At 42.9% G+C, this 1,153,433-nt stretch overlaps 6 protein-coding genes and 1 pseudogene across 23 annotated transcripts in view; 3 read left to right on the top strand and 4 right to left on the bottom strand.

The window, feature by feature from the left end:
* Positions 1 to 96,947: 96,947 nt before the first annotated feature.
* Positions 96,948 to 97,055, bottom strand: LOC129693431 (U2 spliceosomal RNA; annotated as a pseudogene).
* A 100,311-nt stretch (positions 97,056 to 197,366) lies between these two features.
* zmynd11 (zinc finger, MYND-type containing 11) lies at positions 197,367 to 327,220 on the top strand. Of its 8 annotated transcripts, XM_055664642.1 has the most exons (16): positions 197,367 to 197,623; positions 211,735 to 211,826; positions 232,266 to 232,401; positions 245,699 to 245,858; positions 250,230 to 250,391; positions 272,664 to 272,741; positions 285,567 to 285,659; positions 288,821 to 288,908; positions 293,650 to 293,705; positions 297,175 to 297,252; positions 299,057 to 299,175; positions 309,899 to 310,106; positions 312,228 to 312,296; positions 314,320 to 314,592; positions 319,560 to 319,745; positions 325,788 to 327,220. In XM_055664642.1, exons 3-16 carry the CDS (start codon positions 232,286 to 232,288, stop codon positions 325,908 to 325,910), a joined length of 1,809 nt encoding a protein of 602 aa, XP_055520617.1. In that variant the 5' UTR covers positions 197,367 to 197,623; positions 211,735 to 211,826; positions 232,266 to 232,285; the 3' UTR covers positions 325,911 to 327,220. The 8 variants fall into 8 exon arrangements, with proteins under 8 accessions (XP_055520617.1, XP_055520603.1, XP_055520623.1 ...); XM_055664628.1 differs by lacking the exon at positions 211,735 to 211,826; XM_055664648.1 differs by lacking the exon at positions 211,735 to 211,826 and having other exon boundaries at positions 312,231 to 312,296.
* Positions 327,221 to 348,201: 20,981 nt separating this feature from the next.
* Positions 348,202 to 888,793, bottom strand: LOC129714836 (disco-interacting protein 2 homolog C). Of its 5 annotated transcripts, XM_055664677.1 has the most exons (40): positions 888,584 to 888,793; positions 747,238 to 747,381; positions 598,378 to 598,449; positions 571,675 to 571,785; positions 566,268 to 566,393; positions 561,334 to 561,399; positions 560,451 to 560,663; positions 549,100 to 549,231; positions 533,100 to 533,219; positions 531,276 to 531,473; positions 524,625 to 524,716; positions 523,504 to 523,614; positions 494,886 to 495,009; positions 493,702 to 493,811; positions 481,093 to 481,195; positions 477,070 to 477,134; positions 472,459 to 472,552; positions 471,629 to 471,748; positions 469,170 to 469,284; positions 466,422 to 466,561; positions 455,453 to 455,589; positions 450,200 to 450,408; positions 448,036 to 448,150; positions 445,196 to 445,397; positions 444,732 to 444,841; positions 441,495 to 441,575; positions 438,465 to 438,588; positions 438,075 to 438,196; positions 430,555 to 430,666; positions 420,902 to 421,011; positions 413,897 to 413,995; positions 411,574 to 411,704; positions 401,867 to 402,035; positions 399,353 to 399,523; positions 378,293 to 378,354; positions 365,569 to 365,626; positions 361,575 to 361,649; positions 358,631 to 358,805; positions 356,548 to 356,671; positions 348,202 to 354,322 (listed from the first exon to the last, which is right to left on the bottom strand). In XM_055664677.1, exons 1-40 carry the CDS (start codon positions 888,666 to 888,668, stop codon positions 354,070 to 354,072), a joined length of 4,980 nt encoding a protein of 1,659 aa, XP_055520652.1. In that variant the 5' UTR covers positions 888,669 to 888,793; the 3' UTR covers positions 348,202 to 354,069. The 5 variants fall into 5 exon arrangements, with proteins under 5 accessions (XP_055520652.1, XP_055520664.1, XP_055520653.1 ...); XM_055664689.1 differs by lacking the exon at positions 747,238 to 747,381; XM_055664678.1 differs by lacking the exon at positions 561,334 to 561,399.
* Positions 888,794 to 940,119: 51,326 nt separating this feature from the next.
* Positions 940,120 to 1,027,306, bottom strand: larp4b (La ribonucleoprotein 4B). 4 transcript variants are annotated; one of them, XM_055664730.1, is made up of 18 exons: positions 1,026,734 to 1,027,305; positions 996,371 to 996,501; positions 986,997 to 987,132; positions 985,613 to 985,777; positions 983,004 to 983,097; positions 982,018 to 982,154; positions 979,236 to 979,339; positions 976,779 to 976,889; positions 975,528 to 975,581; positions 975,242 to 975,448; positions 971,328 to 971,437; positions 964,080 to 964,334; positions 963,601 to 963,646; positions 960,193 to 960,369; positions 958,745 to 958,878; positions 953,567 to 953,678; positions 948,698 to 948,993; positions 940,120 to 941,828 (listed from the first exon to the last, which is right to left on the bottom strand). In XM_055664730.1, the coding sequence occupies exons 2-17, from the start codon at positions 996,449 to 996,451 to the stop codon at positions 948,700 to 948,702; spliced, it is 2,217 nt and encodes a 738-aa protein (XP_055520705.1). In that variant the 5' UTR covers positions 996,452 to 996,501; positions 1,026,734 to 1,027,305; the 3' UTR covers positions 940,120 to 941,828; positions 948,698 to 948,699. The 4 variants fall into 4 exon arrangements, with proteins under 4 accessions (XP_055520705.1, XP_055520686.1, XP_055520694.1 ...); XM_055664711.1 differs by lacking the exon at positions 940,120 to 941,828 and having other exon boundaries at positions 944,876 to 948,993; XM_055664719.1 differs by lacking the exon at positions 940,120 to 941,828 and having other exon boundaries at positions 944,876 to 948,993; positions 1,026,730 to 1,027,305.
* A 46,936-nt stretch (positions 1,027,307 to 1,074,242) lies between these two features.
* Positions 1,074,243 to 1,100,802, top strand: gtpbp4 (GTP binding protein 4). Its single transcript, XM_055664745.1, has 17 exons — positions 1,074,243 to 1,074,392; positions 1,078,551 to 1,078,721; positions 1,081,460 to 1,081,563; positions 1,082,754 to 1,082,890; positions 1,083,814 to 1,083,914; positions 1,086,125 to 1,086,217; positions 1,087,738 to 1,087,929; positions 1,089,601 to 1,089,666; positions 1,089,918 to 1,090,007; positions 1,090,848 to 1,090,958; positions 1,092,033 to 1,092,107; positions 1,092,187 to 1,092,238; positions 1,092,971 to 1,093,071; positions 1,094,280 to 1,094,480; positions 1,098,321 to 1,098,386; positions 1,098,783 to 1,098,926; positions 1,100,131 to 1,100,802. The coding sequence occupies exons 1-17, from the start codon at positions 1,074,345 to 1,074,347 to the stop codon at positions 1,100,281 to 1,100,283; spliced, it is 1,905 nt and encodes a 634-aa protein (XP_055520720.1). The 5' UTR covers positions 1,074,243 to 1,074,344; the 3' UTR covers positions 1,100,284 to 1,100,802.
* Positions 1,100,803 to 1,113,335: 12,533 nt separating this feature from the next.
* idi1 (isopentenyl-diphosphate delta isomerase 1) lies at positions 1,113,336 to 1,127,886 on the bottom strand. 4 transcript variants are annotated; one of them, XM_055664756.1, is made up of 5 exons: positions 1,127,575 to 1,127,886; positions 1,118,670 to 1,118,839; positions 1,116,974 to 1,117,066; positions 1,114,544 to 1,114,674; positions 1,113,336 to 1,113,705 (listed from the first exon to the last, which is right to left on the bottom strand). In XM_055664756.1, the coding sequence occupies exons 1-5, from the start codon at positions 1,127,670 to 1,127,672 to the stop codon at positions 1,113,388 to 1,113,390; spliced, it is 810 nt and encodes a 269-aa protein (XP_055520731.1). In that variant the 5' UTR covers positions 1,127,673 to 1,127,886; the 3' UTR covers positions 1,113,336 to 1,113,387. The 4 variants fall into 4 exon arrangements, with proteins under 4 accessions (XP_055520731.1, XP_055520741.1, XP_055520749.1 ...); XM_055664766.1 differs by lacking the exon at positions 1,127,575 to 1,127,886 and adding an exon at positions 1,120,656 to 1,120,680; XM_055664774.1 differs by lacking the exon at positions 1,127,575 to 1,127,886 and adding an exon at positions 1,120,055 to 1,120,276.
* A 444-nt stretch (positions 1,127,887 to 1,128,330) lies between these two features.
* Positions 1,128,331 to 1,153,433, top strand: part of LOC129714939 (leucine-rich repeat-containing protein 70-like) — a 110,453-nt gene continuing 85,350 nt past the window's right edge. Inside the window, exons 1-3 of the mRNA XM_055664746.1 lie at positions 1,128,331 to 1,129,018; positions 1,139,060 to 1,139,131; positions 1,148,341 to 1,148,412. Of these exons, the coding sequence (XP_055520721.1) occupies positions 1,128,645 to 1,129,018; positions 1,139,060 to 1,139,131; positions 1,148,341 to 1,148,412 (518 nt within the window). The 5' untranslated portion in view covers positions 1,128,331 to 1,128,644. The remainder of the gene's footprint in view (positions 1,129,019 to 1,139,059; positions 1,139,132 to 1,148,340; positions 1,148,413 to 1,153,433) is intronic.

Raw genomic sequence — 1,153,433 nt, forward strand, 5'->3', positions numbered from 1 at the left:
TTTTCCTCATAAGATAGTCTTTTCATCCCGGCAATTAATCAATTGAATCTGCTTTGAACTTTTCATAATTTCAAAAATAAATTTAATTTGTAATTTTAAAAGTATATACAAAACAATAGCAACACAAAACCTTTAATACATTCTTTAGACGGTACTTTAGACTTTAGAGATACAGCGTGGAAACAGGCCCTTCGGCCCACCGAGTCTGCGCTGATCAGCGATCACCCCACTCACTAGCACTATCCTACACACCAGGGAAATTTACAATTGACAAAAGCCAAGTAACCTACAAACCCGACACCAGTGGAATGTGGCGGGAAACCATAGTTTGTATGTTCAGTCACACTGAAAATACAACCTCTGTACTGACAGCTTCCACTGTTAGGATCGAACCTGGGTCTTTGGCACTGTCAGGCATTGTGTGCTCCACCCCTCATTGACCACCGTTGCTTTTTGCATATCTTTTATTCATTTGTTCCTTCTATACCTTCTATGTACCTTCTATATCTCTCGTTTCCCTCTCCCATGTCTCTCAATCTGAATGAGATATCAGAGAAAATGTGTAGGAAAGAATTGCAGATGCCAGTTTAAATTGATGATAGACACAAAATGCTGGAGTAACTCAGCGGGACAGGCAGCATCTCTGGAGGGAAGGAATGGGTGACTTTTTGGGTCGAGACCCGTCTTCAGACTGATGTCAGGGGAGTGGGTGGTACAGAGATAAAATGTAGTCGGAGAAAGTAAGACTGGTGGGAGAACTGGGAGATGCTGCCTGTCCTGTCCCGCTGAGTAACTCCAGCATTTTGTGTCCATCTTTGAGTTGTCAGAGATGCTGCCTGACCCGCTGAGTTACTTTGTCTGAGTTACTTTTTGTCTAACCCATCCAATAGTTGGTTCCACATCGTACTGTTCTAAGAGTGCCGTGAATACATTCTGTGAGCTTATTCTCCAGGTTACATTTGCCGATTTAATTTATCCAACATATGAAGATTAAAGTCCCTCATGATCATGGCAGAATCTCTTGCAATGCTGTTACTATCTCTTGATTAATGCTCAGTTCCACCCTTTTATTTAGAAGTATAATAAATTTCTCCCTTGCTCTTTGCCAACTCCACCCAAACCAATTCCATATCTTGACCTTCTGAGCCAAGATTATTCCTCAGGACTGATCTCATCTTTGACTAACAGAGCCCCACAGCTTATCCTTCTGAAATGTCAACTACCCCGGAATATTTAGCTACACATCGCAAGCACATCTCTCCAATGAGAATGATTTTAATCGCTACCATTAATATATCTTTATTACTGGTAATTATTGTATGCATTCAGCCTATAGCTTTTCCTTATTGTGGCTCTATTTCCGCCTTCTATTGATAAACACTGTCACTTCCTGTCACACATAAACCCCTTTCATTACCTTACGTGATAAAGGCCAAAGATGGTGAGTTGGTTGGTTACCCTTTCAACGTGTTTGGCACCCATTCTCCTGGTCATTCTCAGGACAACTTGATACTCCTCCAGGCTAAATCTGCCCTTCGTACATGGAATTCACGATTCAACTGTAAAGATTTATGATCCAGTAATAAAATAATTTAGTTTAGTTCAGTTTAGTTTAGAGATACAGCGGGGAACAGCTGAGTCTGCGCCGACCAGTGATCGCCGCACATTAACGCTATCCTACACACGCGAGGGGCAATTTACATTTATACCAAGCCTACAAACCTGCACGTCTTTGGAGTGTGGGAGGAAACCGAAGATCTCGGAGAAAACCCACGTGGTCATGGGGAGAACGTATAGTCGGGATCGTAAGTACTGTAAGCCGTATAAGGCAGTAACTCTACCGCTGCACCACTGTGCCGCCCAGTTCATCAGTACTGCCTCAAATGGGTAATGTCTATTCTAAATGGTGCATTTTGGAAGGTCAAATGGAAGGGGAAAGTATGCAGCAAACAGCAGGACCCTAATGCCCCTGTCCCACTTAGGAAACCTGAACGCAAACCTGCGGAGACTTTGCGCCCCACCCAAGGTTTCCTTGCGGTTCCCGGAGGTTGCAGGTGGTTGCCGGAGGTTGCAGGTAGTGGAAGCAGGTAGGGAGACTGACAAAAACCTCCGGGAACCGCATGGAAACCTTGGGTGGGGCACAACGTCTCCAGAGATTTCCGTTCAGGTTTCCTAAGTGGGACAGGGGCATTAGGAGCATTGATGTAAAGGGGAATCTTGGAGTGTAAATCCGTTACTCCATGAAAGTTGTAATACAGCTTCATATGCTGCAAAGAGCGGCACAAAGCGTGTTTGCCTTCATGGGTTGGAACACTGAGTGATAGCAAGTCATCAAGTCACGTTGCAGCTAATAGAACTTTGTTTGAGCCGTATCGGGAAAATTGCGCGTAGCACTAGTCGCCACATGTCATCAAAGAGGTTGAGGATGGAGAGGGTGCTTTGGGGGTGTTGCTTGGATTGCAGCGTACTGATTGTAGGGAGAGGTGGGACAGGCTTGGACTGTTTTCACTCGAGTGTCAGAGGCTGAGGGGCCAACCCGATGAAAATACAGGAAAGACAAGGGTAGAGTGGATGGTCGCAATCTTTACCCCCCACAATGGAACTGGCAAATATCAGAGGGCACAGTTGAAGGTGAGAGGGGGGACGTTTATTGGGAATGTATGAGGCATGTTTTTCCCACAGGGTGGTTAGTGCCTGGGAGGCACTGCCAGGGGAGGTGGAGGAAGCAGATACGATAGCAATGTTTAAGAAGCATTCAGACAAATGAATGGGGGTAAATGGATGGAAGTGGACCTCCGGGAGGCAGATGGGATTAGTTTGGATTTGCATCATGGCCAGTGCAGACATGGTGGGCAGAAGATCCTGTTCCTACACTTTGTTTACACGCCGCCTTGCTCTAGAATCACGCACAAAGATCATAAAATCATAAGTGATAGGAGAAGAATTAGGCCTTTCGGCCCATCGAATCTATTTCACTATTCAATCATGGCTGATCTATCTCTCCTTCCCAACCCCATTCTCCAGCCTTCTCCGCATAACCTCTGACACCCGTACTAATCAAGAATCTATCTATCTCTGCCTTAAAAATATCCACTGACTTTGCCTCCACAGCCTTCTGTGGTAAGAATTCCACAGATTCACCACCCTCTGACTAAAGACAATTCTCCTCATCTCCTTCCTAAAAGAACGTCCTTTAATTCTGAGGCTATGACCTCTGGTCCTGGACTCTCCCACTAGTGGAAACATCCTCTCCACATCCACTCTATCCAAGCCTTTCACTATTCTGTACGTTTCAATGAGGTCCCCCTCAGAGGAGACCCCTTTGTTCTCCAAAGGGAAACATTCGCTCAATATTTACGCAGTATCTTAGTTCTAACGTCTTCAATTAGGTTCCAACTCCAGACATATTTTCCCCTCGGCTATCGTCAGATTTACTAGAATGTTGCCTGGGTTTCAGCAACTAAGTTACAGAGAAAGGTTGAACAAGTTAGGGCTTTATTCTTTGGAGCGCAGAAGGTTAAGGGGGGACTTGATAGAGGTCTTTAAAATGATGAGAGGGATAAACAGAGTTGACGTGGAAAAGCTTTTCCCACTGAGAGTAGGGAAGATTCAAACAAGGGGACATGACATGAGAATTAAGGGACTGAAGTTTAGGGGTAACATGAGGGGGAACTTCTTTACTCAGAGAGTGGTAGCTGTGTGGAATGAGCTTCCAGTGAAGGTGGTGGAGGCAGGTTCGTTTTTATCATTTAAAAATAAATTGGATAGTTATATGGATGGGAAGGGACTGGGGGGGTTATGGTCTGAGCGCAGGTATATGGGACTAGGGGAGATTATGTGTTCGGCACGGACTAGAAGGGTCGAGATGGCCTGTTTCCGTGCTGTAATTATTATATGGTTATATGGTTATATGGTTATATGGTTATACTTTGCAGCATTCCCAAAGGACTGTTCCCTCTGCACCGCCCTCGTTCACCCTTTGCCCTCCTCAGGACTCCTACCCATTCAACTGCAAGAGATGCAACATCTGTCCTTTTACTGCTACCCTTCCTAACATCTAGGTTCCAATCAATTGTTCTAGGTGAAGCTGTGATACCAGTATATATGAGTCATGAGTCCAATGCACTGAAATGGAGCACTGAAATTCTCACTTGCACAATAGTTAATGTAATAAACAGACATAAAAAGAAGCTCAATAAATAAAAAACAACAATCTCCAAAAAAACTAAACAAAGCCTGAAGTCCCTAGTGCAACCAAAGTGGTTCATCATTCAGAATTTAGTCTGAGTTTGTAGTGTTCAATATTCTGATACTCTTTGGGAAGAAGCTGTTCCAGAACCTGGTTCTGGAGTCTGCATATTTTTCACTTCTTTGTAAGTGCTTTCTATCTTTTTATTTCCCTCTCTCTCTCTCCACCTCTCTCACTTTCTCTCTCATGCACTCTCTCACTCTCTCTTACTCCTTCTCTCCCTCTCACCCTCTCCCTCTCACACATTCCCTCTCTTATTCTAACCCTCTCCCTTTCTCTCTCACACATTCCCTCTCTTATTCCGTCTCCCTCCCTCACCCTCTCCCCACTCTCTCTCCCACTTGTTCTATGTACCTCTCCCCCTCTCTCTCTCCTCTCTATCCCTCTCTCTCTCTCTCTCTCTCTCTCTCTCTCTAGCTCTCTCTCTCTCTCTCTCTCTCTCTCTCTCCCTCTCTCTCTCTCCCTCTCTCTCTAGCTCTCTCTCTCTCTCTCTCCCCTCTCTCTCTCTCTCTCTAGCTCTCTCTCTCTCTCTCTCTCTCTCTACCACCCTCTCTCTCCCTACCACCCTCTCTCTCCCTCCCTCTCTCCTCTCTTCCTACCTCTCTAACTGCTCAGCTTAAGTTTTTCTTTGTTCCTGTCTCTCTCCCTCTCTCCCCCCCACCCCCGATGACTCTACTTTCATGACCAGCATGTTAATCCTGGCCTCACCCTTTCAATTATATCTTGATTCCACGCATTCTTCTGTATCTTTCTCCACATCGTAAAACTGATTTGTTTTCCCTGATTTATCGTTCTGTCGGAGGGTCTTCAATCTGAAACGTTAACTCTGTTCCGTTTTCCGTAGGTACTGCCTGACCTGCCAATTGTTTCCAGCCCTGCCTGCGTTCATTCCAGCCGTTCCCCATAATGATGTCAAATTCAATCCAGCCGGGAGAAATGAGACACAAGTTAGCACAGAGCATAATGTAAATGTGTGGGGACACTAACCAGACCAAGGAAAAATGAACGCAATTATTGTTTAAATAGATACTTTAAAAGTCACAATACCCTAAACAAAAGTTAATTTTACTTCATAGACATCAATTCAGATGTCAAAAAAGGCATTGCAGATGTTCCCTCTTGAAACCATTAGTGAGACATGCCAGTTCTTTGCGTGTGTGAAGGGTAGATTTGAAAACATCTCCTCAAGCACTTTACAGTGTTAATGTTGGAAGCCAGGATGGATTTAGTTTGGTTTAGTTCAGTTTAGAGATACAGTGTGGAAACAGGCCCTTCGTCCCACCGAGTCCACGCCGACCAGCGATCACCCGAAAACTTGCACTATCCTACACACTAGGGACAATTTGCCATTTTTAGCAAAGCCAAATCAGCCTACAAACCTGTACGCCTTTGGAATGTGGGAGGAAACCGGAGCACCCGGAGAAAACCCACATGGTCATGTGGAGAACCTACAAACTCCGTACAGACAGCACCTGTAGTCAGGATCGAACCCGGGTCTCTGGGGCTGTGAAGTTGCAACTCGACCGCTGCGCCACCGTGCCACAGATCTTCACTGTAATCTTGATCTCTGAGTGAGTTGAACAAAACACACTGCCGTCAACAGCAGGCGTAAGTAAGCTGCTTTTTAAAAAAAAAATGTTGGTTCAATCTTGGCCGTAGCTAGCAAGGCAATCATTTATTGATTTACTGATATGTCATGAAAGGCTTAACAAAGCGGATATGAAGTGAGGTCAGACATCCAGCTCCTCACTTGTTATGCTAGCAACATCCAGTGTTGATTGTGCCTCAGTTCTGCTTGGCTTTCAGACTTTAGGAACAATGAGCACCACTCGACTTCTCAGAGGAGAGATGCAGCCTTCACAGCTGTCCGCTTATCATGGCGTTGCATCAGTTCTAAAGCTGATTTCCAGACACATAAACCCGAGAGACATCCAGCCTTTGGTGGAAAAGGTCACCCTGTGTAACACATTCCATCCTCCACGTGACGATGAATTCTCCGTGCGCGACGGCCAACTAGTCAACATCTAAAGTGCATGTCCCACTTTCACCACCTAATTATTATCTGAATGGTTATTATCTGAATGGTGGCCGATTAGGAAAAGGGGAGATGCAACGAGACCTGGGTGTCATGGTACACCAGTCATTGAAAGTAGGCATGCAGGTGCAGCAGGCAGTGAAGAAAGCGAATGGTATGTTAGCATTCATAGCAAAAGAATTTGAGTATAGGAGCAGGGAGGTTCTACTGCAGTTGTACAGGGTCTTTGTGAGACCACACCTGGAGTATTGCGCACAGTTTTGGTCTCCTAATCTGAGGAAAGACATTCTTGCCATAGAGGGAGTACAGAGAGGTTCACCAGACTGATTCCTGGGATGCCAGGACTTTCATATGAAGAAAGACTGGATAGACTCGGCTTGTACTCGCTAGAATTTAGAAGACTGAGGGGGGATCTTATAAAAACTTACAAAATTCTTAAGAGGTTGGACAGGCTAGATGCAGGAAGATTGTTCCCGATGTTGGGGAAGTCCAGAACAAGGGGTCACAGTTTAAGGATAAGGGGGAAATCTTTTAGGACCAAGATGAGGAAAACATTTTTCACACATAGAGTGGTGAATCTCTGGAATTCTCTGCCACAGAAGGTAGTTGAGGCCAGTTCATTGGCTATATTTAAGAGGGAGTTAGATGTGGCCCTTGTGGCTAAAGGGATCAGGGGGTACGGATAGAAGGCAGGTACAGGATACTGAGTTGGATGATCAGCCATGATCATATTGAATGGCGGTGCAGGCTCGAAGGGCCGAATGGCCTACTCCTGCACCTATTTTCTATGTTTCTATGTTTCTAATTCACGACCTCTGCCGAGTTTGCCCTTGACTCAAACTCGCAGCATGGTCGTCATGAGGTCGTAGGAGATCGTAGGTAGGCCGTAGGAGGTCGTTGGTAGGTCGTAGCAAGTCGTGATGCTAGTCGTAGGTACTCATGGCATCAAGGAGGTAGGGGCTTTTTTTCAACATGATGTAAAATGTCCACGAGTAAAAAAGGTTGTGAATTAGGTCATGAAAGTGGGACTATCCCTTAAAGGCAGTTACAGAACGCAAATGGACACCCGTAAACGATCTAATCCGAGATGTCTGTCCGATCGGCAGGGTTAACTGCACCACCTGGCTGCATGTTTCAATATGAATCCTTCTGGAATTTTACTGATGGATCCAAATATCCCCCACAAAATGCAGCCCCCTGCTGCTACTATCTAATTTATTCAGCACCCGTCCAACTAGGGGTGATTGTCAAAGTACCAGTCGGGACTGAGGAGAGCTTCATCAATCTGGGAGTCAGCGGAAAGAGAGGACTTTAATCCTACAAAACACATCTTTGATGCTCGCCCTAATCGCACATGAGCATATTAGCTACAGGTTAAGGACCGGGAAAGTGAGAGAACAATATCTATTTTTAATGGGAATGGGAAGGGGGGGTTAAAGTGTTTAGCAACCGGGAAATCACGTAACTCCCCCTCCCATTCCCACACTGACCTTTCTGTCCTGGACCTCCTCCACTGCCAATATGAGGCCCAATGCAAATTGGAGGAACAGCACCTCATATTTTGCTTGGGCAGCATATAACCCAGCGGTATGACACTGATTTCTCTAACTTCAAGTAACCCTTGCTTTCCCTCTCTCTCCGTCCATTACCACCCAACTAGATTTTCCGACTAGTTTTACTAACATATAACATATAACATATAACAATTACAGCATGGAAACAGGCCATCTCGGCCCTACAAGTCCGTGCCGACACAACTTTTTTACCCTTAGTCCCACCTGCCTGCACTCATACCATAACCCTCCATTCCCTTCTCATCCATATGCCTATCCAATTTATTTTTAAATGATACCAACAAACCTGCCTCCACCACTTCCACTGGAAGCTCATTCCACACTGCTACCACTCTCTGAGTAAAGAAGTTCCCCCTCATGTTACCCCTAAACTTCTGTCCCTTAATTCTGAAGTCATGTCCTCTTGTTTGAATCTTCCCTATTCTCAAAGGGAGAATGTTACTGTCCTTCTGATTAATTTTACTGTTTGTATGCCTCCTTGTCACCATCCCCTCCGCCAACAATGAATAATTCTACATTTCCTTATTGTCGTCTGCTTTGATCTGCCATTTTCACACCTTACCCTTCCATATCTCTAGACTCCCTCCCCCTGGACAGTCTGAAGAAGGGTCTCGACCCGAAACGTCACCCATTCCTTCTCTCCAGAAGTGCTGCCTGTCCCGCTGAGTTACTGCAGCATTTTGTGTCTATCTTCGGTGTAAACCAGCATCTGCAGTTCCTTCCTACACAAGATATAATTTATGTTGTTGCGAGGGTGGATGGGACAAATGGGATATCATCAGGGATGCCGTGTAGTTAAAGCCACCTTCAACAGCATTACACCACCAGATACATTTTCCACACCTTTCCCCTTTTGACATTCTGAAGAAGTTGCTCCCTTTGCAAGTCCCATCTCCTCTCTTCTGCTTCTGACAATCATGACTCTTAATAGAACATATTCCTATGCAACTGCAAAGGATGCAACACTTGCTCTTTTACCTCTTTCCTCCCACCATCCTTTATCTGTGCACTGTCGACTGTTTGATTGTAATCATGTATGGTCTTTTCTATGAGTGCATAGTACACAAACAAAAGCTTTTCACAGTACAATAAACCCTCGCAATAATAGACCACGGGGGGGAAAGATGGTGTCCGTTATTGCCGATGTTTACTATAACCGAGTGAAGGGGTTAAAGTTCAACCCCAGGCTGGGAGGGAAGAAACTCGGTGAATTAAAGGACATTCTTCAGAATTAAAAGATGTTCTTTTAGGATGGAGATGAGGAGAAATGTCTTTAGTCAGAGGGTGGTGAATCTGTGGAATTATTTGCCACTGTAGAGGCCGTCAGAGGATATTTTTAAGGCAAAGATAGATAGATTCTTGATTAGTACAGGTGTCAGAGGTTATGGGGAGAAGGCAGTAGAATGGGGTTTGGGGGGAGAGATAGATCAGCCATGATTGAATGGCGGAATAGACTTGATGGGCCGAATGGCCTAATTCTATTCCTTATGACATGACAGTGATGGAGGGTGGGGGTTTTGATTGATAAACATGTGGGAATTCACACACCGGGGAACTGCAAATCCCCTGGCCCCAATCATAAGGCCATAAGGTCATAAGAGATAGGAGCAGAATTAGGGCATTTGGCCCATCAAGTTGACTCCACCCTTCAATCATGGCTGATCTATCTCTCCCTCTTAACCCCATTCTCCTGACCTTATCCCGTAACCCCTGACACCCGTACTAATCAAGAATCTGTGGCGTTTAATAGCCTTGTTTATCAAAGACCAGTGTAATGAATTGGCTTCTAGTGGGGGTCACAGTGAAATATTGACATTCATTTTGCAGTGCCTCTCTTCCATGGTAATGGCTCCATCAAAAACCTGGGACAGTCGCTGTAGCGGACCAATTCCAAAAGACACCGATTCCAGATTTCCATCGCCACAGTACTCACGGCACTTCACGCTGCTCGCTCTCTCCGTTCCCACCACTGGAGGGGTTGGGGGGGAGAAGGGGTGCAGCGTGTGCCTCCGTCCGTTCTAACCCTAATCTGCTATATAGAGGTCCATTGTTACGAGGGTTTACTGTGCACGTGACAATAATAAACTAAACTACACCAAACAAAACTCCAGGGTCACTTGTACTTCTTTCAATCCAGGGGCTGGATTTGGTGTTCACAGTATGTGTCCTTTGCATTGCAGAAGCAAAAGACAGCTTGGGTCATATTTTGTAGGGAACCTGCATTTAGTCCACAGCGCAGGTGAGCGCAGCGCAGGTCTGTACTTTAACTTTGCATCCTGCCACATACATAACTTCATAGGCTTCTTAGGATCCGGGAGTGATTACTTTGTCAAAATTATCACTGTTATACTTGGAAATATTCCAATTTAATTAAAAAATAATCATCCCAGTAACTCTCATGAATCTTTTCTGCACCGCTTCCAACTTGGAAACAGGCCCTTCAGCCCACCGAGTCCGCGCTGGCCAGCGATCACCCCATACACTAACACTATTCCTACACACTAGGGACAATTTATAATTTTGTCAAAGCCAATTAACCTACAAACCTGTACATCTTTGGAATGTAGGATAATAATAATAATAATAATAATAATAATAATAATAATAATAATAATAATAATAATAATAATAATAATAACTTTATTTATAAAGCGCTTTTAGACAACATCAGTTACCACAAAGTGCTGTACATGGGAATCAACAAAAAGTTATTACAAACTACTAAAACCATTAAGACGACAGGACTATAAAAACAGTAAAAATTAAAAGACATTAAAAGCACTAAAACAGGAACAATGTCTCAGCCAGTGTCGAAAGCCAGTGAATAAAAGTGAGTTTTTAGGGAGGATTTAAAGATGGACAGTGAAGGGGCCTGTCTGATCTGCAGCGGCAAGGTGTTCCAGAGTGCCGGGGCAACAACAGAAAAGGCTCTATCCCCTCTGAGCTTCCGCTTAGACCTTGGTACCTCAAGGAGCAGCTGATCCGCTGACCTGAGGCACCGGGCAGGAACATATAGGTGGAGCAGCTCAGAGAGGTAAGGCGGGGCGAGGCCATTCAATGATTTAAAAACAAATAAAAGAATTTTAAAATGAACTCGAAAGTGCACTGGGAGCCAGTGAAGGGAGGCCAAAATTGGCGTAATGTGCTCCCTCTTTCGAGTTCCGGTTAAAAGGCGAGCGGCAGCATTTTGGACCAACAGGAGACGAGCCAACGAAGCTCGTGAGACTCCAGAGTAGAGTGCGTTACAGTAATCCAGCCAAGATGTAATAAAGGCATGGATTACTGTTTCAAAATGCTGCCGCTTCACCTTTGCCAGCTTCCTTAGGTGAAAGAAGCTGGACTTAACCACTGCGCCTATTTGTTTATCTAATTTAAAATCACCGTCCATCATAAAACCCAGGTTTAAAACTGTTGGCTTTACGAACACTGCCAGTGGACCCAAGTCAACAGAGGGAGGTTCACGGCAGCCATTAGGGCCGAACAAAATCACCTCTGTCTTTTTTTCGTTAAGTCCCAGAAAGTTTAAGGCCATCCAGGACTTAATGTCCTCAAGACAAGACAGAAGTGATTTTAGGGAATAATTATCTTCTTTCCTGAGTGGCATGTACAACTGGCTATCATCCGCGTAAAAGATGTAACAGGAGCATCCAGAGAAAGTCACAGGGAGAACATACAAACTCCGTACAGACAGCGTCCATATTCAGGATCGAACCTTGGTCTCTGGCGTTGTAAGGCAGTAACTCGACCGCTGCCGTACTGTAGCACCCTATAGGAAGTATGCCATTCAGCTGGAAACGGTGCAGAAAAGATTCATGAGAAGTTACTGGGTCTGGAGAGCTTGGGTTGCAGTATAGGAGAAGATTGGACAGGCTGGGACTATTTTTCCATGCCGTGTCGGAGGTTGAGGGCTGGCCTTATAGAGGTGTGTAAAATCAGGAGGAGCATAAATATGATGAATGGTCATGGTCTTGTTCCCAGGGTAGAAGAGGCCAGATCTAGAGGGAAGTGTTTTAAGGTGGGAAGACAATGATTTAAAAGAGACTTGAGGGGCAGGTTTTTCATGCAGAGGTTGGTATATGACCATGCTGCCTGAGGAAATAGTAGATGTGAATACATTTACAATGTTTAAAGACATTTAGACAAGTCAATGGATATTAACTGGATATTTCCCTAAATTATCCCTGTGGCCCTACTACGTTACAGGAAATTTTGGGAGTAATTTGTTGTTCTTTGCTACCTTGTTGGTACCATCATTGGCATTTTTTTGATATGAATCTTTATTTGAAATTTTAGAGATTCAGTGCAGAAACAGGCCCTTCAGCCCAATGAGTTTGTGCTGACCAGTGATCAATAGGACTATCCTACACCCTTGGGATCATTTACAATTTTACCAAAGCCAATTAACCTACAAACCTGCACATCTTAGGAGTGTGGGAGGAAACCTGAGCACTTGGAGAAAACTCACACGATCACAGGGAGAAGGTACAAACTCCGCAGTCAGGGTTTAAACTGGGTCTCTGGTGCTATCAGGCAGCAACTCTACCACTGCACCACTAGGCTTAGAACTGACTGCTGGCTGCTTAGGCACCTTCCATGGTCTACAGAGCATATTTAAACTAACAGGAAGTATTTTTTTCTCAGCAGTCACTCATTCCATCCCTGCCGCAGCGGTTACACTGCCAGCAGTAGTTCATGACTGTTACAGCTACTCAGATAAGGTTTGATTTCTCGCGGCAGGAGGTGAAGAGTTTTCAGAGATACCACAACCTAATTAGACCACCCCAATGACAAATGGGATTTACAGGCTCAAATGGATTTTACAAGACTTCATTGCTATATATTTGCACTAAATGTACCACTTCAACGTTATATATCTTTGTTGTATCCTTTATCCTTCATCTCTGCACAGTGGACGGCTTGACTCTGTTCATGCATAGTCTTTTCTTTGATTGCATAGTAGGTAAACAAAAGCTCTTCACTGTATCTTGGTACATGTGATAATAGACTAAACTGAACTAAATTAAACTAAAAGTAGACAGACAATTGTGTGAGATGATCTTGGCCAGTTCTTATGTCCGGACATCTGAAAATGTGGCGATTGACACCTTGCCAGAGGTGACTCCAAGCAGATCTCTGCTATGCTTCCCAAAGAGCTGCTCGCTGCTGCCTTGGAGAGGTCACTCAGGCAGAATGCAGCATTCGTGATGGTGTTATTGCGTCTGATTTGATTCCAGTGAGGAGAAAGTGCTATCTGACCCATTGGGAATTACCCGCATTGCTGGCCTCCCATAGAAACAGGCAGCCAATGGTTGCACTCATCGCACAATGGGCTCCCTTTCACAACTTGGACCTTTTACTAAACAGGAAATATTTCCACTTCCTCAAGGTATAGGTTGTTGTGTGTCAGTACAGGAACTTCCTGATAGTGAATGCCAGGAAGCACAAGATATCTCCTTCAATCCGAAGAACAATGCACTGAAGAACTCTTGCAGCAGCCAGCAAGGGTCGAGGAATGAATCTCATAAGTTCATAAGTTCATAAGCCCTAAAGCAGAATTATGCCATTCGGCCCATCGAGTCTGCTCCGTCATTCACTCATGGCTGATCTATTTCCCGCTCAACCCCATTCTACTGCCTTCTCCCAGTAACCATTGACACCCTTACGAATCAAGAATCTCAGTTTAGATGGGCATCTTGGTCAGCATGGTCGAGTTGGGTTGAAGAGCCTGTTTCCGTGCTGTGTGAGTCTATGGCTTTATGCCACTCTTTGCCTGGCACCATCAATCCTTTACACCCCTTCATCAATACACCCTTTACACACCGTCCCCCCCACACCCACTCAAACACCGTCCCCCACAAATTATGATTAAATAGTTATTGAATTACACTTTTAACAAGACCTCCCCCGCTATATCTTACCTTGGTCTAGTTTAATTTAGAGATACAGCTGTAACTTGGCCCTTCGGCCCACCAAGTCCAGCAAACTCTCATGCACTAGTTCTGTCCTACACACCAGGGACAACTTACAGAAGTCAATTAACCTTCAATCCTACATGTCCTTGGAGTGTGGGAGGAAACCAGAGCACCCGGAGAAAACCCACGCGGTCACAGGGAGAACGTACGAACTCCGTACAGACAGCACCCATAGTCAGTAGCACAGCAGAAAATCATCAGATATAGTCTGAAGAAGGGTTTTGACTCGAAACACTGCCGATTTCCTTCGCTCCATAGATGCTGCCTCACCCGCTGAGTTTCTCCAGCATTTTTGTCTACCTTCGATTTTTCAGCATCTGCAGTTCCTTCTTAAACATCAGATATAGTGGTTCTCAGCTTACCTGTATCAAAGAAACAGCAGAAACCAGCGCTGTAACTGACAAGCTGCTAACGCATTTAACCACATTAGCGCTATTGCGATCTACAGGAGGCAACGTACTGCTGACTGTGTGGGAATTCCCGATCGCAGGAGAATCCCCGAGATGAATGAATGAATCTCTTTATTGTCATTGCACATGGTACAACGAAATTTAAAAGTCAATCCCACGGTGCGATTCACAAGAGCAATTTTAAATATATAAGATAAGGTAAAAATACATACATATAATAAAAAAATTAAAAAATTACAGATAAATAACAATAGCAGCTGAGGTAGAACCATTCAGTTGAATGTGAGTGTTATTTCTTATTTTGCATTGTTAAGTTCACGTATGGCTATGGGGTAGAAGCTGTCTCTGAGTCTGTTTGTGCGAGTTTTGAAAGACCTGTACCGTCTGCCAGAGGGCAGCAGGTGGAACAGGTTGTGTCCAGGGTGGGAAGGGTCCTTCAGGATGTTGGCTGCCCTGCCAAGGCAGCGAGAGCTGAAGATGTCCTTCAGGGAGGGCAGTGGGCAGCCAGTGATTTTTTGTGCGGTGTTGATGACCCTTTGAAGGGCTCTCCTGTCCGCTGCAGAGCAGCTGGCATACCATGTGGTTATACAGTACGCCAGCACATGGTGGAGGATCGCAGGAATAGTAAGTACTGTACCTGGAAACACCGGGGGAGCCTCCATGGTGTTCAGAAACGTGGCAGGCGGGCAGGACTACAAGTCAGACTGAAGCGCAGGGGACTACCCCCTCTCCATACCATCCTACTAGCCAATGTACAATCGCTGGAAAATAATTTGGAGGACTTAAGGGCAAGACTGCTTTATGAAAGGGAGCTGAGGGAATGCTCTGTGCTCTGTTTCACAGAGACATGGCTCACCCCCAGCTCCCCAGACTCAACCGTCCAGCCTGAAGGTTTCTCCGTCCATTGTATGTGTTGATTCACGTTTCTCTCTCACATCGGTTGTTTCGACAATAATCGACCAGGCACCAGGGTTGCTTTAAACGTACGTTTTATTGAGCAGGAGTCTCCACACAGGTTACAACCTGGCAAAGAGTCAAGCTGACTGCCCTTAATTGCAAGGCTCTTTATATGTTAATGCCACCGCTTAGCACCTCCCACATTCCCCCGACCAAAGAACCAACACGTTTGGAAGAATACAGGAAACCAAGTATGTACATATAAGGGGATGTTAGAGGAACCACACATAATCTCAGACCAGTACATTCCTTAGTCTTTCTGGCTAGGGGGGGAGGTTGTGTATTCCTCAATCTTGTCAGACTGGGCCTGTGATCCTTTATTCATGACTACACAGTAATTGCAAGACAGTGTGTATTCCTTAATTGCAGCCGGTTCCAGCAAGTCTGGTCAGCAGCCATCTTATGTCCTTTGTTTCAGTCTACCTGGCCAACCATTTTGTCTTTCAGAACAATCTTATAACATTGATTCAGAATTTCTATTCATCATATGGGCCGAACACTGGTATCTGGGAAAGGGAGAGGTGGAGAAGTCTGCCTCATGGCCAACTCTTTGTGGTGCTCAGATGTGGCAGTCCTGTCCAACTCCTGCTCTCCACACCTCGAACATCTGGTGGTGAAGTGCCACTCCTTCTATCTCCCGAGGGAATTCACCTCCATCATCCTGACCGCGGTCTACAGCCCACCCCAGGCTGCACGCCATGGTCAACAACCACCAGACAGCGTACCACAAAGCTTTTATCCCCATAGCCAGGGACTTCAACAAAGCCAACCAGAAAAAAAATCACTCCCTAACTTCCACCAACATGTCTCCTGCAGCACCAGAGGACCAAACACCCTTGACCACTGCTACACGACCATCAAGGGTGCCTATCACTCTATCCCTCGCCCTCACTTTGGGAAATCCAACCATTCAGCGTTGCTGCTCCTTCCCGCATACAGGGAGCAACTGAAGAGCGCACCCCCAGAGGTGAGGACTGCACAGAGCTGGTCTGGGGAGGCAGAGGAAGGCTATGGGATTGCTTGTAGTCAGTAGACTGGGCAATGTTCAGGGACTCGGCAAACGGACCTGTCGTTACAGACTTCATAAGGAAATGTGTGGAGGACTGTGCTCTTACAAAAACTATCAGACTGTTTCCTAGCCAGAAGCCTGGGATGAACCAGGAGATTCGTAAACTTCTGAGGACCAGATCCCAGGCATTCAGGCCTGGTGATGCAGAGGTCCATAAGAAGTCCAGATACAACCTTGTCAAGGTTATTTAAAAGGCCAAAAGGGACTTCCACTCAAAGCTGGTGGATGAGATGGATGTTCTGCAACTGTGGCAGAGCTTGAATGTCATCACCTCTTACAAGACGAAATCAGGAGGCAGCTTAAGCGACAGCGAAGCATCACTCCCTGTCGAGCTCAATGCGTTCTACGCATGCTTTGATAGGGAGAACACTGATATGCCTTCCCGAGCCCCATACGCCCTAATAGTATTACAGTCACAGTCACAGAGGCCGATGTCAGAAGATCCTTCAGGGGGATGAACCTTCGGAAAGCGCCTGGACCCGATGGAATACCCAGTCGAGTTCTTAAAAACTGTGCAAACCAACTGGCTGGAGTTTGCGCGGACATTTTCAACCTCCCACTACTGAGGTCTGCGGTTCCCACCTGCTTTAAGAGGGCATCAATAATACCGGTGCCTAAGAGGAGTAAGGTACCATTCCTCAACGACTATCGACCAGTGGCACTAACGTCAGTGGTGATGAAGTGCTTTGAGAGGTTGGTTATGTTGCACATCAACTCCTACCTCATATAAAACCTCAACCCACTACAGTTCGCCTTCTGTCACAACAGGTCAATGGAGGATGCGATCTCACTGGCTCTCCACACCGCACTGGATAACTTGGACAATAAAAACACTTACGTCAGGCTGTTGTTTATAGAAGACTACAGCTCGGCGTCCAATACCATCATCCCCTGCAAGCTGCTTTCCCCCACCGTTACGTCTGTGCCCAGGTGGTTTTGGAGAGAGACTGCTCACTCTCCATGGGCGCCCTGGGGGAATTAAAAGTCTAATCTTGAGCACTTCCTGTTTACACTTTATATTGATTTTAGAAAAAAACGCTACCACCTATGGCTGTGATTTTTGCCCATCTTACTTCATTTCATTTTTCTATCTGGGGTACATGACAATAAAACACTCTTGACTCTTAACCCTTGAACCCGGGTCTCTGGCGCTGTAAGGCAGCAACTCTACTGCTGCGCCACTGCAATAGGTCGACTGAGAAAGATTCTCTCAGTTCTATGGCAGCGCTGAATATCGCACGATCCCTGGCCAGCTTCAACTTCACAAGTAGAATGGAACTTTATTATAATCGATGGACTCAGAAAACCTGGCACTTCACATCATTTATTATGGGATTATCACAAGGTAAAAGAGCTTTGGATAAGGGTAACGTGACCCCAATCCTGTGGCAATAAAGAAAGCTTTTAAAACTCTTGGCAAGCCAGGAATGGTATTGAAGAAATTGATATTCAGTTCAATGGTTTATAGGGTTAGAGCATCCTCAGAGGTATTAGTTTGAAATCTCAGGGAAGAGAGACTGAAATTACTAACTAAATACTGTTGCAATATGAATGAGCATGATTCTAACACCCTTGGGAATTTAAGATATGAATGTATAAACTCAAAACTTTGCAGTTCTATTCGCCACTCCATGACTTTTTTCTGGGTTGTTGCTCACACAGCAGGTGGGATGTCATCCATTCAATAATTTTTAATTGATTAATAACTTGCATAAGAATATTCAATATTGGAAAACACTTCTCATTTCAATGCTCGGTAGAATTAATGCTATGAAAATGATTTTCCTTCCACAATTGCTATACCTTTTTCAATCAATTCCTATATATCTCCCAAAAATGTTCTTTGAAAAAGTTGACTATAGTGACAAGTTTTATTTGGAATTATAAGAACCATAGAATAAGCAAAAAGACACGTATGCAAATCCAAGACCAAAGGAGGATTAGTTTTACCAATTTTTTTATTTTACTTTTGGGCAGTCAATGTCAAAAATATGAATTTTTGGTTGGAAGATATGGATCACCAACCAGACTGGTTAAAGATGGAAAAGGAAGATTGTTTGCCTTTTGAAATTGGTCCGATTCTGTTAGCTCCCACAAAATTGAATTAAAAAATCTACAGTGAAAACCCTATAATATATAGTGGTATTCGAATTTGGAAACGACTAAAAAAGACATTAAAATTGGATAATTTATTACTTTCTCTCCCCATTGCAAATAATCCTTCATTTAAACCCTCAGTGTTGGATGAAGGTTTTGCACAATGGAAAAATCATGGAATTAAAAAGATGGGACATCTTTATAGAAAAGGTATTTTTCTCTCGTTTCAGGAGTTACAACAGAATTACGGATTACATTCAAATAATTTTTTTAGATATTTACAATTTAAAGATTATGTTAAATCCCATACACAAGAATACAGAACTAGAGAGCCAGAGACTATAGATGAATGTTTGAATAAACACCCTAACACAGTCAAATTAATATCTTACATTTATAATTCTTTTTTAGACAGTGAGATTCAGTCGACGGAATTATATAAACTAGCATGGGAAAAGGAATTAGCTCAACCCATAACGAAAGATATTTGGGACGAAAGCCTACAACATATACATCAATGTTCGTTAAATGCCAGACATTCTTTAACACAATTTAAAGTACTACATAGACTGCATTATTCTATAAACAAAAATAATAGAATTATTCCTAATATGTCTCCTATCTGTGATAAATGTCAATACATCGCGGCTAATTTAACACATACTTTTGTAAATTGTATAAAAATTAAAAATTACTGGATGGATATTTTTAAAATAATCTCTGTAGTTGTTAATATCCAAATGGATCCCGATCCTAAATTAATAATATTGGGCATATCTGAACAATACCTAAAACTTACAACAAACCAAAGACATTTCCTTGATTACAGTATAATAACTGGGGAAAAAATTATATTGAAATTTTGGAAAAACCCAGCAACCCCCACAATCAAGATGTGGATTATGGAGATGTCGGAGACCTTACATTTGGTAAAAAAAATAGAATTGTCTTAATTGACAAACCAGAATTATTTACTAGAATATGGTCTCCATTTATAGATTATTTGAAGGGGTAGATTGGGCCGGCGCGGAAGCCGGACTGAAACCTGAACCCAGGACTAGATGATAGTTGTGTTCTTTGACCGATGGACCTATCTCCCAAGTTGTATTATTAATAGTTTATCCAACTTTTCTAATTTCTTTAATTCTTTATTTTTCCTATCTATAAATATAAATAAATAATTAGAGGCAATGTTAATATGTAACCGTTAAAGGAGGATCCCAGCTACTTTGGTAACTGGGTCCCTGGAATCCTGGATATTTAATATGTAACCTTTAAACAAAGTTTGTACTGGTTTGGACTATGATGCCTCTAATTTTTTTTTTTTTATTTTATTTTAAAATAAATAAATAAATAAATAAATAGAATTTTAAAATTGATCCAGTGCACTTTCATCATTTGTTGCTTAATGGTGTTCAGAAAATGGATCTTTAGGAATTAGCCCATCATGTCTCTTGCTGGACAGCAGCCACTGCAAAATAATATCAGGTAGTAAAATGCAGGCAATCGCATCCTGGTTTAGACATTAAGACTTTAGACTTCAGAGATACAGCACGGAAATAGGTGTGTTGGCCCACCGAGTCTGCACAGACCAGTGATCCCTGTACACTAACACTACCCTACACACTAGGGACAATTTAACAATTTTACTGAAGCCAATGAACCTGCAAACCTGTACGTCTTTGGAATGTAGGAGGAAACCGGAGTACCCGGAGGAAACTCATGCAAGTCATGGGGAGAACGTACAAACAAGCACCCATAGTCAGGAACGAACCCGGGTCTCTAGCGCTGTAAGGCAACAACTCCACCACTGTGCCACTGTGCCAACCATGGTGCCGTACAGCTCGAATTAAATACTTTATCAGCCCGTATATCTTAGGTATGTGGATAGGAAAGGTTTAGAGAGATTTGGGTCAAACACAGGCCCAGCTTAGATGGCATGGACCTCCCAGCTTAGATGGCATGGATGCGTTAGGTCAAAGGGCTGGTTTCAATGCTGTATAACTTTGACACTAGGATCTTGTGCGCAATCCTTTATTTGACAGCTTCCAGTGTTACTTTCTCACCTCTTCCATTTCCATTGTAACTTTAAAGTAACATGAGCCCCGTTTTTGTCTTTTCACATATTATGTTAGCTCAGGAAGACTTCACTTAAGTAGGACAGGCCCAGAGGCAGTCCGAGACTAATGCATTAGTCCATAGGGGACGATATGGACCACAGGGTCAATGGCCTCTCTTTGCATTGTTATAAGTACGAGATCAGATCTCGCATCAGATCCAGAAAAAGTTATAGATGAAGTATTTTGACTTGCAAAGAAAGGTAGGATGAGACATAAGAACAGAGGGTGGAGAACAGGGGGTGAAGACCAAAAGTGACAAAGAAGTGATGAAATGGGTTGAAAGAAAATAGTAAAGGCGAGTCTATAGGTAAAGCCATGCCCTGCGAAGCTGTAATTACATAAGAAATATTTTACCTGTTGCAATTAATAATTTAGAAAAAAAAATCATACATTGGAGGCAGTGCAGAACAGTTCAAGTAATAAAAAAAAAAATCAATGTGGGTACCATCTGGTGCTGTGGATAGTGCAGAAAATTAGAAGGCCGAGATTGCATTTCAAATCCTTTGGTTAATTCGTAATTTTCAATCACTTCATTAATTGGCTATTTAATAACTTTATTGATTAGCTGTAGCCCTTCCCTCCAAAAATAGCAGCACAGATAATAAAGCAGCATTGAGAATGAATTTATTTACCGGAGCTCAGATGGCCGTGAGTTGTAGAGCCCAGCTTTCTGCAGGCTCTTGTCACTCTTGTTCTGCTTGCTGGTCCACAGCTCCACTGCTTCAGAACTCAATTGATCTCCAGATTCTTCTCCTGAATAAATCAACCAGCGTTTCTTTAAGTGTTGTGGGTTACTTCTCACCAAAGTCTGTCCCTTTCTATGAAGTGTCAACAGGCAAGCAGCTACAACCAAGAAAGGATCATTTATTTTAGTTTTAGTTTAGGGATACAACATAGAAACAGGCTAATCGACCCACCGAATCTGTGCCGACCAGCTAGTTCTATGTTATCCCACTTTTACATCCTACACACATGGGGCCAATTAACCCATAACCCTGTAGGAAGGAACTGCAGATGCTGGTTTACACAGAAGATAGACACAAATGGAATAACTCAGCGGGTCAGGCAGCATCTCTGGAGAGAAGGATCAGGTCTGAAGAAGGGTCTCGACCTGAAACGTCACCCATTCCTTCTCTCCAGAGATGCTGCCTGTCCCGCTGAGTTACTCCAGCATTTTGTGTCAAGGTGTAAACCTGCACATCTTCGGAATGTGGAAGGAAACCGGATCACCCGAAGTAAAACTCACGCGGTCCAGGGAGAACGTACAAACTCTGCACAAAGAGCACCTAAAGTCAGGATCAAATCCGGGTCTCTGGTGCTGTAAGGCAGCAGCAGCTCTATCAGCTGCGCCACTGTGACACCCAAGTGAACAGCAGGAGAGGTCAGGTGTGTCTCTTCCCCTCGCAGGTTTAGTCTTGCAAAGTGAAATAAATAGTATAACGTGAAAAAACCCAACTATTTTATTTCTGTCAGTCTCCTTGCTTTTCCACAAGCAGTTTCCTGAAATATCCGAAACATATAAAAGAGAGGTACTGTGGTTTAGTGGTTACTATTCAGCCACAAGAGTGTGAATATCAACAGGAATAGCTATCAGTAGATTGGCTTTGGGCTTGGTTTTCTTGGTTGAAAAATTATCGTAGTGTTATAGCACGAGTACTTTGTGTTTTAACAGTAATTCAGCCACGAGAGTGTGAATATTAATCTGGTATCTGTGAGGGTTTGAATTCATTTTGTTAAATAAATCTGGAGTTTAAACTAATCAAAACTAGGTTTCAGTAGCAGTAAGCACAACAAAGAAGATTGATGTAACAACCCAGCTGATGCACTAACATACTTCAGGAGAGGATAACTGCCAACCTTATCTAGGCTGGAGATAGACACAAATTGTTGGAGTAACTGAACAGGACAGGCAGCATCTCTGGAGAGAAGGGTTGGATGATGTTTTGGGTCTTCAAACCTCGGCTGGTCTATATCAGAGTTCAGTCGCACCAATGTGGTTTATTCATAATATCTTAGAGTCACAGTCATTGAGTACTTTGGTCTAACTCATTCATATGACTAAGTTGCCCAACTTACCTTGTCCCACTTGCTTATGCTTGCCCCATTCCCTCTAAACCTTTCCTATCTATGTACCTGTTTAAGTGTCTTTTGAATGCTGGTATACAGGTCCGCCGCTGATTTTCTGGCGCCCTTTCTGGATTAACCGTTTAGCTAGACTAACAATCATGGCCTCTGAGTGGAGTCCAATGGTTCTGGAACGGTCCACCTAGGCTGCTGAGGGGCCGGGGAACTCGGCTTTGGGAACAGATCTGCCGGCTCCAGCCGGGCCGGCGTTCCAGAGACCTGGACCAGGGTGCAAATTCGACCCGCCAATCGGAGCGGAAGTCCCAATGAGGTCGAGATCAGCACACATTCACGGGGGAACTTCCAGGGGGGATTTCAAGCGCGCTGTCATAATTTTGTCCAGATTAAAGGAGGCGCCAGAGTTGCCGGAAAATCATTGGTGAACCCTTTAATGCCTGCCTCTACCACTTCCTGTGGAAGCTCCATTTATACACTTCCCTCTGTGTGGAAAGGTTGCCCCTCAGTCATGACTAACACATTTCTATTTAGGCTCAGTGTTTCCTTCCTTACATTGGTATTGTCCTGCACTGATATCCCCTGTGTTGTATTCTAAACCTTGAATGTCTTTTGTTCTTCCTCTACATTGTGTAATTTATTTCAGAACATTAGTCAACTATGGCACTTGATATTCCTAGGCGGAATCCCATCCAACTACTAACCAGGCCTGAGCCTGCTTAGCTTCCCAGATCAGACAAAAGCAGGCATTTTCAGGCTAGTGTGGCCTGTTAATGAGTTATACAGACAGTGAAACATGTTTTCCTCACTCTCAGTCTGAAGCAGGGTCTAGACCCAAAACGTCACCTATTCCTTTTCTCCAGAGATGCTGCCTGACCTGTTGAGTTATTCCAGCTTTTTTGTGCCTCTCTAGTATTTGAGACTTCCAACATAGGCCAAAATGGCTTTATAAAATTGTCCACTACATTTTGGAAAGATGTTTCTTTTTGCAAACACTGTAAATATTTGGGTGAACTTTCAACACTGGATTAAGACCATTAAAGCTTTATTAAATGTTAACATTAGCAAGAAAAAGTCTTATGGTTTTATTTGTTTCCAAATAAAACATGCTGTCCCTATCCTTCCTCTGTTTTGTTGTTGATACCATCTGTCCAGAAACAATGCGGTGTCCAGTAATTCCTTTAAGTTACCATTCACTAAAACTCGGCTTCCATTGGCCTTTAAAGCAGTTCCAAAACCTCAATACCTTCTGAGAAAGAAAAAAAAATTCGGTCTGAAATGACTGACTCCTCATTTTTAAACAACACTCCCTAGTTTGGTATTGGTATTGGTTTAGACAATAGACACTAAGTGCAGGAGTAGGCCATTTGGCCCTTCGAACCAGTGTTTATCATTGTCACGGGGACCAAGAGACAGTGAAGTGCATTGTTTGTGTACACCGCAGTCAAATCATATTATACGTGAATACTATCAAGCCACACACAAGTAGGTAGAGCAAAGAGAATGAGAACGCAGAATATGGTGCTAAGCCTTGTAGCATTACAGTTACAGAGAAAGTGCAGATTAAAAAAGTGCAAGGTCCCCAATGAGGTAGGTTGGAGATCAGAACTACACCATTCAATAGTCTGATGAAAAGTGGAGAAGAAGCTGCTCCAAAATTTAGTGGATCATGCTTTTGAACTTTTACATCTTCTGCCCAACAGAATAAGGGAGACCATGAAATAACCAGCTTGATAAAGGTCCGTGATTCTGTTGGCTGATTTCCAGAGGCAGCATGAAGAGTAGGTGGAGGCAAGCGACAGTGAAAAACTTTGTTCGTGTCACGGGGAGAATGTACAAACTCCATCAAAATCCTGTGGTAGTTTTGTCACACTTGGGAAGACATCCTCCTCTCCACACAAACTGATATTCACATCTAGAGAACTCCATATACACAAGCTGATGTTGACTCATGGTGGACAGAAAGTTTGGCCTCCCCGTTAGATGCTGAGTGGTTGGAGGAAATTAAGGGACGGGATGGAATATGACAGAAGAAAGGAAAATGGAGCTGTGGAAACAATGGTCTGCAGTTCAGGTCGGCCTGTACGTGTGCTTTCATTACCTGGAGAGCTGGCTGTCCATGTTGCCCATTTTAAAGCCCACAGAAACTAATATTAGTTTAGTTTTAGTTTAGAGATACAGCACGGAAACAGGCCCTTCGGCCCATCAAGTCCGACCAGCTATCCCCACATACTTTGCACTATCCTACACCCTAGGGACAATTTACAATTTTTACCAAAGCCAATAAACCTGCAAACTTGTGCGTATTTGGAGTGTGCGATGAAATCGGAGCACCCGGTGAAAACCCACGCAGTCATAGGGAGAACATACAAACTCCGTACAGACAGCACCTGTAGTCAGGATCGAACCCATGTCTCTGGTAACTCTACTGCTCCTCCACTGTGCTGCACCAAATATGTTTCATTATTGCCACATATTCTGTGACCTTCCAAGTGCCTTGTCCAACACCTTCAAATGCTATGAAGGTATCATCTTGCTTGCAAAGATGCCTGGGATCCCTTACAGGATTTTTCTCCTCCACAAATTGAAAGACCACAGAGGTTAAATCCAAGCTGACCCTCCATGACCTGGTGATATAAGTACCCTCACACTACCCCCTTACCTAATATCACCTTTCCCGAACATCATTGGATTCACTACCCTAGCGATTGTGAGGGCAAAGTCACAGAATGTATTCAATATTGAGAATGACTGATCTGTAGTTAAAGGATATTGGGAGAGAAATTAAAATGGTGCTTTGGCTAAAATGCTTTTAAGGTTCAAGATGTCCACTGATCTTGTTTCTTCTGCTCTATTCTTAGATGCAACTTGTAAAGCAATATAATCTCATAGAATCAGATAACATGGAGCATGGAAGCAGGTTCTTTCTTGGCCATGCCAACGATGATGCCAATCAATGCTAATCCCATTGGCTGCATTAGGTCCCTGTCCCTCTACTTTTTTCCTATCAGTCATGGAGTCATACAGCGTGAAAACAGGCCCTTCGGATTAACCATGTAACCATATAACCATATAACCATATAACAATTACAGCACGGAAACAGGCCATCTTGGCCCTTCTAGTCCGTGCCGAACACTTATTCTCCCCTAGTCCCATCTACCTGTACTCAGACCATAACCCTCCATTCCTTTCCCGTCCATATAACTATCCAATTGATTTTTAAATGATAAAAACGAACCTGCCTCCACCACCTTCACTGGAAGCTCATTCCACACAGCTACCACTCTCTGAGTAAAGAACTTCCCCCTCATGTTACCTCTAAACTTCTGTCCCTTAATTCTCAAGTCATGTCCTCTTGTTTGAATCTTCCCTACTCTCAGTGGAAAAGCTTATTCACGTCAACTCTGTCTATCCCTCTCATCATTTTAAAGACCTCTATCAAGTCCCCCCTTAACTAGCTCACGCCGACCAATATGCCCATCTACACTAGTCCCACCTGCCTGAGCTTGGCCCAAACCTATCCTATTCATATACCTGTCTAAATGTTTCTTAAATATTGTGATAGCACCTGCATCTTCAGTGTTGGAAATGTAGGTGGCTCCACCACCTCCTCTTGCAGCTCATTACAGACATTCACCACCTTCTGTGTGAAAAAATTACCTCTCAGATCTCCAAATAATATTTAATTTAGGCTTCACACTTTAGACTTTAGAGATACAGGGCCCTTTGGCCCACCAGTTCTTCGCCGACCAGCGATCACCCTATGCACTAGCACTATCCTGCAAACTCAGGACAATTTACAATTTTTACTGAACCAATTAACCGACCAATCTGTACGTCTTAGGAGTGTGGGAGGAAACTGGAGCACCGGGGGAAAACCCACGTGGTCACAGGGAGATCGTACAAACTTCATACAGACAAACCCATAGACAGGATCAAACCCGGGTCTCTGGTGCTGTAAAGCAACAACTCTACCGCTGCGCCTCGGTACCGCCCTGGTGAAATGTGGGGAGGAAGAGTTTCCAGGCAGTGGGCCAAATGCAGGAAAATGGGACTAGCCCAGTATAACAACTTGGATGGCATGGACAGCATGGGCTGAAGGGCCTGTTTCTTTGCCGTACAGCTCTATGACTAAGATATTTTAATTATTTCCCTAATGTTTAATGTTGTTATTTTACTGCCTTTTAAATTCAGATAGTTGATACAATCTTCTAAACTAAAGGTAAACATCATGTTTATGAAGGAAAATATTATTTGCATCCAGATTTTCTGCTGAACTTAAAACATTTGGAATGATGGGTTACACTGCCAGGAAACAGCTAGAATATAACAGACATCAATGTTCATTACATTCTGTCCAAAAACACGATGATTGTTCGAACCAGGTGCATGGAAATATCAGGAATGTTTGGCCGATATTTGAGGATGTAGCGCACAGCCCATCACATAAAGCAGCTCCTCCCCCCCCCCCCACACACCCACCCACCTCCTATAGACTCCATCTACACTTCATCTACGCTAGGGAAACCAGCCAACATAATTAAGGACCATTTTCACCCTGGTCATCTCTCACCCTTGGGCAGTAGACACAAAGGCTTGGAAGCACGTACCACCAAATTAAGAAATTACTTTTTCCCCATTGTTATCAGACCACTGCATGGTCCTCTCATAAGCTAGGGTGTCGTCCCAATCTTCCAACCTAGCTCATTGTGGACCTTGCACTTTTTTCAGCTGCACTTCCACTGTAACTATAACGCTATAATTTTGTGACATTATATTTGACACTCTGGTATTTTATCTCTGTGCCCAATCTGTCGTACAATTGTATGGCTTGATTGTACTTATGCATGGTGTGATTTGACGGGGATAACAAACAAACAAAAGTTATTCACCATTGTACACGTGAGAAAAATACCAATTTGGAGTTGTCCTGTCAGAGGCAAGAAACAAGATAGAGCTGAAAGTTTTCAATGCTTGCGGCAGCTACATGGGTTAGGTTTGTCTTCAAAGAAGCATATTAAACATCTGCCTGTATGGTCTTTCTTGGAGCATGAAGCTCGTCACTCTAGAGAGTGGACAGGGAAGGGGGTCCACCCGGATATTAGAGGAACAATTGTTTGAAAAGGCCAGATGTTAGTAGGTTATTGGAGCAGAATTAGGCCATTCGGCCCATCAAGTCTACTCCACCATTCAATCATGGCTCAACTATCTTTCCCTCTCAACCCCATACTCAAGCGCAAGGAGAGATCTTCCAGGCCGGGGGATGGTAAGTAAGACGATAGTAATATGGTTTATGGAGGTACAGTAGCGCAGCGGAAGAGTTGCTGCCTTATAGCGCCAGAGACTCGGGTTCAATCCTGACTACAGGTGTAGTCTGTATCTTCTCATGTGACAGCATGGGTTTTCTATAAGCTGTTCGGCGCGGAATAGGTGGGCCGAAGGGCCTGCTTCCAAGCTGTATCACTAAACTAAACTAAAAGCTTAATGACTAAACGGTATTAAAGTAAATGTCATGAAATGCCTGCTCTGTGTTATGATGATGATCTTTCCCTTTGTGGCTTCAGCCCTCACCAGAGAGTGGAATGCAGCAGATCCTGAGAAGTCTTGACAGGTTGAGCGAAGACGTGCCGAGAATGTCTCTGCCTGAGTGAGAATGAACTGCAGCTGACAGTTGTAATGTAGGCATCAATCAACTCCATTCGATCTGAGATTTTTAATAAGGTGAATCCAGATAAATGTTTTTAGGTTCAAACATGTATCTGGATTCACCTTGCTAAAAATCTCACGTGGAATGGAGTTGATCGACGCATTCATTACAACTGTCAGCTGTAGTTTGTGGAGCTGTCGTCTCACATCTCGGTCAGAAAGCTTTGCTTAAGTCGCATTCCAGAGACATGAGCACTTAATCCAGACATGCACTTTAGTGCAGTGCTGGGCACGTCAGCATATGAACACTGGAGCATATTTACAAACATACGAATTAGGAGCAGGAGGAAATCTCTTGGCACTTGAACTTGCTTCACCATTTAAGAAGATTGTGGCCCATCTGTCTGATCGTAACCTCAACTGCACATTAGATCTTCATGCAGAACCTGTCACCCATTTGAATATCAACAATCCACCCACCTTCAACCGTGAGGCTGGATCTTTCTCTAAATGTTGTGTTGTCACCTTTTATTTGAAGAATATACGTAGATTTATCTAACTTTTGCTGGTGAAGAGTAAAACATTGTTTGCACAGAATCTCCTAGCGGCACGGTGGCACAGCGGTAGAGTTGCTGCCTCACAGCGCCAGAGACCTGGCTTCGATCCTGACTACAGATGCTGTCTGCACGGTGTTTGTATGTTCTCCCTGTGGCTGCGTGGGTTTTCTCCGGGTGCTCTGGTTTCCTCGCATGCCCCCAAAGCCGTACAGGTTTGTAGGTTTATTGACTTCAGTAAAATTGTAAGTAGTTGTTAGTGGGTTGGATAGTGCAGGTATGTGGAGTGATCACAGGTCGGCACGGACTCAGTGGGCCGAAGGGCCTGTTTCCAAGCTGTGTCTCTAAAGTCTACAGTTTAAAATGTTTAACGCCACTTCCACTATTCCTTGAGGACAAGGGTTCCAAAGACTCCCAACCCTCTGAGGGGAAAAAAAATCCACCTTATCTGTGCCTTATGCAGGCGCCTCTTTATTTTTAAACAGCAACTTGTAGTCCCAGGTTCCTGCTCAAGGAGAAACATTCTCCCCACATCAATAGTTTATTGGTTCAATGATACTCTACTGTCACGTGTACTGAGGTACGGTGAAATTCCTTTTCTCGCACACAGTTGTGTAAAACTCTTACTATACATAGGTACAATTATACTTCAGTACAACAGTGTAAGAGTATTATGCCCCTATCCCACTTAGGAAACCTGAACGGAAACCTCTGGAGACTTTGCGCCCCACGCAAGGTATCCGTGCGGTTCCCGGAGGCTCCCAGAGGTTCCCGGAGTTTTTTGTCAGTCTCCCTAATGGTCGAAAGTGGTTTCCGCTTCTTCTATGTTCCGGCGATTATTTCAAAACATTCAAAACCGGCCGCGACTAAAAATAGGTTGCCGTTTTAAAAATCGGTAATTTTTTAGTCGAAGCCGGTTGCGATGCTAGTTGAAGGTGGTTGCCAGAGGTTGCAGATAGTGGAAGGTAAGTCCTGCAACCTCCGGCAACCACCTTCAACTAGCATCGCAACTGCACGGAAACCTTGGGTGGGGTGCAAAGTCTCCAGAGGTTTCCGTTCAGGTTTCCTAAGTGGGACAGGGGCATTAGATTACACTGACTCAGTACGCAAGAGTAATCTTCACACTCTCTCTCAAAACATCTCACGATCTTATACATTTCAATTCATTCATCTCCCACTCTTCTAACTTCCTGCAGAGCCAAGCCTAGCCTGTCCAACTTTCCTCATGGACACACGAGAGACTGCAGATGTTGGGATCTTGAGCAAAAAAAACATAGACTCGTCAATGGATCATCATCAATGTTAGCCACTGTGTCCCGAAAGCTTGTGTAGATCCATTCTGGATCAGATGCAGTCAGCTTAACAATGGCAAACACTTTATTTATAATGTGTAGGAAGGAACTGCAGATGCTGGATTAAACTGAGGATAGACACAAAAAGCTGGAGTAACTCAGCGGGACAGACAGCATCTCTGGACAAAAGGTGACGTTTCAGGTCGAGACCCTTCTTCAGACTGAGAGTGAGGGGAAAGGGAAACAAGAGATATAGATGGCAATGTAGAGAGATATAGAACAAATTAATAAAAGATATGCAACAAAGTAAGGATGATAACAGAGACAGGCCATTGTTAGCTGTGGCTAGGCGAAAACAAGTTACATACGATGAGATTCAACAAGACAAGATTGAAGCTAGTACAATGACTTGGGTGAGGGATGGACAGAGATAGAGGGTTACTTGAAGATAGAGAAATTAATATTCATGCCACTGGGCTGTAAGCTGCTCCAATTGGCATTTGGCCTCACTATGACAGTGGAGGAGGTCCAGGATAGAAAGGTCAGTGTGGGAATGGGAAGAGGAATTAAAGTGTTTGGTTATAATCTTCTACTTAGTTGTTAGCTGCATCCCAGCCTTTATTTTTTGCATCACCAACACTGGAACTTACTCAGGCTATTGGAGACGTGAATTTAGTTTTATTATCTGTAACATTTGCTTGGACTTCCCTCATTCATTTATTTTTCTAAAATGCGCCCCATTGTCTGTTAAGTTGTAATATCCCTTCCAACTCTCCACAGTTCTCTGCCTGTCTCAAACAGAAAGACGGCCGATAAACTCTTTTGTCAAAAGGAAAAAAGATGCGTCATCAGGGAGGAAGAGAAAAAAAACAATGGAATCCAATAAAAACACATTTAGATGAAAAAGAATTGGGAAAGCGCGTAGGGTCTGCCAGTAATGCTCGATGTCAAGGCCAAATTAAGAAATGTTTTAATAGGATTTGAGGCCCAGTCCTCTCTGAGCTTGGCATAAATAAACGGTCCTTGTGTAAACAGAGCTTCACTTGGACACAGTGCACCAGCAAAAAAAAAAAATCTGAAAGTCGTAAGAAAAATTTAAGTTACTTCAAAAAATTACTATAAAATTCATTGTTGATCATGAGTGATTTGCCTTGCAGCTGGCAAGCCGTTGGTCAGATGCAGGTTGTGCAAGATACATTTGGTCCTTTTCAATCTGTCGGAACTGGCGTGAAACCAAAGGACTCGCTGGGCAAGCTGTCAGCGTTGCTGTCTAGAGAGCCTTCATGTTGCAAACACTAACAATGAAAGGCAAATCGTAGTCAGCTGCGTGGTGTCAGACACATACGGAAAGTGACAGCCTGAAACAGCCCATCTTCCATGGGCCAGTTAGTCCTTGTGAAGAAATTCCTACCTACATCAAACTCAGCATCGCCTTCACGTAATCTGAGACAGTGACGCCTCCTCCACCTCCCTGTGAAATCCCACACCTTACGGACACATTCTTTTTCTATCATCACCTTGTAAATGTTAAATCTATGCTGCTCCAAGCAGTAAAGGCTTGCATCTTTGGTGATGATCTTTGTAGCTCAGATAATTTTAAATTGGGAATGCCTATTCCGTCTTTCCTCTGTGTCCATTTCAAGAAAGCATAGTCATTCATCACATGAGAAGACCAGAACTTACCACAGTGTTACTAATAAGACCAAACTAAGGAGAACCAAGGAAGGTAGAAGAATAGAAAAGCTGGTAGATTTCTGGGGAACATAAAAATAACAAGGCATTAACTGGATTTCAACTTACATTAATTAGACAGTTCCTGATGTAATGCATTCCTCTGTGTTTATTTTTTATTTGCCTATTCACAGATAGCTCCTAACTCCATAACATTTCTAGCATATTTTGTTGCAGAATTCCAGAATCCTCAGTGTTTCACATTCGACAAAAAATACTTAAGGGCCTGTCCCACTTAGGCGACTTTTTAGGCAAGTGCAGGAGACTCTGCGCTCACCACATGATCGCCACACGGTCGTCACATGTTCGCTGATGGTCTCTGGTCAGTCACCTTCATGGTCGCGAGGAGTTCTCGCATTCTGGGAACTATTTGCGGCCTCAGTATGGTCGCCGCATATTTTTCAACTTTTGACAAATTTTCTGCGTTTTGGTCGCCATGGAGAAAATCGCTAATCCTGTAGTCGTAGGTGCAGTTGTAGTGGGGTCGCCATGTAGTTATGGGTAGTCGAGGTAGTCATAGGTAGTTTTAGTTAATCGCCTTTGCTGACCAGCTCATTGGCTCATTGGGGAAAAAAAACATAAGCACGAGTTTTCAGAACCAAGGATAACCGACCGGTAATGTTAAATGTCCGCCAAACTTCACAGCTGTGTATCTCTGGCTTATTAAAAGTTGTCTGGCTTCTTAAAAGTGTCTCCACTCCACTTCTCCCCCCTTCTATCTTCCTTCTCCCCTCTTCTCCCCCTTTCTCCCCCCTTCTCCCATCCCCCCTTAACGCCAATTAACCCTTCATGAGCCCTGCGTTTACTGCACAATGTCTCTCATTTGTCAAATGAGTTTTTGTTTACCTCATAATTCTCTTTGCAGACACATGTTCTTGCTCTGACCACATTGGTTTCCTCCTGATGCTCTGGTTTCCTACCACATCCCAAAGACGTGCAGGTTGATTGGCTAATTGGGCGCTGTGTGTGGGCAAACAGTAGAATGCTTGTGTGGGTAGGAGGTTGGGGTGCTTGCAGAGTTGATGGAAGTGTATGTAGGGAGGGTGGGTTATGGACTCTCACCTGATAACGCTTTAGCCCAAAGATTTTCACTTGCCACATTCCCTACTTTTGACATTGACAACATATTTGTTTTCTTTATTTAGATTTGATAAAAGATCTTTGACCACAACATTTAACTTTGTTTCTCCCTCCTCAGATGCTGCTGAACTCATCGACCATTTCCTGCTCCTTTACTTCAGATTTCACACATATACAGTGTTTTGTTTTTGTTTCCCATTGTATTATATGTAAAGGCGTTCCATTTTGTAATACATCAGTTTTATTACATGCAAGATTAACTACTTAAACCATTCAATATTTTCTGGCATATGAGCAAAGTTGATATTTCTGTAATCTGGAGACAATTATAGATTCCCTCGACCTTGCTATGATTTTCACCTGCACTGAGATCCAATATCTGCTAAGCTCACTACCAAATGATTCATCTAGTTCACAACATGCATGTCGACAAAGATTGTGCGGCATTATGGCAGAGCTGGCAAAGGTTCTGCTTCACAACTCCAAAAATTCTAGTTCAAGTCTGACCTCTGGTGCTGTCAACGTGGAGTTTGCATGTTCTTCCTATGACCATATAGTTAACCTCCAGATGCCCCGGTTTCCTCCCCATCCCAAAGTCCCAAAGTCATGCAATTGATGTAATTGGTGTAATTTGCCCCTTGTGTGTAGGGGAGTGGTAGAATCTGTTGATAGTGTGGAGGGAGCAGGAGAGTCGGAGTAGGTGAGGAGTATAATGAAATATGGGCAGAATATGTTACAATGTTAACTTTAATTGGGTAATAGGTTGGCTCAAGAAGCTGCCTAGACTTAATGGGCCAAAGTAGCTCCTTCATTCTCATAAGTAAATACATATCGTCCCTGATTTTCTGTTTGATATTCTGAGCCAGAAACCAGTAGCAAATTGTAACATGAAAGAACATGAAAGGTTGCAATTTCAACAAATTCAGCACATATTGAGCATGAGGAATTTTCCAACACATTATTAATTTTCTCCATCAACCAGAGCACCTGATGGAAGAGGAACGTGCTAATCCAGGTAAAGATGGCCAACTCTTGATGATCAACCAGAGTAAGATGCAGATGTGACACACAATGAATTAGAGGGCCCTCCCAGTCTGCTTTGACGATTCGGGTCGAGACCCTTCTTCAGACTGAGAGTCAGGGGAGAGGGAGACACAGAGATATGGAAGGGGATTCCATTCTCAGGGCTTCCTTTAGGGTGGCCTGTTTACTTTCTGAATGCTTGTAAAACATGTTCTTCCTTATTCACATCGAACAATTCAATGTGACCAGATGAGATCCAGTCGTTGCTCTGAGTGGTGACCTCTCTCACGATTCTGCTTTACATCTATTCTGTCACTGCCAGAGAGGTCTGTAGGTCATGGTAACTGGATACACATATTGTACTGGAGTTCAAAGTGAAATTATCAAAGGGGAAATTATTTCCCCTTAATTGGTCGTTTTTTTAAAATCTGGCTTTCTGGAGGTCAATGGCTTTTAGTGGGTAGGATGTCTTTTGCCAGCGATTAAATTGGCCAAGCTGGAAGGCTTTCTCATGCCCTTTAATTTATTGTCTTGGAGCTGGCAATTATGTACTAAAAGCATGTGGCAAATGGTATAAGGAAACAGGAACAGCTATCTTTTTACCTGCAAACTGCTCCTTCCACCTGCAGAGGATCATTATTTTGTTTTAAGGAGGCATGGTGGCGCAGCAGTAAAATTGCTGTCTTCCAGCGTCAGAGATCCAGGTTCGATTCTGTCTACGGGTGCTGTCTGTACGGAGTTTGTACGTTCTCCCCGTGACCGCGTGGGGTTTTTTTTTCCGGATGCTCATGTTTCCTCCCACATCCCAAATGACAGCTTGAAATTTCAGATCGTTTTTTGTGCGATCTTCTTGAATTGACTTCTCCCTCAATTACATTCAATGGGAAGGATCAGCTGTCCTTTTAACCTTGATTCGGAATTGAAGATTACCGCTGTGTGGGATAAAAGCTTGCCAAATATTTGCAAACATTCTCCGGCTTTCTATCGGATCAAATGCTTCACTTCAGTTGCTGCTTTCCCTACCGCTCGAAAAGCAGACCCGTGAGTCCACTTCACATTTGGTTTCCTCCTCAGCGTCAGGTCTGTGTACTCTGATTTACAACCGGCCATTAAGAATATCTACCCAAATAGCCACTACGTACATTCATACTGGCGATCAGTCTGGTTTACATGCCAACCATTAAACTCTTGAGCTATTTTAAGAAACACTTGGATGGTCTAAGGGGGAGCCTGTAGTGATTATTTTCCCTTCTCGATTGCTAAGATAAGATGAAATGGATGACCTATCTTATCTGCATCTGCCTGTAATCCTGTGATTAAAGTACACCCTATTAAACACGAGGCCACACTTACGATAAGGATTTTGTGTTGAAGCTTTTAAGACGGACAACATGGTGCAAGCAAACACCAACTGTTCATGGCTTGTCAGAGCAAAGAATTCCAGGGGCACAAAATGCGACATCAGCACCTTAGGCAGCGTTGGCAAATCCATTCTTCACCATGCTGTCCACCTGACTCGTCACTTTTAGCGATCTGGGCACATGTGCTCCCAGATCTCTCTGTTCTTCAACACTCTCCAGGTCTCTATTTATTTACTGTGTAATGCCCCTGTCCCACTTAGGAAACCTGAATGGAAACCTCTGGAGACTTTGAGCCCCACCCAAGGTTTCCGTGCGGTTCTCGGAGGTTGCAGGTGGTTGCCGGAGGTTGCAGGTAGTGGAATCAGGTAGGGAGACTGACAAAAACCTCCGGGAACTGCACGGAAACCTTGGGTGGGGCGCAAAGTCTCCAGAGGTTTCCGTTCAGGTCTCCTAAGTGGGACAGGGGCATAAGTCCCGCAGTGGCTTGACATACCAAATTGCAACATCACCTCCAGCCTTTGACTCTCACAATTCTGAAGTTGATTATTCAAGCTGCAATTCATCCAAAGACTGGACAACAAGACACATCTAAGATAGACACAACATGCTGGAGTGGATCACCAGGTCTGGAGAAAATGAATAGGTTCAGGTCATCTGCTGTCAGCACTGATTTGCTCTGGCCTTTTCCCATCTACCCCCTAGTTCCCAGTTCTCCCCCTCCCCCCCACCACCCCACCTCTATCTTTAAGTCTGAAGAAGAGTCCCGACCCAAAACAACATCAATTCCTTTTCTCCAGAAATGCTGCCTGACCCGCTGAGTTACTCCAGCATTTTGTATCCATCTTGGGTATAAACCAGCATCTGCTGTTCCTTCCTACACAAAGAATGTCAGGGGTTGGCAATATTTTAAACCACCCTGTGAAATGTTTTTTGCCATATTCTTTTAAGGGTTAATCTCAGGGGGGTATATTTTAAATGGGAACAAGTTGTTCATTAAAAACAAAAGCAATGCCGTCAGTCATCTCTGTAGGTAAATTAGATGAGATCTTTAATTGGATTATTCAGAAGTGCACTAAATTATGCATTTGTAGGCTGCACGCTCAATTAGAAAGACAATTACATTTATTAGATATCTGAATCGTAATACACTTGGCAGGTGTACGTACAAAATATATGGACATTAGAAGCAGTAGTAAGGGATTCAACACTTCGCATAGGCTCCACCATTGAATAAACTCAATAAAAAGCTAATCTTTTATGACTATACCGTTTTGTACACTGACCCCATATTCCTTGTTTCCCTTAATATTAGATAATATATTAATCTTGATTTTTAATGTGGTCCAGCAAACATACCTCCCTGATTCTTGTGGGTAGAGAACTCCAAAGATTTACGACCCTTGGAACGAAGATTTTTCTCCTCAGCTCAGTCCTGAACAGTTGAGACCTTACTTAGTCGGGCAATGGCTTGTAAACATTCGAACCATGGGGAATATCAGAACTCAGAAATGTCTCCACTAGGGGGCGGCACTGTGGTGCAGCGGTAGATTTGCTGCCTTACAGCGCCAGAGACCCGGGTGCGATCCTGACTACAGGTGCTGTCTGTATGGAGTTTGGATGTTCTCCCCTGTAACTGTGCGGCATTTCCCCGGGTGCTTCCGTTTCCTCCCACACTCCAAAGACGTACAGGTCTGTAAGTTAATTCACTCTGGTAAAATTCTAAATTGTCCCTAGTGTGTAGGATAGTATTAGTATACGGGGTGATCGTGGTCGGCGAGGACGTTGGGCCGAAGGGCCTGTTTCCATGCTGTAACTCTAAAGGCTATGTCTAACGTTTTACTGCCAAACTTCCAACTGCTCTCAATCCTACATGGTCCATCCATGAGATTTACCTTTTCATTCTGAATCATTCGGTCTCCATCTCAGGAGATAGACTAGCCACTAACATATTTTAGAAGGCTACAGACTCACAAAGCTACCTTGTGAAGTCCAGGACAAGGGGTCACAGCTTAAGGATAAGGGGGAAATCCTTTAAAACCGAGATGAGAAAGAACTTTTTTCACACAGAGAGTGGTGAATCTCTGGAACTCTCTGCCACAGAGGGTAGTTGAGGCCAGTTCATTGGCTATATTTAAGAGGGAGTTAGATGTGGCCCTTGTGGCTAAGGGGATCAGGGGGTATGGAGAGAAGGCAGGTACGGGATACTGAATGATCAGCCATGATCTACCTCGAAGGGCCGAATGTCCTACTCCTGCACCTAATTTCTATGTTTCTATGTTTCTATGTCTCTACATCCTCTCCCCTTGCCTTAACTCCTACTCTTTGCTTCCTGTCATTCATTTTCTCCAGATTCTTCATCTCTGTTACATGGAGTGGAGGTTCATGTCAAAGGGGCAGAATGAGGCCATTCAGCCCACCGAGTCTACTCTGCCATTCAATCATGGCTGATCCATCTTTCCTTTCTCCTGCCAATCTCATTCTCCTGCCTTCTCCAAGTAATCCTTCGGGTGGCAGGGTGGCACAGCGGTAGAGTTGCTGCTTTACAGCGCCAGAGACCCGGGTTCGATCCTGACGACGGCTGCCGTCTCTACAGAGTTTGCACGTCTTCCCTGTGACCACATGCGGTTTCCCCAGGTGCTCCAGTTTCCTCCCACATTCCAAATACACGCAGGTTTTAGGTTAAACGGTTTCAGTAAAGATTGTTAATTGTCCCTAGTGTGTATATAGGTTCTTTATTGTCATTATAACATGCAAACATGTACAACAAAATTAAAAATGCCAACCAGTCAGTGCCCCATTCACACATTATCTAAAAGCTAACAGTACGTAAAAGAGAAATATCTAAAATAAACAACTAAAATAAATAACATGAAAAAAACAAGCATAAACACACAACCATACATTCTTCTGTCGATTGCCTTTGACAATCCCTTTGGTATGTAGCACACCTGCACTCATTTGGTGGCTACATTAAGTGTAGTTATTGCTGTGGGATAAAAACTGTTTTTAAGTCTGATTGTCCTTGTCCTCATTGATCTGTACCGTCTGCCTGACGGCAACAGTTCAAACAGGGAGTGTCCGGGGTGGGAAATGTCCTTTATAATGTTCTGGGATTTCTTGAGACAGTGGGAACTGTGTAGGTCCTCCAAGGTAAGGAGAGGGCAGCCGAAAATCTTCTGGGCGATGTCAATAGCCCTCTGGAGCACTTTCCTCTGAGCCACTGTGCAGCTGGTGTACCACACGCATACACAGTATGTTAGGATGCTCTCTATGGAGCACCGATAAAAGGACAGCAGCAGGCTCTGGGTGATGTTGTTCTTCCTGAGCACCCTCAGGAAGTGCAGTCTCTGCTGGACCTTTTTCAGCAGCGCAGAGGTGTTCACGCCCCACATCAGGTCCTCCTCAATGTGGATTCCCAGGAAGCGGAAATCCACCACCCTCTCTACACAGTCCCCTCTGATGATTAATGGTGTAATGTCCATTTTCTTCTTCCTGAAGTCTATTATGAGTTCCTTGGTCTTTGAGGTGTTGAGGAGCAGGTTATTTTCTTCACACCACACTGTCAGCTGCTCCGCCTCATCCCGGTAGGTGTACTTGTCCCCCCCCCGGAGATGAGCCCCACCACCGTGGTGTCATCCGCAAATTTGACAATGGTGTTGCTGTGGTGGGCGGGGGTGCAGTCATGTGTGTAGATGGTGTAGAGCAGGGGGCTCAGTACGCAGCCCTGTGGAGAGCCGGTACTGAGGCTGAGGGCCGTGGATGTGTGATGGCCCACTCTGACTCTCTGGCTGCGACCCGACAGGAAGCTATTTATCCACGTACAGGTGGAGTGTGGAAGTCCCAGGTCCCCCAGTTTGTCCACCAGTTTGTGGGGAAGGATGGTATTAAAAGCAGAGCTGTAGTCCACAAAGAGTATCCGCACGTAGCTCCCCCGCTGCTCCAGGTGAGACAGTGCAACATGGAGGGCTGTGGCTACAGCGTCCTCTGTGGATCTATTCGCTCTGTACGCAAACTGGTGGGGGTCAAAGCTTCGGGGCAGGAGTGATGTGATATGACCCCGGACCAGTTTTTCAAAACACTTCATCACCACTGGTGTGAGTGCGACTGGCCGGTAGTCGTTGAGGCTGGAAATGTGGGGTTTTTTGGGCAAGGGGACTATGGTGGAGGACTTCAGACAGGGTGGGACAGTGGACTGGGCCAGAGACTGGTTGAAAATCCTCGTACAGACTCCAGCCAGCTGGTCTGCGCAGTCCTTCAACACGCGTCCAGAGATGCCATCGGGTCCAGTAGCCTTCCTTGGATTGATGGCCCGCAGCGTGCGCCTCACCTCATGCTCCTCTATCTTGAGGGTTAGGCTGCTGTGGACCATGTGCTGTGATGTGGCTGTCTCGGGTGGCTCCACTTCAAAGCGAGCAAAGAAGAGGTTCAGCTCCTCTGCCAGCGAGGCGTCACCTTCAGCAGCTCCAAGGTTGGTCTTGTAATTAATGAGATACTGGATCCCCTGCCACACCTGCCTGCTGTTATTACTGTCTAGGTGGTCCTCTATCCTCCTCCTGTAGTTCGATTTGGCCTCTCTGATGCCTCTCTTCAGGTTAGCTCGGGCCATGCTGTATAAAGCCCTTTCGCCAGTCCTAAAAGCGGTGTTCCTCTCTTTCAACAGCCGCTGGACCTCCCGGGTCATCCAGGGCTTCTGGTTGGGGTAGACCCAGATGTGTTTGTCCACTGTGACCGTGTCCATGCAGTTTTTAATGTAACACAGTACACTGTCTGTGAACACCTCCAGGTCCTGGTGTTCAAACACCTCCCAGTTAGTCCTGTCGAAGCAGTCCTGCAGCTGCTGAGAGGCACCATCAGGCCAAGTTGTGATGGTCTTTGTGATAGTAGGAGCAGTTTTCCTGAGGGGGGCATATGCAGGAATTAAAAGCAGGGACATATGGTCAGACTGGCCCAGGTGTGGTAGTGGTCTAGCCCTGTAGCCCAGCTTGATGTTGGTGTAGACCTTGTCCAGTGTGTTAGCTCCTCTTGTAGCACATTTAACATGCTGGTAGAATTTGGGGAGCATTGCCTTCAAGTCCGCATGATTAAAGTCCCCTGCTATGATGTGAACAGTGTCAGGATATATGCTCTGCTGGCTGCTAGTGCTCCCATACAAATGTCCGATAGCCAAGTTAGCATTAGCATCCGGTGGTATGTACACAGCAGTTATCATGACCACAGTAAACTCTCAAGGGAGATAAATGGGCCTGCATTTAACAGTTGCATACTCCAGGTCCGGGGAGCAGTGACTGTCTACAATCACTGTGTTAGTACACCAGTTGTTGTTCACATACACACAGAGCCCTCCTCCTCTGCTCTTACCGGAGTCTGTGCGGTGTAGCCTGCTAGCTCGATAGCAGAGTCCGGAATGAATGAATGAAGCCAGGTCTCCGCGATCAACAGAATGCAGCTGTCCTTCACGGCATTGTTAGCTGCAGTCTGTAGCCTCAGTTCATCCATCTTGTTAGCGAGGGATCTGGCGTTCGTGAGAAACAGGCTGGGAAGCGGTGGTTTGAGTGGTTGCCTCCGTAGCCTCCTAGCGCGCCGGCCCTGCCGCCTCGCTTTTGCCTTCTCTCTCTGCGCCGCCTTCGCCTCCTCCCCGCGGGGATGGTAATCCACGGAGAGCCGGGGCTCCTCGCTATGTCCACCGGGATCTTGTGTGAACGGACAAACTCGGCTGTAACACTCTGCCCGTGACCAGCTCCAATCCTGAGGAGATCAAGCTGGCCGTGGACGTTGTTCGCCCGACAGAAAGTACACGGGACAAAAAACAACACTTACACAAAAAGCACGAAGCACCGACCGAAAGAACATTGAGCTGCCGCAACTGTGTGCACCGCCATTTTAGTGTGTAGGATAATGTTAGTGTATGGGGATTGCTGGTCAGAGCGGACTCAGTGGGACCAAGGGCCTGTTTCCGCGCTGTATCTCTAAACTAATTTAAATTATACTAAACTAAACCCTTACTACTCAAGAAGAACGAAATAGTTAACTAACCACATCATTCTATTGATGTAAATAGATGAAGGTTTGTACATGTTTATTACTGTTTTTCAAAGTACAAGCACTGTCGTGTACATCCAAGCATACTTTGGGGAACTATGTCAAAAGATATGACTTTTGATATCTTCATGAACCACACGCACTGCCTTAAACTGTGTGTTAGTGCCTTCAATGACGGATGTTCTGGTGATAGCTCTGCCTGTGATATTTGCTTGTAGAAGCAGCAACTGCATTGAGTCTACAGACACAGCTGATAGAAACAGGATATATTTTAATGTATTACATAAATATAACCGAGAGATATCTTGCGCTGTTTACCTTCAGCAAATCTTACATTCCTTCTGTTATGATTCAAGTAGTTAGATACATTTGCCTGTGACAGCTTGTACAACATTATCCCAGCAAGCAGTGATAATGTGTCGTGCAGGGCTGTGGGAACGTTGCTTTGATATCAACCTTTCCCCATTAAGTAAATTGTTTAGAATATTTTCCTTCATCTTTGACTCCAATACCTCATAGGTATAAACTGCTTATTCTATAACAGGCACATTGCATTTATCACTTGAGTTATAAACGTGATTAGTTTAGTTTAAAGAGACAGTAAAATAACACCCGTACACTAGTCTTATTCTACACTCGAGGCACAATATACAAAGACGTGGGTGGAATCCGGAGCACTCTTGGAAAACCCACACGGTCTAAGTGAGAATGTACAAACTGTGTACAGACAGCACCCGCAGTTGGGATCGAACCCGGATCTCTGGCGCTGTAAAGCAGCAAATCTAATGCTGTGTTGCTGTGCCGCCCTTAAAGCCATATAAAGCCATGTGTGGATTGACTCCAGAACAAGGGGTCACAGTTTAAGGATAAGGGGGAAATCTTTTAGGACCAAGATGAGGAAAACATTGGTGAATCTGTGGAACTCTCTACCACAGAAGGTAGTTGAGGCCAGTTCATTGGCTATATTTAAGAGGGAGTTAGATGTGGCCCTTGTGGCTAAAGGGATCAGGGGGTATGGAGAGAAGGCAGGTACGGGATACTGAGTTGGATGATCAGCCATGATCATATTGAATGGTGGTGCAGGCTCGAAGGGCCGAATGGCCTACTCCTGCACCTATTTTCTATGTTTCTATGTTTTCTATGTAAAGAACATGTGAATCAGTTGCAGCTTACAACGTCTCAACATCTAAAAAGTAGGGTCGATATGGCGGCACAGTGGCACGGCGGTAGAGTAGGAACATTACTATGAAGGGCTAGGGTATGGAAGTTAAATATTGCAAATGCATTCAGTAACTCGCCACCAAATATCCGATTAAAGTCGTACTTAAAGTAGGAAAAATATTTGTTAAATGTCAGGAACGAATCAGATCTGCGCTATTATACATCTGTTGATCTTCTCCACAATGTGATCTACTGCAGGTGAATCACACACGCAGCTTATGTTTACAGGATGTTTCCCTTATGGTATTGGAAGAATAAGAAACCAGAGACTGGCTCAAGGCCAATGGACATCCAAATTGAGTAGCTTCGGAATGGAGACAAAAGAGGTTGTCGACGCTGGAATCTGGAACAGTCCTAATGCAAGGTCTCAGCCTGAAATGTTGACTTAAACCTTTTGCTTTCACAGGTGCTGCTTGACCCACTGAGTCTTCCAGCATTCAATTTGGGAATGGAAATTGTGGTGCACATTGTAACCTGGTCTGGGCACCATTGTGTCCAGGAACCGTGGCAATTACAAAATACTGATGCCAGGTTTAGGGCGGCATGGTGGCACAGTGGTAGAGTTGTTGCCTTACAGCGCCAGAGACCCAGGTTCAATCCTGACTATGGGTGCTGTCTGTACAGAGTTTGTACATTCGCCCTGTGACCGCGTGGGTTTTCTCCAGGTGCTCCAGTTTCCTCCCACACTCCAAAGGTGAACAGGCTTGTAGGTTAATTAGCTTCGATAAAATTGTAGTGTGTAAGATAGTGTTAGTGTACGGAGATCACTGGTTGGCATAGATTCGGTGGGCTGAAGGGCCTGTTTCCAAGATGTATCTCTAAAGTCTAAAGTTTGTGGAGGGAACAACAAAGTTACATTTCCTGATGATAAGTGGAAGAGAACTATGGCAGAAGATGCAAACAGCAGAGACTAATTTATAATCATGCATTATAGGTTTTGGCAGCCACATCATGCAGAACAGGAGTAGAGACACTGCCTCACTGCTCCAGCAACCCAAGTTCAATCCTGAAGATTCCTGAGGAATCCTTGAGTCAACATTGACTGTGTAGAGGTTCACGGTTTTTCCTGTGAGCATGTGAGTTTCCTCTGGGTGCTCCAGTTTCCGTCAACATCCCAAAGACATATGGGATAGTAGGTTAACTGGGCACTGTAAATTGTCCCTCGCATTTTGGGGAGTGGTAAATTCATGGGAGTGAGGGAAAGTTGGTGGGAATGCCGAGAAAATAAAAACGGGATTAGTGAAGGAGGAGTGTAAACGGGATCTTAATAGTCACCAATGCACTCTGTGGACAAAGGGGTCTGCTTCCATGCAATATGTTTAACCTGAGGAAGGATATGCTGGGTTTGGAGAGGGTCCAGAGGAGGTTTACAAGAATGATTGGGTTAACGTGTGTCTGATGGCTCTGGGCCTGTACTCTGGAGTTTAGAAGGATGAGGGTGGATCTGATTGAAACCTATTGAATAATGAAAGGCCTAGATAGAGTGATCATGGAAAGAATGTTTCCAATGATGGGAGAGTCTAGAACCAGAGGGCACAATCTCAGAATAAAAGGACATGTTTAGAATGGAGAAGGGAAATAATATTTTTAGCTGGAGGGTGGGGAATGGTTGGAATACATTGTCATAAATGGCGGTGGAGGCCAAAACATTGGGTATTTTTAAAGTGGAGATTGATAGGTTCTTGATCAGGAAGGGCTTCAAAGGATACAGGGTGAAGGTAGGAGAATGGGGTTGAGAGAGAAAAAATAGATTATCCATGATTTAACGGCGGAGTAGACTTGGCGAGTTGAATGGCCGAATTCTGCTCCTATATCTAATGTTATTATGGATCTATGAATTTGCGGGAGGGTATTTGATCAACTATTGTTGATCACGTCACAGTTAAAATTAAGAGCAGGCAAGCTAAGGGTCAAAATGAAGAAGTCATCAGTGAGGTGTTTCAACTGACCTGAGGTGACTAGCCTCCCCGTAATTAATACCACTGATGTGCATTCAATAGCCTGATTAAGGCTTTGTTGGATTTGCTTCCTGAGGCTCCAATGTTCAACGGTCTCCATGGCAATGCGCAGTGGTGATCGATGAGGCTTTAACAATCCCCTGCCATGATCGTCCATCTGATGCTTTCCTGTTGTCCGCAGGAGGGGGAAGGTTCGTGCCGCTAATCGGACAAGTGGCACGATCGTCAGTCATTTGCCCGTGAGACCACCAGCTCTCCCACCGTGATGATTGTGGGGAGGTTTTGTGCCGGGGAGACTGCACGGGGAGATCACAATTCAGTACTGGATAAAGTTTTGATCTCTATAGTTAAGGAAGGATATTGCATTGGAATCAGATCAGAGAAGGCCCCGTAGCAGAAGCGTCCACATCGTGGGGCTGGAAACTGGAAGGATCCTGAGCTGATTCTGCTACCACCATCATCTATTGTGACAAGTGTTGGCTTCCACTGATTGCCGCCAGAAGCTTGTGTCCTTTTCAGGATGGACGATGACAGCGAGGCCAACATTTGTAACAAGATGGACACAAAAAGAAGAGTTCAGAGAAACTTCAGTAGGTTTTTTCCCCAAGATAAGGAGGTATCCCTAATGAGGGAAGGTTGATCAAATGGATCTTACTGACTGTCCCTTGTAAGACCTGAATTAAATGATCTGTTAAGAGCACACATGAGAGGCCTGAAGTGAAATATAACTCAGATCAGATTTCCTTCCATGAAACACATAACTGTGCCAATTCTTAATCGAATCAATTCCTAAATTCACAACGCAATGTCAATTTAGAAACCACTGAACGACTAGTTTTGAATACATTGCAAAGGACCAATTCCGAAGAAACAACTATTTTATTTTTTTATGCCTAACGAGAAATTTTGCAAACCGCCCCCTCATCCCCCCACTGAAAATAATCCACTGTTTGATCAAGTAACCTGCGTAATCATTGTGCCTTCAGCAAAAATGACATAATATTTCACTTCTGGTCATAAGTACTAGTAGGATGAGGAACAGCTTCTACAACAATACAATCACATTGCTGAACTCGGAGTCCCGCCAATAGATTTCTCCGGTCCCTCCGTCCCCATTGTTTAATTATTCTGTATTTTTTGATTATTCTGTATCTTCTCTCTTTCTATTTTTTTAATTTCTTTATGCACAACTACTACGGACTGACGCAAAACTGCATTTCGTTGTACTCATACTTGTATTTGTGCGATGACATTAAAGTTGAATTGAATAAGCTCACGCTGAGCATCCAATTATTTAATTTAGATATTTGTGTGGCAGGAACATGTGGGTGACACAGTGGTTCAGCGGTAGAGCTGCTGCCTTACAGCACCAGAGATCTGGCTTGATCCTAGTGTGCAGGTGAACGCTGGTCGGTGTGAACTCGATGGGCCAAAGCTGTTTCCATGCTGCATCTCTAGACTAAACTAAACTAGAAACTGGCCCACCGTGTCCATGCCGACCATAACTCACCCATTCACAGGAGTTCTATGCTATCTGAGGTTTACATCCACTCCCTACACACTAGGGGGTATTTACAGTGGCTAATTAACCTACAAACACCCATGAGTTTGGGATGTGGGAGAAAAACAGAGCACCCAAAGGAAACCTGCTCAGTATCAGGGATACCATGCAAACTCCACACAGACAGCACCCGAGGTCTTGGGCCTCTGGTACGGTGAGGCATCAGCTCTTCGAGCTGTGCCACTGTGCCCTTGCCTTTAGCACCACTTCCTCATCTTCCTATCTCTGCTACCTTGAAAGTCGAGGGCAGAAGACACAAGGACATCACCATGGCCAAGATGGGGATACAAGGAACTGCAAATGCTAGTTTATTAAAATAAGACACACAGTGGTGGAGTAATTCAACGGGTCAGGCTGCATCTGTGCAGAATATGGATAGGGGACATTTCTAGTCGAGACCCTTCTTCAGGCTGATTGTAGGGGAGGGGGGGGGGGGTGTGGTTGGGGGAAAGCTGGAAGAGAGGAGGGGCAGGACAAAGCCGGGAAGGTGATAGATGGACACAGACGAGTCAGATGGTGGACATAGACCCGAGATGAAAAGGCAGAAGGATTGAAGAGTTTTGAATTGTGAAGCTAAAGGAAGGGATGTAGGTGGGAGGGGAGGGGGAGGGGAGAGATAGGTGTGTGCCAAGGTGGGACATGGGAGGTGGACAGGAGGTGGGATTGGGGGAGGAAGGGAGAAGATTCCTTCCAACTCACACCCCATGTTGATGAAGCATTTATTTATAGTGAGAAGACTGGAAAAACATGGCTGACCAGCACCATAAGTGTAGCTTCACCCAACTGATCCCACAGATTAAGATGATAGTTTATCACTGACACCTCAAGGAAACCAGCAAGGAACGACAGACACCTTTACCCTCACCATTATTTTATTTAACTCAGAGAGCAAGAATAGAGCCATTTTCTCTCACTTCAGACTGTGACCAAAGTGTAATTCGGAACCAAAAGCTCCTAATGGCGCATTATTCAATAGCCCGGCCCTATTAATTTACAGTGACGGCTGTAAAACGAAGTGAGTAATTAAAGCTCGGTTCTGTTACTTTAATTAATAGTTTACTAATACCAAGGAAACAATTCCAAATTACTCTTTAATTTACGCCTCAATGCAAGGCTTTTGCTGAAGATAAATGGCGAGTGTGTCTCTAAATTATGTTGGCTCGTTTCTCAGAATGAAAATCTTAGTTCTGGATCTGCTTATTTATTCAGATTTATACGGTACAGTTGATGATTAATTTGCAGCTCACTCCTAATCGGTCCTACTTTATAGGTTGAAATAAAAACACCTTTCATCTTTTCAGGAAGCATGCGGTTGAGCTTAATCAGGTTTGTTGCAGGAACGCTATTTAGGAAGAGATTACAATCACTCTGAAGGCAAAGGTTAATGTTTTTTGCCGCAGTCCAATGTGTCATCTCCATCTGGTGACCTTGATTCAATGTGAAAACAAATCACTTTCTGCTTACACAACCAAGGAAGTTTGTAGTGGATGGTGCGCTTATTTAAGTCTCAAGGGAAATAAAGTTAATTTGATTAATGAAGAGATAGTGTGAGATGGCAAGCCAACAGGCAATTAAAGGGCCTTGGATAAGCAAATGGAAAATACACATTAATTTGCAGTTATATTGTTATTTTATTTTAGTTTAGTTTAGAGATACAACATGGAAATCCCACAAACCTGCTCATCTTTGGAGTATGGGAAGAAACCGCAGCACCCGGAGAAAACCCACGCAGTCACTGGGAGAACGAACAAACTCCACACAGATGCAACTTTAGTCAGGATCGAACCCGGGCCTCTGGCGCTGTGAGGCAACAACTCTACCGCCGTGCCACTGTGCCGCCATATCGACCCGAAGTTTTAAATGCTGAGACGTTGTAACTCGCAACTGATTCACATGTTCTCTACATACATGATCAAACGTGTGATGGTCTCTGGTCGGCTGAAAGATTTATTGTGAACGCAAATGCCACAAGTGCTGCAGTCGGGTATCTTGCAATTAAGGGGTCAGCACACCCGACGTGCAACGCGATGAGGAAACCGGAGAAAAGCCACTCGTTCACAGAGAAAACGTACAATCTCCATACCCGCGACATCCTTAGTCAGGATCGAACCTGGGTCTCTGGTGCTGAGAGCAGCAACTCTACTGCTATGCCACTGTGCCTCCCTCCACATGACGTGAATATTATTAAGAGATTGCAATTAAGTTTAGTTTAGAGATACAGTGCGGAAACAGCTCCTTCGGCCCACCGAGTCCGCACCGACCAACGATCCCCGCACCCTACACACATTAGGGACAATTTACACATACACCAAGCCAATTTTACTTCGGAGTCACGTGAGTGACTACGTGAAGAAACCCCGTCCAGGCGCACACGCGTCATATCGTCAGACGCATAGCGACTGCAACCGCGTTGGGAGGAGCAGAGCCCTCCAAGCGCTGAGTGAAAGAAAACCTGAAGGTATGTACTTTTAGTTTCACTTTCAGGCCATTTCTCTTCCGTGGAGACTGTGTGCTGAGAATCAGGCAAGTCTAATTATGGAGAAAAGTGGGAAAAGTAAAGGGAAGCACACCGCAGTGGGAACTCAAGAGGACAGAATGTCTGAGAGTAGCGGGCGCCCTGTTAAAAAGTCGGCTTTAAAATATTTAAATTTAAAATATAAATGGTACCAGGATCTGGTAACGGGGGGTATAAAATATATAAAATATTTTTTAAAACACGGTTGGTATATCCTTTTTTGCGAGTTTTGTGTTACAATAGAGCAATTGTTTTTCCTTTTTTTTCTTTTCTTTCTAGGGTCTTATTTCCTTTCTTTACTTCCTTCTCTAACTTCTTCCCTAAGGGGCTTTCATTCCCCAACACTTTCCTGCACTTTCACGACTCTTGCTCACTTTCCTTACTTCTTTTATTTCTATCCTTTTTAAAGCTCGAAAAACGAAGTGGTACAACAAATGTAATAAGATATATCTGATGTGTATTATTGTAATTTACTGTACTTCTAATAGAAATAAAATAAAAAAAATAAAATAAAAAAGTCAGTTGTAGAAAAACCAGCGACTGCTAAAACGGGGGAGCAAAGTTCCGTTGAAACACCCACTGGGTGTAAGGCCAAAAAGAAAACAAACAGGCCAGTAGACTCGGATGAGTCGGGACAGGAGGTCATGTCAGACCGGTTTCACAGTTGGAATTCCTCATGGGGAAAATGATATACAAAGGCAAACTCCACAAGGAGTACAGTTACTGTGGGCTCTACAGGAGAGCCAGCGTATGGAACACCCAGGAGAGGTACTGGGAAACCTTGGCCTACAAGTGAGCCAGCGCCAGAAATGCCTTATGAAGAAGAAATGCATTATGAATTTCCATGCTGTAATTGTTATATAAGAATATATGTGTTGGACTAGCAAAGAGTCAGCACCAGAAATGTCTGAAAGACAATACAGACGTTGGTCTACAGGAGAGCCAGCGTATGGAGCAGCATCCAAAACAGGGCTGCCAGAATATGGTTCTATGGAAGAGCCTGGAATACCCCAAAAAGGGTTGATTAAGTGTAGGCCTATCAGAGAGCCAGCGCATGAAATACCTGAAGAAAAAATACCAGGTAAACCCCATTATGAGGAGGAATATCCAGAAGATTCTGACAATGAATCATATGAGGACCAGAACCCAATAACACAGCTCAGAGTACCAGGTCTGGCCCCAAAATTCGCAAGTCCTAGACACAAGGGACAACCTTTGCCAGAGGAAATAGCGGAAAGTATAAATTACCTGCTTTCCCATCACTTGGAAGAACTAACGATGGATGAGACTATTAATAAATATGAAATCCCGCAGAATTGCGCACTGCTAGCAGTCCCAGCACTAAACAGTGAAATATGGGGCTATTTGGGCATCGCAGTACATGCACAAGAAATGAGGTTACAGCGGGTACTGAGATTAATGGGGTCAAGCATTATGGCGTTTGCCAGAGACCTGGAAGAAGGATATGTGACACCGTCACAACAGGATGTTTTAGGACTAATGTGTAATGCACACTTTGAAATAAACTGTATTTGTAAAAGTGCGATGTCATAACATACATCCTAAGTTTGCACCATCTAATATACAATTGCCGAACTTGCTCTTTGGAGAAGATCTAGCCAAAAAACTGAAAGTCCTGAATGAAGAGGCAAAAACCATGGGCATGATAAAACCACCGATGTTTGGCTGCTCAGTTCGAAGGGAATATCCATACCGAAGGGTGGCTGGAGCTGGTGAAGGGACAAGTCGCTCGTACCCGTATACGCATTATTGGCGCGCTGCTGCAAGACGTGGAGGACATGGCATTCCCACAAGGGGCAAGGTACAAAAGGTGACACCAGCAAACCTTGAGGTAGGTGGCTCTGGTCCTGAAAGAAACATATCAGATGTTTCACACTCACAAATTGGGGGAAGGTTACAATTCTTCCTAAAGGAATGGCGGAAAATAATAATAATAATAATACATTTTATTTTCGGGCACCTTTCAAAATCTCAAGGACACCTTACAGAAATTAACAGAAGAGAAAAAACATATAGTCGGAGTAAAATAAATAATAAGGACATCACCAAAACACAAATTAAAGACAGAAATCGCTCCAAAGACAAAAAAATCAAAAAACACAATTGAAAGAGAGAGCAGCGGCAGCTAAAGCGCGCCAGCGTCCACTCTCCCTTCCGACAGCCATCTTGGACACAGACTAACATATTAACTTACACACAGGAAAAAATCATCCCCCACAGTACAAATAACACCTGATGCATATTTACTGTGCAGTATTATTGGGTTCAGAATTGAATTCTACCCATATTTAAATCCTCCAACTCAACATGTTCCTAAAAGAATACATGTTTTCTCTCAAGAAGAGAATAGAAACATTCAAGCAGAACTTGACATTTTGAGTAAAAAAGGGGTTATTGAGAAAACAATCTATCAAAACCACCAATTTATATCTAGTATTTTTTCTAGACCAAAAAAGGATGGTGGCTGTAGAATAATTCTGGATCTAACAAGTCTAAACCCTTTTGTACAGTATAAACATTTCAAAATTGAGACATTTACTAATGCTTTGCAGCTAATTTCAACAGAATGCTATATGGCAAGCGTAGATCTGCAAGATGCATATTACTCTGTGGCTGTGCATTGTAATGATCGCAGATATTTGAAATTTAACTGGATTAATCGATAGTGGCAATTCAAAGCATTGCCTAATGAAAATTAACCTCAGCCCCTAGACTGTTTACAAAATTGCTAAGACCAATCTTAGCATTGTTAAGAGCCCAGGGCCATTTGATAATGGCTTATTTGGATGACATTTTAATTGTGGGGGACACTGAAGCTACAACAAAAGCATCAGTATCAGAAGTCAAACTCACATTTCAAAATTTGGGCTTTCTCATACATCCAAATAAATCTAGACTGTCTCCAAATAAAACAATTGATTACTTGGGGTTCACTATTAATTCAGAACACATGATAGTGACTTTACCCAAGGACAAAAAGCTGCAGCTAATTGAGGGTTGTATCAAACTAATTACAGAACATCAACCATCAATTAGGCAAGTGGCAAGCTTACGTGGCAAGCTTACTTGGCAAACTGATTTCCAGCTGTACAGTTTGGTCCACTGCATTATCAGCAACTGCAGCGAGCAAAGGCCCAAGCATTAAAAAGACATTCGGGGCATTTTGATAGGCCCATGCAACTATCGAAAACAGCAATTGATGATATACAATGGTATACAAAGGAGTGTTCCTTATGCTTCCAGAAAAATTCTGGTTGAATCATTCTACAGACTGATGCAAGTGCGCTAGGTTGGGGCGCTGCTGATACCATTTCCAGCTGTGGAGGTAGATGGAATGTGGAAGAGGAACCTTTGCTCGAAGCACATGAAATTAACTATCTAGAATTGTTAAGCGCATTTCATGGGCTTACAGCTTTTTGCTCTTATGTGCAAAATCTGCATGTGCAGGTTAAGATTGACAACACTACGGCAGTAGCATATGTCAATCATATGGGTGGAATCAAGTCAGAAGCTTGTGACAGATTGGCAAACATGATCTGGCACTGGTGCATTATTAGAAACATTTGGCTTTCGGCAATTTACCTCCCAGGTAAATTCAATATAATTGCAGACAGTAGGTCACGAAAATTTAATGACAATACCGAATGGATGTTAAATCGTGACATTTTCAATAACATTGTTCAAAAATTTGGAAAGCCAGAAATTGACTTGTTTGCATCCAGACTGAACCATCAATTACCTCAATATGTTTCATGGGATCCAGATCCAGGTGCAACAGCGGTGGATGCATTCTCGCTAAATTGGGGTGGAATGTTTTTATATGCATTTCCTCCCTTTTGTCTCATTTGTAGATGTCTACAAAAGATCAAGCAGGATGATGCTTCAGGATTGTTGGTGGTCCCAGATTGGCCTACACAACCATGGTATCCACTAGTGTTAAAAATGGTGACAGAACCACTAATGCATATTCCAAGACAAGAAAACCTACTAGTGCACCCTGTAACTGGTGATTTTCATCCTTTACATGATCGTATTGATTTGTTGATTTGCAGATTCTAAAAAGGCCATATGTCGGAAGAGGATTATCAAATCCCACTGTGGATGTAATTGCAGTAGCCTGGAGGGATAGTACCCAGAAGCAGTACATTTCTTACATTAAGAAATGGGAGGAGTTTTGCTCAAGACAAAACATTTCATACCACACTGCAGACATTTCAGATGTTTTCGAATATCTGTCAACATTACATTTTGATGTAAATTTAAGTTATAGTGCGATCAACACTGCAAGGAGTGACCTATCGACATATTTATGGATAGCATCTGAACAACAGATTCTAGGATCACACCCCTTGGTCTGTAGATACATGAAGGGAATCTTCAATGCTAAACCTCCCAGACCTAGATATACAGAAATCTGGAATGTGAGGGATGTACTCATGTTACTTCGGGAATGGAGTCCCATTTCAAATTTGTCTTTGGACAAAATTACCATGAAAGTAGTCATGTTAATGGCATTAGTTTCAGCACAAAGAGTACAGACATTACACAAATTATGTATAGACAGAATGAGAATGACAACAGACGAAATCACATTCTATGTCTATGATTTACTAAAACAGAGCAGAGCAGGAGTCACGGGGTGTAGATTGGTTTTTACAGCATATCCTACGGATCCAAGACTATGTGTAGTGACACATTTAAAATGTTACATTGAGGCCACCAAGGAGCTAAGAGGTGCAGAATCCACATTATTTATCAGCCATAAAAAACACATAAGAAAGTGTCAGTACAAACTATTTCCAGATGGCTGAAGCAGGTGCTAGCGGATGCAGGAATTGATACTGACAAATTTAAATCTCATTCCACCAGGGCAGCGGCAACATCGGCGGCCAAGGATTTGGACGTTCCAATAGACCATAGGATGGGCAAATGAACGGATGTTTTACAAGTATTACCATAAATAAATTGCAGACCCTGGTGTATTTGGTGGTACTGTGTTGGATTCAGTATTAGATGTTCCCCTGTGATAAAAGAGGGGACAAAAAATGTTTTATGAAAAATAAATACCATTAACTGATTACATCAATGTTATGGTTGCATGTTATTGACTGTCTTTCACTCATATAGAGTCAATCAAATGCAGTGAGATGCCTGGATTGAATCTATGGCCTGAAATCACAGAAGCTTTAAAACCTTCACGTAGTGACTCTGAAGTAAAATAGTAAGATTAAATGAGAACTTACCAGTTTGAAGTTTGATCTTTATTTGATGAGGAGTTAAGTTGAGGGACTACATGCCCTCCGCTCCCATTCTAATAAAGATCAAAGGTAAGTTTTGGTTGTCTCACGTAGCTTACTATTATGCTTCGGTAACTATCATCCGTGATTTCACACCGTTGCTTTGAAGATTGACACGTGTGCGCCTGGACGGGGTCTCTTCACGTAGTCCCTCAATGTAACTCCTCATAAAATAAAGATCAAACTTCAAACTGGTAAGTTCTCGTTTAATCTTACTATTAACCTACAAACCTGTATGTCTTTGGAGTGTGGGAGGAAACCGAAGATCTCAGAGAAAACCCACGCAGAGAACGTACAAACGCCGTACAGCCAGCAACCGTAGTCAGGATCAAACCCAGGTCTCTGACGCTGCATACGCTGTAAGGGAGCAACTCTACCGCTGCGCCACCGTGCCACCCATGACCTAGTGCTAGAGCACCCAATAATTAAGTTTCTGATACCCGAGCACTGGGAACTGAGGTTGGCAGATACTGTGTGTAAAATACCAATATCGCACTGTAATATATTTAATTGACTTTTTATTGCCAGTTTCACGGTTGTATTTTCCCAGTGAGTGTCAACAATAAAAGAAGGTCATAAGAGGTAATAAATTTTGCTCGGAACAATCAGGGCAGACAGTGCGTAGTTAACAGTGTAATTCTAAAATGTAATTCTAATGTAAGAACACAAACTTAGACCTTTGCACTAATCAGTGATGTTGGAGGGATTGGTTAACAAAGCAGAAGCTATTGGAATTGGTTTATTGGCACAACTGTTGAGCTGCTACCTCATGGCACCAGAGACCCGGGTTTGATCCTGGCCTCGGGTGCTGTCTATGTGGAGTTTACATGTTCTCCCTGTGACTGGTGAATTTCCTCTGGATACTCCGATTTCCTCCCACATCCCAATGTCGTGCAGGTTTGCAGGTTAATCGGCCTGTGTAAATTGCCCGTAGTGTGTAGGGAGTAGATACAAAAGTTTAATAACATCGAACTACAGTGAGTCAGCGTGGGCTGAAGGGCCTGTTTCCATGCGGTATCTTTCAATCGGTCAATTCATTCAGTTCCAACAGATGTTCATCAACCTTCTTCTTCTTGCGTTTGAGGCAGCAGATGTTATGTAACGGCCTCCAGGTGCAGTAGCCAGTTCAGTGTGCTGTTGTCGAGGGTCGTGAGGTCTACCCCACCACCAGGGGGGCGGAGGAGAGCGCAGTCACAAATGATGTGCTGCGCTGTTTGCTGGTCTGCTACACACAACCTAAAATGTTAACATACTTTTCTTCGACAAATGCCGTCTGGTCAGCAATTTTTTCTTTTATTTCAGGAAAACTACAGTGACTGTCTAATCTGAGTAAACGACAGCTCTTTAATTATATCCAGTTAGTTTAGTTTAATTTGGAGATACAGCATGGAAACAGGCTCTTCGGTCGACCGAGACTGTGCCGACCAATGATCACCCCATTCACTAGCTCAATCCTACACACTAGAGACCATTTACAGAAACCAATTAACCTAGAAACAGTGCCTGTCTTGGGAATGTGGGAGGAAACCGGAGCACCTGGAGAGAATCCACATGGCCACAGGGTGAACATACAAACTCCGTACAAACAGCAGTATTGAACCCGGGTCTCTGGCGCTGTAAGGCAGCAGCTCCACCACTGCGCCACCGTGCCACCACGTCCTCCCATTCCCCTCATACGCTTCCATTGAGATGCACATTGAAGAATGTTAGAGGACAAACAGAATGATGGAGATAGGCAAACAGAATCCACTTGTAGGCTACATTTCAGGACCTGCTCAATGAGATCTAAAATAATTTGCAAGGTGGAATGGGTTCTCTATCAGTCGAAAGTGTCCATTCACTGATTGCTATCTAATTGGTTATAAATGAGAATATTTACTCATAATCAATAAAATTAGAGAACAAAACTCTCGCCCAGTTTAAGGAGCATGCACGCTTTGGTTAATATCAATTAAGTAGACTAAATGAGGCCTTGATTCATATTGGTAGTCGATGGTCAGAGTGTGGGAAGTGTTCCGTTTGTGTTTTACAGGCATGGAAAATGCATGGCCGTGACCAATGTAGGAGCGTGAAGGTTGATTAGTGCAATCATCTGGGCCATTGCTCGATTTGTTTCACTTGTGGAGGCTCAAATAAACAAGATGAGACAACATGACCATTACCATAGTGATATAATGTGGGGCAGCAGGGCAAAGGCGGTGGACGCCAATAGGATCAACAAACTCATCAGGAAGGCTGGCTCCGTCATGGGGGCAGAGTTGGATACATGAGAGGTGGTCTTGGAGGGGAGGATGCTCCTCAAACTGCGGAGCATCTTGGACAATACAGCTCATCCCCTCCATGACACACTGGTCAACCTGAGGAGCACCTTCAGCAACAGACTGGTTCCACCAAGATGCAAGACAGAATCCCACAGGAGATCCTTCTTCCCTGCGGCTATCAAACTGTACAATTCCTCTCCTTTCTGTCATGGAGTAGACTGAGACTGACATTTTTTATCAGGCTGGAAAAAACGCCGCGACCTACTTGAGGCCACGAGTACATGGATACCACTCACGAGCATGAGGAAGAGTTACGAAGACTTCCTACGACCTCCTACAACCTCGTGGTGACCATGCTGCGAGTACGAGTCAAGGGCAAACTCGGCAGAGGTCGCCAATTAGGTCATGAAAGTGGGACCGGGGCTGAACAGTTCCGATGCATGGGTCTTGACCCAAAACGTTGACAATTCCTTTTCCCTCCACAGATGCTTCTCCACCCATGGAGTTGCTACTTTTTTTGCTGAGTTTGAGTGCCACTTACTGAATTTGGTGTTGATTTTTTAAGGACCTTAAACAAGATATGCAGGGGTACTGTTGTGGTGGATGGTTGAGATACAGATCAGATGTGATTTAACGGAATGATAGTAGAGCAATAACAGATGACTGACCTACTCCTGATCCTTTGTTTCAAAGGATACGAGTTAATGAAAAATTACACCAATTGCCAGAAATCTGAAGCAAGAATAGAAAATGCTGGAAAGACTCTATGGGTCAGATTCAAGATTCAAGAGAGTTTATTGTCATGTGTCCCAGATAGGACAATGAAATTCTTGCTTTGCTTCAGCACAGCAGAATATAGTAGGCATGAATACAGAACAGATCAGTGTGTCCATATACCAATGTATTAATATATACATGCATCAATAAATAAAACAGTTAAAGTGCAAATAAACAGATAATGGGCTATTAATGTTCAGAGTTTTGTTTGAGTTGAGTTCAATAGCCTGATGGCTGTGGGGAAGAAGCTGTTTCTGAACCTGGACGTTGCAGTCTTCAGGCTCCTGTACTTTCTACCTGAAGGTAGCGGGGAGATGAGTGTGTGGCCAGGATGATCAGGCAGGCAGGTAGCGTCTGTGGGGAGAGGGACATTCAATGTTTAGGTCCTGCTACAGTTTGACAGTTCTGATGAACAGCTTAGTTTAGTTTAGAGAGGTACAGCATGGAAACAGGCCCTTCAGCCCACCAATTCCATGTCGACCATTGAGAGCTAGATAGGGCTCTTAAAGATAGCGGAGTCAAGGGATATGGGGAGAAGGCAGGAACGGGCTACTGATTGGGGATGATCAGCCATGATCACATTGAATGGCGGTGCTGTCTCGAAGGGCTGAATGGCCTAATCCTGCACCTATTGTCTTTTGTCCCCAGTTCACACTAGTTCTATGTTATCCCACTTTCGCTTAGCACTAGGGGCAATTTACAGCGGTCTGTTAACCTACAGATCCGCACGTCTTTGGGATGTGGGAGGAAACCGGAGCACATGGAAGGAACCGACGTGTTCACAGGAAGGATGTGCAAACTCCACGCAGACAGCACCCAAGGTCAGGATCGAACCTGGGTCTCTACACTGTGAGGCAGTGGGTATACCAGCTGTGCCACTGTGCTACAGATTGGCTGCAGACCCAAACCGTTGAATGTTTCTCTTTCTATAGATGCTGAGAAGTATGGATAAGGGTGGGTAAGAGGCAGATATGATAGTGGCATTTAAGAGGTTTTTAGATAGCCACATGGATATGCTGGATATGGAGGGATATGGATCATGTGCAGGCAAATGAGATCAGTTTATTTTGGCATCATGCTCGCACGGGTATTACGGGCTGAAGGGCCTGCTCCTGTGCTGTACTGTTCGATGTTTTATGTTCTGTGTTCAAGCCCTGAACTCTTTCGAAATCAACACTTACGCACAGATAAAGCTTATCTTCTGACAACATCATTAACTGAAACATCCTGAAAGCTACAATAAAACTATATCGACCTTCAACAGATTTAATTTAGGGCAGAGTCCTCAATAATATCCAACAATGTTATTTGATTAGAGACAGAAGAAACTGCAGATGCTGGAATCTCAAGCAACAAATAAAGTGTTGGAGTAATTCAGCAGTTCAGGCAGCATCTCTGGAGGTAATGGATTGGCGTTGTGTTGGGTCAAAACCCTTCTTTAGGCTGAAGAAGGCTCCCAACCCAAAACGTTGCCTATCCATTCCCTCAACATTCCCTTACATTGACTCCACTTAACTTCATGTTGCCTTGGCAAGGCCACCAGCATGATCAAGGACAAGCTTCACTGAGGTTACTTCCACTTCCCCCCTCTCCCATCAGACAAGAGGTACAGAAATGTGAAAACGCACACCTCCAGATTCAGGGACAGTTTCTGTTATCAGGCAACTGAACCGTCCTCTCACCAACAAGAATGCAGTCCTGACCTCCCATTTACCTCTTTGTGAACCTTCAAACTATCTTTAATTGGACTTTACTGGACTTTACCGTACCAAATTGTTGTACCCTATATTCTGTATCTGTACACTGTGGACAGCTTAATTGTAATCATGTATGGCCTTTTCACTGGCTGGATAGCACGCAACAAAAAGCTTTTCACTGTACCTCAGTGCACGTGACAACAATAAATTGAACTAATCTAAACCATTTTCCAATATTCCTCACTCCCCTGTTTTTAAGATCTTCTTTAATGAGTACATCAAAGCGGTCACGGTGGCGCAGCGGTAGAGTTGCTGCCTTACAGCGAATGCAGCGCCGGAGACCTGTGATCGACCCCGACTACGGGTGCTGTCTGTATGGAGTTTGTACGTTGTCCCCGTGGCCTGCGTGGGTTTTCTCCGAGATCTTCGATTTCCTCCCACACTCCAAAGACGTACAGGTTTGTGGGTTAATTGGCTTAGTAAATGTAGGGTGTAGGAAAGTGTTAATGTGCAGGGATCGCTGGTCAGCGTGTACCCGGTGGGCCGAAGGGCCTGTTTCCGCACTGTATCTCTAAACTAAATGATACTAAACAATAGAACATATACAAAATGACTGCCCACTTAATCAAATCCATTCATCACACATCACATTGCGTCTGCTAACTGATCGAAACACCACTTCAAAATTCTCAAAAACGTTATGTGACAGATAAATCATGCCTAAATCATGCATAAATTTGGCAGTGAATACAGAAATATAAAACATAGCCTTTAGAGAAAAAGAACACACATGCTCAGATAAATACCGTCCCATTACAAATAAAAATAGTGGAACCAATAAGTGCATTTCTAATGGTTTGATGGATGTGTTTATATTTTTCTGAAACATTAATATATTCATGCAGGAATATCATGCTTCAAAAAAATAAATGAAATAGCAATTCAATTCTTCAGTCTTCTTCTGGCAACAAGAAAATAGTCTGTCCATGGGGTTTCTACACGGTTATTGGCTTAATCTGGACAGAATCAGTATCAAAACTGTGCAGGATATGCCCCAATTCATTTGAGGTATGTCTACAATTAGCTCACACTTGAATAGCCACGAGTTTTGAAGCTTTTGCATGTTATTCAGTCAATGCTGATAATATCATACATAAATTCAACCAAGCCAAACTCAAGTACTATAAGTAGATCAAAGTGAAAGATACAGAATGCAGAATATAGTTCTCAAAATTGTAGTGCACCAGTTCCAGAGACAAAGTCCAATGTCCGCAATGGGGTAGAGGAAGTTTGGAGAGCCCCCTGGTTGATGCAAGGATCATTCAGACCCCTGATACCAGAGGGGAAGAAGCTGTTCCAGAGTCTGGTGGTACGAGCTTTCAAGCTTGGGTATCTTCTGCCTGATGGGGGTGGGGACGGTGGGGTGGTGGGACAAGTCTTTGATTATGTTGGGTGCTTTTCCAAGGCAGTGTGAAGTGTAGATTATTGGAGTGTAGATTATTTTGTCTGTTGGAGTGTAGATTATTTCGCCTGTTTGTAATATTTATAAATGTACTTATTAGTCAGATTTGTCTGTGAAGTGGCCCAGTGAATTAGTCCCGGCTGATTTTCCAAGGCAGTGTGACGTGCAGATGGAGTCAATGGTGGAGCATCTGGTCTGTGTGATGCTCACAAGTGATAGAATCGTACAACATGGAAGCAGGCTTTTTTTATCCCATTCAATTCCCCACAGACTATCAAGTGCGTATTTACACTCATCCAATTTTATCCTCCCCACATTCCCATCTTTCACCCAGATTCTACCACTCACTATGCATTAGGGACAATTTACAGTGGCCAATTAACATACTAAACCGCATGCCGTTGGGATGTGGATGGAGGTTGGCATATCAGGGGAAACTGACATGAAACTGACAGGGAGAACATGCAAACTCCACCAATTGTTGACATTCATCCAGTGCAAGTGGCATCATGCACCAAACCTGACTTTGGGTGTTGTCCATGTGGAGTTATTTATCCATCTATTTATTTATTTATCTACTTATTTAGAACAGAATAAACAAATAAAAAGCATGTGTGGAACAGCATACAAAACAAACAAAAAAAAACCAAAACAAGAATATTTATAAAGTGTCATAAACAATATCTATAAATAAATGAAATTTTTTTGTCCGAAACGGAGCAGGAAGAAGCCAAAGCTTATTAATTCCCACCCCTTATTCAACTGCTTATAATTGTCTTATACAAATTTAGCAGCTATATGTACACCATATGTACACCAGCAGCTATATGTACACCATATTATTTACATTACTAAGCCATACAAAAAAAGAGAGAAAAAAAGAAAAAAAGAAAGGAAAAAACCCTCATATACTATACTATCTCTTAGTCATATATACAACCCATCACCCTATAATCACCCTTCCCAGTACAATCAGTATAACAAATATCCCACTCACAATCACCTATCCTCATCCCAATATCCTTTAAAAAAAGTGTTTTTGTACATATTTTTAAACTGAATTATGTTTGTGCTAGGTTTTATCTCCTGTTCCAGACCATTCCACAAATTCACCCCACAGATTGCCATGCACATACTTTTAAGAGTTGTTCTGACATTGAGTTTTTTTAAATTATGTTCCCCTCTCAAATTATACCCACCCTGTCTTTCCATAAACAGTTTTTGTATATTTCCTGGAAGTAAATTATTTCTTGCTTTGTACATGATTTGCGCAGTCTTAAATTTAACCAGATCGGTGAACTTCAGTGTATGTGACTTTAAAAATAATAAATTGGTATGTTCATGATATCCAACGTTATTGCTAATTCTTATTGCTCTTTTTTGTAATGTGCATAATGGCTGTAGGTTGGTTTTGTAGGCGTTACTCCATATCTCCACAGTAACTCAGATAAGGCAATATGAGTGTATTATACAGAGTATGTAATGATTTGTGGTCCAGAGTCTGCACGGTCTTCCTGTGACTGCGTGGGTCTCCTCCCACATCCCAAAGACGTGGGGTTTTGTAGGTTAATTGGCCTCTGTAAATTCCTCCTGGGGAGTGGGTGAGAAAGTGGGAGAAGATAGAACTTGTGTGAAATTGGCCTCTGTGAATCATCCCCCCTGCTGTAGGGAATGAATGTGAAAGTGGGGACAATATAGAACAAGTGTGAATGGGTGACCATTGGTTAGCATGGACTTGGTGGGCTGAAGGGCCTGTTTCCCTATCATCTCTTTCAATCAATTCAAACAATCAATTACTAATCAATTTTTTAGGGTCATGGAGTTAAACAGCATTGAAACAGGTTATCTGGCCTATCTCATCCATGCCATCCTAGTCACCAATCTAAGCTAGTCCCATTTACTTGCGTTTGGTCCAAATCCTTTTAAATCTTTCTTATTCATGTACCTTTTAAACATTGTAATTGTACCCACCAGTACCACTTCCTCCGGTAGCATATTCCACATATCCACCAGCCACTGTGGGAAAAAGTTGCCCCTCATTACCCCTTTAAATCTTTCCCTTCTCACCTTATATCTATGCCTTCTAGTTTTTGACTCCCCTATCCTGGGATAAAGACCGTGACCATTCACCTTATCTAAGCCTTCATGATTTTATCAACCTCCGCGCGGATTCTCCTCAGTTTTTGACATTCCAAGGAAAAATGTCCCAACCGTTCTTTATAACTCAAGCTCCCCAGTCCCGGTAACATCCTTGTGATTCTTTTCTGCACAATTTCCAGCTTAATGAAACCCTTTCTATTGCTCGGTGACCAGAACGACAGACAATGCTCAAGTTTCTAAAGATTTTCATATTTTGGGGAGTAATGAATTGGTATTGGGGATTGCAAATAATTATAACATTTAAACTATTTTATTTAGTTTAGTTTAGTTTATTGTCACATATATCAAGGTGCAGTGAAAAGCTTTTTGTTTTGTGCTATGCAGACAGAGGAAAGGCTGCTCACGAATACAATCAAACCGTCCACAGTGTACAGATACAGGATAAAGGGAATAAGGTTTAGTGCAAGATAAAGTCCAGTGAAGACTGATTAAAGTCCAATTTAATAATTTTTCCCCTTTCTTTTTTTTCTTTCCTTTCATCCAATCTTCTTTTCCCTCTACTTTAAATTATTATTATTTATTTTATTTATTTTTTTATTAGCAGTACAGTAAATTACATTAATACATCGCATATATCTTATTACATTATGTTGTACCACTTCATTTTTTGAGCTTTAAAAAAGATAGAAATAAAAGAAGTAAGGAAAATAAGCAAGAGTCGAGAAAGTGCAGGAAAGTGTTGGGAGAAGAGAACCCCTTAGGGAAGGAATTAGAGAAGGAAGTAAAGAAAAGAAATAAGACCCTAGAAAGAAAAGAAAAAAAAGAAGCAGGCAAAGCAGATCACTTCCAAAAGACGTGGTCTGCATTTATGGAACTATTACAAGCATAAGGTGCAATAATAAGTTAAAACATAAAGGCTACCAGGATCTGGTAACGGGGGGTATAAAATAAACTTTTAATAAAAACACGGTTGGTATATCCTTTTTTGCGGAGTTTTGTGTTACAATAGAGCGATTGATTTTCCTTTCTTCTAATTAATTTTTCTTCAGTTTGAAATTGAGTTCTCCTCACCCTACTTGGTTAATTTCGTAAAAGCTCTGGTTAAGAGGATGCACTGTTGGTCCCATTGCTCATTATTAACCCAGGTAGCTACACTAGCACTATCCTTCACATGAGGGACAATTTACAATTTACAGAAGCCAATTAACCTACAAACCTGCATGTCTTTGGAGGGTGGGGTGAAACCGGAGCACCCAGAGAAAACCCACGTGGTCACAGCACTGCAACAAGATATAAACACCATTTAGGTATGAGCTGTTAAATGTCAAGCAAGATTTATGCTACAGAAGTGCCAGACAACAAATATCTGATCACTTGACATTCAATGGTATTTAGACATTACTTTACACTTTAGAGATACAGCGTGAAAACAGGTCCTTCAGCCCATCGAGTCTGCGCCGACCAATGATCACTAGAATTTACTAGCTCTATCCTACACAATTAACAATTTGCAGAAGCCAATTAACCTACAAACCTGCACACCTTTGGAGTGCGGCAGGAAACAGGAGCACCCGGAGAAAACCCACGAGGTCACATGGAGAATGTACAAACTACATACAGACACCACCCATAGTCAGGAGCGAACCCGGGTCCCTGGCTCAGTAAGGCAGCATCTCTACTGCTGCGCTGCTATGTATGCCACCCTAAACCAACAATTAAATTGACATAATTTAAACAAATGACAAAATTATGTCAATTTAGAATTCTAAGAATTTCCTGGCCAGTATACTTTCCAATAATTATTTCCAGGAATCTCACCTGGAACAGAACTCATGACAACATTCAGTGCTCAGAATTAAGGACATGAATGTAAATCATTTACAAAATGTTTTCTACATTATTTATAATTTGTCAGATCATATTCTGCACGTCTTTATGTTAAGATCAACTAATCAGAATAGCTGGAATTCTGTTTCAAGGATCTTTGAATGTGTTCTCTAATATATCATCCATCTTTCGACTAAGAAAGTCTAAAGTCAGAAGTAAAGTAAAGATGCAGACCAGCAAGCAGGCTATTATAATACCATTGTCAATTTGCACATCAAGCAGATACTATATAACGTTTACAAACCATTTGGATAGGTACGTGGTTAGGATAGGTCTGCGGGAATACGGACCAAATGCAAGCAGGTGGAACTAGTGTAGATAGAGCATGTTGGTCAATGTGGTCAAAATGGGACAAGGGCCTGTTTCCACATTGTATGACTCTTTGACTTTCTGACTAAGTCTCTAAGTCATCTTATCAACATGATCTGAAAATTGGATTTGTGTTACACCACAGTTTATTATGACTGCAGAAGACTAACTCTACAGGGCAAAGAATGAAATAGATCATTCTTGGCTAAAACTTTCTGACAAAAAATCGCATAGATTTAGGAAACATTTGCCATTTTTGCAGGCATTGTGCTGATCCCATTTTACCCATTTGATTGGTAAAGGAACTGGAAGAGGATCCTCTCGAGCTACCATTGTAACATTGAAGCAACTGTTCAATCAGTTGGATCAAAACGAAACATTCTGGAAACTTGATCAGACCTAGTCTCCTTCACCCGATGTGTTAACTCTACTTCTTCCACAGATGCTGCCTGACCTGCCGAGAGCTTCCAACATTTTCTGCTTTTATTTCAGATTTCCAGCATCTGCGGTATTTTAGAGTTCCGCTTACTATCGTGTGGATCATTCAGGTCATTGCCCGGTGCCATTTAGTGGGATAAGGAAGGAAGGAAGGAAGGAGCCATTCATAGAGGGAGGAGAGAAAGAAGAATTCATAACAGGAAGAAAATGTAGATCTCTGTGATTGAGACTCATGCTAAAAACATGAATATTTCCAATTTCCAAAGGGGTCTGTCCCACTATAGGGCCTGTCCCACTTGGCAAATATTTCAGTGACTGCTGGCATCGTATCAGGGACGCCAAAAGATTTAGAACATTTCAAAATCCAGCGGGGCCAAAAGAAATGTTGCAACACTTGAGGAAACACTGTGCGTCAATACTTAATCACGCCACATCACCGCCGCGTAACGTCGCATCATGCCGCAACTTTTTTGGTGACCTGATGCGTCAGTCAATTATGCCGGCAGTCGGCGAAAAAAATCGGCATGTGGGACAGGCCCCTTAGGCGATTTTTTAGGCGACTACAGGAGACTATGCAGTCGCCTCATGGTCACCACTAGTTCGCTGGTGGTTGCCGTAGTGTCACCTGCGTGGTCGTGAGTAGTTTCCTCAGTGTTGCGACAAGTCGTAACTTCATTTTGGACGCCGCTGATATTTCAACCCAGAGACTCTTATAACAATTATAAATCATGCACCTCCAAAAGACACAGATCAATAAACACATCTCAATCCCAACCCATGGTAGATAAACAGATGTCCTGTTACCCTTTCAAAGGTAGACAAAAATACTGGATAAACTCAGCGGGTGAGGCAGCATCAATAGAGCGAAGGAAGACCTATTTCCTTCGCTCCATAGATGCTGCCTCACCCGCTGAGTTTCTCCAGCATTTTTGTCTACCTTCGATATTTCCAGCATCTGCAGTTCTTTCTTAAACATGTTATCCTTTCAACATAATTTTATTGTTTTACAATTTCATTTATCCTTTACAAAATGAATGGATGACATTTTGAGTTGGGACTCTTCTTCAGAAGAAGGGTCTGAAGAATGGTCCTGATCTGAAACGTAGTCTGTCCATTTCCCTCCACTGATGCTGCCTGACTTCCTCCAGCAGTTTATTTTTTGCTCAAGATTTGAGCATGTGCTGTTTCTTGTGTCGCCATAAAGGCAAATTTCTCCATCTTTATCTTCAAAATAAGTTCTTAATTCCAGATCATGGTACATTACAAATCAGATGCTACCAACAGCCCACAGCATCCAATGGATTTACTCTGCTCAATCTGTTCTGCATTGCCTAGCAAAGTGGAGCAGTGCAAAGGATATACTTGCAGAGGGGATAAGACTTGTTTCCAAGAGGCTTCAGCTGCCCTTTGGCCCATTGTGCGTCTGTTCTGCGAATGACTGATGTTGGCACTGAATGTAAAATGCTCCAGTCTCCCAAAAATAACGTTAGTGCCTTTGAAGTATGACCAAAAAGAACATAATAAAACCTATTAAGTGGAAAAGAAGGAACCAGACAAAAATTTAGTACCGCAAATCATTTTTTGGTGACAGAGGCAATAAATATAAATTGTTGGTCAGAGAAATAAGTTGTATCTCAAAACCTATGGTTTATTGGCAATTTTGGAAAATATTATAGGCAAGATATTACTGCAGAAATGTCTAATATGTGTTTGATAATGTAAGGCTTCCCTCTATGGGAAACTCTGAGTATGTCACTAGAAGAGGAAAAAAATAAAAGACGAATTCTAGTCCAGAAGCAAGATTGGAAATATTCAGCAATTCGGACAACATCTTGGAGGGAGAAAGAGATTTGAAGGCTTAGCTTAACAAAGTTCATTAGAATTCTGCAATTAAACTTTACACCTTTTATTAAATATCCAGTCGTATCACATTCATTGAATTATTCACTGTGTAGTTTTGCTCAGTTTAGAGATACAGTATGGCAACAGGCCTTTTGGTCCACTGAGTCTACACTGACCATCGATCACTCATTCAAGTCAAGTCAATTCAAGTCAAGTCAAGTCAAGTATTCGTCACATACGCATACGAGATGTGCAGTGAAATGAAAAGTGGCAATGCTTGCAGATTGTGCAAAAAAACAAAACAAAACAGAATGGAACAGAATTCACACAAGTTCTTTGTCAACTCTTTTTTGCATCCAGTCCCGACACATTAGTGGCAATGTTTGCAGAGGCCAATTGACCTACAAACCTGCACATCTTTTAGACCTGAATGGAAACCGTACCACAAAGATGAAACCCACATGGTCACAGGGAGGATGTGCAAACTCCACACAGACAGTACCTGTGGTAGGAATTGGACCCGTGTCTCTTGTGCTAAGAGGCGGATAATGGTACCAGCTGCGCTGCTGTGCTTCTCCAACAGTACTTGAAATACAGAGACCACAGTCTAAGCTGTGCCTGTCCCATAGATGTTGCATCCACAAGAACTGGTCAAAGAGTGAATATCACAAACAATTAGCTTGCCTGTGTTGGACATTCAGAGTTTCTCCTCCAGACATTAGGCCATGTCAGGAAAGTTGTGGAACACTCTGCACTTACAGTCCTTACAAACTGAGCAGCTCAGAATAATCTAGGATAAAGCAGTCTGCTTAATAGTTAGCCCGTTCACCACCCTGAACATTTGGTCTCTCCACCATCAGTGCAATGTCTATAGAGGATGTTGTGTGCTTAGTTCAGTATAGTTTAGTTTAGAGATACAGTGCATACTATATACTATAAACTGCAAGTATTGTGTTTACAAGCCTGTCAGTACTTATGGCAATTGAACACTCTCTTGAATGCTCTCAGTCTTTTGATACACTCACTACTGTATTTAATATACTTCAGTGTGAGGAAAAATACTGTAGAGCAGGATCCTAAAAGAAGAAATATAATAATTCTCAGTAAATTTTCATGGGTTATATTTTTCCAGAAGATAATAGGCTATATGATGGCACAGTGGCGCAGCGTTAGAGTTGCTGTCTTACAGCGCCAGAGACCCGGCTTCGATCCTGACCACGGGTGCTGTCTGTACGGAGTTTGTACGTTCTTCCCGTGACCTGCTTGAGTTTTCTCCGAGATATTCGGTTTCCGCCCACACTCCAAAGACGTACAGGTCTGTAGGTTAATTGGCTTGGTATAAAATGTACAATTGTCCTTAGTGTGTGTAGAGTAGTGTTAATGTGTGGAGATCGCTGGTGGGTGTGGACTCGGTGGGCCAAAAGACTTGTTTCCACGCTGTATCTCTAAACCAAAAAACTAAACAAATTACATGTGACAAAACTCTTTTAGTTCAGTGGCACTGATCAAGATATCACGATAATTCCTCTTTGGTTAAATGTTCCCATGCAATCATGAGATTACATGATTGTAATCATGTATTGTCTTTCTGCTGACTGGTTAGCACGCAACAAAAGCTTCGGTAAAAGTGACAATAAACTAAGCAAAAACTGAACTTCTGGGTCCACTGAAGAGCAAAAGGAGTCCTCATTTTATGACACCTCTTGGTCTGCACTAAGCTTGTTTTGCAAACCTTGTGCATAATTCCTGATGTGAGACGAACTCAGAATCTTCTGAATGTCAAGATGAGCTTGTGTTGAGTCAGAGCTGAAATCAACAAGTTCAGCATGTGAGATGAGGGAGTCTCCTGGATTAGTGATACCATGCCGTTCTTCAGAGTGTATTCTTTACTGTTCCCTTTGGATATCATAGCTCAATAAAAAAGCGATGCTTGGGCCAATTGGCTGCCCAATCAACTGAATTTATTTATGACACCCAATGGGAAAAATTTAGCCAGCACATTTGATAAATATAACATTTTTTCCCAACTTATCATTAAAACAATCCAGGCCATTATGTGCCATTTATTTCACATTAAATGGAACGAATGGGGTCAGCTTTTACAATTTTGTAAAAATCTGGTGTTTTGATTGATTGAATTGATTGAAAGATACAGCATGGAAACAGGTCCTTCGGCCCATCGAGTCCATGCTGATCACACATCCTTCCGCCATCTGGTCACACCAGCTCTATGTTCTTCCACTTTCTCACCTACTCTCCACACACTCAGGGCAATTTACACAGACCAATTGACCTACAAACTTGCACCTCTTAGGGATGTAGGAGGGAACCGGAGCACCCAAAGGAAACCCATGTGATTAAGGGGAGCATATTCAAACTCCACACAGACATGGGGGGCACAGCCACGCTGAGGTTGAGTTGCTGCCTTACATAGAAACATAGAAACATAGAAATTAGGTGCAGGAGTAGGCCATTCGGCCCTTCGAGCCTGCACCGCCATTCAATATGATCATGGCTGATCATCCATCTCAGTTTCCCGTTACTACCTTCTCTCCATACCCCCTGATCCCTTTAGCCACAAGGGCCACATCTAACTCCCTCTTAAATATAGCCAATAAACTGGCCTCAACTACCTTCTGTGGCAGAGAATTCCAGAGATTCACCACTCTCTGTGTGAAAGATGTTCTTCTCATCTCGGTCCTAAAGGATTTCCCCTTATCCTTAAACTGTGACCCCTTGTCCTGGACTTCCCCAACATCGGGAACAATCTTCCTGCATCTAGCCCATCCAACCCCTTAAGAATTTTGTAAGTTTCTATAAGATCCCCCCTCAATCTTCTAAATTCTAGCGAGTACAAGCCGAGTCTATCCAGTATGAAAGTCCTGACATCCCAGGAATCAGTCTGGTGAACCTTCTCTGTACTCCCTCTATGGCAAGAATGTCTTTCCTCAGATTAGGAGACCAAAACGGTACACAATACTCCAGGTGTGGTCTCACCAATACACTGTACAACTGCAGTAGAACCTACCTGCTCCTATACTCAAATCCTTTTGCTATGAATGCTAACATACCATTCGCTTTCTTAATTGCCTGCTGCACCTGCATGCCTACTTTCAATGACTGGTGTACCATGACACCCAGGTCTCGCTGCATCTCCCCTTTTCCTAATCGGCCACCATTTAGATAATAGTCTACTTTACTGTTTTTGCCACCAAAGTGGATAACCTCACATTTATCCACATTATACTGCATCTGCCATGCATTTGCCCACTCACCCAGCCATACCAAGTCACCTTGCAGCCTCCTAGTATCCTCCTCACAGCTATCACTGCCTCCCAGCTTCGTGTCATCCGCAAACTTGGAGATGTTGCATTCAATTCCCTCTTCCAAATCATTAATATATATTGTAAATAGCTGTCCCAGAACTGAGCCTTGGTAGGCGGCGCGGCTCTGGCCAGCAGCGGCCTCTGCAGCCTGTCCGCGTTTTTATTATTTTTGTCTGTGTTTTTATGTAGTGTTTGTTATTTTATGTTGGGTATTTTTGAATCTCTCCCTGCACTGGAGACCCGACCTTTTCTCATCGGGTCTCAGTCGTCGTTGAGGCCGAGTCCGGAGCGGTGGACTCACCGTTGCCGTCGCGGAGCTGGCCGAGTCCGGATGCTGGAGGAGCGCTGCTGCTGCTGATGCTGTTGCTGCTGCTGCTGCTGCTGCTGCTGCTGCTGCTGCCGGAGAGTCGGAAGCTCTCTACGGGTCTGTGGACGACGGCGCCGGGAGCCCGCGGCTCCCTGGGGGGAGACCGCTTTTCGGGGCTTCTGCGGCGGCGACTTCTCCCGCCCGAGTTGCGGGGTCGAAGAGCTCCTGGAGCGGGGCCTGACACCACTGCCCCGCGCGGCTGGAATGGCCGCGGACTCTGCGAGCGCACACCGGGGGCTCCAACATCAAGACCCGGTGTGCGACCTCGCACCACCCGGCGTGGCTTTAATGGCCGCGGGACAATCGCCATCGCCAGCCGGGGGCTATGACTTTGACTCTGACATCGGGGGGGGGGGGAGAGTGCAGTGGAGAGATAAGTTTTTTTGGCCTTCCATCACAGCTATGTGATGGATGTTTATGTTAAATGTAATTATGTTGTGTCTGGGGTCTATTTGTGTGTAATGTATGGCTGCAGAAACGGCATTTCGTTTGGACCTCCAGGGGTCCAAATGACAATTAAATTGACTCTTGACTCTTGACTCTTGACTTGACTCTTGCCTGCCATTCTGAAAAGGACCCATTTACTCCTACTCATTGCTTCCTGATTGCCAGCCAGTTCTCTATCCACTTCAATACTGAACCCCCAATACCTTGTGCTTTAAGTTTGTATACTAATCTCTTATGTGGGACCTTGTCGAAAGCCTTCTGGAAGTCCTGATATAACACATCCACTGGTTCTCCCTTATCCACTCTACTAGTTACACCCTCGAAAAATTCCATAAGATTTGTCAGACATGATTTACCTTTCATAAATCCATGCTGACTTTGTCCAATGATTTCACCACTGGATGGGCAAATCTGGGAGGATTTGATGGGAATGTGGGGAGAACAGGCTACATGGAACATTAGATGGTTTTCTCATGACTTTGCAAGTATGAAAGGCACTACAGCTGGAAAGAGTGTAAGGAAGATTTACAAGTGTTGCCGGGACTCAAGGCGCTGAGCTTTCAGCTGAGATTGGGCAAGCTGGGACTTAATTCCTTGGAGCGCAGGTGGATGAGGGGTGATTAATGAGGGGTGATCTATGAGGGGAATAGATAGGGTGGATGCACAGTCTTTTACCCCAACTAGGGGAATCAAGAACCAGAGGACAAAGGTTTAGGGTGAGAGGGGCAAGATGTAATAGGAACCTCAGGGGCAACATTTTCACTCAGAGGGTGGTGGGTATATGAAATGAGCTACCAGAGGAGGTAATTGAGACAGGTGTAATAGCAACATTTAAAAGACACTTGGGTAGGAAAGGATAAGAGGACTATGGGCCAAATGCAGGCAAATGGGACCAGCTGGGATTGGGCATCTTGGTCAGCATGGACGAGTTGGGCCAAAGGGTCTGTTTCATTACTGCATGACTCTATAACTATGAAGGCAAATTGTGTTTGGGGTTGTAATAAATAGCTTGTAACCGAGTGCACATTTACTGAAATATTGGAGCACTGCTGTTTATCCTGATTGCGGGGAGAAGGGTGAAAAAGGTTGCTGGAAATCCTCGCAGCAGATGTTTCCCCTCCATTTTGTGATTAACTAGGACTCCAGAAATCCAAGGGGAGAAAATGGAGAATGCCTCATCTCTGACATGTTGCACTGCATGGCTCCACACTCTCTAATCAGACATAGCAACTGACTTGCACAAGCTGGCAGCTGACAGAGTGAAGTGTTGCTGAGTTCAAAGTTTTTTGGAAAATAGTGTTGCATGCTGTTAAATTTTCGAGCTACGCTTGGCTTTCCCTTCCTCGGCCAAATGTTACGCCTCCCTCGTTAGTGATGTTATTCTGGCCAAATATAAGGAGCATTCATGCAATTAAACTTTCACTGTGAACTGAGGCAGATTAGAAAAGGGAAGTGTAATTGTATAAAAATGGACAGGGAGATGATATTTAGGACAAGGTGTTATTTTTCAAAGTATATATGCAGTTAACAATGTAAATTGCAGTTTCTTGTTTTTTGTACTAAATGATATGTATGCACTGAGTACGAGCTGCTTTTAATCTCATTGTACATGTATAGTGACAATAAATGGAGATGGTTCATTCAAAACAGATCCATCAACAAAGCATCTGAAAGGAGATATTTGGGGAGCAGAGGGTTAAAGTAGGTGTGGAGACAACTTGAGTTATGGTGTTTAGTTGTGCGATATCTTTGCTCTGCCAGCAGATTGTGGTTGAGATATTATTTTTAATGAGATGTTATCATTCTGAGACTTCAGCATTCTGTGTGTGCTGTAAATTAATGAATAATTTTACAGATCTGGTTTCAATAACACAAATAAAAACAGGGCCTAGACAAAAGTGGAGGTGGATAAAGAACATTTATCCATTAATGTGATATAACAATGTTAAATTAGTACAATCCAGCCATGAGAATGAACATCAATCAAGAGTCAAGTATTTCATTGTCATCTGTTCCAAACAGAACAATGAAATTCTTACTTACACATAAAAACAAACAAATAGACAATAATTTTGTACATAGCCAAAACCATTGTCCGCAAGTCTATGTAGTTGAGAGCTTATTTGGAGTTGGCTGTGTTGAATAGCCTGATGGCTGTAGAGAAGGAGCTCTTCCTGAACCTGGACGTTACCGCTTTCAAGTTCCTGAACTTTCTTCCTGATGGCAGGAGTGACATGAGTGCATGGCAGGGTGGTGTGGACCTCTGATGATGCTGGCTGCCATCTTGACTCCTGTAAATCCCTTTGATGGTGCGGAGGTCAGTAACCATGATGGACTGCACAGTGTTCACCACTTTATGCAGTTTTCTTCGCTCCAGGGCGTTCGTGTGGACGAACCAGGCCGTGATGCAGCATAATTTGCCAAGAGATGCACAGAGTTTGCCTTGTAGCGTCAGAAAATTGTTAAAGAGGGTGAGGAAAATAGTTTACAGTTTGCCATGAGAAGATTGGGGATCTTTCAGTACCTTCCTACCCAGACATCTTATGTGGAATCTATCATTTTTACTTCATGATTTAAAAAAAAGCCACACAGTGCTGGAGTAACTCAGCGGATCAGCCAGCATCTTCGGAGAACATGGATAGATGATGTTTCGGGACTGGACCTTTCACCAGAAACAGTCTGAAGAAGTGTCACATCCCATAACATCACTTATCCATGTTATTCCAGCACTTTGTGTCTTTTTTTTGTAAACCAGCATCTGCAGTTCCTTGTTTATACATTTTGACCATGATAGTTTGTTTCCTCTGTAAACTGACTCAGATGTAAAAAGATGAGTTTACAATTACAGCGGCAAGGTCAGTATCTGACGTATGCATCTTCTTCAGGGGAAGCACAGGGGTAAAGCTGCTGCCCACAATACCAGACACCTGGGTTCAATCCTGACTTCAGGTGCTGTCTGTGTGGAGTTTGCACAATTACCTGCTTAGTTTTCCTACAGATGCTCCAGTTTCAACTCACTTCCCAAAGCCAGGCAGGTTTGTAGGTTAATTGGCCTCTATGAATTGCCGCCCAGTGTGTAGGGAATAGACCGTAATGTGGGGATAATATAGAACTAGTGTGAATGGTTCACCAATAGTCAGCGTGGGCTTGGTGGGCCGAAGGGCCTGTTTCCATGCCGAGCCTTTCAATCAATTCACGCATCAGATTTCATATTTCCATAATATCATTCAATTCCACCTCGATCTAGAAACATAGAAACATAGAAATTAGGTGCAGGAGTAGGCCATTCGGCCCTTCGAGCCTACACCGCCATTCAATATGATCATGGCTGATCATCCAACTCAGTATCCCGTACCTGCCTTCTCTCCATACCCTTTGATCCCCTTGGCCACAAGGGCCACATCTAACTCCCTCTTAAATATAGCCAATGAACTGGCCTCAACTACCCTCTGTGGCAGAGAGTTCCAGAGATTCACCACTCTCTGTGTGAAAAAAGTTCTTCTCATCTCGGTTTTAAAGGATTTCCCCCTTATCCTTAAGCTGTGACCCCCTTGTCCTGGACTTCCCCAACATCGGGAACAATCTTCCTGCATCTAGCCTGTCCAACCCCTTAAGAATTTTGTAAGTTTCTATAAGATCCCCTCTCAATCTCCTAAATTCTAGAGAGTATAAACCAAGTCTATCCAGTCTTTCTTCATAAGACAGTCCTGACATCCCATGAATCAGTCTGGTGAACCTTCTCTGCACTCCCTCTATGACAATAATGTCCTTCCTCAGATTAGGAGACCAAAACTGTACGCAATACTCCAGGTGTGGTCTCACCAAGACCCTGTACAACTGCAGTAGAACCTCCCTGCTCCTATACTCAAATCCTCTTGCTATGAATGCTAACATACCTCCCAACTACCAATTCAAAATGTTCACACATTTGTTTTATTACTTCTCAGTTGACTTCTTCATAGTCCCACCGGGTTGGGCGGCATCTGTGGAGGGAGGAACAAGGTTAGGCTTCAGGTTGGTGACCTTAGGTAGAAATGCTGGAGATACAACACACTTTAAGACGCAGAGTGAGTGGGGTGGGCGAGGGGGGGGGGGGGGGGGGGGGGCGGAGCTTGAACAGGGTGGTAGAATAGACGGCAGGGGGAATACATGGGGATGATAATGCAGGAGGAATAGAGCAGTAGAGGGACTAAGGAACAACAAGAGGTAAACAGGAGAAGCTGAATCAGAATCTGAAAATACCAGGAAAAAAGTGTTATAAATGCAGGAAATATGAAATATAAAAACATGAAATTGCTGTTTGAGAATTAGAAGAATAAGTGGCATGGTAGGGTTCGGGTCGAGACCCTTCTTCAGACTAGTCAGACTGATCTGCTAGTCTGAAGAAGGGTCTTAACCTGAAACGTCACCCATTCCTTCGCTCCAGAGATGCTGCATGTCCCACTGAGTTACTCCAGCGTTGTTGGGTCTACTTTCTTTGGACAATAATATTGCTGCATTGCAGGCCTCTGCAGCGCAGGATGCTTTTCACGATTTCTTATGGATGCATCAGGCAACTGAACCGTCCTCTCATCAGCTAGAGAGTGGTCCTGACCTCCCATCCACCACCTCGGAAATGTTTGTACTAGGTTTAATCGGACTTTATCTGACTTTATCCTTCACTGAGCGTTCGACCCTTTATCCTGTAACTGTGCTGCTTGGCCGATTGTAATCTTGAATGGAAAGGAACTGCAGATGCTGGTTTATAGTGAAGATAGACACAAAATGCTGCATCTCCGGAGAAAAGGAATATGGGATGTTTTGGGTCGGAACCCTTCTTCAGACTCAAGGTTCATAATTCAGGATTCATGAATTCACTCATGATGACATTGCAATCATGTATCGTCTTTTCTTTGACTGGATTGCACGCAACAAAGGCTATTCACAGTACCTCGGTACATGTGACAGTATAAACAAAACTAAACTAAAAATATCAAAACAATCACTGAGTCAGTGTTTAATAGAAGGTTTCATCAACCTGTGTTCTTTTTTTCTTACAAAGTTTCAGCTGAATTGTGAGGTTGATTTCAGTATTCCCCTTTCTCAGTTTGTGTTTCGCAGGAGGTGAATGTGTATATTCACCCAAGGACTGTAGGAACCAGGGTTGCTAAACCACTCCATAAATCTCTGCGCTGCTATGCAAACATTACCTCACACGTGAGCGTTCCAACTTGGAGGAATTTCTGAAATTTCAAGACGTTTTGTAACTTTCCGACAGCTCTTCTAAGCTAAGGAAAATGCCTTGATTTATTCGCCTGCTGTTACATGGAGTGTAGCTGCTGGCAGTTTTATACACCCGAGTGAAAGTGATTCAAAGGCTACAGGGTGAGATTTACAGATTGTTGCCTATTCATCTGCCAAAGAGATAAAAGTATACAAGAACTTTAGAGATTCACATTTAAGAACACAAAAAAACACAAAAGAACTGGCAAAGAGCATCCATCTTGGTACAAAACTCTGCGGCACGGTGGCCCAGCGGTAGAGTTGCTGCCTTACAGCATCAGAGACCTGGCTTCCATCCTGACTACGGGTGCTGTCTGTACGGAGTTTGTACGTTCTCCCCGTGACAGCGTAGATCCGGTTTCCTCCCACATTCCAAAGACATACAGGTTTGTAGGTTAATTGGCTTGGGTAAAATTGTCACTAGTGTGTAGGGTCGTGCTAGTGTAAGGGTGATCGTTGGTCTGCACAGACTTTGTGGGATGAAGGGCCTATTTGCCCGCTCTATCTCTAAACAAATTAAACTCAACTCTCAAGATCCAGCAGAGAATGAACTTTCCACTTGTTTCTTTCCCCCCTCCCCCTGCTCCCTTCCACCAAATCTTTTGAACTAGCCCCACAACTGGTACGCAACGATATATCCCTCTTTGGCTCACTCCTGCTTCTATCCTTAGTCTTTGTCCAACAATCTGCCTAAGGTCATCTGTTGCCGGCCATGATTTGCCCGGCCCCACCTCCCCACTTTTCCCCAGAGATGCTGCCTGACCCATTGAGTCACTCCAGTGTTATGTGTATATCCTTCGGGAAAAACAGTGTGTGTGCTTTAAGTTTGGTCCAGCGAGGAGATCAGCAGTGCAAGAAGTGCTCGCTCTGGGCAGAGTTCATCTCCATTCCCCCGTTGTGTCTATCTCCCTCCTGTCATTCTTAGATGCCCCCTGTTGCAGCCCACTGCACTCTCGTTGGTTTCTTCATAATTTCGTCACCGTTCCCATTTGGCCCGTCTCTGTATTGGCAATTACCTCGATGCTTGCTCCAGTGCGGAAGGGATTAGGATGGATGAATCCCAGGGGAGGCGTAGCAAGCCCCTGAGGGAGAATAGAACAGATGGAGGAGGCGAACGAGAAGTAGTAACAGGAGAGGAGTAATAATGTGACAAATTCGTGGCACCATCTGGCTTGGGGTTTTTTTTTCGCTCTAGCATTCAATATAATTCTCACCCAACCACAGATCCATCTTGTTACAAAACTTGGCTTCATAGAAGGTTTCTGCAGATTAGGCTGGACAAAAACAATTCCTCTGTAATTAAACATGAATAGAACTTGAAGGTTCCAACCTATATTAATCTTTTGCATCATTGGCCTTGTCATTTTCAACCTTAAAATCACAGCTTGGATGGCAGATCACTCATTACTTGGAAATGAAGTACACGCCTCCATCTGCTAAATAGTTGCATCCATGTTCAAGATGATGAATTATAATGAGTTAATGGGCTCTCGATCATATGAGATCTTGCCAAGTACATTGTATTCAAACTTAGCTAATGCATTTCTGTCATTATCAGGCTTAACAGGCGTGCAGCCAGCACCTCTGTCATTCTTAAGATAGTCACAAAGTGCTAGAGTAACTCAGCGGGTCAAGCAGCATCACTGGAGACAATGGATGGGTGACGTTTCGGGTTGGGACTCATCTCTGTGAAACATTTGCCCCCTATCGTTCCTGTTAAATCTGTTCCCTTAAACTTATGTCCTTTGGTTCATGATTCCCCTATCCTGGGTTAAAGACTCTGTGCATTCAAATTCAATTATATTTGTAATTTTGACTGGAGTGCTGTATTCAGTAGTGTGGCCCAAGGTCCCATACCATGATCGCTTTTTGATTTTAGACTTTAGAGGATACAGTATAGAAAACAGGCCCCTCAGCCCAGCAAGTCCATGCTGACAACACTCCCTACACACCAGGGACAATTTAGGGAGCCCATTAAACTTACAAACCCGCATGTTAATTGGCTTCTGTAAATTGTAAATTGTCCCTAGTATGTTGGATAGTGCTAGTATAAGGGACAGGGCTGGATTAAGACCCATAGAGGCCCTAAGCACTTAAAAGATTTTGGTGCCCCCATATATATGTAATTCAAAATATAACCAATAATAAACCATAAAATAAAATTTTATTTTTCAAAAATGAAACAAAACTAACAGTAAGATGGAAAATAATGTTTCTTTTTGTATACTTCCACTTTATTTATATTTGAAAAGTATTATATTTTCGATCATATAAACCACTTTGAATATTATTTTAGCAAGTTTAAAGTGATTTCTTTTGTGCCATAAACCATTTACCATTTCTGTGGTGCCCCTCTTCCCTTGATGCCCTAAGCACGTGCTTATTTTGCTTAATGGTTAATCCAGCCCTGATAATGGATGATTGCTGGTCTGTTTCCGCGCTGTATCTCTTAAGTAAAGTCAAAAGATGACCTTCAGGACAAAGTGTGAACCAACATATGAGAAAAATGAAGCACTTTTACTTATCTATATTGATGTAATTTACAGCAAGATCTATCTTATTTCCAGGGAGCCCGACAAACAGCCCTTATTGCATCATGAATCCTATTCAACTGAATGCAAGTTAATCATCATTGCAAATGCAACTTATTATATATCATTATTAATAATTTATCATTACTGGCGCAGGAGGAACAAGAAAGTAAAACTAGTTAGGGAACTCATTAATTGCATCAGAAAAGAAATGCACACACATGCGTTAGAAAAGAAAAAAAATCTTGATTGCTTTCTGTATTTACTCCATGAGTTTGCTTATTTTATTCAATTGAGTGCTAGTGATGGAATCAGGCATGACAGATTATTGATATATCATTGGGGTGGGAGATTGCAACCTTCACATGGTCCGCCCTGTTTCGACGAATGCAATCAACCTGGTGTGCACAATTAAATAAGATCAAATAGTACAAGTTGTCCTACAACCTTAGGCTGTGCACGCCATACGCAAGAAGAAGAAGATATATCATTAGGAAAGTAGAACTTCCATCATGTGATATTATAAGGTCACAGTGCCAGAGACCAGAGAAACAGTGTGTACCAAGACTGAACTCTCCAGGTGGTAGGTAGATAAAAGTGCTGGAGAAACTCAACGGGTGAGGCAGTATCTATGGAGTGAAGGAATAGGTGACATTTTGGGTCAAGGCCCTTCTTCAGACTGATGTTGGGGGCGGGGGGGGGGGAGGGGGAAAGAAAGGAAGAGGCAGAGACAGTTGGCTTGTGGGAGAGCTGGGAAGGGGAGGGGAAGGAAGGAGAAAGCAAGGACTACCTGAAAATGAAGAAGTCAATGTTCATACCACTGGGGCGTAAACTGCCCAAGCGAAACATGAGGTGCTTCATTAATGCATGAATTCTCCAGGCGGAAACGGGCTCTGTCCGAGCCACCTGCCTACCCCCTTTCCGGGATTAACTCCCTGCCTGGGTGGTACTAAAGAAGGAATACGCGCTGTCCACGGGCAGCCTGGGGGATTTCCAGGACCGCTGGGCACCGTGGGGGTGGAATGTACCCTTGACAAGGATTGTAACATACAGTAGTTGTTTCACATACAGTATACTTGTAATTTAAGAATGTTTGTTTTAATTTGTAATCACGGTGGTGGGCTTGTTGGTATTGGTTTTGTATTGTACATATTATTCTTGTAATATCAATTTTTGGTCAAAACAAAGACTGAACTCATCAGCGAGCACCCATTTACACTAATCCTACACTAATCCCATTTCATCCACATTCCCACCGACAGGATGTAATTTACAGTGGCCAACAAACCTAACAAGCTGCACATCTTTGACATATAGAAGAAAACTCGAGCACCCAGAGGAAGCCCACATGGTTACAAGGTGTAGAGACATAGAAACATAGAAATTAGGTGCAGGAGTAGGCCATTCGGCCCTTCGAGCCTGCACCTCCATTCAATATGATCATGGCTGATCATCCAACTCAGTATCCCTTACCTGCCTTCTCTCCATACCCCCTGATCCCCTTAGCCACAAGGGCCACATCTAACTCCCTCTTAAATATAGCAATGAACTGGCCTCAACTACCCTCTGTGGCAGAGAGTTCCAGAGATTCACCACATGTGTAGAGAGAACATTGAACAATATGGCACCAAACTGGTGACTGTCTCAGTGTACTACTGCCACACACTTGTATTGTATTTGAGATGCGTATCTAAGATGTATCTCAGTGCTTATGTACAGTGATACTTGTACTGAACGGTATACAAAAAATTTCACTGTACCTCGGTGGGGTGAATAAACTACCATTGAATGAAGCACCCTTAAACAACAGGAATGGGCCCTTCAACCCGTAACGTCTGTACTAAACATGATGCCAAGTTAAACTGATCTCATCTGCCTGTACATTTAGTTTCGTTTATTGTCACGTGTACCGAGGTACAGGGAAAAGCTTTTGTTGCATGCTAATCAGTGGAAAGACAATAACATGATTACAATCGAGCCATTTACAGTGCATAGATACATAATAAGAGAATAAAGTTTAGTGCAAGGTCAAGCTAGTAAAGTTCCATCAAAGATAGTCCGAGGGTCACCAATGAGGTAGACAATAGTTGATGATCCATGTCCCCCTATTCCCTGCACTTCCATGTGCCTATCTAAAAGCCTCTTAAACTCAATTATCATATCCTGCTCCACCACCATCCCTGGCAGTGTGTTCCAGGCCCCCCACTACTCTCTGTGTACAAACCTTGCCCATTAAACTTTCCTCCTCTCACCATATATCTATGGGTGACCTCCACACAGACAGCACTCGAGGTCAGAATTGAAGCCAGTTGATCAGAACAGTGGTGCCAGCAGCTCCATCAGCTCCAGCCGCTGTGCCAACCCTCATCGTCCAGAGGCCAGCACTCCAGACATGTGGGAATACCTGTGCTTGATTCACCATCCCGCTGGGTCTCCCACACTCTCCACACGCCGATACTGACCTGATACAGCCGCAGCGATCTCATTACCTTGAGCATCCTGATCCCAGAATCTGGGGAAGAGCAATACAGAGTGAGGCATCACAGCAACTTGGTGTAATCTTGTACGCACAGCTGGGCCAAATCCAGAATTACCCTTTCAGCTAATTGGGGTTTACGTCGGGGTGTAGCGTCAGAGCAGATGAGCCCGCACGCCTGCAAGTCACCGAACGCCAATGCCATCTCAATCCGGCCCATTCTCTGGTCCCCAGCAGGAGGTGACCTGTAATTGAACCAGGTATCCACAAGGTGGCATTGCAGATCAAAGAGCCACACAATGAGCGGCCCTGCGGTGCAGCTTACAGCACCAGGAACCCGGGCTCCATCCTGTCCACGGGTGCTGTCTGAATGGAGTTTGTATGTTCTCCCTGTGACCGCAAGGGCTTTCTCCGGGTGTTCAGGTTTCCTACCACATTCCAAAGACGTACAGGTTTGTAGTTTAATTGGCTTTGGTAAAATTGTGGGTGACCTGACCTATTAACAAAAGTACACTCAATCACTTGTCCAACGTTTATTGAAGTTTGTTAAAGGGAACAGATTGTATTTGAGGTAAGCAATTGAGGGAGGATGAAGGAAGGCCAGGAAGGGGTGAGAGGTATCAATGATCACAGTTTTAGGTTGGATAAAGAAGGGTCCCGACCCAAAATATCACTCACTCCTTCTCTCCAGAGATGCTGCCTGTCCCGCTGAGCTACTCCAGTATTTTGTGTCTAACTTCTGTATAGGACCAGGTATAGTTTACAGCATGAACTCACATGATGAAGCACCTCGTCATCAAATTAAGTGCATCCCATAAATTATAAATAAGCCCTATAAATTATTACAACATATATTGCTACGTTTGATTATTTACTATTGGGGGAGAGGGGTTTGTTTGTTAACACACTGGAAGATGGGGCAGAGTGTAAGGTATCCAAGTTGACCTCATGCCACAAAAGTAGGTGGGAGGACACACTGTACCGAGCACATTGTGACTGTAACTGAATACAGGCTCGACGAGGGAGTCGGTGAAAACTGGAATTCAATATGGGAGAATGTGAGATCATGACTTTGGCAAGAAGATCTAAGTTATTATCTATGTCGAGAAATATTGTAGTGGGATCTAGGTAACCTTGTGCACATAGTACAAAACACTAGCAGGAGGTTGCTGCAAGATCTTACGAAGGCGTATGGTGTACAGGGGTCTTTACTGTGGAAGGGCTGGAATTGAGAAAAAGAGATATAAATAGAGAACTTTTCAAACTTGAAGGATACAAGATGGCGCTGTAAACGTGGCAGGTCTTGTGCACTTCCTCAGTGTGATCTAACATGTTTATACTAGTTTAGTTTAGTTTAGTTTAGTTTAGAGATACAGCACTGAAACAGGCCCTTCGGCCCACCAGATCTGCCCCGACCAGGGAGGACAATTTACAATGATACCAAGCCAACTAACCTGCAAACCTGTACGTCTTTGGAACGTGGAGATCACATGCAGGTCACGGGGAGAACGTACAAACAAGCACCTGTAGTCAGGATTGTATCCGGGTCTCTGGCGCTGTAAAGCAGCAACTCTACCGCTGCGCCACCGTGCCACGCTTCGTTGCAGTCTTGTATTTCTGCATGATCGTACTTTGTGTGTAAACACTTAACTACAGACTGCTTTGGTTGCACTAACAACTTCAGGCTTTGATTTGCTATGCACTATATCTTTTTTCTTTTAATTTATTGAACATTTTTTTTGTTTCTTTCAAAGGACAAAGGACAAAGGCCATATACTGTCACATACACCGATTGGTGCAGTGAAATTTGAGTTACCATGCAGCACACAAATAAAAAATAAACACAACACTATAGAATTTAAGATAAAACATGAAAACATCTCCCCACAGCGAAATCAACATTTCCCACTGTGAGGGAAGGCAACAAAGTTCAGTCCTCTTCCTCTTCTTCACCCATGGTCGGGGCCTATTGAGGCCTCCACAGTCGCCGCAACAGCGGCCCGATGTTTCACGCCCTCTCGGCGGGATGATGGAACTCCAGCGTCAGAACGGAGAACACTCTCAGTGGCCTGGAGTTCTGAATCTGCCTGAGACTGCGGCTTCCGAAGTCCACAGGCCCAGTGGGCGAAAGATCCCAGGCCTCCGCAATGTTAAGCTCCACAGATCACAGCATCAAGGTGTTAGAGTCGGCATGCCCAACACTCCGGAGCACCAACACGGCGATCGAGGTAGGGCATCGCCCGCTCCTTGATGGTCATTTAGTGCTGCGCCGCTGCTGAAGCTCTGGCCAGTCTCAGGCGATTCAGATGGTAGTTCGGAGAATAGACGCAACCTCGACCAGGTAGCAACTGAGAAGACGGTTTCCCCCTTCCCCTCTCCCACCTCCCACCCCCCCCCCCCCCCCACGGTGGGTCCCATCCCCTCAATGCGCTGTTGCTGTGGGTGGGGGGGGTGGCCCTGCGGTGTCTCACACACACTAAACACCCCCCACACTAACCACCCCACCACACCAACACACACTAACCACTCCCGTTGATATTATATTAATATTATTCATTCACTCCTTTTACCCCATCTCCACCCTATCCACTCCCGCATAGCCCCTAACTCTCCTGAATGCAATACTTCCTCGCTCCCAGCTAGCGTGGGGGGGTGACGTCACTCGCAGCGTGTGGAACACAGAGCAGGCCTTGACCAGCAGACCCATTGTGACATCATCAGCGAGGCCATCTTGTTTATTATCAAAGTTTTATCGGATTTGTGAACATTTTCATAAATAATGAGAAATAAAGTTGGGATTTTTCAGTTAAGGCGCTTTCAGACTCCAGGGGGTAAATCTCTACCCGAATATGTAAAAATGTTGCCGTTAGCTCGTCGTTTTTTCGAGAAGATGCGACAGCACTCAAACAAATAAATACACACACACACACACACATACACACACACACACACACACACATACGCGCACACACACACACACACACACACACGCCGCACACACACACACACACACACACATACGCACACACACACACACACACACACACACACACACACACACACACACACACACTCACACACACACACACACACACACACACACACACACACACACACCCACACACACGCACACACACACACACACACACACATGCACACACATACACACACACACACACACACACACACACACACACACACACACACACACACACACACACACACACACACACACACACACACACACACACACACACACACACACACACATGCGCACACACATACACACATCCACACACACACACACACACACACACACACACACACACACACACACACACACACACACACACACACACACACACACACACACACACACACACACACACACACACACATCCACATGCACACACACACACACACACACACACACACACACACACACACATAAACACACACACACACACACACACCCACACACACACACACACACGCACACACACACACGCACACACACACACACACCACACACACACACACACACACACACACACACACACACATACACACATCCACACACACACACACACACACCACACACACACACACACACCACACACACACACACGCACACACACATCCACACACACACACACACACACACACACACACACACACACACACACACACACACACACACACACACACACACACACACACACACACACACACACACACACACACACACACACACACACACACACACACACACACACATACACACGCACACACACACACACATCACACACACAAACACACACACCCACACACACACACACACACACACACACACACACACACACACACACACACACACACACACACACACACCCCCCATAAAAGATCAGAGTTTTATACTTATGAGGATGGCAAAAAAACACTCCTGGCTATAGAAAGGTTTGACTGAATTATGAGCAAAATAAAGGATTTCACTGCATCTGGGCGCAAGTTGCAATAAAGTACCATTGAACCGTTGAATTATTGTTACAAGTGTACAGGTCAATAATGTGCACAGCTTTGGTTCCCTTATCTAAGAAAGGACCTACTGCAATTAGAGACAGCGCCGGAGAGGTTCCTGGAACAAGATGGATTAGTTTAATTTAGTTTAGGGATACAGCGCGGAAACAGGACCTTCAGCCCACAGAGTCCGCACCGACCAACGATCCCGACGCATTTACAATATCCTACACACACTAGGGACAATACATACTTATACCAAGCCAATTAACTTACAAACCTATATGTTTTTGGAACATGGGAGGAAACCGGAGAAAACCCACGCAAGTCACGGGGAGAACGTACAAACAAGCACCCGTAGTCAGTATTGAACCCGGGTCACGGGGAGAACGTGTAAACTCTGTTGTTATATTGTGACTGGCTAAAGTAATTTAATTTATACTAGACCAAGTGGGACCTGTTGGGCCCCAGTCCCCCAATGCAATATTCCACCACTCACCAGTTCCTCCAAAGTAACCCGTTTGCGCAACACAATCACTACTCACCCATAGCCCCTAAATGTGCAGGCGCAGCTCATTTTCCCTCATCCCCCAACACTCCTTCCCCCTCCTCTTCACTCTCCCTCTTCTCTCCCCTCACCTCCTCCTCTCCCCTCCTCCACTCCCTCCTTCACCTCTCCCTTCCTCTCCATTCCACTACCCTCAGTCACTCCCTACCCTCAGACACTCCCCCCCTCCCCCCACACTCTATAACCTCTCTCCCCTTCCTACCCTCCTGACCCATTGGGCCCCGTTTATCCAACGCAATATTCCACCACTCACCCGTTCCCCCAAAGCAATCAATCCTTCCCACGTGGGGGTGGGGGGGGGGGGGGGGGGGTGGGGGGGGGGGGGGCAGTCTTCCCAGAGCCAATTAATGGACTCGACACAGATTCAAGCTAAAAATCGCAAAGTTTTTTTTAAAAATAAAACTGAATGAAATGACTCGTATAAAACCAACGTTAATGCTTTTTTTTCAAAATGAACCAACTCTATCTTTAAAGAATTAGCAGAAGAAAGCTAAAAATCGCGAAGTCTTTTTTAAAAAAATGCAACTGAAACAAAACGACTTGAATAAAACCAACGTTAATGCTTTTTTTTTATCAAATGAAATAACTCTTATCTAAGAATTAGCTGAAGAAAGCTAAAAATCGCGAAGCCTTTTTTAAAAAATCCTAATGACATAAATCTTATCTTTAAAGAATTAGCAGAATCAAATAGTGCAGAACTCAAGCAGCAGCAACAGTGACAGCTCAATGTAAAGAATGAATGCGTTGAACTTTTCTTTTCACTCGACGATTGGGGGGGAAGTGTGTGAGGAATGTTCTGGAAAACAATCCCTCCCCCCCATTAGACACTCCCCCCCCACCCCCGCACACACTCCCCCCGTCACACACTCCCTCCGTCACACACTCCCACCCCCCATCACGCATTCTCCCACCCCCCCCCCCCCCCCCGTCACACACACACACCCCCCCCCCCCCCCCCCTCCCTTAGTGCGGCCCAGTTGGACTGAAAATGGAAGCGCGCAGCATTCTCCTTCAAGCTGCGGCAATTGGCAATGCGGTGATGTAGTTGTGGGCTTGAAGACTCTTCATGGGGAGGTCCCATTGTGACGTCATTGTCGGACTCGCAGCTTATGTAAATGATATCCCATTGTGATTAGTGGACTGTGAGATGGCATTGTGACATCATCACTGGAAGCTGCTGGAAGAGTCTCCCTCTCAAAGGCAGTTATTATTTTCAGTTTGCTTTTTTAAAACTTTAAATATCAATAACTTATGAAATATAACATAAAATCTGAAGGAAACCTGACAAGATCAACAATGGGAAAAAGCTGAGTAAGGTTCTGCAAATATTTTAGCGCTACCGTGTACCGTTTTGGCGTAGATCCAATCTCAATCATCCACACGCACACGCACACGCACACGCACACGCACACATGCATACACGCACACATGCATATATATATATAGAAACGAGACGGAACTTTTAAGAGTATATAGATTCTTTAGAATTTAGAAGAAAGGGTGATTTTATTGTAGCATATCAGATCCTGAGGGGACATGGTAAGATGGATGTTGAGGTATGGGTGGGAAAATCCTGAATTAGGGCGGCATAGTGGCGCAACGGTCGAGTTGTGCCTTACAGTGCTAAAGACCCAGATTCAATCCTGACTAAGGGTGCTTGTTTGTATTCCAGAGACGTGCTGGTTTGTAGGTTAATTGGCTTGGTAAAATTGTAAATTGTCTCTAGAATGTGTAGGATAGTGTCAGTGTGCAGGTATTGCTGGTCAGAGCGGACGGTGGGCCGAAGGGCCTGTTTCCATGCTGTATCTCTAAATTAAATGAAACTAAAAGAGGGGACATAGTTACAAGATTAGGGAGCAGTCATTTAAAGCAGAGATGCAAATGAATTTCTTCTCACATAGCGTGGTATAGTGGAGACAAGACTACTGTGGGTATTTAGACTTTACTTTAGACCTTAGAGATACAGCATGGAAACAGGCCCTTCAGCCCACACCGACTATCAATCACCCTGTACACTAGCACTATCCTACACACTAGACACAATTTACAATTTTTACTGAAACCAATTAACCTACAAACCTGCACGTCTTGGGTGTGTGGGGTGAAAGTGGATCTCCCAGAGAAAACCCACGCAGCTACAGGGAGAACGTACCAACTCTGTACAGACAGCACCCGTAGTCAGATTCGAACTCGTGTCTCTGGGGTTGTAAGGCAGCAGGTATACCGCAACACCACCATGCCACTCTTTTCAAGGGATCGGGAAAGTGAGAGCTATGGGGATAGGGCACAAACGAAGAGATGAAGCCTGGGACAGATCAGCCAAGATATTGTTGAACCTTGGGCCAGGCTTGAGGGATGGCATGGCCTACTCCTGCTCCTATTTTCTCACGCTTTTATGCTTGCTATTCCTTTAACAGTCACATCTGAGACAGAACAAATATTTTGCAATGACCTCTTTTGACTTGGAGACACAGGAGACTGTAGATACTGGAATCTTGAGCAAAACACAAAGTGTTGGAGGAACTCAGTGGGTCAGGCAGCATCTGCGATTGAGATGGAGAGATGATATTTTGGATCGATGACCCTTCCTCAGAAAAAGGGTCCCGAACCAAAACCGATATCTGTCCATTCTTCAAAAGAAGGGTCCTTACCCAAAACATCAGTCCCCCATCAATCTAAAGAAGGGTTTCGGCCCGAAACGTTGCCTATTTCCTTCGCTCCATGGATGCTGCTGCACCCGCTGAGTTTCTCCAGCATTTTTGTATACCTACCCAAAACATCATCTGTCCATTCCCTCCACAGATACAGTCTGACCCACTGAGTTCTTCCAGCGCTTTGTGTTTTCCTTTTTGATATGAATTTTTTTTAGAGACAATCGTGTTTCACAATTCCTCAGAGAAATTACACCCACCTTATTTTCTTTTTGTCAGCATTGAAAGGATTGCATTAATCTTTAAAAAGTTTAAAATTGCAATTCAGTCCTATTTCATGCGTTGAATCCAAATCCATTGTACTACAGTAATTAAACTTGTCAACTCTATTCATTGCAATCTTCATCAATGGATCCCAAAGGACTAAATACTTTGGCTATTAAAACTCTTTTCCAGGATGTATTTGTCATTACATCAGTTTAAAAGACAATGTATCAACAGCATGTGGTGACAGATAATTAATATAATGCAAAACTCTATTTGTCTCTGCACTTAACTACAATTAAAAATTAACAAAATAGCTCCACTCAACAACCATCATCACTCTAGTGTTGTCACCAAGCTGAGATACATCTCTCTCCAGTATACGCTGCCAGCTCTGTACAAGTCTTCTTTTGTTAAACAGGCAAGGCTGTTTTCAGCTTAATGCTTAGATAAATAAAAGTTCCCATATCATATCCTCCTGGATAAGGATGGTTTAGCTGGAGATAGATGCAAAATGCTGGAGTAACTCAGCGGGAGAGTTACTCCAGAGTTACCCGAGAGAGAGAGAGAAGGAATGGGTAATGTTTCGGGTCGAGACCCTTCTTTAGAAGAAGGGCATGTTGTGTCTATCTTTGGTTTAAACTCAGAAACAAGGAACGACTATGCTGGTTTACACAAAAGCAGACAAAGCGCTGGAGTAACTCAGCGGGTCAGGCAGCATCTGTGGAGAACAGGGACCATTCTTCAAAAGGGTCCCGACACAAAACGTCACCTATCCATGTTCTCCAGATATGCTGCCTGACCCGCCTGTGTTACTCTACCACTTGATGTGGTCTAGTTTATAGTTTTGTTTAGTTTTGTCACGTTGCGTACTATCCAGCCGGCAAAAAGACTAGACATGATTACAATCAAACTGTACACAGTGTACAGATACAGGATAAATAGAATAATATTTAGTGTAAGATAAAGTCCAGTAAAGTCCAATTAAAGATTGTTCAAAGGTTTTCAATGAGGTGGATGGTAGGTCAGGACCGCTCTCTAGTTATTAATAATAATAATAATAATAATATGCATTATTGTAAATACATACAACAAAATTCAGGCGCACTGCCCGAGCGGAGCTCCAACGCATCAGATAAATAATAACGATATCGAATAACAAAAACGGCAAGAAAACGTCGTCATAATGTGCACTATTTCACAGTGTAGTGTTATAGCAGTACAAAAGATTGGCTCTGGGGTGTGTATTCAGTGCAGAGTTCAGAGTGGTGATGGCCTTGGGGGAGAAACTGTTTGTTAATGTTGTGGTGTGTGATTTGATGGACCTGTAATGCTTTCCTGAGGGCAGAAGGGGCAAACAAGTGATGCGCGGGATGAGATGAGTCCTTTAGTATGTGTGATGCCTTCCGCAGGCAACGAGAACTATAGATCTCTTCCAGGGCAGGCAGGTGTGTGGTGGTGATCTTCTGGGCTGTATTGATGACTCTCTGCGGAGCCTTCTTGTCAACTGTTGCCATACCACACCAGGGCACCACTCTCTATGGAGCAACGGTAGAGTGACACTAGCAGCTGTTGGGGCAAGTTAACTTTCCTGAGTGATCTTCGGAAGTAAAGCCTTTGTTGGGCCTTCTTTACCAGGGAGCGCGTGTTAGTTGACCACCTGAGATCGGCTGAGACGTGGGTGCCCAGGAACCCGAAACTGGAGACTTTGTCCACTCTTTCTCCGTTCATGTGCAGTGGGGGATGGTCACCCTGCTTCTTCCTGAAGTCAATGATGAGCACTTTTTTTGTATTGAGTGCAAAGTTGTTCTCAGAGCACCAGCCTATTAACCTCTGTACCTCCTCCCTGTATGCTGACTCATCGCCCCTGAAAGTGACCAGCCCCGCCACTGTTGTGCCGTCTGCAAATGTTATGATGGTTTGTGCTGTGGGTCGGTATGCAGTCATAGGTATAGAGGGAGTAGAGGAGGGGGCTCAGCACACAGCCTTGTGGAGCTCCTGTGCTGAGTGTCAGAGTGGGGGAGTGGTGGGGTCCCATCCTCACTGACTGCGACTGGTCTGTAAGGAAGTCCTTAATCCATAGGCAGGTCGGACAGCTTGGAGACCAGTCTGAGATCAATGCATTTCGTTGTCTCTGTACTGTACACTGACAATGACAATTAAATTGAATCTGAATCTGAATCTGAATCTGAGTCTACTGGGTGCGATTGTGTTGAATGCAATCCACAAATAACAGTCGTGTGTAAGCTCCCCGTTGTTCTAGGTGGAGCAGTACTCTATGGGGGGCAGTGGCAATGGCGTCGTCTGTTGATCTGTTTGCTCTTTACACATATTGGTGCGGATCCAGGGTTGATGTGCTTAAGGACCAATCTCTCCTGGCACTTCATGATTACTGGCGTTAGTGCAACCGGCCTGTAGTCGTTGGGGCAGGTTATGGCTGTCTGCTTCGGAACGGGCCCTACTTCTGATGTTTTTAGGCAAGTGGGGACCATGCATTGTGCCAGGGACTGAGTGAAGATTTTTGTAAATACCTCAGCACAGTATCTGAGAACCCGTCCTGGGATTCCGTCTGGTCCGGCTACCTTCCGTATGTTAACATTCTGGAGTGTGTGTGTGTGACATCAGCAGTCTGTATGATGAGTGTCTGGCTGTTGGGTGTTGGAGCTGGAGTAGTGGCCATGGCCTCATGGCAGCCAAAGAAGTGGTTGAGCTGTTCTGCCAGAGAGGCACTGTTGCTGGTGGATGAGTTGGTATCGCTTTTGTAGTTGGTGATGTGCCGTATACCTTGCCATACGTGACGGGAGTCTGAGTTGTTGAAGTGACTCTTGATCCTTCACTTATAGGATGCTTTGGCGTTCCTGATGCCCCCCTTCATGGGGCATCAGGATGGGCCTGGCCGCACTACACAGCTCAGTGTTGCCAGACCGAAAATCCATATTGCGGGCTTCTAAAAGGAGTCGGATGCCTTTGGTCATCCATGGTTTGTTGTTGGGAGGGATACGGATGCCCCTTGTTAGTGACATCAGGATGATGCCCCAGGGCTTGTCTAAAAGGAGTCGGCCGCACTTTTTGCCAGACCGAAAATCCATATTGCGGGCTTCTAAAAGGAGTCGGATGCCTTTGGTCATCCATGGTTTGTTGTTGGGAGGGATACGGATGCATTTAGTGTTAGTGACATTGTCTACACAGCTTTTTATGTAACAAAGTACAGTGGAGGTGTAAGTGTCAATGTCCTCAAACAAGTCCCAGTCGGTTCGGTTAAAGCAGCCCTGTAATTGCCCAGAAGCTCCCTCAGGCCACACTTGAATGTCCCGAGCAGCTGGTTTTGACCGTATTGATGAGTGGTCTATATGCTGGAGTTAAAAATAGGAAGATGTGGTCAGATTGGCCCAGATGGGGGAGAGGCGATGCTTTGTATCCATGTTTGATGTTGCTATAAACATGGTCTGGTATACCATCTGTATAGTTAGTGTTAGGATGGTTCAGTTGCCTGATTACAGCTGGGAAGAAACTGTCCCATTAAACCTCTCCTGTTATCTGAAGCGCAGCATAATGAGTGGATAAGGAAAATACTTTGCCATTGAGGACCCTTGAGAGAAAATAAAACATAACAGTCAAATTACACGATTAATCGCCCTTGTACTGCATTGTTTTGCTCCTCCTCTCGAGCTAATACTCCAGCAATTAACCTAATTGCTTTTGAAATTTTAGCACTCCGGCAATTAACCTAATTGCTTTTGCAACTTAAGTGTTGGTTTAGTTTAGGGAAATGGATGTGGTAATGATTTATTCAAGCAAAACGATGATGGAAATCTGAAACAAAAACAGATATTGGCCAAAACAATCAGCAGATCAGGCAGCATCTGTGGAGAGAGAAACACAGTCAGCATGTTAAATCATCAACCGATCATCAGAACACATTATGATTGATAGAGTTATTTGTAAAGGACTGAAATTGGCCCTTCAACCAAACTTGTCCATGCTATCCAATATGTCAATCCAAGCTGGTTCTATTTACCTGCATTTGGCCCACATCCCTTTAAAGCTTTCATCTTCATAAATTAATTAACCATATAACCATATAACAATTACAGCATGGAAACAGGCCATCTCAGACCTTCTAGTCCGTGCCGAACACTTACTCTCACCTAGTCCCATCTACCTGCACTCAGACTATAACCCTCCATTTCTTTCCCGTCCATATACCTATCCAATTTATTTTTAAATGATAAAATCAAACCTGCCTCCACCACTTCCACTGGAAGCTCATTCCACACAGCTACCACTCTCTGAGTAAAGAAGTTCCCCCTCATGTTACCCCTAAACTTTTGTCCCTTAATTCTCAAGTCATGTCCTCTTGTTTGAATCTTCCCTACTCTCAATGGAAAAAGCTTATCCACGTCAAATCTGTCTATCCCTCTCATCATTTTAAAGACCTCTATCAAGTCTCCCCTTAACCTTCTGCGCTCCAAAGAATAAAGACCTGACTTGTTTAACCTTTCTCTGTAACTTAGTTGCTGAAACCCAGGCAACATTCTAGTTGATTGAAAGATATAGCATGGAAACAGGCCCTTTGGCCAACTATCCACACAGACCATTGATCACTTATAGAGAGTCATAGAGTTATACAGCTTGGAAACAGGCCCTTCAACACTAGTCCCACCTGCCTGCATTTGGCCCATATCCCTCTACACCTGTCCTATCCATGTACCTGTCCAAATGTTTCTTAAACTTTCTTGTTCAAACTAATAGTAAGATTAAACGAGAACTTACCAGTTTGAAGTTTGATCTGTATTTTATGAGGAGTTACGATGAGGGATTTCGTGAAGAACCCCGCTTCCACGCATGCGTGTCATACTTCAAAGCAGCGGTGTGAGGTCACAGGAACCTATAATGATCTAACATAGTAAGATTATCAAAGAGATACCAGTTTTTGATATGATCATACGAGGGTGGGAGCGGAGGGCACGAAATCCCTCATCGTAACTCCTCATAAAATACAGATCAAACTTCAAACTGGTAAGTTCTCGTTTAATCTTACTATTTTACTTCGGAGTCACGTGAGTGACTTCGTGAAGATTTCAAAGCTCTGTGACCTCATGCCGTGGAACGAGTCCATGCTTCACAACTGCCTTGGGTATTGGGAGAGAGCATCATTAGTAGTTTTAAAACACAATTATACAAAGAGTTGTGTGGTATAACGAAAAAATATAACACTTTTTTAAAAATTTGAGAATCATAACCCTGTAACCTATCGGGCAAATTATTTTGTTGAACCTAAAATGTTTTGTTAATACAATGATGGCTCCAAATAAACTGGTTTATTATACAACCTGTGGAAAAACCCTTTTTTTAAAATGACCCTCCTGCCATTCTGAGGATTTGGTCTGTGGGTACCTGTACAATATTGCTGCGGATGTTGCTGCAGTCCTGGTGGAATGAGAGTTGGAACATCAGTGTCTATTCCTGCCATTTTGAGCCACCTTGATATAGTTTGAGTCGTGACCCTATCATGCAGTTTCTTGTAAGAGATAAACAACTCCATACTCTGACCTCGAATGTTCCGAGTATATGCTATGTATTGTTAGATGTGTCTTGTTATACACAGTCGTTTGCCATATGGGTGTACCATAAAATCAAACCCTAGACCCGAGGAACCCGATCTGTTTTCTTTTATTAAATCCTGTATGACAACACCAGTTTCTCGGTGAGATGATCAGGGAGTCCAGGCTCTGTTTGCTTAATGGCTGGACTTGTTGTGCGGTAAATAACACCATGAGCATAACCATCTTCCTGGTCTGTTACTGAGGTGACAACGCTGTTATGAGCTACAAGCTCCTCAGCATGTTGAGAAAACGACACCCACGTCCCAGATTTCGGAGTACCTGGTTTGCTTACCAGGGGTGCGCTCCCACCGCGTGCCGTTCCGATCCTTGTGATAGGTAATTGGAGAGTGCACTTCTGGCACTATTAATGGCACTGTAGCTCCATCGATTATCCTAATGGAGGCTTGTTAAAAATCCCAATACGGCCAGAATGTTTTTGGCCTTTTGGTCGAGATTGTTGTCCAAGCAGTATATGCCCCCCCATTTCTTGATGTGTCCCAAGGTACTGCTTCCGTGTTGACAGTCTTAGTGCAGATGAGATGAGATTCATCGTCCTGTCTGACAGTGTAGTGGGTCTGTTAGACTCTACAAATCAATAAATCCATAGTGTTATGGCATGGAGTCTCCAGTCACTGGATAAATCAACAATTTTTTTTTTTTTTTTTTTTTTTTTTTTTTTTTTTTGCAATGTTCATAGGGAACATGGTTCTAACACCATCCCCTGTAAGACTGAAAACCATGATTGAGAAGGTCAGTCGGGTATTCTGAAAATTCCAGATGCCGAGTGTGGTTGAATTTACCCTAGTACCCCATTGATGGGTCCGAACGGGGGAAAACCTCACCCTATGGCTTATTTACATAACAATGCCAAGCTGGTTTACGAATTTTAGTACATAATATTGGGGCTAATGATTGCCCCTTTTGTAAGCTCTATATTGCCAAAGTTCCTCTATTGAGTCAATGCCTGCCATATAGAAACCCATAACTGACACCAAGTCTTTATCAATAATAAGAGCATCCATCTTAAAATGAATATCTAGAACAAATGTGTTTAGGGTTAATCCTGCAACCCTACTCTATTTTATTTTAATAAATATGTTCAATCCAATCTTTCGTGTACAAATCTTGTAGCACCATGTGGGTTTTAGATTGTTTGGTTTATGTAAGGACAAAATGCCCTTCTGGTGTATGATGTACTGTGGTTATTGGGATGAGAAAAAACCCTATCAGATAACCCTGAATACTGCTGAGATTATATGAATCTGTAGTGATTATATACCATACATAACTGTAGTGTTGCAACCTCCCCTACCCTCGTAGGTCCCTATTTTAACAGAAGAAAATAAGGTTCTGGTTTAATATTTCTTGTTCGGGGTTGTGTGGGAGGTTTAGGCTTCCGCATCTTCCAGGGTGGCCGCCCTGGCCATACCCTAAAACGGATCCTGCAGGTTATATTGATTTCTGACACTGCTACTGGTATGAGCCACATTTTTTATGGCCTTGCCTGTGGCTGGTATCATGCTCCAAAATAGGCCCTTGCGCTGGCCTTAATGAGCCCCAGTGTCTTGGCTTAGTCCACACACGGTTCTTTGTTTGCAAATGGTAGCATTTTTGGGGTCCTAGTGCTGGCTGAATGGCCGCCTTCCACTTGTAGTTCAGGTCATATTGCATATTATTAAACAGATCTAGTGCGTCTTGATGGTCTTTGGTTACCTACGTTTAGTCCAGGGTGCGGGTGTATGCTATGATGCCTTCCGTCAATCCCTTGAAGGTTCTCTGGATCTTGAGGTCCTGGTTCCTGATGTTCGTCCATATGCTGCCAAATGCATTGGTTTACACTGGGCACCTGTAATGCCTCACCGTTGCCAGGTGGCAGATGTCTGGCCAGTGTTTGTAAATTTTTTCCCTGTTGACGTTTGTGACCAGACATATAGTAATACTATTGCCATCCTGGATCCAAGTCTACCCATGTTTGACTTGGCTAAAGTAATCAGCCACCATGTCCAGCAGAGTCCCTGCTGTGTTAGGAACATGGGACGCTGTATTACCAGGCTCTGGCCCATCAGGGTCCTGCCTACTCTTTTTTATAGAGTTAGAGATCTCTAGGGTCCCGCACGGGGTACCCATGTGGGCTTAACTGCTGCCCACTTGTCTTTTGTTCTGCGGACCCCTCTTGCAAGTCAACCCAGAACTGACCCACAGTGCTCCCCTCTGATGGGGTAGAAGCATTGTGCAGCCCTCAAAGAGGTACTGCTGTGGTTTTATCACGTTGGAGCAAGGCTCCATACACCGCTTCTTCCCGCTCCAGCCCTCTCGGGCGCTGGTTGCCGGCGGTTTTATGCAAAGTCGGACCCTTCTGAGTCCACTACCTTGTTTAATTTGTGTCTAGCCTACCGCTCGGTCACATGGATCTGGCCGGTGCGGGGCCGACATCGGGCACAGCTGATCCCACTACGGTTGATCCAAGTGCCGCTGGCTGCTGCTGGCTGCCCGCTGTTCCATGGTCCTCCTTCTCCAGTTTTGTCCTTCCTTCCGCGAAGTGGATATGGCCGGTGAGGGGGATAACTGGCACAGCTGCTTCCATCTATTCCTTTAACCTGGCTTCAACGCTCTCAGCACTCCTGGCTGCTCCTTTATCTTAGACCCGTGGGACCCACCCCCGTACTGACGGTACTGGTCCCTTATGGTCGTTGCAGCCGGTCAACCCCACTCTAATGCCCTCAATTCTGGGCACTCCTACTTATATGGTCCTTAGATAAGGGACATATAAGACATTAAAACTGATGATAACAGCTACTATAGTTTTTATTTAATATATATGGTCCGTAGATAAGGGGTGTATCAGATATTAAACTGATAAGAACAGATACTACACTTGATCTTAGCCAAAAAGCCAAGAAGCGATTATTGTAACTAAAACCCCGATGGGACTGACCCTGGTACTCACATACTGGTCCCTTGTAGTAGCTTGCAGCCAGTCAACTGCGAAGTCCTTTGCTGTCGAGAAATGAACTTTCTCACCATGCTGGAGCGAAGTTGGGCACAGGTGTTTTTCCCTCTCCGGGAATCGATGTGCCCATGCTGCTCCTGCCGTTGCCAGCTCCTCACGAAGTGCCAGCTGCCACTGCTGCTGCCTGTGCTGCTGCCGCTGTCTGTGCTCCTGCAGCTGTCAGTGCTGCTGCAGCTGTTAGTGCTGCTGCAGCTGCCGGTGCTCCTGCAGCTGCCGGCTCCCACTGCTGCTGCCGCTGCCGCTGCCGCTGCCGCTGCCGCTCCTCCGTGGTTCTCCCGCCGGCCTTACATGGACCTGGTCCATGTCTGCACCTAGAAGGTAAGTTGAAGGAAACGCAGGGTCTCTTACCTGCTGTTCCCGACTTTCCTTCTCCCGCCGGTGACCGTCGTTCCCTGTGTCGGGTTCGAGCCGCTTGGACCGACCCCGGTGTTCACGGGCCTGGTCCTTCGCGGCAGTTCCGCAGCCGGTAAAACCCGGCTGTACCTATGGATCCCCTGGACCCTGGGCCTTACCTTTTGAAGAAGGTTTTCAGCCCGAACGTCCCGTTCCGACTCCATCAGTGCCGCTGCACTCGCTGAGTGTTCCGAGCCCCTCGCTGGTCCGAGCTGTCTGTCCCGCAGCCCCTGCGCTGGCTGCTACCGACTGCTCCCAAGCCAGTCTCGTTTGAGACTGGCATAGGGACCTTTTTTACTTTGCTTCCCGCCCGGCCGAGAGGTGAATTTTGCCGGTGCGGGAGCAAAGTCGGGCTCAGGTTGTTCCCCTCCAGGGAAACTCGTGCTGTTGCTGCTGCTGGCTGCTCGCCCTCCACGGGTCTCCCCGCCGGCTTTCCGCAGCCACCTAAAAGTAAGTAGTAAAAAAGGAACGCAGAGTCTCTTACCTGCTGTTCCCGACTTTCAAATTCTCCCGCTTGGGGAACGCCGTTCCCCCCTGTGTGACTCGTTGCAATGCGTGTAGCGATATGACACGCATGCGTGGAAGCGGGGTTCTTCACGAAGTCACTCACGTGACTCCGAAGTAAAATTCTATGTTTATCCCATATTCACATCCATTCCATACACATAGGTTACACAAAAAAGCTGGAGAAACTCAGCGGGTGCAGCAGCATCTATGGAGCGAAGGAAATAGGCAACGTTTCGGGCCGAAACCCTTCTTCAGACTGATCGGGGGCGGGGGTGGGTGGGGACAAGAAAGGGAAAAGGAGGAGTAGCCAGAAGGCTGGGGGATGGGGGGAGACAGCAGGGGGGCTGAGGAAGGGGAGGAGACAGCAAGGACTAACAAAATTGGGAGAATTCGATGTTCATGCCCCCGGGGTGCAGACTCCCCAAACGGAATATGAGGTGCTGTTCCTCCAATTTCCGGTGCTGCTCGCTGTGGCCATGGAGGAGACCCAGGACAGAGAGGTCGGAGGCGGAGTGGGAGGGGGAGCATAGGGGCAGTTTACAGAGACCAATTAGCCTACAAGCCTACACATCTTTGGGACATGGGAGGAAACCGGAGCACCCGGAGTAAAAGCATGTGGTCACAGAGAGACCATGCACAATTCCCACAGGCAGCACCCTAGGTCAGGATTGAACTCAGGTCTCTGGTGCTGTGAGCCGGCAGCTCACTAGCTGTGTTCCGGTTACACCCTGGTAGATGGTAGATGGATTAAAGCGAGCCAGAGCATGAGAGAGAGTAACCTCTTATTTTTGGCTATAAGCCAAGGGACAGGGGGCATCCCCCTTCTAAGCTGCCCCCCCCCCCCCCCACCCCCTTGTATGTGTTAGAATCTGGGGGGAAATTGATGGCAATATTGAGATAATAAAGTTGGATTAGTTTAGGACAAGGTCGAGTCTCACCCCAGTCACTCCCTCCTCTCCTCTATGTTGCTTTAAACCAAAAACTGACACAACAAGCTGAAGTAACTCAGTGGCTCAGGCGGCATCTCCAGAGAAAAGGAATAGGTGAGGTTTCGGTTCGAGACTCTTCTTCAGACATTACCTATTCCCTTCTCTCCAGAGATGCTGACTGACCCGCTGAGTTCCTCCAACTTTTGTGTCTGTCTTTGGATTGGCAGGTTAATTGGCCTCTCTGTAGGGTTGAGTGGCATAATCTTGGGGTCAGCTGATGAGAATGTGGGGAAAATAAAAAGAAAAGCAATTAATGAAGGATTAGTATAAATGGGGTTTGCGGACCAGGGGCCAGTTTCTGCTCTGTCCCTGTGCCTCTATCATTCTGAAATTTGGAAATAATGGAGGTTGTCCTCATCCAGGCAAGTACAACATCAACCTTAGTTGCTGGCTTAGACGGTCTGACTCCAAGATCAGAGAGCATCGGTGGTGCCACATGTCCAGGAACATTAAGTAGCACCATGTTAATTTATGTCAATATTAAGTAGCACCATGTTAATTTATTACCATATTAAGTAGCACTATGTTAATGTATTACCATATTAAGTAGCACCATGTTAATTTATGTCAATATTAAGTAGCAACGTGTTAATTTAGAAACTATTTCTTAAAGTTACAAATCATTCAAACTTATTGAGGTGAAAGTCTGGGTGATCTTGTTCTCAGCCAATTAGAACATTGCTCAATGTTTAAAATATATTTTCCTGTAAATCTAACGCTATGAAACTGTTCTGGCTAAATGAGGTGGGTCAGCCAACTGTGGCTCAGTGTTAGACATACATCCTGTATAATCCATATTCATTTCCCCACGGTAATTAGCTGGATGTTTCTGAATTACTATGACTAAAGTGCCTCAGTAGAATCAGCAGCAACATATGTCAGGTCGTTTCAATCCTGCTCTAAGGTAACAGAAAGATATAAAAGGCTTTCACATAATTCCCAGGTAGAGAGTTGGTGGCCCCGCTGAAGTGCTCTACTCCCTCTTCTCCCCTCTTCCATCAGGCAAGAGGTATCTAGAAGTTTGAAGACGCACCCCTTCAGGTTCAGGGATAGTTTGTTCCCAGCTGTAATCAGACATCTGAATTGTCCTCTCATCAGCTAGAGTGTAGTCCTGACTTCCCCTACCTCACTGGACAGCTTTGAACTATCTTTAGTCAGATTTTGTCAGATCAATGTTATACTGCACTAAATATTGTACCCTTTATCCTTTGTCTATACACTGTGGATGGCTTGTATTCATCTTAAGTCTTTTCTCTTACTGGAAAGCATACAACAAAAACGTTTTATTGTACCACAGTACATGTGACAATAATAAACTAAACTAAACTAAACTAGAGTTTGGGTGGTTTTGAGAAACTCTCTGAAGGGACTTTGAGCAGATGCTTTAGTAACGTAGGTTAGTAGTGTTCCCTTTGAGGCACAGGGTCTCTGCTGACTGTGAGATGAGGCAAGGACTTCTGCTCTTTGCAACAGAAAACTGCAAATACTCTGCAGATCAGGCCACTTCGGTGGAAAGAGAAACCGAGTCACTGCTTCAGGTCGAAACCCCTTTGTCAGATCTCCCAGACCTACCTTTGCTTCTGTTCACTGAATTTAAAAGAGAATCATTGTAGTTATTAGCCTTCACTATTCTTTCGATGTTAGACTTGCAGATAATCACATCACCGGTGCCCCGCTCCCTGCCATGGATGCCCTCCACCGAAAACGGTGTCTGAGACGGGCTGGGAAGATCATCAAAGACCCCTCACACCCCAACCATGGACTGTTTGCCCTCCTCCCATCAGGGAGGCAGTACAGGAGCCTCAGGTCACGTACTAGTAGGATGAGGAACAGCTTCTACAATAATACAATCACATTGCTGAACTCGGAGTCCCGCCGATAGATTTCTCCGGTCCCTCCGTCCCCATTGTTTAATTATTCTGTATTTTTTTATTATTCTGTATCTTCTCTCTTTCTATTTTTTTTTTAATTTCTTTATGCACAACTACTACGGACTGACGCAAAACTGCATTTCGTTGTACTCATGCTTGTATTTGTGCGATGACATTAAAGTTGAATTGAATTGAATTGAATTGAATTGAATAATCATTTTGATCTTAATAATGTGTTACCTAATTGAGTCATTCTATAACCTCCATTCCATAAACAACACCTAGTTTTACTGTTAATGAAGTTTCTTTGCAATCCTGCCAGCTGAGAGGGTAAAAGCTGTACCAAAGTCACGCTCAGCAGTTCAGCTTGGATTGGTCTCCTGGTGCGCAGCAGTTTTAATAAATCGCCCGTAACTTTGAACACCAACTCCATTTGCTCCTACAAGTCACATCTTCCCATCTCCACCCCTTTCTGCTACCTTTTGAGACCCCACACTACGTGCATCGCTGATTCACTCATCCCTCCCCATCCAACATACCCCCCCATCCCCAATTGCCCGGCCACTTTCCCTTGCGGCCACGGGAGATATAGCGCCTGTCACTACACCTCCTCCCTCACTTCCATCCAAGAAACCCGCAGTCCTTCCAGATGAGACAATTGTTCATGTACACCTCCTCTAATCTCAAGGAGGTGTGCAATTGAATTAAGTCCTCGCGATGTGGCCTCCTCTACATCGGCAAGACCAAGTGTAGACTAGGCGCACGTTCGTGCTCTGTCCACCAGAGTCAGTTGGAATTCCCGGTTACAAGCCACTTCACTTCCCTTTCCCAGGTCCATACTGACCTGTAAGTTCGCAGCCTCCTCCATCGCCTGAGAGAGGCCACACTGCATCTGGAAGAACAGCGCCTCATGGTCCACTTGCTTAGCCTACAACCCATTGGCATAAACTTTGAAATCTCCAATTCCAGGTAAACATCCCCTCTACTTCCCTCTCCCTCTGATTAAACCTTTCACTGTACCTCAGCACATGTGACAATAAACTAAACTGAAACTCAAACTCATACCTCAAGCACACCATTCTTTCAACTCCGCTGTGTCCCCCATCTGGCCCCAGTTTCCTTTTGCTCCTCCACTTTTGCTGATCACTTGACCTTATGCTCTTCTAGTCCTCTATTACATCCTCCCCTTTTTCCAATTACTAACGATCCCTCTCTCCGGTTTCCTTTCTGGTCAGATTTCCAACAGGTCTCCTCGCCCCTCAGCCTCCAAAACTCCAGAGTTAGCAATCCAATACCCTTGAATACAGGAAGCACCCTGATAAACCTCTTCTGAACCCTCTCCAAAGCCTCTACATCATTCCTGTAATGGGCTGGCCACAACTGCACCCAATTCTCCAAATGTGGCCTAACCAGTTTAGCACAGCTGCAACATAACTTCCTGACTCCAATACTCAATGCCCCATCCAATGAAGAAAAGCAAGCCATTCACCTTCTTTACCACATTATCCAGTGGTGTTACAACTTTCAGGCATCTCACGACTTGAACTCGAAAGTCCCTCTGTACAACAGTGCTCCTAAGGGCTCTACCATTTACTGTATACTTTCCACTTACATTTGGTTCCTTATTGAATCAGTGTTCTATTGGAGGGATGTCCCTTGTTGTATCAGTGTTCAGTTGGAGTGATTTCCCTTGTTGTATCAGTGTTATTTGAAAGGATTTCCCTTGTATCAGTTTTCTGTTGAATGGATTCTCCTGTTGTGTCAGTGTTCTGTTGAAGGGATTCCCTTGTTGTGTCAGTGTTCTGTTGAAGGGATTCTCCTGTTGTGTCAGTGTTCTGTTGAAGGGATTCCCTTGTTGTATCAGTATTCTGTTGAAGGAATTCCCTTGTTGTAGCAGTGGTCTGTTGAAGGGATTCTCTTGTTGTATCAGTATTCTGTTGAAGGGATTCCCTTGTTGTGTCAGTATTCTGTTGAAGGGATTCCCTTGTTGTATCAGTGGTCTGTTGAAGGGATTCCCTTGTTGTATCAGTATTCTGTTGAAGGGATTCCCTTGTTGTGTCGGTGTTTTGTTGGAGAGATTTTCCTTGTTGTATCAGTGGTCTGTTGAAGGGATTTTCCTTGTATCAGTGTTCTGTTGAAGGGATTCCCTTGATGTATTAGTGTTCTGTTGGATGGATTTCCCTTATTGTCCCTCTATAAGGATGCATTTGGAGTAATTTGAGCAATTTAGGGCACCAATTCTGAGGAAGGGTGTGCTGGCTCTGGAGAGGGTCCAGAGGAGGGTTACAAGAATGATTCAAGGAATGAATGGGATAACTGATGATGAGAGTTTGACGGCACTGGGCCTGTACTCACTGGAGTTTAGAAGAATGAGGATGGACCTCATTGAAAAAAGCCAAATAGTGAAAGGCTTGGATAGAGTGGATGTGGAGAGGATGTTTCCATTGGCAGGAGAGCCTAGGACTAGAGGGCGTAGCCTCAGAATTAAAGGATGTTCCTTTAGGAAGGTAATGAGAATGAATTTATTTAGTCAGAGGGTGGTGAATTTGTGGAATTTTTGCCACAGAAGGCTGTGGAGGCCAAGTCAGTGGATATTTTTAAGGCAGAGATAGATAGATTCTTGATTAGTACGGGTGTCAGAGATTATGGGGAGAAGGCAGAAGAATGGGGTTAGGAGGGAAAGATAGATCAGCCATGATTGAATGGCAGAGTAGACTTGATGGGCTGAATGGTTAATTCTGCTCCTGTTACTTCTGACCTTATGACCTTATTGTATCCGTGTTCTGTTGGAGGGATTTCCCTCGTTGGATCAGCGTATTGTTTGCATGTTGTGCCTCATTATGTCCATGTTCTGCTGGTGGATGTGCTTTGTTATCTCAAACCAAGTTTGCACTTTGACTTAATTTACTGAACTGATATCTGGGGCCTTTCATCTTAGTTTAGTTTAATTTTAGAGAAACAGGCCCTTTGGCCCACTGAGTCTCCACCGACCAGCGATCCTTGCACACTAACATTATCCTATGCACACTAGGCACAATTTACAATCTTTACCAAAGCCAATTAGCCTACAAACCTTGGACTAGAGGCATGCTAGCAATCACAATATAGCAACAGAGAAATTTAAGCTTGCAAGGTTAATTAAAGCAGTTAATTCAAATACGTCCAGTATCATTAATGGAGACCATGAAATTACAAATTTGTTGTGAACAGCTATCAATTTTAATAATATCCTTCATATAGGGAAATGTACCTTCCTTTTGACCTACATGTGATTTCAGACCCTCATCAATGTGACTGAATCTTAAATCAAGGACCATTTCTTGCAGTACCATGGGCTTATTTTCTAATTGTGTTTTGCACAAATGTCTTGCTTTGCACAGTCTTTGATTCCATTTTCACTGTCTTGTTTCGTGTGTTGTCTGTGTGTGTGTGTGCGTGTGATGCTGCTGTGAGCAGGATTTTCATTTCGCCACACTTGCACATGACAATGAACCTGACTGTGGCTGATTGCCCTGCTAGGTAGCTCCGTGAATTTACAGAGCATTTGGGGATGGGCAATACACGTTCAATGGCTACATTCCTTGTGCAAATAAGCAAAGAGAACCTGGAGATGTTGACATTTGCAGTTCACTTGGAAATGCATCGTGCTGCTTTATATTCCTGCTGGTGCTATTTTTACATGGCCCCGACCTGTTTATTTTAAACAGATTAACACCTGCATATAAATCATTGGGAAGGGAATGTAATGCATGTTTAATGAGTGTTTGTGTGTGAACATAACTAATCGTTACTTCTGTCCTTATAAATCACTGCTGGACGAAGTTCCCCTGTCACTGCCAGGTGCAACGGAAGTTTAAAGCTGTTAAATTGAAGGTTTGCAGCAATTAAATGGTTCTCTGCTGCAGACACACTGGGTTGGTAAAAAAAATGCAAAGATCACTATAATACTGGACTAATATCCAAAGGACTGAACTTTAGATTTGTTGATGCAAGTTCAAATTGCACCATGTTTAAGAAAGAACTGCAGATGCTGGTAAAATGCTGGTAGACACAAAATGCTGGAGAAACTCAACCAGTGAGGCAGCATCTATGGAGAGGAGGAATTGGCGACGTTTTCAGGTCGAGAACCCTCTTCAGACTGATGGCAGGGGAGGGGGTAGGACAAGGAAAGAATGTAGGCGGAGACAGTGGGACTAGTGGGTGAACTGGGAAGCTGGAGGGGTGGGGGACAGGCACGGAAATCGCTATCAAAATATGGTGGGGACCGAGGGACGCAATATCTTGGCGGCCGCACACTCACACACACACCTGAGGTTTCGGAGGCTTCAGCCGTGGGCCCTGTGAACAGTAATTTCAGCTCAATCCAACGTTAAATGCAGCTCAACTCTGCCTGTCTCGCTGGGTTAGCCTACAGCCCTGCCTGGACTGACGGGACACCATTCCGGAGCCGTGGAGCCAGCGCTGCTTCTCCACACTGGCTGTAAGCCTGGGCCATATTTCCCGTATGTCCAGGCAGGGCTGTAGGTTAACCTTGCGGGACAGGCAGAGTTGAGCTGGGTTTAGCGCTGCTTCTCTGCGCTGGCTGTGGGCCTGGGGGCACTGGTCCCGTCAGACTCCCGATGTCTCTGACCACCCCCGGGCGTGGGGAAGGGGGTACTTGGGTGGGGACGGGGATGGTCCAGTGGCGGTTCGGCGGCGATTGCAGTGCCGGAGAGCCGGGATCGATCCTGGCTGCGGATGAGGCGCAGGTCTGTGTCCAGCGCTCCCGAGAGTGTTTTTCGCTTGTGACCTTTCACCTGGGCACGTCTCCCTCCTCCAATCACCACGCTCAATCCTCAGTCCCACCCCCCTACTTCCGCATCTGACCGACACCTCCCTTCTCCACTCATCGCGCTGAATCATCATGTCCCGCCCCCATTGCCTGCTGACCAACGTCTCTCTTGTCCAAGACCGACCGACGTCTTGCCCTCGATTAGCAGTCCCACCCCCCACTGTCTCGCGGAAAGCGGAGATTTCACCGGGTTTTAAAATTCGGATTACAAAAAATGTGGGGGGGTCGCCCCCCATCTCTCAAAACGGTGGGGGGGGGGGGGGGGGGGGTGGCGTGTGGGCCCCTGGCCCCCCCGGAATTTCTGGGGTGGGGGGGGGGGGATGAAGAGAGAGAGAGAGAGCAAGGGCTACCTGAAGTTAGTGAAGTCAATATTCATACCGCTGGGGTGTAAACTACCCAAGCAAAATATGAGATGCTGCTCCTCCAATTTGCGCTGGGCCTCACTCTGACAATGGAGGAGGCCTGGACAGAAAGGTCAGATTGGGAATGGGAGGGAGAGTTGAAGTGCTGGGCCTTGGATAAGACGGACTGAGCGGATATGTTCAGCGAAACGATCGCTGAGCCTGCGCCTGATCTCGCCGATGTAGAGAAGTTATTTTATCTCCCCCTCCCCTGACATCAGTCTGAAGAAGGGTCTCGACCCGAAACGTTGCCAATTCCTTCTCTCCATAAGATGCTGTCTCACCCGCTGATTTACTCCAGCTTTTTGTGTCTACCTTCAAATTCATTTCACTTGCACTTTATGTGCAAAGTGACGAATAAAACTGATTGTTGATTGTTGCTGAATGCACCATGGCAGCTGGGGAATTTAAAATGAAATAATGAAGGAAACATTAGCTGACAGTCATTAACAACAATGTAAAAAATCCCGTGGTGCGTATTTAAGATAAGACATCCATCATGTTTTTTTTTTACCTTTACGTCCCTGCAGACTCACAGCAATGTGTTGGACTCTGACATGATCTGACATTAAGTGAGGCACAAAATTGTCTCATGGAAGTTTAGACTTTAAACTTTACAGATACAGCATGGAAACAGCGGGTACTTTGACCCACCAAGTCCACGCCCTACCGTACACTAGCACTGTCCTACACACTAAGGGCAACCCAGGTTCGATCCTGACTATGGGTGCTGTCTGTACGGAGTTTGTACCTTCCCCCTGTGACTGCGTGGGTTTTCTCCGGGTGCCACTGTTTCCTCCCGCATTCTAAAGACGTACAGGTTTGTAGGTTAATTGTCTTCAGAGTGTGGAAGGAACCCGGAGCACCCAGAGAAAATCCACGCTGTCACAGGACGAACGTACAAGCTCCGTACAGACAAGCACCTGTGGACAGGATCGACCCTGGGTCTCTGGCGCTGTAAGGCAGTAACACTACCGCTGCACCACTGTGCTGTCCAGAGTTGCCATGGAAGCAGAGTTTTACTCTTCACCAGCAAAAAAATGTAAATACATTATAATCTTCAAATAAAATGTGATGACAACATTTAGAGAAAGATCTGGAGAATAACAGATTTCAAAACAAAGATTGCTGGAAAATATTCAAGGGGAAGGAGAGCTGTGGACAGAGGAATAGAGGCAAGTATTCGGCAGGAAAGATTGAAACACAAAGAAGGAAGGGACTCGTACTATCACATTAACATGGAAATATGTCATCATTTCTGAATGCGAGTCTTGGAACTCCCTACCCAATTGCCATGTGGGACAGTCCTTACCAGAAAGACTGTGACTGAATGATTGTGTTAAAGAAGGCAGTTTAATACTACCTTGCACAAAGGATGGTGGGTATATGGAACCAGCTGCCAGAGGAGGTCGTTGTGGCAGGTACTATCATAATGTTTAAGAGACATTTGGACAGGGACGTGGAGAGGATAGGCTGTGAGGGTTATGGACCAAGCGCAGGCAGTTGGGACTAGTACAGACGGCATCTTGGTCGGCGTGAGCAAGTTGGGTCGAAGGGCCTATTTCCCCGCTGTATGACTCGAACACATTATCAAGGCCAGCAGATGGTTGCCTTGCAAGTGATAGCCATATCGATGTTCAGATCAATGACCGATTGATGGTCATCAGGGCCAAAGGGCTGTTTCCCTGCTGTATCTTTCAATCTTTCAGAACTGGGAAAATAGGTCAACAAAAAGATCCTGAGTTGAGAGATGGCCTGATGAAAAGGACTTAAATTTAGCCAGTCATAGTTGAGTGACTAAATTGAAATAAAAGAGGAATTTTAAAAGTGCTTCATGTTCCACAGGGAGCACCTTCTCAATCATTGAATGTTGGAACTGTAGAATTCCTGCCTCAAAAGGCTATGGAGAAATTTGTTTTGGTCATTAACAATTAATAAATGCGAGTTTATTAGCTGCTATCTACTCATCAAATCAGAGGGACATAAAAAGCTGGAGTAACTGGTCAGGCAGCATCGCTGGAGAAAAGGAGTAGGTGATGTTGCGGGTTGGAGCCCTTCTTCACCTATTCCTTTTCTCCAGAAATGCTACCTGACCCACTGAGTTACTCCAACATTTTGTATCAATCTTCGGTGTAAACCAGCATCTGCAGTTCTTTCCAGCTCACCAAATCAGATTAATTAAAAAACAATGGAAGGAAAGATGCCCAGTGGACTACTAATGTTGGCTGATCTTCTTGTTTAACAACTCTGACCAAAGATTCATTTCTCTTTCTCTGATGTCATACAATTAAAAGTTCAAAACTGCTTATTGGTAAGGGACGTGATAGGGTTGGTTTATGAATGGGCCGATAGAGTCGAGGCTTGCAGCTGTCATAATCCATCATAATATTGCAAGACAGGTTCAATGGTCAATGTTCCCATGTTCCACGTTGCCCTCTCAAGGTCAACACATCTAATGTTTGCGTAGGAAGGAACTGCAGATGCTGGTTCACACCGAAGATAGACACAACATGCTGGAGTAACTCAGCAGGAGTAACAGCAGATCAGGCAGCATATCTGGATAGAAGCAATGGGTGACGTTTTGGTTCAAGACCCTTCTTCAGACTGACGCCTGCTTCTACCCTGAGATTCTGCCTGCCCCGCTGAGTTACTCCAGCATTTGTCTAACTGCTGCATGTATAAACCACTTGGCAGTGGGTGGAGATTCCAGCAGTAAAAATATGGCACCGTCCTTTACACAGCTAGTCTCACTGACTTAAAGGGAAATAAAATACTATATGATGTACTCTATTGATATACTGCCACGTGTTCAATGGGCAGCAGAGACACAGCTGATTGATTCCTGGGATGGAGACACCAGACACTAGACAGTGTCGGTGGTGATGGTGGTGCCTTACAGTACCAGAGACCCTGGTTCCATCCTGACTACGGGCGTTGTCTGCACCATCTCCCTATGACTGCGTGGGTTTTCTCCAGGTGCTCTGGTTTCCTGCCACATTCCAAAGACGTGCAAGTTTTGCAGATTTATTGGCTTCTGTAAATTGTCCCTAGTGTGTAGAATAGAACTAATGTACGTGATCGCTGGTCGGCACTGACTCAGAGGGCAGAAGGGCCTGTTCCACACTGCATCTCCAAAAGTAAAAATTGAAAAAACTAAAAACTGCAGTTGTGTAATTTTGAGCATATCTCTGGAGAAACTCAGCAGGCCAGGCAGTATCTGGGGAGAGTGTAGATAGGTGAAATTTTTCATAGGTGTCCTTCTTCAGATTCCCTAAACGTTGCCTGTTCATTCCCTCCCTAGATGCTGCCTGACCCTCTGAGTTCCTTCAGCACTTTGTGTCTTCATTCGTGGGATGGTTTCCTTCAAGGTCGGCTGTAGGAGGTGCCTCCGGGACAGAAAGATGGCCGAGCGAGCAGAGGGACGTCGGTTCGCAGGCCGATGTGGTCGAGGGCGACGGAGGAAGGCCCTGCAGGAGCCTGGGGCTCGCCTGGATCGGGAATCGCTCCAGTAGACTGAGTGTGAGGGCTTTGGAAATGGCGCCAAAATATGGCGGCGCCCGCATGTGTAAATATGCAAAAAGAATTTCACTGAGCAGTCGCACATGTGACAAACACAGCACCATTGACCCATTGGTTGGCTTGTTGTCTGAGGATCATACTCTCTGGCGTTTAGAGGAAAGAACGGTGATTTCATTGAAAGGAACAAAATCCTGAAGGGGTTTGACAGCATAGATGAAAGGATGATGTTTCCCCTGGTTAGGATGTCTTAAATTAGGGGTCACAGTCTCAAGTGGAGGACTCAGACATTCAGGACAGAGTTATGAAGAAACCTCCACCCAGAGGTTAGTGAATCTGGGATTTTTCACACAAAGTGCCAGCCTGCACGCTTCATAAATGTACATGTCCAGTGGCTTCAAAACAAAGCAATGATATTTAACTTTTGAGAGGGCACTGGCATGCTGTGTTGGTGCGTACTATCACAAGATAAGCGCTGCTGAGTATATTTGAGGTGGACATCAATAGATGTTTAGATATTAAAGGGATCAAGGATATGTGGTTAGTGCAGGAATGTGAACATATCAATCATGAACCAACTGTTAATTGTCTACTGTAAATTGCCACTGGTATGTAGGTGAGTGATGGAAATGTGTAGGAAGGAACTGCAGATTCTGGTTTACACTCAAGAGAGACACAAAATGCTGGAGTAACTCAGCTGGTCGGGCAGCATCTCTGGAGAAAAGGAATAGGTGACGTTTCGGGTCGAGACAATTCTTCTGAGCCTGAGTTTGAAGAAGGGTTTGAACCCGAAACATCACCTGTTCCTTTTCACCAGCGATGCTGCCTGACCCACTGAGTTAAGGGCCTGACCCACTTTCCCGAGCTGCTCACTAATTCTCCCGAGTTTTCCCCTTGATTCAAACTCGGAGAATGTTTGTAACGGGTCTGTAGGAAGCCGCAGGAGTCTGTAGATATGTCGTAGCGGCTCATTATGCCAGCCGTAGGTACTCGGGGCATCAGGTAAGTCGGGACGTTTTTTCCAGCATGACAAAAAATGTCCACGAGTAAAAAGATAGTCGGGAGGAGAAAAATTGCAACATTTATTGCCCCGAGTACCTACGGCTGACATAATGAGCCGCTATAATATATCTACGTACTCGTTATGAACATTCGTCGAGTTTGAATTGAGGGGAAAACTCAGGAAAATTTGTGAGCAGTTCGGGAAAGTGGGAAAGACCCTTTACTCCTGCATTTTGTGTCTCTCTTGAGAGACAGGAATTACAGAAATGTGGGGAGAATAGGTTGCGGAGAAAATGAGTGGGGAATGGGATTATTCTGTGAGCTGGCATAACATCAAATGTCTCCCTTCTGTGTTGTAAAATAATCTGCAAATATTGAATGGCAGAATAAGCAGATGGAGCCAAGTAGCTGGCTCCTGCTTCTATTTCTTACTATTTTTGCTCATTAGTGTTTTTTTAAGTTTTGAAGTGCCACCTACTCTTTCTGAAGTATTGGCTGAAGCACAGGAGGTTGTACTTTTGTTTCTGGTTCAATTCCCACTCCAGTCACTTCACCGCAGGCTGCTGTTGCAGTTGGAGTGTCACATCGCTCACACCACCCGTGTAGGGATCACACCTGGACTCACGGTCCCGTCTGCTCCCTGCTCTCGTGGCTGGCTGTAAAATAACCCATGTCTGTTTGTTGAGAAGAGATAGGAGTTATACCTAGGCTAAAGAACTGCTATTACACTCGCTGTGGTTTCCATATAAAAATGTAAGTACAATTTATTTCTTGGAGGGAATCAAGCAGCCAGCAATTCACACTGGTACATAGCTATAAAAATCCTCGATTGGCTTGGAGCCAGCACAGGATATCCTACAGCCATCTGTGCATGATCCAACTAATATTTACTGAAATATATACAATCAACTTTGTTGAAAGGAAGTCATTCATGGCAAACCACAGCTAAATTGTGTGTGTGCGTGGGTGTGCATATGTGTGTATGTGCATGTGTATGTCTGCCTGTGGTGTGTACATATGTGTGTGTGTTAGCGTATGTGCATATGTGCATGAGTCTGTAGTGTGTGTGTGTTAGCGTATGTGCACGTGTGCATGAGTCTGTAGTGTGTGTGTTTAGCGTATGTACATGTGCGCATGAGTCAGTAGTATGTACATATGTGTGTGTAGGCGTGTGTGTGTGCATGTGCGCATCAATCTGTAGTGTGGGTGTGTGTATGTGTGTGTGTTTGTGTGTGTGCATGTGTGCACAAATCTGTAATGTGTGTGCATCTGTGTATCTGTGTGCGTGTGTACATGTGCGCATGAGCCTGCAGTGTGTACGTGTGTGTTTGCATGTGTGCATGTGTGCACGAGTCTGTAGTGTGTGTACATGTGTGCATCTGTGTGTGTGTGTGTGTGTGTGGCCACAGCCATGGCTGCGAACACCTGCAATAAGGGGAATGTCCAAATCAGCCTGCTCTTTAAATTCTGGACCATGGCTACCATCTGTTGGTAAATCACGGGAACTACAATGAATTACATTTCGGACATGAAATAATATTTATCTGTTAATTATACAAAACCAAAGAACAAATTAATCAAAGGAACTCTACCTAGTAAGGACAGGAGCAAACTGAGAGGAAGATCTAGTGGCAAATGTGCCTAATGTCAGCAACACATAAATTAATACCTTGATCTGTGAAATGGTCGATGCTGGCAAGTGGCCGGTGGGTGGGAGTGAAATGTCAGGCAAAGGAAGTCATCAGATAATGGCAATGGAGTCAAGCTAGAAGGGTAGGAGGGCTAGAAATACCTTGCACAATAAGTTATTGGGAGAAGAGAGCAAACTTGTTACTATTCCTTATATAATGCAGAGACCTGTTCCCTTGACTACACTAAAATAAGTAGAGCAACTTTTTACCTTCATGAAGTTTGGACAAATGCCAGCTCGTGCGTCTGAATGAAACCAATGGGAGAAATTGACATTGAAGCGGGGCAAGCTGGGTTACACTCATCCCTTGGAACTTCTGGGGACAAACACTCAATGGGGAATTCCAACTCTTCCAAGGAAAGCTGCAAAACAAAATAACATCTCAACCCGACCATACAGTGTGCCTCGATTTCACCGAGCTGGGTCCATGGCAAGAACCTCATCTGGCTTCAGATTGTAGATTGTTCACTAGAATCCTGCTCATGGGCTCCAAGATTCACGGGAGCCCATGCAGAGAACAAACGTGAGTGGGGTTGGTGTGTAGACTTGGTGCTTCCATTTCGGGTTCAGAGGCAGCAGATGTTTCCCATCAAGCTCACTTTAATCCTACCTTCCATACCTGATTAGCCCAGCTCCCAACTAAACCATCCTATCACCAACTAGCGAATGGTCCTGATCTCCCATCTACCTCAAAGGAGACCATCGGACTATCTTTAATCAGACTTTACTGGACTATATTGCACTAAACATTACCTCCTTATCCTGTGTATCTGCACAGTAGACAACTTGATTGTAATCATGTATAATCTTTTCGCTGACTCAAGAACACACCACAAAAAAAGCTTTTCATTGTACCTCGGTACACATGACAATAATAAACTAAACTAAGTCAGCTACAGTTGAATATCTGCAAATCCAAGTTTCACACCCACTCTCCCGGCTCTCCATCACCACTCCCTACCAAGCCCAGAATAATAATGAGGGCACTTAGAGTTTTATTGCCATGTGTCACTGAATCTTGTACCAAACATTAGGAATTCCCTTGTCGGTACATATGACAATTAAACACTCTTGGGTCTTGAGCATGAATGAGCATGAATTTAGACAATTAGTTCATTTTAGGGCAGCACAAGTGATTGAACATTAATAATTTCCTACATTATAAAACCATTAAGTTCCTGCTTTCCAATTGAACATTGGAGCTAGAATACTCACGCATTCTAGTCTTCTTTTCTCCCCACCTCTGTCTGAACAAGGGCTCACTCTCTAACTCCCCTTTTATCTCAGTCCACCAGACATTTCAGCTGCCGAACCGAACCTTCACCGCCACCACTCTGTTTCTCTCCGTATTACAGACAGATTGTTCCTTCCACTCCTCTTGTTTGATTTCTAACTTTTCATAATCCTGATGGAGTGTTAATTAATTCTGTGTTTCTCCACAGATGCTGCCTGACCATCTGAGTATTTTCACCATTCTCTGCTTCCGCTTCATGTCTAGTTTATTGCCACATGCAAACGTGCGCTGAGGTTGAATAGGCATCTTGCTTGTTGCAGCATTACAGGCACATAGACTCACGTAGCACATAGAAACATAAATTATACTTAAATTATGGTTCAATTCTGCAAAGAGAAAAGAATGTACAATAAAAAACAGTCGAGTTTGAATGCAAAACACAATTTAAGGTAGTGCAAATGGTAGGTAATTAGTGTTCCATTGCCGAGGTAGGGTTAGGGTTAGGGTTGTACAAGTTGTTCGGGAACCTGATAGGAAACTACCTGTTACTGAACATGGTGGTGTGTGACTTCTGACTTCAGACTTTCCCATGTGTGGGTAGCAGCTGGAAGAGGGCTTGGCCTGGATGATGGGTATCATTGATAGATGCCACCTTCTTGAGGCAGCAACTTGTGCAGCTGCTTTCAATGCTGGAGAAGGCTGTGCCCATGGTGGTCTGGCCTGAGTCCAACTTCTGGTATCTGCTGAATCTCTTTAAACTTCTAAGAAAGTAGAGGTGCTGGTGTGCCCTTTACATGATTTCCTCATCTTGCATTGGGAAATAAGTTTAGTTTAGTTTAGAGATACAGCATGGAATCAGGCCCTTCGGCCCATCAAGTCCACACCAACCAGCAATTCCAGTATACTAACCCTATCCTACACACTAGCGACAATTTACAATTTTTTTTAACCAAAGCCATTTAACCTATAAACCTGTACATCTTTGGAGTATGGAAGGAAACCAGAGCACCCGGAGAAAATCCACGTGGTCATGGGAGAACATACAAACGCTGTACAGACAGCACCAGAGTCAGGATTGAACCTGAGTCTCTGGCAGTGTAAGGCAGCAACTCTACCACTGCACCACTGTTCCACCCTAGGAATTTAGCTGCTTCCCTCTTCAACTATTTCTGTCTCTGCCCAGAGTCACCTCTGCAGAGGTTCCTTTGGGAATGTTTATCACAGCATGGAATCAGGCCCTTCGGCCCATCAAGTCCACACCAACCAGCAATTCCAGTATACTAACCCTATCCTACACACTAGCGACAATTTACAATTTTTTTTAACCAAAGCCATTTAACCTATAAACCTGTACATCTTTGGAGTATGGAAGGAAACCAGAGCACCCGGAGAAAATCCACGTGGTCATGGGAGAACATACAAACGCTGTACAGACAGCACCAGAGTCAGGATTGAACCTGAGTCTCTGGCAGTGTAAGGCAGCAACTCTACCACTGCACCACTGTTCCACCCTAGGAATTTAGCTGCTTCCCTCTTCAACTATTTCTGTCTCTGCACCAGGCTGCTCCTCTTCTGCTGTTCACAAACTGTAGTCATAGCCAAAGAGCTCGGAACCAATCTCAGTCAGGATGCCAGGAGATACGGCAATGGAAAGAGGTTTATTTGCAATGTGTCAGCACAACAGAAGCAACACTGACATACATGTGGAGATTGATATACCATCCAAATCTCCCTGGGAGTGTCACAGGCACAAGAGAGGTAGAACAAAAATAAGTAAGCATGGAGAAAAAAAACATTCATGCCATCTGTGACATATTATAGGATTTTAAAAAATGTAATTCAAGTTGTCAATTGGAAATGTTGGCTTGCATGCACACAACTAACAGAGATTGGAGCACCACAAGGCTTAACAGGAACATACACTTGCAATAAATGTTTAACAAATCTTTATCAATCTGTTCAGACATGAGAAATGTATTTTTAATAAGCAATGTAAGAAGCAACATTTACTTCAAAGATACAGCGTGCAAACAGGCCCTTTGGCCCACCGAGTCCATGGCGATCAAGGATCAGCCCTACACGAGCACTATCCTGGAACACACTAAGCACAATTTACAACTTTTACCAAAGCCACAGAGCTGCACGTCTTTGGCGTGTGGGAGGAAACTGGAGCATCCGGAAAAAACCCACGCGGTCACAGAGAGAACGTACCAACTCCGTACAGACAGCGCCCGTAGTCAGGATTGAACTTGGGTCTCTGGCGCTGTAAGGCAGCAACACTAGCACTGTGCCAACGTGCCACCCTAACTTTCTAGACTGCTAACAATTACATCTCCATCTGTGAGGGGAAAGGAAGAATTGAATGCCTTGGGTGGATATGGTGGCCCATTATAAATGTGAATGGTCTCAAGGACATTAATGAGTGCTTTATAGCCAGTTACATCCTTTTTTAAAGTTCACTGACCAGGAGATGCAGCAAACAAATTAAAAACAGCAGAGACTTACACAGTGTAATTTGTTAAAAAGGAGATATTTGGCTTTATTGATTTTGATCACTCCTGACCAGGGACAGAGGGAGAACTCCTCTTCTCTCCCACCTAGTTGGCATAAGTGATCCCAACGTACAGATCAACTAAAAAACTGCACCCTAGTGGATATAAACGTTGGCAAGTCATGTCGCAGCCATATAAAACTGTGATGAGCCCACATTTGGAGTAGTGTATGCAGTTTTGGTCCCCTCATTACAGGTAGCATGTGAAGTTGTGTAGAAGTGATTCACTGAAAGTTTGCATGGATCAGAGGATATTAGTTATAAGGAGACACAGGAGAGAACAGGAACTCTCCTCAATACTAATAGCCTCTAATCAAAGCGTTGGAGGACCTCAGTGGGTCAGGCAGCATCCGTAGAGGGGATAGGCAGATGCTGTTTTGGGTCGGTCCTTTCTTCAGACTGATGGAGCAGGGGGAAGAAAGCTGGAAAAGTGAGATGGGGGACCTAATGCCTTGTATCCACCTAGTAGTTGCCAGGCTTTACCTCACCCCAACGCTCTTTTCCAGCTTTCTCAACCCTACTACAATCAGTCTGAACAAGGCCATAAGCCAAATGTCATCTGTCCATCCCTACCACAAATGCTGCCCCCCCGTGTGGTGAATTTCTCCAGCACCATATTGTTACCTAGAACTAGAGTTTGGATAAACTTGAGGTAGAATACATGATATATGTAATTTTATTTCTATTTATTTTTAATGCACACTGAATGGACACTGGTTGAGCAACGTTTTTTTGTTTCCTCTGGGTATGTGAATACTCAAGAAATGACAATAAAGATATACAATACAATACAATACAATACAATAGAAACAAGGAACTGCAGCAGCTGGTTTACAAAAATAAGGCACAAAGTTCTGGAGCAACTCAGCTGGTCTGGCAGCCTCCCTGGAGAACATTATTATTATTATTATTATTATTATTATTATTATCTACGAGTCCACATCACAAGACTAGATATTGTTCAGCCAGAGCTGAACACATTTCTCAGCATCTTCATTGTCGGCAACGAGATCGGCAGCTGTGCATCTGTTCTCCAGGTGAGGGCATTTCAACAGGTGGTCCATCGTTTGTGGTTCAATACCACATGCACAGGTGACATCGTTGGAGTTATATCCCCACTTGTTCAGAGACACCTTGGCTCTGCCAACACCTGTTCCCAATCAATTGAGGCAATTCCATCTGCGACCGCACCTGGAGGGAGTTGCTCACTTGTCGTTAGTCCCATGGTGGTTGATGGAGGTAGAGTGGATATTCTATCATCCCATATGATGACTCGTGCTTCACTTGGAGGTAATGCCAACCTCAAGAGGGGTCACACAGTTAAGAAAACGTTTCCTCGACTTTATGCGGCTTGGAAATGGTGTCTGGCTGAACATTGGATGTGGTTCATCTGTTATCTGCCGCTGGTGCTCCTTCATGATGGCTCCTGCTCTTTTCATGTCTGGCGGGCCTATGCCTGCCAGGACGTAGAGGCTGTCAGTACTTGTTGGCTTGAAACCTGTGACAAGTCCGCAGGAAGCATTGAGGGCTGGGTCCAGCTTCTTGGCATGGGTGGATCTTTCCCATACTGGACATGCATACTCTAGGTGTGTTACAATACTTACCTTCAGTGGCGCTGCAATTCTGCCACTGGCCGTGTGCGCGATTTTGGCTCGTTTGAGGGGGGGTGGGCGGATTTAAAACGCAGTTTTCTCCGACCTGGTCCTGAATTATATTTTGTTGGAGTGCAAGTTTTTGCCGAAGAATCGTTCCGACGGCCGTTCTGTGTGTTTTTAAAAAAAATTCGCCCGACAAGTTAATCACTGGAGTGATTTTAAAATCAGCTTCTGAAGCCGTCAACGCCGACAACTGGGACGGATTTTACGTAGGGGACAGGTAAATGAAAGTAGTTTATATTTATGTATAAAAGTGTTTCTTAAGATGCATTTAATTCACATTTTAAGTTGCAAAACGGTGATTATTTTCCCCCGAACGAACCGGTAGTGTTTTTGCTGCCGATACGAGTTTAAATCCATTGCAACTGCAACATTCCAGTTGATCGCGTTCCAGAAAAACCCACTCGCAAGCTGATTTAAATGGCCATTAAGTTACAGGTATTAAACATTAAAATTCCTTCCATTTGGCCTATAAACCCATGACAATAAGATTTAAACATTATGTTATATTGTGAATTCTTGTGTGAATGTTATTTGGACACTTAGGCTATTTAAAAATGTTAATCTATTCTTAAGAAATGGATAGATGTTTAGATCTAGTAATTGAATTTTGTAATTAGCTACAATTAGGTAACTAACTAATTATATGCTTTAATTTCAAGTCATCCAAGTAAGATTGTTTCATATTTGTTTCAGAATGCTTCAATCTATAATAATTGAAAATTTCTTTGTTCTCTTAATTTTTAAGAAAGATGGGCTTTTGACTGCTTTTGATCACAGCTTTTGTGTTGTCAATGAAAAAGCAATGGGGAACAAGATGCTAATTTCCGAGTATGAAAATGGCCATAACTTTTTTAATACTGAAGATATGAAAGTGAATTAGGTGTCAAATTAAACTTATTTTTATGCTTTATCTGATGGGACTTGATTTTTTAAATCTCAAAATGTTATAACATTGCTACATACTCAGCAGTAGAATAGCAGAGGGCTAAGGCAGTGGAACGTAAGGTCTGTGGGCTAGCACCCCATCTTGGGTGGTGAACTTACTAACAACATTGTTGCGTGTGCTCACTTTTGCCCTTGTCATCTCAATATAGGTCTTGAAGGTAAGACTTCGATCAAGGGTTACACCAAGGTATCGTGCTCCAATGTTGTGCCAGACCAGTTCACCTGAAGTTGCCTCTTGGCTTCTCGGCTTCTCAAGTGGAAGGCACACACCCGTGTCTGACAAGGGTTTGTACAGAGATGTCTCTCCTCATAATATGGTGTTAGATGATTGAGAGCATCGGTCAGCCTCTCTTCTACTACTGAAAAATCAGTATCAGGAGAACATTGATATGTGATGTTATGGCTCAGGACTCAAAGTCTCAAAGAGTCTGAAGAAAGGTCCCGACCCGAAATGTCACCTATCGCTTTATTTGACAAGTGATAAATTGATGAATCTTGATGACTCTTAAATTGATGAAACTTCATTAAGAACACTTTCACCCAAACTAGACAAGATAATCAGTTCTGATGCCTCCCACTGCAAAGTATTCCTAATTACAAATGAATTTATGAAACATTTTATTTTCTCTGATAAATCTAGGTGTTCCCCTTATCTCTGACAGCTATAATTAATGTCTTTGAATGTACATTAATCATCAAAGGTATCACCCTGGTGAAGTTATGCTGCAACATAATTCATGGCATTAAAATAATTTTGATAATGAACGAACTTTCATATGAACTTTCATCTTCATGTAAATTATTATAATTCATAAATTTGTTCCATCTTAAAATTGTTGACGGCCATGCTCTTTTAAAATTATTTTAATATTCTTTGATTTATTAGGATGTGTCTTTATACAACTGAGTTTCCTCCAGCTGCTCTGATTGGGCGGCACAGTGGCGCAGCGGTAGAGTTGCTGCCTTACAGCACCAGAGACCCAGGTTCGATCCTGACCAAGGGTGTTGTCTGGGCAGAGTTTGTACTTTCTCCCCGTGACCACGTCGGTTTTCTCCGGGTGTTCCGGTTTCTTCCCACACTCCAAAGACATACACGATGGTAGCTTTATTGACTTTGGTAATAATTGCAAATTGTCCCAGGTGTGTAGGAAAGTGCTAGTGTATGGGGATCGCTGGTTGGCGTGGACTCGGTGAGCTGAAGGACCTGTTTCCACTGTATCGCTAAACTAAACTAAAGCTCCCAAAAACGAATGTGTAGTAGATTAATTGATCGCTGTAAATATCCCTGGCCGTGTGGGTGAGGGTTAGAATCTGATGGGAGACACAAGAAACTGTACATGCTGGAATCTTGAGCAAAACACAAAGTGCTGGAGGAACTCAACGGATCAGGCAACATCGGGGGAGGGAATTGACAGATGGAGTTTCAGAGATGGGGTGCCGACCCAAAACGTCATCTGTCTATTTATCCCCAGATGCTGCCTGACTCACTGAGTTCCTCCACCATCTGATGGGAGTTGTGAGGAGCATTTGAAAGAAGGAATTAATGTAGGATTGGTCTTCGTCTTGTTGAGTCCACAACACAAGATTAGAAGCCAGAGCTGAACACATTTCTCGGCATCTGCATGCAATGGTGTCTGTCTTGCGCTTCTTGTGCGTGGTGGTGGAAAGATTAGTGGAAACAGCGCCGCGACGTGAACGCTCTTTGCTTGACCCCATGTAGGATTGGTGAAAGTGAGTTAATGATGGATTGTTCAGACCCAGTGGACCAAAGACCCCGTTTCAAAGCTGTATTTCCCTATCATGATGCGGGCAATAACAGGAAGTTTATGCATTCAAATCTGACTAGCTGTGTGTATCATATTTCTGATAATTAATTTGCATTGCAAACAAGATACAAAACAAAACGACAAATCTGAGTGAACACAACTGCCCTTCCATCTTTTTATTCAAAACTCATTACAATATGGGAATATAGATGCAAAATGCTGGAGTAAGTCAGTGGAACAAGCAGCATCTCTGGAGAGAGGAATGGGTGACATTTCGAGTCGAGACCTAAAACATCACCTATTCCTTCCCTCCGGAGAAGCTGCCTGATCCACTGACATGCCCAGCATTTTGCGTCCATCTTCGGTGTAAACCAGCATCTGCAGTTCCTTCCTACTCACTATAATATGGGTTTCTGCTGATTGATAAACTGTTGCAAAAGCCAGTTGCAGTTATTCTGACCGGTCAAAGCAAATAATATACTTACATCATTATTGTACAAAAAAAGGGGCTATTTTAATATATCATTAATCAGATCTCCGTTCCAAGGCAGGAATGAACACTGTCTGGCAAGGGTTAATAAACTTGAGATGGATGGTGGGACAAAAGTTTGCATGCGACAAGTTCCCACCCAGGGCATTGACCAAGAAATTACCAAGCAAATCAAGACAACAAAGATGCTGAGAATCTGAAATAAGAAAAAAGAAAATACATGGAAAGGCATGGAAGGAATTTACTTTCCCACTCCTACAAATTATAAATGCGGCTGCTTCAGCTAGGCCACCAGCATAATCAATAACAAATCTCACCCCGGTCACTCCCTCTTCTCCCCTCACTCATCCAGCAAGATGTACAGAAGTGTGAAAATGCCCACCTCCAGATTCGGTTAAGAAAGAACTGCAGATGCTGGAAAAATCGAAGGTAGACAAAAATGCTGGAGAAACTCAGCGGGTGAGGCAGCATCTATGGAGCGAAGGGATAGGTGACGTTTCGGGTCGAGATCCGTCTTCAGGCAGATGTGGAGGTGGGGTGGGGGGAGAAGAGAGGAAGAGGCGGAGAGAGGCTGTGGGAGAGCTGGGGAGGGGAGGGGAAGGAGAGAAAGCAAGGACTACCTGAAATTGGAGGTCAATGTTCTTACCACCGGGGTGTAAACTACCCAAGCAAAATATGAGGTGCTGCTCCTCCAATTTGCAGTGGGACTCACTCTGACCTTGGAGGAGGCCCAGGACAGAAAGGGCGGATTCAGAATGGGAGGGGAGTTGAAGTGCCTCGTCGGAGACTATTGGGTGACGTTTCGGGTCTGAAGAAGGGTCTCGACCCGAAACGTCACCCATTCCTTCTCTCCAGAGATGTTGCCTGTCCCTCTTTTTGTGTCTGTTTCTGATGATTAGTTTCACCTCCACGATTCTTGAAATGAAGGTGCAATATTGCAGCAAGACAAAGGGAAAGATTTGGTTTTAAAGATACAAATGTCGATGACACCGTTAAATGGAATATAGAACATAAAACAATACAGCGCAGAAAAAAGTCCTTCGGGCAGTAATGCTCGTGCTGAAGATGATGTCAAGTAAAATGAATCTCCTCTGCCTGCAATGTGCCACATCCCTCCATTCCCTGCATATACATGTGTCCATCTAAAAGCTTCTTAAAAGGATAAAAGGGAGATTGGGATATGTACTGTAGGTGTGGGTTGATTGGGAGATTTATGCAGGGTGGAAGTTCAGAGAACAGGGCAGGAAGAACATGAGCCATGGAACCAGCGACATGGGTTGGTAGTCAGGCTGAATATCTATTGCAGATAACTCTTACCCAATTTCCAGACTGATATCTTGAACCGCTTAATTAATCTCCAAAAAGCTAATAACATTTTAAAAGCTGAAGCACTGCCTTAGAACAAGTACAAACAGGCAATCGAATTGTCTGACTCACAGAATTAGGGTGTATGTAGATGGTGAATTATTAAATATAATTGTGATGTGCCTATAGGTTGTAATATCCCAAATATTGTCTGCAAGATGTATTGCATTGGATAGTTTTTATCTTGTAGTACTCCGTAAAAATGTTCCTGCACAAAACCTATAGCGAAGTACAATTGTGATATTGACAGCACAGAAACGTGAACATTCAACAAATACTGAAATGCAAATTAGAAATGGCAGATGCTTGAAATTGGAAATAAAAACAGAAAATGCTGGAAGTATCTGGTGTCATCTAAGGATAAGGAAACAGTCAGTGTCTCTAGGCTGACCCCTTTATCACAATGGTTTCTCCTGCCACAGGTACTACTGATCAGCTAATAATGCCCCTGTCCCACTTAGGAAACCTGAACGGAAACCTCTGGAGACTTTGCGCCCCACCCAAGGTTTCCATGCGATTCCCAGAGGTTGCAGATGGTTGCCGGAGGTTGCAGGTGGTGGAAGCAGGTAGGGAGATTGACAAAAACCTCCGGGAACCGCACGGAAACCTTGGGTGGGGCGCAAAGTCTCCAGAGGTTTCCGTTCAGGTTTCCTAAGTGGGACAGGGGCTTTAAGTGTTTAAAGCATTGTCTGTTTTTATTACATTTCAAAATACATCCAGATTATATTTATATGTAGTTTACCAGTAAGACTCTTGGATTAGAGGGTATCACATACAAGGAAAGGTTGGGCAGACTTGGATTGTTTTCACTGGATCGTCAGAGGTTGAAGGGAGACCTAATAAAAGTTTATAAAATGATGAGAGGCGTAGATAGGGTCAGCAATCAGAAACTTTTCCCCAAGGTGGAAATATCAAAGACTCAAGTGCATACCTTTAAGGGCAAAAGGGGGAAAGTTTAAAGGAGAAGTGCAGACCAGTTTTCTTACACAGGAGGTGGTGAGTCCCAGGAACACACTGCCAGGGTAAGTGATGGAAGCAGATATGATAGTGGCGTTTAGGAGGCTTTTGGACAGGCACTTGGATTTGCAGGGAATGGAGGGATGTGGATCACGTGTAGGCAGACGAGGTTAACTTTCCGTTACGTTCAGCACAGAAATGATGAGCTAATGGGCCAAAGTGCCCACATTTCCAGTGTCTGTTCTGTTCTGTGTTCAAAATAGGAAGATCGAGTAAGGGCCTGTCCCACTTACGCGATTTTTTCGGCAACTTGCCGGCACCCGTCATAGTCGCAGCAGGTCGCCGACATTTTACGACATGTTGAAAATGCAGAAAAAGGTACGACTCTTTGGGCGAATATTCACGATCATCCAGGACTCACGCCACGGGCGCTTCGGTACAGGGATCGCTGGTCAGCGTGGGCTCATTGGGCTTAATGGTCTGTTTCCTTGCTATATAAAACAAAATAAAAGTCATCGCCTGGAATCTGTGTATTGGCTGATTACTGACAACGTTTTGGAGGAAGTCATGTAAGGATATGCAGTTTGCCAGCGAAACAGAGCAATCTCATCTAAGATACCAGGATACTGTGGTAATGGCCAACTGAAACATTCCAGAGAGCCCATTTTGTCATAAAGGTATTTTCCTTATTCTTCTTGGCGTGAATTGAAATTGGAATGAAGCGTGTTTAACAGCAGAATGAGTCATTGAAGAGGTGGGATGGATCCTTACCATGCAAGGAATATTGGGTGAAATAATGCTCAACTGCGAACTACAGTTCATTTTCCATTTATTTGAGCTCTGCGCAACAGTAACATCAAAGGAGATAGATACAAGGAACTGCAGATGCCGGTTTACAAAACAAGACAGAAAGTGCTGGAGTAATTCTGGCCAGGCAGCATCTCTGGAGATGTTCAAGAGACAAGAGACATTTATTGTCACATGCACTAATTGGTACAGTGAAATTTGGGGTCACCAAACAGCCATACGAATAAAAAGAGAAGTTCTCAACGATGTATCCCTCTTGTGATCATACCGTCCCTAGCCAACAAATGGCCTATCAGGGAACCACCCTGCCTGAGGTCCTCTTTTGCCGGTCCTGATTTGTCCAGGTCTTTTCTTGCTTCGAAATCCCCCCTCCCCCCCCCACACACACACACACACACACACAATCAGTCTGAAGAAGGTTCCCCACCTGAAATGTCACCTACCTACAGTTACACCAGTCTATGTGAACACGGATAGACAGCGTTTCATGTCAGGGCCATTCTTCAGTCCGAAGAATGGACCCGACCCAAAATGTCACCTATCCACGTTCTCCAGAGATCCTGCCTGACCCGCTGAGTTCCTCCAGCACTTGTGCAATGGCATCAAACCTTTATTTACTCCTTGTGTCGCCACTTGCAATGCAGCAGCAGAGACTTTGAATATGTGCTCGAAGAGGCCTGAAAGAAACAAGTGTTGCAAGGTTACTCTCGTTTGATGATGACTAATTGGCAGGCGAGTGGTTTGTTGAAATGTTCTGGTGACTCACATTCCACTTGACTCTGGCAGATCTTGTACCTCTTTGTTTTCCGCACACGACAGTGGGTCAGGGTGGAGACGGGAGCAGAAGGAGTTGCAGCAATGACCTGCGGGAGGGAAAACCAGTTCAACTCAATGAAAGCAATAGAGTCACCAAACATGTGAGGGAAACCAGACTATGGTCGAAGTGTCATAGAGTTATACAGCATCAAAAAGGGCCCTTTGTCCAACTCGGTGTGAGAAACCTGCACTGCAGATCCTTTCTCAATCTTCCCCTTCTCACCGTAGACCTTAAGGGCCTGTCCCACGAGCATGCGACCTGCATGCGGGAAGCGCGACCAAACCGGAAGTGGGGGCCGCGCGGAGGTCGAGTGATCCCCGTACAGGGCCTGTCCCACGAGCATGCGACCTGCATGCAGAGAGTGCGACCAAACTGGAAGCGGGGGCCGCGCGGAGGTCGAGTGAGTGACGTGAAGTTCGAGCGAAGTCCGCAGGAAGTTCACATGTGATGTACGGCGTCAAGACGCCTGCGTTCTGCGTCAAGACGCTGCGCACGCCCGTCGAGACGGTGCGTACGGCATTGAGGCGGCTGCGGGCCGGCAGGCTATTGCCGCGCGGAATTTTTGAACACGGTCAGTTTGTCGGAGCCCCGCGCGATGTCGGGGCCAGCTTCACACAACTCCATACGGCTCCGGCGATCGAACTGGGTCCGGTCTCACCACCATTTTACCAAAGGGAGAACATTTTGGAGACCATAACTGTCAGGACCAACAGGTTAGAATCCAGGGGAGCCAGTGGACGGTTGAGGAGAGGGACGATCCAGACATGCAAGCAAGGTGACGGCTGGAGCCCCTGCAGCAACCTGGGGCTCGCCTGGATCCAGCGGCGCTCATAAGACCTGGAGCACAGAGTGGGCTTTGAAAATGGCGCCAAAATCTGCCACCTCTTGGATGCAGTCTCAGTGGACTATTTCTGTACACTTTGCTGATTGGGGATTATAGACAATAGACAATAGGTGCAGGAGGAGGCCATTCGGCCCTTCAAGCCAGCACCGCCATTCATTGTGATCATGGCTGATCGTCCACAATCAGTACCCCTTTCCTGCCTTCTCCTCATATCCATTGACTCTGCTATCTTTAAGAGCTCTATCTAACTCTCTCTTGAAAGCATCCAGAGAATTGGCCTCCACTGCCTTTGGAGGCAGATAATTCCACAGATTCACAACCCTCTGGGTTAAAAACTTTTTCCTCATCTCCATTCTAAATGGCCTACCCCTTATTCTTAAACTGTGGCCCCTGGTTCTGGACTCCCCCAACATTGGGAACATGTTTCCTGCCTCTAGCGTGTCCAAACCAAATAATCTTATATGTTTCAATATGATGCCCTCTCATCCTTCTAAACTCCAGAGTGTACATCCCAGTCGCTCCATTTAACATATGACAGTCCCGCCATCCTGGGAATTAACCTCGTGTTTGGATATTGCAACATTTTGCTGAACCGTGTGTAAGAAAATAATTTCACTGTGAATTTGCACATTGGTTGATATTCCAATAGGAAGCAAAGGGTCATTATGGAGTTCTGGTTTTGTGATTGGCTGTAACCTGTTTGGTGCTGGGACCCTTTCTTTGTGTTATGTACATTAAAGATATTGAAATTAATATTGGAGGTGCGATTTGCAATTGTCACATTAGTTGTTGTTGATAGTGTGGAGGATCGTTGTAGATTGCAGGGAGATTTTGATCGGTCGGCAAGATGGGATGAGCAATGGCAGATGGTATTTAATGCCGATAAATGTGGAGCTGATCAACTTTGTTAGTAATAATCAGGGTAAGCCACACACAATGAATGGAATGCCCGCACAGAGTACTGAGGAACAGTCCAAGGATCCCTGCAGTTAGCAGGGGTAGAGATGGTGGTGAAGACAGCATACTTGACCTCTTCCTTTTAACCAGGGAGATGGTGTATAAGAGGAAAGAGGTTATGGTTTAATTTAATAAATTGATGGTTAGGCTACAGTTCTGGTAACCTGATTTTACTGGATAGCGCAGAAGAGATTTACCAAGGTGATGCCTAAGATGAAGTGTTTCAGTTATGAGGGGAGACAGGATGGACTGGGTTAGTTTCCCCTGGAGCGGAGAAGGCTGAGGTGACATCTGATAGCGCTACAGTAACACTCTGATAATCTGCTATCCCATTGTTCAAAATCGTCAAGCCTGTGTCCCCTGACTCTGAGAATAATTTCCCTCCTTTATGCTTGAGTGGTCCCACCCTCTCCCTTGTTACTCTCTTGTATTTAATGTTTGTATAAAAATTCTCAGATTCTCTTTAATCCTGCTTGCCAATGACATTTCAAGGCCCCTTTGGCTCTCCTAATTCCCTGCCTGAATTCTTTCCTTCATTCTTTATATTTCTCAAAGGCCCTGCCCAATTTCATCTTTCGAAATCTTGCATATGTTTCCTTTTCCTTTTTGACCAAAAATGTGCGACTACAATCAAACTTGCCCAATCACTGAGAGACTTTAATCAAAATGTATTTCTTTTAAATTTATTAATTTGTTTTCAAAACGTTCAAAATGTATTAATTTCTTTTTGATTTCTTGAACTCTGCTTTTCTTTGTCATTCAAGAAATAAGATCAAGGAACAGCTTAATTGTTAATTTTAATCCATGCAGGTGCCTCATTCCTGTAAAGGCATCTTTGGAGCAACATTATCTCTGGACGTGACTTTGATTTATCAGTGGGAAATTACAATTGGTTTTCAGTTCCACCACCAGTCCTTGCCCAACAGAGTTGTACATATAATGTAAAAAATCATACACAAAGTGCTAGAGTAACTTAGCGGGTCTGCCGGCATCTCTGGAGAACATGAATAGGTGACATTTGTGTTGGAATCCATCTTTAGAATGATTTGTTGGCGGTGGGGGAGGGGAGAGAAAGCTGGATGAGAGGAGGGGCCGGACAAAGCCTGGCAAGTCATAGGTAGATAGATACAGGTGAATGAGGGGGGAGTGGTGATAGGTTGGACAAAGACCACAGGTGGAAAGACTAAAGGTGTGAGATAAGGATCGAACAGTTACGAATTGTGAAGCCAGTGGAAAGATTGTAAGAGGAAAGGGAGGGGGGAAGGGTGGAAGTTCAGGTGGGCCAGAGGGAAGGAAAGGGGTGGGAAAGAAAAGGAGAGAGGATGGGGGTTAACAAAGTGTATATATGTCCTAAAGGCTGCAGAATCTAGGACGGCACAGTGACGCCCGCGGTAGAGTTGCTGGCTTACAGCGCGAGACCTAGATTTGATCTTGACCATGGGTGCTGTTTGCGCATTCTCTCTGTGATTGCGTGGGTTTTCTCCAGGTGCACCTGTTTTCTCCCACACTTCAAAGATGTACAGGTTTGTAGGTTAATTGACTTCTGGAGATTGTCACTGCTGTGTAGGATAATGCTAGAGTACGGGGTGATCATTTGTCGGCAAGGACTCGGTGGGCCGACAGACCTGTTTCCACGCTGTATCTCTAAAGTAAAGTAATCTTCTCCCGAATAGGTATAGAGATTAAGATAGACACTAAATGCTGGAGTAACTCAGCGAGACAGGCAGCATCTCTGGAGAGAAGGAATGGCTGATGTTTCGGGTCGAGACCACTTTTCAGTCTGAAGAAAATGAGGGCTATTACCTTTAACCTAAAAGAACCCTAAAAGTGTTGCATTGTTTATCTCTAGTTTGTGTGTGTGTGTCTGTGTGTGCCTTTCAAACATGTATCTGTGGCTGTGTGTATGTACGTGTGGTGGATGTATGTGTGCATGTATGTTTGGATGTGTACGTGTATATGTGTGTGCGGATTTATGTGTGTGCGGATTTATGTGTGTGCGGATTTATGTGTGCATGTATGTGTGTGTTTGCATGCATGGAAGTGTGCGTACGTATGTATGTATGTGTGGATTGTCGCAGTCATTCACCGGCACGCCATTATCATAAGTAATTCACTCATTGTTTAAATAATTTGACCAAATAAACGTGAAAAGTGAAACGATCCACATTAAAATAAAACTTTATATAATCATTTTTTTCCACAATTTATTTCTTTTGTGTACTTTGAACATTTACAAATGATGCAATGCACTGGTAGGACATGCCTATGGTCAGTGTGCTCGACAGTTGCTGTTTGTTGACTATGATTTGTCATGGATCGAAGCAGTCTCTTTGGGGCCGGCTCATCTGCTTCACCATCAGGAACTGCCTCTTGAGGTGATTCACCTGCTTCAGGCTTTTCAGCGTCTTGAACTCAATTGAAAGAGGAAAAAGAAAACAGAAAGGGAATGTAAAGTAAAATAAATCAACATCCTCAAATATATCTTGTCATTTTTCAAAGTAACATCATATGACGATAAGTAAAAAGATTTGTTGTTTGAGTCCTATCATTACCTTTCTTCCTTCTAGACTTTGCTATCGCTCGATTTATTGTTGTTATGTTGCAGAAGCACTCTGCATGATAACCCGGGATACACTGCTGCCTCCTAATAATAGAAGATAATATGTGTCAGGGTATATTTTACATCTTTTCATGTTTTATATTATGTAAGACAATATCGACATATCAATGAGGAAATTAAACATGTATGCATGTCCAGGTAGATGGGATGGCAAGTCTGCAAATTATCAAATTAGTGTTCATTAAAGCACAGTGAATGTCCACACAAAACACTTTTGTGTGGACAGGCTCTGAAGAGTGGAGGGGCAGAAGCTGCAGGAAAAATAAATCTCATATTACTTAGGTCTGCATGGACTTCGATTCATAAAATGTCAATCTCTTCTTAATGTCAATGAGACTGACAGTGTAATTTACAGCCATAGATACGACTTCAAGTTCTAGTGCAGGAGCAGAGGGTGCAGAATCGCTAGAGAAAGAAACATCTCATAGTACCTAGGTCTGCATGGACTTCAATTCATAAAGTGTCAACCTCTATTTAATGTCAATGAGACTTACACTGTAATTTACTACAATTGATGTTATTTCAAGTTTCAGTAGCGGCTACAGAAAAAAATAATCTCATAGTCATTAAGTCTGCATGGACTTCAATTCATAACATTTAAACCTCTTCTTAATGTTACTGAGAATAACACTGTTACCATAGTAAAAACGAGTTCAAGTTCACATATCACCAATTCATTTCTACAGAAAAAAATTAACCATTTCTGACCATTTCTCACTGCAATGGAAGCCTATAAATAGCGATCGATATCCCTCCGTTTTTCTCCCGTTGTCGAGGTCTGAAAACGACCGCCTCCCCCCCCCCCCCGCCAGCGGAGATGATCCGCGGCTCCGCGTGCGCGAATTGGCCGCTTATTAATTAAGACCGTGGCGTCACTTTACCGCGAGTACCTAGGCCCCGCGATCGGAGCACTTTTTCCCGGTAAGTTATTGCAGGCAGCTCCGAGATTAGCTGTTAAACACTTATTACTCCACAACAAGCCGGCATTAGTGACAATGTTTAATTGACTGTTATGGAAACATATAGTTTGGGCCCTCAATTTCATGATTGAATGATGAATGAATGAATGATGAATGAATGAATGAATGAATGAATGAATGAATGAATGAATGAATGGATGGATGAATGATTGAATGATTGAATGGATGAATGAATGAATGTTGAATGTATGAATGAATGAATGATTGAATGATGAATGAATGACTGAATGGGTTGAATGAATGAAGTGAATGAATGAATTTATTCACATTATAAAAGGGTGCAATTAAATTAATTAAACTCCATACAGATAGATTTTCATAAATTCAGACTTTAGATATTACCTTTCAGTTAGAGTTGATTCCTGGCTGTCTTAATCTTTGTGTTCCAGTACCTCATCAGCGACTTTGCTTTCAATGCTTTCTTCTACTTCAATCCACTTTCTTCAGCCTTTTTAATGCTTTTCTCACTAAATACAATTACCTTGCTGCAAGTTTCCACGACATTTATTCCACAGAACAACAAATCGTAATCTCCAGTAAAACAGGCATTTGTGAAGTCCCCTTAGCCATTTTGTGTGCTAGCCTGAAGCAAAGCGCGTGATTGGCCAACTGGCAGACAACTCAATGTTAAACGTGCTTTGATTGGACTAAAAATGTGCAAGTCTTGTTCATAACGAGTTTCAGGGGTGATTTATATAATTTATTTTACACAATATGTGAAAGTTTCATGTAGTTTGGTGACTTGGGTCACAAAACTGCGGAATAAAGCTCCTCGGCCCATAGCCTACTTCCCCTAATGGACCAATCTGCAGCTGTTTAGATTTGCATCATAATAACTTGTTATCAATCAGGACTCTGATCTTCACGTGTTGTTATCTCACACTACGGTAGCTTGTAATATGAATGCTCAACCACATATTTTGTGTTATCTGCAACAGCTGTAATACTACTCTGACTACCTCCGTATGGTTCTATGTGAGAAAACTATCCTCCCTGCACTGGTGATATATTAGAAACCGTGAGCTTGTTACCTTGTATTTGGATTGACAACTTAGTACTTCTAAAAGAACACTTTGACGTGGATAAGCTTTTCCCATTGAGAATAGGGAAGATTCAAACAAGAGGACATGACTTCAGAATTAAGGGACAGAAGTTTAGGGGTAACATGAGGGGGATCTTCTTTACTTAGAGAGTGGTAGCGGTGTGGAATGAGCTTCCAGTGGAAGTGGTGGAGGCAGGTTCGATTTTATAATTTAAAAATAAATTGGATAGGTATATGAATGGGAAAGGAATGGAGGCTTATGGTCTGAGTGCAGGTAGATGGGACTAGGGGAAAATAAGTGTTCGGCATGGACTTGTAGGGCCGAGATGGCCTGTTTCCATGCTGTAATTGTTATATGGTTATATGGTTAACTATCATGTGACCGACAGTGTCCATAACACTCACTCACACTACTGAGGTTACATGATTTGGACCCCATTTATGACCATAGAATTAGTATTGTCCTTCAATGTTAGACTTCAGACTTTAGAGATGCAGTGCGGAAACATACCCTTCGGCCCATTGAATCCACGCTGGACAATGATCCCCGTAGAGTAGTACTATCCTAAACACTAGGGACAATTTATAATTTTTACCAAAGCCAAATTAACCTGCAACCACCATCATTGGAGTGTGGGAGGAAACCGGAGTACCTGGGGAAAATCCACGCAGTCACGGGGAGAACGTACAAACTCCGTACAGACAGCGCCCATACTCAAGATCGAACTCGGGTCTCTGGTGCTGTAGGGTAGGCCATTTAGGACTTTTTCACCTAGAGAGTTATGAATCTGTGGAATTCTCTGCCACAGAGAGTGGTGGAGGCCAATTCAAGATGATGTATGGAGGATGTATTCAAGAGAGTTAGATTTAGCTGTTAGGGCTAACAAAAGCAATGGGATATGGGGAGACTGATTGTGGGGTACTGATTATGGATGATCAGCCATGATCATATTGAATGGTAGTGCTGGATCGAAGGGCTGAATGGCCTACTCCTGCACCTATTTTCTATGTTTCTATATTTCTACATCAATGTATACATCAATGATTTAGATGAGGGGATTCAAAGTAACATTAGCAAATTTGCAGATGACACAAAGCTGGGTGCAGTGTGAACTGTGAGGAGGATGCTATGAGAATGCAGGATGACTTGGACAGGTTGGGTGAGTGGACAGATGCATGGTAGATGTAGCTAAATGTGGATAAATGTGAGGTTATCCACTTTGGTAGCAAAAACAGGAAGGCAGACTTTTATCTAAATGGTGTCAAGTTGGGAAAATGGGAAGTACAACGGGATCTGGGGGGGTCCTTGTTCATCAGACAATGAAAGTAAGCATGCAGGTACAGCAGGCAGTGAAGAAAGTGAATGGCATGTTGGCCTTCATAACAAGAGAGTTGAGTATCGGAGCAAAGAGGTCCTCCTGCAGTTGTACATGGCCCTAGTGAGACCACACCTGGAGTATTGTGTGCAGTTTTGGTCTCCAAATTTGAAGAAGGACATTCGTGCCATTGAGGGAGAGCAGAGTAGGTTCACAAGGTTAATTCCTGGGATGGCGGGACTGTTATATGCTGACAGAATGGAGCGGCTGGGCTTGTACACTCTGGAATTTAGAAGGGTGAGAGGGGATCTTATTCAAACATATAAGATTATTAAGGGTTTGGACATGCTGGAGGCAGGAAACATGTTCCCGATGTTGGGGGAGTCCAGAACCAGGGGCCACAGTTTAAGAATAAGGGGTAAGCCATTTAGAACGGAGATGAGGAAACACCTTTTCACACAGAGAGTTGTGAGTGTATGGAATTCTCTTCCTCGGAGGGTGGTGGTGGCCGGTTCTCTGGATACTTTTAAGACAGAGCTAGATAGGGCTCTTAAAGATAGTGGAGTCAGGGAATATAGGGAGAAGGCAGGAACTGGGTACTGATTGTGGATGATCAGTGCTGGTGCTGGCTCGAAGGTCCGAATGGCCTACTCCTGTACCTATTGTCTATTGTCTATGCTGTAAGGCAGCAACTCTACTTTGCCACCCCTGGCCCAAGTGGCTTCTTTCTGATCTAGAACAGTTGTATTATTCTATGATCTGACTGAAGTGTTTTGATGGGATGGCAGGAGAGATATGAAGAGTGTAGGGAATGCATTAAGTGCAAAGAGAGAGGGGAAATGAGGAGAGGAGTATGGTAACGAATGGAGCACAATTTGTAATTCTTGTTAACTCAAAATGGGGGAAATGGAATAGACTAGTTAAATTTTTGGAAACCAATTGCTCACCAGAATGAAATAAATCCCAAAAACTGGAGACATTCAGCAAGTTAAGCAGGATCTGCGGAAAGAGATAGAAACATAGAAACATAGACAATAGGTGCAGGAGTAGGCCATTCAGCCCTTCGAGCCATCACCGCCATTCTATATGATTATGGCTGATCATCCAGAATCAGTACCCGTGGCTGCTGTCTCCCCATATCCCTTGATTCCATTAGCCCTCAGAGCTAAATCAAACTCTCCCTCGAAAACATCCAGTGAATTGGCCTCCACTGCCTTCTGTGGCAGAGAATTCCATGTGGCAGAGATACAGTTAATGTTTCAGATTAATTTTATGTGATGAAAGTTTAACTGTTTCTCTCTCCACAGATGCCACCTATCTTGTCAGGATTATTATTAACCTATATTTTGGTTTCACATTTCCACCATTGCGGCTTTTGCTTTCTGATCATCTAACGGAAGGTGTGGCTGTTTGCATGTTTTGCATCATACATTTGCGTTAGCTGTAGCTACAATCAACAACAATTTTCTTTTACATCAAAGATAGATACAAAATGCTGGTGTGACTCAGCTGACCACGCAGCATCTCTGGAAAAACCTTGTTGCCAGCCTTGATTGAGTTTAGTTTAGTTGAGATCTACACCGCAAATACAGGCCAAACAAGTCCGCGCAGACCAGCGATTCCTGCACACTAACACTGTCCTACACACAAGGAACAATTTACATTCATATCAAGCCAATTAACTTTCAAACCTGTACATCTTTGGAGTGTGGGAGGGAACCGATGAGGTCGGAGAAAACCCACGTAGGTCACGGGAGAACATACAAACTCCGTATGGCCAAGGACCCATAGTCAGGCTGGGTCGCTGTAAGGTAGTAGCTCTACCTGTACATCACCGTGCTGCCCAGGCCTATTCTCAACAGTTTATTCCACCCTCCACCCCAACCACCCCTCCCACTCCCATCCCCACCTCTACTATCAGTCTGAAGAAGGGTTCTGACCCGGAATGTAACCTATTCTTTTTCTCCAAAGATGCTGCCTGACCCGCTGAGTTACACCAGCATTTTGTGTCTATCTTCGGTGTAAACCAGTATCTACAGTCCCTTTCTACACATTACTTTTATATCATGCCTTTAACGTTATACAAACACCATTAAAGATTCGTTAAAGTGTTGTTCGATCACATTCACTGCAAGCCAAAACATTTACAGGGACGGGTGACCAAAATCTAAATAAGGAAGAGCTCAGAACCAGGGAAGTGTCATGAAGATCGCACCATCGGAGGAGTGATGAAAATTGGGTATCCACAGGAAACCAGAGAAAGAGAAATGTGGGGATTAGTCATTGAGTCATACCGCACAAAAATAGACGCATCAGCTCTCAAAGTCCTTGCCAACTTTTCAGTATCTGTTTAACACTTAGTGTCATAGAGTCATATAAATTGGAGACATGCCTGTCGGCCCACCTAATCCATGCCAACCAAGATGCCTCATCTAAACTAATCCCATCTGCCTGTGTTTGGCCCATATCCCTCAAAACCTTTCCTATCCATGTACCACCTGTTCAACTATCTATTATAGTACCTACCTCTGGTGAAAAGGTTACTTTTTTAACACTGGTAGCTCGTTCCATATAAGCCCAATCCTCTGAGTGAAAAAGTTGCCCCTCAGGTTCTTGCTGCTCTCATCTTAAACCTATGTCCTCTGGTTCTTGAATTTCCTACCATGGATCTCCCAGTGCATTCACTCACTCTATTCCCCTCATGATTTTATACAACTCTTAAAGATCACCCCTCAGCCTCCTGAACTCAAAGGAATAAATCCCTTTGCCTGCCCAACCTCTCCCTATAACTCATCTAGATACCTCCTAAATGTTTTGCCTCCACCATCTCCTCGGGCATTGCTGACCAGTTCCAAGTACTTTATGGGTGTAAAGTTTCTTTCTACAGACCCCTTGTAGAGCTTACCGTAAACCTTTGACATCTGGTTGTTTGACAGCGTGATGGCCCTGTCCCACGGTACGAGTTCATTCCAAGAGCTCTCCCGAGTTTGCCCTGATTCGAACTCGGAGATTTACGGTAATGGCCACTCGTTGGTACTCGGGGCTCTCATGGACATTTTTCAACATGTTGAAAAATTTTCACGAATCTTCCCAAGTACCTGCGGTTAGCGTTACGAGCCGCTAAGAGACGTCCCCGAGCTCTGACGTACCCGCTACTTTCATTCTCCGTGCTTACCATGAGTTTGATTTTTTTTAAACTCGGGAGAGCTCTTGGAATGAACTCGTACCTTGGGACAGGGCCATTAGATTGGGCTATAGCAATGGATTATGGTTGTGGTACCAAGAGTCAAGAGTGTTTTATTGTCAAATGTACCAAAATGGAATAATGAAATTCTTAATTACAGCAGCACAACAAGTATGTAAACGCAGTCTGAATAGATAATGTAAGGAACAAACTGTATCACGAGTAGCACTCCTGATATACGATGTATGGGAAGATATTTACATCAAAGACAGACACAAAAAGCTGGAGTAACTCAACAGGTCAGGCAGCTTCTCTTGAGAAAAGGAAAAGGTGACATTTCGGGTTGACACCCTGCCTCGGACACTGAGTCTGAATAAGGGTTTCAACTGGAAACATCACCTATTCGTTTTCTCCAGAGATGCTGCCTGACCCGCTGAGTTACTCCTACATTTTATATCTGTCTCCTGATATAGGAGTGTTACCAAAGCAAGATTGTAGAGAAACTTGAAAATCTGAATGCGAGTTTTAAAATCAAGTCATTTGCAGGATCAGGAGTCAATATAGATGACTGGGCACAGGCTGAACACAATCCAGCCTGAAGCAGGATCCAAGCAGCAATGCTTGGATGAGTCGGAATTTATGGAGGCGAGAGTTGAACAGGAGAGTACTGGAATTATCCCATTAAGTGGGTCAGGGTTTGAACTAAGACGAGGGATAGATTATTGGTGAGCATAATGTACTTTAGTTAAAACTTGTGGGGCGTGAACTTGGTCATCCGGCAACAGATTCATCAGGCAGCAAGTAAATTATGCTGTTATACCTCAGTGTGAAGCGGCCTGTGGGGACCGGTGTTCAGCAACTTCAATTGTGCATCTTTGAGAATATATGGTTTCCTGTTTCTGACTTTAGATGAATCAATGTTCTGCCACTTTTGACGCAGCACGCAGCCGTCATTTGATCAGTGGATTTTAGGCATTGTCTTTCAAGTATTCATGTAACGAGGAACGTGCGATTGCTTCAAGGACTTTCGACGGCCTCTCCCACCACCTTCCCCCCCCCCTCCCTCCCCCCTCCCCATTCCCCTGCTGTCGATCCACCCACCCCCTCTTCCTGTGACTTGCAACCTCAGCCCATTGGAAACCACCTCAGCGTGACTGTACTGTGTTGCATCTCAGCACATTCTGGGTCGACTCAATAAAACAATCCTCAAAGATGAACAGCACGTCAGTTAACAGAAGCACCTGTCCTTGGAGAGCAGGAGGATGAGGGATGATCTTATAGAGGTGTACAACATCATGAGAGGAATAAATCGGGCAGATGCACAGAGTCTCTTGCCCAGAGCAGGGGAATCGAGGACCAGGGGACAAAGGTTCAAGATGAAGGGGAAAAGATTTAATAGGAATCTGAGGGGTAACTTTTTCACACAAAGGGTGGTGGGTGTATGGAACACGCTGCCAAAGGAGGTAGTTGAGGCTGGGACTATCCCAAAATTTAAGAACCAGTTAGACAACTACATGGATAGGACAGGTTTGGAGGGATATGGACCAAGTACGGGCAGGTATGATTAGTGTAGCTGGAACATGTGGGCCAGTGTGGGCAAATTGGGCCGATGGGCTTGTTTCCACACTGAATCACTCAATGACTCTAAGTAATTTTTCTTCAGGTCAAAAGTTTGTCAACTGAAGTGAGAAGAGATTTTACAAAGATTAAGTTAAAGTGAATTTCTTTTACTGTCAGTTCCATTGTGCCCGGAATTGGAATGCCCGTGGTATTCACATGATTACTGATGCAAGTGTTCCATTTGGAAGGGACGTGCGTGATTTTATTTCAAAGTCTCTTGACGAAACTACGTGAAGAACCCGCCAGTACGCATGCGCATCAATACGTCGATGTGTGGCATGAAAATACAGATTGATTCGGAAGGGGAATACTCCATCAGAGCTTTAACGGTCGAAGGTAAGGTTTTTAACAGGAATTGCGCTGGCCTGTTTCAACGCTGGTTTGATTTCCAAAATGGACAAACCAAGAAACGAGAGGAAACATGCAGCTGAAAATTCAGCGGGGAATGACGGCAACGAGCGAGGTCGGTCGATGTCGGTGTCAAGCTCGGAGACGCTGGCAGGTGCGGCCTGCACAGCACCCACCACAAAAGCTACAAAAGGGAACAGCTTGTCGACCCCGGGCTCGTGGAAGACCAAGTCGAAACTGGCTGTCCAAACGGACAATACTGGCCAGGGAGGCACTGCCTCAACTTCCAATGGTGATATTATCAGTCGACTCACAAGACTGGAAAAACTGATAGAAAGGCTGATTGAAGGAGATGTGCACCGCACACATGTGACCGATACAGGCAGTCCAATTCAGATGTCTGAGGCGGCAATACCCAGTCAACGGCTGGATTATGATATCTCCCGCTCAGAGGCAGGGAGATTTGAGGATTATTACACGACAGACACTGACTGCGTGACAAAATTTGACATCCCCTCGGGGATAGGTGTATACTTGACTTTGCACCAGTTGAACGAGAAGAACATGCAGGACACTGCTGAAAGGTATGCTAGTCCTGATAACTGCCAGACTCTTGATGTACCGAAGGTTAATGCCACCATCTGGGACAATCTGAATGGCTAAACAGTCAAAATACCTAAAACTCCAGCGAGTTCTGAGAGCTCTCACAAGAAGGATTTGGGCGTAAATGGTCAGTGGATGAAACACAACTGTGTGAATTGTGTAATGCATAGTTTGAGCTCAACTGCGTTGGCAAGGATTGTATAACGCCTGCGATAAACCCAAAATATGCACATTTGTGCAAAGTAAGCAATGTTCAGTCTGCGAAGTATCTTTTCGGAGAAGATTTGAGCAAGCAAGTAAAAAGACTTGCAAGAGGAATACAAGGCTGCTGTGGGTGTGGTAAAGACACCCTCTGTGGGTAAAGGGCCTGTCCGACGAGCATGCGACTCCATGCGGCAAGCGCGACCTAATGTGGTCGCTTGAGCCGTATGGCCTCGCGGGGCCAGTCCCACTTCGATCGCCGGAGCCATATGGAGTTGTGCAGAGCTGGTCCCGACATCACGCGGGGCTCCGAAAAACTGACCGTGTTCAAAAATTTAGCGCGGCAAAGGCCTGCTGCCTCAACGGCGTACGCACCGCCTCGACGGGCGTGCGCAGCGTCTCGACGCCGTACGTTATACGCGAACTTCCCGCGGACTTCACTCGAACTTCATGTCCCTCACTCGACCTCCACATGGCCCCCGCTTCCAGTTTGATCACGTTTGCCACATGCAGGCGCATGCTGGTGGGACTGGCCCTGTACGTAGATCATTCGACCTCCGCGCGGCCCCTGCTTCCGGTTTGGTCGCGCTTGCCGCATGCAGGTCGCATGCTCGTGGGACAGGCCGTTAAGACTCGCGACTACCAGCATGCATATCATATCATCCAAGTTAGTGGCAGAAACCGCTAGACTGAGGCTGGTTGGAGCACCAGGCCTACACAACTAAGAGAGCCAGGGGCCTTTTTTAGGCGCAGGTTCACAGCGCTCACCATGGAGGCAGCGTGTTCCACACACTCAGTCTCGACCCCCAGCAGACCACGATGCCAGAGCCAGAGGGAGGGGACAGAACAAAAACTAGTCAGCAGATGCTGTCGATCGGCCACCTAAGTCCGTTGAGGTAGGTGAGTGTAATTCCTACAGCAGCATGAAATGTGCTGAGAATATTCAAGTCGGAGGTAGATTGAGGCTGTTCAAAAGCAAGTGGGAAAAGATAACCACTGACCCTTTTATTTTACAAGCCATAAATGGCTATAAGGTTGCGTTTCTGTCTGACCAGTTTCCTGTACGGTTAGAAAAGCCCAATTACCTGTACAAAGTCTAAAGAGGAAACTATAGCTATCCAAGTAGAGGTCGTGAAATAACACAAAAAGGGTGTGATTGAGCAGACTGTCCATGAACAAGATGAATATATTTCCAATATCTTCACAAGGCCTAAGGAAAATGGAGTATACAGAATCATTCTTGATTTGGCTAGTCTGAACATGTGCTTGGAATATAACCATTTCAGAATGCTTTCAGGATGCTTTCAGGATTCCTTTATGGCCTCAATCGATCTTAAGGATGCATACTATTTGGTGCCAATACATGAGAGTCACATGAAATATCTGGTGTTTATCTGGCAAGGTATGTTGTGGCATTGTAAGGTTCTACCTAATGGGTTGAGTTCAGCCCCTAGGCTATTTACAAAGATCTTAAAGCCAGTGTTTGCCCTACTCAGAACTGGAGGGCATATTGTCGTGGGGTTTATAGATGACACGCTCAATGTAGGAAAAAGGAAATGTGATACAGAGTTAGCTATTTCAGCAACCAAGACACTCCTAGAAGATCTAGGATTTGTTATTCATCCAGGAAAGTTCAAGCTCGAGCTGACAAAAACTATTGCATATCTGGGCTTTGTCATAAACTCTTCACATATGCCTGTGACCCTACCTGCAGATAAGAAACAGACTATTGAAGATGTACGCACAGGCTTAATTAGGAATGAGAAGTCTACTATACAGCAGGTTGCGAGGGTGATAGACAAGCTGGTAGCTGCCTTCCCAGCTACGCAATATGGGGCCATGCATTATAGAATCGTGAGAGCGTTTTTGCCCCTAAAATTGAATAAGGAACATTTTGATAGATGTATGAGGTTGACAACAGAGTCTATATCAGGGTTACAGTGGGAGATTGAGCACACACACGAGTACCAAGTAAGCCCACAATAACACTACAAAGTGATGCTAGTGGACAGGGTTGGGGTGCAACTGACACAAACTCTAGTTGTGGCAGTAAGCGGAATGAGCATCAGTTGAAACATGGCCAAAAGTATGGCATCAACTATTTGGAAATGCTAGCAGCATTCCATGCATTGAGAATGTATTGTGGGAATGACCATGATATGCATATCAGGCTATAATTGAACAACACATCAGCAGTAACGTATGTAAACCATATGGGAGGTTGTAAGTCTCAATCATGTGATGCACTAGCAAAGTCCATTTGGGCGTAGTGTATAGAGAGGAGAATATGGGCATCAGCTGCTCATCTGCCAGGTAGATACAACATTGAAGCAGACACCAGGTCAAGAAAATTCAATGAACGAACAGAATGGATGTTAAATCAGTCAGTGGTCAAGAAGATAAAATCTCGATATGGAACACCTGAGGAGGATCTGTTTGCTTCAAGACTTAATAACCAAGTACCAAGGTGTGTAGCCTGGCAGCCAGACCCAGGGTCAGAAGCAGTAGATGCATTTTCTTTGAACTGGGGTGGATTATCATTTTATGCTTTCCCCCCATTCTGCCTTATCGGAAGATGCCTCCAAAAGATAATTCAAGACAAGGCAACAGGAATTATAATAGTACCAAATCAGCCTACGCAACCAGGGTTTCCATTGTTAAAAGGACTGCTGAAAGAAGCTCCTATGTTTGCTCACAGTCTCGAACAGTTGTTAGTTCAACCTGTTACTCGTGCACCTCACCCACTGCATGATCGTATTGATTTTTTCATTTGCAGGATTTAAGGAGGCCCTTCAAGCAAATAGGACTATCCAGATCAGTTGACGTGATCACTACAGCTTGGCGAGATGGCACAAAAAAGCAATATGCAACCTACATAAACAATGGAAAAAGCTTTGTGAGGGTACACATGTGAGCTACTTAAAAGCGGAAGTAGCAGAGGTTTTGGATTTTCTTTCAGTTTGGTTTTATGAGAAGAGACTAAGTTATAGTGCAATTAACACTGCTCACAGTGCCTTATCATCGTAACTAATGCTTGGAGTGGGACAACAAATGATTGGCTCTCACCCACTGGTGACAAAGTTTATGAAAGGTGTCTTTAATATGAACCCCTCAAAGCCTAGACACAAAGAAGTGTGGAATGTGAATTCAGTATTATATTTTTTACGCAAATTGCCACCAGCTGCATCTCCAGCGTTGGAGCAGCTCACTCATAAGTTAGTAATGCTTATGGCACTTACTTCAGCACAAAGAGCTCAGTCTTTATACAAACTCTGTCTGGATAACTCGGTCATATCTGACAAAAAGGTAGTATTTTATGTGGATGAACTCATAAAGCAGAGCAGGCCAGGCACGGCTGGGTACAAGTTGGAACAGGCAGCTAACCACCAGATCGGAGATTGTGTGTTGTTAATTATATGAAAAAGTACATTGAGATTACTAAGAGCCTATGGTATGAAGAAAAAACTTTCTTCATGTTATAAAAAGCCACACAAGAGAGTGTCAGTGCAGACTATTTCAAGATGGATGAAGTGTACGCTGTTGGAAGCGGGAGTGAATACGGATATTTTCAAATCTCACTCTACCAGGGCTGCAGTCATGTCGGCAGCCAATAGAATGGATGTTCCTCCTGATCATATTCTTGCAATAGCAGGACGGCCAGATGTACGCACCTTTCAGATGTTTTATAATAAACCGCTTGACAGGTCTGAACAATTTGCAGATAGAATTTTGGACAGTGCTACATGGGCTGTTTGTCTGTAACTCCAAGGTAATGGGACTGCAGTCCTGTTAAAGGCTATGTATGTAAATTTATGAACATGTCATGATGGCCTTCTACCATCTATGGTTTATCTGTATAGTGTGTACACATACAGATTGGTTTACTGCATGAAACCACAGAGCTTCAAAGGCTTCGTGTAGTCTCGTCACGAGACTTTGAAATAAAATGGAAAGATAAAAAACAAGAACTTACCATTCGTAGTTTGATCTTTATTTTCTGAGAAGACTACGTGCCCTCCAATCCCAACCCTGAATCTCAAAAATTACATTTGGTAAGTTAAAGGTAATTAATCTTTCTTTAGCTTGAATCTGGTTCAAGTGGAATGTGGTTTCACACAGTGGCTCTGAAGATTGATGCGCATGCGTACTGGCGGGTTCTTCACGTAGTCTCTCACTCCAACTTCTCATAAAATAAAGATCAAACTACAAACAGTAAGTTCTTGTTTAATCTTTCTATTTTATATTTCTGCCCAAGTTCTCAAACCAGAGAACAACTGGCACTAGGCCACAACATTTACATGAGGTCACTCCCGATTTCCCACTGGTAAACCTGGAAGTGTCTTTTACAGCACAGAAGGAGGACAGTTGCCCCTTTGGAGGCTCTAGCAGAGATATCCCATTAGTTTCATTCCCTCTTCCCTCCTGTAACACTCTTCTGCAAGTGCTAATCAACTCCTGTCTGATTCCTTTTGCCATTCACCTGCACGGATGAGTAATTTCCAGAGGCAGCTTTACAGCACATCTTTGGATTGTGTGATGAAACCAGAGCACCCAGAGGCTATGAATATAATTACCAATGGCACGTGCAAAATCTGCACAGATCCCTGGAACTCCAAAACATCAGCATTAACTAAACCACTGTGCCACTCGTGGAGTTAAATATCTCCCAGAAATAGTTATGTAGCATAGAAACAGACCCGTCGGCCCAACTCATCCTTGCCAGCCAAGGTGTTTACCCATTTTCCTGCATTTAGCCCATAACCTTCCAAACCTTTCCCACTTAAATATCTGTCCAAATGCCTTTTAAATGGTGCAATTATACCAATTTATACTTCCTCTTGTAGCTCATTCCAAGTACCCACCATCCTCTGTGAAGGACTTGCTCCTAAGTTCCCCTTTAAGTCTTTTCCTTCTCACCTTAAACTTATCCCCTCCACTTTTAGCCTCTTCTACCCAAGGAAAATAAATGTGACCATTCACCCCAACTAAGAAGCGGTGGGGCTTTGCGATCAGCGGTCGATGAGCGTGAGGGGGGGATGGGAAGGCAATGGGGACCCGGCAGTGGGGGGGCCACCATGAGGGATGGTGGGAGAACAAAGAGGGGCCCTGTGTGGGGTGGCACTTTCGTTTAGAATCCTCTGCCCAGGGGATAAGTCTGCATTCATGTGTTTGTTTGTGTGTTTGTTTGTTCCGGTGAATGCACTGTGCACATGGCAGCCAGACTACAATCGCCTGATTTTTTTTTCACGTTTAATTTAATTTTAATTTCAAGTTTTCGTGTACCTTGTTGAGTGTTGTGACTGTATGCAGACCAATTTCCCTCCGGGGATGAATAAAGGTCTGTCTTACAGTATGGTATCGTATCATAAGTCATCCAGGAAAGAAAGCCCCAGCCTCTTCTGTCTCTCATTATAATTCAAGCCCTCCAATCCCAGTAATATTACAATGCTGAGAACTGTGCTACAATGCAATGATTCAATGATTCGATGATACTTTATTGTCACATGTATGTAGGCTACATGCGCCCCCCCCCCGATCTTAGCAGCCCCCGTCAGGAGATGATGAGAACTGTAATCTGCTCGCCATATCTTCCCCTTTGCTCTATCGATGTGCATTAGTTTGAACTGATTCTATCTCTCTGTGGCATATCTGATCTGTTTGGATAGCATGCAAAACAAAGCTTTTCACTGTACCTCGGCACACGTGACAATAAACTCAACTAAACAACACTAAATCTTGTGAATGTGTAGGAAGGAACTGCAGATGCTGGTTTAAACCAAAGAGAAACACAACATTTTTGAGTAACTCAGCGGGACAGGCAGCATCTCTAGAATGAAGGAATGGGTCGAGGCCCTTCTTCAGACTTCTTTCTTGTGTATCTTGTGAATCTTTTCCACGCGCTTTCCATCTTAGTGACATTCTTCTTATATAGCACGTTGACTGGAACTGGACCCAATACTCCAAGTGCAGTCTCACCAACATTTAGTAAAGCTACTAGATTTTCTCTCCTAATGCAACTGCACTCAAACTCATATTGGCGGCGCAAACCTGTGGGGAACAACAAAAAAGCAATTGTTAAGCAAACCCTTTCATTCTGTTAATTAGTGAACAGAAGCTTTCCAATTCTACAACACATACAGTGCTATTGTGCATAACGTAAATATCTCTATTTCACGGATGACAAAATACAATTGAGTGTTTCCTTTAACGCTATGACTTTATACAACTGAGGAAAAAAAGGCTGGTAAAAGATTAACTTGTTAGGCCATATTATTGGCATTCAGTCAACAGAAGAATTTTGTACTGTTTAAAGTATTTCCTTTGTGTTTTGTAAAGGGATATAAAATAAAAGGAATAAAGATGCAGTATATCGGGTTCCTGCCCCAAAGGAGACTTGCTTTTTCAGATCTCTTTCCCTTTAGAACAAAGTCCAGTGACTGGGGGGAAGTTTACCTGTCCATCTAATTGGTTCAACTCATTTTACCAGCAAAAATGCCTCAGGTTCTGGATCACTGGCCTTTAATGTCCATAGTTGTGGCTGCCATTAACTGCATGCATTTATTCCATGCCTTAAATTAAAATATCACAATACTTTCCACAGAGGGCCAAGAAAATAAAATATGACGTAAGGATAGACACAAAAAGCTGGAGTAACTCAGCGGGACAGGCAGCATCTCTGGAGAGAAGGAATGGGTGACGTTTCAGGTCGAGACCCTTCTTCAGACTAATGTCAGGGGAGTGATCTCTCTGCCACAGAAAGTAGTTGAGGCCAGTTCATTGGCTATATTTAAGAGGGAGTTAGATGTGGCCCTTGTGGCTAAAGGGGAGAAGGCAGGTACAGGATACTGAGTTGGATGATCAGCCATGATCATATTGAATGGCGGTGCAGGCTCGAAGGGCCGAAGGGCCCACTCCTGCACCTGTTTTCTATGTTACAGAGATAAAATGTTTGAGGAACATTCTGTACAGAGTTTATACATTCTCCCTGTGACTGCATGGGTTTTCTCCGGGTGCTCCGGTTTCCTCCCACCTTACAAAGATGTGCAGGTTTGCAGATTAATTGCTTTCAGTAAGAATTGTAAATTGTCCCTAATGTGTAGGATAGTTGGTCAACGTGGACTCGGTGAGCCAAAGGGCCTGTTTCCGTGCTGTATCTCTAAACTAAACTAAACTAAACTAAACTAAACACAGAGACACCAAGTGAATCAGAATGGTTAACATTGGGTGATAGTCTTAGCTTATGGCAAAGAGAGCTTGTGAGAGATTCACACCAAGTTGAGTCGACTGTCATATGCATAAGTATGGTGTGGTACAGTTACAATAAAAATCTTGCTTGCAGCAGCATCACAGGCACAGAGACTTAGACAACACACAAAAGCATAATAGTTAAATAAATACTCTAAGACGTAAGCCCAAGCTACATGCAAAAGAAAACTACAAGTAAATACTATAAGACAACGAAAAAAGATAAGGACTGCAGAAAAAAGCCATTAATATCATAATACACAATTAGAAAATAAGTCCATGGTAGTGCAAGGAGTGGTCATGGCTGAGGTATGATTAGGGTTGTGCAAGTTGGATCATCAAGCTTGTAGGACAATAGCTGTTGCTGAACCTGGTGGAGTGGGACTTCAGGCTTCTGTACGTCCTTTCCAACAGTAGCAGCAAGAAGAGGGCGGATGGCAGATCCATCCGTAATTATTGCAATATGTATCTTTTGACCGTCACTTCGACTACTTTGTTCAATTTTCTATGTTTCATGTTACTCTAGGCCAACGTCCTTGCATCTTCCAATATTTTCCAATCGATTTGTTTTATTTATGACTGCATGATCTCACCAGTCATGGACAACATCTAATATTCTCCCCATTAGGGAATTTGCGGTCCCTTTCTCCTTATCTCACACGTTTCTGTGCGTATTTACTTTCTTTCTCCTGCTTTCGTCTAGTTATATCAACTTAGCCTCAGCCGCTTGTTCTGAGTTCTGATAAGAATCTACCTAGAGTTCAGCTGAAGTTTAGAAAAAGTTTATTCAAACTTTAGACTTTACTTTAGACTTTAGAGATACAGTGCGGAAACAGGCCCGTTAGCCCACTGAGTTTGCGCCGATCAGCAATCACCCCGTACACTAACACTATCCTACAGACTAGAAACAATTCACAATTTTTTACCGAAGCCAATTAACCTCCAAACGTGTATGTCTTTGGAGTGTGGGAGGAAACCGGAGCACCTGGAGAAAATCCACACACAGAGAATGTACAAACTCCAGTACACCCCAAAGACGTGCAGGTTTGTAGGTTAATTAGCTTCTGTAAATATTGCCCCTAATGTGTAGTATGTGAGAGTGAAATAGAACTGGTGTACAAATGATCGTTGGTTGGCGTGGACTCGGTGGACCAAGGGGCCTGTTTCCATGCTGTACTTCTAACCTAAACTAAACTACATTGTTAATAATAGACGATTGTAATGAGTTGGTAACATAAATAAATCATTGATTTGATTGCATTGATCCTGATTACCTGTGGCAATAAACTAATGGGCCTCTAGCACTAATGCCAAATGGATTCTCTGCAAAAACAATCTCAAAAGTGGCTAAGAAGTGATTTGAAATTCCATCAGGATATTATACACCGAGAAAGATATGATAAAACAAATTCTGATTGTTTCTGACACAAGCTCCTCCCGCAGCTGCATACAAGTTATTGCACTATCATTGTGTCCTTAAAGGCACTGTCACGACTGTGGCAGCACTAAATGCAATGGGGGAAGCACGGTTTGCAGGGTTGAACTGCCAGAATTTCTGAGAGGGACATTGAAGTGCCAATAAAATACGGACACAAAGTGCTGGAGAACAAACCTCAACGGGTTAGGCAGCTTCTCTGAAGTATATGGATAAGTGACGTTTCAGATTGGGACACTTCTTCAGGCTGATTGAGGTGCTAGTGTAGAATTCAACACCTGACCATCATCCTGTGATTTTGCAGGAATCATAACCCCCAGGTGAGATCCTACCCGGTGCCTCAGGTCAGCGGATCAGCTGCTCCTTGAGGTACCAAGGTCTAAGCGGAAGCTCAGAAGGGATAGAGCCTTTTCTGTTGCTGCCCCGGCACTCTGGAACACCTTGCCACTGCAGATCAGACAGGCCCCTTCACTGTCCATCTTTAAATCCTCCCTAAAAACTCACTTTTATTCACTGGCTTTCGACACTGGCTGAGACATTGTTCCTGTTTTAGTGTTTTTAATGTCTTTTAATTTTTACTGTTTTTATAGTCCTGCCGTCTTAATGGTTTTAGTAGTTTGTAATAACTTTTTGTTGACTTCCCATGTACAGCACTTTGTGGTAACTGATGTTGTCTAAAAGCGCTTTATAAATAAAGTTATTATTATTATTATTATCTGTTTAAATTGACTAAGAGGTGTGGCTGTGCATGCTGAACCTGAGATAGTCTGCTTTTTCTTCATGTTCCTCTTACTCTCTTTTTTCCACATTATGGCCCTCGGGTTCTGGGCCTCCTTGAACACACCTCACTCCTTAATCCCCCTGACACCAGCAGCCTTTCAGTTGACAAGGGTGTGCATCCTGCACCACTTGCCGATAAAATCTCCCCATCTGCCTGTCGCATGTTGCAGGACGGTCTTGGACTGACACAAGCATCACCCGAAGTCTCCAAAGCAATCCATATGACTCTCCACACACTCCAGACATCACCAATTACTCCAAATACCAGGGGAGAACACAGATGACTCACAACAACCCTTCGCCTGTTCTTTGCGCATCCTTAGCGGATCCTCTAAGAGAATGGTTCAATGGTGCATTATTGTCACATGTGCAAAACACAGTGAAATTATATTTGAGTCGCCAGACTTTGTGCCATTTCCAAAGTTCCAAAGTCTGTTCCACACGCTAGGTCTTATGGAGCAGCGTCCGATATCAGCCAGCCCCAGGCTTCTGTAGGGCATCCAGCCATCACCTTTGTCTGGATCGTACAACTAACCGATGTTCCTTTCCCCGCCCGGCCACCTTTGTGCCTTGGGGTCACATCCCGCAGCCAACATTGAGGGTGCAGAGGGTATGACCCCGGTTCACTTTCCAACCCGCTTTGCTCCTCTTGCTCTCTCCTCTTTGGTTCTCTGGTCTTCGGGGGACAAACAGGGGCCGAGCTCAGTGGCTTCCCCCCTCCAGGCCGCAGCCTGCCGGCCGGCGTTTTCTGCGTCCAGCCGCGCGGCCCACTGGGTTGGTACCGGCCGGTTTCCCGCTCCGCGGCGGGCGAGCCAGGCGCCGTTGGGTGTGGCCGCGGCTCAGCGGGATTCTTGTGCCATGCGGCTCACCGCGACTCTTTCACTCTGAAACTCCACTCTGCAGATGTAAACATTTGGAGCAAGATCTGCCATTGATTGTAGCTACTACCAGAGCTTGGATGTCTTTTAGGAGTGGACCATACAGCTAATGGCTGCTGCCCCAGGAAACAAATAATGCTGAAGGTTCCAACACCCAGAATGCTGCCCACTCCTCCTTAAAACTAGGTAGAGAAACAATTTGTTCACATGTGCAGTTTGTCATTGATCTCCACTTTAGTGCTGTTTGGCTAATTGGCCGCTGTAAATTGTCAATTGTCCCTAGTGTGTGTAGGATAGTGTTAGCGTGCGGAGATCGTTGGTCAGCACGGACTCAGTGGGCTGAAGGGACTGTTTCTCTAAATGAAAACCAAAACTATGCGATTTACTATCCCCCATCTCCATGTCTCTTGTCCGGAGCTGGCACCCATCAATACCTCACTGCAGCCAGGACTAAGATTACCCTTCTTCATTATCAACCCAATACCCCCACAGTGTCTGATTGGACGACATAATTACAAGGTCACAAGTGGTGACCGTTTGTCGGAGCTCCCGCAACTACAGTTGCGTCCGCTGGACTGGGGCGGCAACATGGCCCCGGGCCGCAGAGTTTGAACCGTGTTCCATGCTACGTTCCAGCGCGGAGTTCCTTACCACCATCGGCTCACAACATCGAGGCCTGGATTGCCTCAGCGCAGAGGGAGAGCAAGGAGGGAAGAGACAATGACTTTGGGACTTTAAACTGTGTTGAGTGTTTGTTATTTATTCTATGTTATGACTGCAGGCTAAACCATTTTGTTGCACTGAAAAGTGCAATGACAATAAATTGAATCCAATCCAATCACTGCAGCCTAAGATTACCCTCTTCATTATCAACTATACCACCACAGTGTCTGATTAAATAATTACAAGCACAAGTTTAACATGAAGTTGTCCTGGATGGTTGTTGGTTGTAGCTTTGAGTTCCATGCCAGTTCCATGTTTGAGTTCCTTCGGCTCACTGAGTCCACACTAACCAGCGGTCACACCGTATATTAACACTGTCCTACACACACTAGGGACAATTACAACTTTACAAAGCCAATTAACCTGTACATCTTTGGAGTGTGAGAGGAAACCGGAGCTCCTGGAGAAAACCGATGTAGGTCACGGGGAGAACGTACAAACTCCGTATGGACAGCACCCGTAGTCAGGATCGAACCCGGGTCTCTAGCGCTGTAAGGCAGCAACTCTACCGCTGCGCCACTGTGCAGCCTCAGCACTGAATACAGCCAAATATATGGGGACAGATTCTAACCGGAGTGTCTGCCCAGTGTTGTGAGTGTATAATGTCACTCAGAGAAGACCACTAATGTAATTTACTCCAGGTAAAATTGAAATTTGATTGTCTAGGCCGATTCTTTAAAGATTTTTGCAATCCAATTTCTAGGTAAATTAATTCCAAGCGCCGAATTTAAAATAAAACAGATGACATTGAAGGTACATGTGAAGAATATGAATACAGCTGAAAATTACTATTGGTGGTAGATACAGTATCAGGAATTGGTATTTAACATGTGTGACTTTCTTTTTGTCGTCAACTTTCATTTTATTTAAATAGATTAACATTCCAGCAAAATGTCAGACACAGGAATGCCAGATGAATATTCTAAGTATCTGCCTGTTAAGATTGTCAACAGCAATTTCTAGACATTAATGTGACATGCAGTTTTCCAAGAAATCAATTCTGAATATATTGGATCACAGCATAGTAAAAACCTGCCAACACAAGGAATCAGAAGTTGTCGCCACCTATCATCTATCTAATGTTGACTTTCAATTGCTTGATTAAGTTAGCGAAATTCTATTCATGTTACCAAAGCAGAAAATGGTGGAAACACTCAATGGGTCAGGAAGAGTATCAACAGAAGGGCCTTTGCTGGTTTTTCTTTACATTTTCCACTCAGCATCAACCAGGCCTGAAAAGATAAAGAGTCAAGAGTGTTTTATTGTCATATGTCCCAGATAGAACAATGACATTCTGAGTTGCAGCAGCACAACAGAATATGTAAACATTGTATACTGTAAACTTTATAACAAACGAGAGAGGGAAAAAAAAGTTCAGTATGTGGATATATATATACATACTCACAAATGTGTTTAATAGCCAATTGGCTCTAGGGCAGAAACTGGACGTTACAGTTTCCAAGGCGCTACCTTCTTCCCGATGGTAGGGGTGAAATGAGTGTGTGGCCAAGGTCGTGTGGGTCTCTGATGATGCTGAGACCTAATCACAGCTAAATAAAAAAGTAGCCTCTGAGGAGTGCTTGGAAGTAGTTAAATGTGAATTGAAATTGTGCAAAATTTATCTGAAATCTGATGACATTTACCTGAAGGAAATGAGGCTGCTGAGTGGTGACATTTTGCATGTTGCTCCTCTTAAAACAGCCTTGCATGTAGGTTTCTCCTTGTTAGCTACCTGTTCCAGCGCTGAGCAAGTCGTCAGATCCAGTGCTGAACGTCTCCTGTCGATCATTGTCAAATCAAAGCAGCTTTCGGGGCTAGCAGTTTTTATGAGACTCAACGCTGGAGGAACAGCTGTGAGTACAAACAGACCACAGGCACAAGGGTTGGCCCAGTTGGGAGGCTGTAACAATGGGATCCTGCCCCACCAACACTTCCAAGCATACTTCCAGCTAACTTCAATCACTCATGCACAAAGCTGAAGAGCTCAGAGCAAGGCTGCTGTTTCAAAGAGCGATTGAGTTTAATTTGTTAGTTTTGAATACAGGGGAAACATGCCATTCAGCCCACTGAGTCCGTGCCGACCAGAGATCCCTGTAACACTACCCTACACACACTAGGAACAATTTAGAACTTTACCAAAGCCAATTAACCTACAAACCTGTACGTCTTTGGAGTGTGGAAGGAAACCGGAGCTCCTGGGGAAAACTCACACGGACACGGGGAGAACGTGCAGGCTCCTTACAGACAGCACCCGTAATCAGGATCGAACCCGGGCCTCTGGCGCTGTAAGGCAGCAGCTCTACATCTGCCGACAATAGTTCTTTATTGTCACGCGCAAAACATAATGAAATTCTTTTTGAGACTCCAGATTTGGCACCATTTCCAAAGTCAGGTCCAGGGGAAACCCTGGATCGCTCAGCGTATCGACATTCCTCTTCTCGCCCGTACACCATTGTGTTCCTGGGATGCCTCCCACAGCCGACCTTGAGGGCACGGCAGGTAACGAGCCTGTACCACTTAGGCGACTTTTTAGGTGACTGCAGGAGACTATGCAGTCGCCACATCGTCGCCACATGTTCGCGGGTGGTTGCCGGGGAACCGCCTTCATGGTCGTGAGGAGTCCCCGCATTCTTGCATCTAGTCGCGGCCTCATTATAGTCGCCGTGAATTTTTCAACATGTTGAAAAATTATCGGGACTAGAATGAAGCGCCAATATGATACAGACACACACCGCGATGAACAGGTAGGTTGGCACTGTAAAAAGACGACTGATGCACATTACAAAAAAGAGCAATAAGAATTATCAATAACGTTGGATATCTTGAACATACCAATTTATTATTCTTAAAGTCACATACACTGAAGTTCACCGATCTGGTTAAATTTAAGACTGCGCAAATCATGTACAAAGCAAGAAATAATTTACTTCCAAGAAATATACAAAAACTGTTTATGGAAAGACAGGGTGGGTATAATTTTGAGAGGGGAACATAATTTAAAAAAACTCAATGTCAGAACAACTCTTAAAAGTATGTGCATAGCAATCTGTGGGGTGAATTTGTGGAATGGTCTGGAACAGGAGATAAAACTTAGCACAAGCATAATTCAGTTTAAAAAGATGTACAAAAACACTTGTTTAATAGGATATTGGGATGAGGATAGGTGATTGTGATATTTGTTATACTGATTGTATTGGGAAGGGTGATTATAGAGTGATGGGTTGTATATATGACTAAGAGATACTGTATAGTATCTGCAGGTTTTTTCTTTTCTTTTTCTTTTTTTCTATTTGTATGTCTTTGTAAATATTTGATTAGTGTTCAAATGTAAATAATTTGGTGTACATAATTTGGTGTACATGGTGTACATATAGTGGCTGGTGTACATATGGTATACATATAGCTGCTAAATTTGTATGAGATTTATTACAAGCAGTTGAATAAGGGGTGGAAATTAATAAGCTTTGGCTTCTTCCTGCTCCTTTTCGGACACATATGATTTCATTTATTTATAGATATTGTTTATGCCACTTTATAAATATTTGTGTTTTGTTTTTTGTATGCTGTTTCACATTTGCTTTTTATTCTTTTATTCTGTCCGAAATAAATAACTAATAAATAAAAAAATTAAAAAAGCCCAGTGTACGGTAAGTCCTTTAAAAGAGGGGGGGGATAGGTTGGGGAGGAGAAGGAGTGGAGACAACTTTTAAGAAGCCAGAGATACACGGCTGTGAAGCTCGGTGGACATTTAACATTCCCGGTCAATGAAATTCACCGGTCAGCACCAGCTACAACCTACGAGAACCTCCGAGAACCTTGGCTTTGCACTGTGTGATTTTTTTTTAGACAGCTTGCTTGCCCTCTCCCCCGCCTGCATAACGGGCTGGCGATGGAAGCGATGTGTTTGTGTGTGTGTTCCACTCTGACAGTCGCCATTCCAGTTGCCGGTTTTTCAGGCAGTCATTGACAGTCGCCGGCAGTCCGCTGAAAAATCGCCTAAGTGGGACTGGCCCTTTAGTGTACGGGGATCGCTGGTCGGTGTTGATTCACTGGGCCAAAGGGCCTGTTTCCGTGCTTTATCTCTAAACTAAACCAAACCCGATTTTCAATGGCACAGCAGTAAGGCGCTCACATCTGTTTCTCAAGCTGGGGGTCAGAACACAGGGATGCATTAATGTTACGGCCACATTTATTCATAAATTAATTTGTTGACTTGAACACTTGAAAGGAGTCCAAGTCCCACTAAAATTATGGCACCAACAAGACAAGATGAAAAAACAGTCCCCGAATTATGCAACCTCTTTTATTACCTTAATAAATTAACGTCATAGGAGTGGTTGCAACAATTGGAAAATCACTAAACCTGTTAAATTACTGCTTTAAAATGATAAATGATGTAATTATGGATGATTCATCTGTAACTGGTGTACCGGATACATTGCTCTGAAAAGCAATTAATAAACTTATTCCAATCAAAGAGAATGATGCCATTTTTTGGTACAGAAATTTAATTATTGCACGATAACTTAGCTTTTGACACCAATGTCGATCATTTAGAATACACTTCTGAAGCACACAAATAGCTGCTTGGTAAGATCTGGAATCCAGCAATGCCAAAATCAAGAAAGTAGTAAGTCTTGATATCACAAGGCACTTCCAAAACGGTCAGCATCAAAATTGACATTCACAAATGGAATTCCAGAATAAATATAACACATTGCATTATTTGAGCTTACATGAAATGAGTATACACATTTAGAACTTGCTGGCTCTTTTGGGAGAACCATGTGACTTGGGGTAAAGAAATCAGTCAGACAAGTTTAAAAGTTCGCAAGTCACAGGAGCAGAATTAGGCCATTCGGCTCATCAAGTCTTCTCCGGCATTCAATTATGTCTGATCTATCTCTCCCTCTGAATCCTTTGCTCCTGCCTTCTCCGTATAACCCTTGACACTCTTACTAATCAAAAATCTGTCAATCTCCACCTTAAAAAGACGACTTGGCCTTCACAGTCGTCTGTGCCAAAGTATTCCACATATTCACCTCTCTCTGACTAAAGGAATTTCTCCTCACCTACTTTCTCAAGGTAGATTCTTTTATTCTGAGACTGTGCCCTCTGATCCTAGACTTTCACATTATTGGAAGCACCCTCTCCACATCCACTCTATCCAGGCCTTTCACTAATCAGCAAGTTTCAATGGCGTCCCCCCCTCACCCTTCTAAACTCCAGCGAGTGCAGTCGCAGTGCCATCAAACGCTCATTATATGTTAACCAGGCAACCTTGCATACGTGTACATTTTGTACTCTGCATGATATACTGTGCTTATCAATCAACAAAATCTTCAAACGTGTGTTGGAATGCACCTGGAAAATAACATCAAGCCCTCCCAAGATAGGAATCTATGCCTTGCTCCAGCAATGCTCTATGCTCTGCACCCTTGCTGCCCCTCCTCCACCCTACATCAAAGTACCTGCGTAGTATTGTGTTAGAACAGAACATGATCTGACAGTGGAGCTCCTGCCTGCAAGGAACTGAAGAGAGGCCACCCTGGCCTATTTCACACATACGAATGAATGATTGATTGAATGGATGATTGAATGCATGAATGAATGAATAAATGAATGAATGAATGAATGAATGAATGATTGATGAATATTGGCCAAGTATTCACATACAAGGAATTTGCCTGGTGCTCCGCCCGCAAGTGACAAAATGACATACAGTGACAGTTAAGAATGATACATAAAACATTAAACGTTAATAATAAAACATTATTGATTAAACATATGAATTAAATTAAATACCAGAGCAAAAGGAGGCTACAGGTTTTTGGTTATTGTGTAGAGCTATTACTCATGGAAAATAGCTGTTATTAGGTCTGGTTGTGGCAGCTTTGACAGTCTTCCAGAGGGAATTGATTCAAAGAGTTTGTGGCCAGGGTGAGAGGGGTCAGAGATGATCTTGCCCGCTCACTTCCTGGCCCTTGCAGTGTACAGTTCATCAATGGAGGGAAGGTTGCAGCCAATAACCTTCTCTGCTGATCGGACGATTCACTGCAGCCTCCGGATGTCGTGCTTGGTGGCTGAGCCAAACCAGGCCATGATGGAGATGGTGAGGACAGACTCTACGATGGCCGTATAGAATTGGACCATCATTGCCTGTGACAGATTGAGCTTCCTCAGTTGCTGCAGGAAGTACATCCTCTGTTGTGCCTTTTTGACTGTGGAGTCGATGGTAGCCCCCCATTTAAGGTCCTTGGAGATGATGGTTCCCAGGAACTTAAAAGATTCCACAGATGTGACTGTGGTGTTGTTGATGGTGAGTGGGGTGAGGGGAGGGGGAACTCTCCTAAAGTCTACCATCAATTCCACTCTTAAGAACATTGAGCTCTAGGTTGTTGCGATGGCACCAGGAAGTGAGGCTGAGGAATGGCACCAGGATGCCAGCTGTGTCACTTCCTGTCTGTAGGCAGATTCCTCCCCATCCTGAATCAGTCCAATCAGGGTTGTGTCATCCGCAAACTTGAGAAGCTTGTCAGAGTAGTCTGTGGAGGTGCAGTCATTGGTGTAGAGAGAGTAGAGGAGAGGGGAGAGTACGCAGCCTTGCGGTGCTCCTATGCTGAGGGTCTGCGGGTCCGAGATGTGCTTTCCCAGCCTCACATGCTGCTTCCTGTCTGACAGGAAGCTGGTGATCCACCGACAGAGGGGTTCAGGCACAGTCAACATGGAAAGTTTGGAGTGTAATTGCTGTGGCACAATGGTGTTGAATGCAGAGCTAAAATACACAAACAAAATCCTCGCATAGGTCCCCTGATGGTCTAGGTGCTGGAGGATGAAGTGCAGGCCCAGGTTGACTGCATCATCCACAGATCTGTTGGCCCGATATGCAAACTGCAAACTGGAGTCCGGCTGTGTTGGTTGGGGTGGGGGGAAGGGGGTACCAGGGTTATGTTTCTGCTTGTCAAACCTGCAGTAGAACTCATTGAGGTTGTTGGTCAGCTGACGATTGTCCAAGGAGCGGGGCTTTCCACTTGTAGCTGGTGATTTCTTGCAAGCCCTTCCAAACTGAAGAAGAGTCACTAGCTGAGAACTTGCTCCTCAACTTCTCAGAGTACCTTTCCTTGGCAGTTCTGATTCCTCTTCTCAGCTTGTACTTTGCCTGCCTGTAGATGTCTACATCCCTGCTCCTGTAGGCCTCCTCTTTAGACTGTCGGAGCTGTCTGAGTTCTGCAGTAAACCAGGGCTTGGCGTTGTTGATCCGGGTCCTAGTGGGAATGCAACTGTCCTCACAAAAGCTGACGACCTATGATGATACAGTGTCTGTATATTCATCGAGGCTTGTGGTTGCTTCCCTGAACACATTCCAATCCGTGCAGTCAAAGTAGGTTCTCATTGACCTTGCTTGTCCACCTTTTCGTAGTTCTGACCACAGTCTTAAGGGTCTGTCCCACTATGGCGACCTTATTTGCGAGTTTAGGAGAGTTTGCGCTCGCCACAAGCTCGCAGCATGGTCAACGTGTGGTCGTAGGTGATCACTGGTAAATCTCCTTCATGGTCGAGAGGAGTTCCCGCGTAGTGGTTACTACTCGCGGCCTCAGTTTGCTCGCAGATCACATCCTGCCCAGCATCTTGCCTGATTTGAATCAGAAGGGCTGAAAGGACATATCAACATTTTGCAGCTCTGAATCCGGAAATAGACGCCTTTCTCGGCACCTGTGCCTCTGCTTAACATTCCTATCAGATCTAACCAAATGCAAAAAAATATGCTGCAGGTGCTGGAAATCTAAAATAAAAATAGAAAATGCCAGAAGGGCTCACCAGTCGTGGGGAGAAGTCACTGCTTCATAGAGAACCTAGAACGTAGAACAGTACAGCACAGTTCTGCTCCAAACATGATGCCGAGTTAAACCACTGTAATCACCTCTGCCCACACCTGATCCATATCCCTCCATTCCCTACATATCCATATGCCTATTCAAAAGTCTCTCTTAGAAACCACTATCATATTGGCCTCCACAATCACATCCCCCCCCCCCCCCCCCCCCCCCCCCCCACCTAACCTCCTCTGCGTAAACATCTTGCCTCTAAATCTACTCTAAACTTCGCTCTTCTCATTTTAAAGCTATGCCTTCGTCTTTGACATTTCTCGCCCTGCGAACAAGGGTTTGTCTGTCTACCCTAACTGTGCCTCTCACAATTTTATAAACTTCTATCAGGTCTCCCCTCATCCTCCAATGCTCCAGAGAACACTGAAGACTCATTTGTCAGAGCTGGAAAGGAAACAAAAACACTTGTTAGGCTGCAAGGAGGATGGAGATTGTGGGACGACTCTGATAGGGTATAGTCCTAAACTTAGCCAATGACTCTTGCTCTTTTGCTTCTGGTCCATCTCATTTTAACATAAAAGAGTTTCCCAAAGAGTTTTTTCATGAAGAAAATACCCTTTAAGTGAGCAAACCCCTTTGTGAGCAAATACCCCTTTAAGAAGCGCAAACTCTCCTAAACTCGCAAATAAGGTCGCCATAGTGGGACAGGCCCTTAAGACTGTGGTCAGAACAACAAAAAGGTGGACAAGCAAGGTCAATGAAAACCTACAATCCTGCTTAAAGTGTACTTTTATATGTTGCCATCTAGTAATCAGTTTAAGGATGATATTTACTATTTTCCAATCCTTTAATTATTATGTTCCAAAACTCTTACCTGTGCAATTGTTGACCAACATAATTTTGCCTAACTTCTTAATCTATGATCCGCGATCAATGACGGGCTCTCTACATCAGTTAATGCACAGTTGGGGAGAAGGTGGGCGTTTTGGGAAAATAGTTTTTTGCAAAGGATTTTTAAATTCACACGCTCAGAGCTAAAGAAGAAAGAGATTTGCTAGTTACACATCAGCCAAGAGAGAACAAAGTCAGAGATCTTATCTGTAGGCAAAAGGATCATTGAACAAAGCGGTTATATAGAAAATTACCTCTGGAATTATTAACAACCCTTCTGTTGCCAGACATTGGGCAAGGCAGTTGTTTAACAAGAATACTTTTACATGATGCCGGTGATATTTGTTTTGACCAAGCCTAAGTCTCATTTAGCTGAATACAAACCAAATGTAATGCCGTGGAGTCTTGGCAAGGTCAGTGCTCACTCAGACTCACTATGAACAGGAAAAGCTGAAGGAAAAACTGAAGTGGGCAGGAACGAACTGCAGATGCTGGTTTAATCCGAAGATAGACACAAAACGCTGAAGTAACTCAGCAGGTCAGGCAGCATCTCTGGAGAGAAGGAATAGGTGACGTTTCCAGTCAAAACACTTCTTTAGACTGAAGGGTCTGGATCAGACTGCAGACTGCATGGAGTACCAGAAAGAAAGAGGAGAATGCTATCAATACAAATGGATTAATGGATTAGTACGGGTGTCAGGGGTTATTGGGAGAAGGCAGGAGAATGGAGTTAAGTGGGAGAGATAGATCAGCCACGATTGAATGATGGAGAAGACTCGATGGGCTGAATGGTCTAATTCTTCTCCAATCACTTATGACCTGATGACCTTATGAAAGCATTAATTTTGGCAATGCAAAAACAACACAAAACCTAATTTCTCCCCTGCAAAAAGGTCAATTCTAACATATGTTATTGTCACATAGCTAGGTAGAGTGAAATTCTTTGTATTGCATTCAATCCAGTAAAATCATACTATAGATAAGCACACTCATAGATTAGTACAAAAGTACATCGATTGCAGTGTAAGAATTGTAAACCTCACCGAGACAGTACACAAAGAGTTGCACATTTCAGACGCCAACTTCAAGTTTTACAGTTGTTAATAGTCCAGAGTCTTTTCTTGGCTGTAATGGCCCACTGTCCTGATGGTGGCACTGTGTCCGTGATACAGGGGTTGACCTGGCCTGGCAATGCTGTCGGTGTCCTCCACCGCTGCTCTGCCTCTCTGTGCTGCTGCAAGCCGTGTTTGATCCGTCCGCATGCCCTCAACGGAGCCTCCAGCAGCACCCGATCCACACAATCCCTTGGCTGCCGCAGGGCCTTTAGCGGCCTACCTTGACCTGCGGGCGTACCGTCCCCTCCCCTCCCCTCCTGTGGCCACTGCTCAACCTCTATGCCCCAGGCACCTCCCGCAGCCGACATTGGAACCCCCACAGTGTCTCCAATGGCGTAGAGGTGAGCCCACAGCCCGCTCACCAATCTTCTTCTCCTTCCACCGCCATCTTGAAATCAGCCCTTTGTTCAGCCTTCCCATCAACTACAAGGAATATGACCCTATAAATTTCCAAAATGCTGGAGTAACTCAGTGGGTCAGGCAGCATTCCTGGAGAGCATGGATAGGTGACATTTTGGGTCAGGACTCTTATTCATCTGGACTTGAAAAGTCACCTATCTATGTTCTCCAGAAATGCTGCCTGACCCGCTGAGTTTCTCCGGCATTTTGTGTCTTTCCTTGCTAAACGAGCATCTGTGGTTCCTTGTTTCTTCCCTATAAATTCCCACTTAGCTTTCGACTGGTTGATTAAAAGTTGCACTTGGACAGCATTGCAGCACAAATACATGGTGTGCAACATATTGAAAGATAACTAAATATGCATTTGTATGTGATGTCTGTCACGTTCCCAGCTGAGCTAAACCTCCCCATGCAGCCATTAAAAAGGTTTTTACATTTGTTTTGTTACTTAGGTGTTGGATTCAGCTCAGACTGTTGGAATGAAAACATTGCCTTTTTGCCAACATTGAAATTCTTGGCCTCCATTCTTACTAATGTTATAAATGGAATCCTCTCTTCAGCCACTGTTCCCGTTTCAAAACCCTGTCATCGCTCTCCTCCCACCTTCATTAAACTTCACAGCACCCCTTCGTCATCACTGATTGCTGTTCCATTCTCATCTCCCCTTAATTATTCAAAGATAGAATCTATTTGATTTGAAATAGCAAACAGGAGCGCCTGACCCGCTGAGTTATTCCAGCATTTTGTGTCTATTGTCGGTATAAGCCAGCATCTGCAGTTCCTCCCTCCTCACTCTTAATTCTCTTCTCTGTTTATATTTGTGAGGTAGTTTCAACCCTGAGGTCTAGTCCATTCAACCACTCCAAAAAATCACCCTTGGCAGAAAAAACAGTCCACAGACCATGACACTGGAGAAGGTGAGGACAGGCCACATCGATCCACCAACAGAAGATCTGCAGGGGATGCTGTAAGAAGGTGGAATTGGACCCCATCATGCCCTGCTTCTGTTGTCGAGCAGGAGCTCCAGAAGACTGAGGTCCCACACCGTCACATTCAGGAACAGTTACTTTCCTACAACCTTCAGCTTCCTGAACCAACCTGCACACCCCAAAACTACAAACCACCTCTCTCACTTCCATGGACTTATTTTCGAACTGTTTTTAATCTTTATTAATGACTAGGCATGGGGTTGCAAGCCTCAATTTCCAAGGTCCAGATGGAGATGACAGTGGTTCAGGAATGGCACGGTTAACATTAAAAAAACATAATTAAACTTAAATAAAATACCCAAAAGGAGGCCACAGATTTTGAGTAGAGCAGCTACTGTGGTGTTTTTATGTCTGGCTGTGGCAGTTTCGGTCCAGAGTCGCCTTCCAGGATGAGGGTTTGTGGACAGGGTGAGAGGGGTCAGAGATGATCTTGCCCACTCTTCCTAACAGTTCATCACCAATCAATTCCTTGGCGGCTGTCTTAAGAGCATTGAGCTCCAAGTTGTTACGATTACACCAGGACGCCAACTGTGTGTGTCACTTCCTGTCTCTAGGCAGATTCCTCCCCATCCTGAATCAGTCCAATCAGGGTTGTGTCTTCCCTAAACTTGAGAAGCTTGTCAGAGGAGTCAGTGGAGGTGCAGTCATTGGTGTAGAGAGAGTAGAGGAGAGGGGAGAGTACGCAGCCTTGCGGTGCTCCTATGCTGAGGGTCTGCGGATCCGAAATGTGCTTTCCCAGCCTCACATGCTGCTTCCTGTCTGTCAGGAAACTGGTGATCCACTGACAGAGGGGTTCAGGCACAGTCAACTCGGAAAGTTTGGAGTGTAGTAGCTCTGGCACAATGGTGTTGAATGCAGAGCTAAAATACACAAATAAAATCCTCGCATAGGTCCCCTGGCGGTCTTGGTGCTGGAGGGTGATGTGCAGGCACAATGATAGATTGTGGAAGGATGTAAACAGGCAAGTGGAATTTATGGACATGAGACAGATCAAGTTTATAGCGTCATGGAGTCATAGAGTGATACAGTGCAGAAACAGGCCCTTCGGCCCAACTTGCCCACACCGGCCAACATATCCCAGCTACACTAGTCCCACATACCCACATTTGGCCGATATCCCTCCAATCCTGTCCAATCCATGTACCTGTCTAACTGTTTCATAAACGTTGGGATAGTGAAGAATGTGAAGAAATGTGAGGTGATAAGTTTTAGTAGGATGAATGAAGAAAAACAGTGTAGACTAAAGGATACTTAAGTTTACTTTAGAGATGCAGTGCAGAAACAGGCCCCTTCAGCTCACCGAGTCTGCACCAACCAGTGATCACCTTACACTAGCACCATCCTACACCCTAGGGACAAGCTACAATTTTACCAATTAACCTACAAACCTGTACATCTTTGGAGTGTGGGAGGAATCTGGAGCACCCGGAGAAAACCCACGTGGTCGCAGGGAAAGCATGCACAGTCCACATGGACATCACCCATAGTCAGGATCGAACCCAGGCCTCTGGCGCAGTAAGGCAGCAACTCCACTGCTGCGCCACTGTGCCTCCCCAATACTGATGTAGCAAAGAGTGTGGGACCAGAGGATCACATGTGCACAAATATTTGAAGATGGAAGACATGTTGTGACAGGATTTAATAAAGCATACACAATCCTGGGCTTCATTAATATGATACTAAATGCTGAACCTTTGTGAAACACCAGTCCGGCCTCCGCTAGAATGGTGTGTTATATTCTGGTCAGCGCATTATAGGAATGGTGTGAAGGCTTTAGAGAGGATCCAGAAAAGATTTATGAGGATGTTTCCTGTGATGAAGGACTGCAGTTACAAGGATAGATTAAAGAAACCAGGACGGTTTTCTATCCAGAATAGAAAACTGAGCGGAGATTCTATAGAGGTTTGTAAATAACGAATGGTCAGAAGAGAGTGGATAATGGCCGGCCGTTCCTTTGATTGAAGGCCAGACGTCACGGATACAAATTAAAGAGGAAAATAATTAACTGTGAGTCAGAAGGAAATGCAGGTGCTGATTTATGTCGAAAATAGATATAAAAAGCTGGGGTAATTCAGCGGGTCAGGCAGCATCTCTGGAGAAAAGGAATAGGTGACATTTTGGGACTCAGACTGAAAAATAGAGAAGCTTTTCTCCAGAGATGCTGCCTGACTTCCTGAGTTACTCCAACATGTTGTGTCCATTTGTCTATCTAGAATTAAGGGGCACTTTAGTAAATATTTGTGGATAACGCAAAATGTGGCAATACTGTGAAATGTGAAGAGAATGGTGATAGATTGCAGCAGGATATAGGAAGGCTGGAGGAATGAACTGATTAGCTTTTTGCTCTGCACCTTACCAAAAGCCCTTCTGGCAATCTACATACACCACATCATTTGCATTATCCTCCTTCATTTTATTACATAACATGTGGTTGGAATCTGAAACGAACTGCCTACCAGACCCCGAGTCAAAAGTCAGGAAAGTCAAGAATTTAATTGTCATATACACTGGGAACAAAACAATGAAATTCTTACGGAGGCTTGGCGATCGTTTCGCCGAACACCTCTGCTCGGTCCGCAATAACCAACATGACCTCCCGGAGGCTCAGCACTTCCCCTCCCGGAGGTCACAGGGAAAACACGCACAGTCCATATGGACATCCCCCTCCCATTCCATATCCGACCTCTCTGTCCTGGGTCTCCTCCATGGCCAGAGCGGGCAACAACGGAAATTGGAGGAACAGCACCTCATGTTCCGCTTGGGAAGTCTGCATCCTGGGGGCATGAACATTGAATTCTCCCAATTTTGTTAGCCCTTGCTGTCTCCTCCCATTCCCCAGCCCTCGGGCTGTCTCCTCCCATCCCTCAGGCTCCTCCTCCTCCTTTTTCCTATCTTCTCCCCCCCCCCCCCCACCCCCCATCAGTCTGGGTTTCGGCCCGAAACGTTGCCTATTTCCTTTGCTCCATAGATGCTGCTGCACCCACTGAGCTTCTCCAGCATTTTTGTGTACCAATGAAATTCGTTCTTGCTGCAGTTTTATAGGCACATTAACGCAATGACTCGACAAATATAAATTCACAAGTTCATAAGTTCTAGGAGCAAAATTAGGCCATTTGGCCCATCAAATCTACTCCGCCGTTCAATCATAGCTGATCTAACTTTCCCTCTCAACCCCATTCTCCTGCCTTCACCCCATAACCACTGACACCTTTACTAATCAAGAATCTGACAACCTCCGCCATAAGAATATCCATGGCCTTCTCAGCTGTCGGTCGCGATGAATTCCACAGCTTCACCACCCTTTGATGAAGAAATTTGTTCCCACCTCCTTTCTATAGGTGCATCCTTTTATTCTTAGACTATGGTCTCTAGTCCTAGGCTCTCCCACTAGGAAACACCCTCTCCACATTAACTCAATCGTGGCCTTTCACTATTCAGTCAAGTTGTCCTACAACTTTAGGCTGTGCATGCCATATGCAGGAAGAAGAAGAAGAAAACTATTCAGTAAGTTTCAATGAGGTTTCCCCTCATCTTAAACTCGAGTGGGTACAGGCCTTCAAACGCTCATCATATTTTAACCCACACATTCCTGGGATCAGTCCCGCAAACCTCCTCTGGACCCTCTCCAATGCCAGCACATCCTTCCTCAAATATGAGGCCTAAAACTGCTCACAATATTCCAAATGCAGCCTGACCAGGGCCTTCGGCATTACATCCCAGTTTTAGTACTGTAGCCCTCTCGATATAAATGCTAGAACTGCATTTGCCTTACTTACCACCAATTTGACTTGCAAATGAACTTTTTGGGAATCCTGCACCAGCACTCCCAAGTTCCTTTGCACCTCTGATTTCTGAATTCTCTCTCCATTTAGAAAATAGTCTACGCCTTTATTCCTACTACCAAAATGCATGACTCCACACTTTTCTGCACAATATTCCATCTGCCACTTCTCAGCCCCGCTCTCCCAAACTGTCCAAGTCCTTTGGCCGAGTCCTTGCATTCTCTACACTACCTGCCCCTCCATCTATCATTGTATCTACCGCAAGCTTGGCAACAAAGCCTTCAATTTGCTGATCCAAATCATTTATATACACTGTGAAGGGTAGCACCTCAGCACCGAGCCCTGCGGAACTCCGCTAGTCACTGGCCAACCATTAACCCCCCCCCCCCCCCCTATTGCCAATCTTTGCCTTCTGCCAACCAGCCAACCTGCTATCCATGCTAGTATCTTCACTCTGATAACATGGGCTCTCATCTTCTTTAGCAGCCTCACATGCAGCACCTTATCAAAGGCCTTCTGAAAATGTAGGTAAACCACACCCTCTGAAGAAGGGTCTCGACCCGAAACATCGCCTATTTCCTTCGCTCCATAGATGCTGCCTCACCCGCTGAGTTTCTCCAGCATTTTTGTCTACCCACTGACTCTCCTTTGTCTATCCTGCTATTTACTTCCTCAAAGAATCCCAACAGATTCGTCAGGCAAGATCTCCCTTTCACAAAACCATGTTGACTTTGGCCGATTTTATCGTGCGCTTCTAAGTACTCAGAAATCTCATCCTTTACAATCGACTCTAAAATCTTACCAACCACTGAAGTCAATCTAATCCATCTATAGTTCTTCTTCACACCCTTCTTGAACAGCGGAGTAACATTTGCAATTTTCCAATTATCTGGAACCACCCCTGAGTCTAGTGATTCTTAAAGATCACAACTAATGCCTCCACAATCTATAAACATCCAATATATAATATATATATAAAATATTCAATAAACAATATGAGTGTGAAAAACATACATCTTCTAGATGCGCTGGGACACACATCCCCAGTGATGTGATCTGGGGTCATCGGGAGTTTCGGGTCTCACAACACCAGACAACCTCGCCGGGGTTGATCAGGCCCCGACTTGCGTCCCAGCAGCAACCGCCCATGGATCAGCCCTCTTAATAACTACTCTGGGAGATTCTAGTGCGTGGAGGGACTGGGCTCTGTGGGGTGAGTCCTGGCCGGGCTCCTCCTGCGTCTCACCAGGTTCAAGTAAATTATTCGTTAAACTAGGTAACCGGACTACAATGGAGCAAGCCAAAGTATATAACATGTTGAAGACTGAAGGAAGGTTCTATGGTATCCTTCAAAAAACTATTGGATAAACGAGCACTGTAGAAACAAAATTATATGTCCATGGAGAGAGAGCTGTTGAGTGGAAGTAGATAATTGCTCTAGTAGAGAGCTAGCATGGACAAGATGGGCCAAAATGTCTCCTTCTGTCATAGAGTCATAGTCATAGGTATATGGAATAGCCTCTTTGACCCAACCTGCTTATAATAATAATAATAATAACTTTATTTGTTAAGCACCTTAAAAAACAACCAAAGCTGACCAAAGTGCTGTACAGAAAAAGAAAATAAGCAAGACATCATAAAACAGGCAGAACAACAGAACATACAGCTAACACGAGGCGCATAAATTACATACGAAAATCCAAACAATAAATTAAAAGACATAAAACACGAGTACGAACCACGCAGCAAAACCAAGCAAATAAAGTAAATAAATAATTAGACACTTTACTGGTCTACAAAGGCCACGGAGAATAGATGTGTCTTCAGGAGTGACTTAAAAACAGCTAGAGAAGGGGCCTGTTTAACGTGCAGAGGCAATTCATTCCACAATCTCGGAGCTGACACAGCAAAGGCACGGTCCCCTCTGAGCTTCCGCTTAGTTTTTGGCTCAATCAGGAGCAGCTGATCATCTGACCTGAGAGAGCGGGAGGGAGTATAAGGGTGAAGAAGCTCAGATAGGTAGGGCGGGGCAAGACCATTTAGGGATTTAAAAGTAAATAAAATAATTTTAAAACAAATCCTATACTGAACAGGCAGCCAGTGGAGAGAGGCCAAAAGGTGTGAAACATGATCATATGTCCACCAACATGCCTCATCTACACCAGCCCCACATGCCTGCGTTTGGCTCATATCCCGCTAAACCTTTTCTATCCATGTGCCTGGCCAAATGTCTTTTAAATGGTGTTATTTAATGTACCATGTACCTGTCTCAGCTACCTCCTCTGTTCCATAAGTTTCCCCTCAGGTTCCTATTGGATCTTTCCCCTCTCATCTTAAACCTATCGTTTTTGATTCCCCTACTCTAGGTAAAAGACTCTCTGCATTCGTCCTATCTATCCTATCTCATGCCCCACTATAAGATCACTCCTCAGCCTCCTGCATTCCAAGGAATAAAGTCCTAGCCTTGCCGGCCTCTCCCTATATTCCACGCCCTCAAATCCTGGCAACATTCTCATAAATCTTCTCTGCACTCTTTTCCAGCTTCATGGTGTACATGCAGGGTGACCACACAACACTCCAAATGCGGCCTCACCGATATCTTGTACAACTGTAACATAACATACTCGAAACCCTGACTGATGAAGGCTAATGTTCCGAAAGCCTTCTTGAACACCCTATCTATCTGTGAAGCCACTTTCAAGGAAGTGTATACCTGCACTCCGAGATCCCTCTGCTCCACAACACTCCGCAGGGCCCTGTCTCCTCCTGTGTTGTAAGCTGTTCATGATTCTTTGATTCAACTGCTGTTAAATGGAACAAAAAGTGTGTTGAATGGATGGAGTGCTATTAGAAACATAGCCAGCACCGCCATTCGATATGATCATGGCTGATCATCCAGAATCAGTACCCCGTTCCTGCTTTCTATGGGGAAATGAATAGGAACAAAATGAAAGAATGTAACATTATTTATGAGACTCAGAGAATACGAAGGCAATTTGGGGTGCCAATGTGGATCCTGAAATGGAAACTGAAGGAAGTGGTGAAGTGGAACAGGATCAGAGAGAAAACCAGAGTACAAAGTCTCATGAGAATAGTGTTTGATGGTGCATCTCAACAGCACGCACCGACTCATCCTTCCCCAGATTCAACATCTCAGACACACCATCCTCTCCACAGTCTGATCTATTCACACTATCACTATCACTCTCAACGGGCTCTTTTTTCCCCATTTTGATACTTCTGGCATTTAGTCATTTCTTGTTTCTCACGGAAACATTTTTCATATCATTTCATACCCGTGCGCACATGTGTGTGTCTGTGTGTGTGTGCATATGTGTTTGTGTATATGTGCATGTGTGAGTGAGTGTGTGTGTGTCTGTGTGTGTGTCTGTGTGTGTGAGAGCATGTGTGTGTGTGTGTGTGTGTGTGTGTGTCTGTGTATATGTGTGTGTGTGTGTGTGTGTGTGTGTGTGTGTGTGTGTGTGTGTGTGTGTGTGTGTGTGTGTGTGTGTGTGTGTGTGTGTGTGTGTGTGTGTGTGTGTGTACATGTGTGTGTGTGAGTGTGTGTGTGTGTGTGTGTGTGTGTGTGTGTGTGTGTGTGTGTGTGTGTGTGTGTGGGTGTGTGTGTGTGTGTGTGTGAGTGTGTGTGTGTGTGTGAGTGTGTGAGTGTGTGTGTGTGTGTGTGTGTGTGTGTGTGTGTGTGTGTGTGTGTGTGTGTGTGTGTGTGTGTGTGTACATGAGTGTGTGTGAGTGTGTGAGTGTGTGTGTGTGTGTGTGTGTGTGTGTGTGTGTGTGTGTGTGTGTGTGTGTGTGTGTGTGTGTGTGTGTGTGTGTGTGTGTGTGTGTGTGTGTGTGTGTGTGTGTGTGTGTGTGTGTGTGTGTGTGTGTGTGTGTGCGTGTGTGTGTGTGTGTGTGTGTGTGTGTGTGTGTGTGCATGAGGTTGTGTGCATGTTGCTGTCATTTTAATCCTACTCATATCTAGGAATGAGGTGTTGATCGATGGATGTCCAGGGAGATAGCTTATATAAGATATCAATGCCGATGCACGTAATTATCAAGCTAGCTAGTTCTTTCCTCAACAAAATAAATTATTTTCAACTAAAGCTATTTTCAACTCAATGTGAATGTTCTGGGAATTATTATGTGAAAGGCTGGTAGATGATACAAAAGTGGGTGGTTTTGCAGATAGTGAAGATGGTTGTGAAAGATTGTAGCAGAATCTGGATCGATTGGCCAGGTGGGCTGAGGAATGGTTGATGGAATTTAATACAGAGAAATGTGACGTGTTGCATTTTGGGATGTCTAACATGGGCAGGACCTACACAGTGAATGGTAGGGCTCTGGGGAGTGTTGTAGAGCAGAGGGATCTAGGAGTGCAGGTGCATCATTCCCTGAAGGTGGAGTCGCAGGTAGATCAGGTGGTCAAAAAGCATTTGGCACATTGGCCTTCATCAGCCAGAGTATTGAGTATAGAAGTTGGGAGGTCATGTTGCAGTTGTATAAGACGTTGGTGAGGCCGCATTTAGAGTATTGTGTTCAGTTCGGTGCACCGTGTTATAGGAAAGATGTTGTCAAGCTGAAAAGGGTACAGAGAAAGTTTATGGGAATGTTGCCAGGACTAGAGGATCTGAGCTATAGGGAGAGGTTGAGTAAGCTATTCCCTGGAGTGCAGGAGGATGAGGGGTGATCAACATCCATTGATTATCTTAATATCTAAAAATCCAACTATCTCTACTTTGAATACACTGTGTGAATGAGCCTTCTTAGCTCTCTTGGTTTAAAAAAAAATCACAAATGTTTCCACCCTCAGATGAAGACTATTTCTTCTTATCTCTGTAGAAACAAGGAACTGCAGATGCTGGTTAAAAAAAAAGACACAAAGTGCTGGAGTAACTCAGCAGATCAGGTAGCATCTCCGGAGAACATGGATAGGTGACATTTCCAGTTGGGACCCTTCTTCAGGCTGGAGAAGGTTCCTGACCCAAAACGTCCCCTATCCATGTTCTCCAGAGATGCTGCCTGACCCACTCACTGAGTTAGACAAAAATGCTGGAGAAACTCAGCGGGTGCAGCAGCATCTATGGAGCGAAGGAAATAGGTAACGTTTCGGGCCAAAACCCTTCTTCAGACTGATGGAGGGTGTGGGGGGGGGGGAGCGGGGAGAAGAAAGGAAAAAGGAAGAGGAGGAGCCCAAGGGCTGAGGGAGAGCTGAGAAGGGGAGGAGGCAGCAAGGGCTACCGGAAATTGGAGAAGTCAATGTTTATGCCGCTAGGGTGCAAACTGCCCAAGCGGAAAATGAGGTGCTGCTCCTCCAATTTCAGGTGGTGCTCACTCTGGCAATGGAGGAGGCCCAGGACAGAAAGGTCGGATTCGGATTGGGAGAGGGAGTTGAAGTGCTGAGCCACCGGGACATCAGGTTGGTTAATGCGGACCGAGCGGAGGTGTTCGGCGAAACGATCGCCAAGCCTGCGCTTAGTCTCACCGACGTAGATCAGCTGACATCTAGAGCAGCGGATGCACACTCACTGAGTTTCTTAGTTCACAGTCTTTTCTCATGGTAAAAAAATGTTAGGTTGGCATCCCTCACCTTGTTACTAGTTGTACTGAACTGCAACACAAAGGAACCCACCCACCCACACTGGCCTGCATACACACGTGCCACACCTATGATACCAGAGCTTTCTTGGTTTAAGACTTGTTTTTCCACAGTGTTATTTTCATTATACGGGGCTCTCAGTCCCGTTCCTGGCCAACCACAGTACCTGCAGGTTTTGATTTCAAATAGAGTTTTCACAGACTAAGTTTAATTCTAAATGGAAATGCTTAAAAAAACTCAAATGTGAAGGTGTAATTAATGGTAATGATGTCGCTGACATTTTTAATGGCACACGGTTAGTTGCATGTACAGGGCCTTATAATCATGTCATAATCAAATATAAAATGTTATTGTCTTTGCCTTCTGTTTCAAGCTTTCAAGGTTACAAGGTCAGTTTATTGTCACATGTACCAGTTAGGGTACAGTGAAAGGGTCTGTTTCCGCACTGTATGACTCTATTCCCTTCTCCCTCCATTCCTGTATCCAAGACCAACTCTACAAATCAACTTCATTATCTTGAATGATTATCTTGTGATGAATTTGCATATGACTACATGAATGATTCTCATATTAGTTCATGTGCCAATAATAAACCAATGGCAGCTCCAAAGCCAATACAATATCAACATTTATGGCTAACAGCCGCTTGGTTAATGTAATTAGGCATAAAATAACAAGTTCCATTCACATGGCATCTTTAATATAGTAAAAATATGCCCAGGGACATCACAGGGACATAATCCAACTAAATATTTACTCAACATCATGAAGGTGAAATTAGAGCAGATTGTTGAAGGAACATTTGAAGGAGGAAAGGAAGACAAAGAGCAGCAAGAGGAGAAGGAAGGAGATAGAGAAAAGTCAACGATCTGTAATTAAATTCTAAAGTTTGGACCTCAGCAGCTAAAAGGCAACAGTGCTTGCACAGTTGAATATAGTGATCCCAGAAGCTGTAGAATTGTGTAGTTGGTGGTGACTGCAGAAACAAAGAACAGCAAGACCATGGAACCATGTGAAAGCAAAGACACAGATTTTAAAATCAAGTCATTGCTTAGCATAATAAACTCACTGAATGGCACAATGGGGCAGATGGTGGTTATTGCCTCATATCTCGAGCGGCCTGGCTTCAATGCTAGCTTCTGGGGCAGTCGGAGCGGAGTTTGCATGTTCTCCCTGTGACCACATAGGTTTCCTCAAGCCAAGGTGCTTTAGTTACCGTCTGCTTCCTAAGGACATGCTAGTCAATGGTCACTATAATTGGTCACTGTAAATTAAAGGTACTATGCTGTTGAGTGGCAGGTTTTTGTGGACGTTGGGAGGGAACGTGGAGAGATTGAACTGGGATTAGTGCAGGATTGACGCAAATGAAATTTGATGATCAGCGCAAACCTGGTGGCTGTAGACCTCTTTCCATGATGAATGAATGAATGACTCAAGTATCAGGAACAATGCAGGTCCTTAAGCTCAGAGTGGATGGGTGAATTGGACCTGATATGGCATGAACATAGGCAGCAGGATTTAGAATGGCTTCATGTTTACAAAACGTAGAATATAGAACAGAGAACATTGGAACATATAAAATAGAATATGAAACAGTGCAGCCCAGGAAGAGGCCTTTCCGTCCACCATGATGCCATGTAAAGCTCCTCTGCCTGCATGTGATCCATCTCCTTCCATTGCTTGCATATCTATGCCTCTACCACCACCCCAGGCAGTGTGTTCCAGGCAGCAGCCACTCCGAATTATAAACTTCCCCTGCACATCTATCTATCTATATTACTAAATCTCCGATCTTGACCACTTTTGGCCCACTGTGCTGCGATTTCCGATACACGCCGCCACCTACGGCCGTCATTTTTGGCCACCTCGCTCAGAGCCCCTCTCCGCCTTACGGGTGCGGAGGATATTTCCCATCGATGAAAAATCAGAGAGAGATTAATGATTTTTTTAAATTCACCATTCCCTCTGCTGCCCCTGCTGGAGGGAGGGGGAGGGACTATAAAACCAGGAAGTGGTGTGCCTCACTTAGTCTCTGCAAGATGGATGAAGCCAAGGGTCACGTCTCTCTGAGCTCTGAATAAAACTGAACAAATGTCTACACAATTGTGAGTACCCTTAATGTGGTTTGAAAATAAAAATATGGTTTGTTTGAAGTAAAAAGGCACTGCATGCAAATAGTTGTTTGGGTGCATTGGCTTGAAGTTGAAAGGCACTAGTTACTGCAAATGTTGGCTTGGGAGCTTTGGCTTGAAGTTGAAAGGCACTACTTACTGCAAATGGTGGCATGAAGTTGAAAGGCACTACTTACTGCAAATGGTGGCTTGGGTGCTTTGGCTTGAGGTTGAAAGGCATTACTTACTGCAAATGGTGGCTTGGGAGCTTTGGCTTGAAGTTTAAAATAAATCACCATTCTCTCTGCTGCACCTGCTAGAGGGAGGGGGAGGGACTATAAAACCAGGAAGTGGTATGCTACCCTCAGTCTCTGCAAGATGGATGAAGCCAAGGGTCACGTCTCTCTGTGCTCTGAATAACACTGAACAAATGTCTACACAACTGTGAGTACCCTTAATGTGGTTTGAAAATGGTTTGTTTGAAGTAAAAAGGCACTGCCTGCAAATGGTTGTTTGGGTGCTTTGGCTTGAAGTTGAAAGGCACTACTTACTGCAAATGGTGGCAGGTGATTTGGCTTGAAGTTGAAAGGCACTAATTACTGCAAATGGTGGCTTGGGTGCTTTGGCTTGAAGTTGAAAGCCACTACTTACTGCAAATGGTGGCATGAAGTTGAAAGGCACTACTTACTGTAAATGATGGCTTGGGTGCTTTGGCTTGAAGTTGAAATGCACTATTTACTGAAAAAGGTGGCGGGGCTTGAAGTTGAAATGCACTATTTACTGTTGAAAAGTTGAAAGGAACTACTTACTGCAAATGGTGGCGTGGGTGCTTTGGCTTGAAGTTGAAAGGCACTTCTTACTGCAAATGGTGGCTTGGGTGCTGTGGCTTGAAGTTGAAAGGCACTATTTACTGCAAATGTTGGCAGGTGATTTGGCTTGAAGTTGAAAGGCACTTCTTACTGCAAATGGTGGCATGAAGTTGAAAGGCACTACTTACTGCAAATGGCTGGCTTGGGTGCTTTGGCTTGAAGTTGAAAGGGACTACTTACTGCAAATGGTGGCATGAAGTTGAAAGGCACTACTTACTGTAAATGGTGGCTTGGGTGCTTTGGCTTGAACTTGAAAGGCACTACTTACTGCAAATGGTGGCTTGGGTGCTTTGGCTTGAAGTTAAAAGGCATTACTGCAAATGCATTTACTTCCTGTTTGCACTGTATATTGATCTAAGATAAAATGCTACCACTTACGGCTGTGACTTTTGGCCATCTTACTCAGTCCCCCCTCCCCCCCCCTCCACTGAGCAGGTGCAGTGAATTCTTCCCATCAATGAAAAATAAAAGTGTTATTAGTGTTTAAAAAATGTTTAGAATCTCTCTTCTGTCAATCACGCCCTGAAAGCCACACCTTTTCCGGTGGGAGGGAGAACGGTTATAAAACCCAGAAGTGTGGGTGTGGCTCAGTCTCTGCATGATGGCGGAGGGAGAGGTCATGACTCTGTCTGAGCTGTGAATCAACTGAACACACTGAATGTCTACTGAACTGTGAGTTTGGTGTTTTGTGTGATTTTATGGTGGTTTCACCCTGCATGAAATGGTATGAAGCTGCATTTGAATTTGGTGGCCTTCGTCCCTGCATGAAGTGGAATGAATGCACTTGAATTTGGCGGCCTTGCATCCTGCTTGAAGTGGTATGAAAGTGCACTGAATTCGGTGGCCATGCACCCTGCTTAAAGTGGTTGGAAACTGCACTTGAATTCGGTGGCCTTCCACTCTGCTCATAGTGGTAAGAAACTGCACTTGAATTTGGTGGCCTTGCACCCGGCTTGAAATGGTAGGAACATGGATTTGAATTTGGTGGCCTTGCACCCTGCTTGAAATGGAATTTCAAGGAATAGTCATGAGTCAACTGCCAGCCCACCAGCCGTGAGTTAGCTGCCAACAGATCTGGCTTGAGAGACTGAGCTGCCACCCCAAGAACCCATACCAGCGCTCCAGAAAGCTCCCCCACTGGCTACCAATATTGGAATTGGTGGAGAGGTGGAATATTGCGTCGGGGGACCAGCCCTCCCGTGTGAACATGGGACCCAACGGGTCCCACTTAGTCTAGTATATTACTAAAACTCTTGCGTCCGTTAAAACTTGCCATTCTCACATTAAACCTGCGCCCTCTAGTTTTTGACATCTCTACCCTGAGAAAAAAGGTTCTGACTGTCTACCCTATCTAGGCCGCTCATGATTTTGTAAACTTCCGCCAGCTCTCCCCTCAACCTCCAATGCGCCAGAGAACTGGAAAGGCCAGCCAGGCATTAAATAAGCAAGACGAGGGTTGCTGTTGCAAAGGAGCTGAGGCAAGAGTGAAGGCAGACAATCATACAGAGGTGGAAATAATGTAATGGCACAGATGTAAGTTTCAAATGAGACTCAGGGTCGAACATGATAACAAGATTGCAAGGAAACGTGGTTTGGGTTCATACAGTCGCCAAGAAGGAAGGTGAAGTTGGTAGCTAAGAAATGAACACAGAACAACAGAACACAGCAGAAAAACATAACCCTTCCCTCCACAGATGCTGCCTGTCCTGCATTCCAGCATTCTCTAGCAACTAAATGTTCTGGTGTACAGATTGCTACAAGTGGGATAGAAAAGGAATAAAAAGGAGAACATTTAATTTTTAATCAGGGAGAATTACACATTGATACTTAGAGGATATTTCTGGGTGATTGTCCAGTGAGGTTATATGGGTGGATGTGAGGAATAAATGATGATCGCTGCATTACTCCAGCATTTTGTGTCCAACAGCAGAGGAACAGACTGTTCAGCCCTCAATGTCTGGGCAGACCATGATGCCAATTTAAACTGCAAACCTGCCTGCACATGGCCTGTATCTTTCAATTCCCTGCCTGTTCATGTGTCTGCCAAAGTGCCTCTCAAATGTTATTATTGCACCTGCTTCCACCACCTCCTTTGGAAGTGCGTTCCAGGCACCTATGCCTCTCCTTCAAAAACTTGCATCATAAATCTCCTTTAAACTTTCCCCCTCTCACTCGAAAGCTATGGAGTTTGTGAGGTAGAGTGAAAACATTGCTTGCTGTCTTCCCAATGTTTAAATAAATGAGACTTCACCTCGCTGAGTCCTGGATGACAGCCTACCATTCTGACCACTTGAGACAATGGAGGTATCAAAGAGAATGGTTGTCATAAACCTATTGATTTATGATTATTTACAAGAGCAAACTGCTGTGGATGCTGGAGATTGCATGTTGAAACAGAAAATATTAGAGCAACTCAACATGCCTGGGGGGATCTATAGAGAAGGAAAGAGAGTTAACACTTCAACAGAATTGAACTCATCAATCTCAACCTCAACGGAATGCTTACGAAGAAGAAAAGGGAATAGTTAGAGATAAACAGATTTTAGGATGATGAAGAAAGGCTAAGGAAAATGAAAATATAACGGGTTCAATCTTAAAGGGCAGGTGGGATTAAACAACAGAATTGAAATGACAGAGAGGGTGATAATGGGACGTAAAGGAGCAACATGTGATCAGGGGAGGTGTAAGTGGACAAAGCAGAATGCGAAAAACAAAGTGAATATGTTTAGTAATGTTAAGGGCCTGTCCCACTTGGGTGTCATTTCGGTGACATTTATGCGACAGCCAAGAAAAAGGTTGTCTCGTCGTGACGCGGGTGTGACGCGGGCGTGACGCGTGGTGAGCCGTGGTGACGCTTGAAGTTACGCGCGGTAACGTGCGGTGCTTCCCTGTCGCCCCGGGATTTTGGGATGTTCAAAATCCTGGGGCGACATTTGGGTTTCTCATCATGTCGTGTGCCCTGTCACACGCTGACGTATGCGGTCCTGTGCGTTAGGGTTAGGGTTGGGGTTAGGGACCACAGATGGGGTGTAAAATAGTCTTCCTTCAATGCATGGATTTTAAACATAAATATATTAAAATTAATACAATAAAATCAATTGTGCGAATGAAAAGATGTCTGAGTCGTTCAGTTGTATTTATAGCTGTATTGGTCCGCTTCCAGATCCGATCACCATGTCTTTTCACAGGGACGGATTCAGTGAGTGTAGACTGAACTCCCCTCTCCCCTCTTAACCCCATCCCTCCTTCTCCACTCCCCCTACACTTCTCCCCTCCCCTCTCCCCCTTCTTCCCTTCCCCCCTCTTCCTACCTTCTCCCCGCTCCACTCTTCTCCCCATTATCCACTAACCCCCCCTCCCCTCACATCCCCTCTCACTTCCTTCTCCCATTCTCCACCTCCCTCCCCCCACTTCCGACACAACCCCATTTGTAGACCAAGCCTGCAACCAGCGATCCCCGCACAGTATCCCACACACGCTACGGACAATTTATACAAACCTGTGTGCCTTTGGAGTGTGGGAGGAAACCCAAGCCCTAACCCTAGCCCTAACCCTAACCCTAACCCTAACCCTAGCCCTAACCCTAACCCTAACCCTAACCCTAACCCTAACCCTAACCCTAACCCTAACCCTAACCCTAACCCTAACCCTAACCCTAACCCTAACTTCTGCCTGCTCCTCATGGGAACTAAACTGTTGGCCACAAGTTGTTAGTGGGATCTAGCTGTCACAGGCTGGGTCCACAATTGGGGGACATCCCTCTCTCCTCCCTTCTCCTTGCTCCACTCTTCTCCCCCTTATCCACTACCCCCTCCCCTCACATCCCCTTCTCCCCTTCTCCCCCCCCCCCCTCCCCCCCACTTTCCCTGCTGCCCCCCTTTGTGGGACCCAGACTGTGACAGCTAGATCCCGTGATAGTACTGCACAAAGGCCACATCATTTGATTCAGTAACATTGACTATGGGATAAATGCAGATTTATCCCTAGGGATAGAGTTACGGTTAGGGTTAGCGTTTGGGTTTCCTCCCGCACTCCAAAGGCGCACAGGTTTGCATAAATTGTCCCTAGCTTGTGTGGGATAGTGTGCGGGGATCACTGGACACAGGTTTAGTCCACAAATGGGGGGGGGGGTCGGGGGAGAAGGGAGAATGGGAGAAGAGGGGGTAGGGAGGGGGAGGTGGAGCGGAGAATGGAAGATGTGAGGAGAGGGGAGGGGGGTGAAGGGTAGGGGATAAGGGGGGCGGCGCGCGAGAAGAGTGGAGCGGGGAGAAGGGAGGAAGAGGAGAGGAAACAGGAAGAAGAAGGGGGGGAGAGGGGGGCTGGCCGAGGGGTGAAGGGTTGGGGCTGGCTGCTAGTGGAGAAGGTCTGTGGATAGAGGCAGAAGGGGGGTTGAGAGGGGCGGGGCCTTAAGAATACATTCACTCAACTCTCCATCCCTGGCGATCGGATGGCTGGAAGCGGATCACATACATCTATAAATGAAACGGAACGACTCAGACATCTTTTCATTTGCACAATTGATTTAATTGTATTAAATTTAATATATTAATGTTTAAAATCCATGCATTGAAGGAAGAGCCTCAACCCGAACCGGGAGTCACCCCCATGACAGCATACGCCAGCGTGTATGTCGTGCAACTTGACTGTTTTACGGGCGTCAGTCACTGACGCTCCGCAGTCGCCCAAATGTCGCCCAAGTGGGACAGGCCCTTTACTGTACAGTAAGCCCTCGCAATATCGGACCTCAATGCAGTGGATTTCAGTTATAGTGGACTGAGGCTCCCGTTGCACCCCACCCCCCACTTTCTACCAGTTACTCAATGAGTTGGCGCCACGTGACGTGCTTCCGGTTGTGGGAGCGAAGAGAGCGAGCAGCGTGACTCTGGTGCACTGTGTGTGGGGCTGGGGGCTCTGTGGCTCCTTGGCTTGTGAACGCCCGTTTGTTTAATCCCGCACTCCTAACGCCGCGTTTCCTCCCTCCCAGCCTTGGGTTAAACTTTACCCACCTCACTCGGTTACAGTGGACAATCGGCAATAACGTGCACCATCATCTCCATCCCCCACCCTCCTCCCGCCCACGGTCCGTTTTTGCAAGGGGTTTACTGTACATGCATTTATGGCGGTGGTGGCGGCGGCAGCAGCCAGAGGAACGGAATGATGCTGCTGAGGGGGCTGGGGGCTTACTTCCTGCATCCTTGGAGATGCTCAGAGGCACTCTGCAGCTGCTGGGGGCGCCCCTGGCCCTGGTCACAGAGGCTGAGCGATGGATGTCTAAGGCAAGGGATGGAGGAAACGGAGTCAGTAGAGTGGGCTGATGGAAGCCCTGAAGCAGCCTGGGGCTCCATTAGATCTGGCACCACTCCAAGAGGCTGAGCACGCAGATAGGACGTGGCTCGCAGCAGTAGAGGATACCGACACATCACCTGGCCAGACCAACCTTGCAACTCTGACCCACTGCCATCGCCAGGGCAATGGGCCTTTATGGCCAAGTTAAGACTCCACCATTTATAACAACTCTGAACTTGAAGGGTGCAGGATTACACCTGAAACATGGCGACTCTTGTGTACTGACTCAGTGCGATGTACTGTCTTACACTCTAATACTAAGTATGATTGTGCCTAATGTATAGTAGAATCGTCACTGTATGCAAAAAAAAGAATGTCACTGTATTTAGGTACACATAATAATAAGGTACCAGTGAACCATTGACATTCATCTTTAGATTATCCACAAATTTATTGTCAACATTGCGGCAGGCAGTTTGTGGGTGGTATGATTGATATCAACTTGTCTACGTACAACAAACAAAGCCAAATTTCTAAAAGAACGGGGTCAATTTAAAGATAAGAGGAAATTGAAACTACAACAATCCTGCCAATAAAATCTGATTTTTTTTTTTTCTGGGGGATTAATTGAGTGATGCACAATTACATTAAAATTAAGTGCAAAATCTCAAAGTGCTGGAGTAACTCAGCAGGTCAAGCAGCATCTCTGGAGGACATGGGTAGGTGACATTTTGGGTAGAGCCCTTTCTTCAGACTAATTGTGGTAGTGGGGGAGAAAGCTGCCACCTACCACAATCTGTCTGGAGAAGGTTCCTGACCCGGAACATCACCTATCCATGTCCTCCAGAAATGCTGCCTGATTCTCTGAGTTACTCCAGCACTTTGTGTTTTACTCAAGATTCCAGCATCTGCAGTTCCTTGTGTCCCCATGTGCACATTTCCTTTTGTCATTTACGGCAGTGTGGGCATCATAACTGATTGACCCATTAAATCCCACTTTACCTCACTACGCCATTGTCACTGTTTGTATCCTTAGTTTATCCTGCTAATTATTCCATCTCTGAACTTCACTTCGTAACATAAATATTACATGACATTTAATTTAACACAGGTTTTCCAGACTGCATCTCCAAGGCCTAATTGTAAAACCTAACCTTACCGTATAAAATTAGGTGGAAGACATTGTAAAGGCCCTAAATGGAATGTACTAAGTCATTTTGATGAAAAAAGGTTTGATATATAGCTACCAGAAGAGGAAGGCAGCTCGAAATATCCATGGCAAAGGCAGAGAAAAAATATATTAATTTGATTTATAATGTATTACTATGTATGGGAACTGTACTCCTTGTCAACTCTCATATTGATGCTTATAAAGCACAGCTAAGCTAACACCTTACTGTCCTTTTAACACTCCAGTGCTTCAGATGACACTCGTACTCTAGCAAGAAATACTGCTTCTGCACCTATTAACATACAAAATATGGAGCAGATTGCAGATCCTGCTGCTGAAAATCAAACTTTTATTTTGAATGCTCTATGCATGTAAAGCCCCATATTAAGTCACCAGGGATTCAGCTGCAAAAACTAAGTTCTTTGTGGAAGCTATCGTTAATTTCTGTGTGATGAATTGTAGCGGGGTTTACTTTATAAATCCAATCCTTGATGTCACTGGTACTGTGCTGAAATTTAATTTGCACTGCCTGGATCATAAGCAGATCCTGCCTGGCTTTCAGCTCAGTGCAATCTTAGCATTTCAAGTACAAAGCTAGCCTTCTCTTTTAATATGCGTGCCATGCATTCTATCAAGGAAATAACTTGAAAACATTGCTGATAAATGGAATGCTTTGAATATATATTCTCATGCTATTTGCATCTTAGTAATAATTTATTGATGCATTTTTCAAAGATGATCAATAATTAAAGGCCACGTGCTAACAAGCTTCAAGAAAGAAACATTCCTTCCTTTGTATTTACTTTTGGTGCTGAAGTTGTGTGTGGTTTCCCAAGGGAGCTCTGTCCTTCAAAGACATAAATTCGCCCAAAAAATTCAAAAGTGAATATGTTTGGCTCATGGGGAATGGAAAACCAATTAGAAATGTTGTTGGGAAGCCTATCAGTAAATTTACGGTGAATCTTAACTTGCAGCGACAAAAAAGACACAAAGTGCTGGAGTAACTCAGTGTGTCAGGTGGTCATAGAGTCAGAGTGTCATACTGCATGGAAACAGGCCCATGGGCACAACTAGCCCACACTGACCAAAATATCCTACCTACACTAGTCCGACCTGTCTTTTAGCCCATATCCCTCAAACCCTGTCCTAGCTATGTACTTGTCTAAATGTTTCTTAAACGTTGCAATAGTACGTGCAATAGGTGGTATCTCTGGAGAACTTGGATAGGCAACCTTTTAGATTGAGACCCCTCCTCCTCGATTCTGATTGGGCCGCAGACTCAGATTCCTGCTGCTCTCTTGCTCTTCGACCAGTTCCTTGTGTGTGCTTAACTTGCGGTGGATAGTTACACTGGAGGAAAGGCAGGTCAGAATGCCATCATAGTGATACCATGGGCGGAAATCCTGGGGGGAGGGACACGTCCCCCCATGCTTTGAGAGGTGGGGGACAATCCTCCCCATGTTTTGTAATCCAGATTTTGAAATTCAGTGAAATATAATCTATTAAAATCTCCGCTATCCACAAGACAATGTTGAGCGCTTGTTAAATGTCTCTATTAACATCGTATTAACATGATGTGTCACCAATTGTGTTTTGAGCTTCAAGTATTGCTGTAGGTATTCACGAAGAATATCTTAAAGCTGTCTGATGCGGGTACAATTACCATTTGAACTAATTGGATGTATTGGTGGATGGGAAAGATTTAAATGGGTATCGGATTTAAATGGGTAAGATCATTAAGGGCTCCGGTCGAATGGGTTTCCTGGCTGGCTTGCAGGTAAGTCCCTCATTCAAGTCACTCACGTTATTTAATATTGTTTTCCCCATCTCTCTCTCTCCACTCCCCTCCAAGGTTCTTCTGTTTGCCTTTATTTGCTTCAGTTTTATTTGTTTGTGATATTTATCACATTGTAGCTTTTGAAAGATTCAAGCTGGTATCAGCAGGCAGTGAAGAAAGCAAATGGCATATTGGCCTTTATAACAAGAGGAGTTGAGTATAGGAGCAAAGAGGTCCTTCTGCAGTTGTACAGTGCCCTAATGAGACCACATCTGGAGTATTGTGTGCAGTTTTGGTCCCCTAATTTGAGGAAGGACATTCTTGCTATTGAGGGAGTGCAGCGTAGGTTTACAAGGTTAATTCCCAGGATGGCGAGACTGTCATATGCTGAGGGAATGGAGCGGCTGGGCTTGTATACTCTGGATATTAGAAGGATGAGAAGGGATCTTATTGAAACATATAAGATTATTAAGGGTTTGGACACACTAGAGGCAGGACACATGTTCCCGATGTTGGGGGAGTCCAGAACCAGGGGCCACAGTTTAAGAATAAGGGGTAATCCATTTAGAATGGAGACGAGGAAACATTTTTTCGCACAGAGAGTTGTGAGTCTGTGGAATTCTCTGCCTCAGAGGGTGGAGGAGGCCAGTTCTCTGGATACTTTCAAGAGAGAGCTAGATAGGGCTCTTAAAGATAGTGGAGTCAGGGGATATGGGGAGAAGGCAGGAATGGGGTACTGATTGGGGATGATCAGCCATGGTCACATTGAATGGCGGTGCTGGCTCGAAGGGCCGAATGGCCTACTCCTGCACCTATTGTCTATTGTCTATTGTCATCAGACTCTTTCTAAGGGCTGAATCTGTCCATTCGCAGGGCCTTTCATCGCCCGGCGCAGCTTAAAATCAAACTGCTGCAACGAGGCGATCGAGGCTCCTGATGTTAAAGCCGATTTTAAACCGCGCCGGGCGATGAAAGGCCCCGCGAACGTGCCTGTTTCAAGCCCCACGATTCGGGGCGGACGAAGCTGCTGTTGCTGGAGTTCGGAGTCGGTCACCAACCAGGTCAGCCCCCGATGTTACCGTCGACAGGGCCCACGGTTGAAACCTCTGAAGGTAGGTAGGTAGGTGTGTGTGTGTGTGTGTGTGTGTGTGTGTGTGTGTGTGTGTGTGTGTGTGTGTGTGTGTGTGTGTGTGTGTGTGTGTGTGTGTGTGTGTGTGTGTGTGTGTGTGTGTGTGTGTGTGTGTGTGTGTGTGTGTGTGTGTGTGTGTGTGTGTGTGTGTGTGTGTGTGTGTGTGTGTGTGTGTCCAAGAAATCGTGTCCCCCCCCATGTTTTGATAGCGATTTCTGCCCCTGAGTGATACAACTCTACAACCGGAGTCCAAGATGTGTTAATTTAAACTATGCCAAACTTAAGTCCCACCTTAGATCAGAATTCACAGAATTGTTTAGTTTGCTTTAAGTTTAAAGATACAGGCCCTTCAAATCCATCCCGACCAGCTATCGCTAGGGCCAATTTACAAATGTTACCAAGTTAATTAGCCTACAAACCTGTATGTCCTTGGAGTGCGGGAGGAAATTGGAACTCCCAGAGAAAGCCCACGTAGGTCATGGGGAGAAGGTACAGACAACACCCGTAGTGAGGATCGAACCAGGATTTCTTGCGCTGTAAGGCAGCAACTCTACCCCTGTGCCACTGCAGTGCCCACCGTTGCTCAGCAAAATAAGCAGGTCCTCGCCAAGTTACGAACACCCAGGTTATGTACAGCCCATACATCTGAATATGTGTTGGGAGACTGGCAGGATGGATATCATAGTTGCAGTGAGGCTGCAGGCATCTTTTGCCAAGTGGGAACTCAGTTCATGGTAATATCATTGCTTCATATGGAGAAATCTGAAAGGTTGATCCTCTGGCTTAACTATACATTGTGTTTGGTTGGACCATGTTTTTATTCATGTACATTGATAGATAGTTGCATTTCTGATGTGCGACCTTTCAGATTAAAAACAGTCCTCAGGAATGGAATCAAGTCTTACCTTGGGGCGGAACTGCAGATAATTAGCAATGTTGTTGACTGTTTCATGACCTCAGAGTATTAAAGGCACTTCAGGCCCAGAAGCAAAATATGTTTGGATAAAAAAAGACACAAAGTGCTGGAGTAACTCAATGGGTAAGGCAGCATCTCTGGAGAATATGGATAGGTGACATTTCAGGTCGGGACCCTTCTTCAGACTTTATTGTGAAGAAGGGTCCTCACCCAAAACATCACCTATCCTTTATCTCCAGATATGCTGCCTAATTAAGGAATAGGGATAGTTCTGTCTTGTTTTGTAAATCAGCATTTGCAGTTCCTTGATTCCTCATGTTCAGATGAAACTCGATTGATTGGAAATGTTTATTCTGTTTCTCGTTCCTCCGATGTTTCCTGGCCCACTGAGCAATTTCCTAACCTATTTTTTCTATTTAATATTCTTAGTTTTGAAGTGTGATTACCACTGTGATGCTGGCTTTTGTAACTGAAGTCCCATGGGCCTTAGAATGGTAAGTAGCCACATAATCTGGTTTTAGTTATGTTAGTTGGAGATAAGTTGGCTAGCATCTGTTCTCCTTCAAATATTGCTTTTGAAATCATTTAAGTCTAACAAACTGTTGGGGTAGCAATGTCTCTAATTCAGTATAGGCCTAGATTCATTGTGTGCCTACATTTTCAGAGAGAAATTTAAAACTAGGGGCGTCTGAACTGGAGACAAGATTTCAAGCCCAGAGTTCAAACTTGTGCTTGAAAACCTCTAGCAGAATATCTTATTGATCATTTTCAAATAGGTTAGGATACTTTGGAATGAAGCTTCATATGATCAAGCGTTTATGTCTGGGGCCCACTACATTTCATAGGAAGATACAGCAAAGAAATAGACCCTTCCATGCCGACTATGCAGCTTATCTATGCTAATCCCATTTGCCAACATTAGGCCTGTATCATGGATATGTCTTTCCTATTCAAGTATGTGGCCTAATGCCTTTTGACCATGTAATTGTATCTACCCCACAGGGGCCGTGGAGCGTTTTTGAAAGTGGGGGTCCTGAGCGATCACTGATCACCGGCCTCGGGGGTACCGGGCGAGCGTGCGAAGCAACCGAGCGATGGGAGGGGGCCGCACCCCCACGCCCACGGTAGGGGCAATTTGAAATTTGATCCATTAGAATCAGGTTTTAATGCATTGTAGAAGTATGATTGCAATGTTTTTTGTTTGAAGTATTTTTAAGATGATGTAGGGCCTACATGAGAGATAGGAGCAGGGGATTATTATTTTTGATAGATCCGAAATGATAGGTCACCCATTCATTTTCTCCAGAGATGCTGCCTTACTGGGTTACTCCAGCATTTTGTGTCTATCTCCCCTTTTGTCTTGCCCTTCCTCCCAGAGTTTTACAAGGTTTCCCCTTCGTTGCTAGGCCCAGCCCTCTTTGTGAAGGGTCTCCTGAAGCGCTGTCTCTCCACTCTCTGCTGAGTTTGTCGTCTGCCGTTGCCTCTGGTGTGATCACCCGCAGTCCATGTTGTACCTCTCTTGGAACAACTTCTCCTTGTTTGTTCCACCACAGGTTTGTGAACATGCTCTCAGTCCCCTACTCCCCTCCCCTGCAACTTAAATAGCCCGAGAGTCTACACATGACTGAGACCTTTCATTGCTCACCCATTCTGGCTTCCATACGAACTCTTGACATCCTTCCAGGTGTGAGACCAGAGCTGACCCTGGAATCTATCCGGGGTTAGCCAGTGTTTGGCTTGGCAGCTCTCTGTGTTTTTTGTCCCTGAATCCTCTACAAATAGGAGCAGGAAGGTTGGGTTGTTCAGCAGCGTCCTCCATTAGTCCGACCCCTTGACCTCATGCCCTCAGACCCTGGGCCCCTCCTCCCGTCACTCACTTCCACACGGCCCCGTGTGTGAGTGTGGGAATCCTTCACTCTCCCTCCCTCCAACCTCCTCCTCTTCACGTTCACCAGCCCGCCCATACCATGGTGAGTTGCTGAACCCCCCGGTGTATTACGGGTAAGGTTGGTGCTTCCTGCAGACACTGAACCGTCCATGTCGGTCACTAAAGTACATCCGCTGGGCTGACCGCTATCTCCCGGGGGAAACATTGCTAAAAAAAAAGTGGGAGTCTGCAGCTCCCCCCGGTTCCACGGCCCATGCCCCATCATCTCCTAAAGGCAGTTTGTTCCAGATATTTACCAGCTTCTGGGTGAATCAGATCTCCTTTAAATTTCTCTCTTTGCACCTTAAACCTACTGTATGCCCTCTAGTTCTGCTCTGGAAAAATGATTCTGGCTATCTGTCTTATCTGCGCCCCTCATAATTTTATAAACCTCTATGGGGACAGCACAGTGGAGCAACAGTAGAGTTGCTGCCTTACAGTGCCAGAGACCTGGGTCCACTCCTGACTACATGTGCTGTCTGTACTGAGTTTGGACGCTCTCTCTGTGAGACCGTTTTGGGTTTTCTCTGGGTGCTCCAGTTTCCTCCCACACTCCAAAGACGTACAGGTTTGTGGGTTAATTGGCTTCAGTAAGTTGGAAAATTGTCCCCATGTGCACAGGTTAGTGTACAGGGTGGTCGCTGGTCGGCATGGACTGGCTGGGCCGAAGGGCCTGTATCCATGCTGTATCTCTACAATCTAATGTAAAGTCTAAAGGTAACTCCTCATCTTCCTACATTCCATCGAGAATAAACAGCCTATCTAGTCTCTCTGCATAATTACAGTCTTCCACTCCAGGCAACATCCTAATGACTCTCTTATGCAATCTGTCTATTGCTACCACATCCTTCCTGTATTGTGGCGACCAGAACTGTTCAGAGGGCTCGCAGTGTGCTATAAACAATGTTTTGTATAACTGCAACATCACAATTCTTATATTTAGTGCCTCAGACTATGAAGGCAAGCGTACAATTGCATTCTTCAGTATGCACTACAACTGTGTTGCCATTTTATGGATTTTTATGGAGCTATGGATTTGCACCCCAGGGTCTCTCTGTACCTCGAAGTTCCCGAGATCCCTGTCATTTACTCAGGATTTCCTCACAGAAATTTACTTAAATTCGGGACCATGATTTAGTCTAGCTGCCGAGAGATCAAAGAGGGACCGGCCCGCCGGGAACAATGAGGGACCCGGTGTGGAGGGCAGGGGTTGAGAACAAAGAGGGGCCATTGGGGGCTACATTGAACACTTACTAACTTTGCTGGCGCCATATATGTGGTGACTCTTTGCATACTTTTTATATGTTATGTAAAACAAAGTTTCACTGTGACATGTCACATGTGATAAGGAAGTATCTATCTATCCCTAACCAGTCTGAAGAAGGGTCTCAACCTGAAATGTATTCCACCTCTTCTCTCCAGAGATGCTACCTGTCATGCTGAGTTACTCCAATCTTTTGTATCTATCTATCTATCTATCTATCTATCTATCTATCTATCTATCTATCTATCTATCTATGAGTTTTACTGTAATGATTCTTCACTGTAATATTCCACTCAAAGGTAGTTCTGTTGCACAGTGATGTGCTGTGATCCCATTGCACCCATTTATTCGAGTTTGGAAGAATGATCTCTAAAGGTTATTTTTCTCTATTTTCTCTCTCAACTTTCTTCATTTACTCGTTTTCTTTCTTCACACGCTATATATTTCACATCTTTCTATTCTTTACTATCTAACTTATTTTTCTTATTCTAATCTTTTTAAAAAAAAATAAAAAATAAAAAACAAAAGGTTATTTGACCACTAAGAATGATCTCCAAAGGTTATTTGACCACTAATCACAACCAACTAAATCAACCTTTTGAACTGTTAATTGTATCTAGTTATTTATTAGCAGAGTTGATGATAACCATGATAAGTGCACACTTATTCATTTGGCTAAAAAGGTAGAAACAAGGAAAGTAAGGATTACTGCTGACAAATTACCTCAGTGTAAAGTACAAAACACAGTTGATTAGAACTAAAATCTAATTATTCACAATACCAATCTACTCCCGGGACCCTGTAGGCAGATTAACCATCTGGTTATCAAGTTACGGTAGCATCTTATGCCACCAGGAGACAATGAATATGGAGGGAAGAAATACAAATATTAAATATGTATTATTTTGTTGCATATTCCAATATAGGAAGCCCGTCCTACATGCAGTTTAAGTTTAGTAGGTTGGGAGTCCAGTTCAGAAGTTAATTTTGTGTTAACAGTCATTAGTGTGACTATGTTGTTAGATTGTTTCAAATTCACCAGGTTTTGAGGCAGTTTAAGATCAGACCAGACAGTTCAAAATGTAATCCGAGCTGCACTTGCTCAGAACCGTAGCAATAAATCAGCAATAAGAAGGGACAGGGGAGCCAGAAATAGAGCGGAGATTGATGTCAAGATGGAGTGTATTAAATTGTAATGTCATAGAGCTCTATACTGTGGCCAATAGTTTCGAAAAATGAACAGCTGCAGACAGCTGTTCATAATGTGCCAATGATTTTCATAATTAGCGCCAACCAACGTACACTGATTTGATAGCATGTGGCCTTCCAAAAACAAAAGAACCGTGACAAAGAATTAAAATGCATGTAAAGAACTTTGTGAGAGAGTTCTGCACACTCCTAGCATTGTTGTGTTTTCCATATTTCTACCCCTGTCTTTACAAACTGGGTGATAGGCTTTGCCCCTAGCAAGATGTGGAGAGAAAAAAATTGCAATAATCTGTAATCTGACTCTCCTTCCATTGAAGATGGTGAATTTAATGCTTCTCAAATGGTTCACAATTCACCAGTAAAAGTAAAAGAAAGAGCAGGCATTCTGAATGTGCTGAATGCTCAGCTTGCAATGCTTTGCATTTCAATTTCTTCTGAGACATGTCCAACAAACAGATGATGTGAGGAACTCTCTTGACTCTTTCCTTGTTTCACTTGAAAAGATCAGAACATTCAACAGTCTCTTGTTCAAGCGAGACAAAATAAAGTGGCTACTATGGTTACTCTGAATTTCAAGAATCTGACATGCATTCAGAGATTGCCTCAGAGAGATGACTTATGACATTGCCCTTTGACCAGGGCAGACAACTCAGTGACAATGATGCCAACAAAGTTGGTGAGTTGATGGCATCATCCTGCGCCAATTGGCTTTTCAAGGAAAATATACCATTATGTAGTAGGAAGGAACTCCAGATGCTGGTTTAAATCAAAGATAGACACAAAGTGCAAGAGTAACTCAGTGGGACAGGCAGCATCTCTGGCTAGAAAGAATGGGTGATGATTTGAGTCGAGACCCTTCTTCATTATGTACCCCCATCAGCAATCCTTCAGCAATCAATGCAAAGGTCATTTTCACACCAAATGCCCAACATGGGAGGAATTATCACTTCTATTTAAAAAAAGACACACTTTAGAATTTGTAGGACGGAACTGCAGATGCTGGTTCACACCGAAGATAGACACAAAATACGGGAGTAACTCAGCGGGTCAGACAGCGTCTCTGAAGAAAAGGAATAGGTGATGTTTCGAGTCGAGACCCTTCCTCAGACACAGAGTCAAGGGAGATGGAAACTAGAGGTATGAAAGGTACCGAACAAATCAGAGCCAGCACGGATGGCCAAGTAGCCCACATTGGTCCATTGTTGACTGTGGAGGAGGTGATAACAAAGGGTTATGAACAGTGAAACTAAGTAGGACGACTAGGTTGTGTGAGGGATAGAGAAAGAAGGAATGCAAGGGTTACTTGAAATGAGATAAATCAATATTCATACCACTGGGTTGGAACTTCCTTATTACCACCAAGACTTAAAACATTGCCTGCAGAATGTGCAGGAGGAAAATATGATGGAGAATACAGCACATTTAGTTTCAAATTAGTTTATTGTCATATAAACCAGGGTGAAATGAAATTCCTTGCTCACGTGACGCTCATCGAGTAAACAGTATACCTGGTAATGATAGATACAACAATAAATACAACAGCATGTGTGAAACAACAGAATTGTGCAAACATTGCAGCACAATCTGACATCGTGCAAAGAAATACAAACCCTTCATTGCACCCGTTCAAATTTTCTACCGTCAAATTCAATGGAAGGATAAATCAAATGCATTTAGATGACATTGTAGCCAGAGAAATGACAATAAATACACTCTCCTTTTGCTGCTGACAATTTATTGAAATTGTGCTTCCAAAGTGGGGAACTTAGACTCATTTTGCATTCTCACTTTCTAAACCTCTTAAAATTCTTTTAAAACTTCAATCATGCTCTCAGTTCCGTTCCAGATTATTTTCTTCTCAATCATCTGTTCCCTTTGTTCTGTAAATCACCTCAAGATGTCTTTCTGCGCAGGAGAATTAGGCAAGAATATTTGCTATTAATCCAACTAATAAAATTAAAACTAAAATAATATTGTTAACGCTGATTCCTGTTAAAGATGCATATCATTCTCAGGAGTGAAAACAGGGAATTACCTTCAAGTAGAGGCTGCATCCCTGGAAAACGTGGATTGGTGATGTCTCGGGTTGAGATCCTTCTTCAGACTTAGTTTGAGTATTGAGTCTGAAGAAGGGTCCTTACCAGAAACAAATACCTATCCATGTTCTTCAGGGATGCTCCCTGACTTTATGAGTTATTCCTGCTCTTTGTGTCCTTCTTTGCAAACCAAAGTTCCGTGCTTCTAGCTCTTCAGGTACAACTCTTTACACTAGAAATTTACTATGTCCTCTCTCAAAATTTGACCAGTTGGCATAAAGATACAGAAAGAGAATGGCTGTTGGAAAATGAAAACATTTATTCTTGGAAATTATTGTACTCTAGAATGGATTTTAGAATGGAGTTGAGGAGCAATTTCTTTAGCCAGCAGGTAGTGTATCTGGGGAATTTGTTGCCACAGGTAGCCAAGACATTGGGTATTTTTAAAGCAGAGTTAATAGGTTCTTGATTAGGAAGGGCATCAAAGTTTATGGGGAGAAAGGCAAGAGAATGTGGTAGAGAGAGAAAAATGGATTAGCCATGATTGAATGGTGGAGTAGACTCAATGGGCTGAATGGTCTAATTCTATTCTTATGTCTTATGGTCTCCTGCATTCCCTCCTGTATTATTTTCTCCAGTTTGAATATGGAGTTGTGCAGAGGCTTTATGCAATGATATATATCTAACCCTCCCGCTCAGCAGCGCTCCACACACCACCAACCTCACATGCGCTTGACGCTCGTTAGCCGAAACAGCCCGTTGCAACAGCCACTGTGTGCAACTGTACAATTATCTCTTTGCACATTCCTAATGGCGAACCTGTTTACAGAGTGTCAGCAGTGAAGCTGCCAGCGTGCTGGCCCTACTTGTTGCACAGCTTGGCCAGGTTTCCACACGCTCGCATCAGGTCTGGCTGGAAGTAAACGTTTGACTTTTTGCATTTCGTCTCCCGGAGGAACCCTGCACCTGTTCCTCTCCACCTGGTGACAGCAGCAATTAACAGGAGCAGTTAGCAATCCCAATGCAACAACAGGAACCCTCTAGTTAAGCATTTTATTCTTCACAGCACTAATTATTTGCTTTTAGTGCCTTACCCATGGGGAGAATGCTAAAAGCAGCTAGAATTACAATGGTGAGTTAATATTAAACTGACAACCTGTAAGGCTCACTTTTCGAAATATTTTATTCGATGCAGAAAGTGAATAGCTCCTCTGAAGTGCCATTAAAATATTCACTTTGTATACTTAAGATGAGAAATCCTTATTGCAAATTTTGTTCCTGTTCTCCCAACCATTGTAAGCGAGAGTTACAAGCAATTTCACCATGTAAAGCATCATAAAGGACGCAGTACAAAAAGGGGATTGACAACCTTGTAACTTGGTGTCAGGACAACAGCCTCTCCCTCAATGTCAGCAAAACAAAGGAGAGTGCAATTGATTTCAGGAAGGGAAGCAGTGTACAAACCCCAGTCTACACTGATAGCGCCAAAGTAAAGATCGTTGAAAGCTTCAAGTTCCTAGAAATAAATATCACCTGCAATTTGTCCTGGACCAGCACATCAGAGCTATGGACATGAAAGCACACCGATGCCTCTAGTTCCTTAGAAGGTTTAGTAAGTTTGGCATGTCCCCAACAACCCGCACCAAATTCTACAGGTGTGCCTTGGAAAGCATTTTGTTAGGACGTATCACAGCCTGGTTTGGGAACAGCTCCATCCAAGCCTGTAAAAAATTGCAGAGAATTGTGGACGTTGCCCAGACCATCACATAAATCAACCTCCCTTCCATTGACTCCATCTACACTACAAGCTGCTTCAGCAAGGCCAGCAGCATAATCAAGGACCAGTCTTATTTATGTTTATGTGTGTATATATTTATATTGTGGTATATGGACACACTGATCTGTTTTGTAGTAAATGCCTACTGTGTTCTGTGCTAAGCGAAGCAAGAATTTCATTGTCCTATGAGGGACATATGACAATAAACTCACTTGAACTTGAACTTGAACTTGTCTCATCCCGCTGACTCCCTCTTCTCCCTTTTCCCATCAGGCAAGAATTACAGAAGTTTGAAAATGCATACTTCCAGATTCTCACAGTTCCTTCCCAGATATCCTCCAAATTCAGAAGGAAATTAACAAAGTCCAAAGTTTAAAATGCGCAATGTCAGTAGAGAGGTTTGCAAACAATGCAGGCATCCTCCAAATTCAGAAGGAAAGAGAATTCAAGGCTATTAGCAACATAGCAGAAAGGAATAGGATGTCCCACAAATATTAAACCCCAGCCCACAGATATCTTCCCTTCCTGGAAAAGGACCACTTTACCATTTCAGGAAACATTCTTAGGATACCACAGCCATAGAACAACGTTTCTTTTCTCTTTTTTCAACATTGTAATCTTAAACCTTATCTTAAACAGGTTATCTTAAACCTCAATAATCCATGGAATGTTGAGTCTACCTTTGAGACCTCAAGGAAGGATGTGAAATCCTTAAAGAGGGGACAGAAAAGTATAGCTGGTAGAGTTGCTGCCTCACAGCACCAGAGACCCGCGTTTGATCCTGATCACGGGGGTTGCTGTTCACCCCTGTGATTGCATGGATTTCCTCCGGATGCTCCAGTTTCCTCCCACATTCCAAATACGTGCTTTTTGACCTCTGTAAATTGACCATTATATGTAGGGAGTGGATGTAAAAGTGGGACAGCATCGAATACTGTGAACAGGTAATCAAAGGTTGGTGTGGGGTCGATGGGCTGAAGGACCTGTTTCCATGTTGTTTCTCTAAATTAAAACTAAACAAACGTTTTACTCGAATGATCCTGTGGACATCTTGGATGAAGATACAAATCTGGGGTTAATTTCCTTACAACAAATGACAGAAATAATTTTTAAAATGGAAGTGTTAAAATTCATAACGGCCAGCATAAAGCGAATAAAGAGACGTTCAACTGGCATAAGAGTTGACAACCAAAGATATCCAATTAAAAAAATATAAAGATGGCATAAAGAAAACCTTTTTCACGCAATAAATAGTTATGATCTGGAATTCATTGCCTGAAGGGGATTTGGAATAGAATTTGCAGAGCTACTGGGAGAGAGTTGGGGAATGGATTGTTAAATGAGTTGCTTTAATAAAAAGCAGCCCAGATTCAAAGGCCCAAATAGCCGTCTTTTGCGCCATAAAAGTATTATGATTGTACAGTATGTGATACAATTTTCTAAAGTTAAAAACGAAATCTGGAATGAGCTGCCAGAGGAAGCTAAAGAAGTGGACACAATGACAACTTTAAAACACCTTTGCAGAGAGCTCTGAATAGGTAGGGTTTAGAGGGCTGTGGGCCAAATGCAGGCAAATGGGACTAGGCCAGTGTGCCAACTTGGTCGCCATGGAGAATGTGGGCTGAGGGGCCTGTTTCGAACTTGTGTAGCTCTTGGATTCGAGGAAATAAATCTTTGTTCCATGGTTGTGATAGAATGTCTGACAGGAAATGCTACTTTGCCAATACTTCTCTACTTTCAGGGAGTCGAGTGAAAAAATGTAAATGTAAAATATCTTCAAAAGCAAAATAGAACCAAAGAAGTCTGAATTAAATGAATCAACGGTGAGATGAGGAATGTGTAGGAAGAAACTACAGATGCTGGTTTAAACTGAAGATAAACACAATATGTTGAAGTAACTCAGTAGGACAGGCAGCATCCCTTTGGGTGATGTTTTGGGTCGAGGCCCTTCTTCAGACTGAGAGTCAGGGGAGAGGGAAACGAGATATGGAAGGGTACAAAGAACATGTAAGCTGTGAAAAGAAAAGATCAAAGCAGGAGATGAATGTACAATGTTTCATTGTTGGATGAGTGGAAAGTGACAACGAGGCATACAAACAGTAAAATTAATCAGGACAGTGAAACTAGTCGGAGAACTAGGGTGGGAAGGGACAGAGAGAGAGGGAAAGCAAGGGTTACTTGAAGTTAGAGAAATCAATGTTCATACTGCTGGGTTGTAAGCTGCCCAAGAGAAATATGAGGTGCTGTTCCTCCAATTTGCATTTGACCTCACTGAGAGTAGAGGAGGCCTTGGACACAAAGGTCAGTTTGCGAATGGGAGGGGGAGTTAAAGTGTTTAGCAACCAGGAGATCGAATAGGCTCAAACGGACTGAGCAATGGTGTCCCGAGAAACAATGAGGAAACTCTTTTTCAAGCAATGAATAGTTATGGTTTGGAAACCACTGCCTTAAGGAATAGTGGAAGCAGATTCAAACTATGAATAACAAGCTTATTCAAAGCAACATAATTACAATAGGTAAGCAACTGCACATTTCAAATGTTGGTAAGTCAGTGGCAAAGTAACAAAGTCCAAAGTTTAAAATGTGCAATGTCAGTAGAGAGGTTTGCAAACAATGCAGGCAGCCTCCAATTTCAGAAGGGAAGAGAATTCAAGACTATTAGCAACATAGCAGAAAGGAATAGGATGTCACGCAAATATTAAACCCCAGCCCACAGATATCTTCCCTTCCTAGAAAAGGACCACTTTACCAATTCAGGAAACATTCTTAGGATACCACAGCCATAGAACAACGCTTCGTTTCTCTTTTTTCAACATTGTAAATCATTCAAATTATTACGGAATCATAAAATTATTCATTTATTCTCTCTAAACCCCATCACCTCCTTGAATCTGTTACTGAAGCCTTCAATCCTCAACCTTCCTCCAATCTGTTACCATCTCCTCCTGCACATCTCCTGCCCTCTCCTGCCTCCAAGTAACCACCTACCTTATCCCTCCATCTCTTATCTTTCATCCAATTCTGTCCCCATTTCCTTTTCCCTATACATGGAATCTCTCAAACTCCTCCTGCACCATATTTAGAAATTTACTATTCAAACATTATTGCATCCTAAAAATACCAATAATTCTACTCATTAGCCATTCCCTCCTATCTGGAAAACCACTACACTTTGGATATCAACTTGCTCTTAAGCTAATTTAGTATTCACCCTACCAATGGAAAAAATAATCTGATGGGAGTTGATGGACATTTGCACCAAATTAAATTTCAGGGCTATAGAGAAATAAGAAAAGAGGTGATGGGGCTTTTGTGATTGCAGCACATAGGTAGCACAATGGTGCAGCGGTAGAGTTGCTGCCTTACAGCGCCAGAGACCCGGGTTTTAGCCTGACTATGGGTGTTGACAGGAGCAAGTTTATAGCTTCTCCCTGTCAACGCGTGGGTTTTTTCGGGGTGCTCTGGTTTCTTCTCACACTCCAAAGTACAGGTTTATAGGTTAATTAGCTTCATTAAAATGGTAAATTGTTCCTAGTGTCTAGTGTACGGGGTAATCACTGGACTGCGCGGACTTAGTGGACCAAAGGGCCTGTTTCTGCACTGTATCGCTGAAATTTAAAGATTGCTGCCCTGGGACAATGAGATAAATAACCTTATTCGGTGTCCTTAAAATTATAAGAAAGCAAGAATTAGTGTCAAGCTAGTATTATAGTGATGGGATTTGGGAAGTGGATTGTATAGAAGGGAAGGAATTGGAGAATGGGATTGGAGGGAAGCAAAAAAACAGTCTGCTGGAGGAAGTTGGCAAGTCGGGCAGTATCTGCTAAGGGACACGACAGACAATATTTCGGGTCAGGACCCATCCTCAGACTGATTGAGTAGAAGGGAGATAGTGGGTGGGAACACAGGGTGAGGTAGGGGTGTGAGCAAATGAGTGGTTGATGCAGGAGGTGAAAGATAAAGAAGATGAAAGGTGCAAATGGGGGATTCTGATAAGAAAGGAACTGGAGAAATTATCTGATTGTAGTAACATTTCAATTGGAGGGGGAATAGTTTAGTGTGATTTAGGTTGTTATAATTCTTGGACAAGAAGAGGAATTGAGTTGGAGTGATCGGATTGGAGAAACTTTAAATAGGAGGAGGAATTAGATTGGTGTATTGTGATTGGAGGAATACTTGGATTGGTTGAATAAACAAACAACTGGAAGAGCTCAGCAGATCAGGCAGTATCTGTGGAAGGAATAGTACAGAGAACCTTTCAAACTCAGTCCAGAGGGAAGTTCCAGGCAGGAAACATTGTCTGTTTGTTTCCCTCCAATAGTGATGCCTGACCTTTTGAGTTCCTCCAGAAATAAAATGGAGAAACTAGACACTGCAGAATTTGAAGCATAAAGTGCTGGAGTAATTCATTGAATCTGTGGAGGACATGGTTAGGTGACGTTAGGGGTCGGACTCCAGACTGAATAGTGATGTTTTGGGTAAATCATCTATCCTTCAGAAGGACACAAAATGCTAGTGGATAGATGACATATTGGGTCAAGACCCTTCTTTAGTTTGTGCCCTTTTGTGTATTAACCAGCATCTGCAGTTCTTTGTTTCTACATTTCCTCTGGAAGTTTGCATTTTGCTCAAGATTCCAGCATCTGTGGCACTTTGTATCTAGTTTGGAGAAATATTTGGAATAGAGAGAGAGAGGTTGGATCGGATCGGATCGGAGGAGGGAAGTCATTGGAGTTGGGATGGGATTGATGCGATGGGATTGGTGGAGAAGGTGGGATTGGCGGAGGGGTCAGATTAGCGCGATGAGATTGGCAGAGGAGTCAGATTAACGCGATGAGATTGGCGGAGAGGTTGGATTAGCGCGATGAGATTGGCGGAGAGGTTGGATTGCAGCGATGAGATTGGTGGAGAGGTTGGATTAGCGTGATGAGATTGGTGGAGAGGTTGGATTGGCGTGATGAGATTTGCGGAGAGGTTGGATTAGCGTGATGGGATTGGCGGAGAGGTTGGATTAGCGTGATGGGATTGGTGGAGAGGTTGGATTGCAGCGATGGGATTGGCGGAGAGGTTGGATTGCAGCGATGAGATTGGTGGAGAGGTTGGATTGCAGCGATGATTGGTGGAGAGGTTGGATTAGCGCGATGAGATTGGTGGAGAGGTTGGATTGCAGCGATGATGGGATTGGTGGCAGAGGTTGGATTGCATTAGCGATGGGATTGGTGGAGAGGTTGGATTGCAGCGATGGGATTGGTGGAGAGGTTGGATTAGCAGCGATGGGATTGGCGGAGAGGTTGGATTAGCAGCGATGGGATTGGTGGGATTGAGGTTGGATTGCAGCGATGGGATTGGTGGAGAGGTTGGATTGCAGCGATGGGATTGGACATGGGGAATATTTTCGAGCTGGACCAGTTGAAGGAAGAGAGTGGATTGGCCGAGGGGGTGTGATTGACGTGACGGGGGCGGGGCGAGTGCGCGCACGCTTGCCACGCGGGGACGTGGATGGGCGGGAGCGCGCACGCTTGCTACGCGGGGACGTGGCCTGCGGAGGGAGGGAGGGAGGGCGGGCGCCGGCTGCCGCCGCCGAAGCCGAAGCCGAAGCTGTGGCGTTCGGTGTTCATGTGGATCGCAGGCCGAGCTCGAGCCCGAGGGAGAGAGCGAGCGACAGCCGAGGCGGGCCGGAGCCGGAGCCGGAGCCACAACTACCACCGTCTCCCCCTCCTCCTCCCTCCTTCACTCCAATAGCAGCTGGCAAAGCTCGGCGGATCCCGGAGCCGGGGGCTCGCCGGTGGATGGGTGGCGCATCGCGGCCGGAGCACGAGTGGCGAAGGTGAGGAGAACGGCGACACGGCGACGGCGACGGGCCGGCGGGGCGAACATGGCGGCTGAACCCAGCCGCTGCAGCCTCGCCACTCGGGTCACTGTCGAGCGGGGCAGGGCAGGGCAGGGGGGTGGAATAGAGGAGTGGGGGGGTGTGGGAGGGAGAGGCCCTCGTCGCTAAACTAGGCCTCCCCCCCCCTCTCTCGCCCCTTTTGTTTTATTTATTTCACTTTAGTAGCTGTGCGGCGGATTATTTTTTTTTCTCTCTCTCCTTCTTGCATCATTTCAACTCCCAGACTCCCCCCTCCTCCTCGTCTCTGCCGGCGAAGAGCCGAAGTTGACGGGCAACGAGTGGTGGGGAGAGGGAGGGCGGTTGTCGCCGTCCGCACTCCGCAGTGAGTGAGTCCTTTTCTGGGGGGGAATGTGGGGCCGGGGCTGGGAGCAGAGAGGGGACATCGGACAAGTGGCCACTGAACCTTGATGATAAGAGTTTAAGGGCTGAGATCGATAGCTCCAACCCGGAATTTGTTTCAGTGGGAGTTTTGGGGGAGCTGGGCACCGAGATTGCGTTTGCAATCTTCTCCACACGAGTTTCTGTTACTTTTCATTTACCGGGGGGGTGTCAATAATTTCGGTTTGCAATCTCGAGCACAAAAAATAAAAGTTAAAAGGTATATTCTGAGTGGTGTGAACATCTGCCTTTTTTTCTGGCGAGTGGGGGTAAATCCTTTTATGTGCGTTTGGAAAAAAAACTTTCACATGTGTTGCATTTACAACTGTATTTAATGCTGTCAGGCATGTATTCAAGGACTAAAATACAACCTGCTGTGTGTAGTGGTCCCATAAATTAAATGGAATATGTCATGCCTGCAGCTTTGAAGCATTGGCTACTGTTTTACTTGTTGCTAATAGTTATTCCAAAGTGCTTATTTTGGTTTCCTTGTTCCTTGGCTTTTTAGCTTGCTCAGGTCATATCTATGCTTGCATCTATCATTGTCCTTCTCTTTCTAATCTCCACAATGCCCTTTGGCAATAGCTTCTGAAAACATGTATGCATGTACAAGACGCCCAACTCTTGACCCCTTCCTGGCTGTGTGTAATCAGACTGAGTCAGCTATGTCTTGACACATTTCTTCCTCCTCTCTACTCAGCTCTGCGATGTCAAGTTGCTAGTCAACCTGGATAAAATCATAATTTTCTTAAAATTGGATAGTTCAGCTGCCACAAACTCTTCCTGTACTGTTGATTCCATCTGCTTTGACCACTTTCTTGTTGAACCAAACTCTGTAACTATGGACCCTGAGTTATGCTCTCCAATCTGCAGCGAGTTTCTATTGTGCTGTTTTCTGTGCCAGTCTTGGCTCTTCTTGTCTGTGTTTGTTGTTTCGCAGCAGTGACTATCTCAGGTGAGATCTCACTTCAGCCATCTGAAAATTGGCTCCTGCTCTAATGTGCTTTAATCCACACCATTCTACTATTATGTGTTGCTTCCCAATCCACAAGTTTCTCCTCCTTTAATCGACTCCTTCAATGACTTTGTTGTTACATTATTTATTACAGCTTTCAACTCTACGTCCTTCAAAAACATAATTCTGCATTTCTATCATATTGTATTTCTCCTGCCCCTTTTACCCTACTATTGACTAGCATCCAGATCTCTTGGGTCTTAATTCTGAAATGTCTGTGTTAACCCTTTCAATCCCTTAGGTTTGTGGCACAATTGATCCTCTAGCCAACTTTTGGGTAGTTAACATGTGTCCTTTATTTGGCCTGGCATTAGTATTCATGTAATTACACTGTTGTTTAACAGGTTGTTGGTGTTTAGTTTTTGAATTGGCGACAGCTTGTTCTGGGTACAATGTAATTTAGTCCCTCAGGTGGTTGCCATTTTCTGGTAGAATTTCCACTCTTGTACTTTGGCAATTTATCAAAACTGTTTTACCCATTGAATTACTCACCCTGGATTGTAAACTGCCATCTGGCATTATTTTTCACAAGAAATTGCCAAGCATCAATGTTGACATGTTTGGATAATCTTTTGCTGTGAGGCAGGTCTGCCGAGAGCCTTAGTACAATAGTTCCCAACCTGGGTTGTGTGACATTTTCAGGTTCATGGAGAATGGTAAAAATTGCTATGTATCTGTGCCTGAATGATGTTGATTCTTGGTATTTCTTTAAAAAAAGAAGCACAAAATTTATGGATGGGGGTAGGATTGCGGAGTCTGTTTCAGACTGAACTGAGTTTGATTCAAATGGCTGGGCACTTTTGGTATAGTACAATAGGTGGTGTGCAAATCCAGCATGTTTGTCCTACCACTTGTGTAACACATCATCCGAGCTTGGAATATTTAAGGATAATATTTAGAATTATTAGGTGCAGGTGGGCCTATTTAGAAAATCACACCAATGCCTGATCTTACCATCTATTTATTCAAGGGTTATCGATTCAATCCCCAGTATTTTGCTACAACTTCGAAGCATTCTCTGCTTCAAGTATGTAATCCAATTACCTCCTGATTGTTGCTATTGTACTTTCTTTTGCCATAAATGTTGAGAACTGCTTGTTTGAGGCCCAGCTAGTTTGCATTTATCACCCTGGTACCAACAATAATTATTGAATAAGCACAGCAATTAATCTATCAATTGGTCCATAACAGGCCCAGGCATGATACAAGTCAACCCTTGAAGAGAATATATGGGAACCATTTCAAAATTGCCTATTTACCCCCCAAATATGCTATACTTGTGTCAATACTTGTCAAACAATTTGTTTAATTTGTGGAGTAATATCTAAATTATTTTACTATAATTAAAAAAATGTCGTAGTTAGGTAGAGCTCTAGGGGCTAGCGGAATCTAGGTATATGGGGAGAAGACAGGCACGGGTTACTGATTGTGGATGATCAGCCATGATCACAATGAATGGTGGTGCAGGCTCGAAGGGCCAAATGGCCTCCTCCTGCACCTATTTTCTATGTTTCATGAATGGTCTTATTTGCCTAGCAATTGCCTTGCTTGAGAATCATGCTTACCAAGAGCACAAAACACAAATCTTAAGCAAAAGAGTAATCAAATGCTGAATTTCTTTAAGGAAAGCAGTGTCTTTCATTTAACTTCACAAGAAAAGTGTATATCGAAGTAAAATGCGATGGCACAGGATAATGGAAACTTCTGTATGCTTAAACTGTAAGGCAGATATTTGCTCAAGTTTAAAATAATGGCTATGGTTGGGAGATGGTTGAGTTGGAACTGTACACAGCAGGGACATTGAGTTTATTTTTTCAAATGTACCCAGTTGTAAGTAAATGCGGCTGTTTTAGTTATGGAGAACTATGTTGTTTATTATGTCCAAATGGGTATTTTGCTGGAAGATGGGCGGCCATGCATTTTGCAATTTCCACCCATAAATCCGATTGCATTAGGCACTGGTGTTTAAACATACTTTTTGTTTGTCTTGTTAACTTCTAAGCCTAAACGTTTCAAAACAGTTGTTACAAGCAGATGCGCATTATGGAGAAAATAGACATAAGAAATTAAAGAATTGTATATGCGAACTGAGAGCTGATATCTTTCAAAATAACATGAGTCTTTTGAAGGCTATCTAAACTGATCTACCTTGACCTTTCCAATTAAAACCTCATCCCACCCTCTCCCTTGTTGTCACCTTCCTGTCGTGATTCAAAACTCAGTTGGTCATGATCACAGCATTTGTGTGATGTAATTAAACATCCAAAATAAAAGGTCCAAATGCAGATCCTAGAAATTACTTTCTGTATGAATTGAAATGGATGGGAATAATACTTTGTTACTTCATTTTTTTCCTATCTTGTTTGAGTTTATTGTTTTTATGAACCATCCAACAGATACTTCACGAGGCACTGCTTTGTACCTTTCCATCTTTGTGCTAGCTGGACTCCACAGTTGTTCACTTGTACGTGTTTTAGGGTGCTTGGAACTGAACTACTGGTGGGAGGGTGGGGCGAGAAGTATTGTATTCCTAAATGGATTAAGAGCATTGAGGAATCTGGCAACTACTGAGGGAGTTTAGTTTATAAAGACTTGTTTAATGTAATAAGAATAAATCATTGGAATGAAAATGGGCTCTGGTGCAACTTGCCCATGCTAACCAAGATGCCCCATCAAGCTGGTACCATTTGCCTCCATTTGTCTGTATCCCTCTAAACCTTTCCAATCCATGTACCTGCCCAAGTTCTTATAAATGTTGTTTTTTGACCTGTCTCAACTTCGTCCCCAAGCAGTTCATTCCATGCACCCACCACCCACTGAGAAAAAGCTGCCTGCGGGTTCCTATTAAATCTTGCCCCACTCACCTTCAGCCTATGTCCTCTGATACTCGATTCCCCTACCCTGGGTGAAAGACTTTGTGCATTCACCTGATCACTTCCCCTCATGATTTTATACACATTATATTAGCTGCTTAATGTGTATAATGTTCATCAGCTGGCCAAATTAACTATCCTTGCTTTAATTTTTATTTTGATTATCCTTCATGTCAGCGATTTATAATTTTGAAGTGGGTCATTCCTATCTGTTTATAATTACATATCACTCTTGTGTAAACTACATGTGTTGATCTACCATTTTATTTTGTTTTTCTATAAAAAGCATTGCTGCCTTGGTTGTGGTTTAGCAACCTTTGGAGTAGCAGACTATCGTGCTTCCCTAATTTGGGGTACCTGATGCAGACTTCAAGACACTACCTTTGCCCTGAGCTGTCTGGCCTTTTCTGTATTAATTCAGTGGCCTTGGGGGGTGGCTAAGACTAACCTGCTTGGCCCCGATCAAAATGCTAGATTTGTGTTACGATTCTTTTCTGGACTGCACAACCTGCTGACCCAATTCTGTTTACTTGAACCCAGTACTTTGTGAGCTTGCAGTCAGTAAACTCTCTGTTGTTCTGGATGCTGGATATCGTTTGTAACTTGAGATTGAACTTTCAACTAAACTTTATTTTCCTACCTTCATTTTCTGCACATCGCCAACCTCAACCACCATCCTCCCAGACCCATCCAACTTTTGACATTTTTTTCTATATTTGTCCGTGTAGAATGGAAAATTGCACTGTTATGGTTGAGGTGATATTCTGATTTTAAACTGTCGTCTTGCTGAAATGGGCTTTCATTTTTTCCCCCTGAATTCGCTTACCAAGTATTTGTCATCATTTACTGGTTTGCACTTTCACGGGTCATCTGTTTTGTTCTCTCTGTCCTTGCACTCATTTAAGCCTGACAGATCTAAGGCAAAACATGCCCTTCCATGTCTGATGTCTGATAAGCTGCAGCTTTTGCTACTGTGTATAGGAGACTCTTGAAATGTCAGCTGGAAAAAAAAGGCCCCCTAATTATGTTAAAATCATTGTTAGCATGTGAAGGTGGGGGAATGCAAATGATATAATGATTCTAATGGGTATAGCTAAGATGAACTTGTGAGAGGCCATGGAACTAAAGTAAGATTTATTTTATACAGCAATGAAACTTGGATCACAAGCACATAATTAATGGGAGGCCCTTAATAGGTACTGATTTACAGCACAGCAGGGAGTGGAAAAAAACGCTGGCTCCTAAGGACAACAGTGGTTTACACTAGAGGTTTTATTACCCTGTCTATGTTCTCTCTGGAATAAAGTTTCCACTGTAAACAATTGGCAAAGTGCTAAAGTTGTGACGGTATTCAAAACAAAGTGAATTAAGGTAAAATTGAGCATCATAGAAACATAGAAAAATAGGTGCAGGCGTAGGCCATTTGGCCCTTCGAGCCAGCTGATCATGGCTGATCAACTAAAATCAGTACCCCGTTCCTGCTTTTTCCCCATATCCCTTTAGCCCTAAGAGCATCAGCCCTAATGTTTCAATTAAAAAAAAAAAATGAGGATCTTAATCCAATTTTTATTTGGAATTTAAAGTTTTCAAGACAAGCCATTTAACTTTTCCTGAGAAGATGAATGGGAGGGGACTGGGGAGAATTGTGAAAAGGTTAAAAAGACTCGGAATGCTGACCATCATCATTTGGGACAAATGAAGACAAAAGTTAGGATGTTACTGTAGTTGTAGTAGACTGAGATTGCATTTAATAGTATTATGATCGGTATTAGGCACCCTGCTATAGGAGAGATGCTGGGCAGAGTGCAGAAAAGATTTGAAGATGTTGTTTGGACTCAAGAGACTGAGGTATTAGGGAGAGGTTTAGCTGGCTAGGATTTTATCCCTTGGAACATGAGAGATTGAGGGGTGACCTTAGAGGTATGTAAAATCATGAAGGGCATAGATGGTGTGAATCCCAGGGTTGGGAAATTGAGGAGTTTAGGGGAAAGATTTAATAGCAATCCGAGCGCAAAAGTTGCCGTGTCTACGCTAAGCGTAGACTCGTTGACTGTGTAGCCAAACACTTGTGCTCGGTCTGCCCAGGCCTACTGGGTCTCGTGGTTGCTAACAATTTTAACTCCTCTTCCCTTTCCCATACTGACCTTTCTGTCATGAGCCACCTCCATTGTCAGAGTGAGGCAACTTGCAAACATGAGGAACAGCATCTCGTATGTCGCTTGGGTAACTTAACACAATGGTATGACCATTGAATTCTACAATTTTAGGTAACTTAAACCCCTTCTGTCCCCCTCTCTCCCCCATGCCCCACTTCGACTTGCACCTATTTCTCCTCTTTCCTTTCCCATCACAATTTGCACCTCTTCAATCCTTTTGTCTCACACCTATCTTTTCATCTTTGTCCTTTGTCCAACCATCTAACTACCAACCCCCTCCAACCCTCGCCTGTATCCATCTATTATTTGCCAGGTCTTTTATTGCCCCGCTTTGGCAGCTTTCTTCCCCATCCCCTCCCCCACAATCAGTCTGAAGAAGGGTACTGACCCAAAACATTGCCCATGTTATCCAGAGATACTGAGTTACTCCAGCACTTTAAAAAAATAAAGATTAAGATAAGAATGTTGCCAATACAATCTAAGTTCCCCTTCAGCAAAACTAAAGTGCCCAGTTAGAATCAATCGTACCTTTGTTGCTTTGAGAAATGTTGAAAGCAAAGTGATGTCTGATTAGAAAATTACAAATTATATCTGATTAGAAAATTACAAATATAACACAAACCTTTTTTTAAATCGGGGTCCTATGGTTGGGCCATGAAACTATATGCCAGTGAGTTGAATGTCTACTTTGAGGTACTACAATGTGCTGTGGAGAGAGATTTACCCAGTAAATGTTTTGAGGCAATAATGCTTTCCCCACACAACCTCCATTTTCCAAATCTGGCCTCTTGTAACCTGATAGCTCTTCACGAGTCCCAACCCAAAACATTATCTGTCTGTCCATTTCCCAAGACAGATGCTGCCCGACCTGCTGAGCTCCTCCAGCACTTTGCTGTCTGACAAGATTACAACATCTGCATTCTCTCATCTCTAAAGAAACTTCCCAAAGTTTATAAATGTCTACTTCACTTTAAATGTAATTTGACATTGACCCTTGTCCTTTGGGACCAAATTGTATTTTTGATTTTGTTCGATGTACACATACCACAATTTATTTATTTGCAAGCTTGTCTTTGCTAAGTGTAGCTATGTTTCTGAAAGACATGCATTTAGTAACAACTAACATGGTGAAACATTCTTCAGTACAGTTAAGTTAATTGGATGTGTCTCATGAAGAAATGAATACTTGGTGTCCAGCTGAAGATAGACACAATCTGCTGGAGTAACTCAGCGGGGCAGGCCAGGCTTTAGACTTGTTAATGCAGGTGTACCCCTATGTGGCCTCTTCTATCTCCCTTAAATTTGGTTTGATAGACTATTTTTCTAGCCTCCATTCAAAGGCTTTCACTTTCCCTTATTGGTAGAAAGAAGACTTGCATTCTGCTGTATGTTTCGTGATCTCTGCATGTTTTATAGCCTTTTCTTCGTCAATAAAATACTTTCAAAATGTAGACATAAAGGTGCTGATGCTGGAATCTTGAACAAAAAACAGTCAGTTGGAGGAATTCGGAGGATCGGGCAGCAAGTCCTTCAGTCCAAAGAAGGGTCCCAACCAGAAACATCTTCTGTCGGTTTACCTCCACAGATGTTCTCTGGCCTGCTGAGTTCTTCCAGCTGTCTGATTTATTTTATAATTTTGGTTGTTGTGACATTATTTATACTAACAGCAATGGGATAATGACCAGATTAACACTTTAGATATCCGTTGATAAATGGTGATTGAGGCAATGTGCAGATCAGCCATATTCTTTGAAATACAATAGGTGGATTTCATGTCAGTTCGAAAGGAACATTAACAACTCATCCAAATGATGACATGATTCATAGTACTCAGGAATAATTAGTGAGTTTTAGCTTGGCTTCATCATCCTAGTGTTACTATCTTGCACATATATCACATAATTTGTGTGTCTGGTCATTGTTGAACTTGAATGACAACCTGAAATAGAAATGTGGGAATGTCTGGATTGGGCAGCATCTGTGGAGTCAAAGACACATTATGTTTTTATTTCCAGTTATCAGCATCTGCAATATTTTACTTTTGAACTAGAACCTCCTAGACACAAATGATACTGCAGAGTTACGACGAGTCTTGTCCAGTATGTGATTATTGGCAGCAGAACTGGAGTGGATACGTTTATTCTGTTTAAATTGAGTGTGCAGAGTAAGGAATTTCCTCTATTGGCCAAGACTGGGGATAAATCTGAATCTGAAATTGTGCCCATACAGCTGAAGCAGTGCTGGAATTTTCCTGCCAATCTCACTGAAGTCCAAAAAAACAGACATAAGTCGTTCTGTAGAGTTGGGAATCGAGGATGGTGTTGAATTGCACCACGTATAAAGATTACAATGTCAACCTTTCTGTGTATATTAGACATGCATGCTGAAGAACCTTATCAAGAAAGTTTTTGGATGTTAATGTAGCAATGTTACAAAATGTTGAGATTTTAAAAATCAAGTCAGCAATTTACCCATCGGATAAAGCATAAAAAGAAGTTGAATTTCACACAATTCACTTTCATATCTTCAGTATTAAAAAAGTTATGGCCATTTTCATACTCGGAAATTGGCATCTTGTTCCCGTTTGCTTTTCCATTGACTTAACACAAAAGCTGTGATCGAGGACAGTCAAAAGCCCATAACTTTCTTAAAAATTAAGAGAACTGAATGAGATTTTCAGTTATTATAGATTGAAGCATTCTGAAATAAATATAAAGCATCTTACTTTGACCTGAAATTAAAGCATATAATTAGTTAATTACCTAATTGTAGCTAATTTCAAAATTGACTGTTGTGACAGAAATAGTAATAAACATCCAGACTGCCTTGAAAATTCAAAAATGTGATATTCTCAAGATCAGAACTTTAATATTATTGTATAATATGCTGTAAGTCCGTAACAGACCTTTCTAAATAAATTACAATTTCTAGCAATAGACCAAGTCTTTATGGAGAAGATCAGTTTTTTTTTAAATATACCGCGAACGGATGTCCGATCGATCTTTCATCAGCTAGCAGCCTGAGGGAGTATGCCTCGAACAGGCGGTACAAAACGGCATTTTAATCCCGCCCCCCCCTCAAAGGCGCCAAAGTTGCGCAAGCGGCCAGTGGCAGAACTGCAGCGCCGCTGAAGATAAGTATTGTAACATCGCTAGTTAATATGCTTTGTACTCTTGCCACAAAGTCATTCTTGAAGAAATAATACTGATTTCACCAACCATAGCTTTTTTTTTTAAAGCAATAAAACATTAGAAAAATGACTGCTTCCTGCTGTGCCTGGAAATCTGGTTGTAATTTGAAGAGCTCTGATCAACTAGAATTGCAATGAATTATGTCAGAAGGTGGCTTTATTGATTGTATATTTTGTAGTTGCTAGCATAATCCTTTTTATGACCAAAATATTTAAATAATTGGCTTGTGCCTGATTTTCTTTGCCTCTGGGTGCAAACATGAAGGAAATTTTGGGGCCTTGTACTCATTGTAGAGTTAGGATTAAGTTTGATTAAAAATGTAAATATCTGTTTTCATTTATCCGACATATAAAATACAAATGATTAAAGATGATAGTATATCAAGCTGTTATATTGTGAGATTTTTCATAAATTCTGCTCTATTTTAATATAGCCATTTTCATGCCATATGGTAAATGCTTCAAAGATTTTACACTAGTTTGAATTTAAATAAATAATAGTATAGCCAGAGCAGAACAATGGCATTTTTAGTCAAAGCAAAAAAAAAGCTAGAAATATTCGATGAAGGTCAGCAGCTCTTTAAAGGAATCATTGTTTTGAGTTGATGATCTTTTATCATAATTGAGTTGGAAATCAAACGCCATTTGAGTTGCAGCGAAGGAAAAAAGGATGGATAGAACATCCCCTTGCTCTCCAACTAAAGAAGGCAGCATTCCCCATTAAGGAACCCCACCATCTCAGCCATGTCCTCTTCTCAGTACCATCATCGGGCTGGAGGTGCAGAAGCATGACGTACTACACAACTACTTTTAGCAACAACTACTTGCCTTAACTCTCAGGGCCTTGAACCAACCCACACAATTTTTAATTCGACCTTGACAGTGGTACAGCACAGCCCATGTCTTGCACTACTGCGGGTCTGTTTTTTAATGTTTTTGCACTAATGTCTTTTTGTACTTTTTTTTAGAAATTCAATGTAATTTATCTTTTTGTCTTAAGTCAACGTCTGTGCTTCTGCACTGTACCTGACCATACTTGTGCTTATTCAAAGTTCAAGATAGATTTAATTGTCACATGTGCCAGATGGCACAGTGAAATGAAATTCCCATACAGCCATACAATAAAAATAAAGGACACAACACACTATAGAATTTAACATAAAACATCCCCACACAGCAGAATCAAAGTTCCCCATTGTGTGGGAAGGCACCAAAGTCGGTCTCTTCCTCCACTGTTCCCCGTGGTCAGGGCCTCCCCAAGCCCTCCGCAGTTGCAGCTACGGGCGGCCCGATGTCCAGGACCGTTCGCCGAGGTGATACGTCCGTCGTCGGGGCTGCAGGACGTCCTCAGCGGCGTGGACGCCAGAGTCAGCCCCCTCCTACCGGAGTCGGCGGCTTCCAAAGTCCATAGGTCGCGCCGGGTGGAGACTGCTGCTGTAGACCCTCTGCAAGGCGCCCCAGGACTCCTCGATATTGTTCAGCGACGCCCAGGTTTGGAAGCTCTCCGCACCAGAGCTCCATGATGTTGGAGCAACGGCCCAACGCTCTGGAGCTCCAAACGGCGACCCAGGTAGGCATCGCCCGCTCCACGGTGACTCCAGCGCTGCGCCGCCGCTGTAGCAGCCCCGGTCCAGGTGGTAGGCAGCGAGGTGGGGAACGAGGACGCAACTCGGAGAAATAGTCGCATCCCCGCCAGGAAGAGACTGGGAAACGGTTTCCCCCTTACCCTGCTCCCCTCCCCACATAGAAAAGTTAAAGTTTCCCCCTAAAACAAACTTTGGACTAACTGAAAATTTAAAAGAAGATAGAAATGACAGACATGCTGTAGGTAGAGGCTGCTGCCAGTGCAGCACCCCTAGAGCATTTTCACATTATGGCAATGGACTTGAATCTACCGACCATGCATGTCTGCAACTTAAGTTAGAAATCGAATGTTTTCTTAGTTCTGATGAATCAGTAACCTGGTATATTAACTGAATCCATAGTTGCGGCCTGGCCTGCTGAGCTTTTAAAGCATCGTGTTCTTATTTCAAGTTTCTGTCATCTGCAGTTTCTTGCTTTTCATTAATTTTAGATACCAACCTCCATGTGTTTTTCTAAACTATTGTTTAGTTTTGCTGGATAGCTGTTTGCCTGCTTGGGGGGCAAATAATGCTGTTTGTTTTGTTGAAAACTTAACCAGTTAATAAATGTATTTAAAATTAATTAGACTTGGAAGTGAAAACCATGGGTATGCAGCAAAAGACACGTGTGAAGTTTATTATTCAGAAGAGCCATTGAGTAGAAATCATTTTAAATTAATATTTTGTGGTAATTAAGTTAAAGTTTGAACATGGTGTTAAAGTTTGGGCTTTAATACTTCTGGATGGTGGAAGAAGGCAAGACATTGTCTTTCAGTATCTATCACTTTCAAACAAAACATTGGTTCCTCGTGTTAAGTGTAGTCCATTAAAATCTAACAAGTGCTCTTGGGTGATAAATAATATCCTTTATGTAAAATGTCTGCTAGCATCCACAGCTGGTTATTCCAACTGACAAGAAAAATATAGAATCTGGAAAAACAATTTTCTCCAGAGTTCACAATGTCAGTAAACCAGCAGGAGGCTACAGGACAAGAGCTATAATTGCAAATGACCTTGTGATTGACAGCTTTATTGTTTTTATTTTCCACTGTCTGTAAAAGTTGTACAGTCATTGAGTAGTGGAAATTAACCAAGGCAACAGATGTGAACAAATCTATAGTTAATAATTAAACCTAATGATACGATCACTATGTTGGCAGCATGGTGATTTGCCAGTGAAGTAACACAAGACTCCACATGGTTTTAAACCTATTTTAAGTCAATAATTTAAATACAATTTAAACTTTCTTGCTATTTTATTTTTGGCTCGAAATGATGTTTTAATACAGGCAGAATATCTGTTTCAACATAAACTCCAAATGGGAATTTTCATATTTGAGACTTGAGTAACTAAACAGTAGATGGAGACTAAAGAATAATTTAAAAACGTGCTTAAAATGCTAATGGAGCCGATGCCACAGAAAAAAATCGGAAATGGCAGGCACTGCACACTGAGTTGAAGACAGCTGTAAAGCTGCTTGTGGCAATAAGTCCTGTGAGATGCAGCTCTTTAAGTAGTGTGTCACTGCTGTAACTCGCTGTTGCTGACAAGGTGAACATTATGCCCAAATGTTACCAAGTTTACATCACTTTGGTTTTGACTCTGCTATTGAAACTGCCTTAAGTGAGTTTGGCACTAATAAATTTTAACTCTCTGACCTTAATGGCAGGTCGCACAACTGGACACTGGGTGAGATTGCAAAGCATGGTCAACCGTTGATCAAAATAAGCTAAACAGAACTGAATTTGAGGCTAACACAACAAGAAGGGGGATTGTTGTATTTTAGCGCATATTATCTGGTAGTTGCTTTGTTGTTGGTGGGAACATGCAATTCCCAATTTAGCTGCTTTCCATGTAATAACAGTGTCTATGCTTTAACTTTAAATTAATTGATTGTAAATTGATTTGACACGTGAAGCAACCAAAGACTATTTATAGATCCTGTTCTTGCTTCTTTATAGATAGCATCAATTCAGTATTACCATTGTTGATAGAAGTATTAAGCCCTTATGGTTTCTATGGAAATGTATTTGGAAAAGACATTAAATAATTTTCAATTAAAGGGATTTTCCATTGTGACCTGACATTTCACAGCAATTAAAAGAGCATTGTTGGTTTTATATGGATATCCTAATTCATTGCATTTACAAGTCCACACTGAATAGTGTACAGTATAACCACTCCTGTGTCTGGGAATGATGTGAAACTCTTGGTAATTGCTGGGAGTGATTGAAATGGGGAAGAAAAGATGGGAGCTGTCTATTTTCTTGCAAAATCCTTTTCCATACTGCAACTTTAAGGTTCTTGAGTTTGCATAATTTCTGGGAATGAAGGTGCTGTATGAAAAATGGGTGAGTGATTGTAAGTGGTTTGCTGAGAATATCAATCTCTGGACTCGCTGGATCCAAATTGGCATCTCTGTTGTGCATATCTGAGCTTTTATGCACTCTTACGTTCTTTGGTTTTATTTTATATTCAAATTTGCAGTTTGGGGGGCTATATTTGAAATGTATTACTTTGATTCTAAAGCAATTTGAAGTAACCTGAAAGATCTGTATCAATGCAGTTATTAATTTTTTTTTAGATTATTAAAGAATGCCCTTTGTTAACTCTTGGTGATCTAAAACAGTGCAATCCAAGCTGGTGGCCTGGTCACAATATTATTGTATTTGTTGCCTACTGTTGGGGCTGAGTTAAGTCATGCCTCAATTTTAAATGTATCTTCCTCTGTTCCAGATCCTTCCATGGGTTTGCTATTCCCAGTCTATTAACATTTGTGCACTGTTTTAATTCTTGCCTCTCCACCATCCCAGATTTTGATCATTATTTTATGGCTGGTCATGAAACAATCAACTGTCAAGATCCTGGAATTTCTTCCCTGATTGAGGATGGTAGATTGTTGAAGGTACGGAGATGATATAGCTTTAAACATTGTGGAATTAAAGATAATGGTAGGCTGGCAGAGGATTGTGGGCCTGAGACAGATCATAGTGAACTGTGTGGCAAGCTTGGGAAGTAGAGACCCATAAGCCTACCTGGTGACAGTATTGTTTTTATTTGGTTCTTGTGTCCAACCTGAAATGTGAACTCTACCTTTCTTTTGAGCATCTGCTATTGGTTAATTTTCTTGTCTTTGTGTGACTCTATTTCACATTTTGTAGTGTTATTATTTTAGTTGTGTCATGTTAAAATGTATTTATAATACAATTTATAATATAAATTTGAGGCATGAAACAAATGATAGTTTGTTTGACCTCTGTTCCTTCATTATGCACCCAGTTATGTGGTGTCCCAAAATATTGAATAACCAATTTTACATGTACGTTGCTGATTTTTAAAAAATTGTATGGCGAACAGATGTTGCAGGAAGAAAATTGCCACATGAAAGCGCAGAGTTGTGAATGTAGCCCAGTCATGACACCGACTAGAAACCCCACCTACACTTCATGCTCCCTCGGGAATGCATCCAATGTAATCAAATAACTTTCCTACCCAGTCATTTCGTCTCCCCACTTCCTTCAGATGCAAAAGCTTGAAAGCGTGCACCACCAAACGCAGAAATAGCATTTACCTTCTGATTTGATCTAATCTTCCATAAGCTAGGGCTCAGTCCTGATTTGCATCTCTTTGTGGAGATTCACTTTTATCTCTGGAAATGTTGCACAATAATGCTGAGAACTATATTCTGCTTGCTCTTTCCCTTTGCTACCTGTTGTACTTGAGTTTGGCTTGGTTGTATCCAGGTATAGTATCTGATTTGATTGGCTAGTATGCAAAATATAGTTTTACACTGTGCCTCTGTGCGTGTGATAATACCCCTAAACCTCAAGAGAAAAGGAAAGAGAAAGTGAAAAGACACGTTTGGAGAAGGGTTGTGAAGACAGTACAACTGCAAGGAATGTGAATGGGTCAATATTTGACTTGGACTAGTTGTACCTATGAAGGGAATTCCTGTGTCCAGCTGGCAAAGATCTTCAGTCAACTTCAATCCTGTCAACACAGTAAAAACACTGACACCCTGCTTTCTAGTTGCATAAATTCTAGGTGAAGCCAGCAATGAGGCAGATATTTATCTGGCTGTTTCATTGCCCTTATTTGAGAATGAAAGCAGTTGCCAATTTTAGCCTTTTATTCATTGTAAATTTAAGGATATTTAATGTATTTTTGTTTTGTTGACCCTGAAATGCAGCATTCCATTTTTTGAGACTGCTGTCTCTTTTCAATACTGCAGATAACAGCACAGAACTGATCCCGCAGCAAAAATTGTAATATGCTTTCATTTTTCCACTTTTTGAGATTAAAAAAAAATATTTTGTGGATTTTGCTTACATTCAGCATTGAAACGGATCTTGCTCCTACCCTAGTATGAATATTCTGCAATGTTCAATGCATCCTTCCCACTTAACCTGTTCCTTTGCTGTTCATGCTTAATTTTGCTGCAGCTTTAAATGTGCTGCTGACAGTCTTTGTTAACAAGTTCCACATTCTTAAAAGCTCATCGGTTACAAAATATGTGACATAGTTTGTGTTCATAATTGAGGCACCAATTCAGAGCGACTTTAGGCTTTTTGGAAACATCGCAGAGGCACACTGCAGATGTTGTAAAGTTGGGCAAAAAATCCAAAGGCAGGAGAGACTATGGGTTAGACAGCAATTGTGGAGAGAATGGGCAGATGATATTTTGGGTCACAACCCTTCTGAGACTTTTTTAAATGATGTGACTTTGCGAGTGGAGCAATAGCAGGGGGTGGTAGGTAGGTGTGTGATGTGCTGGAAAATGATGGAAGGAAAGTGGAGTTGAATCTAAAAGCACAATGTTGCTGTGGTGATTGATACAAGTAAGTTTCAGATTAGGTTTTTGCACTGCAAATAAAATGGTATAAAGGAAAATAAATGCCAATATTCATAGTTTAAAAGTGTGGATATAAAATCTATTCTACTGAATTGCTCAGTTAAATGACTAACCATTGAATTTTGTGATGCAGTACAAATGGTGTTTTCTTGTACTGAACATTTGACCATTCACTGGTACCCTATGGTATCATTCAATGGGAATGAAGTGGTGGTAGCCATCATGTTCTTCAACATCAATATAATGGAGGTTTTCCAGGCGGTGCAGATGACTTCTTAATTTCTGCCACATACCCAGTTGAGATGAAATGAATTTTATTCATTAATTACCATAATCTTAGAAATAAAGCCTTTGACTATACGGACCTAGCATAGATGTGGTTCTAATGCTGAATTCATTAATGTCCTGTATTCTAGCAATATTTGTGTTTAATGCCAAGTATGAATGTCACAATTTTCAGAGTTTGATTATAAATTATAGACCATACTGCTTATACATTTCCATGACGTGTAGTCTTGCAGTGTAGTGTGAATTTTGAGGGGGAGGAGCTAATCGTCATGGTACATGCACTAATAGGAATATGGTTCTACATTGTCATAATGAGACAATGTACTATTATAAGAAGCAAATCTCCAAAGTACTGACTTTAAAAAAAAAGTTGAATAAGATTAATGTGTGTTTCAGACTTGTGAATGGCAACCCAAAAGCCGTACCATTTTGCTCAACTTGGCACCCGGGACACTTGCCACTCAACTCTGACTCAAACTCGCAATCGAGTAACTGCCGGGATCGAGGCGCAAATTCACGACCTTGCGGATATGAGCTGAGCACTCTACCACTGAGCCAGCCGTTAAAATGTACGCTAAAAATCTTCCAATCCGAAAGCCGAAAAATTCCGAATTACGAAAAGTCTCTGGTCCCAAGGCTTTCGGATAAAAGGTTGTGCACCTGTATATATCATGTCTTGATTGGTGAATATGTTTAGTTTGACTTTATTTGAAGCAGAAATAATGTGTGAATGCTTCATTGAGCATAATTCCAACTGGTAACTACGCACTTCATCCGAGCACATTATCGGACGCATCATGCAAGCCGTCTTAAATAACCACCTAAACTATCATTTGGCAACCTAAAAAGCTGCCTAGGTTGCCAAATGACAGAAAAGTTAAGTGAGAGCCCTCTATACTTAAATCATACTGGGGTTTGTGTTCTAGCAAAATGCATGATTAGGGCTTGCTAATTGAAGACAGATGAGATCTGCTGGAAGTGTGTTATTCAGGCTGGACGTCTGATCGGTGACATTCTTCAGGGAGACAAAATGCTGGAGTAACTCAGCGGGTGAGGCAGCATCTCTGGAGAGAAGGAATGGGCGCTGTTTCAGGTCAAGACCCTTCTTTGACCTTCTTACGCATTCTTCAGGGATCTGTGCTGGGACCACTGACCTATAAATGACAGTGTTTAGATATGCTAAAGAAATGACAGATGGAGTTGTGAACAAGTGAGTTACTGCATTTCGAGAGGTTAAATGTAAGGGAAAGGTAATGCTATAAAGTGTCTTTCCATTAATTGTATAGTGTAGAGTGATCTTGGGGTCCAAATCCATATCTCGCTGAAAGTGGCAACACAAAGGAAAGAGTGGTAAATTAAGTGTATGGTATACTTGCCTTCATAGGTCAGGGCATTGAGTATGAGTTGGAGGTCATGATGCAACTTTATTGGACTTTGGTTAGGTCACGTTTTTGAGTATTGTGTACTGTCCTGGTTGTCCCATTAAAGGAAGGATGTTGAGGCTTTGGGGAGGGTGCAGAAGAGATTTACCAGAATGAGGCCTGGATTAGAGGGTATTGTTATAAAGAGAGATTGGACAAATTTGAATTATTTTCTCTGGAGCATCGGAGGCTGAGGGGAGACCTAGGAATGTAGGTAGATACATAGATGGGGTATAGGTCAGAACCATAATATCAAAGAGTAGAGGTTATAGCTTTAAGGTAAAAAGGGGCCAAGGTTAAAGGAGATGTGTGGGGCAAGTTGATTTGAGGTTAATGGGTGCTTGGGCAGTACAGCTGGGGGGTGTGTTGCAGGCAGATATGATAGTGGCATTTAAGAAGCTTTTAGATGGGCACGTGGATGTGCAGGGAATGGAAAGGTATGGATCATGTGCCAGCAGGTGAGATTAGTTGAGCTTGACATTATGTTCAGGACAAATATTGTGGGCTGAAGGGCCTGTTCCTGTTCTGTATTTTTATTTTATGTTCAAGGGAAGCAGATAATTTTAAACTAAGTACGGGCAATGGATTGAAACAGGAAAGATGCAGTAACCTGTGGAGAAAGACTGAATACATGAGTATGGGAAATAAACTTGACAGGAACTGATGGGGGACCCAAGTCCAAGAGAAAGGCAGTAGAAAGGTGGGCGTGATGATGATTAACGGGGCGGGAAAAAGACCTGACCTTTTCTGAATGCATGTAGCATGATATCTATTAGATTTATTGCAGGATGATCCACATTGGCAGCTGAATATTGAAGGGTACATTTGGAAAGATGAGAAGCGAGGGATTACTTTGAGGAGTGGCTCTGTTCATTAGTGAGGGAGGTTAGCTAAATTCAGGAAATGGTGATATAGATGTGGTTTGTGTGGAGTTGAGAAGCCATAAAAGCTGTGATTTGTTTATGGGACTGCTGAGCCCACTGACAATTTCTATACATTGAACTGATTAACAAAAACAGTGAGGAGTGGTGCTCCATTTTAATTTAAACTTTTAGTTGGTGAAAGCAGATGTATGCTCCACGCAATCTCTCGGCTTTGTCCCAAACAAGTTCAGCCGCTGGTTGGATGGAAGTGCATTTCTGGGTTCAAATGACATTCTTGGCTCTAGAGTACAGAAACAAGGCTGTCATTCAGTACTACATTAAAAATGCATCTTTCTGATGAAATGTTTGTAGAGGCTGCCTCCCATGATGGTAAGGAACATGGTAGTAATTTGAAAGAGCGTACTTGTGATGGATTCTCTTATGCCTTGAGCACTATCCAAAATGCACGTCACTTGATGGTTATCACTTTGCAATTTGTGGAGCTTGCTGTGCATGAAATTGGCTCCCATGTTCTCATTGCTTTGACTCCACTTAAAGAAAACACTTTGTTGACAATAAAGCATTGTTGGACCATTGAGCTTACGAAAGAGTTCTAAAACCTTATTTAAAGCGGTTGTGGTTGTTCCAAATATACAACACCATCAGTTCAGGCAACACAGGAACTAGCTAGCAAGATGTTCTCCATTCAAGCTCATTTTAGTTATCAAATGACGAGCAGATTAAGTATTTAATTGAGAAGTTTCAGTTAACTTAAAGAGTGAATCAGTTAAATATTTGTACAGGAAGAATATGAAAAGGCACAGAGGGCTAGAAAATGGATTTATGATTGAAGATAAATTGATTACCTGCTGTACTGCAATTCCAGTAACTAAATATTGTTTTATGTCCATGTTGATCTCAAAGGTCTTTTGATTGTACCGTACGCCTTGTAATTGTTGGAGACACGTCACTCTTGGACTCTTATACCTAACTCGTCCACACTGACGAAGTTGTCTGAGCTAGTCCCAATTGCCTGCACCTTGTGCATATCCCTCAACCTTTCCTATCCACGTACCTATACAAGTGTTTTTGAGTATTGCAAGTGAAACCACTTTTATCATTTACATAGAAACTAGGTGCAGGAGGAGGCCATTCGGCCCTTCGAGCCAGCACCACCATTCATTGTGATCATGGCTGATCGTCCCCTATCAATAACCCGTGCTTGCCTTCTCCCCATATCCGTCGACTCCACTAGCCCCTAGAGCTCTATCTAACTCTCTCTTAAATCCATCCAGTGACTTGGCCTCCTTTGCCCTCTGTGGCAGGTAATTCCATAAATTCACAACTTTCTGGGTGAAAACGTTTTTTTCTCACCTCGGTCTTAAATGACCTCCCCTTTATTCTTTAAGCAGCTCATTCCATATATCCACCAACCACTGTGTGTGGAAAATTACCCCCCCTCCCCGAGTCCCTTTTAAATGTCTCTCGCCTTTAATCTGTTGTCTCTAATACTAGACTCCCTTAGGGGCCTGTCCCACTTGGCCATCATTCGCACGCCATTTACGTGACCTGCTAGCATGCGGGTAGCGCGGGATGGGCGCATGGAGTGGCGTGGAGGAGTGTGACCTTCGTCCTGCACGAAATCTTTGTGTGTCACCGGCCTGTCGCGTAACTGACTGCCAAAGTGGGACAGGCCCAAGACCCTGGCATCATCCATTCCTTCTCTCCAGAGATGCTGCCGGTCCCGCTGAGTTACTCCTGCATTTTGTGTCTTATCTTCAAATGATGTCACGCGCTCCAGATGGCTGTGCAGACGCATGATGACGCCTGCGACCATCGCGTATCAGTCACTACCGGTCTGTCGCGTTAATGACGGCCAAGTGGGACAGGCCCTTTACCCACTGGAAGAGGCTGGCTCGAGCCATGTGATTTTGTTATCTCCATGGTCACCGAAAGAATGGATGATGTTTTGGGTCGAGACCCTTCTTCTGAAAGAAGTCTGAAAAAGGGTCTCGATCTGAAAAGTCACCCATTCCTTCTCTCCAGAGATGCTGCCTGTCCTGCTGAGCTAATACAGTATTTTGTCCTTCCTACACATTGAGTTGCCAGTCCTGTTACACTCAATTGTTTCTGTTGTAGCTTTAATATCCCAGTTCCATGTACAAGCCCATTGTCTGAGTTCATCTGCCTTGCCTGTCTTGCATTTTGCAGTTGGTGGGGTGGTGTGGTAGCTGAAGAAAGGAATTGTTAATGTCTCGGGTCAGGACTCTGCCAACCCTGATGTAGAATGTCGACAATTCTCTCTCCTCCTCCTGATGCTGTTCGATCTACTGATTCCCCCCCAGCTACTGTGTTATGCCTGCCTTAATCAACAGCAACAAGGCAAAACAAGGTGCTTTGATTTTTAGCTGTTGATCAATGTCTCTTAGGTTGAGGAACTTTGAAAGCTTAAATTGGAAGGGAAAATCAAAAGTCCAGGGAAGTATAAATGGAAATATAGGAGAATTGTTAACTGCCCTTGTCTTGCTCAGTCTATAGTGGGACCTTTTTGTGGAACAATTCATATAAAATATATATGAAACTCTGAACCCATTAACCTATATATATGAAACTCTGAACCCATTAACCTATTGTGCAATCAAAACCACGCCTATGTACCACTCAACAATCGCGCAACATTCCACAGATGTTAATGCTTAATGCCGATTCATTGTCTAACCAAAGAGAACTGATCAATTGCTGTAGATATTCAACCAAATTGTCCTTTGACCGTAACTGGTTTTTACAAACCAAGAACAGCTGAAGAAAACATCTGTAATATCCGTTACACTTTTAAAAGTAGTTTAATGATCCATACTAAAACTTTGCTCTATTAAAACACAGCTCTGTCTGATGTTATCTTGCTTCTGAGTACACATTGACCATATCTTCATAACTGATAGCCATCTCCAGTGGAGGTATGCTGGCAGAGAGCTCAGTTAATCTGAAGATGTGGATCCTTCAGATGGTTGTTTGATCTAGCTGCAGAGTTATGGGCCTGTCCCACTTAGGCGATTCTTTTCGGCGACTGTCATAGGCAGAGCAGGTCGCCGAAAAAACGGCGACTAGACCTCCCTACGACAATATGTACAACAACCTACCACCCAGTCGACGGCAAGCTACCGACAACCACCGACCCATTAGGACATCCACCTACCACAACCTACGTCCACCCGCGACAAGCTACGACAAGGTAAGACAATTCAGTCGCCAGTTGACGTAGGTAGTCGCCAATGGAATTCACTGAAGTCAGCACTGGCGACAACCTACGTCATGCTGGCAACGACCTACGACAGCACCTACGTCAGGAGAAGTCAAGCTACGCCCATTGGCGTCAAACCCACTGTAGCCAAAAAGATTTGAACATTTCAAAATCCAGCGGCGACTTGAAAAACGCTACGATTCTTTGGGTGAATGAGGAGACTACTCATGACCATACAGGCCACACCCCGGCGACCATGTGGCGACAGCCTAGTCGCCTGTAGTTGCCTAAGTGGTACAGGGGCCATAACTATTTGTAGAAAAAGATAAATAGACATTGCTGTTGCTGTTTCATGCCAATTCAGTTATTTAATATGGGAGTGGTGGGGCTCTCATTTCGAGCAGATCTATCCTGTTTATAATATAAATTCCGCCCAGTGAGTGTTTGGTTATTTTAGATTAACTAGGTATTGTTAATTGCTCCATGATATTTATTTCATGCTCTGATTCACATTTGTCTGGCATGATTTCTCAAATGGTGAGTAAACGGCCTGTCCCACGAGCATGCGACCTGCATGCGGCACGCGCGACCAAACCGGAAGTGGGGGCCGCGTGGAGGTCGAGTGATCCCCGTACAGGGCCGGTCACAGCAGCATGCGCCTGCATGTGGCGAGCGCGACCAAACCGGAAACGGGGGCTGCGCGGAGGTCGAGTGAGTGACGTGAAGTTCTAGCGAAGTTCGCGAGTGATGTACGGCGTCAAGACGCTGCACATGCCCGTTGAGGCGGCTGCGGGCCGGCAGGCCGTTGCCGCGCGGAATTTTTGAACGGTCAGTTTTTCGGAGCCCCGCGTGATGTCGGGACCAGCTCCGCACAACTCCATACGGCTCCGACGATCGAAGTGGGACCGGCCCCGCGAGGTCGTACGGCTCAAGCGACCGCGTTGGGTAGCGTTTGCCGCATGGAGTCGCATGCTCGTGGGACAGGCCCTTTAAGCCTTAAAAACTTGTCATTTGTACTTCTTCCTTTGGCTGTTTTGCGGTTAGTTACACACCAAAGAAGAAAGTTTAGAAGTTTATGTTGGATTGGCAACTTTAAAAGAGTAAAGTAGGAATCAGCGTCTTTGAAATATCCTCTATTGTTTAAAGTGGAATGTCTGAATTTATAAACTTAACAATTCAAAAAACAATGAATTAGGAAAGAAATAAAGACTTGTACATATCTTGGGAGTGATTGTTCACTTAATCTTTACTCTCTTCTCCAGTGTTGCTTTTTTTGAATATGCCTTTATGGGCATGAACAAACCTGCAACATTCATCAGGTGTACTTAACAAAAAAAAGGGGAAACTAAACTGCTTTAGGAAGCTAATAGGTTTAATCTGATAGTTGGGCTTAACCCCTTGCTTTTGTTTAACAATCTTTGCTGAGTTCTGAGTTCAGCAGTCCAGTTTACTTAGATTCAGTGCTCCGCTGGCCTTGTGCACCGGAGATCACATGATTGACTCCAGACCCCTTTTCTTCCCCCCCCCCCCCCCCCACCAGGAGATAGAGTTGAGGGATGATGCCAGTGTACACCTAGATCAAGGGCATAACCAAAAAAATTGGGCATCGCTGGGGTCCATGCGAGTGCCCATGGGTACACCTTTACCATGCGAGTGCCCATGGGTACACCTTTACCATGCGAGTGCCCATGGGTACACCTTTACCATGCGAGTGCCCATGTACATCTTTAACTTGAAGTATTTTTTAAATCTTGAGCCATCGGGGTTGCGTGTATAATCACAGCATTTGCTGACACCAAAAATAATGTGCTTCGGATCCCATAGCCTGGAGAAAAAAAGCTTGACGAGGAGGAGTATATTGCAGAAAACATGCCACCTCTCATCTCATCACAAAAGCATTGCCAGGCCAGGCTGACACCTACATCACTGATCTAGTGCTGCCACCAGCACAACAGGGCTTTAAGGCCAGATAAGACTCTTTTTGAAATGTAATACTTGTAAGCTACAGGATGGTGCCAGACATGTGGCAACTCCTTGTGTACTGCCTCAGAAGAAATGTACTTGATCATTGCACTTGTTTACCAATCTGTGATTGTGCTTGTGTTTAGTACGATTTTACTGAATTGTTAGCAAAACGCAGCATTTCACTGTATTTAGGTACATGTGAAAAAGTTAATAGTCAAATCTAAAATGGAGTTCCCTCTAATAAAGCATGATCTAGTAAAACAAAAGAATGGCTCGGTGCCAAGTCTGAATGACTTTGTAAATTATATGGAACACAATATGAGGGACATGTTGGCTTTGCAAAAAAAAAAATTAAGATGGAATCCTGCAGTAATAACATGTGCTTCATTCAAGACCATAAAGAAGCCAAGATTGGAAAAAATAGCTGACGCTCCAGAGATAAGTAATAACTTGTTATTGGATGAGCTTGATTTGGACCCAACTTGTATTCTGAAAGGCTACAGAATCTTTCAGTCATGCCATATTCAGACTTGGTAGGAGTGTTTTACTGATAAGGAAAATGTATATTTGTGCTAACTCTTCTTTATTCTGTCAGTGGGAGCCCGAGAAGCACTGAACAAAGTTTGTGCTCATTGTAATCTCGCCACTCCCATCTGACAAATCAATTAAAGATTACCACAGTTTATCTTTAACAGTTTTTGTTGCTATCTGCTTTTTAAGAAACAAACTTTGTCACATGTAACAATAAAGTAACTTCTATGTGTCCGACCTCTTTCCCTAAGTGGACGTCCAGTGTTCTACCTTCCTTAGAAAGGCCATCAATATATTGATCATGGAAGCTTTCTTGGACACAACAAGTTCCAGCTGGTCTGAGCTCTTTACGCCAGTCCATATTGGGGGAAGTTGAAATCTCCCACTAAAACAAACGTATTTTTACAGCTTGCCGCCATCTCCTTTCACATTTGCTCCTCTAACTCATGCTGACTATTAGCAGGCCTGTAATGCAGTCCCATCAAAGTAATCATTCTCTTTATGTTTCTAAATTTAATGCATATAACCTCATTGGACAATTATCTCCTCTCTTTGCTGTGCACCTGCCTGTCCTGTCTGCTAATCTTGCTCTTTGTCTACTGTAAATGCCCCAACTTTTCATCTACCTCCTTTCTATGCACCTGGCCTGTCCTACTCCAACCCCCACCAGCATTTGGTATCATGATTACCCACTGAAGACCCTGCTTACTTTCTTCTTTCCTAAATCCTTACATTCACTTTGCATCACCTTGCTCCTTTTTCCTCCTATGTCATTGGTACCAATGTATGAAGATGATACTTTATTGTACTTGGCACAGTTAAATCTTTGTTTTGCATATAATACAGTAAAATCATACTAAAGATGAGCACAATAGTAGGTAAGTACAAATGTGCAGTGATTGTAGTGCAATAGTATACTTCACCAAGACCACAGATTGGCACGTTTCTGGCGCCAACACAGTTTTAAAGTTCTTTAAAGTGTAGTCTTATCATTGCCTTAAAGGCCAGAGTCCTGGCAGCACTGATCTTCTCTTCTGTTTGCTGCCACCTTGAAAGCGGCCCTTCGTCCAGGAACTACAGCTGTCGCAGTCCTCTCCGCTGGTTCCCAGTCTTCTGGGTTGTGCAAGAGACTAGCCTTGGGCGACCTGACTGGTGCTACAGACCTGACTGTTGCTGTTTTCTCGTAGTAATTTGCTCCTCCCCAGCAGTATCCAAAAAGGTATTTTCATTGGGAATGTCCACAGGAGATTCCTGCATGAGGAGATTCCTGCATGAGGAGATTCCTGCATGTGGGAGATTCCGCATTTAGATGAAGCGATTAAAAGTAACATTAGCAAATTTGCAGATGACACAAAGCTGGGTGGCAGTGTGAATTGTGAGGAGGATGCTATGAGGATGCAGGGTGACTTGGACAGGTTGGGTGAGTGGGCAGATGCATGGCAGATGAAGTTTAATGTGATAAATGTGAGGTTACTTGGTGGCAAGAACAGGAAGGCATGTTATTTGAATGGTGTCAAGTTAGGAAAAGGGGAAGTACAACGAGATTTGGGTGTACTTGTTCATCAGTCACTGAAAGTAAGCATGCAGGTACAGCAGGCAGTGAAGAAAGCTAATGGCATGTTGGCCTTCATAACAAGGAGTTGAATATAGGAGCAAAGAGGTCTTTCTGTAGTTGTACAAGGCCCTAGTGAAACCACACCTGGAGTATTGTGTGAAGTTTTGATCTCCAAATTTGAGGAAGGACATTCTTGCTATTGAGGGAGTGCAGCGCAGGTTCACAAGGTTAATTCCCAGGATAGCGGGACTGTCATATGTTGAAAGAATGGAATGACTGGGCTTGTATACACTGGAATTTAGAAGGATGAGAAGGGATCGTATTGAAACATATAAGATTATTACGGAATTGGACATGCTAGAGGCAGGAAACATGTTTCCCTATGTTGGGGGAGTCCAGAACCAGGGGCCACAGTTTAAGAATAAGGGGTAGGCCATTTAGAACGGAGATGAGGAGAAACTTTTTCACCCAGAGAGTTGTGAATCTGTGGAATTCTCTGCCTTGGAAGGCAGTGGAGGCCAATTCTCTGGATGCTTTCAAGAGAGAGTTAGATAGAGCTCTTAAAGATAGCAGATTCACGGAATATGGGGAGAAGGCAGGAACGAGGTACTGGTTGTGGATGATCAGCCATGATCACAATGAATGGCTGTGCTGGCTCGAAGGACCGAATGGCCTACTCCTGCACCTATTGTCTATCTGCATACTCCCCTTACAATTGCTGGTGGTCACCCATCTGACTTCTGCCTACACGCCTGCACCTTGCGTGTGACCACTTCACTATTTCTCCTATCTCTGCCCCCTCGCTCTCCTGGGGTCTTCTAGCTGCAGCACCATTCCCCCCCTGCAGTCAGTTGGGAGCTGCAGCTGGATGAATTTCCTACAGGTATTGTCCTTGGATAATGGAATTTTCTCTACCATCCCACATCCTGCAGGGGGAGCATACCAGTGCCTCAAGTCCAGGACTCATCGGAACTGCCCGACACTCGAGTGGAGCTCAGTGATATTGCCACGGACAAATTTGCAGGGGATCTAGCAGCTTTGCGATCAGGGCACCTGATATCGTGGGCCAGCAGTAATTGTTGGTTAGCCAGTAATACATTTTTGCCAATTTGAGTAAGTATGGCATTACAGCCAAGTTCTGCTAATCATATCTGCACCTGATTGACTTGAATACTCTGTAGTGCTCCAGCTGCTGTATTACTTGAGATCAATTGACTCTCAATGGATCAGCACTGGAACATGCAACATGTGAGATTCTTTACCAAATTAGCCAATCTGACCAGCTTTCTACATTTAACATGCTCCTTGTTTCAGAAGTGGATGCCATGTCTAATGGCTGCTAAGCTGCATCTGTTGAAAATTTCTGAATGTTAAAGCAGTGACAACTTGCCTTTCTACTTATTGGCATTTTCAAAATGTACAAGTTCCATATCACTGCACTCTATTTTCATGCTGTAGATGAGTTTTTGCTTGGATATAACTCAGTTGTTCATTAATAGAATTCGGAATGCAAGGACATTGTATGACCATTTTAACCAAGAAATTACCATTCCAGCACCAGTGCACTCCATTCTGACGTTTATATATGTAAGTTTCAAACCATGATTACATTGAATGGCGGCGCTGGCTCGAAGGGTCTATTGTCAAGTCATTTTATAAAATAGCAGCTAATCATAGCAATAGCAGTAAAAACAGCTTGTTCATCTCTTCCTGTTGTTGCAGTTAATCCTGACAAATGTAGTGTTTTTCCATCCAGTGGTGGGAACTAACCACAGTGTTCGATAGTCTCCTCCAAACCTCTGACTTCCTATTACACTTCATGGTGTCTTTTGCATTTCTGAAAGCTGTCCAAGTGGACAAATGTTTTCATTCCTCCTTGTATTGCTGTTTAGTCAAAGCTGAGCCTCACTTATGCATACTGATCTGCTTACCAAGCTGCTTCCGATATTTCTTTAATGGTTGAATTATGAAGATATTGTAGCACGCTATAGATTGCTTTTAAAATCACGTGTTAGATGCAGTACTACACTTTTGAAAGGATATGAATATTTGGCCATTCTTGAATTGTCTCCATGTCTGAATTGAGTATTTGCCATGTATTAAATGTATGCCCTTGGATGTGGTAACTGGTGTGGCCAGGCGGATTGTGAATGCATGATTATAATGCCGCTAAATAATTTGGGTTGAACTGCAGGGCAAGAATCTCCAAAGGACTGAGTTAGTAATTAGTTGGCTTCCAATTATTGTAATTTGATTGATGTGCAGATTAATGAAAGTAAAGCCTGCTGGAAATCCGGAACAAACAAATTGTTGGAAAATCTTAGGGTATTGTGCAGCATGTGTGGAAAAATAATTGGTTAACACCTCTGATCCTTTGCCTGATAAAAATAAATTAACTTTAAGGCTTTAATAAAGCTTTTGCTTTCACAATGAATGTAAAACATGTTGAACCACATGGACTATGCAAAATTGTATTTGGATCATCTTGTCTTTGACAGTGAGCATTTACTGCCTGCTGCTGGACTTTTGTAGATTTTGCTAAAAGGCCTGCTCAAACTGCTGCAATGCTTACAGTGGTAGAATTCCCACAATGGCCTTTTTCTGTAGAGAATTCCAGGGTAATGTATTAACAATTCTGAAAGAATGATGCTTCACTAAACGGCCTGTCCCACTTGGCCTTTTTTTTTTCAGCGACTGCCGGTATCACAACAGGGTCGCCCAAAGATTTTGAACATTTCAAAATCCAGCGGCGACAAAAATAATGTTGCGACACTTGAAAAAACACCGCGCGTCATACGTCATCACGCCGCGTCACCGCCGCATCATATGTCATCACGCCGCATATTTTTTGGTGACCTGATATATCGGTCAATGATGCCGGAAAAATGGCCAAGTGGGACTGGGTCCTTAAGGATGGTGTGTAACTTGGACAAGCATTGACTCAAACATGTAAGGTAATGTCCATGACATTGTTACTTTTATCCTTTGCTTGGTAAATAATGCATTGGAAGTCACTGCTAAAGAATCCTTGGCAAGTTGCGGAAATGTTTGTTGAAGTTTGTACATACGACGGATTGGTAGTGGAGCAGGTTGATACTGATGTCAGTAATAGGACATACATTTCACTCTACAACACTTGGAATTAGGAACTCTGCTTACTCTATATTACCCTGAAAAGTAGTTTGACAGCAGATTTTCTAATTTTGTGTTTTGACTGGAACAACTTGCACCAGAATTAAAGCCAAATTTGAACAAATTCCCATGTATCATTGACTTATTTCATCGTTAAATCTTAATGCAGGGTTTTCAGTATCAAAGCCCATTAATGTGCTGTATCACTGTTGGTTCAATTAGTCCGCATTGACCAAATGTCCATTTTAAACCATACTTCTCCCCATATTCTCGTCTTCCCCGTTCTAGATTTTACCACTCCCACCCCCCCGACGCGCACGCACATGGATGCAAAATTGACACATTGTTGCATACGCAGAGAGGCTTTGGCGACACATGATGTCTGCACACCTAAAAAGAGTTCTAGACGAAGCAGTGAAAATTATAAATTATATTAAAGGACGTCCGTTAAATACCCGACTTTTCTCACAACTGTGCGATGAAATGGGTAGTAATCATACCCAACTTTTCCTTACCGAGGTTCGTTGGCTTTCTCGTGGAAAAGTGATGACTTGTTTATTTGAACTCCGGAATGAGCTACTGATTTTTCATAATGAAAGCTTTGAAATTACAAGACTGGAGATGGCTCTGTCAATTAACATATCTGTCAGAAGACATTTATTGTTTTAAATCTTAATTTGTAGTTAAGGCAAGGACATTTCTATATTTCATGTTCAAGATAAGGTGAGCACCACAGTGGCTAAGTTGAAGTTTTGGCAAAAGCGAGTTGTTAATGGAGAAGTGGACATTTTTTCCATCTCTTCATGAATTACAGACAAGTTCGAGCAAACAAATTGAAGACGGTGTGATGATTATTATAATACAGCATTTATGGAGTTTACAGATGAATCCAGAGAAGTATTTCCCTGAATTGGACATAGATATTGAGTGGATAAGATACCCATTCAACATCAATCATTCAGTGCCAAAAGGTCCATCACAAACAGAAGAAGAGCAACTTTTGGAACTAGCTTCTGATGGATTCTGAAAAAAACAAATATAAAGAGAACACATTATCTACATTTTGGTTACAAACACAAAATGAATTTCCAGAATTGTCAGATAAAGCCCTAAAGTTCATTTTTCCATTTCCAAGCTCATACCTGTGTGAGGTTGGATTTTTGGCCCTTGTGGACATTAAGACGAAGAAGAGGAACCGCATATTAGATGTCGAACCGCAATGGAGGTTGAAATTAACAACTACAGAGCCAAATTTTGCAATTTTACAATAAATGCGTTTGTTTTTAACGAGGGGTACAAGATGCGTACGAAAATCTACGAAGGGGTACACGGGTATCAGAACTTTGGGAATCACTGGGCTAAAGGAATCGAGGGATATGGGGAAAAAACAGGAACGGGATACTGATTTTGGATGATCAGCCATGATCATATTGAATGGCGGTGCTGGCTCAAAGGGCCGAATGGCCGACTCCTGCACCTATTTTCTATGTTTCCTCTAACATGGACTTTTAATTTATGCAACAGCTTCCCATGTGGCACCCTGCCAGTGCCCTTTAGAAATCTAAATACACAAAATCCACAGGTTCCTGTCCAGCAATTCTCCCTGGTAGTTTGAGCGGGTTTCCTAATAAACATATTCGATAGATTTACTTTTATTCGGCTTTCTGAAATGATTAACCATTTCTTCCTTGATTACGTTTTTTATAGTGGAACAATAACTAAGAGGGAGTTGATCAGAGCTGTCATTAGATATGTTGGACATATATCTGAATTCATTCATATTTTTTACAATGAATATCAAAACTGCTAATGAGCAAAGAGCCCACAGATGTGGAATTAAAGTGATCCAGGGAGGCAATGAAGAAACACCTTATTGGTGACACGAGATTGCAGGTGCTGAAATTTAGCTTTTTTTATGTTTAGCAATTTGCTTTCATCCAGAATGCATCATCCAAGAGTGCTACCAATTTAGTTACAACCTTAAGTGGATAAAGGTTTGAAGGTAAAAACGTGACTGTCTTGAGATGTAGAATAGGACCAATGGGATGGTTGTACAATAAATGACAGACTCAATGGGTTGAATGGTTGCCGGCCTTTGAAAATCTCAAACCAGTTTTAGAATTGCATTGAGGCTGCAAACATCTTGTGCGAAAAGTGATAGCATTACTCATTTCCACCTTCAATGATCGTATTGTACTTATCCTGTTTGTTTTAGTTCAAAGGGATTTTGCGTACACATCAACTTGCTTCATTTCAAAATATAGCCATGCACACAACTTTAATGAGATCCTTAAAAAAGCAATTTCATTCTAGCATCGGTTCTGAAAATGTGCAGCATAACTCTAGCATTTTGTTGTTGAACTCTGCAGTACTCTAAATGCACTGCTATTATAATGAAGCTCGGCATATTCCATCCAGATAATGCACTATTGGTTCACAATGATTGCACCACCAGCACTTTTATGCTCCGGAAACATCACCAAAAAGTGGCAAAATTAGCAATATCCTGATTACCATAAGCAATTTAGCACTGTTTTCGTATTGGTTTGATATAGTTTCATTCCTCTCACGTATTGTTATTATAAGTACAGCCACCTCTGGTTTATGCGTGTTTGATTTATGCGTTTTTGGAATAATGCGCTTGGGTAATTAATACCAAAGCCTAATTTACATGCTCGTATTTTTGAAATAACGCACTCAAATTTGTGGCTAGCAGTGTAGTCGCATGCAATGCCTGGCAAGGGCAATTCTATTCCCTCGCCAGACTGGTATTGAAAATGTTATGAATTTGTTGATTTGATTATTGGAGTGGTGGAAATGGGGCACTTAAAAAAAAATTACATTAGCCAGAAGCAACACTATCTTAAGAAGAAAATCATTGGCAAACCGATTAAGGTTTTTGAAGGAGAAATTAGCAGGGTAAATGACGAGGAAGATTAATTGTATTGGATTTTTCAGGAGGCATTTGATAAAGCACTGCAAAAGTATATGTTGACCAAGATTAGGACCATTGCAGTTGAGTAATATATTAGTGAGTGTTGACTAATGGATAGAAAACAATGGGTATACATTTTATTTTTTTCAGATTGGCAGGTAATAACTAATAGATTGCTGTTCAGATCAATACTAAGGCTTCAACTGGTTACACCCAATTGTAATAAAAAGGCAACCACGCAGAAGATAACCCAAAAGTAAACTGCTGCAGGTGTGAAAAAAACAAAGTAAAAAATAATGTTGGAGATGCAAATCAGGACAGTGAAGAGAGATAGTTAATGTTTCAGGTCTTTGACCTTGTATCAAATAGTTTATATACATGTTTGATATGATAAAGCAAGAAGGGAAGCGTGCTATGAAGAGAGAGTGAAATTATTTAGGCCATTTATTAATAGTATCTTTGTTGTGAATGAACACAGTGCTGGTGTATTCAGCAGATCAGGAAGCATCTTTGGAGGACATGGATAGGCAACATTTTTCCAGCTTTCTCCCCCCATAGTACAATACATTTGAAGAAAGGTCCCAATCTGAAACGTCTCTTATCCATGTGCTCCAACTCAGCTGCCTGACCTGTTGAGTTACTCCAGCACTGTGTTCTCAGCAAAATTCCAACATCTGCCATTTCTTTTGTTTCGATCTGTGGTGAATGATGTGGACATGTATAATAATCCATATTGGAGGAGGAATGACAAAACAATTTTTTAATTTGATATTAAGTGAATTGTATTTAAGAATATAGACAAATCCATGTTAGAGTAAAATCAGTGTTCCATCGCACTGAAACGGCCTTTCGGCCCACCAGGTCCATGCCAACCTAATCCCATTTACCCACGTTAAGATCACATCCATCTCTGCCTTGACTTTTTATGTGTCTTGTGTAATGTCTATTAATTGTAGTACTTGCATCTGATTCCACTACCACCTCTAGCATCACATGCCTGATATCAACTTCTGTTTGAAAAGAGAATTTGCCCCTCAAATCCCTTTTAAAACTCCTACCCCTCACCTTAAACCTAATATTGGGAAGGCAAGTGTCGAGTGTCAAGTGGGAGGGGAGAGAACACAGTTCACAACTATGTATCCTCGGGCTCATCTCTAGCCTATGGCCAACAATCTGCCTATCTGGGAACCCCCTCGCCTGAGTTCATCTGTTGCCGGCTGTGATTTGTCTGGCCCCATCTTTCTGAATCTGCTTTTTTTCCCCGCTCCCCTCAGCAATCGGTCTGAAGAAGCGGCCTGACTCTAAACATCACCTATCCATGTCCTCCAGAGATGTACCTGCCCTGCTCCATTGTCTTTTATTAGGAAGGCAAGGTTTTTTGCAATGTAAGGGTTGAATACTGGGATGTCTTGTAATTATGCGGGCTTTATACCTGGAATTCTGAGTACAGTTTTGTTCAAACTGTATCTGACCCTTCATTTCATCCAATTTTCCAGTACTGATTTTGTTCTCTTGGTAACCCCAGTTTTAATTCCTCCATCACTGGATTGGGTGGCAGCGTGGCGCAGCGGTAGACTTGCTGCCTTATAGCACCAGAGACCCAGGTTTGATCCTGACTACGGGTGTTGTTGGTATGGTTTGTACGTTCTCCCTGTGACCTTGGGAGTTTCCTCCGGATGCCCTGGTTTCCTCCCGCACTTCAAAGACATCAAAGTTTGTAAGCCAATTGGCTTCTGTAAATTGTCCTGTGTGTATGATGGTGCTAGTGTATGGAGTGATCGCAGGTTGGCATGGACTTGGTGGGCGAAAGGCCTGTTTCCGTCCACGCTGTATCTCTAAAGGCTGGCAGTATCTTGGCTTCCATGGTTAAAGCTGTAGAATTTCCTTTGTTAATTCCCTTTCTACTGCTTTTATTCTCCTTTCTGGTACACCTCAAAACTTGGATCAGGTAGGTTTCCGGGCATCTATTCTAACCTTTGTTTATGTGATGTTGAATATTGCAACATTTAAAAGCTGTGGTATATATTTGTTACATTTCAGACACTTGTTCAGATGGGCTTTCCTGTTGGCCAGAGGCTAAATAGTATGAGGAAAAAAACTTGATTGATAGGGGAAAAATTCCAATTGCAACCAATTATTCAGACACCTTTATGAGCCATGTTGTGACAATATATTATTTTGCTTCAAGAAAGCTACAATTATAAATCATTAGCTTACAGCAGAGGCCTGTGCAGGAATTTAGATTTACCAGCTTTTTGCAAAGGCTGCATACAAGCCCTTAAATGCTAAGGGGCAACATCTGCATGCACGTCTAAAACTCATTATGATTTTCTTTTCAAAGCTTACCTACCCTTGGTTTCCTAATTGTTACTTTTTTAAAACAAAAATTGTTGCCAAAATTTGCATCCAAATTTATTATTTATTATTAAAAAATACAAGGAAATCCACTGACCACGATCATAATCTGAATTTTAGCTTTCTGCAACTGAATAAATGAGCAGGGTTTTAGCTCAATGCCACTACTCTTGACTAACCCTGTTGTTTTTATTCTTTTGATGCAGCTCACTGACTAGATAAGACCATGGCTCGTCTAACAAAACGGAGGCTGTCAGACTCGCAAGTTGTCCAGCGACTCTGGAACGCTATTGAAGTCGTCAGAAATCAGAAACAAATTGCAAATTTGGACAGGATAACAAAGTATGTCTTTAATTAAAACCTTTTTATTTAAATAGTTACTGGAAAGTGTGAGCTGCAAAATGCAGGGACTAAGACTGACTTTTAAATGCTATTTCTACTACCTCCCAATTACTACATTTCCAGCTACTAAATTTGGCGAACTAATGGCACATGCCCATGCCTGCCTATTTTTAGATATTGAATTGAAAATGCTTCAACTCATTTAAAAACCCTTCCACGAATGTTTCCAATTTCTTGCTGCACTCGCCACATTGATCTCCATTACCAACATGTTACAAGTCTTGCCTTTTAACTCTCCACCCTTCAGACCACATGTCACTGTTCTCTGGGACTCATTTCCTAAACCCATCAATCCTAATCATGCTCCTTACCTTTATTAACGTGAGATCTTTTACGAGGCGAATGTACATGTGAGAGTAGCTGAGCTTACAGACTAAGTACGGGGATTAGGGATGTGTGGTGCAATTGGTGGAGTTTTGAGAGGACAGAGTGTAACTGAGCTTTGTAGCTGGGTAGTTCTCGTCAAGTGAAAGGTCAGAAAAATAACAAAGTAGCGCACAAAGAATAGAGTAATATTCATGTCTGAAGCTAAGGATCATACGACGCAAATGCAGGAGATATTAGAATATTCTGGCCTGCAATTTAATGCATACCGAAGCGTGAAATATATTAACTTGAAAACACCAGTCTGAATGCAAATAAAAAGAATGCTTAATCCAACAGAGTTAAAACATCTTGGGAATTAATGTTGCCAGGACAAATAACATTGCAAGTATCGGTTAGTTCCCTGTGTTTAAATAGTTAGACCCTATGGGTCAGTTTCCAGAAATATATTATGCACTTAAAAAACTCCATTGTTAATACTTCATTCTTTTACCCAAAGCAAAAGAGCTAAAGAACTTGAAATTTCATGAAAAAATGGAAATAGGGTTATTTCAACTTGCTGCTATTAACATTAAGAACGAGGAAGCACATCAATATTCCATTATTACAATATGTGGTACTCTTCCTGGCCTCGCTTAAATTCTTCCTGTTATGACCAGGAGTTCAAATTTGTATTAAATAACATGATAACATGATACCTGGATGACGTACCTCAAATAACATTAACTTTTAACTTCATAATTTTAATGTGTTTTAATTAAAAGCACAAACATTTCCAAGACAGACTGTAAGCCAAAACACTCTCATTTGCATAATTGCTTTAGCTCCTCATCACTTTATAACATTCAAAACGTATCTTTCGCAATCCCAAAAGTATGTCAAGGAATCCATTTTGCTAGATTTATATTGACTAATCGCAACAAAGTATTGTCATGCTGTAATGAAGAAGGTGGATATTCAGGGGAGGGGAATAAACTCAAGTTGGCTTTGACACAAAATGCTGGAATAACTCAGCGGGACAGGCAGCATCTCTGGAGAGAAGGAATGGGTGATGTTTCAGGGTCGAGATCCTTCTTCACACTGGAGTTTTGCCACACTGACCTTTCTGTCCTAGGCCTCCTCCATTGTCAGAGTGAGGGTAAACGCAAATTGGAGGAACAGCATCTCATATTTCGCTTGAGCAGCTTACAACCCGCTGGTATGAATATTGATTTCTTTAACTTCAAGAAACACCTTCATTCCCTCTCTCCCCAACCCTCCCCACCCAAGTCTCACCAGCTTCTCTTACTTATCTAGCAAACGGCTAACAATGGCCTGTTTCCTTTATCATCGTTACTTTTTTGCATATCTTTCATTCATTTGTTCTAGATCTCTCTACATCACCGTCTATATCTCTCGTTTCCATTTCCCCTGACTAGTCTGAAGAACCGAAATGTCACCCATTCCTTCTCTCAAGAGATGCTGCCTGTCCCGCTGAGTTACTCCAGCATTTTGTCTATCTTCGGTTTAAATCGGCATCTGCGGTTCCCTCCTATACCAAGTTGGCTTTGTGTTGCTTTCATGATCCGTGCATAAACCACAATTCAGCCAATTTTAAATGGAGCTCATTATGTAGGAAATAATGAATATTTACATATTGTAAGTCCTCAGAAACGGTAATGTGATCAATACAAAATACTATTTTTAAGCCTTTTGAAGGGATAAATATCAGCCAGGGCATTGGGAACTTTTTTTCAACATAATACCATGGTATTTCTACATCCATGTAATGATCTCAGCTAAAGGTTTCTTTTAAAGAGAATACTTGCTGTGTAGCAGTTTGTCAATGTACCACTGGTTTGTTAAGTACAAGATTCTGTATTGGAATTGGAATCTATAGTCTTCTGACTCCCGAGGTGGAGGCACTACTAAACTAAGAACTGAAAACATCAAATGGATCATTGTACATGTGACAGACACCATTTTCTGCTAATAGGACGTCAGTATATTATTTAGTTCCACTTTAAATGTTACAACTGAATTATTTTCTCTCTATCCTTCGGCCAATTCATTCTAGATCAGTTTAAAAAAGCACTCCCTTTCCTTCAACTAATTATCTGAAATTCGTATTCTGTATGCTGCCCTACTTAAACACTTTCACATTATTGACTGTCAAGACCTTTCATGATTTACTGTTAAAACTGAATTTGCCCTTTAAAATTCTCTGCTCAGAGGATAGCACTAAATTCCCTAGTTTTCTCATGAAACGTAAGCTGCTACGTTCCTCGTATAACGAGCAAATCTTCTATACTCTCTTGACTATCTTGATATTTTTCTTAAAATGCAATGCTCAGTAATAATACTGTAGCTGGGGCCCAATACTTTGATTTATAACGGTTCTTGTATGCTTTAAACAGCAGTGACAATCTACATTTCCACCTTAAATTCTGTGTAGGTATAGCTCAGAATTCCCCTCAAATATTGTCACTTTTCATTTGCTATTTGATTCTAGACAAGATCACCATTGAAAACAACTTGGTACATGTTGCAATTTCCGTTTCCTTATCTCACTTTGCTGAAAAAAAATCAATAAGCTGAATCTATATGCTAGCAAAACAGAGTGGTAACAAGAGAAAGAAACATGGAGGCTTTTCTCTACAGTAGTTTGTGGGGTCTTCCAGGGGTAGGGTTGAGGGTAAAAGTATGGATTTCTCACCTTTTTCGATTGGAGTAATCGGAGATGAGGATCATCCATAAAATTAAATGTCATCTACAATTAATGGTGACCAACATTTACAACATTCAATGTAACCAGATAGTTTTTAAAATCTTTAACCATTAAGTATTCTTGTTAAAATGAAGTTTGAAAAAGGTAAGCCCACATGTGAGAGTTAGAAATAGAAGTGGGCAAAAATGCAAAAGTTGCACTAATTCCTCCAGGTTTTTTTTCTTACTCATTTCAACCCAATTTATTTACTGAACAGGTTAATTTGCCTTTTTGCAAATTCAAAGTGTGAAATGAAAATTCTGCACTCAAGGTTCATCAAGACAGACAAGGTAGAAAGGATTTAGAGAGCTGGATTGCACATTACATTGAAATGCTGTTGCGCAGTTTAAGAAAAGTAGCTTTACTCAGAGGTGTGTTTCATAGCAGAGGTAGATCTAATGTAAAATTCAAATCTCATTTTGGGATTAACCTGCAGACCGAAATTCTACAGTGAGTTCACTCTGAGCAATAAGTGAAGATGAGGATTGAAGAAAGAATATGGTCCAATTGTGAAAGAAGAGCTGTATTCGATGGCTTCCGACTTACTAGATGGTGACTTGCAGTCGTGAATTCGGGCTAATGATGGTAAACCTAGATGTCTTGTGAACGCGAGGAGCCAGCGATGGAAAAGACACTATATTAAAACAAGATTTTTGTTATCAAACTGTTAAATTGCAGAATCGTATCAGATCAGGATCACTCAATAAATGGTCGGTACCAGTGGTTCATAGCATTCTTTTGTATTTCCAGATACTAGAAACCCAAATGAATATAAAGTGGGTCCATCAATTAATATGCTAATTAAAATATCTGATGCCATTTTGCTTGAATCTTCAATTTGAAAAATCGTGTCATCAAGGAACCAGAATCTCAATATTCCAGTCCTGTTTCTGATGTATGCTATCTTTTGACATGGCTAACCAACTGAATGTGCTCCGTTTTGGAAATAACCTTTTATTTCCACAACTGCCAGAAATTATTTTAATGTTAGCCTTCATTTTCCATTTGTATTTGATACATAGAACCCGTATTTGATGAATTAATTTTGTCTGTTGGAACTATCAGTTATATTTTAGGATGTGTCTCTGTGACTTCCAGTAAATAAGCTGACTCAAAATAGTTACAATTATTAAATCATGTAGCATTGTCTTCGCTTAAGCACAATTATGTCCTCTTGTGGTTTAGGTTTATTGTTACGTTTACCACAGTACAGCGAAAAGCTTTGTTTTACTTGCTATCCAAACAGATCAGATATACTATATATGAATACATTCAAGTCAAACTCAAGTACAATAGATAGAGCAAAGGGGAAGATAGAGTACAGATATAGTTGTTGGCATTGAAGTGTACCAATACCATAGACAAAGCCCAATGCCCACAATGGGGTAGAGGTGACAGTACCACCAGAGGACCATTCAGAAGTTTGATAACGGAGGGATAGGAGCTGTCCTTGAGTCTGGTGGTGTGCCTATTCGGCCTTCAATACTATCTGCTGGATGGGAACAGGGAGAACTGGGAATGATCGGGGTGGGACAAATCTTTGATTGCGTTGGCTGCTTTTCAGGCGCAGTGTGGTGTAGTTGAAGGCGATGGTGGGGTCTAGTCTGTGCGATGGACTGGGCTACATCTATAACTCTGCTCAACACCTCTACTTCCTCAGGAGGAAACTTGGCATGTCCCCAGTGACTCTTACAAACCTGTACAGATGCACCATAGAAAGCATACTGGTGGGTTGTATCACAGCTTGGTTTGGAAACAGCTGTATGAGTCATGGATAGAGCTGTTTCCAAACCAAGCTGTGATACAACCCACTAGTATACTTTCTATGGTGCATCTGTACAGGTTTGTAAGAGTCACCGGGGACATGCTAAATTTCCTCCTGAGGAAGTAGAGGTGTTGAGGTGCCTTGGCTGTTAAATCAACGTGCTTGGTCCTCAGCAGATCATTGATAATATTAATGTCAAGGATCTTGAAACTCTCCATCGTTTCCACTTTGGCACTATTGGCGCTGGTTGGGGCATTTACTCCACTCTGCTTCTTGAAGTTGATAACTAGCTCCAGAGAAAATCAAATTTACTTGGCACAGAACAAAGAAATGAGATTCAGTGAGATTCAGATTTCTGTGACTTTCCTAGAAAAGCACTATTTTGCTATTTACCCGTAGTCCTGCAAATTATTCATGGTGCTGCTGACTATTTATTTCCATCGGCCTCGGTTTTACAAAGCAGCCTTTTTGAGTGGGGCGTATCAAACACTACCTAAATATCTTGGTGATATAACATGGAAACATTGCCATTCTGCTCATCAAGCCCAGGCTGGCCATCATGAATCCATTATCCTATTCACATTTTAGTTTCCTTGCATTCCCAGCAATTCATTAAGATTCTGCCACTCGTCTTGCACAAAGGTGCAATTTATGGTGGGAAAATTCAATGGTTTAATGGCACTTTATTGTCACCTGTACCTTAGTGCAGTGAAATTATTTTCCTGCATACAGTTCAGTAAATATCTTAATATATATGGCACAATCATACTTAAGTGCAATATGTAAGAATAGTAGATTTCACTGAGGCAGTACGCAATAATTGCCATGTTTCTGGTGCCATCTTGCATCCTTCGTTCAATATTGTTAAAAAATGTAGAATCTTAACTTGGTTATAAAGGTCATTCATCCTGGTGGCAGTACTTGGTCAAAGTTTCAGTGGTTGGCCTTTTCCGGTGATGATATCAGAGTCCTCCTGTCACTGGTCTGCCGTTCTTTGCCGCTGAAGGACGTCGCCGATCCGCATGCTTGGCCTCTTGGAGTGGCACCTAATCCATTCGAGCCCCAGGCTGCTGGAGGTCCTCCAGCAACCCACTCCTCAGTCATGGCGACCTGGACTCGTCGACCTGCTATCGCACCGTCCCTTGCCGCACATGGCCACCGCTTAGCCTCTGTCCCCTGGGGCACCTCTTGCAGCCAATCAAACCACATGGGATGTGGGAGGAAAATGAAGCACCCGAACGGAACCTACACAAGTATATCATTACTGTTTCCCAAAAGGAAAGTGATGCAAGCAACTCCATTCAGTGTTTCTGGGTTGTGTCAATGCTAAACGATTAGACATGAAAACAGCGTTTAACTAAAAGAGCAAGTCAACTTTGAATTGCTATCATATTGCATGACAGCAATGTATCTTAAGCAACAGCACACCCGTGTTTATATAGCATTATTTCAAGATTTCTAATGGGCATTTCTTATGCTTGCAATAGCCACACGCTTGCAGAAATTCTTATTTTCATTAAAATATTGTGCATTCTAAAATCCAGGGATTTAAATGGCAAAGGATTGGGGGGACTGGGTTAAGAGTGGCAACATTGGTATTGAGATACAGCGTGGAAACAGGCCCTTCGGCCCACCGGGTCCGGGCCGACCAACGATCCCCGCACATTAACACTATCCTACACGCACTAGGGACAAATTCTACATTTACCAAGCCAATTAACCTACAAGCCTGTACGTATTTGGAGTGTGGGAGAAAACCGAAGATATCGGAGAAAACCCACGCAGGTCATGGGGAGAACCCGTAGCAGGGTCTCCAGCACTGCATTCGCTGTAAGGCAGCAACTCTATCGCTAAAAATAAAGGCAGCAACTCTATCGCTGCGCCACCGTGCCGCAATTTATTGAAATTAAGTATAAAGTGAAAAATTTGTATGGTTCTTTTCTTTTGTCAGATGACATCCCAAAGCACTTCACCCTCTGAATTTTAACTGAAATGTGTTTGGAGTTATGTATTTAAATATAGCGATGTTTTTGATATAACATTTTAAATATCAAGTGAATGAATGACAGAATTTTTCATAATGATAACACAAAGAGCAATGTTAACCAGAGACCAAATCTCCATTTTTCAATTAAACATCTTTGTATTCTTTGTATTTGCCTCAATGGGAACTGTTTTTTACATTATTTAACTTCAGTATTTCTTGCAATTGTTCAGAGTACTTGCATATGATCAAAACATAAAGAGAATTAAGGGTTATGGCGATAGTGCCGGATAAATGTGGCTGAAATCGATCAGCCAGGAATAACAGAATAAGCTCGAAGGGCCAGATGGCCTATCTTCATTCCCAAATTCTTGTTCTTAGCAGCTAATGAAGTAACTCTCGAACAAGTTTATTCTGATGCAGCAAAAGAAAGTTTAAATGTGTTGTACTTTAACTTTGCAACCAATGTATCTTTTGTCTGTTTTTGATTGAGGACTATTCCTTAATGAAGACCATAAGCAAAAAGAGCAGGAAAGGTCATTCAACCATTTGACTTTGCTCAGCCTTTTACTAAGGGCATGGCTGGACTTCTACTGCAACTTCATCTTCCATTATTCTCGTAAAATTTTATGTGGAGAGAGAAGTATGAGGTGATGAATCTCGGTGCGCAAAATAAAGGCAATAAACTAAATTGGACCATTTCAAAGAGGGTATGCAACTATGAGGCACACAATTCTTTGAAGTGGCTGTAATTGTCTTTAATAAGCTAGTGGCTTTAATGAAACCAAATGTACTGAGGTGAGTTCAATGCCAGCCTAAATGCTAAAAAAATTGGCACCGACTTAAAATGAATGTCTATGATGTTTCCGTTGGTGGCAGAGTCAGTAATCTGAGGAAATGCATAATTGACAAAGAGTTTGAAGTACACAGGGAATACCTTGTAAACCTAGTGACGACTGCAATCTGGAATGTAATGGCTGAGAAGGTGTGGATGTAAATTAACACAGTGACACTCAAAGTGGTAAAATATGAAAGGGAAAATATTTTTGAGATGATGAGGTGGTGGGGTGAAGGATGGTAAGCAGTGATTGTAATTCATCGGATTGCTCCTTTTGAGACCAAAGGACTGATGCTGTTTTATTCAGCGAATCCTATAGGGTGATTTCACCAAATGTCAAATGAGCGTAGATCCCCCTCACGTGACCGAAAAATTTAACTGGAGGACATATGTCACTTCGGTACATGTCAGTGAATGGAGAAACACGCACTTTCACACCCGTTAAAAACATGGAAAACGGCCGATTTTTGAGCTGAAATTTTCTGTGCTAGTCGGGGCGACCGTGAAGCACAGCGACCTAAGTTTTCAGGCAAAAAAAAAGATAGAAAGTAAGGTAATTACAAGAGGGAACTGAAGGTGGGGAAAACAGCGGAAGTGAACAGCAGACATTTGCTGTGGAGATATAAAGGTCCAAAATATCAGGAATTATCGCGTTTGCTCGCTGAATTTGTATACTGTGTCCCCTGGTTCTGAACTCCCCCAACATCGGGAACATTTTTCCTGTAGTTACAGTAAGTGAAAATCTAGGAGGCAAAAAGGATGCTTTCTCCAACCACCCCCATTTGAAGGCCAGTATCTTCCACCGTTACTACCAATTGCTTGGTGCTTACTTCCAGCAGCCACTGGTTGTCCTCCAGGATGCACCGAGCCGCAGCCTGATCCATGCTGGTCACCTGGGCGAATTCGGCACAGAGACCCTCACGGCAGCGCACAACGCCTCCGACGCCCCGGGACTCTTGCACTGAGGTTGCTCCATGGCCGGAACTGCAGCGAGCGACTAGCCAGCCCCGCAAACATTCGCCAGCCCGGCAGTCACTCGCCAGCCCCGGCTCCCCATCCGCATCTGTCCCCGCCGCTGTTTCTGCTTCCATCCCTCCCTCAGCCCCGGCTCTGCAACACCCGCGGCCCATGCATTTGATATGAGTTTTCAAATTTTTGTTAATCACAGAATTTCTCCCGACATAGAGCGTGAGAAATTTGTGATCAGTGTGAGAGAGTGAGAATTTGGCGAAATGCATGATTCTCATGCTCAATGCGTGAGAGTTGGCAGCCCTGTTAAGGAGCCCTGCCTAATTGGGGTCGGTGGTAATCGGGGATAAACACTGGTTGGAATTGTACCTAGTACAAAGGAAGATGGTTGGTCAAAGTTCTATAGGAGTTCTTCATGGTATTATCTGAGGCCCAGTCATCTTCAGCTGCTCCATCAATGACTATTCTTCATCTGTTAAGTCAGAAGAATGTCTTTTTGGGCTTGCACAATGTCCAGCAGCATTTATGATTCTTCCATTAATGAAGCAGACCACGTCCTAATGGAGCAAGACATGAACCCTGGGCTGATCGGTGCCAAGTGACGTTTGCAGCACATAGGTGCCAGGCAATGATAATATCTAACGAGAGAAGATCCAGCTGTTGCACTCTGGCATTCAATGGCTATAATCATCCCTGAATCCCCCACTATCAGTATGTTGGGCATTACAGTTCATTAGAAACTAAAGTGGAGCAGGCTTGTGCACAATGTGGCTATAAGAGTAGGTCAGAAGATTGTTCCCGATGTTAGGGAAGTCCAGGACAAGGGGTCACAAAAAAAAAACAAAACTTAAGGATAAAGGGGAAATCCTTTAAAACTGAGATGAGAAGAACTTTTTTCACACAGAGAGTGGTGAATCTCTGGAACTCTCTGCCACAGAGGGTAGTTGAGGCCACACACAGTTCATTGGCTATATTTAAGAGGAAGTTAGATGTGGCCCTTGTGGCTAAGGGGATCAGGGGGTATGGAGAGAAGGCAGGTACGGGATACTGAGTTGGATGATCAGCCATGATCATATTGAATGGCGGTGCAGGCTCGAAGGGCCGAATGGCCTACTCCTGCACCTAATTTCTATGTTTCTATGTCAGGGGCTAGGAATCCTGCGGGGAGTAACTTGTCTCCTAATTTCCCCAAACCATCTCCAAAGCTGAAGTCAGGAGTGCGATGGAATGTACTTGACTAGATGAGTGCAGATTCAACAACAGTGAGAAAGCTCAACACTACGGGAAATAGCAAGCTGCTTGATAGGCACTCGATTGGCAACCATTCTCTCACTCCACCAATGCACAATAGCAGCAGTTTGCACCATCTGCAGGTTGCACTGCAGGAACTTATTCAGATTTCTTAGAGAGCACCTTCCAAATCGATGATCTCTACCAGCTAGAAAGACAAGGGTAGCAAAAACATGGGAAGATAGAATATAGAAGTTGTCCTCTAAGCTATACATCGCCTGACTTGGAAATGTTCACTGTTTCTTCACCATCTTTGGGCTGAAATCTCGGCACACCTTCCCTAAAAGCATTGCAGGAATGCCCACACTTCAAGAACTACAGCGATTCATAAAGGCAGCACGCCATCACCTTTTCCAGTCATGGTCAAACAGCACGAAAACAGGCTCCTTGGTCCGACTCATCCATGCTGTGACGAAGATACCCATCTAACCTATTCCTGTTTGGCCCTTGTTCCCTTAAACCTTTCCTATCCATGTATCTGTTTAAATGTCTTAAATATTGTTATTGTACCTGCAAATATTATTATACCTTCTTGAGGCCAATTAGGAATAGGCAATTAAATGTTGGCTCAACCTGTGAAATCCATTTCCCCTGATCGAATACAAAATACAGTGGGAAAAATTGCATTCTCTCGCCATTTTTGAAAATACTGAGCTCGGTGATTCTGTGGATTCTTTGTTCTAACGCATGATTTGCGATAGGGTACTACGCAGGTATTAAAAGTAATTCGGAAAGCTAATAGAAATTATTATTGCTAATCGTGAGAAGAATTGACTACCAAACTTTGAAAGATTTATGTGGCATTACTGAGCCCACATCATTGCCGTGTTGGTCAACTTATTAACAGTTCAAAGTGTTTATGGAACGGTCTGCTGATATGAGCTCATTGTCTTACGAAGAAAGTTTCTTTCACTGAGGTTTTTAAAAAATGAGATGATATTGGGTTGAAACAAGATTGTCGAGATCATCACAGGGTGAAAATGGAGGAGATGATTCCTCTTGGTTTAAAATGTAGAAGTTGGAGTAACTGTTTGAAAATGAGGGGTTGCCCATTTAAGGTAGATGACATATTGTTTTTGTTCAAAGATTTGAATCTTTATAGTGGTGGGACCAACGCCTATGTCCGAGGTAGATTCTTGATAAGTTAGACATAAAATGTTGCTGCAGATAGGCAGGAATGTGTATTGAGAGATTGTATTCTTATTAAATAGCTGAAAAGATCTATTCATTTATTTGTTCACTATAAACAAATGCTAGTCTAACATGTTTTTATATTTGGAGACACAAGAAGTTGCAGATGCTGGAATCTTGAGCAAAAAACAAAGTGCTAAAGGAACTCAGTGGGTCAGGCGACATTTGACAACTTACAATCTCCTAATACCTTGATGCACCTTAAAGCAGGTTTCAGACAATTATGTACTTCATGTGGTCATTCCTATAAAGAAAGAAACACAGCAGTTAATTTCCTACAATGCAGTAAGATAAAATTTAATGTCATTGACATTGGTGAAGGCTGGTATTGATCGGGATATATAAGATCTAACTTAACATCTTAGTGGGGAGTGTTTCCAATCTTGCAGCACTCCTCAACACTCCAGAGTCAATCTAGATATTCTGCTTAAGTCCCCGTAGAAAACCTTCAGATTCAGGATGGACAGAAAAAGTAAAATTTTAGCAAAATCTCATTATGGTATGTGGAATGAGACATCATAAATATTTAAGTTGTTGTAATCTGCCTGAACTAACAAGTTTGAAATGGGTTTACTTTATTTTACTAGTGTTCAATTATTTTTATACTATGTGCTGCACATTTAAATGGAACATTCCAGTTTGTATTGCTTATACAGAAAACACCAAGAATCGAGTATCTGATTCACTCGTTTTGGAATGCAAGCAGGGTGCAGCATGCAAGCAGGATGTGTGGGGTGGGTGTTCTTTCACCACTGGATTTGGAGTTTTCTGACTGAGAGTCAGGGACAAGAGTACGTTTGCAGCTGGGGCCTGGGTCCTTTCATACTCGGTGTTTCACTGGAATATTTAATATTACAGTCCAACATCTTTTTTTTTTAAAGAAGTGAGTTTGAAACCTAATAGGAATAACTTCCAAACGTGTGGAAAAGCATCTAATTTGGTGCAACTAATATCCCAACATAGCTGAATTATTGAGCTTTACTGTTTTAACTTTTCAACTTTGTATCGTGCCCTGTAACTCAATATTGACAGACAAAACATATTCTAAATACAAGCAACTGATTCTCTGGGGAAATGCAAACCATTTACTTTATTCTGTTTAAAGCATAAAACATAGAATGTTCACATTTGAAAATCAACTGAGGAGTACTAATTAATCGTAAATGGCAGCACCCTTGTGAATGTTATAGGTCCGAGATCAAGGAGTGCAGGTATTTGGTTCCGTGAAAGTGGCTCTGTCTGTCTGTCTCCCTCTCACCCCTCCCTCTATCTCCCCCCTTTTTCTTTTCCTCCCTCCCTCCCTCCCTCTCTGCCTCTCCTCTTGCTCCCCATCTCCCTCCTTCCTCTCTCCCTCCCTCTCGGCCCCTTGAGCCCACCCACCTTTCTGTAAAATCAAGGCAATCCCAATGTAACTGCAATGCCACCGCCCACTGGTAACTTTTCACCACTAGGCTTATCCAGAATTCTACCACGGCCTGAACAATAATCAAAGGCTCAACTTCCACTGAGAAAGAGAATCCCAAAGTCTCATTGTTAGAGAATTTTCCCGAACACCCTGTGACCCATAGTGCTGTGGCCATAGCGCTATGTTTAAAGCCCACAGCACTGCAGCCAATAGAGCTATAATTAGAACCCAATAGCGCTGCAGCCGTCAGCTCATTGTTTAAATTCCCACACGTTAAACTAGTACGAGCTGCCAGAGTAAACTATAGAAGTGGATACAATTAGGACTTTAAAAGGCATAATCATATATGTTTAGGAAATAGTCAGAGGGATATGGGCCAAACACAGACTTCTGGTTCTGAATTAAAACTTTGTCGGCATAGTCAAGTTGGGCCACAGGGCCTGTTGCCATGCGATATAACTGCATGCTTCAATGACCTAAATTTCAATTAGTGCTCTGGAAATTAATTTTATTTTGCAATATAATATGCTGGTGTATATATTTGCGAAGTGGACTCTACAATAATAATGCAAAAGACTGAAAAATTGCATCCAAATAATATAAGCAACTGAAAGTTGAATTAATTCTGACTTTATCATCTTAAATTGGCTTTGCTTTAAGGCAATACTCTATTTTAGTTTAGCAGTGATGATTGATTATAGTGGTGTTTGTGGTTTCTCCCATAGGTTCATGTCTCGCCTTCACAGTATGCATCCAAAGGACGCCAATCGGCAGTTGGGACTTGCGGTAAAAGACGGACTGATTGTTGAAACGTTGACTGTGGGCTGTAAGGGTTCAAAGGCAGGCATCGAACAGGAAGGATATTGGCTACCTGGGGATGAGATTGTAAGCATTTTTTTATCCAGCATTGGCCACTTGTAGTGGCTTATAGAACCTGAAAAGAATTTGCTCCCAAGAAAAAGGACGCAGTTACTTGCAAGGATGTAAAATCATAGTTTTAGAACAGTAAAGCTGCATTATATTACGGCATAATTGTGTGAATTTAAAAATCCTCTTTTGAAGGAGCATGATTTATGAAACCGTGATCTGGTGTAAAAATGGGCAAGTACAATGACACAGAGAAAATGGTTCTGAATGTTTACTTAGATTGTGCCTACTCTCTTTAGGTCATCTGAAGTGCATCATCCTGTGCAGTCGTATGTGATTTTACAACCCAAGTAAGCCTGCAAGATTGGTCACTAGTGCTGTAGGCACATCCTTGAAAATTCACGGTTTTCAGTGTTCAAGACAACTTCTATAATACTGATCACGCAATAAATGATCATTTAGGAAACATGACTGAAATTTATCATTCTATGAAACTTGATAGAATGTTTATATCTTTAATAAATGCATTTTTGGTGTATTTAAAAAGAAACACCTTTTTGCAGAAATATTTCTTGTAGTATACTGCAGCTTTCAATATTGTGTAACTATAGTTACAGTTGTCTCCAAATCAGAAGTTGTTTGACACTGATAGGGCCTACAAATTGCATGTTGCATATCAATGACTTTACAAGTCCATTTTGTTGGCTTTCAGCTTTAAAATAAAATAATCTAGAAAAGGCCAATGAATCTATGATATAATGTTTGTTTCAGTAAGTTTTAGGAAGCTGTTTATTTGCTGATGATAACCCAATTTTCCTTAATGAGTAACTGCTGCTGGGCAAGTTGAGAACAGGACTTTAAAGAGGTTGCAGGCCAAGTTGATGCAATTCAGACAAATTGGTAATCATAATTGTTTAATTATTGGAGGCAAGACTGGGTCAAATTCATTGTTTTGCATAAGTTGTTTAAAAATGCTTTGGATTTTTTATATATATATATATATATATATATATATATATATATATATATATATATATATATATATATATATATATATATATATTATCTATTTATTTATTTATGAGAGAGAGAGAGCGCATGAGAGAGAGAGAGAGAGCGCGAGAGAGAGTGTAATGGCTTCATAACTCATTCAAAATTTATACATGCTACTGTTAACTCAATATAATTTTCACCATTGGCCACAGTTATTTGCTTAGCAAATAGTTTTATATTTTTCCCCTCTTCCAGCAGTATGGCTTTAAAAATGGATCGAAACCAGTATGTTTCACAAACATCAAAAGTCAGTCAAGTCACTTAAGTGCAAATTGTATCAAGGCAAAGCATGATTGTGGTGTGGGGGGTGGATTTGACGTTAAAATGTTTGCCACTTGCAGCCTGTAAATCTAAATGTGTTTCCCATCATATAAAAATAAAAATGAATGAATGGATACTCAATTATTCACCATTTTCAATGAAAAAAATATTTTCTTGTCTCTTAAAATCAGTTAAAGTTTGAACAGTTGCACCGCTCAGAAACGGGCACTTTAGCCCAACTTGTCCATGCGAACCAAGGTGCCTATATGAGCTAGTACCATTTGTTTGCATTTGGCCCACATCTCAATAACTTTTTCCATCCATGTACCTGTCCAAATTGTCTTTTAGACATTATAATTGTACCCATCTTTACTGCTTCATTTTGGCAGCTCAGGAATGCCACCCTCTGTGTGGAAAACCTGCTCTTATGGTTCCCTTCATATATTTCTCCTCCAACTTAAACCTACGCCCTACTCTTCTGGACTTCTCTAACCTAGGAAAAAGACCGTGACCAATCACTTCATGCTCCTCATGCTTTTGTATACCAGCACATGGGTCACCCTTTGGCTCCTTTTGCTCCAGGAAAAACAGCCCCAGTCTCTCATAATTTAAACCCTCCAGTCCTGACATCATCCTTGTGAATCTTTTCTGCTCCCTCTAGCCTCAGATCTTTTCTATAGCATGGCAACCTGTACTTCACCCTTTACTCCCAAGTGTGGTCTCAACAAGTCCTAACTCTTCTCAGTGCCCTGATGGACGATGGAACCATGCCATATACCATTTTCACCACCCTTTGTCAACTCTACAACATTTCCCAGGGCCCTACCATTCACTGTGTACATCCTGCCTTGGTTTAACTTCCCAAAATGCATCACTTGACATTTGTCCAAGTTAAATTCCATCTGCCATTCATCTGCCCACTTTCCCAATTAATCTTGATCCTGGTGTAAACATAAACAACCATCTTCACTGTCCACCACACTACCAGTTGAGGTGTCATCCGCATACTTATTAACCATGTTAACAACATTGTCATCTACAATAATAATTTGGATGACAAACAAAGGTGAACTCGGCACCAATCCTTGCGCAACAGCACTTGTTGTGGTCCTCCAATCTAAATTACAACCCTGCACTATCACCCTCTGACTCCTTCCACCAATCCAATTCGGCCTTTCGGTCTGAAGAAGGGTTTCGGCCCGAAAAGTTGCCTATTTCCTTCGCTCCATAGATGCTGCTGCACCCGCTGAGTTTCTCCAGCATTTTTGTGTACCTTCAGCCTTTCCATTCCAGCTCATTATGGATCCCATGTGCCCTTGCAGACCAATCTGCCATGTGGGTCTTTGCCCGCCAATTTTCCTTTTGAAGGGTACTCTCGCATCTTATAGTCGAAAGATCCCAGCTGCCTATATCTGACATATGCCTCTGTTTGCTTGACCAGAGACTCAATTTTCTTCCTCAGCCAGGATTCCTTATTGATGCCAGCTTTGTATTTCATTCTAAAAGAACATATTAGCCTTATCTCACTTTACCTATCTCACTTTTTCAAAGCTTTCCACTTATCCCGGTTGATTAACAGCCTCTCCTAATCAACTTTTGCATGATCTTTTTATGTTTTTGCCAAGTGTCTCCAAAGTTGATCTGAAAGCAAGGAATATGATCCATCTTCAGGAAGTTGTTATATGCTGCTTGGATTTTGCGCTTGGATTCATTGGAACATTTGTGGTATTGATGTTAAAGAGAAGAGTTGTTCAGCTGACATTGTTTGAGGGCAAAGGAAATTTAGCTAGTGTGATCAGAAGTGTCGGCTTCGGGTGAGGCCAGCAGTCCTGCGAAACACAGACAGTTTGTGCTTGTTAAAATTGAACTATTTAGCTCCCTGCTGCATACGTTGAGGATTTTTACCACCATTCGGGCATCGAGCTCAAGGCCCCATACCACTTTGTCCTGATCCCTCATAATTTGTACATCTACGTTAAATCCCCCTTTAGCAACCTTTTTGTTTCAAAATAAACAACCACATCATCGCTGTCTCACCTCATAACTATAATTCTCCCTGAAACATTCTTGCCTCTCCCTTGCCCATTCTCTGGTGCAGTACATTCCTGAGTGTGGTGACTAGCTCTAGCATTACTCTAGCTGGGCTGTATGCCATTTCAGAGTAACTTCCTGGTTCTGTGTTCAATGTCTCTGCCAGCATCACCAAGCATCTGATATGCTTCTTCCATCAGCAATCTATCATGTCCTACTATCTTCAATGATTTGCACCAGTTTCCCTCATTTCCTTTATCCCTTAAGTTTTTTTTCATTTGGAATTTTGTCAAACACTTCCTAAAAACCACACACAGGTTAAAATTACGCCCTCGTCAAAACCAGGCTTCTTAAAGCTCCCTTTCTCTGCATTGAACCTTTTGGGAACATTATAAACTTGAAGCTGATGATCGCACACTAGCAGAACCATTCATTTGTAGAAAATGATTAACGGAGGAAAATGGCTGATGTATACTGGTAATATGCGGCTTGTTCAAAAAGCTGCCAATTCTGGAAATCTGAAATAAAAACAGAATTTTCGAAATCCTCACCAGGTTAGACAGTATATTATTTGATATTAGTGGCACAGATGTTTAATAAGGTTTTAAAATGTGTGTCCACAATGGTTTTAGGAAAACCTATTTTTTTGCTGCATGTGATGAAAGAAGTCAGAACTGCTCTTGTTGAATTTTCATGTTAGATTGCCCAGCTTATTTGCAATAAAAGCCCTAGCAAAACTGAAGTATGTTTGATCAAGCGGTAAACTAAGGAATAGAATTTTAATTTTAGAGCTAATATAATTTTAGTGACAGTTAGTGACATTTATACTTGCATAGTGCCGTGAATTATATTTGGTGTCCAGGGGCTGTTGCTTAATACAAAATTTAAAGTGACATCAATGCTGTTTTGCAACCAATGTTATAATATTTTAATGCTACATCTGATTTCCATCCTTCTCCCCATATCTGTGTCTGTTCACTTAGAACTACTTTGAATTGGATTAATTTTAGCTTGGTCTAAAGTAAAATGCACTTTCCATTGCAGGACTGGAATGCAGAAAACCATGACTGGTATTGCATGGAGTGTCACATGGCAGGAGAGGTCTTAACTTGTGATTCCTGCTTCCGAGTGTATCATCCAAAATGTCTACCTGATGAATTCCGGCCACAGGATAGCAGTTCACATTGGCAGTGCCAAGTGTGCAGGGTGAGTGTCATCTGTTTACAATATAATTTTTTTTAAATAAAGCAAGCGCAGCATTTTTCGTAAGTCTGCATATTTTTCCCCCGATTCTCATGACATTTGTAAAAATACAAGTTGTATGATTTTGTTTCAATTACATTTAATAGCCTGAAAAGATTATAAATTCTGCATTAGACACAAAAAGACAGGCAGCATCTCCGGAGAGAAGGAATGGGCGACGTTTCAGGTCGAGACCCTTCAGGCTAGTCCGGGGAAAGGGAAACGAGAGATATAGACGATGATGTAGAGAGATCTAGAACAATGAATGAAAGATATACAAATAAGTAACGATGACAAAGGAAACGGCCATTGTTAACCGTTTGCAGCTTATAAAATAAGAACTATGACTCGCCCAGAAATTAGGTTTAGGACAAGTAGCTGAGGTTAATAGGATGGGATGCAAACCCATTTTTAAGTTTCCCATTTTAAGACTACTTCGTACAATGATATAACCAGAGATGCTCATTATCTAGAGAGCCAGAGTGATAATTGTTTGAATTGAGTGTCTATCGTAATTTTGAAAATGGTGTAATTTATCTTGACAGGAAATTTTATTTCTGTACTTCATACATTTGAAATAGTTGGCATTCTGTTCTCCAATGGTACAAAATTAGATTGTTATCATATATGGGATGATTATTTAATATGGAAGGAGTGTCCCCAAGGAAAGCTTGGTTGAGTATTTTAGGGGAAGTTCATATTAAATTGGCTGAGCGAGGCACAGTAAGGTAATATTGAATAGGGTTCAATAAGATAGAGAAACGGCTGGCAGATATTTCTCATGTCAGAGCAAGTAATAGGGAGGTTTTAGATAGAACAAAGCAAAGAGCACAAGACAGTCAAAGGACGTTTATAATGTGGATGCATGACTTCACAAAGCAGATTAAATAAAGTTGGTGAACTGTAGGGAGAATTAACCATATGACATTTCAAGGTTGTAGCAATGTCAGAGATCTGGCTTAAAACAAAGGGAGGGAATAGCGTTTAAATATTTTGGGTACCAAGTGCTCCGGAAATAACAATACTGGGAGGAAGTAGATGCAGTAACAGTATAAACTGAAAGGAATATTACAGAGCAGAAGAGGGAATGCATTGAAGTGATCAAGGACAAAATCTCATGGTTTAGTGTTTTGGAACAATAGATTTGTGGTTAAACCTCTGGAAAAAGTATAAATCACCAATTTTTCAATGAAATTGCAGAATTGTTTAAGAATCAAGATTAATGATGACATTAGGCCTTGACAGTCTAAATATAGAATGGGATTACGTGTATTAGAGGAGCAAATATGTTGGGGAATTGCATTACCATGTAGGTATATTTCAACTCGGGTTGTAGTTAGTGATTTTTAACTTCCCTAAGAATTTGTTAAGTGCCTCCAGGAACATGCGACAGTAAGGGAGCACTTTGGACAAGTGATCATGATTCTATTAGTTTTTAAATAGTTGTGGAATTAGATAGGATTGGTCCGCAAGATTACATCCTCAATAGGACATTGGCTAATTTTGATGGCATCAGGCAGGGACTTGCAAAGGTTGAGTGGGAGAAGACATTGGCAAGCAAAGGGACATCTGGGAAGTAGGCGGCTTTTAAAAGTGAGATTGGATGAGTTCGGAGCCACCATGTTTGTGTTAGAGTGAAGAGTAAGGCTGGCAAGATTAGGGAATCCGAGTTGACATAGAACCCCTGGTCAGTAAAACACAGAAGGCGCATGTAAGGCTGAGACAGCTGGGATCAAGTGAACTCTTTTAGTATAAGGAAGATAAGAGAAGACTTAAGAAGGATATTATAAAGGCAAATAGGAGACGTGGCAGATAAACGGAGGTGAAACCTAAAACATTCTACGTTTATTGAGACTGAAAGTTAACTAGGGAGATAATAGGGAGGATTAATATGGACATTTATTGTGGGGCTCGGAGAAATGAGCGAGGCCCAAAATGAATGCTTTTCAGATGTATTTACTATAGAGGACATGAAAGCTGGTGAGTTCATGGCCGTAAACATGATCCATATCCCTCCATTCCTTGAAGATGCATGTGCCTACCTAAAAGCCTCTTAAACGCCATTATAGTTTTTGCTTCCGGCACCATCCGTGACATCACCTTGCAGGCTCCCTCCATCCTTTGCATTAAAGCAAAAGTTGCCCTACAAGTCTCCTTTAAATATTTCCCCTCTTATATTAAAGCTATGTCCTCTAATATTTAATATTTCCACCCTGGGGAAAAGGTACTGACTGTACCCTCCGTATGCCTCTCATAATTAAAAAAAAAATCAATTCTGTCCCCCCTCAGCATAGAATATCGAGGGAAACAAGGGATAAAATTGCTGGGGCCCTGACAGACATTTTTGTACCTTCAATAGAGACGGGTAAAGTACCAGAAGTTTGGAGGATAGCTCATTTTGTGGCTTTATTTAATAAGGGCTACAATGACAAGCCTGTGAGTCTCATATCAGTTGTGTGAAAGTTATTGGAAGGGATTCTGAGAGACAATACATATTTGCATTACAAAGGCAAGGGTTGATTAGGCGTTATCAGCATGGTTTTGTACGTGGGAAATTGTCTCATTAGTTTCATTCAGTTTTTAGTAGACGAGTAGGAAGATTGACAAAGGTGGGACTATAAATGTTTTAAGATGTATACATTTTCAGGTAGTTATGAAAAAGGATAAGATCTTGGGAGGGGGGTAAAGTAATAAATGCTGATTAAAGTTCAGGTCTGGCACGTTCCAGTAAGGATGACAAAATAAGGGATATTTGGATGACTAGGGAGGTTGTAAATTAGGTGGAAAAGGAAAAAGAAGCCTATGTAAGGTTTAGGAAGATGAAATAAGACGGGGCCTTTTGAGGAATATAAAGCAAACAGGAAGGAACTCAAGCAGACAATCAGAAGGGCCATAAAGGGCCAGGGATGTTGTCTATATGGACTTCAAGGCATTTGATGATATCATGGTAGGCTGATCCACAAGATTAAGATGCATTGGGGTCACTATGATTCACAAATGGCTTACTCATAGACGATAGTGGTAGTGTTGGAAGGGTGTTGCTATGGCTGGAGGCTGTGACTAGTGGAGTTCCGCTGAGATCTATGGTGAAATTTTCTGTTTGGGATGTATATAGACGACTTGGATGTAAATGTAGATGGGTTGGTTGGTAGGTTTGTGGATGGCACTAAAATTGGTGGAGTTACAGACATTGAGGAAGACTATGTCAAAGGATACAGCAGGATAGCAGGTCATTTACAGATACGATTCAGATTCAGATTCAACTTTAATTGTCATTGTCAGTGTACAGTACAGAGACAACGGAATGCATTTAGCATCTCCCTGGAAGAGCGACATAGCATATGATTTGAATAAATATTTACATTAGCATATATACAGACATAGTGTTTTTCCTGTGGGAGGAGTGGCCAGGGGAGGGGGGGGAGGTGGTGGTGATTGGCAGTCACCGAGGTACGTTGTTGAGTAGAGTGACAGCTGCCGGGAAGAAGCTGTTCCTCGACCTGCTGGTCCGGCAACGGAGAGACCTGTAGCGCCTCCCGGATGGTAGGAGGGTAAACAGTCCATGGTTGGGGTGAGAGCAGTCCTTGGCGATGCTGAGCGCCCTCCGCAGACAACGCTTGCTTTGGACAGACTCAATGGAGGGGAGTGAGGAACCGGTGATGCGTTGGGCAATTTTCACCACCCTCTGCAAGGCCTTCCGGTCGGAGACAGAGCAGTTGCCATACCATACTGTGATACAGTTGGTAAAGATGCTCTCAATGGTGCAGCAGTAGAAGTTCACCAGGATCTGAGGAGACAGATGGACCTTCTTCAGTCTCCTCAGGAAGAAGAGATGCTGGTGAGCCTTCTTGATCAGAGTAGAGGTATTGTGGGTCCAAGAGAGGTCATCGGAGATGTTAACACCCAGGAACCTGAAGCTCGAAACACGTTCCACCTCTGTCCCGTTAATGTGGATGGGGGTGTGCGTGCTGCCCCTGGACTTCCTGAAGTCTACAATGAGCTCCTTGGTCTTTTTGGAGTTAAGGGCCAGGTTGTTGTCAGCGCACCATGCTGCTAGGAGCTGGACCTCCTCCCTGTAGGCCGACTCATCGTTGTTGCTGATGAGGCCAATCACCGTTGTATCATCTGCATACTTGATGATGGTGTTAGTACCATGTACAGGTGTGCAGTCATAGGTGAAGAGGGAGTAGAGGAGGGGGCTCAGCACACAGCCCTGTGGAACGCCGGTGTTCAGGGTGAGGGTTGAAGAGGTGTGCTTGTCTAACCTAACAGACTGGGGTCTGTTGGTTAGAAAGTCCAGTATCCAGTTGCAGAGGGAGGGGTCGATGCCCAGGTTACCGAGTTTGGTGATCAGTTTAGATGGTATAATGGTGTTGAATGCTGAGCTGTAATCGATGAACAGCATTCTTACGTAAGTGTCTCTGTTGTCGAGGTGGGAGAGGGCGGAGTGAAGTGCCGTTGAGATGGCATCCTCCGTACTCCTGTTCTTGCGGTAGGCAAACTGATAGGGATCCAGTGTGGGGGGGTAGGCAGCTTTTGAGGTGTGCCAGGACCAGCCTCTCGAAGCACTTGGTGATTATGGGAGTAAGTGCAACTGGGCGGAAGTCGTTGAGACTTGCCGCAGTGGAGTGTTTTGGCACCGGCACGATGGAGGTGGTTTTAAGGCGCGTTGGGACAACTGCTTGGGCAAGTGACAGGTTGAAGATGTCAGTCCAGACGTCTGTCAGCTGCGCAGCACAGGCCCTGAGGATGCGCCCGGGGATGCCGTCGGGGCCAGCAGCCTTACGTGCATTAGTCCTACTCAGTGCCACGTACACGTCGTAGGGGGTGAGTGTGAGGGGTTGGTGATCAGCAGGTAGCACAGCCTTGATGGCTGTCTCTAGATTGTCCCCGTCGAATAGAATAGAATATAGAATAGTTTCTTTATTGTCATTGTAACATGAACCATGTACAACGAAATTTAAAAATGTCAGCCAGTCAGTGCACCATTCAAACATTTCTAAAAGCTAACGATACATACAAGATAAAATTATTAAGCTCCTCAAGGAAGGAGGCGTCGCTGGATGTGGGGGTGGTGTTGGAGGGTCTATAGTCCGTGATGGCCTGGATACCTTGCCACATGCGTCGGGGGTCGGAGTTGTTATTGAAGTGCTCCTCAATCCTGAGCTTATGGCAGTGCTTGGCCTTCTTGATGCGGAAAAATGGCAGATGGAGATTAATCCGAGCATGTGTGAGATGTTGAATTTTGGGAGGTCAAAACGTATGGGATGATGAGACAGAACGCAGGAAGGAAGTGGAGAGCTTAGTAATATGCTTAGTAATGAGAACAATTTCTCCCCCAATTTCAGCAAGAGAAAAGAGCTAGTTAGTGACTTCAGGAAGCGAGGTGGCGTACAAGCCCCAGTCAGCATCAATGATGCCGAAGTGGAAATGGTGTAGATATCATTAACAATTTATCCTGGACCAACCACATTGAAGCTATGGCCAAGAAAGCATTACAACGCCTCTACTTCCTCAGAAGACCAAAGATGTTTAGCATGTCTCCAACTACTCTTACGTCTACAGATGCGTCGTAAAAAGCACCTGATCGGGATGCATCACAACTATCACAATTTGACATCATGACATTGCAGATTGTTGTGGATACCAGCCAGTCGATCACACAAAATAGCCTCTTTCCATCCCCACCCCCATTTCACCTCCATCTACTATTCACGCTACCTTGGGGAAAGCAGCCAACATAATCAAGGGGCTTTTTCACCCCAGTCATTCCCTCTTCCCCCCCCCCCCCCCCCCCCTCCCCTATTGGGCAGAAGATACAAAACCTTGAAAACGCATACCTCTAAATTAGGAACAGCTTCTTCCCTTACGTTATCAGACCACTGAACGGACCTGCCACAAATTGGGGTGTAGTTCCGATCTTCCAACTTGTCTCATTGCAGACTTGCACTCTTTTTTAATCTGCACTTTCTTTGTAACTGTAATGCTACAATGCTGTAACACTATATTCTGACCAACCTAAATTCAACACTTTACACTTGCTTGGATTAAAATGATGGTATGCTTGCCTTCATCATTTGCGGCATTGAGTAAACGAGAGTCATGGAGTCATGTTTGCAGTTATATATAACTTTAGTGAGCTGCATTTGGAGTATGCAGCCTCGTTTGGAGGAAATTGGAGATTGTTAGAAGGGAACTTCCTCAGTGTTCAAACAAAATGGTTGTTCACTTTCCTGCAAAAATGTTGAATGAGGGGAAAGAATATTGTGTGCAATTCCGGTTGCCCCTCTAATGGAAGGATGTGGATGGTTTGGAGAGGGTGCAGAAGAGCTTTATCAGAATGCTGCCTAGATTAGAGGGTATGAGCACAAGAGAGGTTGAAAAAACGTGGATTGCTTTCTCTGTAAAATCATTGGTGGTGGAGAGACCTGATAAGTATATCAAATTATGAGTCAAAATTTATGCTCAAAGTGGAAATGCCAAAGACTAGATGGCATAGCTTTGAGTTTAAAGGAGATGTGTGGGGCAAGTTTTTACACAGAGTGGTTGCCTTAAAGGTGCTACCAGTGGTGATGGTGAATGCAGATACGATAGTGCAGTTTAACAAATTTTAAACAGATAAAGGTTAAATGGATTGGTGGGAATGGAGGGATATAGATCACAAATGGCCAGAGGAGATTAGTTAATCTGGGCATCTTATTTGGCACATTCTTTGGCTGGAGGGATGATTCCTATACTATACTGTTCGATGTTTTATGTTGTCAACGAAGCCTTCGATACAGTTCCTCATAATAGGATGGGATTCAGGGTGCGCTAGCCAATCGGGTACAAAATGAGTATGGCAGTAGCCAAAGATAGTAGAGGGGAGTTTTTTCCAATTGGAGGCTTGCGACCAATGGTGAGCTGCAGGAATCTGAGGTGCATCTACAGTTTGTCATTTACATTAATTTTTTGGATGAGCATATAGGTGGCATGATGAATAAGTTTGCAGATGACATCAAAATTAACAGTGCAGAGGTCAGTGAAAAAAGGTGTCGTATCATTACGACAGGATATTAATCACCAGGAAAGTGGACAAAGGAATGGCAGATGGGGCGTAACTCATAACAAGTGCAAAGTGATGCATTTTGGGGAGTTACATTAGGAGTGGACAAAGTGAATGGCAGGGCCCCGGGGAGCATACAGACCTTGGGGTACAAGTATTCAGTTCCCAGAAAGTGGTATGACAGGTAGATAGGATGATGAAGAAGAAACCATTATAGCATGCATACCATCATCTTCCATTCCATTGAATAGAATAGTTGGGATGTCGTATTACAGTTAAACAAAACGTTGCTTAGACTGCACCTGGAGAGCTGTGTGTAGTTCTGATCACAACACTTTTGGAATGATGTGGTAGAGAGGGTACAGAAGTGATTTACAAAGATGTTGTCTGAACCAGAGTGCTTGATTTACAGGCAGATTGGATAAGCTGGGACTGTTTTCCCTGGAGCGAAAGAGGCTGACAGGTGATCTCTTCGAGGTTTATAACATTGTGGGGGATCACAGCCTTTTTCCCTGGTTAAGGTATTCTAAAAGTAGAGAGCGTAGGATTAATTGAATTGAATTGAATTGAATCCTTTATTTGTCATTCAGACCTTTCGGTCTGAACGAAATGTCGTTGCCTGCAGCCATACATGTAATAATAAACAACACACAATAAACACAAATTAACATCCACCACAGTGAGTTCACCAAGGACCACCTCACTGTGATGGAGGCAAAAATCTTAGGGTTGCTGTCTCTTCCCTCCTCTTCTCCCTCAGCGCTGAGGCGATACCCCACCGGGCGGATGGTAAGTCAGTCCTGCGGTTCAAGCTCCACGGCCCAGGGGTGGTCGAAGCTGCCGCCCTCCAGTCCAGCGGATGCAGTTGTTGCCACGGGAGCTCCGGAAAACAGGCATCAACCTGTGACCCGCGAGCTCCCGACGATGTTATCCACTGGCCCCGGATTCAGGTCGCCGCGACCAGAACGCCGCCTCAGCCACCGGAGCACCGTCTCCGCCCCGCACCGGGCCGCCCACACGGGAGCGCCTTCCAGCCCCGCACCGGGCCGCCCCACGGGAGCGCCTTCCAGCCGGGAGCCAGGCCGCCCTCACAGGAGTGTTTCGGCCCCGCGCCGTCCACCCTCACCGGAGCGCCGCCGCAGCTCGAAGACGGCCAGCCTCGCGTTGGTGAGTCCTGGCTGGCTCTACCTCCTGGCTCTACCTCCATTAGGCCTCAGCTCAGACGGGGAAGAGAAGGGGGATATGACAAGAAAGTCGCATTCCCCCGAAGGGAGAGACAGAAAGCCCTGTTTCACACATAACACAACCTAATAACCAAAAGTTTAACTGAACAAGACAAAAAAAACAACACAAAAAACAATAGACAGACAGACTGCAGGCGAGCCGCAGTCGTTTCACAGTGCCGCCACTTCCGGATTAAGTTGAGAGGAAGAAATATTTAAATGGGAACTGAGGGACTAGTTTTGGCTGATGTGTATGTGGAACATGAGGACGCGATGGAGGCAGATGATATCATGCTTCAATAAACATTTGGACATCTACTTTAACAGAAAAGAATGAAAGTGATATGGGACAATTGCTGGCAAGTGTTAGATAGATATCTTGGTCATATGGACGAGTTAAACCAAGGGGCCCATTTGTTTAACTCTGACTCTGCTAACTACCAGGAACAGGCTATTTTAGATTTGGTCATGAGTTAGAAGAAAAGATTAATAACAGATTTTGTGGTTAAAGAACACTTAGTGACCAATTCCAAATGCAGTTTGAGGGTGAACAATGCAGACCAAAGTTATTGTCATAGGTCGTAAATTCATACAATACGGGGATTGGGTTCTTTGGCCTAACTCAATCTTACAAACTCAATCTTGTTTGGTCCAAATCCCTCAACTTTTCCTGTCCATGTAACTGTCTAAAATTATTTTAACCGTCTTCATTTTGCCTACCTCTACAGCTTCCTCTGGTAGCTTATTCCATATAAAAGCCACTTTTTGCGTGAAGAAATTGCCCCTTGGGTCTCTTGAATCTTTCCCCTCTCACCAATGCCCTCTAGTTCTGAACTCCATTACTCTTGGAAAGACTGTGACCATTCACCTTATCTGTGCCTCTCACGGTTGTGTGTAAGATCACCCCTCTGCCTCTTCTGCTCAAGGAAAGATGTCCCAACCTATCTAACCTCCTAACTCAAGCTCGCGAGACCTGGTATAATGCTGGTGAAACATTGTTTTATCATTTCCAGCTTAATGACACCCTTCCTATAGCAGGGTGATACTCCATACACAACACTCCAAATCTGGCCTCACTGTAGTCTTGAACATCTGTAATTTGATGTCCCAACTCCTGTACTTAATGCCCTGAACACTCTGTCAACCTGTGTCACTACTTTCAGGGAACTGCGTATCTGTAGGTCATGGTCTCTCAGCTCAGCAAGATTCTCCAGGGCCCTACCATTTGCTATGAAAACCCTACCTCGGTTTGACTTACTAATATGCACCACCTCACATTTGACAGTTAAATTCAATTTTCCTTGGCTTAATTCCCTCTTTTAACCATATCCTTTAATAAATTTAGATAAGCTTCCTCACTGTCGACTATACCACCTATTTTGGTGTCGTTGCAATGGTTAATATAGATGACAAACAATAATGGACCCAGCATAGATCCCTGTGGCACACTGGTGGTTAGAGGCCTTCAATTGAAAAATAATTATCAGCTACCACTCTCTGACCTTTTTCGCCAAGCTAATTTTGAAATTGGTGGGGTAGCTCATCCGGGGTACCATGTGATCTAGCCACCCGTCTCCATTGCCATGCAAGAATTTGTCAAAGGCCTTGCTAAAGTCCATATAAATGACGTCCATTGTTTTGCAGATCAGTGCTCTTAGTGAACTCTTCAAAAAGAACCGTATCAAATTTGTGAGGCGTCATTTCCTATGCATTTTAGCTTAAGTAAGGGAGATCATAACACTATGATAGTTAAGTTGTCAAAGTTGAATGGCAGAGATAAGTAACGACCGATTATAGGATAAACAGTGGCAGGTATTCAAACAGATGGTCCAAAACGCTCAAATAATTTATCTAAATTGGAAAGAGGGATTCCATGAGAAAGCCACAATCTATGGCTCACAAAGGAGGTTGAGGATAATATTAAATTGAAAAAGCAGGGTATACAGAGTGGCAAAAGCAAGTGGTAGGCCAGAAGATTGGGAAGCTTTTAGAATTAAAAAGACAAAAAAGCACAAGAAGGGCGAAAATTGATTTTGAGAGAAATTTTGTGTACAATTTCAAATCCCGCATAAAGGGCCTGTCCCACTTGCCGATTTTTTTTCAGCGACTGTCAGCATCATTGACTGACGTATCAGGTCACCGAAAAAGTTGTGGCGTGATAGAGTATTGACTCGTGGTGTTTCCTCAAGTGTCGCAACATTTTTCTTGTCGCCACTGGATTTTGAAATGTATAGTTTGTGACTTTATTCGAAGCAGAATAATATGCGAGTGCTTCATTGAGCATAATTCCAACTGGTAACTACACACTTCGTCCGAGCACATTATTGCACACATCATGCAAGCCATCTTAAATGACCACCTAAACTGTCATTTGGCAACCTATAAAGCTGCCTAGGTAGAGAAAAAAAGTGAAGTGAGAGCTTGTGAGTTACTCCAGCATTTTACATAGAAACATAGGTGCAGTAGGAGGCCATTCGGCCCTTCGAGCCTGCACCGCCATTCATTGTAATCATTGCTGATCATCCCCAATCAATAACCCATACCTGCCTTCTCCCCATATCCCATGATTCCACTAGCCCCTAGAGTATCTAACTCTCTCTTAAATCCATCCAATGATTTGGCCTCCACTGCCCTCTGTGGCAGGGAATTCCACAAATTCACAACTCTCTGGGTGAAAATGTTTTTTTCTCACCTCAGTCTTAAATGGCCTCCCCTTTATTCTAAGACTGTGACCCCTGGTTCTGGACTCGCCCAACATTGGGAACATTTTTCCTGCATTTAGCTTGTCCAGTCCTTTTATAATTTTATATGTTTCTATAAGAACCCCCTCATCCTTCTAAACTCCAGTGAAAACAAGCCTAGTCTTTTCAATCTTTCCTCATATGACAGTCCCGCCATCCCAGGGATCAATCTTGTGAACCTACGCTGCACTGCCTCAATCACAAGGATGTCCTTCCTCAAATTAGGAGACCAAAACTGTTCACAATACTCCAGATGTAGTCTTACCATAGCCCTATACAACTGCAGAAGAACCTCTCCTATACTGAAAGCCTCTTGTTATGAAGGCCAACATTCCATTAGTTTTCTTCACTGCCTGCTGTACCTGTAAGCCAACTTTCAGTGACCGGTGTACAAGGACACCCAAGTCTCGCTATCCCTCCCCCTTACCTAACCTAACCCCATTGAGATAATAATCTGCCCCCTTGTTTTTGCCACCAAAGTGGATAACCTCACATTTATATTATACTGCATCTGCCACGCATCTGCCCACTCACTCAACCTGTCCAGGTCTCCCTGCAACCTCATAACATCCTCGTCACAGTTCACACTGCCACCAGCTTGCTAGTATTTCTCCTAATTTCCTCTTCCAATTCATTAATATATATGGTAAACAGTTGCGGCCCCAACACCAAGCCTTGCGGCACTCCACTCGCCACTGCCTGCCATTCTGAAAAGGACCCGTTCACTCCTACTCTTTGCTTCCTGTCTGTGAACCAATTTTCATGTCAACACCCTACCTCCATACCATGTAATCTAATTTTAGTCACCAGTCTACTTTCAATTTTAACCAGCATCTGCAGTTCTTCCTTACACATGTTGCCTGACCTGTTGAGTTACTTCAACATTTTGTCTTTTTTATGCATGAATTTAAAAGTGGCTGTCATGCAGTTAACAAAGAGTTGGTATAATCGGGTTGTTTTCAGCCTAGAGGGATGTAACTAGTGGAGTCTTATAGGCATTTTTCTTGGCACTCAATTCATGTTAATGACCCAGAGGAAGGAATTAAATGTAACGTTTCCAAGTTGCTGATGATAGGAGAATTGGTAGCAGGGCATGTTGTGGTGAGGACAGTGTGGTTCTGGAACAGGATACAGATACATTTTGTGATTGGGTGGCAATCTGGCCAATAGATACATACTAAGGGGAAGTATGGGGTCGTGCACATGGGTAAAATAAATCAAAATACCGATCATTATCTAAATGGGCCAATTGCAAAGTTAGCAGACGTCCAAAAAGTAGTTCAGAAAGCAAATTATATACTAGCAAAGAGGTTTAAGAGGAGGGAGATTTTTGAGACAGTTGTACTGGGTGTTGATGTGGCACATCTGGGATACTGTAAAGTATAATGTAATCCCATTTTACCATTGTCTCTATTCCAGTTTTCATGATACGTATGAATGCCCCTGAAACATCGCTGTCATATCTGCTTCTGCAATTTTCTCTGGCAGAGCCTTCAAGTGACCTACCGCACTGTGTTTAAACCAAAACGCCTCGCACACCTCCTCTTAACATTCCTCTTCTCACGTTCAACCTATGCTCTCTAGAATTTTACATATCCACTTTGGGCAATAAGACTGACTTTATCCCTTATCTATGCAATCTTATATTTCATAAACTTCTACCCGGTCGCCCCTCAGCCTCTGATGCACCGATGAAAACAATCCAAGTTTGTCCAACGTCTGCTTATAGCTAATGCACTCCAATCCAGGCAGCATCTTGGTAAGCCTTTTCTGCACCATCTCCAAAGCCTCCATGTCCTTATAATGTGGTGACTCGAACTGCACACGATATTTCAGATGTGGCCTAATCAAAGTTTTATATCGCTGCAACATGATATGCCAATTTTTATACAATGTAGAGGGAGACAGGATAGTGAAGAAGGCACTTGATACGCTAGCTTTTATTGGTCAGAGTATTGATACAAGAGTTGGGACATCATGTAACATCTATATAGAATGCTGATTAAAGCCACATTTGGAGTACTGTGTACAGTTCTAGTTGTCCTGCTATCCATGTTCACCAGAGATGCTGTCTGACCTGCTGAGCTACTGCCCCACTTTGCCTTTCTTCTGTCCACTGATCCTTATGCTTTGACTATATTTGCTTCGACACACTCATCGGTTACACTAAGTGAGCCTACTTCAGTGTGGACGCAGCAATGGGAGATATCGAAAGGCAGCCGTTTGATTGGTTTAGTGAGGGGCCAATGTATTTCCTAATTGAGCAGCCAATAAAAGGAGGGAAATGTGTCGGGAAGCGGCCTATTGGCAGCGGCCGTGTTCGGAGAGAAGCTGTGTAGAGGTGAAGTGTTGTGTGGAGGGTAATTGAGAGGCCTTGGCTCAAGAGGCTTTGGCGAGGTGGCTGAGAAAAAGGCTGAACAGAGAGTCACAGTGTATTGTGCTTTTTTTCCCCCTCATGGTTTTAGTGCAATAGGGATGGCAGGTAAAATAGCATGATGTTCTTCCTGCAGGATGTAGGAAGTCGGGGAAATTACTGGTGTCCCCGATATTTATACCTGTGTGAATTGTGTCCAGGTCCAGCTCCTTAAAGACTATGCTGGAGAATTAGAGCTGTCGCTGGATGACCTCTGTATCCATGAGAATGCGAGCTTCATAGATAAGAGTTACAGCAAGATGGTCATGCCAGAGGTACAGGAAGAGAGTAGATGAGTGACCATGAGGAAAGGCAGTAGGCTGGGAGTGCACTTGAACCCAGTGGCCATTGCCCGACAAAACAGTTATATCCTTTTGGATACTGTTGAGTGGGACAACCTGTTTGAGGTGAGCAGCAGTCACAGAAAGGTCTATGGTACTGAGCCTGGCTTTAAGGCACAGTGGGGAAGGGTAATGTTAGGCAGAGCCATAGTGGTAGGAGACTTGTGTAAGAAAGAAGTGCAGATGTTGGTTTAAATCGAAGATAGATACAAAATGCTGGAGTAACTCAACGGGTGAGGCAGCATTTCTGGAGCAAAGGAATGGACAACGTTTCGGGTCGAGACCGTTCGTCAGACTGTGGCAGGAGACTTGTTAGTTAGGGGGACAGACGGGAGGTTCTGTGGCAACAATTGAGTCTCCAGGGTGGTGTGTTGCCTTCCTGGTGCCAGGTCCAAGTTGTCTTGGAGCGGATGTATGACATTCTCGTGGAGGCGGGTGAGCTTCCTGATTATTGTGCACATTGGCACAAATCGGTAGGAAAAAGGCCGAGGTCCTGCAAAATAAATATAGGGAGGTAGGCAAAAGGTTGAAAAGCAGGCTCTCCAGATTACTCCCAAGTCCACGCGCTAATGGGGGTAGGAATAAGAATATGAGACCGATAAATGCGATGGTTGAGGAGTTGGTGCGGAGGGCAGGGATTCAAATTTTTGGATAATTTGAGATCTCTTTTGGGGCAGAGGTGAATATACAAGAGAGATGGCTACACCTGAAGTGGAAGGGAATCCTGGCAAGAAGGTTTGCTAGTGCTACTCTGATGGGTTTAAACTAGATTGGCAGGGGGAAGTGGCACAATGCAGGAGTGGGGCAAGTGAGAAGTCTGTATGGAAGATGATGAAAGAAAGTTCAATGGATAAGATAGGCAGGAGCACAGCAGAGAGCGAGGAAGGACTTTTTGGATTGAATTGCATTTATTTTATTGCAAGAGTAAAGCAGGTAAAGTCGGGGCACAGATAGGTTTGTGCAAGTGGGACATTGTAGCCTCACTCTGGAAGGGACAGGACTGGGAGCTTAATGTTGCAGGGTACAGATGCTACAGGTGAGATGGAGGTGGGGGTAAAAGAGGCAGCGGTCTGCTTTATTGATAAAGGAGAAGGTCACAACAGAGGTCTGAGATTACATTACTGATGGTTTGTCCAGTGAGCCTATATGAGTGGAGCTGTGGAATAAAAATGAGATGATCAACTTATTCGGAGTGTATATAGGGCCCCCAGATATTAGATGGGAATTAGGTCAAATATGCTAGGAGACCACAAGATTAATATGGTTGTCATAGTTGGGGATTTTAACTTTCCAAATATAGCCCGGACTGCCATCGTGTCAAAAGGTTGAAACGAGATGGAATTTATCAAATGTGTTCAGGAAAGCTTCCTCAGGCAATACGTAGAGCCCACTACCAGGGAGAGGGCAAACCTTGATCTACTCTTAGGAAATCAGGAAGGGTGAAAGTGTCAATGGACAAGCCTTTTGGGACCAGTGACCACTGTTCTATTAGCTTTAAAATAGTTATAGATAAAGACAGGGTGGGCCCACCAATTAAAATTCTGAATAGGGACAGGGCCAACTTTGGTGGTGTTAGGTGGAAAACTACTGAAGTTAATTGGAGTAGGTGTTGGCGGGCAAAAGAACACCCAGAAAGTGGGATGCTTTTAAAAGTGTGATGATAAGAGTTCAGGGCATGCTGTCCCTGTAGAGCGAAGGTCAAGGCAAGTAAGAGTAAAGGAGCAGGTAGAAGGTGAAACTTGGATAATGAGAGAAATTGAGGCTCTGGTCAAGAAAAAGGTAGCATAGGACAGGGTTGGGCAAGTGTATCCCTGGAGGAATTTTCGGAAACGGAGGAGCATACTTAAGAAACAAATCAATAGGACAAAAGGCAGGATATGGCTCTAGCATGAACATCTAGAGAATTTATGGGCATTGAGGGGAAAAATGATAAATAGGGAGAAAATAGGGCCCCTCAAACCAAAGTCTCTGAGGAGCTGCATGTGATTGGCACGGTCGTCAATGAATATTTCTCTGATTTTTATTTTCATTTTTATTTATTTATTTATTTATTTATTAGAAGTACAATAAGTTACAGTAATACACACCACATATATCTTATTACATTTGTTGTACCCCTTCATCTTTTGAGCTTTAAGTAAGATGGAAATAAAGGAAGTAAGGAAAGTGAGAAAGAGTCGTGATAGTGCGAGAAATTGTTGGGGGGAAAAAAGCCCATTAGAGAGAGAGTTAGAGAAGAAAGTTAAGAAATAGACCCTAGAAAAGGGAGAAAGAAAGAGAAACAATTGCTCTATTATAAAAAAAACTACGTAAAAAGGGATATACCAACCATATTTTTCATCCCCCCTTACCAGATCCTGGCACCATTTATTTTTTAAATTACCATTGCACCTTATACTTGTAGTAAGTCCATAAATGCAGACCACATCTTTTGGAAGTGGTCTGCTTTGCCTGCAAGGAGGAGTCTCATATCTTCCAGGTGTAATGTTTGGAACATATTTGAAATCCACATTTTTATTGTTGTTATAGGAGCGTTTTTCAAGAATTTGAGTATAAGCTTTTTTCCCGTTATTAGCCCGTAATTAAATAAATTCTTTTGGAAAACGTTTAGTTCTGGGCTACCTTCCATTATTCCAAAGATAATCCATTCTGCTTTTGGTATCAGTTTTATTTTAAATAATTTTGTTAAGATTTCAAAGATTTCGGTCTGATTTTACCGTTGAGAAAACTTGAAGAGTGGGGAATTTGAGACAGTTAATGGAGATGTTTTGAGAACAGTCCATATTACGGTCAAGATGGTGCTGGACATCCAACATAATGAAATTAATCTGAATTTGATCAGTCTGAAGAAGGGTCCCAACCCAAAATGTCATCTATTCATGTTCTCCAAGGATGCTGCCTGAGCCGCTCAGTTACTCCAACATTTGTGTATTTCTCTGGTAAACCAGCATCTGTAGTTCCTTGTTTCTACAGGGAAAAGTGTTGTCTGAGTCCAGAATGTCAAAGGCTTGATAGCATCCCTGAGACCAAGTTGAAAGTTGGGATTATAAATCTATTTGTCTCTTTTAGTTCTTTGGTGTGTTCCTGTATCTCCTCCAAACCATTAACCTCCTATTAACTGTGGGCAATTTAGTTCCTGGACTTCTACCTCTTCCCTTCCTGCCATCCAGGACCTGAAATAATTCTTTCTGGTGAAGCAGCAAATTTACTTCCACTTTTTTCTATTCTAGTGTATTTCTTTCATCGTTCAATGCTCATAATGTGATCCCTACATTGGAGAAACCAAACTGATCACGTGTCAACCTTCTCACTCGTACCTCTCTCCCCACTAATGTGGCTATTCCATTCTTCCTGTTAAATAAGGATTCCTTCACAACTTTGATCTGTAGATCATCATGGATGTTCCCTCATTTTCTTGAGTTTACAGTTCTGATAAAGGTCCTTGACATTACATTTAAACTCTGTTTGTCTCCCCAACCACGCTGTTTAACCTGTTCAAAGCTCTGCTTCCTGTTTCACAAGTGATGGGTTAACATCGGGATGAATATAAATCTAGCATTGGATTTTCTGTGAAAAAGCTGTGAACAAAATTCTTGCTTTTTAGATACATAGATAGATACATAGACAATAGGCGCAGGAGTAGGCCATTCGGCCCTTAGAGCCAGCATCACCATTCAATGTGATCATGGCTGATCATCCACAATCAGTACCCTATTCCTGCCTTCTTCCCATATCCTTTGCTTCTGCTAGCCCTGAGCTCTATCTAACTCTCTTTTGAATGCATCTAGTGAATCGGCCTCCACTGAGGCAGAAAATTCCACAAATTTTCAACTCTCTGTGTGAAAAAGTTTTTCCTCATCGTAGTTCTAAATGGCCTACCCCTTATTCTTAAATTGTGGCCCCTGGTTCTGGACTCCTCCAACATCAGTAACATCTCCTACATCTAGTGTGTTCAATCCCATAATATTTTTACATGTTTCTGTGAGATCTCCTCTCATCCTTCTAAATTCCAGTGAATACAAGCCCAGTCGCTTCATTCTTTCATCATATGACAGTCCCACCATCCCAGGAATTAAACTCGTGAACCTACGCTGCACTCCCTCAATAGCAAGAATGTCCTTCCTCAAATTAGGAGACCAAAACTTTACACAATACTCCAGGTGTGGTCTCACCAGGGCCTGTACAACTGCAGAAGGACATCTTTGATCCTATACTCAACTACCCTCGTTATGAAGGCCAATATGCCATTAATTTTCTTCACTGCCTGCTGTACCTGTATGCTTACTTTCAGCAACTGATGTACAAGAACACCCAGGTCTCATTGTACTTCCCCTTTTGCTAACCTGACACCATTCAGATAATAATCTGCCTTCCCGTTGTTGCCACCAAAGTGGATACCATCGCCATGCATTTGCCCACTCACCCAACCTGTCCAAGTCACCCTTCATCCTTATTTTTGATCAGTGTAAATGTTGATCTCAATCTGTGAATGGATTTGATTAGTTCTGACTATGGATATCTTTAAATTTTCAAATTATATTTCACGCACGCACACACACACACACACACACGCACACAGGCACACACACACACACACACACACAGGAATGGGCGATTAAGCTCACCATGCCTACACGGACCATAATTTTCCACACATGGTTCATATCCCTTTATTTCTCAACTGTTCTTAGCCCTTTTTAAAAAAAAATTTAATCGTTAAACAAAGCAATGTGAGAAAGCAAAGTAGTGTAAATATTTTAATGAATCATTGCAAAAATATAAATTCCAAGGTTGAGAAAATCGTCCTGTTATTCTGCAATCTGACTTGCTATCAATGTGAATTCCATGTGCTATTCTTTTGGCTGCATTGTTTATTTGTGGCCGTGCTCCTCCAATCCTCCTCAAGGTCTCATTAGCTCAACCAACCTACAAGGCAAAGCGTATGCCTCAGGTGCTAGGAGCCTGAGGCTGCACTCTGGACTGTTTGGCTGCACTCTGGACTGTTGCTGTTGAAAGGTTTTGAACTATCTAATTAGAGATATTTCCGAAAATGTTCCAATGATTTTATGGCATAAAAATAGAACATTTGCTTAGTAGAAATTTCTGTACGGTTTTAATATACAAAATTAATTAAAAGGTAAAATGGAGCCAAACAGCCAATTGATTTTCCTGAACTTTTCATTCAATGTTCAAGTCAAGTCAAGTTTATTCGTCACATACACATACGAGATGTGCAGTGAAATGAAAAGTGGCAATGCTCGCGGATTGTGCAAAAAAAAACCTTACAAAACAGAATGGAACAGAAACACATATTCACATATTACATATTTGTGGGAGGAAAAAACGAAAAAAACAGCAATTTTAAAAAGACACCACACAACAGTAAAATGGTACAGTAAAGATAGTCCCTGGTGAGATAGGAGTTTACAGTCCTAATGACCTCTGGGAAGAAACTCCTTCTCATCCTCTCCGTTTTCACAGTATGGCAACGGAGGCGTTTGCCTGACCATAGCAGCTGGAACAGTCCGTTGCTGGGGTGGAAGGGGTCTCCCACGATCTTGTTGGCTCTGGAGTTGCACCTTCTGATGTATAGGTCTCTGCAGGGGGGGCGAGTGTAGTTCCTATAGTGCGTTCGGCCGAACGCGCTACTCTCTGCAGAGCCTTCTTGTCCTGGGCAGAGCAATTCCCAAACCAAATTGTGATGTTTCTGGACACGATGTTTTCCACAGCCGCTGAGTAGAAGCACTGGAGGATCCTCAGAGACACTCTGAATTTCCTCAATTGCCTGAGGTGGTAAAGGCGCTGCCTTGCCTTACTCACCAGTGCTGCAGCGTGTGATGTCCATGTCAGATCCTCTGAGATGTGGACTCCCAGGTATTTAAAGCAGCTCACCCTATCCACAGTATCCCCATCTATCTTCAATGGAGTGTATGTCCTCGGATGATGTGCCCTCCTAAAGTCCACGATCAGCTCCTTGGTTTTTTTTGATATTCAAGAGGAGGTTCCAGAGTGCCAGATCAGCCACCTCCTCCCGGTAGGCCTTCTCATCGTTGTCTGAGATCAGGCCCACTACCACAGTGTCATCAGCAAACTTGATTATTGAGTTGGAGCTGAACCTAGCCACACAGTCATGTGTGTACAGGGAGTACAATAGGGGGCTGAGGACGCAACCCTGGGGTGATCCTGTGCTCAGGGTGAGGGACTTCGATGTATTTCCTGAGGCCTGGCGGTGAGAAAGACGAGGACCCAGGCACACAGGGAGGTGTTGAGCCCCAATTCCTGCAGCTTCTCGGCAAGTCTGGTGCGGACTATCGTGTTGAAGGCTGAACTGAAGTCTATGAACAGCATCCTCACATAGCCCCCCTTCTGGCTATCAAGATGAGAGAGAGCGGTGTGCAGACCTGGGAGAACGCATCGTCCGTGGATCTGTTTCGGACGGTATGCGAATTGTAGCGGGTCCATGTTGCGAGGGAGGAAGGTGCAGATGTGTTTCTTGACCAGCCTCTCAAAGCATTTCATGACTACCGAGGTGAGGGCCACAGGATGGTAGTCATTCAGACAGGCTGGGGAGGCATTTTTAGGTACAGGTACAATGACAGATCTTTTGAAGGAGGCAGGGACCCCGGACTTGGTCAGGGAGAGGTTGAATATTGTAGTGAGCACCGGAGCTAGTGGCTTAGCACAGGACTTAAGTACTCGCCCCGAGATGCCATCTTGGCCTACAGCTTTTTTCATGTTCACCCGTTGGTGACCATTGGTTGACATGTTGGTGACAATGTTGGTGACCATGGTCAGCATACACTGAAAGACGAGATGCATTTGGAGTCGCAGCTCATGGTGCTTATGCTAAGCTCTTGGACTCATTGCCGAGTCCAACATCAGAGCTGGCAAGATCTCCTGCTTGTGTCCTCCTTGGCCTTCGGCCTACACTGTTTGTGCTGAACATTCACCATTGGAATGTCAGAACTATTAGCAAAATAAGAAAACCGAGATCTGCACCCCTGCTATTATTACCACTTTTATTTATTTCAATCTTAAAGTACAGTTCTATACCGATACATTGTATTTGTATATTGAATGTGCAAGATACAAAATCAAAATCCACTTTGTGATATAAATATATCAAAACTGAGCTGAAGGACGATATCAGAGACATATGATTAACTTTAGGCAGAGTGTTTTCCAGGATTGTGTTAAACATGAGTGGAACTGATGCAGCAGTACTGGTGCATCGGAGATCCACTGACCTGGGCGGGATCAGTGCTGACCTTGATTTTTGCTTATATGTATTTTGCACCTCCTTTCTGTCACCATGTTTGTCCCTCGTGTTTTAGTTTCTGCCCACATTCTAATGGGGTTGCTGTAAATGACTCCTAATGTAGTTTGGTAGTAAGAGGAGCTGATGGTCATGTGAAAGAAAAAGGTTTGCAAGGAAATATATGGGACATTGGAGTTGATGGGATTGCTTTGAGATGCAGCACAAACTCCACAGATCCAGTGGTTTTCTATTACAAGATAATATATGAGAATAAAATATTAGAATTTGGGAAATGAGAGATGGCGCATCAGAGACTTTGGGAAGGATGATCCAGAGGTTCAGTTCAGAGATAAAGCATGGAACCTGGTCTTTTGGCCCACCGAGTCTGCCCATTCATGCTAGTTTTAGCACCGATTCCACACTGACCATTGATCACCCATTCATACTAGTTCCTTGTTATCCCACTTTCTCATCTACACTAGTTCTATATTATCCCACTTTCTCATCCAATCCCTAAACATTAGGGGCAATTTTAAAGTGGCCAATTAACCTTCAACCCTGCATTTCTTTGGGATGTGGGCAGAAACCGGTGCACCTTGAGGAAATCCACGTGGTTACATGGAGAATGTGCAAACTCCACACAGAGAGCACCTGCGGTCAGGATCGAAGCTGGGTTTCTGGCGCTGTGAGGCAGCAACCCTACGTGATGTGCCACCTTGTAGAGTGCAGATGGTTGATGACAAAAGAATGTTCAAGGAGGGTTGAATTGAGGATTGAATTGTTGGACATAGATTATGGAATCCATTCTAGAACAGTGGAAAATTTGGTACAGAGAGCATTGGAATCTTGGATAATTTTGTGTCGCCAGCCAAGCTCATTGATTCAAGATATTTGTGGTTCATGTCAAAGCCAGAGGGGGGGCCTTCAAAATAATAAAATCATTGCTTTTGTTAGTAATGCCTTTCTCCATTGAATAAACCAGAAGGATTTTATTTTAATTTCAATCATACAGCTTTGGCACAATTTGGTTTCAGATTCATTAGAATAGATTTTTTGCACTAATTTGTTTCCTGAGCCTTGAATAAAATGTTTTGTGATGTTTGCTGCAAGCAACGTTTGAGAGACAAAAACAATGAGTTTCCAGAAATGGGAAGTTATTCCACTGACTGCTATTAATAGGTTAGTGAGTAATTCTTCAATTTTTTTTTCATATAGAGCATGAAAAAGAAGAACACGACCAAGCAGGCTATGGGCCGATATTTGGGTTACATCGTTTCTCGCATGAAGGAGAGGGTGAGTATCCGTTTCAAGTGAACAAGGTCCTGTGATGTATAAACCATGTTTAATAAGTTCAATATGATTTTGTTCTGAATTTGTGTCTTCCATTGATCTTGGCTACATTATAAATTGCATCAAAAATCACACAAGATTAATTAGTAATTTATAGAAACATAGAAACATAGAAATTAGGTGCAGGAGTAGGCCATTCGGCCCTTCAAGCCTGCACCGCCATTCAATATGATCATGGCTGATCATCCAACTCAGTATCCCGTACCTGCCTTCTCTCCATACCCTCTGATCCCCTTGGCCACAAGGGCCACATCAACCTCCCTCTTAAATATAGCCAATGAACTGGCCTCAACTACCCTCTGTGGCAGAGAGTTCCAGAGATTCACCACTCTCTGTGTGAAAAAAGTTTTTCTCATCTCGGTTTTAAAGGATTTCCCCCTTATCCTTAAGCTGTGACCCCTTGTCCTAGACTTCCCCAACATCGGGAACAATCTTCCTGCATCTAGCCTGTCCAACCCCTTAAGAATTTTGTAAGTTTCTATAAGATCCCCTCTCAATGTCCTAAATTCTAGGGAGTATAAACCAAGTCTATCCAGTCTTTCTTCATAAGACAGTCCTGACATCCCAGGCATCAGTCTGGTGAACCTTCTCTGCACTCCCTCTATGGCAATAATGTCCTTCCTCAGATTTGGAGACCAAAACTGCACGCAATACTCCAGGTGTGGTCTCACCAAGACCCTGTACAACTGCAGTAGAACCTCCCTGCTCCTATACTCAAATCCTTTTGCTATGAAAGCTAACATACCTTTCGCTTTCTTCACTGCCTGCTGCACCTGCATGCCTACTTTCAATGACTGGTGTACCATGACACCCAGGTCTCGCATCTCCCCTTTTCCTAATCGACCACTATTTAGATAATAGTCTGCTTTCCTGTTTTTGCCACCAAAATGGATAACCTCACATTTATCCACATTATACTGCATCTGCCAAACATTTGCCCACTCACCCAGCCTATCCAAATCACCTTGCAGTCTCCTAGCATCCTCCCTCACAGCTAACACTGCCCCCCAGCTTAGTGTCATCCGCAAACTTGGAGATATTGCCTTCAATTCCCTCATCCAGATCATTAATATATATTGTAAATAGCTGGGGTCCCAGCACTGAGCCTTGCGGTACCCCACTAGTCACTGCCCGCCATTGTGAAAAGGACCCGTTTACTCCTACTCTTTGCTTCCTGTTTGACAGCCATTTCTCTATCCACATCAATACTGAACCCCCAATGCCGTGTGCTTTAAATTTGTATACTAATCTCTTAGGTGGGACCTTGTCGAAAGCCTTCTGGAAGTCCAGATACACCACATCCACTAGTTCTCCCCTATCCACGCTACTAGTTACATCCTCGAAAAATTCTATAAGATTCGTCCAGCATGATTTACCTTTTGTAAATCCATGCTGACTTTGTCCAATGATTTCACCACTTTCCAAATGTGCTGCTATCCCATCTTTAATAACTGGCTCTAGCAGTTTCCCCACTACCAATGTTAGACTAACTGGTAGCAAAGCCAGTAAGAACAAAAGGCTTTTGTTATCTCAAGGACCTGCTGATCTATATCCCAGTGGTTTGAATGAGGCTGTTGTAGAGTTATCAGATGCACTGGTTATCATTGGCCAAAGTTTGATAGATTAAACAAATGTTCCTGTGAACTGGAAGGTATAAAATGTGATTCCATTATTTAAGAGAGCTGTGGGAAAAAAATGGTGATCCACTGGGTGGTAAGCCCCTCATGAATAACAGGGAAAATTAGATCTCAGTTAAACTTGAATATCTGAAAATGAATAACACAACTGGAAGAATCAGAATGGATATATGAAAAGGAAATGATGTTTGACTAAAGACTTTTTTGAAGGAAATGAATAGTAGAATGGATGAGGAAAAATAAGTGTATAGGGGGGTTGCACGTAAGGTCACTGGGTCATAGGGCTTGATGCATGGAGCCGCTCAATCCATCTGGAGGACATCCGTAACTTCCGGTATATGTTATTAATGCAAGAAACACGTACTTTCCTACCTGTTAAAAACCGCCAAAATGTTGAATTTTTGCGCTGTAAAAAATTGTGGAAGTCGGGGTAAGTTTGTGAGACATGTACCCAACTTTAGAATTCCAAAAGTGAAGCGAAATGAAGGTAAAGAGAAGTGAGAGCTGAAGGGACACCAACAGCTAAAGTGTTTGGCGAACATTGGCCGTGCAGATATCGGAATTGAAAATATTGGGAATTATCACGTTTGCTCACTGCATTTCACCAACAGTAAGGCATTATTTGTGTTTTTTCTTGATTCCTTTGGTATCTAAAAAGTCTCAGAAGTGATAAATCTGGCTGTAATTTTTTCTTCAGATGCGTTTTCAGTTTGTATGTAAAAACCCACATGAGAACCATGGGCGATTTAAAAAATTTTACAGCCAGATTTATCACTTCTGAAACTTTTTAGATGCCAATGGAATCAAGAAAAAACACAAATAATGCCTTAGTTGATGAAATGCAGTGAGCAAATGGCTAATGTTCGCCAAGCACTCTGGCTGTTGTTGTCCCATCAGCTCTCGCTTCTATCTACCGTCATTTCTCCTCACTTTTGGAATTCTGAAGTAGGCTAAATGTCTCTCACGCTTACCCCGATTTCCATAATTATTTACAGCGCAAAAATTGACAATTTTGGCGGGTTTTAACGGGCCCGCTATGCTGGAAACAATGGTAAGTGCCTACCTGCAGTTCATCGCGTGTACTCCACTTGGCGTAACGTAGCAACAGTACGGGTCATGGGTTGCGACCCGACTGCCGTGAAACCTCCCTATACACACTTAGATTTTCAGAAGGCTTTCAGTAAGGTTCCATTCAGGAGCACCGTCACAAAGGTTGAATCACTTGGATTATGGGATATTATGTGTGCATGGAGTGAGAACTAACAAACAATAGGGTAATAATAAACACATCTTTCTCAAGCCATGCCTAAGGATTGGTGCTTGAGATCCAGCTGCTTGCAATCTATATCATTAATTTGACTGAAGGGACAAAATGTCATATTTTCAAGTTTGCTGATGATATGAAATTATGAGAAGCTTTGGGGATATTGACAAGCTAAGTGGGCGAGGACATAGCAGATAAAATATCAGTTTCAAATGTCTTTCATTGTAACGTGTAACAATTAAGGTACAGTGATATGCGAATTACCATGCAGCCATACTTAAAAAAAAGCAACAAGACACACAACTACATAAGAATCAACATAAACGTCCACCACAGCAGATTCCCCACATTCCTCCCTGTGATGGAAGTCTAATTTTCTTCCCTCATTTTTCTCCCATGATCTCCCGTCGGGGCGGTCGAAGCTTCCGCGTCGGGGCAATCAAAGCCCTCGCGTCGGGGCTGTCGAAGCTCCTGCAGCTTGGAGTTCCCGAAGTTGATCTCTGACCAGAGATCACAAGCTCCACGATGTTAAAGTCCGCAGGCACCCACGGTTGGAGCTCCGAGGTGGATCCCTGGCAAAGGGATTGCAGGCTCCGCGATGTTAAAGTTCCATAGGCTCTCCGTGGTGGAGCTCTCGTAGTCGGTCTCCAGCAAAGGCCACCAACTCCTCGGTGTTAGGCCGTAGTGTGGATGAAGATACAATACAGAAAAAAATCACATCTCTGTCGAGGTAAGAGATTGGAAAAGGTTTCCCCCACCCCCCACATAAAACAAGCTAAAGAACACTAAAAACATACATTTAACACATACTAAAAAAAAACAACTGAGAAGAAAGGGACAGACAGATTGTTGGCGAGGCAAACCGTAAAGGGCCTGTCCCACTTGCATGCGATTGCATGCGTTTGGCGCGACCAAACAGAAGCAGAGTTCACACGAAGTTCGCGCTAAGTACGCGCGTGACGTCATTTGCGTCATACTTACCAATCAGCTGGTCAGGAAACGGGCTGACTGAATTTGGGCGTCGCACGGCGTCAGGCGGTGACGTCATCACGCAACTCCACGGCGGGCGGTGACGTCATCGCGCGACTAGGCGTACGCCGTCAAGACGATGCGTACGACCGCAATGCGCCTGCGTGCCGACAGTCCTTTGGCGCGCAAAGATTTCGGACACTGTCAGATTTTCAGAGCCCCGCGCGATGCTGGGACCAGCCCCGCACAATTCCGCGCTTCTAAGTGGGACCGGCCCCGCGCGGCCATAGGGTGCCCATACGCCTCAAGCGACCACGTTTGGTCGCGCCAAATACATGCAAGTGGGACAGTCCCTTAAGGCTGTCCGCATTGGTGTACAAATGCAGATTATTTCTACATGGTGACAAATTGGGAAATGTTGTATAAAAGTTCCAGGTTGTCCTAGAATACATGGCAAATGGCATGTTGACTTTGTTACAAACTATATAGGTCTTTAATGAAAACAAACCCATGAGTGTTGTTTACAGGTTTAGGCCCCTAATTTAAAAAAGAATATACCCATGACTTGGACGGAGTACAGTGGGGATTCATTAGTGTGGTCCCTGGGTTAATGTATTTTCTAGGTGAGGAGAGAGTTAGTAGAATTGGCCAGAATTTAGAAGAATAAATGATGATTATTTTCAAGCAGATAAAATTCTTCCTGGGGCCTACAATGGATGCAGGGAGGATATTTCCCCTGGCTCAGTCTATATCCAGGGGTCAAAGTCTCAGAAATATGGGATAGGCCACTTAGAACTGAATATATTTACTGGGAAGAAGGTGAATTCCTGGGGTTCTGTACTCTGATTATGGTGACTATTATTGAATTCAATCAAAGTCTAAATTGACAGATGTCCGGATATCAAGGGAATCTAGAGATATGGGGATAGTACAGAAAAGTGGAACTGAAGTTCAGCCATGACTGCATAATTAGCAGAGCAGGATTGGATATTGTGTAGGAAGGAACTGCAGATGCTGGTTTAAACTGAAGATTGTGAAGATGGTTGTGAAAGGTTGCAACAGGATCTGGATCGATTGGCCAGGTGGGCTGAGGAATGGTTGATGGAATTAATGCAGAGAAGTGTGAGGTGTTGCATTTTGGGACGTCTAACAAGGGCAGGACCTACACAGTGAATGGTTGGCCTCTGGGGAGTGTTCTAGAGCAGAGGGATCTAGGAGTGCAGGTGCATGGTTTCTTGAAGTTCGAGTCGCAAGTAGATATGGTGGTCAAAACGGCTTTAGGCACATTGGCCTTCATCAGTCAGAGTATTGAGGATACAAGTTGGGAGGTCATGTTGCAGTTGCAAAAGTCGTTCGTGAGACCGCATTTAGAGTATTGTGTTCAGTTCTGGGCACCATGTTATAGGAAAGGTATTGTCAAGCTAGAAAGGGTTCAGAGAGGATTTACGAGGATGTTGCCAGGACTAGAGGGTCTGAGTTGGAATACTTTATTGTCTAGACACAGGGAAATTCTTTGATGCATACCTGATGTATACAAATAGCAGCCACCTACGGTGCTGACAAAGTTGCAAAGCATGCCGGCTCCTCCTTTTGTTTTCTTTCCCACCCCCCCTCGCACACAGCGGTTCCCCCATGTCGGGTCCCCATTGTCCTTTGTTCTTCCCCCCCCATCCCCAATTGTCCATTGTCCTCCCACGCCGGGTCCTCCATTGTTCTTCCCCTCCCCCCTCACGGATGTTCTCACGCTCTCATCGACCTCCACCATAGGTTGACTCGCAAGGCATCGCCACCGCCGCGAGGCTTCACCACGCCGAGGCCCCATGTCGCAAGGCTTCACTGCTGCTGCCGCTGAGGTCTCACTGCTATCTTAAGCCTCACTTCACGCCTCCGTGGTGCTGACCCGGGCCCCAGCCGCAGGCTCTGCCGACCCGGACTCCGACCCGCGAGGCCCTGCTCTTCCGTCCGACCCGCGAGGCCCCAGCCAGGCCCCAGGCCGGGCTTCTACGCGGCGATCCAGAAGGCATGGAGACCTCGATAAAGACCTCTGGCCGTGTCCACAGCCGCAGCCCTTCGGGAAGCCTTCTGGCTGCGCGGCCGGCCGGGAAGAGTTATTGGGAGAGGTTGAGTCGGCTGGGTCATTATCCCTTGGAGCACAGGAGGATGAAGGGTGATCTTATAGAGGTGTATAAAATCATGAGAGGAATAGATCAGGTGAATGCACAGAATCTCTTGCCCAGAGTAGGGGAATCAAGGCCATAGGTTCAATGCGAAGGGGAAAAGATTTAATAGGTATCTGAGGGATAACTTTATCACACAAAATGTGTTGGGTGTAAGGAACAAGCTGCCAGAGGAGGTGGTTGAGGCTGGGACTATCCCAACACTTAAGAAACGGTTAGACTGGTACATGGATAGGACATGTTTGGAGAGATATGGACTAAGCGCAGGCAGGTGGAACTGGTGTAGCTGGGACATGTTGGCCGGTGTGGGCAAGTTGGGCCGAAGGGCCTTTTCCCACACTGTATCACTATGACTCTATAGACACAAAATGCTGGAGTAAGTAGGGACTCGACCCGAAACGTCACCTGTTCCTTCTCTCCAGCGATGCTACCTTTCCCGCTGTTACTCCAGCATTTTGTGTCTATCTTCGGCATAGATATTAGGTGGTTTACTTCTGTTAATAATTATGTTGTGTTAAGAGCACAAAAACTGACCAGATTAAAGGCCATCTAACTAAAAGAAACATGTTTGCCTTATTGCCAAGCAAGCAACAGTACTTTGAAAGCTGCTAATTCCCTTAATTTTTATTAATTCCTCTTAATAAAAATGTTAAAATGATCTGTTTTTTCCCCCAATTGTTTTCATTTTACCTTTCTTATTAATCTTGATTTAAAAAAAAAATGTGACTATCAATTTGATGTGGACATTTTTTCGGGCCTTATACTTTAAGTTGTTAATTGGCAAATACCCCGTTTCTTTGGGATTCATGTTGCAAAGATTGCAGAATAGGAATTGTATCAATGTTTTTCATCAAGACCCGGCATCTTATTTATTGTGAAAGATGAGTATTGATTATGTTTCATCAATATTTGATACCAGCCAGTGTTTTCTAGTTCATGACAAGGAAACTATGTTACTTGGTGATTATCAGAAAGCTGACCGCATGTTTCGAGATTTAGTATCAAATAGGATGAAAGACATTCAGATTGTGGATTCCTATCGAACATTAAATTAGAAAAGGATATTAATTATATTAAACTATAATATTTGATAAATACAATTTTTTAAATAATTATTTAAAAATTATCTTAGTAAAGGAGTTGCATAGGCATTTTTTTGTTACACAGAGAGTGACGCGTTCCTAGAACCTGTTGCTGGAGTTGGTGATGGAAGCAAATACGATAGTGGCATTTAGAGTCTTTATGATAGGCAGGGAATGGAGTGATATGGAAGACATGCGGTCATAGGAGATTAGTGTTGCTTGTCATCGTGTTGGGAATGGACATTGTAAACCGCAGGGCCTGTTCCTGTTCCGCATTGTTCTATGTAGAGCACTAGATTGAAGTAGCGATATGAAATCGTGCTCTGGAGATTAGTATTTTTAATGTGTGGGAAAGAACGGCAGATGCTGGTTGAAATCGAAGATAGACACAAAATACTTGAGTAACTCAGCAGGACAGGCAGCATCTCTGGAGGGAAGGAATGCCATCCGCTCCTTCTCTCATGAGATGCTGCCTGTCCTGCTGAGTTACTCCAACATTTTGTGTCTATTTTAGTATTTTTAATCTTTGATTATTTGAATGTTGTATTGAAGGGAAATCTCAACGATATGCTTTATTGTGTCTAAGTGGCAATGATCGAATTGCTTGGCGCTCATCGTTAAGAGAGATGCTGGATGTAATATGGTGAGAGCTTTGTTTATCAGGGAAAAAATTAGGTTGCCCTTTCGGTGACATGCTATTGTGATGAATATTATGTCAATGATATTAAGATTAATATGTGGCTCAACAAAACTTTGTAAAACGGTTTTTCTCAATTGTAGAGATTGTTGAATCGTTCTTTGAATCCACTGTCCTTGATTTGTTTTTGGGAATTATAATGAATCTGTTTGAACAGCTAACAGTTTAAAAATCAGGGAAAAATCAAGATAATCTTCCTGCAGGTGCTATTTAATCTAGACAAGTCTGAGGTAATGCACTTTGGGAGGTTAAATATTTAGTGTGAATAATGAGTGAATGGCAGCGACTCCTGATGTGCACAATGAACTAGGGGTGCAAGTGTATAGCTCCCTGAAGGTGGATAAGGTAGTAAAAATGGTCATTTGTGGTTTTGAATATAATCAGGAAGTCATGCTGCAGTTTAATAAAGCTTTGGTCTGGCAACATTTGCAGTATTGTGTTCAGTTCAGGTTAGCCAATACGGAAAGGATGCAGAGGCTTCAAAGGTGGTGCAGAAGAGCTTTATCAAGGTCCTGCCTGGTGTAAGGATATTAGGAATATGTTAGATGTTGGACCAGCTGGGATTGTTTTGTCTGGAGTGGTGACAGCTGGTGGGAGACCTAATACAAGTTTACAAAATTGAGTGACAGATAAAGTAGACTGTCAGAGACCATTTCCCCAGGGTGTTAATGTCATATACGAGACGGTATAGCATTCAGGTCAGAGGGAGAAAGTTTAAAGGAGGTATGTGGAGCAAGTTTTTTTGGGGGTTTTTTACATAGTAGTAGATGCCTAGAATATTGCCAGGGGTAGTTGTGGAAGCAGGTACAATGATGGCATCACAAGAGGCTTTTAGGCATTTGAATATTGATATTGGTTTATTATTGTCATGTAGAGAAACATGCATTGAGAAACTTAATTTTGCATGTTATCCAGGCAAATCATATACATGAGTACATCAGGTAGTGCGAAAAAGAGCAACATAGAAAATGCAGATGGAAAGTGCAAGGGTCACCACAAGGTAGATTGGAAGATCCAGAAATTTGTCTCTGGCACATGTGGTCTGTTCAAAAGTCTTATGTGCAGAAGAAGTTGTTTTTGAATCTAGTGGTATGTGCGTTCAAGCTTTTGTATCCGACATTTTTGAATTTTTGAAATTTTCTCAAAATTATTAAAAACAAAATTGGACCCCCATACAGAATTGATTATTTTCAAAATAGCAGGAGCTTGCACTGAGCTATCAATATTTCAATTACGGCCTGATAATGGCAAAAAAACGTATGCTTAAATTTTGGAAAAATGCTTCTACCCCAACTCTTAAAATGTGGATTACAAGCATGTCTGAGACGCTACATCTTGAAGATATGAGACTCGTCTTAGCAGGAAAATCAGAGCAATTTTCAAAGATATGGTCTCCTTTCATTGATTTATTACAAGGATAGTATGGCGCAACACAATTTTGGAATTAAACCGATTTACGGACAGGGTGATGGGTGTGGTGAGAAATGAAGCAGGTATATCAACACGTTTTGGTCCTTTTTTTTTAAAAAATCATTTTTCGTTTTTGTCTTCTTATTCTTCTTTAGGTTTTTACTTATTCACTCTTTGACTACACTATTTGGTAGTTTAGGCGTTTACACATTCACTATTTCTTTCACTTTCTTTCTTGCTCTTTCTCTCTTTTTCTATTTCTTCTTTGTCAAAATTAAAATGGAAGATGTACAATAAATGTATTTTGTCATATGCCGCGGTTTATACTACTGTACACTGCTTCTAATAAAAATATCAATTAAATAAATAAATAAGTAGAAAGAACGAGGCGGACACCAAGTTTGTCTGAAATACTGGTTCTTTATTACAACACTACCCCTCCTCGCTCACCAACCTTGTGCGCGCGCGATTAACCCTTAAATACTCCCCAGGGGCACCCGTGACCAAACGGAGACCCCTACCTCTCGTCAACGGGACACATGACTCCCCAAACAACCGAAGGTTATGTACAGTGCATGGATCATCACCCATTGCCGCCACATTATCCCCCCCCTCCTGAACCGGAGGCACAAAAAATGATGGGCCGGACCTCGTACGTACGTTCCCACGCAAAGGTTTATTTTCTGGTAAGGACGAACTAGGTGGGACCCGAGATGGCGGACGTTGGCGACCTTGGGCACCATGTGCAAAGGGGAGGCCCATGGGCTGTTTGATCGCCGGTCAATTCTCATTGCTTCCATCTTTTGGAACTCTGCCTTCGCAAGCGGAGTTTGTCGAGGGCCAGTCTGCGGGCACGGGTGTGAAGCGGTGGGCCCGAAGTCAGAATGTGATGTTGGACCCCATACTTCGAGTTGATCAAGTCGAAATGAGTGGGTCAGGATAGCCGGGTACTCTGCCAAAATTCCGCCGTTGCCACCGGGTTGCGAATTGGCACAGCAGACGCAGCAGGCCGCAAGGAGATTGCCTCGAGCGTAGAAACGTGACAAGGCACTGTCCCCTCACGTCCACCAGCAGAGATTGCGCCCCTGGAGAAAATCTGCACCCAACAATGGCTGGGTCACGTCTGCCAAGAAAAATGGCAGGTGCCAAATATTACAGGTATGGTGCGGACCCCATACGTCCTTATGGGGCTGCCATTCGCAGCAGTCAACAAGGGCTCCCGCTTACCAGCACACGTGTCCATCACGGACGGGGGCACCACGCTTACCTCGGCCCCCGTATCAACCAAAAATCTTCACCCGAATGCAAAGGCGGTGAACTTTGCCGACTGCTGCGGTGATTACCGGTGGCCGGCCTCGCAGTTTCCCAGAAACGCACAGGGTGGGCGGCATTTGCGGGCTGCCGTGCCCCAACGCTGGTGGTAAAAGTACCACTCCCCTTTAAGGACTTCCCCTTTAAGGACTTCCCCTTTAAGTGCAGGCTGCAGATGCTCGTGGAGCCCCTGGTGGGCGTGGCTCTAGGTTGCTGCATCTTCCAGGGCACTGTGGACACTCCATCTAGCTGGCCCACTTCCTATCGTCTGGACAGCCACAGCTCGTCAGCACACTCCGCTAGAGCCCGGGGGTTTTCAAAACTTACCCCTGTGAGGAGCGAGCGGGTGTTGCCTGGAAGCTGCTGCAGGTAGACATATTCAAAAAGCATGCAGTGGTGTTGGCCGTCCATGAGCGAGAGCATCTCACTCATTAGGACCGATGTTTTATGGTTGTCGAGCCCGGCCATGTTGTAAATGCGGGCACCTCGCTCCATCCGACTGAGGCCGAAGGTATGGAGCAGCAGCGCCTTCAGACCACCATATTTATCGGCCGCTGGTGGATCCTGTAGGGAGGAGATGATTCGCCCGGCCGTTTTTTGGTCAACCACATAATGGTAGCGGGTCTCATCGTTTGTTATCCCGCGGATGAAGAATTGAGATTCGGCCTGTTGGAACCATACCTGCGGCTGGGTGGTCCAGAAGGTCGGCAGCTTCAGGGCGATGGCGCTGAGTTGGGCCTGGTCGTCGTCGGTGGAGGAGGGTTAGGTTTTTGCGGGGCGCATTTTTCTTCCAGAATATATATTCTGGACGTCGACCAAATGTAGCGGATGCGGAGTTGTCCGTTAAAGAATGAGGCAGACACGAAGTTTGTCCGAAATACTGGTTCTTTATTACTACACTAATTCTCCTCACTCACCAACACCGTGCGTGTGCGAACAACCCTTAAATACTCCCATGGGGCACCCGTGACCAAACCATGACCCTTACCTCTCGTCACCGGGACACGTGACATTCCCCCACAAGAGCCCAAGGTTATGTACAGTGCATGGCCCATCACACAGTGCCACCACACCATGTTTGTTCAGCCTCTTCTCATAGCTAACAGCCTCTCATCCAGGCAGCATTTTCTGAATTCTCTTCTGCACACTCTCTGAAGTCTTCACATTCTTCCTGTATTGAGGCCACCAGAACTGCACACAATTTTCCAAATGCAGCTCAACCAAAGTCCTTTAAAGGTGCAGCATGACTTCCTGACTCTTATACTCAATACCCTGAACGATGAAAGCAAGCATACCATTTGCTGCCATTATCACGCAGTCTACAAGTGTCGCTACTATTAGGGAGCTAAGGATTTAGACATTAATATAATTAAAGATCCTGTCATAAACTGTGTTCAGTGCCAACAAAAGACCTATATTCATCAGTACTATAACTTTGTTATGCCTTTGCCCTCTGAGATGCAATCTGTTCCAGGGTTCTCATTCCCAAGCATCCAGTGTCGACTAAGTGGGTTGACAAGTTCGGGAGAAGATACTATAGAGGAGAATCACTGTAAAGTTTTGCAGTCAATATTACATATTACATTGTAATAAGGGTTTTAATAAAAAACACAAGTAAAGAGAAATACTGGAATCTCTCACCAGATCAGGTAGCATCTGTCGGAAAAGGAACAGTTAACATCGCAAGTCAAAGATGTTGTACAACCTGCTTAGTGTTTTCTGCATTTTCTGTTTTTATTTCACAATTCCAGCATCATCAAGATTTTTTTCTTTTGGGGGGGTGGGGAAATCTAATCGTCGGTCTTTAATTTTAGCCAGCCTCTTCCTTATCACTCCTATGGTCCCTGTGGTGTGGGGCTTTTGAATTCATAGTGAACTATGTGATGTTAGTGCCTGGTTTTAGGGAGTTACAGAATCCTTAGCTCTCGTGTTGTCTTTAAGTGAAAGTTTGCACCCAGTATTAACGTCATTTGGGGCAGCCAATGTATTTATTTATTTTTTGTGGTGGGATGTTGCATACTGTAATAAACTGTTGGCATCCTAACTTTATTATTTCAACATGCTTCTCATTGTGAAGACTAAAACTGGTTTTGACAATGTGTTCACTGTTACTTGGCTTTTATATTCTATACCTCCAGTAGTTGGATAGTGAGTTTTCTGCACTATCAAACTGGCAGGATTGTGTTTTGAGTTTTTATTTTGTTACTGATTATTTTTGCAGGCCTCAGAACTTGGTAAAAAGGGAAAAGAAAGTAAGCATCCAATGTACAGAAGATTGGTGCATACACCTATAGATGTTGCCACCATACAGGAGGTGAGTAAAGAAAGACTATAGTTGGAAGCATTGTATCTTTGGAAATATCTGTCCAATAGAAATGTGGTTCAAAGGCATTATTAGCTTGGAGAGATTGGAGAAACTATGTTCATGTTCCTTTAAGTGAAGAAGATTGAAGGGAAGGTAGACGCAAAATGCTGGCAAAATAACTCAGTGGGTCAGGCAGCATTTCTGGAGAGAAGGAATGGGTGACGTTTCGGGTCGAGACCCTTCTTCAGATTGAAGGGCAGTTTGGTATGCGATAACATTTGTGACGGTGTGATAAATAAGGAAGTGCTGATTCCAGTGGCAGAGGTCATCAAAGTGGGAAAAGATCTATATTAATGGAGGACATTTAAAGGGGAAATTTTAAGAGTACAGAATCTTTATGTTCCTGTTCGGTTGAAAGGAAACAGTAAAAATTGGAAAGAGCCCTGGTTTTCAAGGGAAATTGGACATCTTGTTCGGAAAAAGAGGGAGATCTACAATAATTATAGGCAGCATGAAATAAATGAGGTGCTTGAGGAGTATAAGGAATGTAAAAAAGAATCTTAAGAAAGAAATTAGAAAAGCTAAAAGAAGATATGAGGTTGCTTTGGCAAGTAAGGTGAAAGTCAATCCAAAGGGTTTCTACAGCTATATTAATAGCAAAAGGATAAGGAGGGATAAAATTGGTCCATTGGAGAGACAGAGTGGACAGCTACCTGCAGAGCCAAAAGAGATGGGGGTGATATTGAACAATTTTTTTTCTTCGGTATTCACCAAGGAGAAGGATATTGAATTATGTGAGGTAAGGGAAACTAGTAGAGTAGCTATGGATACTATGAGGTTCAAAGTAAAAGAAGTACTGACACTTTTGAAAAATATAAAAGTGGATAAGTCTCCAGGTCCTGACAGGATATTCCCTAGGACATTGAGGGAAGTTAGTGTAGAAATAGCCGGGGCTATGACAGAAATATTTCAAATGTCATTAGAAACGGGAATAGTCCCCGAGGATTGGCGTACTGCGCATGTTGTTCCATTGTTTAAAAAGGGTTGTAAGAGTAAACCTAGCAATTATAGACCTGTTAGTTTGACTTCAGTGGTGGGCAAATTAATGGAAAAGATACTTAGAGACAATATATATAAGCATCTAGATAAACAGGGTCTGATTAGGAACAGTCAACATGGATTTGTGCCTGGAAGGTCATGTTTGACTAATCTTCTTGAATTATTTGAAGAGGTTACTAGGGAAATTGACGAGGGTAAAGCAGTGGATGTTGTCTATATGGACTTTAGTAAGGCCTTTGACAAGGTTCCTCATGGAAGGTTGGTTAAGAAGGTTCAACTGTTGGGTATAAATGCAGGAATAGCAAGATGGATTCAACAGTGGCTGAATGGGAGAAGCCAGAGGGTAATGGTGGATGGCTGTTTATCGGGTTGGAGGCAGGTGACTAGTGGGGTGCCTCAGGGATCTGTGTTGGGTCCTTTGTTGTTTGTCATGTACATCAATGATCTGGATGAAGGTGTGGTAAATTGGATTAGTAAGTATGCAGATGATACCAAGATAGGGGGTGTTGTGGATAATGAAGAGGATTTCCAAAGTCTACAGAGTGATTTAGACCATTTGGAAAAATGGGCTGAAAGATGGCAGATGGAGTTTAATGCTGATAAATGTGAGGTGCTACACCTTGGCAGGACAAATCAAAATAGGACGTACATGGTAAATGGTAGGGAATTGAAGAATACAGTTGAACAGAGGGATCTGGGTATAACCGTGCATAGTTCCTTGAAGGTGGAATCTCATATAGATAGGGTGGTAAAGAAAGCTTTTGGTATGCTAGCCTTTATAAATCAGAGCATTGAGTATAGAAGCTGGGATGTAATGTTAAAAATTGTACAAGGCATTGGTGAGACCAAATCTGGAGTATGGTGTACAATTTTGGTCGCCCAATTATAGGAAGGATGTCAACAAAATAGAGAGAGTACAGAGGAGATTTACTAGAATGTTGCCTGGGTTTCAACAACTAAGTTACAGAGATAGGTTGAATAAGTTAGGTCTTTATTCTCTGGAGCGCAGAAGGTTAAGGGGGGACCTGATAGAGGTCTTTAAAATGATGAGAGGGATAGACAGAGTTGATGTGGACAAGCTTTTCCCTTTGAGAATAGGGAAGATTCAAACAAGAGGACATGACTTCAGAATTAAGGGACAGAAGTTTAGGGGTAATATGAGGGGGAACTTCTTTACGCAGAGAGTGGTGGCGGCGTGGAATGAGCTCCCAGTGGAAGTGGTGGAGGCAGGTTCATTGGTATCATTTAAAAATAAATTGGATAGGCATATGGATGAGAAGGGAATGGAGGGTTATGGTACGAGTGCAGGCAGGTGGGACTAAGGGGAAAAAAATTTGTTCGGCATGGACTTGTAGGGCCGAGATGGCCTGTTTCCGTGCTGTAATTGTTATATGGTTATATGGTTATTAATTGTCACAAAAAAAGTTGCCCGTAATATGAGATTTTAAAAAACAATAGGTTATCGCAGTGTATTGTTTAATAGATGAAGGAGACATATGCACTGAAAACTTTAAAAATAACTCAAACCAAATTTGCAGATGCTGGAAATCTAAAATTAAAAACAAACTGGATGACTCAGCAGGGTACGTCACATCTGTGGGAAGAAAACAGTAAAACAAGTTCTTCAATTTGATATATTGGCCATTTCTCTTCTCACTGATGTGACCTGACATATTGAATATTTCCAGCGTTTTCTGTTTTCACTTTCTGATGGGGAAAATATTTAAGGTTATACAGAAGTGAAAGTAAATGAATAATTCTCGAAGGGCCACCATAGGAATAATGTGCCAGATTACACACACTTGTATTAAGTCATTTGATCGTGAGCAGCTGTCACCAGAATTCCTCATCTGTATAGTCTACCAATACAGGAAACTAAACTGAATTTTTCAAACTGTAATAGCAGGCAAAGCTCAATGCCTATTACTATAAAGTTTACAATTTAGACTGGAATGTGTTCCCAAAACATCAATTAAAATACAAAAATATTGTAATCAATTTTCTTTGTAATAATACAGGATATGAATGACTTAGTAATGCGAAATTAGCAGCTTACTAGCTAGCAGTGTTCAATGATGTCTTTAAAATTGTTCGTTTTTTTTCTTTTCCAGAAATTAAATGAAAACAAATACAAAAGTTTTGATGAGTTTAAAGCTGATGCCCAGTTGCTTCTTCACAATACCATACTTTTCTATGGAGGTAAGATTTTTTTAAATGTCTATAGTTGTTCATTGACTGTGCTGATGTGCCATACCACTGGACAGTTAATACCACTAGAATTGATCAATACTGAAAACCAAGTTAAGTTAGATCAACTGAGAATTTCAGTTCTTCTGAGCTATGACATAAGTGGAGAGAGTTTTCCATGTTTGCTATCTTATCAGGAAAGGATAGATGCTAGTGAGTGTAGATGACATATGCATGTGACCCTTAATATAGTTACCTCATCACTACTAACCACTCCCCATATCACAAGTATAATTCCAACCTCCCCACCCACATATCGCTCTCTAGTTTCCGTGACAGACCACGTACAGCCAGTGCTCTCTGTAATGCCACAGTATGAATGTAATAAAGAAGTAAAGTCACAGTGTGTCGATAACACATCTTTACATGGTGTCAAAACTCTTACCCCTTGCGCCTCATGTTTATCGGGTTTTTTTTTTTTTTTTTTATTTAATTTTGCCCCAGTTTTCTGTTACCCCCTCCTTGTTTCCTCGTTATGGCCAATTCTTGCCGCAAACCCGATGTGCTCGTTTTCGATGCAGACATTGCCCATCGATGGGATGTCTTTAGACGTGACTTCGACCACTATGTCACAATCGCTCATCCTGCCGCTACTCCTGCCGTCCAAGCTTCTCTGCTCCTTAACCTGGCTGGTCCCGATGCCCTGGCTCGGTCAGACTTATTTGATGATGTGGGTGAATCTGTTCGGGACCCGGTATGTTTATTGGCTAAGTTTACCGCGATTTGCGACATTCCAACTAATTGCATTTTAGAACGTTTCAAACTGTTCGGGCGGCGTCAGCACCCTGGTGAATCTGCTGAGAACTATGTTGCTGCGCTGCGACACCTGGCCAGACGGTGCCGCCTTGAGACGCTGACCCCCGAGGAGCTGACCAGGGACCTTCTGGTTTACAGTCTCTGCGATGAAAAGCTAAGGACTGAACTTTTGCGCAAGCCCGACCTGTCTTTCAACGAGGCTATGCATGCCTGCCGTTTAGCCGAAGCCGTCACTACGGCAGTGCCACCGGCTGATCAGGACATTAACTTTGCCGGCGTTACCCGCCCTCGACAGAACCCTACCCCGCCACGACCCCCGAGGTCCGGCACTGCTCCCGGGGCACGTTCCCAGCAAAGGTGCCCCAATTGTAACTTTGCCACTCATCAGTACAATGTATGCCCTGCTTTGGGCAAAACGTGCAATTACTGCAAGAAACTCAACCATTTTTCTGCTGCCTGCCGTTCCCGTGGGAAGCCACCTGCTGCTCCAAGGCGTATGTTAAACAACTTGGAGCAAACTGATAGCGAGCTCGGTTCCCAGTACCATCTCGACGATTTCCCTGTATCTGAATCTGGGTCCTCTCAGGGGGAGACCAGCATTTTTTCTGTGTTGGATGCACCTGCAGTGATAACAGACCCTTCAGTTCATGTAACTGTGAATAACTCGACCTTCACCGCTAAGTTAGATACCGGAGCTGTTGCGAATGTTATGTCAACAATCCTCTTCAAAAAGATTAGGACTAATGAGCAAGTTACTTCTGATCGCTCCACTTTGCATGCATACGGGGGAGGGGTGCTTGTTCCTGTGGGAAAGGCAACTCTGCGCTGCAAGATACTGGACACCTCTCGGCCCCTCACTTTCTATCTTCTCGATTCCAACTGCATTACCCTGTTGGGCAACCAAGCATGCCAGGACCTGGGCCTGGTCTCTTTCCACCGTGACATCCACAAGGTGCAAGCCCTAATGGACCCGTTGGCTGAATATCCTGACCGCTTTGATGACGAGCTGGGCAAGCTGCCCTACAACTACAAGATTGTCGTCGACCGCAAGGTCGTGCCAGTGGTCCGTGCGCCACACCGTGTCTCCTTCGCCATGAGGGACAAAGTAGAAATGGTTAAGCAAAATCGCCATAGCGGACAGGCGGCTTGACAACACGTCCCGACCGGGTTTGCATCTCGCCATCTCCCCTCCCTGCAGGAATAAGTGGAGGCAGTACGGCAGTAGGTGCAGACGGCTGCACTGGAACAGGTGAGCCGGGCGGGGACGGAGAAGGCAAGGGCAGAAGGGCATGAGGGGACGCTCCTCGCATGCCACGGTCTCTACCCTCACAGCTCTATCCGTCCGCTCCCCCTCCGGTTCACCCTCCCTCACCTGCCTGCGGCATCCCCTCATGCCCTTCTGCCCTTGTCTTCTCCGTCCCCGCCCAGCTCACCTGTTCCATTGCAGCCGTCTCACCTGCCGCCGTACAACCTCCCCACCCACATATCGCTCTCTAGTTTCCATGACAGGCCACGTACAGCCAGTGCTCTCTGCAATGCCACAGTATGAATGTAATAAAGAAGTAAAGTCACAGTGTGTCGATAACACTTCTTTACAGTGAGGGAAGGGGGAAATCAACTTGAGCTAATTATGCTCCCTCCAGCTGCTGTTTCGATTGTTAGAAAATAACATTTGGGCTATCATTTGGCTGCTACCCCATGTGGAGGAATCTGAATTAGATGAACATTTTATTTTGATTTTAGCTATGCTATGCTGGAAAATGTTGTATTTTTGTCCAGTTTTGGGATCATTCTTTTCCTTTGTTATGATTGTTACATTTTAGTAAAGAATAAATGAGTCGATACAATATAGAGCTTTTGGTATTGAAAGCAGAATTGAAACAAATAGCTCCAGGAAACTACTGTTGAGCAAAGAAACAACCTCCGAGAGAAACATTGCAGGGCGAGCAGCATTTGTTGAGTCAAAGGCATGGTCGGTGTTTTGGGTTGAGAACTCACATCGGCACATGGCCCAGATGTCGACAATCCCTTTGCCTCCACAGATGTTATTTGATGCACTGAGTACCTCCAGCAGTTTGTTTCTTGCTCCAGATTCCAGCATCTGAAGTCTCTTGTGTCTCCTTTGTGTTGTGATATTTTGTTTATATAGTTAAAATGCGGGATTGTTGGGGATTAAAAATATATCTCTTGATCTGTATCCCTGAAATGTTTCTCTGTCTTGAATTAGATTAATTAATTTTCTTAAACCCTGAAATCCTGTATTTAATAAAATCAAGTAATTTCATCATCCAGTAAGTTTTTTCCATAATTGCAGGGAGAACCAAATCTGAATTAATTTATATTTAGCAATCCAGTAAGAGGAAGGTTAGACAGAAATGTAACTCGGTAAGCTTCCAGGACAAGACAGTATTCAGACCTTGGAGGGAAGAATCAAAGTTTCAATCTTTGTTAGCAGGAGCATATAATTTAATTGTTACATTAACTCTTCCAGTCATTTTTAAATGTTGGAAGTTTCTATTTTCAGTTTTCTGTGGTCTATCTGGAAATTTATTCCATATTGATCATTCTTTGTGTTAACAAGCATTTTGCAATATTCTTCATTAATTGTTTTACTGTTTTGAATCGTAACCTCCTTTAGTATATTTTAAATTTATTTCCTGGTGTACACCATTTTCACCATGCCTCCATAAGTTCTATCTCAAAATTGTTTTATAGTTTTAAAAAAGAATCCTGTATTTTCCATTATCAATTTAATCCTTAAATAAGGTGGTTATTGTTATTTTCTACTTTTATTATTTGGCAATTCAAAAGGACCAGAGCTTAAATGTCTTCTGATTAGAGGAATATATTGCATTATTATCACCTCTATTCATTTGGCTTTATTTAATGTTTTATCAATTTTCGCTTGTCCTTGTCTGGTAAAATTAATATTGTGTACGAAAAGTTCTCGGTCTTTCGGCTTCAGTTGTAAATGTTCACAACTCTGTCAATCAATCTGCTTCCTTTTCATTTTTCTTAGTGCTCAAATTGTACTCAAATTAATGCAAGTGATCACTTGCTATTTCTGTACTACATCAAACAAAATTCTATTTGGGCTATGACTTTCCTTCTGTAAAAATCTTTAATTAATACCCCATTTTCTCCATAATCTGTTTAATATCGCTGTGTTCTAATGCTAAACAGTCTATATACAATCATTTCTGTGTTGCTTTGATGTCCATTCATTTTCTAGTTTGGAAAGTATTTTCAGTTCCTTGAAATTTTTGTTCCAAATTTCTGTCCTTCTATTTCCTTTAGTATCCTTGCATCTTAATTTAGATTCTCTGTTTTTCCAAATGCCCATTAAAGAAAGGAAAAATATTCTATAATGTGCTTCACAGGTGATTAGCACTTTAATGTTTAGTCACTGCAATAATGTGAGGAATCATGATAGTTAATTCATGATGTTTTCAAGGGAAAATTGGATTTAGCTCTTAGGGCTAACGCAGTCAAGGGATATGGGGAGACAGTAGGAACGGGGTACTGATTGTGGATGATCAGCCATGATCATATTGAGTGGTGCTGGCTCGAAGGGCCGATTGGCCTACTCCTGCACCTATTTTCTATGTTTCTAATAATTTGCTTATAATTCTTGGTATTGCTCCATAAGGAGAAACGATAGTCAGGCCACCACGATGTGTCCATTCTAACAAATGGAATATTTTGCCTACTCTGAGAGCAGACATGGGTGACAACTGCATACCACTTCAGGGCAACAATTAATGTCAGTTTACACTTTGTGCTCGAATCTCTGTCTCTTGAGGCAAGAATGCTGTTCTCTTTTTTTCTGACTGATTTCTTTCAATCATTTGACTTACATCTCCGTTGCAATAAGTGTTGTAGCATGTTACTGTAAGCAGTATAATTTTTCAATTACATCCTTTTTTTTGCTTGGCAGCTGATAGTGACCAGGCAGAAGTAGCCAGGGCTCTGTTCAAAGACACTTGCCATGAGGTAAGCTGTAAAATATGAAACCAATACATTAAAATTCTTGGCCAAATTCAGTAGCTCAATTGGTCCAATTTCTGCAATGTTTATGATACACAGCCACAAAACCTAGGATTCATTGGTGCAATGTAAAAACAGTTTGGAACTGATTTTTGCCAAAGCTCCCATTCTGCACTTCATTTCCATCTGCATGCTGTGGGGGCAGGGTTTTGATTCTACAACAAACATTTTAACTTGTATGCAGCACACATTGAATTTGGATGAGTGTCTATTTGCAGCTTCTCTAATGCCCATCTCTGTACATTAAATTTGTATGATTTTAAAACCATTGCAAGATCACTTGGAGTCACTTGGATTCCAACTGAGCCCTACACAGCCAGTCTGAAGAAGGGTCTCGACCCAAAACGTCGCCCATTACTTCTCTCCAGAGATGCTGCATGTCCCGCCGAGATACTCCCTACAGAGCTGAAGCTGGAAATTGGAATGGTGCGACTTAATGTTATCATCAAGTGGTATCATTGTAGACTGGGATCACATGTACCTGTAGTCCAAGATGTTGTTTCATATTCTAAGTTTTATCCCATTGAATAATTGGGAGCTTGTGAAGTGAGCATAATAGTAAAGGTTGGATGATATATGCCATCTTATTCTGGAGTTCAAGGCTGAGTAATTAGGATAAACGTTACAAAGATAGTTTGGGGGTAGACACAAAATGCTGTAGTAACTCAGTGGGACCGGCAGCATCTCTAGAAATAAGGAATGGGTGACGTTTTGGATCAAGACCCTTCTTCAGACTGATATCAGGGGAGTGGGCGGTACAGATATAAAATGTAGTCGGAGACAGTAAGGCTGGTGGGAGAAGTGGGAAGGGGGAGGGTTGGAGAGATAGGGAACGCAGGGGCTACTTGAAGTTAGAGTAGTCAATGTTCATACAGCCGAGGTGTAAGATACCCAAGCGAAATATGAGGTGCTGTTCCTCCAATTTGTGCTGGGCCTCACTTGACAATGGAGGAGGCCCAAGACAGAAAGGTCAGATTAGGAATGGCAGGAGGGGGAGTTAAAGTGCTGAGTAACCAGGAGATCAGGTAGGTTTAGGCGGACTGAGCGGAGGTGTTCAGCGAAACGATCGCCGAGCCTGCGCTTGGTCTCGCCGCTCTACAGGAGTCAACACCTGGAACAGCGGTTACAATAGATGAAGTATCTTTCAGGTTACTTCAAATTGCTTTATATTCAAAGTAGTACATTTCAAATATGGACTCCGAACTCCAAATTTGAATATGGACCATTCCCAAAAATAAAACCAAACAACGTGAGTGCATAAAAGCTCAGATATTCACAGCAAAGATGACAATTTGGATCCAGCGAGTTCCAATAATTATATTCTTAGCAAACCACTTACAATCACTCACCCATTTTTCATATTGTACCTTTATTCCCAGAAATCATGTTAAGTAATCAGTTTATACAAACTCAAGATCCTTAAAGGTGCAGTGTGGGAAAGGATTTTGCAAGAATATAGACCTCCCATTCCCCCCCCCCCCCCCCCCCCCATTTCAATCAGGTTCCCAGTAATTACCAAGAGTTTCACATCATTCCCAGGCAGCCTTTCTTAAATGAAGGCAACATTAACAATACCTCGGTAGACAAAAACACTGTACACAAAAAACACCAATGCTCTTTTAACTGTTGTGAAGTCAATCAGCGAAATATGAGGTGTTGTTCCTCCAATTTGAGATGGGCCTCACTCTAACAATGGAGGAAGCCCAGGACAGAAAGGCCAGATTGGGAATGGGAGGGGTGTTAATGTGCTGAGGAACCGGGAGATCAGTTAGGTTTAGGCGGTCTGAGCGGAGGCGTTCAGCGAAACGTTTGCCGAACCAGCGCTTGGTCTCACCAAGATACAGGAGTTGACCCTGAAACAGCGGATACAGTAGATGAGGTTGGAGGAGGTGCAAGTGAACCTCTGCCTCACTTGAAAAGACTGTCGGGGTCCTTGGACGGAGTTGAGGGGAGTGGGGGAGGTAAAGGGACATGTGTTGCATCTCCTGAGGTTGCAGGGGAAAGTACCTGGGGAGGGGGTGGTTTTGGGTGGGAAGGGACGAGTTTCCCCTTTCCCCTACGACCGCAGGAGATGCAAAACCTTTACCTCTCCCCTCGACTCCGTCCAAGGACCCCGACAGTCTTTGGGCATTAGTTTATAGCACAATATTCTGATGCACTGACTGGTTCATAATGTATTTATACCTGACATGGTTTGTACATTGATCAGACCGAAGCTTATGGAAAATAAAATTTGAAACAATTTCTATTTATGTAGAAAAAAATGTCACTTAAGAATTATCATAACTGGGTAGTTTACCTTGTTGATGTAACATATTGATGTGTTTTGCTCTTTGTTTAATAATATTGAATTATCTTGCATGAATACTTTTCCGAATGACTATTAAATTGTATTCAACGTCGATTTTCTGTTTATTTACCTTGTAATTGCAATTGCAGATATTGTGGTTTGCGCAGTCTGCTGTTAGACTTTATAACCAGCCTTTCCATGATTTTCCCAGAGCTTAATTTTGAATTTGATTATATTTTTCAATCATCTTACAGTTCCTCTCTTGCTTCCCAAGGTGGGCATAATTACACTTTGGTTAATCTGAGTAGTAGATGGAATAATGAAATGCACAACTTTAATAAAAGTTATCAAGTTTTCATATGTTTTGACAGAATTTTCAAAGTTCATGTGAAAAGTAATAAATTCTTACCTCAGTACTATACATCTTCAGTCTCCCTACCTTAAAACCATTTTGTATTCCTCTGACTAGCTTGTCCTCGATCCCATTTAATCCAACGTTCCAGACCTTCTGTCTGAAGAAGGCTCTCGACCCGAAACATCATCTATTCCTTCGCTCCATTGATGCCGCATCACTCACTGAGTTTCTCCAGTATTTTTGTCTACCTTCGATTTTTCCAGCATCTGCAGTTCTTTCTTAAACATTAGCAAACCCTCGATTCTTCCAGTAACTATCAATGACACAAATATCTCTGCCAAGGGCCTACAATTTCTTCTCAAGCTTCCCACAATGTCTTGGCCTCACTTGATCAGAATTTCCCTGCCATTTATTTTGTTTTAGGCCTCCAACCCCATGCTTCTGTTATATGGTCTTTCCTGGGGAGGTCACTAGTAATTTCCTCTGGTTCCCCTTCATCCATGTCTTTACTTATTAGGCCTATGCCTTCATCAGCCCTCTTTTTCACTTGCCAGAGATGCTAAATAACCTGCTGAGTATTTGAAGCTTTTGTTTTATTTTAAATGTTCAAAATATGATATTTCTGCATTCCAATAATGTTTTTCATTATAACTGATAACATTTAAATAAATAGTCCGTTCAATTTATTAATTTACAAGTATGATGAGGAAATGTTATATGAATTGCAAGTCCAAGTTACCTGGTGCTAAAATATTAATTTATTTTTCCAGTTAGCAGAACTGCAACTCTGCAAGAACTGTTTCTACTTATCAAATGCACGACCAGAGAACTGGTTCTGTTATCCTTGTGTGAGTTGATTAATACATTTTTGATTTTATATTATGTTCCTTACACCATGAGCTATGAATATTGGAGAATGAGTAATATTTCTAATTTTGTAATTTTTAACCATGTAGGTACATTGATCACAATTTAGTGTGGTTTATCCTGCCCTGCTGTAAAATCTGATTCCAATCCAAAGATACTAAAAGCTGCTTCAGTAATATGGGATCTTCAATTCGTACAATTGTCAGAGAGTAATCAACCTTGTATTAATTGAATTGTGACAGAATAAATTACAGGAAAATGCCTAATACTCTTGCCGATATCTTGAAGTAAATTTTTACCCAATGAGTTATGTCATACTATCACAGAGAATTTACAGCATGGAAAGACATCAATTGAACCCATGTCTGTCCTGGCCAATAAAATCTGTGCCCCTAATCACAGTGAGTCACAAGTTTGCGTACAAGCACCTTTTAACTTAGCTCAGGTTTTCTGGCTCGATCTCCTTCTCAGTTAGTTCCAGAATGCTACCACTTTATGTGTGAAAAGGTCTTTCCTCATTTCTTTCTCTCCACATTAAACCCTCAGTTCTTTGCCAATTAGTTTATCCAATGTTTTATATCTCAATTCTCACCCCTCAGCCACCTCTTCCGAAGAAATTAACCCAGGCTCATACAATCTTCCTTCATGGCTATAATTTCCAATCATGGCAGCATCTTTGAAAAGGGCCTGTCCCACTGACGCAATTTTTTTGGCGACTTGCCAGCACCCGTCACAGTCGCAGCAGGTCGCCAAAGATTTTCAAAATATTGAAAATCCAGCGGCGACCAAAAAAAGGTGTGACTCTTTGGGCGACTACTCACAACCATTCACCCCACAACCAACCGTCACCCCACAACATATCTTGCTACCTTAAAGATCACATTCCAATTCTCCTCTATGCTTTCACCTTACTTGACATCCTGCCATTTATTGTATATTCCTTTGTTGTACTTCTGAACGTGTGGTAGAATCAAGGGAATGTTGATGAGAAAATGGGAGAATAAAAATGAGGATTAATGTATGATGAGTGCAAATGGGTGTTTGATGATTGGCATGGATTCGGTAGTCCGTGTGGTCTGTTTCATGGTCAAAATGACTCTCCATGACTAAACGCATATCTTGCAGTTCCCTGATTTAAATTCCAGTTGCCATTATTCTACCCAGACAACCTCCAGTCATTTGGCACTACGGTAGTGAAACAGATTTTTTTTAATGTAGGCTGTGTCCCAATAATTCATTAATTTCCTCCCAACTACCCTCCTTTAACAGCCTCGGATATATTTCATCTAGGTCTGGTAATTTTTCTGATTTTAGAAATGATAAATGTAAATTCTTATAATTGTGTAACAGATTCTCAGATCTCTGCTTTTATTTTTTTCATTCTGATCATTCACTACCTGAACAATATGTGACATTCACATTCTGCTAAATTTAATGAAATGTGAAACGGTGTTGGGCTGTTGTACACAACACAGGAATTACTTGTTCTCTACAGTTTTATTTTGTTAAACAGTTTCACATTTCCTTATAACGCAGGAGGCCATTCGGCACATTGAGTCGAAACAGGCTCAAAGCAATCCCATTTTCCCACTTATTTCCTTGTAACGTATTTCCCCTCAAATGCCCATTCTTTAATTCTCTCATTGGGGTAATATTACACTTTTTTTAGTTGTTGAAAGCTAATTAAAAGCTGATTCCCTACTCATGTGAAAATGGGTATTGCAAAGACTTGGCTGGTCTGATCTTTGTATAAGGCAGAAATCTTTTTTTCTTGTTTTAATATAGGTTCCCAATCATGAGTTGGTGTGGGCACGGATGAAGGGGTTTGGTTTTTGGCCTGCCAAAGTTATGCAACGTCAAGACAATCAGGTAGACGTGCGCTTCTTTGGACATCATCATCAAAGGTACCATTTTATTTCCTTTATTATAGTTTGCGTTTGTTCTGGAAAAATATAATCAAAGCTAAGTAAATTAATTTTGTTCTAGTTGTTTCACCCAAGGACACGGTAATTTATTTCTAAAGAATTTTTTAAAAATATTTATTTTGGAATGATCTTTGTATTGCACATTTTCAGGTTTCCACACCTGAGTCTATTCTTTCAGCTGTTGCAAGTCCCTACGTTAGAACTCAACCAGTAGCTCGTAGTGAGACTAAATGTTAACCAATACGTCTATATCAACGTGAAAATCGGAAAAGAAAACTGCAGATGCTGGATTAACATGAACATTTAAATAAACTGCAGTTGCTGGAACTGATATAAAACCAGAAAATAGCACAATTACTCAGCAGGCCAGAAGGATCCTTAACCTGAAATGTAGTTCTCATTCTCTTCCCACAGCTGCTGCCTGCCTGGCTGAGTATTCCAGATTTTCACTACCGTTTTCAGCATGTAGTAATCTTGTGTAGTCCCCTGGATTCAAGGATGACTTGCTTCTGCTCCAGTCCTGAGGTGGCTGATGGATCCTTTGTAGACTCAGTGGAGCAGGTTGGTGGGTGGGTGGTTAAGCATGTTATATACTCCTTTCTTATTACATATGGTCCCTGGATATTCTCAGAGAGCTCCAGTTTTCTAGATGCTGATTTGTCGTTTTGAGTGATCACATTTTGCATGTTCATGTATGTATAAATTTGTCCCCTGATAAGTTTTCTTGGCTCTAAAACATATTAAGAACACTGTCAGATCCTACTCAATTTTATTGAGTTACAGCAAGAATAAGCAATATACTTAAGGGTTGTTGCTTAGTTACCAGATACAGAAAATTACAGTTCATATATTTAAATTTATAATACAACATTGACCACATTTCAATCCTCCGGGATCTTTCTTGGAGCTGAGGGTACAAAGGCCCAAGCAATTCCTCTCTTGCCTCTCACAATAACCTGGGATAGTTTCCATAATGCCCTGGGGACATCCATCTTAATGCACTTCAAGAGACTTAAAACCACCACCCTTATGGTATGATGGTAGGGTACTTCATTTGTCACATGTATCGAGGTACAGTGAAATTCAATTTTGTATACAGTTCAGTACCACTAGACATAAGCACTTAGATAAATATTAGATAAGCATCCCAGAAACAGTTCAAATATATAGCAGTAATACAGTATACAGCGTCACCAATTTGGCACCGTTTTCAAGTCCCATTTGTTGTAAGTGCGGGGATCTTGGCCTGACGGCATCCCCGGGCGCATCCTCAGGGCCTGTGCTGCGCAGCTGACAGACGTCTGGACTGACATCTTCAACCTGTCACTTGCCCAAGCAGTTGTCCCCACGTGCCTTAAAACCACCTCCATCGTGCCAGTGCCAAAACACTCCACTGCGGCAATCCTCAACGACTTCCGCCCAGTTGCACTTACCCCCATCGTCACCAAGTGCTTCGAGAGGCTGGTCCTGGCACACCTCAAAGGCTGCCTACCCCCCACATTGGATCCCTATCAGTTTGCCTACCGTAAGAATAGGAGTACGGAGGATGCCATCTCAACGGCACTTCACTCCGCCCTCTCCCACCTCGACAACAGAGACACTTACGTAAGAATGCTGTTCATCGATTACAGCTCAGCATTCAACACCATTATACCCTCTCAACTGATCACCAAACTCGGTAACCTGGGCATTGACCCCTCCCTCTGCAACTGGATACTGGACTTTCTAACCAACAGACCCCAGTCTGTTATGTTAGACAAGCACACCTCTTCAACCCTCACCCTGAACACCGGCGTTCCACAGGGCTGTGTGCTGAGCCCCCTCCTCTACTCCCTCTTCACCTATGACTGCACACCTGTACATGGTGCTAACACCATCATCAAGTATGCAGATAATACAACGGTGATTGGCCTCATCAGCAACAACGATGAGTCGGCCTATAGGGAGGAGGTCCAGCTCCTAGCAGCATGGTGCGCTGACAACAACCTGGCCCTTAACTCCAAGAAGACCAAGGAGCTCATTGTGGACTTCAGGAAGTCCAGGGGCAGCACGCACACCCCCATCCACATTAACGGGACGGAGGTGGAACGTGTTTCTAGCTTCAGGTTCCTGGGGGGTCAACATCTCCGATGACCTCTCTTGGACCCACAATACCTCAACTCTGGTCAAGAAGGCTCACCAGCGTCTCTTCTTCCTGAGGAGACTGAAGAAGGTCCATCTGTCTCCTCAGATCCTGGTGAACTTCTACCTCTGCACCATCAAGAGCATCCTTACCAACTGCATCACAGTATGGTATGGCAACTGCTCTGTCTCCGACCAGAAAGCACTGCAGAGGGTGGTGAAAATTGCCCAACGCATCACCGGTTCCTCACTCCCCTCCATTGAGTCTGTCCAAAGCAAGCGTTGTCTGCGTAGGGCGCTCAGCATCGCCAAGGACTGCTCTCACCCCAACCATGGGCTGTTTACCCTCCTACCATCCGGGAGGTGCTACAGGTCTCTCCGTTGCCGGACCAGCAGGTCCAGGAACAGCTTCTTCCCTGCGGCTGTCACACTACTCAACAACGTACCTCGGTGACTGCCAATCACCCCCCCCCCCGGACACTCCTCCCACAGGAAAAACACTATGTCTGTATACATGTAAATAGATTTATTTATTGAAATCATATTCTATGTCGTTCTTCCAGGGCGATGCTAACTGCATTTCGTTGTCTCTGTACTGTACACTGACAATGACAATTAAAGTTGAATCTGAATCTGACCATGAAGGCCTGTTGTCTTGGCCGTGTTGCAGGGTCGGCCTGGCCAATCATAGCCGTTGGTGTCCTCCGTCGCTGCTCCACCGCTGTAGACTGCGTCTGGTCCACGTGCTTGGACTCTGGGAGCGGCGACCGGTCCAGCCGTGCCTCAGGATGCTGTAGAGCCCCCAGCCATCGAGGCCACGCACTGCCTCCCGCAGCCGGACTGCTTACTGGCCTTCCAGGCGGGTTGCCATGGGCCCTTGATCCTTGGTGGGTGAGTCGGGGCAACCGGGCGGGTCCTAAAAGGCCCGTACCTGGAAGAGTAAGATACCGTGCCTTAATAGCTACTGACAGGTGGCACTAACATCTGTGATGATGATGTGGTTTGAGAGATTGGTTATGGCGAATATCAACTCCTTCCTTAGAAAGAACTTGAACCCACTACAATTTGCGTACCATCACAATGGATCAATGGGGATGCCATCTCGCTGGCTCTGCACTGGACCACTTGGGCAATAAGAACTCATACGCCAGGCTGTTGTTGATCGACTACAGCTCGCCGCTCAACACCATCATCCCCTCCAAACTGGGTTACCAAGCCTTGGAAATTGGATCTCTATGCATCACTCTGCAACCGGAGCCTTGATTTCCTAGTCAACAGAACACAGTTGGTATGAATTGGCAACAACGCTTCCTCTGTGATAACCATCAGCAAAGGGACAGCTCAAGGCTGTGTGTTCAGTCCCCTGCTGCTCTACCCAGTCTATACACATTACTGTGTAGCGCCACACAGTTGCAACTCCATCTTTAAACTCACCAATGATATCACCATTGTGGGACATATTACAAGTGGAGATGAGTCGGAGTGTAGGAGGGAGATCAATTGTCTGATTGAATGATGCCAGAACAACAACCTTGCTCTCAACACCACAGACTGCGAGCCCTTGATGTTCATTCCACGGTGTGAGCGATCCCAGGCAAGGGATCAGCTCCAATGTTAAGTCCACACCCTGCTGTGGGGCTCACGACAGTCCGAGGAGGCTTTCAGCTCCATCGATGGAAGGCCGCAGAGCCCGAAGAATGTGATCCGAACATTGATCACATCTCCGGGAAGGTAAGAGCTTGAAAAACAGTATCCCCCGATCCCCTCCCCCCTCCCCCCACATAAAACAAACCGAAGAACATTAAAACAAACTTGTAACGGAAGAGAGGAAGGGAAAGGGGGAGGGAGAGGAAGGAGGGAGAGAGAGCGAGGGAGGGAGAGGGAGGCTTCCAAAATGGCTTCTTCATCATCATTGGTGCTAAAAGCAGGAAGCATTTGTGCAAACAAAAGTATACAAAGAGATGGCAATGAATGCACTGTCAAGTAAGGTGCGTAGAAGACATGTCAATTGGTAGCAAAGTTATCCATTGTTATAGCCCTGTCCAATTGTACGAGTTCATTCAAGAGTTCTCCCGAGTTTGCCCCGATTTGAACTCAGAGATTTACGGTAATGGCTGCTCGTCAGTACTCGGGGCTCTCGTGGACATTTTTCAACATGTTGAAAAATCTTCACTAGTCTTCCCGAGCTTACTGCGTTTCCCGAGTACCAGCCGTTAGCGTTACGAGCCGCTAAGAGACGTCCCCGAGCTCCGACGTACCCACTATGTTCTTTCTACGTGCTTCCACGAGTTTGGATTTTTTTAAACTCGGGAGAGCTCTTGAATGAACTTGTACAGTGGAACAGGGCTCTCCCATGGGTATGACTGCACATGCAAAACAACATTTTTTTCAGCAAAATGGCATCGCGTAAAAATACTGATTTCCTCAGCAAAATACTGATTTTCAGGTACTAGAATACTGAAGTGCTCTGACAAAACTTGGCAGCTCTGATTTTATCTAATAACGTTGGTTCACCTCTATCGTTGTTTTTAGAATTAAATACTTGCCATCAGTCATTGTGTTTAGAATTAGGTACTGTGCCCTATCTTCAGGTTTGGGAGCAATGCACATACACACCTATGATGCAGGCTAAATATATATTTATTTTCCCAAATATGCCTGTTTCCACTTTGCAGCACTGACTGATAGAAATGTTATGAATATTGACTCAAATCAGCTACTTAAATAATTTAATAAAACCTGCTTTCACAAATGATCTGAAGCTCCAAATTCATAGATTACACTGCTGGCTAGCTAACTAGCTGGCTAACTTCCCCAATTGGCACTGTCTCCTGCTCTGACTCATTCCCTCCCTTCTTTTGCAAAAAAACTTTTACTGTGTAGTTTGGCCTGCATCTGGAATCTTATAAAGCAAAATTCACATTTACACAGCCGCGTGTGTGTGAATATTTTGTGGCATTGTCCCGATGGCATTTCTAATGACTAAGAATGACATCAAGGCAAAGTATTTCCCAGCTCCCCTTATTATTAATCTCGAGAGATCGGTTTGAGCGCCCATCAAAGGCCAGGAGGTGGTATCTGTGGCAAGTGACCTGTGTTCATGGATCTCGACCCGAAACGTCACCCATTCCTTCTCTCCATAGATGCTGCCTGTCCCGCTGAGTTACTCCAGCATTTTGTGTCTATCTTTGTGTTTGTGACAATGTGATGCAATTCTATTGATTCCGAGTTAAGACTTTGCTATGGAGCTGGTAGATTTTCCGGACTGTTAGCTTGTTTTAATACTTTTGACACTTTGAATTATCTTTTTTAGGTGTGGCACACATTGCAGTACTGTAATAAATATTCTAGGGAACCTGGCATATGAATCTGGCCATGGGGGGGGATTAAGTGCTCTGACGTGTTAACGGAAACAGGGGCCTCGTGTGCCCGTGCCAAACTACTGACATTTCCCTACAATGGAAAATAAATTATCTTAATATTCCTGTAAGCGCCAGTGTGCATCTTACAGTTTCCCATAGTCAGCGTATTGATGAACACCACCCCAAATCTATATGACTAGGACCTCGGCAACCCCAGGATCTTGTTTTATGTCAAGCACGAAATGCAAAAACATACAGAAACAACTAATCAATTAATCAATTTATTTTCTCACTTGACATTTTGAAGATTGAATGGCATTTAAAACTGTTCAAAAATATGAAAATGATCAAAATTTAGATTGTGTAATGCTTACCTCGGTCTCTTCTGGCATCTGTTCTCCATTTGAGATAGTTTGTCTAACAGTTTCTGTGCCAAGTCTAACTTGCTGCAGATTCAGCAGGCAGATTGCCCAGTGTTTGTGCTCGAGAATTGTGGTAAATTCACACACTGCCAACAGACTCCATGATGAATCCAACATCTGAATAAAATTGGAGAATCACCAGTGAAGATTAGCCAGTAACATCAAAACTTTTGTTTTATAGGAATCCTGAATTCCTTGGCACTCAGTTGGCTATCATTTATCTGTAGTTGTGCAGATTCAGCTCATTGTTCCAGTGTTTTACTTCGAGGTCAAAAGTGTTTATTTGTCAAATGCACTGAATATGAACCAAAACAATGAAATAAATATACCATAAATTATCAGTTATTCCAAATAAACCAGATCACGAGAGTGCAGAAAGCAAGGTAGATTACGATAATGCAAAGTCCAAATGGTTTGGTGCTGAGGTACAATTGTGACTAGGATAGTGAGGTGGTCAGTATCCCTGATAGACCAGGCAATATTCACCAGAACTCTTATGCCACTCTTTGACTATATACTGAATTTAACTAATGTTTAATGATTTGACTAGGTTCTCCAGTTCAATTTCAGCATTCAAAGCATTAGATACTCATGTAGACATTACATTACCTGCACAAAACAGAGCATTTCCCAAATGTAATTTGTAGCACAAGGTCATTTCAAAGTGGTGAAAGCCTGATAGAATTTGATTACTTTGAAAATATGAATTCAAGTGCATGAACTGATATATTTAATATTATGAAGACTGTAGAACAATGTTGACTGTGGTGATTCCATTACTTGCATTCTGGGTGTACTAAGTTCCTTCCACTTAGTATGTTAATTATGGATTGTTAATTATATTTAAAGTACACAAACAGGCAGGTGGCAACGATAAATGGAAAAATAGAGAGTCAATTCTGTTTTTAAAAATGCTCAGTCTTGCATGTTGCAACTATTATCATTATTGTTTTATAAATTCCACATTGGCTTTGTGCTGGTTGTTCATGATCCTGATTTAATAGATTTGTGTTAAATCCTGTGTTCGACAGTGTTGGACTTTCATCATGAAATTATCATTGAGTTATTCATCTTGCACAAAAGTCCGCGAGCATTGCCACTTTTCATTTCACTGCACATCTCGTATGTGTATGTGACGAATAAACTTGACTTGACTTGACTATCTTAATGTACAAAGTTTTAATGTTTCTTATCAGTGAGGTCTGTTAATGCTTGGAGACGTTTTTGCTGCTCTGACTGATGAAGTTGTGCTAGCCCACCTCTTAACTTTATTCTGCTGTCTTTTATTATCCTTTCTCAATCACATTTGTTGGGAAATTAATTGAGGTAACTTGAACATTTTGACCCGGCCTCATGATAAAAGAAATATTTTCATTTGCATTTTACCTTTTACCTTTTGCATCTGCTGCATATCTAAAACACTTTACCGTCAAATGGATACTTGTACAATGTAGACACTTATTTTGTGAACATAATCATGGGAAGCTCCCACAAATAAAGATATATAGTATCAATAACCCTAGTGTTGGTTATGGAGAGATAAATGCTGCCTAGGACAATGGACATCATTCAGAATAATAACTCTTCAGAATTATAACTTGCAATCTTTTGGGTCCTTTCAGGAGAGCATAGTTCAATGCACCCTGACAGTGGAACGATTGCCTAGATTTTTGCATTTGGAGTGTGGCTTGAACCTACAAATTCCCGTGTCATGCAAACTAGTGCTGAATTTTTAGTTTTAGATTCTTGGTATAGATCTGGTACAGATTATTTCTCCTCCATTCTCATTTACTGCCATCTGCTTCCATCTCCAGACATTTGCAATCAGCAAACCGTCATCGTCCTCTTTCAGATGGCATTACCACAGGGCAACCATGTGTGAAATTTTGATCTCTCTTGCTCTCTTTACTCTCACAGACATTAGCAGTAAAACAGAAATTGTTCGAAACATTTAGCAGCATTTGTAGAGAGTTAACATTTCAAGTCAATTACCCTTCATGAGCTCTGAAATGTTAACTATTTTTCTCTCCATAGATGCTGTCTGACCTGAGAATTACAGTGAGACTCAGATAATCTGGCACACTTGAAGATTTTTTTACCGCACTTGCATATTTTCCAAGCTATTGGGCGTTATTTGAAATTAATGCCATACAAACTTTAAATTCATTTTGTTACAAGTTAAACGGTGTTATAATAAAATTTCCACTGAACCTGGTCATTTTAAACAAAGCATAGGAAACCTTCATCGTCCTGCACAGTTTAAACAAAACAGGGACCTTGGTGACTGAAAGGGAGCACAGGAATTGGGCCTCGTGTGAATTGGTGAGCCAAATACCTCACAATGGGGATTTCTGAATAGTTGGATTGCAGATTTTATTCTTTCACTTGAAGTTTTACTCTTGGAGTCAGAGTTGTATAACACAGCAACAGACCTTTCTGCCTAAACTGCCCATGCCAAGCAAGATGCCTTCCTAAGCTAGCCCAATCGGCCTGCATTTGGCACATATCTTTGATAACCTTTTGCATCCATGTACTTGTTCAAATGTCTATTAAATGTTATAATTGTACCTGCGTCTACAATTTCCACTGCCAACCTGCAACCCTATTTATGGAAAAGTTTGCTCCTCAGACGCCTATTAAATCTTTCCCTTCTCGCCATAAACTTATAATCTCAAGTTTAAACTTCACAGATCTGGGGAAAAAGAACTTATTCACCATATCTATGCCCCTCGTGAATTTACAAATCATTAAGGACTGGATCAGAATTTTGTTTCTTTTTTGATTTGCAGCTTTTGCAGTTTTTAATTTTCACAATTTTGTTTTCTCTATCCCTCCTCCACTGCAAATATGAAAATATGTTTGATTTCTAACATTGCCTCATTCTGATGAAAGATTATTTAACACTGTTTCCATTCTCTGCAGATGCTGACCTGAGTGTTCCAACATTTAAATTTGTTTTGGCTTTTGATTGAAATGAAATTCTGATAGTTTTGAAGTCTAATATGTCAACTCTTTATTTAAGCAGTCATTTTGAAACAAAATTCTACCAATTTTTAGTTTCTTCAATTAATAAATGGGCAATTTACAATTAGGGGCAGCACAATGGTGCAGCGGTAGAGTTGTTGCTTTACAGCTGCCAAATATCTGGAGTTGATCTAGGTCAGGGGTACTGTCTGTATGGAGTTTGTACGTTCACCCTGTGACTGGGTGAATGTACAGGGGAAGTACAACGGGATCCGGGGGTCCTTGTTCATCAGTCTATGAAAGTAAGCATGCAGGTACTGCAGGCAGTGAAGAAAGCGATTGGCATGTTGGTCTTTATAACACGAGGAGTCGAGTATAGGAGCAAAGAGGTCCTTCTGCAGTTGTACAGAGCCCTAGTGAGACCACACCTGGAGTATTGTGTGCAGTTTTGGTCCCCTAATTTCAGGAAGGACATTCTTGCTATTGAGGGAGTGCAGCGTAGGTTTACAAGGTTAATTCCCGGGGTGGCGGGACTGTCATATGCTGAGAGAATGGAGCGGCTGGGATTGTATACTCTGGAGTTTAGAAGGACGAGAGGGGATCTTATTGAAGCATATAAGATTATTAAGGGCTTGGACACACTAGAGGCAGAAAACATGTTCCCGATGTTGGGGGAGTCCAGAACCAGGGGCCACAGTTTAAGAATAAGGGGTAAGCCATTTAGAACTGAGACGAGGAAACACTTTTTCTCCCAGAGAGTTGTGAGTCTGTGGAATTCTCTGCCTCAGAGGGCAGCGGAGGCCAGTTCTCTGGATACTTTCAAGAGAGAGCTAGATAGGGCTCTTAAAGATAGCGGGATCAGGGGATATGGGGAGAAGGCAAGAACGGGGTACTGATTGGGGATGATCAGCCATGATAAACATTGAATGGCGGTGCTGGCTTGAAGGGCCGAATGGCCTACTCCTGTACCTATTGTCTATTGACTGCGTGGGTTTTCTGTGGGTGCCCTGGTTTCCTTCCACATTACAAAGACATGCTGGTTTGTAGGTTATTTGGTTTCTGTAAATTGTGCGTAGTGTGCAGGGCATTGATAAGATGGATAGAACCAGCATACGGGTGATCATTGGTTAGTGCGGACTTCGGTGGGCCGATGGGCCTGTTTCCATGTCTAGGTAAAGCTGAATTCATTCATCTTCATCTTTCCAAATTTAAACATTCCTACAGAAAAAAAAAATATCTAGTCTATAATCTAAATTTCTGTTGTCTTCAAGCATTTCTAGGGTTGTTGCCCTCTGCTAAGTGCAAAAGCTGTAGAGTTAGAATCACAACTTGAGTTTGGATATTTGGGGTTGTAAATTTGTCACAATACTTCCAAGTAACATGAGAAGAGTAAATAAAGAAAATATTATTTATTTTAAAATTCAAATCAACATTTGGGCTATTTACAATTTTCCCAAGTTCATTCAACTGTTCATTCTAAAATTCCACTGGCAATTGTAATTTAATGGTGCCTTAGCCTACATATTATTTATTATCCATCTACTGAATGAATGTGTCTATCACCTTTTTAATTGTCTCCTCAAAGGCCCATGATGAAGCTGGGTGAATTTTGATTCATTTCCCTGTGAAGTAATTAACTATGACCTAAAATAACTACTTGAGATCAGATGCTGGCCTCTGGAATAAATATTGCTTTGGCATATGAGCAGTAGCAGAAAGGTTCCTTCACTTAAATAAATGTACACTTTGTGGCAGCTAAAAACTTAGTTTAATGCTGTACTTGTTAAATGCTAGCCTTGTAGATTAATTGAGAGATGGACTTTTTGGCTACAGGGCATGGATTCCATCAGAGAATATCCAGGATATTTGTGTTAATGTTCATCAGCTGGCAGTAAAACGAAGTCTTGGTTGGAAGAAAGCCTGCGATGAGCTTGAATTGCACCAGCGCTTTGTCCGCGAAGGGAGGTTCTGGAAGAGTAAAGCGGAAGACAAAATGGATGAAGAAGCAGAGTCTAGCATCTCTTCCACGAGTAATGAACAGGTACGTTTAGCGTGTAAGGGCACATTTGACCTTTTAATATGGTTGGTTTTATTTACGAGCAATCCGAAGGGTATAAGTTTGTCTTTAAATATACATTGTTTCTTGTTGCCTGAGCAAATAGAAGTTTGGAGACAAACTGAAAAACTAGGTTTGATTCATGAGGATGTTTTCATCTAATAGTTTAGAGCATCATTACTGGCCTATTTTTTTCTGGATAAAGAAAGGGAAATTTAGAGTAGGTTTTTTTTGTACCCAGGTAAGTAGGCATCAGTGTCAGGTGATACTGGGAATGGTTATAATGAATAACTTGCTAGAATTGGTTACACACACTGAATAGTGTACCCTCTATCTGCACACTTTGGATGGCTTTCTGTAATCATATGTAGTCTTTTCATTGACTGGATGGCAAGTAACAGAAGCTTTTCGCTGTACCTCAGTACACGTGGCAAAACTAACAAAACGTTGTACTGTTAGTGGCTGGTGTACTGCACTTCAATTTTGTCAGAAGAGGACAAATAAAGGTTTACAGCCATGGTGGGATTATAGCATTTTACAGGATCTTGAGATTATAGATTCAAATGTTGCCAGTGCAAGTTTTAAATTAATGTTAAATTGGAAGTAGACAAACAGCCAAAAGACTTGCCAGACGTATCAAAATAACTGTCTCACTAATGCCCTACAGGCATTTGCTAGCTACTTAATCCTATACCAGTTCATCTTAAAATAAGAGCATAGTCACTTCCTTTGTACTGTTTCATTCATAGGTGGAGTTTTAACAATAAGTTTAAATAATTTTAAATATTACTCTGCATTGTTCTATAGTCTTCTTAGGCCCCCTTCAGTCATGGCTGACCATAGGGTGCTATTCCCTATATGGAGGACACCTGTGCGTGACGTTGTTCAATGTGGGGAGACTGGTGCACAATTGCACCAAACATCTTACTGATCTTTACATTCTCAAAGAAATAAGAAAGTCTAGCACTAGAATGTTTTTTCCTGTTGGAGATTAGTATTGCCATATCTATTTTCTCCTGCATTGCTTAGTACTGTGGGTTTGCATTAGGGTTCATTATTGCCATCATGACCAGAGTACAGACATCAGGTACTTCCCTTCCTGCTCCCACTTCTCTCACGTTCTCGCTCAGCTTGGAAAAGACCAATGTTACCTCAAATCCATAATGCTGTAAATGTATAATAAAATCTTTAATAACAATGCTGTCAATCTTATGTATGCTAATACCACTCATGTCATGTGTTGTTGGTTCTACTTTTAATTTTGTTCAAAGATACAGCATGGAAATAGGTCCTTTGGCCCACTGATTCCACACTAACTGTTTACCATTCACAGTAGTTCTATATTATCCCCATTTTCCATCCACTCCCTAGAAACTAGAAGCAATTTACAGAGGCCAGTTAATCTACAACCCCACACACACATCTTTGGGATGTTTGGGGAAACCGGAGCACTCAGAGGAAACCCACGCGGTCACAAAGAGAATGTGCAAACTCCATACAGACAGCACCTGTGGTCAGGATCAAACCTGGGTCTCTGGCGCTGTGATGCAGCAGCTCTACCAGCTGCACCACTGTACCACTTGCATGGAAATGGGAAAATCTGTGGTGCAGGCATAAAATGTAAGCTTCCAGCACAAACATACAAATAAATGATAAAGATGGAAAACATGTGTGTATAACCAGCACCAGAGAAATACAGTATATTTGTATTGAAATGACTGACCCCAATGACAGGATGCTGAACCCAAAATCATAACTTGCAATCACTGACTTGTCAGAGTAATTTTGAAATGGTAATATGCCATTATTAATAATGCTATGTTTGTAGTCTTTTTAATATGCGTTTATTTGTATGATCATAAGCATGTAGAATTTTACTTCAAAGAATGTGTGATATGCTTTTGCAACAAGAAATTGACTGACTAATTATAAGACTAAATGTTTATTTTAAATGTTGCTTCACTGTGATCAGGGTAGGTTATTAAAAAGGTATTGCAGAATGTTTTCATTACCTTGACAGCTTTTTCACATCTAGTCCAAGGGGACATTGCAGCTGATCTGAGGTCAACATCTATAAGCATCAAATAATATTTGTTGTACTTACAGCAGAAGAGCACACAAGAACCCAAGAGTAAGAAGTCCAGACGGAGTCAGCATTCAGACGCCAAAGATGAAGTAAGCTTAACCAAAACTATGTTGGTCTGGGATGCTGTAATTGCATCTTTTCTTCGCCAGAAATATCTTGGAGCTGTTTGTTGGTAAATGCGTTTGTTTGCATTTATGTTCGCAGTTGCAGACATAATACCAAAACTTACAATAAATTGAGAAAATCAATTGCTTAGAATTGCATGAAAATTACAGCCAGACTATTTAGTTAAACTCTCCTGTGTTGGTGGTTGTCTTTAAGGCAAACAATGATTTTAGCTTTATCTACCCATTTCCCACCCCACACCTTCATACAGTGCACTCTGCCAGCCCCTGCAGTCTTTTACTTCCCAACAGCTCCTTCCATCTTTCTAATTTAATAGCAATGTGATCTTTGCTTCATTCAGTAACTTTAGATAGCATTCCACAAGCTTCTGAATAGTAATTTCCTTTGCTTCCTGTCCTAAATCTCTCACATTTAATTATGTAGTTGTTGTAGCCTTGTTTAGACTCTTTCACTGGAAATGGTCTGTTTCTATCTTCACTCATTCCTAATCTGTTTAGCAAAATGCTCTTAATCTTTTCGTAACAGTCACAATTTAAAATCATTTTTTGATGGCAAATTGCACTGTATTTGTTTATTTGCTTCAATATTTGACCCTGAGTACATGACTGGATGGAGTATTCCAGTTGTGGGCTTATAAATGAAGATCTTGTGCACTCTATATATTATGACCATATTTTGTATACTTCCGATTAAAACTCTTATTGTTCCATGTGCAAGCTTCTTAAAGTGCAACTCTGAGCTTGTGTTAACTAAAATGTATGGATATCCCCACATCTCTGGATGTTCATACTGGTAAGCTACTTAGCACTAACCCACAAAGTACTGGTAAATTTGTAGTATTCTTGGCCCAAAGGAGCTAAGTGAATGGGCGAGAACTTTGCTGATGAAATAGAGGAAAAAAATGTTAGGTTATCCATGATGCTAGAAAATGGAGAAGCAGTGTGTTTATAAATGGTGATTGATTACATGGTTGAATGAGTCCGTGGTATCCATGTACAAGAATCAAAATTGATATGTAGTTTCAGCAACTGTTTAAGGAATCAAATGGCATGTTAATATTTATTGCAAGAGGGTTTGAATACAAGGGTGAAGGCATCAACTGTAATTATGCAGGTGAAACTGCACCTGGAAGATTGTGCCAGGTCTCTCCTATTTAAGGAAGGATTTACTTGTGATAGAATAAGCACACAAAAAAGCACCATCAAGCTTATTCCTGGGATGCAGATCTCTCCAATAAGAGATGAGCAGACTGGCCCATTCTCTGTCTTGAGAGGAATGAATAAAGAAGCAAACAGTGGCGCAGTGGTAGAGTCGCTGCCTTACTGCGCCAGAGACCTGGGTTCAATCCTGATTATGGGTAATGTCTGTATGGAGTTTGTACATTCTTCCTGAGACCGCGTGGGTTTTCTACAGGTGCTCTGGTTTCTTCCCACACTCCGAAGACATGCAGGTTTGTAGATGAATTGGCTTTGGTAAAATTGTAATTGTCCCAAGTGTGTAGGAGAGTGCTAGTGTACTGGGATCGCTTGTCGGCGCGGACTTGGTGGCCAAAGTCCTGTTTCCGCACTGTATGTCAAGTCTAAAGCGTTTAAATAGGTAGGAGGCCACTTGTCCCTCAAGCTCGCAACACCATTTGATAAGATGATATAAATCTAAACCTATCTAAGAGGGTGCGGAGGCTTAATTGCTGAATTATTTCAAGATGGATGAATAGAATTAATTATTCATGAGGTTCGTGCAGGAAATTGGCATTGAGGTTGGGATTTGAACTTAACTCTGTTGATTATCGATCCAGATCTCTGGATTACAGATCCAGTCATTTAACCATTAAACTACAAACATCCCGAACAAAACCTGTTTTGTTTTTTTTGTTTTCTCTCTCCTCTCATGGTATGTGTGCGCACTAAGAATTTAATCTGCAAAAATAGAACTGGATATGGGAAAGCATAATTGAAATATTTTTAATATGATTTCTTCCTGTTTTAGGAGCCAGAACCTGAAATTGAGGCTGTTAGTTCCAGCCAGGAAATACCTACAGTGCCACCCCAACCAGAGAAAGTTTCAATCGCAACGCAAACAAAGAAGACAAGTGCCTCCTCACCAAGAATGTTGCATCGGAGCACCCAGACTAATAATGACATCCCCTGTCAAAACATGTGCCACGAAAAGTACACCAAAATATTTAATGATTTTAAAGATCGTATGAAAGCGGAGCACAAAAGGGAGACCGAGCGAGTTGTGAGAGAAGCACTAGAAAAGGTACTGGCAATTTTTGTCTCAAATCTATTTAATTTGAAAATTGAAGAAACATTTAGAAATATTCCTAATGTTTTGTATAGGATGAACTAACCCTCAGACATTTGAGACATTCAGCATTAAATGTGCCATTAGTTTGATTAATTATATCCGTAGTGTTTGACCTTTGAACATCATAGAAGAATTACTCGGGAGAGGGAGGGGGGTGGGAGATAAATGTTTTTACACACAGCGCACACACATTTTTCTATTTAGTGAGGCATCAAAAGCTTGAATATTTTTTGTCTTTATTTGGAGAGGGGGAGAAGATATCTTTTACCTTTGTACAATTTAAATTATTATAAAATGCAACCATTTCGCTTGTCAGGAACGCAATAAGCTCTTTGGTCCAAATATAGGCGTCCCATTCCAAAATACTGAGCTTCAGTATTTAAGAAATGTTCCTACGTGGAATAGCAAGTCACATTGGAGTCTTACAGCTGGATATTTCAAGTGAATGTACCATTTACAGAAATACGCTCAAGAAATAGTGGGTCTTTGAAGCCTCATTTTCTGTTCTTGTAATGGTCTTAATTTGAAGCAATAGAAAAGCTTGTGGTTAAAAACAGGGAATGCTGGAAATAGACAGTAGCCCTCTGTTTCCGAGAATTAAAAATGATGCATAATCTGTTAACCACACAGAAGTCACTCACTTCAGACAGCTTCAAAGACAATCTGTCAACTCTCAGCCAACAGAGCATGTGTTCACAACTGATTGGCTGCCTTGAATTTTGCCATGTGGTTTCTGTAAAACGTGGCATCTTCACAAAGAGTCGGGTTTCCCTACCGAGGACCAGCACTGATTTGATGAGAGTGATCAGCAAACTGAGCAGCCATTTAACGCAAACCTCTGCTGTTACTGAATGGAAACTCCAATCTTCCACAAGGGAAAATAAACTGCTGTACGGGCACCTGAATGTAGAAGTCCACCGGAAGACCTGTGGCCTACAGAATAGATGGTGGATGAAAAGAGCACATGGGAGTGATGTCAGTCACATGCGCAGATTGTTCAGTGCTGTACATGCTGTCCAGGGCGCTACCCACTGAGAACCAAGAATGGGGGCAAACATCTGGGTCTGTTACCCAAGGTAAGGGAATTAAAAACCAGTGGGTGTAGGTTTCAGATTAGAGGGGTAAGATTTAATAGGAATCTGAGGGGCAACTTTATCCACAAAGAGGACAGTGGGTATATGGAATGAGCTGCCAGAGGAAGTAGTTGAGGCAGGTACAATAATAACATTTAAAAGACATTTGCACAGGAACATGGCCAGTAAAGGTTTAACGGGAAAGTAGACACAATATGCTGGAGTAACTCAGCGGGTCAGGCAGCATCTCTGGAGAGAAGGAATGGGTGACGAATGAATGAGTACCTCCAGCATTTTGTGTCGATCTTCGATTTAAACCAGCATCTGCAGTTCTTTCCCACACCTAAGGTTTAAAGGGATATGGACCAAATACATATGCGGGTGTGACAGGTGTAGATGGGGCAGTTTGGTGGATATGGGCAAGTTGGGCAGAGGGGCCTCTTACCCTGCCGTATGACTATGATTACGTTTGCTGGAAGGAACATTTTGCTGACCTCCTCAACCTCAACTATACCTGCCAAGATGGCGCCAAAAATCCGTCGACCATTTGTATGCTAGCCACAGAAGCAGATCTGCAATCACATATCACATATTACAATTGCTCCACACTTTTAAATTTCTATCTGTGAGTGGCTCGATAGTAATCATGTATTGTCTTTCCGCTGACTGGTTCGTATGCAACAACAGCTTTTCACTGTACCTCGCTAACTTGACAATAAACTAAAACTGAAACTATGTAGTAACTATAGAGTGGTCTACCTACTGTTGTTGTAGGGAATGTCATTGACTGGGTCCTTCTCAACAACTGTCTCTCAGTGGCTGCTAAGGTGCTCCCCAACTCAGTATGCATACAGAGACATGGTAGACATGATCTTCAGCAGGCAAATGAGTGTCAGAAAGGGAGTGGTATTAGCCATGATTTTGACGTCACTAAAGTCCATAAATCCATTTATGAAGGACTGTGGAACACGCTCATATTTAGCTGCCCTCTTCTCCCTTCTCCCATCAGCCAAGAAGTGTGAAAATGCATACCTCCAGATTCAGAAACAGTTTCTTCCCAGCTGTTACCAGCCAACTGAGCCATTCTATCACCAACAAGACAGCGCTCCTGATCTACTATCTACCTCATTGGAGACCCTTGGACTATCTTTAATTGGTCGTTATTGGACTTCACCCTGCCGTATGCAGGCGGCATTTGTGCTCAGAGGTCGTTGCAATTTTGGCTTGTCTACTGTGCCACATTGTCCTCTGACAATAAAGAGGAACCTGAGAAATATGTCACCTCCCATCATTTTTGGAGCCATCTATGGCCAAAGACAGAATTTGATATATTTTTGTCCCCCACCACCTTCAATATACCATTATGGTCTTTGGTCAGTTGAGGAGTCAGAATTAACAGAAACTCCTGGTCTACTGGGCAACAGTGATTCCTGTCCTCTTGTACATTTGTCTGACACCTCGATTACATATGTCGGTACTTTAGAAGCACTTGTGTGTGCCACGGTGGTGGTATAGTTGCTGCCTTAGTGCCAGAAACCGGTTCGATCCTGACCACGGGTGCTGTCTGTATAGAGTTTGTATTTTCTCCCCGTGATCTGTGTGGGTTTTCTCCAGTTTCCTCCCACACTCCAAAGATATACAGGCTTGTAGGCTAATTGGCTTGGTAAAACTAAATTGTGCCTAGTGTGTAGGATAGTGCCTGTGTATGGGGATTGCTAGTCGGCGTGGACTTGGTGAGCCAAAGCTTCTGTGCTGTATCTCTAATCTAAACTAAATGAGAAACTGGCAAGATATTACTGTCCAGCAAACTCCTGCAAATGAACTGGAAGCATAAGTGAACTAACATCAATTCCTGATACACTGATTCCAGCTCCAGCACAGGAAGAAATTTCTAAGCAGACAGAAACAAATTTGACTATTTGTTCAAACTCTGTGTAAAGAAATGCATCGTCTCGCCTGTGTCCTGGGAATATGTGACCTACAATTGATTGAAGTGAAGGAGGAATGGAGAGGGTGATATTGAGAATCTGTAGTTCAAGCATTGAAAGCACAGTCACCCTGTGTAAATGGTGGAACCACAACATCACAAACCACCTACTGCCCTCTGCATCGTGTTCCAGCTGTGGAAGTCTGTGGTTCCCACAATGGCCACTTTAAGCACCTCTGAGCTCGCAGAAGTGGAGTGGAAGCAAATCTTCGTTGGCCCCACGATTCTGTCCTCAGCATTCAGGTTAATTGGAAGAGTCCTTTTATCAAATGAATGAACAAAAAGGGCAGCATAGATAAAACTTAATGTTAGGTTAGCTGAATCCTTGACCATCTGCTTCTGGGTTTTTTTGGCCTTACTTGCCCTCCCCCCCAAAAGAAAATTCTGCTTTCTCCTTGAATGGATATCACGAGATCGACTCTTTTTTTCAGTTGCTTTTATTTGATTTACAACTTTGACAGGTTTATTTATTCTTTCAATGGGTTTGTTTGAATACAAACGAGCAAGGAGCTTGTTACTTTAGGTACACAAAATGCTGGAGAAACTCAGCGGGTGCAGCAGCATCTATGGAGCGAAGGAAATAGGCAATGTTTTGGGTCGAAACCCTTCTTCAGACTGAATGTTACTTTTAACTGTAAATAAAAATAAATAAGAATTAGTGAATGTTCAGATTGTTGGATTTTTTAGAAACTTGGATTGTTTTCTCTGGTGTGTTGAAGGCTGAACCTTTCTCCCAGGGTGGAAATGTCTAATACTAGAGGGCATAACTAAGATCAGAGGCGCAAAGTTTAAAGGAGATGTGTGAGGCAAGTTTTTCACAGTGAGAATGGTGGGTGCTTGGAATGCACTGCCAGGGGTAGTGGTGGAGGCAGATATGATAGGGATATTTAAGAGGTTTTATGAAAGGCACATGTATATGCAGGGAATGGGGGGGATATGGAGCATGCGGGGGCAGAAGGAGTTAGTTTAAGTAGGCATCGCATTCGGCACAGACATCGTGGGTCAAATGATCTGTTCCTTTGTACCGTTCTATGTTCGGATCTTGTTTATTCAGTTTAGACGATTGACAATAGAACTGTTTGGAGAATTGAACAAAAGTGGTCCTAGTTGAAAATAATTATTGGATGAGTTTAAAATCGAATGTGATGTTTAGATAAATAACTGAATGGGTCCAATTTGTATGTGTGTTTTCCCTTCTTTGCGTTTTCTTATGGAGATAATTGGAAATGTATGCAAAATATTGCATTAAGTTGTGGGAACTGTTTTTATATCAGAGATGTCATTGAAACAGTGGAGCTTCAAATTAACCATGATTGTTCAACACTGACTTTCAGCAACAATAATTCAGTAATTTTAAGTTTTTATATTAATTTAACTTTCTAAACTACTGTTACTACCTCCAAAGAATTCTGAAGTAGCTATACTTGGTTTATTTTACACATCTTCCTACTAAAAAATGTTGAAGATAATATTTCAAACATGATTAGCTCACTACGAAATAAATATTTAAATCCTGATGTACACCAAAGAGCCTTTAGCATTAAAAAAAATCTCATTCTTATCATTCCTATTCTGATTTTTGTTTAAGTTGTTATTTTGTCTTTTTGACTTGGTTGTTTTTCAATGTTCCTAGAAGTCTGTACTTTTGGTGAAACTGTTCTTGTTTTTTAACTGATCTTTAGTTTGCTGAAAGCCAATTCCAAAGGCTGGCCTCCCAGTCAATTTAGGAATTGAAGATCAAAGTTTGAGATTAAGGTGTGAACTGGTCAGTCTCTGGTGTCTAGTAAGGTGCTTCATGGTGGAACAGTACTTTTAAAAGATTAACACGTGTAAAATAATGCTTCTTAAAATGTCTGCAGCTGCGTGGTGAAATGGAGGAGGAGAAGCGTCAGGCAGTGAACAAAGCTGTTGTCAACATGCAGGCCGAAATGGACAGAAAATGTAAGCAAGTGAAGGAAAAGTGTAAAGAGGAATTCATGGAAGAGATCAAAAAATTGGCTACGCAGCATAAGCAGTTCATCTCCCAGACCAAAAAGAAGCAGTGGGTAAGTAATAATAATAATAATAACTTTATTTGTTAAGCACCTTAAAAAACAACCAAAGCTGATCAAAGTGCTGTACAGAAAAAAAATAAGCAAGACATCATAAAACAGGCAGAACAACAGAACAAACAGCTAACACGATGCGCATAAATTACATACGAAAATTCAACAATAAATGAAAAGACATAAAACATGAGTATGAACCACGCAGCAAAATCAAGCAAATAAAGTAAATAAATAAGTCGACACCTTACTGGTCTACAAAGGCCACGGAGAACAGATATGTCTTCAGGAGTGATTTAAAAACAGCTAGAGAAGGGGCCTGTTTAACGTGTAGAGGCAATTCATTCCATAATCTCGGAGCTGACACAGCAAAGGCACGGTCCCCTCTGAGCTTCCGCTTAGTTTTTGGCCCAATCAGGAGCAGCTGATCATCTGACCTGAGAGAGCGGGAGGGTGCATAAGGGTGAAGAAGCTGATATCTTTGCATCTTTTATGACCTGGGTGCTTTACAGGCAAAGGACTGTAACTGTGACTACTCTTGAATGAAATGATCAGAAATGCAGCAGCCAAATTTGAATATAGCAAGTTCTTACAAGGAGCATTGTTATATGGTTAATTGTTATATGGTTATTCTGATAATGGTTAACTCGTTTTTTTATTATTTGTTGGATAGTAAATAGTGACCCTGTCAATGGGATAATGGTTCTGCTCCTTTTTGAAATAATGCCATAGAGTATTGTATGTCCACCTGAGAGAGAAATGCAAACTTGTCTTAAACTGCACAGAGGTTAAATCTCTGATAGTGCAGCGGTACATAAGTGGTAATTTTGATTCTTTTTTTCCCCCTCCTAAAATCTGGAGTGATACATGAATACACAAATTTTTGATCCAGATGAATATAGAACAGTACCGCACAGAAAAAAGTTTATACGGCCCTCAATGTCTGAACATGATGCCAAGTTAAACTAATCTCCTCTGCCTGCATGTTATTCATGACCCTGTTTCTTCCACTACCTGTCTCCAAGTAAAATAAAAAGCAAACTTATCGTACAACTTTCCCCCTCTGACCTTAAAGGTATGCATTGTAGTCTTTAACATTTCTATTCTGAGGGGGAGAGGGAAGATTCAGGATAAAGATGCTACCAAAATTCTAAAGATGTGATTAAAGAATGGATAATTCAGGCGCCTATCTTGATGTGCAGATTTGTTTTCATTGGCAGAACGATCTTTGATGTTACTTGGTCTATGTTTTGCACAAGGTATAGTTATAGATGGTATTTATAAACTAGGTCCCATAATTGAGACATTGCAGAAGCTGGATGCTGAAATATAACCTGCTGAAGGTTACTGGGTGGTTCAGACAGCATCAGTGGAGGGAAGTGGACAGATGATGTTTCAGATCGAGACAACTTCAAGACTTGAGTAGAGGGGTTGAAAGATGTGAGGGAAAAGGGTGGAGAAGGAGATGGCATTTGATGGGTGGATCCAGGTAAGGAGGGTTTATTGGCAGCTATGAAAAGTGTGGGAGAGAAGGAAGGAGATGGTCACAGAGTCTGGAGGTGATAAGTGGAAAAGACAAAAGGCTGGAGATGGTATCTGCACTTCTCAACCCAATTGCCTCTTGCAAGTTCCCAACCATGTCATGTAGACCATTTAGACTTGGACATACACCACCCCATTATGGTCATTAGAGGAGGTATTCTAAGCTTATTTTAAACAAAATCATCACCGCATTTACCACTTCTCAAAGGGCACATAATGGAATACTTTACTTTTAGGCACAATTAAATTCTTTGCTTGTTTCCCCCTGTATACAAATAGCAGCCACCTACGGCACTGACAAAGTTACAAAGCATGCTGGCTCCCCCTTTTGTTCTCAGCCCCCCACAGCGGTTCCCCTATGCTAGGCCCCCATTGTCTTTTGTCCCCAACCCCCCGCCCCCATTGTCCATTGTTCTCCCCCCCCACCTCCCTCACGGTGATCCCCCCACGACGGGTCCTCCATTGTTCTTCCCCCCCCCCCCTCACGGCGGTCCTCCATGCTCTCATCAACCATGGGTCGAACCGCAAGGCTTCACCACCGGCAAGGCCCCATCATCACGAGGCTTCACTGCTGTCGACGACCCACTTCACACCTCCGTGGTACCGACCCGGGCCCCAGCCGTGGGCTCCGTCGGCTGCTCCGCCGACCCGGACTCCGACCCACGAGGCGGGCTCCTTCTTCCGACCCACGAGGCCCTCGGCCGGGCCCCGACCCGGGCTTCTAGGCATCGATAAAGGCCTCTGGCCGCGTTCCCAGTTCACAACAAAATGCCTGCGATGCAGAGATCTGCAAATTTCAATACTTAAATATGAAGGGTAGATGCATGTCCTTGGTTATCCTGTTAATCATTTCATGGAATGTCAAGTTTTTGTCGATTATGGTCACAGTAAAATGTAATATATTCTGTCCCTCATTTTGTATTTACTGAAAACTGCTAAAGTTAGATTAAAAACTGTCCTGAAAGAAAATGCATCTTTAGCAAACTTATGATTATACAAATAATACATTAAATGCATTGTCTTAACTGCCTGTCAGCAGATCACTTTTTGGGGGGAAACAGAGGGGGTAGACAGGAAGTGTGAGATCCAAAATTATTCCTGTCTGACAGCATAATTATAGCTATATATCTGTAGAACTATGGCTGCTCAGTATTTGGCATAAAACATGTGGCAAATTTAATCACAGAACTACATCCATATATTTTGTTAATGTAAGATGCCTATTAAAGCATGCCAAAAATATATGGTGTGAAATCAAGGAAGTTAAGCAGTTACATTTTATAATTCATTGTTTTGGTCTCAGTTAGAGTATTGTAGCCAACTCTGAATGCTTCATAGATCTTCAATTACAGGGAGAAAATAGAGAAGTGTTATTTCTTAGTAGATGGATAGCTAAGGATAAATATAATAGGAATTATTCAATATTATAAAGGATTTGATGAAAGATTTGACTCCTGGCATCCTCTGCTCTAGGTGTCAGCTGATTTACATCGGGGAGACTAAGCGTAGGTTGGGCGATCGTTTCGCCGAACATCTCCGCTCAGTCCGCAATAACCAACCTGACCTCCCGGTGGCTCAGCACTTCAACTCCCCCTCCCATTCCCAATCCGACCTCTCTGTCCTGGGTCTCCTCTATTGCCAGCGTGAGCAACAGCGGAAATTGGAGGAACAGCACCTCATATTCCGCCTGGGGACCTTGCGTCCAGATGGCATTAACATTGAATTCTCCCAATTTTGCTAACCCTATCAGTCTGAAAGAAGGGTTTAGGCCCGAAACGTCGCCTATTTCCTTCGCTCCATAGATGCTGCTGCACCCGCTGAGTTTCTCCAGCAATTTTGTGTACCTTTGATGAAACAGATTCCAGTTTCCAAAGTGACAATAAACAGCGGATATGAAGTTGAGATTATAGGTAAGAAGACTTAAGATAACATAGCAAGATTCAATCAAGATGCATTATCTGAAAGGATGGTCGCTACAAATTAAATAATAACATTGAAAATTGATTAAATGCTTGAATGGGAGACATTTAGAGAATTGAGATAAAGGGCAAAATGGTTAGTTTAAAAGGACCAGCACAGGGCAAGTGTGAAATTTTTTTGTGCTGTTATTCTATGATTCATGGGTATGCAGGCAAACTTGTCTTGAAGTATCCTATGCTCAAATATTTATTTGAGGAAGAATTAAGATAGTATTACATTTCTCAGAAAACAGACTCCCCTTTGCACCATAAGTGCAAGGAATACATTAATGTAGTATGCACCAGGCTCTGTGAGAGCTCCCCAACCACATAAACTAGCCTACTTTAGGTTCAGGGCCCATTTTGGCAATCAAACTGTAATCTAGGTTAAATGTTTTTGTTTTGATTTTAGTGAGTGCAACATTTGTGGGATGCCTCCCTTCATATGCTGGGTTAGAATGGATCATGTTGAAGAAGCAGCAAACATAATCAGGCCACCTTGGTTATTCCCTCTTCTCCCCTCCTCCTGTTGGGCAGAAATGGTAGGGCGGTGGATGTCCACATGGTTTTGCGTAAGGCAGTTTATAAAATCTCCCTTGGTAGGCTGATCCAAAAGCCTGATCCAATTATTTAAAATGTATGGATTAACAGCTGCTTGAAGAATAGCTATATTGGAATTTGAATATTAATAATACTGTATTAGTGAATGAGCTGAAGATGGAGTGTTTTGCTCGTTCAACTAAGTAAATTTTGTGGACAACTCTATGCTGAGTCAGGTGACCAGATGGATTATTGAGCAATGTACAAAAGTCAGTTTACTCACATGTATTTAAAGAGTGTGGTAAAATACCACAATCATCTGTAAGAAACCAGATGACTACAGAAAAAAGCAGTAAATGGAGGACGGTTACTTTAAAAGAAAGTGCATGATGTTAACTTCGCTCACCTGCAACACTGGTGACCTGCAACACTGGATTTATAACTTGGCCATCAGTGTACTTTCGTAGACAAAACGTGCTGGAGTAACTCAGCAGGTCAGGCACCATCTCTGGAGAAAAAGGATAGGTGCTATTTCGGGTTGGGGCCCTACTTCAGACTGAACGTGGAGGATGGGGGGTGGGGGTGCTGAGATGAGAAAAGACCAGGACAAATCAGGACTGGCTGCAAATGACCTTGGGCAGGGTGGTGCCCTGGGTGGCCCATTGTTGGCTGGGGAATGTGTGATCTCAAGAGTGAACTGGTAAAATGACGCGGGTGGAGGAAGAGGGCAAGGAGGATATGGGGGAGGGAAAGGGGTGGTGGAGTGTAGGTAGAAGTTTCTTCAATTTAGAGCATTCAACGTTCGTGCCATTGGGTTGTAAACTGCACTGCACTTTCCTTCTGTGGATTTATAACTTGGCCACCAGCGCCCTCTAGAGGCAATATTGTGGCTTGCATCCTGGCATTTTTTGACAGCTCCATTGAAGTATTTATATTTAATCACATAAGGGCAGGCAACCCCAGTCTTATAGCCATTCGAGTTACTGAAATATGCCCTTGCAGAATTCATTAATTACTCGCCAAAAATACGAGATACTAAATAAAATGTTCTCATAGAATTTACTTGGGGCAAAAATACTAACGGTGAATAAGAAATACAATGCAAAAGAAACAATAAATTTAGTTTCCTTTTTAAACTTAAGCAAAATTTCTTGACACCTGTGCAGAATTTTTTTTTTAGCATGGTAGCTTCATTTTGCTGTCTAGCAGGGTTTACTACATGTGTTGTCCATATTATTTATCTTCAAGATATCTGAAAGAGGCCAACAAGTGTGAGTGAAATTTGTAAACCTAAACGACCACAAAAAGAAATTTCACCGGATGCAAGTAGTGGTATTTTGCAAAGGTTTGATGCTGGAGAAAGAATTTGGACAAGAGCAGCAGCTGTGGGGTTTGTGCTTCAATCACAACTGCTGGCCACCTAAGAGTCTGAAGAAGGGTCTCGACCCAAAGCATCGCTTATCCATGTTATCCAGAGATGCTGCTTGATCTGCTGAGCTACTCCAGCGCCTTATAAGAGATTGTCTTGTCAGTTTCCAAAGCAAATTTTGTAACTTTCCCCCAGAAGTTATAGGACTGTTGAGGGGAAAACAAACATCCCTTTGGAGTGCATTTTCACATATGACATGGGATTCAGTGGGAAAAGGGTTTTGTGCGAAAAACGTGATGCCTGTGGTTTGCTGGGCATGCAACCCATCCATACCGGGGGGCAGGGGTCTCCTGTACGATACCATCACATTGTTTGCATTGGTTTCATTTTTAAATATCAATTCTCATCACTACACCATCATAATGCATGGCCTGTCAGAATGGGATATAAATTCCTGTTCTTTAAAATTGATCAAACTACTTGACATCACAGCGTAAAATTATACTTTGCACTTTGTAAAGCAAGATGAAATATGTTAGAAGAGATTTGGGCCATTTTTTGGAACTATTTTTCACCTGAAAATCTGGTGTTGGGAATACATTGTAAGTGATATTTTCTTTTGCTTCCCTCTAGTGCTACAACTGTGAGGAAGAAGCCATGTACCACTGCTGCTGGAACACCTCTTACTGCTCAATCAAATGTCAGCAGGAGCATTGGCATGCCGAGCACAAACGAACCTGTCGTCGGAAAAGATGAAAGTTTTCCTTCCTCAAGAGCCATACTAAGAAACAGTTCCCTTTTCACAGACAGTGCTGGTTTTATTTCAGAACCATGTTTCTGTGAATCTTGCTTTCCATTTGCACCAGCATTTTAATCTACAAGCTTAGTTTCCCCCACCCCACCCACTATAATCAGAGAGCCGAACCAAGATGGCCTGTTTCAATTGTAACCAGATACCTTTTTGTGTGTGTTTTTAAATTCTTTTACATCAGTGGTCATGTGATCAGTACTTCGGGACAGGGTTGACATAGCAGGTAATAAACCTGCTTTAAAAAAAATAACTGTTAATATTCCCCAACTCTGCTTTTTTATATTTTTCTTACGTATGCTACTTTTATTAATAAAAAAATGAATGTTGATCATGTATTAAAGCAGGGAAATGGGATTTCTAATGAGCTGGACCTTAGAGATGGAATGAACATTTAGTTCTGGTTTTGTAATTTGCACATTTCTTTTATTTCCTAACCCAAAAGAGTCCACACGCATGTAAAATTGCCAAATACTACCTTTATGTACCAGTAGGTATGAACAGAAAGATTACAGTAAATTTTGCTTTCTGCACCAGTGTTCACTGAATATCTGTGCGGCCGTCTGTCTTGCAGTTAAATTGTATAAAATAAAATGAAGCACTTAGTTTTCTCAGCAGCTATTAGATTTTTGGATCGTATTTAGCTATTGCTGCCTGTTTGCTTACAGTCCTTGTCACCTTAGACAGAATTACGTAACTGCATGTCAGTCCATTTATAAAAGGCATTGTGATTGTGGTGGGTCTGTACCTTGCTGAGTGTCTGGTACAAAACATATACAAGTAAATGTTTTGTGGTATTGCAGAAAATGGAAAATAATTTAAATATAGAATCATTCCAAAGGCTGTTTAAACCTTTTACTAGTAGCTGCATGAAAGTACGACACGTGTAACTTTGACTGTTCTGTTTTCATGTCTTGGTGACACCATTGCACCTTCAAGTTATGTAGTATAAACACTCTGTTAAACATGACTGTGGCCTGATTTTGTTTTAAATTATCACTAAATTTACTTGCTCTGGATTGTTTTAGATGCGTTAAAATCAATTCATGGCTAAATATAGTTGTCATTTGTAACTCCATCATGTACGGTTTAGCCACTCTGCACATTTATTCATTTTAGTGTGGCATCACATGGCAGTTCAATTAGGACATGGCAAATTTTGGGCTTTTTTGTAAGTTTTTCTTACTGGCAATATATTAAATCATCTGTGTTTACATTGGGCAATAAATGTATTTCAGAGATGTACTTTGAATGTTTAACTTTTGGTGTTTATTTATATATAAATATATAAAATAAAAATAATTGGCAAGGACTGATGCAATGTCGTCTTCCCATCTGGAGAGGTGGGTCTACTTCAGTTAATAATTATTTAGGTGCATTGTAAATATATGATTTAAATCCATACAAGTAGAAATATTGTCCTGTAAATCTTTCAATGCCGGGTGCGAAGATCTAACCATCTAAATTTTTAATTTGTTTCATGAATTTCTACAAAGCAGATTTTAGTTGCTGTGGCATTTCAAAGCAGCACATTAACACGGTTAATTTGTTTTATTTGTGCCAACCCAATGCAAAAAAAATCTTCTTTACATTTTTTTTGTAATGTTCCCCCGTCCTCACTCGTCCATTTATACTACACCGTGAATTCTATTTGTAATACTTTTAGGCAAGTTGCATTTTCTTCTGGACCACATCTGTAATTTCATAGAGACATAGATATTTATGGCTCTGGACACTCGTGACCCTTCTAATGCTTTTCAAACTATTGAATATAGTTGAAGCACTTTAAATAAAGTGTTTAAGAAGGAACTGCAGATGCTGGAAAATCGAAGGTAAACAAGAAAGCTGGAGAAACTCAGCAGGTGCAGCAGCATCTATGGAGCGAAGGAAATAGTCAACGTTTCGGCCCGAAACATTGACTATTTCCTTCGCTCCATAGATGCTGCTGCACCCGCTGAGTTTCTCCAGCTTTTTTGTGTACCTTCCACTTTAAGTAAAGATTTGGTTAGAGTGAATCAGAATTATTCAGAACTGAACCAGGTTTTTTGATTTGAAATATTAACTTTTACTGTCACTACATATCCCAATTTCCTCAGTATTTCCAGCGTTTTTTATGTTTTCATTGCTTTGAATATTTGGCAAGTCAGAGCCACCAAAATAAATAAATGTGAGGTGTTGCATTTTGGAAAGTCTAACATGGGCAAGACCTACACAGTGATTGGTAGGGCTCTGGGGAGTGTTGTCGAGCAGAGGGATCTAGGAGTGCAGGAACACAGTTCCTTGAAGATGGAGTCGCCAACAGTCAGGAAGCCAGTAGGCTTTTGGCACATTGACCATCATTCAGAGTATTGCGTATAGAAGTTGAAAGGTCATGTTGCAGTTATATGAGACGTTGGTGAGGCCGCACTTAGAGTATTGTGTTCAGTTCTTGGCAACATGTTATAGGAAAGATCTTGTGAAACTGGAAAGGGTACAGAGAAGATTTATGAGGATGTTGTCAGGACCTGAAGGTCTGAGCTATAGGGATTGCTTGTGGAGGCCAGGACTATTCCTTGGAACGCAGGAGGATGAGGGGTGATCTTATGGAGGTATATAAAATCATGAGGGGAATAGATCAGGTAGATGCACAGAGTTGCCCAGAGCTGGGGAATCAAGGACCAGGGGACATAGGTTTAAGGTGAAGGGGAAAAAAAATAATAGGAATCCAAGTGGTAACTTTTTCACACAAAGGATGGTGGGTGTATGGAACGAGCTGCCAGAGGAGGTTGTTGAGGCAGGGTCTATCGCAACGTTTAAGAAACAGACAAGTACATGGATAGGCCAGGGTTAGAGGGATATGGGCCAAATGCAGGCAGGTGGACTAATGTAGCTTGGGCAGGTTGTGCCGAAGGGTCTCTTTCCACACTATCACTCAATGGCTCTATAAACCTATGACAGTCTTGCAGTAAAGGTTTCCATTGACGTTTATTTTTTAAAGTTCTTAAGCATCGAGAATGGTTGTCAATCAAAGATTCTACCTAAATTTGTTGAATTTAAATTTGTAAATTTTTAGGATATTTTAACACACCTATTTGAAGTTTTGCAGTTTTTCAATTTTTGCAACACGTTCTTTTATAGATATAGAATTATAGAATTGTACATGAATGTTAATTGTAAGACCTGTTGCTGGTAACTTATTCTTCAGTGATCCATCCTGAATTCATCATTCCAAAGTCAGATGCAATGTAGTATTTTTGTCTTCACATTCAACCATAGCTGCTTTATCTTTTTCTTTTGTGACTCCCCAATTTTATTTTCTGTATCCGTCCCCATAGCATTCGGGCAGCACAGTAGTGCAGCGGTAGAGCTGCTGCCTTACAGACCTGGGTTTGATCTTGACTACAGGTGCTGTCTGTACAGTGTTTGTATGTTCTCCCTCTTACCGTGTGGGTTTTCTGCGGGTGCTCCAGTTTCCTCCCACACTCCAAAGACATCCAGGTTTGTAGGTTAATTGTTTTGGTAAAATTGTAAATTGTCCGTAGTGTGTAGGATAGTGTTAGTTTACGGGGTTATCATTGGTTGGCACGGACTTGATGGCCCGAACGGCCTGTTTCCACACTGTACCTCTAAAGTCCAAAGTTCTGTTTTACAGTCTCATTAGATTTGTTAACTGCAACACTTATAGACTGAAGATACTTTCTGCCAGACATATACCTCTTTTATTTTAAACTTTGCTTGTTATTTTATTTCCCTGGGAGGTAGACAAGCAGTTCTTTCTTAAACATTTTATTTCCCTGGGATGTCGTCACTGAACATTCACATGTAAATTAGCGAGCAGCCCCACAGCAGTTGCAGTATTTTAGTTACCAATAATGAAACCCGAGTAAAATACCCATTGTTCTATTTTTATTTACGATTGAAAAGCCTAAAGAGAATGGCAATAAACTCTGGGTTTGGGAGTTCCACACTCCCTAGTATAGAGCAGTGGCTGGACAGCACTTAAACGGCATTTACCAATGTAAAGTGGTGCCTAAATTATTGATAACATTTTCACACTTACTTTGGCACCCTGCTGAGATGGAATGTTCTATCCCTGACGTCTGGTAGTTGTCATTAACCTAAAATGTTTTTAAGAAATCCGTACCCTAGCTATAGGTCACTTTTATCTATTGTTCATCCCTTCTCCCCCTAGAAAAAACTAGGAGCTTCTTTAAGGCAGTTGTTTGGCATTTAAGTGACAATAAGAGTCAACTTAGCAGTAATCCTGGTTTGACATAATCCTGGCCATCAGCTTGTCAAGAGCAGCAAGTTTACAAATTTATTGTAGATAGAATTTCTTATTGTTTATAAACTCACGAGGGGGCATTAATTGGGCAAATAGCCGCAGTCTTATATTTTGGGTAGGGGAGTCTAAAATGAGAGGCATTGAAGACAAGGCAGGGATGGGATACTGAGTTGGATGATCAGCCATGATCATATTGAATGGCGGTGCAGGCTCAAATGGCCTACTCCTGCACCTATTTTCTATGTTTCTATAATGTTTTTCTCTGGAACTGTAAAGCTACAATGCTGTAAAACTATTCTGCACAATGAAACTATTCTGCACTCTGTTTTTCCATTTTCACTGCCTGTTACACTTGTGTATGGCATGATTGCACTCATATAAGTATAGTCTGATTTAATTGGATACCACGCAAACAAAAGCTTTTTACTGTACCTTAGTGCACACAACAATAATATAGCAAGACCAATTTAAGGTGAGAGGAGGAAGATTTAAGAGACCCGAGGGGGAACTTTTTAATCACAGACCATGGTGGCCGTGTTAAACATGCTGCCAGAGAAGTTGGTAGAGATGTGTACAATTACAACTTTCAATTTACTAGACCGGATGTGGATGAGAAGGTTTTGAAGGGATATGGGCCAGGCAAGGGAAGTGGGACATGCTCAGTTAAGCAACTTGGTCGGCATGGACGAGTTGGCCCAGAGGGTTTTTTCCCTGCTGTGTAGGTCTATGATTCTATATGTAGATTTATTGAATAAATAAAAGCACACGACTTTATGATACTTGCATTTGAAACTATTCTGTACCACCTGTGCAGTCCGTGTATCCCTTAATTACTGTAATCAGGAATTATTGTAATATTCAGGAATATATAAATCTCTGAATGAACTCTGATCACTGGGTTGGAGGATTCTGAAGTCTCACGATCTCTCAGTGCCGAGCTTTTTTCTTCCTTCCGTCTATTTAATTGCAGTAGATCACCTCAAAGCCACCTTGTATTAAAGACCAACATACGATATGCTTTCCTAACTCCTTGCCCCATTACATGGATTACAAGGACACGTGAACATTTGAATATTTCCCAGTTTGTCGCCATTTAAAAAATACAGTACTCCAGTTTTATGTTATTTTAATTGTTTACGGTTGGCTGAATAATATGTATCCTTTTACAGGTTTCTGGTCAACGAACTGAAGGAAGCTATTGCCGTGACAAAACAAAAACCAGAGAGGTGAAAGAAACCAAGTGAACTGAAAGCTGAGAAAAATCAGGTAGTGTGCAGTGATAATAGAATAAGGTGAAACTTATCATTGCAATCAATATTAGACACAACTGAAACCAAGACGAGGCAAAATGTTTTGTAATTCAAAATTGAATCTTTCATTGCTGCCTGGGAAAGACCCACGACTTGACAGTTGAGGGCAGTAGTGATCTAGACAACAACTGTCAGAGTCACATCAGTGCTACAGTTTACTGGAGGTAAATCTCTGTCTCCAGCAGACCCCAGACAGTGGAATAGAATCACCCTTGAAGAAACTCGATGTAACTATTCCAAGCATTATTTCCAAGGGACAAAACAATTTTGAAATATGAGATGAAAAGTAATAAAAATACAGGGAAAATGTCGCCTTATAACGTTTATATTTTTGCAATTTGAGAATCTTATTGCCCAAGGAATTTCACTTCCATTACAAAACTGAACCAGGAAAGCAAAATAAATTTGGATCGGATCCTAAATGGTAGGCATGGTGATCAAATCTAAGGTCTTCTGACTCTGGAAGTGAGGTGTTCAAGCAGACTAACACATATTTAGAATTTTGGATAAGCATATGGATATCAGGGAATGGATGGGATATGGATTATATGCAGGCAGATAACAGTTGGTAATAAAAAGTAACTGCTGATGTTAGTTTATACCGAAGATCCGCTTCAATGCCTGAGTAACTCAGCGGGTCCAGCAGCATCTCTGGGGAAAATGGATGTTTCGGGTTGGGACTCTTCAGACTCGGTTAGAAGTTGGTCTTGGCATCCTGTTCAGCACGGACATTGTGGGCTGAAGGGTCTGTTGTGCTGTACTGTTTTAGGTTCCATATATAATGCAACAGAATAAACAATTGTATGATCCAAATAGATATATATATATACAGTGCCCTCCATAATGTTTGGGACAAAGACCCGTCATTTATTTATTTGCCTCTGTATTCCACAATTTGTGATTTGTGATTTTAAAAAAATCACATGTGGTTAAAGTGCACATTGTCAGATTTTATTAAAGGGTATTTTTATATATTTTGGTTTCACCATGCAGAAATTACAGATGTGTTTATGCATATCCCCCCCCCCCCAATTTCAGGGCACCATAATGTTTGGGACACATGGCTTCCTTAATGCAGGTAAAGGAAATATCTCAGCACCTAGTCTTTCCTCCAGTTTTTCCATCACCTTTGGAAACTTTTATTGCTGTTTATCAACATGAGGACCAAAGTTGTACTGATGAAAGTTAAAGAAGCCATTATGAGAACCAAGAATAAAACTGTTAGATACATCAGCCAAACCTTAGGCTTACCAGAATCAACTGTTTGGAAAATCATTAAGAAGAAAGAGAGCACTGGTGAGCTTACTAATCGTAAAGCGACTGGCAATACCTGGAGTATGGAGGAGAGAAGGAACGGCCCAAGATGAGCATACCACCTCATCTGTGAAATATGTTGGTGGGGGTATTATGGCCTGGGCATGTATAGAAACATAGAAAACATAGAAAATAGGTGCAGGAGTAGGCCATTCGGCCCTTCGAGCCTGCACCGCCATTCAATATGATCATGGCTGATCATCCAACTCGGTATCCTGTACCTGCTTTCTATTACCCCCTGATCCCTTTAGCCACAAGGGCCACATCTAACTCCCTCTTAAATATAGCCAATGAACTGGCCTCAACTACCTTCTGCGACAGAGAATTCCAGAGATTCACCACTCTCTGTGTGAAAAAAGTTTCCCTCATCTCGGTCCTAAAAGATTTCCCCCTTATCTTTAAACTGTGACCCCTTGTTCTGGACTTCCCCAACACCGGGAACAATCTTCCTGCATCTAGCCTGTCCAACCCCTTAAGAATTTTGTAAGTTTCTATAAGATCCCCTCTCAATCTCCTAAATTCTAGAGAGTATAAACCAAGTCTATCCAGTCTTTCTTCATAAGACAGCCCTGACATCCCAGGAATCAGTCTGGTGAACCTTCTCTGCACTCCCTCTATGGCAATAATGTCCTTCCTCAGATTTACAGTATGGCTCCCTTACTTAAGAAACTAAATAATTTGATTAAATTCTGGAAAACACTTCCGATGTCCTTAATAGGCAGAATAAACACTATAAAAATGATCTTCTTACCACAAATCCTATACCTATTTCAATCAATACCTATATATCTCCCAAAAAAGTTTTTCAAAAAATTGGACTCAGACATTACAAATTTTATATGGGATTATAATCCCATAGAATACAAAGAGCACACCTTAATAAACGAAAAGAGTTGGGGGGGTCTAGCGCTCCCTAATTTTATGTATTATAATTGGGCAGTAAATATTAAAAATATGATTCACCTGCTGGACAACTCTGCCCAGCAGGTGGACTGGATTGTAATGGAAAGAGAGGACTGCTCTCCGTGTAATATAGGAGCGACTCCCTCTCACCAATATATTTGAATAACAAAAATTATAATAAAAATCCAATTATACATAGCACAATTAGAACATGGAAACAAATAAAACAGAATCTAAAATTAAGAAACCTATCTCTTTTAATACCAATAGTTAATAATCCATCGTTTAAACCATCAATTATAGACAAATCATTTATACAATGGGAAAGAATGGGAATCAAAACGCTCGAAGATCTGTATGAATTGGGAAAATTACTATCATTTCAACAACTACAACTGAAATATAATTTGAAAAATAATCAATATTTTAAATATCTTCAAATTCGTGATTATCTGAAAAAATATACAAAAGACTATCATAATATGCCTACCGACTTACTGGATGAAGCAATGAAGACAAAGGCGGAATCAGCTAATCTAATATCGTACCTATATAACATCATCTTAAACATAGAAATACCCACAACTGATGGAATTAGAAGAGACTGGGAACAAGAATTAGCTATAAAAATTTCAAAAGAGAGCTGGGATAATCACTTACTACAGGTGCATAAATGTTCGATCAACGTACGACATACTCTCATCCAATTCAAAACATTACATAGACTATTATTCAAAAACTAAAATAAATAAACTCTTCCCTAATGTCTCACCCATCTGTGATAAATGTCTGTGTCAAGAAGCTACCATAGCGCATTCTTTTGTTTTTTGTACAAAAATTTCTGGTATGAAATATTTGATATCTTTACAAAATTAATCAAAATAAAACTGGTACCAAAACCAGAATGGATCATTTTTGGAATATTGGAAGGTAACCCTGAACTAAACGTGTTTCAGAAGAATTTATTCAATTACGGGCTAATAATGGGAAAAAAGCTCATACTTAAATTCTGGAAAAATGCGCCCACACCAACAATAAAAATGTGGATATCAAATATGTTTGAAACATTACATCTGGAAGAGATGAGATTCCTCTTAGCAGGTAAAGCAGACCAATTCCAAAAGACGTGGTCTACGTTTTTGGAACTATTACAAGCATGAGGTGCAATAGTAATTTTAAAAATAAATAAATGTTATCAGGATCTGGCAAAACAACAAAAACAGACTTGGTCGGTAGTCCCCTTTCTGCGTAGTTTAATGTTATAATAGAGCGATTGTTTCTACTGTCTTTTTCCTTCTTTTCTAGGGTCTATTTTCTTTCTTTACTTCCTTCTCTAACTTCTTTTCTAAGGGGCTTTCTTTTCTCAACACTCTTACACTTCACGACTCTTGCGCACTTTCCTTACTTCCTTTACTTCTATCTTTTTCTTAAAGCTCAAAAAATGAAGCGGTACAAAAAATGTATTAAGACATGTGTTGTGTATTATTGTAGCTTACCGTACTTCTAATAAAAATAAATTAAAAAAAATAAAAAAAATAGATTTACAATATGGCTTCTGAAGGTACTGGCTCACTTATCTTCATTGATGACACAACTGCTGATGGTAGTAGCTTAATGAATTCTGAAGTGTATAGACACATCCTATCTGCTCAAGTTCAAACAAATGTCTCAAAACTCATTGGCCGGCGGCTCATTCTACAGCAAGACAATGATCCCAAACATACTGCTAAAGCAACAAAAGAGTTTTTCAAAGATAAAAAATGGTCAATTCTTGAATGTCCAATCGCCTAATCTGAACCAAATTGAGCATGCCTTTTATAATGTTAAAGAGAAAATTGAAGGGGACTAGCCCCCAAAACAAGCATAAGCTAAAGATGGCTGCAATACAGGCCTGGCAGAACGTCACCAGAGAAGACATCCCAGCAACTGGTAATGTCTATGAATCTCAGACTTCAAGCATGCACAGAATATGCAACAAAATACTAAGCATGACTTCTTTCATTTACATTACATTGCTGTGTCCAAACATTATGGTGCCCTGAAATCTGGGGACTATGTATAAACGCTGCTGTAATTTCTACATGGTGAAACCAAAATGTACAAAAATGGCCTTTGTTAAAATCTGACAATGTGCACTTTAAACATATGTGATTTTTTTCTTTTACAAATGTCAAATTGTGGAGAACAGAGGCAAATAAATAAATGATGGGTCTTTGTCCCAAACATTATGGAGGGTACTGTAGCTGCGATATTGTTGTCACGTAGACATAGTATGGACTGTAATGGGCCATTATTCAACACAAGTAGACATTCAGACTCTTGGTAAAACCTCTTGCGAGAATCTTTCAATAGAATCTGTCAAATTGAGTTTTTATCATCCAAACAAAGAAAACAGCAGGTGGTTGAATACAATTTCTATAGTTAAAATTGCAAAATTTACTTCAGTATTTTAAGTGCAGTCAAATAGTTCCACAGGGCTGCTTATTTACAGTGGGAGCATGCCTTAACGAACAAGACCATGAAACATCTTTGTTGGGATAAAGTCCTTATTGATGAGGAAACTGTATTTGAACACATTTTTATCTAATACTGCGTTAAAGACACTGGAATTAGAGTATCATGTAATGGGTTGTAATTGGGCTAATAGAAAGCAATCTAACATACAGCAAAAATCAATTTCCTGTCTGTTTAAGGAACAAAAACGGCAAATTTAACACAACAAAGCGAGGGTAACTCCTCTAGAACAAAGTGGTAAGTGCATACAATTTAAAGTCTTATTTTGTTTGCGGACAAATCCAACATTAATTACCCAACCTTAAATGCCCTTGAAGAGCCATAGTGATCCCTGTGGTGCCATTGCCTCAGTGTTGCTGAGTTGCACCTTTACAGTGGGAGCACACTTTAGCAAGATCATGAAACACCTATGTGAGGATAAAGTCCTTAATTTGGATGGTCTATAAGAACCGCAGACACTCAAAATTAGCATTGTGAAGGCTGACCCTCCATCTAGTTTTTGCTATAAGTTGATGTCAGTCTTATTGCCTTGATCTCAGTCCGAATGTTGCAAAATATCTTTGTTGAAGCTGTTTGATACCTGGTTTGCTGTAAGTCATATGCTTCGCTCTATTGCCCTCGTGTTTGGTAGATGTATGCGAGAAAGTGTTATGGTCATGTCGGTTTCCAAACCATATCTCTTTAGTGGCCCCTCACTGTGAGCCACAAGTGGCCTGCTCTCTTCAGTGTTGTTTGTTTATGCAGCTATCCTGGTGATTTCAAAACCAACCATTGTGAAGGTTAGTTTGGAGGTTGGATTCTTGGTTCCTGGTTACTTGGTCCTCCAAAATATTCCAACTGGAATTTAAACTGGAGGTGGTGAAGGGAGGGATTAAGCCAGAAAGGGTTATTGGGAAGAAAGTGCTACTTTAAATTTAGTTGCATCTGGTTGGGTAACTATAGTTTGGTGGAGATTATTCCATGCTTTAATTGTGCGTGGGAAGAACGAATTGCTGTACACATCTGTCTTTGTAGCTGGGATCACAAATTGGATCGAATGCCCTCGTCTGCTCCTAATTGGTTTGGGGTTGGTGTAGGTCTTGTGATCTATGTCTAGCTGACCATTTCTGGGTTGTATCAGCGGTTGCTGCCTTCAAATGTCGATTAGAATTGTTTTCTCCCTAGCAGCAGCCAAAGACAGGAACTGGCCATTTAGGATGTTCAATCTTATGGAAGGACGGGTAAAAAAGAGGAAGGAAGTGGGCTTGGATTGTCAGTACAGAAGCGATCAATGCGATGAGGAAGTCTTGGAAAATTCATGATGTGGAACCGAAAGGGACTGGAATTAGTCAGGAAGTTAGAGGTGCATGCAAGGAAGGTGCACCTGTAACGGGTGTTGTTATTCTCCATCTAGGTTGGCCAGACCAATTTAACAATAATGCCACAAAAGTCAGTATTAGTAAAGTAATTGTGCTAGGGATATAAAAATGGAAATACTGGAAGAACTCAGCCAGTCAAGCAGCATTTGTGGGGGGAATAAAGCCAGTCAACATTTTGATTCATGGATCCTTCCTCCCTCAGAACTGGGGGAAGAGAGGAGGGCTTGCAGCTTAAATTAAAGCCTCTGGAATGGTGTTGATGAACTGGCATGGATTAAGAATTGGTTGACCGTCACTAAACACAGAGTAAGAGTAAATGTTTTGTTTTCTGATTGTCAGTGGTATGCAGCAAGGATCAGCACTTAAAACCTAGCTATTCTCAATATATATTACTGATTTGTATGAGATACTGATAAAACATACCTACATTGTAGATGAGGCAAAGTGGGTGGTATGGGGTGGGAGGGGAAGCGGTGAATCCTTGTATAAGTTGAGTATTGGTTATTTTTTCCTGTCCTGGGGAAAGTGAGAGGTGGAAAAGAGATACTTAGTGTTTTGGAATGTCCTCAACTAGTACTAAATAGACTTGTATTTTTTAACAATGTACAATCTATCAGTCAAATATCATAGGCAGATCATTTTACTAGTCCTCATGGTGTCCTTGTGATGGTCAATCTGAAGAAGGGTCTCGACCCGAAACAATAGACAATAGGTGCAGGAGTAGGCCATCCGGCCCTTCGAGCCAGCACCGCCATTCAATGTGATCATGGCTGATCATCCCCAATCAGTACCCCGTTCCTGCCTTCTCCCCATATCCACTGACTCCGCTATCTTTAAGAGCCCTATCTAGCTCTCTCTTGAAAGCATCCAGAGAACCGGCCTCCACCGCCCTCTGAGGCAGACAATTCCACAGAATCACAACTCTCTGTGAGAAAAAGTGTTTCCTCGTCTCCGTTCTAAATGGCTTACCACTTATTCTTAAACTGTGGCCCCAGGTTCTGGACTCCCCCAACATCGAGAACATGTTTCATTGCCTCTAGTCTGTCCAAACCCTTAATAATCTTATTTTTCAATAGGATCCCCTCTCATCTCCTGAGTATACAAGCCCAGCCACTCCATTCTCTTACCACATGAGAGTCCCGCCATCCCGGGAACTAACCTTATAAACCTACGCTGCACTCCCTCAACTGCACACAATACTCCAGGTGTGGTCTCACTAGGGCCCTATACAACTGCAGAAGGACCTCTTTGCTCCTATACTCAACTCCTCTTGTTATAAAGGCCAACATGCCATTTGCTTTCTTCACTGCCTGCTGTATCTGCATGCTTACTTTCATTCACTGATGAACAAGGACCCCCAGATCCCGTTGTACTTCCCCTTTTGCCAACTTGACACCATTTAGATAATAATCTGCCTTCCTGTTTTTGCTACCAAAGTGGATAACCTCACATTTATCCACATCAAACTGCATCTGCCATGCATCTGCCCACTCATCCAACCTGTCCAAGTCACCCTGCATTCTCATAGCATCCTCCTCACAGTTCACACTGCCACCCAGCTTTGTGTTATCTGCAAATTTGCTAATCCCTGTATCTAAATCATTGATGTATATTGTAAATAGCTGCGGTCCCAGCACCGAACCTTGCGGTACCCCACTAATCACTGCCTGCCATTCTGAAAGGGACCCGTTAATCCCTACTCTTCATTTCCTGTCTGCCAACCACTTCTCTATCCATGTCAGCACTCTACCCCCAATAACATGTGCACTAATTTTGCCCACTAATCGCCTATGTGGGACCTTATCAAATGCTTTCTGAAAGACCAGGTACACTACATCCACTGGCTCTCCCTTGCTATTTTCCTAGTTACATCTATAGATAGTTACATCTTCAAAAAATTCCAGAAGATTAGTCAAGCATGATTTCCCCTTCGTAAATCCATGCTGACTCGGACCGTTCCTGTTACAGCTATCCAAATGTTCGGCTATCTCATCTTTTATAATTGACTCCAGCATTTTGCCAACCACCGATGTCAGGCTAACTGGTCTACGATTCCCTGTTTTCTCTCTCCCGCCTTTCTTAAAAAGTGGGATAACATGAGCTACCCTCCGATCCACAGGAACTGATCCTGAGTCTATAGAACATTGGAAAATTATCACCAATGCGTTCACAATTTCTAGAGCCACTTCCTTAAGTACCCTGGGATGCAGACCATCAGGCTCTGGGGATTTATCAGTCTTCAGTCCCATCAGTCTATCCAACACCATTTCCTGCCAAATGTGGATTTCCTTCAGTTCCTCTGTCACCCCAGATCCTCTGGCCACTACTATGTCAGGAAGATTGTTTGTGTCGTCCTTAGTGAAGATAGATCCAAAGTACCTGTCTCCAAACTCCCTCCACCACCTTCAGTTTAAATTCCAATTGGAATATTTTGGAGAACCAAGAAACCAAGAACCAAGAACCTGTTCAACTCATCTGCCATTTCCTTGTTCCCCATAATAAATTCACCTTTTTCAGTCATCAAGGGTCCAACTTTGGTCTTAACTAATTGTTTTCCTCTTCACATACCTAAAGAAGCTTTTACTATCCTGCTTTATATTCTTGGCTAGCTTACCTTCGTACTTCATCTTTTCTTCCCATATTGTCTTCGTGCCTCATCTTTTCTCCCCGTATTGCCTTTCTGTTGTTCTTTAAACGTTACCCAATTCTCTTGCTTCCCACTCATCTTTGCTACGTTGTACTTCTCTTTTATTTTTATACTGTCCCTGACGTCCCTTGTCAGCCACGGTCACCACTTACTCCCCTTAGAATCTTTCTTCCTCTTTGGAATGAACTGATCCTGCACCTTCTGTACAGGGGGGGGGGGCTGGCTGTGTATGTGAACAGATCATGGTGCCGGGATGCTGTGGTGATTTCCACCTACTGCTCACCCCACGTGGAGCTAATGACTGTGAAATGCCGACCCTTCTACTTACCCAGAGAACTAACAGCTGTCTTCATAACCGCTGTCTATGTACCACCGAGCGCGGACGTGAAGGAGGCTATGACAGTGCTCTATAACAACATCAGTGAGCAGCAGAGGGAACATCCAGATGCTTTCTTCATGGCAGCGGGGGACTTCAACCAGGCAAGTCTCAAATCTGTTCTGCCTAAATTCTACCAGCACGTGAACATTGCAACCAGGGGGAAGAACAAACTAGACCTGGTGTACACCAACATTAAAGATGCATATAAAGCAGCCCCCCTCCCCCATATCGGCAACTCTGACCACTTAGCGGTCATGCTCACACCTGCATATAGACCCAGGGTGAAACAGGACAGGCCAACGGTCAAAGATGTCAGAACATGGCCACAGGGAGCAACGGCAGCACTACAGGACTGTTTTGAAACCACACAGTGGGCCCATCGTCAGAGAGGCAGCAAGAGACGACAGTGGCATCAACCTCCAAGAATATACAGAATCCGTCATCGCATACATCAACAAATGTATTGAGGATGTAACGGTGGTAAAAACCATCAGGAGGCGTGCCAATCAGAAACCTTGGCTAACTGGGGAAGTGTGTTCCCTACTGAGAATCCGGAATGCAGCATTCAAATCTGGGGACAACGAAGCATACAAACTGGCAAGGGGTAACCTATCCCGGGGGATCAGGGAAGCGAAGAGGCTGTACGGACAAAAACTGAATAGCCACTTCGAAAATGAAAAAGACACACGCCGCTTGTGGCAGGGATTTCATACCATCACTGACTACAAGCCCCCCCCGATGCGAATATGCCAAAGCAACCCCTCCCTACCAGATGAACTGAACGAGTTCTACGCACGGTTTGAGGTTAAAAACAGCACCCAGACACGTGCACCACTGCCATCTCCCAGTGACCAGTCGCTCAGGCTGTCCGCAGCCAGAGTTAAAAAGGCCTTCGCCAGCGTCAATCCACGCAAAGCTGCAGGGCCAGACAACATTCCTGGATGCGTTCTAAGAGACTGTGCCGAGCAACTGAAGGATGTCTTCACAGACATTTTTAACATCTCACTCTGCCAGGCAGTAGTGCCGAATTGTCTTAAGAGTGCCACCATCGTCCCTGTACCGAAGAAACCAAACCCAGCCTGCCATAACGACTTTCGACCAGTGGCCCTAACACCCATTGTAATGAAGTGTTTTGAGCGACTAGTTATGCAGCACATCAAAAACAGTCTACCTGCCAACCTAGACCCACTGCAGTTCGCCTACAGAGCCAACCGATCCACAGAGGACGCAGTCTCAACAACACTGAACCTCGTGTTGTCACATCTCGATCGGAAAAACACCTATGCCAGGATCCTCTTCATAGACTTCAGCTCCGCTTTCAACACAATCATCCCGCAGCAGCTGGTGGAGAAGTTGGAGCTGTTGGGGGTTGATGCTGGCACATGTAGCTGGGTCCTGAACTTCCTGTCGCAGCGGCAGCAGACAGTCAGGGTGGGCAGTAGGACATCAAAAACGATAGCCGTGAGCACTGGCTCACCCCAAGGCTGTGTCCTAAGCCCCCTTCTGTTTAGTCTGCTGACACACGACTGTACTGCCAGACTCAATAACAACTTCATCAGCAAGTTCGCTGATGACACAACAGTAGTGGGTCTCATCAGTGACAACGATGAATCGGCGTACAGGATGGAGGTGGAGCTGCTCACAGGTTGGTGCAAATCCCACAACCTCATTCTTAACGTGGGAAAAACTAAGGAGATGGTGGTTGACTTCAGGAGGGCGGGGAAACAACACCATACACCTCTGCACATCGACGGAGCTGATGTGGAAAGGGTCAGCAGCATGAAGTTCCTAGGACTACACCTGTCTGATGACCTGACGTCCACGGCCAACACCACAGCTCTGGTCAAGAGAGCCCAGCAGCGACTTCACCCCCTCCGAAGACTACGGAAAGCAGGCCTCCCCACCACACACCTACGGACTTTTTACAGGGGGACTGTTGAGAGCACACTGACATACGGCATCACTTCCTGGTTCGGGAGCTGCAAGGCGTACGAACGTCACCAACTGGACAGGATAGTGAAGACCGCAAGCAGGATTATTGGTGCTCCACTCCCCTTCCTGCTGGACATATACAAGAAGAGATGCATCAACAGAGCCATCTCCATCATCAAAGACCCTTACCACCCATCGCATGACTTTTTCACCATCCTCCCATCTGGGAAGAGGTACAGGAGCATCAGCTGCAAAACCAGCAGGATGCTCCTCAGCTTCTTCCCACAGGCTATAAGACTGTTAAATGAACTTTCCCCCCTGCCAAGTATCGCGCACAAACACCCCGCTGCCAGTCGGAACGGCTGTTGAATGTTATTGAATGTTATTAGAGGGTTAAATTGTTCATGACATGTATTTTAACTTTAATTGCTATTTATTTTGTAACGAAAACTGAATGGACACTGGTCGAGAAACGTTTTTTTTGTTTCCTCTGAGTATGCGAATACTCAGGAAATGACAATAAAGATTTACAATTTACAATTTACAATTTACAATTTCCAGAAATACCTGCCATTGTTGTTTCACTGTCATCCCTGCTAGGGTATCTTTCCAGTCAACTTTAGCCAGTTCCTCCATCATGGCTCCATAGTCCCCTGTATTCAACTGTAACACTGACATCTCTGATTTACACTTCCCCCTTTCCAATTGTAGATTAAACATGATCATATTATGGTCACTACCTCCTAATGGCTCCTTAACCTCAAGTTCCTTTATCAAATCCAGTTCATTACATAACACTAAATCCAGAATTGCCTTCTCCCTGGTAGGCTCCAATACAAGCTGCTCTAAGATTCCATCACATAGGCACTCCACAAATTCCCTTTCTTGGGGTCCAGTACCAACCTGATTTTCCCAGTCTACCTGCATGTTGAAATCTCCCATAACCACCGTAGCATTACCTTTACTGCATGCCAATTTTAACTCTTGATTCAACTTGCACCCTATATCCAAGCTCCTGTCTGGGGGCTTGAAGATAAGTCCCATTAGGGTTTTTTTTACCATTACAATTCCTTAGTTCTATCCATACTAACTTCACATCTCCTGTTCCTGTAATATGGTTGAGTTCTTCATTAGGATGGAGAGTGACATTGTTAATTCAGAACAATGGTTCTGAACTTAAAGAAAGGTAACTTTGAGGGTATGAGACGTGAATTGGCCAAGATTGACTGGCAATTAATTCTAAAAGGCTTGACGGTGGATATGCAATGGAAGACATTTAAAGACTGCATGGATGAACTACAAAAAATGTTCATCCCAGTTTGGCAAAAGAATAAATCAGGGAAGGTAGTGCATCCGTGGATAACAAGGGAAATCAGGGATAGTATCAAAGCGAAGGATGATGCGTACAAATTAGCCAGAAAAAGCAGCATACCGGAGGACTGTATTTCTGGAGTAGTTCCAGAGGATTGGCGGGTAGCAAACGTAACGTAACCCCACTTTTTAAGAAGGGAGGGAGAGAGAAAATGGGGAATTACAGACCAGTTAGTCTAACATCGGTAGTGGGGAAACTGCTAGAGTCAGCTATTAAAGATGGGATAGCAGCACATTTGGAAAGTGGTGAAATCATTGGACAAAGTCAGCATGGATTTACGAAAGGTAAATCATGTCTGACGAATCTTATAGAATTTTGCGAGGATGTAACTAGTAGCGTGGATAGGGGAGAACCAGTGGATGTGGTGTATCTGGACTTCCAGAAGGCTTTCGACAAGGTCCCACATAAGAGATTAGTATGCAAACTTAAAGCACACGGCATTGGGGGTTCAGTATTGATGTGGACAGAGAACTGGCTGGCAAACAGGAAGCAAAGAGTGGAGTAAACGGGTCCTTTTCACAATGGCAGGCAGTGACTAGTGGGGTACCGCAAGGCTCAGTGCTGGGACCCCAGCTATTTATAATATATATTAATGATCTGGATGAGGGAATTGAAGGCAATATCTCCAAGTTTGCAGATGACACTAAACTGGGGGGCAGTGTTAGCTGTGAGGAGGATGCTAGGAGACTGCAAGGTGACTTGGATAGGCTGGGTGAGTGGGCAAATGTTTGGCAGATGCAGTATAATGTGGATAAATGTGAGGTTATCCATTTTGGTGGCAAAAATAGGAAAGCAGACTAATATCTAAATGGTGGCCGATTGGGAAAAGGGGAGATGCAGCAAGACCTGGGTGTCATGGTACACCAGTCATTGAAAGTAGGCACGCAGGTGCAGCAGGCAGTGAAGAAAGCGAATGGTATGTTAGCTTTCATAGCAAGAGGATTTGAGTATAGGAGCAGGGAGGTTCTACTGCAGTTGTACCGGGTCTTGGTGAGACCACACCTGGAGTATTGCGTACAGTTTTGGTCTCCAAATCTGAGGAAGGACATTATTGCCATAGAGGGAGTGCAGAGAAGGTTCACCAGACTGATTCCTGGGATGTCAGGACTGTCTTATGAAGAAAGACTGGATAGACTTGGTTTATACTCTCTAGAATTTAGGAGATTGAGAGGGGATCTTATAGAAACTTACAAAATTCTTAAGGGGTTGGACAGGCTAGATGCAGGAAGATTGTTCCCGATGTTGGGGAAGTCCAGGAAAAGGGGTCACAGCTTAAGGATAAGGGGGAAATCCTTTAAAACCGAGATGAGAAGAACTTTTTTCACACAGAGAGTGGTGAATCACTGGAACTCTCTGCCACAGAGGGTAATCGAGGCCAGTTCATTGGCTATATTTAAGAGGGAGTTAGATGTAGCCCTTGTGGCTAAGGGGATCAGAGGGTATGGAGAGAAGGCAGGTACGGGATACTGAGTTGGATGATCAGCCATGATCATATTGAATGGCGGTGCAGGCTTGAAAGGCCGAATGGCCTACTCCTGCACCTAATTTCTATGTTTCTATGTTTCAATGTCACCCCTTGCAAGGAACTGAATTTCATTCCTCACCAACAGAGCTACCCCACCTCCTCTGCCCACCTGTCTGTATTTTCGATAGGAGGTATACCCTTGAATATTCAGTTCCCAGCCCTGGCCCTCTTGCAGCCATGTCTCTAATTCCCACAACATCATACTTGCCAATTTCTAACTGAGCCTCAAGCTCATCCACTTTATTTCTTATACTTCACGCATTCATATACAACACTTTGACCTTGATATTCACCTCCCCTCTCGCACCACTCACAATTGGCCCTGACCTTACTCTCTTATCCCTTCTCGAACTTTCCTTCCCACTAATTCGAGAATCTTTTGTAACTTTCCCTGTACTCACTTCCCCTTCAACTCCCATCTTTTTACTCCGAATTTGTCAATCCCTCCCCCCACTATTTAGTTTAAACCCACATTGTTGCCCTAGCAAACCTGCCTGCCAGAACGTCGGTCCCCCTCCAGTTAAGGTGTAACCCGCCCCTTTTGTACAGGTCACCCCTACATCACCCATTCCTTCTCTCCAGAGATGCTGCCTGTCCTAATGACTTACTTCAGCATTTAGTGTCCAACTTCATTTGACTAGTCATTCTTTAACCTAATAATATGATGCAATGGGATTATGTTTTCATTATTAGAACATAGGAGAGTACAGCACAGAAACAGGCCATTGGCCCACAATAACTGTGCCTAACATGATGCCAATATAAACTATTCTCATCCGTCTGTACTGAATCCATATCCCTCCACTCCTAGCATATCCATATGCCTCTATCATATCTGCCTCCACCACCACCTATGGCAGCATGTTCCAGGAACCCACTGCCCTCTGTACAAAAAAAAATACTTGCCCTGTATATCTCCTTTATTCTGAACATGTTGAGAATGCTGACACAAAAAGACATGCACAAGTGAAGGACATTCTGTTTAACTGGTTCGAAATTCCAAAGCCACAGGTTAATTGCAACCATTGTCAATCACTTGAAAAAAATCAATCATGCTAATTCATTTTAAAAATACAAAATTAAGTTAAAGGTTTCACAGTTGATGATAATAAACCTCGATTCCATCAGCATTTACCGGCATTGACAGCAGAAAGCCGAGAACAGTTCCTGCAATCTCGAGTTCCTGCCAAATATTCAGCTTGATTGAACAACATCCATTCCGAAAAGAGACACAAGAGACTGCAGCCACTAATCTGGAGCAAAAAAAGCAAACTGCTGGGGGAATGAAGTTCCTCCAGCTGTTTGTTTCATGCATTCTTAATATATCAGGTGCAGCAACAACCAACAGCAGCTATGTGTACAATTGCCTTTGTACTGTGGCACAGCTACAAGCCAAAACATCGCACTTCACATTTGCATCCGTAAAAAAAAAAAGAGAATACAGATGCAGGCGATTTGCAAAATAGGGATTATAACTAAAAAAAAAAAACAGGAGCAACTCAGCAGGTCAGGCGACATCTCTAGAGTATATGGATACGTGAGGTTTTAAGTCATGGCCTTCCTTCAGACTGCCCGAAACGCCACCTATCCATGTTCTCCAGAGGTACTGCCTGACCCGGTGAGCTACTCCAGCACTTTGTGTCCTTTTGTGTAAACCAGCATTTGCAGTTCCTTGTTTCTACAGTGACTGTAATACATTTTCTTCTAACAGATAATAGTTAATGTTTCATTTGATGATCGACGTAGAAACTGTAATTGTTCACAGTTTTGTCTAGTGCTGAGACATACATTGAAATGAGAGCACCAGGCAACAAGTTGAAATTGGGCTAACAGTAAGCAATCTAATGTACAGCAACAATACCAACTTGTTGTTTAAGAAATGGAGATGGAAAATTTAACGCAAAAGGCGGATAATTGCTAAAGAATTAGGCAGCGAGTGCATAAAAATCAATGTTTTGTTCATTCTAATGCCATTGCCTCAGTGCTGTTTAGTAAGATAACAGGATTTAGAGACACCAACAAGGGGCAAGGGACAATGGTGTGTCCAAGTTAGGACTGCATCACGATGGTTGGGGGGAGGACCAAGGAGAGGGGGAACTGGCATGGGAGGAACTTGCAGGTGATCATATTCCTTTGCATCTGCCTCCTTTGTTCCAGGTGGTGAAGGTTGCAGAGTTAGGAACTGCCGTTTGAGTGTTCATTGCGATGCTGATGGGGATGGTGCATCCATTGTGTGCTGGAGTTGGAACATCATATTGTAGCTGTGCATGTGTTAGTAGGACCACAGCTGAAGTGTTGGGTGCTGTTCTAGTTGCCATGCAGTGGATAGGTTGCAATGGGCTAGAGGTGGCACAGGTGAGATTTATGGGGTGTTGGTGGTATTGGAAAGCATGGGTTGTGGGGAGAGGCTGCATGGGCTCAGGCGGTTTTCCCTGGATTGAAGAGGCTTAGGGGTAACCTTGTGGGTCTGTGTGGAATCATGAGGATTATCGTGGTCTTTTTCCCAGGGTGAGGAGAGTCTAGAGCTAGAGGGTATGGGTTTGGTGTGGGAGCAGAGTGATTTAGTTTAGTTTAGAGATACAGTGCGGAAACAGGCCCTTTGGCTAACTGTGTCCGTGCCCACCAGCGATGCTCTCACACTGATACTATCCTACACACTAGGGACAATTTACAATTTTACTGAAGCCAATTAACCTACACACCTATGTGGCTTTGGAGTGTGGCGGGAAACCGGAGCACCCGGAGAAAACCCACGCAGGTGTCATGGGGAGAACATACAAACTCCGTACAGACAGCACCCATAGTCAGGATCGAGCTCGGGTCACTGGCGCTGTAAGGCAGCAACTCTACCGCTGCACCACCGTGCTGAGTGGGGCCGCAGGGATGGGTTTTATCATACAGAGGGTAGTGTGTGTGTATGGAGGAACATACTGGAGAAAGGGGTGTAGGCAGGTGCAATTGCAATGCTTGAAGGACATTTGGGCTGAGGGGTTTGCAGGGATGTGAGCTGGCAAATTTAACACGACAAAAGGAGGATAATACCACCACAACAAAATAGGGAGTGCATAAAGATGAAGGTCTTATTCTTTGTGTGGGCAAATCGAACATGTGTGATTACCTTCGGATATGCCTTGGTCAGCATGGATTGTACTGGGCCAATGGGCTGCTTCTCTGCTGTGCTCAGTAGGATGGGGCAAGATAGTTGGGATTGTGTGGGATAAAAGACCAGTAAATTCAATCAAGTTTATAAAAATGTGCATGAAGATTTGAGGAGGCACAAGAGAAGAGCTTTATTGGAGGCAGGAGCCTGTGACTTATATCACAAAGGAGCAGGACAAAGATAGACAACCAGACCATGGGTACTTCTGGAGTTGGTGGTGATTGATGAGAGGCAATGATGCTGGAGCAGATGATGTTTGCAAATGAGCAGGAAGTGTGGAAATGGCACATTAAGTACATCAAGTGCAGCTTGAGAGAAATAAATGGGGTGAATGCACAGAGTCTTTTACCCAGGTTTGGAGAATCAAGAGATAATCGGAAGCTGCAGGGCAACTTTTTCACGCAGAGGGTGGTGGGTATGTGGAACAAGTTGCCAGAGGAAATATTTGAACCATGTACAATGACAACATTTATAACACATTTACACAGGTACATGATTGGAAAGGTTTAAAGGGATATGGGCCAAACGCAGATAAATGGGACTAGCTTAGATGGGGCATCTTAGTTGGCATGGACAAGTTGTGTCGAAGGGCCTGTTTCAGTGCTATATGACTCTAGGTATGAGTGACAATGAAAGCCAGCACACTAAGCTTCCAATTATACAGTATGTATTCTTAATGTGTCTTGTAGTTTTGCAACACCTGAGCATGGAAGGTACTGACATGTTTAAGGTAAAGAATGGATTTGTGATCCAGAAGTGAAGTCAGTGAGTGAATGAATGATCAAGTGGATGGGCTAAGAATGGGTTTTGATGAGCAGAGCAATGCTAGTTCTGAATTGGTGCTTGAGGAAACCAATCCATGCTAATGAAGAGTTAATACCAGTGCTAGGAAAGTTGGGCAACATTTTATAAGATAAAGACGCACAAAACCCAAATATGTTGCAACAACGCTTTTATTTATTGAAAAAAACATTGTTTTTCAAAAATTGTACAATTTCAGTTTTTAAAATCTACATTACAAATGCAGAATAAACTGACTTCACTTAAACAACACTATGGAGTTTACGTTAGTGGACCAGCATCCAGAGCTTGGCTGATTAAATGAATGACAGGTTGTGAAATAGAATTCAACTATTCGTGTGTTTGCTCAAATAATATGAATTGCAAGCTGCTCTTTATAGTCAAAGTCAAACTGGATCATTCCTCTTGAGTGAAGGGGCCCTTCTGCCATTACCCAGTGTAACCTACTCAGGCAAAAAGTCACATTTTGGTGTACGTGTAGATCATAAAAGGTAAATTATTGAAAGAATAACAAATATGCTGAAGTACAACTGTGTTCAGGGGATCATCTCTCTCTGTATTGTGTTGAAGGGATGAAGTATTGAAATATGAATTAGATTTGATGGCCAATGATAGGAAATGAAGCAGCAAATACAACACTTTACCAGATTAAATTCAGAAAGGAACGTAAGAGGTTTAGTAGCAAGATCCTTTAATGATTAGTAAAGAACCGTTACAAAATGGTGTCAGGGATCGCCAGCCTAATAACAAACTTTAAAATTTAATGGCTGCAGGGGCAATGCGGGAAACCATAGGACTCTGATTTAGATTAAAAATGAACTGAATTGAAGGATAGTTTGTCTGAATGAATCTGTCTGTACGGGTGCTGCCATTTGCAGTGGAAACAAGTTTGCCTACACCCTGGACAAGTCGTATTTATAGAAGGACATCTTATTAATATTTAACCTGGCTCAAACTAATTAATGGGATTCCAGAGAGATGGGACAATGGGTGACATGTGCACCGAACAGAAATGATACAAGATCAGAGGAAAGGAATAAAACCAAATGAGCAACATAGAACGGATCTGAGAACTCCTTCCTCAGACCCTTCCCCTGGTTCATTCATTGGCATCCACAATGGAAGGGCTAGGATGCTAACACCAGATGTCTGTGCAAGTCTGGAAGAGGATGTAGGTTTGATTGTACTTTGGAATAATGAGCAATCTTTCTCACTGTCCTCCAGCAAGAATATTTAGCCATTAGCATATGTTCTGTAAATGGCAAGGAGATTCATAAGTGTCTTAAAATGTGCAAGCCAGGAAAAAATATATTAACTTATGCTCTCTTAAGGTGATAACTCTGAGGAGATATTAGGAGCAAGATTTAAGCTTCTTAAAGGAATAGATAGATGGAGCAACAACCATTTCCACTAATATGACCTTTTGATAGTGTCCCCATAAAACAAAATCTGATGATAATATACACATTACTTTGATAAATGGTCAAATGCCATAAAGTCCTGAATCAGAACAGAAATAGGCTTGCAAGAGGAAATTTTAACTGCATTATATATAAATCAACTGCCAAAAGACAAAATCTGAAGAAAAATAATAGTGACTTGGATAAATGTTTGGAAGATTGGATAATTTAGTTTTTAGAACCAATTTGAGATTTTCCCTTGTACCAGACTATTAGTACATTGTGCCAATTCTTATTTTGTGGTACATATTTTCTAAATATAATAATTCTCCTCTTACATTCAGCCAAAAATAAGTAAGAACTGCTGGCAAAGGATGGTTTCTAATCTTGAGAAAGCAAATTGAAGGGTACAAGAGTATGCGCTAATGAAGCCCATTATGAGGAAATGTTGTCTGTTGAATGAAGACAGATGAATTGTTTTCAGAGCAACAAAAATAAAAGCTTTTATTTATTCATTTGAATATAAAACAGGCGTTATCACAGATGTACAAAGCGTACTGGTGGTTTAACATACAAGAAAGATTGCTGTCCTTTGCACAGTAAAATCCATTGTGATTGGTTGAGTACACAACATTCTCTACCAGTCACTGGACTATATGACTGAACGCTGCTAACATTCAACTGATAAAAGGGACAGTCTTCCCTTGGGTAAAGTGTCAAGCAGGATAATAATAACAAGCACCGTGAGGAATCTGATCCTGTTTTTGATATTATATGCTCTTCATGTACCTTCCATTTTGTGCATGTGCATCATTTGATTACATGGTTTTCTTTTACTTCAAAGCACTAGATCACAAGACAAACAGTTTTTATACATTCTAATGCATGGTTTAACTATAGTAAGTTTTCCTATTACGGGACAAGCCTTCTTTATTGCTGAGTCTGTGAGGACTCTGGATGGTTGCTTCTTCCATTCTCACAACAAAACAAGAAATCTACTTTACTACAAATAGTAAATGTTAGACTCTCTTTACAAATGGCAGGTAGCACAGGACGCAACAGACCTGGCATAAAAAATATGATAAACCTTGCTAAGGCAATATTACCCAATGTGTTGGATTTGGTTCTCAGGACCTGGGAGCAGTATTACCATCCCTACTATTTATTCTTCTTTATTTCCTCAAAAATGGCAAACACCATTTTGATGCACCAGAGGATATTCAATATCCTTGGGCTTGGTCACTAATTAAGGCAGTATTCTGTGTTTCATATCCAATCAGGCAACTCAGGGGTGCCAGCTACTAAACAGGTGTATCTTCTGTCAAGTTTCTGCAGTACTGCTGTCAAAACACAATTGGAATTATTTGTTTAACTGTTGTCAATCTCTCGCTCTCTCTCTCTGTTTATCTAGCATCTCTTACCAATTAATCATAAACCAGCAATATTTGAAGAGCTCTTAAGAAATTTACTGTAGACCAGACCCGGTCTGTCTCGAAGCACATGGGAGAATGTTTAGCTTGGCAAACGGCAAATGACTAACAATGGAACATGGGCTTGTCACAAAATGGAGTAAGGGAAAAGTTACCAGCCACCATTTTGTGTGCCTATTGCATCTTTTAGAGCAAAAATTAAAACTCACATTGCAAAATATTGTTGTAAAAGATTATAAAAAATTAACACTGTTTCTTGTACATTAGTTTCTTAACCTATAATTAAAAAGGTTTACTGGAAAAATGGCTCTTTTGCAGTTAGTTATTTTTGTAATTTTCTTAGAACCCAAAACAGGTTAAGAAAAAGTCTTACCATAAATACAATTAGCAGCAGTAAGTAAAAAGTATAGCTGTCAGTTTGGAGATTAAAGCACATGGGGATGTTAAAGTATGTGCACATCCTGAAAACCACACAACCTGCTCTGTTTAACCTGCCACATGTGGAGAGTCTAACAACAGTCAGTGTATGTGTGCACATGCAAACACAAAGTTATTAATGAACACCAGCCAATCTGGCACAATACAATTTTTTTATTGATTTTTTAAAATATTTTTAGTGCACTTTAAACTTCAGTTAATTCACAAGCATAAAGATGTCCACAGATCTTTTCACAAACTTTTATCTTCTGATGGAAGGTGCTTGCGTACATCACATCATGTGCTAGGATACTGCACCTCTGAGGTGGACCGAGTGAATAACACAACCTTACGTTCATCTTAAAAAACTGGGACACCATGCAAGTAAGAATTACTGCATTTTCAATATTTCTTCCATTGGTAAAACCAAAGATCTGATGAATTACCTCGAATATAGTGTGCAGATGTGAAGCTATCCACATAAAATGTAACACTTTGCCTTTTAATAGCAAACATTTAAAAGAGTAAAACATTCTCAAATGTCTCTCTCTTAATATACTTCTAAAGAACAAAATAAATTAAAACTGTTTTGTACATAATTACACAATATGAAGTTACTCAGTGTTTTTTCTCCTTTTTTTGTAGTACAATGGTAATCATCACACATGAAAACTTATCTGAACCCTATTACTGGATGGACCTGCAATCTACCCCCCCATTGTTAGGTGGCAGACAGCTCCTAATTGTCCTTGCGCGTTTTTCCCCAAGCCCTGCTTTGAGAGGGAACCCATAACTTAGTTGCAACTCTAAAGGTGCAGACATGGTAGATGTTACTCTTGTACCTCTTAATATCAAATACCAGACCTACAAGAAAATAAAAGGAGGAACAAAATATCTTCGGTCAGTCATTTCTAGGTAGAAGGTAAGGTTTCTTGTTTACAACTTTTGAACGAATTTTGACCAAATCTCAAGAATCGACAACCTAAAATACTTGCTTTTTTTTGCCACAGTATGTGAATACATAAACAGCACCCCCTTAGAGGGCAGATTAAAAAACGTTTAGCAACTTCAGCTGACATAACTTAAAAATACAGAGCGCAGATAGTACACTTACTTTAAAAGCAGTTAATCAACCAACAAGCAAGAAATCGATTCCATGATGGGATTTTGACCTTCAAAGGGCTGTGTACTAATCATTGTCTTTGTGGTACAAAGGAATAGTTTCACATCTTTGTGACGAGTCACTAGTGCTTGCAAGTGCAGAAAGTCCCCCTCTGGAGCAACCATTTGTCTTTCGGTTTCTGCACATTTGTGGTGAACACCAAAGAGTCATTTTTACATATGTACATACACATAGTCAATGGAAGCCTTGAACAAGAGGCTACATGTTGTAGGCCACATAGATCGGATCGAGTTGGTCTGCCAAAAATCCATCCCTTAGATGCATGCGTTGCTTTTCTCCACGAGAGTTTATTGGGATCACTCCGACATCTACCACAACTACAACTCCTACAATCAGGTAATGTTCCTCCAGAACCACATTAGTAACCAGGGGAACAAGGTCCAAAGCCTCCTGTTCTGATCCATCCAGTTCCACAACCACCACCAAAAGATTAGTCCAGGTAAACACCGCACTGAAGAAAAAGATAAAGAGAGAAATAAGTAAATGGTAATGCTAGGCTTTATTTAAAAGTTAACTCTTTGATTCAGTGAATATTTTCAGTAGTTATTTGATTTGTATTAATTATCGAACTACACCAGGAACTGCCGAAGACACAAAGTGTTGGAGTAACTCAGCGGGTCAGGCACAATGTCCTGAGAACACGGATAGGTGATGTATGTGCAGCTGCTAGTTTATACCGAAGACAGGTACAAAATGCTGGAGTAACTCAGCGGGTCAGGCTGCATCTCTGGAGAAAAGGAATAAATGAAGTTTTGGGTCGGAACTCTTCTTGAGGCTGATTGAGGTGGGGGAGGGGGGAGAGAGAAAACTGAAAGAAATGAAACCTGGCCAGTGATAAGTGGATACAGGTGAGATTTTTTTGGCTAGGTGGATGGTTGGATAGAGGCCAGAGATGAAAAGACAAAAGATGTGAGATAAGGATTAGAGATTTGCAAATAATGAAGCTCGTAGAGGGAATGTCGGTGGAAGGAGGAGGGGAGAAATGGGTGCAGGTCCAGGTTGGGCACAGGGAGGAAAGGGCACTCACATGGGCCCCAGCTATTCCTGCTGTTCTGTTGGTTACGTTGAACAGTCCTTGTTTCAAACGTACACTGCAACCATCCCCCAACTTTTGCTGCTACATTGATGGCTGCATCAGGGCTGCCTCCTGCACCCGTGCTGAACTCATTGATTTAATTAACTTTACCGCAAACTTCCATCCTGCCCTGACATCTGTCTTCTCTTTTTGACTCTCTGTCGCCGTCATAGGGGACAGACTATCAACTGGTGTCTACTACAAGGCCACCAACTCCCAGGGTTATCTGGACTACACCTCCTCCCAACCTGCCTGTTGCATAGATGCTTCAATGTGTCTATCTCTGCTGCATCTGCTCCCAAGATGAGGCTTTCTGTTCTAGGACATCCAAGAAGCCTTCGTGAATAAATCTGGTTCCTTCTGCTGTCTTGGAGAGCGCTGTACCTCTTCTGAGTATTTTATTGTTCTCGCTTCCCCACCCCCAAGATAGAATAGAGATCCCCTGGTCCTTTCACCTCACCAGTCTCCACATCCAACACATCATTCTCCGACATTTCCACCACCTCCAACGTGATCCCACCACCAGTCACATCTTCACCAACCCCACCCTTTTCAGCTATCTGAAGGGACCGCGCTCTCCATGACTCCCGGATTCTACTGCATCTATTCCTCCCCTTCCATCTACATTCTTTCCTGGATTTCACAACTTGCAACTCTTTAATCTTTATCTCACACCTTTTGTCATCGTCTCTGGCCTTTGTCCAGCCATCTGCCTATCAATAACCCCCTTCACCTGTATCCACCCATCACTTGCCAGGCTTTATCCTGACCCCCCCCCCCCCCCCCCCCCCCCCCCCCCCCCCACAACACACAACACATATCCATGATCTCCAGTGATGCTTCCTGACCCGCTGCGTTACTCAAGCACTTTGTCTCTTTTTGTAAAGCAGCATCTGCAGTTCTCTTCAGGGATTAACATTACCTGAACCTGCATTTCTTCTTTAATTGCACTGTGACCTGCACCATAATAATTCCCTACATTTCACCCACTTCTGATTCTGATCATAACCTGGTTTGCTGAAGTCATCCCACCCAATCACATTTCTATACATTTGCCAATTTATAGCCCTGTCCCACGGTGCAAGTTCATTCCAAGAGCTCTCCCGAGTTTGCCCTGATTCGAATTCGGAGATTTACAGTAATGGCCACTAGTCGGTACTCGGGGCTCTCGTGGACATTTTTCAACATGTTGAAAAATCTTCCCGAGTACCTGCCGTTAGCGTTTCGAGTTGCTAAGTGACGTCCCCGAGCTCCGATGTACCCGCTACGTTCATTCTCCGTGCTTACCATGAGTCCGATTTGTTTTAAACTCGGGAGAGCTCTTGAATGAACTCGCACCGTGGGACAGGGCTTTTAGTTTCTGTTGCAAAATTTCATTTAATCTGCTCTTTCCCCACTTGACCAAATTCTTTATTAAGTAACTCAACCAAGTCTCTAGTGGCTAATTGCGTTGCCTAATAACCCTCTGGATATCAGGAAGGATTTATGTGCATGTGCAAATTCAGGAAATGCGCGCTATATAAGTTACAGTGTGGGGAAAAAAAGGAAAAATTAACATTTTCATGGCACGGAAACTAATTGCCAGACTGAGAAAGACCTACCATTCAGTGATACTCTTGTGAGAACGAATCACAGATGTTTCAATGTCAATGGGATGATATCTCATTCCTCGCAATTCCATTGCTTCATCCAAAGCACCCACAACATACAACGCATCGTGGCGTTCTAACAAAACACAAAACATGGACTACATTAAACCCATGTTGAAACTTAATTATGGCAGCTTTGTTTTGTACACAGAGAATTAAATCTCTACAGTTGCTCAAAATAAAGCTAGAGCAAGAATAAAGAACAGTGAAATACATTTTAAATGCATTTCCTTCACACAGAAGGTGTTACAGTTCCACCACCTATTTTCCGGCAACTGGTGGCCACGCCGTACTTTAATCCGGACAGTATTTGGGGAGCACACTTGAATTACCCCCTGGAAGTCCCCCCGAAAACGTGGCAGCTAAGCTGGGTGAGGCGGCCAATCTCCACCTCATCGGGACTTCCACGCCGATCGGCGGGTCAAATTTGCCCCCGGCGGCGGGCGCTGTGGAACTCTGGCCCGGCCAAAGCTGGCAGATCTGTTCTAGCCGTGGCCAACATTGCAGGCTGGTATCTCTGCCCCTCGGTGGCCTGGGCGGACTGTCCCAGGACCGTTGGACCGCTGTGACCTCTGTTGGTCTGGAAAAATGGATAATCTGGCAACCAATAAACTGCCAGAGGAATCGGTTGAGGCAGGTACTATAACAATGTTTAAATGTCATCTGAACAGATACTGTTCAGATACAGATACAGAAAAAGGTCCAGCAGAGACTGCACTTCCTGAGGGTGCTCAGGAAGAACAACATCACTCAGAGACTGCTGCTGTCCTTTTATCGGTGCTCCATTGAGAGCATACTAACATACTGTGTATGCGTGTGGTACACCAGCTGCACAGCGGCTCAGAGGAAAGCGCTCCAGAGGGCCATTGACAACGCCCAGAGGATTGTCGGCTGCCCTCTCCTTACCTTGGAGGACTTACACAGTTCCCGCTGCACCAAAAAAACCCAGAATATCATAAAGGACATTTCCCACCCCGGACACTCCCTGTTTGAACTGTTGCCGTCAGGCAGACGGTACAGATCTACAAGGACAAGGACGAACAGACTAAAAAACAGTTTTTACCCCACTGCTATAAAAGCACTAAATGTAGCCGCCAAGGAACGCAGGGGCGATACAGACTAAGGGACTGTGGTAACTGTGAAATCGACAGAAGGATGGAGGGTTGGGTGTGTATGCGTGCTTTGTTCGTGATATTTATTTAGTTGTTTATCTTTATTATTTTACCGTGTATGTATCGTTAGCTTTTAGAAATGTTTGAATGCTGCACTGACTGGCTGACATTTTAAATTTCGTTGTACATGGTCCATGTTACAATGACAATAAAGAAACTATTCTATTCTATACATGGATAGGAAAAATTTGGAAGGATGAGGGTCAAATGGGACTCGCATGGATAGACACTTGGTCGGCATGGGTTGAGTCGGACTGAAGAGCCTGTTTCCAGAATCTCCCCTTGAATCACTAGTCATAAATGCAACTGAACCAGCCACAGACAAATGTGGCTACATGATTGAATGCAGTCCTGATTGTTACACAAGAGGATGGGTGTGGTTAGGCTAGAGAGAGTGCAGAGGAGATTCACCAGGATGTTGCCTGGGTTGAAGGACTCTAGTTAGGGGGGGGGGGAGATTGGAAGGTGTTACTGATGAGAGATTGGATAGGCTGGGCTATTCCCCAGAGTGAATGAATCTGATGATTGGACCTGGCAGAGGCGCAGAAAATTAAATGAGGCACAGATAGGATATATAAGGAAAAAGTATGGAGTTTTAAAGCAAATTTGAGGGGGATGGTTTATTTATACACACAGAGTGGTCATTATCTGGATCTCTGGTGAAGTCAGCTGCAATGACTATTTAAGATACATTTATGACAATTGCTTGAATACTTAAGACAGCTGTAGTGCAGGTAGATGGGCACAATGGTTAGCATAGACAAGATGGGCCAAAGGGCCCTTGCTGTGCTATATGACTATAAGATAACAAACAAAAAATGCAGAATTTCTCTTAAAATCAGGTTGTTCTTCCTCGCCCTTACCTCCACTGGCGTCAGTAAGATCCGTCCGTCTAAGAAATCCTAAGTAACCAGTTCGAGCCCATACTGTTTGTGTATCTCCAAAGCTTAGGCGGGAGTTAAAATGATCTGATTGAAGTGATTCATCTCCATAAACGGTGAAATATCCACTCGCATTATGAGCACTGTGAACCCAAATCTGTTCATTGGGGAGAAACAGATGTGAATCATTGTCTTTGTCTCAGTCCAGCAACATGTTGCGTTAGCAATCTGTGGCAAAATCTCCCCATAATGCATTCAATATCATAAATAACACGCATACTAATACTTTAAAAAAAATACAGAATGTGGAAAGAACCATCGTGGAGAAATTAAAATAAATAAAAGGATGAAAAATAAGAAAGCACATTGGAGAAAAATAGAGATTGTTAAAAAGGAAACTAGCTCGGTCTTCAAATAAAATTGTGCAACAAACTCCACCACAAGGAAAATAATATTTTGTGCTGTTCTGGTCTCCCCATCACAGGGAGGATGTGGGGACTTTGGAGAAGGACCAGGAGAGGTTAACTAGGATGCTGCTTGGATTAGAGGGTATTAGCTGTAAAAGGTTGAACAGACTTGGATTGTTTTCTCTGGAGTATCGAAGGCTGAGGGGGGCAACCTGACAAGTATACACAATTATGAAAGGTTTAGATAGGGTAAACAGTCGGAATCTTTTTCCAAGGGTCAAATACGAGAGAGCATAGTCTAAAGGCCAGAGAGGGAGAGTTTAAAGGAGATGTCCGGGGCATGTATTTTACATGATAAATGGTGGGTGCCTGCTCCATGTTACCAGGTGGTGGGTGAAGCAGATACAATTGTGACATTTAAGAATCTTTTAGATAGGCACCAGAATATGGAGGGATATTGATCAGAGGAGATTAGTTTAACTTGGCATCATGTGCGCCACAGGCATTGTGGGCTGAAGGGCCTGTATGAAGTACTATACACTGTTCTATGTACTTTGTTATTATATGTTTGAGGTCTATGCCTTGACACAATCACACCATGTCCATTTGTCCACTGACATTAACCCCCAAACTGAAACAGAAATCCCTATTTACAGAAATGGCCCCACTACTTTCAGCAGAGAGGGAGCTCTACTCTTTGCTAAGAACCAACAAAGATCCAAGAAATAGCAGTTAATCCGACTGAAGGAAGACCAGAAATTAGTGCAAGTATAAAGGGAGTACTTCATTTAGAGACTGAATTAATTTTATTAACACTGCCTTGGGTTCAGGTGTGGGGGCTTCTAGTTCAAATCCTTCTCCAGATACTTCATCTGAAGCTGACACTACAACGGGACAAGGTGGGAAAATGCACTCATTTGAATGAGATGGTAGGCAGGCCCTCACTGCACACACTTTTGGGTTAAAAAACATCCACAGCCCTCTCCACAAGCACAGCATGATCGCAGGACAATCTCCTGGACAATACAGAAACTTGAAAGCGTGCACCACCGGACTCAGGACACAGTTTCTTCCCCTCTGTTATCATGCATCTGAAGAGTCCTGCCATAATCTAGGGTACTGTCCGATTCATTTCCGTACGCCATTGTGGACATTGGACTTTGTCTACATGCACTACAATGCTGAGAGCTATATTCTGCATTCCGTATCTTCCTCTTTGCTCTATCTATTGGACTTGAGTTTGACTGGATTGTATTTATGTGATTATCCAATCTGTTTGGATAGCATGCAAAACAAAGCTTTTCACTGTACCTCAGTACATGTTACAATAATAAACCTAAGCCAAAACAGCAAAAACAGAACATTTTGCTTACATTATAATGAGTGCTCACTTGCTGGGCACAAATCTATTGCCACTTTACAACAGGGATCTATCGGTGTAAACTCCATGGTGATTCACGAAATGGGGAGAAGGCAGGAGCGGGGTACTGATTGGGGATGATCAGCCATGATCACATTGAATGGCGGTGCTGGTTCGAAGGGCCGAATGGCCTACTCCTGCACCTGTTGTCTATTGTAAGGTGCTTTGGAAGTGAAGCTTTCCTTTCATTATTCCAAAGTAATTAAAATAAGCGGAATACTTTTGAGGACCGCAAGCAGAAGTGAAATTAGAAAATCGAACTCAATCTTGAGAATTCAAAAGGCCAGTAAGTGAGGGAACCGATGGAACCGAAAAGTGAAATTAATTGAGCTCGATACAAAAAAAGACTACAGCTAGCATTACAACGTTAAATAAAATGTGCTGCTGAGATGAACAAACTCTAATGAACAAGTGAGCTATTCTTGCTGCTGATATTAGCCTGACCTGAAACCCTGATTGCCAAGAGCAGAGAAAAACATGATGTCACACACATGAAATCCACCAAAACACAGCTAATCCCTCACAGCTGCTGACCCTGCTTTCTCAGAAGTTTGCTGAATGTTAACTCATTCAGAGCGGGTGCATGAGGTGATGGCAAACAGCCCAATAATTAAATCATAATATACATTTATCGTATCACAAAGAAAAAACTGTAGGAAGGACAGTGCCAAAGACCCAGGGTTTGATCCTGACTACGTGGGTCAGGGTGCTGTCTGTTCGGAGTTTGTACATTCTCCCCGGGTGTTTCGTTCCTCCCACAATCCAAAGCCATACAGGTTTGTAGGTTAATTAGCTTTTGTCAAATTGTAAATTATCCCTAGTGTGTGTAGGGTAGTGTTAGTGTGCGGGGATCCTTGGGCAGCGCACACTCGGTGGGCCGAAGGGCCCATTTCCGCACTATATCTCTAAACTAAACTAAAGGAACTGCAGATGCTGGTTTACACTGAATATAGACACAAAATGCTGGAGAGACTTAGCAGGTCAGACAGCATCTCTGGGGAACAGGAATTGGTGACGTTTCAGGTTCGAAACCTTTCTTCAGACTTAGAATTCACAATGAAAAAACTGTTCAATTGAAATAAAATGATGGACAGTTCACCTCGCCAAGGTGAGAATCCCCCAGCGGTCCTTTTGTTTCAGGGTTGGCAATGATTATTCTCACTCCAGGTAGTATCTGTAAGACAGTTTACAAACACAAGACCAGTCAGCACAACACACGATCTTTCTGTCTGAAAGCACATATTCACAGTGGGCAACATTGTACATGTCACATGCTTGATAATGAGCACAGCTTCCTGAGCCAAACCTGCACAACTAACCATTACCACCACGCTAAAACACACTTTTCAAAACCTGACAGCCGGTGATAATTAATGATTGCAACCATAAAGGTCCAGTGCAGGTCTCTCAACCTCGTGATCTCAAATGAAAATAATACAAATATCAATTCTCGAGAATCTATTCATTACTGCAATCACAACCCATGCCTTGCCTCCCTCAATTCCTGACAATCTACTGTGGACTTTTTTCATTACTTTATATCCTTCTCCTGGTGACAGATGATACTCTATAAACAGAGGAATTGGCTGATCGTTTAGTTCAGGGGAAAAATGCACAACTTGATTGTACAGAAAATCTCCTCACCGCCACAAATAATTTATTTTACAATGGGGAAGAATTGTAATTGGTATTGAAGATTAAGTACTGATATAGCCTGGAGACAAGATGTCATTGGTTGTACTCACACCAATGTTTTAGCTTCAAGGGAAATAGCATATTCTGACCTTTTTATTTATACTCGGGTATATTGAGTTCTCCTTGAGAACTCCAACATCTCTCAGTTCCTCTACATCTCACCTTTTGTGTTTTGTTCATTGTCCTTTGTTTGTAGAAACATAGAAAATAGGTGCAGGAGTAGGTCATTCAGCCCTTTGAGCCAGCACCACCATTCAACATGATCATGGCTGATCACACAAAATCAGTACCCACTTCCTGCTTTTTCCCCATATCCTTTGATTCCGTTAGTCCTAAGAGCTAAATCTCTCTTGAAAACATCCAGTGAATTGGCATCCACTGCCTTCTGTGGCAGGGAATGCCACAGATTCATAACTCTGGGTGAAAAGGTTTTATCTCATCTCAGTCCTAAATGGCCTACCATTTCTCGACTGGGAACCCTGGTACTGGACTCCCCCAACATCGGGAACATTTTTCTTGCATCTAGCCTGTCCAATCTTTTTGAATTTTATATGTTTCCATAAGATTCCCTCTCATCCTTCTAAATTCCAGTGAATACAAGCCCAGTCGAACCATTCTTTCATCATATGTCAGTCCTGCCATCCCGAGAATTAACCTGGTGAATTCCCTCAATGGTAACCCGCTGCACTCCCTCAATGGTAATAATGTCCTTCCTCAAATTAGGAGACCAAAACTGCACACAATGCTCCAGGTGCAGTCTCACCAGGGCCCTGTAGGAGCTCCTTGCTCCTAAACTCAAATCCTCTCGCAATAGAAATGATTTTCCACTGCACTTCATCCAAGGGCCTTTCTTCCTCAGGCACACACATTGCCACCAGGGCTGAACCTTCCCTGACCTGCTTTTGCCTTCCACTTCATGGCATCGGCCTTTTTCTTTTGTTTTGGCCATTTTTATTTGGTTATAAGCATCACTATGGTCTGCAGTGGGATAATTTGAAAATAATCAAATAGATGACCAGTTTCCCTTCACCAATAGTGTGGTATATAATCATACACAACACTGTACACAATTTTGTCCACAAGATGTATATTTTGCTGTTCAATGATTTTGTTTATTGAAGATCTTTTTTGAGCAACATCAGGCAGTTCTGAAACATGAACTTGGAAGGTTGAGATATTGTAGTTCAATGTCTAGCAGCTCAAGTTTCAAAATGAGTTAGCATTTGTTAGAATCTTGGCCCCGAGTGTCCATCCTTACCATATACCGTATTCAAATTGGATCCAAAATGTAGCAGGGCCTTTTCTCCTTTACTCAGAGCCAGGAGTGCTTTGGCCCACCCTTGGATAACTTCTCTAACTCCTACTTTAAAGTCAAAGGCTTTGTTGCCTTTTTCTTCTTTGAACCAGAAGCAACATTTGAGTCAAACACAGTCAATTCTGAATCAGAAAAAAATATAGGGAAGATTTACGAGGATGTTGTCAGGACTTGAGGGCCTGAATATAGGGAGAGGCTGTGTAGGGTAGGACTTCAGTCCTTGGAGTGCAGGAAGCTGAGGAGTGATGTTATAGTGACCCTGGGATATGGAGGTAGTCGGGTTTGGAGAGGGATGCCAGTTCAAGGGCAACGGAGCAAGATCCTGCAGCAGCCTGGAGCTCACCTGGATTGGGAGCCACTACAGTACATCGAAAGCATGAACCGGACTTTGGACTTTTTGGAAATGGTGCCAGAATATGGTGACTCGTGCATGTGTGATCTATGCAAAAAGAATGTCTCTGTGCAGTGCACACATGACAATAAAGCACCATAGAACCATCGCAACTACAAGGCCCAAGTCAGGAGATCGATAGTATGCTCTCCGTCTCTCTGGACAAGTGTAACTCCAACAACCCTTAAGAAGCTCCAGGTCAAAATGTAGTGCTTTATTAAGCAGAGTAAAGATAACATTAGTCAGTGCCAACTATCAGACAGGTAATCACCTCCAGCCTGTTCATCATTCTCATCTGTTCAACAATCGAGAGCAGTTGGGGACATTTGTATAATTACTAAAAGGCTGTACATAAAGCACAGATTTTATAGGCAAGGGAAGAGAGTGTAATTCCTGTCCTGTCTCCCAGTGGGCATCAACCAATATGTTGTCTCTGCCACTGCGTACAATGGCTGCACTGCTGCATCCTCCACAAGACTTACCAAGGTAACTCCAATGGCCACACCTCTGCCACCAAGAAGGACAAAAGTTTGAGACGCAGAGGAAAGCCACCACTTGCCGGTTCCCCTCCGAGTCGCACCCCTAGCTGACTTGGAAATATATCATCAGTCCTTCGCTGACCTTGAAAGTCCTTACTTAAATGCATCAAGACTTGGGATGCAGTGATTTAAGAAAGTTGCCCACCAGTTGTGAGTGGCACAGTGACACAGCAGAGGAGTAGCTATCTTGCAACACCCGTGGCCCAGGATCGATCCTGACTACGGGTGCTGTTTGCACGATCTCCCTGTGACCACGTGGGTTTTCTCCGGGTGCTCCGGTTTCCTCCCGCACTCCAAAGACGTGCTGGCTTGTAGGTTAATTGCCTTCAGTAATTGTAAAATATCCTCGTGTGTAGGATAGTGCTAGTGTACGGGGTGATCGCTGGTTACTGCACACTTGGTGGGCTGAAGGACCAGTTTCTGCACTGTATCTCAAAAACTAAACTAAAACCACTACCACCTGCTATGGATGGTGATAAATGTGACCTCAGCAAAGGATGGCCTGTTCCCAGTAAAATAGTACATTTTAAAAAGCTGTCCAGATCATTTGCCTGAGTCACCAGCCGGGAGTCATGATATCGGGCTCCAGAAATGGCTATCATTGCCTTCTCTGCCCCTTTGTGATGAACACCACCTATGTCAATTTGATTGTGGATGGTGAGCACTTCAATAGAGGACAGCACTGCTCTCAGTGGAGAAATTCCAATGAAGGAAGCTCATCATTGACGTGAATAAATAACCAGCATGTTTTCATGAAACATCGAGGGAAGAAGCTGCCAAAATACACTACTTTCCTCTTTAGCTGACCCAGAACAGGCAATGCCAACTTCACGAGTCTCCCATGACGTCAATTTTTGCTGCTTTTCATTGAGGTCCTCATGGACAAGAACGAACTTCACGAACTAAACTCAGTTATTAAATCTCTAGAACAGAATTGGCCGCTGCTGCAAATGAGATAGTAATGTTTATCTGAAGTTAATGCAGAATTAGTCGCCATCGTTTTAGGTTTTCTTTCTTTTCAATTTAACCCTTTCAGCGTACACACACTCCAACTTGCCTTCCTCAACATTTAGAATCTGGAAATTACAGCATACACACAATTTAATATTTTCTTCTTTTTAAATCCTTTGCAAAAGTAGAATCAGTTACTCACTTTTCCGGACTCCATGAGAGGCAGACTGTGAGGAGATCCTCTTTCCACTAAACGGACCCTGTAAACAACAAAGGGCATGTCTTGTGGGCATTGCTAATAGCTTGTCTAGGTTGTACAAGAGACTAAATTCCCACAAATTATCCAAAAGTAGTTTTGAAATGTTTTTCTCAATATATGCTTATATAAATCTGCTGTTTAATATTAAGAGCAACGAAAGCAACTAACAGAAGGAAAATGCAGTAATGGCAGCTTAGAAACATATCATCAGTCACCAGTCACTTTGTGCAGCAGGGTGGCGCAGCTGGTAGAACTGCTGCCTTACAGTGCCAGAGACCTGGTTCGATCCTGACATCTGGTGCTGTCTGTGTGGAGTTTGCATGTGGAGTTCTCCCTGTGACCACGTGTGTTTCCTCCGGGTACACAACATTCATCCCACATCCCAAAGCCGTGCGGGTTTTTAGGCTAATTGTAAATTGCCCTTTATGTGTCAACGTCGGATAACATAGAACTAATGTGAATGGGTGATCGATGGTTGGCGTGGATTGGGTGGGCTGAATGTCCTGGTTCCATGCTATATCTTTAAACCAAACATAAACCAAGCTGTGCTCAACCCTGGAGTCTCCCTTTAAGACCTTCGGTTTATTCTTATAATATTTTTTATTATAAGATTAACTGACAATTTCCAACAATTTTAGAATCAATAACTCTTTACACAACCTGCCAATAATAATCTATAACCTGACAATTTCCAGATCCCATATTCTGATAATAATGGAAGCTTCATTTATCAACTATGAGGAGTAATTTGTAAGTCCTCACCAGTTACCATTTGATTTCCCATTATTTTTAATGCCACTGCAGATGTTTGCACTCAATTACAATTCACATTTGTGCTATACATGCCTAAAATTTAAATACGGTTCCCTTTGGATCTGAAATTATAATTTTCGAAGCATGTTTTTTTTGTTGCTTGTTAAATGTACTATACAATTGTAGGTCCTCAAATAAGCATTAGGCTAATCAATAGACATACCATTTCCACAGATACTCTGTGCAGGAATATACATCAATGACAGTGCTTTGTCTTTCAGTGATCTATGCAATGTAACAGCAGAAATCATTTAAAACCTTGCCTCCCAGACTATAGTTAATTGATTTGTTCCTCGAGGACTGACTTTGCAACAACTTGTCTGTCTGGGCTTTTTTGATGATATTGATCTCTAAAGTAACAAACTATAGTTTGGTTAAAGTTTATCAAAAACAGTACTATAATTAATTCCCTTTTGCCTTTCGAAAAGTGAGTCCTACGACACCCACCCCACCTACAGAACAATATTAAAACAGGCTGCTTCTCTCCAAATCTGTCCACCTTTAGGTGCCGGTTCACTGCATAACATGCACATAACCATTCTCGAACATTTTCTAATAGTCCAAGTAAAATCCACTTATCAAGTTCTGACAAGGGGCTTGAAAACTGAAACACAAACTCTGCCTGACCCAATGAGAGTTCCTACTATTTTGTGTATTTATTTCACATTTCTCGCACGTAGAGTTTTTATTGAATTTCCCCTTATCTACTCTTCTGGTTACTTTAAAAAAAAAACAGAGATTTGTGAAACATTACGCCTCTTTCATAGATATGAGCTGACCTTGCACAATCCTCTTATTATTTTCCACATGCCCTGTTACTGTTCCTTAATAATAATTTTGAACCTATTCCCTGCTATTTCGTTCAGACCGAAAGGTCTGAATGACAATAAAGGATCTATCTATCTATCTATCTATCTATCTATCTATCTATCTATCTATCTATCTATCTATCTATCTATCTATCTATCTATCTATCTATCTATCTATCTATCTATCTATCTATCTATCTATCTATCTATCTATCTATCTATCTATCTATCTATCTATCTATCTATCTATCTATCTATCTATCTATCTATCTATCTATCTATCTATCTATCTATCTATCTATCTATCTATCTATCTATCTATCTATCCTATCTATCTATCTATCTATCTATCTATCTATCTACAGGAAGGTCACATTAAAAAAGGCATATCCAATGTGCTTTATCTAGAGAATACAAAACCAACTAGTGGTTCCTATCAAATCCCCCCCCCCCCCCCCCCCCCTCAAATAGTCTGAAGAAGAGTCCTGAAACATCACCCACCAAGTTCTCCAGAGATGCTGCCGGACTGGCTGAGTTACTCCAACACTTTGTGTCTTCATTGTGTAAATCAGCATCTGCAGTTAAAATGTAGATACGAGGAACTGCAGATGCTGGTTCCATGAAAGGACACAAAGTGCTGGAGTAACTCAACGGATCAGGCAGCCTCTCTGGAGAACATGGATAGGGATCCTGGAGAAGGAAGCCTCCAGCACTTTGTGTTCTTTTTGTGTAAACCAGCAGCTGCAGTTCCTCGTTTATACAGTCAACTCGTGGCACCATTTTGAAAAGCAGCACCGGAGCTGTCCGTGTTTAAAGGGCTAATGTTCTTCCTCAAATGCATCATTGAAAGATATTATCCGATCATTATTCTCACAGTTATGGGAGTTTGCCTATTCCAATTGGTAGCTGCCTTTCCAACATTATAACAAGCTAATGTTTCAAAGACACATCACTGCTTTGAAAAATTCCAACCATATGAATGCCTCGCATTTTCACTATGGTCCATGAGTGGGTTGATTCACTATACACATTGCTCGAGTCCCTTGTTAAGTCACTTCACCCTCTGCCCGGTTCCATTCTTCATTCACTGCACCCACTACCAAGTCCCTCTGATTCACAGACCAGGTCGTTCATAGCTCACTGCACCCATGCACAGAGACTGCAGAAATGCTTTTATAAATTAAGCAGTAAAAGATGCGAGTAAACCAAAAAATAAATAAATTGTTGGGAAAGTTAACTGGAAAGCCAGTTGAATATGCCATGCAAAATGGCACACCAGGGTGGCACAGTGGTGCAGCAGTAGAGTTGCTGCCTCACAGCCACTGGCGGACTGGCCAGGGTGTCAGCTTGCCCGATGGCAAGTGGGCCCCTGATGAAGTGGGCCCCCTTTGTCTCCTGGCAACCAATATTTTTAGACGCAGTCCGCCACTGCTGACAGTGCCAGAGACCCAGATCATTCCTGAATCCGGGTGCTGTCGGTAAGGAGTTTGTACGTTCTCCCTGTGACCGCGGACATTTTTCCCAGTTGCTCTGGTGTCCTCCCACATTCCAAAGACTTGCAGGTTTGCAGGATGCAAAAGTGGGAGTGTACAGGGTGATCGATGTTCGGCACGGACTCGGTGCGATGAAGAGCGTGTTACTATGCAGTTTCTCTAAACTAAACTGAAACTGATTGACCAATAATGTGGAAAGAAAGTTGTTTATGAAAGATGGGCTAGTGTGAAAGGACAAGGAGAAATTATATAAATAAAAACCTGGGAATGAACAACTTTTTTTCCCGACCTTTACCCTAATCACTCCTTGCAGACTGCTGTTTCAATGGCTGGTCTAAGGTTGAACAGCAGGCTTGTTCTGTACTAACTCTGAATACCTTTACTTTGTGTTTTCTCCTTCCCTCTACTGTGACATGCTTTATTATAAATGAGTGCAGCCATTGTTGATGGCAAATTAATGAATTAGCAGGGCGTTAGGTAGATGTGACGTTGGTGGCAATATACATCAACCAGTAGGTGTACTAAATGTCTAAATGCCTCTCTGGGAATGGAGTTATGCTTAATCTGAACACTCCCCCCTTTGGACCAATGATGTTTATTGAGATTAAAAAATGTCATGTCTAATGCTGATTCTAGTGATATCAAGCACATTATAAAAAGTGCCGACTTGGAAAGGTAATATAAAACGTTTGGCTGCTTGGTTACTGCAGGCTATTAAATGTCAGTCGGTCATAAGGTTTGCAGATAAAAATTGATACACATGAAGGATAATTTCTGTCAACCACTGGCAAGTTGACAGGAACTGCGGTTCACAAAGAGATTTGTTTTATTTTTGGCTCGAACAGTTTCAAATACTTTACATTTCCATTTCCTGGAATCCTCATTTGTGTTATAGCAAATGTGGACTACCGACCGCTGAGAGAACTAGCAATTAAAAAACACAAAGTGCTGGAGGAATTCAGTGGGTCAGGCAGCATCCGTGGAGAGAATGGACAGGTGACGTATCGGGTTGGGGCCCTTTAGACTGATGCTAGTTGGCGGGGGGAGAAAGCTAAAAAAGTGAGGTAGGTGAGGGACAAAGCCTGGCAAGTGATGTGAATACAGATAAGCTGGGCGATTGGAAGATGGGTGGAGCAAGAAACAAAGGAGACAAAAGGGTAGCAGTGGAGAGAAGAGGAGTGAAAGGTAAAGTACGAGGGAGGGATAGAGGTGGAAGGGGACAGGGGGTAGGGGAGGGAGAGGGGGGATAAAAGGGAAATGGTGGAAAACAATTCGCTGCAGTGCCAAGAGAAATAGCACAAGGTATTGAAACCGCCATCACAACAGCATTTTAAGTGCCTGTAGCTGAAGACTGAATATGAAAAATTAATACCTCAAATCTTACCAAGTCATTGCTACCAACTAGTAATGAGAATATACATGCAAGAAGAGAGGATGATGTTGGTATTTGCACAATGGTCACCAGGTAAATATATGGTACATGCTCTCCAAAGTGAGTGTAATCTTTCCCAAGATATGGAGCCCAAACCTGCTTGGAATCGTCTGGATGAGGTCTTTGATTTGCCTGCTCAACCCCTTTGTAATCCTCGATATATAAGGACCAGCATTCATTTGACATTACCTATTTCATGTCTAGAATATGTCAATGATTTATATAAGCTTACAACCCAATGGTATAAACATTGATTTATCCAATTGTAGGTAACTTCTAAACGCGGGTCTCTGGCGCAGTTAAGGGCCCTGTCCCACTTTCACGACCTAATTCACAACCTTTTTTACTCGTGGACATTTTTCATCAGGCTAGAAAAACGGCCCAACCTACTTGATGCCACGAGTACCTACGACTAGCATCATGGCCTGCTACGACCTCCTACGACCTTGTGACGACCATACTGCGAGTATGAGTCAAGGGCAAGGTCGTGAATTAGGTTGTGAAAGTGGGTCAGGCCCTTAAGGCAGTAGCTCTACCATTCTGTCACCGTGCCACTCTAATAGTGTCTCATTACTGCAGGGAAATTACTCATAAACAGGTTTTTTCTCAAGACTTTCTTATCCCAAGACAGCTTTTTCTCAGCTTGTCAATTTCCAAAGTAATTTTTCAGTGGTTCTCCAGTTCCTGATCAAAATCACATTATAACTAACTCAGTCCACATGATATAAATAGTGTTCTCAAAATGCAACCCCTCACATTTATCGGAATGAAACTCCATTCACCATTCCACTAACTCACTTGCCCAGCTTATCAATATCCCCATGTAATTCTTGATAACCATCTTCGCTATCTATGATACCACCTACTTTTAGTGTCAAAATACCTCACCTCCGGAAACTATTTATTAATAAGCCAAAATGCAAGAAAAACTTCAAATGCTGGGAATTTGAAATTAAAACGGAAAGTTCAGTTCCGACTAAGGGTCATGGAGCTGAATATTAACATTGTGTGGCGGCTCCTAAGGGTCGTGCCATTATACTGCCGAACCCCTCGGCACAGGAGTGGCGCAGTCCGGAGGCGGTCCTTATCTTTCTGCCAATGCCCCACCCCATCTAATTCAGGGCAGCACAGTGGTCAGCTGTAGAGTTGCTGCCTCACAGCGCCAGAGACCCGGGTTCGATGCTGTCTGTGTGGAGTTTGCACATTTTCCCTGTGACCACCTGCACTTCCCCCGGCGCTCCAGTTTCCTCCCGTGTCCCAAAGACGGGCGGGTTTGTAGGTCTCTGTAAATTACCCCTAATGTGGAGGGAGGGGATAACACAGAACTAGTGTGAACGGGTGATCAATGGTCAGCATGGACTCGGTGGGCCAAAGGGCCTGTTTCCATGCTGTAACTGCAAACTAAACTAATGAGTATTTCCAGCATTTTCATCCTTTATCCAGACTAAGGGAGTAAATAAATTGTTTTCGAAGTTAATACATTATTGAATTTCACACTGATTCCTCTGCTGTACATATTGAAGACCTCAATTTTAACCAAATTTCAAATGATTGCTTTAGCTCATTTCACCTGTCCTCTCCTAATAGTTTACTTGTCATTGAATCAATATAATAAATGACAGTATCAATGCTAATCTAATCGGTGGACCATATTCTGTACTGTAAGCTATTTCAAACAAACAGTGCTGTTTTTATTAATCTCCCAAATCAATAATGAAATACAAGAACAAAGATGTTGAATTCCAAGCATTGGTTGTGGTTTCTAATGACAGGAGCAGCCAACCGTCCCATAATGAATAATATTTTCTGGCAGACCTTTCCTGTCAAAAATGCTTATTACAAATAGGCATCACTAGTGACAGCTTCTTAAGGTGACCCTTTGCAAATAAACAGTGTTGTCAATTCTGGCACAATTGGCTATCCGGCCAAAAATAGTGTTCTAAAGGATATTTTTCTGATTTGTGGTTTGTGGGTTCAAATGATTACTCATACTGTTTGTGTAATGAACTGCAAAACCATCCATGAACCAGTGGCAGCCAAGCAGTTATACACTCATGTGATAGGAGCAGAATGAGGCCATTCGGCCCATCAAGTCTATTCCACCATTCAATCATGGCTAATCTATCTATTTTTCCCTGCTAACCCCATTCTCCTGCCTTCTCCCCTGAATCCTTGACCCCCGTACTAATCAATAATCCATCTATCTCTGCCTTCAATATATCCTCTGACTAGGCCTCCACAGTCTTCTGTGGCCACAAATTCCACAGATTCACCACCCTCTGACTAAAGAAATTCCTCCTCCTCTCCTTCCTAAAGGAACATTCTTTGATTCTGAGGCTATGTGTGTGATGAAACCCTCCTTAATGTATCGAAGAGTGGTAACCTGATAAAGTTTTATAAGTAACACTCTAAAAGCATTTTATGAACAGTATGTAATCCATAACTTGTGACTAATCAGATCTGTAATACAGGTAGTTCTGCTGTTAATCCTGGCTAAATTGGACCAGTCAGGACTTCAAAATGGGGTTAAGTTTCAGAGTTTGCTGGGAGATTTGGTCAAATTAGGATTGCTCTCTACAGAGCTGGGACAGGCTGAGAGAGGTGCCAGGGAGTCTGGAACTTAGATACAATTCACAAGCAAAGAATGGGAAGCCTTGCAATCAGGTACTAAATGCATGAAATGGATTGGGTGGCTGCAAACCAGACCAGGGCTTTGTAAATAGCTTGTAAATCATTTTGCAGAGTCTGCCTCTGCCTAATGTTTATGGATGGGGTGCTAAGCCTTGTCTGAGAGTTCTGTTAATCAGGGTAAATGTTTCCAAGTTGACTTCATCTCGAAGTCCGTCGTGAATACAATGTATTGAATTGTTGTATTATTGGGTTTGGGGAATGCCTGTTATGTATGGGGTTAATCGATATTTGTAATTGGGTGATTAAGAGACCACCCCTGTGTGGTTCAGCTCTCCAGTACGCAGGGAATATAAAAGTCCGTGGTCACGAGGCTCAGGGTCGATCTTCTAGAGGAACGCTCGAGACTGTGAACCCTTCTGGAGTGCCTCTGTCCGTGCGAGGCCTAGAGGGCTTGAACAGATAGACACAGGATCGAACCCGCGGTGGGGATAGGTACAGTGTGTGATCTGTGACTCGCTTTTGGTAAAATAAAGTTTAATTGATTTGTGCTTGATTCAGTGTTTTTCTGAAACTAAACTGGGGTGGGAAGCTTAGAAACGAGCAATTATCACTGCTATGTGTCCTCCTATAATTTAAATTGGATATGTGATCGATGAATTATGGAACACAATTTACATTACACGGGTCTAAGTGGTTGCAACCAAAATCCTGATTTTCATCGGGAATGAGAAAACTACTTAAGATTACTTTAGAAATGGACTAGCAGAAAAAAAGCTGGATTATAAAAAGACAAAAACAACAGTTTTATAGTGGAAAAATAAACTGTTTCCATGTAACCTTTCAGACAACTTTGTCTCTTTAACTTCACCTCAGTTGCCCTTGGATTTGACAGGCGATTGCTTCTATTGACACTTTCAGTCTTAGAGTTGTATAGTGCGGAAACAGGCCTTTCGGCCCAATATGCCCAAGCCGACCAACCTGCCCTATCTAAACTAGTTCCACCTGTGTGTATTTGGCCCATATCCTTCTAAACCTATCCCGTCCATGCACCTGTCCAAAAATATTTTAAACATTGTGATAGTACAGGTGCACAACCTTTTATCCGGTGTTCCGGTTACCGAAAACCTCCGAAAACCGGCCATTTTTTCCAGAATGTCATCGGCACACCAAAGCTCGCGTTTGGCGCCAAACTTGACCCGAAACGACCCACGGTCAACCCAGGTCTGTACTACTGTAGTGGCTGCCTCCTCCCCGGAGACCGGGGAGACACTTAAACATCTGTAAATCATTGCTTAAATGTTAGTCAGTTAGTTTGGAGGGCTTTTATGTGGGGGGGTAAACTTTAATTTTAGTCCCCTATCTGGTCGGAGAGACGGGGAGCGGTCAATGCCTTACCGGGTCGCCGTGCAGTAAGCTCCGCAGCGCTGTGGCCGCTCAACATACAGCTGGGGCTGCGGGCGGCGCCGATTGTAGCTCCGACCCCGGCAACTCTACCCCTGGCTGCGAGGCGCTCCAAATCCACCGCCGCCCGCGGCCGGACGCCCCCCCACCCCAGCTCCGCAAATGTTGGGAGTCGGCGGCGTCGCAGCGCTGGGATACCAGCGGGGAGCGGGCAATGCCTTACCGGGTCGCTGTGCGGTAAGCTCCAGGGCGCGGAGGCCGCCTTCTCCCAACATTCGCGGAGCTGGGGCCGCGGGCGGAGCTGGATTTGGAGCGCCTCGCAGCCAGGGGTCGAGTTGCCGGGGTCGGAGCTACAACCGGCGCCGCCCGCGGCCGGACGGAGCCCCCAGCTCCGCGATGTTGGGAGTCGCCGACCAGGTAGGGGACTAAGAATTAAAGTTTCCCCCTAAAGTTTCTCCCACCCCACCACCACATAAAATCCCTCCAAACTAACTGACTAACATTTATGCAATGATTTACAATGATTCCCCGGTCTCCGGGGAGGAGGCAGTCGCTCCAGACTTTTCAAGCCGCCCGCGCTACCTACCTAATCTACGCTAAAAATCTTCCATTCGGAAATCCGAAAATGTCCGAAATCCGACAAGTGTCTGGTCCCAAGGCTTTCGGATAAAAGGTTGTGCACCTGTACCTGCCTCAGTACCTCCTCTGGCAGCTTGTTCCAAAAAGAAATGCCCCTCGGGTTTCTATTTTCTATTTAATCTTTCCCCACTCACCTTAAATGAATATGTTCTGGTTCTAGATTCCCCTTATTTGGGTAAAATACTGCATATATCCTCTCTGTATTGAATAAACTGACTGGGTGCCCACAGTTCTTCTGTTTGCAGAACTCCACCGACTGAAGCATTTTATTTCTCATTTCAGTCCTGAGGAACCAACACTTTTTTTTGAGATTGTAACCCAATTATTTAGAACCCGGGCTTGTGGAAACATCGACTCCACATTTACCCTGGCAAATCTCATTAGGTTTCAATGAGTTCCCCTCTCATACTGAGAAAGTTTAAAGATTTAAAAGTTACAAAATGGATTCAGCTGTAGATTTAGGAGCAATAAAATGGATGCTTAACCTTTCTCCTACTACAGTAGTGAGAGTTCTGCACAATAACATAAATGTTTTGCCTTTCTTCTATAACCCAAGCGAGATTTCAGCACAATGACACAATATTCTTGTTCTATGATATAAACAATCAGAAAAATGTTCAAACAACTTTTCTTTCCCTCTACTCTACAGATTGCAATGTACAAACAATAGATCAACAAGGTCAAAAAACAAGAGTGCTTGAATCTGTAAAACGTAGCTCCTTCAGCAATAACCATATGTGGGCTAACCTTTCCTCTATCAGAAGAACCTGTCAATCCTAACAGGCAAGAGGCTGTACAATGCTCTGTAATATAAAGAATTGTTGAATTGCTGATTATTGGGGTATACATATATCTGATTGAACATTACCTCTGTGTGTGGGGATACTCTATAGTCTGTATTTTACATACTGTGAGAGTTGACTGCCACGCCCACCTGGGTGAAATAAAGATTTTACTGCTGTGTTACTAACTTTTGTGTTGTTATCTGTTTGAAGTAAAAACAAATCTTTATAATACATTCAGACTCAAGAGTACAGTTCTATCGTTTAATAGGACATCAACCTTTCCCAAGGATCAATTTTGTGAACTTTTGCAGCACTCCTTCTATCACAAACATATCTTTCCTTAGGTAGGGAGCCGAGACCCAGATACAATATTACAGGTATCTCTCGTAATTGGGGTAAGATGACCACTCAGTTTCCCACGTCACGACAATGAAGGGCAAGCTTCTGTTTAGTTTCCCAACTGCTTGCTGAACCTGCAAGTTAACTTTTAACCAGCATCTGCAGTTCCTTCTTGAAAACTTTTAATGATCGTTTATCAAGGGCACTCAGATCCTTTGAATATTAAAATTAAGTTTTCTGCAGTTTCTACCAATGTGAATGCTCATAATATTCCATCTGCCACGTTTTTGCCTGTCCACAGAGATCTCACTAGATCCCTGTGAAGCTTCGCTGCATCCTCTTCACAGCCGTCATGTGCACCCAGCTTTGTATCGTCAGCAAACTTGAAGATATTACGCATGGTTCCCTTATTCAAATCATTGATAAAGATCATGAACATGATCAAAGATCAATCATGACCAATTGTTACAGTACATGAACACAAAAACAAATCATATTTATTTCTATAGGGAGGTTTCACGCCAGTCGGGTCACGACCCATGACCCGTACTGTTGCTACGTTACGCCAAGTGGAGTACACGCGATGAACTGCAGGTAGGCACTTACCATTGTTTCCAGCGTAGCGGGCCCGTTAAAACCCGCCAAAATTGTCAATTTATGCGCTGTAAATAATTATGGAAATCGGGATAAGCGTGAGAGACATTTAGCCTACTTCAGAATTCCAAAAGTGAGGAGAAATGATGGTAGATAGAAACGAGAGCAGAAGGGACAACAACAGCCAGAGTGCTTGGCGAACATTGGCCGTTTGCTCATTGCATTTCATCAACTAAGGCATTTTTGTGTTTTTTCTTGATTCCTATGGCATCTAAAAAGTTTCAGAAGTGATAAAACTGGCTGTAACTTTTTTTAATCGCCCATGGTTCTCAAGTGGGTTTTTACATACAAAATGAAAACGCATCTGAAGAAAAATTTACAGCCAGATTTATCACTTCTGAGACTTTTTAGAAACCAAAGGAATCAAGAAAAACCACAAATAATGCCTTACTGTTGGTGAAATGCAGTGACCAAACGCGATAATTCCCAATATTTTCAATTCCGATATGTTCGCTAAGCACTTTAGCTGCTGTTACCCCTTCAGCTCTCGTTTCTCTTTACCTTAATTTCGCTTCACTTTTGGAATTCTAAAGTTGGGTACATGTCTCTCACACCAACCCCGACTTCCACTATTTTTTTCAGCGCAAAAATTCAACATTTTGGAGGTTTTTAACAGGTAGGAAAGAACGCGTTTCTTGCATTAATAACATATACGGATGTCCTCCAGATGGATTGAGTGGCTCCGTGCGTTAAGTCCTATGACCCAGTGACCTTACATGCAACCCCCCTATTCCATTTTCTGTTCTTTAAGCAATCCATACTCCAAATTATTCCCCATTTTTACATGGTTATTTTTCCCCCTCATTATCTCAGACATGGCCTGACTCTTAGTCTGAAGAAGGGTTTCGACCCGAAATGTCATCTATTCCTTCAATCCAGAGATGCTGCCTGTCCCGCTGAGTTACTCCAGCATTTTGTGTCTATCTTCCATGTAAACCAGCATCTGTATTTCCTTCCTGCACTCCTTAACAAAGGCATTCTTAGTCTAAATACAGTACATCTACTGGTTTACTCTATCTAAATCTGAAAAAAGCTAACATTGCAATCTCCCTTTCATAAATTCATATTGATTCTTGCCAAATCCTATTGCAATTTTCAAGTGCCATGCTACCTTATAATAATGGTTGCATTTTTCCTGCCTGCATTGTTCAACTAAATGATCGAGTGCGCCCTCGTAATTTTGATGGAGGTGCCAGACCACCAGCTTCAGGAAAATCGGCTTTGGAAACTCTACCCCACTAAAGTTCCCTTCAGCACAATTCCATTTCACCTCTTGCACACTTCAATAAAGAAAAGCACAAATACACAGAGCATTGTGACAGAGCCGGCAATATCATAGCATCCGTTACCCAGCCGGAGACGCAAGCGACTACCCATTCGCCAATGTTTTACAGAAAAAAATGTCATATCTTTAAATTCCCATGCAAGTATGTAGGCGGACATAGATGATAAAATGTCCACCTTAAATTAATTTACTTTGCAGTGTTACACTGTGCTGGTTATGTCATTTTGGAATTGACGTAACACTCAGCTGCCTTAACATGTCTGTACAACTTTCTCCTGGCAGCTGGATATGAGCATACATACTGTAGGCCTGTCCAATGCTATTGCGTACCTGTGGGAAAAAGTTAATGCCCCATGAAAATATGTGGTTACGATTGCTTCAATTACCTGTCGTGCCTCAGTGCTCTCATATCCACATAAACAGTTGTAGGATCAGGTCCCGATGTACCCTGTAATCAACAGCATGAAACAGTTAGGAAAAGAGGACTGTAAAAGAGCAGAGTATTTCTTCACAATGAAGCCAGCTTAGATTAAACCTTCAATGCAACAGTTTTATCAATAAATATTGTTTTTACTTATTCATTAATGCAAGTGTAGAAAAGGCACAATTTCCATAATTTTGTTTTACAGGTTGAAATATAGATTTGATGTTTTTAAACTATCCTCAATTAACATACTAATTGCCAATTCATGCATAGTTAATGTGAATGCAACGGTTTTAATTTCTCAATTGCCCACAAAACCTGCAAACACAAACTATGCAAACAATGCCAAGATTACACTCTGACAAAAGCAATTAACTAAATTCATGCAGGAAAATGACGTAATAAATATCAAGACAAATGTATGGCACTACTTGGCGCAAGCAGTAACCTGCACGATGGCCAATTCAGAGAACATGCTCAATGTGCAACGGCAGCAATGAAAAGCACTCTGTGCAAGCTCAATTATTAACTGCATCAAAACAGTGTAAGGATGTGGTAAAGGATAAACTTCCCATACTGCTTAAGCCAACTTAATGTCTTTATTAGAGCAAGAATAAGTTACATCACAACAGGATCTTTGGAAATCCATTTGCTAAAAGTAAATGCATTTTGTGTGCCATTTCAAAACTGTTCTAAAGCCACTCGTAATCAAATGCAAGATAATAAACTGTTTATTGTACAATGTAACAACGCACGACATCTTATAAAACATTTGGTCCAAGCCAGATGTCATGGACATCTGGTTCATTCATGAAATGAAAAAACAAAGTTGCCAATATGGTCAAATATTAACTGAGCAGAATAGTCATATTGATACGGGGGTTACACAAAAAAGCTGGAGAAACTCAGCGGGTGCAGCAGCATCTATGGAGCGAAGGAAATAGGCAACGTTTCGGGCCGAAACCCTTCTTCAGACTGATCGGGGACGGGGGTGGGCGGGGACAAGAAAGGGAAAAGGAGGAGGAGGTTACAATGTGGAAACAGGCCCTTTCAGCCAACATGCCCCAGCTACACTTGTCCCACCTGCCCAGAATTGGTCCATATCCCTCCAAACCCATCCTATCCATGTACCTGTCTAACTGTTTGTTAAATGTTGGGATAGTCCCAGTCTCAACTACCTCCTCTGGCAGCTTGTTCCATATGCCCACCACTCCTTTTTGTGTGGAAAAGGTTACCCCTCAGATCCCTATTAAATCTTTTCCCCTTTCACCTTAAACCTATGTCCTCTGATCCTCGATTCAGCTACTCTGGGCAAGAGACTCTGTGCATCTACCCGATCTATTCCTCTCATGATTTTATACACCTTAATAAGATCATCCCTCATCCTCCAACGAATAACGTCCATGCCTGCTCAACCTCTCCCTATAGCTCAGACCCTCTCGACGTGGCAACATCTTCTCTGTACCCTCTCCAGCTTGACAACATTGGCAGATACATGATTGATTACATGATGGATACAGATACAAAACTTGACTAATGTCACTTTACCTGTGAGAATGAGGGAACATATGAGAACATACAACTGTCCACATGTGAGAGCTTGAACAAAATTCAAAAACACTTGTCTGGGGGAACTCCATCCACAAGTAATTTTATGACTGTTAATAACATTCTCTGCTTTTGTTTAGGAAACAAAAAATCCAATAAATGGAAGCAAATTTTAATATAGTAGCATTTGCTCATTACTTTATTGGGAACAACTTCATGTTCATAGGTCTAGGAGCAGATATAGGCCATTCAGCAATTGAGACTACTCCACCATTGAAACATGGCTGATCTATCTTTCCCTCTCAACCCAATTCTCCTGCCTTCTCCCCATAACCCTTACCAATTATGTATCTGTTATTCTCCACCTTAAAAATACTCAAAGATAGCCTCCACAGCCATCGGCGGCAATGAATTGCACAGATTCACCGCCCTCTAACTAAAGAAACTTCTCATCATCTCCTTTCTAATGGTACATCCTTTTATTCTGAGGTTATGCCCTCTGGTACTGCACTCTCCCACCAGTAGAAATATTCTCTCCACATCCACTCTATCCAGGCCTTTCACTATTCGGTAAGTTTTAATAAGGCACCCCTTCATCCTTCTAAACTCCAGGGAGTACAGGCTGAGCACCGTTAAACTTAATAAAGGCCACAATGAAATCTGAAACTAACATTCACAGATGGATTGGATGGAGTTTAATGCCCAGTTGTGTTGCGGTAGCAGGTTTAATTGCCAAGAGCTTTGCTTGATTTCTTATTCACTTCCCCATGGTATCCGTGGGGCTATGATTCAGCTCCTCAGCCTTTCCTATCTCCAATGACCCTTCTGACACGAGGTGACAGCACCTTGGCGAGTAAAGGGCCTGTCCCACTTTCACGACCTAATTCACGACCTCTGCCGAGTTTGCCCTTGACGCATACTCGCAGTATGGTCGTCATGAGGTCGTAGGTGGGTCGTGATGTTAGTCGTAGGTACTCGTGGCATCAAGTAGGTCACAGTATTTTTCTAGCCTGATGAAAAATGTCCACGAGTAGAAAGGCCGTGAATTAGGTTGTGAAGGCCCTTAACTTGGACATCCAAATCATTTTGTTTCATCTTCACAGCATCAGCTTGATCGGATAGAGTAAGGATGTTCCTATTTTACCTAAGATAGACACAAAATGAGTCTGAAACATCACCTATTCCTTCTCTCCAGAGATGCTGCCTGTCCCACTGAGTTACTCCAACATTTTGCGTCCAATCTGCGATGTAAACCAGCATCTGCAGTTCCTTCCTACACATTTCCTATTATACCCGGCTGTGCAGTGAGACTCAAAATGATGAGAACATGTAATAAGGGACAGGGTTGTGGTTAAACCGCTCGTGAAAGAGTCTGGAGAGCAAGATATTAAATCTGCAGTTATTAGAAAACTAGCTTCAATAATGGGAACCACAAACCTACCAGATCGTCTTGAAACCCCATCTAGTTACTGATATTCTCATGAAAGGAAATCAGCCAGTTTTGGGAAGTCTGCCCTGCATAGAAACATAGAAAATAGGTGCAGGAGTAGGCCATTTGGCCCTTCGAGCCTGCACCGCCATTCGATATGATCATGGCTGATCAACCAACTCAGTATCCCATACCTGCCTTCTCTCCATACCCCCTGATCCCTTTAGCCACATCTAACTCCCTCTTAAATATAGCCAATGAACTGGCCTCAACTACCTTCTGTGGCAGAGAATTCCACAGATTCACCACTCTGTGTGTAAAAAATTATTTTCTCTTCTCGGTCCTAAAAGATTTCCCTCTTATCCTTAAACTGTGACCCCTAGTTCTGAACTTCCCCAACATCGGGAATAATCTTCCTGCATCTAGCCTGTCCAACCCCTTAAGAATTTTGTAAGTTTCTATAAGATCCCCCATCAATCTTCTAAATTCTAGCGTGTACAAGCCGAGTCTATCCAGTCTTTCTTCATATGAAAGTCCTGACATCCCAGGAATCAGTCTGGTGAACCTCCCTGTACTCCCTCTATGGCAAGAATGTCTTTCCTCGGATTAGGAGACCAAAACTGTATGCAATACTCCATGTGTGGTCTCACCAAGACCCTGTACAACTGCAGTAGAACCACCCTGCTCTTATACTCAAGTCCTTTTGCTATGAATGCTAACATACCATTTGCTTTCTTCACTGCCTGCTGCACCTGCATGCCTACTTCATGGGACTCTAGAACCACTCATAGTTTCAGAGACATGATAGGCTTGCTATAATCCTCAGGTCCAGACAACAAAACTTACAAGAGAGTTCAATATTTAAATAGCATTAAAGTCGCAAACATGCTGTTATCACCTTCCCAGCATCTTATTTGCTCTTAAATTAAAAACTAAAAGTCACATTCATATCCCAGGTTTAAAATATATACTGATCAGCTTTTAGAAGATGCGACCAAAAAGGTTGATGACGGCAGAGCTATGAACGTATGTATACATGTGGATTTCAGCAAGGCTTTTGACAAGGCTCTGCATGGTAGGCTGCTCTGGAAGGTTAGATGGCATGGGATCCAAGGAGAGCTACATAGAGATAGGGCAGCACAGTGATTCAGCGGTAGAGTTGCTGCCTTACAGTGCCAGAGACCTAGGTTTGATTCTGACGATGGTTGCTTATCTGTATGGAGCTTGTGCATTCTCCCCATGACCTGCATTGGTTTTCTCTAGGATATCCGGTTTCCTCCCTCACATAAAAAGGTTCAGGTTTTATAGGCTAAATAGCTTGGTATAATTGTAAATGACCCCCAGTGTGTGTAGGATAATGTTAGCATGTGGGGGTCGCTGGTCAGCGCAGGTTCGGTGGGTCTAAGGGCTTATTTCTGCACTGATTCTCTAAACAAAATTGAAAAAAAGATAGCTGAATGGATAGAAAATTGGCTTCATGGAAGGAAGCAGAGGGTGATGGTGGAAGGTTGTTTTTTTTGGTCTGGAGGCCTGTAACTACTGGTGTGCCTCAGGATTCACTGCTGGGCCCATTGCTGTTTGTCATCTATATCAATGATTTGGATGAGAACGTGCAAGGCATGGTTAGCAAGTTTGCAGATGGCACAAAAGTGGCTGGCATTGTAGATAGTGAAGATGGATGTCAACATTTCCACCTGGATCTTGATCGGTTGGGCAGGTGGGCTGAGGAATGGTTGATGGAATTTAATACAGAGAAATGTGAGGTATTGCATTTTGGGAAGTCTAACAAGGGAGGGACATACACGGCCTCTGGGGGGAGTGTTGTAGACCAGAGGAATCTAGCAGTGTAGGGACATCGTTCCATGAAAGTGGCATCATAGGGTGGTTAAATAGGCTTCTGGCACATTTGCCTTCATCAGTCAGAGTATTTTGTATAGAAGTTGGAGGTCATGTTAGAAACAGAAAATAGGTGCAGGAGTAGGCCATTCGGCCCTTCGAGTCAGCACCGCCATTCAATATGATCATGGCTGATCATCCAAAATCAGTACCTGTTCTGGCTTTTTCCCCATATCCCTTGATTCCCTTAGCCCCAAGAGCTAAATCCAACTCTTTTGAAAACCATCCAGTGAATTGGACTCCACTGCCTTCTGTGGCAGAGAATTCCACAGATTCACAACTGTTACGGTTGTACAAGACATTGGTGAGGGCACATTGTATTGTGTTCAGTTCTGGGCACCGTGTTATAGAAAACTGGAAAGGGTGCAGAGAAGATTTACGAGGATGTTGCCAGGACTGCCTGAGCTATGGGGATTGGTTCAGCAGGGTAGGACTTTATTCCTTGGAGCGCAGTTGGGTAAGGGGTAATCTTATGGTGTTGTACAAAATCATGAGAGGAATAAATCAGGTGGACACACACAGTCTCTTGTCCAGAGTAAGGTTATCGAGAACAAGGAGAACACTTTTTACAAGAGGTCACTTTTTTTACACAAAGGATGGTGGGTATATGGAACAAACTGCCGGAGGAGGTAATTAAGGCAGTATCATAACATTTAAGAGACATTTGGACAGGTTCATGGATAGCATAGGTTTAGCGGATTATGGGCTGGTGGGAGTAGAGTAGATGGGACATGTTGGTTGGCGTGGGTAAGTTGGGCTGAAGGGCCTGTTTCCATGCTGTATAGAAACATAGAAACATAGAAATTAGATGCAGGAGTAGGCCATTCGGCCCTTCGAGCCTGCACCGCCATTCAATATGATCATGGCTGATCATCCAACTCAGTATCCCGTACCTGCCTTCTCTCCATACCTTCTGATCCCCTTAACCACAAGGGCCACATCTAACTCCCTCTTAAATATAGCCAATGAACTGGCCTCGACTACCCTCTGCGGCAGAGAGTTACAGAGATTCACCACTCTCTGTGTGAAAAAAGTTCTTCTCATCTCGGTTTTAAAGGATTTCCCCCTTATCCTTAAGCTGTGACCCCTTGTCCTGGACTTCCCCAACATCGGGAGCAATCTTCCTGCATGACTCTATGACCTGCATATATAATAGTTTTAATTTGCTTCTACATCACATAACTACAAGATGAAGAATTCAATCACTCCATGATTTATATGTGTTTTTTTTTAAATGGACTTGGTCAAGGAAGCAACTTGTCATAGGACATATCAAGGTTGCCAGTATAATTCTTTTGAGGAAATATGCCATTCAGCTTGAAAAAGTGCAGAGAAGATTTACGAGGACGATGCCAGGACTGAAAGGCCTGAGCTAGAGGGAGAGGTTGGGCAAGCAGGAGGCTGAGGGGTGATCTCATTGAAGTGTATGCACAGAGTCTAGTCCGCTGGGAACCAAGAACGAGAGGGCTTGTTTCAAGTGAGAAGACAAAGATTTAATAGGAACCTGAGAGGCAACTTATTTTAATACACTGTGGTGTGTATTTGGAACGAGTTGGCAGAGAAAGTAGACCCCAGGAAGTACCGATGTTACTTTTCAAATAATGACACAGAATGCTGGAGTGAATCAGACAGCATATACAGAGAACATCTATAGGTAATATTTCGGGTCGAGACTCTTCTTCAGACAGATCTGCAGCACATTGTGTCTTTTTTTCCCCCAGAGGAAGTAATTGAGGCAGGTCCAATAATGACATTTAAAAGATATTTAGACAGGTACATGGATACTAAAGGTCGAGGGAGATATGGTCCAGGCATGGACAAATGGGACTAGTATTGCTGGGGCACCTTGGTGGGCATGAATGAGTTGGGCCGAATGGCCTGTTTATGTGCTGTATCACTCCACTACTGTGTCTGGTTAGTAAACCTGGACCTCACAAAACATTTCTAAAGGGTCCCGATCCGAAACATCGTCTCTACGTGCTGCCTGACCTGACCCACTGACGTATTTTGTCTGGCTCATGTATCCAACATGCGCAGTTCTTTATTTATACGTCTCATTTCTGACCCAGGTTGGCAAAATTACAAACTCGCTGCTTTCTGCAAATTTGAAAGTGAATAATTTTCAAATGGTTTGTTTTCTTGCAATAGGCAGTAAAATGTGCTCCGATTTCAGCACCAATTGACAATTCTATTCAAAATTATGATGGCGAAAAACTGTTGAAAATGGGAACATTCACAAGTAGAAAGAGGAGCCTTCAGAGTTTAGGGCTGAGGTGGTTTGTTCAGGAGGTTTTAGTTCAGAGATAGTTTCAACAAACTGTGCAGCGACTCTTCAACTCAAACTTTGCCGGTGAATGCCAACGTAAGCGTTTAAATGCCAACATGCCAACTGTGATTAAATATGCGTCCTGAATTCACTCACATAGATGGCACTGTACCTAGGTATGTTACAATACTTACCTTCAGCAGCTCTGCAATTCTGCCACTGGCCGTGTGCGCGATTTTAGCGCGTTTGAGGGGGGGCGGGGTTAAAACGGGGTTTTTCTCCGATCTGGTCCTGGATTATATTTGTTGGAGTGCAAAATGTTGCTAAAGAATCGTTCCGACGGCCGTTCTGTGTGTTTTTAAAAAATTCTCCATACAAGTTAATCGCTGGAGTGATTTTAAAATCAGCTTCTGAAGCCGTCAATGCCGACAACGGGGCCGGATTTTGTGTAGGGGACAGATAAAAGAAAGTAGTTTATTTTTATGTATAAAAGTGTTTCTTAAGATGCATTTAATTCCCATTTTAAGTTGCGAAACAGTGATCTTTTTCCCCGAAGAACTGGCAGTGTATTTGCTGCCGATATGAGGGACTAAATTCACTGCAACCTCAACGTACCAAATGGTCCCGTTCCAGAAAATCCCACTCGCAAGCCGATTTAAATTGCCATTAATTTACAGGTATTAAACATTAAATTCCTTCCATTTGGCCTATAAATCCATGACAATGAGATTTAAAAATTATGTTATATTCTGAATTCTTGTGTGACTGTTATTTGGACACTTAGGCTATTTAAAAATGTTAATCTATTCTTAAGAAATGGATAGATGTTTAGATCTAGTAATTGAATTTTGGAATTAGCTACAATTAGGTAACTAACTAACTAACTATATGCTTTAATTTCAAGTCATCTAAGTAAGATTGTTTCATATTTGTTTCAGAATGCTTCAATCTATAATAACTGAAAATTTCTTTCAGTTCTCTTAAATTTTAAGAAAGTTATGGGCTTCTGACTGTCCTCGATCACAGCTTTTGTGTTAAGTCAATGGAAAAGCAATAGGGAACAATATGCAAATTTCCGAGTATGAAAGTGGCCATAACTTTTTTTAATACTGAAGATATGAAAGTGAATTAGGTGTCAAATTAAACTTATTTTTATGCTTTATCTGATGGGATAAATTAAAGACTTGATTTTTTTAATCTCAAAATTTTGTAACATTGCTACTGTACTTTTCATTCTGCTCAATTGCTGCACTCCCACTGAGTTCAGCGGCACAATTTAATCATGTCCAGGATTTACTCTGAAGAAGGGTCTCGATCCAAAACTTCACCTATTCCTTTTCTCCAGAGATGCTGTCTGACCCGTTGAGTTACTCCAGTTTTTTGTGTCTATCGGTGGTTTAAATTAGCACCTGCATTTTCTTCCTACACTTTATTCAGGGCATGATGCTCTTACATTCCTGCCTCGGTAAAGAAGAGGTGCAAGGACTTTGAGCAATTCACTTCATGGGGGGTTTGTTAGGCTGAGGGAAGAACAAGTAAATTGTTCACTTACAGAAAAATAAATTGTGGTTAGTTCAATTGCTTTAATATTTCAAAAGTATGTGTTTAATTTGTTATTGAAAGGGTATGTTTTAAAGATTTACAGTGGGGAAACAGCCCACTAAATCCACGCCAACCACCGATGATCTCCCATTCACTTGCACAACGTCAGTCCAGTTTCACATCACACACAATTTACAGAAGCCAATTAAACTACAAATTTGCCTGTCTTTGAAATGTGGGAGGAAAGCGAGGCACCTGGAGAAAGAAACGCACGGTCCCAGGGAGAATGTACAAACAGCACCTATAGTCAGTGTAGAACCCAGGTCTCTGGCGCTGTGTGGCAGCAATTCTACCGCTGCACCACCCCTTACTGCAAATGTTCAAGCTACCAGAAGTATTTGGAGAGCCAATAGTGAAAGCTGCCCCCAAATGTTCAAGAATTGGTAACAAGGAGGGAAATTAAAAGTTCCTTGGTCACAAAGGGTTTTACGAGCATTCACTTCAACTCTGTCTTCAAGTGGACTTTGAGACAGAGATGATGTATCATTTAGTGGGGGTCTGTAATAAAAGTTATTAAAGCCTCTGGGGTCATGGGGCAAAGGTCCAAGCAGGTTGTGAGGACACGGTTGGGGACCCCATCTGGACTCGCCTCTTTCTGTGGGTTCACTCCGTGGAAAGCCGATATGATGTCCGTGACAGTGGCTGTGGGTACAGGTGCACCCAAGGCTGTTGGGGCAGGTACGTCATTACACTGGCCATCTATTCAAAGCAAGCATAGAATGCATTGAGCTCATCAGGGAGGGATGCATTGTAGCCAGCAATTCTGCCCGACCTCCCATGGTAACCCATTATCGCATGCAAGCCTTGCCACACCAGGTGCCTGCCTCGTACAAAGTGAATTTACAGAAAACTCTGCTGAAAGTGTCGAATAGGTCAGGAGGCCACATTATTGGCAACAATGCTGAATACAAGATTCAACTGTCAGCTCCTTGTGCCAGTTTACACACTAAACAAAAATCGGATTCATTTCTGGTTTCTGGAGGGAGAGACAGATTGCATTTTGCAATGACCTTTGGCAAAGATTCGCCTGGAGCATCACCCCTACATTGGGAGAATCAAAGGCTTTGCAAAGGTCACACCTAGATTTCCTGTACAGGGTGACCACACGACTTGAACACCACAGAATTGGTCTTCACCTGGGAGTGTATCTCATGGTTCATTCATGTTTTCCAGTTGGGGAACAGTCTTTGACACACAGTCCTCTACACATCTACTAACAAAGTTGCTGCCTTACAGATCCAGAGACCTAGGTTTGATCCTAACTGCGGTTGCTGCCCGTGCTGCGTTTGCACGCTCTCCCTATGACCGCGTGGGTTTCCACCAGGTGCTCCGGTTTCTTCCCACGCTCCAAAGATCTACAGGCTTGTACGTTAATTGGCTTCGGTAAAATTGTAAATTTGCCTAGTATGTAGGATGGTACTAGAGTAGGGGGTGATTGCTGGCGCACGGACTCAGTGGGTCGAAGGGCCTGTTGTATCTCCAAAGTCAAAGTAAAGTGTTGTACTGCTGACATTGAATATAGACCAGTCCACCGCCTCAACGCAGCTATGTTTCATTGATAACGTAGCAGTTTATCTGTTTCCTCAGAACAACACTGTATGACTTCCTGCACCTCATACCTCTCGCCTACGAGTTGGCACAATGCCAGGCGAGTCTTCCCCTGATGCTGAAGCTCTTCATGGAGTTTCAGAGGTTGGATTTCTCCACTGCAATGTTCACCGCCCTCGTCTGTCCTGTTTGGGGCCAGCAAGATAGATTCACCTATTTGGGTCAAGCAAGTTCAGGTAATGTGCGATCATGGCCAGTGAATAGTGGCACAGGAGCCGAACCAGCTACGTACAGGGCTGAGAGTTCCAATCCCTACAGTAATGCCGTGCCTGTAAAAAGTACCAGACCAGAAGTACAAACCATGTACTGCACTGGATCTGAAATGTTGGTTCAAATCCTGTCCTTGACTGAAATTCACTGCGGGAGGTTTCTAATCGAGTACTCCCCAATTCCATTTTCCTCATAGGATACTGAATGTACTCCAACTACACAAGGGACCACCTTAGTCCAGCAACGTGGAAAAAGGAGAGACAATATTGCCGGGAAAACATTTAAACCCATTTAAAAAAGCGTCACGTTAAGATTCGCTTAACATTTCTGCCTGATAGATTCTTCATAACATTTGTTGCCGTTGTTTGATTTTTTTTTGGCAGAACGAAGGAGATAACATGCAGCCCACTAATAATGGTGATCAAATTGCAACCAAGGTTGAACTTCCCTATTGACACGTGGCAAACATCTTTTGTTACAAATAGTCCAATATTTGATCGCTCCAACACATAAGACAGCAACATGACCAGGACACGTGGGTTAGTCCCAGTCTCACAAAGGTTCAGGTAGAGAGTTCACCACACTATTCTGGATGGAGTTAGTCGGATATTTTTCCCATTTAACATTTGGTGAAATATTCAGCAGCAAACAGACTAGTGCTGAGCAGGGAGAGAGATTATCCATCTCGTTTTCCTTCATTGTCATCGACAGAATATGAAAATTAACACATTTGCAAAAGAAAAGTTGGACATGCCCAAAAATAAGTTACAAGGAAACTTACCACGGTTTAACCTGTCGTTTTAAAATTTCAATATTTCTATGCCAAATGGACATTCATCATCAAGTGGTATCCTTAAAACTCACTGACAAACCCCGGCAGTTGTTGGTAGGTAATGAATTGGAGGGGTAGGAAGACTTTAAACAGCAATCCCCGCATCCGAGATCTCAACACTCAGCCCTAGTCTGACCTACTGCTGGAAGGTGATTGCTGGGTGAATAGGGAACATGGTGACCCCCCTACCTGCTCGCTCAGCTTCCCCAGCCTGTGAGGCTTCAGCAGCAGGGAGTGTAGGATGACGAGAGGTCGGAGACAAACAAAACCAGACCAAACAATATATATAAAGTGACATGGGTGGGGATGATGGAAACAAATTTATTAAGCAAGGGATTGAAAGGAGGGAAAGAAACACAAGCGTCAACATACACCAACCTCTGCAAAAGTTAACTACAATCTTAACATTACACACTCAACACAAAAAATTGTAAACAGCACGCATTAACATATAAGCAAGATAAACCAAAGAACAATTTAAGGAGACAGCTCATGTTAAAACACAGAGATAAAGACAAAGTTAGTTCAAATTCTGGAAACAAAATGTGACTTTTAGATTTAAATGCCTATAAACAATGTAGCATCACTTGGCATCTATAAAGTGAATGGAAACAGTGAATGCTTTTTGTCTTCACTTTAGGGATTTGCCTGCATTTGCAGGTTTTGTGCATCTGCTCCTGGGCTTTGTTTTGACTGTGAGGAAGACCATAAGTCCACAGCCAATTCCAATCAGAGTATGGTTTGTTCTCAAGTAATTTCACCACTTGTTCAACTTTCATATAACAGTTAAAGAGTGCCTTATATTAAATTATAGGGAATTCAAATCCAGGCCAGTTCCTCAGAAGTCCAAATTTAGAAGTGAACGAACACATGACAGAGAGAAAGTTGATGGGTTTCAATCAATGAACAATGAATTGATTTTCTTCCTGCTGGATATTATGATTTGGTGGAAACTTTATGACAATGTTATAGTGATTCCCTGAAGATTTTAATAATAAGAGTGTCGCCCTGAGGAAAGACTACTCCAAACAAAAGCAACACCCTTTTACCATCAAGAAGGCCAAGGGCAAGAGGGATCTGCCCTCCAAGTCACAGAAATATATCATTTTTTCCTATATCTATGTCAAATCAAAATCTTGGAAATTCGTGCCCAGGTACACTGTCAAACATAGAAGCATAGAAATTAGGTGCAGGAGTAGGCCATTCGGCCCTTCGAGCCTGCACCGCCATTCAATATGATCATGGCTGATCATCCAACTCAGTATCCCGTACCTGCCTTCTCTCCATACCCCCTGATCCCTTAGCCACAAGGGCCACATCTAACTCCCTCTTAAATATAGCCAATTAACTGGCCTCGACTACCCTCTGTGGCACAGAGTTCCAGAGATTCACCACTCTCTGTGTGAAAGAACCCTCATCAAAAGACACCAATGGTCAAGGAGGTGTTTTAACAACCACCTTCTCAAGAGCAGTTAGGGATAGACCATTAATGCTGACCTTGCGAAAAATGTCTACATCTCCCCAAAAGTGAAGAACCTACGCACAACTTTCCTTTCCTGACTGTATACATTTGCCCTATCAATTTGTGTGGTCTACTACATCAAAGCACCTTTGTTATAAGCAGATAAGCTGACATCCCTGATCCATCAGACGGTTGGACATAAGCACAACACAGCACAAAGGCACAGCGGTGGAGTTGCTGCCTTACAGCACCAGAGGCCCAGGTTCGATCCTGACCACGGATGCTGTCGGTACAGAGTTTGTACGTTCTCCCTGTGACCACGTGGGTTTTCTCCTGTTTCCCCCACATTGCAAAGAAGTGCAAGTTTGCAGGTTAATTGGCATCTGTAAATTGTCCCTAGTGTACAGAATAGAACCAGTGTACGGGTGATCGCTGGTCGGCACAAACTCAGTGGACCAGAAGGGCCTGTCTCCACGCTGTATCTCTAAACTAAACTAAATCCAAAAGCAAAGTGAAAGCAGATTTATAGAGATGCAAATTTGTAAATGGTAAAATGTGATAATGCTTCTTTGAGATAATTCTCTTTCAGGAGCATTTCTTTAATCAATAGTCCTCCACAAGATGTAAATATGAAGGATTGCTGGAAATTATTTTGCAGTATTGCATCTGGCAGCTTCAGTGCTTTACAAAGGCACTCTCTGATGAAGATTTGTGATCAGGGCTCATAGTCCCATCTAGGTGCGGGGACATGAGGAGGAGCAACTGTTGCAGGAAGAGGCAGATTCTGCATCTTGTTTGTTCTTAGTGAGCACGGAAACATATTGCTAAACAACATATCAATTTTTACATACAGAAAAATATGCTAAGCAGTCCTCTTATTAAGTGCTTTTTACAGTGACAGAGCTGTACCATGAGAGTCACTGCAAAGAATATGCAGCCTAAGGGAGAACTTATATCATGGTATATTAATCCCATCTGCAGTTGCTTTTCCAGAAATATACGGTGATAGGGGGAGATGCAATGGATTGTAATAACTATGCACAAACAAGGTAACTATGAAGCTGGTAAGCCACAGGGCTGTCCAAATACACCGAGCTGCTGCACATTTCAGAAATGACCCGCTGCCTTTCATTTACTTGAACTCACACAGTTGCTCCTCGGCGTTGAAAAGCTAAACCTGTAGAGCTGAGTAAAGCACATGATGCATACGAGGCAACTTCAGAGGCAACCGCCACAGGACATTGCAAGCGACTCAAAGGTCTCCCATGCTGATGTCCAAATGAAATACTCTTGAAAAGAAAAGTTTCAGAAACTTTTAAAATTAGAATCTATGTCTGGAATAAACCTCTCTCTCGTATTTTGGCTGTTGTTTTTGAAGGCACAATCGGTGCCTTTCAGTTGCTTCTGCATGGAACGAAATACCGAGATTGCCCTTGAAGGTTCTACCTTTTTTTTTAAAAAAGGTGTTGTATCAATGCAAATTGATGTTTGATTGTCTGTTAGGATGTCCTCCCAGGAGAGAGGCAGTCTAGACTCAGATCATTATGTCCTCTTTAGTTACAAGTGAGTTCCCAGACAATTGGAGAGACTGAATGGGTGACTTTTTGGGTCGAGACCATTCGTCAGACTTGAAAATTGAATTACTCCAGCAATTTGCGCCAAAAACAGTTACTCCAACATTTCGTGTCAAAAAAAAGTTACTCCAGCATTTTGTGTCTTATCTTCGGCGTCTGCAGTTCCTTCCTACACACTACAGGCAATGCTGTTCCTTTGTTTCAGAGGGACGCCAGGGATAAACCAGGAAAGTATAGGCCAGTGAGTCCTACACCAGTGATAGGGAAATTACCAGAGAAGAATCTTCGGGATATACTCACTTGTAGAAAATCTCAGAGACGTATTCGGGAGTCAGCTTGACTTTGTGTGGGGGCGTCATATCCGACAAACTCAACTCAATTTTTTTGAGGAGGAGACAAAGCTAATTGATGAGGGCTGGGTAGTGAATGCTGCCGACATGGACTTTAGTAATGCAAGGTCCATAGAAACTAGATGCAGGAGGAGGCAGTTCGGCCTTTCGAGCCAGCACCGCCATTCATTGTGATCATGGCTGATCGTCCCCTATCAATAACCCGTGCCTGCCTTCTCCCCATATCCCTTGACTCTACTAGCCCTTAGAGCTCTATCTAACTCTCTTAAATCCATCCAGTGACCTCCACTGCCCTCTGTGGCAGGAAATTCCATAAATTCACAACTCTCTGGGTGAAAACGTTTTTTCTCACCTCAGTCTTAAATGATCTCCCCTGTATTCTAAGACTGTGGCCCCTGGTTCTGGACTCACCCAACATTGGGAACATTTTTCCTGCATCTAGCTTGTCCAGTCCTTTTATATTGTTATATGTTTCTATAAGATCCCACCTCATCCTTCTAAACTCCAGTGAATACAAGCCTAGTCTTTTCAATATTTCTTCATATGATAGACCCGCCATCCCAGGGATCAATCTCGTGAACCTACGCTGCACTGCCTCAATCACAAGGATGTCCTTCCTCAAATTAGGTCCCTCATGGTAAGTTGATGTAGAAGATTATGGCACGTGGTCCAAAATTGGCTGGACCATAAAAGACTGATGGTGCTGGTGGCATGTGTTGTTCTGACCGGAAGTCAGTGAACAGTGGTGTTCTGCAGTGATTGGTGCTGTGACCTTCATTGTTTGTAACTAGACTTTACTTTAGACAGGCTCTTTGTTCCACGGGTCCACGCCGACCAGCAATCACCGCATACACGAGCATTATCCTACACACTGGCTGATCACTGGCACAATCCCATTCTCCTACCTTCTCCCTATAACATTTTATGAATAGAAAGGAGTAGGATGGAGCCTAGTGTGGGAAAATGAAGGACCACATCAGAATACATTTTTTTAGAGATACAGAGTGGAAACAGACCCTTCGGCACAGCGACTCCGCTCCAACCAACGATCATTAGTACACTAGTTCAATCCTGCACACATTACAGACAAGTTACAAGAGCCAATTTACTGACAAAACCTGCATGTCTTCAGAGTGTGGGAGTACACGGAAAAAACACACAGAGTCACAGGGAGAAGGTATAAACTCCATAGAGCAGCACCCATAGATCAGGATCGAACCCAGGTCTCCGGCGCTGCAAGGCAACAACTTTACCACAGTGCTGCCCATTTATATACATATAAATGATTTGGATGAAAATGTAGATGGGATCGTTAGTAAGATTGCAGATTATATTAAAATTGGTGGAGTTGGGGATAGGGAGGAGGATTGATGCACAGCAATGGACAGAGTAATAGCAGATGGGGTTTAATCTGCACGTGAGAGGTTCTGTACTTTGGCAGGTCAAAGGTCTATTGTTAATGGCTGGACCTTTCGAAGCATTGATGTACAGAGGAATCTTGGGCTGCATGGCCCATACAAGTAGAGGGAATGGTGAAGAAGGCTTCTGTGATGCTGCCTTCATGGCTCCTGCATTCAGTATAAAAGTCAGGAAATCATGTTGCAACTTTATAAAACTTCACTGAGGTGACATTTGCAATATTGTGCGAACTTCTGGGTGTCCTGTTATTGGAAGTATATGGATTATTTTTAAACGTAAGTAATATTTATGAGGCAATTTAGGCAAGGAGTGTTAAGGGTCTGTTCCACTTGGCGATTTTTTCAGCGACTGCCGGCGTCATTGACTGACGTGTCATGTCACCGAAACATACGTGGCATGATGCAGCGTGATGACATATGACGTGGCGGTGACGCGTATGACGCGGCGTGATGTCGTATGATGCGGCTCGATGACGTATGACGTGCGATGTTTTTTCAAATGCCGCAACATTTTAATTTGGTCACCGCTGGATTTTGAAATGTTCAAAATCTTTTGGTGACTCTGATATGACGCCGGCAAAATGACCAAGTAGGACAGGCCCTTTAGATGCCTGGTACACACTGCCGTGATTGGGGAGAGATGGGAAGCGATGGTTGAAACTGAGACGATAGCAACATTTAAGAGGCAATTTGCAAATGCATAGGCAGGGAACGGAGGAATACAAACCATGTGCAGGCAGGAGGGTTTGAGTTTAAATTGCCATTATGGTCAGCGCCAATATCTTAGTGCATGGCGGCACAGCGGTAGAGTTGCTGCTTTACAGCGCCAGAGACCCGGGTTCGATCCTGACTACGGGTGCTGTCTGTACGGAGTTTGTATGTTCTCCCCGTGACCGCGTGGACTTTCTCCAGGATCTCTAAACTAAACTAAACTTGTTGGACCTTTTCCTGTGCGGTGCTGCTCTATGTTTAGGACTGGTTCCACAGGAGTCAGCATTTTCAAACAAAAAGAAATCCATCCCTTAATACCTCATGTGGAATGGTACAAAGCTGGTATTTACAACACAGGAACAAATCACCTGCTCAGCTGTGTTAATACTCCGTGGACCTTACTTCAGCCTTGCAACCGATTATTTCACTCATTTCGCCCCAGTAGCAAGCAATAACACATGATAGAAAGGAAACGGATTATTCAAATAGTGGCTTCCATTCCTTTTGTACTCGTGTTGCATTTTGATTTAATCTAACCTTGAGCTCCAAAGCTTCATCGCACTGCCACTCACGTTCCCAAATGTGCACCAACATTAAAGTGGACTATCCGCATTATTGATCACTTTACTTAAAATTAGTAGTAAGCTAAACCGTAAACACACCCATTCCAGAAGAATTGATTCCACGAGATGTTAAAATTATAGATTTGCTGCACTTATTTTGTGCTGTAGTCATTTCCAGATAGACTGTATAACAGCGCAAAGGCACAGAAGTAAACACACTCTTTCCCACTATGAATTCAATGCACTGAAGTGCCTTTGTTCTCTGCTTTGGTTACAACGAGGGGGCAAAGGTTTACCTGGTAAAATATCAAGTACAAATATTATTCCCAGAGCCTTAATAATTTCTTACAGCCGCTCAGGGCGATGTGACAAATATATTGTTAAATTAAGATAAATTGTTTTTCAATAAAATGAATATATTTTTAATTATTTTTCTAAGCAGGAAGAAATTTACTCAATGTTTTCAGTTTGCTGATGCAGAGAAATATTTGAAGGAGTCGGGTTATTACAGAGAATCATACTTCCCCCATGTTTTGCTTTCTTGCTTCTGGGCAAGGGGATAATCTCACTCTCTGTCAGGAAATCATCTTGTTCATTCTTGTCCATTGCTGCAGAATATCGTACATCACTCACCCAGGTACTCCCAAAATATCACTTCACTCCCAAAATAAATCTCTTCTCCAGAGCCCTCCTATTAACTCAGACAAAACCATTCTTTATTTGCTAACAGCGATTTCCTTTGCTTGCTTCATTCGGCAGGAGGAGATTTTGTGGCTGAGCTTAATTTGGGTTGAGTGCACTTTTGGTAATATCTGCGACAGTGCAGTGACACTTTAGAGCCACAGGTCACGGAGAATCAAAAGGCGGGGACGTGTATTGCAAAACTATACAAAACTATGCAAAACTAAACAAAAAAGGGCACAATCACTTCATACATTCTTCGTGCCTCAATAGTGTTATACTCAACAGTGTTAACACCAGTCTTTACAATAAACACACTTGCCACTCATGTGGCCCCCTGGGGAGATATCCCTCTCCTTGTTTGAAGGGTGCACCACATTGCACTCCCCCGCAATTGGCTGCTGAGCTGGCGTTACGATATCACTGCCCCATGCCAAACACTTTAACTCCCCGTTTCATTTTCACACGGACCTTTCTGTCCTGGGCCTCCTCCACCGTCAGAGTGAGGCAACACGCAAATTGAAGGAACAGCACCTCATATTTCGCTGGGCAGCTTGCAACCCAGCAGCATGAACATGGATTTCTCTAATTTCAAGTTACCCCTGCGATCCCTCTCTCCGCCCCTCCCCCACCCTAGTCATCCTACTAGTTCACTGTTTACAGCCCTGTATCCCTTGGTTATCATCTCTTCCCCAGCCAACAATGGGCCATCATGGACTCCACCCTTCCTTGGTCATCTGTTTCAGCCCCTAATCTGTTCTGGCCTTTTCATACCTTCGGTTGCCCACCACCCCACTAATTGCAGTCTGAAGAAGGGTTTCGACCCGAAATGTCACCCATCCTTTTTCTCTTGAGATGCTGTCTGGCCCGTCGAGTTACGCCAGCACTTTGTGTCTATCTTTGGCATAAACCAGCATCTGCTGCTCCTTCCTACACATGGCATTACTGCAGCTGGACTCCAAATCTATCATGCTTTGACATCAGGATAGAAGCTCACGCCACAGTGCTGGTTGAGACACCCTAGTCATTCTCTCTTCTCCACTCTCACATTGGGCCAAAGGTATAGAAGTGTGAAAACACACACACCTCCAGATACAGGGACAGTTTCTTCCCAGCTGTTATCAGGCAACGGAATCATCCTACCACAACCAGAGAGCATCTGTCACGTGTACCGAGGTACAGTGAAAAGCTTTTGTTGCGTGCCTGAGAGCAGCGATGACCTACTATCCACTCTTGGATGACCCTCGGACTATCCTTGATTGGACTTTGCACTAAACATTATTCTCTTATCATGGATCTATACACTGTAAATAGTTTGCTTGTAATTGTGTATTGTTTTTCTGCTGACTGGATAGCACGCAACAAAAGCTTTTCACGGTACCTCGGTACACGTGACAGATGTAAACAATTAACTCTATCGGGATGGAGGGAAACGCCTGGGACGAGCGTGCGCCACACACAGCGCCATCTGTGGCCACCCAGGGAATTTCAAGTGCGCTCTCGTAATTTTGTCCAGATTAAAGGAGGCGCCGGCCCATCAGTTGCCGGAAAATCAGAGGAAGATCTGTCATACTACTCCTTTAAATATTTCTCTGAATCAGCATATTGAAAATACTGAGTCAATTATTTTCTGCTTAGTAAAATATATGTCGGAAGAAGGGTCCTGACCCAAAATGTCACCCATCCATGTTCTCACAAGATGCTGCCTGACCAGCTGAGTTACTTCAGCAATTTGTGTCCTTTTATTGTAAACCTCCAACTGCACTTCATTCCTCGTTTCCACATACTGAAAATCCACACTGGTGTGAGCAATGTTGCTACCAGACCCAGGGACAAATTGTGTAGGAAGGAACTGATGCTGGTGTACACCAAAGATCGACACTCTCTCTCTTTCTCTCCATCCCTCCCCCACCCTAGTCATCCTGCTTTGTTTCACTGTTTGTATCTACTCGCTATCACCTTTTCCACAGCCAACAATGGATCATTGTGGGCTCCACCTTTCCTTGACCATCATTGCTGGCTTCGATTTGTTCTTTTTATACCTTTCATTCATGTGTTCTTTGTACCTTTTCATATCTCTAGTTTCCCTCTCCCCTGACACTCAGTCGGAAGAAGGGTCTTGATCCAAAACATCACCCTTTCCTTTTCTCCAGAGATGCTGCCTGACCTGCTGAGTTACTCCAGCATTTTGTGTCCATCTCCAGGGACAAATTAATTGCTGAAAAGCAGAAAATTCCCACCTAAAACTCTGTTATTTCAATGATTTCATTCAGTTATTACCACGTCACAGCCGATTGTCAACTTCAACCATTTTGCTGGCTCAGCTGCCACAGTTAGATCTAAAATACATTGGACTTGCGACTAGAAACATCGCTATATATTTCTCTGAAATTCAATGGAAACATTTTTGTGGAACATCCTCAGAATCTAGGCCTGTTACCTGTGATGTGTGGGTGTGTGGTGCTAATTTATCTGCCTCCAATGCATTGGCAACATTGCCAACCTCTTACAAACTGCATAGAAATTGCTACACCTGTACTGAGTGAAAAACCCCACAGACAGACTCAGCAGTGCCATGAAATTATAAACGCCAAATTCTGCAAACGTCATTCATTTTAAAAGCTGCACTTTTACAGAGAAGCACAAAGCATGCAATTGCTGGATGTGGCAGAGAGAGAGAGAGAGAGAGAGGAAGAGAGAGATGGAGAGAGAGAGAGAGGGGGGGAAGAGAGGAAACACACAGAGCAGGAGCAGAGAAACTTAAAGATCTGAAAAGCCAACTAAAATATTAAAATGTCCATCGTTTTTTTCACATGTAACAGTTTTTTATAGTGGGTAATGGATTCACAACTATAGGTGCATAAATCCCTACCTGAAGGCAGATAGCAAGATTCACTCTGCAGCCAAAGGATGTGCTCACAGCTCTTGGGTTAAGGTTCAGGTCTTTAAATAACTTAGAAAAAGACTGGGTGAGTGCTATTCTGGGACGCTCTTCTGCGACGACAACACAGGTCCGGACACGAGATAGATCCAATCCCCTGGTCTAAACACACAAAAATATTATAAGCAATCAAAGGATCATAAAATACAAAAGTAATTAACCATATTTGAATGAAAGACACAAAGTGCTGGAGTGACTCAGTGGGTCAGGCAGCATCTCTCTCTAGACAACATGTCTAGGTGACACATCTTCAGACTGGTTGAGTCACCTATCCATGTTCTCCAGAGATGCCGACTGACCCACTGAGTCACTCCAGCACTGTGAATCAGCCTCTGCAATTCTTTGATTCAATATCTAACCATATCATGATTTTCAAAATCACAGTGCAAATCCTTGCCAATGATATTCTGGTTGGTTTGGTGCCTCCCAAAATAAGAAGTATTAGCTTTACAGTGGAGGCTGAGGAAAGATATAAATATATTGAGACATATAAAAGTATGAGTGGGCGAGGCAGCATAAATTGGATAGACCTATTTCCCCTTGGGTGAAGGCTCAAACGCCAGTGAGTACTGATATTAAGTAGAAGGATCAGAAGATGATGGGAGATGATGGCACTGCCCGAAATGGAGGTAGGGACTTTTAAATGCTACTTGGATCTACACGTTAATAAGTGTACACCCTGTGCTGGATGTTAGGCTCTCGATGAGCAGGTCCTTTTTGACTAGCGGAGATTCTAACGGCCTCCTTCCGTGTCATAAATTTGCTTGGATCAATCGTTTGGTCCTTGAATCCAGACTGGCTCCAACACATTGAATAGGCTGGTGCAAAGGAGGCTGAGGGGTGACCTCTTAGAGGTATATAGAATTTTAAGATTTTGATGGCGTGGTTAGTCGGATTCTTTTCCCAAGATTTAGATGGCTCTGGACCAAACACCGGCAAATGGGATTAGCATTGACGGGACATCTTGGTCAGCATGGACGAGTTGGGCCAAAGAGACTGCTTCCATCCTATATGACTCTGTGACTCTTGGCATGTCTCAGTCTAACCCTAATCTCTGATAATTTTGCTCCACAGAGCAAGGAATTATTCCTTAATCCCAGTTGGAATAACTTTCAGAATATACATTTTACTACAACTGCCCCTTAAAATGTATATTTTTAAAATTATTATTTCTGTCGACGTGGCATGTTTTTTTGCCTCGCCATTCTTTCCAGAAATAATTTCAAAAGGCAGATGGAGAAAATGAAAAGCCCAACGTCATATGAAATTTACAAAATTACTACGAGTTCTCCTGCCCCTTTTATAGTTTCTGGTGATGTTTAACACAACAATTTCTAAAAAAACCCAACCTGAAATTGTCATTCCTCACATTATTTGAACATATTATTTCCCTTATAATATAAGATTTAATTCTATTTAAAAGAAACTTGATAGCACGCCATCATCTCAGTAAACAGCTGATGACACCAAAGATTCCCAAGTGCATTCAGGCAATGAGATTGAATCATCTGCAGGCGGACTGGGAATTAAACAGAGGGGCAATGAAACAGGGAGGGGTGGCATAGATAGGGGGTCATTCAGTCTTTTTCTGAGGAAGGAAATGTCAAAGACAAAGAGGAATAGCTTTAACGTCCGAGGGAGAAAACTGAAATCTGTGGGAAATGTTTTTGTCTGTGTGAGTTGTGGATTCCTGGAATACATTGCCAGGGCTGGTGGTGGAAGCAGGTGTGATAGCTGTGTTTAAAATAGGAATAACAATAGGAATGGAGGGTTGAGGATCACATGCATATAGAGGACATTTGCTTAACTAAACGTGATGTCCGGCACAGCCATTGTCGGCTGAAGGCCATGTTCCTGTGCTGTACTGAGCAATGTTCCATGAAAGTGGTGGATTGAGCCAGAATGGATCCACTAGATAGAATGCCACTACCCTAGTCTGACGTAATGAATAAGTAAGTGGATGACCTCCAGAGGAAACAAGGAATTCTGATTTGGGGAATTTGCACAATGATCCAAAAGGCAGAAGATGGGGTTGGTCATCAGTGGAAGTGTGTACCAGTGCATTTGCTTCCTGTTGTGTCCATTCAGAAGCTTCCATTCACATATTATTGCTCAAGGCAATGGCTTTCGTTCCTCAAAGTCTTCAACCTGAATTTAGCTCAGTTTCTCTTGCAGTGCTGCTCCACTAGAGTCACAATGGTTTCATGAAACCTTGTTATTTCAGGATGTGGCATTACTGGAAATACCAGCATTTATTGCTTATGGAAAAAATAGCTTTGGTAACTTTCTCAGCTATTTGAAAGCCCTCCCAAACTCAGATGACTTTTGAGTTCATTTTTACACCGTTTGCAGATATAAAGGAATATACCTCCAAAGCAAGCTCAAACATTGAAGGTTAGCAGACACAGAAATATAACAAATATATATATATATATATATATTGACCTTGAGTGAGTCGGTTTGCGAGCCTAGCCCCTTGGTGCAGAGTTCCATAACACAATAGGAGCAGAAAGTGTCTCGCACTTTATACTGACTAACAGCAAGAAGCCAGAGCGAGGGGTTTATCTCCAATTCTGAAGGCGGGATGAGAATGGACTGGTGCCCTGAGTAGACACTGTAAAAAGAAAAGAAACCTGGACATTAACATGGTCAAAATTAAGTACCACAGCTTACATTATGCTTAAAGATGCTGGTGCTCAAAGCTGTTGTTCTTACATTTCAATGGTTACTGCTTCAAATAACAAGTTTATAGGTGGAAGGCACTTTGGGACACTTGTGGGATAAATGTCTTTGGGACCACTGACAGGATAAATATCAGCCCTTCTTTTCTGTTCAATCACGTTTTATGAAATTAAATTAATTTAGCATTTGAGAAAAATCAGAGTGCATGTATGTAGGGAAATGTGTAAAGGGCGAGTTCTCAATCCTCATCATCTGCACGAAACGGAGCCAATGATAATAATAAATAAATGCGGCACAGCAGCGCAGTTGGCAGAATTCGAGAGCTCGTGACTTTTGCACACAGCGAATCAGTGGATGGCAAGGACTTTGTAAATTTTAGTTTAGTTTAGAGATACGAAACCGGCCCTTCGTCCCACCGAGAACAGTGCTGACCAGCGATCCCTGGACATGAACACTATCCTACACACTAGGGACAATTTACAGAAGCCAATTAACCTACAAACTTGTATGTCTTTGGAATGTGGGAGGAAACCGGAGCTCCTGAGAAGACCCACGCAGGTCATGGGGAAAACATCCGTAATCAGGATTGAACCCGGTTCTCTGGCGCTGTAAGGCAGCAACTCTATAGCTGCGTCACCATGTTGCCCAACAAACCACCTTGCTGCCCACTGCATCACCGTGCCACCCTATGCACCATTGTGCTGCCCTCTGCGCCACATATATCTCTAACCTAAAACTTTTTCTCATGAATTAAAAAAAATATTTCAGATTTTGGCCCATCAAGTCTACTCCGCCATTCAATCATGGGCTGATCTCTGCCTCCTAATCCCATTTTCCTGCCTTCTCCCCATAACCCTTGACAACTGTTCTAATCAAGAATTTGTCTATCTCTGCTTTAAAAACAATTTACAGAAGCCAATTAACCTACAAACATGCACGTCTTTGTAGTGTGGGAGGAAACCAGAGCATCTGGAGAAAACCCATGTGGTCCCGGGGAGAATGTACAAACTCCGTACAGACAACACTGATAGTCAGGATCAAACCCGGATCTCTGGTGCTGTAAGGCAGCAACTCTACCGCTGCACTACCATTCCGCCCCTTTCCGAAAACATTCAAGCTTCGAGAAGTTTTGGGAGAGCCAATAGTGAAGGCTGTCCCTAAATGCTGAAGAAGTGGTAACAAGGAGGGAAATTAAAACCGCTCCATGCTCACAAAGGATTTTAAGAATATTTACTTTTTTTTCTGCAAGTTTACGTTGTGACAGAGATGATGTATCATTTAGTAGGGAATTGTACAAAATATTTTTAAAGTCTACGGAGTCATGGGACAAAGGTAAGTTACTACTTTAATTATCAGAGCTTCAGAAATATCAGCAATTCAATATCCTACACCAGAAGTAATATTTCCCTGGCCACTCAGATTTTAATTATCACCGGAGTTTAACCTGAAGTCAAGTTGAATGTTGCAAGTATAGAGGCAGCAACAATAGTTCTGGGCTCCTTTTTCTAATTCCGTGCAATGTCGTCTTAACAATAGAAACAATACGTTTTAGAAACTTAACAATCATACTGGTTATATAATGCTTAATTAGGTCATTACAATATTTTTGTACTTGAGCAAGTGTTGGAGTCAGGTACTATCACAATGTTTAATACGTATCTGAATGAGGATTTAAAACCACCAAGGCACAGTAGACTGCAGATGAAGTGTTCGTAAATTAAATTAGAATCGATGGGTACTGATGAGAAAAAGCAAAGTGGAATATGAGAACTGGCCAGAGGGAAACATAAACAGACTGCATGAGCTTCAAACGATAGATAAAACAGAAGAGCTTAGCAAAAGTCAATGCGAGTCCTTAACAGCTTGAGTCAGGAGGAATTGTATTGGGGACTGAGGAAATTCATGTCAATTAAACAAATATCTGGGACAGTCATAGTAAATCTCTCATAAATAGTGAAGAGCCACAGAATAAGAGTAAACAAGAAGCTCAAAGAAGTCAAATTGTGTTGTGCCTTGGGTCTTTTTCTTGTTTGTATGACTGCAGAAACAACATTTCATTTGAACCTCAATGAGGTTCAGATGACAAATAAAATTGTATTGTTTTGTAATGTATTAGCGAAAAATTAGTGTTGTGGGGAAATGAATGGCATGATTAGCAATGCACCCCCAGGACATGATCTTAGAGTTTTGAAACAAATGGAGACAATGGATGATAGACATAAAAAGCTGGAGTTAACTCAGCGAGACAGGCAGCATCTCTGGGGAGAAGGAACGGGTGATATTTCAGGTGGAGACCCTTCTTCAGACTGGTCAAGACATGACAATGGATGGACTGGTTGTCAATTTCCAAATTTCCACACAGCATAGAATAGTTCCTACATTTATGAAATGAGGGCGAGAGAAGATAAGTAACCAAGGAGCAATTATACTGACATTATACAGTGCCAAGAAAAATATCAGAATCTCTATATAAGGAAGAGGTAATATGGCCACTGTGATAATAGGATTGGGTAGCGTCAACATGAACATATGAAACGGATTTGCCGTTTAACTAATCTGATGTTTCACCATGTAAGAACAGGTAAGTGTGATGTATCTGGTCTTTGAGAGGTGCACAAAGAGAATATTGAATCAAATAAGTTGCACAATAATTGGGTTCGTCTAGCATGGACTAAGAATTCATTAACGGACAGAAAGCAGCAATGTGTAGTGCTATAGTCTAGTAAAGTCTGATCAAATATAGTTTGAGGGTCTCCAAGGAGGCGGATAGTAGCTCAGGACTGCTCTCTACTTGTGGGTAGGATGCTCACAGGGAAATCACGCAAATTCCATGCAGACAGCATCCGGGGTCAGGGTCCAATCTACCTGTTGCCCCACACTATCACCCACTTAGCCCATGAAACCCAGGAAGTACCAGATCTTAAAGGAATCCAAGCATATGGTACGAGTGCAGCAAAGTTGTGGTGAGGTAAAGGAGCTCCAAATACCTAACTGAATGGCAGTGCAGGCACAAGGGATCAAATGGCCGGCTGCTGTTTCTAATTCTAATCTTCTATTATACATTCCATGAACACTCATTTTGCTTCGTAGACAAGAAGCATTTTCATCCTAACTCTAAATCACCATACACAATACAGCAAGCCCTCTTTATAATGGACCATGGGGAGGTGTTAATGGAGTTCACTATTGCAGATTGTCCGATATAACAGAATAAGAGATTACCTAGCAACAGGGTATCATTGCACGAAGTGGTAGAAACAAAGAACTGCAGATGGTAGTTAATGCACAGAAGGACACAGAGTGTTGGAGTAACTCAGCTGGTCAGGCAGCATCTCCGGAGAACATGAATAGGTAACGTTTTGGGTTGAGACCCTTCTTCAGACTCTTGGTTTGGATTCCAGGTGAGTTGACGCCCCAGTAGTCAGGGGAGAGGCGAGGCATTACCTGCGTGCGGAGTGCAGGTAAAGGCCAGTGGTGATGGTGGCAGGCGCTGCCTGTAGGTGGCTGAGGAAGCTGTGTGGGCCCACGGTTGCCGCAGTAGGTCCAGCCTGGAAGCAGCCGGGGTGGTGGTGCGGGCCTGCAGCAGCTTTGGTGGTCCCGGCTTCAGAGAGAACGGGGAGGCGGTGAACGTTGGCGCTACGTCTCCTGGCACCACTGTGCGTCTCGGCCTCGTGGCAGTCAGATGTGCGGGGAGATCCAGCAGTGGGTCTCAACCGAACCGCCACCTGTCCATGGTCTCCAGAGATGTTGCCTGACCTGTTGAGTTACTCCAACACTTTGACTGAGGCTATGACCTCTAGCTCTGGACTCTCCCACTAATGGAAACATCCTCTCTACATCCACTATATCCATGCCTTTCAGTATCCTGCATGTTTCAATGAGGTCCCCCCTCATTCTTCTAAACTCCAGGCCCATTGCCAACAAAGGCTCATCATAGGTTAACCTTCATAGTTCAGTTTGGCATCACGGTCAGCATGAACAATGTGGGCTGAAGGGCCTGTTCCTGTGCTGTACCGTACTATGTTCTAGATGGAGATCACTTATAAGCAGCTACAGTCGGTGTTCTTTGTTGTCTCAATCAACATATCGTTTTAATATGCTGACAAGTTTTCTGTTTACTATGACTATTACCTCTGTTTTTGATTTTAGAAACCCAGTGGGAACAATTTATTTATTACAAACATATACTTGGCAACCTTAACAATGCCAGCGTATACTACGTGTTTGCTTATACATTTAAGGAAATTCAAAAACATCGTCCCCAGATTAACTGGAACTTGATTCCGGAAAACATTAGTCATTAGTTTATTGGCTTTGCATATGTACCAGAATGAGCCAACTCCATATCTGCAAATAAAACTGATGCCATGGGCCAAGTGAAGCAGCATTGCTTTAAAAAATAAATCCAATAAGAAAATCGATAAATATTCCATTAATATTGCAAGATGCTGGAGTATCCCAGCAGGTCAGACAGCATCTCTGGAGAACATGGATAGGTGGACCTGAAACCTCACTTATCCATGTTCTCCAGAGATGCTGCCTGACCCGCTGAGTTACTCCAGCACTTCGTGTCTTTATTTGTAAACCGCCATTTGTTCCTTGTATTTGCATAAATATATATTATACTAGTCAGAATTAAAATATGAAAGCTAGACTCTGCATATATTGTTGTTGTGCAATGCGGATAGTCGGTGGCGAGATCAATAACACGTAAGAACTCTCCCAACAGTTTACAGATGACACGTAAGAATTCACTCAACAGATGGTTCGGATGTGAATGGTTTTGCATACAAGTAACTTGTAACAGATTTATTTAATGTAACTTGGCCATTTGTTACTTTCTAAGCATTTCCACTCTGTCTGGGAAAGTCACGAAATGTCAGTTTTTGGAGATTAATTAAATATTGGATTCCTTTGGGTCTGTCCTTTTGATCTGCTGGATTTAAAAGTCATCGAAAAGATGATTACAATGGGCAGTTTTTTCCCCAGCTATTTCAATGCTTTCAATTTAATACCTAATTAGGCCAAACAACACGATGCAGAATATTACTCATTACAGTTTGTGCAAGTTAAAAGGAGCATAACATTTTGCTTGCTGCACTGGAAAACAACGAGCATGGAAAGGAAACATTTTAAAGTTACAAAAGTTGGATCCTTGCTTTTGGGGGAAGGTCTGGAAACGACAAATTACAGTTTAAAAAGTCAGGTAATCAATAACGTACATTTTAAATGGTGCTGATTAAATACTTAATAGCACCAGGGATAAATTGATCAGACCTATTACAGGCAGGAAAACAAGGGACCTGCAAACTGTATGTATCAATGCCGATATGTTCCCACAGGTCATGGAACAAAATATTCAGGGCGGCACAGTGGGAGAGTTACTACTTCACAGCGCCAGGGACCCCGATTCGATTCTGACTATGGGTGTTTTCTGCGTGGAGTTTGTACGTTCTCCCTGTGACTGCGTGGGTTTTCTCCGGGTGCTCTGGTTTCCTCACACATGCAGGTCTGTAGGTCGACTGGCTTCTGTAAACATTTGCCCTAGTGTGTAGGACATAGAGTAATCCCCTTGTCCTGCTTAGGAAACCTGAACGGAAACATATGGAGACTTTGCGCCCCACCCAAGGTTTCCGTGCAGTTCCCGGAGGTTGCAGGTAGTGGAAGCAGGTAGGGAGAGACTGACAAAAACCTCCGGGAACCTCCGCGAACCGCACGGAAACATTGGGTGGGGCGCAAAGTCTCCAGTAGTTTCCGTTCACGTTTCCTAAGTGGGACAGGGGCATTAATGTACGGGTGATCGATGGGCGGCATGGATTCGGTGAGCCGAAGGGCCTGTTTCTGCACTGTATCTCTGAACTAAACTGAACTTGCTTTTACATGGCATCGTTGGTTGCTGGAGTTGCCGGTGGAGGGAATACTACTTTAGAAAGCATTATGCTCCCTTGATAAGACCATGTTTTATGTCGGAACAAGTAAATGGGGCTTTGGTGTCCTCCCTCATGCAGCGCTTTTGTTTCCTGGGTGCTGTTCTGCAGTAGCAACTTACATTATTTGATCAAGGTTCAGGATGATTATTGAAGCTACTAACTTCTGGTTCAAAGCAAGAACGCTCGCAATTGCCTCAAATTGTCATTAGCCCAGAGATTACACGAGGCCGCACAACTTCAAGACGATTTTGATACAGAGTAGAAACAAAGAATTACAGATGCTGGTTTATACCAAAGATAGACACAAAGTGCTGGAGTAACTCAGCGGGTCAGGCAGCATCCTTGGAGAAAAAGAATGGGTGCGTTTTGGGTTGGTACACTACTTCAGATTCAATTTGAATTAACTAAATGGAGATAATTGAATTAATTTGAATTCAATTAAGAATTTATAGTTTGCTTTCAATGATTTTGGGTAGGTCAAGTTAATAGAGCATCGGGCATAGAATATTGAACAGTGCAGCATTGGAATAGCCCCTTCAGCCCACATTCTCCAGGCTGCAAATGATGCAATGGAGTAAGTGTGGAAGACACAAAAGCAATTGAATTAAATTGAACCCTTGGAAACCATTTGTTACACCAGAAATGGAGTCCTACACCCAATCCTATGTTGCTGCATTTGGGAATGACGCAAAGACCATTGAGCATTTGCAGAAAGGATTTATTGGAACAATTGGGCAGCACAGTGGCACAGCAGTAGAGTTGCTGCTTTACAGCACTTGCAGCGCCAGCGGTTCGTTCCCGACTACGGGCGTTTGTCTGTACGGACTTTGTACATTCTCCCCGTAACCTGTGTGGGTTTTCTCCGAGATCTTCGGTTTCCTCCCACACTCCAAAGACATACGGGTTTGTAGATTAATTGATTTGGTATAAATGTAATATTGGCCCTAGCGTGTGTAGGATAGTGTTAATGTGCGGGGATCGCTGGTCGGTGCAGACTCGGTGGGCCGAAGGGCCTGTTTCCGCACTGTATCTCTAAACTAAACTAAACTAAAATTGAATGAATGAATGACTTCATTTCTGGAGGAGGATTGGAGAAACTGGTTCTCTTCTCCTTAGAGCAAAGAAAATAAAGAGAGTATTGGATAAATGTGTACAAAACGTTGACAGCGTTAGAAAGGATAAATAGAAGCAAAGGAAATTAATTATGAATGATCGGTAAAATAAAACCACAGTTACACGGCCCAACACTTTGATATTTACACAACGAGTGGTTATAACTTGCAATTCAATGCCCTTCAAACAGCAACTGGATAAATGATTGAAAGAAAGATAAACTGCGGACTCTAAGGGAGTAAATTTGATTGCTCTGTGACGGACTGATATTGTTATTGGTTTATTATTGTCATGTGTACTGAGATACAATCATACGCTTTTTTTTGCATGCTCTCCAGGCAAATCATACCATACATGAGGAGATCAGGTTGTACAAAAGGAAAAATAAACAGAGTGCAGAATATAGTGTTACAGCTTGAGCGAAAAACGTGCAATGGGGCGGCACTGTGGCGCAGCGGTAAAATTGCAGCTTTACAGCACCATATACCCAGGTTCAATCCTGACTATGGGGGCTGCCTGTATGGAGTTTGCTTGCACCTTCTCTCTGTGACCACGTGGATTTACTCCGGGTACTCCGGTTTCCTCCCACTATCCAAAGACGTACAGGTTTGCAGGTGAATTGGCTTCGATAAAATTGTATATTATCACTAAAGTGTAGGATAGTGCTAGTGCTTGCTGGTCGGCACGGACTCGTTGGGCCAAAGTGCCCGTTTCTGGGCTGTATCTGTAGAATCTAAAGTCTAAAAGTTAATGGCTGCTTCAAAGTAGATTGGAAATTCATCCCAAACCCATGAGAGGTCAGTATATGTGTCGGATAACAGCGGGGAAGAAGTTATTCTTGAATCTGCTGGTATGTGCTTGATGGACTAAATGGCTCCTCCTGTTCGCTGCTAATTCTGCAATTCAGTGGCTTGCCAATGGAACTACGAGTTAATTGCTCTCAACCAAAACACAGAACAGAAATCAGGAGGATCAACAGTGGCTGACGTCGTGCCATCATGAACTGTATATCCTGGGGATTTCTCTGGGATCATTAATTCACTTCCCAAGAGTGTTGTAGAACTTGTCTGAACGTGCCAGCCAGTAAAGACCAAGGTTTATAAATGATCCCGTCTGGTTGCCAGTTGCATATCAGATCAAGTGTGGCTTGCGCTGAGAAATGTGACCGAGATTGGTCGATTACACATCCATGTGGAGACTCGTGGATGTCAAAAAAGGTAGAAAAGTAACAGAGCTTTGATAGCTACACTTGTATCCAGCGTGGTCCTGGTGAAGTGTTTGCTGGGAAGCCTGGCTTTCAACAATTTATGGTGCCAAGGAATAACTGGAGGGTTGTATTGGATGAAAACATTTAACTGTCTCACAAGATGGCTTTGACAGCCAGTGAGGCTCTACCCTCGATTCACATTTTCATTCTACCTGGACTTCATCTTACATGACACTTGATTGGTAAGTGTGTCAGGGTTTATGGGAGAAGGCAGGAGAATGGGGTTGAGACGGAAAGATAGATCGACCATGATAGAATGGCGGAATAGACTCAATGGGTCAAATGGCCTACTTCTGCTCCTATAATTGATGAACATAAGCTTGTGCAGATGACAATAAAGTTGACTTGACTTTCTTTAGAAGAAAAGCTTGTGCAAAAGGGAGGAGTTCTCATTTTTTTACCAATCACTTAAATCTATAATAGACATAAAATGCTGGTAACAGTGGGACAGGCAGCAATTTAAATCTATAGATAGACCCAAAATTCTGGAGTAACTCAGCGGGTCAGGCAGTCTGTCCCACTGAGTTACTCCAGCATTTTGTGTTTATCTTTGGTGCAAACTACCATCTGCAGTTCCTCCGTACACAACTTAAATCTACAGATCAGTTGCGATCCTTTCCACTGAGGGAAATACATTTCTCCTCTTCACTCTATATGTAGCCCTCTCGAAATTCTGTACACAAATGGTGACTAACCAGTGAGGTTCACTGTGTCCTTGGATCAGGGCTGGATTTACCTATGAGCTAAACAAGCTTAAGCTTAGGGCCTCGAGGTCTAGGGGGGCCTCGCAGGGCCGGATTTACCACCAGGCTTCATAGGCTGAGGCCTAGGGCCTCGAAATCTAGGGAGCCTCCGGCCAAGGCAGGACACCTACCGTTCAACTCTGGGCGGGGCCCCCCTCTCTATCTCTCTCTCTCTCCATCTCCCCCCGCTATCCGTGTCCGGGCCGCCGGGCTCCGCTCGCTCCATCCGCCGGCACAGCAGGCCGCCTTGCACAAGTCCGGTCGCTGCCTCGCCGCCAGCGCTGAAAACCAACACGGAGGGGGCCTCACAAGTGGAACAGCTTAGGGCCTCTCTTCATCTAAATCCGGCCCTGCCTTGGATCTGAATTTTACCACTGGGGGTAACTGGGAACATTGACTGAATGGTCGGCTTCTCACCTGCAGAGGCACCAAAGAACAAATCCAAGTCCACAATAAGGGTCCAAGCAGATTGCTACTTCTCGAGACGGATAGAGCTCACACTGCAGCTTAATTGATCGACACAAGGCACTGGTTGCTGCATGGGACATCTGCCAGGCAAAAGAAAGGTCTCATTAGAAGTCCCAACATCTACATAATAAAACATTTCCTCTACAACTGGCAACTTCCCTCAACAATGCATTAGTGTAAGATAAATACTATGCTTCCATACAGCATATTTTACTAATTTAAAAAAATAACGCACTAAGACATATTTACAATGATTAATATTTTAGTGCTCTTACAAAACAGTTTTTCTCCCTCTGGACTGACTGATTTACAAATTACATATTTACTGTTACATAAACGGGTTGGGGCCAACAGAAACCTGGCGTAATCTATCATTTTTAGAAAAAATTATTATCCTCCAACATAGAGTCATAGAGTGACACTACGTGGAAATAGACCCTTCGGCCCAACTTGCCCACACCGGCCAACATGTCCCAGCTATACTAGTCCCACATGCCTGTGTTTGGTCCATATCCCTCTATCCATGTACCTGTCTAACTGTTTCTTAAATGTTGGGTTAGTCCCAGCCTCAACTACCTCTTCTGGCAGCTTATTCCATACACCCGCCACCCTCTGTGTGAAAAAGTTACCCCTTAGATTCCTATTAAATATTTTCCCCTTCATCTTGAACCTATGTCCTCTGGTCCTCGATTCTCCTACTCTGGGCAAGCGACTCTGTGCATCTATTCCTCTCATAATTTGATACACCTCTACAAGATCACCCCTCATCCTCCTGCACTCTAAGGAATAGAGACCCAGCCTACTCAACCTCTACCGATAGCTCACACCCTCTAGTCCTGGCAGCATCTTGCCAAATTTTCGTTGTACCCTTTCAAGCTTGACAATATCTTTCCTATAACACGGTGCCCAGAACTGAACATAATATTATAAATGCGGTCTCACCAACGTCTTATACAATGTTGTGACATTTTACTTTTAAGGTTGACCATCATGTGTGTTATGATTAAACATGTACACTAAGTGGCCCAAGGTCTCAGTCCATCCCACCTGCAGAATGCTATCATCCACCAGCTAACCTTGCTGTGTCCACATCCCAATTGGGACAGTGACTCTGTTTGGGCTCACTCCCACATCTTGCACAAGTACTCATGGAACAAAAGTTTACCAGTAATGGGCCTGTCCCACTTATGCAACTTTTTCTGCGACTGCCGGCGCCCGTCATAGGTTGTTGCAGGTCGCCGAAAATGTTCAACGTGTTGAAAATCCAGCGGCGACCAGAAAGACGCTACGACTCTTTGGGCGACTGAGGAGACCACTCACGACCATACAGGCGACACCCTGGCAACATGTCGCGGGATGAAGCCTGTATGGTCATGAGTCATCGCCCAAAGAGTCGTACCTTGTTCTGGTCGCCGCTGGATTTTCAACATGTTGAAATTTTTCGGCAACCCGCAACGACATATGACGGGTGCCAGCAGTCGCCGAAAAAGTCGCATAGGTGCGACTGGCCCATAAGGGCTTCTAAAAGCTCTTCTTGTAAATTAAAGCATTCTAGTAAATGTTTAAGTTGACTTCTGATCTCTCTTAAGCATGCAAAGTTGTGCTGTATTTAAATTACAATTTATAGATAGTGCTACAAAGTACTGTAAGTATTTGCAATTTTCATGATAGAAATGTATCATGTGTACAAATACAGGTATGCATTCTGAAAAAAAATAAACCAGCATTAAAAAAAAATGCACATAGAAAGAAAATTTAGCTATAAATGCTACGTAACAATAATACTGAGTAGAATCAAATAACAAAATTATAGGATATATTCAAAAATATTCATATTTAGAAACCTCTGATGTAATGAAATTTTAATTTCAAAATGATTCAACCTGTTAATTGGACAATGTATTTCAAATATAGATCAGAGACCAAGTCTGGTAATTATTTTCTGAGTTTTCATTTATCTGGAATCTTTTAATATTTTAAGATCTACCATTAGCTGTGTTACAACCAGAGAAAATGATTAACTACACATATTTAATAAAAAACAGCTAAACCAGTTTATCAACTAGCTTGAAGAATAACACAATTTTCTATTAGTTTAATGTTAACAATAGAAAATACATTAAATTCACAAAATCCAAATAATATAAAATCATAATCATCCAAAAACAGTTTTTAGGGATTCAAACATTTCTTTGAAGGTTGACTAACAATCATATAGCAGGAGAGATGGTTTTCATGAATAAAAATAGCAATAGTCTATCAAAGGACTCACATTATGAGTGAACTGATTGATGGAAATAGAGGGCAAGGCTTGTGCATATATGCCAGGTGCTCCTGTGTAAGAGTCTTCAACCTCCCAGCAGTAGTTTTTCTACATTTAATTCAAACTAAGAATTCTTAGTAGTCTGCACATAAGAAAGCCATTACATTTTACACAATGGAACTGTTTCAGCTGCAACGCAAAAGGTTAAGAATCTCAAATGGGAAAATTCAATTCTAATACCAGATTTCTTTATCAACATTCATACTTTGGTTTTCCCCTAGGAGAGAAAGAACTGTTAAGTACAGTGAAGTCATTTTTACTTTGATTGAGAGGGGTATATTTCCCACACTGCTGAAGTGCGTCTTCATATCAATGCACGACACTGCAATTGTCTGTGGAGATCTACACAGGCCAAATTATTCCATCCTCTCATTTGAGAACAGGCTGTTTCATTTTGAGATCAAAGGAATGGAATCATTTCCATTCTCCTCCTCAGTGCAAACACACTGTACAATCTTTCTCCAATTGCTTTGTGATGCAAATTAATTTTTCAGGGACCTTGGACAAATGGTAGAAAAAAAGACTGTTGTCTCAATGCTAACAAATATCGTGGAGATTTTTATGGTCAATTAAGATAAACACGCTTTTAATTATTAATCATGCAGAGATCCGTGCACAAAATGTAAAATAACAGTGCAAAACGACCTCTCCACTCTGCAAGCCTCAGCATGAATCCAGACCAATGATGAGTAATGAAAGTCACACGAGCACGGTGATGACAAAGTCATCAGAGAATTCAGTCGTAGTCTAATCTAGGGAGTGCAAAATGGAAGTGTATTTGACTGCAGTGGACTTGCTGCTGCAACTGGGCAACTGGCATTGAACAGTGTCCTCAATGTCTGCCACTGACTACTCTCATGCACCAAGATGAATTTCAAGGGCCGCAATAAAGATTAAAAACCAGAACAGCTCCGGCTGTCGTTCTGCACACAGTTTCTTGGACCATTGGCATACTTAATGCAAAATAACAATCGTTTCAAGAATTTTGTGCATTACCAAATTGAAACAAGTGACACCTACACTTTGGACTGTTAATATGGGCTCTGAACTCACTGAGAGTTTAAATAAAATTTGCCTAAGATTTAAGCTTGAGCTGGAACGATTCTGCAAGATGAAGATAACAGACTTGTAGAAGCAAATCCAGTTACTTTACTCATTCAAATCTTTATAATGCCTTACCTAATAGAATGACATTATTTTGCATTGTAACGCTATAACTCAAGTAAATGCCATTGTTCAGCCAGTGAGGAAAAACATCCAAACCTGGGCTCTTTATACGTTACATGAATGTTCAGGATTCCACATACAGAAAAGTATGTTTTGCAAATGTTATCAAAAAAGCTCACAACTAAATTACACAGCCTTAAATTTGCAATTTTGTTTTTTGCAAGTCAATATAATAATCTAATTTGCCATTATTTGAATCTCAGCTTTTGTCTAGGGAAATATTGTTGATATGAACAGCCAAGTCAATGGATATTTTTAAGACAGAGATAAGGATTTTTGATTAGTACAGGTGACAGGGGTTATGGGGAGAAGGCAAGAGAATGGAGATAGCAGGGAGAATTTATTTTCTTCGGTATTCACCAAGGAGAAGGATATTGAATTATGTGAGGTAAGGGAAACAAGTAGAGTAGCTATGGAAACTATGAGATTCAAAGAAGAGGAAGTACTGACACTTTTGAAAAATATAAAAGTGGATAAGTCTCCAGGTCCGGACAGGATATTCCTAGGACATTGAGGGAAGTTAGTGTAGAAATAGCAGGGGCTATGACAGAAATATTTCAAATGTCATTAGAAACGGGAATAGTGCCGGAGGATTGAAGTACTGCGCATGTTGTTCCATTGTATAAAATGGGTTCTAAGAGTAAACCTAGCAATTATAGACCTGTTAGTTTGACGTCAGTGGTGGGCAAATTAATGGAAAGGATACTTAGAGATAATATATCCAGGCATCTGGATAAACAGGGTCTGATTAGGAACAGTCAACATGGATTTGTGCCTGGTAGGTCATGTTTGACTAATCTTCTTGAATTTTTTGAAGAGGTTACTCGGGAAATTGATGAGGGTAAAGCAGTGGATGTTGTATATATGGACTTCAGTAAGGCCTTTGACAAGGTTCCTCATGGAAGGTTGGTTAAGAAGGTTCAATTGTTGGGTATTAATGGTGGAGTAGCAAGATGGATTCAACAGTGGCTGAATGGGAGATGCCAGAGAGTAATGGTGGATGGCTGTTTGTTAGGTTGGAGGCCAGTGACTAGTGGGGTGCCACAGGGTTCTGTGTTGGGTCCACTGTTGTTTGTCATGTACATCAATGATCTGGATGACGGTGTGGTGAATTGGATTAGTAAGTATGCAGATGATACTAAGATAGGTGGTGTTGTGGATAATGAAGTAGATTTTCAAAGTCTACAGAGAGATTTATGCCAGTTGGAAGAGTAGGCAGAAAGATGGCAGATGGAGTTTAATGCTGATAAGTGTGAGGTGCTACATCTTGGCAGGACAAATCAAAATAGGACGTACATGGTAAATGGTAGTGAATTGAGGAATGCAGTTGAACAGAGGGATCTGGGAATAACTGTGCACAGTTCCCTGAAGGTGGAATCTCATGTAGACAGGGTGGAAAAGAAAGCTTTTGGTGTGCTGGCCTTTATAAATCAGAGCATTGAGTATAGAAGTTGGGATGTAATGTTAAAATTGTACAAGGCATTGGTGAGGCCAATTCTGGAGTATGGTGTACAAATTTGGTTGCCTAATTATAGGAAGGATGTCAACAAAATAGAGAGAGTACAGAGGAGATTTACTAGAATGTTGCCTGGGTTTCAGCAACTAAGTTACAGAGAAAGGTTGAACAAGTTAGGTCTTTATTCTTTGGAGCGCAGAAGGTTAAGGGGGGACTTGATAGAGGTCTTTAAAATGATGAGAGGGATAGACAGAGTTGACGTGGATAAGCTTTTCCTATTGAGAGTAGGGAAGATTCAAACAAGGGGACATGACTTGAGAATTAAGGGACAGAAGTTTAGGGGTAACACGAGGGGGAACTTCTTTACTCAGATAGTGGTAGCTGTGTGGAATGAGCTTCCAGTGGAGGTGGTGGAGGCAGGTTCGATTTTATAATTTAAATATAAATTGGACAGTTATATGGACGGGAAAGGAATGGAGGGTTATGGTCTGAGTGCAGGTAGATGGGACTAGGGGAGAATAAGTGTTCGACACGGACTAGAAGGGTCGAGATGGCTTGTTTCTGTGCTGTAGTTGTTATATGATTAAATATGAGATATAGATCAGCCATGATTGAATGGCGGAGTAGACTTGATGGGACGAATGGCCTAGTTCTGCTCCTATCACTTATGAATTTATTAACAAACAACTATCTGGGGATTATACACGACAAATTGCGCATTAAGGTAATAAAAATGTTGTTTTTCTCATGGGTGCGAATCTTCTGTGCATATCTAAATGGATGACCTTTCTTCACGAGCATCCAGTGACAGCAGGACATATTTGTATTTGGTTAATATACTCTGTAATCTGCTGAAATGGTATCCCCTGGCCCAAACACTGGGACGTTTAAGCAGCCTTTAATCGGATTGGTCCAGTACCCATTCTAAGACAGAATGCCAATTTAATACCAAATTGTGATGTTGGCTCATGTATGTCAGGCCAGATCTTGCTGTCAGAAGTGGCTTTCAGTTCATCAGTCTGCTCTGGATTGGAGGCAAAACCATAAACATGAAGAAATATTCGCTAATCCACTGAGACATTAGCATACATCAAGCAATTTACATATACACGGTAAAACTAATAAAAGGGAACTTCTATATATGAATAACATGTTGCAGATTTCATAATTTTTACTATTTTACTTGTTATTCAAGAAAGCTTGCAAGGTACTGTGTTACACAGACAAAACCCTACCAACATAAGGTTTAAGCATACAGATGAGTAATATTATTTTGCAATAAAACACTTCAATTTATCCAAACATAAAAATAGCAATAAACATTGATTTATAGCCAGTTAAAGAATACAGTATCTTGTTGCAAGAACAATGTCACGGTCAAACTATTTAGCTGATCTAGACAAACTATAGTGTGTCCGATTCCACATCCTGTGGACATCAAAATTACTCCAATGTGATTTTTGTTTTCTTTTAAGCTAGTTTGATTAATGGATGCTGTGACATTGTTCCATCTTCATACGATCCTTGCCAAGAAGCTGTTGCAACAGTTTGCTCAAAATTACATCCCCCCGCAAACCCCATCCACCCCACTGTTCCTTCTCTCTTACCAAAGGAGACAGCTGATGCTGGGCACTGTTTCACATGCACAAATACATCATAGATATTCTTTAAAATGAACACATATTGTAAATATTAACAGAATATTGAACTGAGGGGTGCATTCCAACTGATCCGAACCAGGCTTTGACCTGCATCAACCACAAACTTTACAGCAGAAGTCACTGGGCAAGCTATCGGGGCCAGAAACCACAATTACAATTTCATTTTCATCATCTTGAAAACTCGCAGAGTTACAGCGGGCAACTTTTTACGGATGGAAGCAACTCAGTACAGAACAAGGAGAACATTGAGACATTCCTGAGCTGCGTGGTTTCAATCCACACCAGGCAATACATTGACCGACCGAACAATTAAAGGAACATTGCGTTTCATGATATTTTTAAATGTGAATTTATTCCACTTCAAAAATAAATTGTGAAAACATTTAACAGTTGCAGATATGCTTATGAGTACCTTAGCACAAACATTGAAAAATGACAACGAAACGTCAAGGCAATACAGTGTTTACAGTGTTACGTAGACTTTTCAGCGTGACAAATAAATTCTACATTTGCCTATATTGCCTATAGTTTGGGACAAAAGAATAATTGATTGTGGGTTTTTAAGCTTAATATTATCACTGGTAAAATTTTAAGATTACACACTTCATTTAAAATTCTTTTGGCAAGTTTACCAAGTTAAATCTTGACTATGATGTTTAATTTGAATGATTGTAAAAATAATTGATATTTCCGATATGTCTCAGGCAGTATCAACATCTTAAGCAATGTTTAGAGAAATGCACATTGTATGTTTTTTTTAAAAAGCTCTCGTTTCACAATGTAATTGCATAGGAAAATAGGAGATGGCTATTAGGTTCTTTACGCATGTGATGATATTATCATAAGATCATAAGACATAGGTGGATTCTGTGCCATCATTCGATCTATTTTTCCCTCTCAACCCTATTTGATTAGTACAGGTGTCAGGGGTTATAGGGAGAAGGCAGGAGAATGGGATTGAGAGGGAAAGATAGATCAGGCACGATTGAATGGCAGAGTAGACTTGATGAGCCGAATGGGCTAATTCTGCTCCCATAACTTATGAACCAATGAACTTATTCTCCTGCCTTCTCCACATAACCTTTGACGCCTTTACTAATCAAGAACCTATCAATCTTTAAAAATACCCAATGACTTGGGCTCCACCCATCTGTGGTAATGAACCCCATAGATTCATCACCCTCTGGCTAAAGAAATTCCGCTTCATATCCATTCTAAAGGTACGTTCTTTAATTCTGAAGCTGTGCCCTCTGGTCCTTGACCCTCCCACTAGTGGAAGCATCCTCTCCACATCCACACTATCTCGGCCTTTCATTATTTGGTAGGTTTCAATGTGATGGTAACTGATTTTCTATCTCTTTGTTTTATTCCTTCTCTCCTTCCACATCCCCTGAGACCCTGCATTGCAGTTGATGTAAAATCCTTTTCACAATATAATATTTTATTCTGCATATTATCAAGGTCACTATGCCAATGCTTGACTTGGTAATTGTCTTATTAGCACTTAATGGCTCTTAAATTGTAAAGTGATTATGAGTTATCAGCAAAATGTTAGGAGATCCTTCTGCTCTAGTTGGGAATGAATGATAATTTGGAGAGCAAAATTAAAAAAATTAGAACTGATTTTTTAAAATAGGGATTAATCTTACCATCTATCTTTAACTTTAATTTCACCAAGTTTAAAATTGTCTACGTAGACAGAGTAATCATCAGAACTGCTGATATAATTAATTTCCTCCCTGATTTCTACACTCTGACTTGTCTGATTTTGGTTTCATAGCTCAACCCCAAAAGCACATTTTACAGAGTCATGGTGAATAAGGATAAGGAAATAATTCCGATAGAACCCCTTTTTCAATAAATGCTACTTAAAGAAAGCAAACAACCAACAATAACAGGCAGAAAAAATAACATCATCCAATGATAAATGATGACGTCTCAAAATGGCTCATCAAATGAGTAAAAAAGAATCACAATGTGAAGAAAGCAAATCTTGTTCACTTCAAAGAGGTTGATGAATGACACAATATGGTTTGTGCATTTTAATTTAATTCATGTAAACACTAAAACATGCTCAATATATTTCTACTTAGCTACTCAAATCCAAGTCAGGACAGATATCTGGCAATACAGCAAGGGAGATATTAAACGTAAATATTTTCTGACCTTCCACTTCATTCAGTGTCATTAGTTCCCAAATGATCCATGGGATAAAGGTCAATTGAATGTCAAGCATGCAGAAGCTTCACTCTATAAAATAATGCTGAGAGTTTGCTTCCATCTCAGTGGGGAATGGCCTGGGTTTGGCAATGTCTCTGTCTGAGACTGCCGAGTCAGGTTGGCAATTTATCAACTAACAGGGTCGAGCCCTGTGGGTTACCGCTCCATAGTGCAGAAGGTCACGGCCAAATAAGCCCAGCCACCCAATTCCTGCTGATAAATGCCCTTAAATGGACAGAAGTGTCAAAGTTACCCTATTTCTACATCTACTGTTGCAAACGTAATTCCTAATTTGGGATGGAAACAAGATGTGCAATATAAAAGCAGGGCGAGTTTTCATATAGACAAAGACTCATGAGACAAGAGACAAAAACGTTGCTGTTATCTTACCTTCACCCCTGCCAGCATTCCTGTCGTAGATACACTAAAATCAAGGTAGGCCAAAGTGTCGGGGTTTGAGGGTTTGTAAATTTGGGAAGGCCGTCTCTTTGGCAAATCATCTGAAAGGAAATTAATGCACTTAAGGATCTGAATGAACCTTTGTATATATATGTAGATCATGGGTAAGCTTACCAACGAGCATTTGAACATTTGACGATCCCACAATTTCGTTTCTCACTGTCACTTCAAAATCACCCTCTCTAAATTACAACGCACCTCCTTGTTAATTCTCTCCACAACAACATGTAGATCCTGAGCCACCAAAGCCATCAAGTCAACATCTATCTCTATGGCATTAAGGCTGGGAGTGTTGATAGGAACATAGACATAAAAAGGGATTGATTGATTGATGGAGAGATACAGCATGAAAACAGGCCCTTCAACCCACCGAATCCATGGCAACCATCGGACACCCGTTCACAATAAATCCATGTTATCCTATACCACTCCCGACACAAAGGGGCCAATTAACCTTCAAACCTGCACATCGTGGCAATGTGGGAGGAAATCGGAGAACCCGAAGGAAATGCACCTGGTCACATGGAGTGCATGAAAACTTCTCATAGACAGCAGAAGTCAGGGTCAAACCTGGGTCTCTGGCGCTGTGAGACTGCAGCTCTTCCAGCTGCGCCACTCTGCTGCCCAAGGGTTAAGCGCTGCAGTGCAAACATTACTGATTCTCTCTCTCATCATGTTATCCCTACTATCTCCACTCACCCACTGATGCCTTTTCTGCCTATAAACCTATCTATCACCATCAAGAGCGGAATAGATCGGGTAGATGCATAGAGTCTCTTGCCCAGAGTAGGTGAATCGAGAACCAGAGGACATAGGTTGAGATGAAGAGGAAAACGATTTAATAGGAATCTGGGTGGTAACTTTTTCACACAAAGGTGGTGGGTGTACGGAACAAGCTGCCAGAGGAGGTAGTTGAGGCTGGAGCTATCCCAACGTTTAAGAAACAGTTAGACAGGTACATGGATAGGACGGGTTTGGAGGGATATGGACCAAATGCGGGCAGGTGGGACTAGTGTAGCTGGGACATGTTGGCCGGTGTGGGCAAGTTGGGCTGAAGTGCCTGTTTCCACATTCTGCTACTATGACTATGACTCTATAAGTGACATGGCTTCCAACATCTTATGGGATAAAGAATTCCACAATTCTCCACCTCCTGAATGAAGACATTTTTCCTCCACATTCCTCCAAACTGAACCATCCTGGAGGTTATGACCCCTCCAGCTGGATATAAATTATTGTAAGTTCACCGTTCAGCTTCCTTCACTCCAGGGAAAACAGTCCCAGAATATTCAGACTCTCCTTATACTCAAGTCCCCTAGTCTAGTTAAGTTAAGTTTAGTTGAGTTTAGACAATAGACAATAGGTGCATGAGTAGGCCATTGGCCCTTCGAACCAGCACCGCCATTCAATGTGATCATGGCTGATCATCCCCAATCAGTACCCCGTTCCTGCCTTCTCCCCATATCCCCTGACTCCACTATTTTTAAGAGCCCTATCTAGCTCTCTCTTGAAAGCATCCAGAGAACCTGCCTCCACCGCCCTCTGAGGCAGAGAATTCCACAGACTCACCACTCTCTGTGAGAAAAAGTTTCCTCATCTCCGTTCTAAATGGCTTACTCCTTATTCTTAAACTGTGGCTCCTGGTTCTGGACTCCCCCAACATCGGGAACATGTTTCCTGCCTCTAGTGTGTCCAATCTTATATGTTTCAATGAAATACCCTCCCATCCTTCTAAACTCCAGAGTGTACAAGCCCAGCTGCTCCATTCTCTCAGCATATGACAGTCTTGCCATTCCGGGAATTAACCTTGTAAACCTACGCTGCACTCCCTCAATAGCAAGAATATCCTTCCTCAAATTAGGGGACCAAAACTGCACACAATACTCCAGGTGTGGACTCACTAGGGCTCTGTACAACTGTACAAGGACCTCTTTGCTCCTATATTCGATTCCTCTTGTTATAAAGGCCAACAAACCATTCACTTTCTTCACTGCCTGCTGTACCTGCATGCTTACTTTTATAGACTGATGAACAAGGACCCCCCAGATCCCGTTGTACTTCCCCTTTTCCCAACTTGACGCCATTTAGATAGTAATCTGCCTTCCTGTTTTTGCTACTAAAGTGGATAACCTCACATTTATCCGCATTAAACTTCATCTGCCATGCATCTGCCCACTCCCCCAACCTGTCCAAGTCATCTTGCATTCTCATAGCATCCTCCTCACAGTTCACACTGCCACCCAGCTTTGTGTCATCTGCAAATTTGCTAATGTTACTTTGAATTCCTTCATCCAAATCATTGATGTATATTGTAAATAGCTGCGGTCCCATCACTGAGCCTTGCGGTACCCCACTAGTCACTGCCTGCCATTCTGAAAGGGACCCGTTAATCCCTACTCTTTGTTTCCTGTCTGCCAACCACTTCTCTATCCATGTCAGCACTCTACCCCCAATACCATGTGCCCTAATTTTGCCCACTAATCTCTTATGTGGGACCTGATCAAATGTTTTCTGATAAGATTAGATTATAATATTAGATTATAATACTAATTCATAAGATTAGTCAAGCATGATTTCCCCTTCATAAATCCTGACTCGGACCGATCCTGTTACTGCTATCTCATCTTTTATAATTGACTCCAGCATCTTCCCCACCACCGATGTCAGGCTAACTGGTCTATAATTCCCTGTTTTCCCTCTCCCACCTTTCTTAAAAAGTGGGACAACATTAGCTACCCTCCAATCCACAGTCGATAGAACATTGGAAAATTATCACCAATGCATCCACGATTTCTAGAACCACTTCCTTAAGTACCCTGGGATGCAGACCATCAGGCCCTGGGGATTTATCAGCCTTCAGTCCCATCAGTCTATCCAACACCATTTCCTGCCTAATGTGGATTTCCTGCAGTTCCTCCGTTACCTCAGATCCTCTGGCCACTACTATATCAGGAAGATTGTTTGTGTCCTCCTTAGTGAAGACAGATCCAAAGTAGCTGTTCAACTCATCTGCCATTTCCTTGTTCCCCATAATAAATTCACCTTTTTCGGTCTTCAATGGTCCAACTGGTTTTAACTATTTTGTTCCTCTTCACATACCTAAAGAAGCTTTTACTATCCTGCTTTATATTCTTGACTAGCTTACCTTCGTACCTCATCTTTTCTCCCCGTATTGTCTTTTTGGTTATCTTCTGTTGTTCTTTAAACATTACCCAATCCTCTTGCTTCCCGCTCATCATTGCTACGTTGTACTTCTTCGCTTTAATTTTTATACTGTCCCTGACGTCCCTTGTCAGCCATGGTCGTCCCTTTCTCCCCTTGGAATCTTTCTTCCTCCTAGGAATGAACTGATCCCTGCACCTTCTGTATTATTCCTAGAAACACCAGCCATTTTTGTTCCACTGTCATCCCTGCTAGAGTATCTTTCCAGTCAACTTTAGCCAGCTCCTCCCTCATGGCCCCATAGTCCCCTTTACTCAACTGCAACACTGACACCTCCGATCTATTCGTCTCCTTCTCCAATTGTAGATTAAACCTGACCATGTTATGGTCACTGCCTCCTAATGGCTCATTAACCTCAAGGTCCTTTATCAAATCTGGTTCATTACATAGAGATATAGTGTTTAGAGATATAGTCTATGTGGAGACAGGCTCTTCAGGCCATCGACTCCGCACCGACCAACAATCACCCATACACTAGTTCTATACTACATGGATGGTGACGAATAAAATTGACCTTGAGTTTGACTTTGGTAGGGGCAATTAACAGAAGTAAATTAACCTACAGACTTGCACGTCTTTGGAATGGGAGAGGAAACCGGAGCACCTGGAGAAAACCCACACGGCCACAGGGACAATGTGCAAACTCCATACAGACAACGCCCAGTCAGGATCACACCCAGGTCTCTGGCTCTGTAAGGCAGCAACTCTACTGCTACACCACTGTGTCATGAATAGTCCTGATAACAAACCTAGTACATCTTTTCTGAACCACTTTACTGTCAATTTTGCATCCAATTTGCTACGTCACCCATTTGATCCAACCATCCAGACTTCCCCACCATATAAAACCTTGCCAAAGTCCTTACTGAATACCATGTAGAGAATACCTACCACCTTGCCCTCGTCAATCCTCATGGTTATCTCTTTAAAACATGCAATCAAGTTTGTGTGACTTGATTTCTCATGCCCAGAGCCAGTCTGTTCATCTCTAATAAGCCTGAGAGAAGGCTATAACACCTTCTTTCAGTCTGCCTGGGCTTACATGATCTCCCGGTTGGCAAACACTTTAACTCCCCCTCCCATTCCCACACTGACCTTTCTGTCCTGGGTGCCCTCCATTGTCAGAGTGAGGTCAAACACAAAGTGGAGGAACAGCACCTCATATTTCGCTTGGGCAACTTACAACCCAGCGGTATGTATATTGATTTCTCTAGCTTCAAGTAACCCTTGCTTTTCCTCTCACTCGGTCCCTCCACCGTCCGAGTCGTCCTACCAGTTTCACTGTGCTCCTGTTGAGTTTCAGTCTGCATAACTCATTATCACCTACCCCACAGCCAACAATGGACCATTGTGGGCTCCAGATTTCCTTTGATCACCTTTGATCACCTTTGCTTTTTGCATATCTTTCATTTATTTGTTCTATTTACCTTCAATTGTTCTCCTTTCCTTTCCCCCAGACTCTCAGTGTGAAGTAGGGTTTGGACCCAAAACGTCGCCTATTCCTCTATCTCAAGCTTTTTGTGTCTACCTTTAGTGTAAACCAACATCTGGACTTCCTTCTTACACATCTAATCAGTCACCTGTCCAATTGCAATTAAATCCTTTCTCTTATAACTCCCTCCTGTAACTTCTCCCCCCCCTAATGAAATGGAATTTCAATCGTGCACTGAGGGCATTAAGTCTAGAAAGGACATAAAGTGCTGGAGTAACTCAACAGGTTAGGCAGCATCTGTGGAGAACACGGATAGGTGACTTTTCAAGTTGAGACCCTTCTTCAGTAGGGTCTGAAGAAATGTCTATGACCTGACGTCAACTATCCATGTTCTCCAGAGATGCCGCCTAACCTGCTGAATTACTCCAGCACTTTGTGTCCTTTTGTGTAATAACCAGCATCTGCAGTTCTTTGTTTCTACAGTAGTTGGTGAGCCTGCGCTTGGAGTATTGTGTTCAGTTTGATCACATTGCTATGGGAAAGATATAATTAAGCTGGACAGAGTGCAGAAGAGATTTACGAGGATGGTGCCAAGATTCGAGGGACTGACTTATTGGGAGAGGTTGGGCAGGCTAGGACTTTATTCCTTGGAGAGTAGGAGACTAAGGGGTGGTCTCATAGAGGTATAATGATCATGAATGCGCACAATCTTTTTTTTTTCTCTGGGGAATCAAAAACTAGATGGTATACTGTAGGTTAATTGTGAGAGGGGAAAAAATTAATGGAAACCTGATGGATAACCTATTCACCCAGAGAGAGTAAGTACATGGAACGCATGGCCAGACAAAGTAGTAGAGGCAGATAAAATAGCAACATTTAAAAGGTACATGAATAGGAAGGGTTCAGAGGTAAATGGGTTAAATGTGGGCAATTGGGACCAGCCTAGATTGGCATCTTGGTCAGCATGGATGAGTGAAGCTGAAGAGCCTGTTTCCATGCTGTATGACTCCGAGCCTCGATTAAAGAAATAACTAATTAAAATAAAATGACTTTGCGTCTCCTAAGGCCTAGGAATGCAACTCCTCCTGACATTCGTCTGAAAGCCTGAAGGGCTTTAGAATTTCTCTTGCATGTAAATAAACCCTCGCCTCTTGCCATTTCACTAGCTTAGTGGAAACAAATTAGAAAAATATCAAAATTAAAACTTTCCTGCTGAGTTATGAAAACAGCAAACTGCATAAATCCCAATGATTGCACTAATTTAATCTTGACTTGCCGTTTCAATCCCCTGTTGATATATTAAGAGATAAAATAGATTTACTTGTCCTTATTATTGGAGATGCCAAGATAGAAAGGTTATAAATATAAACACGTTACAATCCTCTCTGGCTATCCGTCCAATCTCACTATCGAGCCTTTAAACTCTTTACATAATGAACCTTGAAATAACATCTTCAGACAGTTGAAAATTCCCATTATCCTTTTAGAGTCAACAGATAATGGTAGCATTCACTATCAATGAGGATGATGCATTATTAGGCTGCAAGGTAAACTGTATATGCAATTTCATTTAAAGCCAGTCATAACAAAGTAGATAAATAAATTGTCAGGGTACATTGTTCTCTTAAAATGAAATACACACGGCAATGATTTACAAATTTGAAATCTGTGATAATAAGCTGCTGATTTTTCAATTTGTGCAAATAATGGGAAGGTTTCCTTTGTCGATTTGCATTTTGCCAAATGGATCAGGGAAAATGATCTTGGCCTCTACTCTCCGATTGGCACCGTATAAGCTCTGGCGACTCTCCACATCTTTAGTTCCAACTCACTCTATTTACTCTGCACAGGGAAATCACTTACTAGATCAACCAACCTGGCTGGTCTTGTACAAACCACCATACATTTGAGTCATAGTCACACAATGTGGAAACAGACCAATCAGCCCAACTTGCCCACACCGACCAATATGCCCCATCAACATTAGTCCCACCTGCCTGCGTTTGCCCCATATCCCTCTAAACCTATCCTATCCATGTACCTGTCTAAATGTTTTTTAAACCTTGCAATACCTCCTCTGGCAGCTAGTTTCATATACCATTTTACACCATTCTTTGTGTAAAACAAGTTACCCTTCATGTTCCTATTAAATCTTTCCCCCCTTCACCTTAAACCTATGTCCTCTGGTTCTCAATTCTGCTACTGTGGGCAAAAGACTCTGCTTTTATCCAATCTATTCCTTGCATGATTTTGTACACTTCTATAAGATCACCCCTCATCCTCCTGCACTCCAAGGAGTAAAACCCTAGCCTGCGCAACCTCTCCCTATAGCTCAATCCCTTGAGTCCTGGCAACATCCTGGTAAATCTTCTCCGAATCCTTTCAAGCTTGACAACATCTTTCCTATTACATGGAGACCAAAACTGAACACAAAACACGTGGCCTCACCACTGATCGGAGTATTGAGTTTAGAAATTGGGAAGTAACATGGCCTCCCAACTTCTAAACTAAATACTCTGACCAATAAAGACCAATGTGCCAAAAGATGCTTTGACCTGTGATGCCACTTTCAAGAAACCATGCCCCATACACTCCTAGATCCATCTGCTCTACAACACTCCCCAGAGCCCTACGATCTATTGTGTAGGTCCTACCCATGTTAGACTTCCAAAAATGCAACGCCCCACTTTGTTCTGTATTCAATTCCATCAACCATTCCTCAGCCCACATGCCCTAATTATCAAGATCCTGCTGTAATTTCTGACAACTCTCTACACAATCTGCAATATCACCCACAGTTCGTACCTGCAAGGTGCTTTGCACTGGGGTACCTCTACCTTGTGGAGGCACAAGGGCACGTGTATAATAAACATGATGAGCAAACTATGGAATAATTAAAACGTGTCTCAATCCATACTATCCAGGAACCAGCCTGCTCCTTTGAGTTTCCTTCCCAGATTCCCAAATACAATGGACAGAACACTTCTCATCCAAGAGGCAGTCCATGGTTGACTGGGCTCTGAGCCATAGCTCGGGCAGTGCCTGTTCGGGCCTTGCTCCTGGTAATTCTATTGGCTTTTGGCATGACTCATATGGACATTTACAAAAACACATTGTACTGATTATAAACATCTTAAAACACTAACAATTATGAAAACATGAAGGTTAAGTAACCCAAACCACCTACCATTTCCACAGAACAGGAAACCTATTTAGTTTAGTTTGGTTTAGAGATAAAGAGTGGAAACTGTCCCTTCGGCCACCGAGTCCACGCCGAACAGCGATCACCCCTCAGCCTAGCACTATCCTACATTCAAGGGACAATTTACAATCTTTACCGGACGGAGCCAAATAACCTACAAACCTGCACGTCTTTGGAGTGTGGGAGGAAATGGGGGGACCTGGAGAAAAGCCATGTGGTCACAGAGAGAATGTACACTCACTGTGTAGACAGGCCGCCAAGGTCAGGATCGAACCCAGGTCTCTGGCTCTGTAAGTCAGCATCACTATCGCTGTGCCACCGTTATTAGAATAAATGGAGCCATGGGACCCCCATCCTTGGTGAAATCTCCCTCCTCAACACAGTGGTGTTCAGTTGTGTGTCCAGCAGCAGAGTGAACGGAGGGAGTGAGAGGGGGCATCTCACTATCCGCCTGTGTCAGCCTTGCTCTGCTGCCCATGCCTGCCACTGGTCTTCGATGCGCTGAAGCCCACGCCGCCAATCGCCGGCCGGTCGTTCCCTTCGCAACATCCTGATGTCAGTCAGCACGATTCATGCCAACATTTAGAACTCTGGCTCCACCACTCAGCGCCGTCTCTGGAAAACTCACACACAAAGCGCTGGAGTAACTCAATGGGTCAGGCAGCATCTCAAGTCCATGGGTGTCACTTATCCCACGTCTTTCAGAGATGCTGCCTGACCCACTGAGCTACTCCAGCACTTTGTGCATTTTTTTTGTGTAAAACAGCATCTGCAGTTCCTCGCATCTCTATTACTGGTTCTGCGTTCAGCTTAATGTTGGTTTCTTACTTTTCAACCTTGGGGATGGGCTGAAATTCTATTTCCTTACCATTTAGATGAAGGCCATTTGGCCCATTGAATCTATGGCAATCCTAGGAGAATTCCCATCAATCGCATTCCCCAATCTTTGTTATTGTTCCCACAATCCCATCACCGTCACCTGATCTCCTGCCGCCTCTCTGTACTGCGGTTGATTCCAAGTGACCAATTGATCGACTAACACATCTTTGGGATATGGGAGAAAACTGGAGTACTTCAGAGAAGCACAGAGAGACCGTGCAAACTCCACACAGATGGCACTGGACTGAATTTGGGCCACTAAAACTGGGAGGCAGCAGTTCTAGTAGCAGCACCACTGAATAAACCTTCTTTACACTGTTCTAAATTGCCATCAGAGATCCGAAGACGTCATAAATACCTTGAACATTGAACACAATTGATGATAAATCTTCATACACTGAATTCATAGCCATATATATTTAATGAAAATTAAATTATATATATTTTAACTCAGCCTGTCCCGCTGAGTTACTCCAGCTTTTTGTGTCTATCTCCTACATATTTAATGAAAAGGTACGTTCGAAGTAAGATGAGGATTCATTAACCAAGTCCCTTGTTTAATTACAATTTAAACTCTGCTCCAAAAAACAAACTATACAAACTTTTTTTTTTCCATTTTTGCATGTCAAACCATTAAAATGAAAACTCGAAATGATCGCCAGGTAAAACAGCTTTTTCTGATACTCTGCATTTACCTAGAAGTGTTGGCATGCATCACTGAATGCCTATGCAACATTAATTAGAGTTTCCAAGATCAAAGCTGATAAAAACCAGTTGAAAGTGACCTACTAAACATGGAACAGTGCATTTCTCCCCTTTGCACTTAGTTTCTGAAGTCCCATTTCCTACCTGTGTCTAAAACAGGAGGCCACGTTCTTACATCAACAGCAGCCCCAGCTTCTCTCGACCTTAGGAGTTTTACAATGAATTGGGATGTCATAATGCATGCTGACCGACTGACCTGTAAAACAATGACTCTGTTTAGTAAGCAACGTAGAGAGAATATCAAGCACAAGCAATGCGGTTCATTGAGGGTGCTTTGACATGCAAAGAAGATTTGTATCCAAAAATAATACCTTTCATTGTTACAACAAATTAATTTTGCTTGCTTTAGATTAGGGTTACAGCATAGAAACAGGCCCATCGAATCGACACTGACCGTGCCTCATCCATTCTAAACATTTCCATGTTACCCCACTTTCTCACCCATTCTCCCTACACAATTTTGCAGAGGCCAATTAGCCGACAAGCCCTAAGAGGCCGGCAAAGGTACAGAAGAACAAGAGAACATTCCTATCGAATGTACAGGGTTTTGAGGGGAGAAAAGATACAGGGAAGATGTTTTTTCTCTCCACAAGAGAATCTGGAACCTGGGGTCAAAGACACAGAGGAACAAACTCCACATAGATATATCCACACACACTCCACATAGATAGCAGTCGAGGTCTGGATGGAACCCGGGTCTGACACTGTGAGACAGCCGCTCGGTCAGTTGCGCTGCCGACCCGCCCTAAATTAACATGATTTAATTTAACTGCACAGGAAAGATTTAGTGTTAAAGGAAGCAAATGCAGCCAACTGGGTCGAGCCAAGAGGGGCAACTTGGTTGGCATGGATGAACTGGGCTGAGGGGAGTGTTTCCATGTGGCATGACGCTATATTAAATAGCCTACTAGTTATTCTGAGACTGGAGTCCCCATAGCTTTGAATAAGATGTTCTTGCACTTAAAACAGGGATGAGGAGAAATTTGTTTAAGAAGGAACTGCAGATGCTGGAAAATTGAAGGTAGACAAAAGTGCTGGAGAAACTCAGCGGGTGCAGCAGCATCTACGGAGCGAAGGAAATAGGCAACGTTTTGGGCCAAATCCCTTCTTCAGACTGATGTAGGGTGGGGGGGCAGGGAGAAGAAAGGAGAAAGGAAGAGGAGGAGCCCGAGGGCTGAGGGAGAGCTGAGAAGGGGAGGAGACAGCAAGGGCTACCGGAAATTGGAGAATTCAATGTTTATGCCGCTAGGGTGCAGACTGCCCAAGCGGAATATGAGGTGCTGCTCCTCCAATTTCCGGTGGTGCTCACTCAGGCCATGGAGGAGGCCCAGGACAGAGAGGTCTGACTCGGAATGGGGAGGGGGAGTTGAAGTGCTGAGCCACCGGGAGGTCAGGTTGGTTAATGCGGACTTCTCTCAAAGAGTTGCAGCCATTGGAATTTTGACCCCAGACAGCTGTGGACGCAGCAACATGAGCACACTCAAAGTTGAGATAATAATAGATTTTTGGACTATAGAAGAAGTAAGGCTTATAAGAAATAGGAAGGAAAGCAGAGTTTAGGCCAGTATCAGATCAGTCAAAATCATACTGTAAAAGATGGGGCTTCAGGGGCAGGGTGCCTCTATTTTTAAAGAGTTCAAAGGATTTTAAGAACTCACACCACGCAAATATTTTTCATTTCAATGATTAATCTAAGAATGAGTCATTTCTTCTTTAGCCTGTGTGTAAACAAAAGTGATGAAACGGCTGAAACATAATCCCAAGCAATCTGTCTCCGGTAAATTCATTAAACAAGCTTCCACCCTGGACTAATGCATTGTGATGGCAAAACTGCCCACCCAAAGCTGAGGGAGTATTTTGATGTTTATTTAAGTTTTCTCATCAATATACATGAGAGTGGAGGGAAATTTAATTGATGCTTTATATAATCCATTCTGAATCATTACACAGTCAATACCAAACCCCAATTAATTCAAAGGTTCGGCAGTAACTGTGTTGCATCGTGCGGCATGGTGCAGCAGGTAGTGCTGCTGCAACACAGTTCCGGCCATTCGGATTTGTCCCTGACCATCACGCCTCACCGTGCAGTTTGTGACAATTGGGTAGCTCGGATTCCTTGCACATCCAAAAGACATGCTGGTGTGTTCAGTGGCCATTGTGAATTAAACCTGAAATTGATGCATGGTGGAAGAATCAGGGTGGAGCTAACAGGCATAAGAAAGAGAGTAGGTTACAGGGCATAGGCGTAGAGTAATAGAGTCATACAGCATGGAAATAGGCCCGACTGCCCAACTTGCCCACACTGGCCAACATGTCCCAGCTACACTTGTCCCACCTGCCTGCATTTGGCCCATATCTAAACCTGACCATTCCATTTACCTGTCTAAATGTTTCTTAAACTTTACAATAGTGCCGTCTCAACTACCTCCTCCAGCAGCTCGCTCCATACACTCACCACTCTTTGTGTGAAAAGGATACCCCTCATGTTCCTATTAATTTTTTTCCCCCCTCACCTTAAAACTATGTCCTCTGGTTCTCGATTGCCCTACTTTAGTTTTAGAGATACTGCAATGAAACAGCCCCTTCGCCCCACTGAGTCCGTGCCGACCAGCGATCCCCGCACTTTAACCCTATCCTGCACACACTAGGGACAATTTACACATGCACCAAGCCAATTAACCTACAAACCTGAACGTCTTTGGATTGTGGGAGGAAATCGAAGTTCTCGGAGAAAACCCACGCGGTCACGGGGAGAACGTACAAACTACGTACAGACAGCACCCGTAGTCAGGATCGAACCAGGGTCTCCGGTGCTGTGGATAAGAGACTCTGTATCCACCCGATCTATTCCTCTCATGATTTTATCTATTGCTCACATGAGAGACAGAAATTGATAACATTGGGGCCTGACCCAAAACGTCACCTGTCCACTCCATTGGAAGACTAGTTAATGGGAGAGATTAGACAAGCTGGGATTGTTATCCATTGAATGGTGGTTGAGGTGTTACTTGATGGAAGTTCTGAGATCAGGAGAAGCATAGATAGGGTAGATAGTCCTTGTTTTTTCCATGTTAGGGGTATCAAAAACAAGAGGGCATAGGTTTATGGTGAGAGGAAGAACTGAGGGGTATGTTTTTTTTAAAAACTCAGAAAGAGGTGGATATTTGGAACGCACTGCCAGAGGAGGAGGTGGAATCAAATACAATCACTACATTTGAAAAGGCATATAGATAGACACTTGAACAGGCAAAGCATAGAAGGATACTATTCTAATGTGGGCAAATCAGATTAGTGTAGATGGGCCATGATATTGGCATGGATATGTTGGGCTGAGGATCCTGTTTCTGTGCTGACAATCCCTATGACTATTTAGAATCCATTCCTGAACTGATCTTCCAGGTATCCTGGAGTTTTTTTGTTGCGTGCTGTGAAGAACAAGCTTTATATAAAAACGCATACTGCATGACCTAATTATTTAAAGTAGTATAATGCCACACCCAGATTTTGATGCACAATTAATTATCAAATAGATTTTTGAAATAACAAAACATGTAACTAATAATTTAAAATTTCTTTACACATTATTCCTTGCAAATACGACTTCAAGGTCGTGCTACTTTATGTAAAAAAAGTTAAAATATTGCTGTCTCATAATCGACAAAGCATATTGTCATCTTAATTCCACAGTACAAACTTTAACAAAGGATTCAGCTTTGCCAGTGTTAAAGCAATGGAAACACTCTGTATTCTGGATCTGCCAGTTAGAAGCTGTATTTTGAGGGGGAAAAAACACACACATCCCACCCCTTCTCGGCTGATTCAGCTCACCTGCTGTGTGAATGAACACCCATGCTGTGAAATCCATTTCATTAACATCACAACAGACAAAGCAAGGAAATGGAACCTTGTGCGAACACGATTGTTTCAAAGCCCCCTGATGTGGGGAGGGGGGGGGTCCAGATCCACAATCCAGAAGCTGGGGAATCAGCAACAGAAAACCACCTGCTGCTTTATATTTATGGGCCTGGAACTCAAACTGACTGCAAAACAGCTTTCCCCAAGCAAACTGATGAAGTTGACGTCTCAAGATTATGATATTGCCGAATGTGGTGCGTTGCATTAAGTGAAAGATTGCTCTGTTAGTAATAGATCATTAAAAAGCACCCCCGAAGGTTCGGGATTTGAATTCTACTCAACAGACTTGATAATAAAAGCTGGGCTGACACTGTGAGGCAGCCGCTCTATCAGTTGCACCACCGACTGTTATTTTGAAAAATAGCCGGGCAGAATTGGCAGATATTGCATAGGAAGGGCTGCAGATGCTGGTTTATACTGAAGATAAACACAAACATGCGAGAGTAACTCAGCGGGTCAGGCAGCGTCTCTGCAGAAAAGGAAAAGGTGACCCTTCTTCAGACTGAGAGGTAGAGGTGTGGGGGGGGGGGTGAGTGAAGGCCAGAACAAATCAGGGCTGGTAACAGATGACCTCAGGAACGGTGGAGTCCATAATGACCTATTGTTATCTGGGGGGGATGTGTTAACAAAAGGGTTACATGGGGGAAAACAGTGGAACTAGTAGGATGACAGGTGGGGAGGGGGGAGAGGTGGGGAGGAGGGAGGGAATGCATGAATTACTTGAAATGAGAGAAATCAATGTAAATAATGCTGGATTGTAAGCTGCCCAAGTGAAATATGAGGTGCTGTTTCTCCAATTTGTGTGTGGCCTCACTCTGACATTGGAGGACTATAGTTACCCAACCAGATGCAACTAAATTTAAAGTAGCTCTTTCTTCCCAATAACCCTTTCTGGCTTAAGCCCTCCCTTCACCACCTCCAGTTTAAATTCCATTTGGAATATTTTGGAGGACCAAGAAACCAAGAACCAAGAGGAGGCCCAGGCCAGAAAGGTCAGTGTGGAAATGGGAAGGCGAGTTAAAATGTTTGGTGGCTATGGCGGGTATTTATTTATCACCCAACATCTCTTTAGTTCAGTTTACACAGTATGGAAAAATGTCTCAAGGGCCTCGACCCGAAACGTCGCCCATTCCTTCTCTCCAGAGATGCTGCCTGGCCCACTGAGTCACTCCTGCATTTTGTGTCTACCTTGCAAATTGTCTCGGCAGGTCTCTCTGGGAGATGATTGAACTAAGTTTGACAAGTGGCCACATGGAGGAGATGTTAGTGCAACACCATTGGGTATGAAGGGGTGCGAGAAGAAGATGTATAACATGGAGTCAGGTCCAACCTCATTAAAATGGTGGAGAGGACTCATGAGGTTAACTGCACACTCTTGGTCCCACCTGCTGTTCACAAATTGGCCTGCATGCTTCCTGTAGTATGACAGTGACTCCACAGTGTGGGTGCTCTAATGGCTGCAGCGTCCTTGGGGATATCTCAATGTAATGGGAGGTGCAATATAATTGGAATTATTTGCTTAAATAATGGCAGCAGACAGCACACACGCTGTGGAGCCAGTGCTTAGCTCGAAAACCTTTCGAGGACAGCTTCCCAGGTTAATTCTCCACTTCACCAGAAGCAGCAGCATGCCCTCCTTTACATTAGAAAGGAGCATGAAAGACACGGCTTTCATTAATGGCATTGCTGTAGAATTAATGAACCATAGAGCGGAGCCTTGAAGCAAAGGAAGGATATTGCACTGTCTGAGGCTCCGTTCAAAAATAAAGCAGAGGGTTTGACGGACAAGAATGAATATAACCTCATAATCTGAAGGTCAGAGATAAATAATGAGATTTTTTTTGCAAATTATATATATCGCCATGGTCGATTAAGCAGATTTCCAGTAACAACACTTCCAAACACTGAACAAACCGTGATCATCATTATTCATTCAAATCACTGGATCCATTTATCAGTAATTAAAATTGTCTTCCGTTGGGTCACCAGTATGTGTATTTTGAACAGGCAAACAGATCCACGAGCTTCCAGCTACCGACAGAACATTTGCCTCAAGCCTGGAGCTTGTTAATGGTGACTGTAGTTTTGTTTTGTAAATATTTCACCATCAGTATTCACAAACTTAAAGACAGTTGGTAGGTAAATGTATGTGAGCATTTGTGGTCACTTAAAGGTTATGGTGCTACATTGGCAAGCCAAAGGCACAAGATCAAATTGTCTTGTTGGAAAAATGAAACAGATTTCAATAAATCTCATCATTTGTGAACAAAGCCCAGAAAATAAAAAATAATCACGACAGGTACATTAATAACACTTCAGGGTAGAGATTCCGTGTTCTGGGCAACTCTATATTCACATTACAAGGTTCATTCCTAACTGACAGTAAATAATGTGTTGCTTCTATTCTGGGGTCAAATAATAAGCTGCAGCATCTTGCAACGCATCCCAAAAGAGTGCGGCACAAACAAAAAGGCAAATAAAGTGCAGGGAATTATTCGAGAATGTAAGCATAGTGAAAGGCACGCAGGCAAAACAACCAATAAAATTACTAAAAGCAAAAAAATAAAATTGCCGATGATGGAAATAAAAACAAAAAATGCTGGAAATGTTAGGCTGGTTGGAAGCATCTGTGGAGAAAGCAGCAAAGTTAATAGAAGTTGACCAAGGCATTGCATCTTTACCCTGGTGGACATTAATAAACCTAATGCTGAAACATGGATCCAGTGATTTGGATGAATAATGATGAATAAGTTAGTGATTTGGAAGGTGCTAGTTTCTATCTATCTCCAAGCATGCCTCTCAAGCACTTCTCGCAGTGGCAATTTATACGAGTATCCCAGTTAGTTCTCACAAACAATTCTGCCATCTCTAACTGCACGTACGTTAATAATAGTCGCAGTGTATATCAGAACCATTCAAAACAAGAACATTTACCGCTGAAGCTAATTCGCCAGTCAAGCTTGATTAGCATTAATAAGGACTCCAGAAAAAAATCTTGCATTCAATTTTACTGAATAAGAAATTATCATAATATTTCATCTTAAATGCAGTTTGATAAAACATTGAACAGTGAATTCTCCAAGTTTAGGTTACACGTCACACATTTACCCCCCCCCCCCCCCCCCCCCCCCCCCCCCCCCCTCTCTCTTTCCTGATCCCATTGCACATTAATTCTCCCACTATCCTATCCTCCCACTCCCAGCCCCTTCTCCTTCCCTCTGGATTTACATTTCACTCCTTCTCTGCTTATCAGCATCCTATTGTCTCTTTTTCTCCTTCAGTTCTCTTTTATCATCCTTTTGGCTCCTTTTCATCTTTGTCCACCCCACCCATCTACCAATCAGGGAAAAAAAATCCCTTACCTGCATCTACCTATCATTTGGCAGTCCTTGTCTTGCTCACCCTCTCCCCATTTTTAAAATCTTACTCTTCCCCCACCACAATCAGTCTGAAGAAGGGCCCCGACTCGAGATGTTGCCTATCCATGTCCTCCAGAGATGCTGCCTGGCCTGCTGAATTACTCTAGCACTTTGTGTTCTAGGTAAGATTCCCACAGCTGATACATTCCTTGTGATTGCATGATAACGCATGGAGTATCTGTCACCTGAGTCAGCACTAAATTGGCAGGAATAATTATAGGAGGAAGAATTGAGTGAAAATACGTCCCAGAAAGTAAAACCTGCACCTACCTCTACTATCATCTTCACTGTGGGTAACGTGGTAGCAATATTCTGTGGATGTGGAGGTCGAACAGTTATTGGCACACAACCTGCATACAGGCATCCATAAAATGCCGCAATTAAGTCTATTCCTGCATGAGGGACAAAATATTTTTCACCTCAGTATCTGCATTTTAAATTATAAAACGCCATGTTAGCGCAGCATAGACTAGTTGTAAGGTTGTCTCTAAAAGCCACCTAAACCATTTTAAAAAATGTTTAAATTAATGACGCTCAGCTGGTCAAAATATACACTTCCATTAAATCAGACAGTAGATTTTTACCACATTTACCACATTCACAAGGCAGGCTGAAGAGCGGAAGGATGCATTAAAGGCAAAATATATAGTCTCTCTCTACCTGGTGGATAAACCAAAGCCACGTGATCTCCATCCTGTAGGTGTCCTCTCTCCATCAGCATTACTGCTATTTTCTCTGCTCGTTTATGCAGCTGAAGGCATGTTAAAGAATTGGCTATTGTTCCCTGATCAACAAAATATAAGAGGTGAATTGTGATTACTTCATTCACGATTCAATGATCCTTAATGGAAATTTTGGAAGGTTCGAGAATTAGGAACGGCATTCGCACCCAGTATCGGGATCCACATTGGATATTAACTTTTGAAAATGTGTTCATCAATCAGTTTCTACTTCCCTTTTGTATACTCAAGTAAAGATCATGGCTACATTATAGTGTTGTTACAATCCCTGCCATCAGTGGCGCTATAGACCTGCAAACTGCTGCGCATGCGACTCGAGAGGCTGTGGGGGCGAGGAAAATGCAGGTTTTTTATTGGTTGTTAGGGAGGGATTTCCTCGTACGACAAGCTTATGACGTAGAGGAAATCTCGTTCTGTCATCCCGTTCGTGTTTTTTTTTTCAACACGACATTGCTGGTCCATTGAATTGCTGGATTTGAAAGTCGGGCTCAACTTCAACGCATTCAAAATCACGGATCGCAAATGCAGGACAAAACAAAAGGTATGTAGGATGTTTATTGAACATCTTATCTAGTTTTTGGTGTAATTTCATTTTAATATGATGATGCGAAATAAGCCAATTAGGCCCCGATATCAGCAACATGATCATTGTCCGTATTTTGTGTAATTGTCTATCAATGATCAATATTTTCATACTAAATATCTGACTAAAAACTTTCACTGTACATACAGAGCCGATTGTGGCCGCCGCATGTTGAACTGTATGCATCTGTATGTATGTCTGTGTAAAACGGCCCTTGCCTCAAACACAGCTTTTGTGTTAAGTTAATGAAAAAACAATAGGGAACAAGATGCTAATTTCCGAGTATGAAAATTACCATAACTTTTTTAATACTGAAGATATGAAAGTGAATTAGGTGTCAAATTAAAGTTTGTTTTATGCTGGGATAAATTACAGGCTTGATTTTTAACAAATGTGTGACATCCCTATACATTATATGTATAGAAATAGCCAAAGATGTTGGAATTAATATTTTCTGTCAGAAACCTTTTCACCTATTGCTTTCTCCCTCATGTCCACCTCCATCATCCCCATATATACCTGCACTTTTCACTTCAATGCCTTACTAGAGTGAGTTCCGCAAGCTCTTGGTCAAGAATTCTCTTCCTGGATTGTTCTTCCATCTTATATTATTATATATTATATATTATATATAAACCTCCTTCTTCCATCTCCGCAACATCGCCAAAATCAGACCCTCTCTCACACCTCCCGCTGCTGAAAGACTCGTCCAGGCCTTCATCTCCTCCTGACTGGACTACTGCAACTCACTTCTCCTTGGCATCAGCTCCACCTACATCAACCGACTCCAACTGGTCCAGAACGCAGCCGCCCGACTCATCACCCACACCAAATCCTGGCATCACATCACTCCAGTCCTCAAACAACTTCACTGGCTTCCCATCTCCCACCGGATCCTGGTCCTCACCTACAAAGCCCTCCACCATCTGGCCCCCCCATATCTCACTGACCTCCTCTCCCTCTACCAACCCTCACGGTCCCTCAGATCCACATCAGCCGGTCTCCTCTCCATCCACAAGTCCAACCTCCGCAGTTTTGGGGACAGAGCCTTCTCCAGGGCAGTTCCCAGGCTCTGGAACTCCCTCCCCCAACTGATCCGCAATTCCGTGTCCCTCACCATCTTCCAGTCCCATCTCAAGACCCACCTCTTCACCTCTGCCTATCCATAGCCCCAGGTCCCCCTCCCTTTTCATCTGTGCATGAATTGCCTCATATTGTGTTTTGAATTGAATTTTGTCTTTAATTTGTGTACTAGTCATGTCTCTACTATTTATTTCATTCCCCTTACATGTTTTTCCTCTACTTGCTAAATTTTTGTAAGGTGTCCTTGAGACTCTTGAAAGGCGCCCATAAATAAAATTTATTATTATAATAATTATTATTATTGGCCTCTAGTTCTGGTTTTATCCCATTTTTAAATTTCTTCTCTAAATCACAACCATTCATGTCCTGAAAAGCTTGGTCAACCATTAGACTTCAGACTTTTACTTTAGACAAACAGTATGGGAAGAGGCCCTTCGGCCCTTCGGCCCACCGAGTCCGTGCTGAACAGCGATCACTTGCACTATCCTACACACTGGGGACAATCTACAATTTACGGAAGCCAATTAACTTGCAAACCTGCATGTCTTTGGGAAGTGTGGGAAGAAACTGGAGCACCCGGGGAAAACCCATGCACACAGGGAGAACGTACAAACTCCGTACAGACAGCACCCGGTTCGAACCGGAGAGGTTGAGAAGGAGTTTCTTCCCAGAGGCCATTAGGGCTGTAAACTCCTATTTCACCAGGGACTAACTTTTACTGGACCACTCTACTGCTGTTTTTTTAAATTGCTGTTTTTTTCCTTTTTTCCTTCTGCCCACAATATTTAATATGTAAAAGAATAAGTGATTCTGTTCCATTCTGTTTGTAGTTTGTTTGGTTGTTTGTTTGTTTGTCTTTTTGCACAAAGTCCGCGAGCATTGCCACTTTTCATTTCACTGCACATCTCGTTTGTGTATGTGACGAATAAACTTGACTTGACTTGACTTGAACCCAAGTCTCCTGCGCTGCAAGGCAGCAACTCTACCACCCACTAGTTTGTCCAAACTTTGCAGGCAAAAATTACCTCTCCGCTCCATTTATATTTGTTTTGTAATTTCTCAAGTGAGTTCATGGCCATTTAATAGCACGTGGACCAAGACTGTCCACAATACACCCGGCAGCTTAGCCATGTTTAACGTTTTATCTCCGCTTTTCAATTGTCCACAAAAGAAATAAAGTATTTTTGTTTATTTTCTTTGCCATCAGTGGTCTCTTCAAGCTGTGACCAGAGTTCATTGGGAGAGAGATAAGTTGCTTTATTCCACTGACAATGCAAAACTTACCCTAGAATTCAGTAGTGTGAAAAGCACATGGTCAGGAGTAGTTTGTGCACGCCATTGAAGAACTTCAGCCAGAAACATAAACTAAAACAAGAACATAGCAATAACAGGTTTTTAAAAAAAGCAGACTTTTAGTTTAGTTTAGTTTACAGATACAGCACGGAAACTGGCCCTTCGGTCCACTGCGTCCACACCAAGGACCGATCGCCAGTTCACACTAGTTCCATGTTATCCGACTTTTGCAAGAAATCCCCAATTTACTATGGCCAATTAATCTGCAAACCCGCAGTCTTTTGGGATGAGGGTGGAGACCAGAGCACCTGGAGGAAACCCACGCGGTTGCAGGGAGAAGGCACAAACCCCCTACAGACAGCACCCGAGGCCAGGATTGAACCTGGGTCTCTTGCGCTCTGAGGCAGCGGGTCTATGAGAACACTGTGAGGTTATGGATATGGATAGGTCTTTATTCTCTGGAGCGCAGAAGGTTAAGGGGGGGCTTGATAGAGGTCTTTAAAATGATGAGAGGGATAGACAGAGTTGATGTGGACAAGCTTTTCCCTTTGAGAATAGGGAAGATTCAAACAAGAGGACATGACTTCAGAATTAAGGGACAGAAGTTTAGGGGTAACATGAGGGGGAACTTCTTTACTCAGAGAGTGGTAGCGGTGTGGAATGAGCTTCCAGTGGAAGTGGTGTCGGCAGGTTCATTGTTATCATTTAAAAATAAATTGGATAGGCATATGGATGAGAAGGGAATGGAGGGTTATGGTATGAGTGCAGGCAGGTGGGACTAAGGGAAAAAAGTTGTTCGGCACGGACTTGTAGGGCCGAGATGGCCTGTTTCCGTGCTGTAATTGTTATATGGTTATATGGTAACAAGATGCTAAGCTTGGTGTTGAAATCCAACTTGATTCATTGATCTAATTTATAAATACCCATGGGGGAAAAAAAAGGAAAAAAAAGGAAGTTGTACAGATAATGTAATATGTTAACATCATTTTTGTACCACTGTATTGTACTTACTTCTAATTTAATTAAAAAAAAGAAAAAGAAAAACTTTGTACAGATAGAGGTCACAAGCTCTGATGGTCCATCTCCTCTTTAAATCTAATCTAGCAAATGGGAATGTGCTTTACAATCATCTTGTAGACAAAAAAGTCAACATCGTAATAGTTGCAACCTCATGAGAAATACTGGTGTGAGACTATTTTAAACAGATGTACCTGAAGATTCAGCACGCCAATAGCAAATGCCAGAGAAGGTAAAGTAAGAAGCACAATGTATCAGAGCTCCACACAACATTAGTTAGTCTCTGGATTCTGGTCTTGAGTCGACTTTAGACGTGAAATGGCTGGTACAGATCAGCTCTATTACTGCAATCTATAAAGGGACTCAAGCTTAAAAAATAAATACATGACCAGCTAGCAGTCGCATAGACAGCTGTGGGAAATTCATCCATTACAATGGTCAGTTAGCTTTGTTTTGGCCATTCTAATGTACCTCCTTGAAACCCACCAGCAACGGACCACAAATGGAGATTATAATCTAGTAGAAATGAACCTCTGAGTGGCAGAATTGAGAGAAGGCACAAGGAACAGTGTTTAGCAATATCGTTTTGGCCGACTTGAGTGAGCAGAATCAAGAAAAAGAAAAGAAAACTTAAAGAGCAGAGAGTACAGCTTCGTAATGAAAATCAAAGACAAGAATTGGACAGGAAACATCTTTTCACCCTGCAATCTAATTAAGCAAGTCATTCCCTTCAACCCATTTGTCATACAGATTCAGATTCAGATTCAATTCCTTTACATCCTCTGTACTGTACAGAGTCATACATGTCTCTTCCTTTGCATCCTGTACAATTGTCCACATGCATCATGTTGCTCCCTACCCTCTGGACAAGTAATTCATTATAATTTCAGTATTAACACATTTCAAATTTGAATATGTGTTTATTTTGTCGGTATAATCATAATATTGCAATTCATATTTATTTAAATGTTTTTTAACGAGGAAAAAATATATATACGGTAAAAAATTAGTTTGATTTTAAAAACATTCTTGGACATTAAGGCCAAACATGTTAATTATTAGAAATGTCAAATGCAATTTAAAGTATTTTTCTAAATTGACTGGAATTGCTAAACGTTGGCTGATGAACTTTATTCAGTGAAGTCTAGTGCAACATCCCGAGTGCCAGTACTGGTGATTTCTAAGGTGCACAAAAATGCTGGAGAAACTCAGCGGGTGCAGTAGCATCTATGGAGCGAAGGAAATAGGCAATGTTTCGGCCCGAAACGTTGCCTATTTCCTTCGCTCCATAGATGCTGCTGCACCCGCTGAGTTTCTCCAGCATTTTTTGTGTACCTTCGATTTTCCAGTACCTGCACCTGCAGTTCCTTCTTAAACACTGGCTATTTCTAAGACTGAATAGCTGTGATCAGCCATGATCATATTGAATGGTGGTGCAGGCTCGAAGGACCGAATGGCCTACTCCTGCACCTAATTTCTATGTTTCTATGTCTCTATCATTATCTCATTTTGCACTATATTGTGTTTTTTTTTTAAGTTTATTGCACTTCTTGTTGTTTATGATGGTATCTACTGTGTATTGTGTTTACATACCCGTTGTGCTGCTGCAAATAAGAATATCATTGTTCCATTTTGGGACATAAGACAGCAAAACACTCTTGACTCTAATACTGGAAGAGAGTGATGCAGCTTGTCCTATTCCGACCGACATCACTTCTCTAGCCAGCACAGCACAGCACCTACTGCCAACACCCACCAAGCCCTTAACCCTACCATCTACTCATCACCATCCAACCCCACATAAAACCATCATCCCCAATCACCTCACCCCACCGCACATTCCCACAACACTGACCTACGGCAGGCCTGAAAGTTTCATCAATGTTAAAATATGTAATGTTGTCAATTTGCCTGGACTGCATGCAATCTTTCACTGCATCTCAGTACACATGACAATAATAATCCAATATCACTTTCATTTTTGTGTAAATTGAAGTCAAAGGCTGGAGGATATCAGCGGGTCAGTCAGCATCTGTGGAGGGTATGGGCGTACGACGAAGGGTCCCGACCAGAAACGTTGCCAACCCATTCCTCCCCAAATGCTGCCTGCCCCTCCAGAACTTTGTGTTTTGCTCTAAGATTTCCGCATCTGCAGTTCCTTGTGTGACCTTTCCACAGGACATAGATCTGTCAAAATTCAGTCTGACTCACCTTTCTACCTTGGTCGTTATCTTCAATCTGCCCTAGATCCCTTCCACTGGCCTGGGCGATTCTCTTTCCTGATACCAGATTTCCCACCATTACGGAAGCAGGGCCGATCTCTGCAGTGAACGTAAATATTGCAGGCAAATCATTTCAGCAAAAAGTAACCATCAAAGGATTAGCTGTATCTGCATCCTTAACACCAATACTTTATAGGTGGCATACTTTGTCAAAATATCTAGCGCACAATCATGGTAAGAATTGCACCTCCTAACAATATTTTATTTATTTTAATTGAAGCATTCCCATTACAATGTATTTTGCACACTCAAATACAAAACTGTATTAAAAGGAAAGAAAGGATATTCTACCCTATGTTACAGAGGAATCCCTTCAAGTATATTAATTATCCCTTCAAATATTTGTCATAGCATATAATTTTACACTGAGCTTATGAAAGCAAAGAAGATTACCTGGTTGTTTCTGCCTTGGTTTGGGCAGATTTATTACGCAAGTGTGTGGACACATTAACACATTGCAAGGATGGAGAGAACCTTCTAAAAAGCACTGTTTGGTTTCAGAGAGGTGTATGCCACCCAGAGGAGTTTTTGGAAGAGTATTAGCTGGTACCAGGGCCAAGCAGTAAACCCCTACTTGATGGATACCATCGATTGCCTTTAAAAAAATAATTGTTAAAATAAGTCCCAATACACATGCACTCTCGTCAATCATTGTCCTTATTGCTGAGTCACGCATGTTCAAATATTAAAGTATATTATCAGCATTACCAACATAATTTAATGAAAATAAGACACACAATGCTGGAGTAACTTGGAAGGACAGGCAGCATCTCTGGAGAGAAGCGTCAGAGACCCGCGTTCGATCCCGCCTACGGGTGCTTGTCTGTACGGAGTTTGTACGTTCTCCCCGCGACCTGCATGGGTTTTCTCCGAGATCTTTGGTTTCCTCCCACACTCCAAAGACGTACAGGTTTGTAGGTTAATCGGCTTGGTATAAATGTAAAATTGTCCCTAGTGTATGTAAGGTAGTGTCAATGTGCGGAGATCGCTGGCCGGTGTGGTTCGTTAGGTCGAAGGGCCTGTTTCCACGCTGTATCTCTATCAGAAGAAGGATCTCGCCCCAAAACATCACCTATTCCTTCTCTCCACATATGCTGCCTGTCCCGTTGAGTTACTCCAGCATTCTGTGTCTTTCTTCGGTGTAAATATACTTCGAATGGTATGTTAGCTTTCATTGCAAAAGGATTTGAGTATAGGAGCAGGGAGGTTCTACTGCAGTTGTACAGGGTCTTGGTGAGACCACACCTGGAGTATTGCGTGCAGTTTTTGGTCTCCAAATCTGAGGAAGGACATTATTGCCATAGAGGGAGTGCAGAGACGGTTCACCAGACTGATTCCTGGGATGTCAGGACTGTCTTATGAAGAAAGACTGGATAGACTTGGTTTATACTCTCTAGAATTTAGGAGATTGAGAGGGGATCTTATAGAAACTTACAAAATTCTTAAGGGGTTGGACAGGCTAGATGCAGGAAGATTGTTCCCGATGTTGGGGAAGTCCAGGACAAGGGGTCACAGCTTAAGGATAAGGGGGAAATCCTTTAAAACCGAGATGAGAAGAACTTTTTTCACACAGAGAGTGGTGAATCTCTGGAACTCTCTGCCACAGAGGGTAGTTGAGGCCAGTTCATTGGCTATATTTAAGAGGGAGTTAGATGTGGCCCTTGTGGCTAAGGGGATCAGGGGGTATGGAGAGAAGGCAGGTACGGGATACTGACTTGGATGATCAGCCATGATCATATTGAATGGCGGTGCCGGCTCGAAGGGCCAAATGGCCTACTCCTGCACCTAATTTCTATGTTTCTATGTTTCTATGCTTCTATGTAAACCAGCATCTGCAGTTCCTTCCTCCTACTTGAATGAAATCTATGCTGATGAAGGGTGACGAGGAGAGCATGTTTGATTTACTTTCATATAAATTGATTGCTATCATTGTTGCTATCATGGTTTATTTACACATGAGCATTTCTTTCATTAAAGTTTGCAATCTTAAAGTTAGGATTGAAGTATCCCATTGCAAAGATTGTGCAAACCACACCTCGGTTTCTCAACCAGCCACAAAGAACACTATGGCATTTGGATGACACTATAGTTGTAAATCTCAGGAATGGTGGTCAATATTGGAAATGTGATCAATATATTTGAAGAAGTCCTGGTTTCCAAGATAACCACTGGCCAATCCAGGTTAATGAAATAAAAAATGACATCCATAACAAAAAAAAAAGATGAACTTGTTGTAAATTAAACACTTGACAGAACAAGTGCAAGGGGAAAATATCCTTTCGAAGTCAAAGCAAGTGAAGTAAATGCCCGATGAGCAACAATGTCTAAGTCTCGCCAGCATAATTTGAAAGGATACCACTCAACAAGATCCAACAGATGAGCAACATTGGCAAAAAATATAACTGCAACAAAGGAAACATTTATGTGAAAACATTACTTGCATTTTTCCCCCCTTTATCTCTCCTGATCCGAAAGCCGTGAATCATGCTGGTGTGTAATTCCATGTGCATTTCCTTTGCAGGTGCAGCTTTACTAAAAGCCCAATTGCAAGTCATGCATCTGATTACTGGGTCTCATTGGACAATGTATTGATGGGGCCATCAAAAGCAAGTCCAATCCTGCTCTGATCCAATTTCCCACCATCTCATTCACAGAAATGACCACTGGACACATTGACAAACATAGAAACATAGAAAATAGGTGTAGGAGTAGGCCATTTGGCGCTTCGAGTCAGCACCGCCATTCAATATGATCATGGCTGATCTTCCAAAATCAGTAACCCGTTCCTGCTTTCTCCCCATATCCCTTGATTCCGTTAGCCCTAAGAACTAAGTTTAACTCTCTCTCTCTTGAAAACATCCAGTGAATTGGCCTCCACTCTCTTCTGTGGCAGAGAATTCCATCTGTGAATCTCCAACTTCTCCATCACAGAATCTGTGGATGAAGAAGTTTTTTTCTCATCTCAGTCCTAAATGGCCTACCCCTTATTCTTAAACTGTGAGTTCAACGAGTATTAAAGGAGTATTTTTGAACAGATGCATGATCTCCAACTCAATGAATGGATTCTCATTTGGCCTTTCACGAGGCTTAATGTCCCACCATATACCCATGATACACCATGAATCATTTCACATTTATTTACAATTATCGTTCTCCCTTTACCAGAGGCTATTAAATGTCAGCAATGTGTTTGCTGAACTTCAATCAAAAACAATTTTGGCGATGATCTTTACCTGAAGGACTCTACTCATCCATTGAAAGCTATCCTCCTCAGTAGAATCTGGTCTCTGTTCAGCAATGATTATGATCCTCTCGTCATGCAAAACAGTTATAGAAAACACAGCTATTCTGTTAACAGACAAAGATCAGAATCAAATTAAATGACCAGTACTGAAAGATTACAATGTGTAATCCAACAACAGTTATTTAATTTAAAAAAATCACTTCTAATTCATTTTGTATTATTAGTCCAACCTTAAACTGTGATAATTCCTTCATTTCTGGTCATAATTCATCTCTTCATTTAATTGACCATAATTTAACTCGTATGAATCAACGAGCAATTATGGCTTTTCACAAGGCTTAATGTACCACCATAAAGCCTGTTCCAAGCAGTACTGACATCTATAGTAATAAATTACTTCCAAGCTATTTATAATGATCGTTTTTATCATAGGCTAATATGACTGCAATTTCCTTTCCATATAACCAAATAACTATTACAGCACGGAAACAGGCCATCTCGACCCTTCTAGTCCGTGCTGAACACATATTCTCCCCTAGTCCCATATACCTGTGCTCAGACCATAACCTTCCATTCCCTTCCCGTCCATATAACTATCCAATTTATTTTTAAATGATAAAAACGAACCTGCCTCCACCACCTTCACTGGAAGCTCATTCCACACAGCTACCACTCTCTGAGTAAAGAAGTTCCCCCTCATGTTACCCCTAAACTTCAGTCCCTTCATTCTCAAGTCATGTCCTCTTGTTTGAATCTTCCCTACTCTCAGTGGGAAAAGCTTTTCCACGTCAACTCTGTCTATCCCTCTCATCATTTTAAAGACCTCTATCAAGTCCCCCCTTAACCTTCTGCGCTCCAAAGAATAAAGACCTAACTTGTTCAGCCTTTCTCTGTAACTTAGTTTCTTAGGGAATTTTTATATACGTAACTAAAATGTGACTCGTGTAGATGGGACAAGTTGTGGGTGTGGGCAAGCTGGGCCAAAGGACCTGTTTCCATGCTGTAACATATATATTTTTGAACCTTTTCAGTTAATAATAAAAGTTTAATAAATGCCTAAAAGATTTGATATCCATTTCCTGAATAACATGGATATAATGATTAAAAGATCAAATAAACATTAATTTAGAATTATAATATATTCAATTTTATCACACAGTGTTTTTTGTTCTATCACGATAAAGCCAAAGCTTTGAAGCAAAGTTTTGATCAAATTGATTGAGGTGTTTTGAAGAGGAGACAGAGGATTGATCAGGTGGATGTTGTCTACATAGGCTATTGCAAGGTGCCGCATGGTAGGACAATCCTGAAAGTTGGAATACATGGGATCCATGGCAAATCAGAGACACCATTGAGTTAGTGACAGAGTAGTGGTGGATTTGTGCTTTTCAGATTGGATGAATTACTGGTCCTTTGTGCTAATTAGTGGCGTAGTGGTGTACCACAGGGATCAGTACTGGGTCCTTTACTATTCTTCACACATTTACAGGTGGGCAGACATGAAGAAGGTATAAGGCTGCGGCTTTGTCTATAGGAGTTGGGACATCATGTGACAGATGTACAAATCATTGGTTAGGCCGCATTTGCAGTATGGTATGCAGTTCTGGGCACCACAATCTTGGAAGGACGAGATGCTCCATATCCCCTAATTTCCAATGGATTGGAAAGGTTCATAGGTGTATGGGACAAATATGAGCAGGTGGGACTAATGTATATGGGGCATCTTGGTTAGCATGGACAAGTTGGGCCAAAGGGCCTGTTTCAGCACAGTATGACTGTAAGAACCAAACCAGCAAACACTCGGTGGAATGCAAGATGACCCTGAGATGGTTGTTATCCCATCTCATTTCAGGAAAGAAAACTGCAGTTATATTCTGTTAAAACAAGTTGACAGACACCTTATTGAATTTATAGACATTTGATTTTTCTCAGCCAATTTTTTTTCCCCAAATCGATAATTAAACTTATGGCATGCAACAGTTAAATCTAACACCAGTTTTTCATACTTAGTTCACCACCAAATACCCACAAAATCAAAATGTTTCCAATACGAAATGCACAATTTGTGCCATCACTCATTATTTGGTCTCAACGGGGAACAGCTTGAAGGATCAACTCCTGATACGTTGTGCAAGCCAGGCACAGACACAGACCTTCCTCTATAGACGAACTTCATTGGTTCCACTGCCAGTGCCGTTGCCACGATGTCATCTGCATTGTGCCGCCGCCCACTGACCACCATTAGACCGTCCATCTTCCCCACCACAAAGACCATTCCTCCAGGGCCAACAAAGCCCAAGAGTCCAGTTCGGACAAACGGATATTCACTGACTGGAGCCCCGGAGCTCAGAATGGGGAACATCTGGAGCAGGAGATAAATGGAGAGGAATCAATGAAACAGGTAGCAGACATTGAGAAATTGCAAATGACAAGAAAATCACACAAAATAATTCCCCAAACTAGAATAATTCAGGCACAACTTCAGGTCCAAAAGTGGAATCTGCCCTTTATGAAATTCATTACTTCATGCATCATGTGCACAGCGACCTAAAATACTGTTACAGTATTTTCAAATTGGTTTCAAAAATTGAAACAAGATTAATATTTGGTTTAATCTCATAATGTTGAAGTTTTATATTATTTTTAATCACAGAATAACTGGCGGAATAGTGAGTTAAAGCTAAAGGCACAAGGAATTGCTGATGCTAGTTTACAAAAGAAAACACAAAGAGCTGTGGTCATGCAGCACCTCTGGAGAACCCGGATAGGCAACGTTACGGTGTGGGACCTTTCTTCAGTCTGAACAGTGAGTTAAAGCTGCTGCATTCATGGTATTTAATGTACCCCTACAGAATTTTACTGACAGACTTGTTTGTTTGTTACAGACCATCACCATTGTGCGATCAGTTGTGGAGGACATAATGGGCAGGAAATCCATCTCCAGCCAGTGGCATTAAATACGCCATATAGCCATATGGCTTATGAAAGTGATTTCACTGAAGACAAGGCAATTAAGTTTGCAGGCAGAAGTTCAAGTTCAAGTGAGTTTATTGTCATGTGTCCCTGTATAGGACAATGAAATTCTTGCTTTGCTTAAGCACACAGAAAATAGTAGGCATTTACTCCAAAACAGATAAATGTGTCCATATACCATAATATAAATATATTCACACATGAATAAATAAACTGGTAAAGTGCAAATAACAGAAAGTGGTTATTAATAATCAGAGTTTTGTCCGAGCCAGGTTTAAGAGCCTGATGGCTGTGGGGAAGTAGCTATTCCTGAACCTGGTTGTTGCAGTCTTCAGGCTCCTGTACCTTCTACCTGAAGGTAGCAGGGAGATGAGTGTGTGGCCAGGATGATGTGGGTCTTTGATGATACTGCCAGCCTTTTTGAGGCAGCGACTGCGATAAATCCCCTCGATGGAAGGAAGGTCAGAGCCGATGATGGACTGGCCAGTGTTTACTACTTTTTGTAGTCTTTTCCTCTCCAGGGCGCTCAAATTGCCGAACCAAGCCACGATGCAACCGGTCAGCATGCTCTCGACTGTGCACCTGTGGAAGTTAGAGAGAGTCTTCCTTGACAATCCGACTCTCCGTAATCTTCTCAGGAAGTAGAGGCGCTGATGAGCTTTTTTGATAATTGCGTTAGTGTTCTCGGACCAGGAAAGATCTTCAGAGATGTGCACACCCAGGAATTTGAAGTTCTTTCAACCATCGACCCGTTGATATAAATGGGGCTGTGGGTCCCCCTCCTACTCCTTCCAAAGTCCACAATCAGTTCCTTGGTTTTGCTGGTGTTGAGGGCCAGGTTATTGCGCTGGCACCATATGGACAGTTGCTCGATCTCCCTTCTATACTCTGACTCATCCCCATCAGTGATACGCCCCACAATAGTGGTGTCGTCAGCGAACTTGATGATGGAGTTCGCACTGTGGTTCGCTACGCAGTCATGGGTATAGAGTGAGTACAGCAGGGGGCTGAGCACGCAGCCTTGAGGTGCTCCCGTGCTGATTGTTATCGAGGCTGACATATTCCCACCAATACGAACAGACTGTGGTCTGTGAATGAGGAAGTCGAGGATCCAGTTGCAGAGGGATGCGCAGAGACCCAGTTCTGCGAGTTTGGTAACCAGTTTGGAGGGGATGATTGTGTTGAATGCCGAGCTGTAATCGATGAATAACAGCCTGACATATGATTTTTTGTTGTCCAAGTGGTCCAGTGCGGAGTGGAGAGCCAGCGAGATCGCATCCACCGTTGATCTGTTGTGGCGGTACGCGAACTGCAGTGGGTCCAGGTTTTTGTCGAGGTAGGAGTTGATTTGCTCCATGATCAGCCTCTCAAAGCACTTCATCACCACCGACGTTAGTGCCACTGGTCGATAGTCATTGAGGCACGTCACCTTACTCTTCTTGGGCACCGGTATAATTGATGCCCTTTTAAAGCAGGTGGGGACCTCAGACCTCAGAAGTGAGAGGTTGAAAATGTCCGTAAAAACTCCAGCCAGTTGGTCCGCACAGGTTTTTAGAACACGACCGGGTATACCATCAGGACCAGGTGCTTTTCGGGGGTTCACCCTCTGAAGGATTTCCTGACATCGGCCTCTGTGACTGAGACTGAAATGCCATCACAGCGAATGGGGGATCGGGAAGGCACATCAGTATTCTCCCTGTCAAAGCGTGCGTAAAACGCATTGAGCTCGTCAGGGAGTGATGTTACACCGACATTCGAGCTGCCTCCTGGTTTCGCCTTGTAGGAGGTGATTGCATTCAGGCCCCGCCACAGCTGCCGAACATCTGTCTCATCCTCCAGTTTGGAGCAGAAGTCCCTTTTGGCCTTTTTGATGGCCTTACCAAGGTCGTATCTGGACTTCATGTAGGCCACTGTATCATCGGAAGTGAATGCCCTGTGTCTGGACTTCAGGAGAGTGCGGATCTCAAAGTTCATCCAAGGTTTCTGATTGGGAAACACTCGGAAGGTTTTTGTAGGGATGCAGTCCTCCACACATTTCTTTACGAAGTCTGTAACGACTGTGGCGTATTCGTTCAAGTCCGTTGCCGAGTCCTTGAACATTGCCCAGTCTACAGACTCCAAACAGTCCTGGAGTTGTTCCTCTTCCCCCCCCCCCCCCCCGACCAGCTCTGTACTGTCCTCACTTCTGGGGGTGCGCTCTTCAATTGCTGCCTGTAGGCAGGAAGAAGCAGCACCGCGGTATGGTCGGACTTACCGAAGTGAGGGCGAGGGATAGAACGATAGGCATTCTTGATGGTGGTGTAGCAGTGGTCGAGGGTGTTAGGTCCTCTGGTGCAGCAGGAGACATGTTGGTGGAAGTTGGGGAGTGATTTCTTGAGGTTCGCCTTATTGAAGTCCCCAGCAATGGTGGTAAATGCCTCGGGGTAAGACGTCTGGTGTTTGTTGACCACGGCGTGCAGCTCCTCCAGTGCCAGACGGACGTCTGCCTGGGGTGGGATGTAGACCGCGGTCAGGATAACGGAGGTGAATTCTCTCGGGAGGTAGAAGGGACGGCACTTCACCGCCAGATGTTCGAGGTGTGGAGAGCAGGAGTTGGACAGGACTGCCACGTCTGAGCACCACGCAGAGTTGACCATGAGGCAGACGCAGAATACAATATGACTACAAACCGCAATTAATACCACCAACTGAGATGAAATTCTGGTGGAATGCATTGAGGACAGAATGACTTGACATCTATCTTCCACTTCACTTCACAATTTATAGAGAAGATTTTAGTTTAGTTTAGTTTTATTTTAGTGGGGTACAGTGAAAAGCGTTTTGGTGCATGTGAACCAGTAGCAAAAAGACTATACATGATTACAATCAAGCCGTCCACAGTGTACAGATACATGATAAAGGGAATAACACTCCAAAGTCCGATTAAAGATAGTCCAAGGTTCTTCAATGAGGTAGATGATAGCTCAGGGCTGCTCTCTAGTTGTTGGTTCAGTTGCCTGATAACAGCTGGGAAGAAACTGCCTCAGAGTCTGGAGGGATTCGTGTTCACGCTTCTGTACCTCTTGCCTGAGAGGAGAGAAGAGGGAGTGACCGGGGTGAGACTAGTTCTTGATCATGCTGTTAACCTTGCTGAGGCAGTGTGAAGTGTAAATGGAGTCAATGGAAGGGACATTGGTTTGTGTGATGGTCTGGACTATGCCCATAATTCTCTGCAATTTCTTGCAGTCTTGGATGGAGCTGTTCAAAAAACATGCTGGGATGCATCCCGATAAAATGCTTTCCACGGCGCATGTGTAGAAGTTGGTGAGAGTTGTCGGGGACGTGCCAAACTTCCTAAGTCTTCTAAGGAAGTAGAGGCATTGGTTTGCTTTCTTGTCAATTGATAAGAAGAACTTCAATCGTTATGTCACCATCTAGAAGGTGTGGTTGTTATGGTTTATTTCTCTGCTTGATGACGACACAGAGGAGCAGAAGACATCAAAGACCAAGTTGACCTCAGTCAATGTTTTAAGCAGCAAACTATTTATGGTGTTATGTTTGAATTATTTTTCAAGAAGCAAGACGTGCAGGCAAGGTTTCTTTTATGTAGAGAGTGGGGACAGCCTGAAACACATTGCCGGGGGGTGGTAGTGGAAGCAGATGTAGTTTTGGCATTTAAGAGGCTTATAGAAAGGCACATGGATATGCAGGGAATGGAGGGATATGGATCATAGAAACATAGAAAATAGGTGCAGGATTAGGCCAATTGGCCCTTCGAGCCAGCACCGCCATTCAATATGATCATGGCCGATCATCCAAAATCAGTACCCCGTTCCTGTTTTTCCCCAGACATTGAGGATGAAGGGCCTGGTCATGAGCTGTACTGTTTGGGGACGGTGGCATTGGGCGAGTATCATGACCTATCTTGTGCAGGCTGAGGGGATCAGTTTAACACGGTATCATGATTTGTTCAGACATTGTGAATCAAATGGCCTGTTCACGTGCTGTACTGTCCATTGTTCTCCAAAGCAAGAGCAAGATAGGGAGAAAACTGCAAAGCAGCCGCATTTTCAGACTTATTTTCTTCTGAAGGTTAATCTTCTGCAACACTAAAATTATTATTCACTCCAAATCTACTTTCCAATCTACTTAGCCGGTGGTCCCTCTCGTCCTCCCAGGCCCATGCCACCATCCCCAAACAGGACAGCTCGTGAAGAGGCCCAAGTTAAACTGATCTCCTCCGCCTTCACGTGACGCACCCCTCAACTGAATGGAACTGGCCCAATCAATGGGCCTCTGACCTGCTGGGCCAGCAACCTTCATGCAAACATAGACCAGCAACCAGGAGAAGGTGGGGTGACCCACGATCGCCGGACCAATGACAAATCTCTTTCCACTGTCCGCAACAGTATAATCCTCCAAAGAAGGAAAAAAAAGGAGACACATTTTTGTACCTCAAAAGTGTTCTTCGTCATCCCTGATAGACCATAGTAGGAAGTACCCGCAGCGATGGAGCAGACACAGAGTTCACCGATTTCATCAGTTCTGCAGAGCAAAGGGATTCCTTCCGGTCTTACCACACACATCACAGCTGTAGAAAAACAGACGTGACATTAATTCAACACAACTTGCAATAAAGGGCCTGTCCCACTTGCCGATTTTTTCGGCGACTGCTGGCGTCATTGACTGACGTATCAGGGTCACCGAACGATTTTGAATATTTCAAAATCCAGTGGCGACAAAAAAAAAGTTGCGACACTTGAGGAGACACCGCCCGTCAATACGTCGTCACGATGCATCACGTCGCGTCACCACACCATCATGCTGCATCACGCCGTGTCACCGCACCGTCATAGAAACATAGAAACATAGAAATTAGGTGCAGGAGTAGGCCATTCGAGCCTGCACCGCCATTCAATATGATCATGGCTGATCATCCAACTCAGTATCCCGTACCTGCCTTCTCTCCATACCCCCTGATCCCCTTAGCCACAAGGGCCACATCTAACTCCATGTCACGCCATGCCACATCACGCCATGTCACCGCACCGTCATGCCACATCACGCCATGTCACCGCACCGTCATGCTGCATCACGCCACGTCACCGCACCGTCATGCCACATCACGCCATGTCACCGCACCGTCATGCCACATCACGCCATGTCACCGCACCGTCATGCTGCATCACGCCATGTCACCGCACCGTCATGCCACATCACCCCATGTCACCGCACCGTCATGCTGCATCACGCCATGTCACCGCACCGTCATGCTGCATCACGCCATGTCACCGCACCGTCATGCCACATCACGCCATGTCACCGCACCGTCATGCTGCATCACGCCACGTCACCGCACCGTCATGCCACATCACGCCATGTCACCGCACCGTCATGCTGCATCACGCCATGTCACCGCACCGTCATGCCACATCACGCCATGTCACCCGCACCGTCATGCCACATCACGCCACGTCACCGCACCGTCATGCCACATCACGCCATGTCACCGCACCGTCATGCTGCATCACGCCATGTCACCGCACCGTCATGCCACATCACGCCATGTCACCGCACCATCATGCTGCATCACGCCATGTCACCGCACCGTCATGCTGCATCACGCCATGTCACCGCACCGTCATGCTGCATCACGCCATGTCACCGCACCGTCATGCCACATCACGCCATGTCACCGCACCGTCATGCTGCATCACGCCACGTCACCGCACCGTCATGCCACATCACGCCATGTCACCCCACACCGTCATGCTGCATCACGCCATGTCACCGCACCGTCATGCTGCATCACGCCATGTCACCGCACCGTCATGCTGCATCACGCCATGTCACCGCATCACGCAAACACCGCACCGTCATGCCGCATCACGCCGCGACACCGCACCGTCATGCCACATCACGCCATGTCACCGCACCGTCATGCCACATCACGCCATGTCACCGCACCGTCATGCTGCATCACGCCATGTCACCGCCCGTCATGCTGCATCACGCCACGTCACCGCACCGTCATGCCACATCACGCCATGTCAACCGCACCGTCATGCTGCATCACGCCATGTCACCGCACCGTCATGCTGCATCACGCCATGTCACCGCACCGTCATGCTGCATCACGCCATGTCACCGCATCACGCCGCGACACCGCACCGTCATGCCGCATCACGCCGCGACACCGCACCGTCATGCCACATCACGCCATGTCACCGCACCGTCATGCCACATCACGCCCATGTCACCGCACCGTCATGCTGCATCACGCCATGTCACCGCACCGTCATGCCACATCACGCCATGTCACCGCACCGTCATGCCACATCACGCCATGTCACCGCACCATCATGCTGCATCACGCCATGTCACCACACCGTCATGCTGCATCACGCCATGTCACCGCATCACGCCGCGACACCGCACCGTCATGCCACATCACGCCGCGACACCGCACCGTCATGCCGCATCACGCCGCAACTTTTTCGGTGGCCTGAATCGTCAGTCAATTATGCCGACAGTTAATGTATGATATGATGTTACTGTATATTCAAACCATATTTACATACAACTACAATAGAATCCATACGGTTTCCTTGACTTTATTTTCTTTTAGTAAGTACACAACTGACAGAACATGAGACAACTGCAGAATGAGGTAACACTGCTACGTATACAAATCAATTTGAGAAAATGTCACCACTACAACAAAGAGTTTTGTAATCATAAACAGAAAAGCTGCAGGTTGGGCAACATCCATTAATAGAGGGAAACTTCTCTTACTGAATCAGTCAAAGATCAGAGCCACAGTTTGAAGGCTTTTCATCAGATTTTGACATTTGAAGGCTTTTTAGTTTGGTTTATTTTAGAGATACAGTGCCGAAACAGGCCCTTCGGACAACGACCAGTGATCATCCCATACACTAACACTGTCCTATACACTGGGGACAATTTACAATCTTTACCGAAGCCAAGTGCCCAACAAACCTGTACGTCTTTGGAATGTGGGAGGAAACCGGAGAAATCAGGGAAAGCCCACGGGGAGAAGGTACAAACACTGTACGGACAGCATCCATAGTCAGGATGTAACCCAGGTCTCTGGCACTGTAAAGGGCCTGTCCCACTTGGCGATTTTTTCGGCAACTGATGAGGGTCGCCAAAAGATTTTGAACATTTCAAAATCCAGCGGCGACAAAACAAATGTTGCAACACTTGAAAAAACACCGCGTGTCATAAGTCATCACGCCGCGTCACGCTGTAAATCTTTCGGTGACCTGATACGTCAGTCAATGATGCCGGCAGTTGCCGGAAAAAATCTGCAAGTGGGACAGGCCCTTTAGGCAGCAACTCTACCACTACTACACCACGCTGCCCTTCTCTTTTTATTCATTCTGGAATTCAAGCATCGCTGTCAATGGCTGCATTTACCGGTAACCCATGCATTACAGCTGTCGTGTAACGAGAATTCGCCCTTACAGTCTACACAAGTCACTGTTGAAAAGTTAAGATGTGGGGGGGAAAAAATTGGCTCTTGTAGAATTTCTATGGGAAAATAAACGTAAATAAATTATTTTCTCGAGGCCTGCGCGGATGATGCGGTTTTGTTTTATGGAGAATTCCAATTTGCACAAATACAACACCCTCTAATGCAGGGGACATCTCTTTCATCCTTTGCAATTGTTTTTGGGAAGGCAATAATGATTTATCTTTTTCAACTGCTCCAATCCTCCTGTACAGCCTCCTGAGGCTTTATAAGGCACTGGTCAGACTACATTTGCAGTATTGTGAGCAGTTTTAGGCCACATATCTGAGGAAGGATGTGTGGCATTGGAGAGGCACCCGAGGAGGTTTACGATAATGATCCCAGGAATAATTGGGTTAACATATGATGAGCATTTGACGACACTGGGCCTGTACTCATTGGAGTTTAGAAGGATAAGGAGGGACCCCATTGAAATTTACTGAACAGTGAAAGGTCTGGATAGAGTGGATGTGGAGAGGATGCTTCCACTAGTGGGAGAATCTAGGACCAGGGCCCATAGCCTCAGAATAAAAGGATGTACCTTTAGAAAGGAGATGAGGAGGAATTTATTTCATCAGCGGGTGGTGAATCTGTGGATTTATTGCCACAGACAGCTGCGGAGGCCAAGTCAATGGATATTTTTAAGGCAGACATTGAGAGATTCTTGATTAGTAAGATTGTCAGGGATTATGGGGAGAAGGCAGGAAAATGGGCTGAAACGGAAAGATAGATCAGTCATGATTGAATGGCGGAGTAGACTTGATGGGTCGATTGGCCTAATCCTGCTCCTATAACATGAACATATTAACTTATTTAGCAGCTAATTGTGACCTTTCTGTGTGTCTATTTCTGATAATATTGGCCAAATAAATATGTCACAAAATGGAGGATCTCTGCATATGCAAAGCCTGCTTGTCCTCTTTCTGTGAAAAGCTGCAAAGCCATGAGTTTCATGGCTCCAGGTTGTCTGGACCCTGGGATGAAATCAAGCACAGGGTGATGTCCAGATGTCCCCTCTATTGTTAATTTGTATGAGGGTTTTGCAGAAAGAGCTGAGCTGGGTTGCAAATGCATGATTAGGATTGGTTATAGAATGGGGTGTTGTAAAACTATTGTTAATTATGTTGCAGAGTGTTTGCACTGTTATCTTGTGATTGGCCAAAGTATGGGGCCTTGTTCAAATTGTTTATACTACCTGGGGAAATGTTTCTTTACTTTGGTGAACTGTCTTCCAACTAGAACCTTCTGTGGAAACAATGTAATGGGGTACTTTGTGATTGGGTTAGGGAACTGTCAGTAAATGTATTAGATTATCTTTATTTGTGATTGGCTTGTAGGGGTTCCCCCCCCCCCCCCCCCCCCCCCCCCCCCCCCCATGTGTATTTTCACGCCATGGGTCCGATACAGTATAAAAGAGGGGACACCACATGGATCGAGGTCGATCATCTGGAGGTGCACTTGGGACTGTGTTGACTGTCTGGAGGTGCCTATTCGCACGAGGCTGAAGGGCTTGGATGAGTAGAGATGAGGATCGGACCCACGGTGTTGGTTAAGTATCGTATAGGAAGTTTGTTTGTGAGTTAGTTGACCAAGCCAGTGTTTTACTGAACTAGACTAACGGGGTGAGCTTTAGGAGCATAATTACATTTCCACAAAAGCACATTTAAACCAAGTTTAAAATCCAGGGTTGTGTTTAAACCAATATCCCTTTCATTCCCTAGCCCTATTATGTTAGTGGGGCTTAGTACCCCCTGACGGTTATCAATAGTGTCTATATATGGCAAAAGAAATGTACTCTTTACATTGTACGTATACAAATGTATTACACAGGGAATTTCATCCCTTCGGAATAGTTACACAGTTAATCAGTTGTAACTCTCAGCAATTTGGTTGATGTAATAGCAAGAAGTGCATAAGGAATATTATATAGGATTGTATCAGGGTGTGAGAAATAGACAATAGACAATAGGTGCAGGAGAAGGCCATTCGGCCCTTCGAGCCAGCACCGCCATTCAATGTGATCATGGCTGATCATCCACAATCAGTACCTCGTTCCTGCCTTCTCCCCATATCCCCTGACTCCGCTATCTTTAAGAGCCCTATCTAGCTCTCTCTTTAAATTATCCAGAGAACCTGCCTCCACCGCCCTCTGAGGCAGAGAATTCCACAGACTCACAACTCTCTGTGTGAAAAAGTGTTTCCTCATCTCCGTTCTAAATGGCTTACCCCTTATTCTTAAACTGTGGCCCCTGGTTCTGTACTCCCCCAACATCGGGAACACGTTTCCTGCCTCTAGCGTGTCCAAACCCTTAATAATCTTATATGTTTCAATAAGATCACCTCTCATCCTTCTAAATTCCAGAATGTACAAGCCCAGCTGCTCCATTCTCTCAGCATATGACAGTCCCGCCATCCCGGGAATTAATCTTGTGAACCTACATTACACTCCCTCAATAGCAAGAATGGCCTTCCTCAAATTTGGAGATCAAAACTGCACACAATACTCCAGGTGTGGTCTCACTGGGGCCCTGTACAACTGCAGGGCCGATACTCAACTCCTCTTGTTATGAAGGCCACCAACATGCCTTTTTCTTTCTTCACTGCCTGCTGTACCTGCATGCTTACTTTCATTGACTGATGAACAATGATCCCATTGTACTTCCCCTTTTCCCAGCTTGACACCATTTAGATAATAATCTGCCTTTCTATTTTTGTTACTAAAGTGGATAACCTCACATTTATCCACATTAAACTGCATCTGCCATGCATCTGCCCACTCACCCAACCTACCCAAGTCACCCTGCATCCTCATAGCATCCTCCTCACAGTCACACTGCCACCCAGCTTTGTGTCATCTGCAAATTTGCTAATGTTCCTTGTAATCCCTTCATCTAAATCATTAATATATATTGTAAATAGCTGCTGCTCCAGCACCGAGCCTTGCGGTACCCCACTAGCGTTGGTTTGCTAAAATGCAAACCTAATCTTCTGAAATCCTTTCAGAAAGTGATTCAAGTAGCAGATCAAAGCCATCTGATTTTCAGAACGCATTGAGATGGAATGCCCCCTTGTCATTGCGAAATAGGATTATTACAAAATTAACATCAAAGTAAATATTGATAAATAATTAATAAATACACAAATAAGGAAGAGATGTATCTAAGGAAGGCAGTGACTAATAATCCATCTCATGCCTGAAGTACTAACTAAAGCAGCAAACTGTAACTGGGCCAGCTAGACTTGAACAGGAGCACACAAATTTAAACAAACGAGCAACTGAGTTGATTTGAGATCCGGACAAGTGTGATCTAGTAAACACTGAAACAGTGGCAACCGAGGAATAGGAAAAAGGAGCTGTAAGTGATTATCACTCTGCCGACATGAAGCTGTTATTAGTGTAAATGGGTTAATTAAAAGCTCCTCGACAAATTGAAACCTTTTCAAACTATCTCAAAACGGTTATTTTAACACTGCAAATTATGGCTGGATAAAGTAATTGAAGCAGTGTATCTTTGAACAGATACTAATAAACGGGAAGACACCCATAGAATTGGATCCACTAAGACTCTGTCACAAATAGGGCCATGTCTGAGCCCTTTCGAGAATCTGAGCATTAAATGGAGCAATGTTATGGGAGAGAAGCCATATGGCTCTCTCCCATAACACGTATCACTCTATGACTCTCAGGAAAAATAGATCAGCCATGATCAAATGGCCGAGCAGAATTGATGTGCCGATAGGCCAAATTCTGCCTTTTTGGGCCTTGTGCACAATCATTTCTATAGCTGGAGTGGAGTTGGAATGTGGGTGATGCATTCAATAAATATAAGAAGGGCATTGAAGTTTGTGAAGTTAAGGAGGTAGAGAGAGTGTGCCTTTTGGGGTGACAGGTCTTCCAAGTAAAAGGAATAGCTCGTTGTTGAATATCATGATCTTCTCAGCTGGATGAGCATCCTAAATTGTTCAATTACAGATATAATTGAAATACAATAGCACATTTGACAGTGCACTGCAGCAGGGTTGCACAAGCTAAACATCTCCTGGACGTGAACTGCTGATTGAGGCAAGGGAATAGAGAGGCCATGAGAGATGGCAAGTTTGCTTCTCATAAAAAAATGTACCCATTGTGCAGAAGGTAACATTATGAGCAGGTTAAATGGGGAGGGAAAAGGTCACTTCAGTTGACGTGTTTCTCACCAGTAGGCAGTGGTTTGAGGTGAGGGATAGGAGGTTTAGAGAAGATTTGGGGAAGAATTGTTTTCCACCAGAGAGTGATTGATACCTGAAGTGCATTGCCTGTGAGATGCTGAAGAAGATCGTCTCACATCATTGAGACGTATTTAGGTGAATACTTGAAACGCCATGGGATAGCTTTACTTTTAGACATTAGACTTTAGAGATAGTGCAAGGAAACAGGCCCTTCAGCCTGTTAATCCTGGCTAAATTGGAGCAGCCATGGTATTAAAATTGAGTAAGGGCTTGTGTGCTGCTGGCCATTTTGGTCAAGTTAAATGTGCCTTTGCAGAACTGAGACAAGCTGCTGAATGGCGCCAGCTTGTCTGTGGCCCAGATAAGAGCTGCAGAGAAAGAATAGGACATCTGCAGAGGTCTGACAATGAGGTGTAAAATGCATGGAACTGATTGGGTCAATGCAAACCAGGTATACATACTGTAAATAATGTTGCAAAGCTTCACTATGAAAGTTGTTGATTGGTTGAAATGTTAAGCTTTGTCTGGGTTGTCTGAATCCCAAGGCACATGTTGCATTATTCATCTACATTAGCTTCTTTCTAGAAGCTCCTTTCGAATACAATGTATTAGTTATTATGTTATTAGGTTGGGGAACTGTCTATCATGTACTGTTGTAATTGATATGTTATTGGGCTGTACAGAGACCACTTCCATGTGGTTTGGCCCCTCAAGGTTCTGGGACCTATAAAAGGTAGCCCTCATGAGGTCCGATGTCGATCTTCTGGAAAAACGCTTGGGACTGCATGACCTTTTGGAGTGTCTCTGCTTGCATAAGGCTACAAGAGCTTGGCCAAGCAGATACAAGGATCGAACCCGCGGTGGTTAGGTATTGTATAGGGAGGTTTCACGGCAGTCGGGTAACGACCCATGACCCGTACTGTTGCTATGCTACTCCAAGTGGAGTACACGCGATGAACTGCAGGTAGGCACTTACCATTGTTTCCAGCGTAGCGGGCCCGTTAAAACCCACTGAAATTGTCAATTTTTGCGCTGTAAATAATTATGGAAATCGGGATAAGCGTGAGAGACATTTAGCCTACTTCAGAATTCCAAAAGTGAGGAGAAATGACGGTAGATAGAAGCGAGAGCTGAAGGGACAATAACAGCCAGAGTGCTTGACGAATATTGGCCGTTTGCTCACTGCATTTCATCAACTAAGGCATTATTTGTGTTTTTTCTTGATTCCTTTGGCATCTAAAAAGTTTCAGAAGTGATAAATCTGGCTGTAAATTTTTTAAATCGCCCATGGTTCTCAACTGGGTTTTTACATACAAAATGAAAACGCATCTGAAGAAAAAATTACAGCCAGATTTATCACTTTTGAGACTTTATAGATACCAAAGGAATCAAGAAAAAACACAAATAATGCCTTACTTGCAGTGGAATGCAGTGCGCAAACGCGATAATTCCCAATATTTTCAATTCCGATATCTGCACGGCCAATGTTTACCAAGCACTTTAGCTGTTGTTGTCCCTTTAGCTCTCGTTTCTCTTTACCTTCATTTTGCTTCACTTTTGGAATTCTAAAGTTGGGTACAAGTCTCTCACACTTACCCCGACTTCCACAATTTTTTTCAGCGCAAAGTTTCAACATTTTGGTGGTTTGTAACAGGTAGGAAAGTACGCGTTTCTTGCATTAATAACATATACCGGAAGATACGGATGTCCTCCAGATGGATTGAGCGGCTCCGTGCGTCAAGCCCTATGACCCAGTGACCTTACGTGCAACCCCCCTATAGGGGATTTGTGTTGTGTTATCCAAAATAAAGTTTAGTTGCTCAAGTGCTTGATTCAGTATTTTATTGACTGAAACAAGGCTGTTTTTATTGACTGAAACAAGGCCACCCGGGGAGGCGACTGCGGGTGCTCGGAAGGCCCCGACCACGGATGAACACGGAGGGGAGGCGTTATGTTGTGTCGTGGACTTTCTGTGTTTGTTCATTTTTTATTTATTTATTTATTTATGATACTGCCTGTAAGGGAAATTCATTTCGTTGTCTCAAATTGAGACAATGATAATAAATTTGAATACAATACAATACAAAAGGCTGGAGGGAGCTATTTACAAGTGCACTGTGTCCGCACCAGCCAGCGATCACCCCGTAAACTAGCACGATCCGACACACACTGGGGACTATTTTAACCAAAGCCAATTAAACTACAAACATGAGTGGTTTTGGAATGTGGGAGGAAACCCATATAGTCACAGGGAGAACATATAAACTCCATACAGACAGCACCTGTTGTCAGGATTGATTCCGGGTCTCCGATGCTGTTACCACTGCGTCATTGTGCCACCCCTGCACACAGCTACTGATTTAGCAACCGACTAAGTGCTGGAAAATGAGATTATGCGCTTGATGACTGCTGCTGGGGTTTGTTTCCGTGCTTTGTGAGTCTAATGGGTTTTGTGACTCTAATGTCCCGATTTTTCAGCGGAATGCCGACGACTGTCAAGTTGCCTACAGTGGCCTGAAAAACCAGGAACTGGAACAGTGACTGTCAGAGTGGAACACACACACACACGCACGCACGCACAGGACAAGCGGGGGGAGCGCTGTCTAAAAAATTCACGCGGTGAAACACCGCCATGAACAGGAAGGTTGGCGTGGTAAAAAACGGCTAAAGCACAGTGTATGGTAAGTCCTTTAAAAGAGGGGGAGAGGGGGTGGAGAAGGGGGAGAATGAGTGGAGCCAACTTTTAAGAAGCCAGAGAAACACGGCTGTGAAGTTCGGCGGACATTTAACATTTTACCGGTTGGTTCTTTTGGTTCTGAAAACTACTGCTTACCTTGTTTTTCCCCTATGAGCCAATGAAATTCACCGTCCAGCATGGGATACAACCTACGAGAACCTCCGAGAACCTTCGACCTCCTGGCAACTCACTAGGACCTCCTGGCGACCCACCTCCGGCTCGAGAATTCTCGCTACTCTCCATGGCGGCTTCATTCCAGTCGCCGCTAATTTTTCAACACGTTGAAAAATTCAGGACGACCATAATGAGGCCGCGACTAGTTCCCAGAATGCGGGAACTCCTCACGACCATGAAGGCGACTCTCCGGCAACCACCCGCGAACATGTGGCGACCATAATGCGACTGCATAGTCTCCTGCACTGTCTAAAAAGCCGCCTAAGTGGGACAGGCCCATTAGACCAGTAACAGGGACCGGCTAGATAAAGTGGCCACTCTCAGTGTTGCCATTTTCACCGACTGCTTTCTGATATCAGGTTTTCACTTAGAAATTTGTAAGATAATTATGCATTAAAAGAAATTAAGTCTGTAAGTAGCAGTCAAGGACTTGCGCACAACGAGAAAATTAACCTCACACCAAACATAATGTAATAATTAATTAAACTATTCATTTAAACATCTCTATTCACCAGCTAACTGTTAAAACACAATTAACATGGAAATGTATTCTACAGACACCATCTTCCTAAACATTGCTGTTGTATTTGTTGTGTGCACACCAGTTATTTTAAAAGATGCCTTTAATAATTCACTGTGATATTTTAATAATTTAGTGAAATATTTTTGAAAAACATAGCGCAAGCCACAATCCATTTAAAGCTGATTAGCTTAATCTCCGTGTTGAGTTGATAAAGCAATAAAATAAATGTATTCCATCAAGCCATACCTCCGGGCATCACCATTCCAACGTCTTGCACAGTCAGAACAGACAGCTTCTCTTCAGAGTCCACTCTTATCACCCCATAACTCAGGCCATGCATAGAGAGGACGCCTCGACCAGGAGGCTGGTTGGTATCATCTGTCGGCCTAAAATACATTCACACGCTTAATACTGAATGGAAAATATATTTTCTACAAAGTGATTTACAAAATTGGAGCAGAGCACGCGGATCTGAGGCAGCCTGCAGCGGCACGGAGCGGCGGCGGAGGACGTCGACAGCATTGTTGTGGCCAGGCTGACCATTGCAACGGTTCTGTATACATTTCAAGACCCTCCTCTATGTCTACAAAGCCCTCAATGGGCTTGCCCCCTCCTACATTAAAAGTCTTCTCATCTAAAATACCCTCCAGGTCCCTCAGATCGGCCGACTTGGGGCTGCTGAATATCCCGCGGTCTAGGCATAAGCTCAGGGGCGACCGCGCCTTTGCGGTTGCAGCTCCTAGACTGTGGAACAGCATCCCCCTTCCCATCAGAACTGCCCCCTCCATCGACTCTTTTAAGTCAAGACTAAAAACTTATCTATACTACCAAGCCTTTCCTGACATCCACTGAGTGAGGGCTATATGTATATATGTACGTAGTTTGTTTGTTTATATTATTCTTATAACAAATGTAAAGCACTTTGACCAACGAGAGTTGTTTTTTAAATGTGCTATATAAATAAATGTGACTTGACTTGACTTCACATCTACAACCCAGTGGTGTGACCACGACAACGGACCTTTATGGCCAAGTTAAGACTACATCTCTAACAACTTTGAACTTCAAGGTCACAAGCTGGCGCCGGGAGCGAGGCAACTCTTGTGCACTTGCTTCAGTGTAATCTACTATTCTTGCAGATAGACACAAAAAGCTGGAGTAACTCAGCGGGTCAGGCAGCATCTCAGGAGAACAGGAATAGGTGATGTTTCGGGTCGAGACCCTTCTTCAGTGAGATTCAGGGGTAAAGGGAAACGAGAAATTTAGATGGTGATATGGAGAGATATAGTTCTAATCAATGAAAGATATGTAAAAGGAAACGATGATCAATGAACGGTGGAGCCCAAAATGGTCCATTGTTGGCGGTGGGCTAGATCACCATCTATATCTCTCGTTTCCCTCTCTCCTGACTCTCAGTCTGAAGAAGGGTATCGGCCCAAAACTTCACCTTTTCTCCAGAGATGCTGGCTGACCCGCTGAGTTACTCCAGCCTTTTGCGTCTATCTTTGGTTTAAATCAGCATCTGCAGTTCATTCCTGTTATTCTTCAACTCTTGTACATAAGTGTGGTTGTGTCTATGGACAGTAAGATCTTGACTGAACTGCTGCAAAAAAGAAATGTCAATGTACCTAGGCACTTGTGACAATAAAGGACCATTGAAACATAGAGCATGTTGTGAAGAATGATGTGGGTCAACAATGTAACAATTGTTCAAGTGTGTTTAATTCCTCAATCGTGAGACAGATCTTTTTAGTTCAGCTTAGGCTAGTTTAGTGATACAATGCAGAAACAGACCCTTCGACCCACTGAATCCGCACCAACCAGCGATCCCCGCACATTAACACTACCCGATACACACTAGGGACAATTTTACATTTATACCAAGCAAATTAGCCTACAAAAACCTGTACATCCTTGAAATGTGTGAGGAAACCAAAGATCTCGGAGAAAACCCATGCAGGCCATGGGGAGAATGTACAAACCGTACACACAAGCACCTGTGGCCAGGATCGAACCTGGGTCTCTGGCATTGTAAGACAGAAATGCTGGAGAAACTCAGTGGGTGAGGCAGCATCTATGGAGCGAAGGAAAATATGACGGTTCGGGTCAAGGCTCTTCTTCAGACCTGAAGAAGCGTCTGAAGAAAGGTCTCAACCCGAAACATCACCTTTAACTTTGCTCCATAGATGCTGCCTCACCCACTGAGTTTCTCCAACATTTTTATCTACCTTCAATTTTTCCAGCATCTGCAGTTCCTTCTTAAACACTTGGCATTGTAAGACAGTAGCTTTACCGCTACGCCGCCATGCCGCCCGACCTGTTAATTTGGTGGATATACAGAAGTCTGGAATTCAAGACCGAATCCAAACGGATATTTCTATTTTCCCACTGCAAACATCAGCAAGTTAAAACACTTCTGATTTCTAAGGAAAAGAAGGCAGAGATTTTCACTTTATCCTGCACCACACTGATTTTTCCTCAGTTAATGATGGGAAGCATTTTGTTTGCTTAAGGGTCTGTCCCACTTGGCCGTCATTTGCACGACACACAGATGGCACGCAAAGATTTTGTACATCTCAAATTCCTGTGATGCCTCACACGGCCCCGTGTCACTGCCTATGTCATCGCGCACCATGCATGCGTAATGCGCACCATGGGCGCATCACGTGCGTGTCACGATATGCGTCATGACGCGTAAATGATGTTGCGTAAACTAAGTGCAAATGACAGCCAAGTGGAACAGGCCCTGTAGTCTTAATAGTGGTTAATAGCGTGAAGCCATTTACTGTGTATACCTGTAGTCAGAAAGACTGTAGAGCAAGGCAGGATGAGTATTAGTGAATGATGAATAATGTACCACAATTGTTAATATCTGAATTAGTTTGTCAATTGAAAGCTGCACATTTAATAAACAATGGCCAGTCGTCAAAACATTTTGTGAGATGCTAAAACTTACTCCATCTACTTAAAACATTCCATAAATCAATGACATACCTGCGGATAGCTGCAGTAAGAGCTTCAGGTGAACTGGCACAAGGGCAGATTACTTCAGGACGCAATCCTTTGCTTTGGAAAACATTCAGGAATGCATCACAAGAAGAAATGGACCCTAAGGAGCCAAAACAATGACAACATTTTAGAATAACTTTTAACAATTTACATACCAATCTAGATCACACATTGCAAGGCACATTGTTTTTTTCCTTATTGCTCCGTGACAATTAAATGCAGGCTTACAACTAACTTACATGTACGATGAGGCCATTTGAATTTGGGAACAAAACTGACTGTTCACTTTCAAAAAAGGAAATAACTCTGACAATGAGTCCTTTTTGGGTTTTTTGACCCAAGTGTCCTTAAACTATTCAACATACAATCACCATGGAAAAAGGCATGACAATAATGGTGATAAAACAAGCTATGAAAATGGTCAAGGAATGCTGGCCTTTATTTCACAAAATCGTGTAATACAAAAGAGATGAGTTATGCTTTATTGAGCAGGGTCTTGTTCAGATCATCTCTGAAACAGCGTATTTGCTTTTAGGAACAGAAGTTAAAGAAAATTACCTGACCTTGAAACAAATGCAACAACGATCCACCAGAATGTTGAAACAAGGAACTGCAGATGCTGGTTAATATACTAAAAGATACAAAATGCTAGGCAGCAACTCAGCAGGCCAGGCAGTCTTCAGACTAAAGAAGAGTCTCGACCTGAAATGTCACCTATCCAGTGCTGCCTGACCTGTTGAGTTACTCAGCACACACTGTCCTTTTGTCCACCAGAATGTCACCAGAATGGTAAAATCACAAGCAATGGTAAAATTGGGAACAGTTCCATCCTAAGAAAATGCAGAGAGTTGCCCAGACCATCACACAAACCTGCCTTCCTTCCATTGAACCTATCTACACTTCATGGTGCCTCAGTAAGGCCGCCAGCATATTCAAGGACTAGTCACATGCAGTCACTCCCTCTTCTCTCCATTCCCATCAGGCAAGATGTACAGAAGTTTGAAAACATTTACATCCAGATTAAGGAACAATTTATTCCCAGCTGTTATCGGGCAACTGAACGGTCCTCTCATCAGCTAGAGTGTAGTCTTGACCTCCCATCTAACTCATTCATGACCTTTCAACTATCTTTAATCGGACATTATCGGACTTCAATATTACATCTTTGCACTAAAAGTTGTAGCCTTTTATCCTTTTCTCTGTGCAATATGAACGGCTTGCTTGTATTCCTGTATAGTCGTTTCTTTGACTGGATCGCACGTAAACAAAAGCTTTTCACTGTACTTTGGTACGTGACAATAATAAATTAAACCAAAGTAACTTAAATAACCTTAGTTAATACCCAAAACCATAGTTTCACTGAACAATTGCAGACTAATACTGTAAGGGAGCAAGTTCTGGCCTTTACCCCCAATTGTGATCAAGGAATAATGAAAAGTTTCCAAGTCTGCACAAAAGTTTTCAAGAGAGAGTTAGATTTAGCTCTTAGGGCTAAAGGAATCAAGGGATATGAGGAAAAAGCAGGAACGGGGGTACTGATTTTCGATGATCAGCCATGATCATATTGAATGGCGGTGCTGGCTCGATGAGCTGAATGGCCGACTCCTGCACCTATTTTACTATGTTTCTAACAGGCAATTTGAAGGAAAAATTGGAGGCTGTGGCACTCCTAAATATCCACTGATTTTTTTCCTTCCCAGTAGAAGCAGTCAAGGGTGCAGAGAAAATTTACCAGGATGTTGTCAGGACTCGAGGGCCACAGGTGTAGGGAGAAGTAGAGCAGGCTGGGACTTTATTCCCTGGAGCATAGGAAGATGAGGGGTGATCTTATAGAGGTGTACAAAATCATGAGAGAAATACATCAGGTACACGCACAGTGCCTTTTACCCAGAGTAGAGGAATCAAGAACCAGCAGACATAGGTTTACGGTGAGGGGGGAAAGATTTAATAAGAACCCGAGGTGCAACATAATTTTTACACAAGGGGTAGTAGGCATATGGAACGAGCTGCTGATGGAGGTAATTGAGGCAGACACTATCGCAACGTTTAATAAACATTTGAACAGGCACATGGATAGGATAGGTTTAGATGCATGTTGTTCTCCAAATCAACTTAGTGGTAATCATTGTTATTTATTATCAACATTATAAAATAACACTGAGCATGGTAATCCCACATCAAAAATAATGTTCCTTGCATTATTCTGCAAAGCCACTGATGTCTGCTGTCAATTACAGTACTCTGATACCACTTTCTATTTTCTCAGAGGGTGAGAGCATTGAAAACCATGGGGGTTGATTGTTCCAAAATTGCATTTGAAAGCATTTTTCACAGTCTATAAATACTACATAGGGTTTGAACCATTGAAAGCTGCATTTTCAAGCCATGTGAAATGCGATTTGCTTTACACTAGAGGGCTTTTTTTGAGAAAGGTGGCTACTTACAAGGATTGGCTCCATCTGCAACTATGAGCATCCGCAGTGAGGTGAGGTTGATGTCTCGCTGATCCCTGTGTGCCACCAAGGCCCAATGCATATCCCTGGACTTCACGCAAGCCACTTTGGCTGGAAAGACAGGGAATGAAATGCATCATTCTCTCCAAAATCAGTCTTCTTAACAAAGTGGAACTCAAAGCTTACCATTAATCTGCACAGATTTTTACGTTCACAATCAAATCTTACCATAGAGGAAGCACAGAGTAGGTTGACCAGACTGATTCCTGGGATGTCAGGACTTTCATATGAAGAAAGACTGCATAGACTCGGCTTGTACTCGCTAGAATTTAGAAGATTGAGGGGAGGATCTTATAGAAACTTACAAAATTCTTAAAGGGTTGGACAGGCTAGATGCAGGAAGATTGTTCCCGATGTTGGGGAAGTCCAGAACAAGGGGTCACAGTTTAAGGATAAGGGGGAAATCTTTTAGGACTGAGATGAGAAAAAAAAATTCACACAGAGAGTGGTGAATCTCTGGAATTCTCTGCCACAGAATGTAGTTGAGGCCAGTTCATTGGCTATATTTAAGAGGGAGTTAGATGTGGCCCTTGTGGCTAATGGGATCAGGGGGTATGGAGAGAAGGCAGGTACAGGATACTGAGTTGGATGATCAGCCATGATCATATTGAATGGCGGTGCAGGCTCGAAGGGCCGAATGGCCTACTCCTGCACCTATTTTCTATGTTTCGATGTTTCCATAGAAGGCTATTTCAATGTGAAATCAAGAATCTGGTATTATCTTTAAATAATTCCTTGAGCACGATTGTGGTTAAACTTACCCTTATATGCATAGACTTTCTGTATCCATGACAGGGGGTTCACCTTCATTAATGAATATGGGATACTGATTACATGCATCATGTTCATAACACTCTGAGGGGCACAGTAAAACATGGTAAGAAAATATTACACTCAGAAATAGTACTTCATGGGTAAGCATCGCAGAATCATTAAACATTCTTTCAGAAAATGAAGTACTTGAAGCTTCATCAGTGCCGGAATGTTTTAAGCAGACCAAAGCAGTGTAGGTTGTAGTGGAAGTGCGTCTATTTTTTATTGGATGCCATTTGACACATTTGCCAATTAAATAACCTGCATAAACATTTCATGACAGGCTCCCAAATCACAACCTCAATCCAACTCAAATCCCATATTCTTCCTATTTTCTTACATCGATTAGATTCAAATACCTCAATCTACTTCTATTGAAAATTAAAGGAAACACCCACTAATGCTCATTGAGTGAAGATCTCACACCAACTTGCTTTGAGCAGGGTGAAGCCACGTAATAACTAAGCTCGTCATTTTCCACGATAAAACCAGGCATTTCTGGAAACACTTTGCAAGGTCAGGCACTATCTCTGGAAAAGAGGCAATCAGTAAAATGCTTCAGCTCATTGATCTATCACCAGAACTGGAAAAAGTTAGAAAACCAACCAGTTTCAAGTTTCAGTGGAGAAAGGGGAGGGGGTGGAAGGAACGACTGTGATTGGTGGAGATCAAGAAAGGTAACATGACTAAAAAGGAACTGCAGATGCTGGTTTACACCGAAGACAGACGCAAAATGCTGGAGTGACTCAGCGGGTCAGGAAACATCTCCGGAGTTAAGGAATGGGTGACGTTTTGGGTCAAGAAACTTCATCAGACTAAAAAACCCAACTACAGACCAGATAACATCAGGCCATTATCTCCCACTCACTGGCCTTACTTCCTCGAGACATCTTCTCCCCATAGTCTTTCAATCCTGCCCTGTCCACTTCTACCTCCTTGCCAAGGCAGTCCTGATATAGTTTACAACTGCTCTTGCCCCACAGAATTTGCAGTCCAACTCTGTTAATCTGGCATGCACGGGACATTGGTGGTGCTGGGTTAGCAATCTTTGCAGACTATTATATTTTGATTTATTAATGGTGCATCACACTTCCAATTCACTTATTTGTGAGATGTTACACGGGTACAATTCCATGGATCCAATAGATTTAAAGGGAACAAGAGAATCAGAAGAAGGTGAATTTAAAGGCAACAAGGAAACTCAGGGCCGCGGAGATTTTTTCAGAGATTATGGGTACTGAGGACTCAGTCAGTGGACAGCGAGTGTGTGAGAACCAAGGATGGGAAGAGCGTGAATCAGTGCCCCGAGGAGTGGAGCAGTGTGCAGGAGATGGAGCACTGGAGAGTGGACACTGGGGAAGGAGGGAACTGGAGCCCCAGTGACTAGTGGGTGGGGAGCGTGGGGACTTGGACTCCAGTTAGTGACATGGAACGGGAGCCCAGTGATGGGGAGTGTGGGGAACGGGATCCCAGTGTGGGGAGTGTGGGGACCCGGATTACAGTGAGTGATGGGGAGTGTGGGGAACTGGAGCCCAGTGTGGGGACTGTGGAGAACTGGAGCCCAGTGAGTGGATAGGGGAGTGTAGAGTTTGGGACATCAATCAGTGGATGGGAGCATGGGAACCTGGACTCCAATGTGTGGGCAGTGGGATTTGGGACTCCAGTGAGTGGATGGAGAGTGTGGGGTCCCGGACCCCAGTGTGTGTGCGGACAGGATGGAAACTGAGGGTCTGATGAGCGGACGGATGAGTGCGGGAAGCAAGGCCCCAGCGAGCAGACGGGCAGTGCAGTAAAGATCACCTGTTGAGCCAAATGCTGATCCATTGGGATTTCTGAATGGTCCGACAGTGGATTATTGGAGGTAATGCCTCAGAGGGCAGTGGAGGCCGGTCCTCTGGATACTTTCACGAGAGAGCTAGATAGGGCTCTTAACGATAGCGGAGTCAGGGGATATGGGGAGAAGGCAGGAACGGGGTACTGATTGTGGATGATCAACCATGATCACATTGAATGGCAGTGCTGGCTCGAAGGGCCGAATGGCCTACTCCGGCACCTATTGTCTATTTACTGCATTTATCCAACTTGTTGCTCTTTGTTCTTCCCTTGTCCAGTTTTCACTGACTTATACACATGGCACACTGTGCCCTTTGCCATGCTGACTGCTTCCTGGTTCCAAACACGTTATTTTTACTCTGGATATCGATTCTTCTTGTGCCTCCATCCCACACAGGGACAGTGTGAGGTCTTCTCACTTCTTCCTCCAGGCCCCACCAGTACCCATCAACTCCACCCCTCCTGTGCCTGGCTAAACTCATTCCCTCAAATTGCCTTCGAACACTACACTCCCTGCAAATCAGCGATCTGCCCATGGAGCAGGCATTCAGGCTCCATGACATCGAGGTCAGTTCACCAAAGAATGACAGCGCTGCCTTTGTCAGGTGCTTTGATGAAAATATTTGTCATCAGTGGGTCATGTTAACTCTTCTCCCTTCACTGATGTTGCCACTTGCACCATTTTGTGTTCTCTCTTGATGGTGCAGCAGTGATAGACAGGCTTTCACTATCTCTCTCAGCTGGTATCCTCCCTGAGAAGAGACTTGACCCAAAACATCACCCATCCCTTCTCTCCAGAGCTGCTGCCTGTCCGCTGAGTTATTCCAGCATTTTGTGTCAATCCTCACCTCCCCTTTATCTTACTCTGTCTACCTTGGTCTCCATCTGTCATAGATCTGCTGTTTGCTCTCTCTATTCTATGAAACAAACATTTAACTTCCAACTATACAAATTCCAATGAATTATGAATCTAAAATGTTTTTCTCTCCACAGCTGCTGCCTGACTTGCTGAGTAGCTCCAGCAATTTGACTTTTTGTTTGCGATGTCGGGCATCTCCGTTTTTAATTTGTTTTTCCATTATTTTTCCAACCACAGCTCATTCTTACAGAAGTCAATCTACAATTTTCTTCACAAAGTCTGCATTAAATTCTATGCACAATTTGAGAATAAAAAAAGTCTAGTGTGGGGTGGAACTGTAGGCAGTAAAGGACCCGCCAGTGCCTGACAAGCCTTCACTCTGTGCATTACTCTGCAATGGATCAAATATGGATATAATTATCAAACACATCACAAGTGGGTTCACTGAAGATTTGTCGACTTCTCCATTAGCATTTCTGCTCCTAGTTTAAAAAAACCCAAAACAAATCTGCATAATATTTATATTTATAGAGAATTCCTTATCACATCAAAGTGGTATGAAACCCACACATTGCACGGTGCTTCATCATTATGCGTCATGCCATGAATCTTCTAAATCTTACCCCTGGTTTTCAGACTAATCATGTCCTGAGGCCTCATTGTGGAAACCACCCACTCAGAGCTCTCCTTAGTTCTCTTTTCATTCATGTCATTTTTAAATTGCTGCTGCCTACAACTCAACACAAATTCACTACCAGACTGAAGCATAGATTCTTCCCTACTGGAATCAGACACTTGAATGGATCACTGATAAGCTCAGGATGTATTCCCGATCTTCCAATCTACCTCATTGCAGCTATTGGACTTTTTTTTTAAATATCCACACAGCGGCAGTAACAGTGCTGCGATTGGTTTATTTTCTCTTTTGCATTACCTCATGTAATCATGTATCTGTATATTGTGGATGGTTCGATTGTAATCGTGTATAATCATTCTGTTTGCTGGATAGCACACAACAAAAAACAAAAAGCTTTTCACTGTACCTCGGTCGGTACATGTCACAATAAACTAAACTGAACTTTGGTATGATTGGTCTGGATAGTACTAAAAAACAATTTTTAATGCATCTCAGTACGCCTTACAATAATAAACAAATACCAATACCACTAGTTTCTTGATTAAAAGATAAAATCCAATGCATTAATCTTATACTGATGATTTTGATCGTCAGAGCATAGCAGGTGCTGGTTTACAACTGAGCTTATTTACAAAGGATTAAAAATAACTGATAGTGTTTTATACTGTCAAAAATAAAATCCATGATTATTCAAGGCTGTTGGAATATAATCTGCACAGGAAAAAAAGGAACTTTGGTCCACTGCGCCCACCTCACTATTTTTATTGGTGAAAATTATTTTTTTCATATTTCTAAAAGTAAAATCAAAATTTCTGTTCATCTTGTACCCAGGGCAAAATCATATGGAAAAATGTTTTTTTGAGGACCATTGTCAGGCGGACATAAGATGGCAGAAATTAAAATGTATAAAGACGGTTCCAGTGTGAGGAATGACAGCAGCATCACTCACAAACCCAAGGAAATCAACACTCATTCCAAAACCACACTGAGGTGATTCTGAAGAGGTGAGATGGAAATGGATGGCAACAAAGTCAGCAAAGTTGCATTGGTCCCCTGGTTGGGAGAAACAAAAATCAGGCTGGTTGGACTGAAGACCTCCTCCTGCTCTGAAAGACCTATATTGCCACCATGCAAAATGATTCCTATCAGATGGAACCCATAACGTCAACCCAAGGATTACACTGACACATTATGCTGTATACACTTACATGAATGTAATAAAAAGCTTACCGTAAGAATACCATGCCACAAGCCAACATCTTTCTTAAAATCCAATACATTTACAATGGTTTCCGCTGTTTAAGAAAGATAAGACTATCTCAGCTAAGGTAAAGCTTCTGAAGAGAACAAAATACAGAATATATTGCATTTCAAATTCAAATGTCACTTATTTATTACTTTCTCAAATTTTCAGCTCGTACCCATTGTTTTCTGAAGGGAGATATGCATCCGGACACTATTTAGTTTTTGTTGCGAATGTAATGGATGCTCGGAGTGGCATTACTCAATGCTGGTTTCTTTACAACCAGACGTACCTCAGTTCTTGTTCCATTGCTCCATGTGCATCCATTGGCAAATACAAACAAATGAATACTGAACAAAATATTAGCACAATTGCAATATGTTTTTACCTTGTTTCACTGGAATGAAGGCAGAGGCCATGTCTCAACCTCAGTACAAGGATGAACTGGGTCTGTGCAGCATACACATCAGTGGTGGCACAGTGATGCAGCACCAGAGACCCGGGTTCGATCCTGACTAATGGTGCTAACTGTATGGAGTTTGTACGTTCTCCCTGTGACCACGTGGGTTTTCCCCATGTGCTCCGGTTTCCTCCCACACTCCAGAGACGTGCAGGTTTGTAGGTTAATTGGCTTATAACCAAATAACCATATAACAATTACAGCACGGAAACAGGCCATCTCGGCCCTACAAGTCCGTGCCGAACAAATTTTTTTCCCCTTAGTCCCACCTGCCTGCACTCATACCATAACCCTCCATTCCCTTCTCATCCATATGCCTATCCAATTTATTTTTAAATGATACCAATGAACCTGCCTCCACCACTTCCACTGGGAGCTCATTCCACACCGCTACCACTCTCTGCGTAAAGAAGTTCCCCCTCATATTACCCTTAAACTTCTGTCCCTTAATTCTGAAGTCATGTCCTCTTGTTTGAATCTTCCCTATTCTCAAAGGGAAAAGCTTGTCCACATCAACTCTGTCTATCCCTCTCATCATTTTAAAGACCTCTATCAGGCCCCCCCTTAACCTTCTGCGCTCCAGAGAATAAAGACCTAACTTATTCAACCTATCTCTGTAACTTAGTTGTTGAAACCCAGGCAACATTCTAGTAAATTGGCTTCTGTAAATTGTCATGAGGATAGGTGTAGGATAGAACTAGTGTGCGGGGATCGCTGGTCGGGGTGGACTTGGTGGACCGAAGGACCTGTTTCCACGCTACATCTTGAAACTAAACTAAATTAGACATGAAGGAGAACAGTTTCTCTGTGTTTCGTTTCGTGATAATCTTGCAATTATATTTTGGAACAGCTTTTATGCAAATGTTTCTCTGAGATTCTATTGTGTTTCACTTCCTAGATGAAGTTTAGTAATGTATTAAAAAGCTTCTGAATACATCCATTGAGCATTCTAAATAGTCTAGTTTTTCCTGTTGTAGCATTCTGTATTACTGCTTGATTTCTATCATTCATTTTGAATAATTAACAATCATTTTGAAGGGTAATGATTTTAAAGAAAAAAATCAAAACATGTTCAAGGTTAGTGACTATATAACTTCCTTTCTCTATTAGCACACTATTATTTGTACAAAATCTAGACAGGAATTTGTATTCATTATCAATTATTGAGAAATAGCAATTTGGGTTTTGATTGATAAGGTGACTTGAAGGTGATAAAAATGGCTCTTTGGCCATCAATAGAATTCCAGTGGGCATTTACAGAAGCATCGACTACAAAAACACATTTCAAATGTGACAGTGTTATTGTCAATCAATTATTCAACATTCAATTGGCAAATTGTCATTGAAAATACTGTGGCACCAGACTGCTGTAAATATTGAATCAAGTTTAACTATAGAGGTAGTTGAGGCTGGGACTATCGCAATGTTTAAGAGACAGTTAGACACGGGAAGGACAGGTTTGGAGGGATATGGATCAAATGCTGGCAGGTGGGACTAGTGTAGTTGGGACATGTTGGCCAGGATTGGGCACGTTGGGCTGAAGAGTCTACAGTTTCCACGCTGCAACACTCTATGACTCCATCTATGACTAATAGAGACTTTAAAAGAAGCTGGGCACGATGTTGCAGCAAGTAGTGCTGCTGTTCTGTACCATGCCAACAACCTCCGTTCAAACCTAACTCCAGTGCTGCGTAGAATTTGCACATTATCCCTCTGGTAATGTAGATTTCTCCAGTCTACTCTGGTTTCTTCCCATATTTCAAGGACATGCTGGTAGATTTGTTGGCTAGTGTAAATTGGTAAATCTATGTAGATGGTAGAAGAAGATGTGGTTAAGCTGGAAAGGGTGCAGAGAAGATTTATGAGGGTGTTGCCAGGACTTGAGGGCCAGAGGTATAGGGAGAGGTTGAGCAGGCTGGGGCTTTATTCCTTAGAGCGCAGGAGTTATAGACGTGCATAAGATCATGAGAGAAATAGATAAGGTTAATGCACAGAGTCTTTTACTCAGAGTAGGGGCATCAAGAACCTGAGGACATCGGTTTGAGGTGGGTGGGGAAAGATTGAATAAGAAACATTTTTTTACACATTGGGTGGCTGGTATATGGAACGAGTTCTGGAGAAGGTAGTTGAGGCAGCCACTTTCACAACGTTTAAAAAACGCTTGGACAGGTACATGGATAGGATAGGTTTAGAGGTATATGGTCCCAACGCAGTCAGATGGGACTAGTTCAGATGAGGCTTGTTGGTCTGCGTGGGCAAGTTGGGCCAAAGGGCCTGTTTCCATGCTGTTCGAGTCCAGATTATATTAGATTAGATTCCTTTATTTGTCATTCAGACCTTTCGGTCTGACCGAAATGTTGTTGCTTGCAGTCATACATATAATAATAATAAACAACAAAACACACAATAAACACAAATTAATATCCACCACTAAGGACTAAGAATAAGGGTGTACTGTGGGAGGATAAGTTGGAATGGGACTGGTAATTATTCCGAGAGACAGTATAGGCTAGATGGGCTGAATATCCTACTTGTGTGTCATTGAAAATGAGAAAGGCACTCGAGAAACCACACAATTCAGCAACAGTGAATACTTCAACAAAGAACAATATTTTGTCTCAACCAGCAGCAACATTTTCAAAAGGAGTCATACAGCAAATCCTAATACTCTCATGTAAGTAGGGTGGTGATAGGGTGGGGAATAAGCTCTGATGAGAAAATATCTGGCTCAGATTTCCTATTAATTATTGACTAAAAATCAACTAGACCAGGTGCCAGTCAACAGCATATTCCCAACTTTCTAAATTGGACGAACTTATATAATTTCCTCCAGTCCTCACCCATTTTGGGCGGCACGGTGGTGCAGCGGTAGAGTTGCTGCTTTACAGCACCAGTTCAATCCTGACCACAAATGCTGTCGGTGTGGAGTTAGTACGTTCTCCCCGGTGGTGACTGTTTGGGTTTTCTCCGGGTGCTCCGGTTTCCTTCCACATTCCAAAGATGTGCAGGTCTGTGGGTTAATTGGCTTCTGTAAATCACCCTCAGTGTGCGGGAGGCAAAACTGGGATAGCATAGAACTAGGGTACGGGTGAGCAATGGTTGACATGGCATTGGTGGGCCGAAGGGCCTGTTTCAACGCTGGATCTCTAGACTTAACTAAACTAATATCCCAAAATTATCAACATACATTAAGGAATGGAAATTTTTCAATGAAAATTCACATTAGAAAAAGATAATGTGTGTATTTTAGCAATTTCAAGAGATTAAATAGATAAGAGAATGATTATGAATATCAATGCATTTGTTAATAGTTTGCAATTTATTCAGCTCATGACATTCTATACATTCTGGAATCAAGTGTAGGTTTCACTTGGCGTTTTATTCCCACCCTTATCATGCATTCTGGCCATCCCTTTCTATATAGGCATCAATTTACACTGCGGTACATTTTAGTGCAAGGTGTGGTGTCTCACCATCTTCAGAACAAAGTGGCACTGCAGTGAATGTCTTACTTGCTTTGAATAATCGGAAGAGGGAAATAAACGCTTACCTTCTGTGTAAGCACAAGCTTGAGTCAGGGCCTGACAATGGGTCAGCAGTGCAATCCTGGTCACGGTCACACCAAGTACACTGCCATCTTTACACGTCTTGTACTAAGAATAAAAAACAGAACAAAGATGGTGAGGGATTTGGGGATTGAGTGAGTGAGTGAGTGAGTGAGTGAGTGAGTGGGTGAGTGAGTGAGTGAGTGAGTGAGTGAGTGAGTGAGTGAGTGAGTGAGTGAGTGAGTGAGTGGGTGAGTGAGTGAGTGAGTGAGTGAGTGAGTGGGTCTGAGTGAGTGAGTGGGTGAGTGAGTGAGTGAGTGAGTGAGTGAGTGAGTGAGTGAGTGAGTGAGTGAGTGGTGAGTGGGTGAGTGAGTGAGTGAGTGAGTGAGTGAGTGGGTCTGAGTGAGGTGAGTGAGTGAGTGAGTGGGTGAGTGAGGTGAGTGAGTGAGTGAGTGAGTGAGTGGTGTGAGTGAGTGAGTGTGAGTGAGTGAGTGAGTGAGTGAGTGAGTGAGTGAGTGAGTGAGTGTGAGTGAGTGAGTGAGTGAGTGAGTGAGTGAGTGAGTGAGTGAGTGAGTGAGTGAGTGAGTGAGTGAGTGAGTGAGTGAGTGAGTGAGTGAGTGAGTGAGTGAGTGAGTGAGAGTGAGTGAGTGAGTGAGTGGGTGAGTGAGTGAGTGAGTGGGTGAGTGAGTGAGTGAGTGGGTGGGTAGGTGAGTGAGTGAGTGAGTGAGTGAGTGAGTGTGAGTGAGTGAGTGAGTGAGTGGTGAGTGAGTGAGTGAGTGAGTGAGTGAGTGAGTGGGTGAGTGACGTGAGTGAGTGGAGTGAGTGAGTGAGTGAGTGAGTGAGTGAGTGAGTGAGAGTGAGTGAGTGGGTGAGTGAGTGAGTGAGTGGGTGAGTGAGTGAGTGAGTGGGTGCGTGAGTGAGTGAGTGAGGGAGGGTGAGTGAGTGGATGGGGATGGGTGGGTGGGTTGGCCGCTCTGAGTGAGTGTGTCCAAGTGCGCAGCTGATTATTAAATAAAATGTAACAATATAGGCACAATTGGTTTTGGCACAGACATTCCTGGATGGTTTTGGCACAGACACTCCTGTGCTGTGCTGTGTAGGAAGGAACTGCAGATGCTGGTTTAAAATGAAAATAGATGCAAAATGCTAGAGTAACTCAGCATGTCAGACAGCATCTCTGGAGAAAAGGAATAGGTGACTTGTCAGAGTCGGTAGAAGGGTCTCGACCCGAAACATCACCTATTCCTTTTCTCCAGAGATGCTGTCTGACCCGACGAGCTACATCAGCTTTTTGTGTCTACCTGTGCCGTACTGTTCTATATTAAACCAACTTCGCCAATAAGTCCACTGAAGCATTTCAATCCACTGCTATACTTAAGCACTCTCTTGCTCCATTACTCGAAATATTTATTGTTAATATCTCGCTTAAAGAGAGAGAGATTTTGACTAAATTTACTTTTGCTATATAAATCAAACTGATTTTTTTTACCAAATGAATCCAAGAGCACTTAATAAAATTGCCCGCTACATTACAAGATGAATTAACCAAAATGACAATTTCTGTGCTCTTATATATTTATAATGCATTATCAGTCATTTCCATTCAGACAGATAACCAGCACAACAATCTCCTAATCCATGTCTCAATTTCCTCTGCACCTCTGTGAAGCTCTGCAGAATGTTTGTACATTTTAAAAATGCTTTCTAAGTCAATGTTAGTGTCACAGAAATATCAAGTGCGAATAGAGCAAAATACAGTACATTTAAAAGACTCAACACTAGTGATCACCCATATCTTGACTCCAAACCATGTTATGGTTCCAAAGGTGCAACAATTCTAAAAATAAAGAAGTCTGGCATATATTTGCTACTTCCCTATACATGAGAATAAAAGTGTACACCACTGCCTGAAGATGGAGTTACAGATGGAGCATCAGGACACCAGAAGCCTGTGGCAGGGGTTACGGATTGTAACCAACTACCGGAGCACCCCTTTCCTCATCCGCAAGTGCCAGCACCTCCCTAGCTGATGACCTGAACTCCTTTTACGCTCGTTTCGAGAGGGGCAACGCCACTCCAGGTCTGCCGACTATCGACAATACCGCCAGCGGGCTGGCTACCGAAGCTGAAGGGAGGAATGTGCACACATTCTCGCTGTCCGAGCACGACGTGAGGAGGGCTCTGACACGGGTGAACACGAGAAAAGCTGCAGGCCCCGATGGCATCTCGGGGCGAGTACTCAAGTCCTGTGCTACGCAGCTAGCTCCGATGCTCACTACATTATTCAACCTCTCTGGACAAGTCCGTGGACCCTGCCTGCTTCAAAAAATCCATCAAAAGTCATCACACGCCTCAGCACTCGTGAGTAAGGCAAGGCAGCGCCTTTACCACCTCAGGCAATTGAGGAAATTCAGAGTGTCTCCGAGGATCCTCCAGTGCTTCTACGCAGCGGCGGTGGAAAGCATCTTGTCCGGAAATATTACAATCTGGTTTGGGAATTGCTCTGCCCAGGACAAGAAGGCTCTGCAGAGAGTAGTGCGTTCAGCCAAACTCACTATGGGAACTTCACTCGTCCCCCTACAGGAACTATACAACAGGAGGTGCAACTCCAGAGCAAATAAAATCATGGGAGACCCCTTCCACCCCTGCAACGGACTGTTCCAGCTGCTACGGTCAGGCAAACGCCTCCGTTGCCAAGCGGTGAGATCGGAGAGGTTGAGAAGGAGTTTCTTCCCAGAGGCCATTTGGACTGTAAACGCCTATCTCACCAGGGACTAACTCTACTGAACGTTTTTCCTTCCATTATTTATTATGTAAAAGAATATGTGTGTTATGATTGTGTTTATAATTTGTTTGGTTGTTTGTCTTTTGCACAAAAGTCCGCGAGCATTGCCACTTTCATTTCACTGCACATCTCGTATGTGTATGTGACAAATAAACTTGACTTGACTTGAAATGAGCCCCTGCTGATCACCACATCTATTTTTTTCTCCTAATAACATCTCATGATCTTTCCACTGTGATACAATTTAGAACTGGACGCTTATCTGCCTGATGCAATTTCAATCTCATGATTACAAAGCTATTTCAGACCTGGAAATCAACCTAACTAATTATTCTACATAAAACTTGCAAGAGCGCAAGAATATAGGTAGCAGGATTAAACTATCAAGCACTTCAATCCTGCCCCACCATTTATCCCTCCATTCAGTCTATGTAATATTCTATCTATTATATTAGTCTATCTAATAACCATTTGCATGTACTCCAGCCTCATCTACAGTATTCACTGGTCCAGGCAAGGACTCCCATATATCAGTGAGATCAGAGACTCGGCGACCATTTTGCTGAACACCTCCGCTAAGTCCGCGTAAACCTACATAATCTCCCGGTTGCTAAACACTTTAACTCCTCCTCCCATGCTGACCTTTCTGTCCTGGGCCTCCTCTCTGTCAGAATGAGGCCCAGTGCAAATTGGAGGAACAGCACCTCATATATTCACTTGGGCAGCTTACAACCCTGCAGTATGAATATTGACTTCTCTAACTTCAAGTAACCCATGCTTTCTCTCTCTCTCCTTCCCTCCCTATCCTAATTCTATGACCAGTCTGACTGTCCTCCTGATAACATTTCATCTGCGTATGCTTTGTTGCAGCTACCAATGATCTATTCCCCATTTACCCCAGCTACCAATGATCTATTCCCCATTTACTCCAGCTACCAATGATCTATTCCCCATTTACCCCAGCTACCAATGATCTATTCCCCATTTACCCCAGCTAACAATGATCTATTCCCCATTTACCCCAGCTACCAATGATCTATTCTTCATTTTCCATGAGCTTCGTCCCCTTTGATATTTCGTTTTCACACCTTACCCTTCCACATCTCTGTGTCTCCCTCTCCCTTGACTGTGTGAATGTTACCCATTCCTTCTATCCAGAGATGCTGTCCGTCCCGCTGAGTTACTCCAGCATTTTGTGTCCATCTTCTATCTAATATTCACCCACCTCCACTTTAAATAATATCTATGATCCAGTTTCCCTCACCCACCAGGGCTGCCTTCGGATCGTACGTGCTTGAATAAGGTCACACCTCATTCTTCAGAACTCCACAGTACACAGGCCCAAACTGTTTAGCCTCTCCTGGTAGGACAACACTCTCATCCCAGGAATGACCCCGGTGAATCACCTTAGTAGTGGCTCCAATGTTGCCATATCAATTTTTAGGTAATGGGAATAAAAATGTATTCAATAGACAACAGACAATAGACAATAGGTGCAGGAGTAAGCCAGCACCGCCATTCAATGTGATCATGGCTGATCATCCCCAATCAGTACCCCGTTCCTGCCTTCTCCCTATATTCCCTGACTTCACTATCTTTAAGAGCCCTATCTAGCTCTCTCTTGAAAGTATCCAGAGAACCGGTCACCACCGCCCTCTGAGGCAGAGAATTCCACAGACTCACAACTCACAGACTCAATACTTGAGGTTCGACCTCACCACTAGGCCCCACCTATTTTTAAACTTCAACCTCTTTGTAAAGAAGGCCAAAATGTTGTTTGCCTTCTTGTTGGACCTTCCTGTTACAGTACTTCTTGCGATTCATGCTAAAACTCCTCGATCCTTCTTTACTTCATTACTTGCAATTTCTCTCTCCTTTTAGATAATAATCTGCCTTTTGTTTTCTCTTATCAAAGTGCAAGACCTCACACTCCCCATGTTAAACTCCGTTTGGCAGTCTTTTGCCAAACCCTATTGTGTCTTGGCTGTTAAATGTTAGTAGAAATTCTAGTTGCACATTTGGATACTCAATGCACTGCAGAATCACAGTATCCTTATCACAACATGCACTTCCACCTATTTTCAAATCATTGGCAAATTTAGAAACCTAGCATTCTGTTCCTCCACCAGACCCTTCATGTAAATAGTGAACAATAGCAGGCCCAGTTCCTGCATTATTCCACAAGTTATCTTCTTCCAGTTTGAAAAGGACCCCTTCATTGCTACTCTCTGTTTCATAGAAACATAGATATAGAAACATAGGAAATAGTTACAAGAGTAGGCCATTCGGCTCTTCAAGCCAGCACCGCCATTCAATATGATCATGGCTGATCATCCAGAATCAGTACCCCGTTCCTGTTCTCTCTCCCCAGATCCCTTGATTCATCAGATTCACAACTCTCTAGCTGAAAAAGTTTCCTCTGAGACAGCCAGATTACAATACATTCTAGTACCTCTGATACCATAGGCTTTTTATTATGTACCAACCTACTAAGTGGCACTTTGTCAAATACCTCTTTGGAAATCAAAAAGCACTACCTCGACTAGTTCCCCTCTGTCAACTCTCCCTGCTACGTCCTCAAAGAATTTGAGCAAATTTGTCAAATAAGTTTTATCGTTTATAAAATCATGTCGACCAGGTTTAATTATATTTATCTTTCCTGAATAATTAGCTATTTCCTCTTTAATTATTAACTCTAGCAATTCTTTGATTATTGACGCTAGCATCTTGCCAATAAAAGTTGTTAAACTGCCCGACCTGTTGTTCCCCGACTTCCACCTTTTTCTTAAACAAAGGATCCACATTGATTGTGTAGGAAAGAACTGCAGATGCTGGTTTAAATCAACGAGAGACACAAAATGCTAGAGTAACTCAGCGGGACAGGCAGCATCTCTGGAGAGAAGGTATGGGCGACGTCTCAGAAGAAGAGTCTCAATTTGAAACGTCACCCATTCCTTCTCTCCAGAGTTGCAGCCTCTGCCTTTGTGTCTATCTTCAATTCATATTGATTGTTGGCCAATCCTCTGGTTCTGAGTTTAGCAAATCTTGATAAATTTAAACCAATGAGTCCATTATCTCTGCAGCCACTTCCTTTAAGACCCTGGTGTGTAGTACATTGGGTCATGGTGGCTTGTCTGCCTGTAGTCCTCTGAGTGCCTCCAATACATTTTACAACCCAGCTTACAACCCAATGGTATGTATATCGACCTCTCTAACTTCAAGTAACCCTTGTTTTCCTCTCTCTCCATCCTTCCCCATATCCTAGTTTTCTGACCAGTCTGACTGTCTTCCCATTACATTTCCTTTGTTGTCATCTTCACCCTAGCTAACAATGATTTATTCTGCATGTTCCTGGAGCTACTTCCCCTTTGATGTCTCATTTTCACACCTTAACATTCCATACCTCTGTGTCTCCCTCTCCTTTCACTCTCAGTCTGAAGAAGGTTCTCGACCCAAAACGTCACCCATTCTTTCCATCCAGAGATGCTGCCTGTCCTGTTGAATTACTTCAGCATTTTGTTTCTCAGTGGAAACCAACATCTGTAGTTCCTTCCTACACATACTTTATCCCTTATAATAGATTATTTTTGTAAATTCTACCATGTTACTTAAAATCAGCCCCATATGATATCTTAGAGATATTAGCTATGCCTTCCAGAGTGAGGAAAGATACAAAAGTTGTATTCAACATATCTGCTGTTTCATTGCTTGCTGTTCAGAACTGCTGTGGATTTGGGAGGAACAGCAGCAGCAGATTAGCAAGAGATACGACTGATTGGCTCTAGCCAAAGTGGGAGGAGAGAAGTGAGTCAGTGTGGGAAAACAGTTGAAAACTGAGGAATTTGCTTTGTAAATTGGTAAATCAGGCAATTTATCAGTCAATTTAAGCAAGACGGCTCTTAGCGAGCGGCAGTGAGGGAAGTGCCCTGTGAGTAAAGTGTGAGTCTTTGGCTCGAGAGTCTTCGGCGAGGAGACCACGCAATACGCTTGAGAGGTAGAGACGAAAGAAGGAGATGTCAGGCAAGCTGATTCAGTGTGATGCTTGCAGTATGTGGGAGGTCAAGGACACCGCTGGTGCCTCTGGCTGCTACAAATGCGAAAAGTGCATCCAGGTAGAGCTCCTGAAGGGCCGTGTTGGGGAACTGGAGAAGCAAGTGGATGACCTCCGGTTCGTACCAGAAACGGAGTCGTTCCTCGACAAGTCCTACAGTACGATTGTTACACCTAAGGTACTGGAAGAGAGAAGGTGGGAGACAGTGAGAAAGGGAGGGAAGCATGGAATGCCAACGTCCCCGGGTGGTGTACCTCTTGTAAACGGGTTCATCCGCTTAGAAGCTGTTGGGACAGAAGACGTGAGTGGCGGACTGGCTTGCGATGCGAATAGGGCTGTTGAGCCAAAACCAAAAAGGCCTAAGGCAGGCAAGGCCATTGTAGTGGGAGACTCCATTGTGAGAGGTACGGACAGGGGTTTCTGCGGCAACAGATGGGATGCGAGGATGGTGTGCTGCCTTCCCGGTGCCAGGATCCAGGATGTCACGGACAGAGTGCAGAAAATCCTCAAGGGCGAAGGTGAACATCCGGAAGTGGTAGTGCATGTCGGCACAAACGATGTCGGAAAGAAGGGGATGAATATTCTGCAGCGTGACTTTAGAGAGCTCGGAAAAATGTTGAAAAGCAGGACCTCCAGGGTTGTTATCTCCGGTTTGCTTCCAGTTCCCCGTGCTGGCGAGAGCAGGAACAGGGAGATACGGGACCTGAACGTGTGGCTGAGGAACTGGTGCACGGGGCAGGGATTTAGATTCTTAGATCACTGGGATCTGTTTTGGGGTAAGGGGGAACCGTACAAAAGGGACGGATTGCATCTTAACAGGTGGGGGACCAGCATTCTGGCAGGCAGGTTTGCCACTGCTACACGGGTGGCTTTAAACTGAATAAGGGGGGTGGGGTGTCGAATGGGATAGTGGAGGATGGAGTTAAAGGGAAAGGGTTTCTTAAATGTGTGAGTGTAGAGACCGAGGGGTGTAAAATGAGGGTGGAAGCAATAGGTAGCAAGGTGAAAAGTAAAAGTGGCAGGCAGACAAAACTCGGGCAAAAATCAAAAAGGGCCACTTTTCAACATAATTGTATAAGGGGTAAGAGTGTTGTAAAAACAAGCCTGAAGGCTTTGTGTCTCAATGCAAGGAGCATTCGTAATAAGGTGGATGAGTTGAATGTGCAGATAGCTATTAATGACTATGATATAGTTGAGATCACGGAGACATGGCTCCAGGGTGACCAAGGCTGGGAGCTGAACATCCAGGGATATTCAATATTCAGGAGATATAGAGAGAAAGGAAAAGGAGGTGGGGTAGCTTTACTGATTAGAGAGGAGATTAGTGCAATGGAAAGGAAGGACATTAGTTTGGAGGATGTGGAATCGGTATGGGTAGAGCTGCGAAACACTAAGGGGCAGAAAACGCTGGTGGGTGTTGTGTATGGCGGACCAATATGAATAACTACTTTGGATCGGTCTTCACTAAGGAAGACATAAATAATCTGCCGGTAATAGCAGGGGACCGCGGGTCAAAGGAGTTGGAGGAATTGAGTGAAATCCAGGTTAGCCGGGAAGTGGTGTTGGGTAAATTGAATGGATTAAAGGCTGATAAATCCCCAGGGCCAGATAGGCTGCATCCCAGAGTACTTAAGGAAGTAGCTCCAGAAATAGTGGATGCATTAGTAATAATCTTTCAAAACTCTTTAGATTCTGGAGTAGTTCCTGAGGATTGGCGGGTAGCAAACGTAACCCCACTTTTTAAGAAGGGAGGGAGAGAGAGAAAACGGGGAATTACAGACCAGTTAGTCTAACATCGGTAGTGGGAAACTGCTAGAGTCAGTTATTAAAGATCGGATAGCAGCACATTTGGAAAGTGGTGAAATCATTGGACAAAGTCAGCATGGATTTACGAAAGGTAAATCATGTCTGACGAATCTTATAGAATTTTTCGAGGATGTAACTAGTAGCGTGGATAGGGGAGAACCAGTGGATGTGGTGTATCTGGACTTCCAGAAGGCTTTCGACAAGGTCCCACATAAGAGATTAGTATACAAACTTAAAGCACAAGGCATTGGGGGTTCAGTATTGATGTGGATAGAGAACTGGCTGGCAAACAGGAAGCAAAGAGTAGGAGTAAACGGGTACTTTTCACAATGGCAGGCAGTGACTAGTGGGGTACCGCAAGGCTCAGTGCTGGGACCCCAGCTATTTACAATATATATTAATGATCTGGATGAGGGAATTGAAGGCAATATCTCCAAGTTTGCGGATGACACCAAGCTGGGGGGCAGTGTTAGCTGTGAGGAGGATGCTAGGAGACTGCAAGGTGACTTGGATAGGCTGGGTGAGTGCGCAAATGTTTGGCAGATGCAGTATAATGTGGATAAGTGTGAGGTTATCCATTTTGGTGGCAAAAACGGGAAAGCAGACTATTATTTGGTGGCCGATTGGGAAAGGGGGAGATGCAGCGAGACCTGGGTGTCATGGTGCACCAGTCATTGAAGGTAGGCATGCAGGTGCAGCAGGCAGTGAGGAAAGCGAATGGTATGTTGGCTTTCATTGCAAAAGGATTTGAGTATAGGAGCAGGGAGGTTCTACTGCAGTTGTACAGGGTCTTGGTGAGACCACACCTGGAGTATTGCGTACAGTTTTGGTCTCCAAATCTGAGGAAGGACATTATTGCCATAGAGGGAGTGCAGAGAAGGTTCACCAGACTGATTCCTGGGATGTCAGGACTGTCTTATGAAGAAAGACTGGATAGACTTGGTTTATACTCTCTAGAATTTAGGAGATTGAGAGGGGATCTTATAGAAACTTACAAAATTCTTAAGGGGTTGGACAGGCTAGATGCAGGAAGATTGTTCCCGATGTTGGGGAAGTCCAGGACAAGGGGTCACAGCTTAAGGATAAGGGGGGGAATCCTTTAAAAACCGAGATGAGAAGAACTTTTTTCACACAGAGAGTGGTGAATCTCTGGAACTGTCTGCCACAGAGGGTAGTTGAGGCCATTTCATTGGCTATATTTAAGAGGGAGTTAGATGTGGCCCTTGTGGCTAAGGGGATCAGGGGGTATGGAGAGAAGGCAGGTGCGGGATACTGAGTTGGATGATCAGCCATGATCATATTGAATGGCGGTGCAGGCTCGATGGGCCGAATGGCCTACTCCTGTACCTAATTTCTATGTTCTATGTTATATAAAAACCGTCCTGCTAAATCTGTTTGAAGGAAACACGGCAGGAATCTACCCTTCCCAAACCAAGTCTCGTCTGAATGGACAAAAGACCTGTAAAAATGCAATGCTTATCAATATTCCTGCCTGGCTGCCATAGTTCTATGCAAATTCTCCCACAAAATATTTTCAGAAGTTTTCAAGGTAGGGAGTTGGCCACGGAAATGTAAACATCTTCAGAGGTATGAAATAGCAGGTACTTAATTCAGAAGAAACCAGTCTTCAAACAATTCAGAAATCAAACAAGCACCATTGTCTTTAAGAATACAGGCTGGCAGGTCAGAGCAGGAGGCTACTTCAGAGAATTGCTTTGGAAACTGTCTTGCTGATCTTTTTTATTGACAAGCACTTTAAAGCACTTTATCAAACAATTTTAACATCCATTGATACTTTAAGGTCATGGAAACGAGCCTTTGGATGTGGGACATATTGATTCTGTACCGCTGTAACTAAACAGGAAAAGATTAGACAGCAACATTCATGTTAATTGATCCTTATTGAAATTGCTCGTTTCAGAGTTGGACGTCATTTGCGCATCACGCAGATGGCGAGCGAAGATTTTGTACATCCCAAAATCCTGGGGCGCCGGGCGCAACTGCGCATCACTGCCCACGTCAACACGCACCATGCACGCATAATGCGTACCACACGCACGTCGTGCATCGTGACGCGTAAATAATGCCGCGTAAATGATGCGCAAATGACTCCCAAGTGGGACAGGCCCTTTAGGGATTGGAATCCTTACGTAACCTGGAGACTACCAAATATCATGCAAAATACAGTGCTGGAGGAAATTAGCAGCCCAGGCGGCATCGCTGGAGCGAATAGATAAACGGTGATTCGGGTCGGCACCTTTCCTCAGACCGATTCAGTCCAACTGATGAAGGCTCCCAACACGGAACAATCCACCTGAACAAGGGTCCCGACCCAAATCGTTGTCTGCACATTTCCTCCACAGATGCTACCCGACCCACTGAGTTCCTGTAGTGCTTCATGTTTTGCACAAGATGCCAACATTACAGTTTTCCTTGTGTCAACAATGTCATGCAAGGGGAATTTTCTCTGCTTTCTCATACTGGCAGGAGTGTCTTACTGGGCTCTGGTAAAGTTATAGAAGCAAAGTAGAAGAAGCCTGTGAAATGTTGCCATGTACCATTCATGCAAAGACTCCCAATTATAATATCATATGATGTAGGAGCAGAATTAGGCCATTCGGCCCATCGAGTCTTCTCCGCCATTCGATCATAGCTGATTAATTTTTCCCTCTCAACCCTATTCTCCTGCCTTCTCCCCGTAACTTTTGATGTCCTCATTAATCAAGAACCAATCAAGAACCTGTCAATCTCCAGTTTGAAAATACCCAATAACTTGGCCTGTGGTGATGAATTCCACAGATTCACCACCTTCTGGCTAAAGAAATTCCTCCTCATCTCCATTCTAAAGGTATGTCCTTTTATTCTGAGGCTGTGCCCTCTGGTCCTAGACTCTCAGTTTTCTATCTGGGACATATGACAACACGTCATATTCCAGACAATGACTCTTGGCTGGAAACATCCTCTCCACATCCACTCCATCGAACCCCATCTGATTATCAGTATCCCATCCCTGGTAGGTCTCATATAGCGAGATTTCCCCACAGATCACTACTCTACTTTTCCTCACTCCAGATTTCAAAACTGTGCTGGCCCCCAGAGCCTTCAAACGCTCCCCCCTCAATCTTCTAAATTCTACGATACAAGCAGTCTAAATGAATGTCCTGACATCCCAGGAATGGTGGTGAACCTGCAGCTGCCCTCATTAGGACCAAAACTGTATAGGTTGACCAACACCTGTACAACTTCAGTAGAACCTATCTATCAAATGAGATTAAAACTGTTATGGTCACGGCCTGCTAAGAAACATAGAAACATCAAGGAAGGCCATTCGGCCCTTCGAGCCTGCACCGCTTCAATATTCATGGCATCCACTCCATCGAACCCTCTGAAATGTGGTAGGTCCAACAGATTCCCCCTCATAACTCCAGCTAGTGCTAAGCCTTCAAACGAGAACAAACATCCAATTGGAGTTTTCATGGAATTATATTGAAGTTATCAGTATTCAATAAAAAGAAGAGCTTTATTTTTCAAGTCTCAAAATCCAGTCTAAAAATCTAAGGAAAACACAATTAAAAAAAAAAAAGTCAGCAATAATATAAATTTGACTGGTCCTTTTTTCACCATAGATATATTTTTGTCGAAAGGTAATTGAAATAATTGAATTACAATTCTGAGCGACAACGTTAATTTATATCAGTGGGTAATTTAGACTGTGTGGCTACCACATTCATTCAACCAATCAACTTTGAAGCCTGAGCCTTATAAGTGCATCCTCATCATTAAGCATGGGTTGCAAAATCAAACATAAATTAGACCACCAGCAAATGGAGAAAAAATGCAATTAATCTTTTCATTAATGTGCATTTTTGAACATCTTAAAAGATAACAGTACTTGCAAATGGAAATTTATGAATGGGATTCATTAATTAATTGGTCACACACCATTTTGCTCTGAATTTCAGTCGGCCTCACCTCAATGTATGCAGTGTCATTGTTTGCATCCTTGATGTGAGGGAACCAGTCCCGTGGAGGCTTTGACAGGTGCTTCGATTCTGTGACAAACCACAGCAAACGTGGCCAACCTGAAAACAAATGACAAAATGCAGAATCAGTCAATCCTTTTTTGAAATGATCTTTACCAGGTGAAGTGCTTTAGCAATTCTCTGATCAACTCAAATCATTGCTGAGATTTAGATTATGATCCTTGTTGGTGTCAGGGCATTATGGAAACATACAAAATAGGTGCAGGAGTAGACCATTCGGCCCCTTCGGGCCAGCACCGCCATTCATTATGATCATGGCTGGTCATCCAAAATCAGTACCCTGTTCCTGCTTTCTCCCCATATCCCTTGATTCCGTTAGCCCAACGGTTCTGATTCAGCTAGAATTCGCTTATCGAGACATGAGACTGCAGGTGCTGCGATGCGAAGCAAAATCAAACTGCTGGAAGAGCTCAGTGGGTCCTGCTGCATCTGCAGAGAAAAGAGGATAGTTGATGTTTCCAGTCGAGAACATGGATAGGTGACGTTTCGGATCAGGACACTGGAACTCAGTCTGAAGAAAAGACTTGACCTCAAACGTCACCTATTCCTTTTCTCCAGAGATGCTGCCTGTCCGGCTGTGTTACTCCAGTAGTTTGTGTAAGAAAGGCAATGCAAGGTTATATTGTGAGGAATGTGCTGTGAGACATCAAAGAAAATAGGGCAGCACAGCTAGTAGAGCTGCTGCCTCACAGCGCTAGAGACCCGGGCACAATCCTGACTGGGTGTTCTCTGTGTAGAGTTTGCACGCTCTCCCTTTAACCACGTGGGTTTCTTCCGGGTGCTTCAGTTTCCACCGACATCCCAAAAATGTGCGTGTTTGTAGGTTAATTGGCCGCTGTAAAAATAAAGACCCTAATGCTTGGAGAGTAGATGAGAAGGTGGGATAACAGAATCTTTGTGAATGGATGATCGATAGTCAGTGTAGGCTCAGTGGGCCGATGAGCCTGTTTCCATGTTGTAACTCTAAAACTAAAATACACTTCACTAGTCATGAAATTACAGGTGTTAGCTGGGAATAGTTGAAATCAGATTTGCCCAGTAAGTTAATCACAACATATTGCAACCGACTTAGAAGGAGTAAAGAGGGAGTTAAAAGACATAAACATCAATTACCTTTAAACTGTAGGATCTCGCCTGTTGGAGTTTTCGGCAAGCCTTTATGACAAGCATCGCTCGTTAGTGCAACGGTGGCACCACAACTTCCCAAAAGAAAACCGATTTGTTGGCTTCCGGCATCCTGGTTGGAAACAAGGAAAAATCAAGTTTACCCTGTGCAGAGTTTCAAATTTCAGAGCTAAAAATGTTAAAAGGCCTCAGGCTAACGTGGGAGAGGAAGGACATGATTTAAGAGGAAGATGAACACTTTACACCAGAAGCACTATCATTTAACTTGTTACTCCCAATTGTAAGAGGTACAAAACCAATGTTATGGACACTTCAGACCATCTTTAACTAAACACGTACATTGACAGGGGTTGATTAATGATATCCTTGAGCTGAAGAATATTAGTGTGGGAATTCACCACTGTAATTTTCACAATACTCCCTTGTTTTCATTACAAGGCCAATCTCGAGCAACAATGTTGCTTTTGATAGATTTATTACCAATTTTCAAAATCAAAGTTTGTTAGCTGGAAGTGCTCTAGCTTGAACTATTGGTTAGACAAGACAGTCTGCTGAATGCAAAGAATGGCCAGTATAAATCCACAGCACTGAGGATTGCAATGATATGATTGATAATGCACTATAAATATGTAAGGGCGCAGAAATGAGCATCCACAGCACTAAGGATTGCAAAGTGTCAATAGACAATAAGCAATAGGTGCAGGAGTAGGCCATTCGGCCCTTCGAGCCAGCATAGCCATTCAATGTGATCATGGCTGATCATCCACAATCAGTACCCCGTTCCTGCCTTCTCCCCATATCCCCTAACTCCGCTATCTTTAAGAGCCCTATCTAGCTCTCTCTTGAAAGTATCCAGAGAACTGGCCTCCACTGCCCTCTCAGGCAGATAATTCCACAGACTCACAACTCACTGTGTGAAAAAAGTGTTTCCTCAACTCCGTTCTAAATGCCTTGCCCCTTATTCTTAAACTGTGGCCCCTGGTTCTGGACTCCCCCAACATCAGGAACATGTTTCCTGCCTCTAGCGTGTCCAAACCCTTAATTATCTTATATGTTTCAATAAGATTCCCTCTCATCCTTCTAAATTCCAGAGTGTACAAGCCCAGCCGCTCCATTCTCTCAGCAGATGACAGTTCCGCCATCCCGGGAATTAACCTTGTAAACCGAAGGTTGCACTCCCTCAGTAGCAAGAATGTCCTTCCTCAAATTAGGGGACCAAAACGGCACACAATACTCCAGGTGTGGTCTCACTAGGGCCCTGTACAACTGCTGAAGGACCTCTTTGCTCCTATACTCAACTCCTCTTGTTATGAAGGCTAACATGCCATCTGCTTTTTTCACTGCTTGCTGTACCTACATGCTTACTTTCATTGACTAATGAACAAGGACCCCTAGATCCCTTTGTACTTCTCCTTTTCCCAACTTGACACCATTTAGATAATAATCTTCCTTCCTGTTTTTGCTTACCTTAAACCTATGTTCTCCTACTCTAGGTAAAAGTCCTCTGAGTCAATCAACCAACCCCTACAAAGATATATTTGACCCATCAGCAATATAACATTTTCATAAAGGGCTGGAGTAACTCAGAGGGCCAAGCAGCATCGCTGGAGAACAGGTGACATTTTGGGTCCGGATGTCACCATCTATGTCCTTCAGAAAGAGAAAGCTTCTGGTCACTCAAGTAGATTCAATTTTCTTTGCCAATGCCAAAATCCCCAAACATTCAAAGCCTTGTCTGCAGATCTCATTGTCTTCACAGCATCAGTGATCAGACATACTCAGCTCTGCACTGGAAGTCCTTGGCAAAATCTCAAGTTCTGTATTTGTGAACCCACTGCAATGATTCATTGTGTCTGTTACTGCTGGTCTTCAAGGACACTTGTTTCTCGAGGGCCAAGCAGTGTCCCATCTAATCATATCTTTATATTGCTTTCTCTTGTTCCAGGCAAAAAGGATACCCTGAATAAACTCACCTAGGATGCTCCTCATGCAGAACGCCCAGCTGATAAGGGCCAACCATAATAATGATCAAACAGCATTCCCACTCCCAATACAGGTCCACCATCAATTTTCCGGCATCCAGTAGTCCGGCGATTCCATTAATCCGGTTAAAATCACGAGAGAGATTTGAATTCCCTCTGGAAGGCCCACTGAAAATGCTGCGCCTAAGACGGGTGAGGGAGTTGATCTCAACCTCATCGGAACCTCTGTGCAGATCGGCAGGGGCGAATTTGCACCCTGCGTCCAGGGCTCTGGAACTCAGGCCCAGCCGGAGCCAACAGATCCGTTCCTGTAGCCGACTTCCAAGGTCGACATTGCCGGCACCTTATCCCAGCCCCTCGGTGGCCGACACTGTCCATCCTGGTACCGTTTGGCTCCTCTCGGAGGCCGTGACCTCTGTTGATTTGGCAAAATCCAGAAAGGCTCGGGAACCAAGGGTGTCGGTTAACAGTGGAACTGTACCTCAACTTCATCTGCTGGCCTAAAGAGATGCAGAACCAAACCATGCAAAGGAATGCAACAGATAATTGGAATTTCTGGATTTCTTGGAAGGCTGGGAATCTCCGGTAAACCTTAGGGCCAGGGTAGAAACATAGAAATTGATGCAGAGGAAACTGGTCCTTTGTACTTGCTCAGGAGTTAGACCTTAGGGCCAGGATAGATATCACATCAACACTACTTTTAACACTTGGCCACTACGATCTTCTGGACTGTTTCTGAATTCATAAAGAGGGAGAGAGCATGTTTAGTGGATTTTTTATTTCATCAGTCTAATGTAACTGCATGGTACACTTCACTACTTTGGATAGCAGTGAACTATGCTGTGGTGGTATAGGGATTAAAGTGACATCCAGTGAAGTCATACAAGGGCAAAGAAATCTGATTGCAAGTGTCTACAGATGCAGGAAATTAAAAATAATATCAGTCAATATAACCCAACCAGCTCCTCCACCACTTTGTGCTTTGCTCAAGATTCCAGCATCTGCAGTTCCTTGTGTCTCTCTGCCAGTCAAGCAACAATAGCGGAGGAAAATACAGTTCGTTTTTCAGGTCTTTGGGATCAATTCTGCTGCTGACCAACCTGCTGAGTAGTTCCAGCATTTTCTGTTTTCATTAATTGAAGCAGAATACCTCCCCGAAAAGGCAACTAAGTGAACTTGTTAAGCCTTTTTATAACCAAGCAACGAGGAGGAAGACATGACACAGATTGAAGATAGACACAAAATGCTGGAGTAACTCAGCGGGACAGGCAGCATCCATGGAGAGAAGGAATGGGTGACGTTTCGGGTCGAAACCCTTCTTCCGACTGAGTTGGGAGGAAACACAGAGATATGGAAGGATAAGGTGTGAAAACGAGGAATCAAAGGGGAAAGAGATCAAGGAAAATGTAGAATTGTCAGCTAGGGGAAGCTAAAAACGAGGCATATAAAGATAAAATTTGATCAGGAAGACAATCAGACTGGTCGGTGAAATAGGATGGGGGGGGATGGAGAGAGAGGGAAAGCAAGGGTTACTTGGTCCCCTTTCATCTTGCATTTTCACACCCGACTCTTCCTTATCTCTGAGTCTCCTTCTCCCCCGACTCTCAGTCTGAAGAAGGGTCTCGACTGGAAACGTCACCCATTCCCTCTATCCAGAGATGCTGCCTGTCCCGCTGAGTTACACCAGCATTTTGGGTCTAACATCTTGCCATTATAAGAGGAAAGATGAAGATAGCAGCTTTGCTGAGATGAGCACTTTCCCTAGGTTGAAAGTCATATCCACACTCCAGGGACCGTCCTTGTAATCCATCACAAACACTTCTCACTATGGGAGGACCTTGTGGGTGTGCAAGATCAAATCGTGATCTAATATGTTGCCTGACACAAGGAACTTTATGCAGTTCTCAATGAGATTAATGGAAAGTTCAGAACTTTCTGTCCGGTAATCAAAATGTGGATTGAGAGCAGAGTTTCCAGGTGATTTATGTTTTGGAGTACCTTGACAGTGCCTTCTGATAATGAGGGGAGAAGAACAACCGATCACTTTATCTGAATGTGTGATCTGATTCAGGGGCGGAAAACCCAGGGGGGCCAGAGGGGACACGTCCCCCCCATGTTTGAGAGGTGGGGGACATACCACCCAAGTTTTTGTAATCTGGATTTTAAAATCTCCGCTTTCCGCGAGACAGTGGGGGTGGGACTGATGATCGAGGGCGCCGATTGGACAAGAGAGACGTCGGTCAGCCGGCAATGGGGGTAGGACATGATGTTTCAGCGCGATGATTGGAGGAGGGAGGAGTGGGGGGGGGGTGGGGCTGAGGATAGAGTGCGGTGATTGGAGGAGGAAGACATGACACAGATCTACGCCTCATCCGCAGCCAGGATCGATCCCGGCCTGCTCTCCATAACTGTCCCGTCCCCACCCGAGTGCCCCCCCCCCCCACGGGTGGACAGAGAGGTCGGGTCAGACGGGAGCTGTAACCCCAGGCCCACAGCCAGCGCAGAGAAGCAGCGCTAAACCCAGCTCAACTCTGCCTGTCCCGCCAGGTGAACCTACAGCCCTCCCTGGACTTGCGGGAAATATGGCCAGCACGGAGAAGCAGCGCTGGTGTCCCGTCAGTCCAGGCAGGGTTGTAGTTAACCCGGCGAGACAGGCAGAGTTGATCTGCATTTAGCGCTGGATTGAGCCTCCGAAGCCTCGCGCTTGTGTGTGTGCACATGCGCGCGTGGCCGCCAAAAAATTGTGTGGCCCGTCCCCTCCATGTTTTGATAGCGAGTTCTGCTCTTGATCTGATTAATCGTTCACAGACGTACTGCAGCATTAGTTGACTGGCAGCCATATAAGAGCCCATGGCTCTTCAGCCTAAGATGTCTGTACCGTACAAGATGCCACAATATTTTAAAACTGAACATCTACCTGCTGTGGTTGATATCCCACTTCTCCCAGCCTGTTCACGTGCCTGTCTAAATGGCTTTTAAACTTTGCTATCTTACTTGCTTCCACTATGTCCCCTGGCAGCACGCTCCACACACCGACCACTCTGTGTCGCAAGCTTGTCCATAAATCTCCTTCAAACTCTTCACACTTTCTCACCTTCTCACGTTAAAATCATGCCCTCTGGTGTTTGATAAAGAACTAGGCACTGTGGCACAGCGGTAGAGTTGCTGCCTTACAGTGCTTGCAGCGCCAGAGACCCGGATTTGATCCGACTACGGGTGCTGTCTGTATATTCTCCCCGTGACAACGTCATTTTTCTCTGAGATCTTTGGTTTCCTCACACAATCCAAAGAGGTACAGGATTGTGGGTTCATTGGTCTGTTATAAGTGTAAATTGTCCCAAGTATGTGCGGGGATCGCTGGTCAGTACGGACTCGGTGGGCTGAAGGGCCTGTTTCCGCGCTGTGTCTCTAAACTAAACTACCCTATCTACGCTTCTCATCATTTTTTTTTAATCAGGTCTCCCTTCAGCCTCCAAAGTTCCAGAGGAAAAAAAAATCAGGTTTATCCAACCTCACATAGCTACTACTCTTAAATCCAGGCAACATCCTCGTGAACTTGTTCTGCACCCGTCTCCAAAGCCTCCACATCCTTCCTGTAATATCGTAACCAGAACTTTATACAATTCTCCAAATGTAACCAAATCTAAAGTTGGACACAGCTGCAGCAAGACTTTTATACTTCTATACTCAATTGTCTTTTATACTCAATGCCGCTAGCAATGAAAACAAGCATATGATATGTCTTTTTTTAACCATTTAATCTACTTTCAGTGAGCTATGGACTAGCACTCCAAGATCCTTCTGCACATCAATGCTCCTGCCATTCATTATATACTTTCCTCTTACATTTGATCTCCCAAAGTGCATGTCCAAAGGGATGTAATGCCGAGGTACTATAAGGCCGCATTTGGAGTATTGTGAACAATTTTAGGCTCCATGTCCGAGGAAGGATGTGCTGGGTCTGGAGATGGTCTAGAGGAGGTTTACAAGAATGATCCCAGGAATTAGTGGGTTAACGTATGATGAGCATTTGACGGCACTGGGCCTGTACTCACTGGAGTTTAGACGGATGAGGGGGGGGACCTCATTGAAACTTACCGAATAATGAAAGGCTTGGATAGAGTGGATGTGGAGAGGATGTTTCTGTTAATGGAAGAATATAGGGTCAGAGGTCATAGCCTCAGAAATAAAAGACGTTCCTTTAGGAAGGAGATGAGGAGGAATTTATTTGGTCAGCGTGTGGTGAATCTGTGGAATTCTTTGCCACAGAAGGCTGTGGAGGCAAAGTCAATTAATATTTTAAAGGCAGAGATAAATAGAGTCTTGATTTGTATGGTTGTCAGGGGTTATGGGAAGAAGGCAGGAGAATGGAATTGGGAGGGAGAGATAGATCAGCCATGATTCAATGGTGAAGTAGACTTGATGGGCCGAATGGCCTAATTCTGCTTCTATTACTCATGACCTTAAGTATTCACAATTGTCCATCATTAAATTTCATCCGTGTTTTCACCACGCATATTTCCAACTAGTCTATACCCTGCTGAACCCTTTGATAACATTTTTTAGTACCAAATGTCAAGGGCAAGCTTATCATGAGCCCATCTACATTTTCATCCATTCATTTATACATAATCACAAACAATAAATGTCCCAGCACTGATCCCTGCAGAACTCCACTGGCTACAAATCTCCATTCAGAATAACATGCGATGACCATTATCCTATCCCATCTATGGCCAAGCCAACTTTCAATCCAATCTACCAAGTCTCTATAGACCTTTTGGATCAGTCTACCACGAGGTACCTTGTTGAAGGCTTTCCTATTGTGCATGTAGACAACATCTGCTGCCCCACCTTCATCAATTATCTCCACCACCTCCTTAAAAACGTAATTATTTGCAAGATAGATTGCGACCCACATAAAACCATGTTGACTATGTTTTCCTAGATGTGAGTAGATCCTATACTTAAGAATCACCTTCAGAGTCATAAGACATAGAGCATATAAGAAACAGGTCCTTTAGCGCAACTTGTCCATGTCGAACAAGATGCCCCATCTCCACTAGTCCCACCTGCCCCACTGTTACTCCAGCACTTTATGTCTATCTTTGGTATGAACCAGCAATGACTTCTTTATTTTCTACAGAAAGAATATGTTTTTTATTTCATTCCTTACTAGACTTTGGCCTCCAGGATTAGACTGTAAGCATTGTGGCTCTTCATTCAGTTGTAATTCCGCAGATGCCAGTCTATTCCACAAACAAGGAGCTAATTCTTACATTGAGCGTTAAAGCGCTTTCTCACGGGGCGACTTGACACAAGATGTAGCCAGAGTGAAGTGGTCGTGGTCTAACACGATATCACATGATATAACAGGGGGTAGATAAAGAGTTCCCATGGTACTCGGCATTTCTGTTATTTGTGCGAGTGACTTGTCCGTCTCCCGAGCTTTCCCGTTAAATCTTGAATGAACATTGTGAACTGTGAAGTGTCACGTGGCACAAATTATGTCACTTTTTTTTTCACACACCTGGAGACATGCCTGTACTAATACCGTGACTTTACTGCAGGAAGATGCCACATTACTTAGACGATGTTAGTTGCGCCCAAGTTTAAATTTCCAACGTGTGTTTCCAACAAGTACCACAGATCCCCACCTTTATAAATTTCTATCTGGCAGTGTTTTGAGGGGGTGGGCGGGGGAGAGAGAGAGAGAGAGAGAGAGTGTAAGTTACCTAAAATTAAATAATTCAATGTTCATAATGAACACAGACACAAAATGTTGGAGTAACTCAATGGGTCAGGCAACATATCTGGAGAAAATGAACAGGTGGCGTTTGTGTCTATCTTCGGTAAAAACCAGCATCCGCAGTTCTTTCCTGCACAATGGATCTCAGTGTCAAGTCTCTGACTCCTGTTGTCAGGCCATTCGGCCCACAGCCCACCCAGCGATGACTAACCCATGTCACAGGGGATGGTGTGAAGGCGGAGTTAGACAGAGCTTGATTAATGTTACGGTTGGGGAATGGGCCATAATATGGCCAGGGAAACGCTGTTATTCGTGACGCCCCCTCCGTCCTTTCCCAGCTGTTCTCAATCGCACCCCTGGCCACACAAAAAATTATACTTTAAGAAGGAATACACGGAACATTTAAACTCACAACGCTTCTAACAGAGTGAGCCATGTGAGCACTTTGATCATTCTCCCTGTATTTGCATTTGACAAAATAGTCGGGAAAAAATGTTTAAAAGTGTTCATACCATTTGCTATGCCTAATTGGCCCTTACCTCTGCGAAAATAATCTGATATTCGTAGGTGAAATGTCACCAACAATAATTGATTCTATTATTAATTGACTAATAATTGACTGTATTAGCGGAAAGATGCAATTCTGATCTAATATTATCAATGCCTCTGTCTTTGGAAGCGACACCAGCAATTTATTAAATCTGACTACATGCGGCACAGTGGTAGAGTTGCTGCCTCACAGCCCCAGAGACCGGGGTTCGATCCTGACCATGGGGGAGAGAGAGAGAGTGTAAGTTACCTAAGTTACCTAAGTCAGATCTGGGAAGAAAAACATAAAAAGCTGGAGTAAGTCAGCGTGTCAGGCAGCATCTCTGGAGAAAAAGAATAGGTGGCGATTCGAATCGGAACCCTTCTTCAGACATCCTAATCGGAATCGAGTCTGAAGATGTGTCTCGTCCCAAAACATCACCTATTTTTCTCCAGAGATGCTGCTTGACTCACTGAGTTACTCCAGCTTTTTGTGTCTGTCTTCGGTTTAAACCAGCATGTGCAGTTCATTCCTTTACACGGGTCTCTGGAGAACATTGATTGGTAGCGTTCCGGACCCTGCTTCGGAAAGGCATCGATCGCTGGTCGGCGAGGACTACGAGCTGTATCTCTCAAAGAAGTACATGTGAAAAATTTCTCACGGACCATAAAAATGCGGGACCGTTCAGTAAAGTCCCTTTTAAAGATTATAGTTATTTTCTTAACATAACTCATGAATAAGTTGATGTCCATATGCGTATGCAAATCTTTATTTTTTAAATTCAATCCCACAGAAGACAATTTTTACTCACCTTCTGTCTCCTCTGTCCAGCTTCCGGGTTTACCGTTCGCAGGAGTTCCCACGGTAACCGCAAGAGTTATTACGGATATCGCACTGGACACTAGGTTCATATAATGTTGCAACGTTCAACCACAAGTGTACAAGTCACTCTTGGAGAAATTCAAGCTTGCTTGCTTGAATTTTCTCCCGAGTCACCAAGTTACACGATTACCTGCCGTTAGCGCCACGGTGGTCCACGAATGCCGTACTGTTATCGCACGAGGTTCCCACGATGTTAAACTCTGGTTAACTCTTGCGTCAAGTCGCCCCGTGAGAAAGGCCTATCACTATCACCAACTCACTTCAATGCTGAAAAATCTACGTCTGCCCAATGTTCAACGTGGTCATTTTTTTTGCTTGCAAACGCATGGAAACATTGTGAAATCCTCATCCTCATCCAAATCAGTAGACAGCATTTACATTGGGGCAAAACCATATAAACGATGAGAATTAGACAATGAGTGGAGGGGTTCACCACAGCCTAAAGGGCCTGTCCCACCAGCATGCGATTGCATGCGCCCAAACGTGGTCGGTGGAGGTGTATGGAGTTGTGCGGGGCTGGTCCCGATATCGTGCAGGGCTACAAAAATCTTGCACTGTTCGAAAATTCCGCACGCTAACGGTCTGTCAGCCCGCAGGCGCATTGAGGGCGTACGCAGCATCTAGACGGCGTACGCAGCGTCTTGACGTCGTATGCAGCGCCTTGAAGGCGTACGCCTAGCGTGTGGCTTTGCGCGGTGACGTCACTGCCCGGCGCCGTGCGACGTCCAAATTCAGTCGGCCTGCCTCCTGCCCAGCTGATATGTGAGTTTGACGTAAAGTACGTCACGCACGATCTTTGCGCGTACTTAGCGCGAACTCTGCTTCCGTTTGGTCGCGCTAGACACATGCAATCGCATGCTGGTGGGACAGGCCCTTTAGTGTCCAATTACAAAAGGCACAATTCATCGAGGTATCGTTTATTAGGAGGTAGACAGAACCCGAGAACCTATTTCATTCCCTAACATAATCAGTAAATTGGGTTAACTTCAACCCAAAACAAATAAGAAATGATAAAACAAAATCAGATAACTTCATGGCTACTTTGGTTGTGCAGTCTCATGACTCAACATTAAGATGATGCTCCTAATAGAATTACAAATAGTAGAAAACTCCCTCAACTATAATCATTTTCTAGCATGGAAATGAATCCAACAATGTAGGGATGTTTGATTGAATCAGATGGATAAAGTACAGAATTATCCCAATGCAATCAATGTCTTCATTAGACATTTTTAGATTTGGGAGCAGATTTCACAAACCATTGCTCACGATGAGTCAAATTGTATAATTCTCTGTCGGACAAGAAATATTACACCATGCAGCCCATTAACGTTGCTTTCTGCTACTAATTTGGACATGATTAAAATGGTTTGTCCCTTTAAAACCACAAGGCGAATGAATACACCCCAAGGTCAATTTTCATGAATATTATTCCAACTTTTTAAAAAGGAAACAATTGTTCACTTTCCATGCCCAGGCTGTTAAGCTGGAAATTGTTGTTGTTCTGTCTAGAAAAGTAAGCCAAGCAGTTCAAGTAAAATGCACCGTGCATATGTGGTCATTTACAACTTGATTCTTTTATTTGGCAGAAGAAGTCACTTATATATTAAACCACCCAGGCCAGGTTTGAGAATATATTACTTAATTTTGTCATGAAGAATTTACCAGGAAACATGGAGATGGAAGAGACACAAAACAGAAAAGATGCATCTTTACCCCATCGCAAAGACGTGCAAATTTGTAGATTAATTGGCCTCTGTAAATTGCTCCTGGTGTGTCGGGAGTGGGTGAGAAAGCGGGCTAACACAGAACTCGTGCAAACTGTGTTGAATTATGTGTATTGTGTCCTTTTTTAATTGTAACGCTGCACGGTAAATTACATTTCACTGCAGCTTATGGTGCATGTGACAAATACATTTGAACTTGGACTTGAACAAATTGATGGTGGGTGGGAAGTCAGTGGGCCGAAGGGCCTGTTTTCATGCTTTATCTCTAAATCTTTATCTCTGGAACTTTTTTCACACAGAGAGTGGTGAGTCTCTGGAACTCTCTGCCGCAGAGGGTAGTCGAGGCCAGTTCATTGGCTATATTTAAGAGGGAGTTAGATGTGGCCCTTGTGGCTAAGGGGATCAGAGGGTATGGAGAGAAGGCAGGTACGGGATACTGAGTTGGATGATTAGCCATGATCATATTGAATGGCGGTGCAGGGTCGAAGGGCCGAATGGCCTACTCCTGCACCTAATTTCTATGTTTCTATATTTATAAACTAAATTAAACAATGATTTTGTGAGCCTATTTTGCTGTAATGTGTCCTGGCAACTCATTCTTTCACTGCATATATTGATAATTTGGAAAATAAGTTGTATATCCCAAATTACAAGTGTTTAAAATGTTAAAAAATATTCTATAGGTTAAATATTATTTCCTCTCCTAGAGTGGTTCAATATTGCCTTTAAGGAATATATAGCAAACATAACCTACTAAAGCAAAGAAAGCAATAACGTAGGAGAGATGGCATTATTCACAGAGCCATACAGCACATAAGCCCTGTGACCCAGGACGTTCATGCCAACCAAGGTTCCTCATCTTAGTTTAGTTTTAGTTTAGAGATAAAGCCTTCAGCCTTCCGAGTCCACACCGACCAGCGATCCCCACATATCCTACACACACAAGGGACAATTTATACACTTACACCAGCCAATTAACCTACCAACCTGTACGTCTTTGGAGTGTGGGAGGAAACTGAAGATCTCGGAGAAAACCCACGCAGTCACGGGGAGAACGTACAAGATTCGGACAGACAAGCACCCGTTGTCGGGATCTAACCCGGGACTCCGGAGCTGCAAGCGCTGCAAGGCAGCAACTATACCGCTACACCACCTGATGTATCTACACTAGTCTAATTTGCCTGCATTTGGACAATATCCCTATGTCCTCTAGTTCCTCATTCCCCTATCTCAGGAAAAAAACATAGAAAAAGACCCTATCTATACCCCTCATGTTTTAATAGACCACTATGAAGTCACCACTCAGCCTCCTGCGTTCCATGGAATAATGTTCTAGTCCACCCAACCTTTCCCAATCGCGGGCTCTCATGTCCTAAAAAGTGAAAAAGGTTCCTAAACTGTCCACAATACTTCAAGTGCAGTCTCACCAACGTCTTGCACAAAAGCAGCATAACTCCCAACCTGCCACAGGCAATGATGGTCCAATTCTACACAGCCATCGTAGAGTCTCTTCTCACCTTCTCCATCATGGTCTGGTTTGGCTCAGCCACCAAGCACGACACCTGGAGGCTGCAGGGAATCGTCCGATCAACAGGGAATATTATTGGCTGCAACTTTCCCTCCATTGATGAACTGTACACTGCAAGGGCCAGGAAGCGAGCGGGCAAGATCATCGTTGACCCCTCTCACCCTGGCCACAAGCTCTTTGAATCACTTCTCTCTGGAAGGCAACTCCGGATTGTCAAAGCTGCCACAGCCAGACATAAAAACAGTTTTTATCCACGAGTAGTTGCTCTACTCAACAGCCAAAAATCTGTAATCTCCCTTTGATCTGGTATTTTGTTGGTTCACATGCTTGATCAATGGTGTTTTATCATTAATGTTTTATTATTATTAATGTTTAGTGTTTTCTGAGTCATTCGTAACTGTCACTGTATGTCAGGTTGTTACTTGTGGGCGGAGCACCAAGGCAAATTCCTTGTATGTGAATACTTGGCCAATAAACTTACTTACTTACTATATACTCAATCACTGATTGTTGAAAGCCAGCATACCAAAAGCCTTCTTCACTACCCCACATCTCTGTGGTGCCTCTTTTAGTGAACTATGTACGTATACTCCTGAAAAACAATCTAGCTTCCACCACCTCCCATTCTACCAATTCTGTATCCATTTAGCCAGCTGTTCCTGGGTACCATGCAATCTAATCTTCCAGAACAGCCAAGCATGTAGAATCTTAATCAAAGGTCTGCTGTCTGCTCCCTTCTGGACAAATCAAAAACTGATTCTACCATCTTTTTATCCAAATTAATCTGAAAATGTTGCCGCTCCAAATATTGATCCAGGTTTCCTTTGAGGAATGCATCGATCTTCTTGAACTACTTCCTGGCTCAAAGAAGCGCATCTTCCAACACACGGGCATTGCACATTTGTAACCTAAGTTAAATCTCACCATAGAGCAGTTCAGCACACGAACAGCTCCTTCAGTCAGCAATGTCTGTGCCGAACATGATATCATATGGATTAGGTGCCACGTTTATTATTCAATAATTCATAATTCAATTCAAATCATTCTATTCCCTATGCATATCTATATGTTCCAAAAGTCTCCTAAATGCCACGATTGCATCTGCCCCCACCACCACACCTGGCAGCACACTCTAAGCAACCGCCTGCATTCCAGATAAAACTATTCAAGTTGGTCCAACCTCTTCCTGTAGCTACGACCCACTAATCCTGGTAAACTCCTCTGCACACAATCCAAAGCCTCCACATCCTACCTGTAATGGAGTGACTAGAACTGCATGCAATCCTCCAAATGCAGCCTAACTAAAGTCCTATAATGCTGGTTCATGGCTTCTTGACTCTTATACTTAATGCTTTGACCAGTGAATGCAAGTATACCATGTGCCTTCATTACCACTCTATCTATTCCAGTTGCCACAGAAAGTTATGGACATGGCCCCCAAGTTCCCTCTGTACATCAATGCTGTTTTTTGGGTCTTGCAATCAACCATATACCTTCCCCATTTATTCTACATCCCAAAGTGCAACACCTCACACTTGTCAGCTTAAACTTTAGCTGCCATTTCTCTGCCCATTGCTGTAGCTGATCTATATCCAGCTCTAAAAAACCTTCCTCGCCATCTATGACCCCAGCAATTATCTGCAAATCTACTAACCGACCCATCTACAAATATATCTACATATATATCACAAACATCAGATGTCCCATCACAGGTCCCTGTGGAACACTGCTGGTCATAGATTTCCAGCTAAAATATTGTCCTTCCAACATAACCCTCTGTCTAAGATAGACACAAAATGCTGGAGTAACTCAGCGGGACAGGCAGCATCTCTGTAGAGAAGTAATGTGTAACATTTCAGCTCGAGACCCTTGTTCAGACTGATGTCAGGGGAGTGGACGGTACAGAGATAAAATGTAGTCAGAGACAGTAAGACTGTTAGGAGAACTGGGAAGGGGGAGGGGATGGAGAGAGAGAGAAAGCAAGGGCTACTCGAAGTTAGAGAAGTCAATGTTCATACTGCTGGGGTTTAAGCCACCCAAGCGAAATACGAGGTGCTGTTCCTCCAATTTGTGCTGGGCCTCACTCTGACAATGGAGAAGGCCCAGGAGAGAAAGGTCAGTGTGGGAATGGGAGGGGGAGTTAAAGTATTGAGCAACCAGGAGATCAGGTAGGTGTAGGCGGACTGAGCAGAGGTGTTCAGCAAAACGATCACCAAGCCTGCGCTTGGTCTCGCCAATAAACAGGAGTCCACACCTGGATCAGGGGATACAGTTTCCAATGAGATTGGAGAAGTCTAAGTGAACCTCTGCCTCACCTGAAAAGAGCGTTGGGGTCCTTGGACGGAGTCGAGGGGGGAGGTATAGGGACAGGTGTTGCATCTCCTGCGGTTGCAGGGGACAGTACCTGGGGAGTTCATCAGGGTGTTTCAGAGGGAACGGTCTCTGGGGAAAGCAGAAAGGGGTGGAGATGAGAAGATCTCCTACCAGTCTTACTGTCTCCGACTACATTTTATCTCTGTACCGCATACTCCCCTGATATCAGTCTGAAGACGGGTCTCGACCCAAAACGTCACCCATTCCTTCTCTCCAGAGATGCTGCCTGGCCCGCTGAGTTCCTCCAGCACTTTGCGTCTATCTTTGCTTTAAACCAGTTCTTTCCAACATATTTCTTCTGTCATTAAGCCAATTCTGATCTGAAAATAAATGACCAAGTCACTGTAAATCCCACTAAACTTTATCTTCTGGATCAGCCTACCATGAGTGACTTTGCTACTAAAAACTATGTAGACGACATCCAACATCCAACATCCAGCCCTCATCAAATATTTTTGTCACCTTTCTCAAAGTTCGTAGGACAAAATCTGCCGCGTGCAAAGGTATCCCTAATCGATCCTCTTCCTAATGGAATAATACATGGGAGATGTTATTACTAGAATGTTGCCTGGGTTTCAGCAACTAAGTTACAGAGAAAGGTTGAACAAGTTGGGGCTTTATTCTTTGGAGCATAGAAGGTTAAGGGGGGACTTGATAGAGGTCTTTAAAATGATGAGAGGGATAGACAGAGTTGACGTGGATAAGCTTTTCCCACTGAGAGTAGGGAAGATTCAAACAAGGGGACATGACTTGAGAATTAAGGGACAGAAGTTTCGGGGTAACATGAGGGGGAACTTCTTTACTCAGAGAGTGGTAGCTGTGTGGAATGAGCTTCCAGTGAAGGTGGTGGAGGCAGGTTCGTTTTTATCATTTAAAGATAAATTGGATAGTTATATGGACGGGAAAGGAATGGAGGGTTATGGTCTGAGCGCAGGTATATGGGACTAGGGGAGAATACGTGTTCGGCACGGACTAGAACGGTCGAGATGGCCTATTTCTGTGCAGTAATTGTTATATGGTTATATCTTTTGTCATGCCTCTTGTTTGGAACGGCTGTCATCTTGTGGAACCTGTATTCTGGGTTCTCCACAGCTTCATTGTCCTCTTGTTAAAGGTTTCCAGAACATCAAAGTGTATTTTAATTCTGGCTTCCTTGAATACTTTAATCAAAAGTGTGAACAAATTTATTTCTAATGGTCTGAAGTCAGATGTTCATGAAAAACACAAAGATTTGGAAATGGTTCAAACTCACAAGATATTTAAATCAGCACAGCGAATCAATTGAAACTATTGTGCCATCAGGGGGGAACGAGGCAAGTATAAAATTGTAATTTATTAATCCACATATCGACTAAGATTGGAGCATTCTGTGCAGTTCTAATCTCAGGAAAGGGGATATGAATGCAAGTGAACCGCCTAAGATGACTTGATGTACTCAGTTCTGCTGCTTAATGTGAGAATGGCTGCCTTCAATAAATAGTGTTTTGTGAGGACAGATACAAAATGCTGGAGAAACTCAGTGGAGACATCACCTATTCCTTTTCTCCCCAGAGATGCTGCCTGTCCCGCTGAGTTACTCCAGAATGTTGTGCCTATCCTCGGTGTGAACCAGCATCTGCAGTTCCTTCCTATACAATGGTGTTTTGTGGTTAGTTCTGCCTCATCTGAGTAATAGTCCTTACAGCAATACCAACGAAATTGATACATTGGAGGTAGGGATAGGACATTGCTGCTTGTTTGAGTAACAGGACCGGCAGCCAGCCGACTTGCAGTCTCACAGGCAAAGCAATGTTACAAATGGAACAAGCTGACAGAGGAGATAGTTGAGGCTGGGACTATCCCAACGTTTAAGAAACAGTTAGGCAGGTACATGGATAGGACAGGTTTGGAGGGGTATGGACCAAGCGCAGGCAGGTGGGACTAGTGTAGCTGGGACATGTTGGCCGGTGTGGGCAAGTTGGGCCGAAGGGCCTGTTTCCACACTGGCTAAAGGGATCAGGGGGTATGGAGAGAAGGTAGGTACAGGATACTGAGTTGGATGATCAGCCATGATCATATTGAATGGCGGTGCAGGCTCGAAGGGCCGAATGGCCTACTCCTGCACCTATTTTCTATGTTTCTATCACTCTAAATGCATTGTTAACTAATTTAATCTCAGTAGCAAGGGATGGTGAGGAGGTTTATCCCTCCACTCCCATCTTTACCCCTCCACATACATCCTTCCAATTGAATGGAAGTCCTAAGAACCCCTTGCTTTGTTCCATTTATCCTGGAGCAGTTCAGAATCTGCGCCTTGATAAATCGAGGGGTTATTGAGGGCACCGCAAGGAGAGCACTGAAGGCCAGACAGGGAAAAGCATAAAGAGTCCATTGAAGTCAGTGTCATGCTCAGCAAACAGCACCAATAAAAAAACACAAAGATGAGAGGCCTTGATCGCAATTAGTAAACACACACTCCCAGCAACTAAAAACAGTTTCAGTTCAGGGAGTAACACTTAGGACAGACGTGTGACAGTTAAATGGGTTCCATGCTACATTAAAAAATAAACTCTTCAAATCGTCTTATATTAAATGAGTCAATAATGCATTTGTAACATAGCAATGCCTGTGGGACATTAGCAATATGTGGATAGCAGATGGTGTGTAGTTGTGGTCCAATCTTTTATAGATCAGTTGGTTTGACAAGTGGGAGATTTGTTTTTTTTTCTCACAAATAACAAGGAGTGCAGCAATAATATTGCTAAGCAAAAGACTCACACGACAGCAGGCACCTTCCTTCCACATTTTCACAACAAGTGCACGCCAGTACTATCTGTTATTATTGTCCTCAAATAACTTGGCTAAAATCAAGAAAGACAAGCACCTGCTTCAAATGAAAAACAATATTCAGAGAATGAGTGTGCTGACTTTGATTGTATCAACTTGGAATAAAAAATGTTACAAAAGTAAGAAGACCTGCAGTAAAAACGGGGAGCCCGGGATTCTTGTACTTTGTTCAAATTCATTGCCGGAGTCAATATTGAGATTCAAAACACTACTCGTACGATGTTATTTAGTTTTCCAGCATTAATCAGCCACGGTAGAATACCAAGTCCCAAGATGCGTGTTCTTGATCTCCCTTAATACTCCCCCGATTTTTTGTCAATCGTTGCATAATTCACAGGCTAATGTCCTTGGCCACCCGGAAACGCCCACTTGTTGCAGTTAATTACAGAGTCAAAGCGTCAAGATCGTGATGAGCACTGAGAGAAGTTTCTCTCTGCCTAAAACGATGCGCAAAATGAGAAAAGTCCTCCCCCACACCAGCATTCCCCCCTCCACTGCCTGCCTCAAAGAAGGGCAAATATTGATGTCATTATATACTCGGTTTGGTGGTTCTTGAATGTATTGGCCTCTGCCAACCTTCCTCAGTCTCACACAATAAACGTACAAAATTCTTAAGGGGTTGGACAGGCTAGATGCAGGAAGATTGTTCCCGATGTTGGGGAAGTCCAGAACAAGGGGTCACAGTTTAAGTATAAAGGGGAAATCTTTTAGGACTGAGATGAGAAAAACATCTTTTACACAGAGAGTGGTGAATCTCTAGAATTCTCTGCCACAGAATGTAGTTGAGGCCAGTTCATTGGCTATATTTAAGAGGGAGTTAGATGTGGCCCTTGTGGCTAAAGGGATTAGGGGGTATGGAGAGAAGGCAGGTAGGGGATACTGAGTTCGATGATCAGCCATGATCATATTGAATGGCGGTGCATGCTCGAAGGGCCGAATGGCCTACTCCTGCATCTATTTTCTATGCTTCTATGTTAATAAGGATGACTAATTTTGGGTACCATATCTGAGGTAGGATGTGCTGGTTCTGGAGAGGATCCAGAGGATGTTGATAAGAATAATCCCAGGAATAAGTAGGTTAACCTATGATGAGCGCTAATTGGTGTATGTGGCAATAAATGTGAACTTGAACTTGTTTGTCGACACTGGGCCTGTATTCGCTGGAGTTTAGAAGAATGAGGGAGGACCTCATTGAAACATACAGAATAGTGAAAGGCTTGGATAAAGTGGATGTGGAGAGGATCAATCAATCAGATGTATTCATCACATAGGCGTTTCTGCGGCCGCAAAAGAGACTCCAGGATGGTATGTTGCCTCCCTGGTGCAAGGGTCAGGGATGTCACTGAACGGCTGCAGAACATTCTGGAGGGGGAGGGTGAACAGCCAGTTGTCGTGGTGCATATTGGCACCAACGATATAGGTAAAAAAAGGGATGAGGTCCTAAAGGATGAATTTAGGGAGCTAGGAGATAAGCTTAAAAGTAGGACCTCAAAGGTAATAATCTCTGGATTACTACCAGTACCACGGGCCAGTCAGAGCAGAAATAGGAGGATATTGCAGATGAATACGTGGCTTGAAAAATGGTGCAAGGGGGAGGGATTCAAATTTTTAGGGCATTGGAACCAGTTCTGGGGGAGGTGGGACCAGTACAAACAGGACGGTCTGCACCTGGACTGGAATGGAACCAATGTCCTTGGGGGGGTGTTTGCTACTGCTGTCGGGGAGGATTTAAACTAATGTGGCAGGGGGATGGGTACAAGAGCAGAGGGGCAGGGGGGTGTAAAATGAAGGTAGAAGCAATAGGTAGCAAGGTGAAAAGTAAAAGTGGCAGGCAGACAAAAACCAGGGCAAAAATCAAAAAGGGCCACTTTTCAACATAATTGTATAAGGGGTAAGAGCGTTGTAAAAACAAGCCTGAAGGCTTTGTGTCTCAATGCAAGGAGTATTCGTAATAAGGTGGATGAGTTGAACGTGCAGATAGCCATTAATGATTATGATATAGTTGGGATCACGGAGACATGGCTCCAGGGTGACCAAGGCTGGGAGCTGAACATCCCGGGATATTCAATATTCAGGAGGGATAGAGAGAAAGGAAAAGGAGGTGGGGTAGTGTTGCTGGTTAGAGAGGAGATTAACGCAATGGAAAGGAAGGACATTAGTTTGGAGGATGTGGAATCGGTATGGGTAGAGCTGCGAAACAATAAGGGGCAGAAAACGCTGGTCGGTGTTGTGTACAGGCCACCTAACAGTAGTAGTGAAGTTGGGGATGGCATCAAACAGGAAATTAGAAATGCTTGCGACAAAGGCAAAGCAGTTATAATGGGTGACTTCAATCTACATATAGATTGGGTGAATCAAACTGGCAGGGGTGCTGAGGAAGAGGATTTCTTGGAATGTATACGGGATAGTTATCTAAACCAACATGTAGAGGAACCAACGAGAGAGCTGGCTATTTTAGACTGGGTATTGAGTAATGAGGAAGGGTTAGTTAGTAGTCTTGTTGTGCGTGGCCCCTTGGGCAAGAGTGACCACAATATGGTTGAGTTCTTCATTAGGATGGAGAGTGACATTGTTAATTCAGAAACAATGGTTTTTGAACTTAAAGAAAGGTAACTTTGAGGGTATGAGACGTGAATTGGCCAAGATTGACTGGCAATTAATTAAAAGGGTTGACGGTGGATATGCAATGGAAGACATTTAAAGACTGCATGGATGAACTACAAAAATTGTTCATCCCAGTTTGGCAAAAGAATAAATCAGGGAAGGTAGTGCATCCATGGATAACAAGGGAAATCAGGGATAGTATCAAAGCAAAGGATGATGCGTACAAACTAGCCAGAAAAGCAGCATACCGGAGGACTGGGAGAAATTCAGAGACCAGCAGAGGAGGACGAAGGGCTTAATTAGAAAAGGAAAAAATGGATTATGAAAGAAAACTGGCATTGAACATAAAATCTGACTGCAAAAGTTTTTATAGATATGTGAAAAGAAAGAGATTAGTTAAAACAAATGTAGGTCCCTTGCAGTCAGAAACAGGTGAGTTGATCATGGGGAACCAGGATATGGCGGACCAATTGAATAACTACTTTGGTTCCGTCTTCACTAAGGAAGACATAAATGATCTGCCGGAAATAGCAGGGGCCCGCGGGTCAAAGGAGGTGGAGGAATTGAGTGAAATCCAGGTTAGTCGGGAAGTGGTGTTGGGTAAATTGAATGGATTAAAGGCCGATAAATCCCCAGGGCCAGATAGGCTGCATCCCAGAGTACTTAAGGAAGTAGCTCCAGAAATAGTGGATGCATTAGTAATAATCTTTCAAAACTCCTTAGATTCTGGAGTAGTTCCAGAGGATTGGCGGGTAGCAAACGTAACCCCACTTTTTAAGGATGGAGGGTTGGGTGTGTATGCGTGCTTTGTCTGTGATTTTTATTTATTTGCTTATCTTTATTATTTTACCGTGGATGTTTCGTTAGCTTTAGAAATGTTTGAATGCTGCACTGACTGGCTGACATTTTAAATTTCGTTGTACATGGCCCATGTTACAATGACAATAAAGAAACTATTCTATTCTATTCTAAGAAGGGAGGGAGAGAGAAAACGGGGAATTACAGACCAGTTAGCCTAACATCGGTAGTGGGGAAACTGCTAGAGTCAGTTATTAAAGATGGGATAGCAGCACATTTAGAAAGTGGTGAAATCATTGGACAAAGTCAGCATGGATTTACGAAAGGTAAATCATGTCTGACGAATCTTATAGAATTTTTCGAGGATGTAACTAGTAGCGTGGATAGGGGAGAACCAGTGGATGTGGTGTATCTGGACTTCCAGAAGGCTTTCGACAAGGTCCCACATAAGAGATTAGTATACAAACTTAAAGCACATGGCATTGGGGGTTCAGTATTGATGTGGATAGAGAACTGGCTGGCAAACAGGAAGCAAAGAGTAGGAGTAAACGGGTCCTTTTCACAATGGCAGGCAGTGACTAGTGGGGTACCGCAAGGCTCAGTACTGGGACCCCAGCTATTTACAATATATATTAATGATCTGGATGAGGGAATTGAAGGCAATATCTCCAAGTTTGCGGATGACACTAAGCTGGGGGGCAGTGTTAGGTGTGAGGAGGATGCTAGGAGACTGCAAGGTGACTTGGATAGGCTGGGTGAGTGGGCAAATGTTTGGCAGATGCAGTTTAATGTGGATAAATGTGAGGTTATCCATTTTGGTGGCAAAAACGGGAAAGCAGATTATTATCTAACCGGTGGCCGATTGGGAAAGGGGGAGATGCAGCGAGACCTGGGTGTCATGGTACACCAGTCATTGAAGGTAGGCATGCAGGTGCAGCAGGCAGTAAAGAAAGCGAATGGCATGTTGGCTTTCATAGCAAGAGGATTTGAGTATAGGAGCAGGGAGGTTCTACTGCAGTTGTATAGGGTCTTGGTGAGACCACACCTGGAGTATTGCGTGCAGTTTTGGTCTCCAAATCTGAGGAAGGACATTATTGCCATAGAGGGAGTGCAGAGAAGGTTCACCAGACTGATTCCTGGGATGTCAGGACTGTCTTATGAAGAAAGACTGGATAGACTTGGTTTATACTCTCTAGAGTTTAGGAGATTGAGAGGGGATCTTATAGAAACTTACAAAATTCTTAAGGGGTTGGACAGGCTAGATGCAGGAAGATTGTTTCCGATGTTGGGGAAGTCCAGGACAAGGGGTCACAGCTTAAGGATAAGGGGGAAATCCTTTAAAACCGAGATGAGGAGAACTTTTTTCACACAGAGAGTGGTGAATCTCTGGAACTCTCTGCCACAGAGGGTAGTTGAGGCCAGTTCATTGGCTATATTTAAGAGGGAGTTAGATGTGGCCCTTGTGGCCAAGGGGATCAGAGGGTATGGAGAAAAGGCAGGTACGGGATACTGAGTTGGATGATCAGCCATGATCATATTAAATGGCGGTGCAGGCTCGAAGGGCCGAATGGCCTACTCCTGCACCTAATTTCTATGTTTCTATACACAATAAAGTGCAGTGAAATGAACTTGCCAGCAGCGGTACAATCAAAAAAGAACACACAATACACAGTAAAAATGTAACACAAACATCCACCACAGCATTCTTCACTGTGTTGTAAGGCACAAAGTACAGTCAGTCCTTCTCCATTGTTCCCCCGTGGTCGGGGCCATAAACCTCCGCAGTCGCCGCTGCGGGCGGCCAGATGTACAGGCCCTCTCGTCAGGAAGCTTCCTTACTGGAGACCGCGGCTTCAGGATGTTGTAGGCCGCAGACTGGCGATCTAAGTTATTCTCCGGGGATCCCTGGCGAGGGATCCCGCTCCGGGCGTTAAGTCCACCCCGCGCCCGCGGCTAAAAGCTCCGCAGACCGTGGCTTCAGGATGTTATTGGCCACGGGCCGGCAGTCAGAGCTTTTCTCCAGCGATCTCCATCAATTCCTAGCGAGAGTCCCAGGCTCCGGACGCCGCGCCCGCGGCTAGAAGCTCTGCAGACCGCAGCTTCAGGCTGTAACAGGCCACGGGCCAGCGATCGGAGCACTCCCTTCTGGCCACGCCAGCAAGGGCTCGCCCGCTCGGCGATAAAAAGTCCACGCTGCCCCCGCTGTGGAAACTCCGGGCCCGACTCCGGGAAAGGCAGCACCAATCCATGGTGTTAGGCTGCGAGGGAGGTGACATGGAAAAAGTCGCCTCTCCATGGAGGAAGCGACCGAAAGCGGTTCTCCCCTTACCCCCCCTCAACATCCCCCACACAAGACACACCAAGAGACATCAAAACACACATTTGGACACACTAAAAATGATGAACACGCTGCTGGCAGGGCAGCCATCTCGCAGTGCCCCCACTGACCAAGTTTCCACTAGTGGGAGAGTCTAGGACTAGAGGTCATAGCCTCAGAATTAAAGAGCATTCTTTTCGGAAGAAGTTGGGGCCAAACATTATCTTCCTTATTACCTAGTTCAAATTAATCCAGATAAGATGGGTGTTTGCAAATGATGGATGATTTAATTCTTCAGGAATAGACAGACCCTTGGTGAGGTAGTTGACCCAATGAAGAATCCAAACCAAGTAATTTAACCTGCCCATTCTTTCTGCGGAATCAGACTGACCTTCCGTTTCATGCCATTCACATGTTTGCTTTAGACGAGCAGCAGCTGCAATATTTTACTGGGGGTTTAAGCAAGCTGTGTTACTGATAGGTATGGCGCTGGGACAAGTTATTTTCATGAATCTTAACTGGAAGTGAAGAACGTCATCCTCAGAGTAAAGGGAATTAATATTTTAGATGGATGATAAACCTGTCGGAGGTGTTAAAACATTTGCGCTCCGTCCACTAAGACCAGCTAGATCTCCCGATTGCGAGCTATTTTAACAACCCTTCCCATTCCCATACTGACCTTTCAATCCTTGGCCTCCCCGTGCGACCTTAGTGAGGCCACATGCAAAACTGGGAGAACAGCACCTCATATTCCACTTGGTTAGCCTACAACCCAGCGGTGTGAATGGTGAATTCTCCAATCTCAAGTGAAACCCCTCCACGTACCCTTTCTCTTCCCCAGCCAGTCCCTTCCCCACACTGTGCTCACATTTCCCCACCACCCCATCACTTCCCCACCCCATTGTTCCATTCCCCACCCCATTGTTCCATTCCCCACCTCCTAATGCCCCTGTCCCACGTAGGAAAACTGAACGGAAACCTCTGGAGACTTTGTGCCCCACCCAAGGTTTCCGTGCGGTTCCCGGAGGTTTTTGTCAGTCTCCCTACCTGCTTCCACTACCTGCAACCTCCGGCAACCACCTGCAACATTTTTTACACAGAGAGTGGTGAATCTCTGGAATTCTCTGCCACAGAAGGTAGTTGAGGCCAGTTCATTGGCTATATTTAAGAGGGACTTAGATGTGGCCCTTGTGGCTAAAGGGATCAGGGGGTGTGGAGAGAAGGCAGGTACAGGATACTGAGTTGGATGATCAACCATGATCATATTGAATGGCGGTGCAGGCTCGAAGGGCTGAATGGCCTACTCCTGCACCTATTTTCTATGTTTCTATGTTTCTATATCCCTCCCAACTGGCTTTACATTTCACTCTTCCTCATCCTACCTTATCCGACACTATTTTGCCTATTATTCACCTCTATATCACAATCTCCACCAAGCTGCCTATCGACCACCCTCCCCTCACCTGCATCCACCTACCAGGCTTTGCCGCCATCACCAGCTCCTCTTTTCCAGCTGCACCCCTCTCTTGCCTCATCAACCCGAAGAAGGGTCCTGACCTGAAACGCCATCTGTTCATTTCCCCCCCCCCCCCCCCCACAGATGCTGCCTGATCTTTCTTCATCGTGAGTTTCTTCATCAATTGGTTTTTGTTCAAGATTCCAACTTGTAGGTTCTCTGGTGACCCAACGTCACTTGATCTGATGGAACTAATCTGAACTCAACGTGTGGGCCTATCTTGTTTCAAGCTCTGAAAAAGTTGTAACTTTCCAGCACTTTTGTTTTCATTTAGTATTGCACGCTTTACCAGTTTCCCTTCATCAGCCTTCATCCTGATTTCATGCCTAGCTGATTTTCATACATCTTCCATCCATTGTCATTACTTCCAGCTTTTCAGCAGACTCTCTTAGACTGTACACTGATGAATCATCTATTCGTTCTTTCCTCTCAATTCCCCAACTACCGCCCACACCTCTGTTTTTTTATACAATTCAATTTAATAGATGCTTCACTTTTTCTCATCTCTATTTCAAGCAAAGAATCGATACTCAGTTTTTTCTGCCTTGCAATCATTTTTACTGCACTTTCTCGGTAGCTGTGACACTAACTCTTTAACACTGCACTTTTCCCTTTTTTCCCCTGTGCCCTACCTGTTGTACCTGTGCGTGGCTTGGCCGTACGCATATATGGTATGCCATGTTCATCATGCCATCATACTCGCTAGAATTTAGAAGATTGAGGGGGGATCTTATAGAAACTTACAAAATTCTTAAGGGGTTGGACAGGTAGAGAGTTCCAGAGAGTGGTGAATCTCTGGAACTCTCTGCCACAGAAGGTAGTTGAGGCCAGTTCATTGGCTATATTTAAGAGGGAGTTAGATGTGGCCCTCGTGGCTAAAGGGATCAGGGGGTATGGAGAGAAGGCAGGTACAGGATACTGAGTTGGATGGTCAGCCATGATCATATTGAATGGCGGTGCAGGCTCGAAGGACCGAATGGCCTACTCCTGCACCTATTTTCTATGTTTCTATGTTTCTATCATTGAGATAGATGTGTGCCATCGACTAGATGGCAGATATCTCAAATGCACATGACAATCATAAACCAATACTAAACTAACACCTTTACCAATACTATTCACATACCCGCCGTGCCTTTAGTAAATGAGAGGGAAAAGGAAAATTATGGTTTTAAATGTGACCTGGTCAGGGCTCTCGCTTAACATTTTTTCCCTGTTGCCAGCCGGGCAACCTTGGCAGCTTTTTAGGTTGCCAAATGACATTTTAGGTGGTCATTTAAGATGGCTTGCATGATGCGTGCTTGGACGAAGTGCGTAGTTACCAGTCGGAATTGTGCTCAATGAAGCATTCACATATTATTTCTGCTTCAAATAAAGTCCCAAACTAACATATTCACCAAACAAGACATGATATATACCACAATGACATGCAGCAAAATTATAATACGGTATCTCAACTCTTTTTACACGTTGCAATTAATGCAATTTCTATTATTTCTTTCCACTTCCAAACAAAAATGTGGTTGGATTATTCAGCGTACGATCAACCTGTGTCAATACATCCTGGGCCATGACAACATATATGCTTAACCATGCACACTACAGATTGATGCAAGCATGTTTTCTGTGAAGGACCGAAAATTATCATGACATGGCCATTGCATGGGTCGTTATTGCTATTGGTACTGAAACACTCTCGCTTCCCACATAATTTATCCACAACAAAATATACAGGTTGCAAGGAATTTTCTAAAGGCATTTTATGATAATAGCTGACAAAACTGACTATACCCATCTGACAGGTTAAACATTACCATAACTAACAAGAGATGGCCAAAGGACATAAATGCAGCAAATGTTTGGTAATATATTTAAAGGTGTCAAGATGCCACATTACCGGACATTCAGATTAGATGTATGTGGCAATGAAGATGCCCAGTTTGTAAGCACCATTTTTTAAAAATGTTGATAAATGCTGTTTCCATCATTCCCACCAGAATTAACGTTAAAATTTCAACTGAAATATCTCCTGACCAAGTTTGTGATGTATATGACTGACTGTAGAAGTAAAACCTGGATAAATCCAACGTATAGTTGTGAATGTTGCCCATTAAATAACCACAGTACTGATACTCCATATTAACAGCATTGATTTGCCATTAAAATGAATTCTGTAATAACATGTCAGTGACAATCGAACACTGCGGTTTTAATGTTTCACGTGTTCACAATTTAATTAATCCATCTTTATGGATTGAAACAAATAATAACATTGGGAATTAAACCATATTTAATTGCATTCCGTTATCAAACATAGTCAATGTTAGCTCTGAAGACATTTCCAGCACAATAGGGTTGGGAGGGGGGGTGTATGAATCAGTGCAGGATGGATAGGTGGGGGGGCCTTGAGAAGCCAATCTGTGTGGATTGGATCGATTGAGGCTAGGGAATTAGTGAGTGTTGGTTGGAGTAGGTAAAATTATGAGGGGAGAGCGCGGGGGATGTCAGTGGGGTTGAATGGGGGGGGGGGGGGGGGATCTGTGCAGGATGGATGGGGAGCAGTGCAGGATGAAGGGGAGCAGTGCAGGATGGATGGGAAGGGGGGTCAGTACAGGATGAATTGGGGGACCAGTGTAGGATTGATGGGGAGTGGCAGGAGAATCAATGTGCGGTGGCTAGGGAGATCAGTGCAGGATGATTAGATGGGGGGGGGGGAGAAAGAGAGAGGAAGGGGCAGAGGAGGTGGGAAGGAAGGCCAGCGCTCCTCGGACAACACCTGTCAGGCAGGGAAATCGCAACCAAAATAATGAGGGGCCCGTGGACAGAATATCTTGGCGACCGCGCGCACATGCGCACACTCACACACACGCGCGTGAGGCTTCTGTGAACGGTAATTTCAGCTCAATCCAGCGCTAAATGCAGCTCAACTCTGCCTGTTTCACCTGCAGCCCCGTCTCAATCCAGACAGGGCTGTTGGTTAACCTGGCGGGACAGGCAGAGTGAGCTGGGTTTAGCGCTGCTTCTCTGCGCTGGCTGTGGGCCTGGGGGCGCCGCGCCTGTCTGACTCCCGACGCCTCTGGCCATCCCCGGGTGTGTGGAGGCTCTCGGGTGGGGACGGGGATGGTCCAGTGGCGGTTCGGCAGCGATTGCAGCACCGGAGACCGGGATCGATCCTGGCTGCGGTGCAGGGCTGCCGAGAGTGTTCTGGCACGCCTCCCTCCTCCAATCACCCGCCCCCCCCCACTCTACTTCCGCCGCTGACCGACATCTCCCTCCTCCAAGGGTTTGTTTTAAAAGCACCCTTGGCGGAGTGGCAGCAGCTGCCGCTAACAGGCCGGGCGGGGCGGGGTGTGGGAGGAGGAGATGGAGCCGTCGCTGCTGCTGTGCGGGGCCCCACATTCGCTCCGACCCTCCGTCACGCCACACTTTCCCACAACCGTTGCCTACACAAAACGTCACGTTCCTTTTCTCCAGATATGCTGCCGGACCCGCGGAGTTACTCCAGTTTTTTGTGTCTATCTTCGGTATAAACCAAGTTGCCAAGCCGGGCAAAATGACTCGCCGTTTAGGTTGCCCGGCGGCACTTTGAGTGGTCATTGGCACCCGGGCAACCATTAATTTCGAGCCCTGCCTGGTCCAGATTAGCTGATGGTGGCCCACTGCTGCTAATGAGCAGTGACTGGGATCATTGAAAGCAACGTTTAACAGTGCCACTACTGTTCGGATTGTAGAATTAGTTAGAGCCACAACGCTGTACAAGAAAAAGAAGTCTTACCTTCCTTGTAAGGGGCACTTCAATTGGAACAGGCACAACCTCCGCCAATAAGCAACCATAAAAAGCCACCATAAATGCAGCAGGATCGTTGTTTGGAAAAACAAGAGCTACCTAAAGGCAAACAATACGGACATCTTTAAAATGAGGCACAAGAGGAGGACTCACAATGAAGAAGCTCTTGGCCCAAAATCATCCAGTGTGTTTGTTATCAACTTTCCCCAGATTATCTACACATGCTTGAGCGCATTTGTGTGGAGAAAATCAATTACAATGCATTTGTGTGGCATCTTTCACATCCTCAAGATATTCCGAAATACCAGATTTGAACTGAAATGATTCTGAGTTGTACTGAGTGTTCGAGGGATATATAGGATCCAATGCTTAGATGGTTCAGTTTACAGATACAGCGCGGAAACAGGACCTTTGGCCCACTGACCACTGGTCCCCATTACACTAGGCACACATTATACAGTAGGGAACAATTTACAATTTTTACCAAAGCCAATAAACCTACAACCTTGTGTAGGGAGAAACTGCAGATGTTGGTCTAAACCAAAGACACACACAAACAGCTGGAGTAACTCAGCGGGTCAAGCAGCATCTCTTGGTAAAAAGAATAGGTGATGTTTCTGAAGAAGGGTCTCGACCCGAAACGTTAACTATTTCTTTTCTCCAGAGATGCTGCCCGACCCGCTGAGTTACTTCAACTTTTTGTGTCCATCTTCGGTTTAAATCAGCATCTGTAGTTCCTTGCTACATAAAATATATATCCTTTGATTTTGACCTTGCTTTCTTCAGGTGCTTTTCTTACCAATTTGCTGATAAAATCAACCCTCCTCACGTGCATTTTCAGTCTCTCATCTGTTCTTTCATCACCATCTGTGTGAAGTAGCTAAACCTTAGATGTAATACCCCCTCCCTCTTCTAAGTTTAAGACGACATTGCATGAACATGATGATGTTATTCTACGAACATGAAAATTCAAAGGTCTTTTCCTTTGCTGGATCCAAAAATATAACATTAAAAAGCGAATGAAAAATTGAAAGACGTGTCCAATTAAACCTTGAAACCACCCTTGAAGATCTGGGGTTACACTGGAGCAGTGGGTACAGCATTCTCACCCTATCTCCAGGCCTGACGATCGGTTCCTGCTTGGTGCCCAGTTTGTGCAGAATGTTGTAGGCCACTTTCATACTCCTCGTCCACAGCTTCCCTGATGGAAAGAAGCAAAAGCAATTCATTACTATCTGGAAAAGCCACAAATAAGCATTATCCGTCAACTCGTAAAGGGATCAAATTCTTGCCGCTCCATGTAGAAGACTTCCAAAAGTATTTATAGTTCACATCAAGAAATCAACACAAAACAGAGGCATGAACACTCCATAGATCATGCAAAAAGAGTGAAGAGAGAGGATCTCCCATTCAAATCAAAACACCACACGCGCAAATTACGAGATTTACCAACAAGCCAAGAAAATATGGGCAGCAATAAGAAACCAGGCCTCAACACCTCAACAACCCCAACGCTCAACATGATCATGCTAATCTATGTTGGCCTCAACACCTCTTCTGTGCCAGTTCCTCGATCTAGCAAATATTTATCCATCTCCACATCTGAGTGATGACATTTACACACACTACAGTTTTAAATAACTGGCCCCAGAGCTTGTAGCAGTGTTCTCTTCATTGTGATTCTCCAGGTGGTAATAAGCACCCAACATCTTCCATGGCAATCCTACTTAGGATCTAATATGCTTGAATAAGTTTATCCATCATTCTTCTAAACTCCAAGAATGAAGTTAGAGTAGCAGACACAATTTGAACTTTCAAAAATTAAAACGCCAAAACCTCATTGAAAATAATTAAATAAATCAAATTAAGGAACTAAAAGGAAACTTGTCCTACTAAATGCAGCAATATCCACCACATATGTCTACAGAGCTGCTGGAGTTTGCAAGCTCCGTGGGTATCAGCTAAAGTGCTGGCAAATCTGTGCATGTTTGCTCTTCTCTCACCCCTTGGACTCTATGATCCAGAGCACAGTCCAGATGCCTCACTACTGGCAAAAGCTGGGGATTCCTGAATATCCAGCCAGCAAAGTAGACACAAAATGCTGGAGAAACTCAGCATCTATGGAGAGAAGGAATTGGTGCTGTTTCGGGTTGAGACCCTTCTTCATACATGTCAGGGGAGGAGGTAGGACAAAGAAAGAATGTAGGTGGAGACAGTGGGACTAGTGGTAGAACTGGGAAGAGGGGGGGGGGGGGGGGGGGGGGGAATGAATAGAGAGAGCAAGGGCTACCTGAAGTTAGAGAAGTCAACGTCCATGCCGCTGGGGTGCAAACTACCCAAGCGAAATATGAGTTGCTGTTCGTCCAATTTGCGCTGGGCCTCACTCTGACAATGGTGGAGGCCCAGGACAGAAAGGTCGGATTGGGAATGGGAGGGGGAGTTGAAGTGCTTGGCCACAGGGAGATCAGATAGGTTAATACGGACTGGGCGGAGGTGTTCAGCGATACGATCGTCGAGCCTGCGCTTGGTCTCACAGATGTAGAGAAGTTGACACCTGGAACAGCGGATGCAGTAGATGAGGTTGGAGGAGGTGCAAGTGAACCTCTGCCTCACCTGGAAAGACTGTTTGGGTCCTTGGATGGAGTGGAGGGGGGAGGTAAAGGGACAGGTGTTGCATCTCCTGCTGTTGCAGGGGAAAGTACCTGGGGAGGGGGTGGTTTGGGTGGGAAGGGCCGAGTTGACCAGAGAGTTATGGAGGGAATGGTCTCTGTGGAAAGCAGAAAGGGGTGGAGATGGGAAGATATGGCCAGTAGTGGGATCCCTTTGGAGGTGGTGAAAATGAAAATGATAATATCCAGCCAGCAATGTGGGTAAGAGTCAGCAGCTTGTCATAAAGTGAAACAGTGTGGAAACAGGCCCTTCGGCCAAACTTGCCCTCACCAGCCAACATGTCCCAGCTACACTAGTCTCACCTACCTGCGCCTGGTCCATATCCCTCCAAACGTGTCCTATCCATGTACCTGTCTAACAGTTTATTAAACGTTAGGATAGTCCCAGCCTCAACTGCCTCCTCTGGCAGCTTGTTCCATACACCCACCACCCTTAGTGTGGAAATGTTACCACTCAGATTCCTATTCAATCTTTTCCACTTCACCTTGAACGTATGTCCTCTGGTCCTCGATTCCCTTACTCTGGGCAAGATATTCTATAAATCTACCCGATCTATTCCTCTCATGATTTTATACACCTCTGTAAGATCACCCCCTCATCCTCCTGCGCTCCATGGAATAGAGACCCAGCCCACTCACCCTCTCCCTATAGCTCACACCCTCTAGTCCTGAAAACAACCTTGTAAATCTTCGCCGAACCCTTTCAAGCTTAACTATATCTTTCCTGTAACATGGTGCCCAGAACTGAACACAATACTCTGTGGACACAATACAGCTATGTACGAAAGTGTCAGCCTTCAGTGAGTGGCTCACCCAATGGACACTTCTTCTGTTTCCTTGGCGTGTTTGTGGTTAAAGTTTTGCATTGAAAGCTAATGAATAATTTGCAAAGGAGCTTTCTTTGCAGCTCAAAGAAAGCAAAATGAACAAATCAATTAACCTGGTCAATAATGCACTTCTAATGCGTTAGAAGTGACCTTTGAAACCAATAATATTTTGGCCATCATCTGCCCCGCGTTCAGAATAGATGCAATTTCACGACAATTATCAAATTTCACCGATGCAAACAGATTGCAAACAAAATAGAAGTTAAGTGTTCGGTGAAACAGATTAGCCTAGAAATTCAATCATTTAGTGTACTTATTTGTGTGAAGTGCAATTGAATTGAAGTGTAAAATCGATCACAGCCACTTCCAGGTGCAAATACTGTACTGGGTGAAATTGAACTGCTCCCCTCCATCTACTGGATTATGATCTGAAGCAAATTATGTCGGCGCAATTTAACCCTATTTACCATAGGAGCTCCGTGGTAATTTAAACAAATCTTCTGTCACACAAGCCAATTCCAGTAAAGCTAACAACTAACCTCATCCATGTTGTTCAGGTTCTTTGTTCCCTAAATATTTCAATTAATTACAGGAGTCTGGCAAAATTGAGTGGTACTATTGTAAAAAATGCTGCAGATCCACCTCCGATTTTCCGGTATCTTGATTCCAGAGCCATTCTGGATTTTCCGTTTTGCCGGGTCACAGCCTCCAAGAGAAGTCCACGCAGCCGAGGGGCACAGATATCATACCACAAAGTCGGCATCACATGTCGGCTGTGAGAACGGATCTTCAGAGTTTCAGAGACTTTGTCTATCTACAGATAGACTAGAGTATAATATCCTTCTAGCTTGCCCACTTCAAAGCAAATACTAGTATCAATCCATGAGCTGTAACAAAAATGATCTGTTTCTAGTCTTTCATTCTAAAGAAATCTTGGATTCCATATGAGCTTTCAGCGTTTCACCTTTTTCCCCTCCTGATGTGAGCTGCTTAATGCTGTGATAAATATGTGTCTGATAATACCATGCACTGTCCCTGGAAGGCAGGCTAATGCAACGACTTTACAAGAAACCTGGACAGATTCCAAAACAACATCCTAATAAGTGATCTTTGCCTTCCTTGCATACTTGTCACTGAAGCACATTTGTTATTTGCAAGGTTATCAGAGATTGGAATGAATCACGCTGCATGTAATACACCACATTAGATTCTTAAAATGGAAGTCAATTACTACATGTCACTTAAATGACATTAACAGGATAATGTTGTACAATTAGCTCCTTGTACTGATTCACAAAAACACTAATTTTTAGCATATTTTTCTTGCACTGAATCTCAACATTCCAAACCTTGCAATGGGATTTGATCAATTCCGCAAAGCCTGAAATGTCCAAGAGTGACGAAAAGGCATGCGTTTTACTTTGTTTCTCCTAATGCATAGTTCAAAATAACGAGACAAATTTGGATTTTCTTTTAAAATGTAATTCATTATCTGTGTGCATATTTGAATATAATCACCAACAAGCTAGAAAGTTTTAAATTAACGTCACTATAGATTTGCAGTCATTTTGATTTAATTGACCATTAAATCGATGTATGACGCAATGCAACAAAAATAGACACAGATCCACCACCAATTTTCTGGCACCCTTGTGTCATGAGCCTTTCAGGATTATCCGTTCTGCCGGACTAACAGAGGTCAAGGCCTCCGAGCGGAGTTAAACGGTACAATGATGGTCCCCCGAGGCCGCCGATGGGCTGAGATACCAACCCTCAAAGTCGACCTTGGCAAGTCGGCCATGGGACCGGATCTGCCGGCTCCGGCTGGGCCAGAGTTCGAGAGCACCAGCCGCAGGGGCTACACATATGACCCACCGATCGGCGCGCAAGTCCCGATGAGGTCGGCCGCCACTCCCAGCCTAGTCGTCACATTTTCGGGGGGGACGGGGACGTCCAAAGGAAATTTCAAGTGCACTCTCGTAATCTTGTTTGGATGAAATGAGGTGTCGGACCACCAGTTGCCAGAAAATCAGTGGTGGACCTTTACATTTTTCAGTAAAATATGGAAACTATTCTGGAAGAAGATGCGAAAAGATAGCTCACTCAGGAGATCAATGTCACAAAAACCAGGATCACAACTAATTTAAAATCTCAACCTCATATCACCTGTGTACCCTCCTGTTGATATTCTCTTACCACAACACAGTAATTGCTTCATCCAAGTTGAAGTCTAGAAATAGTTGTAAACAATTTGATGTCAATTGTACACCCCAACAAAGAAGTCAAATTTACCCACATTCTACAGAAAAAGAACTGAGAATTCAAAAGGAAATAAAGATTTCATTGATAACTAAAACCAGTCCTTCTAATCCAATATCAAATGAAACTAATTATTTCAGGGATCACCTCTCTGCTGAAAGTGACTGATATGCAAAATCTCATCCGTAAACAAAAATCATCACCACTACAAAATGGAGCTGAAATTAATATGCAGTAGCTTTAGTTTAACTGTACCACAAAAACAAAAATGGTGTCAGGATTATTATTCCTTGATTAATTTTAAATGTCATCTGAAAGTGATGAATGGCAATGCACTTAATTAGACTAATAATGACATTTATTGTGGACACTTTACATCCCAGGAAATGGATCGGGTTACTATGGTGTCAGAGATCCATAACATTGCAGCAACTCAGACCCTAACTCCATTTTAAACAGTTAACATCAGGCTTAGAAATAGAACATTTTCGTTATACCCCCCCCCCCCCCCCCCCCCCACTAACCCCCACTAACCCCAAGTGGAATTTGTTCCTTTCACTCTGAATCACCCCATCCCCTCTTCATGGTATAAAGTGGCCCCTCACAAAACCCCGCTAACCCACATCCCACAAAGATGGCGGCAGACGGGGAAATTCCGGATGTGGCGGCGCTGCCTGGCAGCTGCGGCTCGCCTGCAGTTCGTCAGTTTTTTATTTTTGTTGTTGTTTTCTTTTGTCTGTTTCAGTTAAATTTAGTTTATTTAGGTCGTGTATGTGTGTGTATGTGTGGGGGGGGTGGGAGAAACATGGCTTTAGTCTCTCCCTTCAGGGGGGATGCGACTTTTTCTTGTCGTGTCCCCTGTCTCCATCTCCATCTGCGCTGAAGCCTAATGGCGGAGCTGGCGGCATCGGGGCTGTGGCGTCATTCCGGCAGCGGCGGCGGACCCGACTACAGAGCTGTGGCGGCGTTCCAGCGTTCCGGCGGTGGCGGCCCGACTTCGGAGGCTCGGCCGCGGGCCCAGTGGGTGACAACATCGGAGGCCTGGATCGCCTCAGCGCAGAGCGAGAACAAGGAGGGAAGAGACAAAGACTTTAAGACTTTTGCCTTCCATCGCAGTGAGGAGGTGCCTGGTGAACTCACTGTGGTGGATGTTAAATTTGTGTTTATTGTGTGTTTTGTTTTTTATCACATGTATGACTGCAAGGCAACGTCATTTCTGAATGACAATAAAGGATACTTTGACTTTGAAATTGATCGGTGCCGCCAGGACAACAGGCCTTTAAGGCCAAGATAACCCTGCTCTATTTAGAACATTGAAACTTTGCTGGTGTCAGAAACGTGGCGACTCTTTGTGCACTGTCTCAGTCTTATTCCAATACAATCATTGGAATTTTGTACTTATCTATGGTTGTGCTATGATTTTACTGGATTGTATGGAAAACAAAGAATTTCACTGTACCTAGGTACATGGGTACATGCGGCAAAGTATCATCGCCATCATCATCTGTCAAACTTCCTGTTTCAAAATGGTTGCTGTGGGAATAAAATAAGCTTCCCCCCTCTACCCACCTAAAAATGTTCTATTCTTCAACTCCGTGGGGGATTCCACCAGAAGAATTAGTCAGGTACATCGTGCGTGAAGCTAAGTGATGAATGAATGGCAGCCTCCAGCAGACCACACACCCACACTGCACTGGAGGTAAGAGCTTGCTACTACATTGCACTATGCACGGCTGGAATTGTACACGCCCACTGCACAGCAACACTGACGCACTTGAAGTCTTATCCACATGCAGAAAATAATCCGACATCAACCTTACAAAAGTCAGACTGACTGCACAGTCATTCCTGTTGCATGTGTAGGAAGGTGCTGGTTTAAACCGATGATAAGACACACAAAGCTGGAGTAACTCAGCGGGACAGGCAGCATCTCTGGAGAGAAGGAATGGGCGACCTTTCTGGGTTGCATGCAACCAAAAGAGCTGGACTACACATATCTAAGTACCGTATGTAAGAATGTAGAGTGGTTTCCCATTCGTGTCCATGGTTGTCAGGCAAGGTGCTTTTGGAGAGATGGTGCCCCAACGTTGAAGAGCTGCCTCTAGCGAAGGTGGCCAGTTAGTCACTACACCCAGCTGCTCTCCCCGGATGGCCAACATCTGGGCTCCTTCTGGCCGCGGCTGGTTAGGGTCTGGCTGTTGAACTGCAAGAGAAGTTACAGTTTAGAGTTTCGTCCAAGCTTTTGTTGCAAGCTAACCAGTCAGCGGAAAGACAATCCATTATTGCATTCAAGCCATTCTCAGTGCACAGATACATGATAAGGGAATAATGTTTAGTGCAAGGTACAGGCAGTAAAGCACGATCGAAGATACTCAGAGGGTCACCAGATCCACCGTGGGGGGGGGGGGGGGGGGGGGGGGGGGGGGGGGGGGGGGGGGAACAAAGGGGACCCGGCGTTGGAAGCCCGCCCGACAATAAACAATAGGTGCAGGAGTAGGCCATTCGGCCCTTCAATCCAGTACCCCAATTAAAGGTAATCATGGCTGATCATCCCCAATCAGTACCCCGTTCCTGCCTTCTACCCATATCCTCTGACTCCACTATCTTTAAGAGCCCTATCTAGCTCTCTCTTGAAACCTGCCTCCACCGCCCTCCGAGGCAGACAATTCCACACTCACAACTCTGTGTGAAAAAGTGTTTCCTCATCTCCGTTCTAAATGGCTTACTCCTTATTCTTAAATGGGGGGGGGGGGGCAGGGGAGAAGAACAAAGGGGGGCCTGGCGCAGATACTCTGTAAATCTGGCAGTGCCGTATGTGGCATCTATTTACATATCTTGGGTATGCAAGCAAAGAATTTCACTGTGACAATAAGGTATTCAATTCAATTCAATTCAAATTCTGAAAAATTGATCAGCACGACCAGTGCACCGTGGTCTCGAGAGCCCTGTGAAGCAGAGTAAGAACATCTATCATTCCCCGGCAATTACACTAGGAATTCTGCCTATTGAACCTGGCAAGTGCAAGCCCAGCATTTTAGATGGTTACTGGTCTAACACTGGTTAAATAAGGAGGAAAGAAAGAGATCACAAAGGAAGAAAAACTCAAAATCGTGTGGCCTGAAGCCATCAGGAGACTGAGAGCTGAAGATGGTCATGGAACTATAACCATATAACCATATAACAATTACAGCACGGAATCAGGCCATCTCGACCCTTCTAGTTCGTGCCGAACACATAATCTCCCCTAGTCCCATCTACCTGCGCTCAGACCATAACCCTCCATTCCCTTCCCGTCCATATAACTATCCAATTTATTTTTAAATGATAAAAACGAACCTGCCTCCACCACCTTCACTGGAAGCTCATTCCACACAGCTACCACTCTCTGAGTAAAGAAGTTCCCCCTCATGTTACCCCTAAACTTCAGTCCCTTAATTCTCAAGTCATGTCCCCTTGTTTGAATCTTCGCTACTCTCAGTGGGAAAAGCTTTTCCACGTCAACTCTGTCTATCCCTCTCATCATTTTAAAAACCTCTATCAAGTCCCCCCTTAACCTTCTGCGCTCCAAAGCATAAAGCCCTAACTTGTTCAACCTTTCTCTGTAACTTAGTTGCTGAAACCCAGGCAACATTCTAGTAAATCTCCTCTGTACTCTCTCTGAAGGGTAGCAGACCCTGGCATGGATTGGGACTGGGACGAATGCCTTCCAATATATTTTAACATCACTCAGTCTTTGCACATGAACTCCAGAACCATCAGCTTTTTAGGCGCTGGTGCCTTTATAGTGATTCCAAAACTAAGTATGAAGCACTAATCAGACTGCGCTTACCTTCCAGTAGTTCTTCAAAATCATCGACGAAGAATTCCCGTAATGGCGGCCGCTTTGGCCGCTTCAAGGTGTTGACAAGCTGTTGGATCTTGGCAGAGACGCGGCTGCTGACTGGGACTCCTACACAGGAGGATTCAAATAATCAATTGGGTTGGTGAGGGACAGGGTCTGTCTACTCCTGCCAGGTGGTGGTCAGTGCTGCAGAGCTGGTACAATTATTCCAGCACGTTTTCACCATGTTTACAATTTTAAATATATACTTCATTCATAAACAAATATAGCCAGGAAATGCAGTGAAATTAGTTCACCTCTTTCCTTTCATTCACGGAGCCGTCAAACTAATGTGTGCTGTTACAATGCATCGATAGCACGCGGGTCTCCTCTTTAAGCAATACTTCGATAAGGTGTTTACACTTGCAGCTCTGCAGGACCCAGCATCTCGGTGACAATTGTGGCAGAACCTTAGATGGAAGTCCTTACCCACAAACGCTTTGTGGTAGCTACAGCAAGCTTCGGTGCACCCCTCAGCATGCAGCTCGCTAACCTTGAATGTGCCAGTTATCTGCGTTCTTTACCAATCTGGACAGAATCTAGAAACATTGTGGCAAAATGTGCTGTTCGTCAGTGACTCTACTGAACAGTTATAATCTTGAATCAGGCTCTTGCAATAAAGGATGGCCCGAATGAAGAAAGCTGGCCTTCGTGCTTCAAAAGAGCATAGGGTCATACAGCATGGAAACAGGCCCTTCGACCCAACTTGTCCACACTGGCCAACATGTCCCAGTTACAATAGTCCCACCTGCCCGCATTTGGTCCATATCCCTACAGACCTGTCCTATCCGTATACCTCTGAAGTCTGAAGGGTCAGTCTGAGGAAGGGTGTCAACCTGAAAGTCACTCATTGATCAGTCTGAAGAAGGGTCTCGACCTTAAACGTCACCCATTCCTTCTCTCCAGAGATGCTGCCTGTCCCGCTGAGTTGCTCCTGCATTTTGTGTCTATGTTCGATTTAAACCAGCATCTGCAGTTCCTTCCTACACTATCCATTTATTTCTCTAACTGTTTCTTAATCATTGGGATAGTCCCAGCATCAACTACCTCCTCTGGCAGCTTGTTCCATTCATCCACCACCCTTTGTGTGAAAAAGGTTACCCCTCAGATTCCAATTAAATCTTCTCCCCTTCACCTTAAACCTCGTAAATCAAAGTTAAACATATGCTGATACCAGTGGACAGAGAGCACTGGAGTAACGCAGCGGGTCAGGCAGCATATCTGTAGAACATGGATGTGTGGCATTTTGGGTCGGGCCCCTTCTTCTTCTGCACCAGGCCATTGGATGCACTGCTATTGTTGCTTTGTCTATCTTCAGAAGGAATGGATGGGAAAGGTTGTGAGGGATATGGGACGTTGGGACGACAGATGGCGCAATGGGCTAAGTGTTCGGCTGGCGACCGGAAGGTAGGCCGGTTCGAATCCCGCTTGGAGTGCATACTGTCGTTGTGTCCTTGGGGCAAGACACTTCACCCACCTTTGCCTGTGTGTAAAATGTAATGTAATTATGTGAAGCACTTTGGGGTCAATGCAAGTTGACTAAAAATGTGCTATATAAATAAGATTATTATTATATATATTATATATGGTCCAAACACGGCCAGGTGGGTCAAGTATGGCTGGCTCAGTGACACAGCGGTAGAGTTGCTGCCTTACAGCGCCAGAGTCCCGGTTTGAATCCCGACTATGGGTGCTGTCTTTAGGGAGTTTGTACATTGTGTGTTTCCCTCCGGGTGCTCCGGTTTCTTCCCACACTCCAAAGATGTACAGATTTGTAGGTTAATTGGCTTCAGTAAAAATTGTAAATTGTCCCTAGTGGGTAGTGTACGGGTGATCGGTGGTCGGCGTGGACTAGGTGGGCCGAGTGACACTGGAGAAGTGGGAATGGAGAACAAAGACACAGCAGATGAACTGAACACATCTTTTTACGTCCGTCTTAACAGTGGAAGACACCAACAATGTGCCACACGTTGAAGAGAGCCAGGGGGCAGAAGTGAATGCAGTCGCTATTATTGAGGAGAAGGTGCTTGGGAAGCTGAAAGTTCTGAAGGTGGAACGGTCACCTGGGCCTGATGGACTATGCCCCAGGGTTCAGAGAGAGAGAGAGATAGCTGGAGAGATTGTGGAGGCATTAGTACTGATCTTTCAAGCATCCGTCAGGAATGGTTGCAGAGGACTAGAAAATGAAAAAATGGAACCACAGTTTAAGAAGGAAGTGAGGCATAAGAAAGGAAATAATAGCGCTGTGTGTCTGATTTCTGTGGTGGGTAACATTTTAGAGTCCATTATTAAGGATGAGGCTTCTGAGTCGCTGCCTCAAAAGGCTGCCAACATCATCAAGGGCCCACACCATCCTGGCCACACACTCATCTCACCGCTGCCGTCAGGTAGAAGGTACAGGAGCCTGAAATCTGCAACATCCAGGTTCAGGAACAGCTTCTTCCCCACAGCCATCAGACTATTAAACACAACTCAAACAAACTGAACCAAAAAACTATGTATCTGTTTATTTATGTGTATATATAGATATATATATATATATATATATATTCAATGGTATATGGACACACTGATCTGTTCTGTATTTATGCCTACAATATACTGTTGTGCTGCAGCAAGCAAGAATTTCATTGTCGTATCTGGGACACTAGACAATAAACTCTCTGGACTTGACTTGACACAATGATAAAATAGGCCAGTCAGCATGGTCCTCTCAAGAGAATGGGGTTGAGAGAGAAAAATAGGTCAGCATGGAATGAATAGTGGGATAGACCCGTTGGGCTGAATGGCCTAATTCTGCTCCTATGTCTTCTGGTGTGTAGGTTGATTGTGCTCATGTAGAATATGATTTGCCTGGAAGGCACGCAAAGCTAGATTTTCACTGTAACTCAATATCCGTGACAATAATTAACTAATGCCAATACCTCTCCAGTGAAATCTCAGGGTATACCTGCACCCACAATGACAGTAAATCAACATCAAGGAGCAACAGGATCTGCACATTCAACCTGATCCATTCAGACCTAATGCTTGTGGGATATCAGTTTATCTGCCACACAGGTAAATTGCAAGGTATTTATGTCATAACTGATCATCTTCAGTGCATGGATAATCCACCCATTATCCTTCACCTCTCCTTGGTTCATCTGCCACTTCCTGGCCCATGTCTCATTTCTCCCTCTCTTCTATATTCAGGCTGGTCTTTCCTCTCAGTCCTGATGCATGGTTCTGATTCATAACATCAATAGTTACTCTTTCTCCTCTCCACAGACCACCCCCCCCCCCCCCCCCCCCCCCCCCCCCCCCGGGTCTCCCTCTGCCCTCACAGATGCTGTTCAACCCATGGACTTCCTTCAGCAGTTTGTTTGTTTTCTGACATGGGTAATAGTGGTGGCCACTTTGCAGAGAAACCCAAGGACTGGAGGATTGCTTCAAAGCAGAAATGTAATTGTGCTGAGAAACTAACGATTGGGAATTCTAGCATTGAAATACCTTCCTGCTGGTTAGAACCATATAACCATATAACAATTACAGCACGGAAACAGGCCATCTCGACCCTTCTAGTCCGTGCCGAACACATAAAATCCCCTAGTCCCATATAGAAGGATCAGCTCAACAATAAAAATCAGCATCTAGCATATCTAACGCGATGGCCACATTTGGAATATCGTGAGCAACTTTGGGCACCACATCTGGGGAAGGATGTGCTGGCTCTGGAGAGGGTCCAGAGGAGGTTTACAAGAATGATCCCAGGAATGAGGTTAACCTATGATGAGCATTTGTCGGCACTGGGCCTGTACTCACTGGAGTTTAGAAGAATGAGGGGGGGGGGGGGGGGGGGGGGGGGACTTTGTTGAAACATACATAGTGAAAGGCTTGGATAAAGTGGATGTGGAGATGGTGTTCCCACTTGTGGGAGAGTCTAGAGGTCATAGCCTCAGAATTAAAGGCCGTTCATTTAGGAAGATGAGGAGAAATATCTTTGGTCAGAGGGTGGTGAATCTGTGGAATTCTTTGCCGTAGAAGGCTGTACGGCCAAGACAGTGGATATTTTTAAGGCAGAGATAGATAGATTTTTGACTGGTACAGGTCTCTGAGGTTATGGGGAGATCGCCAGAGAAAGGGGTTCGGAGGGAGAGATAGATCAGCCATGATTGAATGACGGAGTAGACTTGATGGGCCGAATGGCTAATTCTACGCCTTCACAAGACCTTATGATAGTTGTCAATACTTGGCAAAGTGGCTTTGCATCTTTCTTGTAGTGTCTGCTTTATGCTAAACTGTATTAATAGTAACCAACTAATCTCCTGGCTATTTTCTATGTAAAGGCATATTTGAAAATTCTTGATATGGAAAGTAATGCAAGGAAGCCAAACAATAATTCCATTGCTGTTTAAAAAAAAGAACCATTGTTGGCTAAGCATAACAAAATATTGGCAATGAGATGCTGGCTGTTGTGGTTTTGCACTAAAATTAAACACAGCTGGCAATTGTGACAAATGCTTTTTTTAAAACTCTGATGTAAAACCTTAAAGGATCCAAATGATTCATTTGGAAGTGGACAATATCATTAGAAATGGCAATTCAGTTTGCACTGCTGATGATTTTAGTTTAGTTTAGTTTAGAGATACAGCAGGGAGACAGGTCCTTCAGTCCACGCCAAGCAACCATCCTCACACACTGACACTATCCTACACACATTAGGGGCAATTTACAAATATACCAAGCCAATTAACCTACAAACCTGTACGTCTTTGGAGGAAACCGGAGCACCCGGAGAAAACACACGTAGGTCACGGGGAAAATGTACAAACTCCGTACAGACACACCCGTGGTCAGGATCGAACCTGGGTCTCTGGCGTTGTAAGGCAGCAACTGTACTGTTGCGCCGTGCCACCCGTGAGCGTTTTCTTGTGATCTCACTGCTCTCGGTGCATACCAATTAGATTATTATGCAAAACTTTAACCGCCTTGGGAACAGATAACAGAAGTGTTCTCAGTTACTTTTTTGTTTGGGGAAAGCAAAGGGAACACGATTTACGGGAGCAGTTCAACAAACTAGTACAAGATGCAGCTTCCATCTCACAATCGTCAATGGCTATTGTTCTGCAATCTTAAGATTAATTTCAGGCTATGTTAATCTTCATCAATGGCAAGAGTGTAACTGGGCATGAACTATTTCTGTTGCAATTATAAAAGGTATTTTTACAGCTATTGTGCAAAAGAAGTTAGAACTATCAATGGAACTTAGACATTTATAATTTTAGTTTTAATTTCAGGGATACAGCATAGAAAAAGACCCTTCTGCCCTCTGAGTTCATGCTGACCAAAGATCATCCATACACCAGTTCTATGTTAGGCCATTTTCTCATCCTACACAGTAGGGATAATTTACAGAAGCCAATTAACCTACAAACCTGCACGTCTTTGAAATATGCGAGGAAATCAGAGCACCCAGTAAAACCCACACAGTCCCAAGGAAAATGTACAAATTCAGTACAGACAGCACCCGTAGTCAGGATCGAACCCAGTTCTCTGATGCTGTAAGGCAGAAACTCTACCGTTGCGCCACCGTGCCGTACCAATGGAAACTGAATGAATAAAATTCAAATGTTGTCCTCCAAGTCACACACCATTCTAACCTGGAAATATATCCCTTCATTGTGACTGGGTCAATTAGTTATTTCCCCATGAGTTGTTATGGAGCAAATCATGATTTCACTTTCCTGTCTGCTGCAGTGTCTTCTCTCTGGTAGGCAGGAACAAACTCCAAAACATACAAGGCTTGTAACTTACCAATAACTCGGCCGCATTATGAGGCTCTAAAGTTCCTGATCAAGAAGTGAGCTAAGCAATGATTTATACATAAACCTATCCAATCTTGGACATCTCACCCCTTTGATGCTTCCAAAAGAAACCACACAGAACTTTCAGCTGCACCATTAGAGGCTCAAAGGTGTTGGTGGATTCATAATCAAGGCCACTGCATCTCACAAAACCTCCAAAGAGAAATGGCATGAATTCAGAACCATTATCTCAGCTCAACATGTGTTTCAAAAACACAAATTAAACTCGGGAGAGGTGGCACCATGGCGCAACAGTAGAGCTGCTGTCTTACAGCGCCAGAGACCCAGGTTCAATCCTGACTAATGCCCCTGTCCCACTTAGGAAACATGAACGGAAACCTCTGGAGACTTTGCGCCCCACCCAAGGTTTCCGTGCTGTTCCCGGAGGTTACAGGTGGTTGCCGGAGGTTGCAGGCAGTGGAAGCAGGTAGGGAGGCTGACAAAAACCTCCGGGAACCTCCGGGAACTGAACGGAAACCTTGGGTGGGGCGCAAAGTCTTCAGAGGTTCCCATTCAGGTTTCCTAAGTGGGACAGGGGCATTAGGGTGCTGTCTGTACATTTTCCCAGTGACCGAATGGGTTTCCTCTGGGTGCTGCGGTTTCCTCCCACATTCCAAAGACATGCAGGTATGTAGGTTAATTGGCTTCTGTAAACTGTCCCCTAGTGTGTAAGATTGAACCAGCATACAGGTGATCGCTGGTCGGTGAGGACTCGGTGGGCCGAAGGGCCTGTTTCCACCTGGAATCTCTGAACTAAACTCTTCAAATATACATTCCGCCATCACACATAATCCCATCAACCCTACATTGTCCATTTGAAGTGACTATCAATAAAGATGAGAAAGCTGCTGTAAAGTTTCTGGCAAAAACTAATGTTGTTAGTGATTTGGTACTGCCCTTTACACAGAATGTTAGATCTTTCAATACCTGGTTGTCAATACCTGGCCAATATATGAAGCTTCTAACAGTTTTCAAGTTTACAATGTTGAGTTTACTCATCTTGCTCATCTTCTCAGGACCTAAGGGCTGACAATCCAATACCTTACTGAGGACATCCTTGATCAGTAGGCAGCTTGAAATTTCTCTTGTAGATCTTCAAAAGGCATTTGGACCAACATATGGATAGGAAGGTTTAGAGGCATATGGACCAAAGTAGGAGGCAAACGGAACTCACCCAGAATGGCAAAAAGACACAAAGTGAAGGGGCACCTTAGTGGGTCAGGCGGCATCTCTGGAGAACATGGATAAGTAACATTTCAGGTCGGGACTCTTCTGCCCGTCTGAAGAAGTGTCGTCAGCTACAAAATGTGGCAAATTGACCACAGTGCATTACATTTGACATGCATCTTCAGCAGAATATTTATATTGCAATAACATGTTCACTTCCGCCACTAGGGGAATCAAGAACCAGAGGACAAAGGTTTAAGGTGAGAGGGGAAAGATTTAGTAGGAACATGAGGGGCAACTTTTTCACACAGAAGATGGTGGGTGTATGGAACGAGCTGCCAATATAGGAAGTTGAGGCAGGAACTATAACGACGTTCAAAAGACATTTGGACAGGTACATGGATAGGATGCGTTTGGAGGGATATGGGCCACCTTGGTCAGCATGGACAAATTGGGCAGAAGGAATATGAAGGAAGGATCCGCAGATGCTGGTAAACACCTTTGATCTGTGTCGTGTTTTCAAAATTTACACTTCCATGTCTCTATGTCTCCCTCTCCCCTAACTCTCAGCCGTAAGAATGGTCTCCACCCGAAACGTCACCCATTTCTTCTATCCAGAGATGCTGCCTGTCCCACTGAGTTACTCCAGCATTTTGTGTCTATCTTCAGTGCAAACCAGGGCCTGCAGTTCCTTCCGACACATCTTGAAATCTTGCTGCTTCAGTCTATTTCCAATGTCTGTGAAGATACCCTGCAATTCACTTCAGTCCTATTGACATCAGCTTTGATATTATGCAAGGTAGACAAAAGTGCTGGAGAAACTCAGCGGGTGAGGCAGCATCTATGGAGCGAAGGAAATAGGCAACGTTTCAGGCCAAAACCCTTCTTCAGATATAATGCAAACTCCTAGTCTGTAATTTCCCCTTGGATACACCGTCTCTCCATGTAGAGGCCATGTCTTTACTGCTGATCCCATTTGTTATTTCTGAATTTACATGTCATTTCTGTTTCTCCTTTCTGCTGATGCATCATGCTTTTGCTGCCCTTCATGAAACTGATGTTTGGTGATTGTCTGCCATTTTAAGTGCACCCATATTTTTGTTAAACTACTGTCTGTTTTCTGAAGTCACAATGCGTTGTTTGTTGTGACCAGTTTAGTTTAGTTTAGAGATACAATGCCCATCGACCTGTCAAGTCTGCACTGACCATCAGTGGTCAGTGGTCTAACATTAATCCCATTCTGTTTGCCTCCAGATTCTATCCACTCACACAATAGGGGCAATTTACTGTGGCCAATCAACCTACCAACTCACACGTATGTGGGATGTGGAAATAAGCCAAAGCACTCGGGGGAAAGTTCATGCAGTCGCAGGGAGAACTTGCGAACTCCACACAGACAGCACCCGGAGTTAGGATCAAAGCCGGGTATCTGGTGCTGTGAGGTAGCACCTCTGCCAGCTGTATTACTTTGCCACCCTAATCGATCATGATCTCCACATGAATCCAGGAACATCAGAGCATGAATTGTCTCCAATGACTCTTACAAACTTCTACAGATGCACCATGGAAAGCGTACAGTCGGGCTGCATCACAGCTTGGTTGGGAACTGCTCTGCCCAGCACACCAAGGAACTGCGGAGAGATGTGGATGGAGTCCAGTCCATCACACAAACCAAACTCACCACCATCCACTCCATCTACACTTTGTGCTGCATCAGTAAAACAGCCAACATAATCGAAGACTTTGCCCCTCCCTGTTCACTCCTTCTTCTCCCTGCTCCCATCATGTAGAAGACACAGAAAGCATGTACCATTAGACTCAGGAACAGCTTCTTCCCCCTTTGTTATCAGGTTTCTGAACGGTCCTTCCATAACTAGCGTACTGTCTGATTCAAATTTACCCCATTGTGGACATTGGACTTTGTGTCTGGAACTGTTGGGCCACAATGTTGGGAACTATATTCTGCACTCTGTATCTTTCCATTTGCTCTACCTATTGTACTTGAGTTTGGCTTTATTGTATTTATGTGTAGTATATCTGATTTGATTGCATGACATGCAAAACAATGTTTTTCACTGAATTTTGGTACATGACAATAATAAACATAGACTAAACCTACATTTACACGTGTGTTAATGGCGCAGGACATTAAACAATGTATTCACACAAATCATTCAAAATCAAAGATACCACAGGAATCAGGGGAAAAGAATTAGACTGAGCTGTTCCTGATCTACAACATTTGTACAGTTTACTCAAATGAATATTCTGTACTCTGCCATTTGTTTAAATTTAACTATAAACAATGAACCTACTGAATTTTGTAGTCGGCAGGGCAGTACTCTGCATATCGCCAACTTGGACAATTTTACTTTTTTTTTTAATCAAGGCAATTAACCTACAAACCTGTACGTCTTTGGAGTGTGGGAGGAAACCAAAGTTCTCGGAGAAAACCCACGCAGATTACGGGGAGAACGTACAAACTCCATACAGACAGCACCCGTGGTCGGGATCGAACCCGGGTCTCTGGCGTTGCATTTTGCTGTAAGGCAGCAACTCTACCGCTGTGCCACCGTGACTGCCACCGTGACATTGACAAGTATTTGAGCTCTCTATTCTCCAAAACATGGCGACACATCATTCCTAGCTTCACTTTACATGCTCAAAACAACCAAAAACAACTAAAATGTTCCAGATGCTGGAAACAATGGAAACATTAATAGTCTTTTTTTATCTTTGAAGGATATGATTGTCTTGCAGAATGGAAAAAACAACAGGAAAAGACCATGTAACCCCTGAATCACTCTCCTCCATTCAATTAGGTCTTGGCTCATTTGTATCATTTATCAATGTTGGTGTCACAAACTGTTTATTGAGTGCAAATCACTGATTTACATTTTTGTTTCATTTTCTCCATCAAAATGACCAAAGTTACAATTGCCTCTTCCCTGTAGAAAAGATAAACTATTACACACTGAAACAAATGCATAGCTCTTTCTTAGTTACGCATGGTTTGTGCTGCAATGGTTTATTAAGTAATCATTCTCAAAATTGAATTAAGGTAACCATAATACAGCAAGTTGTTGTCCGACAGTTTTGCGAGCTCTAAACCCTCAGCAAAGCAGCCTGTTTTTGCAGGTCACGGTTTTGTCCTTATTGATTTTGGTCTAATTCAGAGAAGCAGTGAGAGCTCTATTAGTTCCTCAAGAGGTGAAACTGGTCTGCTCCCATTAAGGCAAATTGGCTTTTCCCATCTCTCTCTCTCTCTCTCTCTCTCACACACACACACGCACACAGCCAAACAAGACACACACACACAGTCAAACAAGACACACACACAGCCAAACAAGACACACACACACACACACACAGCGGAACAAGACACACACAGCCAAACAAGACACACACACACAGCCGAACAAGACACACATACACACACACACACACAGAGTCAAAGACACATACACACACACACACAGCCAAAGAAAACACACACACCGAGTCAAACATGACACAGAGAGAGAGACACACACAGACAGAGACACATCTACAGACACACACACACATAAGCGGACAGACAAACAAAATCAATTTTTTGCTAACTTGCCATTTTAGACAATCAACTGCGTGTCCAAGATGGAGCCTCTGAATTTTAATCCACAGTTTTATTTATATACGCAACAGGTTAATAAACTGAACTTTTTCTTTTTAGAAGTGCCTTCAATTTAAATTGAAGTTGATTTGTGAAGTTTCTCCAGGTTTCGCCTCAGAGGTACTATTACACACAACAAGAGGCAATACTAATAACATGCCTTGCAATTCTGGCCAGGTTTGCGATCTCCCTCCTCTAAAGTTGCTGTGAACACGGTTCTCCAAGTGTGGAGTTGCTGTCTCAGGTTAAAGGATCAACCACTTAAGACCGAGGAGCAGGAATTTCTTCTCCCAGAGGGCAAATCAATGGAATTCTCTACACCCCGTCCCCAGGGCACGCATGTCCAGTTATTAGACACAATCATGTTAGAGATAGAGTTGGGACCACAAGGGACTCGAGAATTATGGGGAGCAGGCTGGCAAATGATGGGGAGGGCAAAATAATCAGATCAGCCTTGACCTTACTGTATGGCAGAACAAGCTCAAGGCAGTGTTTGGCCAAATTCCTATCATGTTTCATATTTTTTAAAGCAAAATGTTTTGATTTGATTTGATTTGAGATGAAGCAGCAGAGCATTGGGGCCCACAGATGATGCATGAGATTAGACCCAACCTTTCCAAATACCTGGGGTCCTCTTCCAATTGAACAGATATGGAATCCAATATCGAAAATCTCAGAGACAGAACGGATTGTTAAGATTTAAATTTATTTATTTAAACTTCTATTTTGATGCCTATTTTCCTGGATTAAACTCCTCCTCAGCAGCATTAATGTAATTTTCATGCAATACTCCAATTGGGACCGGAGACTTGAAGTAGGACCAGCAGCACTGTGCTGCTGTGGTAGAGTTGCTGCCTTACAGCGCTCGAGGCCCGGGTTCGATCCTGACTGCGGGTGCTGTCTGAACGGAGTTTGTACGTAGTACGTGTAGGATAGTATTAGTGTGCAAGGATCGCTGGTCGGTGGGGACTCGGTGGGCCGAAGGCCCTGTTTCTGCGTTGTATCTCTAAACTAAACTAAACATATGGCTGATATCGCCGTTATTGCTCAGAGCAACAAACATTGCTCAATTAAAAGCTAGTTTCTAAGGTCAGGGCAGATTATCTGGAAGAAAGGAGCTCATAGAACTGATACCATGGTGGGGAGTTTCAGGGCATTAGCATCCAGAGACTTTTGCAATCAGGATTTCAAAGAAATTGCAACACAAAGGAATAAAAAAAACTCATGTGCAAGCGTGTTACATATTTATGCTATACTAATTTCTTAGATTGTTTGAATAAAAACGAGATAATATGTGAAGCCAAATAAAAGTGTATAAAATTGTGAAAATCATAGATAGGGTGGATATTCCGTATCTTTTTCCCATGGTGGGAATGTTCAAACAATAGAGGACATAGTTTAAGATGAAAAGGGAAAAGTTTAAAGGAGATTTCCTTTAAGACTTTAGAGATTCAGTGTGGAAACATGCCCTTTGGTTCCCTGGGTCCGAGCTGACCAGCGACAACCCCACCCCCGTGCACTAACACTATCCTACACACTTGGGACAATTTACAATTTTACCACAGCCAATCAGCCTACAAACCTGTACTTTTTTGGAGTGTGGGAGGAAACCGGAGAAAACCCACGCGGTCACGGGGTAGAATGTCTAAATTCCATACAGTCAGCACCCGTAGCCAGGTGTCTGACGCTGTAAGGCAGCAACTCTATTGCTGTGCCACTGTGCTGCCCCACGTCACTCTGCCACCCAGGACATGGGAAATTTTTTAAACTCAGTGGTAGATGCCAGGAATGCCCTGCCCATGGAGGTGTTGCAAGGCAAGCAGATACAATAATGGCATAATTTAAGCGGCGTTCAGAGGGGCATATGAACAGGCATGGAATGGAGCGATAGAGTCCGTGTGCAGATAATTAGATTAGTTTCAATTGTCGTCAATGTCATCACAGACATCACGGGCTAAAGCGCTGTTCCAATGCTTTCCTGTTCCATGTTCCATATTTACACGTCTATTCTATTAAATCCCCCACCAGAACATATAACAGGAAATGACAACTGAGTGTTTACACTACTTAACATAATCCATTTAGTTATATTAAATAAACATTAAATAAAAATGAGAAATTTAATGAAAACTCAACTGAACACAAGAAGATAGGAGGACAGACTGGAGTAACTTAGTAGGTCAGGCAGTATCTCCGGAGAAAATGAATAGGTTTCGGACCGGAACCCTTCTTTCAGATAAGAAGATAGGAGCAGAGCAGGTCAATAGGCCCTTCACGCCTACCCCACAATTTAAAATGATATATAGTTGGTCCATGTCACCCTCAACTTATGCCATTTTTCCATGTCCCTCTCTTCCCAAATTTATCAAATCTTGATCCACCTCCACTTTAAATACTTCTCATGGTCCAGATTTTACCACTCGCTGGGAAAGATTCACACCCTCTGTGAGGAAGAAATTTCTATGTTACTTGTACAATTATGCCCCTGTTCCACTTAGGAAACCTGAACGCAAACCTCTGGAGACATTGCACCCCACCCAAGGTTTCCGTGCGGTTCCCGGAGGTTGCAGGTGGTTGCCGGAGGTTGCAGGTGGTGGAAGCAGGCAGGGAGACCGACCAAAACCTCCGGGAACCGCACGGAAACCTTGGGTGGGGCACAAAGTCTCCAGATGTTTCCGTTCAGGTTACTTAAGTGGGACAGGGACATTATGCTACACTTGAAACTCCTAGGTTGTCTGAAGGTTCAAATGTGAAGCCAAATAGAAGTGTATGACATTGTGCAAGGGAATAAAAGGAGGATAGTCCTCATATTTATGCCAGGGTGGTAACGTTCAAACAATAGAGGGCACAGTTTACGGTGAGAAGAGAAAAGTTTAAACGAGATTTACATGGGAATTTTTGTTTTTACACAGAGAGGTAGGTGTCATGCACGCAGAATTGTGTCAACAGTTTTAAATGACCAAGCCCGATTTTTGTAGTTTGTCCAAGACTCGAGCACTAGTGAAAACATCACAACATCTCGCCTGCCAAGCCCTCTCAGGATCTTAAACGTTTAAATATGGTCATCTCTCGATTATCTGAACTCCTAGGAATGCAGGATCAAATTATTTAGTCTTTCTTGGTAGGAGAACCCTCTCATCCTCGGAATTAGTCGAGTGAATCTCCTTTGTGTTGCATTAAATTTCACCAGAATCATTTGATGGATAGATCAAAACTCTGCGCAGTATTCCAAACACTCACTAACACTCTATATTTGCTGTCAAACCTTTCTATTTTTAAACACCAGCCCCTCATCTAAGCCAGTCCCATTTAAGGTCATAAGGAATAGAACTAGAATTCAGCTCATCAAGTCTACTCTGCCATTCAATCATGGCTGATCTATCTCCCCCTCCTAACCCCATTCCCCTGCCTTCTCCCCATAACCTCTGACACCTGTACTAATCAAGAATCTATCTATCTCTGCCTTAAAATTATCCACTGACGGCCTCCACAGCCTTCTGTGACAAAGAATTCCACAGAATTCCCTCTATCCTATCCATGTTCCTGTCCAAATGTCTCTTTGACGTTATGATAGTCCCTGCCCCAACTACCTCCACCAGCAGCTCATTCCATACACCTACCACCCTTTATGTAAAAATGTTACACCTCGGATTCCTATTAAATCTCTCTTCCCCTATCCTGGGCAAACGACTCTGTGCATTTACCCATTCTATTTCTCTCATGATCTTGTACAACTCTATAAGATCACCCCTCATCCTCATACGCTCCAAGGAATAAAGTCCTAGCCTGCTCAACCTTTCCCATTAGCTCAGACCCTCGAGTCCTGGCAACATTCTCATAAAAGCAGTGGTCCAGTATGTCAACTGCATTAAGGATCTGATGATGATAAAGTCTTTTGTGGTTAGCAAATGAAAAACATAGAACACAGAACAGTACAGCACAGGAATAGCCCTTTGGCAGCAAGTATGTGCCAAACTAATCTCTTCTACCTGCACATGATCCCTATCCCTCCATCCCCTGCATATTTCCATGTGTCTATCTGAAAGCCTCTAAACCCCATCACTATCTTCTTCCACACCAGTGCTGGCAGCCCCAGAATATTTACTTTCTCAGAAGGACAACCCTCGCTTGCCAGGAATTAGCCGTGTGCATCACCTTTGTGGTGCCTGCAATGTAACTGTATCTATTTTTCAGGAGACCAAAACTGTGCACAATAATCCAGGTGAGAACGTGTTACTGCGATTCCAGAATTGCTCAGGAAAGGCTGCAAAAATACACTGCGCACAGTCATTTTCATAATCTCCAAGCAGCAATCAGTAATGCCAACCGGCAAGGATTGGTTGTGTAAATGCCAATTCCATAAGTGTCACACCAAGAACCGGCCTCTACTGATCCACCACATCATGTCGAAATGGATCCAGATTCTTTGCAACTCCTTGTATTCATTTTTTTGACATAAGCATTTTTCTAGGACATCATTTTTCACAATGAGAATTTCTAATGATGGATGACCACTTAGTCAAAAGATCAATTTATTAAAACGGTTCTGATCATCACATAAATAAATTAATCATTAACATTAATGGACACTTGAAGTTATGACCATCAATTATGCTGGTTCAAGCACATTCACAAATTTCACTTGAAATTCAGAATCACATTTGCAAAACATTAATACCCATTAAACGATGAGAAATAGCCCGTGTAGAGGATGGAAAAGTCACAGAGTCATAGAGTGATACAGTGTGGAAACATGTCCTTCAGCCCAACTTGCCCACAGCGGCCAACATGTCCCAGCTGCACTCGTCCCACCTGCCTGCGCTTGGTCCATATCCCTTCAAACCTGTCCTATCCATGTACCTGTCCAACTGTTTCTTAAACGTAGGGATAGTCCCCGCCTCAACTACCTCCTCTGGCAGTTTGTTCCATAAACCCACCACCATTTGTGTGAAAATGTTATCCCTCAGATTCCTATTAAATTTTTTCTCCTTCACCCTTGAACTAATGTCCTCTGGGCAAGAGACTGTGCATCTACCCGATCTATTCCTCTCATGCTTTTATACATCTCAATAAGATCATCCTTCATCCTCCAGTGTTACAAGGAATAGAGTCCCAGCCTACTCAAGCTCTCCCTATAGCTCAGACCCTCTAGTACTGGCAACATTCTCATAAATATTCTTTGAACCCTGTCAAGCTTGACTATATCTTTCCTATAACACGGTGCCCAAAAATGAACACAATACTCTAAATGCGGTCTCACCAACGTTAGTAGAGCAGAACTTACCATCACCAGTTTCCATTAGCTCAGCATTGCCATATTTTGGGATAGTTCTTGTTGTTGATCCTTGTGGCCGTTCAACTTGTATTGAGTGCTCTGTTGTGTAAGTGGTGATATCTGGAGGTGCGGAGTGGTTTTCTAATAGAGGAAAAGGTTATACATTATGATTCAAAGGAGAAAAAAAAACACATTTTTAAATCACTGACTTCAGAGCAGTGATTTACTCTTTCTTAAAAAACCATTTGTTTAAACACATATACAAGATTTCGTAGATGAAAAGTACAATTTGCTTAGCATTGTCAATGTGTCAAACAATATGTCAATATATCAATGGACCATCAGCCCACAAAGTCTGGGCCGAACATGATGCCAAGCTAATCTATCCAAGCCTTTCACTATTCTGTGTATGTTTCAATGAGGTCCCCATTCACTCTTCTAAACTCCAGCGAGTACAGGCCCAGTGCCGACAAACGCTCATCATAGGTTAATCTACTCTTTCCTGGGATTATTCTTGTACCCTCTTCAGAGCCAGCACATCCTTCCAAAATTGCTCACAATATTCAAAATGTGGCCTTATTGGCGCCTTAAAGAGCCTCAGCATTACATCCCAGTTTTATTATGCAAGCCCTCTTGAAATAAATGCGAGCATTGGGTTTGCTTTCTTTACTACCGAATATCCCTTTATTTCCCTCCATATCCATGTGGCTACCTAAAAAACCTCTTAAACGCCATTATCACAGCTGTTTCTACCACCACCCCTAGCAGCACAATGAGCACTATTTATTTAATATATTAATTTCCCTTGATGACAATGGAACCAACTTTTGGAATTGAGCACAGCATCCAGTTTCTATTAAATTGTATGTTTAATAACAACAACTTAAGATGAATTTGCCACAAATAGTTTGAATATAGAAAAGACCTCTCGTTGACAATGCATTCCAGGCACCCACCACTCTCTCTATAAAAATATGACCCCTCGCTTCTCTTTTAACCATTCTCCTTCTCACCTTAAAGATGTGTCCTCTAGTCATTAACATTTTTCACCACTGTCTACTTTGTCTATGCTTCTCATAATTTTATATGTTTTTATCAGGTCTCCCCTCAACCTCCAAAAAAAGAGTTTTTCCAGCCTCTTCTTATACCCAATGTTCTCTAATCTGGGCAGCATTCTGGTAAACCACTTCTGTACCCTCTCCATAGACTCCACATCCTTCCTGTAATGGGATGACCACAGAAACATAGACAATAAGTGCAGGAGGAGGCCGTTCGGCCTTTCGAGCCAGAACGGCCATTCATTGTGATCATGGCTGATCATCCCCAATCAATAACCTGTGCCTGACTTCTCCCCATATCCCTTGATTCCACTAGCCCCAAGAGCTCTATCTAACTCTCTCTTAAATCCATCCAGTGATTTGGCCTCCACTGCTCTCTGTGGCAGGGAATTCCATAAATTCACAACTCTCTGGGTGAAAAAACATTTTCTCACCTCAGTCTTAAATGGGCTTCCCTTTATTCTAAGACTGTGGCCCCTGGTTCTGGACTGGCCCAATATTGGGAACATTTTCCCTGCATCTACCTTGTCCAGTCCTTTTATAATTTTATATGTTTCTATAAGATCCACCTTCATCCTTCTAAACTATTTGACTCTTATACTCAATGCCCCAACCCCAATGCCCCAATGCCCCATTTAAAAATAAATTGGATAGGCATATGGATGAGAAGGGAATGGAGGGTTATGGTATGAGTGCAGGCAGGTGAGACTAAGGGGAAAAAAAGTTGTTCGGCACGGACTTGTAGGGCCGAGATGGCCTGTTTCCGTGCTGTAATTGTTATATGGTTATATGGTTATAACCGATGAAGGCAAGCATACTGTACACCTTCTTTACCACTCTACCTACTGGTGCTGTCACTTTCAGGGAGCTATGGACTTGGACCCTCAGACACCTTTGCATATCAATGACGTTAAGGATTTACCATTAACTGCATATTTCTCCTTTCATTCGACCTCCAAAAGTGCAACACCTCACACTTGCTCGGACTAAACGCCATCTGCCATTTCTCCGCCCATATCTGGAACTGATCTACATCCCACTGAATCCTCTAACACTGTCTCCAACTCCAGCAATGTTGGTGTTTCTCTTCAACTTAATAACAGACCTGTCTACATTTATAACCAGAGGCGCAAGGAACGGCAGATAGTGGAACATTGCATAGAACACAAAGCGCTGGTGTAATTCAACGGGTCAGGTAGCGTCTCTGGAGGGGCATGGACAGATAATATTTCAAGTTGGGACGCTAAAGTTTCAAGTTCCGACGTCTAAAGAAGAGTTTCAACCCAAAACTTATCCATATCCTCCAGAGATGCTGCCTGATCCGCTGAGTTACTCCAGCTGTTTTGTGTTCTGTACATTTACATCCAAGTGGTTTGTATGCGAGGAAATCAGTGTTCAGATTTATTTGTGTTCAAGAAGGAACTGCAGATGCTGGAAAATTGAAGGTACACAAAAATGCTGGAGAAACTCAGCGGGTGCAGCAGCATCAATGGAGCGATGCTGCTGCACCCGCTGAGTTTCTCCAGCATTTTTGTGTACCTTCAGATTTATTTGGTTCTCTTCTTGCTTTTTGGTCTTAAACATTGACCAGATTGATGACCACATCACCATGCCAACATTTGACAACTAATCTAGCCCAGTCTTTAGGTGTAGTATATTTTGACCCCTATATTTTGACCCCATTTTCTCTGCTCTGAAACATCTGCCTTGGCAGCTCACTTTACAGCAGTAATGTCACCAAAAGATAAGCACTTTGAAATATTGCTATGTTTGGTGTATTTTAAACATACAATCCTTTTAAAAACTCTTTGCTTTAATTCTGCACTTGACAGGCACATCTCTCTAATGAAAAATTACATTCACTAGAAGTGTTTCGCATGACCTTGCTCAGAAAATGTGTTTACATATTCTATTTGCACTTTCATCTTGATTTACGTACATCAAAAACTAGCAGGTGAATGAGTTTTAATCAGGTAAGTGATTCTGGAGCATGATGCTGGCCTCTTATAAGTCACTTCAAGCTCACTTGCAATTTGGGCAAAGCAACGTCATGCCCCTAACATGGAGAAATATCCCAAGGTGCTTCTTAGCACCATTACCCATCAAAATGTTAAACCAACTGACATAAGGAGATATTAAGAGAGATGTGGGCTTCAAGGCACTTCTTAAAAACTGACAGATGTGAATGGAAGCCCCATTTTCCATTGAAAGAATTCCAGAGATAGACACAAAAAGCTGGAGTAACTCAGCGGGTCGGGCAGCATCTCTTGGCAAAAGAGATAGGTGACGCTTTGGGTTGTGACTCTTCTTCAGACTGAGAGTTAGGGGAAGGAAATTAAAGATATAGATGGTGATGTAGAGAGATATAGAACAAATGAATGAAAGATGTGCAAAAAAGTAACGATGATAAAGGAAGGCCATTGTTAGCTGTATTTTAGGTGAAAACGAGTTACGGACATTGAGACTCAACAAGACGACTTTGAAGCAGGTACGACTTGGGTGAGTGGCGATCGAGAGAGAAGGGGGGTGCAATATCATTTACTCTTGATGCTTTTATAAACGGTCTCAGCCTGTTATGTTTCCTCAAGAAATATCCATAAGTTCTTCCAACAGGTTTTATGTTAACGATCTTCTAACTTCTCCATCTTAAAAATCTGCACATTTTCATCTGTTACATTCCCTTTAAACAGTCAACTGTAACATTAATCATTACTCATGCGATAGATAGAGCATGTGTTAGCTCTCTCTGATTTATCAATATATCACTACATACTAAGTAAATCCATTTTGATGGATTTGTTCGTAAATTACATTAATCAACCTGGAATTCTTTTTAAAAACAGCAGATACCAGAAATCTGAAGTAGTCTGGCATATAACAAAAACAGAAATCACCTAGATCTGATGTAAAGGCATTAACCTGAATCATAGGGTGGTACAGTGGCACAGCAGGTAGAGCTCTGCTGCCTCACAGTGCCAGGGACCTGGGTTCAATCCTGCCTGAGGAGCTGCCTATGTATGCTGTATGTCTGAGGCTTGCATGTATTCCCTGCAAACAAGCGGTATTCCTCTGGGCCAGTGGCGTGGCGTGGGGGGGGGGGGCCAGTGGGGCAGTTGCCCCGGGCGCTAAATTTTTAGGGGCGCAAAAAAATTGTTGAATAAATTTTTAAAATAAAATTAAGAGGCCCGGGGAGCCGTTGGAGCGAGGAGGGGTTACTTGGAGCTGTGAGTATAAAAACAGCGCAGGCCAGGCCACCGCTGCCGCCGCCCCAGCTCCGAGTTCTGGTCGCCGCTGCCGCCACTGACCCCCCCCCCCCCGCCCCCACCCTCTGCCCCCGCCCCCCCCCCCCCCCCCCCCCCCCGCTAATGAGGAGGCGCAAAACTTTAAACTGACCCGAGCGCTCAAAACCCACCCTACGCCACTGCTCTGGGCGCCCCGGTTTCCTCCATCATCCCAAAGACGTGTGAGATTGCAGGTTAGTTGACCTCTGTAAAATTGCCCGTCATGTGTTGGAAGTGGGATGGAAAAGTGGGATAATGTAGAACTGGTGTGAACAAGTGATAGTTGGTCAGTGGGATTGAGGGGCCGAAAGGGCTGTTTCCACACTGTATCCCTAAACTAAACTAAATTGGGCCAGAGCATCAGAGACACGTCCTGGTCACTGTGTGACGCCACTGTGGCCACTCCAACCCGAATGTAGTCAATGTGGTCTCCAGTGACCTTGGGGCTTTGCTGCCATAGCAACCAGGCCTCAGGAAGTGCAAAACATGCTCCCTCCCCGTCAAGACAATGACGATGATTCCCTATCATCTTGGGCTGACTAAAGACTCTTCTCACTGTTTCTAAATGTCTCTGCAGATCAGTGAAATTTAGGGACATTTGAAAAACAATAAAATAATGTGAGAAAAAAAACTTAGAAATACCGAAAAAACGAACTGCAGATACTGGTTTACACAAAAGGACACAAAGTGCTGGAGTAACTCAGTGGATCAGGCAGCATCCCTGCAGAACGTGGATAGATGACGCTTCAAGTCGGGACCCTTCTTCAGTCTTTCAATCAGTCTGAAGAAGGGTCCTGTCCCAAAACGTCACCTATCCATGTTCTCCAGGGATGCTGCCTGATCCGCTGAGTTACTTCAGCACTTTGTGTCGTAAAAAGAATACAACCACATGTAAAAGCAAAAAAATGTTGTTAATTAGTTAATAAGCACATTACTATTAAAGTGGGTGAAAAGTATTTAACGAATATTCAGTGTAAGTGAATGGGGCTGCATCATCAATGACCATTATAGGGCTGAGGGACAAAAAAAAAAACAGGGTATCGCAGTATTACAAAATCCCCTAGACTCAGTGATGTTTACTAGGGTTGGAGCATGTGACCTCCACTGTCTTCCACAATCCAGTCTTCAGGTCCAGACTGCAATGACACAATCAGTGTGGTGAGCTGGAGATTTTCAGTGGACCCATCAGCTAACCATCTATACAATTCAACCTATTAACTCTGTGGCACATGCACTCCATGGCATTCTGAATATTTCCAGCATTGTATGCTTTCTCTTTAGAGTTTTAAACTTCCTGGGAAGGAGTGGAACAAATCATCCTCTCTCCTTTCCTGAATAATACGGCGGCATTGTCAACTCTCCTTTTGTTTGTTGTTTGAATATTTGTGGTCAGATCCTGACCAATGCTCCCTCTGTTATCTTTCAAAGCCCAATATATCTGTCATCAGGGCATAGAAACATAGAAAATAGGTGCAGGAGGAGGCCATTCGGCCCTTCAAGCCAGCACCGCCATTCATTGTGATCATGGCTGATCGACCCCTATCAATAACCCGTGCCTGCCTTCTCCCCATATCCCTTGACGCCACTAGCCCCGAGAGCTCTATCTAACTCTCTCTTAAATCCATCCAGTGATTTGGCCTCCACTGCCCTCTGTGACAGAAAATTCCATAAATTCACAACTCTCTGGGTGAAAAGGTTTTTTCTCACCTCAGTCTTAAATAACCTCCCCTTTATTCTAAGACTGTGGCCCCTGGTTCTGGACTCATAGAAACATAGAAACATAGAAATTAGGTGCAGGAGTAGGCCATTCGGCCCTTCGAGCCTGCACCGCCATTCAATATGATCATGGCTGATCATCCAACTCAGTATCCCGTACCTGCCTTCTCTCCATACCCCCTGATCCCCTTAGCCACAAGGGCCACATCTAACTCCCTCTTAAATATAGCCAATGAACTGGCCTCAACTACCCTCTCTGGCAGAGAGTTCCAGAGATTCACCACTCTCTATGTGAAAAAAGTTCTTCTCATCTCGGTTTTAAAGGATTTCCCCCTTATCCTTAAGCTGTGACCCCTTGTCCTGGACTTCCCTAACATCGGGAACAATCTTCCTGCATCTAGCCTGTCCAACCCCTTAAGAATTTTGTAAGTTTCTATAAGATCCCCTCTCAATCTCCTAAATTCTAGAGAGTATAAACCAAGTCTATCCAGTCTTTCTTCATAAGAGTCCTGACATCGCAGGAATCAGTCTGGTGAACCGTCTCTGCACTCCCTCTATGGCAATAATGTCCTTCCTCAGATTTGGAGACCAAAACTGTACGCAATACTCCAGGTGTGGTCTCACCAAGACCCTGTGTAACTGCAGTAGAACCTCCCTGCTCCTATACTCAAATCCTTTTGCAATGAAAGCTAACATACCATTCGCTTTCTTTACTGCCTGCTGCACCTGCATGCCTACCTTCAATGACTGGTGTACCATGACAACCAGGTCTCGCTGCATCTCCCCCTTTCCCAATCGGCCACCATTTAGATAATAGACTCGCCCAACATTGGGACCATTTTTCCTGCATCTAGCTACTCGAGGTACTCGAGGTATTCGAGAATTCGAGGTACTCACTGAGAATTCTGCTTGTCAGGATGACACAGTGGCGCAGCAGCAGAATTGTTGCCTTATAGTGCTAGAAACCGGCTTGATCCTGACTACAGGTGCTGTCTGTACTGAGATTGTACATTCTCCCTGTAACTGCGTGGAGTTACTCCAGGTGTTCTGGTTTCCTCCCACACTCCAAAGGTGTACAGGTTAGTAAGTTAATTGGCTTTGGTTAAAAACATTGTAAATTGTCCCCAGTTTGTAGGATTGTGTTAGTGTACAGGGTGATCGCTGGTTGGCATGGACTCGGTGGGCCAAAGGGCCTGTTCCTGTGCTGTATCTCTAAAGTCCAAAACATTATGTATGTGCTCATTCTCACTTCAACCATGTCATTATCTCCAGAAGAATGTGAACATTGTTCTCAAGTGTGTCTGTCTTCTTATTCATTAGTAGCTGAGAAAATAAAACGTGGCAATATCTTATTTAAGGAAACGATTTGAGAGTGGTTTGATATAAAAATCAAAATGGGTCCAGACAGTTTAAATACGGAAAAGAGATTCACATGTTCTCATAACATAAGGACAAAGAAATGCTGATTAAAAGTAAAGGTTACGGATGTGAGGGTGGGGGAATCATAATGTGAAGCATTTCTCCCTTCCCCGAATGTAGTCTGGAACCCAAATCCAAGAGCAGTGGAAATAGCCGTAGTCAAGAATTTCAAAAAGTAATTGAATAAGACTGGAAAGATAATAAATTATAGGAAGGTACACAAAATTGCTGGAGAAACTCAGCAGGTGCAGCAGCATCTATGGAGCGAAGGAAATAGGCGACGTTTCGGGTCAAAACCCTTCTTCAGACTGATGGGGGGTGGGGAGGGGGGGGAGAAGGAAGGAAAAGGGGAAATAAATTATAGGGTTCTGGATTGATGTATGGAGTCCCCTGTGGTGAAGTAATGATATTATAGAAACATAGAAAGTAGGTGCAGGAGGAGGCAATTTGGCCCTTTGAGCCTGCACCACCACTCATTGTGATCATGGCTGATTATATTCCGATATATGTCATAAAACCAACCAAAGCATGAAATCAACTTCGAAAAAACAATGTGAATTCTCTAAAGATGGGAATCAGTGTAAAAACATTTTTTTCAACCCCAGCTCCCTACGTGCTCTATTACTTGCAAATAAAGTTCTGTTCTTGGTACTTAAAATCAATTGTAAAGCAAACTTTAAGGTGGATACTATAATAGTGCCAATTATATACACTATTAAAGGCATAGTGACCAATTTCAACTTAACAAGACATCCATCACTATTCAGTGTTTCCATAGCATGACAGTGCTTAGAAACACAAGTTAAAATTTTCATTTAAACTAGCAAACAAGTGCATCCATATCTTACAGTGAAATGTTATGCTCTGGAAAACACAGCACTATTGCCATCTGTTCATGTTCCTGCAATAAGTAGTTGCAGCCTTTTTTTTTGTTGCCAATAACCAAACAGATCATCTCCACGACCTTTTCACTCAATTTCACTGGTTGGAATTGTTTCAGTGTGGAATATATTAAACCCAATTGATCAAATTGGCACTAGGGCATTCAAATTATGCATTTCTGGCCTTGCACAGGAATCAATAATACGGCTTTTGCAAGCGATTTTTGCAATCATATGCAGAACAAAATAGCTGGCTGTCTGTGGCTGACTCCTTTAATCTTACTCATTGGATTACAAGGTGTTGTACTAAGGAATTACTTCTACAACCTCAAATCGCCCAGAAACCTAAACTTGGTGTGAAAAACATACCATGTTCACACTTTAAGGGCCAGATCTGGTTTTTACTTACCTGTTGATGAGATCTATTTTAACTAATCAAATTTCATCAAACAAATAATATCTCCATTTGGTAGAGATTTGCAAAAATATAATTATATATTGGGTACTAACTATAAATCAAACTTCATTCTCTGTCAGAATATTCAGATTATTTAATTCTCACTCCAATATGTAACCCTTCTGAAATATACATCCGTTTTTTGTTTTTTTAACTCGCAAATTATTTCATTCCATTCAAATGTTTTCATTTTCCATGAGAACAATTGCATCGTCGTTATTTGATTTTCTTACACCTCCGATGCAAAATTTTGGAACAGCAACAATTTCCTTTTAACTCAGCGGGACATGCAGCATCTCCAGAGAGAATGAATGGGTGAAAACTTCTTATTCCAACATTTTGTTACTTCAGAATTTTGTCCTGCTGAGTTACTCCAGCATTTAGTATCTATCTTTGGTTTAACCAGCATCTGCACTTCCTTCCGAAACAACTTCCGTTTAATGGGGTAAAGTGTCCGAAGGTGTTCCGCAGATTGTTGTCAACTAAATCAAGCTATGCCACTGGATAAAAATCACTATATTATTGATAGGGAAAGTCATTGGTGCACCTTATTATGCTCTTGTATAGATACCCCACAAAGCCTCCATAGCAGCATCTAATAGTTCCTGAAATTATTTTGCAGCACAGCAAGTCTTCTTCAGATTTACCTTTTCCATTCCCTCCAGCTATTTATGCAACACCACTTGCTTGAAAATGATAGATATCTACAAAACCTCCCTGGTAATTTAAACATTGTTTTCACCTTTGTATTCCCAGTGCAATTTCCAAAATATATCACAGTACTCAAATTTGTAATAAAATGTAAAAGGAAAAAATGCTCTCAATGTTCATCAGCTCAGGCCTGACCACATCTGCGTGAAGATAAACAGAATGAACATTTCAGTTCGAACTGGAAAAGAGACAAAAGAAGCTACAGGGAAGATGGGGGATAGTTATCAATTCAATGAGTTAACAATCAAGTGAGCAAGAACACCAAACAGCAAGAGCAAGAACAAGAATATAAGAGTTGTAAGATGCAGTGCAGGAGGGCATGTTGGCAGCTCAGGTTCAGCATGTCTTAAAAATAAACAAACCAAGCCAAACAAACCAAGCCAATATCACGGATGAATGAGGGAGATCTCAAGTTACTACAGATTGTCGAATGCAACAATGAATCCAAGAGGCTGCAATCTGCTTATCGTCCATCTGGGCACATTGCTGGCTCCTGGACTCAATCCTCCAATTCTACAATTGCAACTCACTTGATTGCTTTGTATCAGGACTTTTTCTCTCTCTTCTTCTTTCTCTTTCCCTTCTCCGGGAGAGGAGGGCATGCCCTGTCTGACCTGCTGGCCAAGTTCTCCCACTCAGTGGCGGACTGGCCAGGGTGTCAGCTTGCCTGATGGCAAGTGGGCCCCTGATGAAGTGTGCCCCCTATGTCAAGTGGGCCCCTGATGAAGTGGGCCCCCTATATCAAGTGGGCCCCCTTTGCCTCCTGGCAACCAATATTTTTAGACCCAGTCCGCTACTGCTCCCACTCTGCATTTCACATTCTTTCTCCATATAATTTGTCCATGTTCTCCCTCTCTATCAGCTCCCTTCACCTGGTAACCTTGTCTACAGCTTATCCCCAGGGTCACCCCAGTTTTTACTCTATCGGAGAAATTCCCTTCCACCACAACCGAAGAAGCATCTCGACCTGAAACATCACATATTCCGTTTCTCCAGAGATGCTGTCTGACACTCTGAGTTACTCCAGCATTTTCTATCTTCGGTTTAAATCAGCATCAGCAGTTCCTTCCTACACACTTTCCTTTCACCACTTCCTGCAGCTCCTTTCAACTTATTTTCAGTTGTGAGGAAGGGTCTCCGACCGGATTCAGTAACTCTGTGTCTCTTCCCACAGATGCAGCCTGTCTGGCTGAGTATTTCCACCATTTGCAGTTTTTATTTTCGATTTCCAGCATCACTTTTCTTTATTTTTGCACTTTCGTTATATTCTTCCGTGCAGCAGAGTATTTGTGTTTTTGAATGTTCCAAAATAAAAAAAAACAGCATCCAAAAATGGAACTGCAGCCTCGTTACCTTGAAATATTCATCAATATTCACTTATTAGCCACGTGAGGCACAGAATACTAGAGGGTGAATAGTGTTGGCCTTTATATAAGGGTAACAAGGATAAGCCAAAGAACAACAGGCCGCTGGGCTTTATGTCAGCAGTGGGAAAAGTACTGAAAGGGTTTCTGAGAGACAGAATTTATTTACATTGACAAAGGCAAGGACTGACTAGGGATAGGCAGTGTGCCTTTGTGCATTGGAGATAACATCAACATTGGATCGACTGGGCTTATATTCACTGGAGTTTAGAACGATGAGAGGGGATCTTATTGAAACATATAACATTTGAAAAACCTCTCCCTGATTGAAATATGCTTACCATGCAAATGAAAAGATCATGCAAACTGCTGGTTACCTGAGATTTAGAAAAGTCAAGGATTCTGGTTTATATGTGGCAGAAAAGGGATACAATGAGGAATAATTGTGGAGATCCAACAGATATTGTACCCACCGATGCGTGTTTGTGCCATGACATCAGCCAGTGCGTTAGCAGCCCCACTTCCCCCACTCTGTGTGGATGAGGAAGAGTTGGTGGATGATGTAGTGGAGCCATGGATCGCTCGACTGATCCAGTGTTCCATGTTCAGACTGCCTTGGCTGGAGGAAGGGGTTCCCTGCGAGTCACCTTGCCCTGATCCCTCATCTTCTGACCCAGAAGAGGTATCTGGAGGAAGGCAAAAAAAAAAAAAACAAGGTCAATACGTTGGGTTAAGACGGAGGCAAGAGAGATTGCAGATACCGAGTCTGGAAACATCAAAGCAGAACAAACAGAACACTTGAAGAACTCAACGGGTCGACCAGCATCCGCGGAGGCAAACGGTGTAATTTGATGTTTCGGGTCGAGACCCTGCATCAGGACTGAGATGAAGAAATAAGAGAGTCAGTTTATAATGCGTGAGGGGTGGTGATGGTGGGATAGAGGCTGGTAAGTCATAGCTGGGACCAGATGCAGAGGGAATGATGCACCAATTAAACCAGACGGGGGGAGGGAGCGGGATGGAGGCTGGTGGGAGATACGTAGAACCAGATGAGGAAAGGATGATGGAACCATATGAAGAATTTGGGGAGGGATGGATCAGAGGTTGGTAGGTGAAAGGTGGAACCAGATGGGGGATGGTGGGCAGATGGAACCCCATGAAGCAGTGGAGAGAGGGATAGAGACTGCGAGGGAAGAGGTGGAGTCGGATGGGGGAGTGATGATGGGCAGATGGGACCCCAGGCAGGAGGACCGATGGGAGAGGTGAACAAAAAGGGGAAGAAATTTAGATGAAAGGTGAGTGTGGGAGGAAGTCACCGGGAACGTGGGTTAAATAGTTCCTCTCTAAAGTGCTCACATTTTATAATCAGTTCAGTATTTAGCCTTCTTGTTCCTCTGATCAACCCTTGAGGGCTGTGCATCACTATAATTAAAACCAAATAAGAAATAGTTATAAGAGAAAATACAGAACCTAGTGTAATGAAACACAATTTTTACTTTTCAAATGTATTTTTCCTTCCAATAAAATGTCTTTTCCTTCAAATGTTACAAAATAATTATCAGAACTAATAGTATTTAAATGTTAATAATACCAAAAATATTTTTATTTTCTGAAGTAATAAGAACACAAATATCTTCTTTCATTACCAGATTATGAATTGATGTTCAGAGTGTTGAAAGGTACGTGTATTTTAAGTTATTAGTAAAGTGTCAAGTTCACATCTTATATCGAAGGTAGACACAAAATGCCGGATTAACTCAGCGGGACAGGCAGCATTTCCGGAGAGAAGGAATGGGTGACATTTTCGGGTCGAGACCCTTCTTCAGACTCTATCCCTGCATTTGACAATTTCCTTATAACTTAAAAATTCACGTACCTTTGGACACTCTGAGCATCAATCTCGAATCAACTCTGCCATCCTTTTGCACTGGAATTCATAACAATTACAATTCCAAGTTTAATCAACACAGGCAAAGTGTAACGCTGTTGTTCCCAGGTCTGAAACTGGCACACTTGAACACAAGGCGAGGAAGTCAACTTAGTTTCAGGTAAATTTGATAATGTTGTTGTTATATTAACTAAAATTGTTTTAAAGAGTAATGTACACACACGCTGTATAATCATAACAAATTTCTCAAATGATTGGATGCTCCTCAGAAAATAATTTTTCAGCAATGCTGTGTTTTTGAATTCATGCATATGTGCATTCTTCCTCTTTAAACTGTTAATACAGAATAGAATACACTTGATCCATTGAATTGTCATTCCTTTGCACTGAAAAGTCATCGAGTCCTACAACACAGCAACAGGCCGACCAAGGTGTCACATCTCAGCTCGTCCCATTTGCCCGGATTTGGCCCATATCCCTCTAAACCTTTCCTATCCATGAACCTGTCCAAGTGTCTTTTAAATGTGATTACAGTACCTACCTCAACGACCTCGTCTGGCAGCTTGTTCGAGACACTCACCACCCTCTGAGTGAAAATGTTGCCGCTCAGGTTCCTATTAAACTTTTCCCTTCCCACCTTAAATCTCTATCCACTGTTTTTTTTAATTCCCGAACAAGGGCAAAAGTCTCTGTGCATTCACCCAATCTAGTTCCCTTGTGATTCTCTACACCTCTAGAAGATCAGCCCTCAGCCTCCTGTGCTCCAAGGAATACAATCCAGACCCACCCAACCCCTCCTTGCAGCTCAGCCTCTCAAGTCCTGCCAACATCCTCATAAATCTTCACTGCATTCTCTCCAGCTTAATGACATCCTTCCTATAGCAGAGTGACGCACACAGTTCTCCAGATGTGGCCACACCAACATCTTGTACTACTGTGACATAATGTCTCACCATTGAAACTCCAAACCCTGACTGATGAAGACCAATGTACTAAAAGCCTTCTTGACCACCCTATCTACCTGTGACTACACCTTCAGACAAACTATGTCCCTATGCTCCTCAATCCCTCTGTTCCATAACACTCCCCAGAGCCGTGATATTTTCTGTAAAGGTCCAGCCCTGGTTTGGCTTTACAGAATACAACACCTCACTCTTATCTAAATTAAACTCCATCAGCTATTAACCCCAACCCGCTGGCTGAGCTGGTCAAGAGCTCAGCCTGTGGATCGGAGAGGAGAAGGTGGGGGACGCTGGGCAAAGGGCCCGGTGAGAGGAACCGGGGCTCTTACCTTCCACGCCCTGGAGGTCGGTTAGCGGGAGGCGCCCTGAGGAACGCGGGGTGGAGAGGGCCAGGCACGGAGAGGGGGGAGACGATTCGCGGGATGACAGGAATGGAGGAGAAGACAGCAGCAGCTGGGACTGTAAAATGCGGCAAATGGCATCTCTGGCCTGGACTTGGTGGGCTGTTGTGTAGGGGATAGTCTTGTTGATCTGTATGTAAAAAATGTATTTCACTGGACCTGGTACATGTGGCAATACAGTGACCATTGACCCTTCCATTGACTCCATTTACACCTCAGGCTGAGAGGATAGGAATACTTTGTCCTGGCAGAAGCTGCATCAATGGAATTATTTAAACTGGAGGCGGATAAATATTTGATTGATCAAGGAATTTGGGGGATTGAAGAAATGTCACAGAAGAGCTGAGGCCAGCGTAAATCTGCCACGATCAGATACTACATTGGCCTGGCAGGCAAGAATGACAGGATGGCTGCCTGCTCCTATTTTCCAATGTTCTTGAACTGGGGCTGAGTGTTTCCATGCCGTAGGACTCCCTGATCAGGGAATTCAAAGCCATGGGGAACGAGCACAGAAATTGAAACGAGGCCTGAACGTTTGGTACAGGGTCGAGATCCCCGGCGGTTTCATCCTCTTTGTTCTGTGTTCCTTGCTTTCTTACACAAAGTGTGACGTTCCTGAGTTCCCACACTTTGGTGGGAACATCAAAAAAGCTGCCGCATCATTCTGCGCTACACTCGTAGCCCCTTAGCTGCCTGTCTAAGCCATCGGCGTGATGATCGGTATCGGCGGATTCATTGTGCATTCAGCAAATGTTGACCCTCAGCGCAGGGAGCAGTCCAACCTATGGCTTTGTTGCCAATGGCTGCAAATGATGATGGGCCATCGCCATTATGTGAAAATTATCTACCAATTTACAGAGCTTAGTTGGTATTGGTCACAGTCAGTTAGATATTTTGCTTTATTCATGACTGAAGAAGAAACTATTACATAATTTTAAGATTAAACTGTGCCCTTCAAGGCCTGGAATACTAATTGCCGTAACATTTCTGCTTCGGGCTACTCTGCAAAGTTTAATTTCATCAGCTAATAATGAGTAATCAGCCACTACAAGAATTAATTGCCTTTGTTTCTTTTTTTTTACCCTTTTGGAGTGCGATGCATGTTCTCAGAACGTCTTTTCTTAATAGAAACATATCTGTAATGGGTAAGTCACGGTATATGCAATGCTGTAAGGAGCGCAAGTTACTATTCTGCTACCACAATGGACTTCCATGCTGGGTCCCTTTAGGATACAGAATTCTAAGTTGAGAATGGACTACAGTTCAGCTTTTTTATCACCACATTCTGCTGGCAACATTATAGTAAAATAATGTAGTTGTTGATTTATTAATTTCAATCAATCTGTCCGCTGTACAGGAAAACCGCAAAGATGGGCAACTGTGGAGGGAAGAGGTCAAAGTCACCTTTAGTTTAGTTTAGTTTATTGTCACATGTACCAAGGTAGAGTGAAAAGTTTTCAAGAAGGAACTGCAGATGCTGGAAGATCGAAGGTACACAAAAATGCTGGAGAAACTCAGCGGGCGCAGCAGCATCTAAGGAGCGAAGGAAATAGGCGACGTTTCGGGCCGAAACCCTTCTTCAGACTGAGTGAAAAGTTATTGTTGCGTGCTAACCAGTCAGCAGAGAGACAATACGTGATTGCTATCGAGCCATCCACGGTGTAGAGGTACAGGATAAAGGGAATAACGTTTAATGATAAAGCCCAGTAAAGTTAAATTAAAGATAGTCTGAGGGTCTCCAATGAGGTTGATAGTAGTTCAGGACTGGATCATAAGCCTTTCTGAAATTACATACTCTGCCTGACTTCTAAAGGTTTCTCCAAAAACAATAAGGTAAAACAGCAAGACTTATCTTTCTTAAACTCAGATGTGCGATCTTAGTTCTCCATGATCTTATCTTGACGAAAATGCTTCCAGTAACTCTAGCCCAGTGGTTCCCAACGTGGGGCGTACGCCCCACAGGGGGGCAATTTGATTTTTAAGGGGGGCAATTGAGCGCGACTGAGGAGGTCTGGGTCCAAATTTTCGATTTTTATTTTTTTGGATTTTCCATCAGGTAAACATATGTAGTTTATGTTTCAGATGTTATTTTGAGTAAATATTTTTTTTGGGGTAAAAAAGGTCTTTATTGTGTAGTTATTACATAATCACCGCGCCATCGCTCTTCATGCACGTCGCACGAAGCGCGCGAGGTCATGGGAGAACCTTATTTATTGAATTGGATTTAGAAATGCGATTCAAAGAGCTTTTGCTAAGTTACCCCTATACTATCTATTTTCTCCGTTTTCACTCAAGGGAAAGCAAGGGGGGGGCATCAGGATTTTAGAGGTGATTAGGTGGGGCATGGCCAAAAAAAGGTTGGGAACCACTGCTTAATGAACACAAATTCTATATCACTTTTGCTACCCCTTAAAACAGGAGTAATGTTTGCCTTTCTAGTCCTCAGGCATTCCTCTGGTAATCAATAATGTCCAGAAGATCATATTCGCTAAATTTGGTACTGCTAGGGACAATGTAGGCTTGAGTCATAATACAAAGATAGATACAAAATGCAGGAGTAGCAGCGGGTCAGGCAGCATCTCTGGAGAACATGTATAAGTGACGTTTCGGGTCGGTACACTTCTTCAGACTGATTGTAGCCGGGGGAGTGGGTAAAAAAGGGAGACAAGAGGGTGTGGGACAAATCACGACTGGCAACAGATGACATCAAGTGTGGGGGTCCCTGATGGGCAGATTGTTGGCTAGAAGCAAGTGTGAGCCGAAATGAAAAACATAGTTGTGAACCGTAAAGCTTGTGAAAGGGTTCAGTGGAAGGGAGGGGGTTAGGGGGAGGGGGCTGGATGGATGGGTGGGGAGTGTTGGGGAGAGAAAGGGGAGAGGGAAGGATGGCGTTTGTAGAAGTCACCTAAAATTGGAGAGTTCAATGTTCATACTGTTGGGTTGTCAGCTACCCAAGTGGAATATGAGGTGCCGTTCCTCCAGTTTGCTTGTGGATTTGTGCGAGTTATAATTCAATGGATTAGAGACATTTTGCTTTACCTGGAGGTGTGTAGGCATCCATGGATGTTTGGACCACCAATGAGCGTCGCTTAGATGGCATGGGAACAGCCATCTTTCTCTCTTTGTGTTTGGCAAGGGCAGCTTGCACTGCCTCTGTGTGTACGTCTGAAATAAGAAGGACGCAAGTATTAAAACTTACAAAAAATTAAATCCACATTACACCCACTTCTGAACCAAAAATCACATGAGATGTACATTTGCTGAAGGCATAAGGCTCAGTTATAAATCATTAATGGCTACTTCTGCAACTTCCGTTAATTAAGTAGAGTTCATGCAGTCATGCAATGCAAACATGCAGTTTAAATAGCTGCATTATAAAAAAAAATAACCTATAGCCACTCTTTGACACTTCACAAAGATACAGATACTCTGTTGATAATGTCGATGGGTGAAATGTACTGAACCTGCCTTTATTCCTCATTAAGCCTAGTTATTTCTCCATTTCACTAGTCTGATCACAATAACACTAATTGAAGGATCGGTAATGTTATGGTAAAACTGAGATGATGCGTTGGTTACAAGCTTCAACTCCAACAGGTTCTTCTGGTTGAGAAGTAATTTTGCACTCAATGTTGTTGCCATGAGTCATCAAGTCCACCCCGCTTCCTCCAACTATATCTAAAGTGATATCGTTCATCATGGCCCCAACCGCAAGATGCATTCATCAACCGAAACCTCAAGGCAGCCCAGCAACCCAGCCCCGCATAATGGGCCATCACCTATTTGATTCTCCCCAAGGGAATCAAACAGGAAAGCAGAGGCATCCAAGTGTAGCAACCTGACATTTAGTCTTGATTTGCGAAGGCATGTTTGGAACAGCTCAATGATATTAATCAAACACTGCTCACTCTGCTCACACATTGTTTTCATTCCCATGGTTCCAAAAGGATTTTGCTTTCTCAGCTTAGATCAGTGAAAACAATTCTCAATTCAAAGTCCGTGGGCCATGAGTTCAAATCCCGGTACAATATCTGAGAACTGACAGTGTTGATCAAGAGGACACAAAGATCCCAAAGGAGGGCACCATTGGGAATAGCTCATTCTACAATGACAATATATTAAAACTAATTAACCATGCTCATTAACCAAAGGGAAACAACGGCAGCAGATTAATCTTCCTGCTTCCCCTCCACTGAAAATATTTTATACAATATGTTCTGTTGCACTTTTTTCCCATCAATAGAAATGTCAGCATTTGTTACCCATCTCCCAGAGTTTATATATCACATATATACATAGATTGAGAGAGAGAAAGAGAAAGAGAAAGAGAGAGAAAGAGAGAGAAAGAGAGAGAAAGAGAGAGAAAGAAAAAGAGAGATATTAATATATATATATAAATGGGCGGCGAAATCCAAGGGATATATTACACACACACACACACACACACACACACACACACACACACACATATATATATCCCTTGGATATCTTCGCCCATTTCTGTGGCTGATATGGGTTTGTTAGTAAGTTTGCAGATGACAACAAATTTGCTGAAGGGCCTGTTCCTGTGCTATCCTGTTCTTTGTTCTAACTGTAGAGAAGCAGTCACAAGCTTAACCTGCAGAGGATGCTACACCTGCCATGGAGTCATAGTCATACAGCATGGAAACAGGCCCTTTGACCCAACTTGCCCACACTGACCTACATGTCCCACCTACAGGCATTCGGCCCATATTCCTCTAAACCTGTCCAATCCATGTACCTATCTCAATGTTTCTTAAACGTTACGATAGTTCCTGGGAATAGTACCTGCCCTTTCATTTGTTTCCCTCCCACAATCCATGGTCAAACATGCCTGTGTTCCAGAAGGAACTGCAGATGCTGGAAAATCGAAGGTAGACAAAAATTCTGGAGAAACTCAGCGGGTGCGGCAGCATCTATGGAGCGAAGGAAATAGGCAACTTTTCGGGCCGAAAACCCTTCTTCAATCTGACTATTTCCTTCGCTCCATAGATGTTGCCGCACCCGCTGAGTTTCTCCAGCATTTTCGTCTACATTCAAACATGCCTTCCAGGTGGAGCAGCAATTCACTTGCACCTTTTTCCAATCCAATGTGCTGAATTCAGTGTTCACAATGAGTTATCTCCTGTTTTGGAGAAACAAAAGACAAAACTTTGTAGATCACCTCCACTCAGCCTGAAAAGGTGACTGAGCTACCAGTTCCCCATTCATTATTCATTTCCAATTCATCATTCCAGGTCCACTATCATTGCCCCTTGGACTAATCCAACAAAGCCCATTGCAAGATCAAGCAGTACCTCAACTTTCGACTTGCCATGTTACATTCCTCGGGACTCACTAAATTCAACAATCTCAGATAACCAGCCTTCCAGTTTGGTAATAATATCATCGTCGCTCCATCATTTTCTATTCACAGATGCTGTCTGGCCAGCTGTGAATCTCTTTTATTTCAGGTTACCAGCCACATTGCTCTTGTGTCTCGCAGCTCCAGCAGTTCCCCTCCCCCTCCCTTTTCCTCTGTTCTTATTCATCTCCTACTTTTTTTTAGTTTTAGTTTTTTAGATTCAAGATATAGAGTGGAAACAGGCCGTTCGGCCCACCAAGTCCACGCTGGCCAGCAATCCCTGCACACTTACACTATCCTGTACACACTAGGGACAATTTACAATTTTAACTAATCTGTGTGCCTTTGGAGTGCAGGAGGAAATGTGCGCAGGTCACGGGAAGAACATACAAACTCCATACAGATGGCACCTATAGTCTGGATCAAACCCGGGTCTCTGGCGCTGTAAGACAGCAACTCCACTTCTGTGCCACTGCATTGAAGCAACAACCATGAGGTACACCCACGCCTCTATTTCCTGAGGAGGCATTGAGTCATTTCTCAGGACACTGAGGGAATTCAGCATGTCTACAATGACTCTTACAAACCTCCACAAATGCATCACAAAAACCATACTGTCGGATTCATCACAGCATGATTTGGGAACAGCTCTACCCAAGACCGCAAGATGTTGCAGAGTTGTGGATGCAGCCCAGTCCATCACACAGTCCCGAACCCCACCATCTATACATCACGCTGCCTCAGGGGAAAGCAGCCAACTGAATCGAAGACATTTCCCACTGCAGACATTCCATCTCCTACCTGAGAGACTGGGGTTGAGAATTAAAAATAGATCATCCATACCAATCTGGAATCTATCAATATCCACCTTAAAAATATCCATTGACTTGGCCTCCACAGTCCTCTGTGGCAATGAATTCCACAGATAGACCACCCTCTGACTTAAGAAATTCCTCCTTCCTCCTTTCTAAATGTACATCCTTTTATTTTGAGGCTATGGACTCTGGTGCCGGACTCTCCCACTACTTGAAACATCCTCTCCACATCCCTCTATCCAGCCCTTTCAAAACCAACATACAGGGAGGGATCGTTGAGACTATATTGGGATCATAGAATACAACTTTGGTTTCCTTTCCTTGCCCTTGAGGGAGTCCAATGAAGATTCACCAGATTGGTTCATGGGCAGAGATGGAATAGTGTAGGTCTGGATTGTCTGAGTTTAGTTTGGAAGAATGGGAAATGATCTCATTGTAATGTACACCATTTTTCACAAGAGCTGGATGCAGGGAGATGTAGGGAGATTGTTGAGGTGTCTGAGATCAGGGGCGCCGTGGCAGAACAAAGGGTGGGACCAAGGTGGGGAGAAGAATTTTCACATAGATGAGGAATTCTCAACCATGGAAACACAATCAATGATGGCAGTCGATGAACTTCAGGGTGTTAAAAGGAATCAAGGGATCAAGGCAGACAAACGGTGCATGTGGTAGATAGAACGCCCTTGAATACAAGTCTAGCATACTCCCGTTTTTTTACTTCTTATGGACTTTAGCTCTGTAATTTGTCCCGTGTTATGTCTTTATGGCAGGAATTAACTTTTATTTCTTGATTAGTAATCTGCCACTCAGAGCTTGGAGTAGAAAAAGAGTCACGTATTTAGCAGAAAAGAAAATATAATTTAAACAAGATTTATATCACTAATTAATAACATAACAAGCATTCATATTGGTAGGAAATTGGAGCGCTCAGATCTACATTAACTGCGTTTTACTTTATTTACAATAAAACTTTAAGATGAATTATGAATTAGAATGTTTTCCTTTCTCATGGGACAGCCAAATGGGAAACATAATTTCATCACGCACACTACTGTTTGTGTGGAGCACTAATTATAGTGAGTGTGCAGTCGTCATTAAATTGTTTCTAAATCACAAATCCTAATTATGAAGCCTGCATAAGCAGTCTTTTGTTTCTATGAAGCGACCATTCATTACCAACCATATTTATGTGGGGTTAATTGCAATATTAGTGATGAGATATTAAGTGAAGAAATAATAAACCACGCAAGTATTCCACTTTACGGGAGGTGGAAGGAAAATCGAAAGGAACGATATCATCCGAGGCACAAAGGCAAGGGGATGAGACCGGGACGCAGGATTGTTAAGGGAAAAAAAGCATGAAAAAGGTTTAGTTTTGTTTAGAGATACTACGCGGAAACCCTTTGGCCCACTGAGTCCGTGCCGACCAGCGATCACTTGGGCTGGAAGATTGCAACCTTCACGTGGTCCGCCCTGTTTCGACTAATGCAATCAACTCGACGTGCACAAACGGAAAATCAAATAGAACAAGTTGTCCAACAACTTTAGGCCACATGAAAGAAGAAGTAGAAGCGATCACCTGTACACTAGTTCTATCCTACACATCATGGGCCAATTTACAGAAGCCAATTAACCGACAAATCTGCTCGTCTTTAAAATGTGGGAGGAAACCGGAGCACCCGGAGAAAATCTACACGGTCACGGGGAATGCATACAAACTCCGTACAGGCAGCACCCGTAGTCAGGATCGAACCCCGGACTCTGGTGCAATAATGCATCAACTCTACCGCTGCGCCACCGTGCCGCCCCTACAGGTCTTGGCATTTAAGCTCTGGGTAGGGGGGGAGTGACTAGTGAATGGGAGGTGGGAGATGATGCTGGTAAGAGGCTTGCTCTAACATAACGTAAGATTGTTGACGAAGTTTGTCACAAATGACATCTTTGGTCTCATACTTTGTTGTACATCTGATTTAGCTCCAATGTCTTGAGACACGAGGCTCTAACATCACGCAATGGCAAATACATGGAGTTATTAGCATAGCAACGATACTCATGTCAATCACTGATGGATGAAAATCAATTATATTAAAAGGTGTATATTTAGTTCAAGGGAGGGAGAAGGACAAGAATCTTTTCTACGGGCTAAGTAACATCATGACAGCCCCAACCTATGTCATCGATTCCACACCTGTAAAGGAAATGTTCATGCAGAGGGACAAAGCGGGTGGTTTGTGTTGGAAGGGAAACACCTGAGGTAATTGCTGACCTGATCGGTACCGCTCATCTCGGGATCCCGATGACCGGCGGCGATGGTACCTGGAGGAGGAGGATGGGGTAACGGGTGTTCGCCGCTCTTGAGGCAGGGACGGTTCCACTCCTGTCAAGGCAGAAAATCCACAGTCACTACAATTCATCGTTAACCCGTGCAAACTTCAGTCTGATCATCTCCTCTTCTTGCGTATCCTTCTTCCTTGTTTCAAATGTTGACATTGCTGTAATGATGATGATGATGATGATTCAGATCCTAATTAGCCTGAAACTTTACTCAAATTTACAAACTTTGACATAGAACCACAGTTGTACAGAATGGAAACAGGCCCTTTGGCCCAACTTGCCCATGCCCCATCTACACTTGCCCCACCTGCCTGTATATGGCCCACATCCCTTTAAACCTATCCTAACCACCAGGTGGCGCCCGCAATGACTGCGTCGCCAACAATCTGTCTCGTTCCTTCCTTCTTTGATGTTTTATAGTATGTTAATGTATGTTTTAGTGTACTTTAGCTTGTTTTATGCGGGGGATGGAGGGTTGGGGGGGGAACTTTTTTTAATCTCAATTTTTTTTCCCAAATCGTATCACCGTCCGCACTGCGGCCTAACATCAAGGAGCTAGCGGACTCTTGCTTTAGATCAACTTCAGGAGCCCCAGCCACGGGAGCCTGCAGAACAACATCGTGGAGCTGGCGATCCCCGTCGGGGGTGGACCTTGGTGCTCCAACCGTGGGAACCTGCGGACTTTAACATCATGGAGCTCGCGGTCCCTGGTTAGAGACCGACTTCGGGAGCTCCAAGCCGCAGGAGCATCGATCGCCCCGAAGCGGGAACTTCGAGCGCGCTGACGCAGGGGCTTCAATCGCCCCGATGAGGGGGCTTTGATCGCCGGCTGTGGGAGCTTCAATCGCCCCGATTGCGATGGTTCGGCTGCCCAGACCGCGAGAGAATAAAGAATAAGGTTAGACTTTATTGCCTTCAATCACAGTGAGGAATGTGGGGAATCCACTGTGGTGGATGTTTATGTTGACTTTTATGTAGTTGCCTGTCTTGTTGCTTCTTCTTTAGTATGGCTGTGTGGTAATTCGAGTTTCATTGTACCTTTCTTTCTTTCTTTTAAAATGTTTATTCATATTTTTAAAAATGAAAATAAATGATGAACATAACAGTGATGTTAATACATAGGGATCAGGATTACATTAACAACAAAGGTAATCTAGGTGTGAATCCAGTGTCAAAATACACATTGGGTTTAGACCTCCCGGTCTCTATGTACATACAGTTAAATGTTTAAAAGAGAACTTGTATATATAAAAACAAAAAAATAAAAAGAAGGAAAAAAAGGAGAAAGAAAGAGAAAAGCAAAATAGCAAAACCAGCTAAAATAAGCAAAACAAAATCTGGGCTGCAAAGAGTTTCAACAATTTAGATCATTGTTTGTCGTGAAGTCCGTTCCACCGTATAAAGATACGAGAATTGTCATTACAGTTGGAGAGGGATCAATTTATATCGTGTGAAAATATTGAATAAAGCTTCCCCAAGTCCTATCAGATTTAACCAAGGGTTCAACAATGTCACTCCTAAATTTTTCTAAATTTAGACATGATATCGTTTCAGAGTACCAATGGAGTGTGGTCGGAGGATTAGAGTCTATCCATTTAAATAAAATAGTACCTTAATTGGCACATGTGACAACACACAGACCTTTGAACATTTATCGTTGTACCTGTCCAATAGTCTTTTAAATGATATTATAGTACCTGCCTCAACTACCTCCTCTAGCAGCTCATTCCATTTACCCACCACTCTCTGTGAAAAGGTTCGCCCTCAGGTTCATCTTTCCCCTCTCACCTTTAACCTATATCCTCTGGTTCTTGAATTCCACATCTCTGTGCATAATCTATTCCCCTCATGACCTTACACATCTCGATAAGATCACCCATCAGCCTCCTGCACTCGGAGGAACAAAGTTCCAGCCAACTTCAGCAAGATCCTCATAATCACTCTGCCCTCTTTCCACTTCTTGGAAGTTACATTATTATATTTTCAAAAATACCGAAAACTGAGCGGGAGATTTCCCCACAGTAACAGAGAACGCTGCACCCCTAGGAAGAGACGTGGCATGGTCGACCTGGTGCTGATGTATCAGGGTGAGTGAGCAGCTCTCTGTTGGGCCAGAGTTCAAGGCATTCAAAGGTGGACACAAAATGCTGGAGTAACTCAGCATCTCTGTAGAAAAGGGTTAGTTTCAGGTCGAGCCTGACCCGCTGAGCTACTCCAGCATTTTGTGTCTATCTTTGGTGTAAACCAGCGTCTGCAGTTCCTTCCGACACATTCACAGGCGACGTCAAGCAAGAGTCCAACTCATTGGTTAGACCGCATGTGCGTATAGTTCTAGTCCCCACACTACAGAACGGATAAGGTAGCAATAATACTTTGTGGTTGCACTAAGGACTTCATTTTTCTTTAGCACTAGTATCATGATTATTAGTTTATTGATTTTTAAAATATTATATATTACCTGTGTGCATTGCATTTATAACCCGTTATGCTGCTGCAAATAAGAATTGCATTGCTCCATTGGTGTGTACATGTGAAAATTAAGCACTCTTGACATGCTGAGGTTCTATAAGGCACTGGTCAGGCCGCATTTTGAATACTGTAAGCAAATTGTGGCTCCATATCTGAGGAAGGATGTGCTGGCTGTGCCGAAGGTCCAGAGGAGGTTTACAAGAATGATTCCAGGATTGAGTGGGTTATCATATGATGAGCGTTTGACAGCACTGGGCCTGTACTCGCTGGAGTTTAGAAGGTTGCGGGGGAAACCTCATTGAAACTTACAGAATAACAAAAGGTGCAGATAGAGTAGATGTGGAAAGGATGTTTCCACAGGTGGGAGAGTCTAGGACCAGAGGTTATAGCCTCAGAATTAAAGGGCACTCTTTTAGAAAGGAGATGAGGGGGAACTGCTTTAGTCAGAGGGTAGTTAATCTGTGGAACTCAAAGGGCTGTGGAGGCCAAATCAGTGGATATTTTTAAGGCAGAGATGAACAAATTCGTGATTAATGACAATGAAATGACAATTAAAATTGAATCTGAATCTGATTAGAATGGGTTATGGGCAGAAGGCAGGAAAATGTGATTAGGAGGCTGAGATCAGCCATGATTGAATGGCGGAGTAGACTCAATGGGTTGGATGGCCTGATTCTACTCCTATAACTTGTGAATTTGTGAAGTGATTGATCAGCTGTTGATAGTAGGAACTACAGATAATAGAATAGAATAGTATAGAATAGTTTCTTTATTGTCATTGTAACATGAACCATATACAACGAAATTTAAAAATGTCAGCCAGTCAGTGCACCATTCAAACATTTCTAAAAGCTAACGATATATACAAGGTAAAATATTAAAAAAGATAAACAACTAAAATAAATATCATGAAAATAGCACGCATAAACACCCAACCCTCCATCCTTCTGTCGATTTCACAGTGTACCACAGTCCCTTAGTCTGTATCGCCCCTGCGTTCCTTGGCGGCTACATTTAGTGCCTTTATAGCAGTGGGGTAAAGACTGTTTTTAAGTCTGTTTGTCCTTGTAGATCTGTACCGTCTGCCTAACGGCAACAGCTCAAACAGGGAGTGTCCGGGGTGGGAAATGTCCTTTATAATACTCTGGGATTTTTTGATGCAGCGGGAACTGTGCAAGTCCTCCAAGGTGAGGAGAGGGCAGCCGACAATCCTCTGGGCGTTGTCAATGGCCCTCAGGAGCGCTTTCCTCTGAGCCGCTGTGCAGCTGGTGTACCACACGCATACACAGTATGTTAGGATGCTCTCAATGGAGCACCGATAAAAGGACAGCAGCAGTCTCTGATTGATGTTATTCTTCCTGAGCACCCTCAGGAAGTGCAGTCTCTGCTGGACCTTTTTCAGCAGCGCAGAGGTGTTCACGCTCCACGTCAGGTCCTCCTCAATATGGATTCCCAGGAAGCGGAAATCCGCCACCCTCTCCACACGGTCCCCTCTGATAATTAATGGTACCATGTCCGTTTTCTTCTTCCTGTAGTCTATTATGAGTTCCTTGGTCTTTGAGGTGTTGAGGAGCAGGTTATTTTCTCCACACCACACTGTCAGCTGCTCCACCTCATCCCGGTAGGCGTACTCGTCCCCCCCAGAGATGAATCCCACCACCGTAGTGTCATCCGCGAATTTGACAATGGTGTTGCTGTGGTGGGCGGGGGTGCAGTCATGTGTGTAGATGATGTAGAGCAGGGGGCTCAGTACGCAGCCCTGTGGAGAGCCGGTACTGAGGCTGAGGGTCGTGGATGTGTGATGGCCCACTCTGACTCTCTGGCTGCGACCTGACAGGAAGCTATTTATCCACATGCAGGTGGAGTGTGGAAGTCCCAGGTACCCCAGTTTGTCCACCAGTTTGTGGGGAAGGATGGTATTAAAAGCAGAGCTGTAGTCCACAAAGAGCATCCGCACGTAGCTCCCCCATTGCTCCAGGTGGGACAGTGCAGCATGGAGGGCTGTGGCTACAGCGTCCTCTGTAGATCTATTCGCTCTGTACGCAAACTGGTTGGGGGCAGGAGTGATGCGATATGACCCCAGACCAGTTTTTCAAAACACTTCATCACCACTGGTGTGAGTGCAACTGGCAGGTAGTCGGTGAGGCTGGAGATGTGGGGGGTTTTGGGCAAGGTTTCATGAATGAAATGAAACGTTGAGCAAAAAACACAAAGTGCTGGAGTAAATTAACCTGAAACATCACCTATCCATGTTCTCCAGAGATGCTGCCTGACCTGCTGAGCTACTCTTGGACTTTGTACATCAGTATGTTGCAGGGAATGGAGGGTTATAGTTATAAGGAGAACATGTTTAACATGCCTCTGTTTATCCTCACTGGATTGTAGGAGACAAAGGGATGCGCTTCGAGAGATTTACACAGTTATAAGGGACAGGGATAGGGCAGAAAGTAAGAATCCTTTTTCCCCAAGGGCAGCGGAGTTGCGTCAAGAGTGCACAGGCTGAAGGTGGGAGGGCAAAAATTTAAAGAAGGGTGGTGAACATTTAGTATGAGATGCCAGAGAAAGTGGCTGGGGCAAGTACAAAACAACATTAAATAACAAACTTGGAAAGGTATGCGGATAGGAATTGTTCGGAAGGATCTGGGTCAAATGTGAGCAAATGAAACAAGCTTGGATGGACATCTTGGTCAGTATGGATGAGTTGGGCTGAAGGGCCTGTTTCTATGCTGCACTGTGACTCTGACTATGGGAGAAATGTTAAGGTTGGTGGTGAATATATAGAATCAGTTGGCAAAGGAAGCAGTAGAGGCATATACCATTCTACAATGTAAAAGTCGTAGGATAGGTATATGGATAGAAAAGGAGTGGAGGGACATGGCGTAATGTGGGCAAATGGTCTAAGCATTCACGGTGGCACAGCGGTAGAGCTGCTGCCTCACAGCGAGTGCAGCACCGGAGACCCGGGTTCGATCCCGGCCACGGGTGCTGTCTGTACGGAGTTTGTACGTTCTCCCCGTGACCTGCGTGGGTTTTTTTCCCGAGATCTTCGGTTTCCTCCCACATGCCAAAGACGTACAGGTTTGTAGGTTAATTGGCTTGGTAAATGTAAAAAATTGTCCCTTGTGTGTGGAGATAGTGTCGGCGTGCAGGGGATCGCTGGTCGGTGGGCGAAGGGCCTGTTTCCACGCTGTATCTCTACACTAAATTAAACTAAACATAGATAATGTGGGACCGAGATGAGAAAAACATTTTTCACACAGTGAGTGGTGAATCTCTGGAACTCTCTGCCACAGAACGTAGTTGAGACCAGTTCATTGGCAATATTTAAGAGGGAGTTAGATGTGGCCCTTGTGGCTAAAGGGATCAGGGGTATGGAGAGAAGGCACGTACGGGATACTGAGTTGGATGATCAGCCATGATCATATTGAATGGTGGTGCTGGCTCGAAGGGCCGAATGGCCTACTCCTGCACCTATTTTCTATGTCTATGTTTCTATGTTTCTATAATTTGAATTGAATTATTAAATTGAATTGAATTGAATTTGAATTTGAATTGAATTTATTGCCACACAACCAGGGTCGGTGGTATTTGGGTTGTCAGCAGCGGTACAATAATAAAGAACACACAACCACAATACAAATGTAACACAAACATCCACCACAGCATTCATCACTGTGGTGGAAGGCACAGAACTTGGCCAGACCTCCTCCATTTTCCCCCGTGGTCGGGACCTCCACCCTCCGCAGCCGTTGCTGCGGGCGTCCAGATGGTAAGGGACAAAGTCAAAGTCAAGGTAAGTCCAGGATCGGCTCTTCCCCACCGGAGACCGCGGCTTCAGGCTGGTGTAGGCCGCAGGCCGGCGGTCGAAGATTTAAGGTTCCCGCCGCGCCGCAGCCAGAAGCACCGCAGACCGCAGGGCCGATGGTCGAAGCTCCCCTCCAGGGGTGATGGTAAGTCCATGCCGGACCCGCGGTAGAAGTTGGCCGCGGGCCGGCAGTGATGGCTTCTTCTTCCCCCGGGTCCCCCACGAGGGATCCCGGGCTGTAGACGCCGCGCCATCTGGAGCTCTGCAGACCGCGGCTTCAGGCTGCTGGCTTCCGCGGACCAGCGAAACGGAGCGCTCCCCTCCAGCGAGCCCCAGCGAGGGCTCGCCAGCGCCACGCCGAGAGTCCATGCTGCGCCCGCCGCTGAAGCCCCGGGCGCGTCTCCGGGAAAGGCCGCGCCGATCCTCGTTGTTAGGCCATGGGGGAGGCGACCTGGAAAAAGTCGCCTCTCCGTGGAGGAGGCGACCGAAGCGGTTTCCCCCACACCCCCCCACACCACCCCCCACACAAAACACACAAAGGAACATTAAATACACACTTTAAAACATACTTTAAAACACACTAAAAATTGAAAAGACTAACGCTTTGCTGACAGGCGCAGTCACTGCAACGTCCCCACCTATAAGCTTCACAGTCAGTGTGGACGAGGTGAGCTGCAAAAGCCCTAACTCAAACAGCAACGTCCACAGATGATAGGGCATCATTGTCCTCTGATGATAAGAATGTACATCCACATCACACTTACGTCATTACGTCTGAAGGATACACACATAAACACTTTTTTGAGTTTAACCGAGTCACTACAGGCTCAGTTTGTTGGCTGGCTCAATACTGTCACTTTAGTCTTACTTCATTTTGATGTATTCATTTTCATTGTACTTCATTTTGATGTATTCCTTGTCGGAAATGAGGATGTCATTATCTCTTGACTCACTCCACATTGTAAACTGTGTGATGATGCCAGGACGGGATTCATTGTATGGTGCCTCAGTGCCTAAGGGATGACTCTTACTGTAGTCATTAGTTCGACATGGACATTTCTGACGTACTGCGACTCTGGATACAGACACAATTCCTTTGCAGACTAATTCACTGAGATGCCGTGACTCAATTATAAAATTGTTCAAGGGTCTGATGACTCCAACACTCAGATGAAAGTGCTTGCCTCTTCCTCAAAAACCTCACCCTCTGCTTCCATTGATACTCCTTTACTCTGTCCTCCAAATTAGTCTGCGCCCTTCAATAGTGTGTCAAGCCAGTAATGTAGTGACTTCTCTACCAGGGTAAAATAAATGCTGTCGTGTTCAGCCACATAGTAGATATTACATAAAATCAATCCATCGATGATTCATTGTGGTGAAGGTTACCTTCAAATAGCTTCTGCTAATATAGTATCGGCCTCTCCGCCACCTTACAAGATGATGTGATACACTTGAAGCCGTTTTAATGCGTAACATTTCCAATCACATGCTAAGTGAACCTTAGTCCAATGGTAATTCTCTCACTATTGTAGCCAGAACAAAAATCTATCTCTTCCCTTTGATGGTACACTCTGTTGCCCTCACAACGAAGTACATGTCAGACTTCAATCTGGTTTGAAGACTCATTGACGACAACAAGGAAATGTTTGATCCCTTTGTGACAAAAACCAACACACACTGACTGGAATGTAGAATCAAATAACTGCAGTTGCTGGTTTATACCAAGGATAGACACAAAGTGCTGGAGTAACTCAGCGAGTCAGGCAGCATCTCTGGAGGAAAAGGGTAGGTGACGTTTCGGGTCTCTTTCCCCCAGAGATGCTGCCTGACCCGCTGAGATACTCCAGCACTTTGTGTCTATCATCATCAGACTGGAATGGATGGATCAGTTGTTTCAACGTTTGAGGTGGTATCTTAAGTGGAATTCCACTGCATTGCTGTCAACTTAGACAAATGGATATGAATTCCTTCAACTCTATCACTTCTTGACCAATATAACCATTGCAACTAAGAACAGTAGTCGGCCACTCGGCCCCTCATGATTGCTCTATCATTGAGCAGGATGATGCCTGATCGAATAGTGACCACATCTCCACATTCCTGCAGCACAACAGTGACCTTTCACCCGCTTGTTTATCAAGTCACATCCCTGCCTTAAAAATATTCAAAAATCGCTTCTACTGTGGAGGAAGGGAGTTCAAGAAACCAACGATCCTCAGAGCGAAAAAAAAACCTCCTTCTGCAAGCACAGCAGTAGAGCTACTGCCTTGCAGCACAAGAAGATTGTTCCCGATGTTGGGGAAGTCCAGGACAAGGGATCACAGCTTAAGGATAAGGGGGAAATCCTTTAAAACCGAGATGAGAAGAACTTTTTTCACACAGAGAGTGGTGAATCTCTGGAACTCTCTGCCACAGAGGGTAGGCGAGGCCAGTTCATTGGCTATATTTAAGAGGGAGTTAGATGTGGCCCTTGTGGCCAAGGGGATCAGAGGGTATGGAGAGAAGGCAGTTACGGGATACTGAGTTGGATGATCAGCCATGATCATATTGAATGGCGGTGCAGGCTCGAAGGGCCGAATGGCCTACTCCTGCACCTAATTTCTATGTTTCTATGTTTCTAAGAGACCCACATTACGATCCTGACCACGGGTGCTGTCTGTACAGAGTTTGTAAGTTCTCCCTGTGACCTGCATGGGTTTTCTCCAAGATCTTCGGTTTCCTCCTACACTCCAAAGATGTACAGGTTTAGAGGTTAATTGGCTTGGTATAAATGTAAACAGAATTGTCCCTGGTGTGTGTAGGGTAGTGTTAATGTGCGGGGATCGCTGATCGGTGCGGACTCAGTGGGTCGAAGGGCCTGTTTCTGCACTGTATCTCTAAACTAAACTAAACTAAACAAACATATCAGTGCACAGCCAAGAAAGTGCACCAACACCAATTCAGACAGGTGCAAGGTGTTGGTAAGTGTGTCTTTCTCAGTGAACTGTACGGCCACACAGAGTGTTGTAGAACGGAGAAGATAAAGGACTACAAGTGCACACTTTCTTGAAAGCACAATCACAGGTGGATAAGGTGGTGGAGAAGACTCTTGGACATGCTGATCTTCATCAGTCAGAGAATTGAGCACAGAATTGGGAATGCTACGTAGCAAATGTACAAAGGTTGGTGACGCTGTAATTGGACTTCTGTCGTCACTCACCCTGTTATACTAAAGTTGCCAACTCACTGAAAAGGATATAAAAAAAATATTAAGAAGGATGTTGCCAGGACTCAAGGGACTGAGTTACATGGAGAGGTGGGCAGGCTGGGACTCCATTCCTTGGAGCATAGAACGCTGATTTATAGAGATATAGAAAAATGTGAGTGCATAGACAGGATGAATGTACAGAGTATTTTTTCCTACAATTGTAGAATCAAGAAATAGAGGGCATATGTTTAAGTCCAGCAGGGAAAGATTTAACAGGAATCCGACAAACAAATTTTTCATACAAAGGGTGTATGAATAAGTTCATGTTCATAAGTGATAGGAGCCGAATTAGGCCATTTGGCCCATAAAGTCTTCTCCACCATTCAATCATGGCTGATCTATCTTTCCCTCTTAACCCCATTCTGCTGCCTTCTCCACATAACCCCTAACACCCGTACTAACCAAGAATCCATCCATCGCTGCCTTAAAAATATCCATTGGCTTAGCCTCCACAGTCTTCTGTGCCAATGAATTCCAGATTCACCACCATCTAGCTAAAGGGATTCCTACTCATTTCCTTCCTAAAGGAACGTCCATTAATTCTGAGGCTGTGACCTCTGGTCCTAGACTCTCCCACTAGTGGAAACATTCTCTCCACATCCACTATCTACTGTAGGCCTTTCATTATTCGGTAAGTTTTAAAGAGCTCCCCCGTCATTCTTCGAAACACCAGTGAGTTGAGGCCCAGTGCCATCAAACGCTCATCATACGTTAACCCATTCATTCCTGACATCATTCTTGTAAACCTCCTCTGGTCCCTCTAGCAGTGCCAGCACATCCTTGCTCAGATGTGGTGCCCAATATTTCTCACTATACCCCAAATGCGGTCTGATCAGAGGGGGCAGACATACCCCCATCCATATAAACGGGACTGAGGTGGAGCGCGTCTCCAACTACAAATTCATCGGGGTACACATCTTGGAGGATCTGTCCTGGTCCCTCAACACCTCCAAGCTGATCAAAAAGGCACAGCAGCACCTTTACTTCCTGAGGAGGCTCAAGAAAGCCCACCTGTCCCCCCAGATCCTGACCAACTTTTACCGTTGTACCATCGAAAGCATCCTGACCACCTGCTTCACGGTATGGTACAGCAGCTGCACCATAGCGGACAGGAAGGCACTACAACGGGTGGTGAAAACCGCGCAGTACATCATCGGTGCCCCGCTCCCTGCCATGGATGCCCTCCACCGAAAACGGTGTCTGAGACGGGCCGGGAAGATCATTAAAGACCCCTCCCACCCCAACCATGGACTGTTTGCCCTCCTCCCATCAGGGAGGCGGTACAGGAGCCTCTGGTCTCGTACCAGTAGGATGAGGAACAGCTTCTACAATAATACCATCACGTTGCTGAACTCGGAGTCCCGCCGATAGATCCGTCCACATTGTTTGATTATTCTGTATTTTTATTTTTATTTCTATATTGCACTACTACTACGGACTGACGCTAAACTGCATTTCGTTGTACCCACACTTGTATTTGTGCAATGACATTAAAGTTGAATTGAATTGAATTGAATTGAATTTTGTATTCTTGGCCTCTCTAAATAAATGCTAGCATTGCATTTGCCTTCCTTACCATCAATTCAACTTGCAAATTACGTTTTGGGGAATCCTGTGCTAGCAGTCCCAGATCCCTTCACACCTCTGATTTCGGAATTCTCTTCCCATTTAGAAAATAGTCTACACCATTATTCCTACTACCAAGCTGCACGACTTCACATTTGTCTCGAGCTGTTGAGTAAGTGGTTGAAACAGATTAAAAAAAACACAAAAAAAGTATTGGATAGGAAATGTTTAGAAGGATTTGGGTCAACCATGCACAGCTGAGATGGGCATCTTGGTTGGTGTGGATGAGTTAGGCCTAAGGGCCTGCTTCTGGTATGATCTGGTATGGTATGACCCTATGACCCTGACTCTCTGGGAGAAATTTAAAGGAGTGTGGTGAATATTTCTAACAAGTTGCCAGAGCTGGGCATGGAGGCATGTACTATTACAACATTTAAAAGTCATTGGGACAGGTTCTGGGATGGGAGAAGAGAAGAGGGGAGCAGAGAGGATCATTGGCGTCTCCCTACCCTCGGTACAAGAAATGTTCCAGACCCGCTGTCTGAAAAAAGCTCAGAGAATAGCTAAGGACAAACTGCACCCCCTCCACATACACCCGGATCTCCTGCCATCAGGCAAGAGATATCGGAGCATTAAAGCCCGGACTACAAGACTGCTAAACAGCTTCCTGCCACAGGCTGTGAGGCTGCTAAACAGTCACTCTGTACTCACAGTCACCTGATTCTGAGGCTTGGCACGGACACTTTAATAACTGGCACTGGCCACTCAAATCAGCTGCCCCGGACATTTTTATGATTGGTTTTACTACATTTTAATGTTGCAGTTTTACCTGCTATTAACTATTTATACTGTTCCATCAGGAACTGGATTGTTTTTATTGTTATTATGTGTGAAATGTTTTAAATTTCATGTGCGATGCTCCGGTATTCCCTGGGAAACGTCTTTTCATTTTGCACTGTACAACTGTTGCTTGCAAGATGACAATAAAGGTTGATTGATTGATTGATTGATTGATTGATTGGATGGGGCCTAATAGGAGAAAACAGGCATATACAACCACATCACACCACATTGAAAGGATGGGTCGACTGGGCTTGTATTCACTGGAATTTAGAAGGGTAAGAGGGGATCTGAAACAGAACATTCTTAAAGGATTGGACAGGAGAGATACAGGAAAAATGTTCCTGATGTTGGGGGAGTCCAGAAGCAGGGTTCACAGTTTAAGAATAAGGGTTAGGCCATTTAGGACTGAGATGAAGAAAAACTTTTTCCACCCAGAGTGTTGTGAACCTGCGGAATTCTCTGCCACAGAAGGCAGTGGAGGCCAATTCACTGGATGTTTTCAAGAGTTAGATTCAGCTCTTAGGGTTAATGGAATCAAGGGATATGAGGAGAAAGCAGGGACTGATTTTAGCGGATTAGCCCTAATCATGCGGAATGGTGGTGCTGGCTCGAAGGGCCAAATGGCCTACTACTGTACCTAATTTTCTATGTTTCTACGTTTCATTTCCTCTGAAGGTAACATGCATCAATATTTTTCAGTGATGCTGAGTCATTATGGATTTAGTCACTTGACTGGGTAACTTTATCACTTTAGTCTCAATTGTGTACTTAATTTTGATATATTCCTTGTCGGAACTGGGATAACTCATCTCCTCTGAGCTCACTCATTCTAAACTCTGAGCTAATGCCAGGACTGGATTAATTGTAAGTTAGTTACCTCAGTGTCTACAGGGATGACTCTTGTTCATCTACATGGGCATTTTTGCCAGAACTTTAGCTTTTAGTTTCAGAGATACAGGCCCTTCAGCCCACCAAGTCTGCACCGACCAGCAATCGCTGCACGCTAACACTATCCGACACACACTAGGGACAATTTACATTTATACCAAGCCAATTAACCTACAAACATGGAGGAAACTGAAGAAATCTGAGAAAACCCATGCAGGTCACGAGGAGAACGTGCAAACTCCATACAGACAGCACCCGTGGTCAGGATCGAACCCAGAGACAGGTCTCTGGCGCTATAAGGCAGTAAGCTCTACTGCTACATCACCGTGCCACCCCAACTCTGCAGCCAAACCCGTTCTATTACAGACTATTTCACTGAGGTCCCATTATAGAATTACATTTGTGCTCATAGAAACATAGAAAGTAGGAGTAGGCCATTTGGCCCTTCTGCCACCATTCAATATGATCATGGCTGATCATCCAACTCAGTATCCTGTACCTGCCTTCTCTCCATACCCCCTGATCCCTTTAGCCACAAGGGCCACATCTAACTCCCTCTTAAATATAGCCAATGAACTGGCCTCAACTACCTTCTGTGGCAGAGAATTCCACAGATTCACCACTCTCTGTGTGAAAAATGTTTTTCTCACGTCGGGCCTAAAAGATTTCCCCCTTATCCTTAAACTGTGACCCCTTGTTCTGGACTTCCCCAACATCGGGATCATGTGTCTGATGACTAACTCCAGCACTTGTCTCTTCCTCAATATCCTCACCTTTTCCTTCAGCTGATGCCCCTTTGTTCTCCCCTCAAAGTTAGGCTGCACCAAGCTCAATTGTGGGTAAAGACCAAGCAGCCCAGCTCTAGCAGGGTAAACCCAATGCTGCAGTGTGCAGCCACATAGTAGATATTACACAAAATCAGTCCATCGATGATTCATATGGATGACAGGTCACCTTAAAATAGCTTCTGTTAATATAGTATAGGTCTCTCTTCCACCTTACAAGGTGATGTGATAGAATCAAAAAGACACTTGAAGTCATTTTGATGCATAACATTTCCAATCACATTTTAAGTGAACCTTGGTCCAATGGCAATTCTCTCACTATTGCAGCCAGAGCAAAATCCATCCGTTGTCTTTGATGGTACACTATGTTGCCCTCACAAAGTCGTACGTTGGACTTGAATCCATTTGAAACATATTGAAGAGAACTAGGAGATCATTGATTCTTTTGTGGCCAAAACCACAAGGGTTGATTGGAATGGCTGGATCCACAGTTTTCATGCTTTAGTTTAGTTTAGTTTATTTTATTTTGGAGATACAGCGAGAAAACAGGCCCTTCGGCCCACCGAGTCCGCGCCGACCAGCGATCCCCGCACATTAACACTATCCTACACACACGAGGGACAATTTACAATTAACCCAAGCCAATTAACCTAAAAAATGGTATTTCTTTGGAGTGTAGGAGGAAACTAGAGATCCTGGAGAAAACCCACACGGATCCCAGGGAGAATGTACAAACTCCGTACAGACAGCGCCAGTGGTCAGGTTGGATCCCAGGTCATTGACGCTGTAAGGCAGCAACTCTACTGCTGCGCCAACGTGCCGCCCTTAGTGAGGTGGTATTTAATGTGGAATTGCTTTGTTGGCAAACCTTAACTCCACATGAAACCTTTGAAAAGGTGCCACGTGGGAGGCTGCAAAGGAAGATGAGAGCCCACGGTATCAAAGGGCAGATACTAACTTGGATATCAGGTTGGCCGGACGGCAGAAGGCAAAGAGTATCAATAAAGGGTTTTTTTTCTGCTTGGCTGCCAATGACTAGTGGAGTTCCACAGGGCTCGGTGCTGGGCCCGCTGCTCTTCACGTTGTATATGAATGATTTGGACGAGGGGATTGAAGACTTAATGGCCAAGTTGGCGGATGATACAAAAATAGGTGGAGGGGCAGATAGTGTAGAGAAAGCAGGGACTCTGCAGACTTGGATAGGTTGGGAGAGTGGGCTGAGAAGTGTCAGCTGGAATATAGTGTAGCGAAGTGTGGAGCCATGCATTTTGCTAGTAGGAATAAAGGCGCAGATTATTTTCTAAATGGGGAGAGAATCCAGAAATCAGAAGTGCAAAGGGACTTGGGAGTGCTGGTGCAGGATTCCCAAAAAGTTAATCTGCAAGCCGAATCAGTAGTAAAGAAAGCAAACGCAATGCTAGCGTTTATTTCGAGAGGGATTGTATACAAAAACAGGGATGTAATGCTTAGGCTCTATATAGCGCTGGTCAGGCCGCATTTGGAATATTGTGAGCAATTTTGGGTGCCATATCTGGGGAAGGATGTGCTGGCTCTGGAGAGGGTCCAGAGGAGGTTTACAAGAATGATCCCAGGAATGAGTAGATTAACAGTTGATGAGCATTTGACGGCACTGGGCCTGTAGTCGCTTGGAGTTTAGAAGAATGAGCGGGGGACCTCATTGAAACATACAGAATAGTGAAAGACTTGGATAGAGTTGATGTGGAGAGGATGTTTCCACCAGTTAGGAGAGTCTAGGACTAAAGGTCATAGCCTTAGAATTAAAGGACGTTCTTTTAGGATCAAGCGGATGATGAATCTATGGAATTCTGCCACCGAAGGCTCTGGAGGCAAAGTCAGTGGATATATTTAAGGCAGAGATAGATAGATTCTTGATTAGTACGGGTGTCATAGGTTATGGGGAGAAGGCAGGAGAATTGGGGTTGGGAGGGAGAGATAGATCAGCCATGATTGAATGGCGGAGTAGACTTGATGGGCCGAATGTCCTAATTCTACTCCTATCACCCAAGCCCCTATGATCCACATTCCTGTACTGCAGCAGTAACCTTTCATCCACTTGCTTATCCAGTCTACTTCTGCCTCAAACATATTTCAGTTTAGTTTAGAGATGCAGCATGGAGACAGGCCCTTCAGCCCACCAAGTCTGCAACCATCACCTGTACACTAGCACTATCCTACACACTAGGGGCAATTTACAGAAGCCAATTGACCTGCAAACCCACATGTCTTTGGAACGTGGGATGAATTTGGAACATCCGGAGGAAATCCACAATCACAGGGAGAATGTACAAACTTATTGTGTACATTCTCCCTGTGACACTAATAAACTTACTAAATGACAATTAGTATCTTCATCTAAGTAATTAGTATGGACTGTAAATACTTAGGCTGCAGCACTCATCCCAAAGCACTCATAAAAGTGGTTACATCTTGCCAACGCGCATGTATAACTTTCTGTTTGTTCTCTATAACCCATCCTCAGTAGTACAGTATCCACAATCCCAGGAGCCCTTTTTCTGTGCAGTGACCTTTCCTGTGGCACCTTAGCAAATGCTTTTTAAAAATGAGAAGCAAAAACTCGAAGGCGGAAAAAACAGGTTCACTAAATCAGTGCAGTTTTGGTTGCAGTTTGCACGTGAATAATTGATTCCACCCAGACAGGGACCTCTATGCCACTATATCACCCCCTGCTGTATCACCCCCTGCCATTGGCTTATAGGAAATTAATTTATGGCATTGCATTAACACCATACCTGCTTATTTTTCATTGGGTATTTAATCTAATATCCCCAACTGGTTTGTTGTTCAAATAATTGTATGCACTTGCCCTAAATCATGGCATAAGAATAATGTGCTCTGTTTATTTGTTGCCCTGTCCTTGGTTATCAGTTAAATAAATCAATGTGCAATTGTGTCTGTGATGCACCTGGTCATAAATTAAAATACTACTCGTAGAGCCGCAGAAATAATAATCAGCCGACACTGATGAACGAAATGTATGAGCAAAACTGAGAATTATTGCAGTGGATACAAAATGTTGGCTTTGTACTCTGCTGCAAAATATTTATTAGACTCAACGATTCGCATTAACAACATTGCCTTTGGCCAGACAAATACATATTCTAAGCTTTTGGGAGACTTCAATGCAGTAGATCATTGTTGCATTGTACTTTTGGAGGTTATACAATGTGCCTGTCAAAGACTAGGAGTCTTCATGTGTGATTTAAATCCATGGACCAAATACTCAATATATCTTAGTATTGTAATGATTACCCATTTCTTTGCTTTGAATTGTTGTGACCTTAAATGAAAGCAATCCGTGATGCATAGAAGTTAAAATGCTCTGCTTAGCACGAGGAAATCTACTCCCTGTCTGTCGAATCCCAGAGTCATAGAACTAAATACCGCAGAAACAGGCACTTCGGCCCACCTTGTCCAGATACTGGGCTGCTCCCATGTGCCTGCATTGGCCCACAGTGCTCCAAATCCTTCCTATGCATATATTTGACCAAACGTCCTTTAAAAGTCACAAATGTATACACTTCTATGCATTTCTCTGGCAACTCATTCCAGATATGGACTACCCATCGGGTGAAAACATTGCCCCAAAGTCTCCCTTAAATCTCTCCCCTCTCACTGTATTTTTTTTTTAATTAGAGGGCATGGGTTTAAACATTAAACTCAGCATACAGTGGCACAGAAGCATGAAAGTAAATTATTAAAATCATTCTCCTGACTGCAGTGGAAGCAGAGAGGATGATGGTGGCACTTTTAGCATTACCAGCTGGGGATAAATATTTGATATTTGTGGAAACTTTCCATGTTGAGTTCAGAGGCTCGGTGAAGCTAATGGCAGCCTTTCCGCCAGGTTGTCTGCTTATGCAGAAACATACAATGCGCACAGCCTTCCAAGTGTGGTCTAAACTGTGTTCTGTCAAGGAATGATACAAAATGCTGGAGTAACTCAGTGGGTCAGGCAGCATCCCTGGAGAACATGGATATGTGACGTTTCAGGTTGAGAACCCTCTTTTGGCTCCAGCGTTCAGTTGGTCTGTCTGTCTTTAGTTCTGACATTGTCTCGGTGTACAAACTGGTTCTACTTCATTCTCACCTAGGTCCTCATTTCAGATTTTCTCAATTATCTTTCAACGTTATGGTAATTCTGCTTCCTATACCATCCCTGGTGCATTTCAGACCCACAACCATTCAATAACCAAAGTATCTTCTCCTTATGTGTTCAAGAAGGAACTGCAGATGCTGGAAAATCGAAGGTACACAAAAATGCTGGAGAAACTCAGTGGGTGCAGCAGCATCTATGGAGCGAAGGAGATAGGTAAAGTTTCGGGCCGAAACCCTTCTTCAGACTGATAGGGGGTGGCGGGGAGTAGGAAGGAAAAAGGGAGGAGGAGGAGCCCGAGGGCTGGGGGATGGGAGGAGACAACTCGAGGGCTAAGGAAGGGGAGGAGACATCAAGGGCTAACAAAATTGGGAGAATTCAATGTTCATGCCAGCCGGATGCAGGCTCCCCAAGCGGAATATGAGGTGCTGTTCCTCCAATTTCCGGTGTTGCTCACTCTGGCAATGGAGGAGACCCAGGACAGAGAGGTCGGATTGGGAATGGGAGGGGGAGTTGAAGTGCTAAGCCACCGGGAGGTCAGGTAGGTTCTTGCGGACCGAGCGGAGGTGTTCGGCGAAACGATAGCCCAACCTCCGCTTAGTCTCACCGATGTAGATCAGCTGACATCTAGAGCAACGAATGTAGTAGATGAGATTGGAGATACAGGTGAACCTCTGTCGCACCTGGAACGGCTGCTTGGGTCCTTGAATGGAGTCGAGGGGGGAGGTAAAGGGACAGGTGTTGCATTTCTTGCAGTTGCAACGGAAAGTGCCTGGGGAGGGGGTGGTACGGGAGGGAAGGGGAGAATTGACAAGGGAGTTGCGGAGGGAGCGGTCTTTGCGGAAGGCAGACGTGGGGGGAGATGGGAAGATGTGGCGAGTGGTGGGGTCACGTTGGAGGTGACGAAACTGACGGAGGATTATCTGTTGTATGTGACGGCTGGTGGGGTGAAAGGTGAGGACTAGGGGGACTCTGCCCTTGTTGCGAGTGGGGGGGATGGGGAGAGAGAGCAGTGTTGCGGGGTATGGAAGAGACCCTGGTGCGAGCCTCATCTATGGTGGAGGAGGGGAATCCCCGTTCCCTGAAGAATGAGGACATTTCAGATGTCCTGGTGTGGAACGCCTCATCCTGGGAGCAGATGCGGCGTAGGTGGAGGAATTGGGAGTAGGGGATGGAGTCCTTACAGGAGGCAGGGTGGGAAGAAGTGTAGTCCAGATAGCCATGGGAGTCAGTGGGTTTGTAGTGGATGTCGGTCAGGAGTCTATCACCTGCGATGGAGATAGTGAGGTCAAGGAATGGTAGGGAAGTGTCGGAAATAGTCCAGGTGTATTTCAGTGCCGGATGGAAGTTGATGGTGAAGTGGATGAAGTCAGTCAGTTGTGTGTGGGTGCAGGAGGTGGCCCCAAAGCAGTCGTCGATGTAACGGAGGTAGAGGTCGGGGATGGGGCCCTGGTATGTATTGAACAAGGATATCTCCTCCAACCGCATCTACTGCATCCGCTGCTCTAGATGTCAGCTGATCTACATCGGTGAGACTAAGCGGAGGTTGGGCGATCGTTTCGCCGAACACCTCCGCTCGGTCCGCAATAACCTACCTGACCTCCCGGTGGCTCAGCACTTCAACTGCCCCTCCCATTCCCAATCCAACCTCTCTGTCCTGGGTCTCCTCCATGGCCAGAGTGAGCAACACCGGAAATTGGAGGAACAGCACCTCATATTCCACTTGGGGAGCCTGCATCCGGCGGGCATGAACATTGAATTCTCCCAATTTTGTTAGCCCTCGAGCTGTCTCCTCCCCTTCCTTAGCCCTCGAGCTGTCTCCTCCCATCCCCCAGCCCTCGGGCTCCTCCTCCTCCCTTTTTCCTTCCTACTCCCCGCCACCCCCTATCAGTCTGAAGAAGGGTTTTGGCCCGAAACGTTACCTATTTCCTTCGCTCCATAAATGCTACTGCACCCGCTGAGTTTCTCCAGCATTTTTCTGTACCTTATCTTCTCCTTATGCCAATTTTAGATCACTTACCAATCAGCTTCAATTAATGAATGCGAGTTCTCTTAGTTTAGTTTAGAGATACAGCAAGGAAACAGGCCATTCGGCCCACTGAGTCCACGCCAACCAGTAATCCCTACAAACTAGGGACAATTTACAACTTTTACTGAGGCAATTAACCTACCAACCTGTCCGTCTTTGGAGTGTGGGAGGAAACTGGAGCACACGGAGAAACACCATGGGGTCACAAGGAGAACGTACAAACTCCGTACAGACAGCACCAATGGTCAGGTAGACAAAAGTACTGGAGAAACTCAGCGGGTACGGCAGCATCTATGGAGCGAAGGAAAAAGGCAATGTTTCGGGCTGAAACCCTCTGAAGAAGGGGTTCGGCCCGAAACGTTGCCTTTTTCCTTCGCTCCATAGATGCTGCCGCACCCGCTGAGTTTCTCCAGCACTTTTGTCTACCTTTGATTTTCCAGCATCTGCAGTTCCTTCTTAAGCACCAATGGTCAGGATCGAACCTTGGCCTCTGGCGCTGTAAGCCTACAAGGGCTTGACTCGTGCAAAAATAGGAACTCGCTTCTCCTCTCGCCACTCATGTTGATGATTTTATGTTTGTGAATATCTCTAGCAGTTTTCCCCACAACTTCATTCCTTCCAATGAGAACAACCTCAGAATCTCCAGTCCTCCCTTCTCCTTAAGATCTTGATAAATCTCTTCTGCCGCTTCTCTGAAGGAACAGGACACAATACTCCAGTGATGGCCAAATCAGCTTTTTAATATAGATTGGTCATGATATATTTGTTCCTCTTTCAAGTAGCTCCCACCTTCACCTGGAGTACTTCAACAATATTCAATAAAAACAGATTAGAGTGCAGATGGTTTCACTGGCTATTGTCTGGCTTGTATGATTCCCTAGACTGAACCAACGTCCTGAGTGCATATCAGCAGCACGGCTGCATCATTTGAAAAGATCAGAAATCTTTTAGTTGCTGCCACTTCTGAAAGCAGCAAAGAAGAATAAAAGACTAGCAAAGTATGTCATATTTTACACCTATCTATAGGCGAAAATGCACATCCTACAGCAAAATAAAAGTTAAGTAATAAAAAAAAATAACAGGCTGGAGATGTGAAGTTAGAAATTCGTAACAGGAAGAAAGATGTAAATTTTGAAATTAACCTACATTTAAGGACGTTCAGATAAGTGTCTAAACTAAGTAGACAATCGGGTGCAGGAAAGAACTGCGGATGCTGGTTTAAATCGAAGGTTGACACAAAATGCTGGAGTAACTCAGCAGAACAGGCAGCATCTCTGGAGAGAAGGAATGGGTGACGTTTTGGGTCGAGACCCTTCTTCAGATGATCAGGTGCTATTAGTTTAGAACGACTTACTGTAATATTTGATGTAATTGTAAACTTGGAACTGCTAACGATCCAGCAAATAACAGTGCTAAATAAAGCATGCAGAGATCGATTGTAACCTGAAATCTGCTGTAATATTACAAAAATCTATATGGAGATCTCTGCAGTGATCATTAAAAATAATTGTTGTCATCTTAAAAAATACTTTGGTTTATTAATAGGATGAGCTAACCGTGCCCAATTATTCACAAACTTGAATTTTAAAAAGAAAGAAGTATTTCTGTTAACTATTTATAACACTTGATCTTATTGCCTTCAAAACTCCATACCCCGTCAAAGCCTTCCCCGCCAGACTTTCTTCAATACACAATAATCCCAAGTGTGCAGGGTGAAGGTTAGACTTGTCAGGAACACATCCCATAAGTAAGATCCATCACTGCCAAATTTACAATCTCCAAAAGCCAACAGAGTTCAGACAAAAATAGTTTTCATTGTTTAATGTTCATAACTGACACTGGAGCAGGAAATCAGGAGACATATTTGTAAAGTGGAATAGTTGAGGCAAACAGTGTATATGGATTTAACAGGAAATGGGATAATAGAGAAAAGTTATTAGATCATCACACGAAACAACCTCCCTTCCATTAACTCCATTTATACCTCACGCTGCTCGGTAACGGCAGCAGCATAATCAAGGACAAGTCTCACCCTCTTCTCCCCTCTCCCATCAGGCAAGAGGTACAGAAATGTGAAAACGTACACCTCCAGATTCAGGAACAGTTTCTTCCCAGTTGTTATCAGGCATCTGAACCATACTATCAACAAGTAGAGAACAGTCCTGAGCTAATAATCTGCCTAACTGGAGACCATCGGTCTGTTGTTAATCAGACTTTGCTGGACTTGATCTTGCACTGAACGTTATTCCCATTATCATGTATCTGCACACTGTGGACGGCTCAATTGTAATCATGTATAGTTTGTCCGCATACTAGTTAGCACATAACAAAATGCTTTTCACTGTACCTCAGTACACATGACAATAAACTAAACTGAGGTGAAAGAAAGTGACAAGGAATATGAACCTTAACAAGCTGTTGTTGCATGCTAACTAGCCATCAACACGATTGCAATTGAGCCAAGCTGTTGTTGCCATGCTAACTAGCCATCAACACGAAATTGCCTATTTCCTTCGCCATTCAAAGTGTGACAGATACGTTTGGTGACCCTCAGACTATCCATGATCAGACTTTGCTGGCTTTACCTTGCACTAAACGTTATTCCCTTATCATGTATCTATACACTGTAAATAGTTTGTTTGTAATCATGTATTGTCTTTCTGCTGACTGGATAGCACGCAACAAAAGCCTTTCACTGTACCTCAGTACAGGTAACAATAAACCAAACTGAACTGAACTAGTGGTAGTGGTTATCAGGGAGAAAACTGCTGTTAAACTCACCCATTGTGAATTCCCCTTGTGCAGCCAGTCGATTTGACACACTACAGCATCTTGGATGGTGTTATCTCAACCAGTGTTATGTAGACGCACTCGAGCAGATAAGTTGAGGCATTCTATCGCACTCTGAGCTTGAACCCCATACATGTTAAACAGGTTTCAAGGACTCAGGAGAAATTTGTGACTTAAAGCCCCTGTTCCACTTAGGAAACCTGAACAGAAACCTCTGGAGACTTTGTGCCCCACCCAAGGTTTCCGTTAGGTTCCCGGAGGTTTTTGTCAGTCTCCCTACCTGCTTCCACTACCTGCAACCTCCGGCAACCACGTGCAACCTCCGGGAACCGCACGGAAACCTTGGGTGGGGCGCAAAGTCCCCAGAGGCTTCCGTTCAGGTTTCCTAAGTGGGACAAGGGCAAATGTCCCCAACTTATATTTGGAACATGTAGCAAGTTGACTGGCTCATTTTGGCTTGGATAAATGTTGTGCTGGCATTGACAATGGAGCAGTTGACAATGTGGATGTCTTTGAATGCTTTAGGAAGTTAGCAGAAGTCTATTTTTTCTGGTATCCATCACTTTATAGATACAAAGGAGTACGTGTCATCCTTATCTTGGCATCAACTGAGCCATGCAACGTCATTATCAGATGAACATTAAACATTGGAGACTTATTATTTCTGTTATTTTAAAATCCCTACAAAACGTCTGTAAAATATCACAGCCACATAATTGAGCCAGTGAAGGCTCGTCTTGGGTCTTTACTATGATGCTCTTAGATTTTCAGACGTAAAAGGAACTAACAGACCTAGGGTTCATCCGAGATAGTGTCACTAAGGTAAAGATTCGGCTACCATCTCATTGAATGACAGAGCATGCACGGGTGGCAAATGAACAAATACAGTTCTTTTTTCTTATACTGTCCCCTTCTGCTCATATAATAAATGGACTTGCTGTAGGTTGCTCATCACTCAGCATCTCCTACTTATTAACAATGCTCAACGTTTTTGAAGATTAGATGAAAACGTATATTTGTATAAAATGTAAAATTGTTAAGGGTTTGGACATGCTAGAGGCAGGAAACATGTTCCCGATGTTGGGGGAGTCCAGAACTCGGGGCCACAGTTTAAGAATATAGAGCAAGCCATTTAGAATGGAGACGAGGAAACACGTTTTCTCACAGAGAGCTGTGAGTCTGTGGAATTCTCTGCCTCAGAGGGTGGTGGAGGTGGGTTCTCTGGATGCTTTCAAGAGAGAGCTAGATAGGGCTCTTAAAAATAGCAGAGTCAGGGTACAACGTTTTTCCTTCTATTATTTATTATGTAAAATAATATGTGTGTTATGATTGTGTTTATAATTTGTTTGGTTGCTTTTGTTGTTTGTCTTTTGCACAAAAGTCTGCGAGCATTGCCACTTGCATTTCACTGCACATCTCGTATGTGTATGTGACAAATAAACTTGACTTGACTTGACTTGTATATGGAGAGAAGGCAGGAACAGGGTACAGATTGGGGATGATCAGCCATGGTCACATTGAATGGCGGTGCTGGCTTGAAGGGCCGAATGGCCTACTCCTGCACCTATGGTCTATTGTAGGAGGGCTGATGAAGTAAGTACGCCGACAATGCAAAAATTGGCATAGTTTGAGAAAGTAGGGATGGTTGTCAACGTATTCAGCAGGATGAGAGCCGTTAGAAATGTGAGCAGAGAAATAGCAGATGGGGTTTAATACTGACAAGTATGTGGGGTTGCACTTTGGAGAGGCAAATAGTAAATGGAAGATAGACACAAAATTCTGGAGTAACTCAGCGGGACAGGCTGCATCTCTGGAAAGAAGGAATGGGTGACGTTTCGGGTTGAGTCCCTACTTCAGAGCTCTCCAGAGATACAGCCTGTCCCGCTGAGTTACTCCAACTTTTTGTATCTATCTTCCATCTACTGTAAACTTCCCTCGTACATTTGCCTCTCCAAAGTGCAACCCCACATACTTGTCGGTATTAAACCCAATGAGCTATTTGTGTCTATCTTTAGTTTAAACCGGCATCTGCAGTTCCTTCCTACACTTTACTGTAAATGGGAAGGCCCTTAAGAGCATAGGTGTTCTGAGGGATCTTGGGGATCAAGTCCATCCCTCCTTAAATGTGGCAACACAACTGGAATGGGTGGTGAAGAAGGCATGCAGCATGCTTGCCTCTATTGGTCATGGTGTTAAGTATAAAAGTCAGGAAATCATGTTCGTCAGAGAGCTTCTCATGTTCAGTGCCTGGAACGCACTGTTGGTAGATGCGAGGGGGAAGCAAATACGACAGCAATGTTTAAGAGGTATCTAAACAGACACAATAACAGGCAGGGGATGAAGGGATATGGACTGCTGAGATGCATATTAACATCAGCAATTAGCATCATGGTCGTCTTGTTAATCCTGGCTAAATTGGACCAGCTAGGGCGTCAAAATGGGGTTATGTTTCAGGGTTGCTGGGAGATTTGGTCAAATTGGAATTGCTCTCTGCAGAGCTGGGATAGGCTGCGAGAGGTGCCAGGGAGTCTGGAACTTAGATACAATTTGCAAGCAAAGAATGGGAAGCCTTGCAAACCCTGTCAATCTGGTGCTAAATGCATAGAATGGATTGGGTGGCTGCAAACCAGACCAGGGCTTTGTAAACAGTTTGTAAATAATGTTGCAGAGTCTGACTCTGTGTTGATTGGATGAGGTGTTGAGCCTTGTCTGGGAGTTCCGTTAATCAGGGTAAATGTTTCCAAGTTAACTTCATCTCGAAGTCCGTCGTGAATACAATGTATTGAATTGTTGTATCATTGGGTTAGGGGAATGCCTGTTATGTATGGGGTTAATCGATATTTGTAATTGGGTGATTAAGAGACAACGCCCGTGTTGTTCGGCCCTCGAGTACGCTGGGAATATAAAAGTCCGTGATCACGAGGCTCAGGGTCGATCTTCTGGATTAGCGCTCAGTACCGTGTACCCTTCTGGAGTGCCTCTGTTGGCACGAGGCCTAGAGGGCTTGAACAGTTAGACGCAAGGATCAAACCCGCGGTGGGATATGTACAGGGTGTGATCTGTGACGCTCTTTTGGTAAAATAAAATTTAGTTGATTCAAGTGCTTAATTCAGTGTTTTTACTGAAACTAGACAGGGGGGGGGACACTTAGAAACTAGTAATTATCAGGCTCAGACATCATAGGCCATGGCCTCTTCCGATGCTTGTGAATGAAAACCACTCATATACACAGTATAACAACCTCCAGTTATTACATTCTTATTATAATGCAAATAAACTTAAAACCCACTTTTAAAATAACAGCATACATATTTACCATTTCAACTGAGTCTTTCGCAAATTCAAACTAATGTTCATTCGGCAAGCTACCATTTACTTCACATTTCTTTTTTACATAGACACATAGAAATTAGGTGCAGGAGTAGGCCATTCGGCCCTTCGAGCCTGCACCACCATTCAATATGATCATGGCTGATCATCCAACTCAGCATCCTGTACCTGCGTTCTCTCCATACCCCCTGATCCCTTTAGCCACAAGGGCCACATCTAACTCCCTCTTAAATACAGCCAATGAACTGGCCTCAACTACCCTCTGTGGCAGAGAATTCCAGAGATTCACCACTCTCTGTGTGAAAAATGTTTTTCTCATCTTGGTCCTAAAAGATTTCCCCCTTATCCTTAAACTATGACCCCTTGTTCTGGACTTCCCCAACATCGGGAACAATCTTCCTGCACCTAGCCTGTCCAACCCCTTAAGAATTTTGTAAGTTTCTATAAGATCCCCCCTCAATCTTCTAAATTCTAACGAGTACAAGCCGAGTCTATCCAGTCTTTCTTCATATGAAAGTCCTGACATCCCAGGAATCAGTCTGGTGAACCTTCTCTGTACTCCCTCTGTGGCAAGAATGTCTTTCCTCAGATTAGGAGACCAAAACTGTACGCAATACTCCAGGTGTGGTCTCACCAAGACCCTGTACAACTGCAGTAGAATCTCCCTGCTCCTATACTCAAATCCTTTTGGGTTTTTGGGTTTGATGTTTTAAATGGCTGTGCTTTTTCTGCAGGTGACTTAACATACCTGGAGGTTGCGGCAGGTAAGCCCCGAGCAGTTTGGATTTCTTCTTTTCATACCCTTTCTGCGTGATGTCCCCTGCAAATGAGAGGAAACAAGCCGTCATTAAATGGAAGCACACAGAATAAATGTCTGCATTTTGAGGCTGGATCAGTTGCCATCACGACAGCTGTGCTGGCACTAAATCAGGGCACGCTGGGTCACAGACTCCTGAAATCCTCAGCCTCGTAAGTGATCACTTTGCTGGATAAAACCTGCTGCAATTTGTTTCAGTGGGACGGGTCGAGGATAAACCCAAGCTGGCTGCGCACCAGCAGCCTAACACAGGCACTTTCATCCAAGCAATCAACAATGAATTATGCATTGGCTATGGGCTTGTAATTGCTGTCAAAATGAATTATCTACCAAGTCCAATCATTTCAATTTAATAAAGATGGAAGCTCTATAAATAGGAGGCACTTCCATCATCATCAGAAAAGGTAAGAGAGAGTAAGAACGGTCAGACAACAATGCGAGTGAAGTCCGAGTTGCCAAACACTTTAATTCCCCTTCCCATTCCCACACTGACCTTCCTGTCCTAGGCCCCCTCCATTGTGTAGGAAGGAACTGCAGATGCTGGTTTAAACCGAAGATAGACCAAAACAAACGCTGGAGTAACTCAGTGGGACAGGCATCACTGGAGAGAAGGAAAGTGTGAGGTCTTGAACCTAAACATCACTCATTCCTTCTCTCCAGATTTGCTGCCTGTCCTGCTGAATGACTCCAGCTTTTTGTGTCTATCTAAAGGGCCCTGTCCCACTTTCACGACCTAATTCACAACCTTTTTTACTCGTGGACATTTTTCATCAGGCTAGAAAAACGCCCCGACCTACTTGATGCCACGAGTACCTACGACGAGCATCACGACCCACCTACGACCTCGTGACGACCATGCTGCGAGTATGTGTCAAGGGAAAACTCGGCAGAGGTCGTGAATTAGGTCGTGAAAGTGGGACAGGCCCTTAAGGCCTCCTCCAATGTTAGTGAGGCTAATCGAACATTGGAAGGACAGCATCTCATATTTCACTTGGGCAACTTACACCGCAGTGGTATGAATATAGAACATAGAAACATAGAAATTAGGTGCAGGAGTAGGCCATTCGGCCCTTCGAGCCTGCACCGCCATTCAATATGATCATGGCTGATCATCCAACTCAGTATCCCGTACCTGCCTTCCTTCTCTCCATACCCCCTGATCCCCTTAGCCACAAGTGCCACATCTAACTCCCTCTTAAATATAGCCAATGAACTGGCCTCAACTACCCTCTGTGGCAGAGAGTTCCAGAGATTCACCACTCTGTGTGTGAAAAAAGTTCTTCTCATCTCGGTTTTAAAGGATTTCCCCCTTATCCTTAAGCTGTGACCCCTTGTCCTGGACTTCCCCAACATCGGGAGAAATCTTCCTGCATCTAGCCTGTCCAACCCCTTAAGAATTTTGTAAGTTTCTATAAGATTCCCCCTCAATCTTCTAAATTCTAGCGAGTACAAGCCAAGTCTATCCAGTCTTTCTTCATGTGAAAGTCCTGCCATCCCAGGAATCAGTCTGGTGAACCTTCTCTGTACTCCCTCTATGGCAAGAATGTCTTTCCTCAGATTAGGAGACCAAAACTGTACGCAATACTCCAATATTAATTTCTCTAACTTCAAGTAACCCCGGAATTCCCTCTTTCCTTATCCCTCCCCCGCCCAAATTGCACCAGGTTCTCGTTCTCATCCAACATGATTCCTTTAACATCGTTACTTTTTTGGTACTTGCATACCTTTCATTCATTTGTTCTATATCTCTCCACATCACCATCTATATCTTTGGTTATCTGCTCCAAATATGAACTTACCTACTCTTGTAACCATTTTATAACAAGGGCTTTGCTTTAATGTTAGTTTACAGCAACATAGAGATCGCAACAAGTTCACATTCTTTACTAGTACGGGTGTCAGGGGTTCTGGGGAGAAGGCAGGAGAATGGGCTCGAGAGGGAGAGATAGATCAGCCATGATTTAATGGTGGAGTAGTCCTGATGGGCCAAATGGTCTAATTCTGCTCCTATAACTTTTGAACTAATGAAGGTATTACAAGTTATAAAGTTAAAACCGTCCAGTGAACAAAATGGCCCACACTCACCCCACTTATTTTCTTTAACCATGGCCGCCCTCAAATGTCATGGTTCCGTGAGGTTACTTTGCCACAAGATATGAAAACCCACAGAACGAAGAGGTTTGTGAACTTAATAATTACATTTTGCAAAGTAAAATGGAAACAAAATATTGGAAGGTCATGATAGTAGCTATAGGAGAAAAAAAAGACACAAAACGCTGGAGTAACTCAGCAGGTCATGCAGCAGGTCATGTCTCTAGAGTATGTCGATAAGTGATGCTGCTTCACCTGATATTCCCGCACTTGGTGTATTTTTCCGTGTAAACTAGCATCTGCGGTTCCATGTGGCTGCAGCCATAAAAGAAGACAAGCTAACATTTTCAGGCAGATATCCTTTGTGAAGCCGGGATACTACACCCATCTGACAAAGCGCACAATGGTGCAGAGATAGAACTGCTGCTTCAAAGTGCCAGAGATCCGGGTTCCTTCCCAACTACTGGTGTTGACTGAGTGGAGTTTGCACATTCTCCCTGTGACCGCGTGGGATTTCTCCGGGCACTCTGGTTTCCTCCCACACTCCAAAATATGTATGTAGTTTAATTGACTACTGTAAATTGCCGCCAGTGTGTAGGGAGTGGAAGTGAAACTAGGATAATATAGAATCCCGGGATGGTGGTTCTTGGTTCTTGGGTTTTTGGTCCTCCAAAATATTCCAAATGGAATTTAAACTGGAGGTGGTGGAGGGAGGACTTAAGCCAGAAGGGGTTTTGGGAAGAAAGAGCTACTTTAAATTTAGTTGAATCTGACGGGACTAACATATGATGAAAAGACTGGACTGACTGGGCTTATAATCACTAGAATTTAGAAGGGGATCTTATGGAAACATATAAAATTCTTAAGAGATTGGACAGGCTAGATGTTGGGGGAGTCCAGAACCAGGGGTCACAGTTTAAGAATAAGGGGTAGGCCATTTAGGACTATGAGGAAAATCTTTTTCACCCAGAGAGTCATGAATTTGTGGAATTATCTGCCATAGAAGGCAATGGAGGCCAATTCACTGGATGTTTTCAAGAGAGAGAGTTAGATTTAGCTCTTAGGGCTAATGGAACCAAGGGATATGGGGAGAAAGCAGTAACGGGTTACTGATTTTGGATGATTAGCCATGATCATGTTGAATGGCCTACTCCTGCACCTGTTTTCTATGTTTCTATGTAACTAATGAACAGGTGATCGACGGTTGGCATGAACTCGGTGGGATGAAAAGCCTGTTTCCATGCTGTCTATATAAACCAGCTACGAATGACGAATGGCCCACAGGTGATGGGTCCTGAGGTCCCAGATCCAGATCCAGATCAACATTCTCTGAACCGTTTTAAGCTATTTCCAATGATTCAAGACATTTTTAAAAGTACAAGTAAATGTAACTAAGAACATTTTAAAGCTATTACCAAATAATATTTACACAGTGGACCTGGTCAACTCAGCATACTTATGTTTCACCTCTGGATTTAGCAGTTGGTTTAGTTGACCTCTAATTTCGACATTTCAATGCACAGATGCAGAAGGCAGAGACAAATGAAAAATGCATTGCAGTTCGTTGGGGGTCTCCGGAGAATCACGAGCTAAAGGTCACCACTATCCAGTCCATCCTTGCATTAAAATTTGATGCACACATAATTCATCACAGTCAATTATTTACTACATTCAAGCACTTCCCATAGCTTTCTGTTGAGTCATACAATCATGGAGTCATACAGCTACACAGTGTGGACACAGGCCCTTCGGCCCAATTTGCCCACACTGACCAACATGTCCCATCTACACTAGTCCCACCTGCCTGCATTTGGCCCATATATCCCTCTAAACCTGGCCTAGCCATGTACCTGTCTAAATGTTTTGATCTCAAACGTTATGATAGTATCTCCCTCAACTACTTCCTCCAGCAGCTCGTTCCATTTACCTACCAGTATTAGTGAAAAAGTTACCCCTCAGGCTCTTATCACTCCCCTCTCACCTTAAACCTATGTCCTCTGGTTCTCGATTCCCCTACTCTGGTCAAGAGATTCTGTGCGTTTGCCCAAACTATTCCTCTCATGATTTTGCACACTTCTATAAGATCACCCCTCATCTTCCTCCACTCCAAGGAATAGAGTCCCAGCTTGCTCAACCTCTCCCTATAGTTCAGGCCCTCGAGTCCTGGCAACACCCTCGTAAATCTTCTCCGCACCCTTTCCAGCTTAGTCCTGTGACTTTCTCTCACTTTCTCCACATGAAACCAGATTAATTTTGCAGGGACTGTACAATGGCACATTGTACAGGGTGGCACCATGGTAAAAGGTGGCACATTGGCACATCTGCTGCCCCACAGTGCCAGTGATCTGGGTCAAATCCTGACCTCAGATGGTGTCTGTGTGAAGTTTGCACGTTCACCTTGTGACCACCTGGGTTTTCTCCGGGTGTCCTGGTTTCCTTCCACATTCCAAAGATGTGCAGGTTTGTAGGTTAATTGGCTTTTTGTGAATTGCCCCTAATGTGTAGAACACAGAACTAGTGTATGGGCGATCAAATAGCTGCCGTGGACTTGGTGGGCGGAAGGGCTTGTTTCCATGCTGCAACTCTACAATAACCATATTCCATACAGCTCGGTGGAATATATCAGGCATGCTATAAAGTCCAGCATTCGAGCCATACCTCAATGTGTTAGTCAGGCTAAACTCAGTTGCTATCATTTGTAATGTAATTATGCACCTCACGGAGCATCAAGTTTCATATGATTCACGCAACGCAAAATGACATTATAGGTTTAATATTTCTTACCCTAAACTAAAAAAAAAAAAGCAGAGCAAATTACTTTTCCACAGCCAGAATTCTGGGGAGGAAATGGAATGCCATTTTTTGTTGTCAAATAATCCACGATTACTTAGATGAAGAATCCTATTGGGATTTGCAGCTGACATTTATTGCTCCATCAGCACTTTTACCATAACTAGGAGAAGTAGCATCTAATATTTTAGATTGCATTGTGCTGCGTAGATGCAAGTTTAATAAAAAAAGAAGCCCGAAGCTGAAATAGATCAAAAATAAAGCTATGGAATAAAAGGCACTTCTTTCTTATCAGTTTTTTAAAAATCATCTTTTTTCTAAAAAGAACCTAAATCAATATAAGGGGATAAGTTACAATTTGCATTATGGCTCATCATGTATACCTTAAACCCAATTGATAGTATTAAGAAGATTTTTAACTTGGAAGAATAGTCTCCAGAATACTATTGTGGTAATTCCAGCATTACCACAATTCAGTGCTAGTAAGGGATGTGTCAATTACTTTGTCAACTTTTTCACCCATAGAGTTGTGAATCTGTGAAATTCTCTGCCACAGAAGGCAGTGAAGGTCAATTCACTGGATGTTTTCAAGAGAGAGTTAGATTTAGCTCTTAGGGCTAAAGGAATCAAGGGATATGGGGAAAAAGCAGGAATGGGGTACTGATTTTAGATGATCAGCCATGATCATATTGAATGGCGGTGCTGGCTCGAAGGGCCAAATGAGCTACTCCTGCACCTATGTTTCTATGGACTGGTATCCATCGTCCTACACTGGTGGTTCTCTGGTGCATTTCAGAGAGAAGAGTTGCTCTCTGCTCCTGGACCCACAGCATTGAGAGTGATCCTCAATGAACTGATCTGTCACCAGTTCAGAGGCAATTGGTTATGGCAATAAATGCTGATCTAACCAACAGCACCCATGAGGCATGAACAAATGAAGCCACTTTCAGGTGTCACGAGCTGCGTGCAGAGCTCAGGCCCACCCCGAGGAATGACACTTGTTTCAGTCTTCATGCAGTACACTGATTTGATCTGAACCTTTGAATTTACTCTTTTAAATCGTTAATGCACAAGGATAGGAATTGTTGTATTTTTAAATGGCATAAATCCTTTTAAGCAATTTTTCTGTCAACCAAAATGCATTATCCAAAACAGCCCAGAAATATCAACACACTCGATGCAAGTTGGAATGTTTCAGCTTGAATTATGTGGCTTGATACATTATCAAATTACTGAAAGTAGACCATAAAGTGAAAATTATCGTTTCATCTCTTGGGAGGAAGAGAAAAAACACTCATGTACAGTTTAAAAAGCAGTGCTTTTTTTTTGTTTCTGTTGGATCATATACAGATGCAGTACAGAGACAGGCTCTTAGGTACACTGTGCCAGGGCTGGTGTGGATCTTTTCCAAACAAATGCTCCCAAATTCTGTAATTCATCCAGTTTCAGTAGTGTCTGCTATAATAAAACTCATTCAAATAGCACTTTGCATGAAAACGCTTCTGCTGACCTTTCTAACCCAGACAACTCCTTCGAAGGAAAGGTTTTACAGAGGTATGTAATGAGAGAAGGGGAGCTGGACAAGGTGGATTGCACCTCCAAAGAGTCATAATGGTCTCAATGGGCCAAAATGTCTCTTCCTTGTCTTCAAAATGTCTCTTCCTTGGTTCATGTCTCTGTATAAAGGCCCGATTAAAAACTGCAATTGAGGGATCAATTACTCATTTAGTTCCATGGTGATCTGCTCACTGACCCTTCTTCCAAAAGCACTTGACCATTCTCAGAACTAGACATTGCAGACAAATTTCACCTCACTCAGGAAAACCATTCATATCAAAATTGGTGAAACAGGGAACTGCAGATGCTGGTTTACAAAAAAAAAAGACACAAAATGCCAGAGTAACTCAGCAGGTCAAGCAGCATCCCTGGAGAACATGGATAAAAGAATGAAGAAAAATAATTCTGACCCAAAACGTCACCTATCCATGTTCGCCAGAGATGCTGCCAGACCCACTGAGTTACACCAGCACTTTATGCCATTTATTCCATTCAAATCAAATTAGTTAAAAGAGCATTTATTATACAAATACTTTGAAAACCTGAAAAACAAACATTACCTAAATCTTGTATCTACCCTGGTTTCGTATCTTCACAGTTTTGACTGTAGACATCAAGCAAATGACTTTGTACATATTCTGCTAAAAAAAAACACTATTCTGCTTTTCCTCGATTTGTAAGTAATAGGCAGACAGAAATGTATATTTAGCATTTTCGCTTGAGACCAAGCTCCCCCATTGTTACCTGGACCAATGTGAGAGCAGACTAGAGCAGGCAATACAATCACAGTACTGCCTCAGCCAGCCTTGGCTTCAGTCACCCAGCAGCTAGGCGTGTTCGAATGTCTGAAACGACAGGCAAACCATCTCCTGATACAAAAATAACAGCCTGGGTGCTTCATGAGGAAAGAAAACTGGCCAGTGAAAAATTGGGACTTTGTGAATTAAAAGTGATAGGAGAAATTTAATAAGAGTGTAAATAGGTGGATGATGGGTGCTCAGCAAGGACTTGGGGGAAGGGGGGGGGGGGGGGGGGGGGGGGGGGGGGGGGGGGGGGGGGGGGGGGGGATAGAGCTGTTTCCATGCTGCATCCCTGTTTTTTTTTTTAAAATTGTAAATTAAGAAGGGATGGAGGGTTTAGAATATACATAACATAACACAACACAAATTTAGGATTAACCACAGATAAATCAACCAAGAATTCAGAACGGTCAATGTTCATCTGCCTAGGGGCATCTGCTACACACACAAGAACAGTGCAACAGTAGGCCATCTGACTCTTCATGCCTGCCTCACCATTCAAGAATCATGGCTGATCTACACCATGCCCTAACTCCTCCTCTGTGTTAGAACCCCCATAGCTCTCAATTCCCTGACCATTTAAAATATATCTACCCCCACATTAAATACTTCTAATGATCAAGCCTTTGTGAATCTCCAAGGGAGAGAATTCCAGAGATACGCCACGCTCTGTGAGAAGGAATCTCTACCTACCTCGGTTTTAAATGACTGCCCCCGTATGTGGAAACCACGTCTCCCATCAGTGAAAACGGCCAGCTATCTTGCTACGCCCACTTAGGATCTGTTATCTATCAATAAGATTGCTGCTCATTCTTCTAAACTCAAAAGAATACAGGTTCAACCCATTTAGCCTCTCTTTTCAATCTTCTTATCTCATGAAATTAGCCTGGGGAATATCTTTTGGACAGCCTCCAATGCTACAAAAGAACTCTTCCACTTTCGAGGCTTTCCTAGACGTGCCCTATATTTTTCCAACATTTCAATTTTCATTGTCCTTCCTCTCTTACCCCATCAAAACAATGTTGTTCCTGTCTGCATCTCTCCCACATTATAACATTCTCTTTTAAAGTCAAAATAAATAGCGTCTACTGGATGGTCCTATCCATGCAGTCGGTAATTATTTAAAATAAACCTGAAACTGGTTGTATGACATCTGTTTTCTTATGTAAAAACAAGGCTCAAAATGTTGGGAGTAAGTCAGCGGGCAGCATCTCTGGAGGACATAGCTAGGTTTATCAGATCCAATTGACTTAGCCAAGAATTTACAAATGCATCATTAAATAGCTTCCCAGATATAGATAAAGAGAAAGACATAGACAACGTAGAGATAGAGAACGATGAGATAGAGAACAGAGGGAACAAGGAAGGGAGACAAAGTGGAGTGTTATCTGTGTGCCCCTGTTGCAGGAAGACTAAGCCATTGGGACAAATCCAAGGTTGGACTGCCAGGAAAGACGCCTTAGACAGCCAGTGCCTTTACCCGAGGCTACGACTGAGTGGCCGGGGCACGTCAGAGATGGCAGGACCTCTTCCTGCCCACAAAGATCAAAGATCAAAGAACACACACACACGTAAAGACTGTCCGCCATGATAATCCAAAGACCGCCAGTCTCCTCTTCAATCCCAAAGCTGAGATGCCAAGAAGAAACCTGTACCATCAGCATCTCCTCTCCAATCAAGGGAGAACTGCAGGAAGAAGTTCATGTCATAAGTGAAAGGGGAAGAATCAGGCCATTCGGCCCATCAAATCTACTCCACCATTCAATTATTGCTGATCAATCCCTCTCTCTCCCAACTCCATTCTCCTGCCTTCTCCCCATAACCCCCGACCCCCGCACTAATCAACAATCTGTCCATCTCTCTCTTAAAAATATCCATTCATTAGGCCTCCACAGCCCTCTGGGCCAATGGATTCCTTAGATTCACCACCCTCTGATTAAATAAATTCCTCCTAGTCTCCTTCTTAAGGGAACGTTCGTTTATTCTGAGGCAGTGACCGAGGAAGCCTGAAATCATCATGCCTTGTCATTTGAAGACCAGGACTAAGCTGCCGGGACAACTCCAAGATCGCCAGCCTCATCTCGTGGGCAGCCACAGTGGTGCAGCGGTAGAGTTGCTGCCTTAAAATGATGGCGACCCGTGTTCGATCCTGACTATGGGTGCTGTCTGTACGGAGTTTTACGTTCTCCCCGTGACTGCGTGATTTTTCTCTGAGGTCTTCAGTTTCCTCCCACACTCCAAAGACTTACAGGTTTGTAGGTTAATTGGCTTGATATAAGTGTAAATTGTCCTTAGTAGTGTAGGATAGTGTTAATGTGCAGGTATCGCTGGTCGGCGTGGACTCGGTGGGCCGAAGGGCCTGTTTCCGTGCTGTATCTCTAAACTAAAAATCTCACATGCGTTCTGACAGTGAGGGACAGTATCCCCGGGCAGTACTGGACTTCCTTACGATTGTAAATAAAAGATATCACGCGAGTTCACCCGACTGTGAGTGTCGATGTGTTCACTGCCAATCCCGGCAATGTCCCCGACGCCACAAGGTGTACAAGATCACAACTGGTTTGGATTAAGCAAATAGAGGGGCGTGTTCCCTTTTAACAGATGGCTCAAGGAGCAGGAGAAATGTGTTTAAAATTTTGCATAAAAGATACAAAAGGGATGGATGCAGAGAAAACATTTCACGCAGACTTGGTGTGATTTGGAAATTGCAGCCTGCAGGAGTGACAGAAGCAGAATTAGAGATATCAAAGGGGAATTGGACGGGCTGCAGAGGGAGTGATTCGTAGGACCTTGAAGAAAGAATAGGGGCATGCACACATGCAACTGCACTATTGGGAGTGCAGTTGCACTACTGGGAGCCAAATTAAACACACTGTGTTAAATGACCTTCTGCATCGTGCAATGCCATACCCTTCAGCCACAATATGCATTCTATTGGTAGTTTTGAGCACTTTGTTTTAACAGAGAGAAATACTACCTGGAAAAGAGTAAAGCAGATTCATGGAAACAGGTGAAATAAGAGGTTATTGTCCTGATAAAATCACAAATTTCAGCGGCTAGATTTTATTTGGGGGGGGGGGTAATTACAATTTAAAGCTGTTTTAACATTGATTTGCGATTACAAATGGTGTTCATACAATGAACAGATAAAATTTGGTTTGCTGCTTTGATAACAAAATTTAAAAAGATTAAGGATTAATGATTTTTTTTTTTGGAAGAAGCTGATTAGAATTTGGAATACTGAATTTTTTACACCTTAATTATTTTTTTGGCATATCATTAGCAAGGCCAGCATGCATCCCTGCCCCTAAACACTGCATCGCCATCATCTAAACGGGAACTGGATAAATAATTGAAAAGCTACTGAGAACGGGCAAGGAAATGGGTTTACAGTAAGCAGCTCCAGATGAAGTGCAACAGGATAAAAAACACAGATGGGTCAAAAGGCTTCCCTTCATGCGATTCAAAATGGCATTTTAAGTATGTTGCCTTCAGCACAGATTCAATGGCATCCAGTTAAAGACCAGACAGCCCCAATTTGTCAAGCCATCAGAAACAAATGACATTTTTCTTAGAGAAAGGTCACATCCACCGAGTGTCTGTGCCTTTACTGGCTTCCGAGGACTGTATCTTTCGCTGCTCCGACTATTTCACATGCAGCGCGTCAGAATTTGCTGACGGATGATCCCACAGGATCAGGCACAGACAGAGAGCCTTGGCTTGTGCTTCTGTACGTGCTGATGGCAGGACTAGAAACCCTCTCTGAAAGAGATCAGAATTTTGCAAAGGTAATTTTCTAAATTTTAATTTATTCTTCAGGATGTCAAGGTCCTGGGCAAAGCCAACATTTAAAGATGGTCTTTAATTGCCTCTTGACCTGACTGGAAAGCCAGGCCATTTCAAAAAAAGAGGAAAGAGTCAGCGGCGTTAATAGACGAGACTGGATAACACCACTGACTTGGGTTCACTGGAGAACATGACTACCATCACTGAAACTGATTTTTTATTCCAATACATATAACTAATTGAATTTAGACCTTTCTGCTGCTTGCCAGGCTCATATCTTTGGCCTCGAAGTCCATGCCCCGGTTTATTAGTCCAGTGAGTTAACCACCATGCTTCCAAGGGTTACTATTTTACACGCTGATTAAGTGTGGCAGGAGGCATAAGGGACTGCAGATGCTGGAATCTTGAGCAAAACACAACGAGAAGGAGAACAGGAACCTGGTGCGAAGTTCTGTTCTCACCTAGAAAACGGGCTAACAATGGCCTGCTTCCTTCACACTCGTTACTTTTTGGCATATCATTCATTCATTTGTTCTATATCTCTCTACATCACTATCTGTATTTCTCGTTTCCCTTTACCCCGACTAGTCTGAAGAAGGGTCGCGACCCGAAACATCGCCCATTCCTTCTCTCCAGAGATGCTGCCTGTCCCGCTGAGTTACTCCAGCATCTATCTTCGGTATAAACCAGCATCTTCAGTTCCTTCCTACACATCGGTCTGGTAGACCACTTCTTTCCAAAGCCTTCAAATCCTTTCTGTAATGAGGTGACCAGAACTGCTGCCTAACCCATAAAGCTGCACCATGACTTCCTCACTCGTATACTCAATGTCCCGATCCATGAAAGCAAGCAAACTATTTTCCTCTTTACCACCCTATCTAATTGCATTGGCACTTTCAGGGCGTTATGGACTTGGTCCCTCTGTACATCAGTGCTATTAAGGGTCATGCCATAAATTGTATATTTTCCCTTTACATTCGACCACCTCACATGTGCAAGTTTTTCCAGCATTCTATTTCTGTCTCAATTCTATTATAATTTCGATTGAAATTTGGTTTTATATCATAGAAGTCTTGGATGGTAATGGAATCTTGAGCAAATTGTTTCCCAGTCAGGCCTAGAGCTTCAGCAGCGGGGACTTTAACATCGCGGACCCCCTTGCCGGGGAAGCGCTTCGACCACTGGCCAGCGGCCTACAACATCTTGGAGCCATGGTCTCTGGTAAGGAGGTGGCCGATTTGGGAGCTCCGGGCCGCGGGGTGTGCTCGACCTGTCCTGACGTTGGCATTCCGACCATCCCGACCAGAGGGCTTGAACATCGGGCCGTCCGTAGCGGCGACTACAGAGGGTAAGGGACACGACCACGGGTGAACAAGGAAGGAGGAGGAGGACTGTCTGAACTGTATTGCCTTCCACCACAGTGAAGAATGCTGTGGTTGAAGTCTGTGTTGAATTATGTTGCATATTATGTCCTTTTATATTTGTAGCCCTGCATTGTAAATTCATATCACTGCAGCTTACAAAAAAAAAAATTCTATTCTATATTTTGCAATGCTCTCTAAATTGTTAGCAGAAAAACTGTAATAAATATTACATTTTTTTAAAAACAAATTCAAGATCTGAATTGTGGCTGCAGTAAGATGATTAACTTGTTCAGACAGCAGACAACTTCCGGCACCTTACTCCTGGTTGCTTCACAGAATTAACTGAGTGTCTCCCTCGACTTCAGCCCCTTCATCAATCTGTTTTTATCCCAAAGGATCCCTCACTCAACACTATGGCTACTCTTTGCTGCCAGTCACCTCCAAGAGATTATTGTTCCCTTATCTCATGGACCAAATTCAATATATCTTGGCTGCAGATGATTTAGAGAGGAGAAAGCCCCTTCAGTGAAATAGCATGATACAGCCTTTGCTAGATACAGTACAATGATAAAGTCGCAAGGCTTTTGCACGCTATTTACCATATCTCCAGTATTTTTGGCAGCAGCCTGCAGGAACATTTTTCATCGGGTCCCAAGTGGTTCTTGGTTGACTAGACCATTCACAACCCTGTCTTGGCAAATGAAATGCAGATGAGACACCTGTTTGACAATGCTGGCAGCGACAGTGGGTTCAGTGAAGCACTCTCAGCCTGTTGGCTCGACAACCCATCACACACAAATGTTATAAACAAGGCCAGGACTGTCCTCCTCCACAACCAAATCATTTTACTGTTCACGAGAAATACTATATTGTCTGCAGAAAATCCGCGAATCGACATTTCCATCACAGGCCTGATTAATATTTACTGACCTCTGGTTCAACGGAACAGAGAATGTAAATCTGCCTCAGGCTCAATTAAGTTATACTGCTTACCAGACAAATTTGTTAGGATGTGTGAACACTTTGCGCAGTTCATTGTGTTTTCAAAAAGTGAAGCCATTTATTTATAATCCCCCCACATACATAGAATTCAATCTGGCATCATTTACAGCAACACCTGGGTGCCAGCTCTGTATATTGCAATGGTGCCTATCGTCCACTTTGTACAAAAGCAGCCTTTTGCAGGTATTCCTAAGTTCATAAGTTCTAGGAGCCAAATTAGGCTATTCAGCGCTTCAAGTCTACTCCGCCATTCAATCATGGCTGATCTATCTTTCCCTCTCAATCGCTTTCTTCTGCCTTCTCTTCATAACCCCTGACATCCTGACAACTAATCAAGAATCAGTCAAATTCCGCCTTAAAAATATCCTCATCCGTCTATGGCAACGAATTTCATAGATTCACCACCCTCTGAATAAAGAAATTCCTTTTCATCGCCTTTCTAAAGGTACATCCTTTTATTCTGAGGCTAAGGCCTCTGGTCCTAGACTCTCCCACTAGTGGAAACATCCTCGCCACATCCACCCTATTGAGGCCTTTCATTATTCGGTAAGTTTCAATTTCATTCTTATGCCCCTGTCCCAATTAGGAAACTGAACGGAAACCTCTGGAGACTTTGCGCCCCACCCAAGGTTTCCGTGTGCTTCCCGGAGGTTTTTGTCAGTCTCCCTAATGGTCGAAAGTGATTTCCGCTTCTTCTATGTTCCGGCGATTATTTCAAAAAAATAATTTGTAAGACCTCCCTGGTGGAATAAAACTGGGTGAAAAAAAGTCTTACCTTCCACTACCTGCAACCTCCGGCAACCACCTTCAACTAGCATCGCAACCGGCTTCGACCAAAAAATTACCGATTTTTAAAACGGCGACCTATTTTTAGTCGCGGCCGGTTTCTAATTATTTTAAATAATCGCCGGAACATAGAAGAAACGGAAATCACTTTTGACCATTAGGGAGACTGACAAAAACCTCCGGGAACCGCACGGAAATCTTTGGTGGGGCACAGTCTCCAGAGGTTTCCGTTCAGGTTCAGGTTTCCTAAGTGGGACAGGGGCATTAAGAGCATTCTTACGGGATGATGTTTCATTTAATTATCTACCTTGAGCAAGGGAGTAGAAATTCTTCCACACAGTGAAAGGGGCATTAGGTAGAGATTGTTATGCATGTACTACCTCAGATACACCTGCAGCCTTAAAGATCCATCACGGAAGACATCCAGAGCATGATAAGCAGAGACAAATTTGTGAAGGAACAACTTCTCTTATTTTGCTTGGATAGCTTACAACCTAGTGGTATGAACTTAGAATTCTCTATCATCATCATCTACCATCTAGTCACACCAGGTGATCACCCTTCCACAGCGTCCAACATGATAGTGCCCCAACCCTCACTTCTCACTGTTGTTCAAGAAGGAACTGCAGATGCTGGAAGATCGAAGGTACACAAAAATGCTGGAGAAACTCAGTGGGTGCAGCAGTATCTATGGAGCGAAGGGTTTCGGCCCGAAACTTCGCCTATTTCCTTCGCACCATAGATGCTGCTGCCCCAGCTGAGTTTCTCCAGCATTTTTGTGTACCTTCCTCACTTCTCACTGCTCTCTCTCAATCAAAATCCACAAATGTTCATAATATTAAGAGCAATTGATGAGGTGGATGAAGGGAAACTAATTCCATTGATTGCAGAAAAGCAAAATCTTCAACTAATTTACTGAAATACACTTAAAAATAGCATTATTTGGGTGGTAAATTGACGTTCAAACACAGAACATTTGCTGAATAATATTGTTGTATTGCAAAAGATAGCGAGAATGAAGAATGAAAATCATTTCTTTGGTATAATGAAAATCGCATGCCATGCGAGTTATGAGTTAATAGCATGGGTCTTGGCAATATACGAGCCACACACACACAATCAGTTTGAAGTGTACTCATTACAAACTGAAAACGAAAATATGATGGGGCAGCTGTCACTGGTGAAAATCATATACAAGACCATAAGACATTAGTTTATTAGTTTAGTTTATTATTGTCATATGCACCGCAGTACAGTGAAAAGCATTATTGTTGCATGCTATCCAGTCAGTGAAAAGACTATACATGAATTACAATCAAGCCATCTACACAGTGTACTGACACAGGGTAAAAAATGCAAGCGTATAAGTGCAAGAGAAAATCCTGTAAAGTCCGATTAAAGATAGTTCAAAGGTCTCTAATGAGGTAAGTGGGAGGTCAGGAATGCTCTCAAATTGGTGAGAGGATGGTTCGGTTGCCCGATATGAAGAATTAGGTCATTTTAGCCCGTCTAGTCTGTTCCACCATTCGATCATGGCAGATCTATTCTTCCCTCTCAACCCCATTCCTCTACTTTACTCTGTAACCTTTGACACCCTTACTAATCAAGAATCTCTGCTTTAAAAATACCAAGTGACGGCCTCCACAGCCATCTGTGGCAATGAATTCCATAGATTCACCATTTTAAATGTACACCCTTTTATTCTGAGGCTGTGCCCTCTTGACCTTGGGTCTCCCACTACTGGAAACATCCTCTCCACATCACTCGATCTAGACCTTCACATATCTTCCTCTTTGAGGGTGGGAGAGTTGCAAAAGCAAGAGCACAAAGAGATTCTATTTGCATCAATCCCTCTCAGTCCCCCAACTCCACCAACAAATGCAAGCCCTCAACAAGGGTAAAGGTCTAAATGTTAGAATATAACTGAAATGAGAAGAGAAGAGGATGATAAAGAGACCACACTAAATTCCCGGAATTAGATCAAAATCTCTACATGTTTTTCACCAGTTCCCCTTAATAAGTTTTCAATGGAATCTCTGCTTGATTACGGAGCGACCATCCTCTCACCAATAAATTTGAATAATAAAAATTATAATAAAAATCCAATTATACATAACACAATAAGAACATGGAAACAAATAAAACAGAATTTAAAATTAAGAAACCTATCTCTTTTAATACCAATAGTCAATAATCCATCGTTTAAACCATCAACCATAGACAAATCATTTATACAATGGGAAAGAATGGGAATCAAAACGCTCGAAGATCTGTATGAATTGGGGAATTTACTATCATTTCAACAACTACAACTGAAATATAATTTGAAAAATAACCAATATTTTAAATATCTTCAAATTTGTGATTATCTGAAAAAACACACAAAAGACTATCATAATATGCCTTCCGACTTATTGGATGAAGCAATGAAGACAAAGGCGGAATCAGCTAATTTAATATCGTACCTATATAATATCATTTTAAACATAGAAATACCCACAACAGATGGAATTAGAAAAGATTGGGAACAAGAATTAGCTATAAAAATCTCAAAAGAGAGCTGGGATAATCATTTACTACAGGTGCATAAATGTTCGATCAACGTACGACATACGCTCATCCAATTTAAAACATTACATAGAGTAATCTCTGCTTGACTTCACAAATACTAAGGAACACAAACCTTTAACAACTTAAAGAACCGCAATTGATGCAATTCTGAAAAGAAAGGCACAAAATATCTGGGCTCATTCACATCAGGATAAATAGAAATATTTCAGCATCGACTTCCTGTTGCTAGTGTAATGTTTGCAACCTGATTTCTAATGTAATACGTAAGTTTCATGAACTGAACTGGTCTATGTTTTCCTGCAGTGAGAAAAGAAGCCAAACACTTGAGTTGATTTAAATTAGCTGATTAGAGTAATGAAGTCTAGTGTGTGTTATTGCACATTAAGAAAATTCAACAAGGTCTTTAAATAGCATCTCACATCTTGGAACACTCTGGGGAACAAAGTGACAGCATCACTCACGAGATCCCATATTGAGAAGAAAAAGGTGGGTCAAATCTTCCGAACAGAAGCACAGACAAAATGTGTAGGAAGCAACTGCAGATGCTGGATTAAACTGAAGATAGACACCAAAAGTTGGAGTAACCCAGAGGGTCAGGCAGCATCTGAGGGTTTTGGGTTGAGACCCTTCTACAGAATGTCTGAAGAAGGGTCTCAACTCGAAACATCACCTATTCCTTCTCTCCAGAGATGCTGCCTGACCCGCTGAGTTACTTCAGCTTTTTGAGTCTGTCTTTGTGTCCGAAGTATCAAGAATATGGCCCTTATTTAAATTTGAATAGTGTGCTTACTAGTGTATTTCATAAAGTCATACAGCTTTCTTTCCCAAAGTCATACAGGTATTTCATAATGTCATACAACGCAGAAATATGCCCCTATGCAGCACCATTTCTGTGCCGTCCAACAAGTAGTGAGCTATAGTGATCCCATTTCACAGCACCAGCCTGTGGCCTTCTCTGCTACGACGTTTCCATTGCCCATCTAAATCCTCCCGTCTTATCAATGTTGAGAAAAAGACTAGATCACACATCTGCAGTGTGACAGTTAACCATAATAGGTGCACTTGCAGTGATTCCAATTTGCATCTGCACCCATGTAATCATAACAAAATGCCAATGTAAACTAGATGCACCCTTCATCTTCTGATGAGCCACATTGCAAACCCTAGAGTTAACATTTAGCACTTGGAATATTTTAATTTCATATTTCCTACAATCACAGAATTTTGCTGTGGTCATTTTAGATAATGTTTCAATTTCTTCCACTTATCCTTTTTCTCTATATTTTCCACCACTGCCCTCGTTCACCTTGCACCCTTACACCATTCCATCACTTACTCTTTCCTGCAATTTTATCTATTGCAGAGCTTCCTATTTCTCTCTCTTCATTTCCACTCTTATCTTCCCCAGTATCTTTAAGGTTTCTCAGATTTGGCAAGAAATCAGAGACATTTTGACAACTGGCCAGCAGTTCCTGTGGAAACAGCTGGCTTAATGCAGAGTTTGCATTTGCACCTGCTGGACTTAGGAGCTAATGTGCTCCAGTATAGAAGCAGGAAATGCACCAGAGGCCACAGACCTCACCTTTGGACCCACCACAAAACCCAGGGCATTCATTAATGGCCTTACTGCAATGAGGAGTCAGATACACATTGTCTGTGTGGCCTCTCTCCACCAAGCTGTACACCAGCCAGAGCAGCCACATCTGACTTGGCTCATTGAAAAGGCATGTGATTTGGGAGAAGGTGTTTGACAACAAGTGTCAGAAGGCCACCAGGGTTGTCGATGTGTGGGCCTTGGTCTCCTGCATCAGTGGTCCAGTCACCACTCAGAAAACGACTACAGCTGAGATCTTGAGCACACACAAAGGTGCAATAGTACAATGATAGGGTCTGTGCAGAGAGTGCTTATACAGGGAGGGAGGGAGTAGTTACGATCCGTCGAATGCTTTTTATCACGTAATTATCCGGGCAAAGTAAAATCAATCAAGGGTGGAATATTATAGGACATTCTGATTGCACCAGCTAAGCTTCTCAAGAGAAACATATAATGTCAAACTAATCACACTGGAGAAAAGGTTAGTATACAAGCAACATTTCACTTAGAGTGAAGACTTCAGAAGTAAATGTAACGTTTCCAAATGAAGCTACAAAGCATCAAAAGAAACATGCAGCCTGCACAAACAGGTTGCGCAGACACAAAGTGCTGGAGTAACTCAGCAGGTCTGGCAGCATTCTTGGAGAACATGGATAGGTGATGTTTCGATTTGGGATGAAGGAGTTAACTGCAAGATTCTCAGTGTCACCCAAGCTAATGGCAGGAGATGTCAAAGAGGCAATTGGCACTTCAATAGAAAGAACTAGAGTGCATATCATATTATACATATCTTATACAATCTAAATATTAAGCTCAGAAGTAACAATGACAATGGCATTAAAATGCATCAGACAAACACGGCAGGGAAGAAAATGAAATTCAGATGAAATTAATATTCTGCCGAGGTCCAGAAAAGAACACCCTCATACTTATCGAAGATCAAGACGAAGCAATAATGATATTGCACCAAAACACCAAGAAAGAAACCTGAAGACTGAAAGGCAAAGTGGTACAGACAGTGGTACAGGCAAAGACAAGTGCATGAAGGGGTAGGATTAGGTTCAGCATAAGAAGCAACAAAGGTAGAATAGATAAGGAAAACTGAAAGCAAGCACATAATCTGAATTCAAAGCTCCAACAACCCAGAACACGATTGATACCATGGTCTGTCGGATGCTTCTCTGCATCACATGAAGAGTAAGCTGAATTTTTGATGAAGCAGACAAAACCTCAAATCGGCACTCGGTGAATCAAGATTAAAGTGAACTCTGCAGCTAATTGCAGGTGATCAATAACACTGATCAACAGCAAAAGGGAAATGGAGTTTGGTTTAAGAATCCTCAACTAGAAAGCAATCAAAACCCTTCGTCATCTCTTGCCTGCAACCAAATACCTAGCAACAGAGTGCCGTTTATGATTTGATCTTGGCAGTTATTTATACTTTATAAAGTGCTGACCTAATAAATCATCATAAATTTGAAAGACGTTAAGAAAACAAAATAGGCGAATATGTCCACATCACGTATCAAAAGATAAACCTTATCTGCACTCAAGAAGAGGATATGTCAAATAAAGATGAGATCTCCAGAGTACCTCCATCAAGGATCTCCAGAGTACCTCAAGGATCTCCAGAGCACCTCCATCAAGGATCTCCAGAGTACCTCCATCAAGGATCTCCACAGTACCTCCATCAAGGATCTCCACAGTACCTCCATCATGGACCGAACAAGGTGACATTACTGGAACATAGAAGACATCGTGAGCTGAGTTCCACAGGGAACATTGCTCGTGCCCCTGTGTTTCACCATTTATAGAAATAACTTGGATGAAGACATTGAAGATATGATTTCTAAATTTGCTAATGATATAATGATAGGCAGGAAGGGAGGGTGTGAAGAGGACGTAAGGAGCAGCAAAGGGAAATGGACAGGTTTGGTGAATGGGCAATGATCCTCATTAGTGTGGCGAGCTAAGCTTATATCCACTGGAGTTCAGAAGACTGGGAGGTGATCTAATTGAAATAAACATAACTCTGGAGGGTCTTAATAGGGCAGGCGTGGAGAAGGTGCCTTCTCCTGTAGGAGAATCCAGAAGAAGGGGTCATTGTTTAAAAAGGAGTTGCCTGTTTAGACGAACATGAGGTGAAATGTCCTCTTTCAGATATCAAGATATTTTGAATATTTTGCTAAGATATATTGATAATCAAGGGATGAAAGGTTAATCTTCAGTGAAGGAAATTCAGACGAGTTTAAGACCTGATGCTATTGAATGGACAGGTGAGCCCTGAGGGGCCAACTACTATTTTCGAGGTTGCAAAAAATCTTTAGACTTGTTGTGGGAATTCTAAACCCTTTGCACACTGGTGTTGAACAAGAGGCTCCAGTCTGCCACTGTTCATTTCAGTCATACAATAGCTTGAGAGATTGTATGCTTCCAGTACATTCACCAAGCCACACAAATGGAGCAAATCATTGCCATCCTTGTTCTGGCATAACATTTAGCAAAGACAAAGTGTGAACAAGGAGTGGAGAATAAACGAGCCATCCCAGTTTCTACATCCACACCTGTTACCAGCTATCCACAGATGGACAACACTGACAAATGTCAGTGGCTGCTTGCCAGCTCCTCAAATGGAGTGTTTCAGAGTGACAAAAAGACATTGAAACATGTGCTGAAAGCAATATTATATTGCATAGTTAACGACAGCTCTGGCTTAATTCAAAGTCAGGAGGAAAAACAGAACAGGATTATTTGTTACAAGCTTTTGTTTTAGTAAAAAGACATGGTGGTTTTTCTGGCGAAGTATCATAGTCACATCATCCCTCCTACAGCAGTCCAAAGGCATACTTTTGCAGACAAAGGCTACCTTCATTGCAAGTAAAAGTTAAGAGTTGTCAGCAACACTGAATAATGTTCAATGCTGAATGTCACAGCATCATAGAGATTTTGTTTTTAACACTATTGCTGACTTGTGTGCATCATGTTTTTCCACATCTGTTCTGGGCAATTTCACAATGTTTGAATGAAATAAGCACACACTAAGTTAGTTACATTTTTTTTATTGCATGTACGTTTACAACTGGCCCAAAGGGAACAATCCCACAGTCCAGCCGATACATCGACTGCGAATTTCACTTTCCCACTTCCATCCCTTTTAATAATCATCTTGAAGAACAAAATAATTTCCAAGGCCACCATATTGAGCAATTACATTTTAATTCTAACAACTGACATGGTCTAAAATTGCAGAAGCAAATTTGCAAAACTAACTTGTCGGTTTGTTGTTTTATTCATCCCTGTGAACTGGGCATTGCTGGCGAGGCCAGAATTTATTACCCATCACTAATTATCCTTGGGCGATTTGGCATAATTGGATGGGCTGCTAGACATTTCATGGGCCAGTTAAGAGTTAACCTCATTGCAGTGGGGAGGATATGAATTTGCTAAAAGGCATGAACAGCTTAAGGACTGCCTCATCTCTAGAGAACATTAATGATCCAGATGTGTTTTTATGATAATTTAAAGGTTTTGTTTTCATTATAATGGATATTTCAGGTCCAGGCCTTTTTTGTATTTCATTAACTGCATTTAAATTTCCCAGGTGCCAAGGTGATGTTTGAATGTATGTCTCAAGATCATTACTCATGATAATCCATCCGTTATGTTAGCACAAATGATAAAACTTAATTACATTGGATATACAAGAAATACTCCATTTATCGTAGACGAATTAGCCATTCTTGACGTGTAAAGGAAGCAAATTGACTATGGAGAAGCAATCTGTACGAACTGACTCTTAAATCCTTTCATAGCTAGATTATGCGGAAAAATTAGGAACTAGATGTGCAATACATAGACACGTTTTTGACTCAATTCATTCTATTTTTTCATTTCCATTTGTCAGCTATGCAACAAGAGTCCCAACAGAAATAATGCTTTGAAGGGAACAAGGGCCTCTCTGAAAGAGAACCTCAACATCTCTCCACCCTATGTCATTGGCCTTAGTTTGTGATGGGGTTGTGTAAAATGGCCAGGATCAAAATAATTTGTGGTACTGACCAGTGTAGAGTGGGATCATAAACTCGTAAAAGAAGGGTACGGATGTGGAAGAAAGGAATAATTGATTACATTTTTGCCTCCCTCCCTGCAATTTTCCAAAGACCCGCCACACTCTGGAGTCAGATTCGTGTTTCACCTCTAAACCACATTTTCTGCTTGGAGCTTAAAAACTGAATTCCAATAGAATGAGTAATTTTCAAGATTGAAATTTCACCTAAACTCTCTTCTTGTTCCCAAAACTAATTTCCCAACATTCAGTGCTTAGATCATTCACTAAATTAAAAATGTTACTTATATTTTTATTTTAAAGTGTTATTTCTGTAACATGTGTTGCAAAACCAATAATACAACCAATACTTACAGTCAGCTTCCTAATTAACCCTACTGTATTGTAGCCAGGAAAGACCGGTGCTACTGCAGACAAGCTTTGCCAATGCATTCAACTATTTGTATTCTCAACCATCTCAGTTTACAAAGAATGTAGATAATGTACAAAAGAAGAATAGTTTTCCAGAGATATCCAAACTAAAATGTTAATTCAATTTAGTTGTTACAACCGTACCACAAAAATAATCATTGTGACTTTGGTTCACAATTACAGAAGGACATCAGAAAAAATCATGATCTACATAATTTTAGCTATTTCTTAATAGGTACTATAGGTCTCTTATGCTCTAATAGTGACCATTTTCAAGAAGGGGGACAAGGCTGCATGTGGAAACTACAGGGGCATCTCGCTCCTGTCAACAACAGGCAAAGTCCTTCTCGTGTCCTCGCAAACCGACTTCTACCACTGTCTGCGGAGGTATTTCCCAGAATTACAGTGTGGTTTCCGGCCATCCAGAGGTACAGCAGACATGGTATTCACAGCAGGCCAACTCCAGGAAAAATGCCGTGAACAATGGCAGCTTTTGTACACTGCCTTCATAGACCTGACAAAGGCTGTTGACACGGTAGATCGCCATGCTGTTTGGAGCATATTATCAAGGTACAGTTATCACGACAAGTACATCAGAATATTGAGGCTTCTACATGATGGCATGTCGGTCACAGTGCTCAGCAACTGCGGCTCTGAGTCCGAGCCCTTCACTGTGGAAACGGGGGTCAAACATTGATGCATCATCGCACCCACCCCGTTTGTCGTCCATTGCTGCCACACTTCACCTCTTTGGTGAAGAGCTTCCACAGGAGATCCCAATCCTCTACAGAACTGACAGTGGGCCCTTCAACCTTAATAGGTTGAAGCCAAGAGCAAAGTCCGTAACACCACCATCACGGAGCTTCAGTATGCCTTCGCCAAGGAATACAGAGCCATGGGCCTAGCCTTAAATATCAAGAAGACCCAGGGAAGACCCAATATCAACCTCCACCCAACCAGCCATCTACCCAGCCCACTATAAAAGTGGACGACATCACTCTTGAAAACGTTGACCATTCTTGCCTCAAAAGCTGACATTGACTCTGAGGTCAACCATCGCCTGAGTTGTGCCAGCAGAGCCAATGTCAGACTCAGGAAAAGAGTCTTTGGAGACCGAGACCTAAAGGTTCAAACAAAACTGCTGGTCTATGGAGCCGTTGTCCTCTCCACCCTGTTGTATGGAGCCGAGTCATGAACCACCTACAGCAGGCACCTGAGAGCCCTGGAACAATACCATCAAAGATCCTTATGAAAGATTCTGAGGATCAGCTGGGAGAACAAACGCACCAACATCAGTGTTCTGGAGGAAACCAACGTGACCAGCATCACCACCACAATAACGCAGCACCAACTTCGATGGACTGGCCATGTCATCCACATGTCCAACACACGTCTCCCTAAACAGATCCTGTACTCTTAATTGAAGGAAGGTCTGCGAGCCCCCAGTGGGCCAAAGAAACGCTTCAAGGACAACATCAAGAACAGTCAGAAGAAATTCCACATCACATCGAGCAACTGGGAGCACATTGCACTGGACAGGGGCTCCTGGAGGAAATCCGTGCAGGAAGGAGCTGCACGTCATGAAACGGAACTATACCGTGTCGCAGAGACAAAGTGACAGCACAGTAAGGGGAGAGAGAAGGGGGCTCAACGACTATCAACCACCGACAGTCTCCACTGCCCACGTTGCACCAAGGTGTGTAGATCGTGGATCGGCCTCTACAGACATCTGCAGACCCACAAGTAGACAACCCTATGGAGAGGAGTGGACAGTCATACTCATTTCGAGTGACAGCCGATGATGATGACTGTAGATCTTAATAGTAAAATAGAGCCTCCTTCACTATAACGTTCTCCAAATGAACAGGTGCTATTCCAGACACAGTCTCTAGGTGTTTTAGCATTGATCTTCATTATACAAAATCCCTAATCCATACAAAAATCAAACCACACTTAAAAACAGGTGACAAGGGTTTATTATTTGTTAATAAATCAGCTGTTCAGGATTTAAGCTGAAGTCTCGTTCCAGCCTTTGGAGACATAGCATGGAAATGGGCCCTTCAGCATGCCGAGTCTGGGCCAACTGGCGATCACCCTGTACACTAGCCCTATCCTACACACTAGGGACAATTTACAATTTTACCAAAGACAATTTCAGTGGCACATCGGTCGCCAGGGACCCGGATTTGATCCTGACTACGGGTGCTTGTCTGTACGGAGATTTAAGTTCTCCCCGTGACCTGCGTGGGTTTTCTCTGGGATCTCTGGTGTGTAGAGTAGGATAACATAAAACTAGTGTGAACGGGGCGGTCACTGTTCAGCATGGATTCTGTTATCCAAAGGGCCTGTTTCCATGCTGTATCAACCATGTTGCACTGAAGAAGCTCGCCACAGTCCTGGACAAAGCAAAGTGCTTGATTAACAAACCAGCCACAAACTGAAAGGTTCATTCCCTCCAACACTGGCACACAATAACCACAGTGTACCATCTACAAGGCATTCCAGAGTGAATCAATTAGACTATTGTGGTAGCATTTCCTAACATGCATCCTTCTACAAGATGCTCCACAGTGAGTCAATAAGAATATTCTGGTAGCATTGGTTAACTTGCCTCCTCTTCCTCCAGCAAGCAACTAGGCACACATGAATACCACTGCCCGCCAGTCACTCTCCATTGCCACACACCATCCTGGCTTAGAAATACATTGCTGTTCTTTTCTCATCACTGGCTAGTCATGGGACTCCCTCCCTCCCTATCCAACAGCACTGTGGAACTGCAGCAACTCAAGATAGCGGCCCATCACCAGCTTCTCAAAAGCAATATTGCTTGGGACAGAACATTTCAGTTATGAGGAGAGACCAGATAGAATGAAGTTGGACACAAAATGCTGGAGTAACTCAGCGGGACAGAGTGAGTTTGGTTTCTTTGGAGCAGAGGAGACTGAGAGGAGCCCTTAGTGAAGGACACAACACTATGTGGGCATAGTGCAAAACGTTTTCACACAGAACCTGAGAAGGTGGAGATGAGTTTTCTCACAATATTTTAGAAAATATAGATAAGCATTTGAAATCACCAAGCATAGGTTTCAAATCAAGTGCTGGGTAAATGGGATTATAATAGATGGCTATTTAATGGTCAACATAGGTATTTTTATCCAAAGAGCCTATTTCTGTACTATTATTTGAAAAATAATCACTCCCAATGTTGGTCCTTAAATTCCCTTTTCCAAATCAGGTTTTGTTTCAGTATTGCCAACAAGGACCCCACCTGAAAAATGGCTTTTTAACAAAGCACTAATAACATACACAGAAGCGTGCATGAAATAGCTACATATTAATGAAAAAAAAAGAACTGAATTCACAATGTTCATAAGCTGCAAGACATTCCAGTGGCCGATTAATACAAACAGGAATTCCCCAAAATTGGAAAGCTGCCATGCATTTGTCTATGGACTCTGCATTGATTTGCTTTCTCATTCTAAAATGTTAATTCAATTTCAATGCACTAATACTAAATATACTAAATGCACTGATCTTTTCCATGGAAAGCTTTCATTACTTTCGTTCCCTAATTACTATTGATCAGCGACTTACCATCACCTCCAGGGCAATTTGGAATTGTCCTGCAGATACTGCCCATACCAATAAGGACCACGGTGCATATCAGAATATCATCCCTATTGAATCATAGAATTGTACCACGCAGAAATAAGTATATGTCTATGCCAAATGTAATGCCAATCTAGGCTAATCCCACATTTATCCCATATCTCTGTATGCCATTCCTATCCAAGTACCTGCCTAATTGCACTTTAAATGTTGTGATTGTTACCCACATCTAACACATCCTCTGACATCCTCGATCCGTACACCTAACACCCTCTATGTGAACATCATGGTCTGTGGATCACCTTGGATCGCCCAGTCCATCATCGGTTCTGACCTTCCTTCCATCGAGGGGATTTATCGCAGTCGCTGCCTCAAAAAGGCTGGCAGTATCATCAAAGACCCACACCATCCTGGCCACACACTCATCTCCCTGCTACCTTCAGGTAGAAGGTACAGGAGCCTGAAGACTGCAACAACCAGGTTCAGGAATAGCTACTTCCCCACAGCCATCAGGCTATTAAACCTGGCTTGGACAAAGCTCTGATTATCAATAACCCATTATCTGTTATTTGCACTTTATCAGTTTATTTATTCATTCATATGTGTATATATTTATATTATGGTATATGGACACACTGATCTGTTTTGTAGTCAATGCCTACTATGTTTTGTTGTGCTGAAGCAATGCAAGAATTTCATTGTCCTATCAGGGACACATGACAATGAACTCACTTGACTTGACTTGAAATCCCTCTCCCTTCACCTTAAACCTGTGCCGTCTAGTTCTAGGCTTTCCTGCTCTGGGAAAAGAACAGTGACCATCCGCATTGTCTATCCCCTCATAGGTTTGTAAACCTCTATAACTGCACTTTCGACCTCCTGTATTCCAGTGTGACCAAACGGAGCTGTATTTGTCACATGTGCAACTGCACAATGAAATTCCCTTCGCATATTTACACATGCAGGTGCCGCCATGTTTTGGCACAATTTCCAAAGTCCGGTCCACCCCCAACGCTCGGTCTACTGGAGCAGTTCCCGATCCAGGTAAGCATCAGGCTCCTGTAGGGCCTTCCTCAGTCAACTTCAACTGGATCAGTTGAATAAAGTCTGCCTGTACAACTTCTCATCGTAACCACGTCCCCCCATTCCAAGCAAGGTCTTGATCGATCATTATCAATTCTTCCCAAAATCAACATAGAGAACAACTCGTCAATAAGTTACAAAAATTCATAGGAAACTCCTAAAGAGCCAACATAGTGACCGAATGATTTAGATCAATGATCCATAACTCTCAGTACAATTCAGTCCAATTTCCTGTTCAGTCATCGGATTATTTCGATTGATTTTTTTTCTAAATACCAATGAGTGTGCTTGTTTCTGTAATTTATTTTGCAATTTCAAGCTTCAACTTTACTCCCAGAAAAAAACACTTTTGTCCATGCTTGTCTCCTGGAGGACATGAGTCATGCTGCCATACAGGAGCATGGGTGAGGCTTGCCTCATAGGATTACGACCAGCAGCCACTCGACATGCATGAGCTGGACAATGAGCCTGGCTGCTTTGATTGTGTGAGCCATTACAGAGTAAGCATTGGTCTCATCCTTACTAGCTTTAACTAATGCCAATGCTTACAACAAGACAGTTAACCAATTCTTTCTCACAAAGGCCGGGATAGAGTGGATGTGTGAAAGGATGTTTCCACCAGTGGGAGAGTCTAGGACCAGGGGTCATAAATTCAGAATAAAAGGATGTTCCTTTAGGGAGAAGATGAGGAGGAATATCTCTAGTCAGAAGGTGGGGAATCTTTGGAATTCATTGTGACAGGAGGCTGTGGAGGACAAGTCAATGGATATTTTTACGTCAGAGATAGATAGATTTTGTAGACAAGGATGCCCGTTATCTCCATTACTATTTGCACTTGCAATTGAGCCACTTGCAGAAAGAATTAGGGGGCATCCGGAAATATATGGGTATAACACTAAAGACACAGTGAATAAAATTTCTTTATATGCAGATGACGTATTAATTTACATCACTAAACCAGAAATTAGTATCCCAAACCTATTAAAACTAATAAACCAATTTGGTGCACTTTCAGGATACAAAATAAATTGGAATAAAAGTGAAATTATGCCAATAAGGGAACATAACAAACAGATAATACAACTATTCCCATTTAAAGTAGTAAATGAAAAATTTAAATATCTAGGTATCTACGTAACTAAGATATATACATCATTATTTAAAGCGAATTTCCCTCCATTATTGAATAAATTACATAAGAATATCCAATACTGGAAAACATTACCTATCTCAATGGTTGGCAAAATTAATGCCATAAAAATGATTTTTTTACCACAAATATTATACCTTTTTCAGACGATTCCGATATACCTGGCAAAAAACTTCTTTAAAAAATTGGACTCTATTGTTAATGATTTTATCTGGGATTATAAGAATCATAGGATAAGCAAAAGACACTTGTGTAAATCAAAAAATAATGGAGGCTTGGTTTTACCTAACTTTTTGTTTTATTTCTGGGCAGTTAATATTAAAAATATGAACTTCTGGTTGGGAGAAATAGACCAGCAACCAGACTGGTTAAAAATGGAAAAGGAAGATTGTATGCCTTATGACATTGGTTCGATATTATTTGCTACGTCCAAATTAAACAAGAAAATTTACAGGGAAAACCCTATAATATTTAGTGCTATAAAAATTTGGAAACAATTAAAAAATACATTAAAATTAGATAACTTATCTCTTTCTCTTCCAATCGTGAATAACTCATTGTTTAAGCCTTCATGTCTAGACGGGGGTTTTACACAATGGAAGAATAATGGAATTAAAAATATGGGACACCTTTACAAGGAAGGCTCTTTTTTGACATTTCAGGAGTTGCAACAGGTTTATGGACTTCGAGGGAATGATTATTTCAGATATCTTCAACTTAGAAATTATGTTAAATCAAATTCTAAAAACTTTCGAAATAGAAACCCAGAGATTCTTGACGAATGTTGGAATAAGCATCCTAATACAGAAAAATTAATATCTTTTATATATAATATCTTATTAGACAGTGACATCCCTATGACGGACTTACACAGACAAGCATGGGAAAAAGAATTAAATCAGGTAATAACGAAAGACACTTGGGAAGAAAGTTTACAATACATACATCAGTGTTCACTAAACGCCAGACACTCTCTAATACAATTTAAAGTAATACATAGGTTACATTACGCCAAAACAAAATTACATAAAATTTTTCAACATATCTCACCTATATGTGATAAATGTCAACATTCAGAAGCTACGTTATCGCACATGTTTACAAGCTGTACAAAAATTAAAAATTTTTGGGTAAATATTTTTAGTATAATATCCAAAGTAACCAAAACACAACTGGAACCAAACTCAAAATTAATAATACTCGGAATATTAGAATTAAATCAAACACTTAGAATAACACAAAGAAACTTTATCGATTACAGTTTAATAACAGGAAAAAAATTAATCCTAAAATTTTGGAAAGGCCCTACGGCCCCTACAATCAGAATGTGGATTATAGAAATGACGGAGACCTTAAACGTGGAAAGAATTAGACTTGCCCTATTGGACAAACAGGAATTATTCGTTGGAACATGGTCTCCTTTTATTGAGTACTTAAAGGGTCAGAATAGTTCAGCACAGGAACCTGACTAGCACCCGGACTAAAGATTGGATGAAATACTACACTTTGAAATATACGAACATATCTCGAATGATGTCTTTAAACTTAAACAAACTTTTCCATTCTTCCTTAATTACCTTTTTCACCCCTCTCTCTTTTTTTTTTTTTTCTTTTTCTTTTTTTTTTTTTTTTTTTTTTTTTTTAATTTATTTTCCCCCTCTCTTTCCCTCTTCTTTCCCTCTATTTCACCTATCCTTTTAGTTCTATCTAGTTATAAAAAAAAAAAAAAATGAAGAAAAATGTAAAAAATATTGGAGACAATGTAATAATAACTGTCAATGTTATCATTTTAAAAATGTAAGACAGTAATGATGCAATAGACTATGTACTTATCTCCAATAATAATAAAAATATAAATAAATAAAAAAAAAAAAAAAGAGATAGATAGATTTTGATTAGTCTGGGTGTCAGGGGTTATGGCGAGAAGGCAGGAGAAAGGGGTTAAGAGGGAAAGATAGATCAGGCATGATTGAATGGCAGGGTAGACTTGATGGGCCGAATAGCCTAATTCTGTTCCTATAACTTATGACCTTATGAACAGAGTGAGTGTAACAAATAAACGTCAGCTAAATAAAACTCAGAAGGTCAGGCAAAATCATCCAGTTAACATTTCTGGTGGAAGCCCCTTCAGAATTTTTGATATGCATCGCTTGCTAAATGTTCATTGAAACCTTTCAGCATCAAAACATTATTTTAACACTTTTAGATTTTTTTTTTTACAGATACAAATGTCTCATTGTTGCACGCTTGGTTATATATTTAGTTATAACTTGCCTGGCAACTCCCCTGATAAGTATTTTAATGCATTGTCACTGCATGAAATCGGGCTATCTAAGAATTTAAACTGTTGTTGTTCCCCTAATGCAGGTAACATTTCCATTTATTAATCAGCCTGAATTTATTCATCAGCCTGAAAAGCAGGAATAAACTGGACATTTTCAGGTTAGGACATGCCACAGGAATCAGTACTGGAGCACTTCAATATAATATATTCCAAGATATATTAATATATTCCAAGAAAATGATTGAAGGTTTTTGGATATTAAGGTGAATCGAGGGTCTTTGGCGCTGTAAGGCAGCAATCCTACTGCTGCGCCATCGTGGCACCCTAAAAAAGGGCATCCATTAACTGAAACTTTGCCTATCCATGTTCTCCAGAGATGTTGCCTGGTCCGCTGAGTTACTCCATCACTTTTTTTTAGTTTAGTTTAGAGATATAGCGTGGAAACAGGCCCTTCAGCCCACCAAGTCCGTGCCGACCAGTGATCCCCGCACATTAATGCTACCCTACAAATACTAGGGACAATTTACACCAAGCCAATTAACCTACAAACCTGTACGTCTTTGGAGTGTGGGAGGAAACCGAAGGTCTGAGAAAACCCATGCAGTCACGGGGAGAACGTACAGACAGCACCCATAGTCGGGATCAAACCCGGGTCTCCAGGGCAGCAACTCTACCACTGCGCCACCCTCTTTGTGTACATTTTTGTAAACCAGCACCTGCAGTTCCCTGTTTCTGCAACTATTATCTATTAGTTACTTGTAAACAATGATTTCTAATTGTCATACTTGCAATTACACAAAACAGACAATGATTCTCTTCAGTAAAGAGCTTAACCATCCCATAGTTTATTTCCTTACCATCACCATCGTCACTGCTGATCAGAAATTTAACTATCATGGTTACAAAATCAAGTTGGTATCTTGACGCAATGACTTGCCTCCAAACACTCCAGACTCTTCCCACCATAAAACAACATAACACTCAGCCATGACAAAAAAAAAACAATTCTGGTTGAACGCACCCATTCCGAGTACTTATTTGCACCCAAGAAGCAATCCAGTATGCTCACCCTCAGGTAGTCAATATTTGAAAACAACAACACCTCCAGGTTCCCAGAGTTGTACAACACAGAAACAAGCCCTCTGTCCCTCATGTCCATGCCAACCTGCTTGCCCCCTTTAGGTCCATATCTTATACCAACCTAAATGTCTCTTAAATATAATGATTCCACCTGGCTCCACATCTGCTCATTCCAGATGTTAACTCTGAACTCTGAAGAAGGGTCTCGACCCAAAACGTTGCCTCAAATCATTTTATGAACCTCAATCAGCTCACCCATCAGTCTCCTTTGCTTCAATGAACACACACCTATGCCGCCATCCCCACCTGCACCTATTTCTCCTCTCCCCTTCTCCCTATATTTCTTCCTCTGACTTCACACTTGCATGTGCCTCACACCTTCTGTATTTTCATCACTGGACTTTGCCTAACCATCTGCCTATCAACCCCCCCCCCCCCCCCCCCCCCCCCCCCCCCCCCCCCTGTGTTCACCTATTATCTGCCGTGCTTAGTCCTGCCCCTCCAGCTTTCCTCCCCACCCCACACAATCAGTTTAAAGAAGAGTCTCGAACCAAAATGCCGCCTATCTATGTTCTCCAGGGATGCTGGCTAACCAGCTGAGTCACTCCAGCACTTAAGAGTCATGGAGCTATAGAGTGGTACAGTGGAGAAACAGGCCCTTCAGCCCAACTTGTCAACAATGGCCAACATGTCCCAGCTACACCAGTCCCGTGTTTGGTCCATACCTCTCCAAACTTGTCCTATCCATAGAAACATAGAAATTAGGTGCAGGAGTAGGCCATTCGGCCCTTCAAGCCTGCACCGTCATTCAATATGATCATGGCTGATCATCCAACTCAGTATCCTGTACCTGCCTTCTCTCCATATCTCCCCTTTAGCCACAGGGGCCACATCTAACTCCCTCTTGCATATAGCCAATGAACTGGCCTCAACTACCTTCTATGGCAGAGAATTCCAGAGATTCACCACTCTCTGTGTGAATCCATGTACCTGTCTAACTGCTTCTTAAATGTTGGGATAGTCAATGACCTCCTCTGGCAGATTAGAAACACAGAAACAAAGAAAATAGGTGCAGGAGTAGGCCATTCGGCCCTTCGAGCCTGCACCGCCATTCAATATGATCAGGACTGAGCAGCCAAAATCAGTACCCCGTTCCAGTTTTGTCCCCATATCCTTTGGCTCCATTAGTCCTAAGTGCTAAATTTAACACACTCTTTTCTGTGAAAGACTTTGTCCTTTTTCTTTGTAAACCAGTACCTGCAGTTTTTTTGTAAACCAGTACCTGCAGTTCCTTGTTTGTACATTTCCTGTGCTATCCAACCTCGCACCATAATGAAAGAACTCCAGTCCAAGCAACATCTGCAGGTGACAAACCCTTAATTTAGAAATATTATCATTCTTTCACTGTTGTTGCATCAAATCCTTGCAATTCCTAACAGTGACTCTTTTCTCTGCTGCTAACTCAAGATGCTGGAGGGCAAAGTAAAAATTCCAGATATTTCCTATTAATCAAATTTCTTTACCCCATGATCTAGAAAATGATTGACTAAATCTGATTATTTTTTTTCCGTCAGTCGGATTTTTGGATTTATCACAGAGAATCTTGAAGTCACGACCAATGGTTTGTCGGTCTTGACCACAAATTTATACCAGAACATCCATAGATTTATTGCTCTTGCAAAAAGGTATCATTGGCTTCTTTTCATGACTGTGAAAACACTGGGTGGTCAGGAAGGAGCGTGCGTGAGTGACGGTGGACGGGAGGATGCAACAATATTGGTAATAGAGTTCCATATTTGGCTTTGGCTTCTAGAGTTTAATATTCACCAGTGAACTTAGAAAACGGCTCTGCTTTACCTAGCCAGTGGGTTAGTGCTGGTGCTTTGCTGTTTTCTAATTCAATCCACTAGTGTAGCGTTCACCTTCAATTGTTGTAATCCTTTGGGGGGGGATGCGACTTCTCTTGTTGTATCACCCGTCTCCGCCTGCGCCGAGGCCTAATAGCGGAGCTGGCGGCCTCGGAGCTGGGGCAGCGGCAGCGGCGACCACCCGATCCGACCGCGGGCCAAGTGGACGACATCGTCGGGAGCTCGCAGGTCCCAGTTTGATGACCTGTTCTCCGGAGCCGCCGCAACAACAGCTGTGTCCGCTGGACTGGAGGGCCGCAGCTTCGGCAGCTTCGACCACCCCGGGCCGCGGAGTTGAACCGGCCCGTTCGCGGAGCTCGGATTCAGCCGTGGGACTGACATTACTTACCATCGCCCGGCAGGGTCACAACATCTGAAGCCTGGATCGCCTCGGCGCAGAGGGAGAATAAGAAGGGAAGAGACAAAGACTTAAGACTTTTGCCCTCCATCACAGTGAGGAGGTGCCTGGTGAACTCACTGTGGTGGATGTTAATTTGTGTTTATTGTGTGTTTTGTCATTTTTACTAGATGTAGGACTGCAAGGCAACAAAATTTCGTTCAGACCGCAAGGTCTGAATGACAATAAAGGCGACTTTAACTTTGACATAGTGCCGCCAGGGGTGGAACCAGGTATAATAATGACATTTCAGAGGCGTTTAGATCGGCACATGAAAATGCAGGGAATGGAAGGATATGGATCATGTGCAGGCAGAGGTAGCTGGTTCAACTGTTCGACACAGACATTGTAGGCCAAAGGGCCTGTTTCCACGCTGTTCTGTTCTATGATCTATATCACAATCACAAATATCAGTGCTGGCATCAAAAGACACAGACGTTTTGGATGGGCTGATCTACAAAATCTAACAGGCATTTGTAATTTACAAGCAATCTGTGAGGTGAGAACAGAAGTTGAAATTGGTATATTAATATTTTAATGCATTTTGAATTGTTGTTCTGGTAGTTACTTGAAGCAAAAAGCCTATAATCAAATCACGTGGTAAATATGTTTCATAAAGATATGAAGTTTCACTCTTCCACGTCATTCATTGGTACAATTCAGGGACAACATCATTAATTGCCTCTTACAAGATAAAATAAAATGTCAGGGAAGTTCTGATGGACAGGATGAATCTATGCTTGGTAAGGCAGTAGGCGATCAAGGCTAATCAGTATGGGATTGTCGGTAGATCATGTCTAAGTAATTTAACTTACATTTTTGAAGAAACTTCAAAATATATTGATGAGGAAAATGAAGTTTGATATAATCTATGTGGAGTTCACTAAGGCCGTTTCCAAGGTCCCACATGAAAGGCTGATCCAAAATATTTGTAGCTCTTGGGATCAAAGGTAATCAAGTGTCGCTTTTGTCATGGAAAGCCTTTACTCAGTGGACTACCACAGGGATCAGTGCAAGGAAGATGCACACAAGATGCTGGAGTAAGTAACTCAGTGAGTCAGGCAGCATATCTGGAGAAAAGGAATAGATGACATTTCAGGTTGAGATCCTTCTTCAGTGCAAGGATCCTTGCTATTAGTCATTAACATTAATGATAATTATCATATGAAGGTAGGAGGTATAACGAGTAAATTTGTTGGTAGCACAAAACATTGGTGGTGTGTTTGATAGTGAAGAGATGGCTATAGATCTCTGAATCTGGCAGTGGAGGTAGATAAGGTGTTATTTGAAGGCATATGGGACACCAGTCTTCATCAGCAAGACAAATACTCAGAGCAGGGAGATCATGGAACAACTTTGTTTAGTTGGGGTAATACCAATACATAATGGTAAGGACATACATCCACTGGATATGGTTCAGAGGAGATTTAATCTGAAAGTACAGTGGCGCAGTGGTAGAGTTGCTGCCTTGCAGCACTTACAGCACCAGAGACACGGGTTCGAACCAGGCTGCAGGTGTTTAACTGTACGGAATATGTATGTTCTCCCCATGACCGTGTGGGTTTTCTCCGAGAACTTTGGTTTCCTCCCACACTCCAAAGATGTACAGGTTTGTGGGTTAATTGGCTTGGCATAAAATGTTTAAAAATTTGTCCCTAGCATAGGACAATGTTAATGTGTGGGGATCACTGGCTGGTCATAAGGGATAATAATAATAATCTTATTTATATAGCACATTTTTAGTCAACTTGCATTGACCCCAAAGTGCTTCACATAATTACATTACATTTACACACAGGAAAATGTGGGTGAAGTGTCTTGCCCCAAGGACACAACGACAGTATGCACTCCAAGCGGGATTCGAACCGGCTACCTTCCGGTCGCCAGCCGAACACTTAGCCCATTGCGCCATCTGTCATCCCAGTAGAGGGAGTAGATGGGAGTAGAATTAGGCTATTCTGCCCATCAAGTCTACTATACCATCCACTCATGGCTTATCTGTCTCTAAACCCATTCTCCTACCTTCTCCCCATAACTTCTGACACCTGTACTAATCATGGCCAGTGCGGACTCAGTTGGCCGAAGGGCCTGTTTCCGTACTGTATCTCTAAACTAAACTAAAGTGTTTGCTGGGATAGAACCTTTCAGTTATGATGACAGTCTGGATAGAACATGTTTGTCTTCTTTGGAGCAGATGAGGCTGAGAGGCCTCGAGAGAAGTATACAAATTATGACGGCATATGGTGAAGTGTTTTCAGTTCGAACCTGAGAAGGTGGTGGAGATGAATTTTCTCACAACTATGGATAAGCACTCGAATCACCAATGCATAGGTTTCAGATCAAGTGCCCATAAATGGGATTCTAATACACAGCTATATATTGGTCAACATGGGCCTTTAAAAAAAAAATCTAATAGGCCTATGTTTTGCTTCCATTTTGTTTTAATTACTCCCTTTGTTTGTACATAAACCACTTCCTCCAAAACAAGTTTTGTTTCAGCATTGTAAAAGAAACACTATTTCATTTTTCTTATCCAGAGAAACGCGTACATATAATTAATAACAGTTGACAACGGGTTTCAGTAAACCAAATATATCTTGTTACTTGTTATCCACTGAAATACTTGGTGCAGAGGTTTAACTTGGCTGGTGATTAGATTGCCTTCTAAAACCAGATGGATCCAATAATAATCAACTAAATTATTTTCTTCATTGCACTCTGCAAAAAAATATAATTCAGAAGTCTCAAGAAAAGCACTTTTGCAATTCAAAGCCGTGGCATGAGTCACACTATAATTAAATGTCCATGAGTTTTTCATATTCCCGTTTTATTGTAGTTGCTGTTGTCTGAAACCGAACAGGCAATTTGTCTTGTATATTTGCTATAAAAGGCAATAATATGCAGTGTAAGATTCAAGCAAGCATCGTGCTTGTTGCCCGTGCATTTGAAACATTTGAGTAATTTGAAGTTACTCACGCAGGGAGCACTCAGTGCACTTAGTGGAAGCAATGCCCATGCTGCTTATTTCCTTCATTAGTGTGGAAAACAACTGAAAGGCATCTGCTTCTCATCCAAATAATCTGAGATTTCAATTTTATAATGTAGTGCACGTTGGAAATATGATGCTTGAAACAAAGGCTACCGCCACTCCATTGTATGCCAACCTGAACAACCTCCGCACACACCAGACAAATGAGGTAAACAGATATATGTTTGTGCGATGTCATTGATTTGGCTAAGCTTCTAATGGATGATTGCTGGCTTCCTGTAGAGAATTCCATCGAATGTGAATCCAGCCAGAATTCCATAATAGCATTCACCTGGTCAAAGGGCATGCCCCGGAGGGCAACAAAACAGGAGCATTGCATATTCCAGAGAGACATCCACTAAATAGCCAATTTCAACCATATTTGTTTGGATTTTTGTGATCATCTGTTGACCAAGTACAGATAATGTTTGTTTGCGTACCTACTCACAGCTATGCATGTCCTCCAGTATTCAAGGCTGCCATGAAGGTAAGCCAACTCATGGCGGCATGAAAAATCATCGCATTAAACATATTCACTTCCACAAAATAGATGACGCCGCTGTGAAATTTGCCGCACAGCTGAGAAACACTGCGGTTTCACAAATGCTGCTGCCGCAAAAGATCCTAATTTTGTTTGAAATTTATTTGATGGAAGGATGCAGAAAGTGCTCATCTGGAATTATTTTTTTCCAGAGAGCATGATGGCGAAAACATTAATGAGGAAGAACTTGGCGACAAATGCAAGAGATTAATTATCCCTGGACATCTCTGCCCTCTAGAGAACCGCAGTCACGCACAAGTCCAGTAACCCATCATGAAGAGTATATCGAAGGCAGCCATCAATATATATTCAGCAGTGCTGGCTGACCTTGGGTCATCCTGGGTTGAATTAAACAGTGGAGGTCAGACCATATTAATCAAGTTCTGCCAGTAGATAACACAACTGAACAAAATTGGTTTGCTAATTTTTAATGTGAATATACAAGTTTCTTAAACAAAAGAGTTTAGAAACCAACCCTCTGACCAGGCACATTCTACTCAGTGAATACACGGGTATGATTTAACAGGTGCCTGGTGATACAGAACAGAACCCTGTCAATCTTAACCCAGCTACGTAACTCTGCTTAAATCTAATTAACTCAGAGCTTGAGGCCTTACTTGTTCAGCACTATGGAAAGACTGAAAGGATATTTACTGAATAGGTCATTAGAGGAACGTGCTGAAGCAGTTCTTACCGACATGCTCTCTGTGATTGCACAGTGTTTAACAAGTTTGAGGGTTATCAACCGTACAGCCAGAGATTCCAGATTCTCGTAGATAAAGACTTCTAACTTTGGTAATGAGTTTGCAAATGATTTCAAACTAATCATTTTATCACGTCCAAGATGAATAGGCTGAATGCAAATGAATAATGAGAATATAATCCTTTGAATACGACCTACAATAAAGAGAGAAAAATGAGTAATGTACAAAATCAGATTGTGAATGTTGATGTTAAATTGCCTTTTGCAATCTTGCAAACCAATTATTACTTTTTAAATTCATGTTGACATGCATGCTGATGTGAATTGATAATTCACCTGGATGCCATACACTAAGTTTTTTAACAGAGAAATTATCTGCCTCATTATAAACCTCTGCATCCCACAGTCAACCCTGCTGAAAGATTTAGAAAGTCAGTCAAGTAATTGTAAAGCCATTTTTCACAGGCAAGTTGAACATTCAGTTGCACAGATAAAAGAACTACCAGTTATTTAAAAAAAATCTTTTGACTATTACAAGACAAATACAAAATAAAATCTGCATTATAAATCCAGCTGCCATTTAAACTAGTTAGCATTTAATTACCCAGTGCATCAGTTTTTATTCTGCCAATTTGCTCTACTGGAAGCACATAATTATAGTCCTTATTCTCCTATTCTATTGTGGTCTGTGGTGGGCATCTGGCTTTAATGGTTGACAATTTGGGAGTTCATAGGATGAATCAACTCAGCAGTGATGGGAAATTAACAGCCTAGATATATACCCTCATCTTCTGCAGTTAGAACACCATGCCAAAACTCGCATTAGCCCATCTTCAGGCAACTCCATTTCCTCCACACGGTAATAGGAAATGGCAGAGTACATTGGATACAGCGAAGGCTCTGGTCATCATAAAGCCTCAGCTGCAGTATGGAAGACGTGCCCGCAATTGGCAGCAGCCACAGAACTGGTTGAACTGGTCCAACTACAAATCATGCGCTGCTATACCAAATAAACAGGAAGGGAGAAACTGACACACATTCAGCGGGTCAAGCAACATCTCTGGAGAACATAGATAGGTGACGCTTTGGGTCGGGACCCTTCTTCAGAAGGGAGCAATGTAATCTGACCCATCTCTGCACACATCTTAAACAGTGATGAGGAGCCTCATTGAAACTATGATCAAGCTATTCTTACTCACTGGTAATCTGCTCATTGGTCCTCAGACTGTATCCTATCAGGCCAACAACTCTAAGCGCCATGGGCAAAAGAGCTGAAATCTCAGATAAAGTCGTTGATGATAATTCAATTCAGCCCCAGAGCAGATTTCATAAATTCTAGGAGCAGTTTAGGTTTTCAGCTTATAAAGTTTACTCCCCCATTCAATCATGACTGATCTATCTTCCTTTTCAACCGCATTCTCCTGCCTTCTCCCCATAACCCATGAAAACCCATACTAAACAAGTCTGTCAATCTCTGCCTAAAAAAGATCCATTTACTTTGCCTCACAGCCATCTATGGCAATGAATTCTACAGATTCCCCACCATCTGACTAAAGAAATTCCTCCTCATCTATGTTCTAAAGGTAATAATAATAATAATAATAATAATAATAATAATAATACATTTTATTTGTTGGGCACCTTTCAGGCATCTCAAGGACACCTTACATAGATTAACAGGAATATAAACATATAATCAGAGTAAAATAAATAATAAAGACATCACAGAGACACAAACTAAAAACAGAATTCAGTCCAAAAACAGAAAATCAAAAACACAATGTGAAGAGAGAGCAGCGGCAGACAAAGCGCGCCAGCGTCCACTCTCCCTCCACGGCAGCCATCTTGGACAAAGACTAACAGGATTACATTACAGACAAAAAAAATCATCCCCCCACAGTGGATACCACTGTGAGGGAAGGCACAATGTCCAGTCCCCACCCCAAGTTCACCCCAAAGTCAGGCCACCGCAATTGCCTCTACGGAGGCCCGATGTTCCTGGCCGTTCTCACCGGGTGGTGTTGACCCGGCGTCGGGAGAGTCCTCTCAGCGTACATCCTTTTATTCTGAGGCCATGGCCTCTGGTCCCACTAGTGGAAACATCCTCTCCGCATTCACTCCATCCAGGCCTATCACGGTTCGGTAGGTTTAAATGTGGTCCCCCCTCAACCTTCTAAACTCCAGACCAAAGAACTCGTCATTTATCATCAGCAGTGCGAACATTCACCACTGTCAACTTACCTCCCAGCTCCTCAGATAAGCAGGCACTCTGTGCCCATATGTAACATGGCCTGAACAACATTCAGGTTTGGGTGATAAGTTGCAAATAGTAATGAATGAGTCCGACCTTAACTCCATGAATCATGAGTCTTATTGGCATATACCAAATTATCAACAGCTTCTGAGTGAACGTTGATCAGGAACGTAATCAGCCAGTCAGTCACACAAATCCAAGTCGCCGTGTTTCACGCAGCATCTCACCACCATCACGTTGAGGAATTAAAGAAAGGCCAACAATCGTCTGCCTCCTGAATGACCCCTATATTCCATGGATAAATAAAGCAATATTTTCCATAATTCACGCCAAATTCTCATGTTGAAGATACATTTTGCTGGCAGTAATTTTGTGTGATAGGTAATTGCTTTTTCTGCAAATTACACGTTTTAATTTGTCAACAGGCAATTGAATATTTAATTCTCATCATAAGATCATGTCGGACACAAAAAGCTGTAGTAACTCAGCGGGACAGGCAGTATCTCTGGAGAGAAGGAATGGGTGACGTTTCGGGTCGAGGCCCTTCTTCAGACCAGCATCATCTGCAGTTCCTTCCAACACATGTGATCATGTTATGTTGTAACTGGCCAGGGTATTGCCATATTACTAACATCAGTCCAGTCTGTCCCATTGCCCTGCTCTTAACCTGTAGCCCTGCATATTATTTTCTATCATGCCTACACAGTTCTTTACTGGAAACCCTGAATGACTCTGCCTACATCGCACTGACAGGCAGCAGGTTCTAGATAATTGCCACTTCCATCTCTCTTACAGCTTTTACCCATAACTTTGTATCAGTGTCCCCTGGTCCCAGAGCCATCTGCTAATGGGAGTAGCCACTCAATCCAAATCTATCACAAGAGACCACAAATACTGGAATCTTGAGCAAAAGATAAAATGCTGGAGGAACTGAATGGGTCAGGCGGCATCTGTGGAGGGAAATGGACAAACGACATTTCGGGTCAGAAGCCTTCTTCAGACCGACCTAAAATATTGACTGCCCATTTGCCTGTACAGATGCTGCCGGACCAGCTGAGCGCCCGCAGCACTTGGGTTTCCTTACCAACAGCATCCTTACCAACTGTATCACAGTATGGTATGGCAACTGCTCTGTCTCCGACCAGAAGGCATTGCAGAGGGTGGTGAAAATTGCCCAACGCATCACCGGTTCCTCACTCCCCTCCATTAAGTCTGTCCAAAGCAAGCGCTGTCTGCGGAGGGCGCTCAGCATCGCCAAAGACTGCTCTCACCCCAACCATGGACTGTTTAACCTCCTACCATCCGGGAGGCGCTACAGGTCTCTCCGTTGCCGAACCAGCAGGTCGAGGAACAGCTTCTTCCCGGCGGCTGTCACTCTACTCAACAACGTACCTCGGTGACTGCCAATCACCACCCCCCCCGACACTTATTATTATTTATTCAAATCGTTTGCTATGTCGCTCTTCCAGGGAGATGCTGCAAGGCTTTCGTTGTCTCTGTACTGTACACTGACAATGACAATTAAAATGAATCTGAATCTTTTTTGTCCTTTCATGCTCTGGAACTACTTTCTCAAATCGCCTCTCAATCTCCTTTGTTCCTCGTAGAGGAAATGCCACCTTCTTCAGTCATGCAGCTGAAATCATTCCAAAATCTTATTGCATCCTTACAAGGATCTTCACATCCTCCCTAAAGCGAGGTGAACAGAATAAGAATAGTCCAGCTAGATGTGAGAACCAGTATTTTATGATGCTTCAACAAAACCTCCCATGGTTGTCTGTAACGCCTTTATGAATCCCCGGATTCCCTATGCTTCATCATCCATCATCTTTCTGCCTTCACAGATTCAGGAACATATGCCAAGGCTTGCTTTCCGACCGATGTCGGTCGGTCTGCTCCTGCCCTTTAACGCCTGCGTTCATTGTGCTGCAAGGCTGCAAACCATTTTTCCTCTTTTGAATCTTCCAATTCAAAGCAAAAGTGAAGAATTTGGGGAGTCCAGAACCAGGGCCCACAGTCTAAGAATTAAGGGGAGGCCATTTAAAACTGAGATAAGAAAAAACTTTTTCACACAGAGAGTTGTGAATTTGTGGAATTCTCTGCCACAGAAGGCAGTGGAGGCCAATTCACTGAATGAATTTAAAAGAGAGTTAGATAGAGCTCTTGGGGCTAGCGGAATCAAGGGATATGGAGAGAGGCAGGCACGGGTTACTGATTGTGGATGATCAGCAATGATCACAATGAATGGCGGTGCGGGTTCATAGAAACATAGAAAATAGGTGCAGGAGTAGGCCATTCAGCCCTTCGAGCCTGCACCGCCATTCAATATGACCATGGCTGATCATCCAACTCACTATCCTGTACCTGCCTTCTCTCCATACACCCTGATCCCTTTAGCCACAAGGGCCACATCTAACTCTCTCTTAAATATAGCCAATGAACTGGCCTCAACTACCTTCTGTGGCAGAGAATTCCACAGGTTCACCACTCTCTGTGTGAAAAATGTTTTTCTCATCTCGGTCCGAAAAGATTTCCCCCCTATCCTTAAACTGTGACCCCTTGTTCTGGACTTTCCAAACATTGGGAACAATCTTCCTGCATCTAGCCTGTCCAACCCCTTAAGAAATTTGTATGTTTCTATAAGATCCCCTCTCAATCATCTAAATTCTAGCGAGTACAAGCCGAGTCTATCCAGACATCCCAGGAATCAGTTTCGAAGGGTCAAATGGCCTCCTCCTGCACCAATTTTCTATGTTTCTATGTTCATTAAAATGTCTCGTGAATTATATGTTCACAATTTGGCAACGCATTACTGGCAATCATTTTGTTAATCTAATCCTACATTTTTTTTAATCAACTACTTATTTAAGGTAGGCCTATAGACATATCAAACTATTAATAAATTGAGTGCATACTTGAAACTGTTGTGTAAATTCTGCCAGGATTTATATACCAATGCAAATTCCTTACCCAGGAGCCACATTCATTGTATATTTATTAACTGTTTATTACACTATGATTCATATTATTACAATCCTGTTTCCAGCCAACATCTGCTAGCCTGACATTTCCCTTTATAGTAACACTTGCACACCTTTCAATTTCAGCCCGTCTCCTCCTTTCCAGATGGGGTTCTTTACTCAACAGTGACACTGCCCTTAGAAGTCAGATTTGTAACATGTTTCGCACTCCATTTCATGGGAAGCATTCAATTCCAATAAAACTGTTAGCATAAAGTATTGTAGGTTCGGTACTTCGTGAGAAGCACGAGGTCTTCATTCTAAATAAAAGATTGGTCTGTGATAAGCAGCAGATATGATGAGCCTGTTGGGGATCATGATGGAAGCCTCGCCGTGGCGATCCCAGGAAACGACGACACGATGCACTCAGTGACGTGTCGGGGGACCAATTCTGTCAACGAACGTTGGACGACGATGGAAGCCAACAGCGAGCCTTGCGTCGTCTGACACACGAGCAAACGATGAGCCTGTTGTCAAGACTTTCCTCATGTCATCAAGCTCAGCAAATTGCTGTGCCATCTAAATACTCATCCAGGTTGAACACCCTCAGTTCCAGAACATTCCTGGATTATCCGTGTTACTGGACCAACAGATAATGAAATGCCAAACATCCCTGACCCGCTAATGACACCCCCTCCCCCTCCCCCTCCTCCTCCCGTGTCTCGAGAGCACCATGGAGTGCCACAAATGTAAATAACACAAATACAAGAAGCAAACTGAATGTGAATGGAATAATGACCTACCGACCCACCCCACCACGGCTCCCACCATCTCCTCGGCCGTTTAGAGCCTCGGCTTCCGACTCCACTCCCGACTCGCACGGTACTACTTCACCCAACAAGAGGACATAAAGTGCTGGAGTAATTTAGCGGGCCAAAATATCTTACCCCTCAGTTTCTTATTAAATCATTCCCCCCTCACCTTAAGTTGATGTCTTCTGATTCTCGATTCCCCTACTCTGGGCAAGAGCATTTACCCGATCTCTTCCTCTCATGATTTTATACACCTCTCTCTATAAGATTAAGTGAAATGGTTGGCATTTCAAACATTGGAAAAGATAGCCATATGCCCATCCCCCCCATGATTGATGGCTTGAGACACCAAATCCCCTGAAGCCGACTCACTGCTTTGAATCTCCCACCATTTATACCGGAACAAACACTTGTCCTGTTGTTCTCCAATTGAATGCTAGCCTGACATTTCTTCACCCATACAAATCCTTGGCATTCATTCACTTCGAAACTTAACTCTGGCCCACAGATAGCATCGCTCAAAACAAAGGAAATAGTTACCAGCTGTTATAATAAATATTGACGTAAAAAAAGGAAGATTTTCCACCAGAGTAATCTCAAATGTGGTCAATCATTGCTTAATTAGGTACAGAATTGAATTCTGATGGCAATCAACATGCTGATTTGTTGACTGACTATTATAAGTTACCCCTTAATGCAATTAACAGGCAAAACAATGTTGATAGATATGTAGATATGTGAGAGAGAATAAGAGGAAGGGCAAGAGAGTATAAGTAAGGTTGATGGGGTCGCTCCACTGGGAGCTGGCTTTGACTTGATGGGCTGAATGGCTTCCTCCCACACCATAATAACAGTAAAATCTATAGGCTTTTATTGTTTCAGCATTATAACCCGAGTTTAAAAAAAACCTGTTATCTCCAAGGGTAATAACATGACAATCTGGGGGCTGTGCTGCCATAGTGACATCAGCTGAGGAAGTGTTAGTCATCATCTCCAGAGAAAACAATTAATGAGACATCTTCAGGATCATTGCTTTGATTTCCAGTGCTGTGACTCATCAGCAAGTGTACGGTACAGTGGCTATGCAATCTAACATTGCCACAAGGAACTGTCAGTAAGAGATAGCAAAAAGTTGCAGGTCATCTTAACTTTTAATACTCCAAAACAACATTCTGATGAGGACTATATGGGAAAGAAAACTGGCAACATGTAGCCAGTGATCGGCAGGGAGCTTGTTTCCTAAGAGCTACAGCTCTGTTAGGACTTTCCCACAAAAGATTAGTTGACAGCACTTACAAAACATAAAGGATGGATGGTGGCCAGGGAACTAGATACTTCAAGTGAGGGGTTTCATCATTTTATATTTCTGAAGTGTCATTGCATGAATTCCTAAAGACCAATTGAACTGTGGGTACATCAGACAAGTTGTAAAGATGTATATGCTAATTTAGAAAATAACATAAGCCTATTCTATTGAATAAAAAAACCTTTGATTTTTGCATTACTGTCTTAGTGAGTAAATGAGCAACTGTGTTACACAAAAATATTAAAAGCCATAAATATTTATAAACATATATCTGATAGGCAGAAAGTTGAACATAACACTCAGCCCCTACGTGCTGAAAGCAAACTTTAAGTTTAAATTAAACATTATTGAAGAACAAAGAGAATGATGGATAACTATTGGAAACAGATCTCAATAGCTTGTGATTGTATTAACGCATGTAGTCTTCATAATGATGACTGCTAATGGGCCTGTCCCACTTACGCAACTTTTTCGGCGACTGCCGGCACCCATCCTAGGTTGTTGTAGGTTGCCGAAAATTTTCAACACGTTGAAAATCCAGCGGCAACCAGAACAAGGTACGACTCTTTGGGGGACTACTCACGACCATACAGGCTTCACCCCGCGACATGTCGCCAGGGTGTCGCCTGTATGGTCATGAGTGGTCTCCTCAGTCGCCCAAAGAGTCGTAGCATCATTCTGCTCACCGCTGAATTTTCAACATGTTGAAAATTTTCACCGACCTGCAACGACAGGTGCCGGCAGTCGCCCTAAAAGCCGTGCAAGTGTGACAGGCCCATAAGGCTATCACATTGCCATAAACCTGCTCACTTATGTTCCAGGCAAGGAAATCTTCCATCCCGAGTTGGTCTGGCCTATATGTGGCTCTGAAATGAACCAGCCAGCAATTCGGTTCAAGGGCAGTATTGGGACAGGGACTAAATGCTGGCCTTGCCATCAAACAATTACATGCCAAAAAAAATGTATAAAGAAATTAATCAAAGGCTGTGACGAAAGTAAATACAGTACCTCATCAGTCATCTGAAGATCTATTTGAAATAGCCAACCCAGAAACATGGATCAACAATAATAACTTTCAAAATAGTAAGCAGTATTAGAATGAGAGAGAGTCACTGTTCCACAACTTAAAACTGTTTTGTATTTCTTGAGAGTCATGCTCCATCTTCTCTCTACCTCAAGGTAAATGAAGATGCCACACCAGACATTGATAAAAACCTGAGGCAGCCACCAACTTCCTTAGAGACACAAGGAACTGCAGATTCTGGTTTATGGCAAAAGACACAAAGTGCAGGAGTAACTCAGCAGATCTGGCAGCATCTCTGAAGAACATGGACAGGTGATGTTTTGGTTGGGATCCTTCGTCGTACTTGGTCAGAGTGTTTGTTTAAGAAGGAACTGCAGATGCGAAGGAAATAGGCAACGTTTCGGGACAAAACCCTTCTTCAGACTCCTTCGCTCCATAGATGCTGTTGCACCCGCTGAGTTTCTCCAGCATTTTTGTGTACCTTAGAGAGTTTGTTTCATGTAAACTTTTGACTTCAAAAGGTTTCTGGGCTTTTGGAATTGAGAAGCATACAAGCCAGAACATTAATCATTGGAATTGAAACTTATACCTCAGAATGAGAACACACAGCCAAACCTGGCCATGGAAACCAAATTTCGTTTGAACCTCAATGAGGTTCAAGTGACAACAAATAAATTGTATCATTGTATTGTACATCTCTCCTCAACATTAGCTCTGAAGAATCCTCATTGGTCTCAGCGAGATCTGAAATTCTCCTCTCCTGGTAAAGTTGGAATAAATCACCTCTGCATTCACTGAGGAGCTTTCCCATCCTTCCTGAAGAAGGGTTTCGGCCCGATATGTTGCCTATTTCCTTTGCTCCATAGATGCTGCCTCACCCGCTGAGTTTCCCCAGCATTTTTGTGTACCTTTGATTTTCCAGCATCTGCAGTTCCTTCTTACACATATAGTGCTCTACCTGGAGCCTGATTAATGTTTGAAGAGTCTGAAGAAGGGTCTCGACCCAAAACATCACCTATTCCTTCTATCCAGAGATGCGGCTAGTCCGCATTTTGTGTCCATCTTTGATGTTTTATACGACTCTAGCAAGCTAACATTCGAAACTGCGGTCAATAAAAGGCAGTGTTGCATGGGCAATACCTTTAGGGAATGACTGCGATTTAACTCAAAGATTGATGAGTGATTCTTTACTTCTCAACATTTACAATACTTGACCATCTGGTGTACATTCCATGGCTTTTTTTCTTCACACCCTCCAAATGTTTTACTTCATGCATCTCTGGATTGTATTTCATTGGCAATATTTTTGTTCATACAACCAGCTTGTCAAATGCCTTCACACGTCTTGACCTTTTCCTCCTGAGTGTAAAGCACACTGGCCAATGATGGCACCAACTCAACACGTCTTAATCATGGCACCAGCATGAAATTCCAAGGCATTGATATATTCTTGAGAAGGTAAAATTCCAAATAGTACCTGAACTAATGTCAGTTTTTTTTAAGGTGCTTTACATTTTATGACTATAAAAGGAGAATGGTTTGTTGCATGACATTACTTTGGGGAAACCAGACAAATTATACCCCAATTTGAGCAATGTTTGCATTTAAAATCTTTTTACCTCAAATGTAAGTGCAAAATCATTTTGCAATGTTTTGTTCCAAAAAGCTGCATTATAGAACTAGAATGTCTCAAACAAGCAGTTATAAGAAATGCTGCCCTTGTAAGGCTGCAAACACAACAGCTAACATCACTGGGACACACAAATGCTGGAGAACCTCAGTGGGTGCAGCAGCATCTATGGAGCGAAGGAAATAGGCAACGTTTTGCGCCGAAACCCTTCTTCAAAATCATTACCAACCCCATATCCACTGGAAATTCTGCCTGACCCGCTCAGATGCTTCAGCACTTTGTGTTTTACTCAAGATGTCTACGCAGCTTCCTAGTGGTGCTGGGATCGCAGAATGACTTTGCCATCTCCTGAAGCTCTCTCTCTCCAAGTCACTGATTTTCAATGTTTGCGAATGTCTGTGACGTTCAAACATTCTAAAAGACTCAGGAACCATTCAAAACCACAGCCTAATTATTATAAACGTATAACATTAAAAAACACATCCACATTCTAAAAACAATTAGGTGCGTATAGTCTCAGCGCCTTAAAACATACAATGGATTGCCGTGGAGTTCTATGGACAGGGGTTTATTCATTTCCATTTCAATGGGGCCATTGTACTTGTGCCAGGCCCCATTTGAGTGGTGCAGGCTCATTAAGCAGTGGAGAGCCACAATCTGTACGTTTGCACTGTCAAGTTGTCCTATGCACAAGTACGGTGAGGTACAGGTCCAATGGAAAACGTTTTTGCAGCAGCATCCAGATTTCAGATTTAATGTAGCAGAAGACGGTGTCCCAACACACTCACGATAGGTCTGCCACGATGGACTGGCGGAGTAGCCTCGATGGGCCGAGTGGCCTAATTCTACTCCTATGTCTTATGGTCTTATAGCCAGAAAACCTAAGGTTGGGAAGTTAAATATGGATTTACTCCTTAATTTAATAATGAATAGTAATGGCCATTATTTTTTAAATGGCTGCACCGGAGTGAGGAGTGTGATCGGGAAAAATGTCAATGGGGAAGTGCTCAGAGTAGAGAATTCTTTACAGGGTACACTAATGACTGAGATCATTTGTACCTTTTAAGGAAAAAGTAGATCATTGTTTTAAGAAAGGTTTCCGGCGTCAGGGCAGAGTTCAGTTTGTGTGATGCTTGCAGGGAGTACTCACTTTACATAAACAATTCTTCAAGCCCACTGACACCCACATGTCTCCGCCCCCGAGCTTTACTTTAGACTTTGGAGATACAGGGGGGGAAACAGGCCCACCAAGCCCGCACTGAATGTGCGATCACCCTGTAGCATTATCCTACACACTAGGGACAACTTACAATTTTACCCAAGAAAATTAATCTACAAACTAGTACGTCTTTAGAGTGTGGGAGGAAACTGGAGCACTCGGTGAAAACGCACGCGGTCACAGGGAGAACAAATAAACTCCCTACAGGTAGCACCCATAGTCAGGATCGAACCCGAGTCCCTGGCGCTGTAAAGAGCCTGCCCCACTTCGGCCATTTATCAGGCGCCCGCCACCACTGTCAAGTCGTTGCAGGTTGCTGAAAAACCGGCGAATGGAACGGCGACTGTCAGAGTGGAACACTCACACACACACACATCGCTTCTTTCACCAGCCCGTTATGCAGGCAGGGGGAGCGCTGTCTGAGTGCAATTCACACGGTGCAAAGCCAATGTGACACAGACACACACCGCGATGAACAGGAAGATTGGCGCTGTTCCCGATGTTGGGGGTCACAGTTTAAGGATAAGGGGGAAATCTTTTAGGACCGAGTGAGAAAAACATTTTTTACACAGAGAGTGGTGAATCTTTGGAATTCTCTGCCACAGAAGGTAGTTGTGGCCAGTTCATTGGCTATATTTAAGAGGGAGTTAGATGTGGCCCTTGTGGCTAAAGGGGTCAGGGGGTATGGAGAGAAGGCAGGTACAGGATACTGAGTTGAATGATCAGCCATGATCATATTGAATGGCGGTGCTGGCTCGAAGCGCCGAATGGCCTCCTCCTGCACCTATTTTCTATGTTTCTGATTAAGACGGTGAAAGCACAGTGTATGGGGAAAGGTCACGTAAGTCCTTTAAAAGAGAGGGAGAGAAGGGGAGAGAGGGGGAGACAACTATTAAGAAGCCAGAAATACACAGCTGTGAAGCTCGGCGGACATTAACATTACCGTTCAGTTATCCTTGGTTCTGAAAACTACTGCTTACATTTTTTTTTCCCCAATGAGCCAACAAAATTCCCCGGTCAACACCGGCTACAACTTATGAGAACCTTCCACCTCCAGGCAATCTACTAGTACCTCCTGGCGACCCACCTATGGCACGTGAAATCTCGCTACTCTCCATGGCGGCTTAATTCCGGTCACTGCTAATCTTTCAACATGTTGAAAAATTTGCGGCGACCATAATTAGGCCACGACTAGTTCCCAGAATGCGGGAAGTCCTCACGACCATGAAGGCGACTCCCCGGCAACCACCCGCGAACATGTGGTGACACCGCAGAGTCTCCTGCAGTAGCCTAAAAAGTCGCCTAAAACAGGCTTTTTTTTTTTTTTTTTTCTCTTTTTTGTGGGATATATTGACAGGGTCTGTTCTATTCAGCAAACTCTGTAAAGCACTTTGGTTCAAATACTGTGCTCCATCTCGTGCTATATAAATAAAGTTATTATTATTATTATTATATTAAGTCAGCAACTCGGACTGCTGTGCCACTGTGCTCCATCTCGGAGCTCCCGCACGGTCTCAGCCTCGGAGCTCCCACAAGACCTCCGCCTTGGAGCTTCCCCAAGGTCTCCACCTCCGAGCTCTGAGATACCCCGCGGTTTCCACCTCGGAGCTCCCACATAGTCACCGCGTTGAATAGTAAATTTACAGTCGCACTTCCGTTTCTACTTGTGGAAGGGTCCATGGGATGCAAGTCAGGGAATGTCTGTACTGTCCAAACCAAAGCCAGAATAAACAGAAAAAAATTAAAAATAATGTTGCCGGCAGCATGTCATGGAACACTGAAACAAGGAAATAAATTTAACATGAGGTACATTTTGCAGAATTTTTCTTAAGAGGGACAAGATGTATTTGCATGCCTGAAGCAGCAGCCTAACAATATAGCATTAAGCAAAATGGATTCGTGAAATAGTCATTTGACAGCATTCGGCAATTGGGAATGCTTCTAAACACAAACGTTATTTGATCAAATTCACTCATAATGCACATGAATGATAGACCAACACAACCTAAAGGGGGGGAAGTGAAGCACAGTTCATCAATAATAGAGATATAGCAAATCATCCACCAATGCTTGCACAGTTTGAAACTCGGATTTTCAAAGATTTATATCGGACAGCAAATCATTCATCATTTCCCTAATACGAAAGTTGAATTGAGACACAGGTGGCGGAAAATCGTTCTACAAACTACTACACAGGAGAGTCATAATTTTTTTCTGAGAATTCTGCACAGCAAATCTTTTGATGGATCTTAAGATGCTCAAGCATTTTTTAAGCACAATATTTGTCAAACAAGGGCTCAAATCAAACAACTCTAATCTTTAAAGAACAATTAAATGCATCAATATTTTTGGTTCAGATCGAAATTTGTTAGTACAACTGATGTAAACGGTGATGACCAGACGCTATCCACCAACTTGATGTACAACAGAATCAAGTGACATTTTCATCCGAAGTTCAACCTCATGTGTTCAAATTGCATTTTCACTGATGATATCCACTATTTTCACTACAGGAAAAGTATTCCTAGTTTTATCAATACTACAGTTGTCAGAGAAATAGTTGCTGACATCCTCGCATTTAACAAAAATCAAAGCATAAGTCGGCAGTGGGCGGCACCGTGGTTTAAGTGGGTTGCACTGTGGCGCTTGCAGCACCAGAGGCCCGTGTTCGATCTCGGCCACAGGTGCTGCCTGTGCGGAGTTTGAATTGAATTGAATTGAATTTATTTGTCATTCAGACCTTTCGGTCTGAACGAAATTTCGTTTCCCTGCAGTCATACATATAATATAAAATGACAAAAACACACAATCAACACAAATTTAACATCCACCACAGTGAGTTCACCAAACATCTCCTCACTGTGATGGAAGGCAAAATCTTAAAGTCTCTGTCTCTTCCCTATTTGTTCTCCCTCTGCGCCGAGGCGATCCAGGCTCCAGATGTTGTGACCCCACTGGGTGATGGTAAGTCCCGCGGCTCAAACGTGCTCCGCGAACGGGCCGGTTCAAACTACGCGGGTGGTCGCTGCAGCCGCCACAGCTCCGAGGCTGTGTCGGGTCACCGCTGCTGTCGCCAGGGTTCCGGGTCCGAGTCGGGTCCCCGCTGCCGCTGCCACAGCTCCGAGGCTGAGTCGGGTCTCCGTTGCCACTGCCGCTGCCGGCACAGCTCCGAGACCGAGTTGGGACATCGCCGCTGCCGCTGCTGCTACCGCCGCCACAGCTCCGAGGCAGCCAGCTCCGCCATTAGGCCTCGGCGCAGATGGAGACGGGGACAGGGAATATGACAGAAAAAAAGTTGCATCCCCCGAAGGTGTATGCTCTCCTCCAGGGCCGGCCTTAAGCCTAATATTTGTTGCGCCTAAGGGGCCCCGCACTAGAGTCATCTACTCTTGGCTCGGGTAGATCTGCCTCAGGTGGAGGGGGGAGAGAGGGGTGGAGAGAGAGTAGAGGGGTGGAGGGAGAAGAAATGGGTAGACGGGGAGGGGGGTGTGAGGGGGAATGGAGGGGGAGAGGGGGAGTTGGGTCGTTCCCTCACGGTCCCGGGGCAGCGCTCCCACCCCTCCAGTCGCCGTGCTTCACGCACACAGCCCTGGCTCCACCCCTCTCTCTCCCCAGGAAGATGCGGTGAACAATACAGGGAGGGCCAGGCCGGGGATTGGAGCAACGTTTCTAAAACCTCGGCCTCAGCCCACACCCGTCCGCCCGGACCCCGGCATCCGCTCCAGCCGCCGGCCCTCTCTCTCCCTTCTCTCCTTCCCTTCCTCCCTTCCCTCCTACCCTCCCTCCCTCCTCTCTCTCTTATCTCTCTCCCTCCCTTCTCTCCTTCCCTCCCTCCCTTCTCTCCTTCCCTCCCACACATCACACTCAGACAACTAACACACACACAAATACACACACAACTAAGTTAGGATGGGGCTGAAGCTCAAAATTTAATGCCTGGACAGGTTTTTCTCCAATGGTTATTGGTTTTCCAGGATCTAGTTAATTAAATTACTCAAATTATTTTTTTTCATTTCAGTCACTAAAACAAGTGGTATTGTAACAATGTAGTTTTCAGAGGTAATCTACACATTTTGTTTGCTACTTGTAGGCTTACATGTATGGAATTTTATATTAAATTGTAGCTTAGTTGTTTGGTCCATTAACTCGCAGGCACTTTTTAAGCGCATATTTTGATTATTTTCCATTCTACCATAGAGATATAAAATCTATAATAGACTTTATTTATATTTCTATGATTCTACAGACCTTGGCTGGGAACCTGGGGCTCACCAAAATTGTTTCCAATTGGTCCCCGCACCTCCTAAGGCCGGCCCTGCTCTCCCCGTGACCTGCGTAGGTTTTCTCCAATATCTTTGGTTTCCTCCCACACCCCAAAGACGTACGGGTTTGTGGGTTAATTGGCTTGGTGTATGTGTAAATTGTCCCTAGTGTTTGTAGGATAGTGTTAATGAGCGGGGATGGCTGGTTGGCACGGACTTGGTGGGCCGAAGGGCCTGTTTCCGTGCTGTATCTCTAAACTAACAAATCTCTCAACTAAACCAAGTCACAATCCACAGACATCAAACTGGGCCAACATCCCTTTAAAGTACCGAGGCAGTGCTGCACTGCTGGAGGAGTTGGGACAGTAAAACAACACCCTGTCTGAGGTTTACGTTAAATATATGCAAGTCTGAAGAAGGGTTTCGTTTCTCCAGAGATGCTGTCTGACCCGCTGAGTTACTCCAGCTTTTTGTGTCTACTTTCCATTTAAACCAGCATCTGCAGTTCCTTCCTACACAGATGCAAGGTATATATATACAGAGCTTTACTCAGATAAATATGAGGCATTGCATTTTGGTAAGAAAATCCAGGGCAGGACTTGTACAGTGGGTGGCTGGGCCCCAGGAAATATTGTAGGAAAGAGAGGCAAAGGGATCCAAGTGCATAGCTCCAGGTCACTTATTCAGGGAAGGGGGATGGTGTGGTGGGGGGGGCGAGATACTGAGCGGATGTCGGCTGTGGGAAGGGATATGACCTCAGACTCCAGACCACCCCCCCGGCCGTAGGTGCAAATGCGATCTGCTGATCAGCCGAGGAAGTCCCGGCGAGGTCGAGATCTGCTGCCTTACCCGGCCTTGGCGCCACGTTTTTTTGGAGGGGAGGGGGGACTTTCAGGGGGGGATTTCAAGTGCGCTCTCGTAATTTTTTCCGGAGCAAAGGAGGTGCCAGACCACCAGTTGCCGGAAAATTGATAGTGGACCTACACTGTAAAAGGGCTGTAAAGAGATCCAGTTTGCTGTTGGTGGTTAAGAAGGAACTGCAGATGCTGGAAAATCAAAGGTAGACAAAGGTTGCTGTTGGTGGTGTCAGCTCTTACAAAAAAAATCTCTTGTCTTTGAGTCAATCCGTGACAATGGTGCTTTTGAAAAGAAGAGTGCCAGCCCCTATCCAGTGACATAATACAAATCCTGTACTCCAGCACTGTACTGAGGGAGTGCTGCATTGCTGGACTGTATCCCTCAGGAGAAACCGTGAACCAGGTTCCTTTCAGGTGAGCGTAAAAGAACCTGCGATGTTATTTCAAAAAAGAGCAGTGGAGTCATTTCCATGTCTTGACCAACACCTGATACAAAAATCAACACCAAAAAATATATTTAAACAAAATAGCTGGCAAGGCTCAGCAGGTCAGCCAGAAAAGTAAACAGACTTGCAAACTTGACATGGTTTCCCTTTTAATGGGTGCTGCCAGAACCTGCTGAGTGTTTCCATAAAATGTTTTGTTCCCATTTCAGATTTTATGCATCTCGAAGCTTTGATTTTTGAACACCTGAAAGAAGTTTGGTCGTAATACTTTAAACATGCTGCATACCATCCGGCACTCATTGAGAACCCCGGGCAGGTCAGGGTCAGATCAACAAAAACACTCCAAGCCTTTCCAATTCATGCACCTAATCCAGTGAATTTAGAATGTTGCCACTAAACTCGCCTCTACCACTTCCTCTTGTAGCTCACTCCACGCATGCACCAACCCCACTGTGAAAAAGCTGCCCCTCTCTCTGATCCTTTCTAAATCTTTCCCCTCTAACTTTATCGAGAGGCAAACGCCTCTTGTTTTAGGGATAACTTCGGGAGGTGGATATAGATGGAGGGAGATAGAGTGGCAGGAGAGTGGGTGAAATGGGTACACTCCAGGATCGAGGGGCGGGTAGGTTGAGTGGAACAGGTCTTGCCCCACCCCTTCTCCTCATCTCTCTTTACCACCTTTTTCCCCTCCACTCCAACAATCTGAAGAAGAATCCCGACCCAAAACGGCACCAGCCCATTTTCTCCAGAGATGCTGCCTGACCTGCTGAGTTACCCCAGCATTTTGATAGATTGCCATTTATCTTTGGTATAAACCAGCATCTGCAATTCCCCTTTAATGATATGAAACGAGATCTGTTCATTTCCCTCCTCAGATGCTACCTGTCCCATTGAGTTCCTCCAGCAGGTTGCTTTTGCTCAAGATTCCAACATCTGTATTCTTTTACTGAGATACAGCATGGAAAGAGGTCCTTCTGCCCACCGAGTCCGCACCAACCAGCGATCACCCCGTACACTACCACTATCCTACACACTGGGGACAATTTGCAATTTGCAGAAGCCAATTAACCTACAAACCCGTGCATCTTTGGACTGTGGGAGGAAACCGGAGAAGGCCCACGTGGTCACAGGGAGAACATACAAACTCCATACAGGCAGCACCCGCAGTCAAGTCTCTAGCGCTGTGATTCTCTGCATCTGTATTCTCGTGCCATGAGACTGACAAAGCTGGTGAGCAACCAGCATCTAAAGTCACACCAATGGCAATCTACCTTAACAATGAAATGACCAGTTGGAATCATAGAACAACTTTCTCCAAATGGAAGTTGAACAGGAAATTACATTACAAATTTGAGGTAGTGGCAGGGGGGGTGTAAGGGGCAGGTGCATGCTGGCAAGAATGTTGAGATTATAGAGGCACTATATTAGATTTTATGTATGGAGCAGACAGGAGGACACAAACAGGGAACAATTTAACATTACCTGAAGCAAAACTGAGTATCTGAGCTAACACTGTGTGACTAATACAGATTCTTATTAATCCAGAACAGCAAAGTTGCCATTGGCCTTATTTACATTATGCATTTCTGTCTCTAAGTATTATAGGAGAATTTCTGATCGTGGATAACTCTGCTTTTCATTAATCAAATTAATCTCAAGACAAGATGCCATAAAATTATAGGTTTTCTGAATGAATTGATAATCCACTATTTATAAAGATAACTTTCTGTTCCAAAAACAGACTCTTATTTTGAACAAGGATCCAGAACAGACATTCAAAAGCCACCATTTCTTTGATCGGTGCAATGTAGTTAATTTATAGAGTAGAAACAGCTCATAATTAACCACCAACAATTCTAACAAGTGGTTCTTCAGAATTCTTAACAGATTTTTTCTGAAGCTGCTCTTTTGTCATTTATTATTGAATCAATCAATGATAGCTATATTATAGTAATAAAGCATGCATTTGAGATGAGGCTTCATTAAAAAAACATTGACGGAAGCTATTTGGGATATACCAGTGAGACGTTCCCATTATATCCGCAGGAGCAGATGACAGAATTACAACCTCACAGCAGGTTCCACTGATTGTCCTTGACAACTAATAGATTTGGTCAGAATAATCTTTTTGCAATGTTTATCATATCACATGGCCAGCTAAGTCGTACCATTGGTGATCATAGTAGCTTTCAAAGTCAACGGTTCAATGGTTCTATATTGTCACAAACGCACCGCACAGTCAAACTCATGCACACTTCGCCATTTTTTGGCGCCATTTAGAAAAGAAAAGGTCCAAAGTCCAGTCCAATCTCATCTACTAATTCCGCTGTTACAGGTGCCAACTTCTCTACATCGGCGAGACCAAGCACAGGCTCGGCGATCGTTTCGCTGAACACCTCCGCTCAGTCCGTCTTAACCAAGCTGATTTCCCGGTATCTCAGCACTTCAACTCCCCCTCCCATTCCCAATCTGACCTTTCTGTCCGGGGCCTTCTCCATTGTCAGAGTGAGGCCCAGCGCAAATTGGAGGAACAACACCTCATATTTCGTTTGGGTAGTTTACACCCCAGCGGTATGAATATTGACTTCTTTAACATAATTCAGGTAGCCCTTGCTCTCTCTCATTAGTTCCCCCCCACCTTCCCAATTCTCCCACTAGTCCCACTGTCTCCACCTACATTCTTTCTTTGTCCTGACCCCTCCCCTTACCAGTCTGAAGAAGGGTCTCGACCCGAAACGTCGCCTACTCCTTCTCTCCATAGACGCTGCCTTACCCGCTGAGTTTCTCCAGCATTTTGTGTCTATCATTATTACAAATGATATATCTTACAGAGAAGAATTCTTTTATTGTTTTATCTTGAGCAAAAATCAAACTGCCAGAGGAACGCAGTGGGACGGGCAGCATCTGTGGAGGGAAATGGACAGGCAGCACTGTGGATCAGGACCCTTCTTCAGAACTGCTTTAACTCTTTAATAGGGGAAAGCCAAGGGGTTCCTCCAACAGTTTATCTCTGTGTGAAATTCCTATCTGTTAAGATGGGGTCAAGGAAAGAACGTTCACGTTGCGGCCCCGTTTTCACCAATCTTTCCACCACCACACACAAGAAGCACGAGAAGCGTAAGACAAGACAGACACCATTACATGCAGATGCCGAAACGTGTGTTCAGCTCTGGCTGAACAATTTGTAATCTTGGGTGTGGACTCAAAGAAGAAGAAGAAGCTCTGTTAAGATCCCTCAACAGGGAAGATACTGAGTTTTTTTCTGGTGAAGAAATCTAAAATTAGACATCAATGTTAAGGAAAAGAGTTACTATTCACGTGACGATGGGAGAGGAGATTTCTTCTCTTGGAAGTTAGTGAATCTTTGGAATTCCCCACCCTAGAGCACCGCAGAGTCATTAGATGTAGTCAATTCTGAGAGAGAAAGATATTTAACTGTGGGGAACAAATAGCAATGGGAGACATGTATAAAAGCACGGCTGAAGCTAAGGTGAGATCAGCCGCAATCTTACTGAATGGAAGAGCAGGTTCAAGGGACCAACTGATCTAAACCTCCTCTTCCTTCTGTAGCAAGGCAAGTAAATGTTGCCTCGTAAGACCAAAAACCTCCGTTTATTCTTTCAGTGAGCTGACTGAAAGATCAACAGCTACGTTGTATCAGTATCAGTATATCTTTATTGTTATTTCCTGAGTACTCACATACCCAGAGAAAACAAAAAAACGTTGCTCAACCAGTGTCCGTTCAGTGTGCAGTACAAATAACAACAAGTAAATAGAAATAAAAATACATATATCATGAACAAATTAGATTAAACACTCTACTCTCTACTAAACATCAACAGGCGTTCCGATCGACAGCTGCTGCAGTGTGGCCTAAACATGGAGGTGGGAGGGAGGGAGAAAGCAAATGTAACATTGGAGTGGGTATTGCTCAATGGGCTTGGCAGGGGTGGTAGATTGCAACCTTCACGTGGTCCGCCCTGTTTTGACGAATGCAATCAACCCGGCGTGCACAATCAAATAAGATCAAATAGAACAAGTTGTCCAACAACTTTAGGCTGTGCACGCCATACGCAAGAAGAAGAGAAGAATGAGCTTGGAAAATATTATCAGCAGTTGTGTAGCGTGAATTACTGTAGCGGCGCAAGAAATCAGTTAGTACACAAGTGCATTTATAGTGCAATGGGGGCTTTTCTGTCATATATATCTGCCTATCATTCTTCCCATTCGCAATAATCTCTGGAGTTCCTACTTACACCTGCAACATATGACAAAGATTAATGTTATGGACTGGGAAGCATAAAATGATTAGCCATCTGTATGAGGTTATTCCCGTATGAACCTGTAAAACAGGTCTATCCGAAGGGCCCTGACCTGAAATGTCACCCATCCTTTTTCTCCATAGATGCTGCCCAACCCGCTGAGTAACCCCAGGACTTTTCCCCTACCTGTACTCTCAGTCCTGAAGCAGGATGATGTTCCAAAACTATCCTTTTTACCTCCAGAGATAAGGTTAGAATTTCTCCAGAGAGTTTGCTTTAAGGCACCAGCAGCTTAATTGGCTGACCAGCTGGCAAACTGACATGGAAGGGGGAGTTATAGAGAATTTATACAAATAGTGAAACCACAACTACCTGCACACTCCATTAAATACAAAACTAAACAAGTTTCCACAAGGAAATGCCAAAAATGTGAATCGGCACAGAGACGTTATTCTGAGTTTGCAATGGCATTTTCCTACAATCTACCCAATTCAGAGGCCGTGTGCTCCACTGCCCAGCCAATAGCTATTTTTTCCTGGCAAGAAGGCCTTCAGTTAGACATCTGGACTATTTGCTTTCGTCACTCAAAGCTGTGTATTAGATTTTGCTTTATTTGAACGACTTCAGGTGCGACCAACAACATCATCTCCAAACAATCAAACGATTTAGAATTTTTCTTAAACATTCTGGCCAAAATGAAAGGCTTGTTTTTGTTGTTCGTTCGATCATGCCATGCAGCAGAATATAAGCTACTTATTTCAATTTATAAAGTTATTACTGAGATTTCTGATTTGTGGCCGTCATGGAAAAATAAATGGAATCTCAGAATATAATCCCCAAAGTACTTGTAAAAATCCCAGGAAAACCCAAGTAATAAAAAAAGCACTATGATTAGTTCAGTAGCCATAAACCATGGCACTCATTATAAATGAAATGCAAACCTCTCACTGCTGATAAAAATTATATATCCACGTTTAATAAAGATGATATTCAAAGTATTCGGTCATCAGAAAATAATGTCACTGATTTTGAGCAACAAATAAGTTAATCAGAAGAGACGTCAGAGGCTGAGGTCACCACATTCAAGCCTGAAGTCCAACAACATTGTTTGGCAGATTTAGTTCCAAACTATATATTTTCTCTCTATGGGGTGGGGGGAAGATAGTTGGGGTGAGGAGGGAGGAGGGTAGTTGGGGTGGGGGGGGGAGATAGTTGGGGTGGGGGAGGGTAGTTGGGGGGGGGGGGGGGGGGTAGTTGGGTGGGGGGGGGGTAGTTGGGGTGGGGGGGGGTAGTTGGGGTGGGGGGGGGGTATTTGGGGTGGGGGGGGGGGGGGTAGTGGGGGGGGGGGGTAGTGTGGGTTGGTGGGAGGGGGAGGGTAGTTGGGGTGGGGGGGTATTTGGGGGGGGGGGGGGGGGTTGGGGTGGGGGGGGGTAGTTGTGGGGGGGGTAGGGGGGGGGGGGGGTAGTTGGGGGTGGGGGGGGTAGTTGGGGTGGGGGGGTAGTTGGGGTGGGGGGGTAGTTGGGGTGGGGGGGGTAGGAGGGTAGTTGGGGTGGGGGGGTAGTTGGGGTGGGGGGGGTATTTGGGGGGGGGGGGGGGGTAGTTGGGGGGGGGGGGTAGTTGGGGTGGGGGGGGAGGGTAGTTGGAGTGGGGGGGGTAGTTGGGTGGGGGGGTATTTGGGGGGGGGGGGGTTGGTTGGGGGGGGGGGTAGTTGGGGTGGGGGGGGGGTAGTTGGGGTGGGGGGGGTAGTTGGGGGGGGGGGGTAGTTGGGGTGGGGGGGTAGTTGGGGGGGGGGGGGTAGTTGGGGTGGTGGGAGGTGGGGTGGAGTTGGGGTGGGGGGGGGTAGTTGGGGTGGAGGAGGGTAGTTGGGGTGGAGGAGGGTTGTTGAGGTGGGGGGAGGGTTGGGGAGGGTATTGGCATGATCCATGGCAGTGGAAAGTTTTATCCAAAATTATTACAACAAAGGCCCATGCGGGGTTTTCCGACATTAGAGCAAAGTTAGCACTTAAAAGGTTGAAAATCCTTAAAAAAATTCTTTAGATATATATATGTGTTTCTTGAACGTTGGATGTTACAACTATCTATGCCTCCGGAGAAAGTGAGGCAAAACGCTTGAATTAGTTTCATTGTGATTGAAAAAGCACATACCAGTGGGAAATTATTAATGTTTCCAATACGACCATGCACTATTAAATGATATTACAATTAAAATGTTTAGTTTAGAGACACATTGTGGAAATAGGCCCTTCGGCCCACCAAGTCCGTGCTGACCAACGATTATCTATGCACTTGTTCTATCCTGTGCACTAGGGACAATTTAGAGGTCAATTAAAGGTACACTAACATTGTCCTGCACACTCGGGACAATTTACAACTTTTTCGCAAAACCAATTAACCTATAAACCTGTACGTCTTTGGAATGTGGGAGGAAACTGGATATAAAGTGCAAGCGGCCATGGGGAGAATGTTCAAACTCCGTACAGACAGCACCAGTAGTCAGGATTGAACCCAGGTCTCTGGAGTTGCTGTAAGGAACTCCACTGTTACGCCACTGAGCCACACTACATTTCAAATGTTAAATGTTAAGAAAGTGTTTCCCAATTATTTGGAATGTATCCTCAGTGGAATAGTGTAGCCATAAGGATGAAGAAGATGGCAGGTTGATATAAAATATATAGGAGGCAGAGATTAGAGGGCCTGCCCCCCTTAGGTTATTTTTAGGCGACTGCCGGCAACTGTCAGAGTCGCAGCGGGTCGCCGAAAAACCGGCAGCTTGACCCCACTTCGACAAAAAATTTGAAATGTCTTTTTATGATGATTCTATGTCACCTGGCGACAAGTTACGTTAGTCTGAAGAAGGGTTTCGGCCCGAAACGTCGCCTATTTTCTTCGCTCCATAGATGCTGCTGCACCCGCTGAGTTTCTCCAGCAATTTTGTGCACCTTCGATCTTCCAGCATCTGCAGTTCCTTCTTGGACAAGTTACATTAACCTGGTGACAACTACGACAGCACCTACGTCAGGAGGAGTCACGCCACGCTTATTGGTGTCAAACCCACTATCGCCGACTGTCTCCGAAAATGTTTCAACATGTTGAAAATCCAGCGGTGACCAGAAAGGCGCTACGATTCTTTGGCCGACTGAGGAGACTTCTCACGACCATACAGGCGACACCCTGGCGACCATGTGGCGACTGCCTAGTCACCTAAAAATTAGCCTAAGTGGGACAGGCTCTTAACTGATATTTGCACTGGAGTTGAATCAAGGGGTATGGGCTGACAGCACATTGCAGTGTGTGGAGTCCAAGACAGGATCAGCCATGATCTTGTTGAACAGTGAGAGAGAGACAAGGGTCATTGACACACTCCTCCTGCCTTGAATCAACTTGCCTATTGCATTGTGAATTTCCAGAACTATAGGTCCATTTAAGGAGCCGACTATTAAGAGCCTGTCCAACTTTGCGATTTTATGGGCGACAACAGGCGTCAATGACTGACACCCGATGTTGCCTAAAAACCGTCAAGTGGTACGACACAGCCGCGTCAAGGTACGACACTCTGCATCACCACGTGCCACCAATTTCCACGCGTCACCACGCGTCGCCATAGGGCAGTATGCGACAGCAAAGAACAGCACCTGTGACGTCACAGCTACCAATCCACCCGCGACACGATACGGCAAGACACGACAGGTTGCATCATCTGGGGCAGCATCGCGACGCATCATGATGCATCGTTGTCGCATAGGGACGCATGGCGAGGCACGATGACATTATTACAATAAATTAGCATGGGTAATGACCGTACATCACCATGCGTCACCCGTACGTCATCGTGCAAAAGGGCGCACAAAATGATAAGACCCGCAGATGTCGCGCGAAGATTTTGAACATTCCAAAATCCTGGGGCGGCAGGGAGACAACGCGGGTCACGACCCAACCAAGACTCGACAACCTCTTTTCAGGCTGTCGCCTAAAATGTCGCCCAAGTGGGACAGGCCCATTAGATGTTTAAAATAAAGTTTTTCTCACAGTGGATGGTATCTTATCTTATTGCAAGGGCATTAAATCCATACCTCATAATAAAGTTAAAAAAAGTGCTGGAGTAACTCTGTGGGCCTGTCAGCATCTCTGGAGAACATCGACGATGTGTCAGGTTGGGACCCTTCCTCAGACTGATGTCCCGACCCAAAGTGTCACATCCATGTTTACTGGAGACGCTGCTTGGCTCACTGAGTTACTCCAGCACCTTGTGTCTTTTTATTAAAAATGGGCATCTGCAGTTCCTCATGTCTTTATATCAAAGGACCCTATTTGAGATGTGTCAGATGCTAAATATATATGCATAATATTATGATATTATGTTATATTAGACTGGTGATGACATAATCAGTGGATTCAATGTAATTCATTGGTTTTGCTTTATGAACTTGCTAAGAAAACATGCTTAAATATTAGCATTTAATATCCATTGTTTATTCTTCCTGAACCGAGCAGCCAGTGGAGAGGCATCTTCCAGTGAGCTCACAGTCATAGGTGCGCCTAATCAGGCAAGGATAGTGGATTTATAAATCCCATGAAGCAATACTGCAATTACTGCATAGCTGGGCATCCAACCACATGATCATGGAGCTCGTTTTACAGAAGAAAGACACAAGAGCGCTGCCCACTATTTACGAGACAAGCCTGTAGTGACAGACTCGTGACGGGTCGCGCTGTCATCATGCGCCCGCACAGCCGTGACGTCATTCGAGATAGACACAAAATGCTGGAGTAACTCAGCGGGACCGGCAGCATATCTGGAGAGAAGGAATGGATGATGTTTCGGGTCGAGACTGGCGGACCCGAAACGTCAACCATCGTGAGATGCTGCGGCCCGCTGAACTCCTGCGGTCCATCTCCAATCGTCTTGGCAACTGGGAGTCTCTGCAATGACCGTGAAGGCCGCGATCGGCGAATGGGCTGCTGTTGGAGGTGAATGTTGCGCACAAAGGGTGTACCATTTGGCCGTCATTTACGCGACAGGCCGGTGGCGTGCGAAGATTTCATACAGAACAAAATCCTAGAGCACTGCACTATACCGCGCGCAACTCCACGCCTCTCCATGTGCCCATCCCATGCTACCAGGTCGCGTAAATGACGGACAAGTGGGACAGGCCCTTAACTCAGCGGTTCAGGCAACATCTCTGGAAAATAGGAATGGGTGACAAGACACGAAATGCCACCTATTCCCTTCTCTCCAGAGATGCTGCCGGACCCGCTGAACTGCAATATCCAAAATTCCACAACTTGTTCCAGCTTTTCCCCCCCATATCCCTCAAGGGTATCCCCAAAGGACATAAGTGACCCAGATGAGTTTTCAACAATGGCCTGCTTGTTCAATTGCCAGTGTTCCCGAGACTAAGACAAAAATAGATAAGAGAGATGTGAGAAAAACAATGAAACCCTTTGAAACCACAGCCAGTGAGTAGCATTTCTTGTTTTTCTTCAGCCACCATATCGGCACGAGATATCAAACCGCCTGTACATTTTTTACATTCTTATTTAATAAACAATACGTTTTCCGACCTTTCACCTCATTACCCGGTGTGAAACGCTTACGTTACCATGGAGACTAAACTCCAAGGGAGCTTCATTAACAATTGAGCACATCTTTACATGCGATAAAAGAAAAGGGCGATGTAAATACAAATGCATTCATTTACACAAAAGACAAACGACAAAATATAGCAACACATTAGAGGGCAACATGATCCTGGTAACAAGTTATAGTGTGAAAGTACTGGTTTAGATAGCTTAAAAGTTGGCTTCATAAATTCCAATAGCAAGTATTTAGTTGATATCTGAAGCTCCGGCCAATAGTTATGATTTATTAAATCATATCTATGCTTTGAAACGGATGTTTTTATAGGTCTGTGTAGGAAGGAACTGCAGAAGCTGGTCTAAACTGAAGATAAACACAAAATTGTTGGGAGTAACTCAGTGAGTCAGACAGCATCAGACTGGAGAAAAGGAATAGGTGATGGTTCGGGTCGAGACTCTTCTTCAGAATCTGAGGAATGGTCTTAACCTGAAGCGTCATCTATTCCGTTTCTCCAGACCTGCGAGCTCACACGTTGAGTTACTCCAGCTCCCAGTCCCAATATTGACTCAAAACATTTTTATTGTTTTTATCAAGACAACATACATTAGATAGAACGCAGAATGCTGGAGTAACTCAGTGGGTCAGACAGCACCTATACAGTATGTGGTTAGGTGCCATTTTGGGTCGAGACCTTTCTCCAGTCTGAAAAGGAATCCCAACCTAAAACATCACCTATCCACATCCTCCAGAGATGCTGCCTGACCCGCTGAGTTACTCTGGCTGCTAGCAACGTGTGTTCTAGGCAAGATTCCAGCATCTGCAGTCTAGTAGTCTAGTATGTCAATATATATTAGATGTGTGGGAAGGAACTGCAGATGCTGGTTTAAACCAAAGATAAACACACAAAGCTGGGTTAACTCAGCGGGGCAGGCAGCATCTCTGGAGAGAAGGAATGGGTGACGTTTCGGGTCGAGACCCTTCTTCAGACTCTGAAGGGTCCCGCCCAAAACGTCGCCTATTCCTTCTCTCCAGAGATGCTGCCTGTCCCACTAAGTTACTCCAGCTTAACATATATTAGATGCTTGTTATACGTTTTTAAAAATTCACATTGTTTGAAGAATCCAGCTTGTAACTACAATGTGGAAACAGACGATACACATATGTACTAAATGAATGCACTAAATAAACCTTGCACTGAAACAAATAAACCTCTAAAATAGCTTCATCTTTTGCTGAATTTCAAATATATAAACAAAACCCTCATCTTGCATTTACTGTTGGCTGCAGCAGCTATAAACATCTTCCACATAAACCACCAGATTTCCCCAACAATGCTGGAGACACTCAGCTGATCATGGTGCAGAAGTAGAGATCTGTACTCCAGATTGGAGGCATTTCAGTTCTGCCTTTTAATACAAGAAAACGATTTGTGATCCAACATATAAATTAACAAGTGTCTGGAGCAAATCCCTTGCATTGCTGCAGCTATTTCCCTGTGGCCCAAGAGATACTGTAGAAAGGTCACAGATGCAGCAGGGAGCAGCATTGCGAGCTGCAGCAAGCAGCAAGCCAGCATAGGTCAAGCTACAATTCTTGGTTGCAGAGAAGAAAATGGAGCAACCAATGTCAGGGGTCATTGAGTTAGAAAGATTTGGAGAAAACTGCGGAGCGCAGAACGAGATTCAGCAGCGCAAAACCGGCTCCTCGGCCCACCAAGCCCACGCCGACCATCAACCGCCCAACTTATAGTATCAACCTAAGATTAATCTCATTTTTATTTTCCCCCATTTCTACCCATTGCCCGCAAATATACTTCAGAGTTTAGAGATACAGCGCGGAAACAAGCCCTTCAGCCCAACCAGTCTGCACCGACCAGCGACCCCCCCCCCCCTCACATTAACACTATCCTGCACACTAGGAACAATTTACAATTTTACCAAAGCCAATTAACCTACAAACCTGTACATCTTTGGAGTGTGGGAGAAAACCGAAGCACCCGGAGAAAACCCACAAGGTCACAGGGAGATCGTACAAATGCCATACAGACAGCACCCATAGTCAGGATCGAACCCGGGTCTCAGGCACTGTAAGGCAGCAACTCTACCGCTGCGCCACTGTGTTACTGGTCGGGGTCGCATAACAGCACCTAATTAACCTACCAATATGCACGCCGTTGGGATGCGAGAGAAAACTGGAGCACCCGAGGGAAACTTGTGGTCTCAGGGTGAACGTGCAAACTCCACACAGGCAGCACCTAGCGTCGGGATTGAACCCGGGTCTCTGGCGCTGTGAGGCAGCAACTCACTGTACAAGCGTAATTGATCCAGATGTCCTTTCCTTTTCCCCTCGCACGCAAGGAGGCCATTCTGGCCATTATGCAATGCTCGCCCCCAGGGGAGAAATCACATTGCTCCAATACTCTCTCTACTGATTTCACTTTACTGCTGTAACTCATTCTCTGTCATACATACACCATGTAGAACTGCTGCCTCAAAGCACCAGAGACCAAGGTTCAATCTTGACCTCGGGTGCTGCCTGTGTGACGTTTACTCCGGTTTCCTCCCACATCACAAAGGCATGCGGATTTGTACGTTAATTTCCCCTGGTATGTAGGGAGTGGATAAGAAAGTGGTTAACATAGAACTCATGTGAATGAGTGATCAATGGTTGGTGTGATCTCAATGGGCCAAAGAGCCAGTTTCCAGGCTGTGTCTTTCTATCAATAAATCGTGAAAACACCTCTGTTTACCATTGATCTTCACCGAGGTCATTCACAGTGACCAGTTAATAACCAGCAAACCTTTGGATGTAAGAATAAACGGTGCCCCTGGACCTGTCAGTCAGCAGCACTACCAGCTGCAACACCATGCTACCCTGAACATGGTCCTTCCTAGTTTGTGATTCTGTAGATGCTGCAAGTTCTGAGGCACTGGGTCTACCTGCAAACGTTTTGTCCCGAGCTATCAGTATCAGTACTGCCTCCAACTGCGATCTCCCGGATGCTAAATACTTTAACTCTCCCATCCATTCCCACACTGACCTTTCTGTCTTGGGCCTCCTCCACTGTCAGAGCGAGGCCAAACGCAAATTAGAGGAATAGCACCTCATATTTCACGGGCAGCTTACACCCCAACTGGGTGAATATTGATTTCACTAATTTCAAGTAACCTTTGCTGTCCCTCACTCTCCGACCCTCCCCCACCCTCGTTCTCTGACTAGTTTCACTGTCCTCCTGATTAATTTTACTGTTTGTATGCCTCGTTGTCACCTTCCCCTCAGCCAACAATGATCCATTCTGCATTTCCTTAACCATTGTCTGCTTTGATCTGTCGATTTCACACCTTACCCTTCCATGTCTCTAGTTTCCCTCTCCCATGAATCTCAGTCTGAGGAAGGGTCTCGACCCGAAATGTCACCCATTCCTTCTCTCCAGAGATGCCGCCTGTCCCGCTGAGTAACTCCAGCATTTTGTGTCTACCTTCGGTGTAAACCAGCATCTGCAGTTCCTTCCTACACTGACTCTTACTGTATGTCCAGAGGGGGAAATACTCTTCTTCCCTGTCCTGCCTGTAGGATGTGATGATGGAGAACTGGCTCACGACATGGCTGAGCAGTAGGGCGGCAGTCAAATGGTTATATGGTCAGCTGTGACTCAGTGGTTGTACTTTGCAGCTCTGAGTCAGATTGCCACGGGCTTTAAGATCTACTCTAGCCACTCATAAACACGAAGACCGCACTATAGAAACAAAGAACTGCAGATGCCAGTTAATACACAAAAGAACACAAAGTGCTGGAGTAACTCAGCAGGTCAGGCAGCAACTCTGGAGAACATGGATGGATGACGTTTCTGGTCGGGACCCTTCTTCAAAGTCAGCACTGATGTTTCAGTGGAGTTCGGCACATTATCATCAGTATTGCAGATGAACAATGAAACTTTCTTCCCATCTAGATAGATACAAGGTGCTAGAGTAATTCAATGGGTCACACAGCATCCCTGGAGAAAAGTAATAGGTGACGTTTCAGGTCAGAACCTTTCTTCAAGCTGAAAGTGGGGTGATGGTGGGGAGGGTGAGGGGGGGGACTAGAGGTAGAGAAAAACAGGGCCGGCAACATTTTGTTCTGGCCTATTCCTACATCCAGTTCCCCCCACCTACTTTCAGTCTGATGAAGGGTTCTGACCCGAAACATCACCTTTTCCTTTCCTCCAGAGATGCTGCCTGTCCCGCTGAGTTTGTGTCTGTCTACCTTCGGTATAAACCAGCATCCTTCCCACACATTTCCTCCCATCAGCTCTCATGTGGAATCCGTAAGCACCTTCAGAGCCTGACAGCGAGTTACCCTCAATGACCCCCAGCTAAAGTTTCTCTCTCAATCAAAATCACGTCATTATTTCAACACTGCAGCAGAAGCTTACTGCATGCTCCATGCCAATGTTCCTCTAAATCAGTGGCTACATTTCCAAGGATATTTTGGTGACCTCAAAGATCTTGTCACGTCTTGAATTCAAGAAAAGCTCAATCTAAATGCCAGTCCAATTTTTATTAAATGTCCTTTGAACATTTATAATGCTTCAATACTTCGTATAATATTAATGTCACAAAGGTGTAAAACAATGAAGTTCAAGTTCAAGTTCAAATGTATTTGTCATAAGCCCCATAAGCTGCACTGAAATGTAATTTACCATGCAGCGCTACAATTAAAAAAGGACATAATATACAACATAATTCAACACAGACGTCCACCACAGCATTTTTCACCACAGTTCAGACAGTCCTCCTCCCTTGTTCACCCGTGGTCGGGGCCCTGACCCTCCGTAGTCGCCGCTACGGATGGCCCGATGGTCAAGCCCTCTGGTCGGGATGGTCGGAGCGCCGACGTCGGGACAGGTCAAGTATACCCACGGCCTGGAGCTCCCAAATCGGCTTCCAGATGCTGTAGGCCGCAGAGCTCTTCTCCGGCAACCCCTAACGAGGGATCGCCCGCTCCACGTTGGGAAGTATGGTTCACGCCTGCCGCCAGAAGACCGAGGGTCCAAGATGCTGTAGGCCGCAGGCTGGCGGTCGGAGCTCTTCTCTGGCAAACCCCGGCAAGGGGGTGAGCGATATTACAGTCCCCGCTGCACCACCACTGATGCTCTGGGCCCGATCATCCCCAGCAAGAATCTAACCTGTCCTGAGCTTGTTCTTCACAGCTTCATAGTCACCTTTACACATTTCTGGCAATGTTTTACTTCTGCTCCAGCAAAAAGTGGCAAGAGATAAAGTTATGCAAGTTTTGATAGACGATATCTGAATATTTCACATTATTAATGTCCTAAGACTTCCGCTCATCTCTCTATGGTCTCAAATACAACAAAGGCAGTTACAAATGTTATTTTTGTTAAATATTCATTTTACTGTCTGAAGTGTCACCATCGAGCCCAACATTTACTCTCCACGTAGAAACATGGAACCGCAAATGCTGGTTAATACCTAATGGGACACAAAGTGCTGGAGTAACTCAGCGGGTCAGGCAGCAAGGATTAGTGACAATTCTGGCTGAGACCCGCTTCAGACTGATTGTAGCGAGTGGGGGAGAAGAATAGGGTAGAGGAAGGACAAAGCGTGGCAGGTTGACATAGGCAATGCTGATTTTAGACAGGTGGATGGTTGGAACAAAGGCCAGAGATAATTAAGGAAGGTGCGAGACAGATTTAAGAAGACGAGGAAGATTTAAGAAGATTGAGGAAGATGACTGCACTTTCGTGCCTTCCCTCACAGTGGGAAACGTTGATTCCGCTGTGTGGGGATGCTCTTATGTTAAATCCTATCGTGTATTGTGTTCTTTTTAATTGTATGGCTCTATGGTAACTCAAATCTCACTGTACCAATTGGTGCATGTGACAATACATGTAACTTGAACTTGAACTTGAGAAATTGTGGATTGTAAAGCCAGAGGGAGGAAAGCAGAGGGGGAGTAGTGGGGCTGGGTGGGAGATGGAAATAGGTGGGAATCCAGGGGGGGCACGGGGGGGGGTGGAGAGAGATAGGGGTGGGGTCTGAGAAGTTAACTAATATTTGGAGAATTCAATGCTTAACACGGCATCCCTAATTGCCCTTGAGAAAGATGTGGTGAGCCTCCCTTTTGAATCAGTGCAGCTCTTACTCCCGGTAACTTACTCCCACAAAGCAATTGGACAGGAAGTTGCAGGACTACCCAGAAAACAATGCGCTATATTTCCAAGTCAAGATGAAACGCCACTTGGGAAGGAACCTCCATGGGGATGGTGTTACCCCCGCACTTATCATTCTTGGCAGGTGAGATTACAGGTTTAGGGCATAAGATCCCAAGTGATAGGAGCGGAATTAGACCATCAAGTCTACACCACCATTCAATCATGGCTGATCTATCTCTCCCTCATAACCCCATTCTCCTGCCTTCTCCCCATAACCTCTGACACCCGTATTAATCAAGAATCTATCTATCTCTGCCTTAAAAATATCCATTGACTTGACCTCCACAGACCTTCTGTGCAAAGATTACCACCCTTTTGAGAGAGTTGTCAGATTATCCTTGACTAATGGCTGAAGTGACCATATCCGTTTTGTGTTGGTTTTAGAGAGAATGTATGCTGAGGAAAGCGGGTGAAACATCAATCAAGTGGGCACATTCCTCAGAATCTGGGTGGGAAGTAACTGCAGATGCTGCAGCGCCCATTCCTTCTCTCTTCAGATATGCTGCCTGTCCAGCTGAGTCACTCCAGCATTTTGTGTCTATCTCAGAATCTGGGGTTAGTTGCTGCTGTACTCATGCTGACATGCAGAGAGTATTCTATCACAGTGGTAATTGGTGCCCTGCAGATTATGTGTCACAGTGCGAGTCATCCATCATGGAACACCGAGCCACAGACCAACGCTGTAGAATGATATCTATGCAGTTGCTCCAATTATACTTCTCATCAACAGGGACAAGAAAAGTTGATGAACGGGGACTCAGTGATGGCGATGTTTCCGAATGGCAAGCATAGGGATTAGACTTCTTGTTGAAGATGGTCTTGCCTGGCACCTCTGAGGCACCAATGTTATTTTATAAGTTTATGTTCATAAGTGATGGGACCAAAATTAGTCAAGTCGACTGCACCACTCAATCTTGGCCGATCAATCCTTCCCTCTGCACCTCATTATTTCTGCCTTCTCCAGATAACCCCTGACATCTGTACTAATCAAGAATCTATCTATCTCAGCCTTAAAAATATCCATTGACTCGGCTTACACCGCCTTCTGTGGCAATTAATTCCAGTGATGGCGATGCTTTTGAGTGCCAAGCATTGATGATTAGACTTCTTGTTGAAGATGGTGGTCTTGCCTGGCACCTCTGAGGCACCAATGTTATTTGTCACCTATCAGCCCATTCTTGAAGAAGGGTCTTTCTAGTTTTTGTTTTTTTTTAAAAAGCAACTAAGCCATGAAACGTTTGCTGTAAACTACATGTATTCAGGAAATAATAAAACATTTGCATCCCAACAGTGAGGCATGATGCTACAATTTTTAAGGCAGGCAGGCAGCCCACGGGCAGAATGTTGGGCAGGGACCTGGCTTGCAACTAAAAACCAGTGAGTAAGTCAACTGTACAATAAGGTACTGTTCAGAACAACCTCCACAACACTGGCACATTATAACATTTCACACTGACAGGCAGGGTGATAAAACACCACCTCAATTAAGAAGCCACCAAGATATGTTAAAAACCATTGGGCTGGGCAATTCTCCAAGCTGCTGTCAAGCTAACAAACTAAATCTGTTTTGGTGTCATTTGACATCCATTTTATGTCAAGCATTTTTTTCCCCACACCATTTTTAATCTCCCCCACACTGCATATCATTGCTTTGCTCAGTTGCTAAGTGGCATCAAGTGGCTCGCTACTTAATTTTGTTTCTGTCCACTTTGGGCCACCCTATACATTGTGTGTGTGTGTGTAATGGAGTGTGAGAGGGAATGTGTGAGAGATTATATATGGGAGAGTGTGACAGAGATTATGGAAGAACGTGTGGGAGAGAGAGTGAGAAAGAGAGAGTGAGAAAGAGAGAGGCAGAGTTTGACAGTGAGAGAGAGAGTAAGAGTGTGAGTGTGTGAGAGAGAGTGTGATAATGAGAGAGTGAGAGAGAGTAAGAGTGAAAAAGAGTGAAATAACAAAAGTGTAAGAGAGAGAGGGAGAGTGATAATGAGAGTGTGAGGGTGTCAGACAGAGTGTGAGTGTGTGAGAGAGAGAGAAAGTGAGAGAGAGTGTGCAAGAGTGTGAGAGGGAGTGTGAAAAAGATAGTGTGTGATAATGAGAGAGAGTGTGAGAGTGTGTGAGAGAGAGAGAGAGTGTGAGAGTGTGTGAGAGAGAGAGAGTGTGAGAACGAGAGTGAGAGATAGTGTGAGAGTGAGAGAAAATGAGAAAGCACGAGTGAAATAAGAGTGAGGGTGAGAGTGAGAGTGAGAGTGAGAGGGTGTGAGAGAGAGTGAGAGAGTGTGTAAGAGAGTGTGTGCGCACTCATGTACATGTGGCAATGACAACTATCTTTCTTGCTCCCTTGTTGCAGGGAGCATTAATTTTTAGACTACCTAACCAAAATGCTAGCAAGGAGATCTTACTCTTGGCCAGAATGTCCTTGCTCAATGTCCAACACCACAACCTGCAAATCCCTTCCCAATTGCACACCGACCACCCCGACTCAGAACACGTCAGCCTACCGACGTTCCTGCCATCGTTCCAGCTGCACCCTGGGAATGTCCAGCCACAACATGCCAACTCCCCGCAGCTTCCCAACAGTCACCCACTGCCACAGCCCCCATTCATTTCCACCGATGGGGAAGGAAGAGAGAGAGGCACGTTTCAGCCGGTTGTGTTTTAAAACAACATTGCGTTGACTTTAATGAAATTATTTGCTTTGTGCATTTCAAATAGAGATCCCCGCACACAAACTCCATCCCACACAGGGGACAATTTTACATTCATACCAAGCCCATTAACCTGCAAACCTGTATGTCTTTGGAGTGTGGGAGGAAACCGAAGATCTCGGAGAACATACGAACTTCATACTAACAGTGTCCATAGTCAGGATGAAACCCAGGTGTCTGGCGGTGTAAAGCAGTAGCTCTACTGCTGCACCACCGTGCCCCCTTGTACAAATTGGCAGTTCTGTATTAAGAGCATAAAATACAAAAAAGTATAGGTCATAAGTGATAGGAGTAGAATTAGGCCATTTGGCCCATCGTCTATTCCACCATTCAATCATAGCTGATCCCAACTTCTTCTCTCCCTCCCAACCCCATTCTCCTGCCTTCACCCTGTAACCTCTGACATCCGAACTAATCAAGAATCTATCTATCTCTGCCTTAAAAATATCCACTGACTTGACCTCCACAGCCTTGTGGGGCAAAGAATTCCACAGATTCACCACCCAATGACTAAATAAATTTCTCATCCGTCCTAAAAGTATAGCCTTTTTGGAAATTGTGAATTCACAGAGAGCAACCCAAATGTACAAGCTGCTGAACACCATGGCCATCATTAACAAAGTGTTCTTTGCTTAACTGATTGGGGAACAAACAGTACCGTTCAAGTGACACTACCGGCCTTTCTCAGTATGTTGGTTAGCTAATATGCAGCTGGAAATGTGTAGAAACCTAATCTTTATGACTTTTGCAATAATTTCTTGATAAAATGAAATGAAGACCAGATACATTCGGCCATTTCGGAACTGAGCAGTCAGTATTCTTGGAGGCACCCAAGACTGCAGATGCTGGAATCTTGAGCAGATGTGAACTTAGCTAGCCAAGCAGCACCTGTGGAGGCAAAGGGGTGGATGGTGTCTCGGGTCGGGACTGAGATCATGGAGAGAAGTAGCTAGTATATGGAGGTGAGAGTGTGGAGTGATGCAGGAGCCAGGGGGATGATAACAGCAGAGGCAAGTTGGTGAAGATACAAAAGGCTGCAGATGCTGGAATCTTGAGCAAAAAATGAACGGCTAGGGACAAAATGGGGGAACTCAGCAGATCAGGCAGCATCTGTGGAGGGAAAAGGACAGACAACCTTTCTAGTCAGGTCCCTTCTTCATACCAATTGTGCAGGAAGGAATTGCAGATGCTGGTTTACACCGAAGATAGACACAAAATGCTGGAGTCACTCAGCGGGCCAGGCAGCATCTCAATATCTGGCCATCAGTCAGAAGAAGGGCCGGGCAGCATCTCTAGAGAGAAGGAATGGGTGACGTTTCGGGTCGGGACCTTGGTATCCGGCCATTAGTCTGAAGAAGGATCTCAACTCAAGAGCCACCCATTCCTTCTCTCCAGAGATGCTGCCTGTCCCTTATTCAGACTAATGGCCGGATGGATCGCGAAATACCTTTCAGGCAACGCTGTTGGCCTTTCACAGCAGGTCAGTTAGTTAACATGCAAGGAGGGATAGGATGAATAATACTCACGAGGAACACAGGTCACAATAATTAAACACAAGAGATGTTTTGAAGGAACAAAAGGATTCCATACCCAGTCAATGAAGTGCAAGTGAATAGAGATACTTGGCCAGATATTACAACATACTAACTAGTGTGCTTAGACTTTCACTCGTGCAGCATAGTGAAAAAGCAAATCCAACCGTTGCTTCACAGCAGCAGAGACCTGGGTTCAATGGTGACCTCCAGTCCTTCTGTGTAACATTTCATGTTCCCCCTGTGATTGCGTAAAATTTCCCCTGGTATATCGAAAACATGCAGACTGGTGAGTTAATTGGCCACTGTAAACTGCCCCTGTTCAATAGGTGAGCAGTAACATTTGGCAGGAGTTTATGATACTTGGGGGAAAATAAAAAAATATTTAATGTAGGATTAGCATAATAATGAGAGTCAGCATGGGCACAGTGGGCTGAAGGGCCTGGTTCCATGATGTATCATTCCATGACTCAAAGCATATCCACGATGTATCTTTCTCTGATTACTGCTTAGAAAATGGGATCATTTTGCTGCATTACATTGTGCTTGGGCAAAATGCATAAAATGTTTTTAAATTATTATGGCGGCTTTTTCTCCGAATCATGCATTAAAATGTATCCAAGTGGCAATTATGCCTGCAGTAGTCACATCTGCAGCATCACGACCACTCTGAAGCATGAAAGTGAGTCACAGTCTTATTAAGAATGCTCCCTGTGGAAGATTTGTGAAGTTACTCTGCACGGAAACCGGCCCTTTGGCCCAACACGCCTGTCCGTGCCACACAAGCAGCTGCAGGAAGGGACACCTCAGTGTGCAGGGAATCTCAAGGATTGGGTTCACAAGTCTTGAATGGGTCTGGACAAAACCAGCCTCCTCACTTAAGATTGTCTGCATTGATTGAGTCCCCACACTGGTAGCATTTATCTGTGCTGTGAATCAGTTCGAAGTTATGGAGCTGGAAGTTATGCAGCACTCAGCATCACTTCTGGAAATACACCGTTGAGTGAAAACAGCGGCATTAGATTAGTAAAAGAGTGGAATGTCAAAACCTTCCACATCCGCACTCGTGTTTGCTCCTTTGAACGATAATGAGGTTAGCGGCCAATTTCTGTGGGTAAATGTGGAAACATTTATTGCACATGTGCTGGACTTGTGGAAAGTTTTTGATGAGGTCCGACACTGGTTAACATGTTTGGAGCATGTGAAATTGGGAGCAATGTATTGGCATGGATTGTCATTTGGTGCTTTGACAGAAAACAAGGAGTGGGGTTAAACAGATTGTTGTCAGGTGGTAAGGTGTGACAAGCGGAGAACATCTGAGATGTGTGCTTGAACCGCAAGGCAGTCCTTGAGTTACGTTAGGGTTAGCTGTTTGTGCTTTGCCCTTCAAAAATATAAATCCCTTCCTTTCTGAGCCTCAGTTTAGACTTTAGAGATACAGATCCCTTTGGCCCACTGAGTCCGCCTTGACCAGCGATCACACCGTACACTAACCTAAATTACAATTTACCAAAGCCAATTAACCTACCGCCCTGCATTTCTTTGGAATGTGGGAAGAAACTGGAACACCCGGAGAAAACCCACACGGTCACAGGGAGAACGTACAAACTCCGTACAGACAGGATTGACTTTGGTTTCCTTCTATATTTAATTGCACCATTCCGTCCCCCTAAAATGAACATCTCTGTAATTTCTTCCCCTCTCAAATAAGTTAAACCCTCCCTGCATAGATGTTGGATCATTCTAATTCAGGAGCAACCCAAATAGCTAGTATGTCCACTTCTCCAAAAAACAATGCGAGGTGATTCAGAAGTCTAAAGCCCTCTCTCCTATATCACAATAATACTTTATTAGTCAAGTATGTTTTGCAACATACGAGGAATTTCATTTTCCAAGTCAGTCATACAAATAAAAAGCAAAGGAACACACAAAACACATTTTAACATTTACATCCATCACAGAGACCTCCACGTGCCTCTCTGTGATGGAAGGCGAAACAATCTCTACCTTTTGCTCTCCCGCAGTCGGGGGGCCTCGAGCCCTCTGTTGACGGGGCGATCTTGAGTTCCGTTGCCAGCGGCGGGAGCAGTTGGAGCGATCCCAGGCAAGGGATCAACTCCGATGCAAGTCCAAACCCCGCGGTGGGGTCCAAGGTCAGTCCGAGGGGCCTCCAGCGCCATCGATGGTAGGCCGCAGAGCAACCAGAGAACGCGATCCAAAAAGTAGTTGCATCTCCAGCAAGGTAAGAAGCTGAGAAACAAGTTTCCCCCGACCCCTCCCCCTCCCCCCACATAAAACAAACCGGAGGAAGTTTGCATAAACTTTTAACACACATCAAAAAATTTTAAAAAGACGAAAAAAGAAACAGACTGTTGGCGGGGCTGCCAATCGTACGGCGCCCCCTAGTTGTAGATCCGTGTGGTACATCATCTTAATATTCACACATTCTTGTCACAACACCTTTTCTTCAGCCATAGAGTCATACAGCGTGGAGACAGGCCGTTCAGCTCAACTTGCCCACACCAGCCAACATGCCCCCTCTACACTAGTTCCACACCTGCATTTGACCCATATCCTTCTTAACCTGTCCCATCTACATACTTAAATGGTTCTTAAACATTGCGATAGTACCAGCCTCAATTACCTCTCCCGGCAGCTCATTGAAAAGACCCACCACCCTTTGCTTGAAAATATTACCCCTCAGGTTCCTATTAAATCTTTCCCCACCCACCTTAAACCTGGGTCCTCGATCCCCCTACTCTGGGCAAGAGACTCTGTTTGTCTACCCGATCTATTCCTCTCATGACTTTGTACACCTCCATAAGATCAACCCTCATCCTCCTTCGCTCCAAGGAATAGAGTCCCAGCCTGCTCAACCTCTCCCTATAGCTCAGACCCTTGAGTTCTGGCAACATCCAGTTCCTAGACATTAGCAGACTGCACTGTATTCCAGAGGTTTCAACCTGAGAACTCCCATTTGAATATTCTCCCCAGCTCCCTAAATTCATGCAGCAGGAGATCCTCACTCTTTTTTACCCAAGTTGCACTGTCAACGTGAAGCATGAGCTCTATCTACCCTCCCCTTGTAAGAATGCCCTCCGACCATGTTATGACTCTGATTACACCCCCCCCCCCCCGGGTACTCCGACCATGTCATGACACGCTTGACCCTGACACCAAGAAGGCAACACAGGTTTTCTGCGTGTTCGGCTAGAATTTAGAAGATTGAGAGGGGATCTTATAGAAACTTACAAAATTCTTAAGGGGTTGGACAGGCTAGATGCAGGAAGATTGTTCCCGATGTTGGGGAAGTCCAGGACAAGGGGTCATAGTTTAAGGATAAAGGGGGAAATCCTTTAGGACCGTGATGGGAAAAACATTTTTCACACAGAGAGTGGTGAATCTCTGGAACACTCTGCCACAGAAGGTAGTTGAGGCCAGTTCATTGGCTATATTTAAGAGGAAGTTAGATGTAGCCCCTTGTGGCTAAAGGGATCAGGGGGTATGGAGAGAAGGCAGGTACAGGATACTGAGTTAGATGATCAGCCATGATCATATTGAATGGCGGTGCAGGCTCGAAGGGCCGAATGGCCTACTCCTGCACCTATTTTCTATGTTTCTATGATTTAAATATACAAGGCACATATTGAAGAGTACAGCACCCAGGTGTGAGATTCATCACCAAATAAATGTTGTTTACACAGGCTGGTTACAGAAAACATTACCGAATCTCAGCGTGAATTATTGCAATAGAGTGTAACATTCCACTGTTGGACTTTAACTTCGCCACGGTGACTTATCCTGTAAGTATAACAGGAACAGCACTTAAAATCTAATGGTAACTGCGGTTAATGGGGCACTACAAGTTACTCAGATTTACCAGAAACAACAATGATATTCTGCCACGATCCGTTTTCCCTTTATAGTAAGTGGAAAATTTTAATGGATTATATATCTATGTTGTCTTATTAACAACAGATCCCAACTGTAAATATCTCAACATACAACAGATTTAAGCTAGTCCACATCCAAATGTATGAATTAGGATCAGGAGTAGGTCTCTTGACTCTTCCAGTCTGCTCTGTCATTTAATATAATATTGGCTGATGTGATTTAGGAGGCACAGCAATATGCAGGGAATGGAGGGATGTGGTTTACGTGCAGGCAAAGGAGATCTTAGTTTAATTTAGAGATAATACAGGGAAACAGGCCCTTTGGCCCACCGGGTCCGAGCCGACCAACGGTCCCCGAACATTAACACCATCCTACACCCACTAGGGACAATATTTACATTAACCAAGCCAATTGACCTACAAATCTGGACGTCTTTGGAGTGTGAGAGGAAACAGAAGATCTCTGAGAAAACCTACGCAGGTCACTGGGAGAACATACAAACTCCATACAGACAGCACCCGTAATCGGGATCGAACCCAGGTCTCCGGTGCTGCATTCGCTGTAGGGTAGCCACTCTACCGCTGCGCCACCGTGACTGCCGTAACTTGGCATCATGTTAGGCACAGATATTTGTTGCCCAAAGGGTGTGTTCCTGTGCTGTGCTGTTACATGTTCCATAGTTTATGATTACATGGTGGCACAGTGGTGCAGCGGTAGAGTTGCTGCCTTACAGTGCCAGAGACCCAGGTTTGATCCTAACTACAGGCGCTGTCTGTACGGAGTTTGTACGTTCTTCCCGTGACCGTGTGGGTTTTCTCTGTGTGCTCCGGTTTCCTCCCACACTCCAAAGACATACAGGTTTGTAGGTTAATTGGCTTGGTATAATTGTAAATTGTCCTTGCGTGTGTAGGATAGTGCCTGTGTGCAGGGAACGCTGGTCGGCACCGACCCGGTGGGCAGAACGGCCTGTTTCCGCGCTGTATTGCTAAACTTACTAAACTAAACAAAACTATACTATAACCATGGCTATCCTGCCCGCCTGAGAACCCTTCATCCCCTTTCTTATCAAATATCTAACACCCTCTACCTTAAAAATATTCAGACTACGTCCACTTCCCTTTGAGGAACCAAATTCCACAGACTCATGACCCTCTGATAAATATTTTCAGCTTGACTTTAAATTTACAACCTCGTGTTTTGAAGCAGTGACTTCTGGTTCTAGATTCTTCCACAAAAGGAAACATTCTCTCTGCACTCGCCCTGTCTAAACTCATCAGGATCACATTCAAACCAGTCACTGCTAGTTATTCTAAACAGTACCACATACAAGCCGAGAATTTCCAATCTTTCCTCATGAGACGACTCCCGATGAGAATGTAACGACAGACTCTCCCCGACGTACGCAATAGGGGACTTATATAAACTCACACTTACGTAAATCATTCTGTACTCAGTCCCTCGTGCAATCAAGGCAGTTTGGAATTTACACAACACTGTACGATCACTAAAGTTTACATCTGAAACAAGCCAGCAATGGTGGCAGTGCTTACCCAGAAAAGCTTTACACTCTACCTTGGTACACACGACAATAAACTAAATAGAAGGCCGCGCACCGCAGGAAGTGCCCCAGTGGCGACAAACAACTGAAGCTGGCAATGGCGGCAGTTTTACCCAGAAGGCTGCGCATCGCAGGAAGTTCCCCAATGGCGAGACCCAACCAAAGCCAGCAATGGCGGCCTGCTTGCCTCAGAAGGCTGCACATCGCAGGAAGTTCCCCTGTGGCAAGACACAACTGAAGCTGGCAATGGCGGCAGGCTTACCCAGAATGCCGCACACCACAGGAAGTGCCCCAGACACAGCTGGACGCCGCTGAGACAGCTAATACTCGCAATGAGTTGTGTTGGACAGAGAATGGGGACGGTGATTCTGACTTACGTAAGTGGTCACGGAACGTAACCCTTACCCAAGTCGGACATTACCTGTATATAATTGAAAGGAAAGGACCAAAGAAAAAGTTATCACATTACTCTGACTATGCAACTGAATTTTCTTTTTCATATAACTCACTTGGAGTTACAATTGTAAATCCAATTCACTTACCACTACGATATTCATGGAAAGAAAATCTAATACCACAATAAAAAAAACACACATCAATAACAAGCCTCAAGGCCTCTCTACATTCAATGAGATGATCGTGGAACTGTGACCAAACCTTTACCTGACGTTGTCCCTTGTTTCTTAACACCCATCATTGCCCTCAGGGTATCAGGGTAACTAATGAAGCAGACATGAAGGAAGGGAGGAGCCCACAGATGCCAGAGAACATCCGTAATATTGGGCTGGCACCGAAGTGGCAATTGAAAATGGTGCAAACCTGTTCAGAAAAGGATGTAACTGTAGTGCTTATCCTCAGTGGTGGGAAAAACTTTAGAATGGTTGGTCAAAGGCCAGATATGAAGAAAAAAAGGTGTGACAAAAGGATGAAATTTTTGCAAATCGTGAAGCCAGAGGAAGAAATGTAGGGGGGGGGGGGGGGGGGGGGGGGCAGGTGACATAGGTGCTTAAGGACCTGTCCCACTTGGCCGTCATTTGCGCGTCACGTAGACGGCGCATGAAGATTATGTACATCACAAAATCCTGGGCCACCGCGCGCCACTGCCTATGTCACCACGCACCATGCGCACATCACGTGCTTGTCATGACGCGCGCACCGTGCATCGTGACGCGTAAATGATTCCGCGTAAATTAAGCGCAAATGACGGCCAAGTGGGGCAGGCCCTTTACAGTCTGGAGAAGGGTTCCAGCCCGAAATGTCACCTGTTCCTTTTCTCCAGAGATACTGCATTTTGTGGTTATCTTAGGTGCCTACATGCTTAGCTGAAATAATTTGCAGGGATATAAGGAGGGGAGAGGGAAGTGAGACGGGTCGAAATACTCTGGCATTGTGCCAGCACAGACTTAATGAATTGATTGGTTTCCTTCTGTAAACGTACTCTGACACTGTATACCAACCGGCTCAAGAGTCTGGAGGTTGTAATTTCCTTCGTCAATGCCTCACTTAGGAGTTAATGCAATTGCCAAAGTGATAAAGGTCTCCAAAGCACTTTATTTTCTCGGTGCAAATAGCATTCTGCCGAATGAATTTTAATAGCCGCACATGGACTCTGTCTGCAGGTTTGTCTTTTGATGCTCCTTCCCATTCCTGCTCTCCTCCTGCCGTCTTCCTCGTCCCCCCCAGCCCCACTCCTGACTCTGCATGTCTAATCTCCACAAGAGTTCCCTCCTCTGCTTTTACAAAGAATATTCTTCCCCTTAACATTCTCCTTGATATTTTGTGTCTCCCTCTCAGTCCCATTCTCCAGCTGCAGTCAGTGCAGCCACAGTTAGCAGCATTGTTCCATGATAAGTGTTGGCTATTCAGCTCAAGACTGAAGGAACCTGATGCCACCGCTGTCGTTTAAAGCAGTGCTTCTTAAAGTGGTGAATGGTTCGCCCAAGAGAAAATTAAATTATTTTAAGAAATGAGTTAATTTATGTTGTTTGCTCATGTGACAAAATCAGATTCAGATTCAGATTCAGATTCAGATTCAATTTTAATTGTCATTGTCAGTGTACAGTACAGAGACAACGAAATGCATTTAGCATCTCCCTTGAAGAGCGGCATAGCAAACGATAAATAAAATAAAAAATAAATAATATATAAAATTATACACAAGAGAGAATAAGACGAATATTACCCAAAAACATAAGAAAATTTAGTCAAGAGTGGATGAAATTTTGTGATAAAGACTCAAGGGTGAATTACTGCAATATTTTACGAAGTACTGATTTAAAGCATTCTTTTAATGAAGCCTCTGTATCAGAAAAACATGGAAAGTAGGTGCAGGAGTAGGCCATTCAGCCCTTCGAGCCAACATCACCATGCAATATGATCATGGCTGATCAGTACCCTGTTCTGGCTTTTTCCCCATATCCCTTGATTCCGTTAGCCCCAAGAGCCAAATCTAACTCTCTCTTGAATACATCCAGTGAATTAGCCTCCGCTGCCTTCTGTGGCGGAGAATTCCACAGATTGACAACTCTCTGGTTGAAAAAGTTGTTCCTCATCTCAGTCCTAAATGGCCCACCCCTTATTCTTAAGCTGTGACCCCTGGGTCTGGACTCCCTCAACGGGGAACATTTTTGCCTGCATCTTGCCTGTCCAATTCCTTAAGAGTCCTTGCTCAGATGCCCATAAAATGTCTCAGGGCATTGTTCCAAGACATGCAGTCAGTCCTTTCAGCTTTAGCCAAAATAATTTTTCTCGACCAAACACACTTGTTGTTTCCGAGCCCTTGCTGTGTTGAAATTGACTGCATGTTTGCCCAGAAAAGTCTTCATGTGAAACCAATTTGCATTTAAGGTTTGCAATTGTAATCTAAATTATAATGAGCCCGAGTTCAAAATCACAAACCTGGCCCCTAATTTAGCATTAATTGGAATTAAATGGAAATCAACATGAAGAAAGTAGGATGGGAAGTATTGGAAATGGAGCAATCTCACAGCAGTACGTCTTGCATATGGGGACAGAGATGCGTAGTAATGACAATTAACCTACAATTAGCATGCTGCTTATGATTTGATCTAAGGCACCTCTCGCTGACTGGGTGTAAACATTTCCAAGCCTGTGACATCCTGTTGCACTGATGAGTGTAATATTCATTAAAAAAGACCCATGGAAAGCATTTAAGAAGGAACTGCAGATACTGGAAAATCGATTGTTCAATGTACCCTACAATGAGGCAGGCATAGCTGGGGCCCATAGCTACGTCTTGGACTTGGAGGAAGTGGGAGGAGTTAAAGGAGAAGCTGTTGAAGGTGAGAACCAGCTCAGCTAGGCGGATCAATGTTAGTAGAGGGAAATTGGATGGTTCTGCAGTCGAGGAAGAAATGGAGGGCTTTAAGGCCTTCCCGGTGGGGGATGGAGGTGTAGAGTAACTGAATGTCCATAGTAAAGGTGAGGGAGTGGGGGCTCCGAAAACGGGTCATTAAAGAGACGAAGGGCATGCGAGGTATCTTGGACATACTGTAGGTCGGGAGAGATTGGACCAGGGGATGGGATGGAGTCGAGATACGTGGAAATCATTTCCGTGGGACAGGAGCAAGCAGGAACAATGAGTCTGCCAGGGCACTTGTGTTTGTGGATTTTGGGGAGAAGGTAAAAACAGGCTGTGTGGGGCTGAGAAACAATAAGGTTGGAGGCTGTGGAAGGCAGACAGCCAGAAGTGATTAAATCAGTGATGGGGTTTGAGATTAAGGCGTGGTGCTCATCTGTGGGATCATGGTCCAAGGGTAAGTAGGAGGAGGTGTCTGAGAGTTGTGGCCTGGCCTCAGCCTGGAAGAGGTCAGCGTGCCAGACTACCACGGCACCGCCCATGTTGCAGGTTTGATTATAATGCCAGGGTTGCTGCAGAGGGAGTGTACGTTCAGAGAGGGTTAGAGTAGGTAATGGGGGTGGAAAAGTTGTGATGATTGATGTCAAGCCGGCAGTTAGAAATAAAGAGGTCCAGAGAGGGTAGAGGGCCGTTCTGTGGAGTCCAAGAGGAGGGGAACCGGTGGAGATGATAGAAGGGGCCATCACTGGGTGGTGAGGACTGCCTTCCCATAGAAAATGGCACCACAGAGGCGACGGAAGAAAAGCTCCACACCTGAACTCGGTGAGGCAGGGGCACGAGGGGAATGAAGGCGAGGCCTCTGTTGAGGACAGACCGTTCCGTATCAGAAAGGGGGAGGTCAGAGGGGATGGTGAAGGCACGACAAGGGTGGGGGTTGGTGCCAGAGGAGGGCCGGGGGGTGGACAAAGGCAGAGGCGAGATCTGGTCGGAGAATGGTGGGCATCCTGAACGGAGGGGGGGTGGGGACTATTGTATGGGTGGGGTGTGGTCGGGGTAACCTGGTTAAAAGAGGGGGAAGGGGAAGACCCATCACTACCGAGGTCCCCTGTAGGACCCAGCAGAGTCAGGCCACCTGCTGTTGGAGTCTACACCGTGGAGATTGTGGGTCTGGTGCCGAGCCTAGCACTCAGATATCTCTCGTTAGAATCTGAAGGCTGTGTCGAGTCTTGCTCAACGCTGTTGGAAATCCCTTCTTTTTGAATGAAATGCTAAGCTGATGTTTGCTGCCTGAGGTAGGCTTAACAGAATTGGAAAGACAGGTATGGCCTCTCTTGTCTGGTCAATAGTTATCTCTCAGTGAACAAAGGCTATTTATTTTCAGACTGCGGGGCCCTGCGGAGTACAAATTGGTGCAGCTGTATTGGAAGTTCTGAGTTTGCTCTCAAGTGCTGTGGGATTTCCCAAGATGATGCGAGGCATAATTGATCTAAAGCCATTTTCTTGCTCGCAACCAATTTGAACAGACTGACGAGCAAAGCAGGATGTGCCAAGCAACACACTCGCAAAGTTAAAGGTAGAATTAAATAATAATAATTAAATACATTAAAAGCGACTAAATATGTTTCCTACTCCACTTAACAAGTAGTTTGGGGCGGCACGGTGGTGCAGCAGTAGAGTTGCTGCCTTGCAGCGTCAGACGCCCGTGTTTGATTCTGACTGCGGATGCTGTCTGTACGGAGTTTGTACAGTCCCCCTGTGACCACGTGGGTTTCCCCCGAGTGGTCCAGTTTCCTCCCACACTCCAAACACGTACAGGTTTGTCAGTTAATCGGCTTTGGTAAAGATTCTACATTGTCCCTAGTCTGTAGGATAGTGTTAGTGTACGGGGATCGCTGGTTAGCGTGGACTCGATGGGCCGAAGGGCCTGTTTCCACACTGTATCTCTAAATAACTAAAACAACATTGTCTACGGACCTGCAGAAAAAGTGAATATAAATGACAAAACATCAAGCAAATGATAGCACTGAGGCATGAGCATTATACCATTGGAGGGAGCTCTTACATGTACAACTTCCTTGATCCACATTTAGCTCAGTGGCAGAACCTGCCCTGGAGCCAATGATCACAGGCCTTTATGCTTCAGTTCAGGATCTGAGAATTTCATCATGTCTGGCAGCCAGGCATGTATCAGTATAAAAAAAAGCTTCCATTGCCAACTTAGAAATTTAACATGATCAATGATTAAAAAGCCAAGTGGGGGGGGGGGGGGGGGAGGGACATTCAGGATTGTGCATGGTGGTTCTCAGGCCTCTCCTTGCCTGTCGCCTGCAGCCCTGGGGTGGAAGATTGCAACCTTCACGTGGTCCTCCCTGTTTCGACGAATGCAATCACCCCGGCGTGCACAATGAAATAAGATCAAATAGAACAAGTTGTCCAACAACTTTAGGCTGTGCACGCCTTACGCAAGAAGAAGAGGAGGCTTGCAGTCCTGTCATTTATTTTCCTTCCAGTAGTAACCCAATTTTCTTTAGAGGAGTCATTCTTGGGCTGATATATTTTGTTACAGGATAGGCTATCTTCTAAAGCTTGCCACCATTGGCAGTGTTATGAAGGCAGTGTTATGAACAAATCCGACCTTTCTGTCCTGGGCCTCCTCCATGGCCAGAGTGGGTCCCACTGCAAATTGGAGGAGCAGCACTTCATATTTCGCGTGGGTAGTTTATAACCCAGTGATATGAAGATTGACTTCTCCAATTTCAGGTAGTCCTTGCTTTCTCCCTCTTTCCCCTCCCCTTCCCAGCTCTCCCACAACCTACTGTCTCCACCTCTTCCTTTCTTCTTCCCGCACCCCCCCCCAAATTATTAATTTGCTTATTTTACCCCATAACCACCCTATCTACTGACGCATAGCCCCCAACTTGCAGTCACATCTAGAGAGGGGGAGGGAGGGTGGGGGGGGGGGGGGGGGGGTGGGGAGTGAGGGCAGAGAGAGAAGGGAGGGGCAGAGACACAGAGAGAAGGGCAAGAGGGAGAGGGGGTATTTTGTAAAATCATTAATATCTGTCATTTTTCATCGACTGGAAAAATCCTCAGCACACATGCGGCGGAGGGGGGCTCTGAGTGAGGTGGCCAAAAATGACGGCCGTAGGTGGCGGCGTTCTCTCAGAAATTGCAGCACAGATCGCCAAAACCGGGCAAGAACAGACTTTTAGTAATATATATAGATGGCCATCACATTCATTGGAACAGCAACATTCAGTCAAGGAAAATGGATCAGGGTAGGTATTTAACAACCAATCCCAATTGCAATGAATACATATTCAATTCCAACAAATCTGCCAGCCCTTAGTTTACACATTTATTACACATTTTCAACAGATTCAATGCAATGGTCCACAATGATGCAGAACTCAGGATACAGGACGTGTTTAGAACCAGGCTTGCAATGTATAGACACGAAAAGTATATTATTTTTAAAACAGGAGGCTGATGCCAAAATGGAGCTGCAATGCAACTTGAGCAACCATGTTACGACCATGTAACAGACGTGTAAACATCCTCGGTTACCAATAACAGGGAAGTCAACTGACATTTCTGCCCGGCATCCTCAGCTAATGATACTGGATCCAAATCCTCATGGACTCCATAAATACAAGCTGCATACTCCTCTCTGTGAAAGCCTGGCTTCTTGTTACCCAGACTGCTGCTTGATAAAATTATTTAACATAAGGAAAGGAAAGGCAGGTGGGAGGATCAATTGAGGCAGCTGATGGGTTAGAATTGTTCTATTTAATTGTTCTATTCATTTAACTGCTATATCTCTCGTTTCCCTTTCCCCTGACTCTCTTTCTGAAGAAGGGTCTTGACCCGAAACGTAATCTTTTCCTTTTCACCAGAGATGTTGCATGACCCGCTGAGTAACTTCAGCTTTTTATCTCTATCTAAAGATGTATATATGTTTGGGCTGGCACAAATTTGGTAACCAAATTAACATTTCATTCATTCATCATTGTTGAAAATATTAGCGACGCAGTGGTGCTGATTTCCAACAGGAACGGTGACAGACGGACCACACATCTCTGTCCTCCAGTTCCTACGGACTTCCACCACTGGAAGTATAGGATTTTGGTGTGTGTGCTTTATCATCATTCCTAATGCCCCTGTCCCACTTAGGAAACCTGAACGGAAACCTCTGGAGACTTTGCGCCCCACCCAAGGTTTCCATGCGGTTCCCAGAGGTTGCCGGAGGTTGCAGGTAGTGGAAGCTGGTAGGGAGACTGACAAAAACCTCTGGGAACCTCCAGGAACCGCACGGAAACCTTGGGTGGGGCGCAAAGTCTCCAGAGGTTTCCGTTCAGGTTTCCTAAGTGGGACAGGGGCATAACAATGCTATGTACGCCAGTGATCGCAACTTCTACTGAAGTGTGGATGGCTGTTGGCTCGCTAGAAGCTTATCTGCCCTTTAACATAACTAACCAAATACTCAGAGGAAAGTTTAGAAATCTGTGATTTTCAAAAGTATGCCATTTATCATCAGGAATATAACGTCATTATAATATCTAAGCATTACTAATAGCAAATCTCAATAGAGAAATTGATAAATGCCCAAAAAGGAAGTGGTAGGACACAAAAGGAAGAATATGAGCTCACTTTAAAGGTGCTTTCAAAGCACTGGCAGAGCACTAGAGCCCAAATGCCTGCCCTTGTATCTATGTGATTCCATGAATTGCAAACTGCTATCCATTTCCTCCTGAAACATTTCTGTCCCAGTCTCATCTCAATCCATTAAATGGTGCACCAGGCATATACTAATATGTTACAGCAGTTAAAAAAAAAAACTAAACTGCTGTAAATATAGATGGAGATTGCTGTATCATTCAGAAATGGCATCGTCACAAATGGACACACATGACGTACTGGAAACAGACTTTAATAGATGTACAATATCTGCACATCGCTTATAAATCCGTGGAGCCTCTCATACAGGCAGCCAAGTCATTATCCAATCTGTAACAATTTTCTTCATATAAAGCAACTGTGATGGATTCTTTAAATTCTCTACTGTTATGAGTCATTCGGTGTTCACTAACCCTTGCCTTCCCATCTTGCTAAGCCCAGGATTACTCAGGTTTTAGTATTTTGGTTTTAGTTTTAGATATACAGCGTGGAAACAGGCACTTCAGCCCACCGTGTCTGCGCTGACCAGCGAGCACCCCATGTCTAGCACAATCCTACACATTAGGGGGCAATTTACAATAGTTACCGAAGCCGATAAACCTACACACCCGTAAGTCTTTGGAGTGTAGGAAGAAACCAGAGCACCCAGAGAAAACCCACGTGGTCACGGAGAGAACGCACGAACATCCCAGACAGAGAGTACCCATAATTAGGATCAAACCTGGATCTCTGGCACTGTCCCACTTAGGAAACCTGAACGGAAACCTCTGGAGACTTTGCGCCCCACCCAAGGTTTCCGTGAGGTTCCCGGAGGTTTTTGTCAGTCTCCCTTCCTGCTTCCACTACCTGCAACCTCCGGCAACCATCTGCAACCTCTGGGAACCTTGGGTGGGACGCAAAGTCTCCAGAGGTTTCCGTTCAGGTTTCCTAAGTGGGACAGGGGCATAAGGCAGCAACTCTACTGCTGTGCCACTGTGCCACACCCATTGCTCCAATTCTTTTAATAGAACATTATCCTTGACAACATTTAGCTGGTAAAATTAGAAAATCCAGAAGAATATTTTCTTCCTCTAAACACAAGGTGACAATGTTAGGTGGAGAAACACAGTTCCTCTAAATTTACTGACAGACACTGGAGAACTAGCACAAATAAGTAATATGTAAAAGTATTGTTGGTGCCTTTAACTTCAATCAAACCAACTTATTTTTAAACTGTGTAAAGATCCCTATATCTCTACAAATGACCCATTCTACAGTAGTTATACAACTGTGGGAAAATACATCTTCTGGTGTGAGAGTATAAACAGTATCCTGCTTTGTCTCTCAGATAGTTGCTGACTAACATTTCACACTTTTCAATTCCTAGATTTTGCAGTTTTCTTTTTTCAACCTTTAATTAGTAACGTGCAACTCTTTCCCAGGCACCCGTCTTCATCTAGAGTTTCTGCCAGTTACATCACAAAGAAAATCTGTGAAACGGGAACGCCAGCAAACACTGGATTACTAACGTCTTAGTTTTTGTTACATGGAGTAATCCCATCTGAGGTTTGAGGAAATGTTTCCTCCCTTGTGTAAAACATATCTCATTCTATCTTCCCACGGACATAAACTGAGGCACGTCTGCTTAAAAGTTGAACGTCATCTTTTCTTTTGGAGATACAGGGAACTGCAGATGCTGGAATCTGGAGCAAAAGACAAAGCGCTTGATAGAGGAGCTCAATGGGTTAGCATCGGGGGGGTGGGGGGGAATGGACAGATGATGTTTCGGGTCAGGACCCTTCTTCAGACTGACTCTTCTTGGTGGTTACCACACACAACTAGGCAGAGCTTTTGCTGCAGATGCAAGGAGCTGCAGATGCAAGGAGCTGCGGATGTAAGGAGCTGTGGATGCAAGGAACTGCAGATGCAAGGAGCTGCAGATGCTGGTTCACAAAAAAATGAGAAAGTGCTGGAGTAACTCAGTAGGTCAGACAGTATCTCTGGAGAGATCTCTGGATATGTGACATTTCTGGTCGGGACTATTCTTCAGACAGACTTTCTGGGTCGGGACTCTTGTCACTGTTCCGGGGCTTAGGTACCCCCCCACCCCCCCAGCTGTGTTTTTTCCGAGTTATCTCGGTGTGATCAGCCTGAAGGCAGCTTTAAAGGGACTTTCCTGGACTATCTTGCACTAAACATTTTCACCCTGTACATTGCAGATGGCCCAATTGTAATCAGGGACAGTCTTTCCGCTGACTGAAGCTTTTCAACGTACCTCGGTACAAGTGCCAATAAACTAAACTGAACTAAGATGTGTCCCGAGCCACATCATTGCCGGTTTGTTCCGTCCAAAGATGGTGCCTGTCCTGCTGAGTTCCTCCAGCACTTTGCGTTTCACCCTATTTTTGGTGAGCTACAAATGTGCTTCATTCACCCAACTGGATCCTGGAAGGTTAAACAAAAGGTAAATTGGTAAAAGGGCTGGTGTGAGCGTTGTGGACTGTGTGACTATGGCAGAAATATCTCTTGGCTGGTTTGCCCCCTTGTTCCTTCATCAAACTGGTGTTGGCTTATTTACAGCTGGCAGCAGAGTTTGGGGCCTGCAGCTGCTGCATCATCGCCAGGCTGATGGCTGGGAGTGACTCAGTGCCCTAATGTACGTGCTCCATGGAAACCAGAGCACACACTCACACGGGTCTACCATGGAAACCAGGAAAAGGGCCTGTGGCCACACCCTCGGCTGCCCATCACCATCGATGCTGGCAGCTGTGAGTGGCCTCACGTGGCAGAGATCATCCCAGTACGTTCTGATGCTGTGATTAAAATCTCTGAACACTTGCAGAGCCGGCAGAGATGACAGTGACGGAGCGAGCAGCAGTCAAACACATCGGAGATTAACACAGCAGTGTCAGGACACTAGTTGTGGTCTTCTTAAAGACAAGCTGCGGGTGCAACTTCCAGGTCTGGCTAAGTTAAAAACAAAAGGGCCAAGGACTGTGCATCTTTAAACAATGAAAGGCCTAGATAAAGTGGATGTGGAAAAGATGTTTCCACTTGTGGCAGAATCTAGAACCAGAGGGCACAGCCTCAGAATAAAAGGATGTACATTTAGTATGGAGATGAGCAAGGATTTCTTTAGCCAGACGGTGGTGAATCTGTGGAAATCATTGCCACAGACGGCTGTGGAGGCCAAGTCATTGGATATTTTTAAAGCATTGGTAGATAGTTTCTTGATTAGTGAGGGCGTGTGTCAAAGGTTACAGGTGAATGGGGTTGAGAGGGAACAATTGATCAGCCATGATCGAATGGTGGAACCGAGTCGATGGGCCAAATTGCCTAATTCTGTGGTCAAGTTTCTGTGGGTAAATGTTGCCATAAGGGACAAACGATAGAAAACAGAGATAGAAATGTTTAGGGTTGTAAAACCATTGATTACCTTGGCAGGTGAAGGCAGAATGTTGCATGCATTAATTTAACGTCAATTTAACTCGGTTTAGCAATGCTCTGTCGGGGGGGGGATAGAACTGGAGTAGCAGTGACACCGCAGGTATCATGGTCACCGAGAGTGCCAGCCCATGTCGGGATTTGAGAACAAAAATGATTTTTTTTCAGAGAGAAACAAGGAAGTGCAGATGCTAGTTAACAAAAAAAAAAGCGCTGGCTTATGCTGGTTCAGGCAGCATGTCAGGCAGCACGCTCAGCAGGTCAAGCAGCATGCGTGGAGGACACAGTCACGCAACGTTTGAGTCAGGATCCTTCGACATAATGTGTATGAAAGAACTTCAGATGCTGGTTTAAATAGAAGATAGACACAAAATGCTGGAGTAACTCAGCGGGACAGGCAGCGTCTCTGGAGAGAAGGAGGAGGGGTCCCGACCAAAAACGTCACCCATTCCTTCTCTCCAGAGATGCTGCCTGTCCCGCTGAGTTACTCCAGCATTTTGTGTCTATCTTCGTTAGACTGCATTTTGTTCAGCTGTCAGTTCCAAACCTATCTAGAATTAGAAAAACCGAATGTAAGATGGTAGTTTAAGAGTTGCCTTAAGTGTATATTACATTGTCAAAGATGCCTTTTTTTTCCAGTGAAGTCCCGTATTTTGTTTTTGTTTTGAGGAATCACTCTGGTGAATGTCAAGGAGTTTATTGCTCCATTTGATCAGCAGTGCTCTCATGTCAGCAGAGGGCCTCCCCCCCCCCAATGGCCACTGTTCCTCCTTCAATAGCTTTTGCCCTGGAGCTACAACTGCACTGAATCAGTATGCTAAGCCCCCCCATAATCTGTCATTGCCCCATAATCAACTGGCACAACTGACTGATCTCAACACAGTGACAGCTGCTGTAATTTTTAACCTCAGTGTACATGGACCCATTTGTACTTTTACCTTATTTATTTATTTTATAGCATCGATACGGAGGTTGCAATCTTAATCTCGTTGTTCTTGTACAATGACAATAAAGATATTATTATTATTATTATTAATTAAAACTGTCCACATCTTTGTGCATCCCAAGACATTGCTGCCACTTGTAGCTGAAGAGAGGGGACTACACACAACCACACACTAACTAATCCATTGTTCGGATAGGGCTTTGGGTGGCAAGTATATATGAAAAGGAGATATATACACGTTCAAGCAAATTTGCTCTTTCTTGGACTTCATTGGTAATTTTCGATACGATACGATAGAACTTTATTTCTATCATATTGTATCATATCGAAAATTAACAATGGCGTTCAAGAAAAAGAAAATTTGCTTGTGCACTTGTGTTGTGATCAGCACAATACAGCCCAGCCCTCTCTGAGATGATCTGTCAAGTGAGGAACTATCACCCGACTTATGAAATTAATCCTGTGCGTATTTAAATTTTTTTTATCATTGTTGAAAGTTAGGAAATGTTGAGAGTTTTCCTCAACTCAAGTAGAACGTATGTGAAACATAGGCGTGACTGGATCACAGTGTAATATCCTTTATCCCAGTGTATTATCACCAGCACTCCTCTGCACCTGGATCCTTGACTTCCCGACCAAGACCCCAACCAGTGAGGATAGTGGACAAATCATCCTCAACAACACTGGTGTTCCATAAGGATGTGTTCTCAGCTCCCTTCTTTACACCTTGTACACCCACGACAGCGCAGCCATGTACAACTCTACTTCAATTTTCAAATTTGCAGTCGACATCAACACTGTGGGCCAGATTTCAAATAATGGTGAGTCGGAGTAGAGGACGGAGATCGAGAACCTCGTGTCCTGGTGTTGGATCAACAACCTTTCTCTCAATGTCAGCAAGACAATGGAGATAGTGATGGACTTCAGGCTGCAAAGTGGTCCACACACCCCAGTCTGCATTGACGGTGCCGATGTAGAGATGGTTGAAAACTTCAATTTTCTAAGAGTCAATATCATCAACAACTTCTCCAGCACTACCCATATTGAAGGAATGACCAAGAAAGCAAACCAACGCACCTACTTCCTTGGAAGGCATAGGAAGTTTGGTATGTTTTAAAGTATGTTTTTCTACAGATGCACTATAGAAACCATTTTATCAGGATGCATTTCAGCTTAGGTAGACACAAAATGCTGGAGACACTCAGCGGGTGAGGCAGCATCTGTGGAGAGAAGGAATTGGCGACGTTTCAGGTCGAGACCCTTCTTCAGACTGAAACTTGTTTCGGTCGCCTCCTCCATGGAGAGGCGACTTTTTCGCAGGTCGCCTCCCCCGTGGCCTAACAATGAGGATTGGCGTGGCCTTTCCCAGAGATGCGCCCGGGGATTCAGCGGCGGGCACAGCGGGGACTCTCGGCGTGGAGCGGGCGAGCCCTCGCCGGAGGGGAGCGCTCCGTTTCGCTGGCCCGCCGCAGCCGACAGCCTGAGTTCTAGCTGGCGCGGCATCTACAGCCCGGGATCCCTCTTGGGGGACCCGGGAGAAGAAGAAGCTTCCACCGCTGCCCCGCAGCCAACTTCTACCGCAGACCCGGCGTGGACTTACCATCGCCCCTGGAGGGGAGCTTCGACCGCCGGCCCTGCGGTCTGTGGTGCTTCTGGCTGCGGCGGGGACTTTAAATCTTCCACCGCCGGCCTGCTGCCTACACCACCCTGAAGCCGCGGTCTCTGGTGGGGAAGAGCCGACTATGGACTGGCTCTGGACTCTGGTCCCGACCACGGGGGGAAATGGAGGAGGACTGGACAATTTTTGTGCCTTCCACCACAGTGGTGAATGCTGTGGTGGATGTTTGTGTTAAATTTTTATTGTGTATTGTGTGTTCTTTCTCATTGTATCGCTGCTGACATATTCATTTCACTTGCACTTTATGTGCAATGTGACGAATAAACACGTATTGTATTGTTTCGTATTGCAAGTTCGGCATGTCCCCTACAACTCTCACCAACTTCTACAGATGCACCATAGAAACCATTTTATCAGGATGCATTTCAGCTTGGGTAGACACAAAATGCTGGAGACACTCAGCGGGTGAGGCAGCATCTATGGAGAGAAGGAATTGGCAGCGTTTCAGGTCGAGACCCTTCTTCAGACTGATGTGACTAGTGCCTCACAGCTTGGTTTGGGAACAGCTTCATCCAAGACCACAAGAAATTGCAGTGAATTGTGGACGCAGCCCAGACCATCACACAAACCAACCTCCCTTCTATTGGCTCAATTTATACCTCGCGCTGCCTCGGCAAAGCCAGCAGCATAATCAAGGACTAGTCGCACCCTGGCCACTGCCTCTATCCCTTCTCCCATCAGGCAATAGGTATAGAAGTGTGAAAACACACACCTCCAGATTCAGGGACAGTTTCTTCCCAGCTGTTATCAGGCTTGGTACACGTGACAATAAACTAAATTGTATAATCTTCAGCAGAACTGATGTTGAAGAAGGGTCTCAACCAGAAACGTCACCTATTCCGTCTCTCCAGAGATGCTGCCTGTCCTACTGAGTAACTCTAGCATTTTGTGTCTGAGGAAAGATGTTGCTTTTTATTTTTTCTGAATTCCACATCAGTGCATATTAAATTAAATTTCATAACCAAAGTATATAACTGAAAGGTAATAATATTTAGAATTTTGGGCGCATTGTAAAAAAAGCTGAGTGTTGCAATGTATTCATTTAGAAACATAGAAGGCATAGGAAGTTCGGCTCATTAAACATAAACAGGAACTACATCGGTTTTCCTGCTGACCCATAGCCAAATTTCCTTCATTGTAGTGGAGTACTTAATGCAACTGGACATGTATTGTTTGAAAATATAATCAGGAACCAATTATTAACTGTATATCCGCACAGACTGTGAATACAACTTTCCGACAAGGACATTCACTGCCACGGTAGTTCACATAGAAAATGGGTGAACACAGAAACTACAAGACAAAAAACAATGAGAAACTATGTGCCCAACACTTGAAAAAGACAATTATGCAGGAAAGGTTGCATACAAGATTTACACCAAGCATTGAATGTATTGCACGTAACTCCTTAAAACAAATGAGAAGTAACTTAAATCGGTCCAACAGAATCTCTCGACTCATCGCTCTTAATTGGAAATGTCACAGAGAGGTGATCAGTGCAAATGCAATTGTCTGAATCATTTGAAGGGTCAGGTAACAAGCGCTTGTGGATGAGTTACGTTGGGCAATCAGGGAGTATGGTGGAGGTAACAACAAGGAACTGTTGGTGCTGGATTATACAAAAGATAGACACAAAATGCTAGTGTAACTCAACGGGTCCGGCAGCATCTCTGGAGAAAATGGGTAGGTGACGTTTCACGCCGGGACACTTCTTCAGACTAATTATAACAGGGTCGGGGTGGGGGGGAGGGGGGCGGAGGGGACTGGAAGGAAGAAAAAAAACAGGACATAGAGGCTGGTGAAAGATTACCTGATAGACTGATTGTTGGCTAGGGATGGTGTGATCTCAAGAGAGATACATCGTTACAAACTGTGGAACTGGATGACCAACTTTTAGTGGGGGAAGGGGGGCAAGGGTGAAAGAGGGAGGGGAGGGGATAAGGAGTGTTTGCAGCAGTGACTGAAAGTTAGAGAATGCAATGGTCATTCCGCTGGGTTGTAATACAATAGACAAGAGGTGCAGGAGTAGGCCATTCGGCCCTTCTAGCCAGCACCACCATTCAATGTGATCGTGGCTGATCATCCCAAATCAGTACCCCGTTCCTGCCTTCTCCCCATATCCCCTGACTCCGCTATCTTTCAGAGCCCTATCTAGCTCTCTCATGAAAGTATCCAGAGAACTGGCCTCCACCGCCCTCTGAGGCAGAGAATTCCACAGACTCACAACTCTCTGTGAGAAAAAGTGTTTCCTTATCAGAATCAGAACCACACTTTATTCACCAAGTATTTTTTGCAACATACGAGGAATTTCATTGGCCAGGTCAGTCATACAATTAAAAGCAACAGATCAGTCAAAAACACATTTTAACATGAACATCCACCACAGGGACTCCTACACATTCCTCACTGTGATGGAAGGCGAAATATCTCCTTCTAAATGGCTTACCCCTTATTCTTAAATACAGAGGTGGTAGGATGTGGTCTTGATAGTGCCCAAAACTGTCAAAAAACAAACTTATATTTTCAGTAAGGTGCTAGGGAGCAGTGTTTATCAGAGAACGAAGACTGTGACTACGATGAATATCATGCTATGAATCACCAAATATCCCCAAGTCCAACATGATGAATGGAGAGAGGATCAAGTGGCTGAAGATCATGGGGCCTGGGACATTGGCTTCATAAGCTGCTGGTCGAGTTGTTCCGGCTCAAATTTGTGCCAGAGGAGATTTCCCAACAATTTCATTTCCCTCGGGGGGCTTTTTGAGGACAGGGACAGGCCGGGAGTAAACGTTCCCATTGAGCCAAGGACAATTTCCCTGGCTGAGTCACAATTTCACAAATGTGGACTGAGAACAGCTTCTTGAAAATAAATCGAGCTGTAGGATGCAATCGATGGGGGAAGGTTCAGAACAATCAAATGCCCACTCAAGGGAAAAGGGAAAGCTGCCTGTTCTAGAACTCATGGACAGACATACTGATCTAGATTTTAAAAAAAGGGAAAGTTCATGACAGATGTTGAAAGCTCAGTGCACGTGGTAAGTCTGGAAGAGAATACTAAATTTGGAAAGCAGGTGGTTGCAAGAAAATATATTATTATGTAACGATAAAGCAACAGTTAAGATACTCTTAAGTATAATTGTGTGGTAATCACCAATTAGATGGACCAAGAATAGTTCAAACAAAGAAAGCATAATGGCAATCGACAAATGAAGGTTAAGGAGCCCATCTGAAATTCAAAGTAGGCTCCCGTCTGTGCAGAATCAGGGAATGATAAACATGGTGATATTGAGGAGGAAGAATGCAAATTAACAGAAATTATAAATAGAGAATAAAATTGTGACAAACAAAATTGACTTTGACTTTGAGAAGAAGAGAAAGAGTTGAAACAGTACGAGTTCTACCTTCATTATAGCAACCGACATAAATCACTGGGTCAGGATCAAATACATCCCAAACACTTTACACGAAACCAGGGTGGAAATAATAGACATCGTGGCCATATTTTCCTGTTGTTTTTGGCAATTGGTTGCCAGAACTATTGATTTAAGAACAGACTGCTAAGCCTGGGTTGTTTCCTTTCAACAAAGGAGACCGAGGAAAGACTTAACTGAAAATTATTAATGGCCTTTGAAAGGTGAACAATACAAACTCACTTATTGCGAGTGAAATATCAATAACTTGGGCCACATCAAGTTAAGTGAATTGGTAAACTCTGGATTTAAGTGAATTGATAAGACTCTGGATCACTAGCGACAGCTCACTCAGAGAGGATTGGAGACAATAGGCAATAGGTGCAGGAGTAGGCCATTCGGCCCTTTGAGCCAGCACGGCCATTCAATGTGATCATGGCTGATCATCCCCAATCAGTACCCCGTTCCTGCCTTCTCCCCATATCCCCGACTCCACTATTTTTAAGAGCCCTATCTAGCTCTCTCTTGAAAGCATCCCGAGAACCTGCCTTCACCGCCCTCTGAGGCAGAGAATTCCACAGACTCACCACTCTCTGTTAGAAAAAGTGTTTCCTTGTCTCCGTTCTAAATGGCTTACTCCTTATTCTTAAACTGTGGCCCCTGGTTCTGGTCTCCCCCAACATCGGGAACATGTTTCTTGCCTCTAGCGTGTTAAAGCCCTTAACAATCTTATATGTTTCAATGAGATTCCCTCTCATCCTCCTGAACTCCAGAGTGTACAAGCCAAGCTGCTCCATTCTCTCAGCATATGACAGTCCCGCCATCCCGGGAATTAACCTTGTAAACCTACGCTGCACTCCCTCAATAGCAAGAATGTCCTTCCTCAAATTAGGGGACCAAAACTGCACACAATACTCCAGGTGTGGTCTCACTAGGGCTCTGTACAATTGCAGAAGGACCTCTTCGCTCCTATATTCGATTCCTCGTGTTAAAAAGGCCAACATGCCATTCGCTTTCTTCACTGCCTGCTGTACCTGCATGCTTACTTTCATAGACTGATGTACAAATACCTCCAGATCCCGTTGTACTTCCTCTTTTCCCAACTTGACGTCATTTAGATAGTAATCTGCCTTCCTGTTTTTGCTACCAAAGTGGATAACTTCACATTTGTCCGCATTAAACTTCATCTGCCATGCATCTGCCCACTGCCCCAACCTGTCCAAGTCACCCTGCATTCTCATAGCATCCTCCTCACAGTTCACACTGCCACCCAGTTTTGTGTCATCTACAAATTTGCTAATGTTACTTTAAAGGAGTCCAGAACTTGTTACCTGATGGGGTGGTGAAGATTTTCTTTGGTCTCCAACTTAATTTGATCAACGCTCCTGGAAGCAAGTGCGGATAGGGCTATACTTACAGGTTACTGAGGTTACTGACTGAACCTTCAACTCTTTTGGGAACTGAGTGGCATAATTATTTGTGAATTCATTCACCTGCATCGCTGTGTTTATGCAAGAAACACAACGTGATGTGCAGGCCTGGATAATTGCAAAGAAAGACACAAAGTGCTGGGGTGACAGAGGGTCAGGCAGCATCTCTGGAGAACCTGGATAGCTGACAATATTCAGACTTATTGTTGTGGTGGTGTGCAGGGGGGGTGGGGGAGGGGAGGGGAGGGGGATGCAGGGAGAAAGCTGGAAGTGGAGTGGCAGGGCAAATAGGAATCTGGGGAATATCTTTTTAACGGAAAGGGTGGTGGGTGTATGGAACGAGTGCCAGAGGAGGTAGTTGAGGCTGGGACTATCCCAACATTTAAGATTCCGTCAGACAGGTACATGGATAGAGGGATATGGGCCAAAAGCAGCCATGTGGGACTAGTGTAGCTGGGACATGTTGGCCGGCGTGGGCAAGTTGGGTCAAAGGGCCTGTTTCCATGCTGTATGATTCCAAGACTCTAATTGATAGGTGGATACAGGTGAGGGAGGGATTTTGATTGGCAATTCAGATCATCGAGTAATATGTAGAGGATGTACTTGACCAGAGCCTGCATTTTATTTAAAAACAAAAAATGTATCTGAAACAAATAATCCATTAAGTCGCCAGAATGGGTCCACAAGGCTAAACACTGAAACTCTGTGTTCAATTCTCATTTCCTCCTATAGATTGCGATAATCTATAACGAGTTGTTAGTGCATTGGGAGTTGTGTGGTAGATTGAGTTCCGGGTATGGTCCAATTTGAAAATTCCACTCCAACTCTATTACAATAACCAAAGGGGTTGGGAAATAGTTACAGCACCATAAATGTTCTTAGTGCTACTAAATAAAAGTGCATACACAAGTTCCAAAATGTGTTGCCAATGATGCAATGGAATGAAATCACCGTGGGGTCCAGATTCGGAAACAGTTCCTGAAACAATATTTCCTTAGATCAGAGGTTTACAACTTTTTTTCTGCATGGAAGGGTTCCTATGAATACAGACACACACCCTGGGACCACCTGCTGATAACTGGCACACTCCTGGGACTAAATATCTATCCTTCCAAACAGCAGTGTGCACACCACTGTACTGTGATTTCCATGTTTTATTTAACTCAGCCGCATTATAACGGTTACCAACAAATGGCAAAATGTTAAAGCAGACCCGTCAATGATTTAACCACCAATCTTAGATATGTCCTTTCAAAACAAAGAAAATAACGTGAATTTTTTAAATATAGAGGTATAGAAAATAAAATGCGTAGGAAGGAACTACAGATGCCGGTTTACACCGAAGATAGACACAAAATGCTGGAGTAACTCAGCGGGTCAGACAGCACCTCTGGAGAGAAGGAATAGGTGACGCTTCAAGACTGAGAGTCGGGGGAGAGGGAATCGAGAGGTTTGAAGAGGTATAAAGAACAAATAATGAAAGCTAGGCAGGAGGACATTTCAAAGCCAGCAACAATAATCAAAGAAAGGGGGGGTCTTGACCCGAAACATCACCTATTCCATTTCTCCAGAGATGTTGCCTGACCCGCTGAGTTACTCTAGCATTTTGTGTCTATTCTTCTTTATAGAAGATAAAATCCTTCATTTCCTTTCCCCTGATCAGTCTTTACTTGAAACTAACTAAAATCTTCCCACACTTGTTGAATAGAGAGCTGCTATGCAGTTTTTCCAAGGATTAATTGGCTATTCTACCAGTAAACACCAGTCATTTTATGTCCATTATATTTACTATCCTTTTTAAGTATTAATTTGGTCATTCGTGGGGCCTTGGGCATCCCAGGCAATGTATTTATCCTCCATCTCTGACTGGAGAAGCTGTTAAGTCGAGCACACTGTTGACTACAGTCACATTCGTACCAGATGTGTAAAGAGGGCAGATCCATTAGAACAATGAGACCGAATAAGAACATTAGTGAATCAGATGGTCTTTCACTCCATCTGCTAGTTTTATGATCATGGTTAGTAAATATACTCGCACCCCTAATCTTGTGCAGAGTTTGCTATTTCCACAATATTGGATGTTTTGGTCTCGCACCACAGTGGCAGAGAGAGATGGAACGTGAGAGAGGTGGGAGAGAGAGAGGGAAAGAGGTGGAGGGAGAAAGGGAGTGAGAAGAGGAGTGAGCAAGAGGGATGGGGTGGGAGAGGGGTGTAACAAGAGAAGGTCAAAGCTGGAGAAAGAGAGGTGAGGAGAGGGAGGTGGGAACAGAGAGAAGTGGAGGGAGAGGGAGAGGGAGAGGGAGAGGTGGAGTAAAGAGTAACAAGATATGGAGAGTCAGTGAAATAGAGGTCGAGCAAGGGAGATGGAACGAAAAAGGCTGAGAGAAGGAGAGGTAGGTCAGGAGAGAGGGTGGAGACACTGAGATGAAGAGAGGTAGTGAGAGGTAGAGAGAGACGGTGAGAGAGAGGGGTGACAGAGGAGTTCAAAGCCCAATGGAGAGATGGGGAGAGGGAGAGGGGGAGAGAGAGGGAGAGGGAGAGGGAGCATGGGCAGTGGAGAGAGGGTAAAAGAAGGAAAATAAATGTAGTGAGAGGGATATTGAAAGGGGAGAGAGTTGGAGAGAGCAAGTGTAAAGGGGAAAGTGGGAGTGAGGATGTGAAAAAACAAGTTTTATAGACATGAGCGATTAAATTTCTCTGAACTTTCCCTGATGACAAAGGCTGGAAAGTTCCAAGGTGGGGCTCTAAAGCTACTACGATTATGTTTTCCGATTGTCGCCAGGAATGGTGAGGATAAATCCCTACGATTTTAATTTGGCAGAACCATAACTGGGTGACAGTAATGGGTTTAGTTTAGATTAGAGATAGTGGATGAAAGCAGGCCCTTTGTCCAACCGAGTGCACGCCGACCATCGATCACCCGTATACTAGTTTAGATATACAGCGCGGAAATAAGCCCTTCGGCCCACCGATACTGCGCCGGCCAGTGAACACCGCACACTAATACTACCCTACACACATTAGGGTCAATTTACATTTATACCAAGCCAATGAACCTTCAAGCCTTGGGAGTATGGGGAAAAAAAATCAAGGATCTCGTAGAAAAGCCACGCAGGTCATGGGGAGAACGTACAAACTCCGTACAGACAGCAACCGTAGTCAGGATCGAACCCGGGCCTTTGGCGCGGTAAGGCAGCAACTGTACCGCTGCCCCACCGTGCCGTTCCATCCTACACACAAGGGATAATTTACCGAAGCCAATTAACCTACAAACCTGCACGTCTTTGGAGTGTGGAAGGAAAGTGGAGCACCTGGGAGAAACCCCACGCGGTCACGGGGAGAACGTACAGACTCCGTACTGGCAGAGGATCAAACCCGGGTCTCTGGCGCTGCAAGGCAGCACCCCTCCCGCTGCCCCCCCCCCCCGCCCCCCCCCCTCCCCGCCTTGTGTATTATTCCACAACATTTTAACTAAAAGATGCTGCCCGCTGTAGATTTATTTCTTTTCTAAATCTAATGCTGTCAGAGAGGCGATGAGATGGCAGCTCCAGGATACTGACCTCATGCTCCAGGGCAAGAATGATTCATTTCCTTTATTCAATAACACCTCATCCCCTGTCTCTTTGCTCATACTTCCAATAACAAATGCTAAGATTTCACGCATTTCCTTGCCCCAAAGTTTGTAACCGAGGAAGCAAGCTACTTCAGGTGCCAAAAAACACGCTTGCTGGAGCTACTCAGAAGCAAGATGGACATAAAACGCTGGAGTAACTCAGCGGTTGAGGCAGCATCTCTGGAGAGAAGGAATGGGCGACATTTCATGCCGAGACCCTTCTTCAGAAATGCTTTGCGCCAATTACTCCAAATCAGCTCCCTTTTCCTCCCCCATAGTTATTTAAGCTTTACTTTCTAAATACTGATTATTACATCCCCTTTCATTGCACCTTTTCTCACTTCAGTCAAGGACAGCTGGAGGTTAAATATTACCCAGAGAGAGCATACAAAAGGCACCGCTAAATGTGATAGCTGCTTGAACACAAAGAAACTGAATGACATATCATCATAACATGCAGAGAGATAACAGGCTGAACTAAAGAGAGAAAGGCAAAATTGAAGATGAAAACCAAAAGCAGGGAATGATAACATCCGTACCATGAGACGTTACACAATTGTGCAGTGCCTTCTCAATGTCAATCCCAATTTGCCATCTTACATTTAGAATGGGGTTTGCTCCGAAACACCTTAAATTAATTTCTTGTTTTATTACTCCATGTTGTACCCACGTAAACGTTCTCAATTCTCCTTGCAGCATTTAAATTTCCAAATGGAACCCATACGAAGATGATTCACATTCAACCTCTGGGCCTCAATTACAGCACAGCTGGATGGATGGCATTGGCCTCACTCTGTGCTCACCATCACTGTGCCTGTGCTGAACACAACAAACCTCACAACCTAATTTCCTCCGTGGCTGTGCAACACTTACTGGTTCAAATATTTATCACGTCTTCTTCTGATATTGCAATGCAATATTCCCAACAACTAGTTTACCCAATCTTTCCCGACCTTCCTTTGCATTTGCTTTGTCAGCATTTTTAAATTGCCAAATTTCTATATACATATCCCATTACAGCGGAAACATAGAAAACATAGGTGCAGGAGTAGGCCATTCGGCCCTTCGGCCATTCAATATGATCATCCAACTCAGTATCCTGTACCTGCCTTCTCTCCATACCCCCTAATCCCTTTAGCCACAAGGGCCACATCTAACTCCCTCTTAAATATAGCCAATGAACTGGCCTCAACTACCTTCTGTGGCAGAGAATTCCAGAGATTCACCACTCTCGGTGTGAAAAATGATTTTCTCATCTCGGCATTGTGTGGAGTTTATACAGACTTCTCAGTTTTGTTGTTATTTTATATCCTACTTTCCGAATCAGAGAAATAATATTACAATTACAATTAAAACACAAAGTACTTGTGCTATAACACCAGGATGAGCGCTCAAACTGCTAAGGACAATAACTAACTCCAAATGCATATAATCAGCTACCTACATGTTAACATACTGTAAAAACTGATTATGTAGATGCAAGTAGATTATTAGGGTTATCAAGTGGGTGCCTCCCTTCATTGGAGTTATGTTGAGTTAGGCCCACAATACCTCAGGAAGGCTGAACAGTTAGTTCTGATGTCCCAGAAACAACCCCCTTCAATACCTGCTCTCAACGCAACAAAAGTATTCCCAAGATCAATAAAAATCTTCCAATATATCTTTTACAACCCTTTGTATTACAGTCGATATCATCCAGGTTCCACATCTCTGACACTCTCCAGCTGAATAGGACACTAAGTGTTGGAGTACCGGGTGGCTCTGAGCGGAGGCCTCGCCAGCAGCTCGTGGGTTTTTCAACTTTTTTTGTTATTTTTAGTGCGTCTAAATGTATGTTTTAATGTTTCTCAGTATGTCTGATGTGTGGGGAATAGGGGGAAACTGTTTTCAGTCACTTACCTCAACGGAGATGCAACTTTTGTCTATGTCACATCTTCGCCCCTTTTGGTGTGGCCTTTCCAGACTGGAGATCGGCCCAGAGCTCCAGCAGCAGGCGCAGCGAACTTGCCATCGAGGAGCTTGAGATCGTTTGCCAAGGATCGCCAGTGTTGGGTCTCCAACCGCGGGGCCCGAGGACTTTAACATCGTGAAGCCACCGTCTCCGGTAAGAAGCAGCCGATTCCAAGAATCAGATCCGTCCCGACCCCGGAGTTTCGATCATCCCGACGAGAGGGCCTGAACATCTGTAGCGGCGACTGCGGAGGGTTCAAGGCCCCGGCCACGGGAGAACAAGGGAGGAAGATGACTGAGCTCTATTGCCTTCCATCACAGTGAAGAATGCGGATTCCACTGTGGTGGACGTTTATGTTAAATTCTATTGTGTATTGTGTTCTTTTTACATGTATGGTAACTAAAATATCACTGTACCATAATTGGTGCATGTGACACTAAATGTGAACTTGGACTCAACAGGTCAAGCAGCATATCTGGAGGACATGGATAGGTGACATTTCAGATCAGGACCCTTCTTCAAACTAAGATCTGTCTGAAGATGGTCCGACCAACTTCATATTCTCCAGAGATGCTATTTGACCCACTAAGATATTCCAGCACTTTGTGTCCTTTTGTGTAAACCAGTATCTGGAGTTCCTTGTTTCGAATCTCCTGCTGAATCTATTCAAAAATATTCTCCATGCTATAATGCCCATTCTATGAACCGGTAAACAAAAAAAAAATCCATCTTTAAATTGTGCGGTGACCTATGCTGTGTAAAATTAATTGCAAAGCCCACTTCATTCTCATTGATGTAAATTTATCCGTTACCATTTCCAAGGAATGATCATCTTGCATTTCCATATTCATTGTTTCACCATGATCGTCAATGCTTTCCTCACAATATGTATCCTTTCTTAATTCCCCCTATTTAATTATACCTGTCTAATTGGCATCTGTCACTTAGTGTTTTAGAGATGCAGCATGGACAATAGGGCCTTCGGCCCACCGAGCCCAGGCTGACCATTGCACAGCTGTTCACACTAGTTCTATGTTTTACCACTTTCTCATCCACTCCATACACGCTTTTACAATTTACAGAGACCAGCGAACCTAAGGAGCACCCGGGAAAAAAAACCCTGAAGAAGGGTCTCGACCCAAACTCACCCTATTCCTTTTCCCCAGAGATGCTGCCTGACCCGCTGAGTTACTCCAGCACTTTGTGTCTATCTTGGGTTTCTTTACTTTAGTCGCAGCATCAACTGCTGGAATCCTTTATGCCAAAGTTCAAATCACAAACGAGACCCATTTACTGAGCCAAGGCACACACTTCTTTGCTTCTTGTCTCGAAACCAACATTCTGTCAAGCTCCTAATTGTGCAAAGAAGCATGTTTCAGGTCATAAATGCAACATAGTTCTGAGCAATGAACACCATAATCAAAGAGTCAATAGATTATGCAATAGTAATCAGTTGTTATGAGAAACCATGGATGTAAGCTTCATGGTTGCCGATTAGCTCATTAATACCCGAGGCAAATGTTCGGAATTATTTGTTTGACAAGAATTGTCACAGGAGAAGGAACATGACAGATGCTGACAAAATATTACATTGCTTATGGCTGAGCTAAGCTGTAGTTTGCACAGTGGCAAAATATATGCACCGTATTAATCAACGTTTAACAATGACTTTACAATTGCTTGTGCTATGTCGGTGAATTTGACACAATTTGAATGCTCAAACCTCTTGCCAGGTCCCTGTATGCTTCAAGTTTTCTTCTTCAGCTCTACACCCAACCTAAATCTCCCAAAACATCAGAAAAAGCCATTGGTGGAATTGTGCATGCGCTCAGAATCAAAGGTGGAACACAAGTTGCAACTTCACTTTGAGCCAGACCGAAAGGACCAGTGGCGACGGGGAAAATGTCATCTGTTTATGTTCTAAACTATTAAAGTAAAGCGCCTACGTAACAGGTCCATTTTTTTCCCCAATTGTGAATGAGACCAAAAGAAGCTTTAAAACAGTAGCCAAATTCTAAAATCCGAATGATAGAGGATGGATTTATTTGACCTTCATATAAAAACAATCCTTGCTTTCCCACTCTAGTTGTCCTGATATATTGGATGAAGTAGTAAAAGTCTTAATTGGATACATATAATGACTATTTACATTTTTGGTGTGAGATTTATACGCGCAATTTCTCATAATTGGTAATCATGTCAGATGTAGAAACAAGGAATTGCAGATGCTGGTTTATACCAAAGATGGACACAAAGTGCTGTAGTAACTCAGCGGGTCAGGCAGCATCTCTGGAGAAAAAGGACAGGTGATGTTTCGAGTTGGGTCTGAAGAAGAATACCATCTCCAGCTCCAAGCCGAAAACAAGGGGTGATCTCTGGCAGCGATGCGTCTCTAACAGATGTGCTCCATGCACGCCAAAGGATGCAACAACAGGATAAATGGATGCCAAAGGCAAAAGGCATCTGCCGAGGAGTTTGAGAAACACATAATACTCATGTTACTCATTTAGTATGGGTATGGAAGGTGGACTCCCCAACAGCTTTATGCATTGCATAATTTTAATAAACAACAAATATTATGCTTTTGTCTCATGTTTCAAGCTTAGTAAATAAAGTGTTCAAGTTAAATGTGTGTCATTCAAGGTCTCTCAAAATGTTGAATTGCAAACTGGAGTGTATTTACGATTGTCCCGTGCCAGGAATGCAAATGCCAAATCAACATCAGTCAAACCCATGAATGAGTGTTGTGGGTGTTTTTCAAACGGATTTGAGTGCAGTTGGAATGATGTAGCCAAAGACATTTTGCAAGTTATAACCAAGCTAACAACACTGACATACTGGTCCACCGCCAATTTTCCAGCAACCGATGGTCCGACACCACCTTTAAATGACGAGAGCTCATTTGAAATCCACCCCCACCCCCCGGAAGTCCCCCCGGAAATGTGGCGCCTGGGCCGAGCGAGGCGGCTGATCTCTACCTCATCGGGACTTCGGTAGCTGGACTTCCGATTGGCGGGTTGAAATTGCCACCTACGGCCGGGTCTCTGGAACTCCGGCCCAGCCAGAAGTGACAGATCTGTTCCCATGGCCAACTTGAGATCCATGGCAGCCTAGGAAGACCATTCCAGCACCGTTCAACTACTCACAGTGGCCGTGACCTCTGCTGGTTTGGCAAAACGGATTACCCGGGCAGGCTCTGGAACCAAGGGTGTCGGAAAATCGATGGTGGTGGACCTGTATTGTATTGCAAGTCAGCTGCTCATTCTTAGATCTGATCACTTGGGCAACGAATAAATCTCACATTGGTGATGAAACAGTCTTTGAAAAGAGACACAATGGTCATACAAGTTTCACTTTATCTAGTTTAGAGAAACAGCATAGAAACTGTGTAGGACGGAACTGCAGATGCTGGTTTACACCAACGATAGACACAAAAAGCTGGAGTAACTCAGCGGGTCAGCCAGCATCTCTGGAGAAAATGAATAGGTGACATTTCAGGTCAAGACCCTTCTTCAGACCCATCTCATCCTCTATTACTCCAGTGTCTATCTTCAGCATAGAAACAGGCCCTTTGGCCCACTGAGTCCATGCCACCTAGCACTATCATACATGCCAGGGACATTTTACAATTTATACTGAAGCCAATTAGCCTATGAACCTGCATGTCTTTAGAGTGTGGGAAGAAACCAGAGCAGCTGGAGAAAACCCACATGGTCATGGGGACAATATACAAACTCCATACAGGCACCATGCATAGTTAGGATCGAATCCTAGTGTCTGGCGCTGTATGGCAGCAACTCTACCGCTGCGCTACTGTGCTGCCCTTTAATAAGTACTTGACCTGGAATATGCCGAGACAGACAATTGCTCAGTATTGCTGCCCTTGGTCATCTATTTCCTCATTGCTTGCCCTGGGTGGGTGGGCATCACCACCTTCTGTACCTGGGAATTGGGGAACGGGGCATTAAGAGAGAATAGACCTGAGATGGTGAACTGCTTGGGGCCTGCCCTAGAACATCCTGATCACCTTTGATAGGAGGTTGAGGCAACTCCTGCCAAGGTGTGGTAGGATTTACAAGGTATTACAATTTTACTGTGTGTTTGATATTTCAGGGGGAGTTAAAGCTGGACCAATTTAAATACTTAGTTTGTAGGAAGGAACTGCAGCTGCTGGTTATACACCAAAGATAGACACAACATTCTGGAGTGACTCAGCGGGACAGCCAGCATCTCTGGAGAGGGAGAATGGGTAACTTTCAGGTCGAGACCCCTCTTCAGTCTGAGGAAGGGTCTCTACCCGAAACATCAACCATTTACTCTCTACAAAGATGCTGCCTGTCCCGCTGAGTTACTCCAGTATTTTCTCTCCACCTTCAATTTATTAAATACTTATATTTTTTAGAAAAAGTTTTTAATGAATTGCAATAAAGCAAAGCGAATCCAATTAAAGGAAAGCAAAAAAAAAAAACAGCACGTGCTTAAAACCTGAAATAAAAACAGTAAATGCTGAAAATGCTCAGAGGTCAACCATGTCTTCTGCAACATCCATGCAGAAGCAAACAGAATTGATACTTCAAGGCCAATGGCACTTCATTGGATATACACAATATGCTGGAGTAACTCAGCGGGTCAGGCAGCATTTCTGGAAAGGAAGAATGGGTGATGTTTCGGGTCGAGATCTTTCTTCAGACTGAGTCAGGGGAGAGGAAAACATCAAAGGGGGGAGGCTCAAGGAAAATGTAGATTAGATCATTGTTAGCTAAAAGAGACAACAAATCTAAAACTCTCATCTTGTCTGTTACTAAGTGTATGTGTGTGTGTCTGCCTGTGTGTGCACGTGATCCCAGACATACGCCAAAACGGTACACGATATCACTACAATTTTTGCACCACCTTACTCACAATTGTCCTGTGATCTGGTGCATCAAGTTTTGTTCAGATTGATGTTATATTTTACAAGTTACTCACATTTTTAACAAAAAAAATGAAAACAGCGCCCCCACTAGCCACGCTCCCTCTTGCCATCTTTACTTTGACTGGACAAAGGACATCCCACGGGTCCTCAGCCTTTGCACAATTTCAGACCGCAATATTTTTTTCCCTCGGACACAATGGTGTTGCTCCGGCCTGCGCAGTTGGGGGCTAAGGGCGAGTGGTGGAATATTGCGTTCGGGATCAGTCCTCCAGTGTGAAAGGGACCCAATAGGTCCTACTTGGTCTAGTCTAGAGATAAAATTTAATCAGCTGGACAGTCAGGCTGTTCGGTGAACTAGGAAAGGGGAGGGATGGAGAGAGAGGAAAAGCAAGGGTTACGAAGTTAGAACCCTTCATTAGAACCAGTTAACCACCAATCACATACATTATTTTATTCTCTTCACCCATGGCCCTCTGGGCAACATGAAACAGGCATTTTTACGCAATTTTCCAATTCTGGTAATTGGTCTTCAAATGTCAACAGCCTTCTTCTCTCCACAGACATTGTCCACCCCGCTCAATATTTCCAACACGTTGTTTCTATGAAATGAAATATCCCCGCAGCTAGCTGAAAAATTGAAATTATAAAGAGGTTTCTGATCCGACACCAGACTGACTGACATATGATCAGAGAGACAATTCCCCACAACACTGGAATTCCAGCAGGACTGGGCACAGCAGTATGGAATCCGCAGAATGAGTGGGGTGGCAGGCTCAGAAACTCAATACATCCTTGGCTTGCAGCGAGTCTGTGCATGTCTAGGGATTAATAATTAGTCATGCAGGATGCATCAAACCCTCATCCCTGGGGGAATGGGGTGTGGATGGACTTCTCCTTGGGACTGGTGGTTTGAATTAGCACAATCATGCTCAGTACTTCGGAACAGTAACCACTTGACCTGATTTAATGAATAGGTGCTAACCAAAACTAAATCTATGGCTTTACGCTGAAAAGTAGGAGATCTATATATTCATAGGAACCAGGGGGGTCACAGTTCAAGAATAAGTGGTAGGCCATTTAGAACTGAGATGAGGAAAAATGTTTTCACCCAGAGAGTTGTGAATCTGTGGAATTCGCTGCCACAGAAGGCAGTGGAGGCCAATTCAAAAGAGAGTTAGATTTCGCTCTTAGGGCTAACGGAATCAAGGGATATCGGGAAAAAGCAGGAACAGGATACTGATTTTGGATGATCAGCCATGATCACTGTGAATGGCGGTGCTGGCTCGAAGGATCGAATGGCCTACTCCTGCACCTATTTTCTATGTTTATATATTATGTGTGAGTATGTGTATATATATACACGCACAAATACACATCACACACACACACACACACATATATCTATCTATCTATCTATCTATCACACACGCACATACACACAAGCACATATAGTACAAGAGCAGAATTTAAATGTCACTACAAAGTCTGATAATTTTACTTTAAAACTGTCCTCATGCCAACAATATGAAAATTTCCAATCAGTACAACATGCTGAAATGTGCAATTTTTCCTTCCCACAGCGATTTGTTTAATAACCACTGCAACAAAATGATAGAAACATAGAAAATAGGTGCAGGAGTAGGCCATTCGGGCCTTCGAGCCTGCACCACCATTCAACATGTTCATGGCTGATCATCCAACTCAGTATCCTGTACAGGATCAAAGTTAAAACATCTCATGTCTTGAGGACATGCCGAACCATCCACATACTACATGAGGGGTTGAGATCACTTTAATAACCTAGAACAATATTTACAGTTACAACACAGTGGGGAAACTTTTGCAGAGAAGTATGCCCCTTTCCTGCAGATAAACTATAATGTAATCAGCAAACCTCATTCTTTCTAATGTTTTTACTGGAAACCGGCTCAGACTGAATAAGGGGCTGCATAATCAACAATAAGAAATGGTATGGAGTATATGTAGAGTGTTAAAAGACAGTACATTCATTCCTCTTTAAAACAAAAGACTTCTGTGCCCAGCCTTCCCCATGGGGTTGAGAATGTCTACTTTCCGATTCCTATCGACACTTATTTTGTCAAAGTGCCTTTAAAGTGCATTCTCCTGCTTGGCCAGGAAACCTGCCTTCTTTTGGCACCGCATCAGCCAACAGTACTTCATATATTCATGCATTATGTATAAAATGCATAGCATTTAATGCAAGACTGATACAGTCACTTCATTTCTCTTTAGGATGGCACTTATCTCAGTAAACCCACCCACGCTACATTCCATGGCCAAATTCTCTCGGGTCAATAGCTCTGACGTTAGAGTCTGCTGATTATTTCTCCTGCAAAAATGTCAAAATCTAAGTAACTTACAGTGCCCTCCATAATGTTTGGGACAAAGACCCATGATTTATTTATTTGCCTCTATACTCCACTATGTGAGAATTGGAATAGAAAAAAAAAATCACATATGGTTAAAGTGCACATTGTCAGATTTGAATAAAGGCCATTTTTATACATTTTGGTTTCAACATGTGGAAATTACAGCAGTGTTCATACATAGTACCCCCCATTTCATGGCACCATAATGTTTGGGACACAGCAATGTCACGTAATTGTCATGTTTAGTATTTTGTTGCATATCCTCTGTATGCAATGACTACTTGAAGTCTGCGATTCATGGACATTACCAGTTGTTGGGTGTCTTCTCTGGTGATGCTCTGCCAGGCCTGTATTCCAGCCATCTGTAGCTTATGCTTGTTTTGGGGGGGCTAGTCCCCTTCAGTTTTCTCTTCAGCATATAAAAGGCATGCTCAATTGGGATCAGATCAGGTGATTGCTTTAGCAGTATGTTTGGGATTATTGTCTTGCTGTAGAATGAACCGCCGGCCAATGAGTTTTGAGGTATTTGTTTGAGCTTGTAGAATGTGTCTATGCACTTCAGAATTCATTATGCTACTCCCATCAGTAGTTGTATCATCAATGAAGATAAGTGAGCCAGTACCTTCAGCAGCCATACATGCCCAGGCCATAACACCCCCACCACCGTGTATCACAGATGAGGTGGTATGCTTTGGATCTTGGGCAGTTCCTTCTCTCCTCCATACTTTGCTCTTGCCATCACTTTGATATCAGTTAATCTTCATCTCATCTGTCCACAAGACCCTTTTCCGGAACTGTGGTTGCACTTTTAAGTACTTCTTGGCAAACTGTAACCCATCTTATTTTTGCGGCTAACCAGTGGTTTGCATCTTGCAGTGTAGCCCCTGTATTTCTGTTCATGAAGTCTTCTGCGGACAGTGGTCATTGACAAATCCACACCTGACTCCTGAGGGGTGTTTCTAATCTGTCGGACAGGTGTTTGCGTTTTTTTCTTTATTACAGATATAATTCTTCTGTCATCAGCTGTGGATGTCTTCATTGGCCTGCCAGTCCCTTTGCGATTAGTAAGTTCACCAGTGCTCTCTTTCTTCATAATGATGTTCCAAACAGTTGATTTTGGTAAACATAGGGTTTGCAGATGTCTCTAACAGTTTTATTCTTGGTTCTCAGTCTCATATTGGATTATTTGACTTTCATTGGCACAAATTTGGACCTCATGTTGATAAACAGCAATAAAAGTTTCCAAATGTGATGGAAAGACTGGAGGAAAGACTAGGTGCTGAGAGCTCTCTTTTACCTGCATTAAGGAGGCAATTAAACACACCTGAGCAATCACAAACACCTGTAAAGCCATGCGTCCCAAACATTATGGTGCCCTGAAATGGGGGGACTATGTATAAACACAGCTGTAATTTCCACATGGTGAAACCAAAATGTATAAAAATGGCCTTTAATAAAATCTGACAATGTGCACTTTAACCACATGTGATTTTTTTTCTATTACAAATCTCAAATTGTGGAGTACAGAGGCAAATAAATAAATGATGGGTCTTTGTCCCAAACTTTATGGTGGGCACTGTATCTTGACAATTAAATAGGAACTCCAGATTATGACCAGTTTGACTGTTCCGAAATGCAGCAAACTTCATCGCTAAACACTTGATGCCCCTTGCCTAACTGCCCTTGAGAAGGAGACTGTGGTCACTGCTTGAACCACCGCTGTGTGCATGAAGGGAGCCTCAAGGGTCTACTGCGGCTGAGCAACTTGCTTGGCCATTTCAAGTGTTGTTTACATAGAAACCACAGTACTTCGATCGGAGATTACACATAGATTGAACCCTGTAAGAATGGTGGAGTTCTCTCCCTGAACAGCATGAGTGAATCAGTTAGGTTTTTGCAATAATCGAACAGTATCATGGTCAGTAAATCCAATACCGTATAAAATTCTAGACTTAGTGATCCGATTTTAACTTTCCAAGTGACTGCTCGGTGATTTGATATCATGCTTGACCAGATTACCAGTACAGTTACTGTTGTATTACGCAAAGTTAATTTTTGACAAACCGAAGTTCGTTCAGTACCTTCCTCGTGGTTGCGTAGACAGCCACACAGTGATTCAGTGAGTCGGAAAGAACGGCAGGTGCTGGTTTATACCGAAGAGAGACAAAAAAATTGCTGGAGTAACTCATGAGGGTCAGGCAGCGTCGCTGGAGAGAAGGAATAGGTGACATTTTGAGTTGGAACTCTTCTTCATCTGAAGAAGGGTTCCCGCCAGAAATGACACCTAGTGCTTTTTGTGAATTAGGTGTGAATTTAATGAATGAATGATATCTTTATTTCGAACGATTAAAAAAAAAAAAGATGAAAGTGAATAAATAAGGAATATTATATATATATATACATACATATACATAAATACATACACACATACATATACATACACATATACACATATACATAACATATATGTGCATACATAAATTAAAAAATCAAAAACCAATTTCAACATAATACATTAGACTCGTTCGAAAAGGGATAGGAAGTAGTCTATGCCTGCCCCCATTCTTTACCATTAACAAATGCTAAATTCAATAAAATAAACTAAACAGACAATTCAAATAAAACTACTACAATCAAGCTATTAATAAAAAAAGAACAAAAAAGGATTTGAGAATTAGGTGAGATCAGGAATTAGGTGAGAGCAGCAGAGCGGGAAGGGGCTGCTGATTTTTATCTCCAAGTGACGTGGTGCTCCAAATATGTATGCTTGAGGCAGTGAATACTTTAAGTTTATTTAATGCTACTGTGGTAGCATTCAAGATAACGCGTTCTAAAAGATTACTAGACCAAGCAGATCAATGAACTGAGATGCGAGTTGGATTGACTAACAAACAGGAGTGGATAAATTCTGACGTTTTTTTGTAAACATAACCAAATCTCAATGCGTAGGATCAGAAGATCTGGCAGTGTAAAAACTAATGTGATAACTAAGTGAAATAGAAAACAAAGACCTGGAGAAGCTGATTACCCATGGTAATGGAAATGCATGGTAATAATGGGTGGAAGATGGGTCGATGAGGACAAATTAAAAATTCAAGTAGTTAGACTTGAAACAGGGGGAGGCAAAAATGATGGTCTTTATGACTCAGAATGTTTTCCTCTAGCTGAAATATGCACTTTGTTTTTTGCAATGCCCACTGTTACACCATTATTCTCTGTTTTATTCCACGATTCTAATTCTCCTGTTTTTATTTCTGAGAAAAGACGTCACACATTTATTTTACTGCACGCATTTTACTGGACACTTGGAAGGAATAATTTTGTAAACGTCATCCAAAATGTGCATCAAATCGGAACAAAAAACAGGCTTGATTCATGTTCCTTAACCGACTTTACAAAATGCATCAGTACACATTCTTAAGCTAGGAAAAGATCCAATAGAGGCCATCCTGCTGCAAGCAATTAGGGTGATATGATTGAACAAGGCAACATAAAATCTATATTTAAGCATTCCCCATGACCACTGCGCCATTGGAAATAGAACCCAGATACAATCAATGATGACATCTTCTATGATATCTTTTACTTTATCTTTTCAATTCAATGTGAAATGCTAGGAAGTCAGAAGTGGATTGCTTATTCAAGAAATGTAATACTCTTACGCACTAAATATGCAAGAAAAATTGCAGGCAGTAAATAAACTCAAAAGATAAATTAGATGTGCTTCCTGGTGATAGTTACTGGAGAGATAGGAGGAACAAAGAAAAATGGCAAGGTTACAACCAGATTGGATCTGATTCAATGAAAGACTGCCTCCACAATGGATATACAATGATGTCTTTACAAATAACAGGGTTTGTGCAAGACTAAAACAAGAACAAACAAAAGCTGCAAGTCCTTAATACACTCCAGATTATGTACAGTTCACTTAAATTCAAGAAATAGCATGCCACAAATTTACTAAATCAGCACAGCAGTATTTAACAAAGGTGCTGGTAATCTTGCATGGATCTAATTAGATTTTAACTTATTTTATTTTACAATCATTAATTCAAATCAAGTGATTTCCTCCAGTCAGGAAGATCGACTGATATGCATCATTCTCATAACATTATTTTAAATGATCTATCACTGTTTGAAGATGTATTGCATTACTTCAATAACGAATCACAAAAACATCACCCTCCCTTCCCTATAAACCAACACGCAGTTGTTCACTGTTCTAAAACACTTGCAAACATTAGCTGGAATACTGGAATTAGCAATGAATGCATCTCCAGATGGGAACAATTGCAAAAGATGGGTATTCAGATTAAAGAGACATGTTGTATACTTGTATCAATGATAAAACATAGAACAGTGCAGCACAGGCCCGTCAGCCCATAATGTCCATGTAGTACATGGTCCCAAATCACAAAATAGGTCATCAGTCAACTGGAATAATTAAGAGGTATTTGTAAAAAAACAAGTTGGTACTAAATAGTGACTCGGGGAACTGCAGATGCTGGAAACTTGAGCAAAATACAAACTCCTGGAGTAACTCAGCAGGTCAAGCAGCATCTGTGGAGGGAATGGAAAAACAATGTTTGAGGTCGGAACCCTTCCTCAGACTGATCGTAGGAGGGGAGTAAAATATTTAAAAGAGAGGTAGGGACAGGACAAGTGATGGGTGGATACTAATTAGTTTCTCTATCAGGAATTCTCATTACAAAGAGCGCAATGAAAAAGGATCTGCCAATTTTAATGTAGTATTCACAGAAAACACAGACAAAAGAGATGAATTCCAGAACTGAGGTGAATGACTGCTCTTGATATCATGGCAGCATTGGATCAATGGCATCAAGAAATCTAAAGTTAATGGGAATCTGGGCACAATTCCCCACCGTCCAACATTTTCCTTCACACGGGAAGATGTCTGTTAGAGGCCGATGTCAGCCTCAGGAGATCATTGCTGCAGTTACTCGGGGAAATGGACTTATCTCCACAAGCATCCGTTGCCTGTTGCTTTATTCACAGGGGCAGGAGTGGGAATGTTGACACAACAAGACACAAGCAGGAGGAGTCCACATACCCTCCAGTCAGTCTGCTATTCGATATGACCATGACCCGATGCACCCTGGAGTTAACTATTCTCTATCTACACTCTCGGCTGAGAAAGCACCTCTCTCTCAAAAATAACCTCTGGTTTTGTCAGGAGAATTGAAGGGAAAATTTATTTATGGATTGGCAAAAGCAGATAGAAACATATAAAATAGGTGCAGGAGTAGGCCATTCAGCCCTTCGAGCCTGCACCGCCATTCAATGTGATCATGGCTGATCATCCAACACAGTACCCTGTACCTGCTTTCTCTCCATACCCCCTGATCCCTTTAGCCACAAGGGCCACATCTAACTCCCTCTCGTTGCATCTCCCCTTTTCCTAATCAGCCACCATTCAGATAATAGTCTACTTTCCTGTTTTTCCCACCAAAATGGATAACATCACATTTATCCACATTATACTGCATCTGCCATGCATTTGTCCACTCACCCAGCCTATCCAAGTCATATTGCAGCCTCCTAGCATCCTCCTCACAGCTAACACTGTCCCCCAGCTTCGTGTCATCCGCAAACTTGGAGATGTTGCATTCAATTCTCTCATCCAAATAATTAATATATGTTGTAAATAGCTGGGGTCCCAGCACTAAGCCTTGCGGTACCCCACTAGTCACTGACTGCCATTGTGAAAAGGACCCGTTTACTCGTACTCTTTGCTTCCTGTGCCAGCCAGTTCTCTATCCACATCAATACCGAACTCCCAATACCGTGTGCTTTAAGCTTGCATACTAATCTCTTATGTGGGGCCTTGTCGAAAGCCTTCTGAAAGTCCAAATATAGAAACATAGAAATTAGGTGCAGGAGTAGGCCATTCGGCCCTTCGAGCCTGCATCGCCATTCAATATGATCATGGCTGATCATCCAACTCAGTATTCCGTACCTGCCTTCTCTCCATACCCCCTGATCCCCTTAGCCACAAGGGCCACATTTAACTCCCTCTTAAATATAGCCAATGAACTGGCCTCAACTACCCTCTGTGGCAGAGAGTTCCAGAGATTCACCACTCTGTGTGTGAAAAATGTTTTTCTCATCTCGGTTTTAAAGTATTTCCCCCTTATCCTTAAGCTGTGACCCCTTGTCCTGGACTTCCCAATATCGGGAACAATCTTCCTGCATCTAGCCTGTCCAACCCCTTAAGAATTTTGTAAGTTTCTATAAGATCCCCTCTCAATCTCCTAAATTCTAGAGAGTATAAACCAAGTCTATCCAGTCTTTCTTCTTAAGACAGTCCTGACATCCCAGGAATCAGTCTGGTGAACCTTCTCTGCAATCCCTCTATGGCAATAATGTCCTTCCTCAGATTTGGAGACAAAAACTGTACGCAATACTCCAGGTGTGGTCTCACCAAGACCCTGTACAACTGTAGTAGAACCTCCCTGCTCCTACACTCAAATCCTTTTGCAATGAAAGCCAACATACCATTCGCTTTCTTTACTGCCTGCTGCACCTGCATGCCTACCTTCAATGACTGGTGTACCATGACACCCAGGTCTCGCTGCATCTCCCCTTTTCCTAATCGGCCACCATTTAAATAATAGTCTGCTTTCCTGTTTTTGCTACCAAAATGGATCACACATCCATTGGTTCTCCCTTATCCACTCTACTAGTTACATCCTCGAAAAATTCTATAAGATTCGTCAGACATGATTTACCTTTCGTAAATCCATGCTGACTTTGTCCAATGATTTCACCACTTTCCAAACGTGCTGCTATCCCATCTTTAATAACTGACTCTAGCATTTTCCCCACTATCGATGTTAGACAAACTGGTCTGTAATTCCCCGTTTTCTCTCTCCCTCCCTTTTTAAAAAGTGGGGTTACATTAGCTACTCTCCAATCCTCAGGAACTACTCCAAAATCTAAAGAGTTTTGAAAAATTATCACTAATGCATCCACTATTTCTGGGGCTACTTCCTTAAGTACTCTGGGATGCAGCTTATCTTAGCTACTTCCAGCACTGCAGCCAAAACACCCTGTATTCCTGTTTTCATGCATTTTGCTTCAACAGGAAGGAGTAAACTCCTCGTTAATTACTATGAATGAGGAAACTATAAAGTTGCTCACATGTCAGATAAAATACTGTACGTCGATACACGTGACAATAAACTAAAGTCAACTAAAATAAATTAAAACGCATGGTTCTTATTTAACATTTTAACCAGCATCTAAGAATTTTTTGAACTTTATTTTCTAACTGATTTGATGACAATTTTATATGGGCAAAAGGCTCCATAAATGTCTAGGATTTTACGTGAAGGAACAAAACTGAAATTTATTCGCAAACTTGATCAGTTCAGCGAAAACATGAAGTGTGTTCATAATGGGAAAACAATCAGAAAGTCATTTTGTTTCAGGTACAAAAGTTTAGTTCTAATTTTTATCTTTTTTCCAACTTTTTGTTACTTCCGTATTGAATTTGGTTGTTGGAGATCAGCAGTAGAATAACTTTAGACTTTCGAGATACAGCACGGAAACAAGCCCTTCGGCCCACCAAGTCAACGCCGACCAGCGATTCCCATACACTAGCACTATCCTACACACTGGGGACAATTTACAATTTCTTACCAAAGATAATTAACTTACAAACCTGTACGTCTTTGAAATGTGGGAGGAAACCGGAGCACCTGGAGAAAACCCACGAGGTCAGGTATAAACTTCATACAGACAGCACTCGTGATAAGGATCGAACCTACAAACTCCGTACAGACAGCACCCGTGGTAAGCATCGAACGTACAAACTCCGTACAGGCAGCACCCATGGTAAGGATTGAACCCCTTCCAGTGCCGTAAAGCAGCAACTCTACCGCTGCACCACTCCGTGGCAACAGATAAAGATTGCATTGGAATAACAGCAATGAAAATGGAAGGGAGTAAAGAAACATCAGTCTGTTGTCTTCCCATGAAAAATGACAAATCTCCTTCTTGACTCAATATCAATGCTGGACGATGACTAGTCGAGCCACCTCCACCTCGCCCATCTTAAAGGGTAAGAGAGTCCAGAGTATTCACCTTGCCTCCAACCAATGAAGAGTGACATCTGCAAGGATTCACAACAATTGTAAAAAAGACACAAAGTCCTTGAGTAACTCAGCGGATCAGGCAGCACCTCTGGCGAACGTGGCTAGGTGACGTTTCAGTTAGACACCCTTCTTCAGGCTGGCATTTGACGTTTCGGGTCGGGACGTTTCAACAAATGTTTCGGCTGGAGATGTGGAAAGGGAGAGGAGATGGGAAATGCAAGTGCCATTCACAGAATACAGGACCTAGTCATGATGAGGTGTTTTATTAAACCGGTAATGCAACTGATTTCCATGTCATTTGAATCACCGTTTTTATGGAGCCGTCTGTCGAAGGAAAAATAAACTTTACCAAACAGACGGCTAAAGATGAGAAACCAAAATAGTGTAGGTGCTGGAAAGGCCAAACTAAAAGCAGATAAGGCACAAAATGCTCAGCAGGTAGAAGGCAGCTATGGAAAAAAAACTGAAATCACCATTTCAGTTTCCAAATCTTTGATGCTGGCATTGCATGAGTTTATTATTGTCATGACGACCAAGATAGAGGGACAAACCTTTGTTTTGTACACCATGCAGGCAAATCAGACCTGGCATGGACATATTCAAAGCATGTATGAGTGCAACAAATTGTGCAAAAACAAAAATCAAATAGATTGTACAGTTTAGTGTTATGGCTGCAGAGAAAATGCAAATCAAACATTTTCCAAGGGCCGCAACAGGATTCAATGGTGCCTTTATTGTCACATGTGCAAAGTGCAAACACACAGGGAAATTATTTTCTTACAAGCAGTCCAATAGACTATAGACTATAGGTGCAGGAGTAGGCCATTCGGCCCTTCGAGACAGCACTGCCATTCAATGTGATCATGGCTGATCATCCCCAATCAGCACCCCGTTCCTGCCTCCTCCCCATGGTACGCTGGGTAACTCTGAGAAGGTGCCGGATCAGTGGCTACCGCCAGTAGGCTACAGTCCACTGGGTCTTGTGTTCGGCCGCAGGGAACCAGCTCGGCAGCTACCCCGCTGTAGGCCGTGGGCCACCGGGTCTTGCGCTCAGCTGCGGGGAACTGGATCAGTACTTCCCCCCTCCCGCCCGCGGTGCTCTGTGAGATTATGCCGTAGTGCATGGCGCTATGGGTGCTTAGAAGATTGGAAGTGCATCGTCTGTACAATAGTCTGTTAGCAGCGGGCAAGAAGCTTTTCTTGAATCCGGACATACATGCTTTCAATCTTCCACCCCAAAGGAGATGGGAGAAGAGGGTGCGAGTGGTCTTTGATTATGTAGGCCACTTTTCAGAAGCAATGTGAAATGTGGATGGAATCGATTAGGAGGGGGGAGGTTGGTTTGCATGATGGACTGGGCTGCATCCACAACTCTCTGCAAAATCTTGCGATCTTTGGCGCAAGAGTCGCCAAACCAACGCGATGCATTGCCGGTACAATACTTTCCCTGTGCAAATGTAGAAATTGGTGATGCATGCTGAACTTCCCTCGTCTTCTGAAGAAGTCGAAGTGTTGATTTGTGTTTTTGGCCGTAGTGCCAAGTTGGGACGTAGTTTTGAAAAGAGCAAGGGAAAGTGAGGTCAGGCGGTGGAGGTGGGAGGGCAATATTCACAAACTTCGGAAAATATTTATCAGGATCTTTGAAGTGATTGGGTGGGAAACGGGAAAAAATTGTAAAAAGCAGTGATAACAGCAGGGAGCAAAATGAGAGGAATATGGGACGAAGGAACAGTTGAATCTCTGGGTGGGAGAAAAGGCAAACAACAGAAAACTTAAGTCCAGGGGAATGGCCTGGCCATTAGGGTGGGGTCTCATTTTAGAACACCGTTGCTCAGACCCTCATCCCATACGACACATGGGCCACTGGAGAAACATTGCCTAACTAGTTTACTTTGTGCAGCAGAGCCTTGGAACATCCGAATAAATCAAAGGGCCAAACTTCCAAGCTATGCTTTGCTTTATATTTAGAGTCAAGGCAATTTGGCCACTAAAATGAGTGATGAAGCAGATATTTGCCTTTCGGGAGCTGGGGGAATTTACTCAGCGTCTGGAAGTGGAAGCACAGCGGTGCAGCGGTAGAGTTGCAGCCTGACAGCACCAGAGACCCGAGTTCAATCCTGACTACGGGTGCTGTCTGTACGGAGTTTGTACGTTCTCCATGACCGTGTGGGATTTCTTCAGGTGCTCTGGTTTCCTCCCACACTCCAAAGACGTGTAGGTTTGTCGGTTAATTGTTTTCTGTAAATTGTCCCTCATGTGTAGGATAGAACCAGTGTATGGGTGATCGCTGGTCGGCATGGACTCAGTGGGCCAAAGGGGCTGTTTCCACACTGTAACTAATCTAAAGTTCAGGAAGGGGGAATTTTTCCTCATTTGTACTTCGTACGGTGTCCAAATACCCATGTAATAATCCAAATAGTTGGGGTAAATAGGGTGCGATTTAGCATAACTGGATTTGAACTGATCTGAAGGATACAAATGCAGTTACAAGGTGATGCAATGACTTCAACCGACCTAAATTGGTGATGGCCTTGATCTGAAGCTCCGATTATGCCAATGGCAATAGTTGACTGTTGTAGACAACAATCTGGCTTGGGTTGGTGCCAGAGGAGGAGATGGCATTTGCAGTTCACCGCCACGAGCAATAACAGTCTGGGTGCATCAGGGATTATTGAGAAACCACAACAAACCATTCAGGTGTGAAGAAGGGTCTTGAGCTGAAACGTCACCAATTCCTTCGCTCCAGAGATGCTGACTGCCCTGCTGAGTTACTCCAGCGTTTTGTGTCTACATTCAGGTGGAGTCATACAGCACGGAAACAGGCTATTCAGCCCCACTAGGTCAACACCAACCACAGGCACCCTTCCGCTTTAATCCATCTTGCAACACTAGGCCCATAGCCTTCAATGCCAAGGCAACTGAAGTACTTGCCTTGACTGTTCATAAATGCTGTCAACAACTTAAATCCAGCACCATCTCAGGCAGTGTATGGCAGGTACAAGTCCCGCTTAGATCCCCATTAAATCTCTTACATCTTATCCTAAACCTTTGCCCTCTGTTTTTATCTCACCTCTGATATGGGGAAAGGTTTTCTGATGTAAACCCTATCTAAACTCACTCACTTAATTTTGATTCACCTGCTTTGACTTGCTATTTCCAGCATTTTAACATTTTTATTTAATCTATGTTTATTTAGTTTATTTATTTAGTTTATATATTGTCACGTGTACAGAGGTACAGTGAAAAGCTTTTGTAGCATGTTAACCAATCAGTGGAAAGACAATACATGATTACAATCGAGGCATTCACAGTGTGCAAATACATGATAAGGGAATAACGTTTAGTGCAAGATAAAGCCAGTAAAGTCCGATCATTGGAGACTATCTTCGTCTCCAATGACGAAGATAGTAGTTCAGGACTGCCCTTTAGTTGTGGTAGGATGGTTCAGTTCAGAGGTGTGCGTTTTCATACGATTTGCCCAATGGGAGAGGGGAGAAGAGGGAGTGGCCGTGGTGAAACTCGTCCTTAATTATGCTGCTGGCTTCGCCGAAGAAACGCGAGGTATAAATGGAGTAAATGGAACGGAGGTTAGTTTGTGTGATGGTCTGGGCTGCGTCCACAATTCTCTGTTACAATTCTCAATGTGTCAACGCCATGGCTCCTTTTTAGGTGGCAAGTTATTGGCACTAATGTACACCGAGCTGCTGACAGTCTGCTATTGATGGACTGTTACATGAACCACAGATCCAATCTCCACTCTGCAAAAGCTAAACCCTGTCTGCTTTAGCTCAGATGAAAGGTAATTTTGCTGAAAGTCAGGGAACCTGAGGTCACTATATATTCGGTGTGTAAATAAAAAGCGAATTATTAATCTCATCAGCATCCGTACAGAATAGCTGTATTGTTAAACTAACAACATGAAGTCAACAATATTCAAAGTACGTGGTCTTTGAGAGATTAGTACAGCAAGTACCGCTAGCTACTGATATTATTATTTCCAACCATACAAATCAAACTGAATTTCAACTGACATTCAAATCTTCTGAACATGGAAATAGAAGCTATGTGCAAGTGGCTTACAAATTAATATAACAAATCCTATTTCTCAGGTAAAGTACTACATCCTTATTTAAAAGCTCCTTTTTAAAAATAAATTTTGAAGAGATTTTGCAGTGAAGCAGTAATATGGGACAATGAAGAGAGAACAGTAAAGCACAGGAACAGGCCCTTCTGCCCACAATATCGGTTCTGAACAGGATGCCTACTTTAACTAATCTCCTCTGCCTGCATGTACTCCATATCTAGTCTGCAGTAAGATGCTGCAGATGTTCTATCAATCGGTGGTAGCCAGTGCCATCTTCTTCGCTGCCGTGTGCTGGGGCAGCAGGGTGAAGGACACGGAAGCCAATAGGATCAACAAACTCACCAGGAAGACTGGCTCCATCCTGGAGATGGAATTGGATTCCTTCAAACTGTGGAGCATCCCGGACAATACAGTTCACCCCCTCCATGACACACTGGTCAACCTGAGGAACACCTTCAGCAACAAACTGGTCCCTCCAAGATGCAGGAAAAAACACCACAGGAGATGCTTCTTCCCTGTGGCCATCAAACTGTACAACTTCTCCCCCTTCTGTCGTGGGGTAGACAGACTGACTCCCCCCCTCCCCAATCTTTGCACATCCCCAATCCTTTCCACTGGTCACTTTAATTTCATGTTTCATGTACTTTGTGTTTTTTGACAGTTGGCAGATCAATTTCCCTCCTGGGATAAATAAAGTTCTATTGTATCATATATCCATTCCCTGCATATCTATGTGCCTATCCAAAAACCTATTGAACACCACTTTCATATCAATTTCCACCAACACCCCTGGCAGTGTGTTCTAGCACACAATGCTCTCTGTGTAAAGTTTGTGAAAAAAAAACTTGCCCCACACATCTTTAAACTTTGCCTCTCTCCCCTGAAAGTTATGGTCTCTCATCTTAGACGATCCCACTCTGGGAAAATGTTTCTGTCTGTCGACCGTTCTACTGTAAACCTCTTCTGCACCATCTCCAAAGCCTCCACATCTTTCCTGCAATGGCTTGACTAGAACTGCACACAATCCCCCAAATGTAGCAATGTTACAAAATTTTGAGATTAAAAAAATCAAGTCTGTAATTTATCCCATCAGATAAAGCATAAAAAGGAGTTTAACTTGACACCTAATTCACTTTCATATCTCAAGTATTTAAAAAGTTATGGCCATTTTCATACTTGGAAATAAGCATCTTGTTCCCTATTGATTTTCTATGGACATAACAAAAAAGCTGTGATCGTGTGCAGTCAAAAGCCCATAACCTTCTTAAAAATTAAGAAAACTGAATGAAATTTTCAGTTATCATAGATTGAACCATTCTGAAACAAATATAAAATGATCTTACTTGGATGACCTGAAATTAAAGCATATAATTAGTTAGTTACCCAATTGTAGCTAATTTCAAACTTCAATTACTAGATCTAAACACCTATCCATTTCTTAATAAATGATTAACATTTTTAAATAGCCTGTGTCCAAATAATATTCATAAGTAATTCACAATAAAACATGATTTTAAAATCTCATTTACATTAATTTATAGGCCAAATGGAAGGAATTTAGTGTTCAATTGCTGTAAATTAAAGTCCATTTTAAATCAGCTTTCTAGTGGGTTCCTGTGAATGTGCTGGTTTAGAACGTTCACATTGCGCTAGATTTGTGCCTCAAATGCCCAGAAAAATACTGCGGGATATAATGTGCCCAAAATGAACTACTCGCAATATTAAACTTTGTATAAAGGGATCTTAAGAAGCCCTTTTTAATGTAAAAGTGAACAGCCTACCTTCTGTTGTCTGCTCTATGCGACCCTGACAGCTGCCGGTGGTCGCGGGTTTAGAGATTGATTTTTAAACTACTATAACTATTAGGCCTTTAAAACTAATAATAGCTTTTGCGACGGAGGTCTTCCAGCAATTTTCGTTAATAATTAACTAGGCTGAACATCTTCGATTGGAACAGCCTAGAGAAAATCGCGTTTTAAACCTGCCCCCCTCTAAACATCGCCAAAACGCGCACACGGGCTGGGACAGATTTTCAGCGACGCTTCAGGTAGGCTTTGCAACATACCTACCAAATGCGGCCTCAACAAAGTCCTATAAAGTTGCAGCATGATTTCTTGGCTCTTATGATGTTAAATGTCCACATCCAAGTCATTCACCTGTATTATAAGTAACAAAGTCTCGACATCCATCCTTGTGATGCACCACTAGTTATCCAATCACAAAAACAATCCACTACCATCAACAAAAGGACATACAGTTCTGTAGTAACTTTGCAGGCCAGGCAATATTTCTGGATAAGTGATGCTTTAGGTCAAGACCCTTCTTCAGATTCAAGAAGGGTCTCAACCTGAAACATTACCCATCCACGTTCTCCAGAGATGCTGCCTGACCTGCAGAGTTACTCCAGCATTTTGTGTCCTCAACCATCAACCTATATTCTGTACCATAAAGCCAATTAGATCCAGTTTGCCAAATCATCAGGGATCCCATGGCAAAAAAACTTCTGAAACACTCCTAACTGGGACCTTCTCAAAGCCCTTACTAAAGTCCATGCAAATCACATCTACTACCCTACCCACATTGGTACACTTTCATCATCCCCTCATCAATGCAGTTCAATCAACTGAGATCATTCAAATTTAAACCAATACTCAAAATTAGAATCAGACTTGATGATTTTAAGAGTGTAATCTGACGGTCTCCCTCCACTAAAACAAAGGTGAAAACAGAAACATTTTCTCCAAAACATTGTGGATGTTGCAATAATTGAAATGATCTAGAATATAATTGTAAATTGGAATCTTCATCTGTGCCCTTCCCACCTCTGACAAATAATCCCATTCCAGAACTGCCATTGCCAAACTTATTATTCCAATCCCACTTTTCATGCTAGCTCATATTCTGCTGCCACTCCTTCAGCCATTTGGATCCTACAAATATCTCACCATCAACTCCCTGAAGATGAAACGTCACCCATTCCTTCTCTCCAGAGATGCTGCCCGTCCCGCTGAGTTACTCCAGCTTTTTTGCGTCTATCTTCACTATCCTCGAACCCAGGTCTCTGTGCACTAAGGCCCATTTCCTCTCAATCTCCTTCAAGACCATTTTAAAACACACTCCGAGCAAGCTTTCAATCATCTAGGTCCCTAAACATCTATTTTATTTAGTTCAGAGTTGCTTAATCGCCCCTCTGGGAAGGATCTGGAACAACTTTCCATATTAAGTTGCAAGCAATTCTGGTGTGCAAGTGCACAGATGAGAGCTCATTAAACTGAAACACCAAATGTGTTTCTCATTGAGCACAGACCAAGTCCTTCGGCCCACCATGTTTACACAGATCATCAAATACTCCTTAATATTAATCCCACGTACCAGCACCTCGTCTACAGCCAAATATACTTTGGTTTTTCAAGTGCTTGCCCCGATGTTGTGAGAACATCTGCCTCAATGATTTCACAAGCAGTCAGCTTCAGCTTGCAACTACCCTCTGGGTGAAATATTTATTGCACAGATCCCCCCTAATCCTTACCTTAAACTTATATTCTCCGGACTTTGCTAGACAAAAACATGCAACAAAAGCTTTTCACTGTACCTCGGCGATAATAAACTAAACCTTAGGACGGCACAGTGGGGTTCGATCCTGGTCAGCGTGGACTTGGTGGGCCGAAGGGCCTATTTCTATGTTGTGTCTTTCAATAAATAGGGGAATTTTTTTTCACTATCTACGGCCCTTAACATTTTACCAACCTCTATCAGGTTCAAAATCGACCTCCTCTGTTCCGAGGAAATCAAACTCCTTCCCAGTTTCTCCTCATAATTGAAACATTTTATCCCTGGAGCATCTTAGTGAATCTCCTTTCTCCACAAATGCTACCTGACCCAATGACTCGCAGCTTTTTCTGGTATTAATTCTTCTAAAAAGTTAGCTCAACCAGAAAGAACCCATTAACTTGTCTCAAGAAGCTTGACCAATACATCAACATACCAATTTTTTGAATTACATTTCAGATTAAAAAGTTATTTTTGAAGTGCAGAGAATTTCCAAATGTTCGAAATAGGTGATGAGGCTTTCCAAATAAATCAGAGCTTCTGACCGATCATAAAGCATTTATTTGATTAATGCTGAAGGTATCCAGTATGTTCGGCTTATATTTCAGATTTCCAACATTTGCAGTTTTTGATTTACAGTCATGTACTGGAGATTATTAATGCCAGTGTTGAGATATAGCAGTGAATTAGTCACCGGCGTGAGCAAATTTCCCTAACGAGGTTTACTCAATACCTTCTTAATCGTGTCTCATATGTATGACACAGAGGAAGTCATTTGGAGAGTTAGGTCCATGTTGGTCTCCAGCAGCGCAAATCCATTGGTCCCAATCCCCATCTATTTGGTACAGCTTGAGGAGCTGCTGCCTCTCAGCACCAGAGAACCAGGTTCGATCCCGACCTCAGGTGCTGTCTGCATGGTGCTTACACAGTCTCCCCGCGACCTAGTGGGTTTTCATAGCGTTCTCTGGCTTCCCCCCTGGGGTGTAGGGCGTGTGAGAAAGTAAGATATCATAGAACTGGTGGGCATGGATGAGCAATGGTCATCTCAGTGGGATGAAGGGCTGTGTCTCGAAACTAAATTTATTTTCCTCTACCTTTCCAACCTACTCTCCCTAACGCATACCAATCAACTCCCCCCGGATCCTTCTTGCCATTAAGCTGTACTAAAAGTGTAACCTAAAGCAGTCAATTAATCTACCAGCTTGTCATCAGAATACTGGAGGAAACTGGAGCACCTGAGGGAAACCAAAGTAGGCAAAGTGAGTACGTGCAAATTCCCCACCATCGAGATCAGGATCAAGCCCAGGTCCTGGAGCTGTGAGGCAGCTGCATTAACCACTCCTCCACTATACCGCCCCCAACTCTGCTTTAGAAAACATAATTTACAATTGACAGGCCCTCTCCTCTTTCACTCCACGACAGAATTCCAAACAATTTAACACTTAGAAGGACCTGCGATGGCAATGGGGAACAGATTTCATTTGTATACGTATCCTATAAACAACTGCTTCTACAAATCCAATTGCTTAATATCTTGAAAGAAAAAAATCCTCACATTTCACTTACACAAAGCCTGCTAGTTTTGAAAATGAAGCCAACTCACTAATCATATTACCCTGTGCTATTTAAAATATTGGTATTGATTTTAATATAATGGAAATCAATGGTCGTATATCTTTCGCCAGAAACATTTGAAAAAAAAAAGTCATCCTCATGTCCTTATTCAGTCTTTTTCCCCAACAATTGCGATGTCTCCCAAATCACTTTGGCTTCATCCATATTTGCTGCTCATGAGGTTAATTCATACAAGTATTTTTTTTTCTCTGTACAAAATAGAGAAATATAGTTAAAGTGGCAAAGGTGAAGTGATGTTTTTCTTTAGTTATAAAATGCGCACCTTTTCATACGAGCGCAGTGCTGCTGCTGGCACAGAATGCCACATTACAGAGTGACGGAACAGATGCTTTCCAGCACAATGAATTCCTACAACCGACAGAGCTTCATCAGAGTGAACAGGATGGGATGTCAGGTTGGGCAGTAATGCATTTCCAACTCCATTAAATGCTAAATTTATCACTTAAGTGCAGTATCCAGAAATTGGAATTCACGGGCACACTGCTTGTTTATAACCACAGAGCCTTTCTTGAATTTTACAGCCTCACGCACAGGTATTCCTCAAAGCCCCATCTCCTGTGCCTCCTTAATATTCAGCCTCCACCTTTGACATCCACACCTTCCATTATCACGAATGGATCAACGAGAATTATATTCACTGGAATTCAGAAGGATGAGAGGATATCTTGTAGAAACATATAAAATTCTTAAGGGATTGGACAGGGTAGATGCAGGAAAAATGTTCCCAATGTTGGGAGAGTCCAGAACCAGGGGTCACAGTTTAAGAATAAGGGGTAGGCCATTTAGGACCGAGATAAGATGAATTTTAAGCCAAAGAGTTGTGAATCTATGGAATCCTTTGCCACAAAAGGCAGTGCAAGCCAATTCACTGGATGTTTTCAAGAGAGAGTTGGATTTAGCTCTTAGGGCTAACGGAATCAAGGGATATGGGGAAAAGCAGGATCAGGGTACTGACTCTGGTTAATCATCCATGATCATATTGAATAACGGTGCTGGCTCGAAGGGCCGAATGGCCTACTTCTGCACCTATTTTCTATGTTTCTATGATTCGATCAAAACACTGGACATCTTCCTTACACCTCCTCAGGGACATTTCTTAAGATGCTATGTTTGGCGCTCCCTTTTATATAAGACATCCTGATGCGCATTTTGATGACTTTCTTCATCTTGTGGGGTCTGTCTGAAAGGGATGGCTGCCCTTGTGGTTTTGTTGCACTTTATATAAAATCACCGTGCAATTTGTCCTAATTTTAAATGTTGTTCTATTTAACATTATTCCCACGATGAATATTATTAAAACATCAAGTAAAATAAAATATTGCATATGTATATCATTAATGTTGTACCATGCTGCTCTGCTCAGGAGGCACTGTATTCATATTATCATGGAATATTTTTTAAATTCTTTCTCAAACATCAAAAATTAAACAGATTTTTTTTTCCAATTGACTATATGTTGGGCTTCCTTATGCAGCTCAAATGCCTCTGATGTGGATAAAAAATATTGCATTACAGACCACCCTCATTATTACAGACCTCTATATAACGGGTTTCAGTTATGATGGACTAAGGTGTCTGCTCATGGTGGTTGGCGGTGGGCACGCAGTGCTGCGATGGGCAGCAGGGGGGAGAAGGCGAGCAGCAAAACACTCTTGAAGAGCGATGCATTATATACGGGCTAGCAGCGGATGCAACAAAGCGCGGTCCCGGGGCGTTGGATGCAGTTGCAGCCCCCGCCACTGCACCTGCGCCACCCTGGCAGGGCGTGCATCATCACCTGGCAATGGCGTAAGGCTCCCATTGCACCAGCCCCCGCTTCCAAATGTCTACCCAATGCACTGGTGTGGGAGTGGAGAGAGCGAGCAGCATGATGGCAGTGCAAGTACTGGGTCTGTCCCTGGTGCACCACATGTGTGACACGGAGGCTGTGCTGTTCCCTGGCCTGTCAATTCCCCCTGGATAAGCCATCCTCCCCCCCCCTCCCCCCACCTTTCGCAGTCCACGTTCTTCCCACCCAGATTGGGTTGAACTAATTGAAGTCTACTCCCCTCTCTCGTCCATACCGGACAACTGGCAATAACAACATTGTACTGGATGTTTGTGGTTGTAAGCATCACATATACCAAATATAGAAACAAGGAACTGCAGATGAAAAAAGTTCCAAGGAAAAACACAAACTGCTGGAGTAACTCAATGGGTCAGGCAGCATCCCCTGGAGAGCATGGTTTAGTGACGTTTGAGGTCAGGACACTTCTTCAGTCTGATCATAGTAGTGGGGAGAGATAGCTTTTAGAGTGGGGAAGGGGGAGGGGGGTGCTCAGAACAAATATTCCTTCCTCAGGAAACCTGGATGCACCTCCACAAGAAAAAGATTTTGTTTCTGAAGAGGGGTCCCCATCCTGAAACATTGCCTGTCCATTTCAGTCTGAAGAAGGGTCATGATTAGAAATATAGCCGGGTCCGTCTCATTGAGTTCCTCCAGCAATCTATTTTTTGCTCAAGATTCAGCATCTGCTGTCTCGTTTGTTCCTATTCTTGCATTTTGCGAGGATTTCGCACAAAAAAAAAAATCAAAAGCACCACTTAAAATGTCTATAAATATATTGTCAAGGTTTATGATCACTATGTGTGGAACAAAATTGTCAGATGCAAAATGTGAAGTCTTTCAACTGAAGAGCCACTACACTGAAGATATTTCATTTTAAGATGCTTCAGAAAGGGTTGTTTTTGACGAGCTGTTTTCCTATATAAATAACTTTTTCTTGTGACATATTGGATGAAATATGTAGACTCAATGAAAAGGTCATTTTTTTCCTCTGTGCAATTACCACGTTATGAAAAAAAGAGGCTTTTGTGAATTGGCCTTGGGAAAAACGGTGTCAAAATCTCATGACACAAAGAAGTGTACTATTTAGGTCAAAGTCAAAAGTCTGCCTTAGAGTCACTCAATGAACCCCATCCGTTGATTTCTTGTGCAGAGTAACATAACCAGTTAGACATTTTTAATTTACACAATGGAAATAATTTAATGCATGCAGACAAAAAAGTATTGCACACAAAGTAATGGTTATGAACCAGTGATAAAAATAGCTGAATGTTCAGCCGCATGAAAACGTGAACATTTACAACTTGAAGAATAATAGCCATTAAAAATTAAATCGATTTCTTCTGGCAACAAACATCTTACAGGCTACACCGGCAGCAAATGGCTTGTCAAGTTGAATGAGTACTCATCCACTCTGAGCCACGAAGAAAATAGAGGCCCATCCTTATTCAGTTTCTTCATGAACTTAAAGAATGAACAGCAATCTCACTTGACAAGTAGAGACATATAGTGTTACAAGTGCAGCACTTAAGAGTTTTCCCAGCAAAAATTGACGTGCAGTAGCAGAATCGCCCAGTAATGTACATCGCATTCAATGATGAATGCAAGTTTTGGCAGCTGCTGATACAGGATGATTTGCAAGTTTATTTACACTTTTGGGAAAACCATAGTTTTCTCCCAACAACCAGGAGTATGCTAGTAATCAGAAGTAGATGAGAACATAGGACAGTACAACACAGGAACAACGTTCCAGTCTGAAGAAGGGTTCTGACCTGAAATGTCGCCTATTCTATTTCTTCAGAGATGCTGCCTGACCTGCTGAGTTACTCCAACATGTTTTGCCTATCTTCAGCACAGGAACAAGCCTACTCACCCACTAAGTCTGTGCTGAACATGATGCCAAATGCGACTAATCTTTTCTGCCTGCATTTGATCCCCATCCCCCCATTCTCTGTATTTTAATTAGACTCTTAAATGCTAGTATCATATCTGCTTTCACAAATCACCTGTGGTAGTTCATTCCAGGCATCTTCCAGGTTTCTGTATGTAAAAAAGACCCGCACATCTCCTTTAAACTTTCCACCTCTGACCTTAAAAATATGCCCTGCAGTCTTTGACATTTCCACCCTGGGGAAAGAAGATTCTGATCGTCTATCCTCTCTGTGGCTCTCACAATTTTATATGCTTCGATTAGGTCGGCCCTCTGTCTCTGATGCTCCAGAAGAAATAGTTCATCCAATTTCTAATCCACTCTAATCCAAGCAGCAATTTGGTAAACTTTTTTCTGAACTCTCCAAAGCCTCCACATCCTTCATATAATGGAATTGACCAGAACTGCATGCGATACCCACGATATAATGCGGCCTACCAAAGTTTTAAAAGGCTGCAACACGACTTCCCGACTTTTCTACTCCATGCCCCGACCGATGAAGGCCAGCATTACATACGCCTGCTTTAGCACTCAATCTACTTACATTGCCATTTTTTGTGCAATCTCACCTAACAACTTGTCTACTTTTTGCCCATGCATCAGAGGTCCCAGCACTGATCCCCATGGAACATCACCAGCCACAGACACACTCTTCCACCCCACTACTCTCTGTCTTCTATGGGTAAGCCAGCTACAGTTACAGTAGATCCCATGTATCATAATCCTCAGGATCAGTCGACCATGAAGAACCTTGTTAAATGCTTTACTAAACTGCATGTAGTAAAGTCCACTGGCCTACCCTCATCAATCACGTTGTCATACGCAAGATATCACCTGTCCCACACTCAGCCATGTTGGCTGCCCCGAATTGACATGTCCTTTTCCAAATGCAAGTAAAACTTATCCCTAAGCATCATCTCCAGCAGAAGGTATTTTGAAGGTAGAAACATAGAGTAAATAAAATATGCAGCACAGAAACAGGCTCACAAAGTCCACGCCGACCATCAGGTAACAATTTACATTAATCCTATATTAATCCACGTTTTATTCTCCCCACATTGACATCAACTCTCCCCAGAATCTATTATTCGCTTACTCACTCAGGGCAATTAACAGAGGCCAAATAGTCTGTCGATCCCCACTCAGTCACAGGAAGAACATGCACACTCCACAAAGACAGCAGTCTCCACAAGACTCCAAACTCCACAAAGACAGCAAACTCCACAAGGTCAAAACTGAGCCTGGGTATCTGATGCTATAAGAATAATATCATTTTTTGAAAACCTTGTCGCTATTTAAGATATCTTTTTAATTGGGTTACCGGGACAGAAAGTCAGCTCAATAAAAAAAATTCTCTCCAAAATGGTCTTTTCAAATTCAATTTTTCGGATACAGCAGGCATCATTGGTCAGGCAGCATTGATTGCCATTTCTTAATGATCTTGAAAAGGCATCTTCAACTCATGCAGTCCTAGTGGTGAATACACTCCCACACTGCACCAGGATAAGATGATATTCCATGGTTTATGCCAGTGATAATAAAGAGCATGCAATATATTCACGTCAGGATGTAATACTACTTGAAGGGGAAACTGCAGGCTATAGTATTTCCATGTGCCCAGTGCACTTACATTTTGTGGCATCGTCTATTATTTAGGAAATGGTTCCAGTGCACATTAAAAAAATAATTGAATTGGACAGAATCAACATGAAAATGTGAAAGTGAATAATGCTCAACAAATCTATGAAGAGAATTGAGATTAGTATTAGCAGAATGAAAGGGAGTGCTTCTGGTTATGGCAAGTTCGGATTTTCAGAAAGCCTTCACTAAGCTGCCAAATAAATAGGCCATTGAGCAAGATAAAAAAGAATCACGTTGATTCAGATAATTGACTGTGGATTGAAGTGAGAATCGGCCAATGTTCAGGAAACACCATTATCTTGTGGGGGTGAGAAGACTGTGAGCAATGTGTAGTCACAGGAACCCATGCTGGATCTACAACTTCCGCATCCACCATCCAAAGCAATGATGTGGATGAGCAGACCAAGTGTAACATTTTGACGATGATACAAGGCTGTGTGGCACTTTAGGGCGTGAAAGGGATGCAGAGAGGCTTCAAATGGAATTTTGACAGATTAAGTGAATGGGAGAAGACATTGCAGGTGGGAAAAACGTGAGGTTATCAACTTTGATAAAAATAAATAAAAAAGCCAATGATCTTTCCAAATAGTGAGGGCGAAATGTGTCGGCATTCGGAGAGACCGAGGTGTTTGTCCCTTTACAAAAATGATACCGTAAATGTGAAGGTTCACAGGCAATTAGGAAGGCAAATGGTAGCATTCAATGCAGGAGGATTTGAGTACAGGAATGCACCTCACTGCAATTATTCAGGGTTCTGATGAGTTTATACCCAGAATATTGTATAAAGGGTCCGTTTAGTTTAGTTTAGAGATACAGCGTGGAAAAGGGTCCACCGAGTCCGCACTGACCAGCGATCCCTGCACATTAACCTCACTCCACCATCTCCACACGGAGATGAGGAGAACTTTTTTCACACAGAGAGTGGTGAATCTCTGGAACTCTCTGCCACAGAGGGTAGTTGAGGCCAGTTCATTGGCTATATTTAAGAGGGAGTTAGATGTGGCCCTTGTGGCCAAGGGGATCAGAGGGTATGGAGAGAAGGCAGGTATGGGATACTGAGTTGGATGATCAGCCATGATCATATTAAATGGTGGTGCAGGCTCGAAGGCCGAATGGCCTACTCCTGCACCTAATTTCTATGTTTCTATGTTAACACAATCCATACGAGGGGCAATTTTACATTTTATACCAAGCCAATTAGCCTACAAATTGTACGTCTTTGGAGCGTGGGAGGAAATCGAAAATCTCGGAGAATACCCATGCAGGTGACGGGGAGACCGTTTTATTTAGCGAATGGAAAGTCCTTTAGCCAAGCAGTTGCCTCTTGATCTGCTGTATGAAGGGTGACAAGTCCTCCTTTGAGTCTTTGTTGAGGGCATGCTTCAATGATGTGTTGCATTGTTTGCTGCTCTTCACAAGCACACCGTGGGGTTGGACTGCTGCCCCATTTGTGAAGGCTGGCCAAGCAGGGGCCATGTCCAGTCCTGAATCTATTCAGCGTCGTCCACTGCTTCCTTGGGAGATTGGTGCCAGGGACCGGTAGGGTGGGGTCTGACACCAGATGTTTATTTGGGCCGTCCTTGGACTCCCATTCCTTTTTCCAAGCTGATTGGATGGTGAAATCAGCTGGTGGTGGGTTCTTCCAAATTGGTCGTCTAGATGGAAGTCGAGCAGTGAGTGGGTTGAAGATGTCCATGTGAATTGGCAGGTGAGGGGTTTTTTGGTCTTTTGGAGCATCCTTTGAGTGAGGACTACTCGCCGGATGTGTGGAGGGGCTATGTTGGATAGGACAGGGAGCCAGGGGAGTGGTGTTGAGCGGATTGTTCCTGTGATGATCCTCATTGTTGAGTTCAGTTGAGTGTCCACATGGTGTGTGTGGGATGACCTGGACCAAACAGGGGCACAATATTTGGCTGAAGAAAATGCATGGGCTAGTGCTGAAATGCGCAGTGTGGGGGCTGCTGCCCCCCACTTTGAGCCAGCAAGCTTACTGAGGAGATTGTTTCTGGACTTCACCTTAGCTGCTGTTCTTTTGAGATGTTCCTTGAAGGATAGGGTCCTGTCAAGGGTCACTCCGAGGTAGGTTGGAGTGGGGGCATACTTCAGTTTGGTCCTGCTCAGATAGATGTTTGGTTCTCTTGTGGCTTCTGCATTATGGAGGTGGAACACACTGGAGACCGTTTTTTCTGGGCTTGGTTTTAGGCGCCAGGTTTTGCAGTACTTGTCCAGTTTAGCAAGGTCTTCATTGAGCACCTGTTCCAATGTATGAAAATCTGGTGCTTGGAAGGCACCAATATAAACTCTATACATACCGTATAAACTCTATACAGACAGCAGCCGTAGTCATGGTCGCACCTGGGTCTCTACTCTACCGCTGCGCCACCGTGCCGCTCAGAATCTCCCTCCTCAAGGAAAATCACCACCAAACACTAGCACTATCCTACACACTAGGCACAATTCACAATTTCTTTTACCAAAGCTAGCTAATGCTACCCTAAACCTACTAGGGACAATTTTTACATCTACCAAGTAACTTACATTTATACCAAATTAATTAACTGCAAACCCGTACATCTTTGGAATGTGGAAGGAAATCGGAGCACCCGGAGAAAACCCACGCAGTCACAGGAAGAACGTACAAACTCCATACAGACAGCACCCGTAGTCAGGATCAAATCCAGGACTCTGGCGCTACAAGGCAGAAACTCTACCGCTGGGCCGCCCACCACGTTTGTACGTTCTTCTGTGTTCTCCGTATGCTCTGGTTTCCTCCAACGTCACAAAGACATGTGAGTTTGTAGGTTAAGTGGCCTCTGTCAGTTGTGTAGGGACTGGATGTAAAAGTGGGATAGCATGGGATTAGTGTGAATGGGTGATCAATGGTTGGCGTCGACTCGTTGGGCCGAAGAGCTATTTTTCATGGTGAATCTTCAAATCAATCAATACCATGTAAAGTTTCATGGCCACTCACCCCACCAGATATAGATATGGTACAGGAATGCACTTTGGCCCAGAAGAATGATACATGAATGGAACCAGCGAATGAACCTGTCAAAATAGTTTGCATGTCCCAAATTCAGCAGCAGAATTCAATGCAATTACATTAAAATCTGAGCAACAGACCAAGAGAACCAAAGACAGACACAAAATGCTGGGGTAACTCAGCGGGTCAGGCAGCATCTCTGGATAAAAGGAATAGGTGACATTTCGGGTCACCAGAGTCTGAAGAAGGGTCTCGACCCAAAACGTCACCTATTTCTCTTCTCCAGAGATGCTGCCTGACCCGCTGAGTTACCGCAGCATTTTGTATCTTTCTTCAGTGCAAACCAGCATCTGCAGTTTCATGGCCGCACAAGAGAACCAGTGGTCAGGTATTCCAGAATTCCCCTGCAAATGCCAGAGAAGTTCAAGAATTAGACATTAGAACTTAAGAGAAGATATGATTCTCGCAGAAAGACATAAAAAAGCTGGAGTAACTCAGCCGGACAAGCCGCATCTCTGGAGAGAAGGAACGGATGGCCTTTTGGGTAGAGACCCTTCTTATGATTCCTGCACAACTTGTAGCTGAGCAAAGTCACTGCAGCAAAGGCTTTGTTACATCGTTCAGTCATGAGGTGCCAGGAATCAAGCAGCGTGGGAACCCACATCTCAGCAGAGATACTGCAGATGAAAGAATCACACTCGAAACAACGAAACCGCAGGATTGTAGGTTGGACAACAGCTCTGTACTTGTAACGTTAAACTTGCACTTGTAAGTAAATTGAACTGTGAAAGCCACCAGATCAAGAGATCTGATATACAAGTCAGCCAACAATAGTTCACTCCAACTGATGACTACCCACATTAACAAGAGTACATCGCATCACTGGGGATTTTACAAATCTGGATAGAAACATCCCTTTGCCTCATTACTTAAGCTGAATAACATTGATGGGAAAGGAACTTGGTGAAGTGCTGTAAACCTTGCGTTTAAACACATTTGCGGCTCTCCAAGTCTTGGGTCAACCATCATTACTTAAATTCTCTGGCCTCCTGTCCAAGTATGTTCTTGGAAGAGAAACAGCAAAGTTGATTTTGCAAGGAGCTTTTCACATTGCAACTGTGCGAAACTGAAATAAGAACAGAAAATACTCTGCAAGTCAGGGACCGTTGTGGAATCAGTGACCGTTTGTGGAAAGAAAAACAGAGATTCAGGTTCACGACCTTTTGTCACACTATAAACACTTTTAAAAACGGTATCACTCAAGATGACTTCTAAAAATAGTTTCTACACTCAGCCAACTTTCATCTCAGTTTATTGCTAACAATTCCTACCAAGATCTTTCCTACAAACAAAATGGCCATTTAGCCTACAAAGCTATCCATGGCTGTTACTTGAAACGCTCTTCCACTGCATGTCTTACAAGCACTGTATCACTATCTGTTTCAAACATTTTCTTCCCAGTCAGGAACAGCACAGTGGCGCAACTAGTAGACCTGCTACATCCCAATGCCAGAAACCCAGTTCGATCCGGATCTCGGGAGCTATCCGTGTGGCATTTTCACATTCTCCGTGTGGCCATGTGGGTTTTCTCCAGGTATTCTGGTTTCCATATATAACCATATAACAATTACAGCACGGAAACAGGCCATCTCGGCCCTACAAGTCCGTGCCGAACAACTTTTTTCCCTTAGTCCCACCTGCCTGCACTCACACCATAACCCTCCATTCCCTTCTCATCCATATGCCTATCCAAGTTATTTTTAAATGATAGCAACGAACCTGCCTCCACCACTTCCAGTGGAAGCTCATTCCACACCACTACCACTCTCTGAGTAAAGAAGTTCCCCCTCATGTTACCCCTAAACTTCTGTCCCTTAATTCTGAAGTCATGTCCTCTTGTTTGAATCTTCCCTATTCTCAAAGGGAAAAGCTTGTCCACATCAACTCTGTCTATCCCTCTCATCATTTTAAAGACCTCTATCAAGTCCCCCCTTAACCTTCTGCACCAGAGAAATAAAGACCTAACTTATTCAACCTATCTCTGTAACTTAGTTGTTGAAACCCAGGCAACATTCTAGTAAATCTCCTCTGTACTCTCTCTATTCTGTTGACATCCTTCCTATAATTGGGCGACCAAAATTGTACACCATACTCCAGATTTGGTATCACCAATGCCCTGTACAATTTTAACATTACATCCCAGCTTCTATACTCAATGCTCTGATTTATAATGGCTAGCATACCAAAAGCTTTCTTTACCACTCTATCTATATGAGATTCCACCTTCAAGGAACTATGCACGGTTATTCCCAGATCCCTCTGTTCAACTGTATTCTTTCCTCCCATGTCACAAAGATGTGATGATTCGTAGGTTAATTAGCCTCTGAAGATTGCTAGATTGCTCCCTGCATGTGAAGGGAGTTGATGGGTAAGTATGAACAAGTGAGAACGGGTGAGGGATGGTCGGCGTGGAATCGGTGGGCCGAAAGACCAGTTTCCACGCTGTATCTTTCAACCAATGTATATATCACACACAACTGACCTCTAATTCATTACTGATCCCTGTGGAACTCCACTAGACACAGACCTCCAACCAATGACACCCTTCCACCAATTACTTCAACGAGTATGCCAGTGTTCTATCCAAACTATCAGGTCCCTGTGGTTCCCATGCATATCAATTTTCTGGATTTAACCCGACCTGCCACCTAGATGTACGGGGCAGGGCCAGCATGGAATGGGGGATGGATACACGAAGAATTGCTGATGTTCACTTATACCGAACTACTGATGCTCACTTATAAAGTCCTGGAGTAACTCAGTGGATCAGGCAACGTCTCTGGAGAAAATGGATGGGTGATTTTCGGGACGAGAGCCTTATTTCAATTCAGCAGGTAAGGCAGCAACTCTGGAGATAAAAGATGGGGGATGCTTCGGTTCGGGACCATTCTTCAGACTGACGAGGGGTCCCGACCCGGAACGTCACCCATCCTTTTTTCTCCAGTGATGCTGCCTGACCCGCTGAGTTAGTCCAGAACTTTGTGTCCATTGGGGGAATAGGGGATGGCGTGGTTTGGCAAAACTTTGTTTGCCAGTTCAAAATGGGTGTAGAGGTCATGGAGCTCATCTGGTAGAGATGCATCGCTGCTGGAAATCACCCCCATGATCTCTGCCTGTAGCTGGAGATGGTATTCAGGCCCTACCACAGTCCACTGGCATCTGTTTGATTGAACTGAGCCTCCAGGTTGTTTTGGAATTTTCTAATAGTATCCCTCTTAACTTTTAGACTTTAGAGATACAGCGCAGAAATGGCCTTTTAGCACACGCCAACCAGAGATCATTCCGTACACTAGCACCACCCCACACACTAGGGACAATTTACAAGTTTACTGAAGCCAATTAACCTACTAACCTGTATGTCTTTGCAGTGTAGGAGGAAACTGGAGCACCTGGAGAAAACGTACCCGGCCACAGGGGTAATGTGCAGACAGCACCCGTTGTCAGGATCAAACTAGAGTTTCTGGCGCTGTTAAGCAGCCTCTCTACCGCTATGCCCTATGCCTGTTCAATGGTGCATAAAGAGTGAAGCACAATCTATGTAACGTTGCAGTAGACCTTGGCAAAATAACAGTGTTGGAACTTGCTGGGAATCACCAGCCAAACTGGGGCCATTAAAACCCAGTAGCATCAGCGAATCCAAGACTCCCACATACACATGGAAAGCCTGCACTTGCTAGTTCAGCTCCATCTGCAGCTTCCCAGCTGCCTTCTAATACTGGACTCTTTGTGGCTTGGTAGCGTTGCCGGGACTTGCCAAATTCCTAGTCATTAATGTTGAGGGGTTTGCCAACAGAAGCAGTAGATCAGTGATTTGGTGACATAATAAATGCCCATTGATCAGTGATCTGCATAAATTAAAACAATCATAATCACCAACAAAAGTAAACTAACAATCTAACATAAAAAGATCTGTGTTCGAAGAAGTCCTTTCAATGACCCTGGCTGGATGGAGCAAGTGTAAAATCAATTCTGTCCTCTTCAGGTAACGTCAGACTTTCATAGACTCTGTAAACTGTCCCTAGAAAACTAGTGTATGGGTGATGAATGGTCGACCCAGTGGGCTGAAGGGCCTGTTTACTAGCTGTATCTCTAAAACTAAAAATAAATTCCACAGTACACAAAAATGCTGGATAAACTCTCGTGGGTGGAGCAGCATCTATGGAGCGACGGAAATAGGCAACGTTTCGGGCCGAACCTTCTTTAGACTGATGAAGTGTTATCAGAATTCAGCACCATCAGATCCAGAAAGAGCTTCTTCTCCGCTGTAATCAGAAGTTAGATCATCTGAAATGTTAAAGCCCTGAAATTTGAAGCTGCCAACTCTGCACCAACGACACATGAATGAAAATTGACAAGCGGCCACCCAACTTTCCCCATCTCGACTCAACGATTAGTTCTTTGGTTTTGTTGATATGAGTAAGAGGTTGTTGTTGTGGCATCTCACTAGCAGAGATGTTCCATCTCGCTCCTACACGCTGTATCGTCACCACCCATTATCTGAGCAGTCAATTCAGAGAAGTTAGTCCCGACCCGAAATGCTGCCTATCCAATCCTTCCACACATGTTGCCTGACCTATTGAGTTACTCCAGCACTTTGTGGTTTGCTCAAGATTGCAGAATTTGCAGTTCCTTGTAGAACATAGAACAGTACAGCACACAAACTGGCTGTTTGGCCCAAAATAATGAACCATGGAACCATGTTTAGTGTGGAACATGATGTCAAGTTCAACTAATCTCATCTCCCTCTATTCCCTGCACTTCCAGGTGCCTATCTGAAACCGTCTAAAAAGCCACTATCAACTAAGTGGGCTGAATTCCATTTTGTATCTGTCTCTATGTACATGGATAAGTCCATGGATACTTATTTTTCTGCTGATCCACTGTCTTTAGAGAAACCTCTAAAGTCTACCAGCCATATTCAGTAAAATGTATACTGTAGAAGGAGTGTGTATGAAGGAACTGCAGATGCTGGTTTATACCGAAGGGAGACACAAAATGCTGGAGTCACTCAGCGGATCAGGCAGCATCTGAAGAGAAAAGGAATAGGTGACATTTCAGGTCAGGGCCCTTCATCGGACTGAGAGCCAGGTGGAGGGAAACTGGGACGTTTTGGGCAGCTGGGGCTCTAAATGGCCAGGGCCAGGCCGGTCCTTCCATTGAACCAAAATACATTATAAAGAGGTCTGTTAAAACAAGATTTTACAGTATTCCGTATTATCCTTTGCATTCTCCAAGCTTCTGAGGTATCTGTGGAAATGAGTCTTCCAGTTCCTTGGATGATCAAAAGACAAATATACGTTCAGCTTCCTCATCAAAGACCAGGTAATTGTGCCAAACCCAATCTTTCATTTATCCAAAGCAAGACACAAAATGCTGGAGTAACTCAACAAGTCAGGCAGCATTGCTGGGGATAGACACTGAACGCTTGAGTAACTCAGCGGGACAGGCAGCATCTCTGGATAGAAGGAATGAGTGACGTTTTGGGTCAAGACCCTTCTTCAGACAGAGGGAGATACAGAGATAAGGAGAAGGGTCTCGCACCGAAACTTTACCCATTCCTTCTCTCCAGAGATGCTGCCTGTCCCGCTGAGTTGCTGCAGCATTTTGTGTCTATCTTCGGTCTAAACCAGCATCCTAAGCATTTCTGAGGAAAAGGATTGGTGACGTTCCTGGTTGAGACCCATCTTCAGACTGAGATTCGTCACCTACTCCTTTCCCCCTCCAGAGATGCTGATTGGCCCATAGAGTTGCTGCAGCATTGTGTATGTATCCCCCGTGTAAGCCAGCACCTGCTCTTCCTTCCTACACCTTCCATTTACACGCTGCCTTGGGATAGGCATTTCCTCTGATATTTTACAGAGGACGAGGAACATACCGCAATTAGGAACACCAGCATCACAAAGGAAACACAAAAGTTAACAACCTTTTGTAAAGGACTGCTCTATTAAGAAATTATTAGGAATGGTCTATGTTCTTCCCTCCCTTCAAAGCCACGTTACAAATGTCAAATCTCTGGCAACATTTTCACAGGGATACAAACTGGCTGCAGCTCTGATCTGCCAATTGTATGCGAAGAGTGGCGGCGCCTGCTAATTATCTTTCAACAAATATACATACCAGCTCGTTTTGTGCTTGGCAATAAATGTTGCCCAAATTTTAAGAATACATTTTTAATAAGAAAAATCTACCATGGGATAGGCTGTTGAGAAGGCAGCTACAAACTCAGTTCACCCTCGACATTCAGGCCAAAGAAATACACTTTCACTCGAAGAAAAGTGAATTTTAAAATATATATAATCCAGTTTCTTGTCCGTTTCTTATCCCCATAAATTGTTATTTCAGCCATGAATGATGGTGGTGAAGAGTAAATCAGAATAAATGACTTCAACTTTATTGCAGCTTAGAGGGCATTTTGTTATTTTATTAATTTGCAGAATGTACATGTCACCAGCAGGGTCAACATTTATTGCCCAAGCTTAATTGCCACCCCCCCCTGAATTTATAAACCATATCAGAGGGTAGTTGGGAGTCAACCAATTTCGTGTGAGACCTGAATCACATACAGACCAGGCAAGGATGTAGGATAAGATAATTCATGAACTGGATGCGTTTTAAAGCCCACATTTTAAGTGTGACATTAGTCTTTTGTCTCCAAGTGCCACTGAAGGTTAAATCTCCTGCTGCGTTCTTCGACATTTGTATTCAGTAACTTCACTATGCCTACTATCCATTGAATTATCGGACACATTACACGAATCCGATCGAACACAGAATGTATTTTTCAAAATCCTACAGTTCTACGGTGTGAGATTAGGGTGAAGGTCAGTAATAAAAAGAGTGGGACACGAGCGGCTAAAGCCTCGGACACCAGCTTAACCTCACCGTTGCCCGACACTTCAAGATCACACTACAGGTTTCTTATGTTTCCCCCTTCTCAGCAGCTCACTGATGGAACATGGAACAGAACAAAGTACATTTTATCCAAGACAAGATGAGAAAGCACGACACCATTGCTCCGTTTCACGACACGAGACAATAAAACACTCTTGATTCTTCCACCCCGAGGCCGATTGTGAATGGGAGTCACAAACATTGGAGATAGATTGGAAGCGCTGGCTCAAAGGACGAGGAGCATCTGAGCAAGGAGGGGCAATGCGGAGAATTCTCCCGCCTGCCACTCATAAAAGACATTGAGAACCACCAATGTTTTATTCATTCTTTTCAAGCACGGCATGTCAAGAGATTGTGGTGTGATTTTGAAGCTGTATGATACTGCCGACTTACCACACACGCATCCGAAGCATGCAATTTCCAGCATTTGCATAAGATGGATGGGTTACTGCAAAGATCACTTTAAAGTGATAAAGAGTATCTTTTATTCATTGTAGTGAATCTGGGCATTACCCTTGCAACAGTGCTGGCGAGACATCTTATTAGACCACTGCAGTGCCTTTGATAAAAAGTAACCACACATGGGTTGTTCAGGAGGGAGTTCCAAAGTTTTGGCCGTCTGCGGATTTATTTCCAAATAAGGATGGTGTGGGGGGAATGGGAACACGAAGGTGACGGTGTTTCCATGCCATCTTGGCAGTCGAGGGAAGGCACAAAATGTGGGTCAGGCAGCACAGTTGAGCAGCAGTAGAGTTGCCAGATCTGGTATTTGCCAGCACCAGTCACCCAGATTTGATCCTGACCATGGGTGCTGTCTGTACAGAATTTGTACGTTCTCCCCGGTACCTGCATGGGTTTTCTCCAGGAGTTCTAAAGACGTACAGATTTGTAGGCTAATTGGCTTGGTAAAATTGTAAATTGTCCCTAGCATGTGTAGGATGGTGTTATCATGCGGGGATCACTGGTCGGAATGGACTCGGTGGGCCGAAGGGCCTGTTTCCAGGCTGCATCTCTAAACTAAATCTGTGGAGAAAATAGATGGGTGACATTTCATATCAGGACCATCTTGGTAGCAGAGGGTACAGATTTGGGGGGTTGCTGCCAAACGAGAGGATTACCCACATTATATCTTGCTGAATTACGCACTGCATCCACAGTGTGTTTGTACGAACAGCTGTTCTGTGCTGTCCAATGTCAAGCTTCTTGAGTAGCAAGCACGGAAATCGTTATCAAAATATGGAGGGGACAGGGGGGGCCACACGCCCATGCGCACACTCACACACGTGCGCAAGGCTCAATCCAGCGCTAAATGCAGCTCAACTCTGCCTGACTCGCCGGGTTAACCTATCGCCCTGCCTGGACTGACGGGACATCAGCGCTGCTTCTCCGCGCTGGCTGTAAACCTGGGCCATATTTCCCGCAAGTCCAGGCAGGGCTGTAGGTTAACCTGGTGGGACAGGCAGAGTTGAGCTGGGTTTAGCACTGCTTCTCTGCGCTGGCTGTGGGCCTGGGGGAACAGATCCTGATGTCTAGGATCAGTTTTGGTCTCCAAATCTGAGGAAGGACATTATTACCATAGAGGGAGTGCAGAGAAGGTTCACCAGACTGATTCCTGGGATGGCAGGACTTTCATATGAAGAACGACTGGATAGACTTGGTTTACACTCTCTAGAATTTAGGAGATTGAGGGGGGATCTTATAGAAACATACAAAATTCTTAAGGGGTTGGAAGGCTAGATGCAGGAAGATTGTTCCCGATGTTGGGGAAGTCCAGACAAGGGGTCACACAGCTGGATAAGGAATCCTTTAAGGAAGAGATGAGAAAAACATTTTTCCCGAGAGAGTGGGGAATCTCCAGGACTGCCACAGAGGGTAGTTGAGGCAGTTCAGCTATAAGGAAGAAGGAGGATGTGGCCCTTGTGGCCAAGGGGATCAGCGGGTATGGAGAGAAGGCAGGTGCGGGATACTGAGTTGGATGATCAGCCATGATCATATTAAATGGCGGTGCAGGCTCGAAGGGCCGAATGGCCAAATGGCCTACTCCTGCACCTATTTTCTATGTATCTATGTCTCTGGCCACCCGGGGGGGGGGGAGAACGGGACAGCTCTGGAGAGCCATTGATCCTGGCTGCGGATGAGGCGCTGGTCTGTGCCACGTCTCCCTCCTCCAATCAACGCGCTCTATCCTCAGTCTCACCCCCCTACTTCCGACTCTGACTGACACCTCCCTCCTCCAATGATCGCGCTGAATCATGTCCCGACCCCACTGCCTGCTGACTGACGTCTCTCTAGTCCAACCCCCACTGTCTCTCGGAAAGCGGAGATTTCACCGGTTTTTAAAATCCGGATTACAAAAAATGGAGGGGTGGGGGGGGAGAGAATCATCCTCTTCCCAGGATGTGTTTGATTGTCTATCACCATTAAGAGCAGAACTTTGATCTGCTCCATCAGTTGCGTGACAACTTGGCAGAGTCTATTGCATGTGTTATGCTCTTTACCACACATAGTTCTAAGTTGAAGCTTCACCAGGTTGGCATCTCAGGTTCTGGTGTAATTGGTTTCCATTTTTCTGCTCTCATCAAGCCCCAGTCCATTCTTCACTGTTCCACTAATACTGATCCTTTATCTTGACTGGAATGGAGCTGTGCCAGGGCATGAGGTAACAGCATGCAGTGGAATTTGCCTGGTGGATGTTCAGTTTTAATTTGGCCGATCTGGTGCATGTCCATTCCATTCAGCACAATAGTAGCACCATTCAAATCCATGGATGGTCTCCAGAAGGACAAAAAGGAATGTAGTCATTCCCACCAAATCATTAATGCAAGCCAGCTGAATAACTGGCCAACAGCAAATGGTAAACAGCGGGCAACAGGTCTCGGTGTTTCCAATTGCTTTCTTCGCAGCAGGTCTAGGGTTCAATTTCATCTTACCAACATGTGCATCAGAACAAAAACAGAGCATGCTATTTGGAAATGATGTACATGAGACAATGAAGACTATGGAGATGGATTTCAAATGATGAACTTGAATGCAAGAACCATACAAAGACTAAGATGGAGACAACAAAGCTACTGTGGGGGGGTGGTACGTTTCAAGCAAATGCTACGGACCACAATTAACACACAGAAAGGAAATGAAGTACACAAGCACGCACTGAAGGACGTCTACCCTACTTATTACTGTGGGATGGGGGTGAAGGGCTACTCACCATTATAGTTAGGTTTTGTATCGCGTTGAAGAAAGGTGCTGTCAGTAATTAGGTGCAGCTCACTGGGATGCTTGGATACTAGTGCGATGCCATTGTGTCTTTCTTCTTCGTAGCCATGCCTAGGAAATTCCATTGCATCACTTCCTGCAGTGGACATAAAGTTCTGTTGCAACCATTTCTTCCGATTATTGCTTTAATAGTAAACTTAGTCAATCACACATGAACAAAGAACAACAAGTTCAAATGCTTTTGTCAATCCAAGTTCAATTTGCCAGTCCGCCCTGTGCTGCACCCGCTCTCTTTTGCTAAAACAAAAATGAAGTGATGCATAGGAACTTCCAGAGCACAATTCTCAATACTAAATGGAAACATAGAAATTAGATGCAGGAGTAGGCCATTCGGCCCTTCGAGCCTGCACCGCCATTCAATATGATCATGGCTGATCATCCAACTCAGTATCCCGTACCTGCCTTCTCTCCATACCCTCTGATCCCCTTAGCCACAAGGGCCACATCTAACTCCCTCTTAAATATAGCCAATGAACTGGCCTCAACTACCCTCTGTGGCAGAGAGTTCCAGAGATTCACCGCTCTCTTTGTCAAAAAAGTTCTTCTCATCTCGGTTTTAAAGGATTTCCCCCTTATCCTTAAGCTGTGACCCCTTGTCCTGGACTTCCCCAACATCGGGAACAACCTTCCTGCACAATCTTCCTGCACGATGCTATCACCCCGATGTCTGGATGAAACCACCTGCAACATTGGACAGTGACAATTTTGCACAGTTTTACGAGATCTGCGGAAATCATGCAACAACATGCCCGTCCCACTTAGGAAACCTGAACGGAAACCTCTGGAGACTTTGCGCCCCCACCCAAGGTTTCCGTGCGGTTCCCGGAGGTTTTTTGTCAGTCTCCCTACCTGCTTCCATCACCTGCAGCCTCCAGGAACCGCACGGAAACATTGGGTGGGGCGCAAAGTCTCCAGAGGTTTCCGTTCAGGTTTCTTAAGTGGGACAGGGGCATTACACCATGTTCGCAACTATTACTTTTGATGGAATTATCCTTTGTGAAGATAAATTTGTTGTTAATCTTTAAGGAAATAAGCTTCTAACAAAAAAATAATTGTCTTTCAGGTAAAACTTAGAAAAATACAGTATCCTTCCTGAAGCACAACACTACCAACCTGATAAACGCTGAACTGTGCACTGAGTTTATGACAGCATTTAAGTATAGGAAGACAAACCATGAACACATATAAATTTGAAGACCTGATCTTGCAAGAAAGCTAATGTTTAAAATTATATTCGTCATTTTAAAAAAAAGTTATGGTCAGAGAATGCCATTCTTGGGAGGATTTAAACACGAGTTACAACAATTATACTAACTACTTGCTTATCGTACTTAAATTTCAGCTCAAATGTTCAATAAAACAGAGCTCAATAAATATCAGAACCCAAACCATGTAATACGATTTACAAATACAAAGCATTTACAAAAGTATCTGTAAATATTGCACTCTGCCCTGGCTGATACTTCACTGCATTGGTTGGTGGAGCGAGACTTTCCCACTAATGATCAGTGGATTCCATACATGGAAAATAGGTGCAGGAGTAGGCCATTCGGCCCTTCGAGCCAGCATCACCATTCAGTGGCAGAGAATTCCACAAATTCACAACTCTCTGGGTGAAAAAGTTTTTCCTCATCTCAGTCCCAAATGGACTATCCTTTATTCTTAAACTGTGACCCCTGTTCTGGACTCCCCCAACATGGGGAAACATTTTTCCTGCAACTAGCCTGTCCAATCCCTTAAGAATTTATATGTTTCTATAAAATTCCCTCTCATCCTTCTAAACTCCAGTGAATACAAGCCCAGTCGATCCAGACATTGAGATTCAACAGTTCTGATTCCAGTTGGATGCCACAAGGCAGAGACAAACTGACCACGCCAGCTATTAGCTAGCACCCTTCATTCCATCGACATAACCCGAGACTAACCCGAAATCTAAGAAAATCACTGATAAAATATAGAAAAGCAGTACATTTCTCAAATCACAAGCAGCAAGTAAATGGTAATCGGCAGACTGGCTATTCGTGAATACAAATCGCCTCGAGTCTGTGTACAGCTAGCAAATAAGGAATGCAATTGTACACTGACATTTATCGTAGTCGAGTGCACCAGAGGCAGTTTCGGCACAATTGCAAATGAATGGTTTTGTTGAAGCAACAACTATAGTGTCAAGTTTTGATCTCTTTACACTATCGTAGAGTAGGTAGACTGAGGTTTCACCAAATGGAACTCAAGAGGACAGTCCTAAAAAGAAAAATTATAGTTGGGCCATGTTATCTGGAATTATAGAGAACAAGAGGAGGCCTAATTGAAATATGTGAAAATCTTAGAAGGCAACAAGGCGCTGGACGTCGGATTCCTTTGGTCAGATCATCCTGCACATGTTTCCATGCAATATGACAATGATTCTATCTTCCCTAACTTCCATCCCATTACTGAACATGCCTTTGATCTTTCGTTCCTCCCATTCACATTGAAATATGTTAATCACTGGCTTTTCCTAGTTCCAACAGAAGGTCATTTACCCGAGTCCTAGTTGCTACTTGGCCTGACTATTTCCCCCAGTTAAGGCAGTGATTCCTTTATTCCAATTTAACAAGCTGAAGTCGATGCTCACAATGTGTACCATATCGGTGAAAATAAACACAGATCAGGTGAATAAATCGGGTGACCAGAGCTTTTGTTGCATGCTCTCCAGCCATCAGAAAGACAATACATCATTACAATCGAGCCATTCATAGTGTACATATACATGATAAATGGATTCATGTTTATTGCTAGATAAAGTCCAGTAAAGTCTGAATCAAGATATTCTGAGGGTTTCCAATGAGGTACATAGTAGCTCCGAACTGCTCTCTAGTTGTTGTTAGATGGTTCAGTTGCCTGATAAGTTGTCCCCATTCACTCCGTAAAAATAACTGTGTGCATGCAGATTCCTGTTGCTTGAATTCCCCATCCACTTTGCCCTCTTCCACTGCTCAAATGAAACCATCGCAAGCTCACAAAACATATTCTTGCCATAGAGGGAGTACAGAGAAGGTTCACCAGACTGATTCCTGGGATGTCAGGACCTTCATATGAAGAAAGACTGGATAGACTCGGCTTGTACTCGCTAGAATTTAGAAGATTTGAGGGGGGATCTTATAGAAACATACAAAATTCTTAAGGGGTTGGACAGGCTAAATGCAGGAAGATTGTTCCCGATGTTGGGGAAGTCCAGAACAAGGAGTCACAGTTTAAGGATAAGGGGGAAATCTTTTCGGACCGAGATGAGAAAAACATTTTTCACACAGAGATTGGTGAATCTCTGGAACTCTGTCACAGAAGGTAGTTGAGGCCAGTTCATTGGCTATATTTAAGAGGGAGTTAGATGTGGCCCTTGTGGCTAAAGGGATCAGGGGGTATGGAGAGAAGGCAGGTATGGGATACTGAGTTGGATGATCAGCCATGATCATATTGAATGGTGGTGCAGGCTCGAAGGGCCGAATCGCCTACTCCTGCACCTAATTGCCTATGTTTCTATCACCATGTCTTCCCATTAATGATATAGCCATCAGGAAACAACATTTCAGATAACCTATCATTCCAGTATTGCTGTGATTGATTAATTAATTAATTAATTAAAAAATCAGCTCACCTTTCTATTCTGAACATGTTACTTCAAGTCCTAGTCATTGTAATCATGCCTAATTCGACTTTTAGGGCTTTATGGGTTGTGTAGGCAAATAACATAGAACTTCTTCAGTCCAAAGAAGGGTCTTGACCCGAAATGTCACCTATTCCTTCACTCCATAGATGCTGCCTCATCCGCTGAGTTTCTCCAGCATTTTTATCTACCTTAGAACATCTGCCAAATCACTTTAATCGAAAAATATTGAATCAAAACCTATGTTGAATTATCCTTGGAGATCCCCTGATTGCAACAGCTTGGCTTGGATGATAAGCAATTTCTGCATTTCCCTGATTTAACAGGATACTTCTGCCCAACAGCCATCAGGCTATTGAACACACTGAACACCAACTAACTCCAACTATGAACTGCATTGATTGTACTATGGACTTGGGGCTTTGTTTATGATTTTCCACTACATTGTTTCTTGGTTTTATATATTGAACTTATTTTTGTTTATTATTATGGTGTCCGAGTACACTGTTAAATACCTTTTGTGCTGCTGCAAATAAGAATTAAATTGGTCCGTTATGGGACATCTGCCAATAAAATACTCTTGACTAGATGACAAAATGCACACTGCAGACCAACTCTTAATAACAATGGAGAACTAGCCTTAATATTCAGACCCTTTGGAAGAAGCAATGAATATTAAGGCAGATTCACAAAAACTAATACCATACTTTTATAATAATACTAAACCAAGTGCAGACCCCCGTTGGTCTGTTCCCCCAACTTACGGTTGTGGGGGGGGGGGGGGGGGGGGCAGCGCATGCAGCGTCACTACACTAACCCCCCCCCCCCCCCCCCCCCGCACTCATGTTATTGGAGGGGGGAGAGAGAGAGAGGGGGGGGGGGGGGAGGGGGAGGAGAGGGAGAGGGGAGGGGAGGAGAGGAGGGGGGGGGAGAGGAGAGGGGGGGGAGAGGAGGAGGAGGGGGGGAGAGAGAGAGAGGGGGGGGAGAGGGGGGAGGAGAGGGGGAGAGGAGGGGGGGGGGGGAGAGGAGGGGGGGGGAGGAGGAGGAGGGGGAGGGGGGGGGAGAGGAGGGGGGGGGAGGAGGAGGGGGGGGGGGAGGGGGAGGGAGGGGGGGGGAGGGAGGGAGAGAGGGGGGGGGAGAGGGGGGGGGGGGGGGAGGGAGGGGGGGGGGGGGGGGGGGGTGGAGGGGGGGGGGGGGGGGAAAGAGAGTGCCTTTTTACTTCAACCCAAACCCAAACAACCATTTGCACGCAGTGCTTTTTTACCTCTAACCATATATTCATTTTCAAACCAAATTAAGGGAACTCACAGTGCTGTAGACATTTGTCAGTGTCATTCAGAGCTCTGATTGAGGCACACCACTTGCAGAGACTGATTGAGGCACACCACTTCCTGGTTTTATAGTCCCTCCCCCTCCCTCCAGCAGGGGCAGTAGAGAGAATGGGGAATTTTGTAAAAACATTAATATCTCTGTCAATTTTCATCGATGGGAAAAATCCTCAGCACACAAGCGGCGGAGGGGGGCTCTGAGTGAGGTGGCCAAAAATGACGGCCGTAGGTGGCGGCGTACTCTCGGAAATCACAGCACAGAAAGCCAAAACCAGTCAAGAACAGACTTTTAGTAATATAGATATTAAATAGAGAATCACCCTCAACAGAAGCATTAAGAGAAGATTGGGAACACGAGCTAATGATAAAGATCTCGAAGGATAGATGGGAAAAGTATCTGATGAACACACATAATTGTTCTATTAATGCAAGACATAATTTAATTCAATTCAAATTACTGCATAGACTATATTATTCAAAAACGAGGTTGAATAAATTTTATCCAAACGTCTCTCCCAGATGCGATAAATGTTTGTTTCAAAACGCTAATATAACACATTCATTTGTAGGATGTACAACATTGAATACATTTTGGAGCGATATATTTGATATATTTACAAAGCTTTAATTCCACAATAAAACCTAAAACGGAATGGATTATATTTGGAATAATAGTAGAAGATATCAATTTAAATAAGGACCAAAACGTTTTTTTTTATATTATGGGTTAATAATTGGAAAAAAATTGATACTTAAATTTTGGAAAAATACAGCTATACCAACTGTTAAAATGTGGATTAGGAATATGATGGACATAGCACGCCTTGAAGAAATGGGACTCCGACTAATAGATAAATATGACCAATTCTTAAGGAGTTGGTCTCCTTTCGTCGACTTTTTGGAATCATGTGATGCAGCGGTACCGTAAAGATTGCTGATTTCAGTTCATGCCGCGGATAGATCTGGTAGGCGGCGCGGCTCTGGCCAGCAGCGGCCTCTGCAGCCTGTCCGCGTTTTATTATTTTTGTCTGTGTGTTTTATGTGTAGTTTTTGTATATTTTATGTCGGGGTTGGGGGTGGGGGGTGGGAGGGGGGGGGGAAAAACTTTGTGAATCTCTCCCTGCACTGGAGACCCGACCTTTTCTCGTCGGGTTTTCCATTGTCGTTGAGGCCGCAACGAGGAGCGGCCTCCAACAGAAGAGACCCGACTCACCGTTGCCGTCGCGGAGCTTCCGGAGCGGTGGAGGAGCGCTGCTGCTGCTGCTGTCGTTGCTGCTGTGCTGCTGCTGCTGCTACCGGAGAGTCAGAGGCTCCAACGACAGGTCTGTGGACGGTGGCAATCCTTGTCTCAGGGCTCCTGCAACGGCGACTTCTCCCGCCCGAGTTGCGGGGTTTCCTGGAGCGGGCCTTACACCACTGCCCCGCCGCGCGGCTGGAATGGCCGCGGACTCTGAGCGCACACCGGGGGCTTCAATACCCGGTTGCGACCTCGACCACCCGGCGTGGCTTTAATGGCCGCAGGATAATCGCCATCGCCAGCCGGGGCTATGACTTTGACTCTGACATCGGGGGGGGGGGGAGAGTGCAGTGGAGAGAGAAGTTTATTTGGCCTTCCATCACAGCTATGTGATGGATGTTTATGTTAAATGTAATTATTGTTGTGTCTGGGGTCTATTTGTATGTAATGTATGGCTGCAGAAACGGCATTTCGTTTGGACCTCCAGGGGTCCAAATGACAATTAAATTGACTCTGACTCTGACATCTCCGAATACAGATTTGAAAAATTCTCTTTTAAGGGGCTTTCTTTCCTATTTCTACTTTATACTTTTTTTTTTCTTTTTTTATATACACACTTCACGTTTTTCTATTCTCTACCATCTATTTTTCCTCTTTTCCCCTTTCTATTGTTTTCTTTTTCTTGTTTTACTTCCCTTCTCAAAACATAATAGTAGAGGTAAAAAAAAAAAAAAAATTTTAAATGGAGAACTAACTCTCCTGGCATTTACTGCAGGTTATCAACTTTGATTATGTGATCAAGTTTCTAGAGTGATGTTTGGACCAACTGTTCAGGATCGGCAGGCACACAACATTCAAAGTTGAAGCCAGTAGTAAATGTGACCCATGAAGATAATTTCAGCACTGTCAATGTAGAAACATGAAAAAATGTTGCTAATCCTCCAATTATCCCACTGAGTCTGCACCGACCAGCGATCCCCGCATACGATCACTGTCCTACACACACATGGAACAATTTGCACTTCCAGCCAGCCTGTACGTTTTTGGAGTGTGGAAGGACATCGAAGATCTCGGAGAAAACCCACGCAGTCACAGGGAGCACGTACAAACTCCATACACACAGTATGTGTAGTCAGGAATGAACCCGGGTCTCTGGTGCTGCAAGCGCTGTAAGGCAGTAACTCTACCGCTGTGCCACTGTAGTTCTGCACCTATAACTTAACTTTTACTGTACCACTCTACTGCTTTTTTTTTTTTTTTAATTGCTGTTTTTTTTCCCTTTTTCCTTCCGCCCACAATGTTTAATAGGTAAAGGAATATGTGATTCTGTTCCATTCTGTTTGTAGTTTGTTTGGTTGTTTGTTTGTTTGACTTTTTGCACAAAGTCCGCGAGCATTGCCACTTTTCATTTCACTTCACACCTCGTATGTGTATGTGACGAATAAACTCGACTTGATGCTGTCCGTCCATAATAATATTGAAATAAAGATATTGATAGACTACTGAGAGGAAGAACACAAATTATATTCTTTCAATGTCATTGAATTCGGCAACAAGGTTGAATAAGAATAACTACAAAATTGTGATTAATGTTTGAAATTTCCAACCAAGATATATTAGGTAGTATGCCACCATTTTTCAATCACGAGGCCAGATTAGTCACGATTCATGATGTTGTACTTAAAGTAATAATCTGAAACACGGCTCGGAATTAGAAGTTTTGAACCCCAATGTGTTACTTAACTGAAGTGAGAGATTAGACAGAGTTAGTAAAACTTGTATGAACACAAATTCAAATATTACTCTGGAAACTTAATCACACAATCAATGTTGATAACCTTGTGCAGTGCCAGGTGAATTGTGCATTGTTATCAAGAGTCAGTCTGCGCGTTAGATTTAGCCACAGCAGAACCTGTTCACTCAAGTGGCAGTAATAGATCACGTAACACTATACATAAAAGCCCACACCTACTTCCGAAGACAAAACCTTAGAAAAGACCATCTGGCTATTTCCCTAATTGCTTTATGTGGAACTTTGCTGCACGCAAACTACCTGAATGGTTTTTCCACATCACAAGAAGTGATAACATTTCACAATGTACCTCAATGATTATTTAGTGTTTTATTTCAAGCTGCAGTCTGGAAAATGAATATGTAAGTTTTGTTATCTTTCAGTTGTGCTGAAAATAGAGAACAGGGGGACACGAAAAGATGACGAACTGATGAACAAAATAGGGATCAAAAGACAGGTGCTAACTTGTGGTTGTGGGCAAGCGTCTGAGGATTGGTATCAGATTTAGAAGAGGAAGGTTGAAGTGTCCACATCAATAAGAGAAATTCATGACTATTACGGGCCAGAAAGGAAAATAACCAACCAATCGAGTTTAAACTACAGTCTACTAAACCTCTCGTACTTTACTGGATCATAAATTAAACCTTTACAAAAGATTTATGGGCCCAGTGATGTGATCACTTTAGTTAAAATGGCCACTGAGGTAATGAGGTTTACTATGTTTACATGACAAGCCTTGTGGAGTTTGAAGCATTTTCACCTGCACTGAAGGGGTACAGATGAAGACAAGAGAAAACTGAACACAGTTAACTGAATCCATTTGATCTACACCACTTTAATCAGCCACACACAGAGGAGAATGTACCAGAGTATTAGAAATTATTTCAAGGTTATTGAACCGGAAAATCATATAGTTTGATTAAAACAGGTTCCATTCCCCTTTTTAGTTTAGAGATACAGCGCAGAAACAGGCCCTTCGGCCCACTGGGTCCGCGCCAACCAGCGATCCCCGCACATTAACACTATCTTGCATCCACTAGGGACAATTTTTACATCGACCAAGCAATTTACATTTATACCAAACCAATTAACCTACAAACCTGTACGTTTGGAGTATGGGAGGAAACCGAAGATCTCGGCGAAAACCCACGCAGGTCACGTTGCTACAGGATTGGTTAAGGGATGAAGAGGTCGACCTAGTATATACACATCAAGATTAAATGTAGAGGAATAGAGTCATAGAGCCTGGCAACAGGCCCTTTGGCCCAACTAACATGCCCCATCTATATAGTCCCACCAGCCTGCATTTGGCCCACATCCCTCTAAACCTATCCCCATCCATACACCTGTCCAAATGTTTCTTTAAAGATTTAATAATACGTCTCAACGACCGCCTACAGTAGCTCATTCCATACCTACTATCTTTTGTGTAAAATACCTGCCCCTCCGGTTCCTATTAAATCTTTCCATCTCTCCTGAAACCTATATCCTCTGGTTCTCAATTCCCCAACACAGGGGGGAAAAAAACCCTGCAGATGCTGGAAAATCGAAGGTGGACAAAAGTGCTGGAGAAACTCAGCAGGGGAGACTGCATCTATGGAGCAAAGGAAATTGGCAATGTTTCGGGCCGAAACCCTTCTTCAGACTGATGTGAGGGGGGAGAAGAAAGGAAGTGGTGGAGCCAATGGGCTGAGGGAGAGCTGAGAAGGGGAGGAGACAGCAAAGACTACCTGAAATTAGAGAAGTCAATGTTCACACCACTGGGGTGCAAACTGCCCAAGCAAGCTGCTCCTCCAATTTACAGTAGCCATGGAGGAGGGCGAGGACAGAAAGGTCGGATACGGAATGGGAAGGGTTGAAGTACTGCGCCATCAGGAGATCAGGTTGGTTATTGCGAACCGAGCGGGGAGATGTTCGGCGAAGCGATCGCCAAGCCTCCGCTTGGTCTCACTGATGTAGAGCAGCTGACATCTAGAGCAGCGGATGCAATAGATGAGGTTGGAGGAGGTGCAGGTGAACCTCTGCCGCACCTGGAAAGACTGCTTGGGTCCTTGAATGGAGTCAAGGGGGGAGGTAAATCGACAAGTGTCGCATTTCTTGCGGTTGCAAGGGAAAGTGTCTGGAGAGGGGGCGGTTCGGGTGGGAAGGGACGAATTGACCAGTGAGCCGAAGGGCCTGTTTCCACGCTGTCCCTCTAAACCAAAAAACGAAACAAAGACATACAGGTATGTAGGTTAATTGGCTTGGCGTATGTGTAAAATAATTGTCCCATGTGTGCGTAGGATAGTGTTAATGTGTGGGGATCGCTGGTCGGAGCGGACCCGGTGGGCCGAAGGGCCTGTTTCTGCGCTGTATCTCTAAACTGAACTACCAATTGCTAGTTTTGTCTCACACTCTTTCCCCTCACCTCCTTCGACGAGATGTCTCCCCTCTGCTCCATCAGTCTAAAGAGTTTTAAAGAGTCCGGATCTGAAAAATCTTTGGTCCACTTCCCTTGGCAGATGCTACCTGACCGCTGAGTTCCTCCAGCAGTTATTGTATTTTACGCTAAATTCAACCAGATAGAACAAAATACTTTGCTTCCTCACTGCGATCAATCTGTTAAAAAAGAGTTTCAAATACTTAGCAATTCTCTTCACTGACTTTCAATCACGTGTCTGTAATGAAAATCATTATATGATTCAATAATTCTAGTGTGAACCTTATTCCATTTGGCTAAATAGGAAGCTGGGGAAGCTCTGCTGTGCGACCCACATCACACCGGCTTCTTATTTTCTAAAATGGTCAACTGCTGATAAAGTCTGAAGAAGGGTTCAATCCCAAAAAGTCACCTATCTATTTTCTCCAGAAATGCTGCCTGATCCGCTGAGTTACTCCAGCATTGTGTCTAGCTGGTGATAAAGCGGGGACCTTTGTGAGAAAAACAAAGAAGGAAAACTATCTGCAACAAAGGAAATTTGTTTTAAAAATAAAAATACACTTTTACCCTTCCTTATAAAACCATGTACCTGTTTCTAGTATTAGAGTCTTCAAGCTCCTTTATCTAGCTTGCTCTGTGTGATCATTTGCGCTGTAACATATAACTGTTATTATTATTGGATATGTAAAGTCAATTAACAATTGTTATAAACTATAACAAGTGGGGATGGAGGGGTTATGGGATTGGTGTGTGGGCAGGTGGGTCAATGAGAGCCTTTATGTATGTTATGTCTTGTGCTGTATGTTTTATGTTGGGCCCCCTCGAAAACGAGATGACTGTCAATCTCAAGGGGTTATCCATGAATAAACTCGTTTCAAACTCGTTTCAAATCAAAGATTAAAAGACTCAACGAGGGGAAAACATTGGATCCCTCTCGAGCTTTCAATGAGGCAACAACAACTTCTGCAAGTCTGCATCCTTAGACACAACGTCTGATGAAAATACACAAGTTGAAGCATTCTTCGTGACCCACTCCACATTCCACAACAAGGACAGAAATAACTTCCAAAGGGAATCACTGGGCAAAGTCTGCTTTAAATATCCCAGCAAAATGACCTTGTTAAAATCTCAAATAGGAATGTCTGTGAATATCACTCGAACTTCCTGTCAAAGGCGATCCAACATTCACTGTCACAAATGACATTGAAAATCGGTGAGCCCATCATCTTGTGATACTGTACTTAAACAAGTTATCATGACAAGTTATCAGGAAACACACAAAATAAAGAGCAGGCCACGGAAAATAAGCCCTGAAATAGATCATGTCCGAACTGGCCAGGACCCAACTTCTCCTGTCCCAGTTCCTCATAGCTCTCAATTCTTCAATCGTTCAACAACCTATCCGAATCCAGATAAAATAAATTCTCAGATGTTGTCAGGTCCAATAACGTCTTTTCTACAAAATTACAGCAATATACAGCTCTGGCTCATTCTATGGCTTGTGTGTTAGATACAGTAAAGTGTATGAAATGTGATTGTCCGATTAATAGAAATGGTCAGAAGTGATTACATTGCCAGAAGACGCAGTCAGCATCTGCAGTTCCTTCTTAAACACATTGCCAGAAGACGTGGTTCTTCACTGTACTGTTCTATCGCACTTAACATCTTGGATTGAAAATTAGTCATGTTATAGAAATTAAACATCAGATAGCCTCACTTACTAAAAATATAATCACATGAGGTTTGTTTAATAAGGAGGGTCAGAAGAAGGGTCAGCTCCTCATTCTAGTGTGATTATAATGAATCTTTGCCACAGAATATTGTGGGCATTCAGATGGACTGGGCTGCGTTCACAATTCTTTGCAGTCGTGGTCAGAACAGTTACCATACCTTACTATGATACTGGTTAGGGTCTGGCTCTATGAAATTGGTTAGGGTCATTGGACACATCCCAAACTTCCTCAGCATTATGAGGAAGTGACAGTATTGATGTGCTTTGTTGGCTGCAGTGCCAATGGGGTTGGAGCAGGACAAATTGTTTGTGATATCTACACTTCAATGGACTGCCCTCATGAGAGAAGCTTGAAAGGCACGCAGTGAGATTTAATCTTTCACCCAATAGCTGCTGATCAAGAATATATTTTTATAATTGAATGGAGAAACCCAAAGGTGTTTCTATGAAGAAACAGAGTGGAAGGAGTTTTCCATGGCTAGTAGGGTCTCATTCTGGGTACCAAGTTACAAGATTAGCTGGGCACAAATTATGATCGATTACAAGTTGAACTGGGGTGGAACAATAAACAATGCTCAATTGAACATAGGATACAGAATAGTACAGAAACAGGCCCTTTGACCTGCAATGTCTCTGCTGAACCACGACACCAATTTAAACTAATCTCATTTGTCTGCACGTGAAGTGCATCCTTCCAGTCCCTACATATCCATGTATCTATTCAAAAGTGTTTTAAATGCCTCCGTCATATCTGCTTGCACCACCAACCCTGGCAGCTTTCCAGGCATCCACCACTAAAATATTTATCCTATACATCTCTTTAAACTTTGCCCCTCTTTGACATTTCCACCCTGACAAAAAGGTTGTAAATGTCCACCCTAGATTTGCCTCTCATAATTATATATACTTCTATCAATTCTCCCGTCACCCTCCCACGTTCCAGAGTAAACAGTCCAAGTTTGTCTAATCTCTCCTTGAATCAGATTGCTCCTGGCAGATTTTGATTATCGATTTTTTGGCATCATGTTTAGGGATCATGGAATAACTCCAGTGTATTGTAGGCAGGACGAGAACACAATGTAGATGTGACTCTTCAGAGAACACAAAGGAAAGAGGGGGAAATGAAAGAAGACAGCTGCAGTTCTAAGTGTTGGCTTATCGCCATCTTCTCAAGGGCAATTGGGTACGAGCAGTAAATGCTGGCTTTGCCAGACCACACACGGAAAAATAGTCTCATAAAATAATACATAAATCCAAGTGTATGAATACAACTCAAAGGATAATTGCATGCAAGAGCTAATATATTGTCCCTGAATAAAGCTACAGTGAGACCTCACTTGGAGAACAGTGCACAGTTTATCCTTCTTTACATGATAGGTGATGGTGGCTTCACATTATGAATAAAGGGTCACAAGGCAATCCCTATTCAAGTGACTTGCTCAACTTGGAAAGGCAGCGAAAGTTGGGGTTTTGTACACATTACAGAAGCTTAGGAATGATCTAGTCAAGGTTGACAATTTGTTCCAATGAAATATGTGATAAGAGCAGAGAGGCTACATTCTAACTGTACTCACCAATACCCAACGAGTCCGCACCGACCAGCAATCCCTGCACATTAACACTACCCTACACACATACACACTAGGGACAATTTTACATTTATACCAAGCCAATTAACATACAATCCTACATGTCTTTGGAGTATAGGAGGGAACCAAAGATCTCAGAGAAAACCACCGCAGTTCACGGGAAGAACATTAAAAACTCCATACAGACAAGGACCCGTAGTCAGGATCGAACCCGGGTCTCTGGCGCTGCAAGACAGCAATCCTACTGCCACGCCACCGTGCCGCCCTGTGGCCAACATATTACAGAGATGTGATTGCACTGGGAGGGTCCAATGGAGAGGAGATTTACAAAAATATTGCCAAGACAAGAAGCAGTCCCGTGGAGAAAGTGGATGAACCGGAGTGGTTTGCTTTGGAACAGACAGGGCTGATAGAAAAAAAAATGATTGTGGTATAAAATTACTAGGACCTTTGATGAGAGTAAATGGAAAGGACCTGTACCCCATGCCAAATGTGTCAAACGTCTGAGGGCATAGATGTAAATGGTGGAAGACTTGGCACAGGTGGGCTTATTGTCAAGGAGATGCAGGACCTCAACCCACATAGTTCAGGTCGGTGTTAGAACTAATGAACAATAGTCATTGAGACAGGTTGGTTTATTATCTTGGGGACTCAAATGACAGGTGGTTTCCTTGAAGCAGATGGGGAAACTGGACTGTTGAAGTGAGAGGTTGGAGACGTCGGCAAAGACTGCGGACAATTGATAGGGACAATTTATCAGAATCAGTCCAAGGGGACTCCATTCAGGCTTCCTGCTGAATGAGAGTTTACCCTCGTGAAAGCAGACCCGATTTCTGCTGCCGAAATATATATATGGGGGGGGGGGGGGGGGGGGGGGGGGGGGGGGGAGTAGGGAGGAGAATGCGCTTGAGTGGAACTTTGTTTGTCTGCACAAAATGACTGTAACAGGCATCCCGCAGAGATACAGCATTGCCAGAGTTAGCCTCTAATTGAACCTTGTAGCCCATGATGGTATTCAGGCCTGGGTGCCTGTTTGACTAAATTGAGCCTCTAGCCTGGCCATCTTATACAACACAGAGTCATCCAAACTGAAAGTCTTTAATCTGGACCCGTATGTGAATCTGCCTGTTCATCCGAAGTATTTGGTTAGGACAGACCCCAATAGTCTTTGTTGGAATGCAGTCGTCGTTAACACATTTCTTGTTGAAACTTGTGACGACCAAAGTATACCGATTGTGGCTGGATGCAGTAGTATATGATCCAAACCACCAACTCAAGGCCGTCAGCCTTCCCTCACCACTGCGGTATCACTCTCTTTGCTGGTACCTCAATACATTATTGTCACGTGTACCAAGGTGCATAGAAAAGCTTTGTTTTGCAACATATATACACACCCACACACACACACACATATACATACACATATCCTTTTTTTTTTTTTAATTATATGAGAGGATGGGAGTTTTGGACGATTGTCAAGCAAGCCCTCTATTTATCTCCAAAATAAACATAAAATTGCATTGGTTTCTAAAAATGGATTTTGTAGTCATTCAAGAACTACCCAATTTTCAATGGTTTACATGAACAAACTTTTACAGCAAATGCTCTAATTTTAAGCAAGTTCTGGGAACATAACAGACAAAATACCGGCAGAAAATATTGCAAATTTGAGAATCAACTTCAGGAATACCTTCGATGCTGAAAATCACATGGACTCCCTCCTGGAAAGAAAACTCTGTCGTTTAATAGGGGAGGGGTGACAATATTCTGGCCTACCCTTCCTTAAATGCACTTCATGGATGATAATTTACATATCATAAGGCTTGATTACATTTGCAATCATGAATATAATGAAACTGTTCATGTTAAGCAATCCTGCACGAGCTCTTTCTTCTAGTCTTATTCACCCTGTGTATGCAGAATACATTTACAAAGCACAACTCAGTATAACCACTGTTCTTGGATGTTCTTGCCAAAGATTAGGGAGCATATCAAGGCATGGTGAAAGGGGATAGGTGATTTACTGAAATGGCAGCTGGGACAAAGGGCTTCAGTTCTGTCTATATATCGACGTATTATGATTGTTCTTCCAGCGACTTCAGGTGAAGTTTGATACGGATGTTAAGAATCACATGCGTTTCAGTGTAGCAAATAAGAAGCTCTAACAGCAACAAAAGGGTTACAAACCAAGAGTTGTTGGCAAAAGAAATGGAGATCACATGAGAAAATTATGTTTTTGCAACACAGAGTTCTTACGATCTGGAACACAATGCCTCAAGGATTGTGGAATCAGATAACATTAAGTTTAAAAAAGAACTGCATAAAAAGATGAAGGGAGAATATTTACAGGTCCACAGGGAACGAACCAAGAGGTGGGACTAATTGGACAGCCCAACAAAACAATCAGAGCAATTCTTTAGGCCAAGTGGTCCCTTTCAGTGATGTACCACTTACAATCCAATGGACTCTCCAACATGTGTCCTGAGGAGATCGGAGAATGGGATAGCCAAGACAATGAACAGAACAATTACATGTAAAAAAAATACCTCCTCTCTTCCTTTCAAAACGCTGAGAAAACAGCAACAAACATATAACTCTGTGCATTATAGATCAGAGTAGTCTCCGCTTTCATTATTTTTGTCCCGCACCCTCCCGACATCAGTCTGAAGGGTCTCGACCCGAAATGTCACCAATTCCTTCTCTCCATAGATGCTGCCTCACCCGCTGAGTTACTCCAGCATTTTGTCTACCTTCGATTTAACCAGCTTCTGCAGTTCTCTCTTACACAGAATATTCTTTCTAATCTGAAGAAGGGTCACGACCCGAAAGCTCACCTATTAATTTTCCCCAGAGATGCTTCTTGCCTTGTTAAGTTGCTCCAGCATTCTGTGTCTATCTTTGTCTAAACATGCAGTTCCTTTTATTATATTCTTTCTATGTCTGCTTTTTAAAAATGACAAGCAATATTCACGAGTCCAAGACTGTAATTATACATGCAGACACGATTTTGCATTTATAGTTGGCTCCTTTTAACATCTGCACTTGTGAAGGGTCACCTTAGCTTTCTCAACCCAAGACATACTTGAACAGATAAACCTGTTAGCTACACTGATGCAGTCTGCCCAACATATTAATTATAGGTCTCGTCTAGGAATTAGTACCTTAGCGACCATCAGTATTGAACATGGAGCACTGCAGCTACTAATAACATACTTCTTTCTGAAGTTAAATGGCAGTACTGTAATTGTTTTTGTCAGAACCTTTGTTTTAGATTTGGATTCCATTAATTTCCCTAGAAAAACTGACACTATCCACACTGTTTGGCAGTGACAGCAACATCAGTCTGTTTCCATGCAGTACACTTGCCAAATCTCAACACATTTGACTTGTGACATCAAGTGTCTTTCTGCGAAAAGCGTAACATGGCGTTCACTACCACACAGAAAAAATACATTTAATTTAATGCCCATCTTCCACCCCAGTTTCTTTCATCTGTATGTTTAACAAAGTACGCACATGGAATAGTGAACCAAAAGCAAATAATAGCATCTAAATATCCATTAGAAGATTTTGGAATCGGAAGCTTTGCTGCTACAGTTCCTCTTACACGTTGAATGCATGGACTGCAGCTGTCAGCTTCACCATTGGTCAGCAAATCTACCAAAGGTTTGGTTTTAACTGATGAATCAAGGACATGTCTGGGTTCAATCGCTGGTTATCTGACAGTGACCACTCCTAGATAAGTGACAGGGAAGACTGGTCACAGATATAACTCTAATCAAATGGAATTGGACATTTAATTGTTAGACAAAAACAGCTTGCGTCCTGGGACAAGAAGATTGTTCTATGAAGCGAGATGAAATAAGATTGGCTCCTATTCATCGGAGGTTAGAAGAATGAGACGTGGTCTCACTAAGTATTCAAAGTTCAGGGAGGGAGAGGAAGGGTAGATGCCGATATATGAAGAATCTCAAGTCTGAAGAAGCATCCAGACCTGAAACGTCACCCGTCTTTTTTTCTCCAGAGATGCTGCCTGACCCGCTGAGTTACTCCAGCACTTTGTGTCCATTTTAGATATTGAGAGGCTGTAGAATTCCTGTAGCCCGTGAATTCTGAACAACAGGACACATTCTTGTCTCCATTTGGAAGAACAAAGAGACTTAAATGTTGGAGTCTACAAAAACAGAACATTGAAGGAACCCAGCGGGTCACGCTTAACTCACTGAATTCTTCCAGTGCCTGGTTTTTGGTCTCCATTTGTGACTAAGATGAGGAAAAATCATTTTGCACCATATGTTGCAAATATTGAACTTGTATCTCAGAGAGCTATAGATAATTAGTAGTTAAGTAAATGAAGGCAGAGATTAACAGTCGTTTAAACACTAAAGGATTCAGAGGACAATGGGAATGGTTGGCAAAATGGACACATCATATGATAATTGAATCGTGGAACAGGGTCTGTATCTACTTCTGCTCCCGTTTCGTAATACATGGCTTGGGTATGATGCATCCTTAATGCCCACTGCCTGTTGATATTTACATGTGAACATTAACACAAAGTAGGTATAGCCACGTGAGCATGTTATAACAGCTTATTAGTCTAATAAACTGATAAACATGAAAGGGATAAACCTAATCAATACCAGAATGGGAAAGAAGCCAGAGGAGTTAACCCCTGTAGTCAGAGGCAAAGCTTCTTATGTTTAAGTGTTTCCTCCTGAAATATGTAATTCATTTCTCCCCACATTTCCTTGTCTACCACTTACAACCAAGGAACCAATTTAACCATGTTCCTGCAGAATTAACGTCTTATCTGACTGGCAAAGATCTGTCAAATGATTTACAACTAGTGTTGCTATGGCAATACGATTCCTAAAGCGCAGGAGAAAATTGCCGCCAATAGTTGAGGAAGCTCTCAGGCTAATGGCTTCAGTTCTAAACATAATGAAATCAAGTAGCATTACATCAGAGAAATGAGCCATCCAGCCAGACAAATTTGCACTGATGCTTCTTCCCCTCGAACCAATTAGTTCAGTCACACTTATCTACTACCTTTGGTCCTTAAATTCCTTACCCGAGCAACTATTCAAAAAACATGAGAGAATTTATGGGCTGTGCATCGGCGATGCTTTCTTACAAAGATTTTCACGCGCTGAACTTGTTAATCCTTTCTCTAATCACTTAAAACTTGTGCCTTTGATGACCATCTCACCGATCTACAATTCACCAACCATGACCTTCACAAGAGTAAAGACCTCACACGATCTGCTGAATGGCAAAGGGCATGGTGACCGGTCGTAATTCAGAGCTGGTGCACGCATGAAAATGTTGATGGCAATGGAGAGTATGGGCGGAAAACACGGGAGGGGGGGGTGGGACCTGTTCCCCCCCCCATATGTTATGAGAGGTGGGGGACAATCTCCCTCCCTCCCATGTTTTGTTAAACATGTTGCAGCAAACCGCGCAGGAATGAATGTAGCGCCAAGTCGGCTCGCCTGCCCCAGGACCGGCTGTAGCGCCCAGGTCATCTGGCAAGTCTGGCTGCAGTTCCCAGATCGCCTGCGTGCCCTGCGACTGGCTGCAGTTCCCAGGTCGTGGAAACAAATTGAAAACAAACACGCCTGCGGGCCGGATGAGTTCGGGTTAAGGGCTGGATCCGGCCCGTGGGCCGTAGGTTGCTGACCCCTGTCCTAGATGTTGGGCCTCATTGTATCCCCCCCATGTTTTAAAAAGTGATTTCCGCCCATTCTATTTTCCATCTTCAACACTGGAACCGTCTTGGGTATGCTTCGGCCAGTAAATATTTAAAACCTGCTCTTATATTTTAGTGCAAATCAATGTAAAAAAAACTAAATAGCAACAGACTAAAATGTAGGTATAAATAATATATTTGGCAGAACAGCTTTCATATCTGGATGCAATATGTTTATGTGTGTGCATGCAAGAACCAATCTGTGGTGGGTGGCTCTGACAAAACCTCTCCAGCTCATGAGAATATAAATGGAAGACATTAAGGCATGTAAAAGAGGGAGTAGAGTATCTTGATGGTTTCCACAATATCTTGGTCATACCCCAGAAACATGTAGTACAAGATGAAGCTGAGAAAACTCATGTAAAGAGTGAAGAAGAAGCCAGTGAGGTAGAGACAGAGCACCACACAAAATGATCCTACTCAACAGACACAATGCATTCAAAAGTGACTAATAAATGGGATGGAGAAGCTTAGTGTGATACTTGGAGGGGATTTGGCAAATACATGGATCAATAGTGTCATTTTTAAACAGGATGCTCCCACTCCCTGTATATCATTAAGCAGGATGTTTATGTAAATTATGTTGCGTCTTGGGTCTATTGTGTTTGTATGTATGGCTGCAGAAACGGCATTTCGTTTGGACCTCAAGGGGTCCAAATGACAATAAATGTATCTTATCTTATCTTAGGATGCTCCCACTCCCTGTATATCATTAAGCAGGATGCTCCCACCTGGTATGTTGACCAACCAGTGGCACATCTCACACCAGAATATCGGTGAACGAATATTGTAGTGGCAGGGTGAAGAACTATAAAAACAAGTCTTTATGGTCGATTGTTGGCACCATCAAGCCGTGTTCTCAAAATCCAGATGATAGGAACTTAAAACTTAAAAGAACTGGACCTCTGCATAACAGTGGCCTTGGTTGTTACCTCAGAAACCACAGAACATCCTCAATCCCCTGAAAGAGATTACGGAACCAGCCCAAAGAAATATTACATCCAAGACAGATACGGAAAGTCATAAAACATCTAATGGGTTCAAGGCTTTTTAACCGAGAGGACTCAAATCAAGGAAGAAACCACTTGGACAACAAAGCTGGAATATTGTGGGATGTTTTGTCCATTGTTTTAGGGAGGGTATATAGTATACTGCAGTGAATGATACCTAAACTCAGAGGTTGGAGTTTACAAGCAGAGGTTCTACAAACTAAAATCAAAGGCCAAGAGGCATTTTAATCAAAATTTTCCGAGGACTAAGGATAGATACTACCCTTCTGGGACTAAGGGATTGTGTCTAAAAGATTAAAGCCAGGTGATTCAGGAGTGAAGTTAAAATACATTGTTTCTGCAATAGAAGTTTGAAACTTTTCTATAAACAGCGACTACGTCGAATGCTGGTTTTACAATTAATGGCATTCGCAGTCAACACAGAAATGTCAAAGGATGGTTAAACGAGAATTACATGGGGGGGGGGGGCATTCCAATTTAAAAAAACTATGATGCATCCAACAAATAAGATTGAGCCCCCAAACCAGTAGATGTCACATACTTTTTCAACAGACCTTCAACAAATTTGTCAATTCTATGCTGGGAAATTATCCCAACCAGTGAAAAGACGCTCTGATCAGTGAGGAACCATGTGAAAAAAAAGTGCAAATTCAATATCTGACATGAGAAAAAACAATTTATCTGCAAGTTACAGTTGTGATCAGATACGGCTACTTGCTGTTTGAATGGTACCTGGAGGACAGGATTGTCTCAATTGTGAAGTCCACCACAAATTACTATTCAATGCTTAGATTAAGAATGGATGATTAGGCAGGATAATGCGTGCTGCACATCACAATGTTTTCAGGTCGGGAGAGATCGATAATCTATAGTTTATCTAATAAAGATCAATACCATGATAACTTTGGTTATAGATCGTTCATGTGTACTCCCGTCAATAACCTACTGCACTACAGCTTTCAACCACAACCGTTTCTTTTCACAGCTTAGTCTGCGCCCAATTCTTATCTGTATGCAAAGCAAGACAAATCATGCAAAGTCAATTGGATATAATAAAGCTTTTAAGTATTTGATAACGATCATTTTTAAAACCATTAACATAAAATTTGTTCCAATTTTCCAAACTAATTGTATTGTTAATTCTTCCTGTATCAGCAGATCCATTAGTGAAGATACTGTATGCAATAGCGCCCACTCATCAATTACATGCTTCCTGCTCTGCAAATTTAAATTTTTCAGAATTAATTTAACTTAGAATCCAAAAGTGCATAATTTGATGGCAATAGCTTTAAGATTAGTTTAGATTAGAGATACAATGGGAAAGCACCGAGACTGCGCCGACCAGCGATCACTTATTCACACTAGTTCTATCCCACACACTTGGGACAATCATCACAAAAAGTTTTTTTATGTAGTTTTTGTTATTTTTTGTTGGGGTGTGTGTGGGGTGGGGGGGGGGGGGGAACCGGGGGGGGGGGGGAACTTTTAAATCTCTCCCTGCACGGGAGACCCGACCTTTCTCGTCGGGTCTCCGTTATCGTTGGGGCTGCAACGAGGAGCGGCCTCCAACAGGAAGAGACCGGGGACTATGGTGCCGACGACTCACCGTCACCGTCGCGGAGCTGGCAGAGTCCGGAGCGGGTGGAGCGGTGGTGGAGCGCTGCTGCTGCTGCGGCCCGACTTCCGGAGATTCGGAGGCTGCAACTTCGGGTCTGGCGGACGGCGGCACCGGGAGCCCGGGGGTCCCTGGAGGGAGACCGCTTTTCAGGGCTCTCGCAAAGGCGACTTCTCCCGCGGGGTTGAAGAGCTCCTGGAGCGGGGCCTGACATCACCACAGTACACAGAAATCTAACAACGGTTTATTTGGAAATGAAAAACCAATGGTTCACCAGTACTGCTTTTACATAAAAATGAACGGGAGTAAACTACTCCGTTATAAATCCTTGCCTGCTATAAAAAAAAATCAAGAGAGCCAATGACTTAAAATAAAACAATAATGAAATGACAAATTATAATCAAGCACAATGAGATTGTAAGTGAACAACAGCATAATATTTTGACCTGAATTCTAAGAAAAGGCTTTAGTTATGAATACTAAGATCAATCAACTCTTACAAGGGGAATTTATCACAAAACAATTCAAAAAGACAAAAGAGCTAAATTTACCACAGGTGGCCACAGACAAAAAAAAAAAGCCAAGAAGGGTTTTGGCCCGAAACGTTGCCTATTTCCTTCGCTCCATAGATGCTGCTGCACCCGCTGAGTTTCTCCAGCATTTTTGTGTACCAACTGTGTAAAATAGATCCTGTGATAGAATTTGAGGTTTATATTAAAACCAGGGATAAGGAAACACTTTTCATTGGATAAATCCCAGCAAAACCAAAGGCAAAGAGATACTGGTGAAGTATGAGCTTTGCATTTCAAAATAATTAGAGTTGTCATATTTCTATATATTTCACATGCTGAATATATCATTCAGAGTGGAACAACTCAAAAGATCACATGCTCAATTCAGATTTTTAATTTGATGGGCATCTTGGTGAAAGTAGTAAACAAAAATGCAATATATTCTCTTCAGTCAGATTGTAGTGGCCTAGTCAGCGGAAGTAAAAATGAAATCAGTCAGAAGTGCCAATATTATAGCTACCACTCAGTTCTGCTGGAAACCTTTGATGCGTGTCGAACTGGTCTCCACCCTGCTCGCTTCCAACAAGCTATTTCACGTTGCTTAATGTACATTCACAGAATTACCAAATCTCCCTGCCCCCAGTCTCCAAAAGATTGTCCCAGAATCTCTAGATATTAAAGAAAATGCCTGCAGAAAACCCAAGTAAAAAAAACAATACCATAGAAATACTTCGCAAAATATTTTGTACAATTTTTGCTGTTATGGGCTGCACAATGGCACAGCAGTAGAGTTGCTGCCTTACAGCACCAAAGACCCAGGTTTGATCCTAACTACGGGTGCTGTCTGCATGAAGTTTGCAAGTTCTGCCCGTGACTGCCAGGGTTTTTTTTTTGTTTTGTTTTTTCGGGTGTTCCAGTTTCCACCCAAAGACCCTCAGTCTGAAGAAGGGTTTCGGCCCGAAACGTCGCCTATTTCCTTCGCTCCATAGATGCTGCTGCACCCGCTGAGTTTCTCCAGCAATTTTGTGTACCTTCCACCCAAAGACATTCAGGTTTGTAGGTTAGCGGGACAGGCAGCATCTCTGGAATGGTGACGATTCGGGCAGAGTCTTCTGAAGAAGGGTCTCAACCCAAAATGTCACCCACTCCTTCTATCCAGAGATGCTGCCTGGTCTGCTGAGTTACTTCAGCATTTTGTGTCTATCTTCGGTTTAAACCAACATCTGCAGTTCCTTCTCACTCAGGTTTGTAGGTTAAATGGCTTTAGTAAGTTGTCACAAATGATCCCTAGTGTGTGGGATAGTGCTAGAGTATGGGGTGATCGCTGCTTGGCGCTGACTCAGTGGTCCAAAGGGTCCGTTTCCTCAATGTATCTCTAAAGCCCAAAGCCCACAATTGTTATTAAAAATACAGAAATGGGAGAAGTGCCTAATTGGCTGCTCAACAGTCTTCGTACTGGAGTTGGACGTTTCAATGCTAGCGTGTGGAGATGGGGGCTCCGCAAGAGCCCAGCCTGTGAATGCTGAGCAGAACAACAGACAGTCAACCATGTCATCTCTGGGTGCCCGCTCTACCACTTTATGTCCCTTTGTGTATTAACCAGTGTCTGCAGTCCTTTGAAGGGTCTCAACCTGAAAGGTCACCCATTCCTTTTCTCCAGACTTGCTGCCTGTTTTACTCCAGCATTTAGTGCAGATGGTGCCAATGGAACAGCCACTCAAGGAGTCAATAGCTGCAGGAAAGTGAGAGGCAGATACACTGACATTTATTTGTTTATGTGTGTATATATTTATATTATGGTATATGGACACACTGATCCGTTTTGGAGTAAATGCCTACTATGTTCTGTGTGCTGAAGCAAAGCAAGAATTTCATTGTCCTATACAGGGACACATGACAATAAACTCACTTGAACTTGACCAAGAAAATCTAATCTCAGTAGATAATTATTTTACATAAAAACGCACTGGAGTAAGCTCCTCAGTTATAAATCTTTGGCTTGCAGAGGTTCCACCCGTGATGAATAGTCGAAAGCTGATGGCTTGAGACAAAATAAGTATAAAATGGCAACTTACAATCATGCCAGATGTGTCAGCATTTGCTACAGGCTGCACAGCACTAAATCATTGCTCATCACCCTCTCTCCATTCCTTCCAGGTTATAATGGAACATTGGCAGTATGAAGACATAGAAGGTGTAAAACAAATCACCCCTCAGGATGTTTAGTGGACTGATCACAACTCAGGAATGCCAACGGGAAAACTTGACTAAATAAAAATGAGGTCTGCTGGCACCCCCAGGACGTTATTTCTTCCAGGCAGCTGCCTAATACTTAATACTAATAAAAGCTAACTGAAAGCAACTCAGACCATCTCAACAGTGACATCTCTTAAATGTTGCGTAGAGCGCTGGTTGCCACTTTGTGCAAGACGAGTGCTGACAAGCCAGAAGATGAAGTTGCATCATTTATTTATGCTTTAATTCGGGGGCTGTTTGCCTTGGCACCATCTATCTGCCCAGCTGCTGGGCAGGAGCAGCGTGATGCTAAATGTCAGTGAATCGAGATAAACCAAATACAAATCAAAGCTGAATTTTCACTGAACCTTAATTGGGTTGCAGTGTTGCACCAGTATGGTCGTAAGCATGAACAAAGGTACAGAAAATAATGCAGGCGTTTCTTAAAAGCACTTCTCTTTGCTTGAGGAATTTGCTGCCTTGGCCACCCACAAGTTGCCTAGGGAAGGTGTTGGCATCCACAGTCCACAGACATCTGAAGGAGGGTCTCGACCCGAAACGTCACCCATTCCTTCTCTCCAGAGATGCTGCCTGTCCCGCTGAGTTGCTCCAGCTTTTTGAGTCTCTTCCGTTTAAATCATCATCTGCAGTTCCTTCCTACACATTTGTGTCTATCCACTAACATGGTGTTCCCTCAGTTGTGTTAACCAGTATAACGATTAAACAATAAAGCACTGCACAACCCGGTTTGAATAATGCAAGATTGAAACGTGTTTCTAGCACTATTCCGTTCTTATCCTACACATAGACACAAATTGCTGGAGTATCTCAGCAGGTCAGTCAGCAACTCAGGAGAAATCGGATAGGTGATGATTCGGGTCGGGACTCTTCTTCAGACTGAAGGGTCCAGACCTGAAATGTCCCTTTTCCTTTCTCTCAAGGGATGCTGTCTGAACTGCTGAGTTACTCCAGCACTTTGTGTCTATCTTTGGTATAAACCAGCATCTGTAATTCTTTGCTCCTACTCAGTTCTAATTCCTGATGGAGCACAACAAAGGGAGCCACCATCAAAATAACACTGGTCATTTATTGCAGTGTCCTTTAGATCTAAACTATTCCCAGCAATATATTCCAGGGATCAACAGATACTGAATCCAGTAAAATAGGGGCACCAGTCAAGTAGACTGCTGTGGCATTGTGCGGCACAGTGGCACAACAGAGACCCAGGCTCAATCCTTACTACGGGTGCTGTCTGTGTGAAGTTTGCACTTTATTTTTATTTTTTAATTTTTTTTTTGTCGTTATTTTTTGTTCTGTTTCATTCCGCTTACATGTTTTGTATTCTGTTCACTAAATTTTGTAAGGTGTCCTTGAGTCTTGAAAGGTGCCCATAAATAAAATTTATTATTATTATTATTATTATTATTCTCCCTGTGACCATGTGGGTTTCCTCCAGATGCACCAGTTTCCTTCCACATCCCAAAGACATACGGGTTCGTATGTTACCTGGCTGTAGAAATGATATTTTGTTCAAACCTAGGTTTGAATGACAATAAATTGCATTCTATTCTATTCAATACCACAGTAAAAAAAAGTGTCCCTAGTATATGTAGGATAATGTTAGTGTACGGGGATTGCTGGCCGGTGCAGACTCATGCTATATCTCTAAACTCTAAAGATAGACAACAGTTAGATCAGTGGAACTATCCTGGCTTGGTTGCTGTTCAGTCGTAGCTGAATTATCACTACCAATGGCTTCTCTTTTCACCCAGACACTCTCAAGATTCTTGGCTCATTCCTCTTCTTCACCAATGCAGTCCAGCCTCACTATGCCACAATGTCACATGGAAATTCCTCTACATTATCAAAGCCAATTACTCAGCTTAACAACACCAATGTACACTCTAAATGATTGAATCAATCATTCCAGATCCCTGCTGTGACGTACGTATTTATCACAAATGAGCCACAACCTCCAGTTGAACAGTACAAACATAGCTCCGGCAGACCAATATGTATTTGCAAGGCACAATTAGCAAAGTAAAACATCCACTGGCACAGCACAAAACTGGCCAGTATCCCACTGAAAGTGGTATCACAACTAATGATGGCAAGCTGGAAAGTTTCAAGGAGCATCTTAAAAAGGCAAGGGTTGAAGAAGTTTCAGGAAGGAATTCCCAAGGCTGGAGACTTTGCTGTCAATGGGATATTGATTAAGGCTGAGAGGACCCTTGAGAGTAGTTACCATAGATGTTTACGGGGCAGAAATATTCAGGAAAGGATATTTAGGGCAAATGGAAGGATATAGGTGAGAACAAGGCTCACTGTGGATGTTTATGAAGGAACTGCAGATGCTGGAAAAATCGAAGGTAGATAAAAATGCTGGGGAAACTCAGCGGGTGAGGCAGCATCTATGGAGCGAAGGAAAAGGTGACGTTTCGGGTAGACACCCTTCTTCAGCCTAAAGAAGGGTCTCGACCGGAAACGTCATCTTTGCCTTCGCTCCATAGATGCTGCCTCACCCGCTGAGTTTCTCCAGCATTTTTATCTACCTCACTGTGGATGTGATGCCCATCTTCTATCAAATAACCTGTTTAGAGCCAGAGACCTGGATTCGATCCTGACTATGTGCACTGTCTGTATGGAGTTTGAACGTTCTCATGTTTGACTGAGTGGGATTTCTCCAGATTTCTCCTTCCACACTCCAAAGATGTGCAGGTCTGTAATTTAAGATAGACACAAAGTGCTCTGACTCGTTGTGTTATTCCAGCACTTTGTGTCTAATTTTTGGTATAACCCACCATCTGCAGTTCTGTGTTTCTAGGTTTGGAAGTAAATTGGCTTTTGTAAAAATTGTCTGTGGTGTATTGGAGAGAACTAGTGTATGGGTGATCACTGGTTGGTTCAGACAGGTGGGCCGATAGGGCCCGTTTCCACTCAAAACAAAACTAGAACAAGTTGCAAAAAGTTATGTAAAATGAATATCAATGCAAGTTGTGAGATTTGTCTCAGCAACAAATGGTTCACTATGGGGTGCCTCGGGGATCGGTGTTGGGTCCTTTGTTGTTTGTCGTGTATATCGGTGATCTGGATGAAGGTGTGGTAAATTGGATTAGTAAGTATGCAGATGATACCAAGATGGGGGGCGTTGTGGATAATGAAGAGGATTTCCAACGTCTACAGAGTGATTTAGGCCATTTGGAGGAATGGGCTGAAAGATGGCAGATAGAGTTTAATGCTGATGGATGTGGGGTGCTGCGCCTTGGCAGGACAAATCAAAGTGGGACGTACCTGGTGGATGGTGGGGAATTGGGGAGTGCAGTTGAACGGAGGGATCTGGGAATGGCCGTGCATGGTTCCTTGGGGGTGGAATCTCATATGGATGGGGTGGTGGGGAAGGCTTTTGGTATGCTGGCCTTTATAGATCAGAGCATTGAGTGTAGAAGCTGGGATGTAGTGTTGGAATTGTGCAGGGCATTGGTGAGACCAAATCTGGAGTATGGTGTACAGTTTTGGTCGCCCAATTGTGGGAAGGATGTCAACAGAGTGGAGAGAGTGCAGAGGAGATTTACTGGAGTGTTGCCTGGGTTTCAACGACCGGGTTGCAGAGAGAGGTTGAATGAGTTGGGTCTTTGTTCTCTGGAGCTCAGAGGGTTGGGGGGGTGGGGGGGGGGGGACTTGATGGAGGTCTTTGGAATGATGAGAGGGATGGACAGAGTTGATGTGGATCGGCTTTTCCCTTTGGCAGTGGGGAGGATTCAAACAGGAGGACATGACTTCGGAATTGAGGGCCAGAGGTTTGGGGGTAACATGAGGGGGAACTTCTTTACTCAGAGAGTGGTAGCGGTGTGGAATGAGCTTCCAGTGGAAGTGGTGGAGGCAGTTTCGTTGGTATCATTTAAAAATAAATTGGATAGGCATATGGATGAGAAGGGAATGGAGAGTTATGGTATGAGTGCAGGCAGGTGGGACTAAGGAAAAAAGTTGTTCGGCACGGACTTGTAGGGCCGAGATGGCCTGTTTCCGTGCTGTAATTGTTATATGGTTATATGGTTATAATTAGCTGGCATCTTATTGTCAGGATCACTTTTGACAAAATTGGAACAAAAAGTAGTTAATTGTCACACAAAAAGTATTATTTTCACGAGCATTTCTAAAAGCCTAAACCAAGCATTGCCCTCACTGCGTGAAGGTGCTAGCATCCACAAACCCAGGTTTAAGGGCCTGTCCCACTTGCCGATTTCTTCGGCGACTGCCCGTGTCATATCAGGGTTGCCAAAAGATTTTGAACATTTCAAAATCCAGCGGCGACAAAAAACAGTTGTGACACTTGAGGAAACACCGTGCGTCAATACGTAACCACGCCGTGTCAATGCCGCTTCACGCCGCGACTTTTTCAGTGACCTGATACGTCAGTCGACGATGCTGGCAGTCGCCAAAAAAAAAATCGCCAAGTAGAACAGGCTCTTTAGACTGCCCTGGAGCTGGAACGACAGTTCATGCATGACTGGTTTCACTCCCATTGCAGGAAATAAGTGAATGCATCAATTCTGGTGACATCTAATGTGGTGCAAGTTGCTAGATGTGATAGCCCGTTGGATGCAGTGCATAATTGTTACTGCCCAGGGACAACCTCTCAGACATGCACCATGAACCGATTTCATAAATGTGCATAGGCGGGGGCTGAAGCACATACCAAGTACATTCTGCACTTGGATGATGCAGTTGAATTTCTACACGGGCAAACTCAAGGGGTGGTCGAGTCGCAGTGAGCTCGTGGAAGGGAACATGACAAGTAAAATAAAATCAAAAAACATAAAGCAATGGAAACAATGGCAAGAGCAGGATTTGATTCCAGAGGCAATTCATTCCTAACAAAGCACAAACTGATGCAGGAACTCAGCAGGTCAGGCAGCATCTGTGAGGGAAATGGACAGGCGATGCCAGAAGCGTATTCGCTGGGTGGAAATATCAAAGAGTAGGGCGCACATCTTTAAGGACAGAGGGGGAGAGTTTAAAGGAGACGCGCTTGGTTCTTTTTTATATTGCACAGAGTGGTGGATGCCTGGAACACAGCCAGGAATAGCGATGGAAGCGGATACAATAGAGGTGCTTAAGAGGCTTAGATAAGCATATGGATGGCGCCATAGAGTCATACAGTGTGGAAACAAGCCCTTCAGTACATCGTCCCAGCTACACTAGTCCCACCTGCCTGCATTTGGCCCATATCCTTCCTAACCAGTCCTATCCATGTGCCTGTGTAACTGTTTCTTAAACGTTGGGAAAGTCCCTGCCTCAACTACCTCCTTTGGCAGCTTATTCCATGCACCCATCACCCTTTGTGTGAAAACATTACTCCTTAGATTCCTATTAAATCTTTTCCCCTTCACCTTAAACCAAGGGTTCCCAACCTGGGGTAAATGTACCCCCAAGGGGGTAAATTTGTTGATACGGGATTTGTACATATTGTTTTGCATTGACTGCGTTCGGTTCTGGTATACCGGTTCATCATTAGTTGTCCATAAATAAGTGAAATAACATTGTTATGTGCTATTAAAGTTGCCAGGGGTAAACAGGACGAAAAAGGTTGGGAACCCCTGCCTTAAACCCATGTCCTCTGCTCCTCGATTCCTCTGTGACACTATGTGCATCTACCCAATCTATTCCTCTCATAATTTTATAAACCTCGACAAGATCACCCCTCATCCTCCTGTGCTCCAAGGAATAGAGTCCCAGCCTACTCAACCTCGCCCTATAGCTCAAACTTTCAAGTCCTGACAACATCCTCATAAATCTTCTCTGTACCCTGATGCAGGGAATTGAGAGATATTGATTACATGCAAGCAGAGGAGATTAGTTTTACATGGCATCAGATTCAGCAGACATTGCTGGACTGTTCTATCTTCCACCCTTTGTTAATGTACATTATGTCTCCACATTCTGTATGTAAAGGAATTGTTAATCATTTCCATCCTAATAACAAGATGCTGAAGTGAATGATGAAGCCGAATTTTAGTTAAAAATATAAGAAGATATTAAATTGGTTTCTGGGCTAGCTTACAGCTTATATTTAGTGTCAAATTAGGCTTGCCTTAGGTTGCGGGTGTGTGAGATAATAAATCCTATAACATTGTCTCCCAAGTGAGGAAGTGACGGAGAGGAAGCAGCGAAAGAGCTAGGGTGATCTCTTTGGAGATAAAATGACCTAAAGCAAATGGCCAATGTTTTTAGTATATCTTGTACCATGTAAACAAAAGTCCTTTGATGTGATGCATTCTGTAGAAACCTTTTCCTGTACGTCTGACCATGACTAATGTCTGTGGAATGTGCTAAGGGGACAAAAAAAACTTATTTAAGGCAATGTAATTCTGTTGTTAAGTGAAGGGGACCAAGGGCAGTTGAGTGTCTACATTGGTCACTTAGCTGGAATTCTCGCTCCCTTCCATCGGCCGATGTTAAGTAAAGTTTTGAACTGGTCTACCAAACAGTTTGTGTGGTGTCTGTTTATTAAGAAGCGAACCTGGTTTAGTAGTTAAGATAAGTAGCTTTTTCATGAACAAATTCAAGATGTCAAGCAATTGTTAACGCGATTCAATTATCAGGCTTACAGTATTCAGACCCACCGACAGAACCACATTCCACTGTATAGGTAGCATGGGAATCTCCTAGTAATGTAAATTTGCATGTGATATTGTATTTTGCATTTCTCCAATTCCAACCAGGGATAGGTGTCTTCATCCCGAACACCTCCCACATTTCATTGTATCAAATTTGTTGAACGGTGTTGCTTATCAGATATGCTTTGAGTGTAATTTACATAGCAGTCACAGTATAAAATTGCAAACATACCTGAAAAAAAGTCGATAGGTCAATTGTTAGAAATGTATTCTTAATTACTGCAGCACTAAAAGGCACAACACTGATAGTGTGCAAACACCAAAGTTATTTTGAAGAAGATGACAGAAGTCCATTTATGAAATTGATACAACTCCATTGCACATTTATCATCAACCACACACTGTAAGAGATAGTGTCAGATCATCAAATGCATGGAGCAACTCAGCAAATTTTACTGTATCATCAACAGCACAAATTTAGAAATATAGAAAACGGGCGCAGGAGCAGGCCATTCGGCCCCTCAAGCCAGCACCGACCGCCATTCAATACGAATCATGGCTGATCATCCAAAATCTGTACCCCATTCCTGCTTGCTCTCATATCCACAGATTCACAACTCTCTGGGTACAAAAAGTTTTTCCTCATCTCAGTCCCAAATGGCGTACCCCTTATTCTTAACCAGTGATCTCTGGTTCTGGACTTCCCCCAACATCGGGAACATGTTTCCTGCTTCTAGCCTGTCCAAACCCTTAAGAATTTTATATGTTTCTATAAGGTTCCCTCTCATCCTTCTAAATTCCAGTGAATACAGGCATATTTAAGCCAGCGACAGTGAGCCAGACACACTCCGAACATCATCGTTGCAAGATCTTAGCTTCAAGTTGGTCTAGCGTTTAGACAAGATTTTAGTGTGATTTGAAGACCAAATAGATTTTGCAATCCTGCCTGATATTTTGCTTCAAGTCAATGCGGACATTGCAATGATTTTTTTCCAATTCCTAGCATTAGAACAATCATCCCCACACTTGATAAACCATTTTTGATAAAAACCATTGACGGATTGTTCATAAATGCTGGACGAATGCACCGTTTAGGTTTGTAATAACTGGTTAGACCAGACCAGGACAGGCAGCAATCTGAATTATTTGACAGGTGAAGCACACTTGAAAAATAAATCAGCCAGAATCTTTTGGAACCACAGATTCAAAACCTCACATTATACGGGTTACAACCAATCATCCCAGCACCAGGCACAATTTGAAATCTAGTTGGGTTCATTACAAGCCTTCAACTGGATCAAATTTACATTATAAACAAATAACATCTGACTGCACAGTGCAACGCAGCAGTCAATACTGCCAGGGACAAGCAAACTGAAAATTATCTACAACCAATTAAGCTTTACAGTCAATTCAGCGTATTCCCTTAATGGGACCAACATTATTTTGTCCAAAGAACAGGTTGGAGGTTGTAAAATACATCATAAAATAGAAGAGGTTCAGCGAGTTAGATCAAAATAAAAGAGCTACCATGTTGTGTAACTAGGCATGATTTTAAATTAAGGACCCGTCCCACTTGCGCCATTTTTTCGGTGACTTGCCGGCACCCGTCATAGTCGCAGCAGGTCACCGAAATGTTTCAAAATGTTGATAATCCAGCAGCCACCAGAAAACGGTACGACTCTTTTGGCGACTACTCACGACCATACAGGCGTCACCCCACAAGTAGTCGCCCAAAGAGTCGTACCTTTATCTGGTCGCCGCTGGATTTTCAACATTTTTAAAATTTTCGGTGACCTGCTGCAACTATGACGGGTGCCAGCAAGTCACCGAAAAAATTGCGTAAGTGGGACAGGTCCTTAACATTCCTTGATTGATGAGGACTGCGCTGATAGTTATTTTAGTGCCAAGGCGTGAAATAAAGGAATAAACCTTTTCGTTCTATTCCTATGAATACCTTGAGAAGGTAAAAAAAAAAAAAATCTGGCCAGAAAACGGGATAGTTATGATGTGCTCAATAATCCCACAGCCCAACCCATTGCAGACATGCGGATCAACTGAATACCGCTATTTTCCATCTGCCTTCAAAGCGGAAGACACCAGCAATGTGCCAGAAATGCAAGAGAGCTAGGCAGCAGAAGTGAGTGCAGCCGCTATTACAGAGGAAGCTGAAAGGTCCAAAGGTGGATAAGTCACCTGGACCTGATGGACTGCATCCCCGGGTTTTGAAAGAGGCAGCTGCATACATTGTGCAGGCATTAATGGCGATCTTTCAAGCATCACTGGAATCAGGAATGGTTTCAGAGGACTGGGATATCATACATTTGACTGCACTATTTAAGAAAGGATCGGGGCAAAAGAAAGGAAATTATGGGCCAGTTAGTCTGCCGTCTGTGGTTGGTAACATTTTAGTCTATTATTTAGGATGAGATTTCGGGGTGGGGTACCTGGAAGCACATAGTAAAATAGGCCAAAGTCAGCATGGTTTTGTTGAGGGGAAATCTTGCTCGACAAATCTGTTGTGGACTTTTGTTTGAGGAGATAACACACAGGATAGAGAAAGGAGAGTCAGTGGATGTTGTTTTTCAGGAGGCCTTTGATAATGTGCCACAGGTGAAGCTGCAAAACAAGACAGGAGCCCATGGCATTAGAGGAAAGGTACGAGCATGGATAAAAGATTGTCTGACTGGCAGAAGGCAAAGCATGGGAATAAAGGGGGCCATTGCTGACTGGTGGCCATGACTAATGATGTTTCTCAGGGGTCAGAGTCCACGATTCTATTCAGCTGCTCTCACCCCAACCACAGACTGTTTACCCTCCTACCATCCGGGAGGCGCTACAGGTCTCTCCGTTGCCGGACCAACAGGTCCAGGAACAGCTTCTTCCCTGTGGCTGTTACATTACTCAACAATGTACCTCGGTGACTGCCAATCACCCCCCCCCCCCGGACACTCCCTCCACCAGGAAAAAATAATAATAATTGCACTACGATGACTGTATGCACGTAAATATATTTATTTATTGCTCATATTCTATGTCGCTTTTCTAGGGAGATGCTAACTGCATTTCATTGTCTCTGTACTGTACACTGCACAATGACAATAAAGTTTGAATCTGAATCTGAATCATCCTACCACAACCAAAGAGCAGAGCTGAACTACTATCTACTTCATTGGTGACCCTCAGGCTATCCTTGATCAGACTTTGCTGGCTTTATCTGGCACTAAACGTTATTCCCTTACCCTGTACAGTATTTATACACTGTAAATGGATCGATTGTCATCTATTGTCTTTCTGCTGTGCTGGTTAGCATGCAAAAAAGCTTTTCACTGTACCTCGGTGCATGTGACAATAAACTAAATCAAACTGTTTCACTGACATTTTTATTAAAAAAAAGGATCATTTTTAATATTCATCAATTCTAATGACAATTGGCTCTCTCCACACATTTTTTTTTTCTAAGCATCAATATTTGAATTCACTTACATAGTCAAGAGCAAAATAAAATTACAGGAGAATCTTGAATTAAATGCAAGAGTTTATGCAGTTATTACCACTGGTTGAGATGGATAGGTTTTTTTTAAATCATTGGGCAAGATGGATAGGATAGAAGGTATATGGTTGATAAAACCCTGAACAGCATTGATGTGCAGAAGGATCTTGGGGCTCACATTTATAGCTCCCTGAAAGATGCAACACCAGTAGTTAGAGTGGTAAAGAAGGTGTATGGTGTGCTTGCCTTCATCATTCAAGACAATGGGCATAAGATCAGGTAGTCATGTAGGAGCTTCATAGGACTTTGGCAAGTCAAGTCAAGTCAATTTGTCACATACACATACAAGATGTACAGTGAAATTAAAGTGGCAATGCCTGCGGATTGTGCAAAACAACAGAACAGAACCAGAGCCTTCCTGTCCTGGGCAGAGCTGTATTTGTAGCAGTGTGTGCAGATTTGGATGCTCCATTACAGGAGGGATGTGGAGACTGGAAGGTGCAGAAAAGGTTTACCAAAATGCTGCCTGGTTTAGAGGGTATTAGCTATAAGGAGGAGTTGGACTGACTGTGTTCTCTGGGGTGTGGGAGGTTGAGGAGAGTTCTGATAGAAGCATATAAAATTGAGAGACAGAACGTTTTCCCAGGATGGAACAGTCAAAGATTAGAGAGAATAACTTTAAGTGTGGGAGGCAAAGTTTAAAGGAGATGTGCCGGGTAATGTTTTTACACAGGGAGTGAACATGCTGCCAGAGCTGATGGTGGAGGAAAGTACAATTATAGCATTGAAGGAACTTTTAGTAAGACACATCGATAGGGAGGGAATGGAAAGGTATGGATCACATGAAACCAGAGATTAGTTTAACTTGGCATTATGTTTGGCATGGACATTGTAGGCCGTAACCTCTGTACAAGTGCTATACTGTTCTATGTTGCACTGAACACTCTGCATTACATTTATAATATTATCGACTCCTGGCCTTCTCCAATGTGAATGTCAGCTTGTTAGCAACCTGTCAGTTTGTTAGTGCAACATCTGCTGGACTCGAAGCTTCCTAATAAATAGATATCTTGAAGAAGTCAAAGAGGAAAAGAGGAAATTCTCGCCTGGGAGATTGGCAGCTCTTAGTGGAAAGAATTTGTCGAGTCTATAAAAGCACTGATGCATTTCCACATTAAATGCAGGTTTGACTTATTTTTTTAGGTCTGAATTCCTGACAGAGTTGAAGAAAATTACAAGAAAGTAAAAAGGCAATGGCAGAACAAATGTTCATACCAATCTTGAAATGAGCATGCACTCAATTTTATTAACTTCCTGTTTAGAAACAATCGTACAGTACAGAAACAAGCCCTTCGATCTAACTCATCCACGCTGTCCAAGATACCCCATCTAAGCCAATCCAATTTGCCTGTCTGGCCCATAATTCCTCAAAATCTTTCCTATCCATGTACCTGTCCAAACTCCTTTTAAATATTGTTATTGTACCAGCCTCAATGACTTCCTCTGGCTCGTTCCATATACCCTCTGTATGAAACAGTTGCTCCAATTCTATTAAATCTTTCCCCTCTCACCTAAAACCTATGCCTTCTAGTTCTCGATTCCCACATCCTTGAAAATGTGTGTGTACATTCACCCTAACTTTCCCTCATAATTTTATGCACTATGAGATCACCCCTCCTTCAGTCCAAGGAGTAAGGTCCCCAAATCATCCTAAATCTCTGCAATCATTCTTCGCTTCCATAATCAAAGGAAACGCAAGAAATCTCAACATGTATTCCAATTAAGGATGTAAAAGAAAACACACAAATTGCTTTGTGATCTTGGGCGACAAGATCAAAGTGGTCAGGTTTGTTTCCTCATCTGTGCTAAGTAATGAACATCAGAAAAGTCCCAACCCAAATCATCACTATCCATGTTCTCCAGTGATGCTACCGGACCCAATGAGTCACTCCAGCACTAGGATTAAGCATCATGGCCGGCACAGAGGCGCAGCTGTAGAGTTGCTGTCTTACAGCACCAGAGACCCAAATTCAATCCTCACGTTGCCTGTACGAAGTTTGTACGTTCTCCTTCTTCATAATTAATGGAGTGCCACAACAACGCATGCTCTTTTTCATAACTTATTTCAATTTACTTCTTCCCCCCATATTTCTACTCAATATTTTGGAATACTGAGAATGAACAGGGTGTGAGATTTACTCAGTTGTGGCAACACGGGCAAACTAAATTATTAGCCGAGACACTTCTGTTGAAGTGGCACTTGTGTTGCAGATTTTAATTTCCATACATTAATTTTCATTCACACTCCAAGTTGGTTCCTTGGATGGGGAAATAAACATCTTAACATTAACAGCGTGAAGAACATTTTTGTGAAAATAAATTTTTTTTTTTTGCCAGAGTTTAGCAAAAGTACAACCCAAGACAGAAGGGGATGGATCACCGGTAATCTTACTGAAGTGAGGAACAGGTCCAAGGGGCAGAATGGCACGCTCCAGTTCCTGTTTTTCATTGCCTTAAGGCCATTCTGTTAATGTCCACGAAAAAATAAAAGGTTTTCAGGTAGGCTCATGGGTATGTAGTTAATAAGTGAATATGGATCATATACAAGTGTAGATGAGTTTAATTTGGCAACATGACAAGATTTGTTTTTTTTTTAATTTATTATTGTTTTATTTTTAACGACACAGAGTGGTGGGTGCCTGGAACGCACTGCCATGGATGGCAGATACGATGGATGGACTTAAAGGGTTTTAGGGTAGGCACATGGGTATGCAGTTAATAGGGGAATATGGATCAGATACAGGCGTAGATTAGTTTAATTTGGCATAATGCTTGGGACGGACATTGAGGCAAAGGGCCTGTTCCTGTGCTATGAAAACCCAAGGAACAGGACTAACAGGAGATCACTGGGCTAAGTGATCCATCCTCCATCCATTCTCCCATTATGTCATTTCATTCACTCCGAGTGTTGCCATTGTTGTTTACATAGAAAATAGGTGCAGGAGTAGGCCATTTGGTCCTTCGACCCATTCAATGTGATCACGGCTGATCATCCACAATCAGTACCCTGTTCCTGCCTTCTCCCCATATCCCCTGACTCCGCTAGCCCCGAGAGCTCTATCCAACTCTTTTGAATGCATCCAGTGAGTTGGCCTCTACTGCCTTCTGACGCAGAGAATCCACAAATTCACAACTTTATGGGTGAAAAAGTTTTTCCTCATCTCAGTTCTAAATGGCCTATCCCATATTCTTCAACTGTGGCCCCATGGTTCTGGACACTCCCCAACATCAGGAACATGTTTCCTGCATCTGGTGTGTCCAATCACTTAATAATTTTATATGTTGTGCTGGTACAATAAACCAAGATTTGATCATTGCCATTTACTCATTTCCAACATGGGGTATTTTGTTTGCCCAGCAGATACCATTTGCAGCTGTTTAATGTGTGGTGAACTAGTCAGCATCTTGAAGTCCTATCTTCATCCATATTAAATCAACTTGTGCAGTGGACTATTGTCCTTATCAGCCAAATTTATTCTCACCCAAAGAATGGAAGATCAATGACACTGCATGAAAGAAACGTGTATTTTGTAGAAAAAAAACAAAAAAAACCATTTTAACTCTGAAACACCGATCAGCCATAGGCCTGGAATACAAATGTCTTTCACCCATCCAATTATCATATCTTCACGATTCGGACCAATGATATCTATGCTTCAATCGTTTACTTGGAGATACAGCATGAAAACAAGCACTTCAGCCCACCAAGTCCACTCCAGCCACCGATTACCCGTACACTAGTTCTATGTTATCTCACTTTCACATCCTATACACTAGGTGTTTTTTACAATTCCCAAAGCCAATTACTCTACAAACCTGTACATCTATATATAGCACATTTTTAGTCAACTTGCATTGACCCCAAAGTGCTTCACATAATTACATTACATTTACCCACAGGCAAAGGTGGGTGAAGTGTCTTGCCCCAAGGACACAACGATAGTATGCACTCCAAGCGGGATTCGAACCGGCTACCTTCGGGTCGCCAGCCGAACACTTAGCCCATTGCGCCATCTGTCGTCCCATCTTACATCTTTGAAATGTAAGAGGAAACGGGAGCAACAAGAGAAAAGCCACGTGGTCACGGAGGAAACCTACAAACTCCGTATAGACAGCGCCCAAGGTCAGGATCGAGCCCTGGTGTCAGGCAGCTTGAATCTTTGTTGTGCCACTGCACAATATTTTAAACACTATTACCTTTTGTACCATTTTAAGTAAGTCTAAGGTAGGATGAATAAACTCAATTAACTTCTGAAAACAAATAGCTGACCCAGACTGACAGCCAGAAAACATCCAATATATTTCTACAATTCTATTCATAAGGTTTATGCATCATGATTGTCACAAATCTAATTACCTCACCCTAGCTTTCAAATCCAGAAATTGACTGTCACATTAATACAAATTCTAAGATACTTCGATTGAGACATAAACTAAAGGGCTGAGCAGGTGATGGGAGAGTGGAGATAGTTATCTAAAAGAAGTGAAAAAGGGTTTCCCAACTAAATGAGACATAGAAAAAACAGAATAAGAATTTTGATTACTAAGGATAATAATTTATTCGACTATTAAGATCTATTGCACATTATTTAACATAAACTGTACGCTAATGTCAAAACTTCCAATAACCAATCTTTCAAAAAGTTTTTATTTCACATTAATCATCTTCAAAAACTACTGAATATTGTTGTTTATATTTCCCATTCATCTAAATCTACCTTCTAGGTAGTTCCAATAACCAGATGTGTGCCATGTGGCGACACGAACATCAAGATAAAAAAATAATTGAAAGAGATATTAAATAAAATTACAGATGGAGTTTATCATTAAAAATATCATATTAGCATTGCCATTAACTCAGCGCTGTCACTTAGATATTACAAATGTCAGAGTATAAAACTTTATTACTGGTAATATTTATGGGAACAGGTTGGAGGAAAAGTGATGGTAGTTTGCAGTTTAAACTCAATAACAAACAAGCTGTCATGACACCTGCCACAGGAAACAAAAAATGATTTGATTTCACTTACAAATCCAAATATATCAGCAATTCAGCAAATATATTTCAGATGAAGATAGACATAAAATGCTGGAGTAACGCAGCAGGACAGACAGCACCTCTGGAGAGAATGAATCAGGTTGAGACCCTTCTTCAGACGAGAGTATAATAAATATATAAAAATGTATATAAAAAATGTACATATATATAATACATTTAAAAACATAAATGCTTTTTAAGCAAAATAACTGGTGGGAAATGGCAACTAATCTCAAGGAACAAGTCCTTTGGCCAAATATTAGCCTAACCTTATTGTGCAAACAGTTGTATCTTGAGCCATCTTTCATGCTGATATCCCACAGTGTCAAAAATTGTACTCAACTAGTCTTCCGACTCGATACCACTTTTCTTTGTTGCGCCTAACCATTTGTTCCAGTCCCAACAGGCGACAATGATGATAATGATGATTGATGATGATGAGATGAAGATTAAATAAAATGATCAATTGCAACAAAACCTTTAGCACTGAAAAGGTGGACAACAGAAGTAGCCATAGGAGATACCAGCCATCTATTTCCAGCATTATGGCTGCATCCCGTGTATTGGAAGCATGCAAGGATGCACACAATCCTTAAGCCATCCAACACTCATCCCGAGCTATTTAAACTAATTCCAAGGATTCTATTGGATCGATTCTGGCAACTCTCATCAAACCCCGACAACAATCCAACAGAGGGCAGCACAGTGACGCAGAGGCCGACAGCGCCAGAGACTAGGGTTCGATCCTGACTACAGGTGCTGACTGTACAGAGTTTGTACGTTTCCACCCCGTGAATGCATGGGTTTTCTTCGGGTGCTCCAGTTTCCTCCCACATTGCAAAGACTTGGGTGTTAATTGGCATGTGTAAATTGTCCCGAGTATGCAGGGTAGAACTTGTGTGCAGTGCAGGTGATCATTGGTCGGCGTAGATGTGATGGGCTGAAGGGCCTGTTTTCTATCTTGAAGCTAAATTAATTTTCTCATTTTCGGAGAGGGGAAGCCAACCCTTCTTCACTACTAAAATGCCTGATAACCACAAATACCATTAAGTGCCTGTTCTTGTCTAGAGCTATACAGCATGGAAGCAGGCCCTTTGGCCCAACTCTTCCATGCCAACCGAGTTGCCTAACCAAGCTGGTCCCACATGCCTGCGTCTGGCATGTGGGTCGGCAATATGGTTCCAAGTCAGGAGAGCGTGAGACATGAAGGGGAACTCGCAGGTGGAATCCTCCACCTGGTGGAAAGTCATAGGAGCAGAATTAGACCATTCGGCCCATAGAAACAACTCCACCATTCAATCATGCCTGATCTTTCTCTCCATCTCAACCGCATTCTCCTGCTTTCTCCCCAGAGCCTTTGGCATCCTTATGCCCCTGTCCCACTTAGGAAACCTGAACGGAAACCTTTGGAGACTTTGCGCCCCACCCAATGTTTCTGTGCGGTTCCCGGAGGTTTTTGTCAGTCTCACTACCTGCTTCCACTACCTGCAACCTCCGGCAACCACCTGCAACCTCCGGGAACTGCATGGAAACCGTGGGTGGGTCGCAAAGTCTCCTGAGGTTTCCGTTCAGGTTTCCTAAGTGGGACAGGGGCATTATGCCCCTGTCCCACTTAGGAAACCTGAACGGAAACCTCTGGAGACTTTGCACCCCACCCAAGGAAGGTAATAATAATAATAATAATAATAATTTTATTTATAGAGCACTTTAAAAACAAACATAGCTGCAACAAAGTGCTGTACATCACTAATCATTGACAAAAAAGTTAATACACACCAAAAATAACAATCAAAAGAAATAGTAGGAAAAGACCTAAGACCTTCCACTACCTGCAACCTCCGGCAACCACCTTCAACTAGCATCACAAGCGGCTTCGACAAAAAAATTACCGATTTTTAAAATGGCAACCTAGTTTGTGTCGCGTCCGGTTTTGAATTTTTTTTGAAATAATCGTCGGAACATAGAAGAAGCAGAAACCACTTTCGACCATTAGGGAGACTGACAAAAACCTCCGGGAACCGCACGGAAACCTTGGGTGGGTCGCAAAGTCTCCAGAAGTTTCCGTCCAGGTTTCCCCAAGTGGGACAGGGGCATTACTAATCAAGAACCTGTCAACCTCCTACATGGGTCTTCATAATGGCAAGGCAGGAATGAGATTGGAAGGAATTGCTGAAAATACCAGGCACATTCGAGGAGCATGGTGCGGAAGGAGCAATATTATGTATTAGTTCTCTGGAGAAATAAACAATTTATCCAATTCTGAAATTCACAAAACCATCTCTCAGATACATAACTCGTATCTTATGTTTTTAACTGTACACCATACTTTTAGCAATGATCAGATAATTGGTGTTATTGTAGGAGTCAATCGTAAAGCCACCACTTATAGCGGGTTAAATGTACAGATGATTTTGCAGGTCATTAAGTACTTACCCTGCACGGACCAAAGTAAAAGGCTCTGCTGATTTAATCCAAATTCAAGGATCAGAGCAGTTCCAATCAACTCCTCATACTTTGTTAAAGTGCAAAGAGCTTAGTAATTGAAATACAGCTAATTATTGAAAGGGCAATTGCTAAGTGATGATTTAAAAAAAATATATTGATAAATATACCATTTTCGTTTCATAATATCAACTGTACATCTGAGGCAATTAGTGTGAACATGCAACTTTTAAAAATCAATTTCATAGGTTGCCGGCATTTAATTTCTATCTCCCATCCCCCTCGAAATAAACTCACTGGAACGAACTTGAACTAGGTGCAGGAATAGGCCATTCGGCCCTTCAAGCCATTCAGCCCATTCAATATGATCAAGGCTGATCATCCAAAATCAGTACCCCGTTCCTGCTTTCTCCCCATATCCCTTGATTCCATTAGCCCTTAGAGCTATATCGTACTCTCTCTTGAAAACATCCAGTGAATAGGCCTTCACTGCCTTCTGTGGCAGAGAATTTCACAGATTCACAACTCTCTGGGTGAAAAAGGTCTTCCTCATCTCAGACCTAAATGGCCTACCTCTTATTCGTAAATTGTGACCCCTGGTTCTGGACTCCACCATCAAGAACATTTTTCCTGCCTCTACCCTGTCCAATCCCTTAAGAATGTTATATGTTTCTATAAGATTCCCTCTCATCCTAAATTCCACCACCAGTCACATCTCCCATCTCCACGCCTTTCCATATTCTACGGAGATCACTCCCACCGCAACTCGTTGATTCACTCAACTCTTCGCCCCCAAATGGATGTACAGGAAATAGAGCAGGGGACTGAGCATAATCCTGAGGAGCTCCTGTGTTGAGGGTCAGGGTGCAGGAAACCTTACGACCAATTCCAACAGAGAATCGTCTGTCAGTCAGCAAGCCCAGAAGCCAATTACAGATAGAAGCCCCAAGGCCAAGGAACAGACGTTTAGAAATGAGTTTCTTCAATATTGTGTTGAAGGCCGGGCTGGAATCAATGGTTTGCATCTTGACATTGGTGTTCTTAATGTCGAGATGATCCAGAACGTATCCAGTCCAAGCGAGATGGCATCCTCGCTCCTATTTCTTTTGCATGCAAATTGCAAGGAGTCAGGATTATCTGGTATAGTGCCACTGATGTGGACCATTACCAATTATTCAATGCACTGTAATATGGTCATGGTTAGAGCTACTGGTCAGGACGTGGCTGAGAATAGTTTACAGGGAAGTTAGGGATGGTATTAATGGGATCATTCAGAGCTGGCACAGATCCAATGGACTGAATGGCCTTCTACCTTTAGACTTCAGAGACACAGCGCAGAAACAGGCCTTTCAGCCCACCGATTCCACGCCGATCAGTAGGAAGGAAACCGGACCACCTGGAGAAAACCCACGCAGTCACAGGGGGAACAGTAATGTACAAACTGTATAGAGACAGCACCTGCAGTTAGGATTGAACCTGGGTCTTACATAGAAACATAGAAACATAGAAAGTAGGTGCGAGAGCAGACCACCAGGTCCATCGAGCCCGCACCGCCATTCGCTCATGGCTGAACACTAACAGACACACTAGAAACAGCACAAGACAGTTAGGATTACCCTCCCCTTTATACCGCTATCACCTGGTGTCTCCTGGTGCTGTAAAAAACGCCCAGGTCAATTCGGGAAAAAAATCCAAATTCCTCTCCGACCCCAATCTAGGCGATCGACACTTGTCCAGGAGATCACTCAGGTCTTACTATACTAACCATACCTAGGAGTCTTTGGCGCTGTAAGGCAGCAACTCCACCACTGCAGCACCGTGCCGCCCCCTTCTTACATGTTGGAAGGAGAAACAAGAACAATAATGCAGGCAAATGAGATTAGTTTAAATGGGCAAGAGGATCAGCATAGATGTCATGGCCAAGGGCCCATTGTGCTGTATATCTCTACGAGTCCATATGAAAAATCCCCACCCATGTCCTTTAAAGTAACAGATTCAAATACAAGCTCCTGGTTCATATACTCCTGAAGAACTTTTACATCTCGAATAATACCATCGCCTTAACATTTACTTAATGTTCATTTCACAGAATCTTGCATACAAAGTAGTTGCCGCATTTAACTACGGGGAAAGAAAAATATTCATTGGCACCAGACTACTTTGGAATTTCAATATGAGAGCTGATGTTTTATAGCTTTATGAGAATACATTGGTTCAGGAATTGCTTTTTAAATGATCTTAATTAAGAAACTCTATTGCTGATGGATCAGCACGATTAATTTAAATGTTGCTGCTTTCCCAGAAATTTACAGGCAAAGCACCACGTCCTTCAGCTGCGGATTTTTGAGCAGATACACACACACACACACACACACAACTGTCACGAGTGGTAAAGAATGTCCTGATGAAAACACTGCAGGCTGCACGCTGGCTTTTCATTATGTACACTGCCAGTGAGTGAGTGACGTGATGTTTAGATGCTCAGCACAGATGATACAGACTGACAAATACAATCTAGTGAAGTTCAACAACAACCTAAAGAATCTTAATTGGCATGCAATCAAATGGAAAAAAATGCGCTTGCATAATCAATATTTTAATGTTACTAGTCTAAAATCTGATATATTATATACATATTTATATAGAGAGAGATTATATATATGTGTGTGTGTAGATATGTATGTGTGTGTGTGTGTATGTATATATATATATGTATGTGTATATGTGTGTGTGTGTATATATGTTGTGTATGTGTATGTGTGTGTGTGTGTGTGTGTGTGTGTGTGTGTGTGTATGTATATGTGTGTGTGTGTGTGTGTGTGTGTGTGTGTGTGTGTGTATGTGTGTATGTATATACATATATGATACTTTCTTTCTTTCCTTTATTATATTGTTTACAGTGCACTATCTGAGCAAATGTTAAAAAGATTAAGTTTTTTTGCAAAGTAAAAAAATCATCCTAACCATTTTCCCTTCCTGTATTTGGTGGACTGTGAACACGGCTGGCAGCGTTTATCGAGGCACCGCTGTCTCGATGCCCAACAGATCGCCACGTTGAAGCCCTGGCCAAGCAAAGCGGCCTACAGAGCCCGCGGCTAGGGACTGGGTCGGCACCACGGAGGCGTGAAGTGGAGCATCGACAACGGTGAGGCCTCGGCAGCAGTGAAGCCTCAGTGATGGGGTGGTGAAGCAGGATCGACCCAAGGTCGATGAGAGCGTGTAGGACCACCGTGAGGGAGGTGGGGGAGAAAGAGAAACAAGAGGAGGAGCCAGCATGCTTTGTAACTTTGTCAGTGCCGTAGGTGGCTGCTATTTGTATACATTGTGTACGCAAGCAAAGACTCTCACTGTGCCTAGTCACATGTGACAATAAAGTATTCCTATCTATTGAACAGTAAAAGTAGCATGTACTTTCTACAGGTCTTGCTTGCATCTCTATTATCCGTCCTTGGAGCCCGAGCTCTGCAGATTTCTCCACGACTCAATCCTGAATCATGCAGAGGTTTCAGAAACAACATCAGTAAAATATCTCAGCTGAAGTCAGGGTGTCCCACTTGTTAAGTTACTAGTACTTGGCTTTCTGCACATTTACCGTGACTTCAAGATAATCAAGAGATAGAAGCCTAGTGAGAGATTACAAAGGCACAAGTCTAAGCTATGTTCTCGGTATAGTCAAAACCTCTTAGAGATATTGATTGAAAGATACAGCGTGGTAATGTCCTTCGGCCCACCGAGTCGATGTCGACCATCGATCACCTGTTCACACTAGTTCTATGTAACCTTGCTTTTGTATCCAGTTCCAACACATTAGGGGCAATTTACCAAGGTCAATTAACCTACAAACCCACACGTCTTTGGGACGTGGGAGGAAACCCAAGCACCCAGAGGAAACCCAAATAGTCACTGGGAGAAGGTGCAAACTCCACACAGACAGCACCCGAGGTCAGGATCGAACCTGGCTCTGCCAGCCGTGTCCCTGCGTTGCCCTCCATGCCAACAGCTAATAAGATATAACAAAATTATATTCTCTGTATCTGTACATTATGGGCGCCTTGATTGTAATCATTTATAGTCTTTCCGCTGCCTGGATAGCACACAACAAAAAGCCTTTTCACTGCACCTCTGTGCAGGTAACAATAAACAAAACCAAGAGATTAAAGCACACACCTTGCATGAAATACAGCGCAGATTTACAGGCGTGCTGCACAATTCTAGCTGCCATTTTTCAAATAAGACATTGCATCGAGTCCTTCCTCCCTCCACTTTCCCAGCTGAATGCAAAGGATCGCATATTACAACTTGGATGAACAGGTGGGAGATATCCTTTGGGTCTGGCTAATATTTACCACAATTTAATACCTGAAAACAAATGATTTATTCAAGATCGCATTCCCGTTTTTAGGAGCTTGCTATGCATCTTGTTTTGCACATTTCAACCAATGAAGTAATGTGCTTGGGAGCATCTTTATGTTGTGCCGGGAAGCTACTCTTTTATTCCGCCCTCTTCCCTCCATTGTGTGCTTTCTTGAAGGGTAAATGTTCCCAAACATACAATGAAAAGGACAAAACGCGCGTTAACTGGTTGTTGGTCTCTGACTGAATTTCAACCATAAATAATAAAAAAAATTCAAACAATTGACTTGCATAAGTGAACTTAGCTTTCAATTCACTATCTAGACTGGACAACGTCTAGACTGCTCTTTGTTCACATTCTCCGCTTGACTGGTTTTGCAAGGTATAATTATGAAGAACCTTTATTGTTCAGTTGAATGCCAGTAATCCGGAGCTAAAAGCATAGGTGTACAAGTGCTTCTTAAATGTTTGGAATCATATTTGGTGACAAATTGCATGTCTCGTTCCCACACCGTCCCTCTTTGTTAACATAGGAACAAGCCCTTTGGCCCACAATGTCTGTACACAACTGATGCCAAATTAAATGAATCTCCTGCTTGCCGGTAATCCATATCCCTCCATTTCTTGCAGATCCACGTGCTTCTCCAAAAGCCTCTTGAATGCCACTATCATATCTGTCTACACCATCACCGGCAGTGTTTTTACAGGTACCCACTACTAGGGTCATAAGAGTTATACAGCGTGGAAACAGGCCCTTCAGCCCAACTTGCCCTCACCGGCCAACATGTCCCATCTACACTAGTGCTACCTGCTTGCGCTTGGTCCATATCCCTCCAAATCTGTCCTATCCATGTACCTGCCTAACTGTTTCTTAAATATTGGGATAGTCCCAGCCTCAACTACATCCTCTGGCAGCTTGTTCCATGCACCCGCCACCCTTTGTGAGAAAAGTTCTCTCAGATTCCTATTAAATCATTTCCCCTTCGCCCTGAACCTATGTCCTCTGATCCTCGATCCCCTACTCTGAGTAAAAGACTGTGCATCCATCCGATCTATTCCTCTCATGATTTTATACACCTCTATAAGATCACCCCTCACCCTCCTGCGCTGCACAAAATAGAGTCTCAGCCCACTCATCCTCTGTCTATAGCTCAGTCCTGGCAACATCCTCATATATCTTCTCTGAACCCTTTCAAGCTTGCCAATATCTTTCCTACAAGTGTGTAAAATAAGAACATGCTCCGAATATCGCCTTTAAACTTTCCTCCTTTCACCTTAAAGCCACACCCTCTAACCTTTGACATGTCCACCTTCAGGAAAAAGGTTCTAACCGTCTCCTTTACCTACGCCTCTAATAATTATTTACATTTCTGTCAGGTCTTCCCTCAGCCTCCAAAGCTGGAGAGAAAACTTTCCAAGTCTCACACTGAGAACAAGTCACCTCTACTACATGTAACACAAATGGAAACAAAAGGTTCCCATTGAAAAAAATTAAAATATGGAAAACTGGCAGCACAGTTGCGCAGTAGTAGAGTTGCTGCCTTACAGTAGCGGAGACCCGGGTTCGATCCCAACTACGGGTGCTGTCTGAACGGAATTTGTACGTTCTCCCTGTGACCACGTGGGTTTTCTCCAGGTGCTCTGGTTTCCTCCATTATCCTAAAGATTTGCAAGTTTGTAGGTTAGTTAACTAATTAATTAATTAGGCTTTAGTATTAAAACAAGTTATAAATTGTCCCTAGTGTGTGGAATAGTGCTAGCATATGGGGTGATCACTGGTCGGCATGGACTCAGTGGACTGAAGGATCTGTTTCCGTGCTGAATTTCTAAACTATGAAGGCTAAAGCCAAACTTGAGCAGAAAAAAAGTGCATTTTAAAAAAATTAAATATATATATATTAAAGCCACTACATGAAGCTCACTTAATTTTGTTTATGACTCATTTGGGTCACACAAAATTCAAGAAAATAAAACATCTTCATGGTTTTTAATCCATATTCTCCGCCACCTGGGAGTAGAGCATATTGTGAGCATGGATGATGAAATAATGTGATAAAGCCTGGTGCCAAGGGTTCCAGAATGGATGCCAAAAGGGTTTGCAATTGTCTTATCTCTCCAAGCCAACAATTCAGAAGTGCAGGCTGCTGGAGCCAAAATGTAATCAGAGGTTGCGGGTTAAATTATTTCCGTCGCTGAACTCTTTCTATTAAGTCGCTGTGCCAAACCCAGACCAAACAAAGCATTAATCCACATTCAGTTCTGCCAAATAGTGATTTTCTTAAATAATATTGTTTATTCACTGCACAATGAATAGAGAGTGTCAAAAGCACTTTTAACCTGGCTCTTTGATAGCAAACAGAGCCAGTAACGTATGTTTCTGGTTTCTTATTGGAGATTCCAAGCTTTTAAGCAGAAGTCTAGGGGTCTTATTCTAGCATTTTTGCTTTTTTTTTCCATGCAAATTGAAAATCAGAGCGTTCGGCCAAGAGATCCTGAACATCTGGCAGGAATACACAATGCCAAAGTATGCATATTTCTTCAGTTAGTTACAGCATGTGAACGGCCCTTCAGATGAGGTTAGTGCTGCTGATTTCCACCACTATATCAACGTGTTTGTCCTCAGTCTCTGTGCTAGTAAACTCTCTATGGCAATCTCATTCCACCTGGTCTAAAGACGCAGCGGTTACCACTGTCCGCTACAATCGCAGACTATCACATTGTCTTTTAATGTCATTGCCTGAAAAGTGTTATTTGCTGTAGATCTGCTTTGACGACATAGCCTTTGTGCAGGCGGCACTATCCCAACGAAGACTCATTGATATAAGGAGACAATGAACGAGTCTTAAAACCTGAACTCCTATCCATGTTTTCTAGAGATGCTGCCTGACCCGCTGAGTTACTCCAGCAATCTGAATACAGGTAGTTCTGCTAAAATGAGTGACCCCTTTACCCGTGAATTGCATACGGTATGATCGATGAATTAGGGGACATTATTAGTATTACGTGGCCCAAGTTGGTAATAACATGATTTCAATTGGGAATTGGAGAACTACTTAGAAGTTGCTTTGGAAATTGAAAAACAGAAAAAAACTGTCCTACAAAAAAAAGTCCAAAGAAAAAAAATGTTTCATTGTAACCTCCCACATAAATCAGCCACTTTGCCTCTTAAGAACACAATCTGTCAGTTTCACCGCAAGTGGCCATTGAAGTTTGACACATTGTTATTCCTATTGGCACTTGTGCAAATACACTCTGTTAAACAATGTAACATGCAGACTACTAACACAAATAAACTTAAAGCTATTAAAATGGTCTTTATTTTTTAAAAATCCTGCAGTTGCTAAAACGTAAATTGAGAGTGAAAATCTCTAGCTGCCTATTCCAAATAAAACCTTCCAATTAGCTTCATTCACAATCAGTAAGTGAAGAATTTTAAGTTATGCATAGAAAAAGAAAATACTATGTTGACAGAACCAGAGGAGAATGCACCTGTGTGCTAATCTCAAGGGGTAAAACGAGAACTATCGTCCACCAAAGCTTCAAATTCAGCAATAAAGCACTGTCACGTTCTTGAGAAATCAAACGGGGTTTAGTTTAGTTTATTGTCATGTGTACTGAGGTACAGTGATAATCTTTTGTAGCGTGTTAACCAGCCAGTGGAAAGCCAATACATGATTACAATTGAGCCACAGTGTACAGATGCGTGATAAGAAAATAATGTTTAGTTCAAGGTAAAGTCCGATCAAAGATCATCCGAGGGTCCCCGTTGAGGTAGATAGTAGTCTGCTTGTGGTAGAGGTAACCTTAATTATAATCCTGAGCAAGTACAAAACTAGTGAACACATGGGCACCCATTCCAGGAGTACATTCTAACCTGGAATGCAATTATCTATTCCTGAAACTATGCCGAGTAGTTTACAGCTGTTGTAGCAACAAACCAAATTCTTTTGTACAGTAAATACTATTTCACTTGGCCAGAAGCATGAACGCCAGCAATGCAATTGGCATGAAGAGTCACACTAAACAGCTGAATTTATATATAGCCGTGCAAGCAGACATAAAACAAATGCATTCAGGCATTTGCGACATTGCTGAAATGGCAAATATGTGTATACTGGTCAGGGGTGACCCAACCAAAATGCACCTTATATTTAGGATTCTGCAAAAACATTCACATGCAGTTTTAAGCACGATTATAATTTACTTGTGACACATTAGATCAGATAGTATTGGAACTATACGAGAGGTCTGTGGCTATCCGAAGGGAAGAAGATGTAACGAATACCTGATCTAAAAATCAGATCTCAGCCAAAACCCATCACACTCTCTCTAGACCTCTGCTTTAGTTTGGCAGTCAACAACCCAACATCTACAATAGGCTAGTGATCTAATAATCCATTGCCTACAATTTTGAGCTAGATTTGAAAAATTTAGAGAAAATGGAAACTAATGGCGTACAGTTGACAGACATCCATGCTAGCTTTCTTCGTCAAAGCAATGAAGTATACTTAACTATAGAATCAAAGAGTCAAACAGTTCCTTTGGCCCAACTCACCCATACCAACCAAGATGGTCAGCTAAGCGAGGTCAATTTGCCCACTTTAATATCCTTCTAAACCTTTCCTCTCAATGATCCTGTCCAAAAGTATTTTAAATGATTAGTTAGCACACCTGTCGCAATCACTTCCTCCGGCAAATCGTTCCATATATACACCACCGGCTGGGTGGAAAAGTTGTCTCTCATTCCTTTTAAATCTTTCCACACTCACCTTGAACCTATGCCCTTCAGTATTTGATTCCCCAACCTTGGGACCAAAAAAAAACAACAAAAAAAACTGCTTTCACCCGATTTATGCCCCTCGAGTTTTGATACACTGCTTTTTGCCCACCCCTCAGACTCTTGCACAACTGCAGCACAACATGCCAACCATTGCACTCAATGCCCTTACTGATGAAGGCCAACATGTCAAAAGCCTTCCTCACCTCTTGGACGACATGCAACGAAACGTCCAGGGAACTATGTACTTGTACTCTTGCGTCCCTCTGGTCTACAACACGCCCCAACTCCAAAAGTCCTGCTCTGGTTTGACTTCCAAAAAGCAAACACCCCACACATTCGAATTAAATTCATTTGCCGTTCCTCAGCCCACTTACCCAGCTGATAAAGATCCCAATAGAACTGTTGATAGCTTTCCCACACTGTCTATGATACCACCTATTTTATTATCATCTGCAAGCTTACTAACCACAAGAGGCCCCTCCAACTGCGTCTTGTCAAGTCACGCTGCTGCCCTCCAGACTTAAGGCCCTGTCCCACTTACGTGTCCTTGGCACTCAAATTATGCAACCGTGTCATTGCGTTGAGGCACACGGGCATCGTGTGGCCTTGCGGGGCCGGTCCCTCTGAGAAGCGCGGAGGGGTATAGAGTTGTGCGCGGTATCGCACGGCGCTTGGATATTTTGTAGCGAACGATATATTGGAGTAATTAAGCAGATTTGGAGATACAGCACAGAAACAGGGCCTTCGGCCCACCGAGTCCATTCTGCCCAGCGAACCCCGCACATTAACGTTACCCGACACACACTAGGAACAAATTACCCCAACACCAAGCCAATTAAACTGAAGATCTCAGAGAAAACCCACGCGGTCACAGGAAGAACGTAAAACTCCATACAGACAGCACTCAGTCAGTATCGAACCCGGAGTGCTGCAAGCACTTTAAGTCAGCTACTCTACCACTGCGCCACCGTGCAGTCTTAAAATACATTCTAAACCAACAACTTCACGAAGGAATGGGTGGTGTTACAGGTCAGAACCCTTTATTATGGACTCCACCCTTCCCGAGGTCACATATTGCCAGCTCCAATTTGTTCGGGCCTCTTCTCACCACCATGGTCCACCTCCCACTGACACCTCTATCTTCCGACCTAAAATATCAGCTATTCCTTCTCTCCTGAGATGTCGCCTCACCCGTTGAGTTGCTCCAGCAATTTGTGTCTCTCTTCGGTATAAACCAGCATTTGAAGTTCCTTCCTACACATAATATTTTGCTGATATTAAGTAGGTGATTTTACAGAGCATCTAAATGGAAGAGTAGATTCAGACATTTTTCATATGCATCATACTATGAACTATTTAATGGTACATAAAATCACGACTAAGATATCAATCGCTCAGAGATATTAGTGCAACGCTCTTATTGACAAAATGGCAACCCTCAGTATATGGTTATTCTCAGAATGACCAACTCACCTACATTTGTTTCACCCAAGATTAAGCATTACATAGGGAACGCATCGATTTCTAAATTATATCTACTATCTTATACAACATTAAACGTTGCATTACTACTTGATGGAACTCTTCCTAGACAGTCCCTCGGCATTGAAGATGACTTGCCTCCACTCCCGAGTTTCAAGATGACCGATGTTGGCTTATTTGGATGCTGCTACAAGAGCCTCAAGAGATGCCTGAAAGGGCGAGTAAATACCTCGGAAGTTGATGAACGCCTTTCGCCATTTTTGTCAGACATCTCTGTATTCCCAATGAATGGATTCTGGCTTCTCCTTGTATATTTTAAATCCTTCCCCATTTCTAGCATCCTTGGGCCAGGTATCACACCAGGTTGGTGAGTATGTTACACTATTTTTCCCTGAGGAAACATGGGAACTCGCTTGAATAGTTTCCATTGTGTACCTGGTAATCTTCCATCGTGACAGAGCTCAGAAAAGATCGCCTATTTCAGGAGTACATTGTCAGTCCTGCCAGGCAGAATTGACAGAGTTTAATTAGGGACTTAATCTTGGGACCATGCTAGGACGTGGGAGCATATCCTGCCAGTCGATTTGAAGGATTTTTGCGGAGATACCGTTGATGAAAACATTCGGGAACCTTGCGGTCCCAGCTGTACACGGTCCAGGTCACAGAAACAAGGATCATTGCTGTCTGGCAGACCACGAGCTGAATATTAGATTTAAGGTCCTGATCTTCAAACATTCTTTGCTTCAGACAGCTTGACAGAATGATTAGTCACTCACTCCATGGCAAATGTTTCAATGCTGCTTTGAACATTTATTGTATGTCCCCATGAATAAGCGATTGAAAGGGCTGTGTGTAAATTAAATCTCTCAACAGAAGATGTTCCGGTCAACATACCCCAATCAATTTAGGCTGCCTATACAAGAATAATGCTGTGCATTGCTTTTAACTGCTCGTTGAATCCCTGCTGCAATCCAAACTAGTAATGTTGATTCAACATTAAGACCTGAACTCTTGTCTTTTAACTGAATAGAGAGCTTTAAAATACATTCCAAACTAACAAGTTCACAATGGTTAAAAAAAAAAAAAAAAAGCATTGACAGTGTTCAATTCAAGGGCGAACAATTTTATCGCAGGAAGAGTGACCAGAATCATTGATATTGATAAACCTGAAAGACAGCACCTCCAGTAGTGGATATTGATTAAAATTTTCTGTTTGACTATTTACAGTGTACAATATATCACTGGCAATCAAAAAAATGGGCCAAGATAAATCATGAGCAGTTGAGGAAGAGATGAAATTTAATGCGAGGCATCAATCCATCTTGCAGTCATCATTGCAGCAAGGCAAACATTACAACAGATGAACGCGCATCAAATGGATTGACATTAGCAAAGGTAACATTGAAGGAAGCACTATATATCTGTATATCTGTATATCTATGCCATGACTCTTAGTCCAGTTTGGCAGTGTTCAAAGAGCCACAAGGATAATTACATGACTGCTGCTGTTTTGATAGATTGATAGGCTTGTGTTATCCATACTTGACACAGCAAAGAGAAAAAAAGGGGGGAAAAAAATAAATTCGTAAACCAAAAGGCATGGGGAGCAGATAATCAACTTTTTTTATGCTTAATCATCATCCAACACCAGGGAACATGAATAAGAATCAAACTTAGATGAGCAACTTGAGAGATTTGCATTAATAGCGTATGTATCCTGTGTGTAGGAAAGAAGTACAGATGCTGGTTTAAATCGAAGGTTGACACAAAATGCTGGAGTAACTCAGAGGGACAGGCGGCACCTTTAGAGAGAAGGAACGGGTGACGTTTCGATTCGAGGCCCTTCTTCAGACTTATGCATCCCATATAGAAGTGGAAATTCTGAAATTGTCAATAGTCAATAGTCAATTTAATTGTCATTTGGACCCCTTGAGGTCCAAACGAAATGCCATTTCTGCAGCCATACATTACAAACAAATAGACCCCAGACACAACATAATTTACATTTTACATAAACATCCATCACATTGCTGTGATGGAAGGCCAAAAAAAAAACTTCTCTCCACTGCACTCTCCCTCCCCCCCGATGATAGAGTCAAAGTCAAAGCCCCCAGCTGGCGATGGCGATTGTCCCGCGGCCATTAAAGCCACGCCGGGTGGTGCGAGGTCGCACACCGGGTCTTGGTGTTAGAGCCCCCGGCGGGCGCTCGCAGAGTCCCGCGGCCATTCCAAGCCGCGCGGGGCGGTGATGTTAGGCCCCGCTCCAGGAGCTCTTCGACCCCGCAACTCGGGCGGGAGAAGTCGCCGTTGCAGGAGCCCTGAAAAGCGGTCTCCCTCCAGGGACCCGCGGGCTCCCGGTGCCGCCGTCCGCAGACCCGCAGTTGCAGTCTCCGAATCAGCAGCAGCAGCAGCAGCAGCAGCGCTCCACCACCGCTCCGGACTCGGCCAGCTCCGCGACGGTGAGGTGAGTCGGCACCAGAGTCCCCGGCTTCTTCTGTTGGAGGCCGCTCCTCATTGCAGCCCCAACGACAACGGAGACCCGACAAGAAAAGGTCGGGTCTCCAGTGCAGGGAGAGATTGTACCAAGATACTTAGAATATGGAGCAAGCTTTTATTTGATATCTTCTTACAAATATATTTTTTGGGAAATATATGGTAGAGAGCAATTAAAGTATAATTATTCACCGTTTCAGGTGGAATATTTTCATTAACTTTCGTTGTGTACACCATCTGCCTTACAGCCAGAGGGAAATAAATCATTTTCAACAATCCCACAGGAACTGGTGCTGGTTAGATAACGTTGGTTGGTTTAATTTCTTGTCACGTGTACCGAGGTATAGTGAAAAGCTTTTGTTGCGTGCTAACCAATCAGCAGAAAGTCTATACATGATTACATTGAAATCATCCACAATGTACGTGATAAAAAGGGAATAATAGTTAGTGCAAGAAAAAGTCCAGTAAAGACCGATTAAAGATAGTGTCGAACTGCAGATGCTGGTTTAAACTGAAGAGAGACACAAAATGCTGGAGTAACTCAGCGGGCCAGGCAGCATCTCTGGAGCGAAGGAATGGGTGACGTTTCAGGCCAAGACCCTTCTTCAGACCAAATTAGAGATAGTCTGATGATCTCCAACAAGGTGGATTGTAGCTCAGAACTGCTCTCTAGTTGTTGGTAGGATGATTCAGTTGCCTGATAACAGCTGGGAAGTAACCATCCCTGAATCTGAAGGAGTGCGTTTTCACACTTCTGTACCCCTTGCCTGATGAGGGAGGAGAGAAGTGGGAGTGAGCAGGGTGAGAGCCATCCTAGATTATGCTGTTGGTCTTACCGAGGCAGCGTTAAGTGTAAATAGACTCAATGGAAGGGAGGTTGGTTTGTGTGATGGTCTGGGCTGCGTCCACAATTCGCTGTAATTTCTGGCAGTGGCGGGCTGTACAGTAGTTTTCAGGCAATTTGATGGAAATGTACTGAGGGTCAGCATAAACCCAATGGTTTGAATGGCCTCCTCGTGTGCCATAATCCAAAATCTAAATACAGAGAAAGCATGAATTTGAAATTACGTGACGGCACATTTTACTTCCATCCGAGTGTTTTATGCATCACCTCTGTGGAAGCATTTCCATTGCCCTGGACTGGCTTTTCCACCTGCATTTTATGCTCGGGACTCTGAAGTGAGAAGGTCCCCCAACAAAAACATGTTTAGCCAAACATTCAACAAGAGATTAAGTGTGGTTGAGCAGGAATTCCCAAACACACCAATTCTTTTAAAAAACAAAACGGTGTGCGACTTGGCCAAGATAGCATCGATTGGTGCCAGTAATGTTTTAAATTAGTTCCTGATTTTGATTAACTAGATTGGCTTGTTAAGTCAGAGAGTCATTAATCTCCCTGCATTGTCCTTTATCTTGGAGGGGCTGAGAGAATGAAATCCGTGGTTAGTTGTTAATCGTTGAAAACGGCGGGTCCAGCAAAGGATTCTAATGAGAGCCGATTATAACAAATGTAACTTTATTTACCCCCTTGCTCTCCCACCTCAACATGTTTGAAACATTTTAATTTTACAGAACAAATAAGCTTGAAGCAGGAGCATATTAAATAATTAGCTGTAAATACACCAAGTAGTGTGCTTTCAGCCAAAGGTTTCAAGTGTGCATTGAACACAATGCAGCTCACTGAGTCTAATCTAACCAAATGTTTTTTACTTTTAATCAGTACTTTTACACTTTCTGCTTGTAAAAACAAGAAAATGCATATGCTGGTTGACAAAATAAAAGTACCCAAAGTACTGGACACTAAATGCTGGATAAATTCAGCGGGTTACTCGAGCACTGGTCTAGCATGTCATAATATACTTATACGAGGAATAACGGGCTAAAGATTTTGGAGGAACTCAGCGGGTCAGGCAGCATGTGTGGAGGGAAATACTCCAGCACTTTTGTAAACCAGCATCTGCAGTTCCTCGTTTCTACACAATGTCCTGGAGTAACTCAGTGGGTCAGGCAGCATCTCTGGAGAACATGGACAGGTGACGTTTTGGGACAAGCCCCTTTTTCAGACCAATTATTTTGGGGGGGGGGGGGGCAAGGGAGAGAGAAGAGAAAGCCAAAAGAATAAGGGCAGACAAAGCTTGGTAGGTAATAGGTGGATACTGGTGAAAGGTAGGTATGGAGGGGGGGGGGGGGGGTTGATATGTAGATGGTTGGACAAAGGCGTGGGTTGAGATGGCAGTGGCTGTGAGACAAAAGGATTGAAGAGTTTTGAATTGTGAAGCTAGAGGAAGGAATGTAGGTGGAACAGAGGGATAGATATAGATGAGAGTCCATGTACTGCACAGGGGGGGGGGGGGGGAAGGAATGAGGGTGCCTGGTCTCAGGAAAGGATTACCTGTGTCTCAAAGTGTTTAATACAACTGCAGATGCTCGAAATCTGAAACACCAATGCAAATGGCTGGAAACATCCCTCAAGTCAGGCAGCATTTGTAAAGAGAAGGGCGGATTTAATATTTCAGATTAAAAACACTTAGCCAGAACATTGGCGGGAGTTGGAAGACAGGATATAAGAAAATGTGGAAAATGCCAAACGATGTGGGAAAATGTGAAGTCATTCTTTTTGGGTAAAAAAAGAGAAAGGTGGAGTGTGTTTTAAATGGCGAGAAGTGGCTCTTGCATGCACTGAATCTGGACTCAGAGTAGGATGGAGAAGTCAGTATAAAGGAGGTGAGAGGAGGGGTGGGGGGGTCAGACATTGCAGCCCGTCTAACAGCATTGAATTCTCCAGTCTGTTCCTTTCTTCCCTATTTATCCGAACTCCTACCCCAACATGGTCCCCACACTTCCTCCCCCCCGCCCCCCATCCCTCAAGATCCCCTATCAGCCATTTTATTTCCCCGCTCCCCCACCTATTCCATCTGCCCATCACCCATTTACTGATCCCACTGGAACCCCTCCCCCACCATCATCACTACTTACTATCAAGTAAATCCTTTGTTCCCACCATCCTTTCTTATCCAGTTCCACGAGTCACCTTCCTTTTCCAAGATTCCAGGATCTGCCGCCTTTTGTTCTCCGCTTATCACCTCCCTGATCTATCACCATCTCCACATTCCCTCCCTCACCTGGCTCCAAGCTGCCAATTAATCCCTCCTCACCCATGTCAACCTTTTGCTTGCAAAAACAAGGAACTGCAGATGCTGGTTCACCAAGGAAAGACACAAAATGCAGGAATAACTTAGTGGGTCAGGCAGCACATCTGGAGAACATGGGAGGGTGACGTTTCAGGTAGGGAGAGATCTTCTCTAGTCTGAAGCTGTGTCCCAACCCGAAACGTCACCTATCCATGTTCTCCAGGGTTGCTGCCTGATCTGCTGAGTTACTCCAAAATTTTGCATCTTTCCACCTAGAACTTGCTAGTTCTTGCCCCACCCATCCCCCTTCACACTGGCAACTTCCCATCTACTCTTTCAGCCTAGATGAAGGGTCTCAACCTTAAACATCCCCTGCCCATTTCCCTTCGCCGGTGCTGGCTGACCTGCCGAGTTCCTCCAGCTGCTCTCTTCCCGTTTTAAATCACCATGACTGTTGTTTTGAAAGGATCACATTTGGGTTTGCACCAGGTGATACAGGATACTCACATATTAATTTAACAGCAATTTGTTTTATTACGTTAAATGGCTGCAAAATCGTGGAGGGCGAGAGAAAGCTCCGAGCGAATAGATGACCTGTAATTAGATTCTCAGGATTCAAACAAAATAAAAACTACAAAAGAAGCTTTAATGGTTGATAAAGGTCATCCAAACAAAGATTAAAATTGTGGCCTTTGGCTCACACTCCGTCAATCCGTTCCTAAATCTGATATATTACACTCTCAAAGATGATAATGGCAGGTAATAGTGCCAAAATGATTTGACCAAATTCCACAAGGGGCAGCCGTTACAGAATACAACTAGCACTTGATGTACAAAGAGGGTTTAATAAAGGAACAGCATTTACATAGCTCCATTCTCGACTACAAATTTGCAAGTACTTTAATCCAACTTAAGTCTGGTTTATAATGCAATAGATTACTACTTTTTACATGTCCCGTTTCACTGAAGATTAATTACAGATACTAGGGCGGCAGAGTGCCACAGTGGTCGAGTTGCTGCCTCTCAGCCAGGGACCTGGGATTGATCCCGAATATGGGTGCTGTCTGTACGGAGTTTGCATGTGCTCCCTATGACTGCGTGGGTTTTCTCCGGGTGTTCCGGTTTTCTCCCACATTCCAGAAACATGCAGGTTTGTTGGTTATTGGCTTCTGTAAATTGTCCCTAATGTCTCGGATAGAACTAGTGTAAAGGTGATTGCTGGTGGACCCAGACTCGTTCAGGCCAGAAGGCCTGTTTCCAATCTGTATCCCCAATGCTTAAAAATTAAATATGCGAGTGCAACAGCATAGCATCGACCCTAGATTGTATGAACAAGAATGATTTTCAAGTTAGCTTTCACATACCCTTTAATGTCACTAAGATTTGTTATACTGATCTCGGGAATGCATGTCAGGATGCATGTCATATTTAGCATCAACAAGATGCCATTGACAATTCACCATACGTAGAGCATTGGTTGAACATCCACCTTACTGATGTCAAATATAAAGTGTTTAATTTTATGATTTCCACAGTTCTAATTCCAGGAGCAGAGAATTGTTGGGGGGGGGGGGGGGGGGGGGGGTGAGAACACAAAAAGCAGAGTTGAGTAAAACAAGGATAAATTGAAGAAAATGAGTCAAGACTTAAGTTTAAACATTTAACTCCTGTAGGAAATGGAGGAATATGGATCATGTGCAAGCTGATGAGATTAGTTTATCTTGGCCTCATGTTTGGCACACATTGTGGGGTGAATGACCTGTTCTGCTGTACTGTTCTACGTTTTATGGTGCTGAGATTTTGTTGGGTACACAGCAAATGACTCGAGAGAAAGCGTGTCACAATAGCATTCATTTGAGGCAGTCATAACAAGCTGAAAGGACTCCTACAATGCTGTGATGGAGAGAAAGTTTAGCTGTATCATAGATAACTTCCTAATTATATAGTTATCGAAAACAGACCTTTGTTAAAATGCTCCATGAACCATTTGTTCCTGTTACATAATGAATTAAACAACGATTTTTTAATTTGCATTCTAAAGCAGTGGGGAGTTTAAAGCTCTCTATCCATGGTGGCCCGATACTGTAGATTCAGAAATGACCCATCCATGGAAGACAGAGGGTCCTTCTGGTGTTCAATGGTGTTCCACAGAGATCTGTGCTGTAATTTCGGTTGTCATATACATTAATGACTTGGGACAAGAGTAGATGGGTTGGCAAGTAATTATGCAGACGACAAAAAAAAGTCAGAGTTGTGTACAGTGAAGTGACTACAGTACAAAGCACACAGTAGAATGCAGCTACATATATGGTAGTTGGAGGAAGAGTCAGGAAGTCTTAATGTAGCTTTATACAATTTGGTCAAGAAGGATGTGTAGGCTTTGAGAGAGGATGCAGAAGGGGTTCACCAGAATGCTGCCTGCATTAGTTGGTAATAGCAATGAGGCGAGTTTGGACAAACTTGGATTGTTTTCTCGGGAGCAGAGATTGAGGGGAGACCTTTAGTTTACAGCATGGAAACAGGCCCTTCGGCCCACCAAGTCAGCGCAGGCCAGCGACTCCCACACTATCCTACACACACGAAGGACAATTTACAATTATACCAAGCCAATTAGCCTACAAACCTGTTGGTCTTGAGTGTGGGAGGAAACCAGAGCTCCCGAAGAAAACCCATGCGGTCACAGGGAGAACTTACAGACAGCACCTGTGGTCAGCATTGAACCTGGGACTCTGGGTTCAAATGACCTGACTGCATTCTTATTTTAGGGATTTTATGATTTCTCAATCTAATGGCAGTGACATTAAAGATTACATAGTAATTCAAGTTGCAACCAAGTACTGACCATCAATAATCCCTCAAATCTTAATGGAAAGAAAAAATAATGACAGTTTTCACAGTTGCTCATTGAATCCTTTTGCACAAAAACAGACTGGGTGATTTTTTTTCTGCAGTTCAAAACTAATTAATTAACTGGCAGGTCCTTGGGGATAGCTGAAGCAATGAAAACTGCTCTACAAATGAATGTTCAAAGTCACATGCTGTTACAAGTGAGAAGAAAATCACAAATGATTGATTAGCTTTATGCAAGATTCTTTGTCCTAACCTGCGTGATATTGCAGCATTGGTAATTTAACAATTTGTAGCAATCCAAGAAAAACAGAGTCCAATCTGCCCTACAACCATGTAAAATACAATTTAGCTTGTAATGGGTTAATTACAGATACAATGAACAATGAAAGTTTTTTTTTTAAATAATCAAAGTATCGTAAATTAGTTTAAATATCAAAGGTGCACAGGTCAACATTTAAAGTGACATAAAGCCTCAGCCGTCTCACAGGTAATGACAATGAAATCAGTCGCACAAATTGCAAGTCCTCAAAGCACAAAGAAGCAATCAGACCGAAAAAATGGCTCGTGAATCCTGTATACTTCAGACAAAAAGAACAAGCATGTTTTGACTTCAGCTTCATAAGTTTATGTTAAAGGAGCGGAATTAGTCCATTCAGCCCATTAGTCTACTCTGCCATTCAATCACGACTGATCCATCTTTCCTTCTCAACCTCCTGTCTTCTTCCCATAACCCCCGACACCCTTACCAATCAAGAATCTGTCACTTTCCACCTTAAAAATATCCATTAACTTGGCCCCCACAGCAGTCTGTGGCAATGAATTCCAGATTCACCACCCTCCAACTTAAAAAAAAAAAAAAAAAAAAAAACCTCCTCATCTCCTTTCTAAACGTACATCCTTTTATTCTGAGGCTGTGCCCTCTGGTCCTCGACTCTCCCACTGGTGGACACATCCTCTCCACATTCACTCTATCAAGGCCTTTCACTAGTTGGTAAGTCTCAACGAGCATTCCCCCTCATTCTAAACTCCAGTGAGTACAGGCCCAGTGCCTTCAAATGTTCATGATATGTTAACCCAATAATTCCCAAGATCATTCGCATAAACCACCTCTGTACTCTCTCCAATACCAGCACATCCTTCCTCAGATATGGGGCTCAAACCTGCACACAATTCGTCAAATGCAGACTGACCAATGCCTTATGAAGCCTCAGTATTATTACATCTGTTTTTATATTCTAGACCTCTCAAAATAAATGCTAGCATTGCATTCATTTCCTTACTATCAACTCGTCTTGCAAATTAACTTTAGGGAATCCTGCACCCGTTCTCCCAAGTCCCTTTGTAGCTCCAATTTCCAAATTCTCTCCCCATTTAGAAAATAGTCTACACCTTTATTCCTATGATCAAAATGCATGGCTTCGCTACGCTGTATTCCATCCGCCACTTCTTTGCCCACTCTCCCAACCTGTCCCAGTCCCTCAGCAGAGTCCCTGCTTTCTTTAAACAATCTGCCCCTACAACTATCTTCATGTCGTCTGCAAACTTGACAACAAAGACTTCAATTCTGCCAGCCACATCTTGCAGGGAAAAAACATTGTGCAGATTTACAGGAATGCATAGGCCGACACAATAGGAGACTGTTTTAAACTTGCACTTGCGTAAACAATTCTGCACTCAGTCCCTAATGCAACCATGGCAATTAGTAATTAAAACACTGTACATTTGCTGAAGTTTACATCTGAAGCAAGCCGGTAATGGCAGCGATGCTAACTAAGAAGGCCATGCATCACAGTAAGTGCCCCAATGACAAGATCAAACACAATAGTTCAATCATGGTTTATTTGTCACATATGCAACTGCACATTGAAATTCATTTTGTATATGTTTAACAAATGCAGGCGCTACCATTTTTGCCGCCATTATTCAAAGTCCGATCAGCCCGCACGCTTGATGTACTGGAGCAGTTTCTGCAAACAGACGACCCTTCCCCTGGCCATCGTTGTGTCCCAGGGGTGCCTCCTGCAGCCTACCTTCAAGTCCATGAAGGCATTACCCAGTTCACCCTCTTACCAGCCCACGCCCCTCACATCCGACAACTCAGCTCAATTCCTTTCCGACAACATTGACCACCGAGCCTTCGTATGCCGTTGTTGACCCTTCTGGGCAGCCGGAACTCGAAGGCGACAATGGCGGCCGCGCTTACCCAGAAGGCCACGTGCTGCAGAAAGTGCCCTGGATGCCGCCGAGTCAGTGAATACTCTCAGAGAGTTATTTCGGGGAGGGGGATTGGGGATGGCGATACAGACTTGCTTAAAATCTGACTTGCATAAGGGTTCACGGAATGCAAACCCTACTGTTGAACAGAACAAGTCCTGAAAATGTGCTTCGATCCTTTCCTTAACCGTGCCATAAACTTAGCTTGCAAGACATTGCATCAAAAGGCTCTCACTAGGAGACCTGCATGGAATAACTTGGCCCTCTTCAAAAACCGAACTTCCATTGCTGTAAAAGCGTGTGTGATTTATATTTAGTAATCGGTTTCCGAGCAAAATATCCGATAATGACAAAATATCCTATAATGAGAGTACAAATCAAATAGCACAAGAATACAAGTTCAAAGCCTTTCTATTACCTGTCATTGATGTTGCCAGGTTTAACATTTTTGCATGTGGTGATTAGAAATAAAAAATGAATGCTGTGGAATTTGACATATAGTGAACAATAGCTGTCAGTTTACCCATATTAATGGTTGCTCATGATGTTGCTGCTTTTGGAAGCATTATTTCTGAATGTTTAAGTGGGTGGTTGTTGCTTATTGCAGGAAGACTCTTACTGCTGCCACACGCAGCCCTTCTGTACCATAATTGCCAGTCTGAAGGGTCTCGACCCGAAACATCACTCATTCCTTCTCTCCAGAGATGCTGCCTTTCCCACTGAGTTACTCCAGCATTTTGTGTCTATCTGCCGGTGGAAGGGTCTGGAGAAGGGTCTCGACCAGAAAACATCGCTCTTTCCTTTGCTCCAGAGATGCTGTCTGACCCGCTGAGTGACTCCAGCAGTTTGTGACTATCATTGGTGTAAACCAGCATCTGCAGTTCCTCCCTACACACTTTAAATCTGTGCACTTTGTTACAGAGCCATTGACCTGACATGTATTTCCAGCACAATTTGTTTTTGACTCGTAGAGTCAGTCGATTTACTGTGACCGGGCCAGTCCTGGTTATGCACACCACTAGCGTATCTTCCCACAACCTTGCCTATGGTCTGGAGAACATTCACAGATTCTGTTATTTAAACTTACAGCTGCAATACCTGATCCCTGGCTGGAATCATTTTAGGTGAAAATCAATTTCAGTTAAAGTCTGCATAAATGAAACGGTGCACTATCTATCCGACCTCGGCAGGATTCCATTTGCTTGCATTTTGTGTTATCTTTGAGTGTGAATACACCAGCTGTGACTAAATTGGACATTTCTCCACCATGCTGAAGAAACCATCAAATGATGTTCCATATCTTTTTCCTGCCTAGTTGAACCCAAGTGATACGCCAGGACCTGGATCTTGGGCCTATGCATAAATTCCTGAATATCATGATAGACGCGGTGTTGAAAGGTTTATCAAAGGCTATACAGGCAATCTCCGACTTACATAGATACGTAGACAATAGGTGCAGGAGTAGGCCATTCGGCCCATTGAGCCAGAACCGCTATTCAATGTGATCATCCACAATCAGTACCCCATTCCTGCCTTCTTCCCATATCCCTAGATTCCGCTAGCCCCAAGAGCTCTATTTAACTATTTGAATACATCCAGTGAATCGGTCACCACTGCCTTCCGAGGTAGAATTCCAGAAATTCGCAACTCAAGTTTTTCCTCATCCCAGTTGTAAATGGCCTGCTCCTTCTTCTTAAACTGTGGCCCCTGGTTCTGGACCCTTGTATTTCTACAGTGAAGATGGACAGGTTTGTGATTAGTAAGGGTATCAAGGATTATGGGGAGAAGGCAGGAGAATGGGATTGAGAGGGAAAGATAGATTGAATGGCAGGATGGAGTTGATGGGCCGAATGGCCTAATTCTGCTCCTATCCCTATGATCTTACTTATGATTGGCGGATATTCTTTTTTCCATTGTATCAATCTACACAACTAGTTAGCAGATCATCATTCCATCATGTTGACACACGTGCCTGCAACATTGCCAACAAATGTTCCCGTAAAATGATTCTCGACTGCTGCGGTTCATCACAAAATATGAGGCGTTCCCATTATTTCATCTGTTTCTCAAGGCCAAAGAGAAACGTTCATAATGGGGCATGCAAATGTGACGAAAGTGATCGATGATCCAGCATGGTCATTCGACCTGCTGTTCTTCACAGCACAAGTCAAAGGCAAACATATTCTGAAGATAGGCACAGTGCTGGAGTAACTCAGCGGGTCAGGCAGCATCCCTGGAAAAAAAAACAAAAAAAAAAAACGTCCTGCCTCACTGAGTTACGCCAGCACTTTGTGTCTATCTTAAGCATAAACCAGTGTCTGCAGTTCTTTGTTTCTGCAGACATATTCTGGACCAGATGCATTGAGCGACGCCAAACGCGAAGTGGCACATTGTCAGAAAATACAAAGTGAGACAATGCAGCACAACATAAATATTAGAGATGTAAAAATGAAACCAGGATCCTGGACATCCAATAAGACCTTCAGGTTCTGTGGTGTATAAATCACCAATAATCTATGCTGAACCATCCACATTGAAGCACCAGCCAAGAAAGCATTTCCCCAGGAGACGGAGGAAATTCGGCACGTCTCCAAACCTCTACAGATGCACGTGGAAAGCCTACTGTCAAGTTGCATCACAGCTTGGTTCGGGTTCAACTCTACCCAAGACCACAAGAAATTACAGAGAGCTGTGGATGTAACTCAGTCCATTCCACAAACCAGACTTCCCACCATTGGCTCCATCTACACTCCATGCTGCCTCAGGAAAGCAGCCAACATAATTAAAGGACCTTTCCCTCTGGTCATTCATTCCCTCTTCTCCCCCTTCCCATCGGGCAGAAGATGCAGATGCTTGAAACCGCATGCAGCACCCTCGTGGCCGGCTGTGGGAGGTGCCCCGGGACATAAAGGCTGAACTGTTGGCTGGGCGAGGAGAGGGATGGCGGTTCGCTGGCCGACTCGGGAGACCGCTGGAGGCCCTACAGCAGTCTGGGGTTCGACTGGGTCAGACGCCGCTCCGAGAGACAGTACACACACAGGTGCAGCCTACAGTGGCACAGAGCGGTGGAGCAGCAGAGGACGATGCCTACAGCTTCTCTTGGCCAGGCCGACCCTGCAACTTTGCCAGAACTACAGGCCTTTATTGCCATGAGGTCACAAGCGACAGGAATAGAATTAGGCCATTCGGCCCATCAAGTCTACTCCCCCATTCAGTCATGGCTGATCTATCTCTCCCTCCTAACCCCATTCTTCTGCCTTCTCCCCATAACCTCCAACACCCAATACTAGTCAAAAAATCTATCTATCTCTGCCAACTGCACTTAAAGCAACTTCGACTTTGCAAATGGTGCCAAAACCTGCAGACTCTTGTATATAGTCTCAGTGGACCATTCCTTTACAAATTGTACTTAATCTAAGATTGTGCTACCATACAGTAATATTTTCCGGAACTGTATGCAAAAAAGTGATTTCACTGTACCTGTAATCACTGTACACAAGACAACTAAAGGACCATTGACCAAATAGATTCAGAGACAGCCTCTTCTTCCGTTATCAGACTTCTGAACAGTCCTGCCACGAATTAGGATACAGTCTGGCTTTTCCAATGTACCACACTGTGGAATTTAGACTTTCTCTTCTTTGAAACTGCTACACGACAACGCTGAGAAACCACTGTATAGTCTGCACTCTGGTATTTTCTTCCCTGAACAATTTTACTTGCGTTTAGCTTAATAGCATTAGCTGATTTGATTGGATAGCATGCAAGCAAATCATTTTCACTGAATGTCACTACAAGTGACAAACCCAAATCCGAACCAAAATCACTGAAATGGTAGATCATGTTGAAAGAATCATTGGAGGATCTTTGACCTAAAAATACCCAACAATTCCAAAGTTGGGAGTCTTGATGAATATGCAAAATACTGGTTGGGCCAAAACTAGAGTACTACATCCAATTTAGGTTGTAAAGGGCCTAGCGTGCATCCAGAAGAGACTTCGAGGATGGTTCCAGGAATAAGGGGTTTCAGCTTTAAGGTTAGACAGAAGCTGGGGTTGTTCTCCTTGATGCTAAAGTTGATTCAAAGGAGATTTATACAATACAATTTTTTATTTGTCAGACAGAAATGTTGTTTCTGCAGTTATACACACAATAAAAAGATCTTCGACCCCGCAACTCGGGCGGGAGAAGTCGCCATTGCGGAAGACCCGAAAAGCGGTCTCCCAGCAGGGACCCGCGGGCTCCCAGTGTCACTGTCCACCAGACCTGCGGTTGGAGCCTCCGAATCTCCGGGGTCGGGTCGCAGCAGTGCGCAACCACAGCTCCTCCCGCTCCGAACTCGGCCAGCTCCGTGATGGTGAGTAGGTCCGCAGGCTCCGCAACTGGAGCCCCAGGTCGTTCCTGCTGGAGGCCGCTCCACGTTGCTCAACCCCAACGACAACCGAGACCCGACAAGGAAAAGGTCGGGTTCTCCGTGCAGGGGAAAGATTTTAAAAGTTTCCCCACCCCCCGTCCCCCCCCCACACATACCCCGTCAAAAAATAAATAAAAACTACATTGAAGCAGGACAAAAAATTAAAAAACAAGACAGACGGACTGCAGAGGCCGCTGCGATGTACGAGATCATGACTTGTTTAGAAGGAGTAAGCCGATGTTAATGTATCCTTCAGCAGATGGTTCAAGGGTTAAGGGGCACAGACTTCCAATTCTAAACAAAAGATTTTAGAAGATTTGAGGAGAAACTTTTTTTTTAAATGCACAGAGATAATAATGATCTCAGCTCACTGCCTGTGAGGGTGTTGGAAGCAGAATGAATCGGGTCTAGCAAGAGGGAAATGAATGGGCAACTGATGGAGAATAATTTGAAGAGCCAAGTGGAAAGAATGTAAAATGGGATGTTATTACATTGTTTGTTAGATGGAAAGATCCAGCAGGGAAGCAACCCTTTTGGCCCACAAATCCATGCCAACCATTGATCACCTGTTCACACACTAGTTCTATGTTATCCCACTTTCCCATCCACTCGCTACACTATAGGGGCATCTTACAGAGGCCAATTAACCTACAAACCCACACGCCTTTGGGATGTGGGAGGAAACCGGAGCATCCGGAAGAAACCCACAAGAAAAAAAGTGCAAACTGCACACAGGCAACACCCAAGGTTAGGATCAAACCAAGGTGCCTGGTGCTATAATTTGAGCCATTCCAACAGCTGCACTAAATGTGCCGGCCTCGGTAGGCCGTTTACTTGGACCCAACAGAGTTGGGGAAAAATGGCCATCTCCAGTGCCTGAACACTGCCAAGATTCCTGACATAATTGATGATTGGTTCAGCCTTTCCCCCCCCCCCCACTGCTACACTGCAGCAATTAGAACCAATTCATCTCTTTCTTCCACTCACTCTTTCCAATTCTGATCCTGCAAGTTATTCAAGACAAAACATTAACTCTGTTGTGTAAGCAGGAACTGCAGATGCTGGTTTAAACTGTAGACACAAAAAGCTGGAGTAACTCAGCAGGACAGGCAGCATCTCTGGAGAGAAGCAATGGGTGACATTTTGGGTCGAGACCCTTCTTGTGCCCAACATTAACTCTTTTTCTTTCCAGAGACATCACCCGACTTGATGAGTATTTTCAACTTGTTCTACTTCCATCTCTTTAGCCAAGTCACCTGTGCATGTTTCTGGGCTGATGGACAGCTGATAGTTGAAATAGTATCCCTATTTAAGTCCAGAACTCAAATTGAACTTCGACCTCCGAAGATCATTACAAAATGCAACAATTTTTTTAAATCTATACGAGCTTCTGCTCTCCCTCTCCCCCCCCCCCCCCCACTCCTCTGCCATTAAATTCATTGTAGGAAGGTCAAGCATTTCTCTAAAAAGCAAAGAAAATTAGAGGTGGCGCTGCCCTTTGGTGAGGCAACATGCCTTTTGCCAGCTGCCACAAAGGATCATTAATGGGGTCCTTGCCGTAGGTCACTTAGTCTCTCAATTGAAGTTAATGCTTGACTAATGGAGAGAGATTCAATACCATTGTAAATAAGTGACAGCAGACCCATTTAAGCAAACGGTCCTTATTTCTGTTAAAGATTCAAGTCATTAACTTCTCATTTTTAACCGCAGAATGCCCTGATGAAATCCATCACAAACGACTCTTTCAAAGATCAAAAATACCTATATATGCAATGTATCCCACCCCAAAAAAAGTGTTAGAATTAAGCCCTTGTCCCACTTAGGAGACCTAAACAGCAACCTCTGGTGACCTCTGGTGACCATGCCCACCACCTAACGCTTCCATGAGGTCACCGGAGGTTTTGGTCACACTCCCTAATGGTCGAAAGTGGTTTCCGCGTGGTCGAAGCTTCATCTAGGTTGCTGCTATTTTTCATCATGATTAAAACCGGCCTCAACTAAAAATAGGTTGCCGTTTTAAAAATCAATAATTTTTTAATCGCGGGTCTAGTCGAAGCCGGTTTTCTTCATAGTCGAGGAAGGTTTTCAACATATGCGTGGGAGGTGGTAGGAGGTTGGAGGTTGCAGGTCACCTCGACCTTGATTTTGTTTTTGGGTGGTGGGCAAGGTCACCAGAGGTTGCTGTTTAGGTCTCCTAAGTGGGACAGGGGCTTCATCAATCTGCTGCTGCCTTCACTGCTTCCGCCTCAAAACGTTGGCATCCTGACCTAACAACATGGTTAGGTATGTTCAGCTCCTGGACTTTAAAGCTCACCACTACATTATCAAGGACAACCAAGTATGAGCTGTAAATGCTTCCATGGCCATATCCCTAATGAATTTTTCTTTTTTTGTTTTAAAACTCCCCAGCTACACTTTTATTATTTTGTGGTGCAGGGATTGAGGAAACAATTCTGCACGAGCAGAGAAGTATTACATTAACTTTATATTATATTACACAAAGTATGACATTAACTTTGCTTTACGTCAGATCAATGGAGGAAGTCACCTTGGGGTCCTCACATGCATGTCTGATTGCCATTTTTGACAGCAGGACTGGCAGAAGCTCAGGATCACAAGCTCTGGCTGTCTCAGATATAATTCTGGACGAGGGATCAAAGAGGAAATTTTTTTTTTTTTTTTTTAAAAACACTTAAACCAAAACAAAATCAATACACTATAGAAGTGACACCTTTAACCTTATGCCCTCTGAACCACGATGCGGCAACTAACAAAGTCAGCACTTTTTCAAAGCAAAATGCAAATGCATTACAGACTGAACATCAATCATTTGCGCATGGTGGTTTCAAAAACCAGCATTACCAACTGCAAAAAAAAATATACATCAAATCACGCACTAATACCTTCTGAACTGTCTACTCATCAACTTTCTACCCAATTAACATTACTCCTTTGTTAAAATCTCCACTGCTTGAATTTTACTGCTGTTACACTATTGCAAATAGCACTTAATGGTTTTTTATTGGCCACCCTTCATAAAATGAAATTGCCATTCCACTTTGGAACACAACATGATAAATCTTCTGAAGGTCATTAGGTTAACACTAACTTAAATAATGAGAAAAGGTAAATTTAAATAAGAGGATCATTCAAGATGGAGTACTTGATATTTTAATTGTTGATAATACTCCTTTTTTGCTTTTACCCCCGCCTTATGCGAATTATTACAAATCTGCAGCATTTAGAAAGATCTCCCAACTTAAATAGGACTTGCACAATAAAGCAAAATGATGGTCATCAGGAGCTATTGAAGCACAAATAGTATGCACATCAGACTTTTCAATTAAATTGAAGGATCAAATGGAGTGACAATCTGCAACCAAAGGATTCTCGCCCAGCTCTTGCGTGGCTCAGTAGCTCTTCAATTGTCCGTCTGTACTGTCAGCAGAAACAGCACGATATTTACTGTCACCACAGCTGTTTTCCCTTGGTTCGACCGCACAGTTCAAGACAAACCTTGCCATTTAATTTGAAGCCTAATAGTAACCTATTGCTATCAGAACTGGACAGCCTCATGGCACCAGAGACCTGGGTTCAATCATGTCTACGGGTGCTGCCTGCGCGGAGTTTGTATCTTCTCCCTGTGACCGTGCGAGATATATAATAAACACCCGGTTGTGCAATAGTGATGAAGGACCATATGATATTTATGAAATATTATCAAATGCAACCAATATGGCACCAAAAACTTACCATTTTTCCGGCATGCTAGGTAATTGTTCTTGTACACCATGCAAAAACAAATCATCAATACTACTTATAAAGTACTTTATAAGTAATAGACAATAAATGCAGGAGTATGCCATTCGGCTCTTCGAGCCAGCACCACCATTCATTGTGGTCATGGCTGATCATCCACAATCAGTACCCCGTTCCTGCCTTCTCCCCATATCCCCTGACTCCGCTAACATAAACATTACCCTTTTTCTTTTTTTTTTTTTTTTAATCATGAGAGTGCTGAAAATGCAGTTCACATAGGATACACAAGTCTGTAAGTCATAGGAGCAGAAGTAGGCCATTCAACCCATCGAGTCTACTCCACCATTCAATTATGGTTGGTCTACCTTTCGCTCTCCCCATTCTCCTGCCTTCTCCCCGTAACCTTCCTGTTCATCACAATGCGTGTCTGTATCACCTTGGCTTTGCACCATGTGAATTTCAGACAGCGCTCCCCCTTTCCCTGGCCCCAACTCTGTGTCCGTGTTCCACTCTGACTAATCAAGTACCTGTCAATCTCTGCTTTAAAAATACCCAAAGACTTGGCCACCAAAGCCGTCAGTGGCAATGATTTTCATAGATTCACCACACATTGGCTAAAGAAATTCCTCCTCGCCTCCTTTCTAAAGGTACGTCCTTTTATTTTAAGATCGTGACCTCGGGTCCAAGAATCTCCCACTGGTGAAAACATCCTGTCCACATCTACTCTATCCAGGCCTTTCATTATATGGCAAGATTCTATGAGATTCACCCCCCCCCCTCCCCTCCCCCATCCTTCTAATGTTGAATGTCACTCTAGTTTAGTATAGTTTATCAGCGGAAAGACTATACAAGATTACAATGGAGCCGTCCACAGTGTACAGTCACAGGATAAAGGGAATAACATAGAGTGTAGTGCAAGATAAAATCCAGTAAAGTGAAGCTACTGTCATGGGAAGATCTTTCAGATTATTCCAACAAGCAGCTTGAGCAAGCGCGATTGCTGCTCCCTTCAGCAACAGCCAAGGCCCGGTAGCAAGTGGGACTATCTTAGTCAGTATGGATTAGTTGGCTGAAGGGTCTGTTTCCATGCTGTATGACTAACAGACCTGTTGAATTTTAGGTTAGAAATTCAGCGCGGAAACGGGCCCTTCGACACGAGTCCACACCGACCAGCGATCCCTGCATATTAGCACTCGATACACTAGGGACAATTTACACTTATACCAAGCCAATTAACCTACAAACCTGTAGGTATTTGGAGTGAGGGAGGAAACCGAATATCTCGGAGAAAACCCACGCAGGTCACGGGGAGAACGTACAAACTCCGTACAGACAGCACCCGCGGTCGGGATCGAACCCAGATCTCCGGCGCTGCAAGGCAGCAACTCTACTGCTGTACAATGGTACTAAATACTATTGTGAATAGAATCAAGAGGAACAGATAAAATATCATGGCACTGAAAACAATCACCAGCATCAACATGATGATTAGAACCGTGCTATTATTGTGGAAGCAGCTGCCTCCATAAAGTAAAATGACTTGCAGACACATACAGTGCAAGTTGTATCCAAAAACCAACCATCCTGTGTAAACGGAACCTTAAGCAAACCCAGAATATCAGAACTCGGACCATGAAGCAAATGTTGAAGCTATTGCAGATGGCATCAACAATTCATTTAACTGTGGATACAATTTGCCATTAAACATAATTGTCAAATTACTCGGTAATAATAGAAGTTAATATCTGCAACTTGCATATCTATGCAAGATTTCCTACAGGCAGATATATTAATCTGATGATTCAACAACCTTTAGCAATCTTCACCTTCATCGTACACTAACAATGCAGTGAGCAAATGTCAGGGGATTTTTCATTTCAACAGCATTTACAGTTTGGGAAAGGTTTTTATTGCAATGACATTCAAAACCAAAACATTATACTCTATGTGATCTTACGTGTTTAATACTCTGAGTTTTTACAATGTCAGCCAATTACATTTGCAACATCTATAACCAACGCCACCGTTTGGATTATAAACAGCATCTGTGTAAATATAATGGCGACAACTGTGATCACGAGCAAGGCTAAAGCAGCAATGAAACAAGATGCTGTTCTGCCATTTGCACTCAAATATTCCAACATTTACACAATGAATCAGACCATTCTCAGACCATTACCCTCCCCACCCGTTTCACCACTTTCTGAGAACTATGGACTTGTACCCCAAGGTCCCTCTGCAAACAAACATTGCCGAGGTCCCTGTTATTGACTCTGTCCTAGTAGACTTTGATCTCTTGAAGTGCACTCTCTCTCACTTATCTGGATGAAATTCCATCTCCATCGCTCCACCAAACATACCAGCTGATTTGTTGATGATAACTCCACCATTCGTAGCCAGTCAGTAAATAACCTTCACCCTCTGCACCCATCACCCAGTATATTTTGGATCCCGTTCACCAACATTTCCTGACCACCTGGTGCCGAACCCTTCTGGATCAGCCTTCCAAGTTGGACTTTACCTGTGTGTCATGATGCAATACGGGGTGAAAAGATGAAATACAAAGGTAAGGTCGCCAAGAATATAAAGGATTGTAAAATCTTCTTTCTGTATGTTAAGAGAAAAAGATTAGTAAAGACAAGGTAGACACAGGTGAAATTATCATGGGGAACAAGAAAATGGCAGAAGAGTTGAACTTTGGTCCCGTCTTCACTAAGGAAGACACAATCTCCCAGATGTATTAGAGGACAGAGGATTTCAGGAGACAGAGGAACTGAAAGAACTATGCATTTGGCGAAAAATAGTATTGGGTAGACCGATGGGACTTAAGGCTGATAAATCCCCAGGGCCTGATGATCTGCATCTCAGGGTACTCAAGGAGGTGGTTCTAGAAATCGTGGACACATAGGTGATCATTTCCCAATGTTTTATAGATTCAGGATCAGTTCCTGTGCATTGGACGGTAGCTAATGTTATCCCACTTTTCAAGAAACGAGCTAGAGAGAAAACAGGGAATTATAGACCAGTTAGCCTGACATTGATGGTGGGGAAGATGCTGGAGTCAATTATTAAAGAGGTAATAATGGCGTATTTGGAAAGCAGTAAAAGGATTGGTCCAAATGCGCACTAATTTATGAAGGGGTATTCTTGCTTGACTAATCTTCTGGAATTTTTTTGAGGATGTGACAAGTAAAATGGATGAAGGAGAGCCAGTGGATGGAGTGTACCTGGACTTCCAGAAAGCCTTTGATAAGGTTCCACACAAGAGATTAATGGGCAAAATTAGAGCACATGGTATTGGGGGTAGGGCATTGACAGGGATAGAGAATTGGTTGGCAGACAGGAAACAAAGAGTAGGAATAAATGGGTCCCCGTCAGAATGGTAGGCAGTGGCGAGTGGAGTGCCGCAAGGCTCGGTGCTGGGGCCGCAGCTATTTACACTATATATTAATGATTTAGATGATTGAATTAAAAGTAATGCTTACAAATTTGCAGATGACACAAAGCTGGGTGGCAGTGTGAACTGCGAAGAGGATGCTAAGAGGTTGTAGTGGCATGTTGGCCTTCATAACGAGAGGATTTGAGAATAGGAGTAAAGAGGTCCTTCTGTAGTTGTACAGCGCCCTGGTGAGACCACATCTGGAGTATTGTGTGCAGTTTTCATCTCCTAATTTGAGGAAGGACATCCTTGCTATTGAGGGAGTGCAGATTAGGTTCACGAGATTAATCCCTGGGATAGCGGGACTGTCACACGAGGAAAGACTGGGCTTGTATTTACTAGAGTTTAGAAGGATGAGACGGGATCTTATAGAAACATAAAATTATTAAAAAGGACTGGACAAGCTAGATGCAGGAAAAATGTTTCAAATGTTGGGAGAGTCCAGAACCAGGGGCCACAGTCTACGAATAAAGGGGAGGCCATCTAAAATCGAGATGAGAAAAAAAGTTTTCACCCAGAGAGTTGTGGATTTGTAAAATTCTCTGCCACAGAAGGCAATGTAGGCCAATTCACTGGATGAATTTAAAAGAGAGTTAGATATAGCTCTTGGGGCCAGCAGAATCAATGGGGTATGGGGAGAAGGCAGGCACGGGTTACTGATTGTGGATGATCAGCCATGATGACAATGAATGGCGGTGCTGGCTCGAATGGCTGAATGGTTTCCTCCTGCACCTATTTTCTAGGTTTCGATGTAATTTTCCAATCTTCTACATGTTTACAGCAGGGAGCATGTTGGCAGGTTGCATCACGGAGCGGATCGGGAAGTTGAACGTCGAGGAATGAAGTAGATAACAAAAGGTGATGATCAATGCCCAGTGCATCATGGGTACCGATTTCCCCACCATCAAAGGGATGTAGAGCAGGCACTGCCTCAAAATGGCCGCCAGCATCAAATACCCACTCCATTCTGGCCATGTGTTTATTTCACCTACCATCGGGAAGATGACAACGGACTCAGGAAAAAAGTGACCTCCAGGGACAAGAACAGCATTTTCCATCGGGTTCATGAACACTGCAAAATACCAACTAAACTATGAAATATGAACTGTCTTTGTTGCATGAAGGGCTGTGGGCTTTTTTTTGCACTAGTATTGGGTTATTATGTTTTATTTATTATACAAATATTATGTTCACAGGTAGTTCTGTCACTGCAAGTAAGAATGTCATTGTTCCGTTATCAGTACATGTGACAATTAACATTCTTGCTTGACCTCATCAAAAGTTTAAATAAACATAGACAACATCTACTGCCTGGTGTTCATCAGTCTTGTTGGTTTCCTCTTCCGAACACTCAAGATAATGATCTTCCCAGCACATTGTGCTGTGTTGTTCTTTCCACAGAACTGTTTGATCTAACAAATGGTTTTAATAACTCCAACATCATGTCCCAACTCTTGTAGTCAGTAACGGAGCTCTTGAAGGCAAGCCTACCAATGTCTTGATAGACACGAAATGCTGGAGTAACAATAGGCAGCATCTCGCGAGAGAAGAAATGGGTGATGTTTCGGGTCGAGACCCTTCAGACTAAAAAAGTCTAAATAAAAATAAGTCCCAATGCCTTATTCACTATCATAGAAACATAGAAACATAGAAATTAGGTGCAGGAGTAGGCCATTCGGCCCTTCGAGCCTGCACCGCCATTCAATATGATCATGGCTGATCATCCAACTCAGTATCCCGTACCTGCCTTCTCTCCATACCCCCTGATCCTCTTAGCCACAAGGGCCACATCTAACTCCCTCTTAAATATAGCCAATGAACTGGCCTCAACTACCCTCTCTGGCAGAGAGTTCCAGAGATTCACCACTCTCTGTGTGAAAAAAGTTCTTCTCATTTCGGTTTTAAAGGATTTCCCCCTTATCCTTAAGCTGTGACCCCTTGTCCTGGACTTCCCCAACATCGGGAACAATCTTCCTGCATCTAGCCTGTCCAACCCCTAAAGAATTTTGTAAGTTTCTATAAGATCCCCTCTCAATCTTCTAAATTCTAGAGAGTATAAACCAAGTCTATCCAGTCTTTCTTCATAAGACAGTCCCGACATCCCAGGAATCAGTCTGGTGAACCATCTCTGCACTCCCAGTATGGCAATAATGTCCTTCCTCAGATTTGGAGACCAAAACTGTACGCAATACTCCAGGTGTGGTCTCACCAAGACCCTGTACAACTGCAGTAGAACCTCCCTGCTCCTATACTCAAATCCTTTTGCAATGAAAGCTAACATACCATTCGCTTTCTTCACTGCCTGCTGCACCTGCATGCCTACTTTCAATGATTGGTGTACCATGACACGCAGGTCTCGCTGCATCTCCCCTTTTCCTAGTCGGCCACCATTTAGATAATAGTCTGCTTTCCTGTTTTTGCCACCAAAATGGATAACCTCACATTTATCCACATTATACTGCATCTGCCAAACATTTGCCCACTGACCCAGCCTATCCAAGTCACCTTGCAGTCTCCTAGCATCCTCCTCACAGCTAACACTGCCCCCCAGCTTAGTGTCATCCGCAAACTTGGAGATATTGCCTTCAATTCCCTCATCCAGATCATTAATATATATTGTAAATAGCTGGGGTCCCAGCACTGAGCCTTGCGGTACCCCACTAGTCACTGCCTGCCATTGTGAAAAGGACCCGTTTACTCCTACTCTTTTTGCTTCCTGTTTGCCAGCCAGTTCTCTATCCTATTCACTGGTGTCTCCACTCTAGGAACCCTGACATCCAGAGTTTCGACCCTTTTTATTTCAGATTTTAGCATCTGGAGATGTTTTGGGGATTTGCATTCACCATTGACACTGATGATTGAGAAATTTGCAGCCTACACAACTTGCACGGTTCACAAAACACACCTGCTGACCATGAACCATTGGTGAACTGGAGAGATTTATGTAAACAGTAAAAGCAATCTGTACTGCTTGCGCCAAAGGAAAACCATGGAGGCAAGAACCTCATCCCTTTTTGAAATAAATCTCGAATATAATGCCACCGTCAATCAAAACATCCACTTTTACAACCAATACTCGTGTCGTCCGGAGATACCCTGTGAAACTGATGATCAACATTTACTCAAGGATGGCAAAAATCAGGAAAAAACCTGCATGAAATCAAATGCAGAGAAATATGATTCACATCTATGTCATTGGAGGATGCGGTTCTTATGAAACGCATAGTGCAAGCTAACAACTCCATTTGACATGCAGCTATTATAAGTGACCGCTGCAAAATAATTCATGATCATCGCACCACATGGTCCATGATTCTTCATACGAAATGTGTCCTACTTCAAAGCATTCAATACATCATCAGTGAATCTGAAATCGATAACTTCAAGATCAAAGCAATGCCAGATGACTCAAGAGCCAAGTCTCTTGCATCTGGAAATCACTGAGTGTTACCCAACACTCAAGTGGAAACTTCCTTATGCCGGAGATAGACTGAAGTGAAGCATTATCAAGAATAAAATTGGACGCCTCCTTTAGAAACATAGAAAATAGATGCAGGAGTAGGCCATTTGGCCCTTCGAGCCTGCACCGCCATTCAATATGATCATGGCTGATCATCCAACTCGGTATCCTGTACCTGCCTTCTCTCCATACCCCCCGATACCTTTAGCCACAAGGGCCATATCTAACTCCATCTTCAATATAGCCAATGAACTAGCCTCAACTACCTTCTGTGGCAGAGAATTCCAGAAAATGTGTGAAAAATGTTTTTCTCATCTTGGTCCCGAAAGATTTCCCCCTTATTCTTAAACTGTGATCCCTTGTCCTGGACTTCCCCAACATTGGGAACAATCTTCCTGCATCTAGCCTGTCCAACCCCTTAAGAATTTTGTAAGTTTCTATAAGATCCCCCCTCAATCTTCTAAATTCTAGCGAGTACAAGCCGAGTCTATCTTCATATGAAAGGCCTGACATCCCAGGAATCAGTCTGGTGAACCTTCTCTGTACTCCCTCTATAGCAAGAGGGAGTTGGCTGGTATCTTTCCTTCAAGAACACTATGTATTTCCGCTTTAAGATTATTAGTTTGCCCAGTACCTCAAATGTGGCAAGAAAGCAGCCATTGTTTATGTTGTAGTTCATTTCAATGACATATGCTTAACAATCATCGTTTACAGATGTGGCTCTCTATTCATTTAATTATTGCTCAATGTGACCAAGCACTATTATGGTAGCACATAGAATCATGAAGCTACAGGACACAGATACAGGCCCTTCGGTTCAACTCTTTCATACTGTCCAAGTTGCCAAAACAAGCTTTCTCCCAGCCCAGATCCCTCCAAACCTTTCTTAATCTTCCAGTGAAATTATAAGATTGCTGGAGTAGCTCAGCGGGTTCGGCAGAATCGCAGGAGAACATGGATTAGGTGACATTTCAGGTCAGGACTCTTCTATAGACTGATGGGTTAAAACCCAATACTTCACTATCCATGTTTTCCTGACCCACTGAGCTACTCCAGCACTGTCTTTTGTAAACCAGCATCTGCAATTCTTTGTTCCCAATTTAGTTGACTTTAGTTTAGATACAGCTCTTCAGCCCACCGAGTCCATGATGACTAATGATCCCTATACGTTATTACCCTACACCCACTAGGGATAATTTACATTTGTACAGAGCCAATTAACCTACAAACTTGTACGTCTTTGGACTGCGAGAGGAAACCGAAGATCTTGGAGAAAACCCACACGGTCATGGGGAGAACGTACAAACTCCATACAGACAGCACCCGTAGTTGGGATCGAACCCGGGTCTCTGGCGCTGCAAGGCAGCAACTCTACCACTGCACCACCGTTCCTAATTTTCCAGTGATGTTGTGTAGGAGGTTAACATTCCTGCTTTTCTTTGAAATGGTGCCTTGAAAACTTGAGCGCTCTTTAACTTGGTTATTTTGGTTGGTTGCAGTTACGACTCTGCCTCAGTAGCCTTTCATGAGAGAACATGCAATAAAGGAGTATGGAACAATCCATTTGTTATCAGTTTCAGCTGTTTTTTCCTTCAAACATCTCCGATACAGCAGCTTGGTTAACATTCAGTCGTTGTTACCCCGAGCACCAGTGGAAGAACATATAGGTTGTTGTTGAGTAGTTGGTGGAACCTTAATTTAATTGAAAAACAGGGAGTTTTGAAAAAGTTACAAAATCTGGAAATGATCTAAATGATCTAAAATGATAGAATGGGTCAACTGGATTTGTATTCACTGGAATTTAGAAGGATGGGAGGGGATCTTATAGAAACATATAACATTCTTAAAGGATTGGACAGGCTAGATGGAGGAAAAAGGATTTTCAATGTCAGGAGAGTCCAGAGCCAGGGGTCACCGTTTAAGAACAAGGTGTAGGCCATTTTGAACTGAGATGAGGAAAAACTTCTTCACCCAGAGAGTTGTGAATCTGTGGAATTCTCTGCCACAGAAGGCAGTGGAGGCCAATCCACTGGATGTCTAAGAGCGAGTTAGATGTAGCTCTTAGGGCTAAAGGAATCAAGGGATATGGGGAACAGGGTACTGATTTTGGATGATCAGCCATGATCATATTGAATGGTGGTGCTGGCTCGAAGGGCCAAATGGTCTACTCCTGCACCTATTTTTCTAATGTTTTTATGTTCTATGTTTCCACCAGTTTCAAATTATCTGGCAATTTTCACAGTGCCTCCATCATCACTCAAATAAAAAGGTGGTGGCAATAAGCTTGCAATGTATGTAGGGGAATAAATGGAAAGGTTTAAAATTGTGCACAAACACAGTTTAATGCGAATTCACAGACCTCTAGTCCCCTGTCTCACATCAGCCATGAGCAGGGGAAGAAAATGCTAATACAGATCAAGTTTGTGAATATGCATCATGTTGTGTGCAGCAAGCAGTTTTAATTTTTTTTAAAGTACGAAGCACATGCCATCATTCAAGAATAAAAAGGCTTTTCATTAGGCTTCAGCTCAGACTGCTAAGTCATAAAAATAAACTGGGCACATTGTCTTGAAGAATGCAGTTACAAAGTAGGCCAATTGTTGCATAATATCAGTGACAAAGAACAGATTGCTGAATTTGAGAGAGCTCTTGGGGTCACCGATAAAGGAGACGGATTATTCAAAGTTCCAATCTCTGCTTCGTGTAATTCACTCATTTGAGAATGGGCCACCAATGCAGTATAAAGATGTGCTTATGGTAAAACATGCAAAGATCATTCTCAAAGCCCTTTATGTACAGTACACCATTGGCATTAATCTCACATCTATCAAACGTAAAACAAAATAGATGCTTATCGAAACTAATGCTCGAAATAATGTAAACACAGGAATAGACTGAATTTTAAATTGTAGGCCCCCCTCGGTCATGACTGACCATGGGTGATGCATCCTGGTTGGATGCAAGCCTGGGCGATGTCATATGGAGGACAGGCTGTTGCCGACATAGCACATCCCCCCCCTCTCCGTGTCGCTGATCGATCCAAAGGAACAGCAGGGCCGTTACAGTTCAGCACCAGCGCCGTCGCAGGAGCTGCCAGAGCGAGGTTGTAGACAACGACGAAACTGCCTTAGGGGCTCCGACTATGGATTTTCTTGAGGTTTACTCCTGGAGCCTTTTCCATGACTGGATGTGGCCACAAGGCAGTGGAGGTTTTAAATCAGAGTTTTCCCTCTCCTAGCTGACGATCCCCATCTGCCCGAGACTTGCGGGGCGGGACGTCTACCTTCCCGTGCAGGTCTACAGCGCCTGCCTACTGCCCTACGATCAGAATAAAATGCACCATGATGCACACCATTTATCTTCAAACGGGTGAACTCACAAATAACCATCAAAAGCACGGTAATGCAATCAAAACCATTGTCCAAGAACAAACCGGAAAGCAAGCCCATTTTTGAAATCTGCATTAATTAATTTTAATAATTGGCATCATGCAAAATGACATCTTTCCAGAGTGAAACCACCAATTCCTAAATAGTTATATCCTACCAAATATTTGCTCTAGTTGTGTTAAGCCAACGTTAAATGTAGATCTAAAAATGCCAGCCCATAAATCGATTGGAATATGTGCTGTCAGCAATGAACAGTCCGCTCTGGAGGAGCTTTGGTGTGTTTTGTGGGTGGGATGAAATAACTCATCAAAACACACCAAAGCTCCTCCAGAGCGGACTGATGATTAGTGTGGATTGGTCTTTAGAGGTACAGATACCATACAGAAACAGGCCATTCGACGAACTGAGTTCATGCCGACCAGCAATCACCCTGTGCACTAACCGACACACACTAGGGACAATTTTACAAGTTCCCGAATTAACCAAAGTTATGTTGTTTTGGGTTTCTGAAGAAGGGACCGGACCAGAAACATCACCTATCAGTGTTATCCCAAAATACTGCCTGACCTGCAGAGTTGTTGCAGCACTTGATTTTTTTTAGGTGAGCAGATTGGGCTTCTACCCCCCGGTTTAGAAGAATGCAAGGTGATCTCATTGAAACCTACGTATTCTTACAGGGCATGACACCCTAGATGCTGAGGCAATGTTAACCCTGGCAGAGATTTCCAGCACTGGAGGTCAAAGTCTCAAAATAAGGGGCCAGCCATTCAGAATTAAGAGCAATTACCTTACCGAGAGGGCAATGAACCAGCCCAGGAGTAAAACACTGTAGATAAATTCATTAGTTCTAGGAGCAGAATAAGGACATTTGGCCCATCAAGTCTACTCCATCGTATAATCATGGCTGAGAATGAGAAGAACTTTTTTCCCCACAGAGAATGGTGAATCTCTGGAACTCTCTGCCACCGAGGGTAGTTGAGGCCAGTTCATTGGCTATATTTAAGAGGGAGTTAGATGTGGCCCTTGTGGCTAAGGGGATCAGGGGGTATGGAGAGAAGGCAGGTACGGGATACTGAGTTGGATGATCAGCCATGATCATATTGAATGGCGGTGCAGGCTCGAAGGGCCGAATGGCCTACTCCTGCACCTAATTTCTATGTTTCTATGTTTCTATCTATCTTTCCCTCTCATTCCCATTCCACTGCCTTTGCCCCATAACCCCCAACACCCTATTCCAAAACCTGTCAATTTCCACCTTAAAAATATCTATTGACAGCCTCCACAGCCGTCTATGGGAATTAATTCCACAGATTCACAAGTTCATGTTCGTAAGTGATACGAGCAGAACTTGGTCATTCGGCCCTTCAAGTCTACTCCGCCATTCAATCATGACTGATCTATCTCTCCTTCCTAACCCCATCCTCCTACCTTTTCCCCATAACCTCTGGCAACGGTGCTAATCAAGAATCTATCCATCTCTGCCTTAGAAATATCCATTGACTTGGCCCCCACAGCCTTCTGTGGCAAATAAGATGCTGCAAAGACAAAATACAAACTGAAAATTATGGAAGTACCCAAGTGTGGAGAAACAGTGTCTAACGAAAGATCATCGACTTGAAACGTTAACCGTTTCTCTCTCTCAGCGCTAACTAGCAGAGTATTTTTTCAGCAATTTCTGCATAAATTTCAAGTATATTTCCATTCTGCTAACTCAGCTTTGCTGGAGAGTACATCGATTAAAAAAAAAAAAACAGAACAAAAGGACCATATGTGTTCGCCTACTTCACCAGCATGAAATATCACCCTCGGGACAGTCAACCAAAGATAGACAAATCACATTTACCCCAATATTCATAAAGAGTCTGGGATCATCTGCCTTGTTTTTGCTTCATGTTCCACTAAAATACAGCTTCTGTGCCCATGGGTTGATATCTCCCTCTCTCCCCAATTTTAAAGGAAATGTATATATTTTGGGGCAGTGCCTTGATCAATGTCCGACCAATCCAGAGTCCTTCTGCTGGCAGATGGCACATTTACCACCAGGCAAAGACAAAGCATGGACGTGCACCACTAATGAGATCCTGTCACAGACTCTATTGTGAATCACCCTGTGGCTACACAGCCCGATCTGTCTGCATTTCCTTCACGTACTCGGCAAGGCATTTCCAATAAAACCAAAGTCCACTGACCCAGCAGGCTGGGCTGACCCAGAGAATCCCCTGCAATGACTTACTGTCCAACCAAATGGATTCATTGCTCCAGGCTTCAAAATAAAAATGCTTGCAAGGAATTAACTATTAAAAAAAATATTGATTCAAACATTCTTTAAAAGAGATACGGCAAGCCACGGCTAATTGCAAATGATTTGTACAATACATTTCCGCAATAAGGGCAGCATAGTGGCGCAGTGGTACAGTTGCTGCCTTACAGTACCAGAGACCCAGGACTGCTCTCTGGTTGCAGTAGAATGGGTTCAGTTGGCTGATAAACCACTGTTTGTCAGCACTGGGCTGCACTCACTGGAGTTTGGAAGAATGAGGGGGGGGGGGAGGGATATGAAATTAAAACTATGAAGCATAAAGAATAATGAAATTGTTGAGAGCATGTTTGCACTAGTGGCGACAATAAGATCATAAAATTCGCGGATGACACAACAGTGGTGGGACTCATCAGCGGAGATGACGAATCAATGTACAGGGAGGAAGTAAAACAACTAGTGGATGGTGCGGAAAAAATAATCTAGAATTAAATGTCGACAAAACGAAGGAGATGGTTGTCGACTTCAGGAGTGCGCAGCCAAAGCATACACCCCTCAACATCAGTGGCACTGCAGTGGAGAGAGTGGAGAGCATAAAGTTCCTCGGTGTGCAAATTACAGACAGCCTCACCTGGTCCAGGAACACCACTGGGACCGTCAAACGGGCCCATCAGCGACTGCACTTCCTGAGGAAACTAAAACAGGCCTCACTCCCCACCAACATCCTCAGGACTTTCTACAGGGGTACGGTGGAGTCTGTACTCACGTACTGCATAAATACGTGGTACTCCACCTGCAACTGCTCGGACAGGAAGGCTCTGCAGAGGGTAGTGAGGGGAACAGAGAGGATCATTGGCGTCTCCCTACCCTCGGTACAAGAACTGTTCCAGAGCCGCTGTCTGAAAAAAGCTCAGAGAATTGCTAAGGACAAACTGCACCCCCTCCACATACACCTGGATCTTCTGCCATCAGGCAAGAGATATCGAAGCATCAAAGCCCGGACTACAAGACTGGTAAACAGCTTCCTACCACAGGCTGTGAGGCTGCTAAACAGTCACTCTGTACTCACAGTCACTTGATTCTGCGGCTGGCACGGACACTTTAATAACTGGCACTGGCCACTCAAATCAGCGGCCCCGGACATTTTTATGATTGGTTTATTGTATTTTAACGTTGTTGTTTTACCTGCTTTTAACTATTTATACTGTTCCATCAGGGACTGGATTGTTTTTAGTGTTATTATGTGTGAAATGTTTTAAATTTCATGTGCGATGCTCCTCTATTCCCTGGGAAACGTCTTTTCATTTTGCACTGTACAACGGTTGCTTGCAAGATGACAATAAAGGTTGATTGATTGATTGAGACTAGGATTAGAGGTCATTGCCTCTGAATTAAAGAACTTTATTTGGTTAGGAGATGGAGGAATTTTAGTCAAAGGGTGGTGAATCTATGGAATTCTGCCACAGAAGGATGTGGAGGACAAGTCAGTGGATATTTAAGGCAGAGATACAGATATTTGATTTGTACAGGTGTCAGGGGTGAAGGCAGGAGAATGGGGTTAGGAGGGAGAGATAGATCATCCATGATTGAATGGCAGAGTAGACTTGATGGGCCAAATGGCCCAATGCCATTCCTATTCCTTATTACCTTAATAGCTGGGAAAAAACTATCCCTGAAACTGGGAGTGTGCGGTTTCACACTTCTATACCTTTTGCCCGATGGGAGAGGAGAGAAGAGGGAGGAGCCAGGGTGCAACATCCTCAATTATGCTGCTGGCCTTGCCGAGGCAGCATGAGGTACGTCAATGGAAGGGAGATACACAAAATGCTGGAGTAACTAACTCAGTGGGACAGGCAGTATCTTTGGAGAGAAGGAATGGGCGGCGTTTTGTATCGAGACCCTTCTTCAGACTGAAAGTCACGGGAAAGGGAAAGATTTAGAGAGTTATAGAACAAATGAATGAAATATATGCAAAAATGTAATAATGGTAAAGGAACCAGGCCATTGTTGGCTACAGCTTGGAGAGAACAAAAGCTGGTGTGACTTGGATGGGAGAGAGAGCGAGAGCGAGAGAGAGAGAGCGAGAGAGAGAGCGAGAGAGAGAGTGAGAGAGAGAGAGAGAGAGAGAGAGAGAGAGAGAGAGAGAGCGAGAGAGAGAGAGAGAGAGAGAGAGAGAGAGAGAGAGAGAGAGAGAGAGAGAGAGAGAGAGAGAGAGAGAGCGAGAGAGAGAGAGAGAGAGAGAGAGAGAGAGAGAGAGAGAGAGAGAGAGAGAGAGAGAGAGAGAGAGAGAGAGGGATGCTGGGGTTACTTGAAGTTAGGAATGGAGATTAGTTTGCATGATGGTCTGGGCTGCATCCACAATTTGCAGCAATTTCTTGCAGAAAGCAAGCGGCAAGTGCTCTGGGAGAGCACTGCTGTTATAACTGAAATTCTATACCCCCTATCCAATTACATTCAGCTTCAACTCACTGCTGACAGGATGAGGACCTCTCCAGCACTCATGGGCACTCACAAATGTCATTCTTCATATGAAGAAAACACTTTATTTTTTTGGCCGAGCCCAATTCCCTGCCAGATGTGGGAAAGGAACAGCCACGAATCAGAACGTGTAATGTGTAGATGACACCAAGATTTGGAAGATTACCAAAAAGGTGGAGAGCTCAAGAGAGTTGCATCATCCTTTCACCCAAAATCTACGCAGGTGGGAGGCCAAAGGCACAACATTCCTGTTGGCAATCACTACTGGTCCAGAACCGTTCCCTGTGCCTCATTCTTCTTTCCATGACTCACATTTTTCTACCATCTCAGTTCCATCTCAGTTCACCCACACAAAGATGTAGACTAGTGCCAACTAAAACTAAGTGGAAATATGCTATTCTCTAAAATGTATATGTGTAGTGCGTGGGTCTCAAAATGAGGCAAGTAGTCCGAAGTTTGAGAAGCACTTTACTTTAATTCCTCCCGGTTCAGGGGAAGACGAAACCAGGAAAAGATGGCACCCAAACCCTGCCTTTTATACCCTCCGGCTAAGGACCGCCTCTGGACTGCACCACTCCTGTGCCGAGGGGTTCGGCAGTATAATGGCACGACCCTTAGGAGCCGCCACATATGCCTATTTTGCCTTTAAAACAAATTCTATACAAAAACAATTGTACGATTACCTTTCTTCGTGACATCAGAGTCTATAACAAATGCACAGGCCAAGTGGCTCAACTGATTTATCATCATCATCATCATTGAAAACCAGGTGTGGGAGATGGTTTAGTTGCTGATTATCTGCCCATGGAGCAGGTAGCACAGGATTACATGGAAAACTCCCCCCGACCTGTTATTTTACAGTCTTCCCAAGTCACCTAGCTCTTCCTATTCTATCTTCAAAATGCTCCATTGCTTTCCAATTGTTAAGGTGACCACTCACTGGGTGAGAAATAATGTAGGATTATTAATTGGGCCCCACCAAGTCTACTCATTCCTTCGGCTTTTTATTCTCCCCCTCATCTCTACATGGGGCAATTTACAGTGGCCATTTAAGCTAGCAACCCACATGGTTTCAGGATGTGGGAGGAAACTAGAGCAATCCATTTAGTCGCAGGGAGAACATGCAAACTCCACAAAGGCAACACTTGAGGTCAGGACTGAATACAGGCCTCTGGCACTGTGGGAGAGTAGTTCCATTCGCTGCAACCTTTCAGATTTCCACTATAAAGTGGCAAACCTCTGCTTTATGTTTTTAGTTTAACATTTCAAATGTAGTTTAAAACATTACATAAATTGAGTGTTTGTGAAATTTTTACTGCAACAAAGGCACAGAGTTACAAAATTATTTTACATGGAAAGAAATAACTCAAGGTGGCATAGCGGTACAGTTGTTGCGTTACCTGCGCCAGAAACCCTGGTTCGATCTTGACGATAGATACTGCCTGTATGTTCTTCCTACGACCGTGTGGGTTTTCTCTTAGTGCTTCGCTTTCTTCCTGCACTCCAAAGACGTACAGGTTTGTAGGTTAACTGGCTGCTGTAAAAATGTTAAATTGTCCCTCGTGTGTAGGATAGTGTTAGCGTACAGGGATTGTGGTTTGGTGTGGACTAGGTAGGCCGAAGGCCCGTTTCAGCTCTAAACTAAAGTAATAGAATAACAAATTTCCTTTGTACCTGAACACTTCACCATTACTCCCAACCTTTGCAACTTCAAAAACATAAACCTGTATATCATTTAGCTCCAGGTTCCCACTCCACCTTGTGAACAGCTGAACCTTCTGCACTTCTTCCAGTAATATATACTATTGCAGGAAAACTGGGCAATGTTTTAGGTGAACGAGAAATCACAGCTGCAATTTTCCCAGCACGTACATGTGTAAAATGACAGCATTGATAGGGCAATAATTATGTTTTATTTTAATACACTTGATAGACCACTACTGCTATTAATCATAATAGTAAATTACGACCTTAAATCAGAATACCAAGCTAAAAAGGGTACAGAAAATATGTTACCAGGGCTGGCAGGCTTGAGTTTAGTTTAGAGACACAGCTCGGAAACAGGCCTTCGGCCCACCGGGTCCGCGCCAACCAGCGAACCCCACATATTAACACTATCCTACACATACTAGGGACAATTTTTACATTTACCAAGCCAATTTATCTACATACCAGTAAGTCTTGAGTGTGGGAGGAAACCAAAGATCTCAGAGATCCCACACAGGCCATGGGGAGAATGTACAAACTCCGTCCAGGCAGCACCCGTAGCCGGGATCGAACCTGGGTCTCGGATGCTGCAAGCGTTGAAAGGCAGCAACTCTACCGTTGTGCCGCCAAAGGAGAGATTGGGTGGGCTGGGGCTCCATTCCGCTGGAGCATTGTAGATGGAGGGACGACTTTGTAGAAAGTATATAAAATGACAAGGGTCATGGATAAAGTGAGCAGCCAGTCATTTCCTCAGGTTTGGGGAGTGGAGCAATGGGAATAGATTAAAGGTGGGTGGGGGGGGTGATTTAAAAAGGAGCACTAGGCAACATTTTCCACACGAAGTGTGGTAGCTACATGCAATGAACTGCCAGAGGAAGTGGCAGATCCAATTACAACATTTAAAATACTTAGACAAGTACATGGACAGGAACGGTTTAGAGGGCAATGGGCCAAATGAAGGGAAATGGATCAAAATCAGGAAGGCAACTTGGTCTGCATGGATTAGTTGGGTCGAAGGGTTCGTTTCCCTGCTGAAAAACTAATCTACAATATTATGGCCAGGGGAACTGGCATAGTCTCTTCAATCTAACTCTATAAATGTGTCAGCCTTAATTAGGCAGCGTCTTTTAAACTTGACAAATGACCAGAGTGCTACCTTTGATCCACATAAAAATCCACAAGCCAAGCAACAAAGTATGCCACTTAGTAGCTCGGTTTCCAAGACTACAAATGGAAAAACAATTTTTTACCCTTGATGACTGAACACTAAATTGGATACACAGGGATTTTTTTTCATTCAGAAATTAGCCAAATTGAGGCAGAAACCCCAGATAACTGAAGTCAAAACTTATAAAGCCACAGTTTAATACAGGTATGGATTGTAATTCTCTTCCTCCATGCCAACTGCAAATATGAGGTTCGGTTAAATTACTAATCAATCGAACCTAGACCTCAAATTATGACCATTTATTGCAGAGATTTAATTCTGTTTATTGGTGACATTCAGCAGAGAAATTAACCCATCCGTCCATTATGTTCATGCTAAAAATTCAAACAACCATTTACACGTCTCATTTTATTCGCCCCACGTTCTTCTCAACTTGCTCCAGATTCCACCACTCGCCTACACTATTTATGGTTGCGAATTAACCTACCAACCTACACACCTTTGAGAAATAAGAGTAAGCAAAGCACCTTGGGGATATGGTTACAAGGATGGCATTCAAACTACACACAGAATAGCCACAGAGGTGAGGAGTGAACATACTGTAGACCAGGTAGAACATACTGTAGGCCAGCGAGCTGTGATGCGGCAGCTCTTTTAGCTGCACCAAGTGTCATCTGTTTAATCGGCAAGTCTATCTGCGAGTATCTGAATTACTAATGTCAATAATCTTCATTTGATTACAACTAAAAAGATGCAGTTTTAAAAAGCTCATCAATAAGGCGAGGGGAAAAAGATTTAAGAGTCCTAAAGTGCAACTATTCCCACAAGGAGAGTGGTGGGTAAATGGAAAGAGCAGTCACCCAAATTGGTGGATGTGGGTACAGTCATAATATTTAAAAGATGCTTGGACAGGTACATGAAATAAGAAAGGTTGGGAAGGATATGGGCCAGGGACAGGCAAGTGGAACTTGCTCAGTTGGACAACCTGGCCATGGTGGATGACATATGGCCCAGTGATACTCATAGCATAGATAGCTGTCAGCAGACCAATGCAAGATATGAACTCTGCAGTCTCAGAGAGTAAAGTTCCAAGTCAAGAATTAAGTGGTTGATTTGATCCTCTGGATGTTAACAAAGTGGTCAAGACCACATTCATTCATTGTTGCGATCATTGGGGGAATTTGAAAACGCTGCAATGAAGAAGTCCATTTCAGGCTAGTTCACAAGTTGGAGGAGGATTTCACACATGCTTGCCCACACTGAGAGGAGCAGATCTTCAGGACAGTGGCAGCTGCTGAAGATTGGATTTGGAAAAGCTTAACTATTTTGAAACAACACACCAAATGCACACTGTAAAACCCAGGAGAGATTTACATAACCGTTTGAAGTATTAAACTGCTTCTCTGACGTCTCTTTTGACTTGCGTGAACATCCAGATTATAATTAGTGAAGGGGTGCTGGAGCACGAGATGAAGAGCAATGAAAGGCAAAGTAGATAGTAGGGAAAAGATAAATGCAAACTTGACTTGAAAAAGGCTACCCTACAACGATCCAAATCACTTTGACATCAATTAAATACTTCTGAAAACTAATCATTATGGTTTTGCAGAAAATAATTCGCAATTGCCACAAATAGCAACTAAACTGCCCACTGTTTTAGATTTTGTTACTGGGTAAACTAACCAAGAGAATTCCAGTTAGGATTGGAACTGGTTTATAGGTATCACCGAGCATCTCAATCCCTTTCAGACTGCCATTAAGTGATATTTTTGTTTACCTGAGATGGTGGATGTGGTGATACTGCAAAGCTCAGTGAAGTAAATGTTGTTACAGGATCTGCCTCAACTACCTCCTTTGACGGCTCATGTACCTACCACCCTCTGTGCGAGTTGTCCCTCACAGGAACCCATGTCCTCTGGTTCTTGATTCCCCAACTCAGAGTGAAAGACTGTGCATTCATTCAATCTATTCTCATCATGATTTTATACATCTCTGCAGGATCAACACTCAGCCTCCTGTGCTCCAACAAATAAACTCCCAACCTGCCCAACTTATTTCTCTAGTTCAGGCTCTTGAATCCTGGCAACATCCTCAAATATTCTCTGCCCTCTTTCAAGCTTAATGTCATTCTTCCTATAACAAGATGACCAAAACCAAACACAATACTCCAAATGTGGCCTTACTAATGCGTTGCATAACAATAACACAACATCACAAACTCCACACTCAATACACTGACTGATGAAGGCCAATGTATCAAAAGACAATTTCAGGAAACTATGAACCTGCACTCTGTATCCCTCTGCTCTGAAACAATCCCCAGTCCCCTACCATTCACCGTGAAGGTCCTGCTCTATTTTGACTTCCCAAAACACAACTCCTCTAATTTCTGCTTCAAACTCCATTAACCATTCCTCAGCCCACTTGCCCTGTTGATGAAGCCAGGTATCCTTCAAGTTTCAAAGTTGTTAAACATGTAAAGTTATCTTGGCTGCCGTAATAAGCCCATTGCCCTGGTGGCAGCACTGGGTCCTTGTTACTTTAACCCAGTGTTTTATCTCAGAGTTTCAAACAGTCTGTACAGCTGCTGGAAAAGCATTGGGTGGTGGGGAGAAAAAGTATGTTCCCCAGACAGAATGGGGCATGATCCCATCCAATATACTTGTGGGTGAGCACAGAAGGTAACCTAGCTACAACGACCCCAATAATCATGGGTGGCACAGTGATGCAGCTAGTAGAGCTGCTGCCACACTCAGACACGGGTTCGATCCCGACCTCGGGTGCTGCCCGAGCAGAGCTTGCACTCGTGGATTTCCTTCGGGTGCTCCAGTTTCCTCCCACATCCCAAAGATGTGCGGTTTTGTAGGTCAATTGGCCTCCATGTGTGAATGGAGTGGATGAAAAAGTGGAATAACATAGAACTAGATTCAGATTCAATTTTAATTGTCATTGTCAGTGTACAGTACAGAGACAACGAAATGCATTTAGCATCTCCCATTTAGCATTTAGCAACTAGTGTGAATAAGTGATCGATGTTGTATGTTGTATCACAGAAGTGAGTTCTACCCTGAATAAGAGCACCACTTAAACTGCAGACCATATCAGCTTTAATAGTTTCTTCCCAAATTTACACATTAGCAAAGGTGTGCCTTGGCCAATAGCTATTGAAACTTCAGATAAATCCACAAGGAACTCAAAAAATAAATAAGCTAACATTCAAAGTATTCAGCAATGTGAAAACATCGCTCTTCAAACCGTTGCCAACTGGCCTCTGCTTTAAGAGGAGAGAATGAAGAAGTCCAATGCATCATTTTTATCATCTCATTACCAAGCACAGCTTGCATAACAATGTGCTTTGGCATGTTTTACATCAGGTTTGTGAAAGGGAGAATGGTCTGCCAGATACTTTGTGAAGGCAAAAATCTTCTCAAACCTATTTCTAAAACGCTGCTTTGACTTAACAAAGTGAATGTCCTTGAATGTTGGCAATGCCTACTTAAACTGTTCAATTAACTGACAATATACAATAAGAGACTGAATAAACCTGGAGTTCATTCTAACCATTAATTAAATTCTGTGTGCAAGAACCTTTTTTTTTTCTGCAATTACATTTTGCCCAATTTTTCTTTAGACTCTTCACAGAATTTGCCAAGGATTGAAGCAAAGATTGGCTCATGATTGTATAAGGCTCGTAAGATCGAGTTACCAAAAGACATTGCTGGAGACATTGGACATGAGGATTGGACCAGGAGGAGGATGAACCAGGGTATTGACCCCAGAGTGGAGGAGACGCCCCCAGGACACAAAGATGGCCGGGCAAGGGGAGGGACGTTGGTTCGCAGGACAAGCCATTCAAGGGCGATGCAGGAGGCCCTACAGGATCCTAGATCAGGAACTACTCCAATAGACTTTGGAAATGACCCCAAAACATGACAGTGTCAGCTTGTGTAAATATGCAAGAATAATTTCACTGTGCAGTTGTGACAAATAAACCACCATTGATGCTGGAATCTTGAGCAAAAATCAGACCGCTACATAACTCAGTAGGTCAGGCAGCATCTGTGGAGGGAAATTGACTGATGACATTATGGGTTGGGGCCCTTCAAACTGATGGAGAAGAGGGGAGATAGCTGGCAGAGAGAAGTGAGGCTAAGGGGTGGGGTAAGAGCTTGCAAGTGGATCTAGGAGAGGTTAATTTGCCGAAGAGTGAACTAAAGGACAGAAATGGTAACCAAGGCTGGAGATAAGGGGAGTAGACAAAGGGTACACATGGTGGAATCTGATGAGAAAGGGAGGGAGTGAAATATAGAACCAAGATGGATGAGTGATCAACAGGATATAGGAGAGAGTGAAGAAAAAGCTGGAACCTGGAGCAGGAAGGGGTGGGTTTAGATTTGTTTAGAGCAGGGGTGGGGAACCTGCGGCCTTCCAAGCCATTAAGTTCGGCCTTTTGAATGAATCCAAATTTTGTAGAACAAATCTTTTTATTATTATTAATATTATTTTGTTCATCTTTTATTATTTTTATTTTAATCTTAAAATGAACGTATTTAAAATACCAAAGAATAAAAGAAGATTCAACGACATAATCCTCCACGACTGACGGCCACAATTAAAACATTAGTAAGTCATAAGGGTGCACAAAATTGCTGGAGAAACTCAGCGGGTGCAGCAGCATCTATGGAAAATAGGCGACGTTTCGGGCCGAAACCCTTCGTCAGACTCCAGCAATTTTGTGTACCTTCAATCTTCCAGCATCTGCAGTTCCTTCTTGAACAGTAAGTCATGAGGGCTATTTTAACAAAATAATGTACATTCTGAAGTATATCTAATTGATGTTTCTTGGATGCGGGCCTTATTAGATTACACCAACTTAATGTGGCATTCCACCATGAAAAGGGTCCCCACCCCTGGTTTAGAAATACAGCATGGAAGCACTCAGCCATCAACTCCATGCCAACCAACAATCACTGAACGCTAGTTCTATCCTATCCCGTTTGTACATATCTTCACACAGCCAGTGGTAGGGGCCAGGTTCAGACAGCTCAGAATGGCATTTGTGAAGGGGAAAGGAAGTGGACAGCAACCAAACACTCCAGATGGCCCTGGTGAACAGAGTACAAGTGTTTGTCCAAGCAGTAGCCGAGTCTACACTTAGTCTCACCAATATAGAGGAGGCCACGTCAAGAGCATTAAATGGAATAATATTCGTAGCCATTAATTAAACACAGAAGTAGGTGTAAATAAGGTAGGATAATCAGGGCATCGTCCCTATAAAAAAAAATTGTGGAGCCCCATCACAGTTTCCAAGTGCCTCTCGAATCAGTTGAGAAGATTTGCCACTCCTAATAATAGGTGCAGGAGTTGGCCATTCGGCCCTGCAAGCCAGGACTGCCATTCAATGTGATCATGGCTGATCATCCACAATCAGTACCCCGTTCCTGCCTTCCCCCCATATCCCCCGACTCCGCTATCTTCAAGAGCCCCATCTAGTTTTCTCTTGAAAGTATCCAAAGAACTTGCCTCCATTGCCCTCCGAGGCAGAGAATTCCACAGGCTCACAACTGTGTGAAAAAGCGTTTCCTCATCTCCGTTCTAAATGGCTTACCCCTTATTCTTAAACTGTGGCCCTTGGTTCTGGACTCCAACATCGGGAACATGTTTCTTGCCTCTAGCGTGTTCAAACCCTTATCAATAAGATCCCCTCTCATCCATATACATTTCAGAGCATACAACCCCAGTTGCTCCATTCTCTCAGCATGTGACAGTCCCGCCATCCCAGCAATTAACCTTGTGAACTTGCGCTGCACTCCCTCAATAGCAAGAATGTCCTCCCTCAAACTGGGAGACCAAAACTGCACAATACTCCAGGTGTGGTCTCACTAGGGCCCTCTACAACTGCAGAAGGACCTCTTTGCTCCTATACTCAACTCCTCTTGTTATGAAGGCCAACATGTCATTCGCTTTCTTCGCTGCCTGCTGTACATGCATGCTTACTTTCATTGACTGATGAACAAGGACCCCCTGATCCCATTGTACTTCCCCTTTTCCCAACTTGACACCATTTAGGTAATAATCTTCTTTCCTGTTTTTGCCACTAAAGTGCATAACCGCACATTTATCCACATTAAACTGCATCTGCCATGCACCTGCCCACTCACCCAACCTGTCCAAGTCACCCTGCATTCGCATCGCATCCTCCTCACAGCAACCCAGCTTTGTGACATCTGCAAATTTGCTAATGTTCCGCACTCCCCTCATCTAAATCATTGATGTATATTGTAAATAGCTCGGTCCCAGCACCGAGTCTTGTGGTACCCCACTAGTCACTGCCTGCCATTCTGAAAGGGACCCATTAATCCCTACTCTTTGTTTCCTGTCTGCCAACCACTTCTCTATCCATGTCAGCACTCCACCCCCAATACTATGTGCCCTAATTTTGCCTACTAATCTCCTATGTGGGAAATGCTTTCTGAAAGTCCAGGTACACTACATCCACTGGCTTCCCCTTGTCCATTTTCATCCTCAAAAATTCCAGATTATTCAAGCATGATTTCCCCTTTGTAAATCCATGCTGACTGACTGATCCTGTTGCAGCTATCCAAATGTGCCGCTATTTCATCTTTTATGATTGACTCTATCATCTTCCCCACCACCGATGTCAGGCTAACTTGTCTATAATTCCCTGTTTTCTCTCTCCCACCTTTCTTAAAAAGTAGGATAACATTAGCTACCCTCCAATCCCCAGGAACTGATCCTGAATCTATAGAACATTGGAAAATGATCACCAATGCGTCCACGATTTCGAGAGCCACTTCCTTAAGTACCCTGGGATGCAGACCATCAGGCCCCGAGGATTTATCTGCCTTCAGTCCCATCAGTCTACCCAACACCATTTCCTGCCTAATGTGGACTTCCTTCAGTTCCTTAGTCGCCCCAGATCCTCTGGCTAGGACATCAGGAAGATTGTTTGTGTCCTTAGTGAAGACAGATCCAAAGTACCTGCTCAACTCATCTGACACTACCTTGTTCCCCATAATAAATTCAACAATTTCAGTCTCGAGTCCTATTTGCCAAGAAAGCAATTCTAGGTGATAATCAATTTTGTATGGTAATTTTCTAATGTCAGTTAAAAGTGTCCATTTAGTAAGTTTAGATAGAAATCGGCTTTAATTTGTTCTTGCAATTTAATTCAAAAATGATGTTCACAATGAACATTTAAAAATGAACAAAGAACCAAAGGCAGAGTAACAATGGCAAGCCATATCTAACAAATTGGCATGTGTTTCTAATTACATCATTCATTGGTGAGGTGATCAAGCTTTGATTGTATACCAGATCCAATGATGTGTCAAATTACAAATACCTATGGGGCAGAGCATTTAATTAGTGTAAACTTGTTTGATGGAATTGATATTATTTTCCAAATTTCCTTTCAAGTTGCTTTCAGCCTGATATTGCAAGACCTTCAGAATCCTCACTACTTTGATTATGGTTCAATGGTTCTTTATTGTCATGTGTGCACAGCACAGTGAAGTTCTTTTGCACAACCCACAAATCCAGTCGCCATATTTTGGCACCATTTACAAAGAAAAAGCCCAAAGTCAGGTCCACATGTTGGAAGCCAAGGTAAGCCCCAGGCTGCTGCAGCCCCGCCATCTGGTGTCCCTCTCCACACCCGACTGCCATTGGGTCCCAGGAGGAGCCTCAAGCAGCCGAATTTGAAGACGCTGGAGGCAATACCCAGGTCCCTCCTACTGGTCTGCAACGTATTACTTTTTTTAAAAAAATCCACTTTACTTTGGAATTCAGTATTTTCCCCAAGATTTAATGATATGAATGACTTGCTGATACTGAACACAAGAAATAGCACAGGCTACAACTGCAATATGTCCATTGAGAAGGGAAACATCAGTGAGGAACATTTGAATCTCCTTAATAACATGATAGCTTTTATTGCAAAGTTTGTCACTGATTTGAGCAACAACAACAAATAAAATGTATTTAATGAACAATGAAGTGCTTTCAATGCTGAAATTGAGGCTCATGTACCTCATGTAATAAATAGCTCAGGCTCCCCATTCCACTGTAAAACAATGGAACATTCATTAGCAGTTGGCCAGGGGAAAGAAAGGCTAATTTGGTTAACAGTCTTCCTTTATATTACTTTTGATCATCTAGATTTATTTTCAGAGTATGCATTTTTGACAAATAAATAACTATTCAACTGACCTCATTGATAAAGTGCAGTTAATCTGCTAACTACCACCTTAAAGTACGATGAATTACAGCATTTGTGAGAAGCCATGGGTAGCCACAATCACCTACAGCCAGAGTAGAACTACTTAGCTTGTCAAAGGCAACTAACTGACATTTCTAGTGGTGAATAACATCTGGCACTTGCCCCATGATTTGATTAACAATTATCAAATGGTTGGTAAAAATGTGTCTCCCCCCCCCCCCCCCCAAATGGAGAATCATGGGCTCACAACTCTTGAACTTTGTTTTCCAAGAGTCATGGGACTGTCGTTCATGGAAACAAGTCCTTCATAGTCAGTGGAGTAGAACTGGGCCATTCAGCCCATTGAGTCTATTCCGTCATTCAGTCATGGGAGATCTATCTTTACCCCTCAACCTCATTCACTTGCCTTCTCCCTATAACCCTTGACACCCGTACTAATCAAGAATCTGCCAATCTCCACTTCAAAAATACCCAATGACTTGGCATTGACTGCCATGTCTGACAAAGAATTCCACAGATTCACCACCCTCTGGCTAAAGAAATTCCCCCTCATCTCCTTTCTGAAGGTCTGTCTTTTTATTCTGATGCCGTTACTTCTGGTCTGAGACTCTCCCATTGGTGGGAAACATCCTCTCCACATCCACTCAACCCAGACCTTTCACTATCCAGTAAATTTCAATGACCTTTCGTCCTTTTAAACTCAGCGAGTAGATGCTCAGGGCCATCAAACGTTCATCATATGTTAACCCAGTCATCCCCAGGATCATTCCCGTGAATCTAATCTAGAGCTCCTGGAACACCAGCACATCCTTCCTCAGGTACAGAGTTTATACGTTCTCCCTGTGAGCATGTGGGTTTCATCCAGGTGCTCCAGTTTCCACCCTTACTCTACAGACATGCAGGTTTGTAGGTTAATTGGCTTAAAAAAAAAAAATTTTTTTTTAAAGAAATGTATCCCTTTTGTGTAAGATGTTAGTGTATGGGGGTGAGTGCTGGTTGGTGTGGATTCAGTGGGCCGAATGGCCTGTTTCCTTGCTGCATCTCAAAAGTCGAAAGCCAAGTAATATTGAACTAGAGATCACAGCCTCAATATAAAGGGCATTGAAATGTGAAAAAATGTGTACATTCAATGGCTGGTAGATCTTTGAATGCCTCTGTTATATGTCTTTGGACACTCGGTGGCCGACTGCTTTCAGCACTGAAATGGATACATTCCTGGACATTAAAGAAGTCAAAGGGTTTGGATATAGGGCAGGAAACTGGGGTTAAGATAGAATATCACCCGTGACCTCAATAGATTGCAGAGTAGGCTTGAAGGGCTAAATACTCCCCTCTTTATTTCTTTGGATGACAACATTTTTTTTTAATAAATCATACATTTCAGTAATTCAGATGGTCATTCAATACCCCTGGAAATGGTCTTTGAAAGTCACAGCCCTCAACCAAATATTCTGGTTAACCCACAAACTCCACATCATCCACGCACCACTCTCGTCAATGGCATTCTACCACTGCAAATCCATCAGACATAAAAACAGAGCCAAATAAAGCTTTATTAGGTGGCTTGGGATCAGCACATTTTAAAGGAACCTTAAAAGGATGAGTGAGAAAGTGACGATATAGACATTGAGGGCAAGGATTCCGCAGAGACACTGCAGGTCGTAGACACAGCTGGCAATGGTGGGACAGGACATTAACAGGAAGCCAGGCTTCTTCTACACTTCTATTTACTCACTGTCTGCCATCTTTCAACATTCTCCAACAATGTTCCATCCCACCCAACACATCTTCCTTTGGCTCAGAAGATAATGAAATGCTGGAGTAACTCAGCAGGTCAGGCAGAATCGCTGGAGAGAAGGAATGGGGTGATGTTTCGGGTAGAGACCCTTCTAGAGGGTCTCCACCCGAAACCTCTCCACTGTCATGTAGAGACCCTTCTTCAGAAGAAGGTCTCGACCCGAAACGTCACCCCATTCGTTCTCTCCAGAGATGCTGCCTGACCCGCTGAGTTACTCCAGCATTTTGTGTCTATCTTCGGTGTAAACCAGCATCTGCATTCCCTTCCTACACATTTTTTTTGGCTCAGTTTTCCTTCTGCCCGCTGGTGTTTTCTGGCAGACGTTGACACTGTTCACATGACTGTCAGTGATCATGAGAGTCGGGCATCATAACAAGCTTTAAATACAAAGATGAACATTTTAAATTTGATGATGGCAAAAGTATAGGTCCTGCAGCAGATACGAGAGGTTAAAGGAATATGCATCAGGACCCTCACTCAATTTTTTTTTCAATTACATTTCTGATGCATCAGTCAGGTTTCCTGCATTTACATGAAACTCAATTTCATGACATTTGCTGCCAATTTCCTCCCTACTCTGACTCTCATTGCCCAAGCCCGACTTTGGCCTTCACTATCTATCTCCATTTCAGGGTACAGGTTGGCTGCATCTATCTATTGTAAGCCTACATAACCCCACAACTACCACGACCTCACCTCCTCCCACTCTGTCTCTGAAGCATAGTTCTGAAAAACACTAGCAGCATCTATGTATAGAGAAACCGATTTAATATTTCAAAACAAGCGACTTGCCCATCTGCTCAGACAAACATCTTGATTAATCTTTGGAATTCTCTGCCTCAGAGGGCGGTGGAGGCCTGTTCTCTGGAAACTTGAGAGAGCTAGATGGGTCTCTTGAAGATAGCAGAGTAAGGGGGTATGGGGAGAAGGCAGGAACAGGGGGGTACTGATTGTGGACGATCAGCCATGATAACATTGAATGGTGGTGCTAGCTTGAAGGGCCGTGTGGTCCATAATAAGGGTGTCAGGAGTTATGGGGAGAAGGGAGGAGAATGGGGTTGAGAGGGAAAAATAGATCAGTCAGAGTAGACTTGAAGGGTCAAATGGCCCAATTCTGCTCCTATGAACTTTATAAAGGCCACTGATCTGATATGTCTCTTTTCTACTCTACATAGAATTTACACCTGGTTCCATTTTAGTTTGCTTTTATACGCTGCCCATTATTTCTACCTTACGACGGGAAGAAAGCCATACGTCCCAGCAAGTCTCTACGTGCTTCCAATTCTCCACTTATTTCCTTGTAACGCATTGCTTATAACCCCCACCCCCCAATTCTCCTGCCATCCAACTGCACCATTGACAGTAAATAGAAAAACAGCAGAGAGTTGCAATTTAAAAAAAATTGAGCAAGCTTAATTTTATCATAGGCTCAATGAACCAAATGGCCTAATCCCATCACCAAAAGGGTACAGTTGTCACTGTAGAACTCCAGCAACACCACTGGATGTGAGATTAATATCCATACCAAAGCAATAGTATAGTTTCAACTGCTGTGAAACATTCTACTGTGTTCCAATTCCAAAAACAATGTACACGTGGAAAACTTTCCCAAAGAAATGTCCGGAACTTCCTTCCTTATAGGGAGAAAATTCCAAGCCAAGCTCATGTAATCATGCAGTGTGACATGCAGATTGCTCCTCACCACAAATTGTTCTGGTATTGTTTGTGTTTTTTCTGCTGGGCATACCAAACCAACTTTAAAAAAAACAATGAAAATACCGTTATTCAGATCACAACGCCCTACACTTAGTACTGACATGACATTTGAACCCACAGCTGAAGGACCAAACCACGTGCAAAATGTTTAGAAACAAGGATTTGCAGATACCGGTTTACACAAAAGGACACAAAATGCTGGAGTAAATCAGCATGTCAGACAGCATCGCTGGAGAACATAGATAGGTGTCTATCCAGACTGAAGGGAGTCCCAACACAAAAAGTCACCAATCCATGTTCTCCAGAGATGCTGGCTGGCCCACCGAGTTACTCCAGCACTGGTCCTAAACATTTGTCCTAAATGTTTAATTTATGAAAGGGACTGAAAAATGAATGTAAAGCTCGCACATTGGGTCATGTTTTGCCAGCCTGCAGTGGAATCGGGGTTTTTTTTGGTGGCGGGAGGGGGGGGGGTTAAATTCCCCATCTTAGACAACATTTGAAACCATATCATATTTAACACCAATCAGAGCTGTGTTGTGGTGTCCCAATTGAAGCAGTTAACTCAATGGTGCGTCCACAATATCACATCAACTTGAATAAATTGAACAGTGGCCATGGGAGGTTTTCAGAAATAAGGGGTAAACCATTTTAATTCAATAAAAGAACCCACATGAAATTAACAGTGCAATTATCTTAGTTTGCACATAAATGAGGTGGAGTACAATAACAATAATCTTTGTTGTGAATTAGCTTTTCAGTAGCAGATTGGTGACAGCAGGAAGCAATGGGTCTTTATATTTGAGCAGTTATGATTGCCTTTCAGGAGAGTAGGGTGGTGGGGACCTCTCTTTCCAAACCAGGTTAATTAAATTTAGAGACTTAAATCAATAGGAGGAGCAATGACATTAGCAAAGACCAGCTCTGAAATTGCAGTTACTTTGGCATCTCCTCCCAACACGCACTCACCATCTAGAAGGCAAGGGGGCAATAAGAACATAGGAAGACCATCACCTCCTACTACTGCCACTCAGAAATCAATCCATCCCTTCACAGTTGCATGGTCAAAATCATTGTTTCCTTTATAATTACAGTGTATGTGGACCTTTAGTGTAATGACTACAGAAATCTAAAAAAACTTTTGTCAGAGAACAGCAATTAACTCTGGATTTTCTAGCTACATCCCACGAAACAATGAATGGAAAAGCCAATGTGAACAGAACAGTGGAACAGTTGCAGGCCAATTGTGATTATATTGGAACTTACAAAAAGTTGATTGGAGGGGGAGAGTGTATGCAGGTAAAGGGACAGCTGGTAATTGGGAGACTTTTAAATGTGAGACGGAGAGAGTTGAGGGCCATCATGTTCCCGTTAGAGTGAAGGGCAGCTGGGATCAAGTGAATCCCTAACAGACAATAGATGGTATTGGAATAGAGTCAAGAGGGCAAAAAGGGGACACGAGATATCTAAGGCAGAGAAGGTAAAGTCTTGTAAGGGCATAAGAATATCTGGAGAGAGTTGGACTCCTGGTCATCTGCCTGTGGAGCCAACACTCCAACCCCTTTGTAATAAAGCCATTGTGCCATTTGCTCTTAGAACGACATACTGTAGGCTACCTTTAGCTGATGCATGCACAAGGGGATCACTCTGAACTAGACTTGAACAGCCTCTTTCGATTTAGATAATAATGTGCCTTTTAATTCCTCTCACTACAGTGTATAATTTCACACTTTCCTGCATTAAAGACCATTTGCAAAGTTCTTGCCCACTCAATCTATTTATAACATAATGCAGATATCACAAATATCATCATCACAACATGCCCTTCCACCTATTTCTGTGTGAATGTAAAACTTGGAAACCTTACAAACTGCCTCCTCCTCCACGTCATCAATATAAATAGAAGACAATTGAGGGCCAAGAAACGATCTGTAAGTGCACGTCACTCGTCACCCTGTTCAGTTTTTCATTGAGGAAGAGATGCAAGAGGTTAGAAAGGCTGCAGAGAGGAGCTTACCATTTCCTTTCCAAATTGAACAAATCTTTTTAACAATAGTACCACACGTGAAAACATTTGAGAAATTTCCCTTCATGCAAATCATTGGACAGTGGAGGGCTTGACATACAAAACAAAAGCAAATTAATGAGGCAAACTCAGCAATTAGAACCACTTTCCTCATATGCAAGCAGATTCAAAGCAGAACCAATTAATCATCCTTAAAAGAGAGCTTGACAAAAAATAGGAATTGGATTCAAGATTGGAAATTTCCCACTTGGATGAGAAAATGCAATGTAAAAGATGGTTTGTCAGCCACAGTTAAGGCAGAAATGTCAGACCAAAAAAAGCAATTAGTTGAGGTTGAATCGTGAAGTTTGAGATTAGAGAGACACCCGAAGATGTTTCGCTGCAGTAGACGAGGAAAAAAGTGAAGGGTTTGGGGTGGTTGTTAAACAAATTCCTCACACTGGTCAGGATATATTCATCCTAAATGCGCTTGCTTTGTTTCATGCTTCACACAATTCATGCTGATGGCACAAACAAAAACCAATCATAAAGCATGCCAAAGAAATGTCAACATCATCATGGTCATCAAAATAACCATATAACCATATAACAATTACAGCACGGAAACAGGCCATCTCGACCCTTCTAGTCCGTGCCGAACACATAATCTCCCCTAGTCCCATATACCTGCGCTCAGACCATAACCCTCCATTCCCATCCATATAACTATCCAATTTATTTTTAAATGATAAAAACGAACCCGCCTCCACCACCTTCACTGGAAGCTCATTCCACACAGCTACCACTCTCTGAGTAAAGAAGTTCCCCCTCATGTTACCCCTAAACTTCAGTCCCTTAATTCTCATGTCATGTCCCCTTGTTTGAATCTTCCCTACTCTCAGTGGGAAAAGCTTTTCCACGTCAACTCTGTCTATCCCTCTCATCATTTTAAAAACCTCTATCAAGTCCCCCCTTAACCTTCTGCGCTCCAAAGAATAAAGACCTAACGTGTTCAAAATCAAAGCAAAAGGTCTCCATCTGCCACAACACCCAATATTTCCTATTTTAGAAAGAGGCATCCAACCTTAAAGAGGAAACACAAAAGGAATTATACCAACAGAGTTGAGGAATACCAGAGGTGCTGGAATGGACACCCAGATTCACACTCTCCTAGAAGTAGCAGGGTTTATCCTTAATATTAACAGTGCACAGAGCCAACTGCTTAATGAAGAGTCTAAACTACCAAAGGCAACCCAAAAGCTAATTTCACTCCATTACAATTGCCTGTCAATTAAAATTAGTTACATTAGATTGAGATTCACAGTATTTAAGGTTCTAGTTGAAAGTTCTAAAGATTAAGCCATCCTATGGGAATGAGCCTGTGTAATTGTTTACTTTGATTTAGACAAAGAGCATTAATTCATTAGTAGATGGCAGGCGTCATCTTTGCAGCCAGTCTGTGTGTGGAGTGCCTAATGAGGATGCTCCACCTCGGCCTCATGCCTTCATTTAATTCTCTGTCATTCTTCAACTGACCCCTTCTTAGACTGAAGGGGTCAACAGGAGTCACTGCCTCAAAAATGCAGCCACGGCACCCTGGCCACACACTCATTTCACTCCTTCCATCAAGAAGGTGGTATTAGAGCCTAAACACTAGCATCCAGGTTCAACAGAAGCTTCTCTCCTACAGACATCAGGCTATCAAACACTACAACCTCCAAATAAGCTCCAAACTATATCGACTTGGGGCATGTTTTCACTCTACTTATTTACACATAAAACAAACATTAATAAAGTTCTTGACTCCCCATTTCCTTTCACATGTCCCTTCTGGTGCTCAACATAACGCTGTTTGGGTTAATGTCTCTGGTCGCAAATAACTAATAGATGATTGATGGTTGGCATGTACCTAGACGGCCAAATGGCTCGTTTCCATTAGTATCTTTAAATCAATTACGCACGGAGGGTGGCGAGTGGATGGAACGAGATTCCAGAGAGGGTAGTCGAGGCAGGTACTAGATCACCATTTTTTAAATATTTGGACAGATACTTGGATCGGAGAGGTTTAGAGAGATATTGGCTAAACACGGGCAGATGGGGCTAGTTTAATTGGAGAACCTTGGTTGGCATGGACAAGTTGGGTCAAATATGTCCAGGCCATCTCATCACCTCCTTTTCACTTCTCAAACAAGGGGTTTTGCATTTACAAGGTCTTAAGTGATAGGAGTAGAATTAGACCATTTGGCCCATCAAGTCTCCTCCCTCCCCCATTGAATCATGGTTGACCTCTCTCCCCCTCCTCCAATCCCCCCCTCCACCCAGCCACTGACACCTGTGCTAATCAAGAATCAATCTATCTATCTCCGCTTTAAAAATATCCACTGCCTTGGCCTCCACAGCCTTCTGCGGCAAAGAATTCCAGAGGTTCACCAAGAAATTTCTCCTCATCTTCTTCCTAAAACAACATCCTTTAATTCAGAAAGATAGATATGTCAATCTGCAATATTTTTGATATTAATTAATTAGCCAAGGCATTTTAAAATATTGTCCGTTCCTGTCCTTGGTCGATTTTATATTCTCAAGTCCTCTTCTTGCCAGTTTCCTCAAATCTTGGATTCCCTGATCTTTTTACCAAACTCCACCTTGAATCTATCTAAAGAACCAGCTTCCAATTCCCTCTGGGGCCAAGAATTCCATCAATTCACCACTCTGAGAAAAGAAATTGCAGCACATCTTAGTTTTAAATGACATGTCCATTATATCTGACATTGGACGTTCGTTCATTCTTTATTGAACTAGTTTTCATGGCTGGTAATGCATTGCCACTTCCCTTTACAATATTGGAGATGACAAGTTCAAGGCTCGAAATTAGCAGTTGCCCGGGTGCCACTGACCACCCAAAGTGTAACTGGGATGGTCAGTGGCCCCCTCCCGCCGTCTGAAGCATCTGCACCGCTCGGCCCCGCACCTTGCTGTTGGCTGGTGGAGGAGGGAAGGCGGTGGCAAAGAGATCCCAACTGCCTCCCCCTTTGGCGGCAGCATTTGGCGATGGACAGCAAGGGCCAAGGCAGCGATGATGCCGGTGTTGTCCAAGGAGCGCTGACCTTCCATCCCACCACCTCTGCCCCTTCCTCTCTCTCGTACGCCCCCCTCCACCCCCCTTATCCCGAGACCCCTCCTCTCCATCCCGCACTGATCCCCATTCCTGCCTCTATTCAGTCCTCACTGACATCCCGTGTGCTCCCCTCCTCATCCCCCCCCCCCCCCCATATCTATTCATCCTGCACTGATCTCCCTATCCACCACCCAGCTATCCTCTTGCCACGCGCCAATCAATCCTACACTGGTCCCCCAATTCATCCTGTACTGACCCCCCTTCCCATCCATCCTGCAGTGTACCGCCCCTTCATCCTGAACTGCTCTCCCATCCATCCTGCACTGATTATAATACAATATCTCAACTTCTCAACCCCCCCCCCCCCCCCCACCACCCCCCACTGCCATCTATCAATCTTGCACTGATTCACACCCTCACACCTCCCTCCTATTGTGCTGGAAATATCTTCAGAGCAAACATTGCATTCCGTTATCAAACATAGTCAATCAAATGTGTTTTAATTCCCAATGTTATTATTTGTTTTAACCCAAAAAGACGGATTAATTAAATTGTGAACACGTGAAACATTAAAACCGCAGTGTTCGATTGTCACTGCTACCATTGACACGTTATTACAGAATTCATTTTAACAGCAAATCAATGCTCTTAATATGGAGTATCAATACTGTAGTATTTTGATGAGCAACATTCACAACTATACGTTGGATTTATACAGGTTTTACTTCTACAGTCGGTCTTATACATCACAAATTTGATCCGGAGATATTTCAGTTGAATTTTTAATGTTAATTCTGAAGTGGGAATGATGGGTATGTTCATTGCTGTTCACAACACATACATCTAATCTGAATGTCCGGTAATGTGGCATCTTGACACCTTTAAACATATTACCAAAAGAACATTTGCTGCATTTATGTCCTTTGGCCATCTCTTGTTAGTTAGGGTAATGTTTAACCCTTCAGATGGGTATAGTCAGTTTTAACAGCTATTATCATAAAATGCCTTTAGAAAATTCCTTGCAACCTGTATATTTTGTTGTGGATAAATTATGTGGGAAGCAAGAGTGTTTCTGTACCAATAGCAATAACGACCCATGCTATGGCCATGTCATGGTAATTTTCGGCCCTTCACAAAAAATATGCTTGCATCAATCTGTAGTGTGCATGGTTAAGCATATATGTTATCATGGTCCAGGATGTATTGACACAAATTGATCATACGCTGAATAATCCAACCACATTTTTGTTTGGAAGTGGAAAGAAATAGAAATTGCAATGTGTAAAAAGAGTTGAGATACTGTATTATAATTTTGCTGCATGTCATTGTGGGATATATCATGTAATGATTGGTGAATATGTTTAGTGTGTGACTTTATTTGAAGCAGAAATAATATGTGAATGCTTCATTGAGCATAATTCCGACTGGTAACTACACACTTTGTCCAAGCACATTATCGCATGCGTCATGCAAGCCATCGCAAATGACCACCTAAACTGTCATTTGGCAATCTAAAAAGCTGCCAAGATTGCCCGGCTGGCAAAGGGGGAAAAAAAAAGTTAAGCGAGAGCCCTGAAAAGTCTAATCTATTTGTGACTTATGCATCATTGTACAGTTGCTTGCAGGAAATTCCATCGAAATGTTTACCCAACTCCAGGGGGCCATAAGAAGGCAAGAGAAAAACAAAAAGGAAAAAAAAACACACACCGTTAAGAAGTCTCACAATAAGCCGAACTAAAGTCCATGAACAAACTCTGCCCAATGTCAGAAATATTGCAGTCTCTTGTTTTTCCACAATAGAACAATGCCAGATATTTGCTATACACATCATCCAGTATTGCCACAAAAAGCTGGAGTGACTCAGCGGTTCAGGAAGCATCGCTGGAGAAAAGGAATGGGTGACGTTTTGGGTCGAGACCCTTTTTCAGTTTGAAGAAGGGTCTCAACCCGAACCATCACGTACTCCTTTTCTCCAGAGATGCTGCCTCACCCGCTGAGTCACTCCAGCTTTATGTCTACCTACGGTTTAAACCAGCATCTAAAGTGCCTTCCTACTCATCCAGTATTGTCACCCGTTCTGCCAAAGCCCCAAATGGCACCAATATTGTACCAGAGTATACTCCAAGTAATTCTTTCAATCCTTTACACATTCTAAGCCCATTCAATGAGGCCCCAGCCATGGCCTGAGATTACGCTTTTTTCATACAACAGCTGGTCTTGGCCAGTTTCTAATTTAAGAACAGAATGCAACTCAAAACGTATGTGTTTTTCAAAGTTGGGCATCTCCAGGGAAACAGGATTGACAGACTTGCAGAGACCCATGTTCCAGTTTAAATAGATGACAGCATACCATTACTGAACTTAAAAGTTCTATTTTAAACCATGCAAACGAGGCTGTCCATGTTTGCATTGGATCTTGAATGAATTTGCTCATTCTGTCAGACTACAAGAATGATCCTTTTCCCATTTAGTTCCACCATGCCTTTCCGTCAATAATGAATGCATCTGTGCATAGCTCAGCAAAATACATGGAAATGGCCTTGGAATGACAATAGAAGAAAGAATTAATGTTTGCAGCAAACCATTAAACAGCAAAATATGAATCAAACAACCATTTCAAAAAAGACCAGACTGGGTGATCTGGCACAGATGGTCAATGGTGGAGGTTGAGACATATTGATGCACAAAATTACTGGAAATCTAAAATAGATCTGAACAGAAACAAAAAAATTCAGTAGACAGATAGCTCGACTCCAGCTCATCTTTTTCCTGTTCCTCTGCCCTTGCTGCCTCTCCTCCTGGACAAAGCAGGGACAGAATTCCCCCCCATCCTCACCTGCAGCCAACTGCACAGTGTCTGCCAGCTCCACCAAAATTCAAAGTGCTGGAGTAACCCAGCGGGTCAGGCAGCATCTGTGGAGGGCATGGACAAATGACCACCAGTGTCTTGCTGCCAGTCATTTTATTTCTTCATCCTACTCGCACTCAAACCCGATTCTGTCCTCGTATAATCTCACAATGAAGCCCAACAAGAGCTTATGGAACAACACATCTTCCACCTGGGCCACGTTGCAATCTCCCAGGCTCAACATCAAATTCTCCAATTTTAGGCAACCTGCTTTATCTGCATCAGAACTGACTATTTCTGTTGCAGGTCTGTGCATCCATCTGTGATACTGGGTCAGTTCTCCCTCCATTTGTGCAGGCCCGAGCTCCTGGCAACGCCCCACAGGCCTGCTATTGGCAACACATAACATATGAAGCATAATCACCCCACTATTGGTCGTGTTTATTATTGTCTACCAGGATACTGTAAAAAGCATCGTTTGCCTGCCGTATAGTCAAATCATACTACACATGAATAATATCAAACTATACCGAAGTAGAACAGCAAAGTTCAAACATGTTCAAAGAGAAAAACCTCACAACGTACAATTTGGTGTTAGAGCATATGAGCATTACAGTTGCAGTGAAATTGCAGAATTTGAAAATTTGCAAGCATTGCAATAAGATCGGTTGAGATCAGGGCTACACCTTTAGCTTTTAACAGGACCAATCAGTATTCTGATACAGGAGGATAAGCTGTCCATGAATCTGGCGGAATATGCAGCCATTTACTAGTATTGTCTGCCCAATGGGAGAGGGGAGAAGATGACCATTAACTCATTGATCTAGTCTCATTCTATTACAGATGTTTCCATTGCCCCATCTATCCCTTGCTGCCTCCTCTGTAACATTTATTTATGGTCCCAGACTGGTGCCTCACTTTGACCAGCATCTTCTACCTGAATTAAGTGCCAAGCTAAAACAGCGGGGCAATTAACTCACCAAACTGATGGTGGAGACCACATAATGGAAGACAGAACTCACTATTCCTAATAAGACACATAGGGGGAGATTGCAAGTCGAATCTGAAATTCCAATGAAACTGCTTCACCATCACATTCAGTGACAAAGAGCAGCAATAACCATCGACAATTTTCCCCACAAGAAATAAAGCAAAGTGCATTTTTTGTTCAGCCATAGTCATTTGCAACTGAGCGTTAAGGGCTTCTGAGTGTTCCAGGCACGGCTAGGCATCTTGCAGCGTAGGCAGGCATGACTCATTATTTTATTTTATTATTATTTTTAAAAGCTCCCATCCAGCAAGCAGGGAAAGAGCAATTTAAAGACAGGTAATTGTGAAGAAAGCAAAATGTCAGAGGCTCCTGGAAGCTTCTAATTGCCACTGTAGCAATTAAATCCAGTGTTCACACAACACATCGGGTCAGGCAGCATCTCTGGAGAAAAGGAATAGATGATGTTTCGTATCGAGACCCTTCTTCTGAAGTGTGAAGGGTCTCGACCCAAAACTTTACCTATTCCTTTTATCCAGAGATGCTGCCTGACCTGCTGAGTTACTAAAGCATTTTGTGTCCATCTACAGTTCCTTCCTACACATATTACATGTGTGAAAAGATAGATACAAAAACCTGGAGTAACTCAGCGGGTCACACAGCATCTGTGGAGAAAAGGAATAGGTGACTTTTGGGGTCGAGACCCTCCTTCAGACTTCAGCTTTGTGTCTATCTATGGTGTAAGCCAGGATCTGCAGTTCCTTCCTATACATGATCTGACACGTTTTGTTAAATGACAGGGGGTTTTTTTTCTTAAAAGACTCTTTTTCTAAATATTCATTTGTAAATCAAATGTCATGTATTTAAACAAAACTACCAGCATTTCCTATTGCAGAATTCCACGAGATGATCAGTTATTTAATGCAAGGTAATCTCAATTTAAAGACAAATGGACTAAGTTCCTTCAGAAACCTGCCACATTGACAAAACTGCATATCCCTTTGTTCATCTATACATATCACACTCAATTTAGATCAAGAAGAATTGAAACAAATACGACGGTCCCCCGGGCTAACAGCAGGAACCTTTTCAAGTGAGTTTACATGCAAAGATAAACAACCCACCTGAGAACATGTCAATCTGCCTGGCCAAACTATCCTGACATTTACATTCTGGTTTAGTCCCACACAATGCAGAATGGAAAAGATGGGAGCTTTATATCACAAACTAAAACTGATGCAATAACATCCCATTCATCCTATACCCTGGGTAAATCCAGGATTCAGATTAATTTATTCATATCCATACAAAGAGCCATATAGCACAAAAACAGACCCATCAGTCCCTCCCAACCAACCAACTCCATCCCTACATGCTCTCCAAGATGTCCCATCTAAGCTAGTCCCACTCATATTCCTAAACCTTTCCTATCCATGTACCTGTCCAAGTGCATTTAAATGCTGGTATAATACCTGCTTCAACTACCTCCTCTGGCAGCTTGTTCAATGCACCCACCACTCTCCGAGCGAAATAAAATCACCCTTCAGTTACCTATGAAATCTTTCCCCACACCTTAAACCCATTTCCTCCAGTTTTTAATTCCCCTACCCAAAGGAAAGACATTTTTCATTTAGCTTATCAACTCCCCTCATACACCGAGTATTAGAAGGCAAATCCTCTCAGTACGAATTTCTTAGACGAGAAAGATATTGTATACAAATTGCATAGAAAATGCCATTTGGTATTTTCACCTCATTTGTGCCTCACCCCAACCTCCTTCCATCCAAACTCCACTAACTCTGTCCTCTGTTATTATCACATATGTATTTCATGTTCAATTCCATGCTTGTAGACTAGTCACCCAAGCTTAATATTTATTGTAGCAAGTTTCCCATTTTCACTAGTCACTGGCTAAAAATATTTCTCCTGAAAACCAATTTGACTTTTGTGTGATAATCTTACATAAATCATACCAGCATTGCTCTTGCCCAAACACACTATTAAACCCTCCCTTAATTTTAAACACCTCTAATTACCTCCAATGCCTCTCTCCCCTTTCTCTCTGCCTCCATCTCTATCCACTGATAACTACCACAAACCCACTGACTCTCGCAAATAACAGGACTACACTCACCACCTCTCAATAAGGACAAGACCCCTTTCTCACTGTATCTGCACCTGTTCTCAAGATGATTCTTTCCACTTCATGAGATCTGAAATGTCTTTTTTTTTCAAGAAATGAGCCCAGCCCCTTTCCATCATCAAACAAGGCCTCACCATATCTCCTCTCCAGCCAACAATTCCATACTCATCCCACCTTTCCCTTTCCCCCCCACCCCACAAACAGAAAAGGGCAGAGTTACCCGAGTCCTTACCTTTCAGCCTCTGCATTTAGCTCATTAACTGTAATTTCTGCCAGCTGCAACTTGATCCCACCCCAACAGTGACATCAATGGAACAGGAATATAGGTATTTAAACAGAGATCAATTAGTGATGCCAGGATCTCAATAAGGAATAATTAGCCAATGAACCAAATGTGAGTTATTTCAGCAAGACCACCTTCAGTATCAATTCTTATTTGCACTGACGTGATTCCAGTTCAAAGTGCAACTGATAATGAAAGTGTAAGAGGGTCCAAATGAGTCAGTACACTCAAAATAAATACAGGCAGGTGTTTATAATTGCAGCTCTCACCACCATTAAATCACTTTGGAATCGGTAATCAAGGGCTATGGGGAGAAATCAGCCGTGATCATATTGAATGACGGTGCAGGCTTGAAGGCCAAATGGCCTACTCCTGCACCTATTGTCTATGTTTATATGTTTCTATGTTTGCAATGAAGCAAGTGTAATCACAATGACAGGTGAAGAAAATGCAGCAGCCAGTTTATGAGCAGTCAGCTCCCTGGAAGAGCAGGGTGGCAGATATCAAGTAATATGTTGTAAGTCATTTTGAGCAAGGGATTAACTTGCAGCTGGGACCCCTACAACACCGATCTCGTGCCGCCACCAGGACAACGGGCCATAAAGACATTTTTTTTGACTTCGGACTTGAAGGGTACAAGATGGCGCCTCAAATGTTGCAACTCCTGAGTACTGGCTCAGTGCAGTCTACTATCCTACACACCTATACTTAGTATGATCGTGCCTAGTGTATAGTGGGATTGTCGCTGTATGCAAAAAAAAAAATTATCACTGTGACAATAAAGTACCATTGAACCATAGAAATCAGCTACATAACAAGAGATTGAAGTGTGAGAAACACGGGCTGATTCTTTGACATTTCAGTAGCACCTGCATCATTTTGTTATTTCTTTAGACACAAATTAGATTTGTCAAAGTCCATTTCCTCACTTGCACTGGAACTAATATTTGCTATTGGACGTTGTTGCATTAATTGCCAGCATCATCAGCCTACATACAATATGTTGTACTAGGTCTGTGGCATCGGTTTCCCCTCCAAAATCAGACTGGGGCAACACAGACGGCACAGGCACACACTACTCTTTAAATAAAACAGTTCTTCTGTCATGGGAGTTTCGTGCATTTTGTGTTTCAGTGGCAATGAGTGATGGCAATTAACACGGGACATGTTCTAGGGTCTAGTATGCCTTTATTTGAGAGATGAGCATCACTAGCAAGGTTGTATTTGATGCCCACCCATCGAATAATGACCTTGTAGATGGGCCTGCATTGTAGTTACAATCCATATGGTTCCCATTCTCCCCTCCCCCCTTGACCCAGCAATGATGAATGAAGGGGCGCTAAGTATTATTTGCTGAGAAACTGGCCCATGATGGTCCCCTGGGCTCAGGCAGTGAAAGTCATTGATTTGGGAGTTGCTGTCACAGAAAAAATGCATTATTAATTTCAGGGCTGAAATTAAAAATTGATAATCACGTAAGATTTGATATTTATTTTTGTATGCAGACATTAAGATCTTTGTATTTTTGTAATTATATTTCTGTATAATGCAAAAAAATCAATTAATACATGCACGTTACAATACGATAGAACTCTATTTATCCCAGGAACTTTGTGTGTGTGTGTGTGTGTGTGTGTGTGTGTGTGTGTGTGTGTGTGTGTGTGTGTGTGTGTGTGTGTGTGTGTGTGTGTGTGTGTGTGTGTGTGTGTGTGTGCACGTATGCGTGTGCGTGTGAGAGAGAGAATCACGTGTGGGTTCCAGTCAACTCTGCAGCAGCTTTCTGGACATTGATAATACAATGGCCGGCCAGCATAAAGAACGTCACACACAGATACCTTCAGCTCCTCAGAACTGAAGTGGAAGCAAGTCGTCTTGCATCCCAGGGATCTGCCCAGGAAGAAGACAATAGACAATACACAATAGGTGCAGGAGTAGGCCATTCGGCCCTTCAAACCAGCACCACCATTCAATGTGATCATAGCTGATCATCCCCAATCACTACCCCGTTCCTGCCTTCTCCCCATATCCCGACTCCGCTATTTTTAAGAGCCCTATCTAGCTCTCTCTTGAAAGCACCCAGAGAACCTGCCTCCACCGCCCTCTGAGGCAGAGAATTCCACAGACTCACCACTCTCTTGTGAGAAAAAGTGTTTCCTCGTCTCCATTCTAAATGGCTTACTCCTTATTCTTAAACTGTGGCCTCTGGTTCTGGACTCCCCCAACATCGAGAACATGTTTCCTGCCTCTAGCGTGTCCAAGCCCTTAACAATCTTATATGTTTCAATGATTTTCCCTCTCATCCTTCTAAACTCCAGAGTGTACAAGCCCTGCTGCTCCATTCTCTCAGCATATGACAGTCTCGCCGTCCTGGGAATTAACCTTGTAAACCTACGCTGCACCACCCTCAATAGCAAGAATGTCCTTCCTCAAATTAGGGGACCAAAACTGCACACAATACTCCAGGTGTGTGGTCTCACTAGGGCTCTGTACAACAGCTGCTGAAGGACCTCTTTGCTATGTTCGATTCCTCTTGTTATAAAGGCCAACATGCCATTCACTTTCTCCACTGCCTGCTGTACCTGCATGCTTACTTTCATAGACTGATGTACAAAGACGACAGCCAACAGGAGCTGCAAATCATACTAAAGTCCAAGTTCCACAACTTACCAGACCATTGAAAATCTAAACAGGCACTTGGGTTATATCATTGGATTGTTGAAGTATTGAATGAACTTTTCAAGAGATGTAACCAGAACATCACGTCCAGTTTTGGAAGAAGGTACCATAATCAAACGTATGGAGAAAGACCAACTGAACCCACTCTTGAATTTAAAACGCAAAGCGCTGGAGTAACTCAGTGGGGCAGCCACCATCTCTGGAGTGAAGGAATGGGTGATGTTTTGTGTTGAGGGCTCAAAATTAGAGGTTGCCCGGGTGCCATTGGCGACATAAAGTGTGGCGGGGCAACCTAAATGCCGTGTCATTTTGCCCGGCTTGGCACTGCACATACTGGTTTGTATCAAAGATAGACACAAAAACTGGAGTAACAGCGGGACAGGCAGCATCTCTGGAGAAATGGAACATGTCGTTTCGTGTCAGCGGCGAGTGTATTGTGGGGCAAAGATACTAGGTGCGGGGTACTTGGAGAGCAGGAGGATGAGGGGTGATCTTATTGAGGTGAAAAAAATCATGAGAGGGATAGATTGACCCGAAACGTTGCCCATTTCCTTTCCTCCATAGATGCTGCCTCATACGCTGAGTTTCTCCAGCTTTTTTGTCTATCCCCATTTATCCTGTACTGAACCTCCCATTCATCCTGTACTGATCACCATTCATCCTGTACTGATCTCCCCCATCCATCCTGGACTGATCTCCCCATCCATCCTGCACAGATCCCCCACGTCCATCCCATACTGATCCCCCCATTCAACCCCACTGACATCCCCCGCTCTCTCCCCTCACAATTTTACCTACTAATTCCCTTGCCTCAATCCATCCATTCCGCACTGATTGCCTTCTCAACCACCCCGCCTCCATCTATCCACCCCGCACTGATTCGCACACAGCCCCCCCCCCCCCCCCCCCCCCCCTCCCGACCCTATTCTGCTACAAATGTCTTCAGAGAGAACATTGACTATGTTTGATAACGGAATGCAATTAAATGTGTTTTAATTCCCAATGTTATTATTTGATTTAATCCATAAAGATGGATTAATTAAATTGTGAACACGTGAAACATTAAAACGGCAGCGTTCGATTGTCACTGATTGACTCGTTATTACAGAACTCATTTTAACGGCAAATCAATGCTCTTAATATGGAGTATCAGTAGTTATTTAATGAGCAACATTCACAACTATACTTTGGATTTATCCAGGTTTTAGTCATATACATCACAAATTTTGTCAGGAGATATTTCAGTTGAAATTTATCATCAATTCTGAAGTGGGAATGATGGAAACAGCGTTTATCAATAATCTTTTTTAATCTGGTGCGTACAAACTGGTAACTTAATTGCTGTTCACAACACATACATCTAAACTGAATGTCCGGCAATGTGGCATTTTGACACCTTTAAACATATTACCAAAAGAACATTTGCTGCAGTTATGTCCTTTGGCCATCTCTTGTTAGTTTGTGTAATGCTTAACCTGTCAGATGGGTATAGTCTGTTTTAACAGCTATTATCATAAAATGCTTTTAGAAATTTCCTTGTAACCTGTATATTTTGTTGTGGTTAGATTATGTGGGAAGCGAGAGTGTTTCTGTACCAATTGCAATAACGACCCATGCTATGGCCATGTCATGATCATTTTCGGTCCTTCACAGAAAATATGCTCGGTCCTACCTTCCTCCACCACTCTTCCTTCCTACACCACTCTTGAATTTCTTGGCTATCAAGATGGGCTGCAGGATGTGAGGCAGTTTTCATTACAGGGCAGAGGCTCAGAGAGACGATGACTAAACCTACAAATTAATTTGATTCTATCTATTTGAGTGATTCATTTGAATTCCAGCATGATGGTGGTAGATTCAAGGACCATATTACAAAAACAAAAAGCAAGAACGTAGCTTCTCAGCTAAGAAGAATTTCATTTCATACAGCAACATCTAATAGGCTCTTTACTTGTGTGGTGAGTGCAGAGCCCCTTCAAACAATAAGTACTGCAATTCCTTGGAGAGGAGAGGACATGCTACAGAACAGAAGGTAGGCTGACCAAGAGCTGAAATTAGGAGAAGTCAATGCAATGTGCTGCCACTTTTTTGGTTGCTCTTGGAGTTTTAATTCCATGTTTTGGCTACAGTACATTTCCTTCTTTCCCAAGAAGTGCAGGTTGCAGGGAAACAGTGTACATAATGTGTGGCTGCATAATGTCTGGGCTGGATATGCTTGCTGAAAAATTCTGTTCCGGATTTGCTTTTTTTAAATGTTCAACACTCATGATTTTCTATTATTTGATTGTAATAACATAAGCCTTTTGTGAATGCTGGTTCCATTGTTTCATTCTGACCATGAAGAGTTCAATAATTCAGAATGACAATGTAATATATACATTCTGTTCATTCTTTGTTCCCAGGGATTGCAATTGCATTGCAATAAATTGCAAACATACTGAATTGCAAACATTACTTCAAATTAATTGCAATTATGTGCAAGGAATTATTGTGTTTAGTTTTGGGCACCATGTTATAGAAAAGATGTTCTCTAGCTGGAAAGGGAACAGAGAAGATTTACAAGGGTGTTGCCAGGGCTAGCGGGTCTGAGCTACAGGGAGAGGTTGACTAGGCTGGGGCTCTATTCCTTGGAGAGCAGGAGGATGAGGGGTGATCTTATTGAGGTGAAAAAAATCATGAGAGGAATAGATCGTGCAGATGCACAGTCTCTTGCCCAGAGTAGGTGAATCGAGGATCAGAGGACATAGTTTTATGGTGAAGCTGAAAAGATTTAATAGGAATCTGAGGGGTACCTTTTTCACACAAAGGGTGGCGGGTGTATAGAACAAGCTGCCAGAGGAGATAGTTGAGGCAGGGACTATCCCAACATTTAAGAAACAGATACATGGATAGGACAGATTTGGAGTGATATGGACCAAACTGGAACTAGTGTAGTTGGGACAAGTTGGCTGGTGTGTGCAACTTGGACCGAAGGGCATGTTTCCACACTGTATCACTCCATGACTGTGTCTCTATTAAAAGCCATGCTTTGTACAAGGACAAGCATGAGATATGTTAATCCATCAAAATTATTATATAACCATATAAAACCATTATAAGACATTGGAGCAGAATTAGGCCATTAGGCCCATTGAGGCTACTCCACCATTCGATCACGGCTGATCTATTTTCTCTCTCAACCCCATTCTCTTGCCTTCTCCCCGTAACGTTTGACACCTGTACTCCTCAAGAACCTATCAATCTCCGTTTAAAAAATACCTAATGACTTGGCCTCCATAGCTGTCTATGACAGTGAAATCCAAGGATTGACCACCCTCTGAGTAAAGAAATTCCTCCTCATCTCCTTTCGAAAAGTATGTCCTTTAATTGTGAGCCTGTGCCCTCGGGGTTTAGACTCTGCCTTTACTGGAAACATCATTTTCATGTTCACTCTGGCATCTTGTTATTCTATATGATGCTCGTTTCAGGCAAAGCCTTGGGATTGAGGATGCTGCTTTTTGTTGGTTCCGAGGCCAAGGCAGAAACTACAGGCACTCACACAGAGCATCTGGTAGAGGCATAGTTATTAACCTTCCACCATGTATACAGGACTTCACTGTGAACCCAGTGCATGAATTTGAAGTTCCACATACCAGCCCAAACGCACTTTCCCCACAAGACCATTTAGAACGGAGATGAGGAAAAACTTTTTCACCCAGAGTGTTGTGAATCTGTGGAATTCTCTGCCTCAGGCAGTGGAGGCCCATTCTCTGGATGCTTTCAAGAGAGTTATTATTATTATTATTAAAGCTTTATTTCAGACACAGGTCCATATACACATCAAACAGTACAAAGCATTACAAAGATACATTAAGAAATTGCATATTAGCCTAAAATATATATAAGCTATTGTACCAATGCCATCTTAGCCTAGAAGTGAATCTATAGCAGCTTTTCAGAGGGCTGACTAAGGCTTCAATTATGTGGTTCTCTGACTTGTCCAGGCGACACATAAAGTTAGATCGAGCTCTTAAAGATAGCAGAGTCGAGGGATATGGGGAGAAGGCAGGAACGGGGTACTGATTGTGGATGATCAGCCATGATCACAGTGAATGGCGGTGCTGGCTCGAAAGGCCTACTCCTGCGCATATTTTCTATTGTCTACTGTCTGTTGTCTATTGAGCATAAAGCAGCCAGTGATTCCCAGGACCTCAACCTTTTCAGAACATGCAAATACAAAATATTTTCTGCAAAACACTGCTCGACTACTGAGCTGGGGTCACCTTGGTGCTGAAGCACTGTCAACAGAAGTTGAACAGTTTTCTATTAGTTCTGAAGATTAGCTCCATAAATAGAATTAATCCACTCAATAATTTAGTTTGCCGATGACGGGAAGAATGCATTTTCACTATTAGCAACACAGTATATCAGTGATGTTGGAAGAGGTAGATTGTGCTAAATGAAGGTTTTCACCTTTCCACGCCAATGACAAAGGATGACCAACCGTAAATGCGTGTGCCCAACTTGCATCGGACCTTTCATGACTTCTTAGACCTATTTCACAAAGTCCCATTAAGATTCCTGCCCTGTACACAAATTAACTCTCTCTATCCAGCTGAGGGAGTGATGTTGAAAGATTTACAGATATACATGTTGGTTTTCTCACCCCTTTGTTGTCAAGTTCGTCTCCAGATAAAGTGAACAATTTGACACCAATGAAGCCAACATTTGATGGGAAATGGAAGGCTGCCACAATTGAAATGTATCTATTTATGACATTTATGAATAGATATTCATCACTTCATTCACCCAGACATTAGCTAAACAATCAGCATGTTGTCCCTTAATGTTAATCAATTAGGAATGTTTAAGGCTGAACTTTGAGCAATGAAGGTTCCATTCATTCAAATATAAAGATAGGACGAGAAGGAGAAAGGATTTCACTTCAAGAATTTTGTGTCTTAATAATAATTCCTCAACAGGAACTCGAATATACTTATGGGAACATAATTTATCATATTCTGTGCTAGAATATGTTTGAAACACAACTTTGATTACAAAACATCTCATCACACTTCCATACCTGGCATCAATATGGTTCAGTGCATCTATTTTACATTGGAAGTACATAAATACAGCCTATACTTACATAAATACAGCCTGTATTTTTCCAGGTACACATTTGAAAATCACTACGTGCAGAGAATTATGGGGTTAACAGTGAAGGGAGGAGGCAAAAGAACGAAAGACAGAAGATAAAAATTAATTAAAAATGCATGTGCTGAAAATCTTAAACAAAATCAATACATGCTGCCTGACCTACTGTACGACATGTTCTGTTTCTGTGCAAGACCAAAAGAAATGGTCATGAACAGAAAATAAAATCCATAAATATGGAGCAGTAATAAAATTTAAATGGTATAATTTTGAAATAGATGCAGGAGAGAGACATTTGCATTATTGCAAATCTTACAAATGTGTCATTTCAAATTGATAAAATTGTTAAAGTGCAAATAGATCTTGGCTTTATTAACAAGTGCATGCAATACAAAAGCAGGGAGAGTATTTTAAATCTTTATGTTCTCCTGACGTTGAGCATTGTATGAAATTCGCACGGATGAAAGATCTTAGAATAAATTATTAGTTTGTACCTGGAAATTGTGTTGCTCTATTTACAACAGATAAGTTTAAAAGGAGACTTGGTAACAATATTCGTGATGAAGATAGACATAAAATGCTGGAGTAACCCGGCGGGTCAGGCAGCATCTCTGGAGAAGGATTCTGACGCGAAACATTACCTATTCCTTTTCTCCATAGATGCTGCCTGGCCTGCTGAGTTACACCAGCGTGCTGTGTCTATCTTCGGTATAAACCAGCATCTGCAGTTCGTTCCTACACAGGAATGTTCATGAAATAGATAAGAAAGATAGATAAGGCCCGGTGGATGACAGCGTCGGTAGCTCACAGGTCGCCTCGGAGCAGAGGGAGAACAAGGAGGGAAGAGGGAAGGAATTTAAGATTTTTGCCTTCCATCACAGTGAGGAGGTGCCTGGTGAACTCACTGTGGTGGATGTTAAATTTGTGTTTATTGGGTGTTTTTGTCATTTTTATTATATGTATGTCTGCAAGGCAACAAAATTTTGTTCAGACCGAAAGGTCTGAATGACTATAAAGGCTACTTTGGCTTTGACTTTGAAGAAACTGTTTGGAAAGAATTGGTGAACAGATAATGCAATTTATGGCAACTGGCAAAAGGTCCGGAGAAGAAAACATTTATGCCGAGTTTATTGTTGCATGTAGGTAAGCAGCAACTAAATGAGTAAGTGAGCAAATACAAATGAAGAAGGGTTTCGGCCCGAAACGTTGCCTATCTCCTTCGCTGGTCTGAAGAAGGGTTTCGCCCGAAACGTTGCCTATCTCCTTCGCTCTATAGATGCTGCTGCACCCGCTGAGTTTCTCCAGCTTTTTTGTGTACCCTCGATTGTCAAGCATCTGCAGTTCTTTCTTAAACAAATACAAATGTAAACTGGATATAGAGTTGAAGGATGACAGAGCAGTGCAAGGGCAAACTAGCTCTACAAAATAATCAACGTAGATCAGGCTGCCTATTCGCACACCTTCCTCCTCTACGCTATAATTATTTGATAATCAAGATGTAAAAATTAAACAAACATTTCACATATGACACCTTGCTGTCCAAAACAAATTCACCATCAAACAATTATTTTCGATCCACTCATTATCACATTGATAAACACCAGTGTAATCTATACCCACAGGTAAGCCAGTTGTCTAGCACTCTCATTTCCAAAGTCTCTAGCTGTTAGAATTTCAGCTTAATAATGAAACAGTCCACGTCTATATACAATAAGTATCTTTGACGGTCATAATCGTATCCACTTCTATAGATTCCTCTGGCATCTCATTCTAGATACGGACCACCTTCTGAGTGAAAAGGTTGCTTCTGAGGCCCCTCTTAAATCTCTCCCCTCTCACCTTAAACCTATGCCATCTGGTTTTAGAATCCTCTACCTAACAAAGACTATCCAGCTTTTCTCTGGAACTCAAGCTCCACAAAACCATGGAAAATCCTGATGCATCTCTTCTGTGCCCTTTCCAATTTAATTACGCCTTTCCTGTAGCTTTTTCCTGTAGCTTGAAAACTATTCAATAATTAAAAATAATATTTACAATACAATAAAACAAAATAGAACCCCACCACCGTAATACAAGACAAACAAATATACTTAATTAATGACTATACAACTATGTTACAGTTCTTGTCAAGGATTATAGCTGGGTGAGCAGAACAGCACACAGTACCCCAAATGTGGTCTCACCAACAACTTATACAATTGCAACCTGATATCCCAACTTTTGTATCCAATACTCTTTCCAATGAAGACAACCGTGCCAATTGCCTTCTTCACCACCCTGTCCACTTGACTCACCATCGTAGGATGGAAGACTTAGCTGAACCATCCAAAGATATCTTCAGAACAGGTCAAGAGGTTGAGTATCCTGTATCATATGGCAATCAATGCTGGTTCTGCCAGCACCGCCTACATCCTGTGAAATTAATGATAAAACTTCCACCGCGTTTTAAAAAGGCGGAACATATTATTTAGTTATTGAGACCATTATCAGAAACATACACCTGTTAATGAAACGTTAACTCCATAATCTTCATGGGAAATGGTCTGCTAATTATTTGCATGTTAATTTCATTTCTTAAATCTGGCAAATTAAGTTTCAATTATATTTGCAAGTTTTCATTCTTTCTATGAACAGTTCAGTTCATCCATTCTTTCATGTTAAACTTCCAGATTACCACGTTGAAATACTCACTGAAATATTGTTTACTGTTAAGTTTCATTTCTTTAAAATGTATTGACATCATTTGGAGATTTTTTTTTGGAGGGGTAGTGATTTAACAAAAAGTTAACTAGCCAAAAATGCAATTCCTGTACGACATTTCTTTTCTATTTATTCACATAGTGCCAAAGAAATTCTGAACAGGAATCCAAATGTAATACTTAAATAGTAACATATGAAAGTAGTTTGTTGTGTAGAACAATATAGCACAAGAATTGGCCCTTCTGCCCACTATTTCCATGCCGAACATGATGCCTAGAAAAATTAATCTCCTCTGCCTGAACATCATCTATATCCCTTCATTTCCTGCATATTCAGATGACCATCTAAAAGCCTCTTAAATGCCAATCTAATGCCTGCCTCGACCACCATCCCTCATTGAACTTTATAGGCACCAACTATTCGCTGTGTCAAAAACTTGCCCCGCATCTAAATATCTCCTTTAAATTTTATCTCTTTATGTTATTGAAAGTCACATATGAAAGTGTATTCCAGCACCAGAAAGTTAAAAACACCCAATATTAAACAGACAATATTAAACCTAGTGTAAACCCATATTAAACACTCTACAACATCCTGAGAGCACCAGCTCATAAATATAATTTTATTTTAAGTCAATTTACACTTCAATCCTGTATGCAAAATGTGCTGTTTCAAAATAAGCTATTTAGAATATAATTCTCTTGAAATAAACTTCCTGGGTAGAATTCTGCAACAAAGAAGGAAATATTAGACAGTCACTTATCTCATATTAATAAGGATTTTACAAATGTTACATTGGTATCTTCTTTCTCCCCAAAGGGTAACTTGCTGCAGAAGAAAGTGCAGTCAGAAATTTTATGACTTGGCATAATTAGGTAATAGTTTCCATAATTTATACTTTTAATTAAGCACAATTAATAAAGGCTTTATTCTACAGGATCTTCATGTCTATCAGAAACATTTTCTTGGTACAGGTGTCAGAGATTATGGAGAGAAGGCAGGATAATGGGGTTAGGAGGGAGAGATACATCAGCAGAGTGGTCTTGAAGGGCCAAATGGCCTAATTCTGCTCCTATTCCTTATGGGCATGAGCTGGTAGAGTTGCTGCCTCACAGCGCCAGAGCCAGTGTTCAATCTTGACATTGGGTGCTGCTTGTGTGGAAATTGTCTGTTCATCGTGTGACCATGTGGGTTTCCCCGGATGCTTCAGTTTTCTCCCACATCCCAAACAAATGTGGGTTTGTAGATTAATTGGCCTCTGTAAATTACCTCTAGTGCGTAGGGTGTAGATACGAAGGAGGGACAACATTGAACCAGACTGAGTGGGATAGACACGATATGCTAGATTAACTCAGCAGGACGGGCAGCATCTCTAGATAGGAGGAATGGATGATGCTTCGGGTCTCGATCTTTCCGCAGACTTCTTGAGTCTGAAGAAGAGTCTCGACCCGAAACGTTACCCATTCCTTCTCTCCAGAGATGCTGCCCGTCCCGTTGAGTTACTCCAGCATTTTGTGGCTATCTTCAGTTTAAAACAACATCTGCAGTTCCTTCCTACACATTTAGACTGCCTGGAAGATGGGTGGTCAGTGTGGACTCCAGGGACCAAAGGACCTGTTTGCATTCTGAATCTTCCAATAAATCATTCATTTAAAAAATAGATAGCTTGTGTATAGGTAACTACAGCAGCGTGTAAGTAAGTATGTTTTTATTTATATAGCACATTTTAAGTCAACTCGCATTGACACCAAAATGCTTTACATAAAATAGATAATAAGTTTCGATACCATAGAAAAAGGTTAACACAAACGTCCCCCCACAGCAGAATCAAACATTTCCACTGTGGGGAAAGGCACCAGAAAGTTAAGCCCTCTTCCACTGAAACCCCCGAGGTCGGGGTCCATTTGTGGCCTTGCAGCCAGACCGATGATTTTCAGGGCCCTCTTGCCGTGAAGATGGAACTCCGGCATCGGGTGAAACAATTCCTCAAGCGTGTGTTCTTTAAACTCTTTCAAATTTTTTTCTAGATTCTGCTGTTATGAACAGGACTTGATCTGGGCTGGTTGTTTCTTTTCAATTATATATAATTTTTAAGAATACCAAGTTATTGAGCCCTTTTCAGAGTAAATCCCCCACAAGGACAATTCCTAGCAGTTGTATTCTTAATATTGAGGAATCATTGTAAAAAGCAAAATACACTATTTTTCTTGGGAGGAACCTCCACGCATGGTTATCTAGATTTATACAGCATTCGCCAACAAAATATACTGTTTATGCCTCCACACGAACTCGCTATTCTTTAAATCTGCACATGCTCTATACAATCCAAAGTGAGGAAGTGTGATTAATTTGCAGAAGATTTAAGAGAAGCAAATTAGTCCAACTATTTTTCATATTGACATGATTAAAACTAAAGGGAAGAAATTATTCCAATTATGAATTTACAATTGTATGTTTCTATTGTATGAATTTTGTACATTTGTTCTTGCATTACACAGGTTCTTCTTCCAGCAACAACTTCAATACATTCTCTTTGAAGTTCAGAGAGCGGAAGTATAAGGGTGGGAAAAGATTATCACAAAACATTGCTTTGTAACGGAACGAATGGCATTTTCGCAACATTTAATCTCTGTGACACACCTCGTCTGAAAAACTCTGAGAATTGGCAAGTGAATTCAAGTGCAGAAATGATAGAGAGCAAAAGTTGTTTTTATTGAAATGTGCCGGCTTTATGATCAATGACTCATCAGTCAAATCATGAAGATGTGCAGCTTTGAAACGTGTTTTCCAGAAATGTTTTTTATTAGCAAATTTAAAATCTTTTAACTCACAATTAAGATTCAATTTCTAAAGGTAATGGCATAGGCTTGGCCAAATATAACATCAATATAAGTAACGTATTCAAAGTGCAATCAATACTGATTACCAAAGTTGAACGATTACTTACAATTAATACATGCAGATTTCTTACAAACACACTAACTGTCAACTGACACGCTACAATTTGCTACAATGCTGAGAGCTATATTCTGCACTCTGTATCTTCCCCTTTGTTCTATCTATTGTACTTGAGTTTGCCTTGATTGTATTTCTATATGGTATATCTGATCTGTTTGGATAGCATGCAATACAAAGCATTTTACTGTACCTTGGTACGTGTGACAATAATAAACATAAACCTACTGACTGGCTGCACTTTGATGCTTTATTTGGGATCAGGACAGGGTCAATATTGCTTCATATTTATGGTCTGCCACAGGAGCAGTTAACCACCATCGACCCAGAAGCAATGACGTTGTGGTAAACTTATATCGCATCATAGTTAAGACCATTGGGTCAACAGCACAATTCAAGTCACCTTTATATATTTTGGATACATGGTCACAGGGAACAATGCAAAACAAAAACTGAACAGGGCTGATCTGAGAAATCCATGGTTACTGATTCAGGAATATACGTGAATCAATTGGATTGTTTATTTCCATTGAAAATGCCGTGACATGACCAGTGGCGGACTGACCAGGGTGTCAGCTTGCCCGATGGCAAGTGGGCCCCTGATGAAGTGGGCTCCCTTTGCCTCCTGGCAACCAATATTTTTAGACCCAGTCCACCACTGGACGTGACCTCGAAAGCTCCTTAAAACTCAACAAAAGTGGCGGAGTGAGCGTTCCTTCTACTGAGGAAGAGAAGTACCAGCGGCTTGAAATTAAATCAGGGATTCAGCAGAATTATCCCAGTTGAGAGAGTGGCTTTTGAAGAAGTTAAAATGATTAGAAGGGCTAAGGCATAGAGAGCAATGTTGAGAGTTGATGAGAAAGGGCTGGAGGAAGGAATTAGCGATATTTATGGACTGACCAGCCAAATGGCTTTCTTCAAAGCTCTGCAACTGTGTGCAAACAGACTGCAAAGCTAATTGTTTGTATAAAACCATTTCAATCAATGGAAATAATTCAACAGCCTGATACAGATAATGGCTCAAACATATTGTGCAATTTGTAGTTAGAAAGGAAACTGCATTTGTTTCATAACCACTTCAGTCCAATTAGCAGTTACACTTAATTTTGTGCATTAAACAGTCATATTTTAGATTGCTCAAGGCAGCCATCACAAAGCAACAGCAGAGTCTGGTTTACTCCATTTTATTCAGTTCGTTTACGGGCCTTGAGGCTTTTGTTTGAGTGCATCTTTTCTTATGCTGTCCATTTTATTGCCATCTTCAGAGTAAACAAGGTTCACTATACATCAGTCTGAGTGTACACTCTACATCAGTCTGAAGAAGGGTCTCGACCCGAAACGTCACCCATTCCTTCCCTCCAGAGATGCTGCTTGTCCTGCTGAGTTACTCCAGCATTTTGTGTCCACCTTCACTATACATGATGCCAGGACTGATTCCGTGGTTTATGGTCATACCCGAGTGTATGAGGAACATATAAAAGTCAAATAGAGTTGATACAGGGAATTTGAAAGGTCGCACATATTCAGCAGGTCAGGCAGCATCTGCAGATAGAGCACCAGAGTTAACATTTCAAACTGATGATGACCTTCCAACAAACCTGCAGCATGTATTACACCAGAATGTCATTAATATGAGACATTAGCTGGTGTTTTATTTTCTCCACAAATGCTGCAAGGCCTGCTGAATTTATCCAACGCTGGGAATAAATATTGAATTTAACCAACAATGTGATTGCCACCCCGTTCACTATTCATTAATTCATTCATTCCCCCTGCCATCACTGTGCATTGTGGCTGCTGTGTGTCTCACCAAGTGCACTGCAGTAACTCACCCCGACACCATTGCTTGCATCACCAAGAAGCACAATGGAACATCACTACTGCAAGCCACACAACACCCAGACTAATCAATTCACCCCTGCACTCCTTCATCGTCATTGGGTCTAAATACTGCAACTTCCCACACAACATCACCCTTTAAAAAAAAATTATAATCCAAAACGCTTTGATTCAATTATGCACAAGTACAAAGTAGTAAAAAATCAAGACTGCCATCGGCCCTTCACAAACAAACAGATATTGTCAACTTTATCTGCAATACGCTCCACCCCTCGTGGCGACCAGCGTTCACGGAAGGCCTCCAGAGTCCCCGTGGACACTGCGTGTTCCCTCTCCAGGGACACACGGGCATGGACGTAGGCCTGGTAGAAGGGGCAGACAGTCGACTCGGGCAGAACCCTCAACCGCCCGCCCGCTGCCTGGACCCACGAATGGCCATCTTGGCCAGGCCCAGGAGCAAACTGACAGGGAGACCACCCCCACCCGCTCCCTCCCGACCCTCACTCTTTTTTACCGGGTAACCAAAGATCAGGAGCGTGGGGCTAAAGTGTAGCCAAAAACTTGAGGAGCAGCTCCTTCAGATAGTCGTACAGAGGGCAGCAACCTCTCGCACTTCATATACTGTACATGTGGAACACGGTCTCTTCCACACCGCAGAAGTGACAGGCGGCTGACGTCCGTGATCTAATTTAAATATCTATTACTTGCCACAGCTCTGTGCAACAATCTCCGCCCCAGGCCCCCGATGTAAATGGGGAAGACTCCCTTATAGAGAGACCTCCACTGGGCCCAACATCCCCTTGGGAGCATCTTCATCAAAAGGACTGCAGCTGTAAAAGGACAACTCAGGGATATGCAAGAAAACACTGCCTTTACAAAATTCAGCCACATCCTAAAACATGAGTACACATAATTCAGATTTACTGTATACTATTCACAGTATTTCGTTTTCACATCAATCCAGGAAGTAGTGACTGTGTCAATTTTCCAAATTTAGTGGCCACTTATGATAATTTGCCCAGACTTGGCATATTAATAGTATATCCAAAATGATTAGAACGCAATGTAAAGAAGCCACATCTCAGCTGTTCCAATGGGAAGTGTATTTTTGTGAACACAAAAAAAAATTAAGAAATAATAAATCTGAATGAGCACGAGGAGAGTAAATGAGAAAAAGGTTCTAAATTGCCACAGTTACATTCAATGAACTTCTTCTGAAATGCAGTGATTGCTGTGTCACAAAAGACAAAGGAGGCAATTTACCAGCTTTGCTTTGCAGATATTCAATGCAGATGAAAGCAAATATACAATCACTGAGGATATTCTTGCCCTCTTCAGTAGCTCAAAGGGAAGCAGTAATTAGATCATTCTGTCATTTAGGAAAACCACTAGTTTGACACATTGCATTATTCGCCAAAGAGTCTGTGTGTACGAAACACACACACACAAACACCTAAATATTTGAGCAATCTGTCACTTCAGCCACAGTAAAATGCTACATGGATTAAGGGGGAAAGACTAGCAGTTTGGATTTGAGCCATCTCATTCGACAATAAATATTCAGCTTCATTTTCATTTGACCTTTGCACCTTCAAAGGCAGATTAAGGTGAGGCCCCAGAGTTCTCTCATAACCAAATCAATCCAACAAGGTGCCCAACTGAGGCATCACATTTCAAACTGCTCTTCTGGCAAGATGTACTGAGAAAAGTGTACATGTGCCTCGTCCATGCTTTCAGGTTCACATACATCAGCACTGCACTGAGCAGAAGTCAAATCTAGGGCAGAATCCAATCAACAAGTACAGACTGAAAGATGTTCCCTTCCACTAAATTAAAAGCTTAAGTCCCTGTCTGTTTCCACATTGGGAGAACCATGAGGGCCAATACCCCACAACTCAAGCAGATGCTGCCAGACACTTACTCAGCAGGCCTTTCAGACACAGTGACTAATATGCATGATAAACAAGACATCCATATGGAACACACAAACATATGACTTCTTCCTCCATCCCTTTAAAGACTCTAGAGAAACAGATATTTTGGTCTACCGAGCCCGCACCGACCGCTGATCCCGTACACTAACACTATCCTACACACCCGGGACAATTTTACAATTTTACCAAAGCCAATTAACCTACAAACCTGTACGTCTTTGTAGTGTGGGAGGCAATCGGAGCACCCGGAGGAAATCCATGCGATTACAGGGAGAACGTACCAACTCCACACAGACAGCACTCGTAGTCAGGATCAGAGACCCGGGTCTCTGGTGCTGTAAGGCAGCAATTCAACCACTGCGCTACTGTGCTGCCCTACTAATCAAATAGACACAGGTATGCAGATTATTTATGAGGATTCCAGTTACGAACTTTATCCAAATTCATCTAGTTTGTGAACTGAAAGTGCCAGTAGATTGTTTAACAATATACTCTGGTCTATTTTGTAAGGTATGTTGTCAACTATGGCCTCCAAGGGAATTTCAATGCACTTTGCTTCAGAAGGTTTATCATAACTAATTGCTAATCCGTTACAATTGAAAGACTGGGCATCCTGGCACCAACTGAAATTAAGGAAATTCTTCACAGGAAGAAAATTTGAATAAACGAGATGGAGATGAGGAGGAGGTTCTTTTGTCAGAGGGAGGTGAATCTGTGGATTTCATTGTCACAGACGGCTGAGGAACATGAATACCACAACAAGGACTGTTTAAATTTAGTCCTGTCTTGGGAGGTACAACATAGAATATGCAGGCAGCACACAGGACAATTAGGAAGCAAGTAATTCACAATGAGGTGAATCCTTTTTCACAACTTGTTCAAGGATATCCACGCACTACTGCAATGTATTTGTGTGTAAGTAGGTTCTTGAGATTCCTTTAACCAGAGGCAGCTTCACTTTCAGCTATATCGCTCTGTCAATGCATCTGTTCGATGCCAGAGGACAAACTGGGTTGAATTGCAGCATGGAGTTGTTTTTACTGTTTTCTATAATACCACAAAATATGACTGAAAAAGTGTTAGATGCTTATTCCGTGGAATTCTCTGTGGAATTCGTCTGTGGAATTCTCTGCCTCAGAGGGCAGTGGAGGCAGGTTCTCTGGATGCTTTCAAGAGAGAGCTAGATAGGGATCTTAAAGATAGCAGAGTCAGGGGATAAGGGGATAAAGGCAGGAACGGGGTACTGATTGTGGATGATCAGCCATGAACACAGTGAATGGCGGTGCTGGCTCGAAGGGCCGAATGGTCTACTCCTGCACCTATTGTCTATTGTCTATTTAATGATCTCAAAATACAAACTCTAAATATTTCTGCAGAAATGTTTTTTTTTTGTATGTCATTAATTCGACCTCATCTTTTATAATTCATCCGGAAAATGGCAGACGATAAAGAAAAAAAAATCTATATTATTGCAAACAACTCAATGCTCTTTGCTCTGGAAGAAAGTGCAACTTCTATCACCGTGAAGGTATCCATTCCAAGATCCGATAAAACACATGGCTCAACCTGTCGCTGAGGTCAAGAAGAAAAGCATGTATCTTCCAGTCATGAAACAAGGTATCTTCTTCCAAACTCCATAATTCCAACCAAACTCATCTCCAACTCCTGGACCTAAAATTCAGTTCCCCTCCGCAACTGTATACTTGATTCTTGACAACGTTGGTGCCCCCGGCAAGGCTGCGTTCTCATCCACTTACTATATTCTCTGTGCACTCATGAGTGTGTGGCCAAATTATGTTGGAACACCATTCATAGGTTTGCAGTTGACACTGCTGTATTGGGCTGGATCTCAAAAAATGATGAGACAGAGTAGAGGAAGGAGATAGTGAACTTAGTAGCACAATGTCATGACAGTAGCCTCTCCCTCAATGTCAACAAAATGAAGGAGGTGGTCATTAACGGTCAGGAAGGAAGCAGAGTGAAGTGTACACGGCCCTGTCTGTATCAATGGAGCTGAAGTGTTGATGGTTGGGATCTTCAAGTTCCCAGGTGAAAATATCACCAACATTTTTTCTTGGTCCAACCACAATGACACTACAACCAGGGAAGCACACCTCCGTACAAGGCCACAAGATATTGCAGAGTTGTAAATGCATCCCAATCCATCATGCAAACCACCCCCCCCCCCCCTCCCAATCTACCAATCTCCAAGTTGACTTGTTGCAAACTTTTAATCTGCACTTTGTAGATCTGTGGCTGTAATACTATATTCTGCACTCTGCTTATTTTCTCTTTTGAAATACCTGATGTACTGACAGACTGAATATATATATATATATATATCTCAGACTGAAGAAGGCTCTCGACCCGAAACGTCACCTATTCCTGCTATCCAGTGATGCTGTCTGTCCCGCTGAATTTCTCCAGCATTTTGTGTCTATCTTCAGTTTAAACCAGCATCTGCAGTTCCCTCAGAAACATACTCATATATAGTATGATTTGCCTGGTTATGACACTATACTGTGCTACAATTGACAGTAATACACCAATATTCCAGCTAACTTTAACCTTATTTTATTTTGGTATCTTGTAAATGGTCAGAAAAACACGCTCATATATGCTTAAAAATGTCTTGTTAAATGACCTTACAGCGCCAGAGACCCGGGTTCGGTGTTGACTCCAGGTTTAGTTTAGTTTGCTTTATAGTCACACGTATCGAGGTACAGTAAAATGCTTGTTTGTTGCGCGCTATCCAGTCAACAGAAAGGCTATACATGATTGCAATTAAGCTGGCCACAGTGTACAGATACAGGATAAAGGGAATAAAGTTATAAAGAATAACTCCAGAAAAGTCCAATTAAAGGTATAATCCGAGGGTCTCTTGCTGTCTATATGGAGTTTGTACATTCTGTCTGTGACGGCGTGGGTTTTCTCCGACTCCCACTCTCGAAAGACGTGCAAGTTTGTAGGTTAATTGGTTTCTGTAAATTGTGAATTGTCCCTAGTGTGTGACGGATAGTGCTAGTGTACGGGGTGACTGATGGTCGGCAACAAGCCACATTTTTAAATTCTTATTTAGAACACTTTAAATCTTATTTGATATAGACAAAATTACTGCCCGACAGTAGAGATTACATGAGTTATACTTGGTAAAAGTGAGTGTTAATGTAAGCATTAATAAATGTATGATAAATAATTTGGATGATGACGTGAAGAAGATATGCCTGGAAAGGCCAAAGTGCCTGTTTCCACTCTAGGGTCTCTCTAACGTCTAAAGCTGTGTTGAAATATATAGTTCATAATGCCAACCATTGTTCTTTCTTTAAGAATGTAGCTACTGAAAGTTAGTGCACGGACATCACCCATCAACGACGACATTTATTTGTAAACACAGAATACCAAATCACATCTTTGACGATTGTAGCTCAGGGGATGAGAGGAGGGAATGTTGTAGTAAATCCCAGATTTATAAAAAATATTGAGAGTAATGGACGACTTTGAACATGCAAGTGTTATTAATACTGTTATAAATTTAGTTTCTAGTTTAGAGAAACAGAATGGAAGCAGACACTTCAGCCCACCAAGTCCACACTGACCCTTGTTCACCCATTCACACGAGTTCTATGTTATCCCACTTTCTCACCCACTCGCTACACACTAGGGTCAATTTTACAGAGGCCAATTAACCTGCCAGCCCGCATGACGTTATTATGTGGGAGGACACCAGAGCACCCAGAGGAAATCAACGCAGTCACAGAAAGAACATGCAAACTCCACAGACAGCACTTGAGGTCAGGACCAAACCCAGATCTCTGGCGCTGTGAGGCAGCAGCTCTACCAGCTGTGCCACTGTGCCACTCTGTATCAATTATTTATAGAAAATCAAACTTGGCACATTTACTCGATTTTTAAAAAATAATCAGAAATATCAGGTTTTGCCAAATTATCACAGTAAATGGAAAAATAAATCCCGAACTGAACCAAAAATCTCAAACAAACCAAAAAAAATGTCAGCTCCATGTTGCACACAATGTGGTGGTCCACATTTTTATTCAATTGCTATATTAGGAACTTGAATAACTGCAAAACACACTGTGCAGAAAAAGTGAGCTAGAAGTATTATTGAGTGAATGATGCTACAGTCTGCCTGCTTTCATGCCTCTTGCAATGGATTCTCTCCCTCCCACCCCCACTACTGCACCTCATCGCCAACATCAAGAATCAAAAAATTCTGCAGCTTCCTGTTTCTGCTCAGGAAATGAGGAAAACCAATTCCATGTGTTCAATTTCTCCGATGACTTTGAGAGTGATACTCCACTGATCCAGAATTAAAACTGACTACCACACAAGAAATAAAATCCTCCCTGCAAATGCCGAGGCAACCTATATCTTTTGCTTCTTTATCCAAGGTTTGTTCGTTCAGAGTAGCAAGCTGAAATGGGATAAGATGAAGGGAATAATGAGGAAGAGCATACATACCCATTAAAAGTATGAAGTTATTTTTTAAATGTGTTTTTGTGCACCCAGGGAACAACTTCTACAATCCTTCAAATAGCTTAGGACAAAATGGACAGATGACAGATTATTTATAAATTGCCGGATTTGTGGAAATACAAAACACACCTAGTATTGGACAATATTTAAGAATGGACACACAGACTGCCTGATAGAAAATATAATTAGCATGTTTGTTTACAGCTCAAAGCAGCGCAACTGAACTCAAATCAAATATATATTTTCAGAATTTAAATTCCATCATTGTTTCAAGATACTTTAAGAGACATCTTCATAAAGGTGTTGGAGAAATGTCAGCACTGAAATGTAGTTAAAAAATTATGGAAATATTATTCCATTCGTATAGAACTGCCATAAATCTTGATCAATCAAATCTCTGGCAAATGCAAAGCATGAAAAGGTCAATGTGTAATAAAAAGGAGTCAGCCCTCTGACTAAAGCACCCTCTTTAATCTAAAGTGAGCATGTGATTACATTTCTAATCATTGGCGAGAGATTAGACATCATTTTTACACTTGCCCATGATCTGAGGTGAACTTACAAACATTTCCAGCAGCCCTTTGTATAGAACTAATCGAATTCTACAGGAATATATGGAATATGCAAACAGAAGAAGCCCTTCACAGTAAGTATGCAGATCCTTTCCATGTTACAAAGTGCACAGAAGCTATTTTGAAGATCCCCATTTAAGCTTTCACCAACAACCTTTGGTTCTGACAAAAAGATACATCCTGAGTTTAACTTCGACACCACAGTAACAGGAGCTCAGTCAGCCACAGAATGCTTGGTCTTAACCAATGGGGTCTCATTGGCTCATGACACATCTGTCAGTCTCCACAGTCCAGGCTGCAATGTGCAAAAAAACAGCTCAAATTTAAAAACTAAATATACAAATTAGGAGCTGGGACAGGCCAGTTTCACTCATGTCAATGAGATCATAGGGTCATTGAATCATTCAGCATTGAAATAGGTAATTCGGCCCAACTTGTTTGGGACAACCATGTTGGCATTCTGGGCGAGTCCCATTTGCATGTATTTGGTCCATACCCCTCTAAACCCTAGATAGATACAAAAAAGGTAGAGTAACTCAGCAGGTCAGGCAGCATCTCTGGAGAAAAGGAACAGGTGACGTTTTGGGTTGAAACCTTCTTAAGACTCTCAAGTCTGAAGGGTTCTGACCTGGTACGGTCGAGTGTGAAGAAGGGTCTGACTTGCTGCGTTACTCCAGCAATTGGTGTCTATCTTCGATGTAAACCAGAATCTGCAGGTTTTTCCTGCATAGTCCTTCTAAATCATTCCTCTCCATATATCAGTCCAAATGTCTTCTGAAAATCATAATGGTATCTGCTCCTATAGCATCCTCCAGCAGCTCATTCCAGATATGACTAACCAATGAGTGAAAGAATTGTCCTCGTGGTCCCTATTAAATCTCATCTTAAGCTTATGCCCTTTATCCACGCCCCTCCTTATCTTATACATTATTAGGCAACAGCTAGGTAGATGCCAATGAGTAAATCCAACCCGATGTGGGAGTCGTTTTAAAACCCAGCTGATCAAAGTTCTGAACCTTCATGTTCCAGTAATGAGGAAGGACATGGCAAGGGAAGGGAACATTGGATGATGAGAGAGGTTGTAAACTGGGTCAAAAAGAAAAAAAGGAAACATATGTAAGGTTCAGCAGGTCAAATAAGACAGGTCCTTTGAGGAGAGGTTGAACAAACTTGGTAGAAACAAAATGCTGGAGTACCTCAGTGAGTGAGGCAGCACCTCTGGAGAAAAGGAATGGGCGACATTTCGGGCCGAGACCCTTCTTCAGCCTGATGTCAGGGAAGGGGGCGGGACAAAGATAAAATGTAATCGGAGACAGTAAGACTAGTGGGAGAACTGGGAAGGGGATGGAGAGAGAATGCAAGGGCTATCTGAAGTTAGAGAAGTCAATGTTCATACCACTGGGGTGTAAACTACCCAAGTGAAATATGAGGTGCTGTTCCTCCAATTTGCGCTGGGCCTCATCTGACAATGGAGGAGGCCCAGGACGGAAAGGTCAGATTGGGAATGGGAGGGGGAGTTGAAGTGCTGAGCCCCCGGGAGATCAGGTCGGTTAAGACAGACTGAGCGAAGGTGTTCAGTGAAACGATCGCCGAGCTTGCGCTTGATCTCGCCGATGTAGAGAAGTTGACACTTGGAACAGCAGATGCAGTACATGAGGTTTTAGGCAGTGCAAGTGAACCTCTGCCTCACCTGGAAAGACTGTTTGGGTCCTTGGATGGAGTCGAGGGGGGAGGTAAAGGGGCAGGTGTTGCATCTGCCGCGGTTGTAGGGGAAGGTAACTGGCGAGGGGGTGGGTTTGGGTGGGAAGGGACGAATTGACCAGGGAGTTTCGGGCAGAATGGTCTCTGCAGAAAGCAGAAAGGGGTGGAGATGGAAAGGTGTGACCAGTTGTGGAATCCAGTTGGTGGTTGCAAAAATGTTGGGAGGATTATATACCTCCTTCCCTCCGACACTTTGAACAAACTTGAATTGTTTTCTCTGGAGTGTCAGAGGCTGTGGGGAGAACTGATCCGTTTATAAAATTGAGAAGCATGGATAGGGGAGGCAGTGTGAAATATTTTTCAAGGGTGAAAATGTCAAGTACCTGTGCTTGATCTTTAAAGTCTCATGGGGAAACTTTAAAGATGTGCGAGGCAGGTTTTTTAAATTTATACACAGAGGGTGGTGGGTGTCTGGATCACACTGCCAGTGATGGTGATGGAAGCAAATATGATTGTGGCATTTAAGAGACCTTTAGATAGTTTTGTGAATATGTAGTGAATGGAGGGATACCACAGGCAGAAGGAATTACAGATGTACAGGCAGAGAGATGTACAGGCAGAAGGAATTAATTTAATTTGACATCAAGTTTGGCAGAGACATGGTGGACCAAACTGTCGATTCCTTGCTGTACTGTTCTTTGTTCTATGTATGGCTCCTGCTCGCTTGCTAAGATAGCTCAACCACTTTTCTCCCACCTAGCAGAGTTGACTACCAGACAGGCAGTTCCTGAATAACAAAATAGTGAATATCTAATTTTTTCACTCCTCCTGACCTTGTGTGAACAGCATTGAATTTGTTTGAAGTGAGATTAATTCCAGGAATGTGTATTAATAACTAAAATGAATATCTCCCTTTAGATAGATTGTGTTTATTTATAGAGAATTATTCAATATTACAATTAATAATAGTTCACAAAGTTTAGCAACTCACATAAATTATTGGGTTAACATAATCTTTATGCATAAGTGTATTTGTTCTGAGGGGTATGGATTTACTGATGCATTTATGTCTTTCTCTTCCCTTCCCTCAGATGGAGTTGCTTAGAGGGTCAAGAGGGGTTATTCATACATTAACCTGAACTGCCAGAAAACAAACTAAAATATAAGAATGTTGCTTAATTAAATTAAAATCGTGATCCAGGACTGAACTGAATGCACTGTGTTAATGAACTTCAAATTGCAACAATGTCACTGTCAAAATTAGTGATCTGAACTGTTTTGTCAAGAGGCATCTTGGTTGGATTAATAGATGTATTCTCTCTATTAATTTCCCAAACCAAAAGAGTTCAGGGGAGCCTGTCACAATTAACCAGCCAGTAAACAATTGTGAAAACAGCATTGCAAATGATGAATGCCCAGAAAGCTGCGGTCGGTAATAGAACGAGTTCTGAGGTTCTATGTTCTAATGTAATATGTCCTATGTTCTAATGTAACATGACGTCGCTGCTTGCACATCTACATCTCTTCCTTGGATGTATTGAGCTCCATTCTTATCTCCTCTGGTGATGACAATGGGCAATGATGAGTTTTGATTCGTAACCTTGGTCAACTCTTTGGTATCTAGAACGAGTGGATGGTTGACATTTGTTGCATCACGATCAAATCACTACTCCCTTCTGATCGGGAATCCATAAACAGCAACTACATAGGGGTTTAGAGGATGGCTGCAACAGACACGTGGATCAAGGCTCGCCACAGACATGAAGCGACAATTTCTTACGATGGTGCACACCTTCGGCTAGTCCAAATATCAAGCCTTGTTTTTCATTTTCTTCTGCTTTCTTGTGCCAAGATGATCCCTGACTTTGAAAGTAATAACACCTAGCGCTGAACGCTTTTCCACCTTCACCTTTGCCCCTGACTAAGCTGGCAAGGGTCCACTCATTTCCTCCAGTCGCCCTAAAGTTGACCATCAACTCTGTTCTGACAGAACTGTTCGCTTATTAATGTTATCTTTCGCGGTTTTTTTTTAAAACGCGGATGAAGAGGGGTTAAATTTCCCTCAAATGTGGAGTTGGTAGTAAATAACTTTAGTACAAAATCTGAATAGAGGAAGAAAAATCAATGTCCACTAACCGCGCATTTGAATGTGAAGCGACCAGGCTATGTGGAACCACTATGGCATGAACTCCCTAGCTATATAGCATACTAAATATTCTCAGTCAGTGTGGAGGTCACATATAGGCAGTTTCAAACTGCCAGCTAATCACATTGCAGAATAGCCGTCACTAGTAACCACTTCGTGTCACGAGATTGCTGCCTTTTCTCAGCGTTTGCGATATACATTTAAAAACACTGCATTTGGTATCCGTTCACTTCCTACTTGCGCGAAAATCCCAACCGTGTCATAAGTGTTCAATTTGTAACGGTAAAACAAAAAATTGGGTCGGATCCAACCAATGCGTTGTCAAAAACCTCACCGCCCATAAAAGGATTGGAGCGATGTGTTGCTTCCCGATCGCCGTTTCTACGAGTTATCGAAAGTGTCACTGTGGAAGCTCACACACACACGCGCGTTGCAAACACATGAGCGTAAAGTTTCCAGGAAAAAAATCACAACGTTACACTTTGATTTGAACGTCGCGTCGTTTAAAGAATCAGATTTCAATTAGACAAAAAACCCATCCGGAGCGCTCACACTGGTGTGGAAATTGTTAACAGCCCGGACTGTCTTTCCCTGGATCTCCAATGTTACAAAACACACGGAATGTAGTTGACACTACAAGTGGGTAAAAAGAACGTTTTCTTTTTTTTTTAAACTTTTTTTAAAAAGAAGCGCGATGTTGTGCTCAAAAACGAGCGGCCGAGGACTGTGTTAGATTTGAATGCGCGAATGACAGTTCCTGGTCACTGGCCCACATCTTCATCAGTACACAAGGGGTTAAACTAGAGCTGCAAATGTGATCCCTTAACCATTCACCAGAGATTCCCAGACGCCGGATGCTGGTTCCTATTAATTCCTGATTCGGCAGATTGTACAAAGGCACCGAACGCGGCGAAATATCCAGCTCTTTCCGAAAGATGAGCCCGCCTTCAGCGAGCCGTCTGTCCAGCACAGAGCACATTCAAAGCACCGCAGCGAGGAGGAGAAACTCGAAGTCTATACGAAGTCGTTCACGAGCAGACACTGCTGGAAACCGCCGATTGGGAACCGATCTGAAGAAGGGTCTCGACCCGAAACATCACCCATTGCTTCTCTCCAGAGATGCTGCTGCCTGTCCCGCTGAGTTACTCCAGCATTTTCGATTGGGAACCGAGCTCTCGCAACATTTATTTTCTAGTGGAGGGCGAATAGGGGTTTCGCCCCAATGTGTTATGGGCACCTTCCAAACCAACACGGACCACAAGGCAAGAAAGCCTGCCTTTAATCTTAAACTCAAAGGTGCGCTCGTTATTTGCAGTGTCTTGTTGAGATTACAAGCCGACAAGCGTCACACCCAACACAATGCCACCTCGGCCTCAAAGTACGCTGGCTGGCACCTTAATGGTCCCCACACTTGCAGCCCTTTCCATCTTGTAGGTGTAGGGTTAAGTATAAGGGACTGTGCCAACTCCTGCTATTACAGTCGAATTATACCGTCTGCAATCTGTGTACGAGTTGGAATATATCCCTAAACCGAACATCTCTTTGTTGTGCATTACACAACATACACACACACACACACACACTTGATTAACACGCCTCTCCAATCAAATGATTTTTTTTTTTGATGCTGCGATTTTAAGTTTGGCGGATAAATTGATGCATGTTAATCGTTACACCGCATGAAAACAATCTGAATTGACGCCGCGGGTTGCATTTTTTCAGAATGCCAATTTAGACCTCCTTATTTCCACAAAAAAAAAATCTGAAATCATAGCCTCGACAACAGGAAATCAGAGGACAGAAATCTTGCTGTAAAACCGTTAGCCGAGGAACACAGCAAAGCCCAGCCCCAGTGTTATTTTTTCTCCTCCTTCGCCTTCAATGAAATGTCACAGATTGAGCTGAAAGGCAACGCGTTATCATTAATATATCGCTGAGCAACAAGAGGGAGAGAGAGAGGGAGAGAGAAGGTGTGGAGGATTCACAAGGCAGAATAAGACACAGGAGGAGGGAGGAGGGGGGGGGGGGGTTGAGCAAGGCAGCAAATGAGAGGAACCCCGTGAAGAGAGAAGGAGTGAGGGGAAAAAATCGGCTTTTACCTTCGGATAATTCCAAATCCAGCTCGGCCAGCTTGGCCCTCACCTCGAGAGGAAGAGCCAGGCTATCAATGCTGCGATCCGCCATTCTCCCTCTTTGTGTCCGAGTGTCGAAAAAGCCACACTTCAGCACTTTGCACCGAGGTGTAGGAGATGCATGATGTTATGCAGAAGGGGAGGGGTGCTAGTGTTTGGTAAAGGGGAGGGAAGGAGGGAGAGGAGAGAGAGAGAAGGGGGGGGGGGGGGGTGTCTCCGGCACTTCACACCACGGCCATGTCTGCTCCGGCTCTGTCTTGTGTGTGTGTGTGTGTGTGTGTGTGTGTGTGTGTGAGAGGGGGAGAGAGGGAGAGATGATGAGGGGGGGGTGCGTGCACGCGCAAGGTAAGGCGCCCGCGCGCTCCCGGGGCCAGCGCAAGGCGCGACTGCAGGAGGCCGGGCGCGTTCACGCGAGAGAGCGCGTCCACGGGGGGAGCGGCGCCGCCACCAGAGGGGGCCAGTGAGCGCAGAGACATTGAAGAGAAACAGTGCAAATAATACATATATATATATATAAGGGTACAGTGTAGGAACAAAACTGCAGATGCTGGTTTAAATGTAGACACTAATGCCCCTGTCCCACTTAGGAAACCTGAACGTAAAACTCCGGAGACTTTGCGCCCACCCAAGGTTTCCGTGCGGTTGCCGGAGGTTGCAGGTGGTTGCCGGAGGTTGCAGGTGGTGGAAGCAGGTAGGGAGACTGGCAAAAACCTCCGGGAACCGCACGGAAACCTTGGGTGGGGCGCAAAGTCTCCAGAGGTTTCCGAAGTGGGACAGGGGCATAAAGGTAGACACAACATGCTGTGAGTTACAGGCAGCATCTCTGGAGAGAAGGAATGGGTGATGCTTCGGGTGGAGATACATCCATTCCTTCTCTCCAGAGATGCTGCCCGTCCCGCTGAGTTACTCCAGCATGTTGTGTGTGTAAAGGTGCAGTGGCTGAGTGGAGGAGACGAGATACAATGCATGCAACGCCACAATGTATCTGTGTGAGAATGATACCCTTTATCTGTCTGCGAGAACGATACCATGTGTCCGTCTGAGTGAGAGAATGATACATTGGTAGCTGTGAGAGACAGATACTTCATCTGAGAGATACAATGTGTCTGCGGGAGAGTGTGGCACGCGAAAGAGGATACTTATATGTCTATGAGGGGGAAACAAACTCAAATGTGTCCATTTGCCAAAGGCGACAAGATCAATGCACCCGAGAAAGAAAGTTCATTTGAATAAAGCAGAAAATCGATGGGAGAATGTGGGAAAATTGTGTCCAAGTTAAGAAATATGCCACGATATGAGAGCAGACATTTGTAGGAACGTAAGTAACAATACATCTCAGACAAAGGAAGGCACGGTGGCCCGTGAAAGAGACAAAGGTTTAAAATATCGGGCTCATTGCATCAGCAGAAGTAGTAACCTTATATTTAAGTCGCCACCAAGGTTTTCGAGTGAGTGTCCGTGTACGAGTATCCTGCAGATGGTGATGAATAATAACGTGTGCACGTGTAGAGTGCTGAGAAAGAAACAGGATATTTTACCCTCTCTGTGAAATGAAATGTTTTAAAAAAAGTCATTTGTGTGAGATGGAAACAATAAGAGATAAGGTGTCTGAATGGTAGAGCAAACCACATACTCGATGAAGGGGCGTCAATGGGAAGCAGGCGTGACTCTTGAAATGCGAGGAAACTCTGTGTGGGAGAGGGGGCTGTCCCACTTGGGCGACCTAATCTGCCAGTTTAAAAGAGTGCCTTCCACCGTCAAACTCGCAGCACGGTCGACACGTGGTCCTAGGAGGTCATATGTGGTCGCTGGAACTCTCCTTCATGCTCGAGGGAAGTTCCCGAATACTAGTGGCCTCAGCTAGCGCGCGGAAATTTTTTCAGCATGTTGAAATTTTTCCGCGGGTAAAATTAGGTCGGCATGGTTCTTTTTAACTCGTAGTGCAGTGGAGTGGAGTCGCTATGTATCGTAGTGCAGTTGACAGCAGCCGTAACAATCTCCTTCGCTGACCGGGCATTTTAATTGGCTCATTGGTGTTTTCAGGACCTATGTAAACTGTCCGGTAGGTAAAATGTCCACTAAACTTTATTATACTTCTTAAAAGTGTCTCTACTCCTTCTTTCTTATCGACATCGACAACTTTCTTATCGAATCATCGACAACTGCTGGCTCCTCGGTCCATTGACTGGTTGGTTGGTTTCACTCTATTTCACAAAAGTTCACCTTTTTTTTTGTCACATGCACCAATTAAGGTACAGTGATATTTAAGTTACCATAGAGCCATACAAGTACAGAGAATACAATACACAATAGAATTTAACATAAACATCCACCACAGTGGAATCAACATTCTTCACTGTGATGGAAGGCAATAACGTTCAGTCATCTTCCTCCTTTGTTCACCGTGGTCAGGACCTTGAACCCTCCGCAGTCGCCGCTACAGATGTTCAGGCCCTCTCGTCGGGATGATCGAAACTCCAACAGATCGGAACACAATCCGCGGCTTGGAGTGCGTGAATCGGCCACTTCTTGAACCAAAGGAATAAAATTGTGATGTAAACAAGTAGCAGGGCCATGTTGAGATTCCCCAAATATGTTAATTTAACGTCAACCATATTGTTTTGTTTACTATGGAGTTTTAAAGCCTTCTTTTAGCCGTTTGGAAAGTTGTCCTTTATTCTGTTTGGTGACTTTCGTCTGTGTCTGTGCGGATGAGGATGAACATTGAGCCAGTCAGAGCAACAATTTTGGCCCCACGCGTTCCCGGGTTAAAACAATATATAATTTCCACACACAGCTAGGTGGAAATGGAGCAGTGTGTCGGATCTGGGATTAAACCCGCGGGCAGTCTCCAACCAGTGTCGCCTGTTGCATCGGCCCAACACGCCTCGGTCCTGTGACTCCCGCTCAGGAAGGAACATCTGATATTGCCGAGCAGGCGCTCATCCAGCTGGCCAAAACGTGACCTTGTCACGATGAGGCTGCAACGCTTCCTTTCCCCGAGAGGCCGATTTGAGGATGAATGAATGTGGCTTTTCATGGTACCATACAGCACGGGCAATGGCTCTTCAGCCCATCGCTGGCCATGAAACACCCATTGACACGGATCCTGCATGAATCCTAGTTGATTTCCCCTCCCTCCCTCTATTCCCAACATGCTCCCCGGATTCTACCACTTAAAAAAAGCAAACTGCTGGAGGAACTTAGCGGGTCAAGCAGCAGCGGGTCAGGAAGTCCAGAACCAGGGACCATAGTTTAAGAATAATGGGTAGGCCATTTAAGACTGAGACGATGAACAACTTTTGCACCCAGAGAGTTGTGAATCTGTGAAATTCTCTGCCACAGAAGGCAGCGGAGGCCAATTCACTGGATGTTTTCAAGTTAGATTTAGCTCTTAGGGCTAAGGGAATCACGGGATATGGGGGGAAAAGCCAGAATGGGGTACTGATTTTGTATGATCAGCAATGATCATATTGAATGGCGGTGCTGGCTCGAAGGGCCGAATGACATATTCCTGCACCTATTATCTATGTTTCTATATGGAGGACCCTTCTTTTTTTTGTTGTTTATTTTATTAGAAGTTAATACAGTACAAAACAGTACAGTGGCACCTAATTTTAGGTGCCAACTATGTCATACCATAATCCATTCTATGTACAACCTCTAGTTTTATGTTATGAGAAGGAAGTAAGCAAGACAAGAAAAAGAAAACAATAGAAAGAAGAAAAAGTGGAAAAAACAGATGGTAGAGAATAGAAAAACGTGAAGTGTGTATATATATAAAAAAAATAATAAAAAGTGGAAAGTAGAAATAGAAGAGAAGGCCCCTTAAAAGAGAATTTTTCAAATCTGTATTCGGAGATGTAGATCTATCCACGTCATGTGGAGGACCCTTCTTATGTTGAGAGTGCTTTTGGATCAATTTTCCAGGATCAAATCCAGTCTCATCACAGTTTGGTTTTTTGAACTTCCTTGATTAACGTCGATAACGTGTCTTAACTAGAGTGGCCATCTTTACCATTCCAACAGAGAAATCAAATGCATGAAATTCTGTTGTTGGTTTCAACATATCCATTATTCCAAACTGAATTTACTCATCAACAACTACAGATGTGGCTGTTGTCTCTGCTTCAGTAGAGAAGCAATTTCTACCATAGATCCAGTTATTGAGTCACCGAGTCATGCAGTTCAGAAACAGGCCCTTCGGCCCAACTAGTCCATGCCCAGCAAGATGCCCCATCCAAACCAGTCCCATTTGTCTGCGCTGGCCCATATCCCTCTGAACATTTCCTATCCATGGTGTCTTTCTTGAAAAGTTGTTATTGTGCCTGCCTCAACTACTTCACCTAGCCACTCATTGCATATACTCACCACCTCGTCAAAATGTTGACAAGGAGAGTCTTGAACTGGAGGGCACAGGTTTAAGGTGAGGGGAGAGAAATGTAAAGGAGATCTGAGGGTTAAGCTTTTCACACAGAGGTTGGTGAAAGCCTGGAAGGGGCTGGTCAGAGGAAGTGGTGGAGGCAGATACAATTACATTTTAAAGGCTTTAGAAGCCAGTTGAATAACTCCTCGCATTATATTAACAACGAAGATACATTTCTTGCACTACTTGTAATCGTTTACTTGAATGTTGCGAACGTGGACCACCTGGGAGTGGACCTCATGGTTTATCCATGGTTTCTGGTTGAGGAACGCACCTACCATCTTCTTTGGTACACAGACCTCTGCACATTTGCTGGTGAAGTCAGTGACAGCAGATTAGGCACAGTGCCCTTGAATATGGATCAAATCCTGCAAATACTCAACAGGTCAGGCAACATCTGTGCAGGAAGAAACAGGACTGATGTTTTGGGTCAGATAACCTTTCATCAGAAGAAAGAAAATCTTGAAAGCTATAGACAAGTTGAATGAGATTGACCCCATAAGGCTCCACATTAAGGTTAAGGAGCAGCACATCTTCTGCGTGGTGACATTATACATTTTTAGACTCAGCAATTAGCTTCAGATAATTTAAAATGTTAAACTTTTTTGCATCTCACATTTTCAGTTTTCATTGGGGGTTTTTCTGATGAAAGGTCTAGCCTGAAATATTAGTCCCTTTTTTTCTTATTGGTGTAGGAGCAGGCCATACGGCCCTTCATGCCAGCACCGCCATTCAATGTGATCATAGCTGATCATCCACAATCAGTACCTGCCTTCTCCCCATATCACCTGACTCCAATATCTTCAAGAGCCCTATCTAGCTTTCTTGAAAGTTTCCAGAGTACCAGCCTCCACTGCCCTCTGAGGCAGAGAATTCCACAGACTCACAACTCTGTGCGAAAAAGTGTTTCCTCATCTCCATTCTAGAGATTGCTGACCTGTTGAATATCTGCAGCATTTTCTGCATTTATTTTTTAGATCAGCACATTCTCTTTGATAATTGGATTTAACAGACACTGTCTAGGCAGACACATATCAAGATAAACCAGAAAAAAAAATCCCGTCTGCACAATATATATAATATATATGTGTGTGTGTGTGTGTGTGTGTGTGTGTGTGTGTGTGTGTATATATATTTATTTATTTATTAATTTTTAAAAATATTTTTAAATTAACATCAGGTATTCACAAAATTATTAACATACTGACATTAAATAGGGTGAGAATGTATTCAAAATGTGTTGAAGAGTTAACTACAGTGGTGTGAGTCTAGTGGTGTGCAGGCCAGACAAGAGGACTGAAATTTCTTCCCCACAGAAATGTCAGTGAATCAGTCAGATTTTCTGACCAGTCCTACAGCTTCAAATTCACTAATGCTGCATGAAATGTTTTTTAACTGAGTTCAAGTTCTACAATTATCATGGACTATAGTCGTCTGGGCATTATCACATTACCACGTGAAGGGGAAAACAAAATCCAACACCCATTGGTGTTCTCCTCCACCACTGATACCCACTACTCTTCATACAGCACCATTCTATGCAAAAGAGCGGATAGGGGTTTAGAGGGGGATTTTTTTCACCCAGAAAGAGATGAGTACCTGGAATATACCCCCAGAGAAAATGGTGGACGCAGAATAACTGATAGCTTTTAAGAAGTCTTGATGTGCACTTAAATCACCAAGGCATAGGAGGCTATGGACCAATGGCTAGATGATGGGATTAATACAGATTGTTGCCATGAACATGGCGGGCTGAATGGCCTGTTTCCATGCCGTATGACTCTATGAAACATAATACCTTCATTTTAACCTCCTCCCATCCCACCCACTAGCAGCTTGATCACTTTTCCCAGGTGAAACAGTAATTTGTACTTCTCGTTCGATTTAATATTCAGCATTCGGTGCTCAGGATAAGGTCCTCAACAGGAGGTTGTCAAACATAAATTGCGTGTCCACTTGGCAGAATATCACAAGCATGACCCTGATCCAAGGCTCTAACTCTCAAAGTCAAAGGTGCAGTGAAGTGAATGCAGTGAACTGCAGTGAACCCGAAGGTGCAGTGAAATGAATTTGCCAGCAGCGATACACTTAAAAAGAACACACAATACACGATAGAATTTAACACAAACATCCGCCACAGCATTCTTCACTGTGCTGGAAGGCAACAAAGTTCACTCAGTCCTCCTCCTTTGTCCTCCCAGTCAATTCTCCATCCCACACCCACTCAAATCTTTCTGGTTTTGGCCCAATAAAGTTATCGAGAACAATATCTTCCAAGTGAGCACAAGAGAACTCAGCAATAACGACTGCCTTTTATATTTCATAATTCATGTGTTTTTATTTTTGTGCACATTTCAGATATTATTCACTTTCTCCCACTTGCACCCAGTCCAGATGTACTTTATTATTCTGGAAGCACAGCATCTGTGGAAAAAGAAGCAGTTCTGAAATATAATCTGTCCATTTCCCCCCCACAATGCTTCCTGACCTGCTGAGTTCCTCCAGCACTTTATTGTTTAAACAAAATGCTAAACACTGGCAAAGTTAAGTGTGGAGATTATTTTTAAAAAAGGAATATAAACAGCCGGGCAGCACGGTGGCGCAGCGGTACAGTTTCTTCCTTACAGCGCCAGAGACCGGTGTTCGGTCCTGACTATGGGTGCTCTCTGTCTAGATTGCACGTTCTCACTGTGACCGCGTGGGTTTTCTCCGGGTGTTCCGATTTCCTCCCACACTCCAAATACATGCAAGTTTGTAGGTTAATTGGCTTTTGAAAATTGTCCCTAGTGTATAGGATAGAACTAGTGCATGGGTGTTCATTGGTTGGCACGGCCCCATTGGGCCAAAGGGCCTGTTTCCATGCTGTTTCTCTAAATTAAACCTACCATGAACATTAATGTATTGGCTTTGTGGGGTTACAACGATACAATATCAGAATGGTTAGTTTTGATGGTCTTAAAGTATCAGAGGATTTTAAATTAATTGATAAATTAGTTTACAAATATCAATAGACGAGATTGGCTTGTCAGTTTCCAAAGAAAATGCTTTAAGTGCCCCATTGCTGTGAATTGGCAGCCTGTGTTCTGTTTGATTATTGCAGGTTTAAATGTAAACAGTTTTATTTTGAAGCTGGTTGTCCTTTGAAATAAATAGCTGCTACCCCTACTCCATAAATCCTGAAGATGTGTTGCATTTCTGTAACTAACGTTGTTATTTTGAAAAATTCATAAAAATTATGGGGGAAATCTGTGAATTATGGATTTTCATAGGTCAGGATTTCCGTATCCCAGGGAGACCCATATAGATTCAGGATTTAAGTGATGCCTTGAACAAATACAAGGCATCCTAAAGCACTTTGCAGCCAAGGCACTACTTCAGCAATGTAGCCTCCAATGCAAAATAGTAAAAGGGACCACTGCCAGAATTGTTGCCATCACCAAATCCATCCTGCTGCCAGTCAGTTCACTCCCTAAGGCATCAGGCTAATTATATTGAATGCGGGAAGACATGATATCAACATTGTCATAACAACATAAGATAGTCCAGGCGATCCCTCGAATCAGCTCAATAAAATCACGCCAGATTTGTACTCGAATGCCACTTTCTTCATCAACCCCATTTTCCTTAATTCACTTAAATTCCTCTGAATTGCATTAACAAATTTATTTTTTAACTGTCCTTAACAACCAATCCTTTACTTTGACATCCAAGCCAGAGGAAACATCATTGCACCATTAATGTTGTCAAGCCCCTTAAGAATATATCTGTTTTAATGTTTACTTTGGTTGAGTTTAGTTTAGAGATACAAAGCGGAAACAGGCCCTTCGGCCCATTGTGCATGCGCCAACCAACAATCCCCGCATATTAACATTATCCTACACACACTAGGAACATTAAAAAAAATTTTTTTTTTACATTTACCAAGCCAATTTACCTACATACCTGTATGTCTTTGGAGTGTGGGAGAAAATCTTGGAGAAAACCAACGCGGTCACGGGGAGAACATGCAAACTCTGTACAGACAGCCCCCTTTGTCGGGTCGAACCCGGGTCTGAGGTGCTGCAAGTGCTGTAAGGCAGCAACTCTACCGCTGCGCAACCGTGCCGCCCTAATGAGATGACCTCTAATTCTTCTAAACACTAGGGAGCACAAATCCTATCTTCTAACCCCTGCAGGAAGGCAACACCATGCACCCACAAAAACCGCCATCCCAGAAATCAACCTTCATTGAATTTGCTGCAGAGTATACAAAGGAATGAAGGGAACAAAACGTGCATGGTTCATGATAACTTTAAATAATTTGATAACATGATAATGAAGGTCCCTCTGAAGAGAAACACCTGGGAAACATTTGCTATTAATAAAGAAACATTTTTACTTTTTCAGTAAGAGATGGCTTCCTCCTCATATTACATTCCACATGCCACATGCTCGCCCATTCTCACGCCACCTACATCACCCCAACTTCTCTCTGCATCCTTCTTACAATGTCTATTGCCATCTAGCTTTGTAACATCAGTGATTGTGTATATGCAATAAAACTCCAATAGCTTGGGATCCAAATGTTAGGTGTCTCGTTCTCTGGGGCTCAGTTTTGATGCTCTCTTTAAATTTACCGAGTCTTGTTTCAGAAGCTTCCTTTACACACACTGCGGCACCATTTCCCTTATTTCCTTTAAATTCATTTGGGCCTCATTTCTCATGCTCCCTTCAAATTCACCTACCCTCGTTCCCTGCCCTCCGTTTAAACTCGCCAGGGCTCTGTTTCCAATGACATCTTTTAACTAACCAATGCCCTCTTTGAAGTATCCCCACAGGGACCCGGCTGGGGGGCCGTCGAGAAGGAAAGGGGGACCATTTGGGAGATGGGGGGGGGGGGGGGGGGGAGTGGGGCTGCTGCCACATGCAGTGGCAGGCAGAAGATGGGACTGTTAGGTAAACCTTTGTCGGTGCCAAAATGTGGCGACACGTGTGTGCTGCCTAGGTGAGGTCTGCTATATATTTTTTACCAGGTTGTATGTAAAACAAAGCATTTAATTGTACCTAGGTACTTGTGACAATAAAGTATCACTGAATTGTAATCACACCAGCTTTACTGGTCAATTTATTATAATATCTATAAAAAGAGATGTAACATGATGTTAGCTCATTAACAGCAGTATTATCCACCACCTTGGAATTTTTTCCCATCCTGTAGCAGCAAAGTCCCAAGGTTGCCAGATTAGTCAAGTCTTACTGCATTACACTTGCACCTTTCATTTAAATAATTAATGTAGATTATGACAGACTGATGATGCGCCTTTGATTATTCTTGCATCTTACTTGTCACAGAATCCGTTTATAAAAGTGATCCATTTATCACTGTACTGAGTCATGCCTATCACCGAGTCCCCTATCCACATAATATACTCCACATCCACTCGCTCATCTCCCCCTGCCGATTCATGTTCATGTTATCGGAGCAGAATTAGGCCATTCGGCCCATCAAGTCTACTCAGCCATTCAATCATGGCTGATCTCTTTCCCTCTCAACTTCATACTCCTGCCTTCTCCTCATAACACTTGACACCCTTACTAATCAAGAATCTGTCAGTCCCCACCCTGAAATACCCGACAACGGCCTCCACAGCCGTCTGTAGTAATGAATTGCTCAGATTCACCACCGTCTGACTAAAGAAATTCCTCCTCATCTCCTTTCTAAAGGTACGCTCTCATATTCTGCGGCTGTACCCTCTGGTCCTAGACCCTCTCACTAGTGGAAACATCCTCCCCACCTCCATTCTATTCAGGCCAGATTATAAATTCAAAAACTTTCAGACATGATAAATCTCTTTCAATTATCCGCCTTCACCTCTGCTCAGCCCTATTTTTTCAAAGCCATTTCCTTAACAATATATTCCAGCGATTTCTTACCACTGATGTAAAAGTGGAATGAGTTCCTCTTCTATTGTCTCTCTCTCCTTTCCTAAACGGTGGGGTTACATTTACTACCACCCAGCCAATAGGAACCAGTTTAGAATCCGTAGTAGTTTAATCCAGAATGACTCATGCCAATTGTCGTGTACAACACCAATAGTGTGATCTGCATAAATAAATGGAACTTTGCAATGATCCTTCTGCCTTTGAAAAACTAAGTAGATGAAATCAGCGTTCACCATTCTGATTTACAAAATGTTTTTTTAATTGTTGGGGATAACCGAGGTTCTCCCCATTTTCAGGGAATAAACTGACTGAAGGATCATATGAGAGCCGGGTCTAAGCCATTTGCCAAAGATTTATTAATTTTTTTATTTTTTTTTTAAAGAATGTTCATATATCATTGGTGGAGAGAAGCTGTGTGTTCCAGACAACTTCTCTGCAGAACAAAGGAAACGTATGATAAAATATCCTTTTACTAGTTCTTCCCCAGCTGCCCCAAGACCACTATATTGACAATTCATAACATACTTTACATGTACACCCAACCATATGTCATATAATGTACAAGGAGTTCCTGTAACCATATCATGGACAAACAATAGTTCTGGATCATCTCAAAACATCTCCCAGACACCGTGTTCACTGTGTCTGAGCCAAACAATGATCCTAGTATTCAATGATCTTCTGTATCCAGCTCAATCCACCTCAGTGCGAAGAAGAGTCCTAAGCAACCAGCTCTGTGACAAAATGGAAGGCAGTAAAGTCCATGGTATCTATTTAGTTCTCCATTTTGTAACATAATGTGCGACTATTCTCCATTTTGTAACATGTCGACTTATGCTTGTCTACATGTCTAACTGTTGTACATCTGTTTTTTGCCTTGGCCACCTCTAACACCCTGCCTCATAACCCTGTGAGAGCAACTTCCCCATACAGCCAGCAAGCGACTGAACAAGAAGAATGCATATTTTCGAAGATCTTTCCTGGACCCAGCACACTGATGCAATTATAAAGAAGGCACATCAGCGACTCTACTTCCTGAGAAGATTACGGAGATTCGGCATGTCGAAGAGGATTCTCCTAAACCTCTACAGGTGCACGGTAGAGAGCATTCTGACTGGTTGCATCTTGGCCTGGTTCAGCAACTTGAACGCCCAGAAGCGAAAAAGACTAGTTGTGACCACTGCCCAGAAAAAGTTGTGACCACTGCCCAGAAAAAGTTGTGACCACTGCCTAGTCATTCACCGGCTTTGACCTCCCCACTGTCGAAGGGATCTATCGTAGTCGCTGCTGCAAAAAGGCAGCCAACATCATCAAAGACCCACACCATCCTGGCCACACACTCATTTCACCATTGCCATTGGGAAGGTTCAGGTTCAGGAACAGCTTCTTCCCTACCGCCATCAGGCTATTAAACACAACAACAAATAAGCTCTGAGCTCTGAACTGCAAAACACTATATTATTACTGCACTATATTTGTTATTTATTGAACTTTTTTTTCTCTTCCCCCATTATGTACAATGTTTACATATTCGCATATTCTGTTGTGCTGCAGCAAGTAAGAATTTAATTGTCCCATCCGGGACATATGATTATAAAACACTCTTGACTCTTGATTTGACTAATAACCTCCACACAATGAATTACAGGAGGGGGAATAATCATTATATCTGCTAAACAAACTTTTTTTTTAAAATCAATATATGCACCTTTCTTTCAATCTTAAATTTTAAAATCTTGTCCATTCATTCCAGTCCCAGAAAATCTTTGAATCATTTCAGAATCCTAAATCCTATTTTTTTTCATTTTTATTTCTCAGTAATAATTGTTCTATTCTTTGAGCCTCCCGTTGCAGAATACAGCCACAAATCCTGGAGTCATCCATCATGTTTTCATCAAGCTTCACCAATTTATCAAAAACTGTTTCAAAGATAGATTGTCCAATATTGTATCAAACATTCTCATGGAAAATCTGAGTAAGATCAGAGTTATTGTTAAATACAGTTTTAACACCAACCCATTAAATTGACTTCTTCATTTCAATAGATGAGGAATAACTTCTGCAAATCATTCTCATTTGGAGATCTTTTGCTGATGTGTGCATATTAATGTTTCTTCAAACAATAGGCTACTGTTAGTTTGTAATGGCCACTACAGGCGCAGCATTGATGGCAGCCTCTGCCTACAGTCTGTCTGTTTTTCTGTCTTTTTTTAATTTTTATCAGTTTAAAAAGTTTGCTTTGGAGATTTCTTTAGCTTTTCTATGTGTGTGTGTGGGGGGGTGTAGGGTAAGGGGGAAACCGTTTCCCAGTCACTTCCTGGCGAGGACACGACTATTCTCCGAGTCGCGTCCTCGTCCCCCTCCTTGCGGCCTACTACCTGGATTGGAGCGGCCTTTCCTGCCGGGAACCCGGACCAGAGCTTCAGCAGCGGCGGTGGCGCAGCGCTGGATACATCGCGGAGCGGGCGATTGCTTACCTGGATCGCCATTGAAGCTCTGGTGTGTTGGGCCCGCTGCTTCAACATCGGAGCTGTGGTTTGTAGAGCTTCCAGCGCGGGTGGCGCTGACTTCAACATCGCGGAGTCCTGGGACTCTTTGCCGAGGGCCGCCAGCGATGAATGTCCGCTCAGGTAGGAGGTGGCCGATTCGGTTGGCCAAGCCGCTGAGGATGTCCTCCAGTCCCGACATCGGATTTGCATCGATGAACATCGGGCCGCGGGGGGGGGGTTCGGGAGCCCCCCGACCACTGGAGGACAACAGTGGAGGATGACTGGATTTTGGAGCCTTCTCTCAAAGTGGGAAACTTCTCTCACAGTGGTAAACTGTGTGAGGATGCCTGTGTTAAGACTATCGTGTTCTGTACTCTTTATTATTCGTGTGGCTGTATGGCGACCACACATTTCACTGTACCAATTGGTAATGTGACAAATAAATGTATCTTGTATCTTGCTTCAGAGGTTTCTGAAAATCCCTACCATATTTTGGCTCTGTTTTATTCTAATTCTTGTATTCCACTTGACTACCAAACTTAAGCATTGTCAATAAAACTTGCTACGTAAAAATACCTTTACCTATTAAAAAGCAGTGACAAGATCGGTCAAAGTCAGCATGGATTTATGAAGGAGAAATCACGCTTGACTATTCTTCTGGAATGTTTTGAGGAAGTAACAAGTAGAATGGATAAGGGAGAGCCAGTGCATGTGGTGTATCTGGACTTTCAAAAAGCCTTTCACAAGATAGTGACATGGATAGAGAACTGGTTGGCAGACAGGAGGCAAAGAGTAGGAAATAACGAGTTCTTTCCGGAATGACAGGCAGTGACTAGTGGGGTAGCGCAAGGCTCGGTGCTGGGACCCCAGTTATTTACAATATATATTAACGATTTAGGAATTAAATGTGATATCTGCAAATTTGTGGATGACACAAAGCTGGGTGGCAGTATGAGCTGATGTGAGAATGCTATGAGGCTGCAGGGTGTCAGATTAGGAAAAGGGGAGGCGCAACGAGACTTGGGTGTGCTTGTACATCAGTCACTGAAAGTAAGTATGCAGGTACAGCAGGCAGTGAAGAAGGCTAATGGCATGTTGGCCTTCATTGTGAGAGGATTTGAGTTTAGGAGCAAGGAGGTCCTACTGCAGTGGTACAGAGCTCTGGTGAGACCCCACCTAGAGTACTGTGTGCAATATTGGTCTCCTAATTTGAGGAAGGACATTATTGCTATTGAGGGAGTGCAGTGTAGGTTCACCAGGTTAATTCCCTGGATGGCGGGACTGACATATGATGAAAGAATGGGTCGACTGGGCTTGTAAACCACTGGATTTATAAAATTCTGAAAGGATTGGACAGGTTAGATGCAGGAAAAATGTTCCCAGTGTATGGGGAGTCCAGAACCAGGGTCACAGTTTAAGAATAAGGCCATTGAGGACTGAGATGAGGAAAAACTACTTCACCCAGAGTTGTGAATCTGTGGAATTCTCTGCCACAGAAGGCAGCGGAGGCCAATTCAATGGATGTTTTCAAGAGAGAGTTAGATTTAGCTCTTTGGGCTAAAGGAATCAAGGAATATGGTGAAAAAGCAGGAACGGGGTACTGATTTTAGATGATCAGTCATGAACATATTGAGTGGCGGTGCTAGCTCAAAGGGCCGAATGACCTACTCCTGAAACTATTTTTCTATGTTTCTATGTTTCTATTACTGATTAATTATTAGGAACGAAAGATTTAAAAAAATCTCTGCCTGTGATCTCTGTCTTTCTTCACCCATTGTATTACCATATTTTATGCTCTATATCTGCCTCAGTTCTCAACTAAATGTCAAATTAATTTTAAAATTATATGGCTTACATTATATGGTGCAAGACTTGCATGATGTTATAGAATTTTTCATCATTTGATTATTGGAAATTAGGTTTGCATACGTTCCAAAATTGTTCTTTGTTTCCGATCCGTGATAGAAAAATAGAACCGTGGTGGAGGGAAGGATTCTAAAAAAATAAAATACACATTTCATCTGTGTTGGTTAGTTTCTGACATTCAATGAGATTGGCTTTGATGCAAGGGTCAGATAAACTATTCCAGAGCTTTTCCGAGCATTGCCTGTGTCAGTGCTGTTTTATTTAAGAAAGAACTGCAGATGCTGGAAAGATCAAAGGTAGACAAAAATGCTGGAGTAACTCAGCGGGTGAGGCAGCAGCAATGGAGAGAAGGAATAGGTGACATCTCGGGTCAAATCAAAGGTATCAAATCAAAGGTATTTTATTAGTCACATTCACATACACCCAGGTGTAGTGAAGTGAAATGCTTTTTGCCATTTTGCAGTACACAAAAAAAAGAATACAGACATAACACCAATGAGAGTCTTAAACACATAGAACATCCCCCCACAATGGCTCCCACCATGAGGGGAGGCACAAAGTCCAGTTCCCAACCCCAGTTCACCCATAGTCGGGCCTATTGAGGCCTCCACAGTTGCCTCTACGGAGGCCCGATGTTCCAGACCGTTCTCGCCGGGTGGTGGTGCTCCGGCGTCGGGAGAGTCCTCCCAGTGGCATGGGAACCCTGGAACGGCCGCCTCCGTACTGGAGGCCGCGGCTTCCGAAGCCGACAAGGCCGCACCGGATGGAGCTCCATAACTGGCGATCTCGTCGCGAGATCCCAGGCTCCCGGTGTAAAGTTCGGCGCCGCCGCCCGCAGCTGGTCGCTCCACAGTCCAGCAGCTCCGCAATGTTTTACCCGGCGGTCTCAGCTCACCGGAGCTCCAGCGCGGCGACCCAGGCAAGGCATCGCCCGCTCCACGATAGCGCTCCAGCGCTGTGCCGCCACTGAAGCCGAGGTTCTGGGCGGTCCCCGACAGGAAACGCCGCTCCAGGCCCGCTGGTAGGCCGCGGGGACGGGTCAAAGCTGCAGCCCGGAGAAAAGCTGCCTCTCCGACCAGGTAGGGACCCTGAAAGGTAGTTTCTCCCCCCCCCCCCCCACCCCCCACATAAAAAAAGTCTAGGCCTCCAAACAAAACACTTAACTAACTAAAATAAAAAAATAAAAAATAAAAGATGAAGAGACAGACAACTGCTGGCTGGGCATCCGTGCACAGGACAGCGCCCCCTATCTTCAATGCCTTCTTCAGAGCCTTGACCCGAAACGTCACCTATTCCTTCTCTCCAGAGATGCTGCCTCAGCCGCTGAGTTTCTCCAGCATTTTTGTCTACCCTAGTAAAGTTTTAAGTTGTAAGTTATTCAGAATCAAGAATATTCCTCCGGAGAAAATGATAGAGTCATAGTCATAGAGTGATAATGTGGAAACAGGTCCTTTGGCAACATGTCAAAACTACACTTGTCCCACCTGCACGCATTTGGTCCATATCCCTCCAACCTGTCCTATCCATGTACCTGTCTAACTGTTTTTTAAATGTTGGGATAGTCCCAGCCTCAACTACCTCCTCTGGCAGTTTGTTCCACATACCCACTACCCTTTGTATGAAGGATCTTATTTGCAGCAATGTTCACTCGTTCCTGATTCTCCCACTAGTGGAAATGTCTCAGCATCTACCCTGTCAAACCTTGTTAGGACCTGATACGTTTCAATAAGGCTATCTCTCATCTGGTAAACTCTAAGGGATACAGGCCCACACAATCCAGCTACCTCTGGGTGGACAATCTTCTCATCCCAGGAATTAGCCTGGCAAATCTTCTTTTGACTGCCCCCAATTCTACTCGAAGGTAGACACAAAATGCTGGACTAACTCAGCGGGTGAGGCAGCATCTCTGGAGAGAAGGAATGGGTGACATTTTGGGTCGAAACCCTTCTTCAGATTCCTCCAATTCTACTCCATCCTTTGAAAGGCAAGGGGAACAAAACTGTGCACAGTTGTCCAGTTTAGACCTTACCAACACCCTGTATTACTGAAACAAAACCTTCCTATTGTTAAACTTCAACCACTTCACAAGGAAGGCCAACATGCCAATTACCTTTGAAATTGCCTGTTGTAACTCTCTACCTACCTTTTGTGATTTTCACACTAGAATATGTAGATCCCTCTGTACGTCACTCACAGTCTATGAACATTTGCATAATAATCCATCGTTTGGATCGCTATTAACGGAGTGCTTGAACTCACACTTTCCCACATTAAACTCCAATGACTAAATCTATCCAAACCCTGTTACCGACGTACAATGTCTTAATCGCACCGTGATCTTCCCCCTATTTTAGTATCAGTAAACCTGGAAAACTTACATTTTGATCTCTCCTCCAGGTAACTGATGTAAACAGTTGAGGCTAAGAACCGATCCCTGCGATAATCCACCAGTTAAATGCCTCTAGCTGCCAAAGGACCCATTGAATCCAACATGGAGAGGCAAAAGCCTGCAAATGCTGGAACCTGGAGTAAAAAAGCAGATTGCTGGAAGAACTCAGCAGGTCAAGCAGCATCCACAGAACCAGAGGTATGGACAAATATCCACTTACCTCCACAGATGTTGCTTGACACACCGATTTCTTCCAGCAGGTTATGCTTGCGTATTTATTCCAGCCCTTTGTTTTCTATCTGACAGTTTTCAATCCGTGCTCATACATTTACTTCAATAGCTTGTGTTCTTAATTTATTCACTGGTCTGTTATGTGGCAATTTGTCAAAAGCCTTTGGAAATCTAATTGCATCTAGATCTACAGGTTGTGTAGGAAGGAACTTCAGGTGCTGGTTTAAATCGAAGGTGGACACAAAATGCTGGAGTAGCCCAGCGGGACAGGCAGCATCTCTGGGGAGAAGGAATGGGTGACATTTCGGTCCTTCAGTCTGAAGAAGGGTCTCGACCTGAAACGTCACCCATTCCTTCTCCAGAGATACTGCCTGAGCTACTCCAGCATTTTGTGTCTACCTTAGATTTACAGGATCCCCACCATCAACCCTCTCTGTTACATCTATAGAGAATTTGTAAAAAAATTGTAAAACATTACCATCTTTCTGAAAACCACTTTTGATTATATTCAGTTTTACTAAACAATTATCCTTTCTCACTTCCAGTTTTCCCAGCCCGCACCCCCACCACTATCTTTCAGTCTAAAGAAGGGTTCTGACCCAAAACGTAACCTGTTTGTTTTGTCCAGAGATGCTGCCTGACCCACTTAGTTACTCTAGTATTGTGTGTCTATCTTCCTTTGCTAAACAATTATTTGTCTCCTCTTATTGACTTGAGCATCTTGTCAAAAGTAGATGTTAAACAAGTTTGCCCATAATTCCCATATTCCTCACTTTTTGACCAGGAAGTCACAATGGCCATTTCCCAATCTTCTGGTATTCACCTGGAATTTAGCAAGCTTTGAAAATCTTCGACTAAGTGTCTATCTCTTTGAAGCCACTTCCTTTCGGTGTGCTGAATGGCCTGTTTCAATGCTGAAAGACGCTAGGATTCTAACATTCTGAAATATATTGTACTTAATGAATGATAGATGAAATATAGATACATTTAATGTAGGAAATCGTGGCGGGTAGTCTGTGAGCATTGTTCCCCAAATGACAAAGATAATCGATGAAATAATGCATTTTAATGAGGGGAATGCCATAATCCATACAACAGGAATCTATGATAGACACAAAAATCTGGAGTAACTGGAGAGTATAAATGAGTGACGTTTCAGGTTGAGACCCTTCCCACAGAAATCTATGTTGGGACCTCAACATTTTACAATTTATTTGAATGAACTGTTTGACGCTGCTTGTTAAGTTCTAGGATTTTGACCCAATGATTTTTTTTAATTTGGAATTTACTGGACTTTATCTTGCACTAAACGTTATTCCCTTTATCCTATATCTGTACACTGTGGATGTTTTTATTGCAATCATGTATAGTATTTTCGCTGACTGGCAAGCAGGTAACAAAAAAGATTTTCACTGTACTTCAATACATATGATAATATTAAACCAAGCTAAAAAGCTCAGAAAGTCAACGGCCTTTTAGCGTAAATGCGTAAATCAAACGTTTGTAAATTGATGCTTTTCTGTTGGCACCAGTTACTCAGCAGCTGGGTTCCCACAATTAGGAAAATTGGAAACCAAACTCAGACAAGTAGACACGAACAAGCCATTGGTCATAGACACGGATGAACAAGGTTTAACGTTTATCCTGTAGTTATCGTTGTTACTTGTTGCCTCATATTGCTTTAAATTGGAAGAATTTGAAAGAAAATATTAAATCTGACAGTGAGATCAGCGTTCTAATTTGGGGCCAGCAATCTCGCCATTTGAATTTTATTTGGTTCAATAACTTGCCCGGGGAAACCTCCCGATTATTCTGACATTCATAATCCAAGCCAACTCAATATCAGGAAAATAAAGATTCAATATGCTCCTAATTGCATAATTTTTATAATGGGGTCACCGACTGCTGTGATCATGGTGGCACCCAGGGAAACATAAAATATTGCTGATGTTTCATTGTACTGATGAATAGTTTTGAATCTTACAGACAATGAAAATCATGAGGAAGCAGCACTTGTTTTGTAACATCAGCAGATACAGAAACCGTACCTTTGATGCCTTCATTAAGGGCTGCACAGTGACGCAGCTGGTAGAGCTGCTGCCTCACAGTGCCAGAGACCTGGGTTCGATACTGACCTCGGGTGCTCTCTGGGTGGTGTTTGTTCCTTCTCCCTGTGACCTGATGGGTTTTCCCCGGGTGCTCCGGTTTCCTCCCACACTCCAAAGATGTACAGGTTTGTAGGTTCCTTGGCTTCAGTAAAATTGTCCCCAGTGTTTAGGATTGTGCTAGCGTATGGGGTGATCAGTGGTCAGCGGGGACTCAGTAGGTCAAAGGGCCTGTTTCCATGCTGTGTCTCTAGAGTCTAAAGTCATTTCTATAAGTTGTAAACAGTTGAGAACCCAATTCCGATGATCTCTGTCACACACCACTCACCACTACTTGCCAAACAGAAAAAGACTCAAAGGTTACACAAAAAAGCTGGAGAAACTCAGCGGGTGCAGCAGCATCTATGGAGCGAAGGAAATAGGCAACGTTTCGGGCCAAAAACCCTTCTTCAGACCAAAAGACTCAAGTTTAGTTTAGAGACATAGCATGGAAACAGGCCCTTCGGCCCATCAAGTCCACACTGACTATCAAACTTGTTCTATCTTATACCACTGTTGCATCCACTCCCTACACACTAGGGATAATTTTACAGCCACCACTTAACCTCCAAACTCACACATCTTTGGGATGTGGGCGGAAACTGGAGCACTCGGAGGAAACCCATGCAGTCGCAGGGAGACCGTGCAAACTCTGCACGGACAGCACACGAGGTCAGGATCGAACCCAGGTCTCTGGTGCTGTGAGGCAGCAGCTCTACCGCTGCGCCAGCCTTCTATTTCCAGTCTATTTCCTGTAAGCCTGATAATCTTCTGTTTCGATCAATACATTACCTCCTGCATCAAGAGCCTTTAGTTTCCAGAATAAATTTGGTCAGCACATAACCAAATTCCATCTGGAAATCAAAGTAATGTATAAACATCAGTTTATTTTTATCCTTCACACAAGTTGCTTCCTTAATCACCTTTTCCCTTTCACAAACCCATGTTGACTTTTTCCTGATTACCGTGATAATTTCCAAGTGCCCTGTTAAATCGTCTTTAACAATGCCTTCTAACATTTCCCTTTGACAGGGGTTAAACTAACTGATCCGCAGTTTCTTGCTCTCTGTCTCCCTTACAATCTTTCAACAAAGGAGTCACTTTCCCTGAATCTTGGGAATTTTGAAAAATTAAAAACAATGCATCAACCATTTCTCAAGTCATTGCTTTTAAGATCTCAAGAGAAAATCTGTCAGCAACCGGAAGATTGCAGCACACAGCTCCAAAACATTGTTCAGTAACATCTCCCTGATGAACGTGGGTGGAGACCCAATGTGTCTGCTGCCCATGTTCTCCTAGTTGCAGAGGTTGCTATTGTGGGTCTTTCATTTCTAATTCTGTCTCTCATAATTCTCCCCACCCCCTTCACAATTAGCAACTCTTCAATCCATCTGGCTCACTTTTGTATTTTCATCTCTGGCCCTTATCCAACCATTAAATCCCCCCTCCACCTATATCGACCTATTGTAAGGTTTTGTCCTGCCCTCCTCTCTTCTGGCTCACCCCCCACCCCCACACAAACATTTGAAGGGTCCCAACCGAGAATACCACCTATCCATGTTCTCCAGAGATGCAGACTAGGCCGTTGAATTGCTCCAGCTCTTTGTGTGTTTTTTGTCTAGTTTGGGATGTGTTATCAGAGGATTTTGGGTGAGTATTTGCAGAGCCTTTTTGTAGACCATGCACACTAGAACCACCGTGCCGTGGTGCAGGAGTGGATGAATTGATGGTTAAATCGAGTGGCCCGCTTTGTCCTGAATGGTGCGTGCGGAGGTCCTTCAGTTTATCAGATGTGCACGCCCAAATAAATGGAGATGATTCAATCATGCTGCCTTGTAGATGCTGGAGAGGCTTCGCGATATCAAGCGATAAGTCAGCCAACTGAATCCCAGACCCACTCTTGTAGCCACAGTATTTACATAGCTGGTCCAGTTGAGATCACTGATAGAAACATAGAAAATAGGTGCAGGAGTAGGCCATTCGGCCCTTTGAACCTGCACCGCCATTCAATATGATCATGGCTGATCATCCAACTCAGTATCCTGTACCTGCCTTCTCTCCATACCCCCTGATCCCACTTAGCCACATCTAACTCCCTCTTAAATATAGCCAATTAACTGGCCTCAACTACCTTCTGTGGCAGAGAATTCCACAAATTCACCACTCTCTGTGTGAAAAATGTTTTTCTCATCTCGGTCACAAATGATTTCCCCCTTATCCTTAAACAGTGACCCCTTGTTCTGGACTTCCCCAACATCGGGAACAATCTTCCAGCATCTAGCCTGTCCAACCCCTTAAGAGATTTGAAAGTTTCTATAAGATCCCCCCTCAATCTTCTAAATTCTAGCGAGTACAAGCCGAGTCTATCCAGTCTTTCTTCATATGAAAGTCCTGACATCCCAGGAATCAGTCTGGTGAACCTTCTCTGTACTCCCCCTATGGCTGATGATGGATAGAATTGATGTCAAGGGACTTGTGCTGTTGTAATTACTCATCAAGAATAGTGTACTCTTCACATTTATGCGGCACAAATATATCCTTTCTGTTCACTAGGCCCATGTCACCCATAATTTTATATGTCTCAATTAAATGTCTCATCAGTTTCTTTTATTCCAGTTGAAACAACAACAGCCTAAAAAGTCTCCCTTTGCAACACTAAAGGGCGGGTCCCACTTAGGCAACTTTTTAGGCGAGTGCAGGAGACTCTACGCTCACCACATGTTCGCTGGTGGTCTCTGGTGAGTCTCCTTCATGGTTGCTAGGAGTTCCCGCGTTCTGGGAACTAGAGGCGGCCTCAGTATGGTCGCAGCAAATTCTTCAACAAAAAATTGGTCGCCATGGAGAAAATCAATACTTTTGTAGTCGTAGGTGCAGTTGTAGTGGGGTCACCATATAGTTATGGGTCGTCAAAGTAGTCGTAGGCAGTTTTAGTTAATTGCCATTTTCATTGGCTCAGTGGGGAGAACCGACCAGTAATGTTAAATGTCCGCCGAACTTCACAGCTGTGTCTCTCTGGCTTATTAAAAGTTGTCTGGCTTCTTAAAAGTGTCTCCACTCCTTCTCCCCCCTTCTTTTAAAGAACTTACCGTACACTGTGCTAGCCGTCTTAACCTTCCTGTTTATCACAATGCGTGTCTGTATCACCTTGGCTTTGCACCGTGTGAATTTCAGACAGCGCTCCCCCTTTCCCTGGCCCCCACTCTGTGTCCGTGTTCCACTCTGACAGTCGCGTTCCAGTTGTCGGTTTTTCAGGCAAGTGCCACGAGCTTGACACTCGCCGACTGTCCGCTGAAAAATCACCCAAGTGGGACAGGCCCTTGATTTTTACCTTTGATTATCCTTTGGACTTTGGTGCTTTCACTGCCTGCATGCTGGAACTGGCCACCAGAACTACACAATTAGTTTGAATCCTAATTAAGGTCATAAGTGATAGGAATAGAATTAGGCCATTCGGCCCATTCAATCATGGCTGATCAATCTCTCCCTCCTGTGTTCTTTTAATTGTATGGCTACATGATAACTCAAATAGCACTGTACCTTAATTGGTGCATGTGACAACAAAATGTGAATCTGAATCTGAAGCCCAGTTCCTGCCTTCTCCCGATAACCTCTGACACCCGTACGAATCAAAAATCTATCTATCTCTGCCTTAAAAATGTCTGCTGACTTGGCCTCCACTGCCTTCTGTGGCAAAGAATTCCACAGTTTCACCACCCTCCGACTACAGAAATATCTCCTCATCTCTTTCGTAAAAGAACGTCCTTTAATTCTGAGGCTATGACCACTAGTCCTAGGCTCTCGCACTAGTGGAAACATCCTCTCCACATCCACTCCATACAAGCCTTTCACTATTCTGTATGTTTCAATGAGGTCCCCCCCTCATTCTTCTAAACTCTAGCGAATACAGGCCCAGTGCTGACAAATGCTCATTATAGGTTAACCCACTCATTCATGGGACCATTCTTGTAAACCTCCTCTGGACCCTCTCAAAACCCTGCACATCCATCCTCAGATACGGTGCCCATAATTGCTCACAATATTCCGAATGTGGTCTGACCAGCACTTTAAAGAGCCTCAGCATTACATTCATGTTATTGTATGCAAGCCCTTTTGAAATAAATGCTAGCATTGAGTTTGCTTTCTTTACTACCGATAATTATAGTTTCATACAGTATCACCTATGCAATCTTATATCCTGTGCCTCAGCAAGAACCCTACTGATCTTCTTAGCTAACTTATCGGACACTCTTGGTGTCTTCACAGTTCACTGCCAATAGGCTCCAGGATCCCTATGTTCCTCAGCAAGGTCTGTACCCAACCTTTTGTTGTGTAGGAAGGAACTGCGGATGCCGGTTTACACTGAAAAAAATGCTGAAGTAACTCAGCAGGTCAGGCAGAATCTCTGGAGAAAAGGGGAATAGGTGACGTTTCGGGTTGAAACCTTATTCATCAAATAATTTGCCTGCTCCACATGCACAAACTAACATTTCTGGAGCAAATTCTATTCGTCACTTCTGTGCTCACCTAATTGAGCGTAATATTTTGCTCCTCTCCTTTTGAGTCATAGAGACAACCACATTTCAATTTTGTTCAAGGGAAACAACTATTATCTACTGCAATGTAAAAAAGACCAGTTATTTGGCTTTTAGTGATATTGAATAGTAGCCAGGACACAAAGTTTGCCATTTCTCTTCTTTGTAATAGCGTCTTTAGATCAAACAATTATTTCGTTTTAACATCTCACCAAAGGCAGGGCATCAAAATTGACAAAGGGTCTTTGACTTGAAACATTAACCTGCTTCCCTCTCCATGAATGCTGCCCGATCTACCGAGTGTTTCCAGCATGTTTTCATTCTCTTAGCATTACACTGAGCTGCCGTCCTAAATGTTTGAAAACAAAATTTTTAAGTCCTTGGACGGCAGGCTGGAGCAGCAATACCGTTGCTGCCTTACAGCGCCAGAGACCTGGGTTCGATCCTGACTGCGGGTGCTGTCTGTAAGGGATTTTGTACGGTTCTCCCCGTGACCTGCATGGGTTTTCTCCAGGCGCTCCGGTTTCCTCCCACACTCTAAACACATACAGGTTGATAGGCAAATTGGCTTGGTAAAATTATAAATTGTCCCTTGAGTGTGGAGGATACTGCTAATGTGTGGGGATCGCTGGTCGGCGCTGACTTGGAGGGCCGAAGGGCCTGTTTCCGCGTTGTCTCTAAACTAAACTAAAACTGGAACTTCAAAGCGCATTCTTAGCGCAATCCCACTGACCAATAAATCTCAAAGAGTCACAAAATGAAAATTCAACGCTTTTACTTTCTGATATTTGTCAGTTCTCCTTAAATACTGTGACAGTCCAAAACTGGAACCCTCAAATAAGTCATTACATCTCAAAAGCTAAAAATATAGCTTAAATGTTTAGAAAAAGTTGGAGTGCATAAATGCGATTGCTACAGATCGCTTCACAGGATGCAGAGTGAAGAACATGCTTGAAGGCATTCTGCAAGGTCTAATAAATGAACATCCAGAGTGGACAGCTACCAGAGAGTGCAGTCAGCGCAGTTTCAGAAATAATAAATCACATCCCGAGACATTAATGGAATTCAGGAATTAAATCATCCTGATAAGGTAAATGCAGTAAGTGGTAGCTAACTTAGATTTTCAGAGGACATTCAATCTAATTTTTGTACAAGGCATTGATAAGGCCACATTTGGAGTATATTGTGTGCAGTTCTGGTTGCCCTGATCTGGGAACATGGTCATTATATGGGAAATGGTACAACATAGATTTATGGATATGTTACTGGGTCTGGAGGGTTTGAATTATAAGGAGAGGCTGGATAGAGTCATGGTCATACAGTGTGGAAACAGACCCTTTGGCCCAATTTGCCCACACCAACCAAAACGTTCCATCCACACTAGTCTCACCCGTGTGGGGACGTGGCATCAAAGGACGAGAACCCGAAGAGATGGCAGATGGAAGATGGAAGATGTTAAAATGAGTTCTTTTGACAGTCTAATACAAGAAAACTTGATTCAAACCATCGCTGCTAAAATCAATTAACCAATCATTATGGTTTACCATACATCTAACTTATTTGCATTAAGCAATCAACTAAATCCTTTCCATTGATTGACAACATGTAGTCACATGATTTTCCCTTTCCAGGCCCCTTTACAATCTTCTTCCCCTCTGTGGTTTCTTCAACCTCTTTGCTCAAAATCATTTTATTTCAATAAAGTAAAACCACAGATATAAAACTAATTCTCAGAATATACACATAATACAGCAATCACTCAACGCATACACACAAAACATATTTTCACTTTTGGAAAAGAAAGTTATTTCTAAAACTTCAGATTTAAACAAAGTCTAATACTTACAATCGTCCATATCATGAACCACTCCAACAGCATATTGGGAGTCCGTGTAAATATTTGCAGTAAGTCCTTTGGCCAGGGTGCAGGCTCTAGTCAGCGCAAATAGTTCGGCTTGCTCACATATTCGTTTTTTTTTCTAACCTTTACCTGGGCTTCTCGGTCACCAATAGGACAGTTTTTCCAAAAAGCTTTCACAGCTCTTGACATGCGGGCCAGTGAAGACTCTGACCAATCCATATTATTGGTTCAATAGCCATTGCGACGCTGGAAGGCAAACAGTTCATAACCATAGCACAAAACGGTGGCGAGTCATTTCCTTGCTGATACTGAGTGTCACCCGATTGGTTACCGTAGATGGTTTTAAACCTTTCCTTGAAAATCTTCTGCAGCTTCTCCTTCCTCTGGTTTCATATCCAAAACCTTTGATATATCGATTGGCTGCTGGAGAGAGTGAGGCCCACGGCTGCCAACATAAGCTGTAATCGATCCTCATTGTTACCTGCCCCTGGGTGCACCACCGCTAGGGCTGCATGGTTGTTCTAGGTTAAATGAACCAAGAATCTGGTATACTCAATCGCTGTTAAGATCTTGCTGAACTAGTGCCCATAAATCTCGGGAATCAGCATGATATACAGATATCGTTGTTCTTAAAAATTCAATGAAAGCTTGTGGATTCCGTTTCTTAGGCACTCCCAACAAAATTGCCATCATCTCATTTGGCTTCCACGGCAGCCATACATTATTCATGCCTGTTTCGCCATAATCTTGTTGGTTGGGTGGAGGAGGTATAAGGGCCCTGGGGTTAGGGACCGTTCTGACAAAATATTGGCGCCTGGAAGATGCTTTCTTATTCCGTCTATTTCAGCACCTTCCCTTGTTGCTTCTGGAGTGTGGCTTTCTCAGCCAAGTGCCCCCTTTTATAGTCCCAACTGTGTGACCTCCTTTCCTCTCGTCCTTCTTGCTCCTGGTCTCTAGACTGTGACCTGGTACGCCATGTTACAGAGTCTAAACTGGGGCTTTTCCTATTTTTTGATGCCTGGGTTGAATGCACTATCGGTTCCCGATTCTGTCCAAGGTAGATTTGGGTAAATTCCTGTCACCACTGACTGGGGCTCAGATTTTTCTGATTTTCCCATGCCTCCCTTTCATCTCCCTCTGTTAATTGAAGGCCAACCATTTAAACTACGCAGTCCCTTTTTCTTTTTAAAACCTTTTTCCTTCTCTCTCTCCTGTCGTTTATTCCTTTCGTGTGCACACTCTCGTCTCAATACCTCAACATTAAATTTATATCTAATTCCTCCTCATGCCACTTTCGCCATAATTCAATTAATTCATTACTACTATATTCACAACCACTTATTCCATACACAGTATTAATATTCTTATACTTTATTCTCACAACAATATAATAATGACGTTAACGTTTTACTATTTCTTATTTAGCATCCATGGCTTTTCACTGGATCCGAATTCAATTGTTTTTAATTACTTCGCACCATTCCAAATGGTCGAGATTAATTTAGCACTGTCAGTGTTTAGCCGACTCTGGTTCCAAATCTTTAACTATCTCCTGCCATTCCAAATGGTCAGGATAGATTTATCCAGTTCAGCCGTCATTTAACTTTGATCATTCCCAATGACCAAGTCTCTCCATTCCAAATGGCAGAGTCTTTCCATTCCCAATGGACCAGTCTGTTTAAAAGTCTATCTTACCAATCTACAAGGTTTGTTAGACTGACCCGATTCTGTCAGGATCCCGTTCAACACAAGAACGAAGGGTCGACTACGCAGCGATATACGGAGAAGAGGAAAACAGAGTGGTGTTTAACTACTCACTTCTGCTTGGCCAATTCCTCTGGTCCAATCAGTGCGCAATTTGACGCTTATTTTCGATCCTCGTGTTGTCAGTGAACCATCAAGACCCTCGCCCTCGTCGCCAAATGTTAAAATGAGTTATTTTGCCAGTCTAATTCAAGAAAACCCGATTCAAACCATTGCTGCTAAAATCAATTCTTTATTATGACGGCGCTGGATAATTCTTTAAACCTTCCAACACAGAGTTAGAAACTCTGGAGCAGGTCGAAAGAACTACTGACTTTGGCATAAATGTAACATATTATATAGGTAAAAGACAAGGATGGTACAAAAGGAGTAGCAAACTATTAACCAATCATTATGGTTTACCATACATTTAACTTATTTGCATTAAGCAATCAACTAAATCCTTTCCATTGATTGACAACACATATAGTCACTTGATTTTCCCTTTTTCGGCCCCTTTACAATCTTCTTCCCCTCTGTGGTTTCTTCAACCTCTTTGCTCAAAATCATTTTATTTCAATAAAGTAAAACCACAGATATAAAACTAATTCTCAGAATATACACATAATACAGCAATCACACAACACATACACACAAAACATATATTTTCACTTTTGGAAAAGAAAGTTATTTCTAAAACTTCAGATCTAAACAAAGTCTAATACTTACAATCGTAATTAAACACAATACACTTAACAATTAAATTCCTTACAACTACATAGTTAAAATACAGTTACTTATGGATTACAAAGATTAAATACGAGTTTTGCCTCATTCTTACAAAGTGGTAAAGACAAAGTTCTAATCACACAATTCCCAACTACGGACACATAAAGGCCATTAATTGTCACACTTGATTGCTTCTTCCCAAGCTCGGGTCTAATTTCATTTTGTATTACAACCTCCCCCTTCTATCTCTGGAGGAAAGGAATGTAAGGCCTCTTAACTAAAAGCAATTCACACAACAAATGAAAGATTATCAGAACAGAGTTACTTTCTCAGTTTTCGATAACCATAAGAAATCCTTTTGCAAAGGTCACACAACCATCACCTATGCCTTATCTCTTATCCCAACATAAACATTTAAACAGCACAAAGCATCTCACAGACTAGTATCTACCCTTGGTGCCTACAATCCTCTACCATAAATCCCCTTCATGGCACAGCCAAGCTTGGAAGATGTGTCACAAAAGAAGAAGGATGGTGCCCATGTCATGGAGAAAGATCCCATTAACAACCTCCATTATCAATGACAAACTAAACCAAATACAACTTCTGACAGCATGATTATTGCTTCAAATCAATAAATAAAGATATGCCTATTCGGATCAACATTTCCATGTTATGATAAGCCATCTGTTCTCCTGTGTGTGCTCTTTGTTTGTTATTTCTTTGTGGAGGCATGTATTTCTGAAAGCCCCAACTCCAAGCTCTTCTCTTGCAACTTAACACAAGTTCCTTAAAAACTTATTATTTGAGCAATTTTATCGTGTAATATTTCCTCAGAGGCAGAGGGCGATTAAGGCTGCTTATTATGCTATCAAATCTTCTTCACCACATTTGGACAGATACATGATTGGGAAATGTTCTGAGGAATATGGGCTTAACATGAGCAAATGGGACTAACTTAGTTCGGGCACCTTTGTTGGCACGATAAGTTGGGCCAAAGGGCCTGTTTTCATGCTGTACGACTGAATCCATCACACACAGGTTTCCAATCTGTCCCACATTCGGGCCCGAAAAGTTACTGATTTTATCAACGTTCATAGCAATCCCCTCATATAAACACTTTCCCCATACAGTGGACCTCCAAAGGGTACATGTGCTTCTATAATTAATCTTTTTCTGTCATCTCACTTGTATTTTCCAATCTATATTTGCCGCTCCAATATGTTTACAAATTAAATGTTGTACTTCTCTTTGTGGGAACCTTTCCTGCAATGACAATCGTTTCGCTGACTGGAATATCAGCACCAATGCAGTTCCTAACTAATTGCCAGTTAGTACCTAAAAATGCTTTTCAACAATGCTGAAAGAAGAATAGATTTTGTAACCTCAGCTGAAGAAGATTTTAGTTCTGCCCACCAGCAATAATATACTGTAGATAGTAGACAGTTTACAAAAAAATCCATTGTTCTTCAATCCCTCTGATACCTCCCGAGTCCCAGATTGTGATTTTTTCAAAAAGCATTTCGCCTTCTGGGTGAGAAATCATTGGAATTTAAACAAGACTAAATGATCTCGCCCTCAGTCTCTAGCTGAGATGTTAATTCACCAGCACATGGTTTCTCATCAGAAACACACTGGTAGTTAAAATTCATGCCAATAAACGTCCAAATCGTGCCCACCTCAAAGGCTCTTTGCTCAGTCCCAGCCTCACACTAAATGATCCCAGCAGTTTGGCCAAAAAATGCATTGATATTGCCTGCAACATCTCTCCAATAAGGAGGGAGTAAAAGTAAACAAAGCCTGCATGCAGTTATAGGTGAGATCACACCGGGAGTGTTGCTTCCAGTTTTGGGGCCCTTCTTTAAGGGCCTTTCTCTGCCAGCTCAATAAACCGCAGATCCGTGTTGGCTGCATGCTACTTGATGCTTCCTGGCACTTTGTTTATGTACAGGTCTTGGCACAGAGTTAAACACCAGTCAAGCCTTCTCCAAGCCTTGGCCGCTGTCCACCCATGCCTGGTCTCCTGAGTGAAGGTCTGGAACTCCTAAACATACCAAGGTGCCAGGAACCATTTCTGGCCTCCTGCTGTCAGCCTTACTGAGACCATCCGGCAGCACAGATTGACGCCTTGAACTGGCTGCATTCTGGCCGTGCTGATTCTGGGAACTATCACGCATCTTTGAAATGAAGTTTATGCCTGGCCGACATACAAAAGAAAATACAACTGACTAAAGGAACAGAAAAATGATGATGTAATTACCTTTGGACTCCATATATATGTAGCTGCGTTGCAATGCGTTTATGACCAAGATATGGTTCCATTCACAGTGGGATGTTAAAGTTTTAGCATTTATTGAACTGACTATTCAATAGTATTTTAAGCTCAATGATCATTAAGTACCAAGCTCTGGAATAGTCCATCAGAAACGCTGTCAAAGGCAAGAGGTGCAGAATATTCCTGCCCTAGACTGCTGACGAACATACATAGAAGATGCAGATGACGGACACAGCTTGGCCCCAGCCCCCACTTGCCCAGTTCACCAGAACCCTCAAAATCCCCTGTAGACCAAAAACCTGTCCATCGCAATTTTGAATATATTTAATACTAGCTCTTCAGTGTAGTGAATTTCAGCAATTCATAATCTGCACAGAAAAAAATTCCTCTCCGTTTTAAATGGATGCCCCCTTATCGGGAATCACATCTCACAGTTCCGCATACCCTTATGAAAGGAAACATCCTTTCAACGTCTGCTTGTTCCATCCACATTAAAATCTTATGATTCAATAAAAAGATATTGCATTCCACTCAACTCTAATTAGATTGGCCCAATCTACTCAACCTTCCTTCATTATACAACCTCTCCATCCTGGGAATTAAACTCATGAACCATCTCTGAACTGCTCAAATCCAAGTGTACTTCTTAGTTGTGGAGAGAAAAACTGTATGAATTACACCAGGTGTAACCTTACCAACCTGTGCAATGGTGGCAAGACATTGCTATTTTTACCTTCCATTCAACTTGCTAATTACATTACGTAATTACTTGTGGAGTTTCATGTTTCTGGGCGCCCAAATCACTTTGTACCATAACATGCTGCCACCTCTCCATTTAAATTGAATGCCACTTTTCCAAAATGGATTACCTCTCATTTCCCCAGCATAAACTGGCATGGAGCAAACCGCAATGAGTCAAATGCCTCGACAGAGTGTTTAAACTAGGAATTTGCTATGCAGGGAAAATCTTTAGTGTTGATCCCTTCCTTATTTAATTCTGCATTGTGTCACCCCAGCCCTGGTCAGTGGTAACTAGTTGCCTGCTTGTACCAGTTGCTGAGTTAGAATCGCCCACATGGCAATTATTATCAGCAGGCATTGACTCCGGTCTTCAGCACTTGTGCCAATATACACAGGGGGTGTTTTGGCTAAAACCATAGAATCTGGCGGCACTGAGTAATGTTTCTACAGAGAATGAAACTCAGGACATGAAAAAACGGAGCAGTTGGGGAATTTGGTGCAGTGCTTGCATTTGAAAGAAAAATCAGAGTTGGATTTATAAATGCCACCAGTGACAGAAATTTAAAGGTTTAAGAGGGCAAAATAATTAAAACATGACAACCCAAGTGCCTTAATCATTGCTCCAATCAGTTCAGCCATCTCATCAGCCCAGACAAAGAATCGGACTTGGAACCTTTTGCTCCATGTCCTCCAGACCACACCTGGTATGGAAACTGATCTGTCAACAGTAACAAAAAAAACTAAAAGTATACTTATGTTTATGTTCCAAAGATGTAGTCATTGCACAGGCAACTGCTGCTTTTTGACAGCACAAAGATGCCATTCTTCATGCATGAACGTTGTTAAAATGTGCTCAAAATTAGTAATGTTTGTTTGAAAACATCTTCAAACTATGCACATTGGCAAGTGTGTTGATAACCGGGAAAGACCAATTTAAGACATCCCAATTTATGGGCGGCAGTGGTAGAGTTGCTGCCTTGCAGCACCAGAGACCCGGGTTTGATCCTGACTACGGGCGCTGTCTGTATGGAGTTTGTACGTTCTCCCCGTGACCGCATGGATTTTCTCCAAGATCTTCGGTTTCCCCCCAACACTCCAAAGGATGTATAAGTTTGTAGGTTAATTGGCTTGGTATAAGTGTATATTGTCCAGTGTGTAGAATGATGTACGTGTGCAGGGGTCGCTGTTTGGTGGGGACTCGGTGGCCCGAAGGGCCTGATTCATAGAAACATAGAAATTAGGTGCAGGAGTAGGCCATTCAGCCCCTCGAGCCTGCACCGCCTTTCAATATGATCATGGCTGATCATCCAACTCAGTATCCCGTACCCGCCTTCTCTCCATACCCTCTGATCCCCTTAGCCACAAGTGCCACATCTAATTCCCTCTTAAATATAGCCAATGAACTGGCCTCGACTACCCTCTGTGGCAGAGAGTTCCAGAGATTCACCACTATCTGTGTGAAAAAAGTTCTTCTCATCTCGGTTTTAAAGGATTTCCCCCTTATCCTTAAGCTGTGACCCCTTGTCCTGGACTTCCCCGACATCGGGAGCAATCTTCCTGCATCTAGCCTGTCTAACCCCTTAAGAATTTTGTAAGTTTCTATAAGATCCCCCCTCAATCTCCTAAATTTCATGCAGTATCTCTATCTAAACTAAGCTCAAGATAATTGGCAAAAAAAAGATTTAATTTTCTTACACACAGCAAATAAATAAACCCAAGTCCATCAAATCAGATTATTCCATGTCATCAGCCCAGTGAAGGAAGGTGTTGTTGACAGAGTCTTCAAGCAGCACAACTCAATAACCGGTACACCATTACCACTTGCCAGGCTTTGTTCCACCATCACCTCTTTTCCAGCTTTCTCCTCCCCACTGCAATCAGTCTGAAGAGGAGTCCTGACCCGAAATAAGTTCATAAATCACAGGAGGCCATTCAATTAGGCCATTTGGTCCATCAAGTCTACTCCACCATCAATCATGGATGATCTATCTTTCTCTCTTAATCCCATTCTCCTGCCTTCTCCCCATAACACCGTACAAATCATAAATCTATCAACCTCCGCTTTAAATATATTCATTGACTAGCCCTCCACAGTCTTCCATAGAACCGAATTCCACAGATTCACCATCTGACTAAAGAAATTCCTCATCTCCTTTCTACAGGTATGTCCATTTATTCGGAGGCTGTGGCCTCTGGTCCTAGAAATGCTGCTCATCCATGTCCTCCAGATAGACTGCCTGAATTACTCCAGTAATTTGCGTTCTACACAAGATTTCAGAATCTGCAGTTCCTTGTGACTTTCTGCTCATTGATGCTTTGTTTTGGTTTCACCAGGACCACTCAGCTCCATCACATCCTTGGTCCAAACATCAACCCAAGTGCTTCATTCTGGAGAATAGGTGTGAGTGAGTCAAGAAAGTCTGATAGTATTGAAGTCAATGTGAACAAACTCCAGAGGTTAATGTTATATCTCACCCAATGGAAAGATGTTTTTGGCATATTTGGATGATGAGAATGTACAAGGCACTACTGGTAAGTTTGCAAATTACACTAAAACAGATGATAGAATGGACGGTAAAGGTTATGAAAGATTTTGCATGTAGACTGCTTTAGAGGGTTAGATCGCATGAGATCCAGGGATCAAATATCACGTACATAATTCCCTGAAAGTGGCAATACGAGTAAACAAAATGGCAAAGAAACCTTTTGCATCCTATCCTTTATCGGTAAGGTCATTGAGTATAGAAATTGAAACATTAGTCCGTCGCAGTTGTACAAGACATTGGTGAGGCTACAGTTCAGTTTATTATATTGCCAGATGTACTGAGTACTATGTTTGCATGCTGTCCAGTCAGAGAAAAGACTATAAATGATTGCAAATGATCAAGCCATGCACATATGTCATTATGCTGGAAAGAGGGCAGAAAATATTTATTTAGTTCTTGTCTACTTAGTTTAGTTTATTGTCACATGTAAAGAGGTACAGTGAAAAGCTCTTTTGGTGCTTGTGATGCAGTTCGTGGAAAGACTGTACATGATTGAGGGAGTTAGATGTGACCCTTGTGGCTAAAGGGATCAGGGGGTATGGAGAGAAGGCAGGTACAGGATACTGAGTTGGATGATCAGCCATGATCATATTGAATGGCGGTGCAGGCTCGAAGGGCCGAATGGCCTACTCCTGCGCCTATTTTCTATGTTTCTATGATTACAATCAAGCCGTCCACAGTGTACAGATACAGGATTAATGGAATAATGTTTATTGTAGGATAAAGTCCAGTTAATTCTGATTAACGATTGTCCAAGGATCTCCAATGAGATAGATGGTAGATCTGGACTGATCTCTAGTTGGTGATAGGGTGATTCAGTGGCCTGATAACAGCGGGGAAGAAACTGTCTCTGAATCTGGAGATGTGCATTTCTACACTTAATGCACTTTCACATTTCCATCCTGATGGGACAGGACTCAAGGGACTGAGTTGGAGAGCGAGGTAGGGACTTTATTTCTTGTGGAAGACTCGGGTATGATTTTATAAAAGGTATATAATATGAGGAGCTTGTATAAGGCACATTATGATTTTCTCAGTTCTGGAGAATCAAGAACTAGAGAGCAGAGGGTGAAGGAGAGAGAGAAAAGATTTAATAGGAAGCTGAAAGGCAACTTTTTTCACACAAAAAGTTGTGTGAAAAAACTTTTTCACACAAAAAGTGGGTATATGAAGGAGCTGCCAGATGAAGTGAAATGTAGAATAGGGTTGAGAAGGCTACAAAAACATTTAAGGACGGGTACAACATGGATAGGAAAGCTTTGGAGAGATATGGGTCAAATGCAACGAACATAGACAAGTTTTGATGGGCACTTGGTCAGCATGGACAAATTATGCTGAAGGGCCTGTTTCTGTCCCATATGTCTCTCATCATAACATTTTTCTACCAGTTATATCCTCAGAAATTATCCAGCAAATGAATGAAAGGACTTAGGAGAGGATATTAGGTCAACAACAGTAGGTCTGTATTTACTAGAATTTGAAAGAAAGACAGGAGATCTTATTGAACCACAAAGTTCTGGTAAGGCTAAATAGATTGAACGTGGGAAGGATACATCCCCAAACTGGCAGGTCTACAATGTGGGATCAGTTTCAGGACAACTCAATGAGGTGCGTCGGGCTGCGATGATGCAACATTTCATCACTCAGAGGATGGTGAACCTGCAGAATACTCGAATACAGAAGAGGTTTTGGCCAAGATGTGAATGCATTTCGGGCAGTAGATAGATCTCGACACAAGGATTGATTATCACTGGGAGAAAGTAGGTCCAGAGTTAAAGCCAAGATTATACTGCGTGACAGAGAATAAATGAAGGGCAGAATGGCCTACTCCTGTTACTATTTTATGCATAGGAAGCAATTGCAGATGCTGGTTTGCACAGAAAATAGACACAAAATGCTGGAATAACTCGGCGGGACAAACAGCATTGATGCTGACTGTAGGCGTTACAGGTGATAGCGAGGTCTCATGGCAGCATCATTCTTGCAAAGAGCCAAGAGAGACACGGTGGATCTATTGTGGCACATTCTGTACTGTACTCCTCTGTGCTCCTTAAAACATGAAGGTTATCAGAGCCAAAGCTAAGGCTGCATTTTCAAACAGGATTGACAAGGTAGTAACCAGGTGGGGACCCTTGGCTGCTTTCCCCCTTTGCACCTCAGGAGACCACGGGCTATTTTTAGAACATGCCAAACACTCTGCCTGCAAATGTGTTAATTCATCTGAGTGGGGATCAGTCAGTTCCAGGGGGAGTCTACACAATGGGAGTATCTTCTCAAAATAGAAGCACTATTCATGTGCTGTCTGATTTTCATGCTATGCTGTGGCCAACTAATTGTATTTCATCAGAGCATTGAAGATGGTGTGCACCGGTTTCATCTTTGCTATCTTACATGGCAAATTTAACTGGATCCATGGGACGAGAGTACAAATAGCAGTGCATCTTAAGTCATGAATACTTCATGTATTTTCCAGTGACATTCCCTAGGTCCGTAGGCATTTCACTTCAAGGTCAGTGCAAATGGTTTTCCCTTAACACCAGTGTAGAAGGTGGAGCAAATCCACATTCCAAACAGGCTGTGTGTTGACATCATCTCTTCCTCCAAAAGCTCAGTAAAACTGGTGTAAATGCTACAATGTCTGATGGCTTACCGCTGTGTTGCATAGTGCAGTGCAAATTGCCATAGCAACTGATGATCATGGCTATATTTGAAGAAACAGTATAATGCGGGTGTTCTCAGGGCTTGAGCAGCTTAACATTATGTGCACCGACATGTTGTTTGGATCAGTATCAGCCACTGCAATCATTGCAACTGGCTGCAGAAATTTGCAACCGTAAAACCGCAGCACTCCTGCCATCGCACGAAGATGCTTGTGTTGATGCAAGTTTCCAGAAGGCAGAATTCTGCAAAGCCCTTGCAGCAGCAGCGACAGCAGCAGCAGCAGGGTGTTAGCGAGAAGATATGCAAGATGGTAACATATGGCGAGGCAGGCAAAGGATGATGGCGTCAGAAGTCATGCGTGGACAGCACCTTATGGCCCAGGTTCTCCCCGAGACTGTATACACTTTGCCCCAAGGATATGCAGAGTGATTTGAAAGTTGAAGAGTGGTTGACTGGCAGAATCTGTGGAAAATATGAGGGTAATGTGGAGAGAGATAATAGGGAACATTATGCACCAATCTCCCAATGTTGCTTACCAGTAATCTATTCATATCTTAGAGCAGCACAGTGGTGCAGCGGTAGAGTTGCTGCCCAGCCCCAGATAACCGGATCGATTCAGTCTGAAGAAGGGTTTTGGCCCGAAAAGTTACCTATCTCCTTCGCTCCATAGATGCTGCTGCACCCGCTGAGTTTCTCCAGCATTTTTGTGTACTGTAGGATCGATTCTTACAACAGGTGCTGTCTGTACGGAGTTTGAACATTCTCCCTGTGACTGCATGGATTTTCTCTGGGTGCACTAGTTTCCTCCCACACTCCAAAGTAGTACAGGTTTGCAGTTTAATTTGTTTAGGTAAAATTGTCTCTAATGTGTAAGATTGTGTTAGTGTACGTGGTAGGCTGAAGGGCCCGTTTCTTGCCTCTCAAAAGTCTAAAAATCTTAATCTCCAAATTTACCCCACTATTTCCATTTTGTTAGGTAGTTCTTCAGCTAATCAACATCACCCCTCCTAACTCGAACATAATAGTTGCTCTTTAACACAAAGCACCTTATTTCTGGATATTATGTTTTTGAGGACTTCCCAAGGACATAAGAAAGGAAAAGTTTCTAGGGCGAATTGGTGAATAGACAAATGTGCCTGCAGCCTGTTGGAGATATCACTGAAGTGTACAAGAAACAAAATTCCCAAATAAAAACTGCAATGGATTCATTTAGTTCTTTCAAAACATGTAGAAGATAACCAGTCTAATCTAGAGGAATCAGTAATTGGGTGTGGCTCAATATCTTTATAAATATATATAAAGACAAGTTTTGCCAACTGAATCTGATCCCAATATTTATTCATGTTTAGTCATTTCTCTCTGGTCTCAGAAGGTATGGTTGCCAGCTACCTCAATGGACCAATGTCACAGACAGCCGAGACCAACATACCTGTGGCTTCTTTGCACCGCTTATCCACTTTATTCCATGGCCTCTTTTCCTTCACCTTTGCCCAGCATAAGTTTTCTTCCAACCTAATTGCTAACGTGAGACATGCTGTGAATGTCGTATCATAATGTGACCATCGCTTAAATGTTGAGGGTGAAACAGTTAGGATGAAGCACCAGCTGATCAAATGCTCACAGTTCGGCAACACTTTATTTTTGAGATGCAAAATTAACATATAAATGGGGGGGAAGGTGGTGTGGAACAAATCACTGACCCACTCAAGTTCATTTTGCTGAAATGATTTGTCTTTTCACAGCTCACATATACATTGCTCATAGAGTCACATAGCACAGAGACAGGCCCTGTAGACTCACTGCTCCTTCCCGACCAAAAGGCCCATCTGAGCTAGTCCCATTTGCTTGCATTTGGCCTACATCCCTTTAAATCTTTCCTATCCAAGAATATGTCCAAATGTCGTGTAAATGCAGTTATAGTACGTGCCATAAATATTTCCTACAGCATATACCTGCTGCCCCTCAGGTTCCTATTAAATCTTTCACCTCTCACCTTAAACAGTCCGTCTGTTTTTTCGTCTTTTAAAAAAAATTTTAGTGGGTGTTTGTGTAAATATTCTCTGGTTTCTTTTATGTGGGGAGAGGGGGAGGAGGTCGGGGGAAACAATTTTTTCTGTTTCTTACCTTGCCGGAGATGCGATTACTTTCTGGATCGTGTCTCCAGTTGTTCTGCAGCCTCCTATTGATGGAGCTGGAGGCCTCTCGGACTGACCTTGGGCCCCACCGCGTGGCATGGATTTAACATCGGAGTCGATCCCTTGCCTTGGATCGCTCCAACCTCGACCTGCAGACTTTACATCGGGAGCTTGCCGTCTCGGGTGTGGCTAGTCGGGAAGCTCCAACGGAAGGTTCGACCAGGGGTTTGATCGCCCGGCGTGGGGGAGCTGACATCCCCCCCGATCCAGGAGCTGATCGCCCCGATGTGAAGGCCCGACCATCGGTCACGGGAGTCAAGATCGTCCCGTCAACGGAAGGCCTCGAGGCCCCCGACCATGGGAGAGCAAGGAAGGCAAGAGATTGAACTTCTTTTTGCCTTCCACTGTGTAAGAGTCACTGTGGTGGATGTTTATTTTAAAATGTAATTTATGTTCCATTGCTTGACTTGGCAAAATGAAATTCATCATATGTTGCAAAACATACTTGGCTAATAAAGTATTATTGTGATTGGAAACTTTTGTTCTTGAATTCCCCCAGGGAAATAAAAAACTATTTATCCTATCTATTCTCCCTATGATTTTATATACCTCCATAATATTACCCAGCAGTCCCCTGCGCTCCAAGGAATAAAGTCCTAGCCTATCCACTATTTCCTTATATAGCCCAGGCCCTCGAGCCCTGGCAATATCATTTAAAATCCTCTCTGCCCTTTTTCAACTTTAATGGGATCTTTCCTATAACAGGGGACCAAAATGAAGAAGGGCCCCAACCATGAAATGTCACCTATGCATATTCCCCAGAGATGCTGCCTGACCAGCTGAGTTACATCAGCACTAGAAAATAAGTAAAAACTTGTAAGGAAATGCAGTTCAGAACACAGTCAACAATGTGGAAACAAAGCAGTGGTTAAGGATAAAAGATGACATCTCAAAGGGCACTGGTGCGGAAAGCCGATGTGAATATTGAAGTAGGCAGCCACATGACAGATAACATTTTAATGCAGAGTACTAATAAAATACTATGTTTAAGAAGAGAAAGCAGAAAGACAAAGTAAATGGCACGATTTGAAAGCAACTGCAGAAGTAGACCTGCGGGGTGCATGGGAGAACAAATTAAGCCTGTGGATAAAAATAATCGTTGCTTTCATTAATAGAGGAAGTGAATACAAAAGCAAGTCACACTAAAGCCACGTAAAACATTAGCTAGACTGCAGCTGGAGTATTGTGCCCAATTCTGGGCACCATGTTTTCAGAAGGATGCCAAGACCTCGGGGAGAGAACAGAAAGACTCAAGAACGAGGGGCCTTGAAGGAAGAGACTGGAAACACAGGCTCCAAACTCACTCAAGTTAACAATACAGGAACCTACACAATTGTTGTCAAAAAGACAAAGGGTATGGCTTGTTAACTCAAATTGCCATCAAATGTTGGAACCAAGCATTGCACCCACATCTGCTTCGAGTCAACGTTCGTCTTTCATCTCAAGAATGGTTACGTTTTGCTGGTCACTCATATTTAAGCAGAAAGGCACAGGGTCGCACGGTGGAGCAGCGGTAGAGTTGCTGCCTTAGAGCACCTGACTATGCATGCTGTCTGTACGTTCTCCCTGTGACCCCGTGGGTTTTTACTCCGGGTGCTCAGATTTCCCTCCTACACTCCAAGACGTACAGGTTTGTAGGTTAATCGGCTTCTGTAAATTGTCCCTAATGCGCAGGATAATGCGAGTGCCAGTCACTGGTCAGGGTGGATCCGTGGGCACAAGGGCCTGTTTCCACAATGTATCTCTAAATTAGAGTGAAAAATAAATTGCAAAAATCGATTTGCCAAGACACAATACATTTAACCTTTGCCCGTTTTAATCAAGTTGTTCGCAAACAGCAGTAATGTATCCAGCATCAGGTCGTGCAGAGAAAAGAAATGCTTTTACACAATCCCCATTTCATTCTTTAAGATTTCCACTTGTATTATACCTTCAAAAGAAACCAAACATGATAAACACCTTCCCCACTTTAGCTACAACCCCTAACATCAAAGGTGTCCATCTAGCTTGAATCCCCTTTATGAATGTATGATTAATGCTTTATCATCACAACATATCACAGTGAAATTCCGTGTTTTACACAAGGTATGCACAGTTGTCATGTATATGGCCCAACAAAGTTTCAAAAAGTGTTCAATGTAGTCCCAATGGTGAGTCTTCATTCTCGATGCCCCCACCTCCCTATGCAGGGTCCCTCGTTATTCTCTTGGCAGCAGGACCAAGACCCACCTCTGGTACTCATGCAGCCAATCCGACCTCCGCTACCCAGCGTAGGCCAATATGACCTCCAGCACTCACCACGGGTCCATCCAATCTCCAGCACCCGTCTTTAAGTCAGTGATGGCTTGGCACACACTCCACACGGCAACTCGTACCTTTGAAAGAAAGAGTCACTTGGAACCAAGAGTTTGTGAACAGCAAGACCTGTGCGAGAATGGCCCTACAGGTCGATGTGGATTATATTCAGCACTCACAGGCTTCATTTGCTGAGCCATAACACACATCCTCAGGACGATCTGTGAAAGACTAGCCCATGACCAACAGAATATACCTCCCTTCCATTGGCTCAGTCTACACTTCACGCCAAAGATCCTATAGCAAAGCTTTGCTATAGGATCGTGCTTCACGCTGCCTCAGCAAGGCCATCAGCATAATCAAGGACAAGTCTCACCCCGATCACTCCCTCTTCTCCCCTCTCCCATCAGGCAAGTGGCACTAAAGTTTGAAATCACATAATTCCAGATTCTGGGACAGTTTCTTCCCAGCTGTTAACAGGCAACTGAACCATCCTATCACAAACTAGAGAGCGGTTCTGACCTCCTACCTACCCCTTGAGATCCTTGGAACTATCTTTAATTGCACTTTATCTTGAACTAAACGTGATGTCCTTTCTCCTGTATCTATACACTGTGGACGACCTGATTGAAATCATCTATAGTCTTTTCACTGTACCTCAGTACAAGTTACCATAATAATATAAACTAAACTAAAGAAAGCAAGGCCAAGAGACAACAATAAGGATAAGTATAGTCTCATGAAATCCCTTATTCCTAGAAAAAAATTTGGGAAGATGCCGTCTGAAAATAAATTAGGGAGTAGCTCACTCGGTGATCAAACCTTCCTCAAACAGGAGCTCGTGGATTCTAATCAATTTCAGGACCCAAGACTACCATATTATAGGCATGGTCTTTATAGAGAAACAGGATGAACATTGAATTCTCCAATTTTAAGTAATAGTTCCCAACCCCCCCCCCCCCCCCCCCACACACACCCACACACACACACACACACACACACACACACACTAGTGTGTACCCATTTCTCCCACTACCCTGCCCCAAGTTTCCCACACCACCCCCACCCCATCATCTCCTTCGCTTTACTTTACAATTCACTGCAATTCTCTCCACATCCGACAACCTTTTGGCTCCTCCACCTATCTCGCATTTGCCGCTTACTCCACCCGTCTAATCCCCTCAACTGTATCCACCTATCACTTGCCAGCCTTTGTCCCACCCCTACCTCTCTTTTCCAGCTTTCTCCCTCCACTATAATCAGTCTGAAGTGTCGACCCAAAACGCCACCTGTCCATTCCCCCCACAGGTTCTGCCTGACCCACCTAGTTAGTCCAGCATTGTATTTTGCACGAGAATCCAGCATCTGCAGTCATTGCATCTCAACAGTTAACTTTTCCCTCCACAGATGCTGCCAGACAAGCTGAGTTCCTCCCAGCAGTTTGTCTTTTGCTCAAGATTCCAGCAGCTGCAGTTCCTTGTGTCTCATGTGTAACATTTCAGATATTTCGTTAGCAAACCACACATTGCCATTTATTAGCACGGATATTCCATTGGGATTTCCTTTGCTTTTATCGTCCAATGTAGGCACTCCATAATTTAGCAGCTGATATATAGAAAGTGGCAAGCTGTAAGAATAATGGCTTAAAGAATAATTTAAAAATCCACGATTCATAAAAAACGAGCGATTTCTTTTTGTATGCATCTCAGTCATCTTTAACAAAAAAAAAATGTGCTTAATGTTCATTCAAATAATTGAAACATTTCAAATTATTGGAAGGTATTCATTCAGCGAGGTAAAATAAATGTTAAGTAATGGGAAACTGTTTCAGTGATAAGAAGAAATAACACCTGGTACTTTACACCATCCATTAGAATTGGCACAGCCAGGAGTGAGTGGTGCTGCATAGTAAAAGTGTGGGGGGGGGGGGGGGGGGGGGGGGTAATCGCATGTTATCTCAAACTCTCATAGAATGGTACAGTGCAAGTAGAGGCCCTTCGACCCACAAGGTCTTTGCCAAACATGATGCCAAGAGCATCTTTTGCCGACCTGTGTATATATAAACACTATCCCACCCATGCCCTACATATTCATGTATATCCCAAAGTCTCTTAAATGCCACTATCATATTAGCCTCAACTACAGGTCTTGGCAGCATGTACCAGGCACTGACCACCCTCTGTGTAAAAAAGTTGGCATGTTCATCTCCTTTAAACTTTGCCTTCCTCACCTTAAAGCTATGGCCTCTAGCGTTTGATTTTTTACAGATGGAAAGAAAAGAAAGGTTCTGACTATCATCTATCCCCTTTCAAAATGTTATATACTCAAATCAGGTCGCCCCACAATATCCAGTAATCCAGAGAAAACAATTCTCTCCATGATTCTTATAGCCCGTAATCCAAACAACATTCTGGTAAACCTCCTCTGCTTATTTCAAAGCTCCAACCAGAGGCTCCTCCGCAGATGAGCCCTCGAGAATGTCCTCCGAGTGCCACGGTGATATTCTCCCTGATTAGGAGCACAACTTCTCCACCTCTTTTGCCTCCTACTTAATCACGTCTGAAACAACAAAAGAAGCTGTTCTCCCACAGCTACATCGCTGCAACGGCTACAACATCATAGTCCCAAGCACTGATTCCGATTCCAAGTTCATCTGCTTTCTCAACAAGACTCCTTGCATTCAAAATACGCACACATCAGCATCACCACATCCCTGTCCCCGTCCCTGCCCGTCCTTTTTCTGAGTCTTACTGATCCTGCCCTCCACCTTCCTTCCATTTTCTGACTAACCACTCTGGTTCCCAACACTCTGCCTCTCTAGTTTAAACCCTCTTGTGTCGCACAAGTGAACCTCCCTGCAAGGAAATTGGTCCTTCTCAAGTTCAGGGGCAACCCATCCCAATGTACAGGTCACATCTGCCCCCAAGAGATCCTAATGGAGATTCAGTGCTCTAACCCCAGATCCTGAGCCACACATACACCAGTCCGATCTGCTTACTTTTACACTCACCAGCATGTGGCCTCGGATGCAATTCAGAGATTACTACCCTCCGAGTCCTGCTTTTGAATCTTCTGCCTATTCACGTAGTCTTTCCGCTGACTGGACAGCATGCAACATACAAAGCCTTTCACTGTACCTTGGTGCACATGACTATAAACTTAACTCCCGATATTAACTTTGCAGGACCTCATCCCTTTTCCTGCCTGTGTCGTTTGTGCCAATGCGCATAACGACTTCAGGCTGCTTGCCCTCCCCTTGGGAATGTTCTGCAACTGTTTGGAGGCATCTTAGACCCTGGCACCAGGGAGGGAACGCACCAACCTTGAGTCCCGTTTGCAGCCACAGGAATGCCAAACACTAAGGCTGTGTCTGGCTTTTTGCTTCACGGCTGTGGCTCAGAGCCAGGCCTGACATTACAGACTGGACCGTTGCTCCTCCTCGACCGATCCACCCTCATAAGTTTCCAAAGAAGCATACTCGTTGTCGGCAGGATTGTCCTTGTGAGATTCCTGCCCTCTGCCTTCTCCCTTTCCTGCTGCTCAGCCATCTCCTTCCTGCCTGTATCTTGGGCATGACCACCTCACTGTAACTCCCATCTCATATTCCCCCCGGATAATCCCAAAGTCATCCTTTTACAGCTCAAATTCCTTAACACGGTCCTCTCAAGGGTCTGCAGCTGAACACACTTATGTAGGAAGGGACTGCAGATGCTAGTTTATACCGAAGATAGACACAAAGTGCTGGAGTAACTCAGTGGGTCAGGCAGCATCTCTGGAGAAAAGGAACAGGTGACGTTTCCGTTGCAACCCTTCTTCAGAATGTGCTGAATGCACTTAATGGTGGTGCGGTCCTCAGGGGCACTGGAAATCCACCCGACCTCCAATATCCTGCAGGAGGAGCAGTCCAACATCGCACACCATCTCAACAACACACAAAGAATTTCACAGAATAACACTCTATAACTTAACTCTACTTACACTTCCCTCAACCCTTCTCCCCAAAGCCCCTTCAGCCAAAGCCTCAGTTCTGCACTTAGCCTCAAGACAGTATTTCACCTCAATGCAGCCTCTCCCCAACACGACTACTCCACTAAACCTCAGCCTCCTCTTATTGACTGTTCTGTCCCCAAACAACAGCAAATCAAACACCTGTTTGTTTAAATATCCCCCCTCTGGCACAAGAACACTTTATTCGATCAAACCGTTCTCCCTCTACTCTCCTGCCGATTTTTCAAAGTAGATTTCTCTCCTCTCAAAATGGCTGTTCACCCACTCTCTCTTGGACCCTTACACTTTATTTTAGACTTTATGGAGATACAGTATGGGAACAGGCCCTTTGGCCCCCTGACCAGTGATCACCCCGTATATTAGCACAATCCTACACACTAGGGACAATTCACAGAAACCAATTAACCTACAAATCTTTGTAGTGTGGGAGGAAATCAGAGCTCCCAGGGAAAACCTAGAGTCACAGAGAGAACATACAGTCAACACCCGTTGTCAGGATAGAACCTGGGTCTCTGGCGTTGTAAGGCAGCAACTCCACCGCTGCGCCACCCTGTTGGCGTGAACTATTTTAAATATCTGGGAGTCCACATCTCTGAAGATATGACATGGGCATCAAACGCCTCAGCACTCGTGAGTAAGGCAAGGCAGCACCTTTACCACCTCAGGCAATTGAGGAAATTCAGAGTGTCTCCGAGGATCCTCCAGTGCTTCTACGCAGCGGCGGTGGGAAGCATGTTGTCCGGAAATATTACCATCTGGTTTGGGAATTGCTCTGCCAAGGACAAGAAGGCTCTGCAGAGAGTAGTGCGTTCGGCCGAACGCACTATGGGAACTTCACTCGCCCCCCCTGCAGGAACTATACAACAGGAGGTGCAACTCCAGAGCAAATAAAATCATGGGAGACCCCTTCCACCCCAGCAACGGACTGTTCCAGCTGCTACGGTCAGGCAAACGCCTCCGTTGCCATGCGGTGAGAACGGCGAGGTTGAGAAGGAGTTTCTTCCCAGAGGCAATTCGGACTGTAAACGCCTATCTCACCAGGGACTAACTCTACTGAACGTTTTTCCTTCCATTATTTATTATGTAAAAGAATATGTGTGTTATGATTGTGTTTATAATTTGTTTGGTTGTTTTGTTGTTTGTCTTTTGCACAAAAGTCCGCGAGCATTGCCACTTTCATTTCACTGCACATCTCGTATGTGTATGTGACAAATAAACTTGACTTGACTTGGAAGGTAAAAAAAAATCTCAGTTATGTACTTTCAATCGTCAACAAACCATGCTCACACCTTCCAGCAATTGGTTACATGAAAAATGGGAGCCGTCTGCAACCAGGAACACTAATAAAAAATCTCATCTGTCCGCCAATGGGAAACATAGTGCACTCTCTTGAGGTTTGCATGAGATTTATTTGTGAAGCAACATGAAAAGAACTGTTGTGGATCTCATACCAGTGACCTTACGTGGATGATAAATAAAGGAAATGCGGTTGTTAAATAAGGAAATACTATCAGCAGAAAGGCAGACACCACCCAGGCTGGACAAATAACCATTTTTCTCATTACTGGATCAGTGCCATGGAATGCACACCGCAACGGTTGGTGCAGCAACACTCCACGGCATATGGTCGTACGGGAGGTCATATCACATTCACATGACAATCTGGCATGGTCTATAAATGTAACACTGTCTGCGTCAACTTTAACTGTGCAATTAAAGAACCGTGTGCTTATTCTGCAAAATAAAACACTTCTTAATAGGCATGTTTTTTGTGCATATTTAACATCGTCGAAAGCTGCATAAAGTAGAAACAAGGAACTGCACATTAAAGTTTAGAGATAAGAGCAGGGAATAACACTTCCCCATCCTACAAACTAAGGGCAAATGACAGAAGCCAATTAACTTACAAACCTGAAGGTAGACAAAAATGCTGGAGAAACTCAGCGGGTGAGGCAGCATGTTCAAGAAGGAACTGCAGATGCTGGAAAATCGAAGGTAACAAAAATACTGGAGAAACTCAGTGGGTGCAGTAGCATCTATGGAGCGAAGGAAATAGGCAACGTTTCGGGCCACAGCCCTTCTTCAGACTGATGTGGGGGGGCGGTTGGAAGAATAAAGGAAGAGGCGGTGACTCTACTCTCACTCCCTATCCCCCCCCCACTCGTAACAAGGGCAGAGTCCCCCTTGTCCCCACCTTCCACCCGTCACGTACAACAAATAATACCATCATTTACTTGCCACATCTTCATGTCATATGCTGAGAAAATGGAGCAGCTGGGCTTGTGCACTGGAGTTTAGAAGGATGACAGGTGATCTCATTGAAACATACAAGATTGTTAAGGGCTTGGACACGCTAGAGGCAGGAAACATGTTCCCGATGTTGGGGGAGTCCAGAACCAGGGGCCACAGTTTAAGAATATAGAGTAAGCCATTTAGAACGGAGACGAGAAAACACTTTCTCACAGAGCGGCGAGTCTGTGGAATTCTCTGCCTCAGAGGGCGGTGGAGGCAGGTTCTCTGGATGCTTTCAAGAAAGAGCTAGATAGGGATCACATTGAATGGCGGTGCTGGCTCGAACGGCCGAATGGCCTACTCCTGCACCTATTATCTATTGTCTTTTCTATGCCTCCAATGATTTTATAAATCTCTATAAGATCACCCCCAAGTCTCCTACACACCATGGAAAAGAGACCAGATAATCCTATCCAACCTCTTCTTATAACTCAATCTTACAGACCCAGTAACATACTCGTAAATGTTTTTTGCACCATTTCCAATGTAATGCCATCCTTCCTAAAGCAGGGCAACCAGAACACTACACAGTACTCCAAATGTGGCCATGTATTTACTCCTTTACCAGTCAATGACATCCCTTCAAAAGCAGAAAGGAACTGAACCAAAATGCAAAACATCAGCTTATCCAAAATCTTTCCATTATCCGCAGAGCTGCTACATTTTTAAAAATATAAAAATACTGCCCATTTCACTAAGAACAAGGGCATCAAAGTTGTTGGCCATGCCGGGCTCAACAACTTACCAGTCCTCCAGTCCCCATAAAGTCCAGCTCACTTGACATTGGCCTTACACACTGGAATTTAAGGCCACAGGTTCAATACTTTTGCACCATCATCATTGCAACAGGTTAAGCCCTGTTTTCTGATTCCTCTTGTTATTCTTCTAGTTTATTTTGCAACTCTGCCCGTTCAATCTGCTCTCTGGAACAGCATCCTTAAATTGCCGTACCTTTTTTAACAGTGGAGTGATCTAAACAAGCTCCCTTAAATCTTCCAATTTCTTTAAACTACTGTAAAGTATCTTGGGATATTCCTTGCAATGAGTACTTTTACAAAAGAGCTGCCATCATAAAGCAATTAAGTATTTTATTGGGTTTTGTTTCCGTTGCAACATAGGAAACATTGCTTAGATACAGGGTCCCTTAAACAGAATTGAAATAAAGTACCAAATAGTCTATTGCAGATGGTCAAATATTGGCTGGGCAAATAATACAATTAATACAATGTATTACATCCACCTGAATGGCAGCAGGATCTGTGTTTGATTTCAAACATAAAATGTCAAAGAACACTCCTCCAGCACTGAATTAAAATGCTTAGGTTGTACGGCAACTTGTACAATCTAACTTGGAACCCAGGATGCTAATGCCAACTTAGACTGACTAACAAAATAGGAATTGTACGCTTCGTATGATTGTGCGTAGTGCAGAGTGGGATTTGTCACTGGAATGTGTGCAAAAAGCAAACTTGACTGCTCACTCGAGTACATGTGACAATAAAGTACCATTGAACCATTGCACAGATGCAGGCAGCAACAGCAAGAAACAGAGCTGGGGAGTGGTACTGGAGAAAGTTTGGATTAGGGAATGTTACCACGACACCAATGATAAGACAGGCCCTCAGCTAAGACTAGAGCCCTTGGTACACGTTTGTTATGTAGGAAGTGAGACGAGTCAAAAGAAAAGTTGCTCAGTGTAAGGAGGAACTGCAGATGCTGGTTATACACCGAAGATAGACAAAATGCTGGAGTAACTCCGTGGGACAGGCAACATAACCATATAACAATTACAGCATGGAAACAGGCCATCTCGGACCTACAAGTCCGTGCCGAACAAATTTTTTTTTTCCCCCCTAGTCCCACCTGCCTGCACTTATACCATAACCCTCCATTCCCTTCTCATCCATATGCCTATCCAATTTATTTTTAAATGATACCAATGAACCTGCCTCCACCACTTCCACTGGAAGCTCATTCCACACCGCTACCACTCTCCTGCCTAAAGAAGTTCCCCCTCATATTACCCCTAAACTTCTGTCCCTTAATTCTGAAGTCATGTCCTCTTGTTTGAATCTTCCCTATTCTCAAAGGGAAAAGCTTGTCCACATCAACTCTGTCTATCCCTCTCATCATTTTAAAGACCTCTATCAAGTCCCCCCCTTAACCTTCTGCGCTCCAGAGAATAAAGACCTAACTTGATTCAACCTATCTCTGTAACTTAGTTGTTGAAACCCAGGCGACATTCTAGTAAATCTCCTCTGTACTCTCTCTATTTTGTTGACAAAGGCTCAGAATTAAAGGGTGCTATTTTAGAAAAGTGGTGATGAGGATCTTCTTTAGTCAGAGGGTAGTTAATCTATGGAACTCGTTACCACAGAGAGCTATGGAAGGTAAGTCAGTCGATATTTTTTAAGGCAGAGATAGACAAATTCTTGATTAGAATGGGTGTCAAGGGTTATGGGGGAAAAGGCAGGAAAATTGGATCAGGAGACCATGATTGAATGGTGGAGCAGACTCGATGGGCCGAATTACCTAATTATACTCCTGTAACTTGTGATCGGAGTTGATGGCAAGGAGTAAATAAATTGGAATGTGTGGAAATGGGTGCTTGATAATCAGTATGGCCTAAATGGGCTGAAGGACCTGTGTGGCTGTGACTGAAACCAATAGTTGACGCGACTTTAATGAGAAGAATTTTGATCAAAAACGTGACGCAGCTGTGATTACCCATTGGCAACAGTAGGGGTGCTCTAATCCTCCCCTGAACTTTCCTGATCCCCATCCAAAGGGTTTAGCTGAAAAACATGGTTAATAAGAATAAGAGCCAAGCTGGCATTGACTATTGTGTCGCTCCTAAGCTCAGTGATTTGGCAGCCTGCCATCACTCATTGTTGAGGGTCCTGAAAAGTAAAGGAACACAAAAGGAGAGAGAGAAAAAATAATAATAATCGAAGGATTGGTCAGAACTTATTTCAACCTGCAAGTGGATGTCAAGGGTCGAATTGATTTTTAAATAAAAAGGTTCAGTAAGGTATGAAATGGAAATGATTGTTGAAAAGCCACTTGTATTTTTTTTTTTTAGTGGATACGCGATAAATGCAGCTTCTTGGAAACAATTCGTTATTTCTCGAGTTCTTGGCTGAGAAACATTCACATTTCCCATCAAGCAGGTTCCGAGCACCCCCTACTGGCTCTTCACGGGCAACATCTGTGCAAAGCATTGTACAATTATCCAGCAATTCTGACCCAGAAGCATATCAATTCATAACTGCAAAACAGTAAAACTGACAAACATTAGGATGATCACATAGCCTGTGCCAAAATAGGAAATAGTGACTTCAAAAAAAAATAATTCTAAGAACATGGAATACAGCACAGGAAAAGGCCTAACATGATATTAAGTTAAACTAATCTCCCCTGCCTGTGTGTGATCCTTATTCCTCTATTCCCTGCATACCCATTTTCCTATTCAATACTCAAATACCACTACCACACATGGAAGTATGTTCCAGTCGTCCACCATTCTGTATTAAAAAAAAACCTTGCCCCACATATCTTTAAACTTTGCCAGTCTCACTTTAAAGCTATGTCCTCTAATCTTTGCCAGTCATGCCTACTTCAAAGCTTTGAAAATTAAACTGAGGGAAGTTAATAAAGCATCCAAAAGAGATTTCAATTTAACTGACCACGATAGCTCAGGTAGCATATCTGAAAAGAAAACCTCCCACAGACACTCGGGCAATTAGAGAGCACTTTCGAGGGATGGATGATCAGATTAGCATTTCATATCATGACCTGGGAGATGTTACAGATGAACAAGTTCGGTAACAGAGCCAAGAATATGGAGAAAGATTAAATTGGACTGGCGCAAAACAAGGAACAATGACAGAGTGGGCAAAATGAAACAGTAATGAGAAATAAAGGGAACACACTCTTTTGTACTTTGAATGAAAAGCAAAGCACAAAATATAGGGGCAGGAACATGGTGAAGGGAGGGAAATTACAGCTTGAAGATAAAATTGCCAACTCCCAAGTTGTCCAGCTATCTCTTGGAATGAGAGCATCACGTTCCCCTCACGCCGTTACCCTTAGACTTTAGAGATACAGCGCGGAAACATGCATTCGGCCCACCGAGTCTGCGCCAACCAATGCACTAGCACTATTCTATACATGAGGGCAATTTACAATTTTACCAGTGCCAATGAACCTACAAAAGTCTTAAGTGTGGGAGGAAACCAGAGCACCCAGAGAAAACCCAGTTACAGGGAGAACATGCAAACTCCATACAGACATCACTCGTAGTTAGGATCAAACTTGGGTCTTTTGCACTGTAAGGCAGCAACTCTACCACTGTGCCATTTTGCCACCCCATACCCTTTGAATTTCCCATTGCCCCAGCCAGTGTCCGCTCACTGGGATCTCAACTGCCACCATAGAAGTCTCAGGCTAGTTTTAACAGAGAATCCCAGCTACGTGATGTTAATTTCATATCGATTATCAGTTTAAGCATAGAAAAAGATATTTTAAAATACATTGATTGTGATTGTAGATGACTGAAATGGATCAGTGCATGGCTGTTGGGTTGCAGCTTCAGGGTTTATAAGATTGTTCCCCAGACTTTATGATTACTGATTTGGACATAGGATACACATGACTCACTTAAACACATCATTGATTTCCTGTTAATGTTTACAAATGCAAGCTGAAAACCTAGCTATTGAAAGTAATTTCTTCCACACTCAGGTTCCTCCCATACCTTTGGTTCCCAATCATCTGTGTGAATGGATTCCTGGATATCTTTCACTGTAAGCAGTACAGCTACAGTGCCCTCCATAATGTTTGGGACAAAGATCCATCATTCATTTATTTCCCCGTGTACTCCACGATTTGAGATTTGTAATAGAAAAAAAAACACATTGCCAGATTTTAATAACAGCAATTTTTATACTTTTTGGCTTCATGTAGAAATTACAGCAGTGTTTATACATGACTTGGCCACTCAAGACATTTTTTTAGCTTTGAAAATCTTCTTTGTTGCTTTAGAAGTATGTTTGGGATCATTGTCTCGCTGTAGAATGAACCACCGGCCAATGAGTTTTGAGGCATTTGTTTGAACTTGAGCAGATAGGATGTGTCTATACGCTTCAGAATCCATTATGCTACTACCATCAGCAGTTGTATCATCAATGAAGATAAGTGAGCCAGTACCTTCAGCAGCCATACATGCCCAGGCCATAACACCCCCACCACCGTGTTTCACATGCGAGGTGGTATGCTTTGGATCTTGGGCAGTTCCTTCTCTCCTCCATACTTTGCTCTTGCCTTCACTCTGATAAGTTAATCATCATCTCATCTGTCCACAAGACCTTTTTCCAGAACTGTGGTTGCACTTTTAAGTTCTTCATAGCAAACTGTAACCTGGCCATCCTATTTTTGCGGCTAACCAGTGGTTTGCATCTTGCAGTGTAGCCTCTGTATTTCTGTTCATGAAGTCTTCTGCGGACAGTGGCCATTGACAAATCCACACCCGACTCCTGAAGAGTGTTTCTGATCTGTCAGACAGGTGTTTGGGGATTTTTTAAATTATAGAGAGAATTCTTCTGTCATTAGCTGTGATGGTCTTCCTTGGCCTGCCAGTCCCTTTGTGATTAGTAAGCTCACCAGTGCTCTCTTTCTTCTTAATGTTCCAAACAGTTGATTTTGGAAAGCCTAAGGTTTGGCTGATGTCTCTAACAGTTTTATTCTGGTCTCTCAGTCTCATAATGGCTTCTTTGACTTTAATTGGCACAACTTCGGTCCTCATGTTGAGTAACAGTAATAAAGTTTCCCAAGGTGATGGAAAGACTAGGTGCTGAGCTCTCTTATACCTGCATTAAGGAGGCAATTATTACACATTTTAGCAATTACAAACACCTGTGAACCCATGTGTCCTAAACATTATGGTGCCATAAAATTGGGGGGGGGGGGGGGGGGGGGGGGGGAATGACTGTGTATAAACATAGCTGTAATTTCTACATGGTGAAACCAAAATGTATAAAAATACCCTTTATTAAAATCTGACAATGTGCACTTTAACCATGTGACTTTTTTTTTTCTATTACAAATCTCAAATTGTGTAGTGCAGAGGCAAATAAATAAATGATGGGTCTTTGTCACAAACATTATGGAGTGCACTGTAATAAACAGGGGTCACAGCTTAAGGATAAAGGGGAAATCCTTTAAAACCGAGATGAGAACTTTTTTCACACAGAGAGTGGTGAATCTCTGGAACTCTCTGCCACAGAGGGTAGTTGAGGCCAGTTCATTGGCTATATTTAAGAGGGAGTTAGATGTGGCCCTTGTGGCTAAGGGGATCAGGGGGTATGGAGAGAATGCAGGTACGGGATACCGAGTTGGATGATCAGCCATGATCATATTGAATGGCGGTGCAGATTCGAAGGGCCGAATGGCCTACTCCTGCACCTAATTTCTATGTTTCTATGTTTCTAAACGTACTGCCTCACAGCTCCCGTGATCTTCTGCACGAGGTCCATGGAGTTTAAGTGATTGCATACCTGCCCTCCTGATACCTCTCTTCCTCCCACATTCCGAAGAAGCGTTGGATCAGTAGGTTAATTGGCTGCCCTAAACTGTTTGTGTGCGTCAAGTTGATGGAACATGGGGGAAATACTCATATGGACAATTAGTGGAAATGGATTGTTCTGTGAGCCACTATCAAAACGGCCTTGTTGTATGTTGAGGAAATATGCTGATCTTGGCATGAAACTACGCAACACTTAAACATGGGGATCAAATCTCCATATGGCGATAATAGTAATAGTTGCAAAGAACAATAAACCCGACCTCGTCAATTATGCACATCCCACAAATAAATCATCTTGTCATGCTGCTAGTAGGGGGAAAAGAAAGAAAATCTGCTCATTGGCCAGTCTGTGCCAGCCGTCAAGTAGATTTTGCTGTCCCTACACACCTATAAACTGCGTGAAGAAATTGCCTCTGCTCTCTTCAATCTTTCCCCTACAACTATATGCCAATTTAAAAATGCACTTCAATGACTCAAATAGGTTACTTAACTGGCAGATTGCCAGATTTAAAATGCTGATGTTCATGGACAAATCTATTTGTACCTATATTGTTCACAGTTGAACTAGATGCTTAAATGGTAAGAGATGCAGTCACTGTGGCGCAGCGGTTGCTGCCTTACAGCAAAAAATGCAGTATTGGAGCCCCGGTACGGGCGCTGTCTGCACGGAGTTTCTACGTTCTCCCCGTGACCTGCATGGGTTTTCTCCGAGATCTTCAGTTTCCTCCCACATTCCAAAGACGTAAGGGGTTTGCAGGTTAATTGGCTTGATCAATGTAAAAAAATTAATTAAAAAAATTGTCCAGTATAAAATTATCCAACTTCCAGTATTGCACCTTCTGAAGAGTCCACCATGGGCAAGGTACAAGATGAAAAGGTAGTTTAAAAAGAATCTTCAACCAATTATTCAGGCCATTTCTACATTCAGTCTGCAAATGAGCATGCAAAAAAAAACAGTGATGTGATGCTGTGCATGCGGACATACAAATGGCTGATCTTAAAAGTACTATTTTAAAACCTTACGCTTACATAAAGCAAGCTAGTCCCATGGTCAATTCCTTTCTATGGTTGCCTGGAAACCCATGTATATGTATTTTACATATACTCACTTGCGTGCACATTTTAAATTGAATTGGGTACAAAGCGCTAGAATAACTCAGAGGGTCAGACAACATTTTTGGGGGACATGGGCAGGCCCCTTCTTGAGACAGTAGGGGGAGAAAAACACAAAATATGTGGAGATGGGTTGGAGGGGCTGTTATACTATAGCGGAGGAAGCTGGAAGAGAGGTGGTGGCAGGACAAGGTCTGGAAAGTGTTAGGTGGAGGGGGTTGATTGGCAGATGGGTGGACAAAGGATGGAGAAAAATAGACAAAAGGAGCAAAGTGAAAGCAGCAAAACGTAAAGCCAGAGGGCAGGATGTAGGTGGAAGGGGACAGGATTGATTTGTGCAGAATGAATGTATAGTGATGACCAAGGTTTCTGATATTTACTGATGACCAAGGTTTCTGATATTTAATGACATACCAGATGAAGCTCCAATATGGCCAATTGAATCTCTGCCTGCAACTATAAATGTTTTTGCATGTACTGATGACTCCGTTTAACAAATCTTTACCATATGGAAAATTTAGTTCGCAGAGCAAGTTCTTCCATTACATTAGGTTTGGGGAAAAATGATTAAGTGGGAGAAAGATTGAGCTGGGGCTGAAGACAAGATGGATGGTATGAGGAGGCTACACGGGTGGGTATACGTTTTGATAAGTTATGTAAGTGATTGTGTCCAGATTGCCCTGATAAGTTCCTGATTGTGTCAGAAGGAAATTTTGGTTTTGTATTTCTATCACAGGTGTTGAGTCCTTTGGGACTTGGTCTTCTTCTTCGTAGGTAGACAAAAGTGCTGGAGAAACTCAGCAGGCGCGGCAGCATCTATGGAGCAAAGGAAATAGGCTTCTTCTTCGTAGTCATTTACATTTTTAATTAACCAATCTTACTGTTCATTTCAGCTCAGCCGGTTAAAGTCCCAACTAAAATGGGCACGTGGCACTCATGAGGACTTCAGTTATGCAATTCTAAAATATTTTTGCAACCAAAAAACATAGTTTTTCTGGGTGGTGGGAGAGAATGTCAATGAGTCTAAAGTGGAAAGCGCAATATATAGGCAAAAACATTTGTTTGTATTCTTACGTTATCGTGCAAAAATAAATAAATAAATAAATCAAAGCCCCAATTTGTAAAAGTTGCAAGAAACAAGATTAAATCAAAGCCTGACCCATCGATTATTCCTGGGAACACAATTCAATAAGTGGAGGATGAATGAGACCATTTGAGTCATATATTAAACGTTTAATTATTTAGTACAACATATGTGCCAGTCTAAGCGCACCATATTTAGTTGGACCATTGAACAAAAAGTCAACTCATTTCCAAGTTTATAAATATCGTCAATGCAAAACAGCATTCAAGAAACCAGTTTGAATTTGATATTGGGAAAAGAACACCATACACTGACAATCTTCCCTATATAATAAAATGGAAAAATGATCTCTAGAATAACTTCTCAATTTGCTGAAATGATTCTTACTTCAAACATTAATCTTGTGATTGAAGTGTTAATTAGTAAAAAAAATATGAATTTACATCAACATTCCAAAATTTGCCTTAAGGTTTTTCATTTGTCCTCGGCTGTTTACCTTGACGTAGTGGTCCAAATTTATCTTTTATCACCATTTGTTATCAACTACGGCAGAAATTCCATTATTTAATACAGTCAATTTTAAAGCTCAAGAACTTTCGTGCACATTTCGTGCTCACAACTCAAGTGTTCTTTGGGTGCTGAATTACCACAGTCCATTTTGCTCTAATGTAAACCTAAAGTAGCAGAAACACCTAAAATTGCATATCATTTTTACAACATCATATTTATACTGTTGTAAGATAGCATGAAATAGAACAGTTGCAGTGTAGGGATCAATATCATTCATATTGCAGAGAACACTAACACAGGAAATTGATTTTACAATTGCTAACTCAATTTATTTTCAGAAGCTACATTTTCAAAATGAGACAATTTTGCATTGTATGACACAAAGAAAAATTAAATTACCAATAGTTTACATGTAAGCTTGATTCCAGTTTGTATTGCAGCATTTTAAGACAAAACAAAAAACCCTCAATGCTTCCAATATATTTCTCCTCCAAAGCAGGTTCTGTCATTACCTCCCCTCGAATTCTTCAATTGTCCACTGTTAGTGTAATTGGTTACAGTACACAAAATTGCAACAAGCTGAAGTAAATACAGCAACAGGCATCATCATGGCCATCTCCTGCATTTATAAATTGCACTACATGCAGACAGACTAAAGGGGTCGTTATGAATGGCTGCAACAAATAATTGTTCCCAGCTCAGTGACATATCAATTGAACAGTACTATTGTGGCATTCACAATACATTGTGTGGTTTTGATATCCTTATCTATCTTTAATGAGGTGCAACATAAACAGGTAGCTGTTTCATGTTGGTGGACTACCAAATTTTAGTGCTTTATTATCCACTGTTTCCATCATCCTGCCTCAATCACGTTTATGCCAGTGTGCTTTACACAGCAAGCCTCCACAGCCGTGACAGTTAAGCAATTTCAATTTCAGCTGCTGTTATGAAAATAACAGTACCCACACAACTGTCTAATCCGATACAATCAAAATTCCATGCTCTGGTAACAGAAATCAAGTAATTGTGTGCCCTTCACTAAAAAAAAAACAGCAAATAATTAATAGTGCACTCACACTTATAGCAGGATGCTGAACATCACAATAAAAATGTACCAGTTGGCTACAAGATAATGAATTGTTTGTTATTAGCAGTTCTCACTGGATGCAGCTGTTGATCACCATACTTTCAGCAGCCAAGTAAATTAACCCACAGTTTACTTTAACCTAATACAAGCCGTCAAACTGCTGCACACACTGGCCCCAGGGGAAAAGAGCAAGCTTAGCAAAAAAAATAAAAATAAAAAAAAAGCAATGGCACAATTTTTTTGAATTATTTTCAATTATATATATTTTAAATTCAAACATAATTTCATCTTGTTTGGCGTGTGCATTTTTAAACAGTTACCTGAGATGTTAATTATGATTTAAAATAATGATGCAAATTACCAGGCCAAGTCTTAGAACCTGCTTAATTAGTTGTTTATGGGGATGGGCAGAGGAAAGTGAAAGAGGAAAGATAATTAAATGGAAAAAGGCCATTTACCCCTATTGCTGATTTCCCCAACTTCCCCTTTTGCAGTGAGCACAGGATCAGTTTAGCACGCCAGAAAAAAAAAATCCAGACTACAACACTTAATTTTTTTTGCTACATCCAGCTCAACAGCAACATTGAGGATATGCTAACAATATCAATATTTTATATCAGTTTTTAAAGGTACCTTTTATATGTTCTGATTATTTACAACTGTACAAGCAAAGCACACACTTCCAAGTGCACAAGTTTAATACAGTATTGACTATCTTTGCATTTACAGGGTTTTTAACAATCTGAAAAATGGATCCCAACTTTTAAGATCTTTCATAAATTATATTACAAAAAAATGCTATTTACTGCTAGTTTGCACACATCTGATTTACCCAGTCAGACTAGTGACAGTAGATGTAACTGAGTAACCTTATCTTGCCCTTTCCAACCCTCTGGGTCAGTTGAAGCAACATCTAAATCTGTCTCATACAAAAGTTAAGGCAAAGTCATTTTCAAGTTTAAAATGAAATTCAAGTTTCTCATTTTGACACTGGATGGAAATTAACTTATCGCATGAAAAGAACAGTTGTTGAAGTAATAATAACCTTTATGGAATAACTTACCCATTTTCTCCTATGACTAGCAAGTTTGTGCCTAGTGCTGTACTGCTTTGTGGAAGCAGTTAAGTTAGTCTGGATTACTATGACCACTAGCCATAGGAATTTGAAAAGCCAATACTCCTGTGTAGCAAAACAAGAAGCATCCACATATCACCTGCAACATTAGTAGAAGGCAGTAGACTCAGTGCACTCGTCCTTCAAAATTATATTTTCTTTTTTTTTTAAAAATCAGCAACTAATCTAACATTTTACACACAGCAGAGATGAATCGCTATTAGAAAAAAACTGGCAAGACATAAACATGACAATTCAGGGGAATTCCACTCCAAACTTTAATTCACACCCCATTTCAAGTACTCTGCAAGTACCAAATTAGAAAGGAGCCAGTGTTTTGACTGGGAGGTTTTTTTTAAAAAATCACTTGGAAAAGAGCGTTAAAAATAAACAATTTGTCACCACCTATGTTAGAGCACAGAGGTACACAAACCAGTCTTTTGCAGTGATTCATAATCACTATGTGTTACATATTAGACAGTAGCCTGCCCTTAACCAAAAATCAACTGCCCACTCACAGTGCAAAAGTAAACTCACACTTCAAGAACAATGGAAACTGAGCCATAACAGAAAAGAAAAACTCGACAGCATTTTATTCCCTGTTAAATCTACCATCCAGGCTATTACTCCAATTAATTCCCACAAATTCCTAATGGGTTTGAGATTTTTTTTTTGTACTTCAAGCCACTAGCTTCTATATAGAAACAAAAAAATATTTTATTTTCTATGTCAGCACTTGCACACTGATCACATTCTGCGCTAAATAGATTTGTGGAATAGAAAAACCACCTGCAACACTGCTTAACACCATGAAAGCAGACCCAACGTCTACTGCTCCCCATTTTATCCCTGTGTAATTACAGAAAACAAACCACACTTAACATAAAAGACCACATTCTGGCCCACGGCATAATGTTCAAGCCAGTTTGCCGATCATGGTTCCATTTACTCCCCCCTGCCTTCAACTGGTAAAAAAATCTTTTCCCAATCTTTTACTGAGCAAGAGATTAAGTTACAGTAGACATTACACCATGTTTCACCACATGTTGAAAAGTGGCACCCTAAGGCAAGTAGTATTACACTCTCACTCCCAATACAAAAGTGCTTTTTGTTGCCATCAACCACTTTTCCAGCAACCCATTATTTCAACAACCTCTGTGCTCTGATTGGGAGACTTGGGGAGGGGAGGGGGAATTACACTTGAACAGACCAGACCCTTTAATTAATGCACAATTTCTGCACCTTCAGTTGGGTGATTTGGGGGGAGTATGTTGCTCTTTATTGGTACGTTTGTTGATGCCGTGAGGGGGTGTTCTTCGACCCGATTGTCTTCGCTGGTCTCTGGGCTTCCCTGGATTTGTTTTCCCAACAGGTAGGTCTTTGTGTTTAGACTCTTTGTCAACTGGTTCCTCAGGGGCTTTTTTGTCTTCTTTGTTGCTGACTGCAGTGTTGGGTTTTTGCTCCTTCTGTGGCTGTAGTGTTAAAGATTCTTTAGCACTCCTCTGGCATATCTCTGCATAACTCGGCTTTCGAAGTTCCTGCAGAATTGCAAAGCAGAAATTAATTATCTCATGAATGTATTCTTTTTGTGCAATTTAAATGCATTAACTAGCAGTATATTCCTTTGAAGCTACCCCCCCCCCCCTCCCCCATCTCCAAATGACTCTCTGTGTCTGGCCCAAGGAGAGTCGGCTTGGAGTTCATGGTGGGCTAATGAGCAAATCGCTGTTATAACTTTTTCCATGAGATCCATTTAATGCCTTCTGCATTGACAACACTTACTGACACCCAAGACAGCAAAAATCATTTTAGTAAATAAGAGTCAATAACATTCGATCATAACTTCGCTTATTTATTGTGCCTTGTGCTCCAAAATACTTGCTTTATTCATTCTCCATGTACGCATCCATCTCCATTTTTCCCCATTTTCTACTTGTTAATTATTTTATTTTGAACTTGTATTGTTCTTATTTAATGTTATTCATGTGATGCATTCCTAAATTCTCCTAAATACCACTTAAATGTACATATGCAGCCAGGTCTTTTCGTAAACCAGGACAAATATTTTAATAGAGTGTATTTTTCAATAAACATTTCACATTGCACGCACTACGTAACTCTTTATCGAAAAAGCTTAAACGACTATGCTAGATACCATGCCGACTCATCCTACGAGTTTAAGAATGTACTGTTTGGAATCCAGTGATGTGGTATGTTTGCCCAAGTAGCTTTAGAGAAACCTATAACGGCTTGGAACTTTCTCTCAACTAGTCAAGGACGAAATAAAACTAATTTGTGCTTGAACTATGTTAACTTATTTTCTGCTGTCCCAAAAAACCCAATCAGCTCTCCATGCAAGTTTACTGTTATACAGTGCCCTCCATTATTATTTATTATTAATTTTATTAAATCGGTGAAAACAGTGGTGCTGGTTTCCGACGGGCATGGTGACGGACGCACCACACATCTCTGGCCTCCATGCAGCTGGTAAACAAGCTCCTCTTTTGTCTCCACACATGCGTCTTCCATCAACGCCTTCAGCATCGTCTTGACTGGCCGTCCCGGGTCACGTCTACCATGGGTGGGTTCCCACACCATAACCTTGTTAGAGGCATTTCTGGGTGGCAGTGACAGTGACCAGTGAGCCTCATCTTTCTCAACCTGATCTTCTCGGTCAGAGGTGGAATCTCCCCATCGAGCTGGGCGTTGGTGATGTGGTCCCTCAACCGGCATTTTGAACTTTGCTGAACATTCAGGTGAAAGTACCATCGAGAGACTTGGACAGCGCTCGAGAGAGAGTCCATGCCTCACACCCGTACAATAATATGGTCTCTACAGTTGCATGGAAGAATCTCAGTTTGTTATTGAGGGCTTTCCATGCGTGCGCTTTCCGGACCTTGATGTCATTCTCCGAGCTCTGTATCCTCACTCCCAGGTACTTGAAGTCCTCCACTTTCTTGAGAGATGCACTGCCACCGGTCTTGGGAGGCTTATGATCACCAATACTCCGTCTTCTTGGCATCGAGGTGGAGGTCCATTTTCTCCCACTCCATCTCGACTCTGCCGAGCAGCTCCTGTGCTTCCCTAATCTGGTCTGACAGGACAATGACATCAGCGAAGTCGAGGTCTGACAAGTGGACTAGCCCGATTCTTCTCGAACGCCTTGGGGTGATTGTGAAGCCGAGGTTCCTTGAGCGCATGCCTCTTGGCAAAATCACGGACGATGATGAAGAGAAAGGGTGCCAGCGTGTTTCCCTGTAAAAACTCCCCACGAGGATCGCGAACACTTTGCTCTCACCATCCGGGGTGACAACCTTGGCCGTGGTGCCCAAGTGCATATCCTCAATGGCTCTTAGGAGACGAGGAGGGATACCGTAAGCCTTCAAAATCCTCATCATTTAGCATCAATGAATCGAGACAAACGCCTTCTTGAAGTTTATGAAGATTAGGATGGCCGGTAGGTTGTTATTCCTCTCCTCCTCAATGATTCTTTGCAGGGCAAGGTCCTGTGTGACCGTGTTCCTCTTCTCTCCGAAGCCGTTCCGATTACAACGTAGCTTTGCGTTGATAGCAGCCCTAATCCAGTTGAGAATCAAGCGGGTGTAGACATTGGCCAAGACACACGTCGGGCTGAAGCCACGATAGTTCTCAGTCTTATTCAGGCTCGCAGATTTGAGGATGGGGATGATGTTGGATTGTGACCACTGTGTTGGCTTGTCATTCGTCATTAGCGCTGTGTTGCAAAACTTGGGCATGATGTCGTCAAGCTCAGTTTTTCAACACCTCTGGAAGGATGTTATCAGGGCCTGGACTCTTCCCTTGCTTCAGCGAGGTCTTCACCTTTCGCAGCTCCTGCATGGTGAAGGGGCCATCATGAATCTGTACATCCATGAGGACAGTCTCGATCTCCTCATCTTCCTCAGTGACAGTTGGAGGTGATCCAAGCAGGTTCTTGAAGTGGGTGAACCATGTGGTGATTCGGTCCTCTGGAGAGTTCCCGTTGATGACCTGACTTGGCCTTCTTCCTGCCATTGATCTCGTTCACGACACTCCATACCTCGCTACACCCGCTTGCCATCGTTGGCTGCCTCTACTCCCTCTATCATTCTCGCAACCTCTTTCAGTTTGTCGTACATCTCAAAGAGTTTGGATTTGGCTGTCTTCAGGACCCCTTGAGCTGTTCCATCCTGATCCTAGTATAGGCCACTTGACATTCAACAATAGCTTTCCGTGCTGCAAAAATTTCCGGGTGCTCAGAGCTGCGACTTCACTTCACACGCTCCACTTTAGGTAGACTCTTCATTGTTTCAGAGTTGGCCTCTACGAACTGTTCGTAGCGAGCCCTCGCCTCAGCTCTTCCCCTTTCCTCTTAGAAACATAGAAAATAGGTGCAGGAGTAGGCCATTCGGCTCTTCGAGCCTGCACCACCATTCAATACAATCATGGCTGATCATCCAACTGAGTATCCTGTACCTGCCTTCTCTCCATTCCCCCTGATCCCTTTAGCCACAAGGGCCACATACAACTCCCTCTTAAATATAGCCAATGAACTTGCCTCAACTACCTACAGTGGCAGAGAATTCCACGGATTCACCACTCTCTGTGTGAAAAATGTTTTTCTCATCTCGGTCCTAAAAGACTTCCCCCTTATCCTTAAACTGTGACCCCTTGTTCTGGACTTCCCCAACATCGGGAACAATCTTCCTGCATCTAGCCTGTCCAACCCCTTAAGAATTTTGTAAGTTTCAATAACATCCCCCCCTCAATCTTCTAAATTCTAGCGAGTACAAGCCGAGTCTATCCAGTCTTCCCTCTCCTCTTCGCGTTTCTCCTCCTCCAGCTTTTGGAAGTAGTTCACCCACTCTACTGTATATTGGGCCTGTAGATCTAGTCGAGAGGAAAACAACTTCTAGTCCACTTCATCATTATGGTTAAGGCATTTGGACATATTTGGGGTACAGAAAGAAGTGGCTTTTAGGAGTTTCATATAGATGGGCAAAGGAGGTTGGCGTGGATGTAATGGGACAAAGGACTAATTTCTGTACTGTATAACTATGACTATATTCTGGAAAAGCACAAATTGTTAACTTTACTGTGATAACAGCAAATGCCTTTTGGATTGCTAAACATTTGGCATCTACTAGTTTGCCTTTATCCACATATTTTCAAAGAATCATTGCTTAAAAATATTATCGTTCATAAAATAATTTGGTCCTACGAAATTTGCCCATGCAATTGAAAATCATTCCAGCATTTTTTCCCCCAAAGTGTTAGAATAACTTGCCAAACACTTGCCACATATTGAACAGAGCTACTAAATAAATATCAGTCACTTAAAACCAAGGCATGCAGAAATTTCTGTGGAGGGAGTGAATCTCTGGATTTCTCTGCCCCAGAGAAGGTGGAGGCCAGATGATTAAGATATAGTCAAGGTGGAAATACATGAATATTTGAAAACATCAAGGAATTGAGGGTTATGAGGTACCGTCATAGAAGAACTGATGCCAGCATAGATCAGCCATTACCACAGTGAAGGATGGGGCAGGCTTAAGGGATCTGGTGGCCTACTCATATATATTTTTTTTTTTGAGTAACCATCAGCTTAGTTTCCTTCTTCTTTTGCAGTCACTTCTTTTTAAAGAAGGGTTCTTTGAGTTAGACCTAATTTTCCAGCAGTGATCATGCTGACGGGCCCCTTTCTGTGCAACGTGATTCGCCGACAGACAAGATAGCTCAGCCTGAAAGGAAGACACTACTTTGAAACATCTAAAATATCAACTGGAATCCCAACATTTAAAAAAGTAGCATTTTAAATTCCATTTATACAATATGGTTGCAATGCCAGTTTTTAAAGCCAAAACCTACCAAATTTAAAAATTAAGGAAACAAAACATTTCCTGGTTTTGTTTAACACTGCCGTGTGTTTTAATATGGATTTTGGTCTTGACAGATCACATGCACTAAACAATGTTACATCATAAGATGTTGCTTCATTTTACCCACATTGCAAACATTAACACAACAGAAAAATAGGGTGCAAGTTTTAAATCATTTTTGTTTAAGATATAATGATACAAAATAATAACAATTTCCTCTCTCCAAGACACTTACTGTGGCTGCTCCATTGACTTGTACTGATTTACTTGCAGTAGAAAGAGGTGTGGTCAATCTTTCTAGTGGAGTCTGTGTTTCTCTCTGCTTGGTTTCTTGATTCTTTGTTTCACTACAAAAATAACAAAGTTTCTGTAATAGTCAATCATAATTGTTCTGCAAAAAAAAATGTTGCACCATCTGCAGCTAACATCCGAGCCAAAAGAGTCCACTGCCGTATACACAAAACAAATCATAGGGCGGCACGGTGGCGCAGAGGTAGAGTTGCTGCCTTACAGCGCCAGAGATTCGGGTGCAATCCCGACTTCGGGTGCTGTTTGTACAGAGTCCGTACTTTCGCGCCGTAACCGTGTGGGTTTTCTCCGAGATATTCGGTTTCTTCCCACACTCCAGGTTTGTAGGGTAATTGGCTTGGGTTTGTATACTTGGTATAAGTGTAAATTGTCCCTAGTATGTGTAGGCTTGTGTTAATGTGCAGACTTGGTGGGCCAAAGGGCCTGTTTCCACACTGTATCTCTAAACTGAACTAAAAATATGGAATTCAATAAAACAAGATGCGCGAGCGTGTGCAAGATACCAACCATTATGGCTACAAAAGTTCAGTGCCACCATGTACTCAAATTCTACGTTCAAGTCTACTCCATAGATTAAACAAAAATTCTGATCATTTGGGCAGATAGTCCATATAGCTCCAGGGGGCAAAAGATAAATGGGGCAATGGCAAATCAGAACAGAGCTGGAATTATCAACAGTGAAAACAGTATAACTTTCAGTGTTCAGACAAATGAAAATGGCAACAGCAATGCAAGTGCATTGGAAGTTAAGAGAGTGGATCTGTCCGGGAACAAGGTGTTTTACATTTAGTCATGTGTGCAGAGGTAGGGATAATGAGAGATCTTGTTTTGGATCAATTCCAGGTACCACGAGAATCTGTGGTATAAAAATCGATGTAAATCAAGGCAATAACAAAGTTATGAAGGACAAGTGTTCTCCAATGGATTAAGAAAATAGGCAGAGTAAAGATCAACATATGAACCATTGCAGCTACTTGATATACTCAGCACTAATTAAGCCCCTCTGATTGAGATTTAAAAAAAACAATCATGTGCGATTAACAAGATAAAATACTATTAAAATCAAAAACTGATGGATGCAAAGTGACTAAACCTAGTGCTACACCAGTATATAAAGAATTATTCAAGAACTATCAACAAGAGACTAAAAAGTTTGAGATAAATGATAAACACCAAAGCTTCTATAGATTTTGAAAATTATGATGAATACTGGGGAAAGGAATGGCAGACAATTTAATACAATAATTTTTATCTGTTTTTTCAATGCAAATTATTTTCAAATAGGAGAAAATACTCTTGTAACAAACCGTGTCATAATTGAATTATAAGAAATACGAAAGCAAATTATTTATTTTTATACACTTTTATATCTAAAAATAGGCTAAAACAAGTCTGATGAAGGATCGAGACTAAAAATGTCACATCTCTATTTTCTCTGGAGATGCTGCCTGACCTGTTGAGTTACTATGACCATTGTGTCTATCTCTTACATTAAAAAAAAATAGGATTCAGCAAACTGGTTGCCGGCACCAACTCGTTTGTACTCGATTGCTCTTTCAAGGAAGTGGCAACAGAGATAGTATCGGTGCTGGTTGAAGTTTTCAAAACTCACCATGTTCTGGGAATGTACCAGCTGATTAGAAAATGATAAATGCCAGGCTCTTGCTCAGCAGGAGAGGAAGTCAAGAAGTGGCAAAACTATAGGCCAGTTAGCTTCGAATTGTTTGACGAGATAAGCAGAAGGCATTCAATAAGGTGTACACAAATTGTACATTTGATCTTTTATTTAAAAACATGGATTGAAAACAGGTTACCATGTAGCAAACAGAGTTAGAATAAATTGGTAATTTGTAGACGGAATAGACACCAACAAGAGTCAGAATCTGTAAACAATAGACGGGCAAGAGCTGCCCATATTAAGTGAAATTGAGTAGGCAGACTGAATTTGCTGATGATATGAAAAGAGATGGGAGGGCAGTTGCTTTCAATTAGAGCCTGCAACAGGTTGTGTGAATGGGCAAATGTTTGGCAAATGGGCAGAAATGCAATGGACTTCTGTGCAAGTCGTCAAAAATGGCAGCTTTTGCCTAAATGGAGTAGATTGTGGAGGCTAACTTATTGGAAAAGTACTTAAAGGGGGAAAATAAGTAAAACATTTTAAAGCAGGGGTGGGGAACCTTTTCATGGTGGAAGGCCTCATTAAGTTAGCTGTAATCTAATAAAGCCGCATCCAAGAAACTTCAATCAGATATACTTCAAAATGTACATTCTTTTGTTAAAATAGCCCTCATGACTTACTAATGTTTTAATTGTGGCCGTCAGTCGGGGAGGATTATTTCGTTGAATCTTCTTTTATTCTTTGGTATTTTAAATACGTTCATTTTAAGATTAAAATTAAAATAATTAAAGACGAATAAAAACATATTCATAAAAATAAAAAGGATTTGTTCTACAAAATTTGGATTCATTAAAAAGGCCGCACTTAATGGCTGAGAAGGCCGCAGGTTCCCCACCCCCGTTTTAAACCTTAGTGAATTGAGGACAATGAGGAAATAACATGGAAAATGTTGTGGGCTGGAGTGGATCAGCCATGATCAACAGGACAGATTAGTGAGATCTGCTCACATTTCTTGCATGCTTGTAAAAGGAGGGTGAAAACAATGGAAGAATGGGAGAAGGGTGGGAGACCAACAGAGGTAGGAAGGATTGTAAGTAATAGGTCAATGGGAAAGGACACAGATATGCAGGATCATGCATGTGTACACATCACACTGTTCTTAAATAGCTCTAGTTTCCCTCCACACCCCAAAAAAGTATATGTTTGTAGGCTAATTGGCTTGGTATAATTTTAAATTGTTTCTAATTATAGCGTTGGTGCAAAAATCACTGGCGCTGACTCGGTGAGCCGAAGGGCCTGTTTCCACGCTCTCTCTCTCTCTCTCTCTCTCTCAAAACTAAACCACCCACTTATTAGCAGACTGTTTAAGGCACACAAGTAACTCTGTAAAAAAAATACCGAGCAGGAATCATTAATTTGTGGCAAATTAGGCTTTTGTGTTTTAGACCATCCACTTGAAAAGTACTGAAAAGCACTGCTTTAAGTGTTGTATCACTATTTCGAACATAAGGAATTATCAAATGTCCGGTTTAATTTTTTTTGTCCTCAATATTCCCATAAAACATGGATTACCTGTTCATTATCACAATATTGTGAAAGGCAGTTTGTGAAGTGGAAATTGGCTGCTGTTCTCTCAAACTGACCCTCAAAGCAGTGAGACTAAGATGTGCCAGTACACATATCGCTCTTTGCTGTTGGTATTCATGGTATTGTCATCCTAAAAGCTGCTTAAAAGCCTGACAGCCAAATTTAATTGATATTCTTAAAATATTTGTAATTCATGTAATATTAAAAATTCCAAAAATTTGAACATCTAGTTTTTTTTTTATTTTAGAACGTACTCGTATCCCATACTGGTCACAAAAAAGCACCACTTTAAAGGCGCATAATTAGCTGTAGGACACTCAGGACAACTCAAGCACAATACAAACCTGCAAAATATACATATATTTCAATTTTCATATTCTACATGAGAACCTCAGGAAAGATAATGGCAGGGGTGAACTATAATTTAAATTTCTTAGTGGAAAGATCATAACCATATAACCATATAACAATTACAGCACGGAAACAGGCCATCTCGACCCTTCTAGTCCGTGCCGAACACATAATCCCCCTAATATAGCTGCCCTCAAAAACCTGACAGCCAATCCATATAACTTGATATTTTTAAATGTTTGCCTCCACCACCTTCACTGGAAGCTCATTCCACACAGCTACCACTCTCTGAGTAAAAATTCCCCCTCAAAAAGTTTCAACATCTCATGTTTTTTGAATCTTCCCTATGGGAAAAGCTTTTCCACGTCACTCTGTCTATCCCTCTCATCTGGTCAAAAACCTCTAAAGTCCCCACCTTCTGCGCTCCAAAGGAAAGCCCTAACTTGTTCAACTTTCTCTGTAACTTAGTTGCTGAAACCCAGGCAACATTCTAGTAAATCTCCTCTGTACTACTCTCTCTATTTTGTTTCACATTTCCTATATTAGGCGACCAAAATGTACACCATACCTCACCAATGCCTTGTAAATTTTAACATTAATCCCAGGGGTATAACAATATTTATAAAGGCCAGCACACCAAAAGCTTCTTAGTGTTTACCATCATGTTGTTAGCTTTGCTGATTCGATCCATCCATATTTATTGCACAGGATATTATCTTACCAATATCTTGGGCAGGCCTGTACAAACTTTCTTTCACCATACTTTGTTACTTTTGTAACTATGTTACTTGGCCATACATCAGAGTTGCAGCAATAATCCTTTTAGAACACAACTGGTCACAGACCTCCAGTCAAAGAAACACCCCTCCACCTTACAGTCTTCTATGACCAAGCCAACGTTGGATCCAATTTACCAACTCACCGTGTGACTTAATCTGTACTAGACAATGTCAAATTCTTTCAATGCTTGTGGACAATATTCACTGCCCTTACCTTGACAATCGTTTTACTTGCCAAGGACATGCCATGGACCATTTTAAAACAATTTTTATGGTCTTCATGACTTTTATGGACATGGCTTCAGAATGAGTTTGCCCATTTAACAGGAGATAATTGCTCTCAGGGGATTGCAAGTCCTTGCAATTCTCTACCCCAGACAGTATGGAAGTGAAATCAGGATGGAAATCGGCAGGTATTTGAACCACAAGTCAATTTTACTATTGTGTGAGAAAGGTAAAGAATAGATCCGCCATGACCTCTTTGAATGGCTCACGGTGTCGAATAGCATACTCAGACTTATTTTCTTCAATTGTGGGGGGGGATACCATCACCTCAAGGAGTGCAGTGGCACAAAATGACTTGCCATGTTTAAGGTCAATTAAGGATGGGCAAAAAATGTTGGAATAAACCTACACATTTAGAATATTTTTTAGTACATCGTTAACAGATTATTGCTCAAGCACACTTAACTGAAACACGTCAGCAGCATAGATTCTTCCCTATGAGAATTATCAGTACTAATTATAAAAGAATAAACCAACAACTTACTTGATTTCTGGAGAATGAGGTGGCGAAGGGGAGGCCTCAGAACTAACTGGCAATGCAGTTGGAGATACGGATGGTAACGTCTCCCGTGGTATTCCCGAAGGTATAGTGTTAGTACTTGCATCCACGTTTACGCTCTTTAAAAAAAAAAAAATCACATTCCCATTTAGGCCCAAATACAATGCAATACCATTTATTGTTATTTGAACCTCAAATGAAGTTCAAATGAAATTTGGTTTCTGCAGTCATACAACATGAAGAAACAATTATACAAGACACACAGCCAACACAATTCACACAAACATCCATCACAGTGAATCTCCTCCTCACTGTGATGAAAGGCAAAGTCTTGTCTCTCCCCTGCTCTCCATTCTTCTCCCGATGTTAAAGCCACCGGCGGGCAATGGCATGTCCCGTGGCTGTTAAGGCCACGCAGGGCGATGTAAGGCCCAGCTCCGGGTCTTGATGTTGGAGGCCCCTGGTGGGCGATGGCAAGTCCCGCGGCCGTTAAAGCCACGCCGGGCAATGCAAGGCCCCGTCCGTGTCGTTTTTAACCCCACAATTCGGGTGAGAGAAGTTGCCGTTGCGGGAGCTCCGAAAAGCGGTCTCCCACCAGGGACCCACGAGCTCCCGATGTTACCGTCCACCGGACCTGCGGCTGGGGCCTCCGAAGCTCTGAAGTCGGGTCGCAGCCGCCACCACAACTCTCCACGGCCAGCTCCACGATGGTAAGTCTGCAGGCGACGCGACTGGAGCCCTGCCGGTCGTTCCGGTTGGAGACCGCTCCACGGTGCTAGGCCCCAACGGCAACAGAGACCCAACAGGGAAAAGGTCGGGTCCCCCGTACAGGGAAGAGATTTAAAAGTCTCCCCACCCCCAGCAAGATTCTTTCTTTCTTTTCCTCAAGGTCTTAGATGCTGTCAAGTCTATCTAATATAACTTATCATAAGAACAAACAATATTCAGTTCCTGACTAACTGTAATCAACTCCCAACATGACCCCAAAGCTTTAAGTTGTTATGGACTGTTCATCAGGCGCAGTCCTGCTTTTAATTCCTGCTTAACCTACCCTATCTTCATTTATCTCACATTACAAATACATTTGTTTTTAGACAATGCCAAACTTTGCTCTTGCGCACCGAGTTCATCTAATGGCAGATGCTTATTTAGCCACAATGCCTTTTGAAACTGTTTCTATTCTCCTGCATTATCATCTCTCCACTTATAAAACCTCTTCAGACCATTTACCATGGCGTTGCCTTTGATGTTTTACAATACTGCTGACACTCATTAACCTCAAATGTCTCTGCAATAGCTACATGTATTAAAAAGCCCATGAATTGACAGCCCCCTCCATAAGATATCAGAAGATTCTGCACTTCAAATCTGTTCTCTTAAACAATATTTATAATTCATCCAGCTATAACTTTCTTGAAAAACAATCACTTTACCTGTAATATTTGAGGCTTCTCTTTCGGAATTATTTTCACATTAGCAAGCCTGTTCTCAAGAACTTCTTCACTCTTCAGATTGCCAGCAGCTCCAGGCAAGGGTGGAAAGTTGGACAATCCTAGTTCAAAGTTGGGCGATGGTGGCTTTGGTGGAGGAGGGGACTGTGTCTGGGATCTCTGCCAAAGATAAAATATTAAGTGTAATTATCTTCTGGTCGAAGTTAAAACCAATCCTGCTTTAAACACTGTCCAAGAAAGGAAACTATTAAGCTTTAACATGCGATCAATAAGAGAAACAAACACAGGGAATGGGTGCCATTTGCCCCGAGGATGTATAATGTCAAGAATCTTCCCAAATCTTGCATCACAGCAGGAACCCAAAGATGACCTGATACAATACGAGGGGCGCAGATAAGCAACATAATAGAATACTATACTCTTTCGGTGAGTAATCCAAAACTAGAAGGCATTGGGTTAGGATAAGGGAGAAGAGAGGTTCATGTGGTATTTTTTTCCACTGAGAATGGTTGTAATTTGGAACGTAATGCCAGAGTTAAAACTGGTAGCAAGCACTGTCACAACATTTAAGTATTTAGATGTGCACTTACACTGCCAAGAAACAGAAGGCGATGGACCAAATGCTGGTACGTGACCTTTATATAGATAGCTTCCTGGTCAGCATGGGCACAAGCCAAAGGGGCTGTTTTATGCTGCATTATTGTGAATAACATTATGTACAAAATTCGGACAGGAAGAATGAACACATCTGAACGCCAAATCTGTTTAAATGTTACTCGAGAGGTGTTATGTAATTTTATAGTCAACCTCTAGACATGCCAAAGTTCTATTGAGCTTTGGAAATACAAGTGTAGTCACAGTAACAAGATAGGAAATGGACACCAACTTAAACATTGGCATCTCAGATAATCCGTTCGGCTATGCATTTCTGAGAAATAATGTTAGAGTGAGAAATAATGTTAGAGCCTTTACACAACAACAGCTCAAAAGGTGTTATCTTCCCTCTGCATCACCCTTGCAATATTATATTTATCTAGGAATGCAGCAAAATATTCCAGACCATCCATTGACATTTTTGGTGATATAAAGCTCATAAAAATGAATGGAATAAAATTGATACAAGGGAACAGGATGAGGATACTCAAGAAATCCTGTTTGCATTTCTGTCCAAAGCAACAGGCAGCTTGCAACCAGAAAGGAAATCCTCCTATTACTGCAGATGCATTTTGTCAACCTCCTCAATGAGGTTTCAACTAATTAAATAATAAAGTTTAAATACAAAACATCAATTCCAGGTTAATGTAAATTCTTCATTTTCACACATATCTTTAATTATTCTTCCCCTATGCTTTTGTGCCAAGATATCAACAGCTTAAATGTGCTTTTGCACTGGAACATTGAAGAAAATGTACATTTTTAAGCACAGGGAGAGTGAAATTGTTTTGATGCAATCTAGCTAAATACTGCATGAAAACAAGGATTGAATGATTTCTATGCTACACGTTTGTCACGCCTGTGGGACAATGTTCCTGTGCATCTCTTGTTTTTTCACTGCATTCTTTTATTTTTATAAATGTCCAGAATGCAAACAAAATATTGGAGGAATGTTCTGCAAAACTAACAGGCTTGTAAACTTAATTTGCTGTTTTTACTACTGGTACCTGCAATGAAATTAATTGAGATGAAACAAATTTAATCTTGGTTCATATCATCTGGATATTATTTTATACTTCAAACATGTCCAATACGTTTCAACAGGTTCCAGTCAGCCCATAAAATAGAATGGCTAAATCTATGGGCTCCCCAGGATTTAATTGAGAATTTTGGCTAATTCAATTAACATTAAGCCTACATTGAATCTGATCAGAAAAACCTCAACGTTAATTGTGCATACCAAATAATGCAAAACCTGTTAAGCACTTGAGAGAAGACATGCCATGAAACCATCCAACATGTTCAATTTTAAATACAACCTTATTATACAAAGTGCAAGTAGACGGCAGGTAGATTAAAAAAAAAAGAAAATTCTTCATGCAGTTACCCAAGCTAATTGCTTGTAACGACATAATGAAAACATCCCAGATTGAGTTAATTAAAAAATACAACATACGTCTGAACTTTAAACAATTTCTGGGGAAAAAAAGGGAAAGATTAAGTTATGAAAGGACCATGGCTTATGTTGATATAGTGGAAAATTAGAAATCTGGGGAAATTAGAAGTCAGCAATTTCTCATCAATAGCACACAAGATTAATGAAAGCGAATGAAGAAAAAACATAATTCTTAAAAGCTGTAGCACAATAAATTGATACGTTTTTTTTAAAAAGCAATGTTAAACCAAAGACTGGAATATGGTGTAAAATGATATGTTTATAGTGCACCTTGTCTATTTTCCTAGTAAAGGGTGTAATGGCAAATGTATATTCTCTACTTAACTAGAAGGTGCAGGGCAAGTTGCTGGGGAGGAGATGGCAGAAATCACCGGTGTTGCCCTCATGTTTTAAGATATTAGCTGAAATGTGCTGAATAAGTTTCATTAACCTTGGATTCATCTCCCACATTATGTTTTGAAATGAAAAAGAATGTGCCGACTAGAATGATGTGTACTTTATCATTAAACTGGATTACGAATCTCTTTCGCAACATATTGTGAAACATCCAGAAGTCATTCACAATAAAGTAGTTGACTAATTGAAAATGTGCCTGAAAAATGGTTAAAGGGATGAGTAAATGTTTTGGTTAATTTATTTTAAAGGTGCATGTCCAATAGGAGTTTAAATAAAGGGACCAGAGTGTGGAGCCAGTTGCTAGCATAGCTGTGGACAACTGGATCAAATGATGTTGAGTGAAGAGAATGCAAAGACAAGGGCATCTTTTGCCCTGAAGTGGATTCAATATCTAGCCACTATTATCTACCCAGCAATTAACCTACAAGTTGCACGTCTTTGAAAATGTGGGAGGAAACCGGACATCCTGAAGGAAACCCACACAATCACCCAGGGATAAAGTGCAAACTCCACGTAGATAATACCCAAGGTCAGAATCGAACCCGGGTATCTGGCACTGAGAGGCACTAGCTCCACCAGCTGCCACTTTAGGCTTTTCTCCCTCATCAGACCAAGCACAAATGTAAAGTAGTACTCAATTGCATAGTCTGCCACTGTGCAACACAAATAGTTATTTAAATGAAGGCAGGGCTTCTGGTCTGAATATTTCCAATAGCAAATTAGAGATAACAGAATTCAATACTCTCAAACCAGTTCCACTCCTCGTAATTGAACATGTTGGATGGGACAGGCAAGTTAAACTGGAATGATTCCGAACTGCCATGAATAAGCACCCTGCTTCAATAAAAATGAAAGCAATAAATTTCAACTGCAAAATATCATACCGTAAACTTGTCTTCCCTTTTCTTCCTGTATCCATATGAATTCTTCCTGGAAAAAACAATTAAATGAAAATTTAATTAATCGGAGAAAAAGCATCATATTGCTTTGACATGCCAGTTCATACGGTCTAAGTTTATAGCTTGCTTTGTATAAAACAAAGCAAAATAAATTGAGACGCTGTTGGGTTTCTATAACTGTTTCCATTGTAATCATGCTTAAAATCCTTCAAACATCTGTGGTGTCCACTTTGCTATGAATACAAATTGCAATGTGCGTGGAGCATAGTCATTATCAGCTGCACAATTACAGGGTGGGAATGAAAAGGAGGTGGTGGCACTAAATGCTGACCTGGAGGATTTTCAGCATTCCTGCTTCACGATTATCTGCATTTTATTTGTCTGACTATAAACAGATAATGTTTGAAACAAAAGGGAAGTCAATTTGAAATTTATGCTTCCTTATTTTGGTTAATCCAACTCACCTTCCTCGACCCATGCTGGGTGATGAATCAGCATTGATTTGCTCCGCTGACCTGGCAATCCCAAAATCTCTCTTATTATAAGCTGCATTGCTATGGATCCGTGTCCTATTGGGTCCAGCTGGTCGCATCTGAGGACTTCGAACACCATTCAACAGACGATCCGTCGAAAAATTAAATATCGTTGGGCTCTCTAAAAGTCCTGGTCCACGATCTGCGTTCGGCAATGTGGGGCGTAGATGAGATTTGCTGTGGTTCCTGATCACAAATTCAATGTATGGTGATTTATTAGAATGTGATCTTACTGGTTTTAAGACCACATAACCAAAGGCAGAATATTTAATAAGTAATCATTCTTCCCAAGCGACATTTTTTCCCCCCCCAAAATTACAAAAGTAAAAATCAGGTCAAACAACACAGGGTGACCAGGAGTGTTTGCCACAGAAAATTTCATGTTTGGCGAGTACTGGAGATGGTACAAGTAAACTAACATGCTCCTAACTGTTCTGGCTCCTGATCAATTATCAACCACTCCAGACGTATAATTGCCTATGATGGACATGATCAGCAATGTGATGACCATCTGTTAATATTTATTGTTAGCAACAGGCTAAAACAACCATCTGCAGCAACAGAATACAACGTATATCATCACAATTGAGCCCAAGCCTGCAACTGGCAGAAGAGGCTGAACTCTAAGGCTCCATATCAAAACCACTTTATCTACTTGAGATTCAAGGATATAACAACCAAGATTGTATAGAGGGGTGTTTAAGAAAGAACTGCAGATGCTGGAAAGGCTGAAGAAGGGTTTTGGCCCGAAACGTTGCCTATTTCCTTCGCTCCATAGATGCTGCTGCACCCACTGAGTTTCTCCAGCATTTTTGTGTATCATTGTATAGAGGCACTGGTTGGCAAATCTGATACCCTCCTCAATCAGAATATGAAGTTAGGAGAACAATTAATAAATTACAAATAGATTTGTGAAATTCTCCAAAACGTCAAGACTTCTTCCACTTGAATACCCCATATTACAGGTCAAGCAAATTGCAGTACTCAATTTTCTTCGACTTGACATGTGCAATAAAATGCACCCTTTAAAAAAAAAAGTTACATATTCATTATAAAGATCAAGTTGGGGTGTCATTGATTGATCGATTGGCCAGTGCACCCAGTTTAAGATCTGATGGCTGAAAGTCACATGGCTGCCCATCTATCCAACTTGCTTCCCCAAGCTCATTTTCAATCCATGCTGAAAGGAGATCCATTCATTTCCTTTCAGAAGGCAATCTGCACACTAAATCAGTTTCTGCTCATTACATCTCTAAATTAGAGAACAGAGTCCCCTACAAACCAGTTTTGTGGAGCTGAGACAGGACAATCTACTATCACTGGATAGTTTCGTACCACGTCTTACACATTCTAATCTTTCAATACCTTTGAAAAGATAAAATGATCGTCTCTTCCCGTCCCTGCCTTAATATTTATACTGTAGGCGACTGAATCTACTTAGAATCAATTGGCTTCCGATCATTGGCAATATCTCATACAAATAAAAGCACAAATGAAGAATCCTAAACAAAATGTTGGTAGCCAATAATTGTGATATGTATTAGGAGGTTGTGTGAACATTCTCACTACAGCAATGCTAAGATGCATTGCAAGTTTTGTTAAGTCATTAATAATGTAAATACATTGGTGTGCTTTTATTTTACATACTGTTGTTACTCAATGTTTGGGCCAAACATCCATCATTTATTTATTCTGCCTCTGTATTCCATAATCTGGGAAATGTCATAAAACAAATCACGTGGTTAAAGTGCACATTGTCAGATTTTAATAACGGTCATTTTTATACATTTTGGTTTCACAAAGTAGAAATTACAGCAGTGTTTATACATAATCCCCCCATTTCAGGGCACCATAACATTTGGGACACAGCAATGTCATGTAAATGAAAGTAGTCATGTTTAGTATTTTGTTGCATATCCTTTGCATGCAATGACTGTTTGAAGTCTGTAATTCATGGCCATCACCAGTTGCTGGGTGTCTTCTCTGGTGATGCTCTGCCAGGCCTGTATTGCAGCCATCTTTAGGTTATGCTGCTTGTTGTGAGGGCTAATCTTCTTCAGTTTCCTCTTCAGCATATAAAATACTTGCTCAATTGGATTCAGATCAGGTGATTGACCTAGCCACTCAAGAATTTACAATTTTTTAGCTTTGACAAACTCCTTTGTTGCTTTAGCAGTATGTTTGGGATCATTGTCTTATTGTAGAATGAACCGCCGGCCAATGAGTTTTGAGGCATTTGTTTGAGCTTAAGCAGATAAGAATGTGTCTATACACTTCAGAATTCATTATGCTACTACCATCAGCAGTTGTATCATCAATGACGATAAGTGAGCCAGTACCTTCAGCAGCTACAAATGTCCAGGCCATAACACCCCCACCACCATGTTTCACAGATGAGGTGGTATGCTTTGGATCTTGGGCAGTTCCTTCTCTCCTCCATACTCTGATATAAGTTAATCTTTGTCTCATACGTACACAAGACCTTTTTCCAGAATTGTGGGTGCTCTTTTAAGTACTTCTTGGCAAACTAACTTGGCCATCCTATTTTTAAGGCTAACCAGTGGTTAGCACCTTGCAGTGTAACCTCTGTATTTCTGTTCATGCAGTCTTCTGCGGACAGTGGTCATTGACTAATCTACACCCGACTCCTGAAGAGAGTTTCTGATCTGTCAGACAGGTGTTTGGGGATTTTTCGTCATTATAGAGAGAATTCTTCTGTCATCAACTGTGGAGGTCTTCCTTTGCCTGTCAGTCCCTTTGCGATTAGTAAGCTCTCTCTTTCTTTTTAATGATGTTCCCAACCGTTTATTTTGGTAATCCTAAGGTTTGGCTGATGTCTCTAACAGTTTTATTCTTGGTTCTCAATCATGGCAGAGCATCACCAGAGAAGACACCCAGCAACTGGCGATGTCCATAAATCGCAGACTTCAAGCAGTCATTGCATGCAAAGGATATTAGTAAGCCCAAGGTTGATTTCGTTAAGCCTAAGGTTTGGCTGATGTCGCTAAGTTTTACTCTTGTTTATCAGTCTCAAGATGGCTTCTTTGACTTTCATTGGCACAACTTTTGGTCCCCATGTTGATAATTGATAAACAGCAATAAAAGTTTCCAAAGGTGATGGGAAGACTGGAGGAAAGACTGGGTGCTGAGAGCTCTCTTTTACCTACATGAAGGAGGCAATTAAACACACCTGAGCAATTATAAACACCTGTGAAGCCATGTGTCCCAAACATTATGGTGCCCTGAAATGGGGGGGGCTATGTATAAACACTGCTGTAATTTCTACATGGTGAAACCAAAATGTATAACAATGGCCTTTATTAAAATCTGACAATGTATACTTTAACCACATGTGATTTTTTTTCTATTACAAATCTCAAATTGTGGAGGACAGAGGCAAATAAATAAATGATGGGCTTTTGTCCCAACCATTATGGAGGGCACTGTTGATGGTCTTACTTTTCACTCACAAATTTAAAAAAAAAATAAACACAAGAGCCTATTACCAAGTTAACATCCAGCAGGAAAATTGACTCAGAAACCTCCAGATTTTAGGATAGGACTTGAAGCTTAGTGACATCTACTACAATTTTTAAAATTGCATTATATACCCAATTTGATGTCCTTATATATTAGAGATACAATTACACCTGGAGCCGTGTAGCCATAATGAGCATATTACACGCACATTACTTTGAAATATCAAAATGCATATACAGTGGTCACTATTGCTTTAATTATTTTTTGACTCTATCAAACACCAACTTAAGATTCCAAACTTTAAAGAGAGAAGAGAACATATAAAACCATAGGAACTTTGAATAAAGTTTCAACTGATTTATCCTTTGATCTTTATATTCTTTTACATAAATTATTCTGGTAATACAAACTCCAGAATGACAGCAAGACTTGACAGAAGATTTTTTAAATAGTTACTTATTTGGCAAAACGAAAATCACACACTTCAGACATTTTCAAAGTATGCAGTCTGGTTAAAAGAAATTTGAAATTTAAGAAACTTAAATAGTTGAGAACACATTTAATAACAACCAAAACATAGGTTTTTGAAGTTTTAAAATCAATGCAACTACATACTCATGAATTCTGTAAGGAAATATATCTTAGTCAAAATATGAAGTTCGAAAGCAGGAAATGATAGGCTGGTTAATTTAATGTGTGTCACTGTGAACGATTACAAGGATTATGGCGTGGCACCTGCGAGTTCAGTATTCCCAAAAAACGCAAGGAATCATGGGATTTGTCAAAGGTCACTGGCTAGAAAGAAAAAGCGAACAAAGCGCTGACTGTTTAAACTGTGCATAAATTCTTATCTTTATTCATGAATTATGTGTAATATATTTAATCTGGAGATATGGGGATAGGGGGGGGAGAGAGTGGTGAGTGGGGGGGGGGGGGGGGGGGACTGGACAGGCGGAGAGACGCATTCCCCCAGCAGCTGCAGAGCACCCCCCCCCGCGACGCCTCATCCAACCCAGCTGGACAGGCAGAGCTGGAGCCCCCCCCCCCCCCCCCCGGGCCCGACCCCGGACAAAACACAAAGCCTGCACGCTAATGCAGCTGCCGAGAATGTTTATAGCGAGTGACCTATGACCTGGGCATGCGCAGTCGGAATACCAAACTCGCTTATAGAGGCACTTCCTTGCAACCCCAAGTTTAATCTTAACCTGCTATTGATTTTGCATGCTCACCCTATGACTGTGGAGTTTCCTCCTATAAGATCTTTAAGTTAATTTATTAGCCAAAGCGTAATTACCCCCCCAAATGTGATGAGTGCCAGAATCTAGAGGTTGTTAGCAATGTAGGGAGAATAATTTTAGTGCAAATGGGCACATGACAGCAAGTGCAGAGTCAGTACACCAGATGGCCTGTTTTTGTCTGCGGATGTACAATACTTAAGATTTCCAATAGACATTTGAGAAGGTGCGGTATTACAGATTATCCAAAATTAAAAACAGAATTGTTGGAATAAATGAGAGATAATTTTCTGTTAGCAAGCCAGAATAGTCATAAATTGGTATTTGTCTGGCTGGCAAGATGCAAACAAGGATGCCATGCAAATAGGTACTGGGCCTGAATATTACACAAACTGTGACAATGACACCAAAGACAAGATTACAAATTTGCTGATGAAATGAATTCACCGGATATTTTTACAGCAGATAGATTCTAGATTAGTACAGGTGTCAGAGGTTATGGGGAGCAGGAGAACGGGGTTAGGAGGGAGATATAGATCAGCCTACATTGAATGGTTGAACGGTAGACGATGGGCCAAATGGCCTAATTCTCCTCCTATTCCTTATGAAATAAAGGTCGGAACCAATTAATATATGCTGAGAGATTGCAAAATGTGGTCATTAGATCTAACTGGGCAAATAATATGAGCATGGTGATGACCAGTAATTAAGAGAGTAACAGAATGTTAAACTAGAATAGACATCTCTTACAATGTATAAGAAAGAAATGCAGATGCTGGAAAAATCGAAGGTAGACAAAAATGCTGGAGCAACTCAGTGGGTGGGGCAGCATCTATAGAGCGAAGGAATGGGTGACGTTTAGGGTCGAGACTCTTCTTCAGACTGATGTGGGGGTGGTGGGGAGCGGGAAGAAAAAAGGAAGAGGCAGAGACAATAGTATGTGGGAGAGCTGGGAAGGGGAGGGGAAGGAGGGCAAGGACTACCTGAAATTGGAGGTCAATGTTCATACCACTGGGGTGTAAACTACTCAAGCGAAATATGAGGTGCTGTTCCTTCAATTTGGGGTGGGCCTCACTCTGGCCTTAGAGGAGGCCCAGGACAGAAAGGTACGATTCGGTATGGGAGGGGGAATTGAAGTGCTGAGCCACCGGGAGATCGGGTTGGTTAATGCGAACTGAGCTGAGGTGTTGGACGAAGCGATCGCCAAGCCTGCACTTGGTCTCACCGATGTAGAGCAGTTGACACCTAGAACAGCGGATGCAATAGGTGAGGTTGGAAGAGATGCAGGTGAACCTCTGCCTCACCTGGAAAGACTGCTTGGGTTCTTGGATGGTGTCGAGGGGAGTAGGTAAAGCGACAAGTGCAGCATTTCCTGCAGTTGCAAGGGAAAGTACCAGGGTAGGGAGTGGTTTGCATGAGAAAGGACGAATTGACCAAGGAGGGAGTTGTCTCTGCGGAAAGGGGAGGAGATGGGAAGATGAGGCCAGTGGTGGGATCCCGTTGGCGAAAATATCGGAGGATTTTCTGTTGTATGATGGCTGGTAGGGTGGAAGGTGAGGACAAGGGGGACTCTGTTCTTGTTACGAGTGGGGGGGGGGGGGGGGGGGGGGGATTGGGAGTGAGAGAGGAGCTACGGGATATAGAGGAGACCCTGGTGAGAGCCTCATCTATAGTCGAAGAGGGAAAACCCCATTCCCTAAAAAATGAGGAAACCTCCGATGCCCTGGTTTGGAACACCTCATCCTGGGTGCAGATGCAGCATAGACAGAGGAACTGGGAGATGGGGATAGTGTCTTTACAAGAATCAGGTGGGAAGAAGTGAAGTCCAGTAATCTCTTACAATGTAGATCAGGTTAGGATTGTATGTGCTGTAATTTACATGTGAACTGAATGAAACAAAATCCAGAGGAGAGTCTACACAGGGTGGATGTGCAGATGTTTATTTCATGGAACATCTAGAATGAGAGTTCACTGGTGTAATAAGGTGCCCTCAATTTGAGACAGACAATTTTCTGCATCATGTCTTCAAGATGTTCTCCCTCCAAGGTACTGCAAACAGTCTAATAGTTTGAGGCAGGAAAAAATGGACGTGCAAGGGAGTGAAAGGTTACAATCCGATCAGCCGCTGTCTTATTAAATTGCAGAGCAAGCCTGGGGTTAAGTGGGCAACCGATACTCATATTTCAAAAGTACTCCAGCTTATGAAAAATAAAGATCTTAAATCCACTGGTAACCCTGTATCACCCGTTAAATTACTGCAAAAACATAAATTGGCAGACGGCTTCCAATCAAAACAGAGCACTGTCTTTATATCTCCCTTCATTTTTGTCTCATTGTCCATCTGTAATTCTCTCGATTACTGTATGGCTACAGTGAGCCCTTTTCTATTGTAATGGCACGGGATGCTGTACTTGCTACCAAATTAGTTTTGCAAATATCGTTCGAAAAATCTTTTAAATCTTACCTGTTTCTAGGATTATATTGTCTGAGTGAGGTCAAAGGGGCTGTTGCAGATTTGAAGTTTGGGGCTGCAGTAAATCCATTGATGAAGCCAGCATTTGGGAATGGAGACACCTAACCAACAAGTTAGAAAAAAAGCTTAGTAAATTGAATACCCAGTACATTGAAAGATTGTTCAAGAACACATGATTCATAACCGAGGCACTGAACTTAACGTGCTGCACGTTTCACTTTAAGAATGAACCATCAGTCAAGTCGAAGATTTTAATCTAGAAAAAATTATGATTTAACCCTGAAGACCAAACTCTTCCCGATGTCCAGTAATGGCAGAGATTATAAAGTTATAGTCAGGAAAATGCTGAGACGCTTATGCATGACATCTGCCATCGTGATCTAAAACTAGCCTGCATTTCATTGTCTCTGTACTGTACACTGACAATTAAAGTTGAATCTGAATCTGAAGCCACAAAACAAACTTATGTTGCTTTGTAAACATTGGATACGTTGCAAAATTCCACTGAAAATCTTGAACGGTATGCAAGCTTCCATGCAATGTGAATCAATTTAGTTTGATTTTCCAATTCTTACAAGATCTGAGATGACTGCCTTTGTGGGCCACCATTTACTAGCTGAGTACCGATTGCAACACCAGATTGGAGCAAGTTATCCCTCCTTTTTGCGCCCTCATTCTGCATTGAGTATAAGAGTCAGAAAGTCAAGATGCAGCTTTAGAGGACTTTGGTTAAGCTGCATGGAGTATTGTGTGAAGCTCTGGTCAGCACATTGTAAGCAGGTTTTAGAGAGGGTGCAGAAGAGGTTTACCAGAATGCTGCCTGTATTGGACAGTATTGACTGTCAGGAGGGGTTGGACAGACTTGGATTGTTTTCTCTGGAGCACCAGATGCCGAGGGGAGTCTTGATGGAAATTAAATTAAGAGGTAGACAGTCAAAACCTTTATGCCTGTGTGGGAATTTCAAGAAGAATGGGTGCAAAGTTTACACCGGCGGAGATGTGCGGGGCAAATGTTTTTTGGTGGAGGGCTGTTGTTGATTTTGTTTTTCCGGACATGCAACTGGGGGGGGACGGGGGGGGGGGGGGGGGGGGGGGGGGGGGGGGGGGGGGGGGGGGGGGGGGGGGGGGGGGGGGGGGGGGGGGGGGGGGGGGGGGGGGGGGGGGGGGGGGGGGGGGGGGGGGGGGGGGGGGGGGGGGGGGGGGGGGGGGGGGGGGGGGGGGGGGGGGGGGGTGGGGGGGAGTGCAGTGTGTTTTTTTGGCCTTCCATCACAGCGATGTGATGGATGTTTATGTTTATGTTGTGTCTTGGTCTATTTGTTTGTAATGTATGGCTGCAAAACGGCATTTCGTTTGGATGCTGCAAATTGAATCTTGAATCTTGAAACATTGTATGCAGATTTTAGAGGGGTCCAATTTCAGAATGGCCTGTATCCATAGAACAGGAGGGGTGGACAGACTTGGATTGTTTTCTCTGGAGCACCAGATGCTGAGGAAAGTCTTGATGGAAATAAAATTAAGAGGTAGACAGTCAAAACCTTTATGTCTGGGTGGGAATTTCAAGAAGAATGGGGCAAAGTTTACAGGAGATGTGCGGGGCAAATGTTTTTTGTTGTTGATTGGGGTGCCTGAAACTCACTGCCAGGGTGGAAGTCGAGGCAGGTGCATTAGTGTGTTTATGAGGCTGTAGACCCAAGTTCACAAGTATCAAGATTGGTCATTTAGCATAGTTGATTTATGGAATTAGGCCTGATTCTTTGACCTTCCAAGAAATTATACTTATGAGACCTCAGATAAAGACACTAAGGAATTAAATGGACACTTTTCAAAATCAATGCTGCTTTTGGGCATTATTAAGTGCCTTAATTTAGTTCAACAAAGAAACTGACAAGCTACTAAAGAACTCTGGCGAGTAGTTTAGTAGATTTATTTTTTGTCTGGATTCTGGAATTTAACAATTTCATTAAATATACAAGATTTGATTTGCTCCTATATATCAAAAGCTTCTTATATGGTTTAACCAAAATGACTAATTGCATCACTTGCAGTTAATGTTTAACTTCTGAAACTCTTTCCAAAGTAATAGTGGTATTTCCAATAGCAAGTTTTCCCATCTCAGTGGATTCTAATTTTGGCTGAGCATTAGCCGAGAAGCAAAACAACTGCAATTCAACCCTGAAATTAAGGGATTGCACCATTATGTAACTTGTCCTTTGGATACTGCTGACACAAGTTAAAATTCTCAGATTTCTACCAACAAATCATTGATTCACATAATTCATCTAAAACCTATTAAAAAAAAAAAGCTTATTTTCAGAAAACACATGACCAATCGAGTCTCCTATCAAACCACACAGCAAACCAAAACTAGCATGATGGACTTGCAAAAAACATCTGCAGAAGTAGTTTAAGAACCAAGTAAAACCAGCACTTGCCACAAGTTCTAGCAGACCTTGAGATAAAGGTTACAGGCCAGTCATTTCAGGCATTTGAAATAACGAATCAATCTAGTACATGAGCAACTTTTTTTTTTTGCAGGAAGCTATTTTGTTAATCCTACTGTCAATGCAAGATATAAAATTAGCCAATTTGAAATGGAGTTTAAAAAAAAACAAAAAACATAATAGATGTTGATGAGGTGGGGCATGCTCCTAATGCCCCTATCTCACTTAGGAAACCTGAACGGAAACCTCTGGAGACTTTGCGCCCCACCCAAGGTTTTGTGCAGTTCCCGGAGGTTGCAGGTAGGGAGACTGACAAAAAACCTCCGGGAAGTGCACGGAAACCTTGGGTGGGGCGCAAAGTCTCCAGAGGTTTCCGTTCAGGTTTCCTAAGTGGGGCAGGGGCATTAGAGTCCTTGTACGCAAGCCACTGAGTTTACGTGCAACTGGCAACAAGCCATTAAGGCAACAAATAATACAATGAAATAGTAAAGACGTCATGCTGCCTTGGTGAGACTGCATCCAGAGAATGGAATACAAGGTCAAAAGGAATAAGAGTAGAAATAGGCCATTTGTCCCATCAAGTCTACTCCAGTAAATCATGAGTGAACTATCTCCCTCTCCTACATTTACCCTGGATGACCACTATTACTAGGGGGTCGCAGTCTCAATGGGGCAGACCAATTTGGACCGAGATGATAGACAATAGACAATAGACGCAGGAGTAGGCCATTTGACCCTTCGAGCCACCACCGCCATTCAATGTGATCATGGCTGATCATCCCCAATCAGTACCCCATTCCTGCCTTCTCCCCATATCCCCTGACGCTGCTCTCTTTAAGAGCCCTATCTAGCTCTCTCTTAGAAAATATCCATAGAACCCGCCTCCACTGCCCTCTGAGGCAGACAATTCCACAGACTCACCACTGTGTGAAAAAGTGTTTCCTTGTCTCCTTTCAAACATACTTAGAAGAACAGCACAAAATTATTTTGCTGAAAAAGAAATGAGGAACCAAACCATTTTTCAAAAAAAAGGAAGTTAAAAAGCACTACAGCACTCTCCATAGGCAAGGTACCCAACCAGATGCAACTAAATTTGAAGTAGCTCTTTCTTCCCAATAACCCTTTCTGGCTTAAGCCCTCCCTTCACCACCTCCAGTTTAAATTCCATTTGGAATATTTTGGGGGACCAAGAAACCAAGAACCAAGATTAGTTTGCCCCACAACAAAATATTAATTCCCAAACTTTTGCTTCCAATGGAAATTCTAAGGGATCTAAGTAGTTTCTCTAGGATATTCAAAATTTGTCAAAGTAATGAAAGGTCACACTTAGCAAGGAGGTAATATATTTATAATGTGTTATTAAGGAAAATGCTATTCAGGGCAATTCCAAAAGATTAATAATTAAAATACACAAAGCATGCACACACATCAAATATTCACAACATCCAAATGCATAATGCTTACCAATGTTGGATCCAGGTAGCTGTGGGTTGTAGACCAAGACTGAGGAGTAAGAAGGCTGTAAAGTGGAAACTGCTGCTGGGGGCTGTAGATGGGAGGCACATAAAATGACGTGTACCTCTGCTGAGTGTATAGGTTCATGTCAAGAGGTCTGTAACCATTCTTTGGTAGAAAAGTGTTGATAGCCATTGGCTTTGCTTTTATCCTTGCCTACAAAAAGGCCCAAGTTCAAGTTAATATTTCATAGCACAGAAAGAATTAAACATTTAAGCAAATATAAAATAGCTACCTTTATAGGCTTCCCTTGAAAGGTCTTTACTTCTTCTCGAAGGTATCTGTATGCCTGAACAAAATAAGTGAGTCAGAACACTTATTTAACTCCATTTAACAGAATGGCACTCAAGGTGAAGAAATATAATTTACGGAAAACTTGCCAGTTATTATGCCTTCAAGAAAACTATTCCCTTTGATAAGTCAAGTAATTTGCCATTTACAATTGAAGCTGACATTGCAATACAAGATATAAAGAAGTGCTTAGGCAAACGCAACACAGTTGAGATCAGTGCTATCATTAATTTGTTAAATGGTCAAGGGCTGAATAAATAATGATTGTCATAACATATAATCCTCGATATCATCGGGCACAAAATCTAATATGTACATATTCTTTAGATTTTTCCTATGTTTAAGTCTTCATAAAACCACAAGTTGCTCATCTTGAGCAATAATAATAGAAACAATTTTGTAGGAAAATTGTCAACCTCAATAAATGCAGTTGAAAGTTTTTTGCTCCAAAGATCAATTTGATTTCATTTGCAAAAGTTTTAAATGATTGGTTTAATGACAGAGTGGGGGCATTTAAGCGTAGTTCTCTTCTCATCATAATTCCATGTAATTGAAGATTTTCAATTTCAACCACGCTAAACCAACTAAAATTAGTCAGCCACACTAGTGATGGCGAGCAATGCTCTTCAACCCCAGGCTCAAGACGCCCTCTCCTGCATCAATATGGCACTGCCTTGCCCAGCCTGTCACTGCAGTAGAAATCTTGCTTATAGAACTATATCAAACTGAATTAGACACCGTCTGTTGTATTCTGAAAACAATATTTACAAAGTTACCAGTCAGACATACAATCTGGACTCAATTTAAACAAAGTCAAGAAATAAAGGCTATGTGTTACTCACTGCACTTATTTCAAGACTGTGTACGAAGGAATTGCAGATGCTGGTTTAAACCGAAGATAAATACAAAAAGCTGGAGTAATTCAGCGGGTCAGGCAGCATCTCTGGAGATATGGAATAGGGGAAGATTGGTCTCAACCAGAGACATCACCTATTCAGTTTCTCCAGATGCTATCTGACCCACTGAGTTACGCCAGCCTTGTGCCTATCTACTATTTTAAGACTATTCCAGTTACCATTCTTTATTATGAGAGCATTGCTCGCCAATTAATTAATATTAATTATTCGCACAGAATAATGAGCATTGTACTGGTTGTCAAAATTCCCCAAATACCCCCAGAAACAATTCACTTTACCTGCTGTGCATCAGCCTCCGATTCAAAGGTGATAAACCAATTATCATTGTAGGCAAATTCACAACTCATGAATTTTGGGAAATTTTCTCCTTTAAAAAGCGCTTCTACTTCCTAGAGAGAAACAAAAAGATATCTAGTCATTGAACAGAAATATCCCATGCTGGATATTTGCAAGTCAAAAAAATTAAATTCTAAAATGCAAATGAGCAGTACTTATTGAACAAGAATTTATCAAAACATAGCACCACCCCCATTTAATGACCCTTGGAAGAAGCATATTTACAGTAATTGATAGGCTTTCCTGGAAGTTATAATGGCAGTAAGAGACTAGTAAAAAACTTTTGTCACTACTTCAGTTTGTTGATTATTCTATCGACTAAAAATGACAAATAACTTTAGTATTGCTCAATAACAGAGGAAACGAAAAATATGCAAATCAACTGAAAAGCCTTATCATAGCCAACTTGAAGAGCAAATTAAATTAATGAAGGACCTTTAACTTGAAATGTGAACCTTTCTTCTCACATATGCCACCGGAGATGCTGAGTATCCCCAACATTGAGTTTTAATGTCACCTGACCGACAGTTCGCACAACAAAACATTTACTTGTGTGTGGGTGGGCGGCACGACCGACGTCGCAGCGGCCTCTGCAGTCCGTCTGTCTTTTTTTTTGTCCCGCTGAGGGTATAGTGGGTTTTTAAATGTGACTGTGTGGGGTGGGGGGTGTGGGACAGTGGGGGAAACTTTAAAATCTCTTCCCTGTACGGGGACCCGACCTTTCCATGTCAGGTCTCCGTTGCCGTTGGGGCCTAGCGCCGTAGAGCGGCCTCCAGTCACGGAGCCGGCGGAGCTGCGGACCTACCATCGTGGAGCTGGCCGGCTTCGGAGTGTGGAGAGCTGTGATGGCGCACTGCTGCGACCCGACTCCCCGGTGGGAGACTGCTTCACAGAACACCAGCAACTGTAACTTCTCCCGCCCGAATTGTGGGGTTGAAAGTGGCCTGGAGCGGTGCCTTACATCGCCCTGCGCGGCTTTTACAGCCGTGGGACTTGCTAGTGCCTGCCGGGGGCTCCAACACCAAGACCCGGAACAGGGCCTTACATCGCCCGGCGCGGCTTTAAATGGCCGCGGACTTGCTAGCGCCCGCCGGGGGCTTTCACTTCGGGAGAAGAATGGAGAGCAGGGGAGAGACAAGACTTTGCCTTCCATCAAAGTGAGGAGGAGATTCACTGTGATGGATGTTTGTGTAAATTGTGTTGGTGTGTGTCTTGGTTCTTTTCTTGTATGACTGCAGAATCCAAATTTCCTTTGAACCTCATGTGAGGTTCAAATGACAAATAAATGGTATTGTATTGTATTACTTCATTTCACTGCAGCCGTAGCTGTGCAGTTTTGGCAAGATCCCACCTGGACAGGCACACAATTTTAGTCTACATCAAATGGGAGTGCAAAGGTTTTACCAGACTGATCCCTAGGATGGCAGGATTGAAGTATGGATAGAGATTAGATCAGCTAGACTTATATTCTCTGAGCACATTACAAGATATTATGAAGTCAATGAAACCGTAAATAATGACACAGACTAGATGCAGGAAAGACCCTTGCGTGAGTCTTGAATCAGTTGTCATAGTGTGTAGGAAGGGACTGCAAATGGTGGTTTATATCGAGGATAGACACAAAGTACTGGAGTAACTCAGCGGGTCGGACAGCAACTCTGGAGAAAAACGATGGGTGACATTTTGGGTAGGAATCCTTCTTCAGACCCAAGGGTTCATTCTGAAGAACGGTTCCGACCAGAAACATCATCTATCCCGTTTCTCCAGAGATGCTGCCTGACCCTCTGAATTACTCCAGTACTTTGTACCCATCAGATGTCATAGTCACAGGTGGTTTGCTATAGGGAACAGAGTTCAATGCATTCACAGGATGTAAATCTATTTTTTAATGCCAAAGGGATCAAGAAACTTGGGGACTAAGCGGTAACCAGGGTACTAAAATGGATGGAGTCAGTCCACAAGGCCAAATGGCTTGCATTCCTTGGTTTCAGTTTGAGGGATTTAAATTAGATCTTGTATGCATTCTGGTACCGATATCAATATTCCTAACATCTGTAACAAACTGAAGTGGTCACCACTTATTCCAGTAAAACCACTGAAATTCCCTCCTAGCATTTTCCATGTTAATATTTATAGTCTGACAATTCATTCATTTAAAACCTTTGTACAATGCCACTTTTATAATTTACTGCTCATTTCGAATTAATCTCCAAAATCCGCAAGCGGTCAAAATTAAAAGGTTGAGATCCTCATTTGGCCTGGGCATTAACTTTTTTGCTAATGTTTCTGAAGACCTTGAGAATAATTGGACCAGTTTACCATCACTTACACCACATCATTCTGCAGCTTTTATTTTATAAGACTCAAAACTTTGAAATCCGATGTAACCCTATTCTTACCTCAATAGGTGTTGACTCCGGTACTTCTCTTAGAATAACTATGCAGCGATTTTGATTTGGCCTGACCTTCTCTCCTTTCTCGTCGACTTGGACCAAAGGCAAGGCTAAATGAATTACAGATATCTTCAGTGACAATTCTTTTCAAAATAGAGTCATAGTCATACAGAATGGAAGCTGGCCCTTCGGCCTAACTTGTCCACATCGACCAACATGCCCCATCTATGCGAGTCCCACATGTGTTTGGCACATATCTCTAAATTTATCCTATGTAGAAACATAGAAATTAGATGCAGGAGTAGGCCATTCGGCCCTTCGAGCCTGCACCGCCATTCAATATGATCATGGCTGATCATCCAACTCAGTATCCTGTACCTGCTTTCTCTCCATACTCCCCGATCCCTTTAGCCACAAGGGCTACATCTAACTCCCTCTTACATATAGCCAATGAACTGGCCTTAACTACATTCTGTGGCAGAGAATTCCACAGATTCAACACTCTCTGTGTAAAAAATGTTTTTCTCATCTCAGTCCTAAAAGATTTCCCTTTATCCTTAAACTGTGACCCCTTGTTCTGGACTTCCCCAACATCGGGAACAATCTTCCTGCATCTAGCCTGTCCAACCCCTTAAGAATTTTGTAAGTTTCTATAAGAAATCTGGACATATGTACATGTCCAAATATTCCTAAAATATTGCGATAGTACCTGTCGCATCTACTTCCTTCAGCAACTCGTTCAATACACATACCACCCTTCATGTGAAATTTAAAAAAAAGGTGCCCCTAAGGTTCCGATTAAATCTCTCTCTCTTTCTTCCCTTCCCTTCCCCCCCCACCCTCTCACCTTAGACCGAGGTCCTCTGATAAAGGCCAATGTGCTGAAAGCCTTCTTGACCACCCCATCAACCCATGATGCAAAAGGAAGTAGCTCCAGAAATAGTGGATGCATTAGTATTAATCTTTCAAAACTCTTTAGATTCTGGAGTAGTTCCTGAGGATTGGCGGGTAGCAAACGTAACCCCACTTTTTAAGAAGGGAGGGAGAGAGAAAATGTGGAATTACAGACCAGTTAGTCTAACATCGGTAGTGGGGAAACTGCTAGAGTCAGTTATTAAAGATGGGATAGCAGCACATTTGGAAAGTGGTGAAATCATTGGACAAAGTCAGCATGGATTTACGAAAGGTAAATCATGTCTGACAAATCTTATAGAATTTTTCGAGGATGTAACTAGTAGCGTGGATAGGGGAGAACCAGTGGATGTGGTGTATCTGGACTTCCAGAAGGCTTTCGACAAGGGCCCACATAAGAGATTAGTATACAAACTTAAAGCACATGGCATTGGGGGTTCAGTATTGATGAGGATAGAGAACTGGCTGGCAAACAGGAAGCAAAGAGTAGGAGTAAACGGGTCCTTTTCACAATGGCGGGCAGTGACTAGTGGGGTACCGCAAGGCTCAGTGCTGGGACCCCAGCTCTTTACAATATATATTAATGATCTGGATGAGGGAATTGAAGGCAATATCTCCAAGTTTGCAGATGACACTAAGCTGGGGGGCAGTGTTAGCTGTGAGGAGGATGCTAGGAGACTGCAAGGTGACTTGGATAGGCTGGGTGAGTGGGCAAATGTTTGGCAGATGCAGTATAATGTGGATAAATGTGAGGTTATCCATTTTGGTGGCAAAAAAACAGGAAAGCAGACTATTATCTAAATGGTGGCCGACTAGGAAAAGGGGAGATGCAGCGAGACCTGGGTGTCATGGTACACCAATCGTTGAAAGTAGGCATGCAGGTGCAGCAGGCAGTGAAGAAAGCGAATGGTATGTTAGCTTTCATAGCAAAAGGATTTGAGTATAGGAGCAGGGAGGTTCTACTGCAGTTGTACAGGGTCTTGGTGAGACCACACCTGGAGTATTGCGTACAGTTTTGGTCTCCAAATCTGAGGAAGGACATCATTGCCATAGAGGGAGTACAGAGAAGGTTCACCAGACTGATTCCTGGGATGTCAGGACTGTCTTATGAAGAAAGACTGGATAGACTTGGTTTATACTCTCTAGAATTTAGGAGATTGAGAGGGGATCTTATAGAAACTTACAAAATTATTAAGGGGTTGGACAGGCTAGATGCAGGAAGATTGCTCCCGATGTTGGGGAAGTCCAGGACAAGGGGTCACAGCTTAAGGATAAGGGGGAAATCCTTTAAAACCGAGATGAGAAGAACTTTTTTCATACAGAGTGGTGAATCTCTGGAACTCTCTACCACAGAGGGTAGTTGAGGCCAGTTCATTGGCTATATTTACGAGGGAGTTAGATGTGGCCCTTGTGGCTAAGGGGATCAGAGGGTATGGAGAGAAGGCAGGTACGGGATACTGAGTTGGATGATCAGCCATGATCATATTGAATGACGGTGCAGGCTCGAAGGGCCGAATGGCCTACTCCTGCACCTAATTTCTATGTTTCTATGATGCCACTTTCAACGAACCATGTACCTGCACAGCTCGATCCCCGTCTACAACATTTCCCAGAACCCTGCCATTCACTATGTAGGTCTTGCCCTAGTTTGACTTACCAAAGTGCAACACTCTGCACTTCTCTGTATTGAACTCTATTAGCCATTCCTCAACCCACCTGCCCAACTGATCACAATCCTGCGGCAGTTTTTGACAACCATCTTTGCCATCTACACCGCTCACTTTAGTGTCAGCTACAAACTTAACCCTGCCTATTCTCATCCAAATCATTTATATCATTACTCTTTAAAACTTTTATTATAGCGCACCATACTTACATCTCAAAACGTCAATAATCAAGTCCACATCTGTGCTCAGTTTCTTCACATGGTCAAGATTTGCTACAGTCAGTATTGGTACATATTGATCACTATCCATTTGGGAGACTAGGTACATGTCAGTGGCCAGATTTTCTCTGCAAAAAAAATAAATACATAATTGAGAGCAAGAAGAATTTTAGTTAAATGTGTTGCCCTTCCACGCTGAATTAATGTTGTTCACAAATTAAGGAAGTTCTGTGCACTTAAGGACCCGTTCAGAGTCATAAAATCAGCATGAAAGCTAACGGTCCCACCAAGTTTGTGCTGGCTTCATACAAGGATAGTCCATTAATCCACTCAAAGCACTACATATTCTTTTCTTTCAGAAAGTTATTCGCTCGTCTTTGAATATTGTACTTGGGCCCACCGCCACCATATCCCAATTATTGTGGAGAAAATTAATTGCCACATTGCTTTAATTACCATGATCCCTTTAGCTAATCAATGGTGCCCTTCATTGCAGTCTTAATACTTTTTCACAGATTTCAAACTGGAAAACATGGTTATCATTTAAATAGCCATTAGCACACAATAGGGGTAAGAGCAAATTTAAGCAAACAGATCTCCGATAGAAATGTTTGTTGATTTAACTATATTAACTCCTAATTTGCATTGTCCTCAATCAATGGAAGACGTTGAACATATATAGGAGTCAGATGGAGTTGATTTGAGTTCAAAATATATAAATAAAGCTTTGAATGCAAAATTTAGGTAGACCATTGAGGATACTGAAGGCTGCACTCAATCCATGCGGTGGATTTGTGGGCGTGCTTTGCAAATGTTCTAAATTTGGTATCCCCATCAAAAAGTATTTTACATTGGCTGCAGTTCAGAGTGTCATCCAAATGGTTCTAGCTGCACTGGGATGCACCCAGATCTAAAAGAGGGAACATAACATTCTCCCGTGGACAAAGCAACATTAAAAAGCACCATCAAGGACTCACCGAGACAAGCAGAACTCCAGCGTCTTTTTCAGCAATTCCCTAAGGTCTTCTTGACCAACAGTCTGGCCTTCCAATAGAGATTGATCTCCTCCCCCTACAAAGTAATTATGTTAGTACATTGCAAGGCATGTACATCAACTTACACCTAGTGCACGTTAATAGCGCCATACAGCGTGGAAACCTGCCTAGTTAACCTGCTGCAATAGTCTCCGCCTCAACTATCTCCTCTGGCAGCTGGTTCCATACACTCAACTTTGTCTGAAAAAGTTACCCCCTAGATTCCGATTAAATTTTTCCCCCTTCATAATAAACCTATGTCCTTTGGTTCTTGACTCCTGTACTCTGGGCGAGAGGCTATCCCTCTCATGATTTTGTACAACTGTATATAATCACCCCTCATCCTCCTGTGCTCCAAGGAATAGAGTCCCAGCCCACTCCACTTCTCCCGATAACTCAGGCCTTCGAGTCCTGGCAACATCTTCATAAATCTTCTTTGTACCCTTTCCAACTTGACATCTTTCCTGTAACATGGTGCTCCGAACTGAAAACAATACTCTAATGCGACCTCATCAATGTCTAATATAACTCCAACATGACCTCCAAACCTCTACACTCAATACTTTGACTGATGAAGGTTAATGTGCCAAAAGCCTTCTGGACCATCCTGTCCAGCTGTGATGCCACTTTCCATGAATTATGTACCTGCACTCCTAGATCCCTCCACTTTATAACACTCCCCAGAGCCATACCATTCACTTGGTAGGTCGTGCCCATGTTAACTTTCCAAAATGCAACACCTCACATTTTTCTGTACTAAATTCCATCAACCATTCCTCAGCCCACCTGGCCAAACAATTAACATCCTGTGACAATTTTTTGGCAATCATCTTCACTATCTGAAATACAATCCATTTTTGTTTTATCTGCAATCTTGCGAAGCTTGTCATGTACATTCTTCATCCAATTATTAATATAGATGGCTAACAGTAAATGGGTCCAGCGCCAAACGGTGAGGCACATAACTAATCACAGCCCTCCAGTCTGAGAAGCAACCTTCCACCATTACCCTCTGCTTCTTTCCATAAAATCAATTTTCTATCCATTCCACCATCTCTCCTTGGATCCCATGCGATCTAATCTTCCATAGCAGCCTACCATGTGGAAACGTTGAATCCTTTGCTGAAGTACTTGTATACTACATCAACAGCTCTGCTCTCAAACATTTTAGTCACATCTTCGGGAAAGAAGGCGCACATTCACCACCCTCCAGTTTTCCAGCACCTCTCCTGTATTTATTGATGATGCTTATATTTCAGCCAGGGTTCCTGCAATTTCCTCTCTAGTTTCCCCAATGTCCTAAGATATATCAGATTTGGCCCAAGAGATTTGTCTCCCCTCATACGCATCAGGACTTTCAGCGCCTCTTCGACCACAATACTATTTTTTTTTTTGGCATGTCCAAAGCCTACCAGTTAGAGCTAATACTCATTAGCAGAATAGTGCACAATATTTTGCAATGGTCATTGGAGGAAATAAAACAAATTACACATGCCAACAGCAAGCAAGTACTATAGGCAAACTCTATAAACCAAGTTAAGATGCCTCGTTTCAATTAACCAAGGCCCTGCTAAGAGTGCATCTGGAATATTGTGTCCAATCAATATGGTTTCGCTCCCCCAGGTCCCCAATCAATATGGTATGATCTCGCTACCCAAGGATGGATATTCTCAAAATAGACAGAGTGCAAAGATTCACCGGAATAATTTCTCAGGTTGCATGCTTGGTGAACAAGGAGAGGTTAAACAGAATAGGGCATAAACACTTGAGTTTTGAACAATGAGGATTTTGCTTAAACATTCTAACTTCTGGTGGGGCAAAAAAAGTTAGGTGAAGAATTAATGATTTCCCTGGCTCTGATGCCGAGAAGCAGTCAATAAGATTCAATACAATGGTCAGCTATTCAGGCCCAAGATAGAAAAGGCATTTCTTCACCTAGGAAGGTAGCGGATCTCTACCCAAGGCAACTGTGATGGGCCAGGTTAATAACTATATCTTGGCTGAAATATGCAGGTTTTCAGATATTAAGAGAATGAAGAGATATGGCTGGAGCAGTCTCGCGGTGGTTAAAAGATCACTGATTTTGCTGAATGGCAGAGCAGGCACAAAGGGCCTAATAGCCAACTCCTGCTTGTAATTCTTATTTATATCGTATCTATCACAATCACATTATATGGGCATCAATTACCTCAAATTATGTACTAAATGTGCAAATAATCCCAAACATTGTAAAACAGCTGCATTTCACAGATCCCAAGGTTACAAAAACCTGCAAGCTTCAATTTGGATTGCAATCTGACAAGAATGAAATGTAAGCACAACTACATTGTGCAAATAAATAGCTTTCGCTTATAGATTCAAAATTAAAACAAACTAAGACAGGCTTATAAAATCATTAAAATCCATAGCCAAATAAAATGGGCACAAATAAAAACTGAAGTCAGATGACAGTTTTACCGAATGAGGATGAGATTCATAAAGCAAAACTATGGACATTTACTTGTGTGAAATGAACCAAAGAGAATGAAATAAATCGCAGTGTTCTTTATTACCTGTTTGTCTGGTTCCATGCATTGTTTCATACTCCGGGTAATAAGATTCGGTGCACTGCAGTGTGACAGCATCCAGATCGGGCTGCTCAGCAGAAGGAACTGTCAGAGTGGGCTCCTGTGATGGGCTCTGAAATGATTTGCCAGCATCACCATTGGTCTCAAAGCCTGCCAAATAGAATTTAAGAGTAGATGACATTTTCATCACCTACAAATTACAATTCATCGCCTACTTTCTCCAAAGCACAAGACTTTACTGGATAATGCAGCACGGGAGGAGGCCCTCTGCTACATTGGCCGAAGGATGATCTCAACCAGAATCGTCGCCTATCCATGTTCTCCAGAGACGTAGCCTGACCTTCTGAGTTACTCCAGTGTCCTTTTAGCTCATTGAATAGTTTTACATTTAATTGCACGATCCTGCAAACCTCTAAACGGAGAAAGATTAGATCTGAAGTATACAGGGGGATCAGGGTACGCTCGTGTACAATTTGCTGAAGGCTAGCACGCAAATAAATGAGAAAGCAAACAACATTATCATTTATTTCCAAAGGCGTGTAAAGGGAGATTAGATTTATCTAGGGCACTGTTGAGACACCCGAAGGACTCGTACAGGTTTGGCCTACAAATGTAAAGGATGCTAACACCTTGTAAGCAATTCAATTTTTTTTTTTTTTTTTTTTTTTTTTTTAACTGACCCAGGGGATTCATTATAAGGAAAATGGTGAAAAGGACATTGTTGTATCCAGAGAAAAGAAGGGTCTGTTTGAAATATACATAATCCAAAGAAGCATGAAGAGGATGCTTTTCCTTGCGGAATAAATTAGAATTTGGTTAGATTATAAATAATGGGATGCCAATTTAAGACATTAAGACCCTCAGTGGGTCATAATTTTTTTGGAACTTTCTTCCTCCAAGAATAATAGATGCAGTCTGAATATTTTTAAGGCAGAAGATCCTTCATACAACTAACTGGTTCAACTTGTAGTTAGTACATTCAATAGATTTTTCAGATTGTGCACACTGCAGCCTATATATGTAATGATGGAGAAATCAATGGTCCATTGGGGTATATAGAACAGAAACGGATCCTTCAGCTCAACGTTTCCAAACAACTAAGTTGCTTAATTTGGTACTAATCAAGCAGGCAGCTTTGTGATGAACGGTATCAAACTCCAATGTTGCTGGAGCTCTGCTTATCCGGCCAATGGAAGATATATTGCATCATGCTCTCGACTTGTGCCTTGCAGGTGAATTTAAGGTGAAATTAAACGTCTTCTCCACCAAAGTTAGCTACATAGCTATCAACATAACAAATAGAAAATGGATTTACTGCTAAAAGATATACATTTTTTTTAAGTAGAGGTCAGAATGGAGATTTTCATACCTTCTGGGCAAGCTTCAGGAGCCCCCAGTTGTTCTTCCCAAACTTCACAGGCATTGTTTGCAGCAGCATCCAGATCTAGCACATGATTTCCCCACACTTTGGCATTAGGATTCAACTCTGAAACCTTCACAGACTCCTGTTAACACAAGCAACTTATTTTATATTCCATACTTGAAGTAGAAAATATCTCCACAGAAATGTAAAGGTTAGAAGCCGACAAATTGAGACACCACAGACCTAGGTTGAAGAAACAATATTTCACAAGTTCAGAGAATTTGTTGGGGAGAAGCACAGTATGGAAAGTATAGAAAGCAACTTCAAGTAGCAGACGTAGTCCAGGAGGCCCAACACAGTGATTACAATAAACTGTTGAATTAAATTTAAGCACAATTTGACAAAAACAAACTTTAAAATGATTTTTCTATAAATAAAAAACTAAATTTTAATAAATCAGAAACTGGAAAGCTGGGAAACAAATTTACAGAAAGCACAGTTGTACAAAAGTAAGCATATTTGTCAACAGAAGATACTGGCAGAAGATTCAGATACAGAAAATACAGAATATACTATATTCCCAGAAGAAACTTGGGATTCCTACAGTGAACAGTTTTTAATCTTGTTCTACTTCTGTAGAATCATTGGGTCAGATCTGCAAGCAATTCTTCAGCTATTATAGACAAGGTATATTGTTTCAACCTAAAAAGCTAGCAAGAGCACTTGACCTCGTCAAGCTTGACCCACCATCTCAATTGTACATGACCAGCTGCGAATCTTACAACCACATCCCCTTGTTCCAGGTTTTCCCACCAGTGGAAAAATCAATATCTACTTCATCATGCCTCCTTAGGATCTTATGTTCAATATTACCCCTCATTCTTCTGAAATCTAAATAATAAAGCTAATTTCTTCAGCTGTTCATGATAGAACCGTTTCCTCTCAGGAACCAATCGCTTTAATATATCTTGAATTAACTCAATTTTCAGTATATCCCTTCTCAATATTGATATTGGCATTGGTTTATCCTTGACATGTGCCAAGATACTGTGAAAAGCTTTTGCATTCTATCCAGGCTTATCATATCATACATGTACACAACAGGTAATCCATAAGAGAAAATAAACAATGCACAACATTATGTTACAGCTGGAGAAAATGTAGAATTTATAAAGTGCAAGGACCAAATGAGGTAGATTGGAAGATCAGGAAGAGCATCCCCAGCATACGAGACATCTGTTCAAATCTGATAACAGTGGGGAGGAAGCTGTGCGTGAATCTTGTGGTACGTGCTTTTAAATCATCTGCCCAATGGGAGCCGAAGAGAAGAACAGAGAGAAAAATCGGGATGAGAGTACTGATTATGTTGGGCTTATTTATTTGATACAGCGCACAGATTAAGTCTTTGGGAAGATAGACAAAATGTTGGAGTAACTCAGCGGGTCAGGCAGCATCTCTAAAGAAAAGGAATAGGTGACGTTTTGTGTTGAGCTTCGAGCCGAAACATCACTAATTTTCTCCAGAGATGCTGCCTGATTGCTGAGTACTCTAGCATTGTGTGTCTATCTTCAGTGTAATCAAAGCATCTGCAGTTCCTTCCTACACATTGGGTTTGTGGGAGCTGGTTTATGCGATGCACTTGGCTGCATTCACATCTTGCCATCTGGCACAAACCTGTTGCGATACCAAGCTGCAAAGCATCCATAGAAATTGGCACATCGTCTGAGACATTTCCCAGAGGCTCTCAGAGGAAGTCGAGGCATTGATGTCTTTCTTGGCTGCAGCATCAATGTGGTTGGATCAGGGCAGCTTGAAGCTCTCACCGACTCCACTTCAGCACCACTAATACAGACTGGGACATGTACGTCTCCCTGCTTCCTGAAGTTGATAACCAGTTCCTTCACTTTGCTAACATTGAGGGAGAGGATGCCGTCTTGACACCAGAACACCATTATTAAATGTACAATTGTGGAAAGTCCGAGTAAGTTGGCCACTGTAGTCAATTTTATAAACATTTATTATAACAAGACTATTTGGCCTTTATATGCATACCAGCTGATTCTGAAAAATGATTTAAAATCAGAAATGAAAACTCTTTTCACATACAGACTGTCTGACTGAAGTGCTTCCAGCATTTTCTGTTAGTATTTTAAAATAATCCAACTGCCTAGCTGTGCACATTCTATTCAGCTACAGCATCGCTGGTGCTCCTTCAAGTCATTTTTAAATGCAAAATGCACTTCTATCTCCAATCCAGTCAATTGAAAACATAAAACATATGTGCCTACATGTCCCTTCAATCTCAACTCCCTTCTTACTGGTCTTTCTTCCCTCTATTTGCCCTTACCAGAAATAATTAATGTAGACCTTTCAATTTTATGTGTTGATTAAATCTCAACTCTAAGAAAACACTAACGTGGGATAACCTTTAACTAAGCCTCTTTGCTTCAGTATCATCGTCAACTCTCCCCCGAATCCTCTATTATATTCTTGTTTACTCATCAGAATTCAGCTACTGCTGGGTACAATTGGCCTTCCATATAATGGTCAATTTGAAATGAGGCTGCAATATGTCAATAAAGCACATTGATTTTAGTTTTCCTTTGCTTTGTTCACATCATCCTCCATTGCTGACCTTGTAAGCACTGACAACAGGCTGACACTGACAAATTGTATGTTTTATTATGTTCATTATAGCCACGTGTGCCAAAATCATGAAAAAACAGTGTGCGCTATGCATGGACATCATCCCATGTAAAAACATCAGATAATGCTAAAGGATAAAATAAACAGTGCAGAATAGTGTTACCGCTGCAAAGAATGTGCAAGGGCAGCAACAAGGTAGTTTGCAAGTTTGGGATATTCATTAGTAAACGAGGAATCCTTTCAACAGCCTACTAACAGCAAGGAAGCCACCATCGCTGAATTGGGCGATACTTGCTTTTAAGCTTCTGCACCTTCAGCCTGATGGGAGACGAAAAAGAAAGATGAAATGTGAGTGGTCCTTGATCAAGTTACAGATTTAAACAAATGCCCCCAAACTAATTCACCTCAGTCAATATCTTAATGAATACTGTCGGAAGGAACTGCAGATGCTGGTTTAAACCGAAGAAGGTCAACCTCCCGCTGCCTTAGCAGGGCAAAGAAGATCACCAAAGACAGCTCCCATCCTGCGTTTGGACTGTTCGACCTGCTGCCCTCTGGAAGGCGCTATAGGTGCATCAAATCCAGGACAAACAGACTCAGGAATAGCTGCTTCCCGAGAATTATATCTACCATGAATTCAAATCCACACATTCACTGACTACACCGCCCAACACGGACTTCCATCTGTATATATGTATATATGTATGTAGCGCCGTAGAATTTGTGCACCTATTCCCCCCCCCCATCTCCCTTCTGTTTTGTTTTCTGTTTCTTGTTTTTTGTGTAAAATTGTATGTATGCACTGAGTACGAGCAGCTTTCAGTTTCACTGTACATGTATAGTGACAATAAATGGCATATCTATATCTAAGATAAAACACAAAAAGCTGGAGTAAGTCAGCGGGTTAGAGGGCATATCTGGAGAAACGGAATAAGTTATTGGAATTATTAATGGGAGATTGGACGTTCCATGAGCTTGGTAGACTCTGGGTCAAAATAGCTTAAGGGCCTGTCCCACTGTACGAGCTAATTCAAGAGTACTCCCGAGTTTCCCCCGATTCGAACTCGGAGAATTACAGTAATAGCTGCTCGTAGGTACTCGGGGCTCTCGGGGACATTTTTCAACGGTCGAGACCCTTCTTCAGACTCAACCCGAAATGTCACCTATTTTTTTTCCTCCGGAGATGCTGTCTGACATGCTGAGTTACTTCAGCTTTTTGTGTCTATCTTAATGAATACGGTATTTTGATTACTAAAGGATCACATTGCTGCAAAAGGCATGGTTACAAGATTTAGTAAATCAAAATTGGGTCAGATGTATCACATGGATTTTAGCTCATCCGCTTCCAATAGAGCAGCATACTATTCGTGTAGTATAAAATAGAATAACATTTAAGATTTATATCCTAGAGCCACTACTGTTAATTCCCATGCTTCCTTACAACATTAAAGGGCCTGTCCCACTGTACGAGGTAATTCAAGAGCTCTCCCGAGTTTAAAAAAATAAATCAAACTCGTGGCAAGCACGTAGAAGGGGCGTCTCTTAGCAGCTCGTAACTCTAATGGCAGGTACTCGGGAAACGAAGTAGGCTCGTGAAGAAGTTATGAACATGGTGAAAAATGTCCACGAGAGCCCCGAGTACCTACGAGCGGCTATTACCGTGATTCTCTGAGTTCGAATCGGGGGAAACTCGGGAGTACTCTTGAATTAGCTCGTACAGTGGGACAGGCCCTTAAGCTATTTTGACCCAGAGTCTACCAAGTTCATGGAACGTCCAAAATCCCATTAATAATTCCAGTAACCTATTCCTTTCATTTCCATCAGCTTTCCCCCCCCCCCCCCATCCCAGATTTGATCCATCAATGACAAACTGAAAGTTTTTCAGTGGCCAATTAACCTGCCTAACAAATATATCTAGGAATTTGCAAGGGAACCGGAGCACCCAGGGAAGCCACAACACCACAGGTAGAACAGCCGAGACAACACGGAAGTTCAGAATTAAGCTGTAAGTCAGCGTCTCTATTACTGGTGCTGCCGTGCCACTTAATGAATTTAAGAATACATAAAACACTTAAATCAACAAATGCCCATACTCTATTCTACATTTAGGGAGTGCACATCATGTTTTAAAATCATTTTTGCCATTTCTGCAAACAATACCACAGAAACCAACAAAAAAGCAATTTCTACACTTCAGTCAGGGAACCACACAGCTTAATGATTCAAAATTCCACTATCATAATGCTAATTACTTCTCACAGCTGCTCCATGTAGAGAAGAGCTTCTTTTAAACGTCGACGGGATCATCAACAGACCATGTTAGGCTTGGCTTTCAGTTAGATGAGCAGCCCAAATGTGAAGCAGATGGATTATAAAGGGAAACTGGTGCTCATTATTATCTACATTCACCAGATCTACTGCACAAATAGTTTGATATAGATCAGTTATCGAAAAAAAACATCCTCATTTTTATTTTGTAACTCCCAAAACATATGCAATTCAATTTTTCCATGTAGAATTTAGCATGAACCATGTGGGAGCAACACAACTTCTCACTGCTACAAAGGACAATCCCCAATAGCATCTTGCATGCAAAAAATACATTTGCCCTTCAAAATTATCCTTTTCAGGGAAAAGAAAAAAAAATTATATTTGTCTCCAGCACAGACCATCTACAAGGTTTTCACCTCTCCCTACATTTATCTTATCAACACTTCAAATTTCTCGGCTCTTCTCCGATCTGTTTACCAGCCTGTTTTTTTCCCCCCCATGGACCAATAGTTCCCTGGATTCTATGTCGTTCATCAAATTAGAATAATTTCTCAGGGAATCTTCACTAGCATTTCTTGGCGACGTTTTGAGCTTACATCTATTGACATGATCTTTGCAACTATCCATTATCTGAAACCATACCTACATTTGCATTCTGTGCAGTGTTCAGGGTCACTGTTTTGTGAGTTTACTAATTTGTATTGTATCCCTACTTTCAATTACTTCAAGTGCAGCCCAGGATTCAGCTTGCAGTATTAATTTTGCTTTTGAATTATCATTTAAACTTTGATTCTTTAAACTCTTTCCACATTGCTAACTGAATCAGAAATCCATGCTTTGCAGTCACTGAAAAATCCCGCACTGTAAAGTTGTGCTCTATGAAACAAACTCCCAATAGAACACCAGGCTAATCAACATCCATGTGTTAACATTATCTCTTCCGAGGCAGTTTAAGATACATGTGCTACTGCCACTCAAATCTTTGTAGCACAGCTCAGTATTTCAAAATTAATGTCACCAATTTTCAGTTTGTTAAGTCTTTCTAATATAGATTTTATAAATACACGATTTAAGATTGTAAAAGTCTAAATTAAATAGCTAGATTCCAGATTTAAATAAACATTCATTCATCGTTTCTTGAGTCAATTGTTGGAAATGCAACCATTGGTTGGTTCACTTGGAGCTTAACCGTAGGAAGTGGTTACAGGTTCTTACAATTGCTACCTTCAAATGTTATTATTACAGCATGATGCTGAGTAGTCAAAATGTCGGTTGTTCCCACAAGATCGTATATCTAATAATGGAAATTCACAGGAACCGCTATTTCAAGTTCCATTAAACACTTCTGAAGAAGGGTTTCGGCCCGAAACGTTGCCTATTTCCTTGGCTCCATAGTTTCTCCAGCTTTTTTGTGTACCTTCCATTAAACACTTAGTGCCCTCCATAATGTTTGGGACAAAGGCCCATCATTTATTTATTTGCCTCCGTTCTACACAATTTGAGATTTGTAATAGAAAGAAAAAAAAATCACATATTGTTAAAGAGGATATTGTCAGATTTTATTAAAGGCAATTTTTATACATTTTAGTTTCGCCATGAAGAAATTACTGCAATGTTTATACATAGACCCCCCCATTTCTGGGCACCATTATATTTGGGACACATGGCTTCACAGGCATTTAATTGCTCGGGTGTGTTTAATTGCCTCCTTAATGTAGGTATAAGAGAGCTCTCAGCACCTAGTCTTTCCTCCAGTCTTTCCATCACCTTTGGGAATGTTTATTGCTGTTTATCAACACGAGGACCAACGTCGTGCCAATGAAAGTCAAAGAAGCCAATATGAGACTGAGAAAACAGAATAAGACTGTTAAGAGACATCAGCCAAACCCTAGGTTTAGCAAAATTAACTGTTTGGAACGTCATTAAGAAGAAAGAGAGCACTGGTGAGCTTACTAATCGCAAAGGGACTGGCAGGCCAAGGAAGACCTCCACAGCTGCTGACAGAAGATTTCTCTCTATAATAAAGAAAAATCCCCAAATACCTGTCCAACAGATCAGAAACACTCTTCAGGATTCAGGTGTGGATTTGTCAATGACCACTGTCCGCAGAAGACATCATGAACAGAAATACAGGGGCTACACTGCAAGATGCAAACCACAGGTTAGCTGCAAAAATAGGATGGCCAGGTTACAGTTTGCCAAGATGGATTTAAAAGATCAACCACAGTTCTGAAAAAGGTCTTGTGGACAGATGAGACGAAGATGAACTTATATCAGAGTGATGGCAAGAGCAAAGTATGGAGGAGAACACGAACTGCCCAAGATCCAAAGCCTACCACCTCATCTGTGAAACATGGCAGTGGGGGTGTTATGGCCTGGGCATGTATGGCTGCTGAAGGTACTGACTCACTTATCTTCATTGATGTTACAACTGCTGATGGTAGTAGCATAATGAATTCTGAAGTGTATAGACACATCATATCTGCTCAAGTTCAAACAAATGCCTCAAAATACATTGGCCGCCAGTACATTCTACAGCACGATAAAGATCCCAAACATACTGCTAAAGCAACAAAGGAGTTTTTCAAAGCTAAAAAGGTCGATTCTTGAGTAGCCAAGTTAATCACTGGATCTGCACCCAATTGAGCATGCCTTTTATATGCTGAAGAGAAAACTGAAGGTGACTAGCCAGAGAAGACACCCAGCAACTGGTGATGTCCATGAATCGCAGACTTCAAGCAGTCATTGCATGCAAAGGGTATGCAACAAAATATTAAACATGACTACTTTCATTTACATGACATTGCTGTGTCCCAAACATTATGGTGCCCTGAAATGGTGGGACTATGTGTGAACACTGCTGTAATTTCCACATGATGAAACCAAAATGTAGAAAAATGGCCTATATTTATCAATGTGCACTTTTACCACAGGTAATTTTTTTTTAAATTACAAATCTCAAATCGTGGAGTATATTTGCAAATAAATAAATAATGATGGGTCTTTGTCCCAAACATTATGGAGGGCACTAAGTGAAAGTGGGCTCGTTAGACAAATACTTCAAACGCTCCAATAGTCGACGTGCATTATTGAAATTTAGGTAACATTATCAATCACCATAAAATTATACACACATTTTTAATTTGCAAAGCTAAGAAGATTTTTATATTTTTTTAGTAGTCTGAGTTATTCATATATCAAAGGCAACTGATCACAACCTTACTTCAACAGGCAATTCATTTTAAAGGGAAAAATATAATTTGAGGGGGAAACAGGAAACAGACTTTAATCTGCAAATGCACTTTTTTGGAATGAGGACGGGTTGCAGAAGACTAGAAAGCTTTGTGTTAAATACTATATCGATCTGATATAGTTTCACATTGGAAAACTTGCAAGAGATAAAATGTACCCTCCCAAGACACAAAATAATGCATTTCGCTTCTAAAGATATGCATGTGATTTTTCTAGTCCTCGGAAACTAGCACCAATAGATTCAAAATATTTCCATATAGAATGTATGTTATTTGAAACTTGCATCAGTTCAACTCAATTGTCACACTCAATTTAGGTACTCTGTCCAAGTTTATCCAAGGCACACGTGGACATCCAGATCTCACATTTGAATACAGTACTGAAATGGCTCTGAATGCTCTAGTTTATTTCAGTGTAGAGATATCGCAAAGAAACAGGCCCTGCAGGCTGCCCAATCCACGCCACACCCATTCACCCCATGTTATCCCGTTTCACACTCGCCTCCAACCTGTAAACACACAACTTTTTGGAATTTAGGTGGAAACCGTAACACCCAGAAAAAAAACGATTCAAGAGGGAGAACATTGAAACTCCACAGTTCATAGTATCCGCATCGCTCAAGGTCATGATCGACCCTGGGTCTCTGACTCGATGAGGCAGCAGCTCTACTAGCTGGGCCGCCGTGTCACCCTAACTGCATATTTTTCCATGAGACTTTATACTAATTCCCCAGCTGTTATCAATATTAAGGACACAGCAATATTTAAACAGCAAGGGAATTGCCGATTAACTGACATGGTCTTGTAACAAAGTAAAAAGTCCTTCAATTCAAAGCGGTTGGAGGTCTGAGCACACACTGCCTATTAAAACAGCATTACTTTAAAGCTCAATAATGTGAAAGCTTCCATAAAAATTGAAAAAAAATCATATGCAAATGCAGCGACTATTCAAAAAAGTGTAATCCTGCATTAATGTAGTGCCTAACACAACATTAGGGCTCAAAACATGCTATTGGATAGGTTAGTATCACAAATAAGTGGTCTACCTCCTCACTTTCTCACACTTCAAAGTTTATTTAAAAACATTTGTATTGCCATACATATGACAATAATACACCAATTATATTGTTGATGGTCAAAACATTTAACTAAACCAACAAACTTTCTGATCCAAACTAACAGCATAACTAATAAGTAACAGTTGCAACTTACCAGTGGGGTACTGTCGACAACCTCTTGGACTTGCTGCACCTGCGGTTCAGCCACAACTTTAGTGTCCTGATCAGAAGTCATGAGCCGTCTCCTTTCTGGCTCCGTAGAGGGAATTTTATTTGTCAAAGAATCTGTGAACCAAAATATCCATGAGCAATTCATATTTACAAGTCCATTCAAAGCAAGAATGAATCCCATTTTGTTTTCATTTGTGCAACAAAAGAGAAACAATAGATTCCAATGTTATCAGTTACAAAAAAAACTGCTGAAATTAAATCTGGAGAACACAAGATTCCTCCCCCATACAGTAGATTATTAGATTGCAACGGGTTAAGGCAAGGTAGGCCGTGGTGGATTGTTTATTTGCCAATAAGTTAGCACAATAAATGTTAAGTATTCAAAATTTATGGAGTTTCGAGCACGATTCAATGTGGAATTAATTCTCAGCCACAAACTACTAAAGCAGACCCCATACATTTTGAACAATCGTCAGACAGCACAGAGTTCTACTGGCACAAGAAACAATACCCAGAAGGATGCTTACCACCTTAAATGGCGTTATACTACAACAGTGTAGGATTTATAAACGAGTTCCTCAAAAAGCAAATGGTTCAAATAGAACCATGCAACTTTGATGCTGTACTTTCTACCTTTCTATCTTTAGTAACCCTTCCTGCTTGAAAAAACTCTTTTGAAGTGCAGAACTGCAAAGTACTGCTAACAGAACACATCACTTGGTGTTCACTCACAAAATCCCCTTAGCATGATCAGTTTTGCATCAAGGAATAAAAAAAGTTCACAGTTGTAATGATCCACAGAACACTGAAGAGAAACGTTAATCTTTTTTCATCTGCAGCAATTGCAGAATATGCTCCTTTCAAATACACATAGCTTTACAACATTAAATTTGAAATATGGGCATCACGACCAACATTACTTCCTCACCCTTTATCATTGTCAAGGAAAAAAAACCTACTTACATTTGTACAGGCATATTGGACAAATTACAATGATGCAAACTACAGACAGTTCTGCTATAATGTGCATTTCCCCAAGGTGAATCTGATATAAAACAAGTGATGAATAAAGTTAAAGCATCGTATAACGCAGGTTGAATTGTTTATAACTCTATCTCAATCGGGAACTAAAGAATCACATGTAACTTTGGAAATTGACAAGCAGAGAATCGCTATTTTGGATTTCGACACCATGGGAGGGGGAGAGAAACCCTTTTCCCCCACAGTAATAAGACATCATTCTCCCTCAAAATCAAACTGGCTGCTTTAACTGTGGGTGGCCAATGAAATTGACAAGCAGCCTGTTCTGTTGACACTTGTGCAAGTAAACGCCATTAAACAACGTAACATACAGCCTTTAGTAATTTTCGCTTGCAGTGACAAAGATAAATGCATTGTTATTGCATTGAACTATTTATTTTTGAAAATAACTTGGTCATTGCAAGTCTAAAAAAAGCAATGACCGTGGAAACCAAGTCACTTTTTCAGGTTGAAAACCCCTCAGGACTATTCGTGAAGGTACATATATCAGTGTCCTCCGTTTTTCAGAAGTCCTAATTAAACACAGATAGGTAAAACATGTATTGGATTCGCTCAAGTATGGTTTTATTAGCAGTAAATATTTGATTAAGGTGTCAGAAGATAAAGGGGCTCCCCAGGTTTGGAAAGACCTGACATATGGATATTTGGCTTTACACTAATTGTCACATACATTAAGCATTTTTCAAAATAGCAACTATGGATTAGGTATATATTCCATTAATTTAATTATGCGTAGTGCTTGGACGAAAATTTGCTGAAATGAAAAAATGAAGCCAATGTCTGTGGAGGAATAGAGCGAGGGTAGCTACAGTAATACAAACATTTCTGATTTATGAAGAAATCAGTTAACAGGCACTTTTCAGGAACAGTATCCCAGCACAGCGAATGCCAGTATGTTTCTTTAGAAATTGTAGATGAAATGAAAAAATAAATAAAAGACTCACCGCAACAGATCTGGTGAAATGGCCAGATATGGCAGAACAAATTCAATGTAAAAAAAGATAGATTTTAGCAGCAGGAAGTCACTCAATTTATGGAGAGAGAAAAAAAAAAAAAAAAAAGCTGGGCATGTTGTATCCAGAGGATGACAGCCCAAAGTCTCAAAGCAATTCATAAAGTAAATGGGAGTTTGGCACTGCACAAAAGCAAGCAAGTTATGCTAAACCTGCATTAAAAAATGGCTTAGCTGCAGATTACTTGTCGTCCCCAATTCTGAGCATCACACTCCAAAAAGGACTGACAGTTGCAAAAGTTAATTTATGAACAAAAGGTAGCAATAAATTAAAGGGAAGATGGCAATGCATGAAGGCACAGTTGATGTAGAAGGTCAGCCTGTGTCCTACATTGCAAGTGTTCAATTACTATACATAACTACTGCAGATCCTCCACAAACCTGTTGCAGAATTTAGAACAGATCCTTTGGCAAACGTTGACTACGCCAACCATTACGTTAAATTAAACGTAAAGGAGGATGGATGGCTGTTGGGGGCAACTTCCAAGCTCTAGCGCCATCTTGCAATTTCCACTGAAATAGCTGAACATTTATGCAAGTTTTTATATTTCTTACTTCAAGGCCTGGTAGCACTGTTTCAAAGAAGGATCGGCCTGGTTTAGTGCGATGCCATCCCGTACACCTGCTGATCATCGTATTTGTAGTCAGCCACGAGGGGCACTCCAGCAGCTAGTCACTAGTGGCTTGAGCACAGCCTGCGGCAGCTGTCTGGTGCAGTGGTGGGATAAGCCAAAGGTGTCGACGTAGGCCATGTTAACCCCTACGAACCTCTATTCATCCAGTGCTGCCAGGCCGTGTGAGAAATAAGAACCTGACCAGTTCAGACCAAAATAAGGCGTGAGAATAAGAACCTGCAGCGCCACCAGTTCAGACCAAAATCAGGCTCTGTTGCAAAATAAAGGAAACAGAACATGTTTATGACTATGTGCTTCTGGTTGCCCATCAAGTGAGGGAGGATCTATTGTGCTGAAAATATTTACAAGGATGTTGCCAGTACATGAGGTTTTGAGTTTAAGACTGCGGATAATTATGCAGAACAAGCATTTTTTTGTGCTATAAAACTCTGCATTCTGACCTTGGCAATAAAAGTAAAGGAAACCTAAACAAGCTTTTCCCCTCTGTTTATGTGCTGGTAGAAAGAGTATTTACCCTGGGCTCTCCAATCCCAGCAACCCACTGGTTGCCTAAAGTTACATAGTAATGAAGGAGGATGTCATTTTAAGCCCCATAGAAATTGGGTACTGAAACTAAATCGGCATTTACAAGGATTCATGGGATGAACGCTCACTTTAATTACGTGTACAAGAATGAGCTTTTGTGAGTTATAAGACAACTTGCTACATTGGTAGTGCTATAGATTTCAAAAAGACCAGTCTGGGTGCCCCTCAACCCCAGCACACACCCTTTTTCCAAATATGGGTCGGAGCTGAATTCCAGCAATTAACAATTATGACAACTAGGTAGTTTTGACTCTCTCAGTCATAGAGCTTTGTGTGCTGATAACCAAATTGAATACTAGATCTTTGCCTACATTCTGACCTTCCATGGTAATGTGTTCAAAGTGCCTGTCATTCTCTATATTGGACACTTGCTTCACAAATCGCCTTTAAGCTTTTCCCCACAACTCAAGCTCACAAGCTAAGGTAACAGCCTGGTGAATCTCTTCTGCGCCTTTTCTAACGATGTCCTTCCTTATAGCTGAGCAACCAGAACTGCATTAAGTGTGGTCTTGCCAACAACGTGCACAGCTGCAGGAGGTCCAAATATTGTACTCAATACCCTTCCCAAAGGAGGCAATCGTGCCAAATGCTTCTTCATCATCCCGTCCATCGGGCTTGACGCTTAAGGAACCATGCACCTGTACTCCCAGATCTTTGTTCGACTCTAGGGCTCTACCATTTACTGTGCAAGCCCTGCCATGATCACATTAAAAATGGATGGAAACTATTTATTTACTATCTCCATCTCTTATAGATTCAGATAAAGATGACCATTGTGTTCTTTAAGGAGAACAAGTCTTTCCCTAGCCACCCCTTTATTCTTGGGATTTTCCATTACCTTGCCTGCCAGCACCATTTAGTGGCTTCTTTTCCCCCCCACCTATTTGACCCGTGTCCTCCCGCAGTTCTTTTTCGCAGAGGAATTTGCTGGATCCTGACTGCCTAAAGCTAACATATGCCCCCCACACCCCACCATTTATTACCTAATCTCAAAAGCTCTCATGAACTTGGTTGCAAACTGCGATCGTTAACTACAATGATGAATGTAGTGAAGTCCCCCTACAGTTGTTAGAGACAGGATTCACAGTATTTTATCAAATTGCACCCCGACTTGAAAATAAGGGCTCCAGTCCATCAACATGCAGGCTGCAGTTAGTGATCTGCAGCACTGTCAAGTAACACAAGTATTGGCTGGTCAGTCAGTAATTGGGCAGGATGTTTTCATCCTGGTTTGGGACAGGATATGGACTGGGCAGTCATCCATTTGGTTGTGTATATGCCAATGTCACAAGCATTGAAGCAATTCCATTAGAGGAGTGGCTTGGTCTGAAGCACAACAGCAGGGCCTAAAGGCTTCGCTCTAACCAGTGATGCCATTCCTTGACAGAGTACAAATTGGTCAAGACTGGCTTCTACAAGAGCTCAAAACAAGTTCAAGATGGCTCCGACACTTGGTTGAAAATATTTAAATTTTGCCTTCAGTGTCCTGGAATTTGCCACTGATGGGAATACTCTTGCAAGCACTCCTCTCATTGTTGAAGGGCAGGAGCAGGAAGATCTGGCAAATTTATTGTAGGAAAGAATTAACATGAAAACAATGAATAAAATGGATGATTCAGCAAACCATCAGGCTAGTATGCAAGACTGGATCCAAAGGGGCTTGATTGGGGTCCAATATCACAGTCCTTCAATGGAATGTTCTGTCCATGCTAAACTGGCATCCAAAACTACTCACCCAATTTCAGAATATGTCAACGAGGGGGAATTGACCAGGTTGTTCCTTTGTTATGTTAAGGACCAAGATAAATGCCAAATGCTCCCTCTGGCTTTCCGACTTAAGGTCAACCAAATCGGACAGACTCTGATATTACACAAGCCAGATCTGATCGGAAGAAATCCCTTTGGGTACAAGTAAACTATCTAGATTTTTTCAACAATCTGGCACGATCACAGCCACCATGCTATTACCAACCCTTTACATTTCTACACCAGGCTCCAAGGAACTTGAAATACACCAAAGAGGTACATTCAGCAAGTTGTTGGACAGACCACATTGTTTGTATATCTGACAATTCATGACTCTCAACACCTCAAAGTGGGGAGCATTCAGGACGATAGAAAATCTTGAGTCCATACGTCAACAGCACACAAGCCAGCAGAAGCAGAAAAGTCATTTGTAATCCCATAATTTTTAACAAAATTGAGGCTAAAGGGATTTTAACAATTCAAAATTCTCAATATAGTTACAGGCACCACAACTTAGATATTGACCCTAAAAGCTGCTGGAAGATGCAGCAGTGCAGATTTAAATTAAATTTCAGTATATTCTGTGCTGTACAACCAAGTATTTTTACACGAAGCAGCTTACAGAGATAAAGCCTTTTTGGTCCAGAACAATGAACAAAATGACCGATAACGAATTAGCTTCTCAACTTCACTATGGTTTTAAAGGATGTCTTCTGCAATCCTCTCGTTCCAGATAAATACCACCATCGGTTTAATTTCATTAAGACGACAGTTTTTTCTCAACTGCGTTTTGCAGTTAGTGAACAATAGTTTTGACTTTAACTTCTGCAAATGCTTAGAGCCCAGTGTGATGCAATACCGAATTCAATGTGCCCGCCAAAAGAGATAGAATCAAACACAATGGCACAGAGTACATGCTGTTCTTAAAAAATATCTACGTTGAACTTCGCAGGTGGTTAGTGAAATTTCTGCGTAAGCATTTTTAGTTTTAAACATTTTTGGTGAAGGAAATTTACAGTACACCCTTGTAATAATGGACAGGGAGGGGGAGGAGAAATAGTGTCAGTTATTGCCGATTGTCTGCTATAACGGAGTACAGTATTATCATTGTATGTACTGCAGATGATGGTTAATACACAAAAGGCCAACAAGTGCTGGAGTAACTCAGCTGGTCAGTCAGCATCTCTGGAGAACATGGACCTAATTCAGTCTGCTGAGTGGCTCCCGCACTTGTCATTTCACATTAAAACTAAGTTCCGATGCTGCTGGTCTTCACCAGTCCTGTTGAAGCAGCTGTTGTTGCGGATCGTGTTATAGCCCCTGGCCGGCAACTCTTTCTTCAGGCTGCTGTCAACAACAGGACATGCTCAGTCGTGAGATTCCCTCCCCTTTCACCATCAGCCTCATCTTCCTTCACTTTGCCCCGCACGGCGGCACCTCCTCCCTCGCAGTTGCCGTGGTGGAGGATGTTGGCCACTCTGGCAGAAAGGCCAAGTGGACAGTGTGACCAGAGGAGGACAAGGCAGTGGTGGAGCAGGGAGCGGACAAAGCGAAGGCCGACGGCAAACAGCAGCAACTGGTGAGATGCGAGGGAGCCTCATGGTGACCAAGTTCATCCTGTCGAGCCAGGGCTGTTAGCAGAGGGGAGTCGTCGTTAAGTCAGCCCAATATAACCAAAATCTGTGATAAAGGGGTCCATTAGAATAAGAGTATATGGTGCTTCCTATTGCTACCTAACCTGGAGCCCAGTGCAAATTTAGAAAGCCTTGGGAACAGAATAATCAGATTTTAATTTGGTAATGTTAGCAATTGGAGAATGCAAAATTGGTATTGGTTTATTATCACATGCTTGGAGATAGTGAGAAACTTGGTTTTGCTTGCTACGCGGGCAGTTTGAACCATACATTAGTACATCAAGCAGGATCATGCAGGGCAAGAGAAAATAAACAGTGCACAATGTTACAGCTGCAGAGAAAGTGCAGATTAAAAAATGCAAGGACCTCATTGAGGTGGATTGGACAAATCAGGAATCCCAATGGAGCAAACAAAGTCCAAATGTGATACCAACAAGAAAGCAGCTGTTTTTGAATCTGATGGTATGATTTGCATCTTCTGCCTGACCAGAGGGGAGAAGGGAGAAGCGAGAATGATTGGGGTGTTAGCGATCCTTGATTATGCTGGACGATTTTCTGAGACAGCGTGAAGTAGAGATGGAATTGATGGGTGTAGTGGAGCGGAGAGGGAGGGGGAGGGGTTCTGCGTGTTGGATTCCCTGCAAGTTCTAGCGGTCTTGGCAAGGGCAGCTGCCATACTAATCACCGATGTAACCAAATAGAATGCTTTCTGTGGTGCATCTTTAGAAATTTGTAAGAATTATTGGAGACTCCTCAAATTTCTTGAGTCTTCTGTGAAAGTAGACTTTCGTGTAGTTTCAAGGCCATAGCATCAATGTAGTTGGACCAGAACAACAATGTTGGTAATATTTGCATCTGGAAACCTGAACCGCCTGGCTTCCTCCACTTTGGCACCAACAATACAGACCGAGGCAGGTACTCCTGTTTCCTCAAGTCAAATGATCTGCTCCTTCCTTCTGCTGACATTGAGAGACGTGGCTTTCTTGACATTATGTTATTAAGCGCCATCTCCTACTGGTACTCAGTTTCATCATTGTTTGAGATCCAGCCTATCAGAATATGGTCATGTCATTGAAAGTGTATAGCGAGTAAGTGGCCGAGGACATCTTGTGGGATACCAGCGTTTATAATTATCTGGGAGGATGACAGGAAATCTTCAGCATAACTAGATATGTGGGCCCCATAACAGAGGATGGATGTGTTGGCTCTGGATAGGGTCCAGAGGAGGTTTACAGGAATTATTCCAGGAATGAGTGGGTTAGTATACGATGAGTGTTTGCCAGCACTGGGCCTGCACTCGCTGGAGTATAGAAGGTTGAAGGGGGACCTCATTGAAACTTACAGGAATATGAAAGGCACAGATAGAGTGGATGTGGAAATGATGTTTCCACTGGTGGGAGAGTCTAGGACCAGAAGTCAAAACCTCTGAATTAAAGCCACTCTTTTAGAAAGGAGGCGAGGAAGAACTTCTTTAGTCAGAGGGTAGTTAATCTGTGGAACTCATTGCCACAGAGGGCTGTGGAGGCAAAGTCAGTGGATATTTTTACTGCAGAGATGCACAAATTCCTGATTTGAACGGGTGTCAATGGTTATGGTGAAAAGGCAGGAAAATGGGATTAAGACAGATCTGCCATGATTGAACAGCGGAGCAGACTCGATGGGCCGAATCACCGGATTATACCCCTATAACGTGAACTAAATGCAATCTAGATTATTATGGATGGTATTACAAAGTGGCCAGATTATCAGTTTTCAATCTTGACATTTCAATTAATTTGTGGAAAACAATTATTCCAATATGATTTTTATTTTTTAATCAATTCCAGTCAAATATCAAGTAAATTCCCTACTAGTATTCCTGCTGCTATACACACAGCTCTGGATGAACTATCAACCCAATAATATTTTATCCCTTTAATATCCCGTTCAAAGGATAGCATTTCCAACAATGCAGCACTTTACATGTCGTAGAGGCCAAGCAATTGCTCATGTCGAGTGCAATAGATGTCGACAATTATCTGCACTGACCTTAAAATGTCTGTTTCTGAAACTTTGGGGTTTTGTTAATTGCCAAGTCATTGGAGGAAACTAGAAACCTCAAACTGTACGGTTGTTAAATTCTATATTTTCTTCATCTTTCTAAGTAATGCAAATATTTTGATTTTACTAACCTGCAGTATAATTCTAGATGTGTTTTAAGGCAATGCAGGAAAAGTAACCAAAAGCTGGAGTCAGCAATAAAACAAAGACATTTCCCCCCCAAAAAGCAAGCGATCACAGTGGTTCACAACTTCCCCTACTTGGACAACTGCTGCCATTAGCTTTATCAACTTACATAAGCAGTTCACTTAGCCTCTTTGACCTGCTCTACAGTTCTATAAGAGAATGCCAGTCTGATCAATATGCCACCCCTGGCCAGATCACCTTTCAGCCTTTAATCAAAGATCTATCTAACTCTACTATTAAAATATACAATAATTATTCTTCCACAGTTCTACTGAAGAGCTCCAAGACTTTAAAAATTGAATCTGTCTTCAAATGGACAATACCTTATTTTTAAGTGTCTTCTAATTCTAGCGTTTCCCACAAGAGGAAACAATTCTCCATACCCAACTTGGCAACACCCCTCAGGATCTTAAACACACAGAACATTGAACAGCACAAAGTAGACAAAAGTGCTGGAGAAACTCAGCGGGTGCCACAGCATTGATGGAGCAAAGGAAATGGCAACGTAGCCTATTTCCTTCGCTCCATAGATGCTGCTGCACCCGCTGAGTTTCTCCAGCACTTTTGTCTACCTTCGATTTTCCAGCATCTGCAGTTCCTCCTTAAACACACTGAACAGCACAACACAGGAACTGGCACTACAGCCCACAAAAACGGTGCCAAAAATGACGACAAATTGAACTAGTCATTTCTGCCTGTATACGAGCCACTTCCTTCCATTCCATGCATAAACATGTGCCTATCTAAAAACCTCTTAAATACCACCATCACATCTGCTTCCAACACCACGTTAGCAGGGTGCTGCAGATACAGTGCCCTCCATGTTTTGGACACATGGCTTCATAGATGTTTGTAATTGCTCAGGTGTGTTTAATTGCCTCGTTCATGCAGGTATAAGAGAACTCTCAGCACCTAGTCTTTCCTCCAGTCTTTCTATCACCGTTGGAAACTTTTATTGCTGTTTATCAACATGAGGACCAAATTGTGCCAATGAAAGTCAAAGAAGCCATTATGAGACTGAGAACTAAGAATAAAACTGTTAGAGACATCAGACAAACCAAGATGGCTGCAATACAGGCCTGGCAGAGCATCACCACAGAAAACACCCAGCAACTGGTGATGGCCATGAATTGCAGACTTCAAGCATTCATTGTATGCGAAGGATATGCAACAAAATACTAAACAAGACTACTTTCATTTACATGACATTGTTGTGCCCTGAAATGGGGGGGGGGGGGGAACCTACGTATAAACACAGCTGTAATCTCTACATGGTGAAACCAAAATGTATTAAAAATAGCCTTTAATAAAATCTGCCAATGTGCACTTTAACCACATGTGATTTTTTTTCTATTACAAATCTCAAATTGTGAAGTGCAGAGGCAAATAAATAAATGATGGGTCTTTGTCCCAAACATTATGGAGGGCACTGTAGTTACCACTGGGTGAATTAACGTATCATGCACATTCCCTTTAAACTTTCTCACTTTCACCTTAAAGTTACACCCTCCAATATTTGACATTTCCACTAGGAAAAAAAAATTACTGACTGTCCACCCCATCTAAGTTTCATAGTTTTATACACTTCCATCAGGACTCCCCTCAGCCTCCAATGCTCCAGAGAAAACAACCCAAGTTTGTCCCTTGTAGTTAATACTTTCTAATCCTGGCAGCATCGCGGTGAACCTCTTATGCACCGTCTCCAAAGCCTCTACATTCTTCCTGTAATGGGGCAACCAGAACTGCACACAATAATCCCAATATGATTTAACCAAAGTTCTAGAAAGCTGCAACATAACATCCCACTCTCATACTCAATGCCCTGAATACCAAGGCAATGAAGCCATATGCCTTCTTTATCAAGGAGCAAGATCTTTACCAGAATCCAAAGATTCCTCGGTAGGTCAATGCTGTTAAAGATCTTGCCATTTACAGTATACTATCCCCCTGCATTCAAAACCTCATATTTGCCCAGATTAAACTCCATCTGGCATTTTTTCACCTATATCTATAACTGATCTGTATCTTGCTGTGTCCTTCAATAGCTGCCTTCTGTCTGCAACTATGCCAATTTTTGCATTGTTGACAAACCTGATTTCAAGCCAAAGTTTTTGTCCAGCCAGAATGACAGCCTTCCACCACTACCCTCGGCCCTGCAATTATTTTCTATTTTTTCTCAACTTCAGCCTAGCTTGTCTGACACCATCTGCTTGCTGGTTTTGTTCACCCCAATAAGGGCTAGCACTGCCCCCATTTTGCAAGCAGGCACGGACTGCTTCATTTGGCGAGTTTCAAATGGAATTGAACCTTGTGCATTCAGCAAACTTCTTCACACAACCAAAGTCACTGAAGCAACTGAAGATACTTGGGCCCAGGACACTGCCTCAAGTGGATTATTTTAACTAATTGCACATAACCTTTTCTCAATTCACAGCCTTCAAACAATTTCCAATCTCCTTACGTTTGCCTCAAGAGCTTTCCCTCGTGCTTTAGAGTATCACATCTTACATGTGAAAATACTACAAATGGAACAGCCTGAAGATGAACAGCAACTATGACACTTACTAATTAATCTAGACACTGCAGCATGACCTTGGGCAAACAGTTCTGGATGTTCCATCAATTTGAAAAGATTAAATAGACCAAATTACACATGCAAAAGAAGGAATGTCCCTAGTAACCCAGCCAAACCACCAGCTGCAAAACAAAACATTTAGCATTGTGTTAAAAGTTAACAGTTCAGGTTGAAGACTCAGAGGAGAAATCAAGTTGGATTGAAGTTGTGAAGCAGTTGCAGTGGAGGTAGAGGGATGAATAGTATAAAGGGAATAGTGACAGGCAAGACCAAGGTTGGAGTGGGGGGGGGGAGAGATAAACTAGAGTTCAGTGTTCAATGGGTGCAATTACACAGCAATAATAGTGAAACATTGCAAAACACAGGTCTTTGCAGCACACCCAGAAGGTCAGGCTGTGCTAATGAAGGGAAAAAAAGAGCCAATATCTTGTGACGGCGGCTTACAACTGGACAGTTCTGATATGAAGCATGTGATTAATCTGTAGTTGGAAAACTCCCGAAGAGACCAGAAGGTTAAATATGGCCAGAAGGGAAACAAGGTACTGCTCCTTAACCCGTTAAGAACTTATTGTGACAGTGCAGTGTGTCAATGAAATAAGAGCATTAAACACAACTGGAAGTTCCTATCAAATTAACTTAGCTGCTTTGCAAGGCAATTATTTGGTCTGTGTTCGGTTTTGCCAATATAAACAAAACTGAAATTATTGTTAAATGCAATCAATACAGGTAATGGTTGACAGGGCCAAATGTAGTCAACCCCCAAAGTCACACCATCATCTAAGGGATAGGTCCCTACGACTGTTCTTCACCAACTTTTCTTCCAAGGCCACTTCCCCTTCCAACCATTCAGTGACTCAGACTTCCCACGTGAACAATTCAGTTGCGTTTTTTCCAATCTACTGTCCCATATTAAGCATTAGCAATACCGTCACCTTCATATCAGAAGAGCCAAACATTGGGTGGCAGCTTTTCAGAGCATTGCACTTCAACCCATCTCACTGTAACCGCATGCACTGAAAGGACTGAGATTATTAAATTGGATGCCAAGTTGCTTTACATGACAGTGTCCATGCAAAAATTGCTTGCACATGTTGGAATATTGTGCACAATGGCTTTGCCAGTTGCGTTTTTGGATTTTGCTGAAAGTGCATGTTTACTCACTCAAACCCACTAAATTCCTATCACAAAATTAAATTTCCAATGATGTTTAAACATTCAGAAAAATAAAAATTGCAGATTTAAATTGACAATTTGCACTGAAAATTACAGTGGTGGCTCTTCAAGCCATTTGTATTTAAACCAACTCCTCCTATCCGGCGCAGTGGCTTAAAAGTATCATAAAAGCTATAATTCCAACTCATTCAGCTGCAGAGCTACTAATTCTTTCAGAACTGGTTCTGATCTATAAATAAATCTAGTTTTCCCCCCAAAATCCAATTTAGGTTTCATTTAGGGGAGGCAGGATTAAAATGCCGTTTTCTCCTGCCTGTCGGAGGCGGACTTCCTCGGGCGCTAGCTGTGTTGACGGGTCGCAAGAACGGGACAAAACAAAGGGCAAGTCGTCTATTTTACATATAAACTTGTTTCTTGGGATAGCTTTAATCTAATTTTACGTTGCAAAAATGTGAGTTGGGCCCCATACGAACCGGCAGTGTTTTTCCCGCCAGTATAGAATTCAAATTCACCGCAAATGCAACGTTCCAATTGATCGCCTTCCCACTCGCAAGATGATTTAAAAGCTCGTTTTTTTTTTATGGGCAATCATGTCGTAAGAGCATCTAAATCGTCTATATTTTGTGTTATTGTCTACCCATAGTCAATATTTTTACACTAATTATCAGTTTTAGTCCCATGTATTGAGCAAAAAAATAAACATCAAATTCAATCCATCTGGCATATTAATTCATGACAGTGAGATTTAAAAACCATGTTATATTGTGAATTATTGTGTGTTATTAAGGATTAATGGAATTACAGGACTTTCTTAATGGGTAAGTAGTGGGCAGAAAGGCATGTCATGCGTGCTTTGAAGAGCAAAAACTTGTAGTTTACAATGCCAAAATTGAAAAGTTGAGGAAAAACAAGGTGTACAGAGTTGCTTATTGGTTACAATCCGAGGAGTATGATGATGCTACGGATTATGATATGCCAATGTACCAGCTAGCAACTGATCTTCTCCATAAAGACTTGGTCTATTGCTAGAATATGTAATTTATTTTATAATAGACTACAATTTTGTAATAGACTACAATTAGGTAATTAGCTAATTATTTGCTTTAATTTCAGGTCATCCAAGCAATGTTTTATATTTGTTTCAGAATGCTTCAATCTTTAATAACTGGAAATTTCATTCAGTTCTCTTAATTTTTAAGAAAGTTATGAGCTTTAGACTGTCCTCGATCACAGCTTTTGCAAAAGCAATAGGATGCTAATTTCAGAGTATGAAAATGACCATAACTTTGTTAATACTGAAGAAATGAAAGTGAATTGGGTGTCAAATTAACCTTCTTTTTATGCTTTATCTTATGAGATAAATTGCAGACTTAATTTTTTAAATCTCAAAATTTTGTAACATTGCTATAATCTGTAGGAGAAACTCAGCAGGTCAAGCAGCATCTGCAGGTGGAAAATAACTGGTGTCAAGGGCCAAATCCTGCACCAGGGTTCCTCCAGGACATTGGTTTGTTGGTCCAGATTCCAGCAACTGCAGTCTCTCCGGAGATTTTCATTTTCCGGACTATCCATAGGTAGGTGTAAACACAGAACTAAAGTAGTTGTTGCATTAGATAACGTCATTGGAAAGCATGGTTAGAGGTCACAGGAATAGTTGTGGTATTTACTACTTGTGGCTTTATGGGTATTCTCTGGATTTAATAATGTAAGCAAACATTATTGCACTTTATTTTGCACAAATGCATTAAAAGTTGTAAATACAAATTAGTTGTATCAAAATCAAGTTATTACTTTTACAATAATATTTTTAGTCAAGTATGTTTTGCAACATACAAGGAATTTTCCGAGTCAGTTAAAAGCATCAGAACACACAAAATACATTTTAACATAAACATCCACCACAGTGACTCCTCCACATTCTTCACTGTGATGGAAGACAAAAAAAGTTCAATCTCTTCCGTTCTTTGTCGGGGGGGGGGGGGGGGGGGGGGGGGGGGGGTCGAGCCTTCCGTTGACAGGGCGATCACTCCCGCACCGGGGGGAAATCTTAGCTATCTCGCGCCAAGCGATCGGACCCCGGGTCGGGGCTTGTTGAACCTTCGGCATCTTTGGAATTCCCGACACCCATATTCTCTCCTGAGACTGCGAGCTCTCAATGGTAAAGTCCACAAGCTGCGGTTGGAGCATCGATCCCAGGCAAGGGATTGGCTCTGATGGTACGTTCACGCCCCGCGATGGGGCTCAGTCAGTCCCGAGCAAGGCCTCCAGCTCCATGATGTTAGGCCCCCGACCCTTGCCCCTCCGCCACATAAAACAAACCAGAGAACATTAAAACAAACTTTCGAAACACACTAAAAATAACAAAAAAGACAGACAGACTGTTGGCGAGGCTTCCAATCGTACAGTGGTGATGGTAAAATAAGTTTGCAGGACCTATGTTTAAAAAGGAAAATTTAAGAAAGATACCTTTGGCCTTACCCAATGTAAAAATTGAGACAAAGTAACAGAAACCTGGAGGAATAACAAAATTGAGGGCTGCAATTCAGTTTGCAGCATCTTATCTTTATACAGAAAGTGTACATTAGCCCACAGTTATTACCAAAGCAGATTGACAAACCCAAATAAAATATGCAGATTATCAAAATCTGAGGTTCCAACACATATTTTAATTATTCAGAACTATTCCTACTGCACAAGTACGATAAGTACAGGGAAAAATAAACAAATCAATTTAGGATGAACGCAATCAACAGAACCCGAGCTACAGAGTTCCATTTCAAAAGTAGATTAACCATAGCTGGTATGTCAGTATTCAAAATGACAAGCTGATAATTGAAGGGCAACTGATGGCAATGAAGACATTGAAAACAGCACACAGAATGCAATTAGTTTGGTCTTGTGCACATGAAAGCAATTAACCAAAAATGAAGTCTATCTTTGTTTTCAGGAGACGTGCACATGTGCCGACTCCACCTGTTAAATTTACGCCCCCTCCCAAACAGCTGATTCAATAATAGACTGACTAACTTTGCAGGATTTTGCACAAATTTTTCAATTGAGAAAAAACCCGTCAGAATTGCCTATGGCCACTTGCACCCACCCATGCAAAGTATGCCAGTCACTTGTGATCAAGCATTGAATCCACTTCCATCATTTCCACATTGAAGTGACACCTTCGTGATATTAGAACCAATCACTTGCCTGGCTCCGCCCACGCCTACCCCTTATACTGCTTTATTCCACCTTCCTTCCCCCTCCCTCCCCCAGTCTGCAAAGGGATTCCTACCTGGAGCTGTGTGTCCATTTCACTCCAAAGACACCACCTGACCCACTAACCTTCCAGCACTTTGTTTTTTTAAATCAAGATTCCAATACCTGCCGTCACTTGTCTCCAATGCATCAGATCCTTCATTCAAGGTCCTACTACACAATTGCCACAAACATTTGGTACTCATTTTGCAGGGTCAGTAATTTCCAGCAAGCTACAGTAACTGTCACTCCCATTTTCTCCAAATATTTGCATTAGGCTACCAATAGAAATTGTACAAGACACCATGTCATCCATTTTCAATCTTCATCATGCAATCATTACTCATTTCAGTTTCCAGTGTCTGCTGCTGGCATCTTATACCTCTAATGTGTTCCACACTACATAGAAATGTACAGCATGGAAACAGCCCCTACAGCCCACAATGTCTATACCAAACACGATTCCAGTTAAACTAATCTCCTCTGCATGTGACCCGTGTCCCTCCATTCCCTGGTTGGTCAGAATGTAAAATGTCATTCTGCTCTGAGCCTCTAATCTGACTCATTTCATGCTGTTCTCTGCTATCTGGAAGGAGATTAGTCAGAAATTAACTCAAATGCAGAAATTGGAAATAATCTTTAGAAATGAAAACCTGAATTACATTCCTGCAGGGAGCCAGAGGAAGTAGCAATGGGAAAACAATTACTTTTCTGTAGCACCCAGCAGATAAAACAACCTTCCAAAGCACAACCAGAATATAAAAGTCGGAAAATAGCCAATTAGAACATTAATTAACTTCAAGCTAATATTTTCAAAAAGCTCCTGAAAAATGTTGGTGCCAATGGGCTGGTGCGCACTGAGAAAATAAGATTTTCATATGGAGAGAAAATAGTAATTCAAATTAACTAATCCAAGAAATTACAATTTTGTAGCTACCATACAGCAGTCACAAAATATGTAAATCTTTAAATATGTAACTGCTACATCAAAAAACAACTTAAAGATAATGAACTGGCATGTTATTTTCTACAAATTAGCATTTAATTCAGGGAATTGAAATCTGAACCCAGAATTCAGTCTTCAGCGCAGTCTTAATATAGTTGTCTGTTGCTTTCCTTGAAATAATTTATGATTATTGGAAATATTTTTGCTTGGTTTTAATAAGTACAAAATTCACTTCTCATACTGCCATGAACTTTAAGTGTGTAACATTTAAATAAGTCAGCCTCCCATTGGCCACCAGGCTTCATGGGGAACAAGTATCCAGGCTGTGTTTCCTTGTGCACCATCGCTTACTTCTTACAGGAGATCAGTTTTAAACCCGCAAGCATTCAAAGATTATCTTGTTTAAGGAAGAAAGATGTTGGAAAAACCAAAGGTAGACAAGATTCTCCAGCATTTTTGTCTACCTAAAGATGATCTTGTGCACTACATGACTGCAAGGACTTCCAAGTGTATACAGTGCATTCAAAAAGTATTCAGACCTCTTCACTTTTTCCACATTTTGTTACGTTACAGCCTTATTCTAAAATTAATTAAAACATTTTTTTATCATCAATCTACACACAATACCCCATAATAAAACAGTGAAAACAGGTATTTAGAAATGATTGCAAAGTAATTAAAAATAAATAACTGAGAGGTCACTCAGTACTTTTTATTGAGGCACCTTTGGCAGCGATTACAGCCTCAAGTCTTCTTGGGTATGATGCCACAAACTAGGCACACCTGTATTTGGGTAATTTCCCCCAATTCTTCTCTGCAGATCCTCTCTAGCACTGTCAGGTTGGATGGGGAGCATCGATGCACAGCTATTTTCAGGTTCAGGTCCGGCACTGGCTGGGCCACTCAAGGACATTCACAGGCTTGTCACGAAGCCACTCCACGTTGTACTGGCTGTGTGCTTCGGGCTTCGGGTCGTTGTCCTGTTGGAAGGTTAACCTCCACCCCAGTCTGAGGTACAGAATGCTCTGGAGCAGGTTTTCATCAAGGATCTCTCTGTACTTTGCTCCGTTCATCTTTCCCTCGATCCGGAATAGTCTCCCATTTCCTGCCGCTGAAAAACATCCCCACAGCATGATGCTGCCACCACCATGCTTCACCGTAGGTATGGTATTGGTCAGGTGATGAGCGGTGCCTGGTTTCCTCCAGACGTGACACTTGGCTTTCAGGCCAAAGAGTTCAATCTTGGTTTCACCAGACCAGAGAATCTGGTTTCTCATGGTATGAGAGTCCTTTAGGTGCCTTTTGGCAAACTCCAAGTGAGCTGTCTTGTGCCTTTTACTGAGGAGTGGATTCCGTCTGGCCACTCTATCATAAAGGCCTGATTGGTGGAGTGTTGCAGATATAGTCCTTCTGGAAGTTCCTCCCATCTCTACAGAGGAACTCTGGAGCTCTGCCAGAGTGACCACAGGGCTCTTGGTCACCTCCCTGACCAAGGCCCTTCTCCCCCAATTGCTCAGTTTGGCCAGGCGGCCAGGTCTATGACGAGTCTTGGTGGTTCCAAAGTTCGAGGCCACTGTGCTCTTCGGGACCTGCAGAAATACCCTTCCCCAGATCTTTCTTATTGCGTATGTAGAAACATCTCAAGGATAATCAATGGAAACTGGGTGCACCCAATCTCAATTTTGAGTGTATTAGCGAAGGATCCGAATACTTATGTAAATGTGATATTTCAGTTATTCCTTTTTAATTACTTTGCAAACATTTCTAAATACCTGTTTTCACTTCTTCATTCTGGGGTATTGTGTGTAGATTGATGATTAAAAAAATGAATTTAATCCATTTTAAAATAAGGCTGTAACGCAACAAAATGTGGAAAAAGTGAAGGGGTCTGAAAACTTTCTGAATGTACTGTATGTCAGGAACATGTTATCAATCATTTGCAACAATGATTGGCTCAGGCTACAATCCCCCAAAGGATCCTTAAAAGAAAGATGGTACCGGTGGAGTGGGTTAGAGGAAATGACCTGTTTTTTTGGTTTTTTTTATTTTTTTTATTTATTTATTTATTCATATTCATATATATATAAATAAAAGAGTTATGGCATTACTATTACGTATCTACACCTGTAATTGTAGAAACTATTGTAATCAATATCTTAAGATTTGTATTAATCTAAGACGGTCGCATCATTTCCAATTCTGGTTTACCCTGCAAAATGTAGATATACAAAATTAAAATATTACTCAACTAAAACGGGGGGGGGGGGGGGGGGCAAAATGTGTCTTCCTTCAGTAGCATTTAACTAAGCCATCTGCATCTGTCATTATTCAAGACGTCAACGGAAGCCAAAGTTAAATACAATTGGTAGGCAATACTCCTGTACCTACGATTATGAGAATCAAGGATTTCCATTTCTTCCATCACATTTTATCAAAGAATTTCCAATTATTGATACAGCAATTTTCATTTTTAAAACCTAGAAAAATTCAATAAGGCGGGGTTTGTTGAATCACCATGGAACTCTGGACCAGGGTACTTATAAGACGGAAATGGTGCTCCTTTGATTTGCTTTGCGGTTTTGTTGCATTGAAATCAAAATTTCAGATATGTAGCAATTTGCAGTATTCTGTGACGACATAATGCCACCAATTGGCCTGTCCCACTCGGGCGACTCTTTAAGCGACTGCCAGGGACTAGTTTTAATGGAATTCACCTACGACACTTGGTGACAACCTACGACAAAACCCATGTCAACCTATGACCGCAAAAATTGTCGCTGCTGTCATTGAAAAAGTGCTGCAGTCGCCCAAAAGGGAGAAGAAAAAAAAAATCGCCAAGTGGGATAGGTCCATAAACTGGCTGTACAGGCAATGAGAAAAATCAGAGTTGCGATTGGGGCTACCTGATGCCAATGTATAATGCAGATTGCCCTGCAGTCAGCTTCCAGATACCCAACTAGTACTTGACGCAACATAGCAAAATATTACGTTTAGACTATACACTATATAGTAAAAGCTCGAGGGTACAACAACCTGAGACCCACAGGCCTGGGCACACAGACCCAGACAATGCAACACCTACTGCAATGCCCATTGCTGGATAATCCATGTACTACTGCAGATTTTGCACTTAACACTCCAATAGCACAACGATGTGCACAGCAGTGGCGAGCCACTATATACCATAAGGACACGAAAGAAGTAAAAGCTATCTAAAAGATCCATTCGAAATACGTTTTTACATGGAGACTGGGTGACTGTGTAAATAAATGATCCTTTGTCAAGTATAGATAGATCAGGACAATGGAGGCTCATGTTTGTTATCTTGATGTCAAGAGCATTGGACATTAAATATAGCTCCCGGAAGGTAAATTTGCCGCTACTAATTTGGCAATGTTAACAGTCAAAAGTAAATGGAAAATGTCACGTTCACAACATATAGTATGCACTTCTATGAAACTTTTAGCAACACTGATCATTTTGCTGTTGAGCAAAGCTTGTGATGTGTCACTGGAGATTTGAATTAAGAATGATCTTTTATCAGTGAACTGTTCAAAGACTTAATATGTAAATACACTTGCATATAGTTGAACCATCACACGTCATGCTTGATTACACATGTTTATATGCAAAATATTCCAAGAGATGCATTTCTCTCCTTCCCATCTATCTTAATAATATACAACATTGTGACCAGACTACATTTGATTTATTAATTATCCACAGTCCATTGAAGCAGATGTGCAGTGTTCATTATCTTGCTGCCTTGACAACAATATCTGGGACCGTAAGTATTCAGGAAAAAGCACAATGTCTGAAGTATGAACATGAGCAGTATAATTAATATTTTGCTGCGAATTAAATGATTAGTCTCTTCAGTAGCACTCTGATTGAAGTTATTGTACATCATGACATTTATCAATGTTCCTTTTAATGAAACAGTCCCATGTTAATTATCCAAGGATCATAAAACATCCCACAGTAATATTAACTAAAGAGTTCACCAGTTTAGCTACAGTTTTATCAGCAAACCATTAAAGTCTTGCGGAAGTCTTTAAATATGAAAACAAGCTAAATAAATTGCAGCATATCGTTGCCATCGCCCACTCACCATTATCCTTGGGCGGTTTTGATCCGACCTTCGCCCATTTGATGCCCTAGCCAAAAGCAACGAGTGCTTCAAAACACATACAATACCGTCCATAATGCTTGGGACAAAGGCACATCATTTATTTATTTGCCTTTGTACTCCACAATTTGGGATTTGTAACAGAAAAATCACATGTGGTTAAAGTCCATAATAAAGGCCATTTTTATGCATTTTGGTTTCACCATGTAGAAATGACAGCAGTGTTTATACATAGTCCCCCCATTTCAGGGCACCATAATGTTTGGGACACATGGCTTCACATGTGTTTGTAATTGCTCAGCTATGTTTAATTGCCTCCTTCATGTAGGTATAAGAGAGGTCTCAACATCTTGTCTTTCCACACCTTTGGAAACCTTTACTGCTGTTTATCAACATGAGGACCAAAGTTGTGCCAATGAAAGTCAAAGAAGCCATCATGAGACTGAGAAACAAGACTAAAACTGTTAGATACATCAGCCAAACCTTCGGCTTAACAAAATCAATTGCTTGGAACACCATTAAGAAGAATTAGAGCACTAGTGAGCTTACTAATCACAAAGGGACTGGCAGGTCAAGGAAGACCTCCACAGCAGATGATAGAAGAAGTCGCTATATAATTTTTAAAAAATCCCCAAACACAGATCAGAAACATTCTTCAGGAGTCACAGGGTGGATTTGTCAATGACCACTGTCCGCAGAAGACTTCATGAACAGAAATACAGAGACTACACTGCAAGATGCAAACCACTGGTTAGCCGCAAAAATAGAATGGCCAGGTTAGTTTGCCAAGAAGTACTTAAAAGAGCAACCACAGTTCTGGAATAAGGTCTTGTGGGCAGATGAGACAAAGATTAACTCGTATCAGAGTGATGGCAAGAGCAAAGTATGGAGGAGAGATGGAACTGCCCAAGATCCAAAGAATACCGCCTCATCTGTGAAACACGGTAGCGGGGGTATTATGACCTGGGCATGTATGGCTGCTGAAGGTACTGGCTCGCGTATCTTCATTGAAGATACAACTGCTGATAGTGGTAGCATAATGAATTCTGAAATGTATAGACACATCCTATCTGCTCAAGTTCAAACAAAAATGCCTTAAAATGCATTGGTCTTCAGCTCATTCTACAGCAAGACAATGATCCCAAAATACTGCTAAAGCAATAAAGAGGTTTTTCAGAGCTAAAAAGCGGTTATTTCTTGAGTGGCCAAGTCAATCACCCAATCTGAACCCAATTGAGCATGCCTTTTATATGCTGAAGAGAAAAATGAAGGGGACTAGCCCCCTAAACAAGCATGCTAAAGATAGCTCAATATAGGCCTGGCAGAGCTTCCCCAGAGAAGACACCCAACATCTGATAATGTCCATGAATCGCAAACTTCAGGCAGTCATTGGATGCAAAGGATATACAACAAAATGCTAAACATGACTTTCATTTACATGACATTGCGTCACAAACATTATGCAGCCCTGAAATGGGGGGACTATTTACAATCACTGCTGTAATCTCTACATGGTCAAACCAAATTGTATAAAAAAAAATAGCCTTACTAAAATATGACAATGTGCATGTTTAACCACATGTGATTTTTTTCTATTACAAATCTCAAATTGTGGAGTACAGAGGCAAATAAATAAATGATGGGTCTTTATCCCAAACATCATAAAGGGCACTGTAGCTCTTCTTCCTACCAAGCTACGAACTGCTGCCTTGTGCTGTTGATTCCGCAAGATTCAATGCAGTAACAATTTCTTCTTGTTTAACTCCAACTAGAAATCTTCCAAGCTAAGTTCTATACTAATTATCAAGATATTTGATTGTTGAACTAAATCGTTCACAACCTTGTGAAACGTTGGCATCTTACTCGATTGAATCAATTTCCACAACTTATAACACACCATTGTAACCGTTTCAATATTAGTCTTGAAATATTATTTAAAGTTCTCTTATTTTTATATGCAAACGGTTATTATAAACTCTAACCTGACAACTTTCATGTTCTATAAACTGCAGCTCAAAGGCTCTATCTGTATTGTACTTTCTTGAAGAAAGACACAAAATGCTGCAGCATCTCAGAACAGGCAGCATCATGGAATGGAAGGAATGGGTGGCGTTAAGGGTCTCGACTCCAAAGGTCATCCACTCTTTCTATCCAAAGATGCTGCCTGTCCCACTGAGTTACCCCAGCATTTTGCGTCTATCTTTGGTGTAAACCAGCATCCGCTGTCCCTTCCTACGTATCAAGTATCTCCCTTGGGCTAAATCCACGTGTAAGCTATCCAATTTGCTTAAAAACTCAAATGTTACAATATCCATATCCTACATTCCATCTGACCTTTGCAGAGCTCCTAGAATTGTACCACAGTACGTTGATCCTTATTAAATCTATCCAAATGCAGTAGCTGGGAACTATACATCAGTGGAAGAAAAGGTCTATTTCACCAGAAAGTAAATGTCTGCAAACTAGTGCCCCAGGACACTGTTGCAATCTTCAGAACGTGCATGGGAAATGGGTCACACTTCAGGGAAATTATATATTTCCAATATTTTAAATACAGGCAAACTCTACAACTTCTTCATTTATAAACAATTGCCTGCTCAGCTACACACATACAAGATGCTGCAGCTCATGTGCGAGATGTAATGATCTAAGTTTCCATGGGGAAAGGTTTCACTGCAACACCTGTCCCTTCAACAACTCCAAAATTTAGCTCTGCCACCCTGGGATATGTGTTCCAGGATATCATATCTATCCTGACATAAGCAATACAAAAAAAGCAGCAAGCCATTCAGCTCCTAATGCATTCCCTCCATGGCTGATCAGAGCTCCATGCGATTTTCCCCCACCATACCATTAGCAAAGTTTACCTTAACACCAATTTTTTTCCTGAATCTACTACATGAGCGAATCTCCACAGTTGGGCGAAGAAAAACATTTACAATTGTTCCAATGGCCAATCTTGTCACTGACATGCAAAAATGGCATTATTTACATGGAGGTATGGCAAGACCACATGTGGAATATCATGTGCAGATCTGTTCTCTACATCCCAGGGAGGATACACTTGCAATACAGCAGGGGCAATAACACTTGACCAGATCAATTCCTGGGGTGGTGGATTTGTCTTTCAAGACATTATTGGACGTAGAATAAGAGGGGATCTTACCAAAGCATATACAATTCTGATGGGCAAACAGAGTATATGCAGGAATTATGGTTTCCCCAGACTAAAACAAGAGCTTCAATCTCAAATTGAGGATCAGCCATTCAGGGATAAGATGGGAATAGAATGGGAGGCTCAGTTGCTGAGTATGTTCAAGCTATATCAATAAGTTTCGGGATGTTTCACAATCAATGTAGGGTTTGTGCAACAAACTCGCGTTAAGATGAACCGTGACCTTATTCAAAAGCAAAGTAGGCTCAAAAGATTTTAATGAGACATCAAAAACACAGAAAAATAGGTCAGGAGTAGGCCCTTCAATATGATCATGGCTGATCATAAAAAAAATCTGTACCCAGTTCCTGCTTTTTTCTCCCCCATATCCCTTGATTCATTTAGCTCCAAGAACTAAATCTAACTCTTGAAAACATCCAGTGAATTGGCCTCCACTGCCTTGTGTGGCAGACAATTCCACAAAGATTCACAACTCCCTGGTTTTCCTCATCTCTGTCCTAAATGGCCTACCCTTTATTCTTAAACAGTGACCCTTTCTTAAATTATTCCGGTCTATTTATTATCTGTTAAATATGGGTACATACAGCTTTGCAGTAAGTAACATTCTAAACTTGGGAACTGAAACCAACCAAGACTTCTGTCAACCAATTAAATGTAAAAAACAGCTATAAGCATGTAGAATAAAAAATACATTTCAAAGTAGTAACATCTCAGGGCTGCTGCAAATACTTAGAATTAGTTCAACCACAAAATAAACAGCAGCAACACTAATAGCAATTTATTTGGGAAAAAAATGCAAATTAAGGAGTGTTGGCATTGAGATATTTCTATCTATCTACAATCTCAGAGTGATGCAATATTTCCAGCTTTGTTTTTTTTTTTTAATTTTAAGTTTTTCAAAATATGTAGGCAAAGTGCAGCACTAAGTAAAGAGAGTAGGGTTGTAGTCCTAGGCAATTTTAACTTTTCCAATACTGACTGGGATTGTCTTAGCTTAAAGGTATGGGGTGACATCTTTAAAATGCATTGAAGGGGTTTTGTTTTAAAACAATACAGAGGGTCCTAGTCAGGAAGGGGCTGAACTCAAGCTTATAAGGAATGAGAAATAACAAGTCAAAGAACAGTTTGTGGATGAACCTTTGGAAACCATAATTCTGTAGATTTCAAGGTAGTCATGATAAAAGGATGAGATTGTTCTTCAAAGTTAAGGTCTTCAATTGGGGACAGTCGATTTCAACCAAATAAGATAGGACCAGCAAAGTAGATCATGAGCAGCCCTAGAGAGAAATCCAACATAGATAAACAGAGGTGGGGGCAGGAGAGGTGGTGACGATCATTTAAAGCCGAGACAGTAATAGCAGAACCTGCATGTCTCCACTAACACGAGTAAAGACACTAACATTAGAGAATGGTAGTTTACAAATGAAGTTGAAGGTTTGATCAGAAATAACGAGGAAGTGCCAGCATCTTGGCTTCAGGCGAGTTATTTGTGAAGTTTGCAGTGGATGCAGAAGAGAGCTTAATTCGGCGGGGGGGGGGCGACAAAAGGAGGACATGAAATGGCATGGGAACGTAACATTAAGGTGACTTACAAAAACTTTTAGCTATATCAGAAGAATGTAGCTCTTAAGAATAGGTCCCTTCCGGGAGCAAAGGGGTTTTTTTGTGTGGAGCCTGGGGATGCGAGTGAGATCCAAAATGAATATTTCCCATTGGTGTTCACCTGGTAGGTCAGATGAAGTCCCAGAAGGCCGATGTATATTCACTTCAAAGGCAGAGACGGATCAGAAGTCTGTTTTGTGCAGGCTAAATCCTGCCCCACGAATTCAAGTTTCTGTTGAGGTGATAACTAAGAAGATTGATGCATGTTGGGCGGCTAACATGTTTTACATGGATTTTACCAAGGCCTTCGACAAAATCCACTGCTTCCAAAGGCACACGATTTAACATGCGTTAGCAAACTGGATCTAAAATGAGGTTAGAAGCAGAGTAGCGCGGAGGGATGATTTTCTGAATGAAAGCTGATAACCGGAGGTGCACTGCAAAATTTGGTGCTGGGATAATTTTTGTTCAACATATTTTTATACTGTATATATAAATGTCTTGGTTGTCCAGTCTTTTTCCAAGGGTAGGGGGTCTAAAACTAGACGGGTGAAGTTTTACGGCAAGAAAGGACAAATTTAAGGAGATCCAAGGGGTGAGTTTTCCCACACTAAGGTGGCTGTTATATTTAAAACACTGCCAAAGGATGTGGGTAGAGACAAATACCATTAGCATTAAAAAGACATTTGAACTTGTATAGGAAACAAGCATATTTATACTACCAAGTGCAAGTAGTATAGGTATGCATCGCGATTGGCATGGACACTTCAGCACAAATGGCTAATTTCTGTGTTGTATAACTAAAACAAATGATTGTTTAGATCTTAAGCAGTCAATAATGCTCATCATTCACCAAGCAGTTGCTCCCAAATTCTACTATGACCCAATGGGAATATCATCAACCTGATCAGGCAATGGCAAATATGCTGGAATGGATGAAAACATTGGGGGCCCAAACATGAAACAAGCTCCATAATCGTACTTTCAAACCTTGTTTAAAAACAGAGTCCACAAAGCTATTCTATTGAGAGCACTGACACGTACGTGCACTAACTGAGCAAATTCAATCAATACAAACACCTCATTGCACTCAGCAGTATCTGCCAGTATCTGTCTATGCATTGGATGAAGCACAGCCATAACGTAACTAGCAGAGTTACAGCAGTCCAGTCATTGAATCTTATTCAAAGAATCCAGTGAATAGTATCACAACTCACCATGTCCTCATATGGCATCAGTATATACATGCAAACAACTGGTTATGAAACTAACGGGCATTCCTCTACTGACCCAAAAGTTTTGAAACAAATTTCAATATCACAACTTAGAATTTGGTTCATTAAGCCAGTGTATTTCAGCTGGAACAGGAACTGTGCCAGGAACATTTTGGCATTGAACCCAGAGCAAGAGAATGTTTTTAATTCAAGAATTCATACATTTTGTACCTCACAAGTACATTACTATCTTGTAACTATCAATTTTCTTGTATAATTGTTAGTTAAGATTGATCAATTAGAGCAAACTAATGTCAATATAAATGTATATAGCTATGAATATATTTGCATGTTATTGATGAATAGCTAACTGCACAATGAACCCCAACAGATTACACTACTGCAAAGTAAAAGCAAAAAATGCTGGAATTCTTCAGCAGGTTGCGTAAAATCTATGGAGATTGTTTCAGATCGACCAGTTTTTATCTTTCCTGTGATCAAAGGTCAACCAGAAACATTAACGTTGTTTCTTCTCTCCATAAATGTTACTTGACCAGAATATTTCCAAAATGTATTTTTCACAAATCTAACATTGCAGTTTCGTGCATACTTTTGAAATACTTCACACTTTTCTAGCACAGCTGAAAAAAGGGGAAATAGCTAATTTTACATGGGTCCCTCCAACCCCACCATCTACATTCACCTTTAAAATTGCCATAAACAACATCTTAATTCACATCCTTTATCTGATCTGTCTTAACCTTACTCTACATGAAAAAAAATCAAAATTCTCATCATTAGATTGAATCAGAATGGTCCCTCGAAATACTCCCAGCACATTTAGCATTTCCTCTTTCCACAATCAGAATCTTTGCTTGAATACTTAGCAACTGAGCCTCCACAGATCTCTAGGGTAGTTAAAATCCAGTTCTTTGATCAAACTTCAAGACAGGGACCCATGACTTCCCTAACTCCTTCTTAGCTATAACATCCTCTAATATTACAAACTGCAGTGACATATGCTCTTCTGAATTCCAAGTCTGAATTTCACTACCCAAAAATCCCAGATACACAATAACCATCCTCACACCAAGATAACATCTACTATACCAGGTGCCCACTGATGGTGGTTTGTCTTTGGTCGATTAACATGACTTCATAGATATTTTACTACAGGAAGGTGCTTGTATAAATGCAGCTTTTATTACATTCTTTAATGCATCTTTGAACTTCTTGTCACCTAAATCTCTAACTTTATCCCAACATATTTCATGCTTCTAACCTGTGGTGTCCTTTTTTTGGTCCTGTCTTTTTGGATATTTTGAAATCAAGCTGTTAGCCTTGTTACTTTATCACACTCCTTGCCCCCCTTATTCATTCACCATATATAATCCGATTGTCCCTAAAATATGTATATAACGATTATTTTCTCATTTCATTCTCCATTTTACAACAGTGGTATCTTGTATGATTTACACTTCAGTCTTTCAATTTATCATTTCTTCCCAAAAGGATAATTGATGGGGTCTTTACGTCCACAGAAAACAGCCAATTTAATAATTCTACGGTATTACACAAATCACAAACGTTTTGATTATAGATGATTTATACACAAATTGAACCACAGGAAAACAATCTAAGCTGTATACCATATGCCTTACAACTTTTCTGTAAAATAATAAGATTCTCATTTTCAATTATTACACTGCAGGGCCACTTTACAGGAGCAATCAAATTGAGTTTCCAGTTATTCATAGGCAATGAGTGAAAAGAGTTTGCCGTACACACAAATAAACGAATTTAAATGACTCCTAATTAGAAATATTCAGCCACAATCAGAATGGCTCAAAGTGCAACGGTTCAACTTTACACAGCTCTAAAACGAAACTCATCAAAAGTCATTCCGACAACATGAAAAGTTGCAATTTAATTCTGACATCGTACATTTAACAGAGACATTAGTGCAATGCAGAAAACAATTTTAGTGCAAGTCTGCCTGGTTGACGCCAAAAGCAATTATTTCGGGTGTATAACTAAAATGTTGATTGGGGGGCGATCAAAACAGGAAAACAAAACTCTAGTCGAGTAGATTACATATTTAGCGCTAAACTCAAGACACTTTTGGAGTTCGATGTTTTAAAATGAATGACGAGCATACGCTCTTGTTAGGCCAAGGCCTACATAACATCCCTAGAAAAGTTTTTTTGCAGCAAACCTCGCGGCAACAGACGCAGTGCGGTCCGGTAGTTAGCTGACACAGCTACGAGACTCGCTGACATTTTTTAAAGTGGGTACGAGGGCAATCTTTATCCCTGCGAGTTGACAAGCACCTTTTTTACAGACACATTGAACATTAGCTAAATATTATACAACAAGCGGCGTCTCTAGTTGAATCCACCATCCGGACATAAAGGACTAAAGGGAGGGGGGGGGGGTGTAAACTAACTATAAGTGTTGCCCCAAAACTAGAATCAGGGTCACAACGCTCACAAAACTACAGAGGAAGCCTCCGGGCTATTAACGAGGCACCTCGGCTCATCTGCAAACCCACATAGGGAGCGGGAGGGAAGGGGAACACTCGTGTCACGCACACGAGCAGAAATACCCAGGAAAAAAAGTAAATATCTTTTTCTTTTTTTTAATTTTAAGCGCACATGGCGAGCATTTCTTCTGCTTTTTTTTTTTTTTTTTTTTAAATTTGCGGGACCGAACTCTCGCCATTCATTAGAGGGAAGCACATGTTCTTCATCTTAACCAGCGCTGGGTGCGCACCACACCCCCCCCCCCCCCCCCCCCCCCTCGGGTCCAGTCCAGGCCGGGCCTGTGCCAGCCTCGGGCCTAACCACAGCCCGGGCCTGGCGTATATATGCTGCCCTGGCCCAAGTCAGGCCCGTCGGCGGCGACCGAGCCAGCAACAACATGGCGACCGCCGTGTCTCCCGCTCTCCCCTTTGCTGCACTTGCAGAACCTCCTTCACAGTCTCCCCTCCCCCAATAACCAGCGGCCTCTCACCTCGCCTAGTTGCCCCACCGCACCGCACGTCGCAACTCGGGGCGTCGAAGGGCCCTTGATGCCCCCCTCCCCCCTCCTCCTCATTTGCAAATCTCCTTCACAGTCAGCCCTTCCCTCCCTCCCTCCACACACACTGGGCCTCATAGGCCTTTGGTTCTCCCTCACTTTCCCCCCCCCCCCCACTTGCAAACCTCCTTCACACAGTCTCTCCACACACACACACACACAGGGGCCTCAAAGGCCTTTGGTTCTCCCCCCGTTTGCAAACCTCAAACACACTGGGCCTCATAGGCCTTTAGTTCTCCCTCCCTCCCCACACACACACACAGGGGCCTCAAAGGCCTCTACGTGCCTCCCTCCCTCCACCCCACAACCAGCGACCTCTCACCTACCCGCCGGCCGGCCGGTCGGTCCGTCTCGCCTGTACTTCCAGAGGGCGATGCAGTGCGATGTCGATGTCTTTCCCTTTCTCTCCCCCCCCCTCCCCCCTGCGAGCAGGCGGGGAGACAACAAGCAGCAGCGGTAGTGGAGGGAAGAAGAGAAGGAGGAGATGGAGGAGGAGAAAGAGAACAAGGCCCTGGATACGACTCGCAACTCTTCTTCCCTCACAGTCACCACTAGCCGCCGCCGCCGCCGCCAGGCAACACGACCCGGGCCACCCGGAGCTGCGCTGCTATCGATTTCGGGAAAGGGGGGTGGGAGTGGGGGGAGGCGAGGAGGGGTTTATAACAACAAATTTTAAAAAATCATACACAAAAACAGATGCAAACAAAATAAAAGAAGAAAAGACATCGACGATAAGGTCCGGGAAGGAAAGGGGAGGGAGAAAGGAAGGAAGGAAGAAAGAGAGAAAGAAAGGGAAAGGGAAAGAGAGACAGAGAGAGAGAAAGGCCTCGACAAGCGGGGCTTTGCCGTGTTAATCCCACTCGGGTCCGGTTAAAAGCACTCGTCGTCCGATCGCTCTCCTCGGCAGGGAGGGAGGAGGAGGGGAGGGGCGGCGACAAACTTCACGCCGGATGTCTCTCCTCGCCCAGCCCGCCCGCCGCCGCCTACCATTGCCGGCCCCGACTGTCTGTCATCCACAATTCCCACCCACTCCCTCACTCTCCCAAAGATCACAGAGCGGAGATGATCTTTGCCCCCTCACTCGTCTACCCCCCTCCTCCTCCTCACTCACTCTCCCCCCTTCACTATTCCCCTCTCCCACAACCTACCCCACTCCCTCACTCTCCCAAAGATCACAGAGCGGAGATGATCTTTGCCCCCTCACTCACTCATTCGTCTACGCCCCCCCCCCTCACTTCTCCCCCATCACTCATTCCCCTCCTACACCCCTCACTATCCCCCTCCCCAGAGCGGACTTTGCCCCCCTCACTCGTCCTACCCCCACCCCCCTCCTCACTCTCTCCCATCACCCCACATTCACTTCCACCCCCCTCCCTATCCCCTCCCCACCCCCCCACCTCCCACTCCCCCCCCAACCCCCTCCTCCTCACCCTACCCCCACATACCACCCCCTCCCTCGCCACCCCACCCCTCACTCTCCCCCAACCCCCTCCTCCTCACTCTACCACACCCCTCCCTCACCACCCCACCCTCACTCTCCCCCAACCCCCCTCCTCCTCAGTCTACCACCCCCCTCACTCTCCCCCAACCCCCTCCTCCTCTCACTCTACCACACCCTCTCACTCTACCACCCCCTCCTTCATCACCCCCCCCCCCCCCCTCCTCCTCACTCTATCACACCCTCACTCACTCTCCCCCCCCCCCTCTCCCCCCTCACTCTCACAACCCCCCTCCTCCCACTCTATCACACCCTCCTCTACCCCACACCCTCCCCTCTCCCTCCTCAACCCCCCCCCCCTCACTACTCTCTCCCCACTCTCTCTCTACCCCACCCACTCTCTCTCTCCCCTCTCACCCTCCCCCACTACTCTCCCCCCACTCTCTCCCCCACTCTTTCCCCCCCTCACCCTCCTGTCTACTTTAATTGATAGCGACCTAGCGGATTCGAATGTAGCGCTGTCATATTCTCCCCCAATTCCCTAACGTGGCTTTAACCTTTCTTCATGTTTGCAAAACGCCGAGTGATTTGGGTAATTCTGCCTGTTACATTTGTCTCACTTTGCTATCAATAGAATAATGCATATATATATTTTTTTTAAATGCGACCGTAAGATGAATGATGGTCTTGGCAGAGCTGATGGGAGGTTGTGCGCATGTCTTCCCTCGCAGTTTGTGGAACTCCAGTGCCCCAGTTTCAAAGGCACTAGAGTTATAATTAATAACCGCGTAAAGAATAACTGAAGTGTGCAAATGCAAATTAAACAAAAGCAATTTGTCATTCAGCCTCACATGATGCAAAGCAGAAGAACCCAAACAATTATTCCTATCGCTTCTGCAAGGAATCTACTTCTCAGCTTTAAACATATTGATGTCGGACACGGGGACAAATGCGCTTTCGGACATTTCTTTCTTTCTTTCTCTCTCTTTCTCTCTCTCTCTCTCTCTTTCTGAGACCTGCACATAGTTTTCCCGCCTTCTTCTCGTGTGCCGCAGTGCGTAAATGACGCTTGAGTGCACCTGGAAATGAAATCAGCTCTTTTCAGCCATCATTGCATGAGGCTGCATTCCTCTGACCTATTACTAATCCACGCAAGTACAAATGAATTTTAACCAGGGTTTCGATTTGCGTCACGGGCATGGCGCGCTCAGCACGTGTGTATTTGGTCGCTCCGACTCCAGAGATTGCACCGCGTCTGGCGGTAGCAAAAGTGCTGCCTGCAAATCTTATCTCAGCCAGGAAAGTGTGCAGTTAAACGCGTCGCTGTTTCAACTTAAACGATTGCGGATACAATTGTATCCATGCAATACGTTAACTTTTACAGTGCAAGGGGAGGGATAAAATTATTGACACCCCCCCCTAATGTATCAGGAAAAATAATAACACTTCCTTTATATTTAGTACTACTTTTAACGAGTTCTGGCCACACGAATGAATAATGAGAGGAAATGGTATATTCACTTCAATGGAGTTGGTTGAAAGAATATTTTGCAGGGCATTAAAAAATAAGAGTAGAAGTAGGCCATTTTGCCCTGAGACTGTTCTGCTGTTCATGACTGGTATAGCTCAACATCATGTTTTGTGCTCATATTTCATTATTCCTTCAATAAAAAAATCAGACTGTTTTGAATGTCGTTAATGACTGAGCTTCCATAGCTCTCTTGGGTCATGAATTCCAAAGATTTACTGCCCTGTGAAGGAAGACATTTCTCCTCACTTTAGTTCTTAAATAGTACACTAGTCTTTTGTGTCTGACCCTTAATCACTGGGAGAACTTTGCTCTTCTGGCTAATAGCCCTGTCCCACGGTACGAGTTAATTCCAAGATCTCTCCCGAGTTTGCCCTGATTCGAACTCGGAGATTTACGGTAATGGCGACTCGTCAGTACTTGAGGCTCTCGAGAACATTTTTCAACGTGTTGAAAAATCTTCACCAGTCTTCCTGTGCTTACCTACCGTTAGTGAGTCTTCGCAAGTACCTGCCGTTAGCGTTACGAGCCGCTAAGTGACGTCCCCGAGCTCCGACGTACCCACTACGTTCATCTCCGTGTTTACCACGAGTTTGATTTTTTTTTTTTAACTCGGGAGAGCTCTTGGAATGAACTCGTACTGTGGGACAGGGCTTTCAGTCATGGAATAAACTGCATTTGATATTGTTGGTTGAATGCATCTGAATTGGCGCTTCTATAAATGCACCATGTTTCATAGGACTACTATGGGGGCTACTATGAATCATCATCGGTGGTCACTTGAAATGAGTATGACTGTCCTCTCTTCTCCAAAGGGTAGTCTACTTGTGGGTCTGCAGATGGATGTAGAGGCCGATCCGAGATCCACACACCTTGGTGCAACGTGGGCAGTGGAGACTGGCGGTTAGCAGTCATTAAGCCCCCTTCTCTCTCTCCCCTTACGGTGCTGTTGCTTTGTCTCTGCGACATGGCATAGTTCCATTTTGTGACGTGCAGCTCCTTCCTGCATGGATTTCCTCCAGGAGCCCCTGTCCAGTGCAATGTGCTCCCAGTTGCTCGATGTGATGTGGAATTTCTTCAGACTGTTCTTGATGTTGTCCTTGAAGCGTTTCTTTGGCCCGCCAGGGGCTCACCGACCTTCCTTCAATTGAGAGTACAGGATCTGTTTAGGGAGACATGTGTTGGACATGCGAATGACATTGCCAGTCCATCGAAGTTGGTGCTGCATTATTGTGGTGGTGATGCTGGTCATGTTGGTTTCCTCCAAAACGCTGATGTTGGTGCGTTTGTCCTCCCAGCTGATCCTCAGAATCTTTCATAAGGATCTGTGATGGTATTGTTCCAGGGCTCTCAGGTGCCTGCTGTAGGTGGTCGATGGCTTGGCTCCATACAACAGGGTGGAGAGGACAATGGCTCTGTAGACCAGCAATTTTGTTTGAGCCTTTAGGTCTCGGTCTTCAAATAATCTTTACCTGAGTCTGGAGTAGGCTCTGCTGGCACAACTCAGGCGCTGGTTGACCTCAGAGTTGGTCAGCTTTTGAGGAAAGAATGCTGCCAAGGTAGGGGAAGTGGTCAAGGTTGGGGCCTACTGTGAATAGATCTCAAAACACCTGCTCATGGTAAAAAAAAAATGATGATAATTGTGCCTCAGTCTGCCTTTGACAAATACATTTTATCTTTACAAGTCAATTATTTTGGATTTTAAGATGGAAAGTTTGTGCGAAGTCCTTTCAGATACATAAAAATCCCTTTTCTCTCAAACAGGAAAGTCCATCAAAGTTGCCTGTCAATGTTTTTAAATCTGCTTTTGCTAGATTTAGAAAAAAAACATATCAAGGAATCAAAAAGCCTTCAGACTAATGGTTAAATTTCTGCCATCCTTAATTTAGTTACATAATTGGGGAACTTATTCCACCCACTATATAAATGGATGGATATTTTATATGTGATTTCTGACCTTGCACCAGATACTTGGGAAGCATGCCCATGTTCAGGAAAGGGAACAAATATTTGCAATAGAATAAAAGTTGTTACTGTGTCTGTTGTGACTTTTCACAAAGCACAAACTCTTTAATATACGGACCAGGGGTTTTGATGGGGCAGAATTTGTTAGGTGCATCCAGGAAGGTTTCTTGGAACAAGAGGTGGATAGTGCAAATGGCTGTACCAGTTGTTGAACTGGGGATCGAGTGTGGACGGATGATCAAAGTTTTAGTTAGGGTGCAATTTGGGAATAATGAGCATGGTTAATTACAACAGTGTTAAGCAGCAACTAGGAAAAGCAGATTGGGAGTGGTTTGTTGATGGTAAATCAACACCAGATGTGTGGTAGTCTTTGAAAGGCCTGCTCATTCGAGTTCAGGACCAGAATATTAATGTGAAGAAAAGGATGCAAGGCTTGGGAGCATAGGATGATCTTGGATTTGGGTGGTGCAGCTGGCAGAGCGAGAGCTTCACAATGCCAGTGACCCAGGTTCAATCCTGACCTCGGGTGCTTTGTGTGAGGTTCGCACATTCTCCCTGTGATTTCCTCCAGGTGCTCTGGTTTCCTCCCACATACCAAAGCTATGTGCGTTTGTAGAGTAATCAGCCTCTGTAAATTGCCCCTAGTGTGTAGGGAGGGAGTGGATGCAAAAGTGGATTCATCTAGAACTAGTGTGAAGGTGTTGGTCAGCATGGACTTGGTGAGCTGAAGGGCCTGTTTCCAGGCTGCTGTGGGTTTATTTTGGCTTATTATTGTCACATGTACCGAGTTATAGTGAAAAGCTTTTGTTTGCATGCTATCCAGTCAACGAAAAGACCACATGATTATATTCAAGCTGTCTACAGTGTACAGATAAAGGATAAATGGTACAACATTTATTGCAAGACAAAGTCCAATAGAAGATGGTTCAAAGTTCTTCAATGAGGTGGATAGGTGAGGGCCGCATTGCAGCTAATGAGAGAACCGTTCAGCTGCCTGATTACAGCAAGGGAAAAAGTAAGTGTGCTCAAGGACAAAGGAAGGAATTTGTATATGGAGTCAGAGGAGCATGCAACAAAAGTTTTTCATTGTACCTCAGTACACGTGACAATTAACTAAACTGAACTGAGAGGAAGTGGGCAAGTATTTTGCATTGGTATTCAAGAAGCAGTATGATGATTTCTTTTAGAAACATAGAAACATAGAAATTAGGTGCAGGAGTAGGCCATTCGGCCCTTCGAGCCTGCACTGCCAATATGATCATGGCTGATCATCCAACTCAGTATCCCGTACCTGCCTTCTCTCCATACTCCCTGATCCCCTTAGCCACAAGGGCCACATCTAACTCCCTCTTAAATATAGCCAATGAACTGGCCTCAACTACCCTCTGTGGCAGAGAGTTCCAGAGATTCACCACTCTCTGCGTGAAAAAAGTTCTTCTCATCTCGGTTTTAAAGGATTTCCCCTTTATCCTTAAGCTGTGACCCCTTGTCCTGGACTTCCCTAACATCGGGAACAATCTTCCTGCATCTAGCCTGTCCAACCCCTTAAGAATTTTGTAAGTTTCTATAAGATCCCCTCTCAATCTTCTAAATTCTAGAGAGTATAAACCAAGTCTATCCAGTCTTTCTTCATAAGACAGTCCTGACATCCCAGGAATCAGTCTGGTGAACCGTCTCTGCACTCCCTCTATGGCAATAATGTCCTTCCTCAGATTTGGAGACCAAAACTGTACACAATACTCCAGGTGTGGTCTCACCAAGACCCTGTACAACTGCAGTAGAACCTCTCTGCTCCTATACTCAAATCCTTTTGCAATGAAAGCTAACATACCATTCGCTTTCTTTACTGCCTGCTGCACCTGCATGCCTACCTTCAATGACTGGTGTACCATGACACCCAGGTCTCGCTGCATCTCCCCCTTTCCCAATTGGCCACCATTTAGATAATAGTCTGCTTTCCTATTTTTGCCACCAAGATGGATAACCTCACATTTATCCACATTATACTGCATCTGCCAAACATTTGCCCACTCACCCAGCCTATCCAAGTCACCCTGCAGTCTCCTAGCATCCTCCTCACAGCTAACACTGCCCCCCAGCTTAGTGTCATCCGCAAACTTGGAGATATTGCCTTCAATTCCCTCATCCAGATCATTAATATATATTGTAAATAGCTGGGGTCCCAGTACTGAGCCTTGCGGTACCCCACTAGTCACTGCCTGCCATTGTGAAAAGGACCCGTTTACTCCTACTCTTTGCTCTTTTGGGGGAGAGGGAGGGTAGGGAGACATGTTGATGTTAAGAAGGAGGAGTTGTTGAGTGTTTTGGAAAACATTAAGGTGAATATGTCCCCAGAACCTGATGAAATCTATCTCAGGATATTGATAGAGGCAAGGGTGGCGATTGATGTGTCCTTAACAGCGATTGTAGCATTCTCTTTAGTCATAGACAAGGTCCCAGAAGACTGGAGAATCGGCTATATTGTTCCTTAGTTTGAGAAGAGCAACTGGGATAATCCAGGAAATTCTAGGTTAGTGAGCCTGACATCAGGAGAAAATGTTTAGGGGCAGCATTTGTGAAGATGCAGCTCAGGGCTATTTGAATATATAATCAGAAAGATCTCTTATTTTACCACACCCGATCAAGAGTAATGCTGAACGATAAAGTCAATAACAGAATTAATATAGGCTCCATTAACAGCTCTGTCCTCCACAGTGATGGAACATATTGTGTGAATGCAAGTCTTGATGTTCTTTTTTTTTATAAATACATTTTTTATTAGAGGCATCTGCATATCATAGTCCAAACCAATACAAACTGTTTAACGATTACATATTAAATATCCAGGATTCCAGGGACCCAGTTACCAAAGTAGCTGGGGTCCTCCTTTATCAGTTACATATTAACATTGCCTCTAATTATTTATTTATATTTATAGATAGGAAAAATAAAGAAAGAAAGAAAAAAAATTAGAAAAGTTGGATAAACTATCAATAATACAACTTGGGAGATAGGTCCGTAGGTCAGACAACACAACTATCATCTAGTCCTGGGTTCAGGTTTCAGTCTGGCTTCCGCGCCGGCCCGATCTACCCCTTCAAATAATCTATAAATGGAGACCATATTCTAGTAAATAATTCTGGTTTGTCAATTAAGACAAATCTAATTTTTTCCAAATGTAAGGTCTCCGACATCTCCATAATCCACATCTTGATTGTGGGGGTTGCTGGGTTTTTCCAAAATTTTAATATTTCCGGTATTCTTCATCAAAAGAATAGTAGGTAATTGTATCTACTTTACCAGATGCCTGCACCCACCAACAATTTTGCCATAAATGCCATGTGCCTTTTTATGCCTTTTTTGATGATTTCACCAGGATAATGCCTTTTTCACGATCGAGTGCCTAAATCACTTTTTTGTAGTTTTGCTAAAAGGACGTGCTATTTTCTCTAATTGTACCGTGATTACAATGACATTTTCTATGTTAATACATTAATATTAATGTTATTATTAACATGTTAACATAGTATAACTTACAAGAAAACTTCCACCACTGGGCCAAAACCGGAGGCGCCACAATCGGCCATTCATTCGTTCGTGCTGCTGCCCGCTGGTTCAGCCTTCTCCAAGATCTATTTAAGAAAGAACTTCAGATGGTGGAAAAATCGAAGGTAGACAAAAAATACTGGAGAAACTCAACGCATCTCAAGAGGCAACATGTATGGAGAGAAGGAATAGGTGACGTTTTGGGTTGAGACTCTTCTTCAGACTGATGTGGGGAGGGGGGGGGATGGGAAAAAGAAAGGAAGAGGCGAAGACAGTCGGACTAGAAGGAGAGCTGGAAGGGGATGGGGAGCAGGGAGAAGACAAGGGCTATCTAAAATTTGAGAAATCAATGTTGATACCGCTGAGGCGTAGACTACCCAAGCAAAAAACCAAGCAAAATACCCAAGCAAAATACCCAAGCTTGTCTCCTCACTACATTTATTGCTGGCTCCAGTCGCAAATTTCGAGTGATTTGTGCAAGGCATTCATTGATGCTGGAATTCCACTGTGGAAATTGGAAAACAAATCTCTCAGAGGTTTTTTAGAGAAATACACAGAGGAACCAAGCGAGTCATCATTATGGAAAAATTATGTTGACAGCAACTTCAACATTGTTGTGCAGAAAATTAGAGATTAAGTTGCATGCAACAAAATATGGATCCCAATAGTCGAGCCAACCAATGCTTTGGGGAGATATGTTGCCAATATGGTCATCTGTACACTGGAGGCAGGTCAACCATCAAAGGAGTATTTGTTGACATCGGGAGTATTGGGGAAGTCAAACAGCTCAACTATTGCTCAGTTGTTTACATTTCATTTGGTGTACTTTGGCCAGAAAGTATAAAACACAAGAATGTGCTTCTGTATATGACTTAAAGTTTTATTCCCAAAAATGTTACATTTGACATGCTTAGCTCAAGGACTTCATACAATTGCCAAGCACAAACGTAGCTTGTTTCCAAATCTCGATCGCCTAGGCAATGTCAAGAAAATCTTCCTCAAAGTACCGTCACGAGTGCAGTTATTCAAGGAAATGGCACCCGAGATTCTGCTACCTCCTCAGCCCGTTTTGACTAGGTGGGGCACATGGCTCTCTGCTGTACTCTACTATGCTGCAAATTTTGAAATGATAAAATAAATCATCAACTGTTTTGAAGAAGAAGAATTTGCTGCAGTCAGAATCGTCAGTAAAATCATGCAGAAAAAGTATCTCTTGTGTGTATTGCTTCCAATTTTGCAAACTTCCCACAAGCTACCACTTCCCTTGAGAAACGTGGCGAAACATTAGTGAATAACTTGCATGTTTTCAACAAAGTAACTGACGATATTTGTAAAGTTCTTGGCGATGTAGGTAAAGACATACAAGGAAAATGTAAGAGAGTGATTTTAGCTAACAAAGATCTTGAAGAAACACAAAACATAGCTAAGGTTCTCAAAGGTAGTTGTAATGCACAAGGTATAAACATGAATATAGAACCTGTAGCTTGCTTAGGGTATGCACCAGTGATCTCAGCTGGGGTGAAATACATTTTTCACAACTGAAGCATATTCTGTCTGACAGATGGCATAGTTCACCACCAGATAATTTAAAAAAAATGCTAGTAAATATGTGCAACCAGGCAACTTTGGGCATTTAATATAGTATACCTTTATATTATTATTTTTAACCATATTTTGGTGGTGGAAATAAATGCCCTTTATGCCTTTTTCTGTCAATAAATGCCTTTTTTCGTGCCTTTTTAAAAAAAAATATATATATATTTTGCCTTTTTGCCTGCCTTTTTCAGAGTTTTTTTAGTGCCTAAACATCCTGGCTCTAGTCATTACCAATATTTGGCAAATCTGTATCTAAAACTGTGTCTAAAACTGTGTCTAACTTTACATTTAAACTGTACACCAGGGAGAAGATAGGACCGTTCAGGGATTAAGGAGGGAATTTGGGCTTGGAGTGGGTGTGTGTAGGGGAAGGGGTGAGGTGTGGGGGGGGGGGTAGTGGGGGGGGGGGGGTTGTAGGGGAGGGGGGTTGGGGGGTTGGGGGGGAAGGGGGTATGGAAGGGGGGGGGGTGTGGGGAGCGTGGGAGTGTGGTGTGTGAGCTCACCGGTTCCCGTCCCCATCGCCTGTCGCGCTCCCAGCCCCCACCCGCGAACAGAGCCGACCCCCCGCCCGTGGAACACAGCCCACACTCCTTCAGCATTTATCTCAACGCTGGTGATCGACAGCGGGTGCCAGAAGGGGTGTCGCCGTACCGATGAATAACAGACCAGTAACTTTTGTAATATTTCACCGATCGGAACAAAACTTGGTGCGCTTGGAGCAGAGGAGAACGGTGAGTAAGGTGGTGAAAAAATCCTAGCGATATAGGGCGCTGTTTTGGTGCAAATTTTAAAAACAACGCAAACCGGAAGAGGACAAGATGGGAGTTTTAGTAATAGTATAGATAGATGGGTTGGTTAGTAGTTTTGCAGATGACACCAAAATTGATTGTTGTGGACAGTGAGGAAGGCTACCAAAGTATTCGGCAGGATACAGATGAGGTAGAGCAATGGGCAAAGTAATGGCAGATGATATTTAATCCCAGCATGTATGAGGAGTTGCTCTTTGGAAAATCAAATGTTGGGGAAAACTAGAGGTTGAAGAGACCAGGTAGAAGTAAATAAAGTTATGTGAGGCATAGATAGGAAGCGTTTTCCCAGGACGAGAGGGTATAACTTTAAGGTGAGAGGGCAAAGATTAATGCACAGACAGTTTTTTTTTTACACAGGATGGTAGGTGCCTAGAATGCTCTGCCAGGGGTGGTGGTGGAGGCAGATAACATAGTCGTGTTTAAGAGGCTTTTAGATAGGCACATGGATATGCTGGGAATAGATGGAGATGGATCGTCTGCAGGCAGATGAGGTTAGTTTATCTTGGCATCATGTACATCACAGACATTGTGTGCTGAAGGACCTGTTCCTGTACTGTTGTGTGTTCTATGTTACAATCACTGAATGCAGTGCAGAGGTATTGAGCGGTGACAAAATCCCAGCTCAATTGCTGAACACCCGTGCAGCTTATTCCCCCCCCTCCCCACCACCACCATTTGATAATTCCCAATCACTCGTAAAACAGTGGTAGGGTTTTAGCTTGACAAGGAGCAGATAATTATCATAACCACAAAATAATTTTTATGGGCAAACATTCTCAGTCGCCGATATGGAAACAAGCCTTTCAGCCAAACTCACCATGCTGACCAAGATTTCTTCCTCAGCTGGTCAAATTATCCTGGATTTGGCCCATATCCCACTGAACCTCTCCTATCCATGACCCTGTCCAAGTAACTTTTAAGTGTTGCAATTGTACTCGCCTTGACTGCTTTCTCTGGCAGTTTGTTCCATATACCCACCAACATGTGTGTGGAAAATGTGTCATCGCTGTCTCCCTTTAATCGTTCTCCTGTCTCCTCAAAGCTTTGCCTTCTAGTTTTGGGACTCTGTCACCCTGGAGAAAAAAAAAATATTTTTTGCTTCCTCTATGACGTTCACCTCCTCCAGCCCAACCGTTTATTTCTTTATCATCCTTTTCCACCTTATACTATCACTTATTTTTGTTATTTCATTTTGTCGCACATTCCTTTCAATACACTTTACCTTAAAGCCTGTTCATCTTTAACTTTTCCCAATTCTCAGAAAGGTGATTAACCTGAAACGCTAATTCTGTTTCTCTCTCCACGGATTTTGCATCATCAGCATTCTTTGTTTTTATTTCAGAACTTCAGGATCTTGAATATTTTGCTTCTTATACCTTGCTTTTTGTAATAAAAAGTAAGGTAAACTTTTGTTTGAAGTTAAATTGTCTCTGTGGAATCTAAAAATCATATAAAAATAACATGATATGTCCTCTCATATACAATGCATTGAGAAAGTATTCAGACCCCTTCACTTTTTCCACATTTTGTTACATTACAGCCTTATTCTAAAATTGATTACAGTCATGTTTTTATCATCAATCTACGCACAATACCTCATAATATAAAAGCGAAAACAGGTGTTTAGTAATTTTTGCAAAATAATTAAAAATAAATAACTGAAATATCACATTTACGTAAGTATTCAGACCCTTTGCTGTGACTCTCAAAATTGAGCTTCGGTGCATCCTTTTCCATTGATTATCCTTGAGATGTTTCTACAACTTGATTGGAGTCCACAAGTGGTAAATTAAATTGATTGGACATGATTTGGAAAGGCACACACCTGTCTATATAATGTCCCACAGTTGACAGTGCATGTCAGAGCAAAAACCAAGCCATGAAGACGAAGGAATTGTCTGTAGACCTCCGAGACAGGATTGTGTTGAGACACAGATCTGGGGAAGGGTATAAAACATTTTTTGCAGCATTGCAGATCCCGAAGAGCACAGTGGCCTCCGTCATTCTTAAATAGAACTTTGAAACCACCAGTACTCTTCATAGAGCTGGTCGCCTGGCCAAACTGAGCAATCGGGGAAGAAGGGCCTTGGTCAGGGAGGTGACCAAGAACCTGATGGTCACTCTGACAGAACTCCAGAGTTCCTCTGTGGAGATAGGAGAAACTTCCAGAAGGACAACTATATCTGCCGCACTCCACCAATCAGGCCTTTATTGTAGAGTGGCCAGACGGAAGCCACTCCTCAGTTAAAGGCACATGACAGTCCGCTTGGAGTTTGCCAAAAGGCACCTAAACAAGATTCCCTGGCCTGATGAAACCAAGATTGAACTCTTTGGCCTGAATGCCAAGTGTCACGTCTGGAGAAAACCAGGCACCGCTCAACACCTGGCCAATACCATATCTACGGTGAAGCATTGTGGTGGCAGCATCATGCTGGGGGAATGTTTTTCAGCAGCAGGAACTGGAAGACTAGTCAGGATTGAGGGAAAGATGAACGGAGCAAAATACAGAGAGATCCTTGATGAAAACCTGCTCCAGAGCGTTCAGGACCTCAGACTGGGGCAGAGGTTCACCTTCCAACAGGACAACGACCTAAAGCTCACAGCCAAGACAACGCAGGAGTGGCTTTGTGACAAGTCTGTGAATGTCCTTAAGTGGCCCAGCCAGAGCCCGGACTTGAACCCGATCGAATATCTCTGGAGGGACCTGAAAATAGCTGTGTATCAACACTCCCCATCCAACCTGACAGAGCTTGAGAGGATCTGCAGAGAAGAATGGGAGAGATTACCCAAATACAGGTGTACCAAACTTGTAGCGTGATATCCAAGAAGATTTGAGGTTGTAATCACTGCCAAAGGTGCCTCAATAAAGTACTGAGTAAAGGGTCTGAATACTTATGTAAATGTGATATTTCAGTTATTTATTTTTAATTATTTTGCAAAAATTTCTAAACACCTGTTTTCGCTTTTTTATTGTGGGCTACTGGGTGTAGATTGCTGATTTTAAAAAAATGAATTTAATCCATTTTAGAATAAGGCTGTAACGTAACAAAATGTGGAAAAAGTGAAGGGGTTTGAATACTTTCTGAATGCACTGTATATGTCCTCTCGTTCTCTCTTCAACAAATGCCTTGATATCATCCAGCACAAAGCAATCTGCTTGACCAGAACCTCATCCATACACAGTACATCTACACAGTAAATTCGAGCTGTAGTTTATGTAATTTATAAGTGCACTGCAACAGTTTGCCAAGGCTATTTGCCAACAACCAGACATGTAGCAGGTGCATGAGAACGCCATCACTGACTGACTTGGAAGTATTGTACATTCTTCACATTGATGGCTCAAAACCCTGGAATTCTCCATTTGACTAATGTTTTCACAAAAGGACTGCAGCGAGCAGAAAATAGCTCACCGCCACCTTCTCAAGGACAATCGCGTTTGAATATTGAATGCAGGCCAAAGATGCCCACAACACACAGATGAGTAACAAAATCATACGTTTCAATGGTTTGCATTCCAGATGTCATATTAAGTTGCGATTACTTCCTCTGGAAATACTTAAATCTACTCCACATTAGGTTACATTTAATAACAACTCAAAATTATTTTTCCAATTAAATATTTGTAACAAATTTTTTTTCATTTTAAACATCACTTTGAAACATATTGAAGCACTTCATACAACAACTTTTCCAAGTGAAATGACGTTTACTGCAAACCATAATCTTTCAATAACATGCTAAATTAGGTTCTAGACTTGTTCAAAGCACTCTTCAGCCTCTCAACCTCTGCAATATGCTCCTGACTCCTGTTTGTTGGGAACCTTACAGACGGCTGGTTAGTCTGCAGACAAATCGTGCATGCTTGGCATATGCCTCGGTCTACTTTGTTCAATTTCAGAGCAGGGTTGTAGAGTCAGACATAAGTCTCCTCATTAAAATTCAGCAAGGAGACTAATGCCAGTTCGAAGTCACTGTCCGGGTGTCGAAATATTGCCAGACTGCTGTGGCATAGAAGGCACATGTCTAATAACATTTTAGTGCAAGACATAGTTGCTTAAACTTGGTGCTTTCAAAGTCCTTCCTCATATAGCTATCAAAATTTATGTGCCGCTTTTGTTGCAAACATGAGATAAGGTCGATACGGAAAGAAAAGTGAATGGAGTCCATCAGCTTCCGTCTCCGAATTCGTATTGATGCGAACCGTGCATTAGGAATGCTAAATCTGAAAGTTCATTCCGTTCTGAAAGTTGTTGCTGTTTGGAATTGGACTGACTGAACACTTTCATTTATAGATGAGAAAGAAGGCACATCAATTTCAGTTAGATTGCAACAACCTTCCAGCAATAACTGGTGAATATATATTGGACTGCATTACTCATGTTTTCAAGGCTCACAAACTCAAGGCTCAGAATTATAATTTTTGAGAACATAACGGTTTCTTTCGAACATTTTTGTTAAATATGGAAGCAGTGAACTAAAAAGTACTTTCATCTTGAGCAATTTCCCCAGAGAAGTATTGATTCAAATTATACCCAGTTACTGAGGGGAATCACAATAAAGAAGAAGAATCACCAGTCCAGAATGTTACATCCAAACTTAAATTTCTATCTCACACTTCCACAAAATACAATTAAATTATCAATTTGGTGTGGTTTGATGTTGAAGCACTTATTAGAACTGAAGCAATTCTTTCGGTGAAGTTAAGGGAGGGTGGAGAATGGATGGATGTTACGTTCCTAGAGAAAGATATCTATCGTGATTTTCCATAGCACGAATATCATGGTGGTTGACTTCTCATTGCCTGACATTTGTTCAAAGTGTGTTTTATTTTTGTTGATTCTCAACACGTGCTAGGTCTTACCACACACAAGCTTCACTCTCTGAGGAATTATTTTTATTGTTTTTCATATGTATTTTGTTAGAAGCAATTGTACAGGAGAAAGTAATCGACATAACAATTATACAATTTTCGTACAGCTTCAATTTTAACATTTTATAAACTAATAACTAAATCAGAAAAAAGAAAAAAGGAAAGAAGGGAAAGGAAGAAGAAAAGAAAAAGAAAAGAAAGAATTTTGAAAAAGACATGAATGAGAAAAAAGAAAAACCCCTAAACTAATGAAGAATTGAAAAAAGCAGAGATATATCCCACTACCCTTCCCTACTCTGAGGGATTATTAATGGAAATGAATATTGCATATTAGTGAACATCACACCCTGATCTTATTATGGAAGAAAGTTGTTGCCCTTAAGAATTCCTGTGGTAATGTCGCATGGCTGGAATTATTGACTTTTTTGGGCTTTTAGAGATACAGTATGGAAACGGGCCTTTCGGCTCACCGAGTCCTCACCGACAAGCGATCACCCGTTACATCACCACTATCCTACACACCAGGGACAAATTACAATGTTTTACTGAAGCCAATCAACCTGTACGTCTTTGGAGTTTGGGAGGAAACTGGAGCACCTGGAGAAAACCTATGCAGTCACAGGCAAAACGTACAAATTCTCTACAGACAGCACCCGAGGTTAGGATTGAACCCGGGTCTCTGGCGCTGTCAGGCAGCAGCTCTACTGCTGCACCACCGTGCTGCCACTGTGCTGTTGCAACCACAACCATCTTCCTTTGTGCAAGATATGACACCAACCATTTGAGTTTTCACCTCAATTCCCATTAACTTCTTTTTCACCAGTGGAACCTAGTTCCTTACTTAGTCATATCGAAGGCAATGGATATAAGAAGAAGTCATGTTGCAGCTTTATGACATTTTGGTTAGGCTACATTTGGAGTATTGTGTGCAGTTCTGGTCACCCCATTACAAGAATGATGTGGAGGCGAGGGCTGGTGCTGAAGGCAGATATAGTGGTATTTAAGAGGCTATTAGATACGCACATGGAAATGGAGGGATGCAGATAGTGTGCAAGCAGAGGAGATGAACTTGACATCATCTTCAGCAGTTATTGTGGCCCAAAAGGGTTTGTTTGTTCCTATGCTGTACTGTTCTATGTTCAGTCATCTCTGGAATTATGCTCTTTAGTCCATATTCAAACAAAGATAGCAATGAGATTTGATGCCAAATGGTTCTGGCAAAGCTAAAACTGGGCATTGATGAGTAGATAGTTAGTAAATAAATGCCGATTGATAACACAGTCAAAGACATCAACCATTATTCTCCTGGTGAGTAAGAGTGCACTGATTGACAGATTAGTAGATTGGATTTACTTCATGAACAGGATGTACCTTGGCACTTATCCATACCAGTGTTGGTATCAACGTTGGAAGAGTTTGGCAAGTGGCATAGCTAGTTATGGAATGCAGGTCTTGAGTACAAAAGCCCGGATATTGCCTGGTTCCATGGCCTTTGCTGTTTCCAGTTCTCTCAGCCGTTCCTTGACATCAAGAGGAATGAATTTAATGGGAATATAATCCCTTTTGTGATATTGGGATTTTTTAAGAAGAAGCCAAAATGTTTCATTTGCTTCTTTTAGCCGAACATGGTTACAATAGCTTTAGCCTTGTCTCTATTTCCACCAAAATGGGCATACCAGCAGCAGAGCGTTTACCACCAGGTGCTGATGAACACTGGCTGAACTGGAGATGTCTCAACCGACTGCGAACCGGGGTCGGGCGGTCAACGGTGACAATGCACAAATGGGGCTACATTGAGGGTACAACAACCTATGGCTGTGGCACACAGACCCAGACACTGCAACACCTACTGCAATGCCCATTGCTGGATAATCCATGTACTACTGCAGACCTTGCACTCCAATAGTGCAACGATGTGTACAGCAGTGGCGATCCACTATATAGCATTAGGACACGAAAGAAGAAGAAGCCTTGTCTTCCGCACTCAGATATTGAGCCTCGTCTCCTCCTCCTACTCTTGTTGGCTATTTGTTTTTTCACTACCGTTCACAACTGGCTGTGATTAGTTTAGTTTAGAGATACAACGTGGAAACAGGACCTTTGGCGCACTGAATCCACACTGGCTAGCGATGACCCATACACTAATTCTATCCTACACACTGGGGACAATTTACAGAAGCCAATTAACCTACAAACCTGCAGGAAACCCACGTGATCAGAAGAACGTAAAACTCCGTACAAACAGCACCCGTAGTCGGGATTGAGCTCGAGTCTTTGGTGCTGTAAAGCAACATCTCTACTACTGTGGCACTGTGCTGCCCTACCTCACGGTCTTATCAAAATCTAATACCAAGCTTTTAGAGTCATCAAGTCATACTCTTCAGAAATTGGGCGTTCAGCCCGATTTATCTATGCTGACTAAAAAGCAGGCCCCGTTTGCCCACATTTGCCTCGTATCCTTCTGAACCTTTCCTAGCTATATTCCTGGGCTAGTGTCTTTTATATGTTGTCATTGTTTCTGCCACAACTGCCCCTTTTGGCAGCTCGTTCCATATATGGATCACCCTCTGCATGAGGAGGTTGCCCCTCGGGTCCCTTTTAAATCTTTCCCCATCTACCCTAAACCTATGCCCAATAGTTTTTCATTCCTTTTCCCTGGGAATAAGATTGTGCATTCACCTTATTCTTGCCCCTCAAGATCTTCTACATATCTTTCAGTTCACCCTTCAGTCTAGAATAACTGAAGAATAAGCTGCACAAGTGAAAATATAAGGTGATGTTCTTCCAATTTGCACTGGGCCTCACTCTGACTATGGAGGAGGCCCAGGACAGAAAGGTCAGTGTGGGAATGGGAGGGGGAGTTAAAGTGTTTAGCATCCGAGCGATCAGTTAGGTTTAGGCAGACTGAGCGGAGGTGCTCAGCGGAACGAACGCTGAGCTTGCACTTGAATCCACACCTGGAACAGCGGATACAGTAGACGAGGTTGGAGGAGATGCAAGTAAACCTTTGCCTCACCTGAAAAGACTGTCGGGATCCTTGGACAGAGTCGAGGGGGGAGGGAGAGGGATAGGTGTTGCATCTCCTGTAGTAAAGATGAGGACGTGGGGGTCTGGAAAACAGAAGTCATTGAAGTGGCAAAGGGCATGTGAGGTGTCTTGGACATAGGTAGGGAGCGATTGGACCAGTGGGGATAGGATGGAGTCAATGTATGTGGAAATTAATTCAGTGGGACAAGAGCAGGCAGAAACAATGGGTCTGCAGTAAAGATGAGGGAGTGGGGGCTTTCATCACTCTATTTACTTGTGGCGTGATTTTCTGGAAGCTATGCACCTCCCAGACTCCCTGGTCTACAGCATTCCCCAGGGCCCTCTCATTCACTGTGAGAGTCCTACCTTGCTTTGACTACCAACAGATGTGTTATGGAAATACGCTTATTCCGTATTTTATTAATTGTGGCAAATCTGGTAACGTTCTTGCATCCGAGTCAGTAGTTATGGTTCAAACTTAAGCACAGAGGTCCACACTGGCACTGTAGTGAAGCTGTTAAATTGAGGCTTCATCTGTCTCGTCAGCCTAACATAAAAGAGTTGATAACATTTATTTTCGAGAATTGTAGTGCAGTTATTTCCTCGGTAAATAATTTTTCCTTTATCTTCACCACAGTTTTTTGTGGAAACTTGTGCAGTTTGATTGCCATGTTTTCTGCAATACAGCAGTGATCACATTTCAAATATCCTTCAATGGCTGCATTGCTGAAAGTAATGAAAAGCTCGATCCTTTTTAGCAACATAATGTGTCCGTGGCAAGCTGCAATGTGAATGGTATTTATCACTGTGCGGTGAACTGAGGACTTTGTGTCAGTTGAATGAATTAAACTCTGACCTTGTCAACGTATTCACTGTAGATGCCAGAACTACAATGTATCTTTGTTTATTGCTTTGTATTTTCGTACAATTACTCAAAGCACAGGCCTTTGGTTGTTCCAATGGTATCTTTTTTGCAAGGCTATTTTAAGTGAATGGCAATGTAAAAACAGAAGGGCAAAAAATAAACTGCTGGAAGAACTCAGCGGGTTAAGCAACATCCATTGAGGCAAAGGGAATGCTGGTGTTTCGGGTCGAGACTCTGCATAAGGATTGGCAGGATAGACAAGAATATAAATTGCAGTATAATGTGGATAAATGTGAGGTTATCCACTTTGGTGGCAAAAACAGGAAAGCAGACTATTATCTAAATGGTGGCCGACTAGGAAAAGGGGAGATGCAGTGAGACCTGGGTGTCATGGTACACCAGTCATTGAAAGTAGGCATGCAGGTGCAGCAGGCAGTGAAGAAAGCGAATGGTATGTTAGCTTTCATAGCAAAAGGATTTGAGTATAGGAGCAGGGAGGTTCTACTGCAGTTGTACAGGGTCTTAGTGAGACCACACCTGGAGTATTGCGTACAGTTTTGGTCTCCAAATCTGAGGAAGGACATTATTGTCATAGAGGGAGTGCAGAGAAGGTTCACCAGACTGATTCCTGGGATGTCAGGACTGTCTTATGAAGAAAGACTGGATAGACTTGGTTTATGCTCTCTAGAATTTAGGAGATTGAGAGGGGATCTTATAGAAACTTACAAAATTCTTAAGGGGTTGGACAGGCTAGATGCAGGAAGATTGTTCCCGATGTTAGGGAAGTCCAGGACAAGGGGTCACAGCTTAAGGATAAGGGGGAAATCCTTTAAAACCAAGATGAGAAGAACTTTTTTCACACAGAGAGTGGTGAATCTCTGGAACTCTCTGCCGCAGAGGGTAGTCGAGGCCAGTTCATTGGTTATATTTAAGAGGGAGTTAGATGTGGCCCTTGTGACTAAGGGGATCAGAGGGTATGGAGAGAAGGCAGGTACGGGATACTGAGTTGGATGATCAGCCATGATCATATTGCATGGCGGTGCAGGCTCGAAGGGCCGAATGGCCTACTCCTGCACCTAATTTCTATGTTTCTATAAAGGAGGATAGTAAAAGCTTCTTTAGGAATGTGAAGAGGAAAACATTAGTTATGCCAAATATTGGTCCTTTGAAAACAGAAACAGGTGAATTTATTATGGGGAACAAGGAAATGGCAGACGCGTTGAACAGGTACTTTGGGTCTGTCTTCACTCAGGAAGACACAAACAATCTCCCAGATGTACCAGGGGACAGAGGACCTAGGGTGATGGAGGAACTGAAGGAAGTTCATATTAGGCAGGAAATTGTGTTGGGTAGACTGATGGGACTGAAGGCTGATAAATCCCCAGGGCCTAATGGTCTGCATCCCAGGGTTCTCAAGGAGGTGGCTTGAGAAATCATGAATGCATTGGTGATAAATTTTCCAATGGTCCATGGATTCTGGATCAGTTCCTGTGGATTGGAGGACAGCTAATGTTATCCCACTTTTTAAGAAATGAGGGAGAGAGAAAACAGGGAATTATAGACCAGTTAGGCTGACATCAGTGGTGGGGAAGATGCTAGAGTCGATTATTAAAGATATACAGTAATGGCGGCACATTTGGATAGCAGTCCAAGTCAGCATGGATTATGAAGGCAGGACTGTCATATGATGAAAGAATGGAGCGACTGGGCTTGTATTCACTGGAACTTAGAAGGATGAGAGGGAATCTTATAGAAACATATCAAATTATTAAGGGATTGGACACACTAGATGCAGGAAACATGTTCCCGATATTGGTGGTCCAGAACCAGGGGCCACAGTTTAAAAATAAGGGGTAGGCCATTTACAACTGAGATGAGGAAAAACGTTTTCACACAGAGAGTTGTGAATTTGTGGAATTCTCTGCCTCAGAAGGCAGTGGAGGCTGGTTCACTGGATCCATTCAAAAGAAAGTTAGATAGAGCTCTCAGAGCTAGAGGAATCAAGGGATATGGGGAGCCATCACCACCCAGTTCCATCTACCTCTTTTCACATGTCCTCCTTTATCTATTTCTACTCATCACTTTCAGCCTCTATCTCAACACTAAACTTTATTCCTTGGAGTGTAGGGGGATAAGGGTTGATATTTTGGAGATGTATAAAATCATGAGGGAATAGTTAGGGTGAATGTTAGGAATCGGAATCGTTTCGAAGGATATGGGCCAAACGCAAGCAGGTGGGACTAATGGGGCATCACAATTGGCTTGGACAGGTTGGCCTGATGGACCTGTTTCCAAGCTCTATGACTCAGAGTGCCCCCCCCCCCCAACAGACTCCATCGGCCCATCACCCACTCATATCTGGTTTCACCAATTACCCTGTTTAATCCCTCCCTTTAACTTAAAATCTTGGCCATCTCTCCCTCTACACCCTCAGTCCAGAAGCAGGGTCTCGACGTGAAACGTCAACCATTCCTTTGCCTCTACAGGTGCTACTTGACCCTTTCAGTGCTTCAAGAAATCTATTCTTTGCTCCAGATTTCTGCATTGGCAATCTCCCGTTTCTCTAAAAACACAATGGCATGTTTAGACCTGGTTGTCTTTACTTTAGACTTTAGAGATACAGCGCAGAAACACGCCCTTCGGCCCACCTAATCTGCGCCGACAAGCGACCACCCCGTACACTAGCACTATCCTACGCACTAGCGACAATTTACAATTTACATCAGCTAGTTTACCTAAAAACCTGTATGTCTTTGGAGAGTAGGGAGAAACCTGTGCACCCGGAGAAAACCCACGCGGTCACAGGGAGAATGTGCAAACTCCGTACAGACAGCAGCCGTAGTCAGGATTGAACTCTTGTCTCTAGCGCTGTAAGGCAGCAGCTCTACTGCAGCCCCACTGTGGCACCCCATGCTGTCCTCGGGAATTTGTGAAGAGGGCAGACTATTACAATAGATGGGGGATTCATCACTGAGGTTCTCGGCTCTTCCAGCACTTCCTGATATTTAATTTGCATTTTAGAGCACGTGGGATAAACAACGGCTTGAAACCAACAGGTTCTTCTTTAAACACGCTGATTTGACTTGTGTTGACATTGCTGAGACCTAACTATTATTTTAACTGGAGGCCTGCCCACACACACATTGGTGTGGCTTTGCTGCAGGCCAACCAACTGGAAACACACATTGTTGTGGCTTTGCTGCAGGCCAACCAACTGGAAGAGGCATGTGAACCAGGAGAGATCTCAAATCTGATGGTTTGTGCAGCCAGGAGGAGTAGGAAAAGCATCCAGGTTCCAAGGGAAGGTTTGGCTTCAGCCCACTGACTAGCTGTCATCTCTCACTACGTTCATGTTGTAGCCTAACACGGTCTATAAGGGTTTCGGCCTGAAACGTTGCCTAGTTCCTTCGCTCCATAGATGCTGCTGCACCCGCTGAGTTTCTCCAGCATTTTTGTGTACCTACAGTCTATACAAATATGATCCGGACACGAATCCTTCTGGTTGCTGTAGCTGAGCACATTTTCTTATCTACTCGACTTCCACTCACACAGACACTCAGCTGGAATTGAGACCATAACTTTCAACCTTCATGTCGGGGCAATGTGTTATATGAGAATAATTGAAAAAAGGAAAATTCTAATTAGAGGAGAAATTTTCATGATCCCCAAATTTATTAGGACTATCCGTCTTTTCAAATGTTTTCTGTTGTGTTTTGGAGATTTCAGAGAGTGCAGATGCTGGAATCTGGAGCAATCTGCTGGAGGAACTCAATAGGCCAGGCAGTATCTGTGCAGAGGGAAAGGGATTGATGTTTAGGGTGGAACCTCTGAATTAGTTTCTATTTGTTTGCTTTGAGAATTAATTACATAGAATTCCTATTAGTACTCTGAGCAATGGTTAGCTCCCAAAGCAAGCGCACAACATGTTGTCCAAATCCAATTAACTCTTGTGCATTGTGTAGAATGCATGCAACATGTCAACTTTATGCTGGCTGCCACTTATAATAGCTCAGAACTAAATCAGTGGTGAGTTGCCCATACTTGCTCGGTTTTTTTCCCAGTGGGCCTTCCACGACATAATGTGGTCACAAGACCTGGCCCTGAATTATCCAACTACCCTGTAAATATTGTGAATGTGCCTCACTTCCAAAAACTCTTACGTGGGCACAGCAGTAGAGTTAATGTCTTACAGCGCCAGAGATCCAGGTTTGATCCTGAGCATGGGTGCTGTCTGTATGCAGTTTGTACATTCTCCCTGTGACCTGCATGTGTTATCCCTTGGTGAACCGGTTTCCTCCCAGGCTCCAAAGATGTACAGGCTTGTAGGTTACTTGGCTTCAGTAAAATTGTAAATTGTCTCTTGTGTGTTGGATAGTGTTAGTGTGCAATGATTGCTGGTCAGCATGGACTAGGTGGGCCGAAGGGCCTGTTTCAGCGCTGTATCTCTAAAACTAAAAACTAAAATACATAGCTACCATAGTCTTTTTCCTCCCTCGTACCTGGGCTCAGGATGTCTCAGAGCAAGCACAGGTGTTCTGATGGGATGGGTTCCACCTGAACCAAGCCAACACCAGGGTCCTGGTGATCCGATAACTGGGGCCATAGATAGGGTTTAAACTAAATAGTTGGGGGGGTTCAACAAATTGGAAATCAATGGATAATGTTAAAAGGAAGGAGAGTGCAGAAGTCTCCAGTAGAAATAATAGGCAGAATATTTTTAAGAAGGATAAGAGTCTAAATCAGGCAAAACGGGGACCAATTTGAGAAGTGAGGTACAAGGTGAAAACGGATTAAAGGTGTTTTATTTGAATGCACACAATTTTTGGTACAAGGTAGATGACCTTATTGCGCAGTTAGAAACTGGTAGGTATGACATTGTGGGCATTACGGAGATGTAACTGAAACGGATCAGAGCTGGGAGCTGAACATCTAAGCATACACATCCTATTGAAAAGACAGGCAGGTGGGAAGAGGGGGTGGGCTGGCTCTGCTGGTAATGAATGAAGTTCAATCCTGAGCAAGATATGAAATAGGATTGGAAGGTTTCGAATCCTTGCGGCTAGGGTTAATAAACTGCACTGATAAAAAGACCCTGATGGGAGTTAAATTCAGGATCCAAATGTAGCCAGGATATACGATACAAATCACATCAGGATCTACAATTGACCTTTCAGTCTTTGGTCTCCTCCATTGTCAATGTGAGGCTAAATGCAAATTGGAGGAACAACATCTGATATTTCGCTTGGGGAGCTTACAGCCCAGTGGTATAAATATTGATTTCTCTAACTTCAAGTAACCCCGACATTCCCACTCTCTTTATCCCTCCTGGTACTCCAAGCTGGGTTACTCCAGCTTTTTGTATTCCAAGCTGAGTTACTCCAGCTTTTACTCCACCCCTACCCCTGGCAATGCGTTCCAAGCCCACATCACTCTGTTAAATACAACTTGCTCCGAACATCTCCATTAAACTTTCTCCCTCTCACCTTACAGCTATGCCAACTAAGGATGGACATTTCCATCCTCGGAAAAAGGTTCTGACCGTCTACCTTATCTATGCCTCTCATCATTTTATATATTTCTATTGCCTCCCCTTATACTCCAAGTTGTGGCAAATAGAGTAGCAACTCAATGCTAGCCATGTGCAACGGGATTTGAGGATGCATCCATTGACTTTGCCTGCATATGAGGGCTCATTTCACTTATTCTTGTACTCACATGGTAATTTGTGGGGTTATATTTCTAATATTGACCTCCGTGGCTCCATGGAGGCAGAGACGGTAGTGCTGTTTAAAAAGCTTCTAAATGGGCACATGGATATGCAGGGATCAGAGAGATATGGATGGTAGACAAAAATGCTGAAGAAGGGTTTCGACCCGAAACGTTGCCTATTTCCTTCGCTCCATAGGTGCTGCCTCACCCGCTGAGTTTCTCCAGCATTTTTGTCTGCCTTCGATTTTCCAGCATCTGCAGTTCCTTCTTAAACAGAGAGATATGGATACGCAAGCAGATGCGATTCTTTTATCTTGACCTCATGTTTGGCATAGAAATTGTGGGCTGGATGGCCTGTTCCTGTACTGTACTTTTCTATTTTCTATGACTCTCAAGATGCCTCCAGAGCATCCTCTGTATATAATATAATATAATAACCCTGTGCTTCAACTATGGCCTCTAACACAAGATCTCCCAAGATCATTCAATTTTAATAGTTTCAAAACACATTGTCCTCAACAATTTTCGATCCAGCAGCAGACATGTTACACTTCAGGTTTGAAAAATCCAGATTAGCTTTAATTTGTATTACACAGGAATTATGTTGTTGAAAGAAACAGCTAATGAACCACATGGGAGGTGTAGTTTACACAAGGGCATCTTGTGTAAGCAGAATAAATTAAGAGTTCAGCCTAATTTCAGTCAGTAGGTGTATTAATTATGTATTATGATTCTGTTCACATTTTGGACGATAAACTTTTTAATATATAATGACACAGAAGGAGGCCATTCCATCCATCAGGTCCATGTCTGCTCTCAGGGGAGAAAACTCATTAGTACCATTCCCCTCATCTCATTGTACCCCAGCAATTTTTATTCTTTGAACATATGCCCATTAAACTCCTCTTTCATTATTTTTGCCTTTAACCAACATTAAAGGGTAATTTACAGTAGCCAATTAACTTCCCAGTACAGCCTTGGGATGTGGCCGGAAAACAGAGTAGCTTGGTAAAACCATGTGTGGTCGCACAGAGTACGTGCAAACTCCGCACGGACAGTACCCGAGGTCAGGATCGAACCCATGTCCCTGGAGTTCTGATTTGAATTCTAACTTGTGGATTGGATGTTGTGCAGTAATCATGCAGACAACAGGTTTGCAAGTGTACTGGTGATTATGCAAACACAGTGGTTACATAAATGATCTTTAGATAGTAGCTTGGATATTAGACAAATGTAATGTTGTCTTTTTATACATCACACATTTCAATTAAAAATTATTTCCAAGTGAGGGAGCCTCAAACATGTAATTCATCAGTCCATTGCCCAAAGCAGCACCAGCCAATTTCTTATTCAATAGATTTGGAATTTTACTAAACACTACATCAAGTGGGACCAGTTGGGTCCCGTCCCGTCAACCTGCGGTGTCAAACCACTAACCACCGTCCCCCCCACACAACACACACTAACCACCCCCCCCCCCCCCACAAAACACACTAACCACCCCCCCCCACACACACACACACACACTAACCCCCCCCCCCCACACACAAACACACACTAACCACCCCCCCCCCCCACACACAAACACACTAACCACCACCCCCCACACACACACAACACACACTACCCTCCCCCCCCTTATACACACATTATTAACAACTCCTTTTACCCCCCCCCCCCACCTATCCACTCACACCCCCCCCCCCACACAAACACGGCTAACCACCCCCCCCCCACACACACACACTAACCACCCCCCCCAGAGAAACACTAACCAGAGAGGGAAACACACTAGAGAGGGGGGCAGAGAGAAAACAGGAGGGCTAACCACCAGAGAGAACACACGACCCAAACCACCCCCCCCCCACCCAAACACCCTAACCCCCCCCCCCCCCACACACCTCACACACACACACACACACACATACCCACACTAGACTCTATGCAGTCAAATTCACCTCCATGGTCTCTGTATGTAATTCGAATAAAGGGATTGTATCCTTGAACAAGGAACTGCAGATGCTGGAAAAATCGCAGGTGGACAAAAATGCTGGAGAGAGAGAGAGAGAGAGAGGGGGGGGGGAGAGGGAGAGAGAGGGGGGGCAGAGAGAGGGAGGGCAGAGAGAGGGCTGGCAGGAGAGAGGGGGGCAGAGAGAAGGGGAGGGCGGAGAGAGAGACTCATTGTGACGTCATCAGCAAAAGACATTTGTTTTTAAATTCAAAGTTTTGTCAGATGTTTGAACATTTTAAGTAATAACTCGATAAATAAAGCGTGAAATTTTCAGATAAGGCGATTTATGACTCCATGGGGAAAAATGTCTACCGGAATATGTAAATATTTTATCGTTACCGCGTTGTTTTTTCGTGAAGATGTGACAACACACAAACAAATAAACACAAACACACACAAACATCCACATACAAGATCAGACTTTTAATAGTTACTTGACCAAGTCAGGTCTCGTCCCCTCAAAGCGTGGTTGCGGGGGGGGGAGTGGGTGGCCTGCGGCGACACACGCACACTAACATTTTTTATATGCAATGTATTTTTATGTAATGTTGTCCTTTGCCTGGACCTTGAGTCCGAGATGAAGTTTATTATTATTATTATTATTATTATTATTATTATTATTATTATTATTATTATTATTATTACCACCATCCATCTGCGCTATGATTGTGGCAACACAAGAAACTGTAGGTGCAGGAACCTTGATCAATCTTGGGTTAGGATTGTGCTGGGTGTTGATGATCTCAAGGCACTGCTAAAAGACTGGAAGAGTTTTCTCCCGGTACCCTGCTCAACAAAAACGGAACTGTCTTTGTGATGTCGGTGGTGCAATGATCCGCTGCAGCGTTTACTTGCACCAGTATGGATTATTTTGTTCAAAGCTTTTCAGAAATCTTAAATGTGAGAAGGTGGTGTATATCTATTAACTTCACATTCTCCTGTTTTGCTTCTACAGTTTTTCATTGAATTGGGAGTTCAAAAGTGAGTGTTTTAAACTTATTCTGTTGGTTCACAACATAATGAATTGACACCATTTTTAATTTTTGTTTTATGGTTAAATCATGGATAGAATCTATATATACGGCACTATCTTCAGCATAAAAAATTGCATGGAATAAATTCATAATTTATAGGAGCAGAAACATAGAAACATAGAAATTAGGTGCAGGAATAGGCCATTCGGCCCTTCGAGCCTGCACCATTCTCCATTCAATATGATCATGGCTGATCATCCAACTCAGTATCCTGTACCTGCCTTCTCTCCATACCCCCTGATCCCCTTAGCCACAAGGGCCACATCTAACTCCCTCTTAAATATAGCCAATGAACTGGCCTCAACTACCCTCTGTGGCAGAGCGTTCCAGAGATTCACCACTCTCTGTGGGAAAAAAGTTCTTCTCATCTTGGTTTTAAAGGATTTCCCCTTTATCCTTAAGCTGTGACCCCTTGTCCTGGACTTCCCTAACATCGGGAACAATCTTCCTGCATCTAGCCTGTCCAACCCCTTAAGATTTTTGTAAGTTTCTATAAGATCCCCTCTCAATCTCCTAAATTCCAGAGAGTATAAACAAAGTCTATCCAGTCTTTCTTCATAAGACAGTCCTGACATCCCAGGAATCAGTCTGGTGAACCGTCTCTGCACTCCCTGTATGGCAATAATGTCCTTCCTCAGATTTGGAGACCAAAACTGTACGCAATACTCCAGGTGTGGTCTCACCAAGACCCTGTACAACTGCAGTAGAACCTCCCTGCTCCTATAAGAATTAGGCCATTCGGCCCATCAAGTGTACTCCGCCATTTAAACATTGGTGATCTTTCAACCCCATTCTCCTGCCTTTTCCCCATAACCCCCGACACCTGTACTGATCAAGTATCTATCAACCCGCACCTTAAAAATATCCACTGACTTGGCCTCCACAGCCTTCTGTAACAATGAATTTCATGCAATGAATTGAAGTTCTAGAATTGATAGCACATTCTAATTTTAAAAAATGAATTCACTTTTTACCATTTTAATGCACTTAAGAAAATCCATGATTTAAGTTACACTGGATGAATCAAACATTGAAAGTTTAAATTTAACATTTCTGTCGAGAAGCCTGCATATGGTGAAATATGACAAATAAACAGTCAGTTGTCAAGAATGAGATCAAATTAGGTAAAATAAATAAAGATGAGATCTTCTTAATCTTTACATTCAAAGCTTAGAATAAAAGAATTAATCTTTAAAGAGAGAAAGTTTGCATAGAAATTAGACAATGGTAGGCCATATTACTGTGTGGTGATTTCACTGATAAATAATTTCCGTGGGGGGCCTTCAAACATCACTCATTGGTCTACTGCCCCCAAAACAAGCACCATTTAAATGGTTGCCACAAAGTGCCTGAGTAACTCTGCGAGTCAGGCAACATCACTGGATAAAAAGGATGGGTGACGTTTTGACATGTGACTCTTGTTCCGACTGAAATAATGGGGTGGGTGAGGGGAGGGGGGGGGGGACCATTTAATTGGTGCCTAGGAAAGTTTTCTGAAGTAATAAGGAGATGGTCCCACCAGAGAAGGGACTATGCTCAACCTCCCCTTGGAAAATTAGGCTGGCAAATGGCTGATGGGGAACACTTTGGGATCAGTGATCATAATATTTTTAGTTTTAATATAATCATGGGAAAAGGTAGGACTGGTCCTCGGGTTTAAGTCCTAAATTGGGCCAAGGCTCATTTTCAGACAGGAACTTGGAAAGGTTGATACGGAGAGGCTGTTAACAGGTTGTGAAAGTGGGAGGCTTTCGAAAGTGAGATACAAAGTGTTCATGTTCCTGTTACTTTTCCGGTAGGCGGCGCGACTCTGGTCAGCAGCGGCCTCTGCAGCCTGTCCGCGTTTTTATTATTTTTTGTCTGTGTTTTTATGTAGTTTTTGTTATTTTATGTTGGGGTGTGAGGGGGGGGGGAAACTTTTGAATCTCTCCCTGCACTGGAGACCCGACCTTTTCTCGTCGGGTCTCAGTTGTCGTTGGGGCCGCAACGAGGAGCGGCCTCCAACAGGAAGAGACCGGGGACTCTGGTGCTACGACTCACCGTCGCCGTCGCGGAGCTGGCCGAGACCGGAGCGGGTGGAGCGGTGGAGGAGCGCTGCTGCTGCTGCCGCTGCTGCTGCTGATGCGGAGGCTGCTACTGCGGGTCTGCGGACGGCGGCACCGGGAGCCCGCGGTTCCCTGGAGGGAGACCGCTTTTCGGGGCTCCTGCAACGGCAACTTCTCCCGCCCGAGTTGCGGGGTCGAAGAGCTCCTGGAGCGGGGCCTAACACCACTGCCCCGCGTGGCTTGGAATGGCCGCGGGACTCTGCGAGCACACACCGGGGTCTTTAACACCAAGACCCGGTGTGCGACCTCGCACCACCCGGCGTGGCTTTAATGGCCGCGGGACAATCGCCATCGCCAGCCGGGGGCTTTGACTTTGACTCTGACATCGGGGGGGGGAAGAGTGCAGTGGAGAGATAAGTTTTTTTGGCCTTCCATCACAGCTATGTGATGGATGTTTATGTAAAATGTAATTATGTTGTGTCTGGGGTCTATTTGTGTGTAATGTATGGCTGCAGAAACGGCATTTCATTTGGACCTCCAGGGGTCCAAATGACAATTAAATATACTATTGACTACTATTGACTATTGACTAGAGTGAGGGGCAAGCTTGGCAGGATTGGAGAACCCTGCCTGACGATAGATATTGAAGTTCTTGTCAAGGAAGAAAGGAAGGAAGCAAAGTACCTAGATCCCTCCATAAGAAGGAAAAGTCTTGATCAGCTGAGCAAGTTGGCCGAGAAATGCCAATTGGAGTTCAATTCAGATAAGTGTGACGTTTGGACGTCAAACCAGGGCAGGGCCAGTTGATAGTAGGGCCATGAGGAATGATGTCGGTCAAAGGGATATGAGAGTACCTGAAAGTGGTGTTCCAGGGAGATAAGCTGGTGAAGAAAGTATTTGGCAGGCTGGCCTTCATCAGTCATGGAAATAAGTCTAGATATTTGGAGGTTATGTTGCAGCTGTGCAAGATGTTGAAGAGGACACACTTGGAATATTCTGTTCAGTTTTGGTTACCCTGCTACAGGAAACATGCCATTAATCTGGAAAGAATGCAGAGAGTATTAACAAGGATGCTGCAGCAATCAGGGCCTGAGCTGCAGGGAGAGGTTGGGCAGGCTAGGACAATACTCCTTAGAGCGCTGGATGCGGAAGGGTGATCTCGTGGAAGTATATCTTCTCCATGGATTTGTCACCTTGCCGTGGTGGAGAAGCTTGTGTGGACCTGAGATCCTGAGAGCGATGCCATCTGGAGCTATGCTCCTGATTGGGCCACCCATGGCGGTAAGGTCGAGGGGGAGATCCCTGACAAAGAGCAATCCAACCAAGACCTCAACGGTGGAACAGGCGGAGGACGATGGCTGATCTTAGCGGAGCATCACAACGGCTGGGAAGGCGGATGAAGGCTGCAGCAGAATAGGGCCCCCGGTCGTTTTTGATTCCATGCCACCAGATCCTGACCCAGATCTGTCAAGGACCGTGGAGTGGCTATCCGTGCATCAATCTCCCCACGTTAAACAAAGTCACGCACCGGCGTTCTCCATATAGGGAATAGCACCCTGGAGACACCCATGGTCAGCCTTGACCGAAGGGGGCCTAAGATATAAAATCACGAGAGGTTAGATAGGGTGAATGCACACAGTCTTTTTCACTGGGGTATACGGTCAATGGAACAAGTTGCCAGAGGAAGTAGTTGAGGTAAGTCCAATAACATTTGAAAAGATATTTGGACAGGTGAATGGATAGGTAAGATCTAAAGGGATATGGTTCAACTTAGATAGGACATTTCAGTCAGATAACTCATCCCAGAAGGACCAAAGGGCCTGTTGGACCAAAGGACCTGTTTCCATGCTCTCTGATTCGAGTCTAACAGCTGCAGTAGTACATTGATGAAGGACATTAGAATGGGCTGAAAGGGAGATAAAATATACAGTGCAGATAAAGTAGAGGAGGTCCTTAAAGATTCTGTAAGTATATGAATGAATGAATCTCTTTATTGTCATTGCACATGGTACAACGAAATTTAAAAGTCAATCCCACGGTGCGATTCACAAGAGCAGTTTAAATATATAAGATAAGGTAAAAATACATACATATAATAAACAAAATTTAAAAAATTACAGATAAATTACAATAGCAGCTGAGGTAGAGCCATTCAGTTGAATGTGAGTGTTATTTCTTATTTTGCATTATTAAGTTCACGTACGGCTATGGGGTAGAAGCTGTCTCTGAGTCTGGGGTGACTAGGGAGAAAGTAGGCCCCTTAAGGATCAATGTGGTAATTTCTCTCTCTTGAGCCAAGTTTGATGAATAATCGAGTGCTTATTGTCTGTATGTATTATCGTGCAGGACTTGGAAGGTGGTGAGTTCAGGGAAGAGAACAGTGATATCCTGAAACATATCCATGTCATGAAAGAGGAAGTGTTGTTGGTCTTGAAGCATAAAAAGGAGGGTAAACCCCTGGGGCCTGACCAGGTGTAGCTGAGCACATTGTAGGAAACCATACCTGCTTCGACCGCCTCTCCTGTGAGTGCGTTCCAGACACTTAGTACCTACCCTGTGTTTCAAATAAATCTCCTGTAACATTATCCCCCTCTCATCTTAAATCTATGGCCTTTAATATTTGACCTTTTCACCTTGTGAACATCCACCCTATCCACTTACTTCTACAGATCACCCCTCAGCCTCCAACAATCCAAGTATGTACATCCTTGGGGCATCTTGTTACAGTTGAACAAAACACTGATTGGACTGCACTTGGAGTATTGTGCGCACTTCTGATCACCACGCTAAAGGAATGACGCGATTTCAATTGAAAGGGTGCAGAAAATATTCACAAGAATGTTCCTTGGACATGGAGGGGTTGAGTTACATGGATAGGTTTGGCTTATTCTCACTGGGATGTGGGTGGTGATGAGTAACCTTTTCGAGGTTTGTAAACAGTGAATGGTAGGGCCCTGGGAATGTGTGGAACAGAGAGACCTCGGGATACAGTTCCTTGAAGGTAGCGATGCGGGTGACCACCCATTCCTTCTCTCCAGAGATGTTGCCTGTCCCACTGAGTGACTCCAGCTTTTTGTGTCTATCATAGAGTGTAAAACCAGGTGTCCGGCACACTTGCCTTCATCGGACATTGCGTATAGGAGTAGGGACATCATATTACAACTATACATGAAATTGGTTTGCCTCGTTCCAGATCATCCAGCGGACCATCGTCCCTCTCCTCACCCGGCCACCGTCAGCCTTTGTGCTTCCCGCAGCCAACCTTGAGGGTGCGGAAGGTCAGACCCTGGTTCACTCTCTTACCGGCACTGGCTCTTGCGTCTACTATTACTATTGATACCCGAGACCGGCAGGGCGGGTGGCATTCCACCACGAACAATCAATTCAAAGTGAGCGTGGAATGCATTGAGTTTATCAGGGAGCGGCCCATTTCTGACAGCGATACTGCCTGCTTTCACTTTGTAGCCAGCCTTGCCACAATGTACCGGTATCCATGTCATTGCCCTGAGCTTCCAGCTTAGTCCAGATTTCCTCTTGGCATTCTTGAAGGCTCGGCAAAGGTTGCAGATGGATTTCTTGCACTGCTCATCGTTGTTTGACTTGGATGCTGCAGACTTGGACTTCACCTGGTAGTGGAACTCGTGGTTCATTCACTGTTTCCGATTGGGGGGCACATATGAAAGTTCATACATTCATCAGTGATAAGAGCAGAATTAGGCCATTCAGCTCATTAAGTCTACTCTGCCATTCAATCATGGCTGATCTATCTCTCCCTCCTAACCCCATAACCTCTGATATCTTTGTATTACCTTCTTTAGTGCACGATCCTCTGCACACTTGCTGATGAAGTCTGTGACAGCAGTGTCATACCCACCAAGGTTGGCCGCAGATTCATTTGATTATGGACCAGTCCAACGACTGAAAGCAGTAACGAAGGGTGTCATCTGTTTCCTCAGACCAACATTGCACAGCCTTCTGTACCAGATCCGCCCCGCTTCAGTTTCTGTTTGTAAGCAGGGAGTCGAAACACAGCAACCTAAGGTTGTTTTAAATGAGCACTCGTGATGGAATTTAGGTGGTGGTGGATAATGTTGAGTTTTTGGGTGGATCTGATCTTACTTTCATTTGCTCTTGCCCTTTGTGGCCTGCCTGGCTGCTAATGCTTTGGATGGAGGAGGAGCAAGGCATCATAGTTTATCCTGGGATACCAGAGAGTGCACCTCATTATTAACATGTACAATAGCCATGGATGAGGCCCATATCACTGTACGCCGGTGGCAAGATACTCGGTAGCCAGAATACAGCATTCACTTATCAGAGTGACTCACTTACCTGTGAACCACTGCCAGTGTGAACTGTGATAAGAAAATAGAAATCCCAGAGACATTGTACCTCCCCAAGATTGGTGCAGCTAGTTGCCAGAAGAGATGGTAAAAACACACGCACGCACACGCACATGCACACACACACACACACGCACACGCACACGCACACACACACGCACGCACACACACACACGCACACACACATGCACACACATGCACACACACACACACGCGCACACACACACGCACACACACATGCACACACACACACACACACACACACACACATACAAACACACACACACACGCGCGTGCACACACACACACACACACACACATGCGTGCACACACACACACACGCGCGCGCGTGCATACGCACACACACACACACATGCGTGCACACACGCGCGCACACACACACACACACACACATGCGCACACACACACACACACCCACACACACACACACACGCGTGCACACACCCACACACCCACACACACACACACACACACCCACAAACACTGCTGGAGGAACTCAACGGATCAGGCAGCATCCGTGAACTGAAATGGACAGGCGACGTTTCGGGTCCAGACCCCCCATCAGTCTGAAGAAGGCTCCCCCGGCCTATAAAGCCGTCTGCTGCTTCCCTCTGTGGATGCCTCCAGACCTACTGAGTTTCTCCAACACTTTGCATTTTATTCAGGATTCTGGCATCTGCAGCCTCCTACGTTGCCAGAAGAGATGTGAAGATAGCAGACACACCCTCTCTGGCTTCCAGCAGTAGAGCTGCTAAACTGGAATTTCTGGCCTCTTGTCTCCATACTTTGCATCAAAGATCCTATAGCAGAGCTCTGCTATAGGATCTTTGCTTTGCATGCTGACTTTAAAAATGACCATCCTTCTGAACCTTCTGAATTTGTAGTGGGCAGGGCAGTACTCTGCATATCGCCAACTTGGATGTGTTGTGCATAGTAACGTGCTGTTAGTGCCCCCTTAAAACTATCTAGTGAAGGTGATTTGACTATATTGTTGTCTAGTTTATTCCATCCCCTTAAGGTTCTTACGAAGAATGAGTTCTTATAAATATCTGTCCTGGTGAATGGGGTTTCTATTTGCATATCATTACTCTTTCTTGGTCTCCTTTCTGTTGAGTATGTTATGTATCTATCTGCAGTTATGCCCAGGATCCCCTTTTGAATCTTGTACAACATGGCTAGTCTGTTCCTTGCCCTTCTTGTTTCCAGCGTTTCCCACTCCAGGTCGGGCAGCATCTAACCTCTCTTCTCACTATGACAACATAAGATTGGTCAGCAAAATAGAGGCAGCTATGAACTGGGACAAATAAAACTTGCGGGAGGAACTCCAAAAACATACAAGTTTATTTATTTATTTTAATATTTTTATTAGAAGCCGTGTACAAAAGTATAAACCGCGGCATATGACCTAATACATTTATTGTACAGCTTCCATTTTAATTTTAACAAAGATGAAATAGAAAAGGAGAGAAAGAGAAAGACAGAAAGAAAGTGACAAAGAAAGTGAATATGTAAGAATAGAACCCCTAAACTACCAAATGAGTGTAATCAAAGAGTGAGTAAAAACTTTAAAAATAAATAAAAAGACAATAACAAAAAAAAAGAAAAAAAAAAAAAGGTGTTGATATACCTGCTTCATTTCTCACCACACTCATCACCTAGTCCGTAATTCGGTTTAATTCCGAAGTTGTGTTGCACCATACTATCCTTGTAGTGAATCAATGAAAGGAGACCATATCTTTGAAAATTACTCTGATTTTCCTGCTAAGACAAATCTCATATCTTCAAGATGTAGCGTCTCAGACATGTTTGTAATCCACATTTTAACAGTTGGGGGAGATGTATTTTTCCAAAATTTAAGTATACGTTTTTTCGCCATTAACAGGCCATAATTAAGGAAACATCTTTGAAATATTGATAGCTCAGAGCAGGTTCCTGCTGTTCCGAAAATAATCAGTTCTATATGGGGGTCCAGTTTTGTTTTTAATAATTTTGAGAACATTTCAAAGATTTCTTTCTCAAAAGTTATGGAGTTTTATGCAAGAGGCAAAGGAGTGTGTTATAGTTGCTTCTTGAGAGAGACATTTGTCGCAAATAGGAGATACATTTGAAAAAATCTTATTCAAGTTAGTTTTTGAGTAGTAGAGTCTGTAGAGTGTTTTGAATTGGATTAAAATGTGTCTAACATTAATCGAACAATTATGTATATATAAGAGATATTTTCCCATCTGTCTTTGGAGATTTTTAGGCCTAATTCCTCTTCCCATTCTCTTCTAATTACGTCTGACGATGGGATTTCTATATTTAGAAGGATATTGTACAAGTATGATATTAGATTGTTTGTGTCAGAGTTTCTATTCATACCTTCGTCTAATATATCTGGCAGCAGAGTTTGATAATCGTGGGTGTATGTTTCCAAATAATCTCAAATTTGAAGATATCTAAAATATTGATTACCTTTCAGATTGTATTTCGACTAATTTCTGGAATGATAGGAGGTTTCCCATCTCGTACAAATCTCCAACCTTTTTAATTCCTAGTCTTTCCCAATAAATAAACGTTTTATCTATAATAGATGGCTTGAGCGACGGGTTATTAGCTATTGGTGAAAGAAGAGATAGATTTCTTAGTTTAAAAGTAGATTTTACTTGTCTCCAAATTCATAGTGCTGTGAATAATCGTATTTTTCTCATATATTGTGTTCTTCAACTTTATTGGGGAGAGAAGGATTGCGCCTATATTAAAAGGCAAGCAATCCTCTCTCTCCATTACTAACTAGTCTACCTGATGGCATGCGTTAACATACAAGTTTGTAGGTTAATTGGCTTTGGTAAAAATTGTAAATTGTCCCGTGTGTCGGATGGTGCTAGTGTACGGGATGATCGCTGGTTGGCACAGACTCAGTGGGACAAAGGGCCTGTTTCTGCACCCTACCTCTAAACAAAACTAAACTAAACTAAAAAAATCGGAAGGCCAGGCAGCATCTGTGCAGAGAAATGGAAAGATGATGTTTCAAGTTGGGGCCCTTCTTTGGACTGAATTCCTCCACAGATGCTTCCTGGCCCACTAGGTTCTTCCAACACTTGGTTTTATGCTCAAGATACCAGCATATATGGTCTCTTGTGCCTCCATTTAACTGGGGGAAATTGTGGATAACTGGTGAAGACTGTGTTCTCTCTGTTTGCACAGGAATTGTCTTTGTAATCAACAACAAAAAAGTCCAGTCCCAAATGGAAAAGCGGCAGAATACAGGTGAGCATTTGTATGGCACCTTTCATGTCTTTAGGGTTTGTGAAAGCACTTTACAGCCATGAAATACCTTTAAAATGTAATCACTGTGGTAATGTAGAAACTTGACAGGCAATTGTGCACACAGCAAGATCCCACAAACTGCAGCAAAAATAAATGTTCAGCCAATTGCTCCAGCTGACACAGACTGGTGGATAAATACAGCTCAGAACCTCTGAGCAAACTCGACTGTTCATTTTCAAAACACTGCCGTGGGCCGATCACTTTGTCCTGTTCCACCTCTCTTCCAGCTTTCTTTCTCTTGGGTCAGGACCCTTCTTCAGATTATTCTCCAGCAATGCTGCCGGACCTGCTGAGTTCCTCCGTCACTTTGTGTCTTTTTTTGTAAACCAACTTCTGCAATTACTTGTGTCTGTAGAAAGCATCCAATCGGGATGCATCACCGCTTGGTTTTGGCAACAACACTGCCCATGACCGCAGGAGTTGTTGATGTAGCCCACACCATCACAAAGAACAGACTCCCCCCATCGACTCCATCTACACTTCGCACTGCCTCAGGAAAGAAGCCAAGATAATAAAGGACTCATTCCCACTTCTCCCTTCTACCATTGGGCAGAAGATACAAAAGTTTGAAAGCATGTACCATCAGAGTCAGGAACAGCTTCTTCGTCAGTGATATCAGATTGTATTGTATTAGCTAGGATGTTGCCCCGATCTTCCAGCCTACCTCATTGTGGAATTTTTTTTTACCTGCATTTTCTCTGCAGCTGTTACATTCTGTTGTAGTACTATATTCTGCACTCTGTCATTTTTCTCTTTGCACTACCTGTTTTACATTGTGCATGGCTTGATTGTACTCATGTTTTGTATGATTTGACTGGCTAACATGCAAACAGACCTGTGATACAGTACACATGACAATAATAAACCAACACCACCAATTTTGTCCTACTTCAGATTGTATCCCAATCTTTACACTATTGCATAGTTTTCCATTAGTTGTTGTATATGTAGTTGCCTCTATCTTTGCCATGTTCATGAGCTTCTTGCCAGCAAGCAATTTCATTGCAACCTTGTGTACTTGGCAATAACCTAATTTAATCTCGTCTAATCTAGCGCAAAATAACAATCTGTGCCTGGAGCTGGGTGACATAAGTAATATATTAAACTAATGATTCAGTAGGACATTGTAGTTGGAGAATTCAGGGAGTGTGACGGTGAAATTTTAAAACAGATTTCCATGGGATATTGGATATTGGATGTTCTGGTGGATTTCAAGGTGGATAAAATCCCAAGGCATGTCAGGGGGTGTCCTAATTTTTGTGGGAGGCAAGAAAGAAGATTGTTAGATTTCAAGGCGGAAATTTTCTAATTCTGCTGACCAAATTACTGGAAGGCAGCAAATGTGGTACCTTATTCAAGAAGAGCCACAGAGCCTGGTGTTACATGCCAGGAAGTCTAATGCTAGTAATGTGGTAATTATTGAAAGAAATTAAGAGGGATGAGATGAATCTTAATTTGCAGAGACAGAGATTAATCAAGGAAGTCTTCATGGCTTTGTTGAGGGGAGATTCCTGTTTGACTCATTTGAATGTTATTTTGCAAAGGAGGTAAGTAAGTATATCATTGAAGGATGAACGTGCGATATAGGCCAGATGGGCTTTAGTAATGTTTTGACAACTTTCCACGTAGGAGACTGGTTCAAAAGAATAGAGCTAGTGGGATCCAAGGCAACTTGGCAAGCTAGATCCAAAATTGGTTGGTGATAGGAGGTAGAGGGTGTTGTTGAAGGTAGCTTCTGCAATTCCGTGTGAGATCCTTAAAGCATTGTAGGTACAGACATCCTTGCTGATATATATATCTTCAGACTGAAGATGGGTTTCGACCCCAAACCGTCACTTATTCCTTTTCTCCAGAGATGCTGTTTGACCCGCTGAGATGTTCCAGCTTTTTGTGCCCATCTTATATATAAATGATCTGGATGTGAATAAAGGAGGTGTGATTAGCAAGATTACAGATGCAAGAAAATAGGTGGTGGTGTTGATACTGAGGAAACCAGAATATTATTTAATGAGTTGATTAGATGGGTAGAGAAAATACAGGTGGAACTTAATCCTCCAAAATGTGAACTGATACATTTTGGGAGGATTGATAAGGTTGCAAAGGAGATTCACCAGTATACAGTTTGTGTACGAAGGAATATTATATATTGCCAGGTATGGAGCATTTACTGGGAGAGATTAGATAGACCGGGTTTGTTAATTTGGAGAGGAGAAGACTGCATGAGGACCTCATTTAGTGTCATGGAAAGAATAGATGGTGAAAGACATCCTCCCTAGCAAAGATGTCCAGATGGGATAGGATTATGAAGAGCAGGAAATTTAAAGGCGATTTGGGACTAATTGCTTTTTTTTGTTGCAACTGGCATATATTCTCACAATTTATAATTTTTTAGATGAAAACCTGAAGTGTCAAGCCAAAGAATGCAATAGGCCAGGTCCTGGGTAATGGGATCAATATAGACAGGTATTTAGTGGCTGACATTGATACGTTGGGCTGAAGGGCCTGTTTTTTTACGGTATAACTTGATGTTTCTAATAAGTTGCTGGGCTCCAGAGAAAATAAGTAGAGAGAGATTGTTCTGTTGGAAGTTGGTTTGGATCAAATGGACTGATGGTTTGGATAAGTTTGAGAGTAAAAAAATGAGGTCCTGCCTGGCAGCTTGATTTAGGCTCATTATTGTCTGCTGAGGTACAGTGGTAAACTTTTGATTGCATGTCCCATCAGAGCAGATATTACCATGGCTGAATACAATCAAGCTAAAGGTTTGAAGAGTTTTCTAAGAGTAAGTAATCTCAGAGCTTAATTTTATTTATAAGTAGACCATTTGATCTGAGTAAATGTCAGAGTATTCTCTGACCTCAAAATAATTTGGAAGACACCTCCAAACAAGATCAACTACAAAGACTTGGCGGCATTGATTTTGTCTTTTTGCGCTTTTATTGTTTGTTTTTATGTGTGTTCCCGCGCGTTGCGGGAACAGACCCAACGTGTCTGCACTTGGTCTAGTATATATATAGACAGGCCCTTTATATACACACACACACACACACACACACACACACACAGCACATGTTTCTCCTACACACACACACACCTTTTTTTTTCATTTAATATATTGTTTGCAGAGTACAGGTACTATGTTTACATATTCTGCTGTGCTGCTGCAAGTAAGAATTTCATTGTTCTGTGTGAGACATTTGACAATAAAACACTCCTGATTCTTGACTCTTTTAGAACAGAAAATGCTGGAAATACTCAGCATGACAGGCCGCAACTGTAGAAAGAGAAACAGATTCAATGTTTCGGGTAAAAGACACTTCTTGCAATTAATTGATTTCCATTTATCCCATTCCCCTAGTTACCTTCCTGCAATTTGTTCTCCACTTACGCGATTTTTTCGGCGACTAGCCAGCACCCGTCATAGTCGCAGCAGGTCACTCAACATATTGAAAATCCAATGGTACGAATCTTTGGGCAACTACTCACGACCATACAGGAGTTACCCCTCGACCATACAGGCGACATGTCGTGGGGTGACGCCTGTATGGCCGTGAGTAGTCGCCCAAAGAGTGTTCCCTTTTTCTGGTCGCCACTGGATTTTCAACATGTTGAAATTTTTCGGCGACCTGCTGCGACTATGACGGGTGCTGGCAAGACGCCGAAAAAAGAGTCAGTATCTAGTTTTAACAAACTTCCAAATCAGTGAGGATAAGATAGGGTGGCAGTGATAGTGTTGCTGCCTTAACGGTGCTGTCTGTTCTGAGTTTGTACGTTCTTCCCGTGACCGCGTGGGTTTTCTCCAGGTACTCCGGTTTCCTCCCACACTCCAAAGACGTGCAGGTTTGTAGGTTGATTGGTTTTGGTAAAATTGTAAATTGTCCCTAGTTTGTAGGGTAGTGTTAGTGTTAGTGTACGGAGTGGTCATTGGTCAGCACGGATTTGGTGGGCCGAAAGGCCTGTCTCCACGCTATACCTCGAAACTAAACTAAACTAAACTAAAAAGAGAAATTATGGGATGTATTCAAAACTTTTAATGTCGCTTCAAAAATTAAACTGGAGAGGTCGGGAATGAGCTGGAAGATAGTATGGTTACCAATATAAATGATCATGTCAGTATTTTGAATAAGAGATGATCATTCAGTCTTTCAAACCTGTTTTTCCATTCATTCTAAACACAGATTACTTTTCATCTCCACACCATTTCCTTGTCCTAAAACCGTATTGATTATACTACTATCCAAAAATCTATTAATCTCATTTTTTAATGCAGTCCATGACTCTGACGCCATAACCCTCAGGGGTAGAGCATTCCAATCATTCACCACCTTAGACTGAAGAATTTCTCCTATTTTCACTTCTATACGTGAAAGTCAAGTCAAATCGAGTTTATTGTCATATGCACAGGATATGTCGAGATACAGGTTCAATGAAAAATCTTGCAGAAACATCGTTGCCATTTTTTTTTTTTGGACTGCAACCCTTCTGAAATTTAGAAGACTAAGAAAGTTTGGCATGTCTCCAACAACTCTTACAAACTTCTGTAGATGCACTTAGAAAGCATCCAATTGGGATGCATTGCAACTTGGTTTGGCGATAGCTCTCCTCAAGACCACGAGAAATGGCCGAGACTTGTGGACGTAGCCTGGTCCATTACACAAGCTGGCCTCACCTCCCACCAACACCGACAGCAACTGCACTTTCAGCTGCTTCGGGTAAGCAGCCAACATAATCAAGCACCATTTATACCTCCGTTCATTCCCTCTTTTCCTCTCTCCTGTCAGGCAGAAAATACAAAAGCTGCAAAGCACATCCAACCAGATTCAGGAACAGCTCCTTCCCTGCTGTTATCAGACGACTGATAGAAACTTATAGAAACGTACTCAATTCTGAAGGGGTTGGACAGGCTAGATGCAGGAAGATTATTCCCGATGTTGGGGAAGTCCAGAACAAGGGGTCACAGCTTAAGGATAAGGGGGAAATCTTTTAGGACCGAGATGAGAAAATCATTTTTTACACAGAGAGTGGTGAATCTGTGGAATTCTCTGCCACAGAAGGAAGTTGAGGCCAGTTCATTGGCTATATTTAAGAGGGAGTTAGATGTGGCCCTTGTGGCTAAAGGGATCAGGGTATATGGATAGAAGGCAGGTATGGGATACTCAGTTGGATGATCAGCCATGATCATATTGAATGGCGGTGCAGGCTCGAAGGGCTGAATGGCCTACTCCTGCACCTATTTTCTATGTTTCTATGACTGAACGATCGCGTAATCTAAGCTCAACAAGTGAGGCATGTCTTTATCCTTGGGAGCCATATTTACTACCACCAGAAGACATCTTTACTCCTGCATTCAAATCCTCTCGCAATTAAAGTCCATGTACCTTTTGTCTTCCTAACTGTCTGATCCACCGAAGATAGACACAAAATGCTGGGGTAACGTGTCAACCATGATCACAGTGAATGGCGGTGCTGGCTCGAAGGGCCGAATGGCCTACTCGTGTACCTATTGTCTATTGTCTATTGTCTAACTCAGCGGGGTAGGCAGCATCTCTGGAGAGGAGGAATGGGTGATGTTTTGGGTCGTGACTGAAGAAGAGTCTCAATCCGAAACATCACCCATTCCCCCTCTCCAGAGATGTTGCTTGTCCCGCTGAGTTACTCCAGCATGTTGTATCCATCTTTGGTGTAAACCAGCATCTGCAGTTCCTTCCTACGCATTTTACCTGCTTCACCTGCATGTTAGGTTTCAGTGTCTTATGTGCAAGCATACCTGCCACCCTGTGACAACCAATTCTCAACATCTCACCATTAAAATTAATTGATTTTATAGATACAGCATGGAAATTGGCCCTTCGGCCCACTGAGTATGTGCTGACCAGCCCGTACACTAAAACTATCCTCCACACTAGGGACAATTTAATGATTTTTGCCGAAGCATTCAGTATTTTTTCTACCAAAGTGTTAACTTACAGCTTTCTCATTGTACCTCATTGTATCACCATTTTATTTGTATACTGACTCATATTTACAGGCCAATGAAACCTCTCATCATTTACTTGTACTCCGATTTAATGTTGTGTCATCGGCCAACTTCGATATGTCTCATTTGATTCCCCACAGCCAAGTCATTGATACAATTACGAATAGTGGGGACCAAGCGCCAATCCTTGTGATACCCACTTATCACAACCCGCAAAGCTAAAAAAAAACTTATTTATTTGTACTCTGTGCTTTTTGTCTGCTCGTCCTTTCTTAATCTGCTCTGCTATATTATCCCAAATACCATGCACTCTGAATTTGTTTAGCAGTCTCGTATGCAGAGGTTGATTGAAAGCTGTTGTAAAATCCACTGGTTCCTCCTCATTTACTCGACAATGTATTGTCATTGAATGTAATAGATCATTTTCAAATATGATTTCCTTTTCACAAATTCATGTTGATTGTGTTCAATCATGTCATTGTCTGACACTTTAGGTCAAATTTCCTTTTTCAGAACTGAGAAAGAGAAGTTGGACATTTTCAAATAACTTTATTTCTGTTTAGATTTGATATTGTCAGGTACATCAAGACACAGTGAAAAGCTATGTTTTGTATGTTCATATGAGGACTGGCCATTTGTGCTTACCGTTCCTCTCTTCCATTTTTGTTTATTTCATTTGTATATTCTCGCCTGCTCGGCCTGCCCCAGCTGGACAGTCTGTGTAACAACATTCAGACATGACAACATTAGCAACACATTACACGGCCAAAGCTGCCAAACTGCCTGTTCAACGGCTGCATCATTTCACCCTGATACAGACAACTTTTTGTTCTCCCCCACTTTCACTGCTTTTTAGATTAACTTTCTTTCTCTTTCCCAGTTCTGATGAAGAATTTTTGATCTGAAACATTATCTTTTTTTCCCATTCTGTAGATGCTCTCTGATTTGCTGAGTTTTTCCAGCATTTCCTGCTTTTATTTTTCAGATTTCCACAATCTGCAATCAAGCATTTTTCATGCTACCTATCTAAGGCTACACAAGTCAAATGTTTCCTGTTTTTTTCCATTACTGACTTAAACATTGGGGTTACATTTGCTGCCTTCCAGTCCTCAAAAAATGGTTCTGCAAAGTTTATTGAACTTTAGAAGAAAATAACCGGGCCATAACCATTTCTTTCAAAATTCCAAGATGTAGATCATTTGTGATTTTGTTCAGTATTCATAAGATTGTCAGAATAGGGCCAAAGGCAATAAAAATCATAGAAGGAAACACAGCTGAATAATTTTCCTTATTTTTGCCAACTATTCAAAATGGAAAACTGGTCATTTGCTTTCATGTGACCGATTACAAGTAGTAAAATTTCTCAAGGCATTTCACGGGGTGTTATAAAAAGCATTTGACACCCGCTCAAAGGAACTTTAAAATGAAAAACAATGCTAAAAATACTCAATAGTTTAGCGGGTTATCTGTGGAGTGAGAAACACAGATATTTCAGTTTAATGGTCTTTCAGCACCTCCGGAATTTGTCTTATTCCATCAGTCAATAATTAATCACGACCATACTCTCATTGTTCAGTTGCCATCAGGAAGAAGGTACAGGAGCCTAAGAACTGTGAGTTAAATGGAGCTCTTGGGGCTAGCGGAATCAAGCGGTATGAAGGCAGGCACAGATGACTGATTGTGGATGATCAGCCATGATCTCAAGGAATGGCAGTGCTGGCTCGAAGGGCAGAATGGCCTCCTCCTGCACCCATTTCTTATGTAACCGTGACCTCCAGTTTCAAGAACAGGTTCTTCCCATCAATCATCAGGCTCTTGGACCACTCTGCACAACCCGATCTCAGCACTGAAATACTGTGGACTTTTTAATAGGTTGCACTGTGTACTTTGCATTGAAATATTATTACCTGGTTATCCAGTATAATTAATAATTTATTGTATTATATATTTATTTTATTGTGTTGGTGCGTTAGTGTGTTGTAAAGCTGCAGCAAGTAATAATTTAATTGTTCTCTTCCCGCTGCACATTACAATCAAACTCTCTTGACTCATGTGTCGGAAGGAACTGCAGAATCTGGTTTACACCAAAGACAGACACAAAATGCCAGAGTAACTCAGCAGGTCAGACGGCACCTCTGGAGAAAAGGAATAGGTGACGTTTCGGGTTGGAACCCCTTCTTCAGACTGAATTTTGAATCATCTTGTTTTCCATACAATACCTAGATTCACTTCGCAGAGCACATGATTCCAGGAATGAGTGGGTTAGCATATGATGAGCGTTTGACAGCACTGGGCCTGTACTCGTGGAGTTTAGAAGGTTGAGGGGGGGGGGGGGGACCAAATTGAAACTTACAGAATAATTAAAGGCATAGAGTGGATGTGGAAAGGATGTTTCCACTGATGGGAGAGTCGAAGACCAGAAGTCATAGCCTCAGAATTAAAGAGCGCTCTTTTAGAAAGGAGGTGATGAGGAACTTCTTTAGTCAGACGGTAGTTAATCTGTGGAACTCAAAGCCACAGAGGGCTGTGGAGGCCAAGTCAGTGGAAATTTTAAAGTCAGAGATAGACAAATTCTTGATTAGAATGGGTGTCAAGAGTTATGGGGAGAAGGCAGGAAATTTGGGATTAGAAAATGGCAGAGATCAGCCATGATTGAATGGCAGAGTAGACTCGATGGGTTGAATGGTCTGCTTGTACTCCTAGAACTTGTGAACAGAGTGCTGGAACAGCTCGTTGTTCAAGAAGGAACTGCAGATGTTGGAAAATCGAAGGTACACAAAAATGCTGGCGAAACTCAGCGGGTGCAGCAGCATCTATGAAGCGAAGGAAATAGGCAACGTTTCGGGCTGAAACCCTTCGGCCGATTTCCTTCGCTCCATAGATACTGCTGCACCCGCTGAGTTTCTCCAGCATCTGGAACAACTCAGCAGGTCATGCGGCATCTCTGGAGAAAAGGAATAGAAACATAGAAACATAGAAATTAGGTGATTCACCACTCTCTGTGTGAAAAAAGTTCTTCTCATCTCGGTTTTAAAAGATTTCCCCCTTATCCTTAAGCTGTGACCCCTTGTCCTGGACTTCCCCAACATCGGGAACAATCTTCCTGCATCTAGCCTGCCCAACCCCTTAAGAATTGTGTACGTTTCTATAAGATCCCCTCTCAATCTCCTAAATTCTAGAGAGTATAAACCAAGTCTATCCAGTTTTTCTTCATAAGACAGTCCTGACATCCCAGGAATCAGTCTGGTGAACCTTCTCTGTACTCCCTCTATGGCAATAATGTCCTTCCTCAGATTTGGAGACCAAAACTGTACGCAATACTCCAGGTGTGGTCTCACCAAGACCCTGTACAACTGCAGTAGAACCTCCCTGCTCCTATACTCAAATCCTTTTGCTATGAAATAGGTGACGATTCGAGTTGGAACCCCTTCTTCAGACTGAATTTTGAATCATCTTTTTTTCCCCACACAATCCCTAGATTCACTTCGCAGAACACATGGGTCCCGAAACGTTGCCTATTTCCTTCGCTCCATAGATTTTTTTTTTTTTTTTAAATTTCAAAATCCATAGATGCTGCTGCACCCGCTGAGTTGTGTTCCCCAGCATTGTTGGTGTAACCTGCTGCACCCGCTGAGTTGTGTTCCCCAGCATTGTTGGTGTAACCAGCTGTGACAACTCAGCGGGTCAGGCTGCACTTCCAACACCGACCGCGGGGCGGGACCGCGGCGCTAGTTTTCCGGAGTGTGGGAGGACCAGCGGAGTGTGGGAGGACCTTCCCGGCGGCCCCGGCGGGCGGGCGGGTTGCGGAGCGGACGCGTGGAGGGAGCGGAGCGGAGCGGAGATGGCGTTGTACAACTTCAAGAAGATCACGGTGGTGCCGAGTGCCAAGGTGCGGCTCCGCGGGCAGGGCAGGGGCAGGGGAGGGGAAGGTGGGGTGGGTGAGGCGCGGAGTGGCCTGGCATGGCAGCGGGACGGGGGAGAGCGGCGGCGGCTCTGTCTGTGTCTATGTCTGTCCCGGGGGCGCCGGGCCTGAGCTGAGCTGCCAGGCCCCGCACACGTGTGTCTTCCCCCAGGTCCGGGCGGCCCCGTTCAGCAGCAACAACACGTTGCATTTATCCCATTGTAATTGAAACCAGTTCTTAGATAGATATAATATAAGATAGGCACACCATGCTGGAGTAACTCGGGTTCTCCATCCGAAACGTCACCCATTCCTTCTCTTCACAGATGCTGCCTGAGTTATTCGCATTTAGTGTCCGTCTATCTTCGATGTAAACCAGCATCTGCAGTTCCTTCCTACACATACATATATAGATAGATGTTTTTAATGGTCGGCAAGGATATGGTGAGCATTTTTATAATTTAAAAAAATCGCAAACCATACCTGGGTTTTGAATTAGATTTTTCTCAGATAGAAACATAGAAAACAGGTGCAGGAGTAGGCCATTCGGCCTTTCGAGCCTGCACCACCATTCAATATGATCATGGCTGATCATCCAACTCAGTATCATGTACTTGCCTTCTCTCCATACCCCCTGATCCCTTTAGCCACAAGGGCCACATATAACTTCCTCTTAAATATAGCCAATGAACTGGCCTCAACTACCTTCAGTGGCAGAGAATTCCAGAGATTCACCACTGTGTGAAAAATGTTTTCCTCATCTCGGTCTTAAAAGATTTCCCCCTTATCTTTAAACTGTGACCCCTTGTTCTAGACTTCCCCAACATCGGGAACAATCGTCCTGCATCTAGCTGCAAGCTAAGGAATGGCATAATTATCTGTTAATTGGACATAATCAACCTCAGCAAATTGATAATATCTTTGAAAGGGAGTGGGTGTTTAAGCTGTCAGGCCATTTTATTATTTGCCAAAATGTACATCTCAATAGCATAATGATAGAAAACTTATTTTTCCACACACCACTTGTAAGTCTGGAGATTTTTTAAATGATAAATTTAGCTCCAGACCTTTTTTTGTATTCGCATGTAAAAACCCACCTGAGAACCATGGGAGATTTTAAAATTTTACAGACAGATTTATCATTTCTGAAACTTTTTAGATACCAAAGGAATCAAGAAAAAACACAAATAATGCCTTACTGTTGATAAAATGCAGTGAGCAAACACGATAATTCCCAATATTTTCAATTTTGATATCTGCCAATGTTCGCCAACCACTTTAGCTGTTGTTGTCCCTTTAGCTGTCGCTTCTCTCTACCATCATTTCACCTCACTTTTGGAATTCTGAATTCACAGTTACCTTGATTTCCACAATTATTTACAGCGCAAAAATCGACCATTACGGTGGTTTTTAACAGGTAAGAAAGTATGCGTATCGCGTATTAACAGTGTACCGGAGGCTGCCATGCCCTCCAGATGGATTGGGCTACTCCGTGCGTTACGCCCTTTGACCCGATGACCTTATGTGCAACCCCCCTATAAGTGAGTTTGGTATTCCGACTGCGTATGCGCAGGTCATATGTCACTTGCGATAAACATTCCCCACAGCTGTGCTGCTGTGTGTGTGCATGCCTGCGTTTCGTCCGTGGTTGGGGCCGGGCTGGGACGTTCCCGTCCCCTCCTGGGTATCCTGTCCATGTCCAGGGGTGATCCGGGATGACCCTGGGCTGCGGGGCGCCGGCCCGGAGCAGTGGCGGCCCTGGGCTTGCAGCCAGCGCGGAGGGAGTCGCAGGCTCCGACTCGGCTGTGCTCCAGCTCCTGGGCGGGTCGGGGACCATCGGCTGCGCCTCTCGGCTTGTCCAGTGGCTGTCGGTTTGCCCCCTCGGTGCTGGGAGGGGCCGAGCGTTGGTCATCGGCAGGGACGCACACGGGGTGTTGCGGTGGCTTGGCGGGTCAGGCAACATCTTCTGAGAATGGTCTCGACCTGAAACTTCATCCATTCCTTTTCTCCGGGGATGCTGCCTGTCCCGCTGAGTTGCTGCAGCATTTTGTGTGTGTCCCCGTTGATGTCCAGTGGTCGGTTTTCACCGGCATTGGGTGGGTGCGACTGGTGGCACCCGGCCCTTCGGGGAGTGGGTTCCTCGGGAGTTGGAGTGGGCTTGGGCTGGAGTTGCCGTTTCTTCTCCACGCTGGCTGTGGGCCTGGGGCCGCTGCTGCTCCGGGCTGGTGTCCCGTCGGTCCGGGGCTGTCGGTTGGCCCGGCGGGGCAGATGGAGTTGAGCTGGGGTTGGCACTTCTCCACGGGCCCGTGTCCTGTCCGTCTGGGATCGCCCCGGACATCTCTCGGGATGGGACACTCGGAGAGGGAGGGAGGAGACGGTCCAGTGGCAGTTCGGCAGCGCTTGTGGCGCCGGAGATCCGGGTTCGATCCTGGCTGCTGATGAGGCACCGTCACGCAGCTGGTCCAGTCTCTCCCCCTGTCTCCCACTCGCATCTGCCCCCTCGCTCTCGCTGTTACACCCTGCTCTCCCGCTACCTGGCACCTCCGTCCCTCAGATTAAATATATTTTTACACATAAATTATGATTAAGATAAGAATTTATACACAGTTTATACAGCTAGCTCTTCGTTTGCTTTTTCTTTATCGCGAATGTCCTTTGACAAATCCCATGATTCATTGCGTTTTTCGGAATACCGAACTTGCTTATTGCACAATGACTTTTAATGGATCAGACATTTTAATAATTTCACGGCGCAGCGGTAGAGTTGCTGCCTCACAGAGCTAGAGACCCGGGTTCCATCCTAACTGCTAGTGCTGTTTGTATGGGGTTTGTACATTCACCATGTGACCCCGTGGGCTCTCGCACACTCTAAAGCCGTACACATTTGTAGCTGGGAGGTAGGAAGGAATTGCAGATGTTGGTTTAAATTGAAGATAGACACAAAATGCTGGTGTAACTCAGCGAGACAGGCAGCATCGACTGGATAGATGAAATGGGTGACGAGACGCTTAAGGTCGAGACTCTTCTGAATAATGTTAGTGTGTGGGGTACGCTGGTCGGTGTGGACTCGGTGGACCTAAGGGCCTGTTTTTGTGCTGTATCTCTAAACTAGTATAAAATGTTGCAAAATACCTGCCTCCTAGAGATCACAGCTGCACACAATACTTCAGCTGCGGTTGAACCAACGTTCATAAGGTTGTATCATGACTTTAATTTTGTTTATTGCAATGAATGCCAGCTTTCTAAAAAAGTTATTCACCATTGTACTTACCCGTGCTATTGCTACCATTACATTCCTATGGACCTGCACAACAAGATTTTCCCACTTTGGGATGCTGAAACGATATTAACCTGCATCGCCTGATGGCTACAAGAACTGGAACATTGTTGCTCTGCGGAAAGATTGGATGAGTTGGTGTCTTTTTTAAATTAAAAGTGTCTACAAACGTGAATTAATAGGGAAGACCTATTTCCATTAGCAGAGCATTCAGAAAGCATGGGCATAGATTTAAAGTACTCGGTAGATGTATTTTGGGGGTGGGGAGTGTCTACGTTTTCTTTCCACCTGGAAGGACCAATAGGATTTGCTGCCAGAAGGGGAGGCAGAGAGAAATTCTCATCATGCTGAAACGTATGTGGATGTTTGGTTAATGAGCTCTGAACCTGGACTATAGAAGATTTGAATATGCTGTGCAGATCTTTTTCATTTAGCATGCACTTGATGGGTGAAATGGCAGCCTCCAATTTTGTAAATTCCCTTCCACTGATTTGAATTTTATTCTGCTCTGATTTGAAGCAGATGATGTCCCATGGGAGAAGTTCTTGAATATAATATTTAGAACGTGAGGCAGCGTACAATTTGCTTTAATCATTCAAAATATATTCCTACTTAGTCCTGCGCTGTTGAAAATATAATGATGTAGTGGATTAATTTGAAAAGTCAAAAAATGTTGTAAATAAAACATCTGATAATGTTAATGTGACATTCAAGTACCACATGGATTACATTTAACACTGCTATAATCTATCAAAGGAGCTTCTCAGCATGTTATTACAAGTAGATTTATGGCTCAAACATGTAGAATATTGTCTTTTGGATTGGAATTGCGGCTGTTTGTCAAACGTTCTTTTCTTTCCTCGCATCAGGATTTCATTGACCTGACATTGTCAAAAACCCAACGCAAGACTCCAACTGTGATTCACAAAAATTATCAAATCAACAGAATTCGTCACTTTTACATGCGAAAGATCAAGTTCACACAGCAAAATTATCATGATCGTCTTTCCGAGATTCTGACTGATTTTCCAAAACTTGACGTAAGTCATTTATTGTTGTGGGAAGTGTTAAATTTGGCATATTTGTGCTATATGTTATTTTTGTCTGCAGATACAAATACATTCCAATTAATTCCGAATAAATTGTAAGCACTTATTTTCTGACATATGCAGCTTTGGAATTTAGTATGTTATAGTCATGACGTAATTTAGTGGTTGGAGCCTAAACCACAGTATGTTAAATATTTGCTGGTTGTCAAGTAGAATAATTGGTGGTTCTTGATTAGATTACCTAATTTTGGGAGCTCTGAGGGTGAAATATTTCTGAACATTCCTAACAATGTTGCATGTAGTTACGTAGTTATTAAGTACATATTTATGTGGTAAATTAAAGATAATTTTATGAGTATTGAATTGTTTTTTTTCTTCTTCTTCTGAAGTTTTCTTTTCAAACTGTTGGGAGGGTGAATACTGGATGCACAAAATTCTGTATTTAGTTCCTGCAAGTCAAGAAAAGCAACACAGGATAATTCCGCACACTCCAGACATAGGGATATTTGCTCCTTTATCTAATTTATGTAATATTTGATTAGGTGCAGGTATCTAAACTCTACAGTCCCTTTTTGAGAGTTGTTCATTGCTTGAAGAGGAAATGGTTACAGACCCATGGGGGGGGAGACCATAGGACTGCTGTTTGAAAGAGTGGTTGATGTGCCAAATGGCTTCTGTGCTCTGTCACAGGAGACCAAGCAGACAGCATATAAGCAGCACTAGAGCAATTCCAATCCCATGTAAATGTAGTCCGTCATTCCAGGAGCCAAACAGGTATATTTCTCTGGACCCTTAACCCAAACTTAAGGATTTGTCCCAAAATTGGAGCAGAACGCCGTTTCTGTGTCAGGCGTAATGTTTGAAGTGCAATGTGTTATGCATATGGAGCCTGTGTGAAAACAGCACAGATGGAGGCCCATTTACATAGTTGTTATGGTTCATGGTTACAAGCTTTAATTAATATTACGTATGTTTCAACTTTGCGGTAGCCTGCCTCACTGTCACACTACATAATGGTAGCTCCACATTTCTATGCTGTGAACCTATTTGAGACCTCTGCCTTTCACTGGCACTCTCACACCAATGAAACATTCCACAGTTCGGTGTTGAGAGGCTGCCGGAGAGGGTGGGTTAGAGAAAGTGCTACGGCTGCTCAATGCTGACATGGAGCTTGTGATTGCACCTTAAGCAGATTGTTGGATACTCTATGTGTTGACAGACTGCTCCGGGCCTATGGTGTCTATATCACATTCTCTTGAATGTGGCGGAGCTTGCAATCGCCACTTCTGCTGTTTGTAAGGGCCTGTCCCACTTGGGCGATTCTTTAGGGGACTACAGGCGACTAGGCTGTTGCCACATGGTCGCCAGGATGTCACCTGTATTGTCGTGAGTAATCTCCTCAGTCGCTCAAAGAATTGTAGCGTTTTTCTGGTCGCCGCTGTATTTTGAAATGTTCAAAACTTTTCGGCGACAGTTGGCATGATGCCATTGATGCAGGTGCTGTCATAGGTTGTCGCCGGGATGATGTTGGTTGTCACCAGGATGACGTAGGTTGTCGCCAGGTGACATAGGTTGTCACCGGAGCTGACGTCAGTGAATCCCATTGGTGACTACCTAAGTTAACCAGCGACAGGTACCAGCGACTGAATTGTCTTACCTTGTCGTAGGTGGACGTATGAACGGGTCGCCGGTTGTGTGTAGCTTGACGTCGACTAGATGGTAGGTTGTTGTAGACATTGTCGTAGACAATGTCGTAGGGGGGTTCAGTCGCCGTTTTTTTAGTGACCTGCTATGACTATGGCAGTCGCTGAAAAAAATCACAGTGGGACAGGCCCATTACCCTCTTTGTTTGACTGCCCATCTCTCCCTGTCCCAGAGATTTCTCTGAGGCAACAATGGGTTTTGGTGATTCATTGCTAGGACAGGAACGTTCACTGAGTTCTTTGCGCACAGTGTAAGAGGCAGGGGTTCATGTCAGAATATAAGCAATAGTGTGGAGAGCAGAGATTGGTATCGCATTCCCACCACTTAGGTACACAACCTATGGGTGTATTAAAATATGACAGAATTAGCTATCTTGTTCAGACTGGGGTGCCAGAAACACTATGATGAGTCAATACTCTGTGGGGTTAACACAAAATGTGATAGCAGTGCAAAGATTTTTAATCAGACTATAAATGGCATAATATTGTGTTTTTAGCCATCATTATGAAATAAGGCCAATATCCTGGCAGCAGGTCCTTAATTCCCCCCTCTACTCCCCCTCTTCCCACCCGTTTTAGTTTTCCAAAGATTTAATGCTCGAGTTGCATTATGTCCATTTTTTCAGGGATCTGTTCCCTGCATTATTCAATATCTCAATATACACTTTTAGTTTGTCTTCTCTTAAAATAAAGACATGCATTTACAATCATTACTGTTAATGCTATTTTAATCCTGTAGTTAATTGGAGATTACTTTTGATAATGCTAATGATGTAAAATGTCAACAGAAATTTATTTTTGTCACCAATTGATGTTTTAATGCAGCCATTACAATGATACAATTGGCTTAGTAAAGGTGCTAAAATTCAAGAATTTAATTTTCAACCTGAAAAATTCATTGTTAAAAATGTGATCAATAGCATGAAATGTCAGTATATCAAATAACTTAAAATATGTGAATCATTTATAGCAGCTATTTCAAAGAATGCATCAGGAATTGTGATAAAAAATAATCTTTCCCTGTAGGATGTACACCCTTTCTATGCTGACTTGATGAATGTGTTGTATGACAAAGATCACTACAAGCTGGCACTGGGGCAGATAAACATCGCAAAGAACCTTATTGACAAGTAAGATCTATATCTATATCCTTCCATCATGCAAGATGAATTGCAATGGTTTTAAATTTCATATACTCGATAAATGGAAACTGAAGTACTTGGATATGCAGTGGAACAGTGCTGTGTTGCAATTTGAGTGTTGAGCAAAGATTAATTCCCTAATTCAACTGACTTTGCATTATTGCATTGTAGGGCTTTGTACCTTAATAAATACACAATTGCCTGTCTTTCCTATTCAAGCAACTAAATTGAGGTTAAGTAGCTTTCCATATGGTCTAATAGTTGTGACAGAGTTGATCATGGTTATTTTAAAAGGAAGTTAAAATCAAATGTATTCTTTAAAGTAATTCTTCCATTGATTAACGTAATATTTGATCAAATGACATGTCGGGTGTTAACTTTGCTGCATGCCACATTTATCTATTTTGGAAATGAGTTTTCCAAGCAGTACAATTAAAACCTGGTTAATGCAACCTTTTGTGGTTGGTAAAGGGTGGGCTATTGTAGGTTAATTGGAGGGAAGGTATGTAAAAAGCATAATGAGTAAGTTAACCCAAGTGCTGCAAACATAATTAACAAAATTACAGTCTGGATGTTTTTGTGGTGTATATAGAACTAAAACTGTTTTTCAGTTGCGATGATGGTTTTGTTACTATTACAGTCTGCAAAACATTTAAGAAAAAGCAACAGTATGATGGTGATTTACTTATTCTAAGCTTGTGATTCTGTGTATATTTAGCTGTTTAATCTGCCTGTTTGTGGGATGTTGACATCACTGGCAGCACTTCCATTTATTATCATTCTGGCCGTTCCCAGAACTCAGTGTTCTCCCAGGCTGTTTTAAGGGCCAATTAAAAGTAATCATGATGATCATTATTGGCCCATTTTTTTAATTACAAACTTTATTTAATTTCTGGATGTCAGTTGCCATTGTGAAATTTTATTTTGTGTCTCGGTATCAATAATACAATCCACTGGGTGCTGCTCCATTAACTGAACTGTTATGCCACACCACACAAGGTTTTTGGAGCAGTGCAAATTAATTTTTGTTATTTTTCCCTCTTTATCAAATAAGGTGTGTTTGATAATTAGTTCTGTCAAAAAAAAAAATCTTCTCATTCAGGAATTCTGCCGATTAGTTTTTGATTATACTATACACATTTAACTGAGCCTAAACTACAAATCTGTTTTTCAACTAGTGTCGCTAAGGACTATTTACGTTTGATGAAATATGGTGACTCACTGTATCGTTGTAAACAGCTGAAGCGTGCGGCACTGGGTCGTATGTGCACTATCCTCAAACGACAGAAACAAAGTTTGGAGTATTTAGAACAGGGTAAGTTTTATTACCGTTTATGACCGTTTATGATCTTTTTGTGTAGATGTTTTTGTGATGACATTAAGTTTTCTACCATATGTACTTCAACATTTTTGGAATAAGTATAAGCTGACTTTATTGGTTTAATGCCTTGGAGAAATTTCCTTGCCATCACTTTGTCCCAGTTGTTAATATGTACTGTAGTTCTTTGCCCCAGTTATTAATATGTACCGTAGTTGTGGACTTCCAACCAGCAGTAATTGCCTATAATGTTCACGTCAGTTTGAATCTCCTGTTCATGGTGTTTGGTACAGATAACTCTTTGTCATCTAAGGCGAGCTCCACCTTAACATTCTCCTCCATTTTGCATGAGATGCAAATTTATTTTATCCTGTTTGTCTGTTGACATTGTTTTCAAGTATCCTGCGGCAATGTTTGAAGAGCAGAAGAGAGTTGCTTTTCTCTTAACCGCATATTGAAATTCATCAACTCTTGCTATTGAAAATAGTTATTGTAAAAAGCTCAGATGCATCAAATATGATATTTGATATGATATTATTAAAACTATTTTTTCTGTGAAATCCATTGTTTCAAAAAACATTCACAAAAGCAACCCATTGTTGATTCACTTCACTTGCTCATTATAATTATAGTAGTGTAACAGAGGTTTTTGAAGTGAGGTAAATGAATGCAAGTCCCAGACATGCAGTTGAAATTATCTTGATGCGGTGCCCACATTTTGAAGATTAATGTCAATAAATGTATTGACAACTTTCATTAAATATACTTAAATTTCATATGTTAAAAAGTAATTGCTTCTTATCCAGATACTCGTCATTAATAGGATGGGTTAGTTTGCTTTTCTGAGCGTTTGTGCGTACTTTCGTGATAAGAATGTCCAGTACTTCAGTTTCTGTAAAGTGCATTAATATTTCTTTCAGTGCGGCAGCATCTTTCTCGCCTTCCATCCATTGATCCTAACACAAGAACTCTGTTACTCTGCGGGTACCCGAATGTAGGAAAATCCAGTTTTATCAATAAGGTGCGTGTTTTAAAAGTGATTTCATCATGTTTGTATTGGCAACAAATTGCAATTACATTAGCAAATTGTTAACTTAAAATGTAGAATGTCCACAGTGCTAATTGATAAATACTTCGTAGTATTTGAAAAGCTGCTTAAAATGTGATGATTATTAATTTGTCCATTGTTCAAAGCAATAGTTAAATTATTCCCAAGGTAACTGTCCCTCTAAGTTTGACCTCCACGTTTATCCTAAGTGGGAGCAGTTAAAGAAATTTTCGATGGTTAAGTGAAGATATTTGTACCCCAGCCAGATTTATTTTAACGTTAGATCTCATTGGATAGAGATGACTGTTCCTTATTGTTCACACCTGCTACATGCAGCCACGTGCTAACAGGTGTGAACTCTGCATTCCTCCCCAGCCTTGTATCCCAGCAGAAAATCCTCTTCTATTCTTGCGACATGAAAAAAAAAAGCAATTTAGTTTGGTCAGTTGGTAGATTTCCAACAAGTTAGAAAATAGCATTCACAAATTTCACTTTTAGCTGAGCATATTCATTTGCTGTTTTGCTTCATTGTGGACTTGAGAAAATATTGCACTATAGAAACATAGAAAATAGGTGCAGGAGGAGGCCATTCGGCTCTTCGAGCCAACACCGCCATTCATTGTGATCATGGCTGATCGTCCCCTATCAATAACCCGTGCCTGCCTTCTCCCCATATCCCTTGACTCCACTAGCCCCTAGAGATCTATCTAACTCTCTCTTAAATCCATCCAGTGATTTGGCCTCCACTGCCCTCTGTGGCAGGTAATTCCATAAATTCACAGCTCTGGGTGAAAAAGATTTTTCTCGCCTCAGTCTTAAATGACCTCCCCTTTATTCTAAGACTGTGTCCCCTGGTTCTGGACTCGCCCAACATTGGGAACATTTTTCCTGTATCTAGCTTGTCCAGTCCTTTTATAATTTTATATGTTTCTATAAGATACCCCCTCATCCTAAACTCCAGTGAATACGGGCCTAGTCTTTTCACTCCAGTGAATACAAGCCTAGTCTTTTCTATGCACCTGTAATTCTTGTAGATGCAACATTAAACAACTGTTCCATTTGCCTCTGCTAGATTTTTAAAAAGATTCTGTGAGGAAGAACAGAGATCTCATCGATGTTTTTCTGCTGGGAAATAAAGTTTAGTTTAGAGGTACAGCATGGAAACAGGCTCATCGGCCCACCGAGTCCACCTTGACTATTGATCATTCATCCATACTAGTCCAATCTTACCATATATTTACACCCATTTCTTGCACATTGGGAATAATTTACAGAGCTCCAATTAACCCGTAAACCCGTGTGGTTGGTATGTGGGAGGAAACAGGAGCACACTGGAGAGAACATTGATGACAGATAAGACATAGAACATATGAACGTAATTGAATATGCATCTTTTTTGCTTTTTGTGGAACAAAGGTGCTGTTCAATTGATAACCTGGTTTCTTTACTGAACATTCTGTTTTCATTTTTTCAATTTTTAAACAGTTTTCTAAAATTCACTGCAGCTCAAGTCATAGTAATGTAAAACGTGTTTCATAAATATGTTTTTAAAAACATGCACCTCATTTCTCAATTCTTGATCAAGCAAATTAGTAAGTAAAATTGTAAAGAATGTCAATGTAAATAAAAGTTAAATAAATCGTTTGCATGTGGAGAAAGAGCGAGGTTACACAATGCCAATGTTTATTATAACAGCATTTGAACCATTATAAAAAAACATTGTCATCAGTTCAAAGCTACCTCTAATAAATGTCATTTTGGTAATGATGTATTTATAAGGTTTCTTGTCTTTCTTTTAATCTCTTTTGATGTAAAGGAAGGCAGAATTTTGATAAGGGCCATTTAGACTCCTGTGACTTGCAGGGAATTGACATGGGACTGATTGCTTTCCAGGAAACACAAGTTTAAAAACTGCAATCCTGAAAGTGATATATGCCCAATTTAAAAAAAAAACTTGTTTTGAGATCCCTCTTTAATCCCCTTTAATTGGTATGTGGTTAAAAATTTGGTTCTTTCAATGAAAAATTGGTTAAGCTAACAATTTAAACTATTTTGAAGCGGATCTGAATTTTATTTTGATGCAATAAATGTATTCTCAGCATTTAAAAAAATAAAAAAATAAAATTCTGTTTTGTTTTCAAAATCTGTATTCACGAGTTAACTAACTTAAAATGTACTTGCAGATTACCCGAGCGGATGTTGATGTACAACCATATGCTTTCACCACAAAGTCATTGTTTGTGGGGCACATGGATTACAAGTATCTGCGTTGGCAGGTTAGTGTTCATAAACATGTATTTCTGGATTTTTGGTGTAAATCTAGTCCTGGCCTAGTACTAGTGGTCATCAGAAATATATCAGTTCACATATAGTTCACATATCCACATATTCCTTGAATTATTTCATTCAACTTCAATGGGTTAGGAATGATGGATCTTTTCTCTTGGTTTTCTAAGTCAAGAAATCAACTATTTCAACAGCTGTATGTAAAGAAATTATCACTTTTTGGTTGATTTTGGATTGCAGCTATTTACTGCTCTTCGATGTGATCTTGGAGGGACACCTTCATCGAGTGATGAATGTAGTAGATTTGATTGATACGGTACAGTTCTTATTAAATAACATCATGTTAATAGAACTGGGCGAAAGGGTTTTTTCCCCCAACCCGTTTAGAATCAAAAATTGGTAATTACTTGATAAATAAGTGGAGGGAACTTTTCAGAAGCAATAATCTGGATATAAAAATGAGCACATTTTGGAAAGGGAGGTCATTCAGAGCTACCCTCCTTCTTGACCAAAGATTAGAGATTAAATTTTAAATATTAAAAGCTTAATGGTAACAGAGATAATCAAGCCAAATACAGAAAAGGGGTGAGAATGGGAGACTGTAAATTTGCCGTTTCATAAAAGAGACGCCAGAAACGTTTTCTAAAGAAAAAAAGAGTAAGAGGAAAACGGTCTGACTAAGCTTGTAACACACCTAGCTTGTAAAGTAATAGAGGCGCTGGATAGGATATTAGAAACAAGGAACTGCAGATGCTGGCTAATAAAAAAGACATAAAGTGCTGGAGAAACTCAGCAGTTCAGGCAGCATCTCTGGAGAGCATGGATAGTTGGACATTTCAGGTCAAAACCCTTCAGACTGGGTTTTTCTTTTTGGATAGAATATACATGAATCTGAGAGAGATACTTAGTGGTGACTGTGTTTAATTTAGAAAGTAACCCAGTTATTTTACTTGGAATACAATATTAGATACAATTATCTGGAGGGTTACAAAATGGGAAAAGAGTTGCGGTCTTTTGGCCTAGTGGTAGGACATTTAAAGCACACCTGAGGGGAAATTAATTGGTGCTTTAACAGTGTATCTAATGATTGCAGTTTTTGCGAGGCAAGTTGTGTTCAACCAAGTTATTTTTCATAATGGTGATATTGATGAATGTTGATATTTATATAAACTTAGAAAACTCAAATGATTCAGTGCCTCAGTGCCATATATTTTATAAGCATTGAAGTCCATTGGATTAATGACAGTGGTCACATGGATATGAAATAAGGAGGCAGAGGGTTGTAACAAATGGCTGCCTTTTTTAGGACTGAATGGAAGTATACATTTGCATTTGCCAGAATCAGTATCATGATTACAACTGTTTTCAGTTTACCAATGACTGATCTGCAACAGCTTCTTTGGAAGTTGTGCTACGATGTTGTCATGTATCATGTTGCTATTAGTTTTTAAATGAAAAGTGAATGAATAGGAGATCAAGCCAGTACTAAGTGATAGTCCTTCTGGTTCAGGTGGTTGATACTCCAGGCATTTTGGATCATCCGTTGGAGGAGCGGAATACCATAGAGATGCAGGCAATCACTGCCCTGGCTCATCTCCGTGCTGCTGTACTGTATGTGATGGACGTGTCTGAACAGTGTGGCCATACTGTCGAAGAGCAACTGGATCTCTTCAAAAACATCAGACCCCTCTTTGCCAACAAGGTAAAGCTTTAATTTTGAATGTGTAACATTTTATTGTAAATTTTAATTGTGAACGGCAAGTTGATGTTTTGGGTCAAGTGCTTGCATCAGAACTGAAAAAGCTGAGAAAGCAAGTGTATTTGTTTGCAAAGAATAATGGCAGGGAAAGCGAGGGAGGTGGAGAAATGCAACGAATGTCTTAAATGCAGCAGACCAAATTTGTCAGGGTAACAGTTTAAAAAGAAATACTGTATTTCCCGTCAATGAAGATGCACCTTTGTCGAAGACGCACCTCCATTTTGAGTTGCTAAATTTTGAAAAAAGGCTGGTGCGACAGGATCAAGGGTTTGGTTTAGTCCAGTGGTCGGCAACCTTTTTAGCATAGGGGCCAGAACCCATGTTTGTGAGCGGATGGCGGGCCACATCTATCGCCATAGTTAATAAATGGAGGTAATAACACATACTAACTAAATTAGTAATAATACATAGTTTCACGTGTTTTTCAATTAGTTTTCTGCAGTTTCAAGATCGCCTGCGTGCCCCGGGATTGGCTGCAGTTCCCAGATCCCACTATCGTATCTGCTTCCACCACTATCGTATCTGCTTCCACCACTATCGTATCTGCTTCCACCACCCTCTTACGTTATGCATTTGACATTTCTACCCTAGGAAATCTATGCCTCTCATAATTTTGGCGATTTCTATCGCGTCCTCCTTAATCATCTGATGGCCCAGAATTACACATAATATTCCACATGCAGTCTAAACACGCCTTGAAGGTCGGCTACAGGAGGTGCCCTTGGGATACAAAGATGACCAGATGAGGGGAGGCAAGTTGGTTTGCGTGAACTGCTCCAGTACTTTGAGCGAGCGGGCCGAATCGACTTTGGAAATGGCTCCAAAACACGCACGTGTAATATATCCAAAATGAATTTCTCTATGCAGTTAGTTGAATATGTGACAAATAAAGCACCACTGAACCATTAACTAAATGTTTATAAAGCTGCACCTGTGAATTCTTGATTCTTCCACCTAATGTCGCAACCAAACAAGGCAAGCATATTCTGTCTTTACCACTCTACCTAATTGTGATGGAACTTTCAGGTAGCTATGTAATTGGACCCTAAGATCTGTCTGTCATCAGTCATTACCTGAACTTGCTAAATTTACTCCTGAGATGTCTATGACTGAGCCAACAGGATGGGGAGACGGGATGAGATGAAACTTAGTATGCCTGTTCAAAATCGTATAAAAGGCATTGAGGTCATCGGCAGAGATGCATCGTTGTCAGAGATCGTCCACAATTTCAGCTCATCATGGATCCTTCCTCAGAATGGTATAGGCGGGCACTTCATCGACATGTACATGGGGTTTCTGCGCTACATGCATCTTAAATGTCTCCCCACGGGTTTGGGTTCTTTTATCTTGATCTAATATTTTCAGTTTTAATAACAATGGGAGGCAGATGGAATGAGGAAATCTTGAGCATCTACATTCGGATGGTTATGTGTATCATGAGGATATTGTATTGGCAAGAATGTGCCTTTTAATGCAGTGGATACTTGGAGGCTTTGTTGAAATGAATTGCCCATTTATGTTGATCTTTTGAAATTTTATACGTGAAGTTGCAATCAGTTTTTCTTTGAGAAGCAAAATGTTCATACTTAATTTTATTAATGACCTTTGTTTCAGCCCCTGATTATTATTGCAAATAAATCTGATGTGAAGAGGATCGATGAACTTTCTGAAGAAGAGAAGGTTAGTAGTTTTGAGTATCGTATTGCAGCATCGTGCCACATAGCTTGACAGATACCTATTTTAGGAGATATTTTTCTTGCCATTTATGAAGCTGTCATCTCTCTTTGTATTCAATTTTAATTTTAATCAAATGCTACTTGACACTATCCATTTCATGATGACAGAGTTAAGAACACAATGGCGCTAGTATTTCATTGTTCAGTGTAAACTATGACAATTTAACCACAGTTATAATTTATCCTTTCTTACAGAAAGTCTTTGCAGATTTGATGGCAGAAGGGATCACTGTCACAGAAACGAGTACTTTGACAGAAGAAGGTGTCATTAAAGTTAAAACTGAGGTGAATCTGCATTTGAATTTCTAATTTCAATTTAGGCATAGTTTACATTTGATTCCTTTTGGTGTAAACTTTTTTTCTGCATCATTATTATTAATTGATGTAATAATTAAAACTTGGAAACTTCCATTCTGTCGAAATTTAATTCTGAGATATTCTTTTTGATTTGCTGTATTGTAATCTTGTATTATGTCAACTGTTCAACACCTCTACAAACTCTTTTGAAGAAGGGTTTAGTTAGTCAACCTGCACTAGTTTATCTAGAAAGGGGCTTGAAGGTGCCACGAAGTTTAAAAAGTTCTACAGTAAATTATTTTGTTTTCAGTTAAGTTTTCTAAAACTGGAATATGCTACCTCCCGCAACCATTGCGGTATCGTACAGCAGTGAAATGGACCATTTGGTCCCCTGAATCTGTACCTGAATCTGTACCGACCACGGTCTGAACGAAATTTCCCTAAAGCACCCAGTTACAATAATCCCATTTTATTCTCTTCCCTATTCCCATCAACTCCCCCTAGATTCTACTATTTGGCGAACCTGGGGGCAATTTGGAATCTACCAACCCGAAAGTGGGGGGGAAACTAAAGCACACAGGGGGTACATGCAAACTTGACACATTGAGCACCCACGGTCGGGATTGAACCAAACCTGTGAGCCAGCAGCTCAACAGCTGTGCCACCATGTTGCCTTACTTGTCCGGGGTAATTTAAAGTAGTCCACAGGATTAATCAACATTTGGTTTTGCTCTGTTGACATTTGTGATTTTTATTATTTACATTGGGGTTTTTTTGCCTTGGTAAATGCTATTATTAATTTATTAAAATTGTTCTACAAATTGTCAGGCTTGTGATAGACTGCTTGCTCACCGTGTTGAGTCGAAAATGAAAGGTAGAAAGGTGAACGATTTACTAAACAGGCTACATCTGGCTGTCCCATCAAAAAGGGATCAGAAGGTGAGTTCAAGCACTTTACTGACATCACTCTAATATACATATTGAACATGTGTTGAGGTACAATCTATAATACATTTCTTATAAAATTCCAAGTATACGTTTATAGACTCGGTGACTGCAGTTGATCTTTTAATTTCATCTTACCACCCACCCTGTGTGTTTGCTTTAATTAGGCTCTATTGTTTGACTGTTGGAATAGATGTTATTAATGTTGTTAAAGTCTGGGAGGAGATTAAAAAAATTATGAAACCAAGTATTTTACACAGAGTAGGTGGCTAGAGCACTCTGCCAGGGGAGGTGGTGGAAGCTGATTTGTTAACAACGTCTAATTGGCTTTTAGACAGTGCCATGAACAGGAATTGTGGATTGTATTAAACATTTATAGGCAGGAGGGATTGTTTTAAATCATTGTGGTCAGACACTCACGCTCCCCACTCTCATCCTCACTCATCCTCACCATCTCCCCCACTCCCCAACTCATCCTCCCCTCTCTCATCCTCTCCCAAGACCTGCTACTCAGTTGACATGTTCTGTGTTCAATTATAACCTCTGTCATAAAACTAATTTCTATCTCACAAGTTTTATCTTTCATATCGTTTGCCCAGTTGGTCAGCCTTCCTTACGGAGCCCTGATTGAGAGTCAGCTGTTTGAGTGTATTGCATTCATTTGGAAATTTCACAAATATTTTTTCAGCAGAATCACTGTAGGGAGAACTGTAGGAAGTACATGAATTTGGAGTCTGAAGAAGAATCCTGACTCGAAACATTGCCTTTTCATTTATTTTTCAATTGGTGACTGACCCACTGAGTTACTTCAGCACTTTGTGTTCTGCAAGATTCAGTAATTTGTTGTATCTCCCTGTAGGAAGTATCCTTGTGTTATATTTTCTCTCTTGCCTGCCTTTTTCTGGTACCATGACTAATTGAGATCTTTGTCCAGACTGAATTATTGCAGATGAAGCAATCTTTGAACCAGGAACAGTTTAATCTTTGCAGTGCATAAACCTAGTGTTTTATGACATCTTGTGTTAAACTGGTATGAGAAAACATAACATTTCTCTTGTACTCTTTCAGGAGAGACCTGCCTGGATACCCGAAGGAGCTACCACACGCAGAAAAATGGAAGTGGATGGGCCAAAACGTAAATCGGTGGGTGTGATTTTTAGGTTGTAAACTGTTGATTCAATTTCTGCAACAACTTTTTCATGTTAACTTTCTCTTCTGACAGGAACGGGACTTGGAGCTGGAGATGGGTGATGAGTATGTTCTGGATCTCCAGAGTAAGTGTTTTTCTGGAATAATTGCTATTTTCTGATAATCTGTAACATGTGGAAATCATAATTTAAAAAGTTTAATTCTGATATACAATTCATATAAATATTTTATTTAGAGGAGATCTAGAACAGGTAACAATAGTTTAAATTAGAAGCAGGTATGAACATTCTTATTCTATGACTGTAGAAGCCCATTTGCATGGTAATTTGTAGAGGAGTCGTGGGGGAATAGCACAACAGTGACTTTTGCATCTTGTAAGTCTACCTATGATTAGTAATCCCAGCAAAATTTAGTCAGAGGTACATTACCTTGGTCAGATCTGGCAATGAGTTCCTTTCGTGTGGAAATTTTGGGATGTTTTCATATGCAAAACATGTTTGGGAGTTCTTTGTTAATATTCTTATCCACTAAATTGCAATCATAAGTAGCGCTGCCTCTTCTGCAAAATTTTACGGTTCTGCTTTTACAGGCAAACCTGAAAGCTTGGCACTTCCACAACATTTGTATGAACATTTTACGAGATTCGTGCAAATTTTATAACGTGGCATAGAGTTCTGATGGCCCAATACTTCAAAGGAAAGCCAGTTTGAAATAATCCTTTCCAGAGGTTTCCAGCAGCAATGACAAAATTTAGTCAAGACACAGAATGTCCACTGGAAACTGAGCTTTGTTTATCTTTTTGTTGGTGGTAGCTATACTGTTACTGATGGATCAAGGTACCTTTTTGTTTCATTTAGAATACTGGGATTTGATGAATGAGAGTGAGAAGCAAGATCTTGTACCTGAATTATGGGAAGGTCATAATGTGGCTGATTACATCGACCCTGAAATTATGAAGGTGAGTTCAAATCTTGCATTTTAATTTAGTTTAGTTTTCTTGTCAAGATCATTTTGTAGGCCGGCTAAAATTCCCAAACAAAACCTCAACGTTGTCGTTTTATTTTGGTGTAAAATGATGTGTACAATTTTGACATTAAATGACAATCAGTATCTTTTGCCCAGGATGAATAAAATCAAATGCTGCAGGGCATAGCATTAAGGTGAGAGGTACAAAATGTAAAGAATATGTGCAGGACAAGGATGAAGGGTGCCTGGACGGCACTGTGGGTGCAGTGGTTAAAGAAGATACGTTAATGACATTTAAAATATTTGGACATGGAAATGGAGGGGGATGAGTTATGTGGTAGAAAAGTGATGGTCTTGCCACCATGTTCAACACAGAAATTGTGGGCTGAAGGGCCTGTTCTTGTGCTCTATGTACAGTAACATTGTAGTTAATTTCATGACCCAGAGGCTTGGTGGATTGGTCTAAACACACGTCTGAATCATACCATGGAAGTTAAACATTGAGTCATTGCATAAATCTACAATTAAAAAAAACTAGTCGATTGTATTGCAATTATAATTGTGAATCGGGTCTCATCCTGATGAAAGGAGAATTCTTATTGGTGCTTATAGGAATTTAAACAAAGATTAAACACTGAAAAAATGTGTTTCTAAAGGTTTTACAGATAAAGAATATATTTCAATTGTTAATTCTACTGGCCCCTGTTGGGTGAATGAAACATATTCTCATCTCCTCGGATTCTTTGGTTAGTTTCTTAAATTTGTGGCTTTGGACTACGGCCCAATCAGCCAAAGGAACCAATTTGTTTTAATTGGGGCCGATCGGATCAATAAATAATTGATACTACCATTGGTCCAAACCCATGGCTCTTCCCATTCCTTAAATGTTCATGCAGTAGCTATCACTAGATTATTGTTCTACACTTCACTACTTATAAACATGGGTTGTACTTTCCACCTTGATGCTGATAGATTATATTTATCTGAATCAAATAGCCTATGTTATTATTTGTGAGCTGTTGACTTCATGTATATGGTTACATGGAATAGAATACCAAGTTTTTTTTAAGTTCTTTAGTTCGTATGAAAATATCGTCAATGTTGAAAGTTTATTTTAGTGTACATCTTTGTGTGTCATTCTTCAACTACTTCAGATCTGAAGTTCAGTTTTAAAATAATAGCATGAATGCGTCTTTTCAGAAACTTGAAAACTTGGAAAAAGAAGAAGATTTGAAACAATTGGCAGGAGAATACGATTCAGATTCTGAGAGCGATGATGAAGAAATGAGAGACATTAGAAAGTTGGCTGCTCAGATCCGAGAGAAGAAAAAGATGCGAATATTATTGTCCAGAGAAAAACAAACCAAAAAAGGTCCCAAAATGCCCAGGACTGCTAAAAAGGCAAGTTCTTTTTTGTCTTTATATGACATTTCTAGCATGTTTTCTTACAGTAGGTCATATGGTGCCTATGCTTGACGGCAGCACGGTGGTGCAGCGGTAGTGGTAGAGTTGCTGCCATACAGCGCCAGAGACCCAGGTTCGATCCTGACTGCAGATGCTGTCTGTACGGAGTTTGTACGTTCTCCCTGCGACTGCGTGGGTTTTCTCCGGATGCTCCAGTTTACTCCCACATTCCAAAGACATACAGGTTTGCAGGTTAATCGGCTTCGGTTAAAATTGTCCCTGGTGTGTAGAATAGTGCTAGTGTACGAAGTGATCACTAGTTGGAGTGGACTTGGTGGACTGTATGGCCTATTTCCTTGCTATATATCTGAAGGCCAAAAGTATAATATCTTAGAGTATTGGGGGTCACTTCCAGTTTTCCAACCTTGACGTTAAGTTTGAGTTTACAGAACTAGTAAGGTCGCCATTGCAAGTGTCTACCTTGTACCTAGTCCAAAATGAATTGGACTAACTCCTGATCTCTACATGTGCACAGTTAAATGTAACATTGTTACAAAACCTAGCATCAGCGGCGCTCCAGATCAGCCCACTGCCTGTGCGTGCAATTCCGGAGACTGCGGGGGGGGGGGGGGGGATTAAAATGCAGGGTTGTATTGGTTGTCGGAGAGGTATTTGCTCAGACTACAAGTTGATGAAAAAAATCGTTCCGTTCCCGTTTGAAGTTGCTGGTCGATTGCATCGCTGGATTGAAGGTAAATGCGACTTCTAACGCCTTCAACATCACGGATCAAAATCAACATCAAGGACTTCCACATCATGACAAAACAAAAGTTATCTCATTTATTTAACATCTTACCTTGCTTTTTGGTGTGGTTTCATTTTAATCTGATGATCCGAAATATATTATATACGCCCCGATATCGGCCGTGTCTTGTCTGCCGATATTGCGGGGCTTAAATAATGGCAGCAGCCACATTCCGATCTATCACAATCCACTCTCAAGATAATCAAATTAATTATTTTTTTGCACATTCATGTCATAAGAACATCTAACTCATCTATATTTTGTGTTATTGTCCATGATCAATATTTTCATACTAAATATCTGATTGAAAACTTCCACAATACATAGTTTTTAGTATGGATTTAGTATGAAAATATTGATCATGGATAGACAATAACATAAAATATAGATAATTTAGATGTTCTTATGACATGATTGTGTAAGAAATAATTATTTTGATTATCTTGAGAGTGGATGTTTGTGGATTTTGAATAGATGTCTGTGTAAAACGACCCTTGCCTCCAGCAGTGTTATAAACCAACAGAGTAAAATTTATGGGAATTAAACATTCAATTCCTTCCATTAGAAAATCATGTATTGTGAATTCTTGTGTGAATGGGATCAGTTTGTTATTTGGATACTTTGGCTATTTAAAAAAAATATTTTTAGCCTTTTCTTAAGAATGGGATAGATGTTTAGATCTAGTAATTGAATTTAGATGAATTTAATTGATTTGATGACACTGATCAATATGATTTTTTTTGATGGGTATTTACTATCTAACGTTACAATAATAAAGTTCTGATCTTGAGAATATCACATTTTTGAATTTTCAAGGCAGTCTGGGTGTTTATTACTATTTCCGTCACAACGGTTAATTTTGTAATTATCTCCAATTAGGTAACCAACTAATTATATGCTTTAATTACAGGTCATCCAAGTAAGATGTATCATTTTTTCAGAATGCTTCAATCTATAATAACTGAAAATTTCATTTAGTTTTCTTATTTTTTAAGAAAGTTACGGGCTTTTATTTCAATTGACTGTCCACGAACAAGGTTTTTGTGTTAAGTTAATGGAAAAGCAGTAGGGAACAAGATGCTAATTTCTGAGTATGAAAATGACCATAACTTTTTTAATACTGAAGATATGAAAGTGAATTAGGTATCAAATTAAACTTCTTTTTATGCTTTATCTGATGGGATAAATTACTGGCTTGATTTTTAAAATCTCAACATTTTGTAACATTCCTATTAAATGCAAAGTCAGAGTTAGCAGTGAACATACTGCTCCGTTGCAATCCTCTGTGTTTAAAAATAATTGCACGCACTTTAATTCCCTGTGCTCGTTCATCAATTTGTTTTCAATACCATGATGATTATTGCCCAAAATCTTCTACCATTGAAAAGTTGTACAGTTGTGGAGTTTTTCTCTTTCAGATTCATGTTAAGGTTTTTATTTAAAAATTAGGATAGGACTTTTTTCCCCATCACTTCTCCCCATGCAGTTTATGCTTTTGGTGTATGTCCTAGAATATGCAACAGAGTAAAGTACAGTGCAATGTATGTGCTAAACATAACCTGCACCAAAGATCTTATAGCGGAGCAAGATAGGCTACTCCTGCTAAATGCAATGGACTGACGTGTAGTACGCTATGGAGGGGGATCATGGGCATTTTCCACACCCATTTTAGCAACCTGAGCCTACCTAACCCGACCCGACTCGCACTGTAATCAATGTTGCGGGGCAACAGTTTGTGTGGGTCAGATTCATAAATCTGTCAGTTCAAACTTCTTGTCAAGAATAAAATTTGATTCTGGTAATTGTCTTTTTTAATGTTTTTTAAATCATTTCTTTTTAAATGGCTCACAAGCAGTGTTTGAGTTGATTTTGTAGTAACCGGAACCGACCGACTCGCAGGGTGATTGACAGGGGGGACTTTTTGTGCGTGATTATAGGGTTAGATTCATAATTCAATTAGTTCATAATTCTGTTGATTCTTGTTAAGGAATAAAATGTTTATAAACACACATACATGAAATTATATAAATGTATATAACACACACAATTATATTTCTTCTAAACCAATAATGAACTTTATTTCAGACTAGACAAGGGACATTAAATAAGAAACATTGTAAATAAGAAACATTGTCTTGGGGCACTCTCTCTCCCCGCTGCCCCGGGCCCCGCACTCCCCGCTCCCCGCTGCCCCGCACTCCCTCCCTCTCTCTCCCCGCACTCCTTCTCCCCGCTGCCCCGGGCCTTGCACTCCTTCTCCCCGCTGCCCCGGGCCCCGCACTCTCTCTCCCCGCACTCCTTCTCCCCGCTGCCCCGGGCCCCGCACTCTCTCTCCCCGCACTCCTTCTCCCCGCTGCCCCGGGCCCCGCACTCTCTCTCCCCGCACTCCTTCTCCCCGCTGCCCCGGGCCCCGCACTCTCTCCCCCGCTGCCCCGGGCCCCGCACTCTCTCTCCCCGCTGCCCCGGGCCCCGCACTCTCTCCCCCCGCTGCCCCGGGCCCCGCACTCTCTCTCCCCGCTGCCCCGGGCCTTGCACTCCCTCTCCCCGCTGCGGATCCAATCTTTGGCCGGAAGCAAGAAGGCGGGACCAAGAAAGCGGTGCAAGATGGCGGAACAAGATGGCGGAGTCAGCTTGCTAAAATGTGTCCTGTAATCACCCATGAAACCGCCCATGAGCGTACCTCACGTTTGCGTGAGAGTAACCTATCTTGCTTCGCTCTAAGATCTTTGACCTGCACACTAATCTTACCATGTAGGAAGGAACTGCATATTATTAAACGGAAGATAGATACAAAAAGCTGGAGTACCTCCTGCTCTGTCATTTGAGGTCTATGATTCAATGTGAATTTTTCATCTTCAACAGTTCTCATTTCCTTGCTTGTCGCAAATGTGGTTTCATTGTCATTCAGAACAAAATCCGTATTTATTACATTGTTTTTTTTTAATTTAAACTCTTGACATTATTGCTGTATAATAGCGATGGGGTTTAGTGGTCAAATATTTTGTAATTCTGTGCTTAACAATATTTTACAGGTTGAACAAAAAACATTGGAAAAGGAGATGGGATCGCTTGGTTTGGATATGACCAACAATGATGAAGTAAAGTTGATCAATTCATATTATTTAAAATTGAATGGTTTATTACAAATTTTGATTCTGTAGCCAGTTATTTATCAATATCTCCTTTAGTATTGGTGAGGTTTATATGTCAGAAATCCGTTTTATTTAGTTCCCTAATTCAATTTATAATCTGACTGCACTTCTTATCCAGATTATACGGATAATTTAGTTTGATTTCAGAATGCTTGTTTTAGCAGGTCTTGAGGTAAAGATACCCCCTTGATTAATGCGTAACTTCTGGCACATGCCTAACACTTGCATTTGAAATTATTAGCTATTGCATTAAATTTAGTTAATGCATTATGGCATTTTTATATTATGTGTTTGAAAGCTACTTAAATGTGGATTCAATCCATTTTTGTTTGCACTGTTTAGACACACTATGCACAGCAAGCTCGACGATCTAGAAGTATCACCAGGAAGCGCAAGCGTGAGGAATCTCAACCACCAACATCTAAAACACGCAGCCGCAGCACTTCCCGTACTCCCCGTGATCTTTCTGGTGTGCGTGATGAAAAGGTTTGTTCCAATTCGTACCCAAACTGATAGTAGAGTATAGAGAATCAAAATGCTTGGTCGTACATTTTAGTTCTGCAGAAATTAGTGCATCGTTGATTGAGCTGGAAACTGGTCATTTAAGGGATGTGCCAGAGAACTACAAGGCAGCGGTGACTAATTTCTCAAGTGGGATATGATCATCTTTGGAATCATGATTTAGGCGCCTTTTATATCCTTGAACAGAGAGTGGAATGATTGACGTGTCTGCTGAAGATTTGGGTATTGTTTTACCTTGTTTCATTTGATGAAGTTTCGGGTGCTTTTGCCTACGCGATAATTGCTCAAACAACCTCCACCTTGTTTCAGTGGGTGGGGTAAAGAATGATAGGGCTCTGTCATTAAGATAGCTTATCTACATTAGGTGTTGTTGACACTGTGTGGGCATTGATGGTATGAACTGTGCCATGCTTTCTGCTTCACTTCAGTATCTGTTCTGTGGGCTTTAGAATAGACTATTCAACCCCTTGAGCTCATGCCATGCAGCAACGTTATGGTTGATCTACTTCAACACAAATTTCTTGTCCTTTTCCCATAACCTTTGATTTGTCGAATATCCAGAATTTATCAATTTCAATCTTGAATGCAATCAGTAACTAAATCAGCAGGGAATACATTTCAAAAGTTTACCTCCTTATAAGTGCAAATTTCTCAGCACATTTTGGTGTTAAAGGGTATACCCAATTTTTTACTCCCCGGTACTTTACAAAGAAAAATTGCTGCCGATTAATTGTGTTTAAATTCCATGGCTATAATTGAAAAACTTTGAAATCAATCATTGGATTGTTAATTTAGGTATCACTCTGGTCAGTTGACCGCTGTATATAAAGACTGCATCTTGTGCCATGTACCTGTACTTCACTCCCTTTCAACAGTGCATTGATGTGTAAGTTAACTGTTTTTTTTTATCTACCCTGCACATTAAACTTGAGGCATTCCTCAAACCCAAATTCTCTCAATTGCTGCAGGTTTCAAAACCACTATCTTTCAATGGTATAATATTGTGAATTGGTAGCATTTAAATTTGAACAATGTAAACAATGGATGCTTCAGATATTAAAACCCACACAGGTCAACCTTTTGGAAATCTTATAGCTACAACAATATTGTTTATTCCATTTGTTTTCTCCCCTTTTTCTTGACATGAATGTCTTTGTTCCTTGCTTAGATGCTGAATAAGGTTAGGAAGATGATGAAGAACTCCCAACAGGATATGAATCGCATGGGCAAGAAAGGAGAGGCTGATCGACACGTCTTTGATCTTAAACCCAAACATCTTTTCGTTGGCAAGCGGAAAATGGGCAAAACGGACCATAGATAAAGTAGCGTTGTGTACCAGATTGCAGGCCTTTTACATATGGTCACAATTAATCCGAATAGGGGCTTCTCAAATTACGCATGATAACATGGTGAAATGTTACATCATTAGGGAATCTTTGAAACCAAGATTGTTCAACAGAGCTAACTGTGCCTTTTTTAAATTTACATTTAAAAAGAATGTGAGTGTAAAATTCAAAAGTTTGTATTAAATGATGTATGTTTCATGAACTTGCATAAGAAATATGTATAAGAAACATCAGGACAAACAGTTTTCAGTTTTGAAACTTATAATTAAGGAATAACTGGCAGAACCCTGAAGTGTACCAAGTGATATAAAGTGATTACTTTTGATGGGATTTTAATTTACAGCATACAATATGTTTTATGTAAATTGTAAACATGACTATAAACTCTGGCATTGGTAAACAACAAAATGTTGACTGACGAACCAAACGTTTGAAATGGATTTGTTTATTAATCAAAAAGTCGAGGTATTAAATAGTTTTGCCGATTCCTCAGATTACAATATATTCACGAAGTACATTTTTACTTTGTTTCAGTTAAGCTTATTTTCACATGTACCGAGATACATACAGTAGTGTTTGTTGTTCTGATTATTTTGGGAAATTCCTCCACTTGCGCAGGCGTCCACACACACACGCGCGCACTCGCACGCACGCCCACGCACACACGCTATTACATTGTACTCTCAATTAATTTTCCTGCTACAGATTCAGATTCAAACTTTATTGTCATTGTGCAGTGTACAGTACAGAGACAACGAAAAGCAGTTAGCATCTCCCTAGAAGAGCGACATAGAATATGAGCAATAAATAAATATATTTACGTGCATCCAGTCATAGTAGTGCAATTATTATTTTTTCCTGGTGGAAGGATTCCATGTCATCACAGAAGGCTGCTTATTCTTTTTCATTTAAAAGGGAATGAATAGAAATGGAGTTTATTCTATTTTACTTCGAAGTCACGTGAGCGACTACGTGAAGAGCCCGTCAGCCCGCATGCGCGTCATTACGTCTAACGCATGGCGCTCTGATTGGCTGGTAGGCGCGTCGCTCCACCAGCGGTAAGTTTTAAAAGACGTCCAGGTAAGTTCTTGAACTTAGTCTGCGGTTGTTCGTCTTCCGTTCTTGTTGCAGCTTCAAGAACGGACAAACCTGGATAAGGCAACGGTGAAGTCTCGACGGGCTGCAGGGATAACCGCTTCGGAAGACCGCGGGAGTGCGGTCAGCGGGCGGCAGTCCGTTTCACCATCGCGGTCGCTGACAATACAGCCAGCGACTTCGGGCTCGGTGCCCATGGAGAGTACTGTGGCTACGCCGCGGGTCGGGAAGGCCAAGTGCAAGTCCAACAGGCCGGTTGACTCGGATGAGTCCGGCCGGGAGGGTTCGCCTCCCGCTGGGAGAAGATGCCTCCCATCTTATGGAGAAGATGCTCCAACATGATATGTTCCTCGGTCGGGAGTCATATGTTCCTCGGTCGGGAGTCATATCAGAGCGGGTCTTGGGGGCCCACAGCAGCGCCTGGTGCAGGGCTGCATTATGTCTCCCCATCCGAGAATGGGAGTGTAGACCACCAGTCCTGGGCGGAGGAACGTTTGATACGGGACCCGCGAGAAGCAGAGGTGCCAATCATGGTCTCCAAGTTCGCAATGCCATCGCTGGTTGGGGAGCCGCTGGACGAAGAGCTGGCGGCCAGCATTAATTACCTTGCTTTCCACCAGCTTCAAGAGCAGGTGATTATGGAGACAGCCATGAGGTACCACGCGCCCAACAACTGCGCCTCCCACAAGGTACCGACGGTGAATAGTTCCAACTGGAGATACATTGGTGGTGGCATTAAGACCCAAGAGGTCAAAATACAGAGAAGCCTGAATCTGCTGGCATCGGGGTTGACGGCATTCGCCAGGTCTGTGGACGGCTGTGCATTATCTGAGGCTCAACAGGACGCAATGGCATTGTTGTGCAATGCACAATTTGAAATTAATTGCTTTCGCAAGAATGCCATTCGTCCTGTTCTCAACCCCAAGCTTGCGGGGTTATGCGAGTCCTATAATGTGCAGCCGCCCAATTTACTGTTTGGAGAAGACCTGTCCAGGCAGGTGAAAGACCTGGACGACGAGTCGAAGGCTGTAGGGCTACTTCGGGCTCCACCAGCAAGCAGACAGTCGTTGTTTCGACGCCAGCACCCCTATGCCTCGACCAGCACTAGACTGTCTGCGGGAACCACCTCCAGCTCGAGGACCGAAATAACCGGCCGGAGGTATTTTTTAGGACATGGCCCAAACCGGCCGACATCCAAGATGCACAGCTGGCGCACTCCAGCACCTGAAATCCCCAAACATCGGGGAAGGAAATAAACATCCAGAATCCACCAACAACCGTGGAGGTATGTGGGTCTGGTTCACTATGTAACATACGGGGTGTGGGTCTATCGCATGTTGGTGGTAGGTTATGTTTCTTTTTGCATGAGTGGAGGTGGATAACTTCTGACTTGTTCATACTGCGCAGTATAGACGGGTTCCAAATTGAGTTTGCTTCTGTTGTTTTACAGACTGATGCCAGTGTTCTGGGATGGGGTGCCACTGACACCGTTTCTAGCTGCAGTGGCAGATGGAATGTGCATGAGCTCTCTTTTCTGCAGGTGCACGGTGTTAACTATTTGGAGTTGCTCGCAGCCCTCTATGGTCTGAAGGCTTATTGTGGGCATATGCACCATCTGCATGTTCAATTACAGATAGATAACACCACAGCGGTGGCATACATAAATCACATGGGTGGAATCAAGTCCGTATCCTGTATTAAATTGGCTAACCTCATTTGGCACTGGTGCATCATTTGAAATTGGGTTTCAGCTACCTACCTCCCAGGTAGGTTCAACATGGTGGCGAACACCAGAGCACGTAAATTCAATGACAACACAGAATGGGTGTTGAATCATAGAGTGTTTAGGGTATGGAACACCAGATATGGATTTGTTCGCTTCAAGATTGAATCATCAGTTACCGAAGTATGTTGCATGGGAACCAGACCCAGGGGCAGTAGCGGTAGACGCGTTCTCACTATATTGGGGTGGAATTTCTATGCATTCCCCCCATTCTGCCTTGTCGGTCAATGTCTGCAAAAAAATTCAGCAGGAATCTGCCTCCGGCATTCTGGTAGTCCGTGACTGGCCCACTCAGCCATGGTATCCTCTCATCCTGGACATGGTTGTAGAACCTGTCATGACGGTTCCCAAAAGCAGGTCTCTGCTAACTAATACCATTTCTGGTGAAGTACATCCTCTGCATGATCGCCTGAACTTATTGATTTGCAGGTTTTGAGAAGACCTTTCCTCGGACTGGGACTAGCTGATCGTACGGTGGATGTGCTAACTGCAGCCTGGAGAAACAGTACCCAAAAACAATATGCCTCATACATAAGGAAATGGGAAGTGTTCTGTGCGCAGTCAGATATCTCGTATGATGCAGCACACATTACGGATGTTTTATAGTTCCTCACGAAATTGCATTTCGATGAGAAATTTAGCCACGGTGCTCTAAATTCTGCCAGAAGTGCGCTGTCGTCATATTTGCTGCCGAGTTCAGAACACCAGTCTGTGGGGTCTCACCCTTTAGTATCAAGGTTCATGAGGGGAGTCTTCAATTCAAACCCTCCTAGGCCCAGATACACTGAAGTTTGGGATGTAGGGGTGGTCCTAACTCTACTTCGCTCATGGTCTCCAGCAGCATCCCTGTCTCTACTCCGGCTTACGCACAAGGTGGCCATGCTCATGGCTTTAGTGTCAGCTCAACAGGACCAGTCATTGCAGAAGCTACATCTGGACAGGATGCTCACCTCTGCCAGTGGTATCACCTTTTTTGTGTACGACCCTATCAAACAGAGTAGACCAGGTACCTCGGGTCTTAAATTACAGCTCATGCATACCCTTTGGATCCCAAAATATGTGTAGTTGCTCACCTCCAGCAATACATCAAGGTCACCAAGGGACTTAGGGGGTCTGAGTTAGCATTATTGGTCAACCACAAGAAACCGCATAAGAGGGTCTCAGTTCAGACCATTTCCAGGTGGCTGAAACAGGTTCTGGCAGATGCTGGGGTTGATACTGAAATGTTTAAATCTCATTCCACCAGGGCTGCAGCTACGTCCGCAGCGAGGGTCATGGACGTCCCGCTAGACAAGATTTTATTGGCTGGTCCTCAGCACGCACGTTTCAGAGTTCTATAACAAACCCTTAGCCAGACCGAGCGTGTTTGCGAACTCAGTTCGGGTTCATAGTCCCTCTCGGGTAGAGAGGTGACTATTATTGTCGTTTTTTCTTTTGTACATTAAATTGTCAATTTGTTAATTTATGTCATGACTGAACAGTTTTTGTCCACTCTTCATTGGTCAGCTATACAGTGTGTGATGCATAGATTCGTTCCACGGCATGGAGTCACGGAGCTTTAAAATCTTCATGTAATCACTCACGTGACTCTGAAGTAAAATAGTTAGATTAAACGAGAACTTACCAGTTTGAAGTTTGATCTTTATTTTATGCGGAGTTACGATGAGGGATTACGTGCCCTCCGCTCCCAACCCCTCCTCATAAAAATCAGCTGGTAGTTCTAGTTTCTCGAATCTTATTATTCTCAGGTCAATGTTTGTTGTCTGTGACTCCATACCGCTGCTTTGAAGATTGACGCGCATGCGGGCTGACAGGCTCTTCACGTAATCCCTCATCGTAACTCCTCATAAAATAAAGATCAAACTTAAACTGGTAAGTTCTCGTTTAATCTTACCATTAGTCTTTACACATAATAAAATATTTATTCAAAATATATCAATTTCAGGCGCCAACTTAAATGTGCTATATTCTGTTAAAAGCGGAAACTCAGTCGATTGTCATCAAATAGTCAGTATGTGGCACGAGTCGCCAGAGGAAACAAATGAAGCGGATATAATTGCGACTTTTAAAAGACAATCAGATATAGATGGTAAGGGTTGAGAGACCTGTGGACCAAATGGGACTAGCCCAGAATGCCAACTTGGTCAGCATGGACATGGTGGGCCGAAGTGCCTATTTCTATGTTATATATCTTAGACACTATTCAGAAAGTGTATTTATATCTGCATGTCAGTAGATATCCGCTGTGGGCAAGTTGCTTTCTTACCAGTTCTGACTTTGGTGCTTTGAAATGATGGATTTTGTTTTAACCCTGGTGGGTTTCTTCTCTCCTCCCCTCTTTACGGTCTTCTCCATTTTTAAACTAAATAGTTTTTAAAACTAGCTCTGTTTCAAATTATGACGAAGCTGGAGTAACTCAGTGGGTCAGGCACTATCTCTAGAATCTGAACATCTAGAGATTTAGGAGTTGACTACTTAGATCAGATTCAGATCAGATTCAACTTTAATTGTCATTGTCAGTGTACAGTACAGAGACAACAAAATGCAGTTAGCATCTCCCTGGAAGAGCGACATAGAATATGATTTCAATAAATAAATCTATTTACATGCATACAGTCATAGTATTTTTCTTGTGGGAGGAGTGTCCGGGGGGGGGGGGTGATTGTCAGTCACCGAGGTACATTGTTGAGTAGTGTGACAGCCGCAGGGAAGAAGCTGTTCCTGGACCTGCTGGTCTGGCAACGGAGAGACCTGTAGCGCTTCCCAGATGGTAGGAGGGTAAACAGTTCATGGTTGGGGTGAGAGCAGTCTTTGGCGATGCTGAGCGCCCTCCGCAGACAACGCTTGCTTTGGACAGACTCAATGGAGGGGAGCGAGGAACCGGTGATGCGTTGGGCAATTTTCACCACCCTCTGCAGTGCTTTCCGGTCGGAGACAGAGCAGTTGCCATACCATACTGTGATACAGTTGGTAAGGATGCTCTCGATGGTGCAGCGGTAGAAGTTCACCAGGATCTGAGGAGACAGATGGACCTTCTTCAGTCTCCTCAGGAAGAAGAGACGCCGGTGAGCCTTCTTGACCAGAGTTGAGGTATTTGGCCAAAGCTGACCATTGTGCATTGTGTATTCTAGGTCTTGGTACTGCTGACCAAGACCAGCAGGAGAGGAGCAGATATACTGGCAGATAAAAATAACAGGGTAGTTGTAGTGGGTGACTTTACTGACTCCTTAGTGCCATAGGCTTAGATAGGGCTGAATTTGTTAGGTGTACGAGGGAGATTTTTAATAGAATCCTGAGGCATTTTATACCTGCATTGGAAATGAGGGAACGGGTGTGTCTGCGAGAGTTTCTTGGTGCAATGTAGATAACTCAACTAGGAAAGAGGCTGTACCAGACTTTGCTTTGATAAATGAGCCTGACCAGTTGATCAGAGAAAATCAGTGGGAGAGTATTTTGGGAACAGTGTTCATAACTCCATATGTTTTAGACAGTTATGAATAAAAGTAAGACTGGACTGCTAAATTGGGGATAGACTGAAGCTATGTGGACTTCCTCATTAAAAAAAAATTGTCCCTGAGGTCCCTCTTAAAATCTCTGACTTCTCTTCATAACGCTGTGCCCTATAATTTTAGAATCCTCCGCTCTGAGGAAAAAGATTGAGCATTTACTTTATCCATGCCCCTCACGATTTTTTCTACTTCAATAAGGTCATCATCACCTTTTAATCCCACAGAAAAAAATTGCAGCCTGTCCAGTGTCTCTGTATAACTCGAGCGTGCAAGTCCAGATAACATCCTGTGTGAATCTCTCTGCGTTAAGATGAATAAGACTTCAGGGCCTGATGGTATCTCAAGTTATTGAGAGAAGTAAGAGGGTATTGATTGGCACTTGACAAAGATCTTTATGTCCTCTTTAGCCACAGGCAAGGTCACAGAGGACTAGAGAAAAATCAACATTGTTCCTCTATTTAAAAAGGGCAGTAGAGACAAACGAGGAAAGTGTAGGCCTGAGAGCTGAATATCAATGGTAAGAACGCTGTTCAAAAGGATTTTTAGGGATAGGAAATACTCCCACCTGGAAATGTATCCACTCATTACGTCTGAAGAAGGGTTTCGGCCCGAAACGTTGCCTATTTCCTTCGCTCCATAGATGCTGCCTCACCCGCTGAGCTTCTCCAGCACTTTTGTCTACACTCATTAAGAATGATCAGCATGGCCCAGTGTAGGGGAGGTCTTGCCTTACAAAACTGAGCTTTCCGTAGAGATGAAGGAAGATTGACGAGTGGGCTGTGGATGTGATACACATTAGTAAAGCTTTTGACAAGGTATCCCATGGTGGGCTGATCTAGATGATTAAGGCACGTATCCATGGAAATGGAAGAAAAGGTCCACCCCAAAACTTCACCTAACCTCTCCAGAGACCAGCCTAGTTTACGTCACCTATTCCTTTGCTACTCGACCCGAAACGTCACCTAATCCTTCGCTCCATAGATGCTGCCTCACCCACTGAGTTTCTCCAGCATTTTTGTCTACCTTCGATTTTTCCAGCAGCTGCAGTTCTTTCTTAAACACCCGAGTTTACTCCATTACTTTGTGATTTACTCAAGATTCCAGCATCTGCAATTCCTTGTGTTTCCAAGGATTTCCAAGTTGGCTTTCGCCATGGTAGGAAGAGCATAGCTGTTACTTCAAAAGGAAGTCTGTGATTGGAGATGTTCTGCGCGGATTAGCGCTGTGACCATTGTTTGTGATATATACCAGCATTTTGTGTCTTTTGTATAAGTCAGCGTGCGTGTGTGTGTGTGTGTATGTATATACACACATAGTGGTGCATCTGGACAAGTGTGAGGTGGCACATTTTGGAAGGGGAAATGAAAGGAAAGTATACAGTAAATGGCAGGATCCTTGAGCATGTGGGAAATGTTTCAATTGGCATAAGACACCTTCATAGTTGAACAGTGCAGAACTCCAGGGAGTGGACAGTTGCCAGGAGTTTCAGAGTTTGGAATGGTTTGAAACCTAGGTTCTGTCAGGCACCTTAACAAGTCTAGCAGTTTTTCACGTCTGATCTGGCAGTTGATCCTCCAGGATAGGTGAGCACAGAGCTTTGTCTGATTGGTAGTTAACATGGAGTTCTGCAAGTGGTAATCAGCTGGTTTCCTTGTCTGTTTGACACAATGCAATGTGTCCTCGGGGATCTTGGGTTAATGTTGAGGGTATCATAGGTTACTCTTTCCTAATTATCTTGCACTGTAATCTCAATTCTGGTATCTTGTTGGTGATTATGAAGGAGTTGGAAAATGGCTAGGAGGTGTAAGACATATTGAATGCCATTTGTCCCATCAAGTCCGCTCTGCCATTTGATCATGGCTGGTCTATTTTTCCCTCTCGGCTCCATTCTCCTGCTTTCTTCATAGCAAAAGTATTTGAGTATAGGAGCAGGGAGGTTCTACTGCAGTTGTACAGGGTATTGGTGAGACCACACCTGGAGTATTGTGTACAGTTTTGGTCTCCAAACCTGAGGAAAGACATTCTTGCCATAGAGGGAGTACAGAGAAGGTTCACCAGACTGATTCCTGGGATGTCAGGACTTTCATATGAAGAAAGACTGGATAGACTTGGCTTGTACTCGCTAGAATTTGGAAGATTGAGGGGGGATCTTATAGAAACTTACAAAATTCTTAAGGGGTTGGGCAGACTAGATGCAGGAAGACTGTTCCCGATGTTGGGGGAAGTCCAGGACAAGGGGTCACAGTTTAAGGATAATGGGGAAATCCTTTAGGACCGAGATGAGAAAAACATTTTTCACACAGAGAGTGGTGAATCTCTGGAACTCTGCCACAGAGGTAGTTGAGGCCAGTTCATTGGCTATATTTAAGAGGGAGTTAGATGTGTCCCTTGTGGCTAAAGGGATCGGGGGTATGGAGAGAAGGCAGGTACAGGATACTGAGTTAATTAATTTAATTTTTTTTAAATTTTGCTTTTCTTTTCTTTTAATTCTTCTATTTTATTTCATTTTATTGTATGACATGTTTTTATGTGAAGCTTTGAGTCTGCCTCGTGTATGAAATGTGCTATATAAATAAAGTTGCCTTGCCTTGCCTTGCATATTGAATGGCGGTGCAGGCTCGAAGGGCCGAATGGCCTACTCCTGCACCTATTTTCTATGTTTCTCCCTGTAACCTTTGATGCCCTTATTACTCAATATCCTATCAATCTTTGCTTTAAATTGATCCCAATGATTTGATGCTTGTCCAGCACATTGTTGCTTGACATCTGTGTGATAGTGGCTGGACCAATACAGGATGATCAATGTTTTTTTTAAATATAAGCATAGGACAATTAAGAACGGCAGGATTTGTCAAAGGGGGCTAACAGAATCACGTTTTTAACACCATCTCAAATTTTAGACAGTAGCAACATGAGAAAACCATTGAAAACGTATATACCATCTAGCTGCATGACTCATAGCAGTAGGGGACACGATTTGTACCAGAGGGCTAATTAAATGTGAATTGAAGACGGTAAACAACAGTTCACAGTGGCAGTCATCGTGGCAACCTGAGTATGGGAATGGAGACAAATGTGTAGCGGGTGGGTCTCATAAGTTAGGCTATTTAGTCAAAAGCCAGTTCATATTCAATTAGACTGGTTTAAGCAAACTTGGTGTTTAATTAAACAGGATTTAGTATTTCATGCTTACAGATCCTATTCTGTGCTACATCTCTGCGAGGGCACCATTAGATCCTCCACTTTCACCACTACCACATGGCTTTAAGTTTCATCACTGAATTTTTGTTTTAAAAAGTCCTTTGATGGTACTTTCCATTTAGTAGAACGTGTATATCTTGAAGTCTTGATTTTCCCGGAACCACCAGAAATGTATAAAGTGCACTATTTTAATACTGGTTTGCTTGGTATTTGCAAATTCTTACAAAAGTAACATTTGTTCTAAGTTTGCATTATACGTGGAACGTGCTGTTTCTGTACAAATCAGCAAGCTATTTGCTATTTGGCTCAAGTCTCTGCTATTTCTTCTCGTATTTATAAAGAGTCATTCTGATTGTGTTGTGATAAGATGTATGTTGTATAATAACCCCCCTCATCACCTTGCTGTATTTCCTGTCTTGTGGTTTTGTCTCGCATGCTGGTTTCCGATGCTTTGCTTTCTGTCTATAGCTTAGATTTAAAGGGATAATTAACTGTAGGCAGTTAGCCTGCCAGAATGTCTTTGGTGTGAGAGGAAACCAGAGCACCTCACAAAAACACCCGGAATGTGCAAACTCCACTGGTAGTACTCAAGAGCAGGATTACATCCTGGACATGAAGAAGTAGTACTAACTACTATACATGCTACCACCTATTTAATAAAGTACCAGCTAATTTGATCATGAACTCCCCTATAGGGTGATTTCACGAATTAGCAGGGAAGTAGCAACAGTCAGGTCTGTGGCAGACTGGAGATTCTGTGGCAGCAAGAGACTCCATGATGGTGTGTTGCCTTCAGTATGTTGGATTCAGGATATCTTGGAGAAGCTGTATAACATTCTCAAGGGAAGAGTGAGCAGCCAGAAGTCGTGCACATTGGCGTAAATGACGTAGGTAGGAAAAAGGCCAAGATCCTGCTGAGTGAATACAGGGAGCGAGGCAAATAAGTTAAAAAAGCAGGGCCACGAGGTCAAGGATCACTGCATGGCTCCAGAGATACATGCTAGTGAGGAATAAGAACAGGAAGATAGGTGCGGTGAATTTGTAGCTGAGTTGGTGCAGGGGACAATGGATTCAGATTTGTGGACAATTGGGGTCTCTTCTGGGGCAGAGGTCAGCTGTATAAGAGGAATAGATTGTACTTGAACTCGAGGGAAACCAGTATAGTATGGTACGGTATATTATTTGTCACGTACTGAGGTAGTGAAATTCATTTTTATATGTAGTTCAATACAAGTATTACTATACATAAGCATCTCAGATACAGTACAAGTGTATAGCTTTAGTACCCTGACAGTTTGGCACCATTTTCAAGTCCCAGTTGTTGTAAGTACAGGGATCTTGTCCTGACCATGAAGGCCTGTTGTCTTACATAGAAAATAAGTGCAGGAATAGGCCATTCGGCCCTTCAAGCCTGCACCGCCATTCAATATGATCATGGCTGATCATCCAACTCAGTATCCTGTACCTGCCTTCTCTCCTGATCCCTTTAGCCACAAGGGCCACATCTAACTCCCTCTTAAATATAGCCAATGAACTGGCCTCAACTACCTTCTGTGGCAGAGAATTCCACAGATTCACACCTCTCTGTGTGAAAAATGTTTTCCTCATCTTGGTCCTAAAATATTTCCCCATTATCCTTAAACCCCTTGTTCTGGACTTCCCCAACATCGGGAACAATCTTCCTGCATCTAGCCTGTCCAACACCCCTTATGAATTTTGTAAGTTTCTATAAGATCCCCCCTCAATCTTCTAAATTCTAGCGAGTACAAGCCGAGTCTATCCAGTCTTTCTTCATATGAAAGTCCTGACATCCCAGGAATCAGTCTGGTGAACCTTCTCTGTACTCCCTCTTTGGCAATAATGTCCTTCCTCAGTTTAGGAGACCAAAACTGTATGCAATACTCCAGGTGTGGTCTCACCAAGACCCTGTACAACTGCAGTAGAACCTCCCTGCTCCTATACTCAAATCCTTTTGCTATGAATGCTAACATACCATTCGCCTTCTTCACTGCCTGCTGCACCTGCATGCCTACTTTCAATGACTGGTGTACCATGACACACAGGTCTCGTTGCATCTCCCCATTTCCTAATTGGCCACCATTCAGATAATAATCTACTTTCCTGTTTTTGCCACCAAAGTGGATAACGTCACATTTATCCACATTATACTGCATCTGCCATGCATTTGCCCACTCGCCCAGCCTATCCAAGTCACCTTGCAGCCTCCTAGCATCCTCCTCACAGCTAACACTGCCTCCCCATCTTGGCCGTGTTGCAGGGTTGGCCTGGCCTGGTTGATGTGCTCCGTCGCTGTAGACCGCGTCTGGTCCACGTGCTCGGCCTCTGGGAGCAGCAACCGGTCCAGACGAGCCCCAGGATGTTGCAGAGCCCCCAGCCATCGAGGCCACGCACTGCCTCCCGCAGCCGGACTGCTTACTGGCCCACGATTCACGGCTCAGACTGTGACGTGGGTCCTCTTTCCGTGACAGACGTGCTGAGCCCATCTGATCTGTGACGTGGGTCCAGAAGACATTATTATGTGGAGTGCAGGAGGCGGTGGGGGGGTGTGAACTTAGAGGTGCATAAAAGCACGAGGGGAATACACATGCGGTATACAGTTGTTTTGAAACCCATGACGGGAATTTAAAAAAAGACGTGTTAATGATAAGAGGGGCAAGAAACAAATCTGAGGGGCAACTTCGTCACTCAGGGTGGTGGGGATATGGAACATGGTGCCAGGGGAGATAGTTGCGGCAGATACTACTACAGCATTTAAAAAACATTTAGACAGGAACATGAATAGGAAAGGTTGAGAGGGATATGGGCCAAACATGGGTAAATGGGACTACCTTAGATAGGGCATCGTGGTACGTGAGTGAGTTGGGCCAAAGTCTCTGCTATATGACTATCATTGAGCAATTTCAATTTTCTTACTATTTTATTTAAGAGCCTTGGACCTTTATTAATTCATTTTCAGCAGTTAAAGTAATTTTAAACCACCAACTTGTTTAAAACACATTTTTTACATATCAATATTGATTATGAAGACAACGCCCAGTATTATCTTGTGTTGTACATCGACTCAATAAATTTCATTTCAGAGCTAAAAAAATGTCTAAACAGTTTATGTAGCATTTAAATTGTAAGCAAATTATGTTAATACCTTGCAGATATGAAATCACTTTTTAAATTAGCAGTTCTTTTTCTTCCACGAACTGTAGAAGCCCTGTCATTTCCCTGCCAGTTACAACCAGCCATACCACTGATACATCAGTCGAAGAATCTTCACTTAAATTGCAGCAGATTCAGAATACTTACTGTAGGTAGTCATTGCACATTTTTGTAAATACCCGTTTGGTTGTATTTGCACACCGAGTAAACACCAGTTGTGCTCAACAAACACAATTTCAATGATTTACAAAGATTCTCAAGTCTACACTTTGATTAGCAACTCTCTTTGCAAGGCAATTTAATAGAAAGTAAAATGCATTCTACATTCGGTGGATTTCCTCATGATTTACGAACTGCTTCAGGTTATGCAGACTGTCCCACCATGTGTAGAGAAACTTCTCAGCAATAAGTTTGAACCATGGTGTGATTTTCACTTCCTTGTTTTCTGCTTTTTCCAACAGTTCCTTCAATTCCTCTTGTGTCACGTAGCAATGACTTTTGATCTCATTAGGATCCGGTTGCAGCGTTACATCCTTCTGCATAAATATTATGTAGTCAATTTCATGTTCTCCCCAGATCCCATCAGACTGAGCCTTGTAGTGAATGCGGGTCAAGTAATTCATCTCTTCTAAAGGGACCTGGGGTTAAATACAGGAAAGATTATTAAGTCAGGTTGCATTTTAAGCCAGAGGTTTTCACACTGATCTGATGATTTAGTGAACCTTGTTCATGACAAAAAGCTAGTTCAAAGAGCAAATGTTATACATGTTATACAGTAAACTCTCGTTATAACACCATGGGGAAGGGGGAGTGGTGTCCATTATTACCAATTGTCCATTATAACCTCCTGGTATTATAGCACAAGTACTTGGTGTTTTAACAGTAATTTAAATTTACCATTGCATGTAGTTGAAACAAAAACGCAGATCATGGTTAATACAAAGCGCTGGAGGAACTCAATAGGTCAGGCAACATCGCTGGAGAACATGGGTGATATAGGGGCACTTCTCCAGACTGTTTCAATCTGCCGAGTTACTCGGGCACTTTGTGTCATTTCATAGAAAATAGGTGCAGTGGTGGGCCATTTGGCCCTTCGAACCATCACCGCCATTCAATATTATCATGGCTGATCATCCAAAATCAGTAACTCGTTCCTGCTTTCACCTTAAACCTAGGCTCTGATGCTGCTGGTCTGCACCCGTGAACCTTTTTACAAGTTTCCCCACTGCTTTGTGGCAAAGACATGTTAGAAAGGTGGTGTCAGGCCTCTGCAAGGTAAAGGTTGGTGTGCCAGACTAAAGTGGCACCTCCCTTATCCGTCGTCACCACTTCTATTGAAACACGTCATACCCAAAATATTAATGGTTTCTCTCCTGACTTAAGTTTTAGTATTTTTAGTAATTTCAGATTTCTTTTTTTTTTAATGTATAGATTATTTGCAATCTCTATGACACAGTAAGTTCTGCAGCATCTCACCTGTTGCATAGGTATGCCAAACTCCTCTTTTAATCTGCGCTGGGCTGCTCGTCTTACACCAAGTGCATCCTTCTCTTCTGTTTCTGCTGCAGTGCTAAGAGGATGGCTGCAACAAGTGTTTGTAAAACAGCCTGGAAATAAATCAACAATTTATTGAACAAATTTCAAAATGTATTGTTAACCAAAGATCCAAAACTGTATGACTGGCTTGTAACCCATCAACTACAAAGATGTCAGACTGACACAAAATGTTGGAGTAACTCAGCGGGACAGGCAGCATCTCTGGAGAGAAGGAATGGGTGCTGCCTGTCCCGCAAAGTTACTCCAACATTTTGTATCTACCTTCAGTTGAAACCGGCAGCTGCAGTTCCTTCCTACAAAGATGCCAGTCCTGGGTGTTGATTGTGACTTTTGGCTTCATTTGGAAAGGACCAATTAGAGGGGGAAAGTTTAATGGAGATGAGCAGGGGAAGTTGTTTTGTTTTAACAGAGAGGTGAGGGCCTGGAACGCATGGCTGGGGATGGTGATGGAGGAAGATGCAATAGTGGTGTTTAAGAGGCTTTCAGATAGGCACATGGAAATACAGGGAATGGAGGGATATTGATCATGTACAGGCAGAATTTAACTAGGCTTCATGGCACATGCATTGTGGGCCAAAGGAACCGATCACCCGCTGTACTCCTCAATGTCCTATGAATTAACTCTAAGTAAATGTTCAAGGCAATTTTTAGCTGTTCTGTACATCCTGGAAGTTAGCCAATTAATACACTCCTTATTTCAGTTAGACTATTTATCTTCACTATCAAAAAACTACAGAGAATTTCAATTTTTAAACAAATTTCTGTCCATAAATTAAACACTACTAACATTTAATAGGATTTAAGGTGCTGATCGTATCTTGTGCATCTTCAAAATTAGAATGATACAATGCAGAAGATAACTTAACCAGTCTCATCCTTAAATATTGCGTGACCATTCATCCAACCCTCTTTTAGACCGCATTGTCGATGAGTTCCACCATCCCTCAGATCAGAAGTTATTTTTCTTCTCCAAATACCTTCACCCTTGAATATTTACTTTGCAAATTCCTCACTTCTAAACTCTTTTCTATTCTGTGCTTTTGGTCAGAATGCACCATTTAGCAAATGCTTAAGGTGGATGCAGTCACATCATCATCACGTCATGGTCAGATGGCCTGATGAAGGGTCTTGACCCAAAACGTCACCCATTCCTTTTCTCCAGAGACGCTGTCTGACCCGCTGAGTTACTCCAGCTTTTTGTGTCTATCTTTGGTTTAAACAAGCATCTACAGTACCTTCCCACACAGAGGCACAGCTTTTAGTGTCCTCCTCTGGGGCAGAATAGGGATCTAATCCTCCTACCCCACCAGCCTCCATTCAAGAGATAATTCTCTGCAATTTCTGGCAACCAAGTTCTGTCTGTATCATTTGCAGGCATTATCCTAGCTGGTTTAGTTTTATCCCCCTTTTTTCCCCTCTTCTCTTCTCCCCCCCCCGTTCTGGAAATGGAGGGCACATCCAACACCAACCCGCCAGGCATGTCTTCCTGCTCTCCATTGACCTTCTGTCAATATTCTTGTTCTCCAGCTGCTCCCACTCACTCCTTGACCAGATAACCTCATCACCCTGGTTTCACCCAAACCAAGACATCCTCTCCCCTGCAGCTTAACCAGCTTCTTTTATCCCTTTCTCGGTGCTGGGGAACAGATTCTGACCTGAAACATGAACGCTCTTTTTCTTCCCACAGATGTAGCCTGACTTGCCAAATATGTCCTGCATTTTCTGCTTTTATTTCAGGATTTCCTGAATCCTTCGAATTTCCATCCAAGTCTCTGGATGACTAGCCCAAGGATCTACTCACTACACAATTGTTCCATGGCCCTAATGCTGGAGACTCCAGGCAAACGAACGTGCGTTTCAGCGTCTGCCTTCTCATTGTCTCCTTTTTCCGAATGACAGCCAATACAGGCCAGTATAGGTCCACCGCTGATCTTCTGGCACCATTGGTTCCAGAGCCTTGTGGATTATCCGCTTTGCCAGACCAACAGAGGTCACAGCCTCACGGGCCGTGACACCGGCACGCAAAGTCAGCCTCGTTTGTTGTCTGTGGGGATGGACCTGCCGTCTCTGGCTCGGCCGGAGTTGCAGAGACCTGGCCGCAGGGGACAAATTTGAGCTGCTGATCGGCCGCAGAAGTCCCGATGAGGTTGAGATCAACCACCTCACCTGGCCTGGGTGCCATATTTTCGGGGGGGGGGGGGGGGGGGGGAGAGAAGTGAGTGATTTAAAATGCGCTCTCGTAATTTTGTCCGGATTAAAGGAGGTGGCGGAGCACCAGTTGCCAGAAAATCGTTGGTGGGAATGTACAAATTTTTTTTTTTATTGGAAAAATGAAAATTGCTTGCATACCTGGGAAAGTGATCTTTGCATCAGACCTCTGTTGCAGCAAAAGCTTCCCCTCATTGTTGAAGATAAAAACGCTGAAGGCTCTGTGAAGCAAACCTAGAAAATCAAAAGATTGGTAATCCCGAGCAAGGTTCACTTCTGTCTTAACAAAGCCGAGTTCTCGACCGACTGAAATAAGTTACTACTGACATTTCCAGCAAATGTGCTGAAAATAAATTAAGATCATAACACACAGAGAGGTGGGAAAGGAGTGAACCAACAAGATGAAAATAACCTATATTTTCAGTATCTGTTTAGGAACCATTTTGGAGAGAGCCGGTGGTGGATTTAGAGCCAAAGCATCAGGTCCAATGTGGATCTCACAAATAAACATCACAATTCCTCAAGTGAATACAGAATGGTCTTAAAGGATAGCTTTTGGCCATGTGAACTGTGCTCATGTTTTCCTCCAATTTAGCCAATTTCTCCATTCACCTGATTAGTGAAGGAGCTTTGAGACAATATTTTACTGCAAAATGCTGGTTTAAATTTCATGGTCCCTCAATGGTCTCTGTTGCAAACACACACAATTATGCTTGGCAGCAAGAATAAAAGATACAATACAAACTAAAAGATAAAGTAAAAATAGACATACAAGAACAAAGTACCTGGATGTAAACAAACAAATTTCAGTAACATTTAGGAAAGAACTGCAGATGCTGCATTAAAAAAGGTAGACACAAAATGCTGGAGTAACTCAACGGGACAGACAGTCAGCATCTCTGGAGAAGGAAAGTGAATTTTTGGGTCGAGACCCTTGTTCAGATTTCAGTAACAATAGGCTGCCCAGTATAGGTCCACCGCTTTCACCCCTCCCAGCAGCAAAGATCCTAAAGGATCTTTGCCCAGCAGTGCCACAAGGTTAGTCTCCACAAATAGCAATGCTAAAGGGCCTGTCCCACTTACGTGTCCTCGGCACGCAAATTACGCGACCTTGTCGTCGCGTTGAGGCGCATGTGCATCGTGTGGCCGCGCGGAGCCGGTCCCACTGAGAAGCGCGGAGGGGTATGTAGTTGTGCGCAACATCGCACAGGGCTCCAAAATTTTTGTAGTGAACAAAATCTTTGCACGCCAATGGCCTGTCGTGGAACTGACGGCCAAAGTGGGACAGGCCCAAGACCCTGGCACGACGCAACGTCTCACCTCCAACAGCAGCAGAAGCAGGCAAACGATCGCCGAACTCGGCCTGGGGCTCACGGCCGTTGCGGTCCGGATCCACCGCCACTTCTATTCCCAGAGCGGGGCCAAGAAAATTGAAGATGGAAACAAAATGCAGGAGTAACTCAGCGGGACCGGCAGCATCTCTAGAGAGAAGCAATGGGTGACGTTTCTGGTCAAGACCCTTCTTTTCAGACTGAAGAGTCTCGACACGAAACATCACCCATTGCTTCTCTCCAGAGATGCTGCCGGTCCCGCTGAGTTACTCCTGCTTTGTGTCCATCTTCAAATGAAGTCACGCGCTCCAAACGGCTGTGCGTACGCAAGTAAATTGCGCTCGACCTTCGCGGGACCGTCGCGGCTCAACGCGACCACGAGGTCGCATAATTTGCGTGCCAAGGACAGGCCCTTAAATCTTTCCAAACATATGGAAATATACATATTGACTGATTCCTCAAATTCCATTCATTCATACAGCTAATGGACAGTAAAACTCATTCACCTTTATTAATGTTTTCATTCAGATGACAATTTCTCTTTGTGTCTGCTCCAGTTTTTACATCATTCTCATCAATGAGGATGCACATTTCAGCCAAGAGCTGGACCTGTTTGGCATCCAGGTTGTCCATGTTTATTTCTGGCATGGTTGCTGTGCTCCTCTTTCCAATATACCTGAAGGTCAGAGAAAGAAACAGAACTAAGGAAGAATTTCCTTCATGTCGCACATTAATCCAATGATATGCAATTGTAATGTCTACTCTACGCATAATTGTTCAAGGGTTTCTTCAAAGTACAATTTGATAGGTGATATTGTGCCGAGGATCAACAATTGTCTCACTGAAATTATTTCTCACACAATATTTATCCCAGGAAGACTTGGTCCAACAAGTGATCTTACGGATGGTTAAAGATTACATTTTTAACAAGGCAGCAAGTTCAAGATAGCTTGAATTACAACCAAATTTATTTCATGAAGATTTTCCCACAATTTGGGAGAGCACCACCAATGAGCTAGCTCCCATTCCCTGGCAGTGGCAATCGTAGATTTAGGTTTTATAGATCCCATTTCCAATCTGACTAGAATTATACGAGATTTGCAGTGAAATGAAAAGTGGCAATGCTCGCGGACTTTGTGCAAAAAGACAAAACAAACAAACAACAAAACAAACTACAAACAGAATGTAACAGAATCACACCTTCTTTTCCATATTAAATATTGTGGGTCGAAGGAAAAAGGGAAAAAAAACAGCAATTTGTGTTTGGTCTCACTCTGTCCCAGATGAGTTTCATTGTCTGTATAACTGGTTATCACCTAGCCCACAGCCAACAATGGACCGTTTCCTTCAACGCAGTTACTTTTTTGCATATCATTCATTCAATTTGTTCCATATCTCTCTCCATAATCACCGTATATGCATTTGCCCATTTAAATAATGAAGAGGGGGAAAACAAATAAAAACATCAAAGGCTTGAAAATATGTTGCTGGGGGTAAAAAGCAAAAACAATAAAAGGTTGAAAATATGTTGCGGAAGTAAAATTGAGGGTTCATGCAACAATTGCGCGTTGCAGGACAAGCCGGTCCGAAACGAATACATACCAGGAAGGCTGGTGTGCCAGCGAGCTGCATGCACGGTGTTGGGGTGGTTGTGTGGCCCGGGCGGCTGCTACTGCTGCGCCCAGTGTCCGGGGAGTTGCAGCCCAGCTCTGGCTCAGACCCAGACCCAGACCCAGGCAGCCGGTGGCCCCACGGCACGAGCCAGTCAGCAGCGCCCGCATCATCGCCGCGCGCCCGCCTCGTCCAACCGCCTCGCGCGGCCCGGGCCGATCTTCCGATCGCGCGGCCCTCGCTCACGTCACTAGCACCGCCCCCTCCCCTCCCCCCTCACCGGGTCGAGATGCCCGGGGACGCTCGCGCTGCTTCTCCACCGCCCGCAGAGCAACCGGCTGCAGGGTCGCTGCAAGTCCGCTCGCTCACTCGCTCACTGGGCGCGCGCTGCGGAATGGAACGCGGGCCCCGAATGCAACAATGGCCGCGTTCCGACAGTGTATCGAATTGCAGCAGCACTAAAAGCAACAACAGCAGCACGGGTGCTGTGTCCGAGGACAGACTCTCCCTGACCCAACCCACTCCACCTTCCTCTCCTCCCTCCTCCTGCTCAATTTATTCCGCGCTCACGTCCCATCCTCCATGCAGCGGCTGGCCCAACGAATGCACGAATCTCTCGTCACTTCCTCCAGCTGCGAGAGGATGCCGCCGCCAAGAACCTCCTCCTCTTCCCTTTTTTTCTCTGCGTAGGAAGGAACTGCAGATGCAGGTTTAAACCGAAGATAGGCACAAATTGATACAGAGTAACGCAGCGGGACGGACAGCATCTCACTGAGTTACTCCAGCGTTTTGTGTCCATCTTCCTTTTTTCCTGCTTTCCGTTCGAACCCTGGGTCGCTCGTCACTCCCCGTCCCCGGGCTGTTTTCCTGGCTTTCCTTACCTATTACCACACCTTCCTCACCGCCGTCAAGGCAGGGACCAAAACAACCCTTCCAAGTGAGGCAGAGATTCACACGCACGTGATTCGCTGCATTTGGAGCTCTCGATGTGGCCTCCTCTACACTGGGCGGGCCAAGCGCACACCAAGTGAACGTTTTGCCGAACACTTGGATTCTGTCTGCTGTGGGCATCAAAGATTGGTGGGCATCTGGATCCGTGGATTACATGCGATTTGAAATCCCATTTCTATTCTCACATCCACCTGTCTGTCTGTCACCTTCCCCGCTGTCAAAGAGAAGCCAAGCTCAAATTAGAAGACAAATACCGCATATTCTGCCTTGGTCGTCTACAGCCTTCCACAGATGCTGCCTGACCGGCTGAGTCACGACAGCACCTTGTGTTTTATCCAAAATCAAAGGTTTGTTTTGGATAATGTACCTGCATCTGTGAAACATAGAACACTAGACCAATCTTTGCACTAGACCAAGTGGGACCCGTTGGTCCCGTCCCCCTCAACGCGTGGTTTGGGGGGGGGGGGGGGGGAGGGGGGCGGGGGCGGCGGCATGCGGCGTCACACACACACTAACCACCCCCCTTTGGTAATATTATTCATTCTCTCCTTTCACCCATCCCCTCCCTATCCACTCATACATAGCCCCCAACTCACACGCGCATCTAGAGAGGGGGGGGGGGGGGTTTGAGAGAGTGGGCAGAGACACAGAGAGAGAGGGAGGCAGAGAGAGAAGGGGGAAGAGGGAGGGGGGAAGAGGGGGAGGAGGGAAATAAAGTATTATTGAAACAGTAATGCTGAAAAGCCGCTGTCTTTGAAATTAAATGTTGAATGTTAAATCTGGAATTCTTTAAAGCAACATTAAAACCCCTGTCTTTGAAATTAAATGTTAAACTTGGAAGTCCTTAAAGCAATGTTTGCAAATATTCGAATTTAAAGCTAAAAAATGAAGTTCAATCGGACTCTTATCTTTAAAGATATGGAAGTCAGCATGAAGCTTTGTTCACATTTGATTCGTAAAGTGAGAATGACCGTTGTGGATATTCTGGAAAGATGAGCCGGGAGGCTCGCGGGAGCGAAAAACCGGGGTGGGGGGTAGAGGGGTCGGACGGTGACATCACTCGCAGCGCGTGGAATACAGCGGAGCAGAGCCATCGCGACATCCCCATCTCGTTTCTTTTCAAAGATTTGTGAACATTTTCATAAATAACACAAAATAAAGCTCGAATTTTTCAGGTAAGCCGTCTTTTGACTTAACCGGATAAATCTCTACAGGAATATGTAAATTTTTACCGTCAGGGCTTTTTCAAGCAGTATGATTATATATACACACACACACATCCAAGATCATAGTTTTATAAGTATAGAGATAGGTGCATTCAATATGTTCATAGCTGATCATCCAAAATCAGTACCCCGTTCCTGCTTTTTCCCCCTTATTCCGTTAGACCTAAGAGCTATATCTAACTCTCTTGAAAACATGCAGTGAATTGGCCCCCGCTGCCTTCTGCGGCAGGAAATTCCACAGATTCACAAATCTCTGGGTGCAAACATTTTTCCTCATCTCAGTCCTAAATGGCCTACCCCTCATTCTTAAACTGTGACCCCTAATTCTGGACTCCCCAACATTGGGAACATTTTTCCTGCATCTTGCCTGTCCAATCCCTTAAGAATTTTATGTTTCTCTAAGAATTCTATATTTTCCTCTACGAATTTCATATGTTTCTATAAGAGACCTTCTAATCCTTCTAAATTCCAGTGAATATAGGCCCAGTTGACTCATTCCTGGTACCAGTGCCCTGGTATGACATTACAGTTGTGTCCCTCGCTGCAGAAATCATTAGCAATGGGTAGGAGGACAGGGGAGAAACTCTTAACAATACCAACTTTGAACAATAACAACTTCAGTTTAGTTTAGAGATAGAGCGCGGAAACAGGCCCTTCGGCCCACCAGGTCTGCGCCGACCAGCGATTCCCGCACATTAACACTATCCTACACCTACTAGGGACAATTTTTACATTTACCAAGCCAATTAACCTACAAACCTGTACGTCTTTGGAGTGTGGGAAGAAACCGAAGATCTCGGCGAAAACCCACGAAGGTCATGGGAAGAACGTACAAACTCCGTGCAGACAGCACCCAGAATCGGGATCGAACATGAGTGTCCGGCGCTGCACTCGCTGTAAGGCAGCAACTCTACTACTGCGCCACCGTGACTGCCCTTTCCTGGTTAAAACTCTTCAATCCTTTTGCATCACATGGGATCCCTGTGGCCGTGTCAGGTTCTGCAACACAAGTCTGAAAGAAATCCCACAGGCGGATGTTGCCCGCGGGTTATAATTCCCCAGGAGTGGAGTTGGCTCTAGTTCACAGTAAAACGGACTCAATCATAGTTAATGCGACTGAGCCTGAGCACCAACATTTTTTTTCTCTGAGCCATTTGGCCTAACTTACCCAAGCCGACCTAGATGACTTATTTACACTGGTCCCACCTACCCGGGTTTGGCCCATATCATTCTAAACCATCCTTGTTCATGTACTTGTAAAAACAAAACTATGCCAGGTCCAATGCCAATAATATTAAGCCAATTATTCTCACCATGATGGCCTCGCCAGTCAGCAATGTAAAAAATGTCTGCTCCACTGAAAATAATTTCATCTTCCTATGTCTCTCCATATAACCTGACCCTCATTCGCAATATAAATATGGTATTCAATTTTGGAAATCACAGTTTAGAATTGCAGATAATTTTGTAAATATATGTCATTACATATTCATGCTGTTCTATCTCATTTGTAGTTGATCAGATCTGTTTAAAATATTGTATTTCTCTATCACTGTACAATGGGAACCAAAGTCTTTAAGAAGCATTGTGCCTATGCTGATCATGTAGTTTGCTCGTTGCGGATTCCGAGCCTCGCTGACAGTTTTATCCATTGGCAAGGCACCTGTATGCAACAGCTGTGTAGTTGATTAGAGAAAAAACATATTTTTCTCTTACCCCTACTGAATAATGGCACACACTGTTTTTAAGGACCACAGTGCTGCCCTTTGTTAGTGGCTGATTATGAGTGACTAACGACAATCTTGTCATAGAAACATAGAAAATAGGTGCAGGAGGAGGCCATTCGGCCCTTCGAGCCAACACCACCATTCATTGTGATCATGGCTGATCGTCCCCTATCAATAACCCGTGCCTGTCTTCTCCCCATATCCCTTGACTCCACTAGCTCTATCTAACTCTCTCTTAAATCCATCCATTGACTTGGCCTCCACTGCCCTCTGTGGCAGGGAATTCCATAAATTCACAACTCTCTGTGAGAATTTTTTTTTTCTCACCTCAGTCTTAAATGACCTCCCCTTTATTCTAAGACTGTGGCCCCTGGTTCTGGACTTGCCCAACATTGGGAACATTTTTCCTGCATTTAGCTTGTCCAATCCTTTTATAATTTTATATGTTTCTATAAGATACCCCCTCATCCTTCTAAACTCCAGTGAATACAAGCCTAGACTTTTCAACCTTTCCTCTGGCACAACCATGCACCAGTTATAGTTTGAAATTGAGCAGCAAATATTTTCCTCTGGTGGGGGAAATGATCCAATCCAATTCAGAGAGCATCACACCATCAGCAAGCTGAGTTTCTTTTACAATCATTAATGGGGATACAAAGTCCACTTTGCAAGCACTGTGAAGTTGTGCAACCGTCTGTGGTCATCTCCAGACTCTTTATATTTATTGTCACATGCACTAATTGGTACAGTGAAATTTGCGTTACCATACAGCCATACGAACAAAAAGAACACAAACACACAATAGAACGTAACATGAACATCCCCACACAGCGGAATCAACGTTTCCCACTGTGAGGGAAGGCAATAAAGTTCAGTCATCTTCGCCTTTGTTCACGCATGGTCGGGGCTTTTTGAAACCTCCGCAGTCGTGGCCCGGTGTTCAGGCCTTCTCGCCGGGATGATCGAAACTCCGACACCGGCACGGAAGAACATTCTCAGCGGCTTGGAGTTTCCGAATCGGCCACTTCATACCGGAGACCGCGGCTCCCGAAGTCTACAGGCCGGGCTGGGCGGAGATTTAACACTGGTGATCCCCGTCAAAAGATTCCAGGACTCCGAGATGTTAAGGTCAGTGCTGCCCGGGGGCTAGAAGCTCTGCAACCACAGCTCCACGAGGTCAAAGCAGCAGGCCCAACACTCTGGAGCTTCAACACGGCGATCCCCAGTAAGGCATCGCCCGCTCCGCCATGGTAAATCAGTGCTGCATCGCTGCTGAAGCTCTGGTCGATCTCCGGCAGGAAAGGCCGCGCCAATCCAGATGGTAGGCCGTGAGAGTGGGGGCGAAGACATGACTCAGAGAATAGCCGCATCCTTGACCAGGAAGTACTGAGAAAAGGTTTTCCCCTTACCCTCCCCCACATAAAAAGACTAAGAAACCTCCAAAAACATACTTTTAAACAGACTAAAAATAACAAAAAGACGAAAAAACAGACAGACTGTTGGCAGAGGCTGCCAATCGTACGGCGCCCCTGGTGTTCAATGTGGTTTGACAGGGCCAAGTGACCCAAGTTTTTCATACCAATGAACAATCCCATAAATAATTTCAGCGTAATAGACAATTTCACTGTTTGTCAGCAAACTTATTCGAAAAATTATAACACAAAAGCTTTTTATTCTTGAGCAGGAAGAACTGCAAATGCTGGTTTGCACCAAAGATATGCACAAATTGCTGGAGTAACTCAGCGGGACAGGTAGCATCTTTGGATAGAAGGAATGGGTGACATTTTGGGTCGAGACTGAAGAAGAGTCTGAAGGGTCTCGACCTGAAACGTCACCCATTCCTTCTGTCCAGGGATGCCGCCTGTCCCACTGGAGTTACTCCAGCATTTTGTGTCTAGCTTTTTATTTTGGTATTTGGACCAAATTGTGGACAAAACAGAAGCAGATTGGGGTTATCCTTTACAGAGCATGTCCATCTAATTTGAAAGGGTGACTGAGTTTCTAGTCAGCTGTCACTTTAATTCTCCATCCCATTCCCAATGACCCCTGTGCTTAAAACTACTACATTAGTCCAAGTGCTTCCAATGCAAGTTCAAGGAACAACACCCCTTCTTCCTTCTTAAAACGTTGCAGGGTTGAGAATTTACTATTGAATTTAACAATTTAAAATTACGACTGTTTTTTATTGCTCCCCATGGATATCACTGCAACTCTGTGTTTCTGCCTTATTTTTTTATTCTTTTCATTTTTAACTGCTAGCTTTTAAAGTAATTTTTGACTTTGCAGCTTTCAACTGTGCCATTTCACAGACATTCCCCCTCTGTTTTCTGCACCTTTTCTGAAACATGCTTGTTTTCATGCTTTTCTGGTTCTGATTAAGAATCCTTGTCCAAAAACATGAACAGCTGAATTCCTCACAATGCTGCTTGACCTGCCAGTATCTGCAACATATTTTTGTTCTTTTTAATCTTTTTGGTATGCCACAGAGACGTAAGAGTTGTAGAGTGCAGAAGTGGGTACTTTAAGTCACCAAGTACAAGAGTTATTGCCACAATAGGTCCCCATTCTTTATCTTTTGCCGATTTAAGTGTCTATATAAATAAATCTTAAACATATTAACCCTCTTGATTCCCCAACTTAGTTTTAGAGATATAGCATAGAAAGAGCCCACCGAATCCACACCGACCAGTAATTCGCATACACTAGATTTACCCTACACACTAGGGATAATTTACAGAAGCCAATTAACCAACAAATCTGCCCATCTTTGGAATGTGGGAGGAAACTGGAGCACTCTGTGCAAATTCACACGGTCACTGGGAGAATGTACAAACTCTGTACAGACAGCACATGTAGTTAGAATCGAACCCGAGTCTCTGGCGCTGGAAGGCAGCAACTCTAGCGCTGCGCTACTCTGCCACTTCCTGGTCGCGTGTGCCAGATATCAATCACTCTCTGTGTATTGTTGCCATGGGTTATTCATATTTCACTTAGAAGAGAATATAAATGCGAAGTCCCATACATTTCAGTTGGTCTTTTGTAATACTAGAATTGAAATGGTGCAATTAATCTAACATGGTGACTTTTTTTTTCTGGAACAGGAAAACATTATTTTTTACGCATCAAAATATTGATCTGTGTCAAAACATCTAATAGTTGGAATGCTCTATTATAACATTGACTAATTCATGTTAAAAATTTATGCACGATTTTTTCTCATATTATTTATAATGGACCATGATGCCATTTGACCAATCGAGTCTATGTTGGTTCGCAGAGCATTGCCATTAATTCAGTTCCCCTAAATTTTATTCCATAACCCGTCCTCTCTCATATACCCATACTTGTGTTCTTTTCCAAGAACTATTCAATTTGCTTATTGTATTTTATAGTTATCCATGCCATTTTTACTTACATTGCTGGCTACAGGGCCGTTATTAGTTATATAAGCTATGCGACCATTCAGATTGTTTTTCCTCTGTACCGATTTACTACTTCACACAAAATTACAACGGCGATGATTGGTGTTAAGATTAGACAAACGTTATTTGGGTTATAGTAGGAAAATGCTGGTTTCAGTTTGTACCAGAACTGGCTGGTTCTGATGAAAGGTCATATCTACCTGCTTTCCCTCTCAATAAATGCTGCATGATCTACTCTGTATTATTTGTATTTTCTGTTTTACTTCAGATATCTAACATTTGTAGGGTTTGATGTCCTCTTTACCCTGTTTTCATTTGTCTTTTATTTACATTTCATCCAGACATAGAGTTGCAAGCCCTCACCACTCCCTTACTCTGATGTCACCACAACCTGTGTCGTTCAATCACTTACAATATCCACGCCATTAAAAATATTTCCTATGTTTTCTGCACCTCTCACCACATCCTTCTTACCTTAAAACATATTCATTTTCAAACTTTCCATTTCTGATGAAATGTGATGGATTTGATTTTTTGCTTCGGTTTCTTTGTCTGGTATAATGAGTGTTCATGTTCTCTGGTTTTATTTCACAATTCCAATGTCTGCCATCCTTTGCTCTTAGAAAAAAATCTTCCTTTTGATCATATCTGAATTCAATCAATTATTGGTTGATTATTGTGGGGAAATAGGATTACTGCCAGCCAGAACGCACATAAGACGTCGAAAAATCCTCACTTTGACTCCCTTGCCTCGCAACGAGACGTGGTTCGGTTCCGAGGAGGTTTGTAATCAGAGGGAAATAGCTTATACTGTATAGAGCATTCGTAAAGGTGGTGTCGTACAACATACAGTTCCCCTCCTGGGATAACTAAAGTTCTATCGTATACAGATTGAGCAGCGGGTAAAATTTGCTGGCATCGCTGGAAATTCGAAGCAAGAGCGAAACAAACGCGGGAGAAAAAACAAAGTCGATCTTTCAAGGGCGGGAAATCTTCATCAGAAGTGATGCTAAGTGTTCATAAAATGCACCCGTCGTTTTGCCGTGGACGCAAATCCAGCGTTGCGATAACTATTTGATCTGGAGAAAGATGTATTTCGCCACCAAAATGCAACCCGGCCCCGGGTGCAGGCGTGGAATGAGGTGGAGCGCACGTGGGCCCGCCCGCCCGCACGCCCGGGGCGCTCCCTTTTGTTTTGATGACGCGGCGGCGGTTGCTGGGCGACGGGCCCGGGAAACAAAGGGGCCGCGCAGGCGCAGTGCGCGGGCGGCCCGGAGGCCGGGGAGCGGGCGGCAGCCAGCCAGCGGTCACCATGGCAACGGCCGCGGCTCCACTCATCCAGCGGCAGCGATAGCCAGCGATCGCGGTCCGGTGGGGGTGGGGGGAGAAAGAGAAAACAACATTACATCAAAAAAACAAAAAAGAGAGGGAAGACGTCGAGCCGCCCCGCCCCGCCCCACCCCAAAAGGGGGACCCCCGGGGATCTCTTAAATGTTTTATTTCAGTGACGGGCGGGTGGAAGAAAGCGATGAGAAGTGAGTAAGATGGCGGGCGGCTTTGGCCTAATGATCCTGGCTTCGTGCCTCTTGGCCATGTCGGGCTGCACCGAGTCCAAGAAGACGATTGTCGTGTTGCACCACAACGAGTCGACCGAGGCCGAGGAGCAGGCCGTCTGCCCGACCATGTGCCGCTGCTACGTTAACATCCTCTCCTGCCACCCGGAGAAGCCGCTGGGCTCTCACGCCCACGACGATGCCTCCGCCAACTTCGGCTCGGCCACGAGCACCAAGGGGCCGCACGACGGCTCCCACACCAACACCAACACCACCGAGAGCACCGTGGTCAACACCCTCACGCAAGTGCCCAAAGGAATCAGAGGCACCATGTCTGGCAATGTCCTGACGCCGTTCACCGTATTGTAGGTGTTAATATTGCAACAACAAAACAAACAAAATAAGAATGTTCCAGTTTAAGAATAAGTTTATTTTAAAACCTAACAGCAAATTTTATTTTTGCCCGGGACGACATGAAAAATAAAAGGCTACGCCTCCCATACATTCCTTCATCAACGAGTTCCACCCCGTTTCTTACGTTCTAACCTCTGAAATATGGATCCACATCATGGTTAGCTGGTAAATACTTGGTCTAACGAGTCCAATTGCTGTTGCACCAAACTGCAAGGCTCGGGCCAACGGCACCGTGAGATTGCTTTAATCTCAAGGACTCCCACTGTTTCAAAGTGATTACCCATCACTATAATGAAGCTAATTCAGGGACACACACCGGACAACGTGCTGCCCTTGTCAGTGATTCCCACGTCCCATAGAGATTTATAGTAAGCAAATATAATAAGAAATAGTAGGAAGATTGGGCCAAACAGCCCACCAAGCCCGGATCCATCACTAAGATCATTACATGGAGAAATATCCCGGGCCGAAACGTTGCCTGTCCATCGCCTCCACAGGTGTTACTAACCCGTTGAGTTACACCAGCACTTTGTATTTTACTCGAAATTCCAGCATCTGCAGTTTTTAGTGCTTCCAGATCTGATGTTGTGCCTGAGACCATTTTAATGGTTGCAATCATCGCACACCCAAATTTGAATGCAAGTACCATATTGGTCAAATTGTCACTTTTATGACAGTGAAGAATGGCTTTGCGTAGAATGCGAAAGTGACAGTGCAGCACAGAAGATTACGAAGTCTACTAAAACCCTGAAGTATAAGTATTTTCCCCAGTGGATAGTTTGAATCGATGATGAATTTTCTGGTTTATGGAACGTGGTGATTTATGGCATGCCAGCAGCATCTTAAAGTTAGGCATTGAGCATTCATATCTTTAACGTTTTAAAAGATTTAAAAAATGTTAATATTTGCAAACTTTACATATAATCCATGCAAGAATCTCAGTGTGTATCAAGATGCCCAGTGTTGGTTTGCTTGTACAATGGTGTGGTGGTGATAGGATGCTGGCTAATTAAACGGATGAGAAAGCAGAGGAGGAGGAGGATGAAGTGGGTGGGGATTATTCTGTTAGAGCAGCTGATACAGCCTTCTTCAGAACTTGTCCAAGGAAGACTGCATGCTGGACTTTTCTTAATCATACAGCAAAATTAAATTAATCAGGCATATTTCTGGACTTTGGTGGTGTTGGATTGGCAGATTTTCTGGACTATTGGTTGTTACCCTATTAATACCACAGCTTTTAATCATTTTTTTAATTTTATGCAGTAATATAATAATTTTTCCTGCACACCTAGTAAGTTCAAGGAGAGTGCAGAAAAGAAGACCTTGATGAGTCACTGTATCTCGGAAAGGCGTGGCAATACTAAACCAATATCAATACCAAATATTCCCAGAAAACGCTCGCATAATTTTATTCTGAACCCCATTCATATTCATCTCTGCCGGAATGGATCTTGATGACCTTGTTGATATTGTACCTCTTCCAAATTTCTTCAATGTTTTCCCATTCTCCCCATCGATAAGTGGATACCTCGGTTACTCGACAAGTAAAATACTTTGGAGGTTGCAATAACTACTTGATCATTTGGTTACAACCGTGAGATACATTTAATGGCACATACATAACGTTAATATTTCGGGGAAATTCGGGCAATGCAAATGCAATGTTAGCATTGATTTTGACAGAACCAGAATATAAAAGTAAGGATGTAATGCTGAGGCTATATAAGATGCGGGTCAGGCAACATTTGGAATATTGTGAGCAGTTTTGAGTCACATATCTGAGGAAGCAAGCATTTGCTGACATAGGAGAGGATCCAGAGGAGATTTATGGGACTGTTCCCGAGGATGATTGGGTTGACGTATAAGAAGGTTGACTCCAGGCCTGTACTTGTGGACGTGGGGATCTTATTGAAACTTACTGAACATTGAAAGGCCTAGATGGAATAGATGTGGCGAGGATGTTTCTAGCAGTGGGGAAGTCTAAGACCAGAGGTACCTTTAGAATGGAGATGAGGAGGAATTGTTTTCGCCAGATTGTGGTGAATCTGTGGAAATCATTGCCAGACGGGGCTGTGGAGGCCAAGTCATTGGCTATTTTAAAAGACAAGGCTAATCAAGAACCTATCAAGCTCTGCTTTTAAAATAGTCAATGACTTGGCCTCCACAGCCCCGTCTGGCAATGATTTCCACAGATTCACCACAATCTGGCGAAAACAATTCCTCCTCATCTCCATTCTTTATTGAATATAATTGCAGTTGGAGATTGAGAGGGAATGGTGAAATTGAAGAAAATTAAAAAAGAAAATAAATTAAATGTCATAGCAGGCCTAAAGCTGGATATATGCTTGGAGCCTGATGAGATGTATGCCAGACTGCAATGGGAAGCAAAGGAGGAAATTGCTGGAAACCTTACAGAAATGTTATATTCTTTTTTGGTCACTTGTGAGGGGCCAGGCAACTGAGGACAACAAATGTGTAACTTTTATTTGAGATGTACAACAGGGATGAGACAGGTATTTAGAGACCGGTGGATCTATAATGTCAATCATATGGAAGTTATTGGAATACTTTTGAGGGACAGGATTAATATATACTTTGCTTTGTCAAAGATTGTCGTCATAACCATATAACAATTACAGCACGGAAACAGGCCATCTCGGCCCTTCTAGTCCGTGCTGAACACTTATTCTCCCCTAGTGCCATCTAGCTGCACTCAGACCATAACCCTCCATTTCTTTCCTGTCCATATACCTATCCAATTTTTTAAAAATCGAACCCGCCTCCACCACTTCCACTGGAAGCTCATTCCACACAGCAAGGGAATAGTTTTGTCAAGGGTAGATTCTGTCTGAACCGTTCGAGTAAAATTTTGAAGAGGTACATTTTGTGGTCAATGCACTCCATGTGGACTTTGTGTGATTGATGTACAGTAATCTATGTTGACAGACCTTTGACAAGGTCAACGTGGGAAACTAGTCCAAAGGTTTAGAGCTCATGATTCTGAGTAATTCGGCAAATTGGATCCAAAGCTGGTTTGGTAAAGGTCACCTCTTTATTTGGAATCTGCTAGCAGCGGTGTGTACAGAGATTGCTGCTGGGATCCTTACTGTATCTTACGTACATTAATGATTCAGAAGTGAATTTAGGAGATATAGTTAGTAAGTTTGCATATGTGAGCCTGTAGACCCATTAGTTGTTTGGTACCTTTTCTTTAGTGATAGTGATTGTTGTAAGTTTCACCTACCCCTTTGCACATTAATTTTAAACTACTATTGGAATGATTTTAATCTTTTTCAAGGCTGATACAAAATATTTATTTAAAGTTTTTGCCATTTCCTATTATTAATTCCCATGTCTTATCAGCTGAGGGTTAACATTTACGTTGTTATTCTCTTGTATACTCGTAGAAACATCGAATAACTTTTTACATTTCTGGCTAATTTATACTTGTAATCTATATTATCCTTTGCTGGTTTATAAGATTGTTTTTTACCATTTTAAAATTATTAGAGGCATAGATAGGGTAGACAGTCAGAAACCGTTTTCCCAGGATGCGAATATCAAATATTTGAAGGCATAGCTTTATGGCAAGAGAGGTAAAGTTTAAAGGAGATGTGTCTTGCAAGCTTTTTGCACAGGGGGTGGTGAGTCAAGAGTCAATTTTAATTGTCATTTGGACCCCTAGAGGTCCAAACGAAATGCCGAGTGCCTGGAGTGTACTGCTGGGAGTGGCAATGGAGGCAGATATGATAATGGCATTCAAGAGTTTTTTGGATAGGTATTTGTATATGCAAGGAATGGAGGGAAAAGGGTAATGTGCAGGCAGATAAGAATTGATCTTGGCATCATGTTCAGCACAGACATTGTGCACCTAAAGGCCTGTTCATGTGAAGGAAAGAACTGCAGATGCTGATTTAAATCGAGGATAGACACAAAAAGCTGGAGTAACTCAGTGGATCATATAGCATCTCTGGAGAAAAGGAATAGGTGACGTTTTGGGTCTGAAGAAAGGTCTTGAACGAAATGCCACCTATTCCTTTTCTCCAGAGATGCTGTCTAACAAACTGAGTTACTCCATCTTTTTGTGTCTAGGCCTGTTCCTGTGTTGTACTGTTGTTGTTCTAATCTAATGGTGTATAGCTAATCTTACAATCATGCAATGGTGCATATCTATTCTTTCAATTGGATGCCAACATTAATTTCCTTATTTATTTGCATATGGACCATTTGTTCAGCAAAAGGGTTCTATTTCTCAAATAAATATTTATTTGGCGAAGTTATAAACTACCTCTTTAAATGTCAGGACAGCAACCCCTCTCTCAAAGTCAGCAAGATGAAGGAGCTGGTTAACGACTGGGAAGCGTGGGGAAGTACTTGCCCCAATTAACCAATTAAGTGGATATGGTGGAGAACTACGTTCCTTGGCATTAATATTACCAACAATCTTTAATGAACCAACTACGTTGATGCAACATCCAAGAAAGCACACATCTACTTCCCAAGGAGACTGAGGAAATTTGTGATATCTACAGATGCAGTATAGAAAGCAAACTGTCCGATTGAATCACAGTTTGGGAACCGCTCTGCTCTAGGACTCAAGATATTGCAGAGCATTATAGATGTAGCTCAGCTCATTACACAGACCAGACTTCCCACCATTGACTGCGTCTAGACTTAACGCTGCTTTGAAAAAACAGCTAACATAATCAAAACTTATTCCACCCAGTCATTTCTTCTTCTCCTGATGCGATACTTCACCTCTTCATGTTCTCCAAAAATGTTACTTGAGCACTTTGTGTCCTATCATCCTTTATTCCATTTGTTTTGTTTCTACATAATATTTTGAAATGTCAATTTACCCCCATATATTTATTTCCATGCTCATGTATCTCTAATAACAGTCAAGTAATTTGTTTCCATTGTGCAATTAATCCACCTATTTTATTTGTATTCAGCTGAAGTGCCTTTAATTTTATAAATTTCCTATGTTTCTTTTTCTTGCTAATGGCGTGCACAGCCTAAAGTTGTAGGACAACTTGTTCTATTTAATCTTATTTGATTGTGCACGCCAGGTTGATTGCACTCGTCAAAACAGGGCGGACCACGTGAAGGATGCAATCTCCCACCCCCCTATGTTTGCTTACTCACGTACCTGTCCACATGTTTTCGAAATGTTATTATAGCTGTCTCAATTCGTACCTCTGGCAGTTTGATTCGTGTATCCTCTGTATTAAAAGTTGCCCCTCTAGTTCCTATTTAAATCTTTCCCCTCTCACCTTAAACCTATGCCTTCTTATTCTTCATTCCTCTACCCTGGGGGAAAAAAAACTGCACATTTATCCTATTTATTCTTCTCAAGATTTTATACATCTCTCTATCACACAATGTGCCCTTTAGCTCCAAGGAATAAAGTCCTAGCCTGTCCAACTGCTCCCTCTAGCTCAGGCCCCTGAATTTTGGCACCATCCTCATAAACCATTTTCTTGCTTCATGGCATATTTTCTATAGCAGGGTGATCAAAACTCAGCATAGTACTTTGAGTGCAGCCTCACCAATGTTTTGTACTACAGGGTACTGTAACACAACGTCCCAACATCTGTATTCAATTCCCTGACTGATGAAGGTCAGCATGTCAAAAGCCTTCTTCACTCTATCTACCTGCGACTCTGCTTTCTGGAAACTACATACTTGTGGTCCTAGATTCTTTTGCTCCACAATACTCCCCTGGGCCATACTATGAAGTTTCTATTCTGATTTGACTCCCCCAAAAGCAACATCACATATTTATCTGAATTATATTCAATTGACCATTTCTCAGCCCATTTGCCAAGCTGATCAAGATATCATTGTAATTCTTGATAACCATTTTTTTCCACACCTATTTTAGTGATTTCTGCAAACTTACTAATCATGCCTTAAACATTCTCATCTAAATTGTTGTTATACATGACAAATAGCAATGTGCCCAGCACTGTTTCATGAGGCACACCACTAGTCACAGGCCGCCAGACTGAAAAACAACCTCTGTTTCCTTGCATTAAGTCAATTCTGTATCCATTGAGCTAGTTCTCTCTTGATCCCATGCAATCTAACCTTCCAGAGCAGCCTTACCATATGGAATCTTATCAAAGGCCTTGTTGAACTCCATGTAGACATCGCTACCTATTGCCCCGCATCTTCCTAACTGCCACAAAAATATTTTACAACCTGCACAATATTTGTGTCTCCTCTATCATCCTTTATTTGTTCTCCTTACTCATTTCTCTCTGCAATTTAAAATAGCTGGGTTTTTTTTCTGTATTTCAGCTCTGATAAAGGATAATTAATTCAAAATTATAATTCTGCTTCTTTTTCTAGAGATGCTGGCTGATCTGAGTATTCCCAGCATTTTCTGTGTTTATTATTGTATATAATGAGGAACAATGAGTAATAATAATGGGAAACCATGAGTAATAATATGAATCATGTTGGGAGAAATTCACAGGTTAATTGAATAAATGGCTTGGTACCAGATGCTTTTGGAAATAGATAAAAGTGATAATTGTTTGAGAAAACATAAGGAATTAAAGTGTGCACTTGCTACTGGTAGTGTTTGAGATTAATATACCTTATGAGTGAATTGAATAAATATTTTAAGCAGAGGAAGATATGTAGTAAGGAAGAGAGCAAGGGAAAAAACAAACATTTTGACCAACTTTGGAAGCAGTGACAACACAGATGGTTGGACTAAACATCCTGGATTATAATATCCCATAGTTCTTGACTCTAATAACCTGAAAATAATATGTATCTTCAATGGATGAAGTTTATTCAGTGTGTGCTGATACAAATTTATTTATTGACATGCAATGAAAACTAAAAGACCAATAATAGACAGTGTTAATCATGAAAAATATGTAGTTAACAGGAGAAAAAGTTAATCATGAACATTATTTCAAGTTAAGCCACAACTTTTGGTAAAGGAAATAAGACTAATGTCAGTCCGATATCACCCATTTCAAGTGTGATTAAAGCTGGAATGGTTTTTAGGTAAGAGTGGAGGGGAAAATCTGACATTCCAAACTAAGATCGTTGTGTTGTCTTTTATATAAATTACATGAATAATAAGCAAATGGATGTACAAATCAGGGAGCTTCTTTTTATGCAGGAAACATCACCAGTCCCTGGGAAATAGTTTTAATGCTCACAGTGAAGGTCAAGCAATTTAATTTTGTGATGTGTCTGGGGCAGGGCAAGTATTGGTTTATTATTGTCATGTGTACCAAGATACATTGAAAAACATTGTGTGCTATCCAGTCAAAGCATACTGTACCATCATACCATGTAGGCCTTCAGCCTTGGGATATTATAGCCATCAAACATCATCCTTTTGCTGCATTAAACAAATTTGTTTTATTTTTGAAATATATATCTTGTTCTGGTGGCGTGGTAGATAAGATAGCCAAATAGTGCTACAATGAACCAAGCAAACCTAGAAAAAACTTAAATTAGATCTTTTCATTTGTGGTTATGGAAGGAACACTGCAATTTGTTAGAATAGAGTTTGTTAGAATGTTGCACTTTGGTGAGAAAGGGCGGAGGATAAATTAATTATGCTTGAATTATGAGTCTTCATGATTATCCAAGTATCCTTGCAGAAAATGTATGTATGTGGATGTGTGTACATAGAGGATTGAGTTGACAATGATGCTTAATATTGAAACAGTTTATGAACAAACATTGCCATGGTTCGCAAAGTTAGAGTAACATCACTACTTGTGCATGTGTGGCTTGCTTGCAAGGCTAATAGGACACATTATATAAGAACATGGCATGATGATATATAGCAGAAAAAGGTGTTGGGCCCATGCCCTGAGGCTCTCAGGTAACGTCCCCGAGGACCTTTGTTTAAGAAGGCCAATAGGGATAATCTGGCTAATTATAAGCCAGTGAGCCTAAGTGAAATATGAGGTGCTGTTCGTCCAATTTGCGCTGGGCCTCCCATTGGCAATGGAGGATGCCCAGGACAAAAAGGTCAGATTCAGAATAGGAGGGGGAGTTGTAGTGCCGAGACACCGGGTGATCAGGTTGAGCGGAGGTGTTGGGCGAAGCGATCGCCGAGCCTGCGCTTGGTCTTCCCGATGTAGAGAAGTTGACACCCGGAACAGTAGATGAGGTTGGAGGAGGTGCAGGTGAACCTCTGCCTGGAAAGACTGCTTGGGTCCTTGGATGGAGTCGAGGGGGAAGGTAAAGCGACAACGGTCTCTGCGGAAAACAGAAAGTGGAGGAGATGGGAAGATGTGGCCAGTGATAGGATCCCGTTGGATGTGGCGATAATCTCTGAGGATTATATGTTGTGTGCGACGGCTGATGGGGTGGAAGGTGAAGACAAGGGGGGGACTTTGTCCTTGTTACGAGTAGGGGGATGGGGAGTAAGAGCGGAGCTGCGGGATATAGAGAAGAGCCTGGTGAGAGCTTCATTTATAATAGAGGGGGGAACCCCTGTTCCCTAAAGAATGAGGACATCTCCGATGCTCTGGTGTGGAACACCTCACCCTGGGTGCAGGTGTGGCCTAGACGGAGGAATTGGGAGTAGGGGTTAGAGTCCTTACAGGAAGCAAGGTGGGAAGAAGTGTAGTCCAGATAGCTAGGAGTCAGAGGATTTGTAGTAGATGTTGGTCAGTAGTCTGTTGCCTGCGATGGAGATGGTGAGATGCAGAAATGGTAGGGAGATGGGGAAATGGTAGGGAGATGGGGAAATGGTCCAGGTGAATTTGAGTGCTGAAACATCACCAATTCCTTATCTCCATAGATGCTGCCTCACCCGGTGAGTTCCTCCAGCATTTTTGTCTACCTTTGGCTTATTAGGGATGGTCAGCATGACATTGTGATGGGCAGGTCATGTCTTTTAGACAATAGACAATAGGTGCAGGAGTAGGCCATTCGGACCTTCGAGTCAGCACAGCCATTCAATGTGATCATGGCTAATCAACCCCAATCAGTACCCCGTTCCTGCCTTCTCCGCACATCCCCCGACTCCGCCATCTTTAAGAGCCCTATCTAGCTCTCTCTTGAAAGTATCCAGAGAACCGGCCTCCACCGCCCTCTGAGGCAGAGAATTCCACAGACTCACAACTCTCTGTGAGAACAAGTGTTTCTTCGGCTCCGTTCTAAATGGCTTACTCCTTATTCTTAAACTGTGGCCCCTGGCTCTGGACTCCCCCGACATCGGGAACATTTTTCCTATATAATTAGTGAAATTGTGTATAGTCCCTGAAAGTGGCTACACAAGTAGATATGGTGATAAGAAAGCATACGGTGTACTTGGCTTCATCAGTCGTGGTGTTAAATAAAAAGTCTGTTACAGCTGTCTAAAACTTGGGTTAGGCCATATTTGAATCACCGGATCACTCAAAGGATGTGGAGGATTTGAAGGAAAACAGAAGCGGTTGTCCAGGATGTTTCCTGGATTAAAGAGTATTAGCTATAAGGCGTGGTTGAACAAACTCAGATTTTTTCTCTGGAGTGTCGGAGGCTGAGGAGAGACCCAGATAGAGACTAGACCAAAATTATGAAAGGCATAGATAAGTTAGATCTTTGATAGTTTATTCCCTAGGATGAATATGTCAAAATGTAGAGGACATTTTACACTGAGAAAGGAAAGTTCAAAAGAGTTGTTACAGGGAGGAGTGGTAGGTGCCTGGAATGCATTGCTGAGGAGTGATGAAAGCAGAATGATAGTGACCTTCAAGAAATAATTGTACATGAAGAGGCAGGGTAAAGGAGGGATGTGGATCACATGCAGGCAGATGGGATTAATTTTTGGCACATGTCATCGGCTGAAGGGTCTGTTCCTCCTGTGTTTTACTGTTCTATATTCTATGTAATCTCATTGGATCATTGTGAGCACTGATGTGAGAGAAATGTAATTACTGTATGCTTTTCAACAATTTTATCCACTGATGATATTCCGTAGGAGCTATAATGTTTTACAATGTTTATTTTCACTTTAGGGATTTTCGTGATAACAACATTTCATTTGTGTGGAAAGACAGCTGGCTTGTTTATCCAAGTGTAGAATATCTGTGAGTATGCTTGTGATTTACATTAATTATTAATATATTTGGTAGAAGTTACATTATATTCATTGTTCCCTAACTTTGGTTGATTGCCAGTTTAAGAAATGGAATAAAACTATTCAGGTGGTTAACATAACATTATGATTATTTATTAAAACATATTTCCTATATAAATGCTATTTAAAGTACCTGAGTGAGCCTTGACTTTCCCATCCTCAGAATGAGCTGTTATTGAGAAATGTGCCGTTCTTAGCATTACCACAAAAAGTTTTATTTATGCAGTTCCACAGTTTCTGTGTCACAAGGCATTTTGTTGTTCTCAGTCAAGTGATCTGTTTGCTCTTTTTAACATACACTCGGAATTTCAATTAAATAATTTCAATACAGCTTTAATTTCGAAAACATTGATTGAGGGTAGAGAATAATTAGATGGAAGGATTAAAAGTGCCGAACCAAATCATTTTGCATAAATTACGGAGATAATTAAAGGTTAGTTTGAATGAGGGCTTTTGAGAAAGCATTTAAAGTTTGGTAGAATAGGCTAGGATGTGAAACTGGAGGGAGATCAAGATGAGGATTTTAAATGTATGTATTGGGAATTTGAAAGATAATTAATCCCAGTGAAGATAGGAGAATTGTTGGGTGAATGGGACAGAAGATGTAAGCAAATTGAGGTTGTTTGAGATTTATTTAGATGTTTTACTAGAAAAGGAATGTAAAGGCAAAGGGATAATTAAAGATTTCACAAAAACACAAGAAAATAGGAGCAGAAGTAGTCCACTCAGCCCATCAAGCCTGCCCTGCAATTGAATATGATTGTGCCTGATCGATACTAGACTAATTTCCTCTTCTGTGCTAGTACCCACATCATCCTAAAGTTCTTGATCTGTAGAATATTTATCTATCTCCATCTTAAATACATCTAATGATCTGGCCCCCAAGACGCATAAGGGCAGAGTTTTCCAGAAATTCATCACAGGATGAATGAAGGAAAAGTAAATGGTATTGGTGATGACAAATGTTGCAGTTGGAGGTTCTACTCAGGTCTGAACAAAATCTTGTAACTTCCCTACTTTTGGCGAGACTCCGAAGGTGACCAAGGAGAGATTTGGAGTCAGTGTAAAGTGTGAAAAGGATGACTAACTGCTGAGGATTTTGGCTTATCTGACTTTTTATTGGACGTGGTCAAATAATGTGAAGATTCATGTAAGGTTTAATGAATGTGGAAAATAGGTGGAGATTGTCATGGTAACTGACATCATATTTTAATGCACCACATGTTACTCTGACAGAAAGGTCAGAGGACACAAGTTGCCAGGATGTAAAGGAATGGCGGATGAATAAAACAAAGTGTTTGTGTTCAATGTCCTTGAAGTGTATTTATTATATTGGGATCTGGCCGAGGATCTGACATTGGTGATGAGGATGGGATAATGAGGTCTACAACATCGGAAAAGACTAGCCGTTTTGATGGAAATCTTTGCAAGACATTGTCTACCAGTGACATATTCAGACAATGGGCCTCAGTTCATTTCTCAAAAGTTTGCTGACTACATGAAGAACACAGGTATGTATGTACCATCACAAAGTTACACCCAAGTTGGCCCCAAGCTAATGGAGAAGTGAAACATTAGAACCAATCTTTAGAGAAGAGGATGAGAAATGCCCAAGCAGAAGGCAAAGATTGGAAGGAGATGTTCTTATCATATGCAGTAGCATATAGAGGTACACCACACAGCACAACAAGGAAGAGTCCGGCAGAATTGTTGTTTGGAAGGAATATCCGGACCAAGATACCATGGGTAATGACATGGTAAATGATCAAGAAGTGAGAGATCATGATGCAGAAAAGAAAGGGGCATCAAAGCTCTAAGGAGCCAGGAGTCGAGGTTCCAAACCATCAGATGTGATGCCAGGAGATGAGGTGCTAGTGAGGAGAGAGATTCCAAGCAAAATGGATACACCCTTCTTTCCACAACCATACACAGTGGTGTCCAGACAAGGGAATACAGTGATGGTCCAATCACCAGAAGGAGTCAAATATGATAGAAACACATCGTTTGTGGAAAAATATCACCATTGTGATAGTCCAGGGACACTGCAAACTGAAGTTGAGACTGTGGGGGATCAGACTCAAGACCACCAAGAAAGCACAAATCTGAGGAGGAAACTATGCAAAACCAGAATCGAGATGATTGACTGGTAGAACAAGACATGACAGATCAGAATCCAGCAAACAGAGCCAGTGGCCAGACTAAAATGTCAGGGAAGTCCACCCAAGAGATACGAGGACTATGAAATGTATTAACATGTGACAATTATGCGTTTTCAATGTAACAAATGACATATCCTAAATGGTGTTGGAATGTTCAGTTTACAATGTGATGATGCTGATATTCTTTTTGTTTGGGAGGGATGTCATAGTAACTGACGTCATATTAAAATGTATCACGTGTTACTATGAGTCAGAAACGTCAGAAGGCACATGTAGCCAGGATGTAAAGGAATGGCAGACAAATAAAACAAAGCATTTATGTTCAGTGTCCTTGAAATGTGTTTATTATATTTGGATCCGGGCGAAGATCTGACAGAGTTAATTAGCTAATAATTAACTACAAAGATTTCTGCTTGGTAGATATCAGGATCAGTTTCATTATGGACCTTATCAAATGCTTTCAAAAATGAAAAACTCTAATGTCTCCTTATATATTTCATGTCACATCTTCAAAAAGTGCCAACAGATTAATCAAATATGACTCCTGTTTCACGAATCCATGCAGACTCGGCTCAGCGTATTTTTCCTTTCTAGGTGTTGTGTTACACCTTCTATCAATTCAATATTCTCCTTAGATCTAATGGTTAGATCAACAGTGTCAGTAGTTCCTGTTGTCTATTTCCATTCTCAAATAGTGGTGTCACATTTGATGATAACCAGTGTTCACTATCTCTACAAGCATCTCTAGGATGTACATCGACTTTCAATCTCATTAACTGCTCTAATTTCACTAATTTCATTCAGTTCTCCATTTGTGCAAACCTGTGGGTGGCACAGACCTGCTGCCTCACAGCGACAGAGACCCAGGTTTGATCCTGACTGAGTGCTGTCAGTGCGGAGTTTGTACTTTCTCCCCGTGATCGCGTGGGTTTTCTCAGGGTGCTCCGGTTTCCTCCCACATTCCAAAGCTATATAGGTTAATTGGCTTTTATAAATTGTCCATAATGTGCAGGATGCAAAAGTGATTTCATAGAACTAGTGATGGTGAGGATTCGGTGGGTTGAAGGGCCTGTTTCTGTGCTTTCTCGCTAAAACAGTGTTTTTTTCATGTTACTTGGATTTTTTAAATCTTTTAACCAAATACTATTTTTTTAAATGTCTTCTGCCAGCCATGGACAGAGTCCTTTTACTGCTGGGTTTCATACCTTAAAAATATATTTTTAGTAACGTGTATCTTTTTTAATTGTGAGTCTGTACATCATCATATCTTTTAATATAGCTTGCCAATCAGTCATAATCATTTTACCCCTCACTCCATTGTCATTTACTTTGTCTCGATCTAAGACCATTGTTTTGGATGGAACAACATCATTTTAAAACTCAATGTAAAATTCTCTCATATTGTGGTCACACTTCCCTGAAGACCCTATATGACAAGATTATTAATTAACCGTTTCTCATCGCATAGTACTAGATTAGAATGACTTTTCCCCCAGTTCTATCCTCATTGTATTGATTTGGAAACCAATTCCTACTCGGTGAATTCATCCTCTACCTATATGACTTTTGTGTGACTTGTTCAGTCTAAATGTAGATTAAAATCCTACAAATAAACAGCAGTGTCCACCATTTCATCTCCTTGCTGAGTGGCTGAAGGAAGTATTGTCATCTCATCCATAAGCATAAATATTCTTCATATCCTACTCTACAGGTCAATCTGCACTGATCATAACACATGATTAAATTAATTACTGCTCCAGTTACTTAAGGGCCTGTCCCACTTGGAGATTTTTTTTTCGGCGACTGCCGGCGTCATATCAGTGTCGCCAAAAGATTTTGAGCATTTCAAAATCCAATGGCGACAAAAAGAATGTTGCGACACTTGAAAAAACATTGTGCGACAAAGTTCATCACGCCGCAAATCTTTGGGTGACCTGATACGTCAGTCAATGATGCCGGCAGTCGCTGAAAAATATCGCTAAGTGGGGACAGGCCCTTTAAGAGGAATGCTACTATTGCAACTTCTTTGCCTATATACATGACATCTGTGAAAATTCATTTCTGTGAGTGTCGGTAGTGGTGTTCCAGGTCACACCAACAAATTTTGTGAGGATGAAAGATTTCTTCCTGCATTGCTTCATTCTGCAAGGATTCTCACCGTAATAGGAAAGACATGGTATCTACTTACTGCCAGGATCTTAGGGTGGGTCTGAATGGGTCACCTGGCCTTTTTGACCTTTCTCATGGTATGCACCTTTTTGTTCAGGACTTGCATATTGCTTGAGTGAGTGTGGGAACTGTCTCTCTCTGCCCTGCAGCTTTTGTTTGCTTTGTGATAGGCATGGTGTGGTTCACTACTATGCTGCTGATGCTTTTCTCTGATTTTTGTGTGGCAAAGGGTTGAAATCTGTGCTAAACAGCGAGGAAATAAGAAATTCCTATTTTAGTGCTTGGCTTTCATTATTACAATGGTTTAGCTAACATAGCATAGTACAGCTCAGGAAGAGCCCCCTTAGCCCATTATGTCTTTGAAGGACGATGTCAAGTTAAACTAATCTCCTCATATGGGTCCAATATATGGGGAAAGTAAACAGTTAATGGGAAGACCGTTTATAGCATTGAAGTGCGGAGGGATCCGTAGTTCCGTAGTCCATAGTTTATAGCATTGAAGTACGGAGGGATCCGTAGTCCATAGCTTGCTGAAAGTAGCAACACAAGTTTCTCCGGAAGTGGTGGTGCTGGTGAACGGCTGCGGCTCGCCTGCAGTCCGTTTGTTTTTACTTTTTTGTGTTGTTTTTTTCGTTTTGTCTAGCTAAGTTTTTGTTTTTTTAGGTTGTGTTTATGTGTGGGGGGGGGGTGGGGGGTTGAAACGGGGGTTGCTGTCTCTCCCTTCGGGGGAATGCGACTTTTTTGTCGTATCCCCCTTCTCTGCCTCCGTCTGCGCTGAGGCCTAATGGCAGAGCTGGTGACCTCGAGGCTCCGGAGGCAGCCTGTCAGGACTCGCCCTGTGCTCGCTCCCGTGTGGGCGGCCCAGCTCGGGGCTGGAACGGCGCTCCCGTGAGGGGCTGTGACGCTCCCCTGAGGGCGGCCTGGCGAGGGGCTGAGACGCTCCCGTGTGGGCGGCCCAGCCCGAGGGTAACGGCGCTCCCGTGTGGGCGGCCCAGCTCGAGGGTGGAACGGCGCTGGAACGGCGCTCCCGTTGGGGCGGCCCAGCCCGAGGGTGGAACAGCGCTCCCATGTGGGCGGCCCAGCTCGAGGGTGGAACGGCGCTCCCGTTGGGGCGGCCCAGCCCGAGGGTGGAACGGTGCTCCCGTCGGGGCGGCCCAGCTCGAGGGTAACGGCGCTCCCGTGAGGGCGGCCTGGCGCAGGGCTGAGACGCTCACGTGAGGGCGACCCGGCTCGGGGCTGGAACGGTGCTCTGGTGGCTGAGACGGCGTTCTGGCGGCGGCGGCCTGAGTCCGGGGTTCGGCTGCGGGCCAGTGGACGACGTCGTCAACAGCTGCGTCTGCTGGACTGGAGGGCGGCAGCTTCGACCACCCCGGGCCGCGGTGTTTGAACCGGCCCGTTCGCGGAGCCGCGGGACTGATTTACCATCGCCCAGTGGGGTATCGCCTCAGCGCAGAGGGAGAAGAGGAGGGAAGAGACTGCAGACCTAAGATGTTTGCCTCCATCACAGTGAGGAGGTGCTTGGTGGACTCACTGTGGTGGATGTTAATTTGTGTTTACTGTCTGTTCTGTTGTCTATTATTGTATGTATGACTGCAGGCACGAAATTTTGTTCAGACTGAAAGGTCTGAATGACAATAAAGGACATTCAATTCAAGTAAATGGAATGGGAAAGAAGAAGGTGTATGGTATGTTTGTCTTCAGCTGTTGGGACATTGAGTATAAGAATCAGGAAGTCATGTTGCAGCTCTATAAAACTTTGGTTAGACCGCATTTAGAATATTGTGTGCAGTTCTGGTTGCCCCAGTAGAGGAAAGATGTGAAGACTTTGGAGACAGAGCAGAAGAGGTTTTCCAGTATGCTGCTTGGGTTAGAAGTCATTAGCTACAAGGAGAGGTAGGACAAACTTGGGTCCTTTTCTCTGCTACGCTGGAGGTAGAGGGGAGACCTGATAGAAGTATATACAATTATGAGAGAGATTGGTATGGTAAATAGTCAAACCATTCCCCCAGGGTGGAAATGTCAAAGACTAGAGGGCATAGATTTAAGATAAATGGGGCAAAGTTTAAAGGTGGGGCACATTTTTAGATGGAGAATGGTGGGTGCCTGGAAACCACTGCCAGGGTGAAGGTAGATATGATTGTATCATTTAAGGGGCTTTCAGATAGATACATCGATGTACAGCGAATGTAAGGATATGGATCATGTCGAGGCAGAGGAGATTAGTGTAACTTGGCATCATTCTCGGCATGGACATTGTGGGTCGATAAAGCCTGTTCCTGTGCTGTGTTGTTTTATGTTTTATTTTAACTATTCCACCAGTGTTAATTGGAATTAGAATATAATTAAATAATGGAGTATTCTCAAGAAATAGTGGAACTTATCAGAGAAGTATTAAGTAACTGGAGTAGGTACTCAATCAATCATGTGTTATAATCAGTGTAAGTTGTCCTACACAATAGGATGTAAAGAATATTTATCCCTATACATATATAATATCAATATTGAATAGAAAATTCATATGTATATGAATATTTATATCTCTTGTCAGGGAATTGCTTGTAACATACAATAGCAACATTTAAGAGGCATTTAATAGACACATGAACAGGCCAAAAATAGAGAGCTACAGACTATGTACAGGTGGATGGGATTAATTGTAATTGGCATCATGGTGGTTTGAAGGACCTGTTCCAATGCTCCACTGTTGTACGTTCTACACCTATCAGTAATAAGTGTATTCATCTGTGAGGCTGGTCAGGACTCCTAAGTACTTCCAAGTTAAGTGAATGTTGTGCATGTTGAGATATCTCATTATTGTTGGTTACATGGTCCCAGTAATGTAAGGATTCTATTCGTAAATAAAAGTCAGTTCACTATATGAAGCATCTAATTGTTGTTTTCTTGTATTTATCCTTTGTGATAACAATGATAATGTAAAGATCTGTGCAGGAAATCTCTCAGTTCTCTGATCAATCTATGGAGTTACATCAGAAAATTGGCAGACATTGGGTTTACTAGCAAATAAATATTTTTGTCTCTGTTGTGGGGCATTCCCACTTAAATTTCTGATTCAGGAATAAATGCCAGACATTGCTTGAACTGGTATTTTGTTGGTTCATAGGTTTGATCAATAGTGTTTTATCATTAATGTTTTATTATTATTAATGTTTAGTGTTTTCTGAGTCATTCGCGACTGGCACTGTATGTCATGTTGTTACTTGTGGGCGGAGCACCAAGGCAAATTCCTTGTATGTGAATAATTAGCCAAAACTGGAAAACTTTTTTTTAAAAGCATTTCTCAGCAGTAAGGTTGGTAGAATCAATTACATAGGGTTCAGCCATTGAACTATTGGCCTACCACTTAATTAACATACCTCCTCACTGATATCAATGCAGATGTACCTCAAGGCTGCGTGTGTAACCCCCTGCTCAATTTTTGTTACACCTATGACTGTGTGGCTCAGCACAGCTCCAGTGGCATCTATAAATTTGCTGACAACACCACTAGTGTTGGCTGAATCATGGGTGGTGCGAGTCAACATACAGGGGAGAGATAATAGAGAGGTGGTGGTGGAGCAACAAACACTTGCTCAGTGTTAAGAAAACCAAATAATTCATTGTTGACTTCAGAACGGGAAAGTCGGGAAACCACATGCCAGTTTTTACTGGTTTGTCAGCGGTGGAAAGAGTTAATAGATTTAAATTCCTGGCTTAACATTTCTACTGACCTGCCCTGGGCTCAGCACATCGATACAATCATAAAGATGTTGAACCAGTGCCTTTACTTTCTTAGAAGTTTAATAAGATTCAGCATGTCACCAAATACCCTAACAAACTTCGATAGAAGCTCTGCAGAAAGTATTCTGGCTATTGCATCATAACCTGGTATGGCAATTCTAATATAGCAAAACAAGAGGCCTCAGAGAGTGGTGGACTCAACTTGGTCCATCATGTGCACAGCCTTCCCTTCCAACAAAAGCACTGGCTCAAGAAGATTGCATCCATCATCAAGCATCTCCACCATCTGGATCATGTCCTTTTCTTACTGCTCATATCAGGCAGGAGGTACAGAAGCTTGAAGTTCAATATCACCAGGTTCAGGAACAGTTACCTTCCCACACTTTCAGGTTCGCAAACCGATCTACACACCCCTATTCCTACTTTGGCAACGGCATACTATGGACCACCTCTTGCACTTCCACGGACTTGTTTTCTTATTGTATAATGTTATACTGAGACTTGTTTTTTTTGCACAGTCTTTCTCATTTTGATGGTCTTGTGGAATTTATTTATAATTTATGTGTAAGTTATGCTTTTGTGTGCTGTCTGTGTCTATGTGCCTGTTATGCTGTACCTGTTTTCATTGTACCTGAGCCTCGCCATACCTGTGCCTATGACAATAAACTCAGCATGACTTGACTTGACTGTGCCTCCTGGAAGCTATGGTGACTAAAATGGATTAGTGGATTCAAAGATTAGAAATGTAATTAGTGATGGTTGCAGGGGATTTTTAGGATAATTAAAAACAATGTTGTTACATGACTATGAGGGGGAGAACTGGATATTTTTGGTGCCTTCCCTCACAGTGAATTCTGCTGTGGGGGGACGTTTCATGTTGATTTCTATAGTGTACTGTTTCTGTGTCTTTTTTCTTATTCTCTTTTTTCTCTTTTTTTGATTTGTATGGATTTATTGCATTGATCTGTTCAATTAATTTAATCAATCTCTGTAAAGCACTTTGGTTCAAATACTGGTTTTGTTGAAAAGTGCTATATAAATAAATATTATTATTATTATTATAAATCTTATTATAAAATGTATTAACTTTCAGAAATTTAAAGGGAAATCGTTTAACGGATCTGATTCCAGAATCATTTGAAGGTCTTTCACGATTGAAATACTTGTAAGTTTCACAACTTATTTATTGCATGTGATGTTTTGTTAACTATGGTAATTTTTTGATTTTGCATTTCAGCAAGGTGAAAATAGCATTCCGTATTACTTAAATTTGCGTGCCTAAAGTGCAAGACTAACTGAATTGATTTTCGCCCAAAAATGTAATTTTAATAGATTGTTTCATCTCACGATACGGTGGGAAAAGGAGAAATAATATCCATCATGTTATTCTGCAGTTCAAAACATCCCATTGGTTAATTATCAGTAAATACTAGCAACGTTGAGTAATTATAGCCCAGATTTCTGCTTTGCTGGCTATGAGAGGTAAACTTGCACTGAAATACTGACTGAGGATAAAAGGAAAATAAATGAGAAAATCTATCTCCAGTGATAATCAGAAGAAGTTATGAATAATAAAGTTGTGAGGAGACAATGTGTTTGATATTTGATCAAATTTGACAACTTGGTGATGACTAAAAAACTAGCAAATTCAATATGACGTGAAAGGATTTTATACTTGACAATTTGCAATCAAGGCTTTTTGGTTATATTTAGTTTTAGGGATACAGCATGGAAACAGGCACACCAAGCCCACACTACTTTAGGGCACCAGCCCTAATCACTGCACCGCCTCCAACCGCAAAATGCTTAACCAAATATATCTAGATTTAAAATCTGCTATTACAGTGCATTGAGAAAGTATTCAGACCCCTTCACTTTTTCCACATTTTATTACATTCCAGCCTTATTCTAAAATTGGTTACAGTCATTTTTTTTAATCATCAATCTACGCACAATACCTCATAATATAAAAGCGAAAACAGGTGTTTAGTAATTATTGCAAAATAATTATAAATAAATAACTGAATATCACATTTACGTAAGTATTCAGACCCTTTGCTGTGACTCTCAAAATTGAGCTTTGGTGCATCGTGTTTCCATTGATTATCCTTGAGATGTTTCTACAACTTGATAGGAGTCTACGTGGTAAATTAAATTGATTGTACATGATTTGGAAAGGCACACACCTGTCTATATAAGGTCCCACCGTTGACAGTTCATGTCAGAGCAAAAAACAAGCCATGAAGACGAAGGAATTGTCTGTAGACCTCCGAGACAGGATTGTGTTGAGACACAGATCTGGGGAAAACATTTTTTGGAGCATTGCAGGTCCCGAAGAGCACAGTGGCCTCCGTCATTCTTAAATAGAACTTTGAAACCACCAGGACTCTTCATAGAGCCTGGCCAAACTGAGCAATCGGGGGAGAAGGGCCTTAGGATAGAGACTTACTAACATATTCAGGGAGGTGACCAAGAACCCAATGGTCACTCTGACAGAGCTCCAGAGTTCCTCTGTGGAGATGGGAGAAACTTCCAGAAGGCCAACTATATTTGCAGCACTCCACCAATCAGGCCTTTATTGCAGAGTGGCCAGACAGAAGCCACTCCTCAGTTAAAGGCACATGACTGCCCGCTTGGAGTTTGCCAAAAGGCACCTAAACAAGATTCACTGCCCTGATGAAACCAAGATTGAACTCTTTGGCTTGAATGCCAAGTGTCACGTCTGGAGAAAACCAGGCACCGCTCATCACCTGGCCAATACCATACTTCAGAATTACTTCATGGACATGACTTCAGAATTAAGGGACAGAAGTTTAGGGGTAACATGAGGGGGAACTTCTTTACTCAGAGAGTGGTAGCGGTGTGGAATGAGCTTCCAGTGGAAGTGGCGGAGGCAGGTTCGTTGGTATCATTTAAAAATAAATTGGATAGGCATATGGATGAGAAGGGAATGGAGGGTTATGGTATGAGTGCAGGCAGGTGGGACTAAGGGAAAAAAAAAGTTGTTCGGCACGGACTTGTAGGGCCGAGATGGCCTGTTTCCGTGCTGTAATTGTTATATGTTATGTGGTTATATGGTTATATCTACGGTGAAGCATTGTGGCAGCATCATGCTGTGGGGATGTTTTTCAGCAGTAGGAACTGGGAGATCAGGATTGAGGTAAAGATGAACGGAGCAAAGTATAGAGAGATCCTTGATGAAAACCTGCTCCAGAGCGTTCAGGACCTCGGACTGGGGCACACGTTCACCTTCCAACAGGACAACGACCTAAAGCTCACATCCAAGACAACGCAAGAGTGGCTTTGTGACAAGTCTGTGAATGTCCGTAAGTGGCCCGGCCAGAGCCCGGACTTGAACCCGATCGAACATCTCTGGAGGGATCTGAAAATAGCTGTGCATCGACACTCCCCATCCAACTTGACAGAGCTTGAGAGGATCAGCAGAGAAGAATGGGATAAATTACCCAAATACAGGTGTGCCAAGCTTGTAGCGTGATACCCAAGAGGACTTGAGGTTGTAATCACTGCCAAAGGTGCCTCAATAAAGTACTGAGTAAAGGGTCTGAATACTTATGTAAATGTGATATTTCGGTTATTTTTAATTATTTTGCAAAAATTTCTAAACACCTGTTTTCACTTTTTTTATTGTGGGCTATTGTATGTAGATTGCTGATAAAAAAAAAAAAGAATTTAATCCATTTTAGAATAAGGCTGTAACGTAACAAAATGTGGAAAAAATGAAGGGGTCTGAATACTTTCTGAATGCACTGTAGTAATGGTGACAATTAAGTAACCAGATTGGTAAAAAAAAAAAATAGCCTTCCAAAAGGAAGCTAATCTTTCATCCAGAAATGAATGTGACTTCACATCCCCTTATGATGATTCACCTGTAAATACCCGTTGAAATGACATGGAAATCTATGGAGTTCATAGTCCCTCACTGCCTCCACTTCCTTAGAAGATTAAGGAGATTTAGTATATCGATGAGTACGCTCTTGAACTTCTACAGGTATACGATGGAGAGCATATAATGCATTTCGTTGCGTCGCGGCCTGCTTTGGCAAGTCAAACACCCAGGAATGAAGAAGATTGCAAAAAGCGGTGAACACTGCCCAGTCCATCACGGTACTGACCTCCCCACCATCAAAGGGATCTGCAGGAGACAATGCCTGAGAAAGAAAGCCAGCATTATCAGCACCCTGGCTACGTTCTCATTTCATTCTTGCTGTCGAGAAGAAGGTAAAGGAGCCTGAAAACTGTAACGTCCATGTTCAGGAACAGCATCTTATTAACAATCATGGGGCTATTGAACACTACGAACTATTGCAACAAACTGCCTCGATTGCACTAAGGACTTGTGGGGCTTTATTTTTGTCTTTGCACTATATTGTTTTTAAATATTGAACTTTCTTTTGTTCTTACAATGGTGTATACTGAGTACTATGTTTACATATCTGTTGTGCTGCTGGAAGTAAGAATGTCTTTATTCTGTTTTTGGACATATGACAATAAAACATTTTTGATTCTTCACTTTTTTGACTTTCTCTAGTTTTCTATTCTACTCCCAACATATTAGAGGCATTTTTTTCAGAAGCCAATTAACCTATAAACCTGCATGTCTTTAGGATAGGAGATGGAACTGGAGCACCTGGAGAAAACCCACACGGCCAGTGAGAGCATGGAAATTACATTCTACAGTGTAACCACATGCCAGCTACAGTACTGTGTAGAATTCAAATGCCATCACAGATGCCCGGAGATTTAATTTTTTTTTTTGCATTTATAACAATACAGAAAGAAGCCAATAATGATACTGGGCCAATATGCTGGCTCCTAGGGAACCAATCCCATTAGTTCCATTCTTCTTGTCCTCATTTCCCTGTATTTATGCAAATGTTTTGTTCTCACGCATGCTCATCAGCACTCCTATTTATTCTTTTTGCCAATAAACTACTCAAAGAGGCGATTAACCACCTGCAGGAGGAATCCAGATTACCTGGAGCAATCTTATAAAATCATGGACAACATGAAAACTCCACACAAATTCCACCTGGGGTTGGGATTAAATGCAGATTACTGGAGCTGTGGGGCATCAGCACTAATCACTGCAACACGTGCCACACTCAAAATGATTTAACCAAATAAATCTAGATTTAAAAACTGGTATTTGTAATGGTGGAATGATGTATGCAGATTGTAAGAAAAAACATTTGGCTTACAAAAGGAAGCTGATCTTTCATCCAGACCAAGCCTGACCAAATGTGACTCTACATCCCTCCCCCCACCTGATGTTTCATCTGTAAATACCCTTTCAAATTACTTGGAAACTCATGCATTTTGAGAAAGAAATGATATTAGGTTGCAGTGATGCCATTGTTATGATGTCTGCATCCTGCATGCTAATTTAAGAAATAAAATCCATAACATTTGAAATAATAATTCTAAGTGAAGGACAATTCTGTAAATTGATCTTATCTTATCATTTAGATCCTCTTTATATGCTTTTAAAATCAAAGTCAATGCTGACAGGTTAATCAGGTTTCAAATACAGAATATAAGCATTTTATTGCGTTGCGCAGATTACATTGACTATACACCATAGAAACGCACAGTTCTGACAAACAGACCCATGTTGGTGTTTAGTCTCTATGACTCTTTCAATCCTATTTGTAAAATTGCTGTTTCTATAGTTTTCCAGAAAGTTTATCCACTATGTAACTTAATTTTCTCTACAAGATAGAATATATTTTCTAATTTCTTTTGAGGAAGGCACTCCTAAATTTCTTATTCAAATTATTAATGACATTCTTCACACGTATGACCTCCAGATTTGGTCCTTCCCAAAAAACGGAGGGAAAATCCAGATACGGTATATCAGGGTGGAATATGGTAGAATGTGTGTAGAATTTGGAATCCTCTATTTCGTTGAGAAGTAAGGCCTCGAGGATAATACTTTAAGAGAAAGCTGGATAAAAAAGAATGGAATAAAAGATTATACTAATATAGCTGGAAGGGGAATATAGGTTAACTTGTAATATTTATCTGTTTGGCAGAATGGCCTGTTTTGTGTTTTTTACTCAACGTACTAAAATGAATGAAGGTCCTGCCACATTAGTAGAACAAAGGACAAGAATGCATGATCTGATGTTTTTTTCCCTGTAATTTATTTAAATATTAGGATGATTC

Source organism: Leucoraja erinacea, chromosome 2 (genome assembly GCF_028641065.1).
Source record: "Leucoraja erinacea ecotype New England chromosome 2, Leri_hhj_1, whole genome shotgun sequence".
Lineage (NCBI taxonomy): Eukaryota > Metazoa > Chordata > Chondrichthyes > Rajiformes > Rajidae > Leucoraja > Leucoraja erinaceus.

What these genes read in the sequence shown, in the direction of transcription:
- zmynd11 (XM_055664642.1), top strand. Translation starts at nt 232,286, where the DNA reads ATGGCTCGTCTAACAAAACGGAGGCTGTCAGACTCGCAAGTTGTCCAG. An exon ending in ATGTTGCCACCATACAGGAG is followed by an intron (nt 285,660 to 288,820) that starts GTGAGTAAAGAA and finishes TTTCTTTTCCAG; the next exon opens with AAATTAAATGAAAACAAATA. An exon ending in ATTCAGACGCCAAAGATGAA is followed by an intron (nt 312,297 to 314,319) that starts GTAAGCTTAACC and finishes TTCCTGTTTTAG; the next exon opens with GAGCCAGAACCTGAAATTGA.
- LOC129714836 (XM_055664677.1), bottom strand. Translation starts at nt 888,668, where the DNA reads ATGGCGGATCGCAGCATTGATAGCCTGGCTCTTCCTCTCGAGGTGAGG. An exon ending in TCACACTACTGAATTCTAGG is followed by an intron (nt 438,589 to 441,494) that starts GTAAGTTTTGCA and finishes TTTGTTGATCAG; the next exon opens with GGAACAATAGCCAATTCTTT. An exon ending in TCAATCAGTTCACTCATAAT is followed by an intron (nt 411,705 to 413,896) that starts GTGAGTCCTTTG and finishes TTTGCCTGGCAG; the next exon opens with ATGTCCCATGCAGCAACCAG.
- larp4b (XM_055664730.1), bottom strand. Translation starts at nt 996,451, where the DNA reads ATGACTTCTGATCAGGACACTAAAGTTGTGGCTGAACCGCAGGTGCAG. An exon ending in CAATATAATCCTAGAAACAG is followed by an intron (nt 964,335 to 971,327) that starts GTAAGATTTAAA and finishes ATTTGTGATCAG; the next exon opens with GAACCACAGCAAATCTCATC. An exon ending in CCCAGCATGGGTCGAGGAAG is followed by an intron (nt 963,647 to 964,079) that starts GTGAGTTGGATT and finishes TGTTTTTTCCAG; the next exon opens with GAAGAATTCATATGGATACA.
- gtpbp4 (XM_055664745.1), top strand. Translation starts at nt 1,074,345, where the DNA reads ATGGCGTTGTACAACTTCAAGAAGATCACGGTGGTGCCGAGTGCCAAG. An exon ending in GACCCCTCTTTGCCAACAAG is followed by an intron (nt 1,087,930 to 1,089,600) that starts GTAAAGCTTTAA and finishes CCTTTGTTTCAG; the next exon opens with CCCCTGATTATTATTGCAAA. An exon ending in ATATGACCAACAATGATGAA is followed by an intron (nt 1,098,387 to 1,098,782) that starts GTAAAGTTGATC and finishes TGCACTGTTTAG; the next exon opens with ACACACTATGCACAGCAAGC.
- idi1 (XM_055664748.1), bottom strand. Translation starts at nt 1,119,947, where the DNA reads ATGATGCGGGCGCTGCTGACTGGCTCGTGCCGTGGGGCCACCGGCTGC. An exon ending in CTGGCACACCAGCCTTCCTG is followed by an intron (nt 1,118,840 to 1,119,765) that starts GTATGTATTCGT and finishes TCTGACCTTCAG; the next exon opens with GTATATTGGAAAGAGGAGCA. An exon ending in TTGGCATACCTATGCAACAG is followed by an intron (nt 1,113,706 to 1,114,543) that starts GTGAGATGCTGC and finishes ATTTAACCCCAG; the next exon opens with GTCCCTTTAGAAGAGATGAA.